The sequence below is a fragment of the Sorex araneus genome, chromosome 5 (assembly GCF_027595985.1).
Source record: "Sorex araneus isolate mSorAra2 chromosome 5, mSorAra2.pri, whole genome shotgun sequence".
Taxonomy (NCBI): domain Eukaryota; kingdom Metazoa; phylum Chordata; class Mammalia; order Eulipotyphla; family Soricidae; genus Sorex; species Sorex araneus.
In genome coordinates this window covers 65,466,188-66,425,744 of record NC_073306.1, presented here as the reverse complement: position 1 = coordinate 66,425,744, position 959,557 = coordinate 65,466,188, and the positions used below count along the sequence as shown (strand labels likewise).

Sequence of the window (959,557 nt, the reverse complement as noted above, 5' to 3'; positions counted from 1 at the left end):
AAGGCATGAAAGGGGCCCCCCGGAGATAGCATAGCAGGGAAGGCGCTGGCCTCTCACGCACCCGACCCGGTTTAGATCTCTGGCACCCCTACGGCACCCCAATCCCTCTAGGAGAAATCTCTGAGCGCAGAGTGGGTGTGACAGACCCCCCTCCCCCAAAAAAAAGAAGAAGAAGAAAGGCGTGTATTTGTGTACTCTTTCAGCCTTTCCTTAAAGCAAACCATCACATTGTCTTTCTAAAGCCATCTAAAAATATAACATCTACAGACCTACTCAACTGAGACCACGAGTCTGTCAATTTAACCTAACAAACAACTCCATTTCAAAACCTGAAATGTTTGGGGTCAGAGAGAGGACAAGAGGGAAGGTGCTTGCCTTGCATGCAGGGGGCCCGTTTAACCCCTGACAGTTATATGATCCCTGAACACAGAGTGAGGAGTAACCCCTAAACACCATGGGCTGTGAAATCAACCCCCATCAACCCCCAATAAAAACCCTGAAATGTTTGCTGGGGGCATTTCGCAGGAGGGGGTGGGGAGATCTTTAACTCTTCATTACAAGCAATCGAAACGAAAGATGATGGTGATAAACTTTTGTTTTGTTTTCTTTGAGGACCATACCTGGGGATGCTCAGGGCTTACTCCTGGCTGTGTGCTCAGGGATTAATCCTCGTGGGTTCAGTGAACCATATGGAGTGCCAAATGAAGTAAACTGTGTGCACAGCAAGTGCTCTATTAGCTTGTACTATCACTCTGACCCCATGATGATAATAAATTTAAGAGTCACACAGATAATCCCAGGATAAACACTTCCAGCTCCCAGTCCTGGGCAGCCAGTGGTATTCAGGTTTTATTTTTACAATGTTAAAAAAGTCATCTGCTCATAACTGTGACTGTTCCCCTTCCATCTTGCTCTCCTATTTACTAAAGATGAGAAATTTTTTAAGAGAAGATATTCATTATTCAATTTGATTAGATAGCACAGCAGGTAGGACAATCGCCTTGCACGTGGCCGTCCTGGGTTCGATTCCTCTGCCCCTCTCAGAGAGCCCGGCAAGCTACCGAGAGTATCTCGCCCGCACAGCAGAGCCTGGCAAGCTACCCGTGGCAGATTTGATATGCCAAAAACAGTAACAAGTCTCACAATGGATACATTACTGGTGCCTGCTCAAGCAAATCAATGAGCAATGGGATGACAGTGACAGTGACAGTGACAGTGATTTGTAATTAAAACGGCTGTTGGGATTTACTTGCCAGGGAGGGAGTACAGGAGGTAAGGTGCTTATCTTGTATACAGTTGACCCTAGTTCAAATCCCCATCACCACATTATTGTTCTCTGGGTACTGCCAGGGGACATTCGAGCACAGAGTCAGGTATATCCCCTGAGCACCTTCAGATGTATTCCAACACCCCCGCACACACACACAAGGAAAAAACCTCAGAGGCTGGGGAGATAGTACTGCAGTTAGCATGCTTGCCTTGCACCCAGCAGACTTGGGTTCTATCCCCAGCACCACGCCTGACAGGACTCCCTGAGCAGAGAGCCAGTAGTAAACCCCAAGAATCACTGGTTATAACCTCTCCGCCCCTCCAGAAAAAAAAAACTCAGGAAATGATAGATGATTTAGATGATCCAGCTCAGCCCTTATTCCCTTCAGCATCATTGGCCTTTGCTTCATGGAATTTTCCATAGTTTTTCTTTCTTTCTTTCTTTCTTTCTTTTTTTTTTTTTTTTGCTTTTTGGGTCACACCTGGCGATGCACAGGGGTTACTCCTGGTTCTGCACTCAGGAATTACTCCTGGCGGTGCTCAGGGGACCATATGGGATGCTGGGAATGGAACCCGGGTCGGCCGCGTGCAAGGCAAATACCCTACCTGCCATGCTATTGCTCCAGCCCCTTCCATAGTTTTTCTAGCTAGAGTACCTTTGCAGGAACTGTTCTACACACATCATCCTTTCCCCCCATCCTTCATCTACCTAATATTCTATATTTTCTTGGTTTTCTTAAAGTTGCTTTTGTAGGGGTTGAGGAGATAGTACAATGGGTAGGGTACTTGCCTTGCTCATTGGCAGACCTGGATTTGATCCTGGACCACCCCTCCCCTTCATGTGGCTCCCCATGAACCTCCAGGAGTGATCCCTGAGAGCAGAGCCAGGACTAAACCCTGAGTGTCAACAGGTGTGTCCCCGTCCCCTGTAAAACGAATCAAACAAAAAATGTTTTTGTAGGACACACAGAGAAATCTCGGACCCGAGCAACTTGCGATAGATATGGCCCCAGATTTTGCAATAGGCCTTCTCCGCTGGGCCACTCCGAACGGGGGCAGGTGCCATCCCACCGCCTGCCTTCTAAGACCTCCAGCAATTGCCATTTTCTAAAAGCTGGCAAGAAGCACCAGCTCTCACATGGTCACAATCCAGAGACACACACAGGAATCTTGGACACTCTTGAAGGCGTTCCACGCTGCTCTCTTCCTCCTGCGCAGTTCAGGTGCCAGGTCATTTGTCATGTTGAGTTCTCAACCTAGGTACACATAACTGTTGTATTTGGAGATGTTCATTCCAATGAGGGCAAATGGAACATCAGGAACTAGTCTGTTTCTCATGAACATTGTCTTGGTGAGATTCAGCGCAGTCCGACCTTTCCACACTCATGGTCGAAGTCGGCCAGCATTTGTGCTGCTTGGCTGGTATTGGTGTTATGAGAACGAGGTCATCAGCGAAGCAAAGGTGGTGTAGTTGCCGACCGTCTATCTTCACTCCCATTCCTTCCCATTCCAGTCATCGCATGATTTTTTGAGGGTAGCACTGAAGAGTTTTGGTGAAACTGTGTCGACCTGCCGAACCCCTCTTTTTACGTTGATGATCATTTCTTTGTAGAATGGTGAGATCCTGGTGGTGAATCTGTAATACAGCTCATGGAGGATCCTGATGTATTGAGTTTGGACACCCTATTTGGCTAGGGCTTCGATAACTGCTTCAGTCTCAACAGAATCAAAGGCCTTCTTTAAATCGATGAACGTTAGGCAGAGCGGCATCTTGAACTCTCGAGAAACCTCAATGAGCTTGATCACCTTGTAAATATGGTTGATCGTGCTTAATCCTTTTCAGAACCTGGCTTGCTCACACAGTTGTCCTTGGTCTAGTGTTCTGCCAATCCTATTCAGGATAACTCGAGTAAATAACTTGTAGATGATGGACAACAGGCAGATCGGGCAATAGTTGCTGATGTTGTGGATGTCTCCCTTCTTTTACAACAGGATGGTCCTGCTGGTTTTGCATTGGGACGGAACCTGGCATTCAGACAGGTAGTGTGTGAAGAGCTGAGCCAGTGTATTGACGAGTACTGTGTCAGATTCTTCAGGTGTTCAGGTCTGACCTTGTCTGGACCAGGTGCTGTACACTTCTTTACTGATGAAATGGCATGTCATATTTCAGAAGGGAGAATGCGGGTAACGACATATCCATCCTGCGGAATTTAGTATGTGGGCAGGTGGATGTGGCTATCAAAGAGATCTGAGTAGAAGGCATGGATAACCTTCTCCATTGCCCTTCTGGAAGATGTGATAGATCCATCAGGATGTTGGAGGGCAGTCATCTTGGTTTTATAGCTGGCAAAGGATAGGCGGGTGTTGTGAATACTTTTCCCAGATTCTACCACATTGGACAACACTGCTGCTCTTCTCTCTTTGAAGTTTTCCTTTATCACTTCTCTGCATAGCTTTGCAGGCTCGGACATTAGCTTGTGATTACCTGAGGCTCAAGCCAGACCATGTTGGTGAATGAGCTCAAGTTTCTGAAGACAGGTGACTTTTTGTGGCTTTCTCTCTCTCTGTATTCCTTGCACAATCATGGAGGTGCTGAACCAGTCGATTGTATTCCTCGTCAATGTTGTCAACAATGGCATCTTCCCATATTGCTGCAGTAGTGCCAAATTGTTCCCAGTTGGTGGTCGTTCTGGGAGTTCTCTTCTTAAACTTTGCAGCCCTTTCTCCCCGCTCTGTGAAGTAGAATTTGCATGAAGGAGATGTTGGTCTGATCCTGTTTAGAATTTTGGGACAACAAAGACATCGGTCAGGCAAAACTGTTGATTGAATATGATGAGGTCAATTTTATTGTGGAACTGTCCACCGGGAGACTCCCATGTCCAATGTTTATAATCAGCCTCCTGAAATTGTGAGTTACCATGGGTGATCTTGGTCAACATGATGAACTCAAGACAGTCTCTCACCCTATTTGTTCCTTTCTAGGCTGTGGGTCCCAATGTGGAGTTCTTCGAGTGACCTTCTAGGTCCTATCTTGGCATTAAAATCACCGACAATGACCTTGTAGAAGGTGTGGTCTTCTTTATAAAACTTCTGCAGCTCCATGTAGAACTTCTCAATTTCTTCTTTGTCGTAGTTGGATGTTGGTGCGTAGATGACGAAGATAGAAACTGTAGGCAATGAGCCACATCTATTCAAATGTAAGCATCCAATTCAAGTTGTTAGGCATTCAAACGAATCAATGCTCACGGCCAAGTTCATGTTGACAAGGACACCAACACCACCACCGTCTCTACTGTCGCATGTTCCGAGGAACAGTTCTTCTCCAGTGTTGGAAACGGCGTGATGTGTTTGATACCTTCTCATCTTGGTCAATCCAATGACGTCGTAGTTGATCTTCCGCGCTTACACCATCAGGTCCTTGATGGATGCTTCCGATGCCAGCATACACGCATTAAAAGTGCAAACAGTCATTTTAGTCCTTCTTCATTTTGGCAGCCTAGTTCATCCCTGAGACTTTATCAGCCTCTCCTTGTTCATCCTTCTTAACGCTGCCGTATGGGGGACTATTCTAGGGTTGAGGGAATAAGGACCATTGTTGTTACTGTTTTTGGCATATCGAATATGACACAGGTAGCTTGCCATGCGGGCGTGGTACTCTCAGTAGCTTGCTGGGCTCTCCAAGGCTTTTAGGGCAGCCTCCAATCGCCATTATATGTGTTCTGATGGTTCACGCTATATTTGAACCTCATCAACTATGGTGCAGTAAAGATGGAAAATGGGTAGGAAGTGTTCATGATTCTTCGAGGCCATGTGGTCTGGAAAGCAGCCTGGAGTGTGGCAGCAGTTGGGGAGTGGAGGTCGGCTGGTGAGGAATTTATCTGGTGCCAGCAGGGTGGGTCTTATGGATGTGAGCCCTGGGTCGCCGAAGATTGGTGAAAGCAGGCCAGAGGATCTGTTTCCGGGTCCCGTTGAACCTAGTGTCCAAGGTCACACTAGGTCTGTATTACCTGGTTCTCTGGAACTTCATTCATGCGTGAGGCTTGGTCTGAGCATCCAGAAAGCAGCCTGAAGTGTGGCGGCAGTGTGCTACAATATCCTAAATAAAGCTGGGAGACCAGTTAGGCCTTGAAAATACCTGAATGACAAATAACAGGAGTTTGGGCCAAGGTGATAGCAGTGAAGGTTTCTTTTTTTTTCTTTTTGGGTCACACCTGGCGATGCACAGGGGTTACTCCTGGCTCTGCAGTCAGGAATCACTCCTGGCAGTGCTTAGGGGACCATATGGGATGCTGGGAATCGAACCCAGGTAGACCTCGTGCAAGGCAAATGCCCTACCCGCTGTGCTATCGCTCCAGCCCCCTAGCAGTGAAGGTTTCTTAGAAATGCCTGGCACATTCTTTTTTCATGGTACAATTATTAAAGTAGAAATGGTAGAATTTTGGACAACAGATTAAAATATAAGAAAAAGAAGTCTGACCTGAGTAACTGGAAGAATGGAGCTGTCGTTTACTGGATCGAAAAGATTAGGAGGAGGAGAACTAGGCAGGTGTGATCAGTAGATCAGTTCTAGACTGTATATGCTGAATTTGAGCAGATTTCATCCAATATGTGCCATGACGTATTAATGTTCTCTGAGGGTCTAGGGAGATGACTAAATAGGAGAGCACAAGCCTAGCACATTTCAATGTTCAGCACTAGTGAACTAGAACAGTTATACTTTATATAAAATCTTAGTTGATTGCTTAGAAGACTTGATAAAACTTGATAAAAAGGAACTTGCCTTGTATATGGACAACTTGTGTTTTGTTTTCTTTTTCAGATTTTATTTTACTTAAAACATTTTTTTAATTCAATCACAGTGAGATACAGAGTTAAAAGCTGATCATTGGTCGGGTTTTAGTCAAAAAGTATTCCAACACCCATCCGCTCCACCAGTGTACATTTCCCACCACCAACGTCCCCAGTTTCCCTCCCACCACCTTCCCTCTTCCTCTCCCTCTTCTTGCGTCCCTCCCTTGCTCCCTCCATCCTTCCCGCCCCTTTGGGGCATGATGGTTTGCCATACAGGTACTGAGACATTATCATGTTTATTCCTTTACCTGTTTTCTGCTGACCTGGTTTGAACCCCCAGCATCACCAGTTGTCATGTGTTACCAGGCAGTTCTATTAAGAGGGCCACCATGTTTCTGTTTTGTTTCCGAGTGGGCCCTTTCAAGCAATTCTCAGGGGAATCCAGGGGCCACTCCCAGTAACAACTTGACCCATGTGATTCAGTGCGAGAGTTCCGCTGTGCTGGGGTCTCCAGGGCCGTACGTGTTAGATTTCTGGGGACCATGTGGTGCCAGGGGTCAGCTCAAGTATGCACCCTAACCCCTGTGTCCTCCCCATCCTGATAATGAGCCCGTGATTGAGCAACTTTCGGAATAACTTTTCTGATGCTAATCAAGAATGAAATAAACTCAGATGACTATAATCTTGGGAGAGACCCTCACACAGAATCACAGAAATCAGATACTCCTGCTTTCCTTACTGAACACTGTAGAATATAAGGTTAGTTGCTTCAAACTACCAAACTTTGGGATACTTCATTATATAGCAATTGAGAACAAATACTTTCTTTTTCTTTCTTTCTTTTTTTTTAGTTCTTATTTGGACTATACCTAGCTCTGCTCAGGGCTTACTCCTGACTCTACTCAAGGAACACTTTTGGTGGGCTCTGAGGACAATATGGGGGTACGGGGATCAAATCTGGGTCGGCTGCGTACAAGGTAAGCAGCCTACCTGCTGATCTATCACTTCAGTCCCAAATGCACTTGTTTAAATTTTAAAATATTATCATCTTGTGATCCCAGGAGCCGCACGTGAGCGGCCTATCCGCAGATGCACGAACATGACTCCAGAGGCCAGCTAAACTACTTTTGGTATGGGCAGCTCCTTGCAGAATGTCTCCAGACTGAGAACTAAGCCTCGGCCCCATGCCTGCCCAGGAGGGGAAAAGTATTTCTCTCTCTCGCCTCTTCCTTGCCGAGGGTGAAGGGCGTGGCGACCGCCATATTATGACGACCACAGATGAGTTACAAGCTTGCAATGATCCAACATCTGGAAGAAATCTCCCTGGATTTAGTTGCTAAAGTACAGAAATCCAAAACCAAAGGCGGCCGCTACTGTGGCCACACAACCTCATATCTCTTTACAACAGGTCTGACTCTAGTGGGGAACTCCTAACAATAATAGTGAGGTTTTTGTTGAAATATTGAATGTAACCAAAGTAAAGAGAAAGTAAAGTGAAATTTATCAGTTATGGGGAGGGGGAGGGCGGCAGGATGGGAGGTGTACTGGGTTTTTTTTTTTTTTTGGTAGTGAAATATGGGCACTGGTGAAGGGATGGTTGTTTCAGCACTGTATAACTGAGACTTAAGCCTGAAAGCATTGTAATTTTCCACATGGTGATTCAATAAAATAAAATTTTTATTAAAAATAAATAAATAAATGTTTGGAAGAATTTGCTAGTGAAAAAATAAATATTATCATCTTCTGCTACATTAAGGGCTGGAGCGATAGCACAGCCCTTAGGGTGTTTGCCTTGCACACGGCCGACCAGGGTTCAATTCCTCCATCCCTCTTGGAGAGCCTAGCCAGCTACCGAGAGTATCTCACCCACAAGGCAGAGCCTGGAAAGCTACCTCTGGCATATTTGATATCCCAAAAACGGTAACAACAAGTCTCAGAATGGAGATGTTACTGGTGCCCGCTCGAGCAAATTGATGAGCAATGGGATTATAGTGATACAGTGCTACATTAATCTTTTTTTCAATTTCCTGGGAAATTGACCAGGAAGATGGTTCAAAGGGCTAGAATATATGCTTCGCATGTGGGAGTCCCAACTTCAATTCCTAGTGTCACATGGTCCTCCAAGCACCACTTGGGTGTGACACAGCCCCCCCAGCCACACAACATGGACAAAAAAATTAAAGTTCTTGGGTTTATTCTCTGAACAGCGTTAAGAATTAGTAGACTTCTGGAAGTGATATATTTCAACTTCTATCAAATGTCAAACTGCTTCTTTATAGTTAAGTATTATTTCAAAACAGTCAATGATAAAAGTTCTATAATTCCTATATATAAATGTACCTGTGAAAGGCTTTTGTAACACACATATGGAATGGTTAAAAGCGAAATGCTGAGGTGGTATTTGATGTGCCAGTTGCTTTGCTGTGTGCTGTGGCTTTTAAGTAAAGAATAAAGAGTGTCATAGAAGGAAGGCTTGCTTTTTCTTTTTTTCCCTGTACTGGAATCTAGTCTAGTCCTCTGTCCAAGAGATGAGTTACTTAAGAGCTTTCACTGTACAGATGTGTGTGTATGTGGGGTGGGAGGTAGGGGGAGGCACGGAAGGACCTCAGCAGACAAATGAGCTGTTCTGACTGATCAAAGATGTCAGCAACATAAGGAGAGAAAAAGATTAAAGGAAAAATGGTCAGGTAAAAGACTACAGAATATGGAGGAGAAACACTACATAAAAAACAGAAATCCAAGCAGTATGTGAACAGTAAAAAGGATAGTGGACAAACCAAATGAATTATAAAGATTTCCAGCAAAGACCTACAAATAGTGTAATAATACGACACAAACATACTTGTAGAGACATCTTTAAAACATACATAAAAATTCAGAGAGATGTTTCAAGTACCAATGACTGAAGTTCAGGAAGCAGAATCAAACAGGATGACATTAGACATCAGGAGTGGTAGATGTCAAAAAAAAATAAATAAAAAACAATCCCCAAACACCCTGAGATGCTGATCCAGCTTCGAAGTCCATCCCTAACATCCAAATTCTAGCTAGGAAAAGATTCAACCATGAATAATTGCTATTAAGTGGCATACCTCATACTTAAGTTAATGTCTATTAGCTTTAAAAAAAAAAGCCCTAAAATTCTAACCATATATAACAATAAAACAGAATGACATACTTTTATTTCCACTGCACATAGGCACTTGCCTCGCACATGGCCAACCCAAATTCCATCCCTGGCATCACATATGATCCCCCAGATCCATCAGGAGTGACTCAAGTGAACAGCCAGGGGTAAGCATTAGCAGAGTTGGGTATGGCTCCAAAACAAATAAAACAAAGACAAAGAATAAACCTTTTAAGTCCCAAGTCAAGAAGACTGTTTTTTATATCCAAGCAAACTCTTTACACTATCATTTTTCTATAGCAGAATTCATAAAACAGCCTTCTCCCTGGCTAAATGTTATCTGAACTCTTAACCAGAAGTAGGAGACAGGAGCAAATCGCCATATCAAAGAAACATTGAAAATTATAAGTTTTGTATAAAATTACAAATAATCCTCTAGTATGTCACTTTATTTATCATAAATGATTTGGTTTGGGTTTTTTGGTTTTGTTTTGGTTTTTGAGATTTTGGACCACACCCTATACATGGTGCTTAGGGCTTACACCTGGCTCTGTGCTCATGGATCACTCCTGGTGGTAGTAATTGGGGCTATCTGCAGTGCCAGGAATTGACCCAGAATAGACCATGTGCAAGGCAAGCACTTTAACCCCGTACTATCTCTCGGGCCCTAATCATAAGCATTTTTCCTTTCTGCCCTGTTTTATACTGATTTCAGTGCTTCTGCAGTTTATCTATACTGGTAGTATTATGGAGATTAAAAACTTCATAGCTTTGGAGCTGATAAGACAAGTATGACCTTGCAAATATTTAAAAGCATTGTATAGTGTTCAATACAATGTCAGAGAGACCTCAAATGGTAGAGAATCTGTCTATAGCACATGCAAGACCGAAGTTTGATCCCAGAACATGGCCCCTGAGCCTCTGCTAGCCCTAGCAGCCCACAAGAATCACCAGGAATGGTCCTGGTTCCCCAGCATTGAGGCGCGATTATATATTCTTCAATATATAATTTTTAAAGATACTCAAAACATCAGCAAGATTACCATCAGTTTTTTTATTTGGCAGTACTAGAAATACATCCATGTTACAGAGCTTATTTTGCCTAAAGTGCTATTTTTTTCTGCTACTGTAGTGTTTCACTTTTACATTAAGTGCAATCTTTACATTTAGAAAGTAGACACATTTACTAATATCAGCCAAGTAAAGCTAATATACGGTTGCTCTCAAAATAAGCAAAACAATAACATAATCACTAAGAAGAAAAGATGTCCTTATTTCCATTAGTTAGGGTTATATACACAAAGTTTTAAGTCTCCACACAGAGCCGTTTTTAAAACTGATTAATCCAAGCAAAAAACCAAATGATTTAAATTCTATCTTACTTTTATAATTAAAGTGTATACTCCAAACAATTTCCTAATGTGGTCCCATTACAATGAAAGCAAATTTATGATCATAATGAAAAATTCCTGATTATGAAAGGTCACAGAGAAGTTCATTATATGTTACTCTGACATCCATATTTCATAGGCTTAAAGGAATGATAAAATAAATTCTTTTAGGATAATCATTTGTTAGGTGAATAGTTAAGTAGAAAATGTTATCACAAAGCAATAAAAAGGTTTTAAATATCTTTACAAGTTTAATTAATTCAACAAATTAATAAAATCATAGCAAAGGCTGCAAATAATGAATGCTACTGTAGGAGAGAAAACTTAGAGCAGAAAATAATATGAAAAAAGTGGCTTCTTTTTAAAAAGACAATCTTATTTTGATATTTAATAAACATTCTGAACTTCAGGGGACAAAACCAGCTTTTTAAATATTAGCACAGAAAAGTGGAGAAACCAAAATAGAAAAAGGAAATAGAAATTACCCGAACATGTTATCTTTGTTCCTCCCCATAACGAGGAGGAAAAAAGCCATTTTCCCAGATTCATATAAGGCCCTCTTATAATCTCCATCAGAAAGGGATGGCAGGAAGTATGTGGTGGTGGCACTTGCTTGACAAAACCATAATAAGTGTTAAAATAGGGGCTTGCCAAAAAAAGACTCTGAAACAGTTTAATCATTTAATTTTTAAGCATTACTTTACCTGATTAACCAAATTTCAAGGCATGATGAAAGACTATTATTTCAAGGACTCAAAAGAGAGAACTAGCAGAATAAAGTATTACAGAATACAGGGTATAAGAAGAACTGTTTTTTAAAAAAAATACAAGTCAAGTGTCTGTGGTTAAGAAAAATTTTAGGGATGTTTTTTCTTAAAAGGGTTGTTTCTTCCCTTCTAATATAGAAGACTTGTTTTCTGTACTTATTGCCCTGAAATTCTATTTGGTCATTCTTGTCTCTGTTTGTCAAAGGCCACAAAGAAAGCATCTTGTTCAAGTAGAAGCTACTCAACTGGCCAGGAAACTAATCAGCTTCAAGCACTAACCTAATGAACAAATCTTCTGAATATGGCCAAGTGTTTTTCTCTTAAGGTGAAATATAAAAGTGAAATGAAAACCACCTTCTGGAAAGCCATCCATGAAATTGATTCACCAGAATTATTTGTTGTAGCAGCAACATTATTAAATAGTGCAACTCTTCAAAAATAGATTTCAAATGGTATCTTCTTAAAAAAAAAGGTTTAGGTTTACTTACAGCTTGGTTTATAAAAACCATAGTTTAAAACAGAGTCCTCCAAACAAGAGAGTTATAAACAATAACTACCTTGCTTATGTGGCAATGGGAATGTGTGTGTGTGTGCATGAGGTCCTGGGCACCTCACAAAACACTGAAAACACAAAATACAAATGAAAACAAACCAACACAGAATGGACTTCTAAAACTTTGATACTTTTAACAATATTCCTTTATCAATCATGAATATTGAATAGCCAATTGTTATCAAGAATATATGTAACCTGGGCTGGAGAGATAACTCAACAGGCATACTTCATCTGCAGGAGTTCCTGGTTCCATCTCCAGCACCACATGGTCCTCTGAACATTTCCAGGAGCAACCCCCAAGCCCAGGGCTGGAGTATCTCCAAACCCTGCCAGGTGTGGCCCCCCAAATACTCAAAAATAAAGCAAAATGTTTTATTATTTAATGCTATAATCTATATATTATAGAATACAGTATATGCAAACAATAGACAAATTCTTTTAATGTCACATTTGTAACTAATATTTCATAAGTATGGCACACACAAACTTAAAATCTTAAATAATTAAACTTCCCCTGCCCAACTTTTCACTTTCTATTACTTACAACCTAGGCACTTTACGCATGTTTTAAAAAATATATTTTAGATCCTTCTGAGTAACTCACTCCTAAAAGTAATACAGTTCACTTTAGGAGCAAACTCTACACATCTAATACTGAGCCAGTCACTCCAAATAAGTAATGTATGAGTTAGAAATGAAATTAATACAACTCTGAAAATATTTAATATGCTCTGAAGAACCTTATCCATATGAACAAATAGCTGTTCATCTATTTATCATAGAGTATATGAAACACAGTTCCATACATTAAAAATATTTCATTCTACTGTCAGAAGAAAAAAAACCTTCCTTAAAACATCCCCAAGATTCAAAATATGCCTATTTTTAAAACATGGGCATAAAACAAATTTCTACTGTGATAATTTCTCTATGAGAATAACTAAAACAGTTTCGCAGAAATAAAAATAGAAATTATGTTTTACTGTACCAAAACTAATATCTTTAGATGTAGGAAGAGAGTATCAAAATTATGCAAGAAATTTTTTAATTGTCACAGTTAATAAATGCCATTTTAAACTATCTATTCATTCAAGAGAAAAATGTTGTATTTGAAATTTTTTTTTTTTAATTTTGGGCACACCCCACTGTGCTCAGGTCTTTTCCTGGCTCTACTCAGGTATCACTCCTGGCAGAGCTTGGGGGACCCTCAAGGGTGCTGAGGATTGAGCCCAGGTCAGCCTCGAGCAAGGCGTGAGCTCTACCTGCTGTACTATTGCTCCAGCCCCTGAGAAGAATGTTCTAATCAAGTAAAGAAAAAAATTTCTTTAGGCTATTATCAATTATGATCATAACAGTCATGTATCCTAGAAACTATAGTAAATCTAATATAAATTTTAACTTGTAAACTTCTCAGTGTCAATTCATTTAAATGTTTTATAGTGATAGTCAGCCACTACAATTTCTTTGATTCAAATACATAAGTAAATGCACAAGCGATAAAGTAATCGGTACTAAACACCACTACTGCCGAAACCTGATTAAACAAATGAGTAACTTTACTGTTTAAAATACATCTTCAGGCAAAGTTATATGTGTTGACATGAGGAGTAATATATTCTTACACGTGTGGGCCATGAAGGTCGTGGCTAAAGTGTACATTTTCAAGGTGCAAAGCTATCTTTATAACAGCTTTTGACGACGACAATGGACATTCCAGACAGTTTCAAGACAATAACTCAATGAACTTTTAAGTTCTGAATTAAATTCAGGAAATATTTCTGTAAAATACACATTGATGACTTAAATTGTTACAGATTGTAAAAAGCCGCTTTGGACATACACAGGAATTCAATGTCAGAATTTCTGTGTAAATACAGTACGTTCACACTCATCCTTTACTAGATATTTTTCCCTCCCTGAGTCCATATTCACCAATTCTGTTGATTTTGTAATAAACGTACAAAATCAATAGTCACCTTTAAATATTTCATAGCACATTCCAATTCTATGATTCCTGTGGTACTTATTGTACTTTGGCTTCCACCAGGCCACCAGACATGACAGGACCATGACTAGTTACACAACTGCTTGTATGCCGCAAAGCATCGGCTCCAAGGTAGGCCACTAAAAGCTCAGTGCGACGATTGAGTAACTGCAGGAGGTCCTCAGCCAAAGTCTCTATACTGGAGTAGCGTACCTTCTCGAAGTCAAAAATGTCTTTGAGAAAATACACAACTTGATTCTGGAAAATAAGCACAAGAAAATTGGCATTTGGCCCAATATTACAGGAAATTTAAATAGTTATCAATAAGCATCAAACACTGAATTAGGAGTCAGGAGGAGGAAATTATGGTCTAGTTTCAAATCTCACTGAAAAGGAACCTTTCCTGGGTCTCATGTTCTTTTTCTGTTAAAAAAAGGACAAATACTCTTTTTTTTGCTTTTTGGGTCATACCCAGCAACGCTCAGGGGTTACTCCTGGCTTTGCACTCAGGAATTACTCCTGGCAGTGCTTGGGGGACCATATGGGATGCCGGGGATTGAACCCAGGTCGGCTGCGTGCAAGGCAAACGCCCTACCCGCTGTGCTATCGCTCCGGCCCCGACAATACTAACTCTTTTACTACAAGGCTGATGTGATGATCAAACATTAATGATGATAAATGATGAGAAATGCCTGTAAGTACTAAAGCAATATTAAAATGTAAGAAACTATTACTAGTCCTATCCTAGTAATATTTTTAACATTGTCTAAGTACTGCCATTGCCTTATGATAGAAAAGTAAATGACTTCCAATAATTGTAATCTATACGTTTTAAAAACCTATTTTTCATATATCAAAAAATATAACAGGAGGCCAGAGAGCTAGTGCTATGGGCAGAGTGCACACTTTTCATGAGGAAGCCTCAGTCCAATCCTTAGCAACATATGAATCCCTGAGCACATGTCCAGGAAGCGCCCCTGAGCACACCAGGTATAACCCCCACACAAAACAAACAAGGAAACCTAAGACACATGAAAAATAAGAAAATACTTTCAGATCTCAATTCTATGGAAGATCATAAAGGATGTTTCATTTCAGTAATTTAATGCATATACTGATCATTTAAGGAAATGGTATATTATTAAGCATCAAGTCTCAACTAGGATTGGGGGGGTGAGGAATTCCAGAAAACAAACCCAGGGATTACCCAGGAATTATTTAATTTCTAAACCATGAACATCTAATGTTAAGAAGTCCCTAAAAGGAGAATCAATGTTGTCAAAATGGCAATACTCCCTAAAGCATTATACAGATTCAATGCGATCCCTATAAGTATACCCATGACATTCTTCAAAGAAATGGATCAAGCAATCCTAAAATTCATATGGAATAACAAACGTCCAAGGATAGCTAAAACAATTCTTGGGAAAAAGATGATGGGAGGCATCACCATCCCCAACCTCAAACTTTACTACAAAGCAGTAACAATTAAAACAGCATGGTACTGGAACAAAGGCAGAGCCGTAGACCAATGGAACAGGGTGGAATATCCCTACACACAACCCCAAATGTATGACCATCTAATCTTTGATAAGGGAGCAAGAGATGTGAAGTGGAGCAAGGAAAGCCTCTTTAACAAATGGTGCTGGCACAACTGGACAACCACATGCAAAAAAATGGGTTTAGACCTTGACCTGACACCATGCACAAAAGTCAGATCAAAATGGATTAAAGACCTCAACATTAGACCACAAACCATAAGGTACATTGAAGACAAGGTCGGCGAAACCCTCCACGATATTGAAGATAAAGGTATCTTCAAAGGTGACACGGAACTAAGCAATCTAGTAAAAACAGAGATCAACAAATGGGACTACATTAAACTAAAAAGCTTCTGCACCGCAAGAGATACAGTGACCAGAATCCAAAGACTATCCACAGAATGGGAAAGGATATTTACACAATACCCATCAGATAAGGGGTTGATATCAATGGTATATAAAGCACTGGTTGAACTCTACAAGAAGAAAACATCCAACCCCATCAAAAAATGGGGCGAAGAAATGAACAGAAACTTTACCAAGGAAGAAATACGAATGGCCAAAAGGCACATGAAAAAGTGCTCTGCATCACTAATCATCAGAGAGATGCAGATCAAAACAACTTTGAGATACCACCTCACACCACAGAGACTAGCACACATCCAAAAGAACAAAAGCAACCGCTGTTGGAGAGGATGTGGGGAGAAAGGGACCCTTCTTCACTGCTGGTGGGAATGCCGACTGGTTCAGCCCTTCTGGAAAACAATTTGGACGACTCTCAAAAAATTAGATACTGAATTCCCATTTGACCCAGCAATACCACTGCTGGGAATATATCCCAGAGAGGCAAAAAAGTACAATCGAAACAACATCTGCACATGTATGTTCATCGCAGCACTGTTTACAATAGCCAGAATCTGGAAAAAACCCGAATGCCCCAGAACGGATGACTGGTTGAGGAAACTTTGGTACATCTATACAATGGAATACTATGCAGCTGTTAGAAAAAAGGAGGTCAAGAATTTTGTAGTCAAGTGGATGGGCATGAAAAGTTTCATGCTGAGTGAAATGAGTCAGAAAGAGAGAGACAGACATAGAAAGATTGCACTCATCTATGGTATATAGAATAACAGAGTGGGAGACTAACACCCAAGAACTGTAGAAATAAGTACCAGGAGGTTGACTCCATGGCTTCGAGGCTGGCCTCACGTTCCGGGGAAAGGTCAACTCAGAGAAGCGATCACCAACTACATTGTAGTCGAAGGCCATGTGGGGGAAGGGAGTTGCGGGCTGAATGAGGGCTAGAGACTGAGCACAGCGGCCACTCAACACCTTTATTGCAAACCACAACAGCTAATTAGAGAGAGAAAACAGAAGGGAATGCCTTGCCACAGTGGCAGGGTGGGGTGGGGGGGAGATGGGATTGGGGAGGGTGGGAGGGACACTGGGTTTACGGGTGGTGGAGAATGGGCACTGGTGAAGGGATGGGTTCCCAAACTTTGTATGAGGGAAGTATAAGCACAAAAGTGTATAAATCTGTAACTGTACCCTCACGGTGATTCTCTAATTAAAAATAAATAAATTTTATAAAAAAAAAAAAAAAGAAGTCCCTAAAAGGCACAGCGAGCAGATTCACTGGTATTTACATAGGGAAAGACTGCTAGCTACCAACCTGCTACACCCTCATTTTGTAATGAAAAGGAGAAAAAGACATGGCCCAGAGTCATACTGTGCATTTACGAGAAACTTAATTGCCATGTCAAATTTGTCCCACTAAACACATACCTTATATTTGGAAAGTCAAGTAAACTTGTCAATAAAATTAACGAATTTATAGGGCTGGAGTGATATAGCAGGTAGGGTGCTCACCTTGCTTGCGGCCAACCTGGGTTCAATCCCCGGTAACCCACATGGTCCCCTGAGCCCACTAGGAGTAAGCCCTGAGCACAGAGCCGGGAGTAAGCCCTGAGCACTACTGGGGGTAGCCCAAATACAAACAAATAAAAAAAAAATAATGAATTAGGGGTGAACTCCATTCTGGAGTTGCCTACATCCTACCTTGGGGGGCATAATCTCAACACTCTCCCACTCCTCTCATATTTTCTAAATAAAACTAACACACACACTCACACATAAAACCATTTAACACACATACACACATTGAATTTTAAGCAGTTATAAAAAAAAAAAAAGACCATTTCCCACATCGTACAAAACATGATAATTTGGGGAGCAGAGGGTGGGACGGATTCCTGGTTGGTGCTCAGGAAAATTATGGTCCTGGGGACTGAACTAAGGGCCTTGCAAACACAAGGCATGTGCCCTGGCCACACCCAAGCAGTGATCTGCAGTCTTAAGTTTTTTTTGTTCGTTTGTTTTTTTAAGGAAGGGTGTTGAAGTTAACAATTTCTTAACTTGGCCAGTGAGAGAGGGACTCATACATGCAAAGCATGTGACTGCTGAACCATACCCCAAGCCCTAATGTAAGATTTTTAAATGAAGTGGATAGAGAAATACACAAATGCCCAAAACATCAAAACTTTCAAATTCATACTTGACTATGCTTATTTTCATTTGCTTCTTGAAACTCGGCCTAAATTCAAAACTATTAAATGGTGAGATTTCTTCCAACCCTGTGCCAGGTTAAAAAAAGAAAAATCTGCAATGAGCAGATTGTATTTTGGCAAATTTTAACTGTTGACACTAGAATATAGCTATAACTCCTCTACTAATTTCTCACAACGTAGATTTTATCACACAAATTACCTAGAGCCAGAATTTATTTCTAAACTGCTACATGTGCAAAAAGCAGATATTTTTCTTAAATTTCAAAAATGCCCAGCCATGAAGAAAAAACCCGTCTACAGCAATTTGACTGTACCGCAAGAAAATATAATAACATGCAAGCATTACAGAAGGCAATGAAACAGTGAGTGGCCATGTGACTTAACTCCAGAACAGAGCAACAAATCCATATAACCCTGTTCCACGGACTTTTAAGATTGGATTTGGGTAACTTATCATTTTATTCTTTTTTTCTACCAAAATAAAATATTATTTTAAACTTTTCACTTTAGTAAACAAAGTTGAATGACTTAACGTACCTTAAAGAAGCAACATAAATCATAGAGAGAATTTCTAGGACCCAAAAAGCCCCAGGCTAGGATCGGGCTGATGTGTTCACAAATGGCATAAAAATGGGCAAAAAATCCATCTGGAATCTATTGGGAAGGAAAGAAAAATCAAGTTATTTTTACATTCTTGTTTATGCTTCCTCTAACGGAGAAACTGAAATTACTATCCATCATATGATCATTTTCTTTTTGATGACAGACCAAAAAGTCAATGATGAGCAGTCTCTTAAAGAAAGTTCTGGAACTTGTAAGTAACTTTGAGACTACCAATAACTTTTAAAAATCACAGAACTGACTTGTGTAAACTTCAATCCTTCAATCCCCGGCATCAAGTCAATAGCTTGAAATGTGCTGAGAAATGTTATTTCTTAAAGGCATTTTCACCTCATAAAAATACTTCATTAAAGAAAATCATATCATTGCTATAACCAAGCAGTAACAAGAATGTCATGACACTCCTTAGCGGTACACTAAGAATGAACTCGACTACCACGATTTCAGCCATTAAAATGCTTTATTCGGTCACTTAATTATCTAAGAAGACTAAAATGGTTTTTAAATTAGCAGACACAAAAATATGCTTATGAGATTTCTTTTAGTTAAAGAGACAAACGTTACTTAATTATTTTGTCTCTTATGAAATAGCAATAGAGTGGTTGGAGAGATAGTACAGCGGGTAAGGCTCTTGCTTTTCAAGTACCTGATAGGGGTTCAATCCCTGGGACCCCATATGGTTTCCTGACCCCTGCCAGGAGTGATCCCTGAGCACAGAGCCAGGAGCAAGCCCTGAGCATAGTTGGGTGTGCCCAAACAAAACAAAACAAATAAATTAAAAAAAAAAAGGAAATAGGGGCCGGAGCAATAGTAAAGATGGCAGGGTGTTTGTTTGCTTGCACATGGCCAACCAGGGTTCAATCCCCGGCATCCCATAATGGTACCCCAAGTACCACTAGGGGTGATTCCAAAGCACAGAGTCAGAAGTAACCCAGAGTATCACTGAGTGTGCTTTAAACACCCCCTCCAAAAAATTACTAATGCTACATTTCCTTTGTTAAATAACCCTGTGTGAGGGTCCAGGGAAATAGCACAGACACTAGAGCACAAGTAAGACATTAAACCTAGATCTTGATCCCAGGCACCAAAAGGCTTCTGTGTACTGCCAGGTATAGTCTGGGAAAGCCCTGAGCATCGCTGGGCAGGGCCCCAGATATCCCCACCCCCAAGCCAGCACCAGGGCCTGAGCAACACTGCACCCTCCTGCCCTATCAGCTGGCCAACCAACCATCGCCAGGAGTGGCCCCTGGGCTTCCAAAACACTGCTTGGGAACCTCTCAAAACAAAAATACAGATATCCTCTGAGATTTACCACAGAGCATTCACTGGGGAGAAGTATGCTTTAAGCTTCTTAGTCTGGGAAGGGTTATTTTCTATTTTATAGACTCCAAGAGATCTTTAAAATCTCGACTTAAAAAATGCACTATAGGGGTGAGAGACATATTACAGCCAGTTAAGGTCTTTATCTCCTTGGCACCCGCTGGGTGGGGCCCCCAAACCACCATCACACACACACACACACACACACACACACACACACACACACACACACACACTCACACAGACACACACACACAACAACAACAACAACAACCAAAAAAAAAAGAAGAAGAAACAAACAAAAAAAGTCCAGGGTATTTGGAGGTCATTTGAACAAGAATTATAAACATATGCAGCCTCCAGAATTGTTTGTAGCAAGCACTTTCTAAAGACACTTTAAGGACTGCATTCCAGAAACACTGTAGTTGGCAATACTATCTCGAAACTATGATAAGATTCAAAAATTACTAATGCTAAAAAAAAATTGACATATTGGGACAATAATATAATAAAAAACATTTAAATAATATGTGGTGCCAAGCACTACTGTATGCATTTTATATCTAATTCCCAAAAACCCCATGAGGCAAATGCTCTGCTTTTTCAGAGACGAGGCAATTAAGGCATAAAGAATAAAGCAACTTGCTGGAGATGCTGGCTTTGAAAACAGACCGCAGCAGGTGAGATGATCTAGAGGGGTGGGGTATGGAGGGGAGACTAAAAATGCCAAGACTTTTGGGGGGTACAGTGCTTGGCAGAATAAAGTGGCTATTAGAATCAAATAATTTCTCAATTAAATTATAGTGGAACCCTCTGTATGAGATGTGCGCTCTCCCACTTAGCAGAAATCCCACGCATGCTTCCACACCTGTAATACAGAATTCATTAGAAAGTTAAAGAGGGAGCAGGAATTTTTTTTTTTTTAAAGCAGAAGCCAACTCAGTTCTCGTAGGTCACACCTCTAGCTTGAGGACAGTCCTAGCAGCTGCCACGTCTACCCCACTCCCCACTCAGGTGTTCCTTGGACAGAAACCTCAAGTGACTCACAAACTTCAAGTCCTAATGAATTTTACCTTCATCTGCTGCTTTTTCTGTTTCAGCACTGACCAACAACTTGAAGCCACAGCCTAAATATAAGCAAAGGAAATAAAGCAAAATTAAATGTATAAATACATGTAACTTTCTTTCTAGACTTATATTTATTACACACTCAGTTTACAGGCCTAAACTGTTCAAAATATTAGTTACTCATAACCAGGCAATGCATTTTGAATTTATAAAGTTTAAAATTAAAACAAAGTCACTGAAAAACAAAAAGTATAACTTTAAAAAAAAAATTTATTAGTGAATCACCATGAGGTACCGTTACAAACTTATGAACTTTCATGTTTGCATTTCAGTCATACAGTGATTGATTACATCCCTCAAAAATGTGTAACTTTGGTACCAAGGAACTTGGTAATTATATTTTAATACTCAGAGTTCTTAAATTCTGTTTCTACAAGAAAAATGAAGACATAGGTATGCACACAACATGTGCATAATGTGTGTAATAATGTAAAAATAGTAAATAATATTGTTCTCCAATACATAAACTGCTGGGAATAGTTATGGGAAGAACTAACAGTTTTTGTTGTTACTGCTGTTTCTCAGTGCTGGAAGTCAAACTCACAGCCTCAAAACATGCAAGGCAATTGTTCTGAGCTACATCCCTGGGTAGAAGTCACAGTTTTATTCAAATAAAGAACTAAGAAAACCAACCATCGCAAAAGGGATAAAATCACACAGGTGGATCAGAATGAAATCTGACCTTACTCTAGCACAAAACAACTCTGACCAAGGATCCAGGTCACTTCACCACATCAGCTACAAAATAGAGAACATCTCCTCTCTTATGGTTAAAGTATACTTAGAGGGAAAAGCAGATTTACTAAAAATGCTTTAAAATTTAGAATCGGGAATTTCAAGGACAATTATGAAACAGTCAATTGGAACATTTAAAAAAAGACACTGAAACTTTGTCATGACTATCTATTCCTCTGTACACTTAATTAAAATTAAAAAACATCAAACAAATTTAAGAACAAAAGACAGAAACAACACAACGCTCAGAATAGAATTTAACCTGTTATTATCATAACCCTAATTTCTGAATATATTTGGGAACATGAATCTCTAAATTTTCCTCCTAAAAAAACATGTTATCTTTTCAGTGCAAGTCCTACCTTACATTTTGGTCATAGAGCCAAGTCAGTTACAGATTATTTCTTTGTTAGGATTGAACTAGTAGGAAATCAGAGACGTCTCTGAAATCTAAAGAAACGGTGAATAGGGTCCTTCAGATGCCATCATTAGCAAGCACTAACAAAAAAAAAAAATCCCTAAATGGTAATTTTATAGGAAGATGCTGTGTATCACAAACATTTGATTCCAATGTCAATAAGCTTACTTTCAACATTGGTTATTTGGATATTGTAAATGTAAAAAATCCAGATCTAACCATTTTTCATCAAATTTTAATAATGGAGAGATAAACCACTACTTACAGTTTCTTTGAAAGAGGAGTTTAGCCAGCGATTATTTACTATATTTTGTATAGATGAAGGTGGGTTTTCTAAATCTTCAAAAGAATCCATTAATATAAAATCCAGAACAACATCATAGAAATTAAGATTTTTCACCTAAGTGAAAATGAGTTAAAAACCATAAATTATCGTTAATACGTAATTAAATTATTACTACACAGAGAGGAAATAAAGCTCAGGTCTCATACTTTTGACTTTTGTGTTTTTGGTTTTGAGGCCACACCCAGTGGAGTTTGTGGGCCACTCCCAGCAACGTGCTAGGTGAAGAGGTCAATTTCTGCGGTGCCCTGGGGACCACGTGGTCTCAGAGACTGAGTCCAGGATTTCTGCAAGCAAAGCAGGTGCTCTAGCCCTCTTAGCTATTTCCCTGGCCCTCTGCACAACCCATTCTTTAAACTCCTTGCTACAACAAGGCATTTTATTTATTTATTTGTGTATTTATTTATTTATTTTTGGCTTTTTGGATCAGTCACATCCGGCAATGTTCAGGGATCATTCCTGGCTCGGCACTCAGGAATGACTCTGGCGATGCTCAGGGGACCACATGGGAAGCTGGGGATAGAACCCAGTCAGCCACATGCAAGGCAAACAAACGCCCTACCCGCTGTACTATCACTCCAGCCCCAATAAACTATTGTAGACACATCACCTATTCTCTAGGTTAGTGCTCACATCAGCCATTTTTTCCCAAGGAGTTCTAGCTCTTTTTTCTTAGAAGCCAAGATCTGAATGCCAGAAGCCATTCCTCTAAAGGCGCTGCTGCAACAGAGCTAGGAAGAACATGCATGTTACATATATGCAAATGTCTGACAGGGCTCTCAAGCAGTGCTCAGGAGTTCTGTGGGCCCCATCAGCACTTCTCAGCCAACCACACCAGTTGCTCATGTCATGGCCCCCCAGGTGAGATTGCTGCTCGGGCCCTGTGGTGCTGGTGATTACTCAGGGCACGGCTGCAGAGCTGGGACCTCCAGGGCTACACCCCGCAATGCTTGGAGGACCATGTGTTCTCAGGAATGAAATCCAAATTGGGCACGTGCTAGGCATGCACCCAACCTCTGTACCATCTCTAAGCCCCAAATGCAAAGCATTTTTTATTTTTTTTTGCTTTTTAGGTCACACTCGCTGATGCACAGGGGTTACTCTTGGCTCATGCACTCAGGAATTACTCCTGGCGGTGCTCAGAGGACCCATATGGGATGCTGGGAATTAAACCCTGGTCAGTCGTGTGCAAGACAAATGCCCTACCCGCTGTGCTATTGCTCCAGCCCTGTCATATGCAGATATCTATTTTTCATCTATTTTTCCATATCTGTGTATTTACTATAAACTGTGAATTTACAATGACGGCAATAATTCTAACCCTAGTTTTTTTTTTAATACCTCCCTCTCTGATTATTTTCAATATATTTAATTTATTTGATCCTGTGTATGTAACTTAAGTAATCCCTGGCTTTACTGAGCTACCCATGGTCCCACCTGGAAATGCCCTTGCACAGGCCACCATGACCACCTCGCCAAAGCCCGTTCACTAATTTTCACATGGAAATAAAGAAGGAAAGATGAAGGGAAAGAAGAAGATAAAGGAAGAAATTCAAAAGACAATTATTTGTAACTATTGCCCCAATGTATAAGTGTGGTCATTGCTATTGTTTATGGCTCTGTCATAACACACAACTGGCTTCACTGTCTTGTAACAAGAATCAGGAAATTGTGGCCTGAAATGACGTGAACATTACATGTAAATAAAAAGGGAAACATGGGGGCTGGAGCAATAGTACAGATGGTAGGACACTTGCCTTGCATGTGGCCAACCCGGGTTTGGTCCCTGGCATCCCATAAGGTCCCCCAAGCACACCAAGAGTAATTCCTGAGTTCAGATCAAGGAGTCAGCCCTGAGCATCACTGAGTGTGGCCTCAAAACCAAACCAAAAGAACAATAGGGGGGGAGTTAATTTTTTGAAAAATAAACTTACTCCTCTAGCAGCAAGTTCCATTTCAGTATTATCCCAATGATCAGTCTGCTCCAAAAAATAGATCATCTCATCAAAAACATCTTCAAATTTCTTTGGATTCTGTGGAAGAAAACAAATTTTAATCCTATACGCTAAAACAAAGCTAAAGACTCTTCCGGAGAGTCTTTAGATCATCATTCTATTAAGTAACTGCATGCAAATGTATGGTTGAGGTATGCTGCATTCATCTGGGTTACTATTTTGTGTTTCCCCACTCACTAAGGCAATCCTGAGGCACTGCAAGTAAAGTGTGTGCCCCAGCTGCACACCACAACCAAGCGTGAGTTCTGCGACCGAAATGTATATGAGCATCACAAAGATGGTGATTCCCAATATGTGTGCAAGCACCACAAAGGAGTGTGTGACCCTCCATCGTGCACTACAATCAGAGAATGTGCATTACAACCAGATCGTGCAATTGTTGATCATGGTAACAGCAACAGCAGTGAAACAGGAAGGAAGGGGAGAGAGGGAGGGAGGGAGGAAGAGAGGAAGGATTAAGGAAGGAAGGAAGGAAGGAAGGAAGGAAGGAAGGAAGGAAGGAAGGAAGGAAGGAAGGAAGGAAGGAAGGAAGGAAGGGAGGGAGGGAGGGAGGGAGGGAGGGAGGGAGGAAAAGAGGGAGGGAGGGAGGAAGGAAGGAAGGAAGGAAGGGAGGGAGGGAGGAAGGGAGGAAGGATGAATGGGAGGAAGGAAGAAAGGGAGGGAAGGAGGGAAGGAAGGAGGCAGGCATGCAGGCAGGCTAATTAGGAGCCAGGGATGTGGATGAGGTAATGGCATGTTACTTGCATGTATAAGGGCCTGGTCATACACCTCTTACTCTCTCCCACCATAATAATAAAAGCAGCACTGTAGCACTGTCATCCTGTTGTTCATGGATTTGCTCAAGTGGGCACCAGTAACATCTCTATTGTGAAACTTGTTACTGTTTTTGGCACATTGAATACGCCACAGGTAGCTTGCCTGGCTCTGCCATGCAGGTGGGAAACTCTCAGTAGCTTGCTGGGCTCTCCGAGAAGGATGGAGGAATCGAACCCGTGTCAGCCGTGTGCAAGGCAAATGCCCTACCTGCTGTGCTAATGCTCCAGCCCAATAACTTATCAGTAACTTATTAACAATGCATAATTTTTTTTTTGCTTTTGGGCTACACCTTGCTGTGCTCTGGGGTGACACCTGGGAGTGCTCACGACACCCCATGCAGTACCGGAGATCAAATCAGGGTGATGACAAGCAAGGCAAGAATTTAACCTGGGTACTCTCTCCAGCATCATAGAAAACCATTTTCTTGAATTAAAAATTCAATTAATTTAAATCTTAATTTAGTTCACCTGAAACAACAACAACCAAAACATGCCATGCCAGCAAAACAACTTTACCTTTCGTGCTTTCACAATTAATGCTGATAAAATTTTCCTTCCACTCTCAGCAAGGAATATCCTGTTAGCTGTTTCTGAAAGAATTACCTGAAAAAAAATCCATACCCAAACAAAAAAAAAAAAAAAAAAAAAAGAGAGAAGCCCTGTAAATAATCTGATTAGGCTCTGGATCTTAGAACACACATGTATACATAAACAACCTGAATGAGTCTATGCCGCACTAGTTCAAGCAGGCAGGCTACAAAGCCCTAATTTATGAAAAACAATGAGAGCTCTTAAAACCTATAACAGAAAGAGATAAACCTGAATTGAAATTCTGTTCAACTTAATATTAGAAATCCAATAAAAAGTCATAGAATCCCAAAAGAAGACAGAGGTAATTCTGTTCCTAGATGACCTCATTTTATTTTAGAAAACACATGACTTTACAATTGATTTGAAGGGAAAAAAAAGTTAGAATACATGCTGACTGATAATAAGAAAGCATGTCTTCATTTTAAACAGACATCTGCACATATCCACAACATCAAATATCCTATCCCTCACTTGTTTTTCAAGCCCATGTTCTTCCCTGGACATGTATCTTGCTTGCTCATCCCTATGTCTCTTTGCTGGCTTCTTCCACTCTGGAGAAGCACGTGTTTCTGCTCTTTCCCTTCCCTCACATCTTTTAGTTCAATAAACACTACCTTGCTACTGGGCTGAAGAGATAGTACAGTTGGATGGACACTTGTCTTGCACGAACCAGGTTCAATCCCCAGCATCTCAAATGATCCCTCGAAAACCGACAGGAGTAATTGCTGAATACAGAGCCAGGAGTAACCCCCAGCATCGCTGGGTGTGGCACAAAAACCAAACCAAACCAAAATAAAACAAAACAAAAAAAGAAACAAAATTAAAACACCCAACTATTCTGCTTCATTAAAAAAAGGAAAAGAAAGAAAGTATTTAGTTCCAACAAAATGTGGACTCCTGGGAAGCCATAGGTAAGATAGTGACAATGAAGGGACACAAGAGACACTAAAAACAAAAACAAAAACAAAAACTTAGCAGGCTTTCTATTTGTCATTAGGAGGAAAATGGATAAGGAAGAGAAGAGAGCTGTCCTATTGGTATGCAGCCGAACTCAACAGGACGAGGGTAGAAATGAGTAGCTTGGTGAAGCCACTTAATATTAAGATATTACCTGAAAGGCCTGTCGAATGCAGTGAAGTTTGGCAAGAAAATCACTGTCTCCCAGACATTCCAACATCTCAGTCCTAGGCCATAAACAAGGGAGAAGGTTACTACGCTGCACTCACCACAAAGCCCATGACACATAAGGATGCATGGAAGGCTGAACTTCAGGACCTTAATATGTAACACATGTCAACTCAACATTGACAAACAGATTAAAGAGATTTTGAACCTCCCCGTCTCATAAATATGCAATAATGCTGCACAAACATGGCAAGAGTACATTAATATTTGTCATAAAAAAGCAAAACTGCAGTGATACCTCAGCACCCTTGAGTAAATTTTTCCTTCTTCAACTAAATGCATGGCTTCTTCATAAAAAGGGCAGTGGCAGAGAGACTCCAGACTGTAGGGATGCCGCACTTCTCTGTGTTCTGCAAGCTGAGAATACACGGATTTAAAACAGACCATAAGGCTGGTGGGGGGGGCGAGGAGGGAGAAAGAAAAAAAAACAGACCATAAGGAAAAAAAAAAAGTTGCCTACCATAGAGGCAGGCTGCAGAGTGGGAGGGAAATAGGTCACTGTGGAGGGAACGATATATGATAGAAAACAGGATTTTTGCTAACACCCAAATATGTTACATTATGATACATTGTATGAAACTGGAAAAGTCATTCACTAAAATCTTACAGGTAGTAAAACAAATTAACACTAGTTGGGGGGAGTGGGGTTGGGGACCTGCTGGAGACATAATACAGCAGAAAGGGCACTTTCCTCCAAAAACAAAACAACAATAAAAGTAAGTTTGGGGCTAAGGTGATGGTGCTGAAGGTATGTACACGCAGCTGAGGCCATGACAGTGGCATTGGGCAAAGCCTGGCATCACATATGGTCCCGTGAGCAGCACTCAGGTGTGGCAAAAAAAAATACCCTAAACCAACTAAAGTTCACTTTCATCCCAACTATTTAAATCCATGGGGTGCAGGGGCCGGAGCGATAGCACAGCGGGTAGGGCGTTTGCCTTGCATGCGGCCGACCCAGATTCGATCCCCGGCATCCCATATGGTCCCCCAAGCACCGCCAGGAGTAATTCCTGAGTGCAGAGCCAGGAGTAACCCCTGAGCATCGCTGGGTGTGACCCAAAAAGAAAAAAAAAATCCATGGGGTGCAAAGAAATGCAGCTCACAAAAAACAAAAAAAATCTGAAGATAAAGTCTTGGGGGAAAACCAGAATTTTACCATTCAAAAAATGCTTAAAATCCAAAGTATTATAATTAACAACTGAGAACAAAATAAAACTTACCACAAAAACACTGAAGTAATTTCAACTTGACAAATTCTAAGAATCTTTTAAAAATGTATTTCTATTGAAGCACTGTGATTTACAAAGTTACTCATGACTGAGTTGCAGGCTGGACTGGAGCGATAGCACAGAGGGTAGGGCGTTTGCTTTGCAGGAGGCCGACCCGGGTTTGATTTCTTTGTCCCTCTCGGAGGGCCCGGCAAGCACGGAGTATCCTGCCCGCACAGCAGAGCCTGGCAAGCTACCCGTGGCATACTCGATATGCCAAAAACAGTAACAACAAGTCTCACAATGGACACATTACTGGTGCCTACTCGAGCAAATCGATCAACAACGGGGACAACAGTGTTTCACAGTGCTTCAGAGTTTCAGGCATACCATGTTCCAAAACCAATCACTCCACCAGTGTCCACTCCCTTCACCAGTGACCCATTTCCCTCCCACCCCTACGATAGCCTGCCTCTATAGAAGGCAACTTTTTTTACCCTTTTAGACACTGTGGCTTACAAAACTGTTACTGATTACTGATATGCATATCAGTATTTCTATTTCTTTAGCTTTGTTTTGGGGCCACACCCAGCAATGTTCCTGGTGATGCCCAGTGGGGCTGGGGGGGGGGGGAAGAAAGGGGAACCAGGGATGCCAGCAAACTGCCTGACTTCCATCTTTTCTTACAGTCACCTAGTATTCCACTGTGTGTACCATAGTTTACTCACTCATCTAATCTTGGGCACTTGGGTTGTTTCCAGATTTTGTTTCTTGTGAATAATGCTGCAAGGAACATGGGTGCAAAAATACTTCCTGCATTGTGTTTTGGGTCCCTGGGGTATATTCCAAAAAATGGAATTGCTGGATCATATACATATAGTAGATCTATTCCTAGTATTTTGAGGAGTGTCTGATAATGTTTTTCTCACTTTAATTAAAAAATATTTTTTTTTGTTTTGGGGTCATACCCAGAGGTGCTCAGGGGTTACTCCTGGCTCTACAGTCAGGAATTACTCCTGGTGGTACTAGGGAGATCATATGGGATGCTGGGAATCGAACCCGTGTTGGCCACGTGCAAGGCAATCATCCTACCCACTGTGCTATCACTCCGGCTCTGTTTTGAGTTTTTTTCTCCTTCCTGTTTCTGATTACTTTGCTTTTTTTTTTTTTAATTTTAGAACTTGATTTTCTTTTTCTTTTTTTTTTTTAAATTTATTTTTTAATTAGTGAGTCACAGTGAGGGTACAGTTACAGATTCACACATTTTTGTTTTTGTTTTTCCCTCATGCAATGTTTAAGAGCCCATCCCTCCACCAGTGTCCATTCTCCACCACCAATGAACCCAGTATCCCTCCCCCCCTCCCAGTCCCATCACCCCACCCCACCATCCTCTGTGGCGGGGCATTCCAATTTGATATCTCTCTTTCCTTTTGGGTGTTGTGGTTTGAAATAGGGGTATTGAGTGGTCATCCTGTTCAGTCTTTAGTCTACTTTCAGCATGCATCTCCCTTCCCGTGCAGGATCTCCAATCACATTTTACTTGGTGTTCCCTTCTCTATCTGGGATGACTTTCCCCCAGCATGTGAGGCCAGCTTCCAAGCTATGGAGCCAATCTCCTGGTATTATATACTACCATTCTTGGGTATTAGTCTCGTACTCTGTTGTTCTATATTTCACAGGTGAGTGCAATCTTTCTATGTCTGTCCCTCTCTTTCTGACTCATTTCACTTACCATGATACTTTCCATGTTGATCCACTTATATGCAAAGTTCATGACTTCATCCTTTCTAACAGCTGCATTGATTACTTAGCATTTTAAAGCACAGTGGTCTGAGGATATTTGATATAGTTTTTACCTTGCTGGGTTTTGGACCCATGCTTTGTGACTCAGCATGTGTTCTATCTTGAAGAATGTCCCATGTGCACGGGAGGACACTGTGTACTTCTGGGAGATGGAGGGCCCTAAACTATGTTTGCTAGGCTCATCTCTTTCATTTCTCCCTCCAAGGCTAGTGTTTCCGTGTTGAGTTTTTGTCTAGTTAATCCATCAGTGATAGAGAAGTGTTAAAGTCTACTATGAGTATTGTACTGCTGTCAATATTTTCCTTTCACCCTCTATAAGCAGTTGTTTTCAAAGGCCCCTAACTAGGTGTATAGGTATTTACGAGTGTGGGTTCTGGATGCAGAGATCCTTTAATCATTAAGAAAATGACCAACCCTGTCCTTATAGTTTTTTAATATTTGAAGTCTGGGGCTAGACAAATAATTCAGGTGGTAGGACACATACGGCCAACCTGGATTCAGTCCCTGGGATCCCATTTGGTCCCTCAAGCACCCCCATGAGTAATTCCTGAGTGTAGAGCCAGAAATAAACCTTGAGCATTTGGTGTGGTCCCCAAAAATAAAACAAATAAATAAAATTTGAAGTCTATGTTTTCTGATAATCAAATACAGGCTCTCTGGACTTTTTAAGGGAACTATATGCCTGTAAGATCGTTTTCCAGCCTTTGACTTTACCCTGATTGTTCAGACCTGTCTCTTGATGGCAGCAGATAGCTGGATTCAGTTTTCTGATCCATCCTGACATTCAGTATCTCTTGATTAGTGATTTAAAGCCATAAACATTGAGTAAGATTACTGAGAAAAAGAAATCTAGTGCCAACATCTTCTATTGCCATCAGTTTTAGAAGTTATGCATGTTTGTGAGTTTTTCTCTTGTCTTTATAGAAGCTTTTTAATGCTCTTGCAAAACTGATTTCAAGGTTATGAAGTTTGTTTGTCCATGAAGTTTTGTCCATGGAGTTTTGCAACATTAATTTAAACTCTTGTTTGTCCAAGAAGTTTTGTCCATTACTTTAAACTGAAAGATAATCCAGCCAGATAGCATATTCTTGATAAGATGTTCATTTCACAGAGGTTTTTTTGCTTTTTAACTATATTCCACCATTCTCTTCTAGTCTGTAGAGTCTCATTTGCTGTGCTTGAATCTGATGGAAGTTTTTTGTATGTAATTTTCTTCTTGGAATGCTCTTGCTTCTGCTTTCAAAATTTTGTCTCTGACTTTTGGCATTCTAATTACAACATGTCTACAAGTTTTCTGTTTGTGCTTATTTTGTTTGTTTTTGTTTGGGGGACATACCTGGTGATGCTCAGGGGTTACTCCTGGCTCTGCATTCAGGTCATTACTCCTAGTAGTGCTCAGGGGACCATAAGGGATGCCAGGGACCAAACCCAGGTCAGCAGCATGCAAGGCAAGCATCCTAATACTGTGCTATCTCTCTAGTCTCTATTCGTGTCTATTGTGCCTGGAATCTTTTGGACCTCTTGAATCTAGGTACCTGCACTCCCTAATTCTGAGAAATTCTTATCCATGTCTTCTTTTGACTAATCAGTTACCAAATTCATCTTCCAGTTCCTCAGAGACTCAGATAATTTTTATAATGTTCTTCTAAAATTCATCCCACAGTTCTCTGTAAGTTGTACATTTCTTTTCAGACATTTTTTCTCTTCTGTTTAGTTTATCAGAGAGCCTGGCTAGTAGTTACTGAGAGTATTCCACCCGCATGGGTAGAACCTGGCAAGTTACCATGGCATTTTCGACATGCCAAAAACAGTAACAATAGGTCTCATTCCCCTGACTCTTAAAGAGCCTCCAATCTTTGGGGAAGATGAGTAAAGAGAGCCTGCTAAAATCTCAGGGCTGGGAGGAATAGAGATGTTACTGGTGCCCGCTCGAGTAAATCGACGAACAACCGGATGACAGTGATTACAGTGATTACAGGTAATTATATAATACTTATGTGGTTTTTCTTACTACAAAATTGCAACCATACCTTCTATAATAAGCTTTCCATACATTCTTTTCATGACATATGTTCCAATGCCATTAAAAATGACTGAGTGCCAGGGAGATAGCTCAAAGGGGTGGAGTGCATTCCCTGCATGCATGAGAACCCATGTGAGATGCCCAGCACTGCACAGCCTCCAGTACTAGTGGATGTGACCCATACAGTTGAGCCTAAAATTTTCCAGTTCCTAAGCAAGTTTGGGAGTACACCCTGACCCCAATCATTTAAGCTAATGTATTTTTGACTGTATATATATATATATGTATATATATATGTATTTATGTAAATGTATATGCAATAAACACAAACTTACTATATATAAATTGACTGTCTGTATGAAATGTGTTTATGGCTTATTTCTTATTCTTATTGAAGTGCCACAGTGATGGGAACAGAGACATAGTACAGTGAGTAAGATCACCTTGTACATGTCTGACCTGGGTTTGAGCCCTGTCACCCCACTTGGTTCCCTAAATCCACCAGGAATAATCCCTGAGCGCAGAGCCAGGAGTAAACCCTGAGCACTGCTGAGTATGGCCCCAAAGTAAAATGAAACAAAGCAAAAATTATTCTAAATTCCTGTAGAAACCTATGTTTGTTATATTCATCTTTGTCTCCCAGAATCGATTATACAGTAGATGCTAAATAAAAGGCTGATTAGCACCATGACAAAAGTGTCCTCTATCTGAAAAGACTGAGAAATCTTTATTAGAAACATGAATGACCTACCTCTGCTGCTGAAGCAAAGGAATCAGTTGATGCAATGCTCAAGGTGTCCCGCAGGCCAAAGTCATCCACATTTCCCTTCATGGTGATATCTGTATCCTTGTCTTAGAAGGAAAAAATAAAGAGGTTAGAAAATGATTTTCCTTATTACTGCCCTATATTATATTCCACAATTTTTCAAATGTTGTCTTTATTTAGGCCACTAAATCTAAAATAAAAATAACATAATAATTTAAGTGTATTAACTGTTTAACTGATTTTGAGACACTGGGAAGCAGAAGAAAGTGCGGTAAGCCAGAAGTTATTTTTACTTTTAAAAGACACTAAACAGCAGGTGAGTCCACCACCCGCCCAAAGAGAGCCCCGACAGTCAAAAGCCTCCACAATCAAAATTCACCACCATGCTCAAGCCCAGACTCCACCAGTCGGGACTGTGTAATCACAAAATAAATAAGTGAGCTGGTGGTGGTGGCGGTGGTGGTCTCTCGCCCACCATGTGTGTTCGGTGGCCATGTGCTGCCGCAGCTAACAGACATATGATGGAAGGAACAGGGCTACCAGGCTGGTTGGTGATCAGCTGTTATCTATTCAATTCTAACCACACACCTGTTCCAATCTCACTAAGCACCCCATTCCAGTCTCACACTGCCCCTCACTCCCACCTACCCCGTCCCCCATGCTAGTCTCACTGCCTTGGTCTAGTCCTAACCCCCAAGCATTCCAGGTAGCAACCACACCTAGGTCCAGTAACACAATCAACATATGTAAAGGCCCTTCCTTTCGGGGAAGCTCTTCTAAAGGTCTCCTGCAGTCAGGAGATCTGCTCAAGGGCCAAATACCATCTGGGAGTGTGTTTCTCTTTTCCTTAGTCCAATACCCATTCAAACATTCATTTGAATTCTATTTCTTAATATTAGCCATTTTGTATGGACATAGTAAGAGATACATTAAGCTTGTAGGGTGGCTCTCCTAGGGACATCTCATTCTAGATCCCAGACAACAGTGCTGCTCAGGCCAGATTAGTCTTTCCTAATTCTATCAGGGTCCTAATCCAGTTGTTACTCTTTGGATCATGACGGAATTTGTCCATGACCATGCTCTTAACTTAGAGTTAAATATTATGGCTCTCAGCCTGGTCCATTTCAATGCCAGGGTAATTCACAGCTTGCCCTGGGTCTATCCAGTCCCTCGCCGGGACCCTGCTTTTGGGGTGTTAAGAACCAAAGGCAACTAAGGCTTAAGTTGAAAAAACAGATGCCCAGAGTGAATGTTATTTGGAGTAAATTAACTCCCAAGTTATAAGAGCATAACATTAACTGTCTTCCTGTGTCTATACAAAAAGGACATTGCTCTCAAGTAAACTATGCGAAAGGACATAAGGAAAGAGAAAAGCAGTATTTTACTTACAAATACAAACCAACTGAGTCTGGCTTGGGGATAAAGGTGATTGGTTGGGGAAGCAGAGCACAGAGAAGAGGTTAAAGATAAACACAGAGGAATGGGAGTGCCTCGAGAGCACTGTGATGAGTGTACTCCAATAAACCTCAGCTCCCTGCAGCTTGGAGAAATGATAAACAGATGTTATCCTACAGGGACAAACCTCATCAAGAAATTGATCTGTTGAAGAATTCAGGTATGCAGGTATTGTGATCAAAATCTCCAGGCTTTCATGGAGTCGGGGATGGGCTACCTCCCCTGCATCTCCCTATTCTTCCGGGAGCCTGGCAGTCATACTCATAAACTGTCTCTGGCACCAAATAAGCTCATTAACTCACCATGATCCAGACATTCATAAATAAACCTCAAAAGAGATCAACAAGCTGCAGAGATGTTTCTGGACTCCAAATCACCATTCATTTAAAAATTTAACTTCTGTATCACCCCATTCAAAATTTTAGAATTCCTGGAGTGCACAGCTGCATAACATCACAAGCCCTACACCACTGACTTACTAGGAGTAGCACACTACATTGGATGAAATATAAAGTAGAAGAAAACCAATCTCAATTAAGAAAATATTAACACACCAAAACTTAACCTGTAACAGTATGTTAGTAATCTCTTATACAAGGGCTTAATGACTTCCATGGTGAGATATAAAATCTTCACACACTTTCTTGGAAACATTTGATCATTTTTAGAGAATTATTCATAACAAGCAATATAATACAAATCATTTAGGGCCTGCTATTGGGACAGGCTTGAGTGGTGGTTGGGAAAATTTTAAATAATGGTGGTGGAAAGATACAATGATGGTGAGATTGATGTTGGAATGTAACAAATCATTGAATGTAACAAATATTCATGAACAACTCTGTAAAAATAGATAAATAATTTTAAAAATAAAATAAAAGGTACTAAACTTAATTTCAGATTTAAACCAGCTTTGGGGGTTTGAGTGATAATACAGTAGGTAGGGCATTTGCCTTGCACACAGCTGACCCAGCTTCAATTCTCGGCATCCCATATGGTCCTCTGTACCGCTAGGAGTAATTTCTGAGTGCAAAACCTGAAATATTCCCTGAGCCATCACTGGGTGTGTCCCCATCCAAAATAAGAACAAGCAAACAAACAAAATAGATCTGATGGCCAGGAGAGATAGTATAGCTGTAAGGTGCTTGCTTGGCATGCAGCCGGCCAGGGTTTGCTCCTGAGCACCACACATGGTCCCATAAGCACTACCAAGAGCCAAAAATAAGCCCTGAATACAGCCTAGCGTGGCCCCAAACTCCTAAATAAAAAAAAATACAGCTTTGAGTATATAATGAAGTCAGATTATCTACCCGGTAAAACAGGAAGTATCAAGAAAATGGTTTGAAGAGAGCAGTTTAGCATTTTTTCTTTTTTCTTTTTCTCTTTTTGGGTCACAACCGGTGATGCTTAGGGGTTACTCCTGGCTCACGCACTCAGGAACTACCCCTGGCGGTACTCAGGATACAGGATACTGGGAATTGGACCCGGGTCGGCCGCGTGCAAGGCAAACGTCCTACCCACTATACTATCGCTCCAGCCCTAGAGAGAGCAGTTTAAGTTAGTTTAGTTTAGTTTTATTTGGCCATATCCTGCAACGCTCAAGGGTTACTCCTGGCTCTGCACTCAGGAATTACTCCCGGCTGTGCTCTGGGATACCATATGAAATGCAGGGAATGGAACCAGGATTGGCCACATGCAAGGCAAGCATCTTCCCGCTGTACTATTGCTCCAGCCCCCACGAGCAGCTTAGTTTGAAGAGTTACTTCCCTAATTGGGAGAACGAGTACATCACGCAAATTAAGTAAGTTATTAACACAAAATGTTGTCTGACTAGAGGCCTGAGAAATAGTATAGCAGCTAAGATGCTCACCCTGCAAGACAGACTGGCCCAGGTTATATCCCTGAACACCATGGGGTGTGTGGCTTGTTTCCCCTACCCCCAAATGTCAGATCAGTCACTTGTGATGAACTAATTTAATTATGTCAACATTATGAGTTCTTCCTCTGCTAAGCCCTACTTAAAAAGAATGAAAGGTGACCTGGGATATGGCACAGCAGAGAGTACCTGCTTTGCAAGTATGAGGTCTTGAGTTTGCTTCCTGGCATCCCTCAAAAGTGAAAGACAAATAGTACAGTGGGTAGAGTGCTTGCCTTGCATGCAGTTGACCCAGATTCAATTCCTGGCACTCTGAGTATATGGGTCCCCTGAGCTCCTCAAGGCTCAGAGCATAGAGCCAGGAGTAAGCCCTAAGCATTGCCAGGTGTCACCCCAAAACAAAAACAAACAAAAAGGCAAAACAAAAAATTTAATTCTTTTGTTCATTTGGGTTTTTTTTTTTTTTGCAGGGAGGGGGGGTTGGGGCCACACTCAGCAATGAGGGATTATTACTGGTTCTGCACTCAGGAATCACTTCTGGTGGTGCTCGGGGGACCATCTGAGATGCTAGGGATCGAACCAGGGTGCGCTGTGTGCCAGGAAATGCCCTGCTCTCTGCTCTCCAGAGCCTAACTTCCCTATTTTTGACATTTACTCTGCAAACCTGATAGTCCAATGTAACTTTCATTGTTTATAAAAAATGTGTTACTATATTTTCAACTGATGAGTCTGACTATACCGAAATAGACTATCAACAACACACAGCACTTGGAATATGGGTGTCAATACTTTCACATGCTATCAGGAATCTGTTAAAATTATGAATCTTTAAATGATTATTTGTCTTTGCTTACATCTGTGAGTACACAATGGAAACAACTTATGTGCTAAGAAATTTACCACAAGTAGGATGATTCACAGAATAAAATATAGAGATTTCTTAATTTGATTCTTAATCTAAATTTGTCAGACTTTACCTTCTTTAAAAAGAAATCTAGGTTGAGATGATTGCTCAACTGATAGAACACATGCCTAGCACGTGCACGGTCCAGACCCGTAGCACAGCACAGCTCCCTGAGCTCTGCCAGGTGGCCCTGATGGCCCCTGAGCACTCCAGGTCATGTACCACAAAACTGGCCCAAACACCAATGGGAATGATTAAGAAAAAAAAAAAACTAATAAAAACCAGAAATTTTCTTTGGCTTTCATTCAAATAAACTTCTATGATGTATTGCTTTCTAAACTAAATTTTATTATCTTTACCAGAAATATTCCAAGTCCTATTTAAAACACCCAACTACCAGAAAACACATTCTTGACTCTCTGCAGAAGACGGAGCTTTTTGTTTGTTGTTCTGGTGTGATTTGGTGTTTGGGCCACCCCGGTGGTGCTAGGGACTACTCTGGCTCTACGTTTGGGTGTCACTCCTCATGGAGCTCAGGAGACCACAGGGTGGGTGCCGAGGATCAAACCCGGGGTTCCTGCCTGCAGAGCATAAACTCAGTTGTCTGAATTATCTCCCTGTTCTAGCTTTCTTCGTCTTCTTTTTAAAATCTAAACCCCTAATCTAATTTCCACTCAAAAGTTTAGCAGCCAATTTATTTTCCAAGCTCTAGGCCAAGCTGAAGAGCAAATAAGCTATAACTGGCACAAAGTTCACTCCCATTAAGTATCAAAAAATAGCCAGACAAAAATATAACATTATTTTTTCCAATTTACATGTGGTGGATCACATTTAACTTTTCAATTATTTATTTATGAGGTTTGTATTATAATTATTTTCAGATGTAGACATCAATCCTTTTAAAATATCTAACTTAACAGCTTAAAATCCTTTACTAGGGCCTGAGATGTGGTTCAGTTTTAAAGTACACAGGCACTGCATGTATGAAGCCCTGGGTCTGCTGTCCGGCACTGCACAAAAATAAATAAATCTTTCTGCTTGTCAATGACAATAAATCAAACAAAATTTGAGATCAAATTATGCCATTTCCAAATATATTTGTTCTTTGTGAAAGACAATTTTTAATTTCTTAATTTAACTTTTAATTTTGTATCAAATTTGAGATATCAACATACTTGTTTTATATATAGCTCTCAAATATATTTTATGATAGCTGGAATAATAGCACAGCGGGTAGGGTGCTCGCCTTGCACGTCAGCTGACCCAGGTTCAATTCCTCCATCCCTCTCAGAGAGCCTGGCAAGCTATCGAGAGTATCTCACCTACACAGCAGAGCCCAGAAAGCTACCCATGGCATATTCGATATGCCAAAAACAGTAACAAGTCTCACAATGGAGACATTACTGGTGCCTGGTGCCCGCTTGAGCAAATCGATGAACAACGGGACAACAGTGCTACAGTGCTATAGCTGTAAACTGGCATTTGGGACATTCAATTATCCTGAAAAAAAAAAAAAAGTTCCACTATTTTGGTGAATCTGATCTTGAGCTACCCCAATCTCAGCTTGGGACGCACAATTTCTCCTCCTTTGTTATAAGGTTGTCTTTCTCTCCCTCCTCTTTTCTTCCATGCTTCCTCCCTCTCCTCTCTCAACCCATATTCTCTTCAGAATCAGCTTTTTTTTTTTTTTTTTTTTTTTGCTTTTTGGGTCATACCCAGCGATGCTCAGGGGTTACTCCTGGCTTTGCACTCAGGAATTACTCCTGGCAGTGCTTGGGGGACCATATGGGATGCCGGGGGATTGAACCCAGGTCGGCCGTGTGCAAGGCAAACGCCCTACCCGCTGTGCTATCGCTCCGGCCCCAGAATCAGCATTCTTATTCAATAAACTATTTTACTTTTTAATATTCTACTAATCTTGTTAAGCGCCATTATTCTGATTGTTTTAATGTATACATACTAGTAAATTATTTGCAAAACTATTGAAAATTATCACACTTAAAAAAATAAAGAAAATTATCACTTAGACTTTCATCTTTATCTTATCTTCCACCATTAGTATTAAAATGTGCAAAATGAAATCTAGTAGAGTTTTCAGTACACTGAAGCTCTTTTCAAGTGGTATTAAATGGCAAGTCAATTAAATTAATGCTTGGCTTTCTGTACCTTGTGTTACTTTAAGAGTGGAAAACAGTTACACATGCAGGGTGGGGGGCTGGGGAAGTGGGGGGAAAGGGGGAGGTATATCGTGATTCTTGGTGGTGGAATATGTGCACTGGTGAAGGGATGGGTGTTTGAGCATTGTATAACTGAGACTTTAACCTGAACGCTTTGTAACTTTCCACATGGTGAATTAATAAAAGAATTTAAAAAAAAAAGAGTGGAAAACAGACATTTCTCTGATGTCACTTTATGATTCAAACATTACCCATGAACTGTTTTACTTCACTCAACAGTAACCAACCATTCTATGTCATCTTAATCAGTTACCATGGTTGTACTTATTTTTTAAAAATCTTACAAAGTAATATGGCCCAAAGGACCTGGAAAGATTTATTCATTAAACCCTACTTTGTAAATTACAGATCAAATCTCTCATTTCAGTAATTGTTATGCTATCTGGAATGGCAGCTTGATAACAATGAAGGAAATAGTACATCCGGGTTTTAGATAAGTCAGTTAAAAGTAAAAAAAAAAAAAAGAGGGAAATATCTTAAGACTAACTGCTTTCATGCATCCAATTAAAATTTAAAATATTCTCTCTAAAATGTATTATCAAGGGGGTGGGAGCAATAGGGCAGCAGGGAGGGTGCTTTCCTTGTATATGGCTGACCCGGGCTAGATCCCTGGCATCCCATATGGACCCTGATCCCCACCAGAGGTGATCCCTAAGTTCAGTGCCAGGATTAAGTCCTGAACATTGATTGGTATGGTTCAGAAACAAAAAAAAAAAATGGAAAGAAAAAAAATGTCTTGGGCTGGAGAGACAGTACAGAGGGTAAAGTGCTTGCCTCGAATGTGCCCAACCCAGGTTTGATCCCTGGTATCCCATATGGTCCCCCAAGCAACACCAGGAAAATTCCTGAGCTCAGAGCCAGGAGTCAGCCCTTGCTATCATCAGGTGTGGTCCAAAAACCTTAAAAAAAAAAAAAGAAAGAAAAGAAAGCTTTAAGATGTAAGATGTGTCATCAACTATTGATTATCTTACTGAAAAATCAGAACAGCACAGAAAATTGGATACCAAAGACATGTTAGTTAATATCTGCAGAAACTTCTTACCTAATTTTTCTTAGCCAGGGAAAAAAAAAGCAAATGCTGAAATCACAATTAGAAGCATTAGACACCTATCAGAAGAAGTAAAATGGAATAAACGGCAGGGTTTTGTTGCTATTATGGACTTACAACAATAATAAGTTGCCACACACCACTGGCAGAGGCACAAATTTGTAAAACCACTCGGAAAGTTTGGCATTATCGATGAAATTTCAAGACTGCATTCTTTATGATTTAGATATTCTACCCTTGGCTGTGCTTTACAGAATTGCATGTGCATATGCATAAAAATGTCCATAATGGCTTATAATGCCTTCAAACTGGAAAAAAATACTGCCCATTAATTATACTGGATAGCACTCACAGAGTCTCTTGCCCCAGCGCCTGGCTGTCTTCCCTGGGGCCCCCTTGGAGGGGGTGGGCTTTAGTTTCCCTCCCTGCCCCAAGCAGAGCCCCGGCAATCAAAGACCTCCGGAACCCAGCCACAGTCATGCTCAAGGCCCCTCTCCACATGTTCGGACGAGCCTCATGCATGAAGGAACCAGTAGAGGAAGCCAGGGCTGAGACCTCCAAGCCGGCTCAGATCGGGACTGGGCCTCTTCTGCCCAGATTCCCCATTTTCCAGTAGCTAGGCGGTCACACCCAGGGACTGCCCCGGGTGCCGTGTAATCCCATCAACATCAACAGCCAACATCCAGAGACTATAAAACCAAGTTCCCAGAAGCAAAGAGGCCGAGCAACATCTTATAGCCTTGTTCTCCCTCTGGGAGAACCTGGCAAGCTACCAAGAGTTTCCTGCCCACATGGGAGAGCCTTGCAAACTCCCCATGGTGTATTCATATGCCAAAACCAGTAACAATGATGGGTCTCATTCTCCTGACCCTGAAAGAGCCACCAATGCGGCACATTGGCACATTGGAAAGAACGAGTAAAGAGAGGCTTCTAAAATCCCAGGGCTAGTGTGAATGGAGATGTTACTGAAATTCGAGAAATTCGACGATCAACGAGATGATGATGACGACGATGAGCACTGTTAAAATATTCCTGCCTCATCTTATCTCCAGTACAAGACCTAAAGCGTTCCTTAGAGAAATAAGACTCAGCTCACATTTTCTGAGTGACAACTATGTGTCTAAGACATTCTGCTAAGAATTATCACAGGTTACTTCATTTAATATATGTAACATTCAGGTAGGAATAGTCAATGAATAATACAAAATATTTTAACTAGAGGGAAAAAATCATTTTCTAATCAAAATATTCAATGAAGGGTCCACAGCAATAGTAACAGTGGGTAAGCTGTTTGCACATGTCTGACCCAGGTTCAATCTCCATATGGTTCCCCCAGGACCTGCCAGGAGTGATCCCTGAGCACTGGACCAGGAGTAAGTCCTAAACACAGCCGGATGTGGCCCCTAATACAAAACAACAACAAAAAATCTTCAGTAAACTCTGGTCTGGCTTCAAAGTTTTCCATAATCTGTCTACCCTGCCTCTATACTCTTGTTTCCCACCATTTAATAAAGAAGGCTCCTCCCCACCAGCTTTGGCAGAGTGTGTTCCCCAACCCCCATTCACCGTACAGTGATAATACAGTGGGGTAAAGGTTTAGGCTTTGGCACCCAATCTTAATTTTTTTTTCTTTTGGAGAGGCAATTAAACTGGTTTGGTCACTTGCAACTCAAACAACCTACCTCCTGTACTATCATTCTTGTACCAAACCTAACCTTCTTATTCATGTTTAGGTAAATTCAGGATAATGATGATCTCATAAAGTAGTTCAGAGGATTAAATGAGGGACTTATGAAGGCACAGAACTGAGACACAGTATACATCACAGTATACATTTATACTCTGGGCCATTTTCTCTGTTGCATGACATTAATTTGTTTTTGGAGTCCTCTTAAAATTTTATTTTTAATAATCAGCCCTAAATTAAATTTGAGACTATCTTATAAACTTGAGGTATGCAGTGTAAGCTCATTTTAATGACTCATCTTTAGAAGTACCTAAAAGATATACACAATTGGGTGATTTAAGTATTTTTTATTTATTCTTAATTTTTAGAAGATATATTTAGTAAATTTAATTATTTTTTTAATTGAATCAGAGTGAGACGCAGAGTTACAAGTTGTTCATGATTGGGCTGTCATCATATGATATTACAACAACCGCCCTGCACCAGTGTATATTTCCCACCACCAATGTCCTCAGTCTGCCTCCCAATCTCCATTAAATATTTTTTAAAGTTCCATAAGTTGCCATACTGGGTCTTGGCAAAGTAACTTCTCTGTTTCACTAAGGTTTAAAAATAACAAATCTTCAAAAAATTTAAACTCTTCTTTACCTGTCTTAATCACCAGAATCTTTGAAACATTCATGCCTAGACATAAACTATGTCCTTCTCTGGAAGAATACCAGAAACATGTTTACTTTTAAGGAAGCACTCATATATTCCAGGCCAAAAATCTGACTGGATTCCAGCCTTCCTCCTTCTTTCACAATCCCGTAATTCTCATTCTAAGTTTTTTTTCCCCAAAGGAGAATTTGTTTGAAAGTTTCAAAAAGGAAAAACTAGAAGATACTCCAGCCCTGGAACATGAAACATCGGGCCTGAATCCAGTAGTTTAAACTGATCCAAGTAGGTTTTCTGCACGTCTTACTTCTGCCATTCCTAGGCAATTCTATTTTCTGTCACTTTAAAGGCATCACATCTATTTTAACCTCAGCAGATTCTAGCGGAGATTCCAAAGATGCCACTCTTCTTTTAAAATCCGGGCTGTCCACTGTGGAGTTTCTAACACCAGCGAAAAAAGGACACCTGCCAAATGTCTCAGTGTCAGCTGACTCTATGTCAGCAGCTATTCTCCAGATGATTTTTGGCAGTTCATATGATTTGGAACTTTGTCCTTTCTATGGTTTTATTGAAAATGGAGCAGTTCCTACTGCAGATAAGCTATTTTCCAGTATCTACCATAAACTGCTGAAATAATAAAGAAATCGAGAAAACTTCATTTTTTACTCTGATTTGTTTTAAAATGCTACTGTCTGGTTTGAGACACACACACAAAAAAAGCACAAAAAATCAAACACTGAATTTCAGAAAGTGAAAGAAACATGCTAAGAGCTACTTTATTCATTTTTCTCCTCAAACCATAACATTGCTAATGAAAAAAAATATCAGTGAAATCCACCAAACAAGAGAAAGGAACACTTACCCAGTTATTGATAGGTTAGGACTTACTCAGTTTTGCCTGTGGGAAATGATAGGACATGTACTAAAACAGCCCCTATTGGAGCACTACGCAGAAATGAAGCCTCTGGATTTATCTCTTTATCAAAAAATTTCTTCTAGGCCATGCTTGGTCAATGAATGTACCTACTGTAATTTTAAACTGGAAAATATTGGTGAGCAACTGTAATTAAGCCTGAGTCAATAGTTCTAGAGACTTTATTGGGATCTCTAGGATCAGTTGGCCACTGTGTATGTCCCACGGTATGGTAAGTAGAGGCAGAAATCCAGTCCCTATCCTGATCCTGCATCTTCCTGGAGGAAAGTGAACCTATTACTTATCAAAGTGTCTTTTCCAAGGCACCCCTTGGGCCTTTCCTAAATCATATGAGGACCTTGTGGGGACTAGTGAAGGTCCTGGGCTTAAGAAATCTAGCTGATAAGATGTAACTTGAATACAAAAGACACAGAAGCTGTAATTCATGTCACTCCCTAAAAATAAACCCTCAGGGAGTTTATCCTCCAACCACAGTGATGCTGCAAAAAAGGACAAGGTCCCTAAGAGCGTCAACTCTGGGCTGTGCAACAATTGGCTCAACAGGAGAGGTTCAGGGATGTTCTTACTTCAAGCTCTTTCAATGATGATAAGGGTACTATTCTGTTTGCTTGGGGGGGAGGGGAAGAGAAAAGAGAAAAGGAAGAGGAAGAGAAGGGAAACAACTCTCAGTGGACAAAAGGTCCCACTTTACCACTTTTCTTATTCTCTGTCAGACTATTTGCGCAGTAATTAGAAGACTGGAAAAAAACAATTTTTCTTTAAGGATGTCGCATTGTCTCAATTATTAGAGAGCAGAAATAAAGGCTGATAAATACTTAAGCTGTGCCACTTAGCCTGCACTCCAGCACACAATCTCTCGCAAACACCTTATTTGATTATGACACCTTCCCATTTTCAGTGGCTCCTTTGGCCTCCAGGTACAAACAAGAGTCTTCAGAAAAATGATTTATCACTTGCTCAATTCTCTAGATTTGCTTTCTACCACTCCCACATAACTAATATATTTTAACTCATATTAGTTTAAAATATATCAAATAGACTATAGTTCCCCAAACAAATTCCATTCTACGCCTTGATCCACGTTGTTCCTTTTGCTGGGAATGCCCTTTTCTCAGTCACTGGCCTGGTGTACTGTCTTTCCTCAAAAGTCAGGCCTGGAATCCTTCCTGAGTCCCCCGCCCCCCACCCCTTGCCACCCATGAATAATCAAACTTTCTCTTCAGTGCTTCAACAGCACTTTCTAAACCCATTAGGATAGCACTTACTCCACCGTGCTACATAATTTCTTAATGACTAGTTCCCAAACTAGACTTAATACTGCCAAAAGCAAAGACGAAATCCATGTCTCATCATTGTCTTAAATCACGCTCCATATAAACTAGGTAATCAAATGTTTGCCAAATAAATATTCAGACCTATTCTATGAGTACATTCTGTTCAAAAAATAGTTATAAAGAGGCTGAAACACATATCAAAAATATGCAAAGCAATGCTGTAAAGCTACAAAAATTCCTGGTCTGTTTTTAAGGGCTAAATTTGTTCCTACACATCAGTATAAAAGAATCTCAAAGTCCTTAACTTCAGAAAAAAAAGAAAAATAAATCCATTTTTCAAATTTATGACTTCAGGGTTGCCTACTAATAATAAAGTTGCAAACATGTATTACTCTTTATGGAAAATGTAAAGCCATCTTTGAAGCTCAAAAAAATTTGAAGAAATTTAACAAAAGCATTATTATATGCTTTATTAAATTAAATAAACATCTGCACAAATCATATCAACTAAGTAATGACCCAAAAGACTATAGAGTATGCTTAACTTGTTTTTTACTGGGCTTATCTAACACGGGTGTTATATTTAGCCATTTAGTCTTACCCTAGTAGCTTAGCTAAAATGATATAGAAAACAATCTTAATTCCTGTATATATTTATTACTAAAATGAACCACCAAATCAAGTACTGATGAATATCTTGCATAAAATAAAGTAGTAACCAAAAGCATAAATCACATGTTGGTGTTAGTTTTTTAACTAATCTTCAACTGTTGAAGACCAACTAAAGTCAAAGTTTTAACAAAAATAATTTAGATAACTACTTTGGCTAACATGAACAACACAGACATTCTATGAATTTGTTGAATGATGCTTGATATCCTAAAACTGGAAACATAATACAGATGTGTTTTAAAATCAAAACATTCAGAAATCACAATGAATATTTTTCAAAGTTTGTCAAATTATTAATTCTACAGGGAAGGGAAAAATAATATAACCATGCAGAAAACAGTAATGTTCACATCTTCTTTTTACCTACTCAAGATATGTGGGTCTCCAAATAAATTTCATAGACCTTCAGCTATTTCAGCCAAAAAAAAAAAATCCATCTGCAGCAGATAGCCAAAGATAACTACCTTTCTCAAAGGAGATCTGTTTACTTTCAAGTTCTTATCTTAGGCTCTTAAAACAGGCTGAGTACACTTCAGTTCAGATATACTGGAAAGAAGAGAGGTGGGAACGAAAAGTTAAAAGAATTATCTTCTGTTTTGTGATGGGAGCTTAAGCTCTGGGTGCTACAAAATAGCTCAGTACAGTGATATATATATACTAACTATATATGCTTTCTCCCACCCGAGCATTTACCAGGCCAGGCCCTGTTTAGTTGCTGAGATCAGACCAGATACAGTGCAATCAGGGTGGAATGGCCATAAACTTATGGTGCTTCCTAACTGCTTCCTAATTGTTAGTATGAGACACAGAGATAATTCTGCGATTTGGGGAGCCCCGGCATAGCAGAGTATCCCAAAGCCCAGCTGGGTGTCACCCTGTGAGGCCCCAGACAGCTCCATGCCAAAGCCCTAACACTGAGCAGTCTACTGGGCTAGCTCAGTGTCATGGGGAGTGTGGGTCCCAGGCTCCCGAGCACTGCTGGATGGGATCCCCACCTCAAAACAGGGAGGAAGTCTTAACTGACCCCTGGAACTACCAGCAACGGGGAAAGGGCTAGTTCAGTTCTTACTTCATATGACTTTCCTCATATAAAGGACACAGACTAAATTAGCAGATGACACACAAGTTGACTTTTAAAAGCAGCTATTTGCCTTTGCCGTGTTCATGACTCCCTCCCACAAACTTCAATAGGGGGGAGGGGGACGCGTTATGGAAATATGGGCATAGTGTTTAATTCTGTGCAGTAAGTCAAGAAACTCCTAGTCCACATTTCTACACAGCTCTCATAAGAGGTGGAAAGACTATTAAGCATCTACCGGAGGAGTGGAGAGAACTGAATATATGTCCTAATTCAGGAGGCCTGGGTTCAATTCCTAGCACCACTGATTCCTTCAAGCATCTCTAAGGGTGAACCACAAGCATGAAGTGGGGCGCTTGCCAGGTGTGGTCCAAAAACAAACAATAACAAGAAAAAATGCAGAGCAGTTAGATGAGGGAAGAAAATCAAGCAAGAAAACACTGACACATAAGAACTGGTAAAAAAAAAAAAACACATTATCATTCACAAATATGTGATCTAAATAAAATCAATTCACCAAAACACTACGGCAATATTATGGTAGTTAAACTAAAAAGAGCTTGGGGCTGGAGTGATAGCACAGCAGGTAGGGCGTTTGGCTTGCACGTGGCCGACCTGGGTTCAATTCCCAGCATCCCATGTGGTCCCCTGAGCACCGCCAGGGGTAGTTCCTGAGTGCAGAGCCAGGAGTGACCCCTGTGCATCGCTAGGTGTGACCCAAAAAGCAAAAAAAAATAATAAAAATAAAATTAAATAAAAATAAACTAAAAAGAGCTCAAAAGGGCTGATGTTAATATTTCAATGCAAATAAATAACATTTTAGATATCATCCAAAAAAAGTTATAAAAGCATATTTTTAAAAAGAAACCACATATAATACCAACAAAACTATAAGGGATTAGCAATAAAGATATATAAGACCTCTTTGATGGTAATTATAAAATGTTAAAACATTTTAATGAAAAAATCACACCATATTCAGAAATGAGAGCATCAACATTTTAAAATTGCAAATTCTCCTACTAACTGACCTACAAAGGTCAGAAAGATAGTACACAGCAAAGTCACTTGCCTCATATCCCTAACCCTAGTTTGAATCTCTGGCACACAGATGGTCCCCCAGCACAGGCCAGGATCACTCTTGAGCACAAAGCCAGGAATGGCCCCTAGGTGCTATCTGGTTTGGCGTGTGGCCAAAAAAGCAAAAAACAAAACAAACTGACTGACAAATGCAATATAATAAGTCATCTTAACACAAATACACTCGAGAATCACTTCCTGAATTATCAAACAAATAGATTCACAATCCTTATCCCGAAGTTTCAAATTTGAGTAGCTCTAAAGAAGGCCTAAGAATCCATATTGTTGAAAAGATAAAAAAAAATGGTTCTGTTAAACACCTTAGTACTTCAAATATTGATATTTCAAATATTGTTAATTGTGCCAACATTTAAATTTTTAAAAAATCTTGGTATGGGCTGGAATGATAGTATAGTGGGCATTTGCCTTGCACAAGGCAGACCTGGGTTGAATCTTGAATCCCTAGCATCACATAAGGTCCCCCCAAAGCATGGCCAAGAGTAACATTTTAGATATTATTAAAAAAACAAAACAGAAACAAGGAAAAAAAATCTATGCAGAGCAGTTAGATGGGGGAAGAAAATTAAGAACGAAAACACCGACACATAAGAACTGGTAAAAAAAAATAAATAAACACATTATTTATTCCCGAGCTCAGAGCCAGGAGTAACCCCTGGCTTAGTATGCTTGAGACTCACTTCCTGAGCTATCAAACACAAATACATTCACAATCCTGATCCCAAAGTTTCAAATTTCAGTAGACGTAAAGGAGGCCTAAGAATCTGTATTGTTGATTGTATTTTTTGCTTTTTGGGTCACATCCAGCAATATTCAGAGATCACTCCTGGCTCTGCATTCAGGAATTACTCCTGGTGGTACTCAGGGCACCGTATGAGATGCCGGGGATAGAAACTGGGACAGTCGCATGCAAGGCAAACACCCTACCCGCTGTACTATCACTCCCGCTCCAGAATTCGTATTGTTGAAAAGCAATAGAGTGATTCCATTAAACATCTTATTATGTTATTGTGTAGATGTACCACAGTTTTTTTAACCAGTCATCTGTTCTAGGGCAGTTGGGTTCATTTTAGATTTTGGCTTTGGTGAACAGTGCTGCAATGAACATAGAGGTACAGATGTCATTTCTACTGTGTTTTTTTTGCATCCTCAGGGTATATTCCCAGAAGTGGTATTGTGGGTCATATGGAAGCTCAATTTCTAGTTTTTGAAGGACTGTCCATATTGTTTTCCAGAAAGGCTGGACCAGTCGGCATTCCCACCAACAATGAAAGAGCATCCCTTTTTCCCCATATCCACACCAGCACTGGTTGCTTTTGTTCTTTTGAATGTGTGCCAGTCTCTGTGTGATGCTGTTAGGAGAGATAAAGTCATGAAGTTTGCTTATAAATGGATAGACATGAAGCGTATCATGCTAAGTGAAATAAGTCAGAAAGAAAGGGCCAGACACAGAAGGACTGTACCCATTTGTGGAGTAAAGGTGAGGTTGACACTCAAGAATAGTAGATACAAGGGCCAGGAGGACTGCCTCATAGTTGGAAGCCTGCTTCATGAGCAGAGGGGAGAAGGCAGATGGAATAGAGAAGGGATCACTAAGAAAATGATGGCTAGAGGAACCAGCTGGGGTGGGAGAGGCACGCCGAAAGTAGATAATGGACCAAACATGATGACCTTTCAGTGTCTGTGTTGCAAGCCATAATGCCCCAAAGTAGAGAGAGAGAGAGTATGGGGAATATTGTCTGCCATGGAGGTAAGGGAAGGATGGGAAAAGGGGGTGCACCGGGATATTGGTGGTGGGGGAATGTGCACTGGTGGAGGGATGGGTGTTTGATCATTGTGTGATTGTAACCCAAACATGAAAGCTTGTAACTATCTCACAGTGATTCAATAAAATTTTTTTAAAAAGTCTTATCATGTTAAAGCGTCACAGCAAAGCATGTGTACATGACTCCTGATCATTGCACACCAGAAAAGGGAGAGGGAAATTGTTAAAAAGAATAATATTAATGCCTTCAATGCCCACAAGATCTAAAAGATTGAATACGTGCATAAATAAGTAAGTACCATCAAAACTCACCAATGCCATTGAGGAAACTGGTCAAACCTCCCCAACTTCATATGCCACGTGTGATTTTCACTTCATTCCCCAGGGAGCAGCTATCCTGGTTTAATATGAAAGCTGGTCCTTTCAGGTCAGGCAGATGGATCATATACAGCCACTATATGTACATCATTCATATATTTCATGTGGCGTGGCATACAGAGGCCCCAGGTTCCATCTCCATCACCCCACAATCCACCCTCCATCTTCCCAGTGTAGCCCTAATCATCCCCAATACCAAACCAAAACAGAAAGTTGCTATCACCACTTCATTTGGTTCTCTCTATGCGAAAAGTAATTTCGCTAATGCTAAGAATCCCAGCGCCATGACAGAGAGAGAAGAACCAGGTTCTTCTATCTTCTGTATGGTTGCTGCTTGTGCGCTAGTGCTGGCTCACTCACCCAAGTCTTGGAGAGAAACAACTATGCCTGCAACACATCACTTTTGTATTGGATCTCATTCTCCTGGGCTGGAGAGAGTATGCTGGCAGGGAATATAAAACAGGCAGAATATCCCTTTGCACTTGAACGCATTAGTGTGCTAGGAATTTCTGCTGCATTCCCAGTTCTTCTCCAGAGAATTTCTTTTGAGGGGAGGGGAGTAAGGTGTAGGAAGCTTTACCACATCGTTCGATCCAGACATTAGTGAAAGAGTTCAAATTTAAGGTAATAATACTTCATAACCAACATCTGGCTGTTTGTTTTAAATTGATTCTGAATCCAGAGAAATAAGATGAGTTTTTAAATGGTACCCTTTAGTCCAATAAATGCATTATTAAGGATCAGAGAAGAGAGCAAGAGGTTTCTTCTGGCTGGAAAACAGAGCATCACAAACAGAAGAAACAGATTTGAAACACAACAATTTTGAACAGAGCTGCATTCTATAAGCAGAAAAAAAAAAGATTCAAATCAGGTTATATTATGCAAAGGAACAACATCAAGAAAAAGAGTAGAAAAAGAGTAGAAAAATAAAACTATATCTCACTTAAAATCTGGAGTTGATTATACAACTAAAGTTTAGAGATTAATTTTAGTTCTGGAAGAGAGCATGGAGTTTAACTGGGAATACTGGGAAACAGGATGACAAACAGGTCAGGAAAAGTGGCCTGGGAATCTGAGAGTGACAAGACGAGAATAGTGCACTCAGAAGAGAACTCAGAGACCAGGCTACATATTCCTTGGGAAAAGAATGGAGATAAGAACTCATTTAGGGGCTACTAAATGAATTTAAATTTAAATCCAAATAAAATATAATGGTGGTAAAAAGAAGGGGTGAATAATAGCCATTATGTAGGCAAAATAATGGAGTTGGGTGAATTTAGAGAGAGTACAGCCACTTTTACTTTCTATTTCCCTTCTAGTTATGGAGAGCTATCAGGGATCAAGGAAAGCCGGAATTTTTAGCTACATCTGGAATAAATACTTTTGCAAAGCATTTGTCTTTCAGATGACAGTTTCCTAACAGTTCAAAAAAAGGAGGTTTATATAGCACATCCTTTTTCATTTTCTCAAATAAACAACTTTAAACATAACTTAAACACTTTGTTTTAAGAAATGAAAATTTATGTTATTTCTGTAGTTTAAGAAAAATTAAATTAATTCCCAGGAAAAATGAACTTTATCTGGAAAATATGACTGAATAAGATATCACTGTAAAACAAATTCTGAATATGTGAGATCAATCTGCCTTGCAACCATAAAATTTTTAATAACCTTAGAGCAGGTCTCATAAAAATGCAAGACTATAATTATAATACAAACAGATAACAAGTGTGTACTATGTGCCTATGCTACAATATGACAGATTACTTCATTTAATCTTCACAGGGTTATAAGCTGGATCCTAACAGGAGTTTTCCCACGACCTAAAGTAAGGTGTTACCATAAAAAAAAGAAGAGTCGACTTTTTTTGCTTTTTTTTTTTTTGATCACACCCAGGGGTTACTCCTGGGTTTGGTCACAGGGGTTACTCCTGGCTCTGTGCTCAGGAACTACCCCTGGCGGTGCTCAGGAGACCATACGGGATGCTGGGAATTGAACCCAGGTCGGCCGAGTGCAAGGCAAACGCCCTACCCGCTGTGCTATCACTCCAGCCCCAAGAGGCAACTTTTTTTATGCCTGTGAATACTACTGTCATTAATTTCTATGGAACAAAATTTTTAGCATTCCCGGGCCCAAAAAATCACCTAATCAATCATACCAAAGAGAAAGTTTCTCTTTTGGGGACAGAGCAATAGCACAGTGGGCCAGGCTGTGCTTACAAACAGCCACCCAAGGTTCAATCCCCAGGACCCCTCACAGTCCTTCGAACACTACCATGACTGATCTCTGAGCACAGAACCTGGCATTAGCCCTGAGAACTGCCCATGTGGTACAAAAAAAAAAAAAAAAACCACTCTATTTTTGCACAGAGGAAAATCTGTACAAATAGTCCTCCATCTTATCAATGAATGAGTTTAGTACAAGAAAGGCTAAGGCTTACTTAGATTTCACGAATATGGAGAGCCAGGATTTGAACTCAGGCTGTTTCAATCATGAAACCACAGCCCTTAACCTCTAAGCTTGACTATCAATAGCTGAAATCACACTGAAGCATTCTTTGTTTGGGCTTTCAAATATTACAATGAAACTGTAATAAAACTTCAATAAAAGTACAATAAAATACAATACATTACAATAATAAAAACTGTAATGTAACAATTCTCGGAAAAGTGGGTACTACAGGTAAACAGAATACCTTCACTTGTCTTGCATGCAGCCAACCCCAATTCCATTCCCAGCTAGAAGCTGCACGCTAATGAAAATTATACCAATGTTATTTCAAGTCTCTGTGTATAACCTCTATAGTCTGTCCTACTCTGAGCTACAGCAGCAGGTGTACATGCTGTGTGTCAGAAATAGAGCGGTGACCTAAATTTAACTCCCAGAGCTACAAGCAGCACACCATGGCATTTATGAGTCACCCGAATCCAATCTGTAGATAAAATGTGCTGCCCTCTAGTGATTTCAACACCTCACATGTAACACTAACCAGAGCTAAGAAAGAAAACCTTTCTTACAGAAATAAATCAACTAATTTAGAAAACAAAGCATTGGCTCCTGCAATAGCCTTGCAGGAACCTTATAGGCTATCACGGAGCCACATTCTTGATCCCTTGGATTGTACTTTGAAACATGAGTTCTTTGTTTACCACGTAAAACCATCCTGTACTCTCTAATTTCTCTTTTTGCCATGTTTTGGCTGAGGTTTTTCATAAACATTCTAAATTAACGAATTGCCAGTGAATATCTTTCCATCTTTGTTCTTGCATACCCAAATTTATTCTTCTTATAAAATTGATTATGGGCTGGAGAGACAGTACAGTGGGTAGGGTGTTTGCCTTGCATGCTGCCAACCTGGGTCCAATCTCTGGCATCCCATAAGGCCTCCTGAATCCCACCAGGAGGGATCCCTGAGCACAAGGGATCTAAGAACTGCTAGGGGTAACCCCAAAACAACAATAAAAAAAAAATGAATTCATTTTCTAATAACTAATTTTCTAAGTCTGAATTAGTACACTGAAGAGCATAATGAGGGGTCTGGATGTAGCTCAAGGATAGAGCAGTCGCCTCCCTACGCCAGGCTTAATTAATCTGGGTGACCCTGGAGCGGGGGCACGTAAGCCCACCACCCACCCAGACAGAGCTCCTACAGCCAAAAACGATTCTACAATCGCCACCATGCTCATGGCCAGACTCCACTGCTCAGGACGAGAAATGAATTTGTTTAAAAACTCAGGTATGCTGGTTAGTGACTGAAATCTCCAGGCTCTTACCGAGTCAGGGATGGGCTACCTCCCCATATCTCCCTATACTTTCAGAAGCCTTGGCAGTCATGCTCACACCCCAAAGTTAAAAATGTAACTACAGCTGTATCACCCCATTCAAAATTCTGGAATTCCTAGAATGACATCTCAAAGTTTACATCACTGATAAACCAGAAGTAGCGCAGCACATTGAGTAAGATGTAAAGTATAAGGCAACTGATCTCAATTAAAATCTAAACACACAAGGCTTAAATCTGTAACAACATATTGGTAAGCAATATATTGTAAACAACAAATTCAAAGGCTTAATGGCGCCGTGGTGAGATACAACACCACTAACTTTCTTCTACGGAAACATTTTTTGATTATTTTTAGCAAATTATTTATAACAAGTAATATAAAATAATTATTGAGGGCCTGCTGCTATAGGGGCAGGCTTAAGGAGTGGTTGGGAAAATTGCAAATTATGGTGGTGGGAGGGTGCAATGGTGGTAGGACTGGTGTTGCAATACTGAATATCTGTTACAAATCATCATGAACAACTTTGTAAAAAAAAAAGAAAAAAGAATTTACAGGGAAAGAAAATAGAGCACTCGCCTTACACATGAAGCTCTGGGTTTGATCCCCAACATTGCAAAAAAATAAAATAAAATAAAATGACAATTATAACTTGATGAGTCATAATTTAGCCTTATGCAGTATTATTTTGCTTTCTTTTTTCTCTTATTTTTTCTGTTTGTTTACATTATTGTTGCCCCACATGGCCACCTGCAATTGCTGGCAGAGCCACTGTGATCCCTGACACCAAGTAAATATGCAAAGTATACCTGGTGCACCAACCAGGTATGTGCTGGCACCTTAACGAAGAGTGTGAGCCCCAGATGCACAAGTGTGTGCTGCCCAATAACAAAAGGAAAGGAATAATAAAACAATAAAACAACAGTGCATAGAGCAAAACAGAATTCAAATGCTAAGCCGATGCTATTTTTCTATATGGAATAAATATAAGAAGAGTGAAAGTACAATACTGCTGTCTTTCCTTTTTTTGTAGTTTCTGGTTTGTTTGTTGTTCGGTGTCACACTCGGCAGTGCTCAGGGCTTAGTCCTGTTCCTACACTCACTCTTGGCAGTGCTTGAGGCACTGTATAAGATGCTGGGGATTGAACCCAGGATTGGCTGCATGCAAGGCAAGTGCCTTAACTCTGTCCTGTCTCTCCAGCCCCTTATCTTTAATTTTTTTTTTTTTATATATTTTTTTTTTATTTATTTTTTTTTTTTATTGAATCACCAAGTGGAGGGTTACAAAGTTCTCAGGATTATGTCAGTTATACAATATTCAAATACCCCTTCCTTCACCAGTGCCCATCTTACATTCCCAACCCCCCCAGTCTATCTGCCGCCCCCTCCCACCTCCCTAGTCCCCACCCTTATACGTGATAGGTTTCACTTCATTTGCGCTTATCTCGATTACATTCCATGTTTCAACACACAACTCACTACCGTTGCTGGGGTTTCCCCCCAAAAAGAAAAAGACAGTCCTACTGCCAATGAGGCATTTGATAATTCTCCATTACTAAGCATATAGAGATATTAAGTCCTGCTGTTTGTTACATAACTTTTCTTTTTCCCCCTTGCCCCGCGCCACCGAGTTCACGCCTGTTTAGTAATCGCCACGCTGTCTGACAAAGGGAAAAAAAACCGAAGAGGATGGTTATTTCCCGTCATCAGCCGGCGTGGGGCTCTGGCTTAGTTGATAGTCTAGTAGAGTGTCTGGAAGCAGTTTCTGGAACCAAAGCTCTTGCGCTGATATCGGCTCCGGCTCGAGATACCACCAGCGTCCCACTGGTCCATGTACCTAATTTTTCCCCTTATTTCCCATTCCCACGCCACCAGGTCTGTTTGCTTAATGGACATCACACTATGTTTGACACCACGCCACGTTTCTTCCCGAGAAAGAAGGATATTTCTTCTCAGCCAGCGTGGGGATATAGCTTAGTGCAGTCTAGAGAGATGGCTACCATTTTGATTGCCTTCAATATTTCAACAAAATACTTACTATTCTTGTTAGGATCACCCACAAAAGTCCGACCCATTAAGAAGGAACCATTACATACTGCTGATACTAAGATGACATTAAGTCGAGCGGCCGCGGCAGCGGCCGCGCGGTTTTGGGTTTCTGTCTAAAGTCCAGGGAGAAAGTTGAAGGAGAGAGAGAGAGAGATTTCCGCACGGGGGACCTGGCGGAAACTCTCAAGTCACATACTGCAGGTTGCTGGTGGGCTGCCGGTGTCCCAAGCAGCTCCGTCCTCTTCGTCAGTCATTCTGGGGGTGCGGGCGCGGAGAAATGGGAAAGCCCACGTGGCTGCACTCTCTTTAAGTGTCCGATGTGGGCGGAGACCGGTACTTCCCCGCCCTCGATCCCCCGCCAGCCGCGCCGCGCACTTGGGTGCGTCTCTCCATTTTGTGCTCAGAAGTGGGATAGATGCTGTGCTGTGCCCAGAGGTTGAGGGGAAGAGAGATAGATTAAAGAAAAAAAAAAAAGAGAAACGCCAGGCCCCCGCTCGGGGGACCTGGCGGAAACTCTCAAGTCACATACTGCAGGTTGCTGGTGGGCTGCCGGTGTCCCAAGCAGCTCCGTCCTCTTCGTCAGTCATTCTGGGGGTGCGGGCGCGGAGAAAATCCTTATCTTTAATTTAATCACCGCTGGGATAACAACAATACAAAAATGATTGCAGAGGATACAAATAGAAGGAAACTTTTGAATACTGTTGGTGGGAATAAAATGAGTGTAGTCATTGTGGAAAACAGTATGAAGACCGCACCCCCTCAAAAAATTTAATGGACCAGAGAGATAGCAAAGGCTTAAGATGCTTGCCTTGCATGTAGCCAATACCAGTTCAATCCCCACGCATCCCCGGAGTGACCACCTCGGAGTATAGAACCAGGAGTAGTCCCTGAGCACTACTGGGCATGGCCCAACCTGCCTCCTTGAGCCCCCAAAAGAGTTTGGAGAGAGCTCAGGGCTCACAACATGCTTTGCATTCAGGAGGTCTTGAGTCAATACCCACTACACAGTCCTCTAAGTACCACCGGGAGTGACCGATGCCCAATCACAAAGCCACAAGTAGCACCTGAGCACTGGCCCAAAACAAAATAACCAAAAAATTAGAAATAGAAATTCCATACAACCCAGTCATCCCAATTCTGGGTATCTGCCTAAGGACTATAAAAACATTACATCCAAGGGAGCAATAGCACAGCGGGTAGGGTGTTTGCCTTGCACAAGGCAAACCCAGGTTTGATTCCCAGCATCCCATATGGTCCCCTGAGCACCACCAGGAGTAATTCCTGAGTGCAGAGCCAGGAATAACCCCTGAGCATCGCTGGGTGTGACCCAAAAATAAAAAATAAACAAACAAAAAAAACACCACATCCAAGTGCTATCCACCCCCTTGTGTTCATCAGAGCATCAATGACAATAGTCCAGAGTGGGAAACAAAGTAAGTGCCATCGGCAGATGACTATAGATGACAAACACAATGAAATACTTCTCAGGTACCAAAAAGATGAAATTCTACCCTGTACAACAACGCAAATGGAACTGAGTGACATAAGCCAGATGGAGAAAGACAAACACTGTTGGATTTTACTCCTATGTAGTGAAAACAAATCAAATGAACAAATGAAACAAAAATAAACTCTTAGAACATAAGACCAAATTAATGGTTAACAGAAGTTACTGGGCAAGTTGGGCGAGAGGAGCCCGGCAGGTTGTGAAGGGCAGAACTGGTAAACAAGAGCATCCACAGACGCTGGTTTACAATGATGTACATCTGCGATGTGTTATAAGCCAGTATTACTTCAGAAAGAAAAAAAAACTTTACAAAGTGTTTCCAAATTTAACAATAAAGTGAATACAACAATAAATAATCACCAAAATCACTTGCAGAAGTTCTATAAGTGAAACCGAAAGGGAGCCTGGATAGTAACAAAGAGGCTCGGTTTTTCTGATTACTAGATGAAATGGCACCACCTAGAGTAAACTTGGTTTATAAGTCACCAGGCACATGAGCTTTGAAACTGGTTTTTGTTTGTTTGTTTTTGGGGGCCTCATGTAGTGATGCTCAGAGGCTATTCCTGTCTCTGCACTCAGGAATCACTTCTAGCAGTGCTTGGGGGACCATACGGGATGCCAGGGATCGAACCCGGGTTGGTCGAGTGTGAGACAAGAGCCGTACCCACTGTACTATCACTCCAGCCCCAGAAACTAAGTGATTCTGGTTAGGTTTTTCAAAATGTGGGATGCTGGTGGTGTAGTAAGTGGTAAAGCACTTGCCTGGCATGTGGGCTGGATTTGAGCCCCGGCACCATAAAAAAAAAAAATAGAGGGAAGACTTGCATTATTTAAAAAATATAATACAAAGAATTATTTTGTACTATTTCAAATTCACAAATACTCACTTAAAATTAGCTTTACAGCAGCCATACTTCCTCTTAAATTACTTTACATAACTCACATAACATTAAATACTTTTTTGGGGCCTGAGCAATAGTACATAGTGAGAATGGCATTTGCCTTGCATACACCCGACACTGGTCCGATCCTCAGCATCCCGTATGGTTTCCCAATCCCACCAGGAGTATGTCCTGAGCACAGAGCCAGAAGTAAGCCCTGAGCTCTGCTGAATGGAGGCCAATAAAAATAAGCAAACAAATACTCTCTCCCTTTTAGAGTACAATTCTATATACATTGGTGAATGTATGGAGTTGTGCAACCACCACCATAATTATTTAGAAACATACCATACTTTTTTTTTAAGAGAGGTATACTTAATAAATATGTGTACAGTGGCCATAAGCTCAATATAAGTAATACTAAAAAAGCTAATGTAACTCTTAGGCTCTATTATTATAATGATCAGGTTTCTAGTTCATAATAGAGAAAGCATACAGACATCCCAAAGGCCCTTTTCATAGGAAGAAGAAAATCAAAGCAGAATGCTTTACTACAGTAATGTACAGACCAAAGAGCATACACTGCCTGCAGCTGACCCAGTCTGGCCCCTGACACCACAGAAGCAGGGGAAAGCCCTGAGCACAGCCAGGTTGCACCTCTCCCCCCAAAAAATATCCTAAAATAAAACATAATAGCATCTTACCAATATCATTAGCAAGGGAATTTGGGTCAGAAGTCCCCAGGGTAGCTTCAAACTCCTCCTGGAGACGATATGCTCTTTGCAGCAGCGCTTCCAGTTTATGGATAAACTCAGAACTAATAATATCCTACAAGGAGAGAAACGTGTACACATAACAAACATCACATTGCAGTGTTGAAGTTCCAAACATTCTCTACTCCTCAATGAAAGTCAAGCAAAGTCAGAGATGTATTAAAAAAAAAAAAAAAAACCCTACTGCTCCATAGTGGAAAAACTGCTGAGACACAAGTCTCAAGAGAGAATCTAAGAATGTAGTATAATATAGCGGGCAGGGCGCTTGCCTAGTGGGCAGGAAGACAGGTTCCTCTCTTCCTCTGCTTAATACTCTGAGTTTTACAACCCACGTCGCAGTTTTTAAAAGATCTCCTTGTGCGGCCTCACCGCAGCTGCACCAGCATGATTCCAGAGGCCAGCTAAACTACTTTTGGTACTGGCAGCTCCTTGCAGAATGTCTCCAGACTGAGAACTAAGCCCAGGCCCCATGCCTTCCCAGGAGAGGAAAGGTTTTTCTCTCTCGCCTTTTCCTTGCCAGGGGGGAAGGGCGTGGTGACTGCCATATTATGAGGACCATAAATGAGAGATACAAGCTTGCAATGATCCAATTTCTGGAAGAAATTTCCCTGGACTTAGTTGCTAAAATACAGAAATCCAAAACCGCAATAGCGGCCGCACGACCTCATACCGCTTAACAGCAGGTCTGACTCTAGTGGGGAACTCCTAACAATAATAGTGAATTTTCAGTTGCAATATTGAATGTAACCAAAGTAAAGAGAAAGAAAAGTGAAATTTATCAGTTACACAGGTGGGGGTGGCGGGTGGGGGGATGGGAGGTGTACTGGGGTTTTTTTGGTAGTGGGATATGTGCACTAGTGAAGGGATGGTTGTTTCAGCATTGTATAACTGAGACTTAAGCCTGAAAGCATTGTAATTTTCCACATGGTGATTCAATAAAATAAAAAAATAAAAATAAATAAATAATAAAAAAATAAAAGATCTCCAGTGTGGCAGAGCAATAGTACAGAGAGTAGGGCATTTGCCTTGCATGCAGCCAACCAGGGTTCAATCCCTGGCATCCCAGATGGCCCCCTGAGCACTTCCAGGAATAATTCCTAAGCTCAGAGCCAGGAGTAACCCCTAAGCCTCGCAGGGTTTGACCCAAAAAATAATAATAATAACAATATCTCCAGAGAGCACAGAGGTTAAGGTGTTTGCCTTGCAAGTGGCCAGCCTCAGTCCAATACATAGCACTATAGATGTCCCCTGAGCACAGAGCATGGAGCAGCCCCTGAGCACAGCTGGTGTGGCACAAGTCCCCATCCCCAAATTCAAAAAAATTTCCTTTAGGGCCAGAGAGATAGTACATAAGTATGACATTTGCCTTGTACACAGCCGACGGGTTCAATGTCAGCACCCATATGATCCTGTGAGCACACCAGGAGTGATTATACTCCCTGAGTGCAGAGCCAGGAATAATCTCTGAGCACAGTCAGATGTAGGAAAAAAAAAAAAATTCTGGTGCCTGAGTGACAGCAGAGCAGATAGGATGTTTGCCTGCATGCGGTCAACTTGGGTTTAGTCCCAGACATCCCATATAGTCCCCAAAGTATCGCCAGAAATAAATCCCGAGCCAGGAGTAACCCCTGAGTATTGCTGGGTGTGACCCAAAGAGGAAAAATTTTTTTCCTTAGGGCCAGGGAGATAAATCAAGTAGTAGACCTATGCCTATAGGCACAGTCCTGAGGTTTAACATTAACCTAGCACCTCATGCCCACCCAGCAACAATAGACGTAATCCAGATGGCCACCAGAGGCCCCCCACCTAAGCACCACTGGGTATGATCCCTGTAAAAAGTATTCATCTAGAAACCATATCTGGCTAATTATCAATATTCTTGGAAAAAAATCAGGAAATATGATAAGTTTCAAATCTGAACTTCAACAATTTGAACAGAAAACTCAATAAAAAGTACTTTTTATCATTGACAGGCAATAATTTAGGGAACTTATAGCCTTGAAACCACTTTTGCAGGAAGCATTAAATGAACTGCTTTAGAGAGAGAGAGAAAGAGGAAAGAGAGAGAGAGGAGGAAGCGAGAAAGAGAGAGTAGAGAGAAAGAGAGAGAGAGAAAGGGGGTTGAGAGGGAGGGAGGGAGGGAGGGAGAAGAGAGAGGTAGGTAATATTGGCAAAAGAAAACTGCCAGAGGTAGGCAGAGGTGGGGGGGTGTGGGGTGATGGGAGGGAACCTGGGGACACTGGTGCTGGAAGGTGTACACTGGTGGAGGGATGGGTGTTGGAATACTGTATGGTTAAAATCCAATCATGAAAAGCTTTGTGAGGGTATAATCTCACAGTGATTCAATTAAAAAGAATGTTTAAAGACAAAAAAGAACGGCTTTAAAGGACAGAAAAAACTTCCCATCGTGTGGTACTGAGTACCAGCACTCCTTAGCTGCATATGGTTGTCCTCTTCTAGAATAAGAATGGCTAAAAGTATGCAACAATCACCACAAATTGACTTTATTGATTTTATTTATTTTGTTTTCTGAAATTCTATTTGCATTCCTTTAAGCTGTATTGGAGGAAGCAGTATGAAATAAACTTGTTATATGCAGGTCAAAGAGGCAGGCTGGAGAGTGGAAGGGAACCTGGGACATTGGTGGAGAGAAGGGACGCTGATGCTGGAGCACTACATGCCCGACACAACTCTATTATGAACAACTTTGTAAATAAAGGTGTCTTAAGAAAAATTTAAGAATTTAAAAATAAGCTCAAAAAGCATTTTTTAAATAATCCCACCAAAGGAAAATATATGGTTCTATTAAATGCAACCAACAGCAAGTACACTAAACCAGTATTAAAAGCAGTTTACTTTTGCAATATTATGAAGGAAACTTTCCAATAAGCCATGCTTACATCTACAGTCTCTTCGGCAATGGCATCTCCCGCACCCAGTTTAATGGAACCACAGGCTTCATCTTCGGCCTGTCTATGTCGAAAGGTTAGCGCCTGCTCCCATCGACGCAGTGCCTCTTCAAACAGTTCCATACCTACAAAGATCAGAAAATTAGAAAGAAGCAAAACCAATGTCAAAATAAAATTACTGGGGCTAGAGCGCTAGCACAGCGGGTAGGGTGTTTGCCTTGCACTCGGCCAAACCAGGTTCGACTCCCAACATCCCATATGGTCCCCCGGGCACCACTAGGAGTAATTCCTGAGTGCAGAGCCAGGAATAGTCCCTGTGCATTGCTGGGTGTGACCCAAAAAGCATATAAATAAATAAATAAAATAAAATAAAATTACTTGGGGTTCTGAAATGCTTCACACACGGTCATCATCAATGAGATGATCAGATCTGAGCACTAAAAAATAATTTGATCTAGGATCAGAGAGATAGCACAGCGAATAAGGTGCTTGCCTTACATGCAGGCGACCAGGGCTCAATCTCCAGCCCCATATGTGGTCCCCCAACCCTGAAGTGATCCCTGAGTGCAGAGCCAGGAGTAAGTCCCGAGTACCACCAGGTGGCCCAAAACAAAAAGGCAAAAATAAATAAAAAATAATGTTATCAAATCTTGGAGCATTTTTTTTTTATTTTTGGGTCACACCCAGCGATGCACAGGGGTTACTCCTGGCTACTCCAGCTCAGGGGACCATATGGGACGCTGGGAATCGAACCCGGGTCAGCCACATGCAAGGCAAATGCCCTACCCACTGTACTATTGCTCCAACCCCTCTTGGAGCACTTCTTAATAGAATCTTAATGCTCCCCCCCCAATCCTGTTGACAATTCTAGTAAACCAAAATTATTTTATCACATCTTGGAGTATCTTTTAATAGAATCTTAAAGTTCCCCACAGCACCCCCTCCCCAAATCCTAAGTTGACAATTCTACTCAATCAAAAAAAAAGTCATAAAAAGTTTCTTTAAATGTATTTCAAATATATATATGTATATATATATATATAATTTAACTAAAACAACCATGAGTTTATCAAAAGTCCAACAATTTAGATTTTTACAGTCATACAACTATGGTTCCTAAATTAGAAAAGAAAAGGGACAGGTAGATGGGGCTGGAGTGATAGCACAGAGGGTAGAGCGTTTGCCTTGCACGCAGCTGACCTGGTTCGATTCCCAGTATCCTATATGGTCCCCCGAGCACCGCCAGGAGTAATTCCTGAGTGCATGAGCCAGGAGTAACCCCTGTGCATCGAACGGTATGACACAAAAAGAAAAAAAGAAAAAAGAAAAGGGATAGGTAGGGTAGAAGAAATTAGTTGGAAAGAAGCTATGAGGTTTATAAGATGTTCTCACTGTCAGGAGGAGACAGTCCAGCTAAAAGGAAAGATAATAGCATATAGTAGAAAATAAAATATCCTACCATCTTTTTTCCACCAAAAGTTATTTTAAACCACTATATACCAACTTACTGATTTCAACGCATAAATTTCTGGGTCAGAGTTAAAAATCTATTGACTATTAGAAAAGACTATTAGAAAAGACCAGTTAGGATTTTTCTTTTAATTGCTGTTAATAGAAATTGTTGTGGTATATATGTGTTCAGCTTTTTTTCCAGATAAATATAATGTATATAATGATTCTGCATCTAAAAATCCCAAATATTCTAAAATTCAACTTTTTTCAATATACAAAAGATCTTTCAAAGTTGCTTAGGAAGCTGGGTGAGTCATTCTCAAAATGTTTCTAGATGTGCTAGTTAGGGAATACCTCTCCTCTGAGGGCCGGAGAGATTGTATAGTGGGGTTGCCTTGCACGAGGTTGACCCAGGTTCAACCCTAGCACTCCAGATGGTCACCTGAGCCCCACCAGGAGAGATCCCTGAGTGCAAAACCAGGAAAAAAAACATGAGCCCACGGGATGTGGCCCAAAAACCAAGGGGGGGGGGAAAGTAGTATCTCTCCTTTGAAATTATTTTTCAATGATCAGAGGACTCTACAATCATAAATAAATAGAATATTCTTTAAATGCCACTCAGGCCTTTCCTTCTTTCATTTTCTATAGCAAAAAAATCAATATCTGAATCTTCTAAAAATTTTACCTACTTAGGCCAGGGATGTAGCTCAGCAGTAGGGCACTTGCCCTGTGTGCCTGTGTGTGTGTGTGTGTGTGTGTGTGTGTGTGTGTGAGAGAGAGAGAGAGAGAGAGACAGAGACAGAGACAGAGACAGAGACAGAGACAGAGAGAGACCCTGGGTACTTGAAAATTATGTGACTATCGATCATCCTTTTCGACAAGCTATACAATTTATTCCTCCAGCCTTTCTTAACTATCTTTTCTCCATCCACTTGATTATTTGGGCTACACTTTAAGAAGAATTTAAAAGTATAATGATCGAAGATTTAAGTTACATCTGGGGCCAGAGAGACAACACAGGGGTTAAGGTATTCGCTTTGCCTGTGGCTCACCCAGGTTCAATCACTGGCACTACTATGTTCTCCTGAACTCTAGAAATGATCCTTGAGCACAGAGCTAGAAGAAAGCCCTGGGTGTGGCCCAAAACAACAAGCAAAAAAACAAATAATGCTTGAAGAAAACTGCCTTATCTCTCATCCACCATTTCACAATTACTTCTTGTCTATCCATTTTCTGATTAAATGATAATGCATGTTGAATAAAAGTTCTAATTAAGGTGCTTTCCCACTTAGCAGTTGCCCACATTAAAGTTACCTCCTCAAGAGGTACTGTCTCATCTCACAGTAGAAAGGGCCAAAGCCATCAGATATCATTAGCTGTACAACAGGAATTCAAACATACTCCACCACTTTTTAAAAAATGTTATCAGTTTTGCAAAATGACTTGAAGTAGGGATGGGTGATCAGGCTATTGGCAGCTGGTGCTGTTCCTGAGTTTCCCTGCACCCATTTTAGTTTTGCCTATTTCTCTTCTAACTCTCAGTACTATAATAGAAATTGTGAATGTGAGCTCACTCAGCATAGAGTAATTAAAAAACTCAGTGGGAATGATTATTTGGAGACCCCTGGAAAAGGCAGCAGAGAACCAGGCAGGAGTAGAGAATGAGGAGCAGCAAAGGACCATGTCCTTAACTGCTCTAGTGCATGGTAATTCATTCGGGGGTATAGTCCTGCCAAGCCATCACACCCTTAAGTGATCACATTAAGGTTTTAAAGTGCTCTTTCTTTCCTTCCTTCCACGTTAAGGTTTTAAAGTGCTCTTTCTTTCCTTCCTTCCACGTTAAGGTTTTAAAGTCCTTCTCCTTCCTTCCTTCCTTCCTTCCTTCCTTCCTTCCTTCCTTCCTTCCTTCCTTCCTTCCTTCCTTCCTTCCGTCCTTCCTTCCTTCCTCCCTCCCTCTCCCCTTCTTTCTTTTCTTCCTTCCTTCCTTCCTTCCTTCCTTCCTTCCTTCCTTCCTTCCTTCCTTCCTTCCTTCCTTCCTTCCTTCCTTCCCCATCACCCCCTTAACTGATCACACTGGCTAGGGCCACGTTAAGGTTTTAAAGTGCTCTTTTCTTTCTTTTTCTTTCTTTCTTTCTTTCTTTCTTTCTTTCTTTCTTTCTTTCTTTCTTTCTTTCTTTCTTTCTTTCTTTCTTTCTTTCTTTCTTTCCCATCACCCCCTTAACTGATCACACTGGCTAGGGCCACGTTAAGGTTTTAAAGTGCTCTTCTTTCTTTCTTTCTTTCTTTCTTTCTTTCTTTCTTTCTTTCTTTCTTTCTTTCTTTCTTTCTTTCTTTCTTTCCCATCACCCCCTTAACTGATCACACTGGCTAGGGCCACGTTAAGGTTTTAAAGTGCTCTTTTCTTTCTTTCTTTCTTTCTTTTCTTTCTTTCTTTCTTTCTTTCTTTCTTTCTTTCTTTCTTTCTTTCTTTCTTTCTTTCTTTCTTTCTTTCTTTCTTTCTTTTCTTTCTTTCTTTCTGTGCTATCGCTCCAAATCCCCAAAGTGCTATTTCTGAAGGAGCATACATTTCCATTAGAAGTGAAGAGAGCCTGAAACAGAATAGAGAAAAGCAGGGAAAAGCATTGGGGAAAAAGATCGGGTGGAGGAAGGGCAAGAGATAGCACAGCTGGTACGATATCTGCCTTCCACATAGCTGACCCGGGTCCAACCCCCGAACCTCATATGGTTCCTTACGCCCTACAGGAGTGATCCCTAAGCACAAAGCCAGAAGTAAGCCCTGAGCACTGCCGTGCGTGGCCCAAAAATCAAAAGTAAAAATAAATAAATAAATAAATAAAAAGGGTGAGTGGGGCCAGGGACACAGTTCAAAGGCTGGAGCGCAGGGTAGGCATGCTTAGGCTTCTGGTTTGATCCCAGGTACCTCATGGCCTCATGAGCACTGTAGGGTGTAGCCCTGGTGGAAGAAGGAAGGGAGGAAGAAAAGGGAGGCAGGGAGGGAAAGAAGAAGGGAGAGAGAGAAGGGGGGAAAGGGAGGGAGAGGGAGGAAAGAGAATCTTTTTCGTGAGGCTAGTAGTCAAGAGGAATACTAGAATGTAAAATAGATTTTTTTGCTATTAAAAAACAACAACAACAACAACCCTTTTTTCTGGGCTTGGTCTTCAAGCCCATGTTCTCTCTTGAACACATTTGTTTCTATGTTTCTCCTATCTCATTCCTCACATCTTTCTAAATAAGTCAATGAAAACCTTCTTGCATCACAGAAAAAAATTTTTTCTGGATCCAAGAAAGCTACAAATGATAGCTAGATAAAAAATATAAAGTTGGGTAAGTATAATAAGCTGAATAATACCCTCCAAAAGACGTAAGGCTCTAATACCTGGAAGCTGTAAAAGATCACCCAAGAAGGTCTTTGTTTATGGGACTACATTAAGGGCTTAACATGGGGAGATTATCCTAGATTAGATGGTAAACTCTAAATCTCATCATAGTGGAGGCATAAAGCTCCTAAGAGAGGCAGAAAACGATCTGAAAGATACAGAGGAGTAGGGGGTAGGAAAAAGAAAGTAAAGATTGTGTTCCTGTGGGCACAAGCCAAGGAACACCACAGGCACCAGAAGCTGAGATGAGGAAGCGATGCTCCCCTAAGCCTCCAGGGGGCGCCAGGCCCTCATGGCACTGTCATCTCAGTTCAGAGTAAAGGATTTCAGACTTCTGGCCTCCAAGGTCAGACAAGAAATTTCTGTTGCTTTAAAGCCACCAAATTTATGGTAATCTGTTGCATCACCCTCAGGAAACTCTTATAATGGACTCTGTCCGACAGACTAATGAGACAGTTCAAGGGCCTAGAGTGCATGCAGGAGGCCAGGGTTCAATCCTTGGCACCACAAACGATCCCCAGAGTACTGCCAGGAGTGACCCCTGGGCATGAGCCAGAAGTAACTCCTGGGACACTTTCTCGTACAGGCCCAAAACACAAAATAAGTGAATACAATTATATTTGCTTTCCTGAGAAAAAAAAAGTCATTGTTTAGTTTCACATTCAGTGAGAACATAGTATCTTAAAATACTATATAGTATCTTAAAATATCATGTTATTCCTACCCATCAGGTATAAGTTCTCAGGAGTGGTCACAGGGATATTAACAAGTTTAATATCATCTTCATCTGCTTTGTCCCAGGAATTAGAGTTGCCGCACGCACAGCTATGACAAGAATTGACACTTTGGACCTAAAATTAATATTGAGAGAAGTTATTTCAAAATCTCTTTTGTGATAGGATTTTATGACCTGTTTATGATTATAAATTATTCAAACAAAACCTATTGCTGGTGAAACAGCCCATGTAATTCTTACATGAAAAATTGGTTCTGGGGAATGGAGCTTAGCAGTAAAGCACTTGTCTTGCATGTGTAAGGCCCTTGGTTTGATTTCCGACCAAGGCAAACGCCCTACCTGCTGTGCTATTGCTCCAGCCTCGGAATATGGTGTTTTACAAGCAACTTTTTAATGTATAATTATGATGATTGAGGCACACAGTCTCTGGAATGATATATAACACACTGCCCATGCTGTTTGTCCCCAAGGAGAACTGAGGACAAAGAGCAATTTCATTGACTCATTTCTGCCTCTTCTTTATTTAGTAGCACACATATCTTATCAATTCTTAAAAATATTTTTTACACAATCTTACATTCAAACCAAGTTTAACTTCATTCCTCACTTCAGTGAAATACTATAGTTAGGGCCAGAGAGATGCTTGTCTTGCATATGGCTGGGTTCAGTCCCCAGCACCCTATACAGCCCTTGGAATCCTGTCAGGAATGGTCCCTGAGCACAGAACCAAGAGTAAGTTCTGAGCACCGCCAGGTGTGGTCCAAAACCAAACAAATAATTAATGTGCCAAAGGAGGTAAAGAACTCCATACCTGGGTTCACCCAAACCTAGCTTTTCAAGCTTACCAGCTCATCAAGCTAATCAAGCTATGAATGATTTTTTGATGAGCTACATACAAAGTCTGGCTACATATTCCAGTTTTTTATCTTTTTAAGCTTTTTTTAAATCAACCAGTGCTTCACTAGGTTGTGAAGTTAATAGGATCGGACTGAGGGTCTCACAGCAATGCATGTGCTCTTGAGCAACATGCCAGATCTCTTCCAGATTTTGTGTGGTTGTTTTTGGGTCCTCAGAAATTACTCCTGGTGAGGTGTTAGGGGGGGGGGGAACATACGGGATGCTGGGGATTGAACCTGGAGCAGCCACAATGCAAGGCAAGTGCCTTTCCCACTGTACTATCACTCCGGCTAACTCCTTCTAGAATTTTTGCAGAACAGTCATGATATAACACCACCATATCAACATCATTCTCAAAGAACCCCATAGAACCACACCTCATATTCCAAGAAACCTAGAATGCAACTAACTAAATAGTTAGCAAAAGTTTACTTTTACTTACCTAAAAAAAAAAAAATAGAAGCCAGAAGCCAGATTTAACAGATGATTATTTCCTTACAATGAGTTATCTGTAATGGTCTAATAGTTAAGTCAACAGGTAAAAATAAATAAACATTAAAAAAAAAAGTCTGGAGAGCCCAGAGAGATAGTACAGCAGGTAGGGTGTTTGCATTGCAAGCAGACAATCCAGGTTCAATCTCCAGCATCCAATATTGTCCCCTGAATCTGCTAAGTGATTCCTGAGTGCAGAGCCAAGAGTCATTCCTGAGCACTGCCCAAAACCAAAACAAAAAACCCAAAAAGCCAGAAAGAAAATAGGGGCTGGAGAGATAGCTCAAAGGGATGAGTGAATGCTTTGCATACAGGAGGTCTGGATACAATCTCTATCTAACAGTTGGGAGTGACCCCAGAACAGAGCCAACATGGGAGTGCAATTTGGCCAGCAGGTCAACCTGTACCCACAGGGCAAGTTCAGCAGCAGCCTCATAGTATCTTCAGGCTTCCTGATACCCCAAAATTGCTGCTGTGCCTCTGGCCAGACCACAAAAACTCGGGACCAAGTTTCCTGAGAAATTAAATGGCCAAAAGTTAGGTATGTGGTAGCAACACCCCAAACCACCTCTGGCTCAGCTACACAAGTTCATTTATAGGCCTTGCTTCAGAGACCCATAAATAAATCTTGAAAAAGATCAAAAGCCACAATTAATCTCGGACTCATGGAAGGCTGAGCAGACAGGGGTAAATGAGAGGGGGGCAGGTTAGCCTGGTGCCTACCCAAGCAGCTCCCACAATCCAAAATCGCCGCCACGCCCCTGGCTGGATTCTACCATCTCACTGAGATATTAACCTGTTGCAAATTCAGGTTTGCGGGTTTTGTGACTGAAATCTCCAGGCTTTCCAGGGTTGGGAAGGGCTACCTCTCCCCACTTTCCTATATTCATGCAAGTGCCAGCAGTCACCCCCACTAACCAACTTCAGAGCCACCCTGTAAGCTCTACTACCGGCCTTGCTTTAGAGACTCCTAAATAAAAGAGATCAAAAGCCACAGTTAATCTTGGACACGCGCAAGGCAGAACTGACTAGGATGAGCTGAAGGGGGGCAGGTCAGCCTGCCCGCCCGAGCGAGTCCCCAGCAGCCACTTGCTTCCACAATCCAAAATCACAGCCATGCCCCCGGCCAGACTCCACCATCTGGGGATGGACCTCACTAAGTTGTAATTTGCTGAAAATTCAAGTATGTGGGTTTTGTGACTGAAATCTCCAGGCTTTCTCAGAGTTGGGATGGGCTGCCTCCTGCCAACTCCTTATACTCCTAGAAGCACCAGCAATCACGTCCACACCCCAAGCTGCCACCTAGTTAAAAAAGCTACTCCAGCCTTACCTTCCCAATAAAAATACTGAATGTCCTAAACAAACATGATGATCTCTTAGTACCTGTATTGCAAACCATAATGCACAAAAGGAGAGAGAGAGAAAGAAGAAAAGTGCCTTCTGTAAAGGCAGCAGGGGTGGGGGTGGGGGTGGGGATATAGGGTGGGGGGGGAGGTTTGGGAGATGGTGGGAGGGAAATGCGGGACACTGGTGGTGGGAAATGAACACTAGTGGAGGGATGGGTGTTATATCATTGTATGACTAAAACCCAATCATGAACCGCTTTGTAATGGTCCTAACTCACTGATATTCAATTAAAAAAATTTTTTTTTAATAAGAACAGAGTTAAAGGTAGATTCCAAGTACCTACAGGTGTGGACAAACCCCTCCCCCTGCTTCCCAAATAAAAGGATCATTTAAAAAAAAATTTTTTTTCATTAGAGAATCACTGTGATATACTTACAAACTTATGAACTTTTGCACCTGCATTTCACTCATACAGTGATCATTTACCCATCTCTGCACCATTCACCTCCACCAATGACCCAGTATCCCTCTTACCACTCTCACCCCATCCCCCACCACCCCACCCTGCCTCTGCGGCAGGGCATTCCCTTTTGTTCTCTCTCTTTTGGGGTGTTGTAGTTTGCAATAGAGGTACTGAGTGGCCTTCATGTTCGGTCTATAGTCTACTTTTAGTTCGCATCTTATAACCCGAATGGGTCCTCCCAACATTCTCTACTTGGGTGTTCAGGACCATTTTTTTTTTTTTTAAAGACATTTATTTGTAGTTTTCAAAGTATATATATATTTTTTTTGGTTTTTGGGTCACACCTGGCAATGCACAGGGGTTACTCCTGGCTCTGCACTCAGGAATCACCCCCCCCTGTGGTGCTCAGGGGACCATATGGGATGCTGGGATTTGAACCCGGGTCGGCCACGTGCAAGGCAAACGCCCTACCCGCTATGCTATCACTCCAGCCCCCAGTTCAGGACCATTTTTTAATTTTACTTACAGAAGCCAAACTCTGTGCAGACCCCGAGTATTTACTGAAAAGTCCTCCATTAGTATAGTTACAAGACTGAGATCCTTTGTCTTTGGTGGAACTTAAAGATAACGTCAAATTCTGTCGACTGCTGGAACAGCTTGAACCTAGGAAGCAAATGGTAAGTGTCAGTAACTCCAGTGGTACATTTCAAGTAAAATTCTAAAATCTGAAGGCCTGAGAAAGTGGCTCAATGCGTGTGAGCCTGCCCTGCCTGAGAGAGCTCTCGACTTCAATCCTTGGCAACACCCCACTTCACCCAGTGTGATGCCAGTAGTGCTATCAGAAGCCTAGCACCAAAACAAGTGCAAGGACTGTATGATGCAAGGAAGTGTGTGAGGCCTCAGGTCTCAGCAAGCAAGTATGTGAGCTCCATGAGTGAGTAAGGAGCCCTGACAACAACATAGGAAAGTGAAGGGAAAGTTTTTTTCAAATTTTAATGATAGTCATCAGTAAGCTTATTTTAAAACCTACTGCTCTCAATTGGAAAAGTTACTACATGCACACAATTAAAACCTGCATCGTTAAGTAACGTTAACATTGCTAATATCTGCTCTGTAATGAAGATGGAAACATTCGTCTAATTAACCAGGGTGGTATTTGGTCTGTTGCAATCATCTGTAAGTATCAGGTATAGTAAACAGTTATCTATTGTAATTATCAACCATAAATTTTTAAGCTAAAAATGTAATGAAATAGAAGCACTTTCCCTGAATCACAGCTAAAGTCCAAGCTATATCTCATCAAATATGTGGTCATCTTTTATACTTCTGTCTTCTCTAGGCATTGTTCATTATCTAGAGCAGATGTGACAGGTTAATTTAATGCAGCAGTTAAGGTACGGCTGATTTCAAATCCTAGCATAATCTAGTTAAATTAAAGGTTTATAAACTTCTCTGGCCTATCAATCCATTATCAAAAAAAAGGCTGCTTCAGCACCTAACTCAAAATCTACCTTCACTAAGCAAACAAATAAGCAAACAAACTGTCCCCCAGTTGCACCTGAGGCCTCTAGGGCACCAACCCCCTGATCATTCCAATAGCCCCTGGTGAAGGTGATGCACTCTCTTCCTCGTTGGGAAGCACTGATGGACTTGAGCAAGTAATTTAATTTTTCCATCTCTCAAATTTATGTACAAATAGGAATCAAGACAGCATTATATCGTCCAAGTCATTCAACAGGGTTACTACTAACAGTAAGCAGTGCAATGACTGTAAGACGCTTAGCATTGTACCTAAAATCAAATAAACTCTCAGCTACTACCATCATCACCACTGCAATATTCACTGTACTTGGCACAAAATTCATTAACTACAAACTAGATCACAAAAGCGTAACATGCTAAATAATAAACTTGAAAGTAATAAGACCTCATAAAATGTATAATCTACCATGCTCAAGAAATTACTTTTAGGGGCTGGAGTGATAGCACAGCGGTTAAGGCCTTTGCCTTGCATGGGGCTGACCCGGGTTGGATTCCCAGCATCCCATATGGTCCCCTGAGCACCACCAGGAGTAATTCCTGAGTGCAGAGCCAGGAGTAACCCTGCACATCTCTGGGTGTGACCCAAAAAGCAAAAAAAAAAAAAAAAAATACTTTTAGTGGCAAATTTAGCAATATGTACCTTATCTTCAACAAACACAGATTCTTTAAAGCTCTGCAAATTGACTTCTAAAAAACTAGGAAATTATTAGACTATATATTCAAAATATATGCAAAGCAAGAAAAATACCCTGAAGGAAACAACAGGGAACTGGTTAAATATGTTAGGACAGATTTGTACGATTTTAGCTCTAAACATATTAAAAATGATAGCATAGAGACATTCATTGACTGGGAAAAAACATATTTCTATATTGCTAAATATTTTTAAAGTAGATTTAAAAACTCTTAATTTTAAAATATATAAATCACTTGTATAAATATGAAATTTTATATTTCAATATGACATCTAAACAAAAATATAAAATGACAGATACATATGCCAAAGTGTGTCAACAATTAGTTCTGGGTAGCAGAAGTTAAAGTGGCTTAAAAATTTTCTTTGTTCAGAAATTTTGGAAACCAAAACATTAAAATTAGGGGGCAGGGATATAGCTCAGTGGTATAGTCTGTGCTCCAAATGTATGTGAGCCAGGGTTCAATTTCTGGCACATACCTCACACACACACACACACACACACACACACACACACACACACACACTCACTCACTGAAATGACTGTACTTTCCAGTTAATTATTTACACATAAAATCTCCTTTGAAAACTTATTTCAGTCATTTCCACATACCTTTGTCTGAAGCTGCTCTTTTAGTACATTCAAGTAAGAGGTGCTCTGGTTCCCATGGTAATATTTTTCCTTTCTTCTTTCCACGTCTTCTTTTGAAGTGATGAGCCAGAAAAATTACAGACACAGCACTCACTGCAGTTACCACAAACAATTTCTTAGCTACTGGTGAAAATTTTATCTGGAAAAGATGCAGTTAGATTGAAAAAAAATTATTTTACTTAATCACTTAAAGCTGTAAAACTAAATTTACTCATTTTGTTTTGTTTTGTTTTTGTCCACAGTGCTAAACAGTGAGTGCTCAAGCAACCTCTCAGCCAAGCTCCTGCATGAACCGCATGACCCTATGAGCACCACCAGACAGGGCTCCAAAACAAAATAAAAGATAACAAAGTAAAGGGGCTAGAGCAATAGCACAGTGGGTAGGGCGTTTGCCTTGCATGCGGCCGACCTGGTTCGATTCCCAGCATCCCATATGGTCCCCTGAGCACCACCAGGAGTAATTCCTGAGTGCATGAGCCAGGAGTAACCCCTGTGCATCGCCAGGTGTGACCCAAAAAGCAAAAAAAAAAAAAAAAAAAAAAAGTGAAGCTCAAATGCCACTCCTTTGATTCTCAGCAAGTTTACCAGACAGCTGAACTAAAGGATATCATGCAGTGTCAGGAAACACTAGGGTCATACCCACAGGGGCAGGGGTCTTCTGGGCTACTAAGTTTATGCAACTAAATCTATATCACAGCAACATTTGTAACTACCAGAGTTATTCGAGTAGATCCTTGAAAACATAAACCATCCCCATGCCATCTGGATACCCGGGCAAAGATAAATTAACTCTAATTTATCTATCTATCAATTTCTAAATACCATTTAAATGAGTACTTTCATTTGTGAATTCTTCAGGCAATATGTATTTGGCATTTTTACAATGTACAGATTATGTTATAAACACTGAAATTAAAATCTTGATGTAAGGGGTCAGAGAAATAGTACAGGTGGTAAGGGTTCAATCATCAGCATCCTATGTGGCCCCCAAGGTAAGCCAGGAGTAATTACTGAATACAGAGCCAGGAGTAACCCCTGAGTACTGCTGATGTGGCCACAAAACAAACAAACAAAAAACCCCCATAAAATCTTGACGTAATTATTCAACAAGCAAATACTGAATGTCTTCTTTTGTTCAAAATGCACTGGGTAATATAAAGAACAAAGGTCTAGTGTCCTTGGAGCAGCATGCTGAATTGTAATAGACATATATTCATATACAATCACATTATAGTATAATAAACACAATAATACAATTGTTACTCAACTCCAACATCAGAGCAACAGGGAATTAACTTTGTCTTTGGAGACAAATACTATTAATCACCCAAAAATGCAAAAGAATTCTAAAGTTATAGATATGGATCTATAGAGAACATTTATTTACTTCAGAAAATAATCATTTTGTAGCTTAAATTGTTCATAGCAGCTTATCAGCAGCTATAAGGCAAGACTCCACGGCAACAACAACCACAAAAAGATTATATTTACTGAAGCCTGAGAACTAGTACAGCGGAACGGGCATTATTAGCCTTGCCAACTAGGTTCAATCCCCAGGATCTCCCAAGTAATTTCTATAGTTAGGAATATCCCCAAGCACTGCTGGATATGGCTCTTTCTCCCCCGTCACCCGCCAAAAAGATTATATTTACTAAGGACTCAGATGATAGTTAATGTTTTCTAGCAATAAAAAAATTTTTTAATAAAATCTTGTCATGCCTCCAACCCCCATTAAAAATAAAACCATCTGGGGTATATCAATCTATACCACAGAATACTAAAATAAAAAGAAACTAGTTTAGGGGCTGGAGCAATAGCACAGCGGGTAGGGCATTTGCCTTGCATGTGGTTGACCCGGGTTTGATTCCCAGCATCCCATACGGTCCCTCGAGCACCGCCATGAGTAATTCCTGAGTGCAGAGCCAGGAGTAACCCCTGAGCATTGCTGGGTGTGACCCAAAAAAGAAAAACAAATAAATAAAAAAAAAGAATCAAATTTAAATTACTCTCTCTTTACTAATTTTGCAACTTCCTATAAGTCACTTCTTAAGATAAAAGCTTAGGGACAATAGTACAAAGGGTAGGACGCTTCCTGGCATGTGTCCCAGCCCTGATTCAGTGCTGAACACTGCCAAGAGTGACCCCTGAGCACGGAGCCAAAAGGAAGTCCTGAGCACTGCTGGGTGTGGCCCCAAAACAACACACACACACACACACACACACACACACACACACACACACACACACACGCCTTTAAGTATATAATGAATAAAGAATATATACACCAAATATATGCACAATTTTATAAATATCTGGAGTTTTTTTTTTCTTTTTGGGTCACACCCGGCGATGCACAGGGGTTACTCCTGGCTCTGCACTCAGGAATCACTCCGGGCAGTGCTCAGGCAACCATATAGGATGCTGGGAATCGAACCCGGGTCGGCAGCGTGCAAGGCAAATGCCCTACCCGCTGTGCTATCGCTCCAGCCCCGAGAAATTTTTTAAAGACTGATCATGCTTCACGGTATAAGCACTCTGGAAAAAGCTTCCAATTAAAAAAAATTTTTTTTTTTTACTTTATTAGTCGCTCTACTCCTAGGTATTACCCAAACAAGAAGTCATATCCATAAATAGACTTTTTTACTTATGTTTGAAATAGACAGAAAACACTAAATGCCCATCAACATGTGAATAAATGTAAAGTTGGGCTAAGAAAGATAATATAGAAAAGATTAAGGTGCTCAATCAACTGGGACTTGATGCCCTGCTCTGCCAGAAATGACCCCTGAGTAGGCGTGATCCCAAAACCACACCCACCCCTACAAAAAGAACATCGACTTAACCATGCAATGAAATAACAGTAATTAAAGAGTACTAACTACTGATACCTATAGCAGCATGTATATCTTTTCAGAATTACTGGACAGAGTGAAAAGAGCCAGACAAAAGAAAACACATACTAACACACACTATTATGATTTTACTTGAAAGTCTAGAAAACACAATCGATAAAATCTTGAAAGCAGATGAGTTGTTGTGTGGGTCAAAACGGGGAGAAACTGGACTGGAAAACGCAATATTGAAACTTTTGGAGATCAGTCACAAAAAGTCATACTATATCATCTCACTTCTGAAGTCCCGAGGATAAATAATCCATTGAGAAAAAAAGTAGAAAGGTGGTTGCCAAGGGTGGCCGGAAGTGGGTATGAAGAGTATCTGTTTAAGGGCTGTCGTTTTGTTTTTGTAAGATAAAGAGAGCTCTGAGGTAGGTTGCACAGCAATGTGAATAAATTTAATGCCATGAAACTATACATGTAAAGGGACAAACTGGTCAAGTTTATGACACCTATGTCTTACCACAATAAAACAGACTTAAAGTCCCCTAACAGTAAGGACAGGTCCATAAGAATAATATAATTCACTGAAATCTCTGATAATCAACTCTGTAAATTCACTTAATGTAGGTTGTGTTGTTTTTCTTCTTCCTTAAGTTATACAATCTCCTTTAAAAGTTAAGAATATGAACTTTAGTGCAGGGAAATTGTTCAAAGGAGTGCAATGCAAGCTCTGCATGCTAAATACCCTGAGTCGAACCCCTGGTACTACCTGCCTCCACCACTCAGCATTGATATAACCCAGAAGCCCTCTGAGCACCAATGAGGAAGCCAAGAGGGGGAGGAGAATATGTGTATGTATGTATGTATATATATATATATACACACACACACACACACATATATACATATATATAACATACACACACACATACAATTTTCTTCTAATCTCCATCAGTTAAAACCAAATAAGCGTTTTACTTTTTTTTTTTTTTTTTTTGCTTTGCACAGGGGTTCCTCCTGGCTCTGCACTCAGAAATCACTCCTGGCGGTGCTCAGGGGACCATATGGAATGCTGGGAATCGAACCCGGGTCGGCCGCATGCAAGGCAAACGCCCTACCTGCTGTGCTATCACTCCAGCCCCAGAAGCGTTTTACTTTTTGCTGTTGTTTATTTATTTTAGTTTTGGGGTCACAGTGGCAATGCACAGGGGTTACTCCTGGCTCTGCACACAGGAACCACTCCTGCTGGTGCTCAGGGGACCGTATAGGAAGCTAGAGATTGAACCTAGGTCAGGTATGCACAAGGCAAGTGCCTTGCCAGCTGTACCTATCTCTCCTACGCTAAAAACCAAGCAAGTTTTTGTTCGTTTGTTTTCAATTTTTTTTACATTGGATCACTGTGAGATAGACCCTTTATTATTAGATTTCAGTGTTCCAACACCCATCCCTCCACCAGTGTACATTTCTTGACTGAAGCACTTAAAAGCTCAACTGAGGAAACAGAGAGATATTACAGGGCAGTTAAGGCACTTGCCTTGCATGCGGTCAACCCTGGTTTGATCCCCAGAACAATATGTAGTCAATCATGCCAGCACCATCGGGAGTGAGTCCTAAGTTCACAATCAGGAGTAAGCCCTGAGCACTGCCGAGTACAACCCAAAAACAAAACCAAAAAAGTTTTATTTTTTTCTATTTTAAAAGTCCTCAAATGAAAATAAATATTGTAAGCGAAATATGTTCTTCCAATAATTTCTTATTTGGTGTTTGTTTTATTTACCTGGGAGAGAGAGTAGTACCATGATAGAGGAAGATCAAACACTCTGAGTACTGCAATCTTCAAGGGAAACTGTGATTCCCTTGCTGTTTCTTCTGACATGACTCCACTTCTAATCTTCAATACATGAAATAGTAAAAACTGATTAGTCACAAAGCTTTCTACTCTACCAGTGGAAAGAAAAAAAATTCATAATTTAACTTTTTTTTTTTTAAGTTAATTACTTATATCGTTACACTTACCTGAAACACACACACACACACACACACACATTCTGGGCCAAATTTACTTGATCCAAAAGTCTGTTCATTGATCACCAAAGCAAGAAACAAGAAAATAAGTTTGATTTGCACTTTGAGTTTCAGGTAGTAAATTTTCCTTAGGGAATTGAAAGTGTAAGATTCTCCTTTTGTATTAAATAAACATTTTGGCTTTTTGATTATAATTAAAAATTCTACTTGTGGAGCTGGAGTGATAGCATGGCAGGTAGGGCCTTTGCCTTGCATGCAGTCAACCCGGGTTCGATTCCCAGTATCCCATATGGTCCCCCAAGCACCACCAGGAGTAATTCCTGAGTGCATGAGCCAGGAGTAACCCCTGTGTGGTGCTGGGTGTGACCAAAAAATCAATCAATCAATCAATAATCTACTTGTCCTTAATCATTTCCTAGGAATAGGGGAGGGATTAGTGCAAAACAAAATCTGGTTGGAAAAACAGATTCCTGGAGCTAGAAAGCAACTTCCCAATTCACTGAACTTCCAAACTTGTGCAATTATTTGCTAGCTGTCCCATTTTAAAGATCTTCCAAAAAAATGTCATTTTATGCGACATAATTCTGTTATCTTTTTCTAATGAAAGCAAATGGACTGGAGCATTAGCACAGCAGGTAGGGCGTTTGCCTTGCATGTGGCAGACCCGGGTTCAATTCCTCCATCCCTCTCCAAGAGCCCAGCAAGCTACCGAGAGTATCCCACCTTCACAGCAGAGCCTGGCAAGCTACCCATGATGTATTCGATATCCCCAAAACAGTAACAAGTCTCACAATGGAGATGTTACTGGTGCCTGCTCGACTGATGAACTATGGGATGACAGTGTGACAGTGCTACAATGAAACCAAAAGTATGTTGAGTCAGACTGAAGTCAGCTATCTACAGAAAAGGCAGTTATTACTCAGCAGGGCCCTTAAGGATAGCAGAAGTGAACTGAAAGAAACAGGATGGTTCATGATCTGGGCCATCAGAAACTCAGTTTAGTCAGTATATCCAAATGGACATACATTTAGCAAAGTCACACAGTTTTGGTGCATTAAGAATTAGTTTATAATAGGGAAATACACCAGTGGATTAAAATATATCCCCTCTGAAATAAAAGAGTGCAGGGAGGTGATAAGTAAATTAAGGCTGCCGGGTCACTGTCACTGTCATACCGTTGCTCATCGATTTGTTCGAGCAGGCACCAGTAATGTCTCTCATTGAGAGACTTATTGTTACTGTTTTTGGCATATCCAATACGCACGGGTAGCTTGCCAGGCTCTGCCGCGCGGGCTCGATACTCTTGGTAGCTTGCTGGGCTCTCCGAGAGGGGTGGAGGAATCAAACTCGGGTCGGCCGCGTGAAAGGCGAACGCCCAACCGCTGTGCTATTGCTCCAGCCCAAGGCTGCCTGGTAAGCATACAAATTAATGGGCTCTTGCATGCCAGGGAAAGTGGCTCAGGGGTACAGCACAAAATTAATGGGCTCTTGCATGCCAGGGAAAGTGGCTCAGGGGTACAGCAACTGCTTAGCACATATGAGGCCCTGGATTTGATTCCCAGCACTGTCAACAGGAAAAAGCAGGGGCCAGAAAGATAGTACAGTGGATAAGGCGCTTGGCTTGTATGTGGCTGATTTGGGTTTAATCCTCTGCATACCATATGGTCCCCAGAGCACTGCCGGGAGTGATTCCCTGAGTGCAGAGCCAGTTATCTGAGCCTTGACAGTTATGGAAAAGGGAGAAAGAAAGAGGGAGAGAGAAAGAGAAAGAAGGAAGGAGGGAGGGAGAGAAGGAGGGGCAGAGAGCTAGCTCGAAGGACTGAGAATGTTTTGCATGCACAAGCCCCAGGTTTAATCCCTGGCACCAAATGATCCTCTAAACATTGCTGAGAGCCCCTGGCTCTGAGCTGAGTGCAATTCTCCAGCAGAGCCTAGTGAAACCCCAAAACATTCATCTGCATTTATCTCTGCTGTATGTGGAACCCAGGCAACTCTGAATACCCCTCATTTTATTCACACAAGAATCAAAACTACTGATTAAGTTGTAGTTTCCTTTCAGAGTAAAGAATAATACTGCAGGATCCTCAAGGAATGTCCTTTCTGTAGTGAAAAATAATAAGATCTAGCCAAAAGAATGTTGTTCAAGAATCTGTTTATTTATACTGTACATCATTCTTTTAAAAAAATCACAGTTTCCAAGACACTGTCGAGGGCATTCAGAAAGAACAGTATAATGGTGGGTTACTGCTGACACTGTGCCCAACTTTCTTGCACTCCCAGGGTATAAATGTAATCACCCCCACCCATGCTCTAATTACAACTTTTAGGATTCAGTGTAACTAGCTCTAATTGAAGTGCATTCATTTCAATTAACTGCGATACAGACATATTTAGAAATGCAAAGGAAATCAAGAAATATTTAAGTAAAAATTGCTTCTCTGGAGAATGAGTAACAGCACAGGGTGACTGGGCAGGGAACCACTGCTTCCATTAAAGGCCTTCTGACTATTGGATGTCCTGTTTGTTTTGTTTCCTGCATCACGCCCAGCAATGCTAGGGGCTACTCCCAGCTCAATGCTTGGGGGTTACTAAAGTGGTGCTAGGGAGAACCATGATGTGCCAGGCATGGGGCCTGGGCATCTCAAATTCATTCCATTCCTTTGATTTCTCTCCATTCATCTTGGGCGTTTGCCTTGCACACGGCCAACCTGGGTTCAATTTCCTCCATCCCTCTCGGAGAGCCCGGCAAGCTACCGAGAGTATCCCACCCGAATGGCATATTCGATATGCCAAAAACAGTAACAATAAGTCTCACGATGCAGACGTTACTGATGCCCGCTCGAGCAAATCGATGAGCAACGGGATGACAGTGACAGTGACCAGGCAGCCTTAGTTTACTTATCACCTCCCTGCAGTCTTTTATTTCAGATGCCTGTATATTTGCTTTCTATTTTAAATGTTAGACTAAAAGCAAACAAAACAAAGCAAGAAAACCAGACCAGGGTGATAGTTCATGCCTTGGCATGCAGGGGTCCTGCATAACAGGGTTCCAGGAGCACCACCAGGAACAAACTCCAAGCCCAAAGCTGGGAGTAACACCAAAGCACTGCCAGTGTGTGCTTTCAAAAAACAGATGGGGCCAATGCAATAATCCAGCGGGTAGGGCATTTGCCTTGCACATGTCCAACCTGGGTTCAATCCCAGGCATCCCATACAGTCCCCCAAGCACAGCCAGGAGTAATTACTGAGTGCAGAGCCAGGAGCATCCTCTAAGCATCGCTGGGTGTGAACCAGAAAGGAAAAAAAAAATCACACTTATCACATTACTCTCACACACGCTTCTTTTCTAGAAACATTATTAGCAATTAAATTCTGCATCGTTAAGCCATTTATGCTCCTGCATTCATCTATATACACATATTTATCTTTGTACATATGTAAACATACAGACTGACAGTGAGGGGGGAAAGAAAGAGAGAGTAAGTCGCCCAGTCCTAGCAAATGAATTACTCCATAAAACATACTTCAATTTCTTGTTTGCTTTGTTTTTGTGCCATACCTAGCCCAGTTCAGGGTGTATTCCTGGTTTTCCACTCAGGGATAGCTTATGGCGAGTTTTGGGGGGACCATATCTGGTGCCAGAAATGGAACCCAGTTCGCCTCAAGGCAAGTGCCCTGCCCATTATACTCTCTGGCCCAAGGTTTCAACCAGAGGAGAAAAAATAAAACAAACACTTCATTTTTTTTTCAGAGTTTGAGAATTGTGCATTCTAATTTCCTCTTTCATCCCTTGTTACAATGACTCCAAGCTGAATTGCTAATGACTGAACAACTTTTATTTTTTATTTTGTTTTTGTTCTATTCTGGTGGAAGCCACACCCAGAAGGGCTGAAGGAAGCTACTCCCCGCTCAGTGCTCACTGCAGGCTGCGGATCAAACCGGGGTGATCTACATGCAAAATATGTGCGCGCGCCATCCTTTGAGCTATCTTCCTGACCCCTCTATGAATATTTAAAATGCAGTTATTTTAATTACTTTCTTAAGAGTCCATTAAATATAAAGGCATTTTTCATATTCAAATGTATAAAAGAGTATCTACAATATCATCGGAAGTACAGTAGCATATAATACACTTTTCTCCATTCTAACCCCGGGAAAATTAACAAGTATGAAAACTCGAGTATGTTTTAACCACTCTAAACTTCTATTCCTCAACTTAGACTTTAGGATCCAAGCAAAAATGGAAGTCCGAAATGCTCCAAAAACTGACACGAATCAGAAATCTATACAAACCTAACTCTACGAAGAGTTTTTAAACATAGTGGAAACGCTCAGTTGCCATCATATTGAAATAATCATAATAGTAAGAGCAAAAGTTCTTGGCGTCCTAAAGCCAGAAAATAAATGCTGAACAATTGCATGTACAGACGGGCTTCTATGCCACCATCCTTCTGATGCTGAATTATCCTCTGAACGCACCTTCAAACAAAACGCAATCCTCCTAATCCAAAAACCACTCCCCGCTCTAACAACCAGCACGCAAGCACAAACTTGGACCACATCAGCATCCCACCTCCAGAAGAATCCCCTCTTCTCCCACAGCGCCATCCTCTGAAGACCTCCTTTCCCTTTACCAAGAGGGCCAAAAAGGGGGCTCCCTCTGCACTCGGCAGTCGGGACTCTCACTTTGGAGCCAAGCTGTCCTGCGCCCACCCACACCCCACCCGGCTCCCGCGGGCCTCCCTCCGGCTTTCATTCGTAATTCGCTCGTGATTCACAGCGCCAAGGCCGGCGCAGGGGTCTGCACCCGGCCGACCCCTTCCCGTAGCTTTCGCCCCGTCGGCGCCCCGATCCCACCCATCCAAACGATCGTCGCCTGCGCCCGCGTACCTGGTACTCCCAGCCAGGTACCCCCGTGCCCACGCCTGCTTCCCGGCTGAAGCCGGGTGCAGAGCAGCAGCCCGGTCGCTGGGGCGGAGTCCTTCCGGGGTCAGGGGATGGAAGGTGGAGAGAGAGTGGTGGGGGCCTTCTGGCCTTTCGGCGTGAGGGGCCACGTGTGAAGCTTCTCACGCCATTTTTGTTTTGGGCACAGGCGCAGGCGTTGCCAGGTGGACGGAAAGACCTCCTTTCTCCAACGCTGCCAGCTCCTGCGGCGTCGCTAAGCATCCTGCGAAGCTGCTGACAGCGGGCACTTGCCTGTAGAAAAAAAAAAATGCAGTCTTCCTCCATAGATTGCTAAAAAGAAAAGCAAAACAAATTCAGACCACAAACACACCAGAGATCCAGATTAAGAACTTTCTTTTTCTCTTAATGGCTGGAATAATGCTTTATGACTGTCTGTACAATAATATGTATACATCATATTTTGTTTAGCCAGACATTTGCTGATGTATATATTTTACTGTTGGGGAAGATGTTATCGTGAATGAACATTTGTATGCAAGTATCTGTTTTTGAGATCCTCCTTTAAACATCTTTGGGTATAATACCTAGGGGCGAAATTACTATACCATAGCACTGTAGCACTGTCTTCCCGATGTTCATCGATTTGCTCGAGTGGGTACCAGTAACATCTCCATTGTGAGACTTGTTGTTACTATACCATATGGTAAATCTATTTTTCATTCTTTGAGGACCACCGAATTGTTTTCCACGATGATTATAGAATTTGTTACCAGTAATACATGGACATTCCAATTGAAAGAAAGGAAGGAAATAGAGAGGGAGAGAGAAAGAACAAGAGAGAGAGAGAGGGAGAGAGAGAAATACAAACTGTGGATACAGTCTCCAAAGAAATGCCTTTCAAGAAGCATCCCAACCTGTATCAGTGAGGAAGTTATTATTAATTTCATTTCTCTTTGCTTTTCCCCTTGTCTCTCTCGCTGGATTAGGTAACTAAAGAATAAGCCAACACAGCCAACTGTGAAGGCATACATAGGGTAGTCAATGCTGAATGTCTAATACACAGTAAATTAATGGGAGAGGGAGAGGAAACAAACAAAAAATTCACAAGACACTATCTCTATGTGCAGTCTTGAGCTCAATCACAATCAGAATCGCAGATTTTAAAGTTCCAAGAGCTCTGGAACACCTAGGATGATAAGCATGAGGTCGTGAGTTCCACCCTTCACCCCCTCACCACACCCCAGAGGCCCCAGTAGAATCATAGCAGTTCAGCTGTTTGAGACTTCTAGGGCCATGACTAAGTGTGCAATTTCCAGCACATCACCACCACATATGTGGAAATACCACAAAAGTGCGACATCCCGTCTAGCACCATAACCGGGAGCAAAAGTTCCACAACCGAGTATGTACAAACCCCAATCTTTGCAGAAACAACAAAGGGAAGAAAAATTCTAACTGGGAAGGGAGAGATGTTAGGACTCCTGAACACAAAGCCAGGAGTATCCTCTGAGCACCACCAAGTGTGGCCTAAAAAATGATAAGCAAGCAACTTCATTTGCAGAGACAACTCAAAGGGCCGAGTGCACGCAGATGCCCAGATTCAAATCCTGGCAGTGCATGGTCTCTCAAATACCGCAAAGCACCCACTGAGCACAATGGATGTGGGCGCAAAGCATAACAAAATTCCAATTGCTGGACATGTTTGTGCTGAAAAGCCAAGAAAATTTTGTAATGATAGCTAATATATAACAGCATGTGAAGGAATAAGACTAAGCAAAATCCTGTTAATTTTCAAAGTGCTCATTTAGTCAAGTAGAAAACAGGAAGAATGAAAATATCCTTGTGTGTGATATTAGCTAAATTATAACTAAAATTGTTCAAAATGAGTCTGATGTGAAATATCTAGCATTTGTAAGGTAAACAAAGCTCTTAACACTTTAGGAAAATGGACTTTAGTTTTTGGGGTTTTTTCAGGTTTAATCTAGTCAATTAATTTTCTTTATTTTTGTTTTGGGGCTACACCCACATTGCTCAGGACTTAGTCCTGGCTCTGCAATTAGAAAATACTCCTGAATGGGGCCGGAGCGATAGCACAGCGGGTAGGGCGTTTGCCTTGCACTCGGCCGACCCGGGTTCGATCCCCGGCATCCCATATGGTCCCCCAAGCACCGCCAGGAGTAATTCCTGAGTGCAAAGCCAGGAGTAACCCCTGAGCATCGCTGGGTGTGACCCAAAAAGCAAAAAAAAAAAAAAGAAAGAAAATACTCCTGGAAGGCTCAGAGGATTATACAGGGCTCCAGGGATCAAACTCAGTTCAGTGACATAAAAGGCAAGCACTTTATCCAAAATATTATCTCTTTGGTCCCCTAAAAGACTGAAATTTGTTAGGCTATTTATGTTTATTTCCAATCTTCTTTCTGCTACCTTGTTTCTACTTCTCATGATTTTCAAGCATTCAACTTAATAGGAAGAGCAATAATAATAATAATAGCTATAATTTAGAGCAACTTTCCTAAGAATATTATTGCTTTTTTATTTCCCAAAAAACATCAGGAAAGAGGTATTATTACGCATTAGGAAAGGACTTAAATGTTTTGGGTTATTTTAATATTTCAGAAAAAACTAGAAATACCCTATTTTTAAGTTTATTTTTCTAAATAAAATTTATTTTTCTAAATAGCTTCCAGGAATGACCCATAACTGCAAAGTCAGAACTAAATCCTGAGCTCTGCTGGGGCTGTGGCCCCCAAATAAAATTAAGGAAAATTAATTAACTAGATTAAAATTGAAAAAAATGAATTCCACTTTCCTAAAGTGTCAAAAGCTTCGTTTACCTTCTAAATGCAAGATATTTCACACAGGACTCAGTTTGAACAATTTTATTTATTTATTTTTCTAAATAAAAATAATTTTCTCTGAGTATTCCTTCTCAGTTGGCAGAACAGTCATCTTCGTAATTTCCAACTGTATAACTAGATTGTTGTTACTGTTACTGTTTTTGGCATATCGAATACACCACGGGTAGCTTGCCAAGCTCTGCCGTGTGGATGAGATACTCTCGGTAGCTTGCTGGGCTCTCCTAGAGGGACAGAGGAATCCAACCTGGGTTGGCTGCATGCAAGGCAAATGGAGATGTTACTGGTGCCTGCTCGAGCAAATCAATGAGCAACGGAATGACAGTGATACAGTGATAACTAGATTACTGTTAGTTATGAGCAAAAAAAAAAAAAAAAAAAAAAAAACCAAGCCTGAGTGTTAATACAGCAGGTAGGGCTCTTGCTTTGCACACAGCAATACAGGCTCGACCTCTGGCACCATATAGGGTCACCCCAGGCCACCAGGAGTGACCCCTCAGCTTCAGAGTCTGGAGTGAGTCTTGAGCATGACCAGGAATGGACCCCAAACAAAATAAATAATAACAATATAATAATAGCAACTCAGACAACTTGACCTCTCTTTCTTTTATTCTGTGTCTTCTAGAAGAGTCTCTAAAGGTTATACGCTATCTGTAGAGAGTTTTGGTAGCAGAAGGTGTGCTTTGCGGGTGGGGGAACGGAGGCTTGGGTAGGCACTACAATGGATAGGAAATGCCACAAAGAGGTAGCCAAGCTTAAGTTATATTCAAAGGTTATACCTTGGGGCGGCTGGAGTGATAGTACAGCGGGCAAAGCATTTGTTTTGCACACTGCTGACCCCAGTTTGATCCCTGGCATTCCATATGGTCCCCTGAGCACCACCAGGAGTAATTCCTGAGTGCAGAACCAGGGGTAACCTCTGAGCATCACCAGGTATAACCCTAAAATCACACAAAACAAAATAAAACCAACAACAAAGATTGTATTGCTTCACTTTAGTAGCTAAAAGGAGCCTCTAATAATTAGCCACAGATTTCCACAAATGTTAGAAAATTAAACAGTAAGAAGACTCCAGCAAGTGAGTCAATAGTCGAGGAACCCACAAAGAATCACCAACGTCAGCATTTTGGAGTATCTAACCTGCAGAGCCCCTGCAGAGGGGCTGCAGGGATAGCACAGAGGTTGGGCTTTCGCCTTTCACGCGGCCGACCTGTGTTCGATTCCTCTGCCCCTCTCGGAGAGCCTGGCAAGCTACCAAGAGTATCAAGCCCGCATGCCAGAGCCTGGCAAGCTACCTGTGCGTATTGGATATGCCAAAAACAGTAACAATAAGTCTCTCAATGAGAGATATTACTGGTGCCTGTTTGAACAAACCGATGGGCAACAGGATGACAGTGATACAGTGAACCTGCAGAGGGTTCCAAGTCATACTGAGCCACGAGATGGGATATATCTGATGTTTTATTTAGGACATATAGGATCATTCAGTTGAGACAGTGTATAGCAAATGTACTTCATGAATTATTAATGGAAACAGCACTTTTTAGGTGACAACATTAAGCCATCCAAAGTCTAGCCCTTGCAAGAATTAAACACAATTATATTATCTAAGTAGATAAACACTTTAAGGGTATCCACATATACAACTGCCTGTTCCATTAACTGCTAAAACCTGGCAAAATCCCCAGAAGCAACTCAGGATCTCCTTTTAAATCTCTTAGGGCTAAGGAATGCAGCTCAATGGTAAAGCTCCTGCATTAAAGGCTTAAGAAACCTGAGTTCAAGCCCTGATACCACCCCACAAGTGTGATCATTTGGGACCCCTAAGTGTCCCATCAAGGAATGGCATCTCCAGTACACTGTAACCAAGTGTATGTATTAATAATTATTAATATTATTAATACTGCTAATACATACACTTGGACTGGAGCGATAGCAAGCGGGTAGGGCGTTTGCCTTGCATGCGGCCAACCTGGGTTCGATTCCTTCGTCCTTCTTGGAGAGCCCAGTAAGCTACTGAGAGTATCTCGCCTGCATGGCAGAGCCTGGCAAGCTACCCCTGGCGTAATTCGATATGCCAAAAACAGTAACAAGTCTCACAATGGAGACATTACTGGTGCCCGCTCGAGCAAATCGATGAACAATGGGACGACAGTGCTGAGTGCAATACACATACTTACGTATAGATAAACTGTTAAGGTGGAAACAGAGGGTAAGGTGCTTTCTTTGCATGCAGCTGACCTGAATTTGATCCTCTGCACTACATCTGATCTCCTGAGCACAGAGTCAGGAGTAAGCCCTGAGCACAGCCAGGTGTAACTCACATCCACCCTGATGCAGCAAAAAAAGCCCTAGGTTTTCAGATCCCACACTCAAATGTTTGAAATCCTTATCCCTGGAGTAACAAAGAGAAGGGAAGAGGGAAAATAATAGATACAATTATAAAATGCCATACAGTACATACTCACCATAATATCTTTATTGCTAACACCCATCTGGAAGTATTTGATAGGACTCCTCTATCACTCTGTATCTATTCTTTTACTTTTTTGCAGTGCCAGGGATAGAACTCAGGGCCTTACACATGCAAGGCAAAAGTTCTACTGCTAAGCCAAATCCAGAGTCCTAGAAGTCTCCACTAAACTAACCAAGAAATATAGAACTCAGACTATAGTTCTAATTGCTAATTTAGAATAAATATTTCATACACTCCCAAGTAGTTCCCATTTAGTTTCTTAAAATGGTAAAATAGGAGTGATAAACAGGGAGCTAGCTTGAAAGAATGCATGTTGATATATTCAATGGCCCAAGTTATATCCTTAGGCATTGCTGGCCCCAGAAATGGTCACCCTGGTGGTCCCTAGCACCGCTGGGCTCAAGTGGCATTGCATCATCATGCCTAAGCATTGAACGGAGAGGCCTTTGTGGCCAGACTGAGTATCACCAGGAGTGGTCCAGGCCACCTAAGCATTGCTTGAGAACTCTCCCCACCCCCAACAGTTAGTTACCTAGGGCTCAGGAATTCCACTACTATCTAACTCCCCTGAGAAATGAAAATTTGTACATAGAAACAGAAAATTTGTACATGAATGTGTATGGAGACATTCTACATAATAGCTACAAAGTGAAAACTAGACCCTGAGAGATAGTGCAGCAAGCTTCTGGAAGCAGTCCCCCGGGGGCTTTCTTTTGAAACATTTTTAGCTAATTTGTTTTACTATTAATTACTTAATAAGAATTAATTTTATGGGGCTGGAGTGATAGCACAGTGGGTAGGGCGCTTGCTTTGCATGCAGCTGACCTGGGTTCGATTCCCAGCATCCCATATGGTCTCGCAAGCACCGCCAGGAGTAATTCCTGAGTGCAAAGTCTGGAATAACCCCTGAGCATCGCTGGGTGTGATCCAAAAAGCCAAAAAAAAAAAAAAAAAAGAATTAATTTTATTATTTTAGCTAAATTTTATAATTAACTTAGCTAATTAACTGATTTTTCTTCCTCCTTCCTTTTTTGTTGTTGTTGTGATGACCCAGGAGATACACGCAGGTGTGTGCATGCCTGCACAGACACAGATACATATATCTGTGTCTATGCACTGTAGCACTGTCATCCTGTTGTTCACCAATTTGTTTGAGTGGGCACCAATAACGTGTCCATTGTGAGACTTGTTTTTACTGTTTGGGGCATATCGAATATGCCAGGGGTATCTTGCCGGGGCAGGATATTTTCAGTAGCTTGCTGGGCTCTCCAAGAGGGACGAAGGAATTGAACCCGGGTCAGCCTCATGCAAGGCAAACGCCCTACCTGCTATGCCATCATTCCAGCCCATATATATCACTGGATCACTGTCATCCCATTACTCATCGATTTGCTCGAGCGGGCACCAGTAACGTCTCCATTGTGAGACTTATTGTTACCGTTTTTGGCATATCGAATACGCTATGGGTAGCTTGTCAGGCTCTGCCGTGCGGGCGGGATACTCTAGGTAGCTTCCTGGGCTCTCTGAGAGGGACGGAGGAATTGGACCTGGGTTGGCCTCGTGCAAGGCAAACACCCTCCACTATAAGCCTTTAGTTTCAGATTGAGTAAACACAAGATCATTAAGGGGAGGATTTGCGTTTGAGCTCACATTAACTTTTGGGACCCTTAAGCACTAAGTTTTTTCGCTGAGTTTTCATGATCTTAGATAATGTTTCCAATAGGCCCTACATTGTTCTACTCTAATTCTATAAACTAGGAGTGAACAAGAAATAGTGTTCTCTTCAAAAAAAGAGCACTAGGGGCTGGAGCAATAGCACAGCGGGTAGGGCTTTTGCCTTGCACGCGGCCAACCTGGGTTCAAATCCCAGCGTCCCATATGGTCCCCCGAGCATCGCCAGGGTTAATTCCTTAGTGCAGAACCAGGAGTAACCCCTGTGCATTGCCGGAAGCGACCCAAAAACCAAAACCAAAACCAAAACAAAAAAAGAGCACTAGACTTTGTCAACTCAGCTTGCTCTAGCCTGATCACAAGTGATATACAACATTTCTTGTATATTTCATATAGAAAATAATTATTTAACCAAGAATTCTTTAGATCCTCTCTAAACTAGTTTTCTAATTTACATACTGTTGAGCATTGATCCTAAGTCACTTATAAGATAGCGGGAGGAAAAGACAAGGGAATGCTGAAGCTTCGAGAGAATGAACAGAGAAGTACCACCAGTTCTTTGGAAGCTGTACTCATGGCATTGTGCAATGGACAAGCCTCCCACTGCCAGTGACTTGGATGGAAGTCCTAGGTCTATTTTACTTTGCACAGTTCTGTGACACAGAATGAGAGGCAGCAAGAACCTAGGAGTTTATAAATATCTCCCTAATGACCTTTCAGTTGGTTCTTAAAACAATATGCTTTAAAGGCATCATAATTTCAAGGCAGAAGGGCCCAAATACTGTATGAATGTTCAGTCCTTAGCCATGACGGGTAACGTGTCTCTCCAAATGTTCTAAGGGTCTGTAACAGCGCTTTCTGTATGACTACATAGTTAACTGCACAAAAGAACAAGAGGTCTATCGACACCGTTTGGTCCAACTTCTCTAGCAGGTTCTCTGCTATAGCCTTAGATCTGATATCCAGCTCCCTGGCATTCATGCATGTAGTTTCCATCTCCAGACTGAGGGTGGGGCTTGTTTTGAATGACAACTCCTTGGGAACACAGGTCCCCATGTGCTTTCAGCAGCTTACAAGGGTCAGGTTCACCACTGAAAAGTCACTAAGAAATCTGGGGCGAAATGAAGCAAAAGTTCCTTCTTTCTAACCAGTACTAGTGACTCTATAAATCGATGTATTTCCTTTACCGTAGAAGATGGAGGGGGAAAAAAGCCTCATATAGAAAGAAGTACCATAAACTTATTTCTAAGTTTTAGATAAATATATAAATATTTATATGGGCTGGAGTGATAGCACAGCGGGTAGGGCGTTTGCCTTGCACGTGAACAACCCGGGTTCAATTCCTCCGCCCCTCTCGGAGAGCCCGGCAAGCTACCGAGAATATCTTGCCCACATGGCAGAGCCTGGCAAGCTACTCGTGATGTATTTGATATGCCAAAAACAGTAACAAATCTCACATTGGAGACATTACTGGTGCAAATCAATGAACAATGGGATGACAGTGATACAGTGACACAGTGAATATATATATACACATATATATGTATATATATATACATATATAAACACACACAAACACATAGAACTGGCTGTGACGCTCACACAGTTTTAGCAGTAGCATTCCTCCAGAGTTGCACATCAGGCTGTGGTGCTTGCATAGTTAACCTCCATATTCATTTGAGGTTTACACTCCTTTTTTTAAAAAACATATTCTTTTACTTTTTTTTTTTTTTGAGTCATAGCCGGCGATGTTCAGGGGTTACTCCTGGCTCTGTACTCAAGAATTACTCCTTGTGGTGCATGGGTGGGCCATATGGGATGACAGGGATTGAACTAGGGTGGGCCGCGTGCTAGGCAAACGCCTTCCCCACTGTGCCGCCACTCCAGCCCTTCACACTGCTTTAACAATGGTGCCTGCACACGTGCTTGCTGAGGCTCACCCTCTAGGTTGAGGTACACAAGTTATAGTTGCCGTGCTCACTCACATATGCACCAGGGGTTGCTCTCCCTGGGTGTGGCATTCACACATCTATTAGTTGTGGTGTTCCCTTTTTGGAATGCTCAAACACACGTCTGGATTTGGCACATCCAGAAATTGCTTGTGGTACTGAAGATCACAGACAGCAGACCTGTCAGGTTCAATTAGCAGAGCTGTCAGGATCACATTCTGTGCATATAGAACTTGTGTATGTGGGAATTTGAACTTGTAACACTGTATTTGCAAGGCAGGTGCTCTAAACCAGCATTTTGTAAATTGTTTGTACCTATGAACTAGCACCGGTCCTGCATACTGGTTTTATAAACCAGCTGTTATTATTATAATTTTATTTGGGGGCTGTACTGAGCAGTACTTTGGGATCATTCCCGACTCTGTGCTCAAAGGTTACAACTGGTGGTGATTGGGGGACAATATGTGGTACTAAGGCTTCATATGGGGGCGGCTACATGCAAGGCAAGTACCTTATTTCTAATAGGTAGAAATTAGTAACCCCTTTACTATCTCTCAGGCCCCTGAATCAGTAGGTATAACAAAGATATAGAGCTTTGGTTTTCATACCTGCTGACCAGAACTGGTTAATTGACAGTGCTTGAAACAATTGTGTTATTCCCCTGGGTTAAACTGTTTTTCTATTTGGTGGTCATCTGTCTTACAAATTTGTTTATATATCTTATACATTAAATATAAGTAGCACTATAGCATTGTCATCCCATTGTTCATTGATTTGCTCGAGCAGGCACCAGTAACATCTCCATGGTGAGACTTATTGTTACTGTTTTTGGCATATAGAATATGCCAGGGGTAGCTTGCCAGGATCTGCCGTGCAGGTGGGATACTCTCAGTAGCGTGCCAGGCTCTCCGAGAGGGACGGAGGAATCAAATCTTGATCTGCCGCGTGCAAGTCAAATGCCCTACCTGCTGTGCTATTGCTCCTAAACATAAGTACTATAAACAAATAAATAGAATATATATGCAAATATGTTCTCTTTTATATTTCAAATATCAACTATTTGGTGACTTGACTTTGACTTGTTTTTTTGTTTCATCTTGGGATCAGAGGTGGAACCCAGGCCTTCTGCATGCAAACCATTTGCTCCGCCCATTGATCCAGCTCTCTGTTCTGACTTTTCATCTCTTAAATGTGCCATGAGTTTTTATAGGTAATATTATAAATATAAATGTTTGAGACACATTACCTTTTTTTTTTTTTTTTTTTTACCATACCCAGTGATTCTCAGGGACTCTCCTGGGGGACCATTTGGCTCTAGAGATTGAACTTAGGACTCTGGCATGCAAAGCATGCAGTTCTGCCCTTTGAGCCATCTCTTGTCCAGCAAAATTACTTGACAGAAGATTTTCATGATCATTATCTCTTTGCAAAAGAGAATAAATATTTGAAACATCTAGATATTTCATTTTTTAAAAATAACTTTGCTTGCATCATGGAATGTAAAGTGCAGTATTTTGAAATCTGTTGAAAATGAAGTAAGAGGTGGTAGCACCACCAGCACCATTCAAATTGTGAAACTTCTATTTTTGTTCAGTGATCCCAGGATATGTGACCATTTGTAGTGTAAACTGAAGACTTAATGTCACTTCTATATATAATGTTGAAAAGGATTTATCTCTTTAAATTTTTGTTTGTTTATTTGTTTGTATTGGGTCACACCAAGCGATGCTCAGGGGTCAACGTAACTCTTCACTACGTAATCACTCCTGATGTTCTGACGACTGTATGGGATGTCACCGAGCCAACCCAGGTTGGCCAGGTGCAAGGCAAGTCCCCTACCCACTGTGCTTTCTCTCTGGCCCCTCATCTCTTTAATTTTTCCCACAAAAAAATAAAAGTAGAAACTATCATTCTTTTTAACTTATTCCTGATAAGGTCAGTATATTTGGAGAACATGTGGATACATATGCCCATTCTGGAAACAAAAAAGTTAGAGGTAATCAAATTTAAACTAGCAGTTTAAACTATCACTTGTATCACTTGCTGTTGCTCATCGATTTGCTCAAGCGGGCGCCAGTAACATCTCCATTCACCCCTGTCATTAATAAGTATTAATTTAACTTTTTATTTTCTTTCTTTCATTCTATTTTTTGGGGGGGACTTCTGAGGGGGCTACACTCGTCTATGATCAGGGGTTACTCCTGACTCTGCCCTCAGTAATTAATCCTGGTGGTGATTGGTCAACCATATGGGGCACAGGGGATGAAACCGGGGCCAGCAGATGGAAGGAACGCACCCAACTTGCTATTTATTTTCATGTTATCAGCCAAGTCAGTAAATTATGTTGTGAATTAGAAGGTAGGTTTCTTTCAATGCTCTGGCACTAATCAGACACTAAGGTTTCAGTAAACATTTGATTTGACCATCTTGATTCTGTCATAGGTGAAAAAGGAGAGATGAATTTAAACTTTGCAGACATGAGAAAGGACACACAATTACTTGATAATCTAGAGCCAAGAGGTTAGGAGAAAAGGAACAGAGGGAATACAGCTTTGGATCAAGGTGCCTAATACCTAACTTTTAAAATTGTAAGTCGCAACCACATATGGGGTTGCAGCACTGAATGTGGGTATATCTCAAAAAACTTGGCAACAGTAAAAGATTTCTGGATGGGCAACAATCACATTTAAGTTGAAAATCGGGGTCACAATGATAGTATAGCAATCCTTTGTCTTGCAGACTGTAGGCCTGGTTTCCATCCCCTGCATCTCATATGGTCCCCAGGCCCACCAAACATGATCCCTGAACACAGAGCCAGGGGTAAGCCCTGAGCACTGCCAGGTGTGGATGCAAAACAAAACAAATAAAAGATTGAAAATCAACTGTGAAGCGAATTCCGGGTGCTTCTGGCATTGCTAAGCACAGTCTGTAGTTTCCTGGAGAATAGGGTTTGGGGAATGAAGTTGAAGAAGTTGGGTCTGAAGTTTAAATCCTGGGACAGGGTTGTAAAACAGCCAGGTTCAATGATTGGAACTAACCACAAGTGTGTGTGGTTAGTGTGTGTGGGGCTGAGAGTAGGTAAGATCGAGAAGAGACCAGTATGACAATAATAACTGGGAATGTTCATGCCGCACAAGATCTTAAAAGTAGGTAAAGGGATATTCTTGATAACCTTTCAGTATCAATATTTCAAACCACAATGCCCAAAGGGGGGTGCAGTCAGGGGGCTGGGGGTGTGAGTAGGTGATGGGAAGGAACCTGGGGACACTGGTGCTGGGGAATGTACCCTGGTGGAGGGATGGTGTTGGAATACTGTATGACTGAAATCCAATCATGATCAGCTTTGTAAGGGTCTATCTCACAGTGATTCAATAAAAAAAAGTTAAAAAAAAAAAAAGAAACCAGACAGGCTTAATGTAGACAAAACTTGCTCATGATTGGGTAGTATGACTATGGGGGGGGCACGGGTTGGGGAGAGAAAAGTGTGTGAAAATAAATAAATAAAATAAAAAGCGCCCAAAGCCTAGAAACGCCCTGCACACATGTCCCAGCATCACTCCCACGTTCTCAGTTCCAGCACTAAAGGGGTTGGTCTGGGTCTGCGCACCTGGGCTGGGCTGCCGAGGCCACGCCCCGGGGGCGGGCCCGGCTGACCGGGAAGCCCCGCCCCTCCCGCGACGCCGGAGGCGCCTGCGGCGGCCCGGGACACACCGGAAGGAGCCGGGGCTGCTGCGGGAAGTGGCCGGTGTGGGAGGCGGGGACCTTGCGGCGCTGTGGATCAGCTCTTTCGGCTCTTCGGGTGGCGGCGCCCCGGCTTTCCACGGGCCTGGGGGGCAAGAGCGGGGCAGCTGGCTGGGAGCACGGCCTCTGGCCATCCCTGGGCGCGCTGGCGGAGCCCGTGGCGACGGCGCTGGAGGTGAGCGCGGCGGAGTGCCGGGGAGGGGCACGGGGCCGAAGGGCGCCCAGCCTTGCCGCCCTGGGGTGTGTGTGTGTTGTGTGTGTGTGCCCCCCGCCCTAGGGGTGTGTGTGTGTGTGTGGGCCCCCCCCGCCCTGACTGTGTATGTGTGTCCCCCCCCCCGCCTCTCGGTGTGTGTGTGTGTGTGTGTGTGTGTGTGTGCGTGCGGTCCCCCGCTTCTCGGGGTGTGCGTGTGTGTGTGTGGCCCTCCGCTTCTCGGGATGTGTGTGTGTGTGTGTGTGTGTGCGCGCGCGCGCGCGCGCCCTAGAGGTGCGTGTGTATGTGTGCGCATCTGTATGCCCTGGGTGTGTGTGCGCGGGCGCGCCCTGTGTGTGTTGTGTGTGTGTGTGTGTGTGTGTGCGCGGGCCCTGTGTGTGTGTGTGTGTGCGCTCTGTGTGTGTGTGTGCTCTAGGGGTGTGTATGTGTGTATGTGTGTGCCCGCCCTAGGTGTGTGTGGGGGGGCGTGCGTGTGTGCGTGCGTGTGTTGTGTGTGTGTGTGTGTGTAAAGCCCCCCCCCCCCCGTCTCTCTTCCTTTTCGGGGCGGCGCGCCGGCGGGCCTCGATTTCTCCGTCCGGGGTGCGGAGGGACGCGCGGGCGGGAAGGCCGCGGCTCGGCTGGGCTGCCGGTGCTCGCGGGGCTGCTGGGGCGCGGGTGGGGGCGCCCCTGCAGAGCGGCTGGCGGCAGGGGGCGGCGAGGCCCCCCGGCGCGCCCGGGGTTCGGGCTGGGGGGGGGCGCAGGCGGGCGAGAGCCCCGCGGCGCGCCGCCTCCCGGCTCCTGGGTTCCGCTCTGCGGCGCGGGTGGGGTGAGCCGTGCGCTCCCGGAGGCCCCGTTATTTCCCTGGTTCGGGATGTTCGCGGACGTCTGGGCGTCCCGGGCTCTGGCGTGTTTCCTTCGGTTCTTGTGTAGCCCTGTCTCTTTTTTGCCTGCAGCCTCTCCACCTGCAGCTTTTAATTAATTAATTAATTAATTTTACCCCCACTTCGGACTGGAGCGATAGCACAGCGGGTTAGGGCGTTTGCTTTGCACGTCGCCGACCCGGGTTCTATTCCTCCGCCCCCTTGGAGAACCTGGCAAGCTACCGTGGTGTATACGATATGCCAAAAACAGTAACAAAAACAGTAACGGTGGAGACGTTACTGGTGCCTGCTGGAGCACCAACTCGATGAACGGTATGACAGTGCTACTAGCCCCACTTGATTTCTGTAATCTTTGGTTTCTCCCCATCTTTTCTCTGTCTGTCCGCTTTCCCGACTCCTCGGTGCCCTTCGTTTGATCTTTTGCATGTGCAAGTTGAGCTGTCAGATGAATCTTCTATGGGATTTTCAGTGTTTTAGGGATTTACATCCTTCGGTTGCTCTTAAATGGAACCCTCTACAGGGAGTATAGACTCTTATCCAAGGATGCGTCTTATCATGGAAGATCTCTAGACTTTTGGTTTAGTGTATAGAATCAAAGACTTTTAAAATAGAGTCCCAATATTTTTCCTTGGAGGAAAAAAACCTGTTTCTAGAAGCCATCGAGATCATCCCAGTTCATTCTCTGGTTTTTCTTTCTCTGGTTTTGAGAATCATGATCATATGTAAAGGTTTGACCATATCAAATAATAGATTGTTTGGTTTAAATTAAAATATTATTGAATTTATGCTGGTTCATGTAAATACGGGGAAAACTTAGGAATCTTATTGAAAGACTACAAATTTTAAGAAACAGTGATGGTTACTTAGTGCCAGGAGCTTTAGTTTATTTCATTAATTTTGGCATGATTGAAAAAGAAAAGGCAGTACAGAATGGTGACTTACCAGATGCAGAAGGGATTATCTATTAGATTTTTTTATCTTGTTTATTGCCAATTTTCGCTTTATTTTTTATGTGCTCTATATAACCTATCAATAAGCAAATAACATAACACTGCTGTTGAATGTCATTAGGTTGTAGTAAATACATCAAATATTTGAAATTAGGGTAGTTCTCACATCTATGTTTTTTGAGGACTTTTTCAATGACTTCATGTAGAAGATCTTATTAGATCTTGACGCCAGTGCTCTGAGTTAGGAATACTAAGAAGTAAAAGTCTTTTCCCATGACAGACACATTTCAAGATTGTGTAAGCATCACAATGTCCTTAAAGCCTGAAATAATCTGTGGGAGTAACCTTTGACATATATTAGGATTCAGACATATTGGAACTGTACTATAACATAATGACAGTCTGGATTCTTGGCAAGAAAATGAAGTATATGATGGTGAAAGGTTTCTGATGTTAAATATAAAACCTCTTCATCTCTTAAAAAAGGGAGGGGGGTGGGGCATCCCTCCCTTGGATACTCCATCCCTATGCGGATGCCTGTTCTTTCCCTCTTAGTAGATTCCCCTCTACAATCTGCTTTCTTTGGCTTTTGGGCCACACCTGGCGGGGCTCAGGACTTACTCCTGTTTCGTTGGCAGGGATCACTTCTGGTGGTTTCAGCGGAGACCATAAGGATTGAACTGGGTTCAGTTGAACTGTGTGCCCTGCACACAGTTACTTGCTGTAGTATCACTTTGAACCCTGTTTTGCCGTCTTAAAAGCTTGTAAACTAAAAAAAAAAAAAAATTAAGGAATATGTAGCACCTTCTTTAGTATAATTTTAAAACTTAGAAAAAAAGTCTACATGTGATTGCAGGCATTTTAACAAATTGGATAGCTTCGATAATCTCACGGATGAGAACAATTAGTTTAATATACTATATGTTAGAGCTGATATTTAAAAAACAAGATGTGTCTGAAAATATAGAGCCTTGAAAAGTTACTTTAGAAAAGTCATTATCTTTGAATCTAACCAGGAAAGTCCTTTGGAAAAATGAAAAGAATGAAGCTTTTCTTTAAAAAAAAAATGTAAAGGGAAGTTGCATATTTTTTTTCCCACCCACAGCAACGGTCTTTTGAGTATTAGCAGGAATTTATTTTTTTTGTTTATTTTATTTATTTACTTTTATTTTGTTTATTTTTGAAAACTTTATTTAAACACCGTGAACTACAGTTGTTTCAGGTCCCATCACCAATGTGCCCTTACCTCTACCCCTAGTATTACTAGTCCTCCCCCCACACCCCAGGCTGCTCCCTCAGTAAACACAAATTAATTTACTTTATATTGCTTGTTACAACATTTATCTGGTAATGGTGTTGCTAAAGTTATGGCCTGAGGATAACATTGAGCTGTTAGGTGCTAGTTGGGCCTCTTGTGTTACTTTCACTTATGGAGCTAAGTGGGCCTCTGCTCATTTTTCCCATATAATTTTCTGTTTCTTCTGTCTGTGGGCTGTGAAGTTTGGGAGTGTTGCGACCCTGCTTACATGGCTGCCTGCTTCAGGGACTTCGGAGCTGGCGCAGTGAACTGTAGTGGTGTTCTCTGACCTGTCTTTCAGATCAGGTGTGAACCTGGGCCATTTCTCTAGCAAAGGTGGGAGCCAGATAATGTGTTGGTGGAGTCCTGGGCCTTTGGCATGGTGGGGGATTTGATCTGCCTCCATCCCGCAGAGGGTTCGGAGATCTTGGCCCCGTGGCAGCTGGGCCTACCTGGGATAACTCAGCTGCCGGTGTCTCTCCGAGATCAGACCTCAATAACAGGAATTTAGATGTGGGGAAACATGTGATCTGGTCTTGATGTTTGAGATGAGTGAGGCAAATAGGACATGCCATTTCTAAAATGAACTGATTCTTGAGTTCTTAGAGAGGTGCAAGTTGTATATGGGAAAGGATCTGTAGAGCCCTTTAGTGATAGTAATTTATGATTTATACGCGTTAGTAACATGAGATGCAGAAGGTAAATTATGAAAGACTCCAGTTGGAGATTAGAAGAGGTATGTGATCTACGTAAGCGCAGGGCAAATTTACTTGGTGGGAGTGGAAGATTGAGATTAGGAGACTATTCGGGTAGTTTTGGATTGGTAGATGTTGACACCATTTCTTTTGTGATCCTTATAGTTTTTTTTTTTTCTGAAATTCTATTTAGAAAGCAGACCTTGAGATAGATAAGAGCACGGGCACAGGTAAGGAGCCAGGAAGTACACAGGATGGAGTAATAATTAGGAAAGAGAAGAAAGCCAGTAATGAATAGGCAACTGAGGACTTAATCCTGTGATTAAGATCTAAGGATTTCTGGAGAATTGCCTCAGAACTGCCCTATCAGATTGAAGGCTAGTTGGAGAGGTTTTTCTACCTACTTCCATTCCTTATTGATTGGGATTGTCTCTGAACTGATGCAAGTATTTCAGTTGCTTTGGTGAGCCTTGAGGTAGTTCCTGAGGTACTTGGAGAATTTAGAACAGCAAATTAGTGGAGGTGGAAAGTTGTGAATGTTCTTGGTAACGTTCCATTCCAGCTCCAAGTGTAGTGAGGTAAACCAAATAGATACAGACTCAGATACGAACTGTGTCTGCTTACAGGTATCCTCATTAAATAGCTCACCTGAATTATTTAACAATTTGCGTTAAGGACAAATTTAATTTAGAAAGAAAAGGGTGAAAAAAAGCCCTAATTTAGGTGGTAGAGACTGAGAAGGAATGTACATTGATGAAAAGTAGCGAAAACAGAAACATGTAGTAGAATTTGGTCACAGTGGGGCTGGAGAGGTAGTACAGTGGCTGAGGTGCTTGTCTTGGCGCGTGGCCTACTTAGGTTTGATCCTTGACATCCCATATGGTCCCCGAGCCCGCCAGGAGTGATGCCTGAGCATTCATGGGTATAGAAAAAAAACAGGTCACTGATAGAATATAGGTAGTGAAGAGGGAATGAATCTAAGATACAGTAATCTCAGGATTTTGAAATCAGGTAATTTGTGAATGAGTAGGGTGGGCAGAAATTCACTGATTCTTGGGGGCTGGAGCGATAGCATAGTGGGTAGGGCATTTGCCTTGCACGCAGCCAACCTGGGTTTGAATCCCAGCATCCCATATGGTCCCCTGAGCACCGCCAGGAGTAATTCCTGAGTGCAAAGCCAGGAGTAACCCCTGTGCATCGCCGGGTGTGACCCAAAAAGCAAAAGCAAAAAAGAAAAAACAGAAATTCACTGTCAGGAATATAAAGGAATCTCAGAGTATTAGAGACTGTGGATGAAGTGGAATGTGGATGATGTCATTCATATGGAAAAATTGAGATTGGAATGGTGCTGCTACCCCACTCGATTTATAATCTTGCTCATACTTCATTAGTTTCTGTACTTATAGGTCCCAGCACAATCCTAAAATACGGTAATGTACTCTAAATATGGGACAGGATGCTTCATAAAATTTGGCCCACACTTCCTTCCACCCTTCACCCCTCCTCTTCCCCTTTCTTTTCCCTCTTAGTCCACTCCCTCCCTTCCCTTTTTCTCCTTCCTCCCTCCCTCCCTTTCTTCTGTCTTCCCTTCCTCCCTTTTATTCTCTCTTTCTCTCTCCCCCCCCCCCATTTACCCCTATCCTCCTCCCTCACTCCCTCCCTCCTTCCTTCCCCTGAAGGTATTCAGGGTTTACTCCTGGCTCTATGCTCCAGAGTTCATTCCCAGTGGTGCTTTTGGGATTTGAACTGGAGTCAGCATATGAAAGGCAAATGCCTATCCACTGTACTGTGTCTCCAGTCCAAAATAAAACTCTTACAGTTTTTGACTATAAAATCCTGAAGGAGGAGTATTTACTATTTCCAGTAGAGGCACTTTTTATACTCATCAATATTCTGATTTGAAACAATTTCTGATAAAGGGGTTCTTATTTGAATATGGTGGTTATATTTATTTTCCTGTGTTTCAATATAATCTACAAAAGTGTTTTGAACTAGTCTCTTGACACTATGCACTTGTTAATCCTCCATTTTGCACAGACGTAACACAAAAAATCACCATCAGTTGTTTTGAGCACTTTTTATCATAGTCTTGATTGGGAGGCGTTGGGCTGGGACCTGGGGAGGTGGTTGAGTGGTAGAACCATTGCCTTGTATGTGTGAGACCCTGACTTGGATTCTAGCAGGTCATGGGCCCCTTATCATTGATGTAAGTGACTCTATCACCCAGCACAGCCAGGTATGAGAACTACTCCAAAATAAAACAAACAAAAGCCCAAATCCGGGATCTGATTAGGATGGTTAGCTTTTTTTTTGGGGGGGGGGTCATACCCGGCGATGCACAGGGGTTACTCCTGGCTCTGCACTGAGGAATTACTCCTGGCCATGCTCAGGACCGCATGGGATACTGGGAATCGAACTTGGGTCGTCTGTGTTCAAGGCAAACACCCTACCTGCTGTGCTATCACTCCAGCCCCAAGGATGGTTAGCTTTAGTTATTGAAACAAACATTCCTCAATTCCTGTTCTTTTTCCTTCTTTCTCCCTTTTTCCCTCCCTTCCCATTCTCCCTCCCACTAGTGTTTATGTGTTATAATTACAATAGATACATTCACAGTTGGCTGTAGTTTTTCACTATTGGACAGATATTATTTTTTCTATATAGGGAATAGTCAGTTATGAATTTCCAAATCTCAGCTAAAGGATTTTATTTAGAGTTGAGGGTTGTCAAACTGGAACTCTGCTTCTATATGGTTAGGTATGGCATGTCAATCACAGATTCCAGAATCAACTAGATTGCCAAATAGAAAAATCAGTTAGAAGACTATAGAGTTCTCATAATAGACGTAAGACTGATATGGTCAAGACATGTTTCTGGGAAGAGGGAAAATAAAAGTACTGAGTCTCTCAAGTGAAAGACAAGTGGCTCTACCTTTGAGTCACGTCCATGGCCTCTAAATATCTTTTTCCATGTTATGTTCTCAGTGAATATTTTAAATGATTAAGAGAGGATTTTTAGAACTGTGAGAGCTATCTGAAGATTTGAAGGAATTTATATTCACCAAGATATCTGTTTAAAGGACAGGAAACAGTTCTTTTTTTTTTTTTTTTTTTGGTTTTTGGGTCACACCCGGCGATGCACAGGGATTACTCCTGGCTCTTCACTCAGGAATTACCCCTGGCGGTGCTCAGGGGACCATATGGGATGCTGGGATTAGAACCCGGGTCGGCCGCGTGCAAGGCAAACGCCTACCCGCTGTGCTATTGCTCCAGCCCCAGGAAACAGTTCTTATAAAGTTCTTTGCAGCAGCCTCTTAAGTTAAAAGTCTCCACAAACATTATAGATTGATTTCAAACTTTACTGCTTTTTTTTTTTTAACTGTTTTCACCCATTCATCAGTTATTTCAACTTTTGTGGGGGTCACAGTTTTCTTTTATGGTAAGTATGGAAAAAGTAGTCATTAGCTTATTTTTTACTAAAGAGAAGTATTTTTTTAACTTCTATTTTTTATTATGTGAAAGGCATGCCGTCAAACAAACCTTTTTTTTAAAAAAATTTTTATTAGTGAATCACCGTGAGGTACAGTTACAAACTTATGAACTTTCATGTTTGCATTTCAGTCATACAATGATCATTTACATCCCTCCACCAGTGCCCATTCTCCTCCACCAATGTTCCCAGTATCCCTCCCACCACCCCCGCCCCAATCCCCACCACCCCACCCTGCCTCTGCAGCAGGGCATTCCCTTTTGTTCTCACTCCTTTTGGGTGTTGTAGTTTGTAATAGAGGTATTAGAGTGGCCATCATGTTCGGTCTATAGTTTGCTTTCGGCACACATCTTTCAACCCGAGTGGGTCTCCCAACATCCTCTACTAGGTATTCCCTTCTTTATGTCAGCTGCCTTTTCCCCCAGCATGTGAGGTCAGTTTCCAAGCTGTGGGGCAGACCTCCTGGTCCTTATCTCTACTACTCTTGGGTGTTAGTCTCCCATTCTGTTACTTTATATTCCACAGATGAGTGCGATCTTTCTATGTCTGTCTCTCTCTTTCTGACTCATTTCATCAACATGATACTTTCCATGTTGATTCACTTACATGCAAATTTCATGACTTCATCTTTTCTAACAGCTGCATAATATTCCATTCTGTAGATGTATCAAAGTTTCTTTAACCAGTCATCTGTTTTTGGGCACTCCTTTTTTTTTCAAGATTTTGGCTATTGTAAACAGTGCTGCAATGACCATACAAATGAGGATGTCATTTCTACTATGCTTTTTTGCCTCTCCGGGATATATTCCCAAAAGTGGTATTGCTGGGTCAAATGGGAGCTCAATTTCTAATTTTTTTTTTTTTGGTTTTATTTGGGTCACACCCGGCAATACACAGGGGTTACTCCTGGCTCATGCACTCAGGAATTACTCCTGGCTGTGCTCGGGGGACCATATGGGATGCTGGGATTCAAACCCGGGTCAGCCGCGTGCAAGGCAAACGCCCTACCCGCTGTGCTATTGCTCCAGCCCCAATTTCTAATTTTTTGAGAATTGTCCATACTGTTTTCCCAAAGGGCTGAACCAGTTGGCATTCCCACCAGCAGTGAATGAGAGTCCCTTTCTCCCCACATCCGCGCCAACACCATTTGCTTTTGTTCTTTTGGATGTGGGCCAATCTCTGTGGTGTGAGATGGTCTCTCATTGTTGTTTTGATCTGCATCTCCCTGATGATTAGTGATGTAGAGCATTTTCTCATGTGCCTCAAAGAGGAGTATTTTTATTTATTTATTTATTTTTAAAGCTTTTATTTTATTTTATTTATTTATTTATTTATTTTTGCTTTTTTGGTCACACCCAGCGATGCTCAGGGGTTACTCCTGGCTTTGCACTCAGGAATTACTCCTGGCAGTGCTTGGGGGGACCATATGGGATGCCAGGGATCGAACCCGGGTCGGCCGCGTGCAAGGGAAACGCCCTACCTGCTGTGCTATCGCTCCGGCCCCAGTAATGGTACATTTTGATCTATCAGAATGAGATCAGTAATTTCGAGTTTGTTAATGTGATAGGGTCTATGACTAAATGAAGCAGGAATGTAGTTGGCCATCAGTAGCTACTGAGAAAGTACTTGATAAAGTTCATTAAAATTATTTCTAATTTCAAAAAATAATTAAGAATAAAAGGATTTGGGGTCAGAGCTCTAGTACAATGGATAGGGCATTTGCCTTGCAAACAGCTGAACTGGATTCTATCCCTGGCATCTCATATTGTCCCCTGAGCACTGAGCACCGCCAGGAGTAACCCCTGAGCATCACCAGGTGTGGCCTCCAAACATAACAACAACATCAAAAAGTTGACTAGAGAGATAGTTCATATGTTAAGGCACTTACCTTGAATACATCCCATCCTGGCTTGATCTGCAGTACCACTTAGGGTCCCCTAAGCCTCACCAGGGCTGATCTCTGAGTCTAGAGTCAAAAGAAGCCCTAAGCACTACTGTTTACTATAACCATCCCCTCTGCAAAAAAAGAGAATTACTATGTGATTTGGTGATTTCACTTCAGTATATAGCCAACAATTGAAAGCGAGTACTTGAAAATATTTGTATAGCCATGTTCATACAGGCATTATTCATAATAGCCAGTACTAGAAGCAACCCAAGTGTCTAGTGATGAGTGAATGGTAAATAAAATGTGGTATATACACATACTAGGTTGTTTTTCAACCTGTGACAGGAAGGAAATTTTGACACTACTGTAAGATAGAGGAGGTTCTATAAATACAAAAAGTCAATCAAGGCTGGAGAGATAGAAGAGGGATTAAGTACTTGCTTCGAACGTGGCTGACCAGGGTTTGATCCTGGCACTTTATGGTCCCCCGAGCACTACAGAGATGTCCCATGAGCACAGAACCAGGAGTAGCTCCCCTCCAGCACTTTGCTGGGGATGGCCCAAACCCTCCGTTTGCAGTCACTGATCCTGCGCACCTGGGTTTTTCATTGGGTTCTGGAGGTTTGTGGCCACCAGGATTCCTAGGGGGCAGGTGGAAGGATGACGCAGGTGGAGGGATGACGACTGAGGCACCCGGTGAAATCGGCGTGGCGCAAGATCCGGTAGCATCTCTCAATAGTCATATTTTTGAGACGCAGAGTACTATGGTGATTGCCAGAGGCTGGTTGGAGGAGGGAGGAATGGAGAGTTTCTCTAATGGTTGTAGGAGGAAAAGAGTTTCGGCGATTGGTCATGCAACAGTGTGAATAGTGGTAGTACTTCATGCTACTGAACTGTACACTTAAAATGGTTCAGGTGATAAAATGATTAGGTCTGTTTTAACCAAATTAAAAACATGTTTGGGACCAGAGAGGTAGTACAGAGGTTTAGACACTTGTCCTGCATGCTGCCACCCTGGTTTGATCCCTGGTATCCCATGTGGTCCCACAGTACTTACATAGTGATCTCTGAGCATAGACCCAGGAGTAAGCCCTGAGCACAGCGGGCGTTTGTCCCCACCTCCCAAAAACAACAACAACAACAAGAAAAACAAAATAACAAGGGCCAGAATAATAGTATAGTAGGTAAGTTGCTTACCTTGGATGTAGCTGACCCAGGTTTGATTCCCAGCACGCCATATGGACTCCTGAACTGCCAGGAGTGCTTGCTGATCAGAGAGGAGTAAACTGTGAATAAAAGGAAAAAAAGAAAAGAAAAGAAAAGTAGAACAAAGCCAAAAATCAGTGATTTTGTTTTGTAGTGCTGACTCTGGGTGGAATGGCACACCCAGTGATGCTTTAGGGCTCCACCTGGTACCTTGCCAGTGTCACTCTTGGCAGTGCTGGGGCCGGAAACCTGGGCTCCTGAATGCAAAGCATGGTCTCCATTGTTTGAGCCGTCTTTCTTGAAGGAACTATGGGTCTCTCTCATATTCTGATCACTTCATAGTATGCCTTAGACTATCGGATTCCAGACATTGTGGGTTATTTTTCTTTAACCGTGTCAGGTGCTAAGTTTTTCCATTTCTTTAAATGCTCGTCAGCTGTGTTATTATGGGACACAGCTCAGTTTCTTGAGAACAGCTTGGCCCTGTAAGACTAACTTTTGAAGGTGTGTTTTTTTTGTTTGTTTAGGATTTGCCTTGCATGGGGCCGACCTGGGTTTGATTCCTCCGTCCCTCTCGGAGAGCCCAGCAAGCTACTGAGAGTATCCTGCCCGCACGGCAGAGCCTGGCAAACTACCCGTGGCGTATTCTATATGCCAAAAACAGTAACAACAAGTCTCACAATAGAGACGTTAACTGGTGCCCGCTCAAGCAAATCGATGAATAATGGGACTACAGTGCTACGTGCAAAGCTGTTTTGGGGCGACACCCAGTGGCGCTCAGGGATTTCTCCTGGCTCTGTGCTCTAGGAATATACCGGCTCAGCAATAATACCAGTCGGTGCTCGAGCGGGCCATATAGGATGCTGGGGATTGAACCCTGCTTGGCTGTGTGCAAGGCAAATACCCTACCCACTCTTCTGTCTCTCTGACCCCTTAGCCTTTTAGTTTTGAGACAAGAGTCAAAGTATGCTTTAGGGATCTCCCCCTTCCCTCTTCTCAAAATGAAGGCAGTACTCTTCTGGCAAGTCTGTTCTGTTTGTGCTTGGGGGAGGGGAATCGACTCCTAAGTTGTGCTCAGAGACCTGGGGGCCACTCCTAGTAATGCTTGTCCAGTTGACTGGACAGTTCAGTGCTGGGGCCTGAGGTCTGTTGCTGTTTCGACTATGCAGTTTTGGGGTGCTGGGGTCTACTAGGACCAGTCTTATTGGTACAAGGGATGGAGTCCCTAGCCACTGCAATATCCCTGCCCCTTCCATGATGTTTTAAAGTTTTTGCTTTTGCCTAATAGAAACACATTGAGATCTATGTCTGCTTTGACAGTTGTTTTAATTACAGTTGAATAATGTTTTATTAATCATAATTTCATTGTTCAATATGAGAAATAGGGAATCTCACCTGGCTTTGAATGAAAAGTTACTAAGGGACCTACTTTTTATACAATTTGCATTAAAGTTGCAGATTTCAAAAAGCTGTCAGCCTCCTGAAAAGAGGACTTACTGAATTAAATTGCTTTCCAGCAGTTAATTCTTCAGCTTAGGGTGTTTTAATCAGAGTTCATTTGCTGTCTACTCAATTCTTTCCTTTTGTTATTCTGTTCTGTGGATTCTAACCTGAATTCTAGTCATCTGTGACTCCCTGATTCTCAACACTCTCTTTAGGAAAACTTGTAGATTTTGGTAGGGAGGTATGAGATCTTTCTGGTCATACTGAAAACAAAGATAAACTATGAAGGCATGCTGCAGAGTGCCTAATAAAATTTTAGGTATACATGTGCACACTTTGTGTATGTGCACACACATACCTACTGAACAATACCCTTCACTTAATTTTTGAAACTACATAAATTAGATGTGTCATTCTGATTATACTGGTAATCTCATATTTTTTTGGTTTCAGAGGACTTGCTCTTGCCTATAAGGTATGTAGGTCTGGGGGCTGCAGAGATACTGCAAGGATTTAAGCCCTTTACCTTGCATCCTGTTGACTGTGGTTTGAATCTTGGCACTGAATATTGTCCCCAGAGAACTGCCAGAGGTTTCTGAACACAGAGTCACAAATAGCCCCTGAGCACTGCAAGTGTAACCCCTTTACCCACCCCCACCCCCCAAAAAAAAGATACACAGGCATTCAGATCTTGACTTGGCAAGATACTAATATTAAGTCATTTGCCTTACACGCAAATGAAGATAATAATGAAGATAATAATACCTACCACATAATTATTGAAAGGATCATAATAAAGTGTTTCTCAACTTAGGAAATTCTGTACTCTCAGACATACTTTTCCAGTTTAGTGATATTGGTTGTCAGAACTAAGAATAATGGTGAGGGAGGTGTTCTAGTATCTAGTTGGTAGAAATAGCTGTATTATTAAACATGAAGTTTGAAAACACTGTTTTGTAGGGCAAATTTACTGCATATGTTTAATTATTTTGTTATTTTTATTACAACTAACTTTTGACAATTTTCCTATAGGTATTACCTCATTTGGAAAGCCTTGGGAAACATGAAAAAGTTTTGAACAAAATGTCAACTTTTCGAAATCACTGTCCACATTTGGATTCAGTTGGTGAAATAACAAAAGAAGATTTAATACAAAAATCTCATGTAAGATCCATGAATTTTTCCTTCCTTAAAAAATAATGCATGGCATCAGAAAGAGAGAGACAGACATAGAAAGATTACACTCATCTGTGGAGCATAGAATAACAGACTATAAGACTAACACCCAAGATTAGTAGAAATAAGTACCAGGAGGTTGTCCCCATGGCTTGGAGGCTGGTCTCTCATTCTGGGCAACTCAGAGAAGGGAACACCAAGTAAAATGTGGTCGGAGGTCATGCGGGGGAAGGGTGATGCGTGCCGAATATAGACTAGAGACTGAACACAATGGCCACTGAACACCTTTATTGCAAACTACAACACCTAATCAGAGAGAGAGATCAAAAGGGAATACCCTGCCATAGTGGCAGTGTGGGGTGGGGGGAGACGGGACTGGGGAGGGCGGGAGAGATGCTGGGTTTACTGGTGGTAGGGAATGGGCACTGGTGAAGGGATGGGTTCTTGAACTTTGTATGGGGAAAACACGAGCACAAAAATGTATAAAACTGTAACTGTACCCTCACATTGATTCACTAATTAAAAATAAATAATTAAAAAAAATTAAAAAAAATAATGCATGGCAGAGCCTGGCAAGCTCCTCGTGGCATATTCAATATGCCAAATTCAGTAACAATGATGGGTCTCATTCCCCTGACCCTGAAAGAGCCTCCAATATGGCACCGTTTGGAAGGACGAGTAAGGGGAGGCTGCTAAAATCTCAGGGTTGAGACGAATGGAGACGTTACTGGCGCCTGCTCGAGCAAATGGGTGAACAAGGGGGTGACAGTGATACAATAAAAAAATAATACTGGGGACCAGAGTGATAGTACAGCAGGTAGGCTGCTTGCCGTGCAAGCTGCAGATCCGGATTTGATCCCCGGCATCCTGAGCACTGCTAGGAGTAATTCCTGAGTGCAGAGTCAGGCATAACCCTTGAGAACTTCCAGGTATGGCCCAAAACCTAAAAAAAAAGAAAAAATTGGGGTCAGAGTGATGACACAGTACAGTGGTAGGGCGCTTCTCTTACAGCAGACCTGGGTTTAAGCATATGACATCCCATATGTCCCGTGTACTGCCACGAGTGATCTCTGAACTCAGAGCCAGGAGTAAATTCTGAGCGCTGCTGGATGTGTCTCTTTTCCCCCTTAAAACAAAAACAATTTTCTGGAGCCAGAGAGGTAATATAAGGGGTCCTAGAGCCAGGAATTGACCTAGCAGAGCCAGCCCTATGCAAAGCATTTGCCTTGATGCCTGTACTGCCTCACATATTGTTTTATTAATTTTATAAATTATTAGATTGCTATGTCCAGGAGACCTTTATTTATGATAGTATTAGTGAATTATGCTATTTGATGGTGTCAGTAAATGGTAATGATGTCTGTGATTTTCCTTTCATAGGGCACTTGTCAAGATTGTAAAGTCAGAGGACCAAATCTTTGGGCATGCCTGGAGGTATGTATATGTTTCTTCTCAAAATTTTGATACTGTAAAAAAGTAGATCTGAATAAAAAGACTTTGAAAATTTAAATAATTACCATAAGCATCGTGTAATAAGATCACTTTTTATAACAAAAATTGAACTTTTGGGCTGGAGCGATAGCAAGCGGGTAAGGCGTTTGCCTTGCACGCGGCCGACCCGGGTTTGAATCCCAGCATCCCATACGGTCCCCTGAGCACCGCCAGGAGTAATTCCTGAGTGCAGAGCCAGGAGTAACCCCTGTGCATCGCTGGGTGTGACCCAAAAAGAAAAAAAATTGAACTTGCACAGTTTTATCATAATTTTTTTGATCAAAAATGACACAGGTGGGGCCAGAGCGATGGTACAGTGTGTAGAGTGCTTGCATGCATGTGACCAACCAAGGTTGACTCCTTGGCATTCCATGTGGTCCATGGAGCCTGCCAGTAGTGATACCTAAGTTCAGAGCCAGTAGTAATCTCTGAGCACCACTGAGTATGGCCTGCCACCCTCCCATCCACCCAAAAAATAGAAAAAGTGACATAGTGTTTAGCTTAGAGATATTCTGATTTTATTCTTTTTTTGTTTAGTATCTTTTGGTTAAAATTGCTGAGTATAAAAAGTCATTTAGGGGTGCTGGAGCCATGGTGCAGTGGGTATTTATCTTAACACGTGACTGACCTGGGTTTGATCCCTTACATCCTTTATAGTCCCCTGCGCAGTGGTCAGGAGTAATTCTGAGTGCAGAGCCAGGAGTGGTCCCAAAACAAAACAAAACAAAAAGTCATTTAGAGCCAGAGGGACAGTACTGTGGGTAAGGAGCTTGCACACAACTGATTTGTTTTTGATCCTCAGCACTTCATGGTTCTCTGAACCCTGCTGGAAGTGATTCCTGAGAACCAGAAGTAAGCTTTGAGTACTGCTAGGTATGCTCCCGAAACCAAAAAAAATACCTCCCCTAAAACATTTAATCATTATTTTAAAACACTTTATCAAAACTGAATTGTAGGACTGGAGAGAGAGGACAGGGTTAAGGTGCTTGCCTTGTATGTGGATGACTCCAGTTTGACTCCCAGCACTGCACATGGTCCTCCAAACACTGTCAGGAGTCATTCCTGAGCTGAGAGCCAGGACTCAAAATCAAAAAACACAACCAAAAAATTTAATTGTAGAGGATGGAGATGTTGTTCAGTGGAAATTTTTGGCTTCAGTTCCTGGCACCACCAAAAAGAACTCACTTAATTGGGGATATGGCTTAAAGTAAAGCCCTCTATTCAGTCCCTGGCACTGAGAGATTCCTTGAACATTGCTAGATGTTGCCCTCGGGCCCCCAATACCATGGGCCCCTGACACTGCATTAGTGCCGACATTTCTGTGCTTCCTAGACATCAGTGCGAGTGACTCCTATTCAAAGACTTAATCATAAATGTAAATTTAATGCTGTCGTTGAAATTATACATTATGCCCTATTTTCTTTTTGTGAAATTATAGGATAGATGTTCTTATGTTGGCTGTGGAGAGTCACAAGTAGATCATAGCACCATACATTCTCAGGTATGTATATAGAACATTTTCATGAAAGACATTTTTTAAAAAAAACCTTGGAGGTTGGGACTGGAGTGATAGCACAGCGGGTAGGGCGTTTGCACGCGGCCGACTCGGGTTCGATTCCCAGCATCCCATATGGTCCTCTGAGCACTGCCAGGGTTGATTCCTGAGTGCAGAGCCAGGAGTAACCCCTGTGCATTGCCAGGTGTGACCCAAAAAGCAAAAACAAAAAAAAAAAAACAAAAAAAAACCCCTGGAGGATGGGTTAAGAGTTGGGGGGTGGGGGGAAGAAGAGTTTAAAGAAAAGTAAAAAAGCCTAAAGGAAGTTGCAAACAAATGACATTATTTGTTAAATTTGGACATAATTAATTTTTTTCTTTATATTGAACTGTACTGGAGTGATAGCACAGTGGGTAGGGCGTTTGCCTTGCATGTGGCAGACCCGGGTTCGATTTCTCCATCCCTTTCGGAGAGCCTGGGAAGCTACCGAGAGTATCTCACCCGCACGGTAGACCTGGCAAGCTTCCCGTGGCGTGTTCGATATGCCAAAAACAGTAACAACAAGTCTCATAATGGAGACGTTACTGGTGCCCGCTGGAGCAAATTGATGAGCAACGGGATGACAGTGATATACAGTGATTCAACTAACCCTTTACTTCTATTCTCTCATAGGTGTGGAAAGTGGGTATTTCTAAGTTCAATATTAGAATGAGATTGTCATTAAGAGAGTAATGATTGAGGGGCCAGAGTGATAGTACAGCGGGTATAGCATTTGCCTTCATGTGGCAGACCCGGGTTCTAGCCCTGGCATCCTGTATGGACCTCTGAGCAATGCCAGGAGTAACCCCTCGGCATCGCTGGGTGTGACCCAAAAAAATCTCCATCCCCCCAAAAAAAGAAAGAATGATTGGGACTGGAGTTGTGGCTCAAGTGTTAGGAGCACATGTGAGGGTTTTGTGGGCTTGATCCTTTGGGTTTGATCCTTAGGACTTCTTGCTGTCCTCCTCTTAGCACTTCCAGAACAGTAAGAAAACAGAGTAATGCTTTCCCAAGTAGGTATCTCCAGATGTATGCAGTGATGCTGGAGTCTGAGGAGGGTGTCAAGGTTGAATCAAGAGTGGGTGTCTGGGCTTATGACCTGGCTCACTTCAAGTCTCAACTCATATTACCTTACCCTACTCATCTTCTCCTTTTTACTTTACTCTGGTTGTTTGGTGCTTGTATGTAATTCTGGCATGACTCTTCCGTGATGCTAAGTAGACCTCCTAATCTAAACCTTAAATTTCTTGAGAAATAGTCTTTTTATACTGATATTCCTATAAATCAGCTGTTCTCAGCCAGGGTTGTTCTGGAAAGTTAAGCCCAAATGCCCCCCGGATTCTCAGGCATTACTATTATTCTGTACATTACTGTACATTATTATTTTTTTAAATTGAACCACTGTGAAATACAGTTATAAAGCTTTCATGTTTGAGTTTCAGTCATACAATGATTGAATGCCCATCCCTCCACATCCGTATGTCATTTTCTTCTGAGCATTATAGTGGTAATTCTCTGCGTCATTCTTGGGAGAATTGAAAATAGTCCCTCAAATAAATTTTTACAATATGTAATTTTCCTGGAGATTCCAGTTGAGAAGGCTGAAATTTTGTATGTTAAGAATTGGATAATCATTACTGCTTGAGGTGTTTCATGCTTCAATTCATATGTGTTATTTTGCCATTCTGATATCCTAGAATAGTTGCTGTGCTATTTTAGGCTTATTTTGCTGACTACAAAGCAGTATTATACATTTATGTTTATAATGAATAATAGTAAAAAAATAATAAAATAATTTTGAGAGTAGGTTTTGGTATTATTACAAATCATTATACTTTAGTAATTTATCAGAAGAACTTTTTTGGCACTCTTAACTCTTTTGAATATGTTATTTAAAATTTTTTTAAAGAAAATTTATAAAGTAGTTAACAATATTTGATTATATTTAATAATCAAACACCAATTCCACCACCATTATACCTTCCCACCACCATATTTCGGGTATTTCCATCCAGAACCTCAATCCCTGCCCCAAAGCAGAACTGAAATAGTATAATATTTCCCTCTCAGGTTGTTGGCCTCTAACTTTGAATCCCATCAGATGTGGTGTTGTACTCTTGGACAACGGGTAGGGTGTGTCCTATGAAGTGTCTTGGAAAAGGTCCAGGAATAGGTTCACTCGTGGGTGAGGCTCAGCCCGAGTGTGTGGAAAGAGGCCTTGAGCATGGTGGCGGTTGAGTTCTGAAGGTTTTTGGCTGCTGGAGCTGGGTCCCTTGGGGTGGGGAGGGGTCTCACCCACCCCCTTCTAGGGCGCCCCAAGTGAAACAGCCTGGCGTGGGGTTCCTATTGTTATTTTTTAAAAGATAAAATCTTTTCAGTGACAGGAATGAGTTAAGTACTGGTTGAGTTGTTTTAATAGAAGCATAATTTTCTTGATTTCTTGAAATGTTTGCAACTGTACCTAATTTTGGATCTTTCCTTCCTTTCTTGTGAAATTATACAGGAGACAAAGCATTATCTAACTGTGAACCTTACCACTCTTCGAGTATGGTGTTATGCTTGCAGCAAGGAAGTATTTTTGGAGAGGAAATTAGGAACTCAACCTTCATTGCCTTCTGTAAGACAGCTACACCAAACACAAGAAAACAGTGTTCAGGTAATAGTATTTAATTAAGCTATCAACTATTTTTAGGTATTGGTTTCAATATTTGTCATAGTAGTTGAACTTAAAAAGGGCTCACCTAATTTTTAAAATGTCATGTATATTTTTGGTTTTGTTTCATTTTGGGTATGCTGGAGGCTGGGGATTGTACTTCGTACTGAGTTTGATTCTGGCACTACATGCCCCCTGACCATTGCCCAGTCTGAGCCTTCATCTGTCACATGTGTCACTGGCACACACATCTCAGCAAGTGGTCCTAATACACCCCCAATATGACTGGCCGTGGTTCAGTAAAACAAGTCAGCCTCAGCCAGTGTTTAACTCATTCCTGTCACTGTTTGCTCTGTGGTTTAATTAACACATTAGCAAGATTTTTTCTCCACATGTTGTGTAGAAAGCACATTTTATTTCTGACTTAGGTTGTTGATACCGACTTGAATAGATTTTTTGTTGTATCTTTCTATAACACTTTTGTTGTTGTTTGTTTGTTTGGGGTCCACACTTGGTGATGGGTTTACTTCTGGCTCTGTACTCAAGGATCACTCCGGCGGTTATGGCCGGGGACCATATATAGTGCTAAGTTTCAAACTTGGGTCAGCTATATGCAAGGCAGCACCCTATCTGCTGTGCTGTCACTGTGGCTCTTTATCACATTTTTTTTTTTTTTTTTGCTTTTTGGGTCACACCTGGCGATACACAGAGGTGACTCCTGGCTCTGCACTCAGGAATTACCCCTGGCGGTGCTCAGGGGACCATAGGGGGTGCTGGGAATTGAACCTGGGTCAGCCGAGTGCAAGGCAAACGCCCTACCCACTGTCCTATTACTCCAGCCCCTCTTTATCACATTTTGGTAGTAGATACTTGTAATAGAAAATTGTCTCGCCTCAAACATTGTATAATGGGGTATCTGGACTTTAGACAAGAGATAATTTCTGCATTTCTAATTTCATAATTGGTTCTACTTAATAAATTTTTATTTTTTTCCACTCAGAAATAATAGTTTTTGGTTTTTAGGTTTTGGGCACACCCATCTGTGCTCCTGGCTTGCTCCTGGCTCTGCGTTTAGAGATCACTTCTGGTAGTCCTAAAAGGACCATACGTGGTGCAAGGGATTAAACCCAGGTTGGCTGTGTGTAAGACAAGTGCCTTATCTGCCATACTCTTTCCTCCCCAGAAGTGTAATGGATTTTTTTAATTATTATTTAAATAAATGATTTATTTATTTAGCTTTTTGGGACACACCTGGCAATGCTCAGGGGTTACTCCTGGCTTTGCACTCAGAAATTCCTGCTGGTGGTACTCAGGGGACCATATGGGATGCTGGGGATGGAGCCTGGGTCGGCCGCTTGCAAGGCCTTTCCTGTTATTCTGCTGCTCCAACCCCAGTTTTCTTCATTTTTGAATATTCAAGTTATTTAAGATTACAGATTTTTGTGGGGGCTGGAGCCATAGCAGAGCAAGTAGGGCATTTGCCTTGCATGCCACCGACCCTGGTTTGATTCCTTCACCCTTCTTGGAGAGCCTGGCAGGCTACTGAGAGTACCCCGCCTGCACGGCAGAGCCTGGCAAGCTATCTGTGGCGTACTCGATATGCCAAAAACAATAACAATAACAATAAGTCTCACAATGGAGACGTTACTGGTGCACGCTCGAGCAAATCGGTGAGCAATGGGATGACAGTGACAGTAACAGTGACAGATTTTTTAGCTTTTACATATTAAAGAATATAATAACTAAAATGTAAAATTATTTTAACTGGGCTGGAGAAATAGTACAGTGGGTAGGGCGTGGTCTTGCATGCGACCGACCTGTTTTCAATCCCAGACATCCCATATGGTCCCCTGAGCACCTCCAGGAGTGAACCTTGAGCACCACTGGGTGTGACTCCCCAAACCAAAAACAAATACACATGTATGTATATGTTTGTGTATATGTATATAAAATATATAATAATTATATGTAATATATAAATATGTAGATATAAGATAATTCTAACTTGGGCCAAAAATAGTACAGTGTGGAAGGCAGTTATTTTGTATGCAGCTGATCTAGTTTTGATCCCCAGCACCACGTGTATTGCCTTGATTCCCACCAAGAGTGATCTTGAGTGCAGAGCCTGGAATCAGCGCTGTGCACTGGTGGGTGTGACTACCCCATAAAAACAAAATAGTAATTTTAACTGAGGTTGAGGAGATAGTATGGGGGTAAGGCACTCGTGCCATGTATGTGGCTGGCTTCTGTTTGATCCCTAGCACTACATAAACTCCTGAGCATAGAGATCGGAATACCACTGAGTGTGGCTCAACCCTCACCCCCCAATAATAGTCATAACTGACTAAAAAAAATTAAGCTAAAATTGCCATTTGTTGCTGTTTCCACCAGAATACTTTACGATTACAAACTAATTAATAAATACTGAATCTGATTAAAGAAATACAGATTTTTTTTTTCATGGCTTGTAAATAACTTTCAGGTGAGTTAAATTTGTTACATATAGAAGTGAAGAATTGAATTTGATCCAACTTATTTTTCTTTACTACATTGGGAATCAAACCCAGATTCCCTGCAGGGCATGCATTTTACTACTGAGCTACAATGCGGGCCTCAAATGCAACTTTCTGATGACCCCATTGTCAACTAAAATGTCCAGTGTCTACAGATGCTGGAAATGTGAAGTAGATGTATAAATGAGTTGATGTAAGCACTTATGCTTTTATTGTAGCATTTGGAATAAGGCTGTAGGTTGGAGAACCAGTGTGGAGATTAAACATGTGCTGCTGTTACAACTGATTATTGTAGGAAGATCTCAGTGTATGAGATTTCCTTCTACTGTAAGAGTACTTGCACAATCTGCTTTTTATATGATCTCAATTTTTTTTTAAAATATAGGAGTACTGCTGTTTATTCAGCCATTGATTAAGCTGATTGAATTGGGCATGAACTCCACATTACTTTTTTTTTAATTGAATCACTGTGAGATAGTTACAAAGCTTTCATATTTGAGATTCAGCTACACAATGATCGAACACCCATCCCTCCACCAGTGCACACTTTTCACCACCAGTGTCCCCAGTATATTCCCCCACTCTCCCCACTCCATCCCAGTCCTCACCCTGTCTCCATGGCAGACAACTTCCCCAGTACTCTGTCTCTACTTTTGGGCATTATGTTTTGTTCGAATTTTCCCACCACCATTCAAACCTGCCTGACAGGGGCAGATGCTAGCTTATTTATTTCCATTGCTCATTTTGAATATCATGGGTGTCGTGGCCACGTGCTTCTGGAATCCTAGATTGTTGGGTTCCAGAGACATTTCTGTAGGACACTAACCCATTTTGGGATTCAATTGGGCGTCTCCGGACCAGGGCTGTTGGTGCGCTAAGATGTCACTTGAAGACACATTGTGGGTGTGACAGCCAGAACAATGAGCAGGCGGAAAGTGGGAGAGGGACAGCCCGGCACCTACCTCTGCTGCCATGCAGCATGGAGACTAGTCCTGGGACTCGCATACCTGGGCCTTGCTTGCAGAAGTTCTTGGTCGCTGGGAGTCCGTCTGGAGTAGGTGGGGAGACAGAACCTGCTCCATCTGGGGTGCCCCAAGAGATTGACTCAGTATGGGGCCCGGAGAGATCTCCAGCTTTGTGCTGTCTTCTGGGACTCGCTGCTGTGTCTCTGGCTTTTGATCTTTCTCGAGATTTATATACGAGTCTCTGAAGCAAGGCCAGTAATAGAGTTTACAGGGTGGCGCTGGAGTTGTTTCATGGGGGTGACTGCCAGTGCTTCCGTGTGTATTGGGAAGTGGGGGGAGGTAGCCCATCCCAACTCTGTGAAAGCCAGGAAATTTCAGTCACAAAACCCGCATACCCGAATTTTCAGCAGATTATATCTTGGTGAGGTCCATCCTGATACGGTGGGGATAGGCTGGGGGTATGGCGGCGATTTTGGGTTGTGGAAGCAAGTAGCTGTTGGGGGCTCTGCTTGGGCAGGCATAGGCCAACCTACTCTCTCCAATTTACCCCAGGCTGTTCAGCCATGCACGGGTCCAAGATTAACTGTGGTTTTTAATCTCTTTCAAGATTTTTCTATGGGTCTCTGAAATAAGGCCAATAAATGAGCTTGTATAGCTGAACCAGAGGTGGTTTTGGGTGTGGTTCCCACATACCTAACTTTTGGTCATTTAATTTCTTGGTAAAATTGGTCCCAAATTGTTTGGGTCCAGCCAAAGGCACAGTGGCAATTTGGGGGTGTCAGGAAGCTTGAAGGCACCATCAAGCTGCTGATGTACTCACCCTGAGGTACAGGTTGATCTGTTGTAGCACCATACCCCCTGATCTCTCAATGTTTAAAGCATTAAGTCAGGGTAGTTTCTTTTATTTTTTTTTAAATTTTTTTTTTTGCTTTTTTTTGGGTGGAGGGGTCACACCCGGTGATGCACAGGGGTTACTCCTGGCTCATGCACTCAGGAATCACTCCTGGCGGTGCTCTGCACTCAAGAGTTACCCCTGGTGGTGCTCAGGGGACCATATGGGATGCTGGGAATCGAACCCGGGTCAGCCGCGTGCAAGGCAAACACCCTACCCGCTGTGCTATTGCTCCAGCCCCAGGGTAGTTTCTTTGAAGGGGGGAGTTTATTTGGAGAGTGTGAGGGGGCTGGAGCAATAGTACACTGGGTAGGGCATTTGCCTTGCACACAGCCAACCAACCCAGGTTCAATACCTAGCATCCTATATGGTATGCCGAGGACTGCCAGCAGTAATTCCTGAGTGCAGAGCCAGGAATAACACCTGAGCATCAGCAGGTGTGATCCAAAAAGGAAAAAAAATTAAAAGTATGAGCTAGGGTCTGGAGAGACTGCACAGTGGGTAAAGATCTTGCCTTCCATGTGGTGAATCCAGATTTGGTCCCTGGTACCTGGTATAGTCCTCCAAACTCCACCATGAGTGATCTGTTGAGTGCAGAGCCAGAAGTAAGTGCAGAGCACTGCTGGGTCTGGCCCCCTAACCAAACAACAACAACAAAAAGTGTGGGCTAATATTTCACCACCTGGTCAGCTCTAGCAACCTGAGTTAAGACAATTCATGAAAATTAGTTGTGGAATATTTTATTGTTGTTTAAGTGAACTTTTACGCATGCATAAAAGGATAAATTAAACATGGTAGTGGAGGGGCTGGAGTGATAGCATAGCGGGTAGGGCGTTTGCCTTGCACGCGGCTGACCCGGGTTCGATTCCCAGCATCCCATATGGTCCCCTGAGCACCACCACGGGTAACTCTTGAGTGCAGAGCCAGGAATAACCCTTGTGCATCACCGGGTGTGACCCAAAAAGCAAAACAAAACAAAACAAAACAAAACAGAACAAATAAACATGGTAGTGGAACGATTGTAGAACTATAAAAGTAATTGGTGTATTATGATTTAGAAATACTTTTCCCAGTGGAAAATTAGAAAACTTTGGAAAGAAAATGTAGAATGTTTATCTTAATTATAATGTGATCTTGCTTGAATTTGATTTAATTACATCTACATTCAAAAGAATCACAAATAGGCTTTATTAACATCATGATAAAAGTAGAGTGACTTGCTGTTTCCTGGTGTTCTTAATTGCTTTCGTCATGTAAATTGTGACTGGCAGAATCAGAAATTCTTAGAGTCCTATTAAAATAGCAATCATTTTTTGGAGTGTCACTGTCACTGTCATCCTGTTGCTCATCGATTTGCTCAAGCGGACACCAGTAACGTCTCTCATTATGAGACTTATTGTTACTGTTTTTGGCATATCGAATATGCCACGGGTAGCTTGCCAGGCTCTGCCGTACGGGCGCAATACTCTTGGTATTTTGGAGTGTAGATGTGATAAAATAAAGTTAATTTTTTTCCCTAACCTGAGCATTATTTAATTATTAGGATTTTAAAATACCCAGTAACACAACATTAAAAACTCCTCTGGTTGCTGTATTTGATGATCTGGACATAGAAGTTGAAGAAGATGAACGGAAAGCAAGAGGTAAAAAAAAATCTGATTCATATTTTTTATATGCTTATTTCATTAAGAAACTTTACAGTGTGAACTTTTCAAAACCTGGAGATAAAAAAGGACTTGCTGTTCATAAAAAAAATTTTTTTAAATAAATTTTGTTTAGGGGACTGGAGTGATAGTACAGTGGGTAGTCATTTGCCTTGCTCATGACCAATCTGGATTTGGTTCCCAGCATCTGATATGGTCCCCCAAACCAGCCAGGAGAGATCCCTGAGCAAAGAGCCAGGAGTAAGCCACATCACTGTGTGGCCAAAAAAGAAAAATTTTGTTTAGTGAAATTACATTTATATAGATTAGAGTGATGGCATAGCAGATAAGGTGCTTGCCCTGGCACTCAATATGGTCCCCCAATCCTGCCTGGAGTGATATTTGAGTACAGAGCCAGGACTAAGGCCCAAGCACCAGTTGTGGCCCAAAAACAAAAGTGAAAAAATTTATTTTCTAAAACAAAGAAAAGGGCTGGAGCTGTAGCACAGCAGGTAGGGCGTTTGCCTTGCACACGGCTGACCTGGGTTCGATTCCCAGCATCCTATATAGTCGCCCGAGCACCGCCAGGAGTAATTCTTGAGTTCATGAGCCAGGAGTAACTTCTGTGCAACACCGGGTGTGACCCAAAAAGTAAAGAAAAAAAAAAAAACCAACAAAACCCAAAAAACAAACAGTAATTTTAAGTGATACTTGGTTTCTCAAGCATTACTTTGTCAAAGCCCTACAGTTCTTGGTATTATCTGCATATAACTGATACATATATTCTGTTTGTTGTTGATTTCAAATTCAATTTCTTTTAAATATATACTTAACTATCTAAAAATTAAGGTTTTTTTTATGAGTCAACCTCTCTAGTTTTTTTCAAGTTGTTGTTTTATATTTCCTTAATGTAATTTAGCAATCATCGTAACTGAAATGATTATTAACTACTAGGTAGTTAATAACATTCACATAATTGAAATGTCATATTGTGAATGACATAATTTATAATTTTTTAAATAGGTCTTACAGGTTTGAAGAATATTGGAAATACTTGTTACATGAATGCAGCTTTGCAGGCTCTTTCTAATTGGTAGGTGGAAAAATTAATTTTTTCAATTTTTGTGTAATTTATTTTTCCGTAATTATTTTATCACTGAGCAGAAAATTATGCTGCTATATAGTAATATGCTTTTTTTAAAAAGTAAGGAGATTAAGAAGAAATACATATAACAGCAATATGGAAAAGCATTAACAGTTGTATCCTGTTTCTATAGCCAGTGGAATTCCCTAAAATCCCTGGCTATGCCTTATTTATTAGATTTCTTAACACTTTAAAAAAGTTTGGTATTCCTCCACTTAGAAATTTCTGTGGATTAACTACAACTATAAATGTTTAAATAATTTTGAAAATGTTATTTTCATCTTTTTTAATTCTACTCAGAATAGAAAAGGCAAGAATTGGGTTGGTCTCAGCAGGGCTACATAGTTTGTGCTTGTGGTTTTCTAGATTCCTGGTCTTCAGTAGACCTGGAACAAGTATATGTCTTTGGGCATATAGTTCTACTTCTTAAAAGTGAAATGCTTAAACTGATGCTTCAGGTCACTTAGAGCTCAGTGATATTATCTGTCTATCTCTACATACCTGTATCTACACACACACACACACACACACACACACACACACACACTTTTTTTTTTCTTTCATTCTTCTTTTAATTAATCATGACTCCTAACAAAAAGAAGGTAGGTGCAGGATGAAATAGTCTATACACATGTTAGGCCTATTTTGTCTAATGTGCAGTTTAAGTCCAGTGTTTCCTTTTTTTTGTCAAAATGATCTAACATTGAAAGTGGAGTATTGAAGTTCCCTACTATTACTCTACTGTTGTCTTATTTCTCCCTTTTGATCCTCTTTATATTTCCTTTATAATTTAGATCTTCCTCGTTGGGTGCTTAGCTATTTATAGACGCTATCCTCTTTATCGTTATTTAATGTCACTATATAATGTTAATTAACTGTCACTTGTAACAGTTTTTGAGTTAAATTCTCTTTTGTTTTGAATTAAGGTTAGTAATCCAATGTTTGCTTTTGCTTTTCTACTTGAATGGATATCTTTGTTAGAATAGTCACTATTTTGCAGGCCATGGTTTGTTTTTTGCCTGGTCAGTTTTGCTATTACTGAATAGATTGTGCTAATAAACTTATAAAAAAGACTATTGGGACCAGCGTGAAAGTGTAATGGGTAGGGTGTCTGCCTTGTATCCTTGTAATCCCTGTGGTCTCCTGAGCACCACCAGGAGTAATTCTTGAGTAACAGTTTTAGGAGTAACCCTTGATCACTGCTGAATGCAGCTCCCCAAAAAGTCAAAAGAAAATTTAAAATTACCCAAGGAAAGTATATGAATGCAGCTCCAAAACAAAAATTAAAAGAAAATTTAGGATCACCCAAGGAAAGCATATATAGCGAAGATAGGGGCACTTATAGTAACCTTGCTATGCAGATGTCTAGAAAGCAGTAAAGAGAGAAGAGTTGCCAGAGAGATAAAGAAAATGAGAAAAGTATGTTGTTTTGATAAAGAGAATATTCAACAATAAGGGCTAAGTCACCTGTCACAAATGCCAAGAGGGAGCTGAAGAGTGTTAATCTGAAGTGTGTTGAAGAGTGTGATATGGTGAGGTCATACTCTGGTTTGAAGGAGTGTCCAAGAATCTGAAGACGTGAGTGTGATGCTGTAAAGGGGAGCAAAGAAATAATCACATCAGAACACTGTGCACTGTTAATTCATTGGCTGGCTAGCAGTGGTAAGCTTGATTCCACCCTGACATTCTTTCTTCTTTTAATTAGCCCACCTTTGACACAGTTCTTTCTTGATTGTGGAGGACTAGCTCGAACAGATAAGAAACCAGCCATTTGTAAAAGTTATCTCAAGTTGATGTCAGAATTATGGCACAAAAGCAGGTATGTATGGACATTTGCCTTAAAATCTTTCACCACCCTTCCCCTTGTTGCTCTTGTTGCCATGCGCAACCATGTGCCATTAGTGGTGCTTCTCACAACACTTGGTTGTTAGTGCTCACTGGTGGTTCCGTGTGCGTGGCAGTGATGCTTGTGTGCTCAGTCACAGTTGCACAGTGTAGTTGCAGTGCTGGCTGGGAGTCACACACTTGGGCTTCAGTGTTACCTCATCCGAGCATCTCACTGTTGTGCTCTGGAGATTGCACTCTGTGGCAACTTGGGGTGGGACTGAGAGGGGTGTCCCAGAGAGCAGCATGTCCTCATTCATGCTTGTAAGCAGGCACTTTGTTGCTGACCCTTTCCTGTCCCTTAATGCCACCCCCCCTTTTTTTTAATGATTTGTTTCAATGAATATCATAAATAGTAAAAGGATGTAAGGTTTTTGTGTTTGTTTTTTTATAGAGCTGAAAAAATTTAAAGCAAAGCAGATCGAAAATATCTAAGAAAAGAATGGGAGAGATAGCATAGTGCATAAGGCACTTATTTTGCATGTGTCGGACCTGAGTTTGATCCCTTGCATCATCCCCTGTGGTTCCCTGAACATTGCTGGGAGATTTCCAGAGTGCAGAGCCAGGAGTAACTAACTCCTGAGCATTGCTGGGTGGGTGGTACCCCTCCAAAAGTAAAGAAAAGGAAAGAAAATATCCAATAAAGGCTATTGAAATTACCCAGTTCTATCCTGTCAAGACTGGAGACATAATATTGACCAATTAAAACATTTATTGTTGAAAGTTAAGTTCTAATATGAGTAGACATTCTCAGTGCTAAAATAAGATCATGACACTTAAATGAATTTTACACTTATATTTGTTGTAACATACATAGAAAAATAATTGCTATAATACATTACTAATTTTGTTTTATTATTATCCAAAATTATTGGCTAATAATTTTAATAATAATTTAATAATGAAATATTAAAAATTAATAATATTGGCCAAAATTGCTTTCATGAATTGTATTTTTTCATGATTATTTAGAATCACCTATAACAAGACAGTTATTCTTGTTATTCTTTTTAAAGCTTTCTTCCATGTAATACTTTTGAGACCTTAATTATTTAATTTTGGTTTTTGTTTTGGAACCATATGCATCTGTGCTCAGGGGTTACTTCTGGCTATGAGCTTAGGAACCACCATTGGTGGGGCTTGGTGGACTATATGGGATGCCAGGAATAGAAACCAGGTTGGCTGTGTGTAATTCTCTCTCTAGCTTCTTTAGTTTTTTTTTTTTTTCCCTTTGATACCATACCTGGCTATGCTTAGCATTTACTCCTGCCTCTGTGTTCAAGGATCACCTCCTGACGAACTTGGGGACTATATGTAGTGCATTTAACCTGGATTGGTCACAGGCATGCAAGTGTCTTATTCACTGTACTATAGCTCTAGCCCTCCTTGAGTTTAATTTTTGTTTCTCTTTTGTTTTTGGACCACAGCCAGCATTGCTTAGGGGTTACTGCTAGCTCTGTGCTTAATGATCATTACTGGTGGTGCCTGGGGACCATAGCCAGTGTCAGCAATAGAATCAGAGTCAGCTCTGTGCAAGCTAACATCTTATTGCCTTGAACTATATAACTCTCCTGCCTGAGATCTTAATTTTAATTAAAATTGTAGTATTTTCCATATTTTGATATTTCTTTCTCCTAAGTGCCTCATTTTAATGATATCTGAAAACTCCTTTTAATGATATTTGAAAACTCCATTTTTTTTTTTTTTAAGAAAGAAAAGTTTATTGGAAAGAAGAGAAAGAAGCTCTCAGCTGGGAAGGAACTTAATATAGCAATAAGTTCCTTACTAAGTGCATTGCTTAAAAAAGCCAAAACTTAATGCTTCCATCTAAATATGTTAGGCAGTTTAATTCTTCAGCCCTATAGTGCTGTGGATCACAAATCACACACCAGAAGTGATATTTGGGAGGCTATGTGTTGCCAGACATGGGACCTGGACTTGGCATGTAATAGGCTTAAAACCTAAGCACTTGATGAAGCCCTGTCCAGAAATTTTTTTTTTCCCTGTGCCAGAGATGGAACCTAGGGCATCATACATGTAGGCAAGTGCTTCAGCACTGAGCTACATCCCTAGCTCTTGAAAAATACTGTCCAGCGTTGTGTTCTGTCCCTGCTACCTTAAATTCTTCGTTGATGATTTTTTTTTAATGAAAACTAAAAATCATGGGACTGGAGTGACAGTATAGTGGGTAGGGCATTGTCCTTGTATGTAGCTGACCTGGGTTTGATCCCTGGCCCTCAATATGGTCCCCTAACCCCTGCCAGGAGGAGGCTGGAATAAGTCCTGAGCACTGCTGGTTGTGATCGCCCCCTCTAATTTTTTTTTTAATCACATATTTCTTTCTAATGTTTTCTTCCTCAGGCCTGGATCTGTTGTGCCCACTAATCTGTTCCAAGGAATCAAAACTGTAAATCCAACATTTAGAGGATATTCACAGCAGGTAAGGCTTCATTCTGTTTATTCATAATAATAATCTCTTAAAAAACTTGAAAATTACATTATGTATTATTATTTTAGAGTCCTTTTGTTTCTTGTCCTTAAATATTTTTAAGTTTCTATTTTGTTGGTTTTTTTTTTTTTATGAACACAGATTATTTATACTGAATCTTCTGATCATTTTTATAATGATCATGTTTCTTATTTGTTTTTTTTTTTTTGTTGGGTTTTTTTTTTTTTGGCTTTTTTTTTTCTTTTTGGGTCGTACCTGGTGATGCACAGAGGTTACTCCTGGCTCTGCACTCAGGAATTATTCCTGGTGGTGCTCAGGGGACCATATGGGATGCTGGGAATCGATCCCGGGTCGGCTGCATTCAAGGCAAATGCCCTGCCCATTGTGCTATCGTTCCAGCTCCCCTTTAAGTTTTTATTTAGTAAGAACAATAATTGTTCTTTTTGTAAGGGCGAGAGTGTTTGGGACTTGTCCATTGGTGTTACTCCTGTCTCTACACTTAGGGATAACTCCTGGTGGGACTTGGGCGGGACCATATGGGATGCCAGGAATCAAATCCAGGTGGGCCACATGCAAGGCAAGTGCCCTACTTGCTGTACTACTTGCATTTCTCTTGCCCCATGAACAATAAATTTTTTCTCATATTTTTCTTTTGTATTTTCTGCTTTCTCTTAATTTTATGTTTTTATAGAAACTTTGGTTATTGGTTTGCCAGGCTCTGCCCTGCGGGCACGATACTCTCGGTAGCTTGCCAGGCTCTCCGAGAGGGGCGGAGGAATCGAACACGGGTCGGCTGCGTGAAAGGCGAATGCCCTACTGCTGTGCTATTGCTATTGGATGTGCCAAATACAGTAACAATAAGTCTCACAATGAGAGATGTTACTGGCGCCCGCTCGAACAGATCAATGAGCAACGGGATGACAGTGACAATGACAGTTATTGGTTATGTCAGTGTACTTGGGTGCAGGGGGTCAGAGGCATGCCCAGTAATACTCAGGGCTTACTCTTGGCTCTGCACTCAGGAGTTACTCCTGGCAGTGCATGGGGGACCAGTATAGGATGCCAGAGATCGAACCTTGGTCAGCCACATGCAAGGCAAATGTCCTTCCTGCTGTACTCTCTCCAGCTCTTGTCAGTGTATTTATTCTGATGCTTTTAATTTAGCAAAAATTTTCTATATAGGGATAAATTTTCAACTGTAATATTGGTTTAGACTTAACTTTTGGTTTGGACTTTATTTTTTCTTCTTGTTTTTGAACCATATCTGGTGGTGCTTAGGTCTTAATGCTTAGATTTTACTTCTGGTAGTGCTCAAGAGATCATCTGGGGTGCCAGGAATTAAACCTAGATTGGCCACATGCATGCGCCGTACCTGCTGTACTATCCCTATTGTCCCTTAAATATTTTTAAAATATTTTAAAAAGATATTTAAGTATTAAATATTTTTTTCCCCACCTCCCACTTCTCCGTTTGGAGTGGGGGGTTATGCTAGGTGGAACCCAGAGCTTTGTATATAAAAAAACCTGTTGTCTACTGAGCTACATTTAAAATCTTAGATTTAAGGAGAGGGATGTTAGCTCAAGTGGGTAATGGCACAGAGGACTTAAGTTTAATATCCTGCTCTGCTTGGACTCCTGAATACTGCTACGTTTGCATTGCTAGCCTGAGCACTACTGGAAGTGGTCCTGTTTTTCTTTCTTCCTAAGTACTACTGACTGTGGCCTCTATAAAAACAATTTTTCATGACAGTTCCTGTACCATTTGTCCATTGTCCATTCATGCAAATTTATGAATTACTAGAGACTGATTTGGTAGATATGATTTGGAGCCTATAAATTTGTATTTTCAATAAGCATTACAGGGGCTGGAGAGAGCACAGGGTTAAGTTGTTATGTGACTGGAGAGACAGAAGAGCAGGTAAGGCACCTGTATTGCACGTGGCCTACCCGGTTGATCGCCAGCATCCCATACAGCATCACTGAAGTGATCTCTGAGCACTGATGCTGTGGACAAAAAAGAGAAAAACCCAACAAAAAATAGGTCAGCATACTGCTGACCACCATCAGGGGGCACTCCTGAGCACTGCTGGCTGTTAACCCAAGAAACAAGAAACAAAACAAAAAAAGCCAAAAAGAATCTCCCCCACACATTTACAAAAAACATTCTAACTTAATCAGTGATAGTTCTTTTAGATACAAGATTGAATAAAGCTACAATTTAAGCCAAACTTAATAAAATAATTGAATTTAGGACACCGCTCTGAATTTTGGTTTAACATAAGGCCAATCCTTATTTTCTTTATGCCTTAGTTCTTCATTCTGTTTTTAATTATTTACTGTTTATTTGGGCTGGAGCGATAGCACAGTGGGTAGGGCGTCGGCCTTGCATGCGGCCAACTCGGGTTTGATTCCTACGTCCCTCTTGGAGAGCCCAGCAGGCTACTGAGAGTATCTCGCCCGAATGGCAGAGCCTGGAAAGCTACCCATGGCGTATTCGATATGCCAAAAACAGTTAACAACAGGTTTCACGATGGAGACGTTACTGGTGCCCACTGGAGCAAATCAGTGAGCAGTGGGATGACAGTAACAGTGACTGTTTATTTACTTGTGGTGTGGGTTATTGAACTTAGAACTTAACACATAATAAGCATGTGCTTTATTATTGTTACATTCCCAATTCTCCAGTTTATTATTATTATTATTATTATTATTATTATTTTCTTCTTGTTTTTGCACTACATCCTTAGCGCTTGCTCCTGGCTGTGCACTCTGGGGTCACTGCTGTCAGGCTTGGGTGACAGTATGGAGTGCAGGGGATGAACCCAGGCCAGCCACATGTACAGCAAGAACTTTACCTGCTGTACTATCTCTTAACCCCCTCCTGCAGCTTTTTTAAAATGGCATCGGTACAGAAAACTGACCGACAGATAAAGTTTTTGGCCTTTTTATACCTGTGCAATAGTGAAAAGAGGAAAAATAATTGACACCCTTCTGCAACTTAAATTAAAACTACTATTTACTATAAGAATATTTATGCATCAGAATTTATGATAGTATCACTATATTCCAGGCATAACATGTGTTATGTAGCAATAACCTTTTTTTGCAGATGAACAGGAAATTTTTGTGGACCGGCATTGGTCCATGGATCTGCAGTTGAAAACCACTGGTTCAAACAAATGGCCAGAGGCAGTGGAACTAACTGAACTGAACTGGGGAGGCTGAGGAAGGGCCTTCAGGTGGATGGGAGGGGTCTTTGGGACATTGGTGGAGGGAAGTAGTGTTCCAGTACCACAACCACCATAACACCACCATGTCGTTGTGGAGTAGGAAGGATATATACAAAAAGTTGTCATTAACAGAACTGTATATCATGGTATGTCATGATGAGGGGAAGGGAATGAGGCAGGGGATGGGGTGGGGGATGGGGGGTGGGGGAAGGTAAAAAAAAAAGTAAAAGCCACTATCTGAATCATCTTCAGTTTAAGTACTTTTGGGATGGGGGTGTGCATAGGACACAACCTAAGTTGAGCCATGTCCTTAGAATAATTTTTTGCTCTATATTTTGGTGATTTGGTGCCACATCCAGTGGTACTCAGTGACGATCCTGTTGAGTTCAGGGTTCCTTTGTGGTGCTGGGAAATGAACTAGGGTTGGTCACATATATGGCAAGCACCTTACCCCTGAACCACTTCTCTGACCCTTTATCTTTGTGTAAGTTTTTAGAGCTTAGTGTTTCCAGCTCCTCCAAGGTATTATGTTCTGCAAACTAGTATTTACTGAGTATAATGCTATGCATTTCGAAGTCAGGTGCTAGCCCTATTTTGCATGTTTTCTCCGAAGTTTCTGCTTACATACATTTTGAATGACACAGTAATGCGTTTGTTGCTTATATTAGGATGCTCAAGAATTCCTTCGATGTTTAATGGATCTTCTCCATGAAGAATTGAAGGAGCAGATCATGGAAATAGAGGATGATTCTCAAACTATAAATACTGAGGAGACCATGGAAGAAGATAAGAGCCAGTCAGATTTGGATTTTCAGTCCTGTGAATCTTGTAGCAGCAGTGATAAAGCAGAAAATGAAAATGGTTCTAGAGGCTTTTCTGAAGATAATAATGAAACAACAATGTTGATTCAGGATGATGATAACAACTCAGAAATTTCAAAGGATTGGCAAAAAGAGAAGATGTACAATAAGATTAATAAAATGAATTCTGAAGGGGAATTAGATAAAGATAGAGACTCTGTGTCTGAAACAGTCGATCTGAACCAGGAAACTGTCAAAGTGCAAATACACAGCCGAGTTTCAGGTGACAGTTTATTAATTTGATTTTTTTTTTCTTTTTGGGTCATACCCGGTGATGCACAGGGGTTACTCCTGGCTCTGCACTCAGGAATTACTCCTGGTGGTGCTTAGGGGACCATATGGGATGCTGGGAATCAAACCCGGGTCAGCCGCACGCAAGGCAAATGCCCTACCCGCTGTGCTATCACTCCAGCCCCTATTATTAATTTGATCTTAAAAATGACAGCGTTTCCTTTGTAGACAATGGTATAAGAGCTATTATGATTTTACTTTCATAATTGATATTTTTTTCTTTGGGAAAAGCCACATGGCACTGATGGAAGAAACTTTTCTAATATTAAATTGTGTTTAGTGTACTAAAAATAAAGTAGACTAAATTTTAGCTTTGGCTTAATTTGTGTGTAGCATATGACATAATTCAATTAAACTAGATTTAGAGAAGAAGGAAATAATTGTTACTTGGGGATTTCTAATTAGTAGAATTATATTGTAGAACATGTGTATGAATGTTAACCTTTTTTCTTTGAGGGAAGACACCTTTGATGGTACTCAGAAGCTACTCCCAGTGTGTCGCTTGGGACCCACCCACCCTTCCTTCCTTCCTTCCTTCCTTCCTTCCTTCCTTCCTTCCTTCCTTCCTTCCTTCCTTCCTTCCTTCCTTCCTTCCTTCCTTCCTTCCTTCCTTCCTCCCTCCCCCCCTCCCCCCTCCTCCCTCCCTCCCTCCCTCCTGTTTTTGACCATACCCAGTGGTGCTCATGGCTTACTCCTGGCTTGGCTCCAGGGATCACTCCTGGCAGTGCTCAGGGGATCATAAGGGGTTTCGGAGATCTGAACCAGGTTGGCTGCATGCAAGGCAAATGCCTTACCCAATATACTATTGCTCCAGCCCTGGTGGTTACTTCTAACAACGTAAGGGCATCCTGTAGTGCTGAAGCTCAAACCTGGGCTTCCTATGCGCAGAGCATGTACTCTGGTCCTTTGAACTATTTCCATAGATCAAGTTAGTTTTTCTAAGCAGATTCTGTTGAGATTCTGGGGAGAAGCAGAATAACACAAATAATAATTTTGTCATGATATAAATTGTTAGTTTGCTGACATTGGCATCATGTTGTCTGCCAAATATAAATATAAATATTACAGAATGCATTTGGCTGAGGTTACTCCTGGCTCTGCATTCAGGAATCACTTCTGGCTTGGAGAACCATAAGGGATGCTGGGGAATTGAACCTGGGTCAGCTGCATGCAAGGCAAGCACCTTACCCACTGTGTTATTTCTCTGATCCCTGCTGACCAAATAATTGATATGGGTTTTTTTGGAGGGAAGGCTGGGCTGGGGCCACGCCCAATGATACTTAGGACTTTCTTCTGGCATTCCTCTTAGGATCACTCTTGGTGGGCTCACAGGATCAAACCAGGTACAGTCATGCACAAAGAAAGCCCCTTATCCACTACACTTTGCCCTCCAGTGCCTGATACATGTATTGATAGAGGAGTTAACTCACTGTAATCTACTCTCTTATGCTAGATTATGGTATTCATCACTATTTATTTAGAAAGCAAATGGCCATATGAATGATAGTTCAACTGATTTGCTTTGTATTTTTACATTTATCTTTTCAAAAGTTAACTTATTTTTGTTTAATGTAATATTTAGTTCTCCAAAGCATATAAAATTAAATGATCAGAGGTTCAAATTCTCTGATCTTAAATGACAGACAAGTAACAAAAATTATCTTCTATAATTTTAGAGGATTAACAACGAGTTGATAATTTAAGTATTTGAATGAATCCTAACTGCATTCTTAGTAGGGGGGAAAAGATATTTCCTTAATGACATGAATACCTCATTGAGGGCTTTTGAATTGCACGTGGCTGACCCAGGTTCAGCCAAGAATAATTCCAGAATGCAGAGCTAGTAGTAATCCCTGAGCATTGCAGGTGTGCCCCCCAAACAAAAAACACACCTAATTTGACAAAGATACCACATATCATGGGTTGCAGCAATAGCACAGCGGGTAGGGCATTTGCCTTGCACGCGGCCAACCCAGGTTCAATTCCTCCGTTTCTTTCGGAGAGTCCGGCAGCTACCGGAAGTATCCGGCCACATGGCAGAGCATGACAAGCTACCCATGGCGTATTCGATATGCCAAAAACAGTAACAACAAGTCTCACAATGGAGTTGTTACTGTTGTCTGCTCGAGCAAATTGATGAACAATGGGTCGACAGTGCTACATACAGACAGTGCTACCACATACTATATAAAACAAATAATAGCTCTTTTTGAAAGGTCTTTTCCTAACAGGTATGTTTCCTCTTATGACAATACAAATAATTTATACTTTTCTATAACAAGTTTCTTTTTAGATTTTAATTCATTTGAGAAGATAATCTCTTCACTAACGTGATTTTTAAAAGCTTTTAAAGAACTGTCCTTGGGTCTAGCATAATACAGTGGGTAGGATGCTTGCTTTGCACGTGTCTGACCTGGGTTCAATCCCTGAGTTCAATCCCCATAAGATTCCCTAAGTCTACCAGGAATGATTGCTGAGCATGTAGCCAAGAGTAAGCCCTGAGTACTGCTGGGTATGGCCCCAAAACAAAATAAAAGTCCTAAATATCTTATTTTTAAATAGGACCACTAGTAACTTTTACTGCTCACTTTCTGAATTGCCTATAGAGGAAAAATCTTTTTTTTTCCCTTAGTAAGAACTTTTTTCAAATATTTTATGTAACATTGATGTGAGTGGAGTTTAAAATCTCAAGAAACATGCTATTTTTAGATGGAATAATTTTATTATTTAAGGTAATAATACAAATTTTAAATATTACAGAATGCATTACTGATGTCCATCTGAATGACCTGTCTACACCACAGATCCCATCAAATGAAAGTGTTAATCCACGTTTATCAGCAAGCCCTCCTAAATCTGGCAATTTGTGGCCTGGTTTGGCACCCACACACAAAAAAGGTAGAAGTTTCAGTTATATAAGTTTCTTTGCTTTTATAATATAAAGTAAAAGTAATATAATCGTGACATGCTTAATCTTTTATAATTGTTCTCATATTTTGACATTACTGTGGTTTAAATTCTATGTGCATATGGCACATATTTATGTTCTTTATTTTTGATATGGAGCTCTAGTGTTGACACTTGTAGATTTTTATTACAATAAACACAATAGAGTGTAACACTTTGACACCCCAAGAAATTCCCTCATGCTGCTTTTTTGTAATCAAACCACCCCACCCTACCTTTCTTTGAACCTTAATCCTATTGATCTGTTCTCTGTTCCTATTGTTTTCCCTTTTTCAGAATGGGACCCCATGGGATTCCATTCATAGATGGAATTATACAGTTATGTAGACCTCTTCTGTGTGTGTGGTGCTGTGATTGAACTCAGGGACTCACATGCAAAGGCAAACTGCTGTTGAGCTGTATTCTCAGTCTGTAGTCCTGAAACAGGCTTCTTTCATTTGACACATTGTTGCATGCCTAAGTAGTTCCTTTTCATTACTGAGTACTTCTTTGTATATCTACTGGTTTCTTCTTTTCACTCTTTAATGGATATGTGAATTGTTCCCAGTTTGAGGAATTGTAATGCTGCCATAAGCATTTGTGTACAGGTTTCTGTATGAATATAGGTTTCTAATGGTCTTGACTATTTAGAAGTAAAGATATTGGGTTTTGTGTTATTATGCTTAAATTGTACAAGATTGTTTTCAGAGTGATTATATCATTTTGTATTTTCATTAGCTATTAAAAGAGTTTGGGTATTATGAAATACAGAACCATGAAATTCTTAGAAAAAAATTAAGAAGTCTTTATTACCTTCTCAAACAAAGATTTTTAAGGTCATCAAGAACTTAAAAAGCATCACTTATAAAAGAAAAAAATCTTAGACTCTCATTGACAGAAGACATTGCTAAAGCAAGTGAAAAGGAAGATTGGGAGAAGCTATTTCCACATCACACAGTTCACTGGATTTTTATCTAGAATAGTTCCCAATCTTATAAGAAGTCCTCTGTTTAAGTAGCCTTACTTGGAAGCACACTCAGTCAAGTAGAAGCAAAAAAAAAAAAAAAAAAATGTTTTTATTTTTGGGTCACACCCAATGGTGCTCATGACTTACTCCTAGCAGGGCTTGGGGGGACCATAAGCAGTGCTGGGGACTGTTTGTAAGGCAAGTGCCGAACTCACTGTACTATTTCTCTGGCCCCAGCAAAATTTTTTATTGAATTCAAAATTATTTTGGTGGGAGAGAAACACAATCTCTCTAATTTCATCATTGCTTGTCTTTGATTTTTTTAAAAAGTAATGTTGACAAATGACACTCAGCATATTAAATTATGCGGATGCTAGAGAAAAAATGCTTAAGGAGCTACTTCTATTTTTTTCTTAATTGTACACTTGTTTTTCAATCCTAGCTCAATCTGCCTCATCTCCAAAGAGGAAAAAACAGCATAAGAAATACCGAAGTGTCATATCAGACATCTTTGATGGAACAATTATTAGTTCAGTACAGTGTTTGACTTGTGACAGGGTGAGTATGAAGGAATTTAAATATGTAGAAAGTTTCTTTTAAATACCTTAAAAAAAATAAAACTGGCAATGGTATGAAAAATTCTTTCTCCTAATTGAAATTATACATGTATTTCTTGTTTTTATATCAGCATAAGGTGATACTAGGAGAATTTTTTGTTGTTTGAAAGTAAAAGCAATATCCTTTTTTTTTGCCTTTTTTTTGTTTGTTTTTGAGGGAGATTGTTGGTTGTTTTGGGCCACATCTAGTGGTGCCAGTGGCTCTCTGCTCAGTGATTATTCTTGGCAGTGCCAGGAATCTAACTGGATCAGCCATGTGCTAAAGCCCTGTATTATCTAAACCCCCATTCCTTTGCTCTGATCCACAATATGTGTGTTTTGTTTGTTTCTTTTTATTGTAGGATAGGGGCACACCTGCAGTGCTCAGGGCTTACTTACTCCTGGTGCCCAGGACTTACTTAACTCCTGGCTATGTGCTGAAGATCACTCCTGGCAGGACTTAGGGCACCATATGGTACTGGGTTGAGCCTTAGTCAACCCCATGCAAGGACCTGCTCTCTCCAGCCCCATCACAGCATGACATTTTACAGATAGGGCATGCGTGGACTAACAGAAGGAATTTGCTCGGTCTTCCTTATTTAGTTTCATATCAAGGCAAGATGTTGCTCAGCAACACTAGTTAATTGTGTAAACATCGTCTGCCACGGCTGATGAAATAAGTGTGCTGGGGAGCAATTGTTATTCATGGGGACACTCTTGTTTGTAACTTCTCCAATTGGTTATACTTAAAGCTTGTAAATATTTCTCATGTTAAAATTGACTCATAATAAAAGTATCAGATAATAAAGTATTAGATTCATCCATAAGAACACAAATTAAAATCATTGTACGTTATTTAACTATATCTCAGTACCACTGAATCTCATCAGTGGTTTTATTTGAGTGTAATAAGGAATAAATTAATAGCTAGTGAATTAACTAAACGACAAGTTTAATTAATTTAAACTTTCTTGGAGAAAGCTCACAACAAAGTTTTTAATTTTTATGTGAGACTTAAGACAGGGCCTAGAGATATAGTGGAGAGGTTAAGGCATTTGTCTTGCATACAACTGCAGTTGTGACAATGGTACAAAGCCACCATATATGAATGTGATACCTGAGCACTGCCAGGCACCAGGCACCAACCATCCATTCAAGCACCAAGCCATGTGTGTCCCCTTCATATCCCTATCAGAAGCGAAAACAAAAAATATCTTAATAGTCAGATCTAAGGGCTTTCAATAGGGTAATTTTAATCTTTTTGTTTTGTTTTGTTTTGTTTTACCCCTATTGTGCTGGGGATCAAGGCATATGCTCCACCACAGAGCCACATCCCTAGCCAAATAGGGTGATTTTATTTATTTATTTTTTGGCCCATACCTAGTGGTGCTTGGGATCTACTTCTGCCTCAATACTTAGAGGTCAGTCACTCCTGGCTTTGGTGCCGGTAATCAAAATGACCTCCTGGATACAAAGTGGATATACTGGGTATACAACCCTTTGAACTATTTCTTTACTCCTACCAGTAGTGTCATTTTAATATTACCTGTTTTGTTATGAAATGAAATTTTCCTGAAATTTTTTAGTTATTTAAAATACTATTTGCTTGGTTCTGTTTTTTTTGTTTTTTTTTTAAACCCCTATGGGCAGTCATTTTTAAATGTAAGTACAGTATTGTTAAAAGATTTGGATCTATGGCTGGAGAGATAGTACAGTGGTAAGGTGCTTATGTGACCGACCTGGTTTGATCCCTGGCATCTCATATGGTTCCCCAAGCACTGCCAGGAGTAATTCCTGAGTGCAGAGGCACAAGGAACTCCTGAGCATTGCCAGGTTTAGCCCCAAAACCAAAAAAAACAAACTGAAACAAAACAAAAATTTGGACACAGGGACTCGAACAATAGTACAGGGGTAGAGCTCTTGCTTTACAAGCGGCCAGCCCAGGTCCAGTCTCTGGCACCACATATGGCTCCCTGAGCCCCGCCAGGAGGGGTCTCTCAGGAGTAATCTCTGAGCACCAACAGATGTGGCCCTAAAACAAAGAAAGTAATTGGACCTAAAGCTACAGTGCTGAATACGAGTACTTTGTTACAGTGTCCTAAATAGCGGTAGTGTAGGTTTATTGAAGATTAAATATAGAAAAGCTTCTGGTACAGAATCAGGGGTCTTTTTCTATTGTTATTACTGCGAAACCACTTTTACTTTCATTTTGTTACTTAAAAATAATTCGCTTTATTCTTTGCAATCTAAGTTCTATCCTCATGAATATTTGTGCTGGATTATTTTCATCTTATTCTTAAAACAAAAAAACAATTTTAGGTATCTGTAACCCTGGAGACCTTTCAAGATCTGTCCTTGCCAATCCCTGGCAAGGAAGACCTTGCTAAGCTGCATTCCTCAAGTCATCCAACTTCCATAGTCAAAGCAGGATCATGTGGGGAGGCGTATGCTCCACAAGGCTGGATAGCGTTTTTCATGGAATATGTGAAAAGGTATGTATGCATTTTCTTTGTTTTGATTGATTACTAAAACTGCAGTTTCTGCTATATTGGCAGAACACTTTCTTTTTTCTATCAATAATGTTTCAGGTTTGTTGTCTCATGTGTCCCTAGCTGGTTTTGGGGTCCAATAGTAACCTTGCAAGATTGTCTTGCTGCTTTCTTCGCCAGAGATGAATTAAAAGGTAAGAAACATGAAAGCTCATTTATGGCTTATCTGTTTTGGGTGATCTCAAATGCTAGTGGGATGCAGATGTATTGGCACAGTTCCAGTACCTCCCATATTTTTTTATGGGACATAGCAATAAAAAAATAGATACCAAATCAATACCTTAAAATTATGTATATATGGGCTGGAGAGCTAGTATGTCAGGTGAGGCGCTTGTCTTGCACAGGACTGACCCAGGTTCAATCCCTGGTACCACATATGGTCCCCTGAGCCCACCAGGATTAAATCCTGAGCAACGATGGGTGTCTCTCCAAAACAAATAAAAAATAGTATATAGAAATTCCTGTGGTATATGATAATGTGATACGAGGGGTGAAACCACTCTGGAGATTCAAAGAAGAGGAAAATAAGCCAATATGCATATTTCTGGACTAGTCTCTGAACGCCTTGTTACTGTGATACTATTGCAATCCTTAAAACTATCTTTGTGCATCTAGCATCTTGTTGGCATATATGACTGGTGGATTGAACGAATGGAAAAGGCATTTTACTTGTGATAGGTCTTCAAGGTTGGAAAGAAAGATAAGGGAAGGGTGTTAAGGTAAGGTAAATCATGAACTGACCTTGGACTAGAGACTGAAATATGCCTTTTGTTACACACAAAGAATTGCAGAAGCAATAGGAAACAGCTTGCTTTAATTTTTCATAAGTGACCTGGAGCCAACGATAGCTTAGCAGTAGATCTCTTGCCTTGCATGTATGAGACCCTGCCTGGGTTTGATCCCCAGAATCACAACAAGAACAAAAGAGCAAAAAAAGAATGACTGATCTGTTCTGTTTTCAGGTGACAATATGTACAGTTGTGAGAAATGCAAAAAGTAAGTGACGTTGACAGTACTTTTTATCTGCATACTTTATATTTTAAATAGTATTTTTTCTTGATTATTTGAATAGAGTTTGTAAAATTAATTTTCTTTTTTGTTGATAAAAATATAAGCTAGTAAACTTGTCCTAGAGTTACTTAACTGATAGGTCTGTGAACAAATTTTAGATAAAATGTTGACATATTTTTGGTTGGGCATGTAACTGAGATATAGCATATGTCTTGGATTTGTAAGGCCTGGATTCTAACCTTGACACTGGAAAATAAAAGGATAGGAACATTGAAAAAAATATAAGAAAATTGAAAACTTGCTATGTTTCATAGACTTAAATGAAATGAAAATGTATTTTGAGATATAAAATAATGAATCTCTTTTCGACAACCGTAGTCAGTACTCAGGAGATCATATGGGGTGCCAAGATCTAGTAAGAATTGGCTGGGTGCAAGGCAAGTACCTTAACCCAGTGCTATCTCTCCTGTCCTTAGTTGCTTTTCTTTCTTTTTTTTTTTTTTTGCTTTTTGGGCGATGCACAGGGGTTACTCCTTGCTTTGCACTCAGGAATTACTCCTGGCGGTGCTCAGGGGACCATATGGGATGCCGGGGATCGAACCAGGGTCGGCCGCGTGCAAGGCAAATGCCCTACCCGATGTGCTATCGCTCCGGCCCCCTTAGTTGCTTTTCTATACCTTGTATAGGTGTTTAAGATTTCTTGTTGGTAAATTAGAAAAGAAATGGAACTAAAGATTTGAAGCCAGATTTGTTATTTGTTTATTTTTGGACAACACCTAAACAGTAGTGTTTAGGGGCTACTCCTAGAATTAATGCTCAGGGGTCTTTCCCAACTATGATCTGGGGACCCTGTAGTATCAGGGATTGAACCTGGGGCTCCTGTATGCAAAATGTATTCCCTAGCCTCTGAACTAGTTTCCTGGCCCCAGGCAGATTTGTTTGCTTTGTTTCTGGGACACTTGGCTTTGCTCAGGGCTTAGTCCTGGCTCTGTTCTCAGGGATACTTTACTTTTGGTTTTATTTTGTTTTTGGGGTCACACCCAGCAATGTGGAGGGGTTACTCCTGGTTCTGCATCTGCACTGAGGAGTTAACTCCTGGCAGTGCTTGGGGGACTGTATGGGATGCCGAGGATTGAACTTGGGTTGGCCATGTGCCAGGCAAACGCCCTACCTGCTGTACTATTGCTGTGGCCCACTCAGGGATGGTGCTCAGGGACCATAAGGAGTGCCAGGGATTGAATCCTGGTTGACCACATGCAAGACAAGCTCCCTACCTGCCACACTATCTCTCTGACCCCATGGGCAGATATTTTTTTTTTTCAGTTATACAATATTCAAACACCCCTCCCTTCACCAGTGCCCATCTTCCATCCCCAACCCCCCCAGTCTATCTGCCGCCCCCTCCCACCTCCCTAGTCCCCACCCTTATACGTGATAAGTTTCACTTCATTTGCGCTTATCTCGATTACATTCCATGTTTCAACACACAACTCACTACCGTTGCTGGGGTTTCCCCCCAAAAAGAAAAAGACAGTCCTATTGCCAATGAGGCATTTGATAATTCTCCATTACTAAGCATATAGAGATATTAAGTCCTGCTGTTTGTTACATAACTTTTCTTTTTCCCCCTTGCCCCGCGCCACCGAGTTCACGCCTGTTTAGTAATCGCCACGCTGTCTGACAAAGGGAAAAAAAAAACCGAAGAGGATGGTTATTTCCCGTCATCAGCCGGCGTGGGGCTCTGGCTTAGTTGATAGTCTAGTAGAGTGTCTGGAAGCAGTTTCTGGAACCAAAGCTCTTGCGCTGATATCGGCTCCGGCTCGAGATACCACCAGCGTCCCGCTGGTCCATGTACCTAATTTTTCCCCTTATTTCCCATTCCCACGCCACCAGGTCTGTTTGCTTAATGGACATCACACTATGTTTGACACCACGCCACGTTTCTTCCCGAGAAAGAAGGATATTTCTTCTCAGCCAGCGTGGGGATATAGCTTAGTTCAGTCTAGAGAGATGGCTACCATTTTGATTGCCTTCAATATTTCAACAAAATACTTACTATTCTTGTTAGGATCACCATGGGCAGATATTTTTGATGCAGAGTGAGACTGGAAAATTTTTCTGAATCATTGATAGTTGTAACTTGTAATAACATAACCTTTCATAATATCAGCCCTGGTTGTTTGCAGTAACTCCAGGCAAGTACTGATCAGAAACTTTTTTAGGGGAGAGGACCACACCTGGGAGGCTCAGGGCTTACTCCTGGCTCTGTGCTCAGGATGGAACCTGTGTCAGCTATGTGCAATGCAAGTGCCCTGCCCACTATACTATCTCTCTGATCTCTTGCTTTTTATTTCTAAGTGGCAAAAGGGATGGTATTTTGCTTGATTAATAAGGCTGAAAACTCCTTACACTTAAGAAAAATAAATACACCTCTAGTGCATTGGAAACTATTCATTTTGTCTTTGCTAGCTACCATAGCTGGTCAATGAAGAGGGAGGGGGGTTCAGGAGGGAATCTTTTCTTGGAAATCTACAAGAGTAGAAAAAAAGATAATAGTGAGTATGGAAAAGAACCTTGCGTTTACTCTCAATTCCAAACTAGAACTGTCAAGTGTATGTTGATATTACTACTAATAACAGTCCTTTGTTTATCTAAAATTACTTATTTCCACACTTAAGAATAAAAGTTGTGGGCCGAGCAGTAGTACAGAGGGTAGGGTGTTTGCCTTGCATGTGGCCGACCCAGGTTTGATCCCTGGCATCCCAGATGGTCTCCCGAGCACTGTCAGAAGTAACCCCTGAGCATTGCCAAGTATGACCCAAAAAGCAAAAAAAAAAAAAGTTGTGAGGCTGGGGATGTGGTTGAAATGGTAGAGAACATTACTCTTTGGTCCCAAGAGCACTACTGAGTTTGGTCCCCAGCACCCCATAAGGAGTACATTTCTGAGTACAGAGCCAGAAGTAAGCCCTGAGCATAGATGGATGTGACCCAAAAAGTTTTTTTTTTAAAAAAAGAAAGAAAAAAAAAGATTTGGCTGTATTTCATTGTGTTTCATTGTACTAAGTTATTTCTAAATTCGTATGGAAAATAGGTTTTTTTAAATTAGTTAAATTAATTTTCTCTTTTTCCACTTTAGGTTGAGGAATGGAGTAAAGTTTTGTAAAGTACAAAAATTTCCTGAGGTATGACCTTATTATAATTCAGCTTATGTGGTAGGATGGTAAAGCATTAGCATACAATTTAGTAAATTTTTTAGCATGATTGAAGAAGTGGTTCTGTAATTCAGTTACTATGTAAGCTTTGACTAATCCATTTAAAAATATTAGTTACGTAGTAAATGCCTTTATTAGTAAAGCTAATGGAAAACAGTTTAATAAACATACAATGTTGTAAGTAACGTTAGGAGAGATTTATGAGACTGTGCCATATTTTGTGTACCAGTGTTTTGACATCTTTGGAACATTTATGGTAAACAAAAGAATTTTACCTATATTGCTTTATTTTGCTCATCTGGACTTCTTATAAAATAAAAATTTAATCATACAAAATCTCACTATTTGGAATGCTTTGTCTTTCCAATGAAGGTTCTTGTAGATTTCATGCCAGAAATTAAGGTTTGAAATTTGTTTTCTTTTAGATTTTATGCATCCACCTTAAAAGATTCAGACATGAACTGATGTTTTCCACCAAAATCAGTACTCATGTTTCATTTCCACTGGAGGGTTTGGATCTCCAGCCGTTTCTTGCTAAAGATAGTCCAGCTCAGATTGTTACTTATGATCTTTTGTCAGTGATTTGTCATCATGGAACTGCAAGCAGTAAGTATACAGATTTGACATTTGTTCTTAGATTAAAAAAAAAAGAACAACAAGGTCAAGTATGATGGGGTGGGGTCGGATGCTGCATTTCTATTAGCCTGCAAGGCCTAAGTCTGCCAGCCAGATCAGCTCACAGTGAAGGAGAAGGAACCCAAATATACTTGACCTTAAAGCCTGGGGATTTGGGAATTAGTGAGAAAGATGCTCTCTGTAGAAATTTCAAGCAGGCATTTGGCTCCGTGTCCCAAGTTGCCCTCAGACAGAGAAGATGAATAAGCAGCCAGCAGGGTTCCGTGTGCGCAGCACTGTCTGGATAACTCGCTAGTTTGTCGCTGGTGGACTGACCAAAAGAACAAAACTGGCCCTTTTATAGAAAAAGTAGCTGCCTTTGTGACTTATTCCAAAATGCATGTGAAAGCATATACATACCTTAGCTGGAATGTGTTGAGGAGCAAGTTACACTCTTAAATTTAGTACACCAGGACCCTGGGTGATAGGACAATGGGCAGGGCATTTGCCTTGCACAAGACTGGCCCAGGTTCCATCCCCTGCTCCTTTCTTGGTCCCCCGAGCCAGCCAGGAGTGATCCCTGAGTGCAGAGCCTGGAGTAAGCCCTGAGCACTACTGAGTATGGACCCCAAATCAAAATAAATAAAGTAAATAAATAAATAAAATTCCCTTTATGTCACATTTTGCAAGACCAGTGCCTAAATACAAAATAATTTAGACTTAAAAATGTAAAGATCATGGGGCTGGAGAGATAGTACAACAGGTAGGGTGCTTGCCTTGCACGAGGCCTATCCAGATTTGATCTTCAGCACCCCATGTGGTCCCATGAGCCCCACCAAAGGTGGTTCTGGAACATGGAGCCAGGAGTTACTCCTGAGCATTGCCTGGTGTGGCCTGTGCCCCCCCCCCCAAAAAAAAATTTAAAATCTGAGTTGGTCTCTTAAATAGGACCTGGTTACATAAGGAAAAAGGAAAAATGTAAACATAGTATGTATTGTTTTGATTTTACTTTTATTATTAACAACACTAGTCAAATTGAGAAAATTGAGTAATTTTAGTATGAAGTTTGAAATATTGGAAATTACAAATTGTATAAAGTTAACAATTCTTTTTTTAACATTGGGCTTATGTTGTTGTTTATTTGTTTGTTTGGGGGCCACACCTAGCTGTTCAGGAGTTATTCCTCGCTCTGTACTCATGGATCACTCCTGACAATACCTCAGGGGACCATAATGTAGTGATGGGAATAAAACCTGGTTTGACTGTATGAAAGGCAAGCTTCCAAAATAAGCAACTTACCTGCTATTCTTTCTCCAGGAGAAAGAAGTTAAAGGTAATCTTGGACTTTTTAAGATTACCTTTTATTAATTTTTATTTCTTCAATTAATGGTGTTGAGGACATACACTGAGGAAAAAACAACTGGGCTTAGTTTATTGTTATATTGGACTTAAAAATAGTTCTCTTGAGGCTGGAGAGATTGCTTGTGGCTGACCCGGGTTTAATCCCCAGCACCCTATATGGTCCCCTGAGCTTTGCCAGGAGTGATCCCAGAGTAGAGAGCCAGGAGTATGCCCTAAGCACTGCTGGGTGTAACCCCCCCTAAAATAAACTTGTGTTGATTTTTGTCTTACTGTAATGATTTATTATCTCTTTTCTTCTTGAATTCAGGTGGGCATTATATTGCCTATTGTCGAAACAATTTAAATAAGCTATGGTATGAATTTGATGATCAAAGTGTCACTGAAGTTTCAGAATCTACTGTACAAGGTGCAGAGGCTTATGTTCTTTTCTACAGGTAAAGAAGTAACTGACATATTCTGATAAAAAAATATGTCATTGGTGTTATTAGTGAGTTAAAAGACTTCAAAGGACTGGAGCAGTAGTACAGTGGGTGGAGCTCTTGCCTTGCATATGGCTAAGCTGGGTTTGATCCCTGGCATTCCATATGTCCCCCAGAGCCACAAGTAAACCTCTGAGCATTGCTGGGTGTGGGGACCCCTCCTTTCCCCGCAAAAATACTTTAAAAATGGTTTGCTGGGGCCAGAGACATAGTACAGTGGCTAGAGGCACTTACTCTGCATACAATTGACCCGGGCTTGATCCCTTGCATCACTGCAAGTTTCATTACCTGAGCATGGAGCCAGGAGTAATCCCTGAGCACTGCTAGTTGTGGCCTACAAACCAAGAAAGAAATAAATTGGATTGCTAAGAAAAGATTAGAGGTTGTTTTACTTTCATTTCACTGAGTAAAAGTAAAAAAGACTACAGACACAATAATCCTTTGTTAGGAAAAAAGCAGAATCACTGGGGACAGAGAGTACAGCAAGTAAGGCACTTGCCTTGCACACGGCCAACCCGGGTTCACTCCTTGGCACTCCTTGTCACCCAAGCCCACCAGGAATGATCCCTAAGTGCAGAGCCAGGAGAAAGCCTTGAGTACCACTTGGTGTGGTTCAAACCCCCTCCCCCTGCAAAGGAGAGAAAGCTAAATTGCTAAAGGGCAAATGAATACTTTTTTTAAAAAAATTTTTATTATATCACCATGTGGAAAGTTACAAAGTTTTCAGGTTTATGTCTCAGTTATACAATATTCAAACACCATCCCTTCACCAGTGCCCATATTCCACCACCAAAATCCCCAGTATACCCCCCCGCCCCCGCCCCCCTCAACTGTATAACTGATGAATTTCACTTCATTTTCTCTCTACCTTGATTACATTCCATATTGCAAAACAAAACTCACTATTGTTGTTGGAGTTTCCCCCCAAGGAAGACAGCCCTACTAAGGAAGCATTTGATAATTGGTTTGTCATTAAAAGATTGTATGTTTTCAGTTTTTAGAAAAGGTCGTGCGGCTGCTAACGCGGCCGCGAGGCTCGGATATGTTCCAGTCCCGCAACCCGGAGCCGTGTTAGTTGCTGCTCAGTGTCGCCGGGGCTCCATCTGGAGGTGTACCAGCTGTACCTCCTCCGTCTGGATCCCTGGTGTTGTTGGCCCGGATTCGGGTCTGGAGCATTTCTCCGGCTGCGTTGCTCACCTGACTCGCAAATGAATACTTTGTTCTAGATTGATATTAATGAAAAATGAGGCATTGGTAGTAGAAAACAGATTTTCTACAAAATAGCTTCTAAAGAAGTTATTACTATAAAAACAAATTTTTGACATTTTCTAGTATGTTACAAAAGATTAAGTGATTACTACTGAATAAAAACAGGAAAAGAGATTAACTATAGATTGATCTTAATAACAATATCTTGAAGCTTACTGTGTACCGTACTTACATGTTAATACCAGTAATTAGGATATAGTATTGCCTCTAGGGATGTATAATGTTCTTGGGGTGAGTGTTTGTACATGTGGGGGGGGGGATGATGTAAATTACACCTCCCCACACACCTGTTTTTTCTGAATAATTTTAGAGATCCAATAAGATTCACATTTCATGTATGTACCAAGTCTAATAAGGGCAAAAATGATCTTACTAATCTAATAGAGTAAAATACAATAGAGTTTAATAAAATATTTTTAATAGGAAGAGCAGTGAAGAAGCACAGAAAGAGAGGCGAAGGATATCCAATTTGTTGAACATGATGGAACCAAGTCTCCTTCAGTTTTATATTTCTCGACAGTGGCTAAATAAATTTAAGACCTTTGCTGAACCTGGCCCTATTTCAAATAATGATTTTCTCTGTATTCATGGAGGTAAGAAATTCTTTAATTGGAAGTAATAGTTGGGGTCTGCTATTTTTAACAAAGTAAGAAAGAGGCAAAAAATTTCCTTTTCACATTTTCTCTTCTGCAGTCTAACATAAATGCATCTAATTTGATTTCAGTTGTCTTTGTCTTCTGATTATAGGCATTTTGTAGCTTGTTCATAGTTTCTTCATTGAATTTCTCTTCTAAACACTGTCCTTAGAATACGAGTATATAGAACACTATTTTTTTTTTCAAGCAAATTTCCCCTCAGGGAGTTTATTCATGACACTACTTAATTTCCCTCCTAAAACATGGATTGTTCCATCAGTCTAACACAGCCCAGGATTTCTGTCTTCATAGTAAAAGATGAAGCTTAGAACTGGATCATTTGTCCCTTTCTCTTTGTATCGCCTCCCAGTTCAAAATGCTTGTATCTCTTAATGGCCAGCATTCTCTTAGATCTGCAGTTGGGCTCGACACATTCAAGTCTCAACACAATCTTCTTTGTAGTTTTAGCCTTTTTCTGGAAAATCGGCTTAGTCTGACCTCCGTAACCACTCTGCTTCCTGTCATAACGACGTTTTCCCTGGGCATACAGAGAATCCTTGCCCTTTTTGTACTGTGTGACTTTGTGGGGCTGATGTTTGCCACATTTCTTACAAATACAAAAAGTCCGGCAGGTTTTTGGTACGTTCACCATGCTTGCGGCAGCTGTGTCTGCGAGGAAAGGCTATAGAACACTATTAATAGAATTTGCCATAGGATACTATTCAAAGCTCTAGCTTAACACTAGACACAGATATATTAACAGCCAGTTACGATCCAAGGTGCTTGTCTCTTTTAGATCTTTTCTTAGCTCAGATCCATTCAGCTACTAACTTTATCTGTGATGTATTTTTTGGTGGTTTGGGGCAGTGCCCAGGATCTAACCCATGGATTCACAAATTATTCCCTCTTTTATTTGCAGCACTATATCTGTGAAGTGATTTATACACTTCTTGTCGAAATGAGTAACTCTTTTCCTAAGTATGAAAATATACATGGAATTTACAAGAATGAAAAAACCCTTCATGTAGTTAAACTTACTAATTATGACTTAAAAGGCTGAAGTATAGAACACATGCTTTGATATGCAAGACTGGAGATTTCATTTCTGACACCACCTGCACTACAAGATATAGCTGAAACAGGAATAAGAGTAAAAAAAAAATTAAATACACATGTAACATAGGCCTTTGTTATTGGCTTTTCATGTTTGTTCCCATGATAAACAACTTAGTGTCACATCTTTATTAATTTCATATATGAAGATTTGATAATTCTCATATCTTTTGCATTGAAATTTCCCACTGTGATTTAGAAGCACAAACCTTGAAATATTTTTCTGTGTAAACATTTTTCTCATTTCTCTACTGAACCAGCTAACATAATGCTTTTCCTGTTCTGAATCTTCCTTTAAAACTTTTATGGGATCTGGGAGTTGGGCTGGAGCGATAACACAGCAGGTAGGGCATTTGCCTTGGACATGGCCGACCTGGGTTTGATTCCTCCGTCCCTCTCGGAGAGCCTGGCAAGCTACTGAGAGTATCCCTCCTGCATGGCAGAGCCTGGCAAGCTACCCGTGGTATATTCGATATGCCCAAAACAGTAACAAGTCTTACAATGGAGACGTTACTAGTGCCTGCTCGAGCAAATCACTGAACAATGGGACAACAGTGCAACAGTGCAGTGCAGGGACTGGAGCAATAGTACAGTGGGTAAGGTGCTTGTTTTGCACATGCTGACCCTGGTTTGATCCCTGGTGTTCCATATGGTTCCCTGAGCACTGCCAGGAATAATTCCTAAGCACAGAGCCAGGAGTAACTCCTGAGCACCGCTGGGTGTGACCCAAAATACACACAAAACAACTTTTTATGGTATCTGTGTATGCCTGCCTGTTTTATTCACATAAGTCTTTTATTTTTTTGGCAAGCTTACATCACAAAGGAAAATTTGTATCTTTGATTTTCTCCTAATATATGTTATTAGTAAACAGAATCACAAAAATAGTTAAATATCTTAGAAACATAATTATCAATTTATACTTAATTTTTAATCTTTCTAGAGGGGCAAGGTTTTAAGAATTATGATTGCTAAATTCCAGGTATTAATCAGTTTAAAATCAGTTTTAACTTTTTTTAATGTAAAGAAATCAAAGAATGAGACAAACTGGTCTAAACTCTTTTAGGTGTTCCTCCACGAAAAGCTAGTTATATTGAAGACTTGGTATTGATGCTGCCTCAGAACATTTGGGATAACCTATATAGCAGGTTTGTTTTCTAAGTTACAGTATATTGAAAGTGAATTTGTATGAAACTGGCTAAAAGGGAACTGGATCACTTTTTATTTCTTTGTTGTTTGTTATTTATCCAGAATATTCTTATTTTCCTTCCTGTGAATAGAAAGCTGTTTCAGCTAAATTGGCCCTAACTTAGATACTTCAAATAAGAACAAACAAGTAATTTTAGAGGTCGGAGTGATAATACAGTGGTAGTCTATTTTGTCTTGTACACAATGAACTTGGATTTGCTCCCTGGTACCCCCATATGGACCCTGAATCCCGCAGGAGTGATCCTTGAGCACAAAGTTAGGAGCAAGTCCTGAGTAATGCTGGATGTGACCCCAAAACAAAACAAAAATCCTTATTTTAGTTTTGTCTGCTCCCCTTTCGTTATTTTTTCAATGTAGATACTTCTAATTTTTATGTTCTGATTATATTTGTAATACTATCTATAATATTTTACTCGTATATTTCATGAAGTTATTATATTTGCACGATTATTTTTATTACAAGAATTCTTAATTTAGGGACCAGAGCGATATTACAGTGGGACTTTTGCCTTGCACATGGCAGACCCTGGTTCGATCCCCGGCATTCCATATTGTCCCCCTAGCACCACCAGGAACAATTCCTGAGCGCGGAGCCAGGAGTAACTCCTGAGCATCACTGGTGTAGTACAAAACCTAAATAAAATGAAAAAGAATTCTTGAGTGACCAAGGGAAGCCTGTATTTGACTTAATTTGACTAACTCTGTGGCCATATATAATTTAGATTTATATGTTATATTCAAATGTTATATTTGAAAACCAGTTCTTTACTCTTGAGTTCTTGCTTAAGTTGATCACATTTTATGAAAGAAAGAGCAAGAAGGGAGATTTGAATTATAAATAAAACTGATGAAATGATTTTGATAATTGAAATCAAGTACTATGATTATTTTATCTTTTAATGATTATTTTATTTTTTTATTACTTGAAGTATGAGAATATTCATGTGGGAATTTACTCTTTACTAGGTACATTTTGTAGCCAGTGGCTAAACATTGGAGATAAATTTCCTAGAACTTCAACTTTCAAGGTTGTCATAATTATTAACTTGTTTATGCTTTAGATATGGAGGAGGACCAGCTGTCAACCATCTGTATATTTGTCACACATGTCAAATTGAGGCAGAGAAAATTGAAAAAAGAAGAAAAACTGAATTAGAAATTTTTATTCGGGTAAAAAAAAATGATAATTTTCACTTTTAAATGTCACCCAACACAGAGATAACTAACAATTAGTAAAATTATATTTTGTTAATGGAATTTTTCATGTAAGAGTTGTAATTCATTTTAAGTATTTTGAGTGCAAAGCAGTGAGAAACCTTAGATCACTGTAATTCTGATTAGTCAGATTCTATTTTTGTTTTCATTTGGGATAAATTTTGTTTTATGAATTGGAATAGGCAAGAAATCTTACAGAAATTGTAAATGATTGGAAGAACTTCATAACCAGTTTTATGAACAGGGACTCAGACCTTATCTTGATTGCAAGATACAAGTTTCTGTGAAGTATTGCTGTCAGTAATATAATTACAATCAATTGTTTATAATCTAAATTCCTAATAGAGAATCTTAGTAGAGTTTGGTTTACCTGAGAGGCATATTCATTGATATCCTTGCCGAGAGTATCTACGGATACTGTTATTGAATGAAAAACAAATGTGCTAGGAAAATTAAGACTGTTTTTATAAAAGCGTATAGAAATTGTTGACCATACCAAAATAGATTTGATGTTATGAGCTTTCCAAAGGCAAGTTTTTGTTGATTGTAAGTCATTCTATGAATACATTCCATAAATAACTAATGTTCATATCTCATCAGAAGTTACTGGAAATATAAATCTAGGTAATAAAAGATTTAATTACTAAAAAGACTTAGCAGAGAAGATCAAGAAGATAGACCACTGCTAGGCTTATTGTTTTGTTTTGCCTTGACCATCTTTACTTCTTAAATCTTTTCTTTTGGGGGGGCATATATTTGCTACTTCTGAGATATAAAATTAGATTTGTTTTTATATTCATAAATGTGAACATGTAGCTTAGTACCAATCACAAATTTTATACGAGGAACCTTTGTAAGACGCTAAGGTTGTTTTCTGCTACAAAGCTCATTCTAGACATTAAATATCTGATTTCTCTCCCCTCCCTCTTTGCCCCATAGCTCAACAGAGCATTCCAAGAAGAAGACTCTCCTGCTACTTTTTATTGCATCAGTATGCAGTGGTTTAGAGAGTGGGAGAGTTTTGTGAAGGGTAAAGATGGAGGTAAGAGGGTAACTGAAAATTGAAAGTCTTTACAGATGTTTGCTTATGTAACAAATAATCCATTAATATGTAAATACACTTCAAGTTGAATTTAAAGGACTAGAGAAAAAGGTCCCTCCCCCAGGATCTTAAATTCTAGCTTATACTCTGGTTGTCTTAATTTTTAAACTTATTTCACTATAATAGCAGATTCATAGAAGGAATAAAGTAACTGAAAAAAATTAGAGCTCTTATTATTAAAAAATTTAAAAATTCATTCTGTACTGTCTCACTGTATCACTGTTACCCCATTGTTCATCGATTTGCTCGAGTGAGCACCAGTAATGTCTCCTTTGTGAAACTTGTTACTGTTTTTGGCATATTGAATACACCATGGGTAGCTTGCCAGGCTCTGCTGCTTGGGCGGGATACTCTTTCGTAGCTTGCCAGGCTTTCTGAGAAGGGTGGAGGAATCAACCCAAGTTGGCCATGTGCAAGGCTAACACCCTACATGCTGTGCTATCGCTCTAGTTCCCATTCTGTAGTAGGATTGGGAGGGCTCGGTCTTTCCTCTCTGGAGAATACCACATTCTCTCAAATGTTTCTTTGGCCTCTTTCTTCTTAGTAAAGTTTTGTTGTTGTTTTGTTTTAGGACCACACCTGTGGTGCTCTGGGCTTACCCCTGTCTCTATGCTCAGGGATAACTCCTGACAGTTCTCAGGGGAACATCTGGGGTACTGGGGATCGGACTATTGCCAGGTCAGCTACGTTCAAGGCAGATACCCTACCACTCTATTATTGCTTCAGCCCCTCATTTTTTTTTTATTCAAAACTAAGTAAGTTATGGATTTATCATTTATTACATGGGGACATTCTGTGGACTTTTTACAAAAAAGGAGGTAATGATAAAAAGACCACAAGTATAGTAAAAGAACTTTTTTATGTTTTTAGAGGAATTACAGTATTTTTTTTCTCCCTATCTTATTTTGCAGTTATTGATAATGAGAATATACTTTTGTATTCAAAGGGAAAATTAAACTTTTTCTTTTTTGGTTGGGGGAGAGGGCTGGGGCCATACCTGGTGGTATTCAGGGGCAGTTCCTGGCTCTGTGTTCAGGGGTGATCCCTGGCAATGCTCAGGGGACCATATGTCGTGCTGGGGATTTGAACTATGCTCAGAGCCAAAGCAGCCACATGCAAGGCAAGTACCTTACCTCTTGATTTCCGCCCCCCCCCTTGTTTTTAATTTTTGGGCCACAAATACAGCTGTACTCTGGGCTTACTCCTGGTTCTGTCTTCATTTTGGGATGACTCCTGGTAGTGCTCTGGAAACCATATGTGATCTTAGGGGTTAAACCTAAGAGACAGTATAGGGTTAAAGTGCTTGCCTTGCACACAGAATCTCGTGGTTTGGTCCCTGACAATATATATATATATATATTCCCTGAGCCCTGCAAAGAGTAAACCCTGAGCACAGCTGATGTGGCTTAAAAACAAAACCCAAAACTAAAAGCACTTGAAATTAGAAATGTGCAGTTGTTTGAAAAGTATGCAGTTTGATTACTTATTTTTTTCTTTTGACATAGATCCTCCAGGTCCTATTGACAATACTAAAATCGCAGTCACTAAATGTGGCAATGTGATGCTCAGGCAAGGTAAGTTTAACTAATACTTCAGCCTAATGATTTGTCATTGCTATATGTCTCTGGAGAATTATGCTGAACAAAAATCTTTTCTTAGGGGATCACATACTATACAAGTATATGTATTATTTATATATATGTGTATAGCATTTTTCAAGTGCAAAAGATACAGAAATGAAGAAGAGGTGAATGGTTTCCAGAACTTTAAAAGAGGAAGTAGGGATAGAGGTGTTGGGAGTAGTAATGATTATGAAAGAACATCATGATGGATTCTTGGATAATAAAAATTCTGTATCATAATTTCATTAGTGTGTCCCAGTTGTGATATTATTTAAGATGTTATCACTGGAGGAAACTGGATAGATGGTACAGTGGCATCTCTACATTATTGCTTATACCTGTATATGAATATATAGTTAAATAAAAAGGTTACTTTTTTTTTTTTCTTTTTGGGTCACACTCAGCAATACTCAGTGGTTACTCCTGGCTCCACACTCAGGAATTACTTTTGGTGGTTCGTGGAAGACCATATGAGATGCTGGGGATTGAACCCAGGTTGGCCACATGCAAAGCAAACGCTTTACCTGCTGTACTGTCGCTCTGGCCCCAAAAATGCATTTTTTCTTTTGCTTTTTTTTTTTGGGGGTCACACCCAGCGATGCTCAGGGGTTACTCCTGGCTCTGCACTCAGGAATTACTCCTGGTGGTGCTCAGGGGACCATATGGGATGCTGGGATTCGAACCTAGGTCAGCTTCGTGCAAGGCAAACGCCTTACTCACTGTGCTATCACTCCAGCCCCAAATAGTTAATACATAACTATTAGCTGTTTTTGACACTTTTTTTGTTGTTGTTTCTTGTGGGAGCCAGGCTTGATCATCAGTTTGGTAGGTGAAATATAATATATATATAGTAAAAAAGCTGTTAATTCTTTTTTTTTTTAATCTGAGGAAAGGTTTTTTTAAGTTTTTGATAGAGCTGGGGAAAAGCTTGTCTGATTTTTTGGTTTTTTTTTTTTTAGAGATTGCAGCTTAATGGAAAGTATCATGCTAAGTGAAGTGAGTCAGAGAGAGACAGACATAGAAAGATTGCACTCATCTGTGGAATATAGAATAACAGAGTAGGAGACTAACACCCAAGAATAGTAGAAATAAGTATTAGGAGGTTGACTCCATGGCTTGGAAGCTGGTCTCACATTCTGGGGAGAAGGCAACTCAGATAGAGAAGGAAACACCAAGTAAAATGTGATTGGAAGCCATGCAGGGGAAGGGCGATGCGTGCTGAATGTAGACTAGAGACTGAACACAATGGCCACTCAACATCTTTATTGCAAACCACAACACCTATTTATAGAGAGAGAACAAAAGGGAATACCCTGCCACAGTGATGGGTTCGGTCGGGGGGAGATGGGATTGGGGAGGGTTGGAGGGATGCTGGGTTTATTTGTGGTGGAGAATGGGCACTGGTGAAGGGATGGATTCTCGAACTTTGTATGAGGGAAACATGAGCACAAAAATGTATAAATCTGTAACTGTACCCTCACGGTGATTCACTTAATATAATAAATTATATTCACTTAGTATAATAAATTTAAAAAAGTAATAAACATGTATGCAAGTAGTTTTCAAAGAAAAAAAAAGATTGCAGCTTATAACAGTATGAGCTGGTAATCTAAAAGTGTATGTTCCAAAAGACCTCAGCCATGGAGAATTCACTAGGGGGAAGCAGTACCCTGTGAAAGGCTTTTGCAATGTGAATAGGATGATGGGTAATTATTCCTTCTCTGCTTAACTTTAGGAGCAGATTCTGGTCAGATTTCTGAAGAAACATGGAATTTCCTACAGTCAATATATGGTGGAGGGCCTGAAGTGATCCTCCGTCCTCCTGTTGTTCATGTTGACCCAGATATACTACAAGCTGAAGAAAAAATTGAAGTAGAAACTCGGTCATTGTAATTTTGAAGATACAGAGTTCTAATGATAAATTGTTTTCACATCCCATGACATATACACATGCAAAAACATTCCAAAAAGCACGTTTATTGTCTTGATTTTCTAATCTTTTATCTCATTTCTTGTTACTGGGCATTATCAAAGAATGTGTTAAAATGTATAAAGTACTATAATATATAGGTTGCTATATTTAATGTTAAATAACCATAAACTCGGTGTAATATTTTTGAAAGGGATACCTGTGATCACTTGGTAATCAGTAGCTTATTTTTGATCTTTATACTACATGCAAATCCATAGTATTCTTTGTAGTGTTGTAAATATTTTTGCTTTGAAAACTTTTTCATTAACCTGAACTATCATAACTCTGACCAATATTTTCACTTCTAAAAATCTTAATTTAATTGTACAGTTTTGACATGGCTTCATATAATAACAAGCCTATTTTAAATTAAGAGTTGTAGTCAGAAAAATGTTAATTTATTAAAGCTCAGGAAACATTAGGATGTCACTTATTTTGCACTGCAGCATATAAACTAGCATTAGTATTTACAAAATGTCTTTTTGAATGTATCAAGGATGTATTTAGTTTGAATTTTGTGTCAGCAAATATAACTTATTGCCTCTTATAATGTAAAATGTTGAACTTCAATTCCTATAACCTGAAATGTATTCATTAATATCAGTAAATGACTTAGAGATAGTAATTAGGGCACTTTTTATTTTGAGAGCATGAAGTATGGAATGTGTCAATGAAATTGTTGATAAAGCTGCAACCACTTGCAAATGATTCTTTTAATTGATGAATAGTTTTTTTAAATATAATTTTCCCTGCTACTTGCTATGTGATGTCAAAAATTTAATTATATTCTAAGTACAGAACCAAATTGGATTACTTTTGAGAATGTTGAGAAGCATTCATGATTGCTTTGTTTTGGTTTGAGGCAGCTGCCACAGCTAAAACAGTTAAAATTAGTTGAATAAAATGATTTTAAAATGTAGAAGTTGGATATTTGATTTATTTGTTAGATATTAAAGGTAGAGGGTTTGTAGCTGGAGAGATAGCATAGTGGATAGGGTGCTTTCCTTGGCTGTGGCCAACCCAGGTTCAATCCCTAGCATTTTATCTGGTTCCTTGAGCACTGCCAGGAGTATTCCTGAGAGCACAGGCAGGAGTAACCGAGCACAGCGAGGTATGGCTCAAAAGTTTGTTAATAATGTCTCTCCATTATTAATTTGAAGTAGAGAAAATAATTTGTTTGATGCAGTAAAACTTAGATGTTTAATAAAATGATAAGCTTATTAATGAGCTACTTAGGTTTATCTAAATTTAAGTATATATTTTTATATATGAAATATAAATTGTGTCTGAAAGAGATAGGGTTCATATCTTGGCACGTGTAAGGCTCTGAGATCAATTTCCCAGCACCACATGATCCCCTAACCACTGAGAATCCTTAGGTGTTCCCCTGCTGGCCTCTAGCACATTAGGCCTACGTAACACTGCATCACAGAGCTGAAAACCCAACCTATAGGCCCACACAAACAGGCTGAAGTAGCTGGGAGTAGCCCCTGGACCTTAAGCACAGCTGGAAAGGACCCCCTCACTGCCAAGTGGAACTGTCAGGAATTCCCCAGTTCATGATCTCCAGTGCACTGCAACCAAGTAGGACCCCAGATATTGCAACAAGGATATTAAAGAGATGGGCAGAGGAAGATACCTAGCACCTATCCTATGTATATTACATATAGAGTCTTCATAGGAAGATACATAGAGTATCTTGTTTTCCTCTGAGTTCTGTTTCCCCACCAATTACTTTAAAAAGGGGTTTTCAAGACTTTCCTCATTGCTTTGTTTGTTTTTTGGGTCATACCCGGCTATGCACAGGGGTTACTCCTGGCTTTGCACTCAGGAATTACTCCTGGCGGTGCTTGGGGGACCATATGGGATGCTGGGAATCAAACCCGGGTTTGCCGCGTGCAAGGCAAACGCCCTATCCGCTGTATTATCGTTCCAGCCCTTCACTGCATTTTTTGAGGGGGGGTCAGAGGGAAACTGAGATGTGCTCAAGACTTACTCCTGACTCTGCTCAGGGATCCTTCTTGTCAGTGCTCAAGGAACCCCATCCTTTTAATTTTTTTTTTAAAGATTTGCAAATAAGACTGCCTATCTGGTGCCAAGGACTGAACCCACCTCCGCCTTGTGTGTGCAAGGCAAGTAAGTACACTATCCAGCCCAGTGTGTTAATTTTTCCAAGAAAAAGGAAACTCCTCTTTGTCTTAGACGATTAAAGATTTATATAAGGTGGTATATACTAGACACTGAATTTTGGTTTCTTTTGCTTTGCTTTGTGGGGTCACATCTAGTAGTAATCAGGGCTTCTGACTCTTTACTCAGGGATCAGTCCCAGGGGGCTCAGGGACCTTAAGGGATGCTGCGGATGGAACCCGGGTTGACCATGTGCCAGGCAACTACCCTACTGGCTGTACCTCTCCAGCCTTATGTGCTTTGTTTCTGAAGGGAATTGGAGATAATACATTTGAGTGCCAGTATGTGTCTCCAAGTTGTTTTAAGTCTGGGCCAGAATTATCTCTGGTTTTTCTGCTGGGTCAGGATTACCTCTGGTTTTATTTCTAGATGGGAACTCAAAGAGTGCTGGGGCCAGGCTCTCAGCACTGCAGGGTAGAAGCAGACCTGCTGTCCTTCCTTGCTACTGACTTCTTTTTAAGTGTTTAATGAATTTCTTTTCACACATTATAGACTTGTCCATTGGCTCACTGGTATTCACATTCTGGGAAGCAAACCATCCTACAGATGCTTGGTTTGTATTTAGTCTGCTGGTGTGTTTAATTCCAAAAGTGATTTTTAAAGCCAATGTTTTAAAATTTTATTTTTGGGCCTACACTAGCTGTGCTCTTTTAGACCTGGCTCTGTGCTCAGGACATAATCTTGGCAGTGGGGGACCATATGTAGTGCTAGGGATTGAACTTTGGTCAGCTGCGTGCAAAGCAAATGCTTTACTTGCACTACTCTCTCCAGCTTACCTAATTTTTTTTTTTTTTAATGCTGTAATAAGTGTAAGGTTTGCTATGGACCAAATGGCAGCCTGCTGATGAGATAGCGACATTCTGGGAATCAAAGAGCACCTAGGAAGATAGGGTTTAAGGCCCATCTGGTAGCCTCCAGGCTACATTCCATGCTTCCTTACCAAGCATAGCACTCCCACTAGTCTTTGTTCTCTTTCCTGCCCAAGACAACTTAAAATCCTGCTTAGCTTTTCCCAGGGCAGAACTACCCCAACCTCACCAGACGGCTGCTTGGGAGTGTGCCCTAATAAACTATTTCTTCACTTTACTTGTCTCTGTCCCTCTGTGCCAGGTGAGGCCTCAGACCTAGCAATAAGAACCCAACAATTACAATCGTTAAATTAAGTATGTTAAAGTTATCTAAGTATAGGGCACTGTAGCACTGTTGTCCCGTTGTTCATTGATTTGCTGGAGCGGGCACCAGTAACATCTCCATTGTGAGACTTGTTACTGTTTTTGGCATATCAAATACTCCACAGGTAGTTTGCCAGGCTCTGCCGTATGCGTGGGATACTCTCGGTAAGCTTGCCGGGCTCTCCAGCCCTAAGTATAGTGATATTCACAAATCCCAGAATCTGGAAAAAACCCAAATGCCCAAGAACAGATGAGTGGATAAAGAAGCTAAGGTGTATCTACACAATAGAACATTGGAACACTATGCAGCTGTTAGGAAAAATGAAGTCATGCAGTTTGCTTAAACATGGATGGACCTGGAAGAGTATTATGCTGAGTGAACTGAATTGGAGAGACACTGCTCATGTTTGTGGGATATATATATAAAATATAGTGTGAAAATAATACCCAAAGATGCTACAAATGAGGGTCAAGACCAGTCCATGGTAGGAAGCTTGCCACAAGTTGTGGGGGAAGTGCAGTAAGGACAGAGAAAGGATCACTCTGGACAAGAATTCAGTGCTGAAAGGAGGTAAAGGGATATAAATAATAACCTTTCAGTTAACAGTATCACAAACCACAGAGAGAGAGAAGAGAAAAAGGGACAGGGAGGGAGGGGTCCATATAAGAGATCTGAGAGAGGGAGAGAGAGAGGGAGGGAGGGAGGGAGGGTCAGTGTACCAGAGGCAGATAGAGTCTGGAGGGAATGGAAAATGTACACTGGTGAAGGGATGGGTGTTGGAACATTCTATGACTGAAACCCAATCATGAACAGCTTTGTAACTGTATCTCATGGTGAAAAAAATGAAGCACATATATGTCACATGACGAGAAGAGAGACTTGCTACAATTACTACAAATACAGATTATTACAAATACAGCTTGGTCTTTGGGGTCACAGTTAAGAAAGGCAAAAAAAATTTTTTTTTACTTCCGTGTACCTAGTGCATACTCATAAGACTTACATGAATTTAGGTCAAGAAAGAATAGTTGTAATTATTATGAAAAATGTTACTCTAAAAGTTCGGAGTTAAACTCTCAAATACAAAACGCTTTCTCAGAAACTTAATAATTTTGATCACAAAATAAAAGAAGGTACATGTATATGCATTTATCTGGGGAGAGGTATTATTCTACAAGAGGAGGAAAGCAAAAGCAAAGCAGCAGTCCTTGGCCACTCAGCAGACCGCCTCCAGGTAAGGGCTTTTACTACTGAAATTCGTTATCTTGGAACATAGTTTGCAAGTCGTATACCAGAAAGGCCAGTCACCTCAGCTTTTCCTCAGTTCAAAAATCATGGGGTTGGGACAGGAGAGATAATACAGAGGGTAGGGTGCTTGCCGAGCACCCGGCCTAACCTGATTCTGCCAGGAGCGCAGAGGCAGGACTAAATCCTGAGCACCGCTGGGTGTGGCCCTAAAACAAAAAATGATGCGATTGTCACTGAACTATCAACTCAAAGGGAGTTGCTTTTCTCTGTGTGTTTTCCTGCAGATTGTTGACCTGTTTTAGGGGCCTTTTAAAAAAACTGCTTTGTGCCAGGCTTTGAGATCTCGGGTTACAGTGATGCAGAAAGTTCCCCAAAGTCCAGCCTTTAAGGATCTCACATTCTTGGCTCAGGAGACCAGCTCAAAAGCAAGGTCTGAAGTGGTAACCGTCCTCAGGGAAACGCAAGCCTGCAAAGAGAGGAACAGGTGGTGCAAGCCCGCTCTTTAGAACAGAGCAGTCTAAGAAGGCGCAGATGTTGGCTGTCCTGTGACAGGGGCTCTGAAATGCGAACGAAAACACCCACGAATTAAAAGGAATCTGGGGGGCATGTGCTCTGGACCAGAAAGTCCAGCAAGTGTCAAGTCCTGAAGTGGATCGCCGGGGTGAGCTCGGCGTGCAGGCCGGCCAGGACGTGCCAGATTTGTCCACGGCTCTTCTCCTGGCCTGACACCCCCACGCACGTGGCCAGGGGCACTTGAAGCGTTCTCCAATTTTTCAAAGGCCACAGCAGGCAGAGGCGACGGGTCTGCAAGGACCTAGGTACGGGGGATGCGTCTTCCCCCTTCCCCGCGGGGAGGGTCGGGCGCTGCGCCGGCTGGGGGCTGGGCAGGCTGCTGCCCCCAGGAGCCCTGCCCTCTGCCCCAGGCGCGGGCGGCCCGGGGCGCCTCCCAGGCTGCCGGCGCTGCACCGGCGGCGCTTACCAGCAGGCGGTGTCGTGAGCGCGCCCGCCGCCGCCGCCGCCGCCGCCCGCCAGCCCCAGCGAGCAGAAAGGAGGGGACCGGAAGGAGCCGCTGGTGCTGCGGGAAGTGGCAGGAGCGGGAGGCGGGGACCCACCTGGAAGCGCCGCGGCGCCGCTGTCGAGCTTCCTGCAGCGGCGGCCGCCCGAGCCAGTGCCGTGGCGGGGGCCGAGCGCGCCCAGGGCGGCGGCGCCTCCCCGAGTGGCCCGCGACGCCAGGCCCCGCGTGAAAGGTGAGCAGGCGCTCGGGCACGTGTTTGGGGCCGGCCCGCGGGGGATGAAGAATGGAGGAGGGAATTGAGGCGGGCGGGGGGCTCAGAGGAGGAGGAGGAGGAGGGAAAGATAGGATCGGACTCAGAGACCCGGATTTTGATCTGAGCGCGGGAGGGAGGGGTTGGGGGGTGGCTGGGCTGGAGACGGCGGCGGCGGCGGCGGCCAAGCCCCCACGTGGGGCGGGGGTGCGCGCGCACGTGCGCGCGGGTGGGAGGGGGGCGGGGAGGAGTGTGGGGAAGACGACGGGCGCGCGCTCGGCCGGTAGTGGCCCACGTGACGGGCACGCCGAGCCCCTGTCTCCACGTGACACGCCGAGAGGGTGTCTGAGGCGAGAGGTGTTGTGTCGGTGCAGTCTAATCGTGGTCATCAAGCGATGGTAGGGCTGTTTGCTGCCTTTCTTCTATGCCATGGGGGGGGGAAGGGGAAGGATGAGGAGTGTATGGCGGAAGAGACTTCTTCTTCCTTGACACGTTCTCCGGTCTTGTGAATAAAGTATTTTTTGTTTTTTTGTTTTTAAAAAGTTCCAAATTACTGTAACTCCTCCGTGCCGCCATGTTGGCTCCAGAGGAAACTCGCGAGATGCCTATGTGTGGTGTGTGTGTGTGTTTGTATCGCGAGATCTCTTAATTCTCGCGGGACCTTGTTGGCAGAGCAGTTGTCCTGGATGGCGGAGCCCTGGGTTCCGGGAATCTGGAACCCGCTACTCTTCCTACCAGGCAAGTTGTGAGGGCCGGGCCGGGGGCGAGCGCCTCTCGTTGCCGGGAGACTGCTGTGTCGGCTTCCTCTTGTTGGTGAAGGGAGTACGCTGACCCGGTGGACGCGACACGCGCCTCCTCCCCACCCCCCCTGCCGGCGCCCCACCACCTGCAGAAGCGTTTGCAGCCCCTCCGCCGGGGTTCCTGCTCCCGCGCAGCCCTAGTTCCACCCCCTTCCCACACACCGCCGGTGCGGAGCCTACCGCGCGCCGCCGTGACGCTCGCAGCGGATAGGCTCTTGGAAACGTTCTGTCAGTTTCCCCCCCTCGGCCCCTCCCCCCTCCCCGACGCCGTTTTTTCTGAGGAATTCCCGACCTTTTAGCTCTGCCGCTGCTGTCTGTTGCGGGACCTCTCTCCACTGCCCCCTTCCGAGGGACACCTTTGAGTTCTCTCGGGGCACCGCTGACTCCCGTTTACTGGGTCCTCGGTAACTTGACTCCAACTCGGTATTTACAGTGCACGTCTGGCCGGTGTTAGGAGGTACCTCACGTGTCTGACCGTACCTGATGTCGGAATAAAATCGGTTCCTTTCACCTTTGGTGCCTGTCAGGGGAGCGGGTTCCGGCCGGTGCCGTACGACTGAAGTTTCAGTCTTTGCTGTTTATAGAACGATTGTCTACGGTTGGGTGTTTAAGGCACAGGACCGGAGCGATGCACGGAGGGAAGGGTGCTTACATGCAGCCTGCCCAGGTTCGATCCTCGGCATCTCACATGGCTCTCGAGCCCTGCCCGCAGTGATCCCAGCAGTGAGCAGAGAGCCAGGAGTAAGCCCCAAGCACCGCACTGGTGAATTGAACTCGTGGGATTAACAGTCGTAATTAATGACTGTCCTATTTTCACTTGGATTTTGTGTGTGTGTGCTGCCAGGGTTAGATTCCCAAGTCTTTATACATGCCTAGCACATGTTCTACTGCTGAAAAAATCCTGGGCCCTGGATTTTTCTGTTTGTTTTTTGTTTGGGGGTTACACTTAGCAGTGCATAAGGGTTACGCCTGTCGCTGCACTGAGGAATCACTACTGGATTACCATGTTGGGGATCAAACCCGGGTTGGCTGCAATCATGGCAAATAGCTTACATGCTGTATTTTTGGTCTGACACTTAGATTTTTTTTTTCTGATGGTCTGTATAATATACAGTCTGTTATTATTATTATTATTATTAGTTTGGTTTTTGTGACATACCCAGCGATGCTCAGGGGTAACTCTTGGCTCTGCACTTAAGAATTAGTCCTGGCAGTGCTTGGGACCATATAGGGTGCAAAGGATAGAACCTGGGTCTGTTGGCGTGCAAGGCAAGTGTCCTACCCCTTATTCTAACTCTCTAGCCCTTTATCTTTTTTCTTAAGGTCTGTATAATATCTTTTTTCTTAATCTGCTATACAATGCAATAATTGGGTAAGGAAATGAAATGCAGTAAAAGGGATATGCCTAGATCACCTCAGACCTCAGGATTTAGGGACGGGAGGACAAAGAAGGAAAGAAATTTAAGTGGGGGAATGGTAGAGGATGAGAAAGGGAAGTGATAGGTGAACAGGGATCTTGGTTTAGGTTATACTGGTGACGTGAGAGAATAATACAGCTATGTATTCAAAACACAGACTCAACAATGCTGAAAACTTGGGTTCTAAGCTGCAACCAACAAACTTTGTAGTATACCATTCAAGGTGGGAGGCAGGTGTGTATGTGTTGGGGGATGGGGGTTGGGAGTAGGGAATGGAGCATAGGAACATGGCGGAGGGGAGCTGATGGTGGTAGGATTGGCTTTGAATTTTTTTTTTCTCTTTGGGCCACACCCAGCAATGCTCAGGGTTTACTCCTGGCTTAGCATTCAGCAGTTACTCCTGGCGGTGCTGGGGGAACCATATAGGATGTTGGGGATCGAACCTGGGTCTGCTGCGTGCAAGGCAAACGCCCTACCCTTTGTACTATCGCTTCAGCCCCTGGCATTGAGATTTTATATGCTTAAAAACCCAACTAAAAACCCAACTATCAGTAATTTTGTGTCACTTCTTTAATAAAAAAAAGTACTTAGAGAAAAGATACTATATTATAGGTAATTACTTGATATTGCAGGCGTTTAAAAAAGCCAATTTTATTAAAAAACACATAAACCAAAAAGCTGTCCAAAACCTTTGAAAATATGGAAGCATGGACTTAATTCTTTTGGTTTTTTTTTTTTTTTTTGCTTTTTGGGTCACACCTGGCGATGCACAGGGGTTACTCCTGGCTCTGCACTCAGGAATCACCCCTGGCCGTGCTCAGGGGACCATATGGGATGCTGGGATTCAAACCCGGGTCGGCCGCGTGCAAGGCAAACGCCCTACCCGCTGTGCTATCGCTCCAGCCCCTTGGTTTTGTTTTTGAACCACACTTTCCAGTGCTCAAAAGGACCGTGTATTGCTGGAAATAAAAGTCTAGATCTCATGCATGCAAGGCATGTTGCTAGAGCCTTTGAGCTATCTCCCTGGCTCCAGACTTTATTTTATTTATATTTGCTGTCCTTGTATCATTTGTCCTCTTTATAGCCTTTATTGTGACTTTCCATTTCATCTGTACTTTTCCATTTGGTTAGCCAGTTTTGCGCTGGAGCAATAGTACAGTGGGTAGGGCATTTGCCTTGCACACGGCCCACCGGGGTTTGATTCCTCCGACCCTCTTGGAGAGCCCAACAAGCTACCAAGAGTATCTAGTCCGCATGGCAGAGCCTGGCAAGCTACCCGTGGCGTATTTGATATGTCAAAAACAGTAACAAGGCTCACGATGGAGACGTTACTAGTGCTTGCTCGAGCAAATCGATGAGCAGTGGGATGACAGTGACAGTGATAGCCAATTTTTTTGTCTTCTTATAGACAAGTGAGTTGAGTTACTTTTCCTGATACGACTATTAAACTTCAGTTACTATTATTGGAACTTTTTTTGTATTCCAGTATTTGCAATTTAGAGACAGGAATTCAACAAGTATTTTTTTCAGTCTTCATGTTCTTAGTCGTTTGAAACAGTAGGCTTTCTGAGACTTCAAAATAAATGTATTGGATAAACCAAGATTATAGCCTTTATTCAAGGACCATCACTTGGAGTAAATAACCTTGAGCTTTGCAGCCCTATTGGAGTTGGCTATCTAAGAGTTTAGTCCATAGATTATTATCTACTACAACAGTGTCTCCCAATTAGGGGTGGTCATATGGCACCTATGGGATTCCTGAATATTCCAGTCAGGCTGCAGGTGAAAATTGCAGAAATAGGGGCCAGCTGATAGGAGGGGCATGAAAGAAAAAAGGTCAGAAGTGTGTCACAGTTGGAAAAGGAAAGAAACATTGACCTACAGGTTTATTGAAGTTAGCACACTGACATCTAGAATGTTATCTTTCAAGAGAAAATGAAGAATATAGTAGGTGGAAATATAGTGATTTTAGTGCTTTTGCATAGTCATTCTCTACAGGCCTATAATCATTAATTTCCAAGGGAATAGCATTTATGGGGTGGTATCGACCATGTACAATGATGGCTTTATTTGAGGGATTTTGGGCCACACCCGGCAGTGCTCAAGGCTTTCTCTTGGTTCTGCACTCAGGGATCACTTCAGGGATGATTTCTGATCAAGTATTTGCCTGTAATCTCTTTTGGACACTTATAAGGAGGAAAGAAATAAAATTTATATTCATGAATTAGTAAATATAAAGCCTCCATCCTTAACACACCATAAGTCTATGGTGAAGTGGTGAAAATGATGGAAAAACTGTTTTTGGGTCTTCAGAGTCTCTTTAATATGTTAATTTGAACATTATACTCCCTTTGGTGGAGTAATGGTAAATACCATTTGAATTAGGTATAAAGTGTGTGCATTTGGTGTTTAATTGATCTTTGGGGCTAACTTGAGAATTTGGAATCTTGGAAATTCATGTAACTATATTAATTTGGGGTTGGGGGTGCCCCTCAAGCAGTTCTCAGGGGATGTTGGGACCACTTGTGGAAATACTGGACCCAAAGGTGTTGAGGGGGCTATATTTTAGACTGAGGCTGATAAACCCTATCGCATTGATCAAGGGTTTCATTTATATTCCATGTAGAGCAGCAGCTGTTTTCTATTTTAACATTAAATATTAAAAAATGTAGTAGGGTCTCAAGTTATATTATGTCACTTTATTTTTAAATTATTACTGTGGTAAAAGATTACCTTATGCTAAATATTTGTATTTCCTTTTGTTTTTGTTTTGGGGTCATAGCCAGAGGTGGTCAGGGTCACTCCTGGCCTGCAGTCAGGAATTACTCTTGTGGTAATTGGGAGACCATATGGATGCCAAGGATCCAAACCCAGTTGGGTGTGTCCTAGGCAAGATCCTTACACTTCAGCCTGAGAATTTTTATTTTGTGAAATGTTAAGTTTTCAAATTAATACCACCTCTTTTCATCTAATTTTGTTTTGCTGATTTATGAAATTTTTTCCACATGTACAGTTAAAATACTGGTTTAACATTTTAGTTTCTCTAAGTTAGATTCAAATAACTATCTGAACTAATATTGTTGTAAAACTTGAATATTAATATTCTCCAAATTGGCACTTGCCTACCATTATTAAATAATATTTCCATTTGTGGTTCATTTTTATTTTTTATTTTTTTGTTTTGTTTTGGGGGGTCACACCTGGTGGTGCTCAGGGTTTACGTGTGGCTCTGTGTTTAGGAATCACTCCTGGTAGAAGTCAAGAGATCAAGTGGGGTGCCAGAGGTTGAACCAAAGTTGGCTGCTAGCCAGGCAAGCATTGTACCTACTATATTCTCTCTGGTGCCATTTTTACTTGTTTATTTTGGCTTTTGGGGTCACACCCAGGAAAGCTAAGGGGCTGCTTCTAGCTCTGCACTCAGGAATTACTCCTGGTGGTGCTCAGGGGACATGTGGGATGGTGGGGATTAAACCCCGGTAGGCCGTGTGCAAGGCAAATGCCCTCCCGATGGTACTATCACTCTAGCCCTCATTTTTACTTTTAAATGTCTGTATTTTATATTGTTTGTTTTTATCCTAAACTTAAAAATATGTCTTGATTCTTGTATGCGTTTTTTTATTTTCTGCACTGGTTTCTTGTAAATTTTTGAAACTGTGTACTCTAATAAATTTTTGATAATAAAATTAATTTTGTGTAAAACTTATAGTTATTTTGATTTGCTTTTGGGTTATACCCTGCAGTGCTCAGGGGTTACTCTTGGCTGTGGATTTAGGAATCAGTCCTGGTGATGCTCTGGGACCATGTGGAATGCCATGGATCGAAACCAAGTCAGCTAAGTGCAAGGCTTACCTGTTGTACTATCTCCCTGGACCCAATATAATTTCTTTGATAACATTTTAAATATATTTTTCTTTACTCTAGAATTTATATAATTGAGTGAATTTCTCCTTTCTTGAGTGGACAATGTGTGAAACTACTTAAGAGTGTAAGTTGGGCTGGAGAGATGGTACAGCTGGTAAGGCATTTGCCTTGTGTGTTGGCCTACCCTGTCATCTGATTTGGCCTCCTGAGCACAGCCAGGAGTGATTCTTGAATGCAGAGGTAGGGTGTGGCCCCAAAACAAAACAAAAAGTGTAAGTTGTAGGGACTGGAGAGGTACTATAGCAGGGAAGGAGCTTGCCTTCTATGCGACTGACCTGGGTTAGGCCCTAGAGCCCTGCTAAGAGTGATCCTGAATGCAGAGCCAGGAATAAGCCCTGACCACAACTGAGTGTGGCCCAACTCTCCCCCCTCCCCATAGAATAAAGTATCACTGTAGAAGGTTGGGGATGTGGTTCGGTGACTCGTGTTAGGTTTCAGTCGCTGCACTGAAACAAAATGGTAGTAGAGACTATAAAAAGAAAACTGCTTTGATATATGTTGTGTAATTAGAAGATTAAACTCAGAAGATCAATAACGTGTGCTAAAGATAGTTCTACTTTAACTGTAATAAACAACTTGACATCATATGCCGTTACTTAATGAAAAAATGCTTATTTTCTGTTCTATGATTTAAGTAATGGAATCATTACCTTCAACTATTAAGGGGACTACATTGTAGTGTATTTTCTGATATTTAATTTTAGGAAGTTCTAGGTGAGCATCAGTGAGGGCATTCATACAATGGAGAGCATATTAAATATTTGTGGTGGTATTATCTTTCCTTTATGACATACTGTATTTCACTTTAGATTATAACAGCTCTTTTTCTTTCCTTTCAAAAAAGCTTAAAAGGAGCCAGAACGATAGTACAGCTTCCCCCTGCTCCGTGTGTGTGTGTGTGTGTGTGTGTGTGTGTGTGTGTGTGTGTGTGTGTGTGTGTGTGTGTGTGTGTTGCTGTGGCTAGAATTACCAACCCAATACCTGTAATTATTTTTCTTGCTGTTTGTTTGGTTTTTGTGCCACGCTCTGTGATGCTCAAGGCTTACTCCTGACTCTATTCAGAGATCACTCTTGGATTGGGGGACCATGTATGGTGCTGGGGATTGAGCCTGGTTGTCACTGCACGCAAAGCAAAGCTCTTTGCCCACTGTATGTTCTCTCCGGGCTTGCAGATCTGTAATTCCCAATGTAAACTGCCTCCAGTAAATAAAAATGTTTGTTGTGGACTTGTTGTGGTGCTCCAATGTTCTTACCCCTGTTTTAAGAGATGTAAATGTTATGAAAGTATAATACATAAGATTCTCGTGTGTAGTACAGTTCAAGGAAATTTTCATAATGTAAACATACCTGTGTAATCTATACCAAGAAACAGAATATTATCAAAACTTCACAAATTCTCTGGTCATTATCCTCAACCCCAGTGGGAAAGTATTTGGATATCTAGTATCGGAGTAATTTTATTTCTTTTTGTATTTTAATTTTTGTTACAAATTGTATCACATCTTTATCCTGTTTCAATATGAATAACCTGAGAAATCCTAGAACTCTATCTTTGGACATATTAGCACTTTGAATATTTTTCTCATGACGTTGATAATTTTGGGGATTGTTAGAAGTGGGCACCAGAAGAAAAGCCGCCTTTGCTTTCAGACTGTGTATAGACTCTGACTCTGCATTTTAATGTTACTTGTGCACACAGGATGCTTTTGATTTCTGTCTTTGATGGCATGCAAATGGTACTTACTCCCCCCTTATACCCTCATCCTCCCTCCCTTTACAGTTTGTTTGGAAATCTCTGTTACAGTATTCCTGACTGCTAATGGCTTTTTGGACTTTTATCCTTTGACTTGGCAGCTTTATTTTCATTCTTTGAATTCCTTTGAAGCAGTGTTTTCCGTTGTAATTTTTGCCAGAGACACCCTGCAGCTTGTGGTATCTTCTGTTACTTATTTTTGTTTCGGAGCCACACCTGGGTGCTCAGGAACTACTCCCATCCCAAGTGTGTATTAGGAGGAGAGGATGTGGCGGTGGGGGTGGAGTGCTGCTCCTAGCATTCTCCTGGGATTGAACCTATGCTCTCTCTACATCATTGCTTCAGCCACTTTCCCTTTTTAGAAAAAAGTCCTAATTTAGGCTTAAGCTATTCTGGAATCAGTATAGATTGTATATTTGTTATTAATGAATAAAACTACTAAAATTAGAGAATTAGTTAAGAGTCTGACCTAGTTAGTATTCCCTTTGAGTCTGGCTTTAATTGATATGTGAAACTCCCATACCAGAAGTTATCCCTTGGAATTTTTTTTCTCCTTCCATGACTGTTTTAATTAAAAAAATTGTTACAGTGTTTCTGCATATAAATGGGGTGGCATAAGAAACTACTACTTGGTCGGCTGGAGCAATAGCACAGCGGGTAGGGGGCGTTTGCCTTGCACTTGGTCGGCCCAGGTTTGATTCCCAGCACCCCATATGGTACCCTGAGCACCGCCAGGGGTAATTCCTGAGTGCAGAGCCAGGAGTGGCCCCTGTGCATCGCCAGGTGTGACCCAAAAAGCAAAAAAAAAAAAAAAAAAAGAAAGAAAGAAAAAAGAAACTACTACTTGGAGATGCTCAGAAACTACTTATGGCTCGGGACTTTTGGGACTGTCATGCTAGGGATTGAACTTGGGCCCCCAACATGCAAAGCATGTGCTCCAGGCGACTTCATATAATGAGTATGTAAAACTTATTATTTTATATACATATATACACTTTATACATTCATATACGATTTTAATTAAGCAGCTCTTATTGGTTAGTGTTTGATATAAAATTTTACTCACAGTAGGACTGGAGAGATAGTGTAAGGTGCTTGCTTTGCACTTAGCTGACCCTCAGTTTGACCCTTGGTGTCATCCCTTGTGGGATCTCCCTGTACACCACCAGGAAAGATCCCTACACACCACTCCCAATTTTTTGGAGGAGGACCAAACTCGGTTGTGTTTAGGACTTACTCTTGACTTTGTGCTCAGGAATGGGACTTGGGGAATTGAACCAGGATTGACCACATGTACAAGGCAAGTGTCCTACTTGCTGTACCATTTCTGTAGCCCACCATTTCTTTTTCACTCTTACAAAGTGATGTTCAGGACTTACTCTTGACTCTGTGCTAAGGAGTCACTTCTGAGGGGACTTGGAGGATCATATGTGGTGCTGGAGATTGAATGTGGGTCAGTTACATATAAGACAATGCCCTCCCGTCTGTACTGTGGTTCTGACCCCTGTGTTATTAAAAGAGAAGCACAATGGGGTATTTTTTGGGGGAGGAGGTTTGGGCCACAAGCAGTGGTGCTCAAAAGCTACTCCTTTTTTTGTGCTAAAGGGTTGTTCCTGGCAGTGCTTGAATACTGAGTGTAGTGCCCTGAATTGAACTGGAGTCTGTTGACTGCAAGCAGTCTTAATAAACCTTGTACACTCTTCAGCCCTCACAATGTAGTTCTTACTTAGAGGGACCAAATGTGGTCAGATGAGACAGGGATTAATTTAAAGTAAGACATTGTTTATTTGCAAAATAATAGATCTAAATAGTGTTAGTTGGAGGGACTTAATATAAGGAACATTCTGATCATTCAATTCCATAGTTTTGAGGTAGGATTAAGTCATATAATTTTTGAGTGTTATTATTATTTTTTTTGCTTTGATTTGGTTTTGGGCAACACCTAGTGGCTTGGAGGCTTACTTGGGGGCTTACTTCAGACTCTGAGCTTAGTGATCACTTCTGGCGAGTTTAAGGGGAGACATGGGATGACAGGGATGGGCTGTGTGTAAGATGCCCTGCCTGCCCTACCTGCAGTGTTCTGGCCCCCATTCTGATTGTTTAAAGTATACAAACCAGTGATCTATCTTTGTCTTTTTGTGGGAGAGGTTTGGGCCTCACCCAGTGGTTCAGGGCTTTCTCCTGGCTCTGGGCTTCAGGAATCATTCCTGGTGGTGGTAGGGGACATACTCTGTACCAGGTATAAATCCAGTGATTTTTTAAAAAAACTTTTTTAATTGAATCACTTTGAGGTAGACCATTACAAAGCTGTTCATGATTGGATTTCAGTCATACAGCATTCCAACACCCATTTCTCCACCAGTGTACATTTCCCAGCACCAGTGTCCCTAGGTTCCCTCCTGTCACCTCCCACCCCCACCCCTGCCTGCCTGCCTGCCTTTCTCTATGGCAGGTGCTTCTCTCTCTCTCTCTCTCTCTCTCTCTCTCTCTCTCTCTCTCGCTCTCGCTCTCTCGCTCTCGCTCTCTCCCCCCTACCCCCCCCTTTTGGACATTGTGGTTCACAATATTGATGCTGGAAGGTTATCAAGAATATTCCATACCTACTTTTAACCCTCAGATCTTGTCCAGCATTATCACGATCATTCCCAGCTATTATTGTCACACTAAATCCAGTGATTTTTTTAAAAAGTAAACTTTCAATATTTTGCCACAAACTTAATTGTCCAACTTTTCCTGTGGACAAGATTTCTTTTGCCAGTTTGTCATTCTATCTTCAGCATAGCACTGTTGTAGCACTGTCGTCCCGTTGTTCATCGATTTGCTTGAGCGGGCACCAGTACTGTCTCCATTGTGAGATTTGTTATTTGCCAATATGTTACTTGCCAGTATGTTTTGGCATATTGAATACGCCATGGGTAGCTTGCCAGAGTCTGCTGTGCGGGCGGGATACTCTCGTTAGCTTGCCGGGCTCTCTGAGAGGGACCAGGAATCAACCTGGGTTGCCCATGTGCAAGGTAGATGCCCTACCTACAACATAATTTTTAAAAATTAGTGGATGTGTGTTAGAGGTCCTTTGGTATTGTTGTACAGTTTAGTAAAAGCATACTTAAAAACTTTATTTTACCAGTCTCTGTTTACTTTTAAATCTTTCATTTTTAGGCCACACCTGGCATTGCTCAGAGGTTACTCCTGGCTCTGTCCACAGGAATTATTCCTGGTGATGCTTGGGAGTCCATATGGAATTCTGGGGATCAACCCAGGTTCACTGCCTTTAAGGCAAACACCCTACCTGCTGTAGTATCTCTCTGGCCCCTCTTTTTACTTCTTTCTCCCTCTATTTTATTTGGTTTAGCGGTCACAGCCAGTAATGCTGAAGGGCTGCTTCTGGCTCAATGCTCAGGGATCACTTTTGGTTGTGCTCTGGGGACCAGAACGAGTACTGGGGAGTGAACCAGGTTTCGCCATATGTAAGACTAGTGCCTTAATACCTTTGTATTATCGAGCGGCCGAGCTACATCTTATAGTCTAGTTCTCCCTCTGGGATAACCTGGCAAGCTACTGAGAGTTTCCTGCCTGCATGGGAAAGCCTGGCAAGCTCTGTGGCTGTGGTGTATTCATATGCCAAAACCAGTAACAATGATGGGTCTCATTCCCCTGACCCTGAAAGAGCCTCCAATGCAGCACTGTTGGGAAAGACGAGTAAATAGAGGCTTCTAAAATCACAGGGCTAGGATGAATGGAGACATTACTGAGACCGCTCGAGAAAATTGACGATCACTGGGATGAAGATGATGATGATCTCGATGCCACCTATCTTTTTCCTTTTAAGGAACTACGGAAAGGGACTGAGAAGGTAGCTCAAGGTTTTGTTCATGTGCCTGGCATGTGTGGAACCCCGAGTTTGATCCCTGGCACCGCATGTGTTTTCCCCCCAACTCCACCAAATCTAGGCTGCCATCCATGGTCCTTTTTGGTCCCCAACACTGCTTGGCATAGCATTAAATCACCCAGCCTTGCACAGTTCAGACCTAGTGGGGTGTCCATGGCCTGAGGATCTCCTGAGCGATATTTAGGAGACCCTCCTGAAAAACCCACTTTACAAAACATATTGGTATATTGTCTCTTAATTTCTGTCTACTCAAATCAGTTGACTTGGTAAGTAGAACTTAAAATGAAGTGGGCGATTGTGTTTAGGCCTAGGAAATTTTTTCTCATACACATGTCTATTTATAATTTTACAAGTAAATGAAGAGAGAGAAGATAATTTAAGAGAAACATTTTTCAAGGATGATATTGACAATTACAGAGTTTTTTGGGAGGTTGCTGGAAAATGGCTCAATCATTTGTTATTTTGATTTGTGTACCTCACAAGGATGACCTTCAAAAAACCTTTTTCTATACATACATACCGTTTGAAGAATTTTGAGGATAATTAGAACAGTGGCCTGAACAAGGTAGTTCAGCTGCTTGATATTTTTTCTTTTTTCTTTTTGTTCTTGGACTATCCCGGGCTGTGGTTAGGGTTTCCTTATGGTTTTATGCTCAGGGGTCACTCCTGGCAGGGCTTGAGGTCCAGATGTGGTGCCAACGATTGAACCTGGGTTGACTGCATGCAAGGTGAATGTAGTATTTCTTGTACCCACTGTACTATTGCTCCAGCCCTTTTACTGTTTTATGTTTTTTTTTTTTTAAATGTTAGCCTTTTTATTAGAAGGTATGAAGATACTTTAATTTAGTAGGGATTTTTTTGGTTGTTATTCTAATCATGGTTTATTTTGCTGTGCAGAAACTTTTTAGTTTTATGTTGTCTCATTTGTTTATTTTTACTTCTGTTTCCTTTTCATGGAGTCACATTCCCTGTAGATGCCATTGAGACCAGCATCATAGAGTTTTGTTTGTGGTATCTAGTTTAATTACTTTGTGTGTGGCTACAGAACCACAAATGTTTTATCCTCTCACATGTTACATAAAATACTATTTTCTGTATTTGTGTGATAAGTTTGAAATGTGAATCTATAGTCTTTAATTTATAGAAGTTCACATAGCATTGTCTAATAAAATGAATGCAAACTTTCTAGGAAAATGAGCAGTTATATAAGGTTTTTTTTTTCTTTCTCTCCCTTTACTGGATTGAGACAAAACAAACCACGGAAAATCCTCAAGTGGATTAGATATAAAGTGAGATTTAATTTGTAACATTCAAATTAGATATTGTTTCTAACATGTTGATAAATATTATCTTTTGATTAACATTGATTGGGAGAAGGGTATTACAGAAATAAAAGTACAGAATGACGAGAGAATTTAGTAGGGAAGAGTGATGACATGACAAATTTTCTCTTGATTCTGGTAATTTCTTCCTTTGCTTTGTAAAACAACACTTGAATGAAGTGTTATATTACTCTTACGTCATCTTCTTTTTAAGTGAGTTAATTGTGTGGTCAAGTCTTTGCCCAGAGAAAAAATTCTTACTTCTTTATAGCAATGTTAAATTTTTTTCCTTTTTGATTGAAATATACTCTAAAAAGAACTATCCATGCACTTTGTGTATTCCCATTTCATTTCCTTCCTTCCTTCCTTCCTTCCTTCCTTCCTTCCTTCCTTCCTTCCTTCCTTCCTTCCTTCCTTCCTTCCTTCCTTCCTCCTTCTTTCCTTCCTTCCTTCCTTCCTTCCTTCCTTCCTTCCTTCCTTCCTTCCTTCCTTCCTTCCTTCCTTCCTTCCTTCCTTCCTTCCTTCCTTCCTTCCTTCCTTCCTTCCTTGCCTCCTTCCCTCTCTCCCTCCTTCCTTCCTTTTCCCCTTCCTTCCTCTTTCATTCCCTCCTTCGTTCCCTCCTTCATTCCCTCTCTCCCTCCTTCCTCCCTCCCCATACTTGGCAATGCTCAGGGTATACTCCTGACTCTACACTCAGGAATTCAAATGGGGTTCAAGAGACCATATGGGGTGCCAGGGATTGAACTTGGGTTAGCCTCATACAAGGCAAGTGTCTGCTGTACTATCTCTCCAGCTCCCCATTGCATTTTCTTTATGGTATCTTGCTGAACAGAAATTCTAAATAATCATGTATCCCAACTGATCTGTTTTTTCAAATAATGCTTTTTTTGGTGAATTGCTTGAGCAAATAATTGGCGTACTCCAACAAGTTGTGTTCTCCTGCTTTTTCCTCAAAAATTTATTTTTACCTTTTTACATTCAGATGTGCAGTTTGTTTGAATTGACCTGTGTGTAAGGCATGTAATTTAGTATTCCAAAAACATTTTATTCCATATAGATAGGTGATTGCTCAGTGTAATCTATTGAAAACCCTCCTTTTCTCCCTGTACTGCAGTTTCACCTTAAGTAAGGTAGTCATGTTTGTTCATAGTCTGTTTGGCTTAAAAAAATAAAATCATTGTTAAAGTTTTGAAAATAAGGTAAAGGTAGTTCTGGGAGGAAAAATAGTTTTGAACTTAAAAGTCCTTAAATCACATTGAAGTCTCTTGAAGTTTTCTATTGTGAGAGAAAAATCGTAAATACACTACTGGGTACTTTCAGTATCAGAGCCCAATGCACTGCTTTGTGTTCAGGCTTCACATCTCTGTAGATAGACGGGTATTCTTTCCCTCTTTATGAACAAAGACCAGGGTAGAGCTTTACAGCAGAGATTGAGCTGACTTTCAGAGAAGTATTTTTTCAGAATTTTCCTCTGTTACATGATACCATTCTTTAAACAAGAAACATTCTGTGGAAAACAGTAATAGATCTGTTCCTGTATCTTAGCTTTTGGTTACCTATGAACTGTTCTCACGGATTTTTTATACATAGTATTAAACTATTCATACAAGTAAATCTATATTTTTTAACTTATGGAGAACTTGAATGTTGAAAGCCATTGGAAGGAATTATTAACGAAGACCATGTGTTATTTATTTTTTCAGGCATTATTTTTTCGGCCTCAAAGGAGTTTTTTATTTATGTGTTAAATTATTGCCATAATGCAGAGAGCCACATCTTGCTCTCGGGATCAAAATCTATTGTAGACAGTAGAAACTGTAGACAGTAGTGTCTACTGTTTACAATAGATTTCTAGCCTCTATTTCTAGGTTCTAGTTCTGGCTTCTTTAGTTCTGTGATTATAGGCATTTCTTGAATTGCTTGCCATAAATAGGAAATGAACATAATGCCTAGCTTGTCTACTTGTGAGGGTATAATGAGCAAGTTCTTTGTTTTTAAAAAGCAGAATTATCCGTAGAGTAGTTAAGATTGTTCTGCTGCCACTTTGTGTATGTTTTTTTTTTTTTTGTGGCGTGGGGGTGGGGTAGGGAGTGCACAGCCAGTGATGTTTAAGGACTTCTTTTGGCTCTGCACTCAGGAATCAATCCTGATGGTGCTTGGGAGACCATATGCAATGCTAGAGATTGAACCCGGGTTGGCCGCATGAAGGCAAACTCCCTACCCACTTTTTTTTTTTTTTTGCCTTGACCTGCCGCTGTATTTTTGTTACCTTTGGAGGCATTTGGTGCCTGGGGATTGAATTCAGGGCCTTAAATACGGCACGTGTTCTCCTACTTAAGCCATATCTCTTGGTCCTAAGTTTATTTTGTTTTGTTTTGTGTCCCAAACCAAGGATTTAGTTAATATTTTAATGGAAGCAAGCAGAAAAACTGGCCAAAGGAAAAAAAAACCAGTTTTAAAGAAATAATTATTGTAGTTGGAGAGACAAATTACAGCGGGTAGGGTGCTTGCCTTACACAGGGCTGGCCCGGGTTCGATCCCTGGCATCCCATATGGTCCCCCAAGCACTGACAGGAGTAATTCCTAAAGTCAGAAGCAGGAGTAATCACTGATTATCACTGGATGTTGACTCCTCCCAATTTAAAAGGAGGAAAATAAATTTTTAAAAAAGGCTTTCAAATAAGTGTGAGGGCATTTGTACTGTATAAGTGAACCACCTTTGGTCCATGTTTATAGAATGTTTCAATGACCAGGTTTTGTGTTTTTTATAGTTTTCATGTGTTTTCTTCTATGCCTACCTTCCCAGCTTTCTTTAATTTGCTCAATAGGTCAGAACTTGTACAGAAAGAAACATGTTCTGTTGATATATAATTAAGCACAGTTAATGGTTGTTTACGAAGCATAGACTTCTTGAGTCTGACTTGAGTTGGCAGGCTGACTAGATTTTTGCCTCTGGAAAGAGTAATAAAATTATCTTTATTCTCTAGTTTTAAGGTGCTTACTGCAAAACTGGTGACTAGACCCCAGGGAAAAAATCAAAAGACTTAATGAAATGAAACATTTCATTTCTTCAAACAAAAGAAATGAAAAAAATAGCTATCCTTAGATACCTCCAGATGTAGTTTTTAAGGCTATCAGTAAAGAGAAATAGCCTTGTGTTTGGAAGAATTGTGGAGAACTATATTGATATTTTCTTTTTAAATAATGCATTCGGTTGGCAGGATAGGGTGGGGGGAGGCGTTCTCGGGGCCATGACAGAAGTATTTGGTCTGCCCATGCTCAGTGTTGTTTTGGTCCAGCAATCTGAGGGGACCATCAATGCCACACTTCAGCAGTGTTGTAAAAAGTGGAAAGGAATGCAATACTGGGGACTAAACTTGGGTCCTCAGACCTTCGAGTTATTTTGCTGGCCCTGCATCCTGTTTTTTGAACTTGGAAAAATAATGGAAATCTTCATACCTTGTGTCTTGCACTTCACTTTTCACTCCACTCTTGTAAAATGGAAAGTGTTTTTTTTTTTTCTTTTTGGTTCACACCCAGCGATGCTCAGGGGTTATTCCTAGCTTTGCACTCAGGAATTACTCCTAGCAGTGCTCAGGGGACCATATGGGATGCTGGGAATTGAACCTGGGTTGGCCACATGCAAGGCAAACGCCCTACCTGTTGTACTATTGCTCCAGCCCTAAAATGGACAATTTTCAAATAAACTGTTAATTTCTTTTTTTTTTTCTTTTTGGGTCACACCTGTCAATGCACAGGGGTTACTCCTGGCTCTGCACTCAGGAATCACCCCTGGTGGTGCTCAGGGGACCATATGGGATGCTGGGAATCGAACTTGGGTCAGCCACATGCAAGGCAAACACCCTACCCACTGTGCTATTGCTCCAGCCCCGTGTTAATTAATTTCTATGTATACTTAAAATCCATTTTTGTTGTTTTTGGGCCACACCTGGTAATGCTCAGTGTGTGGCCCAAAGCTCTTAGCTCTGTCTCAGGAATCATGTGATATTCCTGGCAGGCTCTGGGGATTGAATCCAAGTCTGTTGTATGCAAGGCAAGCTCCCTACCCACTGGACTCTCTCTCCAGCCCCTAAAAATCCATTTTTAAAAGGCAGTAGTCATGGAGTGATTGTATTTGTAACTAAACAAGTTTTTACTGATGTTATCTGTGAAAATTTGATTTTGATTTGTAAGCCATTAGGAAAATAAGTTAGGATTTATGAATTTTGTCTACAGCTTGAATATTATTTTCATCATGGAGTTAGATACAGCTGTTGATGAGTATCTTAACAGTTTTCCAGACTTTAATACAGTTCATAAGTTTTTTTTCTTTAATTTTCCCTAGTACTCCTTTTGTTTGTTTTGTTTTTTGGGTCACACCCAGCAATGCACAGGGGTTGCTTCTGGCTCTGCACTCAGGAATTACTCCTGGCAGTGCTTGGGGGACCATGTGAGATGCTGGGGATTTGCCAGATAAGACAAACGCCCTACCTGCTGTATTATGGCTCTGCCCCTGCCCAGTACTCTTTATTTATTTATTTATTTATTTATTTATTTTTGCTTTTTTGGGTCACACCCGGCGATGCTCAGGGGTTACTCCTTGCTCTGCACTCAGAAATTACTCATCGCAGTGCTCGGGGGACCATATAGGATGCTGGGAATCGAACCCGGGTCGGCCGAGTGCAAGACAAACGCCTTACCCGCTGTGCTATCGCTCCAGCCCCTGCCCAGTACTCTTTAAATCTGAACCAAAAAATTCATTGTTTTGCTCTCTAAATTAATTGGCATAGGCTTGAGTAAAATATTTTGAGAAGAATAATTACATATAAACAATCATAGAGCTTTAAAATTCAGAGGAAGATAATGGTTAATGAGTTTGTGGCGTATAGGAAAATTATTTTAAAAGTCTTTCAAGCTTGGGGCTGCAGCGATAGCACAGTGGGTAGGGCATTTGCCTTGCACGTGGCTGACCCAGGTTCTATTCCCAGCATCCCATATGGTCCCCTGAGCACCGCCAGAGGTAATTCCTGAGTGCAGAGCCAGGAGTGGCCCCTGTGCATCGCCAGGTGTGACCCAAAAAGAAAAGAAAAAAAGAAAAAAGATAAAAGTCTTTCAAACTTAATTCATGTTTTATATTCACTGATGTTTTAAACTTTGAATTCCTTTAATATAATTGAAATAGAATTATTAAATATTAGAAATGTGAGCCTTATAAATCTTTTTTAATACAGAGTTTTCAAATGTTTTACTATTGGTGTCTTACAACCTTAGTGGTTCCAACTTACTCTATTTAATTTAATTGAAAGAAAGTTAAAAAAATTGAAGACCAATTCAATACTTTTTTTTTTAAGCAAAACAGATTTTATTTGGAGGATCTTTGAAGGGAAGGAGGAAGAGAAAATGGGAGAGAATGGAGAGTAAGAGAGTAATGCGCCCAAGGGAGAACACTCCATGGGTGGAGTGAGCCCCTACACACATCCATGCATTAGATAGGAAAGCATAAAAGTACACATCTCAAGAGGGGAGATGCGGGCGACATGTGCTTGGACAATGCATGTACTCGGCCATGCAGGAGCAAGCAGCACACGGGCTCGGGCAGCATATTCTGTTTAAATTTTTTTTTTTTAAAATGATAGAACCAGAGGGGCCAGAGATACAGTACACTTGCCTTGCATGCAGCCAACCTGAGCTCAATTCTTGGCACACCATATTGTTCCCTGAGCCCTGCCAGGAGTGATCCCTGAGCACAGAGCTAGGATTAAGCCCTGAGAACCTATAGGTGTGGCCCCAAAACCCAAAACAAACGAGACATAAAAATGTACAGAAACAACCTTTCCACTTCTATCAGCCCTCCCCCCCCCAGAGGGATGGCAGTAGTTAATAATAAGGGCATTTTTAAAAAGAGTAAATCTAGCGTTATGGAATGTAGAATATGCTTTTTATATTTTAATCAATTCACTGGAGACAGTTTTGTTGGGACCCAGGAGCTTTAATACACAGTTTCATTCTTTATGTTTCTTTTTTTTTTTTTTGAGAGTTTTGTTCAGTCTTTGAAAATTCTTTTTGCTTGCCTGTTTGTTTTTGGGCCATACTTGGTGATGCTCAGGAGTAACTCCTGTTTCTGCACTCGGAATCACTTCTACTTCTGGTAGTACTTAAAGGACCATATGGGATGGTGGGGATTGAACCTAGGTCGGCTACTTGCAAGGCAAGTGCCCCCTTCACTCTACTGTTTCTCTGGTCCCAATCTTTGAAAATTCTTTGTAAGATGTTTGATACTGTGGTATATGGGCACTGATGGTTTTTGAGTTTCTTTTTTTTGTTTGTTTCTTGTTTTTTTTGAATTTTGGACCACATCCAGCAGTGCTCAGGGGTTACTCCTGTCTCTGCACTGAGGAATTACTCCTGGCATTTCTTGGGGGACCATATAGGATGCTGGGGTGAACCCGGGTCAGCCACGTACAAGATAAGTGTCTTACCCGCTATATACTATCTTATTCTGTATTTTGAGTTTCTATCCAAAAACCCTCATTGTTTCTACCATCCTCCCCTGCTCACTTTCTTTTTTGTATTTAATTTAATAAGACGTTCCCTATCCATTTTCCATAAAATTATAGAGGGAAATATATATACCTCTCGGAGAGCCCAGCGATACTACCGAGAGTATCTTGCCTGCACAGCAGAGCCTGGCAAGCTCCCGGTGGCATACTCGATATGCCAAAACTGGTAACAATAACACGTCTCATTCCCCTGACCCTGAAAGAGCATCCAATCATTGGGAAAGATGAGTAAGGAGAGGCTGCTAAAATCTCAGGGCTGCGACTAATGGAGACGTTACTGGCGCCCGCTTGAGTAAATTGATGAACAACGGGATGACAGTGATAGTGATTTAATTTGCTTCACTATGAATCATCAATGATAATTTTGGTGGCCTTTCATATTCCAAGAATCAGCCTGAAATTTTCTGTTTCTAAAATGGAGGACTATGAATTTTTACTGAAAAGTATAGTTTGTTAGATTTTTGTTGTTACTGTTTTTGGATCATACACAGAAATGCTTGTGGTGGGGGGTTACTTCTGGCTATGCACTGAGAAGTCACTCCTAGAGGGTTTTGGGGACGATACAAGATGCTGGGATCTAGGTAGGTCACATTCTAGCTAAGTGCCCTGTCTGTTGGACTATCTCTCTGGCCCAGATTTTTCTTTTTGCTTTTTCTTTGTGGGCCACAGCCTGCAGTGTGTGGCTTGGTGCTCAGGTATTTCTCCTGGTGGTGCTTTGGGGAATCATGCGGTGCTAGGAATCAAACCCGGGGAAAAGGCATGCAGAGTCTACAGTTCAGCCCTTTGAACTTCTCTCTCCAGCCCTAGAGTTTACTTTGAACTAAAAATAGAAAGCAAATCATATACTGTTTACTTTCGTGCTGTGACATCAGTAAGATAAGCTGCCTGCTCAACCAAAACATATATGACTAGATGGATATTGGTATATGGGAAGAAATGTTTGGGTGGTAGATGAAAGAATTTCATTTGTTCTTAGGGCGCATGTAGGAAGGAGGAATAATAATAACATGGACTTTGAATCTCTGGCTTGCTGCATATGGTCATGCGTTCAACTCTTACTGTCCCTCATGTGGCCCTGGTAGCTCTGCTGTTTGAGCTATCAGTAACCTCTGAGTTGATAGCAGTGAACTTTGCTGTCAGTGATCCCCAGTACCACAAATGATTTCCAGCGATACTGAAGTCATGTGTACAAGCACTGCAAAAAGGGAGGTGATCCCTAGTGAGCACCACAACTACAAAAAAATGTGTGAATACTGTGGTCAGCAAATGCAGCCTTTGGTGAACACATAGAAGAAAGGTCGGCAAGGCTGAGAAACTCACTCATGGCTCTAGAGGCCATCTTGAAATAGCTTACCTAAGATAGAAGGGCACTGGAAATAAGGCACGATCAGTTAGCTGAGGGTTCAGAAATTAGTATTTAGAAAATAATTCTATTTCCTTTGAGGATTTAATGGTCACCTTCTTTTTTTTTTTCTCATTGGGGGAAGGGACACACCCAGTGGTACTCAGGGGCCACTCCTGGCTCAGTGCTTGGCAGAGATTCCTGGCATTGCTTTAATGGACCATATATGTGTTATCCATCATCCAAGCTGGGGCTGGGCACTTTGTGCCTTAGTCCCTGAACTATCTCTCCCACCATATTTAGTGTTTTTTTCACAAGTGACTTAGAATTCTCTCTTTTGTTGTATTGATTGATTCCAGGAATAAAAACCAGGACTTAACATTCTATTACTGAACTGCTTTTCTGCTCTCTCAGAATTATTTAAAAATATATTACATATATTGAAAAGTTTTACTTATAACAAACTGGTGCATTTGGTACTAAATAAATATATTGTAATTTTTTTTTGCTGGAGAATGGGCATATCTGGCTTTGCTCAGGATTTAGGATTGAGAACAGGATTGATTACCTGGATTACTCCTAGCAGTGCTTGGGGGATCATATGGAGTGCTGTGGATCGATCCCAGGCCAGCTGCATGCAAGGCAAATGTCCTATCCATCGTACTACTTCTTTAGCCCAACCTTCAACTTTGCTATGAAATTCTCTTACAAAGTAAAATTTCAGTGTTACCATTTATTAAAAATGGGTCATCACTTTGGTTTAGTGTCATAGTTTAGACTGCATACAGATTAGACTTCAGATTAGACTTCCGCGTGCATACTTGTATGTGTGTGTATTTTATAACTTTGCTACATCACTACAACTGATGCCATTTTGTAGTAAAGTTTCTGTAGGCTTTTAAAGTGATTTTCTATGTGTTATGAATCTAAGAGTCATGTGTCTGTTTCACAGTAGTACCAGTGTTAGACTACAGATACTAAAAAAAGTATTTCTTTTTAATCAGATTGGTTTTTGGATTTGCTTTTATATTCTTGAATAGTCAATGATTTTTTTTTTAGTACATGGAAACAAGCAGAGGTCTGTAGCAAGAATTAAAGGCAGCCTTAGAAATAGACTTTAAACGGTTTGTTTTCCATTCTGTATGCTTTATAAAAGAAAAAATAGCAGCGTGTGTGTGTGTGTGTGTGTGTATGCGTGCGTGTGTGTGTGTGTGTGTGTGTGTGTGAGAGATTATGTTTGGACCATACCCTGTGGTACTCAGGGTTTATTAGGACTTACTCCTGGCTCTGTGCTCAGGAATTAATCCTGGCAGTGTTTGGGGGACCATGGGGGGGTGCCTGGGATCCAACCAAGGTCAGCCACATTCAAGGCAAGCTCTCTGCCTGCTACACTCTCTAACCCCCTGAAATAGCTGTATCACTGTCATCCCGTTGTTCATTGGTTTGCTCGAGGGGGTGCCAATAACAATTCCATTCATCCCTGTTGCGTGCTAGTGTAGCCCAATGGCGTATTGGGGGCTCTTTCAGGACCAGAGGAATGAGAACTGTTGTTACTGCTTTAGGCATATCAAGTACGCCTCGGGTAGCTGCCAGGGTCTACCATGCGGGCGGGATACTCTTAGTAGCTTGCCAGGCTCTCTGAGAAGGACAGAGGTTTATTGGGGTGGCAACTAATTGCCTTTATAGGTGTTCCCAGTCTACCGAATGTAAGCTTTTGGTGGGCTGGCATGTTGTAATGATCTGTACACTGACAAACACGCACCTGCCTGTGTCTCTGGGCAGCACCTGGGACATCTGCGGCCTTCGGTTAATCTTCTTGAGGTTGATGGAGTGCGCCCGGTGGTTGTTGAACAGCTGGTAGAGCAGGACCCTATCGCAGAGGGTCTGTGCCAGGTCGACACCTGCGCTGAGTCCCAGGTCACCCGGTGGTTGGCTGACAGCAACCCACAGTGGATGAGCCACTGCGTGCACTGCTGCCATGGCTCTATGTCCAACAGCGCTGCGACTTAGCCCGGTCGGGGCAGGCATCGACTGCACTGCTCCGACTGCACCAACTGCTGCCACCACGGCAATTTCTCTGTGCCTCTCTGACGCCATTCTGTTTGAATCTTGCAAAACAGCCAGCGTTGTCCCTCTTGCCTCCAATCAAATATGGTGTGGTAATATGGAAAATGAGTAGAGAGTATCTTATGATGTGTCCCGTGGCCACTTTTAGGAATATGTTCACTCATACGTGAAGCTGGGCCCGAGTGTGCATAAAGCAGCCTGGAGTGTGGCAGCGGTTGGGTTGTGGAGGTCGGCTGCCAGGGCTGGGTCCCTTGGGGTGGAGAGAGCTCTCATCTAGTCCCCTCTGGGGCACCCCGAGTGAAAACAGAAATGAGGCCCCTCAAATAGCTAATTAAAAAGATTTCTGGAATAAGTTACTAAGTTAACTATCATAGCTTATCATTATTCAAAGTAGTTTTCTGCTCAGAAAGCATCTTGCAGAATGTTTAAATGTAGTATGTTTAATGAAATGAGGAATGCCGTGTCAGGAATATGAGTTTTAGGTAGTTTAACTTATTTGTTGGAACAGAAAAATTTGTGGCATTTTAAAAATTTAGGATTAGCTTGATCTGTGTTCATTTTTTTAAAGATTTTATATATTTATTTATTTTGCTTTTTGGGTCACACCCAGCGATGCTCAAGGGTTACTCCTGGCTTTGCACTCAGGAATTACTCCTGGCAGTGCTTGGGGATATGGGATGCCGGGGATCGACCCAGGTTGGCCACGTGCAAGGCAAGCGCCCTACTCGCTGTGCTATCACTCCAGCCCCATCTATGCTAATTTTTATGGCATTAAAATATCAACATTTGAAAACAAATTAGAGATTTTGTTCTTGTGTTTAAAGATTAGAACACAGTATAAAAACTTAAAAAAAATGTTGTTGTTGTTTTTTTAATCACTTCTGGCAGGGCTTGGGGGATCAAATAGAGTGCTAGGGACCAAACCTGGATTTGCCACTTGGAAGGCAAATGCTCTACCTGCTGTACTGTCTCTTTCCTCTAGTAGCACTGTAGTACTGTCCTCCTGTTGTTCATTGATTTGTTCGAGCAGGCACCAGTAATGTCTCCATTGTAAGACTTGTTACTGTTTTTGGCATATTGAATACGCCATGAGTAGCTTGCCGGGCTCTGCCGTGCAGGCAGGATACTCTTGGTATCTTGCCGTGCTCTCTGAGAGGGATAGAGGAAAGAACCTGAGTCGGCCGCGTGCAAGGCAAACGCCCTATCTGCTGTGCTAGTGCTCCAGTTTTAGTGCCAATGTTATTTTTCTCTTTTAAATTTTGATCCATAGTATGTGTGCATAGGGCTTACTCCTGGCTCTGCATTTAGGGATCAGTTTTGGTGGGCTAGAAGGAACAAATCTAGGTCAGCTGCGTACAAGGGCCTTATCGCTGTGCCAGTGTTTTTAATTACTATTTATTTTATTGTTTACAAGACGTTTTAGTGAGGTCTGGCAGATTGACAATACCAATAACAAATCTATCCTCTAAATAGGTGTAGTCCTCACTTCATCTTCTGTGCAGAGTTTTGCTCTTTTGTTGATACAAAATGGTATATACCATGGTGAATTGTAGAATGCCATTCTTTCTTCTATTTCTTTGCTCTCTGGGTGACACCTGGCGATGCTTAGGGGTTACTCCTGGCTCTGCATCCAGGAATCACTCCTGGTGGTGCTCTGGGGACCATATGTGATGCTGGGGATCAAAGCCTGGTCAGCTGCATGTAAGGCAAACTCCCTACCTGGTGTACTATTGCTCTACCCCTCTTCGATGTTTTTGAATGAATACTTTTTTTGTTTTGTAGCTTGTTACTTATTTAAAATTTTTTTTAATTTAATTTTTTAAAAACTTTTTAATTGAATCCCTGGGATAGAGCATTACAAAGCTGTTCATGATTGGATTTCAGTCATCCAGCACCAGTGTCCCCAGGTTCCCTCCCATTACCCTCACCCCCATTCTCCCCTTTCTCCTCCCCCTCCCCCCTTTTGGGCATTGTGGTTTGCAGTATTGATATGGAAAGGTTATCAAGAATATCCCTTACCTATTTTTAACCCTCGGATCTTGTACTGCGTGATCATTCCCAGCTATTATTGTCATAGCAGTCTCTTCTCTGTCTTAACCTACCCTCAGCCCCACACACATTTGTGGTTTAGTTTCAACCGTTTTTTTGTTTTGTTTTGTTTTGTTTGTTTGTTTTTTCTTTTTGGGTCACACCTGGCGATGCACAGGGGTCACTCCTGGCTCTGCACTCAGGAATTACCCCTGGTGGGCTCAGGGGACCATATGGAATGCTGGGAGTCGAGCCCGGGTCGGCTGTGTGCAAGGCAGACGCCCTACCCACTGTGCTATCGCTCCAGCCCCTACAACTGAGTTTTTTCACTAAGCTTTTAATGAGTTTATTTGTATAGCTGCATCTTTATTTTTGTCACGTTTGTTTTCTATTTGAAAAGTAACTGATAAGTTAGTCATAGAGGCATAAACCTTATCAAGGAAATGATACTATTTTAAAGATAACATGCTTAAAAGTCTCATTTGAGGCAAAGTCATGATCTTACTTTGCTGCCTTCATTTTTGATTTATTTTGGGGCCATACTTGGTGGTTCTTGGGGTCACTACTACCAGTGTTTGAGGAACCATGCAGTGCGTGGGGGTCAAACTGGTCCTCCTGAATGAAAATTATGCACTTAGTCTCCTTAGCTCCTTTACTGCATTCTTAAACATTCTAGGCATTTTTAGTCCCTAATACTGTACAGCACACAAAGAAATACTTTTCTATTAATGTCTGATAAATCATAGACTTATGGAAAATGGGGCACATTTGTATTTATAGTCAGGAAAGGAATTCTCATTTCTTCAGAATTTCCCTTCAGAATAAAAGTTTGAAATATTTTTCTGAATACCTGTAGAATTTGTAAGTAAATCATCCCAGTCTGTTGAAGATATTTATTTTAGTACCTAAATAAAAAAATTTAGAGCTGGATCAGTAGTGCTTGCATTGCATGTGGCCGATGTGGGTTTGATCCCAAGCATTCCCTGTGGTCACCTGAGCACTGCTGGGTGTGGCCTGGCAACAACAAACAACATTTATTAGAAATGAAGTGTGCTGTGTATGTTAGTATTATCCTTAACTCCATAAACAATAACATATTCGTGGTGACTATATTGTGGTTTCCCTTCACAGATACCAAGTTGTTCTAGTACAACCCTATAAATAATTAATATCTGAAGTCTTAATATAACATGGATATTAACAGTGATGACAAATAAATGCAGACGCTTGGGAATCAAATACTAGGCGAAACTCATTTTAAAAGGTAAGAAAATAATGTAATCTTATTTAAGCCCAGATGAGCTTTAGTTAGTAGAAATAATTGAGTAAAATTTCTTTCTCGCTATATCAGGCTCTTAAGAAACGTTTCTGTATGATTCTCTCTATATTAGTACAACTCAACTGTGTCAGTTCTTTCATGACACTAAGATATTCTTGCCTGGTAAATGTCATAATAGATGCCATTTTTGTAGCAGATCCTGTCCAAATTGGGTAGTAATGTGGCTGACTGGAATGTGATAGTGCTAGAATGAATATATTCATGTAAACTCATTAGAGACATTTCTTTCTTCTTCTTCTTTTCTTCCTTCCTTTTTTTTTTTTAAGGTGTGTGTGTGTGGGGGGGGGAGGTCACACCCAGCAATGAACAGGGGTTACTTCTGGCTCTGCATACAAAAATTACTCCTTTACTTCTGGCAGTGCTTGGGGGACTGTATATAGTGCTGGAGATTGAACCCAGTTTGACTGTGTGCAAGGCAAGCACCTTACCCAGTGTACTTTCTCTCAGACCCCCAAAAGTATACTTTTTGTAATATTATGCTTTCTTTCTGAACCCACCTCAGATTAATTTATAACATTTGGAGGTAATGGTGTTAGGGATTGATTCCAAATTCTCGTACATTCAATAATGTGCTCTACCGCTGACCTGGCCCCCAGAACTTTTTTAGATGCACTACTGAGTGGTTTTATGTAGACCTATTTATTACCTTGTACTTTTTACAAGGCAGATGTGGAGAGAAGTTGCATTTGTAAGTATTAGCCTATTCCTCTATTACTGGTTAAAAACATAATTTATTTATTTATTTTTACTAGTGACTCAGGTTTATGAAGTTTGAAAATTGCATTAGCTTTTAAGTGATAACTTATCACTGAAAAAAGTGTTTTAGAACATCGTATATATATATATATACGTATAATGTATACATAATACACACATATAATAAAGTGATAGTTACCATCATGAAAATACATTTTTTTCCTGGTGTTCCTCCTTACTTTATGGATGGATAGTTAAAATTACTTTAGTAGCTAGGTGTACATTTTATTATAATAACGTTGTAGAGTAAAAAATTAATCTAACTACTCAGACTGTCCAAGAAATGGAATGCAATTAATTTGTTATAAATAATGAATTGGTCCCAATGAATATTAAAATCCTTGCTGTTTTTGTCCTTGTTAAAAATAGAAAAATAATAGAATTTTGTCGTATTTTAGTAACTAGCAAGGTTTTATGTAGGGACATGAGTCAAGTGACTGGAGTGTGTGCTTTGCTTGCAGGGGCCTCACATTCAATCCCTGGCACTGCATGGTCTGTTCCAACCATGGTTGGGAGTGGCCCACCCCATAAAAAAAATTCTGTCATGTAGATTTATAGACAATTTGATTGGTGTACATGGTTGCACTATTTTGTGGTTCAGTTTACAGTTTTGCATAAGTCTAAAATTGGGAAGATCCCCATTGTGTAAGAGTAAGATTAAAAATTCTGAATGAGAAAGCCTAATGAGCAGTTTTGAGGTCACAAAATATTTTTTTTTGCTCAAAAAAACTTATTTACTCAAATTAAATATTACGTTTATTTAGTATATTTAGTTTTTTTTTTTTAGCAAGAAACTTTTTTTAGTGGTTTCTGAAAATTTTCCCCCCTTTTTAATTGAATCACCATGAGATATATATGGTTAAGAAGCTGTTCATGATTGGGTTTCAGTCATACAGTGGGGTTCTGAAGTTTTTTTTCCAATTTCTTAGCATTTCGAGACTACAGCGTTAAAAGAATTACCAAAGATGTTAACTGTGAACAAATACTCTAATATCTGTTATCTTTTTATGGAAAAGCTAACTCTAATAGCATAAGGTAATTTTCTTCTTTATTTTATTTACTTTTTCTAAAGAAAGGAATTTAGGAAGTTCTAGTATTCTTCATGGCTGAAGCAGAGATTCTGAAACCCTGATGCTTAAGCTCTGTTCTAGATCATAGCTTCAACTACTTCAGAATATAAGGAAAAGAACTAAGTTTTCCACAATGATAGATCTTTGGTTATACAGGTAAGTTATTTAGTTTTGTAGTAGTGTAGACGATTACAGTTTGATTTTTTTTTTCTTTTTCTCGAGGTGTGGGGTTTGTTATTTTTCTGTATTGCCTTCTGTACATGGGAACTTGTCTGGGTTAGCTGGGTATTCGTAGGAATAGTGAGCTATTAATATAGATTAAGGATGAAAAATTTTTGTGCTAATGGAAATCAGTGAAGTGATTAAGTTTTCTTTAGAGCCTTATACTGTTTTCATATTACCTTACGTCGTTCTCATTTGCGGCATTATGAACTTTCTTGACTTCTCTTCTGTTTCTTTTGCATTCTGCGCCTGAGCTCCATTTGTGATTCCCTGTGGCTTTTAAGTGTGTTTCCTTTCAGTTCACTCTTTCTTTGTTATCTTTTTCCCCTCTCTTAGTGGAGAAGAAGAATACTCCTTATATAAAAAACACAGTTTTCAGACTTGGCTGGGTTGTGTAGATGGTTTCAGGTTTCACATTATTATCTTATGGATTCTATATATGAGTGTTTCTCAGCCTGTTTTTGACCTTGGGTTTCTTTCTGACTTTGTTTCCTTTCTGTGCTTTGGCCCACCTCCCATGATTGGCCCCTTGTCTCATGCAGTGGACCCCATTTATATGATTTTTCACCTCTGGTTTCCTTGGAATATCATGGGGGCCTACAGGGGCCCCATATAGCCCTCAGTTGAGGAGCACTGCTCTATGACTTAGATAAGAAGTGGTAATGGTACAACTAAAGAAATGTATATCGTAGAAGAGTTTTATGACATGCATAGTCTGAACCATTAATAAGTAATCCAGGTTTATGTTCTAGACATAGGAAGATCATGTTACTAACTCTTGCCAATTGTTCTTGCTTTGACTCTTCCTTTTATTTGTCTACATGGAGGCATGACTGTTTTCTTAAGAATCCTTCCTTAGTGAAGTTAAATATTACAGTAAGAGATAGTTTGTTTGAACATTGAAGACCGTTAGTACAGCTCCCAAAATAAAGTATTCCTTTCTGGTAATTATAGTAGGAACAAAAGGTTATATAGGCAGTGTCTGTGAGGTGTCTTTTTTGACATTGCTTTGGGAAGAATTGATAGTTGGAGTAGTGTTTCATTTGGTGGTTCTTTTCAGCTTAATGTTTATTTTCCCTTTCAGTTCCTGCTGATTTATTCTGCAGATGGGATTATAGGAGCTGGAGATTTGTGATCTGAATCATGCCTGATACTATTTCAGAGTGTTTCAGAGTTCTGTAGTTAGGTTTGAGGTAAAAGTAGATGAGAATTTGGGGGTTAGATAAAAGGTAGATAAAAATTACAATCTGTAAAATTATAGGTAGAATTTGAGATCTATCTGACTGAATAGATTTGCATTAAGCTTTGTTGTTCTCAGTTATATCCTGCAATAGAATGAGAACTTATGGATATGGAAGAGAGTTAGGGAGTCTGATTAATTTTCATGATCAATTGCATTTTCTTTCTTCAGTTCTAAAAAGTTCCATGTTTATTAATTGGTGGGTAGTAGAGAAAAGTTCATTTTAGTTACATATTGATATGGGCTTTTTGCCCATGTGAACATTCTAAATCCTTTCTAAAACAAGTGTGTGAATTTCTAGTCCCGCTGGGTGTTGAGTAGGGTTTTCATCATGTGGCTTTTTGTGTTTTTTTTTTTTTTTTTAAACCATATCCTGCCGTGCTCCAGGATCTCTCTTGTTGAGATTCTGGGGGATCACATGGGATGACAGGGATGAGTCCTGTTCCACTGCACAAGGGCAAGCCCCTACCTACTATACTATATCCAGACTGATGGGCCTCCTATTTCTTTCACTAGCCATGGTATCTTTCTGCAATTTTTTGTAAATAGAATTATGAATTTCGTTTTATTTCCCCAACAATTTTTAGTGGGATTCTAATTTTGCCCTCCAAACATCTCCATTGAGTTACTTTAGTTACTATAGCAAAAATGAGGCAGTTGCTGCTTTAGTTTATAATATTTTTTGTTTTGTTTTGGTTTGGGGCCACACCCTGCGGGCCCCAGGGTCTACGTTTGGCTCTGTGCTTAGGAATCATCACTCCTGGTGGTACTCAGGGGACTATCTGGGATGTCTGGGACCCAACCTGGGTTGCCCAACATGCAAGGCAATCATCTTAGCTGCTGTACTATCTCTCTGGCCCAAGTTTATAATATTTTGCTATTCATGGCAAGAATAATTTTGAGAGTTGCTTGAGATAATTACAACGTTTTAAAACCCTTCTTGATAACTGAATTTTGCATAAATTTATTATAGTGCCTTTGTGTATGCCTATATGAAATAGAAAAAAAATGAAGAAAATCACTAGAACAGAAAAAAAGCATCAGAGGACATTAAACTTTCTTTTAATTTTAGTCTTTAGAATTTCTACCAATTTTTAACTCTTAAGTGCATACAATATATTTCACCAAAGAGGCTACCATAGGGTGCTTTCAGAGCCAAAATGGTATTTTTGGACCAAATAATGAACTAAAAGGTATACTGGAATAGGTCTAAATTGCAGCTTTAGACTTTAAATAGAACTTTGCTTGATTGAAGTAGTCTGAGGTAATGGTTCTCAAAATCTAAAAGGCATATAAAGTGCCCTGGGAATTTGACTAATTTGGTAGGCTTTGGACAGACCTTATAGGAGATGGTATTGGTTTTTAGGTTATGCTGTGAGGTATGAGTTTAAGGTACCAAAAGGTTTGTGGTAGGAAACAGGTTTCCTTTAAATAGAAAATAGCAAAGGATTTGAGAATTCTAAAACTTCACTGTACTTGTTGAATGAAATAAAATTTATAAGGAAATAAGAAAGGCCTAACTTTTTTGGGGGGAGGGGTGTTGATTTGGGGACCACACCCGGCAGTGCTTAGGGGTTACTCCTGGCTCTTAGCCCAGGAATTACTCCTGGCATGCTCACGGGATTTGGGTAGGCTGTGTGCAAGGCAAACACCCTACCCACTGTGCTAGTGCTCTGTCCCCCCACCCCATTCCCCATCCCCCAAGAAAGGCCAAACTTTTATGTCAGTTTTGATCACTGGAGTGGTAAAGAACTTTCAAATATCGTGTCTATAATGATATAAATGTACACTGTCACTGTCACTGTCATCCGTTGCTCATCGATTCGAGCGGGCACCAGTAACGTCTCTCATTGAGAGACTTGTTACTTTTTTGGCATATAGGATGCGCATGGGTAGCTTGCCGGGTTCTGCCGCTCGGGCTCGATACTCTCGGTAGCTTGCCAGGCTCTCTGAGAGGGGCGGAAGAATTGAACTCGGGTCGGCCGCGTGAAAGGCGAATGCCCAACCGCTGTGCTATCGCTCCAGCCCTTAAATAAATGTACACATCCGTACTAATAATAATTTATTACATTAAGAATAACAAAAGGTAGAGAATTTACTCTTGTTCAAATTAGGGTGGAAGGGGAAGGATTGGAATATCTGTTACTTGAAGCATTTGAAGTTTTTATACCCTTAACTGGCATTGCATATTATTTTAATTTTAATATTTTTATTGGTTTTGCAGTCATACCAGGTGGTACTCAGGGGCTGTTTTTGGCTCTGTGCTCATGAGTGAGAACGGGTGTGCTGCGTGCAAGGCCGGTCAGTGCCTTATCCTCTGTATTATGTTTCCAGCATTATACTTTATTTTAAACTTTTTGTTTTTGGTGATGATCAGGGCTTACCCCTGGCAGTCCTCAGGGCTTATTTCTGGAAGACGTGGGAGACAATTTGGAGTGCCTGGGAATGAATCTAGGTCAGCCTCATGCAGAGCAAGAACCTTAGCCACTGTGCTATCTCTGTAGTCCTGGCATCATGTTTTAAAACATAAAAGTTAACATTGTTTTCTGTGCTTGTAAGATATTACTATAGCAAGTATTATTTTGAGGTGTGAATTATAAATATAATTAAAGTTGCTTTAGATTTTATGATGACAGCTTATAAAAGTTTGTGTTTAGGAGCAGAGATAAGACTATGGACTTGGTGCACACTTTGACCATCAGGGTTTTTCCTTGCTGGGCAAGAACTGGATGCTGCCAGGTGTTGCCCCAAAATTTAAAAAAATTCACGTGCAAGAAATTATATTTTCTTTGCATATTTACATAGGTATCTAATATTTTTAAATTAGTAACCTTCACATCGAGGGCTCCTAGTTATACTAAACAAATAAATTTTTTTTCTTTTGATTTTTGGAGTTGTTAGGGGTTACTTCTGGCTCTGTGCTCCTGGAGGTTTTTAGGGGATCATATGGTGCTGGAGCCCAGGTCTCATGCTTAGCTCCTTGGATTGGCATTGGCTTGAAACAAATTTTAATATTTTTCAGTTCTTTTGTTTTTGTTTTTTGCTTTTTTGGGTCATACCGGTGATATTCAGGGGTTACTTCTGGCTTTGCACTAAGGAATTACTCCTGACTGCTCTGGGACCATATGGGATGTCAGGGATTGAACCCAGGTCAGCTCTGTGCAAGGCAAATACCCTACCTGCTGTCTGTTGCTCTGGCCCCTATTGCTCTGGTTTTATGCTTTTTGAAAAACAAATAAAGGTTTTTTTGAAAAACAAGTTTGTTTGTTTTTTTTTTTAAATCTAGGCAGGGTTTATGAGTCTTACAAGATTTAAATAAAATGTTAAATTTTTGTTGGGGAGGGGGTTCATCCTACACTAGCTGTGCTCACGCCTAACTCCTGGTTCTATGTTCAGGGATCACCTCTGGTGGTACCACAAGTGACAGTATGTGGTGCTGGGGATTGAACCTTGTTTGGGTGCCTGCAAGGGAACTGCCTTAGCTGCTGTACTCCCTGGCCCCTAGATTGTTTATTATCATTGTTACTGGTTTGGGGGCTTACTAGGCGTTGCTCAGGGCTTACACCTGGATCTGTGCTGGGGGGGAATGAATAGATACTTAAAATATTAATCCTCCTTTTTTCTGCTTGATGGGAGAACATTTGGGAAATACCACTCAATAAATCACTTAGTTTACCCAAGTAGGTTTGTGTTTTAAGATTTCTTCAGACCTCTCCTCTCCTCACCTCTCCTCTCCTCTCCTCTCCTCTCCTCTCCTCTCCTCTCCTCTCCTCTCCTCTCCTCTCCTCTCCTCTCCTCTCCTCTCCTCTCCTCTCCTCTCCTCTCCTCTCCTCTCCTCTCCTCTCCCCTCCCACCCCTTCCCTCCCCTCCCCTCCCCTCCCCTCCTTTCCTTTTTATTTATTTATTTTTGAGGAGAGGTACACCTGATGATTCTTTTCTTTTTTTTTGGCTTTTTGGGTCACACCCGGCGATGCACAGGGGTTACTCCTGGTTCTACACTCAGGAATTACCCCTGGCGGTGCTCAGGGGATCATATGGGATGCTGGGATTCGAACCCAGGTCGGCCGCGTGCAAGGCAAATGCCCTACCCACTGTGCTATCGCTCCAGCCTCCAACACTTGATGATTCTTAGGACTTCTGGTTCTGCTCAGGGATTCACTCCTGGTGGTGCTAGACTATGGTCTCCACCATATATATGGTCTCCACCATATATAATGCCAGGGTTAGCAGCGAGCAGATGTGAGGCATGCACCCTACCGAATGTACTATGGCTTTGAACCTCAGAATTTTCTTTCCTTTTTTTTGGGGGGGGGTGTCATCCAGCAGAGTTCAGGACTTCTCTGTGCTCATGGATCACTGCTGGTGGGGATCATGTGGGATGCCAGGGATCGAACCCAGGTTCTGATGCATGCATGACAAGTACCCTGCTTACTATACTTTTGCTCTGGCCTTCTGGCCCTCAAATTTCTGTCTTAATACCAAGTATGCACCTTAAAAGTTTAATCCTAGCATGAATTAAAACTGTGGTGTGCACATATACATAGAAGTTAAAAGAAGGAAAGGATAGAAATATGTTTTTACGCTAGGTAAATGTGTTTGCTTGGGAGCTTCTGTCCTGTTTTTTCTGCTCCTTAGAAGGTGTCCTTTCACTTTCTAATTTTTATACTTCTAAGATCTGCTTCTTCTGTTTTGCTCTTAGCCAGCATAAGCTAGGATTATGATTTCTCTCTAGCTGCTTACTTTAAAAAATTTTATTGCAAACAAAATTTAGAAGTTATTTAGATTGCTATCAAAGGACTTTTCATGGTATTCGTTAAAATGAAATTCATTTTAATTCACATTAAGAGTGAATTAAAAAGTTGTCTTTTTGCCTCCCAAGAGTGTTCTGAGAGAACATGAGAAATCATTGGGATAATTTTTATGATAGATCCAAGATTTCAATCACCAAGATTAAGTCCTGTCTTTGAGAAACATTTTTCTGCGGTCTTTTTGTGTTAGGATCTGTGAGGCAGACACAGAGAAGTGGGTTAAGTATCCCATGCCTTGCTACTTAATTTGGTTGTGTGGCTTGGGATAGATAAACTGTGTCTCAGTCACTTCATTTGTAAAACAAAGGTTATGATAGTACCTGTAGTAGTTGTTTTTAAGACTTAGTTAATGTACTTAAAGCGTATAGTATCAAAACTTATAAAAATTTTAGTCATTAATAGTATCATTTTTGGAAATGCTGAAAAAGAAATTACATGTCACTTATTAATAGGCTGTACTTGGATTAAAATTTATAGCATTCAACTTTTGTTTTAGATATATTAACTATTACCTTTTTCTCATTATTTTGTTTACATTTTTGAAGGTTTCCCAATGAGTGGATCATGATGACCGTATTGTAGGGACTTGCCATAGTATGGCTGCTTCCCGATCTACTCGTGTTACAAGATCAACAGTGGGGTTAAACGGCTTGGATGAATCTTTTTGTGGTAGAACTTTAAGAAATCGTAGCATTGCTCACCCTGAAGAAATCTCTTCTCATTCTCAAGTAAGATCAAGATCACCAAAGAAGAGACCAGAGCCTGTGCAAATTCAGAAAGGAAATAATAATGGGAGAACTACTGATTTAAAACAGCAAAGTACTCGAGAATCATGGGTAAGCCCTAGGAAAAGAGGACTTTCTTCTTCAGAAAAGGATAACATAGAAAGGCAGCCTGTAGAAAATTGTGAGAGAAGGCAAACAGAACCTGTTTCACCAGTTTTAAAAAGAATTAAGCGTTGCCTTAGATCTGACGCAACAAACAGTTCAGAAGAAGATTCACCTATAAAATCAGACAAGGAGTTAGTAGAACAGAGGAGTACAGTAGTGGACAATGATGCAGATTTTCAAGGGACTAAACGAGCTTGTCGATGTCTTATACTGGATGATTGTGAGAAAAGGGAAATTAAAAAGGTGAATGCCAGTGAGGAAGGGCCATTTAATTCTGCAGTAGTTGAAGAACTCACAGGCTATTTAGCCGTCAATGGTGTTGAGGACAGTGATTCAGCTGTTATAAACTGTGATGACTGTCAGCCTGATGGGAACACTAAACAAAATAGCACTGGTTCCTATGTGTTGCAGGAAAAATCAGTAGCTGAAAATGGGGATTCGGAAACCCATGCGTCAATGTTCCTTGATAGTAGGAAGGAGGACAGTTACATAGACCATAACGTGCTTTGCACAGATTCAGAAGTACAGGTCAAATTGGAGGACCACAAAGTAGTAACTGCTTGCCTGCCTGTGGAACATGCTAATCAACTGACAACTGAGCCAGCTAAAGGTCCCATTTCTGAAATTCAGTCATCTGTAAGGGATTCTGAGGAGGAAGTAGATGTGGTGGGAGATAGCAGTGCCTCAAAAGAGCAGTGTAATGAAAACACCAATAACAACCTGGACTCAAGTCTTGAAAGTATGCCGGTCTCTGGAGAAGCAGAACCATCTTCTGTCCTGGACTGTGTTTCAGCTCAGATGATGTCTTTATCAGAACCTCAAGAACATCGTTATACTCTGAGAACTTCACCACGAAGGGCAGCTCCTTCCAGAGGTAGTCCCACTAAAAGTAGTTCTCCTTGCAGAGAAAATGGACAGTTTGAGGAGAATAATCTTAGTTCCAATGAAACAAATGCAACTGTTAGTGATAATATAAGCGAGCCTCCCACAAATCTTGATGAATTTTCTCAGAAAGAAAAAGGAGTATGTTGTGACTCTGAAAATGATGGGAGTGAAGGACTAAGCAAGCCATCCTCAGAGACAAGACTGAATATCGGACTTTTGCCATCTGCCAAAGAGAGTGCCAATCCGCACATTACAGAGGAGGAAGATGAAGATCCTGATGTTTATTACTTTGAATCAGATCATGTGGCACTGAAACACAACAAAGAGTATGTGTAAATATGGTAACCATGAATTCTGCTTTGTTTATTATTCCCCAAGTTTTTAGTATCATAAAATGTCTGTAGAATTTTTATTGCGACTAAGATGAATGCTTTAGCTAAAATTTTAGGTTTAATGCAGTGACTTTTCTTAACTCTTAAAAAAACAGTCCCCAAAACGGACACCAACCTTATTACTTATTTCGATGAGTATGGTTTTCTGCTTTGGTATTTTCAATCATCTGAACTGATATGTGGAGACAACTTGTGGTACTTTTGTTTTTAACAAGTTTCATACTAATTGAGTTCATTTTTAAAATGGAAACATCTTTAATTGTTAACTATAAACTTGGATTTATAGCAGCGGAGCTCTATAAGATGTACTTTCCAGACATTATAGAACAATGAGTGCTTAGAGATCAGATAAGGAGAAAAAGAATCGACAACAGATAGACTATTGCATTAGTATATTTAATTACCCATTGAAATTTTTAACTTCAAAATATGCTTTATGCATCATCTTTTACTTTCGTGACTTTAGTAAGTATTGCTATGATAGCTAACTATAAATTGTACTTAGTATGTTTCATTGGCAAATGTAGCTTACATATGAGAGAACTTTTCCTTTGATTTTTATTTCTTTTCTCTGCTTTTGTTTTTGTTTTTGGGTCATGTCTGACTCTGCTAGGGCTTACTCCTGGCTCTGCTTTTGGCTGGCAGGTGCAGGAGTGCCAGGGATTGAACTCGGGGATTGGCTGTGTGCAAGGAAAGTGCCTCGACCTGCTGTATTCTCTCTTCAGCCCTAGAGAGGATTCCTTGATTATAAATTAGAAGGTGGAGACTATCTTAAAGTATTTTCACCTCTCAATCTTTGTGATTAAATCACAAGGTTTTAAAAATAAAAACAAATTAAGTGTTCATTTTACTTAACTTCTTTTGAAGTATTCTGGACAGTAACAGAAATGAATTGTGGGCCAGAGAAATAGTACCATATTTAAGACAGGGTTTTTGTTTTTTTTTTTTTTGCTTTTTGGGTCACGATGCACAGGGGTTACTCCTGGCTCATGCATTCAGGAATTACTCCTGGCAGTGCTCGGGGGACCATATGGGATGCTGGGAATTGAACCTGGATCGGCTGCATGCAAGGCAAATGCCCTACCCTGTGCCATCGCTCCAGCCCCTTAAGACAGGTTTTGAATGCAGTTGATCCCAGTTTGATCTTTTTTTTTTTTTTTTTTTTTTGCTTTTTGGGTCACACCTGGTGATGCACAGGGGTTACTCCTGGCTCTGCACTCAGGAATTACCCCTGGCGGTGCTCAGGGGACCATATGGGATGCTGGGATTCGAACCCGGGTTGGCCGCGTGCAAGGCAAACGCCCTACCCGCTGTGCTATCACTCCAGCCCCGCCAGTTTGATCTTTGGCTTTAGAGATCTAGTCCTCTAAAGACCTTTTGGTGTGGCCCCAAAGAAACTGTTAACAGTGCTTACAAATATCATGATCAGCAACAATAGAAGATAGATATATGTATATATGTCATCTGTACTAAAATGCAATAGGTATATGAATCAATGTAACAGATTATAGAGACCGATTTGAGAAATAATTATATTTTTGATGTGACAGTTGCCAGATCCTGGTGTGTAGCAGATCACTGTACTAAGTCTTGGTTATGAAACATAATATTCTCTTTTACCATGCATTATACAAATAATTCAGAATTATATATTATGATACGATCTCTTTAGCATAGGTCTTTTTCCTGAATATTTTCTCTCATTTATGAAGTACTTTAATACTACATTTAATAGAGGTATTTTATCTGAAAATTTTACTTTCTATATAAACTCTTAATATTTTCCTGAAATGAAGTCCATTTGGGATAGATTAAAAAATTTTAAAAATAATTTATGGGTATGGCACCTTCCCTTGCATGCAGCAGTCCTGTGTTTGATCCCTGCCATCATGTATATTCCCCTCAGCACCACCAGGAGTGATTCCTGAGTTCAGAGCCAGAAGTAACCCCTGAGCATCACCAGGTGTGGCCCAAAAACAACAACAACAAAAAATCCATAAGTGAATTTTTTTTTAATTTGAGATGAATTGAGTTCTTACTGTTAATATTATATATGTTTAAAAAATGAAGATATATATGCATATATAGATGTGTATCTTTGTACATATGTATACAGATATAAGGAATCAGAACATATGTCTTAGAAAATATAAAATATTCAAGAAATGCTCTCTTTAGACTTCAATGATTATTGATAGTAGAAAACATTTTTCTACAAAATCATATTTTTTGGTAAGAGCTTTATTGGTAATTTAAATTGTGATATTTTATAATCCTAAACCTATAAGAATGAGAAAAGTATAATTATGTGGATATTCTTAGTATATGTGTAAATCTTGGGAATTTGAATGATAGTTGCTTTATTAAGACTATATTCTTCTGGGCTGGAGCTATAGTTACGGCAGCTTAGGCACTTGCCATGCACACGGATGGCCCGGGTTCATTCCCAACATTCCATATAGTTGCCTGAACACTGCCAGGAGTAATTTCCGAACACAGAACCAGGAGTAGCCTCTGTGAATTGCCAGTTGTAGCCCAAAAGCCAAAAATAAAGGAAAAAAAGGACTTCTTAAATTACTACATCAGTGGGTGACTTTAGGCAAAAAGTTGCATTCACTTTTTTATTCTTTGCTTTATTCCATATCATTTGAAGAGGGTTGGAAGGCTAGTACAGCAGGTAAGTGTCTTGGTTTCTATTTCTGTCACCACATATGATTCCACCCTCCTCCCTCCCATCCCCCAGGTGCCAGCAGGCGTAATCCTTGAGCCAGGAGTAAGCCCTAAGCACTGGGTATGGCCCAAAAACCAAAATCAAATATTTTGAAGATGGTATACTTTGATAGTTACTGCTTATTAGCACTTACTGTTAGTTATTGCTCATCTAAAGAGTATCCCTCATATATTCTAAGGGTAAAGATCTTATTATTCAGTCATACTAAGTATTCTTTATAGAAAATATAGATTCAAACTTAGTTTTTCTGAGGACATTAATAAACTAAATATGGTTTCTCTTCCATTTCATCTAAGCATATGATGAATCTTTTAATGTCTCCATCGAATTCAGCAGTTGTATAAAGAAAAGTTGTGGTGTAATTCATTGCTGTTTGCCAGTGATTTCTTTCAGTGGGTCAGAAAACATTTAGATTAGGGCTGGATTTTTCTGAAAAAGCGCTAGGGTGGTTTTCCTGGATAAAATAATTGGATATTAGTAAATGCACTTCATAATTTACAAAATATTTTAATCTACTTTCTCGTGTGATTCCCACAGATTCTAGAATGTAGACGACCCAAGTGGCATTATGCAGTTGTGTTATTCTAACTATTAAAGTGAGGGTTTTAGGTTTGGGCCACACCCAGTAGTACTGGGGGAGCCATTTTGCACTGAACATGAACCTGGGTCTCTATGCCGAGCATGTGCTCAGTCTGATGAGCTGTTTCCCTGGGCCTAGGTTTTAGAATATATAAAGTACTTAAATTGAGAGATGTTACTGGTGCCCTCTTGAACAAATTGATGAGCAACGGGATGTCAGTGACAGTGAAATTGCTGGTAGAAAAGGAATTAGAAATTTTGTCTTCTAATTCGCAGTCTTAATTTTATTACTTTGTCTCTATTACTTCAGGTTTTTAGGTTGAGAACTCTTCAAATAGATTTTGTATATTCAATTAAAACAGTCCTTTAGCCTATCTTTATTAAGATCTATAGTTGTAGTCATAATTATCTTTATGTGTTTAAAAAATATTATAGGTAAGTAGCTTGTTCTATGTATTAAGTGAATGTTGTTTGTTTTCTTTTTGGGGGACACCTCTGGCAGTGCTTGGTGGGGGAGAACTTAGTGTTGAAGGAGATCAAATTTAAAACCTCATACTTGAAGGCATGCTCAGTCACTTGGGCCACATCCCCTATTCTAATACTCATTGATACAAGCATTATTAATTTGTAACTGTGAAGATATTTATTTCTATGTACAAACTTGCAAAATTAAAGTTAATAGCTTCACTTTACTTAAAGTATTTGGATAATTTCTCAAAAACCTGAGTGTTAGACTCCAGTTAGGTTAAAAGTGATTATGAGGGAAAATTGATTCTTGGTATTCCTTTTAAACGAATGGTAAAGGCTGTTCAATAATAGCCAGGCCAATTTGGCACAAAGATTATTTCTGGAGAGAGATAACTTCCCTAAGTATTAGGTTTTTGTATGCCCATGCCCAATAAACCATTGGACTAGTAAAAATAATTCAGTGATTTTATTTTCTCTTTGACCACTCTTACCTTTTCTATCAAGTAATGTGAATATAAGTAATAGTGATTTTCTGTACAAGTATTTTAAAAATGTGGTGGGCCTTGAGGAGTAGAGAGATAGTATAGTGGGCAGGGCACCCAGGTTTTATCCACAGCACTGCATATGCCCCCTAAATATTGCCAGGAGTGATCCCTGAGCAGAGAGCCAGGAGCAAGCTGTGTTTGTGTGTACATATGTGAGTTCTGAAGATCAAACCTAGGTCTTTTGCAGTTAGGCAAGGCACTTGACCACTGGCCCACATACCCAGCCTCCAACACACACACACACACACACACACACGCACACACCCCTTTTTATATGCTTTATATGTTCCGGTGTTCTATGACTTTTTAAATTTTCTCACTTAAAAATATTTTTTTTTTGGTAGAGGGGACTGGGGGAGGCTATACCCAGTGGTGCTCAGGGCTTATTTCCAGCTCTCTATTTAAGTTACTCCTGGCAATTTTGGGGGGACAATTTTCAGGGCCAGGGATTGAACCTGGGTTCATGGATGCAAGGCAAACACCTTATCTGCTATACTACCTCTGACCCTTTTGATATTTTTTATGTCACTTTTGCTGTCATAGTATTTCCTTTTAATAACACAACTTTCCCTTGTAGTTAACACTTTTTGTTCTCTTTAAATTTGAATCAGAATAATAAATTGTTAGAATTATATGATGATTCTTCGTAGTCCATGAGGAATTTCTCTTTCTCTATATAGAAAGGCACTAGTTTATGGAATTTTAGGCTTTTTCTTTTTCTCTCTCTTTTTTTTTTTTTTGCAGGGGTTATGATGGGGCACACCCTGCAATGTTCAGGGCTTATTCTTGGCTCTGCACTCCGAAATTACTCCTTGGGGCTGGAGTGATAGCACAGCGGGTAGGGGCTTGCCTTGCACGCGGCTGACCCGGGTTTGATTCTTCTGCCCCTCTCGGAGAGCCTGGCAAGCTACCAAGAGTATCTAGCCTGCATGGCAGAGCCTGGCAAGCTACCTGTGGAGTATTCAGTATGCCAAAAACAGTAACAACAAGTCTCACAATGGAGATGTTACTGGTGCCCGCTCGAGCAAATCAATGGGCAATGGGGTGTCAATGACAGTGACAGATTGTTGGGGAACAGTATAGGATGCTGGGGATCAAACCTGAGTTGACTAACGCAAGGGATGCACCTTACCCGCTATACTCTCACTCCAGCCCTGAAATGTTAGTTTTAATTATATGTTTGCTTGCTATCTTGTTTTGAAGCCATGTATCTAATTTATGAATTAAAAAGTTGTTTATATATAGTAGTAAATACTCATAGTAATAAACCCCATTTAAAATAACTCTTTGAGACTAATTGAAGTTTAGCTTTTAGTCATAGGAAAAGCTATGTTTCATTTTGTTTCAGCAATTTTTTTATAGTAGGCTCAACTGTTCTATTTTTACATACTGCTCAGACTGTGCCATATATACTTCTGTGATGACTCATATCATCAGATAGTATAATGTTAAGTAATAAATGGGAAATAATGTCTGTGACCTTTCTACTTTCTCTTCCTGTCCTATCTTCCCCTTCCTTATTGGGTTGTGTTTACTACTGTTTCTTTTATAGTATTACAGTAAGCTGCTTCTATTTACTCTTTAATCTTGATTATATATATGGAATTTTGTAAAATGATTATAAAGCTCTGAAAGATTTTTTTAAGGCTCTCTTTTTACAGAATTCTATGTATTATATTAGGATCTAACATCCACATGTTTAGTAATCCTTGTATGGTGGACTTGTAAGTATGTTGTCTGGATTTTGTTCTTTAATTAGTGTTGAGAATTGAGTTTTGTTCTTTCTTTAAATCGTGTTGAGAATTATTCTGACAGGCTTGATAATGAGTTTGATTCTATTAAGACTTCGGTCTCGCTCTGTTCATGGAAGTCCAGAGTAGCCCTTATATTCTAGGTGTAGTCTATCCTTAATCTATGGCATGGCCTTTCTGTTTTCTCTTAATTGTTTTTTAATTTTTGTTTTTGGACCACTCCCACCTGTGCCCAGGGCTTTTACTCTTGGCTCCGTGCTCAGGGATCACTCCTGTAGGACTTAAGGGACCCTATGGAATTCTAGGGATTGATCCTATGTCAGTCGGGTGTATGGCAAATGCCCTATCCTCTGTACTATTTTTCTGGTTCCTGTTTTCTCATTTGTAAAAGATCTTGTCTCTGGCTAGTTGAATCTTGAGTGATCTGACCTTATGAGAACATTGATGTTTGTGTTGTGTTGATATTCTTTGCTTGGAATGTAGACCCATGTTTTACAGGTGCACCTTTATATTCAACTAAATACTCAAGGAAACTTCTGCAGATTTATGCGTTCTGTCTTTCGTTGTGCTTCTTTCTCTTTGTCATTCTAGCTGTCTCAGTGCCCCCAAACCATTATTCTGTCTTTTTCTTTTGAGGGGAGTGGAGGTGACACCCACATTTAGTTGTGTTTAGGGACCACTCTTGGCAGTGCCAAGGAAATCAAACCAGAGCTCTCACCTGCAGAGTATGCATGCACTTCTTTGAGCACATTTGTTTCTGGCCTCTTTTCTGTGTCTGTTCTTAGCAGGACCTCTTCCAGTTCTGCACTGCTGTTACAGACTGTACTTCCAGGTAGAAAGTGTTACCATATAGGGCTTACCTCACTTATTTACTTTCCCAGATCTCAGTCCTCACTCTTTGTTTATTGTTGAACTGTAATTGCTTCTGTATTTTCTTGGTGTTCTGCATATTTATGACACTGGGTATTTTTTTATATTCTCTCTCTCTCTCTCTTTTTAGAACACTCATACCCAGCTTGCATGACCATTTGAAAGTTCTTTTTGTTGACTTGTGACATTTAGATATAAAATATTAAAGTCCTATTTTCACTTAAACTTTAAAATCAGTTTAAGCAACCTTTTTTTTTTTCTTGTTAAGACACTGAGAAATTGAAGTAAAAACCAGTTTAAATTCAAGAACGAACGTAAACTACGTGACATTGTTAGGAGGCATTAGTATGGTTGGAGCAGAAATTAAAGTTAGCTTATTTTAACTTCTTAAAATTAGCTTATTTTAAATTAGCTTAAAGTTAGCTATTGTTCAGATAGAGTTCTTGAGTATGGGTAAAAGAAAAGGTGACACAAGAGGGTGTGAAACAATGTTTACTTGATTTGAAATGGTAGCATAAGACATTATTAAGGAATACAATGGTTGTGTTTTTATTAGTGGTTTTTCTGATATTCCCTGGGTTGTGTTGCTAGAGCAGATTTGCTGCAGTTTTTCAGAAAGCCATGAAGAATATGGTTTTTTGGGGGCTGTTTTAGTGCCACACCCAGCGGTGCTCAGGCCTTATTCCTGGCTCTGTGCTCAGGGATCATTACTGGTGGGGCTCAGGGAACCATATTGTGTGCTAGGGATTGACCATGGCTCAGCTATGTGTTTTCTTCAGCCCCATAATATAGTTATAAATATATTTAATTGGGGGCCATACCTGTCTGTGATCAGGATTCACTCCTGGTGGTGCCAGGGGACCATATGGGGTGCTGCAGATTGAACCCAGGTCAGATATGTGCAAGGCAAATGCCCTAACTACTATACTTTTTCTCTGGACCCCCTTTTAAAAAGAAAAGTGAATGTTAAAGTGTTTCTCAGAGAACACCTTGTATGCACAGGGTTTACTCCTGGCCCTGTGCTCTATTTTCCTTTGGGCTACTGCCAGGGATTAAGTCCCGGGTCTCCTACTACAAGTGTTTTACTGCAGAGCCACATCTTTGTTCCCCTTGACTTTTCTCTGTTTTATATTTGTCTTAGTTTATCCTTGGCTTAATTTTACTATCTTGTTGTGACTGTAAATGAACTCAGGGATTCACCGTGCGGTTGTGTTAACATCCCTGGCTTCCTTCCTCCTAATTTCTAAATTTATTATTCAATCACATTTTAGATATTTGTTTTTGGCCATGGCCAGGCTTTTACTCCTGTCTCTGCTCAGGGATCACTCCTGATGGGGCTGAGGATACCATATGGAATGCAGGAGATTGATGATTTAGCCATGTTGCAAGGCAGCTATCTTACCCACAGTACTCTCTCTTTGGCCCCAAATTGGTGTCTGCCTTACTACTAAAAAATGCTTTTCTAGATGAAGGAATGGTCTGCTTGCTAACAGCTGGCAGTGGGCTGGTGGGACTGTGTGCTTGATTAAGCAAGAGTTAGCTAGGAGCGGACTGCTGGTCCACAATGGGTGGAGTGTGCTTTTGGAAGAGTTGTCCCCAACCAGATTTCGAGTGGTATGAGAAACAATGCCAGGTTCTAACTCTGACTCTGGTTTCCTTTTTCTTATTTGCTTATTTTCAATTCAGTGGATATTAAAACTCCTGCCCCCCCCCCCCCCCATACCGTAAAAGCTTGCCGCTGGAGTTTCTACCTTGCCATACTCTTCTACACTCCTTTCCTTCATCTCTGTTGCTGAAGCCACTTGTAATTCCACAGCGGAGTTCCTTTCCTGAAAGGCTACCTACCTGGTTTCGGTGACGTTTTCTGGTGGAATTCCAGCAGGACTCTCATTACAGTTTCAAGTTGGCTACTACTACTTTTTTCGTATTAGAAATGTGGCTAGATTTTTCAGTGAACTCTTCAAGTGGAACCTCGCAAGGAATTCTGTTTAATTCTGAGTGTGTTTGTGTGTTTGGTGGTTTTACCTAATATCCTTATAGTCTAGAATTTCGTCTAGGATACTGTATTAAATTTTCACATCTACTTAGGCTTTTCTTGACTGCAGACTTGCTTTGTTGAGGATTTGGGGCAGTTTTGAGCAATAGAAGTTGGGTATTGTAGATGCTTTATTGTGATTTTTCTTAGGCTAGGACTGCAGGACTTGGGGAGGAAAACCACAGTGGTAATTCTCATCTCATTATGCATACTGAGAATATGTACTATTTGTGATAATTGCTTTAGGAATTTAAGAACATTTTTAATTGATTATTGTTTTTGATTATCTTGATCACCTGGTAGGGTAGTACTTATCAGGTTTCTCTACTGTAAAGCTGTTCTATAATTTATGTTCTCTGGTGAGAAATTACTATACACTCCATAATTGATTATATGGTATCTATGATTTATTTTATATTTATTTGTATGAAGGATTTTTTCCTTTTATCTATTTATGTTTATATTGTATTTTTGTTGTTGTGGGGCCACACACAGCTGTGCTCAGAACTGACTCCTGGCTCTGTAGTATAGAATTATACTTGGTAGTGCTTGCGGGGCCATAAAGGATGCCAGGGAGTAAACCTGGGTCAAGGCATACACACTACTTACTGTACTATTTCTCCAGCTCCTGTTTTGCTTTTGGGACCACACCCAGTAGTGCACAGGGGCTACTCCTGGCAGTGGGATCAAATCTGTGCTGCCTGCATGCAAAACGTGTGCTTAACCAGTTGAACTATCTCTGACCCCAGTCATTTTTTAATTTATTTTTGGGACACACCCAGTAGTGCTCAGGGCTTTCTCTTGGCTTTACTCAGGTATCACACCTGGCAGACTTAGGACCACGAGGGGTGCTGGTGATCAAACCTGGGTTGGCGGCATGCAAAGGCCCTACCTGCTATACTGTCACTACAGCATCCCCTTCCCCCCAGCACAGATCATTAGTATTTTTACTCCCTTTCTTCTGTGCTTCCCTTTTTTATTGTCATCATTGTGTGGTATCTGTGGTTTACTCACTTGGTTGTGGTTCTCTGGGAATCTTGTTTATTGTAGTATTCAGTATCATACTAGTTATCTTGGGTTCATAGTCAGCAATGTGGGAATGTGCTGGATCAAACCAGCAGCCTCACACTGGAAGGGAGGTTTTGTAACCCTCAACCACATCCTTCGGTCCCAAATACTTTCATAAGTATTTCATATCGTTGCTCAGAATGTCCTAGCTTTGACTGCTCAAAACATATATTGACTCTTTGTTTTAGTTTTGAGCTACACTCAGGGATGCTTAGGACTAAGTCCTGGCCCTGTGCTCTAGTGGTTTGGAGGACCGTATGCAGTACTGGAGATCTAGCTGCGGTAGGCTGCATACATGGCAGGCACCTTTCCTGCTGTACTGCTTTATAGACCCCCTTTATTGACTACTAGATCCATCAAGATATTTTTTTTTTAAACTTAAGTACTTTCTTTCTGATGCTACAACTACTTAAGGCTTGCCCCCAGTTTGACAATCAGTCATCTCTTTGGATCTTGGGTTCCATTTACTAAAGAACAGGACTAGAATCTTGTTTTTCTGTCCATAGCTACTCGGGTGTTGCTTTTATTTAGCTCCCTCAGGTACAGAACAGGAAAGTGTGTATACTGTGTGTACAAATGTCTATACATGTATTATTTTGGGGTTTGGATTGTATTGGGATGTGTGCTTAGAGGATCATATGCAATGCTGGGAATTCAGCCAGGATTAACTAATATAAAGGCAAAGCAACATGTTTTATCTCTGACCCTATATTTCTTTATAGTAAGCTAGCAGTTCATATTTTGACTCTTTATGTAGTTACTATATTATTATCAGGATTATACTAGCTAATACTAGCTTTTTCTGTAAATTTCCAGTCTTAAGAAACAAATTTCCTTCATTTGTCTTCCATTTGTTTAATTTTAATTCTAGTATACATGTATTGATAGCATCAAAATTGCCACCATGTATTCCCACGGAAAATAATTACCAACTAAAATACAGCTCTTATTGAGGTATTTTAGTTTTATAGATATCTCTGATTTCTAAAGTTAATGTAATTTCAGGGCTGTTACCTTTGGTTTCTCCAGTGATAGTACTTCATACACTTGTGATACAGGAGCTAAAACCTTCTGTCACAGTTTGCATTTCTGACAGTGAATTATTTTTAAAAACCTTCTGTATATGGGGCTGGAGCTCTAGCACAGTGGTTAGTCCATTTGCCTTGCACGAGGCTGACCCGGGTTCAATCCCCAGCATCCCATATGGTCCCCTAAGCACCACAAGGGGTAATTCCTGAGTGCAGAGCCAGGAGTAACCCCTGGGACCCAAAAGGGAAAAAAAAAGTTCTGTATACATTAAGACTAATTGTTCTAAAAATGTTACAGGTTTTAACACAAACTGATGCCATGTATCTATCATTATGTTGTCATATGTAATAGAATTACAGTTCTTAAATTTTCCTTTGCTTTTCCTACCTCCCTCTTTCTGAATTTCTGGGAATAACTGACTTTTTATTTATTTATTTTTTATTTTCTGGTCACACCCCGCAATGCTCAGGGGTTACTTCTGACTCTGCACTCAGGAATTATTCCTGGCGGTTCCTGGGGATTGAACCCAATTGCCTGGGAGTGCGTAAGTCAGATTCCCTATCTGCTCTATCACTCCAGCTCTGGCCTTTTTTAAAAAATAAAGTGTCTTCATAATTCTGTCCAAAATGTCATTCAATATGTAGCTTTTTCACCCTGGATTAGTGATCATTATGCACTTAAATTTCATCCATTTTTTGATGTGATAGCTTATTTCATTTTAGGATGTGTTGCAGTTTGCTCATCTATATCGGCTAAAGTACGTCTTGCTTGCTTTTATTTTGGTGGTTATGAATAAAACCGCTATATTTTCATGAAGGGTTTGAGTGTGCATAAATCTTCAAATTAGTTGAAATAATACTTTAAGGTATATATTTAAGACTGTCTTAATGGTATAATAAACTATCCGGCTGCCAAAAAAAAAAAAATCTGTTTTGTGCTGTATTAAGGAGGAAAGAGCAGTAAGATACAGAATCAGGAATCATTGATGTAAAATTCTTTTTTTTTGTTTGGGTAACATGGTTATGGAAGTATTAATGTTTCACCATGAAGTTACAAGGTTATTCATGATTGAGTTTCAAGTACACAATGTTTCAACAGTGATCCATTCACCAGTGTCCACTTCCCTCCACCAGTGCATGCGCCTTCGCCCCTATTTGCTTCGCACCCACCAATCTGCTTCTAGGAGAGGCACATTTTTATTTTTTTTTAAAATTTATTTATTTTTAATTAGAGAATCACCGTGAGGGTACAGTTACAGATTTATACACTTTTGTGCTTATACTTCCCTCATACAAAGTTTGGGAACCCATCCCTTCACCAGTGCCCATTCTCCACCACCCGTAAACCCAGTGTCCCTCCCACCCTCCCCAAACCCATCTCCCCCCCACCCCACCCTGCCACTGTGGCAAGGCATTCCCTTCTGTTTTCTCTCTCTAATTAGCTGTTGTGGTTTGCAATAAAGGTGTTGAGTGGCCGCTGTGCTCAGTCTCTAGCCCTCATTCAGCCCGCAACTCCCTTCCCCCACATGGCCTTCGACTACAATGTAGTTGGTGATCGCTTCTCTGAGTTGACCTTTCCCCGGAACGTGAGGCCAGCCTCGAAGCCATGGAGTCAACCTCCTGGTACTTATTTCTACAGTTCTTGGGTGTTAGTCTCCCACTCTGTTATTCTATATACCATAGATGAGTGCAATCTTTCTATGTCTGTCTCTCTCTTTCTCACTCATTTCACTCAGCATGAAACTTTTCATGCCCATCCACTTGACTACAAAATTCTTGACCTCCTTTTTTCTAACAGCTGCATAGTATTCCATTGTATAGATGTACCAAAGTTTGAGAGGCACATTTTTAAAAGAAAGTTTTGCACTATGCTTTATAGTACTTTTGTTGACAGGATTCATACATAACACATTACCACCCTTCAGCGCCACCTCCTCCTCCCTCCACCTCCTCCTCCCTGTTAAACGCTTCTCTCCACCATAGACACTGCCTTCTCCCTGCCCTATAACCCCCCTACTCCATTTCCTCAAGTGCCATGTTTCCTACTGAATACTAGAATACTAGTTCTCAAGTTCTTGGTTTCCATTTCTTCGGGTATTTGTTCCTGCTTTCCCTCTGACTAATGTGTAGCAGCAAGTTTCAATACTTTTCTTATGGCCAAAAACGTAATTCTCTGTTGTGTTTTTCCAATAATAAGATTAGTATGATGGACCCTCACAGATCCACAAATTATAGTCCTTACAATACAGACAGTCCTGTCCTATTTATATTCTTAATAAATTCATTTTTTCCCTCTTCTGGTATCATTGTTACTCATATTATATCTAAGCTACATGTCTGGTTTATCTTCGTAGTTACCAAAGCTCTACTCGCGATTCCTCATTCTTTCAGTGAATAGTTACCGAATTAATGAACAAATGAACTTTCAGATTGATACTTGAATTTAAATTCCTGTTGTTTTTGGAGGTAAAATGGGTAGAATTAAAAACAGTTTCATCCATGTGAAACTTTTCAGAGCTATCACTCCAGGTATAGTTTTTTGGTTCGTGGGCGTGCGTGTGTGCATGCATGCATGCTTGCGTTCCTGCGTGCATGTCTCGAGCCTGGGTTGGTGTTCAGGGCACACCCATCTGTCTGCGCCCAATTAGATGAGTACTGTTTGTGCTCTTCTGGCTCTGCATTCAGGCATGATTCTTGGTGGGGCCTAGGGACATATGGGATTCTTGGGATCAGACCTGGATAAGCTGCATTCACGGCAAGTGCCCTACCTGCTCCTATCCCTAGTATCACTTTAGTTTTAAAATTATTCTCCTTTTGCATAAGTATCTGTATGATGAGTGTTTTTGGAAATAATTAGCTGGGTTAAAAGACTGTTGAATTCACTTTTTTTTTTTTTTAAATTTGGGTCACACCCTGCAATGCACATGGGTTTCCTAGCTCTGCACTCAGGAATTACTCCTGGCGGTGCTCGGGGGGACCATGTGGGATGCTGGGAATCGAACCGGGGTTGGCCGCATATAAGGCAAATGCCCTACTCCCTGTGCTGTTGCTCCAGCTCCTTGAATTCACTATTTTATCATACTCTTCACATATTCTGGACTTGTGAGCCTGTCAATATGATAATTATTTAATTTTGGCTGAAGAAAAGAAAAAAATGGGAGTTAAAAAGTTATACTTTTTCCCTCTGTTGGACTTTTTTTATAAAGGCAGATTGATGGAATAATTTACGTGAAAGTTTGTTTAATTTACCAGTTTAAAATAGGGAGCTTATCTGTTTTAGCAACTGACTGTAGTCAGTTGATCAACTACCTTGAGCCTGAATAAGTTTCCCTGACAGAAGAAATAGCTACCTTTTTCGGTTTGTAACTTTACATACCTCAAAGCAAAAAAAAAAGGCATACATTTAACTTTACATCTATAACTTAACCAGGAGTGCCTTAATATAACCTTTGCATTTTAACTCGAGTTCTAATTTTTAAATGAAGTATTTCTACTTTGAGAGGAATTTTACCCTTCAGTGACAGTAGTTTTTACCTTAATTATTAGACATTTCATGAGGGAATAATTAATAGGATTCTTGAAGGGTAAGATTTTTGGTTTTTTTTTTTTGGTGGACTGAGAAAATGTTTTGATTAAAAAGTGCCATGTTATCATATGTCATGGCTAAGAACTTCAAGGTGGTCTTGTTTTAACTTTCAAATTTCTGTTCATTTGCTGACTTGTCATTTAAAAGATTTAGTATTTATTTTTATTGCATAGGACATCTGTCTGCTACTTTGTTGATTCAAATGTTTTAATTTTTGTTTTGGTTGCCTAAGCAGTGCTCAGGGGTCAAAAATATATATTGAGTACTTGTATGATGGAATGTGCGCTGCAAAATAGGTTTAAAAAGTGCAAAGGGCTAAAGAGAGGTAGGTCAGTGGGTTTGAGTGCCAGATTTGGTTCATGGCAGATTAGTTCCTCTAGTAACTATGGGAGTGACCTCTGAGTACCTATTAGGAGAAGCTGATGAGCACCAGTGTGTGTGGGGGGGGAGACGATGGGGGGTGTTAAGGGAAATGCTATTTAGAATTGACGTTTTATACAAGAGTGAGACAAACAAAAGTGAACAAAACAGCTTTTCATCATTATGGAATTTATAGTCAGTCTAATATCAAATAGGAAAACAAAAGGGTTTATTTAAAGCCTTAAATTGTGCTTCACTGATACTTTTAGGGACTTAATTATTTATGTTGATGTGACCTTGAGAGGTTCTTTTCTCCCTTCAATATATCTGAACATTCAGATCTCAGGTTAATATGTTTTGATATGTGTATATTGATAATGTAAATAAACGATAGGCAGGACAGTTTGAAACATCCAGAAAATGAGAAAAGAGACAATTGTTTCTTATATACAATGAGATTTTAGGAGAATGTCAGGTAGTAAGTTTGTGTAGAGAGAAAATGTCCTTAAAGACCACCCTTTAAAAAAAAATTTTTTTTAAGCCACACCCGGCAGTGCTCAGGAGTTCTCTATTTAGGAGTCACTCTTGGCCGTGCTCAGAAGATCTTGTGAGATACTGGGGATGGAACCTGGGTTCACCACATGAAAAGCAAGCACCTTATCCAGTGTGCTCTCTCACCAGCCCCTGTTAAAAAAATTAAGAGATGAACATTTGTCTTTATCTTAAGTGCTGAAAGAAAAATAAGATTTGTTGATGGGATAGTAAACTTTCTATAAAACAGGAGTTATTTACAGAGGGAGCAAATGAGAATCACAAGCCCTTCAGATTGTGTCTGAATTATTTCTCAGTTTCCCTGTAACTGGGCGAGGAAATATATCTAATTTCTTATTCCAACAGATTACGATAGAAGAACTGAATTTGGTGATTCCTCTCATGCCAAAATCTTTAAGATTGTATTTTATTGTTTAAGTAGCTTTAGAAATAGCTTTGGAAAGTTGATGTCTTTCTTATTTTGGTATTTGTTCAGGTTCAAGAGTTAAGAACATAAGGTGGGGAAATAAGGCTTTTCTTTCTCTAACTGATATTTTCTGACTAGGTACTTCGTAACTCAGGAAGACCTCATTTAATCCCAGTAATATGTTTTACTAAACTCTTTCAGGTAACTTTATAAAGACTGTGTGACTTAAGTAGATCATGGATTGAACTCAGTTTTTATTCCTTGTTGGTACTAGAAAATTTTAGTAAGATATTTTTCTTTGTGTAGTTATCAGAGACTATTACAAACGATTGCTGTACTCGAGGCTCAGCGTTCTCAAGCAGTCCAGGATCTTGAAAGTTTAGGCAAACACCAGAGAGAAGCACTAAAAAATCCTATTGGATTTGTGGAAAAACTCCAGAAGAAGGTATATCTTAAGTACTTACTAAGATTTATTGAAATTATTTGGTAGTATCCTGGTTTATTCTTTTTCACTGACCATACTGCTGAAACTAAGATAATCTTTACCTGACTAAACATATAGTGAACTATACCCACATCAAAAATAGCTAAGGGCTTTAGTTGGGTATTTATATAGGACTTGCTGTCCTGTTCTAATCTTTTCTGATCTTTTCCTGTTTTTATCCATTTTGCAATAGTTGGTGTCTTCAGCTGTCAGGATTTGAAAGTTTCTAATTGTCTTAGTTTTCAGTTACTTTCTTAAATTACATCATGTATAAAAACAATGGTGATAAAAGCAAAAATTACTCTAAATATCTTCAAAGTTATGGTCACCAAATCTCTGAGGAGGAAATAGAAATTTAATTTTGAAATAGTCCTATTCTTTATGTATTTTTCTGTTTTAAGAAAACTTTCCTGTCAATTACTAATCAGTTAAATGTGATTCAAGTTTTAATTATTTTATTTGTGGGGGTGGGGAGGGCAGGCTCAATGGCAGATACAGTCAGCCAGGCTGTTGACTCACTGCAAGAGCCCAAGGCTGATGCTACACAGGCCTCACAGTGGCTGGGGCTATCCTGCCACCCGATCAGTGCTGGGGTCTTTCATGGCTGCATTTAGCTATTGCATCCCAAGGAAATAATTTAAATGTGCATTAATCATACCTTGTATCATGAATTAGGGCCTCTAGTTATTTAATACATTTGAGAGTCATATATCCATGCATTGTATGAAAAGATGCAAGCTAAAAAACTAGGGGAAAGAATCTTCTTTCACCTTAAAAAAATTAGCAGTGGGGCCTGAGAGAAAGTTAGAGTAGACTTAGGTGCTTCACCCAGGCTCTTGGCTAACCTAGTTCAAACTCCAGCAGCACATATGATCCCCTGAGTCCCTCCATGAGTAATCCTGAGAGCAGAGCTGGGTATAAGCCCTGAGCACCTCTGGGTATTGCCAAAAAAAAAAAAAAAGAAAGGAAGAAAACCAACCAAACAAAAAATACCTGAATAACATGGCAAATTTATTTAGTTATAAGTTTCTTGAAAAAAATAAAAATATTTTTAAAAATTTGGGGGCCATTGGTTAAGCCACATACTTTGGTGCTCAGGCTTTATTCCTGGCTCTGTGCTCATGGATAATTCCAGGCTTTACTCGGGGTACTACTGTACGTGATGCCAGGAATGCCAGGGTTGGCTACATGCAAGGCAAGCACCTTGCTTCCCTTAGTATCTCTCTGGCAAGTTACTATTTTTTTCTTCCTCTGAGTCACAGAAGTGATCAACAGGGTTTTAGGAATTTTTTCACTTGTATTAATCTCCCATTTGAATTTTTCTAGTGCTGGTCTAACTATGTTTCAGAGATGCAAGCAGGATCCGTGAAATAGTTCAAAGGGCTAGAGTGCATGATTTGTAGATGGGAGGCCAGATTTAATTCCCACCACCTTAGGGTTCCCCAGGCACAGTCAGGAGAAGCCCCTGAGCACCAGAGTCTGGGTAGACAGACTCTGTGCCATTAGGTGTGATCCCAAAGAAAAATACAGAATGAAAAATTCAAGACATGTGTACTTGATTTCAAAATTTTCAGAATATATATCCTAAAAACTTTGAGTAACTCACAAGTTCTAATTGTTTTTTCCTTCTGTGCTATCCGAACAAAATGAATGTATATATCCCTTTGTGATCTAGATTCTTCTCAAAAGACATAGATCATAAAGATCTGGTGGTTCTGGTGATTATGACAGCTAATGACACCTTCAGAAGTGATTGGTAGAATTCCTAACTCCTATTTAAACTAAGGGTGTACCATTTTTTTGTTTTGTTTTGTTTTGGGGCCACACCCAGCAGTGGTCAGGAGCTATTCCTAGCTCTATCATCAGGAATGACCCAAGGCAGTTCTCAGGGGACTGTGCCAGGGATAGAACAGAGCTGCATCTAAGGCAAGCACCTAAACTCCTATACATATTTCTGGTCCCTAGAGGTGTACTTTTGATTCTCAAAGATGTCGTGATTTTTTTGTATATTGGGTGAGAAATTTGTACGTTGTTCTTAGAGACAAAACCTTTCTTTGCTATTTATGTTTAAAAGAATTCATGATGTTTGTATAGCTCAGCTTTAAAACTCTAAAAATAGTACTTTGGTTTTGCTAAATTTAATATAATTTTTGCCATTTTAATATTTAGTCTGTATTGGTTTTATTGGTTATTGGATTCAAGCGGTGAATCCCAGTGAAGCATAGTTGATGATAATTTGAATTTGGGGTCATTAGAATATTTGGTATAGTTGATGGTTTGTTGAATTAAATTTAGATTGTAATTTTTCCCCCTCCAGGCTGATATAGGGCTGCCATATCCCCAGAGAGTTGTTCAGTTGCCTGAAATTGTGTGGGACCAATATACGAATAGCCTTGGGAACTTTGAAAGAGAATTTAAAAATCGTAAAAGACATACTAGGAGAGTTAAGCTAGTTTTTGATAAAGGTAAGAAATTACATAAAAAGAATTTAAATGGAGAATTAAAGTAGTCTTGCCCTAATGTTTATATATAACTTTGTTTTCAGTAGGTTTGCCTGCTAGACCAAAAAGTCCTTTAGATTCTAAGAAGGATGGAGAATCCCTCTCATACTCAATGTTGCCTTTGAGTGATGGTCCAGAAGGCTCAAACAGTCGTCCTCAGGTAAGCACTGTAGTGTCTTGGAGTAAGATTGTTGGAATTATAGATATAATATTTCACCCACCATGTTTGTGGTTTATAATTTTGTTTAATTTGAAAAAGTTCTGTTGTTGTGAAGTTTAGTGCAGTGACTACACTTTATTTGAGGTGTTCACATAAACTTGGTTGTGATGTGCTGGAGATTTTACTAATGGACACAGTGCCAGGTAATTGAATTTGCCATGTCTAGCCTTTAGCGCAGAGTTCTTGGCTTATAGTCTTAAAATTTAAGAAATTTGGAAGCCTGCTTTATTAGCAGGGGAGAGAAGGCAGATGGAATAGAGAAGGGATCACTAGAAAAATGATGGCTGGAGGAATCAGTTGGGATGGGAGATGTGTGCCGAAAGTAGATAATGGACCAAACATGATGACCTCTCAGTGTCTGTGTTGCAAGCCATAATGCCCAAAAGTAAAGAGAAATGATGGGGAATATTGTCTGCCCTGGAGGCAGGGGGAGGGTGGAAAAGAGGGGGTATTCTGGGGATTTTGGTGGTGGGGAATGTGTACTGGTAGAGGGGTAGGGTGTTTGATCATTGTGTGATTGTAACCCAAACATGTAACTATCTCACGGTGATTCAATTAAAAAAAAAAGGGATAAGATCCTGAAAAAAAAAATTTAAGCATTCTTTTATTGGACAGTAGCGTGGCATGAACTGTACAGGTAAAGAGCTATATTAAACTACTTACTAGCTTTGAATTTTAGGTACTGTTTATATTAAACTCTCTAAGCTTTTGTATTAGAGTAGGAGTGATAGCACAGCGGTAGGGCTTTCGCCTTTCACGCGGCTCGATTCCTCCGCCCCTCTTGGAGAGCCTGGCAAGCTACTGAGAGTATCACGCCTGCACGGTAGAGCCTGGCAAGCTACCTGTGGCGTATTGGATATGCCAAAAACAGTAACAATAAGTTTCACAGTGAGAGACGTTACTGGTGCGCGCTCGAACAAATTGATGAGCAACAGGATGACAGTGATAGTGACAGTAACAAGCTTTTGTATAATATGATTCTTTTAAGACTGTTGTCAGGATTAAATGAACATGTATCATGCCTCATATAATGTTTGACATGTATTTTATGTATCATAGTGACATATTCTAAAAGTAAGAATTCTTTGTCGTGAATAGGAGCAGGATTTCGGTCCTGGCTTTGCTGCTTGATAGACATTTTGTCAAAACTTTAATATCTTTGAACCTTGATAGACATTAATTCTAATCTGAGTTCACTTTTTGTCTTTAAAATGAAATTATCATTTATATAAAAAATTCATAGCATAAAACCAAATAAGATAATGGAATGTGAAAATATTTGGTGAGTAATTACATGCATATTAAAATTAACTGATATTTAACATTGATGAATAGGTTTACAACTTTTGTGCCCACAAGGAGGTGGGAAAAGTCTTTGGGTTTGGTTTTTTTTTTTTTTTATCAAAGCCTTTATTTTTTTATATGCAGATGATAAGAGGCCGCTTATGTGATGATACCAAGCCTGAAACATTTAATCAGTTATGGACTGTGGAAGAACAGGTAATAGATATTTCTAAATTGTGTCAGGTTAAAAAGGAAGACCTAAAATATTTACTGATTTATGTAAAGTATATATTTTTGTATATAATTTCTCTAACCACGAATTTAAAATACTTTTAATTCTTCTATTCATGAACTTAAAGTACTTTAACTTGTTAATTACTGTGTATCTATTTGTTTAAATCTTTTGGAGGTGGGTGCCAGGGGGTAAGATTTCACGTGTAAAAGAGGCACTCTTACCACCGAGCCACATCTCTGGCTGTGCAGTTTTTAGGTACTCTCCTGCTATTCATTTTTTGGGTGTGCTTCAAGAACTGGGGTTTTGAGAATACTTATTCATATTTAGGGATGATTTTTTAAAGGAGAAAATGGGTAGAAAAAGGTAAAATAAGAGTAAAGTATATGTTTTTGTAATGCAGGATGGTGAGAAATCTTGGGGCCAACTGAAAGTGCCTTGGCGCATTCTTGTTTTTATTGTAGAGGGGAGCTAATAAAACCAGGTCAGAGGGTGGGCAACCGATAACTATAGTGAGTTGTTCAAAGCTTTTGAGAACCTTTCAATAAAAAATGAGCCTTTGGTATACAGTGCATGCACTCCCCTGATTGTCTCTTCAGCCCCTCATAGGTTTGTTCTTAATCCATTTACCCTGTTCTATAGCCTGAGAATCTCTTGTAACCTAACCCACAAAGTTTAGCATAGAGTTTTAGAGTTAAGATGAAAGCGAATGTATATCTTTAGAATTTAGTTTGCGTTGAATGTTTAGATTCTTAAATTTGGTCCTGGGTTTTCACTTAGAAAAAGCTTGAGCAGCTACTTCTGAAGTACCCTCCTGAAGAGGTTGAATCTCGACGCTGGCAGAAGATAGCGGATGAATTGGGCAATAGGACAGCAAAGCAGGTATTTGAAGACATATTCCCAGATTCAGAGTATGGTTGTTTATTTTTTAACTTAATGAAAGACATGTGGAAATGGCATCAAGCACATATCATTGTTAGTTGCACAAGTGTTTGTAATTTTTTTTTTTAATTAGCACTGTACATTTTTTTGTAGATTTTTTAGGGAAAAAATTGAGATGATTCTGCTTTGGATCTTTCATTATTAAATAATATAACACATAAGTACATGTTTTCTTATAGTTGTCTTTCTGAAATATATTTAGCAGCTTTTGGTAGGGGGGTACCCCTGGCAATCTTTAGGGGTTACTCATGGCTCTGTACTTAGGACTTACTCCTGGCAGTGCTCCGGTGGGGGAACATATGGGATGCTGGGGATCAAACCTGTGTTATCTACATACAATGCAATGCCCTAACCAGTGTAACCAGTGTAGCCTTCTCAGGCCCCTATTTAGCAGCTTTCTTGTTCACTTTCCCATTGATATTAAAATATTTTTTGCAATAAAGATGAGTTTATAACTTGAGAATAAATACTCTTGAACCAAATATAATTTTATTAATTTGGCCTAGGTTTTCAAATATATGTCTTTGATGCCTATTTATATTCCTTCTAGGTTTATGGTAATTTTTAATTGTTTAATAAGATGCTCATGTGTAGTATGTTTTTTTTTTTAACTTGTTGCGCTTCTTTGTCTTGTCATGGTGTTAAAGACTTAATTATGTTTTCCTAGGTTGCCAGTCGAGTACAGAAGTATTTCATAAAACTAACTAAAGCTGGCATTCCAGTCCCAGGCAGAACACCAAACTTATATATATACTCCAAAAAGGTAAGAAGAAAATAGATAAAAGTAAACTTAAGCTTAGGCTCTTTAAAATAAGAATAGCTTTTTAAAAGTATTTATTTATTAGAACAGAGTTGTTTCGGTTTTTAAGAATGAACTCAGAGCATTTTTCTTTTCCCTTTTGGCGTCACACCTGGCGATGCACAGGCGTTACTCCTGGCTCTGCACTCAGAAATTACTTCTGGTGATGCTCAGGGGACCATATAGGATGGTGGGAATTGAACCTGGGTTGGCCACATGCAAGGCAAAATGCCCTACCCCCTGTGCTATCGCTCCAGCCCCAAACTCAGAGCATTTTTAAATGAATAATGGTTATTTAGATATTATTGAACTTTAGTTGGCCACATGCAAGGCAAGTGCCTCACCTGTACTATCACTCCAGCCCCTTATTTTACTTGTTAGTATTATAGATTTAGGCTATTTCATCCTGTCTGAAAATGGCCATAAGAGAAGTTCGGCATTTGAGTACTAAAGAGTGTGATAAAAACTGGGGATACAACTATAAACTAGATAATGAGCATTAGGTTACATTGTACTGATACTGGGATATTTACTACTTTGTTGTTGTTTGTTTTGGAGCTACACCCTCTTATGCTTGAGGTTAGTCCTGGCTCTGCACTCAGGAATTATTCCTGATGGTGCTTGGGGAACCATATGGAATGCTGGAGATTAAACCCAGGTCAGCTGCATGCATTGGGCAAGCACTTTACCTGCTGTACTATCTCTCAGACCCTCCCCAGATTTTTTAGGCTAATTTCATGCTTTAGAAATTCAGATAACATAGAAAAAAGCAAATTAATATGTTGAAGGATAGAGTTGAAGTCTAACATAAATTTGCATAAAAATATTTAATGGTTTTGTGTTTTCTCACTTAGTCTTCAACAAGCAGACGACAGCACCCTCTTAATAAGCATCTCTTTAAACCCTCCACTTTCATGACCTCCCATGAACCACCAGTTTATATGGATGAAGATGATGACCGGTCCTGTTTTCATAGCCACATGAACACTACTATCGAGGAGGAATCAGTAAGTCACCTGTTTATACATTTGTTCCTATGCCTCAGAGAAACTTGGTTTCTTCTCTTTTAATTACCCAGTTAAGTTTATGGATTGTTTGTTCTGGCTCTCCCAAGTGGTGCTCAGGAGACTATACCTAGCAGTGCTCCAGGCTTACTCCTGGCTCTTTGCTCAAGGATCACTCCTGCTGATTCTTGGGGGAGCAATGTGGGTTGCCAGGGATTGAACTTGGACTGGCTGTGTGTAAGGCAAGGTCACTACGTGCTGTACTATATTATTCTGCGCTGCCCTCCCCCATTTGTTTTTTATTTTTACATTTTTAGACCTTTTTATAAAAATTTTTTAAGAATTTTCAGTAAAATTTAGTGTAGTGATTTCATATTTATCCAACTAACAGCTAAACTTTTTAACAATCTTGCTTTCTTATTTACTCACTTTTTTGTTTTTGGTTCCCACCCAGCTGTGCTCAGGGCTCACTCCTGGCAGGGCCCGGATCATATGGGGTACTGGGGATTGGACCTGTGTGGGTTGTGTTAAAGCAAGAAACCTACACGCTGTACTCTGACTCCAGCCCTGACAATCATATTTCAGCAATATGACCTGCTCATCCCAACTTTATCACTGATTTATTTAGAACGAGACCTAGATATTATACAGTTCCATTATCATGTTAATCATAATGTGGTTTTTATGTAATCAAATATTGTGTTCCCATTCTCTAGCGTCTATTAGGCGCTCTCCTTAGCTTGAGAGGGGTCTCAAAAGAAAGCGTGGGGCTATGATATTTTTACAAAGGACTCTGTGTGCGGCTCGATGAGTTCATTAACAGTTTGTGAAATGAGGATAGGCTAGGTCAGTTGACTATTAACATGTAGTGACTAAGATGACCAGGGTATTCTTCAGAGGGATAGATTCTATCGATTATGGCCAGAGCACAATGCATTGAGTGGGAAAAATATCTTCGGCCGCATAAGCGGCCGCCGCTCCAGAAGGAGGCCATGCCCCCTTACGTGTGGACACGCCCCTTACAACCTGATAGAGATGGGAGGGGTCAGGCCCGCCGCAGGGAGACTGAGAGGCGTGAGACGGTCGGGTCTGGGGTTTCCCCCCAATGATAATTGTCATAGATTTCTTTCACTCCTTTCCTTTCTCACTTTCACGATCCTTTTTTCTTTTCATAATTTCTTAGTCTTATTTCTCCCTCCCTCCCTCCCTCCCTCCCTCCCTCCCTCCCTCCCTCCCTCCCCTCCCTCCCTCCCTCCCTCCCTCCCTCCCTCCCTCCCTCCCTCCCTTCCTTCCTTCCTTCCTTCCTTCCTTCTGTTTTGGAGTCACACCCAGCAGTGCTCAGGACTTACTCCTGGTTCTGCACTCACTACTGGTGGGATTCAAAAACAGTACCCAAAAATGTGACAGAGAGCCAACAGAATAGTGCAGTGGTGTCAAACCCTGCCTTGGAAGCATATGACTAACAGTTCAAACCCCCGGTGTCCCAACTGCCCTGCTGTCTGCAGTCCCCAGCATCACAGCAGCTTCCACCAGACCCTATGGGGTGATGGACCCCCAAATCACTGTACTATCATTCTAGCCCAATCTTGAATTTCTTATTTCCTCTTTTCCTCTTCCCTTTTTGTGATGGTTGGTATTGTGGTGACCACATACTTCCCTAGGTGTGTTGCTTGCACATTTTTAGGTCTTGGAGAGGGGTCTTTGGGAGGTCATAAATCACGTTTTGCTTGCTTATGTGCTCATTCTCAATGGTTCACACTACTTCAGTTATGGTTCTTGCACGTGTACTGGCCAGTGCTCACACTCTTAGGTAGGCATATAGGTAGGTACTAGATAAATGTTTCTCACATAATTTTAATTTTCAAATTAATTTTTTTCATTTTTTTCATTTTGAACAGGATGAGGAAAGTATTCCTATAATGTATAGGAATTTACCTGAATATAAGGAACTATTACAGTTTAAAAAGTTAAAGAAACAGAAACTTCAGCAAATGCAAGCTGAAAGTGGATTTGTCCAACACGTGGGTTTCAAGGTAAATTTTAGTTAGCCTACAAACCATTTAGTTTTTAAAAGACCGACAAGAGTTGTTTAAGCTTGTTTCCAGGACTTTCAAGCATAGTTATACTTTGAAGAACACAGTTTAACTTTTCCTGTACTTTTTCATGCAGTGTAATATTACCACAATTTCTGATCTCAAGGAGGTAATGATTCAGTAAAATGAGTACAAACATAGAAAAATATGTATGCATTGAGGTAAATATTAGAAGTTTTTACCTAGGTATTTCCATTCCCAATTTTATGTGCCTTTTGGTGGGAGAGTGCCCTTAGCACACTTTTTTTTATTTTCCTTTTTGGGTCACACGGGCGATGCACAGGGGTTACTCCTGGCTCTACACTCAGGAATTACCCCTGGCAGTGCTCAGGGGACCATATGGGATGCTGGGATTCGAACCCGGGTCGGCCGCGTGCAAGGCAAACGCCCTACCCGCTGTGCTATCACTCCAGCCCCCTTAGCACACATTTTAACTGAGATATTTGACCAAAAAAAATCTACATATTTCTACGTAAATTGTACAAAAGTTAAGGTATAAACAAGCCACATTCTTCTTCTGTTTTCTTTTTCTTTTGCGCTTTTTGGGTCACACCCGGTGATGTACAGGGATTACTTCTGGCTCATGCACTCAGGAATTACTCCTGGCAGCGCTGGGGGACCATATACGATGCTGGGAATCAAACCCAGGTCGGCCGTGTGCAAGGCAAACGCCCTACCCGCTGTGCTATCAACAAGCCACATTCTATAGTTAAGTGTGTGTTTTGAACAGTTTAAGATAGACTCAGCAAATTTCAAGTACTCTGTTAAGTATTATTAACTCCATAATACTATATTTGACTAGTGGTTATGGATTTGAAATTTACAGGATTGAGAGCACATAAGGTATTAGAATTGATTGTATGTGTTAGGATTAAAGGAAGAAATGAGACTATGATGAATTAGAGGTATACATAAAAATACTGATATGTGCTATGACTGATAAATTGAAGTTTTTTAAAAAAGTAGTTATGGCTCCAATTTTTTGGTGTGACTGATAGCAAGGCTATATTAAATTTTTTCTTTTGATTTTTCAGTGACCTTGTTTTTCCATTAGAGATTTTTGTAGCTGATGGCTTTGTCTTTTCAAGAGGAAACTCTTCATTCTGATCATTTTATTGCAAGACCCAGCCATTACTTATTTGTCAGTCAGCCAGGCTTTTAGTTGGTGTAATGATTACAGAGACTAGAAGTGAAATTTAATTTTCATAATTAATACAGAACACTTTGAGGGTTATACTGTCACGCTGAGAAAGAGCTAGCTCTACCTTTTCTTTGTGATGGCTGTTGGCTATTAGGAGCCTTTAGACTTGAGAGAGTGATTCAGTAAGATGAAAGTTCAGATAGAATTTTGTGTTAATCTGGGTTATATTAGCCACATTAATTGCCTAAGACTTAAATAGTTCTGTAACACACTAGATAGTTACTCTGGCCTAAATTACATCTCAAGTAGTCACTAATAATCAAATGCCAAAGTTTCTATGGATGATTTAATTTTTTAAGAAACACAGTGATGCACTATCTCTCCAGCTTGATCTTGAGTAGATGGAATTTCGGTTAGTTTGCTAGGATGTTTTTTATAATTTGCAAATATTTTTGTGTTGTTTAGTGCATGCAGAGAAAGGAAAGGATATATAATGTACACATCGTGTTTCCCAAAGGTAGGGGAAAGGGTGTTGGAACATCATAGCTTTAATACTTGTCCTCTCTGAATTTGTAACAGTGTGATAATTGTGGCATAGAACCTATCCAGGGGGTTCGGTGGCACTGCCAAGACTGTCCTCCAGGAATGTCTTTGGATTTTTGTGATTCTTGTTCGGACTGGTAAGTATTTTTCTCACACAAGAGTATTTCATTCACTTAGAAATTTTGTTTTCAAAGTACTTATTTTTCTGCTTGTTTATTTTGTATCTGTGGGGCTACATCCAGCAGGGCTTATTCCTGGTTTTGCGCTCAGGGGATATTATGAGTGCTTGGCATTGAAAAGGAGTAGGTTATGTGGCAGGCAAATGCTCTGCCTGCTGTGCTGTTGCTCTGGTCTCTCCAAACTACTTAGAAATCACCACATGTACTGGATTACACTAGTTGTAGCTGCTTTAGGCAGTTAAAATGTTTTCTTCAGTCATACCACATCTCAAGTATTTTTTTTTTTATTAGAAATTCTGATAGGTTAATTGATTTAGAGAGGCAGAGCTGTGAGGAAGTCTTGTAATGTGTGGATGAAAATGCAACCAATGCCACATAATGATATGTTTGTTTTTCCTTTGCAGCCTACATGAAACAGATATTCACAAGGAGGATCACCAATTAGAACCCATTTATAGGTCAGAAACATTCTTAGACAGAGACTACTGTGTGTCCCAAGGCACCAGTTATAATTACCTTGACCCAAACTACTTTCCAGCAAACAGATGACATGGGAGAAAACATTATATATTAGTCCTCTTCAACACATAGCAATGATATCATTGTGAATTATGTGCACAGTTTGGAAAGATTCTCTGCTTTCCCTGAAATGACACTCACAGCATGACCGCTTCCTGAGTGTTCTCGTCAAGTCCAGCTCTGCACCGTTGTGGCTCTAGATCACTGTTCAGCAGCTGAACATTTCTGGTGAGCAAAGGGTTTCCCTGGTGAATTTCCCACCGCCACCTCAAAAGAAGTCTTTTAGGTGGTGATCTTAAATGGGTGAGGTGGAAACGAGAGCACACATTCAAGAGAGAGTAAATTCCAAAGGTTTCAGAGAACTTGCATAAATATGAGAAGACAAAAGTATTTACATTAAAACAGTTTAGTAGCTTTCAGTTTTGTGAAAATAGTTTTCAGCACAGAAACTGACTTCTTTAGACAAAGTTTTAACCAATGATGGTGTTTGCTTCTAGGATATACACTTTAAAAGAACTCACTGTCCCAGTGGTGGCCACTGAATGGCCTTAGTAAATTGGAGCTGCTTAACCATATTGATGTCTAATTTTTTTTTTTTAACCACAATGAACTGTCCTTATTACCAACAAGTGAAGCACTACAGGAGGCAACTATTTGCTTCCTTAACCAGCTCATGGTGTGTGAATGTTATAAAATTGTCACTCAGATATATTTTTTAAATGTAATGTTATATAAGATGATCATGTGATGTGTACAAAATATGGTGAAAAGTGCCAGTGGTAGTAACTGTGTAAAATCTCTAATTCACAACATTAATTTCTTTAAAATACACAGCCTTCTGCCTCTGTATTTGGAGTTGTGGGTGCAACTCATCAAAGAAAACTGCCTAATATAAAAATCATATATATGGTAATAATTTCCCTCTTTTGTAGTCTGCACAAGATCCATAAAAGATTGTATTTTTATTACTATTTAAACAAGTGATTAAATTTAGTCTGCGCAGTGAGCAAGAGTTCACATGCATTCTTTTATACTGCTGGATTTTGTTGTGCATCATTTAAAAACATTTTGTATGTTTCTTCTTATCTGTGTATACAGTATGTTCTTGAATAATGTTCATTTGTCAGGAGAACTGTGAGAAATAAACTTATGTGGATACTGTCTGTTTATATTATAGAATGCTTGTTGTGACTTCCTTTTTAGTTAAATTTTGAATTTTTTACTAGTGTTGAAACCAAAAACTTTTTTTTTAAGGTTTTGCTTTACTGAGTCCTTTGAAGAGTAAGGACTATATTATGGAAAAGAGGGTGAACTTCAGAAGCTCTCCCTGTAAGACTATAATTTTCATTCACTCTGGGCTGAAGCAGTAAATCAGACTGTGTTAGAAGAAAGGAACACATACCACAAATAAAATAGGTCATCACAAAAAAAATCTCTGTAGTCCCTGGAAATTATTTACTATTAGGAAAGACTATAAATATTCTAAGGTTTATTATACGGACTCAAATTTAGAGTTGGCTCTTTTCTTCAATTTTAAATTAGGGGAACATTATTTACTTGTCCTCTTCAATACATTGGAGGGTACTAAAATCATACCCTGAATTTTTTTAATTGAGAAGAATAATATAATTTTAGATATATGAATATAAAAATTTTAAAGTAATATATTTATTAGAGGTTAGCAGTGATAATGATAAAATTGAATCCTTTTTGAAAGAAAAGGAAATGAATTTAAGCTTAATTCCTTACCTTAGAATTATTTTAGTATTCTGACATTTGCCAGAAGATTTGCCTTCCATAGCAGTTACAGTTGCACTTGAATGGTAACTTCAGTGTACGTCTAGTAATGTTTATTTTTAGAGAACAATTCAGGGCCACTAAAAAATAATATTGAGTATTAATTGGAAGAGGTTAATGATACAGTTGTTATATAAACAATAGACAAATACACTTAAATCTATATTTCATGGACAAAAGATTTTAATAATTTTGCTTGACACAGGATTGCTTGCTGTTTAAGATGCAGTTACTTTGCATTTTTCAGCTCCAGGCAAATAGTCCTCATGACTTTAAAGGTTCCTGATGTGTAGTACTAGCAGTTATGTGGTATTTTAAGTTGAGGACTGAAGGAAGTGGGCAGGGCTATCATTTCCAAGTAGGCCTTCCACCTCCTATAAAATGTCATCCTAACCCCACTTCTTAAAGCATTGCTTCCTAAGTGCTATTCGGTAGGTCAGATATATTTCCAGAAGTAATCCTCAAGATCAGAAATGAAGGAACTTTTATTGTTTCTGCTTCACATCTTTCCAGCTGTGCTCAGGCCACCAGTGCTAACACCCATTGGTGCTAGGGAGGCCATACAGTGAATGGGCCCCGAGCTGCCAGGCTTGTGCTCTAGCTCAGGAAACTGTGGGGCCACAGTTGGAAAAAGGTTGAGAAACACTGCTCTAGTCCTTTTTGTACTATCTACTGAAGGAATCACTAGTGATACTTGAAACCACTGGTCTTACATTTAGGCAGAAGAGGTCACAATTGGTGTTATATATTAGTAACACTAGGGATCACCAATGCAATGTTGACTATGTCCCAGAAAGCATAGAGTAAAAAAGTCAATTCTTAAAACTGAATGACAAAAGTTTATTTTCCTGATTTCTTATGAGGAAATCTAGTCAAGAGAAGTTACATAACCTGCTCATGGTCATATAAATAGGATGGTGGTGGTACTTTAAATTTGGTGGATTTTTAACCTGACAGATTAGTGCAGAGTCAGCATCTGCTTCACTATCATATTTTCTGAGCCAGAATATTCCTTTCCAGTCAGGTGTCACTGAAGGGATAGAGGTGGAGGTGTGGAGGGGTTGCTTCTTAGTCCTTTTTTCCTGTGTGGTGTGTTCCTAGAGTATGAATCCGAGCATATATCTAGGTTTATTGCACAGAATAAAGAAGCATGGCTGTACATGAGGGAAAGGCACCAGAAAGGTCTTTCCTCAGTGAACAAGAACAACACAACGTACAGATTCTAAGTTGACAGCAAATGTGCTGTCATGAGGGTTTAGGCAAAGTTGAGACTGGCTGTGTCTCCTGACTCAGGTACTTATTTCCAAGCATACTTGGTGCCGCTTAAGACCTGATAGTATGCCTTGTCTATTTTCCTCTCTTTCCTTTTGTTGAAATTGATTACAGAATGCAACAATTACTGAGGTCTATGAGGACATTAAAAAAATATATATTTTTAGAGGCCCCACCTCGCTGTGCTGGGAGTGGTGACCTGGGGCCACTCCTAGTAATGCTCAGCCCCATGGTGCAGGCCTGAAGTGCTCAGGCCTGGTGGTGCTTGGGGACTACCAGGGCCACCTTTGGCGGTGCTAGTGGGAGGGGGGCATATGCAGTGCCAGGGAATCAGTCTCAGGACTTTGCATGTAGTAAGCATGTGCTCTGCCACTGAGCTATCTCCATCGCTGCAATATTTTTTATTTCTTAAAAGAAGTAGAGAAAATAGGCCATCACATGTAGTAAGGCTACTTTTTTAATTTTTGCGTGTGAAATTTATTTTCTGTCATAAATATAGCATGTTAAACTTATTGGAGGTAAGCTTGAAGACCTTCGTTCTAGTTGCACTATATAATAAGTTGTCAGATAACAAGTCGGTTTTTCCCACAAGGTTATGGAGGCATTGCTCTTTTAGGCTGTAAAGTGTTTTTTTTTTTTAACCTTGATGTAGAAAATGTGCCCTGTGATCAAAACAAAGGTAGCTTTTTTTTTTTTTACCCATTTGGATAGCTGATTAAATAGATTTTTGAGAATGGGCGTCATCATATTCAGCTCCATAAGACCAGAGAACATCTATATCTGTCTATATACCTATATGACTGGGCTCTTCTTGGTCTTAGTAGATTCTCAATAAATATTTGTTAGTAACTTGCCCATTTTCTTTTTGTGATTTATACTTTTTCCCTAGGAAGTTGGGAGATCCTACCTCTCCCAGAGTTATCCTAGGGATAACTCTCTGTTATCCTTAAAGGACGTTTATTAGGATATCTCCTCTGCATGGCTCTGACAGGACTGTAAGAATTGCGGCTTACTTACCTGTGCTTCAGCTATGAGTGGTTAAGAAAGTTTTGGTTCTCTTTCGGGGACCCTCTTTATGTATACCATCCATGTATACTCGTGCTTTAATCATATTTTTAGAGTGATATAATAGAATACAAGAGTGGAAATTCCGAATTCTAGTTCAAACTATGGAAGTGAGTGAAGTACACAATAAATGTTGACATAGCCACTTTTTGTTGAGTACTAGGTATAAGTAAGCGATTTACATGTGTTATTTACTCTTCAGCACCTCTACTGTTATAATCATCACTGTACAGATGAGCAAATGAGGATTCAGAGAATTTAAATGTTGCCTTTGTATGGGATTGGAGATACAAAGCATTGTACTTAATGGAACTTGTTGTTTGATGCAGAATACCAGCAATAAGCAAGTTAATTAAAAATACTTTAATTTTAGACAGGTAGGTGCTCTCAAGAAAGATAATGATGAAAGAGTGGGAACCAGTTTTTGCTAGTTCAGTTGGAAAAGTGAAAGGAGACCTCAATAACAAGTAAAATTTGAACAGAGATCTGAATGGGGTAAGGGAATCCCCCAGTGGGGTAGCTGTGCAGATAGTCTAGAAGATGCAGAAAGTAAGCAATAGAAAATCCCTAATTCAAGAATTTGAATTTTCCTGATAACGTTAGAAGTGTCAGTATAAGAGTCAGAGAGGTCCAAGGGTTATTACACATGTTTGGTCCCAGTTCTATCCCTGGCACTGCATACAGACCCCCAAGCACTGCAAAGGGTGAACCGTGAGCACCTCTGGGTGGGCCCAAACCCTCATTCCCACCCTTTCCCCAAAGAAAAAAGAGTGCCAGTGTAGCTAAAGCCAAATGAACTGAAGGAGAGTGGTAGTTGTTTGAGTGAGAGAGTACGAAGTACGTATGGTGTGCTGTCAGCTCGAAGGTTGACTATTGTAAAGGAGTTTGGATTGCTGTGGTGTGTTCCACAAAGTCTTCAAAGCAGAGACATTTAAGGTTCCTTGTGACTCTGAAGTAATGATGCCATATCAAACTGATAATCAGTAGTGTGTCTAAGCAGTTCTATAGAAGACTTTATTTACACCTCTTCCTGGGTAAAGCTATTTACCTCTGCTGAACTACAAGAGGGCTGTCAGCTACAGTCATGAAAGTCACGGCTGGGCGTGTGTACTGCCCTGCTATCCCATCTCCTTTAGCCAAGCTGTTAAAGCTCTGGTTGGCATAGACTGTTTGCCAGTATGTAGTATGTGTTAAACCCCACACTGGGTCACTTTGTGTATGTGTGTGTGTTGTTCTTAGTACAACTGACAATATTCATCCTGTAACTTTTTCTAATTTGCTCAAATACTTACGAGGCTGCCCTATAGAGAATAACAACTTGGGGCAGTTAAAAACGATGTGAGTTGTAGGAAAATGCCCCTTTTTGTTAATTAGAGGCATAAATGTAACCAAAGAAATTTAATTTCTTCTTTAGCAAACACTGATATTTCTGTTTAAGAATGACTGCTAGAGAAAAAGGAAATATGAAAATTACCATGTATTTTGGGTACTCTGAAAGTTCTCTCTGTAACAGCTCAAAACTAATCTATGCCCCAAATTAAAACCATATGAGCATTCATAAATCTCAGCTATTACTGTGTTTGCTTCTAATTCTGTTTGGAATAAGGCTTCAATTGCTTCCAGAATGATGTGAATTGCAAATAAATAGAAAAAGCTATTCTGTGTTCCATTTATTTTATTTGTATATATCCATTTCAAGGGGTGGGGGGAATGGCTTAAAAAATACAGTTCTGTCCCAGAAATGGCTCCTCTGCACAACCACTGAAGAAACAGAAGAATCATGCAGGCTGAAAACTGATTTTTGTAGTGACTGAATGAAAGATGCAGTAATTCCTGTAGAATATGTAAGATTTGGCAACTGATAACACAAATGAGAACCCAACCTCACTGGTCTGATGCAAGGAGATACAAAAAGCAAAGTTGGAATCTTAAACATCGCCTACTGACATGCCCCTCCACACCCACGTCAGTTTTGCTACTGTTTCATATTCCTTATATGTTTGGTAACAAGAATAATCATCATTTGAAGTGGACACTTAAAGTTGGTATTTGAAAAGTGAGTGCAATAACAAATCTTAGGATTTTATTTAACATTTGGTATTAATTTATAATTGCTGAACTGGCAGCACCAACCATGCCTAGGAAAAAAACTACAGTAGACAACTCCCATTATTCTCTTAGCTGTTAGAATAGTTTTCTGAGAAGCCAGTCTCAAAAGTGATGTTATTGGTGAGTTGGTCTGGGTTTTGCTCTCGCGGAATATATAATTTCATATTAAATGTTTCTTTTCAGATCTTAAGTTTCTTAAAACAACATTATCAGCTCAATTTCTCTGGTTACAGAGGTAGAGCTACCAGAGGAACATGCCCGTCTCCCACTACTCAAGTCCTCTGTCAGGCAATAGCATGTCTTGGGGAGCAAGGAAGCTGTGATGGGGGAGTTAAGCCCACTCCCTATTTGATAAGCCGAAAACCAAATGTTCAAGCTCTAGCAAACCCTGAGGGCAAAACTGACATTGACTGGCACATTGCATAGCTGCTTACATACTAACTTAGCTATGAGTGCAGCCTCTACAATGGAAGAGTGTGTACTGTGAGTGCAGACAGCACTTTGAATCATGAAGAAAAGGCTGGAAAGTACCAATGATACCATGCGTGGTTCCAGACACCCCTCAAATAGTTCAAGCTGGGAGTAAATAACTTCAGGATAGGGGTGGGTGGGGCTGACACAAAAGGGTTAAGGTTTAACACTGTTAAGGGACAAGCCTCAGTATGTATTTTTTCTGTCTCCAGTCTTCTTTACATGCAGTATTGCCTTCAGAAAATAGAGTCAATAGCTTTGCAGAGTTGAAGAAAGACTTCTTCTGGTGTTCCTTCTGCATTTACCTGTATTGAAAAAAAGAGAGCAAGTCTTCAGAAATGTTAGGCTATTTTAGAGATTAAGTTTGAATTTTCTTTAAAAATTTCTCTTCTAAAGCCCTCCCTTTATAAGGACATATTATGTGGTTTAAGTACCAGGTGCTTAGACGACAGTAGATTATCACATTATCACATAACAGAATGATCAGAACCCACAATGCTGGGTATGATCAATTCTTGGTCTTGGCTGATGGTTATGCAAAATGGCATAATCACGCCGGAAGACAGGTTGGTAGTTTCTTAGAAAATTAACCTTGTAGCATACATTTCAACAGTTGTGCTTCTTGTTACATACCAAAAGGACAAAACTTAAATGTTCACACCAAATCCTGCACAAGGAGGATGTTAGATATTCCACATAGAGTGGAACTTTATTCAGCATTCGAACTGAGCTATCAAGATGTTTAAGACAGTAAAATATGAAGTAAAATACTCATCATTGGAAAGGTCTTTTTCTGGCAGATGGTGGTTTGGGCTGTTTAGGGTGGCTCCTGGCTTGTATTCAGAGACGATCCCTGCAAGTGCTGGGTGTAGTACTGGGGAGTGAACTGGGGCTGACTGCCCACAGGCATGCACTCCCGCCCACTGAGCTAGCTCAGTATATATTTTGAATAACCAAAACTACGGAGACAGTAGAAAGACCAAGAGTTCCAAAGGAGGGAAGAATGACTAGGCAGAACCTGAGGTTTATAGTAACTGAAAGTATTCTTTATGAAACTATAACAGTAGGAAATGCTGTGGATGTGTCAAAAGCTATAGAATGAACTCTTAAACTGAACTTGGGAGTAGACAATATATTGATACAGTGATAAGACAAATGTACTATTCTTGTGTAGGATATTGTAGGATTTTTTTTTTTTTATAACACATCAGTGTTCAGGGCTTCTGGTTCTGCACTCAGGGATAAGTAATTTTTGGTGGTGCTTAGGGGACCATATGCGGTGCCAGGGGTTGAACCTGGGTTGGCTGTATGCAAGACAAACATCCTTCCTGTTATACTATCTCTCTGGCCCCCTGTAAGAGAATTTTTCTTCTATAAGATGTATGATACTCTGCTAAGTTTTGCTTTGAAAGTAAGTAGTACCCCCGACCCCTAAAATTTATTTAAAACAAGACTAGGTGTCCTGTTGTACTTTGTTAGGGGTCATGGAAAGACTGGAGGTAGGGGGTTGAGATTTCTTAGTCTTTGGCAGGGGTGGTTGAAGCAGAGTAGAAATGGCAGACGTGGGAAGTTGAGATGGGGTATAAAAGCAAAAGTTGGGACATCAACCTGCAAATTTGCTAAAAGTTGAGTAAGATGAGACTTGATAACGCCATTGGCAATGGACCAAACACAGCATGGAAACACATTTCTTGCACAAAAAGGCACTAATCATTCTCTCAAAATGTCTAACACACAATGGTTAGGATTCATCTCACCCCGAATGTAACAAAACACCAACAGGAATCAGTGGCCTGGTAATCAGGGAAGCAGTAGAAGAGATTGAGCTTGCAAATGCAGCTTCTTCACCTTCATCTTTAGAGATGTTCCATTTGGCAGGTTTGGCCCAGATATTCATATTTAACAAATTCTCTAGGTGATTTTCCCCCAATTTTAATTTTTCTAAAGTTCTTGATTTATTACATTCAGTATTCCAACACCAATCCCACCACCATCGCGTCTTCCCACCACCATTATTTCCAACTTTCTCAACCACCCCTCAAGCCTGCCCCTATAGCAGGCCCTGAATTATTTACTTCATATTGTTGTTAAAATTAAGATGAGCAAAAAATCTTTCCTTAGAAGAAAGTGTGTGGATATTGTTGTGTCTTACCCCGGAGCCATTAAACTTCAGGTGATTTTGAGTAGAGGCACCTTTAAGCGCAATTGAGAAACATGGGAGGGTTTCTTCAACAACTGTTGCCTACTTGTCTATATATGTGCAAGCTTACTTACACATATATAGACAAGTACACAACTAAGGAACATCACTGGCTCTGATGACAGAAGTCTTGAAAAAGGTGCAGAGCCAGATAGCTGAGCAGGTAGAATGTTTGCCTTGCATGTGCCTGATCCGGGTTTGATCCCCAGCACCCCATAAGGACCTCTGAGCCACCAGGACTGATCCTTGAGCTCAGATCCCTGAGTGGCCCAAAAGCCAAAAAAAAAAGGAAAGGGACTAGGGATATAGCTTAATGGTGCCTGAATGTGAGGTCTGACATGCCCTGAGGTCCCAGCATCAAAATTAACTTAAAACTTGGAGGTGTAAGTATACCAGAAAATATTTGTGGAAACACTGTTGGTAATAGCCCTAAACTAGAAAAATTTTGAAAGTCCACCAGTGGTAGATGGATAAATTGTGGCAGTCATATAATGGAATACTATAGTGCTGGAGTGATAGCACAGCGGGTAGGGCATTTACCTTGTGTGGCCAACCTGGGTTCGATTCCTCTGTCCCTCTCAGAGAGCCTGGCAAGCTACCGAGAGTATCCCGCCTGCATGGCAGAGCCTGGCAAGCTATCCGTGTTGTATTCGATATGCCAAAAACAGTAACAAGTCTCACAATGGAGATGTTACTGGTGCCCGCTTGAGCAAATTGATGAACAATGGGATGACAGTGTTACAGTGCTATCGTGATGAAACGAAATCAGATACAACCATACTTAATAATTTGGGTTAATTTACAAAGTTGAATTAGAGAAATTTCAAAAGAATACGCACACAATTCATGATTCAGTTCATAATTGAATCCAGTAAGCCTAGATTAGGAATCCATACATAAATGATAGCAGCAGCAAGGGAGCGATGGTTGCTAGTCAGAATAGTGTAGGGAGAGGAAGGCTAAATGTGATGAGGAGAGATACCTAAGATTCTAGAATTCTCTACTAATTTTTCTCCTACATGGTGATTGCTTGGTGTTCATCTTATTATTCCTTAAGCAGTGTATATATTCTCTGCATTTGTGTGTGCATTCTTGTATTTATGATACATTCCAAAATAAATGAAAAACAAGACTTAAAAAGGTTTGTCGCTCCATCCTACCCTAACAAAATGTATTAACAGCAATTGTAAAGGACAAATCTTGCAGAAGAGTCAGAGAGTAATAGTCTGTCCCAGCTAGAGGCTCTGCACCTTGGGAGCAGGCATTTTGCCATGTTTGTGTTCCCCCATGTATTTATTTATTTATTTATTTATTTATTTGCTTTTTGGGTCACACCCAGCGATGCTCAGGGGTTACTCCTGGCTTTGCACTCAGGAATTACTCCTGGCGCTGCTTGGGGGACCATATGGAATGCCGGGGATCGAACCCGGGTCGGCCGCGTGCAAGGCAAACGCCCTACCCGCTGTGCTATCGCTCCGGCCCCCATATATTTCTTATTGTTTTACCTCTCCTTTACTTTGCTTTCAACCAACACACATTCCCTAGGTTCCAGCAATGTGTGATGTGTTGGCAATACCCAGCTGAAGAGTCTGTGTTCTCAAATTGCCAAGGCTAAAGAGTAATATTGGCAGAGCAGAGAAACCTGAGCAAAAGGAATCATTGTCATTGAAAAAAATGACAATCACTAAGAGAGCATGAGTGCATTTTAAATATCCAGTTAATCCTAACAATGGTCTTAAAAGACACTCCTTTTTTCACAGAGGATGAAACTGAAGCTCTGAAACGTTTTCAATTTTTAAGTACTTAAGTCATATAGCTAAGTGACTTGGCAAAAACTAGTTCAAGGGCTGGAGCCATAGGTACTGAGGGTAGGACGTTTGCCTTGCATGCAGCCAACCTGGGTTTGATTCCCAGCATCCCATATGATCCTTTGAGCACTGCCAGGAGTAATTCCTGAGTGCAGAGCCAAGAGTAACATCGCTGGGTCTGACCCAAAAAGCCCCCCACCCACCCACCCCCCAAAAATTGGTTCAAACCCAGGTTTCACTTCCAAAGTTCTTGCACTTGTCAACTACATTGTATTACCCCCATTAGTTCAAATGGTTGGATGGTTGAGTCTAATACAAGGAATGAAGCTGAAATTGTAAGTAGATGTCTTTATCTTGGTGTCTAATGTTTGTCTAATGTGCCCTTGTCAGAAAACATTTCCCCAAGTATACAATGGCTCCTCCCCAGGAGAAGTAACTTAAAAGACTAGGGGACTGATCTGACTCACCTTTGTTTGCACAAATATTCTCATATTACTTGAACATCTGAGGATGACTTCCATTTAGTTTTACTGCTGCTTTTGGGCAGACCCAAACTATGTTCTGGGATCTCTCATCTCACATGGTGTACGAGATTTTACACTCTTCCCCTTTGCTCTTCTCTATATCTTGCTGACCTCTACTATTTGCCTTGAATTGCATACTGATGATTACTGGATAGCAAAACCTTCCATTATTGAGTCTAAGGGGAATACCTTTTAAAGGGCTGATGTTCAACAGATTTCTTTTTCCAGACACAAAAACAGGATGCAAGAAGCCAGCATGGAACCCATTAGAACATGAAAGCCATAAATCTCAGCAACCACAATGGCAAGATTAGCCTGTATGCTTGCCTCTCAGGATATTTGGCTTATTTTTGTTCCCTTGAGAAGAGGCCCAGATGTTTGCTTATAGAAACTCAACAAAATACTCCCTAGTAGGATGCAGGTACATCTAAACTCTAAAAAGAAATTATCCCCAGACTAACTTAGGGGCCCAAGTCACAAAGGTAGCATCTCACATGTGAAGACCCCACAGGCAAGAAAGGGCATATAGAGCCAGACAAAGCTAGCTCTGGAGTGAACATCCTCTTGCCCCTTCTCTGCAAACATCCTGTTTTCTTAAACTTTCCTATGCGTATAATTCAGTAACATCTTTCACAAATGCATGCACCTGCCTCACCCTCAATAGACTCATTCTGAGAAATTGGGGGTAGGGGAGAAATTGGGTTACACCCAGTGTTGCTCAGAGGATAACCTCCGGTCTGTGCTCAAGTGTGATTTCTGGTTGCAGAGCCAGAAGTAAGCCCTGACAGCCACTGGGTGTGACTCAAAACCAAAAACAAAACCATAAAAACCAAAAAGATAAAACCCTAATTCCCTGCCCCCCGCCCTTCCCCACACCACCACCAAAAACCCCAGTAACCGAGTCTGAAGAGACAGGTTAGGAGATAGGAAAGGTACTTTCTTTGCATGTGGTTACCTGTGTCATAACTAGTTTGAATCCCCGGCACCACATATGGTCCCCTGAACACTGTGAGGTGTGGCCCCTAAACCCCTCTCCCCACAAAAACAGGAACTCAAATAAGGGCTTGTTTGAGAATCAAGGGCTAATGAGCACAAGTGTCCAAAGGGCAATACTTGCTGTTTTCTAAGGGTTGGGAGGTGGAAGCTTTTCAAGGAAATCATGACAATCTGGCCAAGTTGTAGTTTTAGAGGAAAGTGAGGGCTGGCTGCAGTACTGAGTCATAACCCCTGCACCCCCAACACATACACACACACACACACACACACACACACACACACACACACACACACACACCAGTGTTAGCTGGACTATTTGGACTATTTCCCTGTTTTCTATTTCCATCCCACACCTCCCTCCTTGTTTTGCTTTGTGGCTTAAATACAGGGATTTGTTTATTTAATTAAATACAAGAAAGCTTCTCATTGCCACCCAGCCAGTCACGTGCTGTGGTCTGCCTTTGCATAGTTCAGGGACGTGAGGGGATTTAAAGACAAAATCAAATAACCAGGCTTTCTAGATGGAAAAAGCAGCCTTTGATTCTGGGTGAATGGGAAATCTCTGCAGCAACCTGGCATCCTCATTAGGTTCAAGATCCAAAGTTTTGAGCATAAAATCCAAGAGAAGTAATGAGCAGGGAGGTAGCTGCTTTTTGCTTATGGAAGTGTGTTCGCTCATCGACTGCCCTTGGAGATTACTTTTACAGAACAGTAAGTGCCTTTTAGATTTTCATATATAACTAACTCAAAGGTAAGAAAAAGAACTTACTCAGTGCCGTCTGAGTGATAGGAATTATTCTCAGTATTCATAACTTCATTTGATTTACACAAGTTAATGAACCCTTTGTGAAGAGGTAGAAGAAAAATTTTTGTTTTGTTTTGGGGCTACACCTGGAGATGCTGAAGGGTCACTCTTAGCTCTGCACTCAGGAGTCACTCCTGGCAGTGCTCAGGGGACCCTAGGGATCCAACCCAGGTCGGACATGTGCAAGGCAAGTGCCCTACCCACTGTACTATCTCTCTGGCCCCATAGAAAAGAATTCTAATAAGCAAATAGATTGCTCTGTGTGTAGTAATTGTGCAAACTTGAAAATAAGATGGATTGCACCATGCTTTACATAAGTTTTCCTTTCATAATCAATGCTTAAAACAAGAACTTACACAAGTCCTCTCTCCCCAGAAACAGTAAAAATTCCTAACTTTTTTTCCTTTGAAAGTATTGGGTTACAATTCAACAGTCAGAATGTAAGAAGTTTTAATGTAGTTTATTTCAGAGAAAACTAAGTAGATTGTATTTTGAAGATTGAACTTACCTTTCTAGGTCTGAAACGATATAAAATCTTCCAGTAAACAATCCTTGAGCAGATAGAAAATGTTTGTGTGGGTTCCCACCTCCCCCCTTTTTTAAAAAAATAAAAAAGTTATGAGTGGAAAAATAATGTCTAATGAATTTTCAAGGTTTCACCTGACTTCTTGAAGGAGCAGTGGAACAGTTAGCGTTAATATTTCTGCTCTGCAGCCAGTGGAATAATCTGCTAAATCAGGAAGGACAGTCACCGCTTAGGGAACTGCACATTTTTGCGTCTACCCTCTCCCTCCAGCCCTGTGCAACTGTAAACCAAAAGACCTTTGCCTGGCTTAAACACTGTCCAAGTCTGATGTTTTCCCTGCATTTCCCCAGATCGTTCAAAGGTTGCTGGGTTTTTAGTTTTGTTTTCCACGTATTGGCATCATGAGGCTTTTGGGGTTAAATAAATCCAAGCCCTCGCAGAGTGGTTTAGGTGCTTCTTTCTCTTCTAATCTCAAGCTCTGCAACCAGAGGCAGCTGCTCCACCGGGAGCCCCTCCCTGAGTTCAGGCAGCACCTGTGCCGCGTGGGGCCCAGCATTTGATACTTTTCTCAGAAGTGAAGCGTTCTTGGGTGTCATCCAGTGCACAAAGCTGTTCAGACTCCATACTTTTACTCATTGTTAAAGTCACAGAAAAGGAGGCGAATTCTGTCACCTTCCTCTGGGAGCTTGAAGGCAAGCTTTAGTGACAACACCAGCCAGTATCAACAAGGGGGATTTATAAACTGCCTAGTAACAGCATATGCTGATGCAGGCCTTCCTGAAGTATGAGCTGAGCTCTTTGTTCATTTAAAATGTTATGTAGGGGCCAGAGCGATAAGCACAGCGGGTAGGGCATTTGCCTTGCACGCAGCCAACCCAGGTTTGAATCCCAGCATCCCATATGGTCCCCTGAGCACTGCCAGGGCTGATTCCTGAGTGCAGAGCCAGGAGTAACCCCTGTGCATCGCTGGGTGTGACCCAAAAAGCAAAAAAAAAATAGTTATGTAGCAGGGCTGGAGAGACAGTACAGCTAGTAGGGTGCTTGCCTTGCACATGGTGGACCTGGTATCCCATATGGTATCCCTGAGCACTGTCAGGAGTGATTCCTGGGTTTAGAGCCAGGAGAAACCTCTCAGCATCACCAGGGGTGCCCCCCAAACAAAAAAATATAAAAAATAAAACAATAAAATAAAATGTTATGTGGGACACTGACGTGATGCTGCTCAAGTGACAGTATGTGGGATGCCCTGAGTTCAATCCTCAGCACCTGAGGTCCCCTTCCCCCTGCAGCACCCTTTTCTTTGCACCCTGGTGGTCCCCAGGATACCTCTATTTAAAAAGTGATAATTTTAATTTGTAATTGCTACTAAACACTGTTACATGGGATATATGTTTTTCTTATCTTTTAAAAAAATTATTTTATTTTATATTTTATAATTTTACGCTCCTCATCTGATTGTCCACATGGTACTAACAGGAGAGCTTGGATGGGGAACAGACAGCATCTTCCTGCTTCTCCACTGAAGTGCTCCTTCAGATTGAATCATTTTGATAGGTTCATATCTTTTGTTTCTACCTCATGTATTCTTCTTTTTCTTTTCCTATACATATGTCACGGCAGAGCCTGGCAAGCTCCCTGTGGCGCATTCGATATGCCAAAAACAGTAACAATGATGGGTCTCATCCCACTGACCCTGAAAGAGCCTCCAATACGACACTGTTGGGAAGGACGAGTAAGGAGAGGCTGATAAAATCTCAGGGCTGGGACGAATGGAGACATTACTAGTGCCCGCTCGAGTAAATCAATGAACAATGGGATGACAGTGATACAGTGATAATTTTATGATATATATAAATATATTTATATAAATATATATGTTTATTATCATTTAATCACTGTGGGTGCACAGTTTCAAAGTTGTTCATGATTGGGTTTCAGTCATACAATGTTCCAACATCTGTCCTTTCACCAGTGTACATTTTGCAACAGCAGTGGACTCAGTTTCCTTTCTGTAACCCCCCCTCCATGGCAAGCACTTTTCTTCTCTCTCTCTCTCACGCTCTCTAACTCTCTCACTCTCTCTCTCGCTTTCTCTCAGTCTCTCACTCTCTCTTGCTCTCTCTCACTCTCGCTCTCTCTCTTACTCTCTCTCACTCTCTCACTCTCTCTCGCTCTCGCTCTCTCTCTCCCTTGGGCATTATGGCTTGCTATACTGATATTGAAAGATTATAATGTATATCCCTTTACCTACATTCAGCATTCAGTTCTTGTTCAGAGTGATCATCTCCAACTATTATAATTGTTTTTCTTTCTTTGTTCCTTCTCCCAGTTCTTTTTGGAGTGTTCAACTTGACAAACATGTCTTTTTTAAAAAAAACAATGACATGGTAACCTTTAATACACATTCTGTAAAAGCAAATTTATGGAGACCATAAAATGACCAATGCTTGCCAGAGGTGGAGCTGGTATCCATGGGGTGGAAGATGAATAGACAGAGCACAGAGGATTTTCAGGGTTGTAAAACAGATATAATGATAAGATATGTCGTTATATGTTTGTCCAAACCCATAGTACGTAGCCATCAAGAATGAACTGGTGACTATTCTGAACCAATGTAGTTTTGTCTTTGATTAAAAACAAATGAGCTCAAAGAAAAAAATGCTATTCTGTTAAGATAATGGAAGAAGCTATGCATGTGTGAGGTCAGAAGGTAAATAGGGGATCTCCCTTCAATTTTGTTGTACACCTGCAACTACATGTCCTTCTCTACCCATCAAAAATAGACAGGCTCAAAAAAGGGAAAAAAACAAACAAAAAACAATGACAAAAAATTCTATTCTTTTCCAGGTAGATCTTTTACCTAATTACTCTTCAGTTAATTACTCATAATTACTCTACAGTTCCTTCCATCACTTGAAATATTTAGCTCAGACTTTGTAAAATAGTTTGGAATTCTGCTATCAATGCAGTATCCATTGGTTATATATGGATTCTGAACATTTATAACTAATGGGCATTGCGTTGATAGCAGAATTCCAAACTAGTCTACGAAGTCTAGTTATATATGGATTCTGAGCAGTTGGACTGTAGCGATAGCACAGCGGGTAGGGTGTTTGCCTTGCACGTGGCTGATCCGCGTTCGATTCCTCCATCCCTCTCGGAGAGCCTGGCAAGCTACCGAGAGTATCCCGCCCGCATGGCAGAGCCTGTCACGCTACCCGTGGCGGATTCGATATGCCAAAAACAGTAACAACAAGTCTCACAATGGAGATGTTATTGGTGCCTGCTCGAGCAAATCAATGAACAACGGGATGGCAGTGCTATAGTGCTACAGAACATTTAAAATGTGGCCAATGATAAGATAGTATAGGAGGTAAGGTGCTTACCTTGCATGTAGCAAATCCCAATTTGATCCCCAGCACACATGGACCCCTGAACACCCTTCAGCCCCAAATAAAGTAAAGCAAAATGTGGTCAAAACAATGGGGGAACTGAGTTTGTAATATATTGTCATTAAAAGGAATCTAACTTAAAAATTTGTTTTATTTGGGCACTATCATTTACAATACTGCTGCCACACCACACCTTCCATCAGAGTACCAGCATCTCCTCACCCTGTCTCTAGTCCTTTGTCACCAACACCTCCACCTGAGCTAACTCACTTCTAATAATAGACTTTTTTTTTTCCATTTGAGGTGGGAGAACACCTTCCTGGCTCTGTGTTCTGGGATCACTCATGGCTAGGCTTGGGAGACCATAAAGGGTGCCAGGTATTGAATCCAGATCAGCCACATGCCAGACAAGTGTCCTACCTGCTGTGGTGTTTCTCCAATCCCCTAAAGACAGACACAGGGTCTGTTGTCATTGGCCATTTGTTATACCCAGACTATACTTTATACTCCACCAATGGGAGATAATTTGGTCATTGCTCTCCTCCCTTTGACTGAACTCAGCACAATACACACTAATTCCATTCTTGGGCCAGCAAACTGCGTGATTTCATCTTTTCTTATAAATGAATAGTTTATATACTATGGTTTTTTAATCAACTCCTCTGTTTTTGGGCACTAGAGTTTCCTGATTTTGGCTATAGCACTGAATGAATAGCACTGCAATGAATACAGCAGTACAAAAGTCCTTTCAAATTCATGGTTTGGGGATTCTGGGGTAAATGCCAAGAAACTGAATTGCTGGGTTACTTGGAAACTTAATTCTTAATTAATTTTTTGAGAGGTCTCTATGATACCATTTTCCATAGAGGTTAACTTTGGGAAGTGGGTAAGTTTGGGCCACATGCAACAGTATTCAGGGGCTATTCCTGGCTCTGTGCCAGGAGTGATTCCTGGTTTTGCTCAGGGGGTCATATGCAGTGCCAGAGATCTAACCAGGTCAATAGGACCATAAGGCAAAAAAAAAACAAAAACACAAAAACTTTACCTCTTGTACTAACTCTGCATCCCTGTAGTGGTTAACTATTTTTGTGGGAGGCAGGGAAAGGGTTTGGCCACACTTGATTACACTCAGGGATTACTCTTTGGCTCTGTGCTCAGGGATCACTCTTGGTAGTACTTGGGGGACTAAATGTGGTGCCTGGGATCAAATGGAGATTGGTTACAGGCATAACAAGGACCAGCTCTGTAGTATCTCTCTGGTCTCCAGGTTAACATTTGATATTTGATTCACTTATTTTAAGTTATTGGGAAATCAAAAAAATATATTGGGACAGGTTTGGTATGTGAAACCTATTTTTTCAACTCTTAATTACATGAAACACAAAATAATTGCATCACTTCTTTTTTTTTCCTTTTTGGGTCACTCCTGGTGATGCTCAGGGATTACTGCCAGGAGTAATTCCTGAGTGCAAAGCTCACCGTGCCTTGGGTATTGGAGATGCCCCATAAATATCAGATAAATATATCATGGACCATTGATGGAATGGCTCTGGTTGTCCATTGTGAGAACGCCCAGGAGTCACCCCTCGAGAACTCCTGTGTGAGTGGTGCCCAGTGAAGGACTTACTCGAATATAGGCAATATATTCAAATATAAGCAAACCATGCCTTGAGTCACGAGCAGTCAGAGAAGGAAGATCAAGAATGTGTAGAGAGGAGAACGTGGGTCTAACCGTGTGATTCAGAACATGGGTCTAGCCTTGTGATTCAGAGAAGGAAGATCAAGAATGTGTAGAGAGGAGAACGTGGGTCTAGCCTTGTGATTTGCCTGCTGTTTTGTGAGGATACAGAACAGGGAGAGCCCAACTAATTTCTACAGGACCCCGTGGGTGCAAACAATATCACACTGAATTTTTGCAGCAATCAGGAGGTCAGACAGGCCAGAAGGGAGAGGGCTGGGAAAAGGCTGTTTCCAGCAGTCAGGAAGAATGAATTTCTGAAGCCTTTCAAGGACAGAGGGAAGATTATATCTCATTTGGCAACAGTGAAGACTGAACCACGGGGCTCCTTGAAACTTCTCCTTTCCGAATCTTTCCTTTTACAGAACCGGTAGGCAGGGGCTCTTACTGTAGGTTGCTTGGGGCACTCAATCTGGGCAGGTCCAGATAGAACCTCAGGAGGCCTGAGGGTTAAATTCAGCCCAAGTGGTGCTGGTACAAAGCTTTTAAGGACTGGAAAATGTCTGAGCTTTGCTTATTTCAAAGACATTTTCTCAGGTCAACATGGAAGGAAAGGAAAGTGGAAAAGAACCAGTTTTAAAAAATCTGCTTCTAATGAGCAGCACACTGATCTTTCCTATTGGAAACAAACCTAAATAATGGCATTTGCTTGATTTATTTATTTATTAATTTATTTTAGTTTTGGGGCCACACCTGGTGATACCCAGAGGTTACTCCTGGCTCTATGTTCAGGCTCTGTGCTCTGTGCCCCTGGTGGTGCTTAGGGGACCATGTGAGATACTAGGGATGGAATCTGGGTCAGCTGCATGTAAAGCCAGTGCCCTACCTGCTGTACTATCTTACAGCTATTAACAGTAGTTAATAGTAGATAAAAGCGACTAGACTGAAGTAGAAGCAAAGAGCTTGAGTAAACAAAGAATACCTACATTAGGAAATATTATATAGTGTTATTGTTACGTGAATTGTTTCTGAGAAACAGCTCATATTTAGGATGGTAGGGTTTGTGTGTGTGTGTGTGTGTGTGTGTGTGTGTGTGTGTGTCACACCCAGCAATGCTGAGGCGTTACTCCTGATTCTGCACTCAGGAATCACTCCTGGGGATCATACGGGATGCTGGGGTTGAACCCTGGTCAGTGAGTGTAAGGCAAACGCCCTTCCTGCTGAACTATTGCTCTGGCCACCACAATGGTAGTATTTTTTTTCTTTTTGGGTTACAACCGGTGATGTACAGGGGTTACTCCTGGCTCATGCACTCGGGAATTACTCCTGGCGGTGCTTGGGGGACCATATGGGATGCTGGGAATCGAACCTGGGTCGGCTGCATGCAAGGCAAATGCCCTACCCACTATGCTATCGCTTCAGCCCGCAATGGTAGTATTTTTAAGGAATTTGAATGCCACAGAGTCCCACAGGGTGACTGTACTGCTGCAGAGAGATCAGGAATAGATAATCATTGAGAGGGAAGGAGGGACAGTGAAGCAAGCATTGGAAGAGTAGGAGGATAGGATGGAAGAGGAGGAAGAGAAGGGGGACTTGAAAAAAACACCTAAAATATGGTATATACTTATTATTTGAAGGCAGTAAGACTGGAAGAGGCATCGTTAGGGTTTGTTTGTTTGTTTGTTTGTTTGCTTATGGGAGCAAACTCCTGGTGCTTTGCTTGGGAGTTTCCTCCTGGCAGTTCCTCCCACACAGGAAAACATGCAATGCCAGGAATCAAACCCAATCCTCCTGCATACAAAGCATGCACTTAGCCCTTTGAGCTATCTCTCCATCCCTTCGTAATAATTTTGTTTTGTTTGGGGGCCATACTCAATAATGCTCAGGGCTACTCCAGACTTTGTGCTTGGGAATTAACTGCTCCTGCTGATTCTCAGGAACCACATGCAGTGCTTGGGAGTGAGCCTGGGCCTCCTGCAGGCCAAGCATATGCTTAGCCCTTTGAACAAGCTCTCCAGCCCCACTATTTAAAAATATATGTGTTTATGTTTCACTTAGTATAGTATTTGTTACTTTACAATTTAAAAAATATTACTTGAAATTAATCTAATCCTAGCCACCAGAGTGAACATTTGATAATTTTAATGATGAATCACACTCCAATCCTAGCCTTCATTTTACCTATTTGATTTGCAGAAATATTAAAGGACCCCAAACCCATCTCCCTTACATTTTGGAGCATTGAATTTGAACAGTGTTCCTTGAGATAGTCTTTCTAAGTTCCCACTCATTATTCACAGACTCCCAGGAAAAGGTGGATGTCCAGCAATTCTGAAAACTTGGATTGCTACCTGTAACCAATGGAACTAAGTTCCATGATCTGCTCTTGACTCAGAATGTGAACAGAAAACCGGGCTCTGACCCTGTGTTGTGGGACCACAAATTTCAGAGGCAGAAGTTGTCCTTGTGTCTCACCAGGGCATTTACTTAAAAAAAATTATTTAATACCATACTACCATGTGTTTGGACGAGCCTCATGCATGGGGGAGCCGGTGGAGGAACCCAGGTGTGCGGGACTTGGGGCGAATATCTCCAAGGCTGCTCAGATTGGCACTGGACCTCTTCCACCCAGATCCCTCATTTTCCGATACCTAGGCAGTCACACTCGGATACTGCCCCCAGCACCGTGTAATCCCATCAATGACCAACATCCAGAGACTCTAAAACCAAGCTCTCAGCAGAGAGCGACGCAGTCCCTGGCCTCCACACCTGGCTGTCTTCCCCGGGGCCCCTCAGAAGGGTCGAGTTGCATTTCCCTCTCCCTCCATCCCCAGAAGAGCCTCAACAGTTGAGGACCTCCAGAACCCAGCCATGGCCATGCTCATGCCACTCTCCACATGTTCAGAGGAGACTCACGCATGGGGGAACTGGTAGAGGAATCCAGGTATGCGGGACCCGGGGCCGAGATCTCCAAGGCTGCTTGGATCGGGACTGAGCCTCTTCCACCAAAATCCCCCATTTTCCAGTAGCTAGGCAGTCACACCCAGAGACTGCCCTGGGGCACTGTGTAATCCCATCAATGGCCAACATCCAGATACTATAAAACCAAGCTCTGGGAAGAGAGTGGCTGCAATGTGGCTGCGTGACATCTAATAGCCTAGTTCTCCCTCTTGGAGAACCTGACAAGCTACCAAGAATCTATTGCCCACTTGGGAGAACCTGGCAAGCTCCCCGTGGTGTATTCATATCCCAAATACAACAACAGATATATACATAATTCTCAGAGAGCCCGGCAAGCTACCGAGAGTATCCCGCCCACACGGCAGAGCCTGGAAAGCTACCCATGTTGTATTCAATATGCCAAAACACAGTAACAATAGGTCTAATTCCCCTGACCCTGAAAGGGCCTCCAATCATTGAGATGAGTAAGGAGAGGCTGATAAATCTCAGGGCTGTGTGTAATAGAGACATTACTGGTGCCCGCTCAAGTAAATCGAGAAACAACGGGATGACAGTGATTCAGTGATACTACCATGTGTATCAAACCAAGGGTCAAACCAAGGCTGGCTGCATACATGGCAAATGCCTTAACCTCTGTGGTATCATAGTTTCTGGCCGCTCAATCAAGAGTCCTGCCCTGGGGGATGGAGGGATAGCACAGTGGGTAGGGCTTTTGCACTTGGCTGACCCGGGTACGATTCCTCTACACTCAGGAATCACTCCTGGCAGTGAGATTCCTGAGTGTAGAGCCAGGAGTAACCCCTGAGTATCACCGGGTGTGACCCAAAAAGCCAAAAAAAAAAAAAAGTCTTGCCTGATGAGTAAATGTGCAAGCATCTCAACTAAAGAGGTTCCAGCCACAATGAGCACTGTGGCCAGATGTGTGAGCATCACCACCTGAGGTGTGAGCCCTCATGAGCACCACAACTAAAACTGTGTGAGCACCACAGCAGGGTGTGTGCAACCCTGATCATCACAACAACCCCAAAAGCAATAACAATAAAGGGAATAGGAAGGGGAGAGAGAATAAAAGTATTCAATAAGAAATATTTACAAAGATGCAGAGGGGAGTCGAACCCCAAGGCTGAACTTGGTATGCTTTGTTTTAATTTTACTAGCATAAAATTAAGTTCTATGTTTCAGGTTAAGGCAGCTGGGCTTAGTGCCGATAGCTGACAAGCAAGGAATACTAATCAATGTACCTATGGTCACAATTGTATTTTCAAAATTCACAGCCAAAGGATTTGAAGGAACTACTCCAGAATGTTTTTCTATGTACGATGAGATGACCTAGTTTTTTATGTCTTCTAAAATAAACACGTTACTTCTTAGAATTAGGGAAAAGGATGTTTTCCCTGAAAATAAGAATGATAGAATGGGAGGATTCTAGGAGCTCATGTTCTGTCCATTCTTTTTATTTTGGATCAAGGGCTGAGAGGTTAAGAAATGAAATGACTCACCCAATTTCCCAGGCTCATTCACATCACTCTAGCCTGAGCTTTCTGAAATCCAGGTCAGCTTTTCTCCATCTGGAAGTGTTTGGCCAATTATTGTGCTTTTCACCGTGATAGGCTACATTTCAATTATTTTTCCAGTAACAAATGTTCTCACTCAAGGTGGAAATAAGCTTCCTCTTACGGGTTAACTGTTGTGAATTGGGAGTGAGTTTGTCCTGCTGTGCTGAGAAATGCAGAGTCCAGAGTGGGTAGGAAAGGGCCATAGTGGATCCAGGCTGTCTGTGCCCGAGTCAGGGAGGGAGAGGGTGGAAGGGCAGAGAGTTCTGCTCTTTCTCAGATGCAGAGGAAAGCTGGTGTAATGAGGGGGCAGCGGACTCATGAAGTCAGTCCCTCTGCATATGGATACAGCTATGCCTCTGCATCTTGGTTTGTGTTCTAAAGTCTACGTTTGTTATGTAAACCTAGAGGCTGGGAGAGATAGTACAGCAGGGCGGGTGCTGGTCTTGCATGTGTCTGACCCAGTTTCAATCCCTGGCACTGCAGGACTAACCTGAGCATCACTGGGTGTGGTTGCCAAACAAATAACAACAACAACTATAGCACTGTAGCACTGCCATCCCATTGTTCATCAATTTGCTCGAGCGGGCACCAGTAACGTCTCCACTGTGAGACTTGTTACTGTTTTTGGCATATTGAATATGCCACGGGTAGCTTGCCAGGCTCTGCTGTGCGGGCGGGATATCTTCACAGCTTGCCAGGCTCTCCGAGAGGGATGGAGGAATCAAACCCGGGCCGAAGGTGTGCAAGGCAAACTCCTTATCTGCTCTACTATTGCTCCAGCCCACAACAACAACAACAACAACAACAACAATAACAATAACAATATCGTAAACTGGATAAATTTTACACGAAGACATTACTTTTGCCTGAAATTCCATCATATGGTGAATAGGGGGCTGGAAGGGCAGGGTTCCAGCTGATTCCAAATAAGCATAAAGGGGTTACACTGAGGTCTGGGGGAATGCTTGTGGATGTTGTCTATTTCCAGATGGGACCATGGCAAAACACTGGTTCCAAAATAAATATCTCTGAGCTGTTAATTTAAAGTTTTGCATCTTAAAGGGAACCCACCCTTCACTATTTATTTATTAATTTAATTTTTCTCTTTTCTTTGTATTATGGTTCAGGGTAACACGGTTACAACAATATTAATATTATATTATGTGCAGTCACTGCACCAAGACCCTCCATTACTATCCCTACTTCAACTCCTGTCCACCTCAATCTTTCCAAGACTCCCAAAGGAATCTCAGTTTTGTTTGTTTTTGTTTATTTTTTGCTTTTTGGGTCACACCGGGCGATGCACAGGGGTTACTCCTGGCTCTGCACTCAGGAATTACTCCTGGAGGTGCTCAGGGGACCATATGGGATACTGGGAATCGAACCCCGGTCGACTGCGTGCAAGGCAAAAGCCCTACCCTCTGTGCTATTGCTCCAGCCCCAAGGAATCTCAGTTTTGTAACCATGACCAGAGATTCATTGTCATTTGATGCTGTCTTTTTTCTTATATGTCATGGATGAGTGAGATTATTTGGTATTTCTCCTCTCGCTCTGACTTATTTCACCTAACCCAGTGCCCTCCAGTTCCACAGTATAATGAGCTGCAAGATTTCACTGTTCGTGCATCTGAGCAGTATTCCATTGTGTGTATAACTGTGGCATCTTTTCCACTCCTCTGAGTGGATTGTTTCCATGTCCTGGTTACTCTACTAGCAAACACTGCCATGAACACAGGTATGCGTGTAATTTTTCGAATGAAGAGTACAGAGATTCCTTAACAAATGTAAGAATAGAGCCCATCCAGCAACTTCACTGATCAGCCTCTGCCCACACCCCAAACACAAAAACAATATTATTTCAGATATATGCACTCCCCAGTTTTAAGAAAATTCCTTAAGTGATGAAAAGCTCACATGGGTGGTGAGCGATTAAATGTGCCTTGGGAGAAGGTGTTTCTCATAGGATAGATAGGGCACAGTTGGGTCCCTTTTTATCAGGAGGAGATAAAGCTGATGCCAGAGGCTAGAGAGCGAGAGGAAAAGAGGCTTTTTCCCTTTTTCCAATGGGAGACATTCCACCCTATCTGCGGTTTTCCCTCCAGTCTCCTGCTGTACCAAGAGCTGCTGGCAACTCCATGGTGCATGTCTGAACAATTCTCACCTCCCGGGTGGTGAGACCACCTGTAGGACCTCGTGGTCTCCACACCCCTACTTCGGACTGTGGGTGATGGTCTCAGATGGGGCAACTGAACGCATGGGTCACAACTAATTGAATATAAACTAAATTGATGGGTCCAGAGAAATAGTCCAGACCCATGTACTTTGCATGAGGCCAAGGGGTTCAATCGTGATAACCCTTATGGTCCCTTAAGCCTGCCAGGAATGATCTCTGAGTGCAGAATCAGGAATAACCCCTGAGCACCACTACGCACAGCCTCCAAATAAAAATAAAAGAATAGGGGCTGGAGCAATAGCACAGCGGGTAAGGCATTTGCTTTGCACACGGCCTACCTGGGTTCAATTCCCAGCAGCATCCCACATGGTCCCCTGGGCACCACCAGGAGTGATTCCTGAATGCAGAGCCAGGAGTAACCCCTGTGCATTGCCCGATGTGACCCAAAAAGTAAAAAAAAGAAAGAATAAAAATAAGAATCAATTGATGAGTCCTGGAGAGATAGTACAGGGATTAAGGTATTTGTCTTGCATGTGGCCGACACTGGCTTGATCCCTGGCACTACACAGTTCTCCAAGCATTATGGGTACAGCCCTGAAGGCTCCTAGAGCCTCAAGGGTACCCCAGGTGCTCCCTGGCACTGCAGGAGACCAGTATCATCACAACCTGAGCCCTTGTAATGATTTCCCAGCAAGTTGATTGAGAATCTTCAGGAGTGGCCCCAGAGCCTCCTGAGTACCCTTTAGGAGTCCTCAAAATATTGACTTATTGATTTGAATCATCATCGTCATCATCTTCCCATTGATTTTTGAATTTCTTGAGCGGTCTCAGTAACCTCTCCATTCGTCCTATCCTCGAGATTTTAGAAGCCTCTCCTTACTCGTCCTTTCCAATGGTGCCACATTGGAGGCTCTTTCAGGGTCAGGGGAATGAGACCCAGCTTGTTACTGGCTTTGGCATATGAATACACCATGGGAAGCTTGGGAGGCTGTCCCATGTGGGCAGGAAACTCTCAGTAGCTTGCCATTTTCTCCCAGAGGGAGAAGTAGGTTATAACCTACTTAATCAAGTATATAACCTATATATATATATATATAATCAAGTATATAACCTACTTGATTTGAATATCTAGTTTATATACCTGGGATCACATAAAAATTTCTCGGGTGAAAAGGGGTGGCAAGTGGGAAAGTTTAGGAAGCCCTGATCTGTGCTGGCTTAGGAGTAGAACCGTGAAGAGAGGATTAGCCGAGGCAGGACCAGGGACCGAGCAGTTGCTTGGAAGAGACTCTCTGGGGCATAGCAGGAGTCTGAGCGGTGGCACTAAAATATTTCCAGGTGGATCCTCTCTGCTTCCCCATGACAGACCTACCTCGCAGCGTCTCTAGGATGCATGGGAAGCTGAAGACATCAGCCAGTGGGACTGTAAGCTTGCTCCACTTAGGTGAAGATTCCAGAAGTTGAATTGATCTGAGAACTCCCTTAGCCCTGGATCCAAGCATCAGTCATTTGTGAGTGTGTCGATTCAGGCTACCGTTGGACAAGGCAGCAAAAGAAAAGATTTTCCTGACTCTGAAACTGCTTAAACTGAATTTTTCAGGGATTTTTCTCACTTCTATGTACCCTGACAGTGAAATAAGTTCCCTTCTATCTGGATACCTTCTGCTTGTGCTTCAGGCTGCACAAAGCATGATCCACTACTCTTTGAAAAGCCTCTGAAACCCTGAGTCATTAAAAAAATATTTTTAGGGGCTGGAGCGATAGCACAGCGGGTAGGTCATTTGCCTTGCACGCGGCTGACCTGGGTTCGATTCCCAGCATCCCATATGGTCCCCTGAGCACCTCCAGGAGTAATTCCTGAGTGCAATAGCCAGGAGTAACCCCTGTGCATTGCCAGGTGTGACCCAAAAAGCAAAAAAAACAAAACAGAACAAATTTTTTTTTTTGCTTTTTGGGTCACACCCGGCGATGCACAGGGGTCACTCCTGGCTCATGCACTCAGGAATTACTCCTGGCTGTGCTTGGATGCTGGGATTCGAACCTGGATCGGCTGCGAGCAAGGCAAACGCCCTACCCGCTGTGCTATCACTCCAGCTCCAGAACAAAAATTTTTTTAATAAAGAACTGTGATTTACAAAGTTATTGAGAGTTGAGTTATAGGCATATAATATTTTAACACCAATCCCACCACTGGCATAAACTTCCCTTTACCAGTGTTCCCATTTTCCATCCCCACTCCCAACCCTATCTCCGCCTGTCAACTTGATAGATACATTGCAAAGTTCCAGTAGTTGCAGCTTAGAACTCATATTTCCATGAGTTGTTGAGTCTGTGTTTTGGATCCGTGGCTATGTCACTCATCCATATCGCCAGTATAAGGGAAGCCCTGATGCCTGCTCACCCATACCTTCCCTTTCTCTTCTTTCCCCACTGACTTTTGTCCTTTTCTGCCCTTCTCTCTTTAGACTGAGCAACCCTGAAATCTTTTTTTTTTGTTGTTTAAACTTACACTTGATGTGTAATATAAGTAAAGATTCTTTTTATTTTTTTATTTTATTTTATTTTATTTTTTTAAATTTATTTATTTTTAATTAGAGAATCACCGTGAGGGTACAGTTACAGATTTATACACTTTTGTGCTTATACTTCCCTCATACAAAGTTTGGGAACCCATCCCTTCACCAGTGCCCATTCTCCACCACCCGTAAACCCAGTGTCCCTCCCACCCTCCCCAATCCCATCTCCCCCCCACCCCACCCTGCCACTGTGGCAAGGCATTCCCTTCTGTTTTCTCTCTCTAATTAGCTGTTGTGGTTTGCAATAAAGGTGTTGAGTGGCCGCTGTGCTCAGTCTCTAGCCCTCATTCAGCCCGCAACTCCCTTCCCCCTCATGGCCTTCGACTACAATGTAGTTGGTGATCGCTTCTCTGAGTTGACCTTTCCCCGGAACGTGAGGCCAGCCTCGAAGCCATGGAGTCAACCTCCTGGTACTTATTTCTACAGTTCTTGGGTGTTAGTCTCCCACTCTGTTATTCTATATACCATCGATGAGTGCAATCTTTCTATGTCTGTCTCTCTCTTTCTGACTCATTTCACTCAGCATGAAACTTTTCATGCCCATCCACTTGACTACAAAATTCTTGACCTCCTTTTTTCTAACAGCTGCATAGTATTCCATTGTATAGATGTACCAAAGTTTCCTCAACCAGTCATCCGTTCTGGGGCATTCGGCAACCCTGAAATCTTAAAACTCTGCACCGAGACTTTTTGTTGGCATGTTTCTAAAGCAAAGACTTCTAAATGAAGTCTTCATTTTTCCTTTTTTCTTTCTTTCTTTTTTTAATATACCAGGGCCTCCTGAGTGGTATAGGTACGCCTATCCATGCTCTCGGTGTAGGCCTGACGGTGCTAGGCCTGTGATGCTGTGATGGAAGCTTAGAATCCAGCAGTGCTGGCCCTACCAGGGCCACACCTGGAGGAGCCAGGGTGTCCATGCAGTGCCAGAGACTGAACTCAGGGCTTCACATATGCAAAGTACGTCTTGCAGCCCTTTGAGCTAACTCCCTGACTCTGGGACATCTATTTGTTAAAGGAGCCAAAAGATGGGGTTTGAGTTGTTTTCCTAAATCCATGAAGTTAATGGTGACTCAGCATGATTATTATGATCATTAAATTGACTCCACCCATTTCTCCACATTATCTTCACGGTTCGCCTAATTAGTGGCTCTCCTGGCCCAGAACTTCAGTTATTACAATAAATGGAGGCAAGGGGCCAGATGTCAATGACGAACTGTGCCAAATCTAGAAAATCCAAGTCTGTGGCTCTTTGAGCTCCAAGGGGTCTTCTGTTCAGTGAAGGGCTAGAGGTCACACAGAAAGTGACAGAATATATGCTCTCATTCCTCTGTCTATCTGTCCTTCTCTCTTGGAAAAAGGAGTTGTATTTATTTATCTACCTAGGTTCTGGGTCTCACCCAGCAATGCTTAGGAATTTTTTTTTCTTTTTTGGGTCACACCTGGCAATGCTCAGGGGTTACTCTTGGCTCTGCACTCAGGAATTACTCCTGGCGGTGCTCGGGGGACCAACATGTGATGCTGGGAATCGAACCCAGGTCAGCCTCATGCAAGGCAAACGGCCTACCTGCTGTGCTATCACTCCAACTCCCAGGAATTACTCTTGTATGTGCTCAGGTATTACTTCTGGCATGGCTTGGGAAACCATCTGGGGTGCTGGGGATCGAACCGCGGTCAGCTGAATGCAAGGCAAACACCCAACCCACTGTACTCGTCAGCCCCTTAAAAGGGAGCTGTTTTTAGCAAATATAATGGCATCTCTAAAAATGTCCACATGATGAAAGAGATTTAATTGTTATCAATATTAAAGAAAAAGAATAAAAGATCTCTATCTTTGGGCTCAAATTGTGCTGCTGTATGTAGCTCTTTCTCCCAGATTCTTTAAAGAAGGAAATCCCTGTTTGTTTTTTTAAAATGTTCTCTTGACAAAAGGAAAAGAAAGGGGTGGGGTGTGACTGCCTCATCCCAGAGGTGGGAGGGGTCTCACCTTGTGGAGCTGTGTTTTTGTCTCATAGTAGGCGATGACAGGGATGGACGCTCGGTAGTAGGTCTCAAGGCGCTTGGCGATGGTGGCGGGGGTGGCAGGGGTACCCGGGTCACTCTGGCTCCTCTGGAGAAGGCGGCTGGTCATGGTGTCGGCTGAGCAGTCCAGACAGATCACCAAGTGCGGGTCTCCAATCTAGGGGCGGGGACACACACGGTCAGAATTTACACCCTGGAATGTTCTGGCGGGGGTGGGGTGGGCTGTGCCACCTTATTCTCTCTCAGCTTGGCTTTTGGGCTCCTCTCGAGGACCCAGGACTAGGACTGGACTTCATGGCTCCTCATTTCTGCTCCAGTGGTTTTCCATGCCACATCATGATTGTGTGTTGCTCTCAGCTTTTTGTTTTCTACATGTAAGGCGAGAGATTATATAATATGCTATCTGACCTATTCTCCACTAAAGAGGTGTGTGTGTGTGTGTGTGTGTGTGTGTGTGTGTGTGTGTGTGTGTGTGTGTGTGTGTGTACAAGCAGCAGAACCAATCACCATCTGCTCTGCCATCAGTCTCTAGGAGCACAGTGTGGTTGTGGTTCCAGGATGGGGGAGTGAGAACAACATAATGGCTGAGCACACACTCTACAAGGAGTAGAGTCAAGCTGTGTAGGGTCAAACCCTGTGTGATGACTGTCTCCACGAAGGGCTTCATCAGCTCCCTGCCTTGAGGACTGACATGTGGAGCTCGTTCCTCTAACTCCTTGACTCTGAGCTGGCTGGTTACCACTGATGATACCACCTGTTTCCTGCAGTGAGCGTGGAAGAAGCATTGCAAAGTGGTCAACTGCCATCTAAGATGTCTAACTACTCTAACTACTGAGATGCAAAGAAGCCCACATGAGCCCCAAATTTTATTTATTTTTATTTGCTTTTTGGGCAATGCGCAGAGGTTACTCCTGGCTTTGCACTCAGGAATTACTCCTGGCGGTGCTCCAGGAACCATAGGGGATGTTGAAGATCGAACCCGGGTCGGCTGCATGCAAGGCCGCTGTGCTATCGCTCCAGACTTGAGCCCCAAGTTTTATGGAGGGACAATGTGAACAGAAATGGTGCTATGGACAGACAGACTCTCATTTGTTTTAAATGTCCAATTCCAGCTCCCTACACTTGGCCTTATCCACAACTGCATAAGGGACCCCACTTGAGGACCAGTCAGCCGTGCCATCAACCTTATTAAAGAAAACAATATTTTTAATTCAAGCAACCTGATCTCAAATTCTTTGTATCCCCAGTATTTTTTTTCATTTTTACACTGAAGATGATTACAGAATTGCTGTGTGGATTAAGCAAAATAAACTGGGTAAGTTTGTCTCTTGTCACAGAGCAAACCTTTTTTTTCTTCTTTTGCTTTTTGGGTCATACCCAGCGATGCTCAGGGGTTATTCCTGGCTCTGCACCCAAGAATTACTCTTGGTAGTGCATGGAATAATATGGGATGCTGAGGATTGAACCCGGGTCGGCCGCGTGCAAGGCAAATGCCCTACCAGCTGTACTATTGCTCTGGGCCCGTCACAGAGCAAACATTTAATAAGTATTAGCTATGGTGATGATTTCCCTATTAGGCTGCCATCTCTGTACAGAGATTAGGAAAACTCAGCATCTTACAAATAATTAAGAAATGTTCCTCTCGTAGAGCCCGGCAAGCTACTGAAAGTATCTCGCCTGTACGGCAGAGCCTGGCAAGCTCCCCAGGGCGTATTCGATACGCCAAAAACAATAACAACAAGTCTCACAATGGACACTTTACTGGTGCCCGCTCAAGCAAATTGATGAACAATGGGAGGACAGTGACAGTGATAGTTTATTGAAAAGAGGACAGGAAACAGGGATAGGATCAGTAATAGCAATCTCCTCATGCTCCTTTCAAATACTCCTTTGTGGGGCTAGAGAGATGGTACAGTGGCTCAGGGGTTGACCCAGGACACACAGCTGACCCAGGTTCAATCCCTGGCATTTCTTGTGTCCCCCTGACTCCATTAGGAGTGATCCTGAGTGCAGAGCCAGGAGTATCCTCAGAGCACAACAAGCCTCACGCATGAAGGGACCAGCAGAGGAATCCAGGTGTGCGGGACCTGGGGCTGAGATCTCCAAGCCTGCTCAGATTGGGATGAGCCTTCTCCTCCCAGATCCCCCATTTTCCAGTAGCTTGACAGCCACACTCACAAACTGCCCCTGGTGCTGTGTAATCCCACCAATGGTCAACATCCAGAGACTAAAAAACCAAGCTCCCGGAAGCGCGCGTCTGCTAATAAGCGTAGACATCTAATAGCCTCGTTCTCCCTCTTGGAGAACCTGACTAGTGTAAGAGTCTATTGCCCTCGGGGGCCGGAGCGATAGCACAGCGGGTAGGGCGTTTGCCTTGCACGCGGCCGACCCGGGTTCGATCCCCGGCATCCCATATGGTCCCCCAAGCACTGCCAGGAGTAATTCCTGAGTGCAGAGCCAGGAGTAACCCCTGAGCATCGCTGGGTGTGACCCAAAAAAGCAAAAAAAAAAAAAAAAAAAAAAAAAGAGTCTATTGCCCTCACAGGAGAGCCTTGCAAGATCCCCATGGCGTATTCATATTCCAAATACAGTAAAATATATATACATACCTCTCGGACAGCCCGGCAAGCTACTGAGAGTATCCCACCCGCACAGCAGAGCCTGGCAAGCTACCTGTGGCATATTCAATATGCCAAAAACAGTAACGATAGGTCTCATTCCTCTGACCCTTAAAGAGCCTCCAATCGTTGGGAAAAATGAGTAAGGAGAGGCTGCTAAAATCTCAGGGCTGAGTGTAATAGAGATGTTACTGGTGCCTGCTCGAGTAAATCGGTGAACAACGGGATGACAGTGATACAGTGATTTGCTCCTAATGTCTCTATGTCAGTGTTTTCTTCACTATCAACGTCACCCCTGGGTGAAAACAAACTGCTGCTCGCTCATGGTTTTGCAATGGTTAGAGGGCGAGAAAAGCAGGTTCACCCCCCACTTTGGAAAGTTCCTGGTCTGGGCTGGGGAGTATCTCACAGGGGATGTGAGGAAATCTAAGTCGGTAGTGCTGGTCAAACAATTGTCTGAACTGCCTGCTCTTTTAGGAACAGAGAGGAAAGGCTCTCTAAAAATCTATGAGTGGAATAATTTTCGGGAATATGTCATGCAACCTTTCTCCACGCGTGGAGCTCCGAGCAGCAAGAAAGGATGAGAGGGTGTAGAAGGAAATAAAACCCTGCTGACCAGCAGAGGGCAGGCTTGAGAGGCCGAGGGGGGCGCCACAGGAGCGGGGCTCCCCAAAGCAGCTTCCGCTGGGGCAGTCTGAGCAGATTTTCCTCACGGTGGAGGGATTTCAGGCCACTCTTGGGGTCCCGGAAAGATAATTCAGAGACTTATCAGGATGGACTCAGGTCTGAACAGAGACCACAGTACTCTGAGCAGAGCTTAGCTAAACGAAGCCAGGAACTGAGAGGCAGCTTTTGTTCTCCACGAGGATTCTCAGACGAGCTGTCCAGAGGCTGGCAACTGCACAGACATCACTTGGAAGCTTGTTAGAAATACAAAGCCTCAGAAACAAGCCCCAAACTACTGAACCAGGATCTGCATGTATTTGATCTGGTTTTGGTTTTTGAGTCCCAGCCCAGTGGTGCTCACAAGCACTGCTCAGGGGACCTATATGTGGTACAGTGGGTCAAACCCAGGGTCAGCTGCATGCAAGGCAAGCATCTTACTTCCTAAACTACCTTTTCAGCTAGAGCCTTCACTTTTTTTTCTTTGGCTTTTTGGGTCACACCCGGCGATGCACAGGGGTTACTCCTGGCTCAGCACTGAGGAATTACCCCTGGCGGTGCTCAGGGGACCATATGGGATGCGGGGCAACGAACCCAGGTCAGCCACATGCAAGGCAAACACCCTACCTGCTGTACTATAGCTCCAGCCCCGAGTCTGCACTTTGAAAAAGATCTATAAGATGTGAGATGTGTGTCGAAAATAGATAAAGGACCAAATGTGATAACCTCTAAGTATCTATACTGCAAATCATAATGCCCAAAAGTGGAGAGAAAGAGGGAGGGGGGCTAATATTGGAGACATTGGTGGTGCAAAATGTGCACTAGTGGAGGGATGGTGTTCAATCATTTTATGACTGAAACTCAAACATGAAAGCTTTATAATTGTATCTCACAATGATTAAAAAATGCTAAAAAAATGCTAGGTTAAATAAGTAACAAAATAAATGCACTATATCAGACAAAAAAATATCTTTGAAGGCGGGAGAGATGCTGCAACAAGCCAAACACATGTTGTGCATGCCGAAGGCCAGGGTTCAATCCCTGGCACCACGTTGACACCTGAGCACCACGAGAAGAGAACCCCAAGCACAGAGCCAGGAGTAGCCTCTGGGCACCACCAGGCGTGGCCCTCAAAAACAAACAGTCATAAATAAATAAAAGATCAAGAGATGAAGGCAAGAGTGTATTATAAACAGGACCACTAAGTCTATACGTGAAAAGCCTTCTGAGAAAGTTAAGAGTAGTTATGCAGAGGTACCGTGATGCCATCATTCACACTGCCAGGAAAATTGAGTGCATAAAAGACTAAAGGGCAGACTTTTAGCTAAGAGACTCCTTGGAAGGAAAAGTCGAGAGCAAAATACATATACTTCATTTCTGAGAGTATGAGTTGAATCAAAGGCTGGGTCGATATGGGAAAGTATTTTAGTTTCACAGGAGGGAATCAAGCTAAGTACAAGCCCTCTTTGAGATGATTCTAAAATATAAAATGGGAACAATAATACCTCCCCCAATAGGAGTGTACAGATCAATAAAGTGACATGGAAAGCCTTTAGTTCAGTTTCTGGGACATTTTACATGCCCCAAAGACAGAAGCTATTATTCAGTTAGTTATATATTCTGTTAACCCTCACTGGGTTATAATGAAAGAGGCGGGCATTATGGAACAGAGACTGACAGGCTTGCATGAGGTGTAAACTTAGAAAATACAGTATGCAGGGGCTGGAGTGACAGCTCAGCAGGTAAGGCGTTTGTTTGCATATGGTCCCACCAGGAGCAATTCCTGAGTGCAGAGCCAGGAGTAACCACTGAGCATCGCCAGGTGTGATCCAAAAAGCCACACACACACACACACACACACACACACACACACACACAAACACCAACAAAACCAAACCAAAACCACAAATATGCGTGCTCTATTAATTAACGCTCAGAGGATCTTCTCTATGGGGGTTAGCGAATGTCATCCTTCTCATTCACAGAGGAGTCTGCAGTTGACAACTCGCCCAGTGTCAAAACTAATCTATTGTCAGAGATGAAAATCCCTTTTCTAACTGCAGACAACAGGAATGATGTGCCTTATGTATTTATTTTTTAAGTGTTTAAACTCGGTTTGGGGCCACACCTGGCAGTGCTGAAGTCAGTCCCGGTGGTGCGTTGGGGACCATAACGTGCTAGGGTTCCTTTCTGGGTTCCTGCATGCAAAGCCTGGCCTCCAGCCCACTGAGTCCCTCTCAGGCCTGGTCGTGGGGTGCTCTCTGTAAGAGCCAACAGTGCTCCTCTGGGTGGGGCTGACAAAGTCCATAGAGCTAAGTACAGGGATTTGGCTTCAGATCCAGTCACAGTAGCTAGTCTCAAAAGAACAAGGATTCAAATTTTGTTCTCTACCCATGTAATTGATACCACCACAACAAAAAAGCTGTAGCATCTTTACCATATATCTCATTTATCACATTTAATCCCTTCTGGATTTCAATGGAATGATCTACTATCTCTAGATGTGGTTTAAAAGAAAATGACATCAGGGCCAGAGGATAGTACAGTAGATAAGGGACTTGCCTTGCATGTGGTCAAGCCAGGTTTGATTGCTGGCACCACATGTTTCCCTGGAGGGATCTTTGAACACAGGCCTGAAAACAGCTGGCTGTGCACAAAACAAACAAACAAAAATGTGGAAACATCTCAGGTATTTATTATGTGAAGTAAAATATTTATTATTCAGCACGGTATGTAACACTCATTAGAAGAGTTGTGAAACTGTGCTCCTAAAGTATAAACAGCTTTGTTTTTTTAAGAATTTTTATTTATTTATTCATTTATTTTTGAAGTAAACAGATTTTATTTATTTAGAGGTTTCTGAGGGAGGGAGAAAGGGATAAGTGGGAGAGAGAATAGTAAGAGTAATGCGCTCAAGAGAGAATGCAGGCTTCTCCAAGGGTGGAGAGAGCTATACACACATCCTAGCACTGGACACGAAAGCATGAAAGTACACATCTCAAGGGGAGAGATGCGGGCGACACATGTGCTTGGGCACCACATGTGCTTGGCCACGTGGGCACAGGCAGCACATGGGCTCAGGCAGCATATGCGCCAAGAATTTTAATTTTTTTTTTATTAGTGAATCACCGTGAGATAAAGTTATAGACTTCTAAATTTTCATGCTTGAGTCTCAGCCATACAATGATCGAGTACCCATCCCTCCACCAGTGCCCATTTTCCACCACCAATGATCCCAGCATCCCTCCCACCACCCCCACCCTGTCCCCTTCACCCCCCACCCCTGCCTCTGTGGCAGGGCATTCCCTTTTGCTCTCTCTCTCTTTTTGGGTGTTGTGGTTTGCTACAGAGGTATTAAGTAGGCATCATGTTCAGTCTATAGTCTATTTTCAGCCTGTATCTCCCATCTCTAGTGGGCTCACCAGTACCCTTTGCTTGGTGATCTCTTCTCTATCAGAGTTGCTTCTTCACCTAGCATCTGAGGCCGGCTTCCAAGCTGTGGAGTAATCCTCCTGGTACTTATCTCTACTATTCTTGGGTGTTAGTCTCCCATTCTGTTACTTTATATTCCACAAATGAGTGCAATCTTTCTATGTCTGTTCCTCTCTTTCTGACTCATTTCACTTAACATGATACTTTCCATGTTGATGCACCTATATGCAAATTTCATGACTTCATCTTTTCTAACAGCTGCATAGAAGCATATACAGCTTTGTAAACCAATGTTACCACAACTTTACAAAGGAAAGACTCAACAGGCTGACATGTGCAAGGAGCAGGGTAGGATCCCCACCACGGCATGGTCTACTCTGGCTCCTCCACTCCAGACCCCTCACCTGGGTGGCCCAAACAAATAAAAACAGAAAGGAAAGAAATGTATAATACATGTTCTAAGTAGAATAAGCTAAGGACTACCGTGCTAAGGGAAAAACGCTGGTCACAACAGGGCACGCTGATTCCTCTTACATGGGGTGCCTAGAGAAAGGAGGGTGATAGTTGCCTGAGTTGGGAGGGTGTGGTACGGAGAGGAGGAGGGAATAGTCTGTCCATTTTACAGTCACAGCCACCAGCTGGGGCTACTTCTGACTCTGTGCTCAGGAGTGACCCCTGGTGGTGTTAGGGCATCACACACTGCACTGTAGCACTGTTGTCCTGTTCATTGATTTGCTCGAGCGGGCACCAGTAACATCTCCATTGTGAGACTTGTTACTTTTTTGGCATCTCCAATATGCCACAGGTAGCTTGCCAGGCTCTGCCGTGCGGGCGGGATACTCCTGGTAGCTTGCTGGGCTCTCCGAGAGGGACAGAGGAATTGAACCTGGGTCGGCCGCGTGCAAGGCAAAACACCCTACCACTGTGCTATCACTCCAGTCCATCACACATAGTGCCTGGAATTGAATCCAGGTTTAGTGGGATGAAAGCACCTCAAGCCCTGAACTATTTTTCTAGAGCCGTTTGTATGAATGAAGAACTTCAGTTTCAAGATAGGAAGAGTATTGGGATTGGGATGTGTATACTTAACACTACTGATCTTGATTAAAGTTCGTTCGTGGTAAATTTTATGGCAACTATATGTTAATGTGATTTTTAAAAAAATCACAATAATTCTCTTAATTCCATCTTGTAAAAAAAATCAATTTCCATAAAATTTGAGCTCCCAAGGTTGTTTGTTCCAGGGGGAAAAGTCTGAGATTGGGACTTTGGGGAAAAAAATCAGAATCGTGATGTGAGTGGCTCATACCGTGCCCCATCAGAACTGCCTGGATGACCAGTCCAGCCGATTTGCTTCTTCCTTCCCGCCCCCACCCCTCAGCCCTGTGGAAGGAGCCTCTGGAGCTGAGTGTCCTGGGGGACTCATGGTCCTCTTTGCCAATGAGGCTGGCAAAGATTTTATCTGACTTGGGGTTGTCAGTAGGAAACACAGGGGCAGTGAACGATGATCCTTTATTTAGAGACCATTGAAGGAAGTTAAATGAAATCAGCCTAGCAGGTGGCCAAACTGATCCCCAAATGAAATGTACCTTAATGGGCACACAAATTAAAATTTACCTTAATCAATACTGCTGGGTCACTGCTGGATGCAGATGGGTCACTAAAATCTTTTGTTTGTTTTGGGGCCACACCTAGCAGTGCTCAAGAATCACTCCTGGCAGTGACTGGGACCACACGTGGTGCTGGGAATTAAACTAGGGTCAGCTGTCTGCAAGGCAAGAACATTACTCTGGCTATATTATTTTTTCCAACCTGAGTGCCTAAAATCTTGATCCCACCACCAGCTATTGTATAGCAGCTAAGTGACCACAGGCAAGACCTATATCCTCTCTGGGCTTGGTTCATTGCATCTATCATGAAGAAAACATCTTCTCTACTTCTTTAAACAGCTGTTTACAAATATATCCAGTGAGCTGTGAGGGAGAGAGCTCCCAGCCTAGAGCTGTGCTATGCATGTGTGGGACCCCAAGTGTGACGCCCCCTAGAATCGCACGGCCTCTTTTTTTTTTGCTTTTTTGGTCACACCCGGCGACGCATAGGGGTTACTCCTGGCTCTGCACTAAGGAATCACCCCTGGCGGTGCTCAAGGGACCATATGGGATGCTGGGAATTGAATCTGGGTTGGCCGTGTGCAAGGCAAACGCCCTACCTGCTGTGTTATTGCTCCAGCCCCCGAATGGCCTCTTGATGACTGTGAACCTTGGAACCCTGGAGCACCATGAGGTGCCGAGTCAACAGCCTGGACACGGAACTGCCAGGTCTGCACAGCTGGCAGTGACCCTGGGCACGCCTGAGCACTGCTTGGTCTCCCCCCGCCGCCGCCCACCGCCAATATACCAAATGAAGAAATATGTAGGAAAAAGTTTTAAGGCCCAAGGAAGATCTATATAAATATCCATTCTCTAGGCTGGGGAGTCTTCATTTAATAAACAGGACACTAGTATTTCTCTCGCTTCGACCTTGTAGAGTTAGCGGTAATGTTTATAAAGTGTGTGGCCCAGGATTGGGTCTAGAGCACTGAACAGTGAGTTTTACTCCCAGCAGTTCCCCTGTGAGTGCTCCTGACCTAATCTCTTCACCGAAGAGGGTGGGGCTTGGGGCAGAGGGGGTCAGGGATGTGGGGGTTGTGCATATATTTGCCTCTGTTGTTTCAGTGTCCACCACTGACCTACCACTAGGACATCCTTAGTTTTTGCTTTGGGACCACACCCACTTGTGATGAGGTACTTAGGGCTTACTCCTGGCTCAGGGGACCATATAGGATGCGTGCAGGACAAGTCCTCTACTTGCTATGCTATCACTCTATAGTATATCCCTGTTTATATATAATAAATATATAAATATATAACAGGATGCCCCGGACATCCCTGTTTTTTTTTCTCGGGTGATTTCTCTTTTCTTTCTCAGTCTCCATAGTTTCCATGTCATGCACATTTTTCTTTGTAACCTCCAGCCCTTGCCTTCATCACCCATGCAGAACCAGGACCTTCCTAAATATTTCAATCATGTGTCCTTCTCTTTTTTTCCTTTATTTTTGCACGGAACCTCCAAGTCCCACCACCCCACCAGCTCCCACTGTTCCTTCTAATCATGTGTCTTTCTATCTTCCCCTTGGTCACAGACACAGTCTCATTGAAGGCCCATGGCCTAATCCAGGACAGGGAAATTTAATCCTGGGTCTTTTTTTTTTCTTTTTGGGTCACACTCGGCGATGCACAGGGTTACTCCTGGCTCTGCACTGAGGAATTACTCCTGGTGGTGCTCAGGGAACCATATGGGATGCTGATATTCGATCCCGGGTTGGCTGAGTGCAAAGCAAACGCCCTATCTGCTGTGCTATTGCTCCAGTCCCATCTTGGGTCTTGTGTTGAACCCACTGACAAATGATAACATTTTTCTGTGAGGTGACTTATGAGCCTAGAGCAGGAAGAGAAGAAGACCCAGGACCAAGGACAAACAATCCAAGAGATAAATGAGACGTGCTTATGAACAGGGTTGAAATCACAGATCCAAACAGGTGTAAAAACATCCTGGACAATTTAGTTACAAGCAGCAATAAGTGCTTTTCACTTACCACCCCCCCCACCCCTTTGCTAATGGCCAGTTGGTATTAAGTCCCTGCCACTTATAAAAGAGAGTCTTAATGAATGTAACCGGGAAAAGGACAGATTCCAAATTTGCTCCCAACCTCAGTGATGTTCCTGACTGTCCTCCTGGGATGGTTCCCGAACAGCAGCTTACCCTGTGCCCGAACTCTTCCCCCTGCCTCACTTCCCGAGGATAGCCGTGGATGAGGAAGCCCTTGGTGCTGCTGAGGCTGGCTGCCATGGCCTCTTTCAGGAGCTCCAGAATGATGCCCTGGGACAGAGGGAAAGGGGTCAGCCTGAGGTAATCCACAATACCACAAAATACCATTAGACTTGCAAAGATCCCTTTTGCAATTGGTTATTCCAATAGAATGGGGAGGTGGTGAGGAAGGTAACATTAACCAAACAGCAACACTATATATGTGTATGTTTGTGAAGCAAGTTAATTTTTATTGAATGAAACTTGCTTAGAAAGACTTGAGGGGAGAGAAAGATAAGTATATGTTCAAGTGAGAATACGGATTTCTCTAGAATGGAATAAGCAAGCAAAGATACATGGAGACAAGCAAGAGAGATACGTGTTCAAGGGAGAACATGGGCTTGAAGAGCAAGCCTCATACAGCAATATTATTTGCAAATGTCCTGTTCATACATTTTAATGTCTCATGAAATTGGTAGGTATCTTACAATCAGTGATGGGTCATAGCTGGTGGAACTATTTTTTTTACTTGATATATTTTTACCAGTAAGAGATTATGATGGCATTTTTATAAGTGGTGTCTTAGATTAGTTGAAATTGCATATGGCAGTACTCCATAAATCAGGTAAAATGTGGTTTAAAACCAGGTATAACATGACTAAAAATGTAATCACTGTTGATGTCTTTCCAGCAAGTTTTGTATGAAATTTGATATCCTTCCAACTAAGCAGATGCTTTCAGATGTAAAGATATATTTATTTGCGGTATCATTTTCTCAGATATATTTTTTAACTTTATCTTATTTATTTATATTTATTCATCTATTTTAGCTTTTGAACCACATCTGAAATTGCTCAGAATTTACTTCTGGCTTATGCTTAAGCTCACCCCTGGTGGAGCTTAGGGGGACCACACGGGGTGCCAGGAATTGAACTCGGGTCTGCCACATGCAAGGCCAGTGCCTACACACTATACTATCTCTCTGACCCATCAATTACATCTTAAAATTTTTTTTTCTTTTTGGGTCACAACTGGCTATGCACAGGGGTTACTCCTGGCTTTGCACTCAGGAATTACTCCTGGTGGTGCTCAGGGGCCATATGGGAAGCTGAGAATTGAACCTGGGTTGGCCATGTACAAGGCAAAACGCCCTACCCGCTGTGCTATTGCTCCAACCCCAACATCTTAAAAATTTAAGCCATGATGTAGGATTCTTGCCTTATACATGGCCAGTCAGGGTTCGATCCCCACCACTGCATATGATGCCCTGAGCCCAGTAAGAATGATGCTTGAACACAGAGCCTACGGTAAGCCCTGAGCACCACTAGGGGTGGCTCCCAAACCAAATAAAAAATTAAAAAAAAAATTAACCCATGTTTGCGATCAAAGGGAAGAGACATACACAGAAGCTTGGGAATGCATGAAGGAAAAATGCAACCAGCTGCTAACTGGGGTAGGTGTCCTGTCCTCTGGACCACTGGCAGGGGCTCAGAGAATGCACCCTTCGCAAGGGTTCTTACATTCTAGTGATTAGGTCCTTACATACTAGTGAGGAAGATGGAAAATAGATGAATGAATCAGTACATGAAAGAGGCTGCTGGAGAGAATGACTAAGAACAAAAATGAAGGAGGACAAAGAGAAACAGAATGTGCGGCAGGGGCTTCTTTAGACAGGAGGATTAGGAGGCTTCTCACAACTTGGCACCTTTAAGTAGAAATTTGGACAAAGCAAACATGCAATGTGATACTCAAAAGGAAGGGCACTGGGGCTGAGGAAACAACAAGTACAAAGCCTCGGAGCAGGGTGGCAGCGAGCAGGGTCACAGAGGTGTGAAATTGTGTTGGAGAGGGAGTCAGGGACCAGAGACATGGGAAGCCTCTGAACTTCATTCTATCTTTATTAAAATTTAAAAAAATATATTTTTTAGATTTTTGAAAATTTTACTTTTTTATTGAATCCCTGTGAGATACACAGTTACCAAGTTGTTCATGATTTGGTTTCAGTCATACAATGTCCCAACACTCGTCCCTTCATCCCTTCACCAGTGTACATTTCCCATTACCAATGCCCCCAGTTTCCCTTCTAACACTGCCACCCCCACCCCTTGCCCGCCTCAGGCTGCCTCTATGGCAGGCACTTTTCTTCGTTCTTTCGAATTTCATTGTTTTGTTGTTTCGGGTGCACACCCAGTGATTCTCTGGACTTACTTCTTGTTCTGTGCTCAAAAACCATTCCTGGGTGTTCAGGAGATCATATGGGATGCCAGGGAGCGAACCTGGGTCAGTTGCGTGCAAGACAAGTGCCCTTCCTGCTGTACTCTCTCTCTGGCCAGTGAATTTCATTCTAAGTATAGCGGGGACCCACTAGCAAGTTCTGGGGAGGAGAAAACAATCATGGGTTGCCCACTGACCTTTTAGCCAACCTGATGACGGTGGGCCCAATAGGCTAGACCACACAGCCCAGGTTTGCTCTGTCATGCCCTTGAGGAAAACGCCTATTGGCGCCTTTCCCAGAAGCATCCTGTCATTCAGTGGCATGTGACTGTAACACAGTGGGAAAAACTATTTTTCAGGGGTGGGACGGTTCTTCCAACAGATGCTCAGGAGGCCAGGGGCCCCACTGGTGATTCTCAGCCTGCTGGGTCAGCAGTTCTGTATGTGGATGCACAGGCGGTGCTGTTCTGGTCCTGAGGTGCTGGGGATTAGCCAGGGGCCTCCAGGGCTGTACTCTGGGGCCCAAAGTCTTGGGGGACCATGTGGTGCTGGGGATTGAACTGGGGTCAGCCATACGCCTTACGCCTTGTACTATCTTTCTGGCTCTGTGAGAATCATTGTCTTAAGGAACCGCATTGGCTGCTGTGAAAGGTAGGGACTGGAATGGGTGGAGTGGGTTGCAATGATTTGGTTCCGCTCAGGTGGGCCATTCTGACCTCCAGATGAATAGCTCGTGGGGAGAAAGCTGAGAGCGAGTGCCGACAGGGACTGCAGTGGCCCAGCCCTGCTGAGAGAGCCCCTTTGGGGCCTGGGCATGAATATGTTTTGCGACCACTGAAACAGGAAATGAGACCAACGAGGCAGGAAAATGTTATTTTCTATTTTTGAAAGGGCATTTCGGCTTTGCTATAATCACACGCTCTCTCTAAAGGTTCTGATTCCACAGTGGGGGTTACTGAGGCTCTCAAACACGTGAACACCCAGAGGGGTGGCAGAGCCAGCAGAGGAGAGGGACCCAGAGCTCGGACAAGCCATGCAATCAGAAGGGATGGCCAGGGCCCTCTTGCCTGTCTCATGGCTGTCACATGCATGGCGAAGTAGGCAGAGCTCATGCCCCCCGTGGGCTTCAGCCCTCTTAGCAGCACAGAATAATGACAACACTCCAGAGCGGCCCCCCTGTCTCTTACTGAGGGCACCAGGTCTCCGCGTTCCATGATGTCTCTGATGGCTTTGCTTCTTTCAGATTCGGATGACAGCTCATTCCGCAGGAGCTCGCCCGTGGAGAGATGCGTAAATCCGTATTTCTCCACCAGCTTTTCACACTGGGTGCCTTTGCCAGAACCAGGGCCGCCTAGAAAAGAAGTCATGGATCAGCTAAGGGTCTGAGTCTCTCTCTCTCTCTCTCTCTCTCTCTCTCTCTCTCTCTCTCTCTCTCTTTCTCTCTCTCTCTCTCTCAGGGGGTGACCCACAGTGCTGCTTTGCTGATGGTTTGCCACTCAGGCCTGGTAGTGCTTGGGGCCACACCTAGCAGTGCTGGAGATGGAGCCTGGGGTGCCAGGGCCCCAAATCAGGTTGTCTGGCACTTTGCTAGGCCAGGACTCTGCTGCTTGAACAATCCCTTTCTGACTCTGATGTCTCATATTTTATTTGTTTTTCGGTCATCTCCAATGGTCCTTGGACACTATGCCTAGTTCGGTACACGGGGGACCATACAGTGTCTGAGTCTGAGACTCCCAAATGCAGAGTATTTGTTCTAGCCTATGGAGCTAATATTTGATCATGATAGCTATGTTTCTGCACCTCTGTCACCAAGTACATGTTGTATACTTATGAGATCTCATAAGCTGCCACGGGGGCAGTTGACACAGTGGAGACTGGTCTTGTCCCCACAGATCTTACTGTCCAGGGTAGAGTGGACAGTAAGTAATTACACTGTGAATAACTACAGCACCTTGGTCTATGGGGAGGAGTTCAGGGTGCTACAGGGATGCAAAGGAGGGTATACATGGTCATGAGTGGAGAGGTGGGGTGTAGCCTTCTGCTGAAATCCGGGAAGTTTCCTGTGGAACGGAATGCTTTACCCCGTGCAAAACATAGACCACAGGGCCTGATGGGTAGTGAATGCTCAGCAAAAGCCAGTGACACCTGTCTTCAAGCCAACTGCCATTTTCGAAGACATTCCCATTAGAGATGTAAGTAGAACACAATAACTTGCTGAAATATTTGAGAGGAAGTTGCCTCATCACTCCAAAACCCTTCAGCATCATTTCCTTGGCAAGGAACCAAGCCTATCCCCTGCAGAAAACCTTCAGATCCCACTCACATGTCAAGGGAGGTGCCTTAGTTGTCCCAGGAACCGCCTTTAAAACCAGAAGCTCAAGTTCACAACCAAGCACTTCCTTTCAATATCATGTCCCCTGGGACTCCTTCAGAGTGGAAGAATTCCCCTACTTCCCTGACACTTCTGAAAGTTACAAATAGTCACTGTTGTAGAAGACCCTGCCACATGACCTTCCTTCCTTCCTTCCTTCCTTCCTTCCTTCCTTCCTTCCTTCCTTCCTTCCTTCCTTCCTTCCTTCCTTCCTTCCTTCCTTCCTTCCTTCCTTCCTTCCTTCCTTCCTTCCTTCCTTCCTTCCTCCCTCCCTCCCTCCTTCCCTCCCTTCTTCCCTCCCTCCCTCCCTCCCTTCCTTCCTTCCTTCCTTCCTTCCTTCCTTCCTTCCTTCCTTCCTTCCTTCCTTCCTTCCTTCCTTCCTTCCTTCCTTCCTTCCTTCCTTCCTTCCTTCCTTCCCTCCTTCCTTCCTTCCTTCCTTCCTTTCTCAGAGTGCTCTCTGTCCTAGAGCACCTGGCACAACACATTGCACAGAGTTGGTGCCTCATAAATGTCTGATTAAAGGGGGGAAAGGTAAAACAAATCGAAAATTTATCATGGCAGTGAGAATTTAAGACATCTCGATTTTCCTGATTTGTCTCTCTTCAGACTCAGAAAGCCTGTCTCAGAAAGGATTCATTCAACCTCATTCACAGTTGGCGAGTATGTTGACCTGTTCAGTTTCTGTGGAAAAAAGTATGGAGACTCCTCAGAGCATTAAAAACAGAGTTTCCAAAGGAAAAAGTGATTTCTCCTTGGCATCTGTTCCAAGAACACAAAAGCATTCATTTGAAGAGATAAGATGCATACCTAGGATCACTGCAGCACTCTTTGGAAATGGAAACAACCCAAGTGCTCAACGACAGATAAGTGGATAAAGAAAATGTATCTATAGAATGGAATACTAGTCAGCTTAAGCAAAGATAAACTCTTGCACTTTGCCACAGCATGGCTAGAACTAGATGGCATTATGCTAAGCGAAATAAGTCTGGAGGAGAAAGACAAATACTGAAACATCTCTCCCATAAGTGGCATATAAAGATACAAAGCAAGGGAAGGACTATCCAACAGAAACAAACCCCTAGGCTCTGATACCAGGACTCAGTTTACCAAGAGGGGGATTGACAGGAGGGGGACGGGGGTGAGGGGTGGATGAGTAGAGAGACAGTATGGGGAATATTGTCTGCCTTAGAGGCAGGGGGAGGGTGGGGAAGGGTGGGTATACTCAGGATATTGGTGGTGGGGAATGTGCACTGGTGGAGGGATGGGTGTTTGATCATTGTGAGATTGTAACCCAAACATGAAAGCTTGTAACTATCTCACGGTGATTCAATAAAATTTAAAAAATTAAAAAAAAAAAAAGAAAAGGACCTGAAGACAGTGATGGGGGTATTTTAGCACTTTAGATATGGTGAGTAACATTGTGTGCATAAAGCCTAAACATAAATACTATAATAAACCATGGTACCTTAACAGTAATCAAAGTATTTTCTTGGGATAGTGGGCCTCTTTTTTCCTGAGGATCAGTATTGGCAGTTGCCACTTTATTTGTAGAAAGGCCATCCCTTCCCTCTGGTGCCTTAGCAAATAATCCAGGGGAAAGAGACCATGTTTTTTGTGTTTTGCTCATTTATTCAGATCGTGTAAGACAAAAGGGGAGGGTTCAGGCCCCTCAAGATATTGTCACAGATGGGTCAGAGGTAACAAACAGGAAAACAGCAATGATAGAGGCTTGAAAAAAAAATGCAGCCCTTGTAGAAGGAGTAGCCGATCGGCAGCTGATGCTATGTCCTTCAAGCACTCGGCTCCTGTCTCCTGTGAAAATACAGAAACTGTGGGAACGGGAGAAGGCCCCTCAGAGAAGTGCTTCCAGATGACAGAGCTCAGGGAGCAGGGCCTGGGCTCCTGCCGAGACCACAGGACTTCTGTGGCTGGATTTACCTGGAAACTCTTTTCCTGGGATGGCTGGAAGGCGGTCATGTGGAAAAGATATTTCTCAGACAGCTTACACAGCAAAGTTTCTGTGTTCAATTATTTTCTTCTTTCAGCAGCTTACTAATATGACTATTATAGTTTTTACTCCTCTAAGATGTAATTTAATAAACCTTGACACAAAGGCAATTAAAAATGCTTCAGCTTAAATGAACAACAGCTGTGTGTAGTCAGCAGCCTCTGCCCCGGTTAGGGACCTTTCGTGGGAGTGGGAGCAACAGCTGCAAATTCTTGGCATTCTTTGGCCAAACGGTGCAGGCAGAGTGGAATTTTAAGTAATCTACACAATGGCTTGATTCTTCCCCGGGCTCCAAATCAGAGAACAGAGTGATTTTTATCAACTGCAGCTGAGGCCCCCAAACTGTTAGTAGAAATACGAAATATTTTCATGCCTTATCACTGACATGTCTTCTAGGCGACTGACGACTTTTCAATTAAAAAAAAAAACAACAAATTCAAGAACAAACGAGCCATGATATTCCACCAGGATAATTTGTTTGTCAGGAAAGAATCTTTTGAGGTGCCACGTATCAGAAGGAGCGGGCTGGTGACAAGATGGCTGAGAGCAGATGAGTAGCTGCCACATTTAATGTGACCTCTTTGGGTCTGAGTGTGCCATTACTCAAGGATTAACCCCCTGGACAAATTGTACCCTGTACCAGGTAGTGTGACTCACCAAGAATTGAGGGGAGGGCATGCAATTCCATTTTGAGTTGGGAATTTTTAATTTAATTTTTTTGTGTGTGTTGCCAGGGCTTGAACTTCAGGCCTCACACGTTCAAGGGGCATGCTGTACCCCTGAGCCATATCCCTGGTGTGAGATTCCATTGCCCAGGAGGTCTGTCAGCACTCCCCACACACTTAATGCAACATCTTTATTTTCAACTTCCAAAAACTTCCAACAAAATTTCCAAAAAATATTTCCCGGTGAGGGTCTGGAGAGATGGTACATTTGCCCCGCATATAGCTAACCCCTGGCACTCATGTTCCCCCATTCAATACAGCGAGTGACCCCTGAGCACAGAGCTAGGAATAGTCACTGAGCAATTCCTCCCCACCCCACTTGAGGCCAAAGGCGACAGAGCAAAATATGCAAATACTGCAAACTCCCACCTCTCAGTGTATTATCTCCCACGAGAAGTTCCCAGAGCACTGCAGGGACTGAAGGAAAGGACACAAGGCTGCAGATGAAGTCCTCACTCCAGTATTCTCTCTGGCCTCTCATGCTTTCTGAGGCAGAACGAGAACCATCTGCATCACCAGGCCTGCACAACCAGGTCACCTTTCCCGCCCTTCACTGACAGGAGTATCCTCTCTGAGGAAACAGCTCCTGGAGGTACTAGTTGGGCTCTGCTTCCTAAGGCCCTGTGGCAGGTGCTTGGCCTCAGGACAGCAAGAACCAGATGGTAAAGCTGCTGTGTTTCGGCACATACCGGGTGCAGGGGGAGAGCAAGTCCAAATAGAGGATGATGCCAGGAGCACTGTGAGCACACTCTCAAATACAAGCCGTGTATCTCAATCTCAAATCCATACATGCATTTTTATTTTCCAATGTTTATTTATTTATTTATTGCCTTTTTGGTCACACCTGGTGATGCACAGGGGATACTCCTGGCTCCTGCCAGTGCTCAGGGGATCATAAGAGATGCTGGCAATCAAATCTGGGTTGCCTCGTGCAAGGCAAACGCCCTACCCGCTCTGCTATCGCTTCAGCCCTGACCTATTCTTTTCCTTTCTTTTTGCTTTTTATTCAAATGTTTTATTTATTTATTTATTTATTTATTTATTTGCTTTTTGGGTCACACCCAGCAATGCACAGGGGTCACTCCTGGCTCATACACTCAGGAATCACCCCTGGCGGTGTTTAGGGCACCATATGGGATGCTGGGATTTGAACCTGAGTCGGCCGCGTGCAAGGCAAACTCCTACCCTCTGTGCTATCACTCCAGGCCCCTATTCAAATGTTTTAAATAGCGGTGTCAGAGGGCAGGTTAGGGTGTCCTTTGTTGACTTTTTAAAAATGATATCGGTGATTCAATAAAAAGAAATTTAAAAAAATTATATTGGGGCTGGAACGATAGTACAGAGGGTAGGGCATTTGCCTTGCACTTGGCCAACCCAGGTTCAATCCCCGGCATGCCATATGGTCTCCTGAGCACTGCCAGGAGTAATTCCTGAATGCAAAGTCAGGACTAACTCCTATGAATCACTGGGTGTGACCCAAAAAAGCCAAAAAAATGGTATTTTATTAACTGTAGGATGAAGCCTGAAATGAAGCCCGAGACCTATGAATCTAGCTCTTCATTTGACAAACATCTCGTACGCAGCTGCTGAAGTTATGGTTGGTGGCCCTGTAATTTCCTTTAGAGGATTCACAGTCTAAAGGGAAAGGATTCCCAATTAGAGGATGCAGCTATCATGGGCGGGTGAGGGGGCTGGGAGCCAGGCCTGTAACCATCAGGGCCAAAAGCATGGGAAGGATTCCTGGCTCAGGCAGAGGAATGGTCATTAATTAACATGTGTAATTACCACAAGTGGGAATGTGGAAATAAAGAGTGTAATGCTGGCTTGGCATCTTTAGCCATGTGACTGAGGTCATGAGAGAGAGCATCTTGTAGAGAGTGGTGGGAAGGGAAGGTCTGATGTATGAGAAGTGGGCAGGCCAGAGATCTAGCAATGGACCCTACTTCTGCTACTTATTAGTCATGAAGTTATGGATGAGTCTTCTAATTTTTCAGTCTGGAGCGATAGCACAGCAATAGGGCATTTGCCTTTCACACAACTCACCCGTGTTCGATTCCTCCGCCCCTCTCGGAGAGCCTGGCAAGCTACCGAGAGTATCGTGCCCGCACGGCAGAGCCTGGCAAGCTACCTGTCGTGTATTGGATATGCCAAAAACAGTAACAATAAGTATCACAATGAGAGACGTTACTGGTGCCCGCTCGAGCAAATCGATGAGCAACGGGATGGCAGTGACAGTGATAGTGATTTCTCAACTGTACCATGGAGGAAGTAAAAACCAGCTCTCTATCCTACCTTTGACTCTCTTTGATTCATCCTCGTCTCCCACACTTACCCTACTCTTATGCTACTCTCTATTCATCTATCTTTTAAAAGTCTTTGAAATTTGTTCCTTTCCTCAAATGTTATTGAAAGCATCCCTTGTCTCTTGTGCAAAAATCTGTTGCTTGGTATGTGCTATTTGCAGTGAGGGAAGGTTAGTCATCCCTCTACCTCCTTCACCAGAAGTATATCAACCAAGATATTGAAGTTGGAAGTAGACATAATCCAACAAGTTTGGGGACTAGGCATCACTTTGAGGAATCAGAAGCAAAAGATACAGGCAGACATGGCTCTCCATTGTTCCTAAAATGCAATACACCTAGGAGAGTGATGAAAGAACAAATAGTTGAGGGCCTGGCAATAGCTCAAGTGATAGAGCACATGTAGGACTCTGATCTCTGGCCCCACATGTCCCTGTCCTCCCCCCTCCCCAATGGTCCCTATATAAAAAAGAATAATTAAATGGAAAGGGATCTTCTCCTCTGACTACTCCACTCACTTGATTCACTCTTCCTTAAATGTCCCCTCAGTTGGCTTCATGTCTTCTGTATAACATGCTGATTTCCCTCAAAATCAAATGAAAATATTTCTACTGTGTCTGCATTCTTTAGTAATCCTAACATTTCCTACCTTTTCTTTAGTATCCTAAAGCTGCCTGCTTCGTCTATTTTCCTGCCAGCGACCATGTGCTTTATCACTCTCTGAAATAGATCTTTTAAAGTTCAACAGTGACTGTATAATTGTCATGTTATTTTGTGACCTTCTTCGAGTCTTCACTTTCTTGGGTGTTTTGGTAGTGCTGTATACTACCAATAAATATCCTGTAGCTTTCTTTTTTTGGTTTCCAGGGACAGTGTGCCCATATTCTTTACTGTTTTTTTTTTTCGGGGGGGCAGGATAAAGTTCACAGACAGTAGAAGTTGCTCAACCTAGGTTGATATCCTTATCATTCATCATTTAATACCACAAACAATTGTTAATCAGGGCCAATGTCTAGGAGCTGGTGACTACATGAATGACAAATATAGTAGTCTTCACTAAAAAGGAACTAAAGACCAAAAGACTGAGTTCTAGGATTACTTCTCAGACATTTCTTTATTTACTTGACTTTGATCAAGTCATGTATCCTCTCTGAGCTCAAATTATAAAATAAGAATAATCTTATGCCAGGTTGTTATCTTTTTAAAAAATTTTTAAAATTTTATTGAATCACCGTGAGATAGTTACAAGCTTTCATGTTTGGGTTACAGTCTCAGAATGATCAAACACCCATCCCTCCACCAGTGCACATTCCCCACCACCAATATCCTGGGTATACTCCCCCTTTCCCACCCTCCCCCTGCCTCTAAGGCAGACAATATTCCCATACTCTCTCTCTCTCCTTTTTGGACATTATGGCTTGCAACACAGACACTGAGAGGTCATCATGTTTGGTCCATTATCTACTTTCGGCACACATCTCCCATCCCAACTGGTTCCTCCAGCCATCATTTTCTTAGTGATCCCTTCTCTATTCCATCTGCCTTCTCCCCTCTGCTCATGAAGCAGTCTTCCAGCTATGGGGCAATCCCCGCCAGGTTGTTATCTTAATGCCAAATTCGTGAGGACAACATGGGGTAATATAAATAAATTGCTTGGAATGGTAGCTGGCCCAGTAATTAATTACGATGCTTAATTCAATAAGCATTATCTGTAAAATAAGACAGCTAGTTTTAAGGATGCTTAAAAGCCCTCCCAGTTCCTATAGCCAAGGTTTTACAAAAATTTGATACAGTAATTTTTATAATGTGCATTAATTTTAACATATTTTAAGATGTACAGTCTTCATGGTTTGAGAAGCTACATAGTTTGAGAAGTATTCAATCTCCTACAAATACAATTTTCCTGTTTTCAGTTCATCTGCATTGTGGTCTGAAAAATCTATTAAATTTCTATTCCTTGAAATACTTTTCTCTCAAAATGAAGATGGGTCCCAAGGTTGGGTTCAGGTCTTTTATGACTGAATGATTCCATTCAGAGAAAAGCTATTATGCCATCGGTTCATGAACTACAATGCCCTAGGAATGGTTCTCATCCACTGTGGGGCCATGAGTCACCTCAGACATGCATTGTCTGGGCTGAGTTGTATTACCGAGCTGAGCTTCAGCAGGCTGCTGATGGGAACTGACTCTGACTGGAAACAATTAAGAAAAACAGATCTTTGTTCTCTAAGACAATATCTCTAATAGTTTTGAAACACACTGCTGCTTCAGGTTATTAGGTGACTAGAGTGGAATATGCCAACGATAAGGTCAACAGAAGGTTATATGGAATTATTTCACATGGCATGGGTAACTCCGTGATAGCATGAAACTGTTTTTTTAAACCAGTATCTGGCACTCAACAGTTGTTCAGGCAATAAAGAATTAATTAGTGAAGGGCCGGAGCGACAGTACAGTGGGCAAAGTGCTTGCCTTGCACATGGCCCGCCCAGGTTCCATAACTGCCATTCCATATGGTCCCCCAAGCAACGTCAGGAATGATTCCTACATGCAGAGTCAGGAGTAACCCCTGAGCCTGGCTGGGTGTGGACCCCAAACGAACAAAAATTAATGAGTGAATAAGGACGTAATAAATTATCTGGTGGCTTCTGCAATGTATCGGTGTACATGGCATTTGGAATTAGGAGCCTGCTTTAGATCATATATGCTTTAAGGTGGCAGACAGATTTGGGGAAAGTCATGTTGCTTCACTGGATGTTAGCTTTTTTGTCCAGCAAAACTGAAGAGTCTGGGAGGACATTAGTGGTATCTTGTGCTATTTTGTATGACTCTTCCAAAATAACCCAGTTTCCTTTTCCTAGAACTCCGCCTCAGAGGCGGGAAAATTGCATTCCCACATTTTTGAATTTAAGAAGTTCAAGTGCTCTGGCCAATGAAATGGAGGCAGAAGTGGATGTGTACCACCTTTAGGCAGGGGTTATTAATAACCAGTACAGAGTTCACCAAGCCAGTTTTCTCTTTGGCATTATATCAGAACTGTATTGTAAGGGCTTAATTAATAAGCATGATGACCAGAGTGAATCTTAAGGAGCATTGATGAACATACTGTGTTAGTCAAGAATAAAGAAGGGAAAGAAGAGAAGCAGGGGAGAGGGAAGAAGCTTTTTAAAACTGAGTATGTTAGAGGAAGTTTTATTTGTTACTACAGCATTGGACTGGAGCGACAGCACAGTGGGTAGGGTATTTGCTTTACATGTGGCCAACCTGGGTTCAATTCCTCCATCCCTCTCCAAGAGCCCAGCAAGCTATTGAGAGTATCCTGCCTGCACGGCAGAGCCTAGCAAGCTACCTGTGGCAAATATACCAAAAACAGTAACAACAAGTCTCACAGCAGAGACGTTACTGGTACCCGCTTGAGCAAATCGATAAACAATGGGATGACAGTGCTACAGTGCTACGACTACAGCACAACCTATCTTCTTTAGACTGATTGATACTTTCGCAACTAGATTGTGTTTTGAGATCACCTGAGCATACTGAAAAAAATTCATGTATTAGATGTCTGAAGTTTGGCATGGAATTCTGGGTACTTATAGTTTTCTTGGTTTTTGAGCCACATACTGTGGTGCTCAGGGTTTACTCCTGGCTCTGAGTTCAGGGATCACTCCTGGTGGTGCTCAAGGAACCATATATTGCACTGGGGATTGAAGCCGGGCTGGCTGAATGAAAGGCAAGGGTCTTACCCACTGTACTACTTCTCCAGCCCTGGGAATTCAGTTAAAAAATTCCTCAACGGAGGTGTTCAAAAATGTTAAACTTACTTTAAAACATATAGTGAAAAAAAGATGTGTTGATGAATAAAAAAAAAGATGGAGAAAGGAAAAGATATATGATAAAACAGATTATAGTACAATGTTAATGGTAGCATCTACGTGGCAAGTGGCAAGTATTCACTGCAAAATTCTTTCAGTTTTACTGAATGTTTGAGCATTTTCATAGCAAAAAAGTATCTTTAAGTAAATTCCCCAGGTGCTTCTGATGATTAGACCAATTTGGAACTTCTTGACTGAGGAAGGCAATTTGTTGTGAAGTCACCAGAGGTCCCTGCAGGGAATCTTTAGTTGATCTTTCCTTAGTATTTACTATGCAATAATGCTGAGATAATAGTTCTATCACGAATGAATACTTTATATGATTGTTCATAAAAAAATCCTATTGCCTTATCAAAAGAAGAGCTATCTTCTAGTTATCAGATGAGAGGAGATTTTCTTCTTTCTTTTTGTGTATCAAATGAGAGAAGGGAGGGAATAACTCACAGGAGTTATTTCTACCAGTGGGGTGGGGGACAAAATTCAGAGTCAAGGAAGGACATTCAGATAAGGATATAAAAACTATTGCTAAAATGAAAAGACATTCTATAGAATGAGGGAAGATATTTACACATTATACATCTGACAAAGGACTAGTAAACAAAATCTATAGGAAATTCACAAAACTCCACAACAACCAATCTCATCAAAAATGTGAAGGGCTAAATAGACACCTTACCAAAGAACAATAAGTTCATAAAAATGCTCATTAATATTTATTAACAGGAAAATGAGAATTAAAATGACATGAGCTATTACATCATGCTTTTAAGATTGCTGTATTACAAATACCAAAAAAAATAGGAGCCAGAAGGAATGTGGAGGAAAAGAATTCCTCATATAATGTGGGTAGGAACATAAATTTGTCTACCCTCTAGATAAAACAGTATGGATATTTCTCAAATTATTAAAAATAGAACTACCTTATGATCTAGCGATTTCATTATAAATAATTTCAAGATATTCAATATATTCAATATGGGCTGGAGCGATAGCACAGCGGTAGGGCATTTGCCTTGCACGTGGCCAACCCAGGTTCAATTCCCCCGGCCCCTCTTGGAGAGCCCGGCAAGCTACCAAGAGTGTTTCGCCCACATGGCAGAGCCTGGCAAGCTACCCGTGGCATATTCAACATGCCAAAAACAGTAACAAACAAGTCTCACAATGGAGACATTACTGGTGCCTGCTCAAGCAAATGGATGAGCAACGGGATGGCAATGACAGTGATGACAATTCAATATATGTTTTCAATATAAAGAAAACAAAAACACCCCAAAAGATATGTATGTTCCTTGTTCAAGGCACCAAGATCCAGAAACAACTCGTGTGGCCAATGACTAATGAATGATTAAGGAAAATGTGTTATCAAGGTGTGGTACAGTGAGTAGGGTGCTTGCCTTATACTCAGTCAACCAGGGCTCAATTCCCAGCACCTCATACACCCTTCTAGGAGTGATTTCTGAGTGCAGAGTCAGGAGTTAGACCCAAACACCAGTTGGGTGTGGTCCAAAAGCAACAAAGGAAATGTGGCACATATGCACAATGGGATAGTATTCAGCTGGAAGAAAACACAGAATTTTGCATCTCTAAGATCATGCAAAATCTTTGAGACAACCCAGAGGGAATTGGAGAGACTGGGCTAAACAAGATACCCCACAAGAAGAAAAAAATAATACCAGATGATTAATACAAATGTGAATGCTAGATAAACAGCAAGGAGCAAAAAAGAGCCAAACAAACCCTTGAACCCTGACCACAGAATTGAGACCAACAGAAAGAGAGGGTATGATTAAAGGGAGGAGGAACTCCAGTGAAGTGTGGTGGCAGGATATCAATACTTGGTATTGGGTATGGTGTGGAAACATGAATTTTGAAGAGGTGAGAAACTGTACCCCGAAAACATTACAGCCTTGTAAACCATTGCCTCAATTAAAACGATGTAACTATCTTTTAAAAGTTATTTTTTGATGCTGGGAGTAGGGTTTGGGGCTGTACCCAGCAGTGCTTAGGGCTTACTCCTGGTTTTGAGCTCAGGGTTCACTCCCTGGCCAGGTTCAGAGGACCATATGGGGTGTCGGGAATCGAATCCTGATCGGCCACATGCAATGTAAGCACATTACCCACTGTACTGTCCCTCCATCCCCTATACAGTTATCTTGATTACAATGATTGTGATTTGACCTTATGTAATAAGAACCTTTTCTGAATGTTTTAATTGTATCACTTCACTTGATCCTTACAACTACTTTTGAAGTAAATGCTACTTGCAACCTTATTATACAAATGAAAAAAACAGTGTCCTAGGGACAATTGTACTTCAATAGCCACTGAGTTCCCCGGCCTCTAATATGTAAGATCAATCAAAAAATCAAACAGACTCTGTTCAGAAATATACTGTGGTCTTCAGTGAGAATGGACAAAGGAGTCAGGTTTTCTAATACAAGGTATCCAATTAAATACTGCATGGGGCATATGCTAAACACCATCATCTTTCATCAAGCTGAGCGAAGCATCTTTTTTGATGGGGCTACATCCAGCTGTGCTCAGGAGTTATTCCTGTCTCTGTGCTAGGGTTCACCCTTGGTGGGATGCAGGGGGCCATATGTAGTGCTCGGGATTAAACTCGGGTTGGCTGTTCACAAGGCCAGTGCCTTACTTACTATACTGTCTCTCAGGCTCCAGTGTCATGTAGTTTTGTTTGGTCTTACTAAACTTAGAGCCTACCATTTATTAGTCTGGAGTCTTTATGACATAATACCATCTTCTTCTGACAATTTCAGGTGGTCTATGTTTCTGCAATTAACTCATCAAAACTGCCAGACATTTGCAATGTCTAATTAAGACAAGATTCTGAAAGTGGATTCTTTGTTCTAAACTCTTCTTACCTGGAAGATGAGCAAGGCTCTGCCTTGGGGAAGAGAAGATGGCAGGCACCCTGACAGTGATTCCTAAATATTTCAACTATAGAAAGCTCCTAGTACTCACAGCATCTTACCCCATCTTTATCCTACCCCCCACCCCCACCAAATGAACTGAGATAATATTCCCAAACTGCTAACAAGCACTTATCTTGAAAAAACAGATGTTTTCTTTCTTCACCCAGCAGTCTCTAGAGCCTGTTTTAGACCCAGGTCACCAAGCATATTTTGTTTTTCAGACTTACAGAATGCAACCTTCCAAAAGTTACTTCAGTCAGACACTTCTTGTTGGAAGGGGTGTCCCTGAATTCTATTTCATCACTGTTCTATAGTGTTCTGCCTCTTTCAAATTCTTCTTAAACTTACCAGGTCACCCTAATTCCTATTTTGTAGTTTATTTATCACTATGGTCTTAGAATCTACCTACTTAGAATTCCAATCATTGACCAGTCCTCCTTCTAGACCTGTTTTCCCTGGTTATGGATATTAAAATATATATATACACACATATATATGGGCTAGAGAGATACCATATATCGCTGATATATATATATTTTTAATTTTTTAAAAAAATTATTCATTTTATTGAATCACCATGTGGAAAGTTACAAAGTTCTCAGGCTTATGTCTCAGTTATACAATGCTCAAACACCCGTTCCTTCACCAGTACCCATATTCCACCACCAAAAACCCCAGTATACCTTCCCACCCCCACCTGCGTAACTGATAAACTTCACCCCATTTTCTCTTTTGTTTTTTTTTTTGCTTTCTTTTGGGTCACACCCAGAGATGCTCAGGGGTTACTCCTGGCGGTGCTTGGGGGACCATATGGGATGCCAGGGATCGAACCCGGGTCGGCCGCATGCAAGGCAAACGCCCTACCCACTGTGCTATCGCTCCGGCCCCACCCCATTTTCTCTTTACCCTGATTAGATTCCCTATTTCAACACAAAACTCACTATTGTTGTTGGAGTTTCCCCCCTCAAAGAATGGCCCTACTGACAAGGAAGCATTTGATAATTAGTTTTCCATTGCTGAGAATGAAGAGATATGAAGTCTCTTGTGGCCGTGTGATTTAGGATTTCTGTATTTTAGTAATTAAGTTCAGGGAGGTTTATGTTAGAAATTGCATCATTTCCCTTCCTGGGGCAGCATGGGGCAATGGCTTAGTTCACAGTCTAGAGACATGGCTGCAAGCAGTTTCTGGGACCAAAAGTAGTCTAGCTGGCCTCCAGATCATGGTCGATCAGCAGCAGGTTGGGTCTCGGTGGAGCGCGTGTATCGCTGATATATTGCTCACCATATATAGCACTGCTGGGTACAGCCCCAAACCCTACCCCCAGCATCAAAAAATAACTTTAAAAAGATAGTTATGATGTTTTAATTGAGGCAATGGTTTACAAGGCCTCAATTGTTTTAACGTACAATTTCGCACCTCTTCAAAATTCATGTTTCCACACCATACCCAACACCAAGCATCCAGTGGGTAGAGCGTTTGCCTTGCACATGGCCAATCCAGGTTTGATTCCTCCACCCCTCTCGGAGAGCCCGGCAGGCTACCAAGAGTATCTCATCTGCATGGCAGAGACTGGCAAGCTCCCCGTGGCATATTTGGTATGCCAAAAACAGTAACATCTAGTCTCACAATAGAGACATCACTGGTGCCTGCTCGAGCAAATCAATGAACAATGGGATTACGGTGATGGTCTTAGAATGTATTATATCTCACTGCTAATTGAATTAGTGTAGTGGAATTAATGGACAATATAGAAACTGTTATCTCTAATTTTGTTTGCTTCTTTTGTTTTATTTATTTTTGTCTTTTCTACTGTTGTGTGTGGGGGGATCACACACAGTGGTTAGGGGTTATGCACCACAGGGGTCAAGCCATGCAAGGCAAATGCTCTACCTTTATAATATCCTGCCCCCTTTTTGTCTTTTAAAGAAAGTGGAGTTTCCCACCCCTTCTCCCCACTGTAAAGGAAACATATGCTCCTTAATGAAACTTACAATTCAGGAAAGTAAAAAGAAGACAAATCCCCCAGGGGTCCACTCCCCCAAGGTGATTGCCAAAAATACATATGTATTATGCCTTTGCAGCTTTTTTACTACACATGGTTTTCTGGTTTGGTTTTCTTTGGGAGTCTGTATGTTCCAATATTTCACTTTTCAGAGCTTCTGTATGCTCTCTAAAAATAAGCTCATTGGACTAGATGAATCCCAAGGTCATTTCTAGCACTATCATCCAATGTTTTTGTCTTTGTCAGAGACCTTGGAGAATATTTATGCTTGCAGTCTATTTGTGCACTGTAAGAGGAAGTGAGAATATTTAAGACTGAAAGGATTTGTGATAGGGATGAGGTACATTATTCCTGGAGTGTTATAGCGAATGAAGGGCTACACCATGGAACTGGAAGTCTGAAATACAGTGATAGGAACATAAAACTGGTCCTAGCTTCTATAGGCCATGTTGGAAAAAGATGCCAAAAATATTGAAAGTTTTTATAGCAATGAATTTACCTGAAGGAGAATTTAGCTACTTAAATACCCATTAGAGCATTTTTTGGTACTCAGGGGCTTCTCCAACCTTGGTGCTCAGAGCTGCTTATAGTGGTGTATGGAGGGATCATGTGTTGCAGGGGATGAAATCCAAGCTTCAAAGCATGCATTCCAGCTCACTGAGTTACCTCTCTAGCTCATAATAGCATTTAAATTTGTATGTATTTTTTTAATTGTGGTTCAGATAACACAATTATTATAGTGTTAACTTTCAGGGCTTTGATGAATTAACCTACTGCACGTTCACCAACACCAAAGTGCCTCTCAATACTCCCCACTAGACCTTCCACCATTGTCCCTATGGCACTTCTAATCCTCTTCCTTCCTCCCTTCCCCAACTTTTTGGTAATTTGAGTTTTTGTTTGTTTTTGGAGCCACATCTGGCTGTGCTCAGGCTTACTCCTGGCTGTGCTAAGGGACCAATCCTGGAGGGGACTGGGGGACCATATGTGGGGGTTAAACCCAGATAGGCTGAGTGCAAAGCAAGTGCCCTATCGACTCTACTATCTCTCTGGCCCCTGAGTTATGTAATTAAAGGCAAAAGGTTAGTTCTCATACAATACTGTCTATTCCCTTGTTTTGTTTCTCTAAATACCACAGATGAAAAAATACCACAGATGAGTGAGATTATTAGCATTTGTTCTTCTCCCTCTGATTTATTTCACTAATATGATACCCTCCAGTTCCATATACATTTCTGTTTCTGTGAACCACATTTCATCTTTTTTATAGTTGCATAGTACTCTTGTGTAAATATACCACAATTTATTCTTTATTCATTCATCTCTCACTGGACATTTAGAAGTACTTCCACATTATGACGATTATACTCAGAATTGCAATGCACATAGATGTACACAATTTTTTCCCCAAAATTAATGACTGTGTGTGTGTGTTTGGGACAAATGCCAAGAAGTGAGATCACTGGGTCCATGTGGAAGCTCTATTCTTAGTTTTTAAGGAAGTTTTCAGAATGTTTTTCACAGAGGCTAAATCAGACATTCCCACCAACACTGAATGACAGTTCCTTTTTCTACCACATCCCCTCCCACACCGGTTATTTCTAATCTTTTGGATATATGCCAATCTCACAGGTGTGAGATGATATCTCATTGTCATTTTGATGTTCATTTCCCACTTTTTCATGTGCCTACTGGTTTTCCATATGTCTTCTTTAGGAAAGTATTTGTTCACCTCCTCACTCCATTTTTTTAGATGAGGTTATTGTTTTGTTGCTGTTATTGAGCTTTTGAACACTTTTTGTAGCTTGGAAATTATTCCTTTATCTGATAGATGGTATATAAATATTTTTGGAGAGGGATCTGAGCCATCAGGGTTTACACCTGGCTCTGTGCTCAGCAATTGCTTCTGGTGGTACCTGGGGGGAACATATGATATGCTGGGGATCGATCTGGGGTCGGTGACATGCAAGGCAAACACTATACTATCTCTCCAAATCCAGAATTAACTTTTAGTGCATGAACATTTTCTCACACTAGGTGTCTTTTAATTTTAGCTTTAAAAAGTGAAAGTAGCCGCCCAGAGATGAACTGAGAGCCGCGGCACGAGAAGCAGAGCCTCCGCGCCTATTGACTGTGATCCTGAGGTCTCCTAACCCATTTTGGCACCAGAGTGGATGCTTGCAGCCATCCATTTTGACTGTGATCTGAGCTAAAATATTAGAAACCCAAAACCGCGCGGCCGCAAAGTCTTCACTTACCAATGAAGAGAAATTATTAGATGATGCCTATTCAGCAGGCCTGATTGTTGGGGAAAATTTCCAATCAATAATAGTGAGTTCTGTATGGAAATATGAAATGTACTCAATATATATAGGGAATAATGGGAATATCATTAGCTACTTAGATGGGGGGTGGGGTGGGAGGGGGGTGTATTGGGGTTCTTGGTGGTGGAACGGGTGCACTGGTGAAGGGATGGTGGTTTAATCAGTATTTGACTGTGACTTAAACCTGAAAGCTTTGTATTTTTTTTGTTTTCACGGTGGTTCAATAAAATATTTCTTTAAGAAAAAAAGTGAAAGTAAAATCTGGGAGTGACAGGGGGGAGGAACCCATGACAGTAGGAATGAGCTGTTAAGATAGATGGTAACAGGAAGATCTTGAGTTCACCTCTTCCCAAGGTGTGAACATTCAGGTAAATTACAGCTACATTCAGGAAAATTTCCTATTAAAACATTCTGAATAATTGGCAGGAGTCAATCCCACACTTTAGACGAGCAAAAAGGAAAACTGCCTGGAAGCAGGAGAAGAGACTGAGACACAAATAACCCATAAATCCCACCACAGATTTAGAGATAGGTCCACAATCTCTCCTGACTGGTACACAATCAGGAAGGAACTCAAGAGCAAACCTCAGAGCTTCTCCCTGAGGAGCAAAGGGGATGAGCTCCTTATTAGACAGCCCAACTTTTAAAACTGGCACTGAGAAATGAACCCTAACCACTGTTTTGAAGACCAGCAGTGTCTGCACGCACAAGGCTTACAGTGTGGACTGAACTGGGAAGCTGGTTTTTAAGGAACTTGCTCATGAAGATAGCTTGATTCAGGGCCCAGGGCAGTGGCAACCTTTTGACAAACATCCAAGAAGTTCTGATGCCTGTGGTGGATGGTACTACTGAGATGCTCTATGAGGATGGAGGTTGGTGACCATTGTCTACGGCTTCTCCCTCTGCCATACTCCACTGCCAGAGGGGAACATTTATGCATATCTCTGATCTGGGTTTTCCAGCTGCAGCCCACGGGGCACTCTGGAAAACCAGGCTGTGGAACCCAGGAGGGGGATCGTATATTTAGTCCACGGGACTGCAGTCATTAGAGAGACAAGTCTTGCAGTCACCCTCCGGATATGGCACAGATAGTGCCTTGAAACATGTGGCCAGTCTGAGTGGGAAAGAGAACAATTAGGAGCCCAGAGAAATGCTACAGGGTCTTGGAGCATCTGCCTTGCAAGCATCACAGTGTCAACTCCCCAGCATTCCACATAAAACAACTGTTGTCTAGAGAGCTCTGCTCTTTGTTGCCTGGCAGGTCTGCAATAACCCCTGGCATATGTGATTTCTGGCTGTACCACTGACAAGTGTGGGCATAAGCTCACAAAAAGGGATGTGTCTCCTGGTGAGCACTGCAATAAAAAGAAGTTTGAGTGCCACAGCCAAGGAAGTGCAAGTTCTGATAGAAACCTGTGTGAGAACCACAGAGACCACCCTGTGAACACAGAAACCATGACTTGTGGGTATCAGCTAAGTGAGACTCATGGTGTGGCCGGTGTGCAAGCATCACAACTAAAGAAGTGCAAACACTAGTGTGTGAGTGCAGCTAAAACAGTGCAAACCCCAGCGTGAGAGCACACAACTAAAGGAATGCAAACACGGGTGCTGGAGCACCATAACTGATGTGTGACCCCTGGTGAGCACCACAGCTGAACATCTGCAGATCCCAGTCAATTGCAACATCAACATCAGTGAAGGAAGGGGTGCATACACTTTTTGCTTTTGTTTGGAGCTTGTCTATGAGCAGACTAGAGGCCTCCACCCGGGACCGGATAATAATAGAAATCAGGCTAATGTAGTTATTTCTGATAATTTACCACAATTTAACTCGGGGCACTTGGGGGCAGTGATTTCTCCCCCCCACCCGGCACTATTTATTTACTTTATTAAGGCACGAAGATCTGTAAACTCTATAAAGAGTTTCAGGCATATAATGTGCCGTCACCAATCCCACCACCAAGTGTGAACTTCTTTCCTCCAGTTGGATACAGTTATTTCATCTGACATAATATGATAATATTATCTGCCATTCTGATCCATTCATTCTCAAGACAGATAATGATTATCTACTAAGTTCAGACAACCTGGCAGGTGTGCAAAAATAGACACAAAACAGAAAGAGAGCCAGAGCCAGAGAGACAAAGACAGAGATGGAGACAGAGACAAAGATGGAGACAGAGACACACACAGAGGGGATAGGTAGGGGTGTGTGTGTGTGTGTGTGTGTGTGTGTGTGTGTGTGTGTGTGAGAGAGAGAGAGAGAGAGAGAGAGAGAGAGAGAGAACGGCATGGTCTCTGTCATCTGAGTAATTTAGTAAACTCCAGTTTCCAGCCTTCCAGTCAATGGCCATCACTGCTTACAATCAAGTAGTGGTTGGTGAGAGGATTTCTCAAGACTGACTAAAAGAAACTCTGCCTGGGATAGAGAAGGAACCACTATGTCAATGATGGATGGAGGGATCACTTGAGATGCGAGATGTGTGCTGAAAGTAGACTATGGACCAAATATCATCACCTCTTAGTTCCTGTACTGCAAACCATAACACCCAAAAGGAGAGAGAGAGTAAGATGGAATGAGCCTGCTACAGAGGCTAGGGTGGGAAGGGGTGGGGGTGGCGGGAGGGATACTGGTAACATTGATGGTGAAGAATGGGCATTGGTGGAGGGATAAGTACTTGGTCATTATATGACTGCAATGGAATCATGAATATTTGTAAGTCTGTAACTGTATCTCATGGTGATTCAATAAAAAAAAAAGAAAAAAAAACTGCCTCAGTCAAGCACTTATTTCCCTTCCTTTTCAACACTGCTTACAATTCTCTTCCTTTCTCAGCAGCAGATGCTGTTGGAATGTGAATAGTCTCAGGACTTGCCTGACCATGCTGAGGATTTCCAAGAAAAAATAAGACCGTTCTTCATGTTCTCTGCCTATGCCAGATTTTCACATATCCACTATTAAGAGTTAGTTCAAGCAGAGAAATATGTAGAGGGACCAAATATCTTCTTTTCAATTTTAATGGAGGTCACTGGGTGGGAATGGATATGTGGGTGGTTGGCACTAATACAGTGATCAACTTCCTGCTAAAGGCATTCCTTGAAATAAGGTAGAACCATGGAAACAAACTACTTTAAGGCCAATGCTGTTGATAGTACATTAAAAATCCATAGAGGATACAATTCCTCAAATACACAGTGAACTAATCTTTTTAGTTTCATTTTTGTTTTGGGGTCATACTTGTCTGTGATCAGGGCTTACTCTTTTTTTTTTTTTTTTTTTGCTTTTTGGGTCACACCTGGTGATGCACAGGGGTTACTCCTGACTCTGCACTCAGGAATCACCCCTAGCAGTGCTCAGGGGACCATATGGGATGCTGGGAATCGAACCCGGGTCAGCTGCGTGCAAGGCAAATGCCCTAACCGCTGTGCTATCACTCCAGCCCCCAATCAGGGCTTACTCTTTTTTTTTTTTTTTTTTTTTTTTTTTGCTTTTTGGGTCACACCTGGCGATGCACAAGGGTCACTCCTGGCTCTGCACTCAGGAATTACCCCTGGCGGTGCTCAGGGGACCATATGGGATGCTGGGAATCGAACCCGGGTCGGCCGCGTGCAAGGCAAACGCCCTACCCGCTGTGCTATCACTCCAACAGGGCTTACTCTTGACTCTGCACTGAGGGATCATTCCTGGCAGACTCAGGGGACCACCTGTGGTGCTGCTGATAGAATCCTAACGCAGCATATAAGGCAAGTGCCTCACTTACTGTACTATCACTCAGATCCCCAGAGAGCTAATCTTTGACAGAAGAGCAAATAATATGAAGTGGAACAAACTGTGTTGGAAAATCTGGCTGATCATCTGTAAAAAAAATGTACTCAGATCCCTTTCTCACACTAAGAGTTGGCTCAAAATGGCTTAAAGACTTGAATACTAGACCTGAACCCATAAAATACATTGAGAAACACATAGGCAGAGCACTTCATAACATTGAATCAAAGGTTCCTTCAATAATTCAACTCCACTGGTCAAGAAAACAGAAACAGGGGCTGGAGCAATAGTACAGCAGGTAGGGCATTTGCCTTGCACATGCCAGGTTTGATTTCCAGCATCCCATATGGTCCCCTGAGCACCCACAGGAGTGACTCCTGAGGGCAAAGCCAGGAGTAACCCCAGAGCATCGTTGGGTGTGACCCCCCAAAAAAGAAAACAGAAACAAAGATAAACAAATGTGACTGCCTCAGATTAAGAAGCTGCGACATCATATGCTCTTCATAATCAGCAATAGAAAGCAAATTATCTAGTAATGCCTTTTCAGCAGGTCTGATTGTTGGGGGAAAATCCCGAATGATAATGGTGAGTCTTTTGTCGAAATATTGAATGTAATCAAAGTAGAGAGAGAGTAAAGTGGAAATCATTTGCCACACAGGCAGGGGGAGGGGTGGGATGAGGGGTATACTGGGGTTCTCGGTGGTGGAAAATGTGCACTGGTGAAGGATGAGAGTTTGATCATTGTATGACTGAGACTTAAACTTGAAAGCTTTGTAACTGTTCTCGTGTGATTTAATTAATAATAATAATAATAATAATAATAATAATAATAGTAAAAGAAGCAAAAGAAACAATGACCAAGATAAAAAAAGACATCCCAGAGACTGGGAGCAAATATTTGTCCATCACTCATCTGATGAAGAATGAAGAGTCAAGATCTATAAAACACTTGTTAAAGTGAACAAGAGAGAAACAACCAACCCCACCAAAAAATGGAAAAAAGAGATGAACAGAAAGAATTTCCTTGTAGAAGATATACAGATAGGTATATAAAAATGCTCTCATCACTGATCATCAGGGAAATGGAAATCACAGAACATGAAATATCATCTCACACCACCGAGACTGGCACAAATAATAAAGAACAAAATCAACCAGTATTGATGGGGATGTAGAAAAAAAGAAATTCTAATCCACCACTTATGGGAATGCTGACTGGTTCAATGCCTTTCAGAACAATATGGACACTTTGCAGAATACTAAGAAGAACTGAGCTTCCACCTGTCCCAGGAATTATGCTTCTTGGCATCTACTCCAAGCACCCAGAAAGCCTATTCAGAAAAATCATCTGTGCTCCTATGTTCATTGCAGCAGTATTCACAATAGCCAAATCTGGAAACAATCCAAGTGCTCAAGAATAGATGATTAGATAAAGACACTATGGTATAGGTACACAATGGAATGCCACTTGATTGTAAGAAGAGATGAAATCATGAAGTCTGCTGCTCCATGAATGGAACTGGAGAGTATAACTCTGAGTAAAGTAAGGCAGAAAGAGAGGAACAGAATGATCTCTTTCATCTGTGAGATATAATGAGACACAGTAGGAAATAACAAATGCCCAAGGGCAACAAAACGTGACAACTGTCCTACAGAACTGAGCTGGTGGCGGGGGAGAGTGGGTGTATGATGGGAAGAAGGAAGTGGGACTATGGTTCGGGAGGGAAGTGGCTACTCTGGTGAGGATGTGGTATTGGAACATTGTACCCCTAAAACTCTACCAGTATTGTATATCATAAAGATAAAAGGAAAAAAATCCACAGGATCCCAGGTATCTGTCATGTGAAAGCAGAACAGTGCACTTACTTATAGGAAGTTAAAGATGCCCAGAGACTCTTGATTCCAGAACCTGAGGCAAAATGACTGGGAAATATTTTGAGAAGACCAAATCAGTCACTGTCCCCCTAATGACTAGTTTGTTTTTCTTCATTCTTCTGGGAAAGTCGGGTCTGCTACAGTAATGTGTGCTGCATTGTGGTAAGATGCAGGAATCTGTTCATAAGAGGGAAGGGCAGGTGCTAGGCGGTTTGGCTCCAGCTTAGGTTCCTGGGTGATCTCTCATTCATACATGGCTTCACTTACCATAAATACCCTGGGAAATTCCACCTCTATATCTATACTTAAAAATTTGTATTTTGGGTGCCAGATCTTAAAAAAAAAATCTCTTAATTAGACATTACTTCATGATGTCCCATAAGCACCTCAATCTTAAAATGTTCAAAAGAGAACTCATTGCTCTCTTAAACTCCCTTTCTCCTCCACGTTCCTTATCTACTTAAAAGATGTCTCTGTTCACCTGGTTGTCTAAATGGCCATGACTGAGTCATGCTAATTCCTCTCATTACCTACAAAAACAATGAACCTGTATGTCTTAAATCTCTTGGATCTGTTTCTTTCTTTCTTCTTCTTTTCCCTTTAATGCCTTATGTTCCTCGCCATACATGTCAAATAGAAGAGTGTTTCTCAACCTGTTCCAACTATGGCTCCCTTCCGACCTTGTTTCCTTACTGTGGCAAAATGTTCTACTGGTTGGCCCGTTAGTATACCGTGGGGGCCCATGTATGTGATTTGCACCTGTGATTGGCCTGCTAGGATATTCTGAAGTCTGTGGGGGTGTTTCCTGATACACCAGTTGAGAAGCACTGATCTAGATAACCTCCTAATTGCTCTTGAGTGAAATCTGAAACTGATGACCATGACCAAGCAATGAGGAAATATTTTGATAGTCTCACCAGATTATAAAATGAAATTTGGATTTCTTAGTCTAGTGTCACCAGCCTTTGATATCCTGGGCTTTTAAGAAGTCTTGGTCTCCACTGAGCCTCTCACCACTTCCCACCCACTTACCTCTGAGGTTGTTTCTTATCCACTTGTTCCCTCTCCTTGCCATGGGTCCAACCCAACATTCTTCCCATTTAGCAGTCGGCCACTTCCTTTTTCTTTTCTAGACTTATTTCCGGCTTTCCCCTCACTGATCCCTGAATCTCTACTTCAGTTTTTCTCTTCAGCACCTAAGAGTCTGCCACTGTGTGCTTCCAACTGTGCAATTTGTTCCCTCCCTTCAATACAAGCAACTGGAGATTAAAACATCTCGTTTGCTTCCGAGTACCATTTTGCCAGTAGACAGTAGAAATTTGGTAAATGCATCAAATAAATTCAGTACATCATTTTGCCAATATACAGTGAAAATTTGGTAAATGCATCAAAAGTCACCTATAGAAATATATACCCAATGGGATGACTTTTATATAAGGGTGAGGAAATATATTCTTCATTAGGGAAGCTTAAGCAGTGACCTTAAAGTCATATGACCCCTGGTCTAGGCTTTCATTTATTTATTTATTTGTTTGTTTATTTCAATAAGGACTATATCCAAAAGTATTTGGAGGATGGGGCCATTCCCAGTGATCTCAGGCCTGAAGGATTTGTAGAATGGGGGTGCATGTAGTGCCAAGGATCAAATTCAGGGCTTCACATAGCTTAGACATATGCTCTACCACTTGAATGATCTTTCTGCTTCCTCAGGCTGTTTTTCACTCTATTAATAGAACTAAGGATCAATAGCTAGTCACCCACAAGGCAAATCTCAGAAGCATCATGTTATACAGCATTAAAATCTCAAACACAAACTCTCTGATACCCTTTGCCTTCTGAAAATAGTCTTGGTAATGCTCCCGGAAAAATAGTACTGATTTATCTTCTTTAGTAAAAGAGGCAGAAAATATTCTAAAATAATGTGCTTTGGGGGAGAAACTGTTTCAGTTCTGGTATACCTGTTTTTAAGGATTCTACTGGTTTCATGTTTTGAATTTAATATGGAATTTCATGTAATTGGGAGAAACGTCTGGAACATACAAATATGCTTCATTGGTATTCATCTGAAGTCTTATATAAAACTTCAGATATGTCCTACTACATTAGGTTTTGTTTTTAGACATCAGTAGTTAGATATACACTAAAACAGAAACTTGAGGCCTTATTCAAATATTTAGGTCATCTCTTCCCTTAAACACAACCTCATGGACATTTTGGCCTCCTTACCAAAGGATTGTAGTTATTTTTAAAGCACAGACTTTGAAGTTTGAGAAACGTGGTTTATCAGTCCTAACTCTTGTCACTTATTAGTTATGTAACCCTGGGAACATAACTATTCTGTGTCTTAAACTCTCCATTTGTAAAATATTGAGGAATATAAATAATTCTGGTGAGGTGATTTGTGTGTGGATAATAAAGGTAGTATGTATAAATATAGCATGGCATATGAACATTTTAACTTTAATATTGCTGTGTAACTAAATATTTTAGTTGTGGAGGAACAGGACATTAAATTATATAATTGCGTTCATACTTCATTTTTCAGAACCACATTTTTTTTTAGAACCATATTTCTGTTGTCTGTGTTTCCAATCATGGGGACAGTGAAAAATGTGTCAATTCACTGACTGCTCAAATTTGGAATGGACAGAGAACAAATGCTGTTTTGCCATTTTAAAAGAAATTCAGAGTGGTTAAAGGATTGGTCCAAGGGTACAGCGATATAGACACAAGGTTTGATTTTTCTTTTTTAATTGAAGACCTAATGCTGGATCATACTAGAACTTTTAGTGTTCATCAACATCCACTTTGTGGGTGCTTTAAGTGCATCTTCCCCCCCCCCCATTTTTTTGGTCACACCTGGCAATGTTCAGGGGTTACTCTTAGTTCTGCACTCAGGAATTAATCATGGCAGTGCTCAGAGAATCATATGGGATGCTGGGAATCGAACCTGGTTGGCCACATGCAAGGCAAACGCCGTACCTGCTGTGCTATTGACCCAGTCCCACATTACGTGCGTCCTGGAACAAGCAAAGAGGCTTTCATGAGTGAGGGCTGGAGGTGTAGCCTTGACTAAACATCATCAGATTACTCAATGTGTGAATTAATGGCATGTCCAAAATGATCTCAACAAAAGGGTAGGAGACAATGAGTAGGACACTGGTCTCCATTTGCTTTACCTGATAAACCTCATTCATTTTCTTTTCTTCTTAGCAGTACTTTGACCTTCTGGATGACTTTTAGATATTTAAGTTAGAAACTTTTCTGTGAGGAAATAATTTAGAAGCCCGGAATCATGCTGCCCCCCCCTTCTTTTTTTTTTTTTTTTTTTTTTCGTGTTTAATCTTTTTTTTTTTTTTTAATTTTAAATTTATTTATTTTTAATTAGAGAATCACCGTGAGGGTACAGTTACAGATTTATACACTTTTGTGCTTATACTTCCCTCATACAAAGTTTGGGAACCCATCCCTTCACCAGTGCCCATTCTCCACCACCTGTAAACCCAGTGTCCCTCCCACCCTCCCCAATCCCATCTCCCCCCCACCCCACCCTGCCACTGTGGCAAGGCATTCCCTTCTGTTTTCTCTCTCTAATTAGCTGTTGTGGTTTGCAATAAAGGTGTTGAGTGGCCGCTGTGCTCAGTCTCTAGCCCTCATTCAGCCCGCAACTCCCTTCCCCCACATGGCCTTCGACTACAATGTAGTTGGTGATCGATTCTCTGTGTTGACCTTTCCCCGGAACGTGAGGGCAGCCTCGAAGCCATGGAGTCAACCTCCTGGTACTTATTTCTACAGTTCTTGGGTGTTAGTCTCCCACTCTGTTATTCTAAATACCATAGATGAGTGCAATCTTTCTATGTCTGTCTCTCTCTTTCTGACTCATTTCACTCAGCATGAAACTTTTCATGCCCATCCACTTAACTACAAAATTCTTGACCTCCTTTTTTCTAACAGCTGCATAGTATTCCATTGTATAGATGTACCAAAGTTTCCTCAACCAGTCATCCGTTCTGAGCCCCCCCCTTCTTTTGCCAAGTTATGCAGAGTCCCAGCAACTGTTTTATGTCTTTCTGAACTGCACACAGTATTTTAAGCATAATAAGCCCTTGATAAAGGTTTATTAATTTGGTCTGATTAAATCAAGAGTGTTTTGTTCTAGTTCGACATTAAGGAGCACAATTTGCCGAGAAAAAGGTTTATGTAATTAAGCAGGTTCACTGTCAGTACATACTGCTTGCAGACCATTAAGGAGACATTCTGCTCATTTGTAAATGGTTTTGAGGCTCTGTGGAGAAGTGATCCCAGGTCAGTCTTGTTTTTCTCTCCCATTCTGAGTGACCTGAAACTTGAAAATATAGGAGTTGCGCTGAGAGAGCACCAAAGGGGGGTGTATGCCTTAAGGGCAGAAAGAACCAAGACAATCATGTGTCTGTCCAGAGAATGTTTTGCAGGCTTAGAAGTCAGGTGGAAATAGATTATTTCTACATGAACCTGGCCTAGCTTCCAAACTGCCTATAATTGCCCTGTTAGTAGAGCTTTAAGTCTATAAAGTTGGGGTATTTTTTGTTTTTGTTTGTTTCTTAGTTTAATCCAGTGATTTCTGTTAACTTTGCTAGACTAAATATGTCCTTTCCAAATTCCAAGTAAAAGTCACTAACATGTTCGTTGAAGAAGGAGAATAATATCGTTAAGTGTTTTATACAATGTCCCTACAGTTCAATGCATAGTGCTAATGAAAATTAAACACTGGATCTGAGGACATTCTGAGTTTGGACCCCCTGGTCTTCAAAACTGAGAAATAAATTTCTGGTGTTTATAATACACCCAGTCTGATACAGCAAAATTGTTACAACAGCCCAAATGGAACAAGACAAACTCAATGTTCAGGGTCATGTCAGGGCAAGTCTCCCCCCTCAAAAGGTTTCCCTCATCCTTCTTTTTCTTTTTCTTTTTTTTCTTTTTGGTCACACCTGGCGATGCACAGGGGTTACTTTTGGCTCTGAACTCAAGAATTTCTCCTGGCGGTGCTCAGGGGACCATATGGGATGCTGGGAATCAAACCTGGGTTGGCTGCGTGCAAGGCAAACGCCCTACCCGCTGTGCTATCGCTCCAATCCCACCACCTGTATTTTTGATGACACTAAAAGTTTATTTGATTTTCACCAACAGCATAGAAAAAAATGATTGTAAAATTGCAAACCAAGGCAATAACACTCAGTTCCACTAGTCATATATTCCCACCACCAAGAACTATGAAGAAAAGGAAAAATCTGCCAGTGTTACTTAAACAGTCTTAGATGAAGCAATAAAAAGATTGATTTTTATTTAACTTAGACCTTGAAGAAAATTTCACAGTAATATTTTGTGTGGAGAACACATATGGTATTTCAGTACACCTGAATATAATGGTTTTCTTGAGGAAAAGGACTGTGTGATTGTTTGGACTGCTAGCATAGTTTTTTTTTTCAGCTGAATACTATTTTTACACTTTCTGAAAGACTGACTTTGAAAAATGATGGTTTTTCTTATGTGAGTATTTGGCAATATTTCTTGAAAAAATCAAGCTTGTCAATTCAAGGAAAAACAAATAGTATTTCTTGTTAAGACTAAAAAAATCCAAACTTCCAAACTTCACATGCATCACTTACAAGCAAATCATTTAATTCTATGGTACCTTCATTGAAAAGTCAGGAATACGACTTTTCAATGATAAAGTATTGCATACAATGCATCGTGTGTAGGTTCTCAATAAACACCGACGTCGATTATAGGAAAATCAAGTTAAAAAGTCATATTTATTTCCACTTTTAATTGAATTAAACATGAGTCAATACAATCAAAATTTTCAATATGACACCAAATAGATGATCTCTAATCTCTAAATTAATTCACAGTTCATTAATAACAAAGCAATAATGAAATGACAGCATAACATAGCTACATAATTAGAAACACTGAAATACTGAGTTTTAAGCAAAAAAAAAAAAAAAAAAACCACCAAAAACCTCCTCAGTTCTTCAGTTTTCCTCAAGGATCCAAACAGAACTTGATATTCAGTTTGAAAATACACATAATGATGAAAAACATCATATGCCTGCTCACAATTCGTCTGCTTAAAAGCAGTTTGCCAGAATCAATGCCAGGGTACTCAGACCTTCTATGTCCATGGCACACTAAAGTTTCTGGCCATGGATAATATCATCATCATTATGCCGGTATTTATGAACAGGTTATGAGAAGCAGAAAAAGGAAAAGGAAGCCAAAAAAGACTGAGTAATGGAAGATAAAAATCAAGGGATTAAAAGGTAAGAAAAGCCAGAGAAATACTGCAGGGATTCAGGCGTTTGCCTTGTATGTTGCAGACCTGGTTCCATGGAACCACATAAAGCAACACATGTGCTCTACCACTTGAACCAGCCCCACCCTTATCCTGCTCTTGATCACTGTTCCCTCTCCTAGAAACCCCCTTATCTGTCCTTGCAAAGATACTGCTCTAGAAACAGTTAATGAGCTTTCTTTGTAAACCGAGGTAATATTCATACAAGATTCAAGGAGGAATCAGTCGGGATGGGAGATGTGTGCTGAAAGTAGATAATGGACCAAACATGACGACCTCTCAGCGTCTGTGTTGCAAGCCATAATGCCCAAAAGGAGAGAGAGAGCATGGGGAATATTGTCTGCCATGGAGGCAGGGAAGGGTGGGAAAGAGGGGGTATATTGGGGATATTGGTGGTGGGGAATGTGCACTGGTGGAGGGATGGTTGTTTGATCATTGTGTGATTATAACCCAAACATGAAAGCTTGTAAAAAAAACATGAAAGCTTGTAACTATCTCACTGTGATTCAATAAAATTAAAAAAATAAGATTCAAGGAAACAATAGGATCTATCCTTTCTCCATTTCCCTTTGGTCCATACCCTTGAATTGCTAGTTTTGTTTTGTGTGGGGTCTATTCCAGGCTCAACACTCTAGGGTGACTCCTGGAAGTGCTTGGGGGATGATGCAGTCCTGAGGATTGAACTCAGGCCTCCGCCATGCAAAGCACGCACTCCAGGCAACTGAGCTAACTTCTCTGAAGATTTCTTTCCCACTCAGATGGGAGGTAGTGTCTAGACCACTGATAATATTACTCTGTAAGTAAAGCAAAGACATTGTGCACAATCAATAGCACCAGCATGGGAAAAGGGGGTTGGACGATGCTTCTCCTCAGTGAGAGCAGTAGCAGCTCCATGCGGAAAGGAGTATCTGATTAGTCTCATAATTAACCTGAAAGCCATCCTGCCAGAATCATCACCAGAGCAGCCACCTGCCTGTCAGTTCCAGTCTAGAAGTCCCAATTGCTATCTATTGTGGTTGTTATGGAAACTGACCACACTGCTTTCTAAAGAATTCATTATTCCAGCCAGTATTTGTTGTTCAGCTACAGTGACTGATGCAGATCCAGAGAAGGAGGATCAGAGAGAAGAAAGGTTGTTGATTAGCGGGGACTCACAGAGAACAGATCTTGACCTTGGGGCATGATTAGACTCACAGGGAACAAGTCTCGGCATTGGGGCATGATTCAGAGAGGACATTTCAAGGTAAAGGAACGGCAAAAGAGAGAACAGTTAAGAGAGAATGATAATGCAGATGTGGCTGGAGCTGAAGACGCATCTAGGGCGTAATGGGAAATGGGAAAGACGCTGAGGCCAAGAGGGAGAGAGCTTAAAAGGCCAGTCTAACTATAGTTTGTTTTGTTTTGTTTTGTTTTGTGGACACACTTGGGTGTGTCTACTTGGGTAGTGTCTACTCCTAGCTTGTTGCTTGTGTATTATGTGTGGGTGGAGGTTGTTCCCAATGATGTCTGGGGACCATGAAGTACCAGAGATGGAACCCAAGTTTTCTGCATATAAAGCATGTGCTCAGCCCAAACGAACTATCTCAGGTCCCAGTATATATTTTTCTTGTGGATATTTTAGTACAGTGAGTTGTTTTTTTAAAAAAAACTTTTTGGGGGCATGGGTGGTCTTGGGCCACACTCAGCTCAGGGATCACTTCTGTTGGTGAAGGGGGTAGGAGATGATGATGATGTGCTGCCAAGCATAGAACCAGAGGCTCTCACACGCAGAGTGTATCCAGGTTTTTTTTTTTTAAACCATTTCCCTTGCTCCTTGCAGGTGGTTGGCCCACTGGTTTAGAGCGACTGTTTTAAGAAGCAATATACTTATCATGAAACAGCAGAAATCTCTGTGGACTGGCACAGGTCTGTGGGCAGGCAATAAAAACAACAACCACCTTCTCCCCCAAAATAAAACAAAACAAAATATTGCTTAATGATACTGTACAACAGAGGAAGAATGTTTTAAGTATATCAATTTTATCTCCGGCCAAACAAAGAGGGAATAAACCTAGCCTTGATTAATATTGAAACCCTACTTGTCTTTGTAGATGTCAAGAAAATTTGAAAACGAATGTAGTCATTTTCCTAGATAGACAAAATCACATTGTTTCATTGAAATCAACTGACTCTTTCTTATTAAACTTCATCAAGACAGTTATGGATGTATCTATACATTCAGAATATTTGCACAGGGGCCGGAGGGATAACACACGGGTAGGGCATTTCCCTTGCACGCGGCCGACCCGGTTCGATCCCCGGCATCCCATATGGTCCCCCAAGCACCCCAGGATTAATTCCTGAGTGCAAAGCCAGGAGTAAGCCCTGAGCATCGCTGGGTGTGACCCAAAAAGAAAAAAAAAACAAATGCAGAATATTTGCACAAATTTCATGTTGACCTGAAATTGCCTCATCAAGGTAGTATTTAAAACTAGGGACTTACTATTTATTTATTTTCTTTTCGGGAAAGGGGGTACACCTGGTGATGCTCCATGATTACTCCCAGTTCTGCACTCAGGAATCACACCTGGTGATGCTCAGGGGACCACATGGGATGCTGGGGATCAAACCTGGGTTGATTGTGTGTAAAACAAATGCCCTACCTGCTGTACTATCGCTTCAGCCCCAAAGGACTTACTTTATATAGAGGGTCCAGTAAATATCATAGGAGAAGAATAATTTTTCCTCATCCTGCTGGTTTTGTACATTACATAGCGGGAAACATAGTTGGAATCTTCTTTATAGTCTAAGTTGAAATCAAGAAAATTTGGTTGGCCCTAAAGAAAATTCTTAGCTCAGAGAAGCAGTTCTCAGAATGTGGCTGAAGTCCTGAGGGCCTCAAGATCTGTCTGAAGCCAGAGATTTTATATTGTGCTATTTGACATTCTGAAGAGCACAAGGCTTAGAAGTAGATGAGCTGAGGTCTTTTTTTTAAGCCCAGGAAAAAGCAATATTTGAAAATCCTCAGTATTCAACTGTGAGTGCTAAACAATAATGAATCAGAAATATTATTATTGACAGAGCTAAGAACAACAACCACAAAACATGCTTCTGATTTGCAGAAACTTTCATTATTAAAAATACAGATTTCTATGTGACAATATAGGCTCATTCTTTAGCTTATGTTTAAATAGAATTTTATGTTTAAACAGAATTTCTTCTTCCTAATTTTGACCCTAAAATAAAAGCTAGATAGGAAAAATAACTTACTGTGCATAAACTTTGTGACAAGAAAAACAGATTAATGTTTATGTGCAAAGGGAAATTTTTTTGGAAATTATGTTAGTGAGTTTTTTCTTCAGCAGGGGAAAATCTAACATATTTTTACTTTTTAAAAAGAACAAAAAGTGGGGCTGCAGCAATAGCACAACAGGTAGGGCGTTTGCCTTGCACGCGGCTGACCGACTTGGGTTTGATTCCCAGCATCCCATATGGTCCCCTGAGCACCATCATGAGTAATTCCTGAGTGCAGAGCCAGGAGTAACCCCTGAGCATTCCTGGGTGTGACCCAAAAAGCAAAATAAATAAATAAACAAAAAGAACAAAAAGTGTGTGTGTGTGTTTCTGTGTGTGTGTGTGTGTGTGTGTGTGTGTGTGCACATGTGCGCTTTGGGGAAGCGTGCTCAGGGCTTATATCTGGTTCTGTGCTCTGTGGTCACTCTGGCAGTGTTTGGGGAACCCTTTGGGGTGCCAGGATCAAACCATGGTCAGCTGTGTGCAAGACAAGTAAGTGCCTTATCCCCTATACTGTCTCTATGGCCCCACAAACAGTAAAATGAGTATAGCATTAGTTAATTTAGTTTCCTAGGTCAAGGTCAACTAGAGGCAATTGGGTCATAAACAGACTTAGAAATTCTAGTTATTTCTGCACTGGAGCAATAACACAGCAGATATGGAGCTTGCTTTGCACATAGATGACCCAGGTTTGATCCCCAGCAACCTATATGGTCTCCAAAGCCCCATGAGGAGTGACCACTAAGTGCAGAGCCAGGAGTAAGCTCCAAGCACCAGTGGTTGTGGCTCAACCCTCCCTTCCCACAAAAAGTCTACTACTTAAGGCATGCTGTTCCTTTGGTTAAAATTCTTCCACAAGCCATTAATCCCTTTATTTATTTTTTTGGGGGGATTATTTATGTATTTATATATCTAGCTATTTATTTATTTAATTGAGTCACTGTGAGGTAGAGCATTACAAAGTTGTTGATCTTTGGGTTTCAGTCATACAATATTCCACATCCATCCCTCCACCAGTGTAATTTCCAGCACCAATGTCCCCAGTTCCCAGTTTCCCTGCCAACCTTCAACTTCTCCCCATTCTATTCCAGCCTGCCTCTGTGACAGGGACCTCTATTCTTCCTCTCTATCTCTCTCTCTCTTCCTCTCTCTCTCTCTCTCTCCCTCTCTCATTTTGGGCATTATGGTTTGTAAAACAGATACTGAAAGGTTATCGTGTATACCTCTTTGCTTACTTTCAATAGAGGGGGGACAGATATAGAATGGCTGCATTCACTTGAGGGATTTAAAAAAATTTAGAATGAGACTAATAACCAAGGCCAGGAAAAATAGGGGCCAGGAGGATTGGTCAATGGTTGGAAATTACCACAAGTGGTATGTGTGTGTGTGTGTGTGTGTGTGTGTGTGTGTGTGTGTGTGTAATGAGGTGAGAGGCCCGGAGGGTGGAAAGTAGTTAAGATAGAGGAGTGCAAAGTATGACAATAGTTGGAAATGATCACTCCCGAAAAGAACTGACCATTAATCCCTTTAGTAGACCATGTTCTTCCTCCAGTTCCTGTTAAATATTACTTAATAGGTGAACTTTTCTGAACACCCTGTCTTAAGCAATTTATTACTTCTGTGCCAGATGTTAATCCCAGGCTGTTTTATCAGTTTTTCACTTCTTTCTGAATACCTTTCAAGGTTTGTGGTAACAATTTGGTGACTTCTTTTAACTTTAAATGGAAGTTCTATGATTCTGTTTCATTATTAAGTCTTGGTCCAATGTTCAGTTTTCATGCCTATTTGAATGTGTGAAATTGCCCAGGGTAACAATCAACACAACTGGGTCATGAAACCTGGTATCCCCTCCACCACCACTTAGATAAATTACCTTGACAAAATTCCTTAAGTTTTCTGGGACTCAGATCTCTCATTTGCTGTTGAAGTTATTAACAGAAAATTCCAAGAAAGCATCCGGTTCTAAGTGTATCGTTATATATATATTTTAAATTTATTTATTTTGTATCATTATATTTCTAAGATGCTGATAACTATTCTTGCCACACTCACTGCGAAGGTATAGGTCTTTTCATTATTTCTAAATAAAAATAGGTATTTCTTGGAAAATATACAAAATATACAAATAGGTCCATTCACTTTTATTTTATTGACTTAAATAATTAGAGGGAATTTTATCTAGTTTGGGAGAGTTACCTGACAATATTTTGGCTGCTTTGTACAATTATAACAGCTGTTTAGCTGGTTCTGTTTATTTCCATGAGAAGCAGTTGAAAATGTGATTGGTGCACTCACTGGTTATGTGACCTTGGACAAGTTACTCAACCATCTGAGTCTCCTATATGTAAAATACATGAAATAGACCACTTATAAATGAGATTATGTAATGCTTAAATGAAATGACATGGAAAACAAAAGTTATTCAGGAAATGGTGGTTAACTGCAATGAATCTTATCACACAACTTATTTACTAATGAGTTTCATTGTATGAGGACATAGGAGATTGCTTTTACTATGAGCTGTATGAAATGCAGGTCATGGTTAGTGGAACATATCTAATGTGTGGTTATTCACATTTTTTGGTTTAGGAAAGCCACAGGGTCATAGCTGTGTGTTATATTTTAACATCAGCAGCTTTCTAGGATGGGAATCTAACAAGGTATTGCTATCATCATCATCATCATCATCATCATCATCACCATCATCATCATTATCATCATCATTATTGTAGAGCTAAATTCAGGAGATTGGTATTTCTTAAAATTCTACTTTGCTTATCCCAAAGAGATACTGAAACTAAAGGCAATATAAAACTGTATTTTAGTAAAGCAAAAAATTCCAAAGACTCAAATGTGTTCTCTTTACCAAAAACGGGAAAAGATTTCCAAACAGGGTGAGAAATGAATAGTCTCCTTCCCCTACCAAGGTGTTATTATTAGCAATTGCATTTGAAAATTTGAGGGCTGTTACTCACCAATCATGAAAATAATTTTACACTTCCTCAAATCTTCTGTGAAACCTTTAAAATAAGAATGATTTGTTATTGGCAAAAATACTGACTGTAATAAAAGTAGCTGTACTCATGTTATAAAAAGCTAAATCTTGTCATTTTATTTGATAAGAAGCTTTAAGTTGGGATAACGTGTGAACAGACCATAATTTATAGGCACTGCTGACTATTCAGCTTTGTTCCCAGACTCAGTTCCTTATTTTCATTTTAACACAGACTGCTAATTTCAGGTGGTAAAACTCATTAAATAGCAGGCGTCACAAGGAAAAAGAATTAATAATTTTCATAAATCTTAGCTTAGCATTTTCTTTTCATTTTCTTTTTGATGTTCACTAATCTTATTTTTAATAAAGAGGAGCTAAAATACAGTCTAGAAGGCATTATTTTGAAAAAAAGTTTCTTATTATATAATATAACACTACTATCTATTTAAGGCAGCGATATAAATTTTCTTTTAAAAATAAAACACATTTAGGTAATAGCACTGAGTCAATTTAAGGAAAATGCAAATAATACATACAAGAAACACAGAGGCAAAGCAAATGTCACATAGGTGTTAAGTGAGAACTGAATTTTGGAAACCATTGCTTGAAAGCAAAAGAATACTTATACATTTTTGTCAAAGTGTGGGACACTCTTTGGAATTTGTACAGTCCTAAAGGGTCTCCAATAGTTACAGGTGAAGAAGGAAAGGGAGGGCAATTAGGTACATTTTGATGTCAACTGACTTGACCTAGGCAAGTGATTTCCTCTCCTTGAGCCTCAGTTTCTCCACCTGTTGTACCCAATGATATCGAATGTCTCTAGGTTCAAATGCCTGTGATCCTATAGTGTCTATGAATAAGTCACATATAATAGTAGTACCTAGGATCAGAGAGATAGTACTAGGATTAAGACCATACCTTGTATGTGGCCAACCCTGATTAAATTCCTGATACCACATAGTTCCCGGAAAATTGCTGAGTTCAGCTCAGAAAGTCCCTTGGCACTACCAAGAATTACTAAGCAGGGTCCCTGGGACTTCTTGAGCACCATTTGTTTTTTTTGTTTTAGGGTCACACCCAGCTGTGCACATGCAAGGCAGGCACCTTAACTCCTGTATTATCTTTCCAGTCCACTGAGCACCACTTGGAAGAACCTCACTGTAGCACTGTCGTCCCATTGTTCATCGATTTGTCGAACAGGGCACCAGTAACGTCTCTATTGTGAGACTTGTTACTGTTTTTGGCTTATCAAATATGCCACGGGGAGCTTGCCAGGCTCTGCTGTGCAGGCGGGATACTCTCAGTAGCTTGCCAGGCTCTCTGAGAGGGACAGAGGAATCGAACCCAGGTCGGCTGCGTACAAGGCAAATGCCCTACCTTCTGTGCTATCGCTCCAGTCCATCACACACAGTGCCTGGAATTGAATTCAGGTTTAGTAGGATGAAAGCGCCTCAAGCCCTGAACCATTTTCCTAGAGCCATTTGTATAAATGAAGAACCTCAAGGGAAAAAAAAAAAAGCTTCCTTTGTCCTTTGGTCAAGTTTTTATTCTATGCCTCAGATTTCTTCTTTAACCCAAATCCTGAGACCTTGGATGGGAATGAACACCTAGGATACAACCCTAGGAACATGCTGAACAGACCCACTGATTACTGCCAGGGTCTGGAAATGGGATCCTCAAAATTGAAAAAAATGTTAAGAATGTGAGCCGAGGGGCTGGAGCGATAGCACAGCGGGTAGGGCGTTTGCCTTGCACGCGGCCGACCCGGGTTCGATTCCCAGCATCCCTGAGGACCGCCAGGGGTAATTCCTGAGTGCAGAGCCAGGAGTAACCTCTGTGCATCGCCGGGTGTGACCCAAAAAGTAAAAAAAAAAAAAAGAATGTGAGCCGATGACAGAGGAGAAAGCAGTGCTAACTAAGACGAAATCAAAAAGGAGAAGAAAAGCATTAGTCACTTCTGCTCCAAGCACCTGAAACTTTGTGAAGATGAGGCTTTCTATGTCTTGAACCTGCTTTCCCAGGAGACATGCTGCCTACTCAGTGTACCAAAACAGACCAGGCTTCTGTCCCGAGGCTGAGTTTGGGGTAGGCCAAGAATGCAGATATAGATTGTTCAGGATGCTCTGAAGATCAGGGTGGGAATCTGTAGCAGCCACATGGGGAGGTTGTGTCCCAACCCTGTAGCTAGCCTGGCACTATGAGGACACCAAAAAGCGTCAGAAGCATTGTGAAAGGGGCTAAAGTAGGGTCAGACTATCTGGCTGTGCACAAGTCCATCTCTGGGCTAGTGATTTTCTGAACATCTTAGTCTTATACCCATGGCGCAGAAAAAGTGATAGCGGGGACAGGCTAATTTTACAGATAAAAAACTAGACTGGCTTCCAGAAATGTAGGGAGCCATTTTACCTTACTGATCTTATCCTGTCACTATTTGTTTAATCACTAGCTAACCCCATGCCACACCTAGCAAAGGTTGCCACTCCTAATCTTACTGATCTTATCCTATCAGCATTTGTTTATTACTAGCTAAATCCCGTGCCACACCCTGCATTTCTATTGGGGGTCCCGGCACCACCTCCTCCCAGCAGGGAGGTATAAATACTGTAACTGCCATAGAATAAATGCCTTTTCTCCCTCCTCCGGGCTCTGCGTCTGTTCATTCAGCTGCCCTACGAAGGGTTCTCCCTGCTGAACAGAACGAGACCTCCACATCGACTTCCACACAGAAAAGATTCTTTGACATGTTTAGGCAAAGAGCAGGCAAAGAACATAAACTAGTGAAGTTGAGTTTGTGTGGACAGTTACATACTAAGGTTAATGAGTGCTAATATTAAGAATTACAAGTTTTAGAGTACTAGAATGGACCAACAAAATGCATCTGAGACCAGGCAGATGTGACTGTAGATATTGAAACTCAAGACAACTCTGAATACTATGTTAATCTTCTTGTTTGTTTGTTTTTGGGTCACATTCAGCAATGCACAGGGATTGCTCCTGACTCTGCACTCAGGAATTACTCCTAGAAGTGCTCAGGGAACCATATGAGATGCTGGGAATCGAACTCGGGCCAGCAGCGTGCAAGGCAAACGCCCTACCCTCTGTGCTATCTCTCCAGCCCAGAATACTATATTACTCTTGTTAACCCCTTTGGGACAGGGGATATATTTCAAAAGACAAGATAGCTGAATAGGAAATGCAATCTTTAACAAAGGGTTTTGTGATTTCTCACCTTATGAAATATTTTCATGAAGTTCTAAGTAAAGACACTGGGGTTCAAAGGTATTTGGAATTTTCTGGTAGAACGGATGTTCATGGAGCAGCCCTCACAGAAGGAGAACCTGAGGGGAGGGAGATAGGACTGGCTGGATGCAATCCTGAGTGCTAGTATAGGTGAGCATTTCTCAACTGGGGCCAAAGAGCCCTCTCTTATGAGCCAAGATATTCCAGGAGAAAATCATGTGCTGGGCCTTAGCTTAGAAGACTTGGGAGCCAATTGGTAGGATATGGGGAGGGGGCATAGGAAACAAGGTTTTAAAGGGTCCATGGTGAGAAAGGGTTGAGAAACACTACTCTGGTTGGAGCTCTCTGGTCTTTCTGGTTCTGAAAGTTCTATCCCATGAATGTGGGTTAAATGGAAGGAAGAGTGCACGTGAGTACCTGGAATAGAAGGTTTTTAATTCCTATCTCAGTGATAAAATTGAAATTTTAGTCGACCTGAGCACACTGGGAAGGGTTCTTTCCTTGCATGAAGCTGACCCAAGTTCGATCCCTGGCACCCCATATGGTCCCCCGAGCCCGCCAAGAGTAATTGCTGAGTGCAGAGCCAGTAGTAACCCCTGAATATTGCTAGGTATGGCTCCCCAAAACTTCAAACAAAAAATTACAATCTATCCTTAAAATGAACTGATAAGACTATGAGTTATAATTCATCCTTTTTGTATATAAATACTTAAAAAATTAGATTACTTTTATAACAGTTATGGGTGCCATACCCAGTGTTACTTGGAGGCTATATAGTGCCTGCAATTAAATCCAGATACTCTCATATGCCAAGCATGTTTTCTACTACGTAAGCCCTGTCCCTGACTCCTATATCATTCTCTTGTCTGTTGCAAAACTTCCTTTCTTGTGGAGTTGGAATGATTCAATTGTATTACACAATAATGCACTATATAGGCATTCACTTTTAGCACAAAGAAAAAATATTAACTCCGTATTGAGTGGGGGGTGGTATAGAACAGACATGTGAAGAATTAAGTTGTATTAGGTGGGGAAGGAGATAAGGTATAAAGAGATAGAAATAGAAATAAAAGTGAATTTTAGGGTCTTTGGAACTATTTTATTTTCACAAGAAGGATATGTATGTACATATGTATGTATTAATAAATGATGTTCCAATTAATCACATTTTCCAGACTTTTAATTTATTTCCATGAATCTGAGAAGCTTTTAATTTATTTGAAATCTAAGGAAGTAGCTGTTGAGCCATACATCAACAAGGATGTTGATGTATGGATAGTTGTATCTTAATTGAGCTTTTAAAAAATAGCCATTATGGGGGCTGGAACAATAGCACAGGATAGGGTGTTTGTCTTGCATGTGAACCAATCCCCAGTTTGATCCCTGGTATCCCATAATGTTCCCCCAAACACTGCCCGAAATAATTCCTGAGCACAGAGTCAGGAGTAACCCCTGAGTATCGCTGGGTGTGACCCAAAAAGCATAAAAAAATACCATTATAAAAATATACATGATGATGGACCAGGAGATATCTGAAGTGGTAAATCAGGATGTGAGTGGTCCCACATTCAAATCCTGATATTTAATTATATGCTACTCTCTTTCTTTCCCAATTAGAGTATAGTCTTGATGTCCCTTGACTATTGCTAAGTGGTTCCCCTGGATCCCCAAGCATAGCTTATGTGGTCCTTATAAAAATTAATGATGGCATATTCACACAATATAAGCCAATATAAAGTAATTTTATAGAGAATTTTAATTAATTAATTAATTTGTTGATTTAGTTTCTGGGCCATATATATTTGTGGGGCTGGAGCAATAATAGCACAGCGGTAGGGCGCTCGCCTTTCACGCAGCTGACCCTTGTCCGATTTCTTCGCCCCTCTTGGAGAGCCCGGCAAGCTACCGAGAGTATCGTGCCGGCACGGCAGAGCCTGGCAAGCTACCTGTGGTGTATTTGATATGCCAACAACAGTAATAATAGTCTCACAATGAGAGATGCTACTGGTGCCCACTCAAAAAAATCAATGAGCAACGGGATGACAGTGACAGTGACAGTATCTATTTGTGCTCAGGGCTTACTTCTGGGTAATGCTCAAGACCATATGTGGTGCTAGGGATTGAACCAGAGTCGGCAACATGCAAGGCCACATGAAGGCACCTTACCTCCTGGACTATCTTACCAGCCCCTATAAAGCATTTTTAATGACAAAGGTACAAGCTTATGATAGATGACTCTTACTTTTTACCTTAAAAATCTTCTACAGTGACTATTTATTAACTTTATAAACAGGGGGTAAAAGGGAACTATTAAGTAAAAAATCAATCCCCATCCAGTTGAAAGTGAGTTGATTATTTGCACTTGGCTCACATGTATCTGCCTTTCCCCAGAGATCACCATAATGCCATTTGGTGACTGAAGTTATCACATATTGCTATTGCCTTATCATCAAATGACACTTTATCTACCAACCCACGCACATGAATCAGTGCAGGATTAGATGTGGGATTACTTAGAAAGCCAAATCCCTGACTTGTATGTACTCATAGTCAATATAGACAGATTTCCATGGACCGCAATTATAACAGCATTTATTACAAAGTGGAAATGTTAGGGAAGGTAATTAGAGCAACATGAACTTTTTTCTTTTTTGCACGACCCCAAATTCAGATAACTTTATGTTTTTTTGTTGTTGTTACATATGTGTCTAATTATAGGCTTTTTTCCCCCACAGTTTTTTTTTACAAGACTTTTAACAGGACGAATTATAAAGCAGCATCATTCATAGGTTTCTTAGGTTGTGCCCAGACATATCATGCAGGAAAAAGACTTGAGTTTAGTCAGCTCTCTTTGCAGTAGAACTTGTGGGAATCTTGCTATCCTAATAAATAAATGACATTTTGAAAAGGGGTATTGAGTATTAAGTGGTGTCCAAATTAATTTTTCCCCCAAACATCATCTTTTCACTGAGATTATGTTCTCTGGGTAGTTAGAAAACATTTCTCTTTGTAAGCTTCTTTGATTCTTTAGAGAAACCAAGAATTGTAATGTACATACAAAACATTTCCATCTTAAGCTTGTTTCGTGGCTATGCAAAGTTATTTCAATTTTGTTGTTGTTGTTGTTGCTGCACAATAAAAACACAATGCTCAAAGTTTCTTAAGTGACAACTTTAGGTCTGGAAAACTCACCTTCCATGGTGTCTTCTCCAAATACATTTAGCTGGTCATCACCCTGTTTAAAAAAATGTAATATTAGATTCTAATATCTTGCAGCAATGAATATACTTAACCTTGCAAACAACTCTCTGAGGAAGGCGCTATTATTATCTACCATTTAAGGAAGAACAAGCTAAGAGTTACAAAAATAAAGTCACCTAGATTCACCCAGTATATGAGGGTCAGAGTCCAAATATATACCTGCACTATTTCCAGAAGTATTTTTGTTTGCGGTCTGAGGGACTAAGCCTGGGGCCTTTAGCAAGTGAGGAAGAGCTCTACTATCCCTATGTCATACTTAAATTTTTTAAAAATCTACTTATTTAAAATTTTATGTTCCTGTTACTTATTACTTTCCCTTTTACCTCCATTGTTGTTGCTGTTGTTGTTCTAATTGGGGGTCACACACAGCTGTGATGCTCACATTCTTAATTGTGCTCATTCAGCACTAGGAATCAGACACTCATATATTTTTGATTGAGGCAATAGTATGCAACACTAGATATATTTTAGGGGTACAGTTTTGCACCTCTTCAAAATGTAAGTCACCTTACCACATCCTAAGTCCAAGTACCAGTACTCAGTAGTCACTGAACCTCCATCCTTTCAGCACTTTCTCAAGTAATCTCAGATTTGGGGTAATAGTGGAAGGGTTTGCTTTTGTCTGGCTTTCTTTGTTCCCTAGATTTACTTTTTTACTGTCGCAATTAAGTATGATCAATTAATATTTGTCTTTTTACTTCTGTTCCCTTGCATGTTTCACTGTCACGGTATCACTGTCGTTCCATTGTTCATCAATTTGCTTGAGCAGGTGCCAGTAACATCTCCTTGTCGTGTTCAGGGTCAGGGGAATGTTACTGTTATGTTATTGTTACTGTTTTTGGCATATTGGATACGCCAGGGGTAGCTTGCCAGGGTCTGTTGTGCAAGATTCTCCCCTTAGCATGATCCCTTCCAATATACTCCATACTATTGCAAAAGGTAAGATTTTATATTTTCTTACAGCTGAGTAGTATTCTATCACATATACATTCCCAGCTTCTTTATCCACTCATAGGTCTTTGAACACTTGGATTATTTCTTATCCAATTTCTTATTATCTTGGCAACTATACCCAGTGTTGCAATGAATGAACTATAATGCTGCAATGAACAATAGTGTATGTACATATACATGTATATAATTTGAATTAGTATTTTTGTGTTTTTTAGATGCCTGGAAATACAGCATGTTTTTGCTGGATCACATAGCAATTATTCTCTTTAAAAATATTTCAGGGCTGTGCAGGGGGTAGGAGAGGTACCCTCGGGACACTGGTGGAGGGAAATTGACACTGGTGGTGGGACCAGTGATGGGAACATTGTGTGTCAAAAGCCCTACTATGGATAACTTTGTAACTCACGTTGCTTTAATAAACCAAAATTTGGGGGGAAATATTTCAGGGGCCAGATAGTACAACAGGTAGAAAAGTTGCCTTGCATGTGGCTGACCTGGGTTCAATCCCCGGCATCCCTTATGGTAACCCAAGCACCACCAGGAGAAATTCCTCAGTGCAGGGTCAGGAGTAAACCTGAGCACAGTCAGGTGTGCCTCCCCACCGCCCCCCACTGCCCCGCAAAAGAGAAATTTCATGAAGTTTCTGTACCATTTCTCACTGAGGCTCTAACATTTTACATTTCTACCTGAATAGTAGTGCACCAGAGCCCCCCTTTGTCTGTCCATTGGCAGGACTTATGGTTTCTGACCTTTTGTTATAAGCTATTTCACAGGTTTGAGATAATATCTCACTATCATTTTGATTTATATCTCTCTAGTAGTAAACAGTAATAAAAATTTTTTTCATATACCTACTGATGATCTGTATGCCTTCTTTGGTGAAAAGTCTATTCTATGCATATTTTGCTGAAATTATTTTCTTCCTACTGAGTTGTGTGATAGTAATCTTGTGATATATCTCCTTGGTTAAAAGTATAGATGAAGAAATAATAGATGGATAATTATTCTTTGTTAGATGCATGATGTGGGAATATATTTTCCTGCTTACTAGGGTGCCTTTTCATAATGATAGTTTCTTTTGCTGTGCATTAGATTTCACTTTAATATGATACTTTGTTTATTTTTGCTTTTGTTTTCTTGTCCCTGAAATTGAATCCCGAAAGACATAAATGAAGCTAATATATTTGCCTCTGTTTTTTCAAAGTATTAATAAGGTTTCAGGTCTTACATCCAACTCTTTAATATTAGTTAACTTTTGTGTAACATTTCGTTCTTTTTTTATATAGCTATTCAGTATACCTCAGTATCATGTATTGAAGAGATTTTCTTTCTCTAATTTATGTTCTTGGCTCTTTTGCTACAAATTTACTGCACAGATATGCAATTATTTAATTTTTGACTCTTCATTATATTGGTCTATGTATATTTTTATTCCGTTAGCTACTGTTTTGATTACTATGGCTTTGTAGATTAGTTTGAAGATGGAGAACATGAGGTCTTCAATCTTTTTTTTTCCAATATAGGGAATTGAACACAGGCACCCACAAATCTCCCACTATTCCCCACCCCCCTCTCAGTACTGTCTTGGCTATTAAGGGCCTTTAATAGTTATGATGAATTTTAGTTATTCCACAACCCCCTAGTTTTTGGGCCACAACTGGCAATGCTCAGGAGTTATTCCTCTGCACTGAAGGAATTACTCCTGGCCATGAACAGAAGACCATATGGAATGCAAGGGATTGAACATGGATCTATGATTAATTTTAGTAACACTTGTCCTATTTCCTTTGGAAAATGGCATTGGGGTTGTGCTAAGTATTGCGCTAGATCTGTTTAATACTTTGGGTAGGATAGATTTTTTTGGTGGGGAGATCATTGAGCCACTTTCAGCTATGCCAGGGCTTACCCTGGATTCTATGCTCGGGATTACTTTGGAGGAGCTTGGGGGAACAGATTGGCTCTGAGCTCAGGGATTACTTTGGAGGAGCTTGGGGGAACAGATGAGGTGCTGGAGATTGAACACAGGTAAGCATGTGAAAGTCAAGCAGTTTACATCTCTCTGCTCCTACCTGTTTTATCGATAGCACTTACTAACAGTTTTCTACTGTGTTTGCTAAATGAGCCCCATGCTTATTTTCCTTAACACATCAATGTGAGCAGGCTCTGTAGGCGCAGAGGTGACTATCATCATGTCTGCACCCAGGAGAAAGTTCAGGTGAATGGATGTTTGATTGGAGGGTATAATTTTCCAGTGATGTTCAATGAATCCATAGTTCCAATGTTGATCTTTTATAAATCAAATTAATATGCCATTAAAAACACACACACAAGGTTACTGGAGAGATAGTACAGTGGGCAGGATATTTGCCTTGTACGTGGTCAACCTGGGTTTGATCTCCAGCACCCTCTATGGTCCCTTGAGCTTCCAGGAGTGATCCCTGAATGCAGAGCCAGGAATAAGCCCTGGGCACTACTGGGTGTGGCCCCAAAATGAAAAATAATTTAAAACACATGCATGAAAAAAATTGATGCAAGGCAAGCACTTGTAATTTTGGCTACAATGATGCCATGCACTCTGCAGTAGGCTTGTCCTTCTTTTTTACATTCTATACATAGTCTTCATGAAAAGCATTAATTTTACAATGGAATAATTCAGGTAACACGATAGTTCTCAGGGCTTCACTGAGAAATACAGGAGAAGGTGGTTACCTTTAGTATCATTGTAACCAAGTCTTCAGTGAGGCATATCTGGAGAAACCTGACCCATAAACTACTAGTTTCCACCCTGAGTGCCCCTGGGTCCTTCTCTGTGTTACAGCTAGTCCTTTGTCACCTTTAAATATGAATTGTGGGTTAGGTTTTATAGGCACAGTGAAACACAAAGACTACTTTCCGTAGTATTAAGGTAATGCCCCACCAAGTGGCGTACCAAAAATATGAACACACTGACAAAGAGATATATTATCAGTATTAAGTAGGTATTTCAAGTGAGTGCCATTTACAACTCCCAAATATGGATCAGAACTATTCTATATGATACAACTAATAATGTTGAAGGTGGGAAAAGCTGTTGTAAACCATCACACACACATACACACACATTGGTACCACGTCTTTTTTGTGCTATACATATTAATGCTGGTGGGAAAATCTAGAATCCTCTTGAAGCAACACAATCAAAACCTCAAGATAGGATTTGTGGCCTTTAGAGAAACTGCTTATTTGGATCATAGATGGGTATGAATGTACAGCCCTCATTTTTCAGTAAACCCTTGAGCTGTAATGAGAGAAAAAACAGACCACATTCAACTTTTTCCCTTGTGTGGATATGTAAGCAGGAGATTGCTTTTGCAAGGTTGTCCATTCCGATATTATTTGCAGGGAGAGACATTAATGGGGCCGATGTTTCCCTTTATGAGCAAAGTTCCAATTTCACTACCTTCACATACAGATGTCCTGTCACTCCTAACCCCTTGACTTATTGAATTTTTAGTAGGAGAGGTAAAAATAGAACAAAATAACATCAGAGATAGACTCACCAATTCTGAGGAATTACACTCTTTAACCTACTTTGATTGTGGCATCGAGTACATTCATGAGTTGAAGACTGTGTGTGGTATTATCACAAGATGAATAAGTGATAATTCATAGCTGACATGAAAAATGATGATTTACAGTTCTGGAGGTGTGGGGAGGACATTTCCATAGGTCTGGATTCTTGTGCAGCCCTCTGACTAAGGAATGATGTAAGTGAGGATCTGTGGTGTTACTGAATGGGACTGTGTCTGAGCCTCCATTGCTGCCCGGAGCTGAACTGAGAACTGATCTCAGTGCTCCGGAGTCAACCTAGCTTCCTCCACATCTTCTTCCCATTATTGTTGGAGCTGACATCGTCCTTGATAGTGCTCCTGCTCCTAGGAGACATAACTTATTAATTAGGGTTTTGGGGCAGGTCTGCAGTGCTCAACAATGACCCCTGGATACTCAAGGGACCATGCATGGTTTGGGGGATCGAAAAAAGGTGGGCTGAAGTGGCAACATGAAAGGCAAGCATACTATCTCTCCTCCAATAATATCTTTCCAGACCCAGGGACATATGTTTAAAAAAATTCTTTTGGGGACAATGACATCAAAACTCTTTTGGGAGTCAAAAGAATTTATTTGGATTTTGAGGTTACTTCCTGGTTCCAAGTAACCTGTATAAAATAGTTTATGTGTGCAAGGATAGCACACAGTGGTAGACCATCTGTCTTGTAGGCATGAGGATAACAGTTTGGTCCCTGGCACCATTCTGTGAGTATGATTCTTGTGACGCGGCCACAAGAATCCATAAGGGGATTTCTGGTGCCACAACAAAACATGTGATGTCAAGGCATCACAATCAAGGGTGTAGTCCCCCATCCTCAGTCAAGCAACAGCAAACACAAAGGGAAGGGGAAAGAGTGTGCATGCTCCTTGGATGAAAAACATATAACTTCAAATGGGAGTATGATTAAAGAGGTTTTATTTGGAGAAAAATGTTACAGTTGAAATTAGTTTCTTGCTCTAAAATTTACAAACGTGAATTTTACAGTGTTAAACATAGTTTAACATTGTACAGTGTTAAACGTGGTAAACACTGTACTTTTAATTTGAGAAGAAAGCAGACTTTAAAATAAAAGCACAACCTGAATTTCACAGAGATTCCAAGTTTTTGAGACAACAATCTTTCCTAACTTCTTACATCAACTAAGCAGATAACCGATTCTGGAAAGATCATGAACCATAAAATGTTAGCATGAGGATTTTCCCAGGTTTCTATTAGCATTCCCCCCCTTTTTTGGGGGGAGGGCGGAGTTTGGCCACACCTTGCCGTGTTCAAGGCCTACTCCTGGTTCTTGGCACAGGGGACAGCATAGAAGTACTTGGGGGTTGAAGGTTGAATCCTGGTTGGCTGCATGCAAGGCAAGCACTTTTCCTGCTGTGCTATTTCTCTAGCCCTCAAGCATGTTTTTCTAATGACCCACTCTAGTTATAGGAAGCAACAGGATGCTGGGGTGTTTTGAAGGGAGTTGAGTTCATTGAGAAGAAGAATCTATTTTTAAAATTTAATTTCATTTTTATAAAGTAGTTCACAATATTTGATTACATTTAATATTCAAACACATTCTCACCACCATTACACTTTCCCACAACCGTATTTCGGATATTTCCATTCCAAACTCCAACCCCTGCCCCAAAGTTGAACCGAAATAATTTATTTTGTATTGTCTGTTGTGAACAAACTGCTGAAAATGCTCCAAAAAACTTTCCTTAGAGCAGAGTGTTTGAAGATTGTTGTATTTCACTCATGAGCCATTAAGCCCTTCTGCAAGAGATTATTAATATGTTGTAAGGGTTGAGACTTGGAGCAATAGCACAGCTGGTAGGGCATTTTCCATGCACACGGTGTACCCGGGTTCAACTCCTCTGCCCCTCTTGGGGAGCCTGGCAAGCTACCAAGAGTATCTTGCCCACATGGCAGAGCCTGGCAAGCTATTCCTGGCATATTTGATATGCGAAAAACAGTAACAAGTCTCACAATGGAGTTACTGGTGCCCGCTCGAGCAAATTGATGAGCAATGGGATGACAGTGATCTGTAAAAATATATTTCCCTCTAAGGTTGGTTGTCTGCTACTTTAAACCCCATCAAATGTGGTGTGGCAACTCGGCAGTTACACCCACAAGCCACCTCTGGCTGGCACCAGGTAATCTCACCAAAGGCCATGATCCAGAGACTCATTGTCCATCTTTCTCAGAAGAGAGCATAAAACAACACTGCCAAAACTATACCGCCGGACCCTGCACCAGGCTGTTTCATTTGGGGTACCCAGGAAAGGGGTGGTGACCCAGCCCTAGAAGCCAAAAACCTCCAGAACTCAACCACCGCCATACTCATGGCCGCTTTCCACATGCATGGGCTGAGAAGAGGAATCTTAACAAGACAAAATACTAACAGTAGAAAAAGCACAACCCAATGAGTCCAGGACATTTTTCATAATTTGAAAATGGAGACTGGAACTGCTCTTTGGATAGTAGCACTGTCTGTAACACTGTCACATTGTCGTCCCATTGTTCATCGATTTGTTCGAGCACGCACCAATAATGTCTTCATTGTGAGACTTGTTGTTACTGCTTTTGGATATCGGATACACCAGGGCTAGCTTGCCAGGCTCTACCTTGTGGGCAAGATACTCTCGGTAGCTCGTCAGGCTCTTCGAGAGGGATGGAGGAATCAAACCCGGGTTGGGGCCGCGTGCAAGGCAAATGCCCTACCCGCTGTGCTATCACTCCAGCTTTGGATAGTATTTAGAGAATTTTCACAGTCCATGGTTTCATCTGTCCTGGGAAAACATGATGATGTAGGCCATTTTTTTTTTCAAATAGGGAATGAGCTCTGTGACATAGGCAAGGTCCCTGGCACGAAGGGTTTTCCTGATTCCCAAGCCTGTGTTCTGAAGCTGTTCCTGCTACCCAAGACAGTTTCAGGTAAGTGAGAATAGAACTTTACTTCACCAGTGTGGATGAATGCTCATGGCATCATAGGAATAGACGCAAAGGAAGATTGGCTTGTTAAAAAAGAACTGAAGCTGAATAAAACTCTCAAGTTTTACATGGTATATAGCAAACAAAATTCCTTGGATCTTCAACAGAATAATGTCAAGCAGAAGCAACTCCACTGCATCCAAAGAAGGGAAACAGGTCCTTGAGAAATGTTTTGAGTATTTATAATGCTTTTCTAAAGTATGTTTTCATTGAAAGTAATGGGCAATTTGGAAAAAAAATTAAAGTATGGGAAGTGGTATGTAATTTGGTTACACCCAAGAATTTATTTTACAGCAAGTCCCATTTTTCCTTCACTGAAGTCTACACAATTAGAGGTCTGCTTGCTGTGCAAGTACTTGTGTAATTGAGTAAACAGGCATGAAAAAATATAGGGGATGTTAGGCTAACCTTTTCCTGGTCTTATTAAATTACAGGTTCTCTGCAAGAACTGCTTTAAATAGTGGTTTGCAGAGCCAGTTCTCTAGGAATAATGGTGTTTTTCTTCTTTTATGTATAAATCGAAATGTTGGTGACTCTAATTTAAAGGAATGTTAAGGACGTTTTCCCCAAGGTTTTCATACAAGTTCTTGTTTTACCAGCTTAAAAATGTGTCAACAACTTACTGCTAGAAGACGATGTAAGAAACATGTGAATCTTGTCTTCATATGCCAAAAGTGGCACCACTGTTCAAAAAAATTTAAAAAATTGACTAGTGGTTTAGAGGAAGAAGCAAAATTCCCATTTTTATTTCATCTCATTTCAAATTGATGTCACATGGTCAGGAGGTCAGGTCTGACTAGAGTTTGATGTGACATCTAACAGAGGAAAGTGAGTGGCTATTATTTCGTTTTCTGATTCCTTGTGAAAAGAATAAAACGACAATGCTTAGCATCAACCACTTGGAACAGGGGTTTGTCGCTAGCACTTGAATTAGGTGCTGAAAAAATACATGTTCCCTATGAGTTACCCTCAGAAAAGTATGAAACTGGTTAATTACTACAACAAAATGCACTAAATATTCATGTTTTTCAGGGACAAATATACCACCCAGATCCATGGTTCATCCCACCATTTTTCTGAGCAAAAGAAGCAAGATTAGGGGAACATCAGTCTAGGTGAAAGGAGTGCTTGCAGGACTCCTGATCCCTTTCCTGTTCTTCCTCTGAGATCTCCTCTTACTGTGGTTATGCCCCAATACTTTTTTTTTTAAATTTTTTTATTGAATCACCAAGTGGAGGGTTACATAGTTCTCAGGATTATGTCAGTTATATAATACTCAAACACCCTTCCCTTCACCAGTGCCCATCTTCCATCACCAACCCCCCCAGTATATCTGCCGCCCCCTCCCACCTCCCCAGTCCCCACCCTTGTACGTGATAAGTTTCACTTCATTTACGCTTATCTCGATTACATTCCATGCTTCAACACACAACTCACTACCGTTGCTGGGGTTTCCCCCCAAAAAGAAAAAGACAGTCCTATTGCCAAGGAAGCATTTGATAGTTCTCCATTGCTAAGAATATAGAGATATTAAGTCCCGCTGTTTGTTACATAACTTTTCTTTTTCCCCCTTGCCCCGCGCCACCGAGTTCACGCCTGTTTAGTAATCGCCACGCTGTCTGACAAAGGGAAAAAAAACCGAAGAGGATGGTTATTTCCCGTCATCAGCCGGTGTGGGGCTCTGGCTTAGTTGATAGTCTAGTAGAGTGTCTGCAAGCAGTTTCTGGAACCAAAAATCTTGCGCTGGTATCGGCTCCGGCTCGAGATTCCACCAGCGTCCCGCTGTTCCATGTACATAACTTTTCCCCTTTTATCCCATTCCCACGCCACCAGGTCTGTTTGCTTAATGGACATCACACTATGTTTGACACCACGCCGCGTTTCTTCCCGAGATAGGATATTTCTTCTCAGCCGGCTTGGGGATATAGCTTAGTTCAGTCTAGAGAGATGGCTACCACTTTGATTGCCTTCAATATTTCAACAAAAGACTTACTATTCTTGTTAGGATCTCCCACAAAAGTCCGACCCATTAAGAAGGAACCATTACATATTGCTGATACTAAGATGACATTAGGTCGCGCGGCCGCTGCAGCGGCCGCGCGGTTTTGGGTTTCTGTATAAAGACCAGGGAAAATTCTGCCTGAAATTCTATCACTACAATCTTTTACCCTTTTATTGTGCTCATAAGATGGGAAAACCTAGAGAAATATCGGGTTATGCCCCAATACTTGCTCTGCAATCTAAAGCTCTTGTTACTTGTCACTTTTCATACATGCAACGATCAGCTTTCCAAGGACCACACCAAAATCTTCAGTATGATTTTGCCTGACTTCTCCCACTTTCATTATTCATTATTCCCCAACTCAAATGTCTGTATTTCAGCAATGGAGAAACCAAAGATGATATCCAGGTCGGATACTGGGAATCAAAGAGGCAGGTTCATAGGGTATTCATTCCCTTCAAAGCCAAGTGTAGGTTTGTGGTCACTGTCACTGTCATCCCGTTGCTCATTGATTTGTTCGAGCAGGCACCAGTAACGTCTCTCATTGAGAGACTTATTGTTACTGTTTTTTGGCATATCCAATACACACGGGTAGCTTGCCAGGCTCTGCCACGCAGGCTCCATACTCTCGGTAGCTTGCCGGACTCTCCAAGAGGGGCGGAGGAATTGAACTCGGGTCGGCCGCGTGAAAGGCGAACATCCAACCGCTGTGCTATCGCTCCAGCCCTGTAGTGAGTGTTTTAATTAGAATCTGCCAGTCTCAGGAAGAGTTGTGGAGGAGAGGCTGCTAAGCAGTTGCTATCTACAGCTGCCATTTACAACTTTTCTAAAGTTCATGCTGTTTTTGCCCAAGCTAGTTAAGTTGAATTCTGCCCAAGATAAATGAGTTTATTAATGTTACCAGAACTTGGCCTGTTAAATCTGCCCTGCTTAATATGTTTGTACAGCCTGCGATGCCATCTCCTTTCCTCTGAGTTTGTTTATTTTGTGACTCTTCTTTCATTTCCCTTCCTCCCTAAGCCTTGGCCAACCATTGCTGCATGGACAAACTTGATGAATCAGTCATTTGATTCAGGGTTGTGATTTAGGGCCTGTGAGAGGAGTTCAACCCTGGAAGAGTTCATTTGGAAGGCAGACAGTCCCCAGCACCAGAAATTTTCAAGCAGAGTGCTGAATAATCATTTTCTTATGAGAGGCTAAAATAGGTGCAGTGTAAAAAAGCTTCCCAGACTAAGATGCTAATGTTCATTTAAAAAAGTCTAGAAATACTTATTGAGCTCTATGGAAGATGGGATAGCGGCCCCTCAAAGACTTCCATGTCCTAATTCCCAGGACCTGTGAATATTCTACCTTCTGTAGCAAAAAGGACTTGCAGGTGTGATTAAATTTCTTTCTGGGAAGAACATCCTGGATGACGTGGGTGAGCCCCACAAAAATCCAAAGGATTGGTATAAGAAAGAGACAAGAAGGACAGAGTCAGAGAAGCTGTGATGAGAAGCAGAAATCAGAGCAATGCCATTGCAGGAAGGGGCCTACAAGTCAAGGAATATGGGCAACCTCTGGGATGAAAAGGCACAGGCATGAATTCACCCCTTAGAGCATCCAGAATGACTGCAATCAGTCTTGTTGGCATCTTGATTTGAGTGCAGTAAAGACCATATTGAACTTTTATCTTACCTCCAGAATGGTAAGATGGTAACTGTTATTTTCATTTGCTAAGTTAGGGATTTGTCACAGCAGCAATAGAAAATTCATTAAACCTCTGCTAGGAACTGTTGGAGATATTGGGACTGTATAAACAAGTTATTTGGATTCACTGCATGCACTAGCTATTTCACTATATGCTAAATCAGATTTGCAAATCATTTTTTAATCCAGACGCTTTTATTCAAATAGAATCTCATATAGAAGTCTAGTGTCAAAAATAAGGATAGGCCGCCCGATATCTCATACATTTTTTTCTTTTTGTCGAATCACTGTGTGATAGACCCTTACAGACATCTTACACCGTTCACAACAAGCAATACAAAATAAATTATGTAGCATCTGCCTGTGGGACAGGCTTGAGTAGTGGTGGGAAACTTTGAAATAATGTAATCAACTATTGTGAACAACTTTATGAAAATAAAATTTATAAATTAAAAACAAATAAGAATAGAATTACTACTGGTAGAAGTAAAGCAGGAGATTTCAGAGCCTTGCTAAGCTCACTTGCCTTTGCCCTTCTCAACTTCCCTTGGCAGACACTTCCATTAAAAAAATTAATTAATTAATTATTTTTTTGCCATACCCTGTGATGCTTAGGGGTTACTCCTGACTCTGTGCTCAGGGATCACTCCTGGTGGTGCTTGGGGGACCATATGGGATCCCAGCAACTGAACCTGGGTCAGCCCTGTGCAAGGCAAATGCTCTAGCCACTGTTCTATCTCTCCAGCGGCAGACCCTTTTAGATGCTGACCGAATAGCCTGCTTTTTTTCCTTTCCTGAAGACAGAGCCCTTACCTCTCTTTGGAGACTGAAAATACCAGATCCTCAGCACTATGGGTACTGGGCCAAGAGGATGTGAAAAGCAACATTTTGGAAGGTTTCAGAGGACAGATTGTCTCTAAGCTAAAAAGAGAGAGGGACACAGATGAGGGGAGTCAGCCTCACTCACCCTTCCCACTCTCGCAAAGGGTCTGTGAGGATGTGATATTTGGAGCCATCATCACCAGCCTGGGATCCTGAAGAGAGGCACTGCCCTTACGAGTAGGGCAGATGGGCAAGAGGGAAATGAGGGAAATGATCTGGTCATGTGTGACTGGTGGTGCACCAGTCCTGGGTCCATCTAGCTCTGAGAAAGGAAGAAAAGGGTATTTTGAGTGCCAGCCAATTTTCGTTAGGTTACTTAAAGGTGTAAGCGAACTCTTTGAATCCTGTTGACCACGTTCACAATGGCAGAATTCTTCCTTGGCTGAATAATGGTGTCATCTAAAGACTATTATACCTTGCTTATATCTGAAGGCACCTATCAGTCATTTAACTAATGCATTATTAAGGGTTAAGAATATTTGGAATCCAAACCTAAAATCTGCATGATTTCAGATATTTATGGGGACTCCAACTCACTATTTGAAGAACCTGGCTGCTGCCAAAGGCCTGGCAATGCTCAGTACTCCGATGGAGTGTGGGCATGGGAGGAAACTGGCAATCTTACAATTTTCAAGACGGGTGCTTTGTTGCTGCTTTGCTTTTACATTATATATGACCAGGATGTTATCTTCACCATTTTCAGTCAAATTTGTTGTGGGCTGTTTACTAAATGCTACCCTGTGTTGTGATATTTCTTTGCATTCATAGTCTTCGGAGATAAATTTTACACTCTACAGTTCAGAAGGTTCAGAAATGATGCTCCAGCCTTCTCCAGTGATAGAATTTATATCTCCACACAACAATGTACTGGTGTAAAAAAGGTCAGAACTGTCACAAAGCTATTTTCTTTGCAGGAAAAGTGTGAACAGTGAAGTAAGTGGACAGTGGCGACATTTAAAAATATCAACATTTCAACACATTCTTCCTTTTTCTTGGGTTGGGGAGGATGGGTCCTCCCAAGCAGTATTCTGGGACTTGAGCAGCCATTCTCAGCAATACTTGGTTAACTGGGCCGGGTGTTTCAATGCTGAAGCCCGGTGATGTCCTGCTTTGCCTGGAGGTCACCAGCATAACCCTGACAGCACGTATGTGGTGGTGGGGACATGTGGTATTGGGAGGTGAATTTGGTCTCTGTGTTAGAAATAAAGTCAGTGGTGGTTCATTTTCAAGCGAAAGCATTTAATCCTACATGGAAAACAGCAGCATATCTATATGATGATTCATCAGCTAAAAGAATATTTAAACAAACAGTATATTAGGAGGGGGGCAATGTAGAAACTACACGGTAGAAATCAAATACCCCAGGAGAGCCTTCCTGCCACAGAGCACAAAGTGGTGTGTGTGAGTGTGTGTGTGTGTGTGTGTGTGTGTGTGTGTGTGTAGACAATCAAAACCCACTTCTAAAACCTCAAAAAAAATCCCAAGGGGGACAGATATTAAAAGTTTTCAATAAATTTAGCCAGCATCTGTACTTGGCCAATGAGGAACTGATTACCTGCATCTGCAGCAAAGAATATACTGTCTGTTCTGATCACTTTGGGTGTGCTGGTCTATCAGACACATGGTCTTGTTAGATTGTCAATAAATGCCTCACTTATGCTCTCATGGCTCTGTGTCCATACTATGGATTTTTGGACTAGTTTGTGTTTCTCACACTTTCTCCTTTGGGCAAAGAGTGCAAGGCAAGCACCCCTGAGCATGGGCCTGAGCCATCTCCCTGGCTTCAGTGTATTCTTTTTTTTCCAATTTTTTTATTTTATAAGGTGGTTCACAATATTTGATTACATTCAATATTCAAACACCAATCCCACCACCACTACACCTTCCTGCCACCATATTTGGGATGTTTCCATTCCAAGCCCCAATTCCTGTCCCAAAGCACAACCAAAATTATTTATTTTGTATTGTCTGTTATGAAAAACTGCTGAAAATGCTACAGAAAACTACCCATAGAGGAAACTGTGAAGATTGTTTTGGCAGGGACCATTAAGACATTCTTTAGGATATCATTAGCATGTTGTTAAAGGTTGAGTAATGTGAGCTTCCGTATATATATATCACTGTATCACTGTATCACTGTCATCCTGTTGCTCATCCATTTGCTCGAGCAGGCATCAGTAACATCTCCATTGTAAGACTTGTTACTGTTTTTGGCATATTGAAAAATATATATATCTGAAAGTATGTATATATGCACATATATTTCTGAAATTATGTATATATACACACACACATATATACATATTTCTATGATTGGTTGCCTACTATTTGAATTCCATCAATGTGGTGTGGTACTCTTGGAGGATGGGCAGGGGGTGTCTTATGATGTGGGGCCGTGCAGTCCAGGAATAGGTTCACTTGTGTATGAAGCTTGACCCAAGCGAGTGGTCTTGAGTGTGATGGCGGTTGGGTTGTGGATGTTTTTGGCTGCTGGGGCTGGGTCCCTTAGGGTGGGTAGGGCTCTCACCTGTCCCCCTCTGGGGCACCCCAAGTGAAGCAGCCTGGTTCAGGGTCCAGCAGCATGGCTATGGCGGGCATCATGTTGCTCCCTTCTGGGATCTGGATGGTGACCAATGATGACAAGATTATCTGGCGCTGGCAGGAGATAGCTTATGGGTCTGACCCCTGGGTCACTGGAGACAGGGGGAAATGGGCAGAGGATCTCCTCTCGCTCCCAGTCCCTCCCATTCAATGCATTCTTAATCCTAAAATGTTACAAATTTTAATGTATGTGCTGCTGAAGCGAGCATCTAAAATGCTTCAGTTGGGGCCAGAGCGATAGTACAGCAGGTAATGGATTGCCTTGCATGCTATCCGGGTTTGATCCCTGGCACTCCATAAGGTCCCCTGAGCATGCCAGGAATGATCCTCGAGCATCCCCAAATGTGGCCCAGAAATACAAAAGCAAACAACAACCCATTGAAGATTTTACTATCTACTATTGTTTTCACCTGATACAAGAGCTGCATTTATTGCACATCGTCTCATTTAATTTGCTCACAGTATGCATCTGTGGAAGGAGGTGCTACCATCCTCATTTTACACATGTGAAGCTGGGTCTCAGGGAGGTAAGAAACTGCAGAACAAGAGAATATATCTGAGAGTTGAACTCGGGTCTGTCTGGCTCCAGGATCTGGGCACCAACAAACTTCTACAAATAGAGCTTTCACAGGTGCTATTAAAATAAGAAAATTTGCAATCATGGAAACAAATTGTGGGGACTGGGTTGTGTTTGTATCCACAAGATTGTTTTTCCTCCTGCAAATTCAAAAACCATTTTGGAATGACTGCAAACAAGTCAAGCTATTTGCCCAACAATTATATAGAAAATTGTCTTTACTCATGCATATTCACCATTTAAAAACACTGAGAAAAATTTTGAGTCAGTCTGGGTCTTAAATATATTTTGTCTTTTATCTCTGTTTTAGGGGAACTTAGGGGTCACTGGTAGTATTTGTGGTTCTCTGCCATTCCCCACTACAATTGCTTTCACAGATCTCCTCTTATTCTCATGCTAATACCAAGAAGGCAGTTTTATTATCTTTCATTTATGAGAGAATGAGGATTCTGATATTTTATACTATGTACAAACTCTAAAGTCTTGCCTGTCTTGAAGAGAAAGAAAAGGCATATTGGTGATTAAAAAAAATTAAAAAATGAAGTCCTTATCTTCGCCATTGTATCAAATGGTCTATGTTATTTAAGTGGTGACTGTGACCTCAAATGTTCACCCTTCTCTGGATCCAGGCTCCTTGGTAGGCAGAACCTCTCATTGAGAGGCTTCCCACCCCCAACCCAGGCTAGTCTGTGACTTGTTTTAGTCAAGAGAATGAAGAAGAGGTGATGGGGTGTCAACTGAGGCCATCTAGAAGACCTGGCCATCCAGAAGACCCTCATGGACTTCCTTCCATTTCCTCCTATGGCTACTTTCACCGCCATGAGGACAAACCTGAACTCCCTGCCTGCAGATGAGGGGCCATGTGCCACACAATTTAGGTCTTCCCCACCAAGTTTTATACAACGGAAGGGGCTGGTTTATGCAACGGAAGGGGTTGGTTAGCCAAATCTCAAGTCGATAGGGCTAATGGACAGTCCAGAAACTCTGGGGCAAAAGGTAACAACCAGACCACAGGTAAAACTTTCTCTTCCTCAGGGAAACCTCAGTTTTAGTTTTAGGGCCTTTCAATTGAATGGATGAACCTAACCATAGTATTAAGAATCATATTCTTCATATAATATTAGTATAGATGGGCAAGTTTCTTCACAGCAAAACCTAGGGCAGTATTCGATTGAATACAATTTTGGAGCCCAGCCGGAGACCCACAGAAGTGACTAGTTCCTGCTGCATGTGAATGAGCCCCATTTGGATCACTTGGACAACCCTGTTGCCTCAAGAAACAATAAATGGATGGTCTTTTGTTGTTTTTTGAGGGGGCTACACTCTGTGGTGCTCAGTATTTACTCTGGCTCTGCACGCAGGAACACTATAGTGGTCTTAGAAGACTACATATGTGAGACCAGGATTTGAATCTGGATTCGCCACATGCAAGGCAAGAACCTATCTGCTAGAATTATCAGTCGAGCCCTGGATGGTCCTTTAAGCCACTAAGTTCTAGACAATTTCACAGCAATAGTTAACTTATACACAGAACTCTTATTTTGAAATAATATTTGAAAATTCCTTAGCTCAAGGACTCTGCACTTTCTATTTTGGCTCTCTGCAATAACTTTCCCAAGACAATCTAAAAGACAGTGAACTGGTGTGTTTCTAAAGTGACCTAGCTATGTGCCTTCTGGAATACGTTCTACTTGAAGGCCAGCTTATGTATCATTGTTTAAGCATCTTAGTTCAAAGTTTCAAAGTTACAGGAAGTAGAGAGAAATATTCACCATGTGTTAAAAGGCCTTTGGCAAAATATATTTGGTGAATATTTTAAAGATGTCATAAGGCCCTGGACACGACTCAAAGGGCTTGAATGTGTATACATATATATATACATATATATATATATTTTTTTTGCTTTTTTTTGGGTCACACCCGGCGATGCACAGGGGTTATTTATGGCTCATGCACTCAGGAATTACTCCTGGCGGTGCTCGGGGGACCATATGGGATACTGGGAATTGAACCCGGGTTGGCTGCATGCAAGGCAAACGCCCTACCCGCTGTGCTATTGCTCCAGCCCCTTGAATGTATCTTTTGCATGAAGGAAACCTGGGTTAAATCCTATTGCCTGGTGCCATGAGCACTCTGAGAACAGCATCTGAGCACCAAACTCGGTGTGGCTTCTGAACCACTGGGTGCGCGCCTCCTCCTACATCTTATCTCAAAACATGATAGAATCAAATTGCTCAAAATCACACATTCAACCCACAACCAAAGAAAACAATCAGGTGCAAGAGCCAAGGAAACTGGTATACTCTTTTCTATATGCTCACAGAGGATGCCATATGGTAAAAAAGAACCAAAAGCAGAGATAAAAGAAGCCACAGACAAGATAAACCTGCAAGACTTAATCCTCAAAGCTGGGACATTTGAAATGGAGCACTGGGGTCAAGAAGATAACAGAAAGAGTGGCGCATGTACATGCACTACATACTGGAGCCTTGCACTCAGTCCCACAGCACGTGGTCCCCAGAGCACTGAGCACTGACAAGACTTGGGTGCAGATCCTGAGCACCACTGGGTGTGCCCCAGAAATAAAAGCAATATAAAAACCAAACAAAGATTGCGGGGCTGGACTGGTGCTGAAAGAAAACAGCCCTTTCCCTGTGGCCAGAGTGCGAGGCAGTCACAATGCTTTCCTACAACACTGACACACTGTTTCATAGGTTGGACTGGATCTGAAGGGAGAAGGTTGGATATAAGTACAGAAGAGCTTAGTTCCTAGGTCGGGGACAAGGGCACGGTGGCCTTAGGAATTGTTGATAAGTTCAGTGCAATCTCCTTTTGCTGAAGCCATAAGACATGAAAGTCTGAAAGACCATGGTAATGTTCTAAGCGCTAGAATATTCTCATCCATGCCTCTTAACGTCTATAGTAAAATTAAAGAGCTGAAAGTCCTTAAAAGAGGGGCTGGAGAGATAGTGTAGTGGGTAGGGTGCTTGCCCTGCATGAATCCAGTTTGGCTTCAATCAGCTGCACACCGTATAGTTCCCTGAACATCACCATGAGCACATTCCTGAGTGCAGAGTGAGGAGTAACCCTTGAGCATTGCTGGGTGTGACAATCCCCCCAAACAAAATAAAACAAAAATATTAAAGAGGAACAAATATGGAGATTATTATATAGATTTGATGCATGAATCATTTTAGAAATAAAATAGAGTAAGAAATTACCATAGAACAAATATGGAGATTATTATATAGATTTGATGCATGAATCATTTTAGAAATAAAATAGAGTAAGAAATTACCATAGAAAAATGTTAAAGGTAGTCAAAAGGTATAAGTTTCCAGTTTTAAGGTATATATCATGGGCATATAATGTGCCACGTGGTCAAAATTATTATATGTTCATTGTATATACAGTAATGCAGAGTGTATTTGGAAATTCAGAGAGGTCTTAAAAGTTTTCATCACAAGAAAATATAATTTTAACTATGCACTTTATCTAGACTTAATATGGTATTTTTTTTTATTTTGCTGGGGAATCATTTTATAATGTACAACATTAAGTCCTTAAGTCCTAAGATCTGCAATGAATACAATATTATATGTCAACTACATTTCAATTTAAAATGACATGTGAGAATGAGGTCATTCCTAAAAGAGCCATTTTATGCTAAAAAACAACATTTAACTTTGAACATTAGCTTCATAAAAACACATTTATAAACTGTCAGCCTTGGCTTTCCCGAAGTATCTTCCTTTGATTTAATAAGAACATCCCCAAACAGCAGCTCTGCATACAGAGATCTGGAAGACAAGGGGGATACTGGTTGTGTACATGTTCAAGAAAAACTGCAAAGTGGAATCAGGATGCCCCCTATACAAGAAAGGAAATAGGAGTAGGGGAATGGGAGAATGACACAAATGTCCACCATCAACATTGCTGTTGCTTGAAGTCAGGGGCTGGACTACAAAGACTCAGTGAGCTTTTTTCCAATCAAGAAGAACAAGCGACAAAACATGTCATGATTTTCTAGGAGGAACTATATTAGCAAGCGTTCCATTTATGAATTGCATGTCCATACATGTCCAACTCTGAGAAATCTGGGTCCACAGAATACACTGCATTTTTCTTTAGGTTTCAAATCTTATAGTTGTGCAGAGTTCTGAGCAATGGAAAAGATTTCTACTTCTAAAATCTGCAATCCATTGTGGTCTGCGAGGAAAGGCAGGGGGCCTTAAGGACTTGGCTGTGAGTCTGGTTCCCTGGTGTGCTTTTGGCAATGCCAATGAGACCTTCATTGGAGAAAATCATCAGGATCAGGCCTGGTCTGGGCCTCTCAGTTGGCAAACAGACACGACCCCAGTGCTCACAGAGCTTTATGTCTTGTTGGGGAGACTGACAAGTCATAGAGATATAAGCATACTAAATCTGGATGCATGTAAAGCACATGGTCCTAGGAATATTGAAATAGAAGCTCTGAAGTGCTGGGGTTGGGGCATATGCCCTAACTGGGTCAAGATAGAAGAGAGGGGCCGGAACGATAGTCCAATGCATAGGGCATTTGTCTTGCACATGGCCAATCTGGGTTCAATCCCCTGCACCCTATATGATTCCCCGATCACAGTCAGAAGTGATCTCTGAGTGCAGAGCCAGGAGTAAGTCACTGGGCATGGCTCAAAATCAAAAACAAGACAGTGAGAGAGCGAGAGCAAGAGAGCGAGAGAGCAAGAGTGAGAAAGTGAGAGAAAGAGAAACAAGAGGAAAGTGTGGGAAGAGAAGCTTTTCCTAGAAGAACCCCTTAGCTAATGCACAGAACCGGAGGAACGATGCACATGACAGAGAAGCTCAAGGCAAGCTGGTGGGGCTGGGCACAGAGAGCCGGGAGGACTGTATCGAAGCATCCTGTGGGCTTTGCAGCCACAGTGGGGAGGAAGATACCTGAGAGGGCATATTAGTCCTGGGTTTCCATAAAGCTCACTCTGGAATCTGAACATGGATTGATGGTGCTCTTTTTGCTAATGTGAGAACAACGACATCATTGTCGGTGACTGGTCAAGATGAGTGTGATAATCCAAAGTCTTTTGTAAACAATAAGCTGTACAATAACTGTTATTTCTTAGTTTATTAAGGTAGGAGTCATTTTTCTTTTCTTTTCTTTGTTTTTTTTTTCTTTTTGGGTCACACCGGGCAATGCACATGGGTCATTCCTGGTTCTACACTCAGGAATTACTTCTGGCTGTGCTCAGGGGACCATATGGGATGCTGGGAATCGAACCTGGGTCAGCCGCATGCAAAGCAAACGCCCTACCCGCTGTGCTATTGCTCCTGCCCGAGGAGTCATTTTTCTTGTCCTCAGCTGCCATATCTCCTGTTTATGGTTACAAGTTAGGCATAAAATCTAAATCCTACAACCCACCTACGTCTTCCTTTCTACTCTCTGGATATTGGTTCCACCTACCACCTTAAAACAGGAATCTAGCCAACTGGCCTTTGGTGGAAACTGACGCAAAAGTTACAGAGAAGCCTTTGATGAAATCTGAGGCCATTGTGTCCTTTATTGGGGGTGACAACCTTGCCCTGAGTGTGGCATGAAGTGGGCAAACAGAGCATACTGGCAGAAACTCAAACTGAAGAAATGCAAGAAAGACTCAGAAAAGCTTTGGGAAAGTAACTGAGCAAACTCATTCCTGTCCCATTCCCTCCCCTCCCCTCCCCTTCCATCCCTTCCCCTCCCTTCTCCTCCCTTCCCCTCTCCTTCCATCCCCTTCCCTTCTTCCTACTCTCCCTTCCTTCCTCGCTTTTAAGAGCAATGATAGGACATTTATTTCTTCATCCCCCTCCCCCAATTAAACAGTTGCCATGGCAACTCAAAACCAGACTACTCACTGCCTTCCATGAATTGCAGTTCAATGAATTATACATCTGTTCATCAACTGAAAGTTGCAGTGAGCTTTTCAAAAACGGTGATCTTGAGCTGTGACTTTCTTTTCCCCTGACTGGCTCGAGAGAGAGTGATCTCTCTCCACTGCACCCTGAGGCACAGCCACTTCACTTTCATAAATGAGAAAACACAGGCCCAGGAGGGAGAAGGCGTTAAGGGATCACATCAGGATTCAGACCTGTGCTCAGCCAGCAACACTCAGCTAGCACAGTGCTGAGCAGGATGGAGAAGCCCAGGCAGAAGTGAGGGTCTTCTTTCTAGAAGACACACTGAAAAATTAGCCCCCACCTCACCCCATCCTCCCTACTTAGCAAAGAGCTCCCAGAATTGGTCTCCAGTCTAACGCTCGAACGGCAAAGATGATAACGTTTCTGCAGAGCTACTCTTCTCTTCTTTGACCTCTTAAATCTCCCCTCTCTTCCCCAGGCTCCTGTTCTAGCCCCAGCCTCTGTTTGCTCTCTTGTCATCACCACTGAAAGGTCCTGCTAAAGAGCCTCCCTGCAATCAGGCTCCATGTGGTTCGTTTTCCACATGAGTGGCAATGCTATATTTCTAAAATGCTTATCTGAAGACCTTGAGCTGCTCCAAGACTGCCAAAGAATTTCCATTACTGCAGCATTGAGAACATTTTCTGGCCTGGGCCTGCTGACCCCTCAGGCCTGTTGACCATCTGTTCCCCCCCCCCGCCATACACCCCATACACCGCAGTTTTTCTCTGCAGCTGTCTGCTTCTGCATGCCCTCCGGATGCCCCTGTGTGCAAGGTCCTTTCTCTGGAATGGGCTGCCTCACTTCTGACAATGCCTCTCATTCAAACCCGAGTTCCAGATTGAACTCCAGGTCCATCTCTTTTCTCCTATTGGCACATTGTACCTCTAGAACAGCAATACCCCAGCAGACTATCCTACCTTCAGACTCACTGGGCATTTCACTCATCTTGAACACAGAAGACAGAATAAGAGGCTCCCTCCTCTGAGCGCTTCAGCCCTAAACCCATGTTGCCCCTAAACTGTGACCTTGGCCTCAGGAGATTAGATCAGGAATATTCAGTTGACCCCAATTCGGACAATTCACATCCTTCCCTAGAAATGTAGACCAAGTGAGACTGACCTTTCTGTTTACCTGAGTAGTTAGTAGATACTGTTACCATCATGGGGCTAGCAGAGAAATAGGTCTTCAAAGAAAAGGATAAGGTAATGCACAGAGGGAAGCAAGAAAATCCTTTAAAATTAAAAAAATATATATTATTGCAGGAACATGATGAACAATTGTGTTAATATTTATCCTTCAGTTGTACAAGGTTGCTGCACCTCACCCCTCATCAAAGTGTCAGTATTCCTTCATCACTGTCCCTAGGTATTTTGTCCTTTGCTTCTGCCACTCCCCCTTGTGCTGCAAAACTGTAGGAAAATTATGGGGTAATACTTGACCACTATATGACTGAAATGCAAGCATGGAAGTTTGTAAGTCTGTAACTGTACCTCACGGTGATTCACTAATAAATAAATAAATAAATATATATATATATATATAATTAGAGTAAAAGAAGAAAACCCTATAGGGTATCTTTTCTTTGTTTTGGTACAACCGGACCAAACACCAGAAGTGGCTGTTATGTTTATGGCTATTTGTAAATAATATGTATTTTTGGTAACCAACGAGTGATCTACTGCGTAAAAAGGTTTCCTGAGTTCTGTGACCCACTCTAGTAAACTGATTGGTCCCCAAGGAAGAGAGGGAGGGTTCTGTGAATCTTTGATTTGGAGGTGGCTGGTGAGATCTCAGGGGAGCAACAGTTGGGGCTCAAGAGGGGCATCTGAAGTGGAGAGAGCATCTGTGGCATCTAATCCCATCTCCAGGTAAACAGCACCGGAGATGAGCAGAATTCTAGTATCTATGTTGTCTGAGAATTGTTTATTGGAGTGGAAAATCTTGCACACATATTCATGTGGAAATTGATCTCAGGGAGCCTAAGCAGATGTTCAAAAACCAGCAAGCACTAAATTAACGTGCGTCTCCTCATTATTATAATCAGACTCACTGAGTTGAACTCTGCCTCTTATTTTTCTCCAGAGGAGAAAGAAGAGTGTTTGAGAGAACTTCTCAGTTGCTCAGAAGTCAGACAGGGATAATTGCTAGTTAGTGGGTACTCCCTGAAACATTAGGAAGAAGTCCCCCTATAATATTTTATAACTTACTTGAAAATTCTATTAACTCACAATGAACTAATCCATGTTTATGATAATTCCATTAGGATTTGGATCCTTTGCACACCATTAAAAAAAGATTTGATGCTAAACTGCTAAGCCAGCTGGGATATAATTCAATTAGTCAAGAGAAAACGTTTTAAGATAGCATAAGCATTTCAGAGGTTCTAATTTGCAAAGAATTGACACAAATCACTTTTCTCCACTAGAGCAAGGTTCATGTTATCAATAATTGTCTCTGGGGGCGGGGAGGCACACTGGCAATACTTAGGTGGTACTCCTGCCTCTGCATTTAGGGATCACTCCTGGTGGGGTCAGGGAACCACATGTAGTGCTGGGGATAGAAGCTGGGTCAGCCACATGCAAGGTCAGCACCCTACTCACTGGACCAAGGCTCCAGCCCCAACAAGAATTTGTTGGTTTTTTTTTGTTTTTTGGCTACATCTGATAATGCTCAGGGCTTACTCATAGCTCTGTGCTCAGGGATCACTCCTGGCAAGCTCAGGGAACCATATGGAGCTCTGGGGATCAAACCTGAGTTGGTTGCTTGCAAGGCAAACGCCTTACCTGCTGTATTATCTATCCAGCCCCCAAAATATTAAAAAATTTTTTTATTGTTTTGAGAATAATACAGCTGCATAAATATGATTTTAAAGTTTAAACTAAACTGACAAGAATCTCAAATTACTGCTTCTTCACTTTTGCTAAGCTATTTAAAAATAGTGAGGAGCACACTTACTGATATTAAATGACACATGACATATTACATAAACAGATAACTAAATAGAACAGTACATTATGATCCTATTAAAATGTATATATATATATCTATATATATATTCATGAGGCAGGGGATGTGGTTCAATAGTAGACTTGCTTTGCATATGTGAAGCCTTGGGTTCAATTCCCAGTGCTGCAAAACCAGATTAAAATGTTAAGATTAAAATTAGAGGCTAGAGTGATAGCACAGTGGGTAGGGCATTTGCCTTGCATGCGGCCAACCTGGGTTCGATTCCTAGCACCCCATATGGCCCCCTGAGCACCACCAGAAGTTATTCCTGAGTGCAGAGCTGCCAGGAATAACCCCTGAGCATTGCAGGGTGTGACCCACAAAGAAAAAAAATTAAACCAGATTAAAATATTTAAAACATTAAGTATTAAACTAGTTTTAACTTAGATATATAGTTATTCCTTTCCTTTTAAATATAAGAATAATGAATAAGTCATCCCGTTGCTCATGGATTTGTTTGAGTGGGCACTAGTAACATCTCTCATTGAGAGGCTTATTGTTACTGTTTTTGGCATATGCAATATGCATGGGTAGCTTGCCAGGCTCTACCACGCGGGCTCCATACTCTCAGTAGCTTGCCGGGCTCTCCTAGAGGGGCGGAGGAGTCGAACACAGGTCAGCCGCGTGAAAGGCGAACACCCAACCATTGTGCTATTGCTACAGCCCTCCTTTTAAATATGTATTTTATAATTTCAATAAAATAATTATATTTTGCTTATGAAAATTAGAACAGTTCAGGATTCATATATAACTCATTCAGTAATCAGTCCACTTATCTCTCCCTCCATATACCCTGTCTGTCTGTCGTCCCATTGTTCATTGATTTGCTCTAGTGGGCACCAGTAATGTCTCCATTGTGAGACTTATTGTTACTGTTTTTGGTATATCGAATATGCAACAGGGAACTTTCCAGGCTCTGCTGTGCGGGACGGATACTCTCAGTAGCTTGCCCGGCTTTTTGAGAGGGATAGAGGAATGAAACCCAGGTTGGCCTTGTGCAAGAAAAACGCCCTACCCACTGTGCTATAGGTCTCCCTATTATTCAATAAACTTCTATTACACACCACTACACCAGCTAAGTTAAGATCTAGGTAGTAAAAGGTCCCTTCAATTGTTTAACTTCTAGTGTAGAAGCTAAGTGTTGTAGTTAACGATGATGCAGATAATATGAACATCTTAAATGTTTGTAACTTTTAATTAGTATACGAGTTTGTGGAAGTTGAAAAATGATAAACATTGTTAGAAAATAGAGCTCAAATGCTTTTCAAAAACACATTGCCTGGTTTAGTTCACTTATCTGTAATTTTGAGAACAATGTATCACTTTAAGGACTCATCATAAAATGTTTGAGATTTGTTCTTATAGTTTTGTCACAAGAGACTTGTCATTTGTTGGTGGCTGTAAATAAGCAGTCTTCAATATAAAATTACAAACATTCCAATTGATGTGCTAAGAAAAAAAAACACTGCCTGGGCACCCAGAGATAGTAGAGATAGTACAGTGGGCAAGGTGCTTGCCTTGCACATGGCTGACCCGGGTTCGAGCCCTGACATCACATGTGGTCTGAACTACCTTTAATGAGTTTTTCTTTAGCTATAAAAATCAAGAGCAACTGAAACTGTTTCTTTTTTTTTCTTTTCCGTTTTCTTTCCCAGTTCTTTATATGAGCACCGGTAATAATGAGATTACCTTTACTGATGCCCTTCTGTGTGTAAGATACGTGGCCAGCTGCTAGAAACATAAGAGGTGATTCCTCACAACCTTCAGTAGGCATTTGTTAGACCTGTAGTTTTCAATCTGTGGTCGCTGAAGCCAGAAACATCAACAGCTCCAGGGAGCTTATAATGGAAATGGAAATTTCCAGAAAAAGGATGAAAGTTGAATAGAAAGATCACATAGCATTCTCAATAAAATCTACACCAAAAATTGCGTTAAGTATAGAATCCTGACCCCTGATCAAGAAACATGCAGGAGAGCCCAGACATCCTCCTCAGGCCAGGAACTCCACTAGGGAACAGTTAGCAGCAACCAGAAATCTGAAGCTAAGGCTGCAGCCCTGCCAAGAGGAATGGGTGGGTTGGAAATGTGACTACTATCTCAGAGAGAACTCTGAAGTGTTCAGGAGGGCAGAACTTTTCCCTGGTTATGGGAGGGTTAAATTAAAAATCTTGCACCCAATTGTATAGTTCTACTCCATTTTCTAAAATGTGAAAATTCTGATTTTTACTTTTATTCATTTATTTTTAATATTTTTAATCACCCTGATTTACAGTGCTGCTTACATTAACATTGTTAATATTTATAATGGTATTAATACTAACATTTCAGACATACAGTGTTCCAATTCCAAACCCACCACCCCACATCTCTCACTCCTCCACCAGTGTCTCAGGGTTCCCTTCAAACCCTCCCTTACTTTTATGATGCAAGAACTATACTATGCAAGATATTCAGGGGACTAACTCAATCCAAGGATTCTCCTCAGAGACCTCTGGTAACCTTGCTGAGACATACCTTGTTTGATCCATCTTTGAAAAAGAAACTCCCAGGGGAAAATTCCGGAGGTGAGCTGAGGTGAGCACCTTCCTTCCCAAGCTAAGGGCAGAGCCACAGGGGGCTGAGTGATGTTTGTTTACTTGTCTCTAAACAAACCCAGCTCTGGAACTTCTCTACCTCTGACTGAGAGCAGACAGCCTGAACACATGCCTAGAATCAGAAAGAATTCTGAAGATCAAAGTTGATCAACTGACAGCATATGGAGATTCCAAGGGGGCCACAGATGTATGTGATCTTAAGTGCCCAATAGCAACCATAGCTAGCACCAAGCAGATTAGCATGACTTCTCAGACAGTCCTGTGCAGTGTTTGTGGAGGCTGTGGTGCCAACTTTGAGCAGGCCTGGGCTGCAAGCATAGGTTTAAAGTTGGGGCTGCACCAGACCACCAGCGCCTGGCAGCCCACAAGGTGCCCTACTGTGGTCACACAGGCCTGAAAGTGGCACATAATTGTTGACAAAGTGAAGGCTAGGGGTTAAAGACCCTTTACGAATAGATTTGGGTCTCAGTCACAAGAAATCTCTTCCAGGTCACCACAGGTAATGGAGTTCCCCACTGGCTGGCTATGATTTGGGAGGTCTAGACTAGTGTTTTTTAACCTTTTTCCAACCCTGGCTTCCTTCTGACCCTGAATCCATCCTGTGGGCACTGGTCCTACTATTTGGGTCCCTAATCTGTCTGAGCTCCACACCCATGACAACAGTTTCAGGAAATGCCGGGGACACTGGTGCATTTGGCAGGTGGCTGGCTGGATCTCAAGTGCCCTTGTGATTAGCTAAGGGCTGGCTGTGTTAGCTGGAGGCTGTGTGATCACTTCTGAGTGGATAACACAGGTTCAGTCATGTAGCTCATATTGGCCATAAAGAACTGAAGACCAGAAGACTCATCCTCAAATTTTTGTGACCAGGCCTGTCCTCTCAGACTTTAGAAAGATGCTAAAGGAGAGAGGAAGGACCTTCAACATTATGACTAAGAATAAAATTTCCCTGTCTCAAGGATAGAGCCTTAAAACAAGAATTATTTAGAAAAGCACAGAAATATTACATGGGGGGCAGTCTAGTATTTAGCGTACCACTGTACTTAGTTGTTAAACGTCTACTATCACCCTGTTGTTTTTGTTGTGTTGTTGAAATGGTTGGGTGTTGGGCCCATTTGGTTTGAGTCTTGCAAGGTGTTTCCCCATGTCTTGGTTGTGGTGCTTGTATCCTCTTTGATTGTGGGTCTCACGGATGGCTACTCACTTGGTCATGATGTATAAGAGATCACACACTTAGCTGTATGACATAGTGGATCACAATACAAAAGTGCTGCTGGGATTGATCATGTCATATGGGCCAGTGGGGTGCCTGGAGTTGAATTCTCATCCTTATGCCTGCAAGGCAGACACTGTATTATCTCCCACACTCTAAGAAGGTTTGTAATTTAGAGTTAACATAAATATAATATATATTTCAAATAAATTATAGCTAATGAAATGTTAGAACTGCAAAATTCTAATTATAAAATATAATTATTACATCTAAATGTTGGAAAGAATCGATTTAGTGAGAGAATTTCAGAAATATACAATCAAGTTGAAGATATACAAACTTTCTGACTCTCGGCCTCACTTATCTGGTGACCAGGCTAATGTCTAGCGGTCTGGACCCTTCACCTGACTTCCTATCTATCCCAGGGTAAATGTAGGAGAGGAAGACATTTAGTAGAATCAAGGGTAAGTCTCTTTTCACTGTGTCCCCTCCTGTGTGGTATAGAGAAACATTCACTGCACCAAGTCACACTAAAAAGTGGAAGTAATGTAAGGGTCCATTATGATAAGAACAGAAGATGACAACGTCCTTCTACAGTCTTACATTGGAATCCTGTATGACAATAAATATGGATGCAGCAGAAGCACATTATAAGGATAGAATGAGAAGGCCAAGTGTAGCGTGAGGTAATTTAAAAAGACAAAAAGTCTGGGGAGATGGCTCAGAGAGCTGGAGTCATGCGGGAACCCCAGGTTTGATACCTGGAATAATGACATGGTCCCCTGAGTAAATGCCAGGATTGAGTCCAAACACAGAATCCAAAGTTTAGGTCCTGGACACCACCAGATGTTGTCCCCAAACAAAAACCACACATCATAGACATATGTTAACTTATTCACATACAATCTAATAGTTATTGAATATCTACTGTGGATCAGATGCCGTTCTGGGTCCTATGCCACAGCAGCAGAGACCAGAGTTAGGTGCTGTACTCCTAGACTAGATACTCCAGTGACAGAGCTACACATGGAACAGGAATATAAAGACAGGGGTGGGACTGATAAACTTGGAGGTCTGAAGAGCAGACCCTAGGGGAAGGCTACAGAGAAGGCATCACTTTGCAGAGTTTAATTTCATAAAGGTGGAAGTGGGGAAATGGTGTCTGTGATATCGTTCACTATTGCTTTTGGTTTGTGAAACAGTTTGTAAAAATCTGTTTACATTTGTTTTCTACTTTTGCACCTATCTATTTCTTTTGTTCCTATGGGCACTGGTGGAGGGATGGGTAAACGATCACTACATAAATGAAATGCAAACACAAAAGTTCATAAGTTTGTAACTGTATATCACAGTGATTTTCTAATAAAAAATTTAAAAATAAATAAATTAATTAAAAAACAAAACAAAAAAAAAACAAAACTGGTTTCCTCCACAAGTAAAAGGCAAGTCAAAAGAAAAGAGAGAACGGAGCTGTTCTGGAAGCTAGCTGGCTGCACTGAAGAAAGTCAGAATGTTTGGAACATACGACAGGAACTGTTGCCAGAGAAAAGAGGCAGGCATGGCAGTAGCACACACACAACACACACCACACACAGGGCAGCTTGGTAACTGCTTGATGAGATGATTGGGGATTAGAATTGTTTACAAGGGGGAAATTCCATTTCATGTCCCAGACAGATAAGCACCCTCACCAGGCCACACGGATGTCTGCATGCGGGATTCTAGTTCACTGATCAACGGGCTATGGCTATTTTGCCATTTAATAGGTGTTTTGCCTCCAGAGTCATGTGGAAGTAATCTAAGACTCAGTTTATTAGCTTTTATTCCAAACAATTGAATGATGGGGCTGGAGTGATAGCACAGCGGGTAGGGCATTTGCCTTGCATGCAGCCGACCTGGGTTCGAATCGCAGCATCCCATATGTTCCCCTGAGCACCACCAGGAGTAATTCCTAAGTGCAGAGCCAGGAGTAACCCCTGTGCATCGTCAGGTGTGACCCAAAAAGCAAAAACAAAACAAAAACAAACAACCCCCTCAGCAAACAAACAAAAAAACCAAACAATTGAGTGAAACAAACATATCTAAAAATGTTAAGAATCCTTTGCCTATGCCTATCAATAATCTTTGCTTTATTTTAATTTAAAAAATTGTGCGTGTGTGTGCATGAGTGTGTGTGTGTGTGTGTTTGTGTGTGTTCTTCCCAGCAGTGCTCTGTGACCACTCCTGGCAATACTCTTCTCAGCGGATAGAGCCTGGAGATTCAGTGCTCAGTCTAAAGCAATGCAGAACTGTTCGTCCAGTAGTACTGAAGGCCACTAGGGCCATGTCTGGTAGTGAGTGGCCACCAAGGCTACACCAGGAGGTGTTTGAAGATCATATCTCACTGGGGATCAAACTTAGAGTCTCTGCATAAAAGGCATGTGCTGTGGCTAGAGCAACAGGTAGGGCGTTTGCCTTGCACGAGGCTGACCCAGGTTTAATCCTCGGCATCTCATATGGTCCCCTGAGCACCAGCAGCAGTGATTCCTGAGTGAAGAGCCTGGAGTAACCCCTGAGCATTGCCCGGTGTGACCCACTCCCCCACCCCAAAATAAAGGCATACGTTCCAGCCTTTTGGGTTTTCTCCAGGTCCAGTTGAAGCATATATGGTTAGAAATGGGCTGGAGTGATATTGCAGCAGGCAGAGCATTCACCTTGCACTCGGCCCACCCAAGTTTGATTCTTCCGCCCCTCTCGGAGATCCTGGCAAGCTATCAAGAGTATCTCATCCTCACGGCAGAGCCTGGCAAGCTACCTGTGGTGTATTTGATATGCACAAAACAGTAACAAGTCTCACAATGGAGACACTACTGGTGCCCGCTTGAGAAAATCGGTGAACAATGGGAGGACAGTGGACAGTGATATGGTTAGAAATGTGCAAATATTATAATACTACCCCTTGCCCAATAAATCCAAATATAAGAAATTGCTCATAGGATAATATTCAACGATTTGAACAGAGATGGGCTTATGTGCAATGAGATGTCAGGGTCGCACTATTTATAACAGAGGCGAGAGGAAAAATTGTCCTGTGGGGTGCAAATTATGAAAATAAATATTATTCTACTTAAATAATTATACGGGCTGGAGTGAGAGCACAGTGGTTGGGCTTTCGCCTTTCACGCAGCTGACCCGAGTTTGATTCCTCCACCCCTCTCGGAGAGCCCGGCAAGCTACTGAGAGTATAGAGCCTGAGAGGCAGAGCCTGGCAAGCTACCCGTGCATAATGGATATGCCAAAAACAGTAACAATAAGTCTCTCAACAAGAGACGTTACTGGTGCCTGCTCAAACAAATTGATGAGCAATGGGATGACAGTGACAGTGACAAATAATTATACATTATGCTGTCATTACAGGTATGGTTGAAAAAATTGTTCAATGATGTGGGAAAATTTATATTAGTAAATGAAAAAACTGATGTCAGTAAGCTGTTAATCAATGAAACCGTTTTAAATGTGATTTTTCTATATATACTTACTATAATTTCTCAAATTTCCCATAACATACAATTTTTCTTTATAAATAAGTAGAATTTACCTAATTTAAGAAAATAACAAGAAAATGGAAGTATATGATTCATTAAAAGAAGCAATTACAGATGGACTTGGCATTTTTTAAATAATATGAGACATCTGCTTCTAAGGTTGGTTCATCATAGAAGCCTGCAAAAAGATTGTCATCTGTGATAGAAAATACTAGGATAAAATGTGAGCCAGGTCTTTTAAAATCTTATTTTTCTTTTCATCTTTTTGTGAAGAAGAGGTTTTCTGGGTGTGATTACAGAATCTGAGCAAGCATGATGCTTTATTGGAAAGAAAAGACATTATTAGTTGCATGACCTTAGTGATAATGGAACATTCCTGCCAGGTTTGTGAAGAGGCTTAAAGCAGACCATGAGAACACTTGGCATGGACTAGGCACTTAATAAAAGTGAGTAACTCTAAATTTTCTTCAAGGTCATAAATATCCAGGAAAACGGTGGAAGGAATTCATTCATATTTCAGGTCAATGTTCCACAAGGACTTAATGATTTTTGCTCTTCCTAACAGTGTTATCCTTTGATTTCCCCCCTCTTTTTGATTTCTATTAAGACACCCTGATTTACAAGATTGTTCAAAATAGAGTTGTTTCAGTCATGCAGTGTTCCAGCACACACCCCACCACCATTGTCCCCTTCCCTCCGCCAATGTCCACAGGTTCCTTCCCACCTCCTATCCTCCTCCCTTGGCAGGCGGATAATGTACTCTTGTTTCATTTGGGGACCACACCTGGCTGTGCTCAGGGATTACTCCTGGCTTTTCACTCAGCCATCACTCCTGGAAGGTTTGGGGGACCATATAGGGCACCAGGCATCTAAAGCAGATTGGCCACATACCAAGCACAAGTTTTATCTGCTATACTATATTTTCAGTACTTGAAAATAATATATTTTTCTACTGATTTGAATTTAAACCTAAAAAGCATTATATAATTAATGATGTTCTAAAGTGATGGAAACTTTATTCAACTAAATTTGCTAATTTTTGTTATATGTTATAAGCTTATGATAAAAAATGGAGAGGCCTGTTAATAACACATTGATAGGATTTCAGGTAATTAGCAAGAACACTGAGTGATATTTAGATATTTCTGAGGTGATGGTGATGAGAGTTTATATTACACACACACACATACACACACACACACACACTCCTCTACCTACCCTTAGTGCTTTCTTAAGCAAATTGATATGAGAAATATAAAAAGGACCTTAAAAGGCATAAAAAATTTCCACCAAATATAAAAGTAGACTTGCCCCTCAATACCCTAAAGAATGGTTCCAAAGGAATTGTTTGATCTGGGTGATCTCAGGAAGGAGGGCCATGGTGGCAGCTGCATTCACACCCCAACAGCTGCTGCCATGCCTCTGGCCAGACTACTCCTTCATAACTGAGCTCTACAAAGATGACAAACTGCTGAAAATTTCAGGTATACCAGGTTGGTTTTTTTTTTTTAAGATGAGAAGCTGCATTTCATTATTTATTTAATTAGTTTTTTTGGCCACACCCAAAGATGTGCAGAGGTTAGTCTTGGCTCTGCACTCAGGAATCACTCCTGGCAGTGCCCTGGGGGGGGGGGGCATACAGGATGCCAGGTATAGAACTTAGATCGACCAGCAAATACCCTACCCTCTGTGTTAGCTCTCCAGCCCCAATACTAGATCTTTTGGTTGAAAACTCTGGACCTTTTCCGAGCTGGGGTGGTAACTTCTGGAGGCCCCAGCAGCTACACGCACGTCCCACCGCCTCTGCCATGTAAGCTCATCTACTAGCCTTGTTCCAACAATTCATAATTAAATCTCAAAAGAGATTAAGTAGCTGCAAAAATTTCTTGGATACATGGTTCTGGCTGAAACATCTGGGGTAGTCTGGGGGGGGGTGGCCATGAGAGCCACACTCATACCCCCAAAACTGCCTTTGTGCCTCCAGCTGGACTGCAGTTAAATATTCTGGATTTTCTGGAGCAACATTTCCAAATTCTACAATGCTAACATCCCAGTAGGAACACATCATATTGGATGGGAATATAAAATAGAAGCCAACTTGAGAACTAAGCCTCGGCCCCGTGCCCGCCCAGGAGGGGAAAGGTATTCTCTCTCTCTCTCTCTCTCTCTCTCTCTCTCTCTCTCTCTCTCTCTCCTCTTTCTCTCCGGGGATGAAGGGCGCGGTGTCCGCCATATTAAGACGATCACAGATGGGATTTACGACAAAAACTGCAGCAAAAGGACACGAGGGTGCTCTTGGGAAGGTGGGAGGCACCGGCTCCTCCCACTGCCGAGATGTGATCCCGGGGCCGCACGTGTGTGCGGCCTCTCCGCAGCTGCAAGAGCGTGGATCCAGACCCAGCAAAAACTCTTTCGGCATGGGCAACTCCTCGCAGAATGTCTCCAGCCTGAGAACTAAGCCTCGGCCCCGTGCCCGCCCAGGAGGGGAAAGGTATTTCTCTCTCTCTCTCTCTCTCTCTCTCTCTCTCTCTCTCTCTCTCTCTCTCTCTCTCTCTCTCTTTCTCTTTCTCTCTCTCTCTCTCACCTCTTTCTCTCCAGGGATGAAGGGCACGGTGTCCACCATATTATGACGACCACAGATTGGGTTTTCAAGCCTGCAATGATCCAATATCTGGAAGAAATCTCCCTGGACTTAGTTGTTAAACTACAGAAATTCAAAACTGCGCAGCCGCAGTAGCGGCCGCGCGACCTCATTTGTCTTCACAGTAGGTCTGAATCTAGTGGGGTACTCCTAACAACAGTAGTGAGGTTTATGTTGAAATATTGAATGTAACCAAAGTAAACAGAAAGTAAAATGAAACTTATCAGTTACAAGGCGGGGGGTGGGGGGAGCGGGATGGGAGGTGTACTGTGTTTTTTTTGGTGGTGGTATATGGGCACTGGTGAAGGGATGGTTGTTTCAGCACTGTATAACTGAGACCTAAGCCTGAAAGCATTGTAATCTTCCACATGGTGATTTAATAAAATAAAATTTTTATTTAAAAAAAAATAGAAGCCAACTAATTTTTGACTAACATAAACATTAACACAGAAGGCTGAAGTAGCTAACAATAACAGCTTAGTAAACCCTCAGACAAGGACTTAATGTCCTCATAGTGAGATGCAATAATTTTCCACCAATTTTCTTTTACTGAAGAATTTTTTGATCAGTATGTTAACCATTTAGTGGTAATAAATGGCTATAATAATATATAATAAATATAATATAATATATAATAATAAAATAAATTATTGTGATTCTGCTATGAGGGCAGACTTGCAGGGTTAGGAAAATGGAGATAATGATGGAAGGTAGGTGACCACGATCGTAGAATTGGTGTTGGAATACTGAGTATGTGTAACAAATCATCATGAACAACTTATAAACATTATAAATTCTTTTATTTATTTCCCCGCCCCGAGCAGAGCCCCAGCAGCTGAAGACCTCCAGAACCCAGCCACAGCCATGCTCAAGGCCACTCTCCAGACGCATGGACAAGTCTCACACGTGGAGGAAACGGCACAGGAACCCAGGTGTGCAGGACCTGGGACTGATATCTCCAAGCCTGCTTGCATCAAAACTGGGCCTCTTCCACCCAGATCCCCCATTTTCCAGTAGCTAGGCAGTCACACCCACAAACTGGTCCCGGTGACATGTAATCCCATCAACGGCCAACATCCAAAGACTATAAGTCCAAGCTCCCAAAAGTGTGCAGCCCGGTCGCACAACATCTTATAGCCTAGTTCTCCCTCTGGGAGAACCTGGCAAGCTACCAAGAGTTTCCTGTTTGTACAGGAGAGCTTGGCAAGCTCCCCATGGCGTATTCATATGCCAAATACAGTAACAATGATGGGTCTCATTCTCCTGACCCTGAAAGAGTCTCTAATCCAGCACTGTTGAGAAGGACGAGTAAAGAGAGGCTGCTAAAATCTCAGGGCTAGGAAGAATGGAGACGTTACTGAGACCACTCGAGAAAATCAATGATCAACTGGATGATGGTGATAGTTATAGTGATATTTATTTTAAATAAAGTGGGGAGAAAAAGAGACTATTTTGAATATCTTCAATGATCTATTCTGCTAGGTGACACGTTGGAAAAACACTCTTCACTGATCTGAATTCTATGTATCTGAATTTATATCTGTAGTGCCTATCTGCGTCTCAGTAAAGAAGAAGCATTTTTTTTAACATTATATAGTCCATTATAGAAATCAGATTTGGTTGAACAGGCCAGCAGGAGCCTGATTTGTTATGGTGCCCTCCAGAAAATAAAACTTTCCACTTTGGTATTTCCATATCCTTCCACTACTTCTTACATCGAATCTCTCAATATCCTAACTACCTTCCTTTGAAAGCATGTAAATTAAAAAAGAAAAACCATCAGTGACATGTAAATTTGTTCAATCCCTGTCTGCAATATCAGATTTTTACCTTGTATTTCCCTTTGAATTTTTCTGCATTCTATTTATGAAGAAAATATTCCTGAATTGTTCTCCTATACTTTGTCAATAATATTCAAGGAACTGAGGAATTACAGTGATGTACCTATGGGTCTTGTACCTAAGTGTAGTATCTGGGGAAGAGAGATATGTAACCCAATGGCCATAATCCATGTGACAAGTGCTGTAATAGAAATGGGGACAATTTGCTTATAGAAATAAGGACAGCGTGCTGAAAGCCTTCAGGATGATGCTGGAATCCTAAGGAAAATATTAATTTCATACTCTTATTACTGACCATATTCTGAAAAGGGTGGTTCCTTCAAAATACAGAGTGGTAAAGCTATTGTTTTATAATATATTTCTATTCACCTTCAGAAGAGGTTATGAAAAATTTAAACTAACCATCATGCTATGACTTCTGATTAGACAACGGCATGTACAGTGCTTTCCATCTACCAGAATGCCTTGATAGAAACCAGCTACTTAGTATTCACATTATTTTCCTATGGTTGGAAATGGAGGCTACAGCACAAAGCCCTTATGTAGCAGAATCATAACTACAGTACATCTCTTCTGTACTACTATCTCTCGGTATAATTCCCATACAGAATGGAAATATGGATTTGACAAGGAACTGGAAAGAAGAATATATATTCTGTGAACCGAAACCTACAGAAAGAGAAAGATAATTCATCAGACAGTGGACAATGGTAGCCTCAGTTTGCTGGCAACCAGTTCTGGGCAGCAAAGTGCAACCTCCTTCCATCCCACTTTGTCATTTAATTTTAAGTCTGTGGAGCCTGTTATTGTGCTTGCCTTGAGTTGTCAGGTTTGTACACACTCTTCCCACCTTTATTTCAGTAAGTACATAATAAACCCAGGTTATTTAGTTTCCTGTTAACAACTGTTTCCCATATTTTAAGGCTCCAAGGCACATCAAATGACTAGTTTCCATGAGTTCTATTTTCTTCTCTTATCAAGGTAGTGATATTATTGTAGTGATACTATTCCATTATCATAAATGTTTTAATGTTTCCTATAAAAGGATAGGTCATTCAAGGTTATTTCTGCTAATAAGATGTCACAGGAGCCTGGGAAATTTAATTATAAAGCCAGTCTGACAAGAATAATACAGTCTTGGAAAATAGAAAAGCATTTTTTTTAACAATCAATCCTTCATATATTTTTATCCCAGGAGTCTATCCTATTGCTTTGAAATAAAGGATTCTATCAGTCTCATTTCCTTCTACAGAGATTTCTCCTATAGTCTTGTGATAGGCTTGCTGGACATGCATAGTGATGAAGCATATACTTATATAAGTGAGAAAATATACTGAACTCTTGGTTCAAAATTGGCAACCCAAATGCTATAACATGGTTCTTTAATATTTAATATCTACACTGAAAATATGAAGGACATCCCCTGACTTTGCAGTAAAGAATAATGAAAAAATATTATTAATTTATGAAGTTTTTCTTTTTTGGGTCACACCCACCCAGCGATGCACAGGGGTTACTCCTGGCTCTGCACTCAGGAATTACTCCTGGTGGTGCTCAGGGGACCATATGGGGTGCTGGGGACCGAACTGGGGTTGGCTGCATGCAAGCTAAACACCTTACCCGCTGTACTATCGCTCCACCCCCCAATTTATGAAGTTTTTAAACGTGGCTTATGCTTTTTTATTTTTTTAGGGGATACTCTCCTAAGCTGTGCTGAGGGGACCTGAAGACCAATCCTTGCTAGTCTTGGCCAACTGGGTGAGATGACTCATTGTTTAACTAAGCACTGCTATGGGCCACTGGAACCACCTGAGTGGGCTCTGGGGCTATCAGGCTATCCCCAGTGATAGTTGGTGTGTGTGTGTGTGTGTGTGTGTGTGTGTGTGTGTGTGTGTGTGAGATGTTGTACTGGGGACTGAATCTGGGGCTATGTCAATGCAAGGAGAACCATTTGTTCTCCAGTCCCCAGAGCTATCTTCCTGGTATTTCTTTTTCTTGCTGAATAACTTTTGTTTCACTACCCAATTAAGACAGCCAGAAAGCTGCCTAAACCCACAGAAGGTGGTGCTGGATTTTGTTTTAGTGGTTGGGGAAAGTTAGACTTACATCCACCTGACCTCAGTACCACCCCAAGGTTCCTGTTTTCATCCTTCCAAAAGACCACCAATAATTTTCACCATCAAATATATGTAGCATTTAGAGAGCTGGGAGGTAAACTTTGACATTCCAGCTTCTCAGCTCCCATTAGTGCAAGTAGAACATGCAACAAAAAGCCTGACTCAGCCTTTAGAACAGGAGACTTGATGTGTCAGCGGCAACACACTAAGTGACTGAATCTTGATCAGTGCTGTGCAACCAAACTGCAGTGCCTTAGGAATGAGACCATTTAAAATCAGCTCTATAAAGAGAACAAACTACATGTTTTCACTAAATATATTTATTGATTTAGGGTCTGAATACCACCATGGAAATTCAATTAAAATGCACACCAACAAAGATATATCCCCCCGATACATGCATGAATGCATTCCATTCTATTCTGCTCTCTCTTCAGGCCACAGGCCTGGTATTCTGACTTCATTCCTATGTCTATTTGGTTCCCAACAGTGTTCCTGACACACTGTAATGAACACAAAAGAGGTATATGGTAGGTTCCTCCCTTTCAAGAAAGAAAAACAAGGAAGAGGAAATATTCACTGTATTTTCTACTGAGTCAGAAGGTTTTATATATACATATATATACGTATATATATATATGTAGAGAGACAGAGGATATCTTTTAATCCATATAGCCTACAAGGAATTAAGTCTGCTTTTGTAGATGAAGAAACTCAAGTTTAAAGAGGCTAAGGAACATGTAATCTCTTAAGGGAGATACTGGATTTGAATCAGGCTTACTGGTTGCAGAGTTCATGTTCATTCTCATAAGGAATGCTAGTAGGAGGTAATCAGGAAGTAATATAAATTATTGTGTGATGTAGTTAAAAATCAAATATAACCAGTCACAAAGACTTAGGGTGTAAGTCTTAAGTGCTTTAGGTGTTCAGGGGAATTGGTAGAAAAGGGATATATATTTCCATTATTAGAGAACATCTTAAGGAAGAAGGAATAGGATTTGAAATGATCCTGTGGGATTGCTAGGATGAAGTACTCTTTTTAACAAAGAGCTAGCTCATATATTTGACACAGAGTAAAATTTTTAAAGAAGTCAACTATACTGCAAGTTCTTCTATTTGCTCTATGATCCACTGTTCACGTTACTTTTTGTCCTTTTAGAATCCCTGATTCAAGCGGTCACTCATGCTGCTAATAGTGTGCTCACTGACTTCCTGTAGCACATACTTGGGAAAACTGCATTCCTGAGTGAAGTGAACTAACAATGGTCTCTGTGCTCCATGGAAATTCCACTTCACTCTGTATCTTTTGTGCTTAGAAAAGTGTCTGGGATCTCCAGGGCTCTCAAATGACATTCTCTAAGTGAACAGAAAACAAGGACAAGATCTGATAGATCAAAACAAATTTCCGGGCAACTAACATCAAATGGGTTCTTGGACTGCTTATCAATTCTGCTATGTTTCCTGAGTTCACGTGCCCCTGGTTTCAACAACAATTCAATTCTCCACTTGCTTCAAACCTTGGATTTAACAGATGGTTATGTCTTTGGGAACCATTTGTCAGGAACTCAATTTCTCACCATTAAACATACAAGTCTACACTCCTATCTATGCTCCTTCTGTTATAACCCACGCTTAGTCTGTTCTGTCCTAAGGCCAGTCTCTCCACCTATACTCTGGTTCTGGGACCCAATCATCCTGTATTCACAGGACTTTCACTCTCTCTCTCTCTCTCTCTCTATGTATGTATGTATGTGTGTCTGTCTGTCTCTGTCTCTCTCATTTTCCTCATGAGAGTATCCTATATATGTATTTCAAAACATACTCAAATGTCTGATATTACAAAGACAACCTTCCACAATAGTCTCTGTGAGGCTAACCATTTCCTCCATGTTTCTATACACAAAACAGCCACTTTCCATTCTCCCTTTTTTTCATTCTTTTATCAACATCTAACATTCTGCTTCCTGAGATACTCTTTTTTTGGCTGTTGGAATAATATACTCTGTTGATTTTCCTCTTATCTAACAACTTCTTTTATATATGTTTTGCAGCCTTGTCTACCTCTACCCACATTTTAAAGGTCCTTACTGCAACTTTCAACCCTTTTGTAAATTGTTTTGTTTCTCTCCATATCAGAATGCACAACTTCAAGTTGTGTGTTTATTCAGCAGCTTACAAATTGTATCTAGAGCCCAGCTCTTTCCTCTAAGCACCAGACCTGAATATTTAGTTGCTCACTTGAGTTTTCTATTTGGATGCGTTAAAGCACTCTGAACCCAGCACGTCTAAAATTACACTCATGCTCTTTCCTTATGGGACTGGTATTTTCTTAGTGTTCTTTCTCCTGTGAACTCCACTACACCCACCCATCTGTACATATTAAAAATCTTCAATAACTCACGCCCCCACCCTCTCATATTCATTCCAACATGAAGGAAGTCCTGTTGACTTTGCCTCACTGTCCCTCAAATGCATCCTGTTCTGCCCAGCTCTGGTGCCAGGGCCCATTCCAGTGCCAGGGCTGGTCGCCATCTCTTGTTTTGCTGCCGCCCACTGGACTCACACTGCAGCCAGAACAATCGTCTTTTTATAATCCCTGACTCAGTTCTGAACACCACCCTTCCCCTTCCATTTTTTGCTGCTGGAAGGACCGAAGGCCAGATATCTGCTTGTGGTGCTTTGCACAGGTAGGGACCCTTCGGGTTGCACTCTTTAGTTACAGCACCCCATCCCAACACATTCTGGGAGTCCCAAACAGGGGAGGAGGGATGCATCTTGCTACCTCACTCTGCGACTTTTATATATTTTATTTTCATAAAGTAGTTCACAATAGTTCATTACAGATCACATTCAAACACCCACCCCACCAGCAAGCGTCTTCCCACCACAATAAGAGGGAAGTGTGTGAAGATTGTTGTATCTCATTCTGGAGCCATTTAAGCCCATATATAAGAGAATACAAGCAAGTATATGAAAACCAAACAAATGTGTGCTACGTTAGAGAATACAAGCAAGTATGTGAAAAACAAACAAATGTGTGCTACTTTAGGTACTTCAGTGGGCTAGAGTATATGAGGTCGTGTGGCCACGAATGCAGACCCGCTCTCCAGGAAATACTGTGTTGCTTTCTCCTGGGAGCTTTATTTTATAGTTTCTGGATCTTGGCCGCTGATGATATTTCATGGCAGGGAGGGGAGCTAGTTTGTGGGTGTGACTGCTTAGCCACTGGAAAACAAGGGAGTTGGGTGGAGGAGGCCCAGTTCTGATCTGAGCAGGCTTGGAGAGAGATCCCAGTGACAGATCGCGCATACCTGGGTTTCTCTTGCAATGTCACTCTGAGCTATCTCCAGCCCCTAGAAAAATATTTTTGAAAGTACAAATAGAGGGGCTGGAGTGACAGTACAGCAGGTAGGGTGTTTGCCTTGCATACGGCCAACCCAGGTTTGACCCCCAGGACCCATATGGTCCCCCAAGCCCACCAGGAATGAGCCTCAATGGCAGAGCCAGGAGTAAGCCCTGAGTACTGCTGGGTGTACCCCAAAAACAAAACTCAAAATGTACAAATAGAATTATATCACACATCATCTTGCTACCACTCCCCCACTTAAAGGCAACCCTGCAACCAACAAACTTTCAACAACTGACCTTAGGATAAAGTCAGAACACCCAACTTGCTCTATAAAGTCTCACACCCAAGGTTTGGCATACACCACCCGCCTCCTCTCTCTGCACTTTATCTACCCTGGCCTTTCAAATGCCAGGCTTCTTTTTGCTTATGCACACAGTTTTTCTTAGACATCTCTTTTGCTCCTCTGCCCTAATTCTTTCCTGTCCTCTCACTTTATTACACATACCTTGTTGTCTTGTACTCATCTTCCTAATCTCAACTATAGTATCTCCACACCTTGCTGACCACATAGCCACATTGCACTATGTACATCTCCCAAGAGCTTCATAGAGTTTTTATTTTACATTTATAGATGCACTCGATTATAGTATAGATGTACTTTATTATTAGGTTCTATTATTGGACTGGAGCAATAGCACAGCGGGTAGGGTGTTTGCCTTAGACGCGGCCGACCCGAGTTCGATTCCTCCATCCCTCTCAGAGAGCCTGGCAAGCTACCGAGAGTATCCTGCCTGCCCGGCAAAGCCTGGCAAGCTACATGTGCATATTCGATATGCCAAAATCAGTAACAACAAGTCTCACAATGGAGACGTTACTGGTGCCCGCTTGAGAAATTGATGAACAACAGGACTACAGTGCTACTCTATTGTTAGCTATTCTTGCTATATGTGCCATGATAATAGGAACAGTGCCTTCTTTCTATTTCTTTGGTTTGTTCTTTGGGTCACATCTGGTGGTGCTCAGGGCTTACTCCTGGCTTGGCACCCAAGGATCACTCCTAGTGGGCTTGGGGAACCATACGGGGTGCTGGGGGTTGGACTAGGGTTGGCTGTATGCAAGGCAACTACCCTGCCCACTATACCATCTCTCCAGCTCCAAGAAGCAGTGCCTTCTCCTGCTCCCTCACTAGGATGACACTCAGTGATGTGAGGTGGTGACAGGGATAGAATTTGTGGCCACACACCCACAAAACAGATGCTCTACCATTCAATCACACCCCCAGGACCCACCTGTAGAATTTTTTGGTAGACATTCTTTATCAAATTGGGGAAGTTCTCCTCTGTGCCTTTATTGCTTATTATTATTTTTTAATTGAATCACCATGAGAAAAGTTACAAAGTTTTTAGGTTTAAGTCTCAGTCATACAATGATCAAACACCCATCCCTTCATCAGTGCACATGCTCCATCACCAGGAACCCCAGTATACCTCCCCTCCCATCTCCCCCCCCCCCCCCCGAGCCCTCCGCCTGTGTGGCTGATGATTTTCACTTTACTTTCTCTTTACTTTGATTACATTCAATATTCCAACAGAAAACTCACTATTATTATTTGGAATTTCCCCCCAACAATCAGACCTGCCGAAATGGCATTATTTGATAATTTGTTTTCCATTGCTGAGAATGAAGAGCACATGAGGTCTTGGATTTTTGGTATTTTAGTAATTAAGTGCAGAGAAATTTCTGCCAGAAGTCACATCACTGCAAGCTCGTACCTCCGGTTAGTGGGCTCCAAAAGATGGTGGTCTCCACACTGCCGCCAAAAGGAAAGCCTGAGAGAGAAAAACCTTTCCCCTCCCGGGACGGCATGGGGCCGTAGCTTAGTTCACTGTCTAGAGGCATTTCTGCAAGAAACCACTGGGTGCCAAAAGTAGTTAGTGGGCCTTTGGGATCATGGTTTTTTAGGAGCCTATTGCTTACTTTTAAATCATAAATTAGTGTTCATTTTTTTCAAGTAAATTTTATGCATTTACTGATATAAGCATGTGATTTTTCTCCTTTAGTCTATAAATGGGATGGATTACATCAGTTATTCAGATATTGAAATAGCATGGTAATCCCAGGGGATAACTTATTTAGTTATGGTGTATAATATTTTGTTCAGGATTTTTGCCTACATGTTCACAAGGCATTTGGGGTCTGTGGTTTTCTTTTACTGTAATATCTTTGTCTCAGGACTTTGATATAAGGAAATGCTAGCCTGAGAGAATAAATTAGAATGCATTCACTCCGTTTCTGTTGTTTGGTAGAGATTTGGTGATGAGTTAGTATAATTTTTTCCTTGGCTGGTAGAATTCATCATCGAATCCACTTGGAAATGATGTTTTATGTTTTGGATAGTTATTAATTATTGATTATATTTCATTCATTCCTCTTTCTTCTCCTTCCAATAATCCCATCACAGGTAATTTTTAAATTTCACCACAAATTTTGAAGACTCTTTATCTTTATCAGAATTGTTCCTCAGCTTTTTCAGATTCTGTTTTAATTTTCAGTCTTTTTTATTTCTGCTTTTCAGGTTTAGAAGTTTCTACAATCATCTTCTCAAGCATAGAAATTTAAAAATGTAGTAGAAATTTAGTAGACAGTTATACCCTGTCTACTCAAACATCATCAGAGATGTTCTTTATTTTTTGTAACAGTGTTTTTTTAGTCTCCAGCATTTATTTTTGAATCTTTCTTTGAAGTTTTATCTCATGCTTACATTATCTGTCTATTTGGGTACGCTGTCTACCATTTATTTTCATTTAAGTCCTTAGCATATAACTAATTTTATGGTTTAATTCTGACATGTGTACTACATCGAACTTTTATTCTGACACTTTCTCAAGTCTCTTCAAACTGTGTTTTTTTCCTTTTAGAATTTCTTGTAATATTTTGTTGACTGATGGATACTAGGTTAAAAAAAAACTTAACAAGCTTTTAGTAATATAATGTATGAGGAGAAAGAAAGTAGACTATAGTCCTCTGAGTAGGTCCTTGTGAGCTTATGCCTTAGACTATGAATGTCATAAGTAATGCTTAGGTTTTAACTCCCTAACTTCAGAATGGCCGAAGGGTGGGGAAAATTTACTGTTTACTCCTTTTCACATGGGTTAGGTTCTGATCAAACTTTATTAAAATTAGGCACTGATAAAATAGCCTCTCCCTATAATTTTCTTTAAATTGTGCCTTTTGTCTCTCCAGTTTTTGTGTAGCTTATTTTTGCTTTGTGACCTTTTTTTTTCTTACACATTTAAGAAGTGTTGATTTTTCAGTTTAGTTCTTTACTTGTTTCTAGGACGAAGTGATTACTTTTAAGTTCCCATTTGCTAGACCAAAAAAAAAAGGAAGTGCTTAGATCATTGACATTCACTTAGCTGAGGAAATGTCTGTATAAATGTCTGTATAAACAGAAAGACACTATTTCAGAGTTTGTTTGGAAGAAGGATAGAAGGTTCCCATTTAAGGAGCATTTGTTCTGTCTCTTGTATTTCCTACTTTTCACAATAGGACTTTTAAAAGGAGCTACTATCATTATTTTCTGAAAAATGAAACCTGAAGTCCAAAAAGTTAAACATCATATTATCACAAAATGTATATTATGTAGAAAAGCTAGACATTGTATTATTTTTGAATATTTTATTTATTTTTGGGTTTTGGGTCATGCCTGGCAATGCTTAGGGGTTTCTCCTGTCTCTGCAGTCCGGAGTTATTCCTGGAAGTGCTTGGGGGACAATATGGGATGCTGTAAATTGAACCCTGGTCAACTACATGCAACATAAACATCCTACCACTGAACCATCACTCTGGCCTCTTTATTGACTTCTAAGAAGTGGCTATGTACTGAGTACATGCTCTTTGCCAAGAATTGAAGCCATCCAGAGTGAATATAGTCCCTACAAAGATCAATATGCAGTAAGAGCAGGCTACTGAGAAGTAGTCATAACGGGTCCTAAGTAGATATTGTGATGGACAGAGTTGATGAATTTGATAAAGTTTCCATATGGAAGAAATGGACTCTGCAAAGCATAACAAACTTGGTCTATGATCACTGGGATATTCAGTGTCTTGGTGATAGCAAGTGTGATTCTGACAAGGGGTGTTGGGAACCAGAATATGAGTTTGTTTCTCATGAATTATGACAAGAGATTCAGACTTAATTTTAACAGTAGTAAGGAATTAAGATAGTAAGATAGGTTTAAATCATAAGTTATATTTCTTCTCAGAAATATGATTTTGATGGCTGAGGATTCTTAGATAAGGGAGCTGGATGGGCTACCATCTCAAGGGTTCCCAACAGGAAGACTGAACATGAGAACCAAGGCAGTGGCGATACAGTGAAAGAGGGAAGAAGTGAGTTCTTTGGCCAAACTGATGCAGGAAGCTAGAGAATAGAAGGCAGCTAAAAAGATGCTCTTGTTTCTGGTTTGAGCAGCTGAGAGGATGGTGGTATTACTCACAGAAATAGAGAAAACAGAAGGACGAACAGATTTTGTGGAGGAAGATGGTGAGTTGCTTTAGACGTGCTGAGTTTGGGATGCACAATGGAAATCCAACCAGTTCTGTTTCGCTGGCAGACTTTTGTGATACAAATTCATTAGGAAGCTCTGAGTAAAGCTGAAATCATGGCTATGACGGAGTTTCTCTAAAGATAACCTGTTCAATGGAGAAGAGCGAAGGTGCCACACAGCTAGGATGCTGGGGAATGCCTCTATTGAAATAAAGTGAAGTAAGAAAACCAAGAATGAAAGAACCAAGAACAAGGAGGAGCACTAAGGAAGAGAAATCATATTGGGTAACTGAAGCATTGCGGCTGAGGTGAGACTTGGCACACCCTAGAAATCTCCTTTCCTGGCCACAGAATTCCATATTCTAGTCTCCTTGCACTGAAAGAGACTCAATTAAGCATCTGCTAAGGGAAAACATGCAGCTAATATAGATTCATTTTCCTTGCACACTTTTACTTCCTATTCATGATCCCTTTTGGCAATTGCATGAAAAAGAACCTTTGAATGGAAGCTACTCAGATTTTTCGGTGTTTTTTTTTCTTTGTGTGTGTGTGTGTGTGTTTGTGTGTGTGAGATGTTAGTGGTCTGGCTGCTGGCCTGCTATCTTTCTTGTCTTGGCTCTGAAGTCAGACAGCTGTTCTAAAATTCTAACTTAATAAACTTCTTAATTTCTCTGTGCCTCTGTTATTTCATGAGTAAAATTGAGATAATCATATCTATCTTATATAAATGAGGATACAATAAGGTCATAAATGTGAAACAAAAAGAACACTATTAAATACACTGTGTTTGTTAGAAACTAATGGGTAGGGCAATGTTTAGAATGAGGGATGGTTTACAGCAGGCAAACTATGGTCTTTTGGTCAGATCCACCCTCCAGCCTATTTGTGTGTGTCTCTGCAGTTAAGAAGGGGTTTATTTTAAATTTATTTTGTAATATTTAAAAAAAATTTTAAATAAAAGCATCGTGAGATACATAGTTGCAAAGTTGTTCATGATTGGGCTTCAGTCATACAATGTCTTTCCTTTTGGGGCATTAGGGTTTGCAATACAGGTACTGAAAGGTTATTATACCTTTACCTACTTTCGTTACTTAATTCTTGTCCAGAGTAATAGGAAGGAAGGGGTTTAAAAATTTTTAATAGTTGAAATAAATCAGAAGGAATAATATAATAAAAAATTTAGTATGCATAAGGTTTTACTGGAAAACAACTAGACATATTTAAGTACAGTTTTGACTTCCTTACACTATAATGGCAGAGTTTGAGTGCTTACATCAAAGATCATATGGCTCACACAGTCTAAAATATTTACTCTCTGGCTCATTACAGTAGAAGTATGGTAATTCAAATGCAGCAAAGTTAGATAATTAAACAGCGTGAACCAAAATAGACAGATAATCTGAGACCTTAACAACATCTTTTCTGTTTGGATGCTTTTGGAGCATTTGCTGCCAGATTCAGCAAAATTTGATTCCTCATTCTGCAGCTTGTTAGCTTTGTAGTCTTAGAAGTCATTTAACTTCTATAAGCTTTAGTTTCCTCAACTATAAATTGGAAATATAAAGACCTAGAATCTTGTGATACTGTAGGGGTTAAGAAGAATGCACCTAATCCAAAAATCAGTGTCTGGCTTATAAATAGGTGATCAATAAATGTAAGCTATTGCTTCATTACTCTGGGCTTACCAAAATTGTTGCTGTATAACAGGATGCATAAGACTGCCCCAAATCCTGTGATTTGGCTTTAGTATATGATGAGACAGATACATAGGCTTTTAGTTGGCTTCTCACAGCCTGTTTACATGTATTGTATGGTGCTTTAATGATGTTATAAATATCCAAATGGCAAAAAATAGCCCCTCATATTTGCTGTATTGATATTTCTTTTTCTCTTTAATGTCTTCTGTGTTATTGCTTTATATTATAGGCCAAATTTTTGCTTAATATTACCTTGTTGAAAGGTTATCCTAGTTAATGTAGATTATCCTACTTAATAGTATACTCTGTTCTCCAGCTCACCATTCCTAATCCTATTACACTGGTATTTGACTTTTCATTTTCTCAGAGAAATGATCACTTCTGACAGTCTAATGATTTTACTGACTTATTTTGTTTATTTACTGTCTTTCCCAATACCATGTAAGCTGTGTGTTTGATATCATTATATATTCCAAATATTTATGTTACCTGGCACATAGGTGTCAACTTAATAACTTGTCAATTTGTTTTTAATTATAATTATATAATTGTAATTAAAATTTAATTAAAAATTTAAATCATTATATATATTAATACTATTATTAATAGTCTCTTGCCCGAGCGCCTGGCTATCTTCCTCAGGGCCCCTCGGAGGAGGTGGGCTCCAGCTTCCCTCCCCGTCCCGAGCAGAGCTCCCTCGGCCGAAGACCTCCGGAGCCTAGACACAGCCATACTCAAGGCCCCTCTCCACACATTTGGATGAGCCTCATGCATGAAGGTACTGGCAGAGAAACCCAGGTGTGTGGGACTCGGGGCTGAGACCTCCAAGCCTGCTCGGATCGGGACTGGGCCTCTTCTGCCCAGATTTCCTATTTTCCAGTAGCTAGGCAGTCACACCCAGGGAATTCCCCTGGCGCCGTGTAATCCCACCAACGGCCAACATCCAGAGACTTAAAAGCAAGCTCCCGGAAAACATCTTATAGCCTAGTTCTCCCTCTGGGAGAACCTGGCAAGCTACTGAGAGTTTCCTGCCCACATGGGAGAGCCTCAAACTCCCCATGGTGTATTCATACGCCAAAACCAGTAACAATGATGGGTCTCATTCCCCTGACCCTGAAAGAGACTCTAATATGGCATTGTTGGGAAGGACGAGTAAAGAGAGGCTTCTAAAATCTCAGGACTAGGACAAATGGAGACGTTACTGAGACCGCTCGAGAAATTAGATGATCAACGGGATGATGATGATAATATTTATTAATAAACAGAATAATAAATATATCAAATAATTAAATATACTTATGATAAATATAATAAAATAAATCATATTATCAAATATCATAATAAATATTATGTTCCATTTGCTCTCAACAGAACAAACATCTCTGAATGCAGCAGTTATGTGTACTGTTGAGAACTCAACATGATGAACGACCTGGCACCTGAGCTGCGCAGGAGGAAGAGAGCGGTGTGGAATGCCTTTAAGAGCATCGAAGAAGTTGTTAAAAGGATGGAGAACCTCCAGCTCCGGGCACATCTTTTCAACTCCACCATTCTTCCTGCACTAACATACGCCTGGGCCCTACAAAAACAGGATGAGAACGCTATTCGGGTATCCCAAAGAGGAATGGAAAGAGCTATGCTAGGAGTATCATGTTTCACTCAAGTGAGAGAAGGAATCTGGAGTTCCAACCTCCGTTGACAATTGAGAATCAGGGACGCTGTCTTGTTTGCCAAGGCATCAAAAATCAGATGGACTGGACACATAATGCGATTTGGAGGTGATCGCTGGACTAGAGCTGTTACTGACTGGATTCCACAGGATGTCAAAAGAATGCCTGGCCGCCCACATACGAGATGGTCAGACTTCTCGTCAAGATCCTGAATGAACAGTTTGAAGCTTTTTGAGTTCCTGGGTGAGCAGATGCCATTGGGCTACACTAGCATGCGGCAGGGACAAATGGAGATGTTACTGGCACCTGCTCAAGCAAATAGATGAGCAACAGGATGATGTGATACAAGTGATATTTCTTAATTGTCACTGTCACTGTCATCCCATTGCTCATTGATTTGCTCGAGTGGGCACTAGTAACGTCTCCATTGTGAGACTTGTTACTGGTTTTGGCATATTGAATACGCCACGGGGAGCTTGCCAGGCTCTGCCATGCGGGTGAGATACTCTTGGTATAGCTTGCCGGGCTCTCCGAGAAGGAGGGAGGAATCAAACCCGGGTCAGCTGTGTGCAAGGCAAACACTCTACCCGCTGCACTACCCACCCTGAATGCGCCCAATCTCATCTGATTTCTTAATTAATATATTAATAATAACATGTTGATTAATACTTAATTTGTTTAATTACAAAATGAAAAAAATAGGTGAAAAATGTCGTCATTCTTTGCAGTCGGGGGCTCCTAAATGGAGCTGAGAAGTCCCAGGTGACAGTGATTCTTGTCCTGCTGCGATAGTGTTCAATGCAAGGATCAAGGATGCAGAGCTGCTTGATCCCCACGGTGCTGAGGGTGACATGGCAGTGATGGGGGCATCTTCAGGGCCACACCCAATGACTGAGGAACCATCTTGTGTGGGAGATCAAACTTGCATCTGCACCTTAACCCTGTACACTCTCTCTGGCCTCAAGAATTATCTTTGATTGCTCAAGACTGGATGTAATCCTTTAACCTGGTCACTTTTCTTTTATAATCTCTATAAAGTTCTCAGTGATATTTGTCAAAATACAGTTTCTGCTCCATTTCCTCCACTTTTTCTTCTAGAACTCCTTGTAGAATATATATATGTGTATATAAAAGAATATATCAGTCCAATCATTCTATCCTGTGTCTGATAAGCTAATGTTTATATTTTACAAGTATTTAACTCTTTTTTAGTGCAAGATATTCTCTTTAGCTCTATTATTAAGTTTTTTTTAGTTGTCTAGTTTACTATTTAACTTGTTAAGTAAATTTTTATTTCAGTGTCAATGTTTTATGTGCCAAGAATTTCTATTTCTTCCCTTCTTCTATTTCACTTTTTCTTATACTTGTTTCATGGTTTCTTTATTTCCTTGAATATTAAAAATTTTAATGTGTTAATATGTCTTTCAAAATAAACCACACACTAATGTTTTATAAGAAATGAGGTTTGTCCACATGACTGAAGCAACAAAATCAATGCAATCTTTATATGATTTGCTTTTGTTTTGGGGTCATACTTGGTGGTGCTTATGAGCTACTCTTGTTTTGGTGCCTGGGGTCACTCCTAGAGGTGCCCTAGAAGACCATTCAGTGCCAGTTATTGAATTCTGAACACAAGCATGCAAAGCATATGCTCCAGGCCTTTGAGCTATCTCCCTGACTTGCTATACATATATAACATATACTATATGTACACATATACTATATTCATATATACATATATAAGGAAATAGAACTATCGTAAACATTGTAAGGAAGCACAAAGACCATGACTAACCAAAGCAACCTGAAAGGGAAGAAGGAAATTAAAGATATTACATTTCTTGACTTTAAGGTATACAACAAAACAACAGTAATCAAATCATTCTGGTACAGAAGCACACACACACGGGCACACACACAAACACACACAATGAAGTAAAATAGAGAACCCAGAAATACAGCCATAAATATATGGACATTTAATTTAAAACAAAGGAGTCAAGGTCATAGATTGTGTGTGTATGTGTGTGTGTGTGTGTGTGTGTGTGTGTGTGTTAGAGGGGAAAGCCAGCAAATGGTGTTGGATAAATTGGACCTTAAAGAAAAAGAAGGATATAACTAAAAATATATGGAAGAACACTATAAAATACACAGAAATAAACATATTCTGGGCTTTGGACTCAGAGTTAAATTTTAGTTTTTAGTTTCAACGAAGGCATTCAACATAATCTATGAGGGAAATACAATCCAAAACCACAATAATTTATCTCACTCCTGTGGGAATGTCTTATATTAAAAAACAGACAGGGACAGCAATTATGGTTGTGAGAGAGGAAAAAGAACTCATATACTACTGGTAGGGAAGTAATTTGACTTAGGCTCTATGAAATCAGTATGGAGATTCCTAAAAGAACTTAAATGGCAGTATCATTATTTAGCAATACCACTCAGGTATTTTACAAAGACATGAAGACATCAATTGAAAGGATGTTTGCATGTTCCTATGTTCCTATATTTATAAGCAACATTATTCACAACACCCTAAAATATGGAATCTATCTACATCTCCATTGACAGTTTCCTGGATAAATTGTGACATATACACCCAATGGTGTATTATGACAATTATCAGATTGTTTAATTAATGAATGGAATACAAATAATCAAAGCAAAAGAGCTGACAAGACACAAGAAAATATGTCTTAGATTCTGTGATAACTGTGGTAATTACCAAAGAGAAAAGGTAAGGGAGGTCAGAGGAATGGGTTACCTCATTGGGGTCATTCTGATAGTCTGATGCACAAGAACTTTGCGGATGCAATGAATCTTGTACACATATAGAGCTATGAAGTTGTATTCTCCAAATCTTACTAAAGATATGGTTCTTTCACACTTTTACATTATAACCATTTTGAATTCTTTCAGTTGTCGAATCATCTAGGTTTCTTGTTATAGTTAATTTTCTTGACTAGTCTATAATTTTGGATTACCAGCCCACCTCCGATAGCAGTTGCTTAGCGTATACCTCTGCTGGGATCTTTTTTTTTAAAAAAAATTATTCATTCTCAGTGGAAACACTGGTGGAGAGAAGTTGACATTGGCAGAGGAATTGGTGTTGAATTATTGTATGCCTAAAACTCAATTATCAGTAACTTTGTAAATCATGGGTCTTTTATAAAAACTGAAAAAAATTCATTCCCTAGTGAGTTTTATTTTATGCTATGGTAGTTAAAACAACATGATTACAATAGCTTCAACATTCATGCTTTTAGTGTACAGTTACTGTACCTCCAATCCCAACAAAGTGCTCAAGACCCTCGACCTCTGTCCTTACGTCACTTCTAGACTTTCTCCTCCTTTCTCAGCCCACATCCCCCTTATCACTCTGTAATCTTACTCTAGTCAAAGTCCAAAGGCTTTTATTATTAGATATTATCCATTCCTTTCTATGTTTCTTCATGTACCACATTTGAGTGAGATCACCCCAATATTGCCCTTTTCTCTCTACAATTCATTTAACATGACCACTTCTAGCTCTACTTATGTTCAATCAAAAGTAAAATTTCCATCTTTGTGTATTTTATGGGCTCTTAAGACAACTGAATTAGCTTCAAAAGTGATTCACTGAATGGCCTGTCTTTGGAGATAAGGCTGGGAGGCAGTGTAGTGCAGATGTTAAGGCACGTACCCTGAGGTTTCTTCTCCACTGTGAAATTACTGTGTAACTATGGGGCAATCACTCTATTTAATGTCTTGTTTATGAAAGAGATAGTAATTTCTATTTCTCAGAGATACTATGAGGAATTAGTGAGATAATCAAATTAAGGAATTTAGCACAAGAATTAGCACAATGATTAGTACGCATTAAATACTGAAAAATGTAATAGCTATTCTATCTTGTCAATATATTCTTCTTGCTTTGTGATACAATAAAAGATACTTAATGCTTTTAAAGACCAATTTATGAGTGTGTATGTGAAATGCAAAGCCACTAGACATTACTCTTGTCAGATCTGTTTTATTTGTGACATATATTAGTGGGAGAAGAGGGGAAAAAAATCCAGGAGAACATGTTCTCTTGGCTTTCAGCCATTATAAATGAATACTGATGAGAGGTGGAAGGAAGTTTCTGACATAATTCTTCTTTAAAAATAAGACCTAATTAGTGAGCTGGACCATTTGCCAACTATTTTATGTCGTTAAAATTTAGCAATAGGGAGAGTTCTTTTGTTGAGAAGAAAATGACCCATATAAATTTCTTTGGTATTATTCAAATAGAAAATATATTTAACGATTTGTCTCTGAGGTCTAGGGTTATCAGTGTCATTCAAAGGTTTAAACTAGAGAAGCAGCACTCTCAATCTATAACTGATACCCAATAATTACTCTCGGTTTGTTACTGCAGGATATCGAGACAGAGGTAAATTTCTCAGGAAGAGAGGCTCATATAACCTCATATCTGTTTCGTATAATCATTTTTTTGGGGTTATTGCTGTTTTGGATCTGTGGATGAGGAAAGGTTAAAGGACCAAAGTTAGTTAACGGATGCTGAAGGTTGCTGTAATTTATCATGGTCTATGTCATTAGTTATCTAAAACCATTTCAAAAATGAATCATAACTCCGATTTTCACAAAATCTCTATGAGAATGTATATTAAGCACCTTCAAATGGAAACCAGTTTTGAGATTTTTAATTACCTGATCTTCATAATCAGACCCCATGTCAATGATTTCTCCAGCGTCCAATAACATTGAAGGGTCAAGGTCACTTGAACCTAAGATTAAAAAGGAAAAGATTATCTGAAGGCGGAAGTATGTATTTCTACATGTTTTTATGTATATATCTTTTTGGGTCACACCCCGCAATGCACAGGGGTTACTCCTAGCTCATGCACTCAGGAATCACTCCTGGCGGTGCTCGGGGGACCATATGGGATGCTGGGAATGGAACACAGGTTGGCTGCATGCAAGGCAAACGCCCTACCTGCTGTGCTATCACTCCAGCCCCTGTTTCTATATTTTTAAAGATGTTTTCTAAGTGTTCTTCTACAAATAATCTCTCACTTGTTTTCCTCAATGGAAACATTATGTTCTAACAAACATTACATTACGTTCATAAACATTCTGATGCCAGGGAGAGAGTACAAAGAACCAGTGTGAATGCCGTGCAGCAGGAGGCCCTGGTTTCTATCTCTTGTGTCACAAGGTTCCCAAAGCACTGCCAGGTATAACCCTGGGGATCCCAAACACCAAATTTTTCTATCCTTAAGATGAAGACCATCCTTAAAGGAGATTTCTTGACAGCAAGGGCAAGAAATTTCTTGACAGCAGCCAAAAAAGAAAAAAATAGGCAACTATTCTGACTAGAAGTAGAGGTGTGAGTCTTTACAAGGAACTATAAGTACAAATTCTGAGGATGATTAAGGTTTCCGGAGTTGAAGCACTTTGGGTGAGAGGACTAGGAACTGAAGGGAAGGAATGCTCTAAGGAAATACAGAGTGGGGGTAGACCGTGGGAATTTCCAAAGCAGGAAGGGTTGAGTTTGTTCAATGTGAAAGTAGGAGAATTCTATTCTTCAGACCAATTCACCTTAGTCCCTGATAAGAAGAAGCAGGTTAGCTTTGGGGGTGGTGTGTGTGTGTGTGTGTGTGTGTGTGTGTGTGTGTTTGTATGGTGGAGGGGCAGGTGTGGAGGGGAAAGTTAGGCTACAACAGGTAGTACTTAGGAGCTGCTCCTGGTTCTGTGCTCAGGGATCATTCCTGGATGTGCTTGAAGGAATCATGCCATGCCAAGGATCCAACCAGGGTCAACTTTGTACAAGGTAAAATGACCTCTATACTATCTCTCTGACCCCAAATTTAATATGATAAAGTTTACCCCATATGCTGGCCTAAAGGTTTTGTCAAATTGCTCGCATATTAATATCCAAGGCTCAAACCTCAACCATAACAGGGCTTCTGAGGCAAAATTGACTCATCACTTTTATTTAACCACTTGCTCCTGCTGGGAAATATATATCATTAAACTAGGCAGAGAGACATTGCCCATAAAATGTTATTATATATGTGGTGAAGAAATTAACACTCCATGTTTCAGTGAGAACTTGACCTCGCCAAATAATTCTTGATGTCAGAATATGCAATAAACAACGTTTAATAAGGCAGGATTTAAACTTTTTGTTGTTGTTGAATCACCATGCGATATACAGTTACAAAGGTTCGGGACTGGGTTTCAATCACACAATGTTCTAACACCCACCCCTTCATGAGTATACGTTTCCCATCAACAGTGTCCCCAGTTTTCCTCTTGCTCCAGCCCCACCCTAGCCTTTCTCCATGACAGGCACTTTTCTTCTCCCTCTCTCTCTGTCTCTCTGTCTGTCTCTGTCTCTCTCCTTCTATTATTATGGTTTGCACTATAGGTACTGAAGGTTAGTATATTTGTCCCTTTACCTACTTTCAGCACTCAGTTAAAATATCAAACTTTTTTGATGCTCCTTGGATATAAACCTCTCCCAAAGATGCTGTTTTTACAATTTTCTTCAGTGCAAAATGCAAAGTATGTCCTCATATAGTCTTTCTTTATCTCTTCCTTTTTTTGTTTCTCATCATTATCCTAAATGTTGATACCAAATTGATTAGATAATAAGCAGAGATATTATTATACATCATGTTGATATATTTAACACCTTTCTTTCTCCTCAAAGGATAAGGTTTTTAAAATGTAGATCCATAACCGGACTAGAATGATAGCACAGTGGGTAGGGCGTTTGCCCTGCACATGGCCGACCCAGGTTCAATTCTTCCGTCCCTCTCAGAGAGCCCAGCAAGCTACCAAGAGTATTCTGCCCACACGGCAAAGCCTAGCAAGCTACCCGTGGTGAATTCAATGTGCCCAAAACAGTAACAACAAGTCTCACAATGGAGACATTACTGGTGCCCACTCAAGCAAATCGATGAACAATGGGACTACAGTGCTACAGTGCTATAGACCCGTGACCTACCAAACCATTCTGGAAAAGTAACTAAAACACAGATTAGCCATGTAAAGCTCAAATCTGTGTGACCAGTCACAGTGTCAGAACTCCCTTGCCAAACTGCACTGTTAATAAAGTGGCTGCAGGCCGGGGATATAGCTCAGTAGCTAAACACTTGCTTTGCACATGTGAGACCCTGGGTTTGATCCCTAAAAAACAAACAGACAAAGAATATATATATATATATAGCGAAGAGGGCATTTGCCTTGCATGCGGCTGACCCGGGTTTGATTCTTCCAGCCCTCTTGGAGAGCCCGGCAAACTACTGAGAGTATCCTGCCCTCACGGCAGAGTTTGGCAAGCTCTCTGTGGCATATTTGATATGCCAAAAACTGTAACAACAAGTCTCACAATGGAGACATTACTGGTGCCCGCTTGAGAAAATCGATGAACAACGGGACGACAGTGCTACAGTGCTACACACACAAACACACACACACATATCACTGTTACTGTCGTCCCATGGCTCATTGATTTGCTCAAGTGGGGACCAGTAACGTCTCCATTGTGAGACTTGTATATAAGTCTCACAGTAACATATATTTATATATATACATATATATATAATAAAGTAGTTGCTAGAATGGAGTTTGGAAGACTGTCATACACTGTTAGCATGAGATTAGAGAGGTGATATGCAAAGTTTCATATCATATATAACTTATCTAAAGCAGTGGGGCAGTGACATACTTTTAAAAATCTGTACTTTGGGTATCCTTCAAATACAAATTTTGCTCAGTGATTCATTTCAAAGGACTGGAGCACATGCCTTGTATCCACAAGGGCCCCAGTTCAATTCTTGGCACCTCATGGCCCCTCCTGTCCATCATCATCCCCAGCATCCACCCTGCACCTCCTTCCCCAGTATCACCACAGGTAGCACTGATGGCCCCCAGCACGCCTGGGTCAGAGTAACATTGCAGGGCGGGGCTGAAACACTGAACTGTCCAGCCTGGGTGGTTTAATGTTGCCAAGGTGGCTCTGGGGCTCATGGTCCCTTCTTTAAAGAACACCCTGAAAACTTATAAGGTATATCTTGAGGCCAAAAATACTTGACAGTCTCATGGTTCTGTGTGAAGATCAGTCTGCAGTTAGGTGTTATGAGGCAGTCACGACATCAGATGTAAAAGGTTTATTTTTCCATTATAAGATCACGGGCACTGTAAAATGGTATTTCAGAGAATCCTGCCACCCAATTTTAGCAAAAAAAAAAAAGAAAAAAAAGAAAAAGGAAAGAGAGGTGTGGAGAAGTAAAATAATTTTACGCCAAGATCATAGAGAAAGTGAGGGAGATCAAAGACAGAAATTGTTGCTCTCTTTCCCCTAACACATCCAGCTGACTCGCAATTCTAAGCAAAAGCTGTCTAAGTGGCTTTGTGCGCTGGGTCTCTCATTATGGCACTCTACAGGAGAAGCCGGGAGGGGTGTGGTGCCTCTGCGACATTTGGAGAAAATGAGAAATGATGAATGGCTGATGATGAGGTGGGTCATGGGGTAGCTGCAGAATGGAACAAGGAGAAGTGGAATCAAGAAGTGTCACTCCAGCCTGTGACAATCATGGCAGCTGTTATTGAAGGCATCATTAAAGGCAAAGCCTATTTTATTTAGCTTTCATTATTTCCACAATATGCATATTATCCTCTGCTGGCTACTGGAAGCGATCAAAGGTACAGCGATTAAAACGATACTTCATCTCATCTGTATTCAGAGTGATTCCTGTGAAGTGAGAGTGCGGTCTGAACACAAAGGCTTATTAAACATAGAGTTGCTTGAGTTTCTGGGCCCTGCTTATTTGATTTAATTAAAAACTTTTCTCTCATGAAAAAAGTACAATGTGAAGGGTTCTTGAACAACCCAGTTAACTGAGATTCCACATTAATTTTTCAAATCATGAAAAAATTGTTAGAAAAATATGTTCAGCAATAATAGAATGAAGAGATTCTTTATCAGAAAGAAAAAAATGATTCATGTTTATATGGAAGAATAAATTGACTTTCCTAATAAAGTGCTTTTAGCAGAAATTTTATTTTTTCATTAAGGGATGGAATTTCTTGATGTTGTTGCTCTTGGCAACAGTACTAATATATCATAGGAGGCAGTAGACAAAAGATATCATTATCAGCTCAGATAATGATTGAATCGCTTTCATTTTCTTTTAGCACTGGTTGCTTGGTTTGCTGAAAATGAGACCTTTAATAATAATTGAAGGTTTGACATACAAAACTGGGGGTGTAAATAATGATATATGTACATATTTTTGCCTTTATTAACTTGGTGATTCAATACAGAAAACAACCACAGTGATCTTGTTACGGAAACAAATAAAAAAAAAAAAAGCAAAATAAACAGCAAAATAAAAAAAAATTTGAAAAAGTGACAGTATGGCTTTCATGTTCCCTTGTCTTAAATTTCTCAATTTCCTTTCAGATTTAAAAACATTCTTTCAAAAAAAAATAAAATAAAAAAAATAAAAACATTCTTTCTCAGCGAGCAGACAAAGGCGCGTGCTGAAATAGAACCGCAGCAGGGAACACTCAGTGTCGCCAGCATTAGACATAGACTGGTCTTTGGAAATATGATTTTAGATTGCTTCTTTAAATTTAAGTGGGAATAAAGAAACCCAGAAGTCAGCCACATCATTGTCTGGGACGCTATTACTGAGCTTTTCTCTCCTAGTGGACTCCAATCTAAAGTTTTAAGAAGGCCCTCCTTCCAGTTTGAGTACTAAATAAAGGGGTTCTCCACACAGTCGGGGTTTGTAGGCAGTAAGGGAACCTGCAGACAAGCCTACTCTATTATTTCATTCATTTGCCTGTCTGAGGACTGAAGAGCCTGTTCCTTACCCTTATCCTCCCTTACCCCCACTTCTGTCTCTTTAACTCAACAGTGAGCAATTTTAGGTGGAAAATTTTTCTCATCTCTGAATGTAAGAACAGAACTTTTGTTGTTGTTGTTGTTCTTTTTGGGCCACACCTGGCGATGCACAGGAGTTACTCCTGACTTTACACTCAGAAATTACTCCTGGCGGTACTCAGGGGACCATATGGGATGCTGGGAATTGAACCCAGGTCGAGTGCATGCAAGATTGCTGTACTATCGCTCCAGTCCCAAGAACAGAACTTTTCAGAAGTATACATTTGCTAGATAAGCAGAATGACTAAAAAAAAAAAAAAACCAAAAACAATAAATAGACATTTAAATTTAATTTTTCAGAAGTTGCCCTAACACATTCACTGTATAATGTTAAATACCTCCTAAGTGCCTTGGACACCAGGCACGGAGGATCTAGTCCTAATTCTAATATATGTGAAAGATGTTAGTTACAGCTTGCATGAGAATTTCTTTAAAGAGATCGTTTCTTCTTCAAAGAACTATTTTATTTGCTGAAAGCATCCTGATGCACTGGGGTCCAGAAGGTAAGTGTGAGGGACTAGGGTTTGGGTGGACTGTGGGTGAGAATGAAAGAGATGGATATTTAGTGACTCCACAATAGGGGCAGGGAAAAGAGGAAGAGGGAGAGGAAAAAAGGGGGGTGGGGGAGGGGTTGGTTTGCGTTGTATAAGGACCCATGACTTTTCAAAGCAAAGACACTAACTTATATAGAATTTTTTCAGTGCTGACAGCCACATATTTGATACACGTGGGTCATTTACTCTTACAGAGACAGAGAGAGAGAAAGAAGGAAAGTGCCTGCCATAGAGACAGGCTGAGGGGAGGGTCTTGGGAGGGAAACTGGGGACATTGTTGGCGGGAAATGTACAATGGTAGAGGGATGGGTGTTAGAACACTGTATGCCTGAAACCTGACCATGATTAGCTTTGTAACTCACGGTGACTCAATTAAAAAAAAGTCATTTACTCTTTACAGTAATTAAGAGTTAGGTTTCATTTTTGACCTCACTTTAGAGATGAGGAAATTGAAGCACAAAGTGGATGAGTGATGCAGGCAGAAGCTCTGCTATGGAGAACTCTAGCGACAGGTGACATTGTAGCTAGAACCCCCAAATACAGAGGTTCTAAGAAATGATACTCTATGGCATGGTAGCAAGCCAGTGCACGTTCTGATTTGGAGTTCAAGAAAACATGACACAGCTCTGTGGCAGCATACCCAGCTGGGATGGGTGCACTGGACAAGAAACGCCTGAATGCCAGTGCTCTCTGTCTCTCTCCCCGCCACCCCATTCCCTTGCGAAGTCTTACAATGTAATAAGGCAAAACAGATTATTGCCAATCAAAAACAAATTATATAATCACAACTGAGATAAAATTCCAAAGGCAATGCGTGGGTTTTCTTGCAGGTACCTGCACTGCGGTCTGGGGAAATCTTTGAGGAAATCACATATAAAGTACAATCTGCTGGACAGGGAGAGACATAGGGACTTTGAGTAAACTATGCAAATAACCAGAAGTAAGAAGTTCTCAAGGAACTGGGGAAAGCAAGTGATGGGGAGGAGGAAGCAGTGCCAGGATGGGACCACTATAGGAAAATTAAGATAAGGGTTTTTTCCTACCATGTTAAGAGCACTGCAACTTAGCGGGCAGAAAAGTCACAGAAAATTCTGCTCTGTATAATTTATTTATTTATTGATGATACAGTGTGATCAGAGCTTCATTCTGTGAGATTCCCACCAAAGACCCTGGGTACACGACAGCCGGGAGAAGCCAGAAAAGAGGGGAAAAGGCCTGCAAGGAATGACAAAGCCTTCAACCAGTAAGAACAAAGGACTGGACTTCCATGGTTTACTCAGGACCGATGAGTATGAGTCACAGGGTCAGGAACATTTTCGCCTAGCTTTCATAAAGGAGCCAAACTGCATGCTTTTATATGTAGAATCTCAAAAAGTCAAATGCAAAGAAACAGAGTAGAGAGGTAGTTTACTAAGGGTACAGAAGTAAGGAAATGGAAAAATACTGATTGGGGAATACATAATGTAACTATGCAGGATCTAAGGTAACATGAAAACTCGAATGCTGTACTGGTTACTGGAAATAACTTACAATATACTTCAAGTGTTCTTTCATCAGCCACAGGAAAATGGTAACTCTGTGTAGAGAAAGTGGACTGTAGCTATCATTTCACTATATGTATCAGATCATCATTTCATACAGATTAGATATACACAATTTTGGGGGCCAGAGTGAGAGTACAGGGGTTAATGTGCTTGTCTTGCCAACCTGGCACCACACATGGTCCCCTGAGCTCACCAGGAGTGATCTCTGAGGAAGTCCTGGGCACCACTGGGTGAGGCACCTCAAATAAAAATATATAATGGACCAAACATGATGACCTCTCAGTGTCTGTGTTGCAAGCCATAATGCCCAGAAGGAGAGAGAGGGAGTATGGGGAATATTGTCTGCCACTGAGGCAGGGACAGGGTGGGATGGGAGGGATAAACCAGGGATATTGGTGGTGGGGAATGTGCACTGGTGGAGGAATGGGTATTTGATCATTGTGTGATTGTAACCCAAACATGAAAGCTTGTAACTATCTCACGGTGATTTAATAAAATTAAAAATATATGTATATAATTTTTATTAAACTCAGAAACACTGAAACCTACTCATGTGGAGATATATGGCAGCCAACCAGGAAAACTGAGGTTCTGCAAAGACTAGGATTGAGAGTGAAGAAAAGACTGAAGGGATAAATCCAGAGTCTAACGGTGCCATGGATGGACTTGTTGAACTAGGTCGGTCATCAACATCAACAAGCCAAGAGATTTCAACCAAAAAGGCAGGTTTCTGGGTTACCTTGAAAGAGGGAGAATGGGTGCAATAGTGCAGAGCAGTGAAGAGGCTGCCCCAGGAGGGAAGGAATCATGTACTTCTAGGTTACCACAGTTCTCTGGCTCACTTCCCTTCCTGGGGGTTCTCACAAACAGAAGAGGCTTATGTGCTTGTTGTTTTCTCCTAAATATTTTTTTGCAGAGAGTGCATTTTAACATTATAAATGCTGCAGACATGCGTCACTGAAAATCACCATGTTTATACACTACATTCAGTCTACGACTTTAAAAAGTCCAATTTCATCCTTCATCATGGTCCCCTTTTACCTGATTTACCCACCCAACCTTCCTCTTTCTCTTCTAGTAATCACTCATTGGGTCTTAGAGTCTAAAACTTTAAGTATGTCTTTTTTAGTTTATTCATTTGTATTAGGACAGATTTATTTTAGGCCTGAAGCAGAACACAGTTTCCCAGGGTCTCAGGGGAAGCTAGTGGGAGTTGGGGTTCTAAGGAAAGTCTTTTGTTCATAAGCTTGGGTTCCAAAAAGAAAGCGTCAACCCTAGGAGACCTCTGCTGCAGTCTAGGACTGGACACTATCACAGAGAGTACAAGGTCACTGCACCTATGTCGCTTGCTAACTAGTACATAAACCAGCATAGAAGTATTACCGCAGGACATGGGAACCTTGGATGATGCCTCTAGACACTCACAAAGTTGGGGAGGGATTCTAAAGAGGAGCAACTGAATCAGCATCTCCACTTGACTTTAGGAAACCAAGGACATTGAGAAGCAAGGCATTTTGCTGGAAGTCAAAATAAATGTCCTAAACTAAACATTAACTTTAAAAGTATATCTATCAGCTCTTTTTCAGAGCAAGCAGCAATAGCTTTGTTTAAATAATCTTACAAGCTTATTAAATAGCCCAACCTTCTCGACAACAGCCAAGGCAGATGAGTGGACACCAGTCATCTGGGTTCTCTGGCTCTGTCCAGAAATCTGTACCTTTCTTTTCTGCCTTTCTTCAAACGGCAAGGAATGGGCTGCAATTTGGCATCAAAGTTTAAGTGCTTATCCTTTTTTCTCTACAGCCAAGAACTTTTGGTCTTTCCTCATTGAGGACACAAATAAGGAGAATAGTCAGGAATGGAACAAAGCCTGGTTCTACAAGTCAAAAACACGAGGGAGAATGAGTTGACCCACAGTCAGAGTGAAAGAGAAGAAGGGTCAAGAACTTGAGTATGTCCCACAGAACTGGAGCAATTACCAGCATTACTTACACTAACTCAAATTTCTAGGCAAGAATGAATGGGGAAAACTGGGACAGACACGGCCTATGCACCAGGGGACATGTGTGTATGGGAAATCACTTATGAGTCGGGAAGTCCTGGGGAAACTGTAATTTTTAATTGTTACATGAAGAATAGCCCAGATTCTATTTTCTTCCCCGGTTCATGACCACAACATAGGTCGTGAGCCACATAGTGACTAAATGCTGTTACCTGTGCAGTGACAGGAAGAAAGGGCCAGATGCATAGTTCTTTTCTATTTTTCTTGCATCTTTAGTTTTCTTTTTCTATTAGTCACTGTGAAATTATAAAGTTATTCATGATTTGGGTTCCGGCATACATTTTTTTCAAGACCTACCCCTCTACCAGTACCCACTCCCCTCCAACAATCTCTTCCTATCCCCTTTTGCCTCCCACCCACCAGAATGCCTCTACCAGGAGCACTTTTTAAAAAATATGTAAGTTACAGCTTTGTAACTGTGTATCTCATGGTGATTCAAAAAAAATTTTTTTTAAAAGGGGAAAATGTATGTACTTGCATTGTGGTTTACTGTACTGTTGCCTCTGGGGTTTCACTTTACCACCTTTCCTCACACCTGCTATTCCAGCCTGATCTTCCCTCCACAATAGCCATGCTCCACCCTGTCCTATCTCCCAGTCCCCTCAGGTGGTGTGTTTCCTGCTGATTACCAGTTTTCCTGTTGTTTCCATTATCTTTGGGTATTCATTATTCCCTCATTCTGTTTCATTATAATCTGTATATGAGACATCATTCTATGTCGGTCTCTCTGACTAACTTCACTCAGCACGATATTTTCCAGATCCTTCTATGCAGCAGCAAACTGCATTACTTTATCTTTTTTTTTTAATGGTCGAGTATAATGGAATATTCCTTGGCATCTTTATTTTTCGCTGCAGCCCTGGAGCGATAGCATAGTAGGTAGGGCGTTTGCCTTGTTCGAGGCTGACCTGGGTTCAATTCCTCCGCCCCTCTTGGAGAGCCTGGCAAGCTACAGAGTGTATTTCGCCTGCTCCGCAGAGCCTGGCAAGCTACCCATGATGTATTTGATATGCCCCAAACAGTAACAAGTTCACAATGAGACGTTACTGGTGCCCGCTTGAGTAAATCCACGAGCAACAGGATGACAGTGATACAGTGATCTTAATTTTTAACTTGAAGGTATGAACCTTGGTCACTCTTCAGGTCTTCAAACCTTATAGCAGTTTGTTGAGTTCCATTACTACAAAGCTGCAGACAGTTGGCGGGGGATCAGAATGTAGGTCCCAATGTCCATGGACTCAGGGACTTACCTGCAGCAGCCTCTTTGTTTGGAAATAACTTGCTGTCAACTGCCACACTGATGTCATAGAACACTTCATCCTCATCACGGTCAGCATCAAACTGGGGAAAATCAGAACAGACAAGTTAGAAACATGAAATAATAGAAACTAGTTCGTTTCAAAGTAGAATGAGAATATGCCACACAACCCTATCTCTCATGAGGATAGCAGGACAATAGAAATGAACCTTTTGAATCTTTAAACAGACAATTAGAGGATTCAAAAGCCTATACCTCAGGAATTACCCCTGGCGGTGCTCAGGGGACCATATGGGATGCTGGGTCAGCCGCGTGCAAGGCAAACGCCCTACCTGCTGTGAGAGCCAGGAGTGAACCCTGTGCATTGCCGTGTGTGAACCCCCCCACCAAAAAAAAAGCCCAAAAAAAGCCTATACCTTGTATCAAATTGAGAAAAGTATTGATGATTACTGTAAAGTCACTGGGGCTGGAGTGATTTTATAGCAGGTGAAGCACAAGTGCCTTTCATATGGCCAAACTGGGTTCGATCCCTGGCATCCTATATGGTCCTGACAGGAGTAATTACTGAGTGCAGAGCCAGGAGTAAGCCCTGAGCTCCAATGGGAATGGCCCCAAAACCAAAGTGCAAAGTCACTTATGATTAATAGAATAAACAAACAGACCATGTAGAGGGCTGGGGCGATAGCTCGAAGACTCAGAGCAAATGAATCCTGGGTGCATGGAGCCCTGGGTTTAATGCCCAGTATCCAGCAACACATGACTTTCTAGGCACTGCAGAGGGTAGGGAATATTGTGGTGGTCCCCAGCTGAGCATTAAACCATCCAATCTGGTCGGCTGCACATCAACAGGAGTAGCACTCCCCACTCCAAATGCAGGTAGAATTTCCTTAATTAATTATTTGTAAATTTTTATAAAAATAAGCCTTGAAAAAATAACTGAAATCTACCTTGCACTTTTCAGCTCTTAGGTTATCATCATCATCATCATCATTATTATTTTTGATCATGGCTCCATACTCTGAGGACACTCCTGGAGGTACTCAGGGGAACCTTATGTGGTACTGAGGATTTGATTCAGTTCTATACAAGTCAAGCACCTAACCCCTGTATAATCTCTCCAACCCCTCTGAGGTTTTATTTAAATTAAGAAAGAATGAAAATATATAGCTCTAAACAACTAGAGACTAAACTAAGAAGACCAGAAATAAAAGTGACAGCTGATGTCACAGAGAGGCAAAACGTCATGAGAGATTGCTGAGAACAATTTTATGTCTCTAAGTTAGAGAACCTTGAAGAAACAGATGAATTTTTGGAATTGTACAGTGTTCCAACTCCAAATTTGAAGGTAACAGAAAACCTAAACAAGGCTAATTACAAGCAAAGAAATAAACAGTTATCAAAAATCTCCCTCAAAACAAAAGCCCAGGTCTCCTGCTTTTATTAGTGATTTCTAACTTCAAAGATAAATAAAAAGGGGTTAAAAAAGAAAAACCTTTGTGTAGATGTACCAAAGTTTCTTTAACCAGTCATCTGTTCTTGGGCACCTGGATTGTTTCCAGATTTTGGCTATTGTGAACAGTGCCGCAATGAACATATAGGTACAGATGTCATTTCTACTGTGCTTTTTCTGCAGCCTCAGGGTATGTTCCCAGAAGTGGTATTGCGGGGTCATATGGAAGCTCAATTTCTATATGTAAGGGTCAGGAAGATTGCTCCATAGTTGGAAGCCTGCCTCATGAGAGGACAGCTGTAAGAGAGAAGGGGTCACTAAGAAAATGATGGTTGGAGGAATTGGTCGGGATGGGAGATGTGTGCCAAAAGTAGATAAAGGACCAAACATGATAACCTCGCAGTATCTGCATTGCAAACCATAATGCCCAAAAGTAGAGAGAGCGTATGGGGAATATTGTCTGCCACGGAGGCAGGGGGAGGGTGAGAAAGGTGGGGGTATAACGGGGATATTGGTGGTGGGGAATGTACACTTGTGGAGGGATGGGTGTTTGATCATTGTGTGATTGTAATTCAGACATGAAAGCTTATAACTATATCTCACAGTGAATCAATAAAATTTTTTAAAATGCCAAGTTCAAAAAAAAGAAAAAGAAAAACCTTTAAAGGTGATGTACTATTCAACCTTTACTGAAAAATTAAAGAAACAGGAAATCTTTCAGTTTCTCTGATGCCAACAATACCCTGATCCCCAAACCAGAGAGGAATCACCAAGAAAGAAACTTCAGGGCAATATCCCTGATGAAAATAGATGTCAAAGAACCTCAAAATCTTAGAGAACAAAATTGAGCAGTAAATGGAAAAGAACATGTATCATGACTAACTGTTATTTTTTTCCTTTACCTCCTATATCTCCTGTACTATATTTCCAGCCCACAAGAAGGACCTATATTAAAAAAGGAAGTGCAGCTGAGAATGTGGACAAAAAGAAGAAACCTCTTTCACTATTGGAGGGAATTTAAACTGCTATTTCAGTCTACTGGGGAAATAGGAGAGATTATTTTTTTAGGTTAAAAATAGGACTATTGGGGCTGGAGAGATAGCACAGCGGGTAGGGCGTTTGCCTTGCACGCGGCCGACCCGGGTTCAAATCCCAGCATCCCATATGGTCCCCTGAGCACAGCCAGGGGTAATTCCTGAGTGCAGAGCCAGGAGTAACCCCTGTGCATCGCCAGGTGTGACCCAAAAAGCCAAAAAAAAAATAGGACTATCATTATTCTCTCAGATGATCACACTTATAAGTAATATACAAAGAAACAAGACAAGAGAATAGATGATATACAGCAAAAACAAATATTCTGTGACTGTCCACGGAACTGAGGTTGCCACAATGCAGAGTGGATTGAAAGGGTCCAGTGGAATGCGGTGGACTGCATTTGGAATTTGCTGATGGGTAGATCTTAGAACATTAAAATGTGTACCACTGGCCCACTTGCAAACCAATGTCATCATCATAAGAAATAAAATAAACAATGCAAAAAGATAAATGACTGGGGAAAGATTTTATAATTTATTGCTAAAAAAAGAACAATTCACCAAACCAAATATTAGCTGCCATAGTAGATATTATAGATAGTACATATAGATTTAATCTATAAATACATTTATTTTGCTCTGTTCTATTTATTTTTCTGTTTTGGGTGTCATACCTAGCAGTGATCAGGACATAGAGTTGGCTCTGTGCCCAGGGATCGCTGCTGAAAGCCTCGGGAGACCATATGGAGTGTTGGGGATGGAGTTTGGGTCAGCTGCATACTAGGTAAGAACCCTAACAGTGGTACTAGCACTCCAGCCCTGAGATTTATTTTAATTAAAACATTTTTATGTGGCTGCAGTGATAGAAGGGTGCATAAGGCATTTGCCCTGCACATGGCCAACCCAAATTCAACCCACAGCACCCCATTTGGTCCTCTGAGTACTGCCAAGAGTGATCCCTGAGCACTGCTGGGTGAAGACCCCACACAAAAATTTTATTATGTCACTGTGATCTATAAATTTATTCATGATTGGGTTTCAGGAATACAATGTTTCAACATCGATCCCTTCACCAGTGTCCACTTCTCTCCACTAATGTCTCCTCCATCTGATTTCCCTCCCACCCATTCACCTGCTTCTGTGAGAAGCACTTTTTCCTTTTTTTTAAATTAAAAAAATATTTTTTATTGAATCGCCATGAGCTACAGTTACAAAGCTTTCATGTTTTAGTTTCAGTCACACAATGATCGAACACCCATCCCTCTCCCAGAGTACATTTTTCCACCACCAATGTCCCCAGTATCTAGAGAAGCACTTTTTTTCTCACTGATTTTTGGAATTCAGTGGTTTACAGTACTGTTGCCAGTTGGGTTTCATGCATAATACCTTACTACCTTTCAACCCCTCCTCCTCCTCCTTCTCCTCCTCCTGGTTGAAATACTTCCCTCCTCCGTTGCCATAGTGTTCCTTTCTCTGACTTATCTCTCACCCCATTCCCACCCCCTGACAAGTGGCAATTTTCCTACTGAAGAACATTTTTTATGTTGTTTGTTTTTGTTGCCTTTGGGCATTTTTTTAAAATTTTTGGGCATTTATTCTATTTTTCTTTATGTCCCAAATATGAAAAAAATAATTCTGTGTGAGTCTCTTTCTAACTTCACTCAGCATGATACTCTCCAGATACATCTATGTAGCAGGAAATTGTATGATTTTATATTTCTTATGACTAAATAATATTCTATTATGCATATAAACTATAGTTTCTTTGTCCAGTCATCTCTTCTTAGACACTTGGGTTGTCTCCAGATTTTTGCTATTGTGAATAGTGCTGCAAGGAACATAGGAATGCAAATATCTTTTCTCTGGTATGTTTTAGGGCCCTTGGGCCTAAATACAAAAGATTTATATTTGACAAAATTTACAGACTTTAGATATTTTTATGCTTGCATAATATATTTTTGTATATATACTTAAGCCATTACTTCTTTAAACATACATAGTTAGGCACTGGGGTTGTTTACATATCTTGACTGCTAGAGATATTTGCTGCAATGAACCAATAGGGTCTTTTATCTTTTTAAACTGGCTTTTTGTATTATCTTTTTAAACTAGGATTTTGTATTATTTGGATAAATGCTCAAAAGTAGAATAGCAGGATCATACAGTAGTTCTGATCTCATTTTCTGGGGATATGCCATACTGTGTTTCATTATTTATGTAACTAAATTTATATTGAATAAATGCACTAATTTGTATTCCTGCCGACAGTGTAGAAGGTTTTATTCCCCCCTATATTGACTCCAACACAAACCATTTCTTGTCTTTTAAAAAATAGCAGTTGTTATTTTGGGTATGAGACAATATTTCCTGGTGATTTTGATTGAATTTTTCTTAGCCATTAGTGAGGTTGAACATTTTGTTAAAAGCTTGTTAGCCATTAATATAGCTTCTTTGGAAAAATGTTTATTTGTATCATTTGCCTATTCAATTTTTTTGGGTGGGTTATTGTTTAGTTATAGAAATTGCGGAGTTAATTTTTTAAATTTTAAGTTAAAATTAATTTTAATTTTAAGTTAAAAGAATTTACCATTCTTTAAAAGTCACAGAGTTTTAAATATCAAAAACACCGTATTTCACTGCATAACTACAGCACCCTGCTTTTTCACTTCAAGAACTGATTTATAACCTTTCATAGTATAATTGTCACATGGTATAATTGTTTGTCATGTTGCTTAAAATGTATAAAACATTATTATAAGAAAACGTATGCACAGCAGTAATGTATTCACCGTTGGCATATGAGGGGTGGAGAGATAGTCAGTGGGGTGAGTGCATGCTTTGCACATAGGAGGTCTGCTACTGATCCCCAGCATTTTATGGCACCTAATGTACTGCTGAGAGTGACCCTGAACACAGGGCCAGGAGTGACCCCCAAGCGCTACCAGATATGGCCAAAACCCTACAACAAACAAACACAATTAGCACATAAACATGCATTTGTCAAATTGAGCGATCAGAATTCTCAATTTATGCACATACATAGTATGTATGTGTACATAAATCTTAGCATAGAGGGTAGGTTATTTGTACACTAAATAATTCTAGACTACATTGGTATGTCCTGTTCCCCTTGCCACTAGGAGCATAAGTATATCAGTCACACCCATCAAAGTGCTCCTGAGTCACTTCCATTCCTTTGTTTATCTGTAACCACTTCTACTAGTTAATCAGCTCTTCCCCTAATCAGACTCTGTTAATTTGTAAGGTCAGAGTTTGCTAGGACAGTGAACTTGTATTGTAAGTTAATATTGCCTTTCTCTCCTCTCCTTCCTCTCCTTATGTCTTTTGAATAGTTTACTTTAAAGCACTTTTTTTTTTTTTGCTTTTTGGGTCACATCTGGGGATGCACAGGGTTTACTCCTGGCTCTGCACTCAGGAATTATCCCTGGCGGTGCTCAGGGGACCATATAGGATGCTGGAAATCGAACCCGGGTCGGCTGCGTGCAAGGCAAATGCCCTACCCGCTGTGCTATCGCTCCAGCCCCAAAGCAATGTCCTTTTTGTATGGACAAAGAAGACAGTTCTTTGTATGCTTTGGTAACATGGTATTTAATTGGCTTCAAATATTATTCACTCCCGGGCATCTGCTTTCTTGACTTAAGCCTCAGCTGCCCTTACTTCTTAGCACCCCCCAAAGCAGGGTCCCCATGAGGGACGGGACGGACCCAGGGCAAGTGGTGAGTTATGTGCTACCCTGGCATCGAGATGGGCCTGGCCAAAGTGCCTAATGCTTAACTACATGTTAAGAGCTTTGTCATGGACATGCCATGTCATGATCCAAAAGCAACGACGAGACTAGGACCCTGCTAGGAATAGGAAAGACTAATCTGGCCTGAGCACTGTAGTCTGAGATCGAGATAACCCCAGGAGAGCAATTCTATAAGCTTAATGCATCTCTTGCTATGTCCACACAAAATGATTAATATTATGAATGCTTATATATTAGTTGGACAAGGAGAGGAGAAACACACCCACGGGATTCCGCTCTTGGGTGGGTGTCCTGCTGAAAGAGAATCTGTCCTAGAAGAGGCATCCCTGAAGGAAAGAACTTTACCCCTATTATGGTGACCACACCTATGTGTAAACCCCAACCCCTCATACTGAGGGATTTAACTTGGCTGAAAGAGTGGGCTGCGGGCGAGTTCCAGAGCCAGATCTGGAGAAGCTAGATCCAGATCCAGATCCAGAGGAGAAAGAGAATGAAGTAGCATGGGGGAGGAAGAAGCAGAGAGAGAGATGGGAGTGTATAGAGAGGAGATTGGAGTAAACTGCAATTGGGACCAACCAGCTTGGCTCTGTTCCTTCCTTCGCCTGCCTCATCATTGCCATCAACCTCCCCGGGGTGGGGGAAGTGGCTGGAGACTACAGAACGTGAGGGGGGGAGAGATAGAGCACCGCTGCCCTGTGCCCTGTGCCTGGTGCGGTGCGGTGTCCCCCTCTCCCTTTTCTTTTTTGTGTTTTTACACAGGTGTTTGCCTTGCACATGGCCGACCCGGGTTCGATTCCTCTGTCCCTCTCAAAGGGCCTAGCAAGCTACCAAGAGCCCGGCAAGTATCCCGCCAGCACAACAGAGCCTGGCAAGCTACCCGTGGCATATTTGACATGCCAAAAACAGTAGCAACAAATCTCACAATGGAGATGTTACTGGTTCCCACTTGAGCAAATAGATGAACAATGGGATGACAGTGTACAGTGCTACTAGTGATTTTATTTTTTTTACTAAATGCCAGACATTACCAATATGACCAGTTTGGATGCTTGGTATTTTTTTTGTGTTCCTAAAATATTCTCAAGTTTTGATCTGAAAAGCAGTTTAGGAACTTGAAAACAACCGTTTAAGGTTTTGCTTTTAAGATTTCTGAGACTGGACGAGAGCAGCATTTTGCTTGGGACTAATTATTTCTCACTGTTTTAGGGTCTCCTCTATGTACTACTCTACCTAGTGTCATGTGAATGAAGATGTTTTCCAGTTTTTTCCTGGAAAACAGAAGGCACGAACTAAGCCTGGTATGAGTGCCAGGAACTATTCAAGTTAAGCCTTTAGGTGGTTCTTTCCTAGCTTTGGGGAAACTTCACCGGTATGCACTGATTTGGACTCAACTAAATACTGGTCCAGAAGACACCTCTGGGTTTCTAACCTCTTGACTCTGTGCTATGCTGTCTCCAGAACTCCAGCATCCTTAGTCTCCTTGACTCTACCTCTCCCCCCCCTCAAAACTTGGAATTCCTTGACTTTGCATTATTGTCTGAAAATTCCCAGAAGGCGGGTAAACTGCAGGGCTGACCCTATTTGTGTTTTCTCCCCTCTCTTCCTATTTTTTTTTCACTTATGTTGGGTGAGCACACCTCGTTTGCTCAGGGTTTATTTCTGGCTCTGTGCTAAGGACCATTCACAGCAGTGCTTGGGGGATGACATATGGTGACAGGAATGGAATCTGGTTTGGCTACAGGAAAAGCAAATGCCCTACCTACTGTATCATTGCTCTAGCCCCTAATTTTTTTTTCTATTTATATCTTATGTGGGAAGGAAAATTCAATCTCTTATATTTTAATTATTACCTTAAAGATATAAAAGGCAACTTAAGTGACTTATTCCTTTATATTTTCCTGTAGAAGTATTTATTTATTTTTAGTGAGGAAAAGTGAGAAAAATTAGAAAGTCATGCCTTATCTCTCTTTACATATTCAAATTTAAAGCACTTCTGAAATAGTCTCCAAAGTGCTTCCACTATGTCACATCAGCCCAATGGAAAGGTGGGCAAAATCAGTCTACCTCCTGGTCTCCATTGAGGAAATATCTACTGAGAGGTATTATGACATTCTCAAGTCAAACAGGCAAGAAGCCGGAGAATTAGGACTTGAATTTAGGATGATTGACACTATTTATCCTATTAGACAATGTGGTATTGTCACAATTAAGACAAGCCTTTCCACTCAAATAAGTATCAGCACAGCTTTTCGTAAAAGCCAGGGGAGATAAGCAGGTGGTGGTGAGAACAGACCCAGATGGTTCTGGTGACACAATTTGTGCCATCCAAGATGCTTCCCACATGGAATAGGCTACAACCAGCTTTTTCCTTCAAAATTACCTGTTAGTGTTCTACCAAAAAGTGCTTTTATTATTGTCGAAGTTATTATTATTATTACTTAGAAAATTCTTCCCTTTTCCTCTGTTAATGTTGTTTTGATGACTGGTATTTCCCAGTCATCATGTTGGCTGTGGTGCTTGCACCCTCACTGTTATGTGTACCAGGGTGGCACTCTTGACTGATGCATCGTGCTTGGCTTGCCATGTTGTTATACTTGCACAAACCTGGTTGCAGTGTGTTTGGACATTGCTTGTGGTGCCAGAGATCACAGACAGCATAGTTTTGAGGCTCATGTTTAGTGCATCTGAGACACTGGGGGTGGGAATCGTAACCTTATGCTTGCCAGGTAGGCACTTGAGTCCTTAAGTCATCTTGAGGATCCCTTTAAAGGTTTCTTGGACTTTTGAAGGATGGGTGGAAGCATTGCCATTTTATAATACATGAGCATAAGTTTCTGTTTTAGTCAGAATTTCTAAAAAAAAATCAAAACTGACAGATAACACTTTATGAGATCCTATGGGCCCATGTGTCCATGTGCATGTACAAGTGTGTATAAGCAACCAGAGGCAGAAGTTAAGTGACAAGGAGGTATGAAGCACAAAAAGACAAAAAGAAAGTATGAAGTTTTATATTATCAAGCCAGTTCTCAGCTTTACAAGAAAATACCTAAAATCTCAGTCTCTAAAAATGCTAAATGAACCTACCACAAGAATCTCCTGACCCCACGCCAGGCTGTCTTCACTGGGGCACCTCGGAGGAGGGTGGATTGAGTTTCTCTCCGCGCCCCAAGCAGAGCCTGGGCAGCCGAAAACCTCCAGAACCCAGCTGCAGCCATGTTCAAAGCCACTCTCCACACTCTCAGATAAGTCTCACCCATGAAGGAACCGACAGAGGAACCCAGGTATGTGGGACCTATGGCTGAGATCTCTAAGCCTGCTTGGATGAGGACTGGGTGTCCTCCACCCCAGGTTCCCAGTTTTCCAGTAGCTTGCAGTCACACCCACAAACCTCTCCCCCCCACCCCCCCACAACACAGCATGTAATCTCATCAATGGCCAAGATCCAGAGACTATAAAATAAAGTTCCCGGAAGAGAACGATGCAATATTTCCTGGAGCATAGAGCCACATGACCTCTTATACTCTAGCCCACTGATACACTGATATACGTAAAGTAGCACATGTGTGTTTGGTTTTAGCATACTTGCTTATATTCTTGTATATATGGGCTTAAACAGCCCTAGAATGAAATACAATAACCTTCACACACTTCCCTCTTATTGTGATGGGAAGATGCTCTCTGGTTCGGTGGGTGTTTGAATATTATCTTTAATAAACTACTATAAACTACTCTCATTGTATCAATTTGCTTGAGTGGTCACCAGTGACACCTCCGTTGTGAGACGTGTTGTTACTGTTTTTGGTATATTGAATATGCCACGGTAGCTTGCCAGGCTCTGTCGTGTAGGTGAGATACTCTCGGTAGCTTGCTGGGCTCTCCGAGAGGGGCGGAGGAATCAAACCTGGGTCAGCTGCGAGCAAGGAAAAAGCCCTACCCGCTGCGCTATGAAAATGAGATGTATAAGAATTGTAAAAAAAAAAAAATGAGATTCTTGGAAACAAACAAACAAACAAAAAACCAAAAAACTCCAAAAAACAAATGAACCTACAACATCTCAGAACAGACTGAGAGCAGGGAGGGCATTGCCAAGCTGACTCCACTTCTTTCATTAATCCCATCCTCCCATGTGAGGAGTTAAGTCATCCCACATCCTGATTCTCTTGCCACTGGGAAGTCAGACTTTCCAGCCAGTGCAGCCTGAGCCTAGCTGTGCTGGAAGGAGAAAAGTTGGGGTTGGGCTGGCTGGGCTAGGTGACCTTGGTGGGATGATGAAGCCCAATATCCACCCTAATAATGCTGTTAGGGTCATCAGCAATATGGGAGGGGACACACAGGTAGGCCAGTGGCAAACAGCATCTTGCATTTTTGAAGTAACTGAGATCTGGATACATGGATCTGAGGAGGTTTGTAAACAGGGTTCAGACAATTTACAACCCAGCTAGAGCTTAATTTGAATTTATTTACCCTGCAGAGGTCATCTGATTTTTAATAACCCTGTTTTCGCAACTATCTAATAGGATGATTATGTGGACAAAAGAGATTATTTAGCACACCAGCACAAAGCCTAGCATGAATGTTAATCTTTTTATTTCTCTCTTTGGGTTCTTAGGGCTGAGAGACTATTTTCTATTAGAGACCCTGCATAGCTTTGGCACTTTGGACATACACACACCCTCCCCCAACTTTTAAAATTTGCTACAGGACACAGTGGTGCTCAGTTCAGGGATCGAACTTGGGGCCAGTCTCATGCAAGGCAAGTGTCTTAGTCCTTATATTATCTCTCCAATCACCTCCACATCAACTTCTTTTTCTTTTTTTGCTTTTTGTGTCACACGATACTCAGGGGTTACTCCTGGCTCTGCACTCAGGAATTACTCCTGGCGGTGCTTAGGGGACCATATGGGGTGTCAGGGATTGAACCTGGCTTGGCCACATGCAAGGCGAATGCCCTACCCCCTGTACTATTGCTCCAGCTACCCACATTAGCTTCTTTTAATTGGAGAATTGGGGAATAAGGACTACACTACAAGAGACTGAGATACTCTGTTAAGCTGATTTGAGCAAAGAGATGTTTAGTTATGGTATAGAATAATAATGGACCTGATGGTCTGATACAGAACATGTAAAAGGAAGATAATTCTTGAAAGCATTTAATAAATTTTTCTGAGTAACTATGTCTCTGGTAGGTCCTAGATAGACCCTTCAACTGGTTACTTTTTTTTCTTTTTGGATCACATCCGGTGATACACAGGGGTTACTCCTGGCTCTGTACTCAGGAATTACTCCTAGCGGTGCTTGGGGGACCATATGGGATGCTGAGACTAGAACCCGGGTCGGCTGCGTGCAAGGCAAACACCCTACTTGCTGTGCTATCGCTCTAGCCCCGCAACTAGTTACTTTTAAGCTCTTAGATAATGAAGCTCTGAAGAAGGACAACTTCACCCAGAGACACAATTCAGCTCTGGATTATGGACATCCTGCTGAAGTTCATTCACTCCATCCATAGCAGAACCCAGACCCTATTTCCTGTAATGGCCAACTTTGACTACTCAAGAACTAGCACTTTTCTCTCCGTTCTTTCAGCAGATGATGTAGCATACAGACCTTAGAGAACAAGTGGCACTTATTTGGCAAAGTTGGTTATGAAACAAAATGGTCACAATGGTTTTTGGAGTGGTTAACCCATATGATGAAAGAAGTGGCTTTTTAATCATCAAGGGTTTTGTTATGATTTATTTTTCCCCCACAAATCATATACATAAATAATTTTCAAGCAGTAGTAAATTTACTAAGCAGTAGTAGCAAAGTAGTAATTAATATCATTTTTGGTGATCTTAAATGGCAGAGAAGGCCAGTGGCCAGGGATATTGTTGAATATCTTACATGGCATTGAAACCAGTGGCAACACAAGAAAATGATCTTTGTTAAAGTGTCAGTAGTGCCTGAACGGAGAAAACCAAATTACATTAAGGCACCCTCAGTTTTAAATAACATTTTGAAATTCTAGTGGTATATCCCTCTTTTTAGGTCTGAAACAAACTTCAGTGAGGTAGATATACTTGTGTGCCATTACACATGATGATGTCTGTAGCTACTTCCAGCTCTGAAATTATGTGATAAGTGGACACTTTATCTTTTAGGTGATTGTTCAATGTCTCACAAACATATAAAAACCTTTTTTCTATAGTAAGGAAATGAACTTATCAAGGAGAAAGGTCTGTGTAAACTGTTTCATGTCATTTAAATGTAAGAGAGCTAAGGAGGTCAGTTGGAAATTTCAAAATGAAATGCTTACTAAATTTCTTCATTCACTCAGAACACATGTTTTAATTTGAATAACAAATGTTGTAATGGTTTCCAAAGGCATTCAAAATATATCTAGATTAGGAAAGGAAATTATAGTAGAGGGAGTAAAATTAGGCACCATCTGAGGAGAAAGCAACAGTGATGGTTTACGTTTTTAATGGCAGGCAGTAATGAGTTTCTGTTTTTGTTTTCTTTTGGCTCTGATTTTCAGGCTGCAACAGATTGCCCAAATCTTCTCCATAGAAACAGAGCTTTGGAAACTATCACCTCTGCCAGCTAGCAGTGTTAGGCCCATAAAACAACCTGAAGGACCTCAAGGGGTTGGATACCAGTTCAATCTCTTTCCAGACTCCAATTTTCATTAAAGTTATGCCTGTCTACCATTTCCCCCGCTTCATCATCATTTGAGAAGGAAATAAATTGGCTCTGTATTAGTAGTGCTTCAGTCTTGTATATCCCACAAGTATCATTTTAAGCATCAAGCCAGCTTCTTAATATTTTTATGTCTCCCATGTTTCATGCGAGGGATTTCAATTAAGCATGCTCTCATGATGACTTGCATCATTTGTTCCTGGAAATCCCTATCTAGCCCTTCCATTTTTCTCTTCCACATACTTAGAGACTTTCCTCTTAAAAATTAGATCTCAATAGGAAAGGATTTGTGTTTACTTTCTCAAAAATTTGGCATTTAATTAAAATAGTAATCATTTAAAAACTTGTGATTTGTGAAATGAAATCTTTAGTGACAGAGTAATATGCATTTATATTATTCTGCATGCTATGCTTCCAAATTCCTGATTAATCACAAAATTTGAAAGAGAAACATCTTTGTGGATTTGGTGAGGGATATATAGTGAATACTATCTGAAAAAGCTAAATTACATGCTCATTTATTGTGTGTGTGTGGGGGGAGGTTGGGGGGCACACCCAGCTATGCTCAGGGCTTACCCTGGCTCTGCACCCAATGATCATTCCTAACTGTGCTTGGAGAACCATATGGGGTACCAGGGCTATCAAATTTAGGACAAGTATCTTATCCAGTGTACTACCTCTCTGGCAACTGCACCATTTTTTTTTATAAGAACAATGACTGTGAATTGAGATTTATACAACATATTTATCAACAGAATGAAATAAGGGTGAAACATGGAAGAAGACAGATCTAAAATCCCACTTGATTTGCATATAAACTAATGAGGACAGGATACTAGGAAGCTATGAATATGAGCAAAAACTTACAGTTTTATGTACAAAATCTTTATTTTTTAAAAAAATTGTAGGAGTACTGCTATTTGTTCAGCCATTGATTAAGCTGTTTGAATTGGGCATCAACTCCACATTATTTTTTTTAATTGTATCACTGTGAGATAGATTTACAAAGCTTTCGTATTTGAGATTCAGCCATACAATGATGGAATACCCATCCCACACCAGTGCACATTCTCCACCACCACATCCCAGTCCTCACTCTGCCTCTATGGCAGATAATTTCTCCAATACTCTCTCTCTAATTTGGGGCATTGTTTTGCTCGAAATTTCCCACCACCATTCAAGCCTACCTGCCAGGGGCAGATGCTAGATAATTTATTTTCCATTGCTCATTTTGACTATCATGAGAGCTCACACGGCCGTGTTTGCAAATGTAAATTTCTAGATTGTAAATGGTTGGTTTCCAGAGACATCTCTGTATGGCACTAATCCATTTTGAGATTCAACTGGTAGTCTTTGGTTCAGGTCTGTTTGTGCACTAAGATGGCATCTGGAGGCAAATTGTGGGCATGACAGCCAGTCTACTGGGCAGGCAGGGACCCAGAGATGGGCAGCCCAGATCCTCTGCCACCATGTGGCCTGGAGATTTAGTCCTGGAAACACATACCTGGACCTTGCTTGTGGAAGCTCTTGGTCACCAGGATTCCATCTGGAATAGGTGGGAAGAGCACAACTGCTCCATCTGGGGTGCCCCTGTGAAATTGGCTCAGTATGGGGCCCAGAGAGATATCTGGCATTATGGTGTCTTCTGAAACTTGCTGCTGTGTCTCTGGGTCAGTGCTGTTGGTATGCTAAGATACACAAAATTTTCAGCAGATTATGTCTTGGTGAGGTCCATCATGAATTGGTTGAGTCAGGCTGGGGGTGTGGCAGTGATTTTGGATTGTGAAAGCAAGTGGCTGCTAGGGGCTCTGCTTGGGCAGGCACAGGCCAACCCGCCACCCTCCAATTTACCCCAGACTGTTCAGCCATGCACGGGTCCGAGCTCTTCTGCAGCTTTTGGTCTCTTTCGAGATTTATCTATGGGTCTCTGAAATAAGGTCAATAAATAAGCTTGTATAGCTGAGCCAGAGGTGGTTTGTGGGTGTGGCATAAACTAAACTAAACTAACATTTAGTTTTTTGGTAAACTTGGTCCCAAGTTGTCTGGCCATAGGCACAGCAGAAATTTTGGGGTATCAGGAAGCCTGAAGACACCATCAAGATGCTGATGCACTCGCTCTGCAGCTATAGGTTGATCTGCTGGTAGCACCATAACCCCCAGAAAACATTCTAAAAAATATCATTTAGCAAATATGGTTACAAGGTCTATGGTATTGATGTGCAAAAGTTATTGCACTCCTGCCCCCAAAGTCCTTATGACTCTCCCCCAGTTTTAATTTTACTACTGGCCTATCTAATCTTCATTCCCCACAATCCCTACCCTACTGTTAATAAGTTTTGTCATCCAAGGCCAAAGTTTTATCATTGTTCAATACTGTCCATTCCGTTTTATCTCTCTATACTCCACAGACATGAGATCATATTCCACAATTTCTTGATCCCTTCATCTGTTGTTGAACATTTGAGTTGTTCACATAACTCGGCTACTGTACTAAGTGCTAAAATGAACATAGTTATGCACATATATTTTTGAATTAATGCTTATGTGTTGGATATAGATGCCAAAAAGCAGAATTCTAATATATGTGGGGCTTTTTCTTCTCTCCTCCTCCTCCTCCTCCTTCTTCTACTTCTCTTCCTCCTGCTCTCATCCTCCTCCTCCTCCTCCTCTTCTTCTTCCTCTTCTCCTTCTACTTTTTTTTGAGGAATCTCTGTATTTTCCATAGAATAGAAGCTCAACCATACGACATTCTTGTCACAAGTGAGTCACAGTTCCTTTTTTACTACATTCCACCAATACTGGCTGTATTCATTCTTTTTGGTACATGCCATTCACACAAGTGGGACATGATTCCTCATTGCTGATTTGCATTTCCCTGAAATTAAGTGAGGATAAATACATCTTCATATGCATACTAGCGAACCTATATCTTCTAAGAGCAATGTCTGTTCATCTCTTCTCCCAATATTTGATGGAGATTACTGGTTTTCTGTTGCTGAACATCATGACTGCTTTATATATCTGTGTATATTTTGGATATTAGCACTTTATTTCACATACTCTGTGAAAATATTTTCTCCCAGAAGAATATTTATCTTATTGGATATCCTGATTACAGACAGCATCTGGAAAATTTTATTGGAGAAATTTCTCTACAATCGAGATTCCAGAGAAAACTTATAATATGTTTTAAAAGTTTCTTCTTGAAACCATCATAATATAATAGTGACTGACTCACCATGCTCTATGAATCTAGTAACAAAGGCTAAATCCACAGAGAATATAAATTACTCTTACTAAGTTAACTCAGGTGTCATTCTCAGAATCTTCATCAGTAACAAAAATGAAGAAAATAAGATTCACGGTACTGTATTATTTTTTGAGTATCTATTAAATTGTTGAAGCTTTTTATATACTCATTTTAATATTCAATTCCTTCAATGTTATTATAAAATGTCATTATTAACCCCATATTAAGAAGACCCAGAAATATCACGTAACTTGCCCAAACTTATGTAGATGGTAGACTTCGGATCTAAAACCACACATGTCCACATCCTGTGAGCCCCATAATGTGCTGCTGTCAGGAGCAGCTCAAGCTCCTTAGGGCAGCCTTAGGTCTCCTCTGGTCCCTGACTGAACAAATAAACACCTTCAGAAGTACTCTTAGAAGGCAAGAGGGGTAGTACAGCGGGTAGAGAGTTTGTCTTGTACAAGGCTGACCTGGGTTTGATCTCCAGCACCTCATATGGTCCCTTGAGTGCCAGCAGGATTGATTCTGAAAGCAGAGTCAGGAGTGAATTCTGAGGATTGCTGGGTGTGTCCCACAAACAAACAAACAAAGAAGTACTCTCAGGACAAACCTCTAAGAATCCCAAATCAAATCAAGTTCAGATGCAGTATAATCAAATACCCTTGGTTCTATTTTGAGGCCATATTTTGAGGCCGTAGACAAGACTTTATTTCTCTGTGTGATGTGTGACGTGTGTACCCTACCAGGTAGCTGTGATGTTCGCAGAAGAGCCCCTCTGAAGGAGAGACAGCATGCTGGAAGGTACAAGGAAGGCAGAGATATTGATAAGTGACTGTTCAATTTGTTTTCTGTTTTTCTTTGGTGGTGGTGGTGGCAGGGGACTGAGGCATGCTGGTGATGCTCAGGGTCACTCCTGGCTCTGAACCAGGAATTACTCCTGGCAGTGCTCAGGAGACCATATGGGATTCCGGGGATGGAACCTGGGATGGCTGCATGCAAGGCCTTACCTGCTGTACTATCTCTCTAGACACAAAGCCTGCTCAATTTGTAAGAGTGCTCTCTTTGGGGGATTTAGAAGAATTTCCTTATTCTGAGAGCCACTCTGGGTTGGAGAATAGATTTATGATATGGGTGCAGCCCTGGTCTGATCATTCCTGTAGAAGGACTGAGATTCAGGTTCATCTGCCAACACCCATAGACACATCCAGAAGAGCAACTGCCTCCCACATCCATCTACGGCTTCAGTTCCACACTGACTGAGGGGCACTCTCCTTTCACCAGAGATCCTCGCTAGTCATCCCACTGGAGATAGTGGATCCACCCTTGCTTCAAAGAGGCAAGGTGAGGTCTTAAGTAACAAAGAGCCTGCTATGAAATTGGGCCCAAGGCATGAACAATCCAAGTTGGTAAAGGAAGTTGGGGTCAGAACAATTCAAGGAAAGAAAGGTAGGAGGCTACGGGAGTTGATTATTTAAATTTACAGACTCAATAGTCTGGAGTCTTAACAACTGTTCAGTCAGGAACAGATATCAAGTATCCAATATTCTGTTCACTGCTCTTGGGTAACTGTAACAGGACATGTTTAGAATTAAGTTGCCACATGAGAACTCTGAAAAATAAGCCAAACTCATAGAAACAAAAAGTAACTTCATAAAACAAGGACTTTTAGGTTGAGAACTTACAAGTACATGCACACATATGTAATTAGTTCCTGAAATCTAATATTAATTGTGGTAACTATAACTAACAATACTACATACTTTAAAACTGGTAAAAGTAGATCTTAAAATACATTTGTAGTGATGAGCATGTCACATTTCCATGTGTCAATCAGAAGCTGCAGACTTTAAACTTACATAATGTTTGATGTGAATTTATATTTCCAGGTTACTGAGAGGGAAAGGAAGTTTCTCAAAAATTTTTAGGAGAATATATGTATTCTAACAGAAGTAACTAAAACAACCCTTATTTATTAAATGCCAAAGACAATTACTATCTTTTACAATGGTGCGTCATTGCTCACTGAAAAATTAAGAGAGAAATGGATCTGTCACCCAGAAAATAGACTCATAAAATGGATTGTTGTCAAGTAAGTGAAGTTTAGAATAAGTCACTGGATGAATACAGATTTGATCCAGTCTATTATACTGCCTATTTCATGCAATTTAGTTCAATAAAAATTTACCTACTTTGTGGCAAGTATGAGCTAGGCACTTAGATAAATAGCTTAGTTTTCCATACTTAAGAAAGAAACCAGTGAAGATTAAAGTGCTTTGAAAAGAATAACAAAGGAAGCAGAAAATGGGGAAAAATGGGAAGGTGCACCCATTGCTGACAAGAATCACGTGCTGTATTTTCCTATTTTTCTTCCATTCCACCTAGCAGGGTTCTGAGCCCAGAAGTTAGATAAGAAATACTCATGAAACCAAATTAGCAGGAAATTAAATTAATTAAAATACCCGTTTCCCTTTCTATTTTCTCTTCTTTTTCTCTCCTCCCAGCATTCAGTGATTTGAAGCTTTATGGAATTACCAAGATGGTAGTGATGAGGATTTAAACCTTTGCCAAGAAAATGTCCAAATTAAAGAAACTAGTTAGGAGTTTTAGCTTCATGTGACATTTGGTACCTTTCCTAATTATAGGCTCCATTCTCCACAGTGCTCAAATGCCTTCTGCTACAGAGCCCTAAGTGGTACCCTGCAAGCCTGAACAAACTGCTGTGCTGCCTAAGCGCCAGATGTGTGACTAGGGGCTAATTTATAGGCTTTGGGAAGATCAGGCGCCTTCTATTTCCTTTTCTTTCCTTTTCTCATGTCTTAGTAGAGATGCTTAATTTATTAAAGAAAAAAAATCTCTTCTCCAAGTGTTGACTTTAACTAGCATGGACAAATATGATCAATTCACAATTATATAAGAGATTCAGTGGAGATCAAATAGAAACAAAGAGATGGGAGAAAACTAAAAGGAAACAAAAAGTTAAGGGAAATACATCCTTCAGGGACACAGGTCATTACGATTAAATACATCACTAACCAAAAGAACACAATTGGGATTTTATTTATTTATTTACTTATTTACAGCCTCTCAAGCAATACTCAGGGGGCTCAGAGACAATTTCTGGGAATTCTCGGCCTTTTTGTGCTGTTTGGTTGATGTTTTGGGACCTTCAGGGCTATACCTGCTAGTGCCTGGGGGATCATGTGATGTTGGGAATCAATCCTGGGTTCGGTAGATGCAAGACTCTTAACCTAACACCTGAACTACTGTCTTGTCCAGGATTTGGATTTTAAGATAATGGATACATGCTGCTGTTATTTAGAAGCTGTTTTTAAAACACTCCTTTTGGGTGGCATGTAACACCTAGGAAATTACATTCTGAGCATAGTTACAATCATTCTGGATAACATAACAGCTGTTAGAAAAACTATACTAATACTTTTCTTTATTGGAGATGTAAACATAAAGTAATTATGATTTGAGGAAATAATTGAACATTGTCAAATACAGCAAAGTTGCTACCCAACATGAGATTAAGGTCTGTGTTGAGAAACTGATACGCAAATTATGAGTGTGAGAAGGGTAAGGATGTATGTTGGGGTCCTTGTAGGGAGTGGTGGGTTTGAGGTGAGGAAGATGGGCAGTATGAAGTTGCATGATGATCAGAAAAGACTTCTTAGGAGTCTGATCTATTAGATAAGTTATGAACAAGTGAGACTAAGCCGGTGGTGCTTAGTGGTTACTCCTGGTGGTGCTTGGGGAACCACATGGGATGCTGGTGATTGAACCCAGGCCAACTACATGCACGGTAAACACAGTACTATTGCTCTGTCTGGCCCTTCTTTTAAACTTTGATTTGGGAACTTCCCCTCTTAATGACTTCCTTAGCTTATATGTAAGTTTGGCAAATAAGTCACCAATATCTTATTTTTTCTTTTTTTTTTGTGCTGTTAGGAATTGGACCCAAGGTCTCATACACGCAAGGCTTTTGCTCTATCACTGAGCTGTGTCTCTAACCCATATGTCATATTTTTAGAGTTTCAAGAAAAAAAGTTATCAAAAATAGAATGCACGTTTGGATTGACTGTATTTTGCTTGAATTCCAGTGAATTCTTTGCTAATCTAAAATCACATCTATGCACAACTGATAAAGTATTTATGCCTTTAGAGCAATAGCTATATTTGAAGGAATCTAAAAATCCATATATAGTATTCACAACTATTAAGATTCAATTTCACATGGTGGCAAAGTTGTTTTTATTGGAACTTGAGTGCCTGATCACTTCTTTCTCCCCTCAACTACTAAGAAAGGCCAGCAAAGGTGAACAAGGGAAGAAGTAACTGTTTGAAACCATATTATCCACTATCTTCTGAGGTGCAACAATATTTTCCATCAATAAATACCTACCAATCTAGAAACTATTCTCACATATGATGTGGTGTTCAGCGTTTTAATCATGTTGTCCAATTTAATTCGGAGCTTCAAAATCCATAATTTTTCATAATCATATGATGACATGATGCTGTGAATTATTTTGTTCTTTTTGGACCAACCCTGCAGTGCTTTGGGGGGGGTAATCCTGGCTCAGTGCTCAGGAAGCAGCAGCCTTGATGGACCATGCAGTGCAGGGCATCAAATTCACATCTCCCACCGGTAAAATGCTACAGCAATTTGAGCTGCTTCTCAGTTCAAATCATGTGTTTGTAAGTAAAAAGTCAGGAGTGGGGACCCTCTGCTCCTAAAGACTATGATCTGAGAGATCTTCTAACCCATTTTGGCACCCAGAGCGGCTTCTTACAGAAATGCATCTAGACTGTGAGCTGTGCTACAACCTCGTGCCGCCCGGGGAGGGATTTTTCCTCTCCACCCTGTTTTTCTGCTCAGAAAATGGTGGCAGCGGCAACATCCATGTGTCGAGAGCCACCTCCAGACTCCCAACCCAGAGGTATGAGTTTTGCAGTGACATTGCTCATAGACGATGATGGGAGGGGGGGCGTTTCTGGCACGCCCTCCGCCCAGATAAGATCTGAAGCTGCCGAGCGCAAAACGAACCCTCTGCTCCTAAAGACTATGATCCGAGAGGTCTTCTAACCCATTTTGGCACCCAGAGTGGCTTGTTACAGAAATGCATCTAGATTGTAAACTGAGCTAAAATATCAGAAATCCAAAACCATAGAGCTCATAGAGTCTTCATTCTCAGCAATGAAACGAAATTATTAAATGATGCCTTTTCAGCAGGCCTGATTGTTGGGAGAAAATTCCAGACAATAACAGTGAGTTCTCTATTGAAATATTGAATGTATTCAAAGTATAGAGAGAATAAAGTGAAGATCATTAGCTACTTTGGTGGGGGTGGGCGGGAGGGGGGTATATTGGGGTTCTTGGTAGTGGAACATGTGCACTGGTGAAGGGATGGGGGTTTAATCATGATATGACTGAGACTTAAAAAAAAGTCAGGATTGGCTTATTAATGAACTGAAACAACTAAGACATAGTTGTTTAAGTAACTGAATTGAAGCTCTGGGTGCGTCAGCACTGATGCAGCTCAGTGGCAGAGCAAACACCTTGTATGTATGAGGTCTCGGGTTCAATTCCCAGAACCACAAAAAAAATAAAATAAGACAAATAGGGTTTCGGTGACTTGCTTGTCAAACTTACACATAAGCTAACACGAACTGGTGGGGGCGGAGGCGGGGCAGGGGTAAGGTAGGAGCTATGTGCTCTCTACCTTTCCCTCAGTTTTAAGTTGATTAAAAAAATGTACATGAGAAAGTTTACTTTCGTACAAATATGTAGAAATGTTTAAGGTGTACATAAACATCCTTCCACATGGAAGAGCCTGGCAAGCTCCCCGTGGCATTTTTCAATATGTCAAATACAGTAACAATAATAGATCTCATGCTCCTGACCCTGAAAAGAGCCTCCAATCGTTGGGAAAAATGAGTAAAAAGAGGCTCTAAAATCTCAGGGCTGAGATGAATGGAGACATTATTGGTGCCCGCTTGAGTAAATCAATGAACAATGTGATGACAGTGATACAGTGATTAAAAAATCCCAGTTTAGCATTTTGTGATAATGTTTGGCTAAACTAAAAAAACAACCAATCATATAGTTTTATTTCAGAATAATTAACTTTATTAGCAAGATGGATATGACAGACTTGCTGATAAAAGTATTTAAGGAGCAGAAACAGAATACAGGCTTGTTTAACTTACCCATGTGATCCTTTGGCTAATTGAGCAATTTAACCCAAGCTTCAAAAAAACATAAATAAATCAAGAGAGAAAAATAAAGCCATGAGATGAATAATTTGTAAAATTAGAATTTATAACTTGTGATAATGGAATTTATATCTAAATTCATGGATAAAGGGAAATGAATGTGTAAATAATTTTTTAATTCCTATAAATACTTCTGATATTAAGTCTTTCTGTGGATTTAACAGACTCAACTCTGCTCTTTTTTTTAAAAAATGTGGTTGGAAGATTACATTTTTTATCACAGTTGTCAGCAACTATGCCTTGTTTGCTTTGACTACAGGAAACGTCAAAGTACAGAGCACGGTTCTGGGACAGGGTCACCTAAAGTCAGTCTAGTTCCACTACTATTTGTCCAGATGTGAAGGATTTACTCATTCTTTTGCCTCTTTTTTGCACTCATAAAATTTTGCACTTACAAAATTGTGGGTGTTGGTTTGCTAAAACGACGAAAAGTGCAGATTTTGTACAATAAATCTCAAAAAGTGTTATTGGAAGAGCAGTTAATGATTGGCTGTGCAGAACTGTAATTCCTGAAAACATCTACTTCAAAAAGGTAGGTTGTCTGAAGTCCACTCCTTTCTGACAGCTTTCTAGGTTTTTATCATTGTCCTTGATTTCGAAACCCCCTCCACCTAGTTTACATTCATTCTGTAATATTATTATAGCATTGTTAATTACTGTATCACTGTCATCCCATTGTTCATCAATTTACTTGAGCGGGCACCAGTAAAGTCTCCATTCATCCCAGCCCTGGGTTTTAGCAGCCTCTCCTTACTCTTTTTTCCCAACAATGGAGGCTCTTTTCAGGGTCAGGGGAATGAGACCTGTTATTGTTACTGTATTTGGCATATCAAATAGCATTGGTAAAGGAAACAAAATATATAAAACAATTGAAACAAAACATACATAACTCTCAATGTACCTCATCTTTCTCTCTTTCTTTCTTTCTTTCTTTCTTTCTTTCTTTCTTTCTTTCTTTCTTTCTTTCTTTCTTTCTTTCTTTCTTTCTTTCTTTCTTTCTTTCTTTCTTTCTTTCTTTCTTTCTTTTTGCATCATACCACTTGATGCACAGGGTGGTTACTGCTGGCTCTGCACTGAGGAATTACTCCTGGTGGACCATATGAATGCTGGGAATTGAGCCTGGGTAGACCACGTGCAAGGCAAACACGCTACCCACTGTACTATTGCTCCAGCCCCTCATTTTTGTTTTTCCACTATCTTCGGACCAACCCCAGTTTCTAACCCAGGGGAACTGTTCTGTGAGTGACCAAATGAATGACCTATGATGGTGCAGCCTCAGAGAGCACTGCAAGATGTTACAAAAATCAGTCTAGAACTAGACTAGATATTTGTGTATTCTGTAAGCTACTAGCAAAGATAATAATGCAAAATGCTTCTCTGAATTTTAAAATACTTGAAAAGAAACCTCACCATTATACGATGGTTGGGGAAAAAACTGAAGACTGGGCAGATCAGTGAATTTGGGATGAGAAATTTCAACCATGTTGTTAATATTGGAGTACCTTAACAGGTTCTCACAGAGGATAAAAATGGCCCTTTGGCCACAAAAAGGCCATTTCCTTTTGGCATAAAACCATGACCTACTTAGCTGTGTTGTCAGAAGAATCAGATCCATTATTATGAGTGTGCAGATTGGGATTTGCATTTACCCAGTCACAATTAACACAGCTAGATGATGGCGAGGGTGGGGGGATAGAGAGAAATGGGGGGGGGCATTGAATAAAACCCCAAGCACACACTGGACAGAAATCAATCTTCCTTTAAAACTCAGATACTGTATTTTAAAGATTTTTAGGTTTTAAAATACTAATCTCACTTAAAAATATTAATGTTTATGATGATATAACTTATCTACAGTATTGAGAATAATTAGAAGAGGAAACGCAGTGGGTTAAAGGGTGGGGAGTGCCTAGACCACCTTTGGTCTCAGAGGACGGGAGGAGAAGGAAAGATATTGGCTGAAGTGTGATGATAAGAGATAGATGAGAAGTAAGAGGAGAGAGGAGTCAAGGGGATTCAAATACACTGGTGATGTTAAGGAATCACAGAATGAAATACCCAAGCCACAGTCAGCAAGACTGAAATCACAATCCATAACTTCCACACCCCAAGTTTACCAGAGTGCCTCTCAAAAGGGCAGTCTGGTTGAGAGGTCGGGGAGGGAACCTGGGATCACTGATGGAGGGAAGCTGATACTGTGGCAGAATTGGTACTGGAACATGTGTGTCTAAAATCCAGCTATGAATCACTTTTTAAATAATGGTACTTTGATAAAATAAAATATTAAAAAAGCAAAAGAAATTAATGTTTATTTAAAATGTATTATTTTAACTTTTAACATTATCAGGGAAATTTGTCTTAAACTCCCATGTACAAAGAAGTCACTATTCTGAAGAACTTTGCAGTTCTTCAGGATAGTGGCTTCTCAGCTCTAAATATGTAAGGGATGTTGTGTTAAGACTTGTAAAATTTTGAGTTTGGAGACTTTTACCTTGGAAGAATGCTTAAAAATAGTTAACATCCATTTTTTGTCTCATGGCTTTCAGTAATACAGCATATTTTTAACCACAGTCAGGGCTAAACATAAACAACCAATTTAGAACAACTAATTATATATGTGCATAGTCAATGGTTAGTCTAGCATGTAGCAGAGACAAAAAGACTGAGAATGTTCCAGATATTTCAAGTACTTTGCAAAATCCAAGAATTCTAAAATTTTTGATTTTTATTGGAGGATCATCTTGCAGCTTACATATCTGTCTTTTTAGAAGGCATAAGAAGCATATGTTAATTCTATCTTCTAAATGGAAAACAAAGTAATTCTATAAAGATGTAAATGTGTATATGAGCCAAGATCTCTGGTTTTCACCATTTTATCCATTAATTTAACCTGCCTATAATTCTCAGCAACTGGGAAAACTAAGAGGGTAGTAGCACTGGGTCATTGCTGAAAAATAGGTAAAGGAGGAAACATGATAACCTTTCAGTATCTGCATTGCAAACCATAATTCCCAAAAGGAGAGGGGGGAGCGAGAGTGAGAGCAACAGCCAACAGCGAGAGAGAGAGAGAGAGAGAGAGAGAGAGAGAGAGAGAGACAGACAGACAGACAGACAGACAGACAGACAGAGACAGAGACAGAGAGAGACAGAGAGGCAGAGAGACAGAGAGACAGAGACAGACAGAGACAGAGAGACAGAGACAGAGACATAGAGGAGGGAAAGAGGAAGGGAGAGAGAGAGGGAGGGAGGGAGGAGGGAGAAGTGCCTGCCATAGAGGCAGACTTGGGCTGTTGGGGGGGTGGGTGGCAGGAGGGAGACTGGGGTCATTAGTGGTGGGAAATGTATACTGGTAGAGGAGTGGGTGTTCTAATATTGCATGACTGAAACCTGACCATGAATAGTTTTTTGACTATCTCACAATGACTTAATAAAATATAAATCTAAAAAAAAAAGAGTACTGGGTCAAATATCATAACAGCTAAGTGACTCTGGAAAGTATATCAATCTAGTTTCTTCAGGTGTAAAATGGGAGGAATAACAGCTCCTATCTGACAAAAATAGTACAAGCATCATTTCTGCATAGGACAAATGTTTTACAAATGGTAGGTATTATTATTATTATTATTTTAAAATTCTTATTATCTAATCATCCAGCAATTTTTCTGGACCATTTATCCATGTGTTCATTTACTTTAACTATTAACTACGTACTTGCTACGGACAGACACTATGATGCAACATGAACACACCGAGGATGCTGAAGCAGGTTTCAGAGAGACAGATACATACAGTAGAGAGCATAAGAATCACCCAGTTGTTGAAAGTGCTGGAAGTTAACAGCTCAGCCCTGGCCCCTCTCGTGGGGGTCTGCTTTGGGCTGATTGGTGTTGCTGGCAAGTTGCCTCTTCTGCCTTGGGGCATCTTTGTGGAATTCACCTGTACAGAGCTGCTGGCAAAATCAGATAGAGGCTGCAATGCCAAGGAAGCCATTTATTTGAGTCTGGGCTTCTTTCCCTGTTCTGTCCTTTTTCCCGCAATGACAGATACCTCCTGAGAACACTTGTTGGTAGAGTCGGTGGCTGACAAATCTAACCTAAATCAGTGATACCCATCATTTGTCATCATGTACCCAAAATGTTGATAATGCAGATCTGAATAGATAAAGAGCTAATCAAAAGTTTTAAAAATTCTTTGAAATGTGAGGCTGGAGTGATAGCACAGTGGGTAGGGCATTTGCCTTGCATGCAGCCGACCCGGGTTCGATTCCCAGCATCTCATAAGGTCCTCCGAGCACCGTCAGTAGTAATTCCTGAGTGCAGAGCCAGGAGTAACCCCTGAGCATCGCCAGGTGTGACCCAAAAAAGAAAAAAAAATTCTTTGAAATGTGCAGATGAAAGTAGTTGTTTTTTTTTTTTTTTTTTTTTTTTGCTTTTTGGGTCACACCCGGCGATGCACAGGGGTTACTCCTGGCTTTGCACTCAGGAATTACCCCTGGCCATGCTTGGGGGACCATATGGGATGCTGGGATTTGAACCCGGGTTGGCCGCGTGCAAGGCAAACGCCCTACCCGCTGTGCTATCTCTCCAGCCCCAAAAAAGTAGTTTGTTTTTGTGGTTCTAAATATCATTGTTTAAAATCTATTGTAAAATGATTAAATATATACTTGGAAAGTATTTTATATTAAGGCTTCACTCTATAATCTTAGCTTTTTAAGAATGTCTTCTCATGGGGCTGCATCGATAGTACATCGGGTACGGCATCTGCCTTGCATGTGGCTGACTGGGTTTGGTCCCCAGCATCCCATATGGTCCCCCGAGCACTGCCAGGTGTAATTTCTGAGTGCAGAGCTGGGAGTAACCCTTAAGTATCACTGGGTGTGACCAAAAAATAAAAAAAGAACATCTCCTCACTTGCAAACTTAATAAATATTGCTATAAAATGGATACAAATTAGAACAAAAATATTATTTAAGAATGTAAATTCTCTTTTGGATTTGTTTTCACTCCTTATGTTCTTTCAAAACAGAAAGCAAGTCTTTCTTTGTTTTTGATGAATTGGGGCTTTGATCATTTTCCATTATTTTTTCTTTTATTTATTAAAGTTTTCTGAATTTGTCTTTCTGTGTGGGAGTAGATTTCAACCGTCATAAATTCTGAGCTCAAACTTATGAGCTTATTTACTCTAGGCTAAATATTTAATACAACAATTTTTAAAACGATCAAAAAATTTGGGGGCACCATGGTTTACAAACTGTTTTTAGTAGGATTCACACATGAATTTTTCTAGCACTACACCCTACACCCTTTTATTCACCTAATATGACAGTTTTATCCATTGTTGACTAGTCTTGGTAATGAGGCCATCCAAGATGTATCTGTGTGTTATGTGTTATTATGTTCCCAGCATCGCATATGGTCTCCCGAGCCCACTAGGAGGGACCCCTGAGTACAGAGTCAGAAGTAATTCCTGGAGCATCATGTGCCTCAAACCAAACAAAAAAGTAAGACAAATGATACAATTATGTATAATTATAGATGAGTGCATGGTCTAGGCATTTGACACTAATACAAATCATACTACATCAAAGTAGCTTTCTGTGTGAAATTAAATATAACTTCCTTTAACTGATGTGACAGGAAAGAACAGAATGATATTCTTAATAGTATACAGTTTACTAACAAACGGATATTCTTTTGTGGCTGGGGGTGGGCACATCCGGAGGTACTCAGGACTTACTCCTGGTTCTGCACTCAGGGATGGCTCCTGGTGGGGTTTAAGGGACTTTATGGGATGCTGGAGATGGAACCTGAATCAGCTGCAAGCAAGGCAAGTGCCATACTCATTGTGCTTTCCTTCTGGCCCCTGGATAATTATCCCTTAAAACTGGTGATCCTACCACAAATCAGATTTTGAGTGTCCAATGAGGAGCTCTTGTCTCATTTCATTTTGATTTTTGGGCTACGCCCAGAAATGCTCAGGATTCCTACATTCAGGAATCACTGCTGGCAGGCTCTGGGGACCATATAGGATGCTGGGGATTGAACCCAGGTTGGCTGCATTCGAGGCAAGGGCCTTGCCCACTGTACTATCTCTGTGGCCCCTCTTGTCACCATTCAAAATATACAACACTTTACATAAAGCACTTTTAAAAACCATTTAAAATTATTATTTTATCAAGGTTATATAGTTTACAATAGCACTGAATTTATTGTTCTTATATAGCTTCAGTATTAAAACATTTGGAGACTTTATGAAAACCTACTAGAGAACTTCCACAGTGATCCAGCAATTCCACATCTAACATGTACCCCAAGAACCCAAAAACATTAACTCAAAAGGACTGAAAAAAATCTTAGCACGACTATTCTTTTAAACTAACAGTGCTTTGTTAAGTTTTTATCTCCCCCGTCAACATTTTACAAATTCCTCACTAATTGTGCTTTATTTTTTGTTTGTGGGTCATACCTGGTGGTTCTCAATACTTAATCTTGACTCTGCGCTCAAGTATCACTTCTGGTGGCGCTCAGGGGATCATATATGTGATGTCAAGATTGAACATGCGCCTGCCTTGCGCAAGGCAAGTGCAGGACCTAATGTACATTACTCTGCCCCATACTATTTTGAAAAAAAAAATAGTTATTTTCGCTTCCTCTGTCTTCCTCATTTCCATAGTCACCTCTTCTTTTAAACTCTACTACAAAGCAGTAGTAATTAAAACAGCATGGTACTGGAACAAAGGCAGAGCTGCAGACCAATGGAACAGGGTTGAATGCTCTGACCCCCCCTCCCAAATATATGATCATCTAATATTTGATAAGGGAGCAAGAAATGTGAAGTGGAGCAAGGAAAGCATGTTTAACAAATTGTGCTGGCAAAACTGGACAGCTATATGCAAAACAAATGGGCTTAGATCTCCACCTATCACCATGTACAAAAGTCAGATCAAAATGGATTAAAGACCTCAACATCAAACCAGAATCCCTAAGGTACATTGAAGACAAGGCCATCAAAACCCTCCACGACATTGAGGCCAACCGTATCTTCAAAGATGACACGCCACTGGCCAAGCAAGTAAAAACAGAGATAAATAAATGGGACTATCTCAAACTAAGAAGCTTCTGCACCTCAAAAGAAACAGTGACCAAAATACAAAGACAATCTACAGAATGGGAAACGATATTTACGCAGTACCCATCCCATAAAGGGTTGATATCAAGGATATACAATGCACTGGTTGAACTCCAAAGGAAGAAAACTCCCAACCCGATCAAAAAATGGGATGATGAAATGAACAGAAACTTTCCCAAAGAGGAAATCTGAATGGTTGAGAGGCACATGAGTTCAACATCACTAATTATCAGGGAGATGCAGATCAAAACAATAATGAGATATCATCTCACACCATACAGACTGCCCCACATCCCAAAAAACTAAAGCAACCGGTGTTGGAGAGGATGTGGGGAGAAAGGGACCCTTCTATACTCCTGGTGGGAATGCCAACTGGGTCAGCCCTTTTGGAAAACAATATGGATGTTTCTCAAAAAATTAGAAATTGAGCTTCCATTTGACCCAGCAATACCACTCCTGGGAATATATCCCAGAAAGGCAAAAAGGTATAGTAGAAATGACATCTGCATTTCTATGTTCATTGGAGCACTGTTTACAATAGCCACAATCTGGAAAAAACCAGAGTGCCCCAAAACAGATGACTGGTTAAAGAACTCTGGTACATCTACACAATGGAATACTATGCAGCTGTCAGAAAACATGAAGTCATGAAATTTGTATATGAGTGGGTCAACATGGAAAGTATCATGTTGAGTAAAATGAGTCAGAAATAAAGAGACAGACATAGATAGATTGCACTCATACGTGGAATATAAAGTAGCTGAGAGGTACAAGCTTGCAATGATGCAATTTCTGGCATATATTTCTCTGGACTTAGTTACTAAAATACTAAAATACAGAAATCTAAAACCATGTGGCTGCTAGTGCGGCCGCTCGACCTCATCTCTCTTCATTCTCAGCAATGAAAAACAAATTATCAAATGCTTCCTTTTCAGCAGGTCCGACTTTGGGGGGAGAAACTCCAAACAATAATAGTGAGTTTTTTGTTGAAATATTGAATGTAATCAAAGTAAAGTGAAAGTAAAGTGGAATTTATCAGTTACACAGGCGGGGTGGGGGTTTGGGGAGGTGGGGGATGTGGGGAAGGTATACTGTGATTCTTGGCGGTGGAATATGTGCACTGGTGAAGGGATGGGTGTTCGAGCATTGTATAACTGAGACTTAAACCTGAAAGCTTTGTAACTTTCCACATGGTGATTCAATAAAAGAATACATTAAAAAAATAAATAAACTACATCATCTTATCACTTCCTGAATTAGGTAATTCAGTCTTCCTGTGGGGTCAGAAAACTTCTTGCCCCACAAGTGTCATTTTAACTCCACTTTCTATTAATGTAGTCCAGATGCTCTTCGTGCAGTAGCTATAGATTCATTTCCTTCCCTTCCAGCATTTTGGGAAAAAGTGCAAATATCCTTCCTGCATGTTTTTAAATGGAATGTCATTATTTCTTCCCATCTGCATCATTTTCTTTCAGGCAGATGTGAACCTGACTTTCACCAACAGTGCTTCACATCAAAGAAATTCAACTGTCTTCCTGGGGAAACATCAGAAAATCCTCCATGGGATTAGCACTGTCATCCCGTTGTTCATCAATTTGCTCAAGCGGGCACCAGTAATGTCTCCATTGTGAGACTTGTTACTCTTTTTGGCATATCGAATACACCATGGGGAGCATGCCAGGCTCTGCTGTGCAGGCGAGATACTCTCCGTAGCTTGCTGGGCTCTCTGAGAGGGATGGAGGAATCGAACCCAGGTCGGCCGTGTGCTATTGCTCCAGTCCATATTTAGCTCAAACATATGTAGGATCATCAGTACAATTCTTTGCAATTTAGGGTTCATTTTGGTTGATGAAATAAGTTAATATAATCAATGCCATACGCTTTATAATGAGAACCTTAATGACACTCCTTGGCCTTGGTCACTAAGCCTTTGATTTTCTAGACAAAGCAGCTCCCCTTCCATGAGTTAGCTCCTCTTCCACCTAGGTTTTCTGTTTTTTTGTTCTTTCTTCATATTTCCCAACAGTCTGCATTTGTTTCTTCAATTTGTGGTCTGTGGCTTCTGCGCATTCACTCAGTAACTTTTCTGATCAGCTTACAGAAAGGACCTTACCTATTTACATTCTCCTTTTGGCCAAGTGGAGACCGTTCAAGTTATCGGTATTTTTAAAAAGATCTCATCCTGGGCCTTGCATACTTGAGTTCAATCCCTGGCACTGCTTATGGTCTCCTCTGCCTTGGCAGGGATGACAAAAGAACCCAAAAAAAAGAAGAAGAAAAATAATTCCATCCTTCCCCTATGTTCTTAGTAGCAACTAATGGTTCTTTTAAATGTCAGGCTTTATGTAGTTGACAAAAATTTGAAATACTTTCTCCCATATTTTATTTTATGTTATTGTAGTTTCCCATATAAGGAATGCTTTATATATATGTGTGTATATATATATATAGATAGATAGATAATGATTAGATGATTTTACAAGATTCTGGATTACTCTAAAATGTTAAAGATTTGGGAGCAAAGGCTCCTCCCAAATGCTGGGAAGAACTTACTGGAAAAGAGAAAGAATGTGTTTGAGGAGAAACACCACAGAGACAGGAACACATAAAAAAAAATAAGAATCACCAATGCTGTCATCAATGCTGGCATGGATGCAGGGAGATAAGGACTCTCCTTCACTGTTGGAGGGAATACCGACTGGTCCAGCTTTCTTGGAAAACAATGTTGGCATTCCTCAAAAAGCTATAAATTGAGCTTCCATATGACCCAGCAACACCACTCCTAGGAATATGCCACAGGGGTCCAAAAACACAGCAGAAATGTTATCTGCACTTCTATGTTCCTTACAGCACTATTGACAATAGCCAGAATCTGGAAACAACCCCAGTGCCTGAGAACAGTTGACTAAAGAAACTTTGGTATATCTACACAATGGAATACTATGCAGCTGTTAGGAAAAATGAAGTTACGAAATTTGCTTATAAATGGATGGACATGGAGAATTTCTTGGTAAGTGAAATAAGTCAGAAGGAGAGGAATAGGCATAGAATGATTGAACTCATTTGTGGGAAATTTAAAAAAAACATAATGAGACCAATACCCAAGAACACTAGAAACAAGGGCCAGGAGGACTGATCCAAGGTTGGAAGCCTGCCTCAAGTGCTGGGGAGAAGGCTGTTGGGATAGAGAAGGGACCACCATGACAAAGATAGTTGGAAATGATCATTCTGGATAAGAACTACATGCTAAAAACAGGTAAAGGAACAAACATGATAACCTCTCAGTACCTGTATTGCAAACCACAATGCCCTAAAGTATGGGGAGAGAGAGTGAGAGAGAGAGAGAGTAAGAGAGAGAGAGATACAGAGACAGAGAGACAGAGACAGAGAGACAGAAAGAGACAGATACAGAAAAAAAGACAGTGCCTGCCATAGAGACAGACTGGGGGGAGGGTGGTGGGAAAGAAACTGGGGACATTGGTGAAATGTACACTGGTGGAGGGATGGGTGTTGGAACATTGCATGACTGAAACCTGACCATGATCAGTTTTGTAACTCTGTATCTCATGGTGACTCAAAAAAATTATAAATGGGTATCTACTGTTTTATATTTTCGTCCCTTTAATGACAACTATAATCTAGAAATTTGTGTTTATACCATAAATTATGCATCTTACTATGAAACACTTTGAGAGAATCAGCAATTAATGCCCAGCACTTGCTATATTCCGTATAGTGTTATGGAAAGAAAAAAGTCTTGAAATGGAATAAGAGATATTCAAGTTGGAGTCTGTGAAATTCCCTTTTATATATGTGTGTTATAATAAACTTCAAATAATACGGTTATTTATGTATCATTATGTCCTTGGGTCAAGAAACAGTAGTGCCTGTTCTAGTTTAAAATGGCAGGATAATAAGAAAGTAGCTGAGAAATCAATGGTAGATAAAAGTACCCAGGTGGTTGTTCTAGCAGCTTATTTTAACATAGAAATCATTAAAGGCTTACCTTGCTTTAAGTCAGTCTTTAATAATGAAAAATTTAGTCTCAAGTTAAAGATAAATGAGAGGATCATTATTTGCTTTTCAAGCAACTCAGCTGTTCTCTAAAAGTGTAACTAGATACCAGGTCCTAGCAAGTCTCAGCAGAAGGTAACTAAATTTGAATAAGATGCAGGAAACTTATTCTGGCTCTGTACAGCTAATAACTTGAAGTGTGATTTGAGATGCATCTGGCTATGCTTCTTCACCTATAAATGGAGACATTCTGGATTTAGTGAGTTGATTTCCAACTTGAAAACCTCTCCCTAAGAAGCAGAGATTATCATCCATTTGATGTATTTCTAGGTACTTTCTATTTCCGAATACCTAATGTTATTTGTACTTTACTTGCTAAGATGCTCTAATAGCCATGACAACCTTTGGTTTCTTTTTATTTTTTTTTTGCTTTGTGAGTCACACCCAGCGATGCTCAGGGGTTACTCCTGGCTCTGCACTCAGGAATTGCTCCTGGCAGTGCTTGGGGGACCATATGGGATGCCGGGGATCGAACTCGGGTCGGCCGTGTGCAAGGCAAACGCCCTACCCGCTGTGCTATCGCTCCGGCCCCAACCTTTAGTTTCTTATCTTGATTTTGTGAGTTTAATAAATCAATGTGATCACCTCATGGTTATCAAAGGTCCTGACTAACTGTAATGGCATTTTAGAAAATTTCTGACAACTGGGATAACTTTTATTTGCTTCTGGGCCACACTTGGTGATACTCAGGGTTTACTGCTAGTTCCACACTCAGGGATCACTCCTGGCGAGGCTCAGGGGACCATATGGGGACCCAGTTAGGTCATATGCAAACAAGTGTCAGACCTGCTGTACTATCTTTCTGGCCTGAAGATATTTTTAGAAGTTCTTTGGAGGTGGAAATATTTTGACTCTCTAAGATTTTCCATCTTTAACTAATATCCTCCCTTTCCAACGACCGTCACTGCTCTATCAAAGTCATTCTTATCTCCTAGCTATAAGAATCACTTAATTCTTTGCCAGTTCACCATCTGGTTTCCTGCTTGCAACATCCCACATACCATCATCAGCCTGGCTGATCTTGTTTACTTCTTGCTCAAAAAAAAAAATCAGGGGCTTCTTATTTTCCATGAAATAAAGTCCTTTCTTGGTGGGGCTTCTCCAGACTATCTATTCATGGTTCTTCCCACTCCACCCTTTCTCACTTTTCAATCAAATCTTATGTTGCTGAAAACGCAGCCCATTCCTACTTGAAGTGGATTGAATTGTGCCCCCCAATTTAATGCTTTAGATATCACTGGGGCAATGGAAACTTTTAAAAGGCAATGGAGTTAAAACTGAGTTAAAAATGTTTGGGCACTGAGCCCATATAACTAATGTCTTTATTAGAGAAGGAAATGAGGATACAGACAGTTCAGACAGAGGGAAGGCTAGGTGAGAACAAAGTGAGAAGGTGGACACTGGCAAGCAAAAATAGAGTGGTGTCAGAGGAAATCAAATTTTGTCATACCTTGATCTTGTGATTTTAGCCTCAGAATTGTCAGAAAATAAAATTCAGTTGTTTAGAACATCCAGCCCATGGTTCCTATTATGGCAATGTAAGCTGGTTAATACACTATCCACATTACATTCATATCTGTACTGTCTACTTGCTAGCAGATGCTACCTGTTATCTCTACAAGAATGTCACTCTGCTTCATCATTTGCTTCTTAGCGCTCAATTCTATACCCTTCTCCATAAACTGAAATCCACATCTTATCTCTTCTCTGAAGCACTGAGACATTATCTGTCACTCTTAGTTTTGGAATAGCTGCTTTATAATATTGTCCTCCTGAGTAAATGTTAGGCTTATGGAAGAAAAAGGATCATTTTACAATTTTCTCTATTTCCCCACAAGGCCCAATATAATTTATTAGACTTACTAAGCACAGCGGGTAGGGTGTTTGACTTGCACGTGGCCGACCCAGGTTTGATTCCTCTGTCCCTCTCGAAGACCCTGGCAAACTACCGAGAGTATCCCGCTCACACAGCAGAGCCTGGCAAGCCTGGTGTATTCGATATGCCAAAAGCAGTAATAACAAATCTCACAATGGAGACATTACTGGTGCCCGCTCGAGCCAATGGATGAACAATGGGCTGACAGTGCTACAGTGCTACTAAAAGGGTTCCAAAACAATGAATATTGATTTATAAAAAAATTAATCTGCACATATATCCAGGAAAGTAACTATTATATTAAATGAGGTTGTTTCAAGTTTCTTTTAAAAAATTAAAAATAATTTTGTCAAAATAATATATCCACAGAATTAAAAAGAAAAAATATACCACTGAGAAACTACATGACAAATAGCACTTTATTCTTTCTTGCAGGCAAATGCATTTTTATCTTTGCTTTTTCTTCTGAAAGTTATTGTGACTGTAAATAATACACTTTTACTGTTATTGCTAGATATCTCAGTTTTAGGATTTACCTCTCAAACTGTTCTCAACCTTTACTTTTTCTGATCTCTCAATAATGTTATATCGCTGTTTCCCCCTAAGTATTCATGCTTTTTCGTACTTGTTGCTGTTCTTCTCTGGTGTCACTATTTTCTCTCATCATATGGAAGCTATAACTAGAGTGTTATTGATGTTTCTCTCATTTTCTTCATATTTCTGTTTCTTCCAGGTTGATTATATTTTCTGTTGCATATATTGCATCTGCCTTCATGCTGGAAGCTTTCCTTAAATCCCTATGCTCAGCCAGGGAGACGAATGAGTGAGATCATTTTATTGAAAGCTCCCAACACATACAACATTAGAGGAGTGCATCAGATTCAGAGAGCTGATCTCCTACTAAGCGAGAGGGTGTTGCCCGCTGTTTTAATCTCTAGTTAGAGGAGAGGGAGTTGGTCAATGGTGCTGTGCATGGGGTAGGTCAGGGACTATAGTCTGATGCCTTCTGGCTGGTCCCTTCAGCCTACAATCCACTTTTCCCCCCATCTCACTGTGGCAGCTGTACACTTCACAGGTGGAACTGCTTTCCTCCCAAATCCATGTGTTCAAGTTCCCCTACCTCCTGTAGTTCAGAATGTGACTGTATTTAGAGACATCTTTAAAGATGCACTTTAGTTAAAATGAGGTGATGGCGTGGCACTTAATCCAATACATCTGATCCTTATAGAAAGAGGTTTCAGATTCAGATGATGCACAGGAAGAACAATGTGAAGACCTGGGGAAAAGTGGCCAACTGTAAGGCAAGAAGAATTAGAAGAAAAAAACCCACCCTGCAGATCCTTTCTCAGACTTCATGATCCTTGAATTACAATAACATACATTTTTGTGAAGGAGAGAGATAAGACAGCAGTTAGGGCACACGTCTAGCAGGACCCAGGGTCATACTTCAAACACATGGTCCCCTAAACGTTGCCTGGTGCAGCTCTGGAGGGCCCCAAATATGTCTGAGAAAATCTCCAGAACTGCTGGGGTGGGCTGGGTACCCCCAGCACCACACGGCCCGAGCAGCCCTGCAACCTCACAACCTTGCATTGAATCACTGGCCTGGTTTGCCAAGAATTGCTGTGGATTCTGGGAGCCCCTTGAGTATCCCTTGAAAGCAAACCTCCCTGCCCTGGCCCCTCCAAAAATTTTCTGTTGTGTAAGCTGACTGATCTGAGTTCTTTATTAATAAAGCTGTAGAAAACTGTTACATTTGGTATGTTTGCAGTTTGAGGCTTTTCTCCTACTTATTTTCTGTTGAAGAGTCCACAGAATTCTTCCTAGGGGAAGGGGCGTGACAACGGTGCTAAGTACAAAGGTGTCAGTTGGGAGGATTTAACTCTGTACATAAATGCAGCCAAACAAATTCTGTGTGTGATGATGAGATTTATATTTACGTTCTGCCACATCTGGTATCGCTAAATCCCCACTCTCTTTAATTCCCACTCTCTTTAAGGATTGATTTTTTTGCTTGTCCTTAATCTCCCTTTCAACTTTAGAAACTGATATCCTTTTTCTCTGTTAAATCAGTAAGTTGTATCCTATTTGCCTGTGTCTTCCTTTATTGGACTCATATTTATGGATGTCTCACTTGTTACCACTGCTTTTATGCTTTGTACATTTGAAAATAAAAATATCCTTTACTACCCAGCTATTAAGGGGGGACACTGGGAAATAAGAAGAAATAAACTAAATGAGTGAGTCATTTGGTCATCTTTAATCTTTTGAGTCATTAATGTAAAAATTAGAAAGCTCCCAAATAATTGTAAATCAACAACAAAGAAAAATATTGAAATAGGATAAAAGCCATTTCCTATAAACTACTTAAAAGAGAGATTAACTATAGTAGTAATAGTGTCTACTGCTGATGAAAACTGTTATTTATAATTTGATCTTAAATACTATTGTTTCATGTTATGCCATGTAGTAGACTGAAAAATTAAATAATAGTTGTACCATGATAAATGAGAGCAGACTTCTGAGCCAAATATGATCTCATTCATAATAGAATCAAGATAGTAGTAATTATAGAACAACAAATATTTAAGGCTACTTTACTTTAATATAAACTGACTTCTGTATTGTGGCATTTTAATTATGCATATTATACTATGAAGATTAAAATGAGCAGTCACTGAAATCTGTTGATTAATAGATTGTATGAGGTGATTGGGATGCTCAGAAGAGCAATTTAGCTCTTATCTTAGAGATATTTTGAATATTCTGCTTTCATAAAATTAAGCTGAGACTTTGCAATGCGTAAGAGCATGTTTTGTTTTTATCCCTTCCTCTTTCTCTGACCACCCCAACCTTCAGCAAATGAGTATTTAGAGCAAGCTGTACCCAGTTAAGCATAAAATTTCTTCCGTTTATTAAGCGGTCTTTAGACTGTTTTCTCTTCTGAATAATGTAGCAATAAATAGGTCATTATAGGATTTCAGCTCCATTCCAGACAGGTTGTCTTTCATGCAGTGCTAACACGCTTTGCATAAATGGTTGCTAAGGAAGGCGTGTAAAATGGACAGTCATTACAGCCCCTGTAATGTGTGTATTATTACTAACCCTCTGAGAGAATTACTGTTTGATCTCACATTTACATTCTGCCTAAGTCCTAGGCAAAATACTCCGTTTGCAAGTTATACTCTATTTTTTTTAATAAAAAAGATAAATATGGAAGTTTGCAACCTAAAACTGTAAACTGTAAACTGTAAGGGGACAGCTCCAGGAATCATGTTGCACTGTAGCACTATTGGCAGCACTGTCGTCCCACTGTTCATCGATTTGCTCGAGTGGGCACCAGTAACGTTTCCATTGTGAGACTTGTTATTGCTTTTGGCATATCAAATACTCCATGGATAGCTTGCCAGGCTCTGCCGTGTGGGTGGGATACTCTCGGTAGCTTGCTTGGCTCTTCGAGAGAAATGGAGGAATCGAACCCGGTTTGGCCATGTACAAGGCAAACACCCTACCCACTCTGCTATCGCTGCAGTCCTCCAAAAATCATACCTAGAAAACTTACTTCCATTGTGATAAAATACTTATCACTTCACAAATAGGCAATAGTGTTGTGATTCACTAAAATATTACTTGTTGTAGAGTGTCATCACTTCATAATCCTACCAGTACTGCAGCATACAAGGGCTAAGTTTATTTAAACCAATTTGTTTTATTCTTTGAGCAAGTTTTCAGATTGGCTGTTGGGTATTGTTTGCTGGAAATTGATCTCGGGCCGGCCGCATGCAAGGCAAACTCGCTGTCCAGCCCTTTAAAGTATTTTTAATAATAAAATTCATTCATTATTTCTAATATTAGTCCAATAGCAATGGAAAGTACATTTTCCTTTAAAATTGGAGTCACTAGTAGAACTCTCCAAGAAAAAAAAATCCAGCCCCATTGAAAAATGGGGAGAAGAAATGAACAGAAACTTTTTCAAAGAAGAAATTCAAATAGTCAAAAGGCACATGAAAAAATGCTTTACATTGTTAATCATCAGAGACATGGAAATCAGAACAACAATGAGCTACCACAACAAACCACAAAGACTGACACACTTTATTTATTTATTTATAAATGAATCACTGCTAGGTACAGTTACAGACTTACAAACTTTCATGCTTATGTTTCAGTCATACAATGATGGAGTACCCATCCCTCCACCAGTGCCCATTCTCCACCACTAATGATCCCAGTATCCCTCCCACCACCCCCACCCTATCCCCCCACCCCACCCCACCTCTGTGGTGGGGCATTCCCTTTTGCTCTCTCTATCCTTTTGGGTATTATGGTTTGCAACAGACGTATCGAGTATTTTTTTAATGTCTTTTAATACATTAAAAAATACGTATCGAGTGGCCATAATGTTCTGTCTATAGAGAAGGTGGTCCCTTTTCTATCTGAGCTGTCTTTTTACCCAACAGGTGAGGCCAGCCATGGAGCAATCCTCCCTGTACTTATCTCTACTATTCTTGGGTGTTAGTCTCCCATTCTGTTACTTTATATTCCACAAATGAGTGCAATCTTTCTGTGTCTGTCCCTCTTTTCCTGACTCATTTCACTTAACATGATACTTTCCTTGTTGATCCACTTATATGCAAATTTCATGACTTCATCTTTTCTAACAGCTGCATAGTATTCCATTGTGCAGATGTACCAAAGTTTCTTTAACCAGTCATCTGTTCTCGGGCTCTCGGGTTTTTTCTAGATTCTAGCTATTGTTAACAGTGCTGCAATGAACATACAAGTGCACATGTCATTTCTACTACACTTTTTTGCATCTCTGAGATATATTCCCAGAAGTGGTATTGCTGGGTCAAATGAGAGCTCAATTTCTAATTTTTTGAGAAGCATCCATACTGTTTTCCAAAAGGGCTGAACCAGTCAGCATTCTCACCAGTAGTGAAAGAGAGTCCCTTTCTCCCCACATCCTCGGACTGGCACATTTAAGAAGAAAAAAAAAAAAAACCAACCAGTGCTAGAATGGATGCATTGAGAAAGGAACTCTCATTTATTGTTGGTGGGAATGCTGACTGGTCCAGCCTTTTTAGAGAACAACATGGGCATTCCTCAAAAGAAAAATACCTAGACATTGAGCTCACACGTGACCCAGCAATACTACTCCTGGGAATATACCCCGGGGGCCTCAAAAACATACTGCATGAAAGCCATCTGCACTCCTATGTTCATCGCAGCACTATTCAAAATAGCCAGAATCTGGAGACAAACCGAGTGACTGAGAACAACAGAAACTATGGTAAATCTATCCAATGAAATACTATGCAGCCACCAGGAAAAACAGTCATGAAATTCGCTTATAAATGGATGAACATGGAGAATATCATGCTGAGTGAAATGAGTCAGAGAGATAGGGACAGACATAGAATGATTGCACTCATTTGTGAGACATTAAAAAAAATACAACATGAGACTGATCTCCAAGGTCAGTAGAAACAAAGACCAGGAGGACTGATCTATAGTTGGAAGCTTGCCAGAAGAGACCACTACAACAAGGATAGTTTGAAATGATCACTCTGGATCAGAACTGAGTGCCAAGAGTAAGTAAAGGGACAAACATGATAACATTTCAGTACCAATAGTGTAAATGATAATGCCAGAGAGAGAGAGAGGGAAAGAGAGAGAGAGAGAGAGAGGAAGAGAGAGAGAGGGAGAGGGAAAGGGAGAGAGAGAGGGCACAGGTGTTGGAACATTGTATGACTGAACCAATTCATGAACAACTTTATAACTGTATACCTCACAGTGATTCATCCAAATAAACTGGAGTAACTATACCATTGCCATTCTTCTCTTAAAATTCCATATATTTAGTTGTTCATCTATTGGAGTTTAATGTGGCTTATGGTATAACATTGAGTTGAATTAGCTTTTCTTTTCTTTTTTCTTTCAATTTAACTGAGACTAAATGGACTCCAAACATTGTTTACAGAATCACGAATCATGAAATCCCATTGATCATCAAGTTGCTCGAGTGGTCTCAGTAAACTCTACATTCGTCCTATCCCTGAGATTTTAGAAACCTCTCTCTTCTTGGCCTTCCCAATAATGCAGCATTGGAGACTCTTTCAGGGTCAGGGGAATGAGATTCAGCTGGTTACTGGCTTTGGCATATGGATACACCATGGGAAGCTTGCGAGGCTGTCCCATGTGGGCAGGAAGCTGTCAGTAGCTTACTAGTTTCTCCCAGAGGGAAAAAATTATAAAATATCTTCTGGGAGCTTGCTTTTAAGTCTCTGGATGTTGGCTGTTGATGGGATTACACACACCTGGGTTCCTCTGCCGGTACCTTCATGCATGAGGCCTGTCTGAACGTGAAGAGGGGCCCTGAGCATGGCTGTGGCTAGGTTCCGGTGGTCTTCTTCCACCTGCTTGGGGTTGGGAGGGAAGCTGGAGCCCATCCTCTCTGAGGGGCCCCGGGGAAGACAGCCAGGCGTTCGGGCAAGAGACTCTTTACAGTGTACAGGATTAAATCCTGGTGAACAGCTGAGGAGACTGAGGTCCCAAAGTGTGAAAGACTTTCTCAAGAACTCATAAGATGATTGGTGGCACAAGAAGGAATAAAACACTTAGACAAAGGTGTGTTTAAGGTCCTTAGGAGTGATAGCAATATTGATACTCACTGTTTTGGTTACTCAAGGTTTGTGCTTTTTGAACAATCTCTAATTGCAGACAGAAGTATTCTTCAAAGATTTGCAAATGGTCTTTGAGGAAATTTGAATTGGGTGTATTTAGTGTACATGGGGAAGACAATATAAGTTACAAATATTCAGGCAACAACAATAAAAACTCCTCAAAGAAAGAAATGCATGAAAATCTGAGTTCTGAATGTTTATGGAGCTATGCTGGGTGAACCATCTTCTACCTTTCCCTGCGTTGAAAGTACATCTATGTAGGGAGAGGACTTGCAAGTGACCTCTGAAATTTAATAACTGAATGTAAGGGTTTTCTTTAAATCTAAATCTATTGCTTTGCTTATTTAAACCCTGCTTATTTAACCTTAGCTTATCTACACCCTCTCATTAGGATTATTATCACATCAGCAAGGAATTAATTTTACCCAGTAAATGTCAGCTAATTTGGTGATGGTGGAGTGTTTCTAGAGTTTATCTGAGGGCTGAACATTCAAGTTAATAACAATAGAAGAATATATATTAATTTTTAGTCACTGGGAACTCCACAATATCATGGAGTGAAGGAGGATTATTCAGAATTCTTTATTTTTTTAATTTTTTATTTGTTTGGAAGGAGGAGGCACACCATAAATTGCTGAGGATTTACTTGTGGCTCTGTGTTCAGGGGTCACTCCTGGCTGTGCTCAGGGAACCATATGCAATGCAGGGGATCAAGCCCAGTTCATGTCTTCACCAGGGCACCTCGGAGGGAGCTGGTTGAGCTTTCCTTCCTGCCCCAAGCAGAACCCCGGCAGCTGAAAACTTCCAGAATCCAACCACCACCATGCTCAAGGCCACTTTCCACATGCTTGGATGAGCCTCACCCAAGAGGGAGCCAGCAGAAAAATCCAAGTATGCCAGACCCCATGACTGAGATCTCCATGCCCCCTTGGATTGAGACCGGGCCTCCTCCCCGCAGCTCCCCAGTTTCCCTGTAGCTTGGCAGTCACATACACAGTTGCCGTGCAACCTCTTATACTCTAACCCACTTACCAAAAGTAGCACACATTTGTTTGGTTTTAACCTACTTGCTTGTATTCTCTTATATTCAGGCTTAAATGGCTCCAGAATGAAATACACCAACCTTCACATACTTCCCTCTTATTGTGGTGGGGTTGGTGTTTGAATATTATCTGTGATGAACTACTGTGAACTACTTTTATTAAAATAAAATATATAAAAATTTTAAAAAAAAAGAAAAAAAACAGGTCAGCCGTGAGCTTGGCAAGTGCCTTACTTGCTATGCTCTCTGGCTCCTTAATGCTTAATGTTTAATGAAGTAACCTGAAAATTACATAATGTTATAATGAAGTGCTACTTTAATGGAACAAAGATGAACAAAAGAATTCTCTACCTGATAATTCCCTAAGCAAAGAGAAGTTACTGAAACACTATTTTGTTTTTTCAAAAATCACCTATGCTTTGAAGACTTTCAGGATTAATCTCCAGTTTCAGTCATGTTGGTAGATTTAGAGGAGGGAAAAGTGAGTCATTAATATCAGGAAGTGAAACACTGTGCACTACATTTTCTTTCCAAGGCGACGATGCTCTCTCCACTGTTCATTTTTACCTTCCTACCCTTGCCCGGGAGGATGCCAAGTAGGAGCCGCGCGCTGCAGCCATCACACTTTAGCTGGCTTATTCAGTGTAAGCCTTCCAAACACTCTGCTCTGTGGGCTCCAGGAACCTTCAGGATGCTGTCATTAATAATTATTAGTTTCTGGGAACCCTGCAAGCTGTTGACATGCTACAGAAACAGTCAGACAAACCCAGTCTTCCCACAAGGAATAACAAAATATGTTTCAGATTCCACTGGCTCCTAAGTCTTCTGTGAAATGCATAGTTGAAGCACTACTCCACATCAGATATTTGTGTATTTTAAATTTAAATCATACACTATAATCTCAGAAATGTCGTGTATATAAGGGATGGAGATCAAGCTGCACTACTGAAGTCTAAATATTGCTCTTTCCTTTCCCCTCCACTTATTTTCCTTTCTGATTTCAACTTGGACATCTTGCCTTTTTGAAAAACATGGATGCAACATTTTTAGCTCAAACACCTTAGTTATAGAGTTAAGGAAGTCACTAGTTAAGTCGTATATTAATGACGTAAAACATGCTCCCCACCTTCAAATTGACTCTATTTATAGGATCTCCTACTGCCACCAGAAAAATGACTTGACTCACTAGGAACAAAGGACATGAGTGACACACTCAGTAGCCTGTTAAGGCTAAGCAGAGTACCAGCTCTTGGGAATCTCTGAGATTAATTCATAAGGCTTTGAAATCAAAAGGACAAATAATCTTGTTGTCACCTGCTGTCAGCATCGAAAGGAAGCAAAAAACCCTGGAGTCTTCCCATTTCAGAAGTCTGTGATAATGATGATGATTAAAAATTCTCTGCAAACCACAGCAGGCAAGTCTCTTGAGGGCTTGCTGAGGATGCCAACTGCACAGCCAGGGGTGGGGGCAGTCCCCTGAAACTTTTTGCCAGTGCTCACCCAAAGCAAGGGGTCACTGCTATACTGCTTTCCTTTTTTTGCATACATCATCATCCTTGAACCCCAACGTCAAAGAGTACAATAGCATTTCAACCCCCCAAAATATGGGATACAGTTGCCTAAGTGGCTGAGAGAGTGGACATAGTCAGGAAACATGGACAGGAACAGACTATGATCCTTATCTTTTGTGCCTGCTGTGATATGCGTTGGCCCTAACCTCCCAAGACAATGAAAATGTGCCCATTCCACAGAGAGCAGCTGGAATAACAAGCCATCATAAATGCAGCTCATTGTACCTCTTCTCTCTCAGGCCATGTCAACTTGCTGTCCTAAGAGTTCTGAACGTCCCCTCAACCCAGTCTTTAAGGACCCCCTGACACTTCAATGGCACCAAACCTAGTCCTACTTGTCTTGGAAGTTACAATATCTTCCTTGGAGAGCTTCTTCAGTTCTGCATAATTTTTTACGTAATGTCTCTTAAGTTCATCTGATGACTTCTTTTAGTTTCTTCATTTGTCTAATATTGTCTCTTATATATCTTTAATTGCACTCCACCTTTATAACACTATTACGTTGCATCATATATAATAGGACATTACAACAGTATATTCCTAATTCCTCCCTATCATTTCTTGAGCTGAGACAATATATCTTTTAAATTTACAATTCATATTCTTATACATTTTGATTTTATATACACTATAGGCAAGAAAACTTGCCTAATGATTTTGTACTAGATATTTTATTTGAGTAACTGAAAGTAGAAACTATCTTCATTTATAACAGCTCTCTGTGTAGATTTAAATTTATGTCTGAATGTCTATCATACTCTTTCCCTGAAGAAATACCTCGAACATTTCTTGTAATGTTGGTAGGTCTGAGGCAATAAATTCTCTCAGTTTTAATTTGTCTGGGGAAGTCTTGATTCCTTCATTTTTTTAGAGTTATTTTCACTGGGAACAGAAATCTTTGTTGGCTCTCTTTTCATTTCAGCACTTTAAACATGTTATTTCATTGTCTCCTGGCTTCAATTTTTTGACAAGACGTGTGCTATGATTCTTATTTTGGATCATCTATACAACAGTATTTTTCTCTTGAGCTACCGTTAAGATGGTCTCTGTTTCTTATCTGCAATAGTTCAATTATTCTTTGCTTATATGTTTTGTTTGGTTTTTATTTACCCTGATTAATTTTTTTGGACTTTTGTATCTCCAAATTGAAGTCCATCATTTATTTCTAGAAAATAATTCCAATTCAGTCTTCTGTGTCATTCCCTTTTCTCATTCTTCTGCGATTCAAATAATATACACATGTTAGATTTGCATCTTTAGTTCATTTTTTAAGATCTTATTTTCATCTCTCTTTCCCCTGTTTTATGTTTAAGGTTGGGTAATTTCTGTTCTGAATTACCAATACTGAAATTCTGATTCTTGTTTGTGTGTGATATAAAATCATTTTGATTTTTAGTGAGAGAAACAATAAAGCAACATGATAAGTGCTAGCAAAAAAGAATTTACAAGTTACTATAGGAACACAAAGAAGAAAGAGTTCTTAGAGATTGTGAAATTCAAACTAAGTGCATAAACTTAGCCCAATCATGGTAAGATTTGAGAAACACTCAAACACCAAAATGTTGACAACCAAAGACATCAAAGACATATTCATTATTTTTAATAGAAAATTATTATTAAATTTTGGCATTCTGGGGAATACAAAATAAAAGAAGTCTTACTAAATGTGGAGACGTGGATGGTATCTCTATGGTTAATATTCTAAAACAAAAGTGTGGGCTTATTCATTTACAATAAATTTAATTTATGAATGATGTCAAAATTCCAATTGGTTTGAATGCTTTTCTAAAACTTATTCTCTATTCAATTAGAGAAAAATTATCTACTAAATAATTTTGGATAAATAAGGACCCAGATTTACCCATGTACAAAGCATCATTAGGTAAAGAAATTTTGGGAAATCTCAACACCTAAATACCACTAAACAAAAATCCTGATCCACAATCTCCAAACTTTTTTTTAGCCTTTTTTTCTAAATAAAATGGAGTAGCTAAATAATCAATGTGTGTATCACTGTCATTCTGTTGCTAGTCAATTTGCTCGAGCGGGCACCAATAACGTCTCTATTGTGAGACTTGTTGTTACTGTTTTTGGCATATCCAAGACACCACGGGTAGCTTGCCAGGCTCTGCCGTGCAGGTGAGATACTCTTGGTAGCTTGCTGGGCTCTCTGAGAGGTGCAGAGGAATCAAACCCAGTTCAACCGTGTGCAAGGCACCCTAGCCACTAGGCTATCACTCCAGCCCACAACTAAATAATACAGAGTGTATATACAAGACGGAACCATCTTATGTGTGATTGTCGGGACTTGATTCCTGGCACCTCACGGTCCCCTGAGCATCACTAGGGTAGTCATGTGGAGCTTATCATTGGAAAACGCTCATGATAAAATTCTAAGAACAAAAATGTGTTTTGGCTGTTACTCTCAAAGAGGAAATGGCAAATACTCTCTGTTGTGCAATTTTTGCTTTTTTCAATTCTGGAAAGGCATTTTAAAAGTTTTTTACAATTTTGCTTTTATATTTTTCCCTTAAAATTCATTGTAAAATTTCAAAGAAGACATTAAAAATATTAGTGGCAGCATTCAAGTGTTGGGGATTAAAAATATATGAAGAGGGTGGATTATTATTTGTAATTTATTAACGATAACTACATATCAACAGTGCATGCTGTATTAGTCATGATTGGAAGTAAGAACAATAGAAATCAAAAGCAGATAAGAGAATCTGAAGGTTCTGATAAGTGCAAGTTTCCCCCTGAAGTCATTTCTTTTCTTTTTTTCTCCCCTGAAATCACTTCTGAGAAAGTTAAGTAGCTTTAGTAGGAGTAATAAAGTCACATAAATCTGTCATTTAAATCCTCTTCTCCTAGGATATATCTTTTCAAGGCATGTTACTAAGTATCAGATCTTAATATCTAAACATTTTACTCCCTTTCCTTCTATTTCTCTTTAATTTGCACATTAAATATGAAGTAGTGAAATAATGAGCACTTTCATTTATCAAACACGTATTAAATGCCAGGCTCCTTAGACAAGTTATCTTTTTTTAACCTTCCTAATAATCCTGTGGAGTAGGAGTAATTATTTCTGTTTTATGAATAGAAAACCGACTCTAAAAGAAAGTGAATGGCTCCAGTGTGACTGAAAAGTGACACGGCAGCTGTCAGAACACAGGCATCCCAATCTGGAAGCTCATAGTCTCTGCAACTGGGCTTTCAAGCAGATTCTCTGCAGTGGGGTGGGCAACATTGAGAATAAAAATGAACCAGGTAAGAGAAGCCCAAAGGCACTTATTAACATGCCTAAAAGTGTCTTTGAGCTGACTTCCAAAGTTGTTGCTTCTGATCTTTTGTTTGAAACTACCTTTCCAAACACCGCTACTAAGACTGTAAAGTTTTTTTCTTTCTGGAGATCTCTAGGCTTCTTCAGGGACTATAAAATGGAGAGATTAGACAGGCAGCTCCTGGGTAAGGTAGATATGTTCCTTTAACATAATGTACATAAATATGTTCTTGGAAGACTCAAAATAATGCCAAGAAGAGATGATCTGAGAACTCCAGCTATGAATAAAAGCACATTATCATGCATGAGTCTAAGCAGAATTCTCACTGCAAGAGAAAAGACACTTAGCTGAGTGAAGACATGTGAATGGAAAGAGTATGGATATTTATAATCTCTACAAGCCCACATCCTCTCTCAGTGCAGCACTGGATGGAACTAGCAGGAAATAAAAAATGACATTTAGCCATGCAGAAATTATTTTTAAAAAAGGGACACAAAGGGTTAGAAAGATTTCAGAAGGGAGTTGAGAAACAAAGGGTGGCAGTGATTGCTAATGTCAGAATAGTAATGGACAGCCAGAATAATTCCAGAAGTCTCTGAATGATTAAGGGATGTTTTGAAATGACCCCCCCCCCACCTTGGAAGGAGGGGCTTGGAACATGCTTCCAGGCCGCTGATCCTGCACTGTGTGGCTAAGATGAGCTGAACCTGGGCAGAAGTCCAGAACCTCACCACCTGCACACAGTGAGGTAAATACTCTTTTCGTTCCACTCTGTGACTTGCCAGAACAAGAGTCTGTTCTAGCTAGAATAATCAAGAGGAGGAATGTCATGAAACAGTACCATTTCATTCCATTGACTCTTCTGACAATACTGATCCATCTTCAAAGTTTTTAAACCCCATTCACTAAGATAGAGTGGATTATCTGCAGTTATCACACACAAAGTTGAAAAAGCAATTGCAAAAAAAAAAAAAAAGTCCCCAGTCTATTTGCAGTTTCATTCAGTTTGGTGTGAAAATTCAGTTTGAGGAAGCCAGGAAGGTTCTGAGGCTGCATGAGACAGACAACATGGGGGGATGATTTGTCAAGAGGTTGAAAAGGGGAATTTGCTTCCTTTCAACTGGGAGATTTGGGGCTTAATCACTTTTCAGTGATTTATGGGGGAAAGCATTTCAGGAAGCCAAGCTCACTGCTGGAATTCTCCATGGGGCTGGAGAAGTGTGAAAACAGAAGCCTTGTATCAGGGCAGGCCTGAGTGAGCAGGTGAGAAGCAGCAGGCTGACTGAGGCCCTGAAGAAGGCATCTGTCCCGTGTCTCATCCCAGGCTTTCAGAGAGCAACTCCTGTCACTATGTCTGCAAGGGGAGAGCCATGCTATTGAGAACGGCTCTCTCAAACAGCATTAAATGCTGACTCAATGATGGATCCAAACCAGTATTTTATGGTTTTCTCAAAGCAGATATAATTGCTATTCCACAAACTAGTAAATGCCTAGTTGGAAATGGCATGCCCTGGCAGTAGCTTTAAGGTCATTTGCTTTATTTTGGAAGGGATTAGGTGTACTCTAAACATCAAAACCTGTCTACTTTCCTTTAATAATCTATGCTGGAATTATCCTAAATCCTTTTTTCCCCCCAAATACATCTTGAAACGACTTAAACGTTTACAACCTTTTAAAACAATGTCTTAATGACCACCTGGACGAGAATTGAGTGCTGAGAGCAGGTGAAGGGATATACATAATAACCTGTCAGTACCGGTACTGCAAACCATAATGTCCAGATGGAGAGACAGAGACAGAGAGAGAGGAAGAGCGAGAGGAAGAGCGAGAGAGGAAGAGAAAGAGAGAGACAGAGAGAGAGAGAGAAGAAAAGTGCCTGTCACAGAGGCAGGCTTGAGGGGCTGGAGGGATAGAGGATGGGTGTGGTGAAAGTGAGGCTGTAGAAAAACTGGGGACATTAGTGGTGGGAGAAGTAAACTGGTGAAGGGATGGGTTTTGGAACATTGTATTACTGAAACACAATCATAAATAACTTTGTAACTGTGTATCTCAAGGTGATTCAATCAAAAGATTTTTTTTTAATTTTAAAATAATGCAGAAAGTTTAAAGAAAGAAAGCAATAACTACTGGAAATCCCTAAGAAATAAATAAACAGATAAATAAATATAACTAATGGAAACTAAGTAAAATAGAAAGCATGTTACGATTTTTCACATAGAGGGAGGAAGAAACAAAGCTAATGAACAAATAAAACAAAACTCGTAAATTATAAAACAAAATGGTGTCTGCCAGAGAGGAAACATGGGTGGGTGGGTAAACTGGGCAAAGGGAAAATTGCATGGTGTTGGATGGGAACTTTGGGTGCTGATCAGAATGTGGTACATGCAGATGCCCAATTATGAGGCTATAGATATAATCCACCCTTACTTCAATAAATTTTTTTAAATAATGAAAGTAATGTTCTAAACAAGTTTACCTCAATAAAAATTTCTAAATAATGAAAGTAATCATTACTTCTGTTTTTATTATGCACTGTAGCACTGTCATCCCATTGCTCATTGATTTGCTCGAGCAGGCACCAGTAATGTCTCCATTGTGAGACTTGTTACTGTTTTTGGCATATCAAATACTCCATGGGTAGCTTGCCAGGCTCTGCCGTGCGGGCGGGATACTCTCGGTAGCTTGCTGAGTTCTCCGAGAGGGATGGAGGAATTGAACCCAGATCGGCCGCGTGCAAGGCAAACGCCCTACCCGCCATGCTATCACTCCAGTCCAATGCAAACAATATAAATGTAATAACCAATTAGTAATTTGGGGCCTTTAAATTCCTCAGGGGCCAACAGAGTTGGTGGTTCAATGTTCAGCCTGAGACGTGGTGCTTCCTGGGCTCTGTTGTACCGGAACCCAGCGGGGCTGTGCCTGGAAGTAGTTGGGATCCTACAGAGCTAGACTTAAAGATGCTAAAGGTATGGTGGTAGTCCTGGGGATAAAATCAGGGTTGGTCACATGCAGAGCCTGTACTCCTAACCCCTGTGCTAGCTCCCTAGCCCTTGAATCCTTATTTTACACAATGTATATTTATCATTTTCATATACAACCCATTCTACAGGTATAATACAAAATGGTCCTTTTTTCTCTTCAGATCACTATATCACTGTATCACTGTCATCCCGTTGCTCCTCGATTTGCTCAAGTGGGCACCAGTAACGTCTCCATTGTGAGACTTGTTGTTACTATTTTTGGCATATCGAAGATGCCACGGGTAGCTTGCCAGGCTCTGCCATGTGGGCGGGATACTCTCGGTAGCTTGCCGAGCTCTCTAAGAGGGACAGAGGAATCAAACCTGGGTCAATTGAGTGCAAGGCAAATGCCCTACCTGATGTGCTATCGCTCCAGCCCTGTTTCTTCAGATATACATAAGAAATAGGCAAAAATTAATGTATATAGGAGAAACAAAGATTATACGTATGTAACTAAGATGACTGCAGATTATATTAACATTAGTAATGTGGAAGCACCTACAGCATTCTAAGAAAGATGCATATGTTAGTTATTTGCTGAAGAAAATAAGAGAAATAAAAGTAGTGGCTGTTTTCATTTAAAGAAAGCAAATAAGTAATATATGAACTCCTTAAAAATTGAGGCTGTTATCTTTCTTTTTAAAGCAGATATTTCTTGTTAAAATCTTTTTTAAAATATGGTATTGTGTATTGCAGAGAGAAAGCTTTGAAATTAGATAGCTCTTGGTTTGAAATCTGGCTTTATCACATACAATCTGATTTTAGAAGGGTGAAGGCAGTTCAAACCTCAGGTTTCTCATCTGAAAAATGAATAATAAAACCTTTTCTTTGGGGAAGGACTTGAATAAGGATGGAAATGAGCATCAAACATTTGGCAGCCTGTTGTAAACTGCTAATAGTATGGGTGATTTGTGACTACTTCTGTTAATTATATGGCATCAGGACATAAAGTTAAGATTACATATATTAATATTTGGAGCTATTAAAGTATTTTCATATTTTTCAGTCAGAAAAAATGAACCCTTCTTAATTCTAGGACTATCTTGAGAATAATTAGTTTTGAAACTAAAGGCCAACAAGAAGAACAGATTCCCAATATTTTTGAATATACTGTGATAATACTACTTACAGACAGACAATTAACATTTAACAATGAAGGATGAAGACTAATCTGCATCAGTTTTCAGCTGTCATTGTTCAAGAAAAAAAATCCTACAAAGTTATCTGCTTGGAAACTATATATTCTAGAAGTTATTTTCAATCTCTGATTTATCAGCATTTTGACTCAGGGACAATCCCTTGTCAGTGTGACTTGACCCTTTGGAGAGTAGATATTTTAAGGAAAAACCAGCCACAAGTTAGAACCCACATTGTCCCTTGATAATGTAACTCAGAAGCATAGGGTTCATGTTCACACATTCATCCAAGCAGAGTGTCAAAAACGAAGCATCTGAGCACAGACCGTTTGATACCAGGCTTTTAGATTTCACAATGAAAAGAAAAACTGTACAATCATTAGAGATAAAATTGTGTGGAAGGAAGATTGGCTTCATAACTAGATAGATACAAAAAAAAATTCTGGCTTTGTTACTAACTTGCTATGTAATCTTGGACAGTGCCTTACGTATATTACAAACAAATGTTATGAAACATTATGAAAGATAATGATAACCACAACAGATATAGCAAGAAAACTTTTCAAATTACTGAAGGCTTACAATGTACTTGATACTGGACCAATGTACTACTTGTTCATATTGCTGGAGGGGAATAGCAAACATTTAGGTAAACATTCTTATTATAGTAATGCATTTCGGTAAAGAAAATGACAGCAAACACATTTACAGAGTACCAATTAGGTGTTAAAGATACCAGAACAGAATCTGAAATCTTTAACAACTATGTCAAAAGTCCAAATTCTGTTCAGTTGTTTTACACATACTATTCATTTACTAATGATGGCTACCTTCAGAGGTAGATTTTCCTACTTTAGAGATGGATAAAACAAGCCACCCAAATAGTAAAGGTAGGAAGCAATAAAAGTTGTAAAAATGGACCTTCTAGGGCCAGAGCAACACTACAATGGGTAGTATTTGCTTGCCTTGCATGTGGCCTGCCTGAGTTCAATCCCGGCACCACAAATGGTTCCCTGAGCCTGCCAGGAGTGATCCCTGAGCAGAGCCAGGAATAAGCCCTAAGCACTGCAAGGTGTGGTCAAGAAAAGAAAAAAAAGAAAGTTGGATGTAGGGAAGCCAATTAATGGGCATGGAGAGTATCATGGCGAGTGAAACAAGTCAGAAGGACAGGGACAGACACAGAATAATGGCACTCATTTGTGGAATATAAAAAATCAGTATGAGACTAATACCCAAGGACAGCAGGAACAAGGGCCTGCTGCCCGCACAGACCCAGACGCCGGCGCCCTCGGACACAGACACGGACAAGGACACGGACAAGGACACGGACAAGGACAAGGACACGGAGCCCACGCCCGCGCCCCCGCCCCCGCAGCTGCCAGAGCCCGACTCCGAGCTAGAGCCCACGCCCAGCTCCCAGCCCAACGCCTCGGCCAGCAGGCCCCGTCCCGGCGCCCAGCTGGTGGCCGGCGGCCCGCGGCCGGCGACCAGCCTGCTGGCCCTGCTAGCCCCGCTCGCCCTGCGGCCCGTCCTCAGGAACAAGGGCCTGCTGCCTGGCCTGGTCCATGACTGGAAGCTTGGCACAAGTGGTGGGGGTGGAGGGCAAATAGAGAAAGGCTCACTATGATTGTAGTTGAAAATGATTGCTCTGAACAGGAACTGAATATTCAAAGTAGGTAAAAGAACAAACATGATAATCTTTCATTATCTGTATTGCAAGTCACAATGCCTAAAAGGAGAAAGAGAGACAGAGAGAGAGACAGAGAGACAGAGAGACAGACAGATAGACAGAGAGACAGAGACAGAGAAAGAAAGAGAAACGGAGACAGAGAGACAGAGAGGATGCACAAAGGGCCTGCCACAGAGGCAGGCTAGGGGGTGGAGGGGGGTTGGGAAATGTACACTGGTGAAGGGGTAGGTATTTGGAACATTATGTGTCCGAAATCCAATCATGAACAACTTTGTAACTATCTCAAGGTGATCCAGTAAAAAAAAAATAGCACTGTAGCACTGTCATCCCATTGTTCATCCATTTGCTCAGGGGGGGACCAGTAACGTCTCCATTGTGACTTGTTACTGTTTTTGTCATATTGAAGATGCCACGGGTAGCTTGACAGACTCTACCATGCAGGAGGGATACTCTCCGTGGCTTGCCGGGCTCCCTGAGAGGGATGGAGGAATCGAACCCGGGTTGCCCGCGTGCAAGGCAAATGCCCTACCCGCTGTGCTATCGCCCCAGTCCAAAAAAAATGAAAGAAACTGACGCTCCTTTCCCAAACACTTAGTTAAAATGTCAGATAATAAAGGGATTCAGAAACGAGAGCTCTACAGGAGATGCGATTTAATAAGGAAAAAGGATTGAAATAAAAGGCTAGCGAAAAGAGGATCTGAATGGAAGAGATAGGGAGCACAGCTTGGAGGATAAGCTGTAAATGTGTGTTTGGGAAACAGAAGGAAATGAGGCTAGAAGAGAAAACTGGTGTAGCTTGTGGATGCTTGTTTTCTATTTTTCTGGTAATTTTCTTCGAGGCTTCATTTGAAAGGTCTCCTATTTACTTGCCCTCTATACTTCTCCATGTTTCATACAGTGCTTGAACCTACGTGATAGGGAGTTAATTTTATTTAATTTTGATTCCTGGTGTCTATTAAGTTAACATATTTCTTGGAAATAGCTGAATTGCTAATTTTGAGCTCTTCTAGACTTTATATAAGTCTCCTGACACTCACAGACCTAGTCCTTTCCCTCAACTGAGTCCCTTCCATTGGCACAGAAATACTTTAGTCTCTCTTCCCTAAAACAACAATGGGACGTGACACCCAAACCCAACAACGCACAAACAGAAAGTTCCTCCTTCAGCTCCTCTCCCTCGTGACTGCTTTATTTTTCCTTTTTTCCTTTACAGTCAAACATCTTAAGTTTTCGACACCTGCCCACTCAGCTTCATTTTCTCACCTCCCACTTACTCCTCTGCCTACTCCAATCTGGTGTTTCTCTCTGTCACTTCACCAAACGAGCAATGGATGATAAAATTCATGAACTACCTTCCAATTGTTAAATCGAATAGGCTTTTCCCAGTCCTTGTCTTGCTTCACTTGTTACAGAAGCAACATTGGACAACTGACTCCATTCTCCCAAGAACAGTTTTAATTCAGAATCTGAAACCTAATTCCCTTTCGCCAGCATCTTTGGTCATTTTCTCTTCCCCGCCTTCCCACATCTTCCTCTTTCTGCTTTAAGATATTTTATTGCTCTTTTTTGTTGTCAAGGGAGGGGTGGTGATGGTGCAGGGGTGGGGTGAGGGGGGAAATCTCTCAAAAGGTCTCATACAAGCAAGGCATATGTTTTACCATTAAATTGCAACCAGGGTCCACTTCTACTGTTTTGGTTTTTTTCTTTTGTGAGGTGGGAGGCACAGTTGGTGGCATTTGGGGACCACTCCCAGTCTTGTACTGGACTGTCATACCAGTAACGTTTGGGGGAACAGGAGGTGTAGGGGAGCAAACCTGTGACATCTGTACACAAAACATGTGCTCCAGACCTTTGAATGATTTCTGTAGCCCCTGACTCCTGCCCTTGTTTTTAACTAATAATAAGTTACAATCTATTCACCAGCACTAATGCACACTTAATACCATAGTGAATGAATAAACAACCTAGTGCCTTATCTAAGCTGGACACAACACATTAAATTTCCTTTTCCCTGTGTTGACCGCTTCATTTGGCTTTATTCTCAAGCTATTTACATATCTTCTAAATCATGCCATTCTACTCGCTCTTATTACCAATATCTTCCTGACCGTCACTAGCCCAGATCCATCTGTGAGTATATTAATTAATTTCCTGACTCTGACAAAGTTATTTATTTAGCTTTGGATAATTTTTCATATTATTACATCCCAATTGATTTCATGCAAGAAAAAAAAATACTGCTGCTGCAGGCTGACCGTTGTTTGACGGACTATAAAACCAATTAAAGTAAAACTAGAGAATCATCAGAGGAAAAGTCTTGCAATGAGCTCACCAAACTTCAAGTGTACTTTCCCCTTATGAAAAATATACCATTGGTTTCCTACAGACACCAGATAGATATGACTTTTTTATTTGGATAGAATTATTTTACTTATTTGAATCAGCTGATTTCTTACCGCTATTATTTTTTTCTTCCAGTGTAAGCAACTTTTAAATATTTTTGTTCATTTAAAAATTATCAACAAAATGAATTTTATAGTAGAAAATGTTATCCAAAAGGAAAAAAATCATTTCTAATTTTCATTTCCAGAAATAACCTAATACAAGCAAATTCTCCATTTTAACACCACAATTATGCAAAAATGCCCCATATATTTTTGGCAAACAAATTGTTTTAATTGCTTTTTATAACATACATTAACAGTATTTAGGGTCTATTTGATTTTATAATTTTTTACATCATCTTTTACATTTTTTGCATTCATGATTTTTTCCCCATTTAAAAATATGCCTTAATTTTAACCAATAATTACAAACGACCCCAGTTTACAAAAATAGGCTTTTACTTTCCTCTATTTTATGAGGGAAGAGGTAGAAATTTACTACTAAGCTAGTAAACCACATTATTATGGGTAAAACTGTCAATGTGTCTAAGGTAAGGAGAAAAATTTATCTGAGACACGACTCACTCTAAAATGGAACGAACTCAGGATAGAAAGAATTTAAGATCTGAAAACCCTTTTTAATTAGTCAAGGCCAAGTTCTACTTTAGTCAAAAGGCATGCTTAACACTAGCTTTTCTCTAATGTCTTTATGTTTTATCTTTGTCTCGGGGATCAGACTGTACATTCTCAGGGGTCAGGAGCTGTCTTCCATCTCTTCTGGGCCTCCCAAGTGAGCTCAGAGTACTCTGTGGATGCTTAATAAACGCAGGCCTTTTGACTCCTCACCACATGTGGATCAGAATAAATAACAAGTTCATTCGTGACTTACAAAAGTCATCCTTTCTAATTTGAGCTTCACATCAATTCTCTGTCATTGCTATTAAGACTTCAAGAAGAAAAACTGCCCAAGTAATGACTTGCAAACATGATCATGATATTTTAAAGTTGAAAACATTTGAAAGCAGGATATAAGATGATTTTAGATAACATATTATGAAAATATTCTAGAAAAGCTGCGCATGAAAAAATATTCAAAATGTTAAGAGAGTATTTCTGGGTTGCATAGTAACATAATTCTCCATTTTCTTCTTATATTTGTCTATATTCCTCACCCACCATATCCATCCACACTGGGTGTACATGCATATATGCAGATGCACATACATAACCTCTTCATAAATATTACTTATTTTAAACGGGAAGATCCAATTTCTGTGTGTGTGCATAGGCTTGAGTTGTAGTCCTTTATTTTAGGTTTAATAATATTCAAGTTTAGAAGGAGAAAACAATATTCTCAGATCAGCCAGTTTCTTTGTAACAGATCTGAACTATGCTATTCAGGAAAACTTGCTTCAAAAATTTCTCATGAAACATTACCATTTTTCTTCAGGTCTCAAATAGAACCTAAGTTAGGAACTGATTTCTATGACTCTCTTTTTTTTATTATTGAGGTATCAGTTTATAGAGTATTGAAATTGTTATTTTATACCTGCCGATCTATTACACCAATCCCTCCATCAGTGTTTTGAGATTCCTTCACCATTATCCCACAGTCCCCTAAAGATCCAATTTTCAAATAAAAAGAATTAAAAAAAGAGTAAATAAACTTCATTTCTCCTCTTGATAGAGACTTCAAAGCTGCTCTTCCTTCAGGCAGCCAATGTTAAGAAGTAAAATGATAGAAAATAACAGAGAGTGCATTTGCCAAGACAGATTTGTGGTTGACATTTCTTCTGAAAAATGTCTCCATTAAAATAAGTAGCTGTTGGTGTTGTCTCCTTATTTAGTTCCTTTCAAAAACAATGACTTTTCTATAGAACCCATCACTTTGAATATAATACCTTGAATATGAGTGAGCATGTGAAGAAGAGGATTTTATTACTGGGCACAGGCCATCTTCCTATAATGTCTTAATGATGTCATTTGGCATGAAATGCTCAACATATGTGAACTATTCACATTTCTAAGTCAGAAACTGTGGATTACTAGATAGTATAACCATCCATGTGATGTGAGTACTTCATAGCATTAATTTAATGTGTATGTTTTTAATGCTTTATTATTGCTGTACATGCCAAGTCAATGATTTACAATATGAAATCTCATACCTCTAATGTACATAATTTTCTTCATATATAGTATATAATATATAGTATACTATATAGTATAATAGATACTTCATATATAGTATATAGTTATATACTATATATATAATTCAAAACAGAGTTTCAGTGTCACTCCAATCAAAGGATTCCTCTACTCATTCCTCCCACTCACCTTATTCATATTATATCTAATTCCTAATTAAAATTAGAAATCAATTCATTTTAACTCTTTTTATTGAGGTAACATGGCTCTTATTGGAGTTAGTATTTATGCCTTGATTTCTTCCCTATTTTCTTGTTTTTGGACCACACCCATTGATGAGGGGTTACCTGCATGGCTCTGCACTTAGGAATTAACTCCTGGTGGACAGGGGGACTATATGGGCTGCTGGGGATTGAACCTGAGTTAACCACATGCAAGCAAGCACCCTACTCACTGTACTATCTATCCAGCCCCTTGAGTCCCCTTTTTATAGATGAGTATATATATATATAAATATGTATGTATATATATATACATTGATTGGAGAGCAGTTAAAAAACTTACTAGGGATTTTCTCCGCGCCCGCACCCCCAGAATGACTGACGAAGAGGACGGAGCTGCTTGGGACACCGGCAGCCCACCAGCAACCTGCAGTATGTGACTTGAGAGTTTCCGCCAGGTCCCCCGTGCGGGGGCCTGGCGTTTCTCTTTTTTTTTTTTTTTTCTTTAATCTATCTCTCTTCCCCTCAACCTCTGGGCACAGCACAGCATCTATCCCACTTCTGAGCACAAAATGGAGAGACGCACCCAAGTGCGCGGCGCGGCTGGCGGGGGATCGAGGGCGGGGAAGTACCGGTCTCCGCCCACATCGGACACTTAAAGAGAGTGCAGCCACGTGGGCTTTCCCATTTCTCCGCGCCCGCACCCCCAGAATGACTGACGAAGAGGACGGAGCTGCTTGGGACACCGGCAGCCCACCAGCAACCTGCAGTATGTGACTTGAGAGTTTCCGCCAGGTCCCCCGTGCGGGGGCCTGGCGTTTTTCTTTTTTTTTTTTTTCTTTAATCTATCTCTCTTCCCCTCAACCTCTGGGCACAGCACAGCATCTATCCCACTTCTGAGCACAAAATGGAGAGACGCACCCAAGTGCGCGGCGCGGCTGGTGGGGGATCGAGGGCGGGGAAGTACCGGTCTCCGCCCACATCGGACACTTAAAGAGAGTGCAGCCACGTGGGCTTTCCCATTTCTCCGCGCCCGCACCCCCAGAATGACTGACGAAGAGGACGGAGCTGCTTGGGACACCGGCAGCCCACCAGCAACCTGCAGTATGTGACTTGAGAGTTTCCGCCAGGTCCCCCGTGCGGGGGCCTGGCGTTTCTCTTTTTTTTTTTTCTTTAATCTATCTCTCTTCCCCTCAACCTCTGGGCACAGCACAGCATCTATCCCACTTCTGAGCACAAAATGGAGAGACGCACCCAAGTGCGCGGCGCGGCTGGCGGGGGATCGAGGGCGGGGAAGTACCGGTCTCCGCCCACATCGGACACTTAAAGAGAGTGCAGCCACGTGGGCTTTCCCATTTCTCCGCGCCCGCACCCCCAGAATGACTGACGAAGAGGACGGAGCTGCTTGGGACACCGGCAGCCCACCAGCAACCTGCAGTATGTGACTTGAGAGTTTCCGCCAGGTCCCCCGTGCGGGGGCCTGGCGTTTCTCTTTTTTTTTTTTCTTTAATCTATCTCTCTTCCCCTCAACCTCTGGGCACAGCACAGCATCTATCCCACTTCTGAGCACAAAATGGAGAGACGCACCCAAGTGCGCGGCGCGGCTGGCGGGGGATCGAGGGCGGGGAAGTACCGGTCTCCGCCCACATCGGACACTTAAAGAGAGTGCAGCCACGTGGGCTTTCCCATTTCTCTGCGCCCGCACCCCCAGAATGACTGACGAAGAGGACGGAGCTGCTTGGGACACCGGCAGCCCACCAGCAACCTGCAGTATGTGACTTGAGAGTTTCCGCCAGGTCCCCCGTGCGGAAATCTCTCTCTCTCTCTCCTTCAACTTTCTCCCTGGACTTTAGACAGAAACCCAAAACCGCGCGGCCGCTGCTGCGGCCGCGCGACTTAATGTCATCTTAGTATCAGCAGTATGTAATGGTTCCTTCTTAATGGGTCGGACTTTTGTGGGTGTTCCTAACAAGAATAGTAAGTATTTTGTTGAAATATTGAAGGCAATCAAAATGGTAGCCATCTCTCTAGACTGAACTAAGCTATATCCCCACGCTGGCTGAGAAGAAATATCCTTCTTTCTCGGGAAGAAACGTGGCGTGGTGTCAAACATAGTGTGATGTCCATTAAGCAAACAGACCTGGTGGCGTGGGAATGGGAAATAAGGGGAAAAATTAGGTACATGGACCAGCGGGACGCTGGTGGTATCTCGAGCCGGAGCCGATATCAGCGCAAGAGCTTTGGTTCCAGAAACTGCTTCCAGACACTCTACTAGACTATCAACTAAGCCAGAGCCCCACGCCGGCTGATGACGGGAAATAACCATCCTCTTCGGTTTTTTTTCCCTTTGTCAGACAGCGTGGCGATTACTAAACAGGCGTGAACTCGGTGGCGCGGGGCAAGGGGGAAAAAGAAAAGTTATGTAACAAACAGCAGGACTTAATATCTCTATATGCTTAGTAATGGAGAATTATCAAATGCCTCATTGGCAATAGGACTGTCTTTTTCTTTTTGGGGGGAAACCCCAGCAACGGTAGTGAGTTGTGTGTTGAAACATGGAATGTAATCGAGATAAGCGCAAATGAAGTGAAACCTATCACGTATAAGGGTGGGGACTAGGGAGGTGGGAGGGGGCGGCAGATAGACTGGGGGGGTTGGGAATGTAAGATGGGCACTGGTGAAGGAAGGGGTATTTGAATATTGTATAACTGACATAATCCTGAGAACTTTGTAACCCTCCACTTGGTGATTCAATTAAAAAAAAAAAAATGAATAGGAAGCATTTCCTCTTGTTATTTTTTCCTGGAAGTTATTTTGTAGAATAGTTTGCTTTTTAAACAATTGATATATTTCTTTAATAAAACTTTTCAGGACTAATTTTTTTTTTAGAAGAGGTTACAATTCCTTTAGTGGTTATAGGAGTATTCAAATGTCTAGTTAGGGAGAAATTCCAAACAATAATAGTGAGTTTTTTGTTGAAATATTGAATGTAATCAAAGTAAAGTGAAAGTAAAGCAAAATTTACCAGTTACACAGGCAGGGTAGGGGGCTGAGGAGGTGGGGGGGAGGTATACTGTGATTCTTGGTGGTGGAATATATGCACTGGTGAAGGGATGGGTGTTCGAGCATTATATAACTGAGACTTAAACCTGAAAGCTTTGTAACTTTCCACATGGTGATTCAATAAAAGAATAAATTTAAAAAAAAAAAAAAAAAAAACTTACTAGGATTTTAGTATGCATACTCATCTATAAAAAAGCATAAATGTACTGAGTATATAGATAGATACAGATATATTGAGAGATGAATATATATATAGATAGATAGATAGATAAGTATATATAGTGCTTTTTAAAGATGAGTATATAAACTACTTGGAGAGCAGTTAAGAAACTTACTAGGATTTTAACTCTGGTCTTTGTAACTAGAAAGCAGACATTTTGCTTAATGCCTATTTATCATGGAGTCCATTGAATCTTTCCTAGCTTGGATCCCTTTGAACATAGCATAAATTGAGCAGGAATTTTGAAATGACACAGACATGAACAAATGAATGAAAATGCCAGCCCCATTCTCTTGGTGTTTACTGTGACTGTCTTCAGAGAGAGAGAAAGAGGGGGCGGAAATCAATAAAAAAGTGAAAGCAAAATTTGAAGAAAAGAAAGGAGGGAGAGAAATCAATAGCAAGAGTCTATAAAATAGATTCTGCCAGGCTTTTAGAGCTGATGACAAGTTTGGCAAAGCTGCTTTCAAACGGTTAAGCTCTGTTCAATGTTCTCTGTGCATCATTTCATGGTATCTGCCACAGCTGTTTTCCTGAGACTTAAAAAAAAATGTCTCTGGGATACAAGAATTTCTTCCATGTCAGAAATACAATATAATAAAAGAATCAGAAAGGGAAATTAGCTCAGTATGTATGATCGCTCTAGCACTAATGATACTTATGGCCAGTGCAGGGAGCAATATCTGAAAATAGATATTAGTGTTTTTATCACTATTTGAAAATAGAACATTGTTACTTGGTATGATATGGTGCGTTACTTTTTTGGGGTCTGGGAATGTAATTTCATGCATTAAATGCTAAAACATTTTACTATATAAATCAACAGCAACTGCATTGCTACAGCCAAAAAATAACCTATCAAACCAAACAAATACTCTTAAACAGCTGGGGAAACACCAACAAAAGAGTAATAGTAAGGATAGCTGGTCTGATTAGTATTGTCTCTGTGCCGGGCAGCATGTTAATTCAACTACCCTTTCTTACCTAATCCTCACAGCCTCCCTTAGAATTTAGAAGTAGACATTCCATTTTCATAGGGCAGAACTCTAGCCCTGAGAGTTTCAGTAATTTATGCAAAGTCAGAGCTGATTAATTGACCAGAACTATAAGATGAGTTCAAGAGAAAAAAATGTAAAAATCACTGAAGTCCCTGAAGAAGCCGAAGGCAAATTTGATGAAGGAGCACTAGCTAAAAAAAATCTGACAATAATTTTCCAGAGTTGAGTGTAGATGGTTCCAGAGGGTCTGAGAAAAAGCAGGCCCAAACAGAAAAACTCTAAGATACACTATAATCAGGATTAACAAAAGTCAAAGATGGGGATAGAATATTGAAAGTAGCATGATCTAAAATGTAATTTACATACAAAGAAAAGCCCATCAGATTCACATTAGACATATCAAATGAAATTCTACAAACCAGAAGAGAAAGTACAAAAACTCAATGAAATGAACACTTCACCAAGGATACTTTATCCAGTGAGATTATTATTCAGATTTGAAGGACTGACACAGAGCTTCATGGACAGCAACAGTTTAGGGAATTCATATCCTTGAACCCAGTTTTAAAAGTAGTATTTGCAAGAGGAGAGCCTTTAAGAAACAAGACAAACATCCCAGCATTTTGTCATTGACTCGGTCATGGCTATTATGTTTGCCCTTTATTATATTAAGAAAGTTCTATTTTTCACTCAACACCCATCTGATAAGGGGTTGATATCAAGGGTATAAAAAGCACTGGTTGAACTCTACAAGAAGAAAACATCCAACCCCATCAGAAAATGGGGCAAAGAAATGAACAAGGAAGAGATACGAATGGCCAAAAGGCACATGAAAAAATGCTCTGCATCACTAATCATCAGGGAGATGCAGATCAAAACAACTTTGAGATACCACCTCACACCACAGAGACTGGCACACATCCAAAAGAACAAAAGCAACTGCTGTTGGCGTGGATGTGGGGAGAAAGGGACCCTTCTACACTGCTGGTGGGAATGCCAACTGGTTCAGCCCTTTTGGAAAACAATATGGATGCTTCTCAAAAAATTAGAAATTGAGCTCCCATTTGACCCAGCAATATCACTTCTGGGAATATATCCTGGAGAAGCAAAAAAGCATAGTTGAAATGACATCTGCACTTATATGTTCATCGCAGCACTGTTTACAAATAGCCAGAATCCGGAAAAAAACCCGAGTGCCCAAGAACAGATGACGGGTTCAAGAAACTTTGGTACATCTATACAATGGAATACTATGCAGCTGTTAGAAAAGATGAAGTCATGAACTTTGCATATAAGTGAATCAACATGGAAAGTATCATGCTAAGTGAAATGAGTCAGGAAGAGAGAGACAGACATAGAAAGATTGTGCTCATCTGTGAAATACAAAATAACAGAATAGGAGACTAACATCCAAGAATAGTAGAAATAAGTACCAGAAGGTTGGCTCCATGGCTTGGAAGCCAGCCTCATATGCTGGGGGAAAAGGCAGCTCAGATAGAGAAGGGAACATCAAGTAAAATGTGGTTGAAGAACCTGCTTGGGAAGGGAGAGGTGTGCTGAAACTAGACTACAGATTGAACACGATGGCCACTTAATACCCTTATTGCAAACCACAACACCCAAAAGGAGAGAGAGAACAAAAGAGAATGCCCTGCCACAGAGGTGGGATGGGGTGGGGGGGTGGGATTGGGGAGTGGGAGGGATACTGGGTTCAATGGTGGTGGAGAATGGGCACTGGTGGAGGGATGGGTTCTCAAACGTTATATAACGAAAACACAAGTAACAAAAATGTGTAAATCCGTAACTGTACCCTCACGATGATTCACTGATAAAAAAATAAATAAATTAGTCTCTAAATTTAAAAAAATATTTATGCCAAATTTTTTAAGATGTTCGATTGCAATCTAGATATAATAGTTTGTTGGTAACTGATAATGGGAAATAAAAGGAATAAACTATTTAAAAAAAGTTCTGTTTACTCCTAGCTTTCTAAGGGTGCTTTTTAAAGAATGAACTTATGTTTCATTCATATTCGATGTTCTATGTCTATTTTGGTATATTTTTTACATCTGTACAGAAGGAAACATAGACAGGGAAGAACAAATATCCAAAGGCATCAAAACTGGGGATTCTGTCCACAGAATTGAGCTTAGGTGGAAAGAGGATGACTGGGAAAAGATTTAGGACACTGATAGAGGGAAGTGGGCACTGTGATGATGCATGTGGTCATGGTACCATGTATAGATGAAAATTATAGTTGGACAAGAGAGATAAAACAGCAGGTAAGACACTTGCCTTGCACATGGTTGACCTGGTTTCAGTCCCTGACACTGCATATTCCCTCAGCACCACCAAGAGTGATCTTTGAGCACAAAGCTAGGAGTAAACCCCGATCACAGTTGGGTGTGGTCCAAAACAACAATAACAAAAGTATAATCAGGAGTTTTGTAAATCACAATACCTCAATGAAAAGTGGTAAACTACAAAAATAAATAAAAATAAAGTATTACAAAGTTTAATTCAATTTTTTAAACTGAGAGATCTAACACTTACGAAGAAAAAGAGTATGTTGACAATAATATAAGTATTAGAATTATTAAAGAATACTGCCTAGGGACTTGGACTGGAGCGATAGCACAGCAGGTAGGGCATTTGCCTTGCATGCAGCTGACCTGGGTTTGATTCCTCCATCCCTCTCGGAAAGCCCAGCAAGCTACTGAGAGTATCCCACCTGCATGGCAGAGCCTGGCAAGCTACCCATGGCATATTCGATATGCCAAAAACAGTAACAAGTCTCACAATGGAGACATTACTGGTGCCTACTTGAACAAATTGATAGAACAACTAGACGACAGTGCTACAGTGCAGTGCTACCTAGGAATTTGTGACTGAAAACTCCAGATTCAACAGAACTGGGAATGGGTGACCTCTCCCCATATCCCGCTATTTCTGGCAACTTGGCAGTCACCTCCATAAGCCACCTCTGACTGGTGCCATATAATCTCATGGATAGCCATAATCCAGAGACTCAAAAATACATCTCTCAGAAGAGAGCACAGAATGATATGACATAGCTATGTCTCCAGATCCCACACCAGGCTATTTCAATTGAGGCAACAGGGAGGTAGGTGGGTGAGGGCCCTCCCTGACCCAGTGGACCCAGCCCTGGCAGCCAATAGCCTCCAGATCTCAACCACCACCATGGTCATGGCTGCTCTCCACATGCTTGGGTAGAGCCTCATCCAAGAGTGGACCTATTCTGGACCGTGTGGCCACATTCACAGCTGTGTGACTTCTCATACTTTACACCACTAATATTCCAAGTGTAGCTCATCACATTTTATGGAGTTTGAAGTAGAAAGCAACCAATTTTAGGAGGAAATATATTTTTACAAATATATATATATATATGTATATATCAGCACACAAGCCTCAATCTTTAACAACATGTTAGTAATCTCCTGTAGAAGGGCTTAACGGCTCCTGTGTAAAATACAACAACCTTTTCACACTTTCCTCTAAGAAACCTTTTTTGGATAATTTTTAGCTGATTATTCATAACAAACAATACAAAATAAATTATTTTGGTTCTGCTTTGGGGGCAGGAGCTGGGCTTCAGGATAGAAACATCTGAAATATGGTGGTGGGAAGATGTAATGGTGGTGAGATTTGTGCTCAAATATTGAATGTGATCAAATATTGTGAACTACTTTATAAAAATAAAAATAAAGAATATCATCTAATATTATCAAATACACCACAGGTAGCTTGCCAGGCCCTGCTGTGCGGGCGAGATACTCTTGGTAGCTTGCTGGGTATTCGATATGCCAAAAACAGTAACAATAAGTCTCACAATGGAAATGTTACTGGTGGGTGCTCCAGCAAATTGATGAGCAACGGGATGACAGTGACAGTGACCTAATATTAATTGCAATTAAGATTTCAATTTCTGCTTGAAAACCTAATCCCACTTTTTTGTTTAACTTTTCTTTTCCTATTTATATCAACTTCATGTAGATAACAAATAAGCATTTCAATAATCTATTTTGTTATATATGAAATACATAATTATACAAATATATAATTACATACATTGAATGCAGATCATCGCATAATTGACAATCCATTAACACAGTCTAACCGTTAGTAAATATATGCTTAAGGTGAACTTATGCTTCAACCCAGATATTTGAAATAAGATACTCAAGACAACAGTAAAATCATAAAGAAGAAAGTATACCATTGAATTAAAAAAGCAGAAGTGTAGTAGAAAGATACTAGAATTATCAAGTAGCACTGTAGCACTGTCATCCTGTTGTTCATCGATTTGCTTGAGTGGCACCAGTAATGTCTCCATTGTGAGACTTGTTGTAACTGTTTTTGGCATATCGAATATGCCACGGGTAGCTTGCCAGGCTCTGCTGTGCAGGAGGGATGCTCCCCATAGCTTGCCGGGCTCTCTGAGAGGGATGGAGGAATTGAAACCGGGTTGGCCACGTGCAAGGCAAATGCCCTACCTGGTATGCCATGACTCCAGTCCAGAATTATCAACTAGAAATGTAAAATATACATCCCTTGATAAAGATCCAAAAAAAAAGTGGGTAAGCTTCCAGATGGAGGCATATGTGCATGTCAGTGTGATCTCCCAGAGGAATACAACTCAAATGACAGACCTCCAGGTCAAGACAATAATGAGGGTGGTCAGGACTGTGGGAAGAAGGAAAAGCATGAACACAGACCCTAGCAAAGAGAATGCAGCCCATGGGAATCACAGGTTAAAAAGATGATTTAACACCTTCGCTTTTTATATTTCTTGTCTCTTCTTCCAAAAACAGAGCTCTCATTTCACAGGACCTGGAGCAGAACAGTGCCATTGCCTAATCAGCCAACTTCATAAAATTCTATTGCTAATTGTAAATACCAAATTTCAGTGCTTTAGAATCCAGAAAGAATTGATGAGATAAACAGGCAGTCAGAAGTGAGCTGCAGTCATTCAATATTGCTAATAGATCCAAAAGGATTTCACCTGAGGCTTTGAGATCTTCTCAGACAGGTCTAGTTGGAAACTGCTGCTGATTTAATATTTGGTTGTGAAGGATCATCTCTTTTGGAGGTCCTGTCAGAATTTATTTATATGAACACATTAACTTTTAAAGTCTTGATAGAAAAGTGAAAGGCAAATACCACCAAATCTATATCAAATGAGAATGAGATCTGTGTTATGAATTTAAAGCAAAAGTTTCAATCTGTGCTGGCAAAGATGTGGTGGAAAAGGAACTTTCATCCACCGCTAGTGAGAATGTTGTCTGGTTCCTTCCTTATGGAAAAAAGTATGGCTATTTCTCAGAAAAGTAAGAATAGAGTTACCATATGACCCAGTAATTCTACTTTGTGGAATTTATCCCTAAGACACAGAAACATTCATTCAAAAGAACATGTGCACACCGTTATTCTTTGCAGCATATAGAACTAGGATATGGAATCAATCCAGGTGTCCAAGACAGGTGTGCAAATGTACACAATGGAATACTATGCAGCTGCAAGGAAGGATAAAATCATGTGATTTTCTGCAATTTAGATGGAACTGGAGGATAAATTAAGTTAAAAGAACAAATATAAGATTATCTTACCTGTATTATGTAGAATAATTCAAGGGAATTCAATACATCAAGGGAGGATATCTAGATTATAGAATAAGCAGGCCAAGGAAGGAAAGAAATCAAAGAGGAAGTAGGAAGAGGTGGATGGGAGTAACAGTGGCCAGAGGCCAAGGGCATTGGGTACGGCACCGGTGAGAGGTGTGAGCTAGGAATATATCTAAACCACAAGGCAACAATCTGTAAGCATGAGACCTAAACTACAGTAAGCAAACTTTAAAATGTGTCTGTTAAGATTAGATTGGGGAGTGGGGAGGAACCTGGGAACACTGGTGGAAGAAAGTTGACACCGGTAGTGGGATTGGTGTTGGAACAGTATATGCCTGACACTTTGTAAATCACAGTACTTAATTTAAAAAAATAAACTGCAGTATTAAAAAAATCAAGTTAAAGGGGAAAAATCAGATCCTACACTGACAAAAATCTTGGGATTTTTATATTAAGTTTTCATGAAAGAAAGAAGATTCTTTACCAAAACTAAAGAAGCAACACCCCCCCCCCAAGAAACCCCCCACACACACACAACAACAATTTTCTTCTGTATCCTTGATCCTGAATTTTATAGCAATTTTAGAAATTGTTTGAAGTAACACTGCATGGTATTTTCCGAGTAATCTCTTGTGGTTGCTGACACCTTCAAATAACCTGTGAATTGTCAACAGTCAGACCGCAGGGAAAGCAAAAAGCACAAAATTTTGAAAGCCTGAGTTTAAAACACCACCAAAAGGCACTTATCTATTACAAGTAAATCAACTTGAAACAAGGTTCTGTCACACTCGACTAATTAGAACTAATTATTTCAATCCGTTTATGAATTTATACATTCAATCCATGTATAAATTTATACATTCATTTAACAAATATTTTTAAGTATCCATGAAGTATTCTGTACTATCACAGCTGCGCCATTTCTGCTAACTTGGTTACTGAGAACAGTGTAGGTCACCCTCAAGCTTATACACCTCCAGGATTCTTTTCTACAGCATCTTTTGAATTCAGAGTTGTCCTGTTACTTCAAATAGAAGATCTGAAAACCAAAAAACTGGTGTTTCATCAATATATAAGCACCCCATATTAATCATGAATCTCAAAGGAACTGCCAAAAAACTCCTGAAGTGTCTTCTTCATTTTTTTTTCTTTTTGGGTCACACCCAGTGATGCCAGTGGTTACTCCTGGCTTATGCACTCAGGAATTACCCCTGGCGGTGCTCAGGGGACCGTATGGGATACTAGGAATCGAATCTGGGTCGGTCACATGCAAGGCAAACGCCCTACCCACTGTGCTATTGCTCCAGCCCCTTCTTCAATATTTAAGATTTAAAATTTGAATTAAAAGACATTTTATAGAGGGCTATGCTAAATTCCTAAATTATAGAAAGGGGAAATCAATGAAAATAAGAATGATTAACAGATATATGTATTAAAATAAATTTCTCCATGTAAGGCCTTGATTCTGTCTTTTCTCTCTACCTGTTCCCTCTCCAGTTCTGAATTTGGTAATGGTGACTATGATTACTCATCATTTAGGAGATCTGATGACTTCATTGAATGTATCTAGTTAATCCCACAAATTGTCCCAGTGTGTCTGAGTTCATTCCATCCCTCAGGAGTTACCATGGAGAAAACAGACAGCTTTTTCCAGTTTGCAGTTAACTTATACCCTTTGATCACCATAGTGGTCAGATAAATTGAGATGGTGTGTTATCTCCTTTCTCTATCCTCTAACCGGGCTCCTTCAAAACACAGGCATCTGGACATCCAACTGCGGGCAGGCTCGCTAAATATAATTAACTAGATGGAAGCAGCATCCTTGAGATACAGCCTGGGTAAGAAAGAACCTTCCAGAGGCTGTTTGGATGAAAGGCCAAATGACTGATGAGGGAGTCTGTCACAGCAGACAAGATTCAGCATCTGCTGAGTCTGCAGGGTAAAGGAGCACAGACAGGAGAAGAAACGTCAGTCCGACAAGGAGTGATGAAGCACTAGATCTAGCCAAGAAAGGATCTCACAAGCTTGAGTCCTTACTTGAAACATGATAATCTAGGTAAAACACCTGGCATGTAGGAATTTTGAAGCAAATGTAACACCTGCTTATAGAAAGGAGTGATTTAAAGAAGAAAACATTTGTAAAGCAGCTGGCACGGCATTTATTTAATGTGTTTGTTCTCTGTTCCTTTCAGAATTATTTATTCTGTAACAGGAATAGATAGTCTGGCCTCTCAGTCAGTACGTTTTACAGTTCACCTTACAATGACATTCTCAACATCTTCTATTTTGAGGGGGAAATATCCATTCTCTCTTTGCATACAGTTATGGCTCATTTCCTTGTTATTAACTGAGTGAATTCTGTGAGACTCCATCTGTATCACACATTAGCAGACTACTTATTTATGCACTTTTAGGTATACAGGGCATAAAGATCAAGGATCAGGGCTTGGAGAGATGGTACAGTAGGCAGGGGGTTTGCCTTGTACAAAGTTGAGCTGAATTTGATCCCCCATACCTCATAGGGTCCCTCAAGTCTTGATAGAGTGATCCCTGAGTGCAGAGCTATAGTAAGGCCTAAGCACTGCAAGGTGTGATCTCTCCACACACAAAAAGATCCTAGAATGTTAAAAGTGCAGAGTAAAGCAAACTTTTATTATTAACCATAGGCCATTTTTACATTTACTTTTGTTTGTTTGGGAGAGGGGGGTTTCCATCCCACTTTTACTATTTTTGATAGAATTAGTTATAAATGTGTGTATCCAGATCATTTAAACAAAGGAAACATTTTTTTCTTTATCTAGAACTGGTTATTGTAGATTAACTTACTTAATATTTTTTCTCCTTGCCTTTGTTTTCCTAGGAGGCTAAGAAATCAAATATCTCCTTCCTTAGCCTCCCTTGAAGGCAAGTAGAAAATGCACCCAGTTCCGACCAATGAGATTTAAGCATCCTGAGTTCGTGAGAAAGGATAAAGAGGCTTATGGGAAAGCTTTACTTCCCTAATGTTGGGTAATAATAGATGTGGCTACCAACCATTTGCCTTAAATGCCTTTATCCTTTTTGAAACATGGATTTGATGACCAGAGCAGCAGCTGTTATTTTGTTATAATGAGGAAACGCATTATTGAGGGAGAAACAGAAGAAAAGAAGGCGTTTTGGTCCTTGAGGATGCCATTAAAAGTCACTGCACCAGCACTGGGTCATCCATCTGTGTACTTACTTTCACTGATTTTCATACAAGTCAGTTATTTAGCTGATAATCCATTGCTCATTATCAAATACACCTCTAAAAGATATAATTTGGGGAGGGGCTAGAACGATAGCACAGCGGGTAGGGCATTTACCTGGCACGTGGCCAACCCGGGTTCGATTCCCAGCATCCCATGTGGTTCCCTGAGCACCACCAGGAGTAATTCCTGAGTTCAGAGCCAGGAGTAACCTCTGTGCATCACTGGGTGTGACCCCAAAAAAGCAAATATATATATATATATGTATATATATATAATTTTTTAAATTTTTGATGATAACTTTAAGGGAATTAGGACTCTCTGCTATGAAAAATAAGTGATTCAACTGATTTGCTGTTTCTTCAGTTGGATTTTGATGTCACTTTACAGAATCTTAGTGAATAATAGTTCTTATTGCATTGTTTTTCCTTCCCTGTCCTTCGTTTCATCTTTGCCATGACGACTATTCAAATAGAAAATTTTCCCTGTGAGAACTGTTTCATTTACTCCCTTGTTTGCTCTTGGTTCCAGATGGTTGTAGCTCTTGCTCCATGGAGCAATAAAACCCATATAACACATAGTCAACATTCCAGCATAGGCCTTCATTAAACATCTCCCAGATTCTTCCTCCATCCAGTGTTTTACACACTGTCTACCAAGTTAGCATTTCCAGTTCTCCTGTTCCCCTGCTCTAAGCCTTAAAAGCTTACTACTCACAGAATGATACTACTCCCGCTTTCCTTGTATTGACCCCAGCACATCTGCTCCCACTCCTGTCTAATTCTCACTCCACATTCCTTGTGTATTCCTTGTGTATTCCATTTCTAGCTTCTATTCTAACTTGTCGGTCAAGAACCTAATCTTTTCAGGAGGAAGTTACTCCCTGGCCTGTGCCTCCTCCTGGCCTATTTTGCCTCTCTGTATGGTACTTACGTCTCCCTTCGCTGCATTCAAATTACTTACGTGCAACTAGTTTTAGTGCATGTTTTTACAGTTTAATCTATTGTACTCTCATATGTTGCCTTTGTTTTCTTTTTTTCAACCAATTGTGGCTCGTGGCAACCTTGCCTCGGTCAAATCTATTGGCATTATTTTTCTTAAATGCTCACCTTATGTCTCTATCATATTTTGATAATTCTAATATTTAAATTATTTGTTTGTGGCCACATTCAGTGGTACTCAGGGCTATTCTGGCTTGTTGCTCCGTGGTTGTTCCTGGTGATTTTAAAGGGATCGTATGTGATACAGGGGATGTGACCCAGCTCTCCTGCATGCAACGCTTGTCCTTTAGCGCACTCTCCAGACCAGAATTTCAAGTTTTTTCATTATTACTTTATCTTCTATCATGATGTGTAGTGATTTTTGTTTGTGATTATCATAACTGTTTTGGGTTGGCATGAACTGCATCTATGTAAGACAGCAAGTTTAATTGATGAATGTGTGTTTCTGAACTGCTTCTAGACCCTGTTCCTTGAGCCAAAACAATATTTATGTAAGACCAGTTTATTTCAAGTATTCCAATAAGAGTTGTGTGTCTTTCACTTTAAGTCGACTAGAAATGACTAAGGACTTAGAGAGGAAGCCATGCTGAGATCTGAAACAGGCTGCAAGCCAGGTGTCCCAGACCCATTTGTCATATCACGAATGTAAAGGAAAAGTTCTTGCGGAAACTAAAAGTGCAACCCCAGTGGAACACACAAGTGAAGGTAGTGGAGGGATCTGAAACTCTGATGATGGGGATGGTGTGACAATACTGTGCCCCACCAAAAGCACGTGATATTTATAATAGACACTCTTGTAAACCCAAAAAATCCAATTAAAAATAAATTTTAAAAATGAAACTTCTTGTTGCCAGTAAGGGGAAGGTTAGTGATCTGGACAGAAGGTCAAGCCAACAGCAACATTCCATTAAGCCAAAAAGCTAATCCAAAGCAAGGCCCTAAATAAGAAGACTTAAAGGTAAAAGTGCTGGAGAGAATGGGCCGGGGAGATAGTATCGTAGGTAAGGCACTTACTTGCCTTGCATGTGGCTGCTTTGGATTCGATCCCTGACACCCCGTATGGTCCCTCGAGTCCTCCAGGAGTGAGCCCTGGGTGCAGAGCCAGGAGTAAGCCCTGAGCACAGGCGGGGGTAGCCCCCAAACAGCAACAACAATAAAAATGAGTACTAAAAAGAGTCTGATGTTAGAAGTTGGCCCATATGCTATAAAGGAATATGCCATCTGCATAATATTAGAGTGCAAGGTGAAGCTATTCCTGCTGATGTGAAAGCTGCAAGTTACCATCAAGGATATCGGGGAAATCACACCACAGATTCCAACAGATAAAAAAAGTCTTCTCTTGTAAAAAAAAAAAACAAAAAACAGAATCTAGGGCTTTCATGACTAGAGAAAAATATAAACTCAGTTTTTTTGGGGGGGATTTAAAATCTTTTTATTTGAGACACCACAACTTACAATACTATTAAATAGTACGGTTTTGTTTATACGAAGTTCAGACACCACATCCTCGTCCAGTGTCCATGTCTTTGAGCCACTGTCTCAATATCCTCCCTCTTTTTGCTACCCCTGCCCACGATCCCAGCCTGGTAAACTCAGTTCTGTAGAGAAATTTTTTTTTACTGCACAATTAGTATTTATTTCATATAATTACGAAGCAGCTGTTGTCAAAATATGAACAGAAAGCAGCACTCAGGTACAGATGCGTCATAAAATGATGGGCTCTAGTGAATTTCTACAAAGTTGTTAATAGTTCCAGAAAAAGAACTTTTCTTTGGGGCTGGAGCGATAGCACAGTGGGTAGGGCGTTTGCCTTGCACGCAGCCGACCCGGGTTCAATTCCCAGCATCCCATGTGGTCTCCTGAGCACTGCCAGGAGTGATTCCGGAGTGCAGAGCCAGGAGTCAGCCCTAAGCATCGCTGAGTGTGACCCAAAAAGAAAAAAAAGAAAAAAGAAAAAGAACTTTGCTTAAAGAAATAATACATTTTAAAAATATTGATCTAGTAGAAAACAATAGAAGTTCAAACAAAAGGCAACAAAAACACATAACACCTGTTGCTTTCAAGTTATTACAAAAGACTCAGTTTAACAGATTATTAATGGCCTATCTGAAAAACAAATTATTCTAAAGCAAAAGTGGCTATTAATTTCCCTGTATCTTTTTTTTTTTTTGAGTCACACCCAGCATTGCACAGGGGTTACGTTTGGCTCAGGTACTCAGGAATTACTACCGGTGGTGCTCAGAGACCATATGGATTGCTGGGAATTAAACCCGGGTCAACCATATACAAGGCAAACACCCTACCCACTGTGGTATTACTTCAGCCCCAATTTCTTAATATCTTTCTAAGAGTTTGTCTTTGGAAAGCAGAACCTTTCATGCAATCCTAATATTTACATTACTGAGTTCCCTTCCTTTTATCTGTTTCATTTTGATTTTATTTTTAAGTTTTTTTTAATTTAAAAATATTTTTTATTGAATCACCATGGGATAGAGCATTACAAAATTGTTCGTGATTGCATTTCAATCATACAATGTTCCAACACCCATCCCTCCACCAGTGTAATTTCCTAGCACCAGTGTCCCCAGTTTCCCTCCCACCCCTTCAAGTCACCCATTACCCTAGTCACTTCTGAGAATATATCCTGGGAATCCAAAAACACACAACAGAAACACCATCTACACTTATATGTTCATTCTATGTTCATAACACTATTCACAATATCCAGAATTTGGAAACAAAATGAGTGCCCAAGAATAGACATATTAATAAAAACAAACAAACAAACAAAAAACTATGGTACATCTAGACAATAGAATACTACACAGCTATTAGGAAAAAAATGAGGTTATGAAATTTGCTTACAAATGAGACTTGGAGAGTATCATGCTGAGTGAAATGAGTCAGAAGGAGAGGGTCAGACATAGAATGACTAAGCTGGGTTTTAGAGCATCAAAACAGTGAGACTCTTCACAGGGCTAATGTTGCTGGTGATGCTAGACAAAACTAATGCTTATTTGACATTCTGAAAATACTGATATTCTTGAGAATTATGTTAAATCTACTCAACTGATATTCTATCAATGGAACAAAAAAGCTAAATGGTAAGACATCATTTACAATATAGTGTCTATTTTAAGTCAATTCTCCAGATCCAGTGCTCAGAAAAAATTCCTTTCAAAATATTACTGTTCACTGACAATGTATCAGGGCATTCAAAAGTTCCAACAAAGATACACAAGGAGACATATATTATTTTCATGTCTTTTAAAGCATCTGTTCCAAAAATTTATTTTGACTTATTAAATAAGCCTTATTACATATGAAGTACATATTATAAAGACTGTTAAAATAGTAATTCATTGTTGCCATAGTGATTCCTTGGAAGGATATGGATAATGTCAATTGAAAACCATCTGGAAAAGGATTCTATCATTTGGAGCATTCACAGTTCATGGGAGGAGGTCAAAATAACCACAGTTAACAGTTTGGAAGACGCTGATTCCAATCCTCATGGATTGCTTTTAATAAGCATTTAAGAAGTCACTGGAGAAATAACCACAGAAGTGCTGAACACAGGAGAACTAGGAGTAAGCCTGAAGGTGTTGTAATTGTTGTAATCTCAAGGTCAAATCTGAATAGAAAAGAAGTTCTTTTTTGTGATGGAATAAAGAAAGTGGCTTCTTCAGTTAGAATTTATTTCTAGAAAAGATGCTGTGAATATTGTTCACATGACAACAAAAGATGTAAGAACTAGGCTATAAGATGTTGCAGCAGTGCTACTGGGAGCGTGGTTTTATAGTCTCTGGATGTTGGCCATTGCTGGGATTACATGGTACCAGGGGCAGTCCCTGGGTGTGACCACTTACTGAAAAATGGGGAATCTGGGTGGATGAGGCCCAGTCCTGATATGAGCAGGCTTGGAGGTTTCAGACCTGGGGCCCCGACATCTTAAAGCTTAGTTCTGCCTCTGGGAGAACCTGGCAAGCTACTGAGAGTTTCCTGCCCGCATTGGAGAGCCTCGCAAACTCCCCATGGCGTATTTATATGCCAGAACCAGTAACAATGATGGGTCTCATTTCCCTGACCCTGAAAGAGCCTCCAATGTGGCACCATTGGAAAGGATGAGTAGAGAGAGGCTTCTAAAATCTCAGGGCTATGACAAATAGAGACGTAATTGAGACCACTCAAGAAATTCTATGATCAACGGGATGATGATAATGATGATGATGATGATGATCATGGTGATGACAACAAAATATTTAGACTATCACATAAACTTAGTTGAAACAGCAGTGATGGGGTTTGATGGATTGACCTCCAATTTTGAAAGAAGCTCTACTCTGCTACTCTGGATAAAATGTTATCAAGCAGCACTTCATGCCATAGAAATATTTAATGAAAGGAAGAGACAATACAGCAAACTTTTTTGTTATCTTATTTAAAAGATACTGTCAGCCACCCCAACCTTCATTGCCACCAAACTCTTCAGTCAGCAGTCATCAATGTGAGACTCTCAATTAGCAAAACAGTTAGGACTTGCTGGAGATTCAGATGATGATCATCTTTCTTTTTAGCAAAAAAGTATTTATGATATCAAGTTAAACACCCTTTTTTTAAAGATAGAAAGATGTTGTACACTTACTCTACACTTACAAAGGAGTTAGAGAGTGTAACTAAACTTTCAGATGAACTGGGTGTCACATAACTTTTTTCATTTTGAGGCAATGGCTTTATTGCAGTAGTCTGGTACCAAAACCACAATATCTCAGAGGTATGCTTGAACAACATCTGTACATACATAATTTTTATATATGTATGTTACTAGTAAGATTTAACATTTTAAAGTATATTAATACTTAATTCTGAAAGTATGGAATATTCATAGACACTATCATTGAAGTTATTGTTCAGAGCGTAAAGCATTTCCTACAAGAGTGGCTGAATGTGTATGTATGTACATGTACCTATCAGGAAATGTTTATTTGAAACAAAAATTTACAGAAAGCTGTCAATATAATATGATATTCGGCTGCTATTTATTAACTTGCTTAATTTTATTCAGATTTACAAATAAAGACAACCTATTGTGGAGATTTCACAGAAACAGTGTGGGCCATAACTAAAGTTTTCTTAAATAAGACTTTAGTTCAGTTCTTAGAATTGAAATATTTTTAATATGAGTCTCCAAATGTGCACATTTGAATATCAACTTATTTTAATACATGTAATTTATTGCTGAGTTATCATGTTAAGGTCCCACTTTATATTTAAGATAATTAAAAAGTCATGCAAGTCTTTCAGACTCCAGTTTATCAGTGTCTGTAAATCAACAGAAAATGAACAAACAGCATTCTACAATGCTTTTTCAGAGAAGAAACCATGCTACTTATTTAAATTCCAACTCATTTTTCTGTAAACATCCGTATGAACAAACCACATTAACTAAAAAACAAAACATATGACCACATCAATTAGATGCTGGAAAGGCATTTGACAAGAGACAACATCTGTTAACAATTAAAAACACAATATATTTGGACTAGAAAGAGCATGTGTCAACATGATAAAGTCTACATATGACAAATCCACTGCTAACATCAGAGTTAATAGTGAAAAACTGAAAAGCATTACTCCTAAAATCTGGAATAAGACAAGGTGTTATAAAATACTCATGTTCACAACTATTTTTCACTATTTTCAATGTCATTTAAGAAGTTCTAGACAAAGAAATTACACGAGTAAAATATATGAGAACAGAGTGTTCTATACACAGTAGCACCAGATTTGATTCCTGGCACTGCATGGTCCCCCAAGCACTGCTGGGAGTGACACCCGCCACCCAGCACAGTACTGGGGCAGACTCTGAGCACCATCTGGTGTGGCCCCAGATTTAAGGAAAAATTAGAAAAGAAAAATATATGAAAAGAATTAAAAATTAGAAAATAAGTACAACTTGCTATTTGTTTATGACATAATAACGTGCATTAAATTAAATAAAACTCTGAGTGCATGCTTTGCATGTGGTGGCCCAAGTTTCATTTCTAGCATCTCATGGTCACCTGGGAGTGACCCTGGAGTATAGAGCTAATAGTAATTCCCATGTACAACCAGGTGTGACACAACCTTCTCCCTACAAACGGACAAAATCTTAACTTCAATAGCTACTCCGAAGAAGACACGCAGGTGTCCTCAGACCCATGAAAAAAATGCCCAATGTCACTTATTACTAGGGAAGAGCAAATCAAAATCACAATGAGGTTTCATATCATACCCGAGAGAGAGTATCCTATTTTCAAAAAAGATTGGAAACAAGAATGTGGAGAAAAAGCCAAAGTTGGTGAGAATATAAGTTATTGCTACGTTCATGGAAAGTGGAAAATATAAAATTCAAAATACAAGTATGTTGGGGTCTCAGTAGCCGGCCTGAGACTTTGACCAAATCCCCTGCCCCTGAAAGAAAGAGCCGGCCCTGTTTACAGGGGCCCACGGGCTTGCTTCAGCACTCCACACACATAGGTACTCTGGTTGAAGATGAGGAATGTAATAGTTACTGTCTGCCTGATAATACACCTGGCCCTGAGAGCAGGAGATGTAAACCATTAACATCTGTATTGAGCCTAACAAGGTAAATATGATACCTGTGGATTGCCCCTGAAATGTGTGTATAAAACCCCCTGTCTGAGAGCTAATAAACAGATTGCTGATTGACTGCGAGCTTTCCCCCCTCCACGTGCTTCTTTCTTGGTGGCGGCGGGAGTTCGATGGTGTGTGGAGGGTCAGGGCAGAGGCTTCTCCCCTTCCCACTCCCTCTCCTATAGGGAGTAAATCCGGCAACCAGGGGGGTCATACTCCAGTGTGCCGGGGTCGACTGGCCAGGACCCCGACACAAGTAGGATTATCAACACCACTTCTAGGTTTTATACATGAAATATAAAAACACTAATCCAGATCTATGCAGCAATAAAACGTGGAATCAACCTAAGTGTCCATCAACATTTAACATAAAAAAAAGAAAAAACACATATATTTATACATATATGTATATATATTCAATGGAATACTGCTTCACTGTTAAAAAAAAGATGAAACACAATTTGGGGCAAAATGGTAATGGGTTCAACTTGAACTGATTGTGTATTTGAAATAAGTAAGAAAGTAAAATTCAATTATCAAATTGTTTCACTCCTATGTGGGACATGAATAATTAAAGCAAAATAACTGTCAAAAACTTCCAAACCAGGTTCAAGACTTGATAAAAACTGTGGTGACTAACAGGGGAGGAGTAGAGGGGTCTTTTTGGTGGTGGAATATCACTGGAATTTAGGTGTTAGGTATGGTGAATTTTTTTTTTAATTGAATCAAAGCCAGATCCTCAGTTACAAAGTTGTTCATGATTGGGTTTCAGTCATATAATGTTCCTACACCTGTCCCTGGTATGGTGAATCTTAACACATAGAGTGGTATAAAAATTCTATGGCATAGTAAATCAATCACTGTCACTGTTATCCCGTTGCTCATCGATTTGTTCGAGCTGGCACCAGTAATGTCTCTCATTGTGACTGTTTTTTTAGAATATCCAATATGCCACGGGTAGCTTGCCAGGCTTTGCCTTTCGGACTCAATACTCTCGGTAGCTTGCCAGCTCTCCGAGAAGGGTGGAGGAATCGAACACGGGTCGGACGCATAAAAGGCGAACGCCTTATCGCTGTGCTATCACTCCAGCCCAGTAAATCAATATAAACTAAAAATATCTGTATCTTTTGGTTTAATAATCTTATCTGGAAATTGATATCTTAAGGAAATGATTATAAATTATATAATAAATATGAATGATCAAAAACGTTCATAACAATATTCATAGAAACAAAATGAAAAATAAAAACATTTTAAGTGTCCGTAAGAGATTAGTTAACCCATAAAAAAAATCTCAGTCTTAAAAATGAGTTTAGCTTATTTTTAAAAATCCCAAAATTGGGTAAATTTTGCAGATTAAATTTTAAAAAAATGAGGATGAAAATATTGCATTTGTTAGTCTGAGAACTTTTATCATCAGGTGTTGACAATAAATTCGCTGCATAAATGTATAATCAGCATCAGTTTCCCACCTTAAAGGAGATGCATTAGCTGAGTCATCTGGTTTGCCTTCTGCCTGTGGAGTGTGAATAGACTAATACTGAGAGAGCTCTGGGTATGGAAAAGTTGTGAGTCAGGGTGCTTGCTTGTTACTGAGATAGAATGCCAGAATTAGCTATAAATACAATATCTGCTTGTTCTTCCTGTTGTTTTGATGCTGTTTAGGAAACAGCATAATTTCCCCAAGAACCATGACTGTTGCTTCGCTCTATGTGGGTTGCCACTTCGTGAACAAATGGCTTATCTCAGTACTTATTTGCTTTTTATACAAAAGATGTGAGGATAAAACTGGCATCATACTAAGAGAGTCTACAATAACAACATTTTATTAAAAGAATCAAATTCACGTCTCAACTTAGTTCTTGATTTTTTGATTAGAGGATATCAAAAATTTATGTTAATAAGTGAACACATAAATTAACTGAACACCACTGACTAATCTATAGAGATGTTACTAAAATAAAAAAAAAAAGCAACACTACATTTTTCTGGGCAGCACTGTCTTGCCAACTCTGCACACAGTTAAGATTTGATAAATGCCTGTTGCCCAGAAATGTGATTCCTTATAAGCTGCTCTTCACTCAAGTCAAAAATAGATATATATTTCATGTTACTTCTGGGCTCTCCAATTCGAGGTTCTGACAGTACCAGGTTTTATGCTAGTATTTTCAACTTTACTTTAAATATACTTTGGGTATCTGAGAAGCAATTAATTCAAAGGGACCTATTTCTAGGCACACATATACACCATCATTCCTGAAGGAAATACAATTCCAAAAGCCTTCACAGCCTTTCCTATTTGTTAACCTTTGAACACTTCTCAACTATTATTCTGTCTGCCAAGTAGAAGTTAACGGGGGCTCTGGGTTACCTAACAATGAATGCTCAAATACATATAAGAATAAAATATGATGGTGTAATTAAAGACAAGACAACTTCATGATGCTGCATCCTACAAATGCATCAATCCCAAGCACTGAAAAGTAATAACAAAGTAATAGGGAAAAGTAATAGTATGACAGCCAGGGCATTTGCCTTGTACACAGCTGACCTGGGCTTTATTCCTGGCATCCCATATAGTTCCCTGAGTCCCCCCAGGAGCTATCAGAAGCTATCCCTGAGCACAGAACCAGAAGTCCTGTGCAACACTAGGGAAAGGCCCAGAAGCAAATAAAGAAACAAGCAAAATCCAAAAAAGAAACCCCAAACTTCTCTCCTTGTAATTTTAGAAGGATGAAATTGTTTGGACAAACTGTAATTGTTTTCACTGCCTTCCTTGTGTTTTCTTGTGTGTGTGAATGTGCTAAGGGTTTGTACTGTTTAGATTTCTTTTCCACCCTTCTGTGCAGTTATACTAAGATGGTAATAAATAGCTAATAGCGCAGAAAGTTTAGGGTTAAGTATATTTTTCTTTTATTTTGCTTTTGGGCCACACTCAGCAATGCTCCTGGCCAACTCCTGGCTCTGCAGTCAGGGGTCGCCATGGCAGTTCTCAGGGAACCATATGTGTTGTCAGGGATAAGGCAGGGTCAGCTGCATGCAATCTGTGTGCTCTCTCTGGCCCTGCATTTTAAATATTCGTATTTATGGCTGAGGAGCTAGTTCAAAGGGGTAGTGTGCGTGCTTGGCCTGTGGAAGGCCTGGCTTTGATCTCTGGCATAACCTGGTCCTCCAAGCCCTGCTAGGCGCAAATAGCTGTGAGTATGAGTACCTGGTATGCCCCCAAATAATATGAACTACCTGTTATTCCAAGTGAACGAACTATCCAAAGGCACAATTCATTTCAGAAAATAATACAAGCATTACATCGTGCCTTATTATTATTTTTCAAGCATTTTGAAGAAAATCCTTTTTCTGAAAAAAATCAATATTGTATTACGATATATAACTTTCAAAAAGTTCACCAAATCTATGAAGATTTTATCTCTTGTAAACAATATGATTTCTTAAAAAAGAGTTTCAAGGGATCAGAGAGATAGGACAACAAGTAGGGCACTTGCCCTGCACACAGCCGACATGGGTTCAATCCCAGCACCTAGTATGGATTTATAAGCCCCCCTAGGAGTGATCCCTGAGCTCAGAGCCACAAGGAAGCCCTGATCACCACCGGGTATGGCCCGAAAACAAATAAAAATAAACTAAAAAGAGTTTCCATTTTGGTCAAGATTCTAAAACAAAGTTGAACTTTCACTAGGATTTTTTTAAATAGAAAAAAATGACCTCTAAACACAGAGATGGTCTGTATGCAGCAGGAGCATATTTGCTACCTCGCTCTACCTGGCCCTTTAAGAACTAACAGAAGTGATCCCGAAAACAGAACAAACAGTAGAAATATACAGCTATGAAATACCTGGTGACCAATTACATCTAACCTATGGGAAGGCAGTTAGACAACACATGAACAAACGTGAAACTATTCTACATTGCCCTAATGCATATTAGCCTAATACTAATCTCATAGTTTATCATTTAATTCACACTTGCATGGAAGGCTGTAAGCAGACACTAATATAAAATAATAAAAATGGTTAGATCCGAGTGATGAAAATCATGTCAATAAGATAAAGTATTGGAGCAGCCATATGTTTTCCTTTGTCTTTTTTGGTAAGTTTTTCTCTTTAATTCAAACTGGGTTTGGTCCTTAGTTATATATGCCAACAGATACAGTCAATGATAAAGTAAAAAAGGGAAAACGGAGGGTTGATGTTTGTCATAATTCAACTATCTTATTCAACCATTGATATAGTTTGAATACATGAATGACTTTTGAGGTTCAAATAACTGGCACACGTCTGTAAATTAACAACACATAAGAAAAATTGATAATAAAAGTATAGAACAAAAATATAAAATAAAAACACATATAACAAAAAATTGGTATAAAGTTTGTAAAATGTAAATTCTTCATTTTGAATTTTTCAATGAAGTATGGGGTTAGAGTGTCCTTCAAAATTACAGAATTTATATGCAAATTTCATGACTTCATGTTTTCTGACAGCTACGTAGTATTCCATTGTGTAAATATACCAGAGTTTCTTTAGCCAATCATCTGTTTTCGGGCACTCTGGTTTTTTGCATATTGTGGCTATTGTAAACAGAGCGGCAATGAACATGGAAATGCAGATGTCATCTCTACTATACCTTTTTGCCTCTCCGGGATATATTCCCAGGAGTGGTATTGCTGGGTCAAATGAGAGCTCAATTTCTAACTTTTTGAGACTCGTCCATATTGTTTTCCAAAAGGGCTGAACCAGTCATCATTCCCAGCAACAGTGAAGGAGAGTCCCTTTCTCCCCACATCCATGCCAACACTGGTTGCTTTTGTTTTTTGGGATGTGGGCCAGTCTCTGTGGTGTGAGATGATATCTCATTGTTGTTTTGATCTGCATCTCCTGATAATTAGTGATGTTGAACATTTTCTCGTGTGCCTCTCAGCCATTCGGATTTCTTCTTTGGAAAAGTTTCTGTTCATTTCATCACCCCATTTTTTGACTGGGTTTGCATATAAGTGGATCAACATGGAAAGTATCATGCTGAGTGAAATGAGTCAGAAAGAAAGAGACAGACATAGAAAGATCTCACTCATATGTGGAATATAAAGTAGCTGAGAGGTACAAGCTTACAATGTTGTGATTCCTGGAAGACATTTCTCTGGACTTAGTTACTAAAATACTAAAATACAGAAATCCAAAACTATGCTGCTGCTAGTCGGCCTCCTGACCTCATATCTCTTCATTCTCAGCAATGGAAATCAAATTACCAAATGCTTTCTTTTCAGCAGATCGACTTTAGGGGGGAGAAACTCCAAATCAATAATAGTGAATTTTTTTTGTTTAAATATTGAATGTAATCAAAGTAAAGTGAAATTTACCAGTTACACATGCGGGGTGGGGGGCTGGGAAGGTGGGGGGAAGGGAGGAGGTTTATCGTGATTCTTGGTGGTGGAATATGTGTACTGGTGAAGGGATGGGTGTTTGAGCATTGTATAACTGAGACTTTAACCTGAACGCTTTGTAACTTTCCACATGGTGAATTAATAAAAGAATTAAAAAAAGCAAAACAAAACAAAATTACAGAATTGTTAGTGATAATCGTAGACTCCACAAGATGGGTATTACAGAGGGAAGGAAAGGAGGAGGAAGATTGTAAAATAATGTCAATCACTGAAATTACCCTTACAATGTCCTAGGCCAGGTTTTAAGCACTAATTTACTTCTCATAATCACACTGTCAAAAGATTGACAACACCTATTTCACAGGTCAGGCATCTGAGTCACAGAAGGTAAGTAACATGCTGCAGGGCACTCAGAGCGTAGGTGACCCGGCTGGATTCTGAACCGGAAGACTTGGCTGCATGTGCTTCTAACCCATGCCTTCAGCATGGTATTCAGTGCTAATGTTCCTTTGTTTCATCTCTAACAATGTGATTTATTAGCTTACATCATTCTCATCTCCAATTTAGAACTGAAGACCAAGTCTTAGAGCATCATGAATTTATTAAATGACAGTGAAGCTAAAATTCCCAGTAAGGAGATTCGGCCTCCAAACTCAAAGGAAGAGAATGACTAAGATAATGTTCTTAATGGGATGGAAGAGGGATTTGGGTTCTCTATGGCTCTTCAGAACTTCACACCAAGATAAATGATTAATCTTACCTGTCGGAAGGAGAATCTGTTCTATCTACTAGAGGGAATTCCACTTTCTAATGGTGTGTGCCTTATGTGAGGGTATCCTGTATGTTCTCCTCTGCAACACTCATTACATTTCATAACCCATCATTCATTATCTTTTCACCATAGGCTGTAAGATCTCCTTATTTACTGGTAACAACTATGTATGAGACAGATACTGTGCTAAGTGCTTGCAATACTTAAGTGTATAAAATAAATATCCTTATCCATTTTTTAAAATTTTGCAACCCCAATGTCTAGTTGAGTGTCTGGTTCCCAATGGTTCTCAGTAAATATTTACTAAATGAATAAATCAGGAAGGTAAAAAACACAAGAAAAAAAACTATGGGAAAAAGAAAATCATATGGGTTTGATCTATTACTATAAGATTTTATTAACATCTTAATATTCTTGTGGTTAATAAGGATGATACTTTTTATTATAAAAAATTCTCTTTAAAGGTAGAAATGCTACCAAATATATGTTAATTCAAAAGTGAACCATGACCCAGATTCCAAAAGTTGTGTGGTTCAGGATGTAGAACTTATTCCTCTGTTAGCTTAATGTACAAATTATATTCTTCAGAGTTTAGCCTAAGTATGTGCTCACTGCTTTCCAAAAATGGTGATTTACCCAGGCAAATCTGGGGAAATTAGAAGTGTTCCTCTTAAAAGCTTGTTTGACTTCATCAGTGAGGTTACAGGCTGAAACCACATTGTTTTTGATGCCCACAATAAGAAACAACAGCATTTCACCTCCATGTAAAATATTAGTAAATTAACAATCTCCCCTCTGAATTCATTTGGGAAATCTGCTTTGCTTGTGATGACGAATGTGACAAGCAGGGCTTAATCAGAGACACTTTGGTAACCTTTAAGACACCTCTAAGCCTTGCAAACATCAATTAAAACTATGGCTCTGCCCCTTGCAGTGGGATCTGAGCTGTAGGGTCAATTTCTTTTTATTCATGACATGATGCAGAAGCCATCATCATTAATTTGCAAGAGGAACAAGCAAACACTAACAAAAAATAATCAGAGAAACACCTATCCGAATTTCCTTGAATCCTGCCTATTATTCAGTGTTCTTTTTTGGACCATAAAATGAACTCTAACATTATGAACATTTTTTTAGATCATATCTACAACCCTCTGACATGGAAACCTTGGCTCAAAGAGCAAATTTTAATAAATATTTTTGGATAGTGCTAAAAAGACAGAAAAGAGATGCTTATTCAAATGTCCTGTCTCTTTCAGACCTGATATCTTAGTCTAATGAAGTTAGGTCTCAAGAATTCTATAAACAGACTTTGAAAGATGGATCTAAAAATGAAAAAAGCATTTCATGTGCATTTTATTGGGGTGGCAGACATCATTTTTCATCAGATTCCCAACAGGACTTTGTAATACTATTATCCATAACTCTCTGGTCTGGTGAGACAAGCCTGAGGGCCAAAGGAAGGGGTGTGCCAAGGTCAGTCACTCCGGCCAGTTTCTGCTATAAAAGGCCTCTTCCAAGTCACCTATAACCCCCTTCAACCTCTCCACATTTTTAATATTCGAATCTCTTATGTTATGGGTGTCATAAATGCGGCTGAAATAATGTTTTATATTCTAATAACTATTAATTTAATCATCTTTCCTTGTCTTCCAAGGGCTCCTAATCATAAAAAACACTAAACAATGATAAAAAACATTAATATTTGTATTGTATCAATGGAGGAGAAAAATGGGTGTCTTCCATTATTAGACATTGTTGCCTCTTTGTTTTGTTTTTGGGCCACATCCAGTGGTGCTCAGGACTGAACCTAGGTCTCCTGCTTACAAAGCATCGTGCTCCAGCCTAGTGCTCAATCTCTCCAGGCCCTGACTACCAGTCAAACCCTCTGGAAAGTTTTTACCTGTCAGACTCTCATTTTTTTAATGTGATACATTACAATAAGCAATTTAAATATGTGAACTGCCTACTATTTAAATATGTGAACTGTTTGCTTTTAAGCCTGTCAATTTTATTAAGGTTCTGAAAAACAGTAGAATTAAGAAACTGGCAAATACGGCTTAAAATTACTCAAATAATTATTTTCAATCTTCTTTTTCTTTGGTTTTCACCTGCAAAGCTGTAGAATTCTAGCCAAGGTTAAAATGTATCATCTTTGGCAAAATGAATGAAATCAAAAGCGGTTTTTATCATTACAGCTCAACAAAGGCCAATCAGATCAAAACTATTATTTCTTTGTCTCTATACTCTTCAAAAACCATCTTCCTAAAGTAAAGAGGATATGTAAATGAGAATGTGAACCCCTTAGAAATCTGATTTTAAAAGCAGACTTGGGTCCAGCAGATAGAGCACTTGCTTTGTACATGGCTATCCTGGGTTCCAGCCCCAGAACACTACATGGTTCTCAGAACCAGCGGGGGGTGATCTCTGAGTGAATAGTTAGGAGTAAGCTCTGAGCACCACTGGACATGGCCTAAAAGCAAACAAACAAATAAGAAAAGAGAAAACAGAGCTAACTTACTGTCATGATGAGTCCCTTTTCCTGGAAGTATTTAACCAAGGGAGCAGCATTCTGCTTGAAGTTCATCAGTCTCCTCTGGGTCGCTTTCAGATTGTCGTCGGGCCGCCCCTGTTGCTCTGCTCGCTTCAGTAATCGTTCTTTGAGCCTTTGATTGGCACATGCTAAGAATACCACCAAGTCAGGAGTGCAGATCTGTAACGAGCATTAAATGGGTAGACAGACATTGAACATTCAACACAGCAACCACTGCAAGGATAGACCGTGCCACCCATCTCTTGGCTCTATTCTGGGTGGTCATATATTTGGCCTTTTTGTTGCTGTCGGTGTATTTCCAAGACATCCCACGTACAGAAGGCCAGGAGGAATCATTGCTCCTATATTCCATGGAAAAATGGGGTAAATGGCATACACTCTCCACAGAGCTGAACACAGTAGTCCTGCGTATTTTAGGAAACTACTAATCACCTATGTTCAAGTAAGTTTCCAAGGTTGAATTTAAAACAGAACAGTCCAAACTTTGCCAAAAGTAAACATGTGACCTAGTTTAAGAGGGAAGATGATTATTAGGCCTCAGATGTTCTCTACAGTAAACAAGTACTGGTTCTATTGTTCTTATGGCCTGATTATTTATTTATTTATTTATTTATTTATTTATTTATTTATTTATTGACAACACCTGGCAGTGCTCAGGGCTTACTCCTGGCTCAGTGATCCAGGATCATTCCAGTCACATACAAGGTAAGTGCTCAATACAATGTATTATTGTGTTATTAATTGTATTGTTATTGTATTATTGCTCTGGCCCCATTCACTGCCCTTTTTTTTACATGTGCCTACTTCCCGTGACTGGTGCCAAACTATTGCTTGATAATCACACAAAACTTTACAACAACCTGCAAAATAAACACAGCAGGTTATTGAGTAACATCATTTTGTTCAGTCATTTCCTTATAATGTTGATGAAGAACAATCCCTAGAAATGTTGCATAAAACAACATAAATCAAAGGCGTGGCTTTATTACATGTCTTTTCACTGAAAGTTGTAGTTTCCACTAATGAGAAAAGTCTCTGCCACCTCCCAGTCCCTTTTGATCTCTCTCTCTCTTTTGCGGTGTTGTGGTGGTGGAGAATGGACACTGGTAGAGGGAAGGGTGCCCAAACATTGTATGAGGGAAACACAAGTATGAAAATGTGTAAATCTGTTACTGTACCCCCATGGTGATTTACTAATTAAAAAATTAAAAATTAAAAAAAAAGAAAAAAGAAAAAAAAAACTCTTTGGAGGCTGGGAAACAGTTTCCAGATTTTTCCTAGGACTGACCAACTGAGTGATGGGCATATGGCCTAAACTTGCTATACCTTTTAATCTATTAACAGAGATATGAACCTACTTATTTTATTGCACTATTGTGAATAATTGACAGTGTATACAAAATACAGAGCAGGGGCCAGGGATCTTTGGCTTGCACTCAGCCAACCCCGATTTGAACCCCAGCACCCTATAGGGTCCCCTAGCCCCACCATGAATGATACCTGAGTGCAGAGCCAGGAGTACGTCCTGAGCACTGCCAGGGGTGGCCCCCCAAAAGAAAAATAAATTTTAAACTTTAAAAATAAAATAAAATACAGAGCACAAACTTGATCAATAGCAAGTGCTCATTTTAGTCTTATTTATTACGTCTTGGTTTCCATGATTCCGTGTTACCCTGATTCTCTTTTAACTGAAAGCTTTTTCCTTCCCCTCACGTTCTTCCCTGAACCCGCCTGTGCTCCCCAAGATTTTGACTAGTTTTCTGGTGCTGTTTTCCCTCTTCAGGACCCTGTTCTCTTTCCATTCTTTTGGTTTCCTTCTACTATTCACAGATTCCAAACTGTCATTTCAACACTGATTTCCAAAAGCATCTAAGTTTTATATTTTCCAAAACCCTGCTTAATAATTCAACCTATAAATCCTAATCCATGATTCAGCAAACCAAACTCAATCTTAGCATTTTGCACAAAAGTGCAAAATTCCTATCATGAAATTCCTATCATGCCTATTGACTACCTTGCATATTCATGTATTTTTATGGGGGCAACACTACTTTCCCAGCAACCATCATAGCTAGAAGCGATGGGCAGTATTATCTCTCACCACCATGATTTCATTTTCTCAGAGCTTCAGCACTACCTATGAACTTTATCCATAGAACAATACTCAGACTCCTGTTTTCCCAGCTTCCACCGCACCCCTAGGCACACACAATGGTGAGTCTGAGAATGAATTTAGAATTATATGCTCCTGATTTTGAACCTAAAATCTATCTGCTATTGCTTGCCCTTGAATATTTTTCCTATCAATTTTCTGAGCTGTAAATTAAGAAAACATACCAAGTTAGAAAAAATAAAAACAAAAAACTTGGGGCCAGAGTGATGTACGATGGCCTGAGAATCACAAATAGTGGCCTTGGGCAACCTGAATACTGCTTGGAAGGCTCCCAGTCCCCCAAAGCATAAAAACAAACAAACTTTATTATTCTTGGAAATCCCTCACATCTGTTCACTAATTATAGCCTCATGCTCTAATAGTACTCTTTTTGGGTTTTATTTTATTTTATTTTTAGTTTTTATATTACACCCATCAGTGTTTGGGGATCCCTCCTGGCTCTGTGCATAGGGATCAGTCCTGGAAAGGCTCATATGAGAGACTTATGTGATGGTGGTAATTGAACCAGGGTTGACCACATGCAAGGCAAGTGCCTTAATGTCTGCATTATCTCTCCGGTCCCAATACTCTGTTTTAAATGGGGAAATATATCACATTACTTACAATCCCCCCAATTCAAACAGAATCTGATATTACTGTGTTTTAAAAGATGGGAAGTCTCTAAATGTTTTCATAAAAGCCATTCATGAAATGTTGAGAATCAGCAAATAAAGTGGCTGTAATAAGTGCTGATATGCTTTTTTCTTAGCTTATACTCTCAAAATATATTTGTTGGCTGAATGCATGAGTAAATAAATAAGAGAAAAATAGATAAAACTCTTTTGTGTACAATTAAAATTCCCAATTGCCGATCCTTGTGCCTTTAACTCCCCTAAAACAATCTTCTCTTTCTCTGTCATTATATAGACAAGTCTACCCTCCTCTATCCATTTCTTAAAGTTCCATGCCAGAATTATTGCTCTGTTGAAAAAAATTCCTGTCTATGTTTGATAAGTCAAGACATATATGCTGCCTCAGACTGGAACATAAGCTTGTTTTAATATCTTCTGTCTTAACTGTCACTGTTTTTGACTATCGTATCTTTATGGAGATGTATTAGAAAGTCTAGACTTCATAATTCAGCTCAGCCATGCTGCTAGAAAGCAAGAAGTAAACTGCAAACTGGAGAATATAGAGAGAAGGAGAAAGGATAAATAAAAGGAAAACTTGGATCAAGAGACAAATGTAGGGGAAGGAGGAAAGGCAGGAAAGAGAGAGAGTGAAAGAGAAAGAAAGAGGAAGAGGAGAGCAGAGAGGAGAGAAAAAAAGAGAGGGAAAGAGATAGAAATGAAAGATCAAAGATATGAAAAATTCTAGGTGATCTCAATGGCCACTCAACACCTTTATTGCAAACCACAACACCTAATCAGAGAGAGAGAACAAAAGGGAATACCCTGCCATAGTGGCAATGTGGGGTAGGAGGGGAGACGGGACTGGGGAGGGTGGGAGAGATGCTGGGTTTACTGGTGGTGGAGAATGGGCACTGGTGAAGGGATGGGTTCTCGAACTTTGTATGGGGGAAACATGAGCACAATAATGTATAAATCTGTAATTGTACCCTCACGGTGATTCACTAATTAAAAACAAATAAATTATTTTAAAATAAAAAAAGAAAAGTTTTAGGTGATCTATCCCAAATCAACATGAAGCCTGAAGTCATTTCCACAATTTCTTTTTAAAATTAATTTTTTGTGATTTTCAAATTAATTACTTTTTTTTTTTTTTGCTTTTTGGGTTACACCCGGCTATGCACAGGGGTTACTCCTGGCTCTGCACTCAGGAATTACCTCTGGTGGTGCTCGGGGGACCATATGGGATGCTGGGAATTGAACCCGGGTTGGCCACGTGCCAGGCAAATGCCCTACCCACTGTGCTATTGCTCCAGCCCCCTAAGTTAATTACTTTTAATAGCAGTAATGCTAACTGCTTTTATATACAGAGTTATACAGATGGTATATTGGGTGGTGGACCCAATATATCATTGCCTCCAGCTTCCCCACTCTTCCCCTCTATAAGCCACTGAAAATTTATTTTATTATATTTATCATTTATTGAGGGGGTGAGGGAGGCTCCCATCTCCCAAATAGTTCCTAGAAGCTGGGTGCTCACCCTTACATACTCAGTCAACTGGGTCTGCTGATTCAATTTTAAGGCCCAGCAATGCAATGTTATGCTATTTAAGTCATGTGTGCCACCAAGGCCACATTCAGTGGCACTTAGGGTGTCCTTCTAGTGCTTGAGATTGAACTCTAGGCCTGGCACACAAGCAGAGTGTATGGGCCTAACTTCTGAGCTATTTCCCGTGCCCCTTGAAAAAGATCTTTTAACTAGCACATTCACACTGTCATGTTCTTCCTGAGCAAAGGACAGCCCTTTACATTACTGGATCAATTTAATAACAAAAACTTCTTCCAGATGCTGGCTAAAATGTATTTCTCTGTCTGCCAACACGCATATGTAAAATGCGTAGTATTTTCACCCACTAAACATTTTTGATCACACATATACCACTATTAGATGGACTAAATAAACTCAAAGAAAAATAGATAATTGGACTTCACTTTAATTTCTTAGAGAGATAAATTCTGGCAGAATGTTTAAGAGATCATGGGAAGAATAGTGTGATTTGATGTCCACCAGAGAGGAGGGGCTTAAAAGTTTCCACCACTTAACCCATCGAAGGATTTTGGTTGGAAGCTTAAAAAGTTATATCAGCTGAGTACATATGCATTAGCCCTCTTGGACTTAATATTACTTATGGTAATCTCAATATTTTTTGATACTAAGGTGATTAAATGTGCTTAATAGCCAACTAGAAAAGAGAATTAGAACAAATAAAAATTCAGAAGAAAATACTCAGAATAGGATTCTATCCATGGCACAGAAACAAACAACAAAAATAACAGAACAGAACAAAGAGGACAATATAGCAAGGAAAAATAAAAAAAAAAGAAAAAACATATAAGACATGGTTAAAAAGTTCTAGAAGAAGAAACAAGATGAAGAAGCAGAAAATATAATGGCTAAGAATGTTCCAACTGACAAAAGACATCCAGTCCTGGATTCATGAAGCAATATAAAAGCCAGGAAGAATAAACAGAAAACTCAGATCAAAGCACATTATGGTAAAATTGATTAAGGCCTAGACAGACCAAAAGAAATCTTTAAAGCACCAAGAAAAATAAAATTAAAAATTATCTCCTTCAGAGGAGCAACAACAAAACTGATAGCTAAATTTTCAAAAGAAGCAATGAAAATGAGAAAATAATAGAATAATTTTAAAAGTGCCATATGAAATAACTTCCAACCAAGATTTCCATATCCAATAAGAATGCTTTCTAAAATTAAAGATAGACATGTTCAAATAAACAGAAATTGAGGCAATCTGTCATGAAAAATTCTATACCAATGGAAATATTAAAGGACATTCGTCAAGTAGAAGAAAAGTGATCCAAGGTGAAAAACTGGCTCAGAGGAACAAATAGAGAAAAACAAAATGGTAAATATGTGGCATAAATCTAAATGAATATTTACCATATAAAAATAGTGAATGCCTTTTGTGGTATATAAAAATAAATGAAAAAATCATAGGGCTGGTAAAATAAATTTAGCTAATCTTGGATTTCATTTAGAAAGTGGTAAAATCACTGATTCCTATGACATCAAGTAATTTAATGATGCCCTAATCCCTAAAACAGGAGTTAGTAATAGTGCCTGAATAAGAGTTCCTTTTCTGTAAAAGGTCAGATAGCAGATATTCAAGGCTTTGCAGCCATAGGTCTTGCAGCATGAAAATAATGTCTAAGAGACCCACATCTTATGAACCGCATACTTCTAATACATGGAAATAACCTGTTTTCATCAACTGGTGAATAAAGAAAATGAAATACACATAAACACACAAGGGAGCATTATTCAGACTTTAAAAAGCAGGAAATCTTGCCATTTGTGACAAGATAGGAGAACCCAGAGAACATATTTAAACAATCAATTATTTGGAAAGACGAAGAAAATAATTTTTGATGGAATTAATCAAGTATGTAATTTTCAAGGTATGAAAAATTTCCTGTATGCTTTTTACACAAAAAGCTCATGTCTCTGTATGAGACTAATGTTTAAGAGACCCACATCTTATGAGCTGTATACTCCTAAAATTTGGGCGTATCTCTTTTTAGGTTCACTTAACTGCCTCTTGGAATTTTTATTCTCCTGGAAGCATCACTCTTACCTCCGCCCCTTTTCTCTACTTAACTCTTCCTCATCTTTAAATTACAGTTTAATTATCAGTTCCTCATGGAAATCTTCTATGACCTTCATGCCAAGGTTAAATTTCTCCAATAGAGGCTCTTAGTAATAGCTGCTCTACCACTATCTATGGCACTTAACATAGTTACAGTAAGTTCAATCAGGACAAGGACATACTTGATTTGTATGCTAGTACTTTTTCATACGTAATTTAAACACCCCTTTCATTTCCTATGATTGTCCCTCTCTCTCATCCTCTCCCTCTCCCTCCTTTTCTCTCCCTCTCTCTTGTTTTCATATTCTGGAAATGAACCTTTGGTTGGTTGTATGTGTTGAAGATATCTTTGCTGATTACGTAGTTGCCACTCTCATGATCTTAACACTGCATTTAAATAAATGAAAATGGTTTTAAATTTTAACTCATCTGCTAACTCTTAACCAGAATCTACTCCTCCCACTGATGATCCCAGTTTCTCTTTTGCCTCCAGCCTGCCTCTATGGCAGGCACTTTTTTCTCTTTTAGCACTGTGGTTTATAACAATGCTGCTGATAGGGTATCCTGCATTACTTTATCTCCTTTCACACCCAGTCTTCATACAGAGTGACAACTTGCCTCAACATTTTCCTAGTTCCCTCCCTATCACCCCTCCTTCCACAGTGGCAAGCTTCCTTCTAAGGACCAGTTCCCATGCTCTTGGTTTCTATTGTCTTTGTTCATTTTATTTCCCTACCATGTTTCCCTCCCAGCCCTGAGCAGAGCTCCCGCAGCCGAAGACCTCCTGAGCCTAGACACAGCCATGCTCAAGGCCCCTCTCTACACATTCGGATGAGCCTCACACATGAAGGAACTGGCAGAGGAACCCAGGTGTGTGGAACCCGGGGCTGAGACCTCCAAGCCTGCTCAGATCAGGACTGGGCCTCTTCCTCCCAGATCGCCCATTTTCCAGTAGCTAGATGGTCACACCTGGGACTGCCCCAGCACTGTGTAATCTCACCAATGGCCAATATCCAGAGACTACAAAACCAAGTCCTTATAGCTTAGTTCTCCCTCTGGAAGAACCTGGCAAGCTACTGAGTTTCCTGCCCACATGGGAGAGCTTCGCAAACTTCCTATGGCATATTCATATGCCAAAACCAGTAACAATGATGGGTCTCATTCCCCTCACCCTAAAGGAGCCTCCAATGTGGCACCATTGGAAAGGACGAGTAGAGAGAGGCTTCTAAAATCTCAGGGATAGGATGAATGGAGACGTTACTGGGACCTCTCAAGAAAATCAGCGATTAACTGGATGATGATGATGATGATGATGATGATGACTATGTATGTTTATATTCCCATATATGAGTGACATCATTCTGTAGCTGTCCCTCTCCCTCTGACTTATTTAACAGCATGATACTCTCCAGACCCATCATGTATCAGCAAATTGAGTGACTTCATCTTTTCTTATGGGCAAATAATATTTTATCCTGTATGTGTACTATAGTAGAAACTATTTTTTATAGGTTCTCATCTAAAATCTTAATCAACAATTTTTTACAGATACTAAGATCCACTGGGCTCCATTTTCAGAAGGCCTGCATTGGGACAGTTCCTGGCTCTAGTCTTATGTTCTCCCCCATTGACATTCTCTAGGTCAATGCTGCTGTGAGTGTAGTGAGGCAATTGAGATAATGGGTGTGATAATGGTTGAAGGAAGTCTTCTGTCCTGCTTAATTTCCTAGCCTCTCTGGTACAGGATAAAAAAAAGTTGTCCATGTAGTTCAAAGAGTTCTCTAGGGCTCCCCTGGGTTTAGAGACAAAGTTTTATGGCAATGTAATAATAGCGATAATAACAATAATAATATTGCTATACAATTTGAGTCATCCAGATGATAAAATATATTTTCATAAACATATGGTCTTCTGTAAAGCAGTTCTCAGGTTCTGTTGCTTTTGGCCAGTTATTCCTTACTATGCTTCTTTATATCCTTTATATCTGAGAGAGATCATTCTGTCCCTCTCCTTCTGACTGACTTCACTAAGCATGACACTTTCCAGATCCATCCACCCTGGTGGAGGTTGTGGTACTGAAATGCTAAATGCATTAAATTATATTATAAACAGTACTATAAACCACAGTGCCTCAAATTTAAAAAAAAACACACAAGAAAGGTATTTGGTCTTCACTCATGGTTCCTATTTCATAGACTTTCCTTTTTTATTTTTTTTCTTGATTTTGGACCACACCCAGCTGTGCTCAGGGTTTACTCCTGGCTCTGCACTCAAGGATAACTCCTGTAGGTTTAGGGGGTCTATATGTAGTGCCAGGAATCACACCCAGGTCAGATGCATGCAAAGCAAGTGACTTACATACCCTACTATTTCCGATTCCCCAAATTTTTGAATTTCCTAAATGTCATTATTATCTTAATGAAGGTCGTTTTTTACTGTACCCATAATATTTCTTTGTTCTTCTGTTTTGTTGAGGGGAATGGAACCACAGTCTCTTACACATGAAGCAGATGCTCTACCACTGAGCATTACTCCCAGCCATGAGTAGACAATAAATTTTGCAAAACACCTTGGGATGGGCTGGCTGTCAGGGAAATCAACAGGCAGGGATGGTAGGAACTTTAGTTCCACCCCACTGACAAACAGAGAGAACTGGTGTTGGAGATGAAGCTCAATAGTCAATGAGTTCATCAGTGATGCCTGTGTAAAGAAGCTTTAATAAAAATCCAAAGTGAAGGGCAGGGACTCTGGGAGCTTGCTGCTGGGAACCAGAATGCATCCATTTCCTGCCTTACCTGACCCCTAGCTCCTCAAGAACAAAACTTCCTTTGTTTTTGGACCTCATGCTATTTCTCCTCATGAGGTTGTTGATTCACATCCTTTTTAATCAACTAGTGACCTAGCTTATAAATGAGTTTCCCAAGTTCTTTGTACCTGAAAATTAATTAAGCCCAGGAAGAAGATACTGGGAACCTTTGACTAATAGCCAGTCATCAGAACACAGATGCATTATCAGTTTGTCCTTAGCATTAGTGAGTACTCACCATTTATCCAACATCTAGTAGGGACCCTCTTTATCTAACCTATTCACACATATTTAACATTAGATCCACAATATTGACAATGGGCTTAATTATCCATGTGACCCGGTCATTAGTATATGGTCAGAAACCTGAGCTTTATTGTCTACTATGTTCTAAATTCACAGAAGCAAAGAGATAGGAAAGAATTTTTTAAAGTACATGTGATCTAAATCCCTTTTAGATCTACTGCTTAGCAATTTGCTTTATAAAAAATGTTTTGAAGCTAAATAGGAGATATTTTTAGGTGTATCAAATAAGATTAATCATATTCACTTTAAAAAGCAGGAACAGTGCTGCTTCTCTCTGATCGACCTATTTTAGAAAACTGGATTTTATGCTTTGAGACACAGTGCATCCATTAAAAGGAAGTATTACAAAGGTGGTTTATAAATTCTTAAAGGAAGAAACACATTCTCAAATCTTTTAAAATCATATCTGGAAAGAAAGAAAAATTCAAAAGTATATTAAATGCTAACTGATATTATATGAATACAAAACAAATAAGAAATTCTGTGATAGATCCATTAATACTCCATTCACATAGGTGCTGAATGGAAAACAGACTGAATACTCACAAACTGTCAATATTAATATTTTCCATTTGAACTTTACATAGAAATTCTTTTCTTTTAAAAAAGATATTAGTAATGGTGTCATTATGTAGTGAAACTGTTACCCTTTTCTTACATATGAATTATTCTGATTTGTGTTGCTGAAAGAATCTATCAAAAAGGGTGCATACCTAATGTAGTTCTATTTTACATTTATCTGCTTTGATTGCATAGCATTCAATTAAACACAGACTGTCTCTAGAAAATTAAGAAGACTATTATGTTGTTAATACCTGGAGAAAAGATGCTATTAACTAGACACTACTATATCTCTTTGTTTATCTTAGAGTGGCTCTTCTTTTTTTTAATTTTTAAGGGTTTTTTTTATTATTATTGAATAACAGTGAGATACAGTTGCAGAGTTGTTCATGATTGGGTTCCAACATCTGTCCTCTCACCAGTTTACATTTCCCACCACCAGTGACCCCACTTTCCCTCCTATTCCCCACCCTGACCCCCCACTGCCTGTCTCTATAACAGGCATTTTTCTTCTCTCTATCTCTCTCTCTTTGTCTCTCTCTCACTCTTTCCTTTTGGGTATTACAGTTTGCAATACAGATACTGAAACGTTATCACATATATTCCTTTACTGAGTGACACTTCTTATTCATATATATAATGAAGAAAATCATTTAAAATCACATGCTTAGAGAATTGAGGCATTATAACAGACTCACATTCCAACCAGAATTTGACAACATATCCTAAGTATGCAAATAAATTACTAAGAAAAATTCCTTTGTATTTGTGATCATTTAATCCACAAGCTTTGCTAAAAGGGTGCCTACAAGTGGTTGAACCTGGCCATAAATCTTGCATTAATATAATTTAAAAAAACATTTGTAAAGTAGATTCTAACACTTCTTGGAAATGCATTGGTACAAGTCCACTTGAGTTTGAGATGCTCAAAAATGGCTTGTTGAGCATCTAACAAATGTTTGTTGAGCATTTACCATGAACCAAGTACCATACATAGTGAAAGAGATGCGAATTGGACAAGGCAAGGTCCTTACTCAAAAGGATCTTTTAATCCGAAGTGAAAGCAAAAACATAAAACATCATTTCAATACTGTGAAATTGTATGGAAATGTACAATTCCCAAATAAAAGCCAATTTTTATTCTAATAAAAGACAGAAATAGGCCTGAGGTTCTAGATACTTGTATTTTGTGTGTGTGAGTCATATGGGATGTTATCATACCCAGAAGCTTTCCATGGCTCTGATTTTCTGGGGGAAAAGTGTGTAGAACAAGGAAGAAACAAAGACATGATAAACAATTTTATGTTTTAGAGGGCAAAAATGGAACTATGAGAAACCATGCAGATAAAGTAAAATTATTTTTCCACTATACACTTAATGAGATTTTGTTAGTATTGCAACCACCAGAAGCCTAATAGCTGTAGTTGTATTTTAACATATCTCTCTCATAAATGACCACTACTTCTAAATTGTTCTAATGTAACACAGAGGTGATAAATTCAAGATTCATTTCAGAAGATTCATTTGATGGTCAGCTTATAATTATTAACTTCCAGAAGAAAAGTAGTAGTATTTGTGTTTTATTGCTACAGTGATACAAAACATGGCTTGGTAGATTCAGGGTTCTAGAACATATGAGATGGAAAATCAAAGTGTTATGGTCTCCAAGCTAAACACTACAGTTAAGATTCATAGAGGAGACATTCTATCTGAAATCAGCAAGGAGTCAGCATAGCCAATGATCAAAGTACTCTGAATTTGGCTTTAAAATGCTTCACATATATAACAGGCCAGGGAGCCATTACTATTTAACCTAATATGGTATACCAGATAAAATCTTTTGGCTACTGTTAATTTATATTACAAAACCTTATACTAATAGTTTTGTAAATTACAGTTCCTGAAGTAAGATAAAATAAAAATAAAGAAACACTCTACGCATATGCAAGAATCTAAGAATAGGTTGAGGGTATTCTTTTTGAAAAAATAGAGACTAGGGAAATTAAAAAATTACTATAATAAGATGCGCACTGTTTAATCCTTTCTGAACCATTTTTGGAAACTACCTTTCAGATAGAACTACCAACAAGTTCTTTTGGATGGTAAATCTCAGTTCTCTGAAACTAGATGACCAATTTTACTGTTAAGGAAGACATTTACTAGATTTGTAAAGTCTATACAGTCAACATGTAAGGACCTCCCTTTTCTCATTCACAAGTGAAATCAGTTGTTGGCAAGTCTTTTTAATTCAAAGAATCTTTTAGAGTCCTTTTGAAAACAATCTTAAGAACTTCCGGATAATGAAAACATATTTTTGCTGTCAACTGATCAAAAAAAATTCTTCATTTCCTCACTCTGTTTGCCACTGCAATGAGTCAGTAAGCCTCAGTAGGCAGAAGAAGCAGATGTAGGATAAAGGAAACTCTTAAATATGTGCTTCTGTGAAACTAGGTGCTCACGGAGGACATTAAAGTCTGAATGTGAAGATACTCTTTGGTCATGACTCATGGGGGAAAATAATGAGCTGAGGACCATACTCCAATAAAGGCAGTAATCAAGGACTCCTAAACACTTTAGAAAATTAGTCACTACCTACTTCTCAGACGCAAGCTTCAGCATGTTGCCCTCAATCCCCCATATATCCCGCCATCCACAAATACAGACAAGTACCAATGACTACATATTTAAACAATGCTATATTGTTTTTAGAAAAGAATGCTCTCCTTCAAAGTTAGTATTTAATAAAGGAATCATTGTGAGAAGTCAAATTAAACAATAAGCCTAGGTTAGCTTCACCATGCTTTTTTAGAATACATAAAATCTGCTGCTAATATATAGCACTGCAATTGATTTGTGCATTAATCTGTAACTTTGCTAAATTTATTGTCTTGGTGGTCATTTTATAGATTCCTCAAGATTGTCTTTGTAAACAATCAGTAAAAAACTGTAGGACAGTTTCAGCTTTCTACATTTTATGTCTTCAATTTACTTTTCTTGTCTTAGTATACAATATAGAACTTCAAGGTTAGTGTTCAATTGGTAGCTCTGCAGTTTCCAAAATAAAGGGGAAAATGCTATTTCATCCCTAAGTATAATATTAATGATAATATTTTCACTGATGTTCCATGTGAGTTTTTAAGAATTTTTTCCTATTTCCACTTGGCTGAGCATTTCTTATGAACTTATATTGAATGTTCTCAAGTGTTCTTTCTGTTATTGTCAAAGAACTCACTTTACCAGATTTTAAGTTCTTAAAGTGAATTAATATTTGTGTCATGGCCTAGTATATGTTTTTTCTTGATACCATGTAGTTGAAAACAGTGTTCACTGTGCAACTGTTGGGCATCGTGTTCTAGAATGTCTATTGTTGTTCAGAGCTTCTGGATCCTTACTTGTCAAGCTTTTATGCTAGAAAGAACAGTTATTATTTCCAACTTTGTGGATTTGTCTGGTTGGTCCATTTTTTCTGTCAAGTGACAAACACCCTTTTCTTTTTTTGCTTTTTGGGTCACAACTGGCGATGCACAGGGGTTACTTTTGGCTCATGCACTCAGGAATTACTCCTGGAGGTGCTCAGGGGACCATATAGGATGCTGGGAATCAAACCCGGGTTGGCCACATGCAAGGCAAAGACCCTATTCACTGTGCTATTGCTCCAGCCCCTGACTCACACTTCTTATAGCATTTTGTCAGATATATAAACATTATAGTTTCTATGTCTTTTAGATAAACTATCAATATAAAATGTTCCTCTTTATCTCTGAAAATATTCTTGGTTTTGATGTCTATTTTATCTAGTATCAGTAAAGTTACTCCAGCTTTATTTAGCACTTGCACTGATATGTTTTTCTGTCTTAGTTTTAATCTGTCTTTATTATTTTCCAAAATTTTACTTTATTATAGCAACATGAATTACCAAGCTATTCATAGTTGGCTTTTTGACATACAATTTTCTATTACCAATTCCACTACCAGTGTCAACTTCCCTCCACCAGTGTTCTCAAGTTTCTTCTCCTACCCCCATCTCTACCTCCCCCTGCTACACACACACACACACACACACACACACACACACACACACACACACACACAGCTCCAGGCTGTGTCCTAATTTTTTTAAAGTATATGCTTTTGTTGGGATGGAGCAATAGCACAGAGGGTAGAGCTCGGCAAGCTACTGAGAGTATCCTGCCGCATGGCAGAGCCTGGCAAGCTACCCATGGCATATTCGATATGCCAAAAACAGTAACAAGTCTCACAATGAAGATGTTACTGGTGCCCGCTCGAGCAAATTGATAAGCAACAGGATTACAGTCATACAATCATATGTTTTTGTTTGTTTATGGGCCACACATCAAGCAGTGATCAGGGCCTACTCCTGGCTCTGTGCTCAGGGATTGCTCCTGGCAGGGCTGGGAGACCATATAAAGTGCCAGGTCACTGTCATTGTCATACCGTTACTCATCGATTTGCTCGAGGGGGCACCAGTATTGTGAGACTTATTGTCATTTTGTGAGACATCTGCATTTTGTGTATTGTGAGACATCTGCATTGTGAGACTTATTGTTACTGTATTTGGCATATCAAATATGCGGCGGGTAGCTTGCCAGGCACTGCCGTGCGGGCAAGATACTCTTGGTAGCTTGCCGGGCTCTCCGAGGCGGAGGAATCAAACCCGGGCCAGCCGCTTGCAAGGCAAACGCCCTACACGCTGTGCTATTGCTCCAGCCTGGAGTGCCAGGTATTGAACCCAGTTTGGGAATATTCCAGGCAAGAGCCTGACATGCTATACTGTTGCACTGGCACCATAAAAGCATCTCTTCATAGGGTTCAACACTCTCCAAGAGCTGGAATACATGTCTTGAAGGTGTAAGATGAGGAATTTGATTCTTAGCACTGCATGCCTCCATCTCTGCCCTGAAAATCACTGGGTACCAGCCCTGGAGACCCTCAGCACTGCTGCATTCCACCCCCAGGCCTGAGTAGGGAACCCTTGGGCCAGATTGGCCAGGTACATTCTAGGAGTGATGCTCCCAAGTGAGCATTACTTGGGAGCATCCATTTTTAAAAAAGCATCTCATGGGGCTGGAGCAATAGCACAGCGGGTAGGGCGTTTGCCTTGCACGCGGCCGACCCGGGTTCGATTCCCAGCATCCCATATGGTCCCCTGGGCACCGCCAGGGGTGATTCCTGAGTGCAGAGCCAGGAGTAACCCCTGTGCATCGCCAGGTATGACCCAAAAAGCAAAAAAAATTAAAAAAAATAAAAAAGCATCTCCTGTGAAAATGTTTTTTCTACCAAACAACACAAATTCAAGTAGAATATTGCTGTAAAGTAGTGGAAACAAGTAGAAGCAAATATTCCCCAAGCAGTGGAAACAATTTCCCTTTTTTTGTTTTTGTTTGTTTTTTTCATTTTAGAAGTCAGCATCTCTGTACCTGCTTTCTCAGAACCCAGGACACAGTTTTGTCCATATTTACTCTTTCTGGAATATAATAAGCTTAGCATTTGTCAGGCTAAATTGGTGGGAGCTGAGAATGTCTCAAGCTTCCAAAATATATGAAATTCAGCTTAATTTGAATTTATATTTTTGGTAATTATTTAGGAGACTCACATTATAGCAGTATCTGCATTTTCTCAAGGAACTGGCCTTTTCAATTAAAGACATTAAGGGAATTGGGCCTGGAAATGAAGGAAATACAGTAGTTTTATGTTTGAGTAACTCACAGAACAAAAAGTTGAAAATAGTATCACTGAGAATGACTTTTATCATTCATCCCTGTTAAGTATTCATAGTAAATGAAGCCAATGAACCTCGGCATCAAAGAATAAAGATGTAATTCCTGAATAACTACTACATGTGGTATCTATTCTATCATAGATGTATGAGAAAAACAGTAGAGATTAGAATTCTCTCTTTTTAAAATTTTTTTTATTTTGGTTTTTGGGGGTTTTTGTTTGTTTGTTTGTTTGTTTGTTTTGTTTTTGCTTTTTGGGTCACACCTGGCAATGCACAAGAGTTACTCCTGGCTCTACACTCAGGAATTAATCCTAGCGGTCCTTCACGGGACCATATGGGATGCTGGGAATCGAACCCGGGTTGGCCACGTGCAAGGCAAACGCCCTACCCACTGTGCCATCACTCCAGCCCCCGAATTCTCTCTTTTTAATGAAGAAATAGTTGTGTGTATATTTTCTCTTTGTTTCTCAAACTTCGTTTGCCTCCATTCTCTTCTCAACCATACATCCTGCTTTACTGACTCCTCTAGAATGATCAATGTCTTCTTGGTTTTAGTCTATAATTATAAGTCAGCAGGTGATCCAAAGAAAGGAAGAGAAGGTTCCTTTATTCTGTTGACTCTCATCTATAGGTTAATCATAAACTGGATACCTTAGTCTCTAAGAAAATTATTTTCTAGATTCAAGGAACTGCTATCCCTTTTTTAATCTGTAACAGTTCCTACTTTCATCCTGTGATATTAAACTACCCTTGCAGTTTCCTCTTATTCTGATCACACCTTTTAAATAGTTTCTTTAACAATATCCCTGATGTTTAGCCTGTTTGAGTGTGACAAATCTTTCCTGAAGAAACTAGACTGACTCAGCAACCTGATGAGCTAATAGTTAATAATTTAAGGTATTATATAAGTGCAGAAGAGCCTGGCAAGCTCCCCATGGCGTATTTGATATGTCAAATACAGTAACAATAACAGGTCTCATTCTCCTGACCCTGAAAAGAACCTCTAACCATTGGGAAAAACGAGTAAAAAGAGGCTGCTAAAATCTCAAGGCTGGGACTAATGGAGACGTTACTGGTGCCCGCTCGAGTAAATTGATGAACAATGGGATAACAGTGATACAGTGATACTATATGAGTGACATATAAAATTATAGTCAGTAAGATAGTCTGCTGAACAAGCACAGAGTAGAGAAAATATTTCCAAGGCTTGGGATCCTAAGGGAAGGTATTCTAGAGACTGTAAGATCTAACAAGCAGTAAGGGGAAAATGTCATTAAAGAAGAAAATAGAAAGGGAGAAAGGAAAAAATACTTGTAAGAAGGCAACTGGCAAGGCAAGTCTGGCACAGATTAGATTTAATGGGTACTGATCTCATAAAAAAGTAAGAAAACTAATGACAGTAGTAGCAATATCTTATATAAAAGTCCTCCACATTCTATGGAATTTCTCTTCCACCTAAGAAAGTATGAGGAGAAGGAAGATGACATTCTTGAGATAACTATAAATGTGCTCTCTCATTTCAGTACCTAAGTATTATTAGCAACAGTCCATTTGCTCCATAACCATGGCAACACACTGGCTGAGAATGTTTGCGGTGTGCTATTAAACATTAGATTAATATTCACACTCAGTGTGCTTAAGAATCAACTTGATAAAGGTTGTTAACTTGAACATTCTTGGGTTCCATCCTTCAGAACTTCTAATTCAGGGGCCAGAGCAATAGTACAGTGGGTAGGGAGTTCACCTTGCATGCAGCCAACCTGGATTTGATTCCTGGCATTCCTTAGTGGTCCCTTGAGCACTAAGCTAGGGGTAAGTCCTGAGCACAGCTGGGTGTGATCCCCCCAAAAAAAATTGGTAATCTGCAAAGATATCTGAATAATTCACATTTCAAAGTAAGGTATGCATCCAATGATACAAACCATTGAAATAGAAATAAGTGTGGACAATAATTGGCACAGACAGCTTTTATCCAGAAGACTTTTCAACTGGGTTGATAATAGTGATCTTTTAGAAAGATTAATCAGTTACTTGATACAGATTGGATTGGAGGAGAATAAGGACAAAGAGGGTAAATTAAATGATAAATTCAAAAGTTCAAATAGAGCAATAGTACAGCAGGTAGGACATTTGCCTTCCATGCAGCTGACCTGATTTCAATCCCTGGCATCCTATATTGTCCTCTGAGCACTGCCAGGAGTGATTCCTGAGTGCAAAGACAGGAGTAGTAACCCCTGAGTATTGTCAGATGTGGCCCCCATACCAACAATAGCAATAAAAAATTCAATAAAAAATCCAAATAGAAGGGAGCAAGTATCTTGCAGGAAGATGAAGAGAGAAATAAAAAGAAATAAAGAGAACAGACTTATGGGGGAAAAGTGAATAATGAACAGATTTCATTTATTTAATATCAGGGAATAGTGGCTTAAACATATTGATATATATTTTTTTCTCTCCTCCTACAAAAAAGCATAGTGAATTCTGGATCCCCTTTCCATGAAAGTGGGCCGATCTTAGTAACTCCCCTAACAAACAGAAAGTGGTCGAAGTGATGTATGGCACTGAAGTTTGTTTTTGTTTTAATTTTTGGGCCACACCTGCTAGCATTCAGGGATCACTCCTCCTGGACTTAGGGTACCATATAGGATGGTGGGGATCAAACCTAGGTTGGCCACGTGCAAGGCAAACAACAAACCTGCTGTACTATCGCTCTGACCCCAGTACTAGTTTTTCAAAGATGCTAGGGCTTCTTTCCATTATTCTTGAGTTACATACGTTTGAAGCACTGAGGTGCTGTGAAGTCTTGCTACTCTGAGTCCTTCAGGTAAAGATAAGAGCTGCCCAAAGAACTCCAGATGTTGCAGTCTCCAGCTGCTTGAATCTTCCCAACAAGGCATCAGGCATGGGAGTACAGAAGACTAACTCCAATTAAGTCATTTCTATGCCATATTACAAGCATCAAAATTAAACAGGTAAGAAACTCATTTTTTGTGGGGAGGGATGGTGGAGCACACCTGGTGGTGATCAGGGCTTACTCCTTGCTCTGTGCTCTGAACAGAATTATTCCTGATGAGGTGCTGGGGACTGAATACGGGTCGGTGGTGTGCAAAGCAAGTACCTTAGCCTGTGTACTTTCTCTCCAGCTGGAGCTGAGAAGTTCTGAATTTCCTAACACATTGGAAACAGGTCAAACTATAAGTAATTATTGTTTTAAGTGACGATATTTTAAGTGATTTCCTATGCATCAACAGTACATAATCTAAATGGGAAAGCTAAAGATGACTTTTATGGGGTTTTGTTTGTTTGGGGGTCACAGCCAGCAGCACTCAGGGCTTATTTTCAACTCTGTGCTCAGGAAGCACTTCTGGAGGGGCTCAAGAAAACATATGTGGTGGGGGCATGAAAACGGAGTTGGCCTCATACCTACTGTACTATAGCTCCCAAAGATGACTTTTATCTTTATATAAAATTTGGGTATTTTCATTTCATTTTACATATAGGAATCATCAGTCTCTACTTTTTAAAAATAATATCACAGCACATTATAATAAAAATAAACAAATAATCTTCTATATTTTAAGTCTCAAAGCCAAATTACTAGTCACAAACAAGCTTCTAAGTCAGTAGTTCCATGGGAAAACACCAACATTTTTTTAATATTTTGCATGAAAGTGTGAATGCTTTAAAAATGTATAATTAAAATTAAATCATTCCCCCTTAGGAGCAAATCAAATTTCCCCCTTAGGAATAGCAAATCAAATTATGAGTCTGTCAAATCAATTCACTGCACAAGTAGAATGACAATCCCTTGAGAATTGATTTCTTTCATTTCAAAGCTTTTTTAAAAAGCTCATACTGTTGATAAATGTTTTTCACATATCCAATCTCACTCTGAATTTTTCTATTTTTAGATTTCTTTTCAGTGGTAAAGGTGAGGCTCTGTTATAATTATTAGAGAAAATCACAACTAGAGAAGATAAATTACAGATAGTGACTTAGGTCAACTCTGGGAGGTCTTCCTCTCTTCCATCACACAACACATGATACATGGAATTCACGAAGGCTGTGTGCACTCAGAAGCCACAACCCCAAGAAGCAGAATTCCCGGGATCATTTATCTATTAAGAAGTCAGAGGAACGCAAATGAATAAGAATGGTATCACGATTATGATCATGTTGGACACATTACAGTATTTAAAATAAGTATTTCCAAGCATTGGTGAAAACCTAGGGTATCTCCTCCACATTACCCATTCTTTTTTAAAAAAATTTATTCTTTTATTGAATCACCATGTGGAAAGTTACAAAGCTTTCAGGTTTAAGTCTCAGTTATACAATGCTGAAACACCCATCCCTTCACCAGTGCACATATTCCACCACCAAGAATCACGGTATACCTCCCCCCTTCCCCCCACCTCCCCAGCCCCCCACCCCGCATGTGTAACTGGTAAATTTCACTTTACTTTCACTTTACTTTGGTTACATTCAATATTTCAACAAAAAATTCACTATCATTGATTTGGAGTTTCTCCCCCCTAAAGTCGACCTGCTGAAAAGAAAGCATTTGGTAATTTGTTTTCCATTGCTGAGAATGAGGAGATACATTACCCATTCTTGACCGCTCCATTGCCACCCGAGTCAGCAAGCTCAGTGCCTGCTATTAATTTAACAAGAACATCACACCTCAAAGGTGCCGGCTCCACCAACAGGAATTGAGATGAATGGAGACGTTACTGGTGCCCGCTTGAGCAAATCGATAAACTATGGGATGACAGTGATACAGTGATCACACCTCAAAACTATGACAAATACACATCAGGAAACAAAGCCATCATGAGCTTCTACTTTGAGTAAGACTTTGAATTTGTGTTAAAGAAGCCATTATCCCTATTTGTCCCTCAATCTCTTCATGTCAGGAATCAGTCCTATTTTGTCCCCTAGTATATGATTTCTTAAGTAGCCCCAGGATTATGGTTCAAGATGATGAATTGAATGCAACAAGATACATTAGATCTATGTGTAATTTTTTTTTTAATTTGGCCAGGAGAAATTAAACTTTACTTGTCATTAATATAGAGTGACAAAGTGACCCCAATATGCCAGGTGGTCCTATATCACCAATTTAGAGTCTAGATATCTATGTATGTTCTGTGGCAAAACAGTAGTTAAAATTAGCTACAGTAATGACAAAAGGAGGACATGATGCACAGCAGGCATGAACTCCAGTGCCCAGGCAACCTGGCATGCTGGTGGGGTGGGAATGTGGACAGTGCCGCAAACCCCAAAGCACCACACTGCCCAACAGCCAAGGCACCACGAAGATACAGGGAAGATTGCAAACTACCAAACCTCCAAATTTTCCCTCAAAAGCTCAGAATGTTTTAATGTGAAAATCCTCATTTTTGAATTCAAAATTCGAAAAAATAAAGTATACACATACTTTATTCTCTAGGCTTTGATGACACTTGGGGCTTAATCCTGGCAAGGTCTTGGCATCTGTGTTGCAAAGCATAATGCCCCAAAGTGGAGAAAGAGTATGTGGGAAACTGTCTGCCATGGAGGCAGGGGGAGGGTGGGAAAGGGGGCGATTGGTGGTGGGGAATGTGCAATGGTGGAGGGATGGGTGTTTGAACATTGTATGATTGGAACTCAAACATGAAAGCTTGTAACTGTCACATGGTTACAATTGTTTAATAAATAATATTAAATTAACAATAACATCAAATTAAATCATTAATAATTTGATTATATTTATTATATAGCTACCATATTCATTATTTATAATTATTATATTCATTTATTACCAAGAATCTAATAAATAATATTTAATAATGTTGAATATTTGAATATATTAATATTTAGTAGTAGATATTCAAATATTAAGTATCTAAATAATATTTAAATAGCAAATATTATTAAATATATAAATCTATTTATTATGCAATTAGTATTCATTATTTAATAATTATACAATTATTACATAATGCATTATATAATATGATAATTCTATAATATCATATAATTAATATTATAGTATAGATTTATTGATAATTTGATAAATAATATTAAACAATAAAATTATTTTTTAAATAGTACTAAATTATTTAATAAAATAAAAAAATTTTAAAATCCTGGCAAGGGAGTATTTGGGGTGCTGGGAATCAAACTTGGTTGGCCGTATGCAAAGCAAATGCCTGACCTGCTGTACTATAACTCTGGCTTCTCAGTACACATTTTTAAAAAAAATGTCTAAAGCCACACTCAGACTGGCAGCTGCCAATTTATGACCTAAATATTAGGAAGCTCATGATCTAGATTAGAGTATTTGTATCTCCTCTAGGCTCAGCACTACTCTGGCTTTCTTTGGGGATTACCTTGAGGCAAGTGACTTGTCAGAGCTTTAGGATCCTACCTGTAAAGTGGAGTAACAATGGCTACTGTTGAAGAGTAAAGTAAGAACACAGTAAAGTAAGGGCGAAATTTGATTTGCTCCTAAGGGGGAATGGAGATACGTTTTAAGAAATGCACATCTAGGGATTGGAGCAATAGCACAGTGGTTAGGGCATTTGCCTTACACACGACTGACCCGGGTTCGATTCCCAGCATCCCATAGGGTCCCCAGAGCACCGCCAGGAGTAATTCCTAAGTGCATGAGCCAGGAGTAACCCCTGTACAATGCTGGGTGTGACCCAAAAAGAAAAAAAAATACCTATTTAGGGGGCTAGAGCAATAAACAGCTGGTAGGCCAATTTCACGTGGTATACCCAAGTTTGATCCCCAGCATCCCATAGTGTTCCCAGAGCACCACCAGGAGTAATCCCTGAGCGCCTCTGGGGGTAGCACACAAACAAAAAGATATGCACATTCAGATAAAAATTTCTAGAAATAATCTTTGCTGTCGCAGAACAGTTTAAAATATAATAGCTATGAAGATCATGCACCAACAACCTGGAGACACAGCAGTGAGGCCTGGAAGATACCGAAGTGCTGGAGATCTCTCTGGGCTCCCTATCAAGCCAATATCACCGGGGGAACCCAGATAGAGCAGGTGCAGTCTCCCCGCCTACTCCAGGGGGAATCCCAGTGACCAAGAGCTTCCATAAGCAAGGCCCTAGGTTCTAGGACTAAATCTTCAGGCCACATGGTGGCAGAGGACCTAGGCTGTCGCTCCCTGTGTCCCCTCCTGCCCAGAAGACAGGCTGTCATGCCCATAGTTTGACTCCGGGCACCATGTTAGCACACCAGTAGCCCTGGCCCAGAGACTCCCCACTGAATCCCAAAATGGATTAGTGCCATACAGAGATGTCTCTGGAACCCAACCACTTACAATCTAGAAATTACATTTACAATCATAGCCACGCGAGTTCTCATGATACTCAAAATGAGCAATGGAAAATAAATTATCTAGTATCTGCCCCTGGCAGGCAGGCTTGAGCGGTAGTGGGAAAATTCAGGCAATACATAATGCCCAAAATTAAAGAGAGAGAAAGTATTGGGGAAATTGTCTGCCATAGAGGCAGGGTGAGGACTGGGATGTGGGGGGCGGGGTGAGGCAGGGTTACTGGGGATATCGGTGGTGGAAAATGTGCACTGGGTGGAGGAATAGGTGTTCCATCATTGTACGACTGAATCTCAAACATGAGAGCTTTGTAACTCTATCTCACAGCGATAAAATAAAATAAAAAAGTAATGTGGAGTTCATGCCCAATTCAACCAGCTTAATCAATGGCTGGACAAATAGAAGTACTGTAGCACTGTAGCACTGTCATCAGATTGTTCATCGATTTGTTTGAGTGGGCACCAGTAACGGTCTCCATTGTGAGACTTGTTGTAACTGTTTTTGGCATATCGAATACGCCACAGGGAGCTTGCCAGGCTCTGCTGTGTGGGCGGGATATTCTCCATAGCTTGCCGAGCTCTCTGAGAGGGACATTATTTTAAAAAATTCCAAAACTATGAAGATCATGATAATTCAATACCAAAGTAAAAGGATGACTCTTTGGGATAGTTGAACTACAAAACATTAAAAAAAAGTAAGTATACATTTTAAAGAAAACATATTACCAATGATATCAAGTAGGTTCTGCACAGACCCCCAAATAAGACAGAGGCACCAAATAGCCTCCCACATTAAAATCACAGAAAGGGGTTACAGAAGCCTCTGGGGTAGGGAAAGAAGAAAGCAGGTATCTCTGAGGATCATTCCCAAGGATGGAAAAACAGGAGGAGCACTGGGTGGAACAAAAAAAGATATGAAAATAATAAAGGGAGTTTTGTGTTGTTTATATGAAATATGTATTGAGAATGAATCACCGCTAATCAATAACTTTCAAATGCCTCTGCCCACAGTGTAAATGTCCAGAACTCTGGCTGAAATATCACTGGAGTGCTTCCAGCCATTTCTGGAAGAAGAAAAATTTCTTCCAACTGAGACTTACCTAGAATTCCCAAACAAAAAACAAGGCCAAAGTTTTCTGGCCAGCCTTAAACTTCCAAGTGGCTTCTAAGGTCTCCATTAATCATGCTGAAAAACAGAAGTTCCTTCTCCTAGAAGGAAACTAAACCCCCTTTCACCATTCAAGTCTGATGCAAAGAAAGGAAGAGGTGACAAGGACCCTTCCATTGTATAAATCTAATGAGCGCTTGTCCAATAGTAAGAATCACTTCCTTCCATTGAGTTTTATTGTTATCAGTTACTGTGCTTAATGACAGTAGATACTATATCTCATAAAATTTTCATAATAATTCTGTGAGGTATTTGCCATCCTTGTTCTTGAAAAGAAAACACTGGTCTTAAGAGGGTATAAATTGGCCAAAATAACTTTGAAAATAAAACTCAAAAACCCATACCTGACTGACAGCTATAGTAAATTCTGCTGATTTTTACAAAGACCCAAGCAACTGAATTCAAAATCCCCATTTTAGGAGTCACTGACATTCTTCCTTTCTTGGGTATCTGTGACATTAATAATTATTGCCCACTTCAAACCAACAAACATTTTATAGACTCCAATGTGAAAGAGGAATATGCCCCAGGTTAGCATGGTATGGGGTCACAGTAGCAATAGTGATGAGAAAGAAAGAATGAAAAGAAGTTTACAACATGAATAAGATGATTCTTCCCAAAGGAGAAGAGCAGAACAGACTGAGCTAGAGGCAGATAAGTGCCAAACAAGAAGTCTCTATGCCCAACTGAATGATAAGAATTGATAAGAAAACAATAACTCATTCACAGTAGCAGCAAAGGTGGAAACAAAGACAACAAAAGCAAAAATACTGAATGTATAAATTTTCTATGAAAAACTATAAATTTACTAAAAACATGAATAAAGTCCAAATACATGAACTAACAGGCAATGTTTATAAATATATTAGTTCTATAAGAATATTGGATTGAAAAAGTATAAATGGAAGAAAATATTATCAAGATAGTAAAGAATGGATTAGTATTTAGAATGTCCTGATCAATTGAGAAGAATTAAACAAACCTCTGGGACCAAACGAGAGCACAGTTTGCTTTGCACACTGCTCACTCGGGTTTGATCTTTGGGCCATATATGGTTGCCCAAGCCCTGCCAGAAGTGATCCCTGGGTGCAGAGTCAGGAGTAAGTCCTGTGCACAACTGCCTATGGCTCCCAAACAAAAACAAATAAACCAATAATGACAAGAACAAAAGCATTTCCAATCCGTCAATAGCTTAAAGTTAAAAATCAAAAGTTTTAAAACTAGATACGGGGCCAATGTGGGTATACAGGGAAGAGGTAATCATAAATTGATGATTTCCATTTTGACATCATAATTTTAAAATCTAAGATAAAGATTTAAAACTCAACTCATACATGCAAACACATACAACTTCTCTTACTATAGAAAATCCATTCCTGGGCATAATTTTAAGAGAGCTTTTCTGCACAGCCAGGAGCAATGTGGGCAAAGATGTTGGTCACAGAACTGTTGGTAAGAGAAGAAATTTTATTTATTTATTTATATATTTTTGCTTTTTTTTTTTGGGTCACACCTGGTGATGCACAGGGGTCACTTCTGGCTCTGCACTCAGGAATTACCCCTGGTGGTGCTCAGGGGACCATATAGGATGCTGGGAATCGATCCCGGGTCGGCCGCTTGTGAGGCAAATGTCCTACCCGCTGTGCTATCACTCCAGCCCCAAGAGAAGAAACTTTAAAGCAATCAAAATGCCCATTAATAAAAATATCTTTTCGAATCGCAAAAAGAATAAGAAAGGAGCTAGGTCTATTTCTATCACTAATGACAAAGTGAAAAACAGAATATAGAGCAAGAAGAGTGAGAGATGAATGATATAAATAGCGTCAAGGACAAAGAAGGAGCAAGTCACTGGGGGAAACTACAAAGTAGTCTGGCATGTAGAATGCAAATGTAGATAAATAATAGAAAATTATCTGGGGTCAAAGTGTTAAATATTTTGTTCCTTATAGCCACTAAAATAGATTCTGAGTAGGTTTCCCTTTCCATTTTCAATAATAATGCCTTATTATTATTATTATTATTATTATTATGAAAGCATAGATTCAGACTGCTTTCAGCCTTAACAGTTCAGATAATAAACCCTCATTATACAAATATAGCATTTTTCTCTGTTCCTGTGCAATGAGAGTATAAAATTCTACAATTCTAAAAAACACTTGTTTAGGTTCTAACTATGGACTGTGGGTTATGTTATAAAAATCTTGGCTAGAGAGCTTAGACTTGCCCCCTCCACCCCAGGCCACGTTGATTTCCTTCCCCTCAAAAGTCTGTTACCTCTTTTCAACCATCAAGCCAAATGTGAATGGAGGAAATCGCAGCTAAAAAAGCAACAACTGTACAAAAATGTAAAGAGGAGCATAAGAGCTATCCTCTGGCAAAAAGAATCTCGTCTCTCCCTATGCTATGGCAAATTAGAGAGTTCAACTATGAGACTGAGAAGTCAAGCTGAAAGAACAGAGTGCAAAGCACAAGAGCATTGTGATAAAAAAAAAAGTACTGGTTCTTTCTCAATTTTGTTTTACCCTCTTCACTAAGAATAATTCAATCTATCTCAGAGAGAGAGAGAAAGAAGGAAAGAAAGAAAGGAAGGAAGAAAGGAAGAAAGAAAGAAAGAAAGAAAGAAAGAAAGAAAGAAAGAAAGAAAGAAAGAATGAGAGAAAGAGAGAGAGAAAGAAAGAAAGAAAGAAAGAAAGAAAGAGAGAGAAAGAGAGAAGGAAAGAAAGAAAAGAAAGAAAGAAAGAAAGAAAGAAAGAAAGAAAGAAAGAAAGAAAGAAAGAAAGAAAGAAAGAAAGAAAGAAAGAAAGAAAGAAAGAAAAAGAAGGAAAAAGAAAAAGTGATTGCTGTAGAGGCAGGCTGGTGGAAACTGAGGTCCTTGGTGGTGGGAAATGTATACTGGCAAAGGGACATTCCTTAGGTGTGGAACATTATATGACTGAAACCCAATCATGAACAACTGTAACTGTGTATCTCACTGTGATTCAATAAAAAAATTAAAACAAAGAATAATTCTGTGGCCAGGCTCCTTCCTGGCTACTGACTACATTTTTTTCCAGTCTTCCTTGTACTTCAGATACAGCATGTGACTTAAGTGACACGTGATGTGTGCTGCCCTAGGTTTTAGGAATGAATAAAATGAGCATGCATCTTCTGTACAATTCTTCCCTCCAGGTAGGTAAGATGCATCGATGGCCATGACCCTGGCTATCATCAACCGCATCCCAGTGATGTGGGATGGGTTTTGAAGAAACATTTTGAGGACCAAGACTCTTTCAGGGAGGACCAGGTCAAAACAATCTTAATGGTAGCACTAAAATATTATCTGTCCTTTTTTCTTTTTCCTCTCATGACCTATAATAGAGTTTCCAGTGTTTTATAAAGTATGAAGCAGTTATAATGCAAATTAGAATTTGAATAGGACAGATATTAGAATCTGACTATTTTCTATTAATTCGGAAGCTAAACAGTTTAAGAAAATGTAAAGCAATGCCTCTCATCACTACTGTTTAGTTTTGGAAAAAAATAGTTATGTATCATTCATGTTAGCCCATATATATTATTTTAATGGTCAATACTTTTAAATTTATGTTAATTTCTCTGGTCCAGTCATAAGTATAAACCAACAGAAGTGAACATTGCTTGAGGTATTTAACAATTTTTGTAAGTGTCAATGGGTATTATTATCAAAATATTTGAAAATCATTGCTCAAGAGGTTGGCAGGACAGTGACTTAAAATAACCTGTATTTCTGAATGAATGTGAGGTGTCAGCCCACATTCATGAAGATACTGGTGTATATAAAAGAAATGCTCTCAGGTTGTACACTGTATGACTCTGTTTTACCATTCAAGAATCCTGAATTTACTCTAAATAATAGATAATAATTACATAAGGGGGATGCTAACAATATAAAAAAATTTAAATATGTGGTATCAGTTTGTTTGGGCAGATGAACACAGTCATTTCAGAATGAAGCATTGGTGCCCTTTTTATTAAATCACTGCAAAATATTTGAAGTAGCTCTTTATTTGTGGTAACTTAAAAGGCAGACCATTTTCCTATGGAGTCCAGAGTTAGAGAGGAAACAGCTAGAAGGACCTAGGACATTAATACATAGGGCTGGAGCGATAGCACAGTGGGTAGGGCGTTTTTCTTGCACAAGGTCCACCCGGGTTCAATTCCTCCGCCTCTCTCGGAGAGCCTGGCAAGCTACCTAGAGTATCTCACCCACATGGCAGAGTCTGGCAAGTTACCCGTGGTGTATTTGATATGCCAAAAACAGTAACAAGTCTCACAATGAAGATGTTACTGGTGCCCGCTCGAGCAAATCAATGAGCAATGGGATGACAGTGATACAGTGATACACTTCATTACATCCAACAACATTTAAGAAACATGATTAACTGAACAGTTGGCCAATATGCAAATAATAAAGACAGTAAATTATAATAAAGAATCACTGTCACTGTCACTGTCATCCCATTGCTCATCGATTTGCTTAAGCGGGCACCAGTAACAAGACTTATGAGACTTGTTGTTACTGTTTTTCTCATATCGAATACGCCACGGGTAGCTTGCCAGGCTCTGCCATGTGGGCAAGATTCTCTTGGTAGCTTGCTGGGCTCTCCGAGAGGGTCGAAGGAATTGAACCCGGGTCAGCCTGGTGCAAGGCGAACATCCTAATCGCTGCACTAGAGCTCCACCCCATAATAATAAAGAATAAATCCAGTAATTTAATTTATGTTTACAAGACTGACAGAGTCAATTGCTTCCATACTCCCAAAGAATCAGAGACCAGGGACTCCATTAATAACAACCCTTTCCAGAGCAAAGGACCGACGTAAGTTAGTTCTCTTATCCTCTCGATGTGCTAGAATTGCGTTAGGCAACTGGCCGCCCAGCAGTCGTATATTTCTAGCATTTGGAACAATTACTATGTGACTATATCTTCAATACAGCTTGTGAACACAGTTATAGATGCCACTTTCAGATCCATGACTTCAGCTTTGCACTTTCTGCCCTTCCTGACATGCCAGCTGGCACTCCTATGCAATACAATCCTGTCACAAAGCTGGTGACAATGTTCTAGAAGATAACAGAACAGCAGCTTAGAAGGAACCAGGGTCTCTAGATGAAAAAGAAAAATGCTGAGGGGCCAAAGAGATATTACAGTGTGGTAGGGCATTTGTCTTGCACACATGTGACCTGGATTCGATCCTTGACATCTCATATGGTCTCCTGAGCACTGCCAGGAGTGATTTTTGAATACAGAACCAGGAGTAACCCCTGAGAATTGCTGGTGTGGTCTCCCAAAATTCTGACAAGATATTTGCAGCTGTTCACATTAAGACTGTTTCCTAAGAGAAAAAATATTATACTTTCTACTAAAAGCTATGTAGTATATGTTCTTTATGTTCCAGTGGTCATTTCATTACTAGTATGTGACTCAAATCAGAAAGCTGGTTAAAAGGAACATAAAAATTGAGGTATAATAAACAGATCTAGTTTTATCCCTGGTTCTTGGTCCAGAGCTTCTAGAACGCTTGGAATTTCCTGAGCACTGGACATGTTTTATTTTTTTCTCATAACAAGCACTTTCTGACTGTATCAATGATGTGAGTCAATCACAGATAGTGTCAGGATGGGGGTCGCTAAATAGTGTCAGGATGGGGGATGGTTACCAGAAAAACAAAACAAGCAGTTAAAAGATAGGAACTTTTTGGCTTCACAATCCTGATTTGAAAAAGTTGTTAGACAATGGATTACAAAAACTATCCAATAGTAAAATTTGAGGTACTTTTGTATTGCTGAACCAAGGGCTGAGGGGATGGTATATTCTCAGAGACGGCATAGAGTTCCTTGGGTCTCTTTTCCCCAACCCCATTGATCTAAGCATGACTGTTCCTGAATTTAAGAGAACATTTATTTGGGGCCCTGTGATTTTCAATACTGTTCATAGAGTTTCATGCGCACACATTCCAGAACCACATCTCCACGAGAGTGTCTGGTTTATCCACCACTGTCTCGGTGTTCCTAGATTTTTGTCCTGTATACTAATCTAGTAAATGTAATCAGTATTCTCTGTTTTGTTTTTTTTTAGTTGATCTAATAGATTATGAAGCCTGAGAATAGTATCATAGGAACCCCTGAATTTATAATAGTTGACAGTCTACTCCTTCTACTTGCAACAGATAGTTGCAGTGGGGGCAGACTTGTGGACTAAGCCTTGTCCTTGGGGGTCAGGGAGAACTCCAGATACTTCAATTTAAGTAAACTGTGTCCCAAAATTGGAGATTAACATGAAAAATCCACACATTTTTGGAGGATTTTTCACTAGAAAAAAAAAAAGAAACTGCAGGGACTGGAGCAATAGCACAGTGGGTAGGGCATTTGCCTTGCATGCTGCCGACCTGGGTTCAATTCCTAGCATCCCATATGGTACCCCGAGCACTGACAGGAGTAATTCCTGAGTGTAGAGTCAGGAGTAACTCCTGTGCATTGCCGGGTGTGACCCAGAAAAGAAAAAAAAAAGAAAGAAACTGCAGGGGCCACAGCAACAGGTAGGTCACTTGCCTTGCATCTGACCAACCTGAGTTTGATCCTTGACAGCACTGAGTACAGTGCCCAGATTATGTCCTTAGCACATCCCCATTGGGTGCAGCACAAAAACCAAAAAAAGAAAGGAAAAGAAAGGGGGGAAAGGTGCTTCACAGAATGTGGAATAAACATGGCTGACCCTAGCCCTTGACTTCATCAAAACACTTCAGCTTGTGTTGTACAACATGAATCCCTGCAGCTCAGCAATCGTGGTGCCTCACCTCGGGGACCACTGTCCCACTTACAGTGAATAAGCAACCTCCAGGCTGCTACACCCACCCCTGAGGAAGTCATCACATGGGACCCTTCTAGCCTCCGGAATGTGGTTGAGAATAGCACAGAGGAGGGACGACCCGTTCTATAGCAATACGAGTCCATCTTGGAGAACTGCAAACTTGCTTCCCCAAGCCAGTATTGTGATCTTTGTTCTTGACCTGTGTCAGGGTCATGCAAGAAGAAGTGGGGACTGATTACATACCCAGAGAGCATTAGTGCACATATTCTGCCCCTTCCCATCTACCCGAGCCCCTTGAAGGAAGAATTTCATAATTCTGACAACTTGTTAGGTCTGTGAGCCTGAACCAAGCCCAAGCCAAGGACAGCATGGACAGCATTAGACAGAATGAGAAATTGAAGCTTTGAGTCAGACTGAACCTGGTTTCCCCCCCCCCCCCAATACTTTCAATGCCACCCTCCTCCCGATTGATTTATTGCAATTTAACTGTGGGACAGACCTTTTAATGTTTGAAAAAGAGATCATATGTACATGTTTTAAAAGTGAACAAAAGGGCTGGAGCGATAGCACAGAGGGTAGGGCGTTTGCCTTGCACGCAGCCGACCTGGGTTTGATCCCCAGCATCCCATATGGTCCCTTGAGCACCGCCAGGAGTAATTCCTGAGTGCAGAGCCAGGAGTAACCCCCGTACATTGCCAGGTGTGACCCAAAAAAGAAAAAAAAAGTGAACAAAAGTGTCAAGTCAAGGATCTTCCCAAATTACTATATGGAGGAGAGAGAGACAAGACAGCACGTTTGAAAAGCATCGCAGATAATGATTTGGCTCAGACTTCTTGTACCCATCAAGCAGATCTCGTTCCACACGCTGGGGGACCAGATATGATGGGAAGACTTTCTGGCACTCAGATTGATAACAACAGCCAAAGAACCACGGGAAACGCTAACATCACAGCCATTTGTGACAACAAGAATATGTGGTGGCATAGCAACTGCCCAATTTTTATTATCCTGCCTTTTTCTTTTTCAAAGGCGGGACAACCAGAATTGAGTAAGCACCAGAGATTCTAGATTTAGAGTGGGAAGGAGAAATCTAAGGAGCAGCCAGAGAGATTCCAACATAATGGGTGTTCCCAAACAGCTCCCGGGAACATTCAAAAGACAGGCTTTAAGAAGCCATCTTCTGGCCTTACGAGACCTAAGGCCAGATTTCCTCTATATGAGGTAAATAATGTGGTGAAAGGTTTTTAAAATAATAAGAAAAAGCAAAATAATTTCTGTAGAAATATGGGCAATAGAAAGCAGGTAATTCACACAAAAAAGAAATACAAATTGTCACTTAGTATATGAAAATATGCTTACCCTTAGCAACAAGGCAAGATGTGTACATTTGAGGGGCCAGGGAGATAGCTCAAAGAATGCATGAGTGACATACACAGGGCCTCATGTTTGCTCCCTGGCACTGCATGGCTCTACAAATACCATCAGCTGTGGCTCTGGTGCACTCCAGTCCTGCCAGGTCAGAGTACTGAGCCCTCAGTCCATACTAGGGTGTGGCCCCGAATGACGAAGTAATGCTTGGGAGGTGCCCAACAACAACAAAAAAGAGTTTAAGTTCAACAAATAAAATGCTGTTTAATACTTATCAGATTGGCAAAGAAATTATATTTGGCTGGAAAGACTCTAGAGAAATATGCACTCTCATTCAACAGTGATGGGATAATAACCATAGAAAATCTTTTAAGAGAAAAGTCTGGAAATAGCTACAAACATTTAAAATGCATTTGCACGTGAATATGTGTTCTAACTGTGCACAGATATGATGTGCATGAAAGCATGTGGTATCACAGAAAAGTCTGGAAGGATATAGAACAACTAATAACATTTCTCAAGAATGAAAGGAGAACAGGAAAATAACTAACATTTCTTACAAAATGAGGGTATTAATGGACTTTCACTTTTTTACAAGGACTTAAAATTTGTGTGATCATGTATTATTCTGTCATCAAATATTTTAAATAATACATTTTAAAATTTTTTTTTAAATTTCAAAAGTATATATGTGTGTGTATTTGTGTGTTTGTGTGTGTAGGTGGTTCAGTATTTCACAGAAGCCCTGAGGAGGGGATCCATAACTAGTGACGGTATAAGTACAGAATGATATGATATTTTACATCCCTGGGAAGTAATGCATTAGGCTTGCTTTTAGCAATTTAAGATTAAAAATAAAATCTTCGGGGAAGAATTTTGAAGTCAAGATAAGAGGGAGTGAATTTGGAATAAAATCAATAAATTCCATAACTGGTTTTACCTTTTATTTATTTTGTTTTTGGCAGAGACTGTTTTCAATTTCTAAGTAAGTGTGCCAAGGAAATGATCTCCTCTCAACCCATACTAATGTACTTGCCCATTTTCAGACAGTTTTTATTCAGAATAGCAGCAAGTCTTCCAAGAAATTAATTTTTTTAATTACAGATTTTTAGACAAAAAAATGCATCACTTAAAAGGTAAGGAGAGGGACCAGAGATATGACTCAAGTGGTAGAGCAAATGCTTATCACCTGCCCAGTATGGTAAGGCCCCAACAGGCTCCTCCTCCCCACCTCAACAATCCGCTCCCACCACCAAATGTGGCCTTGGTGTCCCCTGAATTCCACCAAATTAGCCCATCAGAATTAAAAATATAAGGAGACATTCTTACTTGGTCCTCAAAAGACAGAGCCTGGGCAACATCTCTCGGAAATCCATCAATGACAATGCCCTCTTCATCAGGTATTTGCATCAATTTCTGTTTTATCTCTGTAATTGTTGTTTCCTTTCATAAAGAAAAAGGATGGAAAAACAACCACAAAATTTAGTACTCTGCTTCTGATGACTATAACTGGTATGAAAATCTTTGCTGAACAAAAGCACATTACATAGAAGTACCTGGGGGGCCAATTCTCCGGTTGTAATTATTTTAGCAATAAGACTCCATTTCCTATTGCTGCTGGTATTGTGGATCTTCTTTCTTAGTAATTCTCCCACGGAAATGTATTGGAATCCATAACGTTCTGCAATTTTCAAACTTTGAGTACCCTTTCCACTTCCTGGTCCACCTATCATTTAAAAAAACACAAAACTGTGACCTTCTGCTATAACAAGAAATTCCCTTTTAGTCAACTGCTTTAACCTTGAGATGTAGTCTAGTTCCTTTTTTACTAGTTTTTTACTCCTTTTTTACTAGTTCCTAGTAGCAGGGAGTAATGGTTCCACTCGAAGCATGCTTGATAGTGGTAAATGCAGAGCAAATGTAGACATAGCCAAGACAAGGACATTTTCATAAACAAATGTATTAGATGAAAGTAATGTTTTGTCTCCCTACTTTAGGAAATGTCTATGTATTAAAATTTTTTAAAAGGGCTGGAAAAATAGTACTGCTGGTAGGGCACTTGCCTTGCACCTATCAGCCAAGAGCAATCCCTGGCACCACATATGGTACACACACACACACACACACACACACACACACACACACTACACACACACACACACACACACACCCCACACTGGGAAAAGTCAGATGTTATTCATGAGTACAGAGCCAGGAACAAGACCCACGCACTGCTGGGTGTGGCCCCAAACAAAAATGAATGAAGCTTTTACTTTTTTACCATTTGAAGAAACTTAACTTTTCTCTATAACAACTAAGCAATTTTTTTGTAATCAAAGAGATATTTTTGGGATATGAAAGACAATGATCAAAATAGCTAAAGTATAATTCATGCCAGTGAAGAGTTAATGTGCAATCTAATGAAATGAGTCATTATTTTAAAATCAAGTCACACCGATATAGACAGAACTTCTTGAAATCATTCTTTAAACTGCATCTGCACTGGTGCTGGGAAACATACACTGGTTGAGGGAAGGCTATTGGAACACTGTATGACAAAAACCTAATCAAGAACAGCTTTGAAAGGGTCTATCTCACAGTGATCATCATCATCACTGTCATCACTGTCATCCTGTTGCTCATCGATTTGCTCCAGTGGGCACCAGTAACATCTCCATTGTGAGACTTATTGTTACTGTTTTTGGCATACCGAATACACCACGGGTAGCTTGCCAGGCTCTGCCATGCAGGTGGGATACTCTCAGTAGCTTGCTGGGCTCTCCAAGAGGGATGGAGGAATCAAACCTGGGTCAGCCACGTACAAGGCAAACGCCCTACCCACTGTGCTATCGTTTTACAAAATATATAAATAAATAAATTAGTAAACTGCATCTGTTCATTCACATCCCTGACTATCCATTTTTTTTTTTTAGTTCAAAAGTGGCCCCTGGAGGCCCTCAGTAGCAGCAGGCCCAACACTTAACTTCAAGTCAGACCTGCATGAGTGGGTCAAGTATCACATGGAGTGATTTAACACATGGAGTGATTTAGCTCTGAGTACTGCTGGGGAGGTCCCCACAAAAATTCAAAAGAAGTTAAACTCGTAAAATATGCACAGTTGATGGAATAGTCCTTAAGGGAGAACAACATCATGGAATTCATGAAAAACAAGTTTGTGATCATTTAGCACAAAACAATCAACATTTTCTAACATAATTCAATAATAATCAGTAATTATTATTTATTTTTAATTGTATAAGTAATAAAAATAACTAAAATATATGCTTGGGGTTTTATTTCCAAGCCTATGTTGCTATTTTAGTTAATATCTATTTCTAAACAACCTAGCTGAATTGGAGTCTATTATCGCAACAAACTTGAAGCATCAGTCAATCTATAATTACTTGCTGGCAATCATGAAAATAAAATATTTGCAAATATTTAAGTATGGATTGTGGAATACAGGCAAAATAACTTAAAAAGTCAATATTAAGAAGTAGTGAACTATTTTGTTAGTGGTAGTTAAAAGTTATAATTTATCAAACAATATTAAATTTAACAGAAAAGCAAATTAATGTTTTCCCTAGCAAATTAAATAGATCATTTTCTGAGGAATTTAAATCATCTTTATTTAACTATTTAGTATATTAATTTTTCTGTCTATTCATTTTTGTTTTGGGGTCATATTATGCAATGTTCAGGTGTTACTCCTAGCTATGTACTCAGGAATTATTCCTGGAAGTACTCTGGGGAACATATAGGATGCTGGGAATCAAACCTGGGTTGGCTGCATGCAGAACAAGCACCCCACCCCTTGTACTATCACTCCAGCCCATAATTTTATTTGTCTTGTTGCAAATAAGTTATTTAAAAGTCTTGCTTTGTTTTATTTCTGCAAGAAGAGCTCTGAGATAGACTTAATTGGCCAGGGATTATTTCCACTAAAATGTTTTATGTGTAAAATTTTAAAGTTATTGTCCTAATCCCAGATAATGCATCTGATAATACCTGCCTTTTACTTTTTCATTGTCTCATAAAACAAAACTGGAACTCGTTGACAATTTTAATTCACTGTTCTCTAAGAAACTCTGATTTCTATTCTAAGAGATTTAATGTTGTAAACTAACACTTGATTAATATTTTACCATGAAATGGGCTGGAGCGATAGCACAGTGGGTAGGGCGTTTGCCTTGCACGCGGCCAACCTGGGTTAGATTGCTCCATTCCTCTTGGAGAGCCTGGAAAGCTACCGAGAGTATCTCACCCTAATGGCAGAGTCTGGCAAGCTACCTGTGGCATAATCGATATGCCAAAAACAGTAGCAAGAAGTCTCACAATGGAGCCATTTCTGGTGCCCGCTCGAGCAAATCGATGAACAAAGGGAGGATAGTACCACAATCCTAAACTAACATTACTAAATCTCTTATTTTGGCAGACAGAAATAAATATTGGTCCTAAATAAATGATTGTTATTTTTATTTTCATATATGCAAATCGTGAATTAGACTGAAGGAAAGCAATCTGACCTACGTGATCAACAAACTCAAAGCGATATGGTTCCTAGAGAGTAAAGGTTGTCTTCCCACAGTGAAAGTCACAAACCATCAAACAGTGATTATTTTAAATTCCACAAAATTAAAAGAAAATAACCAAACACAACTAAGAAAATTATGGAGTATTTAAGAAAAATAATTTTTCGCCAACTTGTGGAGGCATAGCAGATAATAGAAAAATGCAAGAGCATAAGTTTGAAGTCACAGTGAGATTAATTTTGGTTTATTTTACTTATCTTTAAAATTTAAGCACTTTTATATTATGCTACGGCAGAGCCTGGCAATCTACCTGAATACCTTACGCATTCCATATGCCAAAAACAGTAACAGGTCTCATTCCCCTGACCCTGAAAGAGCTCCCAGTGCAACAGTGTTGGGAAAGATGAGTAAGGAGAGACTGCTAAAATCTCAGGCTCTTCATGTTCCTGGAGCGAGCAGACACCATTGGGCTATAATAGCATGCAACAGGGACGAATGGACACGTTACTGGTGCCCGCTTGAGCACATCAATGAATAAGAGGATGACAGTGATACTTATCTTTAGTACAACTATTAGAACTCATCTAACTCTCAGATTTTATTAAACTAATATAGTACCTATCTAGGCCAAGAGTGCCCACTTAAAAAATCCCCTGGGGCTAAAGTGGTAGTATAGCGAGTATGATGTTTGCCTAGTACACAGCTGACTTGGGCTTAATCTGAGTGCAGAGCCAGGAGTAACCCCTGAGCACTGCCAGGTGTGGGCCCCTCCTCAAATAAAATTACCTATTTACGGAAGAAAAAATTTTGCTTATCTGAATGTAGTGTGTGGATATCTTTTCCATCTCCTTTCCAAGTTGTAAGAGTTGTAAATAATAGAAATTCATAAGAATAAGAAACTATTTCATTGTAGAAGTCATAAAATTACCTCAAGTTTTGTAAATAACCTTAATGCTTGGGTTTCCCTTCTATTCCATCTCAACCCTCTAAAAATTATTTACACTCATTGGTCCTGCAACATTCTTGTAATACATAAAATGTTACAACACATTGTAGGAATTTATAATCAGAATCACACTCCTGAGAAGCAAATTAATTTTACTGGGTAAAAGAACTATAAAGTGAGGGAATTGTTAACATTTATATCTTCTCCAAATGTCTTAATTTATTAAAACAGCTTAATCATTGCATGTAAAATTTGCAATTCCCCAAATTCATTCTTGTGCTGTTTCACACAGAAGCAATTTGGCATTGTACCTTTTACATCAAACCACTATTTATCCATCCTGCTAAAAATCACCAATATTTTATTTAACAGCAACAAGAAAAATAAACACCCAGGACGATTTCACCATAAAATGGGTGATTTATATGGTCTTTTGTTATCCTCTAATTAACCACCAATCTTCTACTAGTAGAACAAGAAGAAAATGTTTGAAGAATATTTCACCATATACTGGTAAATTAATTTTCAATTACCTTTCAATATAAATCCATCTTTTAGGGCTGGAGAGCTAACTCAAAGGGCTAGAAGTTATGCTTTGCATTCAGGAGGTGTGGGTTCAAACCCTGGTACCATAGTCCCCTAGCACTGCAGGGAGCAAATCCTGTTCAACAAGCAGAAGTAATCAACCCTGAACATGTCAAGGTATGGTCCCACAACCAAATAATAATGTTAATGATGATGATAATAATAATAATAATAAACCATCTAGGTAAAGCATTTTTTCTCTAGGCAATGAATACAAAATTTTAAACCTGAAAAAAAATTCCATTTGAAGAATACATATATATTTATGGCATCATAGTTGCCACCAGATGCTATAAGAAAATTTTCACTTTTAGAAATCCGATTTCTGGGGTCCAGAGAAACACTACAGTGGGTAGGTGCATGCCATGAATGTGGCTAAGCTGGGTTTGATTCTCAGCATCCCTTATAGTGCCCTGAGCCCACCAAGAATGATCCTGAGTGCAGAGTCAGGAGTAACTCCTGAGCACTGCTGAGTGTAACCCAAAAACACGGTCACGATCATGGTCATCCCACTGCTCATTGATTTGCTCCAGCAGGCACCAGTAACGTCTCCATCGTGAGACTTGTTACTGGTTTTGGCATATCAAATACACAACGGGTAGCTTGCCAAGTTCTGCCATAGAGGGGAGATACTCTCAGTAGCTTGCTGGGCTCTCTAAGAGGGGCGCAGGAATAGAACTTGGGTCGACTGCATGCAAGGCAAACGCCCTACCTGCTGTGCTATTGCTCCAGCCCACCCCAAAACAAACAAAAATAAATCTGTATCTGTATTGTCTTCCTGTTAGTTGCGATTTCAAATAATTTATGTCTAAACAAATTTACAGTTTAAGTTTCATTACATTGAGATATGCACAAATGTCACTCCTTCAAGTCTGGGGATCTTAAAACTTGTTAAAGAAACTGGAGAGATAGTGCAAGGGTTAAGGTACTTACCCTGCATGCAGCTGACTCCATCCCTGGCAGGGCATGTGGTCCCCTTACCTTACTCACTGCCAGGAGTGACCCCTAAGCAAAGAGCCAAGACTGGTCTTTGAGCACAACCAGGTATGGCCCAAACTCCCCCACATGCTTTAAAGCATTATTATTGCTCAGTGTATTATATTATATATCACAGGTTTTCCTCCCTGAACTCCTTAGTTTGAGTGCCGTATGCATTTTGCCTTCTGTTAACTTCCCGGCTTAGACTAGCTCTGAACATCTCTCGGTTATCTCAGTGATTCTGACTCAAGCTGGAAAGGGAGGGCCAGGGCTATTGCGCAGTGGGTAGGGCACTTGCCTTGCACACGGCTGACCCGCATTTGATTCCTGGGATTTCAAATGGTCCCATGGGCCCTCCAGGAATTTATCCCTGAATGCAGAATTAAGAGGCAGCCCGGAGCACCTCTAGATAAGACACCCCTCCAGAAAACAAACAAAACAAACAAACAAAATCAACCCAAAACTGGAAAGGGAAATCATGGCTATGATGTGTGTAATGGTTTTCATGAATTTTTTTTTATACTCACAAAATCAGAATTCGCAAGAGGCATCCAATAATCATTCTGCAAAAATACTAACATCTAAAAATACCTGTTCATTGGGAATAGCATCAGATTAATTTTTTATGCCCAACAAAAGATTCAGAGTGGCCATTTAAAGAGTAACTATTAACTACCACAGTTAAGGGGGCATGTCTTGCATGAGGCTGGCCCATTTGATCCCTGGTACCATATGGTCTGCTGAGCATCATAGGTGCAGCCTTAAAGGCTTCTAAGAGTTGCCAGGTGTAGCCCTGTAGGCACAGGACACCACTGAGGAGGACCAGGTAATCCCCAGCACGGCAGTGCCTAACCAGCACCTCATTCTCCAGACCCTTGCATTGTACCTTTGATCTGGTTGGTTGAGAATCACAGGGAGAGGCTCCCAGGCCAACTGAGACTCACTTGCGAGATCCCTCCAAAATTCATCTGCTATTAAGATTCTGATGAAACTCATGCTATTTGCTATGTTACTAGAGTTGATTAACTCATATGATTGCAATTTATATTTTGTTTGTAGGTGCTAGTCTGCCTTATGGGACATTAATTTTTACAAGTTTTTCCTGAACATGCATTTCTTTTTCCTCCCAAGTAAAAATGAATACAAATTCAATTTGTGGGTTAAAAGCAAAACCATGCATTACAACTCGTAATGAATTCAGTTATCCATGTGAAATTTTAGACAAATTAATTGCCACAGGGCAATAAATGATAAAGAGGAGATTACTTTCACTGCAGAGAATTTTTGTGACATTGTAATGAGATTCTGTAAAACTGCAAGAAGCATTCGATTATATAACAAAATCATACCAGAGTTCACACTTACTAAAATTTCTTGTTTTTTGTCATCATTATCCAACTAAGTATTTACAATGTGATACAAAATTCACACAATTTTTTGAAATGTAGGCACATACAAAATTAGTAACAAAATAAAATTTTTGATTTTTATCTTCATACCTATGACAAGAATAATTTTTGGTCGTGGTCTAGAAGGATCAAAAACTTCATACTCTTCAATTAACTCTGCAGTCTCAGAAAGGTCTGTGTCACTTTCTATGGAGAATTGATGAATTGGAGGGAGCCGATCATATCGCCGGTAGGGAAAGTTTGTGTTTTCAGGCATTACTGCAAAAAAGTAAGATAACTTTGAAACGGGACAAAAAGCACAATAAACATTTTTTCTTTCATTTAACAAATGAGTAGAAGAAGTTCAGAACTGGGGCCAGAGATAAAGTAAGTGCTTGCCTTACCCACCTAGTTAACCTGGTTTCAATTCCCAGCATTCCACATGGTTCCTATGCCGGCTAGGATTGATCCTTGAGTAAAGAGCCAGAAGTAAATCCTGAGCACAGCCAGGTGTTGCCCAATATTTTAAGTAAAATAATAAAAAGTAAAGTTTAGAACTTCTATTTTCAGCTGGAAGATCCACCTTTCAGCCATCAGCGCTTTTCTTAAAAGCTCAGAGAGTTAACAATTTGGGCTTGATCTGAGGACATCATAGCACATAGCACTTCATCTGAAAGGCCTGCGATTCACTCATTGTCCCATTCGAATGTTAAGTTCCCTAAAAGCAAGTAATCTTTTTTTACATGAAACTGTATTCTTGAGATCTTGAGATCTATGATTGGGACTGTCAATGTGCAATCAATATCTGATTAATTAGAAATGAGACAATGGATAATTTCCACTGGGATTAAAAAAAAAACAGGATAAGATGGTAGACAGATGGGGCTGGAGTGATAGTATAGCGGGTAGGGCATTTGCCTTGCATGCAGCCAACCCAAGTTCAATTCCTAGCATCCCATATGGTCCCCTGAGCACTACCAGGAGTGATTTCTGCATGCAAAGCCAAGAGTAACCCCTGAGCATCGCTGGGTGTGACCCAAAAAGCAAAAAAAAAAAAAAAATGGTAGACAGAGTGGGCAATGGGAAAAGCTGTAATCTATCCAAAATCTAGTAGAAAGTTTTTGTAGCAGGTAGAGAAATGACACCACAAAAACTGAGATGTGGATTCTGAGGAAAAGTAATCTGGTGGTATTTGGAGTAGGTCTGAGAAAGAGGAGACTAGAAGCAGGAAGAGTAACTACCCGAAAGTTGTTGAAATGATCCCCTGGTGAAAACTGAACTCTGAGGGGTAGTAGGGAAATGGAAATGAATGGTTGGATGAGAAGAGAGTGATTGGAAGTAGGATACTAATCCAACTCAGAAAAGAAATGAGGTGACAGTTAAAAAATACCTGCTATGTTTCAAGTCCAAAAAGCATAAGGAACACAAAGATTCTTTCTGTGCTCTCTTCTGCTCCAGAAATACTGAAGTCCCTCTTTCCTGACATATCACAGCCTTTGTGTCAGGAATCTCTGTTCTCTGCTCACTGGTGTACCGTGAGTCTCTATCCTTTTCAAGCGAACACCTACTCAGCTTTCTGCGCCCAAGTATTAGCTTATGACTTCTTCCAGGAAGTCTTCCCTCTAAGCCAGCCTAATTCATCTTACATACGTAAGATTTAACTTCATTGCCAGATTAAGCTTCATGAGCACAGAAGGGAAGTTTGTGTATTTATTTTTTGTGGCTACATCCTCAGTTCTGAGAGAGTGCTCAATACATAACAATACTCAGTAAACTGATTGTTTTATTGACCAGCTAGCCACTGGCTGGCTTCATGAAAATAGAGGAAGGAAAAGAGAGCACAGGTTTTGAAGTAAATATGGTATGTTTATCTTTCTAATTTATTTTTATTTATTTGTTTATTTATTTATTTGCTTTTTGGGTTGCACCCAGCAATGTTCCGGGGTTACTCCTGGCTCTGCACTCAGGAATTACTCCTGGTAGTGCTTGGGGGGTCCATATGGGATGCCGGAGATTGAACCCAGGTTGGCCGTGTGCAAGGCAAAACGCCCTACCCACTGTACTATCGCTCTGGCCCCTGGTATGTTTATTTTAGACATGCTGCATGTAAGATGACAATGAGGTAGTCTAGATGTGAAATTCCGCTGTCAAAGAGAAATAAAATACTTATCCATGAGTGATTAATTATGTGCTCTAATGTATACACAGAGGAAAAAATGAAATGTTCATCTCATAGTTTTACAAAATGGTTTAAAGACCTGACAGACAATAATTCATCCTTGCTTTTATCATGGTTTTATTCAGGAAAGTAATTTACTGAGATGATTAAAATGCTTTATTTCAAGGAATATTTTTATGGTAATTATACAACAGCACAGTGTATAATTTTTCAGCAAAAAAATGAACACATCATTCGTTATTTCTGAAAATAATAAGAATGCTCCAAATTACTAAGAAGTGAGCAAATTTATTAAATTTAACAACCTATTCCACAAATTACAGCTGAAACCTACAAAGCACAAATGTGTAAAGCATTTCACAAAATGAAATTAGGATAGATCAGTTTAAAAATCATTTTTGTCTTTTAGCATACTACATCACTGTTACTCATCCTTCCTCTGACCATTGCTATCTATTCCCATCGTGTTTCCTTTTGCAGCCAACTATCCTGCCGGTGGGCCCCCAAGTCTCACGCTATAACCCCAGGTTTACATTTGCACCTGCAGCCCTCTTGGAATATCCTGTCATCCCATATGGGGTCAAATGGCCTTTGGCAGAGAAATGCTGCCCTAGATATAAGACAATGATATGGAACAATCTTGTCACCATGAGATATAGAAAATTTATATTTAATAATTAACTGGAAGATCTCTGAGTGGGAATTCTGGTCAAGTACTGGCAGGTATGGAGATGCTAAAATTAAAAAGCAATTCTAATTCTAATGAAAATTAAAACTACATTTTCCATTCCTATTTTGGCTTATTAGGCTAAATCATGCATTCTAAACTGTGAGGTATCTCTGGGCCCAACAAAGCCTCATAAATATTATTTATTCAGTCAAACATTTTCCTGAAATCTGCATTTGAACTGTTTTTAGATGATGACCATTCTCCCCAGTTCTGATCTCTAGGTTGATCAAAGTCTTGTCTCTATATGCACCCGAGCTGCCTGGCTTCTAGGTATAATCAAATCAAGAAATTATAAATTTATCACACAGGGTATCATTTTATTGCAAAATAGTCACTGTCACTGTCATCCCATTGCTCATCAATTTGCTCCAGCGGGCACCAATAACGTCTCCATTGTGAGACTTATTACTGTTTTTGGCATATTGAATATGCCATGGGGAGCTTGTCTCACAAAATAGTCATTTGCCTTTTATGCCTTGTTGAGATTAGCTTAGATTTAAAAGAAAGAATATAATACTATCTGAGACTAAATACAGTAATATCAGAGATTGTTTAAGCTTAAAGCTTTAGAAAGCAGTTGTGGATATGTATCTCATTTGATCTAACAAAGATGCAAAGTATCTATTTAACAGTGAACCAGGTTAAAACCGTTTAACACTACCTAAGCCACAAGAACATGTGTGAATTGCATGAACCATAAAAGTATGATTTTGTGGGTCTGAGAAGACAGCCCATAGCGGAGCACATGCCTAGCCTGTTTCATCCCGAGTTTGATTCTCTGTCACTGCATAGTCCCCTGAGTAAGGCAGGGAGCAGTCCTACTGGCTCCTGAGCTCCGCAGAGTGTGACCCCTGAAGGGGTCTGAAGTGATAGTACAGTGAGTAGGGCATTTTCCTTACACGCAGTCAACCCGGGGTTCGATCCCTGGCATCCCATGTGGTCCCCCAAGCATCACCAGGAGTTATTCCTGGGTGTAGAACAGTGCCAGGTATGACCCAAAAGCAATAAATAAATAAATGAATAATTTTTTTAAAATGATGTTTTCATCACAGCGGGTAGGGCGTTTGCCTTGCACATAGCCGACCTGGGTTCGATTCCTCCATCCCTCTTGGAGAGCCCGGCAAACTACCAAGAGTATCTCGCCCACATGGCAGAGTCTGGCAAGCTACTCGTAGTGTATTTGATACGCCAAAAACAGTAACAAACCTCACAATGGAGACGTTACTGGTGCCCGCTTGAGCAAATCGATGAACAACGGGATGACAGTGACAGTGACAGTGACAGTGATGTTTTGATGATAGCTGTAATTTCCTAAGTGGTTACTGTAGCAAGTAACTGGCTCCATGTATTCTCTCACATGCCCAAGTCTGAATCACCTAACAATTCCTGTTTGGATAGGGTAGGAGTCTTCTCTTCTCTCAAGGTGTTTTGAGGAAATGTTTCTGCTTGTGTGTCTTTAAAATTAACAGAATCCGACTCCCCCCCCCCCACTGCAATTAAATAAAATCTAAGTGGGTCATGACTGATTAAAACAAAGATTTATTTTCCCTTTGTATTTATTATGAATAAAATTACTTACACTTCAATTCCTTACTATATAGCTAAAACTTTTCGTGGCAGATTTTTTTAAGTTGCCATTTTAAGTAAAATTTGAAAATATGATGATCGTTGCCACTGGGACAGAATTGATTTAGTTTCCCTGACTGGAACTGATTCCATTTTACACATACCATTAATACTTCTCAATTTTATCTAGAGTCTCGAGGCTGAGTGAATGATGTTGAATCACTGATTTTGATAATTAGTATTTTTAAGGAGCTATCAGAACACCATGAATCTCCTCCAGCAAACTCCTATTGTTTGTTCTAAACTATTCCTCAAATTATTAGACAAGTTTATGTCTTCTACTTCTTTTATAGCACCCAGATGTCTAATCTCATTTAGCACATTCAGCAGTTACTTAATAAATCCTTGTCAATTAACTTGTATAAACTTTTAGTGCATTTCTGCAGATACATTAAATAATTTGAATTTGGAAATATTAATGTCGCATCTTTCCAGCTAGCCAGAACATATTGAATTATTACATAATCATTACCAATTTTTCTTTGTTATTGATTTTCTTGGGACTGGAGCAATAGCACAGCGGGAAGGGTGTCCTCTGTCCCTCTCGGAGAGCCCGGCAAGCTACCGAGAGTATCCTGCCCACAAGGCAGAGCCTGGCAAGCTACTCGTGGCATATTCAATATGCCAAAAACAGTAACAACAAGTCTCACAATGGAGACATTACTGGTGCCCACTCAAGCAATTCGATGAACAATGAGATGACAGTGCTAGAGTGCTATTGATTTACTTGGGAAAGCCTTGCTTGCTGTGAAAAAAATAGTGACATCAGTAATGTACAATTCTATTATGCCTTTAGTGAAGCATTGAGTGATGGTATGTAATCTTGTTTGTTTTATCACAGAGGTGATTAGAATTAGTAGTAGAAAGCAAGTAATCATGTTTTAAATCCAAATATCCTTCCAGGGTATTTGGAAACTAAGCAAATTAGATCACTGCCTACAGGCAATAGGGGACATCAACATTAGAACTGTAGCACGACTAGAAATGATTATTCTTTAAATACATTACCATTTCTGAGAAAGGATCTCCGTGACTGTCCTCCGTTGAGAGGTGGGAGGATCTTCTTTTCCTGGCTGACAAATGTGTCCCATTTCACCTTGTCACAACCACCTAATTCCTTTACTTTCTGTAAACAACTTTCCAAGTACTCTACTGGATCTTCTGGCTTAGAGCACATCAGTCCATTCAAAAGGCTCTGAAATACAACAAAATATGTCCAGTTATACTACGTTTTCAAACTGCATTTGTTAAGACAGGATATGGTCATTTTTAGAAGAGAGACGTGCTGCCTACAGCACTAACAAGCACCTATGTATGGTCAACTTGAACTTCGGTTGCTCTTTCCGTTAGTCATTTAATAAACACTTGAAGCTATGACCTGGCTAGGATATCCCCTGAAATACTTGATCAATTAGTTTTCAGCTAAGTAACCTGTGCCTTATAAGCAATTCAGGCAAGTCTACCCTTTTAAATGGAAATAAATTAAATAACAGAATGTAAAAAATGCCCCAGTCATTATTTCTCTCATTCCTACCTACTCTTAAAGTTTTTAAGTTGCAGTTACTTCATCTATATAAAGAGAGTAATAACATTTTGGAAGGTTCTTTAAGGATTCAACATTCAAGTAATTGTAAAATGCATATTAAGAATTTGACACAGGGTCAGTGCCAAGTTCTGAAAATTGTTGCTGTGTTGACTTATTGTTATTATCAGAAAGTTTTCCCTGAAACCCCCAGGCTGACTTATGGACCACGCCTTCACTGTCCTTGGTACCCAGGATAAAACACTGTCAGATTCAGCTTATGTGTCAGTCAGCAATTCTATAAACTCTTCACCAATAGTGTGGGTCTTATCCATTTTTTTTGTCCCTTACACTTTTCCTGAGCCACAGAAGTGCATATTAAACTGTTACTGTCAATGTCATCCCATTGCTCATCGATTTGCTCGAGTGGGCACCAATAACGTCTCCATTGTGAGACTTCTTGTTACTGTTTTTGGCATACCGAGTACGCCTCGGGGAGCTTGCCAGGCTCTGCTGTGCGGGCGAGATACTCAGTACCTTGCTGCACTCTCCAAGAGGGGCAAAAGAATCGAACTCGGGTCAGCCACGTGCAAGGCAAACACCCTACCCACTGTGCTATCGCTCTATCTTTACATATTTATTTACTAGGGGGACGTGCTTTACCTGATAGTGTTCAGGAGCTACTTCTGGCTCAGTGCTCTGGGGAGCATGCAGTTCCCAGTCATGTATTCCTATACTCAAAGCATGCATTACAGCCCATTAAGATATCTTCTTAGCCCAAGCTACTTTATTTATTTATTTATTTATTTATTTATTTATTTATTGGGTCACAACCAGCGATGCACAGGGGTTACTCCTGGCTTATGCACTCAGGAATTACTCCTGACAGTGCTCGGGGGACCATATGGAATGCTGGGAATCGAATCCAGGTGGGCTGCATGCAAGGTAAACGCCCTGCCAGATGTGCTATCACTCCAGCCCCACCCAAGCTACTCTAAATAGGGGAAAAATAATTCAAAAAAGAAATACAAGACAACAATTACTATTTGATATGTAAGAGTCACCATAATATCCACTGAGGTTCACAGAAGAACAACAACAATAAAAAAGCAGGATCCCTGAATTATTGTGGCTGTTCCTAGTGACTGATGTCACATAGACTCATTTGTAAAATCGCTACAAATTTGGAAAAGCTGACTTCTGGGAACTAAACTGAGGTGCAAAACATTTTCCTTTAGAGAGTTTCATAGAAAAACCACTGGAGATTAGCAGTTCTCACTGGGTACATTTGTTCTCTAGAATCCTAAATAACGTGGGTTAGAGTGTTCAGTCAGAAGAATTTGATTCCGGGAGTGGGAAACATTAAGTTGTGCCTTCACAGTCAGTTTTTTTAAAGATCTGTATAAGTAAAGATACACCACACACACACACACACACACACACACACACACACATGCGCTTGCACACACAATGCCCCACGTTTGTCCTATGTTAGTTAATACAGCTAGTACTAGAATAAGACTTCTTCTTCTGTGTTTTTCCATTGCTTGTCCATACATTTTCCTTTTTATGTGGCATCGTCATCTCCTTTTTATAGATTAGGAAACCCAGGCTCGGAGGGGACAGTGAATGGATCAAGATTACTCACAGATAGAAAGTGAGAGCTCCAGAATTACAATTCTATGTTTCTAATTCTAAAATCCATGTATTCTGCTCCACAGCTTGAAAAATTATAAGTTAAAAAGAAAATGCCAGATAACCTATGCCCCACACATACATAGTCCACTACAATCTGAATCACTCTTAATCAGTGCTTCTTAATTTTTTTCCACTCAGAAAAACCTTTTTTTGCTGGAAAAGAATTGCAACTCCAGTGAGCATGCCAGAAACACCTTGGATTCATTACAACAATTGAATTAATTTTTGGTCAGCGTGTGTTCAGAAACCTTTCACTATTGACCTCCATATTCAGTAATGTAACCCCTCTGTGGTCACAGTTTAGAATTTAGTTTCTAGATTAGTTTTTAACTCCTTATTATTGCCTGAAAGGGTAAAAAAAATACTCAGTGACTTTATTTTTATTGGAAAAAAATATAAGTTCCTATCCACTTTAAACAAAAGGGTCTCTCCAAGGTTACTGGCCCCAGAAATGGGTAACGACTTCCCTTTTGTGGATCATTTGAATACTTTCTTTGAGTAGTCAGGCACCATCTGTGACTACAGACAGCCAATGGACAGTATTACTCAGTTTCTTCATTATTTTTTTGAGAACTGAATGATTTACTGTGACTTTTACCAGTATTTGAATGTATTGCTAAGTCTCTGATTTCAGGTAAAAGATCAGAATATAAATATACCTCTAGATTCAAGATCTCACAACAAAGTCAAGGAAAAGTAGCACTATAGCACTGTCGTCCCCGTTGTTCATCGATTTGTTCGGGCACCAGTAATGTTTCCACTGTGAGACTTGATTCTGTTTTTGGCATATCAAATATGCCACAGGTAGCGTACCAGGCTCTGCCATGTGGTCAGGATGCTCTTGGTAGCTTGCCAGGCTCTCTGAGAGGGATGGAGAAATCGAACGTGGGTTGGTGCATGCAAGGCAAATGCCCTATCCGCTGTGCTATCTCTGCAGTTCTTTTTTTAAATGTAAAAAGATGGTAGGGCACTCGTCTTGCACTTAACTGACTAGAATTCTATTCCTACTACTCCCAGTGCCTCCAGGAGTGATCCCTGAGTATAGAGCCAGGAGAGAGTAACAAGAAAGGCTGGATGTGACCCCCAAACCAAAAAATAAATAAAATGTAATCTAAAAGTAGAAATATATTTCATATCTGAACATAACAGAGAGATTACATTTGGCCTATGTGATGTGTCAAGTTAGAGAAAAATATAAAAGGGACACTTAAATACACCTAGTGATAATATGATAAATTTGGGTCAAAAATCATTTGCTTGGTCTATAACAGTGTCAACATCCACAATCCATGTTTGATTTAATGTTTACATTAATCAAGCATTGTTTACATTAAGTAAGCATTGTTTACATTAATGCTTGATTTAGCTGTTAAACTTTGCATACCCAAAAACTTTGCTTTGAGAAAAAATTTCAGTCTGAAAACTTAGTGCAGTGAGTTTTGCAGTGTATACTCACCACATGGAGACCTACCCGATTTTACTTCCCTCTGTGCAGTGCACAACACAGATTCTCATTGAAAGGATGAAACTTCGGGAGGCCAGTAGCAGTCACCTTCCATTTTCCCTTACTCCTGGGATTTAAGTGCATTTAAGTGTCCCGCATTACTGCATTTCTCCCAAGGGAGCTGATTTTCTTTCCTGGGTGTGCCCTATTTTGAAACATCCTATTCACAAGCAAAAAAACTAATGAAATGTAAAAAACCCGAGGGTGGGGTTGGGGTTGCAAAAGCCTGCCATTACTTATTTGCATACACTGTACCCATTTTTCTGAACTACCAAAATTCTTCCTCTTTGGGAAAACATTACGCCCACGTTTAAAAAACAAAAAAAGATGTACCATCAAGTGACAATTTGCAATGAATTTGCAAACATCCTGAAGACGTTTCTTAGAATTCTTTTAGAAGAGTAGAAATGAAATTAACCTCAGTTGGGGTCTTATGACAAAAATATGCAGTTCTTTATCTACAGAATTACTTTTCTGGAAGCTTAAAAAAAAAACAGAAAAACTCCCCAAATCGCCGCCACCTAATTATTTTTAATGCACGAGTATCACACTTGCTAGATTTGGGCTTTAAAAAACAGGCTCAACGGAGGATTTAAGTGGAAATTTTGGCTTCTGGAAGACTCAATAGTGGTGGCTTATAGAGGTGAGGGGGAAAAAAATCTTTAATTCAGGCAGCCCAGTTTAAAGATGAACTTGGACCATTTTTTTAAGGGGTGGGGGTAAATTAATTTTCCTAAGAGCTATTCTAAAATTCTTTTAGAGCAAAACCCAGCTCTCAAACAAACAAAAAACCCCACATGGGCCAAAGAATACAATCAATCATCTTTCAGCTATTGGGGGTGGGGTTGTAGGGAGGGACGGTTGGGATGAATGAATGAAATTGCCCTCGCAGAGCGCTATAAAGCTTGGCTCACTTCCTTCCGCCCCCCCCCCCCCCCCAACAAACCAAGCAAAAGCACCCAGGGTTCAGGAATGTTTTAAGGTTCAAATATGGAGAGACGGAAAGCAAACAGAAGGCGACGGAGGCTTGTGGTTTCGAGCTGAACAAGGTTCCCTTAGACTTGGTCCTAGTGGCCTCTCCCACCCAGGCCGGACGTCCCCACCCCCAGGGCCTCTGGTGCAGCAGCTGCGGCGCTGCTGTCTGACCCGAGCAACAGGAGCCGCGCGGCGGCAGCGAGGCTAGGACAGGGAACCGTCCCTTCCAAAGCCCTGGGAAAACGTGCTCAGGAGTTCGACATTCGCCGAAAGCGCTGAGCCGGGCACGGAAGTAACTGGCACCCTAGAAGGTTCTGATTTCTTGATGGTATTCCCCGATCAGCACCTCCCCACCGGCCGCTACCTTTGGCATCTTCATCCTGACCCACAGTCCCCTTTTACCCCCGCATTGCGGGGGGTGAGGGGAGTCCGGGTCTCACACACAGGGTCTTAGCACTCCAGATCCTTCGGGGATCTAGTCCAGACCCTTGGGGATCCGAGTCTTGGCTCGCTCGGGGCGGCTCCGACGCACCCAACCTGGCCAGGCGCGCGCCCCGGACAGTGCGGTCGGCTGCGGTGTGCCGGCCACCCCCAAGCGTCCACCTCCGAGATGCGCGCACGGAGCACCCTGAAAGTTGCCCTGCGAGCTGCGGGCTCCCGAGACCAGCCTTCGGGGCGCAGGAAAAGCGGCTGCCCCCCCGCAGCGATCGGACGAGGGGGCTCCCCGAACCCCCTTCACTTCCTCGCCCCACGTCTGCACGGTGGGACGGGGCGCGACTGGCTCGGCACCAACGCCCCAGATGCCGTCCTCCTCTCCACCCCACCCCACCCCACACTCCCCCCACCTCCTCCGGCCCCCTCTGCCAGCCCTAGCGCCCCCTACCTCGAAGAGCTGAGGGATTTCCCTCCGGGCCAGATATTCCTTGGCCTCGTTGGTGTTCATGGCTGTGCGGTGCGTGCCCCGGGCGGGGAGACTTCCCGGCTGCAGCGAGCGGGACCCGAGCTGGAGGGGGCGGGCGCCGAACCCCGGTGCAGCCTCGCAAGCTCAAGCTCTCGGCCGGCCGCGGCCAGCGCCCGCGGGCACCTCTCCCGGGACTGAGGTCGCCGCCGCGCCGGTCCACGCGTCCGTACGGCTGCGGGCTCCGCGCCGCGGTTTCCCCGGCTCTCCGGCGGTCGAGGGAGGGGACAGGGAAGGTGGAGGGAGGACCGGGAGGCGGACGCCCAGCAGCAAACCGCGCTCCGCGCTCTGCGCCTCCCGAGCCCGGGCTGCGGCGGTGGCGGACGGTCACGCTGCGCGGGCGGGCGCGGGGTGCGTGGGTGGGGACGGGCGCGCGCGGGGGGCCCGCGGTCACACCCCTTCGTGCCGCACCACCGCCCCAGCGCGGCGCTGCGCCTTGCTGCCCGCACTGACAAGCCGATGGGCAGACACCCCGCTAGGTGGCCAAGGTGTGTGTGTGTGTGTGTGTGTGTGTGTGTGTGTGTGTGTGTGTGTGTGTGTGTGTGTTGGGGGTTAGGGGTGTCCTCCTCTAGTAAGCTGCGACCTTTACACTTCTCCAGACGTTTTGCACGCGTTCGTGTGCACACACGCACATATTCGCGCGTGCATGCACACTCCGGAGTCCCCACGGAGCTCCGGGGAAGACACCTAATTGTCCCAGGATTTATCTTGCATTGCCATCTTGCAGAGAAAAGGCGCCTGGGGCATGGAGCAAAGCGGGTTCAGAGTGGAGACCGACCCCCTTCAAGATTATTTTGTGTACCTCGTTTATTTCTATCCTTCTGGAAAGTTTTGCTATAGCGGTTTTTTGCGTATCTTCTTAGCCAGCGTCACAAATCCTTCCAGATTTCAGTGTAATGGGGGCATTGTTCTTTCACTTATGAGACTAGTCACTACTTACTGATCTCATTAGAGAAGAGTGGGAAGAGGAGAAGAGGGTCGGCAGCGGGGAGCTGGAGTCCACTTACATTGGAAAAGGGCTTGGTAGGTGAGGTTTGTGTCCTCTGATTTGAAGAGTGCAGTCAAGTTGTCAGAGGCCATCTCACACCCTGAGTGCTTATGGGTGAGTATAGCTTGGGTGTCTGAGAGCAGAAATGTAGGTAGAGTCTTTCTCTTTCTCCCAGCTCCCCAAGTGGCATTTCCATCTTAACATATCTTTTCATTGCCAGTTTGAAAGATTGCGTTGGCCACTCCGAGATTCTGATCTCTAACGCGGGTAAGGTGGGCGATGGGAGGGTGTAGTAGGAGAAAAAAAGGACGCTCTGATAGGTCTGGCCTAGGAAAGCAACATCACGGCAACCAACCACTTCATAAAACTGGAGCTCTATTTCATGTTTATCCAGATTGGAGGGGGGGGGGGAATTCTATATTCTATTCTTGCTCTACAGGCTACTGCTACTTAAACATTAAGTATAGCTGCATGTTAATTTTACCTAGGGCTCCAGGAACTCAAGAAATAATTCCAGCTTTAAAAATGAATGAAGTTTTTAGGGCTCTTGTGTCATATGGTGACTATTTAGGTGTTCTCATTTGTGGAAACTGGTTTCTGCCCTCAGAATATGCCCTGTCTTTTACAGTCTTACTTCTGACACCTTATTTATGAGTTTACTTAAGAGCTTACATTTGCAGCAATTGGAAAGTATTGTATCTCCCTGTGCAACAATGCTTGAAAAGTGCCAGGGTCCAGAATAAGAAAACTTACAAGCAGAGTTGATGAGATGCACCTAGGATGGAAAAGGTCACTTTCTGCAGAAACTTCCAAGGTTGGTTTTTGCAGAGAAGAATCTGCCAGCGCTTAGCTCACGTCTTCTCCCCTGGGACGGGGGGGGGTGTACTCTGAATGGATATTTAATTCTAAATGCACTCCAGTGTAGTCAGGTAAGGTTGGTAACTTGCTTGTATAAAGAAAATGAATAAGACAATGTACTGAGAAATCTAGATTACCTAACAAAAATATAGTAACTGGAGATATGAGAGTTTTCACGTGCTGTGCTTATGTCTTATGTCTAGAGTGGAGAGAAAAGGATGAAAGAGGAAAGATGTTGATAATTTTGAGTGGTGGCCTAACAGTTAAGTATGAGTATGAAGTATGAGTGAAGTATTGTCTAAGAAGGTAGGCTGATCATTCAGAAGAAGTAAAAGAAAAGATAAGGATGCAACACAAAATGCATCCATGGGAAAGCAGTCTAATCACTTAATGATGTGAATTCTAAGGTTGAATGTAGGAAATATTTACAGCTTTCAGGTTTTGTTTGTTTGTTTGTTTGTTTTGCTTTTTGGGTCATACCCAGCTATGCACAGGGGTCACTCCTGGCTCTGCACTCAGGAATTGCCCCTGGCGGTGCTCAGGGGACCATATGGGATGCTGGGAATCAAACCCAGGTTGGCTGCGTGTGAGGCAAACGCCCTACCCGCTGTGCTATCACTCCAGCCCCTACAGCTTTCTGTCTTTTGTTCACTTGGGAATGTATTCCTACAAACTAACAATTCAAGATAATTATTGAATATCTGGTGTAGAATCCCTTTTCTTCCTATGTTGGCAGAGTGAAGTAGGTTCTGAAGTACAGCAGTGAATAAGGCATGATCCCTTTGTCAAGGAACTCACATTCTACCGCATCTAAGAAGTACAGATGGATAATAAGCAATGAAAAAAATGTAAACATCAACATCAAATAGTGTAAAGGACAAACAATTTTAAAATGCTCCTTGGATGATCCATTTGTGGGATATAAAAAAAAAAAGGAAGAAACTAATATCCAAGGCCAGGGAAAATGGGTCAAGAAGACTGGTTGATTGTTGGAAATTACCACAAGGGTGTAGGGGGTGGAGGTAGTTAAGATCATTAGTTGGAAATGATCACTCTGGATAAGAACTGAGAGTTGAAAATAGGTAAAGGGATATACACGATAACCTTTCAGCATGTGTATTGTAAACCATATTGCCTAAAATGAGAGTGAGAAAGAGAAAGAGAGAGAGAAAAGAGTTGCCTGCCATAGAGGTAGGTGTGGGTGAGAGGAGATTTCGGGGAGTGAGAGGGGAAACTGGGGACACTGATGCTGGAAAATTACACCGGTGGAAGGATGGGTGTTGGAACATTATATGACTGAAACCCAATCATGAACAGCTTTGTAATGCTCTATCTCGCGGTGATTCAATGAAAAATTGATATTTAAATAAATAAATAAATAAAAATGTTCCTTGGATGGGTGTTGGAACATTGTATGACTAAAACCCAACCATGAATAACTTTGTTAATGTGTATCTCAAGGTGATTCAATTTAAAAAGCCTCCTGGATAAAAGCAAGTGCTAATGATAAATATAATGATGAAAATGAAATAGATATATAGGTGGGTTTGAAGCAAGGGGACAGACTGTCCAGATTTGTTTGCAAGAGGTGGCAGAAATAAGAATGGGAATTACATTGGTGCAAAGGCTAGAACTTTCCAAAGGTCTGTATATTCTTGAGGACGAGGAACTTGGTGAATAGCAAGGATCACTGTTCATGTACAGAAAGTGTGTTAATAATTGGTGGAGTTTGCTCTGCCCCAACAAATTGCCTCTTCTACACAAAGAATGCTGGAGAGTTCTCTACCTAAGACAGCCCTTCCTCTAAGCCTCAAGAGTTGGCTGGAGCCTAAACTTTTATTTTCTTTCCCTTCTATCATATATATGTATATATACACATACATATGGCATATACAAATATATGTTCATATGTGTGTTCACTTGGGGTTCATGCATGTGTGTATGTGTGTGTGTGTGTGTGTGTGTGTGTATACGTTATCATGAGTACTTCTAGAGCCAGTTTTACTATGGGAAATTTTAGCAATGAGGTGCAAAGTATTTTTCATGTTGTAGCTTCTTGCCTCAGGAGAGGAGCCTGATGGGATTTGCCACAACACTACTGCAGTTACTAGTAATGATGTGATGGCAAGTTTGACCATCATGCAAGATAAAAATTGATTATTTCTTTGTTATAAATCAGGTGTTATGGCAAGCATAAAGTGTTGATGCCCTATTGTAAAATCTATGAGATCTATATTTTTCTCAATATTAAATGAGAGAGATTTCAGGGTTATCCTAATAATAAATATGACTCTAGCAGCAAAACCTAGTCTCTCCCTTTCCGTTGATCATCTGTCATTAGCAGCATTCATGTTCACAAAAGCTCACGGCTATTTTCACTTTGCATCTTTTCATGTTTCCCAAGTGTCCTTCTCTTTTTTCCCTTTATTTACTTCTTTTTAAAATTTTTTGAAACAACTACTGTTTTGTATATGGGGGTAAGTGTTTTTTTTTAAAATTTTTGCTTGGTTCAGAGATTGAAATGACAATACACACCATTTCTATTTTCAGAACTCTTGAATATTGAATTCAGTGCTCATGCGGAAAATGATTTCTCTCTCCTGTTGATTCTATATCTCAATAATCAACAACTAGGTCACTTGTATATACTGGGTCATTGTTTTATTTGAAAGCAAATATTTGTTTTCCCAGGAGAAACGAAATATATAACTCCTTCCATGTATGTGTATAAATTGTTCTAATGCATGTTTTCTTTTGGAAGATTTTTTTCTGAGACTTTTGCTGGGTAGGGGGTATGTAGGTGGTATATTCATATTGGTCTATGAAATTAGGGTAAGAAGTTTAGAAAATGGTGTATAATACAATGCCTCAGTCAAAACAGAAACTTCCTTTGCTCAGACACTTGGATTCTGAATCTCAAGGACTTCTGGAAATTCTTGGGTTAAAGGTAAGAGAATGAAATATTTTCCATAATGTATAAAAGGATTAAACAAGCTTCCACGTTGATACTTTGTGTTAAGAATAGCTAAGATTTGAAAAGTCCTATGTTGGGGGCTGGAGTGATAGCACAGCGGGTAGGGCGTTTGCATGTGGCTGACCCGGGTTCGATTCCCAGCATCCCATATGGTCGGTCCCCTGAGCACCATCAGGAGTAATTTCTGAGTGCATGAGCCAGGAGTAACCCCTGTGCATAGCTGGGTGTGACCCAAAAAGCAAAAAAAAAAAAAAGAAAAGAAAAGAAAAGTCCTATCTAGTAATGCATTTGTTGAATAATATTTTATGTTCCAGATCCATGGTTGAAGCTGGAAGTACAAAGAACAAGACTCAAGAAGATCACTGTCTTGGAGCTGAAGAGATAGTACAGCAGATAAGGTGCTTGCCTTGCATAAAAGTGGCCCAAATTCAATGCCTGGAACACCAGAAAGTCCCTGAACCCTGCCAAGAGTGATCACTGAGTGCAAAGGCAGAAGTAAATCCTGAGCATAATGGGGTGTCACCCTCAAAATAAAGAAAAACAAACTAAAACAAAATAAAATCACTATCAAGTAGGGAGGTGATGGATTTGCAATCATTAAATATAGGTATATTTTAATAATAGAAGTAGATTTGGAGGTTTGTTATGGTGGGACACAGAAATACATGCATGACTCATATAAATATGTATATGATGATAAAGCACTTAGAAAGTTTTAAAAATAGACATTCCTTCAGCTTTTCTTCACCACCCCCAGAAACTGATTAGTTTTTTAAGCTGTTCTCCCCAGCTTTTACCCCAGATACAGTTTTTAAAAATATTGTACAAACTGTAATTGCATATATTTTCATGTTCCACATAGCCTTCTTTTAAAATGGCTTTTTAAGGGTTGATTGAGAAGTTTTGACAATAAACAACAGAACCATTTTTTTCTGTTGTTGTGCATTTTTGTGCTTCCACTATTTTGCTACCATAAGCAACTCGGGTTGAAGAACTCTGTGCATATTTTTTATGATTTTAGCTATTCCCTAGAAAAATTTCCAAAAGTTGTATTACTGGTTGAAATAAAAATGCATTTTGTAACTCTGGTTCACTGATACAATTTCCAGAATTAGTTTAATTCATTTATAGCTAAAACAATATTTTGAGTGGATGAGTTATAATGTTATTGCACTCTCTAAGAAGGAATTACATTTTAATATTATTATTTTTACCTTGCTAGATTAAAAAAACACATTAAAATTATAACTTTAATTCTCAGTCAACTCACTATGTTCTATGCTCTGTCATTGTTTTATAATTCCCTTTCCCCCCATTAATTATACTTTTGCAGCTCCTCCAGGACTATGCTTTTGTTTATGACTCTATGAAAGACTTTGCTATATTCTGAACTTTTTAATAGTTATTAGCAAAACTGGGTGTACTTTAATGATTCACATTAAATGGGAAAGCATTTGTCATGGTATTTGTCACAGTGTTTAGCACAGTATCATATGCATTGTAAAACCTGATGTATGAGGAACTTTATCACATTGTCTCACTTCATTCATCTAATATCTACAAGTAGGCATTGTTTTTTTAATTTTTAGATAAGAAGAAAAAGAAACAAAATTTTATTTATTTATTTTTAATTTATTCTTTTATTGAATCACCATGTGGAAAGTTACAAAGCTTTCAGTTTTAAGTCTCAGTTATACAATGCTTGAATAACCCATCCCTTCACCAGTGCATATATTTCACCACCAAGAATCACAGTATACCTCCCCCCACCACCACCACCCCAACCCCCCACCCCGCCTGTGTAACTGGTAAATTTCACTTTACTTTTCCTTTACTTTGATTACATTCAATATATCAACAAAAACCTCACTATTATTGTTTAGAGTTTCTCCCCCCTAAAGTCGACCTGCTGAAAAGGAAGCATTTGATAATTTGTTTTCCATTGCTAAGAATGAAGAGATATGAGGTTGAGTGGCCACACTAGCAGCCGCACGGTTTTGGATTTCTGTGTTTTAGTATTTTAGTAACTAAATCCAGAGAAATATCTGCCAGAAATTGCATCATTGTAAGCTAAGAAACAAAATTTTAAATCAAATATGAACATGTAAAAATTGGTTGAAATACATATTTAACAATCTAAGAGAATTTTTCTTTTTTTTTTTTTTTGGCTTTTTGGTCACACCCGGCGATGCACAGGGGTTACTCCTGGCAGTGCTCGGGGGACCATATGGGATACTGGGAATTGAACCCGGTTCGGGCGTGTGCAAGGCAAATGCCCTACCCACTGTGCTATCGCTCCAGCCCCCTGAGAGAATTTTTAGATCTTAATATAAGTGGTAAAACCATAAATGTTTAGTAAAAAACAAAATAATGTGTTTGAAACCAAGGAGTAAAGTTTTTTAGATAGGGGCTGGAGCGATAGCACAGCAGGTAGGGCGTTTGTCTTGCACACGGCTGACCCAGGTTTGATCCCCAGCATCCCATACGGTTCCCTGAGCACCGCCAGGAGTAATTCCTGAGTGGAGACCCAGGAGTATCCCCTGTGCATCACCGGGTGTGACCCAAAAATTAAAAACAAATTTTTTTAGATAGTCCATGAAAGGTATTTGGAATAGAGGAATACTTTTAGAAATTGGACTATATCAAGAACAAGATATTCCTTTTCTTGAAATATACCATTAAGAGAATGAAAGAGTGCTCTAATGGGTAGAAGAAAATATTTGCAATACATATGCTCAATGTTGGACAACTATAAAGAAGTTCTACAAATGATTTTTTTAAAAGGACAATTTAATAGAAAAACAGACAAAGATTTGAGCAGACACATTACAAAATAGGATCTCTCAATCTAAATTGAAATGTCCTGGGACCAGTGAGATAGTACAGGAGTTAAGGTGCATACTTTGCCTGCGACTAACACCAGAGTGATTCATGGTATCACAGAGTCCCCTAAGTATCACTTGGTATATCCCTGGAGGCACAGAGCATTGCTGAGTGAGCCCGGTAACCCAAGGATGCAAGGAACATCAGAACCTCAGGATTTCTCATGAACCACAGTCCTGATTAGCTTAGAGTTACTGTGAGGTATTGCATCCTCTCAGCACAGATTGGCAGGCCTCCCAATAAATAATTCAAATTGTTAATAAATATATAATAGTAATATACATCCACCAGACACCAATGTTAATGAGCCTATGGAGTAAGAATAACTCACACATGCTGCTGGAAGAATGTTAACTTTGGGAAACTACTGGAAATATCCTGAGATAATGCAGTGGTTAACAAACTTGACTTGCATGCAACCAATCCTGATCTGGTCCTTGACAACAGATGTTTCCCTGAGTATCTGTCAAAGTAAGCCCTGAACACCTCCTGGTGTGGCCCAAAAAACCAAGAAAGAAAAAGAATTATTAAAGTTGAGTAGACGTACACTTATATTAACTGAAAAAGGCTTTGAATCTTCATAGAAGCACTGTTTAAAGTATCTTCAAACTAGAAACTACCCTATGTTCACGAACAGTAGAACGTATAAATTGTGCTCTATTCACAAAATGGACTACTATAAACAGTGAGAGTCAATAGTCTTCCACTGTAGGTAATAACACTGTAGGTAATTGGTCTCATAAATAATATATCAAAAAAGCACCAGAAACAAAGGATGCAAGCTATATGATTTTGTTTGTGTAAAGTACAGAAGCAGACTAATTTATTTAGTTAAAAATGGAATAGCAGTTTACCCATAGGAGAGGGAAGTAACAGAGAAAATTCAGAGGATTTTGGAGATCCTGCTCAAGCTCTGTTTCTCAATTTGGGTGTGATTACATGGACATGCTCCTCTTGTGAAATCTCACTCAGTTGTATAAATATGACATTTGCTTTTCTGCATATATTATTATACTTTAATAGTCATATCTTTAAAGGTTAAAAAAAGGTGATCAATAACAGATTTAAACTCAAGACTCACTATTAAAATCCAGACTCTGGTTTGTTCTTCAAACCCATATTCTCCTTTGAACATGAATTTAGCTTGCTTGCCTCTGTCTTTAATTGCTTTTTTTCTACTCTGGAGAAGCCTGTCTTCTCTCTCAGACATCTTTCTAAATAAGTTTCAATACAAACTTTCTTGCTTCTCAAAAAAAAAAAAAAAAAAACTGATTTTAAAAAAAATCATGCCCTCTTAGCTGTTTAATGCTGTCCTACAACGTAATAAGAGGGTAGAAAGTGAATTTGCAGTACATAGCTCTTATCTTGAGTATGATTGCACTTAAAATCAAATTGATACATGTAAGTATTAATTTGGAGGAGTGATAGCACAGTGGGTAGGACATTTGCCTTGCATGCAGCCGACCTGAGTTCTATTCCTCTGTCCCTCCTGGAGAGCCCGGCAACCTACCGAGAGTATCCCGCCCACATGGCAGAACCTGGCAAGCTACCCATGGTGTATTCAATGTGCCAAAAACAGTAACAAGTCTCACAATGGAGATGTAACTGGTGCCCGCTCGAGCAAATCGATGAGCAACGAGATGACAATGATACAGTGACAGTGAAGTACTAATTTATTTACAGCTTATTCTCTCCCTCCCTGTGAAGTTCCAACCTACTTATAAACAGGGACCATGTCCTAGAAATTTTTATTTTCCTGGTGCTTTGAACAATGCTTGGCCTAAAATAGATACACACGAACACAGGAATGAGTTATCTATATTTGTATCTGTGGAATGCTTAGGAGTCAGTCACAGGAATTTAGAAAGATAGCCTAGCTGGAAAAAGTAAATGCTCTAACATTTTTAAGAAACAGAAATTTTGAGGCCTTTTAAAATCACACCAAGAGGCACAGCGGGTAGGGCGTTTGCCTTGCATGTGGCTGACCCGGGTTCGATTCCCAGCATCCCATATGGTCCCCCAGCACTGCCAGGAGTAATTCCTGAGTGCAGAGCCAGGAGTAACCCCTGTGCGCTGCTGGGTGTGACCCAAAAAGCAAAAAAATAAATAAATAAATAAATAAAATAAAATCACACCAAGAGGATCTGAAAGAGTTAATTCTATTTATGAAGATTCTTGATTTACCATATGAGAGTATCTTTAGGTGCTAAGGAAATCTAGCTCCAGCAATATCTTTGCATTGTCCAGAAATATAATAGTTTATAAATATATGATTGATATATGATATATTGATATATGATTTTTTAATTTTTTACACAAAAATTAAAAAGTTTTATATTAGTCCATTTAGTGAATTTTTTTAAAAAGTACTATATACAAAACATTAGTGGCACTGCTACGTGATTAGACACTCAGATGAATAAGTACTTCCATGGAAGTAGCAGGCAACTAATATCCTAAATGTATAATGTAGGTTGTTATCTTATAAAGGCCATAGGGGAAAAAGTAAGGGAAAGTAAGTAAGGGGAGCCACAGGCCAGTTACAATTTTAAATAGAGGAACGATGTCATGGAGAAGAGTCACTTCAAATTTCTCAGAAATATTGCCTTACAAGGTCTGGTAGAAGCTTGGAGACAGTGAGACTGGAGCGGGCACCAGTAACGTCTCTCATTGAGAGGCTTATTGTTACTGTTTTTGACATATGCAATACACACGGGTAGCTTGCCAGGCTCTGCAGCGCGGGCTCGGGCTCAATACTCTCGGTAGCTTGCTGGGCTCTCCGAGAAGGGCGGAGGAATCGAACTCAGGTTGGCTGCGTGAAAGGCGAACGCCCAACCGCTGTGCTACCCCTCCAGCTCGTGACTGGTGCATGAGAAGGAATAGGGTAGAAAGGAAAGTGACCAAGTCTCGAAGACTTTTCTCAACTTTGGTGGGTCATTCTGAGTGAAGGATTTTGAGCCAGGACTCTATTTTTTCAAGTTGTTTCGAATGGTGCTGGAAGGGCTCTGTGCTCATGAATCATTCTGCAGTGTTTGGGGACCATACACAATATCTTGAACCCCAGTAATATCTGTTCTGGGATCAGACTTTAAAAAGGAAACTCAGTGCTGATTTAGGGATAAAAAATTGCAAAGCCAGGAGCAGGGAGAATAGTTAAGATTGTTTTGTGGTGCTAATGAGAGACATTGCAGTAGTTGTGCTGTGAACTGGTTAGGTACTTAAGATATTTTGAAGAGAAAATGTATAGGATGTCAATGTAGCCTATATAATGTATGGGATAAAATGTATAGGATTGTTTGAATAAGGTGTGTAAGAGAAAGAGAAAATATCAAAGATAATTTCATGCTTTTTGGCTAAGACTGGTAAGAGGCAATTAAATAATTGACCAAAAGTACTTAGCTACTCAGGCAGAGTATTGGCACAAAGTGTATTCTCCATTCCAATTCTCATTTCTGTTTTCTTTCCAACCTGTGGTCTATGGCAGCCAACTGAACTCCAAAGTGAATACTGTATTAGGTGTACTACACTTTATACAAAATCAACCTCATGTGCAAATAGAAATAAGGAATTTCCACTTGCCTCAGAAAAATACTTGGAACTTAATGTTTTAAAATTTTGTTGTCCATTTATCTGCACAAATATTGTACCTACCAGTGGGAAATCTGTAATTCCTTCATATTTAGTCTTAATCAGTCATCTAATTTGGATTCATTAAACCAACTTGGAATCCAAGGAGGCTGTAAATTTTAAAGTTACTATTAAAAACACTACAGAAACATTTTCATTTTATCTTAAAACAGTCTTCAAACATATTCTTTGCCGTTAAAAGCTCATTTTTGGAGTTTCACATAACTAATCCTTATTAAAAGCAAACATATGACACCAATTAATATTTTAACTTTTAGTCGAATGCATACAGCATGTTGAATTTTAAAAAAATCATAACTGATAAATGGCAGTTCTGTGAGTCTAGAGGCTTAAATGTGATTCAAAAATAACTTCTGTTGTCAGAACCAGCATGCCTTTTTGAGTGTCTACTTTTCTTTGAGGTATTTTTTTTTTTGTTATAGGTCTCATGAACCATCTATTAGTAATACATATATTCATCAGCTTGGGATGAGTAAGATAAAATCTTTCCACCCAAGAAAAGGAATAAAATGTGTCTTTTTTTTCTCAACAGTCACAAGAACTCTTGGTGTACTCAAAATTTTTGAACTCATCAGAACTTACCATCTGCTACTGTTTTTTTCCAATCTATTCCATTTAACAACGTGTTTTCTATTAATTGATCCTCTACAATGCAATTCACATTCACACTCTTTTACTAACTAGCTTAAATCATAAAACTGAAGAGTTAGTGGAGACAAATGAACAGTGATTAAAGAGTTCTCTCCTCCATCCCTAGAACCATCCTCTAGGTAATGCAAATGAAATAGTACTCAAATATTTCTCCTATCATGTCAGTCCAGACTCTTTAGCAAAAATTTTAGTGGATTCCAGTGCTTACCATTACATATGGTAGATTGTAATGGTGATTATTTGAATGTATATATTAATGATCCAATAATAAGTTTGTTACAATAAAATTAAAATGAAGTTTCTCGGTTTGAACTAGCCACACCCCAATTAACAGTCATGTTTACGTGGTGATTATTAAGTTGGATTTTACAGATACAGAGGATTTCTATTGTCACAGAAAGCTGTATCAGAAAATTCTGGTCTGGGGGCTGGAGCGATAGCACAGCGGGTAGGGTGTTTGCCTTGCACGCGGCCAACCCGGGTTCGATTCCCAGCATCCCATATGGTCTCCTGAGCACCGCCAGGGGTGATTCCTGAGTGCAGAGCCAGGAGTAACCCCTGAGCATCGCCGGGTGTAACCCAAAAAAGCAAAAAAAAAAAAAAAAAAAAAAAAGAAAATTCTGGTCTATCAATATGTCTATTGCAAACTACAATACCCAAAGGAGAGAGAACGAAAGGGAATGCCCTGCGGCAGAAGCAGGGTAGGGTGGTGGGGGATGGGGTAGCGGTGGTGGGAGGGATACTGGGAACATTGTTGAAGGAGAATGGGCACTGGTGGAGGGATGGGTAAAAGATCATTGTATGACTGAAATGCAAACATGAAAGTTTGTAAGTTTGTAATTACTGTACCTCATGGTGATTCACTAATAAAATTTTTTTAAAAAAGAAAGTGCTGGTCTAAGAAGAATTTTTTCTTGGACATAGAGTTTTGAACCTGTTATAGTTTTTATTTCAGTTTGCCTAAGTATCAGATCCTATTTATGAGCCTTTATTTATTACTGTCAATTGAAAATTAGTTTCCTCTATTCTCCAATTAGTGAAATAATACCATATTTCTAAGATTACACTTATATGAACCTTCCTATTTTCCTTTCCTTTTTGGGGAGGATGGTGTTGGGTCACAGTTTCAGTGCACAGAGGCTTCTTCCTGCTTGGTTCTCTGGGGCTATGGGGGTGCTACTCTGGGACAGTTTGGTGTCAGGGATTGCATCAGCCTGGACCTCCTGTGTCCAAAGCATCACCATGTGCATAGCCCTTCAAGCTATTTCCCTGCCGGAGTCTCCTTAAAAGCATCTTTATTCAGCCCTAATGGATTTAAGTGACTTCTTTTCCTATGCTATCTAGAACAATCTTGTATCTCTGGCGAGATTTTTTTACCTCATTTATATACATTTGTTTCTGTCATCTGCTCCAGTTCCCCAAATGTGTTTTTTATGGTTCTTATCATACAGTTTTTCCACAATGTTGTGTATATAATGAATATTTTAAAATAATAATGTGAGTAATTTATAATAACTTTAAATATTATTTCTGTGCATGTTTGCTGCTCTATTGTTTGATATGCTTTGATTTTAGAGGTGGATTTGCCCTATTATTTATTTACATAATCATGTTCAAGCCCTTGTCCTAGATGGGAAGAGACTAATTGCATCAGTTATAGACCAGATTTCTCTTTCCACAACTGTAATTCAGTGCTCTAGCACTTCACTGAAATGCTAAAGTACTGTTCTTTCTCGTGACTGTACTGAGAAAACAGGATGCAATTTGAATTAGTAGAACAAACTGAACAAATAGAGTTTCTACCATCCCTGATAATTAATGATATCTTTCTCTTTCAGCTTTCATCTTTCTCTTTCATCTTTGTCCTTCTCTTTCAGCTCTCTCGGGTCACAATCATCAGAAATCATTATGATGATAACTTTTGTTCATGTCTTTCTAAAAAACTTGATCATTGCTACACTTCAGTCATTTTTTTTTATTTACTTATTTTTTAATAAATTTCAAGTTTTTATTTTAATTGAGTCACCGTAAGATACATGGTTACAAGACTATTCATGATCAGGTTTCAGTCATACAATGGTCCAACACCCATCCCTCTACCAGTGTCCACTTCCACCACCAAAGACTCCAGTTTCCCTCCTGCAACCCCCCTACCCCAGCCTGCGCCTTTATGGTTCTATGGCAGGCACTTTCTCTCTCTCTCTCTCTCTCTCTCTCTCTCTCTCTCTCTCTCTCTCTCTCTGTCTCTGTCTCCACCCCCCAACCCCCACTCCTCCTTTCCTTTTGGCCTTATGGTCTGCAGTACAGATACTGAGAGATTAGTATGTTTGTTCCTTTACCTACTTTCAGCACGCAGTTCCTCTCCAGGGTGATCATTTCCAACTATCTTTGTCATAATGGTCCCTTCAGCAAAACAAAATCTCTCGTCAATCTGTTCTCAAATTATGAGCTCCAAATGGATTTCCTGACGTCATTCCTGTCTCATCTCTAGAAGAAATGGATGACACATTCCTTTTAAGGAAATGTCAAATTTTGTGTTCTCTTTATTCCACAAAATTTCTTCTTTGTAATTTTCAGAAATTGCCAGGTGTAATTTGTGAAAATTATTTTATGCTAATGAGGATTTGGAGTGTCTGTATTACGACAACACAAGTAAAAGACGGGAAGTTTCCACATATCTCTGTTATCTTGAGCATCCAATTTCAAAGACGGTGTTTGGTGTTTCCTGACATGACTCTGGTGACATCTGGGGGATAGTATTCCCAATATTTTTGAACTTAGATAGGTAATATTCAATAGAAGTGGAAAGAGAAAGTTTTGGGATTTTTTTTTCTTTTTGGGTCACACCCAGCGATGCACAAGGGTTACTCCTGGCTCTGCACTGAGGAATTACTCCTGGCATTGCTTGGGGAACCATTTGGGATGCTGGGATGCAAACCCCGGTTGGCCAAGTGCAAGGCAAACATCCTACCTGCTGTGCTATTGCTCCGGCCCCGAGAAAGTATTCTGATGTTCACCTGAAGTCAGCCTTTTCGTTAAATTTATTTTGAACATATTTTTAAATATGTAGGCACTGTGGTTTACAGAACTATTAATGATAGGGTTTCATGCATAACTCAGCTGATTACTCACCACTCCCATCCCCAGGATGTCCACTTCCCTCCACTATTGTCCCTCTTATATCTTAAGCCCTCCGCTTACCCCTCTCCTATCGTAAGCTTTTTCTACTCAGTTATCTGACAACTGCATCAATGACTTCTCAGTTGGTTATTTCTTCATCTATAGAATACCAACCTTGGTCTTTCTTATCTGTTCCAATTCTTCTATGAAGACAGGTTGCTGAATAGTCTTTTTCTGCTCCACCTACCCCATCCTGATAGTATTTATTGATCACACATTTTTTGCCAAGCAGTGTGCTAGGTTTCCAGGTAACAAAGACACAGCAGAGCAAAATATTTTGTTCATGTTCACCATGGAGTAAAGGCTACTAGAATCAAAGACACCGCTGCTACTGCAGGGAGGTTGTCACAGGGGCTGTCTCGTCACCGTTGCTTGCTTGTTGCTTTCTGCTTGTCACTTGTCATTCCTTGTTTGTCATTTGCTGCTTGTCGCCCTTGTTACTTGCTATTTTATGAATGGGCTACACAAGTGCCTGTCCCTAACCTCTTTCTTCTGCTTCTGGCCCTACCTTTAGTTTATAAAGTTCCCTCTCAGAGTCCTGTCCCCTTACATTCCCAGCCTTCCCTTGGGTTTCTGGTCTTGATTTCATAACCAACCTACCAGCAGGCTCTTTAAGTGCAGAATTAGTATTCAAAACTTAATAAACTTGTTTTCTGAAAATAACAAAAAAAAAAACAAAAAAACCAAGACAACGATACAGCAAGGGATAATATAAGAGTGTGAAGAGCATCGGTTATGGAGTCATAATTTCCAGATTATCTATTTCTTACCAAGCTGTCTGATATAAGTTATTAGCCAGTCTGAGCCTCTGTTTTCTACCTTATAAAAATGAATATATAAATTTATAATTTGAATATCTTGAAGGTTAAGTGAACTGATAAGTGCAGAATTTAAGCTCAAGTCCCGCCTTCAATTCCATTTCATTGCCTACTGAGTCTCTTGTTCTGTCATTTCATATCCCCATCTTAATTATCAATGATTCCTTCTGCTCAGATTAAGCCAATATATTTCCTCTTCCTTGACTTTGCCTAATTCTGAAATAGTTTCCCAATTCTGCATTCCCAAACTCTTGCTCCTTCAAAACTCTTTGAAATTCGTTTGTCTTTACAAAACATTTTTTTTTGTTCTCTACCATGAAGTGTCTGCTTCCCATAAAATTCTGTGGCATTTTGTTTAATCTTCTATTTTATAATTATGATTTTTGTATTTTTGCTTTTTCAGATCACAACTGGTTGTACTCAGGGATTTGTGCTCAGGGATCACTTTCAGCAGTGCATGGAGAATCATATGTGGATCGAACTGGGATCAGCCACATGCAAATAAACTGCCTTTTCTACCTTGTATTATTTCTCTGATCCCTCTAGTTATATATTTTTTTATAGATAAAGTGTATTGAGTACTAGAACCAGACTAGGAATTAATTTAAATGAACTGAAATAGTATAACTGTGGAAATAATTTATTATTCAAGATTGAGGAAGATAGAGTGAGGAGACAATTTTATCTCTGGATTGAAGAGAAATGAATGGTGTATGGAGTAGAAATGCTTCCTAATATTTGGTTTTCCCTTGCTATTTCAATTCACCACTTTTACTTTCTTCCCATTGTTTGCAGAAATCTGATGATGTGGTTTAATGAATTTTTTTGTGAGTTGTGCTCAGGGCTTACTCCTGGATCTATCCTCAGGGATCACTGCTCAAAATGGTTGGGGACCGTCATGTGGTGCTGGGGATCAAACTCCAGTTGGCTGCATGCAAAGTGAATGCTTATGCCCCTATACTATCTCTCTAGCCTCTGCTTGTATACTTTAAAGTATATTAAAGTTATGGTAATCAACCAGGCATTAAAAAACAACTGATGAACAATTGTCTTTATGAACAACTTCAACATGGGCATTTTTAAAAAACTTTACTTATTACTCTGGTAGACTTGGTAATGTCAGATTTGTTGACTTCCCCCCCCCCTTTAACCATCTGCAAAAATATGTTTTTGAAAACTTGCAAAGATCTGACTCTTTAGAGCAGCATTTCTCAACTGGGGGGTCAAAGGCCCCCTGTGGGTCCTCAGGATATTCCAAGGAAGGGCATAGGTAAAATTGCTTAAATGTAATGCTATAGGAATGAAATTAGGGATAATCAGTAAGGCAGGGGGACATAGTAAAGAATCAGATCAAGGAAATGTTCATAAATATTGCTTTAGAATTTTAAACTACTTTAATTATTGAAAAAGAATGGAGTTCACTAGTAATCTCTTTTGCTTCATATGCCATTAGATGCATCCACTAATAAAAAAATTTTGGGGGGGAGCTTTTTGGGTCACAACTGGCAATGCACAGGGGTTACTCCTGGCTCATGCACTTAGGAATTACTCCTGGCGGTGCTCAGGAGACCATATGGGATGCTGGGAATTGAACCCCGGGTCGGTGGTGTGCAAGGCAAATGCCCTACCTTCTGTGCTATCATTCCAGCCCCTAAAAATGCTGAATCTTCACAAATAGCTAAAAGGTACATGAAAAAGTGCTCTGCATCACTAATTATCAGGGAGATGCAGATCAAAACTACCATGAGATACCACCTCACACCACAGAGAATGGCACACATCTAACAGAACAAAAGCAACCGCTGTTGGAGAGGATGTGGAGAGAAAGGGACCCTTCTACACTCCTGGTGGGAATACCGACTGGTCCAGCCCCTTTGGAAAACAGTATGGATGATTCTCAAAAAATTAGAAATTGAGCTTCCATTTGATCCAGCAATACCACTTCTGGAAATATATCCTGGAGAAACAAAAAAGTATAGTCGAAATGACATCTGCACCTATATGTTCATCGCGGCACTGTTTACAATAGCCAGAATCTGGAAAAAACCCGAGTGCCCGAGAACAGATGACTGGTTAAAGAAACTTCGGTACATCTATACAGTGAAATACTATGCAGCTGTTAGAAAAGATGAAGTCATGAACTTTGCATATAAGTGGATCAACATGGAAAGTATCATGCAAAGTGAAATGAGCCAGAAAGAGAGGGACAGGCAGTCATCTGTGGAATATAAAAATAACAGAGTAGGAGACTTACACCCAAGAACAGTAGTATATAATGCCAGAAGTTTGGCTCCATAGCTTGGAAGCGGGCCTCACATATTGGTGGAAAGTCATCCCAGATAGAGAAGGGAACACCAAGTAAAATGTGATTGGAGATCCTGCGCGGGGAGGGAGATGCATGCTGAAAGTAGACTAGAGACTGAACATGAGGGTCACTCAGTGCCCCTACTGCAAACCACAACACCCAAAAAGAGAGAGAGAGAAGAAATTGGAATGCCCCTCCACAGAGGCGGGGTGGGGCAGGGGGGATTGGATGGGGGTGGGAGGGATACTGGGTTCATTGGTGGTGGAGAATGGACACTGGTGGAGGGATGGGCTCTCGAACATTGCATGAGGGAAAAACAAGCACGAAAAGGTGTGAATCTGTAACTGTACCCTCACTGTGACTCACTAAAAAAAAATTAAAAAATAAAAAAAAATTAAAAATGCTGAATCTTCATAAGAAATATTTTCCACAGAAGCAATTTAGTACCCAATACTGTAAATGAATGAGTCAAATGGTTCATTTGACAAAATAACTTTCTGGTTTTGTGCAAAAAGTAGTGAAGCTTGTAGATGTCTATTGAATTCAAGGGCTCTTGAATGTAGAAATATGGATTAAAGTTAAACTAGCACTACTTTCACGTTGATCACCAATATCCAGGCAGGAGTCAGAGATTTTGGAATGTTTCCAGTGTATAAATCTGGATAGTTTACATATCCACTGTTATGTCAATTTTGAGTTCTTCTGTAGGAATAGCTATCAGGTCTTTTCCATTAATATGAATTTGACTTATATACAATATGTACTATATATATGTGCCTTTGAATATCTACATTTGTTTAACTCTCTGAGTAGTCTGGCATGATTAATCCTAATTAAGAGATATACTTTCATAGTCCATGCAGTGAAGTCAACAAACTATTTGTTTCCTTCCTTTCACTGTTTCTGCTTAGTTCATCATCATCATCATCATCCCGTTGATCATCAATTTTCTTGAGTGGTCTCAGTAATGTCTCCATTTGTCCTAGCCCTGAGATTTTAGAAGTCTCTCTTTACTCGTCCTTTCCAATGGTGCAGCATTGGAGGCTCTTTCAGGGTCAGGGGAATAAGACCCATCATTGTTACTGGTTTTGGCATATGAATATGCCACAGGGAGCTTGCCAGGCTCTCCCATGCGGGCAGGAATTACTTGAAATTTTATAACACTGTTTATTTATAATACTACCATTTGATTTTTAAATCTTGGTCATCCCAAGCAAGTGGAAGTAAAAATAAACAAATGGGACTACATGAAACTAAGAAGCTCTTACACCTCAAAAGAGACAATGTCTAAGATACAATGACAGTCCATGGAAAAACTATTTACCCAATACCCATCTGATAAAGGGTTAATATAAAAGTGATATAAGACACTGGCAGAACTTTACAAGAAAAAAATCTAATCCCATCAAAAAAATGGGAAGAGGAAATGAACAGAAACTTCCTCAAAGAAGAAATTCAAATGGCAAAAAGGCACATAATAAAATGCTCTACATCAGTAATCATCAGGGAGATGCAAAACAAAATGACAATGAGGTATCATCTCACACCACAGAAACTGGCACATATCAAAAAGAGCAAGAACAACAAATCCTGGTACAGATTCGGGGAGAAACAAACTCTCCTTCATTGTGAGTGGGAATGCCTAATGTGCAGCCTTTTAGGAAAACAATATGGAAATTCTTCAAAACACTAGACATTGAACTTTCATTTGACCCAGTAATACCACTTCTGGAAATATATCCTAAAATATATCCTAAGAAATATATCCTGAAATATCACCTGCACTTCTATGTTCATTGCAGCACTATTCACAATAACCAGAATCTGGAAACAACCCGAGTGCCCAAGAACAGACAACTGGATAAAGAAATTGTGGCACATCTATACAATGAATTACTATGTAGCCATTAGGAAAAATGAAACCATGAAATTTACTTATAAATTGATGGACATGAATAGTATCATGTTAAGTGGAATGAGTCAGAATAGATAGATAGAAGGAATAGAGAAACAGATATACAATGACTGCATTCATATGTGGGATATATATATATACATATATATTTGTATGGATATTAGTATAAAACTAATATCCAAGGCCAGGGAAAACAGTGGCCAGAAGTTCTGGTCCATGGTTGAAAACTTGCCATAGACTGGGGGACAAAGTGAAAAAGAAACCAGTATAACAATAATAGATGGAAATAAAGAAAAGATTGGGATTTTTGTTTTTTAATTTTATTTTCATAAAGTTGCTCGCAATAATTGATTCCATTCAGTATTTCAACACCAATCCCACCACCATTACACCTTCTCACTATCGTTATTTTTAATTTTCTCACCACCACTCAAGCCTGCCTGCCATAGACAGATGCTAGATAATTTATTTTGTATTACTTTAATGAATAGCATTAGATGTCACGCAACTGGTCCTGAAATTCTAAAATTTAAAATAACTGGGGTCCAGAGCCATCTCTGCAGTGAGTTGCTCAGTTCTGAGACTCATTTGTGAGTCTGGAAATTATCATTTTGGACATGACTGAGTGTTAAAAGTAGGTAAAGGGATATACTTGATAACCTTTCAGTATCTGTACTGCAAATCATAAGGCCCAAAAGGAAGAGAGAGAATGGAGAGACAGAGAGAGAGAGAGAGACAGACAGACAGACAAACAGAAGGAAAATGCCAGCCATAGAGGCAAGTGTAGAGGGTGAGGGTGGGAATGAAACTGGGGACACTGATTTTGGGAAATGTCCACTGGTGAAGGGACATGTGTTGATACATTATATGACTGGAATCCAATCATGAACAACATTGTAATTGTATATTTCACTGCAGCAATTCAATTAAAATAAATAAAAATTTAAATAGATAAATAAATAATAAAATCTTGGTCATCTCTGTTCTGTGTCAGTTAGGCTTCAGACTTCAGAGCATAGGTTTTTCTTTCTTTTTTTCGCCCCCCTCTCAAATCTTCCAGAGACTTTAAACTACTTACTTTCTAAATTCTTAAGAGTTTTTATCTGATGTTAGTTAAAAATTATATGTCTCTGTGGCATATTTCTCATATCAGCAAAGATTTGACTTACCATTTTTTAGTTCTTCTTTCGTTATCTCACGAATTTTTCTAATTTATTTCATTTTATACAGAAGGCGTGCATTATCTAACTGAGTCATGGATAACCATCTGCTGATGGCCATTACTTACTGCTGCATGTTTATATAAGGCATTTCATTTTTGAAATACTTGATTCACAATAGTGTCAGGGACTGGCAGTATAGTTCTATATAAATCTGCTTTCTCTTCAAACTATATACAGACCAAGCTGCTTCATGTTTGTTTCCAGCACAGCCTTATGATGTAGCTCCCAGCATGAACATCCTCCTGAAATGAAGAAAGCAGAGTTAATAGATGGGAACAACTGATGCCACTAGATAGAGTTCAACCTTCTTTAATGTCATTTACCACTTTTTATCATGAGTAATTAAGAGAAAAGACTCAGGTAATAATGAGTTCTGTGATTAATGTGAGCTTAGAAGACACTTCTTTCTTTCTTTCTTTCTAAAAAAAATTTAATGAATCACCGTGAGATATAGTTACAGATTTGCAAACTTTCATGATTACGCTTAAGTCCTACAATGATCAAGTACCCACCCCTCTACCAGTGCCCATTCTCTACCACCTATGTTCCCAGTATCCCTCCCGCCACCCCCCACTCCCCCGCCACTGCCTCTGTGGCAGGCACATTCCCTTTCACTCTCTCTCTTCTTCGGGGTGTTATGGTTCAAAATATAGGTACTAAGTGGCCATCATGCTCTGTCCATAGAGAAGACACTTCTTTCTACTTGTACTATTTCAGTATCCCGTGACATGAAAAGAATTCTAAGTAAGCAGAAAAATCGATTCTATACATGACTGGAAGCCAGATATGGAAAAGGGTCTATGAGTGGCTGTACTCAACTCATGAGCCAGTGCCTTGAATTAGTCTGGAACCAAGAACTTTACTGTTGACTTAAAGCCATTTCTCTTCATGTGATTTGAACTGAGTCATCTGTTCTGTTTAAATTGTAGACACACTGTTATATTTTTAACTTACTATGAGCCACTTTTCTAGACTAAAAATTAACAGATATGCAATTGTTTGTGGGAAATGGTGTGCAAGGTCTTTAGTGGAGAGCTATGTTCCAAACTTTGCAAAAGCTAATGAAGAGCTCCATCCAGAAGAAGAATTTTCTTTCAAGGTGAATTACTCCTGATGACTCTTGTAGCTATAGATTTCTGCGTCTCCCTCTCTTTCTGTGCCCTGTTTTACCCACCTCTGCCTCATCCAAACCAAACACTGTTGTCTAAATCATAGCAGAATTCAGACACATTTTCATTGGATCAATTCATCCATTTACTTATTTTTTAAATTAGTATATATTTATTATGCACCTGTTACAGAGCCTATGTAGGTCATTGGATGCAACTGATAAAAAACACAGTGCCTGTCCTGATAGAGCTTACCTTAGTGTGCTAAGTGTGTGATTAGTCATAATATACTGAGGAAATTACACAAATAATTTAATTCTAATATTTATAGGTGTTTAAAAGGATCTATAATCTGGAACAAATTGATAATTAACCTGCTATTCAACCCTGACCAAATTAACCATTCTGAGTTAGTTTTCTGATTTGTGAAATAAATCATTTGAGTGATTTAATGTCTAAAGTAATTTTTAGATTTGAACTTTATAATTCTGAGCTTGCTTGGTGAATAAATATGCTTAATAAAAGGCAGATGATGAAAACTATTCATTAAATAATAACCAGTAACAATTATTAGAAGTTCACTTTCTACATTTTAAAGGTCTCAGGACTACACTCAATGTGGGAAGCTCACCACACAGAAAAATAGTAAAGAATGCACCAAAACAAACAAAACATGACCCCACCCCCCAAAAAAAGCAAACAGTTGCAATAAGGTTTAAAGGAAGATAAACAAGATATCTTTAACTTAAATATCTTGATATTTTGATGAAGATAGGGTGATATATTTTTCTTTTTTTTTCTTTTGTTTTTGCTTTATGGGTCACACCTGGCAATGCACAGGTGTTACTCCTGGCTCTGCACTCAGGAATCACCCCTGGCGGTGCTCAGAGGACCATATGGGATGCTGGGAATCGAACCCAAGTCGGCCGCGTGCAAGGCAAACGCCCTACCCACTGTACTATTGCTCCAGCCCCAGGATTATATATTTGTGTTTGTTTTTGTGACATACTCAGCATTGTTCATGGCAAACTCCTGGCTCTGTTCTCAGAGCTGGGGTCTAGGACCATTTGGGGTGCTGGGTATTGAGCCCAAGACAGCCTTGTTAAAGAGCAGTTCCTCTTGTATTGCAAACCATATTGTACAATAGGAAAAAGAGAAAGAGAGCAAGAAGGAAAGTGCCTCCTATAGAGGGAGACTGGAGGTGGGGGGGTAAGGGTGGGGTGTTGGGGGATGGAGGTAGGGAAACAGGGGACATTGGTGGTGGGAGATGTACACTGGTGGATGGATGGGTGCTGGATCATTGTATGAATGAAACCCAATTATGAACAGCTTTGCAATGGTCTATCTCACAGATATTCAATTAAAATTTAAAAAAATTAAAAGTAATGTGAAGTTCATGCCCAATTCATTCAGCTTAATCAATGGCTGAATAAATAGCATTACTTCTACATTTGAAAAAAAGTGCAAATGCCTTTCCTGCTGTGCTATCATTCCAGCCCCAGGGAAACAAAATGGTATAAACTATTAACTGAATCAGTTCTAGCTATAGCAGTTTAGCAATAGTAAGAAGATAACAGAAAATTTGAGTTCTTACACCAAAAATCCATGGTTTCCTATATACAAATAATACAAGAGAAGAAGGAGATATTTTTTAAAAATCCCGTTCACAATAGTACCTCAGAAATTCAAGTACCTTGTAATAAGCTTAACTAAAGAGGTGAAGGACCTGTACAATTTTAAAACACTACTTCAAGAAAATAAAGAGGACACTAGGAAATGGAGACACATCCCCTGCTCATGGATAGGGAGGACTAATATTATCAAAATGGCAATACTCCCCAAAGCATTATACAGATTTAATGTGGTGCCTATCAGGATATCCATGACATTTTTCAAAGAAATAGACAAAATGCTCCTGAAATTCAATAGAACAATAAACTCCCACAAATAGCTACAGCAATCCCTGGGAAAAAGAAGATGGGTGGCATCACCTTCCCCAACTTCAAACTGCACTACCAAGCAGTAGTAATTAAAACAGAATGGTATTGGACTAGAAACAGACCTGCAGACCAATGGAACCGAGTTGAATATTCTGTCACAGACTCTCAAATATATGATCTCTTAATCTTTGATAAAAGAGCAAAAATGTAAAGTGGAACAAGGAAAGCCTCTTCAATAAGTGGTGCTAGGAGAACTGAACAGATACCTGCAAAAAGTGAAATCAGATCTCTGTCTAACACCAGGCACAAAAGTCAGATCAAAGTGGATTTAAGATCTAACTATCAGACCTGAATCCATAAGGTACACAGAGGAAAATATAGGTAGAACCCTCCATGACATTGAAGCTAAAAGCATCTTTTTTTTTAGTCAAAAAGAAAAAAATAAAAATTATTTATTAATTATTTGATTAAATCACAATGTGAATGTAGAAAATGCAGCAAAAGCAGCTCTTACTTGGAAATTTAAAACACTGTGTATACTAGAAAAGAAGAAATAAACAACCTAAGTTTTCGCTACACACCTGAAATAACCTGTTTTTATTACAAAAACATTTGAGTATACAGACTCAATAGTTGAAATATAATTGATTAATTATATACCAATAATCAACAAGTAAAATTTGCAATGTAAGGCACAATCACATTTGTACCTCCTTCCAAAGTGGGATGTTTGATATAACAATAGATGTGCAAGATACATGAGGGAAAAATCAACAACTGTGAGGTTCTGATGATTAAATTAGTGGTGTAAAGTGAAAAAAATATATATATTTTTTAATTAGTGAGTCACAGTGAGGGTACAGTTACAGATTCAAACATTTCATGCTTGTTTTTCCCTCATGCAGTGTTCGGGAGCCCATCCCTCCACCAGTGTCCATTCTCCACCACCAATGAACCCAGTATCCCTCCCACCCCCCCCTCGTCCCATCCCCCCTCCCCACCCCGCCTCTGTGGCAGGGCATTCCAATTTGTTCTCTCTCTCTTCTTTTGGGTGTTGTGGTCTTCAATAGGGGTATTGAGTGGCCACCATGTTTGGACACTAGTCTCTTTCAGCGTGCATTTCCCTTACCACTTGGGATCTCCACTCACAATTTATTTGGTGTTCCCTTTGAAACTAAAAACATCTTTAAGGATGAAATACCACTGACCAAGCAAGTGGAAACAAACATAAGCAAATGGGACTACATTAAACTAAGATGCTTCTGCACCTCAAAAGAAACAGTGACCAAAATACAGAGAGAGCCCACAGAATGGGAAAGAATATTTACCCAATACCCATCTGATAAGGGGTTAATATCTAGGACATATAAGACTCTAGTAGAATTGTACAAGAAAAAACCTCCAATCCCATCAAACAATAGGGAGAAGAAATGAACAGAAGCTTTCTCAAAAAAGAAATACAAGTGGCTAAAAGGCATATGAAAAAATACTCCACATCACTCATCATCAGGGAGATGTAAATCAAAGCAACAATGAGATATCATCTCACACCACAGAGACTGGCACACATTCAAAAGAATAAAAGCAACCAGTCCTGGCATGTATGTGGGTAAAATGAAAAACTCTTTGACTGTTGGCGGGAATGTTGACTGATCTAGCCTTTTGGGAAAACAATATGGGTATTTCTTAAAAAACTAGAAATTGAGCTTCCATATGACCCAGGAATACCACTTCTAGGAATATATCCCGAGTAGAAATGACATCTGTATCTGTATGTTCATTGCAGCACTGTTCACAATAGCCAGAATCTGGAAACAACCCAAGTGCATGAGAACAGATAACTGGTTAAAGAAACTTTGGTACATCTATGCAATGGAATACTATGCAGCTGTTAGGAAAGATGAAGTCATGAAATTTGCTTGTAAGTAGATACTCATGGAGAGTATCATGCTAAGTGAAATGAGTCAGGAAGAAAAGGTCAGATGTAGAATGACTGCACTCATTTGTGGAATATAAAATAACATAATAAGAGACTGACATCCAATGATGGTAGACACAAGGGCCAGGGATATTGCTTCATAGTTGGAAGCCTGATTGATGGGCTGGGAGAGAAGGCAGCTGGAATAGAGAAGGGATCACTAAGTCAATGATGGTTGGAGGAATCGTTCGGAATGGGAGATGTGTGCTGAAAGTAGATAAAAGACCAAATGTGATAGCCTCTCAGCATCTATATTGCAAACTATAATGCCCCGAAGTACAGAGAGAATATGGGGAAATTGCCTGCCATGGAGGCAGGGGAAGGGTTGGGAATGGGGGAATACTGGGGACATTGGTTGTGGAAAATGTGCACTGGTAGAGGGATGGGTGTTTGATCATTATATGACTGAAACTCAAACATTAAAGCTTTGTAACTGTTTCTCACTGTGATTCAGTAAAAAAAAACCCTGTGTATACATATAATGTTAACATCTGATTTATGTATTATTCTTATTTTTACCTGTCTTATTTTCCATTTATAACACCTTTTATTGCAAATATAAGACAATAGAATGTATCCTTGGTTGACATATAAAATAAAAGAAAGTTTGACTTCTTGAAACAAAATTGCCAAATTTATCCAATGCTGAGTCTTTAAAGGGCCTCATCCTTGGAGAGAAAATTCTGGTTTGTTCTCACCTAAAAGGGAAACTAACTTGATGGCCTTTCCCATCAACCTGTGAAACAAATTACAGAAAATGGGAACCTGGGAAAAAGTGTTTTAGAGAGGATCTCTTCACAGGGTGAAAAGAAAAGAAGTGCTCTCATGATTTCTTTCTTTCAGTTGTCAGAAGGAGGGCCAAAAAGACTCCCTCCCAAAGTTTGTGGGGTATCTGGGAAAAGAACAGACAGGTATCTAAATATCTGGAGGTTGTCTGTGCCTATTGATCTATCCTGTAGCCACTAAAATGAGGGGAGAAAACTGGGACAAGATGATTTGACTAGAAAACAAGAGGATTCAGGAAGAGGGGCATATCCCACAACTTTACAAGAGACCTAAGAGATACTTACAAACACAGTGACCTCAATCACATTAAGATGAATCAGAATAAACTGCAGAAAATTGACTTTGAAATCAATGAGATTCTTGTGACTTCTTTTTTAGACAACCCAAATGACATGTGGAGAAATTTTTTTCCTTGCTCCTCAAAGGTGGCCAGTTGGGCTATGAAAGGCTTCTTATTCTTTCCTCTCTCAGCCAGTAGGTTTTTTTCTTCTGACCTGAAATATTAAAATTTAATTTGTGTTCTATATTTTTATTTTAAAAAATTAATTGGTTAATTTTTAGGATTTTTTTTTGGTGGCCACACTGATAGTGTTCAGGTCTTACTTTTCTGATCTCTGCTCAGGAGTCACTCCTGACACGTGCTTGCATCAGGAGGTGGAGGAGGTCTGTAGCCTCATGGTGCAAGATAAGCTCCTTATCTGCTGTACTTTCTCTCCACTCCAATTCCTCATTTCTTGTTAGTTCCTCTTTATATACACTCTTAATTATAGGGGGCGAAAGGACTAAGCTTTAGGATCCCATTTTACTTTCCTAAGGGTATCCATTCCTTTTATGATCTCATCCAGTCTCAAAGCTTTAGTTTTTCCAAATGTATATTCCCAACCAAGGCTAGTCCCCGAATTACAGAACCCCCTTTGTACAATGGCCTATTTGATAACTCCACTCTGAAATTTATTTGGTTTCTCAAATGTAATATCCCATTCCAACCTTTTGGTCGTCTCACCATCTGCTTCTCTTCTCAAACTCATCTCTATTTGAGTTAATGGCTATTCAATCTTCAGAAGCTTTAGGTAATCCTTGACTCCTCTCTCTTTCATCTTCCATACCCTTAGCTTCAAAATATATCCAGAAGCCAATCACTTTTCTTCACTTTCACCACTACCACTGCAGCCTAAGTGCCATTATTTCTCAGCTGTGTTATTAGAATAGCCTCTTGATAGATCTCCCCACTGCCTTCCGGCTACTCATTTCTGTTCTCAACATAGCAGCAGGGCAGCAAAAGTGACTTCGCTAAAAGTTAAGTCCAATCATGTTATATTTTTCTCAGTACTGCCCATTGGCTTCTTGTCATACATTTTCATCTATCCACTTTTATTCTTATACATTTTATCTGAATAAAATGTACAGGGATTTTAGGTAAGACCACCCCCCCACACACACACAACTCTGAACCTTAACCTTTACATTTCTTTCAAGACTTCCTCATATTGACCCCATTCTTCTCTACCTTGAGCATTGTGCCTTCTCGAAATTCTCCAGTTCTTCTGTGTATGCTATTTTGCATGTCCTTTGGCTTGCAATTTTTTCTGCCTGGACAAGTGGTTTATCATGCAGTTTATCATTTCACACTTCTTCCTGACATTTTCCAAATAGCATCTTCTCTGGGATGCCTTCCCTGAAAATTATATTGACTGTATCACTGTATCACTGTCATTCCGTTGCTCATCAATTTGCTCAGGCAGGCACCAGTAATGTCTTCATTGTGAGACTTGTTTGATATTTGGGCTACAGCCAGTGGTACTCAGAGATTACCCCTGGCTCTCTGCTTAGGAATCACTCCTGGCTGTGCTAGGAGAACCATATCCCTGTGCTAGGGTACCAGGGATTATACTTGGGTCAACTGCAGGCAAGGCAAGTGCCCACACACTGTACTGGCACTCCATCTTGTGACAATCTTATGTAGAAGAGTAAAACTCTCTTCTCTGCCTGTGCCCTAAACTCATTAACTTGCTATTGTATCTCATTTTTATTTTTATATCTATATTTTTTCTTATTATAGTCATTAGAAGAGTAAAACTCTCTTCTCTGACTGTGCCCTAAACTCATTAACTTGCTATTGTGTCTCATTTTTATTTTTATATCTATATTTTTCTTATTATTATCATTAAACAAGATGGAGGGGGGTTGAGAGGGAGAGATATTGGGGTCCTTGAGAGAGGGAGGAAGGTACATTGGTGAAGGCTATGGTGTTGGAATTAAGTGCATGAGAAACTAATATTAATAGTATTGTAAACCATAGAATCTCAACCAATAAAAGTTTCAAATAATAAGAAAAATTTATACAGCAATAGCATTGATGAGAGTGTCTGTAAGCCCTGAAGAATGATTATAACAAGAAAGGAATAGCAGGTGGTAGAGTCAGAGACTTTTGGTTTCTCTGTTGGAGAATTAAAGGGCAGTGGAAAGAGAATAACCTGGAGATAAAGCAAGAAAACCCATCTCAGAGCTTAGTTTACCCGCAGATCCAATATTTCTACAAAAATGGAAGTAAAATAGTCACCAAGTAAGAGGGTCCCAAAAGAAAGCCAGGTTTACAATAAAACCAGAGGGTAGAAAAATGACTAGAGAAGAGATAGAGAGAGAGAGAGGGGCCGGAGCAATAGCATAGTGGAGAAGGCATTTGCCTTGCACGCAGCCAACCTCGGTTTGATCCCCAGCATTCCATATGGTTCCCCAAGCACTGCCAGGAGTAAGTCCTGAGTGCAAAGCCAGGAGTAATCCCTGAGCATCGCCGGGTGTGACCCAAAAATCAAAGAGAGAGAAAGAGAGAGAGAGAGAGACAGAGATAGAGATAGAGAGATTGAGAGAGTAAGAAAATTTACTGCTACTTGTTTGTGAATCCGAGAGGGTATAAGGCTTCTTCTTCACTCCTCCACAAAAAAACTAAGACTGGGAATTGTGGTTTTACCTAAGAGTCTGCTCAGTGGGAAAGACCTTTGCAGGTTTTGGTAAATCATGAATTTGCTTTAACAGTATATATGATTTTTGAAATCAGAATGCCTTTTGAAGTTTTGAATGAATACATGTTCTCTCTAGGATTTAGCTCTCTACATTTAGGTCCATGTAAACCAGGTTGTAGGTTTCTCTAATGGATACCTGAAGAGTTTCATCAAAAATAGAGAGCCATTTAATATTTTGATGATAACCCCCTAAAACTTAACCTATTAAGTAAACATGGGAACAGAGACTTCCTGAACCTCTTATTCAGTCCCCTATTAGACAATAGAATACTAAGATGAAACTTGAAACATTGGTAGTACAGCACTGATAGAGTCCATCAATTATACTGAATAAAAGGCAGACCCATAGATCATGTTTGTTACTGAGTTTTTATGATGCTTAATGCTTTATAGCTCTACAACCTGGTCTGGGTTCTTGAGAAAGCCAGGACTGTATATATCTTAAATTTATCATTTTTTTGTTTGGCAATCAAGCAGCACACTGTGTCATTTTTCTTAATGGAGTTAGATTTTCTTTATAAATAATTTTTATTAAAATAAATCATCACAGCACTCTACTCACATCCCTCAGCTGGAATAATGTAATGGACTTTAAAAAGCAGTTTCTTCCCCAACATAATATTTTGAGGTAAAAACTGATGCATTGTCCAAGCAATTTCAAAAGCATTTGACTTCTTTCTGAAAGATTCCATTTCTACATTCTTAGAATAGAAACTTAATAGCATTTGACATAAGTAATATGTACTTAGGCTGTACATATTATATTTGACATTTTTATAGCCATTATTAGAAGATCAGTAATGAAAATTGAATGGATCTATCACTTAATTATATACAATGCAAAAAAGACTTCTTTTCCCTCTAATATCCTCAACCTCATATATAATCCTATGGGAGTCTTACGTATTGTTTAGTTCAATTTTGTTCTGAAGTTTGAACATTTTTGTACTTTGATGTGCCTGAATCATTAAATAGAATATTATAATCATTCAAGACAAAATAATTTTTATTTTATTTTTTTTTATTGAATCACCAAGTGGAGGGTTACAAAGTTCTCAGGATTATGTCAGTTATACAATATTCAAACACCCCTCCCTTCACCAGTGCCCATCTTCCATCCCCAACCCCCCCAGTATATCTGCCGCCCCCTCCCACCTCCCTAGTCCCCACCCTTGTACGTGATAAGTTTCACTTCATTTGCGCTTATCTCGATTACATTCCAAGTTTCAACACACAACTCACTACCGTTGCTGGGGTTTCCCCCCAAAAAGAAAAAGACAGTCCTATTGCCAATGAGGCATTTGATAATTCTCCATTACTAAGCATATAGAGATATTAAGTCCTGCTGTTTGTTACATAACTTTTCTTTTTCCCCCTTGCCCCGAGCCACCGAGTTCACGCCTGTTTAGTAATCGCCACGCTGTCTGACAAAGGGAAAAAAAACCGAAGAGGATGGTTATTTCCCGTCATCAGCCGGCGTGGGGCTCTGGCTTAGTTGATAGTCTAGTAGAGTGTCTGCAAGCAGTTTCCGGAACCAAAGCTCTTGCGCTGATATCGGCTCCGGCTCGAGATACCACCAGCGTCCCGCTGGTCCATGTACCTAATTTTTCCCCTTATTTCCCATTCCCACGTCACCAGGTCTGTTTGCTTAATGGACATCACACTATGTTTGACACCACGCCACGTTTCTTCCTGAGAAAGAAGGATATTTCTTCTCAGCCGGCGTGGGGATATAGCTTAGTTCAGTCTAGAGAGATGGCTACCATGACAAAATAATTTTTAGATGTATGTGTGTAGTAGGTGCAACTTTCACAGACACAATTTTATGACAGCACCCCTTATTTTCTTATAATTAAATTAATATTATTTATTCAGGAAGGGAATTTGGGTCAGGAATCAATTCTGGTAATGCTCAGGGGACCATATACAGTGCTGGGATTACCCAGGATCAACTGCATTTACAATACAGGCTTTAACCTGTGTATTATCTCTCTGGTCCCCGATCATTAAATTTAGCTTCTACTTCTAGCTCTTGTTTTCACTTTGTGGCAGAAAACAGTATCATGTAACTTGAAATACATTCAAATACAATAACTTCTTAGTCATTGGGGTTTAAATATCTTGTTCAGAATGCTGGCCTTCTCCTCTCTGTTAGAAGCCTCTTACTGGAGGGGGAAAGAAAATGAGCCTGTGGTGAAAAGGTCATAGAGGGCATTATGGCTTTGAATAAACAGAATTCTGGTCTAGAATTCTCTGAGGTGACTTGTAATTGCTCATGTTGACATATAGTCAGTCTGTATACACTAGAACTTTCCTGTTTGCACAGTTCATACTGATCTTCAGAAGCAATGTCTTTCAAAATATGTAATTCTCTGTGGGCTTCTGCCTGTATATCTTATTCTCTGACATAAGGGAGAAGGAAGAGCCACTGACTCTCGCTCCTTCAGGGCTACAAGTACCCTAGAAATGTATCTGGGCTTCTCTATCACCAGGACTTTCCATTGACCATAGTCTGAGACATTTATTTGGCATCTTTTTGAGATTTATTCCCAGAGTTCCATAAGTGAAACAGACACTAATACCTTCTATAGGACTTTCCCCAAAGTGTATTTGCTGGTTTGTTATCTGCTACCCTTTTCCAAGACCAACTCCTTAAAGGGGGTAGGAAAAAGTCATCTCACAAAGACCTCTGCTAGAATCTAAGTTCTCCCCCACTTTTTTCCCCAGTGTTATTTTTTTTAAAAACTTTTTTTAATTGAGTCACCGTGAGAACAGTTACAGGGCTTTTAGGATCGAGTCTCAGTCATACTATGCTCAAACACCCATTCCTTCACCAGTGTACATGTTCAACCACCAATAACCCAGCATACCCCCTCTCCCACTCCCCCTCTGCCTGTGTGGCAGATGATTTTCACTTTACTCTTTCCTTACTTTGATTACATTCAATTTTCGACAGGAAACTCACTATCATTATTTGGAGTTTCCCCCCCAAAAGTCAGACTTGTTGGAATGGCATCATTAGATTGTATGTTTTCTATTTTTGGTAACAAAGAGCATAAGATGTTGCACAGTCTCGAAAGCAGCTGCCCGGATTTGGAATTCTGGTATTAAGTCCAGAGGTATTTCTGCCAGCAGCCGCTGCATTCTGAGATTGGTTTCTGTGGCGCTGGGATCATGGCTGTTCAAAAGCGGAGGAGCTGTACATGGGCAACCGCTCGGGGTCTCATTTGGGCAGGAGGCAGGGCCGGTTCTGCCTCCCCCATCGCAAGATTCCCCATGCATCCCGTCCCATCACTGCAAACTCCTACCTCTCTGTCCAATTGGTTCTGAACGGTGATGGTCTCCCCTTTATTTTTGAGATCTTCTCTCTTGGGAGATAGTAGCACTATAGCACTGTTGTCCTGTTGCTCATTGATTTGCTCGAGCGGCCACCAGTAACATCTCCATCCTGAGACTTTTTGTTACTGTTTTTGGCATATCGAATATGCCACGGGTGGCTTGCCAGGCTCTGCCTTGCGGGCGGGATACTCTCGGTAGCTTGCCAGACTCTCCAAGAGGGACAGAGGAATTGAACCTGGGTCAGTCTCGTGCAAGGCAAACGCCCTACCTGCTGTGCTATCACTCCAGTAATGTAAAGCACCTTGACAAAAATGGGTTATAGGGCAGCCTGCAATAGTCCACCACCAGCAGTCACTCATCTTGCTTCCACCTGCCTTGCCTCATCCTTCTACTAACTCTTGCGTTGGTTTAAGAGAACGCAGTCTGGCAACTATTAATCTAGCTAACCTGCATACCCTGCCAAATTTTAAGATTCTATGAGTGCAATTCTCATATATTCCTAGCGTTCTCTGGACATTTATGTGGTCCTGCATAAAATACCTGCTATGTGCCTATCTCTCCTACTTACAATACCTCTTTTTTTTACTACAGAAGGAAACCAAGACATCCTTTCCAAGTAGGATGGATAATACAGTGGGGAAACCATTATTATTAGTGTGCTTCCATTCCTGCTACTAAGGACAGAACATTATTTTCATTAGGATCTGCCTTCTTTCTGAAGTTTCTAATGCGTATTTAAAAATCTGCTCCAGTTTAAAGCTTGGCATTAAAGTTCTTGGTTGCTGCTGTACTTTCTTTCAGCGAATCCACTAAAAATGTAATTAGCTATTTCAGAGCTCAGACAGGGCATTCAAAGTCCTGAATATGAGGAAATCGGTACTTTGAAACGCTCCCTCTCCTTATCTTTAAATCTATTAAGCTTTCTTTTCTGAAATAATACAATGTAACTCTGGTTCAATTAATTCATCTATGGCTCAACCTTTTAAAATTTTTTGGTTTTTGGGTCACACCTGGCGATGCACAGGGTTTACTCCTGGCTCATGCACTCAGGAATTACTCCTGGAATTGCTCAAGGGACCATAAGGGATGCTGGGAATAGAACCCTGGTCTGGTGTGCAAGGCAAAGTCCCTACCCTCAGTGCTATTGCTCCAGCCCCAATAGCTCAACCTTTTGAAATGCAAAACCCTCCCAGCTTGAAGACCTTACTTTGCAATTCAAAACACAAGTGTTGACCATTTTTTTATGTTCCTGGAAGCTGTTGCAGACTATGGATGCTCAGGGTTGAGGGAAGGGCTGAAAAATGGGCCTAGGAAGAGGTTCTGGAGAAAGTTGGGAGACCCATTGATGAGCACCTAAAGTTACTAGTCCACAATATGTAAGCTGATTCTACGGCATCAGTCTATTTTAATTTTCTTCCAACCTCTACAATAAGTTCATTTTTCTCTCAAAGAGGTTCTGGATTTTAGCTCTTGGTGATTCTTTTTCTGTAAACTTTTTAGTTCACACCCAGCGGTGCTCAGGGGTTACTCCTGGCTCTGCACTCAGGAATTACTCGTGGCAGTGCAAGGTGAACACCCTACCCACTGTGCTATCACTCCATCCCCTTCTGTAACCTTTATCTTCTCAAAATTTCATGCATTTCAGAACTTTCTTCTGGTACACAGTGGCAATCTCTAATCCTGACCTCTAATCTCACATTTCAGTGACTTTGCACACAAGTCTCTCTTGTATGCATCAATCAAAATAACCATCTAAAAACAAATTCTTTATTTTCCTTTTGTCTTTCAAAATGAACTCCAATTAACTTCGCATTTTTATTAATTTCATCACCTTTTTAATCGTCATTCTATCCAAATGACTCCCCCTATTTAATATCTAATGTTAACAATCTCCTATGTTATTACTTGAAATATCTTGTCTATTTGTAACGCTGTCACTATTCTGACTTGACACTAGACTGTGACAGCTAATTATCTCAGGTCCTGTACTGACTACAGAATTTCTTTTAATTTTACTTTTTCCTGACATGCCCAATCCCTTTGGATCTCTTTGGATTCTGTTTTGACTTTATTGGCCCTCACATTGCTTCTTCTATACGGGAATAGAATATAGATGTACTAGCTGGCTTTGATTCTGAGATTTTTTCAGGATATTTGTTCTTCAGTTATGCCTGCCAACCCTGCATGATGTCTTGCTTGATGAGGATTCCACTTGATAGTGTCTAGTCCTTACCTGACCCCTACAGAACTGGGAAAGGCTTCAAATTAATTTGTACTTTGCAGTCTGCTGAACACCTTACTCAGATTAATAGTCTTACTCAGTTTCTTCATTCCTTCCTAATCCTCAGGGATTCTTCATTACTTAGAAGAGAAGATTCAACTATTGAGGGGTACATTTAACCTTCTCTGTATTCTGCCATCATCAACTGATAACTGTCTTAAAGATTCCATTAACATGGTCCAATTATTACCTCTCCAGTATTTCTCTTTTACACATTTACAACTATTTGTACTTTTTCACATACCTGAAATCCTCCCTTCTTATGTCTAGGGAAACTTGAACTTGTTTAAAATTTTAGTTTAAATTTTGTCCTGAAGTGTTTCTACCAGCTTGTGATATCTCTCTCACTGGAAACAAAAAAAATCAGGAATTAAAACAATGAATTATAATCCTATCAATAGATATAAAATATAAAGATATCTATATATGACAATTACATGCAAGTAAAATTACTATTTGCTACAACAAATCCATTGAAGAGGCTCAGAGGGGCTTTCTGAGGAAAATGAGAAATTATTTTTAATTGTTCTGAGAAGGTTGTAATGACTTTTGAATTCCCAATTCTTTCCCTTTTCCCAGGTCTTTCCCTTTTGATGCTTATTGAATGTATCTTCTTTACACACTCTGATCTCCACACTTGGCTCCTTTTCCAGCCATCTTTTCCCTTACTGATTGCCGGGGTCCTGGCCAGTCAACCCTGGCACACTGGAGTATGAGCCCTGAAGTCACCGGGCTTACTCCCTATGGGAGAGGGAGTGGGAAGGGGAGAAGCCTCTGCCCTGGCCGTCTGCTCACCGCAGATTCCTACTGCCGAGAAAGAAGCCAACCAAGAAGGTCACCGAGCAGAGCAGGGAAGCCTGGTGGTCAGGCAGACTCCGTTTATTGATTCTTACACAGGGGATTTTATACACACAATCTGGGGTGGGGGGACATTCCACGCATGTATCACATTTATCTCATGGAGCGCAGTACAGATGCCAGTTAATGATTTGTATTCCCCTATCTCAGGGCCGGGTTAACTAGCTCAGGTAAATGTTAACTGTCACACCCCTCATCCCATTGTCTCCTCAACCAGAGTGTCTGTGTGTGGAATGCAGGAGTGTGTGGAATGCAGGGCCCCTGGGCCCCTGTAACAGGGCCAGTATTTCTTGCGTTCAGGGGCAGGGGCTTAGTCAAAGTCTCAGACTGGCTACTGAGACCTCAACAACTCATCACCCCTTTTTAGGTTGGTTTTCCACTGTTCTCTGCCTAAACCGTGATCTGCAGGTGTTCCCCGGATGACAGGCATCATTGACCTTGGGACCAGCTTAAGACTCAAACACATTGGTTAATCCTAGGCTCTTCTTTTATTCTAGTCTATTAGTTTGGAGAGGAGTGAGGTTTGCATCATGCCTGGTGGCTGTACTCAGGGTCTGTTTCTGGCTCAATATTCAGGAATGATTCAAGTAGCTTCTTGGGGAATCAAATGTGGTGCTGGAGTAGGCAGGAGGTAAGAAAAGCACCTTAACTTCTGTGTTATATTTCTGGCTCTAATCTACTAGATTTATCTCATATACTCTGCTACAGTAATCTCTAATTTATTATATTCATGGATCTGTTGGGCTGGAGTGACCGAACTGTGGGTAGGGCGTTTGCCTTGCATGCGGCCGACCCAGGTTCGATTCCTCTGCAACTCTCAGAGAGCCCGGCAAGCTACCGAGAGTATCTTGCCTGCACGGCAAGCTACCCGTGGCATGTTTCGATATGCTAGAAACAGTAACAACAAGTTTCACAGCAGAGACGTTACTGGTGCCCGCTTGAGCAAATTGATGAGTAACAGAATGACAGTGACAGTGACGGTGACAATGGATCTGTTAGTTTAGATATTCCTGGCTTAGAGGTTTTAAATCATAAAATTCTAAGTGTTTCAAACTGATCTTCCCATGAGCCCTCATAACCCAATTAATTCCTCCTCTTATATACGCTATCTATGATAGAAAGAATCTCACTTCTAGCCACCCATTCTGATAGAATCCTCAACTGTTCCTCAGCTTCTCCTTCCTTTCCCCCCAGTACCACATCACCCCTAGTCCTTGAGAAGGGTCTACTGCAAAGTGCAGCACCCCCTAATCACTTGCAAATCAGATTCAGGCAGCATCTAATCCCCAAAGCATTTGTTTCCATTTGTGTGAAAACTCCTATTCCAACAGCAGCTATTGCAAAGTGTCTGCATAGGTCTCAGCACAAACCCTCAGGCAGGCCTATCAGCACAAAGTCACCATCCCTCTCCGTTCCACACCGACACATCCTCTACCATGGAGCCCTCTGCCACTCCCTAGTGTGAAGAGGCAAGCGGCTCTAAGGAAAGGCATGAGTGCTAGGGACCTGTGTGTCCAGGCCCTTTAGCTCATGCTCATCTTTCTCATAGGAAACTTTCTTGACATATTCAGAGGGTCTCAGGCCTGGCAGTATGGGATTGGCCTTGGAAGCTGGGCAAATGGGCACAAATCAGTCCCCGCTAGGCTTCTGGACTCTCCACCCACTGCTGTGACTCTGGTCCTCTCCTGACACAAAGTCTTTACATTTAAAACTTCAAAGCATTGACAAACAAACCCCAGCAAAATGAGCCTCTGACAATCAGAAACTATGTTATCCTATATTTGTCCTGGTATTCATTATGATGCCTGGCACATAAGATTCTGAAAGTGCTTTACCTGGCTTGAAACTTATTAAAGCAGTCAAAATTTCTTTCAGATGACATTGCCATTATTTTAGATGATGTTACCTCCTGATAACTAAAATTTCCCTTGAATGCATGAGTCTGATTTAAAATGGCCCCTTTACATTTTTAAATAATTATAATCTTTTTAGAGAAGGAATAGAGGGCTTTGAAAATAGCTGAAGAGGTGGATCACATGTGTAGAATTTGATTCCTGTCACTTTGTGGCCTGAATCTTTTGAGGTGTGTGGCCCTTACAAAAAGACAGGGAGTGGGGCTTGAACTCAAAGGTATATCACATGTATTGTATCAAACCGTGGGTTGGATTCCTATCATTAGGGAATAGAGAAAACTAAAGAGAGTATATATAAAAGTATATTAAAATTTGCTTCACATATTTGAAAGTCAACTTTGGCTAAAAAGACCAAACTAGAAAAAAAAATTCTGTAAGCAAAGCATTTAGATTCATTTGTGGTACTGACATAAAATAAAAAAAATGTATTTTACTTTTATTAAATCGGTGCTGAAGTCTCCACATCTAATGATGGAAAGAAATCTTAAGAATAATAGTAATTTTAGGGGCTGGCCAGAGAGAACAGGCATTAAGGTGTTTGCTTTTTATGTGGTTAACTCTGGTTGATCCCTGGCCTCACACAGACCCCAGAGGATCACAGGATGCATCCCCGGAGGTCCCCCAGCACCAGCACTCAGAGTGGTCTGGACAATCACTTACCTTATACTGTCGAGCTGCACTGAATCTTCTGACACATTGAAACTTTGGTCTGATTGGCCCAGAATTCCTGGAGAGGCTTCCCCCTCCCCTCAAAACATGTTGGAGTAATTTTAGTTTGTACTTTCTTGAAACAATGGGATGCAGGTATAATTAGACAACATAATAACCTATTTTTCAATAATTGGTATCACTGTATTATTGTCATCCCTTTGTTCCTCGATTTACTTGAGTGGGCACCAATAACGTCTCTATTATACTCAGCCCTGAGATTTTAGCAGCCTCTCCTTACTCGTCTTTCCCAATGATTGGAGGCTCTTTCAGGGTCAGGGGAATGACCCTGAATAACAAAAACCTATTGTTACTGTTTTTGGCATATCGAATACGCCACGGGTAGCTGCCAGGCTTTGCCGTGCGGGCGGAGTACTCTCGGTAGCTTGCCAGGCTCTTCAAGAGGTATGCATCTATCTGTTAGTGTATTTTGGATATGAATATGCCATGGGGAGCTTGCCAGGCTCTTCCAAGTGGTCAATAGATTCTCAGTAGCTTGTCAGATTCTCCAAGAGGGACCACTAGGCTATTAGATGTTGTGCAGCCACACTGTGGCCACGCTTTCAGGAGCTTGGTTTCATAGTCTCTGGATGTTGGCCATTGATGGGATTACACGGTATTAGGGGCAGTCTCTGGGTGTGACTGCCTAGCTACTGGAAAATGGGGGATCTGGGTGGAAGAGGCCCAGTCCCGACCCAAGCAGCCTTGGAGATCTTGGTCCTGGGTCCTGCACACCTGGGTTCCTCCGCCGGTTCCCCTGTGCGTGAGGCTCATCCGAATGTTTGGAAAGTGGCCCTGAGCATGGCGGTGGCTGGGTTCCGGAGGTCCTCAACTGTTGAGGATCTGCTTGGGTTGGGGGGAGGGAAACGCAACCTGTCCCCTCCCAGGGGCCCCAGTGAAGATAGCCAGGTGCAGGAGTACCAATTATTTCAATAATTGGTATTTTTCAATAAACAATCTATCTTGTATTGACCAAGAAGCTTTTAAAACGATACATGAACAACAATCTTCATACACTTTCCTCTTATGGTGGTGGGAAGGTGCATGGTGGTGGGATTGGTGTTTGAATACTAACTGTAATGAATTGTTGTCAACAACTTTATAAAAGTAAAATTAAAAAAAAGAAACTATGCATCAAAAGTTTAGGCCTTTTCAGTAAAACTGACAGATAAAATTAGAAATTCTATGAAAAAATAGTTTGTATAAAAAGTTTGCTTGATGGTTTTGCCTGAATAGGCAACTACCAAGAGCTAGATCTGCCAATTAATTTACTGTGGTCATGGATAGAAATATTAGAAATGCTAATATTAGAATTTTGCCAAGATTCTTTTAAAATTCTGGGATTAATTAAGTGAAATTCAGAAGTTAATACATTTTGCAGCACAGTTATAAATTAGACTACCAGAGAAATTTTTGCCTCCAAATATCTGCTATGTGATATTTTCTTGAGAAGGCAGAGCCCAAAAGAGAAAACTCACCAGAGTCAAGAAACGGGGCTGTCCGTCTATTAAAAAGAAGGAAATATTAATAACAATCATCAATTGCATACTCCTTACCTATCATATACTGAGCTAAGGACTTTAACTTGTATATATTTATAGAATATCTCCTAGTGTAGACCTTATTATTTTCTACATTATGGGTTGTAAAAAGACCCACAAAGCTGGAAGAATTATAGAAGTGGTGCAGGGAGACACAGCTAGTATTGTCTAGAAGGAATCTCTCCCCACGCATCTCTGATTGCCCTAATTGCAGTGGCTGCACTTTCAGCCACTTGAAGATAACCAACTCAGGAGGTCTGAGGATGGGTTCTAGAAGGTCTGTGTTTCACTTTAGCCTCCATAAATAGCAAATTCATGGCGCTTACACATAGGATGTTAGATTTAACTGTTGGTGCTAAGTCAGAACATTAGGATGAGCCTCTGGATGCTGCCCTGCAAGCAGGAAGCAGAACCGAGGCCCCACTTTCACATTAAGTGCGCAAGATAAAAACTCGTGAGTCTGATGACCTGGAGAAGTACAGCATACTCTCATACACTCGCCTAGTCATACTTTATCTTGGCAGTACAAGGCAGCAGTTTCCCCCTCTCTTACACATCCTTAATCTGGATTGACCTTCAAGTATCGGTATAAACTTTCTCTTTGCCCAATTGTAACCAACCACAAGAATGTGGGGGACGTAATCTGTAGAACCTATGTATCCAGCTCCATATCTTCTTCTGATGTTTTAATCATTACAACATAGCTTTGATAGCATAGCTTTAAAAAGACAATGTATACCCTGATGTCCTTCCCATCAGGGTATACATGGAATATACCCTGGGTATACATTGAATATACCATCAGAGTATACATTGAATATACCATCAAGGTATATATTGAACATACATTGAATACACAAAAGAAAAAGAGTCTTTTTCTGTGATGAAGTCATTAGGATGTAGCTGATAAAAAATAGGATAAAAGGAGGCCTCTGGCAGTTGGTCTTTGCCTCGAGCCAGATCGGGCCTTGGCCCTTTGTGCTTTTTACATTCCTCTCACCTGTCATATCTCTGTGCCTCTGACCTATTGATTGATCACTTCATGCAACATTTAACCAAAGACATTTAATAAATAGCAAGCTAAGAAAAACGTTTCTAGGCAAACTGACACTAGTGATCTTGGGAACCTTGGAAGGAGCTCCATATTTTAGGCGCTATATTTTAGACATTAATACCTAAACACACAAAGAAGGCTGAGGGATATATGTGCACGTAAGTCACATAATTTTTGATGCCATATGAAGAGGACTTTCTGCCCAAATTATTAAAAAAACAATGTTTACAATGACCTTCAACATCTCCAGAGGAGCTAGCCTGATAGTTCTTTTATTTTTTATTTATTTTATTTATTTTTTATTAAGTTATTGGATTAAGGGAAGAGGAACACCCCTAGGTGGTGTTTCTTTTTTTTTAATTTTTTTATTGAGTCACCATGTGGAAAGTTACAAAGTTTTCAGGTTTAAATCTCAGTTATACAATGCTCGAATACCCATCCCTTCACCAGCTGATAGTTCTTTTAAAAACATCATGGTTGTGAGTTTCTGATATCTAACAGTAATCAATTAATCTGAAATTTATCCCCCTAATTTTCTTGAGTATTAATGGCAAATATTTGTTCACCATACACATTCAAGGGAACTCTTCAAAATGCTAGAATAACTCTGCAGAGACATTGTGACATTTGGGTAAACTCAGGGCCATTATTATTAGGAAGAATTTTTAAGCTAGTGAAAAATTTATGGTTCAGAAAATATTTTTTAGTTGACAAAATGCTTAACTAGTCCTCTATAGCTCACACCAAAGGTCTAGGTTATAATAAATACCTAGGTATTATATCCACTCTTTAACTTTTTTCTCCTCAGAGAGTTTATTTTATTTTGTTACTTGGCTTGTTTGCATTAAAAATGTATCTACCTAGCTATTTATTAGCTGATGAATGAGGTCTAAAACATTTTCTTGTAGTTAAAACAATACTTAATCAAAATTAAATGATATGTAACTCATAGAGTAATCATAATATTTGTTTTGTGGGGGACCTTGAAAGTGGTGCTCTGGAGTCTGGGAGCTTCACAACCAGGCAATTCTCAACCAATGGGGCTGGTGATTCAATGCAAGGACCAAAGGACACAGTGCTGCTGGAAACTTCTCTTTCCAGCCTATAATTAGAATCAGGATTTTTGTTCAATTGCTCCCGTTTTTCTTATTAATAATAGACTCATTTTTCTTTGAAAATACTTTGACATAAATTCACTGAATGTGGTCCTCAGTAATGTTTTATATAATAATAAGGCCTTTATTTTTTATTGAGGCATCTTATTTTTTAAAGCCTTTATTTTTTGAGACTTAATATATTTTATTTAGTCCAACATATCCAAATATCATTTTAGCATACATAAAACATAAAATTATTAGGGAGTTAGTTTTTTTGGTACAAAGAATTTTATTTAGTAAGTTTTTGATTGAGGTATTGTTGATTTATAAGACAATAAATATTTATATGTTTTAGGGGCACAGTGTTACATCATGTGTCAATATCCTTCTACTATGTGGAATCCCTCTACATTCCTTTACTATGAATGAATTTATTTCTTACTAAAGTTTTAGGTTCTCAGTAAAATTGAGAAAAAAGTAGAATTTCTCAATAATACTTTCCCTCCATTTATATCTCAATATATATACAACTTCCTTCACAATCAATAGCACACACCACAGGGTATATATGCTATAATTGACAAACACACTAATACATTATTGCTACCAAAAATTTATTGTTTACATTAGATTTCACTCTTGGTGTATACATTCTGTTGTATACATTTGTTTTAGCAAATATATACGAAGCATATCTATTGTTATAGTTTCATATATGGCTGGAGCGTTAGCACAGTGGGTAGGGCATTTGCCTTGCATGCAGCCAACCCGGGTTCAATTCTTCCACCCCTCTCAGAGAGCCTGGCAAGCTACCCGTGGCATATTTAATATGCCAAAGAAAAAACACCCAGTAACAAGTCTCCATAATGGAGACATTACTGGTGCCTGCTTGAGCAAAATCAATGAACAACAGGATGTAGTTTCATATGAAACAGTTTCACAGTCATAAAGTCCTCTCTGCTTGACCTATTAATTTTCCTTTCTCCCAATCTCTAACAATTGCTGATTTTTTTTACATTCTCCATAATTCTTTCTTTCTCAGAATATGGCATAATTGGGATGATGTGGTTTTTAGCCTTTTAGAATATCTTTTTGCTTGTCACTGTCACTGTCATCCCGTTGCTTATCGATTTGCTTGAGTAGGAACCAGTAATGTCTCCATTTTGAGATTTGTTGTTACCGTTTTGGCATAACGAACACACCACGGGTAGTTTGCCAGTCTCTGCCGTGCGGGCAAGATACTCTCAGTAGCTTGCCGGTCTCTCCCAGAGGGGCGAAGGAATCGAACTTGGGTCGGTCGAGTGCAAGGCAAACACCCTACCACTGTGCTATTGCTCCAGCCCATCTTTTTACTTAGTAACAAATACATTTAAGATTTTTCTCTCTTTTTCCTTGCTTTAACATCCCATTTCTCTTAAGCTTTAAATTATATTCAGCTATGTAGATGCACCACAATTTACCTGTTCATTTCTTCAGGGACATTTTGGTTGTATCCAAGATTTAGAAACTATGAATAAAGCTAATATAAAAATCTCTGGGGGAAATTTTAAGGGCCTAAGCCTTCGGTTCATTTGGGTAAATACCAAGGACTATAGTTGCTTGACTGTAAGTTAAGAATGCATTAAATTCCAAATTGTCTTCCAAAATTACTGTACTATATATTTTTTAAATCTCACCAGAAACATGTGAGAGTTCCTCTTCCACATTCTCCCTGACATTTGGTAATGCCAGTGTTTTGGATTTTAGCCATTCACAGGTATGTAGTGATATCTCATTATTGTTTCAACTAGATTTTCCCTAATGTCATATGATATTAAAATTTTTTCATATGCTCATTTGCCATCTGTATATCTTTTTTTGTTAAGGTGTCACTTTATCTCTTTTACACACTTTTTAATCAGGTTAGAGATTGTGCTTTCTATTCTTGAATTTTAGAGTTCTTCATATATTTTGGATAGTAGTTCTTTCTTAGAAATCTTTTGAAATTATTTTCTATTCCATTTTATTTGAGGCTTTATGCCATCCTATTTAACTTTTTAATATAAAACTTTTTGTGATTTCTATAGTTATGCTATACTCTAGTATTTTTCTTATTTGAATTTCTTTGAGACTTCAATTTTATTTTGATTCAAGGTAGATTTTTGGCATGACAATAATAAATTAGTCATGGGAAAACAAGATGAGTAAGGATTGATTCTTGATATCAAAATGTACAATTCTATTCAGTCTAAGAGTCAATAAAACAATTGATAAAATAGATAAATATTTTGAGCATATAGAAATGGAAGAACGTTAAGACTCTTCTGGGAGTTTTAGGGAGAAATGAATAATATCTATAGCAATATTTAAAGTTCACATAAGAAATAGGTGTGTAAATAATAAAGTTCACAATAATTCTGTAATTTGTATACTTTCATTTTATTAAGGTAAGGATTTATTTTCTGTAGGGCATTCACAAACATAACAGGAGAGGAAGAACCTAGTTGAAATTTCTAAAATCAATACAAAATCAATATCTGCATTTTGAGAGGTATTTCAAAAATAATAAAGCAAGTGTGTGAGAATCCCACATACAGAGCTGTGTAAATCCCCCTCTTGGGTTGTGTAAGCCTCTCCCGCAATTGGGGATTTCATGTGAAAGGATGTTTGCGGGATCTCTGGGAGGCTCTCTCTCACCACCTGTGTTTGGTGCTCTTGAGCAGCTTATCCATCCGGGATGGCTGTTGCCTTGGACGAACGAAGGAAGAATGAGGGCCAAGCTGGTTGCTGATTAGTTCAATCTCTCATCTCTCTCAGCTCTCTCCTACCCCCCCTCTCTTTCTCTATCTCTCTCTAACTGCGCAATTCTTTCTTCTTGCTGTATCCGTCTCCTCTATCTCTCTCTCTTCTGTCTCTCTGCTGTCTCCGTAACCATCTCTCCTTCAATCTCCTCTCCTTCAACCAATCCATCAATCAACCCCCCTTTCTCCCTGCAGCCACTCTTTTTTATCCTCTCAACAGACGGATACAGCGGGAAGAAAGAATTGCGAGGTGAGAGAGAGAGAGAGAGAGAGAGAGAGAGAGAGAGAAAGAGACAGAGAGAGACAGAGAGACAAAGAGACAGAGAGGCAGACACAGAGAGAGAGGGTTGGAGAGAGCTGGGAGAGACGAGAGGTTGAATAAATGGCAACTAATCAGAACCAGCTTGGCCCCATTCTTCCTTTGTCCATCCAACCATGCCTCCCCACGGGAAGTGTGATCAAAAATGTTTTTCCAGACATCCTGACCACATGCAGCCCAAAGGGTGAAACAGACCTTAAGGTGTGTTTCTCCTCTCCTTAGACCTACAACTTAATTAGCACCTTTAATTCTTCCTAACATTTACCAATCTGTATGGACATAGTAATAGACACTTTTAGGCTTATAGGGTGACTCTCCTGGCGACATCTTACCACAGACTCAGACTACAGTGCTCAGGCTGGATCGATCATTCCTAATCCCAGCAGGTTCCAAATCTAGTTATTACCTTTGGATCATGACAGAATTTATCCATGACCAAGCTCTTAACTTATAGTTAAGCATTAGGGCACTTTGGCCAGGCCCATTTTGATGCCAGGGTAGCTCATAGCTCACCCTTGCCCTGGGTCCATCCAGTCCCTCATCTGGACCCTGCTTTTGGGGATCTAGGAAGTAAAGGCAACTGAAGCTTAACTCGAGAGAGCAGATGTCCAGGAGGTAATATTATCTGGAGTCAATCAACTCCCAAGGCACAGGCTGTGAGGAACAGGCCCAGAACGGACCACAGGAATTAATTTAGCTTTCTCAAGACTCTTTTTACCGGAATCTGCATCGCAAAATAACTGGTTTTTCTGCCCCTGAGCAAGGAACTTGGATACAGGCACCCCGAGTTGCAAGTCATGAGAAGGGTGATGGTCAGACCAGGTAACCAGATGTCTCTCACAAGACCCATGTCACAAGACCCACGACTGCCCTAAAACTCAGGACGTTCCTAAGCACTGACGCAAATGCTGATCTTTAAAACTATAGGCTAAGGAGTGATGTCTTTTTAAACAGATTGGTTAGGAAAGTATGTGTGGTTACAAATCTATTGGCTATGAAAATCTCAGACTCTGCTGTAACGGCCAGTGAAGGCCTATATAAGATCTCCTTTGGAGAAGCTCGGGGTCTTGCCCAACCTGCTGGACCTGCGTGTCCGCGTAGGCAGCTCGACCCTGGCTAGCCAGTCTTACAGTAAACCCTGCTTGCTGTTTGCGGTCTCTGGAGTCTCTTTGTCCTTAAAGGGAGATCTCTATCCGCGCCCTAACACAGGCTTGTCTTTTTAACTATCTTCCTGTAACTATACGAAAAACAATTGCTCTGAAATAACTAACCACGCAAGGGACATTAAGGAGAAGAGAAAGACAATATTTACAAGTCAGAATCTGATCAGGAGACAAAGGTAATTGACAAGTTGGGGGGCAATCACCAAATACAAACACCAGCAGCCAGGGAGGAAGGACACACCAATGTTATCCTACACAAGTGAAAATATAAAATATGACTTAAAATAGGTAATGTGTGTGAGCATGAAATTTACTAGAAAGCAGATTCTCCATCTTGGAGATTCACCCGGATCTCCGCCTAAGATGTGTTCTCTAGACTCTGTCAACTCTGGAGAAGTCTGTGTTCTTTCTTGAACAATGTTTCCCTATTTTTAACTTTCTAAATAAAAATAGTTTACTTCTCCCCCCAAATAAAAACCACAAAAGAGAAAATCCAGAAAAGCTAAGTCTATGAAGACACGCATAAAAGTACTAGCACTCAGAAAAATGCTCATTTAAACAATGAGTTATCACTATTTGCAATGAAATCTGCTGCAATGTAATTGTAAGACCACTTTTTAGAAGATAGATAATTTTACCAAAAATTAAATATCCTTATGATTTGAATCGTCTTAGTGGGAATTCCTGTTAATTATTTTTTTCTTATTCTGTTTTGGGCCACCTGATGGTGCCCAGGAGCAACTCCTGGCTTGTTACTCTGATATGAGCACTAACCCTTTCAGCTATTTTCCCTGCCAGATTTCCATTACTTTTGAGCAAAATAATCTGGATTAGCATGTTCATAATTGTTAATGGGATGAGTATATAATTGCTTTAATCATCCCAAAACAAACTTTTCTATGTTCATCTCAATTTCTACAGATAAAGAATTTAAGAAATAGAGAAAATAACAAATTCAGGCAGTATAATACTAAAACATATGTGGTGGGTTGTGCAAATAGCCATGTTAGATCCTGCATCAGTTTTCTAGCGTTGCCATACAAAATTTCTTACACACTGGGTTTCTGAAACATTAGAAGTGTACTCTCACACAGTTATGAAATGAGATAAAACATTCAAAAATATGGTGTCAGTAAGGTTGTGTTTCCTTCTGAAAGCCTTAAGAAGGATTGCTAGCTCCTAGCTCTCCTTAAAAATTTTTGGCATTGCTTCACTCCACCATCTTATCTGACTTTCTTGTCTGAAGAGTTTCTGTGGGCTTGTTTTGTTTTGTTTCGATAAGGACACAGTTACTGTATTTAAGGCGTTATCCTAATAGAACATGAATTAATCTTGATCCTTATTTTAACTACATCTGCAAAAAACTTCTTTCCAATCAGGCTATATTTTTTTGTTTGTTTTTTGGGCCACCCCGGCTGATACTCAGGGGTTACTCCTGGCTCTGCTTTTAGGAATTACTCCTGCAAGTGCTCATGCAAGAAGTATATTACTAATTACTATCTTATTAATTACTCCTGGAAGGACTATACAGGGTGCCAGGGTACCTGTCTGCTAGGGTGTAAGACAAACACCCTACCTGCTGTACTATCATTCCAACACCTCAGACTACATTCTGAGTTTCTGATTGTTCATACATTTTACAGTATGCTATTGAATCCATTAAAAAGTCTAAATATTTTTATTTCATTGATAATAAGAATATCTGAAGTCTGTCTTTATTTTTAAAATGACATGGATTCTTCTATTTATAGACTTTTTTGAAATGCAGCTAACATAAATATCTTTTGTCAATAATAAATTCTTATTATGTCACTATTATTTGTTTTATATCATGATACTGTTTCTTGAAAACAAGGATATTTATGCTGATTCTCATTAAAGGATGTTATTATTCAAAATGCTATAAACACGAATATTGAGAAGCAAGCAAGTGAACAAATAAAATGGATCACTTAAATAAAATTATATTTTACTCATTTAGTTATTTTTTGGTGGCATGGTATTTATTAATAGCTCTCTATTTTTCTTTGTTTTGGTTTTACAAGCACCATTAGGCCAGATTAATTATGAAGATGTTCTCCTCCACTCTTGCTTTTTGAAAGTGCTATCAAACTATAACTTGACACATTGCTATTCATCTGGAAATTATAGCTGTTACCAGATTCTAATGCTGAGAAATTTTTAATCCTTATTTTTTAGTATCTGGCTTTTGATTTATGAAATTTCCTTGAGGAAAAAAATCTGTTAGTGATAAATTTTCTGTTCATTTTTTAAATGATTTTTTTCTTTTATTTGCTTCTTCACTTTGGTTCTATAAAAACCATCTTCGGGCTGGAGCAATAGCACACGGCTGATCCGGGTTCGATTCCATCATCCCATATGGTCTCCTGAGCACTGCCAAGAGTAATTCTTGAGTTCCTGAGTGCAGAGCCAGGAGCAACCCCTGTGCATCGCCGGGTGTGACCCAAAAAGCAAAAAAACAAAAAAACAAAAAAACCCATCTTCAACTGACAAAGAGATTGAATCATATTTCCCTCAAAATCAACTGTAAGCATCTCACATAAACCCTTTTTGATATTCAAAATTAATAAATCTAATAATTTTGAAATAAATTAATGAATCTAATAATAATCCCCCTTAAACTCTAAGATGATGCCTATTTAATCATTATTTTATCTTTTTGTCCGATAGCTTCAAGTTATTAACTTAAATATTTCATTTGACTGGAAAGAGAGAGAGTCTGGTTTATCAAATTTGAGTAAAGCAAATAGAATAGATCACTTTTAACATTGAGTAGTTGTATAAAGGGAGGAAGTTCTTTCAAAATAAAAATATTCATTTTTACAATACCTGCACGGCAGAGCCTGGCAAGCTACCCATGGCGTATTTGATATGCCAAAAACAGTAACAAATCTCACAATGGAGATATTACTGGTGCCCGATTGAGCAAATCTGTGAGCAATGGAATGACAGTGATACATTGATACTGTGATATATATGATTGGAAGGATATATTGGGGCATTGCGGGGAGGAAGAATTCAGGAGGGACAGCACCTGCACTCTCAGGAGTGTTGAGGTACCCATCATTTGTCCAGAGGCCCAGAGTTAGAGATGTATTTAACCCCACAGCTATCTCAGATGAGCCTCTTGTCAGCCACCATGTTATCCACATTAAACTCAATAAAGCCCTTTTTCCTGGTGATAATGGATCTCTGGTTGCCAGGGACTTGAACTAGGACCACTGTAGAGCCTCAACCACATGTTACCCACTTTGTTTGAAGCCTTAATATGGGCATAGTAATAGGACAAATCTATCACACAGAACTGTCACCGGGTCCCTTAGGGCAATTCTACCAGTAACAGGCTGCTAACACTACCAGGAGGCTGCTGTTGGCAGACATTGTACACTGAACCACTATTAACATTTTATCTGTCTATTTATTTGGTTGGGCTGGAGTGATAGCATAGTGGGTAGGGCATTTGCCTTGCACGAAGCTGACCCAGTTTAGATTCCTCTGGCCCTCTCTGAGAGCCCTGAAAGTTACTGCAAGCTACTGAAAGTATCTCGCTCTCACGGCAGAGCCTGGCAAGCTACCCGTGGCGTATTTGGCATGCCAAAAACAGTAAAAAAAAGTCTCACAATGGAGACGTTACTGGTGCCTGCTAGAGCAAATCGATGAACAACGGGATGACAGTGATTTATTTGGTTATGGAAGAGCCTGGCAAGCTCCCTGTGGCGTATTCGATATGCCAAATACAGTAACAATAACAGGTCTCATTCCCCTGATCCTGAAAAGAGCCTCCAATCGTTGGGAAAAACAAATAAGGAGAGGCTGCTAAAGTCTCAGGGCTGGAATGAATGGAGATGTTATTGATGCCCGCTCGAGTAAATCGATGAACAATAGGATGACAGTGATACAGTGATACAGTGATTTTTATAATAAATGTGGTATATGCTTTTTGTAGAAACAAAGTAATTTTGTTTCCCATCTTTGTCTAGCAAACTTTATTTTAGTAAAATTGAAGTGTAATAAAATTGAAGTGTAATAAAATTGAAGTTAAGAAAAATTTAGTAAAAAATTGAAGTTTAGAAAAATTTAGTAAATTGAAATTCTTCAACCAAGTATTACCTTACAAGGTTAAACTGACCCAGTAACTGATAATGGTACCAACACTCTGTTGAATTTGTCACAGTATAGTATATTAATACTTTATAAGATTTATCTCTTTATACTTTTTCTACTGAGTTTTATGAGGACAGGGATTATAATTTTATCTGTCTTAATCCCATCTGCACTATTATTTCCTAGCAGACTATTGAGCAAAATAGATGTTCAATGAATAATCACTGAATGAATATATGAAAATAGACTATCCATAATCTCAATACTCTGGGATGAAAATGAGTAAGATTTTGTTAATTTCCTCTTTTGTCTTTCATGATTCAGAATTATCCCATAAATAATTTATCTACTGTCTTTTAATGTAACATGAGCTAATTTTTAAAATAGTTATTTTTAATTTTATTTCAGGATAAATATAAATTCAGGACAAACGAAAAAAGAGTTCAAGCAATTCTGAGGAGTGGAAAGTAAAAATCCTCTAAGAGCTCATTCCTCAATCTCATATTTTATGGGAAAATCACTGTTACAAGGTGAAGTATCTGTAATAGTATTTTTTTGTTACGAAAGTATTTACAATAGGTTTTTTACAAATTCATCTTCCAAATTGCTCTATGCAAATATTTACAAGAACTTTAGGGCCAGGGAAGACTCTTGCCTTGCATGCAGCTGACCCAGATTTGATCCCTAGATCCCTAGAACTCTAGAACCCTGTGAGCCTTTCCAGGAGTTGGCCCTTGAGCACAGATCCAAGAGTCCCCACTGGAAACTACAGGGTAGAACATGGTTGGGTGTCATTTTTTTAAGAAAAAAAACCCCCAAAATAATAATAATAAACATAATGTGGGAGATCATCCCCCCTAACAAAAACCCAATCCTAAGGTCAAGATAGTATCCTGGATTTTTATATTCTTGGCGTATAAAATTAGGTCTTTGAATATAAACCGTCAATAAAAATGTGTCCAAGAAAAAAATAGACTAGATTACAGAATAAGCCAAAATGCACCCAGGAAATTATAGAATATAAACAATTTAAGATTTTCTAGATGTAGAGGGAAACAGGCAACAATGGATAGGAAACTGTTTTAACTTTATATGTTAAGGATGTCTACTGAATGACTCTATGAAATATCCTAGCCTCTGCTTTGCTTGTAATGACTGAATTTTGATGTGTTTATTAATTGTTCTTAATGGTCTCTAGCAACTTAAACCATGTTCTTAATGGTCTCTTGAAACTTAAACAATGGTTTAAGCATGGTTTAAGCATGCTGGCAGCCATGGTGGAAAGCAATGTTGTATCAGTGTGTGCATTCACTTATGGCTGCCCACGTGACCGTGAAGCTTGAACAGTCCCTGTGTGTTTATTTGTCTCCTTATATATTTGTTTGTTTCAGTCTCTTTGACAAACCCCCATTGGATGGAGGTTGAAGGTACCACTCCCATTAGCTTTAAACAACATAACATTAGGTAACATGGTGCTGGCTTCTAAATGAATATGTATGCCAATGGGAGAGAAAGGCTAGAAATATTATCTTTCCACCAGGATTTAATAAATGAGCTGATAAATGCAAATAAATTTAATAAATGGCAAATAAATGCAAACTTATGTAGAAAGTTGTGTGTCAGATCAAGTGTTATTTCTATAAAAGATTTTTTCTTTACTAACCCAGTGAATTACTGTCCCCCTGCAAAATTTATAATTTTACTTATTCATAAATGATCATGTTCACTTTTATATTTTCTTTTCTTTTCCTTATTGTCTACTTTACCAGCATGTAAACTTCATCAGAGCAAAAACTTTATTTGCAATAATATCCTGGTACATTATCAGTAATCAGAAGGTTCTTGTTAAATAACAAAAAATAAGTTAATGAATAAAAGAATGAATAAACACATTCTGGTAGTATGTTAACTTTCTTAGCTCCACAAAGGAAAACCTGAAATTTGATTATCTAACCTTAAATATCTTACAAAATACTAACATAAAAGAAACAGATAAAAAGAGAGACAAGAAAATGGAAAAATATAAGCATGAAGTATGGGAAAGGTCAGTTTACTGTATTGTAAAGAAATAATTCAGGGGCCGGAGCGATAGCACAGCGGGTAGGGCGTTTGCCTTGCACGCGGCCGACCCGGGTTCGATCCCCGGCATCCCATATGGTCCCCCAAGCACCGCCAGGAGTAATTCCTGAGTGCAAAGCCAGGAGTAACCCCTGAGCATCGCTGGGTGTGACCCAAAAAAGCAAAAAATAAATAAATAAATAAAGTAAAAATAAAATATAAAAAAAAAAAAGAAATAATTCAAATGTGAAACAAAGCTTTGGTAAGGACATTTATGATAGCATAAATACACAGCTTATAACTAAAAGGTGAGACATCAGGTTCTTACAGCAATAAAACAAGAAGTTTAACAACCTTGAGGAAACTTACCAAGGAGTTTAGATGCTAAAATAAGAGTTAAATACTGTGCTAGGTTATACACTTTAAGTTTGTACATTTTGTACAACTTCATCGATTAGCACTAAAGCTTTTATATCTCTTAGCCCAAAATTCTTGTTCCAGAAAAAAAAATGTCCATAGAAAATAATTCAGCAAATTAAAAAAAAAAACAGGTATACACTAAAATATTCGTTACTTTTTTTTTGCTTTTTTGGGTCACACCCGGCAATGCACAGGGGTTACATGTCCTGGCTTTGCACTAAGGAATTACTCCTGGCAGTGCTCAGGGGACCATATGGGATGCTGGGGATAGAACCTGGGTAGGCCGCGGTGCAAGGCAAACGCCCTACCCGCTGTGCTATTGCTCTAGCCCTCGTTACATTATTTTTATAGTGAAATTTGGACATGTTGCATTATATAGTACAGTGGATATCTGGCAGAGGCATCAAAGATGAAATTCCCTATAACCATTATGCAATAAATCAGAAAGAACATAAAGCAGTAGAGAACATGTTTTGTTATGGTAGATTAAAAAGACTTAAAAAAAATCCTTAAAATCGACCGCATACAGTGAACAGATTCGGATGAACACACAGGAGAGCATATTAAACATCAGTCGAGATGTGTTTGTTCCACAGTTACAGAAACTCCTCTATGTTCATACTTAATAGAGTTCATTAGGGTTGCAGCACCCACACTGTTCCCTTGTGAAATCGATTCGATGGATGGTCTTTTTAAGTGTCTCTCACTGTGAGCTCTTTCCTCCACTTCATGCTTTTTAGAGGACTGGCAGCCTTTTGCAAATAAGGAAAATAGTTTTGGAAGTTTCTGCGATCACAGCTTTTTCTCGTTCACTTTTGAAAACAAATTTAAACATGTATATCTGCCTCACCACTAAATACATCTATATAAATATATCTATAAACACATAAAAATAGGCAGGGCAAGATCAAAGCACCGGCCACTCCCCAGCTTTTTAGAAGGAAGTTCTGGCCCTTGCAAGCGCTGATTTACAAAGGTAGGCGGGGGGCGGTCTCCTAGCGGCGGAGTTGGCGTCGCAAAATAGATTTAAAAAAAAAAAAAACACAACACAGGCTGCTTTACGGCACTCGCTCCGCCCCTCCTGGCACTGACGCCTGGAAACATGGTGGCTTCCTGCTCCTCCAGCCCGGCATTCATTGCCGCGGCTGGGATGTTGCTCTTGTCCTGCGGCAGCTTGGCTACTAGTGAGATCGAGGTAGGAGTCCAGGCTCCTGCTGTGAGCGCCAGGGCTCTGGGAGGGCAGATGGCTGTGCCCAGGCAGTGAGCGCAGGTGCCCACCCGCGGCCGCGAGGGGCGGACGGGGCCACCGTAAGGGGGTCCCTGCAGGGGGCTGCGTCGGCCCCTTCCAGCCTTTCCCTCCTTTTCAGAGGAGGAAACGCTCGCAGACCTGGGAGGCTTCGGGGTGTGGCGGCCCTTTGCGACCGGGTCCGGGCCAGGAGGCAGGTGGACGCAGCCCCTCCTGCTCCTTGCAGCGAGTGACGCAGGCCGTGGGCATCTGACAGGCGCCTTCACAGGTGCCTGCCGGCCGTCCTAGGCAAGACCCTCGCCTTGTAAATGTGCACGCTCAAGAAGCCTGTTATTTTGATTCGTTAGTTTTTTTTTTTTCATTCCAGTTTCAGTGACATGGTTACGATAGTGTTATGGTTGGTTTTGAGGCACAGTTTCTGCACCTTCACCCCCACCCCCAGCACCAACAAAATGCCCGAGACTCACCACCACTGCCCATATGTTACCTCTGGTCTACCTCTCTCTCCCTACTGCTTGGTAATGTCAATTTCGTCAGTCAAGGTCCCCAATTTTGTCTTCATTCCATACTATTGACTTATTTTGTCTCTGTATAACACAAATACGTGAGATCATCTTGTACTTGTCCTTCTCTCTCTCTCTGACTTACGTCACTCAGCCTCTTCCAGTTCCCATCCAAGTTGCAGCCAACTGGGAGATTTTATCTTTTCTTATAGCTGAGTAATAATCCATTGTGTGTACATGTCGGTTTCTTTATCCATGCGTCTGTGTGCACTTTTATCTTCTTTTTGCCTTATGTTCTATGAGGATGTCTTCAAATTTGAAATCTGGGTATTTTCAATAAACTACTCTTACTCCTACGTTTTAATTATTACCAAATTCTGTGTTGAACACATAAACAGTGATTTCAGCTTCCCAGTTCTGCCTTTCTAATGCCAACCCTGATGTGATTACTTTCAGCTTGTTTTCCCAGGCTTACTTACTTGTTTTCCCATCCCTTACTTAGATGCTACATTCATCTTCATAAAATATAAACCAGATCAGGTTTTTCTGAACCCTTTTAATGGTTTTCCATTGCACACAGAATAAAGTTTGTGTCTACTTTTCATACTGGAGCTCATTTTACCCAGCACTTCAGTATCCTGAGTTTAGATCAGAGGACTCTCAAATTTAAAAGGGTCCCAACCCTTTTCCAGAAGTTTCTCTAAAAAAAGCTGTTGAGGGGCTGGAGTGATAGCATAGCGGGTAGGGCGTTTGCCTTGCACGCGGCCGACCCGGGTTCGAATCCCAGCATCCCATATGGTCCCCTGAGCACGGCCAGGGGTGATTCCTGAGTGCAGAGCCAGGAGTAACCCCTGTGCATCGCCGGGTGTGACCCAAAAAGCAAAAAAAAAAAAAAAAAAAAAAAAAAAGCTGTTGATCATGGCCTCTATGTGTCAGTGAATTACTGCTAGCTTGTATATTTAGTATTTATAAAGATGACAGGAATAGAAGCTCTTCCATTTTCCTCTTTTATTCTAACATGTGTACATTATTGTAAATATTATTACTCTTTTTTGTAGTTTCACAGGTGCAGTGCTTTTTCCACATTGCCACATTTCCTTCCATTTCCTATCTCTTTAATGGGAAAATAGAAGTATAACCTCTTATCATCTTTATGAATTGTTTACCTCCGCCTTTAATGTTGTAATTTGTACAGTTGACTAGTATAGCATTTACCTGTTATGACCCTTTCATGTTTTTAGTTATCTTGTCATATTTTCCTCTTTCTAGTCTGTTCTCCAGCCTGTACCCAGAGTAAATAAATAAAAGAAAGTAAATCTGATTGTATCACTCATTAGACACTTACATGTTGCTCTAAAGCATAAGGAACAAAATTTTTATCACCAAACTACAAACAAACCCTGTATACTTTGATTCCATTCTACATATACCATCTCTCTCTCTCTCTCTCTCTCTCTCTCTCTGTCTCTCTGTCTCTCCTTATATCTCTCTCTGTCTCTTTGTCTCCTCCTTCTCCCCCCTACACCATCACTTTTCCTGGGTCTCCCTCCCACCTTTTTTCCCCCTTTGCTCCCCTTCTCCCTGGCCTTGCCTCTCTCCTGCTTCTGTACTCCCTCCCTCTCACATTTTCTCTTCCCACTCCCTTCCTCCCGCAGTTTATAGTTCTGCTAATCTTCTTTTGGCTTTTCAAAACCTTTATGTGCCCTTTGCCATTAGGGCACATATTCCCTCTGTCTGGATTTATCTTCATTTTTTGGATTTTAGTGCAAATGTTCTGACATTCCTCTACCCACCTCGTCAGGTCAGTTGCCCCATTAAACTCTTTCATGATACACTGTATCTCACCTTTATAGACTTTATGATTTGCCCTTACCTGTTTAATGTCTTTCTATCAAGATGGGTAATAACTTCTTTAAAGGCAAATATTGACTGCCTGGGGAACAGACTGCAGCCAGATGATGCTCAATGGATTTGATGAATGAACATTTTCACCTTTCAGTGATAAGTTTTCTTGCTTGTCTTCCTGTGGGATTCTTGAGAGAAATTAGTCTGCTTTAGTGGTGCTTTTTTATCACTTTATTTTTAACATTGTACCTGAGCGCATAACAGGTGATCTGTTAACTGTATGTTGAGTGAATAGCTTTGCAGTGCCTGCAAACACAGAAGAGTCTTGCCAGCTCAATTTTTTCACTTAAAGATAGTGATATAATAATTTTGAAGCTGAAATTAAAGATTATTGGACAAACTCATGTTTCATATGACTAAATTCAAGTCTAAAGAGCTAGGTAATATATCTGTCTCATGGCCAGAAGGATGGGATCTGGGCCTAACACAAATCTATAAATTTCTAAACTTCTCTTGTTTCAATATGGTACATTGTTTTTCTTTTCTTTTCTTTTCTTTTCTTTTCTTTTCTTTTCTTTTCTTTTCTTTTCTTTTCTTTTCTTTTCTTTTCTTTTCCTATCTCTTCCTTTTTTTTCCCTTTCTACTTTTATTTTGGTTCATTCCTTTTTTAACTTTTTTAAGTTGATTTTGTGTGACTTGCAATGCTGTTGTTCATGATGGTTTCCTGGACATAGTTCCAACACCACACAGCACCACTGCCCACATCCTAGCACATTGTTTTTCTCTTGGATCTAGGAAGCTGTTGTGACAGGTTGAAAAATGTGTATACGTATGTGTAAATAAATAATGCAGTTGAATGATTTTTAACATTTCGGTTCTCTTGAAATTTTCCTGAAATTTCACCTGAAAATTAAAACAGCTAACATTTGTTAGGTAGTAAATGTTTCAGTCACCCTTCCTAACTTCTTTGAGCCAGGTAATATTACCCATTTATAGCTGGGGAAATGAAAGCATAAAGAAGTTAAAAAGATTTTTTAAGTTTATATAGCTAGAAGTAGTAGGACCCAAATTTAAATTCATTCTCACTGTTCTAGTTATGAATTCTGTTTGGGAATAGATCTGAGATCTACTTTATAGTTTATAAATACTATTATTTTGGTATATAATTAAAATTATTGGGTGTCTAAATGGGTTTGAGTACTCAGATTTTTAATTTTCCTTGATGGCAAATAAAATGAATGAAATGGTACATGATAGTATGCCAGAGAATGTGCTTAGGCAGGTGTATTGGTGAGATCAAATGAAATAATTGGTGAGTGTTGGTGAGTTCCAGAGAAGCAGCTAGCACAGAGTAGGGATGAATGTTAAAAGAAATTTCAACAATCAGGGTATTTTTTTTTTGTATAAAATTAAAACATGAAAGGATTCATTCAATTTGATCTGATAGAAAATTAGAGGACTAGGAACAAGAACTGACTGTGTTTAAGATCATTGTTCAAAAGTAAATAGTTCCCTCCCAATAATGCCCCAAACTAAAATTTAAGAAAAATTTTGTTTATCTTTCATAACGTTAAGTACTAGAATTTTTATGAACTTGCCTAATAATGAGTTATTGTTAATACAGTTGTAAAAACTGCATTATTTTACTGGCCTTCATTGGTCTTTATGCTGGGAAATGTGTTCTTTTCTGCTAATCAATTTTGCTATTATTTGGCTGATAGGATCAAGCAGAGGAGTTCTTTAGAAGTGGCCATACAAACAACTGGGCTGTTTTGGTAAGTGTATTTTATACAGGTATGTCTAGCTTTTTACTTTAGATATATCTCTGGAAATTTTTGAATCTTTTTTTTTCCTGAAGAATAAAACTTATTTTCTTTTAGAACAAATAAACTTGTTGATTTGGCTATATTTATTATATTCGAGTTTTATTTAACTGTATTGAGCTCGAGTAGCACAATAGCACAGCGGGTAGGACGTTTACCTTGCAGGCGGCCGACCCCGGTTCGATTCCTCTGTCCCTCCCGGAGAGCCCGGCAAGCTACAGAGAGTATCGCGCCCGCATGGCAGAGCCTGGCAGGCTCCCCGTGGCATCTTAGATATGCCAAAAACAGTAACAAAAAGTCTTACAATGGAGACAGTACTGGTGCCCGCTTGAGCAAATTGATGACAGTGATGATGATAATGATGATGATTTTATTTTGTTATTTGGGAAAGGAAGGTTTTAGATGTTCTCTGTACTGCTCAGGAGCTGTTCCTGATTCTGTGCTCAGACCCATGTTGGTGCTTGGGGACCAGATGAGGTACTGGGGATTTGAGCAAGAGTCAGTGGGATACAAGGTAAACTTCTCAATCTTTTATACTACCTCTCTGGTCTCTGGTTAATATTTTTAATTCACTACTTGGACTAGTTATGTTCTTTATCTTTAGAACATCTGTCAAGTGGTCATATGAATAGAATAAGTTAAGGATGCTGATTCTGTTCTCTTCTTTTTTTTTTTTTTTCTGAATGGGCCACATCTGGTGGTGTTCAGGGTTTACTCCTGACTCATGCTCAAAGAGGGGTCACTCTTTGCAGGCTTGGGGGACCATCTGGGGTGCTGTGAATCAAACCCCATTGGCTATGTGCTAGACTGCACCCTATCTGCTGTACGATTGCTTCTCGTCGAAGGGTGCTATATTCTTCAAGGAAGTTTTTGATGAGATGTTGGCTTGTTTCAACAATGCTAATAATTGTCATGAATTTAATACTTTTCATGTTATTTTGTTTTTATTAAACATTCTGTTTTTCTGTGCACAAAAATAAATGCTCATTGTAGAGAGTTCAGACCATGCCCCCCCCCAAAAAAAAAATAAATGTTTAAAAGATGAAAGATTAGGATTTGGAGATTTGGATTTGGAGAGAGAGTTCAAAGGCCAAGAGCAAGAGCATGTGCTTTGATACTTGAGCACTGTCAGGAGTCGGTGAGTTAGGAGTAACCCCTTGAGCACTGCCTCTTGTGACCCCCAAAAGAAAAAAGAAGTATCACTTAGTACTGGAGGCATGAATGCAGGGCTGGACTAGAATTCAGGACCTCCACGTACAAGGAATGTGTGCTACTAGTGAAGGCACACCCCTGGCCCTCTCTTTTCTTTCTGACTGCTGCTTTTGTTTTAATTTATAATTGTATGGTTCTGATTCTTAGTAAGGTTTACTTATTGGCCATTTTCCCCCCTTTTTATTCTTTTTTGCTCTTGAATTATGAGTTCCCAGGTTTGTATTTTCAATTTCCTAAATAGAATATAGTTTTGCTTTGCCTGTGTTTAAAAAATATTTGGATAATACTGGGGTTTCATTTACACTGGGTTTCATTTACTGACATGTTCATAATTAGAAGGCAGTAAGTTGTATAAAGTTATGAAAGGATTAATTAGGAAGCACTGTAGCACTGTTCATCGATTTGCTCAAGTGGACACCAGTAACGTCTCCATCGTGAGACTTGTTGTTACTGTTTTTGACATATCGAATATGCCATGGGTAGCTTGCCAGGCTCTGCCACACGGGCGGAATACTCTCAGTAGCTTGCCAGTCTCTCCGAGAGGGACAGAGAAATCGAATCTGGGTTGGCCGAGTGCAAGGCAAACACCCTACCTGCTGTGCTGTTACTCCAGTCAATGAGGAAGAAGGTTGAGAAAATTTAGAGGCAAGAAAGGAAGCTGATTTTTGTGGAAAAATAAGGGGATAGATAGCATGTCAAGCAAAGGATATTAACTGGGAAATGTCAATTGTGTGGATGTGGGGAAGCTGTAAAGGAATTGGTTAGAGTAATTCAACTTGTGCAGAACAAGTATCTAAGATGGAATTTACATTTCTAAGCCCAAAGGCAGAGTAACTGAATGATTAAAGCCTTAGAAATTGTGGGGCCGGAGCGATAGCACAGCGGGTAGGGCGTTTGCCTTGCACGCGGCCGACCCGGGTTCGATCCCCGGCATCCCATATAGTCCCCCAAGCACCGCCAGGAGTAGTTCCTGAGTGCAAAGCCAGGAGTAACCCCTGATCATCGCTGGGTGTGACCCAAAAAGCAAAAATAAATAAATAAATAAATAAAGTCTTAGAAATTGTTTCTTTTTTCTTTTCCACAACTGGTGGTGCTCAGGGTTTATTATTCCTGACTGTGTTCAGAGATCACTCTTGGCAAGGCTCTGGGGACCAAATATGGTGCCTGGGATGGAACCTGGGTCAGTTGCTTGCAAGGAAAGTGCCCTACCCACTTTAGTATCTCTCTATCCCTTGAAGCCTTATAAGTTTGTTGAGAATCATTTCATAAAAGTCTGTAATTAGGTAATTAGAAATTTCTAGAAGAAATCAAGGGTGATGACCATTGTTATGTGTATTGTAGTAAATAAAATTGTATTGGTATTAGAGCACTGTATGATGGGTCATGGCTTTTTGTCTTGTTCTCCAAGAAAGAATATCTTTTATATGCTGTCCCTCAGAAGAAATTTTATTTTATTTTTTTGATGAAATTGAACAAGAGCTGCTCAAAATTAGGGGACAGGTTTTTGGTGGCCCTTAAAAATGGAGGTATCAGGATGCGGACTGAGTTCTACCAATCTGAGGTGATTTGTTCCGTGGGGAAACAATGGCTTGTCCATGATTAGCCTCTCTGTGGAAATTTTCTATTCTTTTTCTTTTAAAATTTTTATTTTAGTCACTGTGATTTGTCCATGGGAATTTTCAAAAGAGGAACTAACTGCCTGTGTGCCTAGTACTAACTGCTGAAGGGCTTATCCTTTAGAACTAGAGCCTGTTGCTTATATTACACGCATACTAAAGTTTCTCTTGGAGGGGGGGACTTTTAGTCAAGCTTTTCTTCCATCTTAGTGACCTGGATCTGAGATGAAAAATAGTAAGTGAAAAAAGAACTATTTTGGAACATTTCACAATTGCAGTTTTTTCATATTTTACCAGCTGTTTTGCACACTAACTCAGACTTGGTGACTCATCAGTAAAGTATATTTTATTTTTTTCCTCTCTTTTGGGGCCTCCCAAGCAGTGCTCATGAGATTTGGGGGCACTCCTTGTGATTCTCTGCAGTGCAGTTCTAAAGCTTGTGGGATTACGCAGGCCACCTCAGTAATGCTTGAATGAGACTTTTGCCATCAGAGAAAGATAGGAAAGGTGAATCCATTTCCTTATCAGAATCTACTTTGAAAAAAAATTTTTTTGCCATTATTTAACAAAAGAAGTTATTTATGTAAATGTAAAAATCTTATTTCGAGGCTGGAGTGATTGTGCAGTGGGTAGGGCGTTTGCCTTGCACGATCCCGGTTCGATTCCTCAGTCCCTCTTGGAGAGTCCGGCAAGCTACCGAGAGTATCCCACCTGCTCGGCAGAGCCTCGAAAGCTACCCGTGACATATTAGATATGCCAAAAACAGTAACAACAAGTCTCACAATGGAGGCGTTACTGGTGCCCGCTCAAGCAAATCGATGAACAGTGGGACGACAGTGACACAGTGATACAGTGGTCTCTCCACCCCTCCTTTCCTTAAGAAGTCTGAGAGATTTTGTTGCTTGCTCTTTCATAATTTGCTAGGTTTGGGGTTTGTCTTTTTTTGGTTTTGATCCAGTGAGTATGTGACAAGATTTATTAAGGGTTTTTTGTTTGTTTGTTTGTTTTGGTCTTGCCTTCTAGTCCAGAAATTGCTAACTGCTAGAGAAATGGGAGCAGATATTTAGGTCAGTACTCACAAAATTCTGTAATCCAGCGGTCTCCAATTGCCAGTTCCTGGATAGGTGCTGGCCTACAGATGTGGGAAGGTTGAAAACCACTGGTCAAGCACCTTAGTTATAACTTTACAACCACCAGTCTTTGCACTAGTGTGTTGGCTAGGTGCAGGAGTTGAAAGGTTGAAGAATGCCGTTGTAGTGGATGAGAAAAAGCGTTTTGTTTGTGGTGAAATGCATCGGGTGCACAGGTTTTCATTAGGACTAATTCCACTATAATTATACTCTGCTCAAATTATGGAATCTGCAGATTTTTTGCTACTGATACTGTAGTGATTTTGTTTCCAGCTTTTTGTTTCTGAATTTTACTAATACATTGAACATTATAGCAAAAGCCCTGAATACATATTTCTCACATACTTTTTTCCATTTTTTTAATTGAATCACTGTGAAATACAGTTACAAAGCTTTCATGTTTGACTTTCAGTCATACAATGATCCCTCCGTCAGTGTACATTTTCCACCACCAATGTCCCCAGTATCCCTCCCTCCAAACCCACCCCATCCCATCCCTTGCCTCTATGGCAGACAGTTTCTTTCTTTCTCTCTCTCTACTATTGAACATTATGGTTTGCAATACAGATACTGAGAGGCCATCATGTTTGGTCCTTTATCTACTTTCAGCGCACGTCTCCCATCCCAAGCGCTCTCTCCAACCATGATTGACTTAGTGATCCCTTTTCTATCCCAGCTGTCTTCTCCACCAGCTCACGAGGCTGGTTTCCAACCATAGAGCAATCTTCCTGTCTACTTCCTGACTCTTGTCTCTACTGTTCTTGGCTATTAGTCTCATATGTTATTTTACATTCCACAGATACGTGCATCCATTCTATGTCCCTCTTTTTCTGACTCATTTCACTTAGCATGATCCTCTCCGTGTCCATCCACTTACAAGCAGATTTCATGACTTCATCTTTCCTAACAGCTGTGTAGTATTCCATTGTGTAGATATGCCAAAGTTTCTTTAACCAGTCATCTGTTCTCGGGCATTCAGGTTGTTTCTAGATTCTGGCTATTGGGAACAATACTGCAATGAACATATAGGTGCATATGTCATTTCTACTGTGCTTTTTTTGTACCCTTGGATTATATTCTTGCATTCTTTTTTGAGTTAAAGCAAAAGATCAGTACATTTTAAAATTTGATATATATTACAGATTATCCTCTTGACTGTGTTTACATTCCTGTCAGTAGGTATTACCCAGGCCACCCCAGCAATATTTGGGGGCTGCCAGAGCTACATCTGCTGGTGTTCAAGAAACACTAGTGCTACACTGAATGATGCTTGGGGACCATGTGGTGTTGGAGGTTGAACTGGGATCAGGTGCATTCAAGACCTGTGCCTAAACACCGAGATTCTCTCTGTGACCCATGCGAACTGATTTTTGTGGCAGGGTATAAAACTTTCTGGTACCATTGGTATCATTTTTAAGAATCCCTCCCTCTCTCCCTCAAGACTCCCTTACTCCCTCACTCTCTCTTCCCCTCTCTCCTTCCTCTCTCTTCCACTCCTTTCTTCCCTCCCTTTACTTGCCTAGCCAGCAGATATGAGGACCTTCTGTTCTCTCTCTGCTCAGACATCACTCCTGGCAGTGCTCAGGGATACTTTTGCCCAGCATTGAACCTGAGTCAGCCATGTACAAGGCAAGTGTTCTGCCTGCTTTGCTATCTGTCCAGCTCCATTTTCTTTCTTTTTGGTAATTTTATTACCACATCAATAAAATTTACTTGATTTGGTTCTAGTTTTATGTTCACTTCAACACCGTCTTTCCATTTTTTATGTGCATATAGAATTATTTTGTATAGTTTAGTCCATCTCATATTTTATACAACTAAAACTATAAAACTATCTAAAGCAAAATGAATATTACTATAACTCAAGATAGCTAACTTTTTTTTTTTTGAAGAGATGATAGGTTTTATTTTTGATTGTAAAGGTTTAATGTTTTGGAAATAGAAACATAATAGAATCACAAAATTGAGAGTGACAGTTTGTTTACCATATGATTGAATTTCCCAATTACTTGTTTTCTCTCTTTTTTTATACTGCAGTGCATCGAATTCAGGGCCGCACAGGGAGCTCAGAGCATCCAACATGCAAGGCAAACTCTGAGCAACTTTCTTGCCCTGTGATATTTTTATTAAGCCAAATGGTCTTTTAAATTTAATACTAGTTATGAAATGTCTATCTAGTGAGACTGGCTTTATTGACAATTCTTTATGCATTTTGATGTTTTCTGCATTACTTCAAGAGAAATAATTCTTTAACTCCTTGACTTATTTTATGACTATAATTTATTTGTTTAATATTTTAGGTGTGTACATCTCGATTCTGGTTTAATTATCGACATGTTGCAAATACTCTCTCTGTTTATAGAAGTGTCAAGAGGCTAGGTATTCCTGACAGGTAAGGAATTTTAATAAAGTGTGGCTCTGAGTCATAATGAAAATCATTCTTAGATGATTGTTGCTATATTTGTATTTTTGTGTTTCCTTTTCAAATGATAAGCTCTGATTAAAAGTGTTTATTTTTGTTAGAGCATAGCATCATAGAGTAACTTTACTTAAGAATGTAACAGAAAATTATATACATCAATAATCAGTTCCATGCTAAAAAGTTTTGATAAGATGTATTTGCTTAGTGTCATCTGATTATTAAGCATCTTGGGAAAGTTTTTAAGTTGCAGAAAACAGAAGTCCATTTTGAATGAATTCAATTAGGAAAGAAATTTTTTGAAAGCTTATTGATTAGTTCACCAGATTGGTGAAAGGTTGTAACCTTAAATAGTCAGGAGCTAGGATGACTAATAGTAAAGACCTCTCTGAAAATATGACATTAACCAGTTCAGTGACAATAAAACAGCCTCAGGTTACTGAAGGCTAGGTTTAGGCATCGCTTAGCAGTTACTGGTGTCAATGAAAATTATTACTGATGCTGACAGTCCAAATCCACCCTTGCTAATTGAATTTTTCTCGTTCTTGCCAGCTTTTGATTGAGAGTCCTGGATAAGGGGTGTCATATTCTTTTGGTATTTGTTTTTGTTTTGTTTTGGGTTTTGGTGGGAGGGCTCAGGACTAACTCCTAGCTCTGCACTCAGGGCTCTCTCCTGGAGGTACTCAAAGGACCATGTGTGGTGACAGAGAACGAACCCGTGCCTGCTGCATGCAAGGCCAGCTCCTTCTCAGCTGTACCATCTCTCTGGCCTCAGAATGTAGATTGAATGTCCTTGTTCTGCTGCAGACCAGACCATGCCTGACTGGCATTAGCTTAGCTTCTATATAGGAAGATGGGCTTACCTTTAAACTATGCAAGCTAAGCTATTTCCTAATGATAAAAAGGAGGTTCAGGTGAAAGGACCCTACTTCTTTATATCCAGATATCTGTCTTTTAAGTTTGTTGGATATAGTTTGTTGAATGTCATAATTTTGTTTTTACTATTACCAAAGGATTTATGGCAGGAAAAGGTCCTTTATCAGTTAACTAAGTTTGACCTTTTTGACTTTGTTGCTTTCTATCAAGGAGGCTGTGTGGGAAGATCTTTTTTTTTTCTTTTTGGGTCACACCCAGCAATGCACAGGGGTTACTCCTGGCTCTCTGCTCAGGAATTACTCCTGGCAGTACTCGGGGGATTATATGGGACACTGGGAATCAAACCCGGGTCGGCCGTGTGCAAGGCAAACACCCTACCCGCTGTGCTGTTGCTCCAGCCCCTGTGTGGGAAGATCTTTAAAGTGACTGATCTGAGTTTGAACTCTGACTTTAGTGGTGATTTTTTTTTTTTCTCAGTGAATCACTGTGAGATTTCATGTCTGAGTTTGAGCTTTCATGTTTGAGTTTCAATCATACAATGATCAAAAACCCATCCCTCCACCAGTGTACATTCTCCACCACCAGTGTCCCCAGTATGCTTCCCCCACCTTTCCAGTTCTCCCCCTGCCTCTATGGCCGAAAATTTCCCCCATACTCTCTCTCTGCTTTGGGGCATTATGGTTTGCAATACAGATACTGAGAGATTATCATGTTTGGTCCTTGATCTACTTTCAACACAAATCTCCTATCCCGAACAATTCCTCCAACCATCATTGACTTAGAGATGCCTTCTCTATTCCAGCTGCCTTCTCCCCCAGCTCATGTGACAGGCTTCCAGCTATGGGGCAATATTCTTGGCCCTTGTGTCTACTGTCCTTGGACGTTCGTCTCATATTATTTTATGGTCCACAAATGAGTGCATTCCTTCTGTGTCTCTCCTTCTCTTTCTGACTCATTTCACTCAGCATGGTACTCTCCATGTCCATCCGTTAGTGGTGATTTTGGCTAAGTCCCTTTTCCTTACTGTGCCTGTTCTCTCATTTTTTATGTACACGGTTTAATAGTACCTTTTTGGGCAGGATTTGGGTATTTGAAATAAAAGGAAAAATGCTTAATGAGCTGCAGGCAGGAGCAGAAAGGAAGCAGTTAATGACTCCAGAAGTATTGTTATATTACATTTTATGTAAATAGATCATTTTACCCTGAGAAGCTGGCAAAACTATAATTTAATTCCTATACTTCATCTGGAAATTAAGGCAATTCAGTAATACTACCTTTAAAAGTCACATTAAATTGAGGCTGAGACTAAATAATTTGTTCTGTTAAGCATGCAGTTATTATTTTAATTAGATAATTATTATAATTATTGATTAGGTTTCCTGAAATCATTCTGTGTGATTTATCCCTTTGCTTTTTAACTGCTATTGCTTTCTATACCTGAGGTCCTCCTCCGAGGAATTGCTATGCATGGCTTGGCAGTAGTTTTCACTTTGGTAAATAAATCTTTGTCTGGTGTATGAGTCATACATTTAAATTGTTTAAGTAAGTTATAGAGTCTCTTTAGAAATAAAACATGCAATAGAATGTATTCTATAGGTCATAATTAGTGGGCTTATTCCTTAGTTTCAGAAGATTGTTATTCAGAAGCTTATTTCTGTTTCAGATAATTGCCTTTCTACCTCATTTTATGAACAGTCTTTGTTGAAGAGAGAATTGGGGGTTGAAACAGTTGATTTAAACCATTTGTTATTTAATAATAGAAATCAATAGAAAAGATTGTTTGGCCTTTTGTCCATTGTAAGGAATATTCCTTTTTTTTTAGTGACTTGTATCAATTTAATCTTACCTGGAATTACAATGAGCAATAAACTTTTATTCAGAAAGAAGAAAGTTACTATGAAATGGCAGTTTTAAATCGCAAGTTACAAGTTATTATGAAATAACAGTTTTGGAAAGTTGAAAGCATTAGGAGCAATTTTCAGTTTTATAGTTTGAACTTCAACATGCAGTTTGAGGGGCCGGAGAGATAGTATAGCAAGTTGGGTGCTTGCTTTGCATGTGGCTAACCCGGATTTGATCTCTAGCACCTAAAAGGTTCCCCAAACCCTGCCAGGGGTGATCTCTAAGTTTAGAGCCAGGATTAAGCCCTGAGTACCACAGGTGTGCCCTAAAAAGCAAACAAATAAAACAAAATAACACAATTTTATTTTTTTCTATATATTATAAAATATTCTCAAGTTAAATGATATATTCCAAAACTGAATTCTGAAGATGACTAATATTTTATAAAATTCATGAAGAGTTCTGATTCTTTTATGTTTATTTACTATAGTTTAGGCATCACAGTTACAACAGTGTTGATGTTTATGGTATTGACATACCAAGGAGTAGCACCCACTACCACTGAAGTGCCCAACACTGTTGATCTCTACCAGTGTGTTGACTTTTTTTTTTTTTTGCTTTTTGGGTCACACCTGGCAATGCACAGGGGTTACTCCTGGCTCTGCACTCAAGAATTACCCTTGGCAGTGCTCAGGGGACCATATGAGATGCTGGGATTTGAACTCGGATTGGCCGCGTGCAAGGCAAACGCCCTACCTGCTGTGCTATCGCTCCAGCCCCTTGTTGACTTTTTTAAAGGTGCATTTCACCCCAAGGGCCACTGACCTGAGCTTTTTCCTTTATTTATTTTTTTTTTTGGCTTTTTGGGTCACACCCGGTGATACTCAGGGGTTACTTCTCGATCTACACTCAGGAATTACTCTTGTCAGTGCTTGAAGACCATATGGGATGCTAGGCATTGATCTTAGCTTTTTCCGGGGTCACTCCAAGGCCCCTAGCACTGCAGGGTCTGACCCCTGTAAAATTCAAATTTCTTGGCTCCAGCCTTGGAGCTTCTGATACACTAAACCGGACATCAGCTCTATTCGGGATTCTGATGCACAGACTATATATGGAAATTCATTTTTAACTTTTATCAGATCTTTCAAATTCTTTCACATTCACTTTAATTGTCCTTCAGAAATACCCTTTTATTTTTTTTTTTGCTTCTGTGATATCCTGTGTTATCTTTTATTAGAACACAATTGTGCTAATTATATTGTGTCTCAGTCTGTAAGCTCCTCAAAGGAAATAGGATTTTATTTTTATTTCGCTTTATTATTTCAGCTTCTAACAGAGTGCCTGATGGCATATAAGAGGGACTCAGTGGGTGTTTACTTTTTCAGTTACAAAAAGCAAACATAAGGGTGTGCCTTAAAAAGAGGTCAGAGATGTGACTCAGTGGTACAGCACTTGCTTTGCATGATGTAAGGACCTGGGTTCAATCCTTGGCGCAGAGAAGTGGGGAGGGAGGAATGAATTTTGAGGGCCCAAGAAATAGCTGAATGGGCTGAGCACATGCTTTGCATGTAAGAAGCCTGGGTTTAGTCCCTTGCTTTACATGGTCCCCCGAGCACTGAACCAGGAGTAGCTCCTGAGCACCACTGACTGGTCCGCAAATTTAAAAAAATAAGATAGCTATTGTTCTCGTCTATAGTCTGTTAATCTAGTTTTTAGCAAATGTTAATTTAATACTAAACATTGAAATTTACTTATTTTTGGATTTGGAGTCACACTTGGTGGTGCTCAGGGCTTACTCCTGGACCTGTGCTCAGGGATCACTCCTAGTGGGTGAGAGGAACTATGTGCTAGTGTTTGTACCTGGGTCAGTGATGTGCAAGGCAAGTGCCCTATTCGCTATACCATTGCTCTCACTCCCCCCCTCCAATATTATATATATTAAGTAAATGTTAATTTTATATTTTATTTTAATAAGAAATTTAAAGATGTATTTTAATATGTGGGTTGCCAGAATTTTCCAATACTATTTCTGCTGTTTTATTTAGAGAACAGAAAGAAAGGGAGAAGGGCAGGATCCCTCTCATAGTGTGAGGGGGCTCCCAGGTAGGATTCCCAGTGTTTATTGGTTCTGAGGAAAAATATATGACGTGATCCCATGTTCCTCAGAATCATTCTCCAGCCAGTCTTTTCATACCCAAACTCCATGGAAGACAGGTATTCACTTTGTGCCTGTACACTCTCTGTACCCTTAGCAAGTCCCAGAGATTTGGCCTGGTTGCAGCGTCAGGAACTATTTCACTTTCATAAGAAAATTTTCTACCTCCAAATAATCGTTTTGGTTGAAATTCCTGTACAGCTGCCTCCAGTAGGCTTATAACATATGACTAAGATGAGAAAGGAAAGGCATCGAGCAGAGGTGAGGAAAATTGGCTATTTTGCCTCTAGTGCTGGAGCAGATAACTTTTTTCTGTTGAGAACTTGATGAAGTGCTATATACTTAAGACCAGAGATAAAATATACGCTGAATTTTGTTTTTTAAATTTTTTAATTGAGTTTCTGTGCTTTGCAAGACTATTAATAGTGGTTTCTTGTGAATAAAATTCCAACACCACACCCATCACTAGTGTCTCACTTCCCTCCCCTAAGGCCCCCAACATTCCTTTCTCTCAGTAACCCCTCAGCAACTCAACTTTGGGGATCAGTTCTCCTGTTGCGTTGCATTTGAACCTTTGTTGCTACCGTGCATATGAGAGAGATCATTCTGGATCTATCCCTGTCCTGACTGACTTCACTCAGCACATGATGTCGACTAGTTGCATCTATGTTGCTGAAAATTGAATGATTTTGTTCTTTCTTTTTTTTTTGGGGGGGGGGAGTGTTGGTAGGGATAACACTTGGCAGTTCTCAGGGCTTATGCCTGACCCTACACTCAGGAATTACTCCTGGCAGTGCTTGGGGATCATATGGGATGTTGGGGATCAAACCCTTGTTGGCCGCATGCAAGGCAAGAGCTTTACCCACTGTACTATCTCTCTGGCCTCGGAGTTTTTTCATCCTTAGAGGTGAAAATATGTTCATCTTTAACACCAGAACTTTAATGTTCATATTATGAGAGGCAGGTGGGAATCAGCTAAAAGAATGTAGAATCATAGCTCCCCTTTCATCTTTAATGTGAGGAATAATGCATCTAGGATTGTTAATATTTCGAGAATTTTCTGGTATAATAAATTTTTGGCATTATGTCCTTTTATGATGTGCAGCCGGGTATAACTGTCATGACTCTTTGAAAATGCTTGTAGCTTTTTCTCCAATAAGGTTTCCAAAATGGGTTTCTGTTTCCGACTTCCTAGTCTACTTCTGCAACATACACTCACCACTCATTGAATTTAGACGCTATATTAGGGATTTAATAATGAATTATTTCCTGGTTTTTTTATGAATGACTTTCCCCCCCCTCATTTTGTATATTAAAAATTGTTGCTCAGGGGCTAGAGAAATAGTATAGTGGGTAGGGCACTTGCCATGTATGCAGCTGACCCAGATTTGGTTTCTAGTACCACCTGTAACCTGACCCTCACTAAAAGTGATCCCGAAGTACAGAGCCCGGAGTAAGTTGCTTAGAATGGCGGAGTGACTTGATTAAAGTCTACTACTTTTAAATAATTTAACTAGAATTTAAACTCAGGTCCTCTAACTATCTGAGCCAAGAGCACTTCTGTCGTATCACGGCTCTCATCCTTAAGAAATTGCAATGATTATTAGTTATATAACACTTAAGCATTTATAATTAGAGAATTCTTTCCATATACATATCTCATTTTAATCCTGTGACAGTCCTAGAGAGATTCTGCACGAGATCACTTAATAGCCTTATTTAATTCTAAATTATATCTTACATGTTAATTACATGTTGCGTGTAGTTCTGGGTTTTGTGAAAATAATTGGTAAATATAAGGAAAGCCTCTCCTACTTGTACATTTTATTTTTCCATTGCTTTTCATTCCCATGGTTGTCTCGTTTTCATTATTTCTTGTTTCATGAAACTCACGCTTCATTATGCTTTTAGCCATGGTGCATGCTTTTGCACTGTAATAGCTTGTAGTTGTTTATGCTGTCTCTACTTTCTTTTTGCCTCTCCAGCTCATCCTACACACAGCTGTTAGAACTCCTTTTCTCACACATTGCTTTCTTTTCATCATCAAGGACTTTTAGTAATTTTGTTGCCTTTCTGCCTTTCTGAAAAAAATAAAAAAAATTCCAAGTACACTTCAGTCTTTTCTCCTCCCACCCCATTTTTTATGTGCAGCACCCAGCCATGCTCAGGGCTCACTCCTGGCTCTGCATCAGGGGTGACTCCTGGCAGGGCTCAGTGGGCCCTATGGGATGCTGGGGTTTGAAGCCCCATCAGCCACATGCCAGGCAGGTGCCTTGCCTAATGTACTATCTCTCTGGCCCCTAGATTTCAGTCTTTAATTGCAGTTTTAATTCCAAGTTACTATGTTTAGTTGTTGATTTATTATCACATTTGGTGCATAATATTTAGTCATTTGTACTTAAGTCTTTTAAAACCACTTATTTTAACACTTGCAATGTTCTCTTTGCTCTACATTCTTATCCATAGAGCTTTCTTTCATCACTAGATCTTTGTAGAGTGTCCTTACAGGGAGGCCTCTGAGTAATTCCCTTTTAACCGTTTTCATGAATATATAAACAATTCTAACTCCTTAAATAAGTTTAATATTTTATTTTGTTGTTACTTTTATGATGTTGCCTTATTTTGTATGCGTGAAAGGTGTGAAACTAGCATATCCTTAGTAATTTGCAATATATTATAGTAAATATATTATGGTAAAGATACCTCATACCTTTGTTGTTTTATCTCCTGTCCCTGCAAAATACGTTTTTCTTTACATTTTGTGAAAAGTATAAAATATTAGTGTTTGAAGATGGATACTTTCGTATTATGAACAGTCTGTCACTTTGTTTTAATACTGACAGCTGGTCTGCCTGCCATCCCACCTGATGTTTCTGGAAAGTTGCCTATAAAATCTTGCATAATGAATTGAGAATAATTAAGAAGCCATGGTGTAGGGCTTCTTACACCAGAGTACAGGCAGTAAGGTGCTTGCCTTGCAAGTTGCAGTGGCCTATGTGATCCCTGCAGCACACATGGTTTCCCCGGAACTGCAGTGAATGATTCCTCCTTCTCCCTCCCCCCAGAAGAAGCTGGGGTGTGCTGTAGGGAAGAGCACTGTAGCACTCTCACACTGTCGTCCTATTGTTCATCGATTTGCTCAAGCGGGCACCAATAATGTCTCCATTGTGAGGCTTGTTGTTCCTGTTTTTGGCATAGCGAATATGCCACGGGTAGCTTGCCAGACTCTGCCATGTGGGCGGGATACTCTCAGTAGCCTGCTGGTTTCTCCGAGAAGGATGGAAGAATAGAACCCCAGTCTGCTGTGTGCAAGGCAAACGCCCTACTACTGTGCTATCACTCCAGTCTTTAGGGAAGAGAATAGATAAAAAAGTAGAAAGAGTATCATTTTGACCACTTCTGTCGTTAGGGTGTGTTTATACAATTTGTAGGAGTAATTTGCAGGACTAAGAAGACTGAAGGGTTTTATGGAACAGAGTGGAAATTGCTTTGTAAGTACATAGGAAAATATGGGGGGTATTGAAGAATCCTGAGATGTTTATTCCTCTGTTAGTACCATAGTATTCTCATATTAATTTTAGTAGTAGCTTGTCAAGTTCTTAATACCTTCTTGGGATTTTGATTTGCAGTCCAGTTGAGTTTTAGACTCACAGAATGATGTTGTGGTATTAAGTCTATCTCTCATCACTATTTTTTGTTTTTGTTTTTGGTCCATACCTGGCAGTGCTCAGGGCTTACTCTTGGCTCTGTGTTCAGGAATTACTCCTAGCAGTGCTTAGTGGATCAGGGATTGAACCTGTGATTGCTCCATGTAAAGCAAATGCCCTATTCACTGAATTGGCCCATTGCTCTCGTCTCTCATCAGTATTTCCTTACAGGTATCTTACCTCCTGGGTTACATTTATTCCCATGTTTTTTCTTTTTATTATTTTTATATAATCATAAATAGAATTTTTCCCTAAGTTTCTGCCTTTCATAATTTTTATTATTATATAGTAACTTATTTTTAGTGATTCTATATACTGTAGTTTTACTGAATTTTAAAAATTATTTATAGGATAACCACAACACCCAAAAGTAGAGAGAGAGCAAAAGGGAATGCCCTGCCATGGAGGCAGGGTTGGAGGAGGGGGAATGGGGTGGGGATGGTGGGAGGGATGCTGGGACCATTGGTGGTAGAAAATGGGCACTGGTGGAATGATGGATACTTGACCATTATATGACTGAAATGCAAGCATGGAAGTTTGTAAGTCTGTAACTCTACCTCATGGTGATTCACTATTTTTTTTTTAAATTTATTTATTTATTTTTAATTCGTGAATCACCATGAGGGCACATTTACAGATTTATACACTTTTGTGCTTATGCTTCCCTCATACAAAGTTCGGGAACCCATCCCTTCACCAGTGCCCATTCTCCACCACCAGTAAACCCAGCATCCCTCCCACCCTCCCCGATCCCATCTCCGCCCACCCCGCCCTGCCACTGTGGCAGGGCATTCCCTTCTGTTCTCTCTCTCTAATTAGCTGTTGTGGTTTGCAATAAAGGTGTTGAGTGGCCACTGTGCTCAGTCTCTAGCCCTCATTCAGCCCGAAACTCCCTTCCCCCACATGGCCTTCAACTACAATGTAGTTGGTGATCCCTTCTCTGAGTTGCCCTTTCCCCAGAATGTGAGGCCAGCCTCCAAGCCATGGAGTCAACCTCCTAGTACTTATTTCTACAATTCTTGGGTGTTAGTCTCCCACTCTTTTATTCTATATACCCTAGATGAGTGCAATCTTTGTATGTCTGTCTCTCTCTTTCTGACTCATTTCACTCAGCATGAAACTTTTCATGCCCATCCACTTAAATACAAAATTCATGACCTCCTTTTTTCTGACAGCTGCATAGTATTCCATGATTCACTATTTTTTTAAAAATTATTTACAGGGTCTTTAGTGGATATTTGCAAGTTGTGTATAATATCATCTCATCTGTAAATATTAGTGACAATTTAATTGTCAAAAGTGACAATTAAGAGTTTATATTCTAAAACTATATGCTTACTGTTTTCCATCTAAATTTACATTTGAATAGTCCTGGCTTATGACTGATTTAAAAACAGTCATTCAAAAAGGGTATTTAGGGGCTGGAGAGATAGTACAATGAGTCAGGCACTTGTTTTGCATGTGTCAGTCCCAGGTCCAATCCCTGGTCTACTGAACACCTCTAGTAGTGATCGCTGAGTCCAAAGCCAAGGGTAAGCGCTGGCCTGATATACCCCTCCACATACACACCATTTAACCCCCCAAAACAACTTCCCCCTCAGTTGTTTTGAATTCAGTAAGGTCCTTCCATCCCGAATGGAAATCAAGTTATTGTACATTTGAACATAAATACTAGATGTATGATACCAATAGGTTCACTGTATTAGGAATACCAATGTGGAAATGAAAAATAATTTCTAGTTATTTTTAAGTTGAAATAGATAGGCAGCATTAGAGAAAGCTTATTGTAGGAGAATTCTCCGAAGATGGACTGTGGTAATTTTTGTAAGATTATTAGAATATTGCTTATAATAGTAAATCAAGTATTAAATTATACAAACACTACTTATGAGGCATATCAACATTCCTTTTCTAGTTGTTTGTTTTTAATCTTTTTCTTTAATATTTCACTATATTGATGACTTGTGTGATGCTGGTTTTGCAGGGACTTGAGTAAAGTATGAAGGTTGAGTCATCACACTGATCAATCAAGCCATCAAATTGCTGTTAGAATATCATATTCTTATGGTAATGAATACATTGCAAGACTTTCATCTTAAATTTAATAAGACTCAAAGTAACGTATATGAATATATAATGTCTTCAGAATAGGAATTTTTTTTTTTCTTTTTGAGTCATACCTGGCGATGCACAGGGGTTACTCCTGGCTCTGCACTCAGGAATTACCCCTGGTGGTGCTCAGGGATAATGGGATTCTGGGAATTGAACCTGGGTCAGCTGCGTGCAAGGAAAACACCCTACCCGCAGTGCTATCACTCCAGCCCCAGTGTAGAAATGTTTTAATCTTGACTTTATTGAAGACTTAATTTCTGCTGTGTTCATGTTAATCTGATGTTCAAGCGAAAATGTACTTTAAGTCCATAACAAATTAGATCTTATTTTAGTTGGTGATTGGAGATTGTTTACTGGGAAAGGCTTTAGTTAGCTATAAAGGCTGATTGTCCTGAACAGTAAACAGAATTGGGAATTTATGAATCACATTTTGTACAACACAGTTTTATGAATAGACATTTCTGTATCATTAAATTATATTATAGCATGGCTATACTATAAATGGAATCAGATCACAATCTCCTTTGTGCGAAATTCTACTTCACGGAGCAGGGAGAAAGGGCTGCAAAGTTTAAGAAGAGAACACACTATTTCGTCAGTAAAGCACCCAGACAAGATCAGATCCAAACACCTGAAGAATCTGCTGCCAGTACTCGTCAGTACACTGGTTTGGTTCTTCACATGCTACCTGTCTGAATGCAAGGTTCCGTCCCAATGGAAAACCAGCAGGACCATTCTATTGTACAAGGAGTGAGACATCCACGACATCGGCAGCTATTACCCAGTTTGCCTTTACAAACTATTCTACAAGTCTATAAGTTATTCACTTGAGTCATCCTGAAGGATTGGCAGAACACTAGACGAAGGACAACCATGCAAGCAAGTCGGGTTCCAAAAAGGATTCAGCACGATTGACCACATCCACAGGGTGACCAAGCTCATTGAGGTTTTGTGAGAGTTCAAGATGCTGCTCTGTCTAGTGTTCATTGATTTAAAGAAGGCCTTTGATTCTGTTGAGACTGAAGCAGTCATTGAAGCCCTAGCCAAACTGGGCGTTCAAACTCAGTACATCGGGATCCTCCTTGAGCTGTATTATAGATTCACCACCTGGATCTCACCATTCTACAAGGAAGTGATCATCGACGTAAAGAGAGGGGTTCGGCAGGGCGATACCATTTCACTGAAACTCTTCAGTGCCACCCTCAAGAACATCATTCGACGACTGGAATGGGAAGGAATGGGAGTGAAGATAGACGGTCGGCAACTACACCACCACCACTTTGCTGATGACATCGTTCTCATAACACCAAACATTAGCCAAGCGGCATGAATGCTGGCCGACTTCGACTGTGAGTGTGGAAAAGTCGGACTGCAGCTGAATCTCATGAAGACAGTGTTCATTAGTAACGGATTAGTTCCTGACGTTCCATTTACTCTCAGTGGAACAAACATCTCCGAATGCAGCAGTCATCATTTGTACTTAGGTTGAGAACTCAACATGACAAATTACCTGGCACCTGAGCCGTGCAGGAGGAAGAGAGTGTCATGGAACGCCTTCAAGAGCATTGAAGAAGTTGTTTCAGGACAAAGAACCTCTGGCTCTGGGCATATCTTTTTGACTTCACCGTTCTTCCTGCACTAACATACGCCTCAGAGACCTGGGCCCTACGAAAACAGGATAAAAACGCTATTTAGGTCTCCCAAAGAGGAATCGAGAGAGCTATGCTTGGAATATCACGTTTCACTGAAGTGAGAGAGGGAATCCTGGGTTTCGACCTTCGTCGACGATCGAAAATCAGGGATGTTGTTTCATTTGCCAAGGCGTTAAAAATCAGATGGGCCGGACACGTAATGCGATTTGGAGACAACCGCTAGACTAGAGCTGTTACCGACTGGTTTCCACAGGACATCAAAAGAATGCCTGGCTGCCCACCTACAAGATAGTCAGACTTCTTCCTCAAGTCTGAACGAACAGTTTGAGGCTGTTTGTGTTCCTGGAGTGAGCAGATGCCATAGGGTTACACTAGGATGCAACAGGGACGAATAGAGACATTACTGGTGCCTGCTCGAGCAAGTCGATGAGCAACAGGATGACAGTGATACAAGTGATAGTATGGTCATCAAAATATAGGAAAAATAAATTGAAGCTGTAGGTCTGATGCTCTTTATTTTTCCTGATGAATAAATAACAGTTACTAATAAAATTGATGGCATCCTTCAAATGGAATTTAGTTTTTTTAGACTTTAATGTGTAATTTTGTTTTTGTTTTATGATTTTATGAGAATTATAAGATTAGAGAGTTTATTTGCTACACATATATTTCACTGTCATTCTATAAATAATTTAAAACTTGGACCAAGTGAAATTTTATTTTATTTTAGAAATAGTCATGAACATTTCTTCGATTTTAGAAAATGTGAATGAGAATATGTACTTGGACTTCTAACTTTTAAATTCAGTCCATGTCATCACCTGTTTTTTATCTTTGATCCATGAATATGCTTAGGATCCTATCACAGTGCTCAGGGATAACTCCTGCTGTGCTCAGGAAGCAGGGTAGTGTCAGGGATTGGACTTGGGGATCCTGCATGCAGAACATGCACGAAGTTCTCTCTCGCGCCCTACAGATTTGATTTAGGATAGTGATTATATTAATTGAGAGTTCTAGTGCTTATCTAGAAACAAATTTATTTGCAGAAAGAATGTTTAAACTTATACATTTAACCTGAAATTACTCTACTACGTTATAATTCTAACATTATAAATATTGAGTGATCATTTAATTTCACGGAATAAAATTAAACCTTAAACCAAAAACATGACCTGAGGCATGCTCTTTTTTTTTATGTTGAGATTCGGAATTCACTTTAATCTTGCTTAATAATGGATAGCCCAAAATATAATTTATGTAATATATTGTCACTGTCATCCCGTTGCTCATCAGTTTTCTTGATTGGGCACCAGTAATGTCTCCATTATGAGACTTGTTGTTACTGTTTTTGGCATATTGAATATGTCACGGGTAGCTTGCCAGGCTCTGCCATGCAGGTGAGATACTCTTGGTAGCTTGCCGGACTCTAGGGGCCGAGGAATCGAACCCGGGTCAGCCGCGTGCAAGGCGAATGACGTACCCACTGCACTATTACTCTAGCCCTTAGGTTTTTGTTTGTTTTGGGCCACATTTGGCAGTGCTCAGGCTAACTCCTGGCTTTTAGCTCAGGGGTCACTCTTGGTGGGGTACTGGGACCCTTATGTGGTGCTGAGGATTGAACCCTGTCAGGTGTGTGCAAGACCAGCATCTTACTGCTGTACTATTGATCCAGTCTATATGTTAATATATCATTGTTATTTTGTTTTTTGGGACCACATCCAGTGATGTTCAGGGGTTACTCTTGGCTCTGCACAGAGGAATTATTTCTCGGGGGACCAAATAGGATGCTGGGGATTGAGTGTGGGTCAGCTGTGTGCAAGAGAAGCACTCTACCTGTTGTACTGTCACTCTGTCACCGTATTTTAAAGAACAATATAATTTTTAATTAAAAAATGATTTAAAAAGAGTATGAAGATGTATTCTCTATTTTAAGAGAAAATACATAGAATTTCACCATTCGTGGGTATGAATCAGTAGCAGCTGAGGATCTGATCTTTGAATGTGGCAGGGTTGGAACCTTTTCAAAATAGAAATCAAGCCAATTTTCAAGAAAAATCACAATGTTTCAGTTTGAACTTTAATGCATTTGAAACATATGCAGTTGAACATTTTCATCTTGCTGTCTCCTGCCAAACTAATTACATGTACTGCATTAATTTTCTTATGTTTGGGAAGCTCAAGTGTATAGTATAATAAAGATTGCTTGATTCATTCATGTTCACTAGTCTTAATGAGAGGCATTTAAGAAAAATTTTTATAAATTTCTCTCAAAATGTATTCAGAAATGAAAATATTTTTATTCATTTAACAAATACTCATTGGATGCCTTCTATATCCCAGTCTTTGTCACTAAGCCTGAGTGATACCCTGTTGAACAGGGCAGACAGAGCCAGGCTCTCAGAGTGCTTATATTTTAGTGTTGTGGTGGGAAGTGACAAGGATTTCAGATTCACACAAGAGAATTTCACAAAAGAGAGAAATGTCAGTGTTAAAGGAATTCTGCAAGCACGGATGACTGGGATGTCATCCATGGATGAAGTTAGAGAGAAAAGCCACAGTCATTGAGTCTTTTGACTACATAAGGATTTGTGATTTTTCTTTCAGTTTAATGGGAGAACTGAAAGGTTTTTAAATTAGAAAAATTTACTGATTTGGGACTGGGATGTGACCCAGTAATAGAGTTATGTGTTAATTACTGGACAGGAAAATGCTGATTTGATCTTTTTAAGGAAGCTCACCACTTGGGTGAAATTTAGTCTTAACTGTCAGAAGGTAAGAGCTGAAGCAGGAAATTAGCCCAAGAGGTATTTATCCCAACATCTAACTAACAAATGGTGGGTGGTGACTAGTATTAGAGAGCTCAGTGGAGACCCTGGTGAGTGATGGGTTGAAGTTATGCGCCAGTCAGCACATTGGATTTTGCTTGTTGATGGAGTGTGTGTTTTCATATGTGAGCATTCGTGATTCTGAATGTTAAAATTCTTTGCGCCATCACAGTTTAGTATGGATTCTACAAGTCTTAAGAAATTTTGTGTTGCTTTGAGGAATAGTGGAACTAATTTAACTTCCTTTTGCTACATGTAAAGTATGAATTGTGCTCTATAGGAAAAAAATTGTTAGTAATTTCAAATTCTGTAGATATTTGTGTCTTCTTGCTTTAGTTTCTCTATTTTAAAACTTACATGAATAAGAATTTTATTTTTATAAAAATAAATCCTTTCCTCTATTCCCCCCCACACACATACACACACACACACACACACACACACACACAGACACACACACAGACACACACACATAATCCCTGGAAATCTTTTAGAGCTCCTGACTTGGTGCTAGGGATTTGATTCTGGTAGTGCTTGGGGAATGGGGTGTTGTTGGGGACTAAATCTAGGGCTTTGAAATGCAAAATAGGTATTCCAACCCTTTGAGAAATCATCTCAGCCTTTAAAAATATTTTTAATGAAGAAAAGAGTGAACTGTGTCTTCATGATGAAAATATAATGAATCCTTTTACACTTTTTGGTTTTATTTACATTGTATATTTACTGGAATTTTTTTTTCCCCTAGTCACATTGTTCTGATGCTTGCAGATGATATGGCATGCAACCCCAGGAATCCCAAACCAGCCACAGTGTTTAGTCACAAGAATATGGAGCTAAATGTATATGGAGATGATGTGGAAGTGGATTATAGAAGCTATGAGGTAAATGGTTTAATTTAACAGCACTTTAAAAATATAACTGTTATTGTAAGCTGTAAAATAGTGGTACATTAAAAGTACCCCTTAAACTTTGTACATAATTGTCACTGAAGTCTTGATATAATTGTCTTTGGCATTGGTTTAAGGAAAACAACATAATTGAGTAAAACTTTAAATAAGAAGATTTTGTATGTGAATCTAGGGTAGAAAAGCTTTACCTTCGGTTCTGTTATTATTGTGCAGGTTTCTTTATCAATTTTTTATAATAATTTTTTGTTTCATATATGGTCTAAAATTTCAAGTTTTCTATTTTTAATAAATTTATTAGTTTGGAAAGATTTAAATGACCAGCAGAAAATAGTCTACTTCTCAAGCAACTTCTTTTAATGTACTTCCAGTGTTTTATTCATATTTCTCATCAAAAGTAAAAAGTAAATTTGAAATAAAAAGGACTATTTTCTCCCTTTGAAACTTTATTTTAAATTTAATTGGCTATGTATATATGAAGTGTGAAGCCTTACATGTTGAACTCTTCCTTGGTTATTCCCTAAGCCTAACCAAAAGTAATTTCCCATGTTCTTAGATTTTTTTTTTTCTTTTTGGGTCACCCCAGCAATGCCCAGGGTTATTCCTGTCTCTGCATTCAGGAATTACCCCTGGAAGTGCTCAGGGAACCATATGGGATGCTGGGAATCGAACCTGGGTCAGCCTTATGCAAGGCAAAAGCCCTACCCACCAGCCCTCTCTTAGACATGTTTTTGAAGAAAAAATATACTTATTTGCTTTGAAACAGTAAGCGTTGTGAATAAATGTGTATGAATGCTGACTTTTTAATTTTGTCATTATAAAATATAGATAAAAAATTTCCTTCTAGTTAACCAATAAGAAATACAATTAAAGACAATTAAAGCATTTATCATTTTGCAATATCCTTTCTTTGGAGAGAAGGCACAGCAGGCAGCGCTCAGGGGTTACTGTTGGCTCTGCACTCAGGAATTGTTGCTGGCAGTGCTTGGGCCAGGGGCATGGGGTGGGAAACCATATGGGATGCCAGGATAGAATCTGGTTTGGCCAGCCTCATGCAAAGCAGATGCCCTGCCCTCTGTACTACTGCTCCAGCTTAATGTTTATATTTTTTATTTTCCTAAAGGAGTGCTTATTAGGTGTCTGGGGAGATAGGTCAAGTGGAAGAGCACTTGTCTAACATGTACAAGGTCCTGAGATTGATTGCCTGTACCGCCTGCTGCTTGCTCCTACTGCCAGCGCCAGCGGGTATAGCCTTGTTTGCCACTGCTGGGTGTGGCTCCAGGCTCTATATACTGCTGGGTATAACCCTATAAAAGTAAAAAGAATTTCTTAGAAGGACATATTTATGATTTGGAGGGGAACAATACGTTCAATGCACTGAAAAGTTTGGTCTTTTTCGGGGAGGGGGGTTAGGAGTGAAGGGGAGAGATGTACACCCAGCATCTTCAGGATTTGCTCCTGGCTCTCCACTCAGGAATTACTCCTGGTGGGTTCCAGGTACCATTTGGGATGCTGGAGATTGAACCCTGGTTTCCGAAAGCAAGGCAAACGCCCTACCCACTGTACTGTTGCTCCAGCCCAACAAACAGTCAGAATTTTAAATTTACAGTACTTTTTTTCTCAAGGAAGTTTTAGTTTCTTTCTTTCTTTCTTTCTTTCTTTCTTTCTTTCTTTCTTTCTTTCTTTCTTTCTTTCTTTCTTTCTTTCTTTCTTTCTTTCTTTCTTTCTTTCTTTCTTTCTTTCTTTCTTTCTTCCTTCCTTTCCCTTCCTTCCTCCCTCCCTCCCTCCCTTCCTTCCTTCCTTCCTTCCTTCCTTCCTTCCTTCCTTCCTTCCTTCCTTCCTTCCTTCCTTCCTTCCTTCCTTCCTTCCTTCCTTCCTTCCTTCCTCTCTCTCCTCTCTCTCTCTTCTTTCTTTCTTTCTTTCTTTCTTTCTTTCTTTCTTTCTTTCTTTCTTTCTTTCTTTCTTTCTTTCTTTCTTTCTTTCTTTCTTTCTTTCTTTCTTCCTTCTCTCTCTCTTTCTCTTTCTTTCTTTCTTTCTTTCTTTCTTTCTTTCTTTCTTTCTTTCTTTCTTTCTTTCTTTCTTTCTTTCTTTCTTTCTTTCTTTCTTTCGTCCTTTCCTTCTTTCTCTCTTTTCTTCCCTCCCTCCCTCCCTTTCCTCCTTCCCTCCCTCCCTCCCTCCCTCCCTCCCTCCCTCCCTTCCTTCCTTCCTTCCTTCCTCCCTTCCTTCCTTCCTTCCTTCCTTCCTTCCTTCCTTCCTTCCTTCCTTCCTTCCTTCCTTCCTCCTTCCTTCCTTCCTTCCTTCTTCCTTCCTTCCTCTTTCTCTCTTTTTCTTTCTTTCTTTCTTTCTTTCTTTCTTTCTTTCTTTCTTTCTTTCTTTCTTTCTTTCTTTCTTTCTTTCTTTCCTTCTTTCCTTCTTTCCTTCTTCTTTTTAAATAATGGAATAAAAACTTCTTGGTGATATATATTTAAGTAAATATATTTAAGTTATTTTTTTCTTTGTATCATCAGTTTATGCTGAGTAATACTTAGACAAGAAGATGGAATGTTTTGAAGTTTTTTTAAAAAATAGGTTTCTCTGTGTTCTTCTGTTTCATCTGATTTCTCCTTTTATATTTTTAGGTAACTGTGGAGAATTTTTTACGGGTATTAACTGGAAGGGTCCCACCTAGTACTCCTCGGTCAAAACGTCTTCTTTCTGATGATAGGAGCAATATTCTTATTTATATGACAGGTAATTTCGTAACAGAATATCTCACTTTTCAAAGTAAAATTCATATGCAAGAAATTTAAATACCTTAACTCATTTTTGCTGCGTTTATTATGTAATTTTCTTTCCCTCAGCACACAACAATTTGAAAATTATATCTGGAAACATTTTGTGCTGTTTTTTATTTTTCTGTCTCTATTCTTTCCACTTCCACTCTGGTAAAGCCTATCCCCTTTACATAGTATCCTGCTTTAGCCTCTCTAACTTCTTTTTTTTTTTTGGTTTTTGGGTCACACCCGGCGATGCACAGGGGTTACTCCTGGCTCTTCACTCAGGAATTACTCCTGGCGGTGCTCAGGGGACCATATGGAATACAGGGGATCGAATCTAGATTGGCCTCGTGCAAGGCAAATGCCCTAAGTGTTGTACTATCACTCTGGACCAAATTTTCTTGATCTAATATATGCAAGAACTTTTCAAGTATTTGTGCTATTATAATGAAGTCCTTTTTGTTTTGTTTACTGTCACTGTCACGTCATCCCGTTGCTCATCAATTTGTTCAAGCAGGCACCAGTAACGTCTCTCATTGTGAGACTTATTGTTACCGTTTTTGGCATATCCAATACGCACGGGTAGCTTGCCAAGCTTTGCCGTGCGGCCACGATACTCTCGGTAGCTTGCCGAGCTCTCCGAGAGGGGTGGAGGAATCGAACTTGGGTTGGCCACGTGAAAAGCGAACCCCCTGCCGCTGTGCTATTGCTCCAGCCCATTTAATATGCTAAAGATTTTTTTTATAGCTTTTTCTGTGATTCTTGTTTGTCTTTCAGGATAACTTCAGGTATGGAAGAAATTCTGCTAATCTAAGATAGAATTTGATAAATATCTGGTGGAATGAATGACTGGTTGTTTGGAAACAAAGTGATATTAGGCATATTTTACATCTTTTGTTGAGAAATTATGAATGTTTTTGCACTACAATGGCCAAGTTTGGCACCATTGTTTTGGGGGGGAGCTTTATACTTCCTACTAATATAGGATTCCAATAAATAGCAGTAGAATACTATGAGATTAGCTACTGTCTTCAACTCCTTTTTCATTAGAAATATTTTCCTGGTATTTGAGAAAGTTAGCTACTGTCTTCAACTATTTTTCCATTAGAAATGTTTGCGAGGGGCTGGAGCAATAGCACAGCGGGGTAGGGCGTTTGCCTTGCATGCGGCTGACCCGGATTCAATTCCCAGCATCCCATATGGTCCCCTGAGCACCGCCAGGGGTGACCCATGAGGTGACTCTTGAGTGCAGAGCCAGGAGTGGCCCTTGTGCATCGCCGGGTGTGACCCAAAAACAAACCAAAAAAAAGTTTGTGAAAGTTTTTGAGAAAGTTTTATTTATGGAAAAGCATTTCAGATATAATAGTGAAATGTATAAATATGCTTTCCTAGAATTGAGTAAGGGAAAATTTAAAAATATGCCTACAATAGTTTTATATAGTATATATTCTCTTTTCAATTTATATAATATAAAATTGGACTGGAGCAATAGCACAGTGGGTAGGGGGTTTGCCTTGCATGCCAACTGACCCAGGTTCAATTCCTTCATCCCTCTCGGAGAGCCGGCAAGCTACCAAGAGTATCCTGCCTGCACGGCAGAGCCTGGCAAGCCACCCGTGGCTTATTTAATACGCCAAAAAACAGTAACAACAAGTCTCACAATGGAGATGTTACTGGTGCCCACTTGAGCAAGTCAATGAACAATGGGACGACAGGGCTACAGTGCTAATATAAAATTACATAATTTTTTTCACAGTATTTTCTATTTTAAGTACAAATTGACATGATATTGAAATGTTTTAATAAATAAAGCCTATTTCTGTTTATATGAGTTTTCACTAGAAATGTTTCTGTTTGATCTTTTTCACTCCTCCAAGGACATGGTGGAAATGGATTCTTAAAATTTCAAGATTCTGAAGAAATTACCAACATAGAACTTGCAGATGCTTTTGAACAAATGTGGCAGAAAAGACGGTAATTATAACTCAGAAATAACTACTTTTTTATTAAATCACTAATTTTTCCATGGTTCGTGGATTTATAGTTCTTTATGACATTTCAATTTGTTTCAGTCATTTCAGTCAGATTAGGAGGACACATTTGTTATTCTGACTTATTCATGATTTATAAATATTAAGCAGTAGGACGTTCACCTTTCACGCGGCCAACCCATGTTCGATTCCTTCATCCCTCTCAGAGAGCCGGCAAGCTACCGAGAGTATCGCGCCCGCATGGCAGAGCCTGGCAAGCTGCCTGTGGCGTATTGGATATGCCCAAAACAGTAACAGTAAGTCTCACAATAAGAGATGTTGCTGGTGCCCGCTTGAGCAAATCGATAAGCAACGGGATGACAGTGACAGTGTACTAGGTACTGGGTACTGTGTTTTATTTGAATTGTCTTATTTAATTTTAATAACTTGAAGTGGATATTATTATCATTCCCATTTTTACAAATGAGTAAATTGAGGTACATATAGATGAAATAACTTGCCGAATTTTACATAGCTTGAAAGTACCCATCCTAAGTTTCATACCCAGGGGTCAGGGTTTGAGTAGGCTCTCTTAGTTGTTTTCACTGTGGTGCCTCTTACTTAGAGCCTTAGATTTTTTTATCCTAAGGTATCTCACGTAGATATTTCGTAACAGTGTGTCACACAACTTGTGCCTTTTGCCATCTCTTTAATTTTGGGGTTTAGGGTTGCATGATTGAACTGTTTACTTACATATAATGTCTAGGGACATCTTTACAAAAATGTGTCTGGGGCTGGAGCAATAGCACAGCGGGTAGGGCATTTGCCTTGCATGTGGCCAACTCGGGTTCGTGTTCCCAGCATCCCATAAGGTCCCCTGAGCACTGCCAGAAATCATTCCTGAGTGCAGAGCCAGGAGTAACCCCTGTGCATCCCCGGGTGTGACCCCCAAAAAACAAAAATAAATAAAAATAAATAAATGAATAAATAAAGGTCTGTCATTTAAAAAAAATAAAGAAAACGTGTCTGTTCCCTATTTATATTAGTTTTTGGCAACACCCACATTGCTTAAGGATTATTCATGCATCTGTGCTCACGAATCCCTCCTGGTTGTCCTTGAGGGACCAGTTTGGTGCTGGGATTCAAACCCAGGTCAGCAGAGTGCAAAGCAGTTGCCTTAACTCCTATACTCTCACTCCAGTGCTGCTCCCTACTTTTACCTTTACCAGATAGCCAGCTCATTCTAAAATAGAGAGCTGATTATATTCTTTTTTTTAGTTAAAAACAAGCCTTTTGTGGCTTCCTTAATTGTAAAAGGTAAGATCCAGATTTTAAATAAGTCTGTACTTTTTATTTTCCCCCAATCCCTCAAGTTTACTCTAGAAATAATAGCACACTATTCTGGCCCTTTCCGTAGGCATTTTTTCTTTAAGATACCTTGAAAGAGGGTTTTTTTTCTGCTGAAATGTGATTCCTTATCTTTTTTTTTTCTTTAATCTCTTCAGTAAACTAATACTCCCCCTTCAGTGCTCGTGTTAAACAACACCCCCTCTCTCTGACTACCCTATCTTAATATTCCCTGTTCTTCTCTCAGAGTTGTTAGAGCACCTGGACCCAAATAAACTCAAAACTATTAGGGTAGAAATTTTGCATCTCTGGAATAATGTCAGGTGTCTTGTAGGGTCTCAATAAATACTTGTAACTCACATTCCAATTTAGTTACATTTATGTCTTTTTTCCAATTAGATTTTAAACTCACTGAGTATGATGATTGATTTTTTTTTTTTCTGAACCTAACTCAGTTTCTTGGACAGAGTAGTAGATGCTAACTCAGTGTCTGTTGAATTGAATTTTCATCTGGATTCTGCACCATGTGACATCCATAGATAAAGGGTAAAGTGTTGGAGTTGAGGTGTTCCTCTTGACAGAATTATACCTTTAATTTTTGGAATACTAGATTTGTATTGGGAAGTCTATTGCAAACCCACTTCCTTCTCCCCTACTTTTTTTATAAACTAATAAAATAAGAAGTGGCTTAAATATGTTATGGAAATGTAAGAATATTAGTGTGTGACTAATGATTAATCATGCCAAAGATGTTCTCTCTTTTCTTTCAGCTACAATGAGCTGCTTTTTATTATTGATACTTGTCAAGGAGCATCCATGTATGAGCGGTTTTATTCTCCTAATATAATGGCTCTAGCTAGTAGCCAAGTGGGAGAAGATTCTCTCTCGGTAGGTGCATTTTTTACCATTCTTCTGTTTCGTTGTCTTTTGAATATGTAACCATTATTGAAATTGCTCATGTACTTTATGAACATTTCTTTCTTTTATTTAAAAAAAATTGAGAGAGATAGTACAGTGGGTAAGGAACTTGACTTGCACACTTGCTAACCTGGGTTTGGTCTCCTGTATTTGGTTTTCTGACCCTGAGTGATCCCTGAACACAGATCCAGGAGTAATCCTAAGCACAGCCAAGTGTGGCCAGAAACAATCAGCGTTTATTTGGGGGCCACAACTCAGTGGTGCTCAGAGGTACTCCCAGCTTGATGTTCCAGGGAAGCTCCTGGCAGTGCTCAGGGAACCATCTGGTGCCCGACTGAACCCGGATTTCCTGAATGCAAAGCTCCAGATCATTGAGCAAGTGCTCTCTGTCCCTCCCCTGCTTTACAAAGAATCCATTCCCTTTCCTCTTTGTCACTGTTGCAGTGAGCATACGTTGAACTTCTGGTTGTAGTGCTCCTACACTTAATTGTGGTCCTCACTCCAGGGTGTCTTGTACTGCAGTTGTAAAATTTACATACTCTTGGTTGTAGTGTACCGGAGATCATGGTCTTGTGGTGCAGGGATCACACTTAGCAGTGCTCAAGGATTGCTCAGCATGCGGTGGGATTGGGGATTTGACATGTGCTTGCCTCATGCTTATAAGGCAGGTATTGCACCACTGAGCTAGTCCTGGGCCCTATTCTTGTTATTTCTAATTTTTGTCTTTTTGTAACCTTAGAAGGGCATAGATAATATAATAAACATTTTGTTTTAGTGGACTAGAGCGATAGCACAACGGGTAGGGCATTTGCCTTGCATACGGCCGACCCGAGTTCAATTCCTCTGTCCCTCTCAGAGAGCCTGACAAGCTACTGAGAGTATCCTGCCCATACGGCAGAGCCTGGCAAGCTACCGTGGTGTATTCGATATGACAAAAACAGTAACAACAAGTCTCATAATGGAGACGTTACTTGTGCCCACTTGAGCAAATTGATAAGTAACAGGATGACGGTGCTACAGTGAAATATTTTTAGACACATTTTTAAAAGATGCTTTATTAAAACCTTTTTTTTTTTTTTAAACAGCATCAACCTGATCCTGCAATTGGAGTCCACCTTATGGATAGATATACATATTATGTCTTGGAATTTTTGGAAGAAATTAATCCAGCAAGCCAAACAAATATGAATGATCTTGTAAGTATTTGCCTGATTTATAGTACATAAATGAGTTGGGAAGTGTATTTATTCCCTGGACTTCAAGGATGCTACTTCATATGTTGAAGAGTGGCCTTTTCAATTGTTTCCAATCGACTTGCACATCTTTCTCTCTTAACCCAAGAGGTCTAAAAGTTAGCCTGATTGACTTGCTGTTCTCTGAGATACTCTGGTTTGTTGCCTGTTTTCTTCCCCATGACAGGTATGGACTTTTGAGAAGATTCCTATGTTAAAATTCTTTGGAGTCAGATCTTTTCTTCCCAGGAATTTTTAAAATTTCATTTTCTTGCCTGTGGAATTTATATAAGATAAAGATCAATCTTTTAGAAACTCCCCCTCCTCTGTATTTGTATCTTTCTAATTTAGTGAGAAGTTTATAGAGGAGAGGGGTCTTCTCTTACATATTTTTGTGTGCCCCACAACTTCTTGTGTGGTGGCTTAAAGTGCCTTGTTGGATTTAGCTTTCATTTTTTTTCCTTCAGCTTTTCTGTGCTGTGTCCTTTTTGTAAAACTTATTTTGAAATGAATTTTTTCTTAATGCCTACTTTTGTAGACATCATAAGAGCACTTGAAGTCATTTTTAACTGGATAATTACTATGTACCAATGACTTTCTCCATTTCCCCCTTAATTTATTCCTTGCTCATTTATTCACAAAATTTTTTTGAGTTTTTGCTAAGAGTTAGACACTGTCTTTGCTGTAGTGAAAGAGGTTGGTACCATCTCTCCAAAACTCCAAGGAGAAGGTAAGGGGAAGGTCAGCTAAGGGAGAACTGAGTCACCAGGAATCTGAACTCTTGCATTGTATCCAGGCAAACTTGCACTGATCTTCTGCATAAGAAACTTCTCAAGCAAATCTTTATTTATTAAATGGATTTTAGTGCAAAATTATAGCCTCTACTATTATGGGAAGTCAGATTTGTCAAAATAGAACTTAATACATTTTGAAGATTATGTATTTTGGTCCCTCTTGTATCTTGATGTGCATATTAAAGCAAGTTTGTGATAATGCTACTTTAACCAGAAGAAAAGTAGGATTAATTTATCTATAGTTACTTTGGGCTGGAGCGATAGCACAGCGGTAGGGCGTTTGCCTTTCACGCAGCCAACCCGTGTTCGATTCCTCCGCCCCTCTCGGAAAGCCTGGCAAGCTACCGAGAGTATTGTGCCCACATGGCAGAGCCTGGCAAGTTACCCGTGGCGTATTCGATATGCCAAAAACAGTAACACTAAGTCTCACAATGAGAGACGTTACTGGTGCCCGCTCGAACAAATCGATGAGCAACGGGATGACAGTGACAGTTACTTTAATTTTAAAGTTTATTCTCATGTTTTGATTAGACATTAAATTGTTTATATGATATATGCCGCTATCTCTAAACTTTTAAGTGTATGCATTTCACACTTTTAAAAGTAGAATAGATTTTGTAAAACCTTTTTTACATCGAAACTTTATAGGAAAGGCTGAGGAAATGCAAGTTTCTTTTTTTTTTTAATTTATTTTTTTATTGAATCACCATGTTGAAAGTTACAAAGGTTTAAGGCTTAAGTCTTAGATACATAATGCTCGAACACCATCCCTCCACCAGTGCTTGTATTTTAGTAAATATTCCTCCCTGATCTCTCATCTCCTACCTCCATTCTTTCCACTTAGTGATAATTTTAAATGTTTTCTGTTAAGAAATGTCCATTTTCTTGAAGTTTGCTAGTATAGTGACTAGGTCTTTTAGGAGCAGAAACTTATACTTAGCCTATTAAACATTTCTAGTGCTTGCAATAAGAATTGAAGTGTAAGTTTTTAGAGTATCATCTGTTATATGTTGCCTCTGGATTGTTCGGATAAATGGTCTTTCTAGTGTGAACCCTATTACTTGCTATATGTTTTATTATTACTATTACTTTTAGTACCACTCTAACTATTTGAATGATGTTCTCTTGAGGCTTTGCAAGCATCTTACTGCTGGTAGAACTTACTTGTAGTATCTGGTGTATTTGTAGATGCTTGGTGAATATTCATTGAATATCTGAAAGAATATGACAATATACATTAGTTTGGTTCCTGTAGATATAGTAGAATTTAGTGATTGAAATTTTTCTTCAAAGAATTTTGAAAGATAAGCATTACCCACTCGAGGAAAACAGAATACCTGTAGAGATATAGGTGTAGTAGTAAGTGATTCTTGACTTTGACAGTAATTTTATAACAGAGTATAGAGAATCTATAAGTGAAGCAGTTTTTTTAAAATCAAAGTGAGTTAATTTCAGCATCTGTACATCATTAGATTGCTGAGAAAATAGAATCACTCTACTAAAATTTGTTGATGATTTCATGAAAAGTGGAAATATGATTATTTTAGTAGCACTGTAGCACTGTCCTCCTGTTGCTGATCGATTTGCTCAAGTGGGCACCTGTAACGTCTCCATTGTGAGACTTGTTGTTACTGTTTTTGGCATATCGAATATGCCACGGGTAGCTTGCCAGGCTCTGGCATGTGGTATTTTAGTATCAAAGAAACTAATACTTATTTTTCCCCAAATTCATTTGAGTATGTATTTACTGCTTTTTTCTATTTGTATCTAGCAAAATTTACAAAGTTGCTTACCCAGGAGTATCCCAAGAGGATTTCAAAATTTTGAGGATTTCTATCATACCTTTGTTTATGCTGTTTTACCTTTACATTGTTTCTTCACATACCCATCAGCTTTTCTCTTCCTGTTTAGCAATTTCTCTCCTTGAACCCTCTCAGACCTTCTTTTCCTTCTTGACTTTGTAGTGTCTTTCCTGATTTTGTATTTTCTTTCACTGCTTTCTTGAACAGGGATGGGAAGAAATGCTATCAATGCGCTGTTACGCAAATTACTTAAGTTCTCTGAGCCTCAGTTTGAAGTGGAAATGATAATTTTTGTAATACCTGAAATGTTGTCTCTAGGCTTAACTGAGTTTCTACAATTGCTAAGCACAGTGTTCGGAATAAAAGAGAGTTGCTGTTCTGTTGCCCAACTCGGTCCTGTCACAGTGATGTCACCGACATGACTGGTCTTGTTTCCAGAGATGGGCACATGCTCTGGGCCTGGACCCTTATTAGCACACTTGCAATTCTATTTATTTATTTATTTATTTATTTAAACATATCCTGTGCTTCTGCCAAACTAGGTTATTTGCCTTATACCTCTCTGGAACCACTGATCACTAGAAATGTTCATGTTTACCCTCTGTAATTTGCCTTTACCTTAAAAAAAAAAAAAGGCTCAGTGCCACACTCTATTTTATCTTACTCTGACACTATCAAGAGTTTATTCTTTTCTACATATAACCTGTCACCTCTCCCCCTACCTTGTTATGTTTATTCATCTCTGATGACACTTAAAGCTTTGAAGATAAGGCTGTGCTTTTGTCAGTCTTTGTATTTTCCATGGAAAGTAACATTATGGACTATGTACGCTAGATATTTTATATTTTTCTGAGTGGATGAGTATGTATGTATTAGATATATGATCAACAAAAACTTGTGAGATTTGAGTAGTGATGAAATAGTTGTTTTTAGACTGTAATTATCAGAGCACTAGACTATAATTACCAGAGCACAAGGTACTGTCAGGAGGTACTTAGTTTTTATTTTCATCAGGGATTAAGATTAAGATTAAGATTAAGATTAAGAAAGTTACTTGATTTACAGACTAGGTCACATAGATTTATATCAGGGGAGAAAAGGGGACCTCTGGAGGGAGGCTTTATATTTCCAACTTCCTACAGTGGAGAGCAGCTTTATTTTCATTGTTTTCTTACATATTGGGCTATTGTGTACTCAAATTTGCCTCAAATTTAAATGAAGGGTTCATATTTCAAAATGAAGCCATTTTGATTGAGAGCCTCACATCAGTGCAGGAAGAGGCAATTCTGCTGTCACAGTATTATTTGTTAGTTCTTACAGATTTAAGGATTCAAAATGTACTTTATAATTTATGATATGCATTTTTCACCTTCTAACCATCTTCCCTTTTAAAATATCTTTTTAAAATATCTGCATATCCTTCTTAGCATTCTGTTTAGAATGAATTTCTAATGTATAGTATCAGCAGACTGTTTCAGATGAGAGAGCTTTGAAAATACACTATAGAATTATTATATAATGTTAATTGCACTTAATAAAGTTGTATATATATGTATGGTGGTATACATTTATTTATATATTTACATGTAAATATGCTTTTCAGTTCCAGGTTTGCCCCAAAAGCCTGTGTGTGTCTACTCCTGGACATCGTACTGATCTTTTTCAGAGGGATCCTAAAAATGTCTTGATAACTGATTTCTTTGGAAGTGTACGGAAGGTGGAAATCACAACAGAAACTGTTAGTTTGCAGACAGATTCAAGAATCATGGAAAGCAGGTATCTTCCTTAGTTTATTTAAATAGGATATTCTTTTCTGACAGTTTGAAAATTTTATATAACCTATTACTGAGATTAGTTTGTGTTGATAAATAAAACCTCACGATGATTGAGACTTTCTAACAAGAACTACAGTTTTTCTCATAATTGACCAACTTAAAGCCATACTTTTCTGTCATATGAAAGTACATGTATTGGTTCAGGACCCTAACAAGAGCAGTTATGTGAATATTTCACATCACTGATAAGATTTAGTGGGCGTGTGCTGTCATCTATTGCAATAGGAAATATCAAAGGATGAGGCATTGAATAGTAATGTAGACAACCTGGTATTTAGAGTATAATAAGGGTTCTAGGAATCTGACAAATAGATGCCGGCAGTTAAATGCAGAAGGGAAAGTGTGTGTAGGCACCCAAAGACACACTTAAAACACAATGTTTACATGTTCAGAATTTCTCTGGGCTTCAGCAATCTGAATAATTCTGACTGTCATTTTCCTAGTCTGGGAGACTGTGAACTCGGTTGAGTCATATCTTCGGTTTTTCCATAGCCGAAGTAATCTGGAGCAGTTTTTCTGGGTCTTCTGTAAATTTGTAGTGACCCTCAAAGCCACTACAAAATAGCTAGTACTCGTGTTTAAATTTCCTTTGCAGTGCTTAGCAGTTCATTAGGAAACGTAATGATAGAATAAGCAATAAGTGGGGCACTTTCCTTTTAGGAAGTAGGTTTTGTGTGAGTGTATGTGTGTGAGGGAGAGAGAGAGAGAGTTGAGAGAGAGAATAGTTCATTTCATATATTTTCCTTATTCTCACAAACAACATTTGTTGGTGCTAAAGATTATCTTAACTTACCTTTAGTGGAGGGAAAAAAAATTCTTCAAAGCCTCATTCAGATACCAGGCATATTGAATTACAGCACCCTCTAGTGTTGATAAGTAATTTTATTTAAATATCACAGATGTTTCACAGTTACTGGTATCCTTACTGATTAAGGAGGATCAAATTCTAAATATACTTCAGGAGTTTTTATTTGGACTCTTTAAATGTTATTTTTTTGTATGCAAGGATGGGATGTGGACAAAAATATATTCATTAAAGATCAAATGTCAGATATCTTATAATGAAATTATGGGCTAAATGAATATAGAGGTGGTTTTTTTTTTTTCCAGATTCTTAGGTTAAAAAATGCCCAGGTAGTTGTGATTTTTAAAAAATATTACCTCTCTGGGGCTGGAGTGATAGCACAGCGGATAGGGCGTTTGCCTTGCACGCAGCCGACCAGGGTTCGATCCCCAGGACCCCATATAGTCCCCTGAGCACCGCCAGGAGTAATTCCTGAGTGCATGAGCCAGGAGTAACCCCTGTGCAACGCCGGGTCTGACCCAAAAAGCAAAAATAAATAAATAAATAAATAAAACTAAAAAAAAAATATTACCTCTCTTTTTAGGATAACAATGCTACCAATTGGTTCAGATTATTTATACTTCTTATATTTGGTCTATAACATTTGGACCAAAAGAAGTGATGAGAGTACTCATACATAAAATTGAAGTAGCTTTATGAAATTATTTTGTCTTATGAAACTTAGTGGGATATAATTACATAATTAGTAGCAACATTGTTTCCTCAAGTGTTTAATTCTGTAATAAATTCATTTTGCAAGAACAAATGAGGTAAAATAGAGTGTTTGCAGCAAGCTTGCCATATTATAACTTGATTCTTAGCTGCTTCATCTGAGTATATATAAAAGTAGGCTTTTTAAATTGAAGTGTATTTTATCTATGGCAGTACTATTCACTAAGTGATTTCTTTTGCGTTCTATCCTTTTATTTTTCATAATGCACCTACATACTACCAATATCCATTTTTTTGCTGGGGGAGTTAGCACTTCCTAGTGTTCAGGGGACCTGGGGGCCACTTCTGGTCGTTCTCACGGAACGAGGCCAGTGGTTGAGTGTGAGCTCTAAGGAGATGAGACTGCTTGGCCCTGCAGTGCTGGGGATTAGCCTGGACACTCTAATGGTCCTTAGAAGACTTTAGTGCTGTATTCAGCTCAGGTGGTGGGGCGACCTCCAGGACTGTACCCATCAATGCTAAGAGGACCATGTCATGTTGGGGATTGAATTGGCATCAACTGCAATCAGGGCATGTGCCTTAATCCCCAAACTAACTCCTTTTGATGACTATGCAGATTGAGTCTGCCCTCTTCAAAAAGCTGGTCTTTTAATATTGTGCTATTATTAGGTAAAGCACAGCGGGTGGGGCATTTGCCTTGCACGAGGCTGACCCGGGTTCGATTCCTCCATCCCTCTCGGAAGGCCTGGCAAGCTACCGAGAGCATCCCACCTGCACGGCAGAGCCTGGTAAGCTACCCATGGCATATTCAATATGCCAAAAGCAGTAACAAGTCTCACAATGGAGACATTACTGGTGCCCACTCGAGCAAATCGATGAGCAACGGGATGACAGTGATACAGTGATATTAGGTAAAGTAGCCTTTTGCCATAGCTATAAAAATATATGTGCATTTTAGGTTACAAAATGTAGAAATGTTTGTTTTATGGACATTGCCAAAAAAAAAGTTCTAGTGCAGTATGAATTGCAGGTAATAAACATTTTCTGGTGGTGTGGAGGGAGGGACTGCCCAAGTGGTGCTCTGGGAGATTCTGTTCCAGCAGTGCTTCACTACCAGTAATTCTTTGCCAAGTGGGCTTCGGGGGATCCCAATGTAGTGCCAGGGATGAACCAGGACTGTCTTCGTTCAAGGCATGTACCCCTGTACTATCTCTCCAGCTTCAGTAATCCACTTTTTGTGTTAGTCAGTTATATGAAAATTTAAGTAGTCTTTAGGCTTCGAATTTGGACAGGTGATCCTATCTACGAATATTTATTGTTGTACTTTAACTCTGGTTTACTAAAATGTCTTTCTCCTTTGTGGTATTCTTAAGCCTTTGAACATTTTTGAGTCTAGCGCGACATTGAAGTTGGATTCTTCTAAAAAAAGAATTCTTTTTACACATGTGTGGCAAATTTTGTATTTTTTAAAAATTTATTTTGTTTGACTTCTGTGAGATTCTTTGCATTTTAAAAAATATTGAATCACTGTGAGTTATGAAGTTATTCATAATTGAGCTTCAGGCATACAGTTTGGGCATCCATCCTTTGTGTCTCCCTCCCACCCCCAGCCTGCCTTTTTTCTTTTTTTTTCCTTTAGACACTGAGATTTCCAATACTGTTCCTGAGTGGGTTGGATTCTCACAGATTATTTATAGACCTCCAACAGAGGCTCTGGCACAGCTCATCAGGGCTGACCTATTTTGATGTGCCCTCCTAGCACAGGAGGCCAAATGTCTGCTACTTGCACAGTCATCATATTTTAAGCCCTTTCCTAAGTCCTTCACACTTTCTATAATGCATTAACAGAACTGTTAGGTTGTATATAATAGAATCCATCTTTTCCTTATTTTCTTACGGACATTTGTTGTATAGTATTCTGTGCTATGTGAAGCTTAAGGGCAGACTTCAGTCAGGAACTGGAGTCAGCATGTAGAAACCAATCAGAAAGGCAAGCATCATTCTCTTCCATCTCCCTGCCTTACTTAGTCCTTTCTCTCTTTGCTGTTCTTGCTGGCAGTGGCTAGAATGTGTCCCCACTACCCATTACTGTTTAGGACACACACTGCTGTTTAGAACAGTTGTATTCGATATGCCCAAAATAGTAACAAGTCTCACAATGGAGACATTACTGGTGCCCACTCGAGCAAATTGATGAGCAGCGGGATGACAGTGTATTATTTTGCTCACAATAGATACTAGATAGAGAATGAACTTGCTAATTCTCCCTTCTAAACTCTGACAGGCTTTGCAATAAGCCCAGCTGTGGTCAGATGCCCATCCTGGTTCACCAGGACAATAGTAGACTCATAGCTCAAAAGTATGGCTGCCAAGGGACCACCTCATATGAACCTCAAAAAAGGGATGTGGGAGCTAAACCCATACCCTTAGGGGTATTTGTATCAATTCATTTATGATAATTTTATGAGAGGTATAATTTTGTCATTAAATTTAAATTTCTTTTGTTTTTGGCCATACCTGGCAGTGTTCAGGACTTACTCCTGGTGCTGTGCTCACGGATCACTCCTGATCTGTGTGCTCTGGGGGCTATATGGAGTGCTGGGAGTTAAACCTGGGTCGGCTGTGTGTAAGCCAAACTCTCTACCTACCATACTATTGCTCCAGTCCTCTATTTTTGTCATTTTACAGACTAAATTGAGACTGAAAATGGTTAAGAAAGCCTCCTAAAGTCACATACATAACAAGTAGTAAAGTCAAGATAAGAATTCAGGAGAAGAAAAAAATTCTTGTATTTTTTATAGCTTATCCTGAGTTGGCTGCTTTCTATTTAAAAGGGATATGCAATATAAAGGATAGCTCAGTGAACTCTCACAAAGCACTTACTCATGTTGCCCCCAGAAAAGCAAAACAATATATTCTTTATCCTCTAGAAGTTTCTCTTTCCGTATTCCTCATTCCGAATTTCTACCTTCTCCCTATGCTTCAAAGTTAACCTTTCCCTCCCCCCCCCCAGCTTTTAGTAGTTTACCTTCTTGCTTTTTATTTTAGTTTTATCTCCTGAGCATGTGTACCACAACTGTTTGGATTATTTTACAAATATAGTTTTGGAATTTATTATGTTATAGGTAATTATACTTATTTCTGTTTATAAATTTTTTTAACTGGTAAATTTCACTTTACTTTGATTACATTCAATATTTAAACAAAAAAATTCACTATTATTGATTTGGAGTTTCTCCCCCCTTGTTTATAAATTTTAAAAACAACTTACAATGCACTTAAAATAAAATCCTCCTCTCTAGTGAATAGTTCTGAGTTTTGACGAATGCATACACTTGAATAATCACCATGCCGATCTATCAGTGTGAGAAATTTCCTTATGCCCTGCTATCCACTTCCTTACCCGTGTGCCTGGGAAACTACTTTTGTTTTTCTGCCCATGATTTTGCCATGTTGAGAATGTCATGGAGATAGAATCACACTCTGTGCCTTTTTTTTTTTTTTTTGCGGGGGCTGGGGGAGCACATCTATGATTGCTCAGGGCTTATTCCTGTCTCTGAGCTCAGGGTCATTCCTGTTGGGGCTCAGGGGATCATATTGGGTGCTGGAGAATGAACCCAGGTTGGCCATGTGTAAGGCAAGCATCCCACTTGCTGTACTACAGCTCAGGCCCTCTGTATCTTGTTGAGTCTGCTTTCCTTTACTATCGTATGATACATTAAGATTGATTCTTAATATGTTATTAAGATTGACTCCTGTTGATACTTGTGATTTGTTCACCAGGTAAGGGACATTTGTTTTCCTTTCCAGGTTTTGGGAGTTATGAATGAGGCTGCTGTATACAAATGTAGTGTTTGTTGGACTTGAGTAAATATGTAAGAGAATTGCTGTGTCTTAAAGAAGTGTATTTATCTTTAACTTCATTAGAAACTTTGAAACTGTTTTCCAGAGTTGTTCTGGTTACCACTTTACCTTCAAATCAGTAGTAATTTTCCATCCTTCCATGCTTATTGTCATTTTGTTCATTCGTTTTTGGTCATACCTGGTGATGCTCAGGAGGTGCTCCTGACTCTGTACTCAGGAATTACTCCCGAGGGTGCTCTGGGGACCATATGGGATGCTGGGGCTAAAACTCAAGTTGGCCTTGTACAAGGCTAGTGTACTGCTCTGCTCTCTCTCCAGCCCCTCATGCTTTTTTTTTTTTAAATCTTAAGTTTAGCTATTTTATTCCTGAGTCTGTGCCCAGAGACTATTCCTATTAGAGCTCAGGGGACCATATATGGTGCTAAGGATTCAAACGGGGTGGATTGCATGCAAGACAGGCTGTACCATCTCTTCAGTTCATCTCTTGATTTTAATTAATATACTTTTGCTGACTAAGGATGTTGAACATTACTTCATGTGCTCATGGATCATTAAAGATGTTTTATGAAATATCTTTTTAAAATTTTACTCATTTGTTTTCTTAATAAATGTTAGGATTCTCTCTTTTGGAGTGAAGTTCTTTGTATTTCTTTTTTTTTTTAGTTTTTGACTTGTTAAATTTTATATCTTAGTGTCTTTTGAATAGTAGAAGATTTAGTGTCGATGAAGTTTATTTATCAGTTTTCACTTTACTTTTTAAGTTTATGATCTATTTTGAATTGATTTTTCTAGACTAGTATCAAATATAAATTGAAGTTAATTTTTTCCCATGTGGATATCTAGTGTATTCCAGCACCAGTTACTAAAATGAATGAACTTATCATTAAGTTATATTGGTACTTTTATCAAAAACCATGCAATCATTTATTGTTGGTCTATTTATGGGCTCTATTTTGTTGTACTGCACTAGTCATATTTTTTTACCAGTATCATGATAATTTTAGCTTGACTATTTAGCCTTATAGTTTATTTTAGCTTTATTGTATACTATATTAATAATATATATTAGCTTTAGAGTACATATGTAGTTGCCTTATTTTAGCTTTATGTATATCTCAAGTTATATAAGTTCTACCAATTAGTTGTTTTTCAGGGTTCTTTGGGTTATTCTAGATTTTTTGTGTTTTCATACATTTTTAAAGTCAATTTGTTAATTTCTCAAAGAATCTACTAAGATTTTGACTGGGATAGGATCAACTGTTAATTTGATAGTAGTGACACTTTAATAAGGATGAATCTTTAATTCATGAATATATTTCTAAATTTATTTAAACTTCTATTTTTTTAATGTGTGCCTTCTGTCCTTTTAATTAAATTTAAATGTACTAACTGATATTTCAAAAATTTATTTCACATGTATTGCTCAAGTGTAGGAATACAGTTGATTATTTTGAGTGTATTTTATATTCTTACTGGTTTTGGTGTTTTTTAACTCAGTCCATATTAAATTACAACTAGATTATTTTTATAGAGATTGACAAATTTATTTTAAAATTTACAATAACTTTTTTTTTTAACACCATCCCTTCACCAGAGCCCATATTCCACCACCAAAATCCCCGGTATACCCCCCGCCCCCCACCCCAACTGTATAACTGATGAATTTTACTTCATTTTCTCTTCACCTTGATTACGTTCCATATTTCAACACAAAACTCACTATTGTTGTGGGAGTTATATCCCCAAACAAGATAACCCTAATAAGGAGGCATTTGATAATTAGTTTTCCATTAAAAGATTGTATGTTTTCAGGTTTTAGAAAAGGTCGGATGTGTCCCAGTCCCGAATCCCAGAGCTGTGTTAGTTGCTGCTCAGTGTCGCCAGGGCTCCATCTGGAGAAAGTGTGCTGGCGGCACCTCCTCCTTCGGCCCCCCTGGTGTTGCTGGCCCCGATTCGGGTCCGGAGCATTGTCCGGGCCGCGTTGCTCACCAGAATGCCTGCTGCTTCTCTGTGGATTGTGGCAAGATGGCGCCGAGGGTGGGTCGAGGGCGTGACTTCCGGCGGCCGGGACCACTTGGAGTTTTGGGCTGGCGCCACCCCACTCCAGTGCCCCCCTGTGGCTCGGATGTGTCCCAGTCCCGAATCCTGGAGCCGTGTTAGTTGCTGCTCAGTGTTGCCAGGGCTCCATCTGGAGAAGGTGTGCTGACGGCACCTCCTCCTTCCGGTCCCCCGGTGTTGCTGGCCCCGATTCGGGTCCGGAGCAACCTACAATAACTTTGAACATAGAATTTTCACTGTAATTTTCAGTGGTAAATTAAATAAAATTTTGATGCATGTATTATGCATGTGAAAACTATGAAAGTTTGTCATCAAATGATTTAGTTTCAATTGCCTAAAGTAAATTGCTACAGTTATAAAGTTTTATGAACCTAGATTTTTCAGAATAGCTCAGACAATAGCATTTCTGCTTCTGTGCATAATCCTATGTAATTTAAAGTGATTAATTTGCTCATATAATTCTGTATTATAATAAAGATATTAGTTGTTGAGTTTTATATTATAAAACAGAAATATAAAGCATTATTATATTATTATTTGTTTTAGTGACAAGTTATTCGGGATCTTATTATTCTAGATTTCATAACATAAGTTATGTGTAATTATTTGATTTATAGATACATTGCAATTAACAGTTATTTTATATATTTTTAAATTTTTTATATGTATAAATTTATTATAGTTTCAAAATAATTTGCTGATTTTTTTATAAAAGCCATTAAATGAACCACATACAATTAACAAGCACATAAATTCAGTTGGTTAATGACATAAGAAATCAGTGTATATAAATAATAGAACTGAATATAGTACTATATTTTTGAATTATTAAAAGCTCTATGAAGATATACTCATAAATAAGCTCACTAGAGAAAGTGATTTTCAATTTGTGTTTATTAATATTTTAAATAATATCAGTTTATTTTAATTTAAGCACTAGAACTATAAACCTAAATTTTTTAGTGTGAAAAATCTGAAAATGTTATTATAGTGTTAGTATACTAGAACCTTAAAATCCAGTTCATTGGGTTGTTTAGGAAATTTAGCAGACAATTGGATTATAGGACCTTTGAATTTTCAGTCTATGTTCTGTGATTCTCTTGGACTCTTCTTATTGAAATATTATTGCTCTATTCCAATAAATCAGACCTTAATATTCTAAATGAGTAAAAAAATTGAATTAATGTCTATTATCTGACTAGATAGAGGATATTACAGTATAACAAATCAAAGGTAGGGTAATTGGAGTCAGTTGGCTCCTAAATTCACAGACTCTGTCATTAACTAGCTTTAGAACCTTGAGAACAAAACTTGACTTTTTTGATCTGTTACCTTATCTATAACATGGAAATAATAACTACTTAATAAGGTTATTTAAAGTGTTTCTTTTAATTTTGCTTATGAATCTTTTGGTTCTATAACATTATTAAGGAAATATATAATGTAACAATTAATTAGAATTATATTTATGGTATAATTTTGACCATTCTGCTTTTTAAATAAAGTATTATTTCGTATCTGGAGGGGTTCTCATTTGTGCTGCTGTAAGGAATTGGGAAGTTACTTTTTGCCAGAAGGTGGCAGTAGAATAACATGGTTGCAGATGCAGAAGAATTAAGTTTTTATTTTTAAGTCTAAAGAGAGTGGTAGTTTGTACCTTCAAATAAATATGTATTTGTTTTTTCAGACTACTGACAGGAAAAAATATTTTTGATATTGAATTGTCAGTTTGAAGAAGGATGAAAAAATGTACTCTATGTTGTCATGGCTTTAATAAACCTAATGATAAGGATTTTACACTATAAAATAGGTAAATTTAGGTAAATCTATAGAATCTTTTTGAATCATTGCCCTTATGACCTGTTTTCTGTAAATAAGAATAAGAATCAAAATGTAAGATGTTTGCATACTAAATAGACAAAAAATAAGGTACAAAAACATATTTAGATGTTTTTAGATATGTGTGAAGGTTATTTATGATTTGCTAATATCAAAGCAGTTTTCAGTGGAAAAAGTGATTAAGTTTTAAAAAAATTGATATATATGTGATCCATCAGCATTATAACCATTGCAGAAGTAGAAAACTTCTTGATATAGATCTATAACCCCATTTCAGATATTATAATTTCTATTAAAATCATAGTATGCCAAATTACTTGTTTTTCAAGTATTGTACAGGTGAGGTATTGCCAAAGTGTTCCTTCTAATGCTTGAAAGAACTTTAAGGCAATATAATTGTATTATAAATCTAAATCTAGTAGAGAGAGGTGAATGGAGTTGAATGGACTTAAATTCAAAATTTGGTTCCGCTCCTTGCTTTATGTCTTCAGGCACATTATTTAATCTCTGTGAAACTCAGATATTTTTATCTATAAGAGGGTGATCTACTCTCTGTGTTCAGTTATTGTGAGGGTTGGAGATAATGTATATCCAAGCTTATTTTGTCAATGCTTTTTTAAGAGTACATGTAAAAATCATCATAGTCAAACGGCTCTTTTTCAGGCAAAAGGTAGAGTGGAAACGTTGCCATCTTTCTTTGCTATGCTTTAGCTCTGTGTGCTTGATTTGCATTTTTATCAGCCACATCATGAATTGCTCATTCTGACCAGTGTTGCTGTTGGCCTGGGCTTCCCATACTTTTCTGTGATGCTCATGTTTTAGCAACTTTATTTCAGGACTTTATGCTTAGTTAATTGTATCTATATCTTGTCACTGTCACTGTCACTGTCAACCCGTTGCTCATCGATTTGTTCGAGCGGGCACCAGTAACATCTCTCATTGAGAGACTTATTGTTACTATTTTTGGCATATCCAATACGCATGGATAGCTTGCCAGGCTCTGCCTCTTGGGCTCCATACTCTCCGTAGCTTGCAGGGCTCTCTGAGAGGGGCAGAGGAATCGGACACGGGTTGGCCGCCTGAAAGGCAAACACCCAACCGCTGTGCTATCGCTCCAGCCCCATCTTTATCTTACTAATTATTATTTTATAATCGCTATGTAATTACTGTAGCCTACCAAATCTAACATAGTATCGGCTTTAAACTACCTGTAGGTTTTATTGTGGAGGGGAAATAAGCCAACAGAGGGATAGGCAATAATGGGGTTGCTAGCAGTATCTTTCATGGTTAATGTAATTTGGGAGCACACCTTTAAATGTCTTAAGTTCTGTGACTTTCTCAGGACTAATAAGTAATTTGAAGTTTAACGATAGTTTGTTTGCTTGTTTCTGGCCACATTCGGTGGTAATCAGGGCTTAATCATGACTCTGAGCTCTGGGCTCATTCCTGGTGGGGCTCAGAGGTTCATATGGGATGGTGGATATTGAACGTGGGTCAGCCGTGTGCATGGCCAGAGCTCTGCCTACTTTACTGTCTTTGACCCTTTTCATGATAATTTTTTTAATTTATTTTTATTTTATTTTTGGCTCACACCAGCGATGCACTGGGTCTGCACTCAAGAATTACTCCTGGCAGTGCTGGGGGACCATATGGGATGCTGGGAATCAAACCCAGATTGACTGCGTGCAAGGCAAACGCCCTACCCGATGTGCTATTTATTGCTCTAGTCTCCTCATGATAATTTTTAAGTAAAGCCAAATTTTACCTAAAACCTGCAATTTAAGTTATTTTTATAATTTTTATTTAGTGGATATGGTATATATTAGTTATTTATTTAGAAATGTAGTGGATAAATATAGGTAATATCAGTATTTGATATCTATAGATAATATAAATTTTATAATTTATCTAGAAATGTAATTATTAATGCTTATTTTATGATTAAATTTCTCATGAGAATAAAGATGACTGAAAAATAATTTAGTTTTGGTCATATCTGGTAATATAATAACTATTTGTATGAGGAAGAAGACATGTTTCTGCATGAAGTAAAAAAGTATGTTGACAATATTTAGTTGAGCTCTTGGATGCATTAATCAGCATTGATTAATTATATTGATCTCCATCTTTCTCTGACTGAGATTCATGTATACAAAATTTTTGTCATGTCCAGTGATATATATTTCATATTTTGCTCTTTCTTTGGTGAAATTGACATGTTATTCTAAATAGGTATTCACTAAGAGAAATATGTAACTGTTTAGGAACTTCGGGAGAGGGTGGGTTTAGGCCACACCCACGAGTGCTCAGGGCTTGCTTCTGGCTCTGTGGTCAATGATAGCTCCTGGCTGTGCTCTGGGGACCTTTGGTGATGCCAGGGGTTGAACCTGTGTGGACACATGCAAGGCAAGTGCCCTAACTGCTATACCATCTCTGTGGCCCGTTACAGAAATTTTTTTCAGTGAGTTTGATCAGTCTCATTTTAACTTCAGTAGTTTATAGAACATATTTTTTGGGGTATGTAACCACAGCCAGTGGTACTCATGGTTTACTCCTAGCTCTGTATTCAGGTGTCATTCCTTGTGGAGCCCAGGGTTCCATGGGGTAGCACTGCACAATCCCCCAAGCACCACTGGGAGTGGACCCCAAATCTCTTTTCCTCAAAGAAGTTAGTGGGTGGGGTCCCTCTCCTAGAACCAACTCAGCCGTACTTCGGTTCAAATACGCTTCTATAGGGGATTCTGTCTTTTATTCCATTGCAGGCTCTTCTTTCTCTCTGAGAAAAAAGATTTATATAGGGGTCCATTTTGGAACAGTGGCTCTCAATAAAAAAGACTCACTTGCCTCAAAACATGGAAATCCCTGGAGAAAAAATGCCCCAGGAGCTAAAATCTAATGATTAAATAACCATAGAAAGCAAAGTTCCCTACATAATAATTAAGTGGATTTTTGAGTTAGAACTTGCGTAAAGGTCAGGACAAAAGACTTTGGATCTATTTGAGGGTAGTTGATTTTGAGAGGATACCTGTTAGTTAAAACTTGCTTGCCTAGCTGAACTGTTAAAGGAAAAACAAAACAAAAAATATATATATCAAGGATAGTTTTAAAGATACAAGAGTTTAGAACAGAAGAACTTCTGGTGAAATGGTGGCATAGATTTTGGCAAGCAAATCTCCCTGCTTCCTACAACCAAAAATCAACTGCAGATCATAGGAAGAGCCCTTTCCTTGCACAGCCTGGTTTGCCTGAAACACCATGCACTCAGTTTGCTGCAGGTGATTGTATGTGTTACAGAGCAGAATGGAAAGGGATGACTCAATCCACCCCCTGAACTGTGCGGTGTACATCAGCTTCCATTAATCCCGATACAGCTGATCCAGCAAGAGTGGGGACAAGATTGTAGAAGAAACAGTCTCTCTTTCAGTCAGTGGTGAAAGACGGCTTGCCCGACTGGCAACCTGCGCTCTGGGACCAAAAACACAAAACAAAACAGAACACAGGAGCCCTGGGGTTCATTGGGGTCTCAGAGCCACAGAGCTGGAGTCCTCTTCTCCCACTCTTAGAAAACAGTGCAACTTTCATCTCCTGCCCAGCGGTAGAGAAGGAGACGAGGGTTCCTGGCAGGAACAGAGGCAGCATGGATTTTTTCACTTCTCAGCTGCTCCTGGCCAGTCCCCTGCTTGTAGTCCTGTGATTTGTTGATCTCGTTGTCATGATCCTCTCCTTCAGTCTCAAGGCCCTAGAAGCACAGAGGAATCTCAACATGACTATATCACCTGCCAGAAAAAGAAGACAACACACGTGTGTAAGCAGAAAAGTCATGCAGACAGCTGCTGTAAAAAGAAAACAGGTTTCTTGAAGAAAATGCAAGTGCCCAGGGGCAAATGTTAAGAACAGAGTGTCAGAGGAGGGAACGATGGAGGAGAGCTGTCATAACAAGATGTAACAAAGTTAGAGACTCTTAATTAAATACTGAGATACCAAAGAGGAGTTATTTGAATACCGGGAAAGCTTCGCCATGGAGACTGAAGGTATTAAAAGATGTTCAAACCGGGGATGGCAAGATGGCTCAAGTGGCAGAGCATGTGCCTGGTATGTGTAAGGGCCTGAAAAATTTCTCTGTCATGACGTGCTTCCTCCCACACAGTACCCCCACCTCCAACTGCCAGGCATGAACATCTGTGTTACTTTGAGTGACCTAGCCGCATGAGCACCTATGAAGACAAGAAATCAATCCAGGCCAAAGAGATGAATGGGGATTAAAGTGCCTGCCCTGTATGAGGCTGAACACAGTTTGATCTCTGGCACCACTTGGGTCCCTGACCAGGTGTAGCATGGGAGTGTCCTGAGCACCACTTAAGCTCAGAGTCAAAAAGCAGAGCCAACTTCTAAGTCAACTGAGAAAGAGAAAGGGACAGGGGCTGCTGTTGTCATATCTGATAAAATAGCTTCAACTAAAAAAGGTAATAACAAAAATGGATAGGACGTTATATATAGATCTAGAGCTTAGTGCAGCAAGAAGGTAGAACAGCCCCCAAATCCATTATAAAATGAAGTAAGACTAAATTGTTAGGAGAAAATGGATTTGTGTGTGTGTGTGTGTGTTAAACACACAGGAGCACAAAGAAAGAAGTAGAAGGGGAGGAAGAGAAGATAAAAAAGAAAAGCCACAAAACAGGAAAACGGAAAGACAAACTTGAACAGTCTACATTTAAAAGCCAGTTGCATTATAAAAGGACATCGTGAACCAATTCAAAACCTCAAAAACTTAATTTAGCAAAAAAGTTGGGGGGGGGAATCTGCTGACAGAACCATGGAAAGTAATAGGTTAAAAAAAAAAGACAATTCATTTCAGAAATGAAAACTAAATTACAGAGTATCCAAGGAAGATAGATATTACCAAAAGTTCAGTAAAAGACAAAAAGAAGTAGAAATGAAAAAGTCAAGAAAATGAAACTGAAATAAGAAGAATAAAAGAATCAGGGAAAAAATAATAAACAAGATCAAGTATGTATTTAGTTTAAGATAAACTAGAAGACAAATGGAAAAATAACTGAAATAAAATTTTAAATTATTATTAAAAACTTTTTGAAATAAAATGTTATCCTAATATCCATACTAATAGGACTCTTGCATTCTTGAGAGAACTGATCGAGAACAACTAATTTACAGTATATTTTATGATCTAATTTACAGGTATATTTTATGTTTAACATACTAATAGGTCTTAAATAAAAATGGGGATGTAGGAGAGATTATCAAAACCTCCATACTGAAAAATAATTTCTTTTAATGAGTTAAAAGTAAGATAATTAAAATAGAAATTCAACTTGGTATTATACTTCTAACAACATACTAAGCAAGAAAGTATTAAACATTTTTTAGAGAAATTTATACTGGAGGAAGGGCAAGGCTTAAATTTGCCCACAGGGGAAACTTATATTTCTCTTCTCCTGCACTCACAGCAACTTTGTACCAAAATTTTGATTAATCTATACTGAAGCCAACCAGAAACCCCAATAAATAAATTTTTCAGAGCACCAGACAAACGGAGTACACCTAGACAGATTGGAGACAAAGAATGCCTCATGGAACAGCAAGCTGCAATTGGAAGAGATCTCTAAGAGACTAAGAAAACACGAGAGAGTTTGAAAAAATTCCAAACAAAATTGAATGAAAGAATACAGTAGCTGATGTATCAAAGACAGTAGAGGGACTCAGTAGCAGAATGGAAGAAACTAAAATTTGACTGGGTGAACTGAAAGGGAAAGTAGTGAAAACCACTCTGAAAGAGTTGAAAAATAGAAGAAATAAACGCAACAAAGATAAAATAAGGGCTGTATGTGACAGCATCAAAAAAAGCCAACATTTGCCATTTGCATCAGAGGGTTCCAAAAAGAGGAGAAAATCAAAATTTGAAGAAATTATAGCCCAGGATTTTCTCCCAAGTTTAGAAAGCAGTTTGACACCCGTGTGTAGGAAGCTCTCAAGAGTTTCAAGCGAAATAAATGCAAACAAATGTACATCAATATGTGTTCTACCTAAGATGGTAAAAAATCACAGAGAATCTTAATGGAAGCAAGCGCAAAGCAGAGTCACGTGGAAGGGCAAGCAGCTGATTTCCTCCACAGAAATTCCTAGCTGCAGATCAGATCAGATTAGCATTGTTGACAAAGTGCTGAATGAAAAAGAACTCTAATCAAGGTTACTCTACCTACCTAGGTTATTACTCAGATCTGAAGGAGGAAGAGCTTTGCAGACAAAGAACAGTATAAAGAATTCAGCACTACTGAAGTCGTCCTCTAAGAAATACACGTGTCTTCTATATAAAGAAAATAAACCCAAGTTGAAAGCAGGAAGATACCTAAAAATCATAAAATGTGGGAAAGAAGGAAAATAATAATTGGGAGGATGCTAATCATTTTTGAATTGCTGATTCTTATTATCATCATTCTGGTTAGATATTTTTAAATTTCAGACATTGTTTTTTAGCTCTTAAGTATTTATATTTGGTTCTTTGAAAATTGATCTTAGATCTCTTAAAATTTTTAGAATTGTATACTAGATTATTTTATTTTGGGTACACTTTGGTAGTTTATAGTTTTTAAGATTGAATACATTCTATCAATGTTTTTTGAATTCATAGTTTATAGTTCCTGTGAATCTTCAGATATTTGGGCAATCTGTAGTGAGATATTTAATTTCATTACTGATACTGATAGCTTGATACTTTTTTTCTCTTTTCCAATCTTTTTAAGGGGATATTAATTTTATTGACCTTTCAAAAATCTGTTTTTCCCCATTATTCTGTTATCAGTTTTGTTAGATTTCTGTTCTTAAATATTTTTATTTTACTTTTTAAATGGAGACTTGTTATACTCTTCTATATTCTTGTAGAAATAGATTATCGACTTGAAATTGCTTACTTAAGGGGCTGGAGTAATAGTACAGTGGGTAGGGCGTTTGCCTTGCACATGGCCGACTGGGGTTCGATTCCCAGCATCCCATATGGTCCTCTGAGCATAATTCCTGAGTGTAAAACCAGGAGTAACCCCTGTGCATCGCTGGGTGTCACCCAAAAAGAAAAAAAAATGCTTATTTAAAAAGTATAAACATATGGTACTGTGAGCTTCTAATTAAAAATTTTATTGAAAAAATTTCAAACTATGTTCTTTATTTTTTGGAAACCATTTTCCCCCCTCCTTTACCTTGAACTAAAGTGTATTCTAGAATCTAAGTATTTAGAACGTTTTGTGGTGTTTTTCTGTGTTGATTTGTAGGTTAATTTCATTATGGTTAGGGAATAGACTTTTTATGAATTAAAGTCTTTTGGAAACTTTAAAATTAAAGTTAAGAAAAATCACTTAATAGAATTCCCTATCCGCTCCCCCCATGTGAGCATATGAAAATTATGCAACCCTAAAGACAACCTCTCCTAATTGTTCTAGCACCCTCATGTAGGACTTTATGTATTTCAGAATGGTAAAAAATAAATTCCTGTTATAACCAAAAAAACATAAAATGAATGATCACTTTAATTTGTGAAGTATTGCAAGTAAAAAAAAAACCAGCCAAGTTGATAGTAATATTTTTAAGATTGCACATGGATTGGCGGAGGGAAGTGGACATTGATGAAGCAATTGGTCTTTGTGTGCGGAACTCAGTCATGAATAACTTTGTAAACCACAGTGCCTCAATAAAAATAGATAGATAATTAAATCCAATGCAAATTAAAGACATTTTGTGTTGAAGGTTGGAGAAATATTTAAGGGTTGAGGCATTTCCCTTGCACACGGCTAACCCTGGTTTGATCCTCAGCACTTTATATGGGACCCCTGAGCAAAGCCAGGAGTGACCCTAGAGCACAAAACTAGGAGTTAGCCTGGAGCTCTGCTGGGTGTAGCCCAAACCACCCCTCCCCCAAAAAATGTTTTTTTGTGAATTTTACTTTGTAAATAATTTCTTTAAATTGTTCGGAACATATTTTTTTTCACTTTTATTTGATTTTGATTTTGGTGGTTTGATTTCTTTGTTTTTGGGCTATACCCACTGGTGCTCAGTGCTTAGTCCTGGCTCTGCTCTTAGGGGTAAGCACTGAACACACTCTTGGTGGGCTCAGGGGACCTATTGGGGTGCTAGGGATTGAACCGGGTCAGCACGTGCAAAGCAAAACCCTACTATTGGACTCTTGCTCCAGCCCCTGATTTCTGCTTTGAACAGCAATGAATGATGCTCAAGGCCTGCTTCCAGCTCTGTGCTCAGGGATTGTTCCCAGAATGCTCAGAAACCATGCAGTGCCAGGGGTCAGACCTGGGCCTCTTACAGGCAGAATGTGTGCTCAGTCGTATTATATCTACAGCCCAAATAGTTTCTTTTTTTTGTGTGTTTTTTATTGTTGGTTTGCAGTGCTATGTAAATTTTGAGAATATAGTTCATGCCTCTTTGTATATTAGCTTTGCCATACTCACTACCACCATTGAAGTTCTAACATCATTTCCTTGATTTCTCTCTACCTTACCTTCTTTCCTTAACCCCCTCTCTGGCAACTATCATCTTTTTGCAGAAATAGCATTATTTTTGCTGTATTTTTGTGTGTTTGTTTGTTTATTTGCTTTGGTTCTTTATATTCCCCAGAGGAGAGGAGTCATCTAGTAATTATCTTTTTTAAAAAAAATTTAAACACTTTTTTAAATTGAATCACCATGAGATAGTTACAAAGCTTTCACAATTGAGTCTCAGTCATACAGTGATTGAACACCCATCTCTCCACCAGTATGTATTTTCCACCACCAATGTCCCCAGAATCCCTCCCGCCACCTCCACCTCATCCCACCCCCTGCCCCTGTGGCAGTACCTTCCTTCTTACTCTTTCTCTATTTGAGAAAACCATTGCATTATGGTTTGCAATACAGATACTGAGAGACCATCATGTTTGGTCCTTAGACTAATTTAAGCACACATGTCTCATGCTGAGTGATCCCTCCAACCATCATTGACTTAGTGGTCCCTTCTCCATTTCAGCTGCCTTTTTCCCCAACACATGAGACAGGTTTCCAACTGTGGAGCCATCCTCCTGGGCCTTGTCTCTACTGTTCTTGGGTGTTAGTCTCATATTATGTTATTTTATATTCTGCAAATGAATGCAGTCATTTTGTGTCTGTCCCTCTCTAACTTATTTCACTTAGCATAATACTATTCATGTCCATCCACTTATAAGCAAATTTTATGATTTTAATCTTTCCTAACAGCTGCATAGTATTTCATTGAATACATGCACTGTAGTGTCTTTAACCAGTCATCTGTTCTTGGGCACTCAGGTTGTTTCCAGTTTATGAAGCAACAGATTATGAAACAGTGCTGCAATAAATATACAAATGCAGGTTTCGTTTCTGCTGTCCTTTTTTGCATCCCTATGATATATTCCCAGAAGTGGTATTGCTGGGCATATGGAAGCTCAATTTCTGGTGTTTTTGAGGAATTCCCATATTGTTTTCCACAAAGGCTGGACCCCCAACAATGAAAGGGAGTCCCTTTCTTCCCACATCTACACCAGCACTGGTTGTTTTTGTTCTTTTTGATCTGTGCCAGTGTCTGCTGTGAGATGGTATCTCATTGTTGTTTTGATTTGCATCTCCCTGATGCTGCTTCTCGATGTCGAGCATTTTTTCATGTCTCTTGGCCATTTCCTTTTTGAGGAAGTTTCTGCACATTTCTTCTCCGCATTTTTTGAAGGGGTTGGAGGTTTTTTTTTCTTGTGAAGTTCTACCAGTGTTTTGTTTATCCTGGATATTAGCCCTTATCTGAAGGGTATTAGGTAAATAATTTTTCCCATTCTGTGGGCTTTTTCTGTATTTTGGTCACTGTTTCTTTGAGGTGCAGGAGCTTCTTAGTTTGATGTAGTCACATTTGTTTATGTTTGTTTCCCCTTGGTTTGGTCAGTGGTGTTTCATCCTTAAAGATGCCTTTAGCTTCAATATCATGGAGGTTCTGCCTACATTTTTCTCCATGTTCCTTATGGATTCAGGTCTGATACTGAGGTTCTTTAGTAACTATCTTTTACTTTTTTGGCTTATTTTGCCATAGTCACCTTCATGTTGTTTAAGGCAGGCTTTCATCTTTTCTTTTTTTAATAGCTAACCAGTGTTTTTTATTAAGTAAATTCACCTCAATTTTCAATCGGGAAAATACAAATCAGGATCATAATAAAATATCATCTCATAACTGTCAGAATGTGTATCATCAAAAATAAATAAAAACAAGAAGAAATAACAAGTGTTGGCAGAGTAAGACATGTGGAGAAAGAAAATCTTTGGATATTGCTGGTGGGAGCATAAATTCTTACAGTTGGTATGGAGAAGCAATGTGGAGATTCTTAAAAAAAAAATCCCAAACAAACCATATGTGAGGGAGGTAATTTTGTATTTTTCCAACTTTTTCTAACTACAATCAGCATGATTCTGTCCGGGTCCATCTGCATAGCAGCAGCAAATTTACATGCTTTGTCTTTTCCCTTCTCCCTTCCCCTCCCTCCCCTCCCCTCACCTTGCCTCCTCTCCTCTCCTCTTTCCTTCTTTCCCCTGCCGTCCCCTGCCTAAGGTTGAACCTAGGTCATCCTTTTACAAGGCAAGTGCCTTGCTATATTATTGCTCAGGCTTTTATCTTCACTTTTTTCTTATAGCCAAGTAATATTCCATTGTGTGTATGTACCATGGTTTCTTTTTTTTCTTTTCTTTTTTTTTAATTTCCCTGTACCATGGTTTCTTTATCAAGTCATCTGTTCTTAGATACTTAGCTTGTTTTCAGATTTTCAGTATTGTAAATAGTGTTGCATGAAACATGGTAAGGAAACAACAAATACCCAAAGACAATAGAAACTGAGAATTGATATTTAGTAGAAAGCTTATCATGTTAGGACAGTGGTGGAGGGAAGCTGATGCCCTGGTGAAGGGTGTGGAGTTAGATTTATGAATGAAACCATGGTACTATTAATGTTGTAAATTGTGGTGTCTGAATGGAATACAGATTTGCATCTGCTTTTATATATATAAATATCTGATTAAAGATAATAACCGAATTTTGTATCATGATTGCTGGGGAGAAATGTTGCTGATAGGAATTTTTAACCTGTGTATATATAGTTTTATTGATTGCTGGGACTGATTTGTAAAATTTTCTGTTATTACAAAAGTAATTCATTATAAAAATGTATATAGTCAAGAGAAAATTTTAATACACAATACAAGTCTTTTTGGTACCCTTTTCTATTCATTCATTTGTATAATTTTTTAAATGAAATATGCCATTTACGGCCTGGAACGATAGCACAACGGGTAGGGCGTTTGCCTTGCACAAGGCTGACCCAGGTTTGATTCCTCCATCCCTCTCAGACTGCCCAGCAAGCTACCGAGAGTATCCTTCTTGCATGGCAGAGCCTGGCAAGCTCCCCGTGGCGTATTCTATATGCCATAAACAGTAACAAAAAGTTTCACAATGGAGATGTTACTGATGCCCGCTCGAGCAAATCGGTGAGCAATGGGATGACAGTGACAGTGAAAAATAATGCTACCATGTAATCCACTGATTTTATTTCTTGATATTTATGCAAACAAAATAAAAACAGTAATTATAAAAGACAGATACACCCTTATGTTCATTGTAGCAGTATTTTTTATTTTATTTTATTTTTTGGTTTTTGGGTCACACCTGGCGATGCACAGGGGTTACTCCTGGCTCTTCACTCAGGAATCACCCCTGGTGGTGCTCAGGGGACCATATGGGACGCTGGGATTAGAACCCGGGTCGGCTGCGTGCAAGGCAAACGCCCTAGCCGCTGTGCTATCGCTCCAGCCCCTGTAGCAGTATTTTTAATAGCCAAGATACGGAGATGATCTGAGTATCTTTGAACAAATGAGTGGTAAAGAAGACAGGAGGGCCTGGGGAAAGAACTCAGAGGAGTAGAATGCACATTCAAACCTCCAAGTTTGATTTCTGGCTTGTATGAGTCCCCAAATACCCCCAGTTTTGCAATGGTAGCCCCATCCACCACTGAATGGCCATAGTGGCCCACAGTACTGTTTGGCCCAAGCAGTACCACATTGCCATCTTTGAGCACTCCTAGGTCAACTATCACTTTCAGGGGCCCCAGAATCTCAAGCACAGTTGGAAGGGCATCTTCCTCAACAAAAGGAGGCAGTGTTCACATATTCCATTTCACATATGGAATACATGGGGAATACTTGAGCGGGCTCCAGTAACGTCTTCATTGTGAGACTTGTTACTGTTTTTGGCATATTGAATACACCACGAGTAGAGACATTTTATTAGTAAAATGTATTCAATGTTATATATGTTATATTAGCTACTTATGATAAACAATTAGATGTCTTATATATATGTTTAAACTCTTAGAATTACCTAAGTGATTTAATCTTTTTAGATAACATTTATTAAAACTGTTGTTACCTTAACAGGAATCAATACAATGGTATCAAACTGTACTCTGCAGTTTATTTTTCTCCACCCCAGAGCAAAAGAACAAACATAAAATATCAGTTTCAGCCAGATATATTCTTGATGAGAAGGAAAATTTTTTACTATTTTTCTTTTTTACTGTTGAATTATGATATTTATATACTGTTGTCACAGATCCTTTGTCACATACATAATGTGTAAGAATTTTTTACCATTCTGTGTGTTTTTAATAGTGCCCTTTTAAAAATGATTTTTAATAATTTGTTTTATTCCTTGGTCTTTTTTAAAAAAATTAATTCTTTTTCTTCATCTAATTGTGCATGTAGTTATTAAAGAAAAATTTTCCATGTAAAACATCTTCAGGTTTGCTGTTTTTATTTTACTCAGAGTTATTCAGCAAATGTTTATTAAATATGGTAAATATTGGATATAAAAATGAGTCTGGTTTTGTTTTCAATGTGGTAAAAATATAGCTGGGTCTAAATAAGTTGATTGTTTGAATGTCAAGTAGACAACAAAGGAATTGGTGGTTGATTCAACAGGGAAGAGATGTAGAAAATCAGTGTAGGAGAGTCAGGGCCACTGGTGGGTGACCAGTGGATACATATGCTGAGGCAATGAGACAATAAATTAGAACAGAAAAGGCATTGCCAGATAGAGATGAAGCTTTAATTTGTTGAAGCCAAGTTTTGAGGACCTTTAAATGCTTTGGTATAAAAAGCTCACTCTGAGAATAGAGTCCTTAATCATTTTAAATTTCAAGATCTGAGACTGTTAGCTTATCCTGTCTTACTTAAAACAGTAATTAATGCAATTGATGGTATTTGCTATTCACAGATTGTTGATTAATACTGATTACTTAAGACATATTTTATATTTGGAACACTTATTTGCCATATTAAAATATATATGTATCTTAGCTTTGTACTTTTTTATTCCTTTTTTTCCAGCCCTAAGGAAGACTGGATGGACGAGGAGCTAATTGAACCCCTAAAATATGCTGAACAACTTCCTGTAGCTCAGATAATACACCAGGTTTGCTTTCCATTTTATTCTTCTAGAAGGAACAGGATTTTTAATCTCTGAAAAGTAATTGCTTTTGTTAGGTTTTTCAGAATCAATGTGCTATAGCTGAAGGCATTCAGGCTGTCTATCCCTATTTAGACTCCACCTATTACTGCTGGAAGTCTAATTCAAAGCACAATATTAAAAGACTACTTGCTGTGTAACAATAGAATTCTTACTATATAAAATGCAGGGTAAAATTAGAATTTTATTTTGTCCATTACCTGACAACATGACTTAATTTCGCTTGAACCACTGTATATAGTACTTGTTACTAACAGTGGAAAAGAACTAAAAAATACATTTGTGTAATTTTTTTGAGTATCTGAAGTGAGAAAACAATCTTTCCCTACTTTTCCCATCCAACCCCCTTATCACCTCTTGTGAAATGTAATTCTAAATGTTGTGGGGTTAATTTTTTTCATTTCAATATAATGATTCATCCATCTCATCTCCATTACTGTAATTTGAGAGAAGGTTGTATGGTAAGTATATAAATTTAGATTTTGTGGGTGGAGCTATCTTTTGCATACAGAAACCTAAGTTCAGTCCCAGCACCATTTGGTACCCTAGGCATCTCCGGGTGTGGCTCCAAAAGAAACCAACCAACATAACAACAAACAAAAAAGGCAACAATAACCAGATTTCATAGAATTTGACAAATATATAAAGAAGATTTACCCCATCCAAGTCAAAATTTAAGGGTTTTCTTTTTCCTGCCTCTATGCCCCCAACCCACAAACACCTGATTGTGTTCAGGACTTACTCCTGGCTCTGTGTCAGAAATCATTACTGATGGATCTTGGGCAATCATGTGCGATGTTGGAAATCAAACCAGGGTCACCCACTTGCAAGGCAATTGTCTTAACTTCTGTACTACCTCACCTGCCCTAAATCGAAGAATTTTTAATAATTTGTTGATGATGCCTTTCAACTTACCAGCTTTTTCAGAATCTGTAACTTAAAAGAGTTAAAAGCCTTTGTGAATGTCAAAATTTCTCAGATTTTTTAATGCGTGTTATTGAATCTTTTCATATGTCTTTGTCAATCAGAAGAATTTTTATTTAGTTGCTATAATTAGAAGTGCCGGTTTGAGCTCATTGAATGAAACAATTTATAAAATGTTAAATTTAGTATTTAAATTCTGAGAAATTAAAAAGAAATGGTCAGGTACTTGCCCGTTTACGAAGCTTTTCTGTGCTTAGTAATCAGGTCCAGTTTATATGTCAGGAATTCCCTGGTGTTGTCAGAGCTTAAATGACCTAACAGCCTGCAAATGTCACATTTAAAATTCTGTCTTCATGCCTGACTCTCAGCATAAATGAATTAAACAGCAGAGCAGGCAGCAAGTCAATATGTTCTTAACAGTAAGAGTGAGCAATGAAACAGTCTGTGGTTTGTTCGGAATAGGTAAATAGAATCTGCCCACAACAGTTCACCTAGAGTAAAATCTGAAGCAGGAAATAAGAATTAACCTTTAAGATGGTTGACCAGATGAAATGTCAGTCATATTTTTATAGTTTGTGTAACAGTTGCATTTTTCTGTTGTATACTTTGTGAATTCAAATGAATGTTTTTGACTCCCATAAAAAGTCTTGGGGTGATATTTTTGACAGTATAAGAAAGCATGTGATAAACATTGTAGTTAAAATCTTGTGTTACTCTATTTACAAAATTTCAGTTTTTATTAAATTTGTATGGTAGGGATTAATTTTATATTTCATTGAATAATAGTACTTCTGTTCTCAAGGGGTAGTCAGAAAGGTTATAGTGTTAAGCCATATTCATTATCTGTTCTCTTGTTATTTCTCTTAACATTAGCTCAGCTTTGTCCAGAGGATCTTTAAGAAACTTACTGGTTTTGTTACCAGAGGTTTACTTATAAATGGATTAGTCAAAAGCTTTTTTCTTCCCATAGGAGTATAGTAAATACATATAATTAGATCCAGTGAATCTGACAAATGTTTTAAAATCTGTACTATATATAATTTATAGCATTATTTATGTAACTTTTTTTCATAGTATATGTAACTGTTTTTCCTCTAATCTTACATCATGCTTTATTTATGTTTGTTTTGGAGCCTTTCTTTTCAAAAGAACATTTAGGTTTTATATCTCGATTTTTTTCAGATATCCTTGATACTTTTAGACATTTTTGATGGATATATTTAATACTGCATCAAAAACAAGGACACCTTTGTTCCCTGGTACCAGATGCCAAAAGGCAGAACTTTTTACAGGCAGCAGTTTAGGAAGTGCTAAAGAGTATAAACAGGGACCTGGTTCATAACATAGACATCTTGAGAAAATGAAGAGAAGAAATGTGTCTCAGTCATTTGAGTGATTTCTTTCTTTAAAGGTTAAACTGACTTTTACTATGAGGAGCTATCAGGATTCGCAATATTATTATTTCATGCTTCCAAATTGCATATTATTTTTAGGGTTCCTAACATGTATGTTGAACATCTTGGGCATCCTAGGAAATCACGTTGTAAGAAGTAATCAAAAATAGGAGAGCCAGAAAAAAGATTGATAAAACTGGGACCAGAAAGATAGTGGGAGTTGGGGTAAAGCACATTAGTTGCACGTGGTTGGCCCTGGTTCAATGCCCAGTGCTACATTTGGCCCCAGGGCCCCAAGAATCACCAGGAATGATCCCTGAGAACAGAAGCAGGAGCAAGCCCTGGGCATAGCTGGATGTGGCCCCCAAGTTAAAAATAGGTATTAAAAGAAGATAAAACTGATAATTTATATCTGCAGTAAGTGTACAGAATGGAATAGACTTTCTCTTACAACATTAAAGAGCTATAAAATATTTAGAAATAAATTTAATCATAAGACCCATATAATAAGAATTATGGAAACATCATGTTTCATAAACATATGGACATGCCAAATGCCTAATAATACAAATAACCTAATAGCATAAAAGTTAAATTTTTCCTGCATTAGCAATTAGAATGGAAATAAAAGCTTTTCTTTATTATTAGGGAAAAAAATGACCATGTAGTTCATGTTGAGGGGAAATGTCCAAAAATAGCCAAAGAAAGTTTGTAAAGAAAAGATTTATTTTCCTTAACCAGTTATCAGAGCATGGTCATTATCATTAGATAAATATTGTGTGGGCAAATAAGTAGACAGATTAATGGAGTAGTTTATTATAATTTATAATAAGAAATACGTTTATATACAGAATAACCATTGGTGTTTGTGTGTGACACATGTTTATATTTGTATGTTAAAAATAAGTTTCACAAGGCATTGTATATTAACTTTGAGGTGGTCTTAGATTTGTGAAATATAATAATTAAAGATAATTATTTGCCCCTGGTTGTTAAAATAAAATCCAGTAAAAATGATAAAGGTGAGTTAACTATACTATCTGTAATACATAAAGTGTATGTGTATCTATCTCTCTGTGTGCAAGTTGGATATTAAGCCCAGGGAAGGGCACCATGAGAAGAATACTAGAATATTTTTAAGTGTCTTATTGTAAAAGTAAATTTTGTAGGGCCATCACATCCAAAAGAACAAAAGCGACCAGTGTTGACTCGGATGTGGGGAGAAAGGGACTCTCCTTTGCTGCTGGTGGGAATGCCAATTGGTTCAGTCCTTTTGGAAAACAGTATGGACACTTCTCAAGAAATTAGAAATTGAGCTCCCATTTGACCCAGCAATACCACTTCTGGGAATATATCCCTGAGATGCAAAAAAGTATAGTAAAAGTGACATCTGCACCTGTATGTTCATTGCAGCACTGTTTGCAATAGCCAGAATCTGGAAAAAACCCAAGTGCCCGAGAACAGATGACTGGTTAAAGAAACTTTGGTACATCTACACAATGGAATACTATGCAGCTGTTAGAAAAGATGAAGTCATGAAATTTGCATATAGGTGGATCAACATGGAATGTGTCATTTTAAGCGAAATGAGTCAGAAAGAGAGGAACAGACATAGAAAGATTGCACTCATCTGTGGAGTATAAAGTAACAGGAGACTAACACCCAAGAATAGTAGAGATAAGTACCAGGAGGACTATTCCACAGCTTGGAGGCTGGCCTCATATGCTGTGTGAAGAAGCAGCTCTGATAGAGAAGGGACCACCAAGCAAAGGGTACTAGGCAGGCCCACTAGGGATGGGAGATACAGCCTGAGACTATAGACTGAACATGATGCTTACTTAATACCTCTGTAGCAAACCACCACACCCCAAAAGAGAGAGATCGCAAAAGGGAATGCCCTGCCACAGAGGTGGGGTGGGGCGAAGGAGACAGGGTGGGGGTGGTGGGATCCAGGAATTCTAAAATTTTAAATATGGTGATGTAGCTGAGGTTAATTTAATTTTTAAGTAATTTTTAACTGTATTGTGACTTTGGGATCTGGAGGTATTTAGGGGTGTTGCTTTCATGTTGCTCTCTTCTAAGAGATTTATTTATGAGTCTCTGGATCAAGGCCATTAGATGGTGCCAGAGGCAGTTTGTGGGCATTACTGCCAGGTAACCAGAGGCACAGGGAGGTGGGGGGAGGTCGCCCATTCCCAAATCCATGCAAGCCTGGAGATTTTGGTCACAAGTCCCACATACCTGGATTTTTCAGCAGATTCACTCCTAGACGAGACTCGTCTGAAATCAGCTGTAAGCATGGCGGTGATTGAGTTCTGAAGGTTTTCGTTTGCGGGGTCTCTGTTGAGGCAGTTGCAGGGATTCACTGCCCTCCTCCGGGTTTCCCTAGATGAGACAGCCTGGTGCAGGGTCCAGAGGCATCTCTGCCATATGTTGCTCTCGTGTTGCTTTCCTTCTAGAGATTTATTTGTACTCAGTATTAAATTTTAGAATTTATTAATTATGATGTTTTTGAGCAATCTAGTGATCCAGCAACAAAAATTTTAATCAAATCATTACCTAAAAAGTACAAATCATTACCTAAAAAGTAGGAACCATGGGAAAACATAAATATAATCACAGTAAGGGACATTATTATATATGAAAGTATAACTAGTTCTTATAAAACTTTATGAAGTTGAATGAGACTTACAGTGTCATGAAGACCTAGCAGAAAAATACAGCTATCTGTTTTTATCTTTCAAATAAAAGTAAGAATAAAAGTATTTGTCTTTATCATGACTTATTTCACTTAGTACAACCCCCCCTCCAGTTATATTTGTGTTGTGGCAAAAGGAAAATTTTATTTTTTCTTAGACCTAGTAGCATTTCCTACTATGTGTGTATACCACATTTCTTTATGCATTTGTGTCACTGGACATTTGAGTTATTTCTGTATCTTGGCTATAATGCAGTTAGTATAGATTCTGTGCATATTTCTTTTTGAATTAGTGTTTTTGTGTCCTATTAAGAACTGGGGCGATAGCACAGTGGGTAGGGCATTTGACTTTCACGTGGCTGACCTGGGTTCGATTCCTCCATCCCTCTAGGAGAGCCCTGCAAGCTACCGAGAATATCCTGCCCACTCGGCAGTGCCTGGCAAGCTACCCGTGGCATATTCAATATACCAAAAACAGTAACAAGTCTCACAATGGAGACATTACTTGTGCCCGTTCAAGCAAATCGATGAACAATGGGACAACAGTGCTGTGACAATGCTACAGTGTAGTGTCCTATTAGAAAGGGTTATTAGGTTATTTGACTTTCATTTCTAAGCATAAAAATTGTTTTACAATATGTAAAGTTTATTGACCATAACAAGTAGGTATTAAAAGAACAATCAGGGGCCGGAGTGATAGCACAGTGGGTAGGGCATTTGCCTTGCACTCGGCTGACCCGGGTTCGATCCCCGGCATCCCATATGGTTCCCCCAAGCACCGCCAGGAGTAATTCCTGAGTGCAAAGCCAGGAGTAACCCCTGAGCATTGCTGGGTGTGACCCAAAAAGCAAAAAAATAAAAAAAAATAAAAGAACAATCAAATACTTCCTTTTAAAGAAAATTTGTGTGTAATTAGAAGATTTTTTTAGTGTAGTCTCAATATAGGTGTTGGTTAAATGTTGTTTGAAGCTAAAAATTTTAGACATGCTAAAAAATGATAGTAAGAATGAATCTCACATGGCAGAGCCTGGCAAGCTACCCGGGGCGTATTTGATATGCCAAAAACGGTAACAATAATGGGCCTTATTCCCCTGACCCTGAACACGACACGGACGAATGAGACATTACCGGCACCTGCTCGAGCAAATCGATGAGCAACAGGATGACAGTGATACAGTGAAGAATGAATATATATGATTTAGCTATTATTATAATAGCACTTTAGTCTTTTTTAGCACATCTTTTATATTTAAAAAATTTTGTATCGTGAATTTAGTAATCTTTGGCAGATATTAGAGCATTTAGCCCTGCATTGATGCAGATGGCATTGATGCAAACGTGTGTCCTGGATAGATCTGAACATATTAGATAGATTCCCAGCCTAGCGACCCAGTAGGGAAATGTATTCATAAATGATTAAGGACATATCACAGGTTAGTGGATCTTGAAGGATAATTTAATAAATATGCTGGCACAATTGATCAAGTAGTTGGCAGGGGAAGCTATATTCTTGCTTTAATAATAATGAAAAACTACTAGATTAAAAAAAGAACAGTTATTTCATTAGGGCTGGAGCAATAGCATAGCGGTAGGGCATTTGCCTTTCATGTGGCCGACCCGTGTTCGATTCCTCCGCCCCTCTCGGAGAGCCGGCAAGCTACTGAGAGTATCACGCCTGCACGGCAGAGCCCCACAAGCTACCCATGGTGTATTGGATATGCCAAAAACAGTAACAAATAAGTCTCACAATGAGAGGCGTTACTGGTGCCCGCTCAAACAAATCGATGAGCAACGGAATGACAGTGACAGTGACAGTGAATTAGAATTGCATTATAACATTTAAGTTTTAGGTCTGCATCATTGAAAATTAACGTGCATGTTCTACATTAATTTCACTGCTGAAAGTCCAATGCAATCTGTCAGAAATGTTTGTCTCCCTTTTGTTTCAACTTTCCTACCCTATCTCCCATCCTCTGGTAACCCTTAATTGGTCTTCTGTCCAAAAGTTCATTTTTTGTTTTATTTAGTTATTTGTTTTATTTCTGTGCCACATATGAATGGAATCATATAGTGTTAGTCTTTCTTAATCAGGCATTTTCACTGAACATGTTTACTTCTAAATATGTCTATGCTGTTGCAATTGACAATATTTTAATTTTTGATAACTGATCAATATTCCATTGCATACATGTCTATAATTACATATTCCACATCTTTATTCTTCAGTTGATAGATACAGAGATTGTTTCCAGCTACAGCTATTGTAAATAATATTGCAATATGCCTCAGAATGCATAAATATCTTTTAATGGGTGTCCATTTTTCTCTGTTTTTATTTATTTTTTTGGTGAGGGGGTGGTGGAGGTAGGGAGTGAGGGTTTCCTTCTAAGTAGTGTTCAGGGGACCTGGGGGCCACTCCTGGTGATCTTCAGTCAACCAGACTGGCAGTTTAGTGCAGAGCGAATCAGGCTCCACCATGGTAGGGGCCACGAGAGCAACTCAGGCCGTGCTTGGGGGCCTCCAGGGCTATAGCCACCCATGCTCAGGGCTCTCCAGGGCCAGACCCTGCAATTCCTGGATGATCATGTGGTGCTGGAGATTGACTCTATGTCGGGTATGTGTCTAGCATTCAAATAAAAAAAAGAATTAAGTTTTAAAATCACGCCTAAGAAATGTACTATCTCCCCACCCTGAATTAGTGTTTTTACATTTTTTGGATAAAAATCTAAATGTGGAGTAACTGGATCCTATGGAATTTTGACTTACGTTTTTTGAGGTATGAGCATAGTTTCCCATAATAGCTCTCCAACCAACAATGCTTCTCCAGCGCTTCTCCAGTGCTTCCAACCTTCAATATTTCTTTCGGATCTTTCAGGTAATAGCCATTGTCACAAATGTGCAGTAATATTTCACTGTTATTTTGAGTTGCATTTTCCTTATATGATATCATGAACATTTTTCATGTGACTATCATCCATTTCTGTATCTTTATTGAAATGAGTGTCTATTTAGATTCTCTGCTCATGTTTTAGTCAGGTTGTTTGTTTTAAACCTATAAAACTATTGAGTTTTATATTGTATATTTTATGTATTTCTTTGTATATTTTAATGCAAACCCTTGTTCTGTGTATGACATGCAAAAATACTCTCCCATTCTACAGGATTCTGGAAAAAAAGTAGACTTTTTAGAACAATGTAAAATAATGGAAACTGTCAAAATAATTAGAAAAGTATGTTAGTAAGTATTTGTGGGTAAAGACTTTTTAAATATAATAAATGTCAAAAATTATAAAGAAAAATTCACAAAATGTAAGTTTAAGACCATTTTTGTTATGTACATAAGAATGAAAAAGCAATATTAAGGTGGAAACATTTTCCTTACACAATTAATATCCTTATGATATGAAGGGCTTTTCCAAAATGATAAGAATATTCTAATATTCTAGGAGAAAAGAAGAAAAGAACTTAAAAGATCTGCCTCACCAGTTGGAAAAAAAATGGCCAATAAACTGATGAGAGCTAGTTAGTATTCATTCCAAGTACAAGAATAAATTCATTTTGATCCTAAAGTGCCACTTTAAAAAGTCTTCTAGATTAACAAATATAGAAAAAATAGTATTAATCAGTAATGACAGAGCACTTTTCTCTACTGGAGAGGAATGTAAATTGGTACACAATTGAGAACAATATGGTGATTTGTACCTAAATTTACAAATATGTTTGTGGTTTATGCTAACCAAGAAACAGAGTATAATTTCAATCCTTTACTGTTTTAGACAATGAAGCACGCCAAGTCTAATTAAAATTCTGGGAAAAGGAAACAAAATGAAGGAGAGATATGTTAAAGAAATAGCTCAGGAAATCTTTCCATATCTTCTGCTTTACTGAAATTCAATACTTGAGATAAATAGACTTCATATCAATGCACATAATTTAAAAATTTTGGAAGGGTGAAATATAAAATGAAGACCCATAAGTCTTCCAGCATGGTTGAAAAACACAAAGGTCACAATTATAAGAACAATCACAAAACCATCAGATTTAACCAATAACAACACTTAAAATAAGGAAGCAACAGAATGATGTCTTCTAAATTATGAGCAAGTAATTTGTAATTTGTAATTGAGGATAGTAATTGCTAAATTAGCATTCAAACATGATATGGGAAAGATATTTAGTGTCTCAATAAGTAATTTTCCCCATCCCTCTTTTATCCAGAAATGCATGACTTTCTCGTTCATAAATCCAAGTCATATTCCACTGTGTATATGACCATAGTTTCTTTACCTGGCCATCTGCCTCAAATCCTAATGTTGCTGCAAACATCTGTTCTTACCTGTATCCCAAATTTCCTCTGGCTCATACAGGACTTCTTACAAATCCTTAAATATTTTGTAAGTAAATTACAAGGTCCGTCTTTTTTTTTTTTGAGAGAGAGTGCTCCTCAGTGGTGCTCAGGAGGCCCAGGGACCCCACTCAGTGATGAGTGGCAGCTGAGGTTTGTGGTTTAACATGAGGGTCTAAGGATGCTGCTTGAGCTCTAAAGTGCTAGCAGTTGCTGGGGCTACCCTGGTGGTGCCCAGTACTGGCCTCCAGGGCTGTCCCTGGCAATGCACAGGGGACCGTGTGATGCTGAGGATCAGTGTGGGTTTGGCTACATCCAAGGCATACACTTTCTCACCATCTCTCTAGTCCCCAATCCCTATTTTTGAATGTATCGCTGAAGTCTACATGGTGGTAGTACAGTATAACCTTCTTGTTTTTCTCATTGAGACAAGTTGCTCAATAGATTACTACAGAGCTGTGTACACAATAAAGCTAGCATTTACTGGAGAGAAAAAGGCCTATCAGGCTTTCTGTAAGTCTTACTAGGTCATCTTGTAAAATACTGTCTTATCTGTCCTTTTAAAAAATCATATATATATATATAGTATATATACATATGTATGTATATTTACATACCTGTATATATACATAATACACACACACTAATATAACCAGCCCATAAAATTTCCTGCTGTATCCATTGCTTTTTTTCTTTTAAAGTAGTCTTAGCATGTGAGTAGACAGGACTTACATTGTGCAAACTGGTCTATGTGTCACAGAATATTTGAAGTCCTGGTCAAATATTTGAATTTTTTAAATTACCGGTTGCCAAAAACACTCAAATGCAGTCATTGTAACACCAAAAATGCCTTCATCTTTTCTGAATACCCCCTTCTCTGAGAAGCAGTACTACCTCATGTTGGGGACCACTGCAGCCAATTATGAACACAGAAGCTTTTATTTGTATAATTTAGTCTCATATTTAATATGGTATAGTTTAAAATATGTGTGATTGAGTATTTCCCCTCACTACTTTGCAGTACTAGTGTCATCATTAAATGACTTGGATTTGAGTACTATTTTTAGCTCATTTGACCTTGTTTATAACTTTTATCACTGTTGTAGCTACCATGGCATTTTAATGTTTTTCTACTCCAGTAATGCCTATCTCATTGTAGATAAACTTTACTATAGGTTGACTGAAATGTCCCTAAAGTAGAAGAATCACCAGCACCTTCTTTATACAGCTGTGTCTATTGAATTACCAATATTTGAGAACTCATCAAAAGGATGCTAAATCCATATCCCTCCATCTGCCTAGGAACCGAATTAGATTGCTATAAAATCTTCTGGAGCTTTCCTAAAGCATAGTAAATTTAAAACTGAAGTCTAAAAGAAAAGAATGTAGTGTTCATCTAGTTTTGTTCTAATAATAATAAAAATTAAACTATTTGGAAGTTATTTTGCCTTTCTTTAATATCAAAAGAGCAAGTTTAGTTTCTTAGAACTATTAACTCTCATTTCTAAAAGTGTCACTTTTTGAGGAAGTGCTGAAACTGTAAAGTTATTTGAAAATAGTGATCGGTATTTTAGTAGTAATATTTTATCAACAAATTTATGAAAAAAATTTCATCTATAAATTTGTAACAGTTTCTGATATATTTAATATCTATATTAGAAATGAAAGGTATTGGGGCCACAGAGATACACAGTTGGTAAGGTTTTTGCCCTGCATGTGGCCTGATCTCAGTTTGATCCCAATGTTCCCTATGGTCCCCTGAGCACCTCCAGGAATAATTCCTGAGCGCAGAGCCAGGAGTAACATTTAAGCTGGATGTGGCCCCAAAATAACCCACAAAATAAGAAAAAAGAAAAAGAAATGAAGGTATAAAACTCGCTAATTATTAAATATTCCCCCAAATCTATCAGTTTTATCAAATTTATAAATATTTTCAAATGAGAATAATGGGTGTTGGTGAGTAGGCATTGAAATGGACATGCCCATAAATTGTTGATGGAATGTAAGTTAATACAATCTTTATGACAAGTAATTTTGTTAGTATCAAGGCTTACTCCTGACTCTGCACTCAGGGATCACTCCTGACTCACATGGGGTGCTGAGGTTTGAATACAGGTTGGCTGCATGTAAAGCAAGGACCCTACCTACTGTATGATTTGTTTGACCCCCTAAGATAGATAACATTTTTAAGGTTCTGCATACTCTTATATTATTAAATAGAACTGAATCCAAGATTTTACCAATTAATAACTACATGACCTTGGGAAAAATCTTTTAATCTTTCTTATTTTAATTGTATACTGGAAATGTTAATAACAATAACAGTTATGACAACTTCATTTGAACTTAATGCTGCCAAATCAATCTAGTTGCATTCCAAATATTTGCCACTGCCGTCAAGTTTCTCCTGAAGGAGAAACTTAGTCCTCTTTTATTCTCAGTTTGTGAGTTAGATTTCTAAGTTTTAAAAAATTAAAACTAGTCAAAATTATATACCTTTCCTGTTTCTTCAAACTTATTTTTGTCTTTATGAATCTTAAATTTTCTGCCCATCTTGGAGGAAGAAGTGTGTGAATTCTATCATAGATGACCTTGCTTACACAATCAGAAACCTTATTCTATTAGTTATGCTTCTCGTGGTTTTGCATTCTTCTCTGCTGATTTAAGTATTTTTAATTCTCAAAGCATTTTGTAACTTGCTTTCTCTTCAAGCTTTACTCCTTCCTTTTTTCTTGTTGATATTTAAAAGAGTAAAGTAGTTTAACAACAGAAAGACAGCTTAATTAAAAAATAAGCGAAGAACTTGATTAGGTAAGAAGGTTATATATATTATATATGGTCAACATACACATGAGAATATGCTTACATCATATTAATAAAGAAATGCAATAAATCACAATGATATACTTTCTATGCTTATTAAAATGGCTATTACATATAAATAGAAAGTGTGAAGTATTGGTGAAGATGTAGAAAAATTAGTACCCTTTGTGTTCTGCTAGTGGGAATGTGAAATTATACAGTCATTATGAACACAGTGTGGTAGTTCCTTAAAAAAAAAAAACTAAACAGAATTTCTATATGACAATAATTCCACTGTCAGTAAAAACTGAAAAGAATTGAAAGTAGAGATCTGAGCTTTTATTTGTACCCCATAGATATAGCAGTGTCATTTATAGTGGGCAAAAGATAGGGGAGAAAAATGCCTATTGATGGATAAATGGATATATATGGTATACATATAAACTGGAATTATTCAAACTTTATTCAGTTTGCATCTTACTAACTGTTCTGTAATTGTTCTCACAGAGTTTACTAAAATTTCCTTACACTCCATACTAATCTTTGACTTCTTTATTTGGCTCTGTTAATTAATCTCTTTGAAACCTTTTTCTTTGTTCTTAGAACATCAATATGTAATGGTTTTTCCTCCCATCTCTCTGTTCTCTTCATTTGAAATTATCTTTGCTGATCTCCATCTACACTTAGCTTTAGGATTCTATACCTAAAATAATCCCCCCCCCCCATTCTTATTGGGTTTGCACTCCCTAATTTTAACCTGCCATAGGACTTTAAAATGTCACTTCCATGCCAGTGGACCCCACATATCCTTTCCCTTTGTTAAGTAGGAGGATAGTATTTTATTGACTTTATATAACATTACCACCTGGATATTGCACCGTATTGCCAACACATTTAAACAACAAAGTCTCACTTTTTAAAAAATTTATTATTTTTTTATTAGTGAATCACCATGAGGGTACAGTTACAGATTTACATATTTTCGTGCTTGTGTTTCAGTCATACATTGCTTGAGTACCCGTCCCTCCACCAGTGCCCATTCTCCACCACCGATGATTCCAAAGCCTCACTTTTTAATTTATTTTTTTAGTGGGGGCCTACCCAGGGGTGCTCAGAGCTTATTCCTGGCTCTATGCTCAGCAAACATTCCTGGCAGTGCTCAGAGGACCATGCATGGTACCTGGAATTGAACCTGGGTCAGCTGGGTACGAGGTGAGCAGTACTGTCTCACTCCTCACTTTTCAAAATCATTCTTCTACTTATCTAAATGGTTCTAGTTTTTATCCCAGTGTGTTATCCTCAATAATAATAAGTTCAGGGCCAGGAGAGAGCTTTAAGCAGTGTTCTTCAGTCCTTTTATACTTTAAGGCTCTCCCCATGGTTGATTTTGAATCCTAGATTTTTTTCTTTCTGTGTCTCCCTCCTTTTCTTATCACTCTCCCTTCCTCCTTCTATCCCCCACCCCCATTAATTCCTTCTCCCTATAAAAATATTCTTACAGAATTTGGTTTTAGCTTTCGATTTATTCTGTCCTCTAAATGTCTTGCATATTTGTTGCTTACCTTCAAACAAAAGCAAAACTCTGTTATTCATAATCATCATCAGAAAAGAATAAATACTGTTATAAAATCAAAATAATTTTATTCACCCATTTATGAGTTCTTATAATCATTACCATTCTGTGCATGAATCAACTGAGATTTAGAATGATTTAAGTAACTTGCTCAGGTCTTTTTTCTTCTTTTGGCAAAGTCAAACTTTGAACTTATTTCATTCCTGTGAACATTGTAATTTTATTCACCCACTTTATGTCTCCTTCTTATAATCATTACCATTACCATTTGTGAATGAATCAACATTAAGGAAGTTATGGTATAGAGGGTTAATCCATTCAGTTCTTCAATTCTTGTGTCTCTTACATGGGAGACCAATAGATTGCCAGGTAAATTGCAGATTAAATCAACACTAAGTGATAAGAGTTCTTGCATATCCTTCCAAGCAGTCTGTTTATTCTTTGAATTGCTGATTGCAAACTTTTCTTTTATCCAATTGAGAATAGTTCTGCCCAGTTGTACTCTTGTATTTATTTTTCACTTCTTCATTTTAGTTCTTATGCTATGATGACCCAAAACAAATGTAATCCTGGTTTCTTCTGTTTACCTTCTTCAGATATTTTTAGGTTGTAATTTTTCATTTTCAGAGATTCTATCTTAAGGAAGACATTCTGTTACATTGGGAAGACCATGGTCTTTAGAATGAATCAGTACTAATCTCAAGCCATGGTTTGCTAATTAATAGTTTGCTACTGTAGGTAATTTACTTAGTTTTTAAATTAAATTACAAAATAATTATAGAAAGCATCTGGCATATTCTTCATGCTCAGCAAATACTGTTTTTTGACAAATCTTTGACTTTCTTTTACCTTTCCCCTTTCCATTTTGCTGCACATTTACAAAAATATAATTAAGCAAACCCTTATTGTTGGGACAGAAAATAAGTTAAAATAAGGAAAAGTAAGAATCTCTTAATTACTCATTAACTAATGGGGAGAGAGAATAGGTCAACATTCTTACCTATCCCAATTTCCATTAAGTTTGGTTGAATAAATCATTGATCCTTTAATTGGTAAAACTGCTTGTACATGTAGAAAAATTAATTTAAGAAGAATACAGTTTGTTGGTACCTATAAATAATTAGAGAATTTTCTAGTGTGTACCTGTTTATCTTTAGATATTTATAAGTCTCAAACACACTGATAAAATGGATTCTATACACAAGATAAGGGTGTCTTATACATACTATATTTCTGTCATATAGTTACAGTTTATCTTCACAGATGTAGCCATGGTATGTATGTTAGTTTAGTTCTGATTTCCTTTACTTTTTTTTTTTTAATCAGGACATTAGTTCTGCATGTTGTTAAAGAGTTAATAGGTCAAAAGTCTTCATGTTACATTAAGTTAATGAAAGACCTTGCTAAAAATTGCATGTGTTACTTTACTGTAGGGCTTGTGATAATCTTTATTAAATTATTCTGTGCTATGAAAGTCTGATATTTAAAACACCATTTTATTCCCTTGATGACTTATTCCCTTTTGATGACTTTCTTTAATCTTAAAATTTCCTTTGCCAATATAAATACAATAAAAGCAGTTTTTTTTAAAAAAAAAACATCTCATCTTACCAGTAAAAGAGGAAAATCTTTCTTCTCTCTCATTGGTTCTCTGAGTGGACCAGAGAACTAAACTGATGTAAGACAGATTAACAGGGGAAAGCATACAAATCTTATTTAATATTTAAATGTGCACATGGGAGTCTTCCGAAGGAAGACAAAGACCCCAAGAAACAATTAGGGCTTAGAATTTGAATACTTTAATAAAGGAGCAATAAATTTGTGGAGAAGGAACAATAGAAAGGAACAAAGGGGCAGTAAATTATGGAAGGAGCCTGGGGAATCCAGGGAAGCAATGGAAGATAAGATAAGGGTTGTTTTAGAAGGCTCATTGGAACAGGTTCATTTCAGTGCTGACTTGGAGTCTCCAGTGATAAGAATGCTCTCTTCCCGGAACAAGGAGAAAGCAACTCTTTTTTAAGAAATTTAAAAAAGATTTATTTAAAAATTTTTTGTGGTGATAGTGCTGGTATTTTTTGAGCCATTCTCAGCATATTCTGGATTTACTTTTGGCATGGTACTGGCTGATCATTTCCTGTGCTACTCAGTTGACCCTGCAGTACTGGGGATTAACCCCTGGCACCAGAGTGAAAGCCACACCCTCGGGCCCTTTGTGCAGTCTCTCCAGCTCCTTATGAGGAATTTTAAGATCTGCTTTTGGACGGAAATAATGTAGGTCAGTGCTCCTTCCCCTATCTGCTTTTTTCCCAAGTGCCCTCCATTCAGAATAGTTTGTCTAAGTGATATGTTTTGTGGTGACATGTTCCAAACACTTCAGTGGCAATTCTCTCTATACCATGGGTTTGCAAATCCAGCTTGTCACCTGTGTCTGTAAATGCTTTTTGAAACAGCCCTACGTATTTATTTGCATATGTTCTGTGTTCTTGGGCTGGAGCGATAGTAGAGCGGTTGGGCTTTCACCTTTCACGAGGCCGACCCAAGTTTGATTCCTCCGCCCCTCTCGGAGAGCCCGGCAAGCTACCGAGAATGTTGAGCCCGCACGGCAGAGCCTGGCAAGCTACCTGTGCGTATTGGATATGCCAAAAACAGTAACAATAAGTCTCTCAATGACAGACGTTACTGGTGCCCGCTCGAACAAATCGATGAGCAATGGGATGACAGTGACAGTTCTGTGGCCAGTTTTGTGGTGGAGGAGGTAGAATTGAATATGTGTAATAGACATTGACCCACAGTCTGAATTTATTATTAGTTTTGTCAAAAGGAAAAAAAGATAGATCCCCGCTTTAAAAACTTAAAATAATTTCTTCCTTAGCATCTCTATTTATGGCCATGGCTAATTTATAAAATTGTTACATATGTCTTCATTTTATTTAAGAAGTAAGGATTTGGGGTGGGGGAGGTGACTTAAACCTCATGTTTCGCATGCAGGAGGCTGGCGATCAGTTCTGGCACCTCATCGTCCCTGGAGCAATGCCATGCACTGCAGCTGGCTGTGTAGCCTCAAGTGAGCATTGCCGGGTGGAGCCCCCAAATTAGCAAACAAACAAACAAAAGGATTTTTCAATCTATACAAAAGTGAATGAGTATTTTTTCTTTTTTAATTTTTTTTTAAATTTTATAAAGTAGTTCACAATATTTGATTAAATTTAATATTCAGACACCAATCCCACCACCATTACACCTTTCCACCACCATATTTCATATGTTTCCATCCCAAACCCCAATCCCTGTCCCAAAGCAGAACCGAAATAATATATTTTGCATTCTTATGAAAATCTGCTGAGAATGCTACAAAAAAGTATCCTTAGAGGAAAGAGTGTGAGAATTGTTGTAATTCATTCAGAGGGCACTAAGCCCTTCTATGAGAGATCACTAAAATGTTGTTAAAGATTGAGCCTGTGTTATCTCTCTCTCTCAGAGAGAGAGAGCGAGAGAGAGCACTGTCATCCCGTTGTTCATCAGTTTGCTTGAGCGGGCACCAGTAACGTCTCCATTGTGAGACTTGTTATTACTGCTTTTGGCATATTGAATAATAGGCCACGGGTAGCTTGCCAGGCTCTGCTGTGCGGGCGGGATACTCTCGGTAGCTGGCCTTGGCTCTCTGAGAGGGATGGAAGAATCAAACCCAGGTTGGCCGTGTGCAAGGCAAACACCCTATCCACTGTGCTATTGCTCCAGTCCATATATCTGTAAAAAACCGCATATTTCCCACTAACGTTGGTTGCCTCCTATTTTGAACCCTGTTAAATGTGGTGCAGTAATCCTGGAGTATGGGTACAGTATTTGGTATGAAATATTGTGTGGCCACAAATGCAGTCACACGGTTCAGGAATAGTTGCACTTGTGAGTGAGGTGAGTCTCAGCCTGAGCGTGTGGAGAGCGGTGAGTGTGGTGGCGGCTGAGTTGTGGAAGTTTTCAGCTGCCGGGGCAGGGCTGGGTCCCTTGGGGTGGGGAGGGGTCTCACCTGCCCCCCTTCGGGGCGCCCGACTGAAACAGCCTGGCGTGGGATCCGGTGACATGGTTATGGAAAGCGTCATGTTGCTCCCATCCAGGAGAGAAGGACCTGTCGAGAATTTTTTTCATGATCTACAAATATAAATACAAGGGAACCTATGGTCATACATAGTACTATATTTCAAAAAAAAAAGAATAACCATACTTACCCAAACAGCTTGATCATGTTAGAAACTCAAACATTAATTTGTTTGAATTTACTACTGAATGTTTATAACTCTAGAAAATCACACAACAAAGACCATAGTTCAGAGAAATTTTGCTTAAAATTATTATAATCTCGATAACATGGTTGAAGTAGTGATGTTTCATAATTTTGTTGTACAAGATTACTGGAACTTCACTGCCACTAAAAATACCCTGCCCCCTCCACTGCCTTCCTTAGGTCACGTCTTCTCCACCTCATCCTTACCCTCACTCCTGCCACTACCTGGTCATTTTAGTTTTCTAATTTAGTAATTTGTTCTCAGAAACCGAGGGCACAAAATAATTCTTCTAGCTTTAAAATGAAATAGCATTTCTGAATTTTGAAAACATCTGTCAATCTAGGAAATATATTTTTGCGTAGTAAATATGCATATACATACGCATACATACACAATAAGATATAGAAAATGATAAAACAGTATATATCTATTTGTCTCTCTATATATTACATCAGTTAATGTGTACTTAAATATACTTTGCTACCTAGGTTACAAGCAAAGGTAAATCCTGTTCATTTATGGGTAGAAATATAAATTAGAGCATATATGCGGCAGAATTTCCTGCTGAATGAACAATTTTGCATATGATTGCAGTGACTTCACTCCCTGTAGTTTTGTCTAGTTGTGCCAAGGTTAAGTATAGATTGAAACCTACTCGAATGCGTCAGTATTTGTGATATTTGTTACTTGACCCTGTGCATCTGGAATAGGGTTCTTAAACTTTTTCCACTCTCAGTCCCCTTTCACCTAAGAAATGCAGCACAGGTGAGGACTGAGCACTGCCATTGAATCTAAGGTGCTTCTTTAGATTCACTGTGCATTTGCTTTTGTGTTATGTGTCCAGGAAGCTTTTAGCACCATTGGCAGGGTTTTCATGATTCCCACACTCAGTTTTACCATCCCATTTGTGGTGTCGACCCACAGTTTTAGAAGCTAGGATCCAGGAAAACATTAATTAGGAGTGCAGTGTATGTGCTCTACGATTCATTAGTCTTTTTTGGGGGAAGGGTGTCACACCCGGCGATGTACAGGGCTTACTCCTGACTCATGCACTCAGGAATTACTCCTGGCGGTGCTTGGGGAACCATATGGGGTGCTGGGTTGGCCGAGTGCAAGGCAAACGCCCTACCTACTGTGCTATTGCTCCAGCCCCGATTCATTAGTCTTGTATTTATTTATTTATTTTTTTTTGCTTTTTGGGTCACACCCAGCAATGCTCAGGGGTTACTCCTGGCTTTGCACTCAGGAATTGCTCCTGGCAGTGTTTGGGGGACCATATGGGATGCCGGGGATCGAACCCATGTCGGCCGTGTGCAAGGTAAATGCCCTACCCGCTGTGCTATTGCTCCGGCCCCAGTCTTGTATTTATTTTAATTGTACCATAGTATCTATGTGCATGTTTTATGCAATCCCATCTGTTTTACTGTGTATTTTCAAATATTTATTTTATTATTTTATTATTATTTGTTTATTAGGTCATACCCAGTGCTGATCAGGGCTTTCTCCTGACTCTATGCTCAGGGATCACTCCTGGTAGTGCTCAGGGGACCAAATGTAGTACCAGGGATTGAACTTGGGTTGGTTGGCCACTTGCAAGTGTTAGGGGCGGCAGATCTCTGCCTGGGGGAGGCTGGGAGAGACAAAAGAACACAACCAAGACAACTCTTTCTGCAAATGCATGGGGTTTATTTAAGCCAATATAGCTACATTGGGACCTTCAACTGTGCCTCAATAGTGTGGCATAGCCAAAGGCCCTGAACTCAAAAAGCTAGCTGTTTTTATACCCTTTTGGGGGAGAAATGAAAATCTCACATATCAAAGGAAATCACATCTATAGATCAAAGGGGATCACACATAGGTCACTTGATTTGCATATCTAAACATTTGTTGATTGTTAACTGTTTCCCGGCAGGCAAATGTTTGCTTACAGTTCCTAGGGCAGTTTGTTGGCCCATTTGGTGACAGTTTCCTGCCCATCGGGAGGTCGTGAAGAAAACCTTTTTCAAAGCAGTCAAACAAACAGTTACAAAGGAAAATTTAACCCTTAACCTGCCCTCCTCTTCACAAGCATCTCATCCTCTATACTATCTCTCTGACCCTGAATTTTCATTTTTAATCAGCTTAAATAATTTTGGCTTATTTAAAATGAATAATTTCCAGATATTTGAGAATCTTTTCAGTTGTTCATGGCTGCTTTCTAGTTTATTCTACTATGTGGACTACTCTTGTGATTTCAGTCACTCAAAGCTTATTGATACTAGTGTTGTACATCAGAATTTGGTTTATCTTGTTGAGAATACCATGTGTATTTATAGAGAATTTGCATTCTGTTGTTGCCTGGTGGAGGGATGTATCAGCCACATCAATTCAATATAGTTACTCAGGTTTTCTATATGTTTAGTATTTTTTTTACTTATCAGTTCTGAGAGTATACTGAAATATACACTTATAATTTTTCTTTCAGAACTGTAGGTTTTTACTTTGTATGACTGGAATGTTATTTAAGTACGGACATATTTAGAAATGCTGTGAGTTTTTGATGAATCATCTCTTTATCAATATGAGTAGATATTTTGAAGCACTGTAATTTTTTTTTATTTATTAGTGAATCACCATGAGGCACAGTTACAAACTTATGAACTTTCATGTTTGTATTTAGTTTACATCCCTCCACCAGTGCCCATTCTCCTCCACCAATGTTCCCAATATCCCTCCCACCACCCCCAACCCAATCCCCACCACCCCACCCTGCCTCTGCAGCAGGCATTCCATTTTGTTCTCTCTCCTGTTGGATGTTGTAGTTTGCAATAGAGGTATTGAGAAGCACTGTAATCTTTTTTATTCTGAAGTTGACTCTGTTCTGACTTTCACATAGTCTGTCCAGCTTTCTTTGTCCTGGATGTCTGTGCATTTGTATGCTTTATTTCATGGCGGGGTGAGTTTGGACCACATCGGGTGCTGCTCACTTCTGGAGATGCCCCAAGGACCATATGCAGCACAGGGAATTAAACCAAAACTGATTGTGTGCAAGACAAGCATCCCCCTGAACCGACCCCTCCACCCCCCCGCCCCGTGTTATCTCTCCAGTCCCACATTTATATGAAGATTTCTTTACTTAGAGACGGGAAAGATAGCATAGGTCAGAAGCACATAGTTTGTTTATCTGATATCCAGATTTGATTCTTGGTACCTAGTGGCCCTCATTTTATCCCCAGCAGTGTTGAGTACAATTCTGGAGGCCTCCTAGCACCTCTGGCTGTGGCCCTCGCTAGCTCCAGCCCCACAGATGCCCACACTGAACTATTTAGCCCTGATAGCTGAGTCTGGCTGGCAGTGACCCCAGGCTCCCTAAACACCACTTAGGAGCCACCCCCAAAACCAGAAGGTTCTTTCACTAAAACGGTACTATCCATATGGTGGATTTAAATTTGCCGTATTACTATTTTTCCTATGTACCCCATCTGCTTTTAATTCCTGTTTCCTCCCCTGCCTTTATTTGCATTAAATATTTTGTATGATCTTATTTTATCACCGGTGTGATTTATTAGTGAATCCACTTTATTGCTGTTATAGCTATAGGATTTATTATATGCATCCTTAATTGATCGTATCTACTTAAAATAATAAATTATTTCATGCATAACATGGAAACTTTTTAATGATGTATTCCCACTTCCTTCCTTTCACTCTTTGTGCTTTTGGTGTTAAATATTTTAGATTCTACCTGTTATAACCCCACAATACACTATTATGATTGCTTTTTTAAACAGTCATATCTTTGAAAGAAATTGAAAAATGAGAAAAGTATTTTTGTAATTGTTCACCTATTATCCTCTCTGTCTCTCCTCATTCATTTTGTGGTAGTCTGCATTTTCACCTGGTGCAATTTATCCTTTTGCCTAAAGAAGTCTTATCATATCACGTACTGTAGTGGTTTTGTTTTTGCTTTCTGGGTTGCACTTATTGTTATTTGGGGCTACTCCTGGTTGTACTCAGGAGACCAGGTGGTACCAGGGATCAAATTCAGGCCTCCTCTATACAAAGCATGTACTCATCCAGTTGAGCCATCTCTTCATGCTCCTATTAGTATATTTTTATTACACATTATGGCATAGGCATGCTATCATCTAGGCCTGTTGAATTCTCTTTTGTTTTATTGAAAAAATTTATTTTATCTTCACCACCACTGGTTATTTTTACATGACATTTCCCTTAGAATTCTAGGTTAATAGATAGTTTTTCTGAACATATACAAGAAGTGGTTCATTGTATTCTATCTCCCTTAGTTCCTTTTATTTAAAATTTACTATTAATTTATAGTATTATATAATTTTTTTGAATATATCTTCTTTTATGTTGAAGACTCACCATTTATAATACCCAAGTCCCAGTGCTGTTCTCATTGTCAGTTTGAGCTTCTCCGTCCTTTCCTCCAAGGAAAGGATGTATTTCCCCTCCCTAGCCTAATAACCATCATAATTTTTTTGTAGATTCTAAGAATTATTTTTATTATGTTTTATGATTTTGCTTCTTTGGCTACTTATATTTCACTATGAGAGAAACCACGTGAGCTTACTTAGGCCTTTTTTTTCCCTGCCCACTTCTCTTCTTCCTTTTTTGTTTTCCTTTCATTTTGAATAATTTCTATTGATATCTAAATAGTTCTTGGATAATTCTTCTGTAGTGTATAATCTATTCAGTCCAGATTATTTTTTCATTTCATACTTTCTTCTCTAGAAAAATATAGAGCACTTTTTATATATTCTATTTCTCTTCTCATATGTTCATGTTTTCTTTTACAACCGATTTATAATAGCTGTCTTAAAATCTTTTTGTACTAAATCCATCATTCATGGGCTGTATTAATTGATTGCTTTATTCTTGAATATTATTGTATTTTTCTTTCTGTTTTATATGCCTCAGTGTTTTTTTTTAATTAAATGCTAGATAGTATTAAAATAATTTTGGTGATTGCTGAATTTAAAAATCTTTGTCCTTCTTATGTTGGTTTGGGGGTCACACCTGACAGGTGATCAGGGCTTACTCCTGTCTCTGTGTTCAGGAAATACCTGGCTTCACCATGTGAAGTCAAGGGAATTAAATAGGGCTGACTAATTACACAAGTACCTTACTCACTGTACTATCTCTCTAGTCCCATCCCTTATATAGATATTTAATATAACTCCACTCTCTATTAAAATTTAATTCTCTTTAAACTATTACAAAGTTTGGGATTTGTTTTTTCTTTTTGGGTCACACCCAGCGATGCTCAGGGGTTATTCCTGACTCTGCACTCAGGAATTACTCCTGGCGGTGCTCAGGGGACCATATGGGATGCTGGGAATCGAACCTGGGCTGCATGCAAGGCAAACGCCCTACCCTCTGTGCTATTGCTTCAGCCCCAACTTTGGGAATATTTTTTGCTGATACTTTGGCTATTATTTATCTTGTCTGTCGGCAGTAGGCATATTCTTGTTAGATATTCACAAATTAGAACGGTACCAGTGATTACGAAGTCCCCTCTGTCAATCTCTGTATCTGTCTCTGTGCAGCTCTCCTCTCCAGTGGTCTCTACTCTGCAGACCACCCCAAACCTTCCTGAATTCTGATCTGTCACCAAGAACTGTAGGTTAGTTTGGGTCTCCTCTTCTGTGTGCTGCAGCTTAGAAACTGCCTTCAGGCAACACATTTTGGACAACTGATGGGCTCATCTTATTTCCATTCTCCCAGGGATCGGAAAACTGCTACAAATTGTCCAAAATCTGAAATCCATTTTAAAAACCCTTTTCTATGATTTTATAGTTGTTCAGAATGGGCAGATAATTTCTGTAGTAGTTAATTCTTCATAGGCAGTAGCAGAAATCTAAATCAGATAGGCACTGTCGATAAGTGAACCTTTGTTATGGATCTAATGTGTTAATTCTAGTAGTTAACAATTTTAAAATAAATTTATTTCAAATGTAAGTTTCTTTATACATTTTTATTTCACTCGCCCTTCTTGGAGAGCCCAGCAGGCTACCAAGAGTATCTCACCCACACGGCAGAGCCTGGTAAGCTACCAGTGTTGTATTCGATATGCCAAAAACAGTAACAACAAGTCTCACAATGGAGACGTTACTGGTGCCCACTTGAGCAAATTGATGAGCAACGGGATGACAATGACAGTGACAGTGATATTTTTATTTAGGTGTCATGGTTTATAGTACTGTTAATACTGTTTTAAGAATACCGTGTTGCTGCAACACCTACCAGGAGAATATTGGTATCCCTCCGACACTTTTATCTTTTCACTGAGAAATCTTTTAAAACATATTATTTGCTCCATGCTGCTCCAGGAAGGGAAATGATTCAATTTCCAACTTAAATCTCCCTGGACTTAATTACTAAAATACAGAAATTGTAAACCGTGCGGCTGCTACCACGGCTGCGCGACTTTTTATCTCTTCATTCTCATCAGTGGAAAACTAATTATCAAATATTTCCTTGTCAATAGGGCTGTATTCTTGGGGGATAAATTCCAACAAGAATAGTGAGTTCTGTGTTGAAACTCCAACAATAGTGAGTTTTGTGTTGAAATATGGAATGTAATCAAGGTAAAGAGAAAAGGAAGTGAAATTTATCAGTTACGCGGGGGGGGGGCCTTGGGGGGTGAGGGGTGGTATGTATACTGGGGTGTTGTTTTTTTTTTTGGTTGTGGAATATGGGCACTGGTGAAACGACGGGTGTTTGAGCATTGTATAACTGAGACATAAGCCTGAGAACTTTGGAACTTTCCACATGGTGATTCAATAAAATAAATTTAAAAAAAATAAACATATTATTGATGCATAGATCATTTCACTTGTTTTTGTTTCCTTATCACAGTGTGCAGCACTCAGGGATTACTTCTGTCTTTGCTCGGCCACTAGGGGGAACAAGCCCAGGACCACCTGCATGCAAAGTTTGGTCTCAATCCATTGAGCTATGCTCAGTGAGTCACGCACTCTTAACTTTGGGGGTCATAAGAATATAAATGGATAAATTATCATTAGATATTTGTTTTTGACTATCTTAAGAGAAAACAATATATATCTTAAAAAGTCAATTGTTCTATTGTGTTCAGAATTTATCATATCTTGGTAAGGATCAGAAAACGTATGATAAATCAAAAATGTAGTTGAATTTTATTAATTATAGTGTAAGCTAGAAATCAAGTATTATTATTAGTACCTGGGGGGGAGATTATTTCTTACAGAGGAATGACAATGGGCTTCACCTGGGGGTGATTCTGGAGCAGAGGCCTAGGGAGTAAGTAGGCATGGAAGAGTACAAGAAATTTTATTTCATTATTTTTGTATCTACTCTTATTTTTAGTTGGTTTATTAGGTTCTTATTATACAATAGTTCCTATATTATTGTCTTACATGTTTAATGTTGCTACTCCATTCTTACCACCAGAGGGCTTAGAACCTCCATCGTTATCCCCTGGTGTCTTTTTTTTCCCACACCCTCCTCCTCCATCTTGCACCCTCAGATCACAGTGCTGTTGGCACGGTTCCCCCAGGAATTGTCTCATTCCTTGTTTTTTTTTTTTTTTTATACTGTGCATATGAGTGAGATCATTGGTACTTATCTTTCTCTTTCTGACTCACCTCACCTAGCATGACTTCCCCCAGTTCCCTCCAGGTTGCAGCAAAGTACAAGATTTCGTCTTTCCTGAGAGCTGAATCGTATGTCATTATGTGGATAAGCCACAATTTGTGTCCGCTCATCTGTTGTGGGCACTTGTGTCCCCAGACCCTGGCTATTGTAGTAATGCTGGTAATGCTGCAGTGTACGTAGGTATACCTTTGGCCTCTCAGAATAATGTTTTTATGTTCTTGGGGTAGATTCCCAGGAGTGAAATTGCAGGATCATATGGAAAGTCTGTTCTTAGTATTTTGAGAAGTCCACAAAGCTCTTTCCAAATGGACTGAACCAGACAATAAGCGTATCAGCAATGGATACAAGTTTGCTTTCTGCCATATCTTGACCAGCACTTTTTGTTTATAGGCTTTTTTTTTTTTAGATTCATCATTTTATTGCTTCTCTCCACATTTATTTTTGTTTTGTTTTTTTCTGTTTTTTTTTTAATTGAATCACCGTGAGAACAGTTACAAAGCTTTCCAATTTAAGTCTTGGTCATACAATGATCAAACACCCATTCCCTCACCAGTGCACACCCTCCACCACCAAGTACCCCAGTATACCCCCATTCCACCCCTCCCCCCACCAATGTGGCAGATGATTTCCACCTTACTCTCTCTCCGCTTTGATCACATTCAATATTTCGACAAAAGATCCACCATTATTATTTGGAATTTTCCCCAACATTCAGACCTGTCAAAAAGGCATCATTAGATAATGTGTTTTCTATTTTGATATGAACAGCATTTTGGATTTCTGGTATTTTAGTTATAAGCCTGGAGGGATTCCTGCCAAAAGCCGCTAGGTTCTGAGATTGTTTCATGTGCCTCTGGGATCATGGCTGTTCAGGAGCCAGGAGCCATTCATGGGTGGCAACTTGGGACCTCGTTGGGGTGGGGAGAGGGGCTGGCTTTTTGGTACAGATCATTCTCTCTAGTGAGGGGTGATCACCTCATTGTTGTCTTGATTTGCATATCCCTGATAATCACTGATGATGGACCTTTGGCCTTCTTGATGTAGTCTCTGACTTCTACCCTTGTTAGATAAGTAAACTTAATGTCTTAGTTACTCGCAAAGAAACAAGTATCAGCTGTAATGCATAGTTTAATTCCAATGTATTACTTTTTTATAAATCCAAGTTTGACAAATATACATGTGATTTAGTTTTGTGTTGCTTTGTGAGAATCACGCTTAGTAGCTTCAAAGTGTTTATTATCTGTTTCCATAGATGAAACTGCCCAAGATTCAGGAAGTTCTCAGATTTCTGGAGCTGTGTCTTGTCTCTATTAGTTTCTCCGATGAATTCTAGACACCAAAACCTCCTTGAATTTAAGTTTTTCAAGGTCTCAGAGAGTTTCGGTGAGGTGTCACCTAGAATTGCAATGCCATCTGATCTTAGGACCTCTTTCAAGTTTTCTGTTTATTTGCAGAATTTAATTCTTTGTCAGCTCAAGTTGAGGTCTTCAGTTTTTAATGTCAGCTTCCCATTCCTTCTCTGTTAATGGTCCACCTTGCATACAGCTGATTCTTCAAGACCAACAGGAGAACATCTAATACAACTCTCTGACCTATGTTTCTGATATCTAGACCCCCTTTTAAGGTGCTTACCTGATTAGATTCCTCACATTTGCTTAACCCAAAATCAGGGACCTTAATTGTATCATCAGAATCCTCTCAGTTTTGCCATATTTGTATAGGGATCACCCAAATGCTAGCCCATCTTATTCACAAGCCATTTTCACAATCAAACAAAAGGGATAATATAGGGTATGTATATCAGGGAGACAGCATCTTGGGGTGAGGGTCACAGAATTTTAGTGACATGCTATTAATTGGAAAAGTACAACGTATATTTTATAGAGATGTTAATAATCTGGAAATACTAACAAATTCCACTGATTAGTTAAAAAGAAACTTAATTTTAATTATAACTGGAACCTTAGTATGTCCTGCTTCCTTGCCTTAAAAATAGTCTAAAAGTACTGATTTACTCTATTTATTTTGAAATAATGATTTCTCAGTGAAACCTTGGAAATTTTCCACTTATTTCTCATAAACATGCACAGTTGAGAAAATCCTTAGTTTCTCCCATTATGTGATTTTAATATATATTTTAAAGTTCTGTGGTAATGTTCTCCTAGCAACATGAAGGGGGATACTGAATACAGTTCACAATTGGAATTACATTGTTGCTTAGCTACCTATCTTTTTAATTTGAAATATTAGGCATTTCTATAATAGCTTGCCCTTAAGCTTTAAGTGTTTGCTCATGACGGATTGCAGTGTTTTATGTATGCATTTCACCTTTGTATTAGAGCTATTATTGTGAAAGGTTAAAAAAAGAAGAGTGTATTTAATAGCAGTCAGTAGAGTACCTTAACTCCATAAAATCAGTCATTTTTTGAGAAGCTTTAATATGGACACAAATGAAATTACAAGCTATGCTTTAATATGAGCTTACCTCAAATGTAGCTGTACTACAAAATGCAATAATTATACCAATCTGTCACTTGATTGTAAGTAAAATCACTGCAGAATGGCTAAAATATTACCTACAGTTGTTTTAAAAATAGGAATATTATTATATACAGGAATATCATTAAACACATACTGAAAAGCACTTCATTATATGATATTGCTGTCACACTATTCATGTTACTTTTTCTTAAAGATAGCTAGCACTAAACTATATCATTGCAGTCCATCTAATTTGGGAAAGAGGATTACATGGAGATTCAAGTAAACTTTTTTGTTTTTTTAGCACCATACCCAGCGATGCTTAGGACTTGAAGCTCTGTTCTCCAGTATCACTCTGGCAGTGCTCAGGGGAATGTCTGGTGTCAGGGATTGACAGGGTCAGCTGCTGTACTATCTTTATAGCCCCCAGCTTGTGACTTTGATTCCCTGTACCTTTTTCCTACCCTCCCAGACCCTCTCTGGCAGCCACTAATCAGCTCTCTGTTTCTGTGAGCTCAGGTTTTGTGTGTTTATTCTTTCGATTGTATGTATAAATGAGATCATATTTAGTGGGTTTTTTTTCTGACTGACTTCACATGGGGGTCCTGTGAAGTTCATCCATGTGTTGTAAATGGCAAGATTTCCCTTATTCTTTATGCCTGTTGTGTTTTTGTGTGTAAGTGTGCATACTTTGTTCTTTCATGCTTCAGTAGACACTTAGGTGGTTTCTAAATCTTAGCCATTTTAAATAATGTTTAAGAAAGAATAGGGTACATATATCTTTTTTAATTTAGTGTATTCTTTGAGTAAATTCCTAAGTACAGAATTGCTAGGTTATCTGGTGGTTCTTTTAGAACTTAGTTCCCTTTTCTCTACAACCTCAGAAACATTTGGAACTCCCTTTTTTTCTTTTCTTTCTTTTTTTTTAAAAATAAAAATCATTCTAACAGGCATGAGGTATCATCTCATTATGATTTTCATTTACATTTCCCTGATTAGTGATGCTATTCACCCTTTCATATACTTTTTAGCCATCTGTATGTCTTGGAAAAACATTTTTTCCCCATGTTCTTGGCCCATTTAAATTGGATTCCTTGAACTAAAAATCAATATAGAATTAAAAATTGGGGAGATTTTCTGTTTCATTATGATGGCAGCACAGGAATATTCCTTCTGCATTGTCACCTCAATAGATGCATTTCATAGCTTTTGATGCATAATGCACCATTTAAAAACTTAGTGGTTAAAACTTCAGTCATTTATTTAGCTCATAATTCTCCAGGTGGAAATTTTGACTGAATTTAACTGCACACTTCTTTTCTCAGTTGGGCTTCTGCATGAATATGTAGTCAGCTTAGATTGCTTAAGATGGTTCTGCTTCTGGGGGTCGGTTGGTTATTGGCAGAGTCCTTAGCTCTTCTCTCCCTAGTGTCATTTTTTTACTTTAATAGCCTTGCCTATATTTTTTTCTCATGGTGGTAGCAGGGGACTGAGAGAAATCAGAGGAAAGTATATTCTTTTTTTTTTTTTTTTTCCTTTTGGGTCACACCCAGCGATGCACAGTACACAGGGGTTACTCCTGGCTCTGCACTCAGGAATCACCCCTGGCGGTGCTCAGGGGACCATATGGGATGCTGGGATTCGAACCTGGGTCGGCCGCGTGCAAGGCAAACGCCCTACCCGCTGTGCTACCACTCCAGCCCCGAAAGTATATTCTCTTGAGGTGTACAAAAGAATTCACAAGGTCAGTGGCTAGAGAGATAGTACAATGGGTAGGGCATTTGCCTTGCACATATCCTCTCTGGTTCTGATCCCTGACACCCTGCACGGTCCCTTGAGCCTGCCAGAAGTATCACTGTATCACTGTCATCCCATTCTTTGTTGATTCACTCGAGTGGACACCAGTAATGTCTCTATTTCTCCCAGCCCTGAGATTTTAGCAGCCTCTCCTTACTCATCTTTCCCAACGATTGGAGGCTCTTTTAGGGTCAAGGGAATGAGACCTATCATTACTGTTTTTAGCATATCGAATATGCCACGGGTAGCTTGCTTACTATGCTCTGCCTGTGCGGGCAGGATACGAGGTAGCTTGCCGAGCTCTCAGAGAGGTGTGTGTGTGTGTGTGTGTGTGTGTGTGTGTGTGTGTGTGTGTGTGTGTGTGTGTGTGTGTGTGTGTGTGTGTAAGCTCTGAACAATTCTGGGTATATCCCCAAAACAAACAAAAAAGTAACAACGTCAATTGATTAAAGAAACAAAGATAGGGATTCACCTCTTGATGACAGATCTTATAAAGTCAGATACAACAAAGGGTGTAGACACAGATAAGTATGGAAGATTGGTGCCATATTTTGTCATTAGTTTACCAAACAGGTGAAAGATAGCAAAGGAGTCTGAGAATAGTAGCAACTGGAAATATATATTCTAAGGAGTAAGTGGGCCTTAAGTTCCTAAATATTGAATAGGCAGAATTCCCAGAATGAGATAAGGAACATACTTCTCAAAGGAGTAACCTGATGACCAATAGCGTTGACCCTCCCACATCCCTCAAACATAGTATTTGTTATCTGATTAAATGGAGGAAGTAGCAGTTGTCTCCAATGTTGCTGGAGGTGCTGGACTTTTAACAACAGACCCTTCATGGAGCCTAACAGGAGAAACAGATAAAACCAACTAATGGGTATACATTTGAGTATAGATATAACTGTACCGGTAAGTGTAAATTCAAGGTGAGAAGTTTGGAACAACAGAAATAAGAGATGGTTAGGTTAGGGTACTCAGGAGATTTCCTATGCAGGAACTAAATGTCAGCTAAATTGATCTGTTGAAGAATACTGCAGTACATGCCCTGTCTGAAATTCTCACCCTTGTTGCTAAGGTGAAGTGGACCTACTTAGAAGAGTGTTAAACAAGTATGATTGTTCTTAAACCAGAAGAGTTTGGATATAGCCAGACATAGCCCAATGTATTTCATTTAATTGCAAACCTGAAGTTTTTATTTTCCTCCAATACTGACTTAGCCATTGTTCAATTTACTCTTTCACCCTTGTTTTTCAGAAACCAAAGCCGAAAGACTGGCATCCTCCAGGGGGCTTTATTCTGGGACTGTGGGCGCTCATTATCATGGTTTTCTTCAAAACTTACGGAATTAAGCATATGAAGTTCATTTTCTAGACACAAGGATCTATGAAGACTGTGTGGAAGACTACAGCCTTGGAAAATATTTTGTCATTATGTCTTTTTGAAAAATACATTGCTTCTGTGTAAATTGGCAAAAAAGCATATGGAAACTACATTTGAATAAACCTAATTCTATAAGTAATTATAATTCATGTACTTAATGGCATTGAATAACACTTGTGTTTTATATGTTGTAATGTGAGTCAAGACATTAGAATATACTTACTCTTTCCTGAAAATAACAATTTCCCCCTATCAACTTTTTCATGGGACTGGAGCGATAGCATAGTGGGTAGGGCGTTTGCCTTACACACGGCCGACCTGGGTTCGATTCCTCCGCCTCTCTCAGAGAGCCTGGCAAGCTACTGAGAGTATTCAATATGCCAAAAACAGTAACAAGTCTCACAATGGAGACGTTACAGGTGCCCACTCGAGCAAATTGATGAGCAATGGGATGACAATGACAGTGACAGTGACAACTTTTTCATCTGTACAAGAGATAAGACAATGTTAAGGGTTGCAGAAATAGCAGAAAGGTCTAGAGTACATGCGTTACATGCATGAGGCCCCAAGTTCAATTCCTGGCAATTCATGCTGCCTGCCCTCAGCACCACTGAGGTGGCCCTGATAGCCACCAGCACCACTTGGACCAGGCAGCAGCATTGAACTCTAACATTGAACCCTCAGTACTTCCCAGCTGAGGGTCACTGGACCTGACCCCTGACCCCCACTCCTCAACACCACTGAGGGAAGCAGGAAAGAAAAAAATATTGACTTTCCCATAATCCCCTAAAGTAGAAAGTATGGGGGAACTTGTTTGCCATAGAGGCGGGGGGAGAATTGGAAAGGGGAGGGGAGGTATACTGGGGACATTGGTGGTGAAGAATGTGCATTGGTGGAAGGATGGGTATTTGATCATTGTATGACTGAAACTCAAACATGAAAGTTTTTTAACTATCTCATGGAGATTCAACAAAAGAGAAAAAACAAACAAACAAAAACCAACAAACAAGCAAAAAAAAAAAACTATTGACTTTAAATGCTAAGGCAGGCATTTTTCCACTGAATCACATTCCCAGCTCTTCTTTAATATGTTTCTATTTTACTATCATTCGTGGAATTCTGTAGCTTTTATTATATCTATATATAGAAAAATGGTTTCTTAAATCTATGGCCTCCAGTACCATAATTAGTTTACCTGGAAAATTTCAAATCTTTGGGAATTTGAAAGCTCCTTACGTTGAATATTTTGTGATTCTCTAGAATTAGTTATTTCCTCTTCATTTTTCTTAATGGAAGAAGACTTTATTTCGTTCTGTTGTAAATCTTTCCTGTTGAATGAATCTACACTTTTTTGAGACAATCCAAAAGTGGGTTGACTCTGGAAAATTTATGCACACCCCTTACTTTTGTTAGACAAGAAGCAGGAGCTTACATCACTTGCTGATTATTTAGCTCACTAGTCATTTTCAGTTCTTTCTTTAACTGAAAATGGTATTTTGCTGGCAGCACAACTTATTGGTTTTTTTCCTTAAAAACTTTGTATATAAAGGGGAAAACCCTTGAATGTTGAGTGTTCATGTTCCATGAAATACATTTTTATGCTTATAAAAGAACTTACTCTAATTGTCTTTATTCATTATAAGATCTATTCTGTCATTGTAGGTATCATTAAGAAAACCAGTCTTGGGGCAGGAGCAATAGCACAGCAGATAGGGTGTTTGCCTTGCACATGGCTGACCCAGGTTCGATTCCCGGCATCCCATATGGTCCCCTGAGCACCACTAGGAGTAATTCCTGAATGCAGAGCCAGGAGTAACTCCTGTGCATCACCGGGTATGACCCAAAAGGAAAAAAAAACATTCTTTCTCCATATGATAATCTTTTAAAATTAATATTCCTTAGTATCAACTTTTTTTAACTTTTAAAGTATCATCCTCTATTTACATGTAAATTGGTCACACTTTTTATAGGCTCAGAATTGACTGAGTTATCTCCCAAGTTAGAACAAATTATATTGAAGTTTATTGCCAGCTCTGAATATTCGTTTTCACTGATTTTCTTTTCTCTTTTTCAGTGCCTGGAATTGAACCCAGGTCCTCATACATTCCAGGCATGTGCTCTACTAATGAGCCCCTTTCTTTCCTGGCCCCTTTTTTGCTGATATTTTTTCCTTTTGGTGCATTAGACAACGGAAGAACAAACAAATTTATTTGATTATCTGAAGAAGGATAACAATGCTTGTCCATGGAAAGAGATAGAAGGAAAATTCTAACACAAATAGTTGGATCATTAGTTCCATTAGGAAATTAAAAGTTGACCACATCACCCTCCACACATTAATGTAACGTCATGAGCACTGCAGTGAAGTGGAGCTACTTAGAATAAAAGTAAAGGAAATGTGATTGTTCTTGAGCCTAGGTAATTTTGTTTGAATATAATCATATATACTCTGATGGTAAAGACTGTTTAAAAGTAAAAGAAATTCTCTTTGGAAGTTCTACTTAGTTAAAACCAAACTGGGAAAAAAACAATATTAGATGTAATATACAGGGTTAAGTTTGTCCAAGCAAAATTTCCAAGGGTAATCATTTCTCTTTTTGTTCATTATTACATTTTTAGAATATAGATAAAGTAAAAGTCTTCAAATACATTAAATGTTTAATTTATGACCATCATCATTTTACATAAAGTATATTTTGCCTTCAATAATAAGTGAATCACTCTATGTGGTAAGTGGGTAATGCTGTTCAGTGCTGTTAAGTGGCCCAGATTTTAAATTGTAATCTAAAAGCACATTCTTAAATACAGTCTACTTGGCTCACAGCTGAGCAACTGAAAATTGTCTTCTTTTTTGCCTGTTCTTATGAGGGTCTTATGAGATAATGTTATATGACAGAACACTTTGGAAATTGTAAATGTTTGGTGGTGGTGATTTTATTTTTGCTTAGGAAGATAGGACTCTGTGGAATAGTTCTCGTGTCCCTCTTTCTTTTCCTCTTCTCTACCTTTCTAAGCAGATTGGTGTGATTTTGTTCTCTTTGGCAGTCCTTCTCTCCTCCCCTGTGTCGTCCTTTAGGGAGAAATGGAATATAGATAAATGGGTCCCACCAGACAGGTTTTGACCTTTTGGGGGGAGGGATTGTGTGTAATGAAACCATCTTGCAGAGGTGGCTTGCATGTGATAAACCAAATGACGGTGGATTTTGAAATTCCAAAGCAGATTCATTTACAATTTAAGAAAGGGAAATGTAGTTTGGATGCAAAGCTGATTAAATTGGATCAAGAAAAATTAGAATTAAATACATAAGTAATGTATATATTTATGATTTCAATTTTTATATATCCTCAGCTAGTGGAAAATGATGATTCCCACAACAAGCATAACTCAGCTTGTTTCTGCTTACTGAGTATTTTCCACTGTGGTGTATGTTGATAGCATTTCTTTCATTATGTATGTTGTATAGCAGTTATAGTTACTGTGGGAATAGTAATTTGAAATTTTTGACTCATGTGTTTCTGGAATCTTTACAGCAAGTGTTGCATTAACATAGACCTTTTTCCATTGGTTTTTACCAAAATTAAATCCATCTGTAGCAGATACTGTTTTAACTTGTGAAAGACATATTTTATAAAGATACCACGAGGTAATACTGTAAAATGAGATCGGTATCCATTCTGGTTTTATGGAATCAGCAGTGTTATCCCAGTGTCAAATTCCCTATCAGTGAACATTTAAGAACATAAAGAGAGTTTTCTCCCATATTGCCGTTCTGCTGCTGCTGCCCTGTCTGCACACATAGGAAAGTCACATGCTGCATACATACGAAAGTCAGTTCATGAACAGTAAACAGTGATTGCCCTTTTTGTTTCTTTTTCCTCTAGTGTAAAAACTTGACTGTTGTGGAAGTGTGCTTTGAAATGTTTGGTTTAATTTAACTATGTAGATGTCTAGACGGAGGCAAGATGGCGCCGATGCCACCTGAACCCCTCGCACTCTCCCGAACCCGGCTCACCATCTCGCCTTTAGGCAGCGCGTGTCTCAGCATGCCAGGCATGGAACTCTATGCGGGGTCCCTCCTGGAACTCTATGCATGATTCCTGCTGGACATCACCAGCTCTTTTGCAAGATTCGGACAGAATAGCATCAGCAGGGCACAGAGAAACCGCAGTGGGGGCCACAGCATTGCCGCCTGCCCCAGCCAGGCCCAGTCGCAGTTCAGTGGGACATAGAACTGTGGCGGCAGCGCAGCGCGGGCTTATCCACTGCTGGGTGCTGTCAGCCAATCACCAGGTGACCTGGGACTTGGTACAGGTGTTCCATCTGGCACAGACCCTCCGTGATAAGGTCCTGCTCTGTCAGCTGCTCAGCAACCTCCAGGCACATTCTATCAACATCAAGGAGATCAACCTAAGCCGGAGTTGTCCCAGGTGCTGCCCAGGGATGCAGGCAGGTGCGTGTTTGTCAGTGTGCAGATCGTTACAACATGCCAGTCGACCAAAAGCTTACATTCGGTAGACTAGGAACACCTGTAAAGGCAATTAGAGGCCGCCCCAAAAGCCTCTGTCCCTCTCGGAGAGCCCGGCAAGCTACCGAGAATATCCTGCCCACACAGAGAGTCTGGCAAGCTACCCATGGCGTACTTGATATGCCAAGAACAGTAACAATGATGGTTCCCATTCCCCTGACCCTGAAAGAGTCCCCAGTACCCCATTGGGCTACATTAGCAGGGGACAGGGATGAATGGAGACGTTCCTGGTGCCTGCTCAAGCAAGTCGATGAACAACAGGATGATAGTGATACAGTGATGTAGATGTTTCAATGTGGGACTGATATAGATAAAGTGTGACCAACAAACCAGTTATTAATAATTCATTTGCCTAAATGTGAAAGGGCTTTTACCCAGGCTGCCTTCAGTTTTAAAGACTATCACATTTTACCCAAAGTATTCCCAGATATCACTGTATGACTGTCATCCCATTGCTCATTGAATTGCTTGAGTGAGCACCAGTAACATCTCCATTGTGAGACTTGTTACTGTTTTTGGCATATTGAATATGCCATGGGTAGCTTGTCAGGCTCTGCCATGCAGGCAAGATACTCTAGGTAGCTTGCAGGGCTCTTTGAGAAGGATGGAGGAATTGAACCCAGGTTGGCTTTATGCAGGGCAAACGCCCTACCCGTTGTGCTGTCACTCCAGTCCATTCCCAGACATAGGGACTACCAAATGGGGTCTGATCTGATCCATGTTCATTTGACATGGCTCTTCTCTGATCATGCAAGAGCCAGCTCTGACCGTTTGGAGAAAATTTCTGAAGTAGTTGGCATGGGCAACATAGAATTCTTTTCTTAGAGGTCACTGAATAAAGTCACACTGTACAATATTGTAACACATAGAAAATTCATTTTATTCGTTGCTGGGTGGAGGTTTCTACCTAACTTTTGTTTTTAACCTCCACTCAAGGTTAAAGAGGGTAACTTTAAAGAACATTAACCTTGATGCTCCTGGACTTTTCTGTAGACATAATTTTTGAATGAGTTTCTTTTTACTTTATTTTAACACTACCCCAAAACTTCAATCTTCAGATTCATAGGTTTCCTATTATATGTGTCTTAATGTTCTGTTTTAGGTTGGTTGAGTCTTTTCACAGCTTTCCCTCAGCTTCAGTTTTTAATTATTTTCTTTCTTTGTGGGCTATCCACTTTGTTAGAAACACTTTTAGCCTGATTAATGTATAATCTATTTTCACCCTAGACCTTGTTTGTGTGTGTGTGTGTGAATTTACATGGCTATATATTGGATATATGTATGTCATTTCTGTTTAATAACAAGAAAAAGTAGATAGAAACCTTTTTAATGTAGAATTTAAGAGAAGGACCAACATTAGGCCATGGATGAATTAGATTATTCTTATTTGTGTTTACAGAATGACAAAAGTGTTAAGCATGAATGTGTGTTCACTTTCCTTTTTTTTTTTTCATTCTTCTTGAACTCAATCATTGTTCTTATTTTCAGTTTGGGTCCACGCATAGACTTCCTTAAAGCCCTTTGTCCATACTGAGTAGAGTGAATTTAATTGAAAATATAATCTAGCTATTTAGACAGACAGTTCATTTGCTATTTGTTGAATCTAAGGAACCAATGAAAAGGGTGACTGGAGAAGCTCCACCCTTTCTCAGTATGCTGCACCCACACCTGAATCTGAGCCTAATTGGCATGTGACCGCTGGCATAGAGGGAGGACCAAGCAGCTTAGCCAATATGAGGTGACTTCCTGAGTCCAACTTAATAGCTTACACCTTCTCAGGTTGATACAAATTTTGGTGGGAAGAGCAGAAAGGGAAGGTATATCATGACTGATTTTCCCAAATCTTAAGCTGCAGTATGAGTTTGCATGTGTAATTTCCCTCCCTATCTGTTTTGTAACCTTCTTATGACCAGGAAGTAAGCAGTTTAATATTACCTCATAAAAGATTATAAATACTCACTTATAGAAACTAACAGCCACAAGTAGCATATCTTCTAGCTTAATTGACTAGCTTTATTAATGACCTTTAGATCTTTTAACACAGTACCAAGTTATTCTCATCTTTTTTCCTTCTCAGGTGTTTTCAAAATGCTTAATGCTTAATGAGGTGTCTAATTCACCTTCAGTGTCTGTGGTATTTGCTGATTCTTGAACAGCTCTCCTCCAGAGATGGAGTCTGACTTTCCCCTCTCCCTGAATATGGGCTGGCTCTCACGACTTACTTTTGTTAGCTTGAATATGGCAGAAAAACACGGAATGACTTGCAAGGCTTAACATCTGCCTGGCTCTCAGAACCCAGCTGTTGTCCCCTGAGTTTGTCCAAGTCTCCGTGCGGGGTGTATTTATTCTAACTGACAGCTTATGTTGGCAGCCTGTCAGTAGCCAAGATCAGTCTCCGTAGATATGAGGGAAGGAGCCTCTAGAGATGTCCTTATGGCAGCTATGAGAGAAACCCCTAAGCGAGAACCATCTTGTGATTCTCAGAACCGTGAGAAAGAATCACTTGAAATCACTGTTACTTTCTCCCAAGTTTAAGATAACTCATTGTACAGCTATAGTTACTCAAACACTGTTAACATGGGTGACCCACTCTGGTAGGTGTTCATGGAATAAAGTATTCTCTTTTAAAGCCATAAATTTCCAAAATACACACAAAATGGAGGGAAAGAGAGAAAAAACAAAAAATATACAAAATGATATAAATAACTACGAAGTAGAAAATGGCAAATGTCACTTAAGAGCTAGAGGGTAAAGGTTTGAAAAATAAAACATTTTAATTGCTCCAAAAATGCTGGTACTCTGTTCCTTCTCAGTGGAAAGCAAAAAATAACTTCACTGTCACTGTTACTGTCATCCCATTGCTCATCAATTTGCTCAAGTGGGCACCAGTAATGTTTCCATTATGAGACTTGTTATTGTTTTTGGTATATTGAATATGCCATGGGTAGCTTGCCAGGCTCTGCTGTGTGGGCGAGGTACTCTCAGTAGCTTGCCGGGCTCTCCAAGAGGGGCGGAGGAATCAAACCTGGGTCAGCTGCGTGCAAGGCAAACACCCTACCCGCTGTGCTAAAAAATATAAAATTTGAGCCATCATTTAAATACAAACATTATAGTTTCTCTATTCATTTATCTTTGCATTTCCCATGTTCACTCTCAAATTGACTTTGCTCCAACTTTTCTCACCAGACTTTCGTCATTGGAAAATAATGCTTCCTAATCTAATAATTATATTGTAGGAGAGGGTAACCAGTTCAACACCCTTTCTCTCCTACAAATTTCCCCATATTTTCCTTTATCCAAGTCCTTTGATCTTAGTGATGGAGTTATTGACTCCATCCTTCTGGGATATTGCTTATGAATATCGTCTCCTCTCATCATTCAATCTTCTGTGCATAAAAACTACTGTCTGTAGTGTGGTTCAGATTTCAAAATGCTAACTTCCATTTCCCTCAGGTGGGAAGATTTTACTTAATATCAAACCAGTCACATGTAATTGCAAACAATTTATTGGGAGAAATCCACATTACATTAATATAAGCAATAAAAGGGGGAGTTACAAGCCATTGACGAAAGGTTTGGGAGGTTTGAGAGACAAGTGCAAGAATAGCATCACTTGAACACTGGTCAGCAGCTTGCAAGGCCTATACCCATTGTATCACTGGCCCAGGAACCCTATGTGGTCTCCTGAGCACTGTCAGGATTGATTCCTGAGTGCAGAGCCAGGAGTAAACCTAGAGCACTGCTAGGTGGGTGACCCCAAAACTAAAAAAGTACAGCATTATTGAGATTCAGATTATACCCTGTAACAGCTACCGAGAATACCCCGCCCACACAGCAGAGCCTGGTAAGCTACCATTGGTGTATTCAGTGTGCCAAAAACAGTAACAGCAAGTCTCACAATGGAGACATTACTGGTGCCTGCTCGAACAAATCGATAAACAACAGGACGACAGTGCTACAGTGCTACAATACTAGCTCAAGGGAGCACGAGGTAGAATATTCCATCAGACACCTTCTAGAGCAGATGCTGGAGACCCCATAATTGGCTTGTTTCCAAAACTTCTCATTTATAATTTTTTTGAGAGGTACATTTTCAGGGCGACCTGTTAGTTTTTCGAGTTTGGATTCTCAGCCCAACTGGACAGTTTTATCTGACCTGTCTTATGGGTGTGTTTATCAATGTCCTTAAAACTTGCTATTTAAAGTGATATTGTCACTCCACTTTAATTATACACAACTCCTCATCAGTTAGACTCTTATGCTATTACATAGAGCAGAAGGGCTTTCGCTCACATTTTATTAGATATTCAAGCATGCTCATCTTAAAAATTCTCAAAATCCTGTGTGCCCTTTTAAATGCTAATGTGGAAGTGCTGTACAAAGCTCTTTCTACTTCATTTCATAGCCTATTATGTTGAATGAATGGGCAGCATTTACTGGCTTGGCTTCTCTGCTTTGTATTCATTTGTGGACCTTTCCATGAATCTAGCTCCAGCTCTCACCACTCCCCTAAGAGAATTGTCTTTACTGATATCAATGATTTCCTAATTGCCAAGTCCAATAGAACTTTCCTGCCTGTTTCCTTCTGAGTTCTCCTTAATATGTGAAAAATGATTGATTACTTCCAATTTTAGAAGCATTCCTCCTCTGCATTCATGGCATTTTTGCTCTCTCCAGGTTTTCTTCACTTTGCCTCTCAGTCTTCTCAAAGCGCTTCTTTTACACAGTTTCCTCCAGATATTTGGTAGAATCTATTCTAAAACTCTTCAAATTATCTACTCCCCCTGAATATTTTCATCCCCATCAGGACCTGCTTCTGTTATCTCTTCTTCATTGGCAGGAATATTTCTATATCTCATCTGCTAACTGAATATTCCTATATCTCAGTCATTCGTTCTTCCTTGTGTGAGTGAGGGGATGCAAAGTGGGTTGATTTTATTGATATTGAACAAGGGATAAAATATCCATCTCTACTGATCTAGACACATATTCTGGATGTAGACTGGCATTCTTTGCTCGTTAAAATTTCTGCCAACTTCATTATCTGTGAAATTAGATACTTTGCCCACTATCCTGGCATCCTGCACGGTGTTAAATCTGAACCGGGACCTCTTCAAAGCAAAGGAAACTCAACAGTTAATTTTTGATCATGGAATTAACTAAATTTCCCACAAACCCCACAAGTTAGAAGTGGTGGGACTAATTGAAAACATAATGACTTACTAAAAATTGAGCTATGCTACCAGCTAGTACAGGATTCTGAAAAGACACAGGTACACTGGGTCTGTGAAGGGATTTGAGGAACCATTAATATAGCCAGCAGTGCATGCAGAGATAGTTGGGACTGATCTTCCTTATTTTGAGTGAAGAGTAGAAATTTCTTGACTTATAAGAACAGCAGCATCTTGTAAGATGGAAATTTTAGAGTTGTGTCATTTTGTATAGGACTTAAATACATATAGGAGAGTAAATGCAGAAAATAAGTAGCCAAAGGGATTTAGCTAAAGGGATAAGATCAATTCCTTATCAGTTGGCTCCAAATCCACTCATTGGCATTCTGGGGTGATCCAACCAAGCCCTTTAGGAATCTCTCCTTCACAGTGAACATGATGTTAAGCTTTGTCATGAAGGAGTGCTAGAGGAGCATAGCAGGAAGATGGAGCTTCTTTTAGGGTTTCTAGAATGTTCTTCCCATAAATCTCAGTCTGTGTGTGTGTGTGTGTGTATGCAAGTGCACTGGCACACACATATTTACTGCAGTGCCTAGTGACTGGCAATACAGAGCACCTCCCCGTGGGCAGTTTCATCATCAGGGGTCACTAGCAAGGTACCCCCTCATGAGCAGTTGCCCCTAGGCACCCCTACCTCTAGCAGTTTGCAGTGAAGAACATTTAGAAAAGGTTCTAAACCTTTTCTGAACTGACAGGTGTTGGAATACTGTATGATTGAAGCCTAATCATAAACCTTACCTCCACATGGGGTGCAGATGTAAGGTGTCACCCCAGGACAACTTTTCCCCAAACCTTTTTTTAGGAAGGGTTTCAGTGAGTTTGAGGTGTGGCACCTCTTTAACATGTTCCTTAGCACATTTTCTAGAACTCAGAGGAAGCTTTTCAGAAAGTCCCACTGACACAGCATCTCTGTGAACACATTTGTCAGGCAGTGACTGTACCCCCACCCTACCCCACCCCTTTTCTCCTTCTAATGATGTGTAGACCTCAGCACTGGGGGAAATGCCCAAAGGCAATAGCAATGAGGGTCAGGATGAGTGGTCCTTGGTTGGAAGCTTGTCACGAGTGAGGGTTAGGGGAGTAGCCTTAGGATAGAGAAGAGACCCCTATGACAATGATACTTGGAAATGATCACTCTGAACAAGAACTGAGTACTGAAAGGAAGTAAAAAAATATATATATATGTATATATACATAGTAAAGTTTATATATAAAGGTTATTATATATATAACCTTTCAGTACCTGTATTACTATCACAGTGCCTAGAAGGGGGGAGAGGGGTTTTGTGTGAGAGAGACAGAGAACAAAAACAGAGACAGAGACAGAGAGACACATGGGTCTGGGGAAGGCAAAGAAGAGAAGTATCTGCCATAGAGGCAGGTCTTGGGGGTATGGCAGAAGGGAAACTGGGTCATTAGTGGTGAGAAATGTGCATTGGTGAACTGACAGGTGTTGGAATACTGTATGAGTAAAGCCTAATCATAAAGAACTTTGTAACCGTGTATCTCATGGTGATTCAAGAAAAATACTATAAAAAAGTCAAGAAGCTGAAATCATTTACTTTAAAGGAAGAGTAGAAAGAGTTAGAGCTAGTCAAAGTAGTGGAATCAACTCCAAGTGCTAAATATTTAGGGAATGCAACACACTAAAAATAAATACAAAAACTGAACAACTTAAAACAGGAGAAGAGCAACCAATTTTAGAGTGAGCACATTACCCACTTTTCATACCGGCTTGCTTTTGTCATTGTTACTCCTCAGATACTCTTTCAATCCCACTTTTCAGTAGGTGGTCTTATCCTTTGATTCCCAAGGTCAGGTTCTTGGCAGAGTACCCTGTCTGGGTTTCCTTTAGGCCAAATACAAAGGTAGCAAAGGATCTGAATGTTTAGCTTCTATCATGAAAAGCATCTGGGGCCTATGTCTGTGTGGCTTTACCTCAATGCCTTGAAGTGTCAGGCATAGAAATAAGCTGGGAAAACACAGCTTTGGAGTGGCCAGCCCTGTTTGTCTGCCTTGACTTCTAGAGAGTCCTGCAGGCCTGGCCTTCACCAGTTGCCTGGAGGTCCAGCCATTATTCTGCAAAGACATTACTTGTCTCCATAGCTCTCAGGGCTGGGGTAATTACCGATCTTCCTTCCTCCTCTTTACATTGTTGGCTGCAGCTCAGATAATTATACTGTTTTGTAATATTTCTGGCATAAGAAAGCAAATTAGTGGTTTTCCAACCATATTGGCCAACACCCTCAGTAAAAATATATTTCAAAGTATAACATAGTATGTGTATGTGTGTGTGTTTATGTGTGTATAAAAAAGAGATGTTTTGTAAAAATGTCCCCTCTAATGTCATACATGCTGATTTATTCTTTTGTATTCTGTATTACAGAATTGCTTGAGGAAGAACCAGAACAAAGGTCTTCCAAACTATTTTACTCCCATTGCATTGAGAAATACATTTCACACTAAATAGTATTGTACATCTATGTATATGCATGTATATCATAATTCACACATATGGATTGCATCTCTATAATGAAAGTGTTAAAGGGCAATACTCTTTGTGTAGTATAGTTTTTATTATTCTATTCCATTATGCTGTAGTTTTATTAGTGTATTTTTCATATTTATATTAGCATCTCAAATCTTCTTACTAAGCAGATTTGAGATAATTTGGAAGAGGAAAATGCCCAGCAGGGTGGTAGGCATATTATAGGCATATTCATATTGATCATACACTTTATCACTTTCTGTTACTGATCTAATATGTATATGTGTCCTTGTGTAAATCCCCCTCTCTCATGTTGTGTAAGCCTTTCATTTGGGGATTATACATGAAAGGATGTTCACGGGCTTTCTGGGAAGCTCTCTCTCACAGCCTGTGTTCAGTGCTCTCAAGCCACTTCTCCACCAGGGACGGCTGTTACCTTAGGCGGGTGAAAGAAGAACAAGGCCAGGCTGGTTGCTGATTAATTGTCATTTATTCAATCTCTCGTCTCTCCCAGCTCTCTCCAACCTCCAAACCTCCCCCCTCTCTCTTTGTGTTTATCTCTAACCGTGCAATTCTTTCCTCCTGCTATATCTGTCTCCTCTCTCCCTCTCTCTCTCTGTATCTATCTCTCTCTAACCATTCAATTCTTTCTTCCTGCTATATGTCTCCTCCCTCACTCACTCTCTCTCTCTCTCTCTCTCTCTCTCTCTCTCTCTCTCTCTCTCTCTCTCTTTGCTGCCTCTCCCTTTCTTCTCTCCTTCTCCAATCCCCCATGGTGTCCTTGCTCAATAATTTTCGTTAATTTATTGACAGCTCTGATAGGTCCAAATAACCTCTCTGTCACTCTTGTGTCTGTTTTATAAATAAGTACTTGTTCATACAATGACCTTGTCGCCTCATCAGCTATGGAATTATTTTGCAGAGATTTTTGTTTTGGAGTCTGGAGGCATAAACTTGTGCTGGCCTCATCCTTTCCACAACAGCCTCCACACCTGGTGACACACGGAGCCATGTGGGCTGCCCATGGGTCAGCTGAGCCCTAACTGCACTCTGAAGCGGGCGGGACTCCCCATGGGAAGCACAATCAAAACTGTTTTTCCGGACTTCCTGACCACCTGCAGCCCACAAGGGCAAAATAGCCCTTAAGGTGTGCTTCTCCTCTCCTTAGACCAGCAACTTAATTAACATCTTTAATTCTACTTCCTAATATTTACCATGGGCTGGAGTGATAGCACAGTGGGTAGGGCGTTTGCCTTGCACATGGCTGACCCAGGTTAGATTCCTCCACCCCTCTTGGAGAGCCCAGCAAGCTACTGAGAGTATCTCAGCTGCACGGCAGAGCCTGGCAAGATACCTGTGGTGTATTCCATATGCCAAAAACAGTAACAACAAGTCTCACAATGGAGATGTTACTGGTGCTCGCTTGAACAAATCGATGAGCAATGGGATGACAGTGACAATATTTACCATTCTGTATGGACACAGTAACAGACACTTTTAGGCTTATAGAGTGACTCTCCTGGCGATGTCTCACCACAGACTCAGACCACAGGCCGGATCAATCATTCCTAACCCCAGCATGGTCTAAATCTAGTTGTTACTTTTAGATCATGACAGAATTTGTCCATGACAAAATTTATAGTTATAATTAAGCATTAGGGCACTTTGGCCAGGCCCATTTTGATAGCAGGGTAGCTTATAGCTCACCACTTGCCCTGGGTCCATCCAGTCCCTCGTTGGGACCCTGCTATTAGGGATCTAGGAAGTAAGGGCAACTGAGGCTTAAGTCGAGAGAGCAGATGTCCAGGAGGTAATATTATCCGGAGTCAATCAACTCCCAAGCCACAGGCTTGTCTTTTTAACTGTCTTCCTATATCCATACAAAAAGCAATTGCTCTGAAATAGCTAACCATGCAAAGGACATTAAGGAGAAGAGAAAGACTGTATTTATATTTATAAGTCAGAATCTGATCAGGAGACAAAGGTAATTGACAGATTGGGGGCAATCAACAAATACAAGCTCCCATCAGCCAGGGAGGAAGGGCAAACCAACGTTATCCTACGTGTCCTTATTTTTTTGTTAGGGACGGCAGATCTCTGCCCGGGGGAGGCTCGGAGAGACAAAAGAACAAAACCAAGACAACTCTTTCTGCAAATGCATGGGGTTTATTTAAGCCAATATAGCTATATTGGGACCTTCAATTGTGCCTCAATAGCGTGGCATAACTGAAGGTCCCAATATAGCTATATTGGCTTAAATAAACCCCATGCATTTGCAGAAAGAGTTGTCTTGGTTTTGTTCTTTTGTCTCTCCGAGCCTCCCCCGGGCAGAGATCTGCCGTCCCTAACATTTGGAGGTTCCACCGAGATCTGACTCTGCCTGAGGGACGCCGGACAGTCCCGAGCTTCTCTTTGGGGTAAGTACTGGCGCCAATTTTTTCGGTACCGACTTTATGTGCACAATTATTCTGTATCTGTGTATCTGTGGTATACCGGTCCTGGGATCTGAAGTAGCTTTGTGTCTGACAGACGTGTCCGGTTGACATTAGCTACAGCCCTGGGGGACGCCCCAGGATGATAAAGGGAGACCCAGGGACGCCTGGCTTGCCTCCATCTGGTAGGTCCAGAGGATCTACGTCTGGTCTATCCCAGGACATCGGCCGCTTTAAATCTGAACATCGGCCGCTTTACTATTTGTCCCTCCTTCTGGCATTTGGGTTTGTTCTATCACCTTCGGACTCCTTCTCCACAGAGATCTCCTGAGGATGGGACAGTCCACCTCCACCCGGCTGTCTCTGACTCTCTCTCTCACTGGTCTGAAGTCTGCTCAATGGCCAGAATCTCTCTCTCTCTCTCTCTCCCTCTCTCTCTCTCATAGTTAACTCTTTGTTCTGCTGAATGGCCTTCCTTTAAGGTTAACTGTCCCCCTGAGGGATCTTTTCACCTCCCCCTTATTTTGCAGGTGAAAGGAGTCATTTAAACCTTTCTTACCCCCTCTGGCATATTGACTCCCATACCTGCTTCTTGCTTCTATCTCAATTCTGAGATTGACCGCTCCACAAGCTTCTGGCAACCCCTATATTCTCAGCTAAAACTCCCCTTTCTCTGCCTCTGCACCATCTGTTTCTCTCTCCTTCTGAAGTCCCCTAAGGGATAAGCGCTTGCGTACTGTTTTGTTTTAGGCTTGATCGCAGGAATCTTCTTGTACGTCGAGATGGGACAAAACACATCAACTCCCCTGTCCCTAACCCAAGCACATTGGTCTGAGGTTCGGGCTAGAGCTCATCTCTCTCTCCCTATAAAAGAAGGCAGTCTATCCCTATGGTTGATAAGAAGAGACTAGCTCTCTGCCTCAGAAGTAGTCTTGACCTTAAAAGGGTAACATCTGACAACCTCAGGTTTCAGCAACTTTGTCATAATTTGTTGTTTTGCCATTGTATATCAACAAAAGCGCTTTCTTGACCCGTTTTTAACAAGCAGGAAACTGGCTGGTCAGACAGAGAAACGGGGAGCAATGTTCCCAATCGGCCGACAGGGCTCAATTTGCCCTGGGGACTGCTCTTTCCTTTCTCTGTCTATCAGTTTTTCTCCCTGCCGTTTTTGAAGGGTCAGATCGATCGATCGATCAACTGCAAATGTGTGCACGTGTAGTGGTGTTTTTTAGTCAGTTCATTGTCTGTCTGTCTGTCTGACTGTCTGTCTGTCTGTCTGTCTGTCTGTGGAACACTCGAGTGTTAGAGCTAGTTTGAACTTTCTTAGAACTGAGCAAACAAAATCAAGGAAGTCAGAGTGATATGTAGTCCAGCAATATAAAAGATTTAGGTATCTTTGGAACTTGTTAGATCAGGTTTAAACAAAGATTTCTAATCATAATGTGGTAACCAGGAAGGGACTGAAATTCTCAATCTAGATTTCTTATTGGAAGAACATTAATGTTTATTAACAGTTGTAACTCTTCTGAAATTCGTAGTCTGTACTATCTAGGAAGAACTGAGGAAGTAGCTCCTAAAACTAGCCTAAAACTAAAGTGAAATAACAATTCAGAGGATGCAAGGCTTTATCTTACAAGCCTCAGCTAATTTTAATGAGGAATTTAGCTGTTTTTAAAGCAACAGAGGTATAGAAACCACCAAAATAAACAAAGTTTTCTTATGTTTCCATAAACATTGATGGTCTGAGTGTTTTTCTGTGCTAATATCAAAGGTTGGTTTAAAAAAAAAAAAAAGGGGGGGGTGGAGGCTCTCTCTCTGTATTTGAAAGCATGTCTGTATGGTGGACTTGTTTAAAGTTAGAAAGCTCATGATTTGAACTAACTAAGGTACGAGAACTATTGAACTTAAGTCAAAGGAGGTTTTACTGTGTTTCACAAAAATTGATGGTCCAGAGGTCTTATGCTAGAATACCAATGTATATATTTGTATCTGCACTGGATTAGAATTATTTGACCTAGAGAATCTTGTGAGTTGAAATAACTGATATATGAAAACAGGCTCAAAGAGTAATGCTTCGGTTTAAAATATTATTTTCTAGAGTTGCAATATTGGTTGAAAAACTTATCGTACCTGTGTTTTATTAGATCTCTGAGATTTCGGTAACAAAACTTTTTAAAGCTACTTAGCTCAGGGTAATGAAGGGTTAATCTTAGATGTCAGTTTGAGAGATTTTTTTTTTTTAAGATTTTCCCTGGGTCTACCCATCCCCCTGCTTTTCCAGCTCAGCAGCCTCTGCCTCAGTCTGACTGGATATGCAGACCCTCCCTCAACAATGAATTCTAATTACAGGTTTGCCCAGCAAATAAGACTTGCTAATTGGGTTTCTTAACTCTTCCAGGTATCTGGTTCTTGCAACTTTGTGAATGAGAAAGGGTCTGGGAAAACAATTGATTCTTATATTTGCATTAAAATCTGACAAACACACAAAAATAGTGTGAAACCCCTTGTAGGAGGAAAAGTCTATGCTTATATTTTAACAGATAACACCTACTAATGTACTCTGGGTCCTGCTATGGCTTGGCTTCATCTGGAGTAAACTTCATTTTCCTGATAAAGACCCCAAACCACCTCAAACAGATCTCAGCTGGAAGTCACAAGGAAATCTGAGGAAGAAAGGACAGGCCGAATTGGCCTGAGGACTTAGTCTGGGTTTTACGGTACCAACCTTATCCTGAACCTAGAGAACTTTGTATGCAAGTGTGAGATCCCTAATGTTTTATGGTAATCTATGAGTGTTTTAATCTTTATATTCGTGTTTTCCTAGAAATCAGAGTTCTAGGATGTCTCCTGGTTAATTTCTAATGTGAACTGAACCTTTGCCCAATGAATATGTTTTAAGAACTTTAGGTGTGAGCATCTTTAAAGTTTTTTTTTGAATATCTATAGAATTGACCTAATGCTTTTGAAATAGCACTGCAAGTAATTTTGTCATGTTAAATGACATTGGTAACTAGTGTCCAAATTTGGGAGATTAGGTTGTACTAAGTTCAGTAAAATGAATATCTATAGAACTAACCTAATGCTTTTGAAATGGTACTGCAGAGTAGTTTTGTCATGTTAAATGAAATGATTGGTAACTATTGTCTAAATTGGGAGATTATGTTGTACTAAGTTCAGTAAAATAAAAGTTTAAACTTATGGGATGACTATAAGGAATATAGATGTATGTCTTAAGTCAGAAAGATAATGGATGCAGATATCATCAGTTGAAAAAAGGCAAGGAATCCTGTTAAAGTGAAGTTGATTTTGAAATGAGTTGAAGGAAAGTTACAGGACAGAATGAATATAGAGGAATGTGTAGAAGGTTTGAAGTTGTATTTGAAGGAAAGAAATTGATCACTGTTTTAAGAAACTCTTTAAATCTCATGCGGAATTGTTCTAGTACTTCCAGTACAGTGCTTTTATTAATGGGAAGTCAAGGTTCTCAACATAGAATTGAATGGGTTAAATACGATGTTAAATTGTACACTTTTCCTCTACAGATTTTAGCTCCTTTGACTAGGACCCACAACAAATGGGTGTGTTGCATCTTACTGTGAGTAAAGTGAAATGTTTGCTTTTCTCTTCTTTTGTACCTTCAGTATGTTTTTGATGTTTCATGGCACTGTGTTGGTTTGCATAAATCCAGATAAAAGTCTTTCCTCTCTGTAATAGGGTCCACCCCTCATGCAGACAGGAAAATCAGTTATGGGACCCCAAAACCCTCTTCCAGGGAAACAGCAAGGGATTGGTCTAAATGACAGGAGCATGTATTTAACAGGTACTGTTTCAAGTACCCTACAAACCTCAGGGAGACCCTAGAGGCAGGCCGGCTCAAGGAAAGAATGGAAATCATCACTGCTATGGAGAATGAGGAATCCGGAAATCTATGTGACTGACACGGCCTGACCTACTCTCAGCATCAAGAAACACCCTGGAAACAAGGATCTCTCCCAGCCCTGAAGAAGGGAGGGGAGGGACTCCTTTCTGCCAGGATGCCTCTATGGCAAATGAGGCTCAAGGTCACCTCCAGTTCAACCTGAAGACCTGAAGCCATCCAGTTCATCGTGGGACATTTATGGCCAGGCCTGGGTAACTCTGACGTGCCACATAAGATTAATGCTGTTATTGGTGTGCCTCCTGTCTTTAGCCAACCCCCAGGACTTCTCAGTAAATAATGGGGTACCCCAAATGGAGAGTTCTCCAATCTTGCTGTGTTTATGCAAAAGAACAAGTCAGATTTGTTAAACCTTCAGGCAAATTTTAAAATGAAGGTGAAGAGAAAACCATGTTTCTGTAACTTGCTTTTTAAAGAATTAGATTCAAATTCTATAGAGTGATCTAGTAAATGTATTCTAATCTTGATCTATAAGGTATCCCTTTTGAGTAATTCAGGTACGATGTGTTTTGCTGACTGTAAAGTAAGCAGTCTAGTCTGTGAGACTCAATGTTGAAGATGCTGTCACTAGTCTGACCAGGGTATTGGAAGCCAGAGCTTTAATGGGGGAACCTCAGCTCAAAGTGCAGAATTAATTACTTTCCCCCCCAACCTGTCAATTGGCTACAGTGCCAAGAGTGGACATCTAAGTATTCACTCTTAGTTCTATGAACACAGTCATTTGGAGAGAACTAGAATTTTAACAGCTCTTAATTCTCGTTTCATCATGGGATTAATACCCCATCCAGAGAATACTCATCTAAAATACTCTGCAAAAGAGGGACAATAGGCATTGGAACAATGTTTTCAAAAGGAAATTGATAGATAAAGGGTTACACTAAGCTTCCAACACTAGTGAAAGCCATCTTTCATGGAAAGGAACTCAGAACTGTGCTTTCTGTTTCATTAATGAATCGTGGGCTGTGGAGAGCCGCCACGGGCCACGGGACCATGCTTCGTGGACACCTGTTTCTTGTTAATTACACCGTGCTTCGTAGATAACACCTGATAAGGAATCAGGATGTCTTGTCACGCCACGAGCTGTAACTAGCTGCAGACACTTGGGCTTAAGCAGGCAGCGAGTGGTAGATAAGGAGGGAAGCTGCCTAGCTAGGTATGGTTTTCTTCTCATTCGTCCCTCGGTCCTCTTTCCCGAGAAGGTCTCTGAATAAATCACTGCAAGAAGAATCTCCGGGTTGCGTGATTTCTTACAGTGGGCCTCCTTTCCTAACACTTGTAACTTCAAGGAACTTATCAAGAGAGGATTGGCAGCTTGACATGCAAATGATCAAACACTTATATTCAAGGTATCTACTGGCTCCAACTGATAGTTTCAGTGAATGGATAGCTTTTCCTATCTGAGAAGTAGCTTGGTGCTTCTATGTTACTAGAAAAATCTGAACATAAGAAGTCATTTTCTATCAACCATGGGTAAAGCAGTTATTCCTTTCCATTGCTTTTATGATAGAAATGGGTATGGCATTACGTTGCTTTGGTTTCTGTTGCTTTGACTCTTATGTTTTCTAAGATAGCAAACTATATTGTTGTTACTATGTCAGAAAAGGACCTTCCACATCTCCAGGGTCTAAGTGCCATCCCTCAGTCTAATTGATCTGATCTTTTCTTTCAGATAACTTGAGGAACCCAACAAATTCATTGCCTGGGGCACACTAAATTAAGGTAGCATGAGATTTCACCCCTTGTGCAGGCAGGGCCAGCGCCCCTCTGTCAGCATGAAGCAGCTCCAGAAGACGGAACTTCGACCACTTTCCCTTTAAGGATTAAAGGTGGTGGAATCTCTAGGGGAATATAAAGTAGGTAGCTAGATTAAGGAAGCCCCTCCGGCCTTGAAAATCCCAACTGCCCTGTTGTGAGTGTGAACCCCATTAATGGAGGAACTCTGTTCTCTTTAAAAAAAAAAAAAAAATTGGGGGGGAGGTCAACTGCCACTGTTCCAACTTAGCCTTGAAAAGGGAAGTGTAGGCCAGAATATGATCTCTCTCTCTTTTCCAGTTATTACTAGTCTTTACAGGTATCAAGGCCAAGCTCCATGGGGGCTGGGAGTACACTGCCAGAGTGAACTCCTCATCCGTATGCATTGAGACATCTGGTTTCAATCAGGTGATAAAAACTGCCACCAGAGAACCCCATTGGAGAGGTCTGTGATCCTGAACACACCAACTGCTTTGAAGGAGGATGGAATCAAAAAGCTGCCTCCCCTCTTGGAACCAGAATGACATCGACTAGTGGCATGTCCAGACAACGGGAGACACCCCCTTCACAATCTCTAAGATTAGAGATATTCACAAGGAGAAGTGGGGATTGAAGAGGAGGGCAAGTTTAGAGTCAAGAACTGAAGGGCAGGTTAAGGGTTAACTGCTGAAGTTGCCCTTTGTAACTACTTGACTGCTTTGAAAGATGTCTTCAGGACCTTCCACTGGGCAGGACTCTGTCACCAAATGGGCCAACAAACTGCCCCAAGGAACTGTAAACAAACATCTGCTCAGAATGGTCAACAAATGTTGAAATTAGCATATTAAGTGAAATAGGTGTGGTTTTCCCTTTTGTATGGTTTTCCTATGGTTTCCTATGGTTTTCCTATTGATCCAATACCTGTGAATTTCTTTGATATGTATGATTCTCCTTTGATTCAATACATGTAATTTCCCCCAATATGTGTGATCCCCTTTGATATATAGATGTGATTCCCTTTGATATGTGAGATTTTCATTTGTCAACAAATGTTTAGATATGCAAATTAAGTGACCTATGTGATTCCCTTTGATATGTGAGATTTTCATTTCTCCCCCAGAAGGGTATAAAAACAGCTAGCTTTTTGAGTTCGGGACCTTCAGTTATGCCACGCTATTGAGGCACAATTGAAGGTCCCAATATAGCTATATTGGCTTAAATAAACCCCATGCATTTGCAGAAAGAGTTGTCTTGGTTTTGTTCTTTTGTCTCTCCGAGCCTCCCCCGGGCAGAGATCTGCCGTCCCTAACATTTTCAAATGTGTTGAATATGTGTACCTCTTAGATGAATGGCACGGCCTTTTTCTCTAAGGTGTTTAATTTGGAATGGAATGGTAATCTCTAGTGAGAAGCACCAAAAGAATTTCTAGAAAGTGCATTTTGGAACAAACAATATTGGTTGGATACAGATAGTTTGAAAATTACAGAAAAGCCAATAATAAAATTGTGCCTAAATTGAAAAATTATTTCTTTTCATAACTGAATATTCAGGAAAGTTTCTTTTCAGGCTCAGCTTGATCTGGCACTTGATGGCATTCTAGGATCTGTTTCACATATCTGCTTCTGCTTTGATGAATCTTCTCTGGTTGGTGTCCTCTTATGATAGCAGATATGATTTTAGTAGTCTCAAACCCTAAATTGCAGTGAGTCGAGGATAAGAGTTTATACGCTTCCACAGAATCATGTTCCCTTTCTAAAATCAGTTGTGTTCAGGAGCGGTTATGTTAGTAGGCTTAGGCCAACCAGGGCCTATCCCCACAACTGTGTCAGGAATGCAAATGCCCCATAAGGCACATGCACGTGACTAAGAGTGAAGGGATTGATTTTTCAGAGCAAACATGGGGGACTGGAAGATGGGACAATAGATCCTGACCTGCCAATGGCAGGTGTTTACTCCTGCTGTGAAGACAGGATGGAGATAGTGGAAAGAGCTGTATTACAGTAAGTATCCCAATAGATGAGTGTCAGGAGAGCAAGCATAGCCCAAGGAACAGCTAAAATGAAGCCTAGAGTCACCTTAAAGTACCTGGTGTAGCTTCAGGAAACTCAAGAAAGACCTATCGAGAAAAGCCAGACCAGAGCACATAAGGTAGACTCTGTTCTGAGTCCAGGCTCTCAAGTGGGGACTAAATGTAGCACATAATCAGAATCCAGGAGAAAAGGCTCTGATCAAAACTCATACTTTATGAGACCAACGTTTGTTGGGGATGGACTGAGCTACCAGGGCGAGCCCACATAGACTGTACTACAGAGAGGAACACTTTTCCCTCTTCAAGCTGCCTTCAGAAAATAATTTCAGTATATTGAAAGAGGCAGTTTTTCCTTCTCTCACAGAAGCCTGACTGGTCTTTGACATGCAGATCTCAGGTGTTAGCCAGGCCTGACCTTTGATATTGTAAATTGTAGGCTCTGGCCCAGTCTTTGGGGATGTAGATTTCAGGTGCTGCCTAGTTTTGTAATTGACATGTAGATTTCCTGTGGCAGCCCAGCCTAGTCTTTGGGATGTAAATCCAAGTGCTTTTAGCCCAAGGAAGGTTTCCGTTTTGGTTTTGTATCTTCTTTCCTGAGGCCTAGATTACTGGCCTGCAGATACAAGGAAATAATGCTGCCTCATGTTCTTCCTGTAACATCTTTTGATGCCTTTGGTGTTGGTGACATCACTGTATTGCTCCCTTTAGAGCTACCATGTTCAATAAAAGGAGATCCATGAGGCCCTCTGCCTTTGCTAAGAGCCAAAGAGAGCCTTAGTCCTCCAATCAAGACATTTCTTCCGCGTGCCTTATTCTCAGCGCCTCTGACCGCACGAATATTCACGCAACAAACGTTGCACGTTGCACTGGAAACATAATGAATAGGAGGAAGGCAATCAGGTAAGTCAAGGTGGGGCAAGCAGGAGTTAACAGTGCATGAGTATAATTCTGGCCAAAGGAACTGAAGCAAAAGCTCTGGGTTCCTTTCTCTCAAAACCCGGTGAAAAGAACTTTCCATTCTATTGATTTATGTAAAGGAGGAAAGACATCCTTCAATATTTAATGGGATTCAGACAAAGATCAAATAATTTTTGAAAGGCTTACTCTCAAAAGAGAAGAAACTTCCTATGCGGGGAAGATAAGACCGTCATTATGTTAGTTATTGTACAAGACTGCCCCATCAAATGGTTAAATAATTTTGCAACAAATAAGAAGGAACAGAGTTCTAACTCACTGAACCAGCACAAGCCCTCCAAGCGCTCTGATCAATCTCTCTCCTCCCTACCTCACAGAACCTTGGTAAAGAGTCTTGTACTAGCATTACATATATGCACTGCACCTTCACTAGATTATGAACAGATGACAACGTGTTAACTGAAATAATTTTGGTTTCTTTTTTTTTGGGGGGGGGACACTCTGCAGTTCTGAGGTTATTGCCTGCAGTGCTGGGGAACAAACGGGATACTGAGAATCAAACCCAGGTCGGCCGTGTACAAGGCAAATGTCCTACCGGTTCTACTATCGCTCCGGCCCTGGAAATAATTTCTATTTATTTCTCTCCTTTCTTTTCCCAAGCACTAATGTTAGGGTCGGCAGATCTCTGCCCGGGGGAGGCTCGGAGAGACAAAAGAACAAAACCAAGACAACTCTTTCTGCAAATGCTTGGGGTTTATTTAAGCCAATATAGCTATATTGGGACCTTCAATTGTGCCTCAATAGCGTGGCATAACTGAAGGCCCGAACTCAAAAAGCTAGCTGTTTTTATACCCTTTTGGGGGAGAAATGAAAATCTCACATATCAAAGGGGATCACATAGGTCACTTAATTTGCATATCTAAACATTTGTTGACAAATGAAAATCTCACATATTGGGGGAAAATTACATGTATTGAATCAAAGGAGAATCATACATATCAAAGAAAATCACAGGTATTGGATCAATAGGAAAACCATACAAAAGGGAAAACCACACCTATTTCACTTAATATGCTAATTTCAACATTTGTTGACCGTTCTGAGCAGATGTTTGTTTACAGTTCCTAGGGGCAGTTTGTTGGCCCATTTGGTGACAGAGTCCTGCCCAGGGGTAGGTCCTGAAGACACCTTTCAAAGCAGTCAAGTAGTTACAAAGGGCAACTTCAGCGGTTAACCCTTAACCTGCCCTTCAGTTCTTGACTCTTAACCTGCCCTCCTCTTCACTTACACTTGGATGCAAGACTTTTATATATATTAGAGGTACAGTGATGAATTCCAGCTACACTGAACCCAAGGAAACCCATTGTAGAGTCTGAGTTACCTTTTATGCCCTAAACAATGTAACTTCTTTGTTTTATTTTCCAGAATCATCCCAACAGTTTAGACCTACTTGAAGAAGGAGCCCATTTATAGATATTGTGTTTATATTGTGTATATATCTATCAATATATCACTGTCATTTCGTTGTTCATCGATTTGCTAGAGCGGGCACCAGTAACGTCTCCATTGTGAGACTTGTTACAGTTTTTGGTATATTGAATTTGCCACAGGTAGCTTGCCAGACTCTGCCATGCGGGCGAGATACTTTTGGTAGCTTGCCGGGCTCGCTAAGAGGGTGGAAGAATTGAACCTGGGTCGGCCTCGTGCAGGGCAGACGCCCTACCTGCTGTGCTATCACTCCAGCCCATATATACGTCACTGTCACTGTCACTGTCATCTTGTTGTACATCGATTTGTTCCAGCGGGCACAGTAACGTCTTTCAATGTGAGACTTACTGTTGCTGTTTTTGGCATACCCAATATGCCACGGGTAGCTTGCCAGGCTCTGCTGTGCGGGCACGATACTCTCGGTAGCTTGCTGGGCTCTCCGAGAGGGGCAGAGGAATCGAACACAGGTCGGCTGCGTGAAAGGCGAACGCCCTACCACTGTGCTATCGCTCCAGCCCTATGTATACATATATTAATAAATAAATGGAACACATTGCATGAATACCCACATCTAGCAATAATGAGAATTATTAATCTGTGGTGAAAGATATTTGGTTTGAGGACACATATTACTAAAATAGATCAAATTGTTTTTCTGTTAGAGCCACTTACAATTATATGGATTATATGGAGTAATCTCATAGTAATTAAAATAATGACAGTTATGTTGTTTTTAAAAGAATATTTAGCAAAACAAAATACCATTCTTAGAATCGGCTGGAGCAATAAGACAGCGGTAGGGAGTTCACCTTGCATGCAACCAACCTGTGTTTGATTCCTCCGCCCCTCTCGGAGAGCTCAGCAAGCTACTGAGAGTATCCTGCCCACACAGCAGAGCCTGGCAAGCTATCCATGGTGTACTCGATATGCCAAAAACAGTAACAATAGGTCTCACAATGTGAGACATTACAGGTGCCCGCTTGAGCAAATCGATGAGCAACGAGATGACAGTGACAGTGATTCTTAGAATTCCATACACCTTTTCATTATTCATATTAGTTCTTTGTTTAATGAACACCGGTGAATACAGTGCTGACTGCACTCGTCTACACCTCCAACCTGGAATTAAAGGTTTAAATGATTTCACCACAACAAATTGCTCATTTTTTATTGTTAGCTTCTCTTATCCGCCCTTGGTAAATTATTCCCTTTTGTCCATGTTCAAGTTTTCTTATTCGCTTTCAGTTGCCTCTTCAGTGGAACCTGTTGTTATTGATGATACATTCTATGTTGAAAGTACATGGCAAAAATCCAAAGACTTCTCAGAGCACAACTCCTAATCTGGTACATTGTGGGAGTAAATCTCTTGCCAATAAATTGTTTGTGATCTGTTGCTACTATGTGAGTGAATCAAGTTAAATGCATCAGAAGCTCTTATCAGCACAAAAAGCAGCTCTTGATGAACCATCATTACCAAATGGTCATCAAGATAACTAAATGATTGTTTTGATAAACCATTTAGTAACTATGAACTATGAAACATACATATTTTTATGTATTAAATAACAGAAGACAATAAGAAATGATTGTTTTTATTTTTGTTTGTGTTTGGGTCACACTTGGAAGTGTTTAGGGTTACTCTTGGCTCTGTGCTCAGGAATCACCCTTGGCAGTGATAGGGGACCATAAGAAATACCGAGATCGAACCTCATTTGGCTGCCTGCAAGGCAAGTGCCCTACCCGCTGTGCTACTGCTTCAGCCCCAGAAATGATCGTAAAATGTAGGGCACCCAAAATATCAAGATAGCTAGTATCAATATCTTGTTTTATTCTGTCTCATTAAAAGTGCCAGGTGAGATGCTCATATGTCTCTTTCAATTCAGAGTAGGAACAAAGCAACATGAAGCCAAAAGATGGAAGGATGTACAGGTGACACAAGGAGGAAAGGAAGCAGAAAAACAGAGCAGATGACTGCAAAGAAAGGTCACATTGTAAATGAGCCAACAATCACAAGAGAAAGGGCTTTGAAAATTCTTTGTTTGAAGCAAAAACTTGAGAGGGAACAAAGTGGACTCAGGTGCCAATTTGATTTTCTTTTTTATTTTGGTGACAACCCAAGGGGATGATATAGGTAGGGGGCATTTGTATTTTGGCAACATGTTTGCTGAAGGCATTCAGTGCAATCTTGTAAAAAAGAAAAACAAAGTGGTGAAATATGCACTGGATCAAAGTAACAAATATCAGTTAGATCTGTTCTGTCCAAATTAACAGCTTTCGCTTTTCCTACAGGAAGGCTTGGCTGGAAAACTATCTCTAGTATAGCATACTTACCAATTTTACACTTGGCAAACAATAAGAGATAAGATGTGTGAGAGATGACAGGATTTAAGATTGTTTTGACAGACACCAATAGATTGAATTTAATATAGATAAATGGTAAGTTCTTCCTCCCGCAGTTGACATTTTTTGGTACACAGGAGTATAAAAAGGTGCTACTGGGTATTATAATTGATCCCATGACAACTCACACATTTAAAATTTTATTAACATTTCTTATATACTGCTATTTTATATTTTAATTTAGTAAATACTACAAATAAAGTGTGTTACTTCTCTTGAGGACTGGAATGATAGCACAACAGGTAGTGCATTTGCCTTGCAAGTGGCTGACCTGGGTTTGATTCCTCTGTCACTCTCAGAGAGCCCAGCAAGCTACTGAGAGTATCCCGCCTGCACAGCAGAGCCTGGCAAGCTACCCATGGTATATTCGATATGCCAAAAACAGTAACAACAAGTCTCACAATGGAGACTTGACTGGTGCTCACTCGAACAAATCATTGAACAACAGAATGACAGTGCTACAGTGTCAGTGCTACAGTGCTACTTCTCTCGAAACTTCCTTATGCTGTCTTAATAAGGTAATTTTTGATTTTATATAGCATATAGATACATGCCTGCAAAAGGAAGTTCCTCTTAAAGTAAATAGAAATATGGGGTTGACAAAAAATATTATTCTAAAATAATCAGATGATTTGCAGTAGACTTATATATTTCACAGGTATGAGAAAAATAGTAAACTAGAAACTAGAATGAAAAGTGCACCTAGAACATTGTACAGGAACACAGGAAGATAAAAATATATAACAATTACTGAGAATATGGAAAATAAAATTGGTCCAATGTCTCTTTTAAATCTAAAATTTGAGGAATAGAGATTTGTAGGAGAGGCAATAGGTGTAGAGATTATGACTAATAATTTTTCAGAATTGATAAAAGATACCTATAAATGTAAAAAGTATCTTGTATACCTTACAAAATTAATAAATAAAATCCATATGTAGCAGTAAAACTTTAGAACTCCAAAGACAGAAACAAGATTATATAAATATCCAGAGACTGTACAAAGGAATAATAAAATAAGCAATAGATTTTTCACAGTACATAAATCAGAAGGCAAACAATAGCTCTAAAGAGGTGAGAGAAACTCACTATGACCTAAAAATGTGTATCCAGAATAGAAAATATTAAAGACATTTTCAAGTTTATATATGATTTTATTTCCCTACAGATAAATTTCTACCCATGGAACTTCTAAAGGATTTAAGAGAAATAAATGAAACCCAGAAAATTTTTCTGAGATGTAATGCAAAGAATAGATGTAATGCAAAAAGGAATGTATAGTAATAAGAAATTAAAAATAATCAATTATAAACATACATTAAGAAAATATTTCACTTTTAGGGGCTGGAGTGATAGCACAGCAGGTAGGGCGTTTGCCTTGCACTCGGCCGACCCGGGTTCGAGTCCCAGCATCCCATATGGTCCCCTGAGCACGGCCAGGGATAATTCCTGAGCGCAGAGCCAGGAGTGACCTCTGAGCATCGCTGGGTGTGACCCAAAAGGCAAAAAAAAGGAAAATATTTCACTTTTATACATTAAAAAGCATATGTAAAAAATTAAATATTAATTCAATGTGTGGCACTCAAAATGAGGCAGATGGCAAAAGATATAAAGAAAATTTACTACTGAGAATTAGAGTCCTAAGGTCCTTGGTCAGTCATTCAGGCAGGCAGAAGAATTTTACAGTTGTAAATTAATCACAAATTCCCTGTTGTTCTATATACTACATGTTGAATTTTTATTTAGGTGAACATTAACAGAAGGAATAATAACTTCCAAACTAATAGAAAAGAAAAATATCATTATCATCAACACCATCATCATCACAATCAGCTGAATCAAAGGAACTATAGAGGGGGGAAATAAATGGAAATTGCAAAGTTAAAATATAGTTACTAGTCTATAGATATATAAAATATAGTTACTAGTCTATATATATGTGTATATATATATATAAAAAGATATATACATACCTCTCAGCACGGCAAGCTACCAAGAGTATCCCCCCCACATGGCAGAGACTGGCAAGCTACCCATGGCATATTCGATATGCCAAAAACAGTAACAATAGGTCTCATTCCCCTGACCCTGAAAGAGCCTCCAATCATTGAGAAAGATGAGTAAGGAGAGACTGCTAAAATCTCAGGGCTGAGTGTAATAGAGACGTTACTGATGCCCACTGGAGTAAATGGATGAACAACGGGATGACAGTGATACAGTGATACAGAGATTCAGTCCAGCCAAATTGGAAGTGAATTCAGATCTAAAAAAGACTGTCACATTTGAGAAAAAAAAATATTTGTGAGAAATACGTAAAATATAAGGATATGAGAGATTGAAAGTAAAAGATAAAAGGAGGGAGCCGGAGAGAGCCCAGTGGGCTGGAGTGCACGCTTTTCATGCTAGACTTCCAGATGCAGTACTCAGTACTTCATAGTTTCCTGAGCACTGAGAAGAGTAGCCCTGAGCCCTGCTGGGTCTGGTTCCCCAAATGAAAAAGCAGAAGAAACACATTACTGGAAAATAGTAAACCAAACAACTATTAGGTAGTTATTTTAATTTATAACTATTTTTTGTTATTTGGGGGAATTTGGGAACACACCTGGTGGTGCTCTGGGGCTATTTCTGTTTCTGTCCTCAGAAGTGACCCCAAGCAGTGCTTGGAGACCATACATACAGTGCTGGACTGAACCTGACTTGGGGCATACAAGGCAAACACCCTACACCCTGTAGGGTGTTTATCTGCCTCTGGCTTTTGTTTTAAGGGAAGAAAAATTAATTTTCAAGTAGAGTCAGGGAATAACTCAAGAAACAGAGGTATGTGCCTTGCAGGTGCAAGACCCCAGTTCCAGCACCACTGGCTTTGACCCTGGTAGTCACCAAAATAGCAGTAGACCAGAGCAGTGTTAAACAGTTGGGGTTTAGCACCAATCCAACTGGCTTTATTGGCCAAATATCACTGCTTGGGAGGTCCTCTCCACAAAATAAGAAAAATAACTTTTAAAGAATGTGATATACAAAGGAACAACGTGGTTAAAATCAAAATGGACTTCATCAAGGAAATAAAATTATTATAAACGTGTATGTATCAGGTCTGGGGCTAAGACACTTTCCTTGCTTGTGCTGACCCCAGATTGACGCCTGGCTCCATGTAAAATCTCCTTAGCATAGCCAGGCGTGATTCCTTAGAACAGAGCCAGGAGTATCCCCTGAACAATGCAGGGTATGATCCCCAAAACCAAACCAAAACTTATATGTACCAAGAGAAGGTTAAAGCAAAGTAATTATAGACCTATGAAAGGACATTTAATACTGTAGTGGAGGAGTTCAAAAAGACGTCTCAGTTATTTGAGAAAGCAGGTTAAATTTTGTCAAGATACAAAAATTTGGGGACTGGGAAGACTCACGTGCCTGGTGGTGAGTGCACCTAGCCTAATTTTATCCCTGGAACAAATGCTGCCTTCCAAGCACTGCCAGGGATGATCCTGGAGGCCTCGGAGCACTATGAGGGTGGCCTGGGGTTCCCCAGAACCACAAAGCCCAGGAACACTCAGCCTTGGGTCCTATCACTGAATCAGTGACCCCGCTGCTCAACTATTGCCATGACCCCAGAGTCTTCTGAACACTAGTTGGACGGTCTCTCCGCAAAATTAAATAAATTAAAGACTTGACGAACTCAATTAACAAACCTGATTTTCTGGACATTTACAGATTTCAGGACCACCAAAATTTAAGAAACACACATTCTTTTTAAATATACATGAAATATGCAAATGACTATATCTATTTATCAAATATTTCAAAGAATGAGCATAATGTTGATTACATTTTATTATAGATAATCAAATAAGATATCACCACAAAAGTTAGTCACATTCTATATATTTCCAAATATTAACAAACTGAATAAATTAGGCAAAAGTAATGACTCTTTCGTACAGTACCTTTCTTAGCTATAGACAAATTATGGAACAAATGCTAAAATATGAAAAGCTTACATTCAGAAAAAAACCCACAATAACTGGTATATTTGCACATCTAAAAATATCTCAGTAAGATTTTGATAATTAAAATGGAAAAATCATTATTTTATCATGGAGAAAATGGAAAAAATCACTTATCTTAATCAGGGTTTTACAAAGAAACAAAACCAGTATGATATATCTATTGCTATTATTCTACTAACTCTATTGGCATAATCTGTTAAATATCCAGCTATCAATTAAGAGGTTAATTTTAAGGAATTGGCTCATGTGAATGAAGGGCCTTATAAGTTTGAGATCTGTACGCCATGCTGGCAGTAGAAAACTCATTAGTAGTTGCTGCTGCAGTCCTGAGTCTGAAAGCTGCAGGTCAGGTCAGCAGGAGGGGACACTTAGACAGGATTTCTAGGCTTTGCTCATCAGGAAGATTTACTTCTTTCTGAGGAAATCTCAATCTTTACCTGTAAGGTTTTGACTGATTGAATGAGGCCAACCCACATTATAAAGAAAATCTACTTTATCAAAGTCTATTTTGATTGTCAATGTTAATACAGCTAAAGTCTTCACAGCAATAGATTGTTTTGCCAGAACAACTGGACCCCAGCGCTACATATGGTCCTTTGAGCAACATTTAGAGTAATCAGAGCACAGAGCCAGGAGTAAGCAGTGAAAACCACTGGCTGTTGCCCACCCTCACTTCAAAAAAAAAACAGGGAAGCAACATCAATGATGGTTTTATTTATTTATTTTTTGGTTTTAATCCACACTTAATGATGTGCTAATCAAATATAAAACTCATTTTTGCATTTTTCTTGGAAGTATTAAAGTATTAATCATGAGTAGAGTCTAATAAATGTTATAATCCAGAAATATTTATTCAAAGAAGAGTGAAAGAACTCATAATGACTCAACTAACAGAGAAGAAAACTTAGAAAACTAAAAATACCCAGAAAGGGGGTCAAGAGCTAGTAGATGGGTGAATGCACTTGCTTGCATGGGCCAACCATGGTTGTATCCCAGCACAACATATGGTCCCCTAATACTGCCAAGAGTGATCTCAGGACACAGTCAGTAGGAAGCACTGAGAACTGCAAGGTGTGGTCTAAATTTCCCCCAGCCCAATTTTCTTCAATTCAGAAAAAAAAAAGAAAGAAGGGAATAAAAAACAAATGGAGCAAATAGAAAGTTAAAGGCAATATAATAGACATATATCTCCATAGTGAAAATAAATTATCCAAAATATCTGCAATTGCAATATCAATTACCATAATGGATAAAAAGAATCACTATTTATAGATGAAAACGTTAGTGAAAACATACAAAGCAATTGAAGTTTAAAATGCAAAAGAATGAAAAGAATACAAAAAACATTACAAAGAAATACGTATGTAACTAAATACCAAAATTGACTATAAATAATGAGTATTATGTTAAACAAGAGACATTTCATAATGCCAAGAGATAACTGCAACATGGAGATAAAAGATTCTAAATATATATGTACCTACTAACACAGTTTAAAAGCACTTAAGACCTAAATTAACTGACTGAAAAAGAAATGGAAACTTTCATTATAATTTCAGTATAGAAAGTATCCCTTACAGTAACTTATATAATGAGCAGACAAAAACAGAAAGGATTGGAAACAAAATAGTCATTAGTTTGACCAAATGATTTTCTAAGAATACTTGACCATAGCAGAAAATTTATTTTACCAGTATACTTACAGCATTCATCAAGTGAGATAATATTATGAATAATAAAACTAAAGTCCTAATAAGTTAAAAATATTTGAACTCATAGAAACTTGATCTTTGGTTATAATAGAACAGAATCAGAAAATAATAAGATATTTAAAAATTTCAAAGTATGTTAATTGACATGTATCAATAACCCACGCATTAAAGAATGAATTAGGATGAGACTGTGAGTTATGTGGTAGCGAACGTTCAAACTGAGAACTTCAACCCCCAGCACCACATGAACCCAAATATAGTGGTTAGGGTGCTTGCCTTGCGTGTGGCTGACTCATATGGTCGGTATCCCATATGGTCCCCCAAGCACTGCCTGTCCCATATGATCCCTGACCACAGTCAGGAGTAAGCTCTGAAAACCCCCGAGCGTGCCTCCCTCCAAAAAAGAAGGGGGTAAAAATATAAGATTTAAAAAGGTAGTAATAAACCTTCCAATATGGGTAGGAGGGGATAGTTCAAGGTAGCATATGCAAGGCCCTGAGGTCAATCCCTGATACTTTATTCCCCATCTACATCCCCTGTCTTCATGCCCCAGCAGCACTGGGGGTAGCCTTCATACCTCTGAGCTCTGATCACGACTGGCAGAGGGAGTAACTCTACACCCTGCTCCATCCCGCCAAACACCTCTGGCTTGTCCCCTATTTAAAAATAACAACTTGCCGGTATTGACAGATTGAATATGAAGAAATCCAAAGATGCCACAATTTTTTGAATCAGAGTTAATCTAGTGCCAATACAAGATATTAGATCACTACACAAAAATCAGTTGTGTTCTGGGGCCAGAGCAGTAGTATAGAGGGTAGATACTTGCCCTGTGCATGTTCTACTGGGCTTTGATCCTTGGCACCCCATACACTCCCAGAGCCCACCAGGAGAGTGATTCCTGAACACATCTGGGTGTGCACCCCCCACCTCTCTGCAAATCAAAAAAATGGTGTTCTATATTACTTGTATCACTTGTCATCCCATTGCTCATTGATTTGCTCGAGCAGGCGCCAGTAATGTCTCCATTTGTCCCTGTTGCATGCTAGTGTAGCCCAATGGTGTCTGCTCTCTCCAGGAACAGGAAGAGCATCAAACCGTTTGTTCAGGGTCTTGACGAAGAAGTCTGACCATCTACAAGATGGGTGGCCAGGCGTTCTTTTGACGTCCCGTGGAATCCAGTCAGTAATGGCTCCAGTCTGTAAGAGCTCTCAATATGTCAGTGTTGGGAAGGTGTTCTATATACTACTAATAAAAGGTAGAAAGTTAAATTGAAAGAATAAAATTTGTTATAATACCTAAAAGAACATCAAATATCTCAGTGGGGATATAAGTAAACACATGGAAAACCTTTTATATGAAAGCTTTCAGATTGTATTCTTGAATTAAAAGGTTTGATAGTGTTAAGATGTTCTTCTTAAAGAATTCACAGAAACATGGACTGGAGTAATAGTATAGGTGGCAATGTGTTTGCCTTGCATGTGGCTGACCGAGATTTGATCCTGGGCATTCCATATGGTTCCCCAATCCTGTTCAGGAGTAATATCTGAGTATAGAGCCAGAAGTAAGCCCTGAACACTGCCAGGTGTGGTTCAACCCTCTCTCTACCCGCAAACATTCATAGAAACAATGTAAACTCAATGAAGATTTCAGGCTTCATTTAATATCCTGATTCTAAAATTAGATATAGAAGTATAAGATGCTTTTGTATTGCCAAAGATATCCAAATTAAAGTTAGCAAATATTGAAAATAACTTGAAGCAACAATGAAAGGAATCAAATACTCTGATGAGGGGTGTGGTGTTGGAATGTTGTATTCATGAAACCCAATTGTGTTGTAAAACTGTAAACCATAATGACTAAATTAGATTTTTTTAAATATAGAAAATAAAGCAATATTGAAGCATGTGAGTAAGTAGACTGTTTTCCTCCTCTAGGTATCAGGAGATGAATGTAGTAATTAGGCAAGAATTTAAAATGTTGAGAATTCAGGGTCAGGAAGCAATCCAACATATATATTATAACCTGACATACTGCCAAAGAAGCACTCTAGTTTGGTGGAGAAAAGGTAATATTTACAATAAATGGTGCTGTGTTGATTAGATTAAGGGGGAAATGTTGACCCCATATCTCACATCATATTCGAAAAATGATTTGAGGTAGATCATAAATCCAAATACAGAAAATGGGCAAAAAAGTGTAAGAAAACATGAGTAATTACCTTATAGTATAATGAAGGTAATGAAAAGTCCAGTATCTTTGGACTAGGTAAGAGTTATTTCACTGTATTTTATTTGTTGTACTATGAGTGGTGATGGGAGAGGAGCAACCCCTGTGCTCTGGGTAGGGAATGTGATCTCAGATATTGTACCCAAGGCCTTCCCCTGCTCTAGGAAGCAGTTCTCAAACAGGGCACAGATTTTATAATAATAAAATATTGCTCAATTGGAATTTAAATTATTAAAATTATGAATTTTAGTTATCAAAGTACGCCACTAAGATAGTTAAAAGGGATACCACATAGTATAAGTTAAGTATAGAACTTAACTGCACATTATACGAAGAAGTTCTATGAATTACGAATATGAAAAGTCATGATTAAACCATTGAAATGAATGGCATAAGCCTTGAACAACAATGTTTCAAAAGAGGATATATATAATTGGTCAAATTGAATATGAAAAGATGTTCAGCATCGTCACTTATCCAAGAAATATAAAACCATAATGGCTTACTCTACATAAAGTTAGGCAAAACTTTAAATTTAATTATTTATTAGTTATTTTGGTTTGGAGGCCACAACTAGTGATGCTCAGGGTTTACTTCAGACTCTGAGCTCAGGGATTATTCTTGGTGGATTTGGAAGACCATATTTGGTGCTAGGGATTGAATTAAGGTCAGCTGTGTGCAAGGCAAATACCCTACCTAGCGTACCTTGAACCCCCAAACTTTAAATTTATAATGACTGACAATATCAAGGTAAGTGTGTCAAGTATGTGGAGTCCTTAGTTACTGTTAATTGCAATGTAATCTCGTATGATTATCTTGAAAAACAGTTTAACAGTATCTACTAAGGCCTAGCCCAAGTGTACTCGTGATTCAATAATTCTACTTCTTGCCATATACCCCATATAAATGAGCACTCTATCCACTAAAACACATGCACATCAGTGTCCATATATCTGCATTTTAAGTACTCCTAAGCTGGAAACAGCCCCCAAAACTATTAAGGGTAATGTAGTATTTTTAACTAAAATTGAAACTATTCAGCAATAAAAAAATTACTACATATATGCATCAATCTGGATGAATTTTGCAACTATAATTAGACAGAAAGAAATCATTTTTAAAATAGTACATACCATATAATTTTATTCATATGAAGTTTTTAGACATGCTAAACAAATCCACTTGATGGAGGTCAGAAATTTTTACCCTTGACAGGGATATGATTGAATGAAAAGAACTTGAGTAATTGATCTGATTGCTCAAGATAAAACATTGTGATCTTGACAGTGAGTATACAAATATATAAAATTTCATCAACATGTATACATAAAATTTGTGTATGTTATTGAATAAGAAAGTACTACAAAAAGTGACTTAGATTTTTAGAATAATAAGTAAGACATTCTTTAGGAAGAATGAGAAAAGGACTTTATCCTACAAAGTATCAAGGTTTATTATACAACTATTATAATTTAGATTGTGTGGTATTAATGTGGGGATTGATAAATTGGTTAGAATGGAATAGGATACAGTGAATAGAAATAAACCCCCAAAGTTATGAAAACCTGGTTATAGGTCACTGGAGAAGAATATATCTCGGTAAGTGATATGGGGATAGTTGAGATTTATATAAAAGATAGGTGATATCTATCTTTATACAAAAATATAAGTCTCATCCACATGAAAGACAAAACTTGGGAATTAAAAAAGAATAAAGCAAGGAAAGTAATTATTGATCAGGAGCAATGGAAGATTTCTTTAATAAGGCAAAAGAAGAACTGTTGATAGATTTTAAGATAGAAAACATGACTATTTTGAAATGAAAACTATTCACCTAAAAGAGAAAAAATATTTGCTAAACATAACAATAAACAAAAATAGTATTTGAATTATTTTAAGAATTCAATCAAAAAAAAGAAAAAGGAAAGTAACCCAGCAGAAAAGTAGGCAACATAAAAAGCTATTTCATAGGTGAGTTAATACTAATGGGGAAGGAAAAATGAAAAATCTCATAAGGAATCAAGAAAATACAAGTTAAGATCATAATGAGATATAATTTACATGTACCAGATGGGCTAAAATTCACAGTCTGAAAATACCAAGTCAAGTGTTAGCAAAGATGTGGACAACTGTTAGGAGTGTAAGTGTTCAACCACTTTGGAAAACAATCTGGCAATTCTATATACTAGTGAACAATTTCATCCAAAGTCCAGTAGTTTTTATTCCTAAGTGTGTAATCCATGTAAAAATTGCCACATACATGCACCCAGAAAAACTTCTCCAGGAATGTGTATAAAAGAGTTGTGGCCAGAGTGATAGTACAAGGGTAAAGGTGCTTGTCTTGCACATGGCAGACCCTGGTTTGATTCCCAACATTACATGGTACCCTGAGGACCTCCAGAAGTGACCTGTGAATGCAAAACCAGGAATAGCCTCTGAGCACTCCTAGTTGTGGTCCAAATCCTTGACTCCTTCCAGCATTGTGTATGATAATAACATATTGAAAACCCAAATTGCAATGCAAAATTAAGAAAAAATAAACCTGCATGAGCACAAAAGCATCATACTGTTAGAATCACAAAGGCATCATACAATCAGAAAACTAAACTGGAGATACATACAAAGAAAATGGATGAATCCTGGGAAAGCAAGTTTCAGATGGTTATATACACAAAGTCATAATAGACTATAATGCTTATTAATATACACAGCTAAACAATTTTGATGATTTATATATGTACGTATGAGATGAAACTGCTTAGAAATGAAGAAAATGGTAAATTGAAAATCTAGGACTGTAGAAGAAATGTTCGGATAACTTCAAGGATAGTAGCAATTTCGGGGGGGGGTGTATTATAATTTAATTATTTTAAAGTTACATAAATATGTTGCAATCAATTGGATTTAATAAATATTTTAATTTATTTCTGTGAGAAAACACACATGGTAGAGGGCAAAGCCTTCAGAGATAGACCCTGTGGTTTCTAATCTGATTTCTCACTTATTAGTTGCACAACCTCAGGAAAGTTACTGAAGTATACTATGCTTCAGTTTGCACATCTGTAAAAGGGTAATGATTAAAGAGCCTAATAATTTATTGGTGCTGCTATGAAGATTGAATTTATTTATGCAAAAAACTTAATAGAAGTGTCTGGTACCTGCCAAACTGTGTCTGCCTTCATCTTCATCACGTTGAGAGCCAGATACAAAACCTGTTTCAATCTCAATTACTAATTTGCACAATGCAATTATAGGATTCTGGCAAAATAAAAAATATATAACACAAATGACATTGTGCATGTCACCTAGAATGTCAATAGAATAAATATAATTGTAAAGATTTGAATTCACCTTCATGAATTTCTTACATTTGTCTTTGAAATTTAAAAACTAGTCACGTAATAAATAACTAAAAATGCTAACCTTGAGCAGATTTATGAAAAGACATGCTAGATTTTCCCTTACATTTGTTGGAATTCTTTTTGAATTCCTGTTAAAACATCTTAATGTTATATCAAATAGCATTTTTATGATTTTAAAAAAATTGAAAATGTAGAAAAACTCGTAATGCTATCCATTCTGAAATAAGTCTTCATCTCTGTTTAATGTCATGTGGTCCAGTCCTCAACTTGTCTTCCAAAAGTAAAATCAAGATCACATAAATAAAAATGTGGAAGAGTAGGCAATGAGAGAGAAATCCCAGTGTCCCCATGTCCACGTATGATTCTGGTCCTTTGTGGCACTGCTCAGGAGCAGCTAACTCACCTTGACTGGTTTTATGCCATCTTGTCCTCTCTTGTGACTAGAAGGTAATTGGACCCCTGAGAGGTGCTTGCCTCGGGGTGGAGCCTGCCATACTCCACCTGAACATACATTTTCTTCTCATGATCTAAGGGGAAAATTCTCATTTTAGTCTGTCTTTGTGGAAATAAAAGTGGTTTTTTTTTTTATTTCTTTGTGTGTGTGTGTGTGTGTGTGTGTGTGTGTGTGTGTGTGTGTGTGAGAGAGAGAGAGAGAGAGAGAGAGAGAGAGAGAGAGAGAGAGAGAGAGAGAGAGAGAGAGAGAGAGAGAGAGAGACCCGGTGATGCACAGGGATTACTCCTGGCTCTGCACTCAGGAATTACTCCTGGCGGTGCTCAGGGGACCATATGGGATGCTGGGAATCAAACCTGGGTTGGCCGTGTGCAAGGCAAACGCCCTACCCACTGTGCTATGGCACCACCCCCTGGGTTGATTTCATTTTTAAGTTAAACATACAATTAATTTTTATGGACTCTCAGCAAAAAATCACCAGTTGGATTCTCAACAGCTTTAAGAAACTGTCACATTTCAAACAGGCTTTAACTTTTCCCCACCTCCCTTTTTTCCCTAGCCAGATTACAGGAACCAGAACCCAAATTGCCATTCTGCCTTTTCATGTGGAAGATATTATTTGTCAATATTAAATATAATGTGTGCTAAGAGTGCTTGATAACAGCAAGAATGAAAAGTTTGCTGAGCTTTATGTCATCTGTGTGTTCATGACAACATTAGCAAATCTAACGAATTCAGCAACATGTCTAGGTCATCTTTGTTGATTAAAAACATGAAAAGTTTTAGGACTGAACCTGTTTGAAGAAAAAAAACCCCAACACTTGAAATTTAACTGTTTCATCACTTATCCTGTTTCCTGTACTATTTAAATGAAAGAGTTTGCAACATAATACAAACCCAATGGGTCCACATTAATAGGTCTTTATCAACAACAGACATTTATTGAGCGCCTATTGTGTACAAGGCACTGTACTAGACATAAGACTACAAAGACAAAGGAGAAACAGTTCCTTGCTCTCCGTGAGCTTACAATCTAATTAAACTCACAGGACACACACATTAAAAAGACAAGGGACGATCCAAGGTAGCATATAATATTAGGGCACTGAGGAGACACGAACAGGGTTGCAGACTTTTTTTTTTCATTTCTATGGTGGTTTAATACCCTGAGTAGGTGGGGTTGAGTGAGCCAGAATAATGGGTGTTACTACTCATTTTCAAAGCCAGGTATAACCCCCTTACATCTTTCCATTCCAAATTGCCTCCTGGCATAAACTAGAATAGGGGTCACCGGTGAATTTTCCCTTCACAGGGTCCTAATATTACAATTCTATTTGAGGTGACCTTTTGATAGAGTGACCCACTGTCCTAGTATGCCAAAGGTTATTTGAATTTAGCACTCAACATCCATGTGTCAAAACTTTGCCCCTAGTCCCAGGGAAATCAGAATGATACTTCTGATGCATCATGTGTTATAGCCAGATTTCACTCTCCCACCTACTATATAGCCATTGCAGGACCTATCTGAAATCTATTCCCCAGGTAGGTCCTTAAGTTTAAGAAGTTGGAAGAAAGATCTTTATATCTCCCAAAGACTGTTGGTCTAAGAACACACTGTGGACAAAAGGAGATAATCAGGAGATGATGACAACAAAAAAGCAGAATGAGGTTCAAGAGAGAAGCCACTAGGATGGAAGATTGGGTCAGGTACAAAATATATAGGAATATTAACATCACCTACCAAAATAGCAAAGAATAAGGACATAGATCATTTTCCTGTATTCTATTTAAGAATTCAAACCATCATCTCTATGGAACCTGGAGTATATTTCTGAAAGGAAACATTTGGTTAAGTATTCCAAATGCTTACATGCGTTCAAATAACACTGTCTTAATTGTAGCAGAATTTCAAAACATTTTCCTCCTACTTTTCCTCCCAGCATGCCTTTAGCTTCCAAATCAATCATTTTGATTATTTTAGCAGAATATCTTTTTCAAAATAAGATCATATACTTCCATTTTAATAGGATTTAAATTATCAGTACAACAGAGAACCTTAGAAGTATTGTTTGGAAACTGATTCAAAGATCTGGTAACAACTTAAGTATTCCAAGAGACCACACACAAATTTGTCTTGTAGTTACAGTACTTGGTGTTTTGCTTTCATTATTCTTTGAGAAAGAGCTCTAACTCTGAAATCTTAAGACCTTGGAACTTTCTGAATCACTCGGTTTTATGTCTAGCCCTTAGGAGCACATACCAGGGTCAGTGAAGCACAGGGATTTAGTTACCAAACACCCATTAACCGTAATGGAATCACACAGAGAAGTCCCCACGCAGCACACTGAATATTTACCTCCTAATGTTCTTTTAATGTACGTTTTCTTGGGTGAATATTTACTGTAGAATATTAAATGTAAGATTCCTCTTTTTATGGGCCATTTGAAGTGATTGATTTTGTTTGTGCATTCCTGTATCTTTGCTCATAATGGCTATCTATTGTAATGGCCTCTACCAAATGTTCTTACATTGAAATAACAGACGCTATGGATCGGCCAGCTGTGGCTTTGTATTACTGTGATCTTAAGAGCGAGGGAGAATCTGATGACACAGCTGGGAAGAGAAGAAAAGGTATATAACATAATGAGTCTGACTTGGGCTTCAAACATCATTGGATATTGAAATTACTGGGGTCTGTAAACATGGCTCTGTAGTCATCTTTTCTATCAGAGTTGATGTTTAATGGTGTTGAATGGTGTTAGGATCATCATGAAATGATAGTGGCAATTGTCCACAGCCAGGTTCATCAGCTTAGTTTATCAGAAACCTAGACATTTTCTTTGAATGCTATAATAAAGCCACACCCAAGTGGTGCTAGTTTTTTTCTACTTATTTACACCACATTTTTAAAGACATAAATTCACATACTCACATATTCTAGCTACTGTCGATTTAAATTATTTCCCATGAAGCCAGGAATTTCAGAGTTCACTTTTTTCCCACTCTTTTGGTGTTTGAGAAGGAGAGCTTATTTAAAATGAAAGTGCTCTCATATGGTCAGTTTAAAAAATAAACAAAACTATAAAATCTAAAAATACAGGCATATGAGATATTATAGGTTTGGTAATGTAGCTACATATATCTGTGTTCCAAGTATGCCTTTCCTAATTTCCATAAAACAAGACTTGTTAAAAGAGCAACATAATTTCTTCTAGAGGTTGGTAAGGTGGCCTATAAATCAATCATATAAAACTCATATGCTTTTTCATATGTTCATAAAGTATAGTGCTCAAATTCCATGCTGCAAGAAAAGGTGGCACTAGAATAAAATCCTATAATATTAAAAAAAAAAGACAGACACTTCATTCACATTGGGGTTTAATAGCTGTAGCCACAACCTAATTATACCAGCTTTGCACTGACTATATAAATATCTGGACTGTTTGCATTTCAACAAAAGTACTTCTTATAATTAACAGTACTCGTTAGTGCAAGGGAATGGGATATTAGTACTGTTTAAGGAAAAGGGAAAATGGTAATGTGAGAAACTTTTCATTACAAGTCAAGACAAGTAATGTAAAATGAACAAGGTCAATTTCCATATATACTATTTGCTGGTGCCTTAAAATTTTTCATTAAAGAAATAAATGCCTCCTAAACCAGGTTTTGTAAAGAAAATCTTGGTGTGTTTCTTTAAAAAAACTTTTTTTTGAACAATATTACTTGTTTTAAATGAAAATCTTGTAAACTAACTGATCTTGGCTTTGAATAAAGTAAATCTTTCATATTCCTCCAAACCAGGGGATGACAGTGTAAGGTTTGCTATGAGTGAATCTGAATAGGATAAATGAGTGCATGATCGGATGATAGGAAATCTTGTAGTTTCTTCTTGCAGGCCCACAGAAGAAGGCAGGCTCATTAATTTTGTAACTAGAAAACAACATGGATTCTATCCCCATCTCCCCATGTATGTGTGTGTGTGTGTGTGTCTGTGTGTGTCTGTGTCTGTCTGTCTGCCTCTCTTACACAAGACACACCAGAAAGGCAGGGGAGTAGGGATATAGTTTAGCAAAAAGGAAACCAGTATGTGTTTAATCTTAAGAAAGAGCAAGGTAGTAGGGGAATACAAAGGTCCTCTAAAAAAAAACTACTCCTACACTGGGAGCCCTATCATTCTAATTGCAAAATCCTCAAATGAGTCAATGCAAGGCTCACAGAAATTTAGATTTGAAATGAAACTTTGAGGTCATCTGGAAGAAGCTGTACTACATAAGAGGAAACCACTGCTCAAGAAAATGATCTACATCAATCATGACTAAAAGAAAACTATCTTTCAGCTTCTATTGTTAGGATGTCTTTGCTTTAATGACAAGCCTTTCAGTTTTCAATTTTTTTTTCTGCCAAGAGCATTTCTGCATATCAGAAAATGTCAGCGCTCTTCTTGAAGCCTGGGGGGGTTCAAAAAATGCAACACAACATTTCCAAGCTAAACACAAATTGCATGCTAACAATGGGCATTGTGTACACAGCAACTCATTAACCCAACAGGATTAAAGAGTCAGAAGAATAAATTGCCACATAATCATAATCTATAAAAATACTGGCCTAGAGTACACTAAAAAACGGTCACTAAATAAATAGTGGGCATTTGTTTTATGAAAGTCAGTGGTGATGTGCTCTTCAGAAATCAGATCCATAGTTTTAGGCAGCTTTATACAAATCACACATACAGAGTCCAACAAATACAGTGGATATAGCTCAGGTTAGGATACACGTTGATTAAAAAATTGTCTTTTGCCACAGTATTTCTATAAAGGAATACAACCAATATTGAGTTGCTCATGTTTCGGTTTTGAAGGCAACACTTAAAGAGACCCAAAAGGTATCTAGCGATGGCAGCATCACTGAAATGAGTGTGTGTCTCTTAAAAGAATCCCCTTTGAAAGCGACAACACCCATTAGGGAGTATTAATTTTAAAATTTTCCCTTAGAAACCAACTGCATTGGTTTGCAGCCATGCTTCATAGGCATCTGTACATGGTACTTGAGAATTACCTGCTTCCAGTTCTGTTCTTCTTTTGTGTCTGGAGGCTCAGAAACAAGGCTCTGAGGTCTGATACAGGGTGTCTGATATTGCCTATTGGGATTTTAGGCTGGCACACTCAGAACACAGGTTTATTTTCAGGATGATTTATAGCAAGTGGTTCTGGTTTCCAGTCTGGTTGAAAAAAGTGAATATTGAATGTCCGTGCCCAGTTCTTAAAGACTCGTTTCTCCGTGATGAAGCGGTGATGACTGCCCTTCCGTCCTCGCTCATGGGAGAGGTACATTGTACATTCATCAGGTCCGTAAGGTTCATAGTAGTGGTAAGGAACTGAAGGATGATTGGGATCCCTGTAGCAGGAAAATGAGAGAACTGATTATAGCAAAATAAACTGAAGCAAAAAAATCTTTAAGGTAAGAAGTTTCCTTGATCAGCTGACAGACAAGATAACTTCATACAATGATTCTTGATCAAGGTAAGAGGTTTCTTGATCAGCTTGAAAAATCATATTTTCAAGTTAAACGAATATCAACAAATGGTTTTTGTTTCTGTTTCTTATGCCGTACTCAGTGATGTTCCAGGGCTATCCTAACTTCATGCTTAGGGAACCCTCTGGTGCTTGGAATCAGACTGAGAGCTCAAGCCTACAAACAGAGATCCACGTCTGGATCTAAATCAAACCTTTGCATTATCTCTCAGGCTGCTCAACGAATGTCCCCCCCCCCCTCATGTTAAAGAAACAAGAAGTTTTGAGATTGTGAAATAAATATAGTGGCCACCATTATCACACAAAAGGGTGCTTCAGAGTACTTCGTTGTGTGTGGGGTTTTTTTTTTTTTAGTATACTTCAGCCTAGTATTTAGATATTACTAAGAACCTAGAAAAGTGGATCCCCTTCTTTTCATTTATTTTTTGCTTTTGGCTCACCTTCAACGATTCACAGGGGTTCCTCCTGGTCATGCATGCACTCAGGAATTACTCCTGGCGGGGGACCATATGGGATGCTAGGAATCGAACCCGGGTCAGCTGCGTGCAAGGCAAACGCCCTACCTGCTGAGCGATAGACAGCATAGCGGTTGGGCGTTCACCTTTCATGAGGCTGACCCGAGTTCGATTCCTCCGCCCCTCTCGGAGAGCCCTGCAAACTGCCGAGAGAATTGAGCCCGCGCGGCAGAGCCTGGCAAGCTACCCGTGTGTATTGGATATGCCAAACACAGTAACAATAAGTCTCTCAATGAGAGACATTACTGGTGCCCGCTCGAACAAATCGATGAGCAACGGGATGACAGTGACAGTATACTTAGATTTAGAAACTACCTGCTACAGGAGCTGGAGAGATAATACAGTGGGTGGTGTGCTTACCTTGCACTCAGCTGACCCAGGTTCGATCTCTGGTTCGGTCCCTCAAGCACCTCTAGAATTAATTCCTGAGCTCAGAGCCATGAGTAAGCCCTGAGCACCACTGAACTAAAGTTCTGTTTCCAATCCTGACCTGATATAGTTTATTTATGCAAGTAGCTATACATATTTACATATAAATAAATACATATATTTATACACGTTGCTATATATGTTTCCATATTTTGACTTTGTATATATATTTGTATATAAAATGTAGCACTGTAGCACTGTCATCCTATAGTTCATTGATTTGTTCGAATGGGCACCAGTAACGTCTCCATTGTGAGACTTCTTGTTACGGTTTTTGGCATATTAAATACACCACTGGTAGCTTGCTAGGCTCAGCTGTGGGAGAGAGATATTCTCGGTAGCTTGCCAGGCTCTCTGAGAGGGACAGAGGAATAGAACCAGGGTCGGCCACGTGCAAGGCAAATGTCCTACCTGCTGTGCTATCGCTCCAGTCCATATAAAATGTATATATGTATATTTACATATACATTACACTGAAGACCTACCTATTCCCATCAGTTCCTCCCAATCAGATTTACTTTCTGTTGGACATTAATTCCTCTCTGAAATTGCTGTTTATCACTTGCTTATTGTCAGTTTACAAGGATGGGTGTTTGTTCTGTCCCTAGTCTATGGTCAGTAAATAATATACATATCTGTCTTATTGAAGGATGTTTTTGTGGAATTAGGAAATAAACAGAAAATCTCTGAAGATCATATCTCTGCCCAGTATGGAAAGTTGATGATTTTTTGCAGGGCAGACGGTGGGTGGGGAGCGGAGGGGGATACACCCAGCAATGCTCAGGGGTTACTCCTGGCTCTGAACTTAGTAATTACTCCTGGCAGTGCTGGGGGTTTGGGGGGAGGCGGGTATATGTGATGCTGGGAATCAAACCTGGATTGATCCCGTGCAAGGCAAGCACCCTACCCACAGTGCTATCACCCTGGCCTTTAAATTTGATCATCTTATTTTGATCCCATAGAAGGAATATAGAAGTCATGATACCATCATTTTGTTGTTGTTGTAGATGATGCACTCAAATCTAGAGCCTTAGTTCCAAAAGTTCCATATCCTAATCCCTGATGTGTAGCCTGACAGTCCTCACTTTTCTGTCTTTATAATCCTGTTGGCTTAAACAAGAGATTGTAGTGTACAAAGTAGATTGTAGTGTACAAAGTGTACTTAAAGTAGTGTACAAAGGAGAGACTTCTTGGGGTGAGAGTGTGCTCCTGTTGTAGGACCTGTTTTAGTCTGGGTCTTAATGATGAGATTATACCAAGATAGGCCCAATGCAAACTTTCTTACTTGAGGCTCTTCTTATGACCCTGCCTTTTGCAGAGACTAAGCTATTTTAGTTGCTTCTTTGTTCTTCTATTTAAAGTTTTTCCAGTTTCCTGCAGACATCTTTCAGTTCCAGATACCCTAGGGTTTCCCCTTTGGTCACTCAGACCCTAGTCTAAGTATGGGAACTTGGTTTCCCAAAGATGCTCATCCTGCTAGACACCTATGCGTTTTCTTCAGAGAAAATCAATACACAAATGGCTTTTAGAGTAGCAACTTTGCTGGGGTCAGAGATCGAAGTCTTTTATCAAGAGGGGTGTCAAGTTTGTGGCTCTGACAACAATAAACCTTTGAGCTGCCTCTCCTCTTAGGTTAAAGTTCTTCCAGGAAGAGAGATTTATTTTTTGTCATGCAGCATTTAAGCATTCCTCATCCTGAGTTGGATGCTGTGCTGAATTAACACTTTGCATCTCTTTCATGCCTGGTTCTCTCAAGGTAGCTTTTGTTCCCTAGTGAAACAGTGGATTCTTCCCTGTCTCATTAATATAGATTTCACTTATTTACTTACCCTTGAAGTTGAAATTCCTTTAAAAAGTCAATCGGTATTTTCAATACTGAAAATGCATGCATGTAAGGAAAAACTCAAGTGGGAGCGGATCACAATTAGGTAAAAGAAATACGCAAAAATAAACAGAAACTTGTGAGAGAAACCTCAGATTAATAATGTATTCTTTAGGAACCATGCCAAATTCACACTGCCACGGCATTCTTGGGGTTAAGCTTTCACTCCATCGCAAATCGGAGTTTAAATCTGATTTGTCTAAGTTTTGGACATGTTATTGGCATCAATCTGACTAAAGAAACAATTAGGTTTCTAAAAATATCATGAAATTGATTTGACACCAAGGGACAGAGGGTAATTGGAAACCAGCTAAAGGATGCTATGGGATCAATTCCCTTATTCGGAAAGACTATCTCTTCAAATGAAAACTTATCTGGCTTCTTATTGATCACCTAAAGTGAGAATTAAATTTACATATCTGCTTATTATTATTTCAAAGGTGTCCAAAAGCCAGGGCAGTAGCTCAAAGGGCTGGTGCACGTGCTAGCATGCTGAGGCTCCGACCTTGATCTCTGGAACTACCTAGAATCTAGCATTGGTGGCCCTCCTGCCCCAAGACTGCTGAGCCTAAACTCCAGTGCATCCCTGCCTTGAGCTTGCGATGTCTCTTTTAAAAAAAAAAAAGCAAAAGAGAAGAAGGGAGCAATAGAGCATGGGTAAGGCACTAGCACTGCATGCTACTGACTGAAGTTTAATCCGTGGCATCCCATATGGTCCCCTGAACACTGCTAGGAATGATTCCTGAGTGCAGAACCAGGCTGATGCCCAACATTGGGGATCTCTTGAGCATCTCTGGGTGTTGTTCAACAAACAAACAAACAAAAAAGAATTCTGTCTAAGTGGCAGAATGGCAGAGAGATGCTTTGTGGATCTTGAGAAGAAAAAGAGGGAGAAAATTCAGGATCAGCCCCAAGGCTGCAAGTTGCCATCAGCTCTTCACTCTGGGAAAAGGTGTGCCGCCTGGGGGTATGATAATTAAAGGGCTCTGTTCCTGAGTGCCTGCAGCCTGTCCTCAGCACTTCTAGGTCAATGTGGAAGCAAATCCTATAGAATTATGCCAAAGATAGTTTTTTTTTTTCTTTATAGAGAAACAGTTGGAGAGGTGAGAGAACAAGCATGTAGTGCACATGGGGAGTTTTAAAGAAATACCACTTGTTATGACATCATTATAGATTTTGGTTTAAGTGTTTTGGAGAGGAAAGGGTCCTAAGCGTGAATATTTTTACCATACACCTTAAGTTTGAGTATGCAAAAAAGTAATGGCAGAACTGGATTATAAAACCATATAATAAAGCCAAAATAAACATCCAGAAGTCCATGAGGACTTCAACAAATAGCTGAATAGATAAACACACAAGGGAGAAGAAAAAGCATTTCCTTACAGAAGAATTCTAATTAGTAAATCTAGAAGGAATGAGGGAGTGGAAAGTTATCATTAGAACAGCACACGAATTGCAGTAGGCGAGACATACCAATAAATTGAGCATTCACAGGGGAGAGAATAAGGAGAAATAGGTTATTTGTGCAAAGTATCTTTCCCAAGATACTTATTAATGACAAAGAGAAAAATAGGAACTTTAAAATGAATTGACTGGCTAGACACCATCTTAACCAAGTGATTATGGTTAACAATGCCAGTAATAGTCTGATGCCTGACACCTCTTGCTGGGAGACCTGAAAAAGGCTAATCACTTCTGTGGCATCTTTACCAGGAATGTCTGACCTTGGTCTAATTATGAGAAAATATAAGACAACCCAAAGAGAGGGAAATCTTACATACTAATATATTATATTAATATGTATTAATATACAAGAGATCCTTAAAAGTTTCCAAGTCAAACACAATAAGAAAAAAGTAAAGAATTGTCACTAATAGGGACAGACTAAGGATTCATGAGTAAATGCTGGAGTAAACAAAAATCTTAAGTAAAAAAGGTCATAAAATCTGAATGAAGCCGTTAACTTATTGTGCCAGTGTAATGCTTTTATTTTTATTATTGCACCATAATTATTCAAAATATGAGCAGCTGTATCATGAATCAGGAGTTCTATAACATTTTTGCATATTTTTCAAAATCTAACACTATTTTTAGTATAAAAATACAATAATATTTAAAAATACCTTAGGGTTGCCCCTCTTGCCACTCCTATTCAATATAGAACTGGAAGTACTTGCTATAGCAGTTAGGCAAGAAAAAGATCAAGGGCATCCAGATAGGAAAGGAAGTAGTCAAGTTTTTGCTATTTGCAGATGATATGCCACTATACTTAGAAAATTCTAAGGACTCTACAAATAAAGATCCTAGAAATAACAGTTTTGTATAGTAAAGTGAAAGGTTACAAAATTAATGCCCCAAAGTCCATGGATTTACTATATGCAAATAATGAAAGGAAAGAAAGTGATATTAGAAAAACAATTCCATTCACAATTGTGCATTAGAAATTCAAGTACCTTGGAGTCAGTTTAACTAAAGAGGTGAAGGCCTATACAAACAAATAACAAACCAGACAAACAAAAAAAGCAAAGAAAAAAGACCCTACAAAACGCTATTTCAAGAAATAAAAGAGGACACAAAGAAATGAAAACACATCTCCTGTTCATGGATTGGGAGGATTAACATTGTCAAAATGGCAATACTTCCCAAAGCATTATATACATTTAATGCAGTCCCTTTAAGGATACCCATGACATTTTTCATAGAAATAGATCAACCCCCCCCCCATGAATAGCTAAAGTAATACTTGGATTAAAGGAGATGGGATTCATCACCTTCCCCAACTTCAAACTGTACTATAAAGCAGTAGTGATTTAAAAAGTATGATATTGAAATAAAGACAGACTTGCAGAACAATGGAATTCAATTGAATATCCTGACACCTAATATAAATGATCACCCAATCTTTAGTAGCACTGTCACACTGTCATCTCATTGTTCATCAATTTGCTTGAGCAGGCACCAGTAACATCTCATTGTGAGACTTGTTGTTACTGTTTTTGGCGTATCAAATATGCCACAGGTAGCTTGCCAGGCTCTGCTGCGCAGGCGGGATACTCTCAGTGGCTTGCCGAGCTCTCCGAGAGGGACGAAGGAATTGAACCCGGGTCGTCCATGTGCAAGACAAACGCCCTACCCACCAGGCTATCGCTCCAGTCCAATCCTTGGTAAGGGAGCAAGAAATATGAAGTGGAGCAAGGAAAGCCTCGTCAACAGGTGGTGCTGGAAACCCTGGGCAGCTACATAAAAAAATATGAGTTTAAACTTCTCTCTAATGCCAGGGCCAAAGTCAAATAAAAATAGATTAAAGACTTCAATATTAAACCTGAATCCATAAAGTACATGGAGGAAAACATAGGTAGAACCCCACATGATATTGAAGCTAAAGGCATCTTTAAAGATGAAACACCACTGACAAGAAAGTAGAAGCAAAGATAAGCAAATGGGATTTGTCACTTGTCACTTGTCATCCCGTTGATCTTCAATTTGCTTGAGCGGGCTCCAGTACCGTCTCCATTTGTCCCTGTCACAGGCAAGTGTAGCCCAATGATATGTGCTTGCTCCAGGGACAGGAAGAGCATCAAATCGTTCATTCAGGGTTTTGACCAAGTAGTCTGATCATCTCATTGGTGGGCGGCCACGTGGTCTTTTGACGTCCCATGGAATCCAGTAGGTAACAGCTCTAGTCCAGCGGTTATCTCTGAATTGCATCATGTGTCCAGCCCATCTTATTTTCGACTTCTTGGCAAATGAGACAGTGTCCCTGATTCTTGATCATCGGTGGAGGTCAAAACACTGGATTCTTTGTCTCACTTGAGTGAAACGTGATACTCCTAGCATGGATCTTTCGATTCTTCTTTGGGATACCCAAATAGCATTCTCATCCTGTTTTCATAGGGCCCAGGTCTCTGAGGTGTATGTCAGTGTAGGAAGAATGGTGGAGTCGAAAAGATGTGCCCAGAGCCGGAGGTTCTTTGTCCTCTTAACCACTTCTTTGACGCTCTTGAAGGCGTTCCACACTGCTCTCTTCCTCCTGCGAAGTTCTGGCGCCAAGTCCTTCCTCATGTTGAGTTCTTGACCCAAGTACACATAGCTGCTGCATTCGGAGATGTCCATTCCATTGAGAGCAAATGGAACATCGGGGACTAGTTCATTTTTCGCAAACATCGTTTTGTTGAGATTCAGCTTCAGTCCGACCTTTCCACACTCTCGGTCAAAGTTGACCAGCATTTGTGCCATTTGGCTAATGTTTGGTGTTATGAGAACGATGTTATGGATATATACAGCATATATATAGAGACCTGTATCCATTTAGTACTCAACACTATATAGGCTAATCATATTTAATTCTTACAAAGTTCCTATGAGAGTGACACTACACTTACCCTTCTTCAAAAGTGAGGAAACTCACGCACAAGAAAAATTGAAGTATCAAAACCTAGACTTGCACCAAATTTGTACTCCTATGAATGTGCTTATATGATCTGGAAATACTCTGTCCAATTTTGGTAGTTTCTATGCTAATTGCAACCTTGGTTTCCATGGCACTGGAACCATGGTTACCAGCACCTTTGGTCTTGCTGCATTCTCCCAACCAGTTGTTTCAAGACAACCAGGCTCGATAATCTTTCGGTAAAGTTGATCAGGGTGTGAAGTAGATACCTCTATTCATTTGCAATTGTACCCAGTACTACTAATGGGAGCCTACGTTTGTAATATCTTATTTTTTATCTTCTGAAATAAAGTTCTGCAACTGAAAAGAAGCCTCACAATATTAACAAGCAGTGGAAGATGTTTCTGTTTCTGAGTACCATGGAAGTTACCCTGTCCACTGGGTTTGAAACTGTAGTATCTATAAAGTTGCAAATGTTCCAGGGAAACAACACAGAAACTTTACACTTCTTCATGTGACATAGTACCTGACATGTAGATATGTTTGAGGAACTGACTTGAATTATAAGATCTCTGATTGTTACACTGTTCTGAAATTTGCTTGCACTGGTGGTGCCTTGGTTTCTAGTTTTTAGAACTATTTTTGCTGTATACTTGGATTAGGGTAAAATAAATGAGCAGAATAACACAAGGTACTGAAGCTGCAACTATGCATCCTTCATGGGGCAAAGGCCAAGTGAATCATCCATAACCTGCTTCACCCCCTACAACTCAGGTACCATGTAGAACCTCTCAAAATAGCAGTATGGTACTCACATGTAATAAAATTGTCTACATATGGGTAAGAGTTGACCCAATTATGGAAAAATAGAAGCAGTGATAAGCATTTAGGAAGAATGCAATAATGTATTTTAAGTTTACTTTATAAATGTGAGCCACATTATCATGGACACATTATCATTCTATAGCCATTCTTTGTTAAGCATCTGATTCTATGTGGTGGACTATTGCCAATTAGAAAGTCTCTCTGTTAAGCTGGCACCTTTATTAATGTTCACTTGCTAATAATTTGAGCAGAATCAACTCTCTGGTATTCACAATACCTTTGAGATGTCCTTCACATTATGGATGAGATATTAATTTAGTTCCATGACGGTGATCACTCTGAGCCATTACTCTGCTAATTAATACTCAAGAAATAATGGGTAATAGAGTGTTGTAAACTTGGTAATGTCTTAAGTATGACCAGAAATAAGATTATTAGGTAACATTTAAATGCTTGGCTCATTATTAGTGCAAATAATTTACAGTAGAAAATGAGACTAAAAATACTCACCATAACTTAGTTTGGAAAGCAATGATAACAGATCTTTTCACTACAATTTATAGTCTATCTAGAGAGAATGGAGTCAGCTTCCGATATGGATATGGCATGATTTAAGGGCCTACTCTCCACATAATAATAAATTTTGACACTGTATGGGTGCACAACATGACATTTATTTTCTCCAGCTTTCAACACTGATGAACCTGCATTCCAGGGATGGAGGCAGATGGAGGTTGATCCCAGAGGCTGACTTTGGGGGAACCAATGCTGGATTTGACTGAAAATGAAACAGGCGGCTACTTCTGTCTTCTGAGGACCCTTGCTGATTTGCCACTTGCTAATTATATTTTTCATTCACCTGGCAATTTTGGCCTTGTGATAAATTTAGAACCAGGAAGTTGGGGAGATAGTGTGAATGACTAGAGCAAATGCCAGGAACTCACAGGGCTTGTGTTTGATTCCTGATACTGCATAGCTTCCAGTGCCCTGTGAGGTGTAACCCTGATGACCACCAGCACTCTTGGAGAGGCCTGGCACTGACAAAAGTTAAAAAATCTTAGAACAAGTCTTCAATATTGCCAAAGAAGGTAGATTCTTGAATGTATTCATGGAGTCAATAGTACTGTGTGTATTATATATTAAATAATACATGCTGTGTATGCTACACATAAAGATCAGTGTTAATGATATCAGTGGAGATGGGACAGGACTTCTCCCAAGGAGGCAGCAGGAAATTGAAGGATGGTGAGTCAATAGGTGAGGTGAGACAGGGTACCCGTGGCAGGAAGCACAAGGACAGCAAGATGGGGCGTGGGTATGGGTTTAACTCACAAGATCAAGGAAAGCTTGAGGTTGGGAGGCTGCTATATCTGAAACAGTGGAGGTGTTGGTGGGGTGGTGGTAATATCTGTGAGTCCTGTAGAACTGAATTCAAATTGTGGTTCCACAACTTGTCTGCTTTATAATCTTGACTGTCACGTATTTACAACAGCTCCATAGAATGATGAGAACGCTTGCCTCAAGGGAATCTTTTAAAGTTTCAGTGAGGAGGTATGTACATTCTGTACATTTGGTATGTACAGAAAAATATCTCAGCAGTCATGAACAGTTTTAGTAAATAAGGAATAATCCGCCAGATTAGAAAAGAAGACAAACATTTTAAATAGGCCAAAGGTACAGATGTCTGCAGGGTAAGTTTCTTTTCTATGTTTTAATTTGTGTGTGTGTGTTATGTGTGTGTATGTGTGTAGGTGGGGGGGACACTCAGAAGTGCTACTCCCATGTAAGTGCACACAGTTGCTCCTGGTAGTGCTTGGGGAACCATATAGTGCTAGGAATTGAAGTTGTGGCTCCCTTTTGAGCCATCTCTCCCAGGCACCCTTTCTCAAATTTTTATGTATAACTAAAATATATTTTTTGTGAGTAGCTGGAGCGATAGCACAGTGGGTAGGGCGTCTGCCTTGCACACAGCCGACCCAGGTTCAATTCCTCCACTCCTCTCCAGTGGCAAGCTACCCGAGAGTATCCCGCCTGTACAGCAGAGCCTTGGCAAGCTACCTGTGGTGTATTTCATATGCTATAAACAGTAACAACAAGTCTCACAATGGAGACATTACTGGTGTCCGCTCAAGCAAATCAATGAGCAATGGGATGACAGTGACAGTGACAGAGTAGAAAAGAGATGAAGCAGTATGCAGGAGCAGATTCTGACTGAAGGGCTTATTAAGCTAGGGGGGTGTGAACTCAGTTCCAAATGCTTGGGGTGTTACTGAGTGTAAGAAAGAGTCAGACTTGTGGTTTATCTCTGCTTGGGGAGGAAGGAGAAAGGGCAGATTTGAAAAAGAAGGTCAGGAAGCTACTGCAGTACGAGATTGCATGGTTGCATGCTGATTAAGAGACTGAGTGTTAGATTCTCCAAGGCCTTGACAAAGGTATGTCCCTCATCTGCCACCAAGGCTATTTATGTAGACTGCACTTCAAATTGTGGTTTTAAATACAAAATGTGGGATTATCATTCTTCCTCCAAAGTTTGCGTGTTTAATAATTTAGGGTCTACTAGAAGTTTTCTCACCAATGAAAGACCCAAGGAATAATTGTTTCTTTGGGCGCAACGAGATTGCAGGAGTACGGGAGGGCAGGCTTGTCTGGATGAAACAATTCCCCACTTATCTTGGAACACACGGAAGTTTTAGCTGTTTGCTCCTCTAGGTTGTAAATTTGTCCTCAGCTCCTCTTCTTATCCACCATATTTCTCACACCAGGCATAGAGCCACTGACCTTGTGTTTGGGTCACTGGTGCCCGAGTTGATAGAAATGACTATAGGAGAAAGTTCAGTGCTTCACTATACCTTAGTTCCCTGGGTAATAAAAAGGTGATGATTAGAAAAGGCAGGCTCCTTAATTCCTATACAGTCTCTCTAATCCCAGAACACACTATTTTTCTGAGTCTCATGCCTAAGGATTTGTTTTCTTCTCTGTGCAGATAGTCATGTGTAGATGTCCAAGGTCTTACTCCCTCTTTGGGCTCTCAAACACTAGGCCAGGCATGTAGTTACTTTCAGCCTAAGGCCACTGATGCAGAAAGAAACCTAACACGTTACCATAGTCCTTACACAGTTCTTAGATTCTTCTTGTTTATTTTGTTTTGGTTTTGCGCTATACCCAGTGGTGCTCAGGCTTTATGCCTGAGCATAATTATGACCTCAGGATTAAGTCCTGGAGAGCTTGGGGTGCAAGGGATTGAAGACTGGTTGGCTACATGCAAGGCAAATGCCCTACCCACTGTACTATCTACCCTGCCCCAGTTCTTAGATTCTCTCAAAATAAAGGCACAGGGGACTGGTTAGACTAGCAGCAGGACTGATTTCTTCTTTTATCTGTTGACAGATACTGTTTGCAAGAGCCACTTGACTCCAAAAGTGACTTTGCTCCGTTGGGACCTACTTTGAATCAAACAGATTCGCCGTCTCACCAGCTGCCACGCTGAGACTGATGAGGCAGCCTGATTATCAGGAAGGAGAGCAATAATCTTGCTGGGAGGTACAATAGATCTGACAGCAGCAGCTTTCTATCTTGTCAATCAATCATAAACAGACAAATGGATTGAAGAGCCAATCCCCAAATTTTTATAACAGATGACAGAAGTTCAAACCACTTCCACTTTTTCTATCTTTTAAACCCCACCCTTTTCCCTGAACCTGGTGAGATAATCCTTGGGACAGCCTTTAACTTGAACCCAGAACATGATCTCATCTTCAAATAGTGTTTTCTTCATTACAATATAGCCTGATTAATTACTGATTAGATTAACCATTCATTTTTGTGTGTGTATATGTGTATGTGTAGTGTGTGTGTGTGTGTGTGTGTGTGTGTGTGTGTGTGTCTTAAGTTCTATCATAAGCTTTTAAGAGGCAGGAGTAATGTCTTACTCTCACAAACATGGTGCCTCTTGGGTAGCTCGTAAGCACACTCACATTATCAAACTCATCCCGTTGCTCATCGATTTGCTCAAGCGGGCACCAGTAACATCTCCATTGTGACACTCATTACTGTTTTTGGCTAACTATCCATGGTGTATTTGATATGCCAAAAACAGCTCCTAAGCACTTAGAAAATATTCATAATATTTTCTTTATATATCTTACAGTATATACTTTATATATCTTACAGTATAATGCTAATGTATTAGCAAGGTTGATGACATTGATAAAACATTGTGTGCTAGGAACTGTATTAGACACTGTATGATCTCATTTAATCCTCACTATCACTACTGATTCTTGTTGTTATTTTATTATCCTTAATTTTCAGTTGAAGAATGGAAGGTTCAAGGCCACCCAAAGAAGAACGTAGTATTGGTGATTCAACACTTGTTCAGAAAATGCTGCTAGGGGAACTTGAGACACAGTTGGGTCTATACCTTGTATTTTCCATCTTATGAATGCTAACAGATCTTAGAGCTGAGAGCAGGATGATCTCTCTAGCCCTGACCTACTGCACCAGAAAGCTCTAAGCATACTCTTTTTTTCCTCTAAGGGGATGCTAGGCACTGAGTTCCTTGGAAGAGTTCTTGTTGAAAGCATCTGAAAAAAATTATGAGAGCTTTCAGATGGTGGCCGAGCAATAAAATCTCAAGGCCACTGTCAATATATGGCTCATTGACAGTATCTTGACTTCTTTATTAGTGTTCTTCATAAATTGTTTCCATCCTACCTACATGAAGTCATAATGAAGTAACTCTGAGTAAAAGAAATGACAGGTTAACTTGCCTTTCATTTGTTTTCCATAATAAATGGAATCTTTCTTGAACACTCAAAGTCATTAACATTTCAATTTATTCATGTTATTTTTCCTCTGGCATCCTAATGGCAGTATTACATAATTGTGCCTGCCATACAACCATCAACTTTGATGGCTTTTTGCATACCCATAAGGGCTTCTTCCTTTGCTTTTGTTAGTCTGTTTCTTTAAGGAGGCAGTTTGCTTTTCTACACCATTCTATCTACTTTTTGCAATAGCTTGTTAAACAGGGAGACAAGGCTAGTGAATTAAGTTATGAGGACCTGGGGGAGGATCCAAGCTAACTCTTGCCATGAACCAGATGCTGTTCCAAGCACTTCAGATGTATTAACCTATTTAATCCACCTACAACCCTATAAAGCAGATTCTATTATAATCATCCAATGCACTCCTAATATGAAGAAGTTGATATGGAGGAAGTGAAAAACTCATTCAAGGTCCCACGAGGTTAGTCAATGATCTGTTCAGTCTATGAAGCTATACAGTCTGATTCTAGACTCTTCTCTCCTTACTATATTATGTTGTCCCTGGGTTGAGTGAGTCCTAGAAGATATCAAAGACCTCCTCTGTTCTATACCTTTCCTTCTCCTTTGTGACCTAACTTTTACATACAATCTATTACTGCTGCTGTGTTGGGTCTTTGGGCTATAGAGTGTGAAAAGAAAGTGTCAAAATGATAACTGCATGATCAAGGACTGTGATTTTTGCCTGTAGGTCATGGCTTTATAGAAGACGTATAGATTTAAAGTACATGAAGATACAAGCAAGGACACATTTTAATGAGCAAGTTAAACCCCCCCCCTCCTCAAATTTTACTGTTTAAAGATCAGATTCAGGCCATAGGCAGCCCATCAGACAATCCTCAAAACTAGGGCATTTTCTGAATTTATTTGGCACTGGTACTTTAAATTATATGTGAGTTTTCTAGTTGAACATCTACAAATCAGATCATGAATACTTCTTGGTGCATTGGTTAGTACGTACCAAACTACGTAGGCAGAGGCCAGGGGGTAGCAACTGAAATGTGTGTATGTTCCCTTTAAATTGATATGTCAAAATAATTATGATTGTTCCTTTGACTTTAGAAGCACAAACTGAGGCTACTGATGAGGCAAGGGAAAAAAGCTCAGAGGAATATTTTAATTTTAGAAAACAGACTTAACAGCCAAAAATTTGCCCTCTTTAATTTATTAAAAATCACCACATTCCTTTCAAATGAGAATAAAAGCAATATTCTTAATGCTAGTTCATTGTTAACATTATGCCAATTATTGCATTATGTTTGGTTGATAAATATTCAGAGGATAAATGAAGCCCACAAGATGGATTAATTCTCCAGCAGTACAAACAAAAACTTTCAATATTTTATATCACATAATTAAATGCTGTTTGTTGCTTCTAGACCCAGAGCTTGAAACATGTTAATTAATTGCTTCAAGAAGACAGTTAGACATGTTTTGTGTTTGATATTTGAAATAAGATATTTATAAGCCCTGAACAATGCTATTGATGAATTACACTTGCAGAATAAATCCTACCTGCAGAAGTCTGGAGGCACCATGCCATAAACATTGATCCTGTCACAGAGCTCCAGTGCAATTGTCATTGTGAACCAACCAGTGCTGAGCCAAGTGTTGGATATCTTCCTGAAAAGAACAATAATTAAGTCTGCAAGCTGGTAAAGTAATCATTATATCCAACACCATCTTAAATCCTTTCTGGAGAAAACCTGGCAACAACACTCCCTCTTTCTCCACTTGTAAAATAAATAACTGGTAGTAAAGAAATCTCTAACTAATCATATTCCAGAATCTTTGGATACATGGCACTCCCTCATGGTGAGATTGTGACCTTAAAGGACTCTCAAAGGCATTTCTATATCACCAAAGGTGGTGGTCGTTGTTGCAGTGTTTAACATGCATATTATCACAACTTAATTTCTTGTAAGATGACAGTCCCATATGTGAACTCTTTTTAGAGCACTTAGCTATAATTCCCAAGCATAATGAGGAACTTCTTAAATACAAATAAACACAAAGTTGTGTTTATCAGCTGATCAATTTATCAAATAATTTCCGAGTAAAACCCTATCCTCTATTAGATTAATTAATATCAATACTATGAATATTTTTCTTAGAAACATTCCTTAGAAATAGCATATTTATTTAGAAAGTGGCTAATGACCATAGGAAGAGGGCCCAGAACTGAGTATTTGCTTTATTTGACTTTATTTGACTCAGAGATCTATGAAAATTTTTATTAAAGGTCAAAAGTTGACAAAATTTAGGAATAGGTTTGGGCACTCTAACATTCAAATATCTTTATTGAAGTCCAACCATATTGACTATCTAAGGATAACTGTGGATCCGTAACATTAGAGTCTAAATTAACCAGTGAGAATGACTTAGTCTAACATACGAAACTGATGTGGATATTAATTTCAGTTCCTTGAGGGTTGCTGTCTTTGTTTTTTTCCCTACTGTGCTTATGGCATGCCTCATTAGCCAGTTTCAAACACCTTATCCCCAAGGTCAGACTGTCAAACTTTGCCTGGGCCATGGCATCACATGTGATATGAATAAGTGATTTACAGAGAAGCTTTTCTACTTGCACTTTATAGAACCCCTCTTTGAGAAGGGAAGCTTTTTTTGTTTAGCAGTCTGCATTATTTCCATTTCATTCAGGGCTAAACTAAACCCCCCCAAAAAAGACCTTTTAAGTAGCTCTTTATTTTTTTAAATCCTTGACAGAAATGAATGATTTAGTCATTTCTGTCTAGATTCCTGAGCTCAACTTTGTAATACCTAATCCCTTTACTCATTTCTTCTTTCCATTTCATTGTATCCTGACCCAAAAATAATGAAAGAAGTGCATTTAAAAAGAGCAAAAGAGGGAAATAATGTGAGTTGGAATTTTACCAGTTTCAGTCATAAGCCAGTTGATGACTGAGGCAAATAATTACTGATCTCTGAGCTCTTATTTCCTAATCACAAAGCAGATATGGAACGGACACTCCATCTCTGTGGGCTATTTTGAGGACTAAGTGAGAGAACATCCACAAAAAAGTATCTTGGCTACTATGTTAATACATCAAGGTCCCTTCTTCCCTTTCTTGGTTTCTAGATTAGAACACAAGAAGCACATAATTCAGCACCTGCAAAGAAATGCTTGTATGGGGCTGGAGCGATAGCACAGCAGATAGGGAATTTGCTTTGCACGCAGCCAACCTGGTTCGATTCCCAGCATCTGAGCACCGCCAAGAGTAATTCCTGAGTACAAAGGCAGGAGTAACCCCTGTGCATCGCTGGGTGTGACCCAAAAGGCAAAAAAAAAAAAAAGAAAGAAATGTTGGTATGATTTGGTTTTCTCCAAAACTGATATTCTCCCCCAAGACGAATGCTGGTCTTTAGCAGAGGTCAGAGAGTCATCAGAAGACTCTACAACTTCCAGATTGTCTTGGTATTGACAATTCACCTTCTTTCTTACCAGACCTATATAATCATAAGGCCTTTGAGAGTGAAGGAGATAAGACAGAACAGAACTAATTGAAAGGACAAGGTGGAATGTATATGGCTTCAAATTAGAGTTGATGTTTATCTATATAGCTGTTACTATGGGAAGGCCTGTGTTCTAGACTCAAACTGGGTATGAGATTCACGAAGAGGTTGGAGAGCAGAAAGATAAAGACAGCTCACTTATATCCCCAGATTCCTGACCTTGGGACTCACGTCTGGATCCCTACATTTTTACAGTCACCCTGAAATACCAGGAGGACTTTTCCCAGTGGCAGAAATTCCTCCCTCCTTTTGGCTTTCTTTTATTTGATGTAGATCACAAGCCAGGGCCTGAAATACAAGAGGATGTGGTCCTACAGAAAAAGCTTTTAAGGGTAAAAATGGGGGAGAATACAAAGTGGAGGACTAAAGAAGCTAGAGTGAAGAGTTCTCTAAAGTGCCACTTAAAATTCCATAGACTTCCTAAATAATAGCCTTTTGGGATCATGTGCTATAGCAATGCTACTACTTTGTGCTGTCTTTTAAGAAAGATTCAAATTTCTTTTCCAACAAAGGAATATCTACTGTTTTTACACTTAATCAGCTGTAATGAAGGAATATGAAGAGCTGTCATGTGCTTATTAGGGAAAATTATCAGATATTCTTTTATATGATGAAGTAACACACTGAGCTGATAATTCTATAGTGCACACTAAATTACAATTAAAGGCCTTTCTGCTCCACCAGAATCTCATTTATAATCTCTATGGAAATATTCTTCCTGCAGTTATTTCATTTATGCTTCCTTTATCTAATTACTATAATATTGGTTCTGAATCATATTTTCCTAATGTATCCTTATTCAATTATAAAGTTATTTTCAAGTACAGTTACTTTCTAATATCAAAGAATACCACTTAGCCATCTATGTCATTTGTCATGCAGATTATCCCTGAGCAATTTTTTTCTTCACTTTTAAGTAGGATGAAACTTCTATAAATCAAAATATAGTGAATTAGCCCATTTATTTAAAATAGCACTTTAAGTAAATGCACTGACCACAAGATGTAGAAATATTAGATCTTTCATAGACTGTTCATTTTGCTTATTTGGTTCTTTGGGGGCCACACCCAACAGTGTTCAGGGATTACTCTTGGCTTGGTGTTTTTATTAGTCACTTATGTCAGGGATAGGGGGACCATATAGGGTGTTAGGGATTGAGTCAGAGTCAGCTTTGTTCCAGGCAATCACCCTACCCAGTGTACTATTGTCCCGACCCTATGTTGTTCATTTTGGATACATGCTACTCTTATGCAGTTTAAAGAATAGCTTATACAGAAAAAAGACCATTGTACCCTAAATGTTTTATGTTTAAATGACCAGAAATAATTTTGATATAAAGAGTGACTTCTAATTTGATTCCTTTTAGAAAATTAACTTCTTTAGTTTTTTTTTTTATTTAATAAGGACCACTCCCAGCAATTCACATCACTTCCACTGTTGCTTCAGTCTGAATGAAGGTTCTTGAACATTGTGGGGCTCATAATCAACAGGACCATCCCCAGTGGTACTGGGGATTGAAATCCAGATCATACATAATCCAGATATGTGCTCTACTACCTGACTCTGACCCCCTGATTTGGTTCTTTGTGTACGGAGTAGCCTATAGGGTAAAAGTATCGATGTAGGACACGACTGAGTAAGAACAATGTTAGTTTCTGTAAGAGAGTTTTCCAAAGGGAGAATCACAAAGATTCTAGGAGTAACAGTGTACTTTAGAACCATATGAACCAGTAGGTGTTCTGATCTGAATAAGGATTATGTGGATCTTCACACAAGGATGTCTGCACAACAGAGGCAAAATAGATAACCCACCATGTAAAGACTCCCACGTGACCTGCTGATCTCTATTATGTAAAAGGTTTTTATTGGTCAGAATGTAATGAATTTAGTCAGTGGGCTATGTCCTGATGTGAGATTGCTTCCTAAAGATGTAAATGACCAAAGAGTAAAAAAAAATAGTTTTCAAGTTATCAATTGAAAATAATTCTTTCCCTTAGCAGATCTAAAGTGATGAATAATTTTGCTAAGGAATGAACAGTGCAGCAGTATTTCAGAAATATTTTAGTTTCTCAAACCGCCATTAAAATAATCAGGAGAGAAGTTTTATTATTTTTTTGAGTCTTTCTACTTACTTTGAATTTTCCAATCAGAAAAATGAAGCTGTAAATAATTTCAGTCATCCTTACCCCTTTACAAAAGTCTTGGTTAAATGACTCACATCAACTGAATGACCATTGCTCTAATTTGTGGTTTTAAAAGCAGTAAATGTCTGGATTATATGGCAGCCTGGGATGATGACCAAGAATTCTATGAACTAGCTGGCTGGGCTAAATGTCAGCTCTGTTTGGCTTCAGGAAAGAAGACCATAGAGCATCATTCAATTCCCTCCCTTACCCCAACCTCCCGACTGACCCCTGCTATCAAACCTTATGTCCACTCCTGCCTAGACCAGCCCTGGAATGGTCACAGGATCTCCAGGATTTAAACAGAAAACTCTGACACAAAGGGTGGGAACATTAAATCATGGTCTTTTGTTAAGATTCCACTCTCCAACAATGAGCTACTTGTGTTAGATAATTGGATTTAGAATTTATTGTTATTTTAAAAATTATTATTGAAGCACTGTGATTAAAAAAGTTATTCATGGGGCTGGAGCGATAGCACAGCGGGTAGGGCGTTTGCCTTGCTTGCGGCCAACCCAGGTTCGATTCCCAGCATCCCATATGGTCCCCTGAGCACCGCCAGGAATAATTCCTGAGTGCAGAGCCAGGAGTGACCCCTGTACATCGCCAGGTGTGACCCAAAAAGCAAAAAAAAAAAAAGTTATTAATTACTGGGTTTTATACATATGATGCTCCAGCACCAATCCCACCCCCATTGTGAACTTCCTTCCTTAAGAGATTCTAGGATTCCTTCCAGACCCTCCCATACCAGTAGCCTGCCCTTTTGGTAAGCACTGTAGCACTGTAGCACTATTGTCCCACTGTTCATCAATTTGCGGGAGCGGCACAAGTAACGTCTCCATTGTGAGACTTGTTGTTACTGTTTTTGACACATCGAATATGCCACGGATAGCTTGCCAGGCTCTGCTTTGCAGGTAGGATACTCTTGGTAGCTTGCTGGGCTCTCTGAGAGGGACGGAGGAATTGAACCCGGGTTGGCCGCATGCAAGGCAAATTCCCTACCTGCTGTGTTATCACTCCAAATTTTTAAATGTGATAGGCACATTTAAAAATTTTTTGTTTTGGGCCACACCCAAGGATGCTTGGTGGTTACTTCTGCCTCTGCACTCAGGAACCACTCCTGGTGTTGCTTGGGAGACCATATGGATACCTGGAATTGAACTCAGGTTAGCTGCAGGCAAGGCAAGTGCATTACCCACTTGACAAGCACCTTCAAGTTCAATTGTCAAAGTTTGGGTCTCATGATTTCAGTGTTGTTGACTCTGTGGTTTGGATATTTAGTGTTATTTTTCCTTAATACCACCTATGTACCTGAATCCCCATGAGCCCTGGCCCCCTTCTCATCTATCTCTTCTTCCCTTCCATCCCATTTCTTTCCTTTTCTGCATTATATACTAGAGCTAAGGGTGATCTAGGCTTTCTACCTTTAAACCATTACATTTTCTTCTATACCTAGATGTTCCTTTTTTCCAACCTAGGTTTGCTCAAAACATGACACTTCAATTATCCTTCATCTGGGGGCAGGTCTCTGGTGCACTCTTCAAGACAATCATCACTGTATCACTGTATCACTGTCATCCTGTTGCTCATCGATTTGCTCAAGTGGGCACCAGTAAATGTCTCCATTGTGAGACTTGTTGTTACTGTTTTTGGTATATCGAATACTCCACAGGTAGCTTGCCAGGCTCTGCCATGCGGGTGCGATACACTCGGTAGCTTGTTGGACTCTCCGAGAGGGGCGGAGAAATCGAACCTAGGTCGGCTGTGTGAAAGGCAAATGCCCTACACACTGTGCTACCCCAAGACAATCATAGACAACTTTTCTCTAATCAACTGTGTGTCCTCTCACTGCTCATTCCTATATTCATAAGAATTTTTCTTTTTTTTCCTCCTTCCCTTTCCTCTTCTTCCCCTTCCCCTTTCTCTTCTTCCCTCTCCTTTCCCTTCTTCTCCACCTCTTCCTCCTCCTCTTCCCCCTCCTCCTCCTCCTTCTCCTCTTTCTAGTCTTCTGTTATCTAAATAAAAGCCTATTGACCTAGGTCTAAGGTTAAAAACACCTTTTTGGAGAAAACCCTTTCTCATCTTTTAAGACTTCTGTAAAGTCTTTCTACTTGTAGCAAGAAATACATTCTATATCATGACTGAGCAAATAAATGTACACATGTCTGTCTGTACAGGCACATCTTGGAGCTACTGCAGGTTTGATTTCATCATCATAATCACAATAAATTCATTGTTAATATAAAGTGAATCACAAAGATTTTTGTTTCCCAATGTATGTAAAAGTTGTTTATGAACACTGTAGTCTGTAAGTTGCACATTGTATCCACAAAAATAAATGTGCCATAATTAAATGTGTCTCAAAGGTACTAAGTGAGCACGTGCAATTGGAAAAATGGTACCAATTTTTAGAATTCCTCAACACAGGATTCCCACAAGTCTTCAATTTGTAAAAAAATTGCAAAACTTGTGAAGCATAGTAAAGTGAATACAATAATATAGAGGCACACACAAAGAAACATACAGTTTTCATTTTATCATGCATGTGTCATTTGGTAGTCATTAGTATGTATGTATGTGTGTATATATACATACAATATACACTCACACACAATTACCCAATTCTAGAATGCTTCCATCCCCTCAAAAAGAAACCTCTACCTAAGTACCTTTTTGTAGATAAAACAAACGAGTATCTATAGATGAAGCAACAAGTTTCCTTACTCTGAAGGATGAATGCTGATTCTGTCTGTACTGTTCCATTTCATTCATTCCATTATATATATATTTTAAAAAATCTTACAGTGACCCACTGCATTGATCTCATGTTTATCAAACTTGGAAAGTCTTGCCCTAGGTAATGGGAGGTGTTGCTGTCCTGTGTGATGCAGCACTGTTTTCTCTCCCCTGCCTTCCCCAGTGATGTCGCTAATTGTGGGAGGACAGTCTAGATCTGTTTCCCACTGTGTCCGCCCCTGCCAGGTGCAGTGATGTTGGAGGTGCTCAACGCTTACCTGTTGGCTGGAAAAACATTTGCCTTTGAGAGGGAAAGGGAGAATCAATCGTGCTTCTTTGCTTTGGGTGACTCAGCCAGCAACGACATTTCCTCACCCTCCTCTGCCCCCCTGTGCCCCCTTGCACCCCGGCTCCTCGGGCCTCCTCACCTGTCTTTGCCTGTCTCGCGCTTGAAGAGCTCGTCGAACTGCAGCATCTTGTGGCGCGTGATCATGAAGGCCTTGAGCCGCGGCAGCACCTGGCTCAGGAGCTGCAGGTTGTTGTAGACCTGCCCCTTGCCGTCGCGCCGCATGTAGCTGCTCGGGCCCCAGAAGATGAAGACGGTGCCCTGGCTCACGTTGAGCAGGTCGTGGCGGTTGCGGAGGATCCTCTGGATGCTAGAATGTGCTATCACCCTCAGGCTGGTGCGATTGCCCACGTCGCGGCCGAAACCGCGGGTGGGAGCGTCGTTCATGCGAATCACACACTCGGTCTGGTCAATGTGAGCACCTTGGCGGCTGCGCAGCAGATGTCCCGAGCTGGTCACCAGGGCACAGACCCTGCAGTGCATCTTCAAGGGCTGGAAGGAAGGCAGCGCAAGAAGGATTCATCAGCGTCTAATCTCACCAGGTTCCCTGTGGATAACTGTCCTTCCTCAGTAGCCTGTGAATCCAACAGGACCCTTTCCTTCCTCCCTTGTCAGCGAACACCCCTGCCCCGCGCCCTGTTATCACGTCATCAGCCAGTACATTCTCTTCCACACTGGTGATAAGAAGCACTATCAGAGCGAAGGAGTACTAATACGTATGTGACACTAACTGAGGGCCCAGCTTTGCTGATATTAAACAAGCATATCACTGCATCAATCCAGCTGGTAGCTGCTACAGTTCTTAACAGATGAGAATACCCAGGCTTGGAGATGTGAAGATTTTTGTCCAAAGATTTTTAGTAGATAGCAATCAAGCTTCACTTCTCTCTGAATCCAAAATTGCCTCCAAGTCAAAAAAAAGACTAACCACAGTGTTCATAGAGATAGAACAGGGGTAAAGCACTTCCTTGCATGTGACTGATCCTGGTTCATGCTCTAGAATGACACATAGTCTCCTGACCACTGCTAGGAGTGATTTCTAAGCACAGGGTGAGGAATGAACCACTTGCAAAACTGGGTATAGCCCCCAAACTCAAAACTAAGCCCCTTTCAAGAAAGTCTACACCACAACTTGCTGTGACATGAGTTTTTATGCTTTTTAATTCACCTGATTTAAAGTTTTTACTAATATGCTTGGACTGGAGTGATAGCACAGCGGGGAGGGCGTTTGCCTTGCACCTGGACGACCCGGGTTCGATGCCTCCGTGCCTCTCAGAGAGCCTGGCAAGCTACCGAGAGTATCCCACCCGCATAGCAGAGCCTGGCAAGCTACCCATGGCATATTCAATATGCCAAAAACAGTAACAACAAGTCTCACAATGGAGACATTACTGGTGCTCACTCGAGCAAATTGATGAACAATGGGATGACAGTTACAGTGCTAATTCACTTAACTAAAAATTAAAATACATGCACATGTTTGATCAAACCATTTGAAATGGCCAATATTTGTCATGTGAAATGGCACTTGCTGGGATTGAACCCAGACTGAGGTGCAGGACCTGGCACGGTGATCATTCTAGAAATGAGAGGTGCACTGGGATTCTTGCCAGTGTAGAGTACAGAGTAGGTATTCACTGAATTAGTACTGATCATTTTGGGTTGATAAGTGATATATGAGCTTTTGCAATGGAGATTATATCATTGTAAATTCTCATTCATTTAACACCCACTTACTCTTAGGCAACAGGCACTGTGTTAGGCAGTAAGAATGCAAATGAAATGGAAGGATAAAATCTCTCCAAGTTTTTACTTTAGGGAGAGTGAGCAGTAAATGAATCCACTGATGAGTGTGAGGATAAAGAAGCAGCTGACTGGGCTAGAGTGCCATCAACGAAGCAGTTTCCTATAGACCTGGTGCTGTTCTGAGTTTGTATTTTTGAGAAGGGGTGGAGTGAGTCAGGTCATTGGATTTTTAGTCACACTCAGTGGTGCTCTGGGTTTACCCCTGACTGTGCTCAAGAATTACTTCTGTCAGACTTTGGAGATCATATGGGGTACCTGGATTGAACCTGAGGTGGCTGTGTGAAAGGCAAGCATCCTGCCTGCTTTACTATCATTTCAGCCCCTATTCTGAGTTTTTAAAGCATTATGTTCAGTACTCAAATAGTCCTACAAGAAAGGATGCTATATTATCATCCTAGTTTTGATGAGAATATTTTGGGATAGGTTAGTGAAGGAACTTGCTTGAGCCCATACTGTTAGAAAGGAACAAAACTGGGATTTGAATCCAAGAAATCTGAGTGCAGAACCTGTGGGATTATCATATAGATTGTAGTGCAGCTGAGAAGAGCCCTAGAATGATTGTTTCCTTTATGTTTCTCCTTTTTCACTCCCTAAAACTTAGCAGTATTCTTAGTCATAAGTATTATCCTTGTTCTCAGGGTTCCAAATTAACGTGTATGCTGTCAAGAGGGGGGGTCTTAAACCCAACATTTTCATTCACTGGGGGCTGATCAAAGTGTACTCATAAAGCTAGATCCTTAATCATTAGGTTTTATAAGTAAAACCAAACCTTATTTTGGAGGAAGAACCATGTTACAGATGCCCATACAATGACCACCATGTCCTCAGGAAAGTAGTGGATCCCAGAGTAAAGCCCTTCTTAAACTCCCAAATTCATGGGCCAGAGGGATAATTTCAGGGGCCTAAGGATGGACAAAAGTGGGGTCCTGATCATGATCAACAGCCATGAGCCCAGAGACTCAGAAACAAACCTTGGAACCCAGCAGCTTTTGGCAGAAATGAGTCCAGTCTCCACATTAGGTTACTGGCCTCAGGCTACTACAGGTGGGAAAAGGTGCTGACCCACTGCCTGCTCCCCCTGGTGGCTTGGGGACCGCCATCTTCCAGAGGCTAATGGACAGCCAGGTATGGGTCCACAGTGATGAGACATGCGCGGCCTCATGGGATAGGGGTGGAGTGGGCCCTTTCCTCCCCCGCCCCAACAGAACCCTGAGTTGCCATCCACGAATGGTCTCTCTGGCTCCTGATCAGGCTGCTTAGTGGCCACAATCCCAGAGACTCAGAAACAAATCTCGGAACCCAGCGGCTTTTGGCAGAAATCCCTCTAGATTCAACTATCAAAATTTCAGAATTCCAAAATCATATGCTATTCATAATCAGCAATAGAAAACAAATGGTTAATGTTGCCTTTTCAGCAGAGTGTTGGGCTAAAATCTCAAATAATAATGGTGGGTCTGGTGTTGAAATAATTGAACATAATCAAAGTAGAGAGAGAGTAATGTGGAAACCATCTGTCACACAGGTGGGGAGAATGTGGGATGAGGGTATACTGGGGCTTTTGGTGGTGGAAAATGTGCACTGGTGAAGGGACAGGTGTTTCATCATTCTATGACCGAGACTTAAACTCAAAAGCTTTGTAACTGCTCTCACAGTGATTCAATAAATAAATTTATAAAAAATAAATAAATAAAAAGTACTGAATTACCCTTTTCCATATTTTATAGTTCCCACATAAAGGTCGGAGAAGGATATTTCAAGAATAGAGCTTCTAGTATGTGTCAGGCGCTGACATGGGAATTATATAAAAAGACATATAAATTTCCATTTTTCTGCTCCAGAATTTTACAGAGATAGGATGCCTCTAGACAAACAATTCATATCTTTAAAGTAAATAGTATGATTAATATGATTAGGCACAGGAGGCATGATATTAAACAAATAAACAAACTAGGGAAGACTTGAACTTGTTTAAAAGAGCTGGAGAGATAAGAAGTCAGCCAGTCAGGAGTTATGTAATTGAAACCAACAGACGATACCATTTCTTAAGAAAGAGAGTGATGTCCTTAGACATGAAAGAACAAATAAAACAGAGTCAGAAAGTATGTTTTGGGTTTGGTGACTTCAGGCCAAATAGTTTCAGTTGAACAGAAACAGAGTCTGCTCCTGGTTGGCTGTGAGGAAGAGGAGTTGGTGAATTGATGGTGGAACAGGGCAGGTCTTCAGGATGGACTCTGAACCTCAACTTGACCCACTGTCCTTCTTCAAATATTTTTTAGGCTCTGTCTGGCTTTTAGCTCTGAACATCTTGCATTTGGAAAAACCACAATGATTACCATTTTATTGCCACTCATAGAAAAGATCACTTAAAAAAATTCCTAGGAAAGATACAAGGTATATAAGAAAATAGTCCATCACTCAATGACAATTAGGGTCAGGAGACCCTAAGTCTAAGATTGAGTTTTCCCACAAATCAGATATCTAACTTTCTTGCCTGCAAGGAAGATGGTATTCATTCCTTCATTCACCGAAAAGACATTTATTTACTGAGCACTTAATAGAGCCCCAAGGCCCTGTGTAACTTAGTCCATTTGCTTAATAAGGTCACTTTGCAAAAGATTCCATTTTCACTGGACCCCAGGGCCATAGGAACCTGACTTTTCTCATCAGATCACCTAAAATTATCATCCTGAATTTTCCAGTTTGATTTATAAGTTGAAGATACCATGCTCATTTTTACTGGGAAAGCATTCTGAAAAAAGATCCCAGTATCTCTTATCTTAATTTTATTATTCTGCTTCTGTGGGTCCTGAGCACAGGATGCTTTGATAGGTGAAATCTGTAGAGTTTATACATATTCTAAGGACTATGCCTTCTCTTAAGTCCATGAGACCTATTGAAGTCCCTTTCAGGAAAAACCAAGTTTCCTTTGCCTGTGCCATACTGTGTCACATTGACCCTCTGTGTTTGCTGGCACATGCCAGGGCATAACCATAAAGTCGCATAAAGCTCTTTCTCATGATCTTATCCACCTGGCTTAGCTCTGAAGAATTGATTATCCTAGGCACCAAAACTCTGTGACTTTTGCAGATGCCCCAGATGATGCAAAAGAAAAGAAAATATATTCTTAAATATGCCTTAGGTGCTTTTTGGTAAAGGATGCCAAGAAAATGCCAATAGCTCTTCTAGACACATTACACTTCCCTCGGCTAAGAAGAGTATGTATCAATGGCCGACTCTCTTCCAGAAGGGAAAATTTCACTTTGGTGATGCTATCCTGGACAGCATTGTGTGGCTCAGTTTCTCAGAATGTAGTTTTTGATAGAGTCAGTATCCTCCACATCTTACTACCCAATACAATCCTTAGTGTTTCAATGACAGGGCTAGAAACATTCATGCACTAATAAGTTTCTGCATGCAGTATTTTCATATCCTTTCCATAAGCACAGAGACTGAGTTGATGAATCAACACAGAGCACAAGAAGGTGAATTTGTGGCTGCAAGTCAGCATAGGAAATACGACTCCCTGCAGACACGACAGGAGGCAGCTCCCAGTGAACTCATTCTGCTCCTAGCAAGACCTTCTCTTTCTTACTTCTTCCTCAGCCTTCTACTTCAGCCCCATTAGGTGAGGCATTCATCATGCGTACAAAACAGGGAGCCTGCTCCCATATTAAGCTGCTCTGCTCCTGGTATCTAATTCCTCTGGTAACTGGACCCATAAAAATATTCAACCCTGAATTTGTGTATCTACTGATAAATGAGTGAATGAAATCCAACCTCCTGCCTTCTCTGTGTCTGAGAAAACCTACCTCCTGAGAAATAAAATGTAGACGTAATGTGGTACTGTAGGCAACAATTTACCTGCAGATCCCAGTCTGTGCTGCTAATGCCACAGGGAGAAGGAGAGAAGGAGTGTGTTGTGAAAGCCTCAGCCTGCAGAGAAGGAGACCGTGGCCATTTGCCTCAAAGCAGCCTCTCCACCAGCCCAGGGAGCCATAATGGCCAGAACCCAGGGCACTTCTTGGAATTAATGACTGGCTGGGAAAACGGCCCAGGACACAGCAAGGGCCATTAAGCCCAGCCAGTTATTAATCCCCAGTAAGAGCTTGGTGCCAAGGTCATTAGAGCTGTTGTGAGGTGAAAAATGCCCAGGAAAAATCTACAGCACAGGGAGGAGTTACCCATTCTCTGGGCCACTGGTGCTCAGAGCGTCCGATTAGGCCCCAAGAGTATGATGTGGGAGGCTGGTGGGATTCCTTTTTGTGGGGGGAGAGAAGCTGTGAACACTCAGTGATGCAAACAGAACATATCATTTCTATTTCTGCTGGGACATTTGCTCCTCATAATGTGAGGCACTTGTTTTCATTCCAGTATCTGGGACAGTGTCTGCAACTTAGTGGGGGCTCCGGAATGGTTAGAATATTTGCTAAGGTGTGAATGAGTTTCTTCCTTTCATGAATGCTCTCTCCTTTGACTCAACACCCTCCCCGCCCCCAAACCATGCACATGCCTCAGGGAGGGGGGGGTGCATGATAACTTTCATCACACCTTACACCTTTGGGCTGCAGTGACAGGAGCCACCCTGGCATAAGAAAGCATACTCAGGGAATCAAAGTCTGACTTCTGTCACAGCCCAGAGAGCAAGAGCAGAAGGAATTCTACCGGTGACCCAGCTGATGCCTCCTGAGTCTTTCTTTAGAGAACAGGCCAGGCCAAGTCAAATTAAACTTGACACCTAAAACACTCAGTGATGTCCTTGCAAACATTTGCAGCATGCATGGCAGTCTCAGGCTTCACTTTTTAAAATTCTGATTTATTTGGCAGAGGGAAAGGTACCTCCGAGCACGATGTCCATTAGCTCAGTAATGAGACTAGTCCTGCTCTGGGAGCTGCCTGTTGATCTGGAGCAAGCATAAGATATATTAAATGGCTTCAGGTGTTTCACGAATCTCTGGGCTTTCCAATTCGATGTTTTCCTGTAATTACTAGGCTTTTATTAGCTGTCAATCTCAGTTCAACCTGACACTGGGTATAAACCATTCTAATGATTTAATGTGATTCACAAGAAAAACGTTACTCTACCAAGCTACTCCTCTTTTCCTTGCTCAAGGACAAGCCTTCTCACTAGCCCTCGTTGTGAAGAAGCCCTTCCCTATTCTCCAACTCTAACTTTATGGTTTCTACCTATAGCTTGGATAAGGATAAAGAGCCCCCCATGGGCAGGAGATGGCACTGGGTAGTGTTTACAATACAACTTTTGGAGTCACTGGCTTTGAACCTGTATCTTTTACTTTTTGGATAGATAATTTTAGAGAAAAGCAGATTAATTTTGCTAGCCCCCAGTATTTTCATCTGTACTAAGAATACATTAAGTCAATCTTGAAGGGAAGTCTTATCATTTCAATGCACGGGGCTCCTACCATTAGGTGCTCAAGATGAAATTCAAGATGACTCTGCAGACCTTTCTTTCCTTACTCACTACAGTTTGTACAATTTCATTGCACCTTCCTCAAATCGTATTTTACAGGATACAGATACACGTATATCAAATCCTATTGTATTTCACCATCCCTGCTGCTGCCCTCACCTTTATCCAAACCACCACCATTTCTCTATTGCTCCTGTTATCTACTCTTCATTTCCCTCATCCTTTCCTTTCTCTATATTCCTGCCTCTGTGAAGCTTGAATGTGTGACCTTTAATATGTAAATAGGATCACATCATTTACCTTCTTACATGCTCCAATGACTTCATATTGTACCAGATATTAGAAACAAAACTCGAGGGTAGGGAGATAGCTCAAAGGATTAGAGTGAGGGCCCTGGGTTCCATATCTGGCAACAACAATCTCCTGAGTAATGCTAAATATAGTCCTAATGACCACAAATGCCTTTAGTAAGGACCCCTCACAAAATAAAAAATAAAAAATGAAAAAAGAATCTAACTCAAATTCCTGTATAAAATTCTTCTTTGATTGCACCACCATTTCTCATTACTTGCTGTCAAAGTGACTTATATTGAATCTGACCCCACACAGACATTTTTTTTCCTGATCTTTGCTTGATGACTCTCTCTCTTCCTTTAGGTTTTACTTCCTGGGAAGTAACACCTCAAGCAGCTGTTCCAGGAAGTGCTTCTTTAACTTGTGATCTCTTTTCTCACTTTCTGCCTTTCTTCCTTTATTCAGGTTTCTTTCTTAAATACATCAGTACTGAAGATGATATTAATAGGATTTATGTTTTACATGTTTGTTTTTCTTTCTTCCTTGGGAGATCCTCCCTTCATAGAAGAGATATGGTCTTTTTCTCATGATCTTTTCAGCACCAAGGGCAGGGCCGAGTACCAAGAAGGGGTTCTACAACTATTTCTGAAAGAGTAAGGCATAAAACACTTCTGCTGTATATGGCACATCAAGACCATGAAATAGATGACTTTATTGTATTTCAGCATCACTACTCTCCTAGCAACCTGATCTATTCTAAGTAGGTTGAAATTTTCTAGAGCACAGAATTTTGAATTTCTTGCATATGTCATTATCACCTTCAACAAAATGTGACCTCCAGAGACAGGTTTAGAAAATCCCATTATTTTGTTAAAACTTTTATTGAATTGCATTCTATTTTTAAAATGTCCTTTGATAAGTTTCTTGATATATAACTTATATTCCACAAAGTACACTCTTTTAAAGTAAAAATTCAATGATACTTACAGAGTTGTGCAGCCATCATCATGATATAATTTTAGAACATTTTCATCATCTTGTAAAGAATTTTTATGGTGACATACAGTAGTTCTCCAAACACAGCCCTAGGCAATCACTAGTATATTTTGAGCTTTATACATTGGCCTTATCTGGACAGAGGACAGTGGATAATCTACTGAACCAATACACTTAAGTTAGATAAATCCAAAGATAAGTAAATTGAACAATAATTAGACAAACAGATTATTTAAAAGTAGATCTGTCACTGTCACAGTCGTCCCATTGCTCATCGATTTGCTCAAGCGGGCACCAGTAATGTCTCCATTCATCCCTGTCTCATTCAGGGTCAGGGGAATGAGGCCCATTATTGTTACTGTTTTTGTCATATCAAATACACCATGGGTAGCTTTCCAGGCTCTGCTGAACGAGATTCTGCATCTTTCCGGGAGCTTTGTTTTATAGTTTTCTGTATCTTGGCTGTTGATGAGATTACATGGCACTGGGGGCAGTTTGTGGGTGTGGCTGCCAAGCTACTGGAAAATGGGGGATCTGGGTGGAGGAGGCCCAGTCCCAATCTGAGCAGACTTGGAGATCTCAGCCTCGGGTCCCACACACCTGGGTTCCTCTGTCGGTTCCTTCATGGGTGAGGCTCATGCAAGCATGCAGAAAGTGGCCTTGAGCATGACTGTGGCTAGATTTTGGAGGTTTTAGGCTGCTAGGGCTCTGTTTGGGGTGGGGAGCAAAACTCAACCTGCCCCTCTCACTGGGGTCCCTGGTGAAGACAGGGGCAGGAGGTTCTGCATAGAAAGTAGATCTAGCAACATCAATTCTAAGTACCTACCTGAAGGAAATAAATCAATATTTTGAACTTTTTTTGCTTCTTTTTTTGTTTTGTTTTTTGGGCCACACCTGGTGATACTCAAAGATTACTCCTGGCTCTGAACTCAGGAATTACTCCTTTCTGGGCTTAGTAGTCCATATGAGGTGCTGGGGATCGAACTTGGGTGAGTTGAGTTCAAGACAAATGCCCTACCTGCTGCACTATCGCTCTGACACCAATATTTTGTACTTTGAAGAGATATTTCCACTCTCCTATTCACTGTAGCACTATTTATAGCAGCCAAGGTATGAAAATAACATAACTATCCATTAGCAGATGATGAAGAAAAATGTGCTGGTGCTGAGAAGAAAGTGTTGAAATGTATAAAGGAGAATCTCTAAAGAATTATTAATATACACATACATATGCACACACTCACACAAGGATATAAGAGTGAGTGATAGATACACCAAGATTTGACTATGGTAATTATTTCACTAGGCATATGAATATCAAATCATCACATTTAAACTTTAAAAATATATTATTTTATATGTTGACTACATTAATGAAATTGAGGGGAAAAAGCAGATTTTGCTAATCAAAATGAGAAAATTTACTTTGTCTAATCACAGTATTTTGAAATTAGCTTTATAGAACTATAAAATAGCATCACTGGCAGAAATATCAGAGGTTATCTATGCCAATGATCCTCATAGTTTTGCTTCCAGGCCAAGAGTAACAATGAAATCCAGGATGTTTCTAGAAATACAAATGTGCAGGTCCAGCCTTATACTTATGGAATTGACTACTCCTAGGTGGGGCCCAGCAATTTGATTCAAATAAATTGGGTCTTTTTAAGAACCATCCTACTACTGGTGGTTCTAATGCATTCCTAAGGTTGAGAGTCCCTGTACCTCATTTACAGAGAACAGAACACTAACTCCACAGGAAGCTCAGGAGATTGTAAGATTTTTCTTAAGGTCATGATCCAAATGCAACTCTTGGGTTAAACTAGAGAGATCCTCACTGCTAAGAAACCTAAAGAAATTCACTTCATAGATTGACAAGGTCACTGGGAACTCACTGAAAAGAAATCACGGATAAATAAAAATAGAAATCATAGATAAATAGTTGCATTGAAGATGCAACCTACAAATGGTCTTATTAGGACAGATTAATATGAATAGACATCCCGATTTCCCACATCGCTCTCAGCTTTCCCATTGTCTGCTTGCCCATTTGGAACATGCACCAAGGAAGAACTACAGAGCATCCAAACCCTCAATTTTAGGGAAAATGCCAAATGCCTTTGTGTCTCAAAGGGACTCCCTTGTCCCAGAACTTGGTCTATTTTTTAAAATTTAGGGAGGCATTTCTTTCCAACTAGCGAAGTCCCTTAAGGGTCAGGATCCTCATGTCAGGTACAGACTGATTTGTGTCCTTAAGTCCTTAACTCAGTGCCTGTGAATGTAAACTTCTCTGAAGAAAGACTATTTTTGCAGATGGAGGGGAGATGAAAGTTCAGAGGAGGTTATACAAGATTAGACCTAAAAAGTCCTAAATGCAATTGTAAAAAGAGATCATGGGAGAAGACTAATCATGGAAGAGACTGATGTGATACCCTACTGGCCTGGAACATGAGGAGGGATGGCAGGGCACCTCCTGAAGCTGAGATCTCTTAGAGTTTTTGGAGAGTGGGACCTTGCCCAAATCTTGGTGTCAGACTCTAGTCCCAAATACTGAGTGAATAGGTTCCAGTTTATTTAAGGCATCCAGTTAGTGGTCATTTGCTACAGCAACTCTGGAAAATAAATCCACACTTCATCCTGAGTCTTTACCTCTGCTTCCCACCTTTTCACCAGTGCCCACAGCCTCCCATGTCCCCTTCCTACTTTGAAGTTTTCCCCTCTCAGGTTGTTCTGCTTAGCTGGAGGCATGAGATTACAAGGCATATAACTTGCACTCTCCTACTCTGCTTCAAGATCAAAATCAAAATCCTTTGCCTAATCAGATTCTAACTTATTTCTTCTTGGCTCTTAACTTCTTTCACATTTATTCTCCAGATGCATCTACAGCCAATCACTTTCTGTCCTTAGGATACATTAGACATTTCTCTATACTCGGTCGTTTGATTCACTAGTTAGTCACATGCTTCGATTCTTTATAAATTTAAATGTGTCTTTTTTGGCTAGAGTAGCACAGTGACAGAGCCACTGCGTTTAAGGTATGAAGCCCTGAATTTGATCCCTGGTACTAAAATGAAAATAGCTCCTGTCCCATCTATGACTCCCCCCAAGCATGCCTACTTTAATTGAAAAAGGCATCCCCAATTTACTACATAACTAACTATTAATGACTAATAATATTGGCAACATGCTCGACTAATTGCCAAGCACTAAGTATCTCATGTACATTTGATTTAACCCTGAAAACAACCTTGAAAGAAGGTCCTACCATTTTTTTTTTTTTTGCTTTTTGGGTCACACCCAGCGATGCTCAGGGCTTACTCCTGGCTCTGCACTCAGGAATTGCTCCTGGCAGTGCTTGGGGGACCATATGGGATGCCGGGGATCGAACCTGGGTTGGCCGCGTGCAAGGCAAACGCCCTACCCGCTGTGCTATCGCTCCGGCCCCGGTCCTACCATTTTTTTTTTTTCCAGTGAGGATGCTGTGACACAGATTAATCATGGATCATGATCCCACTTATTCACTTTATGCCACAATCACTAATGAGTTACATTTTTAATTTCTTCATTGTCTACAAAAATCTGAGGGTTGGGATTATATAGCATGCATGGCATAGACTTTTATGCAACAGATAAAGGTACCTATTAATATCTTACTACCCTACTTTCTCAGCAAGGAGCAGACAATTTTTCTTTGCACCAAAAGGGGTATAATGAATTGTCCATGAGACCAGCCTGCTTCCAGGGTCTGATTCTTCTCTGGAACGCGAGTAAAATGGTTGATGGCTCTGGCTCACTCAGAACCTTTTAAATAACTCCCCGATGGTATTTCCTTCAAAGGTTACTCACATGCAATTTACTTGGTGATAGAGGAGGAGATTGGAGATAGAGGCCTCCTGTGTTCATTAAAACAAACAAAAAGCAGAATTTTCATTAGAGTTAGGTGATATTTAATGCTGCCAGACGAGCCTGATTCCACAAAACTGGCTTCTTTGACCTTCACCACATTTGAAAGAGACCTAAGATAAGCACAGTGTGGCCCAAATTGAGGATGATTACTGATAATTGATGGTCAAAGGCAAGAGAATTATGAGAGCTTGGCTGTGTTCTATTTTAGGGAAAGAGAAGCTAAGGTTTCAGTTAATGAAATTAAAATTGAATAAAAAATTAAATCTATGGCTTTCAAATGGAAAGAGCACAGGTTTGTGAGTCAGACATGGGTTCAAATCCCACTCCAGTCATTTATTTGCAGATACTTCCCTACATTTATCATTCCCTCCACTTATTACCTAATAAAAAAGCCAGGTCAACCACTCTGTAAGGAATAACTATTATTCTGATTATAGGCTATTTTTGTAGATACAAAAAAAAAACCCTCCTAAATAACATGCTGCTCTCTCTCCTGTCTATGTGCCAGTGATCCTGCTTAGCCAGTGTCTGTTCGATTTGATCATTTCATACGTACAGTCAAGCACAGGGACTATATTCCAAGAACTGTGCCATTGGCTATTTCATCTTACTGAAAACTCACTATAGTTGGCACCTTTAATGCGCTAAATCCCAGCAGTAAATTTAACATCATTGTTGGATCTTTGTTCTTTTCCCAATGTCTAGATGTAACTGTGCTGAGAGAGACCTTTTGTGTTTCGTTTCCATTCCAAGTCATTAAGGAATTTCTCCACATTTGATATAGGACTATCATTTCTCTATCTTCTGCATAAGACTTTCATTCCCAGTCATCTGTTAGGTATGGTCTCTTAACTGGCAACATTAGCAGTATATTTCACTGGATTAGGGGCCATGATGAAAAAGAACAAGAGGTACTGTCACGGACAGGGTAAAGCTAAGGGCTAGGAATTGAATGGTACACAATGACAGCAAAGGCGTTACTAGGCAAGAGAAAACTTGGGGTCACTGTAGTGGGAAATATGGGAAAAACCTTTATTCAGTGTATGGCTTCTCCTGACCCACCCTCCGTTCCACCCACCATTCTCCCTGCCTCCATCTCTGCCAAGCTTTTAAGTCACTCCCATACTTACTCTTTCTAATGATACCAGCCAGAGCAGCTTTTTCTAAAATTCTATCCATTTGGCAGTGCTTGGGATACTCCCTGCTTACTGCTCAGGAGTTGCTCCTGGCAGTGCTCAGGGAATCCAATGAGGTCTGGGGATTGAACTTTGGTCCCCTGCTGCAAACCTTGTACTCCAGTCCAATGAACTAACTGTTCAACCCCTAAGACCCTCTCTCTATGGCCTGCTGTTGCTTAGTGTACTTAAAGGGCTTTCTTTTAATTCAAAGACAAGATTCCTCCAGTGGCTTAGCAAGTCAAGATACCTTGCTGTGTCCTCTACCCACGATGGGACATATCTAACCTCTGGATATTCCAGTCACATGGGCTTTGACTTTGTAGCCTTTTTATGCTCCTAATGAAACTATTCGTAAGTCTTTGCCTCAGTGCCTTTGCACATTCTTTCCCTGGAATCTGAATCCTCTAAATTGCAAACCAGAATATTATTACATACCTTGGAGAGTTATTTGGTGATTTATAGATATAATAATAACAGTTTTTAATCTCTTGCTTCCTCCATTTGAGTTCCTCAACTCCTTTATGTTTTCTTTTTCTTTTTGGTCACACTCAGTGATGCATAGGGGTTATTCCTGGCTCTGCACTCAGGAATTACTCTTGGCGGTGCTTGGGGGACCATATGGGATGCTGGGAATCAAACCCATGTTGGCTGCGTGCAAGGCAAATGCCCTACCCACTGTACTATCGCTCCAACCCAACTTTTGCAACTCCTTTTTTAAAAATTTTATTGAATCACTGTGAGATAGTTAACAGCTTTCATGTTTGGGTTACAATCACACAATGATCAAACACCCATCCCTCCACCAGTGCACATTCCTCACCACCAATATCCCAGTATACCCCCTTTACCCACTTTTCCCCTGCCTCCATGGCAGACAATATTCCCCATACTCTCTCTCTACTTTTGGGCATTATAACTTGCAACACAGACACTAAGAGGTCATCATGTCTGGTCTGTTATCTACTTTCGGCACACATCTCCCCTCCTGACTGATTCCTCCAGCAATCATTTTCTTAGTGATCCCTTTTCTATTCCATCTGCCTTCTCCCCTCCGCTCATAAAGCAGGCTTCCAGCTATGGGGCAATCCTCCTGACCCTTGTATCTACTATCCTTGAGTGTCAGCCTCATGTTATGTTATTCTATACTCCACAAATGAGTGTGGTCCTTCTATGTCTGTCCCTCTCTTTCTGACTCATTTCACTTAGCATGATACTCTCTATGTCTATCCATTTATAAACAAATTTTATGACTTCATCTCTCCTAACAGCTTCATAGTATTCCATTGTGTAGATGTACCAAAGTTTCTTTAACCAGTCATCTGTTCTAGGGCACTCGGGTTGTTTCCAGATTTGAGCTATTGTGAACAGTGTTTCTGCAACTCCTTGAGTTCTTACTCAAAGTATCACTTTCAAAAAGAATCATCCTTAAACTCCCAGACTAACTTAGCACCCTCTTCCTATCTTTATAATGATCATAATTGCTATCAGTAACCTCTCCTGTTTGCAAAATGCTAAGATTCTTTTATTTTCCCCTCCAATTTTAATTTAGACACCATGATTTACAATAGCAGATTCATGCATAAATGTTCTAATACCACCATGAGTGTGTCAATGTCCCTCCACAATGTCTCAGTCTTCCCTCACACCTCTCCTCCCCGATTGGTGACTTACTTCTGTGGTCCAATTCTCAAGGAATTGGACAATGGGGAATTGGAATTGGACAATATCATTGTCCAATTGCTATTTCTTTACTATTCTCACATATGAGAGATATGCCTGGCTGACTTCACTCAAGCATGATACTCCAGTTCTAACCACACAACAACAAATTGCAGGGTTTTGTTTCTCTTATAGCTGAGTAGTACTCCATTGCATATATTTACCGCTGTTTCTTTATCCAGTCATCTGTTCTTGAGCATTTGGGATGTTTACTGATCTTGACTATTCTGAATAGTGCTGCAGTGAAAAATACAGAGTCTAAATGTCTTTTCAAAGAAGTGTTTTTGGACCCTTGGTATAGATGCTAAGTAGTGGAATTTCTGGGTAGTACAGAAACTATGATATTAATATTTTGAGAGGTTTTCATTCTGATTTCCATCAAGGCTGAATTTCAAGACATTCCCATCCACAGTGGAAGTGGGATGCTTTCCCCCTACTTCCCTGCAAAATGGCAAAAGATACTGAAATACTGGGGTCATCTTTGTATTGGGTTTAGATCATCAGAAGATTTCTGAGATTTGCACATAGTAAGTAGGTCCACACAAAATATCTGCTGCACAAGTAACTAAATTAATTCCCACAGGTGAGGGGACAGCAAGAACTATAAGCTCTCCCAGGTGCTCTGCTTGTGTTTCTACTAACTGTAGACCAAGAGACAAACGTACTCAAAATGAAATATTTAATTTGATCCTTAGACTAATTTTTCTTATTGACGATTTAGTACCACAAACCAAACCAATTACTCTGTACCTAATTTCTATTCACCTTATTAATCTAAGCATAGGGAGCTTCCAGAAGGAGTCGTTAGTTGAGGTTCTGTATTCCGACTACTGCCAAGTAGCCAATAACCAGATTGTGTCAGTGTTGACACTTTGGTTCTCAAGCTGATGGTTTGTTTATCAAACTGCCTACTTTAGGGGCTCTGAGAGTAAAAGAATGGTCATCAACAGCCTGGATAACAAACTCAGCACCCCAGCTGGAAACATATGAGTAAACATAGTCATAATTTTTCACTTTGCAAAGCTCAGTAAACACTATCTTGATGAGCCACCAGTCAGACAGCCATTAGTTAAATAAATAAAGCGTGAAGTTAGGATCAGGATTATCAGTGCAGCCTCTGCTTACCACTGATGGACACTAGCTGCGACACACACACACTAGGAAAGTACTTTACCAGCTGCTTTCATTTGCTAAACATGATGCATTCTTTGGGTTACAGAATGACTTACTTTGTATTAGTGACAAATCACCTTTTCTTCTTTTTCCTTTTTCATTTGCTCAACGTATTGTTATTAAGCACCTACTGTCTGTGTAATGAAAACTCTTGGGCAGGCTGCCCAATGCACAACTGTCTTTCTCTTCTGCTCATATTTAAAGGCAGAGTGGGGTTGTGAGATGCAAGGCAGATGTCTGTTGGCAAGAGAGGTAGGTCCCAGATCCTTCAAAAACATTGGGCGTGAACAAATGCCTATAGGTGTGAGAACTCAGAGAGTTTCAGGCTTCAGTTATTCTTATTAAAAAAAAAATTTAAAGGTTGGGGCTGGAGCAATAGCACAGCAGGTAGGGCATTTGCCTTGCACTGTGGCTGACTCAGGTTCGAGCACCGCCAGGGGTAATTCCTGAGTGCAGAACCAGGAATGACCCCTGTGCATCACCAGGTGTGACCCCCCAAAAAAATTTAAAGGAAGATGCTTTTGTCAATAGGGAAGAATTTCATCTCATCTTCTTTATTTCTTGATACTTCTCTTAGGATTTAGTTCATTTCTACTAGGTCTGCCCCTAGCTGACAACAAACAAGCACGTGAGTAGATCCATAAGTTTTTGAGTACTTTCAGGATTCTAAATAAAATTATTATTCATCTCTTCTATTTTCACTCTTCATCCTTTCACACTTGGGTTATAATTCCCTATATCCCCAAGGGTTATTTCTACTTTTGCTGAGGGCAGTAATAGCCAGGTCCCACAAATGCCAGAATAATAACAATAGTGACTACCACTTTTAAAACAGAGAAACTTTTAATATTGAATACGTGACACAACTGTATCGTGAACAACTCTGTTTGAGAAAAACAGTGAGGAGGCAGGAACAGGTAGGGCTCTGGCCTTGTGTCAATCCAGGGCAATCTATATTGTTCCTTGAGCATCACCAGGACTAATTCCTAAGTGCAGAGCCAGGAGTAACCCCTGAGCATTGCCAGGTGTGGCCCCAAAACCAACCAAACAAACAAAGAAACAAACAAGGAAACAAACAAACAAAAAAACTTAAAAAACCCCAAGCCCCAGAGAAAACAAAACAAACCCCCCAAACAGATACAAAACAAAACAAACCACAAAACCAGAGAAACTTTAAATTTTCTTAAAGTGTTAATAATGTTAACTATGTTAATAATATTAATTATGTTAGTATTGTTAATTTGAAAAGTATACATTGCCACCTTAGCTTATATTTAAAGGATAGATTCAAAGTTCAACTCCTCAAGGTCATAGTGTTTTTACAGCAGAGATTAAGAACCTGGGTTATTCCCATTTCCAAGTGTCCGTGCTCAATCTAGCATTTTATGCAAACAGAATATGCCAAACAGGATTTCAAAGAAAGAAGATTGAAGAGTCACAAAAGAAGGAAACAGAAAATCTATGTGAATCTGATTATTTCTATCCGTATGGATAGTCACACATCACTTGAAAGATTGGACTAATAAATTACAGAGAAAGGAACCAGTAGAAAGCAAGAATGGCAGGGAACATAGAAAGTACTGGAAAAACAGAAATTAGAGGCAGTGAGAGGATATGCTGAATGCAAATACTCTAAGAGGGCCAGAAAGGCTAACAAGGAAATTTAGCAGAACGGCCACAAATGCTACAGGCATTCAGTGCAGGCACAAACATTTCCACAGCACTCAAAAGCCATCAGTATACAACACAGTGCATTATAGTAAGTGACAGTCATAATGGGGTCCTAAGTCATCAAAAAAAGCTTAAATTAAGTTAAGCTTTGTTCACTTAGGTAGGAAAGTATAAAATCAATTTGGAACCTTCAAAAAATAATTTGGACAAATACGATTTGGTGCTAAAAGGGACTATGCTTATGTTATTTTAAGCCTCATTTGCTCATAAAACTCATTCCTGAACCAAGTTTCAAGGTGCCAGACTACTTTGAAAAGTTATTGCTGAAGGGTAAATAAGCTTTTCTTTCTTTGTTCTGGTGTGATAGACTTTCTCCCCAAACTGAGGCACCCCCAGAGAAGAAAGTGGCTGCTCATGGGGAGACTAAATGTCTCTATTTTCATTTTAAATGTTAAGCATTTAATTGAAGTTTAATTTGTATAACATTAATTGATATGATTTGCATTAAAATAGTTTAAGGTGTGCATCATTATAAATCAACATAGCTGTCTACGTTGTGCTCATACTAAAATTTCAATTTGTGCCCCCTGCTGCTAGGGTGAGCCTTGTGCCTCCCAAGGAGTTGGAACAAGAGGTTCTGGTGCCCTTGGGAAGAAGAAACCTGCTCCACTGTGTCCCTGTCACCAGGGTCACAGAACACAGCAAAGTGAACTTGGAAGCCAGGGATGGCAGAGCCAAACAATGGAAGCAGAACAACTACCTGAATCATTGCTTGCCTGAAATTAGGAAGTTCCACTTTGTTTTTAGAAGGACTACATTAACACAAAACAAAACAATAACAACAAAACGCGAAGATCCAAAAGTCACATTTGAGTCATTATGTATTCTGTGGATCTGTTTGTGAAGAAAGTAGTTTAAGTGGAATTATTTTATTGGGCACTTACAAAATTCTCCCCCGCCCTCCACCCCTCATCTGACTAAGTGTCTTGAGTGAAGGAACTGGATTTTCTATGGTATATTTTTGGTCCCATCACTTCAGCTCTAAAACTTTCCATAACTCCCTAAAACTACAGGGGTAAAACTTCATTTCTTAGAGTGACCCTTTATGTGTGATCATTTCAAGAATCCTAAATTCCCCAGATCAGATGTCCAGTCATTTTTCCAAATATAAATATCCTTATTTTTGAGAATGAATGTACTTCTGAACTTCTCCAACTCTTGTCCCTAAAAACCAACTCATCACTGAATGCCCCTTGTAGGGATCACTTGGTCAGTAAAGTTGTCCTTGATATTAACTAACTGATTTTCTCCCCATTGATTGGCCTTAGGAAGTTTCTCAACTTCCCTATGCCTGGTTTTCTGGCTTCCACAACCTACAAAATAATCATGATGGCATAACTCACCTCGTGGGGTGGGGTTGTGAGGGTTTATAGATTCAATTGCAGAGGTAGCTTCACCCCCACTTCTTCTTGCCAGTTATTTGTTACCAGTCTGGATCTCTTGCATGTGCTGTCTGTATCAGAGGCCAAGTCACTTTTACCTTTATGTCCCACACTGTCTCACAAGTGGTTTTAATGTAGAAAAGGCCTAATACCTTTTGGTTGAATGAATGAATATTTGAATTTCTATAGCTTCAGGAATTGGTTGCCGCTCCATTTATTCATTATGTGCTCAGAGGACTCTGATGTTTTTATCTATCTTGAATTCTAATCAGAGAGTGATGAGGCATTTTGTAACTACCTCAAGTTGGGGCACAGCGATTATTGTCCATGTCTCAGCTGTGCCTGATTCATATTTGATTCCTGGTACCCCATGCCACCAGATGTGACTGAAGATTCTCTGATCACTTCTGGGGTGACCCAGGTGATCCTCAGTACCAAAAGTCATAGTACCAAAGCAATCTTTGACCCTTGTATTGAACTGATGGCCAGTTTGTCCAAGAGTCAGTAGAGGTCCCTGAATACCACGTGAGTGTCTCATTTTCTATCCAAAATAGAAAAACATCTTGAAGTTTTGAACAGGTTTATCTTTTTTTTTTTTCTGATTGCCAATGAAATTGTCTACCATTTAACATGGGGGACTTGCTTTTACTAAGTTTCATTTGGGCTTTGAAGACATGAGACAAAGACTCTCTCTGGCCATGTCAAGCTATCTCTCTTTAGTTTTAATGACTTTAGTCTTTTGTGCTTATTCCTGGATACATATACTGTATCCAAGAAACCTCGGAGTTGTCTCAGCTGCCAGAGGAGGGTCACATAATTTGAAGCTGGGAGAACTGAATGTCCTTTAGAGATACAGAGGCCAGGGCAGTATTCAAAGAGAAAGGCATGGTTCAATCTGAGTCTGCCCTAAGAATTCCCCACTGGTCTGGTCTGATTCACTTATACTTGCATTCATGGCTGATGTGGGGTTTGTTTCAAAAAATAGACCTTCTTAGGAGGAATGCTAGGACTGTAAATTAGTGTTCAAATGCAGAAGGATATATCTATGTGGAACATAGTTGGCCTTTGAAAACAATAAAGCAGTGATAGTCTACCATTATTTCTTTATTGTGGTGGGATGGTTGTTGAGTCTTACTTGGTAGTGTTCAGGGGCAAACTCACCCACTCTTAACTGCTTTCTGGAATTAAATTATTTTACTTCGAATTAAGCTTTTTCTTAGATGCGACAGAGAAGCCTCTCAGAGGCACACATAGAACTGAACTCATCTTTAGTTATCCAGTGTTGCCTCTTACTCTTGGTGGAAATTTCAGCCCCCTCCAGTTATAAAGCTGGAAACAGAAGAGGCATACTCAAACCTTTTCTTTTCTCTAACTTAGATCTTGGTATTCTTTCGACTCCTGTTCCCTTCTCTCCACTGTTCAACACCTTAGTTCAGCACTCTACTATCTCTCATCTAAATTGCTGCAATTCTATTATAGTTATGGTTTATATATCAGGGTCTCTCTCTAGTGCACTCAGGATGTTGTCTTATATTTACAGAGTTTATCTGGTTGACTGATGCCTGGGAGATGCTGAGTAGTCATGGAAATACTTCCCAGCCATGGGAAGAGGCTGATGGGAAACTGAAGCTGACCTTATCTTTATCATCCAGTGCAGGTCCCCTCATACTGGGCCCCAAAGCCCACATCCAAACATAAATGAACCTGAGCACATTTCAATCCTTATGTAGGATCAAGCATCAAACTTATTTTGATAAGTGATAGGAGGGAAAGAAATATACATTTGGGGATTTGTTGCATTATAGAATAGTGAGAGGATGCAAAACACCCTACAGGAGAGGATACCTTTTTACTCTTCTCGATGTGACCATATCAGAAGTAAAGGAACTTTATTTGTAAGATTAGACTCCTTCTATCTCCTGAGGGGTGGTGGAATAGTCACTTGAATAAAGTGTTCCCAGGCAGCCATGACCCAAACCACTACGCCCACCACCAAGACCTCTACTGCCTTGTAATTGACAAGTTTTGGGGTGGCCTATGGCACAAGGTATAGTCTCTGAGAGTATATTCCTGCATAACACATTACTGAACACATTTCTACTTATCTGTCCGTCCGTCCATCCATCCATCCATCCATCCATCCATCCATCCATCCATCCATCCATCAATCCATCTAAAATGTAATTCTTAGAAGGTTCCATTTAATGTGCTGAAGATTGAAGTGATCTAACCAGCCTATAGATACTAACAGAAGACTGATAAATAAGCAACATGTGTACAGATCCCTGCTGCCTGCTCACTGCTGACTTTGGCACCTCCCTAATATAATGCTTTGCCTTGGTACCTACAGCTGCATTCCTCCTACTCTGGAGGATGACTAAGTTAGCCTTCTGAACTCCTCTCAATGACACCTCTGCAAGGCTAAGGTTAGGCTTCTGAGATGAATCAGTCCCAGCTTCACACAAAGGCAGCTCAGGCAGAATTAAATGTGTGTGCCTTTTAGAAAGCAAATTTGAATGCAATTTCCATGTAGGGCCCTTATATCAAGATAGCAGGACTGGTGAGAAGGAGGAGGAAATTCACACCAGAGGAGCAAGGGCTGGTCCAAAGTGCTCACCACGTCCATGTGGGAAGGTCTGCTCCCCTGGCAAAGAGACCGGGAGCCTCTCCTTAATTAAATTTCCCAGGGTGATTCTTCCCACAAAAGGAAAGGAGCAAAGGAATCAAAAGTAGCATGACATTTATTAAACAGAAAGAGCAGCCCCAGGAGGGGAAGGAACTTGCCTAAGGTCACACAGTGAGTCAGAGCCAGAGTTGGGAGGAAAATGCAGGTTAAAAGTTTTGGCCCAGTTACTTTCCTATTAAGTAACTGTCTCTTAATGACAAATCTTGGGGACTAGTATTCCTTTAATTTTTAAAAAATGGAAGTTAAAGTCTATGGTTATATATGTTTGTTTTGGGGCCACGTCGTGCAGTGCTCAGGGTTTATTCCAGGCTCTGAGCTCAGATATCACTCCTGATGGGCTTGGGAAACTATATGGGGTACTAGGGACAGAGCCATGGTTGGTTGATTGTAAGGTAAACACCCTACCCAAACCTCTGTACTATTGCTCTAGTTCCTTAAGACCTTTGTTTCAGGGGTACGTTTGATTTTGGCATTTTTATATATTCCACAATGACTCAATCCAAAGTCTATAACTATGCCAGTGACACCTTTTGCCCATGGTTTGAGTAAAAGGACAAATGAGAGAGAGAGAGAGAGAGAGAGAGAGAGAGAGAGAGAGACAGACAGACAGACAGAGACAGAGACAGAGACAGAGACAGAGACACAGAGACAGAGAGAGAGAGAGAGAGAGAGAGAGAGAGAGAGAGAGAGAGAGAGAGAGAGAGAGAGAGAGAATGCAGAGGCCCCAGGGACCCCAGGATAAGACACAGAAATCAGAGAGGGCAGGGCACGAAAAGTTTGGTCACAGGAATCTGAGACTAGAAGATTTTTGGAGTCCCAGCACTGGCAGGCTGGGGATCTGGTACTCTGCTTCATGTACCATATTTTCTTTCTTGTTTTTTTTTTTTTTTCAGGCTCCACCACTGCAAGCATGGAGGCTGGTGAACAGCGGTCTATGTGGTACCTGTGAGGACCCTGGGCTTTATAAATGAAGATCATCTGCCATCTCCCCATCTCCATGGGAAAGTTCCTTGCCTGGTTTTACTCTGTAGAGGTCTTTGGGCCTCAGAGTTCTGGGTCTTTTCTGAAATCCCTGGAATTAGAGATAAGTTTCTCCCCAGTCCACATAAAGGCACCTACCACCTAAGGCCCTGGGGGCTGGGTGAGGGACTGGGGTTGTCCACGCCATGTCTCCACCTTCCACCTTCCACTGTGTTCATACCAGAGGTGAAGCTTAGGGTGGGGGATTCACATTAATCCACTCATTCATTTATTCAACAAACATTTCTTGAGTAGCAACTCTTTATTTGTTTAGGGTCAAATATGGCAGTGTTCCAGGCTTCTGCCTGGCTGTACACTCAGAGATACCTCCTGGCAGGGCTCATGGAGCTGATCCCAGGTCGACTGTATGCAAATCAAGTGCTTAACCTGCTGTATTATCTCTCCAAGCTCTTGCATGTTAACTCTTGCCAGACCCTTATGGAAAATAAAATAGTTACAGTCTCTGCCTTCATGGGGCCCTTGTTTCAGGGGGAAGGAGTATATTTGCCAACTAATTGTATGAACATGTCATTCCAAACTGTAATACAACCTAGAAAACACGGGCTGCTATATTTTCTGGAGGGAGGGAGAACTGATCCCTCTCTGATGTGGAGTATCAGGATCAGAATAGAGTTCTTCCTGGTTTCTGAGAAGCCCCCAACTTATCTAGCCCCCCACCAATCATGTATCTATTTCTTTCTTGCCTGCAGCTTGTTGACAGGACTCTCTGAGAAAGGTCTCTCCAGGGGCCCCTGTACCTAACACTATTCTTAGCATCAGCACAGGACATGGGCCTGTGGGTCCGCTCCAGATGACGTTAAGAACCACCCACCACTTTGTATTTGGTGATGTTTGAGTGGTCTGTGCCAGGGCTCCAGCCTGCCACCACCCCTCGCCCAGTTGCTGGGTTTCCGCACCTGTGCTGTGTAAACACAGCACAGTAAAATACAGTGAGGACAGAAAAAGGATAAGCCTCCATAAATTCCAGTCCGGAAGGCTCCCGCCTCCTTCTCCACCATGATTTCTGAGCCTGCCTGGCTTTCATGTCGGTTTTTATGGAGTTTCTTTCCAGACCCAGGCCATCACACAATTCAGCACAGCTCTGGGCTCTGTCACTCGCTGCTGCTGTGTCATCAGAAACCAAAGGTCACCTTTCAGGCCTGTCGGGTCAGTCTGGGAGTTGTCAGCACATAGATTCTGCCTGACTTGTGGCCCTCAGTGAAGATTCCTCAGACAAACTCTGACCACGTTGCTCTGTTTTCTTTATGTCTAGACCAAGCAGCTTGAACTATACAGATGCAAACTCTAACAGCTGTTGCTAGCAGCTCCAGATTGCATCCTTGGGTTATCCTTACCCTACTTAGAGTGCCTGTTTGAGACAATCAGACGCTACTCAAATAGCTCACTGTTTGTTCCAGACACCTCCTTAAGATGGGTCCATGAATCCTAGTCTCTGTGGGGATGCAGCCTGGGGAAGGAATTATAGCCTCACTTCCATAAGCACTAGTTTATAGGCTCATGTGGACCAATCCTCACTTCCCAATTGTTTTTTCACATCCTTAAATTCTTCAGAGACCCTTCTTACTCTTTCCTAGCACCCAAATCCTTCTTACCTAGGACCCCCGTCCTTTGGAAAACTTTGGTCACCTCAGTACAAATCCAACTTGAATTCTATTCACTTTGGGATCATTTTCTTAAATCTTCCTACTTAATCCATATCTTATGAAGTAGAATATATCCTTACCACTTTCGTTTCCATCTTTGTTTCTCTTTGGCACCTCATATGTCTCTTTGTACCACACTGGATGAGATGAGGGCAAACCTCTTTCAGATATCCAGTAAAGTGATTTTTATGTCACCAGCAGGGAAGACTCACCGTGCCTTCATTTGTCAATACAAAATACCCCAGAGTAGGTGCCATTAAAAAATTGAAATGAATTTTATTCAGTTTTAGAGGTGGAAGTCCAAGATCGGGATGAGGGCAGGTTTGGGTTTTTCTGCAGCCTCCCTTCCTCATGGCCTTGCAGATGTCTGCTTTCTCACAGCGGTTCCCAAAACCCAGATGGTGAGCTTTGTTATCTGGAGTAGGTATTCTGATTTTCTCTCCTTATAATGCCTTCAACCACTTTGGATGCGGACCTCCCTAAAGATCTTGTTTTAACTCGGATGATTCTGTAAAGGTCTTTTCCTCAAAAAAAAAATGTATTCTAAGATATCAGGAGTTGATATTCCAATATAATTTTTTTTTCAAGGAGAGAAACAAAAATTAGTCTATAACACGTATTCTCCCCGCCCCCCACAAAGCAGTTATTTTTATAAAGCTTAGATATTACAGGAAGCAGAACAAAGGTTCTGGGACATCACTTCTGCTTTAAAGGACTAGAGGTGAGTGCCACACATCTTTAGCAAGAAAATAAGATTAAAAATGAATTCCATCTACTATAGAGTTGGGCTTAATGCTTTTGTATGCTTATTTTCTCCAGTAGACATAATTGAGTCTGATTTGGGGTGGTGGCACACTGGCGCTCAGACATTATTCCTGGCTCTATATTCAGAGATCACTCTTGGCAGGGCTCAAGGGGACTGTATGTGGTACTGGGTATAAACTGGCTTTAACTGTGCACAAGGCAAGTGCCTTGACCTCTAAACTATTTCTCTTACTGCTGTGCTATCTCTTTGGCTCATGGGTCTAGGTTTAAAAAATTGATTAATTTTTTTTAATTTTGGGGGGCTTACACCTGGGGCTTCCTCCCAGCCATGTGTAATCCCATCAATGGCCAGCATCCAGAGACTTAAAAGCAAGTTCCCAGAAGAGAGCAATGCAGAGAGTCTCTTGCCCGAGCGCCTGGCTGTCTTCCCCCCGGGCCCCTTGGAGAGGATGGGCTCCAGCTTCCCTCCCCATCCCAAGCAGAGTTCCCAGCAGCCGAAGACCTCCGGAGCCTAGCCACAGCCATGCTCAAGGCCCCTCTCCACAAGTTCGGAGAAGCCTCACACATGAAGGAAACGGCAGAGGAACCCAGGTGTGTGGGACCTGGGGCTGAGACCTCCAAGCCTGTTCGGATCGGGACTGGGCCTCCTCTGCCCAGATTTCCCATTTCCCAGTAGCTAGGCGGTCACACCCAGGGACTGCCCCCAGGCGCCCTGTAATCCCATCAACGGCCAACATCCAGAGACTTAAAAGCAAGCTCCCGGAAGCTTATAGCCTACTTCACCCTCTGGGAGAATCTGGCAAACTACCGGGAGTTTCCTGCCCACATGGGAGAGCCTCGCAAGGTCCCCATGGTCTATTAATATGCCCAAACCAGTGACAAGCTGGGTCTCATTCCCCTGACCCTGAAAGAGCCTCCAGTGCGGCATCATTGGGAAGGACAAGTAGAGAGAGACTTCTAAAGTCTCAGGGCTAGGACGAATGGAGACGTTACTGTGATCACCCTAGAAATTTAACGATCAAAGGGATGATGATGATGATGATGATGGTGATGATGATGATGATGATATGATGATGATGATGACACCTGGGGCTGCTTAGGGCTTACCTCTGGCTCTGTGTTCAGGGATTACTCCTGGCAGTGCTCTGGGGACCATATGAGGTGTCAGGGATTGAACCTGAGTTGGCTGCTAATGTCCAGTCTGATGCTCTAGTCCTTTATTTAAAAAAATTTTTTAAGGTGTAGGGGATCCTACACATGTCCTCCTCATGCCAAGCCTGAGCTCTACCATTGAGTAATATTCCCGGCCCTTGGAACACAATTTTCATGTTAAAACATTGAAAAAGCCCGTTTTGGTAACTCTTCATTTTCTGGCTCGCAGTATGATCATACTGAAACAAAAGCTTCCTTAGTGTCCTGTAACCAAACAAGTCACGAATCAAGAAGCATTGCTGAAAAGCGTTGAGTCTAACAGGTACCTGTGTTTCCTGCATGCAAGCCTTCATTTGAAGAACACAGGACTCTAATGCCATTGCAAGCTAAGACTGTGTTACATTGGTTCTGTTGGCCTTCATAGTTTACAGACACAACCTTCACATGAGGAGCCAAACATTTTCACAAAATATTTTCTTTTGTGGTTCTGGAAAAATAACATTTCCACCCGAGCACGTGTCAAATGGAGACGAAAGCATGCTGTTTCTGTAAAAACTCTCGTAGCTCCCCTTTCCTAGGAAGGTGGGTTATAGTCTGAGCAAGCCTATGCTTCAGGGAGGTGATTGCAGCCAGTTTAATCTTCCTTTTTATTTTTTATTTATGGAATTGATGGCAAGCAAAAGCTTTCATTAGAGTAATTAAAATACCACTCTCTTCACAAGAGAGAAATGAGACATGCTGGGCTTCTAGGAACTGGCCACATCCCAAACAGCACTTACCTCAATGTGCATTTTGCTAGCTGGAAAAAAAAAATTTCAGAAAGAGACAAACAGGGGCATAGAGGAGTGCTGAATGTCACAACAGCATCTGTATATGAGAGGCATTCCTGTTCTTATTAGGAGGTCTGATTACATGGTTCTCAAATTTCCCCTTAAGCCTCCTGAGACGAGTGTGAGGTACAACCTTGTAAATTGTCAGCACATATAAAGCTAAGATTTAGAGAGTGGTTTCCACTGTGCATCCTATAAAATGTGTCCCACGAGGAAGATTAGTATCAATCACAGGCTTATTGGAGAGGGAGATGGGATCCAATGATAACCTGGCACTATCAACTAGAGTAATGGTCTAAGAAGAAAAAGCAATCAGAGAGGAGAAAGGAATATCCAGAAAGAAAGACAGAAGTAGAAAATCAGAGTGTGATGTATCATATTGATGAACAAGAGCTGTTATCCAGGACAAAGGCTCATGTGAACAATGCAGTCGCTCAAACAATGGGTATTGCCTATTGCTAGGTTTAAGAAGAATGCCCGGAGGCTTACACATCATCACATCAAGCTGCCCAGCTCCTGGCAAAGCAGCCCCAAAATGTAATGAAGTCACTGCCCCTCAGGCACTTTACACGTGTTTGTTACTTGAAAATCATTTGCTAATTTCAGGAGCCAAAATTCTGATTCATAAAGAACTTCGTATGGAAAACTGTGGGTGCAAAAGACTCCAAATCCATCCACTTTGGTTGGCTAGCTTTGGATAGATGTAACCCCAATTTTTCTGTTTGTTTTTGTTTGTTTTTGGGTCACACCCAGCTGTTCTCAGGGATAACTCCTGGCTCTGTACTCAGCAATTACTCCTGGCAGTGCTGGGGGAACCATATGGAATGCCAAGGATGAAACCTGGGTCAATCACATGCAAGGCAAATACCTTAATTGTTGTGTTATCGCTGTGTCATCCTCCCCCTCCCCGCCCCCACACATTTTCTTTTTAATCATGATGTGTGTGCTTAAGCAAGAGATGGGGAAAATATCTGTATTACTTTCTAAAGGGGACTGAAGTAAAGTTTTCATACCTTTGAGTTTGGGGCACTTCTCTTATCAAGAGATTTTTTATTTTCCCTTAGCAGTGAGTTGACCTTGGCGCCTCACCTTCAATGAATGGAATGCACTGCAAAGTAGCATTCCAGAGGCTAGGTAAGGGGGTATGACTTCTGTCTGACTCTCTGTTCGGGGATGCTCCACACTGAAACCCAGTGACCATGCTGGGAGGACGCCCAGGTAATGTAAAGAGGCATTTGTGCAGATGTTCTGGTCAATAGTTCCTACATAGGTCTCCGTCCAGGGTGAGAGGGCCTTTAATGATTGCAGCCTCATCTCTAGACGGCTGTCTGAGTTGCCTGAGCGAGCTCAATAGAGATCTACTTAACTGGATTGAATCAGCTCTTGGAAATAAGGGATAACAATATGAGATGTTTCTTGTGGCTTTACACCAAATCTTCGGTAGATTGTTACTGATGCATTCAGTAAGAGGCAAGGCAGAACAATCATCCTGCCTTCTCTCCCAAGTCAGAGAACTAGAATGAGAAGAAAGCTAAATATTCTCTGGAACTTTGTGATATTGCCGACTCCAATACATCTTAGAAACACATTCTAGGCACTTGAACAAAACCAATTAAACCTGAGAATGTCCTCCAATGTACACCCTCATCATTTCATGCCTATCAAAAGACTCCACAGTTGAAAAAAACATGCCTGATTTTCACTCAGAAGTTATTGCTGAAGTCTTTATTCAAAGTTACTAAAATGTCAAAGGTTTTCTTAAAAATCAAAATAATGATTCTTAAAAATCATTATGAGCAATAACTATCAAATGAGTATTGGCTGATTTGATAGCATACATGTAGTCTGAGAGATTCTCATGCAGAACAGGGTCTGGGTCTTTTATGCTAAAGTGTTTTGTTGGCAACATGTTCTGAGACCTGAACCAGTCTTAGATAGGATTTCTGAACACCTTTTGATTTTCTGGCCACTTGAAATTATAGGGCAAGAGTTTGGAGGAGGGAACTAAACCAGAGGCAGTCCTCTGTTCTTATAACTAGGAGCCAAACAGCAATTTTAAGAGGTGACAAGCCCATTTTTAGAAACGCATGTGCCAAGGTTGCAGGCAAATTACAGGTGGATTTTCTAGCAAAACAAACTGCCTAAGCACCACAATGGCAAATGAACAAGAACTTTCAGAACCTCTCTGCCACTCATTTCCTTGTGAACAAAAGACTCAGGGTGACTTTTGCAGGCTAATTATAAATTCCCTGCAGAAGTTCCTGCAGGGCAGGCTTTAGAATTCACATGAAGTGGAGAATGGAGATGGGGCCCCTGGATAGTGGCAGGAACTTTCTAGCAGCATTGCTTGCATTAACTGCCCTCAGGTCTCTTCATCCCTTTAGCAATGAAGCTGGGGCCTCTGGTGAGAACTTGTTGGGATTTGAGCCTCCCACACCCTCACCTGCTGAGAACTCAGCCACAAAAAGCAAAACGTGCCCACTCTGCTCATGGGCACGTTGGCGGTGGTAACAAAGCACACTGTCTCCTCCTCTTATCTAGTGTTTTTCAGTGTTGCATGTCACCAAGCTGTGGGATACATTTAATACATCTGCTGTAAGAAGCCGCACGTGGGACGGTCCAGTGTGTTCTCTCCCTGCACCGTTGTCTAGTGAATTTGTTTTTCTTACTGATGGAACTGCCCAAACAGAAAAAGCATTTTCTTTTTTTTTCCTTCCCAGAAACTCGGAGGTTTTAGTGCTTCCGGAGGTTTCCACTGAGTCAATCTGTTCAGTTGACAAAACTGAGGGGCTGTGTATAGGGCCCCCCAAGTCCTTCTGCTGTCCCTGTCGCTGGCTTCCTGCTGAAATGTCGTATGGGTCTCTCATGTGTTTCCTGCTCTACTGGGATGGCTCTGCAGTCTCTTCTGATGGTTTAATGAGAATAGACAGGAGCACCTCATAATGAATCTGAACAACCACACCATTATAGAACACTTTCAATTACCCGTCTCGTGGATATGCCTGATCCAGTTCACCCTCATGCCTCACAGAGGCTCAAACCTCCTCCGGAGCATCAGTGGGTTTGCCCCTGGAGAACCACCTGCCGCCCCCCCCCCCCCCATCAAGAGCCCCTGGGATGATTTGGGTGGTTCCTAGCCCCGCAGCGTCTGAGAAGTACTGCATCCTGGATCCCTAGCATTGAACTGCTGTCCCAGTTTATTGAACATTGCCAGGGATCAGCACCCCTTAGCTCTGCTTGGGAAGCTCCGCCCAAATTTGTAGCAGATATTCATCAGTCCCTCCCATTTACAGATAAGAAAACCGAGGCTTCGAAGTGGTTAAATTCTCTGAGTTTTCTCTGTGCACCACAGATCAGGACTGGAACTGAGGGCTGACTCCCCAAGCCCCTGCTGTGCTGCCCATAACTCTGTTTCTTGGGCTTGAATAAAGGCAGCGACTTCAGAGAGTCTGAGCTGATCTACCTGCTCATTACCATGTGATTTTTTGGATTTCCCAGGCCTCTGTTGTCTCACACAACCACCACTCACCGAACACACTAATGGTTCTCTGGGAACCTTCTGCATGACTGGGTGTGAGCAATGGAGCAGTTCCCAGCTCGGGGCTCTGTGTGCATTGAGTTGTCACAGGTGGTTTATGACTCTGAATTCCTAATTGTTGTTGGGATTATTCACTGCTGGTAAAATAGAAAGATCTAATTTCTTTTAATCTATAAAATGCTTAGGCCTGGCAGAAGACAACAGATAAAATCTGAATCAGTTGCTGGTGAGATAATGCAACTGGTAAAGTGGACGGCTAGTTAGTATGAGACTCTGCGCTTGGACCCTCAAACTGCACGGCCCCCTCCCAGCACCTGGTGGCCCCTGGACACTATATGGCCAGACTGCACACCCCTGGGAGTGACTCCTATTAAAACAATGCCACAGAGGCAAGACAAAATTGTCCTCCAAGGGTGACTCTTTGCTGAAACGTCCTTCCTTTCTGTTGTCTCTGCATCTCCTGACAGCATCTAATTCTTATTTCATATTGGAAGAGAACCTTAAATTCAGAGTGGAACAAAGACTGCTCAGGAGTCAGGGATTAGCTCAGTAGTAGAGCTTACTTGAGTGAGGCTCTGGTTTAATCTTGGCATTGAAAAAACTGAAATGAAACAAAAATTGGGTGGAGCTGACAGTTCTCTTCCTGGGGACCGGGGTCACTGTCATTGAAGTTAACCTTTCAAAAGACCTCAGGTGGAATCTGAATCAAATCTTTGACAAAAGAAGAAACTGAGATGGGGCTATGGGAATCCTTGGGCAAGAACTCACTGACACTCAAAAAAAATTATTCCTCTGTGTCCAGTTCTCTAACCACACCTCCATATCTCTTCTCTGCACATATTCTCTCTGCAATATGACTTCCATACTTTGATGTCTAGTCTTTGGCATTTATTATCACATGCCAACTTAATACTCATTTGTGCCCACAATAGGTTTATAGCAGCCGACGGAGGAATTTTCAGTAATATTTGGCATATGAGCACTTAGCTCCCCGTTGACTAAGAAGACCAACTAGGCTTGCTATATTTCAAACTCAGGATTTTTCTAATTTTTTAAAAGTTAGAAAGAAAGCATGCACACCACAGAATTTGAGATTCCCTGGCAAGCAGAGATTCTGGCCCCTGAGTTCATCTCCCTACCTGATCCCAGTCACATTAAGCTGAGGAGCGGCCCTGACAGGTGGGAGGGCGTTTGTAGTGGTGCCCTTGGCAATCCCCAAGCCGGCCTACCAGCCTTACAGCTCCCTCCTGGCTCCTGGAGACATCTGTACATGCACCCCTTAAAACATGCCAATTGGACAGCTACCAGTGAACAAAAAACAAGAGTATCTTTTTATTATCTTGTGGAAACATTCTGATGCGGAAGGAAAAAGAAATTGACAGCATGGTCTGAAAAATCAGCTCCCACACAAGCAGGCCTGTGCTGAATGCATGGGAGAAAGATTAGTCTCTGCAGTGGGAACACTGCCCTTTTCTGGTTACAGAGTCTGTAACTCAGCGTCTGGACTAAGCTCTCTACAGCCTTTGTGCTTCACCCATAGTGGGACCTACAAGTAGCTCTAGTCCCTTCTGTTTTGAATGATCACCTGGACATGTAGCACATAATGTCTTCTTCACATCATTGCTAATTTCCCTCCTTATGAATCACTCATGTCAGTCAAAAATAAGACGTCTTAATAATGAGGCTTACCACATTGTTTTTGAAATTATTATGAATATATTACTTTCACTCAATTAAAAAAAGAAACACTTAAGAAGTTGTTGAAGACTGCATAGCTCACTCCACCCCCTACCTCCAGTTGTGGGTGTGAGATAGTTTAAAGGCTTGGGAGAAAAAAAAATTTCCATTATGAAATAATCCAGAACAGAAAAATAATACCATTTAAAAGAGGGCAACTCGGGGCTGGAGCAATAGCACAGCAGGTAGGGCATTTGCCTTGCACGCGGCCAACCCAGGTTCGATTCCCAGCATCCCATATGGTCCCCTGAGCACTGCCAGGAGTAACTCCTGAGTGCAAAGCCAGGAGATAACCCTTGTGCATTGCCAGGTGTGACCCAAAAAGCAAAAAAAATAAATAAATAAAATAAAAATAAAAGAGGGTGTTTAAAATAAAATAAAAATTAAATTAAAAAAAAACTCAGTATTTTTTTTAATTGAAAAGACGAAGAGAGTCTCTTGTCCTTAAGCCTGGCTGTCTTCCCCGGGGCCCCTCAGAGTGGGTGGGCTTCAGTTTCCCTCCCTGCCCTGAGCAGAGCTCCTGCAGCTGAAGACCTCTGGAGCCTAGTCTCAGCCATGCTCAAAGCCTCTCTTCACATGTTCGGACGAGCCTCATGCATGAAGGTACCAGCAGAGGAACCCAGGTGTGTGGGATCCGGGGCTGAGACCTCCAAGGCTGCTCCGATTGGGACTGGGTCTCTTCCTCCCAGATTCCCCATTTTCCAGTAGCTAGGCAGTCACACCCAGGGACTGCCCCCAGTGCCGTGTAATCCCACCAATGGCATAAGTATATAGGTTATTTTACTCTATTGATTAAAAATGGTTTATAATAATTATACCTTACCTAGCTCTGGCATGATACTCAGCTTTGCTACTAAGTAGCTGCTTGACTTTAGAATATTTCCTTAATTTTCTAAATTTTAGTTTTTTATGCAATAAAATAGAAACTTTAGAGCTCCACCCTTGGGTCAGGGATGGGACCACACCACCAAGGGTACCACATGGCTGCTGTCACCAGGAGTTCACTGTACCCTATGCTCATTAATATAATATATAATCCCATTATAAACAAACAGCTCCATGTCTTTCTATACATAAATCATTGGATAGCAAAGACAATGATCTGCTTTTTTTTTTCTTTTTGAATCATACCCAGCGATGCTCAGGGGTTACTCCTGGCTCTACACTCAGGAATTACTCCTGACAGTGCTTGGGGGACCATATGGGATACTGGGGATTGAACCCGGATTGGCTGAGTGCAAGGCAAATACCCTACCCACTGTACTATCAGTTTAGCCCCAATAATTTGCTTCTTAATCACATTTCTTAGAAACAACCATTCTATTTATTTCCTAGTGATTAGTCTTCAGGTTCCAGAGATCTCTTCTGAACAGGGATCTATCAGGGCCCATATGTCAAGAAAGAAGACCAGTTAGTTTTGAGCCTAGAGGATTGAAGAAACCTACAAATGTGAACCTGTTCTTCTACTTTTTGCATCACTCATAGGTTCTGCACAGGTGGTGTGTGTGTATGTGTGTGTGTGTGTGTGTGAGAGAGAGAGAGAGAGAGAGTATATGTGTGTGTGTATGTGTAATAAGAAAGAAGATCTGCTTCCCTACATCCTTTATTCATAACTTTCAGAAAAGCTACACTAAATCTGCCACTGCCTCCTGCTAATTGCCTGTAAATTACCCATGTGTAAAGTTCCACATGCCTCTCTACATAAAGTTGAAGGGCCCCACACATTCAGCAGTCCTGATGGGGACTCCTGTCATTTGGCCAATGAAACAGTAATAGATGTGGAAGTAAGTGATGCATAATGGATCATGGGATTTAAAATCCAGTTTCCACATCCTAGCTGCCTGACAAGGTTAGGGAATTATATGGCTGCAGCCGCATCAATTATGAAATAGAAAATACTCTCTCCTCCCTTGCATCACAGAAGGTGGTAAACATTTCATACTGGTGCCCTCGGTAAGAACAAAATACTTGCTTTTACCCACCAGGCAGGGGGCTAAACATAGGAAAGGAATATGGGTCCAAGAATGATGGGCAATGATCCTTCACTTATGACTTTATCTACAATTTGGCTTGACAATTGATGGGAAATGAAGTGTAATCAATTTTAGCTGACTGTACTCTGTTTCCCATTGACTGATCTGCCAAATCGTTGATTGAATAATTAGTTAAAGTTCAGTCTGAGCAGCCATTTTGTACAGCCCTCTCTAAGACAAGTCCTAATGGTATCCCAGAAAGGCCAGCTTGATGCCACTAGCCAGAGCATTAATTGTTTATCTGTTCACTTAAGGTGTGAGTCACCATGTCAGTGTAAATAATCGCACTGGTCCCTAAAGGATAAATGGCATCTGGGAATAGTCTTGTGAAGCAAAGAACTAAGGGATAAAAGCAATGTTGCTTTGGTGTTTAGAGATGCCTTCTCATAGAGGAAGGAGGTATATCCAAATTCAACTAGAATTTCAGGAGAAAATAAATTATAATTTGTCCCTCTCATAGTTAACAGAGGATTCCTCATAGTGACAAATTAATGGTAGCAGTTATAGTTTGGTGAGAAAGTTCTGGTAGAGGATTATGTAAAAAAAAAAAAAGCCATACAAACAGACACACAAGCTCAGAGAACCAAAAAAATAGTAAGTTCCCTGTCTGAAATATAGAAAATCTTCAGGAAATATTAGCTCCTTTCCTCCTTGGTAACACTATTTTTACAAAACTGTCCAAATGACTTGTAATAGCACCCACTGCCCAGGTGGTAATTACTAGGAAGTTATTACAGAACCAGAAGGATGCTCTACAAGCAGAACCATGCTTTCACAAATTGTGGTTTGGGCTTCATGGGGTTCTAGAAAAGGGTTTGAGCATTCTACAAATGATATATCCTATGATAGTAGCAAATGGCTAATGGAGATAGAACTGGAGGGTTTGTCTATAGAACAGAGCTTACCCGGAGGGGGAAGAGAGTGGGTTGAAAGGGTCCTTGGGACATTGGTGGAAATAAGTGGACATTCTGGTGGTGGATATATTGTTTAAACAATATATAGGAAATGATCGCTAATAGTACTGCAAATCACATTTTAAATAAAATGAAAGCGGAATAGCAAAAGTTAAGAAAAAACATACATTATGCTTGAAAAGAATAATGAAAAACAACTTTGTAACTAATTCATGGATATTCAAGAAATTTTTTTTGAAAAAGCAAAAAGCTGTGTGGTCTCTCTGCTGCTGCATGACCCTGGCCCCGGAGGCCAGCTAAACTATTTTGGGCACCAGCAGCTTCTTGCAGAAATGTCTCTAGACTGTGAACTGAGCCCCCGCCGCCATCTTATGATGACCACAAAAGGGAGATACAAGCTTGCAGTGATGCAATTTCTGGCAGAAATTTCCCTGGACTTAGTTACTAAAATACAGAAATCCAAAATCTCATATCTCTTCATTATCAGCAATGGAAAACAAATTATCAAATGCTTCCTTTTCACCAGGTCTGACTTTGGGAGGGGAAACTCCAAACAATAATAGTGAGTTTTTTTGTTGAAATATTGAATGTAATCAAGGTAAAAAGAAAAGTAAAGTGAAATCTATCAGCTACACAAGCAGGGGGTGGGGGCAGGGTGGGGGAGGTATACTGGGGTTCCTGGTGGTGGAATATGTGCACTGGTGAAGGATGGGTGTTTGAGCATTGTATAACCGAGACTTAAGCCTGCAGGCTTTGTAACTTTCCACATGGTGATTCAATAAAAAAAAATTTTTTAAAAGCTTATTATATTTCACCAAATAATAATCTCTATATTTGTTGAATATAATTGTTGAATCCTGTTTTTAAGCAATCCTGTCACAATTGAAAAAAAAAAAACAAAACTCCATCTAATCTTTGCACACCATGTTTGACAGAAAACATGGTCATAAAATCTGCAATGATTATGCAGTGAAATGAGGTATCACATACCTTGAAAAGCTGAGAACAAAAACCTATCTTGAAAAATAAAACCAAGATTTAAAGATTTTTTTTTTTTAAATAAAAGCGTATTAGAGTGGGTATGGTGACATCAACAGGTCAACCTGATGGTGACTTCAGACTTCCTAATAGCCCAAAATTGATGCTGTGTCTCCGGCTGGACCCTAACATCAGGAGCAAGTTTCCTGAGAAATTAAATAGCCAAAAGCTAAGTATGTGGGAGTCATATACAAATCACAAATCACCTCTGGCTCAGCTATACAAACTCATTTATTGGCCTTGCTTCAGAGATCCATAAATAAATCTCGAAAGAGAGCAAAAGCTGCAGTTAATCTCGAACCCGTGCAAGCCTGAACAGACTGAGGTAAATTGGAGGGGGAGCGGGTTAGTCTGGTGCCTGCCCAAGCAGAGCCCCCAGCAGCCACTTGCTTCCACAATCCAAAATTGCTGCTGTGACCCCAGCTGGACTCTACTGTCTCAGGACAGATCTCACGGAGATACAATTTAGTGAAAATTTGGGTGTGTGGGTTTTGTGACTGAAATCTCCAGGCTTTCTCAAGGTAGGCTAACCCTCGTACCCCACGCCACCTCCCTATACTTCTGGGAGCTTTGGCAGTCACGTCTATACTCCAAAGCTGCCACCCAGTTAAAAAGCTACTCCAGCCTGATCATTCTGATAAAAATATTGAATGCTCTGAACAAACACAATGACATCTTAGTACCTATATTGCAAACTATAATACACAAAAGGAAAAGGTAATATAGAGAAACAGAAAAGTGCCTGACAGGGGTGAGAGGTAGGTTGTTAGGGGGATGGTGAGAGGGAAACAAGGGACATTGGTGGTGCCTTGTACATTGAGAAATGTACACTCGTGGAGACATGGGTATTGGATCATTATATGACTGAAACTCAATCATGAACGTCTTTGTAACAACATATCTTACAGATATTCAATAAGAATTAAAACAAGCCAAAACAAGAGTATTAGAGAATCAGACGACACACTAGGCAACGTAGTCCAGCTGCTGACAGTGCTGTAGAGTCACGAGAGCACCTTCACCTTTCTTACTCATGTGCAGTTTCCTTTGCCTGGCAAGGAGCCTGGCGAGCTACCTGTGGTGTATTTGATATGTTAAAAACAGTAACAACAAGTTTCACAATGGAGACATTACTGGTGCCCACTCGAGCAAATCAATGCACAATGGGGCGACAGTGACAGTGACCTTTATGGAGCTTTTGTGGGCTTAACATTCCCATCTCTGATAGGGTCTATCTGATAGATACTATTGTAATTTTCAAACATCTATGGAAATACAACACAAAGCTGGTGCTGGAATTCTCACCTGTTTCAAAAGACACCTATGAAATTTTCGAAGAAAATGACAGTATATTCTTCCTTTATCTATATTTCCTCCTTTCATGTTCTTTTCTGTACCCCTACAGTACAGTCTAGTTTATCAAAAGCACCAAATAAGTAATAAATAAATGACTTCTAAAAGGTATCAGAAAACTCCCCTGATAAACCTATAATATGCTGGAACTTTAGCTAAAAGCATCTGGACCAATTGATAAAAGCCCTTCCAGTCACACATCACAACCACAGACCCCCTAAGCAAAAGAAGTCCATTTGGTTAATTTATTTAGGACTTCTTCTAGTCTTCCTTTCAGGTTGGGGATATCTCCAAAAGAAGATAACCTAACAAGGCTTTTAAATCATGGATCTAAATCAATTTTATCATAGTCACATCCCTTTTTTGACTATCTAATTTAACTGGGATTTAGAAGCAGGACATCCTCCCTATCCAAGGATACGGAAGCCCAAGATCTGCTATTTCCAGAGGAAGACCTGGAGTTTCAGTGCATCTCATACCCACTCTGAATTATTTTTATACACATTTGGATGTTTATAAATTAAGTACAATCTTGGCCTGATTCTGTGGATGGAAGGAGAAGTGGCCCAGGTCGGGTGGGACTTGTGGGTGGGGGGAGGAGGGATGTCAGGTTGTGGGGCGTCATGTCTAGGGGAGACCCCTGTGCTTTTCACGTCCTGCCAAGCTTTAATGGTAACCCGGGACCAAGCCAAGCCGGATCGTGAGCTCCAGCCCTCAGGATGATGGGAAACAAAGGGGCTGTAGAGCACAGGGAGCCAGACATCCCCCATGCCCACTGTTACTCTTGGGATCGCCTCCTCTCCTGCTCCCAGGCGGCCACCGAGGACTGACCCACACTTCACCGAGCCCGTGAGCCCCAGCTTCAGAGAATTCCTGGGGTTCACTCTCTGGATGAAGTTAGAAGAGCTGGGGCAGGGGGAGGGGGCGTGCACTGGGACCCTTTCTTTTAATTTTTTTTTACTTATTTAGCTAGAGCAATAGCACAGAGGGTAGGATGTTTTCCTTGTACACAGCCGACCAGGGTTTGATTCCTCCACCAATCTCAGAGAGTCCGGCAAGCTACTCTCAAAGAGTCCGGCAAGCTACCGAGAGTATCCCACCCGCTGGGCAGAGCCTGGTGAGCTTCCCTTGGTGTATTGATATGCCCCAAACAGTAACAACAAGTCTCACAATAAAGATGTTACTGGTGCCTGTTGGAGCAAATCGATGAACAATGGGATGACAGTGCTACAGTGCTGGCCACAAATAGACTGTCTACTGTTTTCTAAGATTTAAAAAAATGCTTAAACATTATTTCCATAGGAAAACTGTCATTGACTTCTTATTGTCTTTGAGACTGCTCAACTGCTCAGCAATGCTCTTCTCTCCAATCAATTTTCCAAAACTTCACGTCTTTTTGATCAGTGTAGTGTAGTAGTTAAAAGTCACGCACATCAAAATCACCAATATCTGGAGTAAATCTCAGCTTCTCAACCAGCCAGCGATGGAACATTGGGCCAATCCCTTAGAGTCTTCATGCTCTTTTTCTCATATTTAAAATGGTGATAACACTACCTTTTTAAAATATGTGAAGATTAATGGTGATAAAATGTGTAAAACACTCCAAGATATTCTAAATAGTATACTTATTTAGTTATTATAAGTTATAAGCAATGTACTACAAAATAAAATGGCATAAAACATTACATACAACTACCTACATTGCATTTAGAATACAATATAAGATTAAAGAATATTTAAAATACAAAATTAAAGTAAAATATTATGAGAGATAAAAATAAAATAAATCTAAGGTGCAATTATAAGAACCACAAATGGGACAGTGTTTCAAGGACAGTTATTCCCTAGCCTTATCATACTTTAGAATCATTTGAGGTTTGCTGATAAAACAAAAATAACTGGGTTACATCCTGGAGAATACCTGTAATGGCTTTCTGTTCTCTGACAACAAATATATTATCAAATACATTATCAGGAATTAGCATGATATTGCCTCTACCACGAACATATCTGCATCTCTATGTTGCCATTCCTGTTTCAATGCATGGATGAGCCTAACATAGGCCTGACAGTCTAAGACATTCAATAAAAACATTTTTACATCCCTTATTTTTTCTTGGGGGGGTAGTAATGTTTTCTGCTCTGAAAACTCTCATGATCTCTGAGAATTATTATTCTGTGTGTTACTCATAATTACTGCTCACCCATCAGCAAATTTGGGAAAAGCAGGAACTTACATTAGCAAGGGAGGCCCCAAACATCTTGAGAATGCAGGGTGTTCTGCACCTTCTGGCTAAAGAGATGCATAGCTGTGGGCTCAGATGTCAAGGGAAATGATCAAGGTATCAAATCTGCATTCACACTTCAGGGGGCGAACACATTTCTGCCTCTGGAGAGTCTTCAACATCTGCATGACAGAAAGTTTTGGGGGCACGGAGCTAAAGGCAGCTCAATTTTCCTTCCAAACATCATTTTTAGGAGTAGTGGTGAATCGAATCAATTCATCCCCTGGCTGTCATTTTTCAGAAATAGTCAATGGATTTCTTTTCCCAAACTAATTAGAGCCTGATATTTGATGTATTTAAGGCAAGAAATGGGCAGGTGTTGAGGGCCAGAATGCCAGGGAGTCCTGCAGCACAGGTTCAGATGCTGCCACATACAAAGATCCAGCTTCTGGAAGCAAGAGGCTTGTCTACCTTTGTAGATGGGTCTCTGGCTGGGAAGAGAACTCCGTGGAAGGAAACAAATACTGCCCTGAGCAGCTTCTAATGACCATTTGTTTGTGGATCAGTTGACTTCAATGGATCCACTATATCTGGAAAGATAAGCATTAGATGTCATAGACTCTTTGTCCAGCCACTGTGTAAATATTCACGGAGTTCAGATGGTACGCCAGGGCCTGCTGATATGCTTAAATGAGACAAACTCAAGGAAGTTCAAAATCTATGGGGTTGTCACTTTATAGATAGTCACTGGCAAAATGACCAAGACTTCAGAGACCTTTACAGGCAACATTTGAATGTTCTCAGTGTGGCAACTGCCACTCCTTTAATTCATTTTTTCTTTTCTAGTTCCAGTCTAGCTCTTTCTCCAGTTAGAAGAAAGAGGAAATTGGAAGGGATCCAGGTTATTGTATTAAAAATAGTATTTTAGTGCTTTCCATAAAAGTGGAAATTGGCAATTTATCCTAAGAAAAATACTCTAGGACCAGCAAGAAACTTGAAGACACCTCAATTTTCACAGTGATAGAATTATGATTTCCTCAGGGAGGAAAAAGTCACCTATATCGAGGCAGGTGGTGAAACAAAAAGGGAGGAGAGAAATACAGTTCCAGAGGGAAATAAATCCTGGCCAGCAGACAGCTTCCTGTCACATGACAGGGTGTTTGAGGGGAGAGTGGCAGTATTTTTCCATGCTGATTCACAGCTAATGCTGCTCAACAGAAAAGTTGGCTTCTTACCCTCACTCATGTTCTCTTTCTCTTCTACCCCTAATTTCCTAGCTCTCCCCAGCATCAAAGCCTTGCATTGCACTCCACCACTTTCCCGCAGCTAGCACATCACCTTCTGCTAGTATTTCATTGTTGTGAAATTGGTTGTATCGTTCCTATACCCAAGACCTAAATTTCTCGTAAAACTCCTAATCCAACCCGTATGAAGTGATTACACACTAAATGTATGCTGGTCCAGTGGCTACTTTCAATGACCAGAAAGGAAAATGCAAGATTGGATCAATTCATATTTGGGTGATTAAGTTCCAGAATGTCTGATAGATGAATTGCCATGAGACAGTATGCCATGAGATAATTGCCATGAGATCCCATTCTAGCACCCCTACAATCATTTTAGGCAAGCGCTATTTTTGGCTATTGCTAAGAAAAGACAACATTTTGGAGCTATTTTATGGTGACTCTAAGTCTTAGAAAAATTGTTCAAAATAATGGCAATAGGCCACAAGGTATCCCTCACTGGCTCTAGATAAACAAGAATGCCTAGTTTCACGAATGTCTGTATCAGCATGGTTTAGTAATAAGATGTTTCACCTTACCTAATACTTAGATGCAGATACTTAAAGCAAAGCCAAAAGCACCTCTTTGTGGTAATGAAAGTGTAGATCATAATAGTAGTTGCTAATATAATCGCATTGACTAAGATAACACCCTTTAGCTCTAGTATTTATTAAGATAACAGCATTTATTAAGAGAATAGCCTTAACTAATATTTTTTATCAAATGACTACTATAAGTACAGTTCTAGGTACTTAAATGTGTTCTATTCATAGTTCCACATTTCAAGATGTAGACTGTATTGTTATTATTCCTTTTTAAAGATAAAGAAACTAAGACTCAGAGAGGTGAAATCACTTGCTGGAAGTCAGTGATAATAACGGGGTTATCTGAGTGACTGAGTGTGTTTTGCTTCAGTTCCCGTACCATAATTCCCAATTTCACAGAAATTGTGGGTTGGCTGTTACCCAAAGGAAGGTCTTTTGCATGAAGAATTAGTTAACAGAGTCCCTTATGTTAAGTCTCCCAGCACTGTTGAGTCACAAGCGGAACACTAAGCAGATCTTGTCTTCAGGGGCTGACAGATCCTTTCAGTATATAAAACCACCATGCCAAAGCTGAGACAGTTTAAAAATATAGAATGCCATTCTACTCCCATAGGACTAAACATACTATAATAAAAAAAGTCTCCAAAGAAAATATCTGTCCTAGACATCTGTCACCCTTTAACTGCATGTGACTCTTTGGACCTTTGAGCCATAAGATCAGCCACGCTCTCCCTAACAGCTCATGGGACTTTGCGGCTTCACTGCAAATTCTCACAGAAAGTATCTGAACAACAAATTAATCTCTCTTATATAAAATTGCAAGTTAAAAGTCAATTCTTATGTCCACACAAAGCTTTATATCTTACTTCTTGCATTCAGATATCTGAAATTATGAGTTAGCAAACCCATTTCCTAAATCCAAATATTTACAAAAGCACAAAATGAGTGGATGATGGGAAATGAAACATTTCATTTTCAACTGTAAAAAACTGAAAAAAATAAACATTCAGTCAAAAAAATTATTGTGTGTGTGGGGAGGGAATTCAAATATATTTATTGTTAATCCCAAAATTTTCCTACCTATTGTAAAATGGAAGTCCTGAGTGAATATAGATTTGTATAATTTTGCTCAAGGTTCTATTCCCACAGTCTAGACAGGCTCCGGGTCCAAGTAGATATACAAATAAATATTTATTAGGTGAACCAGAATAAAGACATAAAAACCAATTTAGAACAGCTGGGACATGTAATTCTAAGAACTGTATATAACTTCAAAGACTGTGGCATTATATTTCACTCACTGATTTACTATGGCAGAATAAAATTTTTAGATAAACCAAATTTATCAGAAAATTGAATTAATCAGGCAAGCTGTGGTTATTGCATAAGAGTAATAGTCCCAGTTTCTTTACTGCCTGTCTGATTCCACATTCTTTGATGAGAACCTCCACACTTGTGAGATAACATTGGTTTATCCTTTCTCCCTTGCCATAGGAAGCTTAGGTTTATCAGATTACACCCATCACAGTGTTCCCAAGTCACTCCCATTCCTCTGTGCTTATCTGTAACTTCTCTATGCTCTCTTCCCCAACCAGTTAATCAGCTTTTCCCCCTAATGAGATTCTGTTAACTTGTAAGATCAGATCCTTCTAGGACACTCAACTTGTATTGTAAATTAATATTGCCTTTCTCCTCTCCTTGTATCTTTTATAATAGTTTACTTTAAAGCAATGTCCTTTTTGTATGGATAAAAGAAGACAGTTAATATTATGCTTTTGTAACTTGGAAGTAAATTGTCTCCAAACAACTCGCACTCTGGGGCATTTGCTTCCTCAACTTCAGCCTCAGTTGCCCTTAGTTCCTAAGCACCCTCAAAGCAGGGTCCCGACTAGGGACTGAGTGGACCCAGGGCAAACCTGGCATCAAAATGGGCCAGTCAAAGTGCCACAATACTCATCTATAAGTTGAGAGCTTGGTCATGGACAAATGCTGTCATGATCCAGAAGTAACTACGAGATTAGGACCCTTCTAGGATTAGGAAAGACTAATCTGGCCTGAGCACTGTAATCTGAGATTGAGATGACCCCAGGAGAGCGATTCTATAAGCTTAATGTATCTCTTACTGTGTCCATACAGAATGATTAATGTTATGAATGCTTATATGCTTGTTGGATTAAGGAAAGGAGAAACACACCCATAGTTGGAATTTCAGTCTTGGAGAGACCTCTTGTTCTATGAGTATCTGTCCTAGAAGAAACATCCCCTGAGGGAAAGACTACCCCTATTGATTGTGACCACACCTATGTGTAAGCCCCAACCCTTCATGCTTTGAGATTTAACTAGGCTGTAAGAGTGGGTGGGGGAATTCAGAGCCAGAAAGAGAAGGAGAATGAGAGAGTTAGAAGGACAATGAAAGAAGAACCAGAGCAGAATGAAGTAGCATGGGGAGAATCAGAGGATAATGGAGATGGGAATGGAATAAACTGAAACTGACTCCAACCAGCCTGGCCCTCATTTTCCTCCTTTGTCCTCCCTTTACTGTGAACCTCCCTTGGGTGGGGGAAGTGGCCCGAGGCTACCAAATGCGGGCAGTGAGGAGAGAGCTGCTGAGCTGAGGTCCCCTCGTATTTTATTTTTAGTAAATACACACACTGACTCTGGGCTAAGCTAGGTAGCTTGCTTTGGCCAATGAGACAAGCAACATAATAAAAGCAAAGATGTGAAAAGTGTTTTTGCACTGAAACTTGAGCTCTTGCTGCCCTTAGAATTCTGCCACCATGTGAGCAAACCTGGTCTAGCTGCTGGGCAATGACAAATTTTTAGGACAAGCTAGTTAATTGCCTCAGCCAGTAACTGAACAATCCTCAGACTGGCCAAAAACATCTGGGGCCAGTCGACACTCAGTTGCCAGTCAAGTGACCACAGAAGCATGAGCGAGCTAGAGCAACAGAGACCAGAGAAGCCATCCAATCCCAGAAGTGCTCTCCAGCAGTATTTTGAGCTCAGTAAATAAAAGATGATTTCAACTTCACTCTTGGGGGGCCAGAGTGATAGTACTCTGGGTAGGGCACTTGCCTTGAAAAACCACTTACCCAGGTTTGATCCCCGGCGTCCAATATGTTGCGCCGATCCTGCCAGGAATGATCCCTGAGCACAGAGCCAGGAATAAGGCCTGAGCACAGCTGGGCATGGTTGCCCAAGCAGTAAATAAATAAAATACTTATTATTAAACTAATTTATTTTACAGTAATGTGTAAAATATAAATGCTACCCAAATTACCTTATTATAGAACCATCTTGAGTGATCATTAAAAACTACCCATTTGTATATGGCAGTTCCTAAGAACAACAATAATAAAACTCCCAAAACCTGAATCACAATGTGATTCAATAATTTCCCTTAGGTATCTATCCAGAAGAATGAAAAGTATAGAGAAAATATTTGCATTTCAATGTCAATAGCAGCGTTTTTCTCAGTTGTCAAAAAGTGAGAACTCAAATTTACACTGATGGAATGAATGGACAATTATAGTATAGTTAATTCATACCTATACAGAATCTCCTGCCCCCACACCAGGCTGTCTTCACCGGGGCCCCCTCATAGGGGGGCAGGTTGAGTTTCCCTTCCCGCCTCAAGCAGAGCCCTGGCAGCCGAAAACATCAAGAATCCAACCATAGCCAAGCTCAAGGCCACTCTCCACATGCTTGGGGCGAGCCTCATGCATGAAGGAACTGTCAGAGGAATCCAGGTATGCAGGACCCGTGACTGAGATGTCCAAGCCTCTCAGATTGAGACTGGGCCTCCTCTACCCAGATCCCCCGTTTTCCAGTAGCTTGACTGCCACACCTACAAACTGCACCCTGCGCCATGTAATTAACAGACAAGATACAGAGACTATAAAACAAAGCTCCCAGAAGAGAGCGATACAGAATCTCACACAGAGCCTGGCAAGCTACCTGTGGTGTATTCAATATGCCAAAAACAATAACAATAATGGCCTACATTCCCCTGACCCTGAACACAACAGGGATGAATGGAGACGTCAATGGTACCCGCTTGAGCAAATTGATGAGCAATGGGATCACAGTGATACAGTGAAATACATACCATGGAATATCTGCAACCTTTAAAAGGAGACCAGAATTCTGAGGCCTGAAAGATAGTACAGGGGCTATGACATTTTCCTTTCATGCAGTAATCCTCAGTCCTATTCCTAGTATTTTATATGATACCCCAAAGTCTGCTGGAGTGTTGTGAGCATAGATTCAGGAGTAAGTTCTGAACACCAGGAAGTATTTTGGCCTCAACTCTCTCACCTTTACAAAGAGAATAAAATTAGAATAAATACTCTACAGGAATGAGCCCTGAAAAATATACTAGGAATAATAGTACAGATACAAAAGTACAAATGCCATATGACTGAATGATTTCACTTATATAAGCTATCTAGATAAGTCAAATTAAATAAAAACAAAGTTAAATGTATTTACTAAGGATTAGGAGAGAGAGACTATGGAGTTGCCATGGAATGAGTAAAGCATTTCAATGTTATGATGTTGTAGTTCTGGATGTGGGAACTCAGGATGATTGCACACCACTATGAATTCAATGAATGTCACTGAATTGTACACTAAGAAATGTTTAAAATGGTAAACATTGTATTACATGAATTTTGCCACATGTTTTTAAACCACATATAAGAGCCATAAACTTGTTTGAGAACAGGAGAATGTTTATCAAGACCCTTTTGCAATCCAAATAACCTTACCATATAATTTTCAAAAACATAGTTATGTACCAGATTGAAGTTAAAGTAATAACTAGTGCAGGGGAAGGGAGATAGTTAAAGCACTTTCTTTTTATTTATTTATATTATTTTTTAAAATTAAATCACCACGAGATACAGTTACAAAACTTTCATGTTTGAGTTTCAGTCATACAATGATCAAACACCCATCCCTCACCAGTGCACATTTTCCACCACCAACGTTCCCACTATCCCTCCCTTCCCCACCTTCCCCCTGCCTCTGTGGCAGACAATTTCCCCCATACTCTTTCTCTTCTTTGGGGCATTACGGTTTGCAATATAGATACTGAGAGGTTATCACGTTTGGTCTTTTATCTACTTTCAGCACACATCTCCCATTCTGAATGATTCCTGCAACCATCATTAATTTAGTGATCCCTTCTCAATTCCAGCTGTAGTTAAGGCACTTTCTTGGCATGTAGCGAATGACAGTTCAGTCCCTGACACTGCAGGAATGCCCCCAAATTTGGGTTAGCCCCTTACTCCAATACTGCCAGGAATGGCCTCTATTTGTCCCCCCCACCCCCAAAGCCCCAAAACTTAAAACAAAACCAGGGAAATATCTGGAAAAATCACCAAGCTAGTTTTGTTTGTTGGAAGAATTAAGGTCAACATCTAAAGCCTTCATCATTGTGAAATAGTGCCACATTTCAGATAAAACACTACAAGGGCAATCCCTTATGATCCTGGAGTTGAAAGCTGGCAAAGTCGGCTACCTTCCATTTGTTTAGGCATCAAAGGGAAATACCAAATCAAATCCAAATGATAATTCTAACCTTTTTATTTTCCTACAATGTTGGAACAAGAATAAATTGAATCACCCTGTCTGAAAAGAACCAGTTGTGTGAGTTTACTTCCTTTTCATAGTCACTAGATATAAGTAATAATGTAAAAATGTTGCATAGAAATGATTATAAAATAATTTACATTCCAGGTAAGGGAACACTGCTTCTATCCTATAAGACAGATGGTTATTTATGCCAGATAGAACTTTCAAATCGTATCCTCAGGTAAGTAATTCACCTGGCAGAAAGCATTCCATATTCTGCAGTGTATAATTACAAAAAGAGTTTCATCTTTAAACATTTCACACACATTAGTCACAGAACTTTTAATGCCTCTGGATTTTTGATGGATTACTCAGTGATGACTCAAAATTTCTCAGGAACTTTAAAACACTAAACTAAAAAAATTAAGTCTTAATAATGAGGAAAAAACTAATATGCAAGATACAAGTAAATAAAACTAGATTTTCTTTTTCTATGAATAATGCTCTTTATTCTGCTCAGCACACACCAAAATATCATCCCTTTTCATATGGTGCAGGAAAATCATTACTGGATCTGAAAGCAGATCAGATTGTGTTCAATTATAAAATGCAATTGTCCCATACATATTTTTTCCTTTCAATTGTCATTTTCAGAGTGTTTCTATGTGCTAGGCACATCCCCAAACTGTATTCCAAATGTAACCTGTATTATGAATAATTCTAATTATTCAGTACTAAAACTGAACCTTGCTATATACTCACTATATTGCAGAGGTCTCTGAACTAATTTGACCTAATATACTTTTTCCAAAATAAACCACTCAGTGCCCCATTGTACATCTCCCCTCTTTAAGCAAATGTTGCCTTACTGCTACCAGTTATATTATAGCCCACTTAGGAAAAGATGACATTATAGTATCCTGTAGATGATGACTGGTTTCCTGGAACCTGTTTAAGAGGGATCAACTAATAAAGTTCTAGAAAATTTTTAGTTCATACAGGGACTTTTGTACTATAATATCACTTGGTTGGAAACCTACTATAGAAGACTTTCAGGTTATTTTAAGCTAAAGCTAGCTTAATCTATTTGGGCCACACGCTCTGTATTTTATGTAAAATGACTCCCTTTAGACCCTTATCATGCTCCTTCATGCCTCTGTGCCATGGTTCATAATTATCTCTTCCCTGAGTATTCTCCCCTTTTTGGAAAATAAGAGTTAGTTCTTCCATGAAAGCATACAAACTCTGAATAGCTCCAAAGTGTGAGAACTAATCCTTTATTTCTTTTGCTCCTTAGGATCAACTCACTTGCTGAGTTATTTCTCTTTTGTTACAAAGTTGTCTCATCCAACAAACTAAAAATTGAATTTGTTTTATAATTGGCACTTCTCAGGCCCTCCTCCCTCCCACCTGCTTTACCCAGTCTCCTAGTGTCAACAGCATCTACTCTCTGGAAGAATCACATGGTATTCGTGACACTGGCCCTCTGGGAACTCATCTTGTTAAAATATAACACATCCTGGTACAAATCCTGGAAGATTACTCTTGTGCATTAAAGTGCCATTTTCTTCTGATGATCTCACTTGCTTGAATGTTGTAATATTTCCACCTCACACTTTGCAGGTTCTCTTCTCACTTGGAATTCTATGGAGACAATGGCGCTGGAACAGGGGAAAGGACAAAATGTTCTTGCTGACAGTGTTTTTTTCCAGAAAACTCCCTGACAATGCCATCCCCATTCCAACTGTGCAGGCAGAATGAAGTTACACACCCTTTACATAAATGTGAGCTCTCTGCCTCAGCTCTGCAAAGAGCCATTCTCCCTGTAAGGATCCTATTATAGGCAGGATGGTTAAAACTTGTTTCAAACATGAAGCACTCACTAGATGCTATTAGATGCGTCAGGCCACAAGTCTTACTTTTCCTACCATTTCATCTGCATGTGATTGCAATTGTGGGCAGGGTAGGCCTTCAACCAGCCCCACCTCACCCCCTACGCACACATCAGCAACGTATATTGAAGACTAACATGTACAAAACAATATGCTGGCATTAGATTGTGAATGTTTTTGAGGGCAAGAACTGAACTGCCTCTCCTTTAGTCATTGTTTGTCATCTGAAAGCTTTGTGCATCGTCTGAGGCAAAGTAGCCAATTAAAACTCTCTGATGAGTGAGGACTGAGACAAGATCAGGGTCTCACATGGTCACAGCATCCACATACTCTGACATAGAGAAGTCCGTGCACAGTCAGGAGACACCTTGGGGTGTGCAGAATCAACTAATCTGGCTCAGGCTTAGAAGACAGGGACTCGAAGCCTGGTTCCCTTCTGAGTTAGCTGCAGGAGTGCACCTCTGGCCAAGGTGAACTTTTCTAGATCTCTGTCCCTTTGTAAATGGGGACGGGCAATTCTGACTCTTACCTCTATAATAAGGTCAAATTTGTCTAAGTTCTTTGTAAATGATTAAATGCCTACACCACTACAATATGATGTCTGTGGGCTCTTTTCTCTATTTAGCTGTTCATTTAATATATATGTATTCCACCACACCTGGCTCTGTGCTATCTGCTGAAAATGAAAATATAAACCTAAAGAGATGTAGTTCTTCCATCATAGAGCCGACAACCTCTGACACAGAGATACAAATGTCAAATAGCAATGGTATCAAACACTACATACAGGTTTCCACTCAAGAAGATAAAAAAAGCAAAGAGCTTAAGGGAAAAAGGGAAGAAAATCAATTATAAATTTAAAACGTGTACTTCTTTATTAGTAGGGAGGTGATCCATACAAGTTTGAGGAAGGGTCCACAAAACTGTCCTTTCCTCATTCTATTGTACTTGCCCATCTCTCAATGACATGTTGAAAAGGATTCCTAAATCTCAAAAATTACACTTTGGGCCAGAGTGATATAACAGTGGGTAAGGCTCTTGCCCTGTACACTGCTGACTGAGGTTCAGTCCCCAGCACCACTGATGGTACCCTGAGTTCATCAGGAATTATTTGTGAGGACAGAGTAAGGAATAAGCCCTGAAAACCATTGATGAGCACCCCCACAAAACCCTAGTATTTTATATAGCATGATCTAAGTGCATGCTGACCACTTAATCTGGTATCTGATCCAAAAGACCAATGTTGTCTGTTACCACTTGTAGGTGATTTGCAATGGTATACACTTCCAAACAGATATAATTGCTTTCTCAAAACTGACCTTATAATCAAGTTCAGGTGTTTTTGTTAAGGGGTAGGGGAATCCTAAGGAGTACTCAGGGGAAATTTCTGTTGGTGCTGGGAATGGTGTTGGAGAACTCCAGATGCCAATTATGCATTCCGGCTCCTTTAACTCTCTCCCCAATCCCAGTCTCAATTTTCAGGTGCACAAAAGAGTTGAATGTTGAGCTTGGATAGACAAGAAGTGAGTTTTCTTAGGCTTCTATTCTGGTCATAAGCCAACATTTCTATAGGGAACAAGACCACTTTTCTAAAATCTTTTCTGGATTTTAGTCTTAAGACTAACAAAATTATAAGGTGTTTTTGACGAATTATTTACGTATGTGTGGTCTTCTCTTATATTGCAATAAATGACTGCTGAAGTCTGAGGTAGTGGAGAGATAGTCTTAAATCCCTTCCCATTGGAAAGAATAAGCACCCTAAATAGCATCACAATGTCATTTTAATTTTATTTATTTATTTATTTTATATATATATATTTTTTTTGGTCACACCTGGCAATGCATAGGAGTCACTCCTGGCTCTGCATTCAGGAATTACCCCTGGCGGTGCTCAGGGGACCATATGGGATGCTGGGAATCGAACCCAGGTTGGCTGCATGCAAGGCAAACGCCCTACCCGCTGTGCTATTGCCCCAACCTCATTATTTCAATTTTAAATTTTAATATAGATGTATGTTTGCGTGATCATGGTTTTTACAGCACCTTTATTTCATTAAAATTAAACTTAAGAAGGCTGTGAGGCCCATCCGAAAGAAATAACCACCAAAAATAGCTCCTGAAAAACTGGGAAATATATTACCTATACCCCTCATCATGTCCTTAGGAATTTAGTTGTGAATATTTTAGCCACAGAAAAAATTTCACCTTATTGAGTGAAACAAAGCCATTTTAGAAAGAGAGCCAATGACCAAATTAATTCTTTTATGGAGCTGTCTGATTTGATTAAGTTGTTGTACTGCATTTTAAAACTCATTAACAGGAGCCATCAAACCATTTTGTAACTGATTTTTTTTCCTAACATTTTTTACATTTACTGTCCTGGAAGTCTTTTGGTGTCAATCAAAATAGATGCTAAATCACTAGCTTCATAACATAATTCAGTAGTGGGTGAATTCAGCTGTCTCTGAGAAATATAACCTTGCCAAAGTGGCTGATTTGCCTGTTGCCTTCTCTGATAAGAAAAATATATTTATAATGACATTGTGGTTGTATGTGTATTTCACAACAAATATTACTTGATAACAAATTTGTTCAATCTTCCTAATTTTTCCTTAATAATAGGTACAAAAGGGACACCTTGAGAAACAGAATCTTTTTTTCTGTTTTCCCTTTCAACCAGTATCATCAAATAGCTTCTTTATTAGGAAACCCCAGTGAAAGGAAATTCACAATGGAAAACAGAAGGATTATGGCTTTACTGGGGGAGTTTAATGAAAGAAAGAGGAGACAGTTGGATAAATCTGCACAAAAGAGGCAGATAACATGCTTTTCTCCCGAGCTGAAAGTTCAACATGACACAGTAGAGAATTAACTGCATAGACACAAGGAGCAGAGCCTGACTGAGTCAAGCTTTGCAAACTTCTTTTAAACAATGGTTTCCTTAAGCAGAAATCTCGAGATTTGCCATTATAGTTACAGTCATTATTTCTAGCATTACAATAGATGGATAAATAGGAATTAAATTCCCAAGTGAACAAAAGCGAGTGTGCTTTATTCCATATTTCTCACAAAATTCATTAAAAAAAAGCTTCAGTGAACATTACATTGAGACATAAGAGAGATGATACTATTTAATGTGTACTGAGAAAGCCAATAAATGCAGGTTAATAAAACATTCATTAATTTAGTAAACATTGACTGAGCCTTTGCTAGTCTCCAGATTTTGCATCGAGGGGTAGGATGACAAAGAAAAAGAGCAATAATGGTCCAGGCTTTTGAGGCTGCTAAAACAGCTGAGTAGACAGAATTGTAAAAACATAATTACAGTGCAGCATAGAGACAAAGCACTAGGAAATCAAAGAGAAGGAAAGAAACCAGTGCTTAAAAGTTTATAATGACGTTGTATTGATGATGATAATTGAGGCATTTCTTAAGGTGTGAATACAAACTCCCAATAAATTAAATACACAAGGTCAGAGGAGCACAGAGCAAACATTTTGGGAGACTCTGAAAGATTTCTAAGGTTTAAGTAAGGTGAGTGAGATTGGGATATGAGGTTGGGAAGACAAGTTGGTTGCCATGCTGAGGAGTTGAGTCTTTATCCTAAAGGTCAGAGAAAGTATATTGGAATATAGTTCTGAGGCCAGAGGGCATAACTGGAGAGGGAATGTCTTCAAAAAAGGCATGCAGAATTAAATGTGAAAAACGCTGCTGGGAAAATGAAAAGAAATTGTTTGTGGGTTCAGCAAACTAGGAAGAGTTAGTAACAGTTTTCATTTTATTATTTAAAAAAGAGGGTGATGGGACAATAGTTGCACGATAGGTTTTATTAGCTATGATGACGAGAAAGACATAGCAGGGGAAAACACGGGGAAACAGGAAGAAGCATGAGAAGGCTCACTGGTGTTCTGGAGAAAAGAAGGCTCCATGTCAAGGGCTTAGCAGTAGGAGTAGACATGGGAAGACTTGAAAGGTAGAGTTAAAATATATACAGCCGTTCATTAATTCAGGAAATATGAATTTCAGTGACAAGTTTGGGGGATATAGGAAATCTATATCCTAATCAGGGCAGACATAAGCTTCTGATCTTCACCAGACTTCAAGGAAGTAAAGAATTCAGGCTGGAGTCAGGATTTGCTCTTGGCAGAAAAGGAAAACCCTAAGTTCTCCCCACGTCTCCCAGGACGATCACCTTCCCTCACAGAAAAGACTCTCAGGAGACGAATTGTGAAGTCAGCTTTATTTAGAGAAGAGGAAGGAAAGAGCGAGTGCGGCATGCTCAGGAGAAGGTGCGGGCGTCTCCAGACTGGAGAGCTGAGAGCACATTTCCCAGGTGGGGCCACGGGCCACCCCAAGGAACCAGGGCGTGCCCTGCCTGGCTCTGCATGGTCGGCTTTCTGGGATTGCTCCGGAGCTGCTCCCACGTGGGGCTTTCTGTGCCGCTGATGTTGCTCTGGCGTTGCGGTGGGTAAGAGTTTGGAACTTCACGTGGTCAGCCTCCATGTCCTTATTACTACTCTGTTACTGCTGGAGCATCTCTGGGGCCTATGGGGCCAGTTCGAGTCCTCTCAGACCTCAGGTCTATGTCCACAAAGTGGGTCCAGCCGTAATGCTTTTTGGCTACTTTAAAGATTAATACCAGAGTAACTTAAATATCAACTTGGTTTTATTATTTTCTGAAAACTCTGGAAATTCCCTCCCCCCCTTCCTTCCATCTGCAGTAGCATTGACTGGGGTGGGGGGTGGGGGCGGGTTGGGTCATACCTTGGGCTCTTCCTGGCTCCATGCTCAGGAATCACCCCAGGGAGTGCTCAGGAGAGAACATGTGGACGCCAGAGAGGGCTGTTGATATGTGGTGCTGGGCATTTGAACCCAGATCAGCCCAGCTCTGTCCCCATGTCATCTTCTGCTTGTTAGTATTGTTGAGATAATTCCTTTCCCCAGTCCCCATGCCACACTCATCTCCCCTGGTTCTCACCAAATGTTAATGACCACTAAAAATTCTTTAAAAAAAAATTGAATCACTATGAGATATGCTCAGGTTACTCTCCACACGTTCGGATGAGCTTCAAGCATGGGGGAGCCAGTGGAGGAACCCAGGTGTGTGTGGGACCCGGGGCCGAGATCTCCAAGGCTGCTCGGATTGGGACTGGGTCAGTCCCAATCCGAGTCAGATCCCCCATTTTCAAGTAGCTAGGCAGTCACACCCAGAGACTTCCCCTGGCGCCTGTAATCCCATCAACGGCCAACATTCAGAGATTATAAAACCAAGCTTGTGGCCGCAAAACATCTAATAGCCTATTCTCCCTCTTGGAGAACCTGACAAGCTACCGAGAGTCTATTGCCCACTTGTGAGAGCCTGGCAAGCTCCCTGTGGGTATTCATATCCAAAATACAGTAACAGATATATACATACCTCTGGGAGAGCGCAGCAAGCTACCGAGAATATCCCACCCACACGGCAGAGCCTGGCAAGCTACCTGTGGCGTATTCGATATGCCAAAAACAGTAACAATAGGTCTCATTCTCCTGACCCTGAAAGAGCCTCCAATCGTTGGGAAAGACAAGTAAGGAGAGGCTGCTAAAATCTCAGGGCTGAGTGTAATAGAGACTATACTGGTGCCCGCTCGAGTAAATCGAAGAACAACGGAATGACAGTGATACAGTTATACAGTGATACAGGCTCCACCACCCACCAGACAATAGTAGGAACTACTAAGGGAAAGAATTGAGGATTACCTCTAGGTCATGCTTTGGGTGAATTGACTCCTGCTTAGGCTATAAAAATACCTGATTTTCTCTTCATTATAGGAAGTTCCTATATCACTTCACTCTCTTGTTTTGGGGCCATGGATCTTAAACCCGAGATACTACACCAGCCTTAAATCCTGTCAGAGGGGCCATAATCCCATAGGTAATTATCTGTTCACTGTAGCACTGTCATCCCATTGTTCATCGATTTGCTTGAGCAGGCACCAGTAACATCTCCACTGTAAGACTTGTTACTTTTTTTTTTTTTTGGCATATCGAATATGCTATGGGTAGCTTGCCAGGTTCTGCTGTGAGGGTGGGATACTTTCTGTAGCTTGCTGTGCTCTCCAAAAGGGATGGAGGAATTGAACCCGGGTCTGCCGTGTGCAAGGCAAACACCTAACCCACTGTGCTATCGCTCCGATCCATCTATTCACTGAATTCTCAAATTACCCTGTTTGAGAATGTTTAACACTTTGCTCCCAGGAAAAAAATTAAACAATTTAGGAGGTATTAGTAACCCATTATTTCTCCTTATTGGTTCTGGCTACTTCTATAACTGGGAAAGTTATCAGAGGGGGCTAGGATGGGGAGGGAGCAGGAATGAGTATGGAAGGCATATTGCTTTATTGCTGAATCTGATCATTTGTGCAGTGGTAGAATGAGCAGTAAGGTTGGGACGTTTCTCCTCAACCACTTAACAGTGAGCCCCTGAGACTGTAGAAGACTAAAAGGTCTACATTTCACCCTGACATAACTGACATATTGGGGAATGAAACCTCATGTGTCTGGCTTTTCAGGTAACTGCTGTTTGAGTTCATGTTCAGAGCTATCAATTCTAGGGTGAGGAAATTCCATAAATCAGGTTGCTATACAGTGAGAAATGCTTGCTGTTGTAAAGAAGATGTTCTTATCATATTTTTGGCCACGACACAAGAAAACTAAGGTGGCAGAAGAAAGTGTTTTTAAAAAGTTAAATAAATATCCTTTTTGGTAGGGATTGTAGAGGGTTAGAAACTCTAGCAAATAAACAGTTGAAAATGCAGTGCAGACCTGGACTCTTTCCCTTGTGGAAACTACCTTAAAACAATGGAAGAATGTAAGGGTGAAAATAAACAATTACTTTCAAAGAACATTTTAAGATGAGTACTAATATTTAAAAAATATTTTCTGAAAGCAATTGAGTTCTCTGGGATAGAAATGGAGAGGGGCAGAGGAGAGATTTTATAATTTCAGTGGTTGGAGTTTAAGTCATCCCAAATTTTCTTCCTGAATTGAGAGATATGCCTTGATGAACAGAAGTTACCTCCTTTGTTGACAAAAGTGTGTGAGGTTCCACCTCAGTGGAACCATAATGAGTTCAATGAAAAGGACAAAAGACTCAGACCAACAAGGAACACTTTGCTGCCCCACTCCAGGTTTTAGGAATTAAGTCCTGAAAATTTAATGCAGGACTCACATTTTTTTACATTTTGAGCTCTTTACTGTTGAGCTTCATATCCAGTCAGCAAAGCAGTTTTAGGAAGCCCTGAGAGTCTTTGTGTTGTAAAGCTTTGTTAGACTAACCTGGTCTTGCTTCAAGAAAAGTCTTAAAAGATAACCTTGTCAAGCAAAAACAAAACCCATTCATTGATGAATAGTGAAGAAAAAGATTACATCATCACAAAGATACTAAGATAAAAAGAATAAAACTCCAAGAAAGAAGTACTCCTTAGGGGGCTGGAGCGATTGCACAGCAGGTAGGGCGTTTGCACGTGGCCCTGGTTCGATTCCCAGTATCCCATATGGTCCTCTGAGCACCACCAGGAGTAATTCCTGAGTGCAGAGCCAGGAGTAGTAACTCCTAAGCATCATCGATGGGTGTGACCCAAAAAGCAAAAAAAAAAAAAAAAAAAAAAAGAAAAAGAAAAAGAAAAAGAAAAAGAAAGAAGTACTCCATTAAAACATTCCATAGGGCAAATTAAGGTTGCAACAAACGTTTTGCTCGGAATTTGGAGGGGACAATACCCAAACAAGGCATCTGGAACATTGCTAGAAGTGGCCCTGGAGGGCCCAGAATATGAAGACTATCATTGCCAGATAATCTCTGGCACTGTAGGACCCAACAAGCACCACATCCTTGGGTTTCCCTACTGAACCCCTGGGAGATTGGCTGGATCATCTGAGTTCCAATTGGGAGACTTCACCACTTAAATTTTATAATAATAATTTCTATATATATTTGCTGCCTAAGTATGTATCCCTAAATACTATAAAACTTAGCTTTGCCCACTTTTGAACTTTATGTATATGAAAGCATGCAGTATATATTCTTTCGTGTCTATTTCAGAGGTGGGACTTGATGTTCTATTTCTGAGCTTTATCCATCTTTGTAATCTATTTATTTCCATGCATGTGGTATTTTCTTGTGAATATATGCTAGTGATGAAATCGTGGGTTTTTTCTAGATTTTGAAATCTTGTAAACTTAAGATAAAATTTAAGTTATAAAAACTAAAAAGGAAAAGGAGTGATAAGATTTTATGTCTAAAAACTTACACTAGTAATATGCAGTGTTGTGTCGATTTATAAAACTAAGATACAGAAATCCAAAGAGCTCCATCTGAGAACCCATTTTTAAGAACAAATATATTAGACTATCTGTGAAAAAATTATCAGGAAATTTTTGATCCAGCATGAATAATATTAAAAGAAATATCATTCCACATGTTTTGAAATGAAAATTCAAAAAAGAATGTCATCTCTTCGATATATCTTTTTAATTAAATTGAATAAATACCATTTTTTTCTGTAACTATAGAAACTTATTTTCAATTTTGTATGATGGAATCATCAAGAAAATAAATCAGGCTTTATCAGAAATGAAAATATTCCATACAGCTTCAGAAATAAAAATATTCCATGAAGCTTCAGCAGATAAAGCAGTCTGTTTTGGGTATACAGTAAAGCAAAGGAGTCAATGGAATGAGTGAATAGAACAATAGAGCTGTGTCCACTAACCTGTTTCCAACCTTAGCCCCTTCCTCCCTTGGTTCCTTTAGGTGTCACACCTCACCCCAGCACTACACTAGACGGTTATGGGTATCAAAAAATGCAGTGGTCATAATAAAATGTGATTTATTTAAGGAATAAAAGCTTGGCTTAACATTTTAACGACTAATAAAATTTATTACATTGCCAATATTAAACAGAAAGGTCTTTTATCTGATCATCACAGTAGATCATTATTCACTTACATCAGTATTAACTTATAGAAGATACCACCCTAATTTGATAAATATTATTTATAATAAAAGATAACTTTTGAAAACACCTCATATACCTAGTAGTAACTTGTTAAAAAATTTGTCAAGTTTAAGTAAAGTAAAAATGGTTTCTATTTAAATTCACATTATATTGGAAGTCATGAACAGTGCAGTAAAAACAAATCCAAGTAATTTGGGAAGGAAGAAAATTTTTTGTGTGTGATTGTTCATGTAAAAAATCAAAATCATTATTACTTAAATTTTTATTGGTTTGCAATACTATTAATAATGATCTCTCACAGTCATAATCTTAATACCACACTCATCACCCGTGTACTCATCTCCTTGCTCCAAAGACACCCAGTCCCCTCAACTCAATCATGTAGATCGGTTTTCCCATTATGTTCCCTTTGGACTTTAGTTGCTATATCACTGTATATCTTTTAGTCCCACATATCACAGAGATCATCCTGTACGTGTCCTTTCCTTCTGACTGACTTTACTAAGAATGATATCCTGTAGATCCATCTATGTTGCTGCAAATTTCATGATTTTATTCTTTCTTAGATTTGCACAGTATTCCAAAAATCCAAATTATTTAGATTGGAACTATAGGTCCAGAGAGATAGTACAGGGGCACTTGCCTTTCATAGTCCAACCCAGTTCAATCCTTGGCACCAGATATGATCCTCTGAGAAGTACCAGGGGTGATACCTAAACACAGAGCCAGGAGTAGCCTCTATGCATAGCCAGGTGTGGACCAACTCCCCATCAAAGAATTATAAAATGAAAACAAAGTTCAGCTGTACACATGCATGACTATCGAAACAATGTTGAGTAAAAGTCATGCTCAGAGTAATATTATTCCATTTATAAAATGCTCAAGAAATTGACATACTAAATTATGTATTTTGCACAGTGGGTAAGGCATTTGCCTTGTATGCGGCTGACCCGGGTTCAATTCCTCCATCCCTCTTGGGGAAAGAGAGGAGAGAGAGAGAGAGAGAGAGAGAGAGAGAGAGACAGAGAGAGAGAGAGAGAGAGAGAGAGAGAGAGAGAGAGAGAGGAGAGAGAGAGAAGAGAGAGATGCAGTAGTTTTGTCCATTGTATTTGGGTGTAATTCAGGGGATTGTATTTGTTTTCTGGGCTGGAACAATAGCACAGTGATAGGGCGTTCACCTTTCCCGCGCCCCTCCTCTCAGAGAGCCCGCAAGCTCCCGAAAGTATCTCGCCCACATGGCAGAGCCTGGCAAGCTACCCATGGTGTATTTGATATGCCAAAAACAGTAACAATAAGGGGCTGGAGAGATAGCACAGCGGGTAGGGCGTTTGCCTTGCACGCGGCCGACCCGGGTTCAAATCCCAGCATCCCATATGGTCCCCTGAGCACGGCCAGGGGTAATTCCTGAGTGCAGAGCCAGGAGTAACCCCTGTGCATGGCCAGGTGTGATCCAAAAAGCAAAAAAAAAAAAAAAAAAAAAAAACAGTAACAATAAGTCTCACAATGAGAGACGTTACTGGTGCCCGCTCCAGCAAATCGATGAGCAACGGGATGACAGTGACAGTATTTGTTTTCTATTGTTGTTGTAACAATGACCACAAACAGAGGAAACCATTTCATATTCTGTATATCCAACATCTGCCACAGATATTACTGGAATAAAATGGAGTGTTACTGTGTCTCCCAGAGGCTCTAAAGAATCCACCTTCCTGTTTTCAGTATCTTGATAACCCTTGTTGTTGGTCTACTATTCAAAGGGCTGCACTGTGTGCTCTGCATATGAGATGCTGGGGTCCAATTCCCAGCACCTCAGAGTCTCCTGAAGCACCTCTAGCAGAAACCCAAAGCACTGAGCTGGAAGTAATCCTTGAGCCCTACTGTGTGACCCCAAAACAACACAAAACAAAGCAGAGCAGCAGCTTTTTACTTGGTCACCATTCTTTGGTAGTCATATCTTCCTTGGACTCTGACTTCAGAGGGGAACATTTATCCCTTTCTGGGATGATGCTGGACTCACTGGATAATCTCAGACAACCTCCCCATTTTAAGGTCCCTTCTTCCATCCCTCTCAAAGAGCCCGGCAAGCTACAGAGAGTATCCCGCCCGCACGGCAGAGCCTGGCAAGCTACCCGTGGCATATTCGATATGCCAAAAACAGTAACAACAAGTCTCACAATGGAGACGTTACTGGTGCCCGCACGAGCAAATCAATGAACAATGGGATGACAGTGCTACAGTGCTACCTACTTCCATCTACAGATTTTTTACTAGTATAAGGCAAGGTATTGTAAGAAAGGATTTTCACAGGTTTGGGGATTAAGAAATGAGTATTTTTGGAGATTTTATTCTGCTTACCACAGAGAGACATAGAAATGCCAAGAAAACGACATGCCTCAAAATTCATAAGTCTTTTAGAAGCAGGCTCTGGTAACTTCTATCTCCCTACTCGCTGGAGATCCAGTCTACTCTGTATTATCATCTAATCCAGACCATCCAATAATGAAGAAATCCCATGCTCCAATTCAGACCTGTCTGGACTTTTGGGTTTCTCCCCTTTGACCATCATCTTACTTTTTTGAGCAGGACTTACAACTACCACTCGAGGTTTTCTGGAGCTGCTCCAGGTGATAATTTTCCAGTGGAGGGAGAGCGGAGTATAGCTCAATACTCTGGTCAGAGGATGTGGTGCTCTTCTGGTCCTGCTTTTCTCTTTTATTTTTTCAAGCCTTTCCGTCTTGCTCATTTTTACTTATGATCTATTCTCATGGTCAAAGTCATTTAAAACAACTCAAGCCTGGGGCCATGCACAATTCTAAGATGGTTTTAGAGTAGAATGTATCTAAGAGGAATTGTTGTATTTGCAGAGTAGTCTGATTAGTGAGAACACTTACTACCTGATCTTGGTGTATTCTTAAAAAGTATTATTTTTATTTTCTACTTGGAAATGTCTGACAATAACTGATTAAACAAATTCTAACTACTGTCCAATATTTTCTTGCTATCTTAGTTCTGATTAGTCCCTCAGCCTGTTTCCAGCCATACTAACTTTTTTCTTTATTCTCAACAGACCTTCCATGAACGCCCCTCATAAGCTTATGCACAAATCTTCTATAGATGAAGGGAATATATTTAAAGAATCATGCTTTGAAAAGTCAATTTTATTTCTATATCCAGATAAAGCATAACATAAACAACTCTATAAAAAAGTCAATGTTCAGTTACTCACTTCAAAATCCTTGATAAGCAGTAAGGAGTAATAAATCTTTTCACTTTGGAGTCAATAGAATAATATAATGAGTGGAAAACAACATCCGTATTTCTATTTCAGACTGAGAAAAAAAGCAGTTGATTAAAATATAATCTAAATACGTAGCATTTTTGTTTTATTTGTTTGTTTGCTTAGCTTGTGCTTTGGTCCCCATCTGGCTGTATTTAGGGCTTACTCCTGACTCTCCACTCAGGAATCATTCCTGGCAGTACTTGTGGATAATACTCTGCTCAGCAGTATACAAAGAAGGCTCTCTATCTACTGTACCATCTCTCTAGACCTGAATCACTTTGGTTCAGGCCTAGAATCAAACAGAAAAAAAAAATTTTGTTTTTGGACAACACCCAGTAGTGCTCAGGGCTTACTCATAGCTTGGTGCTTATGGATCACTTGTGGGAGGGCTGAGGGCCATGTGCGGTGCCAGGGGTTGAACCCGGATTGACCCTGTGCAAGGCAAGCCCCTCAACTGCAGTACTATCACTCTGGTTCCCGAATTAGTCTATTTAAAAGATCAAATTAGCACCATCTTTCTGTTAAGCTCTTAATCTTTTAAACTTCTTAAATAAATATGCATGTTTGCATCTAAGAGAGACAAGGAGATGAAGGGGGTTGGAGAAGGAAACTTCACAGATATATAAATGCTTATGCTTTATGACCTTTTCCAAAGAAATAGCACAGCGGGCAGGGTGTTTGTCTTACACATGGCCGACCCAGTTTCGATTCCTCCACATTCCTCTACCCCTCTCGGAGAGCCCGGCAAGCTACCAAGAGAATCTTGAACACACGGCAGAACCTGGCAAGCCATGGTGCATTCGATATACCAAAAACAGTAACAACAAGTCTTGCAATAGAGACCTTATTGGTGCCCGCTTGAGAAAATGGATGAACAATGGGATGACAGTGATACAGTGATTCTTTTTTTTTTTATTTTTTTTATCCTGGTCTGCTTTAATTCTTTTCACATTTAGGTAAACTGTTGTTGCCTGTAGCAGTCCTGTATGTTCCCTATATCAGAAACTATCAGTATTCAGATACACTGGAATCTAGATGAAGCATTAAGAATCAAAGCAACAAGGAGCCAAGAATCCGGATATGAGGTTGTCATGTACGTAAGAGAGAAGTCAAGGATGCTAGCATGAGGCTGTCACCTATTTCACCCACCCAGAGGCCAGCTCAAGAAGCCTGAGACAGCAACCACAGTGAAAGCCTCGCTGTGAGGACAAGCTCATTACAGTCTAACAATCAAGTTCCTAACGGCAACTGAAGCCAGGCCAGGCTGGGCTGCCGCTGCCAGGGACACTGGAACATCTTCTCCAGTGGGATTCCGGTACAGGTCTGCCAGTGCTGGGGCCATGGTTGGCCTCTCACAGGAATGCTGGAGATCAATACTGGAGGCTGCGTTTCATCTGGAAATCGTCAAGAATCTGCTGGAGCTCCTCATCTTCAAAGCGCCCCTCGAGGCTTAGGATCAGAGCCTTGGACTCTTCAGCAGTCTCTGGGCAGAGGTTGGCCAGACACACCAACTCAAACTTATGTAGTTTTGTCTGTAGTAATAAACTCCGAACACTGGCAACCGTCTCTCTGTGACACAGTGATTCTTGGATTTAGATTTCAATATTGTAGAATGCCCTGTACTGTTAGCTCCCTTCAATCTTATTTAAAATACAATTATTTTTTAATTTTGCTTTGGATTTTTAGGCCTTTCGCTCTAGAATCTATATTGTGTAAACAGTTAAAATGAACGTAGGTGACATTATCACACACAGCCATCGAGCTTTGGATCTATAATTATATCTCCTTCAAGTCCTCTTGACTTTCTACTCCAAGTTTCTAAACTTCCTGTGAGCTGCTTGACATTTGATCTGGGAACATCCAGTCTGCCCTTCCCAGGCTCTTCTCTTCATTGTGTCTTTAAACTCCTTGCGGCAGTGATGTGACTAGAAATAAATACTGTGCTTTCAGATACAACTAGCAAGTAGCTCTGAATTTTTTATCATGTTTTTTTTCAACCTTCTTCCTCAACTTTCCCTCTTAGTTATTCCATCTGTTTCTCAAGCTATGTATGTGTTCAGTTGTTTCAGCATCTTCTTCAGAAATTATCAAACAGTGATTCTCTTTTAATCAGACAACTGCCTTATGATTAAATGATTTTTCAAAGTGTTTCATTTTGGCCTGCTAGCTCTCACCAGTTGCATTAATAAATTATTTTATGTCTCCTGCAAAAGTCTTATTCAGCATATCCTGTTGACCAGTCTTTGTACAAGGCACAGGGATCAATGATTGGTAAAAATAAACTGTCCTTAAATTCATGGAGGTTATATCTCTTGTAGCAAGAGAGTAATGTTAGTGAAATCAGCTTGAAAAAAATTGTAAAATTGTAACTATAAAGAATATCTCAGAAATAGAAGCTGCCATGAAAATGTGAGATGGACATTCAAGGAAAATTTCCATGGAAAAATAGTATTTGACCTTAGAGGTGAAGGCTATGCATAAATTGACTAAGAAAAGAGATAGGGATAGGTGTATTCAGGGAAGTCAAAATAGCCAGAGCATGAACAAAAACATGTAGACAACCTCTGGTGACTAGAAGCATGGGATGTTTCAGAAATTGAAATTAAACCAGTGTGGCAGGTCAACAGGGAGCAAAGAAATTGTTCTGGCAGATGATACTGCAAAAGTAGGTATGGAGAACATCATGGGGTATCTAACATCCCCTAGAAATATCGATCGAAAACAGGGTAACTCACAGAAGTACAAATATACTTTTAAATCAAACATTTTGAATTTGTAGTACAAAGACCAAATCCATGGGGAGAAAGGGACCCTTCTACACTGCTGGTGGGAATGCCGACTGGTTCAGCCCTTTTGGAAAACAATATGGACGATTCCCAAAAAATTAGAAATTGAGCTCCCATTTGACCCAGCAATACCACTTCTGGGAATATATCCCAGAGAAGCAAAAAAGTATAGTCAAAATTACATCTGCACTTATATGTTCATCGCAGCACTACTTACAATAGCCAGAATCTGGAAAAAAACCCGAGTGCCCTAGAACAGATACCTGGTTGAAGAAACTTTGGTACATCTATACAATGGAATACTATGCAACAATTAGAAAAAAATGAGGTCATGAACTTTGCATATAAGTGGATCAGCATGGAAAGTATCATGCTAAGTGAAATGAGTCAGAAAGAGAGAGACAGACATAGAAAGATTGCACTCATCTGTGGAATATAGAATAACAGAGTAGGAGACTAACACCCAAGAATAGTAGAAATAAGTACCAGGAGGTTGACTCCATGGCTAGGAAGCTGGCCTCATATTCCGGGGAGAGGGCAACTCAGATAGAAAAGGGAACACCAAGTAAAATGTGGTTGGAGGCCACGCGGGGGAAGGATGATGTGTGCTGAATGTAGACTAGAGACTGAACACAATGGCCACTCAACACCCCTATTACAAACCACAACACCTAATTAGAGAGAGAGAACAAAAGGGAATACCCTGCCACAGTGGCAGGGTGGGGTGGGAGGGAATGGGACTGGGGGGTGGGAGGGATGCTGGGTTTATCTGTGGTGGAGAATGGGCACTGGTGAAGGGATGGGTTCTCAAACTTTGTATGAGGGAAACATGAGCATGAAAATGTATAAATCTGTAACTGTACCCTCACAGTAATTCACTAATTAAAAATAAATAAATAAATAAATAAACAAACAAAGACCGAATCCATCATCAAGCAGCCCCCAAAAGTGATTTGCAGGAATTGCTTAGGAAGTTACTTGATTGTGGTTGTATATGTGCTCTCTATCTAACTTGGTCACCCAGGGATGTGCGTGGATTGGTCAGAACTGATGAAGTTGGCCCTGCACACCACTGCCAGCGATACAAGGCAATATCAGATTGAGCCTCAGTCCCTATTTCATCTACACAGTGTGGGAATTAATCTCTACCACCACATTTCAGGGACACTGTGGAACTCAGATTGGAGTGAGGAATTGCTCTTTGCTGGAAGATGAGAGTCTGTTCCAAGTCCTGTCCAGGTTCTTCACAGGTCTATCACTTTTCTCACAGAAAAGAATTTCAGGAGGAATTGAATAGTGAAGTAAAATAGTTTTATTTAGAAATTATGAGGAAGAGAAGAGAGCATTGCATTCAAGGAGAACATGAGTTTCTCCAGGGGGGAGAGAGGGTTGAATGCCTCTGAGGATGGGATTATACATGGAAATTCTCCAAATTGCCTTCATTTGGAATTTTCTGTGGAAATAATCATCGATAGTGAGGCTATTGTTATAGAGGAAGACCTCTGATATTTCTGTGGGTTTCTTGCACATTCATATCAAAGCCACTTGTTTCTGAAGAAGTTTTTCCTCCTTTGCAGTGGTCTGTCTAGCTTTCTCCATGCTAGCCTTGGTACCAGTCAGTCTTATCCGTTACAGTTCCAGTATCCACTAAGTGGGTCCTTATTTATGATTTTGGTTACTTTAGTATTATTGACAGAACAACTTCTTAAGAATTGCAGCTTGGTTTTATTACTTTCTGAGACCTCATTGTCAGTATCCCCCACCCCCACCCCCCATCTGACTGCCTGTTTCAGAAAAACCCATGCAATAGATATTTAGAAGAGAGGTTATTGATGGTCTTGGTTTTTTGTTTTGTTTTGTTTTGCTTTTTAAAACCACTTTTGGGCAAAAGGAAGCAGACATAGCATATTGCAGAATTGACCCCAGAGAGATTGCATAGCACATAGAACTCCTATACTCATTACTACTCAGGGACATTTCTTTTGTTATTATCTTCAAATAAAATGAAACTGTTTTTAAGGCTCATGCCTTATGATATTCAGGTAGAAAAAGTTCAAAGGTGATAAAAAAAAAAGTCCTGGAGGATCTGCTCTGGGCAAGGTTCCAGATGGGTGTCTTGGAAAGAAGGAAGTAGAGTTGTTCATGGGAAGATGAAACCTTAATAGAGAAATTGGGACATAAGCAAGTAACTAAGACTGTGACAATCCATAAATTTGTTCTGAGCAATCTGATGAGCAGTCAGCTTTGAAGGGCAGTTGATTCTCAAAAACCTCAGCAGAAATGAGAGCCTCAAGTGCCAAGAGACTGCCATTCAACTTTTGTAAGAAATTTACAGTCAAGACATCCTTTGCTCCTGTCCATTTTTGTGCTTCAAAAATGCATCAGCCACATTTGGACAAGCCCTTAGCTTGCCCTTTGTTTCTCTAAGCATCTGTCCATTTTAAAGCAGACTCAGCCATGATTCCTTATGTTCTGCTGTGCCCACAGGCCAGAAACAGAAGGCCAGCATAAGCAACTAGAAAGCAAGGACTGCTTTTTGAAGAATTAAAAAATTAAGTGTAAAAAAAAATTAAGTGTAAAAAGCAAAGCAATAAAAAGAGAAAGTATATATATATATATATATATATATATATACACACACACACATGCACTTATAATGCCACCATAGATTTTTAAAGTAAAAAATATAATTGCATTCACATTAAAACACCAAGGAACAAGAATACATGCAAGGTTTGAGTTTCCATATGAATTTGGATCTAAATATGGATCTCTTTTCAAGTGCTCTTCAAAACTTAGGAGATCATTAAGGAAAGCAAATAAACCCACTCATAATATCTGTCTACAGTATAACTAGGATATGGAGAATGCTACAAATCTCAATGCTAGTAGGAAGTAGGGGAACAACAGTCAAGAACCTGCAGAGCCAGCACTGAACTCTGTAAGAGAGCTGAGGATTTGGGGAAAATAATAGAAGTTAGCAGGACCTACCATTGGTGGAAAATAGACAAAATCATCCCAGTCACCAAATTGTTATGTCCTGCGATAATAAGTACTGACAAAGGGTATTGTCAGTATATCTGATATCACCTCTAGGGACACAAGAGAAGAGGCTTGACAGAGCACAGGTCAGAGGGGGCTGTCTTGGAAAGACAACACTTTGGGGAGAGGAAAGGTGTCCGTGGAGCCTAGGTGATGAAATGGAGGGAGGAAATAATATCTGACATTCAAAGTTTATTGTAGAAGGAGAAATTGAACCATCCCCTTATCTCTCCCCCAAATAAAAGATGCCATGAATGTTAAAGAATCTATGCCTCAATACATCAATGAAAGACAGTGCTCTTAAACTAAGATATGGACCCCGACCCAAGTGCCCAATGATGGATGAATGGCTAAAGGGGTTGTAGGCATATTTACAAAATGATGTGGAAAAGTGATGCTCAATACCTTAGTCATGTTATTTTATTAAGCATATCAATAAAGAAGCAAATGGACATTCTGTACCTCCTGGTATTATGCAGTGTAAACAATGTGTTCTTTCAAATAATATGTAGCTTAAACATAATCATAAATAATAAGAAGAATCTAGAAATGAGACTTTGCAAGTGTAACTGGAGAATCTTTTTAAATATCAGTGCATGAAAAAGGCAATATTCTTGGGGCTAGAGCGATAGCACAGCGGGTAGGGCATTTGTCTTGCACGCGGCTGACCCGGGTTCGAATCCCAGCATCCCATATGGTCCCCTGAGTACCGCCAAGAATAATTCCTGAGTGAAGAGCCAGGAGTAACCCCTGTGCATCGCCGGGTGTGACCCAAAAAGCAAAAAAAAAAAAAGGCAATATTCTTTATCCAAAAATAAGCAAGAGATTTAATAATTAAGTGCAGTGTCTGAGCTTTTGTTCAATTATTACTGGGGAAAAAAACACCAGTTACAAAGCATGCTTGGAACAAACTAGGAAAGTTAAAAGTGATCTGAACAACAGGTAGTATTGTGGTCTTGACAGATTTATTATCTGTATTAATTGCATTGGACTGGACCAATAGCACAGCGGGTAGGGTGTTTGCCTTGCACACGGCTGACCCAGGTTCGAGTCCTCTCTCCCTCTCAGAGAGCCCGGCAAGCTATCGAGAATATCCCGCCTGAACAGCAGAGCCTGGCAAGCTACCTATGTTGTATTTGATATGCCAAAAACAGTAACAAATTTCATGATGGAGACATTACTGGTGCATCCTCAAGCAAATCGATGAACAACTGGAGGACAGTGCTACAGTGTCATTAATTTATTAATTGCATTTGATTTCACAGGACAAAGATTTTTTTTGCTTAGCAGCTATCAGTTGGCTAAAGTATTTGGAGGTCAAGTGTCATGTCTAGTACTAACTTCCAAAAGGATCAACAAAACCTGTGTATAGATGGATAGACACATGCATGCAATGATGGAAGGTGTTAAAAAATGTATAAAACAAGATATACTAGACTAAATAGTCACTCCCTAAATTCATGTCTATCTAGAATATCAATGTATCACTATTTGGAAACAAGGTTCTTGAAGATCCAGGTAGCCTAATTAAGATGCTATTATATTGGATTAATGAATACTCTAAAGATAATATGACAGCTGATCTAAGAAGAAGAGCAGTAATAGAGACAGAGATACACAGGGAAGCTCATGGCAATGGGTGTAGATATTGGAGTGATCCACACCAAGAAATTCTAATTCCCTGCTAAATTTTTCCTATAATTTTCAGATGGAGAATGGACTCAATGATATCTTGAGTTCTGATTCCTAGTCTCTAGAACCATGGCATAATGAATTTAGGATTTTGTGAGTTTTTTCGAGGGAATCAAACCCAGAGCCTCAAACATGCAAGGATCCCACTGAAGCTGCTAAGAATACATTTTGTTATGTCAGTCAACTTGAGGTCCCTTGTTATGGCAGCTTTGAGAAACAAATACTATCAGAAAAGGTGAAAGGTGTTCACTCTGTTTGCATATATAGGTTTGAAATATTTCCAAATTACACATTCGGAAAAAGTTCATATAAATGCATCTTATAAAACAGCAAGCATAGGGGGAAAAATCTTTCCTAGTTACCTCTTCAATAGTTCTAAGGCATTCCCTGGATCCCCAATAACCTCAGAAAAACCTCTTACTTCCGAGCTTAATCATATTTTCCCCTTTCTCTCCAAATCTTTGCTCAGGGTTGCACATGTTTTCGTTTTTAGTATAAAACTGCCAGATAGATGTTCAAAACTGTGAAGGTTTTTGGTAGTTACAATGCTTTGTCATGGAAATGCTGATGGCGCTCCGCAGAAGTTCTGAAAGGATTATCCAGACACAAAAATGACCTTCCACTCATAGAAATGATAAAGAGTTTCTAGGAGTAAGTAGGTAGGGGGTCTGGTTTAAGACAAAGAGGCGAAGAAGGCACTGGCTCCCACAGAGAGGAGGAGCCTGTCAGCTTTTTGCGGCAAGTCTTTTAGGCCTTGGCCTTCCTTCTTTAATCTGAAAGGCAGGCTATTTCTTACTCGATTTCTGGGACTTTGGGAATGTGGGGTTAGGATTTTTCTCATAGGACTATCATCAGAAATGATTTGGAGAAGTACTTAGGACTGGAGTGATAGCACAGCGAGTAGGGTGTGTTTGCCTTGCACGCGCCGACCCGAGTTCGATTCCTCTGTCCCTCTCAGAGAGCCTGGCAAGCTACTGAGAGTATCTTGACCACACGGCAGAGCCTGGCAAGCTCCCCGTGGTGTATTCGATATGCCAAAAAACAGTAACAAGTCTTACAATGGAGACATTACTGTTACTGGTGCCTGCTTGAGCAAATCGATGAACAACGGGATGACAGTGCTACTGTGCTACTTAGAATGCAACGTAGGATTCTAAGCAACATAGCATTATACACATTTTAGCTATATATTTTCCCCTTCCATCTTGTACTTTGTTTTCCTGAATCTTACCTACATCCGGCCTGGTTGTGACCCATTCATCCCAAACCTGCATGGGGATGGGGTTGAAATGAAGATGGAGAAGCAGTGACTTTAAGGAAATTTAAGCTTGAAATTTAGAAATTATTTGGCTTGGTGTTTCAAGTTGGTAACAGGTGATTCTGCCAACATTTATTTCCTACTCTACCATTTTTGCTATTTTCCAAAATTTTTACAGGTAGGTCAACAGAAAATGTTCAAGAAGTCGGGGCTGGAAAAATAGCACAGTGGGTAAGGCATTTGCCTCACACACAGCTAACCTGGGTTCTATTCCCAGGATCCCATTTGGTCCCCTGAGCACCTCCAGGAGTAATTCCTGAGTGTACAGCCAGGAGTAACCCCTGTGCATTGCCGGGTGTGACCCAAAACGCAAAAAAAAAAAAAAGAAGAAGAAGAAAAGAAAGAGAAAATGTTCAAGAAGGGAAACCAAAAATATCCTTTCCCCTCTTTCACATCTTCCCACAGAAAAATTGAATAGTGGAGAATGTGGTTGGTAAAAAAGTGTTTGCCTTTTGTTTTAAAAAATAACGATATTGGAGTGGCCAGGAGGTAGTAGAACATTCACCTGATCTTGATTTGATATCTGGCACCACTTAGTCTGTTGAGCATCACCAGATATAGCTTGGAGGCCTTGAGCACCTCTAAGATGGTCTGTGAATCTTCCAAACTTTAGGGTCAAGCTGCTACACATCCCCAAGCACTTGCATTGACCTACTGACCCAGTTGGCAGAGAATCACCCGTGGGGCAACCAGATCTGCTGAGCACTGCTTAGGAGGCCGAAGAAAAGAAAGTAAAGTAAATCAGTCAATAAATCAAATAGGCAAATAAACAAATAACACTGGCCCAGAAGCAGAAGTGCTCAGATGCCTTCTCTGCCATTGTCCTCGCAGGACATGTCCAGGCTCCAACATGGCTCCAGATACTCAGTAAATCTGGGGACACTTGCTGGAAAAACAGCAAAAAAAAAAAATGAAATAAAAACTGAAAGAGACCCAGATTGACATTAGAGAAATATTTCAATGAGATTTCACAAACTTAAGCAGGAAAGCAAAAGGATACCAATAAGTTTGGATGTTTATTTAATGTGGATTTATGGCTTTCATTACAAAAAACATTGATTAACGATAACTTCACCACTGAACAATGCCTGATGTGTGTAATGGTTGAACATAAAACTGGCAAACACTCTAGCAGTCATCTTACTGTCTAAGGTGTCAGGATTTTAGGCTCATAAGTATTATTTTGTAGTTTAATTCTTATTTAAGATTAGGTTTGTGTTTGTGGTTTTGGTCACACCCAGTGGTGCTTGAGGCTTAATCCTGGCTCTGCACTCAGGGATCACTTCTTGTGGTTTAGGGAACCATAGTGGGATACCAGTCATTTAACCTGGGTTCACTGTGTGTGACGCACACATCTGACCTGCTGTGCTATCTCTCCAGCCCTCTCATAGTTTAGTTTATGTTTAAAAGGGCACATTGTTTAGAAAATGTTGTAGAAAGGTACTAAAAAATTTATACACACATATATACATATATAGCATCTGATCTAATGACAGCCATACTTACTGTCAAATTTAAGTGTCACTATGGAAACAAATTAAAACCCTGCTTGACATGTATGATGGTCAAAGAGTCTTAGGGAGAAGATCTTTAAGACACATCCTACTCAGCTTTATTTGTAAAGTAAGCCTTTCAACATCCTAATAGTGATCACTGGCATGTTTTCTTATGAAGTGCCCTGGCCTCTTTGTACCATTCTGATTATACCCAAGTCTACAATATAAAAACTATCCACTATTACAGCAGACTTTGTCTGCTAGGAACAATATTTTTTGCTTTCCCTTTTCTATTTACCTGTTGGTTTTGTTTCTTTTGATGCCATTTGTCACAATTTTAGTATCACTTTCCTAGTGTACACATTTGTTCACTCTATCTTTACACAGATGCACAATCTTGCATGGCAGAGCCTGGCAAGCTACCCGTGGTGTATTCTATATGCCAAAAACAGTGACAATAATGGGCCTCATTCCCCTCACCCTGAATGCCACAGGGACGAATGAGACGTTACAGGTGCCCGCTTGAGCAAATTGATGAGCAACGGGATGACAGTGATACAGTGATACAGTGATCTTTCCACAGGACCAATAGCTACTTATGGGTAAACATCTCAACAACTTTGCTCACTTATGTGTCCCCATCCCTTCTACACAACAGGAACTCATCGAAAATTCATTAAATTAGTCGGCCAAGCTACTGATTTGTTAGACTTCTCCACATTTCAATACCAAGAGAAACTAGAACTCAGTGATCTGTTTCCTGAAAGCTGATAAGATGTTAGAGCCAAGGGTCAGATCTAGTTCCTTTGGCAAGAGAAGTCATGACTGATAGTCCTACCAAGTTTCCTGGTCACCCAATTAATTTGAAGGAAACAAATCAATTTAGCAATTTCAAATTAACAACAACATGAATAACATTCAATTTCTGATCACTCTTCTCAAAACTGAAAAAGCGTTAGCTTCAAATCTAAAATCTGAGTTTTAATTTTCTACTAGGTGATATTAATACCACTCTGAAATTTGATGCATTACAATGGTTTACATATCCATTTCAGTTTTCGTATAGTCAATATCCATAAGATCACCATAAATGCCTTTGACTCCTATTCAAAATCATACTATACAATTTAAACTAAGATTGTGTTAGAGACAGCCAGAACTGATTGCTAAATTTTTGGGTGCTTCTGTGAACTGACTGTTAAGCACAGATGTTAATTAGGATTAAACATATGATTAAATCAGATTTAAAAAACACAAAGAACTTCATTGAAAATCAGATAGCCTTTTCAAGTAATTGTGCTAGAATAATTGGACATCCATGGGTTAAGTAAATAACAAATCTTGACTTGAAACCCTAAAATGTACCAAAAAAATTAAATGGATCGTTAATATAAATTACAGTGTCTACCATTAAAAGTATTTGTTTTTATTTTTTTGATGGTTACAGTTGGTGGATCTCAAGAGGTTCTCCAGCACCTTGCTGATGGTCACTCCTGTTGGTGCTCTCAGGTTGTTCCATGTCAGGGGACCATGTGTTGTAAGGAATCACATTCCAGACCTCTGCATGAGAAGTGGGCACTCACACCCCTTGAGCTATCTCTCCACTTTCCTTTATCACTTTTTAGAGAAAATAGGAGAAAACATGAACTACTTATACCTATGTGGGGAGTTCTCTTGGAACACAAGAGACATGATTCATAAAGAAAAACATTAATAAATTGGGTTTCATCAAATTAAAACGCTTTTGTGCTGAAAAAGTTCTCATTAAGGGATGAAAAGACAAATTTCAGCTTGGGAAAAAGACTCACAAACTGCACATCTGACAAAGCTCTTGTGTCTAGAATCTATAGTGAAAAAACTCAAAAACAAAGAAACAGGGGCTGGAGCAATAGCATAGCGGGTAGGGCATTTGCCTTGCACTTGGCCGACCTGGGTTTGATCTCCAGCATCCCATATGGTCCCCCAAGCACAGCCAGGTGTGATTTATGAGTGCATGAGCCAGGAGTAACCCCTGAGCATCACCAGGTGTGACTCAAAAAACTAAAAAACAAACAAACAAACAAACAAAAACCAAAAAAAAACCCACAAAGAAACAATAAAGTTAGAAAATTGGCAAGAAATGTAGCAAGCTATTTCATCAATAAAAAAGCACATGAAAAGCTATCCAACATCACTAGCCTTTAAGTAATGCAAATTCAGATTATCACAAGATACTAACACACATCTATTTTTTTTTTTTGGTTTTTGGGTCACACCCAGAAATGCACAGGGGTCACTTCTGGCTCTACACTCAAGAATTACCCCTAGAAGTGCTCAGGGGACCATATGAGATGCTGGGAATCAAACCCGGACTGGCCACATGCAAGGCAAATGCCCTACCTGCTGTGTATCACTCCAGCCCATAACACACATCAATTAAAATAACTAAGATGAAAAATTTATAATGCAAAATGCAGGCAAGAATGCAGAGAAGACTGATCACAGCAGTGAAAAAGTAAAATTGTAAATCTACTGTGGAAAAAAGTGATCTGGAAATCTCTGACACCACTTATTATACAATCACACATAGTCCCTTATCCCAGAAATACGAAAACTTATATTCATACAAAAACCTGTGCATGGATAAGTATGGTATTTCTATCCATCACTTGTATCACTTGTCATCCTGTTGCACATTGATTTGCTAGAGCGGGCGCCAGTAACATCTCCATTCATCCCTGTCGCGTGCTAGTGCAGCCCAATGGCATTTGCTCGCTCCAGGAACACGAAGATATTTCTATAGATATTTCTATCCATAACAGAAAAAAATGGAACCTAAGAAAACACAAGGGACTTTGTGGTGACAGAATAGTGTATCCTGAAAGTTTTCATGGTCAAATGAACCTATACATAGGAATAAACTATACCCACCACACCACAAACAAGTGAATACAAAATGATAATAACTAGTTAAGAGCCTTAGTATTATCATATCAGTTTTGGTTCCTGTTTGTGATGTTATACTGTAGGATACTAATATTGGGGCAGTTTGGTAGAGAGGTTGTTGGACTGTGTACTATTTTAATAACTTCTTATACATCTGCTATTATATCAAAATTTAAAAAAGCAAAAAAAAGAAAAACAAATCAAACATTAGAAACTCATTGATTTATACTTGTTTTACTATATTTTACTTTGCTTTTTTTGTCGGGGGAGGGGGTTTTGCAACATATCCAGGAGAGCTCCTGGTTCTGTGCTCAGAGATCACTATTGGCAGTGCCTGGGGGAATATAATGGGGTGCCCAGGGAATCTCACTCAGTTGCATGCAAAAACCTTACTTGCTGTCTCAGATCCCTGAATTTTACTTTTAACCAAGAAACAAAATAGGTACATTGCTTGTAAGTAGGTATCTTAGTAGTCTGGAGTTACCATAACAAAATACCATTGAATAAGTGACTTAAAGAGCAGACAGACTTTTCCTTCTAGAGCACACAAAGAGGAAAAGGACTCTAATACAGGAGCTTAACTCTCAAAATTTCATTTAAGTATCTCACAATGGTTCTACCTTTAAATACCTTCTTCACACTGGGGTTTGGAATTTCAACTTTTTTTTTCTTTTTGGGTCACACCCAGCGATGCTCAGGGGTTATTCCTGGCTCATGCACTCAGGAGTTACTCCTGGCGGTGCTTGGGGACCATATGGGATGCTGGGAATCGAACCTGGGCTGGCTTCGTGCAAGGCAAATGCCCTACTCACTGTGCTATTGCTCCAGCCCCAAGGGATTTCAACTTTTTTACTTGTGGGGGAGAGGCACAGATATTCTGCCCTTAACTGTGGAAGTCATGGTCTTATTCTATGTCTTTCTTCCCTGCTTGCGATAACTCAGTGGTAGTTGGAAACTAGGGATATGGGAGTATTTATACAGAAATAAGAAACATTACAAATCAGAACTTCTTTCATTTTATTCCTGATTTCAAGAAAGTGCTGAACAAACGTTTTAATATGGCAGATTAAGCTTATAAGTGTGCTGCATCTGTAGTCATTTAGGGTGAATAGAAGGATGTGGGAAAGGAAGATATTAAAAATTATTGTTTGAATTAGAAATAAAGTTATATTATTGGTGAGTGAGTCAAGTTCCAACATAGATTTTTATGTATTTTGCTTTCACTCTTATCTTAAGCTTTGAGTAAGTGACTATATCACCCACACTCATGTTGGCACTAGACTTATTCATGAATGGCACTCATAAGTTAGCTCCAGACACAACAGTTTAACAAAATAAAGCATTTTTTTGAGAGTGGAATTTACAACATGGAGTTGTGACAAAACTTCATCATTTTTATGTGATGCCTCTATATTAGTAAGTCTCAATAAATTTACACATATACAAATGTACTCTTAAAGTGAGAGAGTGTTTTAACACTTACAGTCCAGCACAGATCTAAACCCAATCTTCATTTTTTATATATACTCCAGTGGGTATAAATTATCACTCCTTTTTATTTATTGGTTTTTGGGGTGACACTTGACTGTGCTCAGAGCTTACTTCTCTCTTTATTTTTTGGCAGGGTTTGGGGGACCATAAGTTATGAAGGGTGAAACATGTTTCAGCCACATGCAAGGCAAGCAAACACCTTCTCTGCAGTACTATCTCTCTGACACTCCACTCTTCTTTAAATTGGTCATGCAGTTTGTGTCATCGGGTCTTTTGGGCTGGTCTGTTGATATACTCAGAATTGTGTGTTCAGAATCAAAAAACTATTACAACCCCACTGACTTACTAAAAAATGTTCTAACTTGTCTTGTGGAGAGACGCTCTTAGTGAACAGTTTGCTCCACTCTGATTTTTTGCTTCATTTAGACACCAAGTTTATAATTTCTAGTTGCTCTAGAAATTATTTTAGTGTAACTGAAACAAGAAAGCAAGATTTTCCTTCTAACAGGTGGTTTATGGGATTAGGTCATACTGGATCTTCACTTACTTACACTTTACCAATCACTTCCCCTTGGTCCTGGTCATGCCAAAAAAGGAAACTTTCCAAGTAATGAGTTGTTTGGCTCCATACTCTTGGTCTTCAGGCTCTGTACTTCTATTTATTCTGGAAGGTCTTTCACCTTAATTCCCCTCTAATGAGGTTCGTTAGGTCCTCTGATAACTTCCCTTGTTTTTTTTAACTCCTTTAGTCATTCAGTATGGAAGCAATCATTTTCTGAAATTTCATCATAATGCAGCCAAATCTTTATCCAACATAAGTTTTACTTACCCATTTCATTATTGCTACACTGCCTGTGATATTTGTTGGACATTACATTATCTCCTGAGGGCAGGTTTTTTTCTTAATTCGCCTCTCATTTCCACACAATGACTACTTTAATGCCAGTACAGAGTAAGAGCTTTAGTTTGTCTCTCTAAACTTCAATTTTCCTACCTGTAAATTAGGAATAAAAGAGATTATATCCTATAAGATCATTACAAACAGTAGAGCTAAGATATAAGAAATGATTATTACAGAACCTGGTTGATGGTGTTTGCTCAATAAATGTGTATGTGCTGTATCAATGCACATAATAAAAAAGATGTGTCTATGTAATTATTGCTATTGAAACTGTCATCATTTTACTGCTCGTGATGACAGATTTAGGGTTCAGTAAGTGTATCTGAATTCTCTATTCATAAGAGCATAGGCGTGAGTGAGGAGTTAGAAAGTTCAAGTTTCATCTTGGTTCTGCACACTGTTTATGACTTTAGGTGAGTGAATTTCTTTGGATTTCAATTTCTTCTTCTTCAAAATAAAAGGGAATGTGAGGAGAGGAATAAGCCTCTCTGAAGTTCTTAAGGTCTGTAATTCCACAATGCGGTGTGACAAGTAAATGCCCTTGGGTGGAGCAGGACTTCTGGCTAATACAGTCTCTGCATCTTTTTTTTTTTTTTTTGCCTTTTGAGTCACAGCCGACTAAGCTGCTGGTTACTCCTGGCTCTGAGCTCATATACTACTCCTGCCGGCGCACAGGGGACCATATAGGATGCCAGTTATTGAACCCAGTCCTCTGTGTGTAAGGTGAGTGCCCTACCCACTACACTGTGACAGCTTGTCTGAGTTCACACTTTCTCTCTCACCAATGGGGTCCTCATTATGCCAAGGTCATCTCCATAATAAAACTGATGGTACAAAGATATGCAACTATCCCACTTTGGGGGTTTCACTGGCTGGAAAAGAATTTTAAAAAATAATTTAATCTTCAGTGTGGGGCGATAGTAAAGATTTGGAAGTTGTGAGAGGAAAGCGCATCAAATGATTGCAGAGGTGATGTGTTGAACAGTTTTATTCTTAGCAAATTATGGCGGGAGGGATGCTTCTCGAGGGGATCAACCTGGCAACTCTGCTCCAGTGCAACCTCCCTACAGACCCTATCTGACACACAGCCAGTGACCTCCATTAACAAAGGCAGAAATACACATGCTCAGAATAGCAGGGTGTCTCAGCTTGGAGACTGCTGCCTCCTGCAAGCATTTGATATGACACAGGAGGAAACTAGCTCTGAGGTGCCAAGGACTTCTCCAAGGTCCTGGTGCTCAGGGGAATGATTTCTGCTGGAGGCCTGGGTCCAGTTTCTGTGTCTGCTCCCTCCTGACCTGGGTCAGCAGGCTGACAGCAAGGAGCCACTAGGATCGCTAAAGGGAGGCTGCCCCAAGCATGCAAGATCTTCAGAACACTGTCCCCTGCCCTCCACTTCATTCTCATACAAAGTCAGACGGAGAGACTGCTGCTGGTTTGGGGAAAACCTAATTTCAGTGTGTAACTCCCATGGAAATTGCTAAAATTTTGTCTTTATTGCTTGTAGCATCCCTTATTGGGTATGAGAACTCGGTAGCAGAAGGCAACTGATGCCTCAAGGACCCTTTACTCCGTAGGGCTTAACACAGACCCAGAAACAGTTCTGAGTGTACATTACAAGCAGCAGGAATGATGCTCCCTACAGTGTATCGGCCTGAACTCAGACAGCCAAGGCCAGACTGTGAGCTTCCAAAGTGGAGTATTGTCTCCGGATCAAACTGGCACAAGGCCTGGCACTGGAAGACATTCAAAACGTTGAAGGAGCCCAGCAACTGTCACTCACGCTGATGATCACAAAGTCACAGAATATTCAGTAGAATATGAAGTGGCTCAGTATGGCTACCCTTTAAGAAAAGAGGGAGGAGGGGTAAAGATAGATAATGGATTGCTCAGAAGGAAGCTTCAGGTTCTTGATATATTTTTGGAGTAAGGAAAGCAAACATGTACTTGATCATATTTGCTACAGTAGGAGTAATTCTATGTGAGGGAGTGACGTAGAGTGAGACTATATTTATATTTATGTTCTTATCTTGATAGAATAGCATATATTATTATTATTATTATTATTATTATTATTATTATTGCTTTTTGGGTCATATCTGGCAATGCTCAGAGGTTACTCCTGGCTTTGCACTCAGGAATTACTCCTGGCGGTGCTCAGGGGACCATATGGGATGCTGGGAATCAAACCTGGGTCAGCTGCGTGCAAGACAAATGCCCTACCCACTGTGCTATTGCTCCAGCCCCTAAGCATATATTCTTTTTTTTTCTAGTGGTCTCTTCTTTTTTTTAAAATTTTATTAAATCACCATGAGATAAAAGCTTTCATGTTTGGGTTACAATCACACAATGATCAAACACCCATCCCTCCACTGGTGTACATTCCCCACTACCAATATCCTTGACATACCCCCCTCTCTCACCCTCCCCCTGCCTCCATGGCAGACAATATTCCCCATACTCTCGCTCTACTTTGGGGCATTATGGCTTGCAACACAGGCACTGAGAGGTCATCATGTTTGTCCATTTCTACTTCCGACACACATCTCCCATCCCGACTGATTCCTCCTCCAGCCATCATTTTCTTAGCGATCCCTTCTCTATTCCATCTGCCTTCTCCCCTCTGCTCATGAAACAGGCTTCCAGCTATGGGGCAATCCTCATGACCCTTGTATCTACTGTCCTTGGGTGTCAACCTCATGCGATATTATTCTATACTCCACAAATGAGTGAAATCCTTCTTTGTCTCTCTTTCTGACTCATTTCACTTAGCATGATTCTCTCCATGTCTATTCATTTATAAGCAAATTTCATTACTTCATCTCTCCTAACAGCTGCATAGTATTCCATTGTGTAGATGTACCAAAGTTTCCTTAACCAGTCATCTGTTGTAGGGCACTTGGGTTGTTTCCAGATTTTGGCTATTGTGAACAGTGCTGCAATGAACATATAGGTACAGATGTCATTTCTACTGTGCTTTATGCATCTTTAGGATATATTCCCAGAAGTGGTATTGCGGGGTCATATGGAAGCTCAATTTTTTGTTTTTGAAGGACTGTCCATATTGTTTTCCAGAAAGGCTGGACCAGTCGGCATTCCCACCAACCGTGAAAGAGCGCCCCCTTTTCCCCACATCCATGCCAGCACTGGTTGCTTTTGTTCTTTAGAATGTGTGCCAGTCTCTGTGGTGTGAGATGATATCTCATTGTTGTTTTTATTTGCAGAATAAGCACATATTCTTATTTCTATTTCCCTCTCCCTCTCTCCTTCCTTCCCTCCCTCCCTCCCTCCCTCCCTCCCTCCCTCCCTCTCTCTCTCTGTCTCTGACTCTGTCTCTGTCTCTGTCTCTGTCTGTCTGTCTGTCTGTCTGTCTCTCTCCCCACCTCCCCTTCCCCTTCCCCTTCCCCTTCCCCTCTTATTTAAGAAAACTATGTGCAGGATAATTTAGAGTTGCTAACACTAACAAATTGTGCCATTCTGGGATTCTATACTTCGGGTTTTCATAACTGCTAAAGTTCACATAAAATCTCTATGTTTCACTGGAATGTTTTCTTTCCTTAGAAGGACATTAGTTCAATGTTTCCATTCTGAGAGATACCAGAGCTGACTGCTAAGGGGGTCTGCACTGAAGGGAACCAGAAACCTCCTATAGTAGAGGCAGTGGAAGCCCATTTCATACCTGCTGTTGACTCCATGTAGGCCTACCTGCCTCCACTGGGTTGGAACATCATGGCTATGTGAAGATCAGTTAACACTTAGGAGTTAGTATCACCGTAATATACTTCAAATCAGGGTCTTCTAGACACTTGGAACAAACTTTCAGCTCTTTCTTTACTTGGCACAGCCATCTACCAGGCTAACAAAATTTTTCCTGAACTTTCAGCAAGTATAATATAAACCCTTGGTGTGCTAAGTAATTCATTTTGAGGATTTATTTTCTACTGAAATATAGCTTACTCTATCCTGCTTTTCTTCTGAGAGAGCAAAGCCCACCTTGTCTGTGTATGACAAGAATACAAGACAGAGGACTTCACTAGGATTAGAAATTTTGCATTTGTCTAGAGAGTCTTATCTGTACCCTACTTTGGAATAAAAATGTGTCTTTATAGTCTTGAAATATAAAGAAGAATTTTAGGAGAATTTATATACATGCACAAATGATCTCTTCTGCTTTAATACTTGTCAAAGGTCTAAGTTTTTCTAGATTGTTTTTCCTTTGGCATATATATATATATATATATACTGGAAAAAAGTTAAAATATAAAAGTTACTTAAAATGTGAGTTAAACACTTGAGATGGCTTTGAACACAAACTTACATATATTGTTTTATTATTTTTTTATTAGTGAATTACCGTGAGGTACAGTTACAGACTACAAACTTCTGTACTTGCATTTCAGTCATATAATGGTCAAGTATCCATCCCGCACTTTCATATATTTTTAATAATTATGATCTACTTTATATTTCATATAACTCATATAAATAAGTATCTCCTCATTTCATGCTGTATCACTGTATCACTGTCATCCCATTGCTCAATTTCATGTTATAGTACAAAAATTAAAAATATGATGATACAGGTTTTATGCTAGAATTATTTATATTATAATTGATCTAAATGTATAAAATATATTAATCTTAAATTTTGGCTAGTATCTGGTGAAAAAAATTCACAAGTTATGAACTTGACTGCATTTTTGTTGCTAATGTTAATTTGTTGATTATAATTAGTATTATAAATTTTAATCATTACTTATGCAAATTATAATCATAGAAAGCTGAGGAAATAAAAATGTATCTAAATCTGGAAAAATGTATTTTATAAATCTAATTTCACAAAAGGAGTCTAAAATTGGTTAGTATTTCCATATACTAAATGATTTATATCTACTTAAATTAAACTTATAATACCAAGACATCCAGCCTGACCAATTATATGTAGGCCCCATAATCTGAAAATAAGTAAACTACATACACAAAAATTTATGAATGGACCAGAAAAATGGTCCAAAAGGCTGTAGCATATGATTAGCCTGCAGGAGCCCTGAGTTCAATCCCAGTACCACATGATGTCCCTTTGTACCCCTGGGTGTACTCCCGCCCCTTTATCAATAGTAAAATAGTTAAAAATGGATGTGTGTTTAACCTTTTTTGTACATAAGGATATATTATTAAGTTTAGATACAAAGGCAAAATTCAAAATTACTTAAAGTGCTAGGTAAAGTCATTCTAAGTGGCAAAACTAAACAACTGCAACCTAAACTTTTTATCATTCACAAACTATTCTAGCCCACTCTTGCAAAAAGCTCACAAAGCAATTTGGGTTTGAGGCATTTTTCTTCCCTGTGTCTCCCAAATACAGTTTTGTATTAGCATGTTCAATAAAGCAAGTAACACTTCCACTTGATTGCTTGAAACCATTCTTGACCCTCATTTCATTCTAGTTGGAGGTAATTACTTGCTGCTAATGCAAAGTGCTAAAGACAGCCTTAAATTCTGTTAAATTATTATGTAGATTGGGAATCAGACTTCCCCAATTCTTTTCTTAAAACATCACCAGAGCTTTAATTTCTACTTTGTCAAATTCAAAAGTCAACCTATTTTTTCCTGAATGAAAACTTTTACTTAAATTACAATATTGGTCTTGGTCTTAGTGGAAGAAAGAGGTGAATTACCTTGGGAATGAAGTCAAGTATGAACATATCAATAATGATGGAGAGAAAGTGTGTGTTTTGGAATGGAGTCTGCATCAGGATTGCGGACTGGGTTTTTATTCTCTTTTTCCATCTAGGGCACTGAATATAAAAGCTTGTGTTTAGAGCACTGAAGTAGCAACTCTAACATTTTGCTGCAGTCACTGGGTAATTTTTTTGTTTTATCTGAGTCTTTATGGAAGCTGAATATGAGCTCATTTAAATTTGAATCAATCATTTATGTACACTAAGAACTCATCTCTGGATTAATAGTATTTACGATAAAATAGAACAGAGTGTCTCATTCCTAGCTTCATTCCTAGAATCAATAAAATACAAGAGTAAGAGGTGATTTTTTTTTTCTCCCTGTGAATATCTAAATGATTTCACAACCATTATTCCACTCAGAGGGGGAAAAATGCTCTTAGACCACAGCGAGGGACAGAGAATGCTGGGCTTGTATGAAGACTAATGGAGGTAAGGCAGCAAAGATCACTGTTAGAAAGGAAGTTAGTTGCCACTGGCTGGAAAACTGAAGGAAACCTTACTAATTTAGTTCTTCTAAACCTTGGATCTTGGCTAGAGGAATTGTATAGCAGGTAGAGCACTTGCCTTGCATGTGGCTGACACGGGTTCGATTCCCTGGTATCCCACATAGCCCCCACCAACCTGCCAGGAGTGACTCCTCAGTGTGGAATAAGCTCTGAGCACTGCCTGGGGTGGCCCCCCAAAACAAAACAAACCAAAACAAACCAGAGAGCTTATTGCTGTACTCTCTCCTTCATGAGAAAACTTAGCACACCATCATCATCTATCCCTAAAAGGGTAAATTAAGTTATCTTCCAAAATTAAAAAAAATAATAAAATAAGCATAAACACACAGGGTTGTGCATTAATTATTCTTTCACAATGTAGAAAATTAAAGTCTACAAAATGTAGGAAAAAAATCACACTTGAAAAATTGGGACGTAGTGGGCACGATTTATGTCTTGGGTTTTTCCCAGGAGGGCAAGCCCCAAGCACATTTCGATTACCTTCTATTTTCTAAAATTATGCTTCTGGCCTAATCAAAATACTATTTCGACACAGTCTTTTAAATCTTGAGTTTGTTTTTCCTCCTGCAAAATTACCTCATGCATCACAAATTCATCTTTATTGGGCATCATGATCTTGTACTTAAAGAACAGCTCAGCATTAACCTGAAGCCCTCGAAACCTTTTATCAGGTTGAGATGAGATGAGTCTTGGAAGCTCAGAAAGTGTAACTGGACACTAAAGAGAGTTTAATAGGACCCCTTAGTGGCAAAGCACTTGGGCTTGCATATGTGAAGTCTGGGTTTGAATCCCAGAAGGGACTCTGCTCCAGGCTGTTTTCACTCAGGGCACCCCAGAGGGGGACGGGTGAGAACCCTCCCTGCCCCAAGGGACCCAGCCCCAGCAGCCAACCTCTACTACCCAACCATTGCCACACTCCAGGCCGGCTTTCTGGGCTGACTCATTGTAAGACACTTCCTACCCATTTTCCATAATTAGCACTGTCATCATCCCGTCCCATTGTTTATCGATTTGCTTGAGTGGGCACCAGTAATGACTCCATTGTGAGACTTGTTACTGTTTTTGGCATATTGAATACGCCACGGGTAGCTTGCCAGGCTATGCCGTGCAGGCGGGATACTCTCAGTAGCTTGCCAGGCTCTCCGAGAGGTACGGAGGAATCAAACCCGAGTCGGCCGCATGCAAGGCAAACACTTTACCATCTGTGCTATTGCTCCAGTCCCGTTTTTTCCATTATTACTACACCATATTTGATGGAGTTCAGACAGTAGGCAACAAATCATAGAGAGTAATATATAAACATGTATAATATATTATATATACATATATGTGTATACATACACACATATATATGTATATATATATATATATGTATATATAAACATACCTCTCAGAGAGCCGGCAAGCTACCGAGAGTATCCCACCCGAACAGGCAGAGTCTGGCAATCTACCCGTGGTGTATTCAGTATGCCAAAAACAGTATCAATAGGTCTCATTCCCCTGACCTTGAAAGAGTCTTCAATCATTGGGAAAGATGAGTAAGGAGAGGCTGCTAAAAATCTCAGGGCTGGGAGGAATAGAGATGTTACTGGTGCCTGCTGAGTAAATTGATGAACAATGGGATGACAGTGATACACCAGAAAAAGAGAGAGGTGGGGGCAAGAGAGAGGCAAACAAGATAGGCACTACTGAAATAGTTCAGTAGTCAGAGGTACACATCTTACATGTGTGGAACCTGAGTCTGAACTCTATGTACTATCCTCCCAGTCCCCCAGCAACTCTGGGTATGGATGGGAGGCCCCAGCACACCACTTTAGGAGGCCAAGCATTAAATTGCCCAGCCAGATTGACCAAGTATCCCTGGGAGTGGGCACAGAACAGACGTTTCTATAGACCCTCACCAAGTAGGGCTTATCCACAAGCCATTTTATACCAGTGCCTCTGGGATGGTCCTGGCATTTCTGCTGAACTGGTTCAGATCTGCCAAATGAGTCACTCCAAGCCAAGTGTTCTCTGGGCAGCAGCAGCCTGATGATTCCTGTGTTTCCAGGACTCCTTTATTTCAAAAGACAGTCCAATATTGTCCTAAGGTTAGTTTATTCAAGTCACTAAGCTTCAAACGCTAGGAAAACACAGTTTTTCCTCAGGTGCATCCTGGGGAGAGAGAGCTATAACTACTGACCTAGAACATGTGTTGGGGAGTAAAAGCCGGTGCAGGAAAGTAAGCCTCGAGTCGGGAGAGCAATGTCATTAGGCTGGATGCTAAAACCGCAAACCATCTCAAGTTAATCACAGAAGTTGCTTTATAGGCAATGTGCTAGCTTACTTTAACAAATGAGGTGGTTTTTTTTTGAAAGATAGTTCTTCAGATTGCAAATCACTGCTTTGCTTATCCTTGAGTATACATTGAATGCCAACTTATTCAATTGAAGACAAGCTATATGCTAGGTTGTGCAGGCAATGAAGGCACCATTATAAGCAAATGGACAACCCCCCACCTTGCTATTCTGTGGCTTACATTCTTCGGGGCAGGTAGACATGTACAATATAAATCATTACGGGAACAAGAAAGGGAAATTATAGGTGCAGTCCAACCTACTCTTGATACCTGAAATACCTGTTTTATCCTCAACCCTCTGGGACCTAAGATCAGACAAAAATCTTGTACCAGACAGAACCTTCTCTTTGTTATGCTGCGGCATAATGAAAATTGCATTTCTTAGCTCCAGATAGATTATCTTGACCTATAAACTATTAGCTGAGGAAGTGATACAATAGCCAACTATTTCTCTTTTAAGAAATGAAAGCAATTCTAAAGGAATTGCTGCAAGTGTTCTCAGACAGAACCAGGACATGCTTGCCTATAGATTTCTGGCACTGGATATCAGGGGAAGCACTTCTGCGTCCAACCAGGATGAAAACTATTGCCTTGGGCAGCCTTTGGGTAAGAGAAACCGCGCTGGGGACAACCAGGTCTCATTTCTTTTGATCTGCCTCACTCGGACTCTTGTGCTTGTCAGCACAGGATCACTGAAAAATTACCTGCTGGATGCCCACAACTCTCTTGCAACCTGTGCAAATCTACAACTCGGCTTTTGTTAAAGAATGTGGTATTGCTGTGCTCCTAGGAAATGCAGCACTATTTAGTCTGAGTGTTGGTCACTAACATGCCTACATCTGATCATGATCTAGATGCAATGCTTTGTCACAATATTAAATTAAATGTATGAATTCTGGAGCCAATAGGAATAAATAGTTCTAGTCAAACTCCCAAGTACCTCTGATTTTCTATGGAATTTGGTGGACTCTGCCTCAAATTGTTAATCGAGAGATGCTGCATTGAAGGAAACGCTTCCTTGAATTCTTGAAAATGCCCCAGGATTGCAGGTGGTATACTGCAGACAGGTGTCAGCTCAACGGGTTTCATCCTGCAGACCTAGAGGGCTGATGTATTAAAGACTGCTCCTCAGGCTGAAGTAATGTGAGACTTCAATGGGTTGCCTCGGTGCTTTAGTTATGAATCTTCTTTCAAAACCAAAGTGAGGGAAAGTACACAGGTGCTGTCTCTCCCCCTCCTCCTCCACTTCTCCAGACTGTTCTCTCTTCTGTTCACTGGTGTTCTTCAGAATGGTCTTTGATAGACCCTGCTCCATCCAACACCTCTTACCTGGGGGACCATGGATTTGCAGTTGGCAAGTAGACCAATTTCCTAGTGTTGCTATAATAAAGTACCTCGTTTTGTGGCTTAAAATAAGACGGATTCCCCCCCCCCCCCACAGTCCTGAAGTCTGGATGCCTGAAATGAAATTGTCAGCCCAAGGACACCCTTTCCAGCGACATCAGGGAGGAATCATTCAACTTTTTCTACTTCTGGGGTCTTCAGGTAGTCTTGGCTTGCAACCCCATCATGCCAATCTTTGTATTTGTCTGCCTTTCTCCGCTTTCTACTCTTTGTTTTCTTTCTCTGTGTCTCATAGGACACAGGTCATAGGATTTCGGGCTCACCCAGGTAATCCCAGATGATCTCACCAGAAAATCCTGACCTTAATTGTATATTTGGTGATCTTTTTTCAAAGTTAGGTCACATTTAAAGGTTCTAGGATTAGAGAGAAAATGCATGTCTTTGGAACCACCATTTAATTTCACCCTTGGGAGCAGGTAAGGATAATCCCTTCTCTGAATTAAGTTGAACTCCACACATTACTTCATAAGAATAGTGATGTAATGCCTATTATGTTTGTGATAATCTGAACTCCTTAAAAAAGGCGAAACAGATGATATAAAGATAAACATGGCTGCATTTGGGAAGGAACTGTTTACTAACTTTCCTGTTACACATTAGAGTGCAAATAACCACATTCTGCATGGAATGTTTAGAACCAAACAGACTTCAGAGGCCTGTGTGACAAGGAGAAATTCCAGTGTCTGATACATTAACCAAACTCACAGAGTTAATAGTACTAACATCTGGTAGCCAAAGTCACATCTTGGTTTTTACTTGTTATTTAACCACAGTTGTGTCCACTAATTAAATTTTATTGATTCCTCACAAGTAAAATATTAGTTTGAGAAGCTCCAAACAAAAAATTACAGTGAATCTACACAAGCCTAAATTCCAGCCATCCAGTGAAACCAGCTATGATTATTCTACAATTCTTTTGTTTGGGTTTTATTTTTATTCTGCACCTTGAAATACAGGAGGCACAAATGTGCGCATCCAGAGAAGGCAAGATGGGTGAGACCAGAAGCTAAGTCTGGCTCACAGTGAAAGGTGTCTGTGTCCAGCCAGCGTTCAGGGCATGTTACTTGACATCTCACACGAGGTGAAACAGAAAAGACACTGAAATGGTTTTAGATAGGTACACAGTTTTTCAGCTGAGACAAAGGACTGGGTTTTCACTTCAGCTTTCAGGCACTGTATGATGACTATAATTTATTTTTTTCTCCACTTCCCAAGTTTTATCATCTGAGGGAACCAGATCACATTCATTTCAGGGTTTCTTTAATACATGTTTAAAACTGCCTGTCAGAAGAATGCACACTAACACACGTGTATCAGCTAACTTTGATCAATGTGTTCACTTTGTTTTATTTAATGATAAACATCTATTAATTTTAGTATGTACAAACACCATATTCATTTCCCATTAGGTTGGTGTTGCTTATAAAAACTTCAGGGTCTAATATTATATTAACACTAATGGCAACAAACATTTCTTAAGCACTTATTTCATGCCAAATCAAATGAGTCTGACCCTTACCCTAAACCAGAAATTGATCCTTTCTAACTTCTTTTGTGATCACAGCCCCATCTCTCCTATGTCTTGTCTCCAACTGCTACCTAAACTATTTAAGTTGTGCACAGCAGTGGTGTTTTTTCTTAATCATGATTTTTAAGGTTAGTTGGTTTTCGTGGGTAGGGTGGGATTTGAGCCACACCAATCTGTGGTCAGGGCTTACCCCTGGCTCTGCATTCAGGAATCATTGCTGACAGACTTGGTGGACCATGTGGAGTGCCATAAATTGAACCCAGGTCAGTTACATGCAAGGCAAGTGACCTACCTCCTCTGCTAATCTCTCCTGCATGATATTTGAGTTTTTACATGCCTTTGCTATAAACTATCATAAATACCTTATAAAGGAGATGTCTTACTTAGCATTTCCATTTTGAAATTATGAAAATGACAGCCTATAGGTATTAGGTAGCTTACTTAAGGTCATCAACTAGGAGTCCTAGGAATGGCTCAGCAAGTGAAAAATAGTGTCTTTCTTGAAAGCATAAGGTCATGAATTTGGTCTGCAGTACCACTCACTTTGCTGAATATGGTCATGGCAGTTTTACTACTTGAAGCTCCCAGAACCATAGAAAACTATGCCATCTCTAGCCCACCACAGCCATGTAGGTGAGAGTGAGTCATTTTCAGCAAACAACAACTATCAGCTCTGGAGCACTGAGAGCAGAAGTGTAAAACCCTGTGAGCATATGAGTGAGCACCATGGTGCACTTCTGTGGCAAGAACCAAAAATGTATGCAAGCACCACAATTAAAGAGAACAACCACCCACAGTCCCCCAAAACCCCACCCAGCATGTTTGCAAGTACCATCAATGAAAGTGTGTAAACCCTGGTGAACACCAATGCCAGATATGCATATACCACAACCAGATATGCGACTTCCATCAAGCACCATAACCAAATATGTGTGACTCCTAACCATGAAACAGTAACAAAGGGAAGAGGGGGGTAGAAAAAGTAATCTACTAGTGAGGAACAGTAATGATACAAGCCACACCCCAAGTCTTTCTCTCACTGTAATATAAAAAGACAGCAAACACACCTGCGTGTTTCTCTCTCTTAAAAACCTAGTCAGTGCATGGCACATAGCAGGTGGTTAGCATATGATATAGAATGAAGTTCTGTTTTGTATCCCTCATTTTTAAGTACTATACTATAGACCATATAGTTAACTCTTCTGAAGACCTGGTAACTGGTGACAAAGGACACCCAGTGATGAGCATAAGGAGAAGAAGAACACATTTTTTCCTGCTGTCTATACTTTCAAGGAAATCAACTGAGCTTGATTTACATGTTGCTGACCAGAGGCCTCTTCTCCCTTTATCCATCCAAAGAATGATAGAGCTAGGGGATATTTATCAGATATGCCAGGACCAGCTAAGCCACCTTTCCTTGGCCTCTGTTCTGAGAATGCCCATTATGTTGACAGGTTTTGCTTGGAAACCTTTCTAGCTGATCAGTTGCTTGAATGACCATCTCCTGTGGGGTCTATGATTAGTTTTCACTGGGCCTTTGTCCCTGAATCACAAATAATGTTGTTGCACATTCCTATCACCAGAACTGGCCCCTTGTTAATACATCTCCTGTCCAATGAGAAGAGAAATGAGAAGGGAAAGGGCTTGAGTGTCCCAACAGCATTCAACCTGCTCACACTAAGGCTCAGCAGGGTTATCCATCCCATTAGAGTTGACAAACCATCCCTACGACAAAACAAATGCCATCGTTGATGTCATGGGTACTCAGATACAGCCACCTCAGAAACCACAGTTGTAGGAGGGAGGATTCCTGGAAAAAAACGTTTGCTATGAACTGAAAACATTTAGCTCAAAAGAATCCAGAGGGTTGATTGTTTAGTAAATATTTCATGGAGAACATTAGCTGTGGAATTTGGATGCTTAAGTAATGCAGATAATTAAATGTAAATAATTAAAAATTGATAATGTTTGAAATGTTAAGCATAATGAGACAGGCGATCATTCAGTAATACAAGGCACCCGCTCATCTGGAATATCAGCTAGCCACCTGGAGGGCTGTGTTTCTGCAGCAAAGGCCTGGAACAATTCCTCGTTGTTCCAGAGATTCAATGTTTCACTCTGATGTGGCAGAAAGCACTGCTTGCAGATGTCTTCTGGTAGAAATCACAGAAGCATGAGTATCTTTATAAAGAGCCAACCTAGAGAGCAGGTATTGGGGTGTGTGTACAATGGGGAGCAAGAAAACCTCTGAAAATAGATGATCAGAAATTACGTTGTCAGTCAGAAGGAATTAGAAATGAAAATAAGATGAATCCACATTTGAACAGTGAATTACATAATGGCATGAGATTTCTGGAGAATTATTCCATTTAGTATTTTCTCTTGCTCTCATCTTCAATCATGTCCCTTTTCCTTCCCAGTAGTTCCTTCTATGTGATCTATAAATATTATGTTCAAGTGTTCCTTATTGTGCAAAGAGAAGTCTCTCAACATGTCTTCTGCTAAGAGCAGTCCTCTTCTCTCTTCTCTTTACACATCAAACTTCTTATCATACACCCTCTCAGGCTCTTTCTGCATTTTCATTTCCAGGTTTCTCTGCTGCCACTGTACCAAGAAAAATATGCTCTGACCAATGTTACCAGACCATCCTATTGCATCAGTCTGATGATATCTTAGGACCACACTATCACATCTTATACTAATGATTCTATCCTGAGATTCTTCTCCATCTGGGTCAGGTCTTCTGAGTGTCTCTACATTTCTAATAGCCAGTTTTCAGTTCTAAGAGATGAGCTTTCCTTTTAGGATTCCTCTTCTCCACTTTAGAGTTTGCAAACTAGAATCCAATGAGATAGGACAGGAAACATAGGTGTTTGAGTGGGCAGTAGATAAGAGAGTATAAGCCAAAATGGAGAGGTAGAAGCTGTGAAAAATCAATTGTTGAATATTGTAATCCTAAGGGTATTTGAGTTGAAATACAGTAGTTTTCATTTCCTTGGGTGTGTGACTGAGAGCAATGGATAAGTATAAGAAATGATTTATACCCATGTATAAGAAACAAGAAAGAATGTATCGTTTATGGGATCCTCTGGGAACTTTGAAACTGACATCAACAACAGATACAGATTCACTTGGCTATACTCACCATGTTAATGTTTTGCACCAATAAGTACTAGAAGCTGAGTATATCTATACCTTCAGTAGAACACATTTATTCCCTATTCTTCCCTTGAGTTTCTATCTTGGAAATATCTTTGGGTACTTGTCTTAATCAGTGCATTTTATTCTTACTTCTATTACTCAGCAGACTGGAAGCATTTTTTATACCACTTTTCTTCAAACTATCAATTTTTGAATTTGTTATTTTTTGACTATTTTTTGTTAGTGCTTTAGTTGCATACATAAGAATTTTGAGAACTCTCTATGCCTATTTCCCCACGTTATTTTGAGTGTGTGATTTAGCAAAATGTTGGTCTCTCAGAAAAGTCTAAAGAATCAAACATCAAAAGTAACTCAAAAGAAAGGATAAGTAAAACCCCAAACTCCCTCCACATCCAGGAAATCCTTCAGTTCTGGACTCCTTTACTGGGGTTATCCTAATTTTCTTTGTGTTTATATTAACCATTTTTGTGTTGCTTATCTCAACACATATTCATTAGGCCAGACAATATTCATGCTCTGTAGAGATAAGTCAGTTTCAATTATATATAAAATATTTTAGTGTGGTATTTTAGAAGCATGTGTACAATATTAGATTGGCATAGCTACTATTTCTAACCCTCCAAAACATATACACATGCACAACACACATACACACAAACCCTTATTTTGTGTTCTATCTCTCAATCTGTATTATGGTATTCTTATACCTTCAGGGTGTCATAATGTCCAATTTATTTTTCTTTGAAATAGCTTTATTTCTTACCTCCTTGCATCTAATTCTGATGTCACTTTCCTCATGGAAGACCTCAGGTATCTGATGAAATCCCCCATCACCCTTGAATTATTCTTCTGACTTCATCTCTTCTTTGTAGCATTATATCATGCATACTGAGGTTTCAGACAGATGGAGGGATAGACAATAGGGGGAAACTGATGAGAAATAAACAGGATTCCCTTATATTCTGGTCAGACGTAATCTTAGATTTTTAGGGGCAATACTGAGAGGAATGAATTATGTAAACAAGTTTTACAGGTAGAGCAAAGGAAAACAAAGCCAGACTTGCCCTGAAACTCATTTATGCTCTTTCTGTCTAAAGATGATCAGATATTGGGAAGATGGCTCTAAAGGCTTAAAGATATGGGGGGGGTGGAGGTGGGTATTCAATTTGATTCCATGTATCGCTGGGTATGGGCTATTTCCCAATATTAAAGATTGAAGACAGTAAGTAATAAACAAAGCTAATGTTCTGAGCATCTGACACTTAAAAGGTTGTTAATACATATGTGATAAATGATGGTGAAATATCTATGGACGTATTACATACATACACTGTCTAAACTGTTTTAATCAGCAACAAGAAATGAGGGATATATAGTATTTGGTCAGAAAATATTTATTTGCCTTCTTAGGAGACTGAATACTAGATCGATTTTAGGGGATTTCTTGTACCTCAGAAGTACCAGAGAACCAAGGTTGGAGTATGGGAATGACCTTGTAAATAAATATAAAGAGAATCTTTATCTCCTCATCCTTTCATTTCTTGACTAGTCATACTTTCTGATTTTACTTAAAAGATGCTCTCAGACTTTGAATGTGTTCCAGCATTAATTATGCTAATTATAACTAAGTGTAATTTGTCTACTGTAATTTAAAAATCTTTACTTCCTTCATTTATTTTTAATAAGCATTTATTCATTTATTTATGCATATATTTGTTATTAAAGTAAAATTGCATGATAAAATTTAATAAATTTCAAGTGTGCATCTTTAAAAATCAACACATGGGCTGGGAGATGATTCTGGCTCAAGTTGCTGCCTTCAATTGTGAGACTATAAGTTTGATTCTAAGTGTCAATGGGGATCCTAATAACTCTGTAGTGTGTGACCCCTGGTACTGCAAGCAATCTTCAGCTGCAAAGAAGTCCAGTAAGTATAAGCGCTGCAGTTAAGGAGTGTAATGCCACCCAGGTCCCCATAAGTACCACAATGCAAAAGGTGTGCAAATACCACGGCAAAGATATGAATCCTGAAGAACACATGTATGGGCTCTGCAACTAAAACATTTGGGGCATGTGGTCACCACAGCAACATTTACAAAGGGAAAGGAAGTTAAAAAGAATCCATTTGTGTATACACTACATTAAGTTCACCACCAAAGTCCAGTTCTATTTTCACCATACAATTTACTCTTTTTCTTTTTTTCTTCTTTCTTTCTCTTTCTTTCTTTCTTTCTTTCTTTCTTTCTTTCTTTCTTTCTTTCTTTCTTTCTTTCTCTTCTTTCTTTCTTTCTTTCTTTCTTTCTTTCTTTCTTTCTTTCTTTCTTTCTTTCTTTCCTTCTTTCCTTCTTTCCTTCTTCCTTCCTTCCTTCCTTCCTTCCTTCCTTCCTTCCTTCCTTCCTTCCTCCTTCCTTCCTTCCTTCCTTCCTTCCTTCCTTCCTTCCTTCCTTCCTTCCTTCCTTCCTTCCTTCCTTCCTTCCTTCCTTCCTTTCTTTCTTTCTTTCTTTCTTTCTTTCTTTCTTTCTTTCTTTCTTTTCTTTCTTTCTCTCTCTCTCCTTCCTTCCTTCCTCCCTCCCTCCCTCCCTCCCTCCCTCCCTCCCTCCCTCTCTCCTTCCTTCCTTCCTTCCTTCCTTTCTTTCTTTCTTTCTTTCTTTCTTTCTTTTCTTCTTTCTTTCTTTCTTTCTTTCTTTCTTTCTTTCTTTCTTTCTTTCTTTCTTTCTTTCTTTCTTTCTTTCTTTCTTTCTTTCTTTCTTTCTTTCTTTCTTTCTTTCTTTCTTTCTTTCTTTCTCTCTCTTTTTGGGTCACACCCAGTGATGCTCAGGCTCATGTTGTTCCCAGCTCTGCACTCAGGAATTACTCCCGGTGGTGCAAAGCGAACACGTTACCTGCTGTACTATCACTCCAGCCCCCACAATTGACTCCTTTTATGGAATCCACCGCCTCCTTTTACCTTGACCTTTGAAAACTACTAATTGGTTTAAATGGTTATTATCTAGAGAAAATTTGAACTCTAATTCATTTAGTAATTTTATGATACCTAGGTGATTATGAATAATTTCCTCACCTGGCTCTTAAAATAGGACCTTTCCTAACTGCCCACCTTCCATCCTCCTCTCACATAAGGACTTCTTAGACTAAGCTCAATGCTTTTTAATTGTATCCTATTTACCTCAGTTCCTCGATCTGATTTAGGTTTTTAGCTCTATGTGTATGTAATGACTTCACACAGTTTCTCCCATCTTTATTACATTCACATGAGTTTTTTTTTCATGTTTCATGATGACTTTCCATATCCTTCTCCCTTTAAAGGTAGATGAAAAGGGTGGGGACATACTGGGGATGTTGGTGGTGGGGAATGTGCACTGGTGGAGGGATGGGTGTTTGATCATTGTGTGGTTGTAATCCAAACATGAAAGCTTGTAACTATTTCATCGTGATTCAATAATTTTTTTTAAAAGTAGACGAAGTCTCTTTCTTCTAATTCCTATATTACATATGAATCCAAACAAAAATTGTATCAACAGGTATATTGCATAGATCTTCAATAGGTATATTGCATAGAAGTAAACAATCGATTACTTCTTTTTGTCAATTGATCAATGTCCTTTTAGACTAGAGTTCTCCATTTTAAAAGTTTGCTATCTAACTACAACATCCAACAGGAGAGAGAACAAAAGGGAATGCCCTGCTGCAGAGGCAGAGTGGGGTGGTGGGGGTTGGGGTGGGGGTGGTGGGAGGGATACTGGGAACATTGGTGGAGGAGAATGGGCAATGGTGGAAGGGTGTAAATGAAACGCAAACATGAAAGTTTATAAGTTTGTAAATGTACCTCATGGTGATTCACTAATAACAATTTTTAAAAAATTAAAAGTTTGCTCTCTGTCAAATATCTCATACAAACTATGATGTTTTAACCATTCTGCATTTCTGATAGCATCTCCAATTCTTGGTCCTGGTTCCCTGATAGTTCTTCCTCTAAAAGAACCATTGATTTGGAGGCTTTTTAGGTTATCATCATGAAAGTTTTCTAATTTCTTGTCTTCATCTTTATAACTTTAAAGGTGTTGTCCTACGAACAACTCCCAAATGTATATTTTTAGTTCCAACTTTTCATTTGCCTGTCAAGCACATATAACTAAGACACACTCAGCACTTAAGATTCAGTCTATGCAATTGAATTTTATTTTTCTTTTTTGAGGGTGTGGAGGACTTTGGCCATAAGCTTCTATTCTCAGGGCTACTTTCCTGCTCTGTCCAGGGTCACACTGGCAGTGCTTGGGGGAACATAAGCAGTGCTAGGGATTCAAACAGTGTCAGCCATGTGCAAGAGTTATCTCCTACACTATCTCTCCTGCCCAGCAATTGAACTATTGAACTTTAATTTCCTATAGAGGGAGAAAAAAAACAGGAATCACAGAAAACAAGAAAATGAAAATAATTCTTGAAAAAGTAATAAACATTTTTCCAGTGGTCTTAGAGTTATATATTTCTTAAAGTTATACATTTTTTCACTCTTTCAGTTCATTTTCTTAATGCAGATAAAATCCTATATATTCTGATGTAACAAGTCCAATGTTCTTTACACCAGGCCACTACAGTATTTCTGCTGTGAGATTAGAAAAATTAAAGTATCTAATTCAACAGTTGAATGCAATTTCAAGAAAAGTGATTATAAACCTGAAAATAGCTCTTCTAAATTTGTTCCACTTTGGAAACCTCACACATATTTTTAATATGCCTAGAAATTTAAATATATTGCCAAAATAATATACTTTCTAACAGTATTCTTTAAGTGAAAGGGTAATCCCAGAAAGCAACCTATCTCAGACAGAGATTTTCTCCCTCAAGTGCCAGCAGCACATGCACATAAAGCCTTCAAGAAACTTGCCTGTAAATTTTACTGTAGGAGAAAAAGACTCTTTCATAAAAGACACAAGCCTTTAATTTTAGTGCAATACATTTCCTTCCTGTATTTTAGAGTGTAATCCATTGAATCAACTACATGTTCAGTTCTTACTTCAATTCTAAGATATGTCTGTAACATCAATTAGTGAGACATTTACTTTTAAAAGCTGCATACTAATAAAGTAAAGAAAGCTAAAATGGACACTACTGATAATACACATGATGTAGGCATATTGTTTCCATTATATGAGTTTCAAATGATGTGAAAATTCCAAGACCCTCAAAAATAGTCAAAGAAAAAATTATAAAAGCAAATAACTTAGTTTACAAAGAAATAAGTGCAAAGCTTTCAACCTAACTAGAAGTGTTGTATTGTTTGTAATTTTTCTTTTGAAAAATTAATAGGGTTTCTATTAATGCAGAAGATAACTTTTCTGCTCTAAAGTTCAATGTGTTTGTGGAGTCAGGTAGTAAACAATTGCCGGTTCTTGGGGCTGGAGCAAAAGTACAGCATTCGCCTTGCACGTGGCTGACCCAGGTTCGATTCCCAGCATCCCATATAGTCTCCTGAGCACTGCCAGGAGTAATTCCTGAGTGCAAAGCCAGGAGTAACCCCTGTGCATTGCCAGGTGTGACCTAAAAAGCAAAAAAAAAAAAATCCCTCCAAAAACAATTGCTGGTTCTCTCTCTTATCAGCAAATGATCGCTCAGAAATTGGGATATTACCTTAGAGTCCCCTGAGATAGAATTTATGCTCACAATTTTAAGTTTGTGAGATTAGGACTTCATTTGTTTGTGTCTGTTTAGCAGGGTGTAGAAACTACTTGAATATTGAAGTCATTTAGTGGCAACATGAATAAAATTGAATCAAAATGTTATAAATCATAATTTTACCACCGTGTTATGTTATGATTTATGCAAATTTTGTATTTTCATATAGAAGCTAGGGATGATAGTTTTTAGTTTTGAGTTTATATTTCTTTTGCAATTCAATTGTTTGACACTAGGGCAATTTCATCTTTACAAAAAGTAATCATAATTAGCTAATCAATGCCAACTTAATTCCCAAATTATTAATATTACTGCTGGTTTCTTAACAGTTCACAGCAGAATTAACTTGCTAACCTATACCTTTGTATATACATATTTATTTAGTTCACCCACAGCCATGTTCACTAAGTATATTGCCACTAATATGGTATGTGTCTGAATAACACATCAAAACAACACGTGCTCTAAATAGAACTCATTTTATTTTCTTGGTGGAATTTTAAAAAGTGAATTCTGCACAAAAGATGACATTAAAGATGTGACATAAAATCCTAAAATCTGATCCCCTTCTCATTTTTGATACTATATGCCTTCCTTTCTATTAATCTAAGCAATAAAATCATTTTGACACACTAATATTATTTGTATTTCTCACATATTTCCAAGAGAATTTTGAATAGTTGATTTTAACGTGCTATTAGTGCCTTTAATACACTGTTCCCTGGAAAAAGTAACAAAATTGAACACACACACACACACACACACACACACACACGTACAGTTAGCCTCACCAATACTAAACAACTATATTTTTTCCTGTGGCAAATAAATAAAAGCATAAATAACATGTCTACATACCTATTATGCAGAAAAATTTTCTATTAAACCGGCAATTAAACAAAGTAAAATCTGATTTTTGAAATAACCAATAGCAGAATGAAATGAAAGTAGAGTCTAATTTGTGAATATTGCCTTTATCTTTAAAATATTAACTGCCTACAGACTTATAACATAATCAATCAACTCAAACGTTTAAAATTACAACTGAATATCTCATGGAGACTTTCTAAAGGGGGCTATCTTTCTTCTATTTTCCCTTCAGAATGGCTTCAGAAGAAATGACTAGCAAAAGCTTCCCATTTAGCTTGTTAATAACTACCAAAATATTCACACTATTCCCTGGGCTTTCTCCTCTTCTCACATCATCAGGCTTTAGCATGCAGGCCTTATTCTCAACCCAATTACCTGGATATGAAGCAGGAACTTCACAGCTGTCACAAAACACCTATACCATTCTAGAAAGGCATTGCTATCAATAACCAAAAAAATGGGGATTTTATCGCAGACAATATGTGAAATTGCACCTCACTGACAAAACCATCCGCAGAGCTGGGGTGATAATATTATTATAGTAATTACCATATGTCTTACATCAAATGCAACTCTAGTTTTATTATCATTCAGGTTTTCTAGAAGGAGATTGGAGGGAGCTGTCACAGTTAGACAGATAGTTTGTCCTCTATTCATCTGCCAGCTCCCCTCTGAACACAGGCTTTCTATTCTACTAAAAGAAATACAATTATAGCTCCATTTGCATTGAGAACAAGAGAAGCCCTGGGTTAATTACAGGTAAGGTTCTGTTTACATTCCCTGGGGCTAGCCACAGTCAGACTCCATTTCTGAGGTGAAAGAAATGGCTGGAGCTGGAACTAAATCCACATTTTTTATTCTACTCTTGAAATTCTTTGTGGCCAAAGGGAGCCTGTCACTCAAAGATCTTTCAAAGGTAACCTCGGAAACCTCCATTTTTCCAGAGTCTGAATGTAGTTAAAGCAAGTTCAGAACTCAAAGCCTAAACAAAGGAAAGAATTTGAAGGTTTCAGACCATCTATATAGGAATTGGGAAAAGTCAATGTGGTAAAATGCTGTAATCAAGTGACTAGAAATGTGAGACAAAGGCAAAGGTAGAAAGAGATGAGAGCCTGAGTGACAATTGCTATTTAGGGAAAAAGACTTGGTTTCCAGAGAATTATTTTCCTTATCTATAAAGCTCTCTGAACTCTTCCTTTCTGGATTGCAGTACCTTTACTTTTTTGGCTACGGAAGAATAAGCTAGCTGTCTTAACAATTGATGTCAGGGATGTCTCTGGGCTCCAAAGTTAGCAGAATAGAATTATTTCTTCTTATTTTGGCTCATCATATATATGTATATATATGTATATGTTTGTTATGAGATATATGTAATGTCTTTTAGTTTGTTGTGATATATATACTACAATATATTAATATATATATATGTTGTGAGATATATATCACGCAGAGCCTGGCAAGCTCGCTGTGGAGTATTCGATATGCCAAATACAGTAACCATGATGGGTCTTATCCCCTTATCCCCCTTACCCTGAAAGAGCCTCCAATGCAGCACTGCTGGGAAGAATGAGAAAAGAGGCTGCTAAAATCACAGGGCTAGAACAAATGGAGACGTTACTGGTGCCCACTCAAGAAAACAGATGATCAACGGGATGACAGTGATACAGTGTATATATATATATGTGTGTGTGTATATATGTATATATATATGTATATATATATACACATCACAACAAACTCAAAGACATATCAGACTTTGTGTCATTTATTGTTGTGCCAAGATAGTCTCAAATTGGCTATTTGATACCTTCTGAATTCTGTGTATTCTAGAACTCTGAAGCTATTCTCTTCCCAATCATTGTCCATCTATCTCTTTTACTTTTACTTTACTTAAATTCATCAGTTATTTCCACCTGCTGTTTTCATTTTTCAAAAAACATATTTGTTCATTTTCAATTTCACTCTCCCATTCTTACCCTGATCACATGTGTACATGAATGCTAACTGCTAAAAGCAGAGACCCATATCTAAAGCCTAGAAACAGGACCAGACCCAGAACACCTTCGGTCATTATGTTAAGCAAAAGAACAAACTAAGATACTTGTGTATCCCCTGTAAATGGTCTTTCCCCTCCCTGAGGCTGTCCATATCTTCTTCACCTTCTAGAGATGATCAAATGATTTGATTCATGTCAGTAGCTCCAATGACTAATGAAATGATGTTAATGATTGGAGGAAACTCTCTTTTTTCCCATCTCTTTAGAACCCTGGATAAAAGTTTGATTCATTCTGAACCACACAACTTGTGAAACCAACATTATGGGAAACTGAATTATTAGCTACTAAACCCAAACCTATTATATACAAACTTTAAAATGTGATAAACAATTTGAAGTATGAAAATTATTGTATTATTAAATACAGAATGCTTGAACACTCTTGTCAATTTTGTTGAGGGTAGAAACTTCCAAAATGAAGCAAAGGAAGAATGAGTCCCAATAATTTCATTGTGTATATATTGTTTTACCCACAAATTAAGCTTACAAGTAAAATTTGGGTAAGTAAATGTATCAATATACATTCATGTATTTATTGTTCCAGTAATCACAAACTGCATATGTGATGTTGACCTCAATAGACTATCCTACTTCCTACTTACTATAGGTATGCAAGTCATCTAAGTTTAATTACATTATATGACATTCACATAAAAAATTGCTTAACAATACTCTATTTTAGGGTATCCCTGCCAGTGACACATGAGTATTTATAATAAATTTTTGAATAACAGTATTGTTAGTATTGTTATTAACACAAGCTAACAACTTAATATATGTACATTATGTCTGTGATTCTATGGGTCAGAAATCTGGTGTGACTTTCCTGGGCCCTTGGCTTGAGTCTCTCAAGGCTACAGTCAATGTGCAGAAAAGGGCTCAGCTGGGGGAAGATTCACTTTTATTTTTTGTTGTTGTTGTTGTTTGTTTATTGTTGTTTTGTGGGGGCCACACCTGGTGGTGATGCTACAGTGCACTCCTGGCTCTACCCTCGGAAATCACTCCTGCCGATGCTCTGGGGACCACATGAGATGCTGGGATAGACCCAGATTGGCCGCATGCAAGGCTAACACCTTACCCACTGTACTATCTCTCCTGCCCCAAGATTCATTTCTGAACTCAGTTTGATTGCTAACTGGATTGAGATCTTTGTCCTTTCTTGCTGGCTGTTAGCAGATGTGAATTTCACCATCTAAAAGTTTTTGAAAGTTTCTTCCTGTGAGGTTTCTCTAGGCAGAATAACTTATTTTCTCAATGTCACCAAACAAAGGAGACAATCTAATAAGATCGGTGCTACCATCTTATGTAATGCTATCACATATTTGTAATTAGGGGTAGTTCATCATCACGGCTATTGTAAACTGGTTAGAAGAAATTCACATGTCCCTCCAGACTCAAGATGATAGTATTACTCAGGTATCAATAAACATCAGGAGACAAAAATTAGTCACCATAAGTACATATATATCTTTCTGTCTGTCTGTCTCTTTGTCCTTTATATTCAGGTATCACAAGTATTTTATACTGAACTCCAAATATCTCCTCTCAAGTTAACAAAAATTGAGATGTGACTGCCAACATTCTTTTTGATAGATATGTTTTGTAAAGAATCTATTGTCTAACTCAAAACGTTGCTTTTCATTTTTTGTTCCGTTTTAAGGAAATAAGGTAATAGATAATAAAAATAAAAGGAAAGAGAAAACTTTGTAAAATTGTCATGCATTTTAGCATCCTTTCCCCAAGTAGCCCAACAGAGGGGAAAGTAATTAATTCAATTGAGTTTTATTCCTTTCCCTCCATTAGTTGGGGGAGGGGCAATGGGAAAGAATAGGAGATAGAAACTGAATAAGACATCAAAGATGTTCACGTAATTCTACAGCTGCTTGTAGAAAAATATTTATGATTCACAAAAATGCTACTTAAAACCACATTGCCCTTTGGTAATCTACTGCTGGGGTGAAAGTTCTGATGACCAACAGATTTATGTATTTGTTTAACAAACAGTTGAAAAATGTATACTTTAAGTCAGATGCTGTTCTGAATGATTTATGTATATAAACTATCTTAACAACAGGTAGCTCTTGCTCACTTTATTTTACAACATGATATAGAGAAATCATTAAAAACAGATTAAATAATTGCCCAAAGCCACAAAGCTAGTAGGGGGAAAGATTAGATTTTTTTTTTTTAAAGATTAGAATTTGAAGGGAAGAATTCTGCCTCCAATTCATGTTGTACTACTCACTATATTCTGAGTACACAATTCAATAGTAATATCATGCAAGCTGCAGATGTGTCACATATGCAAGTTAAGATTATTTAGTATTCGCATAACATGAAAATAACTAGGGAATTACTTTAATAGCATTGAATTAAACAAATTAAAATATTTAAATACAAATACAATATATAATTACTGAGCTATTTCATAATTTTTTCATACTAAATCTTTTTTGTTTGTTTATGCATCATGTCCAGTTGTGATTGGACTGGAGTGATAGCACAGCAGGTAGGGTATTTGCCTTGCACAGAGCTGACCCTGGTTTGATTCCTCTGTCCCTCTTGGAGAGCCTGGCAAGCTATTGAGAGTATCCTGACACATGGCAGAGCCTGGCAAGCTACCTGTGGCATATTCAATATGCCAAAAACAATAATAGCAAGACATTATTGGTGCTCCCTCGAGCACATCGATGAACAATGAGACAATAGTGCGACAGTACTACAGTGCTACCCAGTTGTGCTCAGGGCTTACTCTTAGTTCTATACTCAGGGATCAATTCTAGCCAGGCTAGGGGGACCATATTGGGTGTTGGGGATTAAGCCCTGGGTTGGCTGCATGCTAAGCAAGGGCCCCACCTGCTGTCATGCTAAATCTTATCTTTTATATTTTATAGTCATAGCACATCTCAATTCAGACTAGCACAATCCAAGCATTAGGAACCACATGTGGCAGTGGCATTGCAATGGATTGCATTTGGTTCTTTATTCTGCTTATCCACTATCACTACTGCCAGTAGCAAAGCCGCAGATAAACTTTTAAAATTTACTTTCATAATATGAATAGGCACTTATGTATCCAAGCCGAAACTTAAAAGCACGGACAAGTAAGACCACTGAGTTAGTTTATTAGCTTTTTAACTCCCAAAGACTGTGGCTATATCTATCATCTTCTGTAGCACTGTCGCACTGTCGTCCCGTTGTTCATCGATTTTGCTCTAGTGGGCAGCAGTAACGTCTCCACTGTGAGACTTATTACTATTTTTGGCATATAGAATATACCACGGGTAGTTTGCCAGGCTCTGCCTTGCGGGTGGGATACTCTCAGTAGCTTGCCAGGCTCTCTGAGAGGGGCGGAGGAATCGAACCCAGGTTGGTCAAGTGCAAGGCAAAGGCCCTACCTACTGTGCTATTGCTTCAGCCCTTCTATAATATAATATATAATATAATAATATCTACTAAGGATTGAACCCAGGTTGGACTGTGCAAGGCAAGTGCCTTTTAGCGCTGTACTATTTCTCTGGCCCTAAGTGATGTGTATTTTATATGTTTCCTATGCTGTGGATATTAACTGGCAAGCATTCCATTTCTTGACATTTTAACCGATGTGGTTCAAATCAAATGTTATGATAATCATGTATACAATTTTACAATTTTCTAATCTACAAACTAAAAAAACAAAGCAAAATAGGTAATAAATTAGTTTTATTAATATAGTTAATCTGCTGCCCAGCCCTCCCGCCCTCACGCTTTCCTGGGTCAGGACTGCGCCAGCCCAGCTTCAGCGGGGACGTGCAGGAGGGGAAATAGGCAGTCTGAGAGAAACCTTAGTCCGAACCTAAAATTTCTGAATCATAAACCTCTTCAGTTTTCCAGAAAACACATTTCCTAGGATATCCAAGCCTGTGAAGAGTAACAAGTCAGAAAAACGTTATTAGAATGATTTTTTTCCCCTTTGCATCAACTAAGCGCAAGTCCTCAATGACTTTTGAACAATTTTTCCTTTTTGGTTTTTGGCCACACCTGGCTGTGCTCAGAGATCACGCCTGGCGGGGCTCGGGGGACCATGTGGGGTGCTGGCGACTGAACCCTGGTGAGCCACAGGCAAGACAAATGCCCTCCCCGCTGTGCTACTGCCAGACTTTTGAGAATGCAGTTTGCTGCTTGTTTCCTCAGAACTGGGTCGTGCACCCAGGAGCCAGTTAAACCCTTGCTGGCTGCGTGGTGAGAGGGTGGCGTGACTGCAGGAGGGCCACGTGGGCTCCCTCCTCGGGGACGGCAGAGCAGGCAGCCTCTGGGTGAGAGGCTCTGGGGGGCCAGCTGTTGAATCGCCTGCAGCTGGGGACCCTGGATCGCTGGCTTCCTACACAGAAAGCGGCTGGAGATTGGCCGGGTCGACCTGTGCCTGTGTCTGTGGGGGTCCTTAGATCCCGGCTTTCACTCTTCCCAGCTTTAGTCCCCCTTGCTGACTTGCCTTCTTACTAAAGCCTTGTGCGTGCGGCCTCAGGACCTTGCTTAGACTTGAGCGTGGAAGGGCTGAGGCGGCTGCTTCAGCGTCAGGTCACTGCCCGCTGCCTTTTGACACACACCGGGCAGCGGCCCTGCCTCCCCCCCTTCTCACCAGGCCCTGCACTTTGCCTGCACGCAAAGGCCCCACTTCCAGCAGCCACCACCTCTGGTTTCTTTCTGGGGAAGCGCGGTGTCTCCTGGCAAGGCTGTGGTCTCTTCAGAGCGTGGGCGATGTGAGGATCAAGGACAGCTGAGGAAAGTATATAGTCTAGTTTTCCCTCTGGGAGAACCTGGCAAGCTACGGAGAGTTTCCTGCCCGCATGGCAGAGCCCGGCAAGCTTCCCGTGGCGTATTCATATGCCAAAACCAGTAAAATGATGGTTTTGACATATGAATGCCAAACCTGACCGAGCTTCCAATGCGACACCATTGGGAAGGACGAGTAAAGAGAGGCTTCTAAAATCTCAGGGCTAGGACTCATGGGGACGTTACTGAGACCACTGGAGAAATTCGATGATCAATGGGATGATGATGATAATAAATAAATATATATATGTATATATATATATATGTCTCCATCACAGATCTCTGAAGATAGAAACTCATCTTCACCACTATATATATATATATTTTTTTTTTCTCAAATCCATGCTTACAATATAAACAAGCATTCAGCAAGACACTTTTGAAAGGAAGAAAGGAAGTAGGAAATTGAGCTCTGGCTTTGTGTTTGTTTCTTCTGTTGGTTTTGTTTTCAATCCGCACCCAGGTATGCTCAGGGATCTGTCCTGATGCCTGAGGAGCTGGAGGACGGTGGGGTGGGGTTATGAGGTGCTGGAATCAAATCTGGGTCAGTCCTGTGGGAGGCAAGAACTTCTACCTGACCCACTATACTATTTCTCAGGCCCATATACTTTGTATTTTTGAACATCAGATGTCTGTACTAATAATTCAATATTTTAAAATAGCAAATTGGTTTACTCAATTAAAGTAAAATGTGGCCTTGTGCTACAGCCCAAAACAAACAGTAAGTTCTGAGAATATTCAGATGATAGACTTGAGCAGGTAGGGCCTTTGCCTTGCACGCAGCCGACCTGGGTTTGATTCCTCCATCCCTCTCGGAGAGCCTGGCAAGCTACGGAGAGTATCCTGCCCACACAGCAGAACCTGGCAAGTTCCCTGTGGCGTATTCGATATGCCAAAAACAGTAACAAGGATCATGATGGAGACGTTTCTGGTGCCTGCTTGAGCAAATTGATGAGTAACGGGATGACTGTGATACAGTGATACAGACTTGAGCAGACTTGATCCCGCACACAAAGGGAGGCACACTTTAGCAATACAGTTCAGCTATGGAGAAGGAAAATATCCTCACCAGCCTTGGGAGTCATTAATATTCACTGGGCAGTGAGCATGGTAAAAGGGGGTGGTGGCAAGAGGTCACACCTTGAAGAGCAAAAATGAAAAATTCTACACAAAGCTAGAGGAAACATGCGTATTGGCAAAAGTTGACACTTACAGTTATTCAATTATGCACCTGACCCTCACCAGTTGGCGGAGACTTACCCTCTGATTTAGGTGAAATACCATGAAAACTATGAATAAAATCCTCAATGATTCAAAACAATTCTAAAACCTCGGTAAGGCAATGAAACCAATATGCTGCCTTTATTGCTACAAAATTGAAAATCACGACTCTACTGAATTATAGTATATTATAGACCTGGTATGACAGTTGATATGAAACAAATAGTCAGAAATATTTTCTTTTATTAAAAGCCACCCTTCCAAAAGCATAAGTTTACTGCAGCATACTATAATGAAATAACCATAATACACCACATCACATTAAAAATCAATGAGGAATGACAATAGAAGTATTGTATTCAACACAATTCAGATTAGGGTAAAGCTATCGACCAGTTTCTTTATTTTTGCTATTGTGGGGATTGAACCTAGGGCCTCATACATACAGAGCATGTGTTCTATTGCTGGCCTATAGCCCTGGTCTTGCATCAGTAGACCTTTATGAGCTCTTCTCTAGTCTCAGCAAAGAAAAGAGAAACAAGCGTTGGTAGTAAAATGTGAGACTATATTTTATATTGGTGTGATCTCGAAGTCCTATGATATAAATTGCAAATAACAGCCAAGTAATCCTAAGCCTATCTGGGACTCCTTCCCAGCTGTGTGCTCCCAGATTGTCCCCATCAAGCTTCGACTTCCACTAATAAATCACACATTGAAAAGATCACCCCTTTCTACTTTGAACCCCAAATAGGGCCTTACAGCATATGGTTAATCTTCTGGAAAGCAGTATTAATGCTGGCAAGCACAATTATACTGGAATCAGAGATGAATGATTTTAATAGATTTATGAATAGCCTTTATGGATAAACCCATCAATCACATTTAAATTGTCGAATAATGCAATAATGCTATTTATTAACATGCCTAAAATGAGAATGGATGCATTGACAAGAATAACAAAATGTTATACAAATCATGAGGGATTCTACAATTAAGGGGGGAAAAAGTTCTAAAATCCCCTTAAGACAAAAGGAGGGACTGGAGAGATAATATAGCAAGTGGGGCCTTGCCTTGCACATGGCCGACCCAGTTTTGGTCCCCAGCACCCCATATGGTTCATAAAGCCCACCTGAGCCCAGATATACTATGATTGAGCCCTCAGCACTGCCCAGGATTGAGGTATGCCCCTTCAATCCCCCCAAAACCCCCAAACAAATAGGACAAATGGAAAAAAATCACAAGACTTAAGATAATTCTGTAGCACTGTAGCACTGTAGTCCCATTGCTCATCGATTTACTTGAGTGGGCACCAGTAACGTCTGCATTGTGAGACTTGTTGCTACTGTTTTTGGCATATTGAATACGCCACGGGTAGCTTGCCAGGCTCTGCTCTGCAGGTGAGATACTCTTGGTAGCTTGCTGGGCTCTCCAAGAGGGACGGAGGAATAGAACCTGGGTCGGCCACGTGTAAGGCAGCAAAAACACATAGTATGCTACTGCCGTTTATTATCTCCCAGGGAAACATTTTCTCATAACATGTGTGCATCTCAGCCTATCAGGTCTTTGTTAAGCCCTAAACAAAATGTAGTATCACTTCACTTTCAATCTCTCCTTTACTAAAATTCCAAAGCTGACAACTATTTATTTTTTTCTGTTTCTCACCTCAGACCCTCCAATACAGTATTACATACAGTGATGGGAAACTAAAGGAAAATGAAAATGGTCCACTCTTAAACATATTTTATTCACATATTAAAATACTTCATTTGATATTTTTACTTTTGGATCACACTCAAAGGTATTCAGAGGCCGCTCCTGGCTCTGTGTTGGGGTGAGGGATTGTTCATGTGATACTAGGAAAATCAAACCCTGACCTCCAACATGTAAAAGCATGCACTGAGCCTACTAAGCTATCTCTCTTCCCCATTAGAAACTTTAATAAGGGAAAGTGAATGCAGTAACAACGCTATGAAAATGAAAGCTAGATAGGAAATCTTGCATTCCCTATTATTTGAAGATATTCAAATTTGCATTTAACTTAAAAATATCATAAGATAAAAAAATACAGAAAGTTAGGCAGATATTTGAGACACATAATATGTGAACTATGATACATAAAATATAATTCAAATATAGAATAAATCTTTACAGGGGCTGGAGAGATAGCACAGTGGGTAGGGCGTTTGCCTTGCACTCGGCCGACCTGGGTTCAAATCCCAGCATCCCATATGGTCCCCTGAGCACGGCCAGGGGTAATTCCTGAGTGCAGAGCGAGGAGTAACCCCTGTGCATCGCCAGGTGTGACCCAAAAAGAAAACAAAAAAGAATAAATCTTTAAAAACCTGTTTTATTTTTTTTCACAAAGCTATTTTAAACAAAGAACTCCACATTGAAAAATGGAGCTGCAGTTGACAAAAAAAATAAAAATGATCTATAAATATGTAGGAAAGGTATCTACTGTCAGTGAAAAGCTAGTAGTAAATATGACTTATCAGTTTTACCTAATCAAGGTACATATTTCATTTTGTCTTAATAAGTTAGGAATATAATAGTAAGACTGAAAAATTCACCTTTCTTATACATTACAAGAGAGAACATTAGTTCTTACAGCCTTCCTTTTGGCAGTCCTGAAATAGACACCAAAATTGACCCAAGTAATTCATCTTCTAAAAATTGACCTCAGGAGCTATTACGTTATGTACAAGAATACATGTACAGGGGCATTGAGGGAAGCATTAATTCCAAGAATAGAATACTGAGAACAATGCACATACTCATAAAGTATTGACTGCATGGTTTCTAACCATTTAAAAGAATTATGTGCATCTAGTTAGAATTTGTTCTCTATTTCCAAATATAGAAAGTTATCTTAATTTAAATTATTTTATTTTTAAATATAACTAAAATAAAGAGCATTTATAATGTTATATGCATTGCTAATTCAATAAAAAAACCTTAATTAAGAAAGCAGATACAGAACGTGATAGAATGATCTTATACATAAATTATAGAAATAATGGTGTATGTAAGTATCTACAAAATAATTCATTAATAAAATAATTATTTTATTTATAAAAATAAACACCTGTATTCACAGGTATATTAACAAGTTTTGCTTCTTGGCAGTAGGATAACATTTTTCCTATACTCTTTTTTGTTTTTGACATTCACTTTAGAAAAATATTTATATGCAAAGACAATTTATAGCCAGGTTATGCAACTTTTTCCTCACATAGGGTTTTCTATACTTCTTGCTTTCTACTATTACTTTATTTTCATAATAAGAAAAAGAGAAAAAGCTGGAAAAAGAGATGGAATAGCCATGTTTCTCATTTCCTAGGCACTAGGCCAACTTACATACTTAGTTTTCCTACAAGTGTGTCAGTGGCATGAGAGGTAAGAAACATGGCTCTGCAGACCATGTCAGATCTCAGCAAACAGAGAACCTGCATTGCTTATAAGTCTCAGTACAGTGTTGCTGCTTTAAGGGCTAAAATTGTCCATCTAATGCGAACTGAATGTGGACTATAGATCGAACACAACGACCACTCAATGCTTCTAGTGCAAACTACAACACCCAAAAGGAAAGAGAGAACAAAAGGGAATGCCCGGCCACAGAGGTAGGGTGGGTTGGGTGAGAGGAGTGGGGGTGGTGTGAGAGACACTGGGATTGTTGGTGATGGAGAATGGGCACTGGTAGAGGGATGGGTACTCGATAATTGTATGACTGAAATGCAAGCACGAAAGTTTGTAAATCTGTAACTGTATCCCATGGTGATTCACTAATAAATTTTTTTTAAATTGTCCATCTAAGTTCCATACATCTTTGATTTTTGCCACTAGTTTTTGTTATAGTGCTAAAGTTGACAAAAACAAAATATGCAGCTTTAAAAAGTAACTAGTATCTCCAATAGTCTGAAGAAATGGAAGAAATATTTACATTTGTTATTGGAAACCCCCAAAATTAGAATCTAGATTTTATTTTGGATTTATTTTCAGAGTCTAACTACAGAATGTGTCACATAGGATACACAGACTTTTACTGCCTTTCTTCTTTAGGTATCATATATTCTGCCTGGAAGCCTGTCCCTAATGATGGAAGCTTTAAAAATCCTGATTGAATTTCCATGAGAGGCTCTGTCACTTAATTTCAAAGCAGAGGACAGAGTGCTCTTATTCTGAATTAATTTGAGTACAGTGTTGACTGAAGGCAGAAAAATGGACTCTGTTCTGAATTGTATAGCCCTGTGATCTTCAAGTATAAGTAACTCCAGTGGCAAAGATAAATGTCTTTGGCTTTGAATTAGCAAGTTTAAATAGATTACTTTTCTTTAAGGAAAACAAGTCACCCAGAATTACCTATGCATTTTTGTTTCAAGAAAAAAATAACTAATTACTTTCTATGGGCCTGTACTAGTTTAAGAATGTTTGGATCTCAAAGTCATAAATTTCTGAACACTTCACAGTTATTCCTACTGCTTCTTGGGCCCCTTAGCTGAAACTGTTCTTGGTCTGAAAACTTGGGTATTTAAGCAAATAAAACTGCTAATGCTCCAGAATCACTGGCGAACAGGAGGACACAAGCTTTGATATGTATGGAACAGTGTGACAAAGCTAAAGAAACAGGCTAGGATTCAAAAATTCTGATGATAAATATTTAAGGGGAAGTGATAGTATATTCAATATTTTGGCATTCTCATAAAGTCCAATAAACCCATAGAAAGAAAATTTCAACTCAATAATATATATAATTGAGATGAAATTTTATATATAATATATATTATTGAGATAAATTTCATATATATATATATGAATCCAGGGGCTTGGGAAATAACTCAAAGGGTTATAGTGCATAATGGGTAATGCCATGAGACCCTGAGTTCTATCCCTCATATTGGATATCAGACCTCAACCTCGAAACTGCAAGATAGCATTTATAGCCCCTAGAGAGATCTTAAATATATGCCCACATAAATATGTATTTATAGAGTCAATAAATATTTGTATACATGTACCTAAAAGCAAGTGTAATTGTGTATCAAGATGCATGAGCTAGATGAACCAAGAGCCGCGGCACGAGAAGCAGAGCCTCCCACCTACTGACTGTGATCCTGAGGTCTCCTAACCCATTTTGGCACCAGAGCAGATTCTTGCAGCCATCCATTTTGACTGTGAACTGAGCTAAAATATTAGAAACCCAAAACCGCGCGGCCGACTCAAAGTCTTCACTTTTACCAAGGAAGAGAAATTTTTAGATAATGCTTATTCAGCAGGCCTGATTGTTGGGGAAAATTTCCAATCAACAATAGTGAGTTCTGTATGGAAATATGAAATGTACTCAATATATAGAGAGAATAATGGGAATATCATCAGCTACTTAGATGGGGGGTGGGGTGGGAGGGGGTGTATTGGGGTTCTTGGTGGTGGAACGGGTGCACTGGTGAAGGGATGGTGGTTTAATCAGTATTTGACTGTGACTTAAACCTGAAAGCTTTGTATTTTTTTTGTTTTCACGGTGGTTCAATAAAATATTTCTTTAAAAAAAAAAAAGATGCATGAGCTAGACCAGCCATGAAGAAATGTGATTTGAATGGGCCTTTCCGAATAGAAAACTCATCTTTAGATAGTTTGGTAATGTCATATTCCCTCAGTGTTGTGTAGAAGCTGTGCCACTGAATAGATCTTGGTATGTGTTTTGAATATGCACATGTAATGCAAAAACTGTCTGCATATTTTTTATGGGGGTCCTCCCAAGGAATCTTAGGGGTTCCAGAGGTTAGTCTAAACAGTTCTCAGTCCAGTTCTGTGGGCCAGATGGTTTAGCACTTGAATACAGGGGTATGACAACTGCTCAGGTTCAGCCAGTACTCTGGAGTTACCAGGGCCACATCTTGCAGCGCTATAGATCAAGCTCTGGGCCCTTGCATGGAGGAATGCACTTTGGACCTCTCAGTTGTCTCCCCATCTCTACAATGTTTCTCTATCAAGAAAATTATTTATTTTTGTTCTAAAAATAAGAAATTCTAAAAAAGAAATCTAAAAAAATAATTATTTTTGTTCTCAAATTATCTGCAATTATATACGTACACAAGCACACAACTCATCTCCATTTCAACACACACACACACACACACGCACAGAGATAAATAAGTCTCCCCCCCCTGAGCATTACAATCCACTGGATATTATAGCAATAATTAATTTCTCCTCCCCACTCTACCATGATGCTATTTATTTGACCAGGTTTTCAATAGAACTCTGTCTTGATGTGTTTGCAAAAGTCCAAGAATTCAGCATGTGCATGCATTATTTTCTCATTGGTATGACATGTTAATTTTTGAAATGTTGAGGCAATACATTACTATTTCTCTGAAACTACATATTGCATTTACTAGTTCAGATATTGGGCAATGATGTCTTGGAATAATGTTTATCCAAATACACCTAGTTCTATCCATTTTTCAGCAGGAAATCCGTGGGATCTAAACATATTTACTGGTTCTAGTGATAGAATAGGGCAATTTCTTTTTAATCCATCTTGAAGTGATAACTTGCCAGGCTCAACTGTTCAGGTGGGATACCCTCGGTAGCTGGCCGGGCTGTCCAAGAGGGACAGAGGCTTTTGGGGCGGCCTCTAATCTCCCTTACAGGTGCTCCCAGTCTACCAAATGCAATCTTTTGGTTGACTGGCATGTTGTAACAATCTGCAGGCTAACAAACATGCACCAGCCTGCATCTCTGGGAAGCACCTTTTGGTTCACTCTTTGCCAGTTGGCACCGTTGCCAAGCCCCCCCCCGCCCCCTGACACAATGGCGTATTCGATATGCCAAAAAGAGTAACAATAATGGGTCTCATTCCCTAGACCCTGAAAGAGCCCCCAGTACGGCAGTGTTGGGAAGGACGAGTAAGGAGAGGCTGATAAAAGCACGTGACAGGGATGAATGGAGATGTTACTGGCACCCAATCGAGTAAATCAATGATCAATGGGACAACAGGTGATACAGGTGATACAGGTGATAACTGAATAACTTCTAGAGCTCTTACAAATTCTGTTTTACAACTTTGAGTCTAATCTATCTTTAATACTCCACTCATTCTTTTTCTCCTTGGTAATATTGCTCAACTTTATTCAATAAACTCTTTGCTTTTGACTAATTGTAGTTTCTTATGTATTAAATGAAATAATACAAACCTCTTCTATGTCTTTCATTGAATACATTTCATATCATAACACCTTGGAAAACTATTGTACAGTATCACAATCAGATTATTGAAGTCAGCACTGTCAAAAAAGTTTATAGTCCCCTCCCATGCTCCTCACTGTATCAGGGGATTATACACTGTGGGTGCTGGGGACCAAACAATGTTGTTGTTTTTTTAAATTTTGTGCTTCACTCCCACCACCCCCATTCAGCATAATTCCTTGTAGATTCATCTAAGTTGTCATACTCAAAGTTCACATTTTCCCTAAGTACTGTTCCATGATACACCACAATACACCACAAAATTAGTTCAATTATTCATCCAGTGAAAGACATTTGGTCTGTTTCTAATATTTAGCTAATTTGAATAAAAATCTGCCACAAACATTTCTGGGTAGGTTTCAATGTGAATTTAACTGTTACTTCCTCTAGGTCAAACCTGAATGTTATTAGTGGATGATATGACATATTTTCTCTCCTACACCTGGTAGTTCTCAGGGGCTATTTCTGACATGGTGCTCAGACACCACTCCTAGCAGTGACCAGGGGACCAGAAATCTCAGGAGATCAGACCAGGGACTCTCAGATACAAACTTTTAAGTCCTCTTCCTGGCTCACAATAATCTTTTTTATTTTTAATTTTCCATGTGGTGCTCAGGGGACCCAGAGGCCTCTTCTACCGATTAAAGATTGTGCAGATGCAACGCTGGAATTACGAAGTTACCCCATCAATGCTCAGGAGACCTTCCAATGCTCAGGAGATCTCCATTGATTTATGACATTTATCATGAATCAATGTCAGATCTTGTTGAAAGTTTTTTCTGCATTGAGTGATACTCAGGGGACTATGTCATGTGAGAGATTAAACTAGGATTGGTAGCATGCAAAACAAGTACCTTAAACCCTATATTCTGGCCTACTCAATATAATGTTATTTATTAATTTTTTATGAGGAGCTGAAGCTGTTTATTATGGCTAACACAGTAAAGTGACTATACCATACTGCATCACTACCACCAATGCATGAGTGACTCAGTTTCTCTGCATTCATGCCAGCGTATGGTGCTATCACTATTTTTTATTGAAACATTCTAATAAAACACACTGACATCTCATTTTCTAATTTGCATGTAGCTAATGACTAATGACGAAGAGCTTCTTTTCATTTGGCATATGCTAATCTTCTTTAGTAAAAGATCTGTTCCCATTTTTTCTTATTTCCAAATTAGTTTTTTTTTTATTTTTCATAAACAGGATTAAGAGTTCTGATCCTTTGTTAGGCATGTGATCTGCAAGTATTTTCTCCCAAATGGTGGATTATATTTTCTCTTCCTAATAGGGGTTGTGTTGAGCTAATGTTTTCAATTTTGATGTGCTAACTTTACAGTTTATCAAGTTTTCCTCCTATGGATCATATTTCTGACGTCAAGTTTAAGAAGTCTACATAGAGTTCTCAGATCTATTTTTTTTTTTTTTTTTTTGCTTTTTGGATCACACCCAGCAATTCACAGGGGTCACTCCTGGCTCATGCGCTCAAGAATCACCCCTGGCGGTGCTCAGGGGACCATATGGGATGCTGGGATTTGAACCCGGGTCGGCCGCGTGCAAGGCAAACGCCCTACCCGCTATGCTATCACTCCAGCCCCTAGAGTTCTCAGATCTAGATGTTGATTTTCTCTTAATTCTCTTTTCTGAAAATTATATATGTTTTAGAATTTATTTTAGTGCACAGTACATTTTATTATTATTTTTTATAATTCTATGAGGCTTGAGTCAAGATTCCAGGGGATTTTTCTGTTGTTGTTGTTTTGTCAATGAATTCAGCTGCAGCAGCACCTTTTAGTAAAAATCCTATACTTCCTGCACTGAAGAACTGTGCAGTTAGGTTTCTTTTGTGGGTCAATATCTGTATTCTATATTCTATTTCAATGAACTAAACCTATCTGTGCTGTTGTGTTTGGGTTTGATATAGATGGCTATTGTTATCTTAAGGAAGCTTTCTCCCAGCCCTATTTGTTGTTATTTTATTTTACTTTGTTTAGGGGTCACACCTAGCAGTTCTTAGAGCACTATATGCAAGTGCTAGGAATCAAACTCAGGCTGGACACAGGCAAATCAAGAATCCTACTTGTTATATTATCTCTCCAGCCCCTGTTGAGGGTTTTGTTTTTTTCAATCATGAATCAATGTTAGATCTTGTTGAAAGTTATTTTGTATTGATTAATATGATCATATAATTTTTATCTTTCCTCTTATTGATGTGGTGTATTATGTTAATGATTTGTGTATGTTAATCCAGATTTGCATCTCTGAGATGAATCTTATTTGATTGCAGTGTGTGATCTTTTGGCTAGGCTGTTGTATTCAGTTCAATCAAATTTTGTTGAGAATTTTTGCATCAATGTTTAATCAGGGGAGTTGATATGAAAATTTTCTTTTTAGTAGTATTTCTAACTGCTTTGGATATAAGTGTAGTGTTAGCTTCATAGAAACTGTTAGAAAGGATTACTCTTTCTTCAGTATTGGATAGAGTTTGAGGAAGTAATGGTAGTAAATCTTCTTTGAAAGTTTAATAGAACCCACCAGTAAGTCCATTTGAACCAGTCTTTGTTCTTGAGTGTATTGTTAATTATTATTTCAATTTCTTGCTTGTGATGGACCTATTGAGTTTTTGTTTTAATTATTTAGACATTGAGGGTATTTTTTTTTCTTGCTGTATCTCAGTGGCTGGGGTTTATAGACTTTGCATACAAAGAAGGATGACAAATAGTCTTTTGTTGCCCAGTTTAGAAGTGTTCAATCTTTTACAATTAAGTATTTCAATAGCTATAGGTCAGCCTTTTATTTTATTTTTAATTCCTTAACAAGCTGAATGCGTTTCTTTCCATTCCTTATTTGCTGAGTTCTTATCATGAATGGGTGCAATATTTTGAAAAACACTTTTCTGCGTCAAATGATGTCATCAGACGTCTTTCTTATGTCATCTATTGGTATGATAAATTTTATTGATTTATATTCTAATATATATCTTAAGATTTTTCTTCTCAAGATTTTGAGTTAAAAAGTCAATTTTTGGGGGGACATAGGTGGAATGTATTGGGCACTGGTGAAGGAACTGGTGTTGGAATAATCTGAAATGTCTAATAATCTAATATGCCTGAAAATCAAGTGTAAATAACTTTATAACTTTGTAATTCATGGCAATTAAATAAAAAAGAGTGAAACCACACCAGAAAAGTCAATTTCATCAGTTGTTATGGGGCTATTTACATTGAGGCTTAGAAGTTTGTAATTTTCAAAGAACTCAATTTCTTCCAAGTTGCTCAAAGTATTTCATTATTATAATTAATTGATTGAGTATTTGTAGTTATATTCTTATTATATTCTTAGTATTAGTGATCTATGTCCTTTTTCTTTTTATCTTTTCTAGTATTGCTAAGGGTGTATCAATTTTATTGATTTTTTTTAAAGAACCAGCGTTATGTCTCATTGATTTTCTCTGTTGTTTTCTTGCTTTCAATGTCATTCTTTTTTACACTGAAAATCAAGTCTTCAAAACAGAGAAAGAAAATTTCTTTTTCTCTTTCATTTTATTTGCTCCCCAGTTTTTCTTTCAGTTCTTCTATGTCACTCATAGGAAGGTCTCGTCTTCTTTTCAAAGGCTAAGTACCATATCCTCAGTTTTGTTTTAGTTTCATCTTCTGGGGTCAAGCCACATCGTGCAGCTTTTGGTAACTTTGCTTTCTCTTTCTTTTTTTCTTTTTTTTCCTTTTTTTTATTCTTTTTGGGTCACACCCAGCGATGCTCAGGGGTTACTGTTACTCCTGGCTCTGTGCTCATGAATTACTCCTGGCAATGCTTGGGGGACCACATGGGATGCCAGAAATTGAACCCAGGTCTGCTGCGTGCAAGGCAAATACCCTGCCCACTGTACTGTAACTCCAGCTCACTTTGTTTTCTTTCTATCTTCAAATTTCTCCTTAGCCTGTAAGTTTTATTTCACTTCATTCCACTTTAAGGATCATTCGAGGGGGGGGCGTTGGTGGTCTCATATGGGTTGACTGTGGGCAAGGCAAGCGTCCTAACTAACTAAACTATCCCTCCAGTGTACCATCAAACTTCTTAAGCAACAGGACCTAAGTGATAGTAGAGCAAGTAAGGCATTTGTTTGCTTTGCAAGTGGCAGACCTGGGTTCAATCTCTGGTACTCCATATAATCCCCTGAAATGCACTGGGAGTGATCCCTGAGTGCAAAGTCAGAAGCCCTGAGCACCAGTGGGTGTGACCTCCCCCCAAACAAAACAAAAACCTGTTTTGTGAGGAGAGGGTTCTACACCTGGTAATGCTCAGGGGTTAATCTGACTTTGTACTAAGGAATCACTCGTGGTGTTGGTATGAGAGACCATATGGAATGCTGAGGTTCAAATCCAGGTGGGACACATGCAAAGCAAGTGATCTACCTTCTATACTTTCTTTATGGCCCAAAGAAACACTTTTAAAGCAATTAAGTGGTGTTTTCTGCCACCAGTACTATATTTTCCACTTACTCTAACCATCCCTATTCCTCTATGTGACACTTTATTTCCTCTTGGTTTATACCTGCTGTATGCATGTTGCCTGTGTGTAATGAGATGGATAATGAGCTTTAAAATAACTCTAAATTTGTGTTTCTGCATTCAAACTCTTTAAGAATGAGGACTACTTGTTCAGCCATTCTTCAGTCCAAGTTGCTTGATTCACCACAACTATTTCATTTCTTTGGGCTGGCCACTGTTCCCTGTACCAAAAGCTGGGACCATATATTCAAAATGTATGGAGACAAACATCACAACTATACAAAAGAAACGTCAGAAGGGGACTGGACAAATGTTTTAGACGTACTTATAACACATCTTAAAGCACAATTTAAAATTCCTAAATTTATTATACTGACTTTGTTTTAGGGTCTAGTCATTTTTATTAAAGGAGAGACATAGACTTTTCAATGTTGGCATTATATCTGAATTGGACTGGTTTTAAAATAAAGTCCAAATAATGATCACAATCATGAAATCTCATTGAGTGTCGAGTTGCTCGAGCGGTCTCAGTAACCTCTACATTCGTCCTATCCACAGGGTCAGGAGAATGAGATTCAGCTGGTTACTGGCTTTGGCATATGGATACACCATGGGAAGCTTGCAAGGCTGTCCCATGTGGGCAGGAAACTGTCAGAAACTTGCCAGTTTCTCCCAGAGGGAAAGGTACGTTATAAACTTTGTGGCCTTGAGCTTCTGGGAGCTTGCTTTTAAGTCCCAGGGACTTAAATGGGATTACACACACCTGAGTTCCTCTGCCGGTACCTTCATGCGTAAGGCTTGTCGAACATGTGGAGAGGGGCCTTGAGCATGGCTGTAGCTAGGTTCTGGTGGTCTTCAGCCACCGGGAGCTCTGCTCAGGGCGGGGAGGAAAGTGAGAGCCGATCCCCTCTGAGGGCCCCGGGGAAGACAGCCAGGCGTGGGGGCAAGAGACTCTCTGCCTCCAAATAACAGTACTTATATTTTATCACTGGGGCTTGAAGGGCTTCCAAGCAATTATCAGGGTATCCAGAACCAATTCCAGCAATTATCCTGGGCTAGACAGTTGATATGGTGTGGCAGGCTATGAGTGCTACACCCAACAGTGCTTGGAGAACCATGCAGAGTGTCAGGAATTGGAGCCAGGTTTCTGCATATTCAGGACTTGTGATCTTATTGCTGAGCTATTTCCCTAGCCCCCATTTTATTATTTTTCAAATTAGTACTTTTAGTTTAAAATATCTCACAGTTTTCATAGCAAAAATTGGAAACTCAAAAATTATTAGTGATGTCTTCCTTTAAGATATCAAAGAGAGGGGCTGGAGCAATAGCACAGCGGGTAGGGCGTTTTTCTTGCACGCGGCCAACCCGGGTTCAATTCCCAGCATCCCATATGGTCCCCCGAGCACCGCCAGGAGTAATTCCTGAGTGCAAGAGCCAGGAGTGAACCTTGTGCATCGCCTAAAAAGCAAAAAAAAAAAAAAAAGATATGAAAAAGACTGATTCTCAGAAAGTCACTGGATATATAGCAATGGAGGTCTTTGTTTTAAATGCCTAAGTTTTGCAATTTGTAGAAGGTGAGATTTAAAAATTCATCGGTACTTTTAAAGGCTAGGTCTATAGACTTGGCCAGAAAAACTATTTTAAGATACTGTCTCTACTTTTCTACTTATGACATACATATCCTTCCCTCTCTTAATTTTTTTCCCAATTTACATGTGTGACATAGCCATCACGAAAAAGATGAATACAGCATGTCAAAACATGATACAGGACATTATCTCTCATTGCTTATATTTCTACAAATATTTCCATCTTCAAGCTTCAGCACAACTTTCCACCTTATTTAACACCATATTTATGATGTTTTCTCCAATTTTTTATTAGCAATCTTCAGTGAAACTGGATGTAACTCTTTTCTATTATTTCTTGAACAGTGCTAAAAAATTCTTTCATACCACAAGTCTTGTTCTCACTCCAGTTTCAACTCTTTGATCACAAAGTTATTTTTGGGTAAAGGTATTCTGGATTTGCCAAGATTATAAAGAAAGAAGATCATAACTTTATTACTTTTTCAAAGAACAAAGAGCTCGTAACTTTATCATTTGAAATTTATCATAGTTCAGCCCACATTTATTTAGTGAGTGTAGCAAATATAAAAATAAGGATGTCAAAATGAGTTAATACAGGTTCTAAAACCAAAGGTCATAAAATTCATAGATGAGACCATTGGATTTAAAGTTCATTTATGCTCACTCAGTGTGACCTAAGTTTCTTCTGAACACACAAAAGGAACCTGAGAGAAAACTTTTCAGAATGAAGATGGCTAAGCCATACATTGAAAGTGAATAGAAATTCATTAAGGGAAGCAGGGAATTTGAAATTTCAGGGCAGTAATCTGAAGGCAGAATAAATAGGGTGAACAATTGGTATGTGTGAAAAACTACAAGTTGACTAGTACTTCTGAAGAATAGCATGGTGAGCTGGGAAAAGAGGAACCAAGAGGTAAGCTAGGAGAGATACGGATTCTGACTAAGACATGTTTAGGAGCTTGACCTCAGTCCTAGGTACCAAGGAAGCTGTTAAAATTGGGTGAGCCAAGACAACAGTTGGCTGCTGGGAAGAAAAACTTGAAGGACTTAAACCAGAAGCAGGCAATCCAGTTAAAGTTTAGTACTCAGAGTGAAGGTAAAGACAATGAAGGGCTGAAAACTGAGGTATTGGTCAAAAGAATGGGGCAGTACGTGCCTTAAAAAGAGAAAATCTAAAGGTAGTAATTTATTGCATTTCACAATATATGTATTCTATAAACTTTCTGTAAACCTAACATGAATACAGAGAAATGGAGAAGAAAGCAAGTAAGCTGACCAGAACAATTTTTCTCAGTTACACAGGTCACTTTATATCAATAAAATTCATTTAAAATATGCTCTCTATCTGTGTGTGTACAGGTGCATGTAGATGTGGTTTACCTGCAAGTTGTTTGTGTTCTAATCCAGCTAAAGAGAGTAGTAAATATTGTCCAAGGTACAAAGATTTCCCAAATACCAAAGTTGTTCAATGGATAAGAAATGTCCAGGGCTTGGGGCTGGAGCAATAGCACAGCGGGTAGGGCGTTTGCCTTGCATGCGGCTGACCCGGGTTCGATTCCCAGCATCCCATATGGTCCCCCGGGCACTACCAGGAGTAAATCCTGAGTGCAGAGCCAGGAGAAACCCCTGAGCATCGCTGGGTGTGACCCAAAAAGAAAAAAAAAAAGAAAAAAAAAGAAATGTCCAGGGCTTTGCATAAGACCTTAGTCTTCTAAATTTCCTTACTAACATTGATGCAATAGTGAAAATTACATCCACATTTAGAAATATTTTGTTGAGAACTTTTCCTCATTTTCAAGTAGTATTAGAAATCAGAAAGATATTTTACACATTATCAGCTGGACACCTATCTATGTATGTCTCGATGGCTTAGGAAATGACATTAATAAAGACCTTTATAATGTTTCCTAAATAAAACATGACTAAAAATAAGAAGTCAATTTTTTAAATTATTTACAACTCCATTAACTAGAAGCAAGTAGAATATATGTCTGTGTGTGTTTGTAGGTTGGCAGCTAAGTTTTTTCAAATAATTAAATTGAACTATGCATATTTGTTAGTGAGAGTAATTCAATAACACCTCATAAACAAAAGCAGAATATTTTGATGCTAATGTCAATATTGAGTCAAAATTTTCCTAGCTTGATATTTTTAGCAATGTTCAATGTGAAGAAGCTGGTGCAATAGTACTTCCTTCAAAATTTTACTCAATATCTTTTTAGTAATTTTAGCTTCAAATTTTTTTGTTCAGTTTTTGGCAGTGCTCAGGGATCATTTCTTGCTGGTTAGGGGACTATATAGGGTACCAGATATTGAACCCAGGTCAGCTGAAGAACCCAGGTAAAATTTCCCTCTTTAAAACAAAACTTGAATAGTTGAAGGAAGTAGGGTGGTAACTAATTTACCTGATATTCTACACACCCTGAAGGAAGGAATTACAGGGAGTCCATAATTGTGGGAGAAATTAGCTCTAGAGAATGACAATGATTCTTAGGATATTATATTTTGCTTATTCATTATAATAATTTATTAGTTAACTTTTTCAATTTATACTCATTATAGAGTAATAGTTAATGTAAAAGAGCTTAAATTATGCTACCAGTTTTATTTAACCAAACATAAGGAAAAATGCATTATTTAGATCATGAGGTTACAAACGAGCACATTAAGGACTGGAGCGATAGCGGTAACACGGCAGGGATGCCTTGCATGCAGATGACCTGGGTTCGAGTCCTCATCCCTCTCAGAGAGCCCAGCAAGCTATCGAGAGTATTCTGCCCACACAACAGAGCCTGGCAAGCTACCCGTGAAATATTCAAGATGCCAAAAACAGTAACAACAAGTCTCACAATGGAGACGTTACTGGTGCCTGCATGAGCAAATCGATAAACAACGGGATGACAGTGCTACAGTGCTACAAGAAAATCTGAAAGGAATGAAAGGAAAGACCAAATGCTATATCAACATGCATTTTTTAAACAAGATCAGTGACACCAGTTACATTTTAATTGGAGCGTTAAAATAAAAATGATGGAAAAAATATATTTTATTTTTGTTGTGATTTGATTTTTGCCTCTTGGTTTTTCCTTACTAAGCACTGATGATTGCTTCCATAGTCTTTCATGTAATTTCAGCTTCTTTTCTAGGGGACATAAAAAATCCTGATGTTTAAAGAAATGTTACATGTCCATTCACTAAAGTATAATATTTAGACCAAAGATCAAAAAATGGAAGAAAATCCACAAGTGGATCAAAAAGTGTTTAGCTTTCTGGATTAGAAAATATTTAGCTCCTCTTCCTAAGAACAATGTATGTCATTTGAATAGGACATTAAGTGGTTGTTCTGTATGTTTATTTTTTTCTTTAGAACTGTCTTAGGAGAAAAACAAGAATATTCAAAGATTCTCTCTAGAACACCACTGTTCTTTTACTTATTCAATTGGTTTAGGATGATACACTGCAGGGCAGCGGCTGCCAGGGATTGAACCATGATCTCCCACATGCAAACGTCTATGTTCCTGTCCCTTTCAACTATCACCCCAGCACATGACCGTTCTACAGGTGCTGAACAGAGATGGGATGCTACAGATTGTGCCAAACAGTCGTGGGAATAGGTTGAGTCATTCCTCTTCTTGATGAGTCATCTTTCTTAGTCTCCCACAATAAAAGCTCCATGTCTCAGAGACACTGAGTACACAAAAGATTCAGGAAATTTTGTTTTCAATAAAAATTTAGATTCCTTTCTTGTTTCAAAAGCACAAGATACTTTTCATCTAAAATGAATGCTACAGAAAATTTGTTTGCAAATTCGCTGACCAGTCTTGTCTTTATTTTGGAAGAAAATGTGTTCTGTCTTCTATTCAATATTCTCAAACACAGAATGATTATTAGTGCCATCAAGGAATTTCTTATAAATATGTTAAAACCTTAGCAAAGATCTATTCCAGCCACAAGTCCTCCCTGAGTGAGCATATCACTTACTTGTTTAGATCTCATCTTCTAATAGCAAGTGTAGTTCTTTAATTAAAGATGCATGTAGTTCAATAGAAACTTCTCTTGGTACATAGGAAATCCTAGAGCTAATGGGTTAGCTTGATTAAAGCCTAGTTTTAATCATTCAGGCTTTCACTGGATGGGCATTGAGTTGAATAATGCTATTTTTAATCTTGTTTATTTTCTTAAATGTAATTTTTACCTAATGTGAAGTAAATAAGTTGGATAGTTATAGGATTCTTTACATACATATAAATCACATACTCTGTGTCTTAACTTATATCAACATAAATATCTCTGATTTTATAGAAGAGGGATATTGATAATATATATCAGGTTCAAGGTGTCAACAGACAGTTCTTCAGACTCACATTGATTGTAATCAATGGTGAATGTATCATCATAATGTATAGCTCATAGACTCCTCAGTGGTTTTTTTGTTTAATAGTGAAAATTAACTATTTTATGATTGCTTAAAATGAAGGTGTCTGAGTATCTTGGTTATAAATACAGCCAAAGCGAAAACTATTTGGGGAGGTGAGAGAATAATTTGGGCCACTCACAGTGGTGCTCAGAGCCTATTTCTACTTGTTCTGTGCTCAGGGGTCATACTTGGCCATACTCAGGGGTCACTATGCAGTGCTATTTACATGCAAAGCTAGCATCTTAAGCCCTAAACTATTCTGTCCCTAAAGTTAAAACTTCTTATCTACATAAAATAAAATAAAAGTGTTAGCTTTCTTTGGGCAATCTAAAATTAAAAAAATGTTTGATTGAACTCTTTGGGCAATCAACTTAGACAGCTAAAATGCTCTCCCCTGAAATTACTATATTTACTTAGATTTTTTCTTTACTAAAGATTAAAAAAATTATACATCTTTAACTGTATAAAGCTGCAGTTGTGACATTGCATATCACCACCCGCATGTTCTAATTCCATGATTGCATATCTTTACACAAATTATATAACAAGATGCAATTACAATAATTAGAGGAATAGGCAACAATTGAAAAATTACAAATTCCCACTAACATAACACTAAATGATATGAAGTCATCTGACAAACTGATACAAAAAAATAAACAGTTTTTAAGATGCATAAAACATACAGTAGCAAACAATCTGACAAAACACCTCAGTCTCAGCAAAAGGAAGCTCTTAGCCTGGGAAATTTAAAGCTTAAGGTTTGAGGGGAATGTTCTTTTTTTTTCTTAAGGTTTGCTTTTCAGCATATAATGTGAAAGTCTAATAGTATGATAACCATAAGGAATTAGAGAGTCTTTTTCCTTGGTGACTTCTTATTTCAAAGAAAAGAGGAAGAGGGCCTGGGACAATAACTCATAGAGAAAATGTATATTTTGCTTTTGTAAGACCTAGGATTAGGTCAAAGTTCAACACATTCCATGTGACATTCAGCGTGTGACTCCTCACAAAAATAGCAAAAAAAATTTACTAAATTAGCTCTAAGTGGACACATAACAATTTTATGAAATTTTAGTAGGAGCAAATCTATCTTTATATCTGCTTGAAAATAACATTTAAATTTTAATTTTTTATATATCAAAGTGTCATGATCTGCATAATTATTTATAGTTGAGTTTCAAATGTACAATGTTTCAATACCATTATCACCACCAGTGTCAACTTCCCTTTACCAATGTCCCCAATATTGTCTTCTTTTTTTTTTTTGCATCACACCTGGTGATGCTCAGGGGTTATTCCTGGCTCATGCACTTAGGAATTACTCTTGGCAGTGCTCGAGGGACCATATGCGATGCTGGGAATCGAACCTGGGTCGGCTTCGTACAAGGCAAATGCCCTACCTGCTATGCTATTGCTCCAGCCCCATTGTCTTTTCTTAATCACATGTATAATTTTCAAGAATTTATAGTTTGCCAATATACCTCAAGGGACCAAAAGCACAATGTAGAAAAGACATATGGACTCTTATGTTCATTGCAGGACATTTCACAAGAGCCCAAACTTAGGAAAAAAACCTCAAAGTCCAAGAACAAATGATTGGATAAAAAAACTGTCATAGGCATATATACATACATACACACATAAACACATATATATATACACACATATATAAATATACAAATATAAGTACAAGCACACTGAAGTATGTGCAATTTGCTGCTATGTGGATGTATCTACTGAGTATCATGATGCGTGAAATTAGTCAGAGGGAGACCTGCACATAATGATCTGCCTCATATGCAGGACATAAAGAAACATATTAAGGAAGAACAGATGCTCAAAGGTAATGGAAACCAAGACCATGAGAACCAATCTTCAATATGAATCTTGCCACTTTCGTGGGTGAGAGAGAGGCCGGGGAAGAGAATGGCTAGACAATGGCAGAGGGAAGTGGTCATTCTGGAGGGCAGAGGTGCTAAAAGGTGGTAGAGAGCTAAGCATGAACCCCTATCAGTAACAGTAATGTAAACCACAGCGCCTAAAATTAATAATTAAAGTGTCTGTCACAGAGGCAGGCTGTGGGGGAAGGGAATTGGGAACACGGGCGGAGGGCAGTGAACACTGGTGAAGGGATTGTTGCCGAACATTGTGTACCTGCAACCCAAACATGAGTAACTCTATAACTCACAGCGAATAAATAATTTTTAAAAGGAAAAAGAAAGTTAAAACCCGTGATGCTGTTTGTTCAAATAATTTTCCTTTTAAAAATATTTATAAGACAAATTATGTTCTTATTTAATACTTTTTAGTTTTCTATGAAGTGTCCTATAGAAAGTGCATTTTCTTTGAATCCCAATTTCTTGATCTGATATTATTTCAGAAGAAGATTCTTAAAATGAGACCTGGAAAATTTGCCTCTCAGTTTATTCTGGGGAGTTTGTTTTCACGTTTTGGAGACCCTGTTTAGTCTGCACAGTGGAACTTCCAGCTCTATGGTCAGCGGTCACTATGGATAATGCATGGGGGATTAGGTGGTGCTGGGCATCGAACCCAGACTTCCCACATCCAAAGCATCTACCTGCTCAGTTTTTTGGGCTGTCTATCTGGTCCTATGCCTTTTTAAAAAAATATTTTACATATCTGAGACCAAGTATTATCAATCTGTTATGGTGAACCCCCCCTAAGATTCTAATATGTATCATAATTTTTAACACTGAGACTTAGATTTATCTATGCTTATTCAATATTTTAATATTTTCACGTAAATCTTATTTATAAGTTCTATGTTTCAGGCACTTATTTATATTTCATGTTACATATATTTCATAACATCTCTGCAGTATGATTTTTTTTATGGCATCTGAATGCCCACTTCATCGAGAGACACTGACGCATAGAGAGCTATTGTACAGAGGCAGGTGTCCTATTTTTTTTAAAAAAACAGCAACTCAGTTAAGTCAAGATCTGACTTTTGACCTGTGCTACACATTTATGCATTTACTGACTGACACCTCCACACTACCTACAAGATTGTGAGTTTACAAAGATAAATACAACACGGTCACAGACTTCAAGGCAAAGAGCATCTTGTAGGTTAGAGAGGTATACGCACCAATAAATTCAACACACAATGAAAAGTGCTCAGAGAAAAGTCTGAAGAGTTTTTACTGTGAAACAGATTTCTTGAGACAGTATTCAATGTCTGATGTGGTTTACTGTACAGAGGAATGGCTTTAATAAACATGGAGGGATGACAATGTAAGGATAAATCAGCATATTCAAGAGATGAAAGCAGAGAGACGAAATGAATCTTTAAGAAATGAAATATGTAATTTCAGAAAAGAAAATTCAATTTTTTAGAGCATCAGGGACTTGCATAAAATTGGTGATTCATGGATTCTCTGATTAAAGGATGACTAGAGTGATCTATTCGTTCATTAAGAAAGTGATTGCTCTAGCTAGTAGACGTTGAAGGATATAAGGAAGAACAAGATGGGCAAGAATCTTCCTGCTGTTGAGCTCACAAAACTTCCAGACATACCAGGGGAATGTGTTAGGTGCCACATGGGGAAAATGGGAATGGGAAGTGCCTTAGAAGCCCACAGAAAAATCTTTAATCCAGATTGACTGGAGAAAGTGAGGTCTAAAGAGAGAGCATCCAGTAGCTAAGTAAAAAGTAGTGGTAAGATCCTGGTAGTCCAGAGTAGACTGTAGTGTAAAAACTTGGAGAATAAATATAGAGCATATACACACGTACATACACACACACATACACACCCTGAGAAACAGTCTGTTTGGTGAGTCATGCTTGAAAGGGAAGATAGAGGGTGGCTAATAATAATATCAGCAGAAAGAAAATCTATTGCTCTCAAAGAAGGTTTAAGGTTAATCATGTACATAGGTTTAAAGTTAAGGGTAAGGTTAAGGCTAATCATGTACAATAAATCCTTTGTGGACAATAGGCCCTTGGGTGACCTTACATGCTGAAATGATCTCTTATCTTTAATAGAAATATATTTCACAAAATTAATGATTTTAGTGTTCCTAGTTAATAAAAGGCATGAACATGTGGAAAGAGACAAAATATAAAGGAGGTCAAAGAAATCTTGGGATTGAAATGAAAAGGATCTAGGGACATCCCTTTAGTTGCACTGTCACTGTCATCCCATTGTTCATTGATTTGCTCAAGCGGCTACCAGAAACGTCTCCATTGTGAGACTTGTTGTTACTATTTTTTGGCATATCAAATACGCCACAGGTAGCTTGCCAGACTCTGCCATGCAGGCGGGATACTCTTGGTAGCTTGCCAGGCTCTCTGAAATGTATGGAGGAATCAAACCGGGTCGGCCACATGCAAGGCAAATGCCCTACCCACTGTGCTATCGCTCCAGCCCCCTGGTTCCCTTTAGTTAGATCCACTAAATGAAACAGCGTCAAAGACTATATCCAGTCATCAATGTTAAAGGTTCCATTGATGAGATCTCTCTGCCCGGTTTCATAGGAAGCAAAATTGCTTATAAATGAAGGACATCACAAAGAACTGGGCAATGTGGAGTGGCCCCTCAGAAAAGTTGAAAGATGTTGAGTTCAGCATATAGAAGTGAGATCAGGTAGGGGAGCACTTGGGTGTAGGTAAAAGGATCTGCCAAGAGTTTGGCCATGCAAAAATTATGAATAAAGGCTTTCTCTTACTGTTATAGCTAAAACTAGTGAAAATAAGTTAATTTATCCACCTGCAGTGTTCCTTGGTGTGGATATGTTGGCTCTGCTGAGTTGACTTGGTCTATTAGCAAATCTGATAGCATGTACTTCATTTGCTCTTTCTATTATTTGCTAAACCAAACAAGTATGGTGAATGCTCAGAATCTACAGATCAGGTGGGTACACAAATACTAGTCTTGATATTGTAAGTAAATAAATCAAAGGATTTTTTATAAGTTGGGTTAAGGAATTTCTCCTATACCCAGGTTTGATTCCGCCGTCCCTCTCAGAGAGCCCGGCAAGCTACCGAGAGTATCCCACCCGCATGGCAGAGCCTGACAAATACTGTCACTGTCATTGTCATCCTGTTGCTCATCGATTTGTTCGAGTGGGCACCAGTAATATCTCTCATTGAGAGACTTATTGTTACTGTTTTTGGCACATCCAATATGCCATGGGTAGCTTGCCAGGCTCTGCCATGTGGGTGCAATACTCTCGGTAGCTTTCTCAGCTCTCCAAGAGGGGCGGAAAAATCGAACACAGGTCAGCCTCATGAAAGAGGAATGTTCTACCGCTGTGCTATCGCTCAAGCCCGCCCCGGCAAACTGCTCAGGGCATATTTTATAAGCCAAAAACAGTAAAAACAAGTCTCACAATGGAGACATTACTGGTGCCCACTCGAGCAAATCGATGAACAACGGGACGACAGTGCTGCAGTGCTACAGTGCTACCTAATGAATGGGGAGAGATATGACAAGATGAGAGTTGTGTTTTAGAATGATTCTACTGCTGGTAATGGAGTAAAGGAGAAAAAAAAAAGAATGACTAGTTAGGAGAAAGTAAAGAAAGTCAAGTGAAAGAATAATGGTGTCCTCCTTGAGTTAAACAACAGAAGAGATGCAGAAAGTAGGTGAATTCTTGAGTTTCATGAAAAGTTATAGTATGTATAGCTGGAAAAAGGCAAAAATACGAGAATGGTACTTAGATATATGAATTTGGATTTAGCTTAATAACAGTAGAAAATAGAAATTAAAAATGTTATTAGAGATCCAATTTGGGTGGGCAAACTAAAGCTGAGAGGATGATTTTTATTTTGAATACGAATGAAACTACCTTTCTGGCATCCAGAGGGATGTATCTAGAAAGCAGATATATAGCAGATATACCGCTCAGGAGAGAACCCTGGGGTGGACATACAAACACCCTTGTTCGGGAAAAGAGATAAGTTCAAGGCTTAAAACTTACCCCTTCCGACTTAAGAGAACTTTCTGTTTATACTCCATCCTATTATCAGAAGCATCTTCATAAAATTCTTGTCATGCCTGTACTCAAGAATCAAAAAATTAGGGGGAGAACTACTATATTTAATGATGGTATTCCTCTAGAATTCAATACTTTAAGTGACATTAATTCTACCTTCCCATCTTTTACAGACTTTCAAGAATAATTACTGGATCAGGAAGTTCAAAAGTTCAAATATTATTTTAACTGCCTTTCTCAATTTAAATTCTTAACTTTGTCTTTGCAACAAGACATGAGCGACTGCCACTTATTTCCCCCATGGAGGAAATGATTCCTGAGAACTGCTGCCAACAAAACCCAGTGTGAGAAACCTTAATGAGTGGTTGTAGGCAACAAGCTCTCGGAAAGCCCACTTTGGTTGGGGGTGTGACTCCTTTCTTGTCATAGTCTCCATTTCAAAAGAACTTTTAACTTGGCTCTATTACTTTTTAGTTGAAGGGAACTTTCGCAGGCAATTTTTAACATTAGCATGGAACATTTTGTTCCCAGACAATAGCTTAAATATTTGCTACTGTTTGGTTGGGAAAAAGAAAAGGAACTCATCATGACTTCCTTTTCCAAGATGATGAATAAATTTAAGACAAGAGCATTTAAGAGGAGAACATTTTTCTTTCTTTCAAACCTTAGGTCATGCCAACTTCCTGCATGCTTAGGAGAATAAGCAACCAACTTCTCAGAAACACTCAAAAGACACTTTTCTCCAACTTAACACTAGCTAAAGTGACTTCTCTAAGGCAAGCCTGCAGCAACGAAGATGATGATTCTATTACTTACCTCTCCAGAGCTTCCTGTGCACAATAAAAAATGTCCTACTAAAATGATAGGGCTAAATTTATTCATGATCTAAATATGGACTCCAATTTGCAAAGGACTGACTTACAGAAAAGTTTGGTTCTGTGAAAATTTGAGTACTTTTGCCTTGATATCTGGAAAATTATTCTTATTATGTGATCTGGTGGAACTCCTCCCCAGGAATAGTCAAGGAGAATGTGTTCTGGATCTATGATTAACAGTTAGGTTAAGCCTAACAGTGCATCACATCCTTGCTTTGACATGTTTACAATAGCCTCACATCACAAACTTACCTGTTTAATATGCACCAAATTCAACATGGTGGGGGAGGGGCAAATAGGGAAAAACAGGATAGGAGAGACACTGGGGCAATAGTGGAGGGAAGTGGACACTTGGTGGTGGGTGTGATGCTGTAATATTTACACATAAAATCCCTACTATTAATCATATTGTAAATCAGAATGCCTGAAATAAAAAAATTTAAGTCCTCAATATGATGTCCTAAATTATTCTGAGAGTTTACATAGTTGATTGGTACTGGTAGAGCCTTCTCTGCTAATTATTTTCATCCATTGAGCTTCGTTTGCGTTTATACAACTTCCCCTTTGGGTTTGACGTGCCCCTGTTGTGCTGGGAGTGATCGTTGCAATAATTCCCACTGGGGTCTCCAAAGGATTAGAAAGGGTCTTGCTGTTTTCTTTCCGTGCTGATTTTCGCCCAGTGACAGGAGGTGTAGTATGTGCAGTGTGAGACGTGATAAGTAGACCAGTCATGTGGCTGCAAACGCAACTGGTTGGTTCAGGATAGAAGCCACCACTTGAAGGAGCAAGCAGAGAGTCTGAGATAGGGAGGCAAGCCTGCTGAGATGACTAAGCCAGCATGGAGGCTGCTGGAAGAGTCATATGGGTTTAATTTTAGACTTAATTAATCGATGACTCTTCCTATGTCAGGTAACACACTTTCTTTTTACTCTAAACGTATGGTAAGTATTGGAACAGGAATGTTTTAAAACTTGAAAGCCTTGGGGCTGGAGGGATAGTACAGTGAGTAGCATATTTGTCTTGTTAGGTTTAGTTCCCAGAACTCCATATAATTCTCCTAGCCCCACCAGAAATGATTCCTTGAGTGCAGAGCCAGGAATAAGCCCTGAGCACCACACAGGAATAAGCCCAGAGCACTGCTGGGTGTGCCCCTTCCTCTTCTCCCCAATATTGAAAGCCTCAAACTCTTGGCTTCTGATTACAGAACTGAGAATATAAAAAACAGAGGCAGTTGGGGGAGGGGGAGTGGTATTGGTACGGGTACTGAGTTGTACGGAAGGTAAAATTGGTTGAGATGCTTGGAGACTTTGGTGTTGTAGAGGTGAGGTAACTGTGTACTTTAAAATTGTAAGAGTTAATATGACTGTAATCAAGTCACCTGGACTTGTTATTTTATAATAATAAAATAACAGTATTATAAATCACAGAAAAAATGTAGCACTGTAGCACTGTCACATTGTTGTCCTATTGTTCATCAATTTGCTCGAACAGGCACTAGTAAAGTCTCCATTGTGAGACTTGTTGTTACTGTTTTAGCATATCAAATATGCCACGGGTAGCTTGCCAGGCTCTGCCATGCAGGAAGAATACTCTCAGTAGCTTTTCGGACTCTCTGAGAGGGACAGAGGAATTAAACTCGGGTTGGCCACGTGTAAGGCAAAGTAAATTTTGTAAATATTATAAATCTAAATAAAAATGAAAAACAATTAAATGTAAAACTGCAATAAAGAGAATGTTTAAGATGGGGGGGGAAGCCTCCAACCTTATTCTTTTTCAAGATTGGTTTTACTGTTCTGGTCCTTGGAAATTGCATATGAAATTTAGAATCAGTTCATTAATTTGTACAGATCCCAGGTGGGATTTTCACAATCACTGAGATGTATCTCAACTTCAATTTGGGAAGTATTATCATCTTAAGAGTATTAAGTCTTCTGATCCATAAGCATAGTGTGTTTTTCTATTTGTTTGATCTTATTTCTTTCAATAATGTTTCATAGTTTTCATGGTGTAAGTTTTGCATTTCCTTTTATAAACTTATTACTAATATTTTATTTTTTCTGCTATTGTAAATGAAGTTGATTTCTCCATTTTTGTACATTTCAAGCATGTATATTGATCTTGTATAATGTACCCTCACTAGAATTCTTTATTAGTTAAATATAATTTTTTTTAGTTTATAGAATATTCTTTATACAGGGTTGTGTGTGATCAAGAGATATTAATACAATAAAGAGAAATACATCTAGGTAACCACATTCTAACATATAGTAGTATCATTTTCTAACAATTATTACATGTTCTATCATAATATAATAGAATAATACTCTAACGATTTTATGAAAATGAGAGACAAACTGACACAAACTAATGGAATTAAGAGAGAAGAGCTACATTCTAATATATGCATCAGTCCAGTTGGACTGACAAAACTCCAAAATTTTTTTTCTTTTTGGGTCACACCTGGCAATGCACAAAAGTTACTCCTGGCTCTGCACTCGAGAATCACCCCTGGTGGTGCTCAGAGGACCACACGGGATGCTGGGAATCGGACACGGGTTGGCCAAATGCAAGGCAAACGCCCTACCCACTGTACTATTGCTACAGCCCCAAAACTCCAACATTTTGCAATTAGAAATAGACCAACGTATTTTATGTTACTAAATTTCACAAATATATTGAACACAAATTAAAAAATAAACTAATAAAATGAGAAAACAAAATACAAATTGATAAAAAATAATTTGGACACACCCATAAGTCAAAACAAACTAGTATGCTATATGTTGTACCAGGCAAAGAAGCAAGAAGTGTTAGCTTTACCAGTGAGTCAACACAACGGATTTCTTCACAAGTATCAGATGCGCTCATAGCCAGCACTGAAGATTACACATTCAACAGTTCTTATATTCCCAAAGTGTCTTGTTCTCTTGTTTCTTATTTTGCAGCAGTTTTTAAATGTACCATAATTTATCCTCATACTTCTCAGATAGTGTGTGATGACTGGTAAAAGTGTTAAAATTAGAGTTTAGTCAAACACAAGAACGTGGAGAACATATATTGCTATAGCATGGTCCAAATTCTTCTACATGGAACAACATGAAGCTTAACCCTGATCACGATGAAGAATAGTGCCCTACAGAAAAGAAGGGAGCCCAGCCCTGGGCAAGGGAGCCCTGTGCTTACCTCTCTTAGGGCCTGAAGTTGGTAGGTATTAACAGCAGAATCAATTAGCCTCCTTCATTCCTAGGTAGGAAACTCTTAATACTGACTTGTATGCTCTTATAACCAACAAAACCCTTTACTCTGCTGCAAAGGACACTGAGGACTCAGGAAGCAAAGCTTTTCACATGAATATTCTCTTTTTTTTGTCTTGGATATCTGTGGGCCTATTATTAATGTGCATAGCTATACCAATTATTTATTTTCATTAGAAGATGTTGGGACTAATGTACCATGAACACTTATTGCAGTTATTCCATTTCCTAAATCTCTATATTGTAAAGCAAAAACACTTTCTCATTCAAGACTACTGAGGAACTTTATAAAATATTTAAGTGAGAATTTCACTGACATGTAATGAGGCTAATAATGTGCTTACTAAAACCACCATCATGTTTATTTCCAAAAATGTCAATGTTCTGAGCAAATATTAATACATATTTGGTTCACAATTCATTATCTAAATTAATTATATGTTCATATAATTTACAACAAAACAGTGGTATTAAACTATAAAAATATTCATTAGCAATAAATGTATCTAAATATGATTTCAATCACTGAGGATATAAGAAGATATATTAAAATATATAAAAATATAAGAAAAAGAAGACATATGATCCAAACTTGCAAAGAAGCATAAAATATTTGAAATTATTATTATTTGGTTTTTGGGCTACACCCAGCAGTGCTCAGGGGGTACTCCTGGCTTTGTAATCAGGGATCACTTCTGGCAGGCTCAGGGTACCTTAGAGGGTGACAGGAATTGAACCAGAATCAGCTCCATGAAAATGCTTTACCACAATCTCTGGCCATTTGAGTATCAATTTGTTCAATTTTTAAACTAGCTTGACTAATTTTTGTTTCATTTTGTTTGATAATAGCATATGAAAGCTTGATCAGATATTAAGAAAATTTACTAAAATCATAGAGGGAAAAGCACAAAAATTGAGCACTCTTTCTGACAGCTCTGATGAAAATTTTTAGTTTGGCGGAATCCCACTTGTTCACTTTTGAATTTTTATTGCCTATGTTTTTGGCTTTTGATCCAAAAATTCATTGCTAAAAATACTTATCGTCAAAGGATTTTTTTCTACAATGTTTTCTCTTTAAGAATTAAAGATTTTCCTCTAAAAATTATAGCTTCTAAGTCTTTAATCCATTTGTGTTAGTTTTCTGAGGGCCTAAGATAGGACACCAATTTCATTTTTCTGCACGCAGTTATTCAGTTTTCCCATCATTGTTTAATTAAGAGACTTTTTCTCCACTGGGTATTCTGTCTCTCTTGTTAGCTGACAGTATATTTGACAGTTGACAATATATCTGTATGTTCAGTTTCTGGGCTCTCTATTCTATTTCATTGGTTTTTCTGTCTGTTTTTGTGCTACTGCAGTTCTATTTCACTTTGTATAGTATTTGCTTAAAATAAGAAAGTATGATGTATTGTGTTTTGTTCTTCCTCTGGTTAACTTTAGTCATTCATGGTTTTTCTAGTTTCATGCAAATTTTAGGATTATTTCTTGCTAATGTCTGTGTAAATTGCTATTGAAAGTTTAAAGGGGATGGTTTCACTATGGATGATATTGCGATATTTTAGCAACCATTCATATTCATGATCACAGGATATAATTTCATTTGTTGACACTTCTATTTCTTTTATCAAGGTCTTGAAGTTCCCACTGTATTTGTCTTATCTTTTTTTGGTTATTTATTTATTTGTTTGTTTGTTTATTTGGGGACCACACCTAGCTTTGCTCAGGACTTATTCCTGGCTATACACTCAGTTCTAGAAGGGATCATGGGACAATATAGAGTGACATGGATTGAAGTTTACCTTGGCTGCATGCAAGGCAAATGCCCTACCCACTGTACTATTGGTCCAACCCAGGTATGTTCTTATATTTATCCTTAAGCCATGTTGCTGATTTTTAATGCTACCATTCAGGGGATCACTATTTTTCATTTCTTTGAAATTAGCGATAGCACAGTGGGTAGGGCATTTGCCTTGCACCCGGCCGACCCAGGTTCAGTTCCTCCATCCTCTCAGAGAGCTTGGCAAGCTACCGAGAGTATGAGAGTATCCCGCCCGCACGGCAGAGCCTGGCAAGCTACCCGTGAAATATTCAATATGCCAAAAACAGTAACAACAAGTCTCACAATGGAGATGTTACTGGTGCCCGCTGGAGCAAGTCGGTGAACAATGGGACGACAGTGCTAAGGACAGTGCAAACAGTGCTATTTTGTTATTGTATGGAAATATAGATGATTTCTGTCTATTGAATTTTAAATCCTGCAACTTTACTGAATTTGTTAATTAGTTACAACTCTTAAAGTGTTTTTATTGTGTTAGCTGTTAGAAAATCACCTCACTTGGGACCTGAACTAAAAAACAGTGGGTAGGGCATTTGCCTTGCACATGGCCAAACCAGATTAGATCCTTGGCACCCCATATAGTTGCCTGAGCGCACCAGGAGTGATACCTTAGTGCAGAGCCATGAGTAAGCCCTGAGCACCATCAAGTGTAGTCCAAAATCCAAATATATACATACATAAATAAATAAAATAAAGAGCATCACGTTCTTCACTTAAGAACTCATACTGCTGAGAGATAACACTGTGGGCTTTCATTTTGAGTTTGGCCTCAATCTCCAAGTGACAAGTGACACTGAGGTGCTTATAAAGCCCATTGGGCACAGCAGGGTACAAAGTTTCCTTGTGCAAAGTTACCACCTGCCTCTTGTGTACTACAAACTGTAATGTCACCTGGCATCATTACCTACACTTGGCTGATTTTCATCATCAGTCTCACCTGAAACTCCTTAGCATCCTGAACATTGCTGCCTCCAGGGTGGTGGCAAGATAGGGTGTATATACTCTGGGCTCTGGAAGTAGTCATTGAAGGTTGATAGAAAGTCACTTACCAATAAATACCATTCACTGTAGCTCTGAAATAGATTGACAGCAAACATGAAAAAGTTTTATGATTTAGTTTTGGTTTCAGTTTCCAATAAGATCAAAGGGAAATTCTGGGAATTTGACAAATTTAAGATATGCAAACAGTACAAAAAATGATAGCTTTATAAATACAGATGCTTTCCTTGATGGCATTGTTTTGAACTGACTTCAAAGGTAAAGAAAAACCAAAAATTCTTCCTCCCACCTTCCCTGCCCTCAGCAACAACTGACTAAAAAATATTTACAGTTGAACCACACACACATTTCAGGCATAAAGAAAACCTGAATATTAAATAACACCTAAATGATTGATATTCTCTATGTGATGGGTATTGAGTAAAAGAGTGAAATTGTAACATTTATTATTCTATTGTATAATATTATCTCAATTCTCTCCAAATTCCAATAGGTACACACTATTGTATTACTGCATCATTGTATCACTGTCATCCCATTGCTCATTGATTTGCTTGAGCGGGCACCAGTAATGTCTCCATTGTGAGACTTGTTACTGATTTTGGCATATCAAATATGCCATGGGGAGCTTGCCAGGCTCTGCCATGCAGGAAAGATACTCTGGATAGCTTGCTGGGCTCCCCAAGAGGGGCGGGGAATTGAACCCGGGTTGGCCTCGTGCAAGGCAAATGCCCCACCTGCAGTGCTATCACACTATTGTATAATAAAGAAAAAAACACTGTAGCACTGTCGCCCCGTTGTTCATTTAATTTGCTCAAGTGGGCACCAGTAACGTCTCCGTTGTGAGACTCATTGTTGCTGGTTTGGGCATATTGAATATGCCACAGGTAGCTTGCCAGGCTCTGCCATGCGGGCGGGATACTCTTGGTAGCTTGCCAGGCTCTCCGAGAGGGATGGAGGAATTGAACCCGGGTCGGCTGCGTGCAAGGGAAATGCCCTACCTGCTGCACTATCGCTACAGTCAAATAAAGAAAAAAAACTGAGATTAAAAAAATAATTAAGTGAATTGCTCCAAATCACAGTCAATACATGGGACACCTAGAATTGAAATATAATTGCTGTGTCCAAAAACTGCTGTGTCTTCGCCTTTTGACGTGGCTGCCGCTCGAGCATGATCGAAGAGCCCAAAAGAGCTCCTTTGGGGGGCTGGAGCGATAGCACAGCGGGTAGGGCGTTTGCCTTGCACGCGGCCGACCCGGGTTCTAAGCCCAGCATCCCATATGGTCCCCTGAGCACTGCCAGGGGTAATTCCTGAGTGAAGAGCCAGGAGTAACCCCTGTGCATCGCCGGGTGTGACCCAAAAACAAAAAAAAAAAAAAACAAAAAAAAAAAAAGAGCTCCTTTGGACTCCAGCAGCCCACTGAAATACTTCCAGAATGTGAACTGAGAGCTTAGGCCAGGCTGCGACAGTGGGAGCCGGGTATTTCTCTATTTTTTTAACCTCTCCCTCTCAACCCCTTCCTCCTGAGCACAGCACAGCTTCCACCGCTTTTTGAGCACAAAATCGAGACGGCGATCTAGCTCTCTCTAGGTTTTTCCATCTTATGAGCACCATAGAAGGGTAAAAGTTTGCAGTGATGTAATTTCTGGCTGTACTTTCCCTGGACTTTATACAGAAACCCAAAACCATGCGGACCTAATGTCATCTAATCATCAGCAATATGAAATGGTTCCTTTTTTAACGGGTCAGACTTTGGGGGGGGAAATCCTAACAAGAATAGTAAGTCTTTTGTTAAAATATTGAAGCAATCAAAGTGGTAGCCATCTCTCTAGACTGAACTAAGCCATATCCTCACGCCGGCTGAGGAGAAGAAATATCCTTTTTTCTCGGGAAGAAACGCAGCGTGGCGTTAACCATAGTATGATGTCCATTAAGCAGACAGGGACCTGGGGGCGTGGGAATGGGATATAAGGGAAAAAATTATTATGTACATGGAACAGCAGGTCGCTGGTGGAATCTCGAGCCGGGGCCGATACCAGCGCACTACTTTTGGTTCCAGAAACTGCTTGCAGACATTCTAATAGACTATCAACTAAGCCAGAGCCCCACACCGGCTGATGACAGGAAATAACCATGTTTCTCGGTTTTTTCCCCTTTGTCAGGCAGCGTGGCGATTACTAAGCAGGCATGAACTCGGTGGCGCGGAACGAGTAGGGAAAAAAAAGAAAAGTTATGTAACAAACAGTGGGACTTAATATCTCTACATTCTCAGCAATGGAAAACTATCAAATGCTTCCTTGGCAGTAGGACTGTCTTTTTCTTTTTGGGGGGAAACTCCAGCAACAATAGTGAGTTATGTATTGAAACATGGAATGTAATCAAGATAAAGCGTAAACGAAGTAAAACTTATCACTTACAAGGGCGGGGACTGGGGGGAAGGGAGGTATACTGGAGGGGTTGGTGATGGAATATGGGCACTGGTGAAGGGAAGGGTATTTGAGTATTGTATAACTGACATAATCCTGAGAACTATGTAACCTTCCACATGGTGATTCAATAAAATAAAAAATTAAAAAACAAAAACAAACAAAAAAAACCTGCTGTGTCTTAAAAAACTATGAAGTAGGTTTAGGAGATGGTTCAAAGAACTTGAATGCATGCTTTGCATATGGGAACTCTGCATTTGATTCCTACACCACATGGTCCTCTGAGCACTGAACTGGAGTAGCCGCAGAGCACCATCAGGTAATCCCTACCGCAAAGGAAAAAAAATTAACTGTACAATAGTTCCCTTTTCTCTTTTTTTGCCTTTGTTTAGCTTACCTCTCCTCGTCTACATCATTTCCCTTAACAGTGTGTTCACCTGCTCTGGTAGGAGAGACAGAATCCAAGATCTTCTAAATATGCACCCACTTGTTCACCCTAAATTATTTCTTTTTCTTTTGCCTATTAACAAAGTTTTGCTAAAGAACAAACTAATAATTTTTGCTGGGTCTCCAAAGCCCACACATATTTAAGGGCAGAACGAAAATTTTTTCTTTTTGAGATTTGCCACATTTGCTAAGACTACATATGTAACCTAAAAAGTGAATACATGAAAGAATTTTAGAAAAAACATTTCCTCCCTAGGAATATTATATGCTTGAGGCTACAGTAAAGCTGGACATTCTAGCAAATGATAAATGCTGGTGAGAAAAAAGAAGTTATATTGGACACGGGACACATGTTGATTTACTCAAAGGCAGCGTCTATGAAGTTGATTTACCTGAGGCAATCACTACAGTCTGGAAATTTCAATCCTCCACCTTTCTCAAAACGCTAACTGAATAGACATAGGCACACAACTTAAAAGAAAGATTCCACTATGTGTGGTGTGTTAACTGTGTGAACTTTGTTCATCTGTTGCTGAAAAAAATCAAATTATATAAGAAAGTTGAGCTTTTTGTTTGTTTGTTTGTTTTTCACTTCTTTTCTAAATATCCTTTGTATTAGCTATAAGGGAATGCACCCCTTCAAAACTATGGATGTAACTGTATGGTGCTATCTTAGAGTCTTCTCTTTTGCCACATTAGGCATTCAAGTCTCATTAAGAAGAGAAATTAATTTGAGTGGAATATAAAATATGTCCAGATGTTTTTAGAATTAAAAGGAAAGGTTGAAATACTGCTTTTGTCCCATTCATAAACATATATATTGTTTATAATGATGTTTGTCAGAAACCACATTTATCTTTACTGCTTACAAGTAGTAATAAAATCTTTTCTGGGGTAAATGAAGAGTCACTGTCATCAAAGGAAATAAAAATCCCAAACTAGGTTCTATACTTAAGATTGAAAGATTTTGCCTCTTTATGAAAAACGCAAACTTTTAAAGCAACAACAGTAAGAATCAAAGAAGGCCTAAGTCACAATGGCAGCAATAAAAGAGGCACAGTCGTTTTCTCTGACCATAGTAACACTCTCGTGGGAGCAATTTTATTTGCGACTGTCATGTACGAGTTGTGAAATCATGTTTCCTACAAGTGTGAGCTCTGAGAGACGAGAAATTTTACCACCTTTTAACTACTTGATCAACAGTGTACAGAGCAGACCTATTCTTAGTCTATATAAGCCAGGGCCTCAGCTGTATAGACTTCTCCATAGAAGCTAAAGAAATAACAGATCAGGATTCTTTTTTAATGCCATTTATAATCACTGCCTATTTCAGTCTTAAGCACATAGGAGCATGTGAAACCCAGTGATTAGATATGGCCAGTGACTAGATATGGCCAGTGATTAGATATGAATATATATATACATCTTATATTTTTTAAATTTCTTTATAGTGTTTTATATTCTATTCATAATATATTTCTTGGATTATATATAATTTATGAAAAAGGATTGAAAGCATTTAAAGACTTATATTTATGGTTAATTTATTTTGAAAAGGGAATTGAGTAAGAGAATGAATAGTTTTGTTAACTGGATAGCTCTAGTATCACTGCATATTCAGAGATAAGAAATAATATTCTACCCCTCATACACACAATTCATTTAAACTGGACGAAAAACATAAATACAAGAGCTAAAGCCATTCATTTCTTAGAAGAAAACACAGGAGTAAATCCTTACAACCTTTTTGCAAGAATTATTTCACAAATAAGATACCCAAAATACAAATGAAGATAATGAGTAAGTTAACATCATAAAATAGTAAAATTGTGCCAATAGCCTAAGTAATGCAAATAAAAATCACAATGAGATATTATTTTCCACCCACCAGAATAATAAGAACAAAAAACAACAGATAAAAATGAAATTTGGTAAAATATGTGAATAAATATGAATACTCATACATTGCTGATGGGATTGTAAGAAGGCCAATCCTTTTAGAAAATTATTTGGCAAGTTCCCTCAGTATATTATCCAGAAATTCCACTCTTTGGTAAGTAACCAGGAAAAATTAAAATGCGTTAACACAGAAACGCATACTTGAATACATTTAAGCTCTTATGATTCTAAGTAGTCAAAAATAGGACAAAAAGGCCAATCAACTGAAGAATAAAAAAAATAATGCTTGGCATATCCAAGCAAGAAAATATCATTCAACAAGAAAAATTTTCACTAGAAACTAAGCACTGAAAGTATGCTATGTCAAAGAAATAAATCACAATGAATCAAATATTCAAAGGCTTCATCTACATGAAAAGCCCAGAATAAGCAAACCATAAATTTATGAAGGTAGAAAATATATTAGTGATGGGATGGGGTAAGGTGAAGATGCGGAAGATGAAGATGAATGAAGAAAATCTGCTAATGAGAGTGGGTTTGAATTTAAGGGTGAAGAAAACATTTAAATTTAAAATTAGACTTATTATAATCTCACAATTCTGTGACTATGCTAAAAATTGAATTTTAAACTCCAATAAGATAAATTATATATGAATGAAAGTTATTTAAAATTTAGTCATATCATGTGCCAGAGAGATGGTACCATAGGTAGGCACTTACCTTACAGTCCTTTAAGTACTTTCTGATGTGATCCCTGAGTACAGAGTCAGTAGTAAGTTCTGAGCACAGCTGAGTGTAGCCTGAACCCCCTCACCCCAAACAAAAAAGTTATAATTACATCAAGAGACATTTGTTGAACATTTTCTATACTGTTCCTTTTTCCCAGAATACCTATTGCAAGATGAATTCTCTTGCATTTCTCAATTCATCTGAGAGTTCAGAAAGAAAATTGTTACCCAAGATTTGTGGGTAACAATTCAAAATCATCCAAATAAAAATCATCCAATAATTTGAATTAGCTCAGGAAATCAGAAAACCATCCACCTAACTAATGCTATTGTAAAGATGATCTGTACATTCCAGATAAATGAGCGATAAAGAAAAGTGAGCATAATGAGAAGGAAACTGAGGGAAAAACAACAGGGAGTCTTCCTTTGTATTATTTAAATCCTAAAGTTAGAAATCCAGTTATACAGTTTGCTTTCTTGTGGTTTCTTTTGTTTGAGGATAGGTTGCCCTTGAAAGTTCTTATTCAGTGTTAACTTAAGATTTTTATGCCATTCAAAGGCCCAGATCTTTTCTTCATTTTTGTTTTCTACTTCTAAGCTTCATTTTAAAAATAGGTAACATGGTTTATATGAGTAATAATTTTAAGCTTTAGACATGCAATTTTATGCAACCTCCATTGAAATCCCTTATTCCTTTATCACTGTCCCATGGTACCTTCCTTTCCATCCCTCCCTATCTCCCCCCACCCGTGACTATCCCTATGCATCTATCTGTTCCTTGGTAAATTCAGTCAAGTTGGCAGAGCAGCACAGTCTTAAGAGTTTATTTTAATTGGCCACTGTGCATACCTTTGTTTGGTTCCTTTCTCTACCACATATGAGCGAGACCATCAGGTATTTGTCTTTCTCTTTCTGACTTATTTCACTTAATACGATTCCCTCCAGTTCCCTCCAAATTGCAACACAGGCAGTATTTCATCTTTTCTTAAAGCTGAGTAGGGTCCATTATGTAAATATACTACAACTTCTTTTTCCATTCAGCTGTTGTAGAGCACTTGGATTGTTTCCAGATTCTGACAATTGTAAATAGTACTGCAATGAATATGTGTGCATGTATCTTTTTGAATTAATGATTTTGCATTCTTGGGAAAAATGCCAAGGAGTGTAATTACTGGATCATAAGGGGATTTCTCATTTAATTTTTTTTAAGAAGTCTCCATTCTGTTTCCATAGACTCGGAACCTGGTTACACCCCACCACAGTGACTGAGGAATCCTTTCCCACCACATCTCTGCCAGTTCTGGCTGTTTCCTGTCTTTTCGATGTAGGCAAGTTTCACTAGTATAATATGAGTTACTGCTAAGCTTTACATGAAATCATTTGTCATATTTAATGACAATTTAAGACAATTATTGATACTCTCTTTTTCAAAATTTGCTAACAATGGCTGTTTTTATATAGCTCAGACACTTAAAAATTGCTAAGCAAGAACACTTTCATCTTTTACAAGTAGAAGTCTGAATTATGAAGAATTTCCTGGTGAAAACACTTCATAAATTATGTATAAAATTTTATATAGTGTGGCATGACTTAAAATTTTTATTTGGAAAGACTTGATATTATTTGCTGCCAACCTCTGTGTAATACTCTACCTGCACATTTGTGAATATCTCTTAATTATACTTAAATTGATACAAATGGATGAATTCATTAATTTAAGAATAATTTACGTAGAAAACAGACATCAAGAAAAATTTTCATGTAAACATAAAAAATTTTCTAGGGTTGGGGGCCGGAGCGATAGCACAGCGGGTAGGGCATTTGCCTTGCACGCGGCCGACCTGGGTTCAATCCCTGGCACCCCATATGGTACCCCAAGCACCGCCAGGAGTAATTCCTGAGTGTAAAGCCAGGAGTAACCCCTGAGCATCGCTGGGTTATGAACCCCCCCCAAAAAAAAAGCAAAGAAAAAATTTTCTAGGGTTGAGAAGAGAGCTCAAAGTCTGGAGCACATGAAGTGCATGTGGAGACCTGGGTTCAATTCCTGACATTTCAGGAATTAAGTAATAGTTTTTTAACTTATGGCCTTGGATTTAAACAGTCATGTGCAGGGACAGTAGGCAAAGTCTGGAACCTGAGCAATTAAGAGATATCTTGAAGGTCAAAAACCTCAAGGGAAATTTTCTTTTGCACTAAGGATAGAAAAATCCAGAAGAAAGTGCAAAAAAAAAAAAGTGTATTCTGTTCTTAGCAGCATGGAAGGCAATTAGGTATTTTCATATAGAACTAATAATAATAATAATAATTAATAGAGAATTAATAAGAATAAGAATAACGTGGGTTTTTGGTTCCCATTCACACTATTGGCTTGTTTATAGGTCCAACTAAATTTGGCGTGTTAATTCTCAATAAAACCCAAAGAACTTATAAAATACTCATTTAAAACATAACAGAAAACCTAAGCTGCTAAAAGCAATAATGTATGGGCAAATTGATATAAACATTGACTTAATGTCTGAAGCATGTTATCTGAAATAATTATGCTAATATATAATTTATAAGGTTTATAAAAAGAAAGATAACATGTAAGATTTAAGTTGATCATAAGTGAAGTGTTTTAAGTCCCTGAATTGCTTAGGTAGTTAATGAAGATACTAATTAAAACATAGATAAGTATATAAGCTAAAATTTCAAGAATAACATTAGAAATAGAGAGTCAAGGGTGCAATTTCAAAATAAGTATATACTAATAATGGAATGAGGAAAACAAAAATAATTCCCCCCAAACTCCACCAATACAGAAGAAGGGGAAAAAGGGAAGGAGAAAAACATAGCAAAAAGATACACACACACACACACACACACACAAAGTGTTAAAATAAGATTTTAAAAATCCCCAGGGCCTAGAGAGTACAGGAGTTAAGTCCCTTAGTGGTCAACACTGATTCAATCACAGACATTGCACATGGTCCCCAGTATCTTCAGGGGTGATCCCTGAGAACAGAGTCAAGGGTTAGCCCTGAGCACAGTCAGCATGAAGCACAAAACAAAAAAAAATAAGACCACTCTAATCTTGCAGAAAATCACAGCAAATCTAAATAAAATAAAACTTAATTTTTAGATGATTGTAAGTTCCTTTTATGTATTCATTTTCTATTTAGGCAACATGATTTTTCAATATTATAATTAATAGAATTTCAGTTAAATAACAATCCAATTCTAGTAAGTTTAAATTAAACATACATTTCAGCTTTGTACTCTTCTTATAGAATACAGGTCATTTTTTCTTTACTATTATTATTAATGTTTTATTTTTATTGAAGCAAGTAGTTTTATTGAATAAAATTTTCTTAGATATGAGGGAGAGGAAAGTAAATGTTCAGGAAAGAACATGGGCTTCTTCAGTGTGGAATAAAACAAGCAAAGATACATGTAGACAAGCAAGTGAGATACATGTTCAAAGGAGAGCTCAGGCGTGAAAAGCAAACTTATAGTTACTATTTTTTTGTGGTACTGGGCAACCCAGGTCTCGTGCCTAAAAGGTATGTGCTTAAACCACTGAGCCAACTCTCTGTCTTTACTAATTCTACTTTAAGTATATAGTGAAAGGAGTCCATAATTTTGGTCCCATGGCATCAGAGTTTTGCTCTCAAAATTTGGTTCCTGAATCAAAACTAGCCACAACACAGACATGTTGACTAGAAATGCAGAGTGTAAAGAGCACAGCATATCACAAATCACAAATGATACTCAAGACCAAATAAACACCTGTGTCATTCTGTCAAAGCATCACCTCCAAGCACCAACATCTGCTCCATGTCTCATACCATCATGCTCCACATTCTTCTCCACAACTCTTCCCCTCTATCCTGAAACAAAAAAGCCATGGTGTTCCAATCCCACGTATTAGTGGGTGATAAAGCTATTAAGATGAGTCTTGCTTCTAAGTGTATAAGAGAGAAGGAAGAGGAAAGTGTAGAATTTAGAATTATGATAGAATATATTAAAGGACCCTCAAGGAAAAAGAAAACAGAAAAAATATGTAGAAAATCTTCAAAAAGATGGTCTGCACGTACTCTTCAACATTGAGGATAATAAAATATATGCAGACTTCTGACAAGCATAACCTATATAAAGGTCACAAGCATGGCATTACATATTTTTACTTAATGAGGACTTAATTACTGATTAAAAAATACAATGACTATGAGAATTATTCTTATGAAATTCATAATTAGAATAGATCAGATGAAATGATCAAAACTTGAAAGTATTTCCTAAATTATGATATAATTACTCATCAAACCAATTAGAATTTAACATACATTTGTACTCTTGCTTCAGGCCAACAAATATTAAGGGTAAGCCTTAATATATACATAGATACATACATAAAATTTAAGTACATGAAAGAATGAGAATTTATAGAACAATATATAGAAGTTAAATGGTAGCCAAAGAAAACCTCAATAGCCATTTTAATAACGATCAAGATCACGAAATCCCATTAATCATCGATTTCTCGATTTCTCGAGCGGGCTCAGTAACTTCTCATTTTGTCTTTTCCCTGAGATCTTTAGAAGTCTATCTCAACTTGGCTCTCCCAAGGATGTCGCACGGCCTCGGGGTGGGGGGGGGGGTGTTCTTTCAGGGTCAGGGGAATGAGATCCAGCTTGTTACTGGATTTAGCATATGAATACACCATGGGAAGCTTGCAAGGCAGTCCCACGTGGGCAGGAAACTCTCAGAAACTTGCCAGTTTCTCCCAGAGAGTAGGCTACAAGATATCCTCCTCTTCTGAGAGATTGCTTTTAAGTCTCTCTCTGGATGTTGGCTGTTGATGGGATTACACACACCTGGGTTTCTCTGCTGGTACCTTCATGCATGAGGCCTGTCCGAATGTGTGGAGAGGGGCCTCGAGCATGGCTGTAGCTAGGTTCTGGTGGTCTTTGGCCGCCAGGAGCTCTGCTCAGGGCGGGGAGGGAAGCTGGAGCCCATCCCCTCTGAGGGGCCCCGGGGAAGATAGCCAGGCGTGCAGGCAAGAGACTCTCTTGTTTTTAATAACAGAAATATAAAAACAAAGCAAAATTAAAATTACATGTTTTTTTTTTCTTTTTGGGTCACACCCCAGTGATGCTCAGGAGTTATTCCTGGCTCTACACTCAGGCATTACTACCGGTGGTGCTCAGGGGACCATATGGGATGCCAAGGATCAAACCCTGATTAAACATATGCAAGCCAAATGTCCTATTCATTGTACTACCTCTCCAGTCCCCAAATAAAATGTTTTTAAAAAACATATAAGTAGGGGTATATGTAGGGGTACATAGTAGTGATAGTACAGCAGGTAGGGCATTTGCTTGCACGTGGTTGACCAGGGTTGTTCCCCACATCCCGTATGGTTGCCTGACACCACCACTAGTAATGTCTGAGTGTAGATCCATAAGTAACCCTGAGCATCACCAAGTGTGGCCCCAAAAACAAAACCAAAAACAGCCCCAGAACTCATGTGCAATGAGCTCATTTTAATCTTAAAAATTAATAAGGTGATGCAAAAAATGGCAGAAGAAAATCACAATTATATTATCACACTAAAATAGGATTACAGAAACAATTCTTTCTTCCTACTTTTCAAAAGGTTTATATCATTTTAAAATGAGAAACATAATTAGTGCGATTATTGGCTTCTCCCCTGCCACCCTTTTACTCTTACTTCTTTGTTTTGCATGTTAGGTACAGTCGAGTTAGGACAGACTGCACAGCTGTCAGCTACTGGGTGCTAGGTACTTGGGTGCTGGTATGAGTAGTGAAAAGGAGGGAAGAAAGGAAGGAGGCGCAAAATATTAATGAGAATGCTAGTATTTACTGTAGTACTCTTACTGTCACTGTCATCCCGTTGCTCATTGATTTGCTCGAGTGGGCACCAGTAATGTCTCCATTGTGAGACTTGTTACTGTTTTTGGCATATTGAATATGCCACGGGTAGCTTGCCAGGCTCTGCCGTGTGGGCAGGATACTCTAGGTATCTTGCTGGGCTTTCTGAGAGGGACAGAGGAATCGAACCTGGGTCAGCCACGTGCAAGGCATGCTCTACCCGCTGTGCTATCACTCCAGCCAACACTATTACTACTGGCTGAAATTCCTGATTAGCCCAAGTACTGATAAAAAGATGAATGAATAAACCAAATGTGGTATATCCACCAAATGAATCATTATCTAGCTATAATGGGAGCAAAGTTCTGACATATGCTACAGATTTATACAGTAAAATATTTGACACAAAGTAACAGTTATTAAATAACTTTGCTTATGTGAAGTATCTAAATTAGGTAAAGTCAAAGAAGGCCAAGAGAGATTACCAGGGCTGGAGAGAAGTAAACTAGGTAAAAATAACTTAATAACTATTAAGTTGTTGTTTAATGGTTAATAAGTCATTGGGATACTGAAAATGTTTGGATATGGTGAGGATTTTTGACAATGATGTAAATGTAGTTAATGCTCCCGAATGATACAGTTATAATGCCTCAAATGTTAAATTTGATGCTATTTATGTATTCCTGAATTAAAATCATTACAAAAAAGTGAATGGAAAGGACTCAGTGATGCTTAAATATAGAAAATAAAGCAGAGGGATTAAGCAGTAGAATAAAGGACTGATTTGATAAAGAGCTTTTTGGCAAAGATGTAGGTTCTCAGACTTTTACTTGGAAGCCACCAATCAAAATGCATAAAATAATCTCAAGCCAGTTGGCTATCATAAAAGGCAGTCCCTGGTGCCTGTAATGACAGAATTATTCTACCTACACACTAAAAGAATAACAATGATTTTGGAAACTATGCCTCAATCAAGGAAAATCAGCTGGCACATATTTGAAAAATATAAGAAAAAAAAGAAGAGCTCTTAGATCTCAGTATTCAAACAAACCAACAAAAGTTTTTGCACAGAACAGTTATGGAACTCAATACACTGGGTAAAAATAAGGTAAATGAACTAAAATGTTTTATGAAGCGATAAGATAAAAAATCCAGATAATGTTTCTGATAAAAAAGATGAGAATAATGACTATTTGTGCAATAAAATTGCTTTTTAGGAAAGTTGTATCAAGGAAAGCCATATTGTACTTGGAGGAAAAGCTAGAAGGTAATGAAATCACAGAGCAGAGACTGCCTCCCCCCCCCCCAAAAAAAAAATATATATAGAGAGAGAGAGAGAGAGAGAAAGTGCTCAGCACTAACCACAAAGATAACAGACCGTATAAGTACCGCGCACACCTTCTCCAGATGGAGCCCTGGCGACACTGAGCAGCAAGTAACACGGCTCCGGGATTAGGGACTGGCACACATCCGAGCCGCGGGGGGGCACTGGAGTGGGGCGGCGCCAGCCCAAACTCCAAGTGGTCCCGGCCGCCGGAAGTCACGCCCTCGACCCACCCTCTACGCCATCTTGCCACGTTCAACAGAGAAGCGGCCAGGCATTCTGGTGAGCAACGCGGCCCAGACAATGCTCCGGACCCGAACTGGGGCCAACAACACCAGGGAGCCAGACGGAGGAGGTGCAGCCAGCACACCTTCTCCAGATGAAGCCCTGGCGACACTGAGTAGCAACTAACACGGCTCCGGGATTCGGGACTGGAACACATCCGACCTTTTCTAAAACCTGAAAACATACAATCTTTTTATGGAAAACTAATTATCAAATGCTTCCTTAGTAGGACTATCTTGTTTGGGGGTATAACTCCCACAACAATAGTGAGTTTTGTGTTGAAATATGGAACATAATCAAGGTGAAGAGAAAATGAAGTGAAATTCATCAGTTATACAGTTGGGGTGGGGGGCGGGGGGTATACCGGGGATTTTGGTGATGGAATATGGACACTGGTGAAGGGATGGTGTTTGAATACGGTATAACTGAGACATAAACCTGAGAACTTTGTAACTTTCCACATGGTGATAAAATAAAAAAATAATAAAAATTAAAAAAAAAAACAAACAGACCACCACCATCTCTAACTGTGCTCAGGAAGCCCATGTTGGCTGTCATGGACCATGAGACTCCAAAGCTACTATTTAAAACATATGTAGCTACTCATTAGCTACTATTTAGGGAAGTTAGAGATTGGTGACAAGAATGATAAAGGAAGGGAACTGGAGTGACTGTACAGGGGTTAAGGTGCAAGATTGGATGTGCCCTACTTGGGTTTGAACCCCAGAACCACAAAGCGATTAGTCTTCCTAGTGGTCAGAGGCAGCACAGGGCCCAGCAGCACTGAATTCTTGGCCTTAGCACTGAACTGTCCAGCCCTGTTGAGAGAGACCTCCTGGGAGTGGCTTCTTGGCCTTTAAGCACCACGTGCAAGGCGTCCCACAAAAGGAATAATTAATGTCCCGGCATCCCTCCCACTGAAACGTAAGCATGAAAACCTGTAAGTCTGTAACTTTGTCTCACTGTGATTCACTAATTAAAAAAAAAGTTAAATTAAAAAAAAAAAAGAAATAATTAAGGAAATGTAGCAGCACTGTAGCACTGTAGTCCCGTTGTTCATCGATTTGCTCGAGCGGGCACCAGTAACATCTCCATTGTGAGACTTGTTGTTACTGTTTTTGGCATATCGAAAACACCATGGATAGCTTGCCAGGCTCTGCTGGGTGGGCGTGATACTCTCGGTAGCTTGCCGGGCTCTCCAAGAGGGACGGAGGAATTGAACCCGGGTCTGCTGTGTGCAAGGCAGATGCCCTACCCACTGTGCTATCGCTCCAGTCCAATGTAATGATTTATGAAATTTAAATGTTCTGTAGCATATTCTGTAGCTGAGCATTTAGATAGGCAGGGGATGAAAGGCAGGAATGGAAACATCACATAAGTAGGAAATGCTGGTTGGAGAGACTAGGGAGATGGCTCCAAAGGCTTGGAGTGCATGCTTTGCACGAGAAAGATCTGGGATTAATCCCCAGCAGCAGCGTGCAGTCCCCTGAACACTACCAAGTGCAGCTCCTCACCCCTGTCCACACCCTCCAGCCCCCTGCAAACAAACAAACAAACAAATAAACAAAAACCTTGGAGGAGTAGAAAAGGAAAAGAAATTTTTAAGATAGTAGAGGGACGTATATACTTTAAAGATTAATGTGTGGAGAATTGAGCACAGATCTCAAGATATTCTAATCCCGAAATATATTTTGGTTAGAAGTACCAAATAAGGTTAAGTCTCAAGTTAAAATCTTAACAGTTCAGTAAATGCTCACCATCATACCATATTAATAAAATAATAAACATAATAGACCACCCATATCTACAAATATTAATAAAGAGGCAAAAATGTCACACATACATACATATACCTGATATGCTTGAAACTAACAAAAGAACAGTACTGTTTTTTTGTTTTGTTTTGTTTTGTTGTTTTTTTGCCTTTTGGGTCACACCCGGCAATGCTCAGGGATTGCTCCTGGCTTTGCACTCAGGAATTACTCCTGAGGGTTCTCAGTGGACCATATGGGATGCTGGGAATCGAACCCAGGTTGACTGCGTGCAAAGCAAATGCCCTACCCACTGTGCTATCACTCTAGCCCCAAGAACACTACATTTTTAATAATAACTGTCTCATGGTACTAGGTTTAGGAATAGGTGTTATTTTCTTGTCGTTTGCCATTTGGTGGATGGAGATAATGACTATATTAGCATTTACAACTGGGTAGCAGAAAGATTTATTCCTTAAAACTAGTCCTAGGGGTATGCTGCCACCAGGAGGTTAACCTGTACCTACAAGGAGAGTGCATCAGCAGCCTGATGATGCCGTCAGACTTCCAGCTATCCCCAAATTGCTGCTGAGTCTTTGGCCAGACCCCCAAATCTTGAGGCCAAGTTACCAAGAAATTAAAATGCCAAAAGTTAGGTATCTGGGAGCCACACCCACAAACCAATTCCATCTCAGCTATATAAGCTCATTGATTGGCCCTATTTCAAAGACCCATAAATCTTGAAAGCTATCAAAAGACACAGTTAGGGCCAGTGGCACGGAGGTGAGAGGGAACCTGTGACTGAGATCTCCAAGCCCTCTTGGATCTGGACTGGGCCTCCTCCCACCACATCCCCAGTTTTCCAGTAGCCCAGCAATCACACCCACAAACTGCCCCTGGCGCCATGTAATCTCATCAGTGGCCAAGACCCAGAGACTATACACTAAAGCTCCCAGAAGAGAATAACACAGAATTTCCTGGACATTATATTCTATCCATAACAAGCAATACAAAACAAATTGTCTAGCATTGTCTTTTTGGCAGGTTTGAGTGTGGTGGGACTGGTGTTGAATACTGAATGTAACTGAAATGGAGAGAGAGTATGGGGGAAATTGTCTGCCCCCATAAAAAAGTCAGAGGAAGGGTTGGAATGGGGGTAGGGGGTGGGGAGGAGTTGGGGGGAGTACTGGGGATTTTGGTGGTGGAAAATGTGCACTGGGTGTTTGATGATTGTTTGACTGAAGCTCAAACATGAAAGCTTTGCAACTATCTTACGGTGAATCAATATAAAGGAGGAAAAAAGAATAATAATAAAATAAAATTAATATCCTAAATAAAAAATTAATATTCTGAATAATAAAATAACATTCTGAATAAAATAAAAAAATTGGGAATGGAGTTCATGCCCAATTTAACCAGCTTAATCAATGACTGAATAAACAGCAGTACTCCTATATTATGAAAAAAAATAAATCTAGTCCTCTGGCTATCATCTCCCTTATTTTGATTTCAATATGCTCTAGTGGAGAAGATGGAGCAGAAGGCTTTCTGACATAGAATGCATTCCATACTCTTCAGTATGATCTCCAGACTGAGTTTGAATGAATTACTGCTGAGTCTTGGTGTTCATAGATGAGCAAGATAGATAAAACACAGTCCAGTGTGGTGAGCGGGCCTTCAGCATGTTAGCTTGCAGTCAAACATTCGCATAAACAGGTTGAGAAAGCCATTTTACAAGAACCCGAGCACTGGGACACTTTTACAAGAGCAGGATGGTTAGCCAACAGGAACAGATAGATCAGCCTTCTGGATATCTACTGTTTTCTCCCCTATTTGCCCCGGGTGCCATTAGTTACTTCTAGTTTTACCTTAAGACCATGACGCAAGTAGATTGAAGCCTAAGCATACATAAGCACTGTGGAGTTACAATAAAGTAGCTTTTTGCTTTTGCTCACCTCTCTCTGTACGTGTGTGTGTGTGTGTGTGTGTCTCCCCTCTCCCTATCAACACCTTCTCCTTGTGAACCCCCGTTATCCAGTTCCATGGGACGGGACAGTCCAGCCCCTTTCAATACTTAAGACCTGTTAAAGGGTGAAATAGCAGCAGGATGGCTCATGGTCCTGTTGACAAGTGTCAACCTCTTACTTGGCCAACCAGTCAATACAGAAATTCATAACTCCCAAGGGAATCTGAACCTGTTGCTGTTATAGAGACATTATGAAGCTCATTTCAGAAAACAGTCTCAAAATCACTCCTCTCTAATTGTATCTTAGACAAACTTTCATTTGGTTGAGGTAAAATAATATACATTCAAATGTAGTAATGTGGGGCCAGAGCAATAGTGCAGTGGCTAGGGCATTTGCCTTGCATGTTGCTGACCTGGGTTCAATCCCCAGGATCCCATATGGTCTCCTGAGCACCACCAGGAGTAATTCTTGAGTGCAGAGCTAGGAGCAACTCTTGAGAATTTCCCTCAGTGTGACCAAAAAAACCAAACCCTCACAAATGTAGTAATGTCATATCATTGTGGCCTCTTCACAGATGGCAGAGTTCATGCGAGCCACCTTTACTTAGCTTTCTAGAACCCAGTCAGCAGTTCAAGGCTGGTCTGAGATCCAGGAAGAGAGGCTTTTTGATAGCAGGAAAGAAGCAAGCAGCTTTGTTTCCTCATTCTTTTCCTTATTCTTGATTCAAGTTCCAATCCTTTCATCTTCCCACTTTATTGTAGTAATCTTGTTCCCATTCTTGATTGCTAAGACAGTTTTCTCTGATTCTTTTTTCAGAACATTTGTATTAAAAACCCACCACATTTCAAACTAAGCCTAAATCCACAGCATTGCTAGTGAGAGAAGTGGGCATAATTCAAGGAACTAATGGCATCTAGATCTTTACGCCAAATTTTATTTATCCTGACAGGTTATTGAGAGTGGGATTCCATATAAATTCCTTGAATCCCATTTCCTATAGTCTGAAGTATAAGCAGAATGTCATCACTCCCTGTACTCTGACTATTCACAACTTGAAACAAGTGAAATAAAAATGAAATAAACCAGCTTTATGATTTCTCATACAGAGTGGAAGATATCACTTCAAGTAATGCAAGACAACTTGGAAATTCCTGAAAACAGTCTGGCAGGTGCGACATTGCCAAGTAACTTCAAATATGAGTCCCATAAAAGCAGAATTCATTCATCCACACATACCTACATCGAAAGATACAGAATTGCTCCCCACCAAATGCTTCTGAGTGAATTAGGAATCACACTCCCTCTTGGTAAAATTTACGTGACTTTATGGCCAATTTCCTTCTGATGCAAGTGAAACAGGAACTTTACTTTTCTTGGTGGTTGTTAGCAAACAAGTGATTTAGAAGAATGATTATTGCTCTCTCCATAACTATGAGGGGAAATGAAAGTATTCCCTTCACCGTACTTCCAATAGATCTATACCTGGTAAGATTTATTATGCACCAGTCACTCTTGATAAGGTTATTTGAGAATAAAGTCTTCCCCAGCAGAACTGTTTGTTACAGGACAGAATCTCTTCCAGCACATTTATTCTCTGCTTCACTAGCTCTACTGCAGGTGGGCTTAATTCCCCCTCATAACAAGTAGGCATTATGGAGTCTCGACAAACAGATTGCTTCAGCCTTAACCAGAACACCATTGTTTTGCTTGTCAGTATGGTGGTATTAGGATGCACAGTAAGGTTCAAAATTAGACAAAGTTGAAACGCCATCTGGGATCGTCCTGAAATTCTTCACTAACTACTGTGAGGCAATCCTAACCCACAAGCACGTCTGTTGCTCATGAAGCTGCATTCAGACAGTCTGTTTCCACACAGTGGGGTGGCAGCCACTGAAAGCTAAGGCAGACTGAAACCTCAGGGCTCTGCAGTCTCTGGTCACCAGTGTCACGCATACCACTCCTATATGTATATGTCATATATGTATATGTATATGTCATATATGTATATGTCCTATAGGTATATGTCACCTATACCACTCCAAAGTCATGGGGATCCACTGAAATACACTTCTAATGGAGTCGCTATCAGAATTTCCCTTTAAGGATTTCTCCTAAAGTTAGTAAAATGGCTCAGAGGACTTTAATGCAGGTTTCGCATATGGGAGGGAGCCTAGTATTCAATCCTGGGCACTCACATGGTCCCTGGGGCACCACCAGGTATGGCAAAAAGATCTCTTCAAAATTTTCTGGACGGACTCTAATTGCCATGAATTATATAGCATATATTAGTTATAGACAAATTTATGGATAATACAAATATGCATAATACAATACAGTATGGATAATACAATATAATTTTGTGCATTATTTTGTTTATCTACCTCTCTGTAGATGCAAATTTCACTGGTGCAAATTACTCAAAATTGTTTCCTGGGTCCTCACCCAATGGAAAGTATGTTTAGGCACACAGTACTATTTTATAAGTGAAGGAGTAAATATTTCAAGTTTAACTGCTGCATCATTTTGTTGTTGCTTTGGGGCCACACCTGATGGTGCTCAGTGATCAATCACTCGTAGCAGGACTAAAGGCATCATGTGGGGTGCCAGGGATCAAACCCATGTTGGTTGCAAGCAAGGCAAGTGCCCTACCACGTATACCATCTCTGCAACCCCCCTAATTGCTGTTTTTACAGATTGGTTTAAGCCTAAGAATTGCATGATGTGCCAAAGAGCTCCCAAGTAAAAGGCCTGTACTGTCCCCTGCTCCTGTGAAAACATACTGACCTGAAATACAGGGATTTCTGTATGTCAACATCTATTGGTAAAAACTGGAAAAGGTCAATAAATGTGTGTTTAAAGGGCAGTAGAATTAAAGAACTGTATGCCATTCCTTGAACTCATGCTGCCCCTTTTATTATATCAACTCATTCCAATGATTACTAAAACCTATTAACCAGCCAGGTCCAAATCTTTTATTACATATAATTAAAACAGGGCTCTATGCACACAATGTTCAACATAGAACCGTTGAGTTCCAGGATTTCTGAGATACCATTTTAGGTTCTGCTGACACTAGCTTGGAAAATTTATGCTCTTTGCTTCCCAATGTGCAGGCACACATGTGGACAGATAATCACAATATTGTGAGATCAAAGGCATGCACAAGATACAGAGCATGTTTTTCTATTTAGAAGGCACAGAAATTATAATGTCTCTCCCCCACTCTGAATTCCCCAGGGTATGGACAATATCCTTCCTCTCATTGCCACCTGTATCTGGTCCACAGGACATAGATTCAGACAATATGTGACCTCTGTCTGCTGCAGGATTGGCAGAAAAGAGTATAAGAATTCCTCTGCACAGAGCATTGGAAGGAGAAAGTGAAACTGTGTCTCAGATAATTCGTTTATACCTGGTGGATAAATAGAGAAAGGGTATTCCATAGTGGAAGAAGAGCAGAGATGTGTGAACAAGCAGTGAAGTTTCTAGCTTAGAAGGTGTCTGGATTGGAGGTGGGGTAGGGTGGGAAGTGAGGTTGGAAAGGTAGATCAGACAAACCTTATCAGGACCTGCATGCTCTAAGGAATCTGGACTTAATTTTTTGGGCCAAGGGAAGTTATGGTTGACATGAGCTAACTGTACATTGGAAAGGCAACAGTGCATGGTCTCCTATGTGTAATTAATTCCTAGCTATGATTTATATTTTCATAGCAATCTAGCATGGTATCCTTAGACTTTTTGTTTTGTTTTGTTTCGTTTTGGGGGGCCACACCTGGCAATGCTCAGGAATCATTCCTGAGGAAGGCTCTGAGAACCATATGAAATGTGGGTATCAAACCTGGCTTGGTTGCGAGCAAGGCAAATGCCCTACCTTCTGTACTGTCACTCCAGGCCTTCCTTAGACTTTGAGGTTCCCAGGAACACTATGGACACCTTAGCCAGTGAAAGAATGCAACACAAAAGTTTCTTTGCTATGCTGAATAAAGCAGTGACTGAGGGTCATTGCCCTGTCTTAGGAAAAGCAGTTCCTTATTATTTTGTCTCTCAATAAGTATTATATACCAGAATTTAGGAGAAATTGGACGTTACATGCAGAATATAGAACTTCAAACACTTGGCTAACTGAGTTTGTTGATGATGCCCACCCCTCGCCCTCCACTGTGGAAAAGGGTATTCAGGTAATTGAGGGGTCAGATCATGACATTTTCTGTAAATAATTAAACATGACACACCTTCTGGCTTGGTTTACATTTGAAAAGCAAGATCCACAGTGATTTGCAAATTATTCCAATTATGTTGGTACCATGCATTTTATATAGTCTTTAGATTGCCCATTGCCAACTTAGTGGTTGGTGGAAGCACTTTTTTAACTATCCAGAGGCATATTCTCAAATTCATTTTGGAATAATAAGATGTTTAAATATTTATTTCTTTCCAATAACTGAGTAGGCCTTGGCTCTTCATTTTAATAAATTCTGTTCAAATAATGTTGAGTCACTGCTGAGATATTGGCGCTGAATTTTCCTTATGGTAATGATATTCACATCAGACACCCACAGCCTCAGTTCTGCCCCTAGCAGGAGACTTTGGGCAAATCTTGCCACCACTCATGAATTCCTTTTGATAATTTTGAAACTTTCCTTCTAGCTCTAAAGTTCTGAGTATGTTTTAAGTTATCTGATTAGGACAAGACTAGAAATAAAATAACTACAGAATTACAAATTATGGTAGGATAAATTGATATTTATGAGGCATAGCTCTTCCTCTTTAGTAAGTCCAAATAGATACTCTTAAGGAAGGCTTACTTGAGAAGAAATTAAAAATCTTTATACGATCATTTATTTAACAAATATTTATTGAATAGCTATTCTATGGCAGCCATTCTGTTAAAGGCTAGAAATACAAAAGTAAAATGAGAAAAACATCGCAGCATCCAAGAGCAGATTGTCAAACAGGGAAGGTAGACACTTTTTGACAAGAACTAGTAATAAACTGGAATAACACCATCAGAGGATAAAGGATATAAAGACAAAAACTTACAGCTCTAATCTAACATAGGCTACAAGTCAAGGAAAAGCATTCCTGCAGATATGCTCTCTAAGATAAGAGTATGCATGCTTGTGACTTGGTGGGGGACAGGGGTGCGTGTCAAGTTTGGGAGAGCAATATATAGAAGACCCAGACCATTCCTGAGGAGACCACTCAGGAGTTCAGAGGTCATTCAGAGGGCCACTCAGAGGCCATTCAGAGGCCACTCAGCTAACTGGGTTAGTTGGTTCAATGCTGATGATGCAATGCTGCTCAGAACCAGAAGTACTAGTGAAAACCATAATCACCTCTAGTAGTGCCAAGATTGAACTCAGGGCCTTGAGCATGCAAGACATATTCCTTAGCCCTTTGACCTTTCTCCTGGCCCTACCTGTGATTTTTATTTGGGAAACTATACTTAACAGAGTATGCAATAAGACTATTTATTTAGCCCAGACCCAGATTAAGCATTTAAGATTATAGGAATTTGTAAAGAATCTCGGTACCTCTCATAAATCATGCCTAAACTCTCAACTTTTATCACCAGACCCTCAATGTATGGACAGTTCCCTAAGGGATTTTTTTCTCTTGAATCAAGATCACTGGATCAGGTGTTAAGATCATTTACAAAATAAATGATTATTCCTTAAGTTTCTATACTTAAGATTTTCACAGTTTTACTGGGAGTTTGTATATAGTAGGTGAATAGAAGTTTTGCAGAACGATTTGTTAAATAATGATTGATTTTAACTTTCCAGTCTTTTCTCAGCTTTAATCACTTTTATTATCTCAATATTTGCAGGACAATGCTTCAATATGCAAATACTCCCTTCAACAGCCCAGAGGACCTTGTGTCACATCAAAGCAGACTTCAAGGGACTGACTATCTTCAAAGTCAACACATTTTGTAAAAACATGATTTTAATTAATTTAATGAGTTAATTTCCCTCCTTCCCTTCCCTTTGTTATGATGACCTGGAATCACACATACCTGTTTGTGCTGTTTGCCATGCAAACATGCTCCTTCTGTGGTGGTGCTCCAGCTCATGCATATCCTTGTGACAGTGCTCACTAGGGCCACACTCCTAGCTGTGGTGCTCACACATTTTTAGTTGAAATGCTCATTGCGAGTCATGCATTTCAGTTATACGCTCGAAATGCCTGACAGGCCTGACTGTACATAAGAAATCCCACACTGAGTTGTGTTATCTGGAGAGTCCCAGAGCACAGAGCTGCCAGAACCAAACTCAGCTAATGTGGTTGGCACTAGGGATCAAACTCCCAGGCTCATTCTTGAAAGGCAGGCACTTTTTCATTATTGAGCCAACCTCTAGACTATAAAAAATCAATTCACTCTCAAGTTACTTTGATTTCCAAGATATATAAAAGTTGTTCATTGGAAGTAACATTATGTATAATTTATATACAAACACAAATGATAAGCAATCAAATTTCAGCTCAGAAAGTTTTACAACTTGAGTGTGTAGCTTGTTTTATAGATAAGATCTCAGAAATTACCTCCTTTTTAGTGTTAGTGTTTTGATTTTCTGCTTCCTGGTTTCATACTATTATGTAGTATATGTATCATTATTTAACCTTCTTTAAAAAAATTAAATCAAAGTTTCCCTAATAGGATGTGTTCTTCCTTTAAGATTTTGCAACTATTAAGGCCATCAGTAAACATTCAAAAAGGGATCTGATTAAAATATATACACAAATTAGCTACATTGACTAAAATATTTACTTTGGGGGATATAGTAGGGGCACATCCAGAGACACTGCAGTGTTTAGGAACAAATCCAGAGTTTCTGCATGCAAGGCAAGTCCTCCAGCATGTTGGGCTCTATCTCCAGCCCTGATGACCATACTACAAGTGATTGAGTCTCAAACTTAAAATGTGCACAAGAATCAGGGAAGCCTGCTAAAATATCAGCTCCTAAGTCTCATTCCCAAACATGTCTCATTTACTATTTGTTTACTTATAATAGATTTGGCTAACAATAAAACCCATGGCCTTACACAGGCAAGGCAAGGGCTTATTGGTAAGCTGATTCCTGGTCAAAGAGTCTTGCATTTTGAAATCACTTTTTCTTCTTCTTTTAATTGTATTGCTATAGCTGCTATTTTACAAATTGAGAAAATGTGAGACATACCAAGGTTTTGATGTTTCTTGTAGAGAAAGCATTTCACAAAGATGAGGTAGCTCTGGCTTTGTCTTTCTTGCTCTCCCCTTAACATCACTCCCCCCACCCCCACCCCCACCCCCAGTTCTTTTGTTTTGGGATCATACCCAGTGATGTTCAGATATTACTTCTGAATCCATAATAAGGAATTACTCCTAGCAGTGCTTGGGGACCACATGCGATGCCAGGACAGAACCTGGATCAGCCATGTTCGAGGTAAATACCCTACCAGCTGCACTATTGCCTCCTAAGATGCTTTGGGGGTGGGGTGGGGGAGGATAGACAATAGACAAAGTAAACTTTAAGATTATTTTCAGATTAGGTTAAGTATTATAAAGAAGATTAAAAAGACATTTTAAATAATTATAAGAGTAGGTAATTTAGTGTGTAGATAGCAAGCAGTCTAAGGACTGGATGACCAGAAGAAAGCAGTCATACAAAACTTTTGAGTGAGCCTTTCCCAAGGAGAGAAAGAACAGCAAGTGCAAAGGCCCCAAGGAATTTAAGTGCCAGGTATTAGCAAGGAGGTCAGCATGGGTAGAAATCATGAGTGTACCAGATCAGACTCATCCACCAAGTATGGTCGAGGCTTCAGCATTAAGGGGCTTGGGGATTATTCCTATAGAATGTTGGTGAAACACTTCTGGATCTTAGAAGATAAACTTCTTTTGTCAAAAGTAATCACATTGTTGCAATTCCTTACCCATGGAAAATAGTTCATTTTACAATTTCAGTAGATGCTTTATGATAACAAGGTTTTACCAACCTTGACAAATTACATTTTATGATATTTGAACACTAACTTAGCTCATTTTGAATTTCTTCAGGTCCAAAATATTTATTATTCACTGGATGACTCAAATACCCTAAAAGAGGGCTTAATTAAAAGTGTAAATGTTCATTTCAGAATTTATATGCATTCTTGATGGAATAATATGCATGGCATAATTCTAAGGGAAGTTATAGCATAGTGTCCTTTCCTTCTGGTTTAGAATTATTACTAACTTAATCACCCTGCTTGGATGTGGACAAATTAATAATAGGACTGTTACCTCTAAGTACTTTTGTCTTCTCTTAATAGTAGAGTGGGTAATGAACATGATGGTGACTTAATACGTCTACTGCAAACCACAACACCCAAAAGGAGAGAGAGAGAGAGAGCAAAAGGGAATGCCCTGCCACAGAGGCGGGTGGGGTGGTGGTGGTGGGAGGGATGCTGGGACCATTGGTAGTGGAAAATGGGCACTGGTGGAGGGATGGGCACTGGACAATTGTATGACTGAAACGCAAGCAAGAAAGTTTGTAAGTCCGTAACTATATACCTCATGGTGATTCACCAATAAAATTTTTTTAAAAAATAATAGAGTGGGTAAAGACGGAAAGAACCAAAGACAAACAGGTTACTGGAATGTGTAAAATCCATTCCTCTGGGTCCTATGGAATCAAGCAGATAGCTGGCCAGCCTTCTACTCATTGATCACTGTCCTTTCATAAGCCATCTCAGGCCAGTGCAGCCCAGAGCAGAGTGGGCGCCTTCTGAGATAAGGGCTCCTAGCCATTGGAAATGGGAATCAGCTCACAGTTTCATTTCAGAGTCTAACAGATGGCAAATGACTTTATCTATCCAGACCAGATTCTAGAAACTGGGAGACTTGGAACTTTTCTCTGAGGGTTACCTGATGTAGTGTTTGTGTGTGTGTGTGTGTGTGTGTGTGTGTGTGTGTGTGTGTGTATGTGTGTGTGTGTCTTTTAGTTTGATTACATGGTATGCTAGAAAGATCAACACAGAAGGTTCTCAAAGCCATTTTGCCTCCCTGGCTGACCTGGTTTGAAATCCAGGATTTCAACTCGTAGGAACTGGGAGTAATGCCAGGATCCAGCCACAGTAGAGTAGCCACAGTGACAGACATGTAACTGGATGTAAATAAGTTGGTGAACTTTTGTGGGGAATTGTCTGGGAAAAGAAGGTGGACTAAAGAAAAACAATTTAAGAGAAAATAAAGAGCCTTCACTAACACTAGAAACTCTAAGTAGCCTTCACCTGGTCACTGTGAATTACAATTTCAGTTCATATCATTTGTCAATGAGGGGAAAGGAAATATGACCATTAAAAGTGATATTTGAGGCTTCAACACATATTGCTCATCACTGACTTGACTTGCAGCATGTCTATCATCAAAAGTACGTAGAGATTTAATCTTCCAGTAATTCAGGCTGCAGCCCTAGGAGACAAGACTCTCATTGTAGACAGGCTGTAATTTGTGAGATTCAGGTGCTGGGGATTAGGACCACCTGTTGAATTTAATCTTGGAGCTATAATGTTAATGCCATCATGTAACTGAAATAAACACTACATATTTATCACACTTTGGGACCTCAAGCCATGGAGATGTGACCATTTTCCTAAATGCTCTCTGTAACACTCTCCAGACTCTGTAAATCAACAGCAAATAAAAAGTCTGTTGGAATTCTGATTCAATATGCACCAGCATATGGCTTGGTGGTCATCACATTCAGCACATCCTATAATTTTTCTAAGGCCTGATGAGAGAGTGCAAAAAACATAAGCAATCAGAGTATCATCTGGCAACATAATAGAATGGAAACGCTTCCATTTCTTACCCGCCCTTATGTTAATTGGAAAAGATTTCCTAGCAAAATTTTCAAAAGCCTAGAAAAGCTTTCAATCTCTGCTCAGGCTGGACAATAGGAAGATCATAAATCAATCTATCTAAATAGCAGCATTTGGAGAGACAGAAACTTTCACACATGTACCTTCGGAAAGCAATCAGAAATGGGACTGTGCATTTTTTTCCAACTGGCTAAAAAGTAGTAGTATAGAGATTCAATGACTGCACTTTGACTGAAGTTTAGTGGAACAATTGAGGTACTATCTAGAGAGAAGGCATAGATTTTTAAAATCTGCATTGGTTCCTTTGCTCCAGGTGGGGTTAAATTCCATCAATTTTGGGTGATGTTGATTTGCTGTGACAATATTTCATTAGCATTAATTATCTTCAAAGACCTTCCTAGTCACATTTGTGAATTCCAAGAACATTCACACATAGTTCTCATTCACAAAACAGTTTATAGAATCATTTTTTACTACAGATTATCTTCATTTCTCAGAGCTTCAACATTCCTTCCCCCCAAAGAGCTGTGTTTTTTAATTAAAACAGCTCTGATATCTCAAAATGGATTACAAAATAAATAGTTTTGAGAATGAAAGTGAGGGCATTGTATTTTGCTCTAGGCTATCAATATTCTTGGTTTCTGTATATCAGGAGAGCACAGGAAGGGAAATATTGGGAATACAATCCCAAAGGCAGATCAAAGCTTTCAGCAAATTTACCTTCTGACATCCCATATTAATCAAAGCTTCACAGATGCAAGATAGTAATGTCAACAAAACAACAGCCACAAAACCCACCACAGTATATGTATCACAGTAGCTACAGATATCACATACTTTCACGCAGAATCCAATATCTGAACTTTCCTAGAACTCTAGATCTCAAGGTAGCTTGCACATACAAATACAAAACAAATCAACAACTTACAGAGAAAAACTGAAGCTGTAGTTGTAACACTGAAGGCTCTCAGTACTCTGGGTTTTTCAGAGTATAATACCCGTGTCCCCCACATATCAGAAAATCCCTAAGGAAAGCTCCCTCTTTCCTGTCTACCTGAATTCTTTCCAATGCTAGTTCTGCAAGTTCAAAGAAACTTTCCTTGATCCTTCCTAATCTTCTGCAACTCTCTACCATAGCAGTGGTACTCTTGGCACTTTAATGCAGATGTTATTATTCTTTCTACATTTCATTTTGCTCTCTAGCTAGCCAGCTGTCTACCCATATTTTGAAGTATGCACTTCCTCTACCAGTCATTTAAAAATCCCTAAAGATTGACTTAAATTTGGTTGGAATCTCCGAAATCCTTAGCACTACTACATATTGCACGAGTGGCGATATTTTAATTGACACTTAACAAACAAACGCACAATAAAGCTTGACTCTTATGCATGGTGAGATCAACCTTCACAGAAACGAGAACCTGCCAACTATTACTTTAGCTCACAACTATAAATTTTAATATTATAAAAGAGCAGATGCAGAATGGGATTGTGCTTTAACAAAACTATATTAACAGCTTCAAATAATGGAGACTACCTTTAAACTGTGTTAAAAAAAAAATCTTTCCAGAATCAGAAACTAGATTAGGAAACTCCCAAAGGCTTCACACATTGAAAGCAGGCATTTATTGTTCCAGGGAAAGAAGACTCAATTAAAAAAATCATCTTATTAATTAATAGCTAAGCCAGGCAGCGGCTTCCTGGAAGGCAGAGGGAATAAAGCTCTCAGCGATGAATTTCAAGCCACCCAAAGCTGAGTTTGTGCTCAGGCCTTCAGCGCCTGCCTGGGTGCCGGTCCCCAGGGCTGTACTTCAGCAGCTCAGAGCAATGGAGCAATCTCAAGCAGAGATCACAGGAGAATCTTGAAGCCTGAGTGTTGGCTGCTACTCCTCTAGGGTTTTCTGCTCCGCTCTGGCCAGTACCCACTCCCCCTGATCTCGGTGGGCGCATCAGGGCACAGCTAGGCACCTAATCCGAGGCATCAGAAACCTGGCACCCACCGGTAGCTGAAATTCTGGGATTCGTTTCCAGTTAGGAAAATTAGGTTTTGGAATCTTGTCATCCCATCCTTATTCCCTGGGGGAGAAGTGGAATGGGAGGGGAGAGGGGTGCGGGCGCTGAAAACTTTGCATCCTTCTTTTGACAGGTAGGAATTGAATACCAAGTAGGAGCTATCCCAATGCACACAGCAGCGGGTCCTCTCCCCCTTCCAGCCTCTGAAGGGCACCTACTCACGGCGCCTCCCCGCTCACGTGTGCGGGATCCCCAGGCAGGGTGCCCGGCCAGCGAGTGTCACCTTGTGGTCCGCTACGCCGAGGTATCCATCCAGCGGCCGCGGAGCAGCGGGCGGCCCGGGGCGCGGCTGGGGGCTGCTGTCCGCCGAGGGCTGCGTGTGGCCGGTCGCCGACGTCTGCTGCTGCTGTTGCTGCTGCTGCTGCTGCTGCTGTTGCTGCTGTTGCTGCCGCTGCTGCTGCTGTTGCTGCTGCTGTTGCTGCTGCTGCTGCTGCTGCTGCGGCCGCTCCTTCTGGCCGCCCAGGCTGCTGTACACGAGCAACAAGCTGGTGCACATGGTGGTGAGCGCTAAACACACTGCCAGACCATGGCGCTGCGGGCGGCGGGGGGGAGAGAGAGAGAAAGAGCAGAACCTGAGAGTCCACCCGGCCCGAGAGCGCCCCGCGGGGACACCTGCGCCGGGGTCAGGAGACGATCACCCGGGTCCCAGCCTCAGCCGCGCTCAGCCCGGGCGCAGGAGGCGCGGTTGCCCGCGCGTACCGCAGGGGACACTCCCGGCTCCTCGCCGCTCCCGGTCACCGCCGCCTCCCAGATCCCTCGGCAGGGGGCAGGTGGTGCTTGGCGAGCGGCGACCCGGGCAGGGGAGGGCTCGGCACTTGGCGGGGTGACCGGGGATCCCCTAAGCCCGAAATCGCTAGCCCTTTCCCGCCTTCTCTCTCGCTCTATTTATTATTATTATTATTATTATTATTATTATTATTATTATTATTATTATTATTATTGTTATTCATCAGTTGGGGTTCTACCTCGGCGATCCTTGCAAGTTTGAAATTCGCCAAGGTAACCAAGAAAGTCTGCCAAGGTCCCTCCCTCCCCGCCCCTCTTAGTTTCTGCCAGGCTGTGGCTTTTGGCCATCCTCTCCCCTCCCACCCCCAACCCCCTCTCCCCGGGCAAAGTGCCCACCCTCCGCCGCGTGCCCAGCTCTCCACGCTGCCCCTCGCGGACCTCTCGTCGGAGACCCGGGAGCGCTTGCAAACCCGAGTTTCCACCTCGGCTCCGCAGTTCCAGAGCGAGGCAGAGCCCAGAGCCGGGGATCCTGGAGGGAACGCGGAGCAGGTGGAAAGTTGTCCCTTTGAAACGGGCGACCTGGCGGCGCGGGGTTAAGCGTCCCTGGAGCTCCCCGGTGCGCCCCCCGGAGACGCGGCGCCCGGGGGTCCCCGCCTTTGCCCAGAGGAGTTGCAACAAATGACTCACCATCAGGGTCTTCATTTTGGGCACCGCTTTTGTGCAGAATCCTCAGACACGCGCGTCCGGGGCCACTTTTTCTTGGAGGGTTTCCATGGTGGGTGATGGGGCAGGAGGGGCGGCCCTGGGTGTTCGCCTGGCGGCCAGCCGGGGCTCACGGAGCCGGGGAGCCGCGGGACCCAGGAAGCGCCGCTGTTGCAGAGATTAGACACTGAATTAAAACTGAGCCGGACCCTCGTAGTCTCTCAGTGATCTACACAACTGCCGCCTGCCGCCGCCTGCTGGGTCCTAGAGACCTCTGCAATCCCCCTTCCTGCCCCCGAGTAATCATCCTCTTTTCGGCGGAGTGGAATTTCTGGGGCGAGAGAGTTAATGCTGCTAAGTCTTACCCACCTCTTGGTCCGCGGGGTTGTCTTTTATGAAGTCATCAAGTATGAAGGAAGGAGAGCACAACTGGACTCTGAGCATGATAGCCATCTGGATATTTCCAAAGTCAAATTTTTGTTTTGAGATTTTTGGGGGGGAAACAGGTCAGTGGCCCCAAATGTCAATAAGTGCTGGTAATAAGAGTGTGCGCATTTGTGTGGCTTGCATAGGGGGATCTGCCACTAAATTGGTCTTCTAAAAATTACTCATGATTTCAATTTTTCAATTGTAAGCTTTTTCGTGTTATCTACCCCCTCATTTTACTTGTAAAATTTATTTTTAACAACACTTATATTGTATTTTATCTCATTTATCTTATCCAGCTCTTCTTTCAGATATCACAATTTATATTTTTATCAGATAGTTGAGGTTTCTAGCTTTAAATTTTTAAAAACATTCAGCACATAATACTCATGTGGTTAACTGGACCTGTAGATTGTTCTTAATTTTAATGAGAGATTTCTGGCTGCTAAAGAGAAAACTATTTGCTGCATATTTCCCAAGAATCCAAAGGCCTTCAGTGCTCTCCGTGTGCTGCTCTCCTGACAGTCCATATTTTCGCATTCAGAACCTCAATTAAAATATTTAAATTATTGTTTTACATAGGGAAATTTACTGTCGAAGTCTGTTTTATGGAGATGCTCTCCTCTGCATTTAATTGCAAATAGCATTTGTTAAATATCTAATTCAGTTAAAAACATATTTCTTGTGAAATCACTCAGGGAGAATAGTTGTCTTAATGTATTACTTAACACCTCACCTGTAGCCATGTAATGTTAAAGATTACATTAAGATGAAAATGATCAGCAGGCCAAGTGAACCATAGGCACAATAAGCGCTTTCTCAAGGCCAAAAAAGACATTACAATTTTTTTTTAAATCTTTGCTAATCCATTGCTGGACTGATGATATAACCGGAACTATTTTTAACTTATGAGGCATCCTTCCATTCTGAGTATTAAGAAAGTTAAAATTATTCTAACTTGCTGCAATGACTATCAATGCCATGCTTAGGGGAAAGCTAGAGACTCAAGGGATTTAGCCTTTCAAGGAAAAAACAAAAATTTGAAACCCTATCCACCATTGCCAGCTTGAAACTATTTATTCAATTTGTGCTTTAGGCATGAATAGTACCAGTTGTTAGGGCAGGGAAAGCAGCAGCCTGAGGAGAATCTTATCTGGTCTTGGCAATTCTTTATTGTATGGTTGCACTTGACACTCAAATTAGTGAAACAAAGGACCAACTTGATGAATCATTGTAAGCAGATTATCTCTGTTTCTCCAGGACTCTTTTTGAGATCTAACTAGACACAGCTCCTGCATTTTTCAGGATCCTTCCCCTTCAATCTAGCAAGTTGCCCAGTGACCTATAAAACACTTCTAATATATTTGACATGCCAAACAGAGCCATCATAGTTATGATTTAAACTCATGGCAGCACGTTGGACATCTGTTACACGATATGTCTGACCAAATTCATTAAGCTTATGCTTTTTCTCCATCCCTTTGGGGATAGCAGTTAGCTAGTTGTTAAATCTACTTATGAAATGACCAGGGTAAATTTAAAACTGTAATTCTGAACTTGATTTGAATGAATTCAATGTCTTCGATGAGTTTGATGAGATTGTTTTAAGCCCTCTGGCCTGAGAGCCAAGTGAACAAAAAAGAGTGAAGGACAAAGAAAACAAGAAATAAAGGGGGAAAGCCTCATGTTATTCAATTCTGTGATCATCCAGTTCATTTATTTATCACCTGCTATCCTGAGGTTCTATCTTAGGTACTGCAACTACAACTAGGATACACACTCTCTGGGAGCTCACACGTGTGGCAATAAGTGCAAACAAGCATGTGACATGTATAAGGTGAGTTCATAGAAAGAATTATATAAAATACCATATAAAACACATCTCTCTCACAGATATATATGTGTGTGTATATATATGCGTATGTATATGTATATGTGTATATATACATATATGTATAGTTTTGGGGCACACCCAGCTGTGCTCAGGATTTCCTCCAGGTTCTCTGTTCAGGGATCACTCCTGGCTGTGCTTGGGGGACCATATGGGATGCCAGGAAATAAACCCAGGTTGACCATGTGCAAGACAAGCATCCTACCCACTGTACTATCATTCCAGCTATATAGGCTTCGGGCATATTCCTGAATCATCTATACTCAGGGATTACTCCTGACTTTACTCAAGGACTCCTATGTGGCATTTGAGATCAAACTGGGAACAGCCACATGCAAGTCAAGAGTCATAAATGTACTATCCTCTGGCTCCCAAAGTTTGTTGTTTATTTTATCTTTTTGTTTGTTTTTCAGGCCACAAACTGAGATGCTCAGAGCTTGTCCATGGATGGCTTTCCTGGCTCTGTTCTCAGGAATCATTACTGGCAGCACTCAAAGGGTCTATGTGATGCCAATTACTTAAAAGGTAAGCACCTTCTATAGTATTTATCCGCATTAGTATGATTATTATTTATTATTATATTAAGTCTATTATTTATTAAATATCTAGTCAGGTATCTAGCCTGTGATTCCCTACTGTGCACTAGATACTGGGGGTATCTGGAGAAACAGATTGGATCACATAGCTCAGATCTTTGTGCAGAACACCGTGCCCTGAAGGAACTTGCCATTTATTGTTTGTTTTTTGATTCAGTGCTATGAGACTTTATGTGTAAAAGAGCTAGAAAATAATCAAAATTTTGTTTTTGTTTTTTGTCTTTCAACTTGGAAATGTATGCTTATTTAAAATCTGGAGGGTTTGATATTTCAAGACTCCTACCTATGTTTAAGTAATTTTTGCACACTTTTAAGTTAATAATTGGAATAGCTAGAAAGAGCACAGGGGCAGCATACACAAATACTTGATTGACTTTAAGAGAAGGAGAGAAGTCAATAAAGCTTTTTTAGTCCATCTAACTTGTCCAGTTCAATACAAAGTGAGTCGGAGAATCACAATCTGCTTCTCAGAATCCTGGTAGCTGAGATAGATTTCTCACCATTTAAAATTTTGCCACATTTTCTGCCTCTGGTGCCATCACATCCAATCAAACAGATTCCTACATCTGAAATTTTTTTTAAAGGAAGAAAGAAAAGGGAAGAAAAATAAATCGAGTGTTTCACAATGTAGCTTATGTGATAAACTGAAGGTGAGAATTTATGAAACAAGACATGTCGTGGATGGGCAAGGAGGATGTGAATGCCAAGCTCAGAGAGAATGGCAGCAGTCTGGGCACGGGGCCACACAGGTACCTCTGAGACAGAAAAGGGTCTCTATCTTCTGTCTGAATACACCTAGGATTCCTCTTAATTCAGAAACAAATATATCAAACTTTTCAAAGATGGACTCAGAACGGAAAACAAGGCAAAGCACACTGCATTTGAGATAAAAATGCTTTCCACCTTAAGACCTTAAAGAAAAAGTTCCTTATATGCACAGAAGCAAAAAGGTTGATAAGGGGAGAAAACCTTAGAACAAATTTGATACTTTCAATTTGTCTTGCATTGGTACTTTCAATTTGTCGTGTACTGAGTACACTTGTACTGCAGTTTCTCAGTTCTTTCTACTTCCAAGCTAGACCTCACTAGTTGAGAACAAGTCTCTAGCGCTAGACTGTCTCCAACCATGAGAATTCTGTTCCAGTAGCCAATTCTGTTACTTTGTGCAGGTGACTTAGCTGTGTTTTTGTTTTCTCAACAGTTGTAAGAACACCTAGCTCAAAGTACTACTTTGATGGTTAAGTAGGATGCTATAAGTACATAGAGCCGTGCTAAGAGATTATTAATTACTATTAATATTTTATGAGTGTGGTTAATAAATTGACCTTGAAGAAAAAGGTCAGAACATGACCTACAGCTGCATGACCTTGAGCAAAGGACTCAAAAAATATTAAGGGACTCTTTCTTTTATGGTTCTGAGGGCGGGTGAAGGAGGGGTTTGGGCCACAGTTGTGCTCAGAGCTACTCCTGGCTCTGTAGTTCAAGAATCATTCCTGGGGAGGTTTGGGGACCACATGGGGTCGAGGATCAAACCCAGGTTACCTCTTCGAGGCAAGTGCCCTAACCACTATACTATCTATCCAGAATTCAAGGCTATCTTAATTTATCTGAAAAATGAATATCACAAATTGTTAGAAGATATATTACGATATTTTTTGTGTGACTACTTTGAAAAATAATAAAATTCTATATCAGCAAATGTAAGAGTAATAATTCATTCATCCAACATTATCAATTGAACATTGAATATGTGCCAGATACTATTCTAGGCCCTGTGAATGTGGCTAAGTCTCAAACAGACTGTGTCCTATAAGGCTTCTAAGACTAATAATATATATAATACTACTACTACTACTAATAATAATAATGACAGTAAATAATAAACTGATATTAGTAATAAATACTGCTACTACTGCTAATACTAATAATATATACTACTAATAACATTGACTAATCTGTAGCAATAAACAAATATAATAAAATGTTAGATTTTTCACTAGGGGGAAAATCAGGGTAAAGTAGTTAGTTATAGGGGTATGCAATGGCATGTGAGAGGGATTTGAATAAAGCAAGGAAGTGATGAGTCTATTTGGAGTCAGGCATTCCAGGCAAAGGGATCAGCAAAAGCAAAGGTTCTGAGGTCAGAACTGATCATCTTGAAAAAAAAGCAAGAGTGGGTTAGACTGAAGTTGAGAGAGTGTCAGGGGAACAGGGGAGCATGATAGAGAAATAGTCCAGAGACAGACCACCTAGGGCACATAAGTCATGAAACAGACAGTGTCAAGGGAATCCATTAGAGGGATTAAGGAAGATCGAGGTAAAGGATCCTTCATGTTTTGGAAAATCACATAATTGCCATGAGAATAGCTTTTCAGGGAGCAAGAGTGGAAGCAGGGGGGTTTTCAGGAAGTGATTGCAGTAATCTAAGTGGAAACAGGTCATAGCACTTTCAGGAGGAATGATTGGTTTTAGATTCTGCTGATTAGTGGATCTAAAATATCTGCAGAAGAAAGAAAGGCAGCCAGCAAAAGGTAGAGGTTTTGGACAGGACAGCTGAAAAAAAGGGGTTACTATTTTAGGATGTAAAACAATGGGAACACTGGTTTGGAGGCTGAGGACAGAGAATTTGGGTTTAGATGTCTCCATATGAGAGGTCAGAGACACCTGGAGTCCAAGCATGATGTTAGAAACATGAGCAGGCTACATAGTCCATGAATGGATGAGGTTGCACAGAAATGACACAGAATACTGGAGAGAAGAGGTCATAGGCCTAAACCTGGGAGCTCTAAATTTCACATGGCAAAACTAGGAGACATCATCAAAATAATGATATTACTGAATGCAATAAAGGGCTAACCAAACTGAATTTTATTTAGGAGGATGATTGCTTTCATTTTGAATGGATTTTCTGTTTAAAGCACTTTTCCAATTCAGTTTTGTACTAAGCATATTCAGTTGTGCTTTATTGTTTACCCTTCTTTCTAGATCACTTATTTTTTTCTATAATCCACACTATGTTCTTTTACTATTTATAGCCTTTCAGCCCAGCTCATAACTGAAGATAATAATATAAATCACTATCTTTTTTGTAGCATTTTGATTTCAAGAAGTTTGCTTATATTGGGTTCCCATGATAAATAATTCATATGTGTAAAATTCCTTCAGTATTAGAAGTAATAATACTAAAACTAATCCCCATTTCACAGATGATCAGGTAAGATAGTGAGGTCCAGCATCTCTCAGCTAGTGAGTTGCCGCATTTGCTAAATTAAAAAAAAAATGAATGCTTTATAAATTTTTTTATAACCACATTCATCTACTTAATTCTAAATTGTTTTTGTTTGATAGGAATAGAATTTATACCCAAACTTCATATAACATAACCAAAGGTAATTTTTTTTGTGGTATTCCGTTTGTGTACTTTTGTGGTATTCTTTTTGTTACTTACATTTTTCTTTTATTTATCGGATATTTTGCATATAAAATCTAATGATGTTTAAGCATATATTTTGGTGAGTTTTGATAAAATTTTGAACCCATTAAGCACCAACACAATTACAATAGGTTTTCTATCATTACAAAGAATACCCATATGCTTCCTTTAGTCACAATAACTCACACCCAATAAGCAGCAGACAAATATTGCTCCAATATTTATCACTATAGATTAACTTTGTCTCTCCTGGAAATTAATCAGATGAAAATATGCAGTAGATGCTTTTTAGTAGGTATTTGTACTTAACATACTATTTTTGAGGCTTATCCATGCAGTTGAGAGTATCATTAGATTATTCCTTGGCTGAGTACTCATGTACTATGTGAAAATGGTACAAACATTTTATCCATTCTCCTGTTAATGAACAATTGGGTTGTTTCTAGTTTAGAGATTTCATAAAAAAAGTTATTAAGAAAAGTTATTAAGAAAACTCTTGCACAAATCTTTTCCTAGATGTCTGGTTTTCCTTTTCTGGTTCTGTGATAGTTATACGGTTAATTGAAAATACTTGTCAAACTCCTTTCCAAAGAGGCTGTATCATTTTTTATTCTCACTGGTAATAAATTAAATCTGTTTCCATCCTTGTCAGCGCTGGGTTAGTGCTGACACTGATCATTCTTTATAATGGGGCTTGGTCGAGGGTTATTAGAATAAAGTTAGAAATCCTAAAAACAAACACCAGAATGATAAAATGACAGATAAGCAAGGAACTGCAATTCTCTGCCTATATTTAGTCACGTTTAATAGAAAATCCTTGCTTAACACCCAGGATTCTTCCTGATTCTGCCATCCTCCATTCCCTTTCAATCTCACATCCTGACTCTCTAGACAGGAACCCTTTGAACTAGTCATAAAAACTGTTCATTAAATTTACAATATTTATAGCCAGTCAGCTGAGTCTTTCAACAAGCCCTTTGCTTCTTCACATCTCAGACTTGGCCTGGGCAGCACTGCTGGCAATACTTGGCACCGCTGTGCAGATGAACAGTGTGGTGCTATGCTCAGCCTTGCAGTGCTGTGCTACTCTGGTCCAGCAAGCAGGAGGCCACTAGGGATGCACCCAGCAGTGCTCTAGGATGCCATGGATACATCAGGAGGTACATAGGGACCATCCACTATAGGAGATCAAACTTGGAGCATTGCATATTTCAGGCGTGTGCTCTTGCACTGTGAGTCATTTCCTGCCTTGGCCCCTTCTTTCTGTCCACTAAAGTCACAAAAGCTTAGAAACACACAAATTAGGCTGGCTCAGCCTCTGACATTTAAGTCTAGAATGAAGAACCCACTGATTTTTTTCCTCCCAGTTACCTGGTTAGTAACAGGCAGATAGTAAAGTTTTCTTAGCAGATAAACCATATGCAAATATTTCCACCCACTTTGATTATTCAGGTGGACGAAATGAAATGCATGTTTTTCAGGGGGAGGAGAGGACTGCCTTTTCAGTAGAAAGGGAATATATTTATTCTCACATGCTTATTAAATGATAATAAAAATAATTGCTAATATGTATTGTGTGCCTGCTCACAGGCATAGTGCTAATTATAGATAGTGGCCTATTTAATCAGTAATGATGTCATCTACATTTTACCAATGAGATTTGGAGACATGAAGCCATCTGCCCATTGCTACGTGGGTAGACAGTGACAAGCCAGATTTGACCCAGTGAGCCTGACAGCAGAACCTTTCTTGCACTTATATTCCACTTACAACTTCCACATTCCACAGGCTGTTGTTTCCTTGTAAAGGCTCTGAGGATTTTAGGACAAGCCCTCCAGGAAGAGAAGTGAAGAGGAGCAAACACATCCCACACTGCAGAAGATAAACCCATGAACAGATAATTATAACTCAATGTGCTAAGAGTAAAAGTTGAGTTAGGAACAAAAAATTAGAGAGGGCATAGAAGAGGGACATATGGCTATGGACGTGTGGTTCCAAAAGATTCCTGACAATGTGGAAATGCATAGCTGGCTTGATAAGAACAGGAAAAACAGGACAGGAAAAGGCCAGTGTCCCCAGACAGAGAAGACAGTAGGGGCAAAGGCATGGAGGCCCAGAACCCCACACGGTGCTAGAACAAGGTAAAAGACTGTGGGTAAAGTAAAAAAGCCAGAAGACTCGGGTGATACAATATAGTTGTGTAGTTTGTGGAGGAGACACATGGCTACACTTACAGTGGAAATCACTCAGCAAACACAATGCCAATTTGTACAGTTTTCTAAAAACCAGTCTCCTTCAAAATGATTGCCAAACACTTTTTGCTATAGAGGTATATACTGCAACAATTTTCCTATGTGACAGAAATAAAGCGTTGTAAGCAACAGAAGCCTTCAAAAATGTTCTCAACAGTGTTTTTCGGGTTGGGAGTCATCTGGTCAGGATTGCTTTCCAGATCTTCACTTCTCACTAAAGACCATGAGAAAAATGAGTTTGGGGACTAAAGAGAAGAGGGATGAGTCTGTTTTTGAAATCCAATTGAGTAATAACACCTTTAGTCAGAGCACTGTTGGCCAGGATGAACTGAAGAAATTCTTCAGTAGGTGTTTTACAATAATGGCTAAAGTGAATCAAATCCTAGCTATGCACAAGAGAATTTAGAAATCCAAAAGCAGTGAATTTTTTTCCCCATGCAAAATAGTACGTGTAATTCTGGCTGCACTTAAAAATGACATAGGCTACAAATAAAAAATGGCTTACTTCTGTCTTAGTTAGGTTCTCTGGGAAGCATACCTTGGGATAAGGATTCTCATGCAAGTACTTCCTTGGTAGCTGAAGAACACCCCAGAGAGAGGGCAAGGGAGTGCCACAGGCAGCCAGCCAGCCAAGAAATGTGCTATCAAGGAAGTGACTACTAGAGACACAGTAGGTGTTGTATCTGATATGGACAAGTCTGTCGACCAAGGTAGAATGTGGGTCTCAGTTATTCCACCCCGGGGTTGAGGGAACAGAGGTATTGATTTGAGCGAGAGCTGCTCTCAGCGTGAGGGGTTGGGCACTGATTCTTTGGCATGTGCTGCCTGCTACACAGGTGGCAAAGCAGGTGGGTTCCTGTGGCTGACAAAAAAGAAATCCCTTGGGCAGACACTTGTGCAGGTGCTAAAGGTTTTAGACCCCTAGTTTACACTGACTTGGCAGAGGCAGGGGATATGGGCGTGGCACCCACAGCATCTGCCACATGTGGAAACTGCTCTTAGAATTCTCAAATTCCAACCATGAGCCTTAAGAGGTAGAAAAACATGGCAGTTTTGAGCTGAAACTAAGTACTCTGGATTCAAGGTCAGAATCTCCAGGCTCCCTAGTGGCTATTCCAACAGAAACATCTCCAATTCATTTCTCCACCTTTCTTGTTCACTGATTTGTTCTGCTGTCTCTTAATATTGGGTGAAGAGTTAATTGTGGAAAGTTGGTAATATTTACCTTTGTGCTACCAGGTTTAGAAAATGTGATTGAGTGAATGAATAGACGATCATTCTTATCACCATTTCAACCTTGTTAAAATTGAGACTGTGAAAGCTGAGACACATACCCAGAGTCACACAACCAGGTAACAGAGACAGGATACAAACGTTGCTTTTTTTGCCTTCTCCTTGAGAAACCATGGGCCTCACACTGTTCAGTAAGGGTGAAAGGTATGGTGAATCACCGTAGCCTTGGGAAGTGTGGCCTGCTAGGAACTAGGCCAATGATCATGCAAGACCAAGAAGCTGCAGTCAAAGGAGCTTTGCACTTTAGGAATTGATTTTTGCTTTATTAGTTATAATCTCTCAAAGTAAAGTAGGGAAAGAACAATAGGGACAGGTACTGTGACCCTGTAAAAGGAAACAAGTTTTCTTCCAAATTTGAAGGGTAGGAAACACATCCCTGCAGGACCCAGTGTGACACTCTGAAAACTAAGTGGCACATGCCCTAAAGCTCCCAGTGCTACAGGTATGGCCCAGGAAGTACAGGCTGCTGCCGGTTCTCTATAGAGGATTTTTATTTTTTTTTAATGCTGCTTATGACATAAGGGGTAGCAGCTGCAAGAGGGGAACCAAGTTAAAGAGTTTTCAACATGAATTTAAAGTGCATTCTTGAGTGCTCCAGCAATATTTCTGCTAATGCAAAAGGCATGATTGATCTATACGCATCTTTCTGCTTCTTTTCCCACACTGACTAAATATCTTTCTCATCTCTTCTTCCTTTGTTTGGAAATATTGCCTATTCCATTTAAAAGATCGGACATTATTTAGGCAGTTTTAAAAGGTTCATTTTTTTTTTTTAGTCTACATAAAAAAAGTCAATTCACAACTTACCTTTTCTTAAGTGATCTAAACTTGATGATTTGGGGATTTCTTTTTTCTCGGTGGAATTTACACTCTGTCACTGTCATTATCATCCTGCTGCTCATCAATTTGCTCCAGCGGGCACCAGTAACAGTAACGGCTGCATTGTGAAACTTGTTGTTACTTTTTTTTGCATATCAAATACACAACTATAGCTTGCCAGGCTCTGCCTTGTGGGCCAGATACTCTCAGTAGCTTGCCGGGCTCTTTGAGAGGGGCTGAGGAATAGAACCCGGTTGGCCATGTCCAAGGCAAATGCCCTACCCTCTGTGCTATTGCTCCAGCCTACCTTTATGTAATGAGAAGGTAACAGATTGGACTTGATCTGGGTTTAAATACAAGATCTGTTTTTTATGGACTATGGCTCTGAATAAGACACTAGATCTATCTGATTGTTTCATTCATGCTTGAGCGAGAGTAATTCTGGTCCCTTTGAGGGTTGCTTTATTTTTTTATTTTTTAAATTTTATTGAATCACCGTGAGATAGCTACAAGCTTTCATGTTCGGGTTATAATCACACAATGATCAAACACCCATCCCTCCACCAGTGCATATCAAGGGCTGCTTTAAGGATTAATTGATAATTCTTCCAATTCATGAACATGGAATGTTTCTCTATTCCCTGGTGTTTTCTTCTATTCCTTTCAATAGTGACACAGTTCACAATGTAAAAGTTTTGGGTATCTTTCCTTAAGTTGACTCCTTGACATTTGAGGTGTGTAGGCACTATTTTAAAGAGAGTGCCCATATAACTAAATTTACAAAGAGGATACAGGAGGGGAAAGGAGAAAGAACCTTGAGACAATTAATGAAGGAATACTGGTATTCTGGTAGCGCGGCAGTATTGGAACATTCTGTGTGAGAGACTCTGCTATTAACAGTATTGTAAGTCATTGTACCTACATAAAAAGTGGAAACAAAAAGGATTAAATGAGATAAAGATGAAAGTTCTAATGTATATAATAGCATTTCCTTTACTGTAATAGGACCTCACAAGACATGGTTTCTTTCAGCTTCCTTTCATTGTGACAATGATGAGGAAAAAAATACAATATTGGGTAACAGTAAATTAAATGACATTTGTCCAGGATATGATTTTGTACCTAACACATCAATGCTATATAAAGTCAAATTTTTATAAAACCTATTAAGGATGTTACTTAATTTTATAAAGATTAAGTTTATGGGACTTACTCAACTTAATCATTATAAAAGCCCCCTCATGAAGGTACTATTATTATGGCCCATTTTACAGATAAGAAAATTGAGGCAGAGATAAGGAACATTTCTTCTTCAAAATCACAGTTATAGTATAAATAACTGGATATTAACACATAATTAACTTTAATTAAACATTGTTACTTTTATTGTTATTAAAGTAAAATCTTATCTGGTGGCTAATTATATAAAATAATATTTGTAGTTATTCTATTTGGCATTGAGGTAGGAAGTCTAAATTTCTTTAAGTTGCAGAAGAAGTCTTAGAAACACCTACCCAAAAGAAAAGCACAGTTGGAAAATCTGTGGCCTTTTTGATGCTGGTAGAGAAAAATAAGCACATTAAGAAATGAAAACAAGCCAATGGATTCTTACACATATATGTGTCATATTCTATATCCTATAAGATATTCAGATGTATTATTACATCTTCCAGTATTAATTCATGTAATAACACTTCTCCTGCCTTTCTTGATATGTATCTGTTTTTATAAAATTAAGAACTGGAGTGATAGCACAGTGGGTAGGGCATTTGCCTTGCACGTGGCTGACCTGGGTTTGATTTCTCCATCTCTCTCAGAGAGCCCAGCAAGCTACCTAGAGTACCCCAACCACATGGCAGAGCCTGGCAAGCTACACGTGGTGTATTCGATGTGCCGAAAACAGTAACAACAAGTCTCACAACAGAGACGTTACTGGTGCCCACTCGAGCAAATCGATGAACAACGGGATGACAGTGCTACAGTGCTAAAAAATTAAACATGAATAGGTCAGAGGCACAGACAATGGATTTTCTGTTAGAATTTTCACTTAAGAAAACCTTAAACTGCTTGGAAAAATGTTTATTCATTACCTCAGCAAATATGGATGTGATTCCAAGTATATATCAGACACTATCCTGGTATTTGATCTTGCACACTGGATTCCAAATACTATAACAAACATCTAGCTACACGCACTTCCACCCCTTACCCTTGCATTAACCCTTTATCTGCAGGTGCTCTCACCAGCCATTCCCTCCCATGTGCTATGTGAAAAACCAATTATTTGCTGCTTATATGAAACCAGACACCGATTTCTTTTCTCTAATTCTTATATGTTTTGTAATGTTGCTATCTTTATAGTCTACAGAGACATGCATTGTTTCATTCTTTATTTTGAGAAGCTCTTTTCCAACCAGGAATAACTTCAGTCAAATAGAAGGTTGGTATTCTTCTCCAACATAATATCACTGAGGGACTGAGATAGTTATAACATTTAACTTGAAAGATTATCATAAAGTTTAACCTCTGTCTCTCATATAACACCTAGTACATAACCTAGTAATCATAGACTTTTGGTTACATGATTTCCCCATTCTCTTTAAGACTAATGTAGAAGAGGCCAAAGAGTAACTCAAAAGACTAGGGCACATGCTATGTATACAGGAGCCCTAGGTTTAATTCCTAGTACCATACCACATGGTTCCTGAATATTTCCTGGAACAATCCTAAGCCCTGAGCACTGCTAGGTGTGGTCTCAAATAATCAAGCAAGCTAATAATGTGGCAGAACTTGTAAACTGTAATATCATTTATCATTTATTTATAATATGCATCAAGGACTTTGTCTATATGTGTGTCATTAAGTTAGCAGCAAATAGAACTTATAAACACTCAGATTCATGGACTTGGAAGGATTGTTATAAAATTGAGCCATAAATCCTTATTCATTTTTTTCCCAGAACTTCTTTCACATACATTTTTATACCAAATAACCATATTTCACAGTTGTAAAAATTCTTGTCAACTTGGATACTTACTGCTACTGTTGGCACTATTCTGTGGTTATATTAATTAATGATATGTACCAATGAACTGAGTTTTAATTTTCTGTATGTAAATTTTGTCCCTGGTTTTATATGTGGCATAAGTGGAAAGGCTAATTGATGTGATGAGATTTGAATCTAGGTGGCTTGACATGCAGTAGTTTCTAAAACTAATTAATTAATTGCTTTACCCATCAAGTGTTCATTGAGAGCCTATACACTGTGACATGCAGTGTGCTAGGTGATGATAACACAAAGATGAAATAATTTCTCAAGTAGCTTATAGGCTATCAATCGAGACAGTTCCAGGAAGGATTGCAGTCTGGTGTGTGGAAATTACAGTAATAACTGCACATCCTTGATATAATGGTGGCCCAAATGCAAGAGCAATCGTTTCTCCATGTTTTAAACAGTGGAGTCTTAAAAATGATTTATATGTAATGAGTCTCAAAGATCAGGAGATGACTCAGACTGAAAGACAGTCTGCGATTATTAAGTGATCCCAAGAGGTGGGGCCATACCATAACATGGAAGGTCACATGGAAAAGCACTAGTGTTGGTCAAGAAGTGGCAGGAACAGGGTATGTGGGGCCTTAGAGAGTTGAGCAAGGCAAGGCAAGCAAGTTAAGAATTTGCTAGTTGAATACTTCAGCGGGATCTAGGCCAAGATAGACAACTAGCGACAGTCCTTCAAAAGGATGTGAACTGTTATTACTGTAATTCCCACACACTAGACTGCAATCCTTCCTGGAACCGTCTCAGTTTATCACCTATAAGCTTGACTGACAAGCTCTTTTCCAACCAGGAATACCTTCTGAAGTTAATTCATTTCCCTTCTCAAGTTAAATAGAAGGTTGGTGTTGTCCTCCAACAGGACGTCCCTGAGGGTATGAGAAAGTTATAACAACTAACTTGAAAGAGTATCATGAAGCTTAACCTCTGTCCCTCATATAACACCTAGAACATGACTTAGATTCTTGGTTACATGATTTTCCCCTTCTCTTTGTAGTAGGTTACATGATTTTCCCCTTCTCTAATGTAGTAGGGACCAAAGAGATAGCTCAAAGGACTGGAGCACATGTGTGTGCATACTCCATACCTGGTAGTGCTTGCGACTTACTCCAGACTCTCTGTCCAGAGATGACTTCTGGTAGTGCTCACTAATGAACTTGGGTCAGCCACGTGCAAGAGAAGGACCTTACTTATCTCTCCAGATCTCTAGGTTCTGTATTGTTTCACTTGGATGTGAAAGATATGATCCTGGGCCTCTGCAGAATAAGCAGAATAGTTGCCTCTGTTAGAAATTTGATAACCCTTGGAGCAATAGTTTCCCTAGGCCTCAGATATGAAAGGGGTACTTGAATCTCGGTCTATTTAGAGTTTGAAATGAGGATGCATCATAAACTATGGGACTGCAGGGGAGGGGGCAGGAGTAGAAGGTAGAGGCAAAAGCTAGTTTCTAAAGTTTGCCTGGCCAAGGAATAGTATAGTAAGGAAGAGTTGAAGGATTTTACACAATTAAGTAGCAATGATTTCAGTTTACTTCTGTTAGGTGAGTTTACCTACTAAATCTATGCTACTAAAAAATCTTAAAAATGAATGAGGTTCCACATTTTATCTTTGTAAGATGATCACTTGTATCACTTGTAGACCCATTGATCTTCGATTTGCTCAAGCAGGCGCCAGTAACATCTCCATTTGTCCCTGTTGCGTGCTAGTGCAACCCAATGATATCTGCTTGCTCCGGGAACAGAAAGAGCCTCAAATCATTCATTCAGGGATTTGACAAAGAAATCTGACCATCTCGTTGGTGGGCGGACACGAGGTCTTCTGACGTCCCATGGAATCCAGTAGGTAACAGCTCTAGTCCAGCGGTCATCTCTGAATCGCATTACATGACCGGCCCATCTGATTTTTGATGCCTTGGCAAATGAGACAGCATCCCTGATTTTTGACCGTTGATGAAGGTAAGAACTCTGGATTCCTTCTTTCACTTGAGTGAGACATGATATTCCCAGCATAGCTCTTTTGATTCTTCTTTGGGATACCCTAATAGCATTCTCATCCTGCTTGCGTAGGGCCCAGGTCTCTGAGGCATATGTTAGTGCAGGAAGAATGGTGGAATCGAAAAGATGTGCCCAGAGTCGGAGGTTCTTAGTTCTCTTAACCACTTCTTCAAGGCTCTTGAATGCATTCCACGCTGCTCTCTTCTTCCTGCGCAGTTCTGGCACCAAGTCATTCCTCATGTTGATTTCTCGACCCAGATACACATAGCTGCTGCATTCGGAGATGTTTGTTCCATTAAGAGCAAATGGAGACTCAGGGGCCAATTAGTTTTTCATGAACATCGTCTTGTTGTGATTCAGCTGCAATCTGACTTTTCCACACTCGTGGTCAAAGTCGGCCAGCATTTGTGCCGCTTGGCTAATGTTTGGTGTTATGAGAACAATGTCGTCAGCAAATCGGAGGTGGTGTAATTGCCGACTGTCTATCTTCACTCCCATTAGTTCCCATTCCAGTTGTCGCATGATGTTCTCGAGGGTGGCACTGAAGAGTTTCGGTGAAATGGTATCACCCTGCCGCACCCCTCTCTTTACATCAATGATCACTTCCTTGTAGAATGGTAAGATCCTGGTGGTGAATCCACAATACAGCTCTCAGAGGATTTTGATATACTGAGTTTGAATATTTGTAAGATGATAAACAACACAATAAGTTCAGCATTTAAATAGTTATGTACAGAATATTAACTCTTTCTCTGCCAAGAATGATAAATCCTTGATTTTTTTTTTCAGTCTCTGCTATGCTGGCAGGTAGCATAGCAGAAAGTCCAGATGGATGATGCAATAATTAGAGAATTAATGTCCTGCTTATTACATTGTCTGAGTTACCTAACTTCTCCAAAGATCATCCGCTGGAGTCAGGAAGTGGGTAATGTCCTGCCAGTACCACGGACTATCTGATTTCAGGCAAGTCATTTAACTTCTGTCTCAGTTTCCTCCACATGTGAAATGTAGATAATAAAAATATTTGTATCATAGAATCATTTCCCTGCTAGTGCCACCTCTGTATAAACAAGTATGTTTTGTAGTGTTATGATAATGAGTGAAACTTTGAACCAAACAAACGTACCTTCTAGCAGAACAGTGGTCAATAAGATGGTGACTTTAGAAGTTATAAGTATTATAATCCTCAACTCCACAGCTACAGTTCTGAAGTGGAGAGATAGAATATTGAAAATTACCATTTCTAGTTGAAGCCAAAAGGTGGTGTGCAATTTTATTGGTTGCTGTGAGTCAGAGCCAATAGAGAATGGGTAATGATGCTTTACATTATTGTATCATAAGATACCTAGGAACATTTCTGCTTCCTATCTTTCAGACTCTGGATTATATTTCTATTGTGGCAATGTGGTGTGTGTGTGTGTGTGTTGGAGCCACCTAAGGGCATGTGGTGCCAGGAATTGAACTGGGGCTGGTCTCATGCAAGGCAATTGCCTTAACCACTGTACTATCTCTCAGCCCCTGGGTTATATTTCTATTAGGAGATGCAACAGTTGTTTCCATAATTTGAAGCTGCCAAAGCTGTTTTATCTACTAAGGCTTTTCATTTAAACATTCAAAAGAGATTTATTGAAGTTCACCTTACTGACCCGGAGTAGCAAAGCAATACAGGGTTGCTGCTACACTGTGAGAATAGGGAGTAGTGAGGATGGAAACTGCATGTACTGTATGAGATCTTAATGGAAAATGGTGGTAACTTCACAAAGGCAGATCTACCAGGGGTTCAATCTAGGAATAAGAACCTGCATCCATGAACTGGGCAAAGAACTTTAGTAATTTAGTTGATGTTTTAAAGCAAAGGATCACATTTTCTTTGCTCTTCTAACAGAATGATATATGGAGTAATGGAGCAACTGCTTGATTAATGGATGGGCACTAGATGCATGAATAAACACAGCATACAAATTTACTATATAGATAGTAAAACCTCACATGGAATAAGCATTGAACCCCAAACTTAAAAAAATCTCATATTATTATGAGTTTGTAAAAAATATTATAAGTTTTTTCATTTACCTTATAAAAGAGAATAAATGTTTTCTATTATTAGTTTTGTAGAAAATATACTAACAATTAAAAAGATGATTTATGTTCTTTAAACAGAAGTAGGAAAGTATCAAATGGTTATAAGGCAGCTACTATCTCATTTAACTTTTTCCCCAGCCTCTCCCATGAAGATAAAATTTTTAGTCCTGTACAATTTTGAAACTGGAACAATGTGGAGGATTGGAGTCGATCGCATCACATAATATTACACTGGCCTACTCTGTACTATGTGGGGTTGAGGAAATATGAGTATGGTTTCATTGTTTTACCAGAAAAACATATTATTTTAATTAGTTGTTTTAAACATTATGGACAAAAGAAGCTGGAGATGTGGCAAAGTGGAAGTGTGTTTACCTTGCATACATAAGACCTGGGTTTGATCCCTGACACTGCAAGAAACAAAAGTTATAGAGAAAAGGTTTTAAAATTTTGCTACTGTCACTGTCACTGTCATCCTGTTGCTCATCAATTTGCTCGAGCGGGCACCTGTAACTTCTCCATTGTGAGACTTGTTGTTACTGTTTTGGGCATATTGAATAGGCCTACTGCTCAAAATTTACTCTCTAACTTTCTTTTAGGTTAGAGAGTAAATTCTCTGCCTCCTCACTCTGCATCATTTATGTGGCACTCACTCCAACAGAGATTCCTATCTCTAGCATGAGTTCATGAGTTCATCACCAATATGCATATTATAGGTTAATTGGACTTCCCTGCTACAATTAGAGATCTTGGAAAAAAAGTAATGCAAAGATGAAAAGGAAATCTGGTTGAGGTGAACTCATCCCTATGGTGGTAGCATTTGTGATTAACTTCTTGTGCCAGAATTTATGTAACTATCTCAGTTTTTCTCCCATTTGAAACCAATACTTTCATTCCCTCCATCTTGTAAACCCCTTATTCTTCCAGCATACTCATTTTGTCTCATGTTAATCAGAGATACAGAATTTAACAATACTAAGAATAGAAATGATTTTAAAGCAAGAAGGAAATGGAAAAGATGGTCATTCCTGACAGAAAGAGGACATGAGCAAAGGGATGATTACTTCAAACAGTGTAATGAATTCGTAAAACTTCAAGTAACTCAGAATAAGAAGTCAGTATAAAAATTAATCCCAAAGGGGTTTTTATTCATCTTGGTGATTCCTATATGTAGGTTGTGGATCCCTAGGATATTGAAGAATCTAAAACACAAGATTTATCAGAACCATATATAACCAAATCACATTTACAGATTGAATGAAAATACACAATATTACTTTAATGTGAAATTTTATAAAGCATTTAAAATACAAGAGACCTGACCATTGAAAAAGTACAAAACATTGGTCTAAAACGGCAGCTCTCAGCTTTTGAGTGGTTAACATGCTGTCTATCATGGCGCAATTTGATAGTAATGTTAATTGAAATGTCAAAGTTTATAGGGCACTGCTTTATAAAAAATAAATTAGAGCAGATTCAAAGCTGTCTGTACATACATTCATCTTGTCTAGTTGCATTTTGATTTGCTTTCTTGAATAGGAGAGAATGATGTGAGGAAACTGGATGGACAGATTGTACATTGAAATGTCCTCTCTAATACCCTTCACTCAAAGATATTCAATATTTATTCTTCCTATAGACCCAGGTTTGATTTCTCCATCCCTCTCAGAGAGCCCAGCAAACTACCAAGAGTATCTCGTCTGCAGATCCTGGCAAACTACCCGTGACATATTTGATATGCCAAAAACAGTAACAACAAGTCTCACAATGGAGACGTTACTGGTGCCCACTCGAGCAAATCGATGAGCAACAGGATGAAAGTGATACAGTGATAGTACAATATTACTAAACATAGGGATTGCAGGTTTAATTGAATGAATTGTGTATTTGAATGAAAATACACAATATTACTTTAATGTGAAATTTTATAATTTTCTATTATTTATATTATAAAAATAATGTCAAATTAATAGTTACAGTGTGTTAATTTCACTCTTGCATAAAAAAGTTGTTAGTACAAAATTTTTCTATTTACATATTTTTTGTACAAAAATCTTTTCTCTATATACAGTACATCTCAATTAGCCACATGTGACCAGTGGCTAGTACTACATAGTGCAATGTTACCATTTCTACAGGCTTGGTATATTCAATGTTTTCTCAAAATCAACATCCAATAGTGTTCTTTCAAGGAAAGAAACTGTAGTCTTTGTGTGATCATATCAGGGACACACAGTATTGTTCTAATGTGAACTTTGGGCATATTATTGGTGTCGTGCAGGTTTCCTTTGCAAAGTCACCATTTTTTCACTTATAGTTTGTGCATCCTGATTATGTTATCTCATCAAACCATCACTTAGAGACCTTTAATTCCAATATAAATTATTCCTAAGTCATCTACCATTATTATTTTTCTATATTTATTTTATGGCTTTTCATGATAAGAAAAATATTTCCTTTCCTAATCATTCAAACATATCAATATGAAATCATAGATTTCACATTATTCAAATTTTCTAGTATTTATTTTGATAATGATCAAGACATCAAAATAAGTGTTTGCAAAATAAATACTGATCAAATCTTAGATTTGATCAATAGATGTGTATTTAAGTTAGTTTCTCTGCAAATTTGGCATAGTGTTCTCTTTGTGTTCCTTAAATTCTTGTTCAATTAGATGTTGCATCTTATAATAATTCATTCCATATTTTTCCTTTTTAGTCTTTGAGTTAGTTACTTACTCCACAGCACTGATTTTTTTCTAGTGTAAAATGGTATTTAGAAATCAAGATGTGGGTTAATGATGTGCCTATTTATACTGGGTCAGTGAATAAAGCAAAGATTACATGCTTACACACATAAACATATATATGTATGTATATGCATAAATCTATTTGTTTTTTAAAAAATTAGTTCACCTAAAGTCTAGTTAATCATTAAATTTTTTTTTATCTCAAAGGTCAGGTATACAGACAGATAATCCTCAACAAATGATGCTGGTTAGCCACATGCAAAAAAAAAATGAACTCAGATTTTTATCTCGTACTATACACATCAGTTAACTCAAAATGGTTTAAAGCACTCAATATTAGACCTGAATCCATAAATTACATTGAGTAGAACATAGACAGAATTCTTCATGACACTGACTTTAGAGACATTAGAGACATCTTCAATGACTCAGTGCTATTCATGTCTTCAATGACTCAATGCCATTGACATCTAGATAGAGGCAACAAATAAATTAATGTTATGACACCCTATGGATTGGGAGAAAACATTTGACTCTCGCACATGTGTCAAAGAACTAATATTCAAGATATATAAAGCTTTTGGGTCACACCCATCGGTGCATAGGGGTTACTCCTGGCTCTTCACTCAGGAATTATCCCCTGGCAGTGCTCAGGGGACCATATGGGATGATGGGAATTGAACCTGGGTCAGCCGCATGCAAGGTAAATGCCCTACCCACTGTGCTATTTCTCCACAGGCAAAATTTATCAACAAGCAATCCTATCAAAAATGGAGAGAAGAAGGCCAGTCAGAGATAGCAGAATGCTTTTCATGCATATGGCTGACTACAGTTTAACCCCTGGAACTACATATGGTCCCCAGAGAACTGCCAGGAGTAATCCCTGAGTGCAGCACTAGGAATAAGGCTTGAACACTGCAGACTTTGGGTGTGGCCCAAAATGTCTCTTTCCAAAAATACCCCTCCCTCCAAAATGTCTCTCCCTGTTCTCACGGAGAACAGCTGAGTATAAACTTTCTCAAAAAAGACATACAGATGGTCAATAGATGTATTAAAAAGTGCTCTTAATCTCTTTTCATCAGGGTAATGAAAATCAAAACAACAGTGTGATATCACCTCATACCAATGAGGTTGGCACACTTCAAAAAGAGTAGAAAGGCAAGGGTATGGGGAAAAGAACCATCATCCACTGTTGGATGGAAATGTTGACTGGTTCACTCTCTATGAAAAACAGTTTGGAGACTTCTCAGGAAGAAACTCTCATAAAGAAACACAATAATGGAATAACAAATGACCAATGGTACCAGACCTTAAGAGTCGGCTTACTGAACTTGTTGGATTATAGTTCCAAGAATATTAGGTTTAACATTGAGTTGTCCTTTCTCCTCCCATGGGGAGCTTAGGTTAACTGAACTATGCCTAACACAGTGCTCCCAAGGCACACCTGATTCAATGGGGCATTCCCAATCCTCTGTGTTTATCTTTAACTTTTCCTTTGTGCTCTTCTTCCCCTATCAGTCACAAATATCTCCAAATCAGATGCTGTAACTTATTAAGTCAAACTGTCTGATCACTCTGAATTTTGTATATGCAAATGAAACATTGCTTTTCTCTTTATGTCCTTTGCATATTTTTATTTTACAGCTATGTCCTTTTTTGTACAGATAAAGGAGGACAGTTAATGCTATGCTTTTGTAATATGGGAGTTAATTGACTCTGAATAATATTTACTCTTGGGCTTCTGTTATATTTACTTGATTGAGCCTCAGTTGCTCTTAGAATAACCTTAGTCCCTTACACCCCAAAAGGTGGGTCCTGCTGATGGACCCAGGGCAAGCCAAAAGCTACACTGGCTTCAACATGGAACATCCTAAGTGCCATAAGAAGTATAATAAGTTAAGAACACGGTCGTGGAACAAACTCTGACATTACACACAAAGAAATAACTGAATAAGGACCCTATTGGGCTTAGGAAAAACTGACCTAGTCTGAGTATTGTGGTCTGGAAAATATAGTAAAATGTTACCAGGAAAAGTCACCCTTTACCATGAGTCTAGAGAGACCATTTAAACTTAATCTAGGGTATAGATAAAGTTCTATATCTCTTACTGTATTTATACAGAATGACAGGAATATTATTAAGAAGTAAGCTTGATTGTTTAATTGGATTACCAGTAAAGAAAAGGAGAAAGCAGTATGCCTCTAGATGAAATTCTGCACCTGGTCAAATCTCCTAGAAGGATTCTAGATGCTGAAACCCCTAGATGGAATTCCATCCTTGGGTGTATCGCCTTGAAGAATTTTCCCTGAAGAGGGGTTTTACATATATGTTCTTTATTTATGCTAATGTTCAACCATACCTTATGTGTATTTTGCCCCCAAACCTTACTAATTTCTCTATAATAACCCTGATGATTTTGAATAAAGTGCCACTGATTACCAGCCTGTGGCCTTGAACCTTTGTCCTTTAGCTTGGGGCATGGTCATAGGCCCTGAATGCACCAAGGACCCCTGTCAGCACAGTACAGTGTCAATGACAAAACTGAGTTGACCAAGAGTATGGAGCATGGAGAACCTGGGAAGGGACCTTGAGACATTGGTGAAGGGACCCTGACACTTTGGTACAGGGTGTGGTGCTAGAATACAGTATGTCTGAAAATCTATTATTAATAATATTATAAATCAGTGTCTAAAGAAAATTAAAAAAATTATTTCTAGTATTCTTTTATATGTTTTATCCTTCCTAATAGTAGAAGACATGGTTCCTATTATTTTTAATACATTCAGGGTTTCAGTCCTGCTGCATATCATCAATCTTTAGATCCTGACAATTGTTTCACTGTCCCTCAGTTCATAGCTGCACTCATATCTTGACGCTTCCTTCTTGGTCCTACAGCCACCTCCTCCATTGCACAGCTGCTGATAGCCACCATTGGTGGACTTAGTCCCTGATCACTACTGGGTGTAAAAAACTAGGGGAACTTAAGTTATGAACATCAAGTCCAAGAATATAAGCTCATTATTTAGAATAAAAACAATCAGAGTTTTCAGACATATGAGAAAGCAAACCACCTGAATTAGCAGAAACAGCCAAAAATTATAGATATTTGGATTATCTGGTAATAGAATGTAATATATATGTATGAAACTGTAAAGAACAAGAGACAAAATCAAATAGAAAATTTTAGGAACATTAATAGTCATTGAATTATAAGTAGCTCAAAGTGCATCCAAAATTCCCACATACCACTGACACACACACTTGAGAAAAATGATTGGAACTATTAAATGGAAACATATAACAAACTCCATTTTCTATCTATTCAACTTATAAATTCTCACTCAGCATGTTGCTTATATCACTGTAAACATGTTCTAGAATATTCCTAGCAGCATTATTTAGAATAGCCCCTACCCACCTGACTCCTGGTTCATCCAAATGAATGTGTTCATTCATTTGTTTCATCTATCTACTATATATGAATGAAATAGTTTACTTTGTCTTTCTCCCTTGGGCTTACTTCACTGAGCATAATGCCATTAGGTATATCCATAGTGTTTCAAATGGCGGTGCTTTTATTTTTTTAAATAGCTAACTAGTATCTCAATCATGTAGACATAAAATGTCTTCTTCATCTATTGATCTGTTGATTGGTATTTGTCTCCAGCTCATGGATAGGGTAAATAATTCTGCACATGCTCTTGTAGTTATTGGCAAATAGCAGTCAATAAGAAAGATTATATATTTACAGAGTTTATATTCTTCTAATGGACAAATGAAAAAAATTTAAAAATGCAAATTAAAAGATCATAATATTTCAGGAAATAGAAAGTGAAATTAATGAGAAATTAATAAAATTCCATATAAAATGTTCGGGAATATCTAGCACTATCTAGGTATTAGAGACCTTTCCCTGAGTTGTCACCAGCAGAAGCTGGTAGAAGTGAAAACAGTATTTGATGATTTAGGGGAAACAAATGACCTGAACTAGATAAATACTTTAGGGTTCAGTGGAAAAAGTGAAAACATCCCTTAAAATTAAAGAGCTCTGCTGCAGTACTTAGTTTTGCTTATCATTGTGCTATATTTATTTAAAGCTCCCTTGAGAATTATGTGTGACAGCATTAGCTTTGCTTCTCTGCATGGGTGGGAGCTTGAATATAGATGGTACTGGCGCTATGTTTCAGAGGGTAACTCATTGAGAGCCATGGTCCTTGGGCCAGAAGAAGCCACTAAATGGAACGGAGGAGTGTGAGGCAGTGGGCTATGTTTAGAAGAATTATTTTGGCCAGAGTGTGGAGGATCTGAAGGAATGGGAAACAAAACCAGAAAACAAGTGACATAAGGAGAATCATGGAGGAGGATGAGCCACGTTAGAACTGACAAGACAGAGCGAGCACAGTGAGCATCGTACTGCAGTACCAGTAGGCTGTGAACGTGTCTTATTTTGGATTCTAGTGGCACGTGTCGCACCTTTGGAAGAATCAAGCTGTTAGAGGTGTCTTTCCCTCAGGCTAAGAGCTGCTAATGAAAGATTGTGCAGATGACACGAGGCTCCCAAACTTAGTTTTCATTTAGTTGAGCGTGTTTTCACTTAACACTCATAAATACTGATGGAGGGCTTGTTGGTTTGTTTGTTTTTTAACTTGTATTTGAATCACTCTTGGGATCCATACCAATTTAGTACTGCACTTCAAATTTTTTTTCAGAGAGCAAATGCTGGTTGGCATCACTTAAGCTGTGTGCTCTACACCAAGAAAACATGTTGCTGAATTATTTATATAATTCACTACGAAACAGACCAGTCTTAACTGGACATCACTTATGTTTTATTCTAGAACATTTCCCCCTCTCAGTGGGAGAACATTTCCTGTCCCCATAGCGTTTTCTCCCAGAAAAGATCACATCGAGTGGAAGAGAGATTTAACCCCATCAGTGGGACCTTTAAAGCTACAGTTAGGCTGTGAGAGTAAAGTTCCTATTACTCTTCTGTGTGAGCGATGCTAACTTGTCTTTTCTGAACAAGTTAACTCATCAATACCCATGAGAGATTTTTATTTCTCTGTAAGGGTCAGCTCAGACCCCTGCCCTTAACACAACTCTGACACGTAAGACGCTGTTGTAGAAATTATCTGTATATTAAGAGAAAGTCCTCTTTAATCCATCAGGTTAATTAAAATCTTGTTGAGGGTCGACACATCTACAGGCACATATTTTAGAAGAGAATTACTATTGCAGATTATCTTTGATAATTAAATTTGCTGCAAAAATGATAACACACAAGACAGTATGTTATCATACTTTTGTACTGTGAATCTGACAAATAACTGCCTCCAGACTCAGCTAAGGTTAATATTTACCAGCTGGCTTTGCATCCAGGTGTGACCATAGGACCACATTCATCCCAAATGAAGATGAGGAGAAGGAACTTAACAATTTCCATGCTAGGTTCATTTTAAAGAAATTTGCTTATCTCGGTTGTACTTTATTTCTGCTTTTGGAGATGACTACTGTGCTGCTAAAGTAATTTACAGTTTATGGAGAGAACCACCTCCCTACAGAGAGAAGGCAGAGACCCTAATAGTTCAGAAGGCAGGAAATAAGCCACTTTTGTTTTCCCACAAAATTGACTTCACTACAGATCCACACATGGCATAGATGTTTAACAGCATGAAGTATTGACACTTACATGAATCATCACCAGACTTTCCCAGCATTGTGTACGTATTTTAGTGAATGTAGAAAATGTCAGTGATCTCCTTCTGAAGGTGCCACAGGCCTGACTTTTCTACTCCTTCATTCATATCAGTGGATGAACCAGAACCGTTGTACTTAGCCAAGGCTGTCCTAACACTCACCTAGACGCAGCAGTGCTGATGAAAGAACTCATTGTTCAAAAACTATTTCTCTTTCTGTTACTAATGTTTGAAATTCTGTACTAAACATTCACCCCCCTTAGTTTAAGGGGCAGGTTTCTGATCTGGGAAGAAAATATCTCTGAAATGTCATTAACTAAGGGTTCTGAAATTGTGTAAGTTAACACGTTACTTCACAACTGCTTTAATACTGCAGACAGGAGACAGGGAGACAGGAGATTTCTGAACTTGAGTAAAAGGACTTCACTATCCATGGCATGGCTCAGTATGTTGTGTGTGCTTTGCATTTGCATGTGTTCTTCCTTTCCCCCAAGTTCCATAAAGGATGTCAGTGATGCTGCTCAAACAGTGGGTTTGCCTATTTGGTGGGACTGTGTCTAAAGAAAAACATTATTATTTTTTTTTATTATCTTCCATCATGAAACAAATGTCTTTTCTGTCCTGGACGGAGATACTATCTCTGTCTTCTTTGGCTGTCTTATACAAATATGCTTGAAAAGAAAATCTAGGAGAAAAAAAGACACAGAAAACACCAGGAGAACTGTAAAGCAACATGTGAGAGAAAGGATATTAAACCCTTAGCAACTCAGCATACATAACACATAGGTAGAGAGATGGAGGGAGAAAGAAAGAGAGAGAGAGAGAAAGGGAGAGAGAGAGAAGTTTGTAACATTGTATGACTGAAACCCAAGCATGAAAAACTTTGTAACTATATCTCACCAGGATTCAAGGAAAATATTATTAAAAATTAAAAAATAAACTGTGGAAGCATTCCTTATCAGATGGCTTCCCACTTAGATAGGGAGCAATGCTCGTACCCATATAGCATCTCCCTCTTCATTTCCTCACAATATACTATTCACCAAGATGTTTCAACCCTACTTACATTGTTGTTTTCTAGGATAGATTGAGGATAAGAGCTGTACATTTCTCATATGTCTTTGCTTTGTGACTAATGTTCAAAAGACTCAACTGAACTGAAGGGATAATGTCAGAACCTATGTTTGATCTTGCATCTTTATTTGTTCCTATTTTCGGTGTCAAATGTATGCCAGATTATAATCTCCTTTAGGTCTTTGAATTCTTTGATATTTATCTAGGAGGAACCCTTTGTAATATATGAGGGAAAATCTTTTCTTTTGGTAACTATAAACTCAAGACTAGGCAAGGTGTAAAACATGATTAGACAATTGTTCTGTATAATAAACCTAGAGGTTTATTATACAACTCAATCTTGGAAGCAGTAGCACACAAAGTGTTCTATATTTTTACAGTGATACATATTTATAGTTATGTATTGGTCAGGATACAAATGAAGCTGCTCTAACACAGTGGGATAAAATTTGGGCAGATATGAATTTTGCAAGTTTTTGTTGTTCTTGTTTAACCAGCCATGAAAAACAAACAAACCAACCTTTTGACTAAAAAAGGTCCGAGCACAGCCCATTTATATGCCAGCATCTTGCTGAGAACTCTTGTAAGACAGGATGAGTATAAAAACTGGACAGGGAATCTTTCTAACAGCACATTTTATGATGACTTCTAATCTCTTGATTGCATTTCCTCACACCTTGAATGCTTTTTGCCTCAGGTAACAGACATCAAGTTGAAATGCATTTTGTTTGTTTGTTTGTTTCCCTAGGAATTTTAGAGTTGCTGTGAGCCAACCAAAAGACAGATGCTGTCTCCTCCCTGTACAACACTTCAGTGGTAGCATTGTACTCCCAAACATAAACATTTGCACTTTTTAAAAACATTTTGCCTCAGAAAAAAAAAATAAGCAAACTACTGAAAAAAAATGCGATTTTTTTCCTCTAGTGAAAACAAACCTCTTGCCAAAAGAGTATAAAAACTGAAGTTTACTTCAGGAGTACGAGGAAGAAGGTGAGCAAAACCTTCTTTTAGCTGCTCTATATTTAGAAAAATTAAGTTTTCTTTTTATCCAGTGGTGACATTTAATTTTACTTAAAACAGAAGATCCCAAACATACTAGTTCAAGATAGAAGAGTATTATTCTTGTTATCAATCCATGATAAACCAGGCTGAGCGAGCAGTTCTGCTCCAAAGACCAAAGTTCCTTTTTAATTTGTCACATAAGGTTGTTTTTACACCCTATTGTTGCTACTCACTGTTCAGAGATAGTTGATTATTCTGGCTTGTAAGATCTGTATTTCTAAACTCTCTATTCACTCCATTTCTACTCGAAATGACCCAAATTTTTCCTGGCATAGGAATTATCTTGTAATAGTGCCAAACTCAACCAGTAATAACCAACATAAAATCAAATGTGCTTTCCTTCCTCTTCCTCTAAATATGCTCCCCCACGTGGGGCCAAGATCTGCCTTCCATGTTGCCTGAGATGGTGGTGGAGACAGTGTGTCGAAGACAGGGTAAACATTCCCGAAAGTTCGTCGTATGCTATTTTGCTTCTGCCAAAGACCTGCATTAATTCCTGTTTTTGATAATTGAAGGAGATGTGAAGAGGATCTTTGCTTCTACAACAAAAGGCGAAAATAGCACGGAGTGGTTTTGTGCAGCTGTTGCTGAGGCTGCGGCACTCCACGCAGTGAGCCGCACCACCAACCCGCCCTCACAGCAACTGCGCAGGCTGTGTGTTTATCCCGTTATGCCTACTTTTACTTTAAATTACTTTTTTGTTTTCTTTTTTTTTTTAGAATTTATGTGTTATGTGAGCATATCGAGTAGGTTGTTTGGGGGCCTGGGAATGCTCAAGCATTTTTTCATATTAATGAATGCTAATTGCTTCTTTGCCTGATGCCATTTCAGATTGGGAAATCTGTCAAAGCAGTGTACTACTTTTTTTTTCCACATTCCTCCTTATTATCTCCTTCTGTCCTCTTATCCTCAAATAACTTTAGTTTTCTTTCTACGTCCCATTGATTTGTCTTTCTGTTTTGTCTGCTCATCAAAACAATTTTTTTTGGTTATGACTCATAGTTAACTGGCTCTGTATTCAGGATTCACTCCTAATGGTGTTTAGGGGACCCCATGGGGTGCCAGGGATTGTACTTGGGTCAGCTGCATGCTAGGAAGTGCCTTCCTCACTATACTTTCTCCAACCCCTGTTCATCATTTTATATATCCTATACACTTAGGTTGAACTCATCCGATATTGTCTTTTCCCTTCTGACTTATTGCACTTTGCATAACTCCTTTCAGAGGGATATTCTACTTTTGGGTGGAGTCTCCACCAGTGCCTGACAGGGATCTCCAATGTTCCAACTTGAGATATTACTTTCTCAGCAACTTATTTCTAAACAAAAGCTGCATAATATAGTGTTGATCTTTGCTCTGTTTTTGCTTATTAATTTGGCAGGAGCTGATTGCTTCTGTTCCCACTATATGTATTCATCAGGGTAAGGTAGAATAGTAGGTTATATTAATATTCCCAGTTATTAGTTAACTTACCCTGTGAAGGTAATAGAGTTATCTGTCCCCCTGTAAGGAGGATTGACCACATGACTTGCTCTGAGTCAAGAGCAAGGAACAGTTGTAAGGAGGGTCAATTCTAAATTGAAAGGTGTTCGTGTGGGAGGGTGCACCTAGCAGCACTTGGGAGCTCTCAGGACAAATCATATGTACAATACTTGGGGGCCATGTGGTGTAGGAAAGGAAAGCAGGACTTTGCACATATTTTGTACTTGTGCCTCATCCTCAGCCCTTGAACAGAAAATTTAAAAGTCATCATGTGCTTCTGTCAGTTTTTCTTGCCTCAGCAGTGAGAAGAGTATCCCAGATAAGGATGGTTTCTCCTGAGTTCTGGAATAAAGAACACACTTTGGAGTGAAGAATCAAAGACAAAGCCAACACACAAACAAACATTATGTGAGAACATGCAGTAGTGTTTCAAGCTACCAATTTTATGTGTTACTTATTTTCATGGCATGTATAACCTAGACCAACCCAGGTTCGATTCCTCCATTCCTCTCAGAGAGCCCAGCAAGCTACCAAGAGTATCCTGACGGCATGGCAGAGCCATGGTGGTGTATTCGATATGCCAAAAACAGTAACAAGTCTCACAATGGAGACGTTACTGGTGCCCACTCGAGCAAATCGATTAACAACGGGATGACAGTACTACGGTACTATGTAACCTAGTAAAATTTAACTGATCCAACAGTATATTGCAGTAATAATAAATGCCCCAAACTTCATAATCTAGCATAAGAGTTTCTGATGTCATCTAGATTGCTCTGGGGATAGCTCCATTTTCTTTAGGGTACAACCTTCTTTTAGGACTTGCTAAGTAAATATCATGGGTAACCACTGCTTTGAACATATCTGAAAAATTTCTCAGTGTACCACATATAACTGAATTTACTGGGATGGAACCTCATGAAGATCTGAATTATTCTTATTTTCTTGTACTTCAAATCCTCTTAGCTTATTTATAGAGTTTGACTTTTGCCATGTTGAGATTTGTTTTGATCTTGGATGCACTGTGTTTTTAATCATTAAAGAAGGATTAATTTGGTTCTTTCAAAATGAATTCCATTCTATTTTCCAAATTCAATATTCTTTTGAACTTATTCCAGAAATTTCAAAGGAGCATTGCTCTCCTGATGTGGAGAGCTATTTGGGCCTCCGTGTGAGGGGGAAGGCATATACTCAGTATTCTACCTCCTTGCTCTTAGTGTTAAACCTCACATAGAATTTTTAACTGTACCAAAGTGATCTGCATAGTTCTCTGTTGTCTAAAGAAGGTGATTAAAATTAGCTTAGTGCTCAAGGTCTAAAAGTCTTTGAACAGATTTCAGCAGCTCATTCTCTCCTTGATTAGGATATGTTTCATTAAGGTGTTGTAACTCTTTCAAAAACTCCAGCAAATTTTCAGACCTTTTGTCTACTGCAACTGACCAATTGCCTTGCAAACTCCCAACTCTAAAGGAGACTAAAATCATTTTTTTAACATTCTCATAGACTAATTGGACTTTGATGGGTGTCGGCTGCTGCCAACTGTGACAAAGCTGTTTTCAGTAAGCACTTAAATTCTAGAGGTGACATTGAGTCACTTATGTACTCTTATAAACAGGGAAGTTTTAGACTTTAGAGGAGTGGGCTGAAAAAATAGTCTTCCATTCAACCCATCCTAATTAAAAATTGACTTTGTACCAGATACTGTTGGATTGGGTAAAAACTAAGTTCCAGTCTCCAGATTCCCACTGAAAAGAACAAATTGATGTTGCTGATGACGGAAGATGAGTCAAAATGAGGGTAGGAGTAGTGCTACCCAGCTTTGAAATTGTTTGTGAGGTGAAGAAGTCTACATAGGGATACAGTAAAGTAGAGGCAGTCACCCATCAACCCAGACTCACCAGAGGGGTTGGAGGCAGATGTGATATGACAGGTGATGTGTGTGCGCACGCGTGCACGTGTGTGAAATCTTCACCCAAACACCACAATCCACCATGACGTTACCATAGCTTTGTCACTTAGCACTGTAGCACTATCGTCCCACTGTTCACCGATTTGCTCGAGCGGGCACCAGTAATGTCTCCACTGTGAGACTTGTTGTTACTGTTTTTGGCATATCGAATATGCCACAGGTAGCTTGCCAGGCTCTGCTGTGTGGGCGTGATACTCTTTGTAGCTTGCTGGGCTCTCTGAAAGGGATAGAGGAATCGAACCTGGGTCAGCCGCATGCAAAGCAAACACCCTACCCTCTTTGCTATGGCTCCAGCCCCAACTGTCTATGGCCATATCACCCTGAATGCACATGATATCTCCTGATCTCTAATGAGACTTTGTCACTTAAAGAGAAGGAAACTGGCCATGATGACTTCATGGTAAATGGTCTGACTTCATAAGGGGTTGAAATGGGCTTAGATGTTAAGTTTTGTAGGTTCCTAATGAAGAGAGTTATGCCCATCAGAGAAGAGGTGCCATGAAGAAGGACTGTGAACACAGGGGTACAGTACCCTTAGATGACTTCTCCAAAGCGATAAAATACTCTATCTTGGCAAGGTGAAGGTAGCTGCCAGACTTCAAATATTACAAAGCTGTAATACTTAGGGCTCAATATAGGGACTGAAGTGCTTTCCTTTCACATGGTTGACCCTGGTTAGATTCTCAGTACACATATGGTCCCCAGCCACTGCTAGGAATAGAGCTCAAAGAGCACCAGTGGGTGTGACCCTTTCCCCAACAAACAAACAAACAAATGAAACTAGATTGAAACTGAAGTTTCTCATTTGCTTTTTGTCTTAAGCCTGAAATATTCAGTCAGAGATCATTATTCTTTGTGGCAGAACCTGTCTGTACTCTTGATGTTAGTCAAACATAGTTTCCCTCTGCAGAAGTTGGCAGAGAAAATTCTTGGAGTTTGTGAAAAGAATCTGCAGCTCAAAAGACAGTGGGCACCCTAAGGAACTAGGGCAACACTGCCATTTGAAACATATGAGAAAGGAAAACTGCCGAGTAATCTCTCTCTCTCTCTCTCTCTCTCTCTCTCTCTCTCTCTCTCTCTCTCTCTCTCTCTCTCTCTCTCTCTCTCTCTCTCTCCCTCTTTTTTCCAGGCCTTCATCCAGTGATGCAAGGTGCTACTTCCTGCTTAATGCTCAAAGGTTACTCTCTGTGGTGCTGGGGGACTATGTGGTGTCAAGGATCAAACCTGGACACTCTGTATGCAAAACTCACATTCTAGTGCTTTGGATTATCTCCCAAGATCCCCAGATGATCTCCTAATTATATTTTAAATAGACTATGTGCATTTATTAGGTAAAAGCAACCCATTTTGCTAAGGTTGTCTAAAAGTCAAAAGGAAGAACTTTAAAAGGGACAGTCTAAAGGTCAGAGTTGTTTTTCATCTCAAAAGAAATATGACTTGGAGAGGAAACACAACTCTGAATTAATGTAATGGAGGAATCAGGCTATGATTTGATAATAGGATAAAACATAACCAATGAATCAAAAGTAGGCTTGAGAAATTGTTCTGAGACATGAGGGGAAAGAATAAAGAAATAGAAATTGTGAAAGAGATCTGGGAAATAGCCAAGATGAATTGATAAATAATTGAAATATCTTTCAGAGAGGTGGAAGGAATTAACAATGAAAGAAGTAATGAAAGAAAAAATGTTTTAAGTGGGAGAAAATCTTGAATATCAGTTGAAATAATTCAAATGACTAGATATATTAGGGCAAAGATTTTTATTTCAGTGGTTTCTTGAATCAGGAAGACTCAAGGGAAAATATTTACTACAGTGGAAAACAATATTATTAATATCAGAATTCTTCTCTTGAAAATATTGTAAAAAAATTTCAATAGGGTATAGTTCACACAATTTTGAGGGGCTAAATATTGTGCTCCAGAATTCTATCCTTGGACACATTGTACACAAATTGTACATATTGATGTGCAAGGTAGGAAAATCAGTTCTTAATTTACAAGTTTGGAAAGTGTACTGTTAGTGTACCTTTTCGCCAAAACTATTGAATAACTGCTTCAGTGAACCAAAAAATTAATCATAATAAAGAATTTGGAAATCAGGAATATTTGTAAAAGAAAATGTAGTGAAAGATGGAACCAGTGAAATAGCATTAAATTTAGATTATTGTTACCAATGTGATAAAGAAACCTACTGCAAATGTCAAAAATAAAGTAAACTCCACAGTCCACAATCACTGCCATGCTCATGGCCAGATTCCACAGCTCAGGATGAGACTCATCGGGAAATGAATCTGTTGAAAAACTTGGGTATGTGGGTTTTGTGATTGAAATTTCCAGGCTCTCATGGAGTCAAGGATGGGCTACCTCCCCCATCTTCCTGTACTTCCAGAAACCTCAGCATTCAGTCTCACATCCCAAATCACCACCCAGTTAAAATTTTAACTCCAGCTGTATCACCCTGTTCAAAATTTTAGAATTCCTGGAGTGCACAGCCAGATTCTCAACCATGCAACATCTCAAAATCTACATCACTGATAAACCAGGAGAAGCACACCAAATTGGATGGGATGTAAAGTCGAAGGCAACCAGTCTTAATTATCAAAATATAAAGACACAGCCTTATCCTGCAACACATGTAATTTCTTATACAAAGGGCTTAGTGGCTTCATGGTGAGATACAACAATCTTCACTAACTTCCTTCTATGGAAACATTTTCTATTATTTTTAGCAAATTATTTATAATAATCACTGTATCACTGTCATCCTGTTGTTCATCAATTTGCTCGAGCGAGCTCCAGTAACATCTCCATTCATTCCTGTTGTGTTCAGGGTTAGGGGAATGAGGCCCATTATTGTTATGTTTTTGGCATATCAAGTATGCCATGGGTAGCTTGCCAGGCTCTGCCATGCGAGATCTATATTACTCTCTTCTGGGAGCTTTGTTTTATAGTCTCTGGATCTTGGCCATTGAGATTACATGGCTCCAGGGTGGGTGGTTACATGGCATTTTGTGGGTGTGACTGTCAAGCTACTAGAAAACTTGGGATCTGGGTGGAGGAGACCCAGTCTTGATCCGAGCAGGCTTGGAGTTCTCAGCCATGGGTCCTGCATACTTGGGTTCCTCTTCTGGTTTCTTCATGGGTGAAACTCATGTTTCACCCATGTGAAGAGTGGAGAGTGACCTTGAGCATGGCTGTGACTGGTTTCTGGAGGTTTTTGGCTGCCAGGTCTCTGCTTGGAGGGAGACTCAACCCATACCCCTCCCAGGGGCCCTGATGAAGACAGACTGGCATGGGGACAGGAGATTTATAATAAGCAATATAAAATTAATTATTAAGGGCCTGCTCTAGGGGCAGGCTTAGGGATGGTTGGGACTATTGGAAATGATGGTGGGATGGTGCAATGGTGGTGGGATTGGTGTTGGAATACTGAATGTATGTACCAAATCATCATGAACAACTAATAAATGAATCACTCTGTATCACTGTCTTCCTGTTGTTCATCAATTTACTTGAGCGGGTGCCAGTAACATCTCCATTCGTCCCAGCCCTGAGATACTAGCAGCCTCTCCTTACTCATTTTTCCCAATGATTGGAGGCTCTTTTTAGGGTCATAGAAATGAGAACTGTTATTGTTACTGTATTTGGCATATGGAATATGCCATGGAAAGCTTGCCAGGTTCTTCCATGCAGACAGGATACTCTCAGTAGGTTTCCGGGCTCTCCAAGAGGTATATATATATATATATATATGTATATATATATATGTGTGTGTGTGTGTGTGTGTGTGTGTATGTGCGTGTGTGTATATCCCTTTATGACGATGTGTCATCATAAATATGACATAAATATGTCATCATCAAAAATCAGGAATATGTTTACTCACGCGGCCCGAGCATGTGGAAAGTGGCCTGGAGCATGGTGGTGGTGGGGTAGTGGAGGTCGGCTGCAGGGGCTGGGTCCCTTGGGGGGGGGAAGGCTCTCACCTGCCCCATTCTGGGGCACCCCTGGTGCGGCATCTGGTGGCATGGTTATGGGGGCCTCATTTTGTGCTCCTTTCTGGGAGAAGCAGCCATGAGTTCTGTAGGGTGGCTGATGAGGAGAAGTGGCTTATGGGTGTGACCCCTGGGTCACCAGAAATTGGGGGAATCAGGCAGAGGATCTCTGTTCTTGGGTTCTGTTGGGCCCAGAGTCCAAGATCACAAAGTTCCGTATTAGAACTTCACTCGTGTGAGGCTTGGCCGACCATGTGGAAAGTGGTTTGGAACATGGTGGCAGTGGGGTAGTGGAGGTCGGCTGCCTGGACTCGGTTCCTTGGAGCGGAGAGGGCTTTCACCCGCCCCGATCTGAGGCACCCCTAGTGAGGAGTTCAGTGGCATGGTTATGGGGGCCTCATTTTATGCTTCCTTCTGAGAGAGTTCTATATAGTTCTATATAGTAAGTTATATAATGCAGTAATTCAAAATTATTTCAATTAAACAGAAAAATAAAAGCCCAAGCAACAAGGGGTAAGCTGACTGATGGTTGCACTGGGTTCTCAAATATAATAGTCTCTGAGTGCTGTGTATGGTTTTCAATCAGGGAACACCACTGCAGAAGTGGCCTAGTAGGCAGAGGATGCAGTGGCAAGGACTCACAAGATTAAAGTGCAAAGCAAGATAGTTTTGAACCCAGAACCTAATTATCTATTTCAACAAATTAAAATCATGTTCCACTAATGTTAACTCTTAAAATATGTCTCTACACCTCTGTCTTTTAAAATGCTATACTCAGACAAAAAACAAAGCAAAACAAAAAAACACTGACATATTGGCAATATATTCAGATGCAAGCATTACTTAAACCTATATATATGACTTGGAGACCAAGAGTAGTGAAATGGATTATATGAAGGCTTGTTCTTTCATATAATAAATGTAATAAATAAAAATAAAGTAAAAGACACAATGTCAGAATATATTTAAAATATTGAGATCCAAAGTCCTAGAGATCATTTCAAAATACACTGGATGTCAAAGAGTCTGGGGCATGGGATGAAGTTTCAGATTAAGATGTGGAAGGAGAAGGTGTTTGGGTGCTAAAAGAACAAATCGAAAATAGAGCTTTTAGTTTTTATCAACCGAAATCCTCTACGCCATACATGCAGTCAGCACACCTGAAGACCAAAGAGGCAGCAATGACAAATGACCCATTAAGGTAAAGCAGCAACTCAGAACTTTTCCTAACCCCTGGGTTTACCTTCGTCCACATGAATGCTCTGAGGCCATGTAACAAATCCGGGAACTTAAAGAACAAATTTTGTAAATCGCTGTGTAAGTGGAATTCGATGAATAAAACTTCCATTTCATTAGAGCACAACCTCTGACAAGGTAATGAGTGGATTATGGGTGAATTGTGACATAATGATTTCCTATGACCATAGACCGTGCTGGACTCCTGGAGTCTTTGACTTCCAGAAGCTATATCTAGGCTCTTTGAAGGGTGGAGTGGTCTGACTGTGTGCCCCTCAGTCCCGTGGGTTGCCAGTGTGTCATTGTGACTTTGCCCTCTGCTCTGTACTGTGGAGTGTGCAGTCAGAGGTACTTATGCCATCTCTTTCAGCAGACCAATACTGCAGTGGCCCCAGGTGAGGCTGGTTCTATGTGAGGAGGGTCTGGCTAGAGACAGTGTGCTGTTTGCACTCACACCCTAACTTTTGTTCTTTATGGTAAAGTGTTTTTTTAAGTGGCAACTTAGCTACAAATTCCATGACGGTTTATTTCAAGAATATATGCTTGTTCTGAACATTAAGTCATTCTTATAAATTGGAAATACTTATTATGGAAAAAATCAATGGATTTAAAATTCATTCACACTATTACAGAAATTTTGACATTACATCACTATATGAATAGATCAAAGAGAAAAGGAAAACTGTTTTCTTTATTAGCCAGGAACTGAACCCCAGACCTCACACATGCCAGTCATATGCCCTACCACTGAACACATCCTGGATCAAGTTGCTAGTTGATTTAAATACAATTTAAACATATAGATTGAAATAATTGCAAAAGTGCCTTAATTAAAAAAAATTCTGGCATCATATTTACAGTAGAGTTAAAAGTAGGGTTTCATGCCTAAAATATCCCAACACCACACCCTTCACAAGTGTGTCAGCATCCCTCCACCACTGTCCTCCTCCTCTTCCCTCCATCCTCTCTTCTCCCATCCCCTGACTATGGCAAGCTTTGTAATAAAGACCAGTTCTATGTTTTTGTTACCTTTGGGCGTTCGCTTTTTCCTTACTATACTTATACTTCTTTATATCTCATGCGTAAGAGGCATCTGTTTCTCTTCTTTTGCCTACCTTCATTGAGAATAATTCTCTTCAAATTCATTCATATAGCAGCAAACGGAATGAGTTAATCTTTTCTTATAGCTTAGTAATATTCCTTTGTGGATATATCCCTTTATTTTTTTTTTATCCAGGCTTCTGTTTCTGAGCACTTGGATTATCTCCAGATTTTGGCTGTTGTGAATAAGACTGCAATGAACATAGAAGTGCAAATGTCTTGTCTCAATAGAGTTTTTTTGGCCTTTGTGTTAGATGCCAAAGAGTGGGATTGCTAATTTATTTTAAAACTAAAAATAATTGCAATATTTAGTTTTTTTGAGAAGTGTTCATTCATATTGTTTTCCAGAAAGGTTAGACTGGTAAATATGCCCACCAGCAGCAGGTGACTGTTCCTTGCCCCCCCACAACCACACAGCATCAGTTATTTTGTTCTTTGTGATACGTGCTAGTCTAATTGGTATGAGATATCTCACCATTATTTTGATTTGCATTTCTCTGATAAGTGACGCAAAGTATTTTTACATATACCTTTTGGGCATCTATATATCTTCTCTGGGGGCTTCTATTTACCTCTTCTCTCCATTTTTCAATGGGGTGGATGCTTTCCTCAAAAGTTCTATCAGTGCTCTATTTATCTTGGATAACAAACCTTTGTCAGATGTTTGGCATAAAACTAGTCTGGCAGTTTGTGGGATGTCCTTCTGGTCAAATTCTGGTCATAATTTCTTTTGCTTTACAGGAACTTCTTCATTGGATATAGTCCCAACTACAGTCCCAGGGTAGTTCCTTTGCTTATCTTTGCTTCCATTTGCTTTGCTTCCTTTGTTTATCTTTGCTTGACCAATAGCATTAAACCAGTGAAGACAGCACTAGATTTAATATAATGAAATATTATGCCTATGTTTTCCTCACTATAATTTGTGAGTTCAGCTCTGATATTGAGGTCTTTATTTTGATTTGATTTTTGCACCTAGTGTGACAAAGGGGTCTGAGTTTATTTTAACATATGACCACCAATTTCCCCAACACTATTTCTGAAGAGGTTTTCCTTTCTCCTTTGTTAAATATTAGCTGGGCATAATGTGACGGTCTGCCTCTAGTATCTCAATTCTATTCCATTGGTTTGAGAGTCTGTCTTTACTTCAATACCACACTGTTTTGATTACTACCACATTCTAGTGTACTTTAAAATTGGAGAAAGGGATGTCTCCAGTGTTCCTTTCCCCTAGAATTTCTTTCACTATTTGGGATTTTTAATTACTCAATATAAATTTTAGAAGCATTTTATCTATATATTTGAAAAATGTCATCGATGTATTTACAGGGACTGCATTTAATAAGTATAGTGCTTGGGTAGGCTTGCCATTTTAATATTAATCCATCCAGTTTATGAACCGTGAATGTGTTTTTATATCCTTGTGCCTCCTTTTATTTATTTTAGAAGTGATTTATAATTTTTTGAAAGAATAAGTCTTTTTTCTTTAAAAAAATGTATGCTTTTGCTTTTTGGGGTCATACCAAATGATCTTCATGGATTACTCCTGACTCTGCACTCTGAAATTACTCCTGGGGGTTCTTGGGGGACTATATGGGATGCCAGGGACTGAACCTGGGTCTACCACTGCACTGCCCTGTAGCACTGTCGTCCCTTTGTTAACTGATTTGCCCAAGTGGGCACCAGTAACGTCTCCCTTGTGAGACTTATTGTTACTGTTTTTGGCATATCGAATATGCCACAGGTAGCTTGCCAGACTCTGCCATGCAGGCGGGATACTCTCTGTGCTATCACTCCAGCTTGGGTCTACCACATGCAAGGCAAATGCTCCAACCCTTTCTTTCATATCTTTTGTTTAGCTGGTTCCCTGGTTCTTGATTTTCTGAGACACAATTGGTAATGGGATTGTTTTTATTTTTTCTCTCATTTATTTCTTCTTCTTTTTTTGCATATAGAATAGCCATGAGTTTCTGTGTGTTGCAGAAATTTTTGCAGACTACCACCTCACTGTACAAGTTCGTTGTTTCTAGGAAGTTTTTTTTTCGTGTAAAGTATTTTTGTTTTCTTAGTATAGTATCATGTCATTTGCAAACATAGATCATTTGACTAATTCCTTTCTCAACTGGATGCCTTGACCATTTCTCTCACCTAATTGCAATGGCAAGGACTTCCAATAATATATTGTAGTGAGAATGGACAACCTTTTGTTGTGCCTAAACTTTTAGGGTAGTTTTAGATTATCAGAGCTGAGATGATTAATTCCCTTAAACTTAAAAAAATTAAAACAAATTTTATTGATTTACAACCCAGTTGATAGTACTATGAAATTTAATAACATACAAATATATGTCACACTGCACCCATCAGCAAAGTTCTAGTGCTATCACACTATAAACACAATGACTTCTAAAAAAATGACTTCTATACATTTCAACAATACAAAAAATGCTTTGATTAAGATGACAATAGAGAATTTGAAAATATCATCAAATATCATATAAATAGGTCTGAAATAAATCTCATTTTTCTTAACACTTGAGGACATTTTATTTGGAAGCTTTGCACAGATTCAATATTTAGTGTGTTTCTCCTCTTTTTAATTTTGTGGGCTGGAGTGATACTTCCTTTATTCCTTATTGATGAACTGGAGTGATAGCACAGCAGGTAGGGCGTTTGCCTTGCATGCTGCTGACCTGGGTTCAATTCCTCCGACCCTCTCGGAGAGCCCAGCAAGCTACCAAGAGTATCCCGCCCACATGGCTGAGCCTGGGAAGCAACCCATGATGTACTATATACTCCATAGACAGTAAAAACAAATTTCACAATGAAGACGTTACTGGTTCCCGCTTAAGCAAATCGAAGAGCAATGGGATGACAGTGATAATATAAGGAAACTATATTTTCTTCTAAGTCCTATATAGATTCCCTAACTCTTCTCTCAGTTTTCTGAGTATTCGGAAAAAGTACTTTTTCTATGTGTGTGCCAAGGCAAAGAGATTGGGGATCTCTGTTTTAGAGAACAAAATAGGCAAAGTTTAACCAATAACAAAAAGAAAAGGGGGAAATAAAGAAAACTTACTTGACGTTAACCACATTGTGTGAAGTGAGTGGAAATTTTCAAAAATATATTTGTACTTTATTTTCATTTTTTCAAAATAAACTATGTTAAAAACTCATAATGAGCATTTGTAGTACATTATAGTTTGTTTGTTTTTCCCCTTCTTAGCACCATTCCTCTTCAATGCAAGCCTGCAGTCATAATTGAAGCTGCATGTTGCTAGAACATAAACTTGTTTTATTCTAGGAAGATTGGAAATGAGTAGGGGCTCTCTCCTTTCCCAGAGAACTTTGAGATTGTGACTAGGAGTGTCCAGTCTCGGCCAGGCTGTTCACACGAATCGAGAAATATTAAATCATAAAACATTGGTACTTCCCATTTTCTGCCGAAGGATGAGAAGATAGGATAAAGGATGGAGATCAAAGCTTTTCCTCATTCTCTTAGTATTATTCTAAGACCTGACTACATTCATTCTTGCGAGTTCAGAAAGATATACTATTGTCTTTGTTGCAAATCTTCCCTTTGTGTAAATTTCTCAAATAGGCTTCATTTGCCTACATCCAATAAGTTTTTCTATTAATTCACAGGGAAATAGGAAAGACAGGAACATTTGCCTTAAAATATGAACAAAGTCTAACTTTAGATGACAGATTAGGAAAAAGAGATTTAAAAATATGTTTTAAACAAAACTTTTCTAAGAAGCACATATTAGTCTGGTGATAAAAAGAATTAAAGAGCCCCGTGGATAGCACAGTGGCAGGGCATTTGCCTTGCATGCAACCGACCCAAGTTCGATTCCTCTGCCCCTCTCGGAGAGCCCAGCAAGCTACCGAGAATATCTCGCCAGCATGGCAGAGTCTGGCAAGCTGCACAGGTGCCTTGCTATTATTGCACAGGTGCCTGGCAAGCTACCTGTGCAAGCAACCTGACAAGCTATTCGATATGCCAAAAGCAGTAAAACACGTCTCAAAATGGAGATGTTACTGGTGCCTGCTTAAGCAAATCGATGAGCAATGAGATGACTGTGACAGTGACAGAAAGAGCCCCGTGAGCACCACTGCGTGTGGCCCTAGTGGCTTTCCAATATTGTTAGGGTGGGCCTTCCGGTCCTTGCCATGGCAGGCCCTGAGCAGCTCAGCATCCTCGGGGCCTAGCAATAAAGTATATAGTCTGATTGGCTGAGTATAAAGGAGAGACTGCCAGGCTCCCTCTCCCAAAATAACACACTAATTTAGCATCTAAGAAGTTGGGTAATCCTGTATGAGTCCAAATTCTATATTGAATCCCCTCATTCTGAATAGCATAAAATGGAAGACTTAATAAATAATTAAGAAGAATGGTCTCTTTTATTCTAATGGTAATACTAAAGTTTCAACAATTAGACAGTCACTGTCATCTAGTTGCTCATCAATTTGCTCGAGTGGGTACCAGTAATGTCCATTGTGAGACTTTTTGTTACTGTTTTTGGCATATTGAATATGCCACGGGGAGCTTGTCAGGCTCTGCCATGTGCGGGCGGGATACTCTCTATAGCTTGCCAGGCTCTGTGAGAGGGGAGGAGGAATTGAACCCGGGTTTGGCAGTGTAGAAGGCGAACGCCCTATCTGCTGCGCTATTGCTCCAGCCCAAAGGTTCAACAATATACTCCTTAAACCTGTGTAAGTTAATATATTTTTATTTTTCTTGCTGGGGAAAAGACTAATAAAGTTGTGGGTAAATGGGTCATACTCTATTTTGAAATATATTTTATAAAGAGTAACATATTTTCCTCCCTTCTTTTCATTAAGGCAAAGTGAGAAGAAAGAAAATAAACAGAATCCCAATCCTGCCCTCAGTGGTCTTCCATTCTGCTGTAGTATCTATAACAGCAACTGAGAGTCCAATGATAGTTGATTAAAATCACTGCATCATTGTTCTAAAAGGATGAGTAGAAGATGGGAAGATGTGCTTGATTTAGGGAACTGTCATTAACAATAGATGACACTTGTTTTCCTAATGCACAAAATGGGGGAAAAGGGTGTTAAAGTCTTCAAGACCAGGTTCCTTATAAAACCTAAGCTGAAGTGTATGATTCTAAGGGACTGTGAGTGAGAACTTCCTTTTGAATAGTTTCTGTAAGGAAATAAAAACACCCAACACATTAATAATTTGGCAAAGTTGGCCATCTGACTGTAAAAGCTTAAACGCTGAAATAATTCATCCTGAGGGCTGTGTGCTTTTATGCTTCACACAGATGGGTTCACCTGTGTGAATTTCAGTACTTATTTAATGTTGTCGTCTTTAAGATGAGAAATGGAAGGTTGACATTTCTTGATGCATTTTCACTGGCAAGTCTAGAGCAGAAATAATCACTAGCATGATTTTCTCTGATGACAATATGATGGGGTGAAATGAATTATGATGGCCCCTTGGCACCTGTATTTTGAGTAAGAAAGGAAAAGAATTTGCCCTAGTGAAGAAAAGAAATACTTGATTGAAATAAAAAGGTTTTGCCAAGGCAGTGTTCAAATATGTGTGTAACTCTGTTTTCCTCCTTAGTACTTAACCCTAGAGGATGTTAGACCTTGTTTTTGAGTCTGTCACAGTCTTCAACCTGTCCCAAATGATAAAATCCAGGGCCTTTGAATTTAAATGTCACTGATTCTTGATTTTTGAGCCTAACAAAAACCATTTTGGGGTAGCAGTAATTTGCTTTTCATGATGCATCATCTGGATGGGCCCAGGCTTTGAATTCAGGTTATCTGATTTTATTTTATCCTTTTTAAACTGAAGTAGTGCTGGTTTATAACACTATATATGTTTTAGGTATATAGTTGCCCACCTCTTTCAAATATATGGTTTTGCACTATGCTCATCACCCATCACTATCTTTTTTAGGAGCAGATATTCACACTTTTTTTTTTCAAATGTACAGTACTACACTCTTCTTACCATTCTACACTTATTCTTATTCAGACTACTAATAATTCTTCACCATAGTTTGTTGGATCCCCTCTACCCTTTGTTCTTATTCTATTCCCATTTCTCCTCTGGCAACCTCAGTTATATCATTAGTTTCCAAGTATTTGTTTTATCTGTTTATTTGCTTTGTTTCTTTTCTTTCTTTCTTTCTTTCTTTCTTTCTTTCTTTCTTTCTTTCTTTCTTTCTTTCTTTCTTTCTTTCTTTCTTTCTTTCTTTCTTTCTTTCTTTCTTTCTTTCTTTCTTTCTTTCTTTTTTGTCACATCCAGCGATGCACAGGGGTTACTTCTGGTTCATGCACTCAGGAATAACTTCTGGCAGTGCTTGGGGGACCATATGGGATGCTGGGAATCGAACCCAGGTCAGCCGCATGCAAGGAAAACATCCTATCCACTGTGCTCTTACTCTAGCCCCAGCTTTGTTTCTTTATATTTGACTAATTACTGAAATAGTCAGGTATGTTTATCTACTTATGGCCTACTTCGCTTTGCATAATGCCCTTAAATTCAATCGTATTTTTTGCAAATGGAAAGATTATTTCTTATTCTTTTGTATTTGATTAATACTCCATTTTATTCATAATCCACACCTATTGTATCCAGTCACCAACTAATGGGCACTAAGGTTGTTTCTGTATCTTGGTTTTCATAAACAGTGCTATAGTGAATATTGGGATTCATTAATTTATTTGAATTAGTGCTTATATGTTCTTTGGAAAAATATCAATTGACCTGATTTGAATCCTGGTTCCTAGAGGCGAGACTCTGAAAACTAACTTGGTATCAATGAATACTGTTTATTCTGATGTAGCTGGGGCAAATAATAGAGAAGAGCTGTGGGAATCAAGTGTGATAGAAGTTCCTTTCATATTCACTGACATAATGTGTAATCATACAGAATATTTCTACTTTTCACCTATATCTAGAGGCTTAATTTAGCTATCACTGTCATTGTAAATGTCATCCTGTTGTTTGTCCATTTACCCGAGCGGGCACCAGTAACGTCTCTCTTCTTCCCAGCCCTGAGATTTAGCAGCCTCTCCTTACTTGTCTTTCCCAATGATTGGAGGCTCTTTCAGGATCAGGGGAATGGGACCTATCATTGCTGTTTTTGGCACATTTAATACACCACAGGTAGCTTGCTAGGCTCTGCCCGTGCGGGTGGGATACTCTCGGTAGCTTGCTGGGCTCTCCGAGAGGACATGATAACTGAGATATCAAAAATAAAGTCTCCATTGCTCAAAAATCCAACTTATATGAAGTTGACACTGAGGAAAAAAAACTGAGCTGGAGCAACAGTACAGCGAGTAGGACACCTGCCTCGCACATAGCTGTCTGGGATTAAATTCCTGGTACCACATATGGTCCCCAAACCCCAAAGAAGAAGAGATCCTGAGCACAGAGCCATTTTGAAAAAGGTCCATGATATTCTTAATTTAGCTATAATCTTAGAAAAGGTCCATGATATTCTTAAATTTTATGAATATGTTTTATAATACCTGCTTTCACATTTTCCCCAGAATTGCTTAGAACAATAGTATTCAATACTTGAAGATGCTCAAAATGTTCCAGGGGTTGGGGCTGGAGCAATAGCACAGCAGGTAGGGCGTTTGCCTTGCATGTGGCAGACCTGGGTTCGATTCCCAGCATCCCATATGGTCCCCCGAGCACCTCCAGGAGTACTTCCTGAGTGCAGAGCAGGAGTAACCCCTGTGCATTGCCGGGTGTGACCCAAAAAGCAAACAAAATGTTCCAGGGATTCGTTTCTTTGCCCAAGTGCAGATTTGAGAATTATTAATAAATTCAATTGTTTGGGAATAAGACTAGGTTATACAACTTACAATATGAAACTATGTCAAAGTGAGGATTGGTTTTCCTTAATTTTTTTTTTTTGTTGGGCGTGGGTCTTGGGTTGGAGGTCTTACCTGAAATTTCAGGCTGGCTGGTGGCCCAAATATGCTATATATGCTGCTTCAGCCCTGTCCTGCTGGAAATAGACTCATCCCAGTGTTGCTGGGGACCTCCAGAGATGTTCAGGGGAGATTCCCTGAATCAAATCCACCTCACCATGTTCTCTAATGACTGTACTCCCCATCCCCTCTTTGGCTTTTAACTAAATAAAGAAATGTGTGCAACTCTTAGAATGATTCCTAAGCATGGAGCTGTGAGTGGTAATGTTGGTTGTTGGGTACTCCTGTGTGCCAACCAAAACATATAAGCAGTAATTTTACTGTAATTCTTTTCTTTTAAATTTATTTTTAATTAATTTAATTTTCGGTTTTAGGGCCATGCCCAGAGATCCTAAGGGATTATTCCTAGTTATACACTCAGGAATTACTCCTTGCACTGTTAAGGGACTGTATGGAAAGATGGGGATCAAACTTGGGTAGACTGTGTACAAGGCAAACACCTTACCTGCTGTGTTATTACTCTACCCCCTACTGTAATTCTTTTATAAAGGATATAGGTTAGTTTCAGGATTGGGATTGTAAATAGAATTTGAGTCTTCTGCTTATATCGTCCCCGGAAGCTGTTTACCCAGCAATCCCTTACTTTACTGAAAGACTCTGAAGTTATGTCTTAGTTCAGGAGGAAAGAGCTCAGCTGTTACTGATGAGGGATGTCAGCAGTGAAAACAGGAGGAAATGATGAATGGCACTTATTTAGCATTCTTCTCCGGATCATATTTTCCCTACTTTTATTTTTTACTGTACCCCATCAAGGCATAGCAAAAGATCCCTTATTTCATCTGTCTTACTCATTTCCATATGCTAGTGTAAAAAAAGTATTCTGTGGAACATTCCCACACAAAGCAAACACAATAATGAAACTTATACTCAAATTATTCCATGTTGTTTACTAAAAATTATAAGCCAAAAATAGTTATCAATTTTAAGTTGCTAACTAATAAACCCTAGGACTTGAGGGTCTACTATTTAATATAGTGGTAAAAATTCAAGCAAGAGTAATTAGAAAAGAAAATAATTTAAAAGATATCCAAATTAGAAAAATAGAAGTAAAAGTCATTATCTGTAGAGGAATCTCTCTCTCTCTCCATATATATATATATATATATATATACACACACATATATATAGTCAGAGACTCTAGTAAAAAAGCTATTAAAAATAACACTATACATAGTAATTTAGTATTTCGTTATTAATAAAATTAATATACATACACAAAAATTATATTTAAAATATTTCATGTTTCAATACATACATGACAAACCAGAAGAAAAGAACTCAGGAACACAGTCTCAGTCACAATTGCATCAAAAAATTAAGTGACTTGAAATAAAGACAAACGAAGAACTGAAAGGCCTGTGTAAAGAAAACTACGAGACATTATTAAAAAAATACACTCCACACAATATTTCATTCTCAAAATAGAAACTACAGAGATGAAAATCTATTTTACTTATGAGTTGGAAGAATTAGTATTATTTAAAATACCTGTATACTACCTAAAGCAGTATACAGATTCAATGCAATCCACATGAAATGAAATGGAATCATTCACAGAAATAAAGTGAATTATCTTTTTTGTTATTTGTAATGTCCTTTAATTTTTTTTAATTAAGATACTATGACTTACAAAATTGCTCATCATACAGCTGTTTCAGTTATATAATATACATCAATGTGATTTTCTCTCTACTAATGTCTGCTGGTTCATTCTCACCCTGCAAAATGCTCTCTCCCATAAATAAATTTCATAAAAATCTCTATAAAAGTAAGCATTGTGATCAAGGATCGATATAATCATCAAAAATAACAGAGTAAGAAAATGAGATACCAATTATAGAATTTTATGAGACATGAACCATAAAGGAAAGGGCTGAGTAAAAACAAAAATTAGCATTAAAAATATGAAAATTTGAAGAGAAGAGCTTAGAAAGCGTGACCATAGAAAACAATGAAAAGGAAGTTTAAAGAGTATAAGTTGGTCAATAGCATAGAGGACTGGAAAAGAATAATGATCTAAATGAGGACACTGAATATATTAATTAGAAGTTTATAGAATAGACTCTGTTGAGTGCTAGCAGTAGAACACAGATCACAGTGAACCATGGCCTTATTAGCATGGCATTAAATATGGGAAATATTTTACTCATGGAAATAAAGTATTTTTTCCAGATAGTTGTTGCCTACTTTACAAGCCTAATAGTTTTGAAATAAGACTGTTTCTCTAAATGTGTCAGTTTTTTTCAGATAATTTTATTCACATAAAGTCACTGATTTATCTATTTTTGGTAAAGACGGGTGTGGGGTGGCATCTATCATACACTGTTAAGGTTCCTGAAGACACTTTTGGTCATGGCTTGGGTTCTTGGGGTCTTATTGTGGGGCCTCCACATCATAGGTATGTCTATGTTTTAGTTATCTCTTAGCCCCTGTTTCTGTCCTTGAAACTAGAAAAAACTGGCATTTACCACATAAACTTTGGTACATAAAATGACAAAGTAAAAATTAAAAAGCTATTAGGAATTAAAAGCATAGTACCTGATGAAAATAGAACCTGATCAAGTAAGACAACTCCAAACATATTCTATGTGGATATTCATGCAATAGAGGTTTTTCAATGTTTCTTAGCAGAGATGAGTGATCAGGCTTAATGGAATACTAAATTAGAGGCTTCTATAAATTTGGATTCACACTACTTTTAGTTTAGTGTGACAAGTATTAATAATTTCCAGTGTCTCTGAATGGATCTTGGGCACCATAGTTGTGTGTTCCTAGTGTCATGAAGTGAGACACTAAATGTAACACAAGGATACTGTTTGCCACAAAGTATCAGCATAAAAATATTAGTTCATTTTAGGAATGCTAGCAATCTGTTCACTCCTTAAACTCTCCTCTATCTTTTTATGTCAGCACAAATATACAACTTGAATTCTATTTCATAATGTAAGATTATGGTTAATGTTTATGTTAATCATTTGCCTTGTGACAACTTACAATCCCTAAATTTAAAAAAAATTATGTCCCTCCTTTCCCTCTTTTCCCCCTCTCCTCCCTTCTCCTTTCCTCTCCTTTGCTCTCCTTTCATCTCCCTCCCTTCCTATACTTTTTGTTGTTATTCCTGAGATGGCCACAGGTGGAACACACTTGATTAAGGTGCATGCACTGTTAGTTGCCATCTTACCGTTCAGTTGTGCTGTTTATACACACTTGGCTGCCAAACACTGGCTATCACATTCTTCGTGGTGGTTCCAGGTATCTCAAACAGCAGACTAGGCATATGGGGAGGTGTCAGGAATCAAACCCATGGCCTGGGAAGTATTAGACTTTTGGCCACTAATTCATGACTGGCCTCAATATTCTATTTCTCTATATGTTTTTTATTTTAATTTTTGTTTTTGCCTTTTGGGTCACACCCAGTGATGCTCAGGGATTAGTTTTGGCTCTGCGCTCAGAAATTACTCCTGGCAGTGGTTGGTGGACTATATAGGGTGTTGGGGATTGAACCTGGTCGGCTGGGTGCAAGGCAAATGCCCTCCCAGCTGTACTATAGCTCTGGCCCCTATCTCTTTGTTTTGTATATGTGTCTATCATACCTTAAGCAGCATCTTATGTTCTCTGTGGGATGTGTGGCTTCCTGAATTAATCTAATTACTTCTATGATTTGGTTCAACTCATCTTTACAAATGAATTTTCTATCAGAGTATGTTATTTTGGTCACATTGAAGACCCATTTTTCCTAAGCCATCTGTATATTTTCCCAACTCTAAGTCTTATCATATTCTCCTTCATTGAATTTGTAAATATTCCCATCTTTACTTTTAGAAGGTAGTTTAACTGTAGCCTAATGTATAAAATCTTCCTTTATTGTAGTAGTCTGAAAACAAGACTCCCTTCTTTGAATAACTAGAGCTGTATATATTTTTGGTGAATGTACTGATGAGAAGGTAAGTTTATATCTTACAATAGTTTGGGGGCATGTGTAAAAATATCTGTGAGTCAGAGAGAGAGAACAAAAGGGAATACCCTGCCATAGTGGCAGGGTGGGGTGGGGGGAGATGGGACTGGGGAAGGGGGGAGGGATGTTGGTTTTACTGGTGGTGGAGAATGGGCACTGGTGAAGGGATGGGTTATCGAACTTTGTATGGGGGAAACATGAGCACAAAGATGTATGGATCTGTAACTGTACCCTCACGATGACTCTCTAATTAAAAATAAACTAATAAAAAAATTAAAAAAAAAAGGATATAGAGAAAATGGGACCCTTAATTACTGTTGGTGAGAATGTAGACTGCATCAGTTTCTATGGAAAACAGTATGAAGATTTCTCAAAATAATAAAACTATAGCTATGAAAAAAAATATCTGTGAGTCTTCAGAATATAATGGCAAGGTATTATGTGTGAATCTTCAGAATAAGCTGTTCTGAAGGCATGTATTATTGTTTTGGCACTCCAGTTCACTCAAACAACAAACCATACTGTATATTCCAGTCCTCAAGGGCACCAGTTTTAGAATGGAAGCCTAACTCCTCATTCCATTAAAACCTCAAGCAAATTATTGTTTGGTTAGCTAAGAAAATGGAGATAACAACTTCACCTAGATCACAGGGTAAAGATTATTAAATAATATACACTTGAAATTATAAGAACTTGATATCAAAATTTAACACATTGTAATTTTTATTGACCATTTTTTGAACTTCTTATTTTCTATGTACTTGAAAATCAGACTAGGTCTTGTATATAACTTTTCTAGATATGTGTTTCTTGTTAAATGAACATTCAAATTTCTGTTTAAAATATAAATCTAGAGACTATCAGGGGATAATTTGGAATACCGTGTTTGTGGAACTTCTCTGTCAGGTCTACAATTGGGATAGACCTGAGTCTACTCTAATTCAGCTTCTTATTCCCTGCACTGAGGTCATTTCTCTTTGTTAAATGGTATAGTTGAAGCCAAATAAATGCAATTAATAAATGAAAACTGGCATGAATAATCTTGGTTTGTGGCAGAATTGTACAGAGACAAGCAGCCGGTAAACCTGTCAGGTTGGCAGAATCAGTTGGAAAATCACTTAAATCTTCTATGAAAACAAGAGAAATGTTTTCCTCCAAGTCTCACTGCTGAAACACAAAAAGCATACCAAAGAGCACCTTGATTTGATGTTATTTACTGCAAATTCCCCTGGTCCAGGACAAATGCATCATTTATGTCATATTTTATGTGTATGTATCTATGAGTTAAGTAATGCATGCCATCTACTGTAACAGGAAATTTAGATAATATAATTTGAAACTTGAGTAGAGCAATGAAAAGATTAGAGCCTTATTTTTTTTTTTTGCAACACTCAAAAACATGTGAATCAGCATTTAAGATCAATCATAGAATCTTTCAAATCATTTCATGAGGCACTTAAATGACACCTTTTTTTTTTTTTGCAATTTCACAGTTTTTAAGTGAATTGGCAGGTTGGGCAGTAGTTGGGCGAATCCCTTACAAAATACAACTAAGGATCAATTGAATTATGGATGAAACATGACAAAGAGAACCTGCCTGAGGGAGAGGAGCTAGAAAAAGGAACTGCACTTAAGAAAGTGATATTATTTGAGTGATCATGTTTCCTATTTTGTTTTGGGAGAATCCCAGTTTGTACCTGCATTTAGGCATCTTACCTATTTAGCACCCCCTTTCACTCTCAAAGTTTGTCCCAGTTTATGCAATAAATTATGTATCCACTGCAGTTAAAACTGAAATGCTCAATTTCATTCTAATAAGCCAGTAAAAAAGTAGTGCAGACCAAAATCTGCCACTGGCTGCTGAAATTCCAATTTGTCTAATAGGGATTTAGAAGGGAAGGCGAGACAGCATGCTGAAAAGTCTAAGCATATTCACTTGGTTACTTAGATAATAAAGATGACACATCAGGGCTGCAAGATAATCATGTGTATTAGTACCTCATGCAAATTCAGTCCTCTGGAGGATTGATAATCCCTTTGCCCAGGATCTCCTTCTGCTCACCTTGTGGCAGAGGTGTTCTCTTACTTTAAAGTAGTTGAAGTAACAGAACACAGGCAAGAGGCGTGGGCATGAAATGGAGATTTTATTCAAGGGGGAGAGCTAGAGAGAGAAACCGTTAAAGGGATGAGTTTAGTCTAAATAGAGCTCGTTGCCTTGGAAACAGTCTTTTCCTCCTTAACAGGCAGAGCCCACCTATGCAATCATCATCAGGTCTCTGCATAGCCACCCCAGGGCCAATTGCTACCTGGAGGCAGGGGACAGAGTTTAGCTACATGTTCGTTGGACAACTCATAAACTAACATTGAAATGAGCCCAAGAACCTGAGCATGAATTCAGACCTCCTTCAAGAAGGTCATTGAATTGTTGCCATTTTTGGAAGGCGTGTGTTAAGACTTTTATTCAGCATTTTATTGGGGAACTTAACCATTGGAGTAAGGTAAGAAAAAGAAATGAAAGTTGCTCTGATTGGAAACAACAGGTAAAATGATTCAGTATGAGTTGACAAAAATCTACCACATAGGGGAGATTTTTGCATATGTGTATTATGCATATGCATATATCTACATATATTAAAGTAAACTTAATGAAAGATGTCAAAATATTTTATATAGAGAAGTAGACAATTTCACTAAAAACAATTTTTGGGTTTGTTTAATTTTTGCTTTTTGGGTCACACCCAGCGATGTTCAGGGGTTACTCCTGGCTTTGCACTCAGGAATTACTCCTGGAGGTGCCTGGGGGACCAAGTAAGATGTAGGGAATCAAACCTGGGTCAGCATGCAAGGTAAACGCCTTACCTGCTGTACTATCGCTCCGGCCTGTAAAAACAATTTTTAAAGGTGATCATATCTTCCATAGCAAACCTGCTAAAATATTATTTGATGCTTTATTATGCTTAATCAACAACATCTAAAACATATAGAGGACTAGAGAGGTAGTATAGGACTTAAAGCATTTACCTTGTATGCAGCCTACCCTGGTTTGAATCCCAGAACCACATACAGTATTCAAAGCATTGCCAGAGTGGCCCTAAAGCACAAGCTGAAAGTAGTTCCTGAGTACCTCCAGCTATGTCCTCCAAACCAAAGGAAATAGAATAAATGAGAAATAAAGTGCAAATAAAGGAAGAGAGGAAAAAATGAAGCCCAAGAATAACTTAAAAACAAAACTCGTGTAGTACATTACCTAATACAGGGCTGGAGAGATAGCACAGCAGGTAGGGCGTTTGCCTTGCATGCTGCCTACCTGAGTTCGATTCCTTCGTCCCTCTCGGAGAGCCTTGCAAGCTACTGAGAGTATCTTGTCTGCACGACAGAGCCTGGCAAGCTCCCCGTGGGGTATTTGATTTGCCCAAAACAGTAACAACAAGTCTCATAATGGAGATATTACTGGTGACTGCTCTAGCAAATCAATGAGCAATGGGATGACAGTGATACAGTGAGATATATATATATATATACACACACACATATATATGTATATATATGAAATAAAACTTTATAGCTTGCAATGTGTGTGCAGAACAGTGATACAGTGAGGTATATATATATATATACACACAAATATATATGTATATATATGTGAAATAAAACTTTATAGCTTGCAATGTGTGTGCAGAAGAAACACCAAAACAAGAAAGCAAGAAATAGACCCAGCACTAGACATAGCCTGACCTATACTGAACTTACACTGCAGAGCCTGGAGGGAAAATACAAACTAGGCTATCAACGCAGTTGGGACAATTGACCATCCCAGTAGAAACAAGTAAAATTGGACCTGTGCTTCCTATCTTAAACAAATATGTTTCAGGTTAATTAAAAGTAAAAAAAAAATTGTTAAATCTTTCATAAAGATATAAGGCAAAATCTTTTCTTCAAGGAGGGGCGTATTTTTAAACAATTAATACAAAATAGAAATAAGAATGAAAAAGCAATAAATATAATCATATTAAAGAATACTTGTGTTTTTGAAAAAAAAGATAGTCAATAGACTTCTTTTCACAAAAGAGGCCCTAATTTTAATAAGTACATACTTATAGGTGTAATGTGTACAAATGTTCTTGCTGTGTTTAATGAAGAAAATATCCAACTTATTGAGTCACCAGAGAAATTCAAATTTAAACTGCAATGAGTTAGTGTCTCAGACCAGTAAGACTGGCAAGTTTGAGTAGTATTAGTCTTCTGTTTTGATTTGCTCTTGGGATCACACCCACAGTGGTGCTCAAAGGACATGGCAGTGCCAGGATTGAACCTGGGGGTCCCACAGGCAAATCATGTACACCCGCACTGAGTCATCTCTCCAACACTAGTCTTGAGAATGTGAGAACTTGCGAGCAATTTAAATAACTGCACCAATCTTGGGGAATTATTTGCCATTGCTTTTTAAATTTGAATAAGGTAAATCTTTTTCTAGCATTTCATTCTTAGGCATATACCAGGAAGTACATACTTATAGGTGTAATGTGTACAAATGTTCTTGCTGTGTTTCTACAAATATCCAAATGGACCTCTATCAAAGAATGGATCAATATATGTACTAGGCAGTAGCGCAGATGATTGAGTATAACTGCATATTTCAACAGATGGAAATCAAAAAGATAACGCAGAGATAAAGAAAGTAGAAATCAAAATTGACAGATGATAAAGGAGAGATAGTACAGGGGTTGAGGTGCACACTTAGATGTGATCGCCCTGGCTTCAATTTTGGGCTTCATATGGCCCCCTAAGCTTTGCCAAATGCATCCCTGGAGGCCCCTCAGCACCTACAAGGTAGCTCAGTTAACCCTGGACACCTCTGGTACCGAGTACCACTGCATCCTCATGTCTTAACATTGAATTGCCAACCTCATAAGCAGACGATCATCAATAGTGGCCCCCATATCTCCAGGAGACTCCAAAACAAATCACGAAGGAATACGAAACATGATTCCTCTTAATCATGTTTAAATATACAAAAGGAAGAGTCAGTGCAATAGTACACCTGGCACACCTGGGACTAAGTTTGATCCACAGCATCCCATATGGTGCCTTGAGTCATGTCAGGAGTGGTCTCTGAGCACAGAGCCAGGAGTAAACCCTGAGCTCTGTTGGGTATAGCCTCCAAACTAAAATCAAACAAACAACAATCACGCTAAACAAATATATAAAAGGAGAACCTTACATTTCTAGGCTACTTGCGTGCTTTTTTTTCTTTTTTGGGTCACATCGGTGATGCACAGGGGTTACTCCTGGCTCTGCACTCAGGAATCACCCCTGATGGTGCTCAGGGGACCATATGGGATGCTGGGAATCAAACCCTGGTCGGCTGCGTGCAAGGCAAACACCCTACCCCTGTGCTATTGCTCTAGCCCCCCAAACTACTTGCATTTTTAATAAGGCTATTTTAAAGTCCCTGTTTCTTGGTAGGGAGGGAGAGAAAGAAGAGAACCCAATGAGGAAAGATATGAGGGATTTTTAGCAGGACTAGTATTTTCTACTTTAATAGAAGGCATTGGGGACCTGGGTGTTCACATTAATTCAGTATAACAAACCTGGTCATTATATATACTTTTCTGAATTCATAGGATATCTAATAGATAAAAAATAAAATTTTAAAAGGATTCCAGCTAGTCACAGCCTCCCGTCAACTGATTCAGGCAGTCCAATTATTTCCTTATTTACAGCTGGATTTATACTTTTAACTTTGGCTCATCCCTGAACAAATTTACTGAACATGCTCTAGTGATCAGATTAGCAGCCCTCTATAATGTTTTAGCCAATCCTAGCCTCAACATATGCATAATACAATTTTAATGACCCAGAACAACATATTTAGTCATCTAATATAGGCAGTTTCCCCATTAGCAATTGCATCGGAAATCCCCCAGTATGTAATTTCTATTAGTGACTTTATTACGAAGTTCCCTCGCTGCCTGTGGGGGGCTATACCAGGAGCCAGATTTGATGATTCCAACAAATGTTACTTCCTCCATAGACTTTCCTAGTGCCTGAAGGCAAAATTTGTTGCTCTACTCATCTCACTAGCATTTTCTTATTTTCAAAATGGAGAGCACTGGCATATATTTCATAGGTTGCCATGAGGAATGAAGGAGCTAGTGCATTTAGAGCTCACAGTGAGCATTCAACAAATATTAGCTATTCTTATACTGGTGTTTGTATTTGTTTTTATGTTATTCTTCTGTGGCTGCCTGTGTTGGAATGCATGCCACAGTGCGACATGCACCAGCTAATTGTGTATAGCTTTGATCCCTCTGTCGCCTGTAAAGCCATTGGAAGTGGGAAGTGAGTCTTCTCATCTGTGTCCCCTGACATACTTTATATTTCTTCTGGTGTCCTAGGCCCTCAATACAGATTTCTTGAAATGAGTGCAAACAGAATAAATTTTTTTTAATTTATTTATTTTTAATTAGAGAATCACCGTGAGGGTACAGTTACAGATTTATACACTTTTGTGCTTATACTTCCCTCATACAAAGTTTGGGAACCCATCCCTTCACCAGTGCCCATTCTCCACCACCCGTAAACCCAGTGTCCCTCCCACCCTCCCCAATCCCATCTCCCCCCCACCCCACCCTGCCACTGTGGCAAGGCATTCCCTTCTGTTCTCTCTCTCTAGTTAGCTGTTGTGGTTTGCAATAAAGGTGTTGAGTGGCCGCTGTGCTCAGTCTCTAGCCCTCATTCAGCCCGCAACTCCCTTCCCCCACATGGCCTTCAACTACAATGTAGTTGGTGATCGCTTCTCTGAGTTGACCTTTCCCCGGAACGTGAGGCCAGCCGCGAAGCCATGGGGTCAACCTCCTGGTACTTATTTCTACAGTTCTTGGGTATTAGTCTCCCACTCTGATATTCTATATACCATAGATGAGTGCAGTCTTTCTATGTCTGTCTCTCTCTTTCTGACTCATTTCACTCAGCATGAAACTTTTCATGCCCATCCACTTAACTACAAAATTCTTGATTTCCTTTTTTCTAACAGCTGCATAGTATTCCATTGTATAGATGTACCAAAGTTTCCTCAACCAGTCATCCGTTCTGGGGCATTCGGGTTTTTTCCAGATTCTGGCTATTGTAAACAGTGCTGCGATGAACATACATGTGCAGATGTCAAACAGAATAAATTTTTAAATTTCCAATTCTTTTAAAATGTATTTTTAAGTTTTGTTATACCATTAGAAAATTCCATGGGTTTTAGGTATATATCATTATATAATCGACATCAAATTCTTCTGTTAACATTTAAGACACCCAAACCTATTTCAATTACTTGTCCCTTTATCCATTATTTCCATACAGTGCAGGGGATTGAACCTCATATACACAGAGCTAGTGCTCTACCGCTGGGCTGCATCACCAGCCCTCATAGTCTCTTGAAAGACCCTAAAATTTGTAACTAAACTTTGTGCTTAGGGGATTTCAGTAATTTTTACACTTTTCTCTTACAAACTATAAGCAAAGGTTTGGTGAAGTAAGAAAAAACTCTCATAAATTATTCCTGTAGAAAATGAGAAAAGTCAAGCCTTGACTGGGCAATTTGCTATTCTGGTAAACATTTTTCTTAAAATTTATACATCTCAGTTGGATACAAAACATAGAACCCAAATATGAACAAAATCCTCTTTTCTTAAATCAAATTGGTTTCTTAAAATGTTCTATTTTGGAAGGAAGTCAGAGCATTCAGGATTATTGGTCATGAGGCTGTAATTTTGTTTTCTAAGGAGACTGTAATTTGTTACTGAATGTAGTCCAATGAACATTTAGAGTTTGGACCTAATTATTTGGTTGTAAATTTTTCTCTTCCATATGGATCAGTCTGAGCCATAAGTGAGAGGAGATATGGTACATAGTAAAGTGAGTTACAGAGAATATAGACATTCATGTCATATATTTAATCTATTTATTTTAGATTTTACATTCAAATAAGATTCTCTTATTAATTCCAATTGTACACTCATGTACTAAAATTTTTATAGTTCTCTGAAAGCCAAAATAATGTGATGTAATATGTAACATATATCAACATGAAACTTTATTGATTTAATTAATAAGCATATAAAATATATTTGTTAGAGAGTTTATAAATATTTAATTATGTGGTTATATGCTCTTGGGAATATTATATTAATAGAATATAACATACTAAATCAGGAGATTTAGGAGAATAGATTTTTTTAACAGGAATCTAAGGCTCTTTCAGGTTGGATAGGAGAAAGCTATAAGAATATTTTATACATTGCAATGGCAAAATTCAAGGACAGCAACAACACCAAGTCTAAGTGAGTTAGATATTTTTTGATATCTACGGATTCAGTAGTTCAGTAGAGGGTCCAAGTACTAAGTACTTCTCTATATTTAGATTCTAGAATGACAAAAATTATGCAACAAAATAAAGAGATCTTTAAGGTGGAGCAAGATAGAGCTTATCATTTGTCTCTTGGAGAAGGAGTTAGAGTTAAGGAATAGATTGTAAAATGTGAAATCATGTGGGAAGGGGTTTTATGGAAAATTAATAAGTGGGACAAAGCTTTTGCCAACAAGAACCCAGTATGCACTGTCATTTTTTGTTTTTGTTTTTATTTATTTTTTGCTTTTGGGGTCACACCAGGCAATGCACAGGGGTTAACTCCTGGCTCTTCACTCAGGAATAACTCTTGGAGCTGCTCAGGGGACCATGTGGGATGCTGGTAAGCAAACCCGGGTCACCCAGTGTGCAAAGCAAATGCCCTACCCGCTGTGCTATCACTCCAGCCACCCCAGGATGCACCGTTTTTATCACTCATTTTGTTCACTGGAGTACCCATGATATAGGTCAATTAACCAAGGTTCAGAAATCTGTGCTACCTCCCTGTACTATCACATTTAGTCATTTGGAGGAAGACTCTGAAAACTGCAGAGTAGGGAGCATTCTGGAAAGCATTTTGGATTTAGGCAGTACTTTCTTTTGGGTCCAAACTCTGCCACTCACAGGACTTGATATCTTGACAAATTAGTTAAATTTTTGAGACTTTTCCCCACTTAAATAGCAATATGGGATGGAAACATTTTAAAGAATGTTTTAGTTGATTTTTGTTTTGTATTTAATTATGAGCAAGTTATTACATATATCAAGTAACTGTTATATTATTTCAAACTCCCCTTTCCTAATACCATCATCTCATTCAACATCATGTCCTGTGATAGAATTTGGGGAGAGAGTGGGGAATAAATGAAATTCTATTTTGTTTTGTTTTATTTTTTCTAATAAAGTCTCAACCTGGTTAAAAATCAGGTAAACAAGTGTGGCACATGAAGGATTACAGAAACTGCTATATGCCTTCATGTATTTCCCTGTTATTTCTTACAATAGCTCCATTTTTTTCACAAGAATCATTCCCAACAGAGCACAGTATCCCACATGCTACTTGCAGTGATGCTTGGTCCAAAAACAGAGGACTGATGGTTCGGTGCTCAGGCCATTGATGCAGTGTTTGGATCCAATCAGAGTCATCTAGGACAGCGCTGAGGGTTCCATGTAGTCCTGGGGATGAATGTAGTCCCATTTGTTTATCTTTGCTTCCACTTATGTGGTCAGTGGTGTTTCTTTAAAGATGCCTTTAGCTTCAATGTCATGGAGGGTTTTGCCCTCCATGTACCTTATGGATTCAGGTCTGATATTGAGATCTTTAATCTATTTTGATCTGACTTTTGTGCCTGAATAGAGTTCTGAGTTCATTTTCTTTTTTTGCACGCAGTTGTCCAGTTTAGTCCTGTGGACTAACATGGAGTCTCACACAAGCTAAACATGTAACCAATCATTTGAGTTATTTTCCTTTTTCAAGAACTTCAAAGTTTTTAAGAAAGTGTTTGTTAAGAGTAATATTGGTTTAAAACATTAAAAAATTTTCAGGCGTAAGACATCATCTGAATATGATATTATGTACCTATTTTATAATTTAAACAATGCAATTAATATGCACACTATACATAAATATTATATTATTTGAATATACAATTTGACATTTGTATAAACTACATAATGATCACCACAAAAGATCTAGTTTATATCCACCACCAAGAAAATTCACCCTCTTTTTCCATGTTAGCTACGTTTCAAGTTTCTTTCCCTCTGGAACCCACTTGTTCTATTTTCTCTACTTGATTTATCTCACTTCGAGTGATACTCTTTACATCTGCTCATATTGCTGCAAATGGAAGAATTTCAATCTTTTAAAAAATTATTATGAGTAGTAATCAATTATGTATGTACATATAAATGTATATACCATATTAGACAATTAGGTTGTTCTCAGATCTTGGCTATTGTATGTACTGTAATGATCATAGTGATGCACATATATTTACAGAATAGTCATTTGTATTCCTTAGATAAAATAATTAGGTGAACTAACTGGATTATGTATACGAAATTCCAAATTTTTATTGGGACCATTGTCCC

At 39.8% G+C, this 959,557-nt stretch overlaps 7 protein-coding genes, 1 long non-coding RNA gene and 1 pseudogene across 16 annotated transcripts; 4 read left to right on the top strand and 5 right to left on the bottom strand.

The window, feature by feature from the left end:
- Positions 1 to 10,221: 10,221 nt before the first annotated feature.
- Positions 10,222 to 83,436, bottom strand: MIGA1 (mitoguardin 1). Of its 2 annotated transcripts, none has more exons than XM_055139458.1 (16): positions 83,333 to 83,436; positions 78,195 to 78,308; positions 73,542 to 73,719; positions 71,219 to 71,355; positions 67,482 to 67,608; positions 61,920 to 62,053; positions 58,951 to 59,074; positions 32,950 to 33,050; positions 27,403 to 27,521; positions 27,091 to 27,163; positions 25,905 to 25,991; positions 24,493 to 24,591; positions 22,481 to 22,615; positions 21,008 to 21,061; positions 18,531 to 18,647; positions 10,222 to 14,143 (listed from the first exon to the last, which is right to left on the bottom strand). In XM_055139458.1, exons 2-16 carry the CDS (start codon positions 78,291 to 78,293, stop codon positions 13,925 to 13,927), a joined length of 1,803 nt encoding a protein of 600 aa, XP_054995433.1. In that variant the 5' UTR covers positions 78,294 to 78,308; positions 83,333 to 83,436; the 3' UTR covers positions 10,222 to 13,924. The 2 variants fall into 2 exon arrangements, with proteins under 2 accessions (XP_054995433.1, XP_054995434.1); XM_055139459.1 differs by having other exon boundaries at positions 78,195 to 78,303; positions 83,333 to 83,415.
- Positions 83,437 to 95,990: 12,554 nt separating this feature from the next.
- USP33 (ubiquitin specific peptidase 33) lies at positions 95,991 to 157,946 on the top strand. Of its 2 annotated transcripts, none has more exons than XM_055138885.1 (24): positions 95,991 to 96,214; positions 109,108 to 109,239; positions 110,632 to 110,685; positions 112,181 to 112,243; positions 114,780 to 114,932; positions 120,843 to 120,942; positions 121,966 to 122,035; positions 123,792 to 123,905; positions 126,332 to 126,410; positions 130,317 to 130,731; positions 133,560 to 133,697; positions 135,155 to 135,270; positions 137,628 to 137,800; positions 137,921 to 137,991; positions 138,820 to 138,853; positions 142,005 to 142,050; positions 142,506 to 142,686; positions 144,365 to 144,491; positions 146,229 to 146,398; positions 148,620 to 148,701; positions 149,824 to 149,932; positions 150,917 to 151,019; positions 152,585 to 152,653; positions 154,437 to 157,946. In XM_055138885.1, exons 2-24 carry the CDS (start codon positions 109,159 to 109,161, stop codon positions 154,592 to 154,594), a joined length of 2,706 nt encoding a protein of 901 aa, XP_054994860.1. In that variant the 5' UTR covers positions 95,991 to 96,214; positions 109,108 to 109,158; the 3' UTR covers positions 154,595 to 157,946. The 2 variants fall into 2 exon arrangements, with proteins under 2 accessions (XP_054994860.1, XP_054994859.1); XM_055138884.1 differs by having other exon boundaries at positions 137,897 to 137,991.
- On the bottom strand, positions 146,410 to 148,584 carry LOC101543364 (60S ribosomal protein L36a-like). The gene has a single exon (XM_055138886.1). The coding sequence runs from the start codon at positions 147,090 to 147,092 to the stop codon at positions 146,766 to 146,768; it is 327 nt and encodes a 108-aa protein (XP_054994861.1). The 5' UTR covers positions 147,093 to 148,584; the 3' UTR covers positions 146,410 to 146,765.
- Positions 157,947 to 160,390: 2,444 nt separating the features above from the next.
- ZZZ3 (zinc finger ZZ-type containing 3) lies at positions 160,391 to 230,959 on the top strand. 6 transcript variants are annotated; one of them, XM_055140780.1, is made up of 14 exons: positions 160,391 to 160,528; positions 186,778 to 186,910; positions 188,814 to 188,967; positions 195,627 to 197,182; positions 213,534 to 213,672; positions 216,029 to 216,176; positions 216,260 to 216,372; positions 217,861 to 217,932; positions 218,729 to 218,830; positions 219,558 to 219,653; positions 220,544 to 220,696; positions 222,592 to 222,726; positions 224,507 to 224,607; positions 225,054 to 230,959. In XM_055140780.1, the coding sequence occupies exons 4-14, from the start codon at positions 195,678 to 195,680 to the stop codon at positions 225,196 to 225,198; spliced, it is 2,709 nt and encodes a 902-aa protein (XP_054996755.1). In that variant the 5' UTR covers positions 160,391 to 160,528; positions 186,778 to 186,910; positions 188,814 to 188,967; positions 195,627 to 195,677; the 3' UTR covers positions 225,199 to 230,959. The 6 variants fall into 6 exon arrangements, with proteins under 6 accessions (XP_054996755.1, XP_054996751.1, XP_054996756.1 ...); XM_055140776.1 differs by having other exon boundaries at positions 216,257 to 216,372; XM_055140777.1 differs by lacking the exon at positions 160,391 to 160,528 and adding an exon at positions 160,841 to 160,944 and having other exon boundaries at positions 216,257 to 216,372.
- AK5 (adenylate kinase 5) lies at positions 230,960 to 516,767 on the bottom strand. Of its 2 annotated transcripts, none has more exons than XM_055140783.1 (14): positions 516,263 to 516,767; positions 510,689 to 510,875; positions 505,257 to 505,352; positions 498,273 to 498,442; positions 498,046 to 498,159; positions 464,116 to 464,307; positions 375,907 to 375,997; positions 365,246 to 365,322; positions 311,083 to 311,125; positions 304,631 to 304,675; positions 269,056 to 269,219; positions 265,610 to 265,726; positions 255,061 to 255,252; positions 230,960 to 232,187 (listed from the first exon to the last, which is right to left on the bottom strand). In XM_055140783.1, exons 1-14 carry the CDS (start codon positions 516,320 to 516,322, stop codon positions 232,119 to 232,121), a joined length of 1,617 nt encoding a protein of 538 aa, XP_054996758.1. In that variant the 5' UTR covers positions 516,323 to 516,767; the 3' UTR covers positions 230,960 to 232,118. The 2 variants fall into 2 exon arrangements, with proteins under 2 accessions (XP_054996758.1, XP_054996757.1); XM_055140782.1 differs by having other exon boundaries at positions 505,257 to 505,424; positions 516,263 to 516,766.
- LOC129405136 (uncharacterized) lies at positions 357,153 to 362,009 on the top strand. The gene is made up of 3 exons (XR_008630355.1): positions 357,153 to 357,488; positions 359,487 to 359,655; positions 360,249 to 362,009. It is a non-coding gene; the product is annotated as an uncharacterized LOC129405136 (long non-coding RNA).
- Positions 516,768 to 566,989: 50,222 nt separating the features above from the next.
- Positions 566,990 to 567,116, bottom strand: LOC129405355 (small nucleolar RNA SNORA70; annotated as a pseudogene).
- A 4,215-nt stretch (positions 567,117 to 571,331) lies between these two features.
- On the top strand, positions 571,332 to 668,706 carry PIGK (phosphatidylinositol glycan anchor biosynthesis class K). The gene is made up of 11 exons (XM_055140223.1): positions 571,332 to 571,464; positions 575,585 to 575,638; positions 581,945 to 582,036; positions 597,978 to 598,113; positions 600,756 to 600,867; positions 602,771 to 602,867; positions 604,981 to 605,098; positions 606,214 to 606,324; positions 610,560 to 610,732; positions 633,490 to 633,574; positions 664,821 to 668,706. The coding sequence occupies exons 1-11, from the start codon at positions 571,372 to 571,374 to the stop codon at positions 664,935 to 664,937; spliced, it is 1,188 nt and encodes a 395-aa protein (XP_054996198.1). The 5' UTR covers positions 571,332 to 571,371; the 3' UTR covers positions 664,938 to 668,706.
- A 36,093-nt stretch (positions 668,707 to 704,799) lies between these two features.
- Positions 704,800 to 899,204, bottom strand: ST6GALNAC5 (ST6 N-acetylgalactosaminide alpha-2,6-sialyltransferase 5). The gene is made up of 5 exons (XM_004603335.2): positions 898,904 to 899,204; positions 897,714 to 898,022; positions 731,161 to 731,570; positions 723,795 to 723,902; positions 704,800 to 709,278 (listed from the first exon to the last, which is right to left on the bottom strand). Exons 1-5 carry the CDS (start codon positions 898,916 to 898,918, stop codon positions 709,047 to 709,049), a joined length of 1,074 nt encoding a protein of 357 aa, XP_004603392.2. The 5' UTR covers positions 898,919 to 899,204; the 3' UTR covers positions 704,800 to 709,046.
- Positions 899,205 to 959,557: the final 60,353 nt, after the last annotated feature.

What these genes read in the sequence shown, in the direction of transcription:
- AK5 (XM_055140782.1), bottom strand. Translation starts at nt 516,322, where the DNA reads ATGAACACCAACGAGGCCAAGGAATATCTGGCCCGGAGGGAAATCCCT. An exon ending in AAAAATTATTCTTGTCATAG is followed by an intron (nt 498,443 to 505,256) that starts GTATGAAGATAA and finishes TTTAAATGATAG; the next exon opens with GTGGACCAGGAAGTGGAAAG. An exon ending in GGTCTGATTATGAAGATCAG is followed by an intron (nt 311,126 to 365,245) that starts GTAATTAAAAAT and finishes TTTTTTAAACAG; the next exon opens with GGTGATGACCAGCTAAATGT.
- LOC101543364 (XM_055138886.1), bottom strand. Translation starts at nt 147,092, where the DNA reads ATGGTGAACGTACCAAAAACCTGCCGGACTTTTTGTATTTGTAAGAAA.
- MIGA1 (XM_055139458.1), bottom strand. Translation starts at nt 78,293, where the DNA reads ATGTCAGAAGAAACAGCAAGGGAATCACAGTTTCCCTTGAAGATTGCA. An exon ending in TTGCCGAAGAGACTGTAGAT is followed by an intron (nt 59,075 to 61,919) that starts GTAAGCATGGCT and finishes CTCTCCTTGTAG; the next exon opens with GATATTATTAGTTCTGAGTT. An exon ending in TTCCCTTGCTAATGATATTG is followed by an intron (nt 33,051 to 58,950) that starts GTAAGATGCTAT and finishes TTTCCTTCTAAG; the next exon opens with ACAAGGATACAGATATCACC.
- USP33 (XM_055138884.1), top strand. Translation starts at nt 109,159, where the DNA reads ATGTCAACTTTTCGAAATCACTGTCCACATTTGGATTCAGTTGGTGAA. An exon ending in AATACACAGCCGAGTTTCAG is followed by an intron (nt 130,732 to 133,559) that starts GTGACAGTTTAT and finishes TAAATATTACAG; the next exon opens with AATGCATTACTGATGTCCAT. An exon ending in TGTGAAGGGTAAAGATGGAG is followed by an intron (nt 151,020 to 152,584) that starts GTAAGAGGGTAA and finishes CTTTTGACATAG; the next exon opens with ATCCTCCAGGTCCTATTGAC.
- PIGK (XM_055140223.1), top strand. Translation starts at nt 571,372, where the DNA reads ATGGTGGCTTCCTGCTCCTCCAGCCCGGCATTCATTGCCGCGGCTGGG. An exon ending in AGGCTAGGTATTCCTGACAG is followed by an intron (nt 582,037 to 597,977) that starts GTAAGGAATTTT and finishes TTTTTCCCCTAG; the next exon opens with TCACATTGTTCTGATGCTTG. An exon ending in TGGGAGAAGATTCTCTCTCG is followed by an intron (nt 605,099 to 606,213) that starts GTAGGTGCATTT and finishes TTTTTTAAACAG; the next exon opens with CATCAACCTGATCCTGCAAT.
- ST6GALNAC5 (XM_004603335.2), bottom strand. An exon ending in TCGGCGTAGCGGACCACAAG is followed by an intron (nt 731,571 to 897,713) that starts GTGACACTCGCT and finishes CCTTCCTTCCAG; the next exon opens with CCCTTGAAGATGCACTGCAG. An exon ending in CGCGAGACAGGCAAAGACAG is followed by an intron (nt 723,903 to 731,160) that starts GTGAGGAGGCCC and finishes TGTTCTTTTCAG; the next exon opens with GAAGATATCCAACACTTGGC.
- ZZZ3 (XM_055140776.1), top strand. Translation starts at nt 195,678, where the DNA reads ATGGCTGCTTCCCGATCTACTCGTGTTACAAGATCAACAGTGGGGTTA. An exon ending in TGGAAAAACTCCAGAAGAAG is followed by an intron (nt 213,673 to 216,028) that starts GTATATCTTAAG and finishes TTCCCCCTCCAG; the next exon opens with GCTGATATAGGGCTGCCATA. An exon ending in TATATATATACTCCAAAAAG is followed by an intron (nt 219,654 to 220,543) that starts GTAAGAAGAAAA and finishes TTTCTCACTTAG; the next exon opens with TCTTCAACAAGCAGACGACA.